The following is a 1092913-nucleotide window of genomic DNA, read 5'->3' as shown; positions in this document are numbered from 1 at the left end:
AGTGATAGGCATGTGTTGTGTCAGTAAACTTGCAATATGGCAGTTGCAATTTTTTCTGTTTTCTTTAGTAATATATTGTGCCAGTCAAGTGTGAGTACACTCTTGGTATAATATGCATGTGTTTAGACTGGCAAAGCAATCCCAGAATGGCAGTTACATAAAAAACCAGCTATACCAGCACAATTGTGCTTTCAGAAGCATAACTTATGCTTCCTCTGTTGGGGAAAACAAAGGTACTGACATTTATGGCTTTGCTCGTGTAAGTGCAGCTACACCTGGATTTTGGCAGCCAAAGATTATGTTCTTGATTCATGTCTGCATGCCACCAGCGGTATATATAGTAGACCAAACTAAGGAATTGGAACAATGGCTTCTTAGCCATATTTCACAGCAGTCCTATGGAACTACAAACTATACTTTGTTATCACAGGTTTGGATTTAAAACTTCATTATATATAATGACTCACAAGAGCATCTGCCACTCAGCAGAAGTCACGGGCTTGGAGAAGTTTAGAAGACAGAATGCCTGAAGTAGTGGTTGTCAATGGAGTACTGCTGTAGCTTTTTTGAAAGCAAGATTAAGTTGCAGGGTTAGTTTAACAACTAAACAACAGCATATGGTAGAGGTGTGTGACATGAAAGCAGCCACAAGGCTGCCTCAAAGGATTTGGGGTTTTTTTATGCTTAAGTTTATCTTTACAAATAGCAGGTAAATATTATCTGTTCTAGAAAAGTGTTCTGAACTATTTAGATGAAAGGGCCTATAGAAAGCAATGTGTGAAGGCTGGTACTCTATCCCACATGGATGTAATTTAATTTTTTCTCTAATATTCCCATAGATAAATTGAGGGTATTTAAGAATGCACGATTTTCAGCCCTAGGAACAAGTTTGTTCTGTGGATCAAGAACAAGCAAGGGCAGCCTCTGTCACTGTGCAATAGCACCAACCCAGGTCCGATGGGCAATTGCAGAGAATGTTTTTTTGAAGTTCTTACTTTTTATTTGACCTCTTAGTTGTCATATCTTGCTTTAAGTAATACTCTTTAGAAAAATGTCTGCCTTATTGGATGAAATGCTAACAGCAATCTGAAACTTTAGAGAAGTAGCCAACTGGATGAAGTTCCTCCAACAGAAAAATCAGAACTCTGTTCTTTACAGAAGCACTTGGTTTGCCTTAAATCTAATCTTGCGTCTGGCATCCATGTAGTAATTCCACGGTACTGTTGAGCCAAAGGATGTGTCTACTTCAGTTATCTGTAGCAATCAACCACTTCTTTTGACATCAGAGAACTGATCTGAGCTTTCTCACGGGGGTCCTCTTGACATCTTTCCATGGCTGTCAGGTGATGACTGACAGGTTAGGTTGAGGAGAGCAAATTTCAGCAGTGTCACACAAAAATATGTAATGCATGCAAACACCAGTTTACCAGTACAAAAAAAAAAAAAAAAGTTGCAAAACAGTTTATTGAAATACTGAAGTAATGGGAGCTGAGCGAAATTTGTCTTCCAGTAGCTTTCACTGCTTTAACAGTGCCATATGTGCCGCAGTTACTAACATTGTAACTAAGAATACAAGAAAGACACTGGCTCCACCTAATTTTCATTCTGATGAATGCAGCCTGTTAACTTTATTAGGAAGGTCATAGTTGTTTTCCTTATAGGCTTCTTTTCTGTATTTTGTGTTGACAGCAATAGTCCTTGTCCAGCCTTCCTGTGTTTTGTATGTGAAAATCTCCTTATCGTTAGGAACTGATTTTTTTTTTTTCCTGATGATAATGATAGTTTATGATACTACTGTAAATCCTGATTCCACTATGCGGATGGACCTGCACATTTCTAATTCAGAAGTCTGGGTGGGTGGCAAGATTTTTGTGCATGTTTGAGGAGTCTTCCATCAGAAGTCCAGGTGATCGAAATTTTCAGGTGAATTTGCAACTCGTTAGACAAAGCAGATCAGAAGTAGTTCTCCAGAGGTCACATAGGCCTTCTGGGTTAAAAATGTAGCTATGATTTTAACATTGTTTTGATGAAAAAATTGTTTTGCTACTGGGTGGTTTATAAAAATAAGTATATTTCTCTGTAATGTCAGTGTCTCAAAGAACTGGCTGTTATTGCTTTAAGTCATAGTATGATTGTGAAGAAAGATGTGTAATGGAAAAATAGCATACTGACTTTTAACTTTCAGAGCGCTGCAGGCATTTTAATTCTGAGTATGCAAAAATCTGTGTGTTTGCCTCTTCTGAAATGTTGCTGCTTATGTACGTACAGAAAATTTAACCACTTCTGAGGTGTGCAATCCTCTCGGTGCAATACTGCAGTTAGAGTCACATAAATTGGATGCAAATGAGTCATGATACTTGCATTTTCATGTACCATTTGAAAGGGACAATCTTCTCCTGTCACAGTGTTAGCATTTTATGAGGTGATGTGACAGATCTAGTTTGCAGCAAATGCCAACATCAACTCAAATTCTGTACTTAACCATGAGATTTTTTCCCCCTGTGCTTTGAAGGTTGAAGTGTGATGTAAATGGCTGTTTCGCAAACCATGGATATTTATTAAATACACATTCTGAAGTGGTTTGTTTGAACATTAGTAAAAGCTGTCATAATTTAAGCACCACTCTAAAATAATGGCTTGAGTGCAGAAGCCTGTTACGAGAAATTAAAAATCAGAAACTGCTTTCAGGTTTTGAGGACAGCTTGCAAAGATTTAAACTGATTTCAGTAACCTTATCATTACGTGTTGATACAGTACCATGACATTATCTCCATATAAATTACCACCATATCATCAGATCTATTGGTCCTGTCAGACAAACACAAAGGCCTAACAGACGTCTTCAAAATACAATTTTAAAATATTAGTTACCTTTCATAGCAGTACTTGGGGATCTCAAAGACATGAGGTAAATATCAGAAGATTCTAATGTCCCGAAATGGCATATGGAAGCGAACAAAAGTGTTTATCTCGGTTAAATGCTATTATATTGTCAGTGATTAAACCAATATGTATTATGATGATGTTTTGTACCTGATGTTGATTTCAAATCAGTGTGATAGTGGAGGATGAAGGAGGCAGCGCTTTAAATATATCTGTAAAAGCTACTATAGTTCTTTACTGTTGGGGCAAATTATAAAGTATTGGAGTGAACTGGAACAGCAACTGTTTAACCCTTTAGAAGTAATTTTACATAAATAATATAAGAAGTTTTCTGTACTTAAAAATTGTGTCTGAACATTGAGAGCTCGGTGTTAAGCTGTGACCTGCTTGGTACATACGGCATGGAAAATAGTCCTACTTAAATTAAAAATATAAATCAAAGTTTTGGAGGGGTAATACTGTGCTGCTGCTTAAAGAAAGCAAGCAGTGTTTGTAGGAGAGGGGCTGGGTTAAGCTAACTTGTTTAGTGGGTGAGGGCCTGGAGCTGCCCTCCGTTCCGCTCCGGTAAAAGGCGGTAATTCCTCCAGCCCTGGCTTCTGCTGCAAGATACGATAAGCGAAGACTAAACCCGCGGCGCGCCAGCGGGCGGCACCCCTGCCCCGTCGCGCCGCAGCAGCTGCCCGCGGTGGGAGCCCGCCGCCTGGGCCAGGGTGGGCCGTGGCTCTGCCTGCGGCGACGGCCGCGGGTGAGAGCCTTGGTGGGGCCTTTCTGCTGCGGGGCACGGGCCGACGCTGCCCCTTCCCCTCAGGCGCTAGCCGCCGCTCTCCCTTCACCGGCTGCCTTTAACGACCTCCCTGCGCGCCGCTCCTGGCCGCCGGCGAGGCCCCGCTCGGCCGGGTTGCCCTGGAGACGGCGCGATGGCGGCGGGGCTGTGACGGACCGGGGCTTCCCAGGGGCCGGGCGCCCGCGGCTTCCCCAGGCCCCAGACAAAGGAGCCCGCCCTCCGCTGGGCGCCGCTCCCCGTCATGGGCGGCCGCGCCCTCCCGCCGCCCCGGTCCCGCCCCCGTCTCCTTCTCATTGCCCTGCGGCGGTGAGGGCGGATGCTTTTCGGGTCTCTATTGGCAGAGCGGGTTAACATGCCAGGGAACCCACCAATGGCTACCACGATTTCAAATCCGTGACAGCAGAGACCGGGAAGACAATTGGCTGGGCTAGCGCGGAGTCTCGCCTGTCGGGCGACCGGAGCGGCTCGGAGCAGGCGTTTAAAGATGGCGGCAGCGGCGCAAAGAGGGGGACGGCTTTCGTGAGGTGGCCGAGCTCGCCCTCCCCCCTCCACTCGCGGAGGAGCGGCACGGACACCGGGGATGGCTCAGGTGGGTGCTGGCCCCGTGGGGCGACGGGGGGAGGGGGCCGTGCACGAGTGGGGCTGCGCGGCCCAGCCGCCGCCGCGCGGACAGTCACCCCTCCGTCCCCACAGGCCGCGGGGCCGCCCGGCCCGCCGCGCCCCCCGCCTCCGGCCCGGCGCCCCGCGGAGTCGGTCCCCGAGCAGCGCGGGCCAACGCCCCCGCGTCCCGTAGCTGGAGGGGGGCAGGGGCTACCCTGCCCGGCGGGGGTTGCTGTGCGGCGCTCCCTCCGCTCCCGGCGGGAGCGTCCTTCCCTCAGAGCTGATGCGCTCGGTTCAGCTGCGGTGCGGGGAGGGGGGGGGTGTTTCCCGCCCGCCGCTCGGTCCCGCTGCAGCCTCCGGGGCGGGAGGAGGGAAGCGAAGGCCGTGCCAGCCTGCTCTCCGCACACCTACCTCCTGGTCGGCGGGGTGGTGGGGAAGCTGTGGCCGGAGTCGGCCCACCGGGGGGCGGCGGGTCCCGCCGGGAACCTCCGCTTGCGCGGGGGGCGCGTGTCTCGCACCTCGCAGGGAGCGGCCGAGCGGCGGCCCTTGGCCCGGGCGCTGCTGTCGGCCTGGGGCGGTGGGGCGGCCAGGCTGGGGTGAGAGTGGTGTGGCTGCCCCGCACTCGGAGTGCTCCTTGCCTGCGCCTTCTATTAATGGCGAAGGACAGTTAGATGTTCTTAAACGGCCTCGTTCAGTCTCTGAAAGGTTTATTCTCCTAACTTTCTTCACCTTTTTTGCCTGGAAAGATAGAGTTCTCTGTTTTGCACCTCTTTTCCCTAGGCTTAAGGTTTGTCTATGAAGCACGTTTGCCTACTGAGAGCACGGCCCCCCTCGCATCCAGGCAGCGCTCCCTCGTACCGAGTTTGAGGGCGTGCTGGGGGAACCCATTCCATTTCTTTGCTCCTTCATGTTGTTAGAGATATTGAAATGAGATCTTTACGGTTACCTTCAGGAGCGCACCTCTCCTCCCTTTCGTCTAGCTAATTAAACTTAGGGGTTCCTGTTGTTAATTCTGGATAAGTTAGGTCGCTAGTTCTTCGGGGCAGCTCCTTTCAATTATCGGGATTATTTTGCTTTTTTAGAAAACGAGAGGAGAATTTGGTTCCTTATGTCTGTTGTCTTTCTTTACAAGTAAGAAGCTATTTGTGATGTGAAGGGAAAAATTATTTTTTCCAAGGCATCAATTTGCAAATTTTTGAAAAAGTTTCCAGTTTTACGCAATTAATTGAAACTATCTAAACCCTGTCAGAAAACTAGTCAAGCTATAAAAGCAGCAATTGCTTTGCCGTTTCTGAAGGTGCGTTTTCAAAATTATGTACTCTGTTCGTTCTGAAATGCGATGAAGCCTTGCGAACTAGAGAAGTTCTTGAGCCTTGTCTGTATTTGCCGCTGATAATGTTATGGTCGGGCCCCAACAGTATTTTCTTAAACTGCCTGGACGACTTGGACAAAGTGGTTATTTTCTTCAGAATCTTTCTATTCTAGAGCTGACAATCGGGAGAGGAACCAGTTCCTGTATCTAGTAGTTAACTTAGAGAAAATTTTTTTTGAGTCTTCCTGTTCTGGTTTAAAGAAAATAAAATCAGCCTGCTTAATTTGGGGGTTGATGATAATAAATAGAATTCACTTATTTTTAGGACTGTATATATCACAAAGATACAACAGGTATAAGTATAATAAAAAGAAGGTAGTTAATTGTGAGCAAGGAATTGTACTGACAAGGGTTAAAGATAAGTGGATCTTTTAGCATAATCATTGCCTCAATAAATTCTGCTCTGCGGAGTTGCCATTTGGAGCTGGAGGAGGAGGAGGACTTTGTATTTGGAGAGCAAATAAGGAGAGTTTGCTCTGTGCCACTCTTCCTTTTGGGTTCTGCTGAATGTGAAATAAACAGTTTCAGACAAGGAATACATTTTATTTTTAAAAGTAATTTTTGAAGAGAGAATCTGTGGTATATGTTGTTCCATGTTCCTGACTGCAGCTACAGGTATTCGTGAAGAAAATAATGTTCTTTATTGAACTCACTTGAAAGACTGCCAACATGTGGTACAGTGAAGGGAGTTTCTCTTTGAGTTTGGGCAGTGCTGGTTACAAATTTTAAGATTCTGTAATTTTTCTTGTCTTGAAAAGATACTTTTTTTCTCTGTGTACTCTCCCCCCTTTCTGATTGCAGGAATAGGCAGTGACACTTTATTTAATGTAGTAGTAGATATTTTTTTTTCTCTCTACCTTCAATAAAGATCTGTAAGACAGCCAAGCCACTACTTTTATTGGGGCCTGTGCAGTTTGCTGTGTTACATTTAGGTGTTCACCATGTATCTGTTTCTCTTGAGTTTTCTTTGTGACATGAAACTTTTTCAAATTGGTCTGCTGAAGTAAGAGCAAGCAATTAAAAGTAAGAAATTTCCATGTATTGATGACCTGCAGAACATGAGCTGTGTATTCATATTTTCAGCAGTTCATCCAGAGTTCCTTTGGTGTTTTGTACTGGCTGTTGCAGCTGTCAATGCTGTTTTGTATTTTTTAAGGAATCTTTATGGAACTGTCGGAGGAACTTGGTGAAGCCTTGGAGAATAAGATCTGTTCTTTCAGGGCCAGTTAGTTAAGGATGACAATAGGCAGGCTAACTTAGGTTGTATTTTAATATTACATAACCAACTATGCTAGGTCTGTGTTTAGGTATGTGTGGTGGTTGGGGTTCCCTTGATCCTAAGGTCTGTTTGGCTGTATTTAACTTACTGGGTCATCTAACATAATTTTGGTTTTCGTCTATTCTGTCTTTCTTTCAGAATACCTGATATCTATGGGAAAATCGTTACTGGTTTTGTTGTCGTCTTTTTTTTCTGTTGTTTTTTTTTCCCCCAACCTCTGTTATAAAGGGCATATTGTAACATCAGTTGGCAAGAAAGTAGATGGGAATTGGACCTGTGTTACTCTGCTTCTCCCTGGCTTTTTGTAGCTTATAGGAAGGTGTTGTCGCCCACTGTAACTGTAGAGCCACCAGACTGTTATCTTGCCCTAGGGATGTGGCAGGTTTCTGACAAAAGCTAGTTTAAACTGATCTTGGTCTGGTACTTTTTCTGGCCGCAGTATGCGCACTGAGTAGCAGACAGTCCCTGGCAGTGATTTGGTATGCTGTTCGTTATTTCAAAGCCAACAAGAAAGGGAAGACAACAAGAATGTCATTGTTAATAGTACTTGAATAGAATAACAAGACATCTTCTGTGATGGAGGTGTAGTATCAGCAAACTACCAAAGCCAGGCAGGTAAAGATTAATTTCTTGTGTTTTGACATTGGTGGTGTTAAAACATTCTTTAGCGTAGGAGCAGCATGTGTGTCAGGGATGTGGAAAATTGATTTAACAGTCGTGTCTTACAACTTGTCAAACATAGTCTTTCTGGTTGGACCAGGTAGTTCCTTGGTCATATGGGAAGGTAGTGTTCTTTCAAATTCTGGAATACCAATTTCAGCATTTCATTTCTGTGTAAATTATTTATGTTTGCTCTTTTTAAGACTTTTCTGAAGACTCCAAGGTGGAAAAATTAGATTACTTAGGCATTTAGGTTCCAGCAGTTAGTGAACCTGGTACTGTGAGTTTTGATTCATTTGTTCAAAATTAACAATGAAGACACTAATGATTTATTGTGAAGAACTTAATTTGTCATTCACTTTTTTTCCTTTTTTAATCTGAAGATGAGGAAGGGGGAAGGTAATTAGCCAAATATATTTTTAGAGGTGTTCTGTATTAGGTGTTTCAGAAACTGTTGAAAGAAGAAGGAATTATCACTGCTCAGGTGATTGTATGATCATCTTGTTAGGATGGAATGGATTTAAAATGTATAGAACTACTTGTTTTACTGATCAATGAGCTGGTTTTTCATTCTGGAAAGTAGTATGTTTGTATTGGAGAAGATGGGATTATTTTAGAGTGTTTATCAAAATTGAGTCTTTTTTCCTTAGCAATTCTCCAATACATGTCAAGCTTAGAGTATTGAATGCATCACAGTTTTGAGTATATTAAAAAAAAAAACAAAAAAACCACACCACAAAAAAAATCCACAAAATATGAACTTTTCTGTTGCCTGAACAAAACTTTTTTAAATTGTTAAATCACTAAAATAGTTTGCTTTGTTATGTATTTTGCTTTCTTCCAGCTTCCAGGTAGGTAGCTTCTTCTGTATGCTGCTGAATTTGAATTGATGCCATTATAACTCCCAATTCCCAGCTTCCTGCCTTGCCCCCCAGTTGGTGTTTGGATATTGTTTTTGGTTTGTTCTGGCTGGCGTAGAGATACATTAGAGAATTGTATTTGGCTTCTCCAAGTCACTCATGATAACCCAGTCATTTTGCCCTGTTGCCTTCAAATGTTACACAGCAACACTAAGTACTTGGAGCTTATCTTTCTAGAACACTTGGGTAGGCTTTCTCTGCTACCTGGAAATACTTTGAACAGAGCAGCTTCAGCCAGCCGGCTGTCTCAGGCAGAGTATTGCTGCTTTATTTCTAGCTGGTAGGAAGATTTAAGCCTGGTTTGGGGTAGCATGGAGGGACTTGGAGAAACCAAAATAGCAGGTAAGAAATTATGCATCCTTTCCCCAGGTACTTACAGTCCTGCACAGATGACAAAAGTATAATTGAAGAAGCCATTGAAGACATGGTAGAAAGAACCCACTTAATGTAGAAAAGAAGCAAACAAACCCAAAACACACACACCCCTGCACCCCCCCCCCACCCCCCCCACCCCCCCCCCCCCCCCCCGTAAAATTTCCTACAGCAATTGATTATTTTTGCCAGGTTAAATTACCAAAAACACTGGGTTCTAAATGCCTTCCAGAATTCCTTTGAGCTTTAATGCTATGTATCTGGACCTGAATTCCTCAGACGTAACAAATATATAGTTGCATAATAGTATGGAGTATAAGATCAAGTGTCTCGTATCTGGTTATCTAGAGAGTCATTTTGTGTGAGCTTTTAGTAAAGATTTCCTGTTAAAACTTCCAGTGAGATTTCAAAAATATCCAGTAACTTAAACTTGCAAAAAGCCATGTGTCTTATAAGACCATAGTTGTTAAAATCTTGTTGGTTTTGCAGATGGTCTTAAACTGTAAGCTAATTATCCTTTCTGCTGTGTGGGTAAGTATGGCTTGAATATCAGGTTATTTTAAGTAATGGGAGAATCCCCCCCCAAATGCACCGGTTTTAGTCTGGTCTCTACGAATACCATGCTTAAAGCCCTGCCTGCTAACCAAGCAGAGATAGTCAACAAATTATACAGGGAGCTATGTGTTAGCAAATTCTAATGCTGGTATACAGATCAAGCAGTAAATAGAGTCTAATTCCAGTCTTGTTCAAAATGGTGTCAAGATATCCTGCTTTTTCCACTGTAAAATGTCACTCTCGCTTCTACTTGAAATTTATGCCAGAAGGAGTGACATTTTTTTCTTTTTGCCTGGGATACTATTTCTATTTCTTTTCTGTGACAAATATCTTTTTTTTTTCTTCTTCTTCTTCTTCTTGTAGGTTGAAAGAAGAGAGACCTGCTTGTCCAATGAAGATGCAGTCTTAGTCTTCAGCTATTTAAGCTGAATGCATTGTGATTTCCAATAATTGAGACAGTGATTCTGAAAGCTGTCTACATTAATGAAAAGAACAATGTAGTCAGCTTAACTGAATCATCAGTGTTGCATATTGAATAGAACATGATAAACCAATCTTGATGGACTTATGCATGTTAGGAATATAGATATAAACATCTATTAAGGCATTGTTTTTTTAAAAACAGTAATTTTAAAAATGGAGAAATATGAAAATGTACCACCCCTCCCTAAAGAACCTGCAAGAGAAATGAATGTGGAGAATCACACTTGTCCCCCACCTCTGCCGCCTAATGAACAGCCTCCACCACCTCCCCTGCAAACGTCCAGTGACGCAGAGGTAATGGACGTTGGCTCTGGTGGTGATGGACAGTCAGATACCCCTGCTGGGGACACGCACAGTATCTGCAGAACACAGCTTCTCACAAAGGGATCTGCCTGCTACAAAAGTCGTCTTATAATAGACCCTAACAATAGTGACCAAAGCCCAAGAACTGCTCGTCATGCACCTTCAGTTCGAAAGTTCACCCCAGATCTTAAGTTGCTTAAAGATGTAAAGATTAGTGTTAGCTTTACAGAGAGCTGCAAAAGCAAAGACAGGAAAGTTCTGTACACTGGAGTTGAGCAGGATTATAAGGCAGATACAGATTTTGGTATTAATAATGTCAATGGGGATTTGCATGTTTGTCCTTTTGGTGGTAGTAATGGTAAAGCTGTAGGAGTAGGGGGTGAAAATGATGACAAGAAGGATGATGAAAATGATATTGATCAGGAAAAGAGAGTGGAATATGCAGTTCTGGATGAGCTAGAAGATTTTACCGACAATTTGATGGAAATAGATGAAGAAGGAGGAGGGTTCACATCTAAAGCAATCGTTCAAAGAGATAAAGTGGATGAAGAAACCTTGAATTACTCGTATGAGGTAAGTAAATCCACAGGTTTTTGGTGGGTAAGAGGTGTCCAAGTGGCTAGAAAAAAATATGCAAAGATGTTCACTGAAACAGTCTCTTCTAGAAATGTGCAGTACTTGTCAAAAATGCAGAACTTTCAGGGGCAGAACTTCGGCCGAAGACCTTTGTAAATTATCTTGGTCAAGCTTCTGAGTTGCGTGGCAGCTTCTATAGTCCTGTTTAAAAATAACCTTTAAAAGGCTTTTTACACAATTACAGCTCATTTTGTCATGAAAATTAACAGTTCTCACTTACAAAAACTTATTTTCTTATTTTTCAGTCTTTTTACTGGCATCATTGGAAATTTCTAGTTTCTCTCTGTATGGAAGTACATAGCAAAAATGTATACTTTTTCTTTGCAAGGGGAAAGGGAGGTTAGCAGACCCAAAAGGATAGTGTCTGATGGAGTCTCTTTCAGGATGACTTTGATAATGATGTGGATGCTCTGCTGGAAGAGGGTCTTCGAGCACCCAAAACAAGGAGACTAGAAAATGAGAAATATGGTGGTGAAAGTGATCACCAGTCTGATGGAGAAACAAGTGTGCAGCCAATGATGACCAAAATTAAAACTGTACTTAAAAGTAAGATAATGTTTGTTAAATATCTGTAATTTTTTTATGTGGTGTATGTCTCTAGAACAAAAGCATATCAGCAAGTGAAGTGTGGGATAGCATTTCTCGCAACGTAGTTAATATGTGTACAGAATTTTATTGTTTGAAGGCTTCTTTCTTTAGGATACAATTTTTGGGGGAGTGCTTTCAGTCTTCAGCTGTTGTGTGTGATGAGAATGTATTTCAGTGTGTGGATTTGTGAAAAAATATCAAGCACGTTACTTCAGCAGTGGGGAGGTGAATGAGGATATTGTTTTATTTTTTTTATCTCCAATACCCTAAACCAGCGGAAGGCTGGTTTTGGTCATTGTAGACTTCTTCCTACTTAAGTTATTTAACTTCTGTTGTTGAAACTGCTCTACATTAAGTCTTTATGCATGCAATACTAAATTTAAAAAAATCATTAGGTAACTCAGTGGCTTTGCATTTACCCATTTTCATCGTGTAAATGTTACAAACTACTAATAAAGAAAAGCTGAGAATGTGAACCAGTCCAGAAGTATGTAACTGAAAATTGTCTGAATAGGAATTAAAATTTGAATCGGCTCTGGAGGAGAATTTTACAGCTTCACTGTATGCTGAAATAAGAAACCAAACAGTTTTTTCCCTCCAAAATTTTATACTAACGCAGGACTGCTGGGAAGCTCCCAGCTGAGATGAGTCCGGTCTCTGATTTCTGATGTAAAGAGGAGTGAGACCGTTCTCCGATTTCTGGAGTAGAAAGGACTGAGGCCACATATTAACTTGAGTGTGAGCATAAGATTTTACAGCAATACTCTTTCTTTTGCTGTGATTCTTCATATTGGCTTATTGCACTCTAATTTCAGTCTTGTTTTTTGGAAGAAGTAGTCTTCTTGTTAGCTAAGATTTCATTATAGAGGCTTGTAGATCTGGTCCTGGTTTGTATTGTGCTTATGCTGAAAAATATTATAGGAAAGCCTTAGCTTACAGCCTGAGTCATTGCTGCTCTTTGGGTCTATGGGTCTAGTGGTGTCCCAGTACAAATTATCCCTGAGTGTCAGGTGCAAAAATTTTTAATGGAAAACTCAGTTGTTTCAAAAGCAAGTACAACTTTTCCATTAGATATAGTGGTGCTGTGATGACAAAAATACATTAGAAAAAGTAAAGAGAAGAGAAAGTTCAGTGGTGAAATGAACAAATCGGTCTTTATAAAAAGTTAGTGCTACTGTTGCTTTTCAGTTGAAACTGTAACGGAATCTGTAATTTTGCAGGATTTAATGTGGGTTAGAAGCATATGCCTTTTTATTAAAGCAAAATGAAATCTTTCTACAAAACTTCAGTCTTGTTTCAGTGTAAGTTTATAATTTGAGACAGAAAAAGCAAAAAAAATAAAAACCTTGATTCTTGTTCTGTTCTTCTAAGCAGTCTATCCAAGTTTAAAGCCATTCTTTGCTTTAAAGGTCGTGGCCGCCCTCCTACAGAACCTTTGCCAGATGGATGGATTATGACATTCCATAACTCGGGCATTCCTGTATATCTGCACAGAGAATCTAGAGTTGTTACCTGGTCTAGACCTTATTTCTTGGGAACAGGAAGCATAAGGGTGAGAACTGTCAATTACTTAAATTCTTACTGAGATCAAAAAATTAGATTCTTGCCTGCAAATAGCTGAATAGTTTTCTACTCTAGCAGGCTTCTTTCGAGTGTTAGAGTTAAGGTACTTGAAAAGTAAACTCCTGTTTCTGAAACTATGATACGATTTTTCTTACAGTGTTTTTTTCTCTTTGGTTTTGCAATGAATTTTGGGCAGGTAAAGCAAATGAGATGGTCATGCCTTTGTTGTTCTAGCATATGGCTGCAAAATGTTGTTTTTATTACACCATTAAATTTATTTAGATCATTTATTTGTAGCTATAAACTAGGCCTGAGCCTGCAGCTTGTGGTCCAAATTTACAGAAGTAATAAGCATGTGATGTTCGTGAGCCCAAGGAATCTGCAGAAATTGAATTTAATGTCATGAGCTTACACCCCAAGAGAGCTCAATGGATTTTGTGAAAGCAGGTAGTGTTTGCATGTAATGGAACAAAATATAGTTTGGATCTATAACAGCAAATGCACTCGAAGGTTGGTATCAGTGTTACACGGTGTCAAGACACCTTAGGAATGGACGTACTCGGATCTGGAGTCAGAACAAGATTGCTGATGGAAGAGAAGCTTGAGCCTAGACTAAATAAAAGTAACTTCCATCTTGGTACCTTTTTTTTTGTTTGGAGTTTGTTTTTGGTGACCTTGAGGTACTGAAACCTTCTGTATTATTTTACATTTGCAGAAACATGATCCTCCCCTTAGTAGCATTCCCTGCTTGCATTACAAAAAAATGAAGGAAAATGAGGAAAGGGAACAAAACAATGACATTACCCCAAATGGGGAGGTATCACCTGTAAAGCACCTAGATAAATCTTCAGAACTGGATTGCCAAACAGAAGAACCAGATTCTACTGCAGCTGATTCTGGGCCTTTAGATGACAAAGACCCCTCAGGGGGAGATGCAGCACAAGGAGCCTTAGGACAAGTTAAGGCCAAAGTTGAAGTATGTAAAGATGAATCTGTAGGTATGTATGGGAAGTGGAGTCTTTTCTTGGCTGGAGTTGGGGTGATGGCATCTGGGATAGATATGCTTTGTTGCAGTCTTGGCACCTGAGTGTATACCTTGCCTGAGATTAAGTGGTCAGTTGTCTTTCTGCTTGTTGTTCTCATATGCAAAGATCTGGAGAAATAGATCCAGTATTAGAAATCAATTTTAATTTTAACAGGAAGAGAAAAATATACAGTGGAGATTTTGCTGAAAACTTGAGAGTCCAGTGCAGCATGCAAAAATGAAAATTTTGGAAGTTTAGTCCTGTAGACTTTTAGTTTAAGAATCAATTAAGTCAATGTGTACATATGAATTGTTGTCAAGTGTGTTTGTGTGGCTTCTTTAAATAGGCTTTTCTATGCGGTCTCTATATTGGCTGAATTATATCTATTTCAGTATGATCTCTTAAGATGAATGATGGATGCAGTTACACTAAATTTGCTTATTTGCACAAGTCTAGCAGAATATGTCATGCAAATGTAATTGCACTCATGCAGAGGGGTGTGATGCTTCGTTATTTATGCAAGTCTGAAGGCTTGTACACAAAAAAATTGCATAAAGAAGTTACATCAAAATCGCTGCCAAACTTACAGAGGAACTTGGAGGGAAAGCTCATCTGCCACTTAGCACAGCTATGTACCTGCGGGTACCATCCATGTGAATTGCTGCTGCTCAGAACACTGACAGGGATTGTAGGCTGCCATGTACCTTTGTAGTGTTCAAACATAAAACTTGTCATCACATGTCCTCTTCAGTCCAAAAGCCATGCCAAAGGATTAAAAAAAACCCAAACACAATACTTCGCAGCAAAACTAAAACCAGTGAGCGCTTATTTTCTACATGAAGTTCACCTGTCTATCTCTTTCTTTAAATAGGATCTGTTCTGTATTACTGAAAAAAAATTACTGAGTGATCAAGTGTGTGACTTGCATTTGGAATTCCTTGTGGAAGGAAACCATACCAACAGCTTGCTTTTCTTTGTTTACATCTTGGGATGCTATTGTTGACCTTTGCTGATATGATCTGCAGAAGTATCCTGTAAAGGAGAAGCAGCTGTACTCCAAGGGGGCAGCCTTTTAGTACTCTGTGTGTGAAAATGAACGTGTTAAATTCTCTTTAGAGGCCAGCAGACACTCGTGGAGTGCATGGAGCATCATTATCTAGTGTGTCATGGTATGCTGTTTAATAAGTAGGGAGCAATAGTTGGTTTTGGCTTTAGGAAACTGAGGCTAATAGCGTAACTGTTTTTACTCACTGTATACCTTACTTCAGGTAATGAGAAGGTGAATAGGTGATGAAGTAGAGCAATTACTAGTGTTTTGTTACAAATTGTGTTGGGTGTTATGCTGGTTAGGGCTTAGTAAACTGTTCAAGTGACAAATGTGGTTTTTTTGTTTTGTTTTCCAGTTTGTACGTGTTTTGCATTTGACCCAGTAACAGGAAAACTTGTCATTAGTTTTGTTAGTGTAAAAGAGTGTCTTAACCTTGAGCGTGCTACTTTTGCTCCTATTTTAAAAAAGTAATTATAACATTTAAAACGGTGGGAATGGCAAGCTTGATGTTTCCTCAGTGGTAAAGCAGAGAGAGTAACTTGCTTGTGTTTCTTAGATCTGGAAGATTTTAGACGCTATCTAGAAAAGCGTTTCGACTTCGAACAAGTTACTGTAAAAAAATTCAGAACCTGGGCTGAGAGACGGCAATTCAATCGTGAAATGAAGCGGAAGCAGGCAGAATCTGAGCGGCCTATTCTGCCTGCCAATCAGAAACTCATTACCTTGTCTGTCCAAGATGCACCTACAAAGAAAGGTTAGTTTGTGTACCTGTAGTTCAAATATTCTATATCGAAGACTAATTACAGTTCTGAACTTGACTGAAAAAAAAAAAAATCCTGTAATAAGTTCACTTTCTTCTTGTTCTAGAACTTAATGTTCTTGGATCCATCATATTACATAGCAAAGGAAAAATGCTGTAAAAATATACTACTTATTAAAAGAATAATTCCTAAATTATTTTTATTTCAGGTTGCAGTCATGGCAACTGATTACTACCTTCAGCTACCAGTTACTCTTGGTTGTTACTAAAACCACTCATGCCTAGTGGTTCAGTGCTACTGCCTTCTCTGCTCTAATTGGTCCCAAATTAGGGACTGGTTACAAATGCCAGATTGATCCAGATTAAAACCTACAATTAAAAATACAAATTTAAAGCAGTTTGGGAGATACTGTTAAGAAAACTGTGCGTGCAGTTGTGTCCTGTGGTGCCAGGAGTGGATATCATGTCTGATGAGAAGCTGGGGGAACTGGATCTTGGCTGTATTGGCTGTGTAGCCATAATAGTATGTTTAACTGTGGTCTGGTATTTAAAATGTCCGTAGACCTGTGATTTGGGTTTTCTTGTTGTTTTGTACATTGTCGTGTTTCTGGGTTTCTTCTCTTTAGCAGAATTAAAGCTTGTAAGTTGCGTATTGACCATTCCCTGTGACAGGGAAATGCAGTGGAATTTTTAGTTAATACACTTTACCTTAAATTCTGGGGTTAGAGCCACATTGAAACTATTTAAATTAAGAACTTGCTTGCACTTCATCTGTCTAAATCTTTCTCTCCCATACTGCCATAGTAGCTGCTGAGGCAGGGTTTGTGCTCTTGACTGACAATACTGTTGCAGGAAAACCCTCAAACTTTCAAATAAAAAGGATTTCATGGGGAAAAAAAAACCCAGAGTGAATCTGGTTTGCAGGTTGAGGTCTATATGCCTGTTGTTAGAAGGGTGGTAAACATGTTTAGGAGCAAATTGGAGGATTTATAATTGATGTTAGTTGTCAAAAAGGCTGCGTGTAGAGGTTCAGAGGCCATGGGACTGCAAACATTGAACACAGAGTATTTGACTTAGCTCATAATAATTAGTGCACTTCTAGCTGTTGGTAGATTTCTTAGACTTATTTCTCAATACTTCTTCAGAGAAAATGGACTTTGAGGTCATAAGTATCCATGTCTGATTCAACAGCATTGCATTTGATTTGAGCGGGCACTTACCCCTTGGAGCTTGGCATTTAATTATTTGTAGCAGAAATTTTAAAGACTGAAACTGCTTAGCTGTTTTTTCCTCCCTTTGTCTTTTTTTGTAGAATTCGTCATTAATCCCAATGGGAAATCTGAAGTTTGCATACTGCATGAATATATGCAACGAGTCCTAAAGGTTCGCCCTGTTTACAATTTTTTTGAATGTGGTAAGTCTGTTAAGTTTTTTAATCGACCACATGCTGTTTTGAGGGGCTTATCTCTTGCTTGGTTATCTGGGGGAAAAAATAATTGAACTATGGACTTTTTTCCTAGGGAATGTCTTGGAAGTCTGTTGTGAGTCAAATTCTTGCTAGGAAGCATGTTCTGTATCTTAAACATGGCTTTGGAGGATAACAGCAGGCATATTTAAAATAACAGTACAAGTTATGTGCCTAAGTGAAAATGGATTTGGGTAGCTCATTTGCACCTGAAAGGTTGCATCAGTGACATGGGCAATTACAGTGTTACTGACTGTGCACAATTAATATTTGCTTATACAAATGATCTCTTAAAACGTCAAAGTTCTTCATCTGGAAGAACATAGGACATGGTGGCAAGTTTCTGTTGATGGAAAACTGTTAGGTTTTCATACACTAGAGTAAGCAATTCTTCAGTCTTTCTGAAGAGTAAACAATTTCCATCCGTCTTGAAGCTGAAATGAAGAAGAAAACAAACCTTGATAGGGGTGGTATTTCATGTTCATGAGTATTTTACATTAGAATTCTGAAAAGCATTCTTTTTCTTTCCTCCTCCATTTCCAGAGAACCCAAGTGAACCTTTTGGAGCCTCGGTGATTATTGATGGAGTAACTTACGGGGCAGGAACTGCCAGCAGCAAAAAACTTGCCAAGAATAAAGCTGGTAACGTTTTTTCTTTCTTAATACGATCTGCTGAATTGTTTGTTTGTTTTCATTTCTGCTTTGAAGATGACGTATTTTTCATAGTAAGTAGGAATAATTTTAATAGTCAAAGAAGGTACGCTTGTGTCTTTTTAGTAAAAGTGATAAATACTGTTGCAGAGACTTTTCTGACCACCCTAGGTTGCAACAGTGTACTGGGAGAGAAAAACATGAAGAAACTTATATGTAAACTATTGATGTATACTGAGGAGGTCTAAGTGTCTATAATGATCAAACTAGTAAGAAGGGGTTGGAGGCTTTATATTTATGCTGTCACCTGCTCTGTAAACACCTGGTGGTGCATTTTAGCAAAACGTAAATCTTTGTCCTTCTTTAAAAGCAAAACCAAAAAAATTCCCTCAAGCTTTTGGTTCTCTCTGGTAATGAAACAATTGCGCTAAACTATGTGATTGATTTCCAAGTACTTGTCTTCATTAATTAGTTCTAATTGTGTAAGTCTGTAATAACTAAGATCTAGATGAGAATGTGGCTAACACCTTAGACCTCCTTAATGTCTTTAGCACAAAGATCAAGAAAAATAACTTCTCAAAATTGTAAAGATATGTCGTGTACCTGTGGCACTTGGGAAATACATCACTGTGGCTAACTTGCCAAAAGCCAGCCCAGAATTGTGCATGGAACAAAAGGGTCTTGCTATAAAAATCTAGGCAAATCGTGGGTGCACTTCTTGTACAGTACTGGGGTTCTGAGTGCCCTAGTGATACAGGCTAGGGTTTGACTGGAGTGACTAAGGGATGATAACAACCCTAAGTTTAGGTCCTAAGGGCTCTACATCACTTTTAAAATGAGACCTGATTTTTTTTTTAATTTTTTTTTCCTTTCATAGGCATTTGCAAAAAACAGGTTCTTCTTAGTTTAATTAGTTGTGACACTTTCATTACAGAATTGAACAAGTAGAAAAATATTTTTCTTTTAAAGTGCAGGTGAATATACTTCTTACGAAACCAAGATGCCAATCTTATCTGTAAAGTTGTTCTCTGTTCTGAGTGGAGATTTCTAGGGGAGATGTGAGGCATGCTTAAGAGAGTGCTTCATTATGCTGTTGTTCTTTACAAGTGTTGCTTAAAATAAATTTAATCAGGATATTTAATCATTTTCTGCAGCTCGAGCTACACTGGAAATCCTTATTCCTGACTTTGTTAAACAGACCTCTGAGGAGAAGCCCAAAGACAGTGAAGAACTTGAGGTACAGAGCTTTTGCTTGTTGACTGGAGTCTGCTCATTATTGGAGTCTGTTTTAAAAACATTCACCTTCAGTGTCAGAAATATTAATAAAAACTCAAAGCATTGTTTTCTCAGTGGGATAGAAATGTGAAATTTTTCATTTAAAGCAAGATCTATGACAATCAATCAAAATACTTATTTTTCCATGGGAACCGTCAGAAAATGTACCGTGATACAGAGAACTAGTCCTTTGTTGAAGTAACAGGTCACTTATGGAAGACCTGAAATGTTCCACGACAGCGCTCTGCCTGTGCTGTCCTGACTTCCAGGTTCATCTGGCTGATGCCCTGAAAGGTTCAGAACTAGATGCTGTCAGGTTTTGTGTGATTGTCTTAGAAGACCAAGTAAGAACAAAAAGTGTCCAGGCTTCTGAGGCGTTTTTACTTACCTGTGAAAGCTATTTAGTGCCAGATCAGACAGCTAAAATTCCAGGCTTTAAGCAGTGGCATTTGAGAAAATCAAAGGAGAAGTTTCTTTAAGTGGAGAGTGTGCACTGTATTTTCAGGTACAGGAAATATTTAATAGCTTGTTCAGCAGTAATGCATTCGCTTTCAATTCAGCATGTAACAGACCATCAGTAAGGAGTAAAGGAAAAGCCTGGAAGAAATGTTTTAATTTTGAAAAGTGTAATACACAGAATGAGCTGTTTGTACATTTGCTTTAACGTAAAACTGTGTTGTAAGCCCTACGCTGTTGAAATGATCAAGAAAACAGACAAGGTTTTTTTCATTGTTTTATAATAAAGTACAAAACATGCCAATAGTTGTTACATTTTCTTTTATTAAACCATAGCATTTTGGTAAGTAGAATATCATAATTAGTTAAAACAAAGTGAGAAAGAGTGATGAAGGATTCTTAAGATTGTCATTTTTATGTCCATCTTGTATAATGTAAAATTGGAGTTAAAGGAATTATTTAGATTTCTGTATGCAAATACATGATTAGGTGTGGCAGTTTTATTGATGTTGTAAATGCCTCCATTATGGATTTAAATTTAAAGTATTAAGCACAGAGTTTCTTTGCTGTTGCAAAGGAGAAATGAGGGTTAAGAACGCTACTAAGGTCTTATTTGTGCGAAAGCACAGTAACCCTTTTCAATTCCTTTGTAGTATTTTAACCATATCAGTATTGAGGACTCACGGGTATATGAACTCACCAGTAAAGCTGGACTCTTGTCTCCGTATCAGATTCTCCATGAGTGCCTTAAAAGGTGAGGCTGTGGAATAAGAAGCAAATTCTGCTGTGTACGGGTGTTGGGCCTGGGCGCGCTGTGTGCTTGGTTGCTGGTGCCCACGGTGTCTGGCAGCAGCTTGGAGGTTTGTGGGCTGGCCCAGCTCACTGGGGCTGAACGGGTTAATGCTGGATCTTCCTGCAAGTCATATTTGCTGTTCGTGCCTCTTGTCTTCTGAGATGAGGTTTTAGCTGTGGGACATACAGATCTATTTGTTCTTTGTTTATACAGGCTTGCCTTTCCAATCAAGTCAAGTTACTGATCTGAAAATGAACTCTTTATTAATTAATGTCTTAAAATTTATTATTAATGTATCTGCTTTCATTGCAGTGTCTGTCAAAGACAACTGCAACCACTTCAGTTGAGTGTAATTTTACTTAGTATATGATACCAATTATTTTTTTTTTTGTGCTTAAGAAACCATGGAATGGGTGATACATCAATAAAGTTTGAAGTGATTCCTGGTAAAAATCAGAAGAGCGAATATGTAATGACTTGTGGCAAGCACACAGTGCGAGGCTGGTGTAAGTACAGTACTTGGTGTGCCCTCTAACATCTTCCTTTTTTCCTGTTCTTGTTTGTTGTCCATTTTGTAGGTGCTTGTTCAGCTATCTAGCTTGTTACGTGCTGATTCTACTCTTCTCTGCTATCTCAGTTTTGAATAATGCAAGTAAACATCTTATTACCTAATGTGCCAGTATTGACACATTTTCATGATTATTTTACAGGCAAAAATAAAAGAGTGGGGAAACAATTAGCTTCTCAGAAAATCCTACAGCTACTGCATCCACATGTGAAAAATTGGGGCTCTCTTTTGCGTATGTATGGTAGAGAGAGTAGCAAGATGGTTAAACAGGTGAACATGATTTTGTTTGATTGTAACCTACCTTGCAATTGTATTTTGGCTTTTGTATTTTTCTGGGTTTTTAACTAGTTACAGCAAACTTTTAATGGTGTCTGTTTCGGCATAGTAGCGTTCTTCCCTGTCACGGTAGAGGCAGTATGCATTGGTGACCGGTTCTCAGTTCTTCTGAATCGATTCTCATACCTTGCTATTGCCAGAACGTAAGATGAGTGCTTTCATTGACAATAATAATTGTGTTAATCTTGCATCTTCCAGGTCGAAATTATATAACCTAATTAATATTTAACTGACTCATGGAAATAAATGTTATTACTTAAGGAAGTACAGCTATCACATACTAAGCTTCTGCTCCACATATTTTAGTATTCTTTTTTCATCAGAAAAGCTTATCTGTTGTTGCTTTATGGTTCTGTTGAATAGGAAACCTCTGATAAAAGTGTGATAGAACTTCAGCAGTATGCCAAAAAGAACAAGCCAAATCTGCACATCCTGAACAAGTTACAGGAAGAAATGAAAAAACTGGCACAAGAAAGAGTGAGTATCTGGTCTTTGTGTTTACAGACATGCCATGGGTCAGGCTTACCAGCGATCAGAATTTTGACTTGTTTTATGTCATGTCTAGCATCAAGAGAGCTGTTAAAAACTTCATGTTTTGGGGAGGGCTACTTTTAGAGTGATTTTCATTCTCTCTTGAACCAGCTTATAAATTGATTTTACCTTTTACCTACTTCACTAAATTTATTTTCAACATTAGAACAAGTTAACCTTTCACAACAACAGTTGATGCAAGTTTGGCTAAAATTTTTCAAGATTCTAAATCGATGTTTTATTATTATATTCTCTTCATGACTGTGTGGTGGTGTTTGTATCATAACCTTTTAGGAGGAGACGCGAAAGAAACCCAAGATGACAATAGTGGAATCGGCTCAACCTGGTAGTGAACCTCTCTGTACCGTTGACGTGTAATGAGAAAATTTACAAGCGGGGAGCAATAACACAAATGGAGGAACTAGATTTTTCAACCATTATTTAAAAATTGTTTGCTGCAGAATGCAAGATAACTTCTAAAATCCAAGCTGCTTCAGTTATGCATTGTTCTTTTTGCATCATCAGGGCAATATTACTTTTTCCTATTTTCTTTTTTTTTTCTTTTTTTTTTTTTTTTTAGTACCTCTGAGATACGTACGTTTAAAGGATTGATCATAAAGATCTCTACTTGGGCAAATGCATAGAGGGCAGGCATGTTCACACAGGATAAAATCAATCAAGCACTTTTTCCTGGAAAGCCATCCATATTGTTTGAAATGGATGTGTTTTAAGGATGAAATTCAGAATATCTATGTACAGGTTGAAGCTGGTATTATATATATTCACACATTCATATATATGTATATATAAAATAAATATATGTACATATTCTTGTATGAACATGCCTAAAACTATTTTTGTGAAAAGTTTTGTTGCATTTCAGCACATAATAATATGCACTGATAAGACACTTTGGTGACAAATACATGAAAGTGATGAGCAATGCTCCTAATGCCATAGGATTAGGCCAGTAATGCTGTTTGTTTTGTTTCTTTGTCTCCTGCCAGGCTTAGTTACTCAAGATCACAGTATGCAGATTTTTTTATTACTTGAAAAGAACAAGTATACTTGGTAGTGTTAAGAGCAACAGGCTGGATATCCAGAATTACTGGGTTTTCTTTTAATTGAAAAGAGCCTGTGTTAGTTTACAGATCAGCTGAAAGGGGGAAATAGGACCCTATTTATTTGATTAAAATAAGAACTGTAATTTGAAAGGCTGTTTTCAAAGCTTGGAGCCAAAACACAGCTGAGGATGGTTGACAGTCTGAAAATATTTTGCCAATGATGTGTTTAAACACCTTCCACTCCCTTCTCCCAGCAATAACACAATTTCTCATTTGTTTGGTGTCAGAATACATCTAGCTTGATCAGCTATGTCTTAAAATTAATTTGCACCATAAAAGCAAAGGAATTTTTTAAAAAAACAAACACAACCCTAAGAAATCTGAAAGAACTGCAGCGATTTAGGTTTTTTAAGAAGTTTTTGTTTGTACTTTTTTAATTACATTTTTAGTTTTTAAAGAAAAAGTGTAACTTCTGCAAAGAAAGTTAGAATGTAGATTTGGAATATGACATAGAGTAATGAGTAGAATGAGACCATAACAGGTTCAACTGATAAATAAGGAAATCACAAATATGCAACTATTATAAAATACAATCTTAGAAAACAGGCAGTACTCACCGCGTCATCTGAGGCTTTATGAAATTAAGCACAGAAGGAATTGCTTTGGCTGTAGTGAAAGCGCTGCTCTGCGGGTTTCCTTCTGTGTAGGGGGCTCTTCCCTGGGTGGTAAGTCTGCTCTTGGAATCGTGCCTGAGGGTTCTTTGTTCCAAAGGAAGAGAGCAAAAACTGAGGTGGTGGCAGGGTTCAGTGATGTCCCCAAGCATTGTACTGCTCTGTCTGACACTCGACGACTCCTCCTGTGGGAGTGAAAGGGGTCAGCTCTTGGTGATTGCTGCAGCTCCTGGTACTTCAGGACAGTCATCGGGGGGCTCAAGGAGGGCGTTGTTTATGGGTTATTGGTTTGGGGTTTTTTCCCCACTGTTACACACAAGAGTGCTGCAGTATAATGAATTTAGTGCCTACTGGATTGTAACAATATTGGCATCAGTATTGCAAGACCTTCTTTTAATATCACCCATTATTTTGGAAATACATGGACTTTAATTTCTATCTCAAACGAATGTTTTCTAATATGTTGCATATAATGTTTGAGGTAAAACAGGAGGAGTCTTGGAGTCTTGCCTGTTACTGTGTTTGAGTGATATGCTCAGAGGTCTCTGCAAATATGAATTCACCCCGTTTTTTATTCTTGTATTTAGCTTTTCAGTTCCATGAGTTGTAATCCTGTTGTAACAGGATACGGGTAGTTCGAAGACTATACATAACTATTATTTAAAGAAGTGGCCTATCTAAAAAAAAACAAACAAAAAAACAAAAAAAAAACCAACAAACAAAAAAAAAAAACAACAAAAAAACCACTGCCTCTGCTTTTTTTTGTATAGCTTTAATAAATCTCCATCTTTTGAAGGGTATATAATATTGGTGCAGTAGTGACAAGCAGTGATTACTGTTTGTCTCTCTCTTTTGGGGTTTTTTTTTGAGTTTTTTTTTACTTTTTGTTTTCTTTTCATAAAGACAGGGCTTATATCTTCTATGCCTAAATGTATTGCGCTTTTAGGTAGGTTTTACTTCAGCTTATGTGTTTTCAGCAGAAAAATCTATACTTGGATGGCACTGTAAAAGACAAATCACCCTCGTAGATATTTTTTATTTCTCTGAAATCAGAATGTCAATGCTTTTGCAGGTCACCTGCAGAATATCCGCAGATGCCTCGCTTACAAATTTGTTTTCATTATTTTTGAGAGGATTGCTGTATTACCTCAGTCTGCCACCATCAGAATCACAAGGTGACCATTGCCCTTAATTAAAACACCCAGAGATTTCATTGTGAACCAAAGCCTAGAACGTTTATTATGCATTCTAAACAAAAACAAACAAAAAAAGATGGTATTAGACCTTGCTGCAGCCTTTAACTGGAGAGATGTCCAGAAAATAGCGCAATAACTGCTGGAACAAACAACTTAACTGCTGTTTATGTCATTGTGAAGTATTCTTGTGTTTTAATGTTTACTATTGTTTGGAGTGTAACAGTCTTGCATTTGCACATAAGCACGAGCTGCTGTGATAGAGGATAGATCATTGCATTAACTTCAGCTTCTGCATGAACACTTACAGTGTGATTCAAGATGTATCCTAAACTTGTCTTGTAACTCTTGTGTTTTCTAGGTAATCGGCTGTAAAGGTTTAGATCTTGATTGTATGAATGCATAAAACAACTGCTGCTTTTGTCACTGATACTTGTTATTTATCCCTTCTATATTCAGAGGAGGATGGGTATTTTTATAGGGATGGAGGGTATTTTTAAGAACTGTTCCATCCTTTGGGAATTAGCCAGTTTTTGCTTTGCATATTATGTGCTTCTCGACAAAAGTGTGGTATATTGACTTTCAGGATTAAATTTGTGTGCATTCAAATCTTTATGGTACTGATGGAAAACTTACTGTGACTTCCAGTGACTAGTCAGATGCTACCTATTTAAACACCAGTCATCCAGCTTTTTCTTACGTATTTATTAAACAAAACTGATGAAGTAGTTGGGTACTCAGAAGTTTGGAAAGACTATTATGCATAAACTTAACCGTTGTATGTAAACTTCCACTTTCCTGTGATGCTGTTAGGCTTTATACAGACATATTTGTAACATCCAGGTCTTGAAAAGCATCACGATTATCTTAATTCTCTAGACAGTGCTTTGGTTCTGGAGTAAAATTCAGGAAGTGACAGCCTCCTGCCTTTCCGTGGAAAGCAATGTGAAGTGCAAGAAGCCATGCTGTTGTTAACCAAATAAAATTATCAGTTACAGTATTCTGACGTTTATCTGAGACAGTGAAATAACCACAACTAAATTAATTCTTATTGCCCAAGTAGGTAACAGTGGTTGCTGTAGGAACTGCGTTGGGTGCAGCTGCTTGATGCCAGTGCTAAATTGGTACAACTCTAAAGCCTCATTTTCACTGAGCCTCTGCTTGCTTTTTTTCTGCACAATCATATAATCCTATGTGTTTGGTCTTTGAGTACTACATGTGTATTTTTCAGACAATTAGTTTTGAGCAATAAAGTTTGATATTATAAAATGCTCCAGTGTCATCGGTATTGTGATAGCTTAAGCATATTCAGAAAAGGGAACTTTTATTCAAGTCCTGTAGCTATTTTAAAATAGAAATTACATCAGTGCAGGCTCATTGGTTATGGAAGTACTTACCTCATCGCTCCTTTTTGGTAAGGAATTGAGTGTTTTCATCCTTAGGCATTGCTTAGAATGAAAGGAAATTTTGAACCTTTTCTGGAATTGCAATTTTTATTTTTTAATTGAACGATGATGTCACAGTTGGAAATGACACAATGCAAGCTTGCTGGGTTTCATACCTGTTGTCACGTGCCCACCCAACTAAAAAGGAGGGGGTATCGGCAAGCCCGTGTGCTATGACAGCAGATTTTTTGTTCAGTCCCTATTAAACGTATGTTAGAAGTGTGTTCAGTAGCTTGAGATTTAAAATTGTGATTGCTGCTAACAGTCAGTATTATTGTCTCTAGCGTGGCTCACAGTGCGTTACAATGACGTGAGGAGCTGAGCAGCTGTGCAGAAGCACGAATCCTGGCGGGAGAGCAGCTCTGTGCCAGGGTGGGAGGTGGGACTCGGCCAGGTTTGTCTGTGCATACGCTGGAAGCGTAGCTTAAGGTGCTGGGCCCCATCACCAGGTCGTGTTCACTGGCGTGGCTGGGGCTCTGCTGTACGTGCTGACCTGACTGCGTTAAGGTTTTGCATTGAGTACAGCTGCCTTTCTCTCTTCCTGCACAGGGCTCACAGTAAGACAGATGCCCGAGCCAAGGTCCTTTTGCCTAGGGCAGTTGTTTGGTAGAAAGAAACAGTGTCCGCAGTACCTCAGCTATAACCTCAGGCACTGAGTAAGCTGAGGGAACGCTCCCCTCGCTTTCCCATTCTTCATTAAGGGCTGAATTACGCATCACTCCACCATAAATGGTTTTTCCACAAGGCTGATGTTACCCCTCTTAAAGCTACTATAGGATCAAAAAGCCTCTGTGGGGCTTCCTAGAGGACAGCCTTCCCAGAGATCATTGTGACATCAGAGGTATTTGACTGAAGGCATCCAAGACTTTACTATAGTCAGAGGAAAATGAGCCTTTATCAAAAATGAAAAATTTCCTGCCAAGGAGGATGGCCTGGACTGGTGTCTACAGGTAACTTCAGGCAGTAAGTTCTCACGGGTGAGGGTGTGCCTAGAGCAAAGTCATCACTGCTTTACTTGTACGTTGTAGAGAGTGATCTAAGCAAGCCATTATTGTATTGTCAGTGACGCTACAGTCTCAGCATAAATCAGTTTTAGACTGTGGTTTTATTAGAATATAGATTTGTTGCTTCCTAGCAAAGATCTAGCACGTGAATGATTTATGGAAGGTTGAAGATTGCTAAACCTTTACCAGCTTATTTGAAAGACAGGGCGCTGTTCTGACAGGTGGGCAGAGCTGGGGAAAGTCAGCGCTGACGGTGACGGGTCCCTGTAACACGCTGACATGCTCAGGGAGCTAGACCGCGCTGGCAGGGCCCTCACTGCTCTGCTCTGGGTGGTGGTGAACAGCGGCTGTTCACTAGCGCTTGTGTGGTGTATGACACTCAGGCGGGAAGGGATAGTGTTGCATTAGAGATCAGCCCAGGTTTCAAACAGTTGTGTCTGAATATAGTTGTAGAATACTTATTTAAAGCTGTTTCAACTGTTTAAAAGAGTGAGCCCACCAGATGTATTATTTCACTCACCTGAATTTCCCCCTGAGGGCAGGAGGGAAGAAGCATGATTTGGCCTAAGAGTATGTAATAAAATGTAAATCACATTAGTTTGATGAAATCACTTGGAAGCCTTGCAGCTCGCTCTGTTGTACCGAGATTTATTACCTAGATGTTACAGCACCAACGTTACTGAAGCGTCTAACAAGCAAAAGTAGTTTCTGCAAAGTGTCTCCCAGGAGTTAAGTAGATTCCTTCTCTTCAAGTGCAGCACCTGCACCTTCATGAGTTGTCTGGCTTGTGTCAGCGTTGGATGGGTTGATGCCATCCAAGCACTCGGCGTCATGTCCTGCTGCTGGGCCTTGAGCAGCATCAGGTGTTGCTTCAGCAGAGCTCCCGTTTGCGTATTCCACCCTTTCAAAGAGTATCAGTAACTCGCAGTGCCTGGTCTGAGGGAAGAGATCCACAGCCACCGCCTTAACGGGACGGAAGGAGGCTCCTTTGACTCTGTTGGAAGGGGCCCGGCACAGGCTTGATGGGGAAGAAAGGGGAGGAAGAACTGTGTTCACATCGCAGTTTGCCCTTCACCACTGCTACTCTTCTCAGAAAGGTTTTTCTTCCCCAAGGCTCAATTCCACACTGGCGTTACTCACCACCCCAGTACTTCCATTGTTACTGGCATACTGGGCAATACAGTTGCAATCCTGCTGTGAGGCAGGTGTCAACTGTTTCTGGTGAAAGGTAAATGCAGCTCATGGTCCCCCTCCCCCAAGAGCACATAGTCAGCTTCTTACCGCATTTCTTAGTCAGCTTAACACGTGAAATACTCACTCCACAAAGTTATTCATTGCGGCTCTGGGATTGCAGGACACATAGATCAGCTTCTTCAGATGTTCAGCTCTTCTAATGGCAAGAATTACCTTGGAATCTAGATGATCAAAACCAAGACGGCTGTTTACTGCGCTGTGTGCATGAACACACGCGCAGAAAAATTCCAGGTTATACTCCAGCATGAACAAAACTGTTGCAATACCCTGTTGCTTCAAGCTGTACCTGAAGCCTCCTCCTTAATTCATTCCACTGATGTTTTCTTAGGTTCACCACCAAACACCCATTGGGAGAACAGACTTAAGAGAAGGTAAACTTACGCAGCCCTGCTCGTGGTGGGTCTACAATAGTAACCAGGTTCTGAGGAGATAATATGTTAATTAGAGAAGGAACAATGTCTTCAGCCTTCCCACAGTGAAATTCAATATTACTCAGTTCTATATAAAAAAAAAAAAAATGTTATCAGAATACTTACCTAGTCAGAGCATCTTTCAGCACACTCAAATTGGGTATCAAATTCAGATGCCTTAGTAACTACAAGTTGTTTAGTGTACCTTGACATCAGTGTATATACAAAAAATAAAATCACTGGTACTTCAAATCATTTAAACAGTAATCTGAGCATCTTCCATTATCTGGACTAAAGCAAATTCCCACAAAAACTAGCTACTGATAATGTTTTATTTATGAGGGTAACTATGACTTCACCTCACTTTTACACTGAAATGTTCTGGTTTTGCAGAAAAGAGTAGCTAGCTGTTAGTCAACAGGAAAACCGATCTTACAGACTAACACAGTATTTGTTTTCAAGAGAGATTAAGTGTTTAAAATGGACAAGATTACTATCAACAACATGTAATTCCAAGCTGCTTAGATAACGTAAAGAGAAACTAGCTATTCAACTACTATGCTTCTTAACAAAGGTCTTAGCATTTTAGCTTAACTAACCATTAATCTGGGCGTTCACTTTGGCATCCTGCACAGCTTCTTGGCAGAGTTCAATTCCAATCACTTTCTTTACTTTCTATAGAATCAAGAGAAAAAAAAAAAAACATCTGGTATGTAAATGGAAGTTTAACCATTATTCGTAGCATTAGCAATTAGCTAGTACTCGTGAACATTAGCTAGTACTCGTGAACGTTGACTAGTACCTGGTTGGAGAATTACTGCCTTGCAGCCAGAAAAAAGGCTGAGAAGGGACCTGTGCAAATGAACAGGGACTTTTAGACTGAAATTGTGGGATGAATGCCATTTATCCCAACTGGTATGCAACAGACTCCAGTTATGCTGGTGTCTTTCTTTGGCGAGGGGCAGGGGGTGGGTGGGTGGGTGGGGAGGGGGGCAGACTCCCTTATATGGTCTAGCAAGCTCTGCTCTAAAAATTGTATAGGAAACCTTGGTTATTCAGATCCAAGGCTTTCTAAGAAAGCCCAAACTAGATAAGTGGATAGATTCTAGTAAATTTTGGCTGTCCTGCAGAACTACAGCCTCTTTTGACTGAAATAGTTTCAGCATAGTTCAGGCTGCTCAACACAAGGGTGAGTTTTTGCAATAATTTGGTAAAACAGCTGCAGGCAGTTTAATGAGAAATAATTTTTAAAAATTAAGATAAAAGTGTTGCATTTCAAGTACAAGTATTTTCTTTTATTGTAAACACAGCTAAAGATCTACATCTGTTAAAAAGTAGCTTATATCCGGGAAGAGAAACTGCTTACTCGCCTTTGCCAAGGAAATGCCAATAGTTCCTGTCCCACAGCAAATGTCAAGCACCGTGCTCTCTTGGCTCAGCTGCGCCCAATCCCTGATGGCGGTGTACAGAACTTCTGCAGCTTCTGTGTTTACCTGCAAAATTAGGTTTTGAACAGGTCTACTTCTTCATAAATAGTCAATGTGCTTTAATGAGTCTTAGGAAAGCATGTTTTCTTTGTCTTGTTTCTAAGAAATACATCTCTGAAAAGTAATGTTTTGTTACCTGTGTTCTAGTAAAAACATGACTTGTTCTACAGTACCTAAAGAGCAAGTCTGGAAACTAGAGGAGAGAGCAAACAAAATAATTAAGCAAAATCCTAAGCAACAAAGTGAAGTCCAGACTTTAAAAATACTTGCTCTCCTTGAATAGGAAATAGTAGAGATACAAAACCAGGGGAATATAACATGACACTACATTCAGCAAGCTTTACTTTAACCTTGTTTGTGATACTGCTTTAAAGTAAATGCTGTAATTCCGCATTATGGCTAAGGAAGCTTTCTAAACCCGTGCCTCTAGAGCAAGCGTATTCTTTGTCTTAAGAGAGCAAGCAAAGCACACCATGTGGAAAAAACCAGTAGCCTCTAATCTATGGTAAATAATAGAAAATACAGTTTACTTCCATGTATTTACAATGGCAAGCAATAATACACTTCCTATTTCAATACTTTCAACAGCACAGGTACCTGCTGAGGTTTTAAAGTGTTGGAAGGGCAGAAAGATGTTTTGGAAAAACAAACCAAAACTAGTACTACAAAGATTCCTGAAATACGTACTACACGTTCTGTATATATAAATGCTGCCACTCAACAGGAGGGAAATTATACTGAACTCTTAAAAAAACAAGTTGTCTTCAACATGCCCCCATCAAGTTTACACTCACTGTTTTTACAGCTGAACGTAATACTCAAAAAGTATTTAATCACAGCAAATATATAAAAGATTAAGTCTCTAGATGTAGCATCTTATTGTACAGCATTAGCCAAGCTTAAGGGCATTAACGCAAACCCAGTTAAATTAGCAACTTTGTAACATCCTTACTTGAAAAAATGCATGAGGAGAAATTCTAAATTTTAGGCCAAGAAGTTCTTCATAGATGTACTTATCACCAGCCACGTGCTCCAAAGGCAAGTCTTCTAGATTGGGAGATTTCCTAGGGGGCAGCGGGGGCAAAGGCACAGGGAGACAAAATAAAGGGGGGGGGGGGGGGGGGGGGACGGGGACGGAGGGGGAGACAACAAACATGTTTGTTACAATTTTTACCAAAGCTGTAGTCATCTTAAAAATTGTAGTACTACATACAAAGCTGTAATTTAGTGGGCCAACATTTATCATATCTTTTTAGAGACTATCTTCTTGGCTATTTCTTTCTTAACAGTGTACACTTGTTCCATCAATCTAACAGTAGGACCTACGTTGTCTCTAGATGAAGATGTGAGCCTTGTTATCTGTGGAAGAGGATGGGGAGATGAAAAAAAATAATCATGTAAAATAGGGAAGAAAGGAGGCAGCAGTTACTTGTTGACAATAATAAATACCCATCTACTGCAGTAAACACTTCTACAGCCTGACAGCCAGTGAACAGTAGTGGGTTCACCCAGTGAAACTCCACCTGCCTTTAGCCAGTGGACACTACAGGAGAGCGGGACATTTCAGGAGTCTCTCGTGGAAAAGGTAAAATAACTGTTGAACAAATTAGCAACACTGCTGCTACTTTTGAAATAGATAAAATAATGATGTGGAAGTGCCACCCACTTTGCAAACACTGAAATTCCAGCCATGAGCACAATACCCCGAAGCACAGTTCACCCCCTTACCTTTGTCCTTCCTCCACAAAGTACAGAGAGGTAACACCACTGCTCTTTCCCATCCCTTCTGTGAAGTATGTTGCCAGAGAGATTTTCAGGTCAGCTAGCTCTTCTTTACTTAATTTCTAAAGGTTCCATTTGAAAGAAGGGAGAAGAATCATCTTAGTGACTTAAAGATAGGATTTAGTGTATGCCTTCTATAATAAGCATATTAATTACTTGTTCATTTCCATGTATCAGATTAGTCTAAATAGCAGAGCGGTAATGCAAGGTAAACTACACCAAGTAATTATTCTATTTCTCTTTTGCACGCACAACTTATAAAATCAAATTTATGTAATTTTACAGCTATGTGCCTGGGCTGCGCATGACGTATCAACTTAAATACCTGAGGATTAAAATAAACAATGGCCATGATGTGGCCAATCCTGCTGGTACGGACTGTGAGCTGTTTCCAGTGACCTTCGTAGGTTTCTGGGCTGTAAACTGAGTAAGAAGTTGACCTGCAATTTTCAGAAGCTCAGTTACTTAACAGAGAACTATTTTTTTGCATAATATTCAACAGTTTAATGAAGCAAAAGAAGCTCCTCATGCAAAGCGATGAAAAATGTTAAGTAGAGAGGTTACATTGATTTGTCAAGAATAGAGTGACTTCCACATCTTAATTAAGAAAAAAGGGGAAAAAGAGATTGATGAATAGATAATATCTCCTAATGCAGAATAATCTCTGCCCGCTTCTCACATTCCTCTTACCCATTTTAACCCATACAAAATTATAGATAGGATATAGGCTGCTTCTCACCACATTCAGATACTGACACAACCTTTTATAATGCCTTAATTGGCTTCTGTGCATCATACCAAGTTCAAACTCTCCATGATTCTTCAGAGGTTCCCATTTTTGAGGATTTAATTGCTATTTAAAGAAACCACTCCCTTTCCTAAAAAGTACTGTTGCTTAAATTTACAACTTATGTTTTGTTCCTTGTTGTAGGATGATTCTTCATCCAAGGAAGCAACTGACCTTTGTTCTTCAAATTCCTCTTTTAAAAAGCCTTTTTCTGAGTATTTCTTTACAGTTAGTGAAAGAAGCTCTCAAATAACAGACACTTTTTCTTGTAGACTTATACACTGCTTGCAATAAAGCTGGTGTTCAGCTGGCACCTGTCCCTCCATCTCAGAACAGCTGAGCAAGAGCAAGGGAAAATACTCAGTGATCTAGGCACGAGATGCGAACATCAAAGAATTGCTGAATACTGAGTGTGGCATATCTTCAGTCTTAAAGCTCAGAACAAACACTAAGCTTTACATAATACTTAATTTTATAAATATTTTTAGTAAGATATCAAAACCTTTATGGATAACTCATTTTACTTATGCTCACCTTATGTAGTCTTGGAAAGCTTTTACTACTTTTTTGGCAATAGCAGGAATGTGAATAGTATCAAATGGCTCCACTACAGCACATGTACCACCCTTATATTTGCCAAGACGACAACCCACAGTTTTGTCTTCTTGATTTACACCAATCCCAATCAAGAACTCACATTTGTTGCGATATTCAGTCTAGATTTAAAATAAAGTTATGTAAGATATTTACACAGCACTTATTTGTACATGCCAAGTTTCTCCTGAAACAACCCTTATATGGTTAAATGTATTTGCAGATGGACACAGGACATTTAGTTTATATGGAAGATATTAATGGATTTTGATGTATGAGAACTAACAGCAATAATGAAAAAGTATTAGTAAGTCTTGTTATTTAAAGGGCAAAATATCGCCTCTGTTGAAGAATGTTTGTATTAGCCTACAACACAAGCTTGCAGGGACAGCATATTGATCTTTAAAGTAGAATAGCCAGTTAATTGTAACTATTCTTCGGCTTCCTGTTAGTATTTCCACACAGTATTTACATGAAAGGCAACGATGTCTAAAAATCATCATTCATGATAATATGAAGTCAAATACTCAGTTTGTCCACTGTCTCTTAACACCAAATGACCAACTGAACCGCAAGCGCGCTGAGCCCCGCTCCATACATCACCCAGGTTAGTTACCTGCACCGGGGACGCTTTCACTCCCTCTAGCGGGCAACACAATTTATTGTACTTCTGCTTCTGCAGGAACAACCAAGGTAACAAAGCTCTGTTGTTATTTCCTATTTCCCTGCCCAAATCAGAAACGAAAACGGTAAAGGACACATTTAGAAAAAATGAGGTTACCAGTTGCAAAAGACATTTTTTCTTTTTTCTTTTTTTTTTTTTTTTTTGCATAGGCATAAAAAAAGTATTAGATTATCAGATGAAGAGTATTTCTTCCACAAGATTTTTTTAACAAACCCCCTCCAACTTTTTACGAGGTGTAACCTGAAACAATAAGAGTTAAATGTAGTTACAAAGGTATGAACTAGACTTAGCAACGTACCCACGCATGAAGAGAATGCCGATTTTATCTACGTGAGTAAAGCAAGAGAGGTAAGTGATACTTTGATCTACAAAGACCAGACATAAAAGTTTGGGTGGATTTCTGAAGAGCAAATCCCAACCATCACGTACCATCTCTACAGATGGATTCCCCCTTACACCACTTGACAGCGCCAATTCTTTTTTTAAGGGCACAAACATCCTTCTGCTTAGGCCTATGTAACAACAGCCCTTCATTTAGCAGTTTTTTGAGGCTGACCAAGAACAGCAATAGCAAGTTTTATCAGCTGGAGCAGTTTTTAGGCCCTAGCATTGGAGATCATATTTTATTGACTTTGTCAGGGGATCTGGGTTTTGACCTACCTCTAAATTATTTTAGAGATAGCAATTTGTGCCAACTTAGCTCTATCCCATCGTAAGGCCAAGTCCCACAAACATTATGGTAGCTTTACAAACAGGAATTACTTTGTCAGCTTCTGCAGCACTTGCTCACACTCCTGCTGCTTCTTGGCCAGCTGCTCCCCATAGGGCACGCTCCACAGCGGGGTCACCACATCAGCTATGCGCTTGCTCAGGGGCTCCTCTCCGCTGGCTGCAGAGAGCGCGGGCCGCTTTGCCTCGCCCTGCTCTTGCTCCTGCTCCCCTTCCTGCTTGCGTTTCTTGGCGATGGGGTCGGCTTTGGGCTTGGCCAGCCGGACGTTCAGGGCCCGGCTCTTCCACAGGGCCCCGTGCAGCACCCGCATGGCCTTGTCCCGCTCCTCCTCGCTCTTAAACGTGACGAACGCGAACGTCTGCTTCCCAAACAGTTTTATCTTATGAGGATTGAGTCCGTATTTGGCGAGGAACTTTTTCACGTCATTGAACCCGATGTATTTGGGGAGGTTTTGTATTTCTACTTTATAGATCTCGGAGGTAAACAGGTCTCCCTTAATGTATCCGTACACGTCGGGGCAGGCTGCGGGGCTCCCCGCGGGGTCACCCCCGCCGCCACCGGCCTTGCTTTCCAGCTCAGCCCCGTCTCCAGCCTCCGGCGCAGGAGCCGCGACGCGCGGGGGGTCGCCCCGCCCGCCCCCTTCCGCCATGCTCCCGCCGGCGCCAGCCTCCCCTCGGCCCGGACACCAGGTCAACCCCCGTCCGCGGTCCCCGCGGCCCGCGCGCACCTCGCGTTCCCTCGTGCCGGGGCCGTGGGGGCGGGGCCGTGGCGTCACCGACAGGCCGTCGCGAAACGTATGGGGGGCGCGGGGAAAAACGGTCCGGTTTGAGGTTGTTGGGGTTTTTTTAAATGTCCGCCCCTCACCGCTACTTCTCCAGGTCTGTCGGGTCGGCCGCGTCGCTTGAAAGTAGCGCTAGAAGCGACGGAAGCGCTGCCCCGCGCCGTCACCGCGCGAGCGCCATCTTGGATCGAGGCGCGGGGTGCCCGCCGCCATGCCGCGAGGGCTGATGGGAGGCGCCTCGGCAAACGGGACGGCAGAAAACAGCCTTTACCGGGGCGGGGCGGACCGGGGCCGGGCCCGGGACGCAGGGCGGTGCCGCGGGTGGCGGCTGGTGGCGGGGCCACCTCTCCTTGCGGGCCGGGCCGGGGCCGCCGCGGCGCGCCGGGGGCGGGGCGGGAGCGCGGCGCTGAGGGACAGCGCGTGTTTCCCATCGGGCCTTGCGGCGGCGCGGGCTGCGGGAATGAGGTAAAGGCGGGAGGGGCGGGGGCGCGCGGCAGGAAGCGCGGCGGGCAGGCGGCGAGCGCAGCGCGGCGGGCCCGGCCCCATGGCGGACACCAAGGTGAGGGCGGCGGGCGCGCTGGGCGGGGATGGCGGGCGCGGGCGGAGGAAGCAGCGCGGCCCGGAGGAAGCAGCGCGGCCTGGGGTGGCGGATGGCGGCGGGAGGGTAACGGAAACAGGTGGGGCCCGGCCGGGGGCGGCGGGCCGGGGGCAGGCCCCCAGGCTTTTGCCGGGACGGCGGCTCGGGACGGCCTCCGGGCCGAGGAGCGCAGGCGGGCGGGGGTCCCGTGGCTGGGCGAGGCCCGCGGGCGGGGAGGGCGAGCTAGGGGCCTGGTCGGAGGGCAGGGAGCGGCAGCGCCGCCTCGGCCCTGCGCGGCGCGGCGGGGGTGCCCGTGCGGCGGGGCACGCGTGTCCCCGGGGCCTGGCCTCGGCCCAGCCGGGTGCGGGAGGCGGCGGCGCTTCCCCCGCGGGCGGTAGGCCGGTACCGCGCCTCGAGCGCCCCTGGGCCGTCCCTCTCCCCGTTTCCCCCTTTCTTCTCTCCCGCCCCTCCCCCGCCCGGCTGATCGACCCCTTGTGCCGCCCGGCCGGAGGCGCGGCCCCGCGCGCTTTATATCGCGGTGGGGCGGGATCTTATCGTGATAACAAGATCCGCTCGCTCACTTGCGGCTATTGTGACTATGCGCTGCTCACGGCTGTTAGCTGGGTTGGCTAGCGCAGGCCGGCCGGTGCGGGACGTGCCGCTCCCCGCCGCGGGAGGCGGCCTGGGGGGGTTCAGCCAGGGTCTCTTCCACAAGATGGACCTTAACCACGTTCTTATTTTTTCTGAGATGTGGAATACCGGGGATTTAAAGCTAATTATAAAGCATAATCAGGACTGACTTTGCAACATTTCTTACCGAATTCCCACTTGCCCTCCCTCTCCTTTTTTTTTTTTTTTTTAACTATTTAGTAAATAGTAAACTCTTTCACTTCAATTGCTTTACACATGTGTGCTGTGTATCTACTCTGTAAAGGGTATCATAAATTGAGCCTGTAAGAGTGGACTGTTTCATCTGTAAAGGAAAATAAGATTGTAGAAGGTGTTTGTTTTCTCTCTAACTCAAACAACAACAAAAAACCCCAAATCAGTTCCCTTGACCTGAAATAGCTGTTTGTGGCCTCATTAAACTTGGAGATGAATCTCCCTTCTGGGCTTCTCTACTCAACACTTCTTGGTGCTTATGTATGAACTATTAGAGGTGTCTGTCATTTACTTACTAGTGACATACTACAAACAATTCTTAAGCTTAATGAATGCTATGACAAATTCCTAAATAACTAAATAGGAACTGTTATTTTGGCCATTTACACATAACCTAAAGCTCCCCAAAGAGTCTTAACGCAAAAAAACAAGTTATTTCATGAGTGTTACAACTGTGCTTCAAAAATATCATTGATTGTGGGCGATTCTAATACACGTGACTAAAATAGTCAATTTCTGGATGTGGTGTGTTCCTTAAGCTGGGTTAGCTAATTGCTTTGGTGTTATGGTTTTTTTTTTTGTTTTTCCCATTAATGATATGTTATTAGCCACTAAGAAATAGTAGTGGTTTAATAGCATAAACCACATTACATAGGAAAAATAGTCAAATTATTTTTCCATAACCAAGAGCTGTTGCTTCAAGGCCAGGCCCCTGCACGATAAGAGTGATAGGACTAAAACATCTAGTACTCCAAAACCACCTTTTTTTTAATGTGGTGGGGTTTTTTTAGTATAACTATATGTTGACTTTAAAGCCTTCTTTTTTCAGCTGTAGTAGTTTTTCTTTTATTGTTACAGGGTATTTCAGTTACTAAGATCTAATCGCTGTCGTAAGTTTTCATTTTAAATACAGATATGAGTATAGATTTTAAGAACATAGTAACTTTTGTGGGTTTTTTTCTTCAGGAAACACATGAGGAGCATGATACTTCTACTGAAAATGCAGATGATTCTAACCATGATCCTCAGTTTGAGCCCATAGTTTCCCTTCCTGAGCAAGAAATAAAAACTCTGGAAGAGGATGAGGAAGAGCTCTTTAAGATGTAAGTACAATATAGGCTTAAACTTCAATGGGCTTATAAAAAGCCAGATAACTTCTTAGGAATCTCTGTGTATGAAGTGTTCATCTAAGTTGGTTGCTATTTGCTGTGGTGGCAGAGATTGAGTGGGGGATGATTGGTAATAATGCCCCAAGAAACTGGAATAATAGAAAGGAGCTGATATGATGAATCTGGCTTTAGTATTGTTTAGCCTAAAAGAAAATATTAACTTGGATAATAATTATGGGTTTGAAATTGTGTGATCACAGCGTTAAAAGTATCATGGGAGGGGAAGTGAGATGTGAGACGTGTATAGTGTTGCTGCTGTGCATGCCCAGTTGTAAAGGGTCATGTATGGTACACTGAAACAATGAAAGCAATAGATGCAGTCCAGTATTGGGGCATTTGTGGCAGTACCTTCCTGGTGTCTTAAACATAGTTTTATCTTTAGTTTGGGCTTATTGTCAAATCAGAATAGCTTGCTCAGGATCTGTGATCAGCCTGAAGAAACACATAGGCATGAGAAGTGTTTTGGATTTGATCTATTTGTTTTAAACAGGTTTTAAAAAATACTATTTTTACTTAACCACAGAAGGCTATTGTTTATCTAGAAGGTATACGAGTTGTCCTTATACAGATTCTAAAGCAGTGGTCAGTTTCTGACAGGTAGCATGGTGAGATCTCTGACCATTGGGCCTCCACACACATGATGTGCGGTATCAGATGGAAAGAGGAATTTATTTTTTTAATTAAAATGGAGAGGGGGGAGATAACAACAGTGTAAGTTCCAGCAGCCTGTAGGTTCATTTTTATGTCTGCAGAGAGGTGAAGGAGGAAAGGAATCCTTTTTTTGAATGCTGGTCGTTCTGATAGCTAAACCTAGGGGAATCGCCTACTGAATGCCAGCTGGACTTGCAAGGAAGGACTTGCTTTTGAACAAAGTAGTTTGTCTGCATTAGAGCATCTGTTAGAGTAGCTTGCGCTAACATGACACCTTCTCTTGAAGGACCTGTCTTGTTACAAGTCCCTGTGCCTTGGTTTTCTATAGAAAAGTATACTCTTGTAGATATCCTATAGTGTGAGCAGGCACTTTCTTTCCTATAGTGATGTCTTAAACCACTCACTGCAGAACTCAAGCTCTTTCTTGGGTCAGTTTTGACTAAAGTCCAAAACTGTTCCTGTTTCTCTTTTGGCACACTGGCATCTTGGAAGATTAAACAGTACCTACCTGGAGTAGGTATGTTGCACTGCAGTACAACATGAAGCTTCCTTTATTCCCGATTTAAGAATAGCAACAACTAGGTTTTTGGAGTTAAAAGGAAATGAGTGACTAGAGGGTGAGGCGCTTTAACAGTTGATCGAACGTTGGGCTTGAATTATACAAGAGTCTGTACTTGGCCTCAAGCTGCTCAGTTTCTTAAATTAATAAATACTGCTGGTTAGATGGAGCAGTTATATTCATAATTATATATATAAAGAACTCTAGCTATAGCAAAACCTGTTAATTACCTACCTTAATTAAAATAGGTTGCCTACACCAAGTATGTTGATACTTCCCCCAAAAGTGTGTCCAGAATGTGTTAAATTTTAGTATAGCTATTACATAATTACTAATAGTTTGTTACTAAATTTAAATTTATCATATCAGTTTCTAAATTTGTATGCTGAAGTAGAACAGGGAACTTTACAAAGGAATTGTTTTCTTTCTTGTGTGTTGCTTTTAACAAAACAACTGTATTGCTCAGTTGAGTATGCTGTTTTGATAAATGCTTCTACGTGCAGCCTAACTTCTTAAATTCTTCTTTTTTTCAAGGCGGGCTAAGCTATTCCGATTTGCATCTGAAAATGATCTTCCCGAATGGAAAGAACGAGGAACTGGTGATGTAAAACTCCTGAAACACAAGGAGAAGGGAACAATTCGTCTGCTCATGAGGAGGGATAAAACCCTAAAAATTTGTGCAAATCATTATAGTATGTTATACATTGCTATACTGCTTATTTTTGTTTTAAAAAATAAGCTTGTAGAATTATACGTTGTAGATTAAGAGCTTGATGGCTTTTTTAGTAGTAGCTAGAGAATTGCTGTGTGTCTTTAAACAGGTGTCAAATTTATATTAGACTGTAAATATGATTATCTCTTGCTCTGCACACAAGTCTACAAGCATCAAAAACAATGAGTGCTTATTCTTATTAACAGAAGGAAGCTGTAGTTGGTTGTGTGATCAGATGCAAGGGCTGAGTCTTAAAGTGGGGAGTTTTTTCCCTTCAGACTCTGATAGTGTTGTAAAGAAAATTCAGCATGAACAGAGAGACATTATGTGGTTGCTCCCAGTGTGTGTGTGTCTGTTTTTAATGATTAATAGAGTGCTGAAAATGTAGGCCTTAATACTGTTTAGGGTAATAAGTTAATGTATGTTGTCTTGTTTTCATAAAAGAATTGAGAAATTAGCAATCGTAATTTACTACTTTGAGCTCAGTGTTTGAATTGGCAGAAGCGATTGCTTCACCATCAGAAAACAGATACTGAGGTGCTAAACTAATCTGTGGCTGCCTTTCTCTGCTTATGAAATAAACTGAAATGCACACGGTATATTCAGCTAACTCATTGAAAAATGGGGCTGATGGAACCCGAGGTGTTTGTTCCTTTGATCCTCTTTGAATAAAAATAAACATGAAAGGGCAAGACAGTCAATATAACTAGCAACAAGTAGACTAATTTGGTAATACTTTGTAACTTGCTCAAAGAGTATATAGTAGTCTGTCCTGTTAAATTGCATTTAGATAACTTGTTTGAAGTAGCTTAATACAAATCTGAAGTCAGAAGCAGTAATTCTTGTTTTGTTTGGGTAGATCTCAGAAAGTCAGACTTGTTTAGAGGACACAGGTGTTCTTGTTTAGTAAATGAAATGGCAAATATTAAAGCAGTCTATAATCACCAACCAATAAGAATAAACCTTTTGTTTAGGGAAATAAGTGTTGCACATATGCAAAACAAAATTGATGAGTTTATAGTGTTCATGTAAAATTTTTCTTTATCCTGGGAAAAATGCTTTAAGTATAGATTTCTTTACTGAATTTATGCTGGCTCACAGGCATAATTTCATTTAATGTTTTGCAAAAATGAAAAAAAAAATTGATCTCTAAATTTTAAAAATGCAAGGATGTGAGTAGACCCTTCAGATTGCTCTCAAATGAAACAAACAACACAGGGGTCAGGGAGAAAAAAGACCCTGCTTAAACTTTGAGTGTGTGTAGTGTAAAAAGTCTTAGAGTAGTGTGAGAAGTAACATTCCAAGTTTTCCAGTCAGTCAGGTGAAGTAATTACAGTGTCTTGGAGGGAAAGGGCTCTGTTTACTGGGAAGGAACAAATGGATTGAAAGTATGTTGTGAGCATCTCGCAGCACTGCAGAATTCCATAATAACTTGTAACAGAGCTTTAAACTGATGGGAGAGAAATTAACCTGATTTGATGACTAATTGTAGGAATCATACTTTTTTTAAAATATTTTTTTGTAGCATGTAGTATTTTCAGTGTGCAAAAGAAGAACGAATGCTGCTTGTCTTTCTGAATGCCTTTTCCTCCTAAACAGTTTGACTGTTCTTTAGAGTTGTGTTTAGTGACTGCATCTCCCTTAGTACCACAATCATTTGCTTTAAGCAAGAATTGAATCAAACCCTCAGTTTCTTAACAATAGGGTATCTAGCCTTCTTCTATACAGTAAAGGTCTTGCATCATTTTATTTGATGATGTAAGGAAAAATAGATACGGGCACCATTGTCTTCTTTTTATCCAAAAGTAGTTCGGTGTAAAGTGCTATACGTAACCATCGCAGCCAGTTGTCAATAAGATTTATGGAGGATGGTGTGGAAAACATTTACTACTGTGCTATGTACATCTTCTAATGCTTTCATTTCAGTCACGCCCTTAATGGAGCTGAAGCCTAACGCTGGGAGCGACAGGGCATGGGTGTGGAACACACACGCTGACTTTGCAGATGAAAGCCCCAAGCCTGAACTTCTGGCAATCAGATTTTTAAATGCAGAGAGTGAGTGGACTGGCACTGAACTTACATTGCTTGTATACTGTTACATTACACTCAACGTCTTAGTGTTACTGTAAACCACTGTTGTAGATATACTGTATCTTACTACTGCATGGTACTGTTAGCTAATTACTGTTTAACTGAGAGAAGTTGGTTAATCACTTAATTGTCTGTGTTGACAAAACAGTGTAATAATTAGATCTGCAGTAATACAGAGCTTTCTGCCCTAGGCATGTTTTTTAACTTAAGCCATTTCATGCAAGTGAAATGCCAATTAGAATAAAACTAAAAGCAGTAATGCTGTGTAGTAGAGATTAATACATGCAGCTTGCTTTCATTTATCTCGGGTGCCCAATTGTAGTTAAGATTACATTTTTGCATTAGAAGCAAGGAGATAGTGACCTGAGATTTGTGGTATTTTTTATTATTTTTTTAATAATGAACTAGGTAGTCTCTTTTTTTGTTTAGATTAAATGGAACACTCAGTGAAAAGTGTTTGTCAAACCCAGCTATCATACACTAGTTGATGGGTTTTTTCTGGAGTGACTATGTTGACAACCAGAACAGAAAGTAGGTTTGTAGTTACACGTGGATCAGCTAGTAGGGTTCCCAGCTCCTTAGGATCAAAGAACTGTTTTGGGGGTATTTTTTTCTTGAAAAAGGACGCAAAATGAAAGGGAAAAATTGTTGCAATTCCTGCTTTACCATTTGCCACACAAGTTTAGTGTGTTAGCCACCTCTTCTCCCTACATGCTAGATGGCTAATAAAGTGGCTGTGTATTTTTAAACTAGATGAATTTGCCTACATCTGGGATAGTATATATCTTGCTTCCTTTTCCTCAAGTCTCCAGCATCGTATTGTTTAGCCAAATAAATCTTTCTGGTTCACCTCCTTAGTGCTTGCTCCTTTCTTAATCAAATAGGAAATTAAAGGGTGTTGTTAACTATTTGTTCACCTCTGAAAGAAAAATCTTTCCCTCTTTAAGGTAGAGGTTGTTCAGCTTACTGAGCATTTGTCTTGAAGGATTAGTCCTCTTTGCCTGTTTACCCTTTGCAGTGCTGACTGAGCAGATGAAGGGCACACGTGTCTGTTCACCTATCAAGTATCTTTCCTTTTTGAGATCGTTGAAAAGGAATCAATACAAATACTTCCTGGAGTAGTTTCAGAGTGGCTTCTGAATTCCTGTGGGGCAACAGTGACCTCATGTGGTCAGTCAGGCCGAGTTGGCATACCAAATTACCTGCTTTATAGTTTTGGTGTTAGAAAGTACCGGCTTTTGTGGCTTGTTGCTTGTGTTACTTGTGCAGAAATGCTGTTGTAACTTGATCAGCTGCTTGGAATGACTATTAAATCAAGTGGTAGTTCAGGCCAAAATATAACAAAGGTTTTGTTTCCTTAGCTGTTGTAGGCAGGAATAGCTTGAGTCCAGGCTTTTGGGTATTGAATCTGAATGCTGTACTAATGAAACAGCCTTTATCTTCCATTCTTGATGCTAAAACCCTAAGTTATGGTAAGGATGTGGAGACTTTCTAGGGTATAATGGAGCTGGCAATGGTAGTAATTCAAAGGTGATGTTCAGGTTTTTGCTCACAGATAGTCATATGAGCAGTCTCTGATACCATATTCTTAATTGTATAGTCTAGGGACAGCTGGGAGTTACAATAATCACATTGTAAGTATTTTGCAAAATAAGCTGTTTTAGTAGACTTGCTAAAGAAAAGTAACTGTCTCTTTTTCATAGCATCTTGTATAATTTTAAACTAGATTACTTTTTAAGTGCCTAGGAATTTTGTTTACACGAAACTCATGTATCTTTCCTCAAGACTGGATATATTCAACATTACAAGGAGGTGAAAGTAATGAAAAAAAATACTGTCTTTACTGAAACAGATGCTCAGAAATTCAAGGCAAAATTTGAAGAATGCAGGAATGAAGTAGACAAGAGAGCAAAGAAAGGTAAGGTTAAAAGTCTGCACCATGCCACTTTTTCTAGCTGTTTTAGTGGTTATAGCCATCTGGAGTATCATTGTGTTTTAGCAGACTCACTCTGTACTGAACTGCAGCCTTCAGTTCAGGTGCTTTTTCTGTCTGCGAGAGTAATAGTTCACAGGAGTGACAATTGCCTTCTTTCTTGTGGAAGGCTGTTACAGTTGCTGTTGGGACATAGCTTTTTTCAGAAAAGCTACTAAGGAGACATTTCTGTTTTATGGTACACAAATGAACTGCAACCACAGTGATACTTCCTCCTTCCAGCTTCCCTTCCCAAATTCCACAAATACATAATCTTGCAAGTAGAATACTAAATATTTTTAGTTGTTAATGTGTATGAAGTAGCACCACTTCACAGGTCTCTCTTCATTTAATAGATTAATGCACCACCTTGTAGAATTGCCTGTCTGACAAGATTATTTCACCATGTAAAATGAACACTTCCATCTTTCTGAAGTATAGATTACTAGTGATCTGCAGTCAGTGCTTTTCAGGATATTTAGATTGGAATTTTTCAGTCTTAAGAACTTCCTGTTCCCCAGTTTCAAACTGGGGAACTTGGCTTTTGGCTAAGATAAGCAAGAAGCTAGGTACTTGAGGCATTTACTTGCCTGGACACTGTATTGAGTCAGTTACTGGTAACAGCAAAGCTGACCAAGTGTTACATGTTTATCAGTCACTATAATTGGGGCCTCATTTAGCAATTAAAATATGCAAGTTGTATTTCTTGAATTCTGACATAGGAGATAATTACCAAAGGAAAAGAAATTGAATGAATCGCTCTAGTGCTCAGCAGAGAATTTCCTTACTTTTTGTTCTTATTCTTAATACTACCTGTCTCCCTACCTAACCCCCTCACCTGCCACTTCTCTTTCCCCCTGTAACACGAAAAACCATTACTGCCTGTATGTAACTTTTTTCCTAATCAATCTCTTAGCAGGCACAGACAAAAATGATAGTGCTGATAAAGTTGCTGAAAAACTAGAAGAGCTTTCTGTAAAGGAAGAGAGCAAAGAATCTGAGAAGAAAGAGACCAAGGAAAAAGCTGAAGAAAAGCAATAAATCATCCTGGGCCTTGCAGTTTTTCCTTTACACTTTTTCTTTTTCCCTTTTTTTGTTGTTTTTTTGTTTTGTTTTTAATTTTTACAAGGGACTTTATACAGAACTGAATTCAACATTCAGGTTGTTTTTTCTAAGCTTTTGCCCTCTTGAAGATGTCTTGAGAAAATCCATTCCCCAGTCATGAAAATGTACTGTGCTAACTTTCTTTTCCATAGTGGAAAAGAAACTTATTTATAGTCATCCAAAAGAGTGAATAAAATAAACTTGAAAACAGCATCAGAGGACAGAATCAAGTTTTCTATATACTTTAAAGGCTTATGAATACACTTGTTTCATTGGGTGTTGAGATACGTATCATCATACCTGTGGATTAACTAGGTTAACAGACTTCACCAACAGGGAAGATTAAGATTGCATCCATGTTTCTTATATGGCTTCTAAAACTGTAATATAACAGACCTTTCACACTTGCTGCTGTGTGTTCCTGAGCAGGGAATGTGCCTGTGGTTCTTGAAATACAGCTGACTTCTGGAATTGGGTGATAGAGCATTCCAGGCATACTATTAATGATGATCCGTCAGACAGTGAAAATAAGAGTGGGAGAGAAAATTGATTACGTGAGACTTGAGAAGTATTTTCCTCTTACAAAACAAAATATTCCCCCAACCCCCAATTTGTTAATATTTCAAATGCTTGACCAGCACAAAGTACTTGTTGCTGTGGTCCCAGGTCTTCCATGGCGTGCTACTGGCTGACAGAAGGCAGCAGCAGCCGGTTACGGTGTATACAAAGGAATCTTAACTGAGTACCTTACTATGAGATTCCCCATGTCAGCATATCATAAAAGTTATTTTCTAAACCTTAGAAGCTTTTTTCCAGGGCTCTGGAGCTTGCATTGTTTTTAGAAACTGGGAGGGGTTCTGAGCTTTTAAGTTGCATGGTGGGAGGCTGTCCCTCTTTGAGAGTGGCAGTCTGACTGTTCACTTTGGAACAGTTAGTTAGGTTGTACACCCTTGAGGGGCACTTTCCTTGCCAGAATGAGCAAATTGATCAAATCTCTTCCCTGCAAGTGTTTTCTGTTTATCCAGCTTCAAGTTAGTGCTAAAGAATAGGAAAATAAACTATAGTAAACAATAAAATCGCAATTTTTTTTGTCTGGATAGATTAATTGGATTTCATTGTTAATCACTAATACAAGAATAGTGTTAGGATAGCAATGGAATTCTGTAATACTGTTTCCAAAATGGTTACGAAAACTGGGCAGAACTTGCTAAACTTTAAGACTGTATGATGTTAACATTGGAGAGCAAGACCTTTTCATCTTCATAAAGAGGCTTTCCAAAGTAGGTCAGGCTCTGCAGTCTACCTGAGGAGAATATATTTTTTTAAAAAATCTTGTATTTCTACTTGGCACTGCCTTTCAATGCTACAATGAATTAGTCAAATCTGGAACTGTAATTAAGGTACTCACTTCATTCAAACTAGAGTAATTCCTTTGGTGTTGTGCATGTTTCCCTTCAAGTACAGCAGATATCAAAAGTCTGTTAATTAACAAAAATGGTTGAAAGGCAAAATAAAATGCTCTTCGGTGTTTCTGGTTTGGAAATAACAAGACAAAGCTATTCTGAAGTACTTAACATTTGAATGTAAAAGCCAAATCTTTATCCATGAGTCACTGTAAAGTCTCTGATCTGATGTCAAAGTGTGTCTAAATTGATAGAAATTACATTTTAAAATTTCAAAATAAATATAAATTTTCATTTTGAGGGTTTGCTTTTTATTTAAAGAACTTAGTGGGAATGCATTTTTAGCCTGCAGGGGCAAAGTGATGAAGGCAGCAAAATGGGTGAGTTTGATTTCACTGTCAAATGTTGTATGGAAGAGGGTAGGAAACACCTGAATGACTTAATATGTCTTAATCTTAGATATTGATGACTCCTGTTTAATGTTATTACCCTCTTTTCTTTCCCTCTTTACTTATTCATGCGTGCTTAAATGATTTCAAGACATTTCCATTCCTGTTTAGGTTAACTGAGCCATGTTTACAGTTCATGGGTTACAACCATCCTTAATGCAAGTCTACATTCAAAAAAGAGCAAAGTTACGAAGAACCGCTAAGTAAAACTTCTCTGGATAGCATTTGGCTGAAGAATGTCTTAATCTTCTGAACTAAAGGATGATTAGTCAATGTTCTAGTCCATTTAGAAGCTATAGGTGTGCTGTTCTAAAAATTAAAAAGCAGTAAGTATTTTTAAAATTGATCTTGGTGACATAAGGCTTTCTTTAAGTGATTTGAATTATAAACTTCCCTATATGTAATATAGACAACCAAGAGATGTCTTTGAAATGTTTTTTGTAGCTTACTGTGTACCAAGTATTCTAGAGTTCTAGCTGATGTAGCATCTTGTCCTCCCTGCCCAGGTCACCCAGTATTTGTGCTTTCTCTCCATCTTCACTGTTAACAAAGTTACTGAGATGATACAATGTGACCTGTCTGGTCAGGCAATGGGGAATCTTAAAATAATAGCTTGACTCAAAAATAGTCTTTGGACAAACAGGCAGGCTTGCAGTGCAAAAGTTCCTTACTGAATTTGTGGCGGCAAGTACTAAAATATGTCAGTTGCCTTATACTTGTTTCTAAAATGGCAATAACCTTAGTGTGATTCAAATGCCAGAACCTGTTTGAAGGTATTGTGTCAGTAAAAATGGATCATGCAGAAACTTTCCTAATTTGTTGTTTGGACAGTAGAGAAATCAACAGAATCTTGCATTTTACAGGCGTGTGCTGAGACTTAATTTATCTCTAGCATTCTAGAGATAAATTGGATTCTAGGCTGTTTTAACACCTGCAGTTGAACTTCTAGCGTGTTTGAAAGCAGTCTAAAATAATGGGGAATATAGTTACTGCAGCTGGCTACAGATAAGGCTTTTTTAGTACTTCTAACTTCAATAACTGTTACTGAGAATATGGCCAAATATAGAAGATACAAGTGAAGATTTTTAAGAAGTTTTAATCCATTTTCAGTAAAAAAGGAAACTAACATAGAAATAGTAAAGCATTGTCAGGTGCTAACGTCTGCAATTTGTACGAATTCTTCAAGTGTGGGGAGATGCTATATAGCCAGACTTAATAACCCAGCTTTTGTTGGCACTGATCATTTCATGTGCATAAAACAGGATGGATGAGTGTCAAGAGGACACCTGAATAATGAATTTAACTTAGAAATAGTTACATTTTTGAGTCTCAAAATAGTATCTTCTTAACAGGTAGTTAATAGACAATTTTTTTATTATAAAAATGAATTCAAAACAGTACTCTCTAAGTCTCACGTTGATTTTGAAGATACACGAATAGGTTAGGTTTTTTCCATCCAGGAATAAGCTTGTATTGGTGATACCAAATCTCATTCACAAATTGCAAACACCCTAATTTGTTGTATTTTAACACTAAATGATGTTGTTGTTCCCCCCCGCCCCGTAATAAGGCAGCTTATATAAAACACAAGTTCTCTGTGATACCAAAACCTCAGAAAATTAGAGTTCTTCTCAAAGGTATGCAGACACACAAGAATGTTGTGAATCTTTTTTTGATGCAACCTGCTCAAGAAATACCTGTATGTAAAGGGCAAAAATAGGACTCTGAATATTTCTTTAAATTTTGTTACTAAATGTCTTGGAACTTGCTTAATCTAAAACTTTGAAGGATTTAACTGAAAAATGAGGGATTATTTTTTTACCTATACCTTCATCATGGAAAGAACTGTAATAGGGCTGTACAGAAGAGAGGTGGGGTTTGCAGGTATACCAGTTCTTCTCACTTGGTATTCAGTGGAGGCTGGGGAGGTGTTTGGTGCAGAAAGCATCTGCAGCCTGAGCAGCACTTCCCTGTCCATGAAGGGGCACCTGCAGCCCAGCCCAGCTGTACCAGTTAGGGGTATGGATTTCCCAGTTTGAGAATGTCGGGTCCAGAAGGTGGATGCTGTGCTTTATGGCTGACAATGAGTTGTGCTAAACTCTGACCTCCCACAATAGAAATGCTATGCCTTATGCTGCTTCACCTCTCAAGGCATTCCTTTGAATAACTTAATGAAAAAGTTTAATGTTACTAAAAACTTTTCTCTGAAGACAAGTTATCGCATTCAGAGTTCAGAAAACTCAGCTTGATATTATTGATTACTTGCAACTGATATTGCAACTATTTGTGTAGAACTGGAGATTGTGCGAGAGAGAACATTATAAACTGCCATACTGTTTTTGATCACCTGTACAGATTGCCATCAGCTTTCAATGCAGAGTGCTTCAACAGTGGAATGGTTATTTGAAACAAACCCAAACCTCTCTCCAAAAGGTGTCTATGGCAAGCTAGTGTCTTAATTTTGATTAGTCAAACTAATTTCTAAGTGTTCTTAAATTGCTGAGGTCGTGTTTATGTGTAAACTTGCACTACTTTAGTAAAGAGAAGTATATAAAAGGATTTTTTTAAATTTTGGTTTTGCTTTTATGATGGTTTATTTCAGATTTACTTTAAAGGTTTAGCTTGATTACTCTTTAAAATAAGAGAAATTGCCGGTCTTTCACTAACCTTAACTAGGTCTGACAGTGTATCATTTTCAGAGTCAGGAGATGAGGAAAACTAACTGCAACAGATCAGAATTATTTTGCTTCCTGAAGAAAAGTTTGAATTAATCTGCTGTAGAGTGGATTGTACATGTAAGTGATTTCTCAGACTTCAATGCACGTGAAAACAAGGTGCTCAAGTTAAGTAGCTTGTGCAATTATATGAAGAAATAATTCTTAAAGTTGAGAAAACTGACAAGCACAGGAGCAAACAAACCTTATATTAAGGGTCAAATAGTTATTAGTATCTACAGCTAGGCATCGGATTTATGACCACTGGTATATTTTTCTAATATGCTAATTTTAAGTATGGAATATCTTTGTTCACTTCAGTCATGTTAGACATTAACCACTGACTTAAGACCTGTTCATATTTGAAAGACGTGTGTGTGTAACTAGTTTGCTATAGTCTCTTAATGAAAATGCAACCTACATTAGGTCCATAAATAAATAACATGTGTAGAACTCCTTAAAGCATTAATGGTGAAGTTGAGGTTTGTGGGGCATAGTTTGTTATGCTTTTAACAAATATAAGGACGAATGTTTGAAGTACAAACAAGGTACTAGTACAATTCTGGGTTAGATGTTAATGTACAGCAAGCTTATTTTGTGGAAGGTGTCTGACTACTGCAAGCGTTTCATTAACTTTATAGCCTTAAACTTGCTTTGAACTTTCAAGCTGGAGAAGTCCAGATTTTTTTGTTGTGTTAAGTCTTGATGCTGCAAATTTACATCAGTTGATTCACTGTGTTGTAGATAATAACTGTTGTATCAAGATGTGTAATTCACTTACGTGTTAACAGAGAAGCCAATGGTGTCAGAGATTCTTGCCTATTCATGTTGTACTGGCTGTCCTCATTTCAAGTAGCTAAAAGTATATAGTTTTCTAATGCTGTTTTTCCATAAAAGCAATTACAGCTATGTAAACATCAACAAAGATGGAGTGGACGTTAAAATGACTGAATATTTTGCATTCTTTGGAGGATATTTCTCAAGACTACTAGGTATAATTAAAGTTACATTGCTTCAGATAAATAGTGCTTATCAGTTTTAATATCTTAATTTGTTTGCTGGTACGTGAACCACTGTTGGCTTTCTGAGTTTCAGCAGCATCATTCAGAGTGATACTCCATCCTAGTGGAGGAGGATTACACTTTATTAATGGTTTTAAACAGGATGGTTGGTGAATCTTTAAAAAACTGTTCAGAGGCCTACATTATCCTAATGTAAGTAGTTCCTTGTGGGGATGATTTAGGAATCAGTCTGTAAGTAAAGTGCTCAAAGTCTCATAATAAATGCAACTTGATATGCCCCATCGCTGCAGCTGGGAAATGTGTTACATGAGTGAGTTTTGCTCTAAACAAATGCTATTCCACGGAAAAGATCTGTTGGAAGAGTAGAAAATGATGTGGGATATCTGTTTAGGCTACTGAAAAGTCATTATGAGGCAATAATTTCTTGATAGATCTAGTAAGAAATAAACTTGAATAACTACATGCAAGTAGGCCTGGCTTGTACACAGAGCTGTCTAGCCTTGCTCGGATTTTCTGCCAGCACCATGCTGCGCGTGATGGTCCAGATGTCCTCTGTACCAAACACTGCAAGTTTGAGGGGAAAAACAGCTTTTACTAAGCACCTAATTGCTGATCCTTCAGGGTCCTACCAGTGACCCTGAACAGCTTGCAGGTCACTGGAACTACGTGGGCTGGCAAATGCATTTATTGTAGTAAGCAAATCCAGTAAGAAAAGTAGAATTATTTATTCTGGTCATTGTTTAATGACAACAGCTAGTATGAGCTAGGAGTTAAATTGCCCAGTGACCAATAAAAGATTCCAGGGATTTTTGGTACTTCCAATTGTACAAAATAAAAAGGATTTTCTTAACCGTGTAGCTAAGACTTCCAGCTAACATAGTGCCATGATTTGATATGATAATTGCATGGTCATCAAGAATACTTGACGCTAGCTCTGTCATGAGTTTTCTTTCATCTTGCCAGCTTTGAGAATGGTACCCTGGCATGCGGCTCCAACAAAACTTCTGTGGTTTGCCTTTCTGGGGTAAAATCTCAGAGTAAAATCTTGCAAAAAGACATGCAATTACTAGCCATACTCTGCCAGATTATTTTTAGATTGTTCTGTGTAGCTGTATTTGTTCTTTGGGTAGTCATTAAATCTCTTCCTAACTCATGCTGCTGTTGCTGTTTACCTCAGTGCTGCCAGAATCTTCTGGCACGCTGATAAGGTAGTGTGAATCCAGGAGACCAGCTCTGAGACATGCTTATTCTGCTGTAGTCAAGTCCTCAGACATCCTTACTGTTTGAATGGTAAAGTCATCTCGTGATTTCAAATATACTTGCCTTTCAATAGCGAGGTTGAATTTTGCTCAGCAGTGCTTTATGCTGTCTTGGAAATAGACCATTCTCAAGAACTGGAATGCTAGTGGGAATGAAGTGTGAAAACTGCTGGACACCAAATTACAGTAATTTATTGCTTTCTGATAGGTAGTCTACAATGTACAGCAGCAAAAAAAATAATCTCAAAACACAATTCAGCGTAATGCTGTAGCCTTGTAGCGTGGATGTCTCGGCCCTCTTTTGGGACTGCTGGTTCTGCATGACAGCAGTGTTGCATGGCGTTAAGTGTCTTGATCCACAGGATGACTGCAGCTCAGCCCAGACTTGCACAGTCATCTTTAAGATAAGTTGAGGTTTGGAGATGTGCCTTTTTTGTTGCTGTGAAAGTTACAGTTCTTTGTGCCCTGATACTACATATTTGCATTGCTATCTTTAGTGACCCTCTCTACAGTGTTGAGTGACTGGGAGATTAAAAAAAAATATGCAAAGTTGCTTGCTGCTGAGTACCTCCCTTCAGAACAAGAGTGGCTTGAAAGATTGCCCCTCTAAACTGGGGCTGTTACAGTAAGACTGGTGAAGCATTAGTGTGTCAGAGTGATAAAGGGAAGACCATTCAGAAGGGTGGAAGGAGCAGGAGCACTGATTCTGCCTTTAAGAAGCAGACTTCAGAGAGGTAAGGATCCTCATAGGAAAATACAGTTGAAGTTCACGAAGTACAGAGGACAGAGTAGGAACAGTCGTCTTAAGAATAACTCCTGTATTCACATCAAGGAATGTTACTGTCCCAGGAAGGCTTTGTCCTTGAAAAGGATGAAATTCAAGTAAATCACCAACCTCCAAATATGTATGTTAAAATAAACTTGTGCTTATTGTTCCCTAACAACCTGCTAGAAACTTGGCAGATTGCTTCTGTTGCTCACCTAGAAAGGAAACTTGCCTGTCTCTGCTAAAAATGCAGATCTGACCGTTATTGAGAGTTAACTTCTTCACTACTTTTCAAGCCCTGAAACATGCATTTGAGTAAGTCTCTTACTGTCATTACAGGATGCTAGCCAAACTTCACAAACAGTCTATAATGCTTCTTATGATAACGTTTTCCAGTTTAAAATAAAAATATCTGGAAAAATAATCAGGGTTCTGTTTACAACTGAAATTCTTGATCAAGAGTATTGCTGGAGGAGGAGGGGGGAGGGCTTGAACTGATCAAAGTGATGAAGTCTCTGCTTATGTTATGCAAGTGGTGCTAAACTAATTAATGACCCGAGTGTATTAGGTGTGTTCCTGAAATGTATCTTCCCAGCTTAGTTTTGTTGAAAACTAATCCAGTTACCCACTTCAAGACTACTCAGCAACATACATCAAACCATGGTGACAGTGATCAAGAGATTTGCTTCCAAAGTATACTTTTGATCCAACTTAATATGTTAGCATAGATGTGCCTGAAGGCTTTCAGATTAGTATGCAGAGTTTGGTTCTGTGTAAAGTTGTTGACCTTTTGATTAGTTACAAGGACTTTAAGAATCATTTATTTCAATAAGCTGGCATGACAAAGAGTAGTGAAGCATAGGAAACATTTAATGTCCTCCAAGCATTCAAAAATAACTTAAGTAGGTGTTCCTCCCTTTCCTCAAAAACCTAAGTCTGGAGTTCATTTTGAGTTGCTTTCTGGCTTTACTTGCTTTTGGATAAACCTCAGCATTTTTAAAGTTGTTCTCAGAAGACTGCAGAATAAGTTTTGTTTGTTTTTGGACGGGGGCAGTTGTTAGCAAAAGCTGAGATATCACATAACCATATGTCTTCAGGCCTAAACTTGCTGGCTTTGCTTATATTAAAGCTGATGTGCACAAATTTTTTAACGGTTTGGTTTTTTTGTGAACTGCAGAGTTGAGGACCCTTACTTGCTTTTTTTTTGTGTTGGGTTTTACCTGTTCTTAATACCTCTAGGACTGTGGAGCTTATCTAGTCTTTTAAGATGGGGAATAGTAACATCTTTTCAGAACCAAACTGAGGTATATACTTTCTAGGGCAAGCTTACATCTAAGAACACCCAGCAGAAGCTGCACATGTGGCTTTTGTTGTTTTGCACAGTGGTTCCTTTATCTGTATGTTGGCAACTGCAAATGGGGGATTAGCTGAGGAAGAAAGCAGGAGGGAGGGTGCAAGCTGCAGCTCCTGGTCTTGATTTCTAAACTTCCAAGTGGCCTTGAACCCTTGCTCCCGTCTGAGGGTTTCCTTCTGACTAAGGGAAGCTGCTGGGTGGTGCCCCCTGAACGTGAACAGAGCAGCTATTCACACAGCACTCTTCAGAAAGCCGTTTCGCTCAACTTTCTTATGTTACCTTAAATTACCTCTTTCTGCCTCCTGATGCTACTAGATAGATTTAAAAAGAACAGGGTATGGTGTCGTTTCAGTTACGTTTGCACTCAGTTACTCATCTTGGATTTAGTTATATTTAGCGGAGTGCAGCAGTTTTCTCAATACCGTGAATCAGGGTTTGGCTGAATAAAATGTAGGGGGTTTATTGACCGAGCTAGCAACGCAGAATTTGTGCCCGACTTGACTAGTTCGGAATTCACTGCAGGCCCCGGTCCTGCAATCCGCTTCCCTCGGAAGCCCCCTCTGCTCGGCGCAGAGCCCTGCCCAGCTGCGCGGGGTGCTGCAGCGGTGCAGCTGCTTGCAGACCCGAGGTATTTTGCGGTCAAGCCTTAGAGCAGCGTTGCAAAGCGAACGGGGAGAGCGCTTTCACGCCCCACAAAGAGCCTTGCAGGGCTCGATAAATTGCCTTCCCCCCCCCCTCCCCCTTGTAAGAGGGGGGGATGAGATCCGCCCTGTCCGCAAGGGCTGCTGCGGGACGGCCCGGCAGCGGTGCCCCGGCTGCGGGGTCCGCCGCCCCGCCCGGCCCGCAGCTCTGCGGGGCCCCGTCCCCCCGCAGCGCTACCTTAAGGGGCTGCTGACATCAGCCGAGTGGGCCGGGCGGGGTGGGTGGGATTTCCTGTGCTGGAGGTCAGCTGCTCCGGTCCCTCGCCCGTCCCTCCCCGCCGCCCGGGTCCCGCTCTCCCCGCGCCGGAGGGACCCGCATCCTCCCGGCTCCCTCCTCTCGGGTTGGATTTACCCAGTGATGTGTAAACTACAGGATGCCCAGCAGCACTGGAAAGAGGTTTAAACCTACTAAATACATCCCTGTCTCCACAGCAGCTGCCTTATTAGTGGGTTCGACTACTTTATTTTTTGTTTTCACGTAAGTACCGCTCTGGCGGAGGGGGGGGCTGGGCGGGGGGAGGCGGCCGGGCTTGACAGCTGCTCCAGGCCCCGCCGCTGCCGGTCCCGCCGCCCGCCAGCCCTTCCCGGCTCGGCTTTGCACAGCCACCCGATTTCTCCGTATCATAAAAATGTGTGTAGCGGTCAGAGCCACCATTTCGTGGCACGTCAACCTTACCGGACTCCTGCAGCTGCCGGCGGTGACCATCAGAAATGCCCAACGCACCGCAGCCCCCTCTCCCCCCGGCTGTGCTAGCGGGGCTGGGGTACGGGAGAGCGGCACCGGCAGCGGCGGGAGCGCAGCCGGGCTGTGCCTGGTTGGGTCCCCTCGGCCGCCGGGGGGAGAGCCGGCCTTTCCCCGAGCCTCGGCGGGTGCTGGGGCCGAGCTGGCAGAGCCTTGGGCAGCGGCAGGAGTCTTGTTCTGCGCGTTACAGGTTTTACATATTTTTATGTAACTGACCCTAAAAGCTTGGGGATCTAATGAACAAATTTAGATTTGCTTGAAGGAAGGGAGGGGGAACCTCCCCCCCCCGTTCCTTCTTCTCTCATTCCTTTTTCCCTTAAATGCAAAACTGAGCTCTGGCGGTCTGCTCGCATATCTCCTGTAGTTATATTAATATGTGACTGGTGTAGTGATTTAGCTTTCAGTTTCCTCTCCTTTTACATAAACTCGAATTATGTGGATTGCTAGCCCCTTCCCATGCTGGGGTAACGGCAGCTTCCCTGCAGAGGCGGTGTTGGTATTTCGGGAGAGATGCCACAAAACTGGGCTCTGAAATGAGCTTTGACTAAGCTGCTTTTTGGGAAGGTAAAAAGACATCTGTTGGCTATCAAGATTTATTGTTTCACTTATTTTGAAACTATGTTCCTTGTTTTGCCATCACTAATTTGTAACTGAGCTTAGTGAAGTTGTTAAAAGCAGAAGACTATTATAACTTATATCTTATGTTTTCATCCTTCTTGGCTGGGCTGTGATACAATTCTCAATGTTTCAAAATGGTAATCTTAATGTAGGATTTCAGAATAAAATGTAAATGTTGTTTTGTCTAACAGTTTCTTAAATCGGAACAGATTTTGACACAGCGTTCTGCTCTTGACATAAAGTGACTTGATTTCTTGTTGCTTGTTTTTAATGCATTTCATATGAAGTACTGGTAAATCCTTTCAGGGTATTATGCTGTTTCAAGAACTGGTACAAGCCCCAAGAACTGGTACAAGTATAAGCCTATCATTCATCATTTGGGCATCTAATTATAGTTAAGCGCTCGCGGGCAAAGGCAAGACAGAAGTTGGCTTTTGTGATGAACTTGGTTGACACTGGTATTGTGAATATTTTTTTTTAAATGGTTTTGTAGACAAAAAAAAGGGGGTCTTAATGCCAGCATTTTTTTTGGTTTGTTTTTGGTCTTAAGAAATGGATGTATGCTAAGGTTGTTTTGGAAGCTGTATGTTTGTTTTCACATGATACTTCCAATGTAGAGCTACAAATTGCTTAGTGATGTAAGACTTTCCTGGTAACACAGTTGTTGCTGAAAACATCCCTTTGGCAGCAGGACATGAACAGAGATGTTTGTTTTAGAATTTGTTACTGTACAGAATAAGCAATTGGCTTTAGTCTATTAGTGAATCTTAAACTTAACTCTGCTCCCTCTGTTATCAGTGAATCATTACATGCAAAATGAAGTATTTTTAGGAACTCTCCATATTGTAACTTGGCCTGTGGATCTTGAAGTGTTAGTAAATTTTTTGAGGACTGTCCCAGACATACGTTCTCTGCTGCTGCCAAGTCTTGTGTGTAATTAAAGTAACACATAATTGAGCAACTGTTGTCAGGCAGTATTTGAAGTCCTGTCCATTCAAAAATACTTGGACAAATTTGTATGGAATTGCTGTTGGTTGTGGTTTTTTGTTTTGTTTTTTTAATCCTGAGCAGTTTTAGTAACATCTGTCTTTGTCTTAGAATCAAAGCAAGTAGTATGCATGAGATCAGTGTCTTTTATGGGGCAGGGTGTGTTGTGTGTGTGATCCCCCTTTCCTGAGCATCTCTCTTTTCTTTTTTTTTTTTTTTCCTGTGGGCAGTGTTTTGTGTCCTGAAGATCCCGTTGTGATATGTTATTAAAGGCTGAGATAGACCTGAATTTTCACGGGTGTTGATTTGCACAGCTCTCTTGATGTTGAGTACATCTCTTGATACGCAGCAGTTGAGGCACTGGCCTAAAGTTGCTTCAAGTGGTGTTATTGATACAATCCATGCTTGCTTCTCATATCACAAGAACTACATTAGATGAAGATTTACATGTGTTTTTATTAACTCCTTATTTGTGTCATTAAGCTTTAAGGCTGCTATGTCTATTAATGAACTAGCCTGTGCATAAATAACATGAAGCTGATGATGGATGGGACTCACATATCAAATTTTGGGGCAGATCAGCTCAGTGGGATATCAGGGACTACAGCAACTTCGGTGTGGTGAAACTGAATAATGGAGGTTAATGTATGTGGAAAAATGGAATAATAACTTTTTTAAACCCACTTACTAAGTAGAAAAAATAATCCCTCTAGGGCACTGCAAACGTTTGAGTAACGTACGAAAAACAGAGACTCTTACTTGGCTTTCTCCCTAGACATGGTTGTGGACTCAAGCCACGTGTTATGAGTGTCCTCTGCTAGATGAAAAAGCTCTTTGAACTTGAAGGCTAGGGTTAGCTTTTTAGCAATGTAGTCTTTATTTTTAGCTTTTGTCCAAACACCTTGGCTAAGCGGCAGCACATAAAGAGTGTTTGAAATACACAGTATCTGATGTTAGTTCATGGTGGTGTTGATCACTTATACTTTGGGAAAATTCCATTATAGATTCTCCTTTATGCTTTTATCTCAGCTAACTATTTAGGATTCACTGCATCCCTGTTAGATTCCTTCTGATTTTATGAGGGAGAACTAAACTATTAGCTATAGAGATTATTGCCTGGAAAGGCAATGCAGTTGTATTATCACAGGCTTTTAGCTTTCCATGTGTGTTCATTTAATAATAAAACATAACTGTGTGAGTAGGTGGTCTAATCTGTTATAGTAGGACAGTAAGCAAGCATCAACTCTAAACATTATGAAGGAATGTATCAATAATGTTATATGTAATGATTAGGTTAATTTACTTATATGAACAAACAGAATGGCATCATGAAGGAAGAAAAAATTTTTCTTAACATAACCAGAATCCAGAGTGAATCAGCTATAGCAAACCTGAACTTACTTATTTCTACCAAAACCTTTTTTCATCATATTTCTCATAAGGCTTTTTTGTTAGAGATAACAATTTAACCTATTTCAGTGAAGCCTGGGCTTCTTACACCTTGGACTACTGACTGCTACGGTGTAAACCTTAGTGTGGTCATTCAAAGCACCTGAGATTTGAGAACTTCTCACCTTACTTTAGCTTGTGTAACTTCAGTATTAGTAGATAACATAGCTTAATTGTCAGTAAGTATAATGCTGTAAAACATAACGTCACCCAATGAACTATAACAGTTGGGCTTAATGATCTGAAAGGTCTTTTCCAACCTGAATGATTCTGTGATTATTCTGGAGCTAATAGTTCTCTTCACCTGTTTAAATTGTGTTACTCACTGTAGTTTTTAATGCTGAGAACCTCTGAGTTAGTTTACCAGCTGCAATGCCTGTATCTGTAGGTTATAACGCAAGTTAAAAGCATAAGGCTTTAAGGAAAAACTGTGGCTCATTTCAGCAAGGAGAAAAAAAAGCTCTTTATTCTCTCACTGAATATTGTAGACTAGAAGTTTCTGATAAAATACCCATTTTCAGACTGTGACTTCTGCAGCATGTAGTCACTTGAGCATCTTTGAAGTATGGCAGAAACATAATTCGTAACAATAGTCCAGGTGCCAGCACTTCTTTGATATATAATGGTAATAATGTGACTGTATATTATTCCCTTCAATGGGATAATAAAATGAGTGGTTTTCTGGGTGAAGTGAAAGCACAAGTAAGGTGAAAACTCATTCAGTCAATAACTGAAAATGAGACTCCAACTTTGTTCTTAGAAGTCATAATGGGAAGTAATCATAGGTATATGCCACAGACAGGCAATTGGCACTCGAATTCAGTCTGTGACACAAGGAAATTTAATATCTGTAACCTTCAGAAAACAACTGAGGAGTGATAAATTTGTGTAGAAGAGCAACTGTAGTTGAAGTCAGAGTAGGGATCTAAAGAAAATGAGAGAAATGGCTTATACCCTTGCTGTTCGGATAGCAGAAAGAGGAAGAATGGCTGGTAGACTGTACTCAGTAGCAGGGCTGGTGGATTTACCTTAGCCAGGAGGAAAGCTTGGCTTCATTCATGTATGCTTAAAATTTTTTTTGCTATTCCCCCCACATTTGTATATCATGTTATACAGTATTTGATGAACTAGAAAGACTTGGCATTTCTGCAACGGCTAATACATCCAGGTTAGCTGTATATGAATTCAGATACACTTATATTATCATGAACGCACTTCTTGAATCTTAAGTGCACGTGCACCCACCCACCCAGTTATCTGATTCTGCACTGGAATAGCCCTGAAATACATATGTAATAGCATTTTAAAGTTCAAAACTATAGTAACTGTGTATCTTAAAATTCTTGAACTACCAGATCTTCTCCTCCAATGAGAACAAAAAGGGGAAACCATAGTCTGCTTTTATATCTTGGGTTTGTTTAGTCACTAGCAGAGGTCAAGCTAATAGAAGATTATCTTTGCTTTAGTGAATTTGATTTGTATCCAAAGATGTTTTTCTTACCTAAAGTATTTTAAGGACTTCAGTGAACTCCAGTTCCAGATGTTCAACTTCTGCTGGTTCAGTGTTCAGATTTCAGTTAGAACAAATGATAAAATGTGATTTAAAATGTATGCTACAGATGTTATGGAGCTTCATCTGCAACACAGGTGCGTTTTATACTAGCCTAGAGGAAATGGAACTGGATGCTGATAAGTAGGTGCACAAAAATTAATTAAATAAAATTAAATAGATAAAATCATTTTTCTTCCCATATGCCAAATCAATAAATTGCTGGAACTGGTAGGGAGCAGCTTCACAAAGTATACGTTCACCGGCAGCCATGCAGATGACACCACATGGAGGAAAAAGGGTATGTAAAAAAGTGTGCATCAGTTTAATCAGGTGCATTTCAAAACTGGCTTCACAAACACTGATTTCAAGTAGTGCAGTTTAGCCTCCTGAGATATCTTAATGTTTTCCATCTTAAATGCATCTATAATGGCAGGTTTTCCCTGTCTGCTGTACTCGCCATCCAGAAAAGGTAAGGCTTGCCAGGTTGACCTGAGTCATCTCAGTTGTCATGTCTGTCAGCTTCCGGAAAATATTTATTCTTGTTATGACAAAGAGATGTCCTTTTAAGCTGTGGCGATTTCATCTTGGTATATAATTTTTGTAAAGAAAATCTAGACAAACTTGTCAGACAAGATAAAAAGACAGGCAATCTTAACAAGAAAATCAATTTAACTGAAGTGTGAAAAGGTTTGTTGGTTTTTGGTGTTTTTTTAATGCTGGAAGAGAGCTCAGTTTTACTGCTTTTAACTAGTTGATTCTATCATCTTTGCTTCCAAGGGGACCAGCAAAGTTGGCAATACTTCTGTGTATTTCCTTTAGAAAAAACCGGTGTTTATTATCAACAGGAATATTTTTTCTCACTGTAGTCTGGGAGAGTGAAAAAGAGAACCATCTTTGATGGTAGTAAACAGCTAGGCATCTTCAGCTGTGGGATGCACAGCTATCTGCATGCAGCCATCACAGTGGCATTTCAATGCTCACTGTAGATCTAGTTTTAAAGGCAGAAGAGCTAATGCAATGGAAGTTATTCCTGTGCATGGGCTGTCTACAGCTGTAGTCAGTGTGTGATTTATGCCAGTAGCAACCTCATTTCTATTTTTCCTAATGAGCAGAGATCAAGGATATATAGAAATAGGAATGAGAGGGTGTCACAATTAGATCGGGGTGGGCCTCTCAGCCTTTGTATATGAATATGCAAGCATTTTTTCTATTTTTGTTTAAAGTCCTTTTCAAGATGCTAATGTAAATAATGTCCATGTTTGTCCAAGTATGCCACATGTGCATCCTTTTATAAATAGAAGCAATATCTATAAAATCATTCAAATTATATGGAACCTCAGTTGGTTTGTTAGTAATGTAAACTAAGGGATGCTAACTGTTCAAAACACAAATAAAACTTAAATTGAGAGACAGGTATGTGTGGTGACCTTGGAGGTCTGACTTTTGAGGTTCATTACCTGGGACAATTGCTAATCATACACTTAACATTTGTGTGTAAACAACTTATTTGCTTACTAGTGCTTCTTAGCTGAAATCAGCTGTAGGACCCTGTGACATGTGAGACCTGGGAAAGATGACCTGGACCAGGTTTTCTGTTCTTAGTGTATAAGCTACAAGGAAACTTTTCAAGGCCTACAAAGGGAAACCATGAATTTTGTCTAGCTTGCATTGAAAGATGTCTGGAATACAGTAATAAGGTAGTATAAGCCAATTTAGAGCTTGAAATAGATGCATACTGGAGTGGGGAGAGGCATCTTAAAAGTTGAATGAGTGCTACACTTGTGGAACATTGATTTACTGTCCTTTGATTTGAGCCAGTAGATACAAGACTTCTTTCTCACTAATCCAAGAGTAATCTTCAATTTGGCTGCACTGTTCCAGAGCTACTATTAGTTGATCATTTGTCAGTGGGAGCTGCTAATGAAATTAAAAGGAAGAGGCATGGGGGTTGAAACAGTAATGCTGCAGTGTTTAATGGAAATTCTATATTATTTTTTGTAAAGAATACCATAGATTGGAAAAACACGATCAGCCTAGATCTTATGTTACCCTAGGAGAATTCAGCTTTGGGGATCCTTGGTGACTGCAATAACCAATTCAAATGAGTATACCACAGAACAGTGTATGCTACCTAAATCTTCAGCCAGTAATCTGTATCCAGAAAGAGGACTTAATTAGTCACTGATTGTACTCCTGCAATTGCTAATGCAATTTAGCTAGACTTGCTTCAAAGCTGTACAAAGTGCCTAAAATTCTTTTTAGGCAGAATTACGCAGACATTAGTGGGTACTTGACTCTTTGTTTTTCTCAGAATGGCTATTATGGAATAAACTGTACAGTAACCCATACTTAGATATGCAGTGGTTACCATGGTTTTCTGTTTGTGAAAGTGTAAATACAGAATTTGTGGACTTCAAATGTGAGATCCTTATCCTCACTGCTGTGTGTTGAGATCATCCAGTAACAAAGGACAGTGCAGCCAAGTGCAGCAAAAAGACCTCTCGAATTTTAGATCTAAACTCCAAAGCAGCTGTTTCCAGTGTACATGTGCACCATTTTGTTACGTACTTTAATATTGTGTCAAGTCACATAATTGGGAAATGCTGCCCTTTGTGCAAGAGAACAGCAAGCTCTTTGGAGCAAGGCTGGCAGTATGAAGATGGGAATACATGAAATACAGATTTTTGTCAAACCACATATAAAATGATGGCATCATTTTTTGATGAAGGAAGGCGTTCATAGAGGCAGACTACTCAGTAATTCCCATGGAAATAAGGTCTGTATGTGCCACTTTGAAATGCCTGCTCTCCAGACAACTCCAGTATGCAGAATATTCTTAAATGACCAAATTACTTTTAAAGTTGCTGCCTAACAAAGCAAACTTGAAACTGCTTAAATATATAAGGGCTTTCATAAATAAAGTCAGACAAAGCCTTACTCTCTCAGGATTCTTAAAACTAAATTGGCATTTACATTAGCTCTCTTTCATGTCTTCAGGGAAATAATCCAATGTAATATCTATATCAACACAGTTTTAGTACGGTACTGGGAATAAGGAAAGCCTGGACATTTCTATAAACAAGCATAATTTTAATTTAAACTTGGGTCAATCACAGAAGTGCTTCAAAACAGAAAGGTTCAACTTAAAGTTTTTCTGCCTACTTTGATCCCAGTCGGCTAGGAGGGGCAGGTATTTTCTTACGGAAAAACACTTCCTCTCCCCCTTTTCAGCCAGTTCAGTTTCAAAAGTTATTTGGGATAATTTTAATTGTGTGTAACTTCTCTTTCAATTTTTTCATGTTGAGATCTCATTTTGCATGTTTAGCTTTCTCTGAAGATTAATGTTTGCCCTAGCAATAAGACCCTGCAGATGTCCTGTGATCTAATAACGCTGTGGTTAGCCCTTGTCTGCTGTCAGCAGCTTGCTGAACTACCTCCTGTGTTTTACCAAACCCCAGCATTTGATAATATAGTTTCTTGGCTCCAAGTGGCAGGAGCTGTTAGTTGTGTAGGTGGGCTTGCTCTCCTGTGGGGTTTGTGTCTAGCACTGGGCTCAGGAACTGCTGCCCAGAGACTTCCCCCTGGAACCGCACTGTTAATTTGGCTTCTCCCACATTCCAAGGCACTATGGGGGAACAGGGACTTGGGGATGTCTGTATGATCATGTGGTCAAATCTGTGATTTGACCAGTAACTCTGGGTTCTTTTTTAATTTTTAATCTGTCGTTCCATTTCTTTCTTGTACGGTGCCTGGCTCGCATCTATCTTTTCTCTTTGAAGATGTTGCTGCAACCCTGGCATCCTGGTGTGTATATGCACTTCTGGTTAAAGAATCTTGTCTGCTTGCTTAAGTGCTATCTAGGTGACAACTGGAAATCACCACTGTCACAAACTTGTTGGTAGAGAAATGTTATCCTGACGCCTGCCTCCAAATCCATTCTATTTCTTGTCCACCTTCAGTTATAACTTCTGCAGCTGGCCTTGGACCAGGTTAAATGCTTAAAACTGTTTGAGACGCCTGCAGAAGCTAGCTAGCAAAAACTGCTACAGCTAGAGCCATAACAGTGAACAGGACATACGTGCTAACCCTGTTAAAATTTAATATAGTTATATATCAGTTATAGTTATAATTTAGTATCATAATTCCACAGGGTCATTAATTCTCATCATATTCTTTAATTCTGTTTACATTGTATGCTAATTAGTCTGCAAAGAACTAAGTACAGCCTTGTATAGTAACACAGCTCTAGAGAGATTTCATACTATGTGCATTTTAAAATAACATTGTATGAAGTGACAGCCTTTGTCTATAGTTTTTAATTTGATCAGTGAACAGATAGGCTAGCTTTGCACATATCCTGTTTCATGTAAATGGCTAACAAGTCTTTGATGAAAACAATAAAAGTATCAACAGGCACTGGATTATTTTTTTTCCCCAAAATGACCAAGTTTTGATAATTTTGTAGTAAGAGATAAGAAATGGCTGCTTCCCGATACACAGTAAGAGTCAAACAGAAGGAGATGTGAAAACACTGAATCTGATGAGCTGTCTTCTGATTCATGTATGGAAGCTGTAGCACCTGCAGCAGCAAAGGAGATTAATATTTGCCACAGAAATGTCAAAGTGCAAAGATAGTGCAAGATTAAACTAACAGGACTTGCTAGGTGTGGCCATTAAATCCCTGTGATTTTTTTTTTATTATTATTTTTAATTGCAGAACAGAGCTTCTAGTCCATGTCCAGATGCAGAACTGTATCAGAAAATAAATTGCAAGGACAACCTCAGCTCTTCTTGGTAGAGCTCTACTGAGAATGTACCCTCATCTTACCTAATATATCCATTTCTAGAGTTAAATTTTGAAATAAAGCCTGTCTGTATGAGCAATGCTCTCAAGAAGCTGGGGGATAGTGCAGGAAGACAGGTGGTTGAAGTTTTGTTTATAAGAGTGAAAGGGTCGGTTCCTTGAAATTGGATGCTTCTGGTTGTGTCATCTTTGTGTATTTTCAGAAAATGGCATTTGACAGATAGATTGCAATGATAGTAAGATGAAAGCTCTTACACATGACATTGAATTTAGTGATGATGACGAACTGTTTTCAACAGGTTGGGAAACATCTGCTTTCATTCTCTAATGCTTAAGCTGAAGACAACTAAACAGAACATAGTATAGTGACCTTCTGTTTTGCGTTTGGGCTCTTTCTGGTAGGAAGCTTTGAGCGTGGTCATAAACCTTCATGGGACCTTCCTGACTTACTCAGGGCTGTGTGTGATTCCCATTTGGGAGTTGCCTGGGAGACACCATTACTCAGAGGGCAAGGATGCAACCAACAGAGACCTGGGAAAATGCATGGGGGTGTATATGTATTTTAAAATTATTCTGGGCTTAGAACTATTATTAGGGCTGCCTAGTGCCTGGGCTCAGGTCTTAATTCTGCAAAAAGCTTTCTGTACTCTCTCTGACAAGTGGCTTAATCCTTCTTCTGCATTAAGTGCAAAATTTTATCTGTAGCTGTCCCTTATGCTGGTAGCTAGCTGGGGCAAAACAGTGCCGCTCCTAATGTTGAAGTCTCTGTCCCTTCTGGTCTCCAGCAGCGTAACTTGTGAATTAGGTCATCAGTGCTACCATCCCTGTTCCTCAAAGAGTGAAACTGAGGCAGAGAGGCACTGTACAATTGGAGTGTTGGTGTTTTGGAAGCTTTGTACACATGTGCCAACTCCAGGCTGTCAGCCCAGGACTCAAAGGACATCAGTCCTTCTGAGAGGGCTTCTGAAAATAGGGGTTATTCTACAGTTTCTGCTCCATCTAATGTCACTTTGGGCCATTCTCAAACGCAAGGGTGTGAAACGCAGCAAGACTGTTCTGTTTCTTTCACACTTAAATCTGCACAAATGTACAAATATGGAGATACATATACTTAAAGCTTTGTTGTCTGTCTTTAAAAGTTTAATGGTAACATTGTAGTCTTTAAACTTTCATTTGTACGTGATTCTACAATGGCTAATTACTTTTGCTGTAGAATTTTTCTTGCATTATATTACAAAAACTGGTGGGATAGAACTAAACATGATATCTGTGGTTTGAGAACTGAAAAATTAATGAATTTGTCTCTAGCCTGCTGTGTTTGATTTATAATTCATATCTAATAAAATAGAAATGTACTTCTGAGCCAGCTATCATCTCTCCATTTACTGTCTAGGTGGGGATTTTTAAATTCTTCCCTTGGTGGATGTTGGGGGGTTATGAATTTTTGGCCCTAGAGTGCTCCTGAAGAAGGTGGTCACCAGACCCATGTTTTCTTCACCTATTGTTTCTGTCAGGCTCTTTATGTTCTGTAGTAGCTGGCTCTAGGACTTACGCTGACCCCAAACTGCATAGCTGCTGTAGCAGACCACTGCCATGACCCTTGACTTTCAGCATAACCTGAGTGTGTGGTTTACCCTTTCAGAGGTGCTTGACAGCAAAAGGAAACAGAGAAGAACAATGTTTTCCAAGTGTCATAAGAAACTACTTACAACCACTCTCCACCTCAGAGACATGGGTCTGGACTAAGCCCCAACCCCTTTATACAGTACATCCCTTGATTCCTATGTAACTTCTGAATCCTCCTTACAGTCATTCTGGGTCTTCCTGGGCTATCTGGCAGTCTCTTGTCCAGCTCTTATGCTGGGTTTTTTTGCTGTTCTCTGTCTCTCTTGACAGGTGACCTCCAGATCAGTCTGTTCAGGTGGATAAGGCCTTTTGCCCGATACATGTGCAGAAGGCGATTCACTCTCATTTGCCTTCTGAAATGCCAGAGTACAGGAAAAGGATTAAGGATTATGAGGTGCAGTTCAAAATCTACTCTCATCTATTGAGCTGGGGTGGCTTTTATGGGTTAATGTAATGCTTTCTGTATTGAAACTGTAAGTGCTCTCAGTGGGTCAGCATCTTTATTGTGACTCTCACACATCTGGTATTCTCTCCAAAGGGGCTGACCAACACTTCTATCATCTTCCCTACTAAGAAGTTCTGTATTCTTAGTCTGTGAATTTACTTGATCCAGAAAAGTAAGCAGAGTTGGGTCTGGTCAACAGGGAAAGAGAAGTCTAGCAATTTGCTACTTACATTGTCCTCTTCTGAACACAAGAGAGCCCTGTTTACTGGAGCGATGCACTGGATCCTGTGATTTTGTGATGAATATGCTTTGTGCTTTTGTTTGCATCTTTCAGAGTGGTTGTTTATTTTTGTTGCTTCAACTGCTTTGGAAATGAGGAAAAGCTATTTTGAGTGTAATATCTACTTGACATTAAAAAAGTATCTCTTCTTGCCAGTTTTCTTTTTGGTTCCCCTAGAAATACTTTTCTGTTGGGCTGCTTCTGCCATTGTGTATGTTGTGATATGTCTCCAAAACAGCATACTATGGATGCTTGCATGTCTGATGAGGGATTGATTCCCCTGGGCATATAAGTCTTGCCAACTCTTCAGTTAGAAAACTTAAGGTTTTAATATACGTTTTGTCTTCTATTCCTAGTTTAGCCTCTTCTTTTGGAAGGCGTTTCATTGAAGAAGGAATGATGTACTGTGGGGTGGGGTTTTTTTGTTGTTTTTTTTTTTTTATTTTTTGTTTTTAAATGAAGAGTTTAGTTATATTGAGATAGTTAATTAAACAGTCTGCGTTTAATCCAATTCACTTCTCACTCTTTCTTACCATGCCTGCTTAAATAACTTGATGAGGCTGTATAAGAATTATACAGATGGAACAAAGTCCATCTAAAGTGAAAATCTGATTCTGATCTTCTGACGTGCCAAGTAAAATCTTACTGCAAAGTGATGATTGCGAGGTATTCAAGTGACTGCATGCTTGGTTTAAATCCCTTGAAGGGCAGTTGGTTGTCCTGGCTGATTGCATTACTTCAGCTGCCTCTATCATCCTGCACGTCCTTACCCTTCTGCAAGGTCTGTCTGCTGCCTAAGGACAAGATCCTGTTCCATAACCTCGAAGTGATGAGCTTTTCAACAGAAAAAAAAAAAAATTTCTTCAAAGTCCTCTTGGAAATGACTGAATCATTTTGGTTAAAGCCTTAAAGTGGGACAGGTTATTTTGCTTGAAGGAGAGAGCTAGCAGAAACACTGCAGTCTATCAGTTAATCAATTTGGCAAAGTGATTTAGAATGGAATGTCATGCAGCTTTGCTGTGTACCTGTGCACACTCAGAGCCATCAACAGATAATCTGAACATGCTCCCACTGACTTTCCCAGTGGCTGCTAGATTTTAGATGCTTCTCCTCACTCCTCAAAAGTTGGACTTTGTAATTTTCTAGAAGTACTGAGTCTATCCTCTGAAAGTCAGTCCTCTTAAATCTGCTTCTTCCATAGGGTGACAGTCTTAAAAAGGCCTTGTTTACTTTTTGTTTTTCTGAGTTCAGAAAACAGTGATTCGAACTAAATTATTTCTTTCAGAAGACACTTCAGACAATTTACCAGTCTGCCTTTGTTTAATTGGCAGGAGGCAGGATGGAAAGACAGGGGAGTATAAGATGCTGCTATTGTGAATTAATCTTGCAATAGGCAAGGATTTCTTTAATTTTCCTCCCATCTTAATGTTTAGACAAAGGAAATGTATCTAAGGAAGAAGTGGTAAGGGATGTTTTGATTTCCCATGGCAGTAGCACAGAAAGGATTTTGGTTTCTTCAAGAATATAAAAATGCTTGACTATCACTTCCCTGACTTTACCTGTGATATTTTGAAGGCTGTGGGAGGGAGCTACATCAAGGGAGGCCTAGACTAACTCACTCCTGACTTTTACTCTGTACTGTAGTAGCCTTGCCTGGGTCCATGTTCTGAAAACAGAAACCTGTCAAAAGTCCATCTAGACTGAATTCCCAAATTATTATTAGCATTCCATATGCAGATTAGCTTTCTTTTTGTGCTTATTTAATCACATCTTGGAGATAGCCTCCTAAAAATATAATCGATAGATAAACACAGGATGATTGCTGTACTAGGCATGCTTAAAATAGCCATATATTTGAAATCTGAATTCTTTATTTCAAATTAAATAAAATAGAAAGGAAAAAAAATTAGAATCCCTAAGGGGAATGTACTGCATGTTCAGGTCTTTTGTCATGGCCTATTTTATTTGCAAATATATAAAAAAAAAATTAAAACTGCTTGTGTTCTAGAGCTACAGCTAGTCCAGCATTCTCTGTCATTCTTCCACAATGTGACAATAATCCAAAAAGCATGCTTCCATGAAGATACTGTGAGGTTTTAGGCGCATTATATTATAAATGTGTATCTGGAAATAAACTGCCCATCTCCATTTTTGGATGAGCCTTAAAAGAAGATGCAGGCACAGTAAAACAGACTTGTTTAGTGACAGTTCAGCATCACTTCACTTGCCATGTATGATCACCCTATCAAGAACTGCATCCTGCTGCGATGACAGTTTGCTGGAAACTCTCCACAGATACATTGGAAGTTGGCTGAGCCCCAGCTCCACAAATTAGTGGTCAGAAGAGACTGTTAGTAGGGCACAAGTCTATCCAATTTGTAGTGTTGATTTGATTCTTTTTTTTTAATTAACACTTTAAAAAGTGTGTCAGCAGAGTGCCAAAAAGACAAGAAATGATCAGCTAAAATATTTTATTGCAGCATATGATGTTATTATGGGAACATGGTACTTTGATACGGCAATATTTTTCTTGGTTATTTTTGTTCATTTTATGGTCAGCAGCAATGTAAAATATTCTGAATAGTCTTCAAAACAAATTCTGTGGGTTTGCCCTACACACACCCACACCCCACACCCCACCCCCATCTCTTTTTCCTGGATTCCCTTAAAGTCCAGTGTCTTTAATGAATTTGAAGCCAATAATTTTTTTCCCCCTCTTTAAAAAAAATATTCTGCAACATCGCTCTGTGTGGTGTCTCTAGCTTAAAGATGTGATTGTAGCAATTAGGTAAGGAAGTACAATAGTCCATAGCCCTTTCTAGATCCTGAGAGTATAGTCAGGATTAATAAAATCTGGCTGGCTGATTTTTGATGAAATGATCTTTCTCCTTATTTTTATTTTTAACCATAATTTTTTTCTTTATATTTTTCTTTTTAAACTGCCAGTTCCTCAGTGCTTTGTGTGATTCTTGTTACTACTCTATCCATTCCTTCAGTATTGCATTGCAAGGGTAGTGAATGTCAGGCTGAAAGCTTGAAAGATCAGAGCTAGTGATGCCAGCAATTTTAAATGCACCCTTGCTTATGTTTCATGTTGTAATGCCTCCTATAGAGCTGCCAGTTTATGGCTTCAGATTCTGGAAATATTCTGTTCAGGCAGACTGTGCCAGGTGCTGGAGGCATCAATATAAAGCAGGCTTGCTGTGTTAGGACTCTGTACTGTTTACAACCCTGCGTGGAGTAGGTGGGATGGATTCCTATTCAAGACTCTTCTTTACCCTACTGGGCTGACCTCGGTTGGCTGCCAGATGCCCACCCAGGCACTCTCACATTCCTACCTCTCAACAGGAGAGGGGAGAAAATAAGATGATAAAGTCATAGGTTGAAATAAAAACAGAGACATCACTTACCAGTTACTATCATGGACAAAATGGACTCAGCTTGGGGAAAAGCTGCTCCTTCCTTCTCACAGGCTGTTCCAGTGTGGGCTCTCCACGGTTTGCAGTTCCTGTCAGGAGACCTGCTCCATGTGGGCTCTTCTCCACCGGCCACACTGCCTTCAGAACATCCCCACCTGCTCCAGCGTGGGGTCCCCATGGGCCCCAGTGTGGGTATTGGTGCCACCACAGCACCCTCCACAGGCCCCAGTGTGGGTATTGGTGCCACCACAGCGCTGTCCACAGGCTGCAGGAAAGTAATCTCTGCCCCGGCGCCCGCAGCACCTCTCCCGCTCCCCCCCCAGGTGCTCGCAGGGCCATTCCTCACACTTTTTTTCCTCACACTGTGCAGGTTTTGCCCTTTCTAAGTGTGCATTCCCTGAGGTACCAGCAGCCTTGCTGTGCCCTGTGGCAGGAACCGGCTGGAACTGGTGGGAACAGGCGGGAACTGCCACAGGGCAGCCCCAGCCTCTCTTCAGAGCCGGCCCTGGCCTCTCCTCACAGGGGCAGCCCCGTGGCTGCTGCCACGGTGTGTAAACACAAGCCCCCCCGGAAATAAAAACTTCTTCATAATATAATATAAATAAAAACTGTTCCAGCAGTTCCATGTTTATGTGAGTCTTTACAGGCAGGAGGAGGAGACTGTGACAAAGCAATGATACTGACAACAACAAAAAAAAAGCCCTTTTGACCTTCCTCGTCCACACCTGTATCACCAAGGTCAGTCAAACACGTTGGAAGAGAAATGGATTTTGTTATTTTTTTCTGCATAGGAACCACTTGGTTTTTTGTAGCTCTTAACAAACACTCTTCAGGAAAATTATCTAATGTGAGAGTGCAGTGATGGCTCACTCAGATTTATGAAATTTCTCAGAATTTCCAGTGTGATTCTGTGAGTCATGTTAATGTGGCTTCTTCAGTTGTGACTCAACTATCTTCCATTTGCATAGACAGCTTCCTTAATAGCTTCTCTGTCATGGTCTGGGGGTTGCTGGAGTCTGAGCTGGGAGCTTCATTCAAGCACAAGATGTGAGCTGCTGGTGAAGAGAGCAGGGGCAGAGGCTGGAAACTGCCCGCCACGCCACCCCCCCACCCCCTCCCCCCCCCCCCAAAAAAAAAAAAAAAAAAAAAGGGCTGGCTGCAGGTATTGCTGTGGAACCTCAGAAGTCAACTGCATTAATTCTGACTGGCTGCTTAAAAGCCTTGTCGCTTTTGCTAACCTCATAAAAAATGTGACGTTTTCTTTTGGTTTTAACACCTGTTAAATGCTGGGTTTTGGTTACAGGGCTGAGATTTTGAGAGCAAACTTTCAGAGAATATCTACCTCTCCTCTGGGGGTGAGAAAAGGTTTAAAGATGTTGACACTGCATACGCTAGCATCCATGTAGCAGAGGGACAAAATAAGAAACATTTACCACAGCTTTCCAGGGATATGTTTGGGTAACTTTGGCAGCTGTACCCTATTATTGGAGAGGAGAGTACACAGAACGGGACAAGGAGGAATAATAATCTTCTGTCAATGTCAGTAAAAGTGACTAGGTCAAAAGCTCTGTGAAGAATGGAGTTTCCAGAGCAGAAATACTAAAGCTTTGCCCAGTTCACAGTTTTTTCTTTTCCTACCCTGAAGCACTCTATCATAATTGCCTTTGCTCATACTGTACCTGTCAAGACATGACACTGTTATGCATTAAACTCAGTGGGTGTGACAGCATTGTGTTTCACCCTGCCAGAATGGAGGTAGCATGTGTCCATCTTCTAGTACTTGCCCTGGTCTGCTAGCTTTTTATTTTTATTTCCCATAATCTATTGATAATGCCAAACAGTTATATTTTAACTGTTTCCCCTTTGGCTAATTGTCCTGTAACGTAGTTGTAAATGATTTCTGTGTTCCTTGTACAGATGCATGAGCATGTCTTCTTGGCACTGTTTTTGCCTGATGCCAAGAGATCTGGTGGGACTGCCTGGAGCCATCTGATCCGAATGCCTTGGGCAGGGTTGGGTATCAGTAGAGAAACTTGGCTGTAAAACCTGTGGTATGCATGTAGGCTTTGAACATTGTGAACAGCTGATCCTTGCTTGTGGTGAGCTCACTGTGTATTGGACAGAGAAAGAAGTTGCCAGGGTTGTTCTGAACATCTGTTTAGTTATTCAGCGGTTTTTCAGTGCTGAAGGTACACAGAGGTAAGTAGACATTTTTAAACCTAACTAGTGTCTATAGCCAGATTCACCTTGCGTGTATAAATACCTGCTGAAAATACCTACTTCTTCACAACACTGTTGTTCAGGAAACTGGAGGAAGTCAGTTATGGCATTCCGGATTTTTTTGAACATTTCTACTGTTTGTAGCCTGGCTTCCTAAAGAAATGAGACTTTATTATGTTCATTTGTCTGTCCATTTCTTCCATTCTGGACTTTTAAAACCCTTACCCATTTCTATCAAGTTCAATAAGGGTGCTGAAGCCTTTAAAACGATAAAAGAAATATGGTGGCTGAGCATGGGAAAGAAACCATGGATTATTGCCCTGGTGAGGGAATAGCTTTCATGTGAACTCAACACTTTTATTTGGACAGATCTCCAAGTTTGCTGTCCTTATTGGAAAACTGTTTAGCCAGGTCTCAGGTACGATTTCCTTTGTTTGCCTGCTAGTGGAACAACGTGAAGGGAAACTGGAAGAAGAGTCTCTTCAGGTTATCGGATAGTATTCTGAAGGAGGATGTAGAGGAGACTTTGTTATGTATGTATACAGAGGCAACATACAAAGGAGAAAGTTGTAAAAAGTGTGAGGAGTCAGCGCCAGGGTGGGGATGATGTTACACAAGGACGCAGGATGTATATCCATGGGAGGCATTTGTTCATCGGCTCATGAAATTTGTTATTTCATCTTAATATAGAGAAGTTCTCAGATCACCTCCTTGTATAATTAGAAAAAATACATTGGATGTAAACCCAATTGACTGTCTCCTTCCTGGGCCCCTTTAAAAATACCGGAGAACTGCTTTTAATGCTTCTGTTTATTTTGGTACAGTATGCAGACTGCTGGAAATATGTTTATAGCACAGTCTAATGAGCTGAGGCTCCTCTCTAAGATTCCGGTGCCTCATGGCTGGGTAGAAAAAGCTGATGCTCTAAATATGTATTTATGTCACGCTCTGGCTTGCGCTAACAGTTAATGCCATGAGAGATGTTTAATGCCACCTAAGCTAAGCTTAAGCTGCAATTGTTCCTCAGCATATAATACAGAATGACCCTAGTTACTGCAGCATTAATTTACTTCTGCGGTAGTCAGATTTATCAATACCTGGTCTGTGTTGGAACTTCACCAGTTATATTTGGTCATCTGAGTTTAAGTTTGATGACTTCAAGGGAAATCATTTTAATTTGTTGTCTACCTGTGAAGCACAAATTCCAGATTAACTTTGAAATCTGGTCAATGTTATAGATGCAAGAAACCCAAGTATATGAAAATAGTGTTATTTACATTGAACTGGAGTTATAACTGTGCTCTGAGTGCCTGGAGCAAATGTAAGTGAGGTATAAGCTGCTCTTCACCATTCTGACAAGCTTTCCACCCTCTGTAATCCAATGGTTTTAATCTCTTATTCTTCACAATTCTTTTCTAAAAGGAAGTGCATTTTGCCTGATGCACAATTTTTTCATTAACTGGAAGACAGTTTTGCGGACTGCACTTTTTGATAGAAATGTCTTCTACATCAGGGAGAAAGATATTGAAGCATAAATAGAAGTTTGTTTTGAAACACAAGAATTATGCTAAACATTGAACAGACAGTCTTGATGTTGTAAGACTGAAGTTCTTTGGGTCAAACTTGCTGCTTCTGCTCTCCCTGTCCATGTGAATATCTTCTGCCTAGTTATTCGTGTCTTGTAAGGAGCTGGTGCTTACTCTCTCTTTTCTCTCTAGGGTCAGACAATTGAGCTTATCAGCTCTTTCTACCTGAAATCATACGATACGGAAAAGCTGGCATTCTCTTCCCTTGCTGTCCCAAATCTAAAAACCCACTGCAAAAGCTTTATTGCAATTGATAGTTTGCTGTTAGTGCAGCTAGCGTAGAGTATGGAGAATTTTGCTTCAGTGCAGTTGGAAGGAACCAAATGGCAATGTTTTCCAGTCTGCCTCTGAAAAGTGCCTATCTTTTGTTCGCTTTTAAATCTCATGCAGTCAAAAAGCTAATATTAGTAATGAACTATTAAGGCTGGCTGGAGAAAAGAATTTATTTGGGGTATAGAATAACTATTTTGTCAGGGTTTTGGCCAGCCCTTCTTAATAGGAGTAGTAGTTAAATCTTTCTGAATTTCAACAGAATGTAGGCATTTTAGATGATTTACAGGTTTTCTGAAAACACTATTATCATACCATGACAGCATTTTAATGAACTACTTCTTTGAATTATAACTGGAACTGATATCTGCTGGAGTAGTAGCCCTTTTGGTCTGTAGGAGAGTTGTTGCCAAGAATATATTGAATATTTGAAGCCTAAATTGGATGCAGTGAGTCTAGCTGGCTCATTCAAGAACTTGTTAGCAAAGCATAAAACTCCTACTGGAGCAAACTCATCCTTTGCTTTCGAAGAACATTCTTATTCTCTACTAACAGGCTGAAGATTGTTTAAGCAGTTTTGGTTTTGGGGGAAGGAATGTCCTTATGTGTGCATGCTGGGTGCCTTTAATAGACCACTGTCTGGCTGGTGCTTTACAGTGATTAGCTGTGTGGTGCATAGGGCTTGTCTTCCGCCTTACTACTATACTCCTTCTCTTTTTACATGCTGAAATTACTTAAGAGTGGCAGCTTCTCCGAGGCACAGCCAGATGGCTGGATACACGCATCACCTGCTGAAAGGGAGGGTAGTATTGCATAGAGGTGACTCATAGGCACCTTAAACTTACTCTATTATAAGCAGAAATTGCAGCTTCCTGAAGCAGCCAAACGTGACCTTTGGGTACCAAGTTCCACTTCAGGAACTTAAAAAAGAAACAACTGACGTTTTTTCTGGGTGTGTGGCAATGCATAAGGCTGTTGTCTTATTCTGGGGTGCACTAGACTATCCCTGCTCTTCACTTAAGTGGTTTTTGCTTAAGCAGGTGAGGCCCACAGGAGCAGTGTGGGAATGATTGAGTATTTAATCTGTGCTCTTTTAATGAACTAACAGACAGTGCTGTTCCTCACACCAGTTGTTTTTGCTGGCTTATAGGACAAACCTGCGTAGGAGGGAGGAGGAGCAGCGAGAGGTAAGGTGAATGAGTGCTTTGGTCACAGTTCTGGTTCTTTGTTTGGCATTGGCAGTTTCAGAAGGGTGCTCAGGGGGCTGGAATGGGGACTTTGCTCCCCAGGCATGATGTGTGAGAGACCTTTCTTTGAAGTCCTTGGGCAGCAAGAGAGAGAGCCTATCCTGTTCCATCCTGTTTTGTTTCTGGGGTGCAATATGATCTAGAGTGGCCAGAGACAGGTGGACTGTGTCAGAGGTCCAAAAGAAGAGGCTAATCAAAATTCAGATCCTAAGGCTTAAACGTTTATTACACATGTGCCAAGCTATATAAAAAGCCTGTCCTGTGTTAGCTATTTTGAAACATGAGCAAAATTAAGGGACTGTCATGCATCTGTTGCTGACTTAAGTTCTTTCTCTGTGCAAGCAATTTTATTGATTTAAGGTAGTGCAAAGGAGTATTTGGAATTTTAGTGGCACTATTGTGGTTTTGTGTCATCCTGAAAGAATTATGAAGTCTTGAATAAGCAAATAATGTGAAGGACTGATAAAATAATGTGAAGTCATTGTATTTAATACAAAGAAGCGATCTAGTTACAATACAGGGGGTTTGCATACCTGGTCTGTCACTGAACAGCAAATGTGTACAGGGCAAATTATTTTTTTTTATATATTTGCCCCGTTTTCTTGCATCTGTAGTACAACAAAGAAAACCTAAGTGATAAACTGCACTACAATGATTACCAGTCGCATTCCCCTGGCTGTGTGAACAATCGATCTTCTTAAGCGGGTGCTAGTATGGATGGAGACCAGGACTGGGGATTTCTGTGTTGTAATCTTCAGGTTCTTCAATCACTAGTGTGTACTGCATGATTTTTATATTCAAGTTACAAAATTTGAAAATGCACATCCTCAAAAAGTTATGTTTTTTATGAAAAATGCAGTTTACTTGGCTGGACGATTGTTCTTGTATCTGCTTTGTGGTAAAAGGGAGTAAGTACTTGGCCTTGATAGGCTCTTGCACCAAGTGTTCTCTTGAAAACAACAACAAAAAATATTATGGCCCATACTTATTTTCAGCAGGGCCTTGTTTGGAAGGCAAATAGGACTTCAAATTAAATAATTGCTCTCCATGGATTGAAAACGTGGGTTTTCTTCTCCCATGTATACTGCCTTGCTTGCTCAGTGCTTCAGTGTTACACTAAAATCTTAAGAGCCAGGATGTTGGGTTAATCAATGAAAATGGTTTTAATTGATTGCTGTGAAAATAAAAGAACCAATTGGTTTAATTAAGCCAACACCATGTATACCTAGAAGAGTGACTATTGATCTGCATCTTTTTAATTAAAATAAAGAGTTCACAGTTTTTGTAAAACCTTGGCTCCCTCACTTGCTGGTTTGTGTAGGACTTTACCAACTGCCAGTGTGCCCTACAAAGCAGCTTCATTTGGCAGACCCTCAACCAGTGACACCTGGGACTGGCATGCAGGCACAGGGGAGCAGAATACAGAGTTCCAGCTGGGCTCAGAGAACAACAGTGCCATGAAATGACACTTAAATTTTCTGCTGCTCATTCCTCTATTTGAGTAGCAGGCTTGTCTGGAAATCAGATGACTAAAGCTGTAGGAAGCCACTATTCGTTCTACATACTACTTTTTAAAAGATACTTTTGGGGGGGATCCTTCCCTCTGATGGTTTAACATCTCTTTTTACTGTTTTTAGCTTCTCTATTTATTTTGCTCTGTCAAAGTAGAGCAGATCACCTGTCCGTATGGGAGATTTCTATGTTGACACCAAGGCTTGAGTTAGAAGTAGAAAGCTACCCAGCTTTGGACTGCTGGAATAAAAAAAAAATAGCTGTAATATAGTCCTGTTAAAAGCAGGTACTTTCAGATACTTCTCAAGCTCAGTCGATCTTTCCTGTCTCTCAGGCTTGCTTTCCTCACTTCCATGTGCAAAGCTTCCAGAAGTGGGGAAACCGAACAAACAAAATACAGACTATTCTAATCTTTCCAGGCCATTTTGAATACTATGTGAATAGGAGGAAAAACACAGGAAAGCAAGACTTCAAGCAGTAAAATGGATACTACTGAGCCTTGAAGACTGAAGCAAGGAGTGAAATAGTTACTAAGAACTGTAACAGTTGTCGGACATTTAATGACTGGCAGAAGCTGGCTTACCCTGTGCCGCTTCTGAAAAAGGTACCATACCTTCTCCCCTGTAGTGGCACTTTACTCCTTTTGTGAGCCAGCACTTGTCTTCCTGTGGCAGAGTGCTGCTGGTTTTCATCCAGATGTGTTTCCCCGATCCAGTTTGCTGTGTAGCCACTAGCAAAGAGCGCTGGACTGCTCTCTCTGCAGTTGTCACTGGTGTTGGCATAAAGTTTTTGTGAAACTATGCCCTGAGCCTCTCTTGTGCATGAAATCACTGTTTTGTCATTTAAATTACAGGTTGTAGTGACAAGCTACCTTAATTGTAATTATCCCCAACACTTCCATTGTAAGACCTTAGGTTTAATTCTGTGAAACTAGCAGTTTGGGTCAAGAAATACACTTCATGCTGAGGGGTTTTGCGCGTGGTTAGGGTAAACCAGAATAATGTTAAGAAAAAATGTTTTGCCTGTTGGAAACTTCAAGTTCAGGGAGAGTAAACCTTAGGGACTTGAAATGGGACAGCAGGCTGACTTTTGTGCTAGGCTTTTTTCTGTCCTCATGAAGATCTTCTTAAACTTGGCCAAGTTTTTAAATCTCTACAAAGAGCTGTGGGGGTTGCATTCAGTGGCTGACTGCTACAGTCTCTTAGTGCTTCACCCTCACAGCCTGCTGGCTCTGCTACCTGCAGCAGGACTGCCTTGTCCTGAGGAGGCAGCTCTCCGCACTGTGGAGGAGACATGGAGCAGTTAGCACACTTCTTGTACGTGGCTCTTCATTCAGGCTTTGGAACTTGCTACCATCAGAAATGAGAGCAGAAACGTTTCCTCATGTGCTTCCTCTTTGGTTCTATGGTGGGCAGTTGGGGAGCAGGGTGGGGGCAAGGGGAAGGGGAAGAGCCTGAAGTAGCTCAGTAAGCTGTTTTCAGATCAGTTTGTAGTGACTCCAGCTTGGGTTTTTTGAAGAGCGATGTAATATACTTAGGAGTTTTAGGTCTGAGTGCTGTCGTGTTATGTTTGCATTGCAGCTTTCACTGACTGCAAAATGCCAAGGTCCTTGAAAAGTCACGTTCTTGGGGACACGCAATATTTTGGGTTCCCATCTGCAAAATCAAACAAAGACAGAGATTATAACAACTCATAGGGTGTTACAATGAAAAATGTTAATGATAGCAGAATGTTCATATGAAATTAATTATAACAGAACATCCCAGAAGGAGAACAATTCTGTATTGAGTACAGAACGTGCATAGCATGCAGCAAATATGGCCTGGGGCCACACGTTGACTGGGTACAATGATACTTAACAGCTACCTGCTCTGCAAGCATGCTTAAAGTAGCAGCAGCCCTTTAGGGAACAGAGGCAATAAAGAGATTAAATCTGGCCCTCTTTGTTACGTGCAGGTGACTTTAAAGATTCATGGACAGTTTTATCCAGCAGTCCAATTTTCTGAGCACTTGCTTTATGCCAAGGTTGTCACTTTAATATATTTTAAAAATATGATGATGAACTTCCAGTGCCAAGTTGCAAAAACAAGAGCTGGGCTTGGGGCTGTTTTTTTTCTCAACTATTAGTTTGGGGAAGGTGAGAAATCTAATATTGTATCTATAAAGTAGAAAAACTTAGATGTTATTAAACAATTTGTGTTGCCTTGTATTGATCTGGGTTGTTTCAGTGCATTTTACCTCTTTATTGTCGGAATCATCACAGCTGATTTCAGTGAGTAAGAGATGTTACTGCATGCAGAAATATTAGGAAAAATGCTTGCTTCCCCAGAAACTACAGTGAAGTCTATTAATCTTAGCACAGAGTCTATTTTTATAAATAGAATTATGGGTTTCGGTTTGTTGTGGTCACATTTCTTCAAGACTGACTTGGATGGTTCCATCTCTCACTTCTAAAAAAGGGGATTGCATGATGTATTAAGCAGTAAGCAGTATCGTAAATTTAAGTCTTATATTTTAAGAACAAAACCTTAGGCCTCCTTGCATTCTTCATGAACAGAATTTGTAATATTTCACAAGCTTGACTCTTTTGCAATCCTTTATGACCTTATAAGTTGTGGGTTTATGGATTTGAGTTCAAAAAATTATTTTTTTTTTAATAACTTCAAATAGATTGGGTGAAAGTAATTATTGTTCTTTGAAATAATTACAAGCATAGCAACTATTTGAGACAGAAATAACTGGGATTTCAAATTCTTGCATGCAAAGCTATTCATCAACTAAATAAATCAGTCCCTGATGGAAGAGGGGGAAGAAGTAATCACCATGCTTTTGTGGCACAATAAAACAAGGATATTGTGTCCTAAAAGTCCTACTGCACAGATTTGAGGTATCTTTTTTTTTTCCTCTATTGTTTTTAACTAAGTATTAGGGGCAGGGAGGGAGGCCAAACTGTGTGTGTCTCAGACTGCAAGATAAGGATAAACGATTTCTTGCCTAAATGTAGTTAGTTCCCCACGTTGCATAAAGAACTTCATAAAGGTTTTTAGAATAAAAGATGTAGCATGTGTGAGAAGGCTAAATGGATTAAAAATCTAGCACAATTTTGGTTTTGATGAAATTTTGATTTTTAGAAATGACTAAGAAAGGTACTTCCTGCTGGAATCAAATGGGTGGACATGAGTAGAACAGGAGTACATGCATGCTGCTGGGAAAGTGGTACTGTTCTAGCCTGGACTAGTGTAATAAATATTTCTTTATTCTGTTGCAAAAAAGAGCTTGGGAAGACAAGAAAATTAAATTGTTTGATATTTAGACTTCTGTATATCCTGATGTTTGTTGGTTTGCATTATGAGAATTGTGGGTTTCTGTCTGTGTTGATGGCTGTCGCCTCTATGTCTCCTGGTTGCATGAGCAACAAACCATGTGCTTAAAGCTTGTTAAAGAACAGAAGGAAACGTTTGGACCATTTATTTTGAAAGATAATTATTGCTCTAAGCAACCCCTGAAAGTTTACACTTAAAATTAACACTCTTACATTTATTTGAGTGTAAACATATGAAAAATGTTGTGATACTGAAAAAGAACATTTAGACTAGGAGTGTCTTGTGAAGCAGTCATGAGTTTTAAATCATGCTTGCTCTTGCAGGAGTCCTGTTTCTTTTCTCTGTATAGATATGGGTAAATAGTTCAAATTTTGATTGTTTGAACTCTAGTCAGGGAAGAATAATTCTACTGTGGGGCAACTTTGAAGGTTTTAAAATTTGCTTTTCTTTTCTTGGAAAGAAAACTTCCAGAATTAAGCACGATATTCTGTAAGATGCCAAGCCACACTTCTGATAGTCATGGGATTTTTCAGTTGGACTCCTGCATGCCTGGAGCTTGGTCTTAAGATAAATTTAATACACAGTTAAAACCTGTTTTCGCTTCAGCAAAAGAAGCAGAATTAGATTTAGTCAATATCATTATGATCTCAGATACCAAACTGAACTAAACTAAGCATTGCCTTGGCTTCAGGAGGGTTTATAATTGTTTCTCATGTTTAATGCTTGCTCTCCTCCCTTTAATGTAATTTGTTTGTGGAAATGTTAAAAGCCCAGTAAGTGTTGAATCATCTCATCAAAGAAGTGTTATTCTAATCTCTTTTGACAGGGGAAGAGGAGGAAAAGGGAAGAAAAAGTCCACATATCCTACACTTGGGAAAGGGTTTTTTGAGAAACCTTTTACATTCTCAAGCAAATGCAAGCATGCAGATGGTTCCTTCTGTCTGCTTCCTTGTCTTCCCATGTTGTGTACTGTATGTGTAGTGTTGTTTTAAAGTTCAGCACTGCTTAACCCTCCCTGCCCCCTTTTATGCATTTTTTTTATTAAGTAATAATTCACAACAGGATATGATGATGATGTCCAATTCAGCCACACCTAATCTGTGCTGGGACACACTGACTTCATTCATTTGTAGGTGTGGTGATTATTAGACAGTTTGTCACCACACCCTGGAGTGTTTTATTGCAATCATAAAGTGATTCAGCTAAAGGAAACATCTCTTCTCTAGAGGAAAAAATGGTAACTTTTTATTCTAAAAGAACTCATTCCAGGAATGAGTAGTGTAGAAATTTCACGGCCTGGAATAATCATTGCACTTGTACCAAATATATAAAGAATTGCATGGCTTTTCCCATTGAGTAACAGTGCACCTCAATATTTTAAAATAGTTATCTTGGGTTGTATGTTTCTGAATTTTAATCAAATCTTGTGTAGAATGGCTGAAGGGAGGGCTCACATTTCTCCTCTTCCTCTGGCATAAGGAAAGGCTCATTTTATTGTGTGAACTTCTTTGTGGGCGATCCAGAAGGGAAACTGCTGAGCTTTGGAAGTGGAAATATTTTACCTTTTGGCTGGGAGGTTGTTCATGGCACAGAGCAACATTGAAGGATAAGAATAAATACAGTTCATGTGTATTTCTGCTGAATATCGATGTCTATTGGATCTTGAACATCAGTTCAATTTACAAAACTCTTTTGTCTGCTGTTAAAAGAAGCCTCTAACTTGATCAGAAATTATAAAAAAAACCTGTTGTGCCTTGTAGAGCACCAGAAATGCAGCTGAGCAGACTGAAGTATTTTCAAATTCAGGCTTACTGGAGAGAGCTGGACTTAAAGTCACTTCCAAGTAATTAAGTTAGAAGGAAAGACCTTTTTAGAATAGCATAAGGGATGAGCCATATTAAGATGTGCTAGTTTCGTACTGTGAATGCAGCTATGCTACTGAGATTGTTTCCCTTGGTTATAACTAGGGAAATTGGTTAATACTAACCAGCTGGAGGCATGTATTTCCTGTATAAGTAGTAAAGGACATGAAATTCAGTTTAAAGCTGGCTTGTGAGCTTGTGGAAAACAAGACGAGACAAATCATAGAATTTCAAGTAGAGAAGAGACGCTCACGTCAATCCTGCGGCCACCCACAAAGGGTATTTTCCTATATCTTTTACTTTGGCCTTCACCCCATCTTGCTGATAAGACAATGGTGATTTTCCAGAATAGTGCAGGGTAGCTGGGCAGCAAGAGGCTGAATCTCCCTGAAGAAAACTTACTAGATGTCTACCTTAACTGAGTTTAAAGAATGGTAATCAGGTAGTCAGGGATAGAGGCACATCTAATAGAATTCAATTAGCTTGATGGTCATATGTTTGTAGAAGACGAATGAGAAGGGAATGATATTGTCTCGCAAACCTGAGTTGTGATGCTGGTCTCACTGTGAAATTTTCTCTATCTTTGTAATAATCTTCTTTTCCAGAAAGGGCCGACAGCTTTGATGTCAGTATCTTTCCCTTCATTTACTTCTGTTGTCAAAAATCTGCTTCTGTTGATGCTGTGCTGAATGTCCTTTCCCAAATCCTTACATCTATAGTGTCCTTTCCTGGAAACATTTACGCAGGAGGGAGAGTGTGCTTTGTGAGACCATTTGTCACAGGTCATCCCCGTTTCCTCAGTTTTTGCATATAAAATGAAATGTAGGAAGCCAAATATGTTTGCCGTGCATATCTGGTGTATTTTAAAAGCTATTTTTGTTACAAGTGGAGGAGCATTAAGAAATCATGGTTGAAAATGTAGAGAGGCAACAACAGTGGAACTCCTTTGAGGCTAAGCAGTAACATTTATATGGTGTTGATTTCTCTGCATCTAAATTATCATGACTGGGGGAGTGGTCTCCACCACTGTGAAGCCTTGCTTTTCCTTGCAGTTAGTTGTTCCCTGCTGCCAGGCTGGTTTATGCATCCTATCCATGGGAAATCCCTTTTCCCATGAAGAGAATGTAAAAGAAGTCAAGATCTCCCCTTTCCTCCAACCATAAGGCAACGTCCAGCTCCTCTGCTGCACTTCTTCCATCAGAAGGAGGAAGTCTCTTTCTCCACATGTTAGTCTGCCAGGCGGAGTCTGCAGTGGAGTGCAGCAGAGGATCCTGACCAGTGTTCCCTCTGGCCAGCTTTCTTTTCAGGAATCTTGAGTGACTGGAGGAATTAACCAAAAGATACTTGCATACATCTGGAAGATAATATCTGTTGGGTGCTGTGTAGTATTTTGAATGACTGCCACTTTTTTTAATGCTGCAGGTCCCGTAATGCCTAAGCTTCAGGCAGTTTGATTATAAAACTAACTCTTGGCAAAGATGGTTCTCTTCACATTAAGTGTTTGTGCTACCTAACTGTAAATCATAGACATTTCCTGAACTACCAGCATTTAGGATAATTTACAACTTTCAGTTCTCTTTTTTTCTTTTCTTTTCTCCTTTTAATCATTTTGTACATCTTATTTCTCCATCAGTGTAAAAATACTGTCTGGAGAGCAGTAAAAAAAAATCAGGAGCCTCCCTGTGCTTGTATACAGCAAGGCAGGAAATGGACCTCCTAAGTGTGTGTGCAGGTGTGGCCATAAAAATGCTAGAATGCTATTCTTCATTTGAAATAAGTTATTCTAGTGAAAACCCTGGAGTACTGGAATATTTTGGAACTGAGAAAAAACTAAATTTGGCAGAGTTTTGCTTTTCAGACCCTGCAGTCCCCTGCTCCTTCTGCGGCTTGTTTCTGCTCTGTAGGTTAACCAGTGCAACTTTTCTTTTACCCTTAAGTTACTGAAAGCATCGCGGACCGAAGAAAGCTCAGCTTTTCTCTCTAGTTGTGAATTTGCCTTATTAGGAGGCAATCAGACAATTTTATACAAGTGCATGACTAACGTTGGACCCTTTTTTATAACCCATCTGTCTAGAGAAACAGCAAAATAATCCCTTAGTCACATAAAAAGGAATATCATGCTGGTTTCTTTACTTCTTTCCAGTGTATCCCTAATAAAGGGTTTCATCAAAGGCTGGGGAATGATCTGTCTTACTTTGTGTTGCTATTCACCAGTGTAAGTGTGGAGAGGGTTTGACTCTGGTTTTAGTGAAATGATCTCTTTCAAAAGTTAGCCAAATTACGCTAGTGCAATCTCCCATTTGGGTTTGAGGATACTTCATTCTACTGGACATTTCATATAGATGACAAGTCCAACTTACCAGTCTGTTTCACCTTGCATATGTTTATGGGAGAGCTTTGAACTGCTTTTAACAGCTGCACAAATTGTGCGGGTAAGACGCTCTCCCTCGTTTTGAGGCTGTCTGAATATTTTGACCATGGGAACAAGAGCAAAGGCAAGAGCTGTTTCTCTTGCAGAGCTATAGAAATACAACGGCTTAACAGCACATTTTTTAAGAAAGTGTACTTTTAAAAAGCATTTTCTGGAGGGAAACTTCACATCAACATTTATTTATCTTCCTCTAGAGGAAGGACTAGAGATGGGGTAATACTTTAATATCACTGAGACCATACACCTCTGTGCCAGCCAGCCCACTATGCAAAGTTCACTCTGTGTTCTTGTGGAAGCTAAAGACCATTTTCTTTTTTGGGAGGATATTTTGTCTAGTGTTTGGCACTTCACTTTGTGTTGGAAATGTAACAGTTTCTTCTTAGGTCATGCATGATTTACAGCAATACTTTATTACTTAGATATGGGAGCACAAAGAATATGTTTGCAGAAAAAGGCCCTGCTTTAGTAGGACTGTAAATTGAGTGAATAGGTGCATTATGGGGAGGCTGTTTTTTCAAGATCTCTAACAGACCATAGTTGTAAAGCTTTCTAAGCAAATGAAAGGAAACCCACTATATACATAAGTGGAGCCTTTTGTCCAAGTTACTACTTGGAGAAATGTTTTATTGGGATAATTCAAATATGTTACTAATTAAAAAGTATTTTTATAAGTTTAGGTTTTCAGAAATTTTATTTGCATTAATAATTTCTTATTTATTGGTTCAATTTAACGACAACAGTACAATAAATACCCTTAAATAAAAGATACACAAAGATTTTGTTGTGTGTTCTCAAGCTATAGTTAGGGGGGAACACCAGTGAATCAGCCAGCAATATGCTTTGGTTGTTGCTTTTCAATAGGAACTTTTTGTTTTGAGCTTTGGTTTTGATCAACAAATGGTGAGTTTGCTTTTGGCCCAATTAAAGATCTGATCTAAAGCCCATGAATTTAATTGGAGTGATTCCAGTCATTTTGAGAGTTCTGCATCTGGCCCATATTTTTAGCACATAGATGATGAAGGGCGGTAGTTAAGCATCTGTCAGTTCTTTCTAGCAAGGCCACATCTGGATTCTCTTGTAGCGTCCTTCTCCCTTATTATAGACTTCAGTCCCACTCTTTGTGGGCCAGGCTTCTATTTTTTTTCATACTCCTATCCTTCCTCTCTTCTTGGACAACCATCATTAACAAGCATGATAAAGTACCGGTGTATAAAACATAAGGTCTTCCAGACTTTGCATGTTTGGGATTTCTTAGTGTGTTTTTTTAAAATTTGTTTTTGCCAACATCTGCCTCTTGTGTCTCTCACATAGTTGCTGTTTTTCTGAGATACTGAAGGAGCGTTCCTAACAAAGAACACCACAGATGTAGCTACAAAACTGTCAATTTACTCCCTTGCTGGAAAAAAGCTATGAAGCAGGCTGTCCAGTTAGGATGTTAAGGGAATGAGTTATCCTTTTCCTTCATATCAGATTGTTTTGCAAGTATGTTGTAAATGGGAGCATGTTTTTAAGATACATGTTTTAGGAAAACATTTTCTTATCTGCATAGGTCTGATTAACCCTGCCAGTTTCATACTCCTAATAGTCTCTTAACAATCAAAGAGGTTTGGGTCTGAGTTTGTGCAGGTCTTCAAAGTGCATCTGAAAATTAGAATTCCATAAGGTTTGAGCTGCATCAGAGGCAGTGCTGGAACACTAGTGTATGTTGTCACACGTGTCATAACTCTTGATTTAAACAGTCTCGGGTGTAAAATTAGCTTATAGATGTGTTGGATTGGGGAGTCAAGGGCTGCTGATGCCTCACTCTTTTCACAGGCACTGAATGCAGACAGCTTGTGAACACTGTTTATATAATGCTCTTAGAAGGGAAACTGTTGCATAAACACCACTACTTTATATTGCTGAAGGTTATTGCTTTTGAGCCACTCACTGTTCTTAGTAACTTGCATGAGAGTCTATTAGGTAGGTTTAAGATGAATGTGTTTTTGTGATACGCTTGCTGTTCAGCTGCTGGGATGTTCAGAGGAGTCAGGTGGGAAGGAAGAGGAAGGAGCAGAAAATACCAGAAAAGACTGCAGGGAAAAATTACTGCAAAATCTGTAACTGTCAAAACCTTTAAATAGCTTGCTGTGCCAATAAAACATCAGTTGAAATACATTGCTGCAGAGCTCAGTTCCAGTCAGCCTCAATATTACTAAGAAATGAGGAGTGATCCTGTCTCTCGTTGTGGCACTTGTCACTTAAAAAAAGATTGCTAGATCCATTGTTTGAGGTTTAAATGGGCTGTGAGTCCCATTTTCTTGTGTTAACATTTATGGAATCAGAACACTTAATAAAATGCCGTTTTGGGTGCCTTTCAGTTTCCTGAGGTTTCTAAGACATTTCAGTAAAGGTTTAAGGTGACTGGGTAGGGAAGCAGGAAAATCAACCTCTCTCTATAGTGTTTTCAATGGTTTATGCAGCACTAACATACATTTATACATACACATCACAGACATACATGTGTGGATATATATGTGTGTATGTATATATACAGACACCCAAGAAACCCATAAGAGAAGTAGGACAATTACGCTTTGTTCAGTAGAGTCAACAGTTTTATTTTTTTTGTGCAGTTATAAAGCCATCAAGCAGGGACCTGCATTTATATATATATATTTTTTTTTCTGTTTCTCCATTACTGTAGTTGATCCAGCACAGCTTATTGTTCCCTCCTCCTGCTGCACCTAAATAGTCTTTTAAATAATTTGCGTGTGAGGGATGTGTGAGTGAAAGCCATGTCCAAACAGGAGAGATAGTGTTTTGAACTTTTCAGGTGTTTGACTAGAGTATTGAAACTGCTCCAGAATTTTGTTTGGCTTGGAAAAGGAAACTGTATTTTTTTTTTTCATTAGTAATAAAATCTCTAGGGTGAATTTTGGTGACTGAGGTCTGTTTTTCTGAATTTAAGCGTCAAGCATGTGTACTAGAGATTTATGTCAAGGCAACTGGAATTACTGAGATTGATCCTATGGAAAAATCTTTAAGTGAGGCCATGCCAGAGTGTTACAGGTGTGTTCGGGGTCTTATGCTTTGGTCTGTACCACTTGACTTTGGTCCAAGAAGATGTGGATGTCTGAACAATATGCAGGATAGGAAACTCAGCTAAGAAAGTTCTAATAGGGTTGTGATGTTACTGGACGTAGCCAGTAATTGTTTTTAATATTTTTATTTTGGATCGTGCTGCAAATTACTCATTCTTTAACAGCTGAGGTAATTGTATCATAGAATGGGAAGGATATAGGGAGAGAGGAGAAATAACAGTACACAAGTTGGCACGTGCTGTGAACTCGCTGTCTCTGGCTGGGGGGAAGGATCAAGGGATGTATATCCTTTATACACAGCACAAAGCTGTCTACCAGTGGCTGGGAGCTGGTTAACTGCTAATCCAGGAGCTGCGTGCTGCTGCTGGCTCTGAAGCTGTGGGCTTTACTTGGCAACAGGATTTTGTAGTATTTGGAAAAGAATGGCACTTGCTCTTCTAGTGTCCTTGAGGAGTGACACATGCTGTTCATCATGGCTGTGCTGTGCAAAGACTGAGAAATCGCTCCTGAAGGAGGAGAAAGAAATTCTAGCAGGATGAATGTGTAGTGGAAGTATGGGAACTCTTTATATATGTAAAAGAAAGAGTAAAGTGGGCACCTGGAACACAACTTAGTGGTATTTGTCAGGTAACTCTTAATACTGTCTAATCTGTCAGTGTGTGCAATGGGCTTGCGATTTAATTGTGCAGTACTTGCTGAAAAGACAGAGCTTTGGCCAAGCATTCAGCAGAAGCATAGGAAGAGGCAATAGTCTGGGCTGACCTGCTGGAGGAAATCCTCTCCTGCTGCAATGAAGAATTTACCCAGCTGTACTCTGAAATGGGAGGGGTTGGTTTTGGGCTGCTAGTAGGTGTGGAGGGAGTATTTCATAGTGAGATGAGAGTCCAGGAACAAGACAGTTTAAACTCCTAAAAAATTCTTGCCCTATCCATGAGAAAGTGATATTCAAGCTTCTGCAAGAATTGAAATTACCTATAAATAATGGGATAGGGTGGCTTAAATCAGAACATGTATTTCTGTGCTGACAGTGTTTGACATCTGCTTCTGCTTTAAGCAGGGGCTGAAGAGACTTGGCAAAAAAACCAACCTTTGGCATCACATGCACGGGGAGCTAATAAAAGGCTATAAATCAAGCAAATATAAGGGCCTCTTCACATTGACATTTCCCTTTGAGAAAGCAGTTAGGGATGGGGATGCGGGTGAAATTTTAAAGAAAACACATGCACTGGTAGACTTTGAGTGGATCTCAAACAACAGAAGAGGAATGTATCAGTATTTTCTTGTGGATTATAAAACATCTAGTCTTTAGAGATTGAGCTGGAAGTCAGAAATTTTGCCCCACTGCTGCCTACTTCACAAATGGCTTAGCCTATGGTATGTCTTCCATTTCTGATGAATCTTTGAAGTGTACTGTGTTTGCTGGATGAAACACATGGTATTTATGTTTTGACAGCAAAACAAATACCATGTATTCATATGCTTGGACACTAGTCTTTTGAAGAGAAAAACAAAACCCAAACTCAGCCATGATAAAATCTTGGCAGCAAAGTAGACCCAGATGAACTGCATTTTGTATGCAATACAAAAAAGCTTCAGTTTCTTCCCCTTCTCTGGCTAACTAGCCTTAACACTTTCCAGTGGATAGTTTGCTATTGCTTTCGGGTTATTTCACAGGCTGTAGTTAACTTTGTGCTTACATTCAGTATTCTCTTGGTGATAAAATTCCCCTGATGGTTGTAAGGAGAGTCCATGCATGCAAGATGCTACAGGACAAGTAAGCAATGGAATTTTTAAAACAATCACTCTTGGCTAGCATTCAAACTGTTTGCAATGAGTCCTAAAGCACTCAAGACTGTATATGTTTGTACACTGCCTTTGTCAAAAGGGTATTGCTTCACAAGTGGTAATTTTAGGCAGGACTGAAGTGATAATGATTATACTAGGCAAAGTTATAGCTAGAGAAAAATCTTCTGCAAGATTTATTTTTTCTGCTTTGGCAAGAATGTGTTTTTATTCAAGCAATATCTGGAACAGCATTGAGCAAATTTGAACTTCTCAGGATCTAGTGGGAGAAAAGGCAAAATGGAGTGGGAAATGACTCAAAAACTCCATGTATTCTTTCCTTTATATCCCTGATACCGTCAAGGCTTTGAGCTGAAGTCTTTATTTCTAGAGATGGGAGGTTCTACAGGTCTTGTTCTGTAGTCAGCTTTTTAGTTTTTCTCAGGATGTCATCACCCTTCTAGGACAAACTGCATTAAAGGAAGACCTCTGCAATCCTTGGGCTTCTTTTAAACTCTGGCTTCAGTTTGCTTAACTCTTTGGTGTGCATTAGACCTGTTCATTTTAGTGGGATTTAAGCAGGCTCTTGACTGTAACAGGACATTGGTTAGCAAAAAAGCAGGAGTTGAATTAATACCTTTTCTGACAGTGTGCAAAGTACCCAGAGAGTTTGTATAGTATTAGCAGTAAATGACTGGTAATTACTCTAGCTTCCTAACCTAGCAGAGACCCTGCATGCTATATTAATCTTCTGACTGTGGAGTGAAACAGGGGAAGGTGTTAGGCTGTGGAGGCTGCAGTGCACGAAGCTTGAAACAAATCTCAGTCAATAGATCATCATAACCAGCTGCTGCCTTTTGATCAGGAGAAACACAAGAATTAATTGACTTAATAGCAGGAAATACATGATCTGATTAGGTACCAAGTAATGTTATTTCTTCAACAGATTTCTGTAAAAGTTTGCAGTTTACACTGCATAGTACTGAAGGACTAGCTTAAGGAAGAGATAGGACTCTTACGTTTTCAGACAGGCCTATCCTGGGGGCTAGCACTCCAGATGCTATGTTTAAAAAGGAGCCGTTTTGAAAGTGTGTCTTCATTCTGGTGACAACGTTCTGCAGAAGAGCACAAGAAGGTGTGATTAGTGGGAAGGGTTTGGTTTAGGACTGCTGACCAGCTTTCCAGTGTTTCAGACCTTAGTGTTCAGGAAATCAAATGTATGCTTTATGATTTAGCACAATAGACATTGTATATTGATTTTATGATATACCATGTAATAGAGGAGTGGGAAGCTCTATTTACAGGGAGTGCTATACTTAAAATAAGGACTTTCAGTGAAATTTAATACTTTGAAACATACCTGTGGATACTTTTGAAATCTGCAAGCTTCATGCTAACATCCAGCCTTTCTATGTAGATTACTTGCTGCCCAGGGGTTTTTTAAGCTAACAGATTCAAGATGTTTATTTGGCAATGTTAGTTTTAACTGCCTGGATGGCTGAAAAGCTGAGTGCTTTATTATACATCTCATACTGGGACTGGTCTCAATGCTACCAGAGGCGTGTCAGTTTTTCTGCTGTTAAAGTTGCTAGTAAAAGTCCTGGAGCATGTTTTGGCCAACTAGAAAGCATTTGAAAATCTCATCCAAGAAACAGAATAGTGCAATCTGTTATTTTTGCGGGATGGTGGGTGGATTTACAATGCAGTTGAACAAAATAAGATCTTGCATAGGCTTCTTAGTCTCTGTAGTAATTCTACTTCCTTGAGAGCTCAGCTATTATTTTGTCTTTTTGTAAACCATCTCAAACAGTACAGATTTAAACCCATTCCTTGAATGGAAATTATCAAATTAGAGCTGGGAAAAGCTGATCAGACAGTAAGTTGCTGTCAGCCACAGCCAACGTATTCAGACCAAAGGCTCTAACTTTGCTGTCTGACTGCAGAGACATAGACCATAGGGTAAGAGATCCCAGGTGTTTCAGAGGTGAATGGGTGATAGATTTGGAGTCATGACTCCAAAATTATCACTTATTTAGCTAGCTGTATATGTTAAATAAAAAGATTTAAACTCTGAAAGCAGATCAGAGTGAATTTTTAGGCCATTTTCCAGTGATACTTATCAGAATGGCTGAGCAAGATTCTACAGAATATTGCATGTCCATTTGAGTGATGATGACAATGAAAAACTCGTGTTTTCTTACTTCTTCCCCCTCTATCCCTGCTCACTGGACTTGAAATCTGGAAAAGGGCTAAATAAATCCTGTTTAACTGTCTCAGATGCTCTGAAAGTTTCAAAAACACTGTGCTTCAGTCTTGTGGAGTACTCAGAGCATTCATTAGTTTCTCCAGAGAGAATGTGTATCTCTGTACTTCATTTGTAAAAGACTGTAAATCTCTTTCTAAAACCCACAAAATACCCAGTGGACTTTCTTTGACAGTAAATATCAATCATATGCGTAATTGAATATTCTACTTTTGGAGTTTATACCTGAACCAATATAGAACAGAGTGCCTTAATTTAGCTTTCAAGTATTGAAAACCTGGCCTACATTTTGAAATTGCAGAGCTTATTTTCCTAATCACAAAATAATGTATTAATTTGGGGTTTAAAAGAGCATCCACTTTAAGTTGTGATCAGATGCAGTCTATCTGTTTACCCCAGCTGTTTCCTTTCAGGGACAGCATGGTGAGGACAATGGTGGACCTAATTCCTCATTCTCCATAAGCATGCCTGCAAAGCACAAAACTTTCAAGGTTAGGTGATTTGTACCAAGTCTCCTGCCATAACAGCAATGTCTAGATGTAAAGGTAAAAATCAGTGAGTCTTTAAAACCCAACATTCTTAAAATAATATTTGCTTACTAGCTGGAAGTTGAAGTTTGAAGTTCTATTAATAAAGTAGGTTATGCTCAACATAAAATCAGCTGCTACCAAGTGTGCCACTTCTTAGTGAAATGCTTCTGGTAATTAACTGTTGATTTTATGAAGCATTCTTCTGCTTTTACTCCTCTTAAAGCACAGGAGTGAAAGGTTCAGAAAGGGTGTCAGTATTCAGTTAAGTGGACAGAATTTACAGGATAGATACTATAAACTGAAGCAAACATGAGAGGGTAAGCACCTGAAAGCTCTTCAGATGATTTGTGTGGGTCCAGTGGATGCTAGCAAATTGTCCTATTGAGCACAGATAATTATTAAGAACAGTTCTTACTACTTGCCACCTGTTTTGGGGTTGTGTGTGTTTCTTCCCTTCCTCCCTCCTCTACAGAAAAAAACCCAACCCTTTACTGGTGAAAGTATAGCAAATACGAAGCACTAATATCCCAGTTTTCCAGGACATTATTTACTTATGAGCAAAAAAACCCAAAACTGTCTGGACCAGAAGATTTACCCAGATCCCAGGGTTCGGTTCAGTTCAGTCCCCATTTTGATTTGTAAAGAAAAGCAGTCTCTTGTGGAGAGGTTTGGGAGACATCGTGCCTTGCATGGTCTTTTAAAAGAATTGAGATGCATTTGAAATACTAAACAGATACGTTAGAAATACAAAACGTTTTCTCTTCCAAGTATCTTTTCAACGACAGATAAAAGTCAGACCTGCTGGGGTGGATTAACTTTATGTAGGGTGAGATTCACTCTTCAGTTTAAATACTACTGTTCCTCTCCTCTGGATCTCCTGGGCCTCAAACTGAGCTCAAAAGCAGCAGAATTCTGTATAGGTGGCTGCTGATTTATTTTACCACCTCTTTAGAGCAAAGCGGTGCACTGCAAATTTGATAGGAAGTGCATGGGAATTGATTGTAGTGGGGTACTTTTCTGTTCTCTAATCTTTCCTTTCTGCCTGTGCAATGCAGCCGGGCATGCAAGTGGTTCGTAGCATGTAACTTCCTAGACTCCATAGGGCATAGGGCAGCCAAGTAAAGACTGCTTAAACCTACCTGTGCTTTGTGTCCCTGCTTAAACTGAAATTGTCAGTGTCAAGCCTTTTAGCTGGAGGGTGTTCAGAAACACCTATATTTTAGTGTCAAGTTACAGTTTCAGTCTCGTAGAACTAAGCTTTTTCCCTCTTAAAATGCAGGTGCTATATATATTTCCTTATATTTGAATTAATGACTTATATAGCAAATATATGACAAATATAAGTTGACCAGAAAAGCTAAAAGGACCCGTCCAAAGTCTTCAGAGAGCTTGCATAATGTCTCACATAAATATTGACTTACAGAAAGGCTTGTCTTTAACATTAAAGGATGGCTATAAAATAACTAATAAACAGATTTCTATATTTATGATCCAGTGCCCAGCTAAAAGAATGTAAGATTTTTGTACAGCTTGACTTGCTGCACCACAGGAGCTAGAGATCCCAGTGTGTAGTTTCCAGGAGAGAATCCTTAATGTGTGAGTGTATGCTTGGTGCAGTTGGATATTGAGAGTGTAAAACTGAAAGAATGCAAAAGAAATACCAGTGGCTCATGAGAATTTAAGAACGGACTAAACTTTTGAAGGGCCTTTTAAAATTTATTTATCCAGTGCCTCTTTTAAAAGAGGTAAAATAAGCTAAGCAATACATAATCCTTGCCCTGAAGAATCGTCTGATGCTCAATAGATGTAAAGCACCCAAGAGAGCCATGAGAATGTCATTATTGATATAATATGTGGAATAGATGGGTTTTGAAGGTGTTCAAAGCACTGTAGATATGAAAAATCCATCTGCATAAGAAGCAATGCAATGAAAGCAGTTTGCACTGTGATGGTCAGAATCTGCTTCTCCCTGAAAACACTAGTTTAGAGGCTCCAGAGTAGTGATGACAGTGACACAGAGGCTACCAATATTTCAAAGCTCAGGATACAAGAGAAGTGGGAGAAAGCCCTTCTTTGTAGGACGAGTAAAAGTAGCTTAATAAGCAGAACAGCTGCCAAAACAAGATTCGTGATAGTCTCCTGCATGCTTGACTGCAGGTAAAAAGCAGCTCTGAGATTGTTTCAGAGAACAGTAAGATCTTTGTATATTTTTAGCTGCTGTAAATGGTTTTCAAGTGTGGTAGACCTGAAAGGGAAGGAGCTGAAGTGAAGGGATGTTACCACTGATTTTGAGCAATATTTAGTTGGTTAAGACTGTGGGAAAAACACTTAGAGAGGCTGTAAGGAACAAAGACTTCACAGTGGCATGAGTGCTTTAAAACCTAGCGGGGGAAAGAAGCAGCTGTGTATATCTGTTGTAATTGTTTAAGTAGAAACCGGGTGTTTGTAATTAGTTGTACCCCTCAATTGTACTCTGCTTCCCAAAGACCTAAAAACCAGGTACCTTGAAGCACATGTCCTGGGAGTTGGGAGCATCAGTGAGCAGCTGGAAGAGTTTTGTCTGGAAGCCTGGGCAGGAGATGGAGGTCATACTTCTGTTAGTCTCTTCCCGTGCAATACCAATGCAATTGCTGCCTCTGCTGCACTTTTCAAAGGAACCCCATTCCAGGGCTGTGTGGCCCAGGGTTGTGCACGCAGTGCTTCTCCATTTGTGATTCCAGGAACAGCACTCTTTTTAATGCTGAAAGCAGAGATGAGTGAATGCTGCTCCAGATGGGAACTGACAAGTTTGAAAACATGTCAGCATGTGTATATTTTTAATTTCAAAGGCGTCACGCTAGCGTTAGAGAGTTGTTTTAATTCTAGAAGCAGCTCTGTAGAACTAGACAATCCCTGAACACCTTTACTGTAGCACAAGCACACTGGCAAAAACACAAGGCCCTTTTGCCTGCTTAATTTGTAATCAAGGTAAAATATTCTTATTCCCATCTTTTGGACCAGTCAACTACTTAATGAGGATGTTGTTCTTTAAACTTAATTCTGACATTACATATACCAGTTGCAGAACATTAAGGAAGAAAAAACTGTTACGGATAGCTATATAATACTGGCTTTTGAAGTTCAGTCCGTAGAGTTCGTTGGGGTTGAAACTGATTATTCTAAATGGATTCTATTAATAGTGATGCTGCTAGGAGACTGAGCCTGAATTATCTGTACAACAGCTGATGTATGTTCTGAAATCTGTTTGGTGTTGGTGCTCGAGATACAGGCTTGGAGGTGGGAAAGATTTCTTAATGCAAAGTTTCATCACATGTTGATTATTTTATTTCCTAATTGACTCTACAAAATGACATTGGCCTCCAAGGCCATTGTCTGTCAGTAGGGATGCTCAAAGCGGGTGGAGGGTATCCTCCACTTTTGATAATGGGACTTAAAATATGGAACTATTTACAGCTGCTTCTCACTTCCACTATGCAAAACTGATGTGATAAACAGCAGCTCTGGAGGTCGCATCTGGTGTGCCTTGTCTGTCAGCAGGAAGGTAGTGAAAGGCAAGATTGAATGCTCAGTGTCTGTGGGTATTTGAGACCTTTGAGAATTCTTTAAGAATGCCAGAACATAGATTACAGTGAGGCATCTAAACAAATAAACATCTGGGTTCAAACTTCCCTCCATACCTATACTTGACTTGCTGAGCTGTAAGCTAAAGTAGAATTTGGGTGCCTGATACCTTCCTAAATCTCTCCTGAACATGCATCTTTGTGAAATAAAAAGGTGGAAATGATAGGTATTGGTAAACAATATCCTAATTCATGGCAAAAAACAGGCTTTTTTTTTTTTGCTTTTTTTTTTTGATTGGTGCTGCTTCATCACAGGCTTCACTAAGAATGGTTTTTGTTTCTTTGATATAGCTCATCAATGTATTCTATTATTGCTTATGTGCTCTAAATCTTAGAATAACAACCTGTGATAGTAACTGTGCAGTACAAAATGTTTCTAGGTTTAATCAGTGACTCCATCAATCTCTTTCATCTCATTGAAAAGAATAGAAATAGCGTCTGCTGAACGGATAAACTGAGCTCCAGCAGCAGCCATCAGTTTGTGAACTCCTTGCACAGTTTCCTTCATGAGGAGAGCTGTTTCCGGAGAACACCGTGCATTGTTTCAGGTGTTTGGAGAGCAGCAGAGGTGCTGGGTTAGTGGCCTCTGGCAACTGACACTGGAGGACTTTGCCTTGTCTGCTACAATCTTTTTATTGCCTTCCTGCCTAAGAATAATGAGCTTTTAGTTCTGACGTTTAGTGAGATTAGACCTTATATAAATTGCCCTTACATAAAATGCGATAGAATAGTTGCCTAATTAGTAACATACAAAACAGACTATATAATTGCATAAGAAGTGAAAACTACAGATGTGAATACCTGGACATGCTGTGTGGTGTTATTTTAGAAAGTCTAGTTTTGGTTTATATTTTTTCATGTGCTCCATGTATAAAATCAGTAAGCTAAGAAACCTGAAAAATGTTTCTTGAGCAAGTTCTACTCATCTGTCTCTGCAGAAGAAATTGAACCAAAGTTCACCTTCGAAGAAGTGTGAAACTGGTATTACATTAGGCTGGGTTTGAAATAGCTTACTAAGTTAGGGCAAGCTGTGTCCAGTTAGATATCGTTTGATGATAAGGACCAGCCTGTCAGAGGTCTGACAGTGAAAACCACTAAACGTTATGGTTAGAGCTTAGATGCTGCTTGAATGATTCACAAGTCCCAACTTTCCAGATATCTGCAAATGTTAAACTCCTAGTTGCTGCTTTCAAAAAGACATTTATATTGGGCAACTTCTTATCTGTCTTTACTATTTTCGGTATTCAAACCAAAGATGCCCAGATTGAATCTGAATACTATATAAGGTTATTTACTCTTTTTAGACTGCTTCCTAAGTAAATGCCAGGCTTTTGCGATTGCCCTGTCAGTTGAATAACTTCTGATTTCTTTGGTCAGCTTTAACCACATTTGAAAAGAGAGCTAGAAGGCTGGAAAAGCACTGCTCTCTCTGAAATAGAAGGCTGACACAAATTAATGTTTCTGCTCAGGAGAAAGCAGCATGCAAGCAGCATTCAGCTGTTGCACAGCATTTGGCAGCAGCTGACCAGTGAATTGGCCAGCATGGACTGGGGGTCAGTACACAACCATGGAACTCCTGATTGCTTGTGGCATATACTGTCCTCTGCCTGCTGAAATTACTGTAGAGATGTGTGGGGTTATTGGAAGGAAGGGGTAAATTGGTGAGAGCGTAAAGAATGCAAATAGGAGATCAAGCTTCTTCACTTCTGTGCCTGTGAAGTAATTTGTGGGTTTTGTTTTGTTTTCCCTATTGCCTAAGTAAATAATTCAGTTTTGTTCTGTGCAGTCTAATAGAGCATGATTATGAAATGAGGTTGCTAACAGAAACCACTTATTTTCCCTTCCACAGAAATCTGTGGAAGATTTTTCATTTTCACCTATACATAATTTTTGAGTCAAAAGTTGTTCCACCCTTCTTTCAACACCAACTTTTAGGAAACTTGCTTCTGTCCACCCATGAATAGACTAATCTCTACAAGCGTGATTGATACTGGTTCATTAGCAGCATCTTTTTCTGGTTCATACAGCCTTAGCACACTGTAGGACATACAGTATCTTTTCGCTTTAATGCTTGGCTTTTACTTGTGTTTTCTCTTGATATATGAACTATATACACATGTATTTCTAAAACAGTATGTGGGAAGAGCTGTAAGAAACATGTGAGAATGTCAAATGGGAGCGAATCATAGAATCACAGAATGGTTTGGGTTAGAAGGGACCTTAAGACAGAGAAAAGAGACTACCTCAAACCTGAAGCAAATTTCCTCTGAAATATAGCTGTGATTCTTGGGTTGTTTTTCTTTGGAGCTCATCTGACTGCTTGAAGTCAAAGAAAACGAAGTACTGTGTGATTTGATCTTATTGCAGGGAGAAACTTCATGGGTCATCAAATCCAGCCATATGAAAAAAGCGCATTCAACCAAAAGCAGAGTTGATAGATGTACCTGCCCTTCATCTTCTGTCTTGAACTGCTTCAAATACCTAATAGTTTAGATGTCTTGCTTTGAATATGAATGGAAGATTTTATTGTTGGTGCTAAATAATGATCTTGCTAGTCCTGTCTGCCCTGAATTTTACAATCAGCGATGCAAGAACATTAGAATAGATAAGATGTGATGGATCAGTAGTTCTTACAGGTTTTTTTTCATGAGCATCTGCTTTTGGCCACTGTCAGAGACAGGAGGCTAAGCCTGCTGAACTTGTGCTCTAATATGATACAGATGTTATTTTCTTAAGAATTTTGAAAATACTCTCCTTTTGAAGCAGAGGAGAGGAAGAAGACGAGTCCTGCATGACTGGACTCCTGTAATGCATCCTATGTGCACCAAGGAGGATGACTGCAATTTCTAAGCAAAGCACTCATGTCGCCTCCCTTTACTGAAGGACTGATGGTTTGCACATTGTTCTTGTCTGCTACACACCACTAACCCTTCTACTTCTTCAGGCAAGCAGCTTTGGCAAATGTTTTCTTTCTCTATCATGCTCATGTATCAAAGAATATCTGTGGAAATGAGACACTAATCAATCACACTTTTATTTTGAGTGAGAACTGGAGACTGCCAGAGAAATGGATTGGAGATTCATAACACACCACCTTTGAAAGAAAATGTTTGTTCTTTAACTTTGCAAGACAATCTGTTTCTTAGCTAGAGATTCTGCTTTTTATTTGAAAGGCATGACTGGATGTGAAAAAGGCTAGATCAGAATTTATGTATACAAAGTTTAGGATTGTAAACAACTAAGTCTACCATTTATCTAAGGGCATCCCTAATTTTCACTTGTGCAAATGTGACTGTTTTGAATATCTGAAATATCAAATAAGGAATTAAAGCTTGGTGCTATGAGCGATAATGCTTTCACCAGTAAATTGTTTGCTGTTTTATTGGTTCACTGCCTCTCCTCCCTCCTTGATTAATTTGAATTTCTAAAGTTTCCTGACCTTAACATCTATGAATTCTAAAAACTTGATCCTACAAATGCTTGCACAGACATGCATTGAGGGTCGCTTCAGCTTTTGACATTAAAGCTTCATAAGCAGTAAAAAAATTGAAATAATATTAGTGCATCTGGTTTTAACTGAATGATAAGTCCACTTCTGATTTAATAAGGAAATGGAGGGAAGCAGTGTTTTGCATCTGAATATCCAGGGCAAGTATGAGTGGAATAATGTCTCAAATTTTTAATTTTTTTTTTTCCTTTGTGAAAGGTCCAGTTTAGTAGGCTTGAGCCTTAAACTTTTCCATTACTCCTTAAGGAGTCATATTGGATGGGCCTTGCACAAGGAACATATGATGATCTCTGATATTGACAGGTCTTGAAAGCTCCTTAGTAGAATAAATGTCTTTTTGCCCTTCTTAGAGATGGCCGTTTTGCCCTTTTTAGAGTTTGGATCTAATCCAAGAAAAGGCTGGGAATTAGCTCAGCTGCAAACAAAACCTGACTACTTGCGTTGGCTCCCCAATTAAGAACTGAACTTCATAATGGAAATTTGAGGCCAAGCAGTCTACACATAAAAGCTGCCTTGCTGTGTTTTTTGAATGAGTGGAGGTAGTTCTGCTGTTTTACCTCTGTGTGGCTTTTGCTTCCCTTCCTGTTTCATTCTTACTTGTTTTAGTACCTAATTGTAGGCTTACAATGAATAGAGCAAAGTCATAATGAAGAGGCTGTGGTGCAGTAAGCTTTCCAAATGCATGTGCAGTTTAGAAAACATGTAGCTGTTTAACTTCATGTTTAAATGTTCAGTGTGATAAGGGTTTAAGGGAATGACTGCAAGATTATGTAAATATGTACATAATACCAAACTGGCTTTTATCCCTTTTTTTATCCTGTAATGTTCAGGGGAGATTAATATTGATTCAGTGATTCCCAAGTGCTAATTTTGGCTAGAAAATATCAATATTAATTTCATTACTTCATGTTTCTTCTGTCCATCTCATCACCCTAGCCTTGACTGACTTTCTTTTTTCTCTCCACTCTCAACTTTTATATTAAAGTAACTCAACTTAATGTTTATATCATCTCTGTACTCCTAGTAGCATGATAGAGGCCTGCATGCCCGCAAGTATACCTGAAATTATTTGTAGGATCAGGCTCAGATGCAAAAAAGTTATAGCTATAAGGAACCACTAATCGTCTTGTTTCACCATCTGTAACCCCACAGGCATTACTTTTATTTTTGACATTGCTGAGCAAGGAACTCAGTATCCTGCTGATACCTTTCTCTGAAAAGCTTATAGCTGTGATCTAATGACGCCAAGTGAAGGATTTGCTGTCTCACTTGTTCACTTTTGTTCCCATAACTAGTTGGCCTCGCCACTAAACTTGTACCATATTTCTAATTTATCTTGCTTGAACTGTGCAGTGGCTTCTGAGATTGAACCCCTTTGCGCCTTCCCTATTGGGTAAAGAGCCCTTTCGGATCTCCATAGGGATTATTTTTTGTGTTTATAATTGTCACTTCTCAACAGATAGAGTGTTTATGATCTCTTACAGAAACCCACAAATTCTCTTCATGGTGGCTTCTTTACTGCCACCTTCAGTTTCCAACCCAAATTTAAAAGTTTTGAATTTAATGCAGCAGTGGTGCCACAGAATCACTTGCTGACTTCCTGCTCCTTTGTTTCAGATAGCTGAAGGCTGCGTTATCATTTATTCATTTTGTTGTGGCAATGACAAAGCAAACTATTCTTGAGTCACCTGCCAGGAACCTGAATTTCTTCAAGACTTTCCTCTGTTCTGTAGTTATTGCCTGTGCATTGTGTTATCTGAGGTGTAGCTCTGTCTCTGGCTTTGACTACTTTAACTGATGTCAACTGAATGTATGCACACTTTCAGTGTTTGTCTTTTACATATACATATATATATATATATATATATATCATTCTGTGAATCTGTGTATTAGTGGAACGTTTTTCCAAGGAATTTGTTACATCTAGATTTCAGCATTTTTATGGATCTGGATGAGCATGTGGCTAGCTCTAATGCAAACCCAAACTAAAGCAATTCCATTCCCCAGTGACTTTGTGCTGTCAGCTACTTTGAGACCTGTCAGTTGGCCAACCCTTAATTCATTTAACATGTGCTTTATTGACACGAGCCAAATTTGTAGTCAGAATATCATGTTAAGTCATACGCCTTGAAAATCTTAACTACGCAACTAACTCTACCACTCAAACCAGTGATTTCAATTCAGAAATAAGGTTTGTTTGAATATAGTATCACAAAGCCCTTGAGATTGCCATTAGTTGCATTCCTGTCTTTTAATAGAAACCTATGCAGATTTTTCAGTTTCAGTCCGACATTGATCTTGGACAAACAAGGCTACAGTTGCCAAGGCTGTCCTACTGTAAGTGTTAGCATGAAGTTAGCAGTCATCTCCCCTGGGTACCATGGAGAACTGCATCCAGTTTACCCTGCACTGTGAGATTCACATTTAAAAATGAACTCATCACAGACTGATTATCAGTTGATGGTGTTAAAAATTGTAAACAGACTGGAAAATACGAAGATGATGCAATGTATGTTGTGTGAGGAAAGTATTTCAAATAGATCACAGACTGCTGGCTTCCATCTAGACATCGGTGACTCTTGTAATGCGCTCCTGTCTTCCAAGTGCTGGTCAGAGGTCAGCCTCTCTGGTAAAGACAGTGTTTGTACTTGATGACATTGTTTATACTTTGATTCACAAGTCCAGTTTCTTGTGTTTTCTTCAGTGGAAAGAGATGTTAATAAATGTTTCCAGATAGGAATGCTCAACTCAGCTTAGCTAAATTTAACATGCATTTCTTAAATCTTTAAACTCCTTAACAAGTGGAGAAACTGGCCTGGCCTCCTAGTCGAAGATTAAACTAGGGCTACTGCAGGGTTTGGCTTGATCTCTTGTTTTAGATTCTTAAGTTCAGCAGCTGTTGCAGCAGCTTCCCAGGACCCAGTACCTTAGGAAGGGGATCTCACTGTTAACATCACACATGTTGAGGGTTTGGGAGGAGAAGCAAAATCGATTAGATGAGATGGCTTTTTCTACTTGGAAGATAATACTGGAGCGGCTCCAGAGTATTCAAGGGTTTGCCTCTTTGCAATTCTGCATCACGAAATTGTAATTTCAAAAGAAAAATCTGTTACACTGAGAGATCATCTGCATGGAGTTTAAAAGCAGGTCTATTTTAGTTTTGCATCCTTAGTAATCTTAATCTGTCTTTACTAATCTTGTTAGCCTTCAGCAGAATTGGGAAAGGCTGTTCTGAAATCAAAACAGTACAAACTCATGTCAAAAGTGACTTCCTGAAGCCAGCTGGTACGGAGTCAACACCCTTTACAGGCTTCTGATAACTTGAATTATCTGTTACTGATGTCTTTATCAAAGTAGCCATGCTATAAGGGTGAGGAAGAGCCATCTGTTCACAGCAGGATTAATCCAATTGGTGGCCCATGAGCATGCTGCTTCTTCATGTATCTGCCTCTGTGAGTGATGGGAGAGGCAGTTGCAGTCATATCACTGTAAAGATAGGCATGTGGCCCACCGCACTTGAAAAAATTCCCCCAGGATGCCCAAGCTTTTATTTTCTACACCAGCAACAAAAGAAACACTTGTTCAGGGTGTTTTCACCTACAGCTTGTACTGCTAGAAAATAAGGATGGAACTAAAATCCATAGTATGTTCAATATTATCTTAAAATTGAACCATGGATTAAATCTTCTCTTGCTTAAGGAGTGTAATAAATATTTATTTTGGGGAAATGGGAATGTCAGCAAAACGGATAAATACAAAAAATGGTTTGAGATTTCTTTTTCTTCCTTTTAGTTCCTTTGAGATTTTTCTTTAGTGTTTCATTATTAACAATGAAATAACAAACTTGCTCAAGGGCAGAATTGTGCTCTGAGAATCGTAAGTGTGGTTATAAAAACATTTTTTTCCTCCGTGGTACGCCAGATAGCTTAAATTTTAACCCTGTAAAGCAGGATCCATGAATTGGGCCATATGAATTTTTGCTGATAAGGTTTTGAATTAATCCCATTTTGTACAGACCTGTGCTTGCAGAAGCTTAAGGAAATTCATCACAGTTGCAGATTGTTTTCCAAGTAATATCCTCATGGACTATGAAGCCTATCCTTTTATGATAAATACATAAAGGTTTTGCTTAACTTCATTTTTGAGCCACTCCATCTCTAATCTCCATTGCTCAGTTTTTAAGTAGGCTTTGGCAGTCTGGCTGAACTACAATAGTGCTGACATTGAAATCACACAGCACGATGTGGGGGGAGGGATGTTAGAAGAGGTTCACTGTAGACATAGCCTGGATTTTTCCTCCCCTTTGATAAAGCTGAAACTCTTACTTCCTGCACAGACAAGCAGTCAGTATGATTTTTGAATATTTGGGTGGAGGATAATGCACAGCAAAGTAATTCAACTGTAATCTCTAAGGATGGGATAACAAATAACATCCCTGCTGTACAGGCAGCTGGAATTATTTAGAAGATGTAAAGGGGCTTAATGTTCTGAGGAGCTGCCTTTATAGTGTGCTTTTGAGTAGGCACATCTGTAACTTTGCAAATGAAATCACTTGCAGGCATAGACATGGCTGCTGGTTTGTTTGCTCTGTTGAGGAGGTGACTAAGCATCTGCAACCCACTGGCAGGTGTGCTGTGAGCTGCAGGTGTGGTTTCCAAGGCCGGTTTTGGAAAGCAGTGATTTGCTTGCAGTGATCAATGCATTGTCGTTAGTTGTCTTTCCAGAACAATCATTGTTGAGAAAATTACAGCGTTAAGTAAATATTTTTCTTTATTTCAATGTTGCTGATTTTTGGTCTGAGTGGGTAAGGGGGAACAACAGTAGCTCTAGGAGGAGCTTTAGTAGAGAACTTTCTTTTGGGTATTCTGCTTTGTGCAGGTGTACCGGGGCTTATGCTCCAGGGCTGAAATGAGGGCAGCAGGGGCACCTTTGGGCCAGCATTTATATTGCAACTTCCAAAATCTGGGCCAAAGCATGAATGGTTGTGAAAGTCAACATTTCAGTTTGAGACATGGTTCATTCTTACTTACTATAGCAGCATATATTAAAGTTTGAATTTCTCCAGATTCAACAACTGTCTTGAGATAACTGCAAAGGGGAAGGAGTGTGTGAAGAGATACTGGTAGGCTATTCTTGGTTTTGAGTACATCTGAATAGAGAACTATCCAAACATTTTTTGTGTTACATATCTGCCTCTGAGGCTGTTGTTTCCAGATCACAAGCTTTTACTTAAAAACCTTAAAACTCATCTATGTAACTGCATCCAAACTAATGTTTGTTAAAAGCAACTGTTTGCCATAAAGGAGTGTGTTGGCCTGTTCCTTGTTTCATAGTTTGGATTTTACAACCTGTGATGTGGTGTTAACCCATGGCAGAAGGGGAGCTGTAGGAGCGTGGGAAGCGTGCACACAGACAGCGTGTTGGCAGGTAGTGACTGCAGGCATGAGCTTAGTTTCCAATTCATTCAGAATCAGATGGCCCAAACCCACCCCAGGTTTAGTCATATTTCTTCAGGATTCTGTTTAATTCCTTACTTGCTGTCAGCTAAGCTAATGTGATCGCAGAATGGAGGTCTATATGCCAAACAGGAATGAAATTAACTCATGCTCAAGTAGGCGCTGTTAATTTCAGTTATTGCCACTGAAAGGCTTTGGAGAAATTAAAAGGTTTGGGGTTTGTTTTGGTTGTTGGGTGTTTTGGGTTTTTTTCCCTAAGAAGGTATAAATGAAAATGCACCTCTTAAACAGGTGGATGTGTGAATGGTGAGGAGGTAATCTGATCTATAAATATAAATGGAAATTGTTTACTTATGGCTTCAAGCCAAAAAGCATTAGGTTTAAATGTGATTTTCAATTAAAAAACCCTACTTTAACTTGAGAATAGTTTTACTTCTGAACAGAGTATTTCATACTGAATGACCAGAGAGAAGCCTGTAGCCTCATGAGGCTTTTGATGAGAATTGCTCTTCAACTCAGCAGCTCTGTCAGGCAGGCAGATCTGAAAGTCACAGCATGCTCAGCCTCTACCCTTGTTGCCAAAATTCTGCAGGCCAAATTATTCCCAGTATGACACCTAAAAAAAATTAATCTATGTTGATTTGTACTTCCTCTCGCAGTGCTTTTCTTGTAACTATTACTTCAGCTGTACTGGGTCCATCTAGCCCTATGTCCTGCCTTTGACTGTAGCCAGTAGCAGTTGCCTGAAGAGGAGTGTTGGAACATGCCAGATGAGATGCTTGGCAAATATATTCTCCCTGCTTCCCACAACTGCAGTCCAGAGTGCTCTTAAATCAGCACTGGTGTCTTTTTTTGCATAGCGTCAACCAAGGATCATGGAGCATGTTGCAGAGAGTGCCCCAGCAGTACGGCTGGTGTCAGGGATAGATCTGCCAGTGTTTGGCTGCCTGTGTGGAGGAGCCAGGAGATCCAGCTCCAGATGCCTCCATGGAGAAGCTGTGCTGGTTACTAGGTGGGAGGGATAGTCTGCTCCGACAAGCATGTGGCTGCTTTGTTATCAGTAGGTCCTGGGCAGCAGTCCCACACCAGAGCTGGCTACTCAGAGCAGGTCTGGGAAGACAATTTGCTGTTCTGAGCACAAGCCATAATATGTTTTGGGCATAACTGAAGGAGAATGAACTCTAATGTAAATAATTATTGTAATAAGGCTAAATAAGCTAACACCCTCTGTAGCCAAAAACTATTCAGCTAAAGTGGAGTGTTGAAATATGCAGAGGAAAAGCCTCCTCCAGAAATGCAAAGGGGCACCAGACGTTATTAGGAGCTGTTTTGTTATCACAGAAGTGCTGATCCCCACTCTTCATTGCATCTTTAGGCTGTTGATTTTTTTTGTGAAAATCGTTGCTCCTGAGGAGGGTGCAGGGGCGGGGGGGTTCATATGAACTGTTAGCTTCCTGCTAACAGCCCCACAGCTGGAAACTTAGGGAGCTTTTCAGTTTGCCAGACTTCTTGTGAAAGTCTCTGATTTGCATTACACAATTGAGCCTCAGTTCATGCTTGTCATGGAGGCTGGTAGCTGGTAACGTGTGGGCAGGCTTCGCTGCGCCTCTGAAAAGGTTTTGTTCAGTGTTTGCGCCTCTGCTTGCCTCATCGGTCCCTTGCATTTTTCAAAATGTTGAGTATTCAGCTCTGCTCTGCTACATTATCTCACAAACCATCTATTGTTTGGCCCTTTTTTGAAGAGCAGGTTATGTGCGGTGGTGTGAACGGTGACAAAGCCGTATCTGCAGTGCACGCAAAGGTGCTGTGGTCTTGAGCTGGTGCCATCCACTATTGGGTGGTGTAGGACTGCCTGAATTGGGGGTGCTTTGGCCTTGTTCTTCTTGGCTTAAACTTGTGAATGAAAGCATAAAAGGAATGTGGTTTTTGCTCAGTGGGGACAGGCAATGATAGGTATGTAATGCTCCTATTCTTGGAGTTGTCAGACAGAAAAGACCTAGCGTGATAACCCATAAATACTTTGTCTTCTGTGATCTTGAGAGATAGCTGTGCTTAAGCATCTAATTTCCAATGGAGAGGGTTGGAGGGGAAAAAATAAATCGCTGTTAAGGCTCAAATCCAGTCTAGCCAAGCTGCTGAGTTTTCATCAAAAGCAGGAAACAGATGGATGGGCACAGCTGCAGAAGGTGCTGCAGCTTTGGAAAAACTGCCCAGGCGTGTGCTGCAAGCAGGGAGAGCAGCACAGCACTACTGTTCTGCATGGGGCTGCCACTCAGTGCCAGTGGATGGGTGATCTCACAGCCCGTGCTGCTCATGGAGGTGCCATTTCAGAAAGGAACCTGCCTGGCATTACTCCCAGCTCTCAGTGATGTATGCTTGCCTGTTCCCAGGATTTGCTCACTGTAGTAGAAGAAAAACCCATCAAAGGCTCATTATGTTCCTCAGTCTTATATTTCTGAAGTATGCTGTGGGCCCTGTCCTAGTGAGTTTACTTTTACATCCTTTGCAGAAGCACCTCATTGCTCTCTTTTCCTGCTGAATTCTCCATTTCATGCTGGACAGTTGCACGATGAGAAAGTCTTGTAATTTTATGGGATCTCAGAAGAAGCCAGAGAAACCTCTGGGATGCTGTTTCCTATGTTCCTCTTGAGATAGAAAAGAGGGTCCAGCAGACAAGCAGTGTCCAAGGTCTCTGCCCAGCCACTCATGCAAGGCCAGTCTGATGTTCAGTCATTGCGTAAGTGCTACACCTTAAAAATTAGTGAGTGCATATTGTTTATCTGGCACCTACAGTCCTTGACTCCTCCTGTTTACTTGAAAGGTGCAAATATTAGATCTTTTCCAGAACAGATCTGTGTTATTGTTAGTTAGGAGGTTTCTTTTCTTAAGCAGCTTGGTAATTTTTCTTCTTTTTTATAGTTTTTGCAGAAATTAAAGATTTTCCAAGCAAGAAGCCTATGTAAGCACAACTGTGTAGCAGGGAAGAACATGTTTCTCTGCTTGCTTTCCCTTTTCTAAAGACAAAAGAGCCTTATTGAAACGTGCTTCCTTTCTGACTGCTAATGGGTTTTCCTTCCTTCCTCCTTGCAATGAGCTTAACATTCTCCCATCCTGTTGGGTATGAGTTTCAGCCTGGACTGTTTTCCCTGTTGAGGTGTTTAGTCACTGGCCTTGAGTGGGAACCTGTGATTGAGACAGGGAGAAGTCGGGGCTTGGGAAGGAAGAGGTTTTCCAGCAGTTTGGTGGTACATGGGATGAATTTTAAAAAGCAAGGCTAAGGTGCTATTCACTTTTGCCTGGGGCTGCTCATACTCTCTTTCCCTAGTTTTATTTCTGGATGCTTTCTTATGTTGGATCTGGATAAATTCCAGGACATTATACACAAAATACCTAGAGGAAGAGCTGGTTCCTCTCAATAACAATGTTCCATTTTAATCTGTCTCAGGTTAAAGGGAAAAAAATACGATGCCATGTCACTGGAGTTTGTTTGTCTCCAGGAGGAAAGATGCTGAAAGTCTTGCTTCAAAGGCTCTGTGTGGGAATTATGTCCTGAAGCCTGGATATTCTCCAAGGCTTAATTGTGCTTATTCATAGAAACATTAAACTTTATGAACTGGACAGCAGACCTCTAAATTTGGCTCAAACTGTAGAGAGGGTATTGTTTTTTGCACACTCTGATTAGCAACACTAAGCACAGACGTATACTTCAGAATAATTAGTAAAAAGGACAGGAATTAAAGCAAGCTTTGCTCTCAACAGAAACCAGATGAGCTAAACAAGTCATCTTTTTATCCGAATTTCCCACTTAAGTAAGGTTTCATTTTGTGTGGTGTTGGGTTGTGTTGTACAGGGTATACCTTGTCTCTCTCTCCACTATTGAACTTCTTTCTGTTCTAAAGTCTACAGTAGCAGACTGTGGAATAAAAATGTGCATCTCCTCCCATATCATCTTGCTGGTCAAGATGAAGAAAACAAGACTGGGCAATGCAACTAAACCAGGAAGAATGAGATCAGGTTACTGCCTCAGCTACGCTTTTGCCAGTCTCAGAGAAATCTGAATCCAAATATCCTTTTTACTAATGTTATCTGTGTTTTGGAAGTTTCTTTTGCCCTTCCCCCCACCCCCAAACAATAGGGATGAGAAATTAACTTTTAAATAAAACTCAAATTAACATTATTGTTAGCTATCTGAGCTTGTGTAAAAACAAACTTGTTTACTTTCTAACTAAAAAAGGGTAGATTTAGATTAGATATTAAGAAGAAATTCTTTACTGTGAGGGTGGTGAGGCACTGGCACAGGCTGCCCAGAGAGGTTGTGGGTGCCCCATCCCTGGTGGTGCTCAAGGCCAGGCTGGACGGGGCTCTGAGCAGCCTGGGCTAATGGAAGTTGTCCCTGCCCATGGCAAGGGGCTGGAACTAGGTGGTCTTTAAGGTTCCTTCCAACCCAAACCATTCTGTGATTCTATGGTTTAGTTGGCTTAAACAAAAAGGGGTGCTTTATTTTGTTTGCTAGAAAGGCAGTTAAGACTAAAGAACAAAACCAAACGTGTACTGCTGCCTTCATGAACTTCCTTAGTTTGCAGTTCTAGCTGTTGGAGAACCAGCAGTGCAGGAGGATCACAAAGGTTTTTTAGAGGCCACCTTTGTTGTTTTTTTGATTTTTCTGCTTTAATTGCAGATAAATTTATAAGGGATAAGATTCATTAGTAATATTTCCTTTTTAGAAAGCTCCTCTATGAATGGAACCGAAAGGATTTCTTTAGGGGTTTTTTAAGAGCTCTACTTTGAAGGAATATTTTCTTGTTTCTGATATTACTTGGGATTTACGTACTAGGAGATTTAATTTTTTTTTCTATACAGGTTTTCTTACAGCATCTTAAGTAAGTGTGCAAAAAAAACCCAGAAAAGAAGGATCATTTGGACAAAGCAAGTAGTATGCTTTGCTGTTGTCACAGTTTTGCCAGTCTTGGGGCAAATTGGGAAATTTCTTCTGTTCAGAGTTCTATCCACCCAGAATTGCATTACAAATTAATTTTTAAACTTGCTGCTGAAGGGAAATTAACAAAAATATACAATGTGAAAATTGGAAAAAAAATTTTTGATAGTGTTGGCAGGTAAAAATGTTGAGTGACTTATTTTTTTAATGGAAGTCATAACATTTAGACATGTAAGAATATAACTGCCTTTTAAAATGAAAAATAGCTCCATGAGACTACTTAACTGTCTGTATATGACATCCTCTAAGGTCCTTAACTAACATTTGCTTTGTCAGTGAGGTGAAACAAGGATTTGAAAATGAACAACAGTCATGGTTTGGAAGAGCAGTTGTTATCAGTGAACTTTGTTTCTTGGAAAACTAAGACCACAAAGCTGGTAACTTTTTCTTTGACGTATTGAAGCTTATGTTTCAGGCAGACATGCAGGTCTGATTTTGAAGGATTTTGATGATCAAGGATCACTGTGTATTTCAGTGAGCTATTTCAATTTCCATCCTACGTGAAAGTGTGCACCTTCTTCCTGTCTGTGCTTGAAAAATCATGAAAGAACCACAAGCTGGAAAGCAGCTAAACGAATCCAAATTAAAGAGGCTGCAGTTTGGAATAGCTGAGGGTCTTCTTACTGTATCACAATTGCCTATCCAAGTGCACAGGCCTGAGTAAAGTGTCATTATGGTATTCATAAGTCTTGTGATTGCTGACCCAATACTAGAAGATTTTCATCTAACACAGAACAAATACCATCATCTCTCATATCTCTGGAAGCAGCAATGTGCTCAGTATCTTTTATGTTTGATTCTTGCAGGCACTTTGAATGCCTATCTCATACCCTGTATCCTGCTTTTGAATTTGCAGTGCAATATCATAACACTTCATCTTTCAGCGGAAGAGCCAACTTTAGGATGAAGCCTAGTAAAAAAACCTCAGACTTAGACTCTGTATCTGAACTACTTTAGAGATTAACCCAGCTGAGTTCTAATTTATGGAAAAAAGCTTCCCATGCTGCATTTGCACTGTACACATTTAGGGAGATTTGGAAGAGTTGATCAAGTGTCATTTAGACTGATTGTTCTGTTTTCATGAAAATTTTGCGTGTAAGAGCCCTTGAACACACACTAATGAGGAAAGAAGTGAATAGAAGTAGACCACAGAATTCTGAATCCACATTGTACCATGTATCAAAAGGCTAAAGTTTGTAATTAAATAAACTGAACAACTCTATCCAAGCCTCTTCACAGTTCAAATTTGAAGCTCAATATTGTGGTGCTAGCCCATCTTGAATCATGTGCCCATTAAAAAAATTCAAGGTCAAGAGGGCCCAAAACTACCAGTCACTTCCTTTTCTGTTGGGAATGCTTGTAAGATGGCTTTTATATTTAGTATCTGACATAGGATATGGAAACTGGAGTGAATGGAGAGATGGACATCCTTGCAAAAAGTATCAGACCTGCTAACAGTGTTGTTCCACCTCTGAGTCAGGACACAATAGTACATAGCTGCCACACAGTCCTGTACTGCTGCTAAGTGAGCAGTGTCTGAGTCAAGATCGGTGCTGTGGTATTCCCCTTCTGTACCTTTTTATTATGCACAATTCTTTGGCCAGAAGTGATTATAGCAAATCCAGGGGGATTTGGGAACTTCCCCTTCCCTGCTCTTTGGCTTAAGGCTGTAGTTCATCTGAAAACTGAAAATACCATTTAAAAAAAAAATAAAATCACAAGCCTCTGTGACACGTCACTAATGTGTCCTTAAGGAAATGGCAGTGAATGAGAGGGGCAAGTCTGTCATCTGGGCAGGCAGTGGGGAGAGGACTGTGAAGTCTCATCAACTGTTTGGTTAATCACAACACACTGAACTGTCAAGCAGGCTCGTTAGGGACACACTGTTAATTTGATCAGGCAAGTGCTGCCAGGCTGCATTGTGTAGAGTTAAGCAGTATGAATAAAGCCCGTAAGCAAAGCTGCTGGAATCTGCTTTTGTCTTCCCTTTGGACGGCTGTCCTCCATTTTTGGATTCTTTTCCAGTTCAAAGTGGCCACGTGGAGTTTTGGCACTGTTACTGTTGTCCAAAGATTAGTTATAGATTGCAGAAGTAATCTAACTTGTGCTGAGATGAGTTACCCTGCTTCTCTTCTCAGCTGTTTTTGTATGTATACATTTAGCCAGAGTGTCAATTCACTACTTCTGGTGACTTAATGAGAAATGGATTAAGCCCTTTCTCTTTAAAGCCCAATTTGAAATGCTATAGGTATTTTCCTTATCTTCTCTATTCACATGTGCTAGGCACTAGCTATATGGCAATTAAAGTTTGCATTTCTTTTCTACTGTTGAAAGATAAACCTTTCTCTCCTCCACTTCCCACGAGTCAGAGCCCTGCAGGTGGTTTTGGAGGTACGACAGTATGTCTCCTAAATCCACTGCGGTCCCTAGAAGAGCTCAGTAGTGAGCCATAACGTTACAGACTGACCATTTTGGGCAGAAAAGAGGAAGACCAGTGGTAGAGAAAAGTTGTGTGGGTGTCCTGACTCCTTGTGTGACAGACTGGAGTGATTCCTCCTGTGATTACTGAGAAAGGCTGAGCAAGGGTAGGAGATTGTTTCCGTCTCATAAAGGGAACAACCAGATTGTCTCAATGCTGTCTCTCCCCAGTGTGCGTCAGAATATACTGTTAATTTAGGAGTTGGAACCCAATGGAGGATTTTCTGATTCTCTACCATGTGTTTGTCTTTATGACTCCAGTTCCTCTCTCATCCTTCGGGGATGGTTTTCCCTGACATTTTTAGTCTTATAAAACTTATTTATGTTTCTGCCTAGTCTTCTGCCAGAGAAAAGGCTGAAATTAATAAATTTCTGGTAACAGTTTTCTACTTTTTCACCTGATAATCTCAAGGCTGAGTCAAATACTCCATTAAGAGTTTCAGATGCTATCAGAACTGAAGCAAAATAAAAGGTTTCCCAGGAAATCAACTGTGCTTACGTGGAACAAACTTGGTGGGGAATTGGCCTGCACAATTACCTTGCAGAGTGCTGCACAGCTCCAGCACTTCTGTCACTAAATACCTGAGGTAATCATTAGTTGTGAATAGACAACGTTCTCCACCTGCTGTGTCAGGCTCTGTTATCACACTAGGAGGCTGCCCTCCTCTCCAAAACAAGAGGAATTCATGCCTCTGCCTATTCAAGTAGAGAGATATCTATTTAATGCAGTGGTCCATTTAGGGAAGTAAAGGCTGGAAAAAACACTTGCTCTATGGGAGGGAATACTTCTTAAAACAAGCGCTGAGTTTCCTCATTTTCCTTTACCAGGGATTTTTGTTAGAATAAGGCTGGAGAGAGGGAAATTTTGATATGATTCTGGGAAGCTTTGACTCAGGAAGGGGAGAATGATTCATAGAATTTTATTATTGTTAGTTATTAAGAAGAACAGACCATTGAACCTAATCTTTTATTTGTCTTTCTGTTTGAAAACTTAATGCACTTATGCAGTGAACCCAGAAGCGTTTGTGGGTTTGAACCAAGGTCTTTTGACATAAAAGCATAAATCCCAGCTATGGGCGCTAGCCTACAACCATTTTAAGGTAGACTTATTCCTATTACTTTCATACTTGGTAAGTATTTTAATAGTGAATCCTCAATGCATCCCTTCTCTGTTTGTGGAGTGGTAAATAAGTTGTTCATGAGAAATGGGAGCAGCAGAGGCACTTTACAAAACAGAGATCTGACAAGTCTTAAGACTTGCTACTTTCTGTGTTGTGACAATGATCCGTTTATCTGTGGTTGTTGCTGGAGTCTCAATGTAAGAGATCATTCATTTGAGAGTTGTTCTTTGGTTTTGATGGGGGGAATTTGATTACTGAGAAGAGCAACTTGTTTAGTAGCAACTCTTTTCTTTTTCTTAATTTAGAAATGAACATTTGCTTCTCCAAAAATAACTTCACTGTTAATAATCAAAATATAAGATCAGTCACAAGTTGTACATTAGAAAGAAGTGTTTAAGCTCCAGCTTAACGTGATTTTAAGAACTCTGAGGCGATTTACACTTATTTTTGTGTTCTGCTACTATGAAAAAAAATAGTGCAATGTAAATGATGTTTTGATTAAAATTTGACAAGGGAATTTAAATGAGGAAAGAATCAAAACTTGATGTAGTCTGTGTCACAACTGTAATTTCATTATTATACTTCAGAAGATAATATAACTCAGTCTTTTAGCTAAATCCTTAGGTCAATTCTTTAAAAAAAACAGTCAAACTAGATTCTGTCTAGGTTATTAAAATGGAAAAGCACTTGCCTGTGGGCACAAAGTCTTACCTTTTCCACTTACGCTATCATACATTGTAAAGGCCCATACATGCCTAATATTTCTGGGTATGCTGTCAGTAGCAGAGTCAGAGAAGCTTCCGAGCTTTTAACTTGCACCTAAGTGGTGGAGACTGGAACAAACATCTTCGTTATCCTCCTGAAAAATCCTGTATAGCAAAGCAGTCTTGTCATACCTAAGCTACTGGCTTAAATTTTGTCTGTTAAGCTAGGTAGCAACTTAATCTCAACAGAGATAGAGAACGCATGCAAAGACTCTTCTAGCAGAAAAAAATGTATAGAAAAATTGTGACAAATGTCTGTTGTCACAGCAAGTATAGAAACTTGAACTTGGATCTGTATTTTACTGCACTGGGGAAGGTAGAAGTCCTCAGCTTCCAGAACTGTGAAGTAAGCACCTCTGACCAACTCAACACCTATCCTAGAAAAATCTCCTTACAAGCTCAAGAAAACTGATTTATGTGAGTAACAGTAATAAACACAGTGTGCAAAGTTAAGAGGTCTCCAAGGCTTTGGATAATCAACAGAAATCTTGATTAAGTTCAACCTCTGATAAATTCTTACCAGTAATTATAGACATTTAGTTGACATGTAAGCAATCCTCTAAGGTCACCAGAAATAATTTCTTGGTTCATACTTAAGGCAGTTGAAACTTTTTTTGCTTAAAGGTTTAAAGTAATGTCAGCCACATGGCAGTGGAAGAGATGTGATAAGGCATCAGAAATCCATCAATAGTTTCCTAGTAAAGCTGCAAAGTAAACTTATAATTTTCCTGTAGTCACTTTATGCCTGGAATGAACTCATCCTGTAGTCACTTTATGCCTGGAATGAACTCATCCTGTGTCCTGTCAGAGAATCTGGATAACTGTTTTGATAGAAATAAGATATTGACTGTCAGGATTGTTAGTACCTTCCAAAACGGAACTCAAAAAGGGAGCCGTACAGTCTAACACTGGAGTGCATGGGTAAAATTACAAGGCGAGGCTGTATAACAAACATATGTCAAACATAGAGTGTCGGCTTCCTCCTAATGGCTTGGACTTTATAGCCCACTGAGGTTGCCAGAATTGAACACGATATACAGTTAGCAGCTTTTGTGTCTTATTTCTTAATGCAGTGCATGATGTACAAATCATATACTGCAGCAAAACATGAGGATCTGTAGTTACCCTGCCAAGTAACCTGTCTGCTGTCCTTGATTTGACCCCTGGTGTTCTCCTCTGCTGTCCCCATCTCCCTCTCCAAATTAGCAATCTCTGCATAAAGAAAATGAGCATCAAGATCAATCCCAGCAAAAAGGATCCTCATAATGAGACTAAAGGCTCCATTTCACAGAAAGATTTTGTCAGTCAGGAACATGCTAGAATTCACAGTCCAGGCAGTACATCCCAGAGATCATTATTAAGGAGTGTGGTTAAAAACTATTTCCCTGGGAGTGATTTTGCTGCTTGGGCAAATCTTTCACAGGTGCAATCTATTAGGAAGGCCAGACCACTTCATGTAAACAAGCAAGCAAGAGTGATCCAAAGAATAGGCAATGATGCCTTCCTTGCCAGCAGGCAAGTCTAAGAGAAGACAGCAGATTTTAGTGGAAGTAGTTCCTTTCAAAAACCCCATTATAGACTATGGATTTTTTTCCCAAAAAATTCTGTTTATTCTGTACAGAACTGTCCAGTCCACAGAACTGTTATTTTGCAAAATGAACAGATACCCAAAGGAAAGCTCAAGCAACCTAACCTGGTTATTGAATGAGTGTTGCCCTCTTTTTGTATAGTATAGGTGGGAATACCAATCTGACAATAGATTTGAGTCATCTGCTATGCAACACAATTTGCTTTGCCATAGCCAGTTTCGACTGCAGCAGCCAACACTGATTGTCCAAGTTGGGTGATACCAGCATTTGCAATCTGAGATGCAGCCCACTTTTTTCTTTTTCTTTTTTTGAAGATGATCAAAAGAATCAAAATTATAGGGACCTTCCTCACCTGAGACACACATAGTTAGGTAAGTAGGTATTTTTGCAAATACTCTTAACAGCACCCCCAGCTTCAGCCTGACAATACAACACTGATATGTTCCTTTTCTTTCGTAGGAATGAGAATTCAAGATCCAGCAAGAAGGTAAGCTACATAATTTGTTATAACGAATTCCACATCCATTCCAAAAAGATCTTTACTAGAAATCCTTTCAAATTGAAATTTAAATATTCTTTGAAGTCAGTTCTCTTGCAAAATTTTCTGGTCCATTTTTTTCCCCTGTAATACCTTAAGGTACATGTAGAATGTCATCATTTATTCTTTTGTTTCCTTGGCTAAGGAGAATTCATTGTGTATTTTTGTTTTATCCCACTAGTTTGAGTGATCCATCTTGCCTTCCAAAATGATAACATGTCCATCAATCCAACTGCAAACCCTTTTTGAAAACCCCTTGCCACTGTTATATATACCGAATAAATAGAAGCCAAACTATCTCAAATATATATTTCTGTGACACAATAAAATGATTGCTAGGATTATAACTGTCTGTAGCTTCAACTGAGTGCTATTTCAGCACTGAGCAAATAAACAAAGCAACCTTCCCATCCTGCACCCCACCCCACCCCCACCCCCACCCCCAAAACCACAGCAAAGTGTGTATAACCAGTATTTGGTTTTTTTCTGCAGCATCCACAGGAGCGTGCAGAAGCAACCACCTGAAACAGTCCTCTCGGTGCTTTCCACCAGTAGCCTCAAGTGCCTTATCCCTGAATCACTGCGTTTGGGCTTTCTCGTGGCACTGAGTCAGTCTGCTTGTGTTAAACATTTTCCCATCTGTTTTTGGCTCCACACTGGATTTCTACTGGACCCTGAAGGTGGTGAATAATTTTGAAGGAAAATGACCTGACTGAAGCAGAATACAGTTTTTAGAATCTTCAGCAAGTTATTGCTAAATCCTGGCAGGATTAGTGGTTCCTTAGTTGCTTCAGTGGCCATGTTCCTTAGTTGCTTCAGTGGCCAGGGCTAGCAGCGCTCTGGTAGGTGGAGCAGGTCTCAGTTGGCCTCCTTGGCTCTGGTTTTGCTTCAGGTTATTTTCACCTCTCTTTCCTCAGAGCTATTTTTTCTTCCTCATCTATGCTTCTTCCTTTCTTACTCATGTGGTATTGCTCTTCTGTGCAAATACACGTAACTTAAATCACTATTGCTCTGGTTTCACCTTCCGCTCTTTGTATTTGAGTATTAAATTTCACTTTATTTTTAATCAAACCACATCACATTTCTTTTTGGGGTCACAGAAGCGTGTTTGGCATGTTGAAGTTGCCACTGTGAGGTTCTTCTCCAAACAGAATTCAAACCATTATGCTACAATCTGTATCAGACCCTTCCTAGCAGCTGTGTTTATACAGCTCCTAGTGAAATGGGTCCCTGATTAGCATTTTTGAATAGCCCATTCACTGAAAAAAGTGGTGTTTTGAACCAGCTAAAGCTATTTAAAAAATTGGGATAATGTATGATTAAAAGTTTTGGTTTGAGGAAATGTCAGTGGCAACACCCTGCCAAATTTTAGTCCCAAAACATCATCACTATTAGTATCACAGAGATTAAGTTACCAGAATTTAATGGGGCAAGAAGTGTTCTTCTTTTTTGTTTTTTAAAAAAGCTGAAAAATTCGTTTGACAGAGACTTAAAATTCTATGTTCAGAGTAGTCACCCCAAATGGTTAAAGTCTGGTAAATTATATGAAACTGAGGACAGGTCCTCTACGTTGGAATTGTCGAGCAACAGTAACTTGGGGGCAACTTAATCCAGCATAAGAATCCAAACACTAGAGCAGATCAGGGGCTGCTTCACACTTACCAGGACAAGCTGTTTGAAAAACCAAAACCCATCCTCTAGTCTAAGTGACACTGATTCACACCACAGACCCTGTGTGTTGGACAGGTGAGCTGTAAATAGCCATTCTGTTCTGCCGTGCCAGGCAATCTCTTCACAAGGTTGGAGAAGCGATAGTTGGTGTGCCAGCAGCAATGCCTTCTGATGTGCAGGGAACCCTACAGGTTTGAAAACAAAGTCTTAAGGCTGGGGCGAAAAGTTGCCTCATCTGGGCTATTACAGAATCACAGAATGGCTGGGGATGGAAGGGACCTCTGGGGACCACCCAGCCCAGCGCCCTGCTAGAGCAGGGTCTCCTACAGCAGGCAGCACAGTCTCGCTCCAGGCGGGTTTGAATGGCTCCAGAGAAGGAGACCCCACAGCCTCTCTGGGCAGCTTGTGCCAGGGTTCTGTCACCCTCAAGGTAAAGACATTCTTTCTCATATTTCCCACAGTGGAATTAGCAGCTGCATTTCTAGTATTCTGCAAGTTTGGTCACATGCTTTCTTGCTGTGGATAGTGGCATTGAACAAAACCAGTAAGTGTATGTTAAGGCAGGGAAACACAAATGCTGCCTCTGCTCCATTAAACTGGAACACACGATTAAAGGACCAAAAGCTACTTTGGCTGACAAACTCCATACTTAAATGTTTTTTAAGTCATAAACTAAGAGCAAAGATTTATAAATTTGTGTCGTGATCCATAAATCTAGACCTCTTCTTGTTCTTTTGCTCTAGACAAATGGCTTGTAGAGGAAATTGTCGTGGTTTGGTAAGTCTAGTTTTCAGCAGTCAGCCCTCTTAGGTCAGACATATAAGAAACATCTGTAATTGTTTGAGGAATCTGGCAAGCTGTCTTTGTACTTAAATCATATTTTCCCCTTTGAAAGTTGGAAATGTCCATGATTAATTAGACACACAAGGCACATACCTCTGCACTTGGAGAATTAGACAAGGTATCAACTTGCTGTTACCTTGCAAATCCTACTGCAAGGTAAGAGCAAGTTGATGCCTTGCTCTAGTAAAAGAGACCAGCTTAAGGTTCTTTAAAAGTGTATACCTTTTTTGAACCTTAGAATAAAATCTAATAGTTTTAAGGGGAATCGCCATTCAGTGGCAGGCCACTTCAGTGTTCAGAATTTGCCACTTGGTTTGGATTTTGGCTTAAGACTAAAATCAAAAGGTTCTTAAAGTAAAATTATACAAACCCTCCTTTCCAGACAGAATTGCTGAGCTGTGTGTATAGTTGTCACATACTGGGCCTCTGAGTACATTTAGCACAGTTATGCATCCTGTAATGAGATCATGTGAATTCAAAACATATTAAATTTAATCCTGGTTTTCAGTGTTATGCCCTACAAGTTTAAAATTGAGAGTATAAGAAAGGCATAATGTTCCTGACTGCTCAGTATAAAAATTGAGGCCCAGCTCATTGTGAATTAAGTCTTTGGTTCTGCCACTGAAAGCAGAATTGGTAAATGGACTTCAGTGGGAGATTTCAGGCTGATGTCTGGGGACCTTTGTCAAGCAGAACAAATGATTGCTATGTTTGCTAGAATTGTATTACTACTGGATGTTTCTGGTACACTTTATGCAAATGAAGTTTAAGTCTGGCTGTCTATCAGCAAACTTTGCCTTATGACTGAGTCTACAAATGCTGTAGCATAGACCCTCTAGGCAGGAATTTGAGGCTCTGCTTTATTTGTTGCCAGGTCCTTTAATAGTTTCAGAAAGTGATTTTGCTTGTAATATAAAAGCATGATGAAAACAGGCAAAATCCTGAGTAATGTGTTAAAATCAATTCCCATGTGTCAGATTCCTGCACAGCATGTCCTGTGGTGGACACAGTAGTTATCTGAACAACTTGAGGAAGAGGCTGTGGCACAGATGCTGCATGCAGGCTGCATCTCTGTGTGTTCTGGCTCACGAATGACAAAGCACAGCCATCAACTATTTAAGTTTAGCCCAGGTCATAGGGGACAAAGAGCCAAAACCTCCCCAAAAAAGAAAATTTGCAACTACTTGTTATCTTTTTTTTTTTTTTTTTTTTTGGTATGAATAACCTATAAGAGCTAAAGACTATATTGATGATTCAGAGACTCATCTGTGATTCTGACCTTGACCACTGAAATGCTGCTAAGTTTACTGTAGAAGTGCCCTTGGTAGCTTTGAGCTCGCGGATGTACTAAATTTCTTCCTAGCAGCATTTGGTGACCAATCTTGTGTAATGCCAAGCCTTTCCATGTTAGTACCCTGCTTTATTCTAAGGACAAGCTTAGTTCGTTGTCAATAGCCCTTCTAAGGCAGGGATTTTTACTGTGGGCTGAGAATCACACTGGAAGGGACTGAAGGTGGAAGAATTGTCTCCCCTTAAGCCATTGCTGCAACAAAAACCACCTTGCTGTCTTCAGTATGTCACTATTGTAGCACCATGGAAAACAGTTATTGTTTTCTTGCAACACTTTCTGCCACCTCTTTTACTCTGGTTTTCCTTTCTGTCCTCTGTACGCTTTTCCTTGCTGCTCTCTCTCGTCTACATTCGGTAACTCCCTCTGTTTTTCCTTATTATTCTTTCACACACTTAATGCAAGGTAGTCTCTTTTTGCCTTTACTTCCTGGGATACATCTACATCCTTTCTGTTCCCTTCCCAGGGTTTTTCTGCATGCCAGCACTAGCATGTCTTAGCCAGCTGCAAGCCTCCCTGCTCCTCTGGCCAAGCAAGTAGCTGATAGCAACAGACTGGGTGCCTGACTAGACTTAGGTGCCTATCTCCCCTTTGGGATATTCTTGGTGTCTGCTGCCATCTCAGTGCAGCATGGCCCAGTTTCTCTGTATTTGGTGGGGGTGGCAGGAAGGGTTGGCATGGAAAGCGCAAAGCAATCTGGAATGTTCCACAACTGCAGGTTTTTTTCCCCATGAAGAATATAGGTTTCCTTTTCAGGAAGATTAACCTGTTTGGAAGATGTTTTTCACATCTTCAGGGGAATACAGTGTAGTATTTCTCTTGCAAGCCTATCTGAACCATTTCAAGAAGTTGCAGTGGGTATGTTAGAGCTGATTGACAGTTGTCAGTCACTGTTTATACACCTTCAACATTTTTCTTAGGCAGGCTGAGTTACCTGATATAGCTCTCTGGAATGTAGCAGGAGGCAGTGCAGCATTTTCATTTAATTGCCTGTGGAGATAGCTGCAGGATTGCAGTGTCAGAAAATATTACTAAATCTCAGTGGATTTCTTGGCATTTTGTTGCCACAATAAAGTCATAATTGTCACAGTGGCTTAGTACAGCCACAGAATATATGTACAATTATTTATGCAGCCTGAAAATGTAGTGCAATAATAAAATACTGTGCTTATGTATCTGCAACTTGCATTTGAGTCTTCTAATGCTGCTTTTGTCCTTTGCTGTGTTGTTTAAATGCATATGCATATTTCTCATATTTGAGATTTATAAAGATGTTAAGAAGAGTTGCATGCTGTCAGTCTGGTCACATTTTCAACCGGTCTTAAATATGAGCCTACTTGTGGGTTTGTGTCTCTCAGCTGTCTTTATTACCTAGGCATTTCAGTTTTGTAATCCATATTTATAAGGAATTTATTCCACGGTAGAACTGCCATTGCATTGTTAATACCAAGATGACGAGTGGCCTGAAAATGAGGTGTTGAGCAAACATAGGCAGATTCCACTTGAGTTTTTTTGACTGTCCTGAAGCCCAGCCAGTCCGTGTTGCGGAGCATTTACAAAGTAAAATTAATGCAGTGCAAAGCTGCTGATGAATTACAGGAAATCAGTCACTTGGGACAAAAATGAGGTTGCTGTGTCTTCACCCCTCCCCTAGCAAGTCAAAAGCTAGCTTTGAGCACATAAAGGTATCTGCTTTTCTGTGTGTCATAGTTGAGATCTCCTTGTTCAGGGGTACGTTCACTGTATGCAGAATATTAGCCTACAGCAGAAGTGGATTTTTGCAGTAGAAGTTATCTTGGTTGCACAAGTGTGAAAAATGCCTTCTCTGTATTGTGTTTTCGAAGATCCTTTTCTCACACCTTATGTCTATTTCTCATCTCCTGTGAGAGGTTTCAGTTCAAGCATCATGATTAAGTCAGAAGAGCATTCACCCTGTGAACAAAATGAAGAATGCTTCAATTACCTTCTTACCTGTATCTGTGGGATTAAACCATGAGGTCTTTAACTGAATACATGTCCTGGCAGGTTGCTCATACGCATGGTCATTCTGGCCCAGGCAGAATTGCTTATATTAATAAAAAAACTCAATGTGATCTTGCAGTGCCACTTGGCAAAGTCATAGGCGCTTTGGTCGTGGCGGAGTATTACTGGAGGAGCTTTCCTGATGCTTCTTTGTGCTTTTACTCTTTCCATTTGTCATGGCCTTGGGTGCCTATTGCTTCAGGGTTTGTTTTTAGTAGGAGCTTTGTTTCTCTGTTATGATACATTTGAGAACTCACTGCTTTTTCTCCAAGAACTTAAACTGGAGAGAGATTTTTAGCATGTCTTGCTGAACAGATCTGAAATCCAAGCTAATCAGATTAATCTGATAAAATATGTTTTAGAATTAATCTAACACCAATCTGCTGCTCTGTAAAAAGCATACATAAGCAGTATTTATTGTCTGTAGCCACAGGAGGGGGAAAAAAAAAGCCCACGTGTAGGATGGCTGCATTCAGCTACTGCAGCAGCAAAGAATTTCCTAAGAACACTGAATGTGATAATTACAGTCCAGTGTGTTAGCCTAAACTTGCTAATAAATGTTTGTGCACAAACCCATCCTCTATGAGAAAGGAGATACTGAGCTGAAAATCATCCCTGGAAACCTAGAGGATATTTTAGGTGAATAGGGAGAAGAGGAGGAAAAATATGATTTTCAGGCTGTAATGAAAGATGGCTTTGGAGGATGCATGCATGTGCAAAGAGTCTGAGGGAGGAAGTGGAAGACAGAAAATTCAACATCTTTGAAAACTGACAGATCACCTGGCTATGCTTAATGATCTGACAGCATCTTCTCACCAGCTGCATCAACATCAAGGCTATTCATCAGTTTTATAGATTCATAGCATTACATTACACAACTTTTCTATCAACACATGATTTTTCCTGCCTGATGAACTGAAAAACACCTTCTTACAGTTACTTCAGCAGGGGAAGCACACAAACAAGCAGGTTGTACTCCATTTGAGATTGTGATACATGTCTCAGAACCATTTTTGTCTGCCACAAGCATTTGAAGCATAGACCTTGAATCAGAAACTTTTGTTTTGCTATTCATCACCATAGGTTTGGTCAAAATTTTATTCTGATCAAATTTCTATCTTCACAACCCTTAGTGAGACTTCCCAGTATCCCCTTTGATGCAGTTTAGGAATGGCTGAAAGTAATAAAACACACAAATGGAGAGGTTTTCATAGAGATAGCATTTGTTTGGGGAAGCAGTGGTATCTTTACTGTTTGTTACTAGGAAGCAGCAATGTCATCACACTTGTTGGGAGACAGACATATACAGCTGTTGGATGGAACTGATTTTTAGAAAGCTGTTTTATAAGAAGCATCATTCATCACACTGAGCCGCTCAGAGGCGCTGATACTTGCAAAACTAATGGGTATGCTGTAACATCAGCAACCATATTGAAATAAGAAATTAGAGTCCTTTGGGTTTGGATTTCTTTATATTTAAAATGTTCTTGTTGGAAGGTATTGTTGATGGTTTTGGTGGTGATGGTAGTTATATTGGTTGTTCACATGATTTGCCATTGATGATAGCTTTTTGGACCAGGAAAGGCTGTCTAGTGCTTATGCTGTTAAACCTCTAAGAAAATACCTCATGTGTAAAGTGATGAGATTTTCTGGTTTACCAAAGAATGTGTGGAAAGAGGGAGAGCAGGACTGGAAGAGGGGGTATTCCATTTGCAAACAACGTAGAGAGGGCAGACCCTTCTATTTATAGCATGGAGTTTCTGTCATATTCTTCTAACACAATGATGGTGAGAAGTCATTCAGAAGTGTGTTCTGATTTGACCATGCTTATGAGCTTTCTTGCTTTCACTAAATGTATTTGCATATCTCAATTTCCCTAAGGGAGACCTTCTAAGCAGATTTTGAATTAAACTTTAACATTTGCCAGAATAAAAATTAACATTGTAGAACTGATAACAAAAAATACTGCTTATGCTTGAGTGTAAGTATCAAAGAGGACATTGGCATAACAAACACAGTATCCTATGCAAATAGTCATAGCTGAAAAGGAATTAATCCCTTTCCAAAGGACCAGCACACATCTTTCAATGGTACATAAGCCTGGGAGCAGGTGCTTAGCAAGCCCTGAGGATTCAGATCTCAAACAATCTGTACTCAGTATCGACACATGCAAATACCTTAAAAACAAATTTTCAAACTCTTACTCTCCTATAATTGTGCTATAAATTCCATATATTGTGAATTTAGTTGTAACTTACATGGTGTGCAGAAATTCTGTAAGAGCAGGACTTTGATCATCTCAGTCTGGAACTGGACAATACCAGCTTTAAGTTGGGATAGAACAAAGCTGGAATTGATGATTGGCCAGGTCTCTTTGCCAAGCTGCTCATTTTGATCATTCATAGCAAGAGACCCTTATTTTGTAAAAATCCTTTTGTTGTCGAAGACAGCAGACAGGTTCTGTTCTGTCCTCCAAGAGGGTGGCATGGTGCCAGTGTCAGCAGCCAGCAATCCAAAGTGTTGTGTTTAATCACAAGATTAATTTTTCCTTTTATTGGCTTTTCCTTTCAATATCACCAAGCATGACATGTTGTAAAACAGTAACACCAGTTGAACAAGGGTTGGCTGGCATCTCTAAGCCCCCTGGCTATGTCGATAGCAAAATGAACATTTGGCTTGATGTGCAGCCAATAGAGACTCCCAGGAAACCAAACTGGGAAAATGTACTTGTCAATGAATCGGCCATGTGCCTGCTGAAGAATGGGGGAAGAGGAAGCAAGATGCACCTGGGTATAAGAGCTATACTAGGACTTAGGTTCTTTTTTCTTACACGTTTCAAGCATCTGCAATTTCAATAGCTTGCTAAATACTGAGTTTTCAGGCTGTAGATCTAATCCATTAATGGTTTGTGATTACATTAGAATGTATTTATTTTAGCCTTAGAGTGGCCATATGCAAAATAGCTTCTAAAAGGAGGTGGTAGTAGATCCAGATCAAGTTAAAGATTTGTGCTTGTCCTTCTGAACGCAGTGACTGCAAGAGCTTGTGCCTTGTATTGAATCATATAGGAAAAAATGACTTTTTTTTTCCAGAGGGATGACAATAGATTCAAAACTTTCTTTATCCTCAGAGTCTTCAGCAGTGACTGGGTGAGCATCCCTAGTGTTCTGTGCCATCATGCAGAAGTCTGGTCATAGGTAGGTGTGCTTGTGGCGAAGAAAAAGGCAGTCTTAGTCTGTCTGCTCCTGTATCTGCAATTAGCCATGTTCGTTCATTTCATTTGAGGGACTTCCGTGGTCTTGGAATGGAAAATTTAGCAGGGTTTGGTGGGGATGCAAGAAAGGGTAACTCTCTGCTTGGCAAAGTAGGATATGTGAGCTTCCAGAACCCTGCATTTTAAGGTTTATTAAACATGTTGAAATTTAGATGAATATACTCCTGTCTTTCTATGGTCTATATTGTAACCTATGAATATTATGCTTCTAATCATCTGTGCTGCCAAAGACAGATGATATAATTTTATTGTATATACAGGAAGATAAATGTACCTTCAGGGTAATGTCCCTTTAAATTAAGGTTTCTGCTTGTGGATTTGACTCATTGTACTGATATCTTCAGCATAAAGAATGCATACAGATTTGCATGTATCATTTTCAGCCAAAGTTGCATTTTTATTAGCTTTTCACAATCAATAGATAGGGCAAACAATAATCAGTTAATCTACTGTATGAATAATATAGCTGGTAAAAGATCAAGGACCATTGCATGGTACAGTCAGATGCTGGTACTTGTTTGTCAAGGCTGGGTTCCTTTGAAAGCAAACATTTCAGATTGCTGCCTTGACTTGCAGTTGTCCTTAATGCCCATTTTACAGGAGCTGGTAGCGTCAATTCTTTCTTCTGCTGAGAGCCTTCTGCAATTAAACTGTTCTATGGTTGACAATCTTGTGAAAAGATTTCAATAACTGGGAAGTAAAAATCCACAAATGGATCTTGTGTGCTGTGGTGCCCCTATTGAATTTCACTTTTTTAAATAGACACTGTGTGGCAGCTCTCAAGGAAGTGGCCTAATTTTTTGTTGCAAGGATTAAACTTCTAAGCCACTATTTCCAACTTCATGTCTGCTCTCGGAGCTGAGACTTGGGGGTGGGGACATTAGGTATGGTTATGCATTTATGTAAATATGAAGTATCAACTGGAAATTGCAGGAAGAGACTGCAACCAGCTGTCTTTGCAAGTTTAGTATTTATTGCAGAGTTAAACAAAATGCCTTATTGTTTAGAGCATTATTTGCCTTGGGCATTGGCTTAGACAGTCGCGTTGGCTGAAAAGAATTTCCTAACTCCCTTTTCCACACAACAGAAGATTAAGTAGATAACAGCAACAATTGGCTGTTTTGATCTGGCCTTGACATATGTTCCAAGAATCTACTTCATGATCCAGCTACATTATTTTTCTCTTTCATGGCTGCAGCGCTTCACTCCGACTTTACCATCACTGCCGCTATGCTCCATCAGGGGCTTCTTTCCCAGCTTTCTTTCTGGTCAAAAGCAAGCAATTTTAAAGGATTCCTGGTACATAACATGTAAATTCTTTTAAGTACAGGGAGGGTTCCTGACACATTAATAGTATGCAAAGTCTTTCAGAGTTACCAAAAAGCTCCACTGAAGGAAATAAGTTTAAGGCAAATGTTAAGAGGAATTGTATGAGGAAGTTATAATATTCTTGGTGGACAAGAGCCCCCAAAAAGTTGTGATGCTACATGGTGATGGTAATGAAAGTTGGAGACTGGAGACAATGAATACAGAATATTTCTGTGGAGAGCTTTCCCCTGAAATTTCACTGACTGTTCTCGCATACAGTCCCACTATCTGCTGGGAAAAGGCTTCTGATCAGCAATATAAGTGGGTCACATAAGTTTCCTACATCTTGCCAGGCCCCCAGGCAGCTCTAATAAAACTTTTTCAAAATGCTTACATGGTTTCTAAACAGAATTTATCAGCTGGCATGGAGCAGTAATTTAACTAGTTCAGTCCTTGATGCAATTGGATGTAGTAGGAAAAGCTGTGAAAGTCCTGCTTTCCTCTCTGTGTGCTGCTGTGTAGAAGGGGCCATCTGGTACAGCGAGATGTTGGTGACAGTGTTGCTTGGCCATCTTCTCTGGAAGGCAAAGGTTTGAGGCTGCTGTCTTCCCTTTTGACCAGAGTCAAGGCTGGCTCCAGCTGGTGCTCAATTTCAGCTGGGCTGGCAGGTAGTTTTTTGATTCCCTTGGTACTACAATCCTGTTCATGTCAGAGCTTTGTTCAGAAGGAAGTAATGCACTAATACACAGGAAAAACTGCTTTCCTGTGTGCTTAGGTGGAAGTGTTGGTCTATTAGTCTGTTTTGTATTATCAATGAATTTCAAAGTCCACATTGTAAATGTTGTGATTTGGCTTAAATGTAAATGTGGAATGGACCTGGAGCCTGACACAGTGGAGTTGCAGCTATTAGTTGCAAAAGCTTTGAAGAGCCAGACTGTGCAGTCACATAAAGACAGAGCCTAACTGGGAGTATCTGGAAGCTGGGCATGTGTCTTCACTTGAACAGTTTTCTTCTCACGCAGCCGTGATGTTAGGAGATGAGGTAGCACTAAAATATTATAATACCAATGGTGCTCTGTTTCTTTATGCTTATGTAGTTCATGCGTTGTGAGTATCTTGGCAGTCTGCAAACACTGCAGGCACGACTTCTTTTGTTTCAAACAACAGTGTTTCAACACTCAGACCACGCAGTGACCAAGAATTATAGCAGATTAATGAAGAATCTTCCGTAGTGTGGAAGGTGCTGAGCAGTGAGCTAGTGGAGTTGCTTCTGTTACTGAACCTAAAATACTGAAGTGAACTGGCTAAATAGGCTTCTGCGTCTGCATTGCAGATTTGCATTGAGCTAGTAGACTGATGTTAGGCTTGGCTATGCTAATGCAATTTTTCTACCGGACTGCAGTTAATTACCTGATACTTGCTGGCAGCACCCACCTGTACAGTTGTATCCACTCAACAGTAAGGGGTTGCTTAAGGAGTAAAACATTTCAAGGTGACTCTCACAGTCTAGCCTCCACTTGTGAGTGGTATGATAGAGGAAAGTTAGTATAGCACTGGACACAATTTAGCAACAACTGATTGACTAAAATGTGAGAGTATGGAAACTGAAAATTGAGGGGAAGGTAAAGTAACACATTATTATGGTGCTGTATGGTTGCCTTTCATTGAATATACAGAAGAGACATGGTAAAAGACAAACGTAAAGCAGGACTTTACTAAAAAAAGGACTTTGTGCCTACTGAAAAATCCAGAAATTTTCCAAATTCAGAAGTTGCCAGAGAAATAATGAGTGAATGGTGTGGCCTTTCTAAAAAACTTCTTTGATCCAGAGGATGTAGTTCTTATTTTGCCTGTTTGCCTTCGCTAAGCTCTGTGGAGTCACGCTGCAGTTAGACTAGATGTCAAGCCAAACACAACTGTTTGTAATATTGTTTGCACACAAAGCAAGGTGTGGTGTTAGAAGCAGCTTTCAACACAAAAGCAAATGACAGACTATCAGTTTCACTAATAGGAAAAAAAAAAAGCCTGAACAAACCATGTCCTTTGCAATAGAGGTTATCCAACAAATCTTTCACATTTTTATCAGTCTGCAAATCAACTTGACGCAATTGTTCATTCCTAAAATTTTAGATCAGGTGGTAACTGCTCGACTCAAACTTGTTTAGGACTCACTAGCACAGCCACATGGGACTGGCACTTTCACCATTTAACATGGCTTTGTGAGGCAGCTGCAGACCATTTACTCTGTCTCCTGAGTCACAGTTTAGGAACCCTTAATCCAAAACGAATGCTGTGAATCATCCCCTGTGGACCCGGCAAATTCATCCAAGCTGAAGACGGATGGGAAATTACAACAATTTGCAATAGAGATGTTCCAGAGAGGTTCTGCTTTTCGTGATCTGTGATTTCTTGATCCTCCTAGCTCAGGGAGGGGGAGCTGGAGATTTAACATTCTTGCAGACAATTCCTCAGAGCCTGTTTGCAGAATTTCACTAGAGTTCCCTGAACTCAGTGTGATATTTGTGCATCATGGGGTGGTGGAAAAACCAGTCACGCATTCTCTAGATGGTCACCGCAGGCTCTCTCCCTGTTTGAAGGGAGCTGAGCACTTTAAGTTCTTTTCTTTGTTGCTGGTTGTGCTGTCATAAGTGAGCAACGCACAGTTATATGGAATTTGAACATTCAATGCCTGTGTGTTTGTGAAGGCAAGCATTTGGAGTAAAGTCGAACTTGTAGGAAACAAAATCCTTGTAGAAAGTGAATCTCTTTCTCCTTGCCTGCTCCTCCCCTCTGCTGCCCAGGCATCCTTTCTGCCAGAAGTGCACACCCAGATTGACTTTTAAGAAGGGTGCAGTTTTATTGAAATGGTTTAACTACACAGATGCCATGCTGTCCCTCACCCTGTAGGGAGGGGTGGTACAGAGGCTGCAGTGGGACCACACTCTCTGGACAGACTCTTTGCTTTTTCTATGTCTATTAAAACGTTCTGGATTCACTTTAACCCCTTTCTTGTCTTGCTGGCACAAATCGTGAATAATTTAAAACATTTCCAGTTCAAGGCTGGGTTCTGCTGTCTTGGTGTCTGTTACTATTCAGAATGAGCATACTTGCATTTTTTTTGCTCGCAGTGTTCACTGTACCTTTAGCATAACCATATCATTCTGTCTAGCCTTCTGCCCCTCCCCTGCCCCCCCCCCCCCCCCAACAGTCACAAAAAGTCCCTGGGAAACTAAAGCCATGGTTATGTGAATTCAAGAGAAGCAAGGAATACTAAAGGAGCTGCTGCATATCAATTACTAAAGACACAAGGCAGATGCATTTGCTCATCTTGCACAGTTAAGGCAACTAACATGGAGCTTTTGCTTTTCTTTTTAACAACCATTTGAAGGAGGGCTATTTTCTGTAAAGCCTTTGCAAGCGCAGTGTTTTGCAATTCAGAAATACTAAGAAGTCTTGAGTATTTATTAATTCACCAAATGTTTTCTTTTGTTCATGGCTGGAAAGGGATTCATTCAAACCACAATGTCCAGATTCCCAGGGACTGTGGCTTGCATTGAGCTGTCATGGGGAGGGAGAAGAGAGAATATGATGGTTTAGAAAGTAAATACAGAGTTAAAGTGCCTGTATGGGCAGCGCTCCATTTTGAGAGAAAAGGCAGGATCCACACAGTCTTTTGTTTAATCAGAAAAAATCAAAGCAAAGTTCTGTGAAAAGAAAACAGGTTTGCTAACTTGTCGATTACTTGATTGATCTGGTATTGTAAAAAAAACAACCCTGCTGTTATCTGTGTTTGATGTTGAACAGCAACTGTTGAAGAGCTGATAAAACGAGTGTGTCACTCATGCCTGAGGAACAATGTGAGAGGCTCTTTTCCTAACTGTAGTGTATGGAAACAGGCCTATAAGCATGTCAGAAAATTAGGTATAAACATCTCAAGTGAGAAGCTTTGGGAGGCCTGCTGTGATAGAAGTTGAGGAAGAGGATGGCCCCACTCCACATCTGCATCTCCATGCTGGACCTGCAGCAGCATAAATCTCTCAAGGACTGACTTGTCTGTTGCTGATAATCACTGATTTCAGCCATTTTTGCAGTAAATCTCTGTCTATCCCTAGTTGGTGAACTTCCCTTGAGACTGGCTATAACACCTTCCAATTAATTTTTATTGACATATCTTTGTATTCTTTTAAGAGGAAAACTTCCCGACACTGTTGAGGAGGGAAGTTAGTGTTAAAGGCAAGGTGTTCGCAGAGTAAAAAATTTGCTGAATTGTGGAATATATAGGAAAACTGGTGAAAAAAATAGCCCTCGATCAGTTCACTTACTCTAACTACTTGACTTTACTACTTCAAGTAAATGCAAAAAAGCCTTTTTTTACTCCAGTGGGTGAGTGAAAAAATATTTTTTGTAGGATTCAAATGTGCATCCTCTAATTATGACATGAAAAAGGGACTTTTTTGGCCGTGAAAAAGGAATTGCTTTTCATGTTCACCAAAGGGTACTTCAGGGATTTAACTTTCCAGAAGTTCATTTTTACCATGTTGTTGACCTTTGGAGTCAGGTACAGTGTACTACTTTTGAGTAACTTTTGAGAAGTTACGAGTTTCCTTTGAAATTTTCTTCAGAATATGCATTGTAGCTCTGTGCTTGGATTTTCCAGTAGTCATGTAAAAAAACCCCAAATCCCTACCAAAAATATTGACAGTGACATATGAAACCAGAAAGATTGGAGCTGTTTGTGTTATATAACAAATTTATAAAACAGCTTCAGAAAAGGGCTGTAGTGACTGGGATACTTTGATTTTATTTTATTTTTTTCATTTACTCCCCCCCCCCTCAAATCAAAGGAGACGAAAGCACAGTTCTAGCTTTGCAAGTTTTGTTTATGTCTCTGTGGTCGTTCTCCTGTGTTGTGGAGCTCTGCACTTCACCTAACCATTATGGTAGACTGTCTACTTGTGAAGAGGAATGTAAAGAAAAGTAAAGTATCCCAGAGTTCTAGATGTTTTCTAGTATAAAAGCCAAAACTAATTTGCTTGTGGCATATGATTTTCAGGATATATCGAGGGAGGAAGGGGAGGAGGGATAAGAGCTTCATTCAGAAAAACTGACCAGTAAATTATTTCCATTACACTGTGACAGCTGTTCAGCAAGAAGTAAATGTTCATATTTTTCTGAAAAGCAAAATGATGGTCTCTACTCTTTAAATTAAATTAAGGGAAAAAACTCATGAATTAATGAACTTCAGCAAAGTGCAGGAGCAGCTGGGTATTTAAAAAGTATGCGTATGTTATGCTAACTATTGCAATTGGAAGCAGTGGTGGAACTCCACAGACAAAACATCTCACAGTTCAGATCTGTATCCAAACCTCTTGCTTGAAAGTTTGGCCTGGAAATTTCTCAACAGTTAAATCATAAGATGCTTGATGCTTCTCATTCTGGTTCCAGCTGGGAATCTGCAAAGCGTAATGCTTAAGCTGACTATTCACTTTGATTCTTGGAAATAGGAACAAGTTTCATAAAGAAACTGGTTTGGGTTTTTTTCAGTTATGTTGTGGTTGTTTTTTTTCCCTGCATTGGTTTGCCTATTGCATATCATTAGCAGATGGTGACACATATGCCCTTTCCATAGTTTTCTATTTTGGTACAGGAGCTGCTAATAGTCCCATTTTGACTTGGGAGTGTATTAAGCTTTGTTAATGCATCTCTGGTAATTGTAATCCTGGCTTATGTTCCTGAATTATGGCTACAGAGTCAGAAGATTTTTATTTCTTCAGGCCCAGAGCGTAACTGTACCTTTTCTGATAACTTTGTGGTTCTTCCAAAAAAAACACCCCACAAAATCAGAAAACCCATAGGCTTTTAGTGAATAGCGGGGTATTAGTAGCTATCCAAAGTCCACTGCAGTATGTGAGCAAGTTGCTCTTCTGTCTTTAAAATGATGGGGTTTGGTGTAGAACAAATAATACCTAAGTAAAGCGATGACACTTCCCCCTGCCACTATGGTTACTAGTGAGATCTGCGTCTTACTGCACTTGAGAGTGGAATTGGCAAGAAACAAATCTGTATACCAGGCTGAATCCCATTTCCCTGTCTCTGTAATTAAGATGCTATCGTCTCTTAGGATGTTTTCTAAGCAAAGTAATTTTGTTTTCCGTCAACCTGAATTGAATACCTGTGCACCAAAACAAATATTGGAAGACTCCCTTTATATTTTGTCCAAGCTGACAGAAACATTTAGACCTAAGAAGGTGATGCTGTGTTTCATAATTTAAATTTAAAAAATGACTGTTAATGTGACAGTCACTGTGGATTGTTTTAGGTTTTTATTGCTCCCCAAAAAGATCTTTGTTTTTGATAGGTACTGTAATAAGATTTTACCTGCAGGAGAAGCTGCCTCCAGAAGCCTGCCCTAATCCTGTTAGATGGTGAGCAGAGATGTTGCAGTCATTGACGTGCAGGCAGCGAGGATTGGGACTTGGGCTTGGTTTGTGCTGTTAAAATTGGAAATGCTCAGTCTAAGCCAGGGAGTCACAGTCATTTAGTCATTTGAGAAGACTGTGGCTGTGCTTCTGCCTTAGTGGCTCTTTCTGGTGTCTGTTGAGGGAGTGCATGGGAACAGCCGTGAACTTCCTACACGTGTTGCCCTTGCCTGTAATCCTGGGACATTTCTCTGCAGATCTGCCCGTGGGTTGTGAGACCCGTGGAGGCACCTGAGAATGCCTTTGCGTTGCCACACACCCAAGTTAAAGCAGCAATAGCACAGTATTCCTCTGCTGCATGAGGACATGTGTGTTGCTGCTCAGTCATTTAATTTAGCAACAGGACAATGGGAGGGAGAAAAGAGGAAACAGAGCCAGAAAGTTTTCAGTGGTTTCTCGCTGAGACTCAAGGAAAAGAGAATAGCTCCATAGAGGGAAAGAGAAGACAGATTTCTAGTAGAGATGCTCAGAAAAAGGCTGTTCTGACCCTGCTGCTGCCTGGGGGTGTCCCTTCCCAAAACTAGAAAGGGGAATGAAGATGATGTTACCAAGGAAGGGTGGAGATAATGAGAACAAGCTGAAGTTTGATGCGTTTCTTCATTTGATGAATGCCGATGGAAGAATGCATTTAGTTTTGTAACATTTCCACTGGGCTAAGCAGTGTCATTTTGTTTTATTATTGTTATTGCACCCGTAGTTTTGTTTTGAACTGCATACAGCTCTACCTTGCAATATAATCTTACATGTTTGCTTGCTGGCCTGTGTCCCCCACTACCCTCTGCTGGAAGGAACAAGGATTTTTCAGTTGCGTCCTTGTGCCCTGAAACAGTCCCAGTCCTCCAGCAGAAAAGGACTGTGAACTGGTTTGAGAGGACCCCAGTTCTGCCCTGCTGTTGCTGGCATCCATCCTGCAGAGAAGAGACCTGGGCCATGAAATGTTACTTGGTTTCACAAAAGTGCATGGCTTGGTGAGGGAGTACGTATGCAAATACCCAAATGCAAAGTTAGTTTTATAGGATGAAACATGAACATCTTGTGCGTTTTTCTTTTCTTAAATCTGAGCTAAAGGAATTTTGATCCCCGCCCACCCCACCCCACCCCACCCCACTGCACCCTGTTTAAAATCTTAGTATATTAGGCCCTCCTTATACCAGCTATGCAAAATATAAATGTCATTATATAAATATAAAACCCCTTCAGGAGGATATTCCAGAGTGAAATGAAAGATGGGATTCTAAAAGAGGCTTTTTTTTTCCCCCATTATTGTTTATTATTATTACTATATAAATGTGTAATAATATATGCTGGAGCAAATGCTCTAGTACTTGATATATGAGAATATTTACACTTTCTACCCTATCTTCTGTATCTATTTGTAATAGAGGTACCTCTACCTGTTTGTTTCACTCATCCCTTCTGTAAAATATGAAGTCCTTGATCTTTCTGGTTTAAAGAGGGAAACCTTGCAATAACTGTAGTAATTTTGCTGCATGTGTGTCTAGAAATATTCAAACGAGAGTTCAGATTAGGGCTGGCTTCCTTTCCCTGCATAAGCAAGCTATTGCATAGATGAAAGAACTTGCACAGCAGCTCTGAAGCATGTTATTCAGGCCATGGACGGGTATCGTTTCCAGATTTCAAAGGCAATACATGATCCAGACAAGTCTGCAAGAAACTGGTCTTAATTAGTTGTAAATTTCCTGAAGAGCTCTGTCAAGTCATGGAAGAAATTTAACTGCTATTGCCAGCCTCACAGGTTTTTCCTTCCCCTCCTTTGTACAAGTATCTCTAGCTGCCCCAGCACTGCAAAGAGCAGCTGGCAGATTTGTCGCAGCTAGCTGGATACTGGGGTGTGTGCCTTCCTCAGACACCTGAGTTGTGGCAGCAGTGTCAGACCTCGCCTGCTACTGGATGGTCCTTCATGTCTTTCCAGCTCAGGCCATGCAACATCCCTGACAGGGCCAGCTGGCATCTCACTGCGGGTTCATGAAGCAAGTGGCATGCATGGTAGAGAAATCCAGTCCTCCAGTAAGATATTCCCTCCCAGTGTCCACTATCCCAAGCAGCCTCTGCGGCTCTTTTCAGTGCGGAGGCAACTTGTTCTCTGATGCAAACTCATGATGGGCACCCTGGCACCCAGGCTGTCCAGAATTAAGCTCAGACACCTGGGCTGTCTCTGCTGGTGTACTCTGCTTTTCTTCTTTTTCACTGAGTCTTGGAAAGCTAATTATGTTACCCCATTCTCTGCTAATCTACTGAGGACATGATCACAGGGTTTAGACCTCATATTGAATGTTTCTTACGCATATTGGCTCATTGTTAGTTTAAGTGGCATGTACTTTAATCTGGTAAGATGCTGTCTTTTAGTTAAGTAATTTCTCCAGTAGCTGTAAAGGGATGGTATCTGGTGAAATTTAATTTCTTTCTACACAGCTCATGTGGAAAAGGGATATCTAAAATGTCAAATTAACTTTTCAACAAGGGTAATATAGACTGTATCTTTTCACTGATGTCACCACCCCTCTTCTTATCTCATAATATTTCTTTACTTGCCTCTCTCTCTCATCACAGCATACTTGCAATGAGCTACCTTGCTTCCACTACAGTACTCTCTCTTGAATTCAAACACTGAATGTGTACTAGATGTGTTCTGCCAGTATGTGGCTGGGGAATACAGTGAGCAAAGTCTGCAAAAATCCTTCTGTGCCAGTAGCTGGGATCACCTCAAGTGTGTCTGAGTTAGGCTGCTGAAAATTTGAACTTATTTTAAAAAGAAACTCTATAGGAGCAGCCCACCTGATGTTTCAGCATTGCTGGTGGATTCATGCATGTATTGACAAAGATGAGGACAACACGGGAACAGCCTTCAGTTAGGGAGGGGCTATCCTCTGCATTTTTTTCATCAAGAGGCATGGGATTCCATCTACCCAACAGATACTTGGGTTACAGGTTGCTGAGAGGTCTGGAAGATCCTGAGGGTCACTAGTGGTATAAAACCCAAATAAGCTGCGTTCGTCATTACTCAAGGAAACAGGACTCTGGGACTCAAGATGAGGGGCTGTCTCTTTAACACTGCTATAATAGGTGTGTCATTAATTTAATAATTCTGGTGTTTACAAATTAGAAGCACAAGTTTGTATTCCACATGGTGTCTTTGAAAGGACTGAGAAAAACTGAACTTGCATAGCATGTGTATCCCTTTCAGACACTGTGAAGTATCTTTTGACCTCCCTGAGCACCATGCTGGACAGTTGGACTGTGATCATTGCTGGAAGTGGTGCACATGGGAGCACAGGCTGAGAGGGCAGTGCAGCCACATGCATTGAGAACTCGCCTGTGTTATGAGTTATTGGTTCACACAGCATCTTTTGGAGGTAATTCTCTGATTTCCCATTTAGCAAGGTTTCTGCAGCTTGATAATTCCCTTAAGTGAATTTTGGAATGGGCTGGAAGTCATTCAGCTGTTGCAGTACAGCGATGCTGGTGGCAGCCATATGCAGACAGAACTGCAAAGGAATGTTACTGGGCAGCAGTTCCTTCTTTTTCTAACCAAGTGGATTAAAACTATCAGTGTGACAGGGCAACTAGTGTCTCTCCTGCTGTGGTTATTTTGCAGTGAGTCCTCACTGCCCCCCTCTTTACTGTGACCCAAAGACCACCCATACACTCAGCTCTCTTATTAGCCGATGGAAAAAATGGAGTTTGGTTCCAGCTGCTCAGCATGTTGATAAAAAGTACTGATAAAAGGTTGGTGCATGTTTGAGAAGCCCTGGATTACACTTGTCCTTGCCTCTTCCAGCTTGCATGGCATTTTAGGCTTTGCAAAATCCAGGGCTTAGAAATAAAACCCAGGAGCTTCACATAAGGGGGTTTGTCTCTGGATCTGTGTGCTCACTCTGTAACCTGCACTCAGAGTCCGCTCTGATTTGCCCATAAACTGGAAGTTGGATCCTTTCCATGAGGCACCAGAGGGTTTCCTACTGCTCAGGGTGACTCCGCTTGCAGCCCATTAGATGCTTGAAGTGCTGTGAAGATCTACTGTCTCACTTTGATGTGAGCATTATCCTTCTCCTAATACAAAAATGTTACTGTGTACTTTGAAATCTAGTCTATATATACCCTAGAATCAATGTGCAATGAATGCCTTCAATTTGAGGTGCAAACAAAAAGCTGAGTATTTCAAGTGATGCTATGCTATTATAGCATATTCCTTTGCAAGTATATCAAAACAAAAACTGTCTCCTGGGCTTTCATGTATGTCAGTAAGCACTAACCAGCTCTGCATAGGTCCTTAATTCACTGCAGGACAATGCAATTTTCAAAGCATCATGTAAAGAAGGATTTTGCTGATTTGATCTGTATTTGCAAAGGAGCCCAGTCCCTGCCTACCCAAGCCCTGCTGCTGTGAGCAACTGAGTGCAGCTCCCAGCAGTAACCGTTGTCTTTGCTACTTTCATGGGTGCTCTATCAGGTTTCTGGACTCCCAGCAGCTGCTGAGCATGCAGAGAACATCTTTGCAAAGCCACGTGTGTTGAGTCCAGATCAATCCAATCTTGTCTGCTCACTGTACACATGATGTAAAGTCACATTGTGTGTGTAGCTCATAAAAGTATGTCCTGCCCGGTGGCTGCAGGGTCAGTTTGTGCCTGTGCAGTAGGTCTGGGATGGCTAGATGGCTTCTGAACTTGAGGGTGATGGTTACTCCAGGTTTACCCCGTGGTTGTCTCACTCAGAATTGGTTATTAGTGTTCATGTTCCTTCTCTATATTTCTCCCACATCAGTTCACATGACAATCATGTCTTCCCTCAGATACTCAGAGGCTGTTTAAAAAGGGAGGAAGGGAACATGCTCCAGAGGTTTCAAGCAGCTTTGTGAAAAAGGTAGAGTGTATTTTACTTTGGGGTGATGTATAGCCCAGATAAGACTTTTCACCAAGGACCATTATATGTCAAGTTGACTTTTTAATTGATTTAGCTCCTCTGATCTGTGCGTTGCCAGACATGAACCACTAGCCTTTGGATGGAGTCCAGGGTGTAATGGAAAGTTCACTGAAACTCCATCAGCTCTTGTTAAACCTGAGTGAATTTCAGCCCAGCACGTTTCTTGTGAATAATTAAATGCAGTTAAGCAGGTGATGGATTTGAGCCTCTGTCTGTAGTGTTCAGCTATATTTCAATTAGGAAGGGGCTCATGACATTCATGAGGGTTTTGGGGTGATTTTTTTTGCCTCTTGTGATGGATAACTGCACCTGGAAACCCAGCGTAGATGTTTTGGTATCTCCCACTTGTGACCAGCATGAGTTGTTCCATGTGACACTCATCTCTCATTGTTTTCTGTTTTTCAGTAGTAAATTCTCCAGTATTTACTTCTCTTTTCCCCATTTTTACATGACATTTGGATTTGTTATCCTTTACTTTGATGTTACTTTTTATCAGTACAACTGCTGTACTCACAGTGAGGGTGTAGTGCTATGGCAACAATATATTATCTGCAGTCTTGCCAATGAGTAAGATATGGTGCAGAAATTAGTTCATTTATCAAAATCTGATGCAGCAGAGCTGAGCAAAGGACCTGGCTATCCTGAACCTCCTGCTATTTTCACAAGACCTGTCATTCTTTTTCAGGTTGGTTATGACGCTCAGATACATTCTCTCCTGACTGTTTCTGGTGATGCCTTGTTAAACCTACAGATGTCTTAGCACCTTGGAAATTATTTTTAGATATACAATAATCTCCGAGCTATCTTTGGTAATGACAAAAAATGGAAAATGAGCTTCTTTTTTTTTCTTGTGTTACTATTCCAGAAAGGTAATTTTCTGTGATTTCAGGATAGGAAAGAGCATATAAATAGAAAAATCTTACTCAGACTGGTATATGTGAGGAATGTGTTAGATTTTCACTGCTAAAGACTGAGAGATCTGCCCTTCTCTGCTCTGTGGTGCAGACTGGGCAATGTACAGCCTTCAGGATGCTATCTTGCCTTCTCTGTCCTGCGTACACACCGGTGGAATGGGCTTTACAGTACAATGTTTACACAAAATTTGAAATTCTTCTAAAATGTGGATGTTCAGAATCAGTCAGTTGATAGAACTTTCATTTATGGACCAGCTGGTACAATGATGGATTAAGAGGACTTTCACCTCTGTGTACCTATCTCGGCCATCCAGACTGTTGTGCCTTTTGGGACAGGGCAGCTTTGGGGCAGCCCAGGGCACTGGGTCCAGTTCTCAGGGTTGCTGGGTATCAGGGTGATGTTAGAAATGTTAAATCTTTGGTCACATCTGGTGATGATTCAAAAATTTTTACAGGGATTTTCCAGTACACAAATTGTTATATGTTCTTAACGTTCAGGGTTTGGCTAGAAACTCTTGGAGAGGAATCAAACCAGGTCAGGCTGCTACAGACTTATGGACACAGTTTGGAAGTTTTCAGTGAAATTAGTACCAGTGCTTAGTCAAATTATCTTTGCCGGTTGACCCCTCTTATCTCATTAGTCCCTACTTCACTGAGCTGCTTCTACTTGCATGCACTGAATCAACTATTTCGTGTTACTGTTCTACCACTCTAATGGTGGAAGTTGATTCAAGTTAAGAGATGGTTTCTTTTCTGTGTTATAAACCCATGCCTTGTGATTTGTGCAGAAATAAATTGTTTTGTTGCATATCAGCCATCTGTTTGAGACTGAGAGGAAGGATGTGTGGTAATCTCAGATTGAGTATTAGGTGCAGCTGAGCAGCCAAATAGACAGTCCCTGGGGTCATCTTATTAGGTATGGATAAGTATCCAAAGTTTGGGTGCATGCCTGTACTCCTGAGGTTCCCACATCATCTCTGTGCACTACACAAGCAGATTTCACTATCTTTCTGTTAGAAGGAGAAGGGTTGGAGCCTCATGGATTTCCATGTTCTGCTCCTCGCCTCTGGCCTACAGGCACGGAACACCCTGAAGGGAGCCTGTGCGCACATGTACTTGTTGTGCTTCCAGAAAAGTGTAAAATGACCCACTGGCCTTCTTTAGTAGGTAAATCAGACACATCCTCAGGGAACAGCCATCAGCAGGAGCACTGTGCTACACCCTGCCCATTTCAGGAGAGGTGGTGAGTGCCCGCAGCTGGCCTCCAAGGAAGCGAACACCAGGGCCACCAGCCTGGCCCTAAGAGATGCTTTAAGGTTTGCAAAATCAAAGGTGATCCCTTGCCTGTTGTGCAGTGGGGAAGATGGTCTGTCAGTAGTTTGTGTCTGGTTTGCAAAAGGTCTAACTGGGGTGGTGGAGGGAAGCAAATGGCTTCCAGTCACACTGCAAGCCGATGTCAGAGCCGAGACTAAAAGCCAGTACTTGAAATTCCAGGTTCCATCCTCTGTGGCCTACTGCCTCTCTAAGCATGTTAAGATTTTAATGAAACCCACCAAATTTTAATTTAAAGCAGGAATCAAGAAAAATGTCTTATTCAATTACTTAATTATAGGTGAACTATGATTATAAGACACAAACATGTCTTGCTACAAAGCATCAAGTAAAAAAGCAGAAAGGATTATTTGTTGCTTAATTTAGCAGAAGGTGGCAGCTCATCATGCATAAGTCTGCCTGACACCTAGCAAGTTCTGTGATCCTATTTGTTAATCTTTTTAACTTTCCATTTTATTAGGATAGGGTTTCAAGAGCAAATAGGATAAATGAGATTAAATCTGTCACCCTAAATTACTCTCCTCTGAGTTATGAGCAGAATCACTCTATGTCGGAGAAGTATAATTATGGAAGAAAATGCTGCCTCTGTAATTGTGTGCTTCGTTCAGAAGAATTTGAGATTATAATTATCTCTAGTATGCCACGGTGGTGTATGCTGGCTCTTAATTTCTACAGTAAACAAAACCATTGAAGGTTTCTCTCTTGAGCCATTCTTGATGTAGCAATATTATCCTTCAGATCTCCTGGTTCAAGCAAGGGGTCAACACTAACTTGGAATAGAGAACCCGTTGTACATTTATTTTCACATTACCTTGAACTTAAACATTGATTGTGCAGTGAGGAATAATGGCCATGGGAAACAGATTGTCTTCTGAGCTGCCGCTATGCCAGGTGGGGCATGTCTAGGTGCTTATGCAAAAAGCAAGTCATAGCACATCTGTTACTGTGTTCCATCATTTAACTTTTCGGTGGTCCAAGGATATTGCCTTTGACCTCTGCAGTGACTGTGTTTCTGCAGGGACTCCAGCAAACAGAGCAGCTTTCTTTGACGATAATTAAGCTGTAATAGAAAAGGTCTGTGTTAAACTTAGTCTTTTTGCTCCTAGATGTCATGTGCACCAGAAATCTTAGGGTTTAGTTTTTCTCTCAGAAAAATGTGCTGGTGGTGCTCCATTAGGGGACTGTACACTGCTCTTGGCTCTATTTAATTTATATGGCCCTATAAAATTTGTGGTACACTTCATGCTCTATAGTTCCACTGTGAGATGAGTTGAAGACACAAGACACTAGGCTCTTGAAATTTTGTGTTCACCAACCAAAGAAAGCATTGAACCCATGTGTTGTTTACCTAGATTCATAACAACTTCTGTTAGAACAAGCAACTAGATTTGTCCCATAGATGGGCATTATTACTGCTGGGAACAGATCTCCTGGGGAGAAGATACGCACAAAGTAAAAAGACACTCACTACAGGTGCTGCTCAGACAGTTCTGCAGCTTCCCTCTTGAGGCAGAGAGCGTAGAGGGTCAGAAGCCAGACTTTTGTATGATGGATTAGTGATAAAACAACCTGCCAGACTTGGATTAGAATTTCTGTTACATTGCCTAAAATTATGTGTGCATTAGAGGGGAGGGACAGGGAAGATGCATCATTTTGGGGAGAATCCTAGTAGCAATTTTATTTTCTTTTTCAGACTTTTGTACAGTTACAAGCCAGGACTTGATCTCTTTTTATCAGCCAGTCTGGTTTACAAATGAGCCCCCTTTTGTCCCATGTAATTTTATGTTATCTATGATACTGCATAAAGATTCTGGGAATAAAAAATGGAAGGGTTGTGAACAGACCTTCTGGCTAATATGTACAATGACTCACTCTATCCTCTATTTCAACTTCCGTGAAGTATTTTCAGATGCAGTATTTACCCATTAAATGAGCTGTTCAGTTTAGCTTATGGCTAAAGCTTTTCCTAGTATTTTGATGTATTTGTTGGGAACATGACAAAGTAAATCACAAATGAGAACATTAACAAATGCTTACATTAATCATCTGAGACAGTCTCTCTTATTATAATCTTGTTCGGAGTAACTAGTTATCTGTAAGAAAGGGTTTCCTGTCCCTTGATTTGCCAACTTACTTGATTTCACTGCCAGTGAAATCTCTCCCCCATGCTTGACAAGCAATGGGTAACTTCATAATCCTCTGTGTAAGCAGTTTCTTCATGGGAAGAAATCAAATCAGTCATTGCCATTATTGATCGTAATTTTACTATAATTTAGAGGGAAGAACCTTCCCTGGGTAGAATTAATTCTATAACTGCTTATTTCAGGATTTCCTTTAGTTTCCTCCAAAGGATCTGGCAGAAACTGTTAGTGACAGGCCTGCAGCTTGCTTGGCAAGGTCACTGCGGCACATTTCATGGCAAGTGAGAAACTTCTGCCTTGCCTTGGTTTTCAGTCATCAGCAGCTGCTTTGAGGAAAACTGAGAATGGCAGCAAGTCTGTATGACCTTGCTGCACATTGAAATTCCACCTCCTGGGAAACATAAGGGTACCTCATGGAATCAAGCTGTCTTCATCTGGCCTCTCTGAGCTAGTTCATCTCCATCAGCTTTCTCTTCTACGAGACCTGCTGCTTTACCCAAGCTTTACAATCACCTGGATGAGATCTCAAATGCAAGAGAAACAGACACATTCAGGTCTCCTCCACTGAACTCTCAGCCCTTTCCTATTCTCTTAATAGGTGTTAATTTCCTGGGCCTTTCCCTGCTAAGACCAGTCCCAGGAGAAAACCCTATCCTTCTGATCCCCATCTGTGGGCTACAGCGAAGCATCCTTACTCAAGTGAGATTTTTTTCCTTCTCTCCTAGTCAGCCTGGAGGTTTGGCTCTGGCCACAGACATATCTTGCATTCGGCTTTACAGTTCATTCACTCTGGATGGGATTTGTCTTATCTTTTACTCGCTCCAGGCCAAACTGATTGAAGCACACACAGGGAAAAGTCCTTTTAAAAGCAGTTTGCAGCAGTGCAATGTTAAAAGCCTGGTTGTGAGAAGGAGGGAGTGTAAAACAGTCTCTTCTTGCCTGTTCACAAAAAGGAGAAAATACAGTGCCCTTCTAATGCTGGCCACAGGAGTGTGTTCCACAGCATCCCTTCAAGGTCAATAACACCATTCTCAGCTGTTCAAAACAGCATATTGGTAGCAAAACCAGTGCAAATTAGATTTGGGAGAGGGCTGCTTGGGTTTTTTGTTTGTTTTTTTCTTTCTCTCTGCAGGCTTCAGCCTGGCAGACAACCAGATTCAACCGTGGATGTAATTCAGGCAAAATACAATCCACAATATGTGGTCCGATGTATGATTTATGCTAATGGTGGCAAGGCATTGCAGCTGAATGGCTGTCTGCTTAGCAACTTTGGAGGAGTCCCTGGCTGCCAAGGCAGATGGAAATCTAAGGACCCAGTCAGTCAGGGGTCTTACTTTTTTCAAAGAGATTATTTGTCTTGCTTTTTTCCTTATTTATGTTTTCCACATTAATGAGATTGATCAGATTTTCCCCCTCAGCAGCCCTATAACACCAAATCTCTTTATGCAGAACAGACAAGTAGATTTGGTGTAGTGTTTAGAGATAAGCTTTAGAGAGGCTGTAAATGGCTAAGTGAATAAACACTGCTCTTTTCTGGGTGAAGTTGCCTGTGAGACAGGCTGTTTTCTGCTTGGTCCTGCCCTCCTCTGCTGGTGGAAGTCTTCTTCTTCGCAGCTAAAACAATTTTCCTGTAACTAACAGGCATTTCTCCATCCTTTTTCCAAAGTCTCTACTTTTTCTCCTTTATCTTCACTTCCTCTCAGTTACATTTGCCAAGTGGGCAGCAAGCCTTTCCAGTGTTCCTGAAGTGTTCTCATAGCAGATGCCAGCTACTTTCTTTTCAATATTGCATTCTTACATTCCGCTGACACCTGCAGAGCCCATGCTTGATCTATCTAAACTTTCCTTAAGGAGAGGTTTTTGTAGTGTTGCTTCTGAGTGTTATTTGGACTTGAAAACCACCCAGGGAAGTGTAGTGAGAAGTGAGTGTGCTTCTCTTTGTACCTGCTGTAGAGATCAGTGGTTTAAGAATCCTATTCTGCTTTACACCAGTGAAAAGTGAAAATAACACCAGCTGCAACGAGGCTATGTAGAAGGTAAACAGAAATGCAACAATGGGATGAGGCTTTTACACAAAGAAGCAAAATGCCAGGTTGCAAATAAGGCAATAGGGTTGCAAAGCCTTATGAGCTATGTGAACAATTGGTGCTTTCTGTACTATGTAACAAAGCAGCTTTACAAAGCGTGTCTGCAGTGTATTTTAGATCACTGAAACTGGCTTTATGGAAATTTCTGTTGTTAAATTGCGAATTCAGCCTTGCTGCGTGGCTGGTGGGGAGGTGATGAGACTACTTCTCTGTGTGATGATGGTGAATGAGAAGAAACTATGTTACAGCCAAAAGAGCCCTTATCTATAACTTTTCTTCTTCACAGGTGCCCCTGGTTGACAAAAGCCATCTCCCCAGCCATCCCAGTGTACAATGGGCTCGTGTTCTTGTTTGTACTGGCAAACTTCAGCATGGCAACTTTCATGGACCCTGGAGTTTTCCCACGAGGTAACAGAAAATGGGGCTGTTGGGGGGGGGATTTGAAAATCCAAGCTAAAGGAGATGTCAAGTAGCCAAATACACTGTTCACTGACTAATCCCTTTTTTTCTGGTATTGTTCTTGTAGACTTTATTAATTACACTCATCTGGCAGCAGAGGTGGGGATGGTAGTAAATGCTGGGTACTTTCCATCTCTCTTCTGAGCTAGGAGGTGGCAGTTGTCCTTTCACTTGCTCAGACTGGCAGCTGAGGGCACAGGGTTGCATAGAATGGTTCTCCTTGAGTAGCTCTCCTGACTGATGTGATTGTGATTTCCATCCCCTGTGTCATGCTGGCAAATTGGATTTAAGTCACTGTCTTCACAATAGGTAGCAGAGCATGGTGGAGGGGAGAGGCTAACTTTCTGAAACAGCTTCATCAAAGCAGACCTTCCAAAGGCCTTAAAACAAATGCAGAAGCACTGAACACTAAAAAAGATAATGATTAAGGCTTGCCTTAGAGTATCTAAAAATGTCTACATTTAGAAAGATATGCCTGCTTAAATTAGTACTGATTCACAGCTGATGAAATAGGATAAAGATCGCTCAGCTTTTGTAATGGGAACCACAGTGCAGCTATCTCTTTTAACATATCCTAATGAGAGAATTATCACCTCATTTTATCCGTCTTCCAATAATTATTCACATGCAGTTTGGAGCAGAGACTGCTCTAGGCAGTCTTGCTAAACCAATGGATCTGTGCTTTCTGCAAGCTGTGCTTTCTCACCTCTATTCACTGAGTTCAATATCTATTTTGAATTGCTGTCTGACAAGAACAAGGTACCTGTCCTGCTGGCTTCCCTGAATGGTAAGTGCCATGTTTCTCCAGATAGCAGGGTCTGATGATGAGCATCTGCCTGCCTTTCCTTTCCGCTGCAGCCTTCGAACCCCTGATTAAGTGTTGCAGCACTCCACTTAAGGAAATAATTGTGTGTAAAGGCAAAATAAGGCACAGACAAGATTCAGTCATTTGTGCAAGATTAAGTGATGCAGAGTTAGGTGCTTAAAGGTACAAATAGGTGCTAGGGAGACTTTCAAAAGAGTTTAAACACTTAGAGCTTGTTAAAACAAGTTTCCTGGACTTTTTAGTTCCTTCATCTCAGCAGAGATAGCAGCGATTAAACATGCTTGAGATGTGAGATTATCGAAAGCATCCATGGTCTTTGCCTTTGGTAGGAGGAGAGCTGGAATAAAGTTCATTATGCCCTGTGAGTGGTTGGTACTGAGTGTGTTGTGAATTCATACTTTCCTTTGCACTTCTCTAACTTCTTTTTTGCAAACAGATTCTTTATTTTGGACTTTGCATTTAAAAGAGAAACACACCAAGAGATCAAATAGAAACTTTGGGACATTCTCATCACCTTCCCTCCCTTCCCATCTCCCTGTTGGCAACATGGGCAGTGGGATTGAGTTCACCCTCAGCAAGTTTCCCAATGATACCAAGCTGTGTGGTGTGGTCAACATGCTGGGAGGAAGGGATGTCATCCACAGGGACCTTGACAGGCTTGAGAGGTGGGCCTGTGCAGACCTCATGAAGTTCAACAAGGCCAAGTGTAAGGTCCTGCATGTGGGTCAGGGCAATCCCAAGCACAGACACTGGCTGGGTGGAGAATAGAGGGCAGCCCTGTGGAGAAGGACTTGGGGTGTTGGTGGATGAGAAGCTCAACATGACCCAGCAATGTGTGGTTGCAGCCCAGAAAGCCGACTGTGTCCTTGGCTGCATCAAAATAAGCATGAGCAGCAGGTTGAGGGAGGTGATTCTCCCCCTTTACTCCACTCTCAGGAGACCCCACCTGGAGTACTGTGTTCAGCTGTGGGGCCCCCAGCGTAAGAAGGACATGGACCTGTTGGAGTGAGTCCACAGGAGGGCCACAAAGATAATCAGAGAGCTGGAGCACCTCTCCTATGGAGACTGGTTGAGAGTACTGGGGTTGTTCAGCCTGGAGAAGAGAAAGCTCTGGGGAGACCTCGTAGCATCTTCCAGTATGTAAAGGGGCCTACAAGAAAGCTGGAGAGGGCATGTAGTGACAGGACAAAGGGTAATGGCTTTGAACTGAAAAAGGGTAGATTTAGATTAGATATTAGGAAGAAATTCTTCATTCTGAGGGTGGCGAGGCACTGGCACAGGCTGCCCAGAGCACCTCTGGGTGCCCCATCCCTGGCAGTGCTCAAGGCCAGGCTGGATGGTGCTTTGAGCAGCCTGGGCTAGTGGAAGGTGTCCCTGAACAGGGCAGGGGGGTGGGACTGGGTGATCTTTAAGGTTCTTTCCAACCCAAACTGTTTTATGATTCTCTGTGAAGGAATCAAACTGATAAGGAAAAAGAAAGATGGAAAACACTATAAATACCAGTGCTGGGTGGAAAGAGGAGCAGATGTTATTTCAGATACAAGCGTGCATGTGAAAAAAGCTATCACCACCCCACGCCACCTGCAGAGCTGCCAGCGCAAGGAGTTAAAAAATTGTAGGAGTGATTTAAAATGAATATACAGTAGATCTGTTTGCTTTCTGATGTTGAAATTAGGTTTAGTCTTCTTGTTTTCAAGCTTCTTAGCACATTTCTGATAGTTACAAATTAACTTCAAAACCAAAAGAACAAATCAGCAACACAAAAGCTAAGATTCTAATGAAATTGCATGATTCCTTTAAGGAAGCCACCAAAAATGGTAAGATATGTTATAAAAACCTGAGGCTTGGCTGCCCTGTGTCAGTATGAGAATCTGTGCTGTAAGATAGATTCCTCTGCCAATGTATTCTTCTGCTCAGATCACTGAAAGCTGGAAATAAAACACATTTCTAGCTATATTATATCAGCTTACAGGTTCTCTGGCAAATAGGACTTGGGCTATGGGAGTAAGTAAACCCAGCACACTCTTGTATTGTTGAAGAGGGCCTGAATCAAGTTCCCAGATCCATTACTCATGTTTGAATAATTTTTTAATTTGTTGGCTCTCTGAATGTTTCTGGTATGAACTGGGATTGGCTCTGTGCGGGTGAGTTGCCAGTTATACACCAAAATGAGAGGAAAGGAAGTATTAGGTTACTGAAACTGGGGCTACCCTGACAAATCTGATTTACAGTCTGGGTTGAGATTGGCAACATTCATTGCTGTCTAATTATAGATACCAACTACAAACTGGCTTCCAGTATTTCTGATGTGAATCTATTTTATACAAACTCCTCAAGTGTCTGTCAGTTCTGCAAGATTGATGTGTTATATGCATGTAGGTATATACAAGGTACAGACTTTTCGTCTGCATAGTCAGGTTTTTTTACAAGACCTTAAATGGTTTGACTGTTCTAGTGTCTTGTTTTCACATGCCCACATGTATTATACAACATGGGCTAGTTTATAATATTATTGAAGAACCAACAGATTGTATTTATAGAAGTGCCTATGGGATTTAGAGTCTAGCTGGGTCCCACTGACTAGTAATGAAGGAAAATTATAGAGAATGGTGCCAGTACAGCACTCTGCTTCCATGCACAAACATTAATCCAGAGAATACTCTTGCAAGGTAAATACTGTAGCTGAGCCAGATTCCAAGCTCATATAAGTGAAAGAAGAAACTCCCTCTGAAGTCAGTGGAAATTAGATCATGATAACACATCTAGAGAAGATTTAACATAGAAATAAATTACAGTGATTGATGCCCCACTGGGACAACATTATCAAATTCCACCAAATTTGGAGCCAGTCAACCAACACCAGCAGCACTGTAATGTTTAACCAGGTGTCAAATAGATGTGAACTTCTTAGATTTTCTCTGTAAAAAGGAAACTAATATAGATCACAGGAATCTAGAATAAAGGATGAACTTTCATGAACATTATTCTCATTTTTTTCCTTTTCTTCTAAATATATATTTGTCTATTATAGACTGGGTTTTATTTTGTGCATTTATTTTTAAATGGCCTCTTTTCTTAACAGGGCAGTGCTTAGCTGAGATGATAAATCATCTGCCCTCCATGTTGTCCCTAATAAAATGACCGATATTGTCATCCTCATCTTACTAATGGCAAAGAGAGGCTAAATGACTAGCTCAAGGCCACAGAGTGAGACAGTTAGAATCCAGGACTTCTTGACTCCCATTCCTGTGCTTGGATCAGTAGACCATGCTGCCTTTGAGAGAGGGGAGATCTTCCCAGTTATGTATTGTTACTAAAGCAAGTTCTTGGTATGCTATAAAGAGGTGAGCACGGAGTGTGCTATAAAGTAAGAACTGATGCAAGGACTTTTCATGGGCACAAAAATTGCTTCAGAATGGCATATCTCACTGTGGCATCACGCTCCCTGGTCTTTGGGATGATTGTGGGATGACACTAGAGTGTTGAACGAATTATTGCTTAGGTCATCTGGGTTGATTTTGGGGGTTTGAGCTAGCATAACCTTCTTCTAATATTTATCAATGTAATTTATTTCACTTTATGTGCTGGTAGGCTAGCATTGAATTAATCCCAAATTTGTTCAGCAGAACTTCTCACAACAAGGGCTTGGGTGATCTCCATCTCCTCTTTGACTACATGTAGTCTGCAGCTCATCTTGTTCATGCGGGTTGTATGTGATGGCTAAGATAAGACTCAAACACCTCTCTTTGTCCAGGGGCTGGTGAGTAAGGTTGCACAGCCCTCCTATGAGCCCTGATCACCGACGTGTTCTGCAGCCCTGACAACCTGTTCTGACAGTCCATCACTTCCACCACTCTTATTTCCCTGACAAGCCCAAGAGGACATGCAGTGGCCCTGTATCCAAGGCATCGACTGGATTAGCTCTTTTATCTTTAACCTTTGTTATTTCCACTAACTTTTAGTTTTGCATTGAGCAGCAGATGAAGATGAAGATAAAGATGATGACTTCCGAGCTCCACTCTACAAGAATGTGGAGATTAAAGGAATCCAAGTACGGATGAAATGGTGTGCCACCTGCCACTTCTACCGTCCTCCACGCTGCTCTCACTGCAGCGTCTGTGACAACTGTGTTGAGGTAACATTTTTGTTGATTACACGATCTGTTGGCTTTGCCTTAGTGATGACATTGCACATACTACTGAAAACATGCATTTGGGTGCCTCCTCCAATATTTCAGTTCTTGGAAGTTCCCAGCTGTAGTCTTGTTGACGAACTCCTACTAATTAGTACCATTTGAAACACAGCCCTCAGTTATCATGGTTGTTACACATGCAATAATGTTTGATGTCAGCTTTGTTGCCAGTGATAATGAGAATAAAAATTTATAATGCTGGCTATGTCTTCCTTAAAGTAGCTAAGGGATCATGAGTGTAAAAAAGGAGTGAATGGAAGAGTTGATAAAGGGGCAGAGTTCAGGAGAGCAGGAAATTTGGGGTGAACCCTTGTAGCTTGTCATCTGTGAGTTTAGGGCTCATTGTTTAGTTTGGAACAAACTGGTGCCTACTTCAGTGGGCAAGCAGAGAAGCTACGATGGTGTGTGAGCTTTAGGAAAACCAAACACAAAAGTCAGAGTGGTCCTCCAGCCAATGGAACAACTTCATGTTTGTTTCAACACCCCAGCTCAGAGCATGAACACATTCATGTTTCTAATGTTGGTCGCTCTGAATTATAGAACGTTCATGTTTCTTGATAGCCATAGAGTCTCAATGAGGCACATGGGATTTTTCAAAAACAACCCCCATAATACAGTAAGTTATGCTTTTGGGCTATACACATCCCCCAGACTGTAAGCAAGTAGGAGTGCTGTATCCACAGTGGTGTATTGCCAGGGGGGATTTTTTATTGCTGAACTAAAAATTCTACTTCTTAAGGATTGTTTCTGCTGCAAGGTCTATTTTTTCCAATAGAAAGATGAAATCTTTAATATGTCTAAAATATATTCAGCTGTGCCATTAAAATGAAAGGAATTACTAATCGGAAAGGGAAAAAATACCAGAGTCAGCTGGAATGCTGTATACACCATCTTTGTCCTAATCCTCTTTGCCACAAGCAAGGGAATAGTCCCAAAGAAAGCAGCACAGTTGCATGTGAGGGAAAGGCTGCCTGGGTTTATCTTGTATCAGTCATTTTCTCCTTCAGGGCAATATAGATCTAACTTGTAATTATCTGGAAGCAGTGCTGTGTCTAGTAACATTGATAAATAGGACAAGGTTGTCCTGTTGTGGAAGGCCTTACAAGGATGCAGGATTTGAGAAGACAGAGAGTAAGGAGCTGCCAAGGTCCCTGGGCAGAGGGGAATAGCTACAGCTATTCATAAGTTGTCTCACTAAATTTCTTAAACTGCTGTGAATTATTGAATAGAGCTGGATTTTTTGTAGAAAACCTCAGTTGTATATTCTTAGTTTTAAAACATAAATGTTTTCACTAATTCTAGATCCTAGGGATTGTTTAGATGATGGTAAATTCTCAGTTGTCCCACAGAATTTCTATCTTCCACTCTCCCCAGTGGCTCAACATGAAAAATAATTTTCAACAAAGATTGCTCAAAAGTCACTGGTATAAACACTTGCAATTTCATGCTGCCATAAGGGCTCCATGGGAGTCAGTTCTGCAGCAGAAATGGAAATAGGAGAGAATCCAAAAGTAACCTAAATAAAATAGGAGAACACAAGGTGACTCTGCCTAGCTCTCCGGAAGTTTTATTGATGGTCAGATAGTTGAATGTTCCTTACTGTTCTGGTGGGCAAGCTCTGCTTATATAATTAAAATATGACTGCTGTGGAGCAATATAGGCAAAAAGCATTAATGACTTATAAATCAATAAGTCATGGTCTTAAACAGCATGCTTTATTGATTCTTGTGATGCTTATTTCCCACTCACCTGTCTATTCTAGAAGAGCTTGGAGATAGTGATAGGAGCAACTCTACTGGCTTTTACATGTGGAACCCAGTCAGGGTTGTAATTCACATCTTTTCACTTTCAGTCTAGAATGTGTAATAAAAATTATTTTCCCAAATATAAAATGTTTGAGCTAAACAAACAGAACAAAGCAGACAACACTTGCAGAAATAAAATCAGTTAAAACCTAAAGCCTGCTGTGACAAGAGGGACCCAAAAATGAATCTGTGACAAAAGTAGTCAGATTTTTTTTTCTTTACTGAAGCCTTTGCAGTGAGTACTTTATAATAGTTTCATAATCCATAGGTATTTTGGGCTGCATGCTACCAGATTCGCATAATAGACATACGCTATGTCAGCATTTCAGATATAGCCTGAAATGATCTTTATTAAATTGCTCTTGTCATTTTCTTATGTGCTTTGGGAAAGCTCTAATCCATTTCCTTGTACTTTGTAAATTTTTGGTAAATACATTGTGCAAAACTTAGAAATACAAAAACCCCTTTGTCATCATTGAGGAACGTTTAAAAATAGCATTACCACAAAACAAAGAATAAACAATTCGTTTGATGATGTAATGAATGTGTAATATCTGTTCTGAAGAACACAGAAATAAGAAGGGTTTATTTTGTGCACCAGATATTGTCTTCACATCAAGAATAATCCCATTGAAGACAGTGGATTTACATGCCTATAAAACTGTGTAAAGGCACCTGAAAGGTGTCTGTGGCTTGCCCTCATTATTAAATCTCCTGTTAAAATGGATCCAACTTTATAAGGGACCTTGAACTTTTGACTAAGACAAATAGTTAGGTTTGGGTTCATAACTATTAATGAACTTGTGCACAACTTTGCCTGTTTCTTACCCAGCTATTGCTTTTCTTTGGGGACATGCTTGGTAAAAAGTATCTTTCGTGATGTTCATTGTTTCAAGTGGATTCATTCAGCTACCTATAAATACAGAAATGTAGGGCAGATAATTCTGCAGCAGTATTGAATCTTCAAAACATTCCAGGTTATTATAACTTCATTGTAATTGTCCCCTCAAGCTAAAGATAATTTAAAAATAGTGTTTCTGCTGCTTTAAGATAAATAGACTGTCATTTATTTTTTTTAATATCCTCTCTTCAAACCCTATAAACACTCAAGTACCTCTCCACCCATAGATACAGAAACCACTTGGTCCTAAGAGCCTTATAAAGAGAGTCTAGCATGTTGTAAAGCTGCAGAACTATCCTGATGTAGTTTTACATGGTGATGGTTTGGACGTGTCTCTAAGTCAAAATATTTCTTTTCACCATTTCGATATTGTTCCCTATTTCTCCCTTTCTTTCCAAGGATTTTGACCATCACTGCCCATGGGTCAACAATTGCATAGGACGGAGGAACTACCGCTATTTTTTTCTCTTCTTGCTGTCCTTAAGTACACACATGGTTGGAGTATTCACCTTTGGGCTCATCTTTGTGCTAAACCATATGGAAAAGCTGGGAGCAGCTCATACTACCATTACGTATCCTTCTTTTTTGGTCTTTCAAGACTCAAGGTGTCCTTCAGGAAAATGTGAAAGAATGAATCTGAAGATTTGTCTTCCTGGAAATGGTGGAGATACACTCCTCTCCTGATCCCCCATTGCTCTTCCTCTGTAAATGCTTAGTGCAGGTTTTCCTCTGTACCCATTTTGCCTGTGTGACCATCGATTACCCACAAAATTGTAGCTGACCTTTTGTCTATCTCAGTCTTTGTCATGACAACCCAGCAGAAGGATATGCTGCCTCCCTGGATTTTGCTGCCAGTTGGGGGTGGCTATAAACTGTGGGGTTTTGTGACTATTTACTGTATTTAAAACACTTGTTACTGTATTGTAAAGCAGAGTTTGCCCTGGAAACAGGTTCCCCTGCATGCTAATACACAAACTGCTAGCTCTGGGGGGTGCTGCCCCTGTTGATAGATGAGTGCAGAATGGTCTTTACAAGATGGTTAGAGCCAGAATCAATGAGTTCAGATTGTTTTTTAACCATCTCAAGGATAATGGCCTTAGTTAGGAGCAGATGGGCTTAGCTTTGAGATAGAATTTAGTTAGACGTAATTAAAAATGAGGCGAACCCTCCTTATTTCCAAGCTTTTTTTTTTTTTCTCCTTTTCCTCTCTCTCCCCTTCATAATCTCTTTTTCCCTTCACTCATCCCCATTTCTTTAACTCCTGGATACAGAATGGCTGTCATGTGTGTGGCTGGGTTATTCTTTATTCCAGTTATTGGTCTCACTGGCTTCCACATCGTTCTAGTGGCCCGAGGGCGCACAACAAATGAACAGGTAAGGAGCAATTCTTTCTCTGTGTTGGTGATGTTGAGTTGGGAAGGAAAGTCAGCAAGTCAGCTTGAGTAAAGCAAGAAATGGTCCAGATCTTAGCAGTAACACTCATACTAAAGCTTTTGTGAAGATCTATGAAGATTGCCTAGTTTTTAATTCAATTTTTTTACTTGAATGCACTGCAAGCAAAGATTTCCCCTTTCTAACCACAAAGGATCATCCCAGGCTTATTTACCATTTAAAATCTACTCTTGGCTTTGAAATAGGTTTTATGTGGTAAGTACTGTCACCCCCAAAAGTTAAAACTTTATGAGTCAGACTGAACTAACCATGAGCCTGAATGAAGAAAAAGAAAGGAAAAGATTAAATCATGCTTTTGCCCTGTCTCCTGGTATTTTGAACTACCCCAGCTAACCCACAGTGCACGTCGTAATAAGATCTGAGCTAGCTCTTTGTCTTGCTCTTTTTGACTCTCTTTTGTTCTCATGCGTATGTGCACATGCACATAGAGAGGCTATTGGACCTAACTTGTTTTGCTTCTCCAAACCAAGTGTAATCATGAGATCTTGTGCCAAGGAGCCTGTAAAACATTAGTTCCCCTGCAGTTACCCCAATGTGGGTGATCCAGACCTATATACATGTGCATATCAATAGTATGATACCGGTGATAGAGATGTAGTGGCAAAATTGATAGCATGCCCCTGCCATTCAAAAGGCATAGCTCTGTTAGAAAGCTTGACACTGGGTCATGCAGTGTGCCCATCAGCTGCTCATAGCTTTCTTCCCACTGCTAATTAATTGTGTGCATTCCAGTGCTTTACCCTTTCACAGCTCCAGCTCAAAAGCACCCCTCATATATTTGGGGTTTTTTTGCTTTCTTTTCCACATCACACTTCTTTTTCACTTTTTTTTTTTTTTTTTTTTTTTTTTCCCCAAGTGCATTTTTACTGCTCTTGCATCTATGGGCACTCTCTAGCTCATACTGAGCAGTATGGTGTTCTTGCTGTCCTGCAGGCTGATGGCTTCATGCTTATGTAGCTTGGATGGCTGCTGTGCAGACTGTAAGAGTTGAAGACAACTGTCTGAGGCCAGGCCTTCATAAACTGGGAAGAGATTGTCCCCTATCCCACAAGAGACAATAAAAACTTCTATCCAGAATAGTGTGGGAGGTTTACATAAGCAATGAATCTGACATCATCCTGAATTGTTGCCTAACATGGCCTCTGAACAAAGCAGACTTACCATAGCTGTAGATCTTTAAATGCTTTTCTCTGTCCTGCTTGGATTCAGCTGCTTTTCATTTTAAAATTGATTTTGGCCAAGTATTAGTGCTAACAATAGTAGCATAAAACACAGAGCATTGCAGTCTCATAGCCCAAATCATTATCTGTCTTAGGTTTGTCTTCATGCAGTGATGAAAACTGTCCATGGAAATTTTAGGCTGCAGAAGAAGGAGAAATTTAAATAAATAAATAAATAAATAAATAACTTCTTGTGTTTGTGGCTACACTAACATTTAGGACAGTTGAGAATTTGACTTTTACCTTGATTGAAATAACTAGTGGAAAATGCATCCTAGCTTGGTTTGGTTTCCTGAGCTACCAAACCACTTGAGATTAAATCATCCATGCCATTCTGAAAATTCAATATAATCTGGTCTTAATTTCTGTTTAGTCATATGTACTGCCTATCTGTAATGGGACGATGGATGTTCCCAGCCTTCAGGTCCCTTTGAAAGGAAGCATATCTAAGTAATTAGAGCACCAGACCAGGAGTGATGGATATGCCATCTGCTCCTGGGTTTTGCCATTGTTTTAAAACATTCACTTTTCTCCTGCAGTCTCAGTATCTATTCCCTTTTCTCACACTGTTGGTTATCTGCTGTCAGCATTACAGTTACAATATGTTCAGCTACACTTGCCCCCTTTTCCCAGTACATTTTTTAGGCCAGTGGTACAGACATTTTGGTGTTTTACTGTAATTTTTTGGTATTTGGTCATTCTGGAGTTTGTCGGGTTTGAGCATTCATAGTAGGCAGACTGATTTAGGAATGCGCAGTGACTGAGTTTAGGTGTTTGTGAGCTTTCTGAATGCCTCTGGAAGTCTTTTACGGAATCAAAATAACCCATAACTGAACATCTGCTCATATCCTGGCATTTTTAGTTTCTGAATAGAGTAAATAAATACCCTTCCTTCTGAGACTGCTTTCTATCAGTAGATTTCAAACTACTTTAGAAACCAAATTGATATAATTAGTAATGTAATCTGTGAGTTAGAGAAATTTTATTTTCATATTGTGTGAGAGAAAATGGGCACAGAGATATGAAGAGCTTTGCCAGCTTCTGGCACAAGTCAGCTTAAGCCCAGGATGAATGCAGATGTGCCAAATGTCCCAGGCCCATGTTTTAGTCATCAGGTTACTTTTCCAACACCCAGAACTTCCAGCGTTTCTCTCTTGGCCTTTTAAAGGGTTTTATGTTATATCAAAGAGGCCAGCATAATATACTGCAAAATCATTTCATTGTCATTATTTTATGTGCAAGTAATTAAAATATTTCTAGTACTCTGTAAACTTGTTGCTAGATCAGAACTATGAGTTGATTAAAACGCATTACTTGCAAACAGCAACAGTAATGCTTTTAATGGCAACCACTATTAATCTCTCTGGCTTTATTGGTATTTATCCCCATATGGTTACTTTCAAGTGTCTGCCTGTAGAGTACAAACCCTTTATAATGCTTATGAAGCTTTGAATGGATCCCGCCAGTCTAATGAGGCTTGGCTTTTATTAAACTAGCTCATTTCCAAGCAAACATAGTAATCACCAGGGAGTTCCTGGCACCCTCCTGCATAAGGCCTGCATAAGGCAGTGGTTCATACTGATTGCTGCGGCGAATGGGATGCTGATAGAGAGGAAACATTGCTCTCATCCAACATGACGAATGTTGAGTTGACATTCCTGTTTGTTTGGAGGGGACTTACCAAGGCAGATGAGTGGAAGTAACGGGGGAATAAAAGGGTTCAAAACAGGATGTCTGGCTAACAGCAGGCGTGAATCGAAGAGCAGCATGAGGAGGTGAACCTGGTCACTCTGAAACCCAGCCACACTGAGCACATTGCCCTTCGGGGAAGGGACCTTTAGTTGGTGTGCCTTCTAGCTAGAAATAGCTGATGGAGGTGGTGCGTTAGAGCAGGAGAGAGGAAGTGTAGCATTCAAAGTAAAATGATCTGTTTGGGAAGGACAGTAGGGTCAGAGCAAGGCATACTTGTTCTTGGCTTTCTGAGGGTTGGTTGATGACTTTTATATAACCAGAGGTTTGAGCACTGTCCTGAATATGTTTCCAGGTGACAGGTAAATTCCGTGGAGGAGTGAATCCTTTTACCCGAGGATGCTGCGGTAATGTGGAACATGTGCTCTGCAGCCCCTTGGCTCCCAGGTAAGAGAAATTCTCTCAACTGGGAATGAGGGTGGTAGAGTAGTTGTTGGGAAGAGGCAGAAAATGTGCTTGGTTGGGCTTACAAATGGAAGACCATTGATGAAATAACAGGGAGGTAAAGCAAAGCACTCCTGAAGGCAGAGCTCTGTGATAGCTGCTTCGCTTTTGCATGGCTGTAACCTGTCCAAGCATTTGCTTTCTTCATGTAATTCATAACCCTTATACCAGAAATGTTTATTTGGAATGAGCATGTCAAATTACATCAAGAGCTGATACCCTTGTCTTCACCAACTGTTTATCCAGTGCATTTCAGTAACAAGGTAAGTTTCCATATGTTACCATATTCCCAACACGACTTTTTGCACTGTACAGTCAACGTCCAGGCATTCTAGTCTGCTGGAGAAAAGGAAGGAATCTAAAATCAGCCTTTCTCCTTAAGACTTAAACCTAATTTAAGGCTGCTGTGGTTTTCAATCTCATTGGCACTTTCATTATCATAAAACAGATTTTCAATGAGGTCTACATCATGGAACTCAGGATTTTATTTATGGCTTTCTATTTTAGGGGAAATGGATTTATCGTTTCACATTTTGAAATCAGGATTTTAATTCAGTAGATCAGATGGAGTATAAATATCCCAGATGCTGAGCTGTCCAGGCTGCAAACATGTTAATAATTGTACTATAAGAGGACTTATTTGAGCCTTTTCAGGGTATTGAGCAATTCTAGACCCTGACACGATTATCTGCCTTTCCTCCCCACTACCCTCCTTCGCTATGCAGCAAATAAGTCCTAAAAGACTGTTATGTGTGTTAAAGTGAAGATACTGGAATAGCTGCTTATGAAACTTAAAAAAACATGAAAATCAGGTCAAGATACTTAGAGAGCCAGATATTAGAAGTTGGGAGACACTCCTGTTAAGAGGTGTGAGTACTATCATCATGGCTCTTCTCAGACTTTCAGCAAGCATAATGTTTGTGTTTTGTGAAGACTTGTTCAAATTGTCCTGTATATTGAAGGTCACTGAGCCATCACTATTAGAATGTCCTTTTCACTAGATGGAGAAGGCTTGTGTGTGTATTGATATTTATGCATTGTACAGCCACTGCCCAATTGCACTTGCAGAATTCTAGTCCACTGGAAAGAAATGAGATTTCTAAAGCCAGCCATTTCCCTTTAGATTTGTTGCTTCCTATAGACCTGTCTTTTTCACCTCCATTTATTTGAACGCTCTAAACATGCTACAGAAACAAGTCACCATGTGGTAAGCTAGAACTGACAGCATGTCATCTTCTCCATGTTAACTCCCCGTGTGCTGGGTCTTATTCCCCCAGTCACCGTCTTCCACCGCAGGGGAGCTGTTTCATGTTAACTAGGTAAGATCTATTAAATTGCTTCCATTGGTGGTAGGCCTCTTTTTCTCTCTTCATGTGAACTGTGCTCTTGTCCATTCGGCTTCAAAATTTGCTTGGGTTTTTTTAATGCTTCCTCTCTTTTTGCTCACTAAAAAGAAACTGATATTTTTATTGCTTTTTAATTATTACATCCATTGAAATAAATGGAGTTTGCTTACCTAGATTCTGACACATTCTTAAATCATACCCTGGAAGCAGGAAGATATTGTCTCTATGCCTTGTTCTTAGGTTATTGTTTATTTTAATGATGACTCTTGAACAATTGTTCAGGTACATAGTTGAGCCCAAGAAAAAGCAAGCTGTGAGTGTGAAGCCTCCTTTCCTCAGACCTGATTTATCTGAGCGACAGATCACAGTGAAGATCAGTGACAATGGGATCCAAGCCAACCTCAACCGGAGCAAGGTAAGGCAGCCTTCAAGTGCTGCTTTTGAAGAACATGACTTGAGCATTATCAAGTCTGAGAATGAGTTTGTCACTGAAAATTTATTTGAGGTGATGCATTTTCAGGAGAAAATTGTATAGGTTGATTCCTTGTCATATACTTCATCCTCTGAAAGTAACCCAGGTTCAGTAACAGCAGCTCTTGATCCAGTAACAGCTCTTTTTGCAGCTCTATAATAGGATGCCTCTGGGCATCTTTTGGAAGAGGTGGCTGTTCTTTGCAATAGTTACTTTCTGTCCCAAGAGTTGCCATCTCTTGGTGTTCAGATTAATTTTAATGAACGTAACACTGTGTGGGAACCCTTGTACCACCAGGTCAGCTGTTCTACTTTAAAAAAAGGTTTTGAGCTTCCAGACTGTGGGAAGGCTTGTGATCTGGTGAGAGGAATATTGGCTCAGAAACTGAGTTCTCTTTTGTCGTCTTTTTTCAGCTTCTCTTGACATGAAATAGAAGGATTTGTTTAGTTATATAAAAAGCAGTGGATTCAAAAGAAACCACCTTGCAAGATTTTTGTGGAGAGTTACTTGCTGAGAGCTGCCTGGAAAGTTGCTGAAAAATGCTAGAAAACACCATTGTCTTCTACCATGTATTAACTAGTGTGATGATAATGTTATTTAGCATGCCAGGTAGGCTAGGACAGTGCATATAAAATTATACTGGCTTATTATGACAATGCTAATTTTACACATGACAGTCCTTGTCTGCAGTGGATGTTAAATCATGTTTGTCATTATAGGTATAGGTAGCTTTTGTTTGGTACATCCAGCACTCTGACATGCGCTGTTATTTAACCGAGCTGTGGGTAATGATTGATTCTTTGGTTGTTTTCAGTCTAAAATTAGCCTGGAAGGCCTGGAGGACAAAAGTATGGATGTGCAACCACCTCTTCCACCAAAAGGAGATCCAAGCAAGTACTCTGAGCTAAAAGGGCAGCTGGGGACCAGTGAAGGTATAGTTGCACGATCAGTGTTTTATTTTTATTACTAAGAAAATAATTCAGCCTCTTTGAAAGGCTTCTGGTATTTTTTTAAAACAGTAATGGGATCTGGGTGAAGGCGTTTTTTTCTATTTATAGGAATTCTGAGCCAGGGGAATAAACAGCAGGAAAGGGAGAGAAAAGTCAGCTTCAAGTGTTCATTCAAGCATAGGGTGGATATTTCATATACATTTCACACTGTTTTTAAACCATTTTAAACACCACCTTAATTTTTTGACCAATTTAAAAAAGAAAAATGTCATTTTGAACTAAGGAATCTAAGTATAAAATGCTTAGGCATTATAAACTGAATTATTACATTTATGAAAATGTGAGATTAAAGCTTTGATACTATTAATAAAACTCTTTTTTTCAGACAAAACTAGTAGCTTAATTCAACCCAAATATCTACTATTTCAGTCTGGAAAAATTACTACTCACCAAAATATGTCACGCTACTTACCGTATTATACCTTGTTTCTTCTTCTCTTTACATCACTGATCTGGCAGCAATGTACTGTTATTTCCACAGGGGCCCCATTGCTTTTGGTGGAATTCAGCACTGCAAGTTTTATTCTTTCCAGAACAGATTTGTTTGCAGAGGACTGTGGATAGCAAGGGATTAGGGATGATAGCTTTCTGTCCACACATTTTAATATAAAGTCTTTTTTTTTTTCCTTTTCTTTTACAGAAGGTGGCCTTTCACCCAAACTTATTAGCCCTCCTACACCTGCCATGTACAAGTATCGACCAGCGTTCAGCAACAATCCCAAAGTCCACTACCATGCTACAGCTGACCAGGTGAGTGAGCCAAGGAGAATCTGCTCCCAGCTAACACCAGGCAACATGGAACTGAGGATAAATTCACTGCAGGGCTCTAGTGAAAGTCAAAATGTAAAAGTAAATAACAACACTTGGCATTGTTCTGCGATAGTATATATTTTCCACTATGCTCCTTATGAAAACATGTCTGCTTTTGCAGCTTTCCTCTGTTGAGCTTGACATGTCTGTCCTGCTGACAGGCATGCACTGCTGCTTTAAGTGTCTCAGCCTGATCCTAAGGTGCTGAGAAGTGTCACCTTCCATTGGCTTCTCCTGACATAGGTGCCAATTTACATTCACTTCAGAGGGAGTTGGGCATGCTTAGCGCTTTTCTGGATCAGACCCTTTAGCCAACAGACAACATGCTTGTGATTCCTCAAGTTGTCAGCTTGCAAGGAACTTTTAAAGCATCCCAAGAGGTATTTTAGTTAAAATTAATGGAAGATTCCTCACATTTTACCTTAGCACCTTCTCAGCATGTTTGGGTTAGATGGGGAAAAAAACCTCCTTCCTAATACTTGGCATCATCTTTCCCTGCAAGAAAACTGAGGTCCAAACAATTAAGAGAGGCTTGCTCTGGAACTCTGACTGTTTCCTCATTTGCTTAGGAGTTTTGAAACAGTTTACACTGTTTCCTTTGGAAGAAGAGTGCAAAACTAAGCCCACTGCTGATAGACTTGTTTTTCTTACTTATTTCTCATGGATTTGTTGCAGATATTCCTTGGCCTCCCAGGACCTGAGAACAGCAGTTTGAAAATCACTGATCTATCTTGTATATTTGCAATATATATCCAAGCCTTCACACACCAGAGGAGATACCCTTAAAACACACATACCACACACAGCGCAGTTTTCTAACAGTTAATTTCATTGGGTCCTCCCATGTCACCCCAGCAATAACAAGAAGGGGGTGGTATAAGTAAGGAAAGGAAAATATGGTAGAGACTGCAGCAACACTGGAATAAGGCAGATTGTTCCTTAAATAGTGAAGAAAACTTCTCTAGTATAGAAAGATGGTGATAGATGATAGAATTCCAGCTACCACCAAGTTTGGGTTTTAGTCTTACTGCAATAATTATAAATCTTATTCTCTGGATTTGTCCACTTAATGAAGAAAAGATTGGCTGAAAGTGAACATAAGAACAACGATGTACTCACTGTATCCAAAAAATTTCATATCCTATCATCTTCACTTTATTACATCAAAAATGGTTTGGCATCCAATTCAAAATATTTACAGGCATCAGCTAGCAATTTTGAGCTGTGTAAGCAACAGTGTTTTGGGTCATGATGCCAAAAGTCAGAGTGCCATGGGAGGAAAACTTGTATTATTTATTCAGTATGTAGCCATAGATGCAATAAAGATACAGGATAGGTTCTGATTAGGCCAGAAGACTGGACAGTGCTATGAAATGATAACAGGGTACGGCATCTTCACTCTGAGGGTTGCTGTTTCAATCCTAACCTAAAAAGATGTTGTTATTATAGGCTGACGTGTGTGCATACAATCAGCTTTGTGGACTTGTTCAATTTTAGAGTAGTCACCACTTTCTAGCAGTCAAGTGGGAATATTATAAAAATGAGTTCACTTGGCAAGCTGATAGGATAGCATGTATTTGTCTGCCAAGCCATATCTAAGTATAAGGTACAGAGGGAAAGAGACTAGATGGTGTGGGGAATACCATGTTGTCTCTTTTGTATCAGTTCTTCAGCCTGCCAATATAATTCTGCTTTTGAGCAGTGAAAACTGTTAGAAAAGAGGGATCAGGGCACAAGGATAAGTAGCACAAACATAAGCTATGTCATTGCTCTCTCCTCCTCCTTTACAGGCTGCCACTTGGTCTTATTTTTCCAGAGAAGGCCAAATTTAGCACCGTGGTCTAGAAGATAGTGAGCTGTTTTGCCTATTTCCCTATCTGCTAGCTCAAAGAAAAAAATACGAAGAAAAACTCTGAATAAAACAGATTTTTGCCAGTTAGGCTTTTTTGGATAATTTTCCTTTAAATGAAATTAGATAAAGAATGAACTGCATTGACTGCATCTCTGATTAAATATGCAAATGATAATTAATTCTTTGTTTGCAGAACCAATGTATCCAATTTATTAGGCATTATGGCAAACGATTCCTTAAAAATAACAGCAAAAATTTTTTTCTTAGCACAGAATGGCATTTTAAGTGAACAGAACTGTGAACAGTCTTTCATAAAGTAAAACAAAGCGAAGTCCTCTGTTTTCAATGCACATAAATAAATTATGGCCTGTTTCCTTCTCTGATGTGGCCACTCTCTCCTACACAGGCAATAAAAAAAAAGAAAATTGCTTCATACTGTTGTCTAAATGGTGGGAAGGAGCCTCTCTGCTTTAATTAAGCTTAGGTGCTTAATTTTGAAGACCTATGACCAGAAATTCAGAATTACTGAATATTTATAGCTCTGGGTAAAGTGGATAAGAGTGTGCTGGTCCCCAGTGTGTTGAAATGAAGCCTAAAGTATTTCTGACTCAGCATGCAAAACCAGACATCCCTCAACTCAAGAGCTATTTGTGGAAAATTTGAAGTAAAGTGCTTTCTCCAAGGGCAGTATGATCAGATTACAATCGGATTTACCTTGGCCGAGACTTGAGTGTCAGTTGAGAAGGTCTCTCATTCTGCATTTTCAGTGTCCATGTATTGACATATCTATTACTGTCAATATTATTTGGCACTTACTATGAATAACTCCTTGCTTCTAAGGAGCAGTGTTCAGCATACTTATCCATATGCTGAACAGGAATTAGGAGATTCCTTATAACGAGCCCGTGTCATAGCTGGGCTGAGAGTCTGAGAGAAGACCTCCTGCCCTTTTCTTCCTGTGCACTCACCATGGAGAGCAAACCTATTCTTCCGTATCATTGGCTTCTCTTTCTCATATCCACCTCTGTTTTAGATCACCATGCAGGAGGGACACACTCAAGGGGCTCTGATAGAAGAGGATGGCAGGAGCCTTGATTACCAGTCTGAACCCAGCTTGGACATCCCCAGCTACCGGAAGAGCTCCCTCCACAAGACCTATCAGTCTTCCCCACTGCAGATAGATTCCTTTGCCATCAATTCACGATCCCTGAGCCTGAAATCTGCTGGCAGGAGAGGGACAGACAAAGTGCCCCTTCATCCAATGAAGTCTGAAGGGGCAGCCTCCACCCCTTACAAAAGCATCTTTTCTCCCAATTCCCTGTCAAACAGAAATGGGAGTCTTTCATATGACAGTTTGCTAAACCCCATGTCACCCTCGGGGAGGAAGTGCATCGCCCATTCTGCAGTCAGCTCTGTTGGGTACCACTCCCCATATTTATCAGCCAAAATGTGCCATCTACGGGGGAGCGAGCTGCAACGGCAACCACCGCAGAGCTTCAGCCCGGTGCTGGGGGGTCCAGCTCCACATCAGCGAGACCCCTCCCCAGTCCGCTATGATAACCTTTCCAAAACCATTATGGCATCCATCCAGGAGAGGAAAGAGATGGAAGAGAGGGAGAAGCTCCTCCACTCGCACCCTGATTCAGTGTTTGCAGATTCAGGTGTCTATGACACCCCTAGCTCCTACAGCCTTCAGCAAGTCAGCACGCTCTCTGAAGACCCACGCAGCATGGCAATGAGATACGGATCTAGAGACAATCTGATGGCTGCTACCAGTTTTAGCACAAGGAACCCTATACTGCAGTCCTCAGTGTCTTCACTCTCAAGTGCAATGACGAGAGCACCAAGGACTTCCACAACCTCTCTGCAAGCTGATTTAGCCAATAATAATGTCCAGTCCCATCAGGCACTACAGGGCAGGGTGAGCAATGGCTCCTACAAATCCCCAGGCCACCAGGTCCCATCGTCCCCCACAGGGATGCCTAGGTCACCCTCTTATGGAGGCCCAAAGGCTGTCTCATTTGTAAACACTGTGGAAATTACAGAGGTGCAATCAGTGGGAGCACAAAGGTATGTACTGCTTTAGGTGCTGCTTAGCAATGTGAATCTGTTTGCAAGCAGATGCAGAGCACTTCGCTGGAGGTACAACCCAGATTGCATGTTTGCTGTAGGCCAGCAAGGGTGGGAGTTTGTCAGCGCTCTTCAGTTCTGCGACACCCCCACAGCAACCTCATCATGACAAAATGTTTTCACATTTACTGTAACTTGAACTGCAGGTGGTCAATCAAGTTGTAAAAATCATAGTGATTCAGTGTCTTAGCTGAATTGGGTAATTATTTGCAAGGTATGGGGCAGATTACCCCTGCCATTAAGTACAGAAGGGTGGATCTGTTTTAGTTTGCAGCCTAACAGGAGGCTGGACCCAGCCGTTGCTTGGACACAGAGGCAAAGCTGGGATCACAGTACATGCAGGCATACCCTGTACTAAGGGAAATGGGCTGAGGCCATCCTGGAAATTGTGCTTGGCATAGAGAGCTGTGTATTTAGCTGTGTTGAGTGTCCCATAGTACAGAACTGGTGATAAAAGCACAGACCACCTTACGGCCTTGCTGCCTCCTTCCTTTTCTGTGAGAAAGCACGGAGAGAGAGAGAGGATTTGGTGTGCTGAGATCCTGAGTAAGTGGTATCTGAGCATGAGCATCAGCTGCAGCTTCTGCATGCACTTATATTTCTTTCTCTTCCTTCTGGAAACTATAGGGCTTGGAAAGTCTGGAAAGCGCTACATGATCCTGTTGAGGATACAGTAATTCAGCCAAGTTGGGACCTGGAGGGCTCAGAAATATCTAGGTTTTCTTTGCATCTGGCACTTACTGCACTATGCTGTCCTCTGGTTAAGGTCACAGGTTTCTCACTCCAGTATTACTCAGCATTTTAGGGAAAGTTATTGAAATGTGGGAGAACCGTTGTTGTAGGTCTCCCAAAGTTTAGTGGCAGCAAGTTTTTCCTCAGTGTTTTCAAGTGAATTGTAGTTGCAAAGATGATACATCTAACTTTCAAGAGGTAGTCAGACATTTTTTCCTCTTCATATGTATTCAAGAAAGGAATCTGTTTCAGTGAAAGAGAACCTGCGGACCTTCTTTTGCCTCTTTGCCCTCTGTTTGAGACCTGGATGGATAAGCTGCTGTTGTAGGAAAGATGCTAATATGAAAAGTGTCTTTACCTTTTCTTAGTCTCTGGTTCTTAGTTATGCTGTCAGCCTGTTGGTCCCACTGCTTTTACATTGTGCTTATTTAAAACATAGAGCCTGTAAATTCACTTTGGTTCAACTCTTTGAAGTAATGAAAAACAGCGTCTGGCAAAAGTGGTCTAGCTATCAAAATAGCTACAGGTCCCATCAGATGTTAAAGAAAATTGCAGACATATGATACAATTGCAGAGGATCTTTTTTACTGAAGTTCCTAAAGTCAACTCAAGTACCTACATTAATAATAAATAGCTTAATAAACGTCAAGTTTTTTACCAGGTGAAGTAAACCTCCCACAGGCACTCTGTGCTTTACAAACCTAGCACATTTTCCCTGTCACTCATGCTACAAATTACTTTCCCTTCTCCCGTTTCCCCTAACACTCCCCAGCTCTTTTTTGCCTTGTTTCAGGAGGCAGACTGTGTTCTTCAGGAGAATTTCAGCACTGAATTAGGGCTTTTGCAGTACTTTGGTGAGACAAATGTAGAATTCGGTCCCTGCATATTTCAGCTGTTTGGGGATATAGCAGCGTTTTACAAAACCACACAATAATTTTTTAATACATTTATGTATATGGGTTTTGCTGGTTCAGATATCCAGGACTCTGTTCTCTACTGCAAACACAGCTTAAACACGTAGCAGAAGCCAGGCTGGCGTGAGCTGATGGACCTGCTGCTTCAGCTCCAGGGTACAGCTGTCAATGCCAGGTTGCCACATAAAAAGTGCGTTTAGGTTTGGAGCTATTCTGAGCCTATCAACAGCTGTGTAAAAGTCTAGAGTAGTTTGTTTTGTTTTGCAGACACATGTGAAGAACGAAATTGCCTTTTGAATACAGTTAATCCATCAAACCCTCTGGCCTCCAGAAAAAGTCAGGGTGGTCTGAAGTATCTCAGGCTGTCCTGGTTCGCAGGCAGACAGGTGGTGTTCCCTTCTGGAAGGTGTTTCAGCCCCAGGTCACTGCTGCTGGCATGAGCCAGTCTTACAGGCTGAGGCAAACCCAAGCAGACATCCACTGTGCAGCAGTAAGATGTGAGAATACAGCAGACCCCGGTTGTGCTGACACTTCCAGGACATAAACAAGTTCTTTACTAGGCTTTTATCTAATTATTTTGTGAGTCCTGGGGAAGAGACACATTACACTTTAGTGTGTAGTGACCTAGATTTAAAATATCTTCTGAGGAAAGCCTCTTGTCCGTGCTCCCTGGCAGTAGGTCATAAGAAAGGATATTATTTCAAAGAGTCCATCTGGAATATGGTCTTTAATTACAGGCATCCTAGAGTGCTTTCTGACTTGATTCAGTTTGTGTCTTCTGTCATAAAGAAGTCTTGCGCTTCACCTCCCTTTACGTCTTTCAGAGATGAGCAACGTAATTTTGTTTAACTGGATATTTAACTGGGCAGTGTTTTTTCTGAGTATTATTTCTGATAGTAAGACACAGTTTGGCTTAAGGTCAACAGTGGTCACAATTAAACCCTCCTGTGTCCTACAAATGCTTATGCAATTAGTTTTGTTCAACAAAGCATTTAAACAAGTAATTAAATGAACAGATATTACTGGGGTCTGATCCACTGACCTAATAGCCAAATGAATTCTCTCATTTCAGTGGCTTTTCCTCAAATATATTGGCTTCAGCAAGGTTGCTCCCATGCTTGAATATTTTGCAACACTGGGACTCAGGGTAACAGGGGTAATTGTTTATCCTGAATGAAGCCATTCTGCTATCACACTTTAGTTACTAACAATGCATCTTCTGGTATTTCTTTTGATGCAGGGATGACATACAGTTGAAGACACCTCACAGTAAAATAAATGGACAGCCAAAAGGAATATCCAGGTTGGGTTCAACATCAAGTTCCCAGGGGACACCTGTCAGCCCTGCTAGACACTCAAGTGTTAAGAAGGTGTCTGGAGTTGGTGGAACAACCTATGAAATTTCAGTGTAAAATACAATTAATTAAAAATAAAGAGCCATCCACTCAGCCAGCCATGAAGCTAGGAGCACTGTGAAGACTCAAATAACAACAAAGAAGGAGCAGCAGCAGCCGGCCACTCTCCTTTTCTTGTTTGGGTTTGTTCTGTTTTCATCTTTTGGCCAAAAACCAGCTGCAGCCTTATTCTTAAGGGAATAAAATTGTACAGTCCATCAGACTCTTCCTGAAGCAACAGGCAGGAACTGGCTATGACCTAACACCATAACCACAGAGCAGATTTCTTTCATGCAAGAGAGCGCTAAAGCCATTGTGCGTGTGTCTGTCCAACAAACCTGTTTTGTACCAGTTGTGCTGTGAAAAAGTATGGTCAGTCCAGGATCATTTAGTTTTTCCCCTTCCCAGTTCTTCTGTCCAGCAATGTGTCCGGCAGGAGTCAGAGGCCTGGCTGCTGTTTTCCTACCGACATGGAAAGCGGGCTTCCTGTGCTGGGCAGTCTGCGTGTGTGAGAACTGCTCTGTGTCCCCCGGGTGTTGCAGGTTGGGTTCCTCCTCCTGGGAAGGAGCAAGGCAAGGGCACTTGGGCTGCGAATGCCGCGGCATCTTTAAAAGCCTCCCTGCTCCCTGGTCCTGGATGGGAGCAGGAGAAAGGATAGCAACAGCTTCTCACTGTCTGCCATTTGCCTCCCTGTGTGTGAAATTGTGTGTGTGCGTGTGCGCGTGTTTGTCTCTCATGGAAAAGGACCACAACACCAGTAAGGATCTTCCACTCCGACCTCTTGCTCCATCTGGTTTTTAAAGGCTTCTCTGACTCGGAAACAAAACCAAGCAGATAAGAAAAGAGATGTTTGGATGGGAACATATTTTAAACAGCCATCAGCTGCTTTCCTTGCACCCTCCTTACCTGTTGGATTTAGGCAATAACATGGTTTACTGCCTTGTCCTGGTGCCATCTGTGTAATCCTGCAGCAAGGTTATCATGATCTGTTGAATTTACAGTGTGTGTAACTGAGCCAAGCATACATCTAAAGGATATAAATTTTCTGTCTGCCTAATTACTAGCACATTCCCTCTGGTCTTCAATACTGTTAGACAAAGGATTTTCCATTTGGGGTTTTTTCCCCTAGGGAGCAACTTTTTAAAATAGTATCAATCAAATCTACTCAACACTCTGAGGTTTCTTTTTCCTGTCTCCAGAAAACTACATTTACTTTGTTGGACTTAAAGACAGCTTTACCATAAAAAACAAGAAAGGGGGGGTGCATTACTTTTGTCACAAATATGAGAACTCTGGCAAAGCTAATTTGGGGACAAATGGAATGGTTTTTTTTCTCCATTCCATAAGGATTCTTTTCCTTCCCATGCAGTTACCACCTCAGAAGTCAAAAGTACTGAGATCTGGACCAATGCTAACTAGCCAGATCATGTGTGCTGTTAAGAATATCCTGAGAAATTGTTGCCAAAGTCACTAAAAATGATTATTTATCACTGAGCCAGTCAGCATACAAAACCTCGGCTTCCCACCTGGTTTTCCTGGTGAATAGTTTTGACTAGAGAACTAAATTAATCACTTTTCAGGATATTTGTTTCAAGAGATTGAATCCTTTTCAGTCTTTGACTATAATGGAGAGCTCTCCAGATATTTAGTAGCAATTCATAATGTGTTGATAGCATCTTACTTATTTTCATGTATGTTGATATTAATTATTCTGGAAGGCAAATATTGACCTCAGTTTTGCCTGGTTAAAATTTATCTTTTGATTTGGTAGATCTTAACATCTGCTGCAATACATGCTTATTGTGTCCCTTGTATATCACAGAATTTTTTGGAGAGAAAGGTTGAAGAGAACATAAGTTAATCATCTCTCTGTGTAATGCTCAGTGTCGCCTGAAGGGAGAAACCTGGAAAGCAATGCAGCTGCAATAGGCCAGAGTTATGAGAGAGTGAACTAGAAATCAGTGTGTATTTTATCACCTTGGTGGTATCTTAAATGCCTACTGTAGGGACATCACAGAGCAGAGAAGCACTAGTCTTTCTATGCGATTTGCTCACTGGCATGTAGAATATTGTCCTTAGTTGGAGGCACCATGGTACTAGAAAGGTACTGACAAACTGGATCAGGTACAGATGGAGCAATATATATTGAAAGACTGGACAGGTTGGCTGATGAAAAGATTTAAAGGGCTAAAACCATGACACTGGCTAAGCAATGAAGTGGAAATTGAGTATCATGACTTTAAAAATACTTTACTTTAAAGATGTAAAACCAAAGGTAAATCAAAAGGTTGTCACTGATAACCAATGGTCTGCATTTAGAAGGGGGCAGAAAAGATGGAGGGGAAGGGGCAGTGGAATAGTCTTCCAAGGCAGAGTATTGGAGACTGTTTAGAACAGCCAGACTATATTTGGACAAGTCATTAAAAAAAAAAATTCTGTAAGAGGTGAGCCTGCAGGGGCAAGGGGCTAGACCAGATGGCCTTACAGATTTCTTCCATCTTTAACTGTTATTAACCTGCAACTCTACCCTGACGTTAACTCCTCAGGAAGATGCAGTACTTCCTCAAGGACTGGAATTCACTCTGGTGCATAGAGTATCACAAGATTTACTTGTTTTTAAAGTATCATGTATGCCATATGTAAGCCCTGAAAAAGATGGAACACGTGATACACTGAATTTGGGCTAGGGAGCGAGACAAGGGCACATTTTGTCATGTCTTTGAATACGTACATGAAATTCATGCAAGCAAGGCTGAAAATTTGCACCAGTGTAATAGCTGAGATTTGCATCCCAGTGGTGCTCCACTTTGATTGTTCTTTTTCCTGCATTTATAAACAAAAAAGCAACTGAGGAACTTGAAGGGCCAAAGAGCCTTTGAAGTTAACTACATTAGTTCATGAGAGAATTTCTCAGTAAGACTAAACACAGTATTGTGTGTATAAAGCACTAATATCCAGGGTTATTTTGACATAGTTCACAAGGGGTAAGGGAGGAAGGAATGAATGCATTGTGTCATTACAGGTTCATATATAAGGATTATGTATTTTGTGAGTAGTTTTGCCCACAGTTGAGAGATGTTTGACTTGTTAATAGGTTTACAATGGTACCAAAGTTGTGTGGGTTTTTTTTTTTTTCCTTTTGAGGTTTGCATATAATTCAGTGCACGTAGCCTGGAGTAAATTATTCAAATCTTCTGAAAGAATAATCTAAGCAGAACTGTTAGCCGGAGATTGCATGCAGCAAGTCCAGCCTCATTTCCATCCAAGGCACTGAACCCGCAGCTATTTTGTCATAAATGTAAGTGTCTGTTTCCATAGCTCCTGTTGCAGGACTGGGGACCTCTTTATTAAATCTAATTTTGGAGCAGGATCCAGCCCATATTGAAGTATAGTTCTTCAAACAGTATACAGATTAGCAGTAAGGTTCTTCTGCCCAGGTAGTCTCAGTTTTTAAAGATGCTGCAGGCCAAATCTTCAGCTGGTGTAAACTGGTGTGGCTCCATCAAAGCTCATTTAAGTGATGCTAATTTACAGGAGGTGGAGATCAGCCACGAAAATCCAGCACAAGTTAACACATCTTGTAAAGTAACTTCTTTACTTTTGTCATGTTTATTTCATGTTTCAGGAGTCTTAAATTTTTTCAACATGTTTTTATTTTTAGCTGTGGATTGTATTACTTATTTAAAAAACAGCAATAGTTTTTGTTTAGGTTTTGCATCAATCTTCATTGCATATTGCATTTAATTAGCCATTTGTTCCCTGTTCATACACTCCCATTTAGTGTCCAGGTTTTCATTGTAGTAAATCTGCCTTGAAAAGTTGGATCTCTGTATCTTTAATTGTATAATATATTGAGTATTAGGAAGTTAAATGTACCTTACTACATGGGTGGGAGCGAGAGAAAATATTTTTACTTGAAGCCTTAATGTTTTCTTTTTTTACTACTTTGTTCGTTGACCTCATAGGAAAGTCTGAATAGCAAAGACTTTGAAACTCTGGGCCAAATACTGCACTGTTATACAACCAGCATTTGGCCCCGTATGTCAGAACTGGATGCAGACATAACCTGAAGTGAACAAGGGAAAAAGCCTCAGGCAGGGTGGCATATTTTCCTGAAGGTCGTTAATACAGTCTCAAAATGTGTCTGTAAGCAAGTACATTAAAGAAGTCTTCAAGTGTTGAATTTTTAAGAAAGGTCATAGCAGGAACTGCCCTAATATCTTACATTAGCATTTTCTTTTTATATTAAAGAAAACAAAACACATGTAATTACTTAGTTTGGTTAAAGTCAGCTGTAAGGGTTGCACAGAGCTATGTGTTAGTAGCCATGTGCAGCAAATGAACTGTGTTGTGTTGCTGTTCTAAAATTGCTAACCAAGCATAATGTTATCTCACCTTGGCCTAAGATAATCACCTCATGGGTGTTATAATGGATGTTCCTCAGATGATGCCTATTTTCCTATAAGCCTAATGTGGAAATTGCAATGTGGTTTTCTTTGGACTATATCTATGGTCCAGACTAGAGTTATATAGATATATAGATATATATTCAATATTTTTTTTGTGGGGGGGAAAGATGGGGTCAAGGTTGCTGTCTCTGACAGTCTGGAAAGTTAATGTTGAACCGTTTTTATGGTCTGTATTTCACCTGTTCTGCCACCTTGAATTGTTGGAATGTATCTGTGCAGGCTTTGTGGAGCTCTGTCTGTAACCTTTTTTGTGGCTCTCGTAATACATATATATTTTTTAAACCTTTGAGTTACTTCAGTATTTTCAAGTGTCTGGTTCACCCCGATGAGTTATGGCTCAGGTGCATTCTTTTGCTGACATGGTTCGTGGCGCGCTGCCCTTTTTCACTTCCATTTGCAAAACATGAACTGAAACAGTAGGACTGGAAAGACCAATTCCAGTGCAAAATCTGCAAGTAACAAAACACTAAAAGAAGTGATTGCAGGTCAAGTCTCATTTTCAAGGTGCTTATGGTAGAGTAGAAAATATGCTGAGTCTGTAAAAGAATGTCTCATTGTTGTGACCAATGGATCAACACTGAATGAAGTTTTCTATACTGTTTTTTATTAAAATTGTGGAGTTAATAGGGATCCTGCGGTCCAGCACAATTGTGAATCATTGCTACAGAATAACTATGGAAAAAATGTTATATTGGTAGTTGTTGCAATGTTTTATTCAGGATATCTGGATTTATATATCCCAAAGATGTATGATTTTTAATCTCTCTTCACTTATCTGTCTCTATCTAGTCTGAAAATATGTCCGTTTGATCTGTAAGACTGGCTTATGACGCACACGGTTGCCAAGCCCTCCTAACAGCAGCTGCTGCAAGATTTCTGATGCCATCATTTGCATATATAGGCTAATTACATTAAGCAACAGTCCACTCAAGCATGTTCATTATAAATGCCAGTGATATTTCTGTGCTGTCGTGTCTTCACATGGCAGAGATTACCTTATATATAAAATGGCCAAAAACGTAATCACCAGGCTTCATTGATGTTGGCTACATCAAACAGAATTATATAAGCTTATTATCTGTTTTAGTACATTTTATTTGAAGACATCTTGGCTTACAGCAATCTTGGCTTTTCTGTCTCTAAGTAATGGATAAATTATCCAAGTTTGTATTAATTTCTCCATTATTTTTAGGTTTTATTCTGCAGGACAAGTTTCAGTTCACATTTTGGAACATAGTAAGGAGAGACAAAGGAAACTATTTATCCAGGTGAATATCTTTTAAGAGAGAAGCAGTTATATAATAAATAGATAAGAATTACTGTCAAAATAGGTTTTGTTCATCTTGTCACAGTAACTTGAATTTTAAAGTAAGGCTTATTTCACAGCTGATATGTCTGTAACCCTGAAACATTTTTAAAGTGTCTTGGTTAGACATTTCAAATTATATGAAGAAATATGATCTACTTTTATGGATTAAAAACAGTCCTAGAGAAGTGATGGTACATTTTACAGTGCCTTATATATATGTGTATATATATATATGTGTATATATAATGCCTATATGTATATAATCTGTACATAACTGTGTACATATCTTCACGTAAAACTAGTTACAGGTGTCCCTATCTGGTGTATTTTAAATGGAACTGATCTGTGTTGATAGAAAAAAAAATGGTTGTATTAGCAGCAAAATCCAGAGCCAAAAATACTTACTAAAACACAAGCAAATAAAATAGACTGGAAACAGTGTTTCTGCCATTGGTTATGTCCCAGGCCATGGAAGGCTGGTAGGTGGCCCCCCATTATAAGGGATATTCAGAGAGAAGGGAAAGCAGTGATGGAAGCTTGGATAAAGTGAGGAATATATAAGAGATTGAGGGATGCCTGAAAGCACCCCATTGCTCAGAACTATAAAGGATAAAGGAGAGGTGCAGGAGGAAGGGATGGGCTGTCTTTCAGGGGAAGCTGAGACCTCAGAAGAACCATCAGAAATTGCCTTGAACAAGTGTCCTTAAGAAAACTAGCTCTTGGCTGTGACAAGAACCCTTCAGCCTCACTGGCGTTGGTGGTATTTCACCAATTCTTTTAATGGTCACACTAACTCCTTCCCCTCAAGTGTTGGGTTTTCTTTCTGCCAACAGGGATGCAATAATGACTCTAGGTAGATATGGAACAGGGAATTCTGCAGAGCTTCAGACAGTGGATCTTATCTAGAGAGAGAAGAGTGACTTCTGTGGAAGAGACTCTCATCTTCTGACTGTAAGGAAGATTATTCATGTTTCCTTTCCCTTACAAATTATTTCATGCTGTATTGCCATCCTGTTCACCTTTTACACATGCATCCCTTGTGTGGATTTTTCAGACAGTAATTTTGCCATTTATTAGCAAGGAACTTAAAGCACTAACATAGCCTATCCATATGGCATTAGATGTGGAATATATCTGGCCTGAGATGGACAGCATACAAGGCTATGTGAGCACTGTGGGCAATGCTGAGTTTTACCAATATTTCTAGACTGCGTTAAGATATTCTGTCTATCAACTCTATGATATTCTGTCTATTGACTCTGTCTATCTAACTATGTTAATCAAAGTAATTTCTGCATTTGTGGGCATAGGCCAGTTTGATCAGATTATATGGCAGAAGCGCACAGCATAATTTATGCGGCAGATTCTGCCAGTTCATGAGCTTTTCTAGTTTAGTTGCATTTTACAATAATAGGGGTACCACAGTTAAGTCTTGTATTTTAAAAAATATCCCTTTTCTGAAATAAGACAGTTTTACAAATACAAGTAATTCAAAAAACCTTTTCAGCAGACTTTGTAAAGCATCTGCCATGTAAAAACCATGGGGACCATATACTACCTCCTGAAGTTTATTTCACACCTTTAAACTCCTAACCTCCATACAGGGCTTGTACTATCCATCTGTTTCTGCAAGATGGAGTAAGAACAGGGTTTTCAAGGATGTATTTGAACATTGTCTGCGTGTGTGAAAACCTCCCACTAAACTCAGTGGTAACTGAAAGAAATGATGGGGAGGATATGTCTGAATAACTGGAGGGAGAGCAATGTCTGGAACACTTTAAGGGAAAAAGTAGCCTTCCATACTAATTAAGAATTGTTGTTTAGTTAGCACTGTTGTTTTGGAGCCAAAGCATGCCCATGAGTTTGGGTTCAATAAAACATGTCATCACACACAGTCAGCAACGAGGACTCAGTGTAGGGCTTTCAACACCAAAATCACAAACCTTGAATACTTGAGATGCACACCTAAAATGAGAATTCCTGTTTTCAGAGTGGCACAACAACACATTAAGCTCATGAATGGTAGTTTTTCCTTTAATGATGCTTTGTTAGACTTAACATGCCATTGGGAGCGGCACCCACAGGAATTAGCTCACTGCTATAGTTCATTGACATTAGGACTTCAAGCCTCTAACCTGGAGCAAATCAAGTACTTGTAATCTTTTTTCCCACAACAGGGAACAAAGGGGAAAGTGGAATTTCATGAACACATCCCATTTTTGGGCCAACTCTATTTCTAATGAAGCTTCTGTCTCTACTACAGAGAACTTACATAAATGGTCTTCATGTGGCAGGCAGCAAGAGGGAATTTGGGTTTATTAGTGAAGCAGCAACGTGGTGCTCTTCTGCCCTCTGGCTTGTCCTTGCACACGGTGTGCAGGTAAGTGGCTCCTGGGCAGTGGTTTCTTACTGCATTCACTGCTTCAGTGGATATGAGTTGGATGGCTCCTGTGTGTGCCAGTTGCAAAGCACACCTCCCTGCCATGGAGCATACGTGTTGAAAGCCTCTTTCAGTTCCGTACGTGCAGAACACGTGGGGATCTTTGGATCAGGGATGACTGTGGAAGCTCATAAAATGGCATTATAGTCTGGTTCTAGTCCTGGGCGCAGGTGGTTTAGCACAATACAGCTTTACTGTCAGCTTTCTCTCTTGTACAGTCATTTGAACAGATGGTGGAAGGGTTTTTGTTGTTTGTTTGTTTGTTTTTTTAATAAATACAAACCAATGCTACTTTTTCATGGAAAAAACTCACCTTGTAGAAACTGCAGAGTCTCAGTAAATTCAGTAACAGCATGATCCTGTTTTTGCAGCCTGAATGTTATGAATCCATCTGGCCTTGGGATCAGCCCTTGTTGTCTCATTGGCAGGTATCTACAATAACAGACTTAAAAACAGAGAAGTAAGTAGTTAGGTGGTACTTGGTCATGACTAATTTTTCAGACCCACTAAGACATAATACAGACAAACTGCTCTGTTGTTGGCCACAATCTTCTCTATCAAAATGCACATGCTTTGCACTGCTATCTTGCTGGCAGTTTCCCAGTGTTAGTCAGTAAGAGATGTACCAGTTAGATGTTCAGCTGGAAACCCGGTCTACACTTCAGGCACAGGAATGGGCTCCAGGCATTCTGGCAGCAGTTCCTGGCTCCATACAAATTACTGATGACTTGTACGTCTTCCCATGCCTCTTCACTCCATGTAAGATGGGGATGCAACTTCCTGACCTCACAGATGTGTTGTGTTTGTGAGAGGCTTGAACCCTATCATTCTGCAATCAGCTGTGTAGCTGGAGCCAAGCAGATGCATCCCATAGGTATCCAGGATCAGTGGGGCAGATTTAGGGCATATTTAACTTCAAATGAAAGCATCACTACAGGTCACATTCTTGCGGAGAAGTTTTTTGGGTGTTTGTGTGATGGGTGTTGCTGACAGTAGTCTTGGTCTTACACACTGACTTTGGAAAGCTGTTTTAGTAAATATATGAAAGACATTTCTGCCTTGATCATTCCCTTGACATCCTGCATACTTCCTTATAATCCAAACCCTCTGCATAATACCCGTACAGCACAATCCTCATTCCAAGAGACCATATGCTTCATTGCCTTAAGCAACTCCACTGTTCCCTGCCTGCTTATTGGAATAGTTGTGCATATATATAATAGTAACTAAAATTACTGAGCAGAAATACAGTAAAATAAATAGCTGTAGGTTGGGAGTGACCTCCAAAAGGGGGGACACTGCAATGTGCTGTTGTGGCAGAGAACACAGCGAGAGCTGAGTTTTGCAGCCATTGACTTGTTGTGGGCTGCTGAAGAAATACAGCCTTTTACATTTTTTCTTAAGAGCAAGGACTAATGGTGCTACGTTGCCATGAGAAAACTGTTAGTAATTCCTGTCTTTTTTGTGTCTGTTTTAATGTTTTGCAGAAATATGTGTCTATCTACAATAGTGTATTCATAGTACATGAAGATTATCAAAGAAGGAATAATGTTGTCTATTAGTGCACAAAATAATTTCTTTGCTAGTATGGTCTTTTACTCACTACTGCCTTTCTAATAAAGGGGCAGGAAAGAGTTAGAAATTAATAATCACTGGGATTTTTAACACAGGCAAGCACATTCTGCTTTAAGGGATAGGAAGATTAGATGTGTCCATGTGTAAACAGAGGTTGCATGAGTTTGTTTAACTGTAAAGGCAAAATAAATCTATTTTTACCACCTATATTGAAGCACAGAATAGATAATTTTTTCAAAACCTGTAAAACCTTCATAAGAAAATATACCATAGTAATTCAGTGTACTTCTCCCACATTTTTTACAGAATTTATAATATTCTTTATGAGCATTTTAATTTACTTTTGAAAATATTTTTTTCTTTAATTATATCTACACAAATTCTAGAGATATCTATACAGACGATCTTCATATACATCTAAAGCCCTGGATGCTGCAGAATTGCATTTCAGCACTGTGTCACAAATGATGGAGAGAGTCCTTTTTGGGTACAAGAGACTTGGCGTGCACTGTCCTTGGTTTTGGTTTATTTTTATTTATACCCACAGAGATTGATCAGCAGAAGGAATCTGAGCACCCTGCTGTTGGATGGAGTCATAACACAACCTGTGCACCCAGAAATGCTTTGCCTGCCTCAGGCAGAGACCAGTGAAGTGTCTTTCTAGGTACAGTGTGTCTGTGCTCCTTCCTAGCTCAAACATTGCAGTTTTAAGCAGAGAGCTCTTCTGTGGTCTTCTCTTGGGCAATCAGGATGTGTTACCTGCCACCCAGTCAGGGTGAGGCACAGACCTGGGAAGCAGTGACACGGTTTCTGTTTCCAGCTGTGTCACTGACTTACTGTGTGCCATTCCCAAGGTCACAGTGTCACACTTGGTAGATGGTATTCCAGTATGACACAGAAGTTGAGATCCTCTGGATTTAAATTGCTAAGTGACTTCCAGCGTTGAGTCATGTGGCTGTTCCTTGGCACCAGATCTGAATTCTGTTGGCAATAGGGCATTGCTTAGTAGAGGCTATATGATGACCATATGGACACCATGCCTTGTGGCAGAGGTGTGGGACTTCAGAGGGCATTCTTACAGTCCCTAGCTCAAGACAAAGAGGAAACCGAGGTAGTGAAAAAGGGAAAAGAAGTATCTTTGGCTGACATGAAAGGGAATAGGCAGTGTCAAAAGACAGGAAGGGGCAGCTGGGTTTATTGCTGGCAAGAAAAATTTCCTCCTGTTTCTATCAGCATGAAGGATTGATTGGCTGGGGCAGGCAGCATGCTGTTAAGTACATAGAAGATCTCTTCTTCCTGCCTTAGATGGATTTCTGTCATTATTTTGCAGAAAGACAGAAGGTTGTAATGTAGGCAGGGCTACATAAGGCAGAGTAATAACATAAATCTTCATAGCCTTGGCTGGGTACTGAAAGCAGGCTGGCAGGGGAAAGTTCAGATGGGTCTCTGTCTCCACAAGATAACCACTAGGTTTTGGTAATTCCACATTCCTCTGCACTTATCTTGGAGGGACACTTCTAGTATAAAATGTATTTTTTAATTTTAGGCAGCAACCAGTCTTTCAATGCCATGTGTCTGTCAAATGCACTGTAAAAAAGCCACAGTGAAGTATTGTAAATGTAATCCCCCTCCCCAAGTTGTTGAAGTTAGCAAGAAGAAAACATCTGTAATTTTTTTTTCCAGGCCAGTTTACCGTTCAAAGTTATGTTTTATATGACATATTAAATTAATTACAAAACATAAATTCAATCTGGAGCAGCAGTAAATTGCTTATTACTTTTCATTTTGCGGCTGTAAAATGTTACAGAAGATCTGAAACAGATTCAAAAAACTTGTATAAAATGTATACGGTGTATTTCAGCTATTGCTACAGCAATGGCTGCTGAATCTGGGTTTTGCTAGTAATTTAAAAAGAGTTCTGCATAAATTCCTACTAATAGCAACAATTATTTTAGCTAATGAACCTGTAGTTTGATTCAGCTAAGTAATTTTCATGCATTCCTTCCTATTGAAGCAAAATCACTGATAAATCACACCAGGTTATAACAATAAAGCACTAGTGGCAAATCAGTTAGGACAGAAAAGCAATTCTATTCTGAGTTTCTCTCTGGAGCATCTCCCATCAAGAACTCTCTCTTGAACCCACTTGGTTTAAAGCTGATAAATGACAAAATTAATGCCGTGGAGGAAGCAAACGAGGAAGGAGCATCTCTGTTTCCCACAGGCCATAAAACAGTAAGCGCTACATTAAATTACCAAAAAGCATAATGAAAACACAAGGCAGAACTCTTTCAAGAAAGCAGAGATTAAATTGCTGCAGGATGTTGTGAAAACCAAAAGAAATGCAACAAAGGTATCCTTTAGCAGAGCATTAATTCTGCTGCTGCTACTAGCCATCCTCTGCATTGGGATGCGAAAGCAGTGCTCTCTTTAGTCTGGGCTGACGTTAGTTGATTTTGAAGCCTAGTTCCTTGGACACTCCACAACTGCCTAATTCCATGCTCAAGAATAAAATCATCACTTGAGTCCTACTACTGGTGGCTTTGGTAGCTTAAGCTAATATGGTGGTCAGACTAGTTCAATAGAGAAAACTGATATTCGCCCAAGGGTCCTTAAAATTTCCCTAGGAAATGCATGAATACATTAGTAGAAATTTGAATGAGCTCAGTAACATCATTTGGAATAGAGAAAGCCACCGTGCCATTTTGCCTGATTTATGTGTGTTTCCAAGTTGCTGTACACACATGCACACACACATACATCTACATATGTATGTATGTGCACAGATATTTATAAAAGCAACCACAGCCTTTCAACTGTGTGTGCTGTGATTCAGCAGCAGCAATAGTTTTTGGCAGGGACATAATTTCAAATCTTCGGCTGAGGATGCCTGCCAAAGCATTGTTGCACAGAGACAGAATGAAGAAAGTTATTTATAAATTAGGATAATTAGGTCCCGTGCTTATTAGTGTTGGGAATGAAACAGAAAGATGATACGTGTGGTAATAGGTATCATAATATGAGAAAATGCTGTCTGTGATTTTCTACTTGTTGACTGAAGGGAAAAAAAATATTCAGGTGAAGTAACATCATTATGTGCTGCTCCCACCTAGGAAATTCAGGCTGTGGGAGCGTGTTGTTATGCTGTAGGACAGGGCCCAGTTACACCAATGGAAGTTTGGAATACTTCCACAGGATCCAGGTGTTGATTGTTGTAACTGAGATTAGACTCTGTTTCCTCAGTCCTGAACATTTTGTGTTCAGGTGAATGTGAACCCTGAACAGACATAGAAAACTGTACTAACTCCTCTTACTTGGAAGCAGTAGCTCTCGACCACGCTGGCAGGGGACAGCACTGCCCAGTCTGATGTTCTGCTCATCATCTCTGTCAGCAGAGGCAAGGCTGTTTCTGTGTCTCATCAGTCATGTACGTTACATCCCTTTTTTCTTGAGAAATACTGTCACTGGGACAAATTGATCTTTCCACTGGTATTCTCCCTAGAGGCATAAACCCAGCGAACGCAATATGAAATTTATCCATGTAGGGTCTGAAAGGAGCCTGTGGTCACCCAGTCTCTGTAGAGCACCCAGGACAATGCTCTCAGGCCATTTCTTACTGAAGTGTTTGTCACACAGTAAGTCAAGAGAATAGCAATTAATACTAAAGAATTCTTAGCTCCTGGCTTTATACTAAGTTTACTAGATAGTGTGACTAATGTGTAGTAAGACACTTAAAACACACATCTGTGTTTTAACAGTTGAATATCCCATTAACTTTTCTCTTACTTCTCAAGCTATTTGGACTGATCTCACAATGCTTGGGATTTTTAAGGGCCCAAGCTCCTGAAGTCTCAAGTAAATACTTGACTATGGCAGTTTCTGAGTTTTTCACAAAAGGTCAGGGAAAAAATGTCTTCAGCATTGCAGAGAAAAGCTTGAAATACAAAAATGATCCCTCTCCAAACCCCTCCAAATCTGAGAGAAGTGTCAAGCTTATTATTTCTCCTGAAAAAAGCGGGGCTTCTAAACACTGGCGCAACACTGACAAGGTCCACTGACTTAGAAAGATGATTCCTTTATTTAAAAGTAGGTGCAGTCTAAGCAAGTGCTTTGCTTGGTCTGGGCCTTAGTCTCACTGAAACGGGAGCGGTGCTCGGAAAGCTCGTCTAGCTAAATTGGAGCTGCAGCTCCTATTTCTGCTGCATCGCCAGCAAAGAATGTCACATACGTGGCTGACTATCTTGCAGGTTCTCCAGACTTGTAGTTAGCATCACTTCCTCAAAAACTATTTCATCCTAGGGTTTTGCCTGCACCGCCTCAATGCAGCTTGTATGTGGAAACACTGCATTTAAATGCTTGTTTCCAAAAAAAGGAACAGCAGGGTTTAGACAGCCTGTGCCAAGCTCTATCCCTAGGGTGATTTTTCTGAAGTAAAGCAGAGAATACCTGAAATAGCTCCTGACAGAGAGATAGGAAAGGATATTTTGGGTGAGCTCGAATTTTGCTTTTATATTTATTGTAAAGCATTAAATGGAACGTTAAAACTAGAATTCTCCTGAACTGTGTAATTATGTCCGTCACAGTACTTCAAATGATTTGCAAGCAGAGTGTTCTCCTTCCTGCTAAGTGAATTTTGCAGATAGGTCTTTTAATGGTTTGCCAGTGCACCTAAAAGCATAGCTGGGTTTAGGGCATAGACTGCAGTGCCTAGGTATTAAGCTCTTAGTAGTGACTGTTAGTATCAAATGCAACAGCCGCCAACACTGTCAAGTCCATAACAACTACAAATTTATTTCCCTTTCTAAAACAGACCAAAAAAAAGTAAAGAAAATGGTGTAAAGACAGATCAGCTGAACTTTGCAAAAGCAACAAGAATGCCTGAATTCCGTTTCATTGTTGTGAGCTATTAGCAGCACCTGTGCTTCCTTAGCAAAATAACAAGTTTACCATTATCTAAGACAAAAACTTTTTTGGGGGGAGGGCGAGGTCCTTGAGGCAATAATATCAAATCCCCTTTTGTTTCCTGGGTAGTGATTACAGTAAAATACTTTGCTTATGTTTCCATTCCTTAGACCATCTGTTTCACATTAAACCCTTCTGGCGTGATACATCAGTATTTATTAGAGCGTTACATTAGATAATGTAGTGTTAGTATGGCTGTTATAAACCCTTAGTTTCATGAGTATGACCTCAGGGGCAGAAATGGATGTGTTTACTTAATGAAAGGGCTAGAGACTGTGTTAATAAAACTAGTTTACCAGTTCAGAAATTACTTTTTTTTAGGTCTTTCACAAATGTATTTTTGGTGTGTTTTTTGATTTGTAATTCTGAATGTTTGTGTTTGGTACAGGAAAACCTTCTGGTTTTAAATGACTGAAAGCCGTGATACTGAGGACTTGTTGATAATAAATTGTTAGACACCTAAATCTGAAAACACAATACTCTATATGTGATGGGGTGACATCCATTTTCATAAATTTCCAATGCCCTGTACCATTCAGGGCATGCACTCACGCGATTCAAGAGCTACTGAAGATGGGGCAGTAACCCTCCACCCCTGAAGGAGCTTTCTAGACGTTTTTCTTGTTGCCCTCTGCAGCAGCTCATTTCTTGTGCTTTCTATCAGAGGCAAGGCTTCATAACACCAATATGCAGAAGACAAGACTTGTTGTAGAGCTATCCTGTCATTGCAGTCTCAACCATTTTGGGACAATTTAGTAAGTACAAGACCTTGCAAGATTTTAAAAAAATTCTTAGCGCTAATGAGACTTTAGTCCCAGTGTACTAAAGAGACTTGCTCCTTACCAAAGGAGTAAGCGAAGACACTCAGTCATGGGAAAGAAGAGCAGTTCCTTACAGCTGTTTCTGAAATACTTCATTTACCAGTGTTACTAATGACATTTCAATCTACTTCATTTAGAAAGTTGGTGACTGTGAGTGTAAAATTGAGAAATCAATCTTTTGTGATATGAAGACTTTCTGTGCTTTAGATAAGGTGAAGCCTAGTTTCTAATATACTCATAGAGAGTGTGTTTGGGGAAGAGGGCAAGTCTTTCATCCTAAATGAACGTCTCTCTTTTTTTGTTTATGGTCAAAAGAGATCTGAAGGATCCTCTAGTGGGTGATTCACCACACCTAGATTAAATTCAAGGCCTGAATCACTGCGAACATATATATACATAGACTTTCTCTCATGCTAAAATCTCCCTAAATTTTGTGCTATTATTTAACCAACACAGTACTTGCGTGGTTGTGCTTACCCTTCAGCGATGCAGTCAGATGTGGTCAGGAAGCCAGTATCTGCTTCAGAATCTTTTTTTTTAACTGGTCAAGTTATACAAATTAAAGTTGCCTAAAAGCATTATTCTTTCTTGGTCTATTAAACAAAAAAGTATTAAGTAAGCTTAAGTAGCATCATTTTGTAACCCAAAAGTTTAAACTAGTGTATCATTCAAATTTTGCTGGGTCTGAAGCAGGCCAGGATGACATCAATATTTCCTTTAAGAAGGCCAGCAGTAAGTCCGCAGTATATGTCTGAATATATTTGGATCAAATGGCATAATGTTTCCTTTTTCTCTCTCTCTTTCTTTGTCTCCTTCGAGAATAAATTTTCAGGTTGTTGGGGTTTTTTTTTATTTTATATTGGGAAGATGATACATGGTGAGTAAATGCACTTGGGGTCATGGAAAAGGCTTTTCAAACCCACATTTTCGTCGTTTCAATTGTCCTTTTATTACTCTAATTGTTTTATTTTTAAAAAAATGCCTGCAAGTTCATAAATTTTCCTTGCCAATTGTAGACTAGAGACCTGCCCTTGCTCTCCCTGTAGCTAATGTAAAACATCCAGACACTGACTCATCCCTGAGTGATCCAGGTCCCACACAGAAAACAGTTCTTCGTATTCCTGCTGGGGTGAAGTTAACCCTGAAGGGCTGCCATTGCTCCTGCTGCTGCCACTAGGTTTTTCTGCCTGCCAGGGGAAAGTCAACACCATTTGTCAGGCCGCGTCTGTACTGACTCTTCAGTCAACCGTACTGGATTTCTAATTTCTGTTTTGCTTTGTTCTGGTCACAACATAGTTCAGAGGCCACTTTAACCTTGGGCACCTTGCTTGAAGGTATTTCTGCATCTAGCCACAGAAATGGGATAACTCCCTGGGAATCATCCCTGAGTGTTGGACCTATGGCATCGGTAGCACAAGCATTTCTGTTTTAGCTAGCAGAATAATTCCGTTAGTGGGTACCATCAGTAGGTTGTTATCCTCTTAGATGGATTTTCTGCTCACAGATGAAATAAAACACAATAAAACTGGATTACAGTAGCAGCAATATAAATATATAAAAAAACCCCAAAGACTGAGAAGTTAAGTAGTAATTAATGTAATGCAGGAGTGTATATTCAAGCTAGTCCTAACTTTCAAAAAATTGGTTTAAGAGATTTTTTTTAAACCTAATTGTATTGCAAGTTTTACAAAATGGTAAACATAATCTAATTAAAAATAACATTTTTGGACTGACTGAGTAAAAGCTAAGATAATCCCAAAAGACTTTTGCACATAAATTGCATAAGTGCATTAGTACCTAAACCAAGCAAAAATAAACAACAGAATGTGAGCATATGCACAGGAAATTTCTGATGGTGAAGTGTTGCCGCCGAAGAATGACATCCAAAATGCAGCACTGAGGCAAACAATCAATATTATCCATTTTCATTTTCTAGTGCAATGAGGTTGCGCAGATGTTCAGTGATACATTTTTGCTGAGGAAGCAGTTTTGACTGTTGCTTAACAACAGCCTCAAACTTTTTTAGCGGTGAGCTGAGTTCAGCCCTGGTGTAAGTTGATGCCACTGTCACTCACTCAGGAAACTTGCCTGAGTCTTTACTGGGATTTTGACTTCAAGGGTCAGATTATTTGTGCAATTGATGCACCTTGAATTGCACTGGCATTTCAAACTGAACCATCTGATTTTAGAATTCAGTTCAAGCCATTGAGAGATTTATCAGGAATTGTAGTATCAGTCCCACACAGCTCCAGCCTGACCCCAGGTGACTGATGGTATCGGGGGCAGTTTGTTCCTTCCTTTGTGAGTTGTTGGAGGTCAAATACGGCAACTGGGGTTTGGGTTAGAGGGCAGGCTGGAGGGGGAGAGGTAGGGTACAAGTGGGACAGTTAATGGAGAATGAGTGTTACGAGGGATAAAAGAGAAAAGGCATTATGGGGGAAAAATATGTACAAGTCACTTGCAGGAAGCTAGGAGTCTGAGAACGGGAGGAAAGAACCGTGCTACAAGTGGATGGGAAGTTTTGAAAATAAGACTTTTTGCTTCTGGGCTCTTGATAAGAAAGAACATACACAGTATAAATACACAGGCTTGCCTCTATGATAAGGGATAATACTCCTGAGATAAACTAAAGAAAAATAATCAAATTAAAATTTCAAAGCTATCTAAGAGAAACAGTGGAAGACCTTAAATATAGAGATTAAGGCAGGTAAGAAGGATAAAGGAGGGAGAAAAAATCCTCTAGTCTATAGCATATTTTCACCAGGGTCCCTGTTTCACTTGTCTGACCCCTGGCAGCCACTGCTGATCTGTCAGATGTCCCAGAGCCCAAGGACCTGTGCAATGTGTCTTTGTCGCCTGTGCCACGCGTGTGTGAGACGGAGACATGGAGCAGTGGGCAGCGGAAAGCCACTCAGCTGGGAAGGCTGGGACGCGGTTGAAGTCCTTTAGCAGAAAGCTCATTGTCTTTTGGGCAGGCACAGCGTCCTTGTGATCCTGCTGTGGGTCCTGCAGCTGCAGGAGCCTGTTAGCAGCACGGCGACGCAGAACAGGATCAGCTCCCTGTGCTTCGGCGGGGACAGGCTTTCCTGCCAGGTGTGCCAGAGTTGCTCACAGCAGCTGGAACCCAGCTGGGCCTTATCCAGCTGGAGTGGTAGGGGCGTAACGCACACAGTGCATCTTGTGGTGTGGGGAGCGTGGGTGTGGGGGCGAGGCTCCAACAGGTGGACAGGAGTGATAAGGGTGTATAATTCAATATGCAAAGGTTGAATAATGGCATCTGTAAGGCTTGCCGGCACCCCCAGACCCACATTCAGCAGCATTTCTGCAAGGCACAGGTAGAAACTGGTGCTGAATTCTGGGTGTCAGCTCAGCAAACAGGGGCTCCGTCCCGCTTCTTCCCAGGGCCCCAGCTGCGAGGCCGAGGGCAGCACCGCGGCTGACCGGGGCCCAGCGCACCCCCCTCCCCCCGCTGGCGGCGCTCCCGCGGGCGGGGTCCCGGTGCAGGGCAGCGGGGGGCGCCCCCCGCTAGCCGGCCCCGCGGGCCACCTGCCCTTCCCCAGCCCAGGCTGCCGCTTCCCGCTGCCGGGAAGCCAGCGCTGGCTCTGAGACGGGTCCCTGCGTGAGCCAGCTCAGGGCTCCGCGCTAACTACGCCCGAGGCCCGGCGTGCGGCGGGCTCGAGTGCCCCGGCTGAGGGGGGGTGGGGAGGGGTCACTGCCCCCGCGAGGGCCGCAGGCCCCAGCCCCCCCGGGTGCCTTCGCGGAGGAATCTTGCCCCGCGCCGCGCTCCGTCCGGGGCGGGGCGGGGCGGGACGCGCGCTGCGCGGCGCTCGGCGGGCGGCGCCGGGGCTGAGGGGGCACGCGGCCCGCCGCCCGCGCCATGTCGCTCCGCCGCGCCTTGGCGCTGGCCGCTTGCGGGCTGGCCGGCGGCTCCGTCCTCTTCTCCGCAGTCGCCGTGGGCAAGCAGCCGGGCCGCGGCGGGGACGCCGAGCCGCGGCCAGGGAGCGCCGCCCCCGCCACCGCCGTTACACCCGCCTCCGCGGCGCCGCCGGGTTTGCTGCTGCTGCCGCCCGCCGCCGCCTCCTGCCCGCCGGCCCCTGGCTGGATCGAGAGACCCGCCGGTACCGGCAGCTACTGGGACAGCAACTGGGACAGGTCGGTGCGCCGGGGCCTCCCTCGCCCGCATGGGTGGGGACCCCGCTCCCGGGGGGGCCCCTTAGAGCCTCCCCCCGCCGGAGCCGCGTGTGGGGCGGCGAGTGCCCGGGGGGGTGCCCGGGCTGGGCGGGAAGAGGGGGCGGGGTGGCCGGGGGAGGGGGGCCCGGGCTGGGCGGGAAGGGGCTGGGAAGGGGGGGGGGGGGGGGGGGGAGCCCGGGCTGGGCGGGAACGGCCCGGGGGCGGCCCTGAGGCGGCCGGGCAGCCCCGCCCCCCGGCGTCCAGTCGGGAGGCAGTTCCAGGTAAAACTGTAGGTGCTAAAGCGCTCAAAGCAGAATAGGGTTGAAATTCTTGAATAGTCTTGAAAATCCTTGAAAACTGTTGGAATTCTGTGGCGCCTGGCCGCTGGGGGGGGCCGCCGCTGCAGGCGCTCCGTGCCCCCTGCAGAGCAGCCCCCGCGGGTGGGAGCTGCGGGCGGAGCGGGTCTGCCGGGGCCTTGGCACGGCGCTGCGTCCGCACCGGGATTTTGCTCTTTGATGACGGGTGATTTCCCGTGTTTCAAATACACGTGCGAGGCGGGTGGTAGGCCTGCGCCGTGAAACTGCGTGTTACTGCTCTTAAATCCTTGTGAAGGCAACGTTGCTTTGCACCTAACTTAGCTGTGTTCTTCATAGTGTTGAAACGCATTCCCCGAAGGGTTAACTACATTTTTTTTCTGATTAATTAGAATGTGCAAATATCTGTATTGAGCTTTGGCTCATTTAGCTTCCGTCTGGTAGAATTACCTCCCCAGGGAGATTTATGTCAGGCTCCGGTTTAATCACAGTAAATCCAAACTTAAGCGCCAACAGATTTCTATTGTATGGTGCATCCCGTTTTGATTTTTGCAATGCTGCTACAGAATCAAATGCTCATATAAACAGGGCTATGTACACTCAGATCATAAAAACGTAACTTTTAATTAAACAAGTTTACATCTGGGTACACAGTTATATTGAGGGAAGTACTAAAGCTATTTTTTTAACAGGCTTAACTTTGTTGATCCTTCCCTGTCTGGTTCTGCTGAAAGGTAGATTTTCTTCAGGGATTATAAAGTACTTTTGGACTCCTGTAACATTTTTTTTTTTTTCCCAAACCAGGAAGTAGGGGTTGTACTGTAACGGATGTAGCTGTCACAATTGCCTGAACAAATATAGCTAATAGCAGTTAATGCCACTGTTCATCATAGTGTGCAAACAGTAGAAGTGTATTATCACAGGTCAGTTAGTGCTTAGTGTCTACCATTTGGTGTGATATGGCTTTGGCTACACCTTATTGAAATCTTAATTTTGATTTTCGGATGACGTTGGCAAAAACCTGTAACATGTAAAGTTTTTAAATGGCTTATACACAGAGCGTCTGACTGCTTCTCTTTGGGGGCAGGGAATGATTTACAAAGTCAAGTGAATAACCAGATATTGCAGTATTCTTAACAACTGGTGGCTTTTCAAGTTTGAAACAAAAGAATGCAAGTGTCTTGTTTTCAGACTCCCTGTTGGTCTGATATGATGTTACACCTAGGATGCTGAATTGGTGTATGCCGCTTGCACAGGAATTGTACAGCTCAGTTCTTGGAGAAGGCTAGGTATAGGTTCATTCATGTAAAATACTTTATCTGAAAGCTGTTCTTAACTAAGCTTCTGTTAACTGGGAAGCTTGGTGTGGGAGGGGAAGAAAAACAAGCTTTGAATTATTGACAAAATTTCTGGGCTTCAGGTAATTTCCTATATTTTCTGAGTGGTGCTTGCAGATAGGTTTATTAGAAATATCTGGATTTCGAAGTATGTTGCAAGAATTCAGACATTTGTCAGGCTGACTACATTTCAGTGACTGCAGGGCTTCCTGGAAAAAAGGTGAAGAGGGCACTGTCATGGATTAAGTGATACTTTTGTTTTAATTTGGTTTAAAGATGGTCCCTGCCATTGCTGTTGCTTTTTGGCAAGTTCTGATCAGCTATGGTCTTGGGTGGGTTGGGTTTTTTTGGTAAGAGAATGCAGAAAACTGCATTTGTCAGCTTATGAGTTCCAGTGGCCTAAACGAACCTACTTAGTCTTAGCAGTATTAGAAGTTTTCCTGCTCTTAAACTTTCTAGAACTAGCTTATGCTAAAAATATTGTTAAGCTTGATTAACTTCTCATGACTTGTTAAAGCATCTGTTGCTTTTCCAAGTATGTTACCATCAGGTAACTTCAGAGGTGCTGGAGGGGAGAGAGCAGGACTTGCAGTCAGGTGTTTCTTGTGTGTTTCTGCCATAGGACGAATTAATCCCTATGTTACTTGACAGATATACTTTAAGTTTTCAGGTGTTTTTTCTATTTTCCTAATGTGTCTTTCCAGCAGTATAGTTTTTACTGAATCAAAAGAAGTATCCTGTGAAAGAGCAATGGAACTTCTTGTTATTAGACTGTTGCTTAAATTTTAATGTGATTTGAAGAATCAGTCAGCAATATAGAGGCGAGCGGAGGTTATCGTTACTCGGCAGCGCTGGGTGCATGGGGGATCGCTCCACCAAAGTCATGTACACCGAGGGGACTTTTCAGTCCTCCCTTTATACAAGCTACTCATACCTATTCATTAGTTTTCCAAGAAATTGTTTACATATTCATTACAATTCTGAGAATTCATTTACATATCTTGTGCCTGTGCAGTGTCCTTGAGGAGTTGTCTCTGCGCAGACTCTATTCCTTAGCGGCCGTGTTTAAAGTCTCCCATCTTCGCCACGTTGCATGTACAACAGGAATCTAAGAAACTGAAGCGTGGGTAAACAATACCTGTCTTCAAACATTGCAAATGATTGTTAATGCTACCAAAGCTAAGGAATGCTGGATATGTACCTCTCTTCCTAAAGGAAGCCTGGCAACACCCCTGTACGGGATGGCCTCTCAAAACTGGAATTATCTTGATGACAAATGGCCTACCTGGCCAGACTTTTGGAAAAAGCCAGACGATGGTGGAGGATATTGCTTATTTGATGATAAAACATATGACTTGGGTCCCAGATTTGATTTACAAATATTAAGCCTAACCACCACAATATTTATGAAAAGTGATAATAACTGTCATTGGAAAGCTCAAAGCAAGACAGGGGGAGCATGTCCTGGAAACCCAGGGCAAAACACTTGTTCCCAATCTGATGGGTGGAATGATTACTGGATGTATACATAGACCAAAGTAATCAAATTGAAACAGATATCCATAAGATATGGAACAGGTTTCAGATTTTACATGATGGTTAAACATGCTTTTGTTATAATACTTATTGTAATAGTTTTAGGAATACTAATATGTGTATTACTTCAACGTTTTGTTTGGTGCTGTCAAAGAATGATCATAGTGCATAGTGATTTTTTATAGTTGTAAAAGAATTTACAATAGTTGTTAGAAAAAGGGGCCATATATGATTTATTTAAAGAACGGTGTGCTCATGTTTATCTGAGGAGACCCTTATTGTTGACTTGAGGATGTACTAAATCCTTGAATGGATGACATAGGGAGTGTGCAAATTGTCCAGGCAGGAGATATGTTAATGTTGTTAACTTGAAGATATACCAGGTCCTTGAATGGGAATATGCTAATTGTCCAGGTGTGAGATATGTTAATGAGTTAATGAATAGACATGAGTGACTTGTATAAAGAGGGGGCTGAAAGGTTCCCTCAGTGTGCATGACTTTGGTGGAGCGATCCCCCATGCACCCAGCGCTGCTGAATAAAGATAACCTCCACTCACTCAAATATTGGTGATTGATTCTTTAAATCAATGTCCAAGGACCCTTATTGCCACATGACGGATGTACAGACTGCTAAGTCCTTGGGTTGGTTATCTTTAGAAGGGACATTTTGTTTCTTAGATTCCTGTTGTACATGCAACGTGGTGAAGATGGAGACTTTAAACACGGCTGCTAAGGAATAGAGTCTGCGCAGAGACAACTCCTCAAGGACACTGCACAGGCACAAGATATGTAAATGAATTCTCAGAATTGTAATGAATATGTAAACAATTTCTTGGAAAACTAATGAATAGGTATGAGTAGCTTGTATAAAGGGAGGACTGAAAAGTCCCCTCAGTGTGCATGACTTTGGTGGAGCGATCCCCATGCACCCAGCGCTGCCGAGTAACGATAACCTCCGCTCGCCTCTATATTGCTGACTGATTCTTCAAATCAGTTGTCTTGCTGAACCTTGTTAAGAGCTTAAGGAATGTGTTGAGCCTCAGTGTTTAATGGAAATCATGTCTTTACTAAGGCAAGATGGATGCAGGGCTTTGTAAAGCCAGTCTTCTTGTGAACTGTAGGAATAGGTATGTGAAGCAGCGGTTTTCTATGACCAGATTACCTCGTCTCAAACTGAACAAAAATTATACTCTTGGTTTAAAAAAAATCTATGTAAAAAAAAAAAAAAGTTTAATTATAATAATGGAAGAAGTGAGGTCTGGTATGAATTAAATAAATTGACTGTTCTTTAGGTAGGAGAACAAGGGAAAAGTTCTGAGGCGGAGAGACTGTAGCAAAAGGATTTGTATTAATGGGGTAGAGGATCAGTGCAGAGAGGGGACCAGAAGACTGATCTGTGGAAGGTTTGGACAGGGTGGATGATGACAGTGCAGTGCTGGTGTCAGCAGCGGGAAGTCTGTAGCACTAATCTGTGACACTGGGGAGGGAGGTGAAGATCCACTGTGACAGGTGTTGTTTTGAGGAACCGGGTCAACTGTCTGGGTGATGTGCAAGAGGAACAGTTGTGGTATGCAGGAAAGGGATACTGGTGTGCAGCGTGACAAAGGGGAAGAAAGATTAAAGTGGCATGTGGGGAGAGTGGTAGCAAAGATGAAAGGATAAAAATAAAGCTGAAAGATAAAAAAATGTTACTGGAGAGACCTGATATGACCTAGTTTAAAGCACAGAATAATTCTCAATGTGTGCTGAAGGAAGTTGGAGCCTTTCTAAGATATTGTTGGATGGGGAGAGTGTATTTTAATTATTTGATGTAAACATGATTGATAAAGTGCAAATTTTATAGGTGTTGTCACAGGGCCTTTTAGATATAGAACATTTTCTTTCCTTTGTGATTGGTCAAAACCTGTTCCTCTTTTCCTGGGTATCATTCATGGTTAGATTTTTCTCATCAAAAGCCTACCCTTATACCTGGAAATCATGAAATCCCATATGCTTGAAAATCAGTGAAAATCCCAAGAACAACTACTGAATCAAAGGAATTTGAGTATAAAGTGTGCTAGTGTTTATAATCTCATCCAGACAGATGGACAGACAGTAGCTTTCTATGTTTTAGTGTACACCATCTCTGTGTATCAGGATTTAACTTTTTCTGTTGCATTTGTTGCTTTCTTCTTTTCTTCCAAGAATCAACTGAGAGATAGCTGTTGCTAAACAGCAAATTTATTTGTGGCAGTTACACCTTTTAACTTTTTTTTAATGCAGGCTTTTATTTATAGCTCTAGCACAATGATTTGAATCAGTTTTGCGATATAGATGGCTAAATAGTCAATTTTAGTACTTCAACTATATCCCGAAATAAGGCAAGACTACCCATCTGTAAAATTCCTCTGCCTTTTAGTTTCACCTATCTAAAACCGACATTTTAACTGTGTTTGTTTAGACGTGAACCACTGGCTCTTATCAATCTCAAAAAGAAAAATGAGGAAACTGGGGAAGAAGAACTTGCCTCGCGCTTAGATCACTGCAAGGCAAAAGCCACCAGGCACATATTCCTTATCCGTCATTCTCAGTATAATCTGGATGGCCGGGCTGATAAAGACAGAACTCTGACCCCACTTGGTACGTATTACTAGAAGCATTGTACTTTGCATTTTGGGAAAATTGCTTTTCACATGCTGCCATCCTGATGAGTATGGGTCAGTAATTAATCTCTGCTCTGGGTCTCACTGCCAAAATTTAATCCACTTTCTGGATCCTTTGTGGCAGAAAGATGTCATGAATAAGTTTGTTTTTTCCATTTTTGATCCTCTAAATCCAAACCTTAAAATGTGCTTTATAGAGTTCTAAACACACTCAGTTGTAAAGGAGCTTTGCAAAGGAAAATTCCAGTTATCTTAAGGTTGCTTGAGCAGATTTTCATGCCGGCTGACATAATTCCGCAGGGCTAAGGCTTGTAAACTTAGCTCCATAACTGACTTTGGGATAGCTTTCTCTTAAAAGGTTTCTGTTAGTTTGCTGATTTATAAAGGGGAAAAAAAGTACCTTGGACTTTCTTTTCAGTTGGAGTGTTAATTATTAAAATATATCTCACTCTTGCTAATAAGCACTGTTTCTGGGAATACTGCTCATCAGTCCTGCTTAATCAGACACTTTCTTGATGAGATGTATGCTAACAGTTTCTAGGGGGGAAGAATTATTATTGCGCTGTGCTGCTTGATGCTTTGGAAATCTGGTGCCAAATGTTTAGTGTAAACACATTCCTCCCCCCAGTCCTAAGCACCAGTGTGCAAACAGGAGTGAAATGCTAATTTCAGGACTAAGGTGCTATTTTAAACTGGTAACAAGGTATAATCTTAATCCTGTCTCATCCTGTGCCTTGGGTCAATTACTGACTCTTGTCTTTTCACCTACCTACCTGAAAGATGGAGTAAAGCCTTCCCTAGGATACCCACGTACTGTGGTTCTGAACTTCCCAAGCCAATGTGGCCTTGATGAAAAATGCACCGTCAGGTCTGAGTGGATCTGTTCAGCACTGTCCTGAACAGCGGTGGCAGCTGGCTTGGGTCAGCGCTCTCTCTTAACTGGAAATGACCCCCTTGGGATGGGGCTAGCAGGGATACTGAATACTTTAGTGAAAGTCTCTGAATAAAGTTTTGATGTGTATTTGGGTGGGGGTTTTTAATTAAAAAAAAAACAAACAACAAACTGAGTTTTTCCTGCTTATGGAAATACAACTAGAAATTGTCCAGCCAATAAATTTGGTCTGAGTAAGTAAATGAATGGTGAAAAATTTTTCCAATTACTTTTTGAAAAGAAGAAAACCTGACATTGATGAGACCTTTTACGTCTACTGCACAACTTTTCTGGTAGTTTGTGTGAGGCGCTTATGTGAGTGTCACCAATTTATATAATGAGTATCGTTTTTAAGGTCGAGAGCAGGCTGAACTGACTGGACGCAGACTGGCAAGCTTAGGATTAAAATTTGATCAGATTATCCACTCCTCCATGACTAGAGCAACTGAAACAACTGAAATTATAAGCAAACATCTCCCAGGTGAGTGACTTCCCTTAATTTTGCATTGTCTTCTGATCCTTAAAACTGCTTCCAGTAAAAATTTGATTTTGTCCTTAAAGTCAAGATGTTATTTAGCCAACCTCCAGCCCTGTGTGAAACTAACAACCCTAATTCTGCTTGTTTACAGTTCATCTTTAAAAATACAGAGGGGCCTGCCCCTCTGAGTGACTAGCTGCTACCTGCATGTGCTGCTGTGTAGGGGAGCTCTGCTGGTTGCTCTTCACTTTACACCTTTCGTAAAGCAGTCTGTCACAGGTCGTCAGGATTGGCTCAGTCCTCAGCCTCTGTGGGCAGCAGCACAGGAGAGAAGGGTGTCATAAACACCAGTTCTGGTGGTGATGCTTCTTGCTGGGCTAGTTAACTGGCCCTTCCTGTGTGCTGCGCTGTCCTGTGTGCAGGGGAAGATGTAGCACACTCAAAAAGGTGTAGGGATTTTTTTAACGCGAGGGCTTTGTTTATAAGGGGGTTTGGGTGGTTGTGGTTTTCTGGTCGTCTTGTTTTGTTTTACTGGTTGGTTTTCATTTTGTTTTTTTCTCCTGCTGTTCAGACATACCAGAATCTGAACTAAAGGTATTTGACTATGCATAATTCTGTCTGGTATTTTAGTAGATGTTCAGGTATGACTGGCTGAATGTCAGTTCTCTTATCATTCTGTGTTTGTTTTCTTAAATGTGCTGCTTCAAAAAAACTCCCCAAACCAGCAAAACAACAACAACAAAAAAAACAAACAAACCACCCCCCCCCGGCCTAAATAATAATAAATATTAAATATCAAAAGTGTAGCATTAACATTAATTAGCAGTAAGCGTTAACTGACATACATCTTTAGATTAACATCCTTGCTAATGTGTTTCTGCAAAGTGCAGCAGGCTGGGAAGACTCAGCTTGCTTTGCCAAGCTGGTTTGGCTGTTCTCAGTTGGAATAAACTTTGTTTTGCTGATGACAGAATAGCTGTGTTGGAGAGATTCACACCCCTTGATAGGATGTGTGTAGACTAAAATGGTCTTTAGGGTGGAGAGGAAGACTTCCTTGAAGATAGAATATGAAAAATGTATTAATTGTAGAGTTGTGAGCCTGTTTGCAGTGGCATGTGAAGTAATAAGTCCTTTCTGAATGTGTATTTAATATTTCAGGAGTCAAAAAAATTAGTACTGATCTGCTGAGAGAGGGAGCACCCATAGAACCAGACCCTCCGGTCTCTCACTGGAAACCAGAAGCTGTGGTAACTTTAAGATATTTTATTTTTTTTCCTTCAGTTATTATGTTTTGGGGGTTTTTTTTTTAAGTATACTTCATGTTGACAGTAGTAATAACTTGCAGTGTCTGTACCTGATGCTTTTTATCACACACCTTAGATAACTGCATACTTTTCTCCTCCCCAGTAAGTGTACAGGACAGTTAAAATAACTTGACAGTCCCTAAGTATTAGTTCAGCCTCAGGTGTGCATCTCTGTAAAGAAGAACTCTGTAGAAGGTGGCAGCCCATCTGCAAAGGCAGGCAGTGGCACGTGTTGCTCTGAGCTGTATTTAATTCTGAACTCTGTGCTGTTAGCAGTACTACGAAGATGGAGCTCGAATTGAGGCTGCTTTTCGAAACTTCATTCATAGAGCTGACGCAAAGCAGGAAGAAGACAGCTATGAGATCTTTGTCTGCCATGCCAACGTGATCCGCTATATTGTGTGCAGGTATGTGTTGGGCTGCATGTCAGTTGGTGGTGTTTAAGAGGTCATAGTTTTACTGAAATTGTGTTGGGTTATGGCACTGCTGAGCTAGAAGATGTGATTTGGCTGGTTTGAAGCAGCTGGAGATCGGTGCCTGTATTGTGAGCAGCTGGTTCTGCAGCTTCAGCACAGGATTAATTTGCAGGTACAGGACACATTTGAGAATTAGAACACTTTTGATTCTAGTTCCAAAGTGAAAATGGCTGAATCGGTGAGACTCAAAACCTTTTTGTATGTCTGAACAGTCTCTTTAATACCGTACGCTTGTGCTTCCCATAAACCCGAGGACAATGCCTGTGTAGGCTGTTGGAAAAGGCAACAAATAGAGCGTCTGACTGGATGCGTCTTTTTGAGGTGATACGAATTTGATCTTACATAATGAAAGATTGATTTAGTTTAGGGAATTCTTTACTAACGGAAATTTTTATATTATGTTCAAGTTGTTACTGCAAAAACACACTAATACATCCAGTATTGGATTAAGGGGAGAGCGGATCTTTCCGCTAACATCAAGGTTGTTCACAAAGGAGAAAATAGTTCTGGATCTTTGCCTGTCTCTGTATCTAGTCAGCCGAGTCTGCTTTATTCCTCTTCCCTATCAACAAAGCACTGTCTGTAAGATAATTTGTCTTGAGCAGGACAGATGTGATTAAACTTTAATCTGATCAATACCTACAACAATTTCAATTGGCTTTATTTAGCTGAGCTAGTTAAATGCTAGCCTGTCTGCTCAGTGGACTGCTTTAGAGCTCTTCACAATTGCTATACTTAAAGTTATTGATCAGGTAAAAAGAATACTCTTTTCTGTGCCAAAAAAGATCATCTTGCTGCTGCCTATGCTTTTCCTGAAATACTTTTTTTCTGAAATACGTTTTTTCTCTTTGCAGTTTCTTCCCTCTTCTTTTTAACTTCACTTCTGTGCCTTCTATTCCAGGCTGTCTGATAGCACAATTGAACACAGTCCGTGTAGCATTCCCTTTGAATCTAGAGCTTGACTGTAGCTGTTATTTCATTTCTTAGCCTTTTTAAAAGACTCTCGTAAGAGCCAAAAAGGAGTTATTCCTCAGTATCTGAGGCAAAAGATGTTTGAGACAACATGATTTTTTTACAGCTGTTTACTACAATTGGTTGAGCTCCTGAGGCTGTTCGTTTAGGAATTTTAGAATAGCTGGAGACTAGCTACGATACTGTATTTCTACAAAAAAAGCACAAGACGCTTTTTCTCACCACTTCTGGGGAACAACACAGCTGATGGAAGGTAGCTGCGGTAAATTTCTTCCATAGGCGATGTGAACAGCTAGAATGAATCCTTGTCTCTGCTGCTGTTCTGTACCTACCCGTGTTGATGAGGCCAAAGTAGTGCATAAAAGGTGCTGTTTGCCCCTGCGCCGCTGGCGCGTGGAGGCAGCCACTGGGGCGGTGAGCCCTTCCCTACCTGTCAGGAACAGCACGCGGGTGTGCGTTGCTGCAGTGTCCGTGACTCACTTAAACCTATGCTGTCTAGTCCTGTTTGTTACAAGGTTGCTCAGAGCGCTCCCAGCAACCTGACTATGTTACAGCTTCTACCTTCTGTTGATCTGAATTAATCCTGGCTACAATAATCATACCCATCTGCTGGACTCTGCTTATGCAAGGGCGCTGCTGGCACTGGTCCCGTCCAGCGCTGTTGTTTTCATGTCAGTTGCACAAGGGAATATTTTTTCCAAGGCTGACTGTGGAGCATTTGCATGCAAGCTGCAGAATGACCAACAATCTCATTTTTTTCTTTCTTTCCTTCCCCTTATGTGGAACAGGTGGTGATGCTGTGAGCTCATTTTAATATAACTGTTCATGAATGAATAATATGTTTGTGGGTTTTTTCAATAGAGCATTGCAGTTCCCCCCGGAAGGCTGGCTGCGAATGTCCCTTAACAATGGCAGTATAACTCACTTGGTGATACGTCCGAATGGAAGAGTGGCACTTCGAACACTGGGTGACACAGGTTTCATGCCTCCAGATAAAATCACACGCACCTGAATGAGCAAAACTGACGGCTGTCCAGGAGCTGCCTCTAGTCTCTTTGCACTAGTACATTCAGCTATGGTACCACTAGATTTTTATCTGTTATGTTGGGGTGTGATCCTGTCTTAAAATGTCCTTTAGCCCCTTGCCTCCTTCATACGTATTCATATCTGCCTTTCAGTCCAGAAAAGAAGAAATCTTTGTAAGCGTGAAGCTGTCCAGTCCTCAAGTATTCCCCAAAACTCAAAGCTGAGCTGTGGAATACAAAGAGATTGAATGTTTGCTCAGCTGTTGCAAGAGCACTGACTGTCCCCCCACCCCACCATGAATTTCTGTAACCAAAGCTTGCGCCTGTGGATGTTTTTCTTGTGCAGGAAAGCAATTGGTGTGGGAACTGGACGGAACAGCCTCGTGTCACACTGCGGCTAAAACTGAAGGCGAGACAGCTTGTTTCAGCTCCTGCAGAAGGAGTGACGAACAGGGCGTTCTGCTGTTCAAAGGACAAAGGGATAAGGCTTCAGTTTTTGTCAGCTGTTGAGGGTGTGTTTATGTTGTGTTGTTGTTCCCCTCTGCCCCCAAAAGCACATGTAAACTCTTGACAGGAGGTTGCCAGCATAAAGCAAAGAGGGTCAAAACCCATTTGCCTCAGAGCTGTGGTGCTAGAATTAACTGCTGCTTCTATTAAGTGTTCCTCCATCCTCAGGAAGTACTTTTAAGCTGTTCTGAACAATGTTATTCGGTCTCATAAAGCCTTTAACTAAAATGTGGTCTGTACCAGGATGTAGGGAGGTGTTTGTAGCATTAAGACAGAAGGAAAGGAAAGCAGCGATCTTCTGAAAGTGCTGCCAGTCCCTGACTGGCTGACGGTTTTGGAGTGCTTTCTCCCAGTGATCTGTACTTGCTGATACCTTGCTTTTAGCCACTGAGTTCAATGTAGTGGTACTTTGTGTCAGAGCTTCTGCGGTGTTGGGGCAAACTGCTGCTTAAACCTACTGGTGCCTGAATGGTGAAAAAAATACTGGTGGGGTGGCTTGTCCAGGCCAGGTGCATAGTGCAGGTGTTGGGCAGGACACCTCAGGTGGCTCCTTTGCACAGCTCTGACACTGCTGGACTGGTGCTAGGGAAAAAGCGGGTGGCCAGGAACCAGGGAGGGCCTGCGTGCATTTCACCTTAGGGTGCCTGCTGGGCCCCTGAACTGGCGGCGTAACCTAGCTGCCTCACGTCATACCTGGAACGCTGAAAAATGTCACCCTGTATGCATAGTGTGCCTTGGTGATAGAGCACATACTGTGTAGGATAGCAAGTGTAACTTGTTAGGTTCTCTCACCACCAAGAATGCTGATGAGACCCTAAACTTGCTCCTGTCAGAGCTGGATGAAGCACAACTGTGGCACACAACCTAGTGACACAGTTGAATACCGGACTGCTACATCAGGATGATTTCAAGGGAACTGGGGTGAGTAGGGGAACAAAACATGATCCTTGTCTAGTGCAAGTTGGGGGGGCAAGAGGAAACCATTGTGATGTCTCTCTCATTGACACAATGAGAGTAATTTACCAGTTTTTGTCTATTAACTTTTTAAAAGTTTTGAATAAAATAACTGGTTGCTCTTTCTTGTCTCTTCAGTTGTGTGACTGTCACCTATAGAACATACGGCTGAAGTGCTGGCCCAGGGCCTTGGCAGCCCACCGGTCATTTACCAGCTTTGTCCTTTCTGCTCCCAAGTACCTGAAATGTAAACGTGAGGTAGTAGCCAGCTCAGAGTTCAGCAGCATCTACAGAAAACGTGTACAAGAGAGGAGTTACAGGCCTGTGTCACTTACCACCCCGTGCAACAGGCGCACCAAAGATAGTAAGATGAAAATTCTGTGCATTTTTATTTGTGTGTGTGCATACACATATCTGCTCACATACACAGCCCTCTACTCCCCACCCCCCAGCAGGTAGGTTATCAGTGGGTAGCCGGAGGGGACACGACACTTCTTTGCACATGTACAGACATTAACAACACTTCCCGTGACACTTCAGTTGTAGGAGGGAAGTATGAAATGTAAAATTAAGTACATACATAACTTTTACAGTATTGTGACTTCCCATCTCAAACATATTGAGACTATTCTTCAGTGGCATAATCACTGTGCACACACACACACGCTGCATTTGTGTCAGTAAGGCCTGGGCAAATTAGTGATTTGACAAATTAGAGTCATGGTGTCAACCCAACTACTTAGCACCACGCCTATACACTAACCAGTGTGCCACTTTTAGCTACTAATTTATTTTTTAATAGAAAGCAGGGTAACTCTGTATTTTTAACATGACACTTAGCTAACTAAAAAAAACCCCAACGCAACTAACCTCCTGCACCTTTGTAAGTGAGCTTTTGGCCAAGAAAACAATTCAGGCAATATCAATGTGATTTAGTTTCTCCACAGGCTCGGCCTGGAAGAGCTTTCTTTGCAATCATGAACAATCAAATAGCTACATAAATTGCTGGGGTTTTTTTAATAGCTGAAGTAAATCTTTTGTTAGGATGCAATACAGCTGGACTAATGCACGTTATATAACACAGTTAAAAAAAAAATTCCTTGACCAAACCAAAACCAAAGTTTTTTTACAAAGTGAAAGGCAAGGGCCTGGTGGTGGTGCTGGGGGGGTGGAGGGGTGGGGTTGTGTGTGTCTGTCCATGTACATACCAGTATTATACATTTAAATATTAAAAAAAGAAAGCAAAGCATAATAACGGTAAAAAAGGACAAAGTACTAGAGTGCTAATATCAGGCTCCTGGCTCTGTAACAAACTTCAATCAAAAGGGCAAAGGTGCCGTGTGACAGCTGAGGGACCCAGGTGGAAAACGGCAGCTGCATGCACAGCAACTTCCCTACCACACGGATTTGGCTTTAACATGGTATTAGGCAATTATTCATCATAGGACTGATTTCTCCAGAATGACAAAAATATAATTTACATTAAATTATTAAAAATTACGAAACTAAACTAAAAAAAAAATATCCCCAAAACCAAAGGAAAAAAACCACGAACCCTTTAAAGTAAAACTGTAGGAATTTGGGAGCTAAAAAAGTTGTTCAAGACTACAGCACCTGCTGCATCAAAAACCCCTGACCAAATAAAACCCTTACGAAAAAGCCCATACACTTGGTAACACAGCAGTTACGGTTGGGCTGGTTGTTTTTCTCTTAAAGAATGACACCCCCCCCCCCTCCCCTGCACCCCCAGCCAGTTGTCTGGAATATCACTGAATGACAGTCATTTGTGTAAAGGAGCTCTTTCTAATGTCCAGCTCATTGGAAATAGGCTTAATTATAAAGAGCTAAGTAAGCCTTTTTTAAAAAGAATAATTTCTAAAATAGGAATGCTCTCCCACAGCGGAGAGCTATCGCACCAAATAATCAAACTTAGAGAGAGAGACACACACATGAAAATACATTCCGTTCAGAAAGCCCAGAGAAAAACTGTATTTTATGTGCCCTTAGTAAGTGGATGCCACTTTTTTTTTTCTAAAAAACTTTGAAAAGAACAAAAATCTAATTAAAAAATTATGTTACAAAAGGCACTATTAAGCCTGCAAAAGCATTAAGTGCAGTTTTTTCGGTTTGTACCAAATCAGGAACCTACTGAATGGTGTGCAGTTTGTGTAGAGAGTCACTGCAGCATGCAACGGCCATCAGGCCATCAGCGCTGGGAACGGGCCGCCTGCCCCACTGCCCCAGCGGCACCCAGGGCGGCTGCGGGCTCCCTCGCGTACCGTGTGCCAGCCCCGACTGCAAACCCAGCCCTTCTTACCAGCACAGCCTCGGCACATTCTCATTTTCTCCTCAGATTTACCTTGTAACCATTGATAGGTTTTTCTTTTTTTTTTTTCTTTTTTTTTTTTGTTTCTTTTTTTTTTTTTTTTTTTTTACTAAAGAGCTATCAACACCCGAGACCTCTGTTTCTGGCAGCTGCCTTGCAAGCTTGCCATGGAAAACTCTTTGAGTTTTGAAACGAGTTCCTCACTCTCAGCATCGTGCTGTCGAAACAAGTCATTCTTACAGAAGGCTAAAGAATAAAATTATTGACTGCTGTAACAAAAACTCATTACCACATCAAGACTAGAGACATAGTAAAAGCTTAGATTTCAATAAAAATATTTTTAGTCCTTACTCCTCTCTCTCTTTACAGCCAGGAAATAAGGACCCACATCATGGGTCACTACCACTAAGATATTACAAAGGACCGTTAAGGTATCTTGCTGGTAAATTCACTGAAATTATTGCTGATGTGCTTCTGTGTAATAACTATTAAAATCTGCTAATGTTAAAAGCTTCTGTGGGAAAAAGACCAGCTAATTTTTACATATTTTTTAATCTTCAAACTAACATTTAAAGGAATACTAGTCATTTCTATAGTGCCCCTTTACTAAAGCACTCAGTATATCACGGCATTTTTAACATCCTCAGAACAAGCAAAGACTGAAGGATTTCTGTGTAAATATATGCATATGTACACACATGTATGTAACTGCGTGTGTGTGTGTGTGTGTATTCCACTGTCTGCCCGCCCTGCTGGCTCTGACCACTGCCCTTGTTTACACACAGGTTTTCACACTCGCACTCAGCACTGGAAATGGGTCACCTCCTCGCCCAGGCTTTGTTTCAGGCTTTTCACCTTGAGCATTCCCCCTGCAAGTGGAAGAACATTTTACTTCTTGCCCTCAGCTCCCTCCGTAGGATCTCCCTGCGCTGGTGCGGTGCTCCCTCCAGACTGTCCAAGCAGAAGAAACACAATTGAGGGCTAACGGGTTCATCACGATAATGACAACTGGTGACAGTAAATACCACCATTTCTAGGGAAAGGTTGCCTTACTGGCAACAAGGGTTAATTCATAGCTACTGGACAACTGCACTGACTGTCGCTAACTTCTTGCGTATCACCAGTAATCTATCCTGAATATGGCATAAAGACATATATTCTTTTTTTTTTTTTTTTTAACATACAGTTGTCCTCAATTGAGGAAAAATAAATAGCCAAATACAAACCTCATGTCACTTCAGTAACATTGTCGTTTTTTCCTCCACTCTAACAATGAAAATATAATTGAAGTTCCAGGAAGATGAATTGTATTTCAGTGGGCAGGAGGCTCTGAAAAATGGCGCAGTTTTAACAGCCTGTGGTTGACACAAGCCGGACTGTAGCGCCCGGGACTCCCAGGGTCTGCAGAGAACGAGGCGGCACTGCTGTATTTTCCTGGACTTCCTGGTACGGGGCTGTTTCTTCCTGAAGCATGTGGAAGGCCAGCAGCCATGGTTTGGGACTTAAATCTTGCCTTCAGCGCTGGACTTGGCCAACTGAAAGAAACGAGAAGCCGTTTTGTGTTTTGATAAGAAAGCTGCAATAAGGAGAGCAGTGCTTTTGCTCAGTACCGCTGGTGGACCTCAGAAATAATGCACCAGCAGGGGAAAATCTTAACTGATAAGAGATGGGTCCAAGAAGAACCAGCGACAGCGCACGGTGTTACATGCAGACATGCTCCCTCGTCAGTAAGACGTCATTTGCCCCAAAATAACCGTTAAGAAAAGAAGGGGCGCTTGTGAAGCAACGGGTCAATTTTAGTCCACCGCCCCCTTTAGAAAAGGGCATCGCGGCCGAAGCTGACCTGACCTGGGTCCGCGTGCAGCTGCTGCTGTGGCTGAGTGCGACTTCCCCTCGCCTTTTAAAAATAGTATCGGTGTTCGGGTGCCACAGCAGTAATACCATTTTTCTGTATATTAAGTGTCAGGCTTTTCTTAAGTCAATGAGAAATAGTATCTAAAATTTATTCAAAAGCAAAGTATTTCCTTTGTTAAATTAAAAACACTTTTCTGTAAAAAACTTTCTTTTTTCTCTAAATCTTATCTTGAACAAGACAACTAAGACAATAAAGAATGCAGAATAACCAAAGGCTGATTCTAGCATCAGTTCTTTCTTTTATAAGTGAGGCAATTTCTTAAGACGAGCCACCACAGAAAACATGCTATAAACTGAAGATATTTTACAAGGGTTTTAAAAATAGGTAAAAAAACCCCACCCCACCCCCAGCTATGAAAGACATGCACTCACACAGCTTATTGAAAAGCTTTTGAAAATAACTGTCTCTTGAGAGACCTGCTGGTATCTACTGTTAGATCTCACTTTTGCAGTCAAAACCTGACACACGGAGCACTCTCGGGTGTCACTTTGCCTGTGGCAGAGGTAGCACTGACAGCGTACGGGGCCTGACCGAGCAAGCCTTGGCACCACGAATAGCTAACAAGAGTTGAATATTTAAAACAAGGGGTTTGTGAGCAACGTTCTGCAGCTGACCCGCTGAAGATTTTATTTCAACTCATTCGACTGAATTTGCGGAAATACCTTTGCCTGTCAGAGGAGGAGTACGACTCCACTGCTTGTTTCCATTTGAAAATGGTCGGGTATTTCTGTGGATCGATCTCTACTGCTTCTATGGCTGCGAAGACATCGCTGTCCAGCTTCGACGGCCACTCCCTAGAATATAAAGAGAACTATGGATTTGTTCAGGCCATAAAAACATCCCAAACCCAAAACATTTATTTTTGATATAAGCAAACAAATTGCCTGTGCTCCTCCATAAGCAGTTTCTCTATGAACTTTTTCCTGCAGGCCCACACATAAATGACTCTCCGTTATTAGACAGCAGTCTCATAAAATAGAAGTTCTGAAAATTTAATCTGAGGATATCCCAAGAGTGTAGTAAACACTTTGTTACTCTAAGTCAGGCTCATCCCGAAGTCACTAGCCTGTCGGATGAACGGTAAACAGCAAAGCTAACTGAAACTGTTTGGTAACAAAGACTTTTCTTCTCCTGTTTTAGAGAATGTATTCAGTTACCTAGTTGCAAGAGAACTGTACAAGCCACTGTACAAGCAGTGAAGCATTTAAGATGATCATTCAAGGCTGAGCGCACCTAGTGTTGCTTAGTATCCCATCATCTCAACCTTGCTGTTAATGATATAAAAAACATTGTGTTTTGCATACAGAAACCAAAAGGCAAATAAATGTTAAGGCAGACAATTCTTACCCGAGCAGGAATGACTGCTTAGGATTGTCATTTGTGGATGAAACCTTCAAAATAAATTTCTGGGAAGAAAGTTCTTGACGTTGTTGTGCCTCGTTAGTCCGAATTCCAGATTCCACGGACAGTCTCTCCTCTAGTGGTATTCTCTGTTCTGTCCTTAGCTTGGTCTCTCCAGGTTCACCTGTAACACTTGGCTCAGAACTTGCCGGAGAAACTGCATAGCAGGTCTTATCCAGATGGTCCTTGGGCATTCTCACCTGACTCATTCCTTCAGCCAGAATTCTCTTGTGCTCAGTTTTTCCAGCCATTTTATTGGCTTCTCCAGCACCCTCTTGTTCTTGGAACGACAGGCTTTGAAATTCTGACATTAAATTGCAAACAGGTAACACACAGCATTCATCTCCATCATGCAAATTCGTTCTGTCACTAATTACCCTTTCACTGGACACAGGATTACAAAATCCATTTTTGCTGGAAGAAGCTGCCTTTTCATAGTGCCTGGGGTGGTCCGACGTCTCTATGATGTTTGCTGTACGCTCCATCGACAAGATATCGCACTCAGCATCTCCAATAGCGTCAATGCTGGGTTCTTTGGACACAATAGGTTGGCTGATATTCCGTGCTGCATTTTGTCTGTTTTTAATTTCTTCTAAGCTCATGTCATCATCCTCCTCATCCAAAAATGCGCCAACAGAAATAGAATTGCAGCACTTTTTACTCTTGCCTGTAAACAATTTTAAGAAGAGCAACACATAAAAAGACTTTCAACAGAACGCCAATCAAATAAAGTAGGACGCTTTACGCTATTTCTTGAAGCCCTTTCTACATTTTTTACACAACAGCATGAACTAACCTAACTAAAGCTACAAATGCAAAATGACAGCATTATGGCTCTACCTTTTTTGCAAATAACCTTTTATATCCATCTGAGAACTGTATTTCCTACACTCCCCACCTCAGTCCTTCACCAGCAACAAAGGACAAAGTCATGATGAAGCAGAATAGAGCAGGAAAATGGTACTAGTCCAGAACAGCTTAAGTTTGTATCTCGTTCAAAGCACAAAGGCTGACGACGAGCCCGATGACTATCCTTCAGGGTCCTGGCAGGCCAGGTTTATCCCGGAACCAGAGCCCCTTCAGATCCAGAATCGCACAGGAGAGAAGGAGCACAAAGATTGGGGACTAGCGTGTGCCTTCCATAAACACATGGCAAGCAGTGGCCTAAAAAGCTTTCCTGGATTTTGTTCAGTGTGTCTTTCACCCTCAGCTATAAAGAATTACTCTTTTATTTTAACAAGTTATTTATTCCATATTTGTGGATTACAAAATTCTATACTCAAGACAAATTCCCAAGTGCTCTGAGTAAAGACATACTGAAGATAGAGGCTTCCTTACAGAAATTTCATCTGGGGGCTACAGTCAAATGAAGTACTTTGTATGAAAGATAAAGAACATCTAACGAGGTCTGTTCTAATCCTCCTGCATTCGCAGTGTTGTTAGCTACTTTTTCAATAGCACAATCAGGCTGTTTGGATAACATTAATAACAGCAACCACAACAGGGAAATACTACTTCCCCTGGGCACCGTGCTTTTTTGCTCCCTCTTCTCCCTAGGTACAACCTGTTGTTTATAGCATTTTCCCTTTTCTTACCAGAAGGATGTGGAGTTTTATATCTATTGCAGGTTTCATTTTCCCCTGTTTCTTGCTGAGCCTTTTCGCTCATTTCCCGATGACTCAGGTACTCTTCTAATTTTCGCAACCCCTCCTGGGAAGACAGATCAACAAAACAGCCCAGAAATTCCCAGTATTCAACCCACGGGAACCCCAGTTCATGAGCTAACTCCCTGCAATAAATAAAATAAAACGAATCATTTGTGAAGACATAATTATTAGTTTGACAATAACTTTTCTGAACACATATTATCTATTAATAGGAGTACAAACGTGCAACTAGGCAACACAATTTCGCAACAATCAACAGTCTACAAAAGCCATGTACACATCCTTAGCAAACACAGTATCATCTGGTTCCTTCTAGAACATTGCTCAAATTTAATCTACTATTCTTACACTTAACACCACACATATTGCTATTTTCAAGCTGACTATCTAAACATCAGCTGGAGATGAACCCCCACTGATGCAGGCGTAATGTGACCGATTCTCCATTCGGCAGCTTTTTCTATGTGGGAATGGGAGAAGGTAGGAAGACATGAGCAGTTCTTTTAAAGGAAGAACTCTAATCTGCTTTTAAGAAAGTATGTTTTTTCTGTGTCTTGCCGATACACGGTATTTTAACAGCAAGGACACATACCACAACACACAGCTTCACAGACCAGCACACTGGTATTAGGATCTTTTTGTTCTGCACTTTTTGACAACCTCTCGATTTGACAGCAAAAGTAGGCTATGCATCATTTTACAAGTCCATGTTTGAGAAAAGCTATCTATACCCACCATCAGTAACAGTTAAAATAGCTTTCTCAGCTTTGGAAATAAAGCTAGGTCTCACATTGTAGCCATTTGGTTTACACAAAAACACAGTTAAAATCCAACTACAATATACTTCATAAAGTATTTCTGCCAGTAACTTTTGCCCCAAGATACTGATCGGTAAGCAGTAACTGTACTCTCAGCACAAGTCTTTTGCTCTTGCACTGCAATTTGTCTTTGCAATTGCACTGTTGCTAATTTTTCATACTGATACTCTTTTAGATACCTTCCAACTCTTTCGACACCCCTCTCCAGATCAGATTTCTTGACATTATGAAAGAAGCCAGCTCTCTCTCGAGGTGGAGTCTTCCAAAGCCTGCGAAATTCTTCAGCCTTTAAAAAAAACAGAAATAATTAAAAAAACCTACCCCCACAGAATATGAAGTTAACTCAGTGCTGGCTAAATGTCTGCCTATAGGTCTAGAAGACATATAGCTGTGTGCCATCCTCATCTAAACAACTGAAGTTCTGCCACAAGTATTGCTCAACTCTAGCTATGAAAAATCTCATCTTGGATCTAAAGTTACTCCTCCCAGTATTACTGGTTACTTTGATCTCATAACTACTTATTAAAAGAGTAATACCATAACGTAAAGCCATCTTAAAGTAAACTGTACAGATGCCAATGCTGCCTGGTTTTAATTTGTGTACAGCAGAAAACAGAAGTATGTCTTGTAATTTTGCCATGGTCACTGGTTTCTAGGATGCAAAGGTATTATTTTTATATGTATATATTTAATTCCACAGGCTTACTGCCATTATTAGAATTTTTTTTCTGGCTATTTCCAAGTTTGAATTTGACCTCCTAAAGGGAGTCAACTAATGGATTTTTGCAAACTCCCAAACTCTCTATGACAAGAATCAGCAATAATGACTAAGAATTACATTCAGACATTAAAAGTATCTGTCAGCAATCAAAATCATGCACTGTTTGCATCCTAAGTAAAATTTTTCAGAGCATAAAATTTATTTACACTTCTGTCAGGTGAACAGAGAATTGACAAACAAGCTCATTTAGAAGAAAAAGCATTAAGCAATTTGGTAAAACTCAGTCCTGAAGAATTCAAGCATCAGTCGATCGGAAGTCCTCAACTGCATTTATTCACCTTTTCTAAAGCTGTCATACTTCCCGCATGTTCATATTAAACAAAGGAGTCAAAGAATGCCTGTAAGTTTATAATGGATTTAACTGGTATCTAAGTATCCTTCCTAAAAATGGAAGGGTTTGCTTTTCTACTACAGAATCAATACTTTTCCAAAACCACCCCAACACCTACTACCTGGTCATCAGTTTTCCCATTTAGAAAAATATATTAATTCAACAAACAGAGGTGATAAACTGCTTCTAACATCCAATGTCAATTTCTAGAAATGAGATAAAGACATAGTCAAGAATTTTTTAAACCCGTTTCGTAGCCACATGGAAAGCCTTTGTTTCAGATTAGCAAGTTAGAGCAATTATCTGTAAGACAATGAAAGGTCTGTCAAAGAGTGCTCTTTGAATAGATTCCAATAGGAAAAAGAAAACAACTTTCTTTTTGATACCAGAGGTTTCTGTTTTCAGCAATAAAATATATTTACACGTTTCTGTGTGTCTCCTTCTCTATAGGAAGATCCACCTCTTCAAGAAAAAGGGCTCCAAAATCTGTAACAGGAGCAAACTACACCACACAATGAACCATGCGTGGATCTTCTAATGGTTCTTCATTAATAAAAAGGATAAAAATAGGCATTAAGAGTCGTACAAAGCTCTCTCCTTACCTTTGAGGGGCTCATGGGGCCTGCGAAAGCTCTTATCGACAACACTGGGTCTTTGGGGCTGCCAGTATATTTAGGTAAAGTTCTCTGGGGGCTGTCATCTATCTGATCGGGTGACCACGGCGCACCTATTACAGGAGCTGAGGAATTGTCCTCTGCTCTCAACAGTGGTACGTAGTATCGACCTAAAATAAATAATACAAAACTTTCTTAAGAACTTTGCTACATTAGCCTGCTGCTTCTTCCTAGAATATCAATACACCGTGCGCTTAAGCATCTGACTTTATTTCATGAATAAAACTACTTGTAATTCAAACTCACTGTTTCAATATTGCTTGCTTGCTTACAGACTGTATTTTAGTACATCTCCCTTCCCTCTCAAATACAAAAATACCTGCAGTGATCCATATATCCCTTCGCTAAGGGTCTTCAACAAATTTCAAAACCTGCTTTTGCAAATGCCTAAACCCACACATGACAAAACAGCGAGAAGTTCTGTGTCACAGAAATTACACGACTCCCCAGCGTGGGCAAATAAATCTCGTGCTCTGTAAAGGTCTTTTGTTTGCTTTTAGATTGAACTTTCTGCTTCAGGCTGGCGGAACAAAATAAGGGCCGTGCCTACACCACAGAGCCATGAGGATAACCTCGTGACCACACAGGAAGGGCTCTGGCCACGTAGTTTACAAGACAAAAAGTTTTAGGTCCCTTGTCAGTTTTAGAGCTCCTCTTTGGTTTTCACAGCACTGTACAGTAGCACCATTTACAGCCAGGAACACTACAGAAAGCAAACAGAAGACAGCCAAGAGCAAAATACAGGCCTGATACAGTACAACACACTGAATACAGACCTTTCAAGTATTCTTTTAGTTTTTCTTTCAATTCTGCAGATTTATTCTTGCTTCTTTCACAAACGACCTGTTAATATAATTTGTTTGTTAAAAAAGCATAAGACATCAATCTCAAATCAATTGCAATGTGTGTTCTTTTTGAATAGTCCCGTTACTGGCCCCTACCCAGTACTTCTAATGTGCAGCAGAACAAACCACTAATATATATCCACATCCATAAAATGTATGCTGTCAAGAAAAGGCAGTGAATCATAAAATCTAGAACTTCTCTCCAGACACAATTAACATAAAATATTTTTAATGTTAATCAAAGATTTACAGTCTAATGATGACACTAGTGTCTTACTACAAGCCTTCTATCAACAACAGGCAGTATGTTTGAACTTGAAAAATATTGATTAGGCATAACATTTGGGGGGTTGTTGTGGACATGGAGAGACTTACTTCTGCTGGAGTTTGATCATACTTGTTTCTTGGATTTTTTACAATAGCGGGGTGTGAGGTAAGCACATTAACAACGTCCAAATTCCCAAACTTGCAGGCAAAATGCAGTGGAGTATCAAATCCCTGCAGAGGGGAAAAAGGGAGAAATTCACATGCACTTGGAATCATGATAAAGTCAATCCCACGTATTTTATTTTGAGACCCACAAAACTCATAAATGAAATGTCCCCTTCTATTCTCTTTTCTTCTCCCTTACGCATCCTTAACACCTTCCAGTTGTTTCCATAATATTAATAAACTGGCAAATATTCAAATCTTACCATTTTATCTGGTGTATTAAGGTAAAGGTCAACAATATACTGGATGCGATTCTTCAACATAGTGTCATTATCATCTGGATACATAAGTCGCATAAATTCAGGATTTTCCAAAGTGTCCAGTAATAACTGGCAGATACCAGGTTGATTCTCCTTGGCAGCAACATGCATGACATTGTACCGACACCCTTCCTGGAAAAAAAAAAAAAAAAAAAAGGCAAACATTAGAATGAACTGAAATCTAAACAGCTTTCTTACACCCATACGCTTAACTGATTTAACAGTGAAAATACAAAGGTTCCCACAATGAGTCTTTCATTTACATTTTTGTTTCTTAATATTTTATCAGGAAAAGATATTTACAAAACTACGTTCAGAACTATTCACATAACAGTGAATTATATGATATCGTAAAGACATGCATTTTTATACCTACATTATTCTTACAATTAACAAAATTATTTTTACACGCAGCTATAGTCCTTTTTTTCACATCTTGGGAAAAAAATGTGGCAAAAAAGCTATATTAAAATAGTGCAGAATAAAAGGAGATCAGAAGTTCAATGTGCAAAAACAGCAGGAAAATGGGTGTGTATACATCAAATCCAGTTTGCTGTAACATACTGCATACAAAATTCCAACAACTTCACAAAGCTGGTCTGATAGAAGTCATTTGTCAAAGTAAGATCGCCAGCGTCTACGGACCAATACCTTACAGGTGGACTGCAGATGCAGAGCACGTTTTGAAGTGGAATGGTGGTGCTTAGGTAGGCAGTGCTGTAGGAACACCTCGTTACAGCCTAGGCACTGCCCCGTTCCTTACAATTATTCTGTTTATTGGAGGAGATCAATACTGCATGAAGACAAGAGTATTCTTTCACTACTGGATAAAACTATTCTTCCCCTAAAGAATTGCATACTTAGAGTCTTTAGCTCTTCTGAGGCAAAGCCAGCTCTCAGTTATGATGGGTGACTTACCCAAGACAGATAACTGCCGTGTTTCTCTTAGCTTTCACCTACTATCAATGAACAGTCAGAAACTTTGCACTAGGGGAGACAAGGTATCCCGAAGGAAGAGTAGGAAACAACATTCCTTCCAGTTCTGCTTGTCAGGCCTCAAAGCTGAGTCACTAAACCAGAAACTGGGGTTTTCCATTTTAGTTTTTTTACCTGTACAACTGTTGGATTGTCTCCCGACCCAATCAGATAGCGCGGGTTACTCCAAATAAGTTCTGAAAACGTTGCTATATCTCCTTTCTCGACAGCTTTCCGAAGTTTAGCAGTAAGATCTTGAGTACGTGGACTTTTGTAACTGTTGGCTCTCTCCTTGTTAGCAGTTTCAGTCTCGGGGGAGCACAAGCCATCTATCAAAACACAAGTAACATGTTTCTAGATACATTCTTCTCAGTGATCACTATTTTCATGCCCAGACAAAAAATAAGCTTTTAATCTAAAATATGTATTAACTTTGGGCTCTTTAATGTACAGAGGTAAAAAAAATTGAGGCCAATGACAAGACATTTAAAAATACTAGTAGTTAGTAATAGGGAGGGAGGAGAATATAACTTAATCATCTTGTAAAACTGTTTCAGACTTCAGTAAGGACTAGTGAATTTTAGTTACCAACTTGCTTCCATCTAAACTTAAAAGCAAAATTCAACAAGAAATAAGAATTTTCTGAATATTAAAACTGCTTTTGCAGCTCTATGACTACTGAGTCCTTTTAGCTACTGGGAACACTGTGAAATATGATCAGTGTTTACCATTTTACTTCTGAACTCACGAACTGACTTAACAATTAAGTACAGTTTTAATATACTGTGCAATTTTATCAGTGTCTTACTAAACCTGAAAAACCTGAAGTCCATGAGTAAAATCAAATCCTACCAAATATAATCATGGACTACTAAGCAACACATCTATGCAGGCCATTACCAACATTTCAGTTTTAGAAGAATAGCAACATCTTTTTGTGTAGAATTCATGCAAACCAGAACAATGACAACTGCTTTTAAAAGTAACCAGTTCATCGTAACACAGACCATAGAAACCATACACTGAAGGCCAAACCTTATGCTTTAAAACACAAAAAGCAGTCTTTCCATAGGTTGCTGGGGCTCTGACTTACTTCTGTGGAAGTTCTTTACAAAGGAAATAGCAGGGCTCCAACATACTTCTTTTTTTTATTTCTGTATCTAGACTTTGGTGCTCCTTTCTTGGAAAAGCACATCAATTAACTTTAAGGATGACTTCTCCAGTGACAGTATCATTTTATACAGAAACAGAACCAGATCTGAATTAAAAAAATTAAGATATGCTTTTTATTGCCTGTTTCTAACTTATTTCACAGAAAAAATATAATTAAGTATTGGTTGTCCTATCTATTTATACAGCAATTTTATGTGGTGAGTAAGCTCTAGAGCTATGATCTAACATCTGTTCACAGCTTATCTTAAACACCACCACTCTAAAGGGACTTCATTTATTAAGATGCTTCACCCTTGCAATTTTTTGCTGTTACTAGTGTGTTAGTTATTAAGTTGTTGCTGCTTCTCTCAGAAAAAGTTAACAGACTGTATATCGCATCTACTGTACACAGACGACCACCCTCACTTACCTCTGTTAAATGGTCCCATTTTCACTGGAGACAAACATAAAGAGGACTTGCTTGGAGATGGGAAATAATCACAGATTCCTTTAGCAAATTTCTCAGCATCCTCTCTGTTTGAAAAAGCTTTGAAACGGGAACCCTTAATCATCTTAACTGCTTGGAGAGCTTCCTTTTTATCTTCATAAACATGTATTCTCTCTGCAACAAAGTACAATCAAAGTTAAGCTATTCCAACAATCTCAGATTTGGTCCTAGAAAGAGACTACAAAATTCTTCCAGCTTTGGCCTCAACAAACTGTTTCTCTACCAAACATGGCAAAAGAATCAAAACTCCTTCTAAAATTTCTCTCTCGGATAGAAGAATTTTACACACTCCAGCTAACATCAGGTGGTACGTGTGTACAGTGTTTGGCTGTTTGTACCCATCAGTATCTGAATGTCCCTTTTGAACAGATGGGCCAGCTCCAACAAGCACGTGTTTAACATCCCGACTGAAATGCAAACTCAGAGCTTATTCACCCTGCATTACTCTCCATGTTCTACCGCCCACAGTCAACTATGTAAGTGATCCACTGTCACAACATTAAGACCTCCACACAGAACCTTAGATATTAATCAAATCCTTCTCCTTCCTCTCCTTTTGCATTAATGTTAACTTGTTCAAATTAAGATATCTGAATATACTTTTTATCAGAAAGAATATTTACCACTGCCTCAGAGTAAAAGATCCTTTATGCACTACTGTAATACTGACACTAGGTAATTTAGTAATTCCTTATTGCAGTACTCATCAATATGTGAAGAATGACTGATGCCTCTAGATAGCATTTGACATGAAGATAGAAAAGAAAGTACAAAATCTGTTAGAAAAGATCATTTAAGCTTCAACTGATGACAGTATAAATAGGTCTTCCGTTGTTTATTTGTAGGATTACTTTTTATTCATGAGAGGGATTAAAGGCACAGGATTGTCTATGAGAGTAGCAGTAGGAAATAATTTTCTCCAGCTGAGCTACACGGAGCAGGGGATCCTCATGTCTATCAACTATTATTGCAGAACACCTGGAATGTTTAACTGTTTCTACACCTCAGAAGACCCATTTAGACATGATTGTAAAATGTTTATCGTTGGAAATAAAGGAAATGAATATTTACCATTCCTTGCCAATATGTCATCATAAACCGGACAAACACCATAGAACAGTGGAGGATCTTTGGACAGGCTCCGAGTACTAATTTGTGAATCAATACATCCTGCTCCACAGACCGTAGCTGAACAGTTTGTGTGCATCACGGAGTCTTCTTCTGGAGGGTTCAGACCTACACAGTACCCAAAGTCTACATCTTCGGAAACGCTTCCATGACCGTTGTGATTCACTGCCACAGTTTTCAAACCCGTTTGTGCTTCTGCCTGGCTGCTATCAGATGGGACATTTCCAGAAGCCTCCTCTGATGCAGCAGATCCTTTTTCCTCCAACGCTCCTTGCTGCTCCAACAATGACTGAGCCAATTTTTTTTCAAAAATAAACCTAGTGGTTGAGGTAATAGGCCCACATTTCAGTCCTGCTCTTACAATTTCTTCTCTAAGCTCATCAGGGGTGAGCTGCTTCAATCGGGATAATATTGCATCCATTGTTATTTCACCTATAGGAAAGGTTAAAGACAGAGAGAAAAACTGTAAAGAACAACACTACTTTTTTTCTGCTATTTAAAAACTGTGTTAAAAACAAGGAAAAAAGTGTCTCATAACAATTTCTCTGATTCTGAATAGATTATTGCAGTTGCAGAGAAGACAAAATACTTTTCAAACCAACACATTAAAAACATTTTTAAGCTGTAAGGCTTACACCAAGAGTTACTTTCCTCCTCTCACAACTACTTGAAAGATATGTACAGTTTACATTTTATTCTCATTTGTCCTTTACAAATTTCTTTTAAAGTCAAAAATTAATCCAGAATATTTACGCATGAAAATGTATGACAGGCTGAGAAATACTTGATTCCTGCCAAGAAAGGCACGATCTGTCCACATCACGGAATACAAGAACATGCCGACTAGGTAGCCCCAGTAAGAGATTCCAGTTAGGCAACACCTACAGCTAAAAGCACAACACTCTTTCTATTATTTCCGTAAGAACTTCTACCTGACAAAAGTATAAGGCGTAAGTATGATGCAGCAACCATGGGAGTCTACCTCTGGCTATGATACAAAGCTGGAACTATTTACACAACATGTTGTTTCCCAGCCCCCATTTTGAGAGCAAACACCAGAAGACGAGAACAGCTGATCTTTTCACAGTTCCCTCTCCCACAACAAGTGGGAGCTAGAAGTATTTCTCCATTTTCAAAGGAAAATCCTCCCTGGTATGATACCAGAAGTCCCCCAGGTCACCTAATCCACACACTAACAGCTTGTGCACTGGTCAGCAAGAAGATACTAAAACCAATGCGATGCCAACACAAAATTTCTTACTGTGAAAAACACAACTGAAAAATACAGGATTTGGGCAGCTCAAGAACATAGGAAGCTTTAACGTTATTTCATCAGATACTGCATCCATGTGTCTCCACAAAGGCTGTGACTTTTTCCTGCTGTACACCAGTTTGAAAGAACAGCCTCAGGCCAGGAACGACTAGGCTGTCACATTCCTGGCCTGCTTTCACCCCCTCCTTAAACTGACCCTTCCTTCCTCACCAGCCCTTTTCTGGGTTATACTGGTTTGGATAGGCTTATATGGCATTTTTAGTACTTTATTTTCAATTCCAGGTTTCAGCCTCAGTTTATGAGACTTAAGACTACCAGAACACACATTTGCAGCTTTTCCACATGAACCGATTTCTATTTTTTTAATCACGTTAGATTTGGAATAACAGAACTCCTAATCTTACTCCGTTAGGGAGGAAGCAATCTCCCAGGTAGGAAGTCATTATCACCTGTAATTTTAAGTCAAATTTCCTCAGAAGATCATTTGTGGATGCACTGGCAGTTATGAGGAATGACCATAATTTATGAGCTCTCCTGCTTTATGAGCAGGGTGTGCGAGCAGTCATTAACACGTCAGAACACCCACTCTGATGGGCAAGAACCTTGGTCTCGGACACTAATGTGAGGCTTGGACAGTGAATGGCTGCACCTTAACACAGCAGGGATGCAGCGTTCCAAGTACTGAATCCTAATTACTCATTTTGTTTCAGTGTACAAACTCAGAAATAATTCCAAAATTGCATCTTCATCATAGCCTCACAAATAGTCAAAATCCTTTATTTTTCCACACGTATTGCTAAAATACATCAACAAAATAGACATGACAATTTTGCCTTTTAAATTACGCAAGGATCAAGCTGGTAAAGAACTAAATTTTTCACATATTAAAAAAACCAAACACACAGAGCAGTTTTAAACATTATTATACAGTAGTAAAAGAGCAGTTTAATAACTTTGAGCAACAGTCAATATAACCAAGTAAAATCTTCATTAGAATCTAACTTCAAAAATATTACATTTCTAATACTATGGAAAAATATGTTAATACCAAGCTTCAAGTAGGTTTTCAAACATTATTACAACTTGACAGTTACATGAGTTGGAGGTTTGTCTTCTTGGAGGGCTGCTTCCTTTGAGAGTTGTTTCTTTTTTATGACTGTCCGATTTTAAACATCTTGTGGTTAGAGAACATACCTCAGTCACTGAATATTTCACGAATATTAACAGGAACCTTACTGAAATGATGGGAAATGAAGAGTATTGCAGCTTAAAAAAACAAAAAAAACCTGCAGTAAAGCCACAGCTGATGCTGCTGAGCTACCTCCCCAGAGTATTCTAGTTCCCTTATGATTCCTGAACCTCCAAGCAACCTCACTGTTACAACTATCTGACTTGCTCACAAGACCACAGAGAGAGATGTGAAAGATCTCCTCACATATTTTGGATTCTTAATCCTCTGTTTTTTTAAAATAGATTTGGTGCCAGCATGTTGTAATCAAGGGATAAAACGTGGCCCTGAGGTCAATTATAAAAATATCAAAATTTGCTATTGTAAGGATTTTCTTTGAGACTGCTTAACTAAAAAAACATAACAAAGATGAAAAAAATCAGAGGCAAGGGAGTTTATTGCAGAAACAACCCACTGAAAACACTTCAAGAGTCAACATAACATAAGACCTTAAAGAATTAACTCAGGACATGCTCCTGTTTTTAGGGTTCAGAACCAGCACCATCATTCTGCCGAAGAGCAGACCCTTACATATATGTAATTCACATACATAAGAATACGCAGGCACACACAGAATCTTTCTTCTTAGCTTGTGGTCAAGTCAAAAATGTCGGGACAGTGTGCTTTCTCTGGTATCATGTTTTGATAGAACTTAGCACCTAAGATTTTCTTCCTCATCTATGTAAGAAAAAGCACTTATTTCATGTGTCCGTTGTAACTCAAGCACAACTAAATCAACAACTGAAATGACAAAGCAGACCAACAGTGAAGAAATCAATCTTTGATTTAGGAGCTACTGTTATTGCCGAGAGTTTTCTAAAATAACCTTGCTGTAGAAACAGGGAAAATGTTGGAATAACAACATAGAATTTTCACAAAACATGTGTGTGTTCTGACATCAAGTTTTCAGCTGACACAGATAATAAAAATTTATTAATTTTTAACCACATCACCTATCCTGATCTGTCCAAAACAAAAGGCAGGGCTTGCAAACCTGACAAAGAGCAACTGCCAGTCTTAAGATAGTCCTTCAATCATGTGCTGCATGCAGGTGCAGAAACTGATTATTTGAACCTTAAAATGCATTTTATGTAACTTCAAGTGATGCAGAGCACAGCCACCACTGATGCAGTTACCTTTTCTGGTTCAGCACACAAGGTCTAACAAGTTACCTTCTTTAGTGGCTTTATAAACATCAGTAAGTGCTTTCACAACTACACTTTTGAGACTTCTTCCAAATCAACATCTGGAAGAATGGGTAAGAGATGCATTTTCCCTTGTCTTACCACATCAGCATGAAACAGCAGAATCTGTTTCCAAAAAAATTAAGACTACCACCACGAGAGAACGAACAACTGACTTTTAAGGATCGTGATGTTATTTTATTCCACTACTCATTAAATCCTCCAGTAAATATGTGATGTAACAAAAGAGACTTCTTTTTGTTTGTTTTTTTTTTCTTTTCGAGAGAGGAATTAAGTGAGAGAGCATCCCGCCTTTGGTTGTGCCCCGACTGCCAGGATTTGCCCGTGGCAGCGCCGCCGTGGCTATGCCATCGGGTGCTCTGTGCTGCCTGTTGCCAAACTAGCCAACGGCTAGGGACTGCGCGGCTGAAGGGCCAGCAAGGCGGACCCGGAATAACCTACGGGAAAGCCGCGGCAAGGGCGGGGGAAACCAGGCCGATCCCTCAGGAACGGGGCGACAGCGCGTTCGCAGCCGCGGGAGCGGGCCCCGGCAGGGCGCGGGGGCGCCCATGACAAAGGGGCCCGGGGTGGCGGGGCCCGGCCCCGAGCTCCGCCCGCGGGAGATGCCCGGGCCGCGGCGGCAGGAGGGGCGGGAGGCCGAGCGGCCGCAGGCCTCGCCGGGCGGGGCCCGCTGCCCGCTGCTGATCGGGCCCCCCGCAGGGCCAGAGGCATCCCCCCGCCGCCCCCCGCGTCTCTCACCTGAGCGGCTCCCACGGCGGCGCCGGCTCCCCGCAGAGAGCGGCGGCGAGGAGGAGAGCGGGGCCGGGGAGCAGATGGCGGCCGGCGCCTCGCGGCCGCCCGGCCTCCTCTCCAGCAGCCGCAGCAGCCAGCCCACGGCGCCGATGACCGCGCAGGCGGCCAAGAGCTCCCAGCCCAGCCAGCGGCCGCAGCCGGCTTCCCACAGGGAGCCCCAGCCCCCGGCGGCCCCGACCCACCGCTCCATGCCCCGGCCCACGTCCCGCACGCCGGCACTCCCCGCCCGCCCTGCAGGGACGGTACCTCAGCGGCCTCCCGGCTTCCGTCCCTCCGCCCCGCCGCCGCCTGACGGGCGGGCGCGGCAGCCCCGCCCCGCTGCCTGACGGGATGGCACCGCCCCGCGCGCGGCGCTCGCTGGCGGGAAGGGGGGGCCGCTGCCGGCGCCTGGCGGGAGGGGGCGATGGCGCGCGAAGGGCCGCCCACTCAGCGCCCCCCAGCGGCTTGCCGTTACCCCCCGGGTACCGCTCCCCGCTGCCGGCGGGACGTTTTGCAGCCACCGGGACGGGGCAGGCGGGATCTTGCCGCCCCCCTCAGCCGGGGGAGGTCGCACAAGCCCTGCACGAAGGAAGGCTCACTCCAAGCATTAATCTCAAAACACCACAGCGGCCTTGGCCGAGCTGGCAGAGAAGGGAGACACGCAGGAGGCAGCCCCCAGGGCGCTCGGGCCCGCTCCCAGCTGCAGGCCAGCCCGCCCCTAGGCTACGAGCGCCCTGCCTCCCGGGAGCAGCACACCTGCGCCGCCAGCTGCTTCACATGATGAGACAAAACGGCGGCCCCCGGGGGAGGTGGCAGCGGCCCTTCACTCACCCTGTTCAGTGTGACAAGCAGGGGACAGTGATGTCTCCTCATCACCGCAGCTGGCTAATTCGGAATCCAGCCCACTCTGAGCGCTCTCGGGCTGCAGGGGCTGGCAGTGAGACACTCATTATGCTGTTCCGGACCTGTCCACCAAACATGAGAAAAAGCATAATGGAAACAAGCACAATCAATTTTAGATGTGTGAAAAATCAATATGCAATAACATAGTCTTTCCAAAAAAGTGAGGTTTTTTTCCTTGAAGGTGGTTACAGAGCATGTTCAAAACTCAAGAGACTGTTAAGCAATTTCTTTTTGAAAGCAGAAACAAGATTGAGCCCTTTACCAAAAATAGTTTATTGCACAAAACTTTTAAAGTAACCCCTATGCACATTATTTTTATAATCAACATGCTATGTATGATCATAAACATTAATTGTACATAGTGTAACTCCTCCAGCCCCTGGGTTATCCACTCAAGAACATGAAATTATTAACTTCTATTTTTACAAGTACCACCTAAGCAGACATTACTGAATGTCATGTGGAAAACATAACAAGATTTCATTCATAATATCCAGAACATCCTTCCCTCCCCTAGAAATCTGTGCATCTGTACTGGAAATTAGGCTGCCCTACTGCCCATGACTGAAGTGTTACATATTATTAGGAGACAAGAGTGATCAGATGCCAGCTGATGAGCATTAGTAATTACTTTGGACTGTAATTGCTTTCACATGAAAATATTTAAAGGCTCCGGTCACAGTAAGTCACATGCAACTATTCACACTTCCCTGGCAAAGTTAATAAAATGTATAATCACGAGCTTTTGCATCACCAGGACTGAATGTCATCTTTAAGTTAAATTGGTATTAATAATACTATCTGTCCCCAGCGCACCTTTAATGTTGTCATAGCTAACACTAACACACTTATGCCACTGCAGTTCACTCCCCTAAGAGAGAATATCTAATCTGTGAAAATATGAGCACTAGAACTTTCATTCTGGATATTACTCTACTTTTTACATATGTGAAATTTCCACAGATTTCAGCTAGGATATTGCCTGAATAAACAGTATGGGACCAGATTCTCCCATTGCATAAGTAGATAAAGGGCTCAGCTGATCCCAATACAGTGCACAAGTATTTCCAAGAAATCTGGAAGACAACAGAATGGAGCATTATGCAATGTTCATCAACACCAGAGACTCAATAACTTTGGGGTTTTTTTTTTTTTCCGCTGTAGGGTTTGCTGGTTTTTGTTGCATTTTTGGTTGCTTTTGTTGTTGTTTTTTTGTGGTTTTTTTTTTTTAAATGCACAATTATTCAAGAGTCCTCAAAAAACCCCAGCAGCATCTGAAACAGTAATGCTGCAGCATTTACCAGCTTCCATCGCTTGGGAAACATTCTCACATTAGAATGACATTTCTCCTTCATCAACAAGACTTGGTTTAGTAGGTAGCAACCACTGAAGAAACAAGACATAGAAAATACATTCTGTTGCAGTGCTTGAAAAAGGAAAAGAAAATAAAAATATTTTAAGAGATTATTCTTTAGATTTTCCTCAGACGTATTTGGCAGTGCTGTAACAGGCAAAGGGAGGCAGTTTTCATTCCTACAGCTCATTTGGTTTTTTGCCTGGACAGGAGAGACCTGAAGCTTCATAGAGTGAGCATGCTCAGCCTCAGGGTGAAGCTGTTTAATAAACCAGCAACGATTTCTCTTGATGATTAAGAAGTGCAGCTGATGAGCTTAAAAAAAAAAAAAAAAAGCACTTTGTTTTCATCACATGCTGCATGCTCCTTCTAGAAGGCTTCCTCAGTGACTTGCACAGCTGAATTGACTTAGTACCTCACCAGATTTAGACCCTCAAGTCTCACCGTCTGTCCTTCATTTAAGTAAATGGCAGGTGCTTCTGCTTATAGAAAAACACATGGTGAATATACCATGAAAACACCTAGGGCCCAGGTACTTTCAGAAAGAGACAGGTGGGTCTATGGGGAAATGTAATCCGAGCACTTCACAACAGCTCCCTCTTCTTTAAAAAGGAGAAATGTGCATCTAAAGCTACTTCACTGTACAAGCTCAGATGTCTTTTTAAGGAGCCAGTGAGAAAATGCAGCACTGCACTGAAAACGGAATGAAGTATAACTATTGATACAAGAGAAGAGGAGAGCACACATTCTGAAGAACTATGAAGGTTTCTAACAACTCTGGCTTCTTTGATACTAGATAAAACCTTTATCTATACAACACTGCCAAATTTAAGAGATTAAAACATAATGGATTCTTAACTAGGCAATGTATTTACTAAAATGAACAGCAACATTAACACTGCACAAGTGTTACTTCATTTAAAAAGTTATCAAATGTTCAGGATTTTTTGTACTAATTATATTATTCATTACATAGTTTTAATTTTGTTCTTTAACAATACTGCATATTTTTTTCTTCTTTGAACTTAACATACAGGCAAGTTCAAGAACATGACAGCAGCGAGATAATCAGTACAATTTACTCTGCAAAGTAGACTGCGGGAGTATGCAGACATTAATGTGTCTAAGGTAGTCTGTAAAGCTTTTGACTTCTCTTTGAATTGTTTGGTCATTCTGTATGATGGACACCAGCACCTAGTGCGACGCTGACACATTTCTTCCTTCACAGATTTCAAAACCTTGACTTTTGGCATCACTTGACTTTGATCCAAATAAAATGTAAGTTAAAATCCAGTAGCTGAGGGGCATGAAATCAGTCAGTATAGAGACTAACTGCAAAGTGTTCAACTAGACTAAGGCTTGAATTGGCAATTATGATAAATCAGACTTAGGATAAAATGTGGGTGGGTTTGGGTTTTTTTGTTTATTTGCTTATTTTTTGCCTTGCTGCTAAGAAAACTGCAATAATCCCCCCCACCCCCCAACAACCAAACCCATCCAAAAGCAGCAACAGTCTCTTTGGAAAAAATACACAAACTAGTATTTTTGGTTTTTTCCCCAGCCACTTAAATCTAGCTGTACTTAGTAGATTTTTAAAAAATGCCAAACAAGAGCAGATATAATTGACCTGCTTTGTGTTTTAAAGACAAAAACATGCTAATACAGGAGTTGCCACTAAATCTTCTAAATAATATCACATACATTTTGATTTGCGCTTTAGCACTTAGCACATTAGGTGAAGCAGTACCTCCACGCTGAATCTTTGCATGAGGAGAAGGCGGGCTTATCGCTGCACTACAAGCCACATGGAGCAATGAGACCAAAGGTGAAGGAATCTAAAGTGGGCTGCTTTAATAGTAATCTAGTCAAGGTGCTCTGCAGAGGGGCTGCCACAGTACCAACATTTCCATTCATGGTGGACACCTTGTAATAGGGGGTGCAAAAAGTAGGGGAAGTATGTAGGAGAAGATAAAGCTAATAAAAATAATAATAATTTTATAGGCATTATACTTTGTCTTTTAAAGTAAAAATAATTACATTTCTAAAAGCTCTGGCTTTAGGGGATGATTTCCCTAAGCCACTTGTACAGTATGTCAAAAACAAGCGAACTTAAATGTAACGTTAAAACAATGACAGTAACAAAAAAGCCCTCATGTCAGCCTTAGCTTACAGTATATAAGCATATTAAAACAGATATTCAAAGTCAGAAAATTATGATTTTTTTCATATATATATATATTTATTTTACACACATACCTTTTTCAAGGGTGTCTACTTCAAAAGTTGACCTAAAAAAGGTGCAAGAAGTGTTTGTGCAGTGAAGCAAAGCTCCCTACTGGCTTGCGACTGTAAGAGAAAAACTGATACTTCACAAAACATCCCAGGCAAGTCTGCCAAAGATACATACTGCTCTTCATTGCTCATCTTTAGTCTTGTTTCTTTTGCTATAGGTTAGAGGTCACCTTCATAACAAGAAATGGCTTCAAATAAATTTTCCTCTTTAAATACAGGTATCTGTAATCTGAACTTCAAGAATAAGAGATTATAGGAGGGAGGAGAAAGAATGCTCAGAATATCCAGTTCTCAACCACTGCTAATGGCTGAACATGAGCAGAACTTTTCCCTGCGATTTGGATACAACCCAAGATGGTAGAACACACCATCGCCCCCACCCATTTAAAAAAAAAAAAACACAAAAAAAAAACCCACGCACCCCAAAAAAACCCCAACTCACCACACCACAACCCAGATGTTACATAATTAACAGTCATTCCTTAACAAACTCAATCAGATTGAACAAATACAGACCTGGAACCAGATGCTCCTTTTGACCTCATTTTAAACCTTCATCTGAATCTCTTACTAAACCCCCAAATGAGCTAGATTTACCACTTGGCAGCCCCCAACATGACAGAATCATTATGGTAACGTTTCAAATCAACCCTTGGAACAACATGTTCCTCATTTAATATTACACCAGTTTCTCAAAACCATGCCCTTTGCTTCTACAGGCAAAAGCACAACTCTGAACACCATTTTTAAAAATGAAATAAATAAATAATTTTGATAAAGATTTGTTTACATACTTAAAGCAATAGGAAGAAAGACAACTGGTAAGGAGGTTATAGTGTCAAAGCTTCCTTGTCACTAACACTGTAATTCTGTTTCTTTTCATCTACAGTAGGAATCTCCTGCTGCTCTGATGCGGTTGCAGGGCTGGCAGAAGTAAGGTCCATTAGCTGCCCTTCAATCCGAGTCCACGAAGACATTGATTCATGTACTGTAATGGTGTGTTCCTCCATCTGACGCTGAAGGCTGTCCATCTCTTGCCTTTTGAAAGTATTGGGAACAAAAAAGCAAAAATTAACAAGCAGAAAGCTAACTGCTAAATGCAAGATAAGAGAATTACTTTTCTGATCCTTGACGCTCCAAGACTATCTAAGCTATAGCTGCATACAAAAGAAAGTAGTCTGCAGGAACCTTAGGAACTGTCTTTAAAAGCAAAACAAACACAATATGCTTAACTCAAAAATAAGGGGCAACAATGCAGAAACTCCTTTGCTGCACATACTTATTGCCAGGGATGATGCAGTACTGTTTCCTCAGTAAAGGCACTGAGTGACTGCAACCTGATGGATGTGGTACACAAGCAGGTATAAAAGACGACATGGGAGTTAGAGACGAGGAAAACAGCACAGAAAAATAACTAGATAAACACATTATGACTTTAGTCAGACACCAGCTTAACAAAGTGACCAGCCTGGTAGTACAGGATCACAGAACATCCCAGGCTCACTCCCCCTCAAACATCAACTGAGGTGGTAATAGCAGCTCAGTTCTCCCAATAACCAGAGTTCCCCATCTTCCTGAAGTTGTGGCTTTCCTGTTAAGAATCTCATGTGCGACCTTTTAAGGGCAAATCTGAAAATCTATTTTTGGCAGAATGAACTTCCTCTGTGGAGAGTTCTTATTAACACACTGCCTGGGCTCCAATCACGAGCAGCCTTTCTGATGCTGTGAAGAGAGAAACAACAGCTTCTCCACCAGCAAGAACAACTAGAAATAGCTGTTTCTGGTTTGTTCTCCTGTGTGTGACTTAGGATGGACATTTTGCCTAGTTTAGCTTAAAGGCTTCTTTCCCTATTTCATTACCATATAAGCAAGCACTTAAAATGACAGAGCATCCTACTTTCCTAAATATAGTCCCAATAAAAGGAAAAGAATTCATTTTACAAATCCTTTTTTCCTTAAGCTGGCAGCTGGTTTCTTGGAAACATTTTTAGCATTATTTGATATGGTTGAAAATAACAGGTCATACTTTAATTGCTGGAGACAGCTGTTCAGATTTTTCAAAGGCTCCTTGCTCACAGCTGTCGATGGTTTCAACAGTTCTTCCAGCAAGGCAGCAGGCACTGGACAATCAGGAATCTTGACTGGAGTCACAGGATTTGAAGAGTTATTCTCTCCTTTCAGTTCCTTCCTCTGTTTAAAGGAGAAAAAAAAAAAAAAAAAAGAGCCAGAAATTCAATTATTTCATCAGTGTAATTTTCACCATATAGAAAGTATCTCACATCATACTACTGGTACATATATGCATTAGAGAGCTGGAATCAGAAGCACATTCTTGTTAAGTCTCATGGATCACAAGCAGAAGTTCCTAACCTCATGTCATCTGCTAGCCATGCTCTTTAGTAAACAAACAGCATCTAGAAGGATCTACTCAAGAACTCTCTACTAAAGAAATAAACCAGGAATGATTTAAAGAAAATTAGTTGGATTTTCACAACAAATTTTAATAAAATTCTTTCAGTATAGTTAAGGGAACAGTTCAGGGAAAAGAAGTATCAGTTAAGTACAATCAAAGGAATACTTTTGAAAATTCTGGAACCTGTCGGATGAGGTATCAGGGCCAACGTTTGAAAGAATGAAATGGAGGCTTCCATATCTGTCTCACTAAGTGACAGAATTACTTCAGGGAGGGAAAAAGCAAAAGATCTACTATTGCTTCATTTTCTGTGTACTAGCAGCAAATCAGAAAAATCAAACCACTAATAGTTACCCTTTGGAACTGTGGAAGGATGAAAAACTAGACAGTATGGAGAGAACAGACACATGACCATTAAGAAGGTATTAAACTATAAGAAGATATTAACTCCGTATTCGCCCATGATTCATTATTTAAGTGCTACCTTTTTTGCTTTATTATGTCAAAATGTAAATGTAAGAGAATACGCTAAACACAAAGATTTCTGAAGTAAAAGGTGGGAAGTCACGATCAGTGCAGTTACTTTTACCTGCAAATGTTCCTATATTTATCATTTAAATACCAGAACATCAGCAAGTCTGTATCACAAGCAGGCATTTCAGTTCAGAGTTTTCACCAGGTTTACTGCAGCAGAGTGTTTTCTGGTACTTCAGTTTTAGAGCATTATTGGAGTATTTTCCAGTACCGTACAACATGCATTCTTCCTATTTAAATACCTTCTTCATCTTGCCGTGCTTCAGGTCCAACTTCAGTTGCTGGTTCTGCTGCAGCAGCGACTTCATGCTATTCTTCAGTTCAGTCACTTTAGCTTGCAGCATAAACTTATCCTTCTGAGTCACTGACAGGTCTTCCCTCACCATTTCCAACTCAGTCTTGATATTCTGAATGGGAAAAGAAGGGAATCACCATGAAACAAGGAAACTGTACAAGAGTTCCAGCCAACTAATGTTTTTATCATTTTTTATCATTTCCAGCAGAAATTAGAAAAAGAAACAATAGAAACACTGTTATTTGAAACCAATTTGCCCTGGTGGAAAACAGAAATTATTTTTTTTAAAAAAAAAAAAAAGGCAGCAGCCTATTTTAATGGCATAAGGTCAAGGAAATAAGGCACTAACACCACAGTCAAACTGAGAAAAGTAGAGACACTGCAGAACACATTGTGAATAAGTTTTTATGAATAAAAATGTATTTTTAAAAGTATCAGAAAGTATACCTATGCTTCTAACAATATAAATATTGTTTTAATTACCGCCCTACAGCAATAACCATTATCCATCAGAACATCCACTGACTAGATTAAATACCTGCAAGACAACTTGCATGCCTTCTAACTCCTTGTGACTGCGCTGTTCACTCATATCCAGCTGCTGCTTAAGCGTTTCAATTTCTCTTTCTCTTCGTTCTACTTCCCACTTGAGGTCTTCCACCTACCACGTTGAAGGGGGAAAGTGTCTTTAGAATTATATATAGCTGCAATCAGCCACAAAATCAGAAATATATTACTGTCTCATGAACCTTTCCTGATTCTAAGAAAACCTAGCAAAACTTCATCAAAAAATGCTGAATTAAAGACAAATGAAGTCAAACAATGCATCACAAATAAGGATGAACACAGTAAATGTGCAGGTTTTACCTCTTGGCTTACTACAGGCTGTTCACTAAGCTTGTCATCCAGCTGCTTCTGCAGAAGCTGGAGCTGAGACCTGGCTTCTGCCAGCTCTTCCTGAAACTGTGATACCTCCTGGGAATGTTTTTCATCTTCTACCCTGCACAGCAGAATTAACAGACACAGCAGTTACTCAATCTGTCCTTTAAAAGAAGTACCTCACTGGGTTAGCTGTGTAACCATAAACGACAGGACAGTGCATGGAACCTGGTTTGTTATAGCTTTTACTGAAGGCTCTGCCAACACATTCACAGCAAGAGTTAAATCACAAGAAGATTTTATAGGAAACAGATGCGTGAATAGATCATTAAATATTGGGGGGAGGGGGGTGGTGTAAAATTCCTTGAGCACTGGTAATAGTCCAGTTACAAACAATAGATTATGTAGTAAAAAAAAAAAACCACCCCAAAAATATCAACACACCAAATCAAAAAACCTGTTCGCAATTTTGCTTTTCTTTTAGGAGGAACAGGGTTAACCTTATATCCGTTAACCTTATATCCATGCTCATGTACATCTGATATTTTCTTAAACTACAAGAAATTATCTTCTATACAAGAAAATAAATTTAATTTGAATGTGCCAGGGAATATATTCAACAATCAAAAATCATTCTCTTTGTAGCTCCCCAGGGATGTGAAAGAGAGAAGAATAATAGTATATATATGAAGTGTTAATCTTTACTAGTAACATGAAGTAGTAGAAATCTATGTTGAAATGGTAAAAACAGCAGATGGTGAAACCTAAACACAGGGCACTTCAGATCTCAATTTTGAAGAGACAGAAAATTGCAAGTATTCACATAGAATCCTAACATGCATCTTATGTTCATGCTCAGCTGGAGTACATTTCAACATAATCCATTCCAGACTGACAAAACCAAAAATTCACTAATGTATGCCTTTTTCAGATGATTTGTTTTATTTACTATTCTCTAAGAACTTGGACATTTACTTACTGCAGTTTGTCCACTTCAGCCTGAAGGGCTTGCACAAGCAGTTCTTTGGCATGTAGTTCTTTCTTGATTTCACTGAGCTCAAGCACAGCAGCTCTGTAATGACGGCGGTTATGTGCTGCATCTGCTTTGGCTGCTGCTTCCTACAAGAAAAAAAAAGCAATTTTTCTTTGTTTCATCACTGTAGGTGAATCATAAAGGGAACTAGACTAAAGGGGTACAAAAGAAATCAAGAAGGAGGTTCTGCAACTGTTAACACCTCTTTTTGTCTAAAAAAATTATTAGTGTTGTGATCCTTATTAATGCCAATGGCAGTTAGTAACTACATATAACAGAAGAAGTATGTTCGCCAGACTGCTTCTTCATTGTGAATTTCTGGATGAAGTGTCATCACTTCAGGATGTGTCCCATGCATTATAAGTCATAATGAGATATTCCTGGTAGTCAATGAGTATGCTTAACACCGGGAACAACAGGAGAGACCGACATCAACTGATCTTTCAGCTACTGGCCATCATGACAGACACCCTGCAGGAAGCAGGATGTTATAAAGCGTAGATTTTGTTTCAAGTTACTTTTCAAATACTTATATTTAAATCCCCTTTTAAGAAAATAGAACAAAAGATGAGCCATTACCTGCTTCTTCAGGTCTTTAACTTTTGACTTTTCTTTCTCTAAGGAAGCCTGTAAAGCTTGAATAAGTTGTTGCATTTGCTGATCCTCTTCCTCTTTCCGCTTCAGGACTGCCTGTACCTGCATCACATCACACAAAAACACACATTTTGTGCGGGCTCACTGGAAGACCAGAATTGCCAGCAGAGGAAATACAAACACAAGCCTATGCAGGGATTGCAAAACTTCCCTCTGCTGTTCACCGGTAACTCCTTCCTCACGGTACCCAAGTAGCTGCAGTTAAATGGTAGCTCACTGCTATTATCCCCATGAACATATTACTACTGGCATAAAAATCTTTCATCTCAATGAATCCACATGTAACAGTTTGCATGTTCCAACCAACTTCAGTGAGCCACACTTTCACTACTGCAAATATTTTAGTGTGATTTGTGTTTTTCCAAAAGAGTGAGCTCCGTTTAGAGCAAAGTCTCATTTCTGGTCTCTTGTTTAGCCCCCTATATTACTGCTGTTACACAACACATGGGAGACCTGGTTCTGGAGAAAATGCACCAACTTTCTATCATGAGGAAGATGCGTACATCCTGTTATCAGAAATATGAGCTAATTCCTTTCTGAAAATATTCTATCAAAAGGTCAAATACCTGTAGATTCAGTTGTACCAAATCTGCCTCTCTTTTTGCTAATGCTGTTTCAAGGATATTGTTGTGCTCCCGCAAAGCGGCGTTGGACTGACTAAGACCTGTAAGTTTTCCACGTTCATGCTCCAGTTCAAGCGCCAACTTCTTATTAATTTCTTCTAAACGTTTTATCTTCTTCCTGAAGCCTCTAGATTCCTGAAGCTATAGCCAAAGAAAAAAAACCAAATCAAACAATCAAACCCAAACAACTCCAGCTTACTACCACAAAAAAAGCTGTGAGCTAAACTCATTAAAGGTCTTGCTTTCCCAGAGTGTGATTTCTTTCTTTTCTTTTTTAAATGGACATTCTAAAATTGATTCAGTTGGGTACTTTTTCCTTTTGGAAGACTAAAATGCTTGTTAGAAAGCAGAATCCAGGAGCACTGTTCACGTGCAGATCAAGAGTAGCTGATACATGTAATTTTTTTGTGCAACTCTACAACTGAACACCAGCACTCTGCCCTCAAAAAAAAAATCACTGAGCATCCATGACTCCAAAAACTTTCAGAAGGTAATGACTCAAACATTCTCACTGTCTCATGACAGTGTGGAATCTAACACAGGAATTACTTTTCTCTCCCCCTATATGACAATGATTCATGAAACCATGAAGAACTGGCACTGAGCAGCAAAATTAGCAAGTGTCACTGACATTACATTTCCTATGTAAGATTCTGATTTCCTGCATTGCTGGAATAAAATTACAGTACTAAAATTTCTCACTGCCTCTTGGGCACTTGTAACTGTCACCTTCTGATCTACCATGCAAATTCAAGCAATCACCTCATCCTCAAGTTCCAGCACTTTCTCTTTGTATTCTTCAAGCTCCTGGCTGGTAAGTGAAATCACTTCTTGCAACTCTTTTTCCAGCATCAACTTACTGCTGCTAACGGCTTGCAATTCTGTCTCCAGAGCTTGAATCCTTTCCTAAAGACAAAGGGATCACGAGTGTGATTAATATATCACCTGTCTTACAGAAGTAATTTAGTTGTTTTTTTTAAAAACACCTACTTCTCTAGAAAGTATTAAATGAGGTGCTTTCCACCCTTGCATGCAGCTACTGCTGTTAGTATATTTGATACCTTGCTCCATTGGTCCAAAGAATTGGAGCTTCCCCTAGTAAATTAATTTTCTTATCACAGGCATAACATGTATGAGTAAGTTATGGCTACCCTGAAGAACTGTCAATGAGAAAAATGCAGTAAGAGTTTGAATTTTGGAAAAATCTTCAGATGCTGAGCCTTTAAAAAAAACAACCAAACAACAAAAACCCCAAAACCAAACAAAAAACCAAACCAACAATAACAATTAATCAGAAAATTTAGCACAAAGGCTGATCATCCTCTTGACCTTGGACTACAACTGGTGACCTGAAAGGTGCAAGTAAAATAAAACCAAAAAAAGCCACCAACCAAACGGAAGTCTGGTTTGCCTTTTTGCAAAAGGAACTTCTCTCTGCTCAGAACACTGACAACATGTTCTTATCTAGCTTTATGTTCTGAATATTTTGATCACTTCAGTGTAAAATAGTATTTCAAGACTTATATTAATAACAAGATAGCTCTGCCCTTGTATGAACAGCGTTAAAAGACATCTGCATACCTGAGCAATCTGGTCATTTCTACCATCAGTGATTTGTGCTTTTAGTTTGCTCAACTCTGCTTCAGCAGATTCCTTTGCAGCGAGAGATTCCTGTAGCCGACGACTAAGAATGCCAACTGCATTCTCATAGGCTTTATGTTTTGCTTTCATCTCTTTCTGAGCACTTGTCAGATCTGACCCTAGACGCTTCATTTTCTGTTTCTGCTCAGTAATGGCCCTGGAGTGAAAGAAAAAGAAAACATCAGGTAAAACCAAAAACTGTCTGAACACATGACTAAAAAATTAGTTTTTCACATTGCCCCAGAAAAGACAACATCCACTTCTCTCTCCTTGTCCCAGAGTCACCCATCTCATCAGAGAAAGACATCAGTTGGTAAGGTACAATTTGGCCCTCTGTATGACTCTCTTGAGGCCCTCTTGAAGACTTGATAACATTCTAAGAAAATAGGGTAATTATGAGGTCTTTGTCAGAATTACTAAAACTCTAGCATGAAAGAAGATATACTACTTTCTCTAAAATAACACAGAATTCAGAGTAAGTATCCAATCTAACCCAAGAACTTTAGTGGATATGTCAGGTAAAATAAAAACCCTGTGACCATCAGTGGGGAAAAAATACCCCAAACCCCAGGTTCTCATTAATGCCAGCATTCTAGCCACTGAAGGCTAAAATTCAGTGAATGGTAATTAGGATTAGCTCCAGTATGTATGTTATATGGCAGAGACTGTTGGTTACAAGCATAAATGAATCACAGAAAAAGCTGCAATTCCTGTGTAGCATGTGACCAACACTTTGCCATGGATATGACACTGACTACTTAAATTTCCCAAAGAAAAGACCAGGGAATAGGAAAATATTGCTAAAAAGATTAATATGAAAACCAAATGCTGTAGTTCTTTGCTTGTGCTGAAAGAACACTTACGTTTTTGCTTCTTCTTGCATTTGTTCTACTTGTTGTTTTAGTGCCTGATTTGCCTCAGCAAGAGATGCCATTTGTTCCTTATCGAACTGCAAGGACTTAATAGGAAGGGAAAAAGCACCCATGAGTGTAAGAACAAAAGCACGTTTGCTGCATGTTGGATTATAAAAGAATAAGCATAAAATTTCAAAATAACTTCCATCTCGAAATATAAACTGTTCCAACGTTCTCCATCTCCTTTCCGTTTCCCTTCTTTAATTCTTCCCTCTGTGCCCACCACCGTAACATGTATGACTGGAGTTCTAGCTTAGTCTTTGTTCTCAGATGGAGTTCGCTTTGGGACCATGGAAACTGCTTCCACATCACACCTCTAGCGCTTCTGCAGCGTGCTTCTTCCCACTTACTTTGAGACGCTAATAAGCGGCCATGTATTTACGGAATTTTGGTAGGCATATGCTCAAATCTATAGACAATATTAAATATGTAACGAAGAACCTTGATTTGCAGGTGGTCATTCTGTTTATTTCCAAAGTTAATAGAAATAGCAATGCATCCTGGATGTAGCACACTAAAAGCTCAAAGCTTAACACCTTCCGTACCTGTAGACGTGTTTCCATATCGTCTCGTTCTTTCTGCACTGACTGAAGATGATTTTCTATTTCCACCATCTGCTGCTGAACCCGAGATACCTCCTTCTGTAGTTTTGAATGTTCAGATTCAAGTGACTGTTTTTCAGCTTGAATCTTCAGTAGCTCTCGTTTTATCTCTTTCACTTCTGAGTCCAGCCGCTTTTTTGTAGCTTTCAGTTCGCTAATCAGCTGGTCCTTAGAACTTGCATCTCTTCGATAAGCTTCCACCATTACCTTGGACACAAGAGTTTCAAGAGGACAACGTCAACTCTGTTACAACTTTCTAAGCGTAAGAGTAATTTATGATAAAATATTTACTGATATTATTTGATTTGGGGGGGAGGGGAGGGGGGCATGTCACATGTCAAAGAATACAAACCAGCATCATCTTCTGTAACATATTTACTCTGATTCAAAGATTTTTATGTAAACTCAGACATCAAATACCGCTATGTATCAGCAGTTCATTAAAAGACATTCTTGAGTAAGAGCATTTATAGCAGTATGAGATACTTGTCACATTCTTTATGGAACTGCACTAATTATGTGCCTTTTTTTTAACCAAACTAAATGTAAAAAGTTAACCGGTTATTCCATACACAGTTAATAACTTTTGCCATGACAAGAGTGCTTAACCATGGCTGACAGTTCAAACAGCCTTCCCAAACTTAAACCTAACAAGCTAAAACCACCTTTGGCATCAGGTTAATAAGCAATCAAGCAGCAAATTAATGGTGCCACCCTATACATAAGGCAATATATGCAACACTGATGGCATATCAATTTCAAGTTAATGTTTCAGAACTGTAATTCAGTATAAAATTTGCAATAAAGCGCTTATTTTCAATCTAATTACTGAAGCAACTACCACTTTGCAAAGCTGCAGGAAAATGACAACACTTGAAAATTTTCACGAGTGCTTTTGCAACAGCACATCTAATCAACAAACCAGAGAGAGATTTTATATGGTGGATCATTTGCCAAACTCCTTGAAGTCCGATGAAAGCATGAATTTGTTGGTGGATCTGCTTTTACATTAGTTACAGATAAAAAATCAACTGTACAAAATATAGAAACTATATAATTATGTCAAAGTTCTTTGATACAGAAAATTGATTCGTGTCCTCACAAACCCCTCAGAAGTACATGCCTTCACTGTAAACGAAAGAAGTATATTCCTTGGTTTTGTTTCTTTGAAATAGTCTGCTTTTGCTTACTTTCTGCTGCAGGAACTGTTCCTTCACTTTTTGAACCTGTTTTTTAAAGCTGGCATTTTCTTGTTGTAGATTCTCTACCTGCCAGAAGGAAAAAAAGCAAACAAGTGGCAGTACATGTCAAATGTCATATTCTATGTTACTTCAAGCAGTGACAGTATCTTTTGCTATGCCTGCACCAATTGCTTAACCTAATGAGGATCCCATTTCTGACTAGGCATCTCAACGGCTCTGTTACATAACACAACATTTTATACAGAAATACATTCACACAGGTCACCATGTAGCAAGCTTTGTCAACCCTCTCAGGAATGCATCAAGTCCCCTTATCCTGCCATTGTTTTAGTACATGCCATTAGCGTAAACATTTTGTATCCCACTGGCACCTGTTCACACATACATGATCAAGTGAAGAAACCAGCTGGTTCTTTGAAGGAAAAAAACCCAATCTTTATGTTAAATATACTTCCATAATTCATCAGTACTTCTATTGGTAATACTATCAAGTCCCATTATTATCTTCAAAAGAAATCTCTAAAGATTACCACAAACTCATCGTTACCAGTATTCAGTAAGAAAGCTCTTCTTATGGAGCTTGGATGCTTTAAAAGACAGACAGCATACATGACTATGAAATGAAAGTGTGAAAGAAGAGTCACCTTAAATTAAAGCAGCAGCTACAAAAACATTAAGGACATACTGAACTATTTTACAACAACAAGCCTAATGTGACTAGAAAAAAGCTTCAACTGGTACACAGCACTACACAAAAGCAAACCCTGGTATATTGTTTCCAGAAGAAAGGCACAATTAAACAAGACCAAATTATGGCATAAGGAAGATGTTGGGGCCACAACGCTACAGAAAAGCAGTGTGCTGAAAAATTACTTCAAACATGTGATCTACTCAAAATTATTGTGTTTTAAAAGTGGTAAGTTTTTGAAAGATGGTGGCTCTTGGAAACAGACAGAACAAGATCAATTAACCCCAGCTTCCCATTCCATCCCACACAAATGCATAAGCACATACAGATTCCAAGGGATATTAAGCTGTAAGCTCACCAATTATGTAACAGGATGTAAAGTGTCAGATAGTTCACCAACAGGGAAAAGTGACAGAATTGATTAAAATATTCCCACTAGCTGAATCTTGCAACTACACGTGTATACAAACTTGTGTACCAACCTCCCCTCATGGTAATTGCTTCTGTCACGCGCCTGTGGCAATACTTCCCTGCAACAGCTACTTTAAAGAAGATACTTTTAGAGATTCATTACCTGGCTTGACTTGATTGCCATTTCTTGCCTCAGTTGTTCCAAGACTTCTGATGCTACTTCTCTATCTTCTCCAAGGCGCACTGTTCCCTCATCAAGTTGTTCTTTGCTTGCTTTTGCTGCCTGCAAAGCTACTTCCAAGACAATCTTCTCATTCTGCAAATACTGGATCATGTCATCTTTAGAAGTAGCGTCACTTTGGAACTCTTCTAACCTGGCCTTCAGTTCATCATACTGTGTTTGCAGGTCATCCAGGGACTGCTCTTTAGTGTGCAACGTCTCTTGGGTCAGCGTGAATTGCTTCATTAGGTCTAGGTGTTCTTGCTGTAAAGATTCAAGCTGCAGATCTCGCTGATGCAAAGTCAACCTGACCTGAGAAGAAGTATTTTAAGATTAAATTCGTACAAAACAAAAGTTATCCTTAAAAATTCACTCCCATCAAAATATTTTAACTAGTGTTTTAGTTTCTAGGAGAAAACAGCAGAAGGTGAAAATAACTTTCCTTGGCCACCTCTATTTGCTGTATTAATAGCATTGATTGCCTTCTGCAGCATCTGTAATTTTACAGGCTAAGCAATGATTAGAATGACAAACCTAAAATACTCTTAAGATTCGCAGTATTCTACGTTTTTATTTGAAAAATGCGTCCACACTAGCTATACCAGGTAAATTCAGTGTTAATAATGATAATGCCATATAATTACATGGAATATGATACCGAGCTACCACACACTTCATCTCATTCCAGTCCTTGACTTGCTGCCTTCGTAATGTTACAAGGTTAAAGCAAGACTCTTGTAGCAAAGTGCAGATATATTACACTTTAAGTTATATAATGATGTCCTGACTGCCTAACAGCTTTGAACGTGGATCTACACTTCTTGTTTATACTTAGAATAATCACACCCTGAATTCACTAAAAACCCCCAACATCTATAAGGCAGTAGTTCTGAAGTTTCAGAATACTGTTGCTGAGACAGGTGAAAAAGAAGGAGCCTTTTCACCTGGGACAGAGCGACTTTGACACGGACTTCATTTTTGCAACAATCTTTCAGGTTCTAGAAAAAGTTTAAGCTCAGTATCTATTTACTATTGTCTTTTCAGCCAAATAAGTATGCCACTTGAAACCCTGGGGAAGTTGCCTAACAATAGTCTACCTGTTCCAATTCTTGCTCCAATGTTGCTGCAGAATCAGCCATTTTCTGAAGCTGTTCTTTCTCATCCTCAAACTCCTCTAGTTTTCTCTGCAAGTCTTCTTCCACCATGGTTTTAGCTTCCTGGATCTGCATGAAGGCAGCTTCTTGATCTAACATGTCAGCCTGCACAGAAAAACCAAGGAATCAACTTTTACAATTTCCATGGAGGAGGAGGGGCAGGAGGGAAGGGCGGGGGGGGGGGGGGGGGAGGAAAACGTAAGTTAGAAAATTTCTAGGGAAAAAGACACAAGCAAAAATAATTCTGATGCCTGCCTTACGCATCTGTATGTCTTTACTGAAGCCACCCATTCATACACTTCAGACACCTTAGAATAACAGTGAATGTCCTGTATATTTATGACAATCTGAATTCCTCTTAAATCATATCATATCCTTTCTAAATTGATGAAGACAGACATAAAGAAAAAAATCTTTATTAAAATTAAGCTCTTTGGAAAAATTCTAAAACAAAAGATTCCTTGGATGCTGTAGCTACTCAAGGAAACAGAAATTTCTGTCATTTATACAACTGCTATTAGTAACACCAGCGATGGGATGCTTCCACTAACCTGCTGCTTTACTGCCCTTTCAGACTTAGAAGCAGGAATGTCACTAAAATTCAATGGGAATTAAGGTTCCAAGTGCTTTGAAAGTGAATATACTGCACTTCAGATTTCACCCATCTATTCTTAATGGAGGGCAGGAAGGACAAACTGAGTACTGAGCAATTTTACACACCTAAGCGGCACTTTACTGACTTAGTTTAACTTCCAATTAAGTTTTCTCTTGAAAAAGTTCATAAACGGACAAGGGAGAAAATTCATATCCACCTTGAAAAACAAATACCAAAGCTGAAAATGCAATTATCACCTTGGAATGGGAGACATACGGCCTTGCTCCCTCTTACTGCTTGTCATGTCATGCAAATTTATTTGCTCTGAAATAGTTACTGTTTTTATAATGCAGCATTTGAATCAATTCATAAGAATTTTATGTTACTTTGCTGGAATAGCCTTGAGTTTGCAAAACTTAAATACAAAACCTAGGCACAACATAATTCATGAAGATACCTACAACTTTACCTCAATATTTTGCAGCTGTGCTGCAATACGTTCCTTTTCTTTAATGGATCTGTGCTGGGTTTCGGTCAGCTGCTGAGACAGCGCCACATTCTCTAGTTTGAGATGTTCCAACATACCTGCTTGGGTCATTTGCCCAGCCTAAAAGGAAGGGAAAAAAAATAAATCACAGATTAATATCAACAGTCAAAATCTGGCCAACAAATTTTACAGTTTCAGAAAAAAAACAAAACAATCACATTGAATCTATCTCTCCCTTATCTCAGCTACTACTTTCATGGCACTGCAGATCTTCCTCCACAGAAGGCAAGTGCTTTGATTACATTTATGGCTCAGCATTAATGTGAACTAACACCTCATGATGAAAAACAAAACACCATTCACTCCTGCTTTCCACTTGAAGAATGAACAAGTGAGACCGGCTCCCTTGTCTGAGCTTATGAACAATGTCCCCTGGATACAACTAACATAAAGAACAGATTCTCAGCCCTATAGGCAAGTAAGTCATAATACCTGTATATTGGCCATCTCACTCTGCAGCCTGACACGGGCCTCCTGCGCTAGCACAAGCTGCTGCTGGTACCACTGCCGCACGTTTTGGAGTGATGTGATTTCCGTTTCAGATGCCTTCAGCTTGTTGGTCAGCGCGGTCCGTTCCAGCTGCACCTTCTGAAGCTGGCTCTGTAAGGAAGCCAACTGCTGTCGTAGATCATGAACTAGAAAAATAAAGAATTCAGACAGTGCACTTAATTGTTCTACTTTTATGCACACGTTTTTTTCAAGGATTATTGCTATATTTGTAGCTTTTTCTTTTTTTTTTTCCCCCCCCCCTCTTTTCTTTCTTTTGGAACAAAAACCATATATGCCTAATTACATAAAGATTGGCTTTTCATGCAAAAGTGAGGGGAAGAGCCAGAATTCAAAGTATCAGGTCATAAGCAAAATTAAATAAATAATTTCTGTAAACATTCATAGCTCCTTAGAGGGAGAAAATACGAACTAATTAAAAAAGAGGAAGCAGGTATCCTGACACGTAGAGTCATCATTACAAACCAATATTTGCACAATTTTCTAAAAAACATTAGTCCACTGTCAAACAGTTACTAGATTAAATATTTATGCCTCCCTCTCCAAGCTGGCAGTGGCAGCTTGTAAATAGCGGCACTTCTGTGACACAAAATAAAAACCAATCATCTTAAAATTCAGACCATTTTATTAGTATGACATCAAGGAAACAAAATTCCTTCTTCCTCCTGGACTTCAGAATTATGTTGAAATTAAATGATTTATGTCATAACAAATCTTCAAGATTGACATTTACATAATCCCACCTGTGCTGTCCCTGGTGAGAACATTTTTTTGCATATCTTCAACCTTCAGCAGGAGTCTTTGGTACTGCTCCTCTGCTAACTGCAAATCATTATTTGAAGAAGCCAAACTAGCATTCTTTGCTTCCAATGTATTTTGCAGGTCAGCCATCGCTCGTTCCAGATCCCAGCAAGACTGCTTTAATGTGGCCACTTCAGAACTCAGAGATTCCTGCTTCTGCTGGCTGTTTTGGCTGTGCTCCATCTGTGCCTGAAGCTTCATGTTCAAAGCTGCAAGTTGGGCTTGTAGCTCAGTCTTCTCTTTGAGAGCCTGAAAGTATCCAGAAAAAAAAAATATCAAAATGCACAAGTCTCAAGAGAAAAATACATTAAATGGCTGACTAAAGAAGATGCCCAACAAAATGGCTTTGCTAAGGCAAAGACCACTAGCTTGTAAAAAACTCTTTCAAAGTGACCTAGCAGGTATTTCAAATATCAAGGAAAATACAGAAGAAAGCACAGACAAGACATATAGGATTATAATTCAGTAACCATGTCAGGATTTTCAATAAGACATGTATTTCCATATTTTGAGGAAGAATGCTTTCTATTATGTGTGTTATACCATCAATCAATACAAAGTGGAAATACAGCTATATAGACAGTGCTAGCATTACTCAGGATTTATCATCTCTCTCAATTTTACTTTAATTAAAAAACAACCCAGACCTTTTTTTTAAAAAAGGCCTTTGAGGACTTCATTAACTTTTTATTTATCCTCTTCAGCAGCTGTGGGTGTGCACAGCAAGGGTTTGGTAGCCAGGGGGCTACAGAGGTGGCTTCTGTGCGAAGCTGCCAGAAGGTTCCCCCAGGTCCGACAGAGCCCATGCCAGCCGGCCCCGCCGCTGGCCACAGCCCAGCCCGGCAGCCATGGTGGCAGCACCCCGGGGAGAGCGTGTTTGAGAAGGGGGAACACCCGTGGGAGAACAACAGCGGGGAGAGGAGCGGGGATACGCGAGAGGAGCAGCTCTGCAGAGACCCGGGCAGGGCAGGGGGCAGGAGGGGCTCCAGGCGCCGGAGCAGAGATGCCCCCGCAGCCCATGGGGAAGACCACGGTGAGGCAGGCTGTGCCCCAGCCCACGGAGCCCACGGGGGAGCAGACCCCCACCCGCAGCCCCGGGAGGACCCCACGCCGGGGCACGGGGTGCCCACAGGGGGCTGTGACCCATGGGCAGCCCACACTGGAGGAGCTCCTGGCAGGACCTTGTGGCCCCATGGAGAGGAGCCCGAGCTGGGGACCCCGCGGGGGTCTGTGCTGGAGCAGGCTGTGCCTGGGGGTTGTGCCCATGGGAGGGACCCATGCCAGAGAAGTTCATGGAGGACCATCCCCCATGGGAGGGACCCCACCCTGGAGCAGGGCACAGTGTGAGGACCCTCTGCCTGCAGAGGGAGGAGCGGCAGAGACAGCATATGAGGGACTGACCCCAGCCCCATTCCCAGTTTCCCTGCGCTACTGGTGGGGAGGAGGGAGAGAACTCGGGAGTGAAGCTGAGCCTGGGGAGAAAGGAGGGGTGGGGGGAAGGTGCTTGAAGATTTCGTTTTATTTCTCATTACCCTACGCTGATTTGATTGGTAATAAATTAATTTCCCTGAGTCAAGACTGTTTTGCCCATGACAGTAATTGGCGAGTGATCTCTCCCTGTCCTTGTCTCGACCTACAAGCCTTTTGTTGTGTTTTCTCTCCCCTGTCCAGCTGAGGTGGGGAGTGATAGAGTAGCTTTGATGGGCACCTGGCCTCCAGCCAGGGTCAACCCACCACAGCATCCTTGTAAAGTACCTTATTCTACAATGGTCTTTACAAAACACAATTCCCAGTTTTAATGACTAGTGAATTGAAGACTCTTGAAAATTAACATATTACTATAATTTGCTAAATACAGAAATTCAAATGAATTTTCTACCTGATTAGCTTCTAGTGAGAGTGTTTCTAGTTGCCCTTCGAGTCGCATCTTCTCTTTCAGAACCTGCAACATTTCGTCATGCGTTCCTGCGATAGAGCTTTCCATAGAGACACTGGAGACAGAGACAGCACACACAGCTGAAGGGTTAGAATACAACACTCATCTAGTGAAACAGTGAGGCTGAAATGAAGAGGTACTCTGACTCCACGTGTGACCTAGAATTTAGGACGTTTTTTCTGGCTTTATGATGGATCCAGAAATTATGTTCACACTAAGATTTTTATACGTTAGTTTCCTATACTTACAGCAACTAGAATCTACTGTGGCACCCATTTATTTGTTATTTTACAAAACATAATGGTTGACTTCATTATGTTCTGTATCTGCATATCCCATTATAAGCAGACAAACAGATATAATGGGAGCACAAAACCTCTACAACTATTGTCTGCAACTGTCTGCTTTAATGTGAAACTGCCTGAGAAATACCAACAGATGCTACAAAAGAAGGAAGAACAGGTATTTGATATAAGGGATTCCTCATGCTCCTTCCCTGATGTACAGCCAAGGAGTCCAGAAAAAAAGATCTTTCATCTCTCATTACCTTAAGAATTAAGACTAAGATAGAATAATTTTTGACAATTGATTTTAGCTTAACACCTTGGGCCATTACACTCTATTCCAAAGGTGGGAAAAAAAGTTATTTCAAAATTAGCATGTATAAAACATGCATCCACAGACAACTGATAAAAAACACAACTGCATCGTTAAGGGCTTTACCACTCATCCACTTGCTTACCGAATCACACTTTAATACCTACCACATACACAAAAGCTTGTGAGACTAAGTAAATCTCATTCCAAAGGGCTGAGGAGTATAGACAAGACCCTTGGCATTTCATCACTATTTGAGGCCTGAAAGGCACATGCATAGATCTGGAAAAGGACAGTAATAAATATTGCTGAGTCTGTTAACTCCACACTTTCAGACTTTAAAGACCAATGCCACATCAGGGATTCAGTGAACAAATGTCTGCTTCACAAGTAAATACAAACAGAAGCAACTGCTAGCAGCTTGTTTAAAACACACTGCCAGTGGCAAGAATATCTTTCTCTAAAGATATACTTAGTAAAGAGGCACGCAAGCAAAGGGACCTTTCAGTTTCTTTTAGAATCTGCAAGTTAAAAACAGATTTGATCACAATGAATTTAAGTTAAAACTGGATGCAAAATTAGTAGAAGGGAGGAGTAATAGGCTGCTTATTCCGTAATGCCTAGGAACAGCCTCACTGTAGGGTGATCTTTCTTACCTGCTAGAAATACTGTCTCTCCTGCTCCGCACTTCCCCATTAACTTCTTGCTCTTGGGCTTGATGCTCCACTGCTGCAGCCTGCAGCACCTCGCTGATGGAAGGAAATTGTCCCATTGCATCTGGATGTATCTTCTGACCGTTTATTGTATACGGAACACCCTGTTTGCCTTCTGCATTCTGTAAGCTGTTATACAGCCCTGACACACTGCTGTAGTTAGAGCTGTCACTCTCATTTCCATCCAGCCTCGTTCCCACTTCACTCCCATCAATCTCTGAAACACTGTCTCCTGCTAAGGAGGAATTTTCTATTCGATCATCCAGGTCAGATGGTAGACTAATTTCAGAAACAATCGATGTTGGACCACTCCTGCTTTGCTTCAGAGTCCCACAAGATAAATCAGTAGCCACAAAATTCCCAATAGTGTTTCTAGAGCCTGAATCTTCAGTTCTGTAGTCAGCCAAGGACCGGATCTTGCTGGGCCTAGATTTTGAATTTCTTCTCTCTTTTGAGGATGCCGGAAGCCCCAAGCTACCCAGTTTTGGCCCCCTGGGGACACTGGTCCGTAAAAAGGAGTATTCTTTTGTCATTGCTACAGTGCTAGCTCTTGGCAAGATTTCTGGATTTAACATCAGCTCAGGATCTAGGGTGCTGGAGGGTCGGGTTTTGGACATAGACTGATTCGACTAAAAGAAGCAAAGAGTCAATGATAAATTCCAGAACTTTACATTTGGACTAGCATCAAAGACTTATTTTGCTTTAGAACTTAATATGTAAAGGTCTACATTTTTATATTAATATTTAAATATATACATCATTTTATAAATAAGGTAAATTACATCAGCAATCAACCCTATCAAGGCTCAGTACATGCATGTTGAAATGATCAAGGTAGACTCTAAAAGCTAACTGAAAAATATAGGAAAAATTAAACATTTAGGTTACTTTAAGTTTTGCGTTTGATCAACCCCCCCGCTCCACAACCCCACCCCCTGCATTTTAAGCAGCACAAACCGGTACACTACCGATGAAGTAACAGAGAACCAAATTTTGCACATCCAGAAGAAAAAAATGTTTTCTCACATTTGAGAAAACTACTGAACATTTAGAGCAGAGAAAATAATAATTTAGTGCAAAGAAAGGGTAAAGTTTTCAAGCTTCTCAACAAGACACTTACCCTTTCTTGATGTCTCTTCACTCTGTATTGTTTGAGCTGTTCTTCTAGCCGTCTTCTTGCTTGTAGTCTTATTTGTTCCTCTTTCTCTAATGGGAGTGAAGACTCCACTGAGCCTGTAAGCGAAAGGTATCTTTACAGTCAAACAGGAAGCTCCAACACAGGCAAATCTGATGCAAAAGGAAAAAGCCCCTTCTACCATCAGCAACATGCTTCATGCTTAAGCAAGGAATGCAAGGAAAGCCCATCGGCATGCACCTCAGAATACCCTCTTCTAATATATCCTTGTGTAAGCATTGATAAAGCCTGCGTATTTCTGTCACTCAGTTTGCAAATGCTGTAGCTCCTCCACATATACATGACCAGAGATTACACAGCAAGACTAGAACTATTGCTGTCATTTAATCTCACTTGTCCTGCACTCATGACAGCACTAAAATTATAAAACTAAGTAAGACCTACACAGTCCACTCATTTCCTACAGGTCAGAGCAAGATGCTCCCTCGAGACATTTCCTTTCTTTTTGTTAAGTCACGTCAAATCTTTCCCATAGTAAGGATTTTAAAAAAACATTATTTCAGAAAACTCCTGTAGCATTAGACACCTTAATATAAAAGCTTACCCCTTCTCTCCTCTTTATTGCTCTCCTATAACACCCTTTATTACTTAGCTTAAAATCACCTGCTTTTTTTTGTCACCTGTTACTGCTAATAATCAAGAAGATTAGAATAGCTTCAGCCCCAGAAAGCATAGAGTCCCCTCCAGCGTAAGAAAAATTTTTAAATGGTAAGGCACATGCCTTAGCTGCAGCAGAGGGTGATTTACTGAAAGAAAATTAATTGTAGTTCTGAAGTAAAAGCTTACTGCAAAAACGAAGTTTAGTCCAAGCTTAAATGATGTTATAGGATTCTAGAGCCAGGCTCAGAGTAAAAAGCTTTATGCAGCAAGAGAAAGCAGGGGCACCACCATAAACAGATGCTTACACAATTCAGTTTCTTGCATGGGAAGACTTATTTTGAGAGACTGCAAAGCTTCTTTTCTAAGAACTATGCCCTCAGCACTAGTTCCCTGAGATTTCCTTAGGCTGTCATGGAAACCAGTCACACCTGGGGACAACTCTTGACCCTGCGCACTGCTGGTGGGGTCAAAAGGTACAGGAGAGTCAGGGAAGAGCGACTCTGGCCCATTCTGGCAGGCATCCACTTCACTGTTTATCTCCAGACTTCCCACTTCATTTGGCACTTCATTGATGTTAATTCCGGTAGCTGGAAAAGAAAGTTTCACTGAGCCTTGCTTTAAGCTGCACCATTTATCTTCACGCCTCCACCCAAATACAATGCTACCCACTATTGCCTTTAGACTGTAAGAATATGAAAATTGCTAACAGCAGCAACTGGCAAGAGGAACTTCATAAAGGACTTTTGATTCTTCATTTAAAAAGACCAGAATAAGTATCTTTCATTTGCTTTACTATGTTGCCTTCAAGCAGGACCTCAAAAGCGATCATAAAATACTTTCAAAACCTCACATGTTTTTTTAACTCTTGTTAGGTTTAGAAGCATGAAACACTGAGTGTAAGTAACATGATCTGTGTCACACTGAGTGGCAACCTACTACAAATAAGACTCACCAACTGCGGGCCATGCTGAATAATTCAGCTATTTGGTATGCTGCTGGGCACTGGGGAGAAAGCATCCGTCACCCCCACTTCCAGCCTGGGCCAAGCAGAGTTTCTCCATTTTAAAGAGAGGTTACATTTTTTCAAATAGGATGCCTTTATCAAAAATATAGTAGCAAAGGTCACATGTATCAAAATAATAATTCTACCAATTAAAAGGTAACTCAAGAACCACTTTAATACCAATCTAATCCCTGCTTACTAATACTGGATTTTCCTTTTCCATCAGGAAAAAAAAAAAACAAAAAAACCCACGCATCTCAAAACCAGTTTAACACTTCAGAGGTTTTCTCACATATTTCTACGTCACTCAGCAGGGGAATACTTATATTTATGAAACTACTGTTGCAACAAAACTGTGTATTTAAGTTTAAATGCATTATTATCGATCTCAAATGAGCAGGATACTAAAATAGCCGCTGTCTCTCTGTTCACTCCAGTACCACGTATCACTGGAGTAACGAACTCATTGGAATAATATAGAAAGTTTCATTATTTTTTCCTAAAGATATTTGAAAATATTTAACAATTGTAATCACAAAGCATTTGCAACTGGAAAAATCAAGCTTCATCTTTCTACTTTTTCCTCCTCTCAGAGCTACAGACTTGAATAAGCAGTTTGGTATTTTTGAAGTCTGCTCAAAGATGATGGCGGGGGGGGGGGGCGGGGGGCACACCAAACAAACCAGAACTGAGAAACAGATCCTCCCAAAGCCAAGTGTTTCTAAAGATGCATATGCAGAAATATTCTGTAGCCAGGAACTTGATTACAAGAATTCAATAGAACTTTATTTACTGATTTAGACCAGCTCATTAATATACTGCTATTACACCCCCTCTCATATAATGAATCACTACAAATTTCTGAAAGCAAAACAATTAAAAAATAAAGCTATTATCCTTCATGTATATGGAGAACATTAAAGTGCACCCTGAAATTAAATAAGCCATATAGGAAAGTGTCACAGGTAGGAAGGTAGAACTTCTTAATTGTTTTCCCTTTTGTTATTGAAGAAAGCAAGAGATTTCCTTTCAAGTGCAGTCAAATTTCACTTCAGAGTAATTTAAAGAGGGAAAGACAAATTCCCACCCCTAACCATCTGTTCCCACCTCTGTGGTGCATCCTCCTTTCACCCAGCACAGATGTTTGTACAATGAACCAGCTCAGAGAAAACTGAATGTGGGTAAAAATCAAAAGTTTTCAGCCTTAGGTTGCCAAAACCCATCAGCTCTCTAAAGATTTGAATTAAACCACTTCCGAGTATCTTATTTGTCACGCAGAGAACATTTTCAGGCCATTTTAGCCTGATTCAGTTCACCGTGTGGTCACAAACACACTTGCAGGCAGGGATGGGGGCAAACAAGGATGCAAAGGAGGAGCAAAGACAGGGCAGCCTTTTTAATGGCTAACCAGTCATTAGAGTTTAAGGTATTTTAAGACCAAAAGTTTGTAAAAAACAAACTTAAAATAGATGTCAGTGCTACAAATAGCCACAGGAAGCCAAAGAAGATACTTCGCACATTCAGAAATACTGTTTCTGTCCATCTTTCAGGAAACGTACCTATTACTGCACCAGGTTTATACTTTATTTACACTTTTATCCTCACAACCACGAGCGGTATACATATACAAAAGAGATGCTGGAGCAAAATTCTGGAGGAATGGTTTCCCAGCAACTTCCTGAGGCCACAAGCCACTCGGACTCTAAACAATGCCTTAACTAAAGTAATTTAATTGTAGTAGTGTCAATACAACTGTGGTCTTTTCAGAACAGTGCGGGAGGAGATGCAATTAGATTGAAAACAGTAGAAAGACACACTACTTATTTCTAAGTCACAATTCAATTGTTTGGACAATATCCAACCCAGGGGAAGACAGGAAGGTGTGATCTCCAACTTCATAAAAGATGAATGAATCATCATATAACTACACTCTGCCAGTCTGATAATGGGCAGCATAAGAAACGCAAATAAAGTCTCAGGCCTCCGCTTTCTTGCCTGTGACAAGATGACAAATCTGCGGTACAAGAGGAGGGTGGAAGGCCAACAACTTCCATCACGTGATCACCTCCTTTTACGTTAGGAACCTCTGTACTTTAGTGTATCTACGCAGCTGCAACATATACACCTCCTCCACCCATCTACTACCGTATTCTTATACGCCAACATATCCTCAGAAGATTTTCACAATGAAAGCAGTTAAACACTTAAATAGGTAGAGAGGCTGTTGAACCTCCCTCCCTGGAGACTTACAGAATTCAACAGGACAAGGCCCTGAGCAACCTGACCTAGCTTCAGGTGCAGTGCTCTCTGCATGAGGTTGGACTCGATGACCCACAAAGGCCCCTTCCAAGCTAAGTTTAATTCTATAATCTACTCAGATCAGCCTCTTAACTTTCTTGTAAACAGCTGCATGATTATTTTATTATAGAGCTCATCTACATATAAAAGTTATTTTGAGATAATCTGGGGAGTACATACCAGCATCTCTCTTCCATAAATGGAAGTTTAAAGAGACTTTTAAAGTACATTTTGGGTTTTGCCTAAGTAATTTAATTTATTAGGAAAACTTCTTTCGCTAGAATAAAGTACTCCAGTCATGAGCTTACTCCATAATAACTTGTAGTTCCAGAAAATATCAGGTATACACTCTTGGAAACACTATCAGAAGAGAGGGTAACACCCTGAACAACACACACTCCACTGACAGCCAATAGTACCTAAGCTAATAGCATGGTTTTGTTCTGAAAGAATAAGTTTAAAAAAAAGCAACAAAAGACGACAGTTTTCCCATACACAGAACAACAGCCTTCACCAAACTTGCTTTAAACTGCTGTACAAGAAGTTCCTGACCTCTGGGAAAAAAGTACTTCAGCATCACCTGAACAACAAAATAGTTGTAGAGAAGCCTGGGTAAGACTAGGAAATTATATGGTGCATATGATATAACTTACTGTTCATTTCATCTGTTGTATCCGGCAATTCTGACTTGGCTTTACAATCCAAGTGTCCTCCAGAGCTGCTAGGGGCCACATTGCTGCTTTTGTTCTCCAACTGAATGTCCTGCTGGACAGACGAGGAGTCCATGGTAAAAACAATCCAGATCCCTGGGAAGTTTTTCTTCTGAATAATTTGCCACCAGGTGAACTACCAAGTCCTGTTTCTCTCCATCAGCAACAACAGCATCAAGATGTTACACAGGAGCACCGTTCTGAGTGTTACAGCTGTTGGTGTGCAGCAGGCAGCCGCTAATTCCAGGAGATCATGAAAACAGCTCACAGCCAAAGCTGTCACCACAGAGCCGCATCCTCTAGAAACAAAACGTAGCAAATTTACAAACATTTCTTAGGGCTTTGAAAACATGAGTTAAAAAGAAAGCAGTGCTCACAGATCACCCACCAGCCCAACTTCGACACACAGAACCAGGACACGGGGTAATAACAGAGAAGATGAAACACAACCAAGTATCTGGCTTTCGTGTATAGGGAGTGATCTGTTTAAGAGCTTTTTTTATCATTATTTTTTTTTAGTAGCATTGATACACCAGTGTAATAATTCAACAAGATAATATTCAGCAAGACAACTGATTTAAGATCACTGTCCCCTTTATGGAAACGCCTCTTAGGCCTCTGCTTTAGTAAGTGAACCAGAATTCAGAGAAACATTTTGCTCTGTAAATTACAGCCTGGGCTTTCATACCATATATTCCCAATTCAAGGACCTACCCCCATCTAAGTTTCACTAGCTTAAGTTAGAATGCAGTATGGAATTCAAAATTAATTTTTTTTTAAATTAAATGACATCATTACCGTTTACTTATCTGCAAAACAACGAGTACGGATCACTGTACAGAGCCTGAGCTACTAATTACAGCATGTGTTGGCAGTTAGAATGTGGCCTGGGCTGCAGTTTAATGCAGCCTTGTCCTATGGTGCGTCAAGAAGAGGATTTCCAAACACAGCAGACAGAGTTTACAAATGATTCTCCAGGCATTCAGATCCTACCTTTGGTTACAGACCCAGCCAATCTGGCAGAAGCTGTTGTCACTTCCAGCATTTAAATTTTGTTCCAATAGCTACCGACAGCTGAATGAACAGACTACAAAACGTTATGGCTCCTCTTTACTACAGAAACCCCAGTTTTGATTTCTGTAGTAGATAAAGAAATCCCCAATTAAAAAAAGGAGGGGGCTGCAGGGAGAATGTCAAGTCAGGAATATTTTCATTGCATTTTTATATGAACACAAACATTTTGAGCGATATCCCTTCCACATCCCCAAAGAACTTGTGGGACTACTGCTGTACCAAAGGGCCAGCCACCCAGCAGCACCAGGCACCTCCTGAGCAGTGCAAGGCTGCCAGCAGCTCGGCCGTGCAGGGAACCTGAAACCTGGGGCACATTTCTAAAAAAGAAACCTCCACCAAACAGAAAGATTAATACCTTCGCTGTGATTTCTTACTGATTTTAAAAGCTTTTCTGGATAATAAAGCTTACAGCAAGGCTCCTGGCAGAAGAGACTGCAAGTAGCTGCTACCTGACAAGCCACAAAGAGGAACTGCAGACAAAAGGCAAGTAGGGCTGGGACTGCTGGCACCTCGGCGCAGCTGGCCAGCCTGTGGACGGCTTGTGATCCCTGCCACAGCACCCCTGCCGACACCCAGCCACGGCCTTCCCTGTGCAAGCCATCCCCAGACATTACAGGTTGGCGCACCTTGGCGTCAAAGTCTCTCTGTACCTCTGAGCTGAGCACAGGCACAAACACACACACACACACACCACGGGAACCCAGCAGCAGCCTCACAAGGAAAGGAGCTGTAGGAAAACAACCGATTTTACCTAAAACACCAACAACCAGGAGGGCAACGGCGCCCGGCCACAGCCCAGAAGCCGCCCGGCCAGCCGCGGCCCAGGGCTCCGGGGGGCACCGGCAGAGGCACCCGCAGGCCCGGGGCCGCAGCGGGCCAGCCCGGGCGGCTCCCCGCACCTCGGCTAGGCCGTGGAAAGGGTGGGCAGCCCCGGCCGCGCCCCCCGCCCTGAAGCAGCGCCCGGCCACCCCCTAGCCCGCCCCGCCGCCCCCTGCCCGGCCAGACCCCCGCAGACCTGGGGCCGCCCGCCTGGCGCCCGGCTCCTGCCCGAGACGTGGCGCTGCCTTCGCCGGGAAGGGGCGGGGAGGGCGCGGCGGTGCAACGCGGTTCTCCCTCCCCCGCCGGCCGGGCGCCACCGCCGCCGAGGACCGGGCCCGCCGCGGCCCCCCCGCCGCCCCCGCCCCGCCCGGCCCCGCGCCCCTCGGCGGGCAGCCGCGGCGGGCTGACGCGGGCCGAGAGGCAGCCGGTGCCGCCCGGCCCGCGGGTGAGCGGCGGCTTTTGCAGACGGACCCTTCCGGGCGCGGGGGGGAGGAGCCGCTCTCCGCGCCGGGGCCGCCGCCCGGCCGGGCCTCCGTCACGCCGGCGCGGGGCCTGTGCCCATGAGGGGAGCCCGCCGCGCGGGGGGCCGGGGGCGTCCCGGGCCGGGCGGGGCCGCCGGCCGACCTGCATAATGGCAAATGAAACCTGTGCGTAAATTAAAAACTAAATCTGTGCGTAAAGGCGGTGCCCCCCTCGCAGCCCTCGTTATCTGGGTCACTCAGGTTCCTGCATCAAGGCCACCGTTTGCTGGGTTACAGCCAGCGGGGTTCAGTGGCGTGTTCTGCTAGTGCCAATTTCCAGTGCTCCCGATGCCCTTTCCCTCATAAGTCGGCCCTTAGAATACTTTTTTTTCAGTGTGTTTCTGGCTCCGGGCTCCCAGAGGGCCACCACACTGGTACCTCACACAGCTGTTTGCTTCTACACCTATATGGGTGGTTTTTGCTTTTCTAGGTTTTTTGGTTTGGTTTGGTTTGGTTTGGTTTCCATTAGTATAGCGGCTTATCTTGTTACACTGCCATTACTTAGTGTTGCTGGAGAGTTTACAGGTGGTAGGTTTTACTCCCAGCCTTGCTAGAGTCTCCATAGATAAGAACGCCGGTTAGTAAACGGGCATGGGAAACCAGACGGCTCTGTGACAGGATCGCTGCCCCTCGCCTGTTCAGCATACTCTGAACTTTTTTATTTTCATAATGAAAATGCCTTCTAACATCATATTGTTACCCTAAATATAACTGCCAGGTAAACTTACTTAGTCTGCTTTCCCAGGTATTCCTCTTTTATCAACCTGTCCAAATTACCCTTAATCTGAACCTGTTTCTCTAGAAGGACGTGAGGCTGTTCCACAAGTCAGTTAAACCCAAGGCATCAGCCAGTCTGAAGTGTTTAAATGACACACCTGTTAACAAGGTCCTGGCATATTGCTAATGACATACCTGTTTTCCTGCACGCAGCACGAAGAGGTGGCCCTTAAGACATGATTTGGAAGAGAACATGACAGACTAATGCAGGAAGAGAGCTATTCTCAAGTGCAAATGCACGACATGAGAGGCTAGCAAGCCTGATGATCAGACACTAAATGACCTCGATCAAGTAGGACTACATAGCATGCACCTCAGCACTGTCTTCTTAGAGACTCTACTGACTGAAACACCTTTTGCTCTTCACAAATTCACAAACAGCCTCAGTAAGGGATCTGCACAAGGGTCTGGAGAAGTATATTTGGATTCCGAGGACAGCAGCCCCCTGCTGTTCCACTGCCTGAGTCAGGTGCCTGTACGAGTGGGCAATGCCAGGCTGTGGCTCAGCACCAACGTGAACTGAAGTTTGACCTTCTTGGCTGGATGCACGTGTTTGGCATTGTGCTTATAAACCATACGTAGGGTGTGTATGGGTGCAGGAGCACTGAGTGAGAGGGACACCAACCGAATGGGCCTCTGCTGAGATTTGAGAGGAACCCCTCAGAACTTGTGCGTATGAACCAGTGTTTCACATTCTTTAGCAGTGATCTTCGCTGGATACTCTTCCACAGAAGATGTCAAGGACAATATGGTGAAGCAGACTTGAATGCCTGCTCTTCTTTCAATCTGTTGCTTTGATTTTCTTTTAAGAATGTGAGAAGTTGGAGTTTGGCCTCTCAGAGAGAACTCAAGAACTGTTGAGTCACTAATGTAGCTGTTCAGTTGGAGTATCTGTCTATGTTTGCTTCTTGACCTTGATCCTGTCTCTTTAGGCCAATTTATTGCTTGGGTAAAGCTCCAAAGTATCTCTTTTTTACTTACTAGTTTGCAACATGGCACCAAGCCCCACAGCTGTAAGAATAACCACTTGTTTAGAGACTGCCGCCCAAGCATGCCACAAAGCTGCAGCAGGCTTAAACAGGCTGCCTGAATGAGAAAGAGAATCCTTCATACCAAAAAATAACTGTTATTAGTAACATAAGTTTTAGCACAACAGGAGAATGTCATAGCAGTTGTTTAAAAAGCCAGAAAAATTGTCAAACACTGACACAAATGAGGCCTTTAAGTGCAAGGGTTCCTGTAAATTCACAGGAGACTTGTTTGTGTAAGCTGCAGTCTCTGTCTCCGGCAGTGAAAGAGCCCATGGCTTATGCCAAAGTCTATTCAAGTTCCTTTTGCAGAGCACTCTTTTATTCTTCAAATATAAAAATCAGAAGGTACCATGAGTCCTTTAACCACAGCAAGCCACAGCATTCTTTTACCCTGCAACTAGGCTGCATGCAGGAGCTGCTATGCCGCCTTCTCTTCAAGTAAGCTCTCTCAGACCTAAATAGGAATTGCCTTTTCCAGGAACCCACGGGGCCTTGCCCCTAGAAGGGGAAGGAAAATTTATGAATCTTTGCTCTGACAAAACGAAAAAAAAAAAAAGAAGCATATAATGCCAAATTAAAGAGCTGAGCTAACAATTCAAATTAACAGGGAATGACGACCATTTGCAGGGTTACCTACAGCAGGGTATTCTTGTAAGTCACCCTGTGTGTGTGAGATTTGCACTAGTAGGAGAAGGAGTCGGATAAGAGAGAAAAGCTCCATACTCTGCAGAAGCAGAGGGTGGCACTCTCTGCACAGCAGAGAGCCTGTGTGTGGTGCTTTCCAGTTACAACTATTATAGCTACAAACATGTTTTTCTAAATATTTCCTTAGCAGAGATCTTGTTCTCTAACCACTGACAACAGCATGTGCCAATTCCCTGTGCTTATTGCCTGTTTTTCTGCTTACGTATTTCTATTATTTGGTGTCACTCAGTCTACACAAATGTCATTAAAAAAGAAACCTGTGCTAACCACATATAAATAGCTCTATTACTGGCAGACTGTAATCAGGCTCAGGCATCCAGTTCTCCTCTCACAGCCACTGAGGAAAAAAATAATTTTATATGAAATACCGACTATGGAACTAGAATTTAGGTCTCCAGAAATGTGAATATTGAAGACTGCCTTAGTATTTTGCTTATATATTTTATTTACTTACAAATTTTATCTATGTGAAACATACATACAGTGTTCCACCTAAGCAATTTTTAGTGTGTGTATTCTAGCAGGGGTACGTTACTTTCCTGACTCATTTCTATAAACTGGGGAGACGCTCAGATGTTAACTGTGGCATGTCTGATATAACAACGTAGCTCAGAATGGACTTAATCAACCTCTATGTAAAAGAACGCTGGGAAAGCATAAAAAGCTGTGTTGTGTAACCAGAAGGTTTGCAGATGAGAGCTCTGGCATACAGAGAATAAACCGAGATTTAAGGCCTTGTTACTGAAAGTATCTTGCCAGTGCCCTCCTCCTGTTCAAAGATGGATTCAGTTTGGTCACACCAGCTGTTTTGAAAAACAGAAACTGCTAAGAGCTGCATTCATTTCTGGGGGGCATTCCGCTATAGTCTCCCTGGGCGAGGAGGGTTACTTTTGGTACCAGGATGCCTCACATATTTAAGGAAATTAATTAAGAAAGTTCTCTTTCCATGTATCTGTGTGTGAAAGAGAGAGAGAGAGTGGATAGAAATTACTGGCTATTAGTGGTTTCAAGCTTAGCTTTCCCACAATAAAAGATTTTTGCTGCCAGCCTGGAATCAGTAAGTTTCTACTTCTTTTTTTTCCTGGAAATTACTTTCCCAGCCCAGGGCTACTGGTTAAGAAAGTGCTGCCATTACACACACAAAAGTCTTATCCACTAACTTCATAAATGTCACTGTTCCACTGAAACATAGTGCTTGCTTCAGCTTTTCAAGAGCCTTCAAAGTGGCACACAACAGTAGGTAACATCGGCCAGCCCTTGGAAGAACTTGCCAAAAGAGCATGGAAACCTTGAATTTTTCAACAGGAAGCTCAACACAGAGAACAGGACATTTACTTTCTTAAAGACATCTCAACAACTGTGGAAGAAGCTTGGCCTTGCCTTCTCAGGGATGTGCACAGCTGCACCTGCGTCTCCCTTTCCTGATGCATGGTAGGCATGGGGTACAACCCTGGTCTGGGCTGTGGGGGACCTGTGCAAGAGGTGGGGCTGTAGAGAGTGTAAAATAGGGAATAAAGAGTAAGCAGGAAGCGAAGTCCTTTTTGCCATTCTGTCCTTTCTTGAGCCTTCCAGTAAACCTATCACTGGTCTACCTTCAGCTGCCTTGCACAGCTGTCTGATGGGCAGCTGGGCCAGACACTGGGGGAGGGTAGCTCACCAGCTAAGTGTTCCCTGGAAAGGGGCATTAGAAGCCCTGCTTGCAGGCTCAGTGCACCACTTGCAAGCCTGTCTTCATGGCTGTTACCTTCTGTGGGCAGTTAAGACACCTTTGAGACCTGGTCTTCCATGCTGTGTGGTGCAGGAAGTTGTCCATGCCCATACAAAGTCCCACTACCTGCTCACAGAGGGAGCTCATGAATACAAAACGTAATCTTCATAAGAACTTTGGTTTGAAAGGGTCACCAAGCTGAGCTGAAAATACTTATGAGCAGACTACTGTTAAGTTTGATCCTTAATTCTAGATGCTATGTCACTGCTAAGCCATAGGGATGAAGTGCTGTGTGGACAGGTCCTGCTAGCGGAGATAAGGGAACAAAGACACACTGACAGAATTTGTGAGGCCAAGAACAAACACAACATGAGAAATCAGCATACATTTGTGTCTGTGCTACATGCTCAAGGTCTACAGCTTGGAACAGCAACATAGTCCACACAGCGGCCTCTTTGGCTCGAAAGGATTACGGGTGCCTGCACGCAGATGACCCCTGGAAAGGAATCCAAATAACAGGGATGTAAGATCCTTAAAAAAAAAAAAAAAAAGAGCGCTGTATTGCTAGACTTGGGCATGTTCTCTCTCTTTCGTTTAGATATTTTTATATTACTATTCCAGCCCTGTCCAAGTGAAGAAAAAGTCACTTTTTGAATACCCTTTTCTGCCAGCAAGTTCTTGACTTATGTCCTCAACAACTGTGCATTAACATAAGGAAACAGCAGATGGAATCTCTGTATTTACTTCTGTCACACAGAGACTCGTGGAAAAAAAATGGATTTCTTGTTTCAGGGATTTTTCAAAGCTTAACATACATTTATGGTGATATTGCCCTGAGATTTTACTGTGTTAAGAAAAGCAATGCACCACAGCACTATGCTACAGAGACCAGACTGCCCTTCAGGCAGAAGTGTTCTGCTTGGAAAAATCCCTTCACTCTCAAAAAGCCCTCCTGCCAGAGATGCCAAGTGTCCTGGGTTGTGCATTTATTCAGAATAGATGCAATGTGGTTATATATTCTATGATATATACTTTTTCAATTGACAGGTAACTCCAAGAAATATTACCCAGGAGGAGCAAAATGTAAATGTGAACATGAACAATCACAGTAAATAACTGACAAGGTCATAGCCCCGGAACAACATTTACACAGAATCTGCCCTGAAAAGAGAAGGCTGAAATAAGAATTGGCCACACAAAGAATTATTTGCATCTTCTGCCTTCAGTGCAAGAAGTATAAACAACCCAATTAAGCTATCAAGATACTCCTTACGTGCTGTTCCATCGAAGGGCTAGTTCTACATTAGCAAATGCAGATTTCCAGGGTGGCAGCATGGTCCAAGAGGGCAGCGAGCCATTAGAGTCCTGCCCCTGGTTCCCTCTCAGCCTTGGGCTAATCATTTTCCAGGTGTCCCCTGTTTGTATAATAAAAGGTAACAGGCAGCCTCATCTCACAAGCACTGCAAGGAATATATGGATGTGTGTGTCATCTCTTTAGGAGTCAAGCATTATTTTCTATAGACAGGACATCAAACTGCTCACCAGAGTAGGTGAGCAGCCCTGGCTGACACGTGAGCTCAGCGCCAGCATGCATTCAGTGCAAGGCTGCTGCCTTGGTGCCTGTGCCCAGCCTCTCCCGCTCTCATTACAAGGTATAAATTCAAGATGTTACGTCCAATTTACACAATGACATGACAATATGGAAAGCCAAACACAAAGTACATTGGTGCATTTGTGAAGAAAAAGAAAAAAAAGTTTTCTTTGCCACCAGTCCTCCAACTTCATGCTTATGTATGCACCCACCTGGATACCAGCTGAAGGCATTATCCAGTTTTTTTTTCCATTGATTACATTGCTCTCTGAAAACCGGGTTAATCTCTGCTCTTTGGGAAAGAGGAATTCAGGAGCTGGGGTGCCAGCAATGTCCAACAGCCTGGCTAGCCCATCATCCCTTGTCCAGTAGTGACCAGCACAAGAATTTTGGGGGAAAGGTGTAAGAAACCCTGTTACAAACAACCTGCTGTCTGGCAGACTCCCCTCCTGTGCCAGACAGCTGGAGGGCTGCTTGTGCTGCTTACTGTGAGGGGGCACCTGAGCACCCAAAAAGCAGCTCCAAGTGTAAAACCACAGTACTTTGTCAAATACTTTTAAAACAGGTAATAGCAACTCTTCCTACAGAATAATGAATTGCAGCTAGCAATGTAAGTTTACCACCACCTGCAAGGACAGGATCATTTTTGGTTGCTGGGGCTGGTGGGGTGCCCGCAGTCATTGCAGCATGCGCTGCAACTGGGGGTGGGTGGGTGGGGGTCTCACTTCAGAAACCAGAAAGCTGCCTCAGAAACAATGCGCGTCCCCTGTCCTCCCATGCTCTCCAAAAGGGTGAAGTGGCTGCCGTACCCTGGCTGCTAGTTTACGTGCAGCTCCTTCTCCTTGGGCTCCTAGAATGCCCGGGAATGTTCCTTCCCTGCCCTTTGCTTCGTGCTCGGATGACACTGGGGTGGTTTTTCCTGCTAGAAAGACCAGAGCCCTTTTCCTATTTCCCATTCCTCCGATAATTCGCTCCACTGACGGGGGGCGGCGGGGCCCGGCGGGAGGCAGGAGCCCCGGCCGGGTGGGCTGCCCGGGCCAGCTGCCCCCCGCCAGCAGCAGGAGCCCCCCCGAGCAGCTGCCTGGCGGGCTGGCGCTGCCCCCGGCCCCCGCGCCCGGAGCGGGTACAGCCCTGGGCACCCAGCTCCGGCCCTGCCTGCGGCGGGGGGGCTCGGGCAGGGCCCCGCCACCCCCCTGCAGCCCGTGCAGCCCCCCCAGCGCCCGGCCCGGGCCCCGCCGAGCTCCGCGCCGCAGGTGACCCCCCGGGGGAGGGCAGGGGCCGGGAGCGGCCGGGGGAGGGGGCGAGGGGCGGGGAGGCCGGGCTCGGGGGGTCGCTGTCAGCGGCGCCCGCTCGGGGCACGGCGCGGCTCAGCAGCGCAAAGCTCCGCTCGGCTCGGCTTGGCTCGGCACGGCACGGCTCGGCGCAGCGCCCGCGCTATGGTGCGCGGCGTCCCCGGCGCGGGGCTCGTCCTGGCGGCGGCCGCGGCGCTCTGCCTCGGCGGGGCGGGAGGCAAGGTAACCCCGGCGGGGCGGGAGGCAAGGTAACCCCGGCGGCCTCCGCCCGCCCCGCCCGCCCCGGGCACGGCGGCGGCGGGCAGCGGCAAACGCGGCGGGGAGCGAGTGCCCCGCGGCTCGGCGCGTCGCGGGGAAGATCCGCCGGGACCACGGGAGGTACCGGGGCTCCCGGGATTCCCGGGCCGAGGAATGCGCCGCGGCCCCCGGGAGGGGGTATGCAGCGGGACCGCCGGGGCGGGGGCGGCTGCGCTGCCTCGTTGCCCGGCGCTGCGGGCATCCCCCGGCCCCTGCCCGCTCGGCGGCCGGCGCTGCGCGGCCCCTTAGGGCTGGCTGCCGAGCCGCCGCGGAGCCCTGCAGGTACCGGGGGCAGAATGCTGCAGGCGCCCGTCCCTGGATCACCCTCTCCCCTCCCGCACAGCCAGACCCGAAACCCGGGGCAGGGCCGGTGCAAACCGACAGAACGGGCCAGCCAGCAGCAGTCTGAGCACTCGCCCGGAGGCATCCCTAGCGGCGGGCAGCCCGGCACACGGAGGGCGACCCAGCCACCGTGCGTGGTGTTACGGTCCCCGCGCTCGCCGGGCCCGTGCACCTTGCCCGTGGTACGGAGAGCAGGTAAACGGTGCCGGTGACAGCTCCAGCTCGGAGGGCAGGGCTCTTGGTACCGGCTGGGAGCCGCTGGGGGAGCACTGGGGGAAGCAGGGCGGAGATGGAAAGGCAGAGGAGGAAGCACGGGGTACCCCACTACTAGGAGCAGCTGCGGAGCGAACGGTGGCTCTGCTCTGGGAAGGGTGAGCAGCCCCGGCCCCGCCGAAGTGAGCGGGACTCTTCCCGTGGACCCTGAGAGCAGCAAGGTTTGACACTTCTGATACGGATTCTCAGATCTATAAAACATGAGCCACTACAGTATAAGAAAATAGTATTCCATACACTCTTGTCTTTTGTTAATGCGTGTGTGTATATATATATATAAATAAAAAAGGTGGAGGGTTGCTTTCCCTGGTGGAAAACAGCGTTGTAACTCTGCCTGATACACCAGTCCCTGCTACAGCACATACGAACACAGCAAGAACTCTGTGGTTGAAACGAAGATGTTTTCTCTCACTCTGGCATCCTAGTGAAGATAGCTACAGTGAGAACGTCTTAAGCCATGTTGCTGGCACTTTAGTACTACATATTAACTGCACACTCAAATCTATTGAGTTGTGAGGTTCTGTCTTTGGTTTCTCTTTTAACTCAGAATTGCATTGCGGAACCTGCAAACCTACCCTCACACAGCTGCATACTTCTCTTATTCATCTACATAACTTGCTTGCTGCCCTGAGCTATTACATCCTTCCTGTGCTAGTTTTGTTCCAACTTTGCCCGTATAGTCAGGAGATGGACCGAGTGTTGGCTGTGTGGTGTGCCTTTGGGTGCACCTGGCCATGGTGGGACACTGAATACATCAGCAAGCTGTATAATTTTTGCTTGATTTTTCTCTTTTCTATGATTCCTACCCAACTTCTGTTGTTCTCTAACTCTGAAAGCAGGGCTGTTTGATTTCCCATCAGGCAGTAACTGAACTAAAGCATTGACCAACAGCACTATAAGAAAAGAAACTGCGTCCTTAATGAAGAACCAACAGCATCCTATATACTTTCCCAGACTTGACTTCTTGCTGTGTCAATTATTCTTTTGATCACATGATGTCTGTAGCCTTTTAACATACTGGACAATTTCTTTTGCAGAATGAAACTTAAGGCATTTCCTATTGCTTACCCTCCTAAATGTGGCAGTGAAATCTGTGTGTGCAAACAGATGTGTGTGTACATTTTTTGCTCCCTGTTTTTGTTTTGGTTTTTTTTTTCAGTAAGTTGCACTTGCTCCTCACTCATCAGGGACTGCACTACGCTGCGTAGGCTTCATTACTTTTATCTTTTTTGACTACATTCTGATAGTGTTGCTATGCTAGTAAAAAATACACATCCCACTCTAAGTTGATGGTTCAAATGTAGCTCAATTTGGCAGTTGAAAAAAGGTATTCAAAGGCTTAGAAGAAATGCATTGTCTTTCTGGCATAGCGTTAACAATATAAAAGCATAACAGAAACTCCCTTGGCAAGGGCAAAATCTGCATGCGGTATAGGAAACGGAGTTGTTCTTTTCATCCAGGAAGGTGGTCTCTGCCACTCAAGAGTTGAGGAACTTTGGGATGCTTTGAGGTAGTGTGGATGCCTGAAATGTGTTTTGTGGCAAAGCAGAGCTCTCTCTGGAATCCTTCACTGAGTACTACAGCAATATAAAAACAGGAGTTAGATCAAATGAAAGAAAATTTGAAGATAAGGTGTATGATGTTTCCTCCTGCATGTCTGTATCAGATGGAACAAGATATGTAGATAAGTGGCTTGTTTATCCTGAAGGAAGAATGTAAGCCTGATGAAAGAATAATGTAGTCAAAGTTATGTCTCTGTAATGTCCCTAAAATATTATCCCTTTAATCAGATCCCTACGGAGGAGGTCTCTATGCCAGTGCCATCCTTCATCTGCTATTCTTCTGTTCACTTGCTGGCTTAAAGAAAAAAAATCAAGCCTTTCCAGTTCCTTTTAAGAGAAGAAATCTCAGTGATCCTAGACCCTCCAGTCAAAGTCTTAGTCCTGCTCCCAGAGAGGACAATGGCAAGATTCCCGCTGGTTTCAGAGGGAGCAGGATCCTTCCCAAGATCAGTGAAGGATTAAAAAAAATATTCAACTACTAAAATATGCACCTCAATTAGCAAAGAATGTGGCCTGATTAGTAAAGTGTATGAAATTTCAGCTATTAAATTCTACGGCCCTGATCAACAAAGCATGCTGCACAATTGGCAATGTATCCAGAATCTCAGCTACTGTACTGGTCTCCTACCAGATCAACCAAGCATGCAGCTGAATCAGTAAATTATGCAACTGGAGCAGCAAAATATGCACATCTGATTGCAGGGGGAGGCTATGGAAGTTCTGAAACATTTTACGTTGACACACAATAGGACTGTTAGTGGTCAACCTCCGTCTTAAAAGTGGAGGCAAAATATCTAACTTTTATCAAGTCTTTCCAGAGAATTGCTGGACTAGAAAAGTATGTAACTCAAATGGCTCAGTGTCTGCTAGCAGCAGCCCCATTCTTACCAGATGTACTGCACATCTGGTTCCAATTCCAGCTGCTGCCAGGTGTGTGGGTTATTTTAGTAAGACTTTAATGGGATTTTTAGGTCCAGGTAGCTTTTGTTTTATAGGTCACTCCCTGTGAAGCACTGTAAGTGCACCCCAGGCTGCCTTTCTTTCTCAAGAAACAAAGCTGGTAAAGACAAATAAGGCAGCTTCAAAGAATCTGAAACTTCTGATGGCAATGAGCTTAATATCTATTAATCTCTTTGCTGTTTGTGGAAGTACTGTGTCCTTTGGGAGTAGAGAAACGATAGGTCTTTCCTATTTTCTTTGTCTCTTCATTAATTGCCATAGCTGTATCCTATGTGTTTACAATGTACCTTGGCAGATATTTATTGTGTGGAGGGTTTGGACATTTGGCCAACCTGGGGAGCAGCTACATTCATATATTCTGAAGCAGTATTGGGGCTGTTTCTCCCTGGCTTGAGTGTATGTGCTTTAAAAATCCAACCATAGTAGCTGGTTCTGACCTTCAGAAGTTGTTTTTGCTTGAAGTTATTATTTCTAGTTTATAGAGAAGACCTGCAGGTTGTCCTGTTTCAATAAAGATGCAGTTTCAGGATTTCCATAAACTGCTTTTTTTTTCTTTTTTAATGTCAGGAAGTAAACTGTTACACTGCCTGTGCTCAAGGAAGGGATAAGAATTGCGTTGTTTTACTGCACTGTTCACTTCAGTGAAATCTGAAACATTAGTTGAGTCTAAGAAATATCTGGGCTTGGGTTTTGGTTTGTTTTTAATCCACTACAGCTGGTACATAAAACTGGCTTACATTGAACTTCTTATTTACCAAAATTCTCTCTCATTTCCAGGTCAGTTCAATGAATGATCCTATTTAGCTCTTTTTCCTGTTTGAAATATTTCCTACTCAGTCCAGAGCAGTGCCCCTAAAACATAATTGATTTGGGTCATTGAACCTTTATTTTTCATGCATGTTAGTTTGCATCCCGCCACTGGTCTGACTGGTATTTCAATTAGAAAAATGCAGGCGGATTTCTCCAAGAGGCTAAAGTTCACGTGGAGTCTCTGGCGAAATAAGATCCTGGAGTACGTATCCTGGAACTGGGCAATGATTTGTAACTTTTTTTTAATCCTCTGTCTGGCCAGAATGTCGTAAATCTGGCGCTCTCTTGTTAGCTTCACGCTAAGCAGCAATAATGTCCACAGTGTTTTAGTCCTGATAATTCTAATTACTGAAGAAGCTGAAAGCTGAGAAGATGGACAAGGCTGGCCTCAAGTCCTGCACAGCACACGGGACTCTCTCTTTGTAGAGCTGAACCATGATTCTCTCATTTGCCAAGGCCAGCAATGGAAGCAGCAGCCAAGGTAAGAGAAGTAAGCCAGTGGCAGAAGATTTCTGGAACAATGTGGGTCATCTTTATGGGAAGGAGCTAAAAGAGTGCAGTACCACTAGAGATGCCAACCATCCTTGGGATGAGAATGCTGAAGTCATTTTTGTTTCTTTACTATCTAAGTAGGTTGAAGCAAACAGTCCTGTTGCACTGGTTTAGAAGGACCCAGCAAACAAACTTTCCTATGGTAACCAACAAACAATTACTATTCTCCCCATCTGCATCTTTGCATGACAGACCAGGAATGGTGGTAAAATGTTCAAGTCTCTCTCTTCCTGCCTCCCTTTTCTCTTAAAAGACCCCAAACTCATGGCAAGTTTGGTACCAGAGAGTGGCTACCCAGCAGTAGTGTAACTAGACCAGGTCTGGTGTAGCAACTCTTACCATTACACACTATTATTATTACAATATATTACTATGCACTGATATCTCAGGCCTATAAATAATAAATATTCAAATTGGCATTCAAATACTTCCTTGAGTATGGGAAGTACTAAATAGAAAAATAATCCTCTTCTACTTGTACAAATCCATGGCAGGAGGAGGGTGGAGTAGGGATGGGGCACTACAGGGTCTTGCATTAGTATGTGGAACAATTATACAGCAGTAGCAAAAAGCCTTACCGGCAGCTTTGGCGCTCAAACTCAGCGTTAAGAACATCGCAATTCCTATTACAAGCTCTCAGCAGCAAATGACCTTCTGGTTTGTTTAGAGTATCCTTACTCACATCATTGCCAGTGAAAAGGAGGTTCCAATTTTGGGAGAAGAGAAGGCTAATTTGCCAGTATTTCCTTTCTAGAATTCTTGGGGCCTACTGGCATTTACAGAAGTCATCTGGGACTCCAGGAGAATTTAAATCAGGCCACAAGTACTACTGGCTTGGATTAGTAATGCTGTACGTTGAGGACAACATCTGTATTTGGGTTTGGGTGGAGTCCTTTCATGGTAGAAGAGTAGACAATACCTCTACAGCATCTTTCATCAGAGGATTTCAGAGTTTCACAAATATCTAATTACAGAAACTATGAAGTTATGTGAAATCCCTGGTCCTGGGGGAGTACAGGCAGTCCCATTATGCTTCAATATAAAGCAGGGCTGGGTGGTGTTCAAAGTGGCAGAACAAAAGCAAATTTGCCCCATGCAAGCCATAACCTGCTGTGCTATCTCCTTTTCATCCAGTGTTTTGTTCTCGTTTCTTTATATTAGCAGCCAGGTTGCAACATCAAACCAGCCAAACAAAATGGGCTGGTAGAAGCCTCCGTTCACAACTACCGTCAGCTCTGGAGAAGGGACTTCTGGAAGTTTGCTGATCTCTTACTGATCTGTTCCCGTAGTGTTTGCCTTTCGTTACTGTGTTAAGGAGCAGCGGGACTGTAGCAAGGGCCAGGTGCCAGTAAGGACAGTGTCCTGGTTACAGGAGAGCCGGGATGAAATGCCTCTGAAAGTCCAACCTGACACCAATCCCAGAAAGTCAGTTGCTCAGCCTTTCCGAGGAGGGTGCGCCTCCTCTGTACTGTACTTAATTTGGGATTAGCAATGGGAAATCTAATCCACTTGTTCTACCTAAATCCAGCCCTTTCCTGGTCTTAGTTAGTAAACGTTCCACTGTTATGAATGGCTGCTTAAATTCTTATTAAAGGGATTATTTTTTTTTTTCTGGAATTGACTTAAAATGTGGAGCCTTTACTGTCAGAACTGAGGCTGGAAGCCCAGGCTGCGCACCCCCTTGTCCTGAGCCTGTATTACAGACCTGCATGGGTGGGCAGCTCAGGTGAATCCCAGAGCTCACTATTTGAATACAAGAGCCCCAAGGAGCTGCTCATCAAGACTAACTTTAAATGCAAGCCTAGCAGGCTGAACACTTTGATTTGCCTCTAAAATCAACAGTAACTTGTTCCAGGTTTTCTCGTTGAAACTTGAATGGGGAAGAAGAAAGGATGTCTGCGAAGCAGATTTATTTGGAAAAATAAACTGCTCACCGGTTGGGACCCTGTAACAACAAACCCAGCGCTTAGTTTTATCTCTGGCTGCAGTATCTGTGATACTTTTTTCTGCTTTCTCCCACACCCTCCCTGCTGTGCCCTCATGGTCTCTCCTTATGCAGGCAGTAAAGTAAAATTTACAAGCATCCTGCTCTCTGAAATCCTGGCAAAGGTGGAGCCTTGGAAATTTCCCTTTGCAGAGTGCACAGGAGGAGACTAATCCCGGAATAACGAGGTGGGGAAAAGAGCTGCTGTTTGTGTACCATCCAAAGCTAAGGATATGCATTCAGACCGTAACAGACCTCTGAATGGCCTGCCTCAGCAGGAGCAATGGCTCGTTTAGAAGCCTGGTTACTAATATTGCATGAAAGGGGGAGGGGTTTTCTGTGCTTTCTTTCCTTCTGCTTTGTAAGGATCACTGTCTGGGTCTTCTGCATAAGCCCTCTCACCTGCTAGTGACATGTAGTGAAACAAGGACCGGGGTCTCGAAGAGCTGCAGTAACAAGCAGCTCTGCAGCATGCCAGTGGCAGTACAGAATATTTGCAGGTTTTGGCTTTCCCATGTGGAATGTTTCCTTCCCCATATGTTTTGTACAATTGACTTCCAACATGTGAAACATTTGAAGTGTCTGGATGAAACAATAGAGTCATGCAGCTGGAAATCCAAGCGCAAACAGCTTGCTTTTTTGCAAGGCCAGTTTACACGTATATGTGTGTGTTTTGTTTGCTTTTAAAGATCCAGATTTATTTCCTGGGAAGTGGCCAGCAAAATTTCCATGTGATTGCCTTTCAGTTCCCTTTTCTCCTGTTTCTGGTACTTTCAAAACAAAACAAAGTGGTTTTGGGCACCTAAGCTGCATATGGATTTCATTATCTAAGTCTCCCCCACGTATTTGGGAGGTTATATACATAAAGTTAATTTGGGAACACTAGTTTTACAGATGCCTACGAACATACATAAGTTGCTCAATGGACTTTTATACTGAACTCTACAAGCAAACTTTTACTGCCGTGCTATAGCTTTTGTTTTGTTATATGTTTCGTCTGGTTACCAAGCAGTTCAAACAATCTGACCATGTTTTCTAGTCTTTAATTTGAGCTGCTTTGGCCTGTTCAATTTATAGAAAATGAAAACCAGATTGATCTTCTGGAAATTCCTTCATCACCCTTGTTAGTTCCCACCAGCCCTATCGTTTACTGTTAATTTTTTCTATGGTATGTTGTGTACACTTTGTTAATGAGATTTTGCGCTAGCGGAAAAAAGACCTATGCTGACCTATTAAAACCCTGAAGCAAATGGCCGTGGCATCTTGAACTCTTCATTACACTGCCTTACTTTTATTTATGATGGTCCCATCATATTCACAATTATTTGCCTGAGGAGACACTCTAAATGATGCCTTTGTTCCTCTTTCTAAAGCTTTACATTTTTTTGTATGTTTGAATGAGGGTATTTTTTTGGGGGAAAAAACCCACCAAAAAACCCCCCAAACCAACCAACCAACCAACAACCCTAGAACAGGGGTAGCAGCTTTGTATAGATGAAGGATCTTGTTTGATATGGCAGCTTACATCTTGGAAAATCTATTTGTCTCCTGAGTGTCCAGTCACAAGAGTCAGCTCTTTTCTTTTTCCGTCCTCTGCAAGGATTACTGAAAAGTCCATGAAAAAAAGCTGGTTGTGAATGTGAATTCTAGCACTCCCTGGTGGATGTTACCTTAGATATGTTGTGTGCTTCCTTATCCGTAAAGGCTAATGTTGGGATGAAAAGGGAAAACCAATGTTCAGACTGTTCTCATAATGATGTCTCACTTGCATTTGTTACAGGATAAATTTATGAGATACTAGTGACAGGTTTCTGCTTAAAATAGTTCTAATTGATGACTGCAATAGTTATAGTCCCCAAGGGAACACTGCCTAGTCAAGTGGGTCTTTCCAAGCACTGGATTTGCATGTTTTAAATAGATTTTTCAAATGACTTCATAGAGAAACAATCTGGCTTTTGTCCCTTTCAGACTGAGATGATGATGAAGAAATTATTATTGCAGTGGGGGGCTGCAGTGAAGGATGAAGAATAAGACCTGTCACTTACATCCAAGTGCTTCTACTAGAAACTAAGTGTGTCAATGAAATCAAAGAAAATATAGGAAATGTCCTATGCCTTGGCCTAGGTCTCTCCCAGAGCATTTCTATCTGTATTTCACACTCCTACCAGTATTTTGTCCACTTAACGAGCGTGTCTACACCTTGGCATACAGCAATTACCAAGTAATCAGCGAATGCCAGCGTTACTCCTGGGGTGGTAACTTCAGCCCGGGAAGCTGTCAGATAGCAAACGTACCCATAAGCTGCCAGGCTGCTGCCAAGCCCAGAGGAAAAACTATTAATCATAAAATTTTCTAGCCTTAAAAATCTAAATCAAAGAAAGAACTGAATGAGGAGAGAGAACTTTGCTTAGCCAGACTTAATGTAGCTGTATCTTGTGAGACCTCTCGTAGGTGAACCCAACTCAGTCTTAAGAACTGAAAGGGGAGAACTAAAACTTTTGCCTGTTTAGGACACAGGGAAAAAAAGAGCAAGAATGGTTTTATTGTCTTTTCAGTATCCTGAGATTTCAGCTATGAACCTTTAGAAAGCTGAGTTAGCCAGTAAGCCTCCTAAAGTCCCACCTTTGCTGAGAGGGGGAGATAATCTTTCAGAGGGCTTTTAAGACCATCTCTAACTCCTGCTCTGAATTTCCCTCTGCAGGACACAACTCTGGCTTTTGTCTGCAGAGGCAGGTGAGCCAGATTAGCTAGCAAAGCCCCACATCCAGAGCTGGGTGATCTTCCTTCATGGCCTTACACAGGAGTCTTGCATCAGGTACTCAAAATATTTGCGGCCACTGCAGAAAATTCTGCCCGTTGCTTGTAACTACAGTGTAGGCTGGCATCTCTGGCTGAATAAGAATAAACTGGTTTTGCTTCTCACCTGAACCTCCCCAAAGCAGCAGAGCATTAGGTTGCCTTTCCTCCAGGTGCTCCAAAGGCAAGTACAAAATGTCAAGTTACAATGTATGCCCAGACAGCATATACTGCTGATCATGCTATGGAAAGCTGTGCTGTTCCATGGGTGATTGTTTGGAAAACAGCCCCTGTTTGTGTCGCTGGGAACAAGCATTTTTTTGTAAGGAGAAAAAGGCATTGCATCTCTGGAGATCCATGAGAAGCTCTGTTGTTCTCCGCAGAAGCTGGAGCGTGTCACTGTGCCTGGTGGTTGTCCGAGCGCCCATGTTTGTTTTCTTGTAGTTTTCCTTTGCCCAGCATCCTGTTCTCGGAGAGGATCAAGGAGGAGGGATGGTGACCTCATGGTGCAATTATGCAATCTGCTTGAGGCCAGGTATCAAAACACACTGCAGCTGTGAAGCTGGGACCTTGTGTGGCCGGGGGCCCCGGCCTCCTGGCTCTAATGAGCTCGCTGACCTTCTTCTGCCACTTCTTCTGCAGCTGCTTTGATTTGCGGAGGTTTGCTGTGGCAATGGGCTGCTGCACTTTGGCAGGCTGCTGCTCAAGCTGTGGCAGCTACTGGCAGGCGTTGGGAGCTGGCCTCAGGGACCGGAGCAGGTGAGGATACCCTGAGCCCTGCCAGCCTTCTGTCATACTGACTGAGCCTACTTGCCTTTGTCCGAGGGTATGCAAACATGACCATCCTCCCTGATCATTTTTTGTTTTGTTTTTTTCCAAATAAGTGAGGAGGGAGTTGTCTGTTCTCCAGTGAAATACAGCAGCACCTTCCAAGCACTCTTGTTGTGACGCTTGAGCTCAGGGCTCAGCTGCAGCAAAGTCACATATGGGAAGAATAAGTGAAAATAGCATGCCCGCAGTCTGAGGCATATTTGGGCCTCCAAGTCCTCAAGGCTCATTCAGACTTTGCATTCTTTGCTCTAATTGCTACACTGCATTCCTGCTTCCCTCCCCTACTCTTGTGACAGTATTTGATTTTCCTTGTCTCCTGCATCAACAGGCTTTGATAGCCTACTTCCCTTCCCACCTGCATATTTGTTCTCTCCAAATGTCCTGTAAACCATTAAAAACATCAGAAAACTTGGTGATAGCTGTGAAAACGGAGCCCTGTGAAGCTGTCTGAGGCGTGCCAAGAAGAAATATAAGACGTCAGGTTCTTTCCTGAAAACAGGACTTGTAGCATGGAAATGTCATATCCATAATCACTTTCATGTGGTGGAAATGCTGTTACCCACCACTGAAATAACAGAGCATCTGCTAAAAAAAGGCAGGTTTGGTTTTACTTAAATCCAGCAGGTTGCACTTCAAGAAATATTAGACCTTTGTTTAAAAGCATGAGTGCAAGATATTAAAAACAAATGTATGTTTGGGCCAGTTTGGGAGTCCCACAACTGGACCCTGATCAGTGCTTGTGAATGTGAATGTGTTCAGGGAGCAAGGAGGGAATACAAAGCACGTGTGCAGGACTGGAGAAAGACAACAGGGAAAACTCTCTCCTAATAACTAAGCAAAATGTTGGCAACTTTTTTTATACTCTGTCAATCCAATGTCCTGATCTACTTCTGCCCCGTCTGCTACTTTCAACCATCCAGAGCTACTTGAAGAGCTGCCCTAACACAGGATAAGCAAGTCTCCCTTTTTGCTGTTGCCTTGTGCTTTTAACAGCAAAGGCAATTTGGCGGAGGGGGAAACAGTGATTCCAAGGCACTTCCAGGAATTCTTGTACTGCCAGGGGGAAAAATAAGTTCAACATACTGCTGCTGTATCTAGCTCACGCTAATGAAAGAAAATAAACCTTCTGTGCAAAGATGAGTTGAAAATGCAAAATTAAGCAGAGGGCTAATTTTATAAAGTTTCCGATTAACTTTGTCCTCCACTTGGAAAAAGTCCTACCAGCTTTGATCTCTAGATCAGTCAGCCAGTGAAGTAAGTGTGGTCACTTCTTAAGCTAGCAGACTGGAGCTTTGTAGCTTACTCTTGGGATAGTCTTTCCTCAGATCCTGTATTTGACAAGCATCCAAAAAGCTCAGGCTTCCCTAACTTGGAAATACTGTGAGAGGAGAACTTGGGGCTTTCACTGGGAACCACAAGAATTGTATTTCTGGGAGCTTGGCAGCTAGTTCCAGCCACGTCAGCAAGCAAAGACTTTGTATTTTGTTTTACCCCCTTAAGCTGGGATCGTGGAATGACCACTTTCCCTTTTTCATTCTCATTCTCTTTTTAAAACCCAAAGTTGAGCTTTTTTTTCTGCTTTGGCTGAATGTTTGGGCCACTTTGTATCTCATCCCAGGTGGCTGGCTCTGTTCAAGTCTCCTTGTGAGTCTAAGTGAACTTTAACTCAGAATGAACCTCTGATGCTTGGAGGGGAGCAGGAGGAAGTAAGCGAGATACGATACCTCACCCTGCGTGTTTTGAGTGATTGCAAAGCTGTTGGTGGAGCCAGAGCTTTAAAGAGGTCCCTGGGGCAGAATAAAATGTGAAGGAGCTGGTGAGGTAGTCTCAAAGCATTGCCAACTCTTTGAAAGAAACACACATGTGTGTGCATGTGTGCACATAAGATGTTTTTAATTTTGGAGGGGCGAGAGATCCTAAATAAAGCTTGCTGGATTTTCACTCCACCGATACTATGGTGAGCTCATGACTAAATTTAGTCATCCAGACTGAACAACCTTGGATTCTAAGACTGCATCCACCTCTGTCCAGAAACTAATTGCGTACCTCTGTGGCTGCTGTTGAATCAGCTGTAGGCAGACAAGATAAGGCTACTGTAGAACTGCCATATGCCACCGGCAGTCCTGCTCTGGCACCAGGCAGCTGCAGTGTGTTTTGTTTTTTAAAGGAAGCAGAAAAGATCTACCTGGGGAGAGGTTCTTGCTTCCCTACTCTTAAAAAAAAAAAAAAGTATAGGATCATTTATATAGTGGGGATATTTTACAGGAAGGGACAAAACAAAATAATCTTTTGGTCAAAAGCACGGGGTCGTAACCAAGTATTTTGGCTTCAGAGTGATTTTTTTTTTTTTAAGAGCCTAAGGTCTGCATAAACAGCTTCCATCCTCACCTTCACGTATAATTCTAGTATTAAATCTTTATAGTACGGTCTTCAAGCAAAGACCAAAAAGCCCTTTAACTTGGATGAGGAGACAATACATATCTGTTCCTGAAAAGACAAATAAATGCAGCACCTCTTAAATGTTCAGTCAGTTTAAACTGTAGTGCATCATTCAGTCTGTGTCATTTCCAGAAAGAAGTGGAAGTGATCTTTTTAAGTCTGCCTGAAACTGGAAATACGTGTGAGAAATGCACAGGAACTACATGCACCAGATGTTAATAAGGGGGCAAAGTAGGTTATGATCTTTGCACATCATTTCCATATGAGCCTGCAACCGGGTATCTCTACGAAGTGTGGCCTGGCCTCTGAGGATGTCTTGGAAACGTAGTGGCTCAGCTGTGTGCCTCCCAGTTTCCTTTGCTGAGGCTTTCGCTCTGACTCTGGGTACACACCAAGAGAATTTGCTATTTCTTGGGTGAGTACGTTATAAAAGAAAACAAACTACATTGGACAGGTCCCAACCAGAAAATCTGAGATTGTGCTCACGGAGGAATGACAAACATCAGGACAGGATGTCCTCCTTCCTCTTCTTTGAAATAAATACACTTTATAAACAAACAGTCTTTAGGATGAAAGCAAGACAGCGTCCTCCAGGATGCGGCAAACACCAGCTCCTTGTAACCAGCATTAACATGAACGAAGAAGATCTGTCGTGACTACTACTTTCTGAGCATCAGCAAAACCTATGAGCACAAATGGGCTGAGGATTTCCCTAGCCAGGACCTTGCATCACTTCGTTCCCACTTCTTTCCAGCAGGGTTTATGTCTTTACAAGCTAAACCACCTGGCCACATCACCTCCTCTTACCAGCTACATGTCACAGCATCTTCCCCACACTCCCCAGGGCCCCCAGCGTCACCTCATGCCAGAAGCATTTCCCTCTTGGAGGCAGGACAGAGAAGCCAGAGAAGCCCAGCCCTGCCTGCTTCTAGTGACTGGGACAGAGGCTGGTCGCCATCATTGAGGAGCGCTCGTGGGCCAGCTGAAGGCTGCCATGACTTGTCGTTCATGGCTCGGGTGAAAGCAGTGAGGAGGGTCTCCTGGCATCGATGTAAGTTGCCACAATAACTTGTCCTGCCCTGGCAAAATGAAGAGCTTGCTTCCACACCTGCCTCTGATCTAGCTCTAGTCTGGTGCCTTCTTTGGCAGTAACTGTGATTAAAGAAAGGGTGTTAATTAAATTATTCTCATAGCGAGCAGGATTCCCTCAGAATGCATTGATTCCCTGACAATGTTTCTACTAGAATAATGGGGGGCTACATTTGTAGGTGTTGTGCAAGCACAGAACAGAGCTGAGGATTACATTATTCCGATCCTTTCTGTTCATATACTTGGCTGGGCCTTATAATGAACTCCCATCTGGCCAAAAGAATTCTTTTCCCCCTTTCCTGCATGAGAATTCTGCTTTTTACCAGTGCCACCTGATTCTCAAACTTCTCAAACCAAACTGCTGTTTGGTGTATAATGTCCAGTTTGAAGAAATCCCATGCTGGCTTTGTGCTCACCCCTGCATATCAAGGGCTTGCTCTTTCCTTGAGAGACGATGCTCCTTGGGAAGCAGGCGCTGGTGCCTGCAGTGAGATCTCTGAGTGATGGCTTGCAGCCACTGGTGGCCACATCTGTTCCAACCCAGCACAGCTTTATGTTTCAGCAAAACTCCCAGGCTCTCTACAACTGCATTGGACACTGATTTGTTGCAGACCTATGCTTCAGAGGGCAGCAGAACACTCGTCCCACCATTAGGGCACCACTGCCAGAATCCCCTATGAGGGACTAATGCAGGGTCCTCGTTAGCCTTGTGGTTCCTGGTGTAGGGGCCTTATAACTCCTTACATATGCATATCTTAAATAAGTAGCTCAAAGCTGGTAACAGTCTTAACTACTCATATCTAGAGAGTCCAAATGCCAGCACAGGAGAGGGTGAGTGAGTGCATGGCAATAGGGTGTTTTTTTAGTAACAGGCACAGATTAAAGCTTCTGAGCTGGCTATGTAGTGTGAAAAGGGGAAATGCAATGCCTTGATATGTTCTGAAATACCCAGCCATTGTGTTTCTGGGCAAGAAGCAACAGCTGAGATTTGGGTTACTACTTCTCTGCAACCTACTAGATGCTCTTCCCCAGTTACTCCAAATCAGAAGGCAGTCTGACCCCACCGGGCTGCAGGTTCAGACCAACACAACTGTTTTAAATGTTTGGGACTCCTAGCCGGAGTGGGAAGTACTGAAAAGCAGATGAACAGGACTGGTAATCTGGTTATCCCTGCTCATAATTGACCTAATTGGTGTGGGCATGTATCAAGTGTTGTTTTTTAAAAAGCCAACCACCTACCATTTGCAAAGATTAAAAATGTGCCAGATTTTTTGCATGCCTCTGTCAAAAGCCCACAAGTCTGTAACTTGCTGCAGAGGGGAACATCTGTGTCTAATTGATGAAACTCAGCCTTCATAATGGGAGATTCAAATGAACTAAACATTTTTTTCAGTCATTCAGTTGTGGATTATAAATTCATCAGAAATCCTTTCCCCTCCCTTTCCTTGGATCTGTCTTGCATTTCCTGTCCCTTGTGGGTTTCTCCCCCTGGTCTCGGAGCAAGTCTTGAATCTTTTTGGTCTCCCAAGCCATAATAAATGAATAATTCCCCCACTGCCGTGACCTTTCAGCCGTATTTCTGGAATGCACATGTTGCACAAATTCCCCCCCGCTCTATTCCCATCTGGGCCTGAGGATGCAAGGTACCTGTTGGGATTCAGCTGGATATTGCAGCCAACTGGTGGCTACGTGGCTTGTAGGGGAACAAGAGGTATTTGAGTTTGGATCTGAGACTCCTTGGATGTACACAGGGTCTGAAAGATAACTCTCTTCAGATGATGACAGGTTCCAGTGAAAATTAAGGCAGAAAAGAGAGCCTATCCTGAGAGCAGGGCTGAGGGATTTATGGGGGGGGATGCACCTACCCATTCAGCACTTCGTTGATTAATCCCACGGGATCCACTGAACTGATGGTTGCTGCTTTTGGGTGTTAACAAAGTCTTATGGTAGTAGAGGTGAGCTGCGAACGCCTCCAAGTGCCTTCTCAGTGTCTGAAAAAAGGCAACTAGATCAGTTCACATATTCCTCAAAATAAAATCTCAACCCTCCATCATTGCCAATTTAGGGAGGTTTGGGCCAATCTGTAATCCTCCCACACCCAGGAGTACCACCCCGCAATAGCAGAAGCTCTGGTGCACATTCTGGCTCCAAAACTGGGTATATATTTTAGTCAAAATGTTAGGCATTATTTACTGTTTCTTGCTATGCAAATATCTTACTTAAAAGTGAGCTTAAAAGACTAGCATGTGACAAAGGCAAGTCTGCACCAGTATTCTGGAACAGAGGAAAGGAATATGAGAAAAGTCACAAAAAAGCCCTCTTCCCTTCTTCTAACCATAGTAGCTATCCCTCTCCCTGAGGGAAGAGGAGCGTATTCACTGGAAATCAGCTAGTTTTCAGTAAAATCCAAGTGACAACAAATGAATATGTAATTCTGATGTGTATTAGCAAACAGATCTAAATGTTAGGATCTGTAGCCCCTTAAATGGACATAAAGTTTTGCTACTTTCACCTGGATTTTTACCATGACTTAGCTAATTCAGACTAAACCCCAAAACTTTACCTCCTAGAGAAAAGATCAGTATATTTCTGTTAATTTATTTTGGTATTACATGCTGTGGAGCTCCTAAGGCATTACACAGAGAATAATATGTATTTGACACATTAATGTAGTTTCTTTTCCACTTGAGACTTCACACTTTTTTTTGAAGATTTGCTACCTTCAAGTCCTCCATCCCAGGTCCCTTAAATGAGAAGCCTATAGTTCATTCCACTATAACATAAGCTTTTTCAAAAACAACATTTTTGAAAGTCAGACTGGATTTCAAGTTGAACACAGAATACAATTTCCACCCACACTGCTCTTTTGGTCCTCTTCTACTGCCATCCTGCCACTCACCCCAAAATCACTCAATATGAACAGCACCTGCTGAAACATAGAGGTCATGCCTTGCAGAACAAGTCTGGCTTTTTGGTTTTATTTAAGGGTGTTTAACATTTAACACTGTATTTTTTTTTCCCCTTTCCATTTCAATATGAGCCAAGGGGAGGGACTTAGAGGGAAAAAAAAATCTGGAGTATTTTGATCTTTGTGGCTTTATATGGACTTCATAAGCTTTGTTTGTTCTACTGCCAGGCTTCCTTTGTGTTTAAATAGATAACAGACCAAGACGACTAATCATTTCCAATAATAAGACCCCACCAAACCCAAAGCATTCCCTTTCTTTTCCAATTAATGCTTGTAAACTCATGCTCCTAGACAGGGCTTGTGACCTAAGCACTTCTGAGTTATTTTTTCCCCCTTTTCAAAAACAATTGCCTGAGGTGCAGACAGGGCTCCGCGCTCTCCAAATTTATGAACGAATCTTGAGAAAAGGCTGTGAGAGCATCTTTGGGAGAAGGTGTAAATACAGTGTGTGAAAGCAGCCCCATGTACCTTTCGAGAAGCAGTGGCACATTAGTGCCACCGTTTACGGGCTTCCCTCCTCTTCGGAGCCTGAAGGCTATTTAAAGGGAGGGAAGAAACAGCAGCTTTCACATGGGACTGTTGCTGTTAGGTAAAATGCATGTTGATTGCTAGTTTGCTAGTGAGAGCTGGTGTCTGCTATCACTATTTTGAGAGACTTTGCATTTGAAGAGAAAACAATTTACCCAATCAAAACCACCTAGATTTTGCTGCTTATTGAGGTAAATAAAGCTGAATGTCTTCAAAAGAGAAGATGAGTTGGATGGATGAATCATGGGTAATCATCAATGCAAGGGGCTTTTTTAAATTAAAAAAAAAAATGTTTTTGCAATGAAAATAACACAGAGTTCAAGATGCCAGGGTGACAGATTTTCCTTTAGCTTCTTAAGATTTTTATCATGCAACCAGCTGTTCAGGACAATGTGTTTGTGCCATCAAAAAGTGGTATGTTAGCCAACAGCAGAAATGGATGCTACTATGATCAGTAGTAGAAAGTGAGAATTATGTGAATTAGTTGTCTGGGTTAATTTCTGTGGAGGCTGATCATTCAGCACATGCTCCCGTAGTCTCTAAGATTGGCTTTCTATGTTAAATATACTCGATTAATACTCCAAGTGGGAAAGCAGAAGATGGACTTATACAAGCTTAATGAATTCCCCTTCCTTAAGACTATCTCATATTACCTCCTTGAAGGGAAAGAAAAGAATAGGACCTTCAGTAGGTCCAGCAGGCTGCATCCTGTATATAATCTCTGGCAAGATGTATGCTTATTTGTTTTATTTCCCAGGTGTATTATTCCTGTGGTGCAGTGGTGGAATCCATGGAAAGAGGCCTGATTTTATCACCAGGTTTTCCAAATAACTACTACCCAGGGACACACTGTGTCTGGCAGTTTTTCATTCCCATGAGAACCCATCTTATCTTGGAGATTTTTGACTTTGACATTTTTGAGAGCTCTAGTGAAAGCCCAACCCCCTGGGATGGCCTTCTAGCACCTGCTAAAACAGGAAAAATGGACATGCCTTCTCTTGAGGAAAACCTGGACTTTGCTCTCCACACTACAAAACCTTCTCTCCAGACCTGGATGTCAAAGGTGGTTCAGAACCTGAGTAGCACCAGAGATGACTCAAAGGACCTTGCTAGTCACCTGGACGGACTTCCAGGAACTGCCTCAAAAAAAGATGAAGCCAAACAAGCATCTGAAGAAAACCAGTTGAAGCAGATGAAGGAACCCAAGGCGAGTATCAAGGCTCAACCAGAACTGCCGTTCCCTGTAGCTGGTAGTGCCACAATGTGGAGGCAAAACACCAGTGGCCTGGAAACAGAAGAAGATTTGAAGGGGAAAGTCTTGCTCGCCCACCTAGCTGCTAGTGAGAGAGATGAAGTTACAGTAGAGAGCTGGACTCTTCCCACAACAGTATTGCCCATGGAAATCTCCTCCAGCCCGCAGTCAGCGGTGGATGTCTGTCCCCATGATGTGCTGTATGTTTCTGATCTCATCACATTTTCCTCTCGCTTCTGTGGACCAAATTCACCTTTAAACAAGACCATGGTCTTCGGTTCATCTCTGGAAATGGTTGAGGTTATCATGGAACTGATCACCACCACGGACCGGGGCAGAGGCTTTGCAATGCTCTTCGAATACAAGAACATCTCCGAACCTAACACTGTAGATGCTGTGAGGCAGGAAAGAAAAGAAAATGTGACGATGCTGGCAGTTGTAACAGGGATCGTCTTCCTTGCACTTGCTTTGCTCTCTGCCCTCTGCATAGCTTGCAGGTAAGATGACATGTATCTGAGCCTTTGAAGCGCGTGGTATTATCCATACAGGAAAATGATGGGAAAACAAAGTTATGTTTGCTCTGCTCTGGTCATGCTTGGTGTCCTTTGAATGCAGTGAAGTTTGTTGAACCAGAGGATCAATGCTAGCCACTACTCCTGCCCTGGGCTCCTTAGTTTCCTTTCCTAGTTTGACAGCTCTTGTGCCACCACTTTATTTTCTTTTTCCTGCAGGTATACCTGAGGGGTGAGGACTTTCTCAGGCAGTATTTTGTTTCAATGGCAGTGGTGCCTTTGAACCTCAGTTTTGGGACACTGCCTGGCCAATGGATAAATGCAGACCAGAAAGGTCACCCTTCCCCAAGTGTCCCCAGCTGAGCTGGCAGCCACTGTGGCTTTTCACAGGCATTCCACAGTCTGACTCTAACCATCGCTAATGCTCTGCAGAATAGTAAATAACAACAAAAGTATTACCAGTTAGAATTAAGATTAAGAAATATTTTCCAGTCTGTAGCATGTTTTATCCAGGAGACTGTGCCGACATTTTAATGTCAATGCACTTCATGTGTTAAGCAGTCATCTGCACATCTCTGACTGCTAGGGCAGAGCCATGCTGCAGTACCTGTGACTGTCCCCAAATGTCATCTGAATGTCACAGTCAAGAGAGCTCACAAGCTGGGCTGCTGCTTGCCAGGTCCTGAAGCTAACTGCTTAAATAGCCAAACCCAGCCAGTGACAAAATCATACCTCTCCAGGCAGTTGCTTTTATTTTGTATGTTTCTTTTCTCTATATCTACCAGGAGACAGCTTCTCCACCCCTCAGCATACATTCACATTTTTCTTACAAACTCCTTAGTGAAATTTTTTTGTAGAAAACTATTATTTTTTTCCCCTTCCAACCAATTCAAAACAGAGCCCAAGCTCCCTGGGCTTTTGTCAAAAGAAACTATTTTTCAAATGTTTTGACTTCAATGAAAATATCAGGTAAACCAATGCTGTCCCTTGCAGGGCTCCACTGTGGCGACTGGGTGTTAGTAGTGGCCTTCATTTCCCCGTGGCAGTGTGCAACTGGTCTGTCTGCTCCCCTCCTGCATCCCCTGCCTCAGCTATTGCACATCCTCCAACCCTGAAGGCTGGTTCGGTAGAGGAACTTTGTTTTCCTTGGCCTTTTGGAAGCTGCATTTCTAGCTCTTGATGAATAAATGCAAAATATAGGCCATCACACTGGGTACAAGAGAATGTGGGCAAGGTGGTGAAGCTTAAATATAATCTCTCTTGCAGTATATAGAAATTCCTGCTTTCAGGGTCTGAGCTTTTCATAGCTGTAAGAGTTAAACTTGCATGTGTTACATCTAACTAGCCTTTTTTCTTTTTAAAGAGCTTGCAGAACACTAATTTAGACTACAATTTTTTGCTAGCTCTAAAGGAAAACGTCTGGTGGAAAATGTCTTCCAGATACCAAATACTTTATTTTTATACCCTCGCCAATCTTCAAGAGAGACAGAAACATGCTCCCTGCACTATGGCAGCAGTCTAGGCTGATACACAAATTGAGTAGGCTGTTCTTGCTCCATTACCCCTATTTAATTTCACTGTAACTATCCATGAAGCAGAGTATTATTCAAACCAAAAAGTACACCGGCAATCTGAGATTCTACTAGCTGAAGTTTACTCTGCGCAGCCTGTTTAGAAAGTCAGACCATGCTGCTCACATGCACAGTTTGTCTTTTTGCTTGTCACATGTTTACAAAATAAAGTAATATTCTGCTCTTGCCAACCAACAGAAAAAAAGGAACATATTTTTTCCCCCAATACACATCTTTATGTGCTGGTCACTGTGAACACATCCTACCAGGGGTCCTACGGTGCAGGACCAGGATTACACTCACTCCTCCTTTTTACAGTGGCATTCATGCCTTTTCATTGCTCTGTGAACTTTTTTTTTTTAAAAAAAAAAAAAAAGGAAGACGTACCTCCGTCAACTATTGACTGTGTATAAATGGAGACTATCCCTAGTCCTGTAGCCTCTTGACAGAGCATTACTCTCCTGCTGTATGCCTACATTGCCTGCATGCTATCCCAGGGAGGCCTTGATTACAATACCTTATTTCTTGTCAGACTTGAAGCATTTAAGTGAGATCTGACACATGTGGAAGCCATGCCATGACCTGTGCCAAGTAACCTCACTTGTATTGCACTGGAAGCATCTTTTCCCCCCCTCTTTACTGCACTAACTGCTTTGAGGATATTGGTCTCTGGCCCCAGAACTGCTGGCGCTGGTCGGAGCTTGCCTATACTTCCCAGCTATGGGGTTTTAATACAGCTCAGAAAAAGACTGCAGAGTTTGTTAAGCACATCTAAACTTCTTTTAGTTTGAGCCCACCAAGCTCTATTTTATGCTTCTTGCCCTGAATAGGGGCTTGAAATCACGTGCCAGATGTGTGTTAGCCACAGCCTGTCCTCACCACGGAAAGCATCAGGGTGGTGAGGAGCGGGCTGAGGGGAGAAAGGAAGATGCTTTACCAATGCAGCATGGTCAGAAGTGGGACCAGCTCTCTGAGGCATGGCAAACCTCATCCTGGCTGAAGCGTGCCATTGCAAAGGATGCTAATAGTAACCAATCTCTCAGCCTTGTAAATTTGCCTTCCTTTTCTCTTCGTACTCTATTTGTTTCTCTGGTACCAGGTGTAGCTGTATTCCCTCCCTCCCATTTCTATCTGCTGCTCTTGCTCAGCTAAAAGTAGCAGGCTTTGCCTTGCCAGGGGTAGAAATGGCCTGGGATGGGCTTGGCACCTACTGCCACTCCAATGCACCAAGTCGTCAGCAGTGTCTGCTCAGGCTCATTGCATTCAGCCAGGGCAAAGCTCGCTGGGGAAACTCCAAGTCTCTGCCACACTGCAGCTTTTGTTTGCTGCTTGGGGAGGGAATGAAAGATTCAGTTGTTAGTTGGCCAATAATTCTAATTACTTTTGGCCATGAGGCCTGGCTCAAGTAATGGGGTATTTTTTATTTTCTTTCCCAAGACCCAAGAACAACAGACATGTCCACCTTATTTAATTTTAGTCCTGTCCCATGCAGTCAGACTTTTGCTCGATGGTTGCAACCCATGGATTGCAACTGCATTTTACATCTGCACAGCCTGCCAATGACCTGTTTCCAATTACAACCCCCTCCACGTGCAGCTATTTCATCAAGCTGTCACGTGCTGCCACCTCTCTCCATGCAAGCTGCCCTGCCAGTCACTGCCTGCAGCCCGACCATCACCTGGGGGTGAAGCTCATCCTTTGTCATATAATGCCCTTCTAGAGAATCCTCATCACTTCTGGGCTAAAACCAGACCTCTCCTCTGCCATCCTCACATTAGACACAACCCAGAAACCATTCCCTGCCTGTTCTATCTGTGTCCTCCGTTTCTGTCCCTCTGCATGTCAGGCTGGTTTGGTTGGAAACCCAAGACAGCCAGACCCAGCTGGAGCTGTCTGCCAGGGAGCACAGGATCACCCTCACAAAGCTGCCAACAGACTTGAGTGTTTTTGTTTACTTGAGAAGTTTGAAGCAATATTTTCTAAAAAAAATTACAACTTGTTTTAAATGGTGGAAACTGGTGTGGTTGCATGTTGGCTGTTTTGTACCCGTGAGCTGCACACCAATATGAACCACTGGTCCCCTTGGTGGCAAGGTGCTGCAGCGTGCCACGGGAGAGGCAGTCCAACTACAGAATGAGCTAAAAAAAGACTAAGATCCCCAGTCCTGCAAGCTAGCACATTTCTCCAGGCACTGTGACAGCAGCTCTGAATAGAAGAAAAAAACCCAACCAAACCCTCAAGTTCCCATCAAAATTGTTGGCCAAATCTAGAAACTCTTATCCTTTGCATGTCTTAGTTTTTAACAGTAAATTAAATTGTTCAGTGGAAACCAGATATTCAATACCCAAAGTGTGATGAGGGAAGAAAAAGTTAAAACGGTGATTTCAACCAGTTACCCTTTTTTAATCCTAATTTAAACCTTGGAGGAACAGGACTCTTCCTTCTTGTATTCATGTTTATTCTACCACACTCGCACAGAAAGCATCTTTGCCAGGGGTACCTTACTCTCCCTTCGGTTCATGCTGCCAAACTGCAGCGCGGATTTCAAGGCAGTTGTGGTGTGTCCTATGCAGATATTGTAGAGCACAATGTTTATAAAGAATGACAAGGAAAGGAGCCAAACGAACATAAGGTATCTCAGTTTCTTAATGCAAAACTTGCCCTGTCTATCCATAGCTGTCAGTTGCTGATACTTTTAAAAAGGATCTTTTATCTTTCCAGCTTTGTCCCAGAGAATATGAATATCTTGTAAGTGGGACAGCTGTATACAAGAATCCCAGGAACATATTTTTGTGTTTCTGAGAACTCAAACATTTAAGTCATGCTAAAAGTTCAAATAAACCCCAAAGTGAGACCATCCAGATAACTAAAAAGACTGGGCTGCTAGTGCCTGATGTTCAGTGTGGAAGAAGTATGTGCTAAATTGTGTTTTCTTAGAGAAGAACATTTCCTTTGTGCTTTTTAATCCCTGGGTGGGAATATTTTAAACAAATTTGCTTGTAACATGCCAGTTATTTGAAACAAGAGTATTTCACAGGAATATATCAGATTTGATTAAGTTTTTCTCATGGGTTTTGGCAGGAAAGATCTGGGAGGAGGGGAAGAGATTAAAAAAAATATGAATGCCATGTGGAGAAATCAGGGAATTACAGATGGTCCTCCCGCCATCTACCTGAATACCTTGATCGCCATGCCAATTCATTATTTTGAGGCATGTTTTGTCAGGTCACTCCTGCTGAAATGGTTCTGGTGCCCAATGAGAGCTCCTGGGGTGTGTGGGGGAAGTTGTTACATACACATTTTCCATTCTGAAGAATTTCCTACTCTGTCTGATCTTGCTTGAGATGGCAACACCACTCCTATCTGGGAGCCTTTCCCTGCTTCCCTTTCCTGAACCAGTGCGTTAAGGAAGGGTCTCCCCGACTTTAGCCCCGCGTTCCCCCGAGAAGCCCAGGCAGTGTCAGATGCCACTGTGCCTCCTGGGGTAACAGCGATCTGTCTGGACCGCTTTTGGATTAAATTTGCAAGTGCCAACTCGCTCTCCCCTTTTTCTGTACTCTTCTCTCTATTCACTGGGAATAGCGCTGTGAGTGCATCATGGGGTCTTTTTTCCTCCCTCAATTCCCTTGTCAACCAACAAGCATTTTTTTAAGAGATCCAATGATACGGTGAAGGAATGAAACCCACTGTGCCTGAGAGGGAGCAGACACCGGCTCCTGGCCAGCCTCATCAGGTGGCCTCTGAGACCCCATCCTTAAAAACAAACAGGAATGAAATGGTGACTGAAAACTTGAAATCTTGGCTTCAACACATGACTACAAAAAAAACCCCAAACTTGTACAGAGGAAATTAAATGCCTTAAAACAAGCCAACCCCTCCAACAAGAAGAGGAAAAATGCGAGCCACCAGCACAGATAGTAGGGAGACCAGTAATACGGTTCACATCCTTGCTGGCCAGTACCTTAATGCTCCATGTGTCCCTACACTGTCCCGTGGAGAACTGCTGCACACAAAGACAAAACACACACGCTTCAGTCATCATTGCATTCATTGCCGCCAGCCTTTCTTTGTGACATATTTAAATCTTATTCATCCGAAAGTAAACAACACTAAACAACACTAGTTGTTTCATAACGTCAGTTTTCGTAAAAATGTGAAAAAATGGGTTAAGAACGTGCTTTCACCTCCCTTCAGCCAAGGGGTACATCTGCCCAGCCATCATCTACTCTAGCACTGTCTTTTAATAAAACATTCATACAAACGAACAACATCTGATGCTCTCTCCTTGCTAAATATAACCCAGCACACAATATTGGCTCTGCAGACGAAACATTCTGCCTGACAGGGTAAGGATGGTGCCACTGCCCAGACCAAAGGCAGGATTTTGGTCTTGCTGTTGGGTTACTGCCGTGAGGGAGCCGCCGGCAGGGGGGAGCCTGGGGGGGCTTTGCAGAGGTCTGAACTCTGTTCCTGCTTTTGCAGTGATCATGGGAAGAAGATAGCAGGTTCTTCCCTTCTTCAGCTGACTTCCCACTACATAAGCACGTAATTTTCTCCCCTGGCCTTCAGGCCTTGTTGCCCTGAGCCTTGGCAAGTATTATCAATGCTCCTGCAGGCAGGAGAGCTCACAACCTGCTGGGTGCCCCTTGCAGAATGAGCACAGCTGAGACCTTCCCTTCTGTGGATCTTTGACTCACTCGTGGGCTTGTTGTTGTTGCTGTCTCTCCTTTTCAGGCAGAGAACGTGCCCCAAAAGGAGCTCATCCAACGCATGCAGTGACCAGGAGGTTAGTGCTAATGGCTTCAGCAATTTCTGTTTCTCTCTTTCATATTGGCTGTTGCACTGTTTATCTGACAATGTTTACTGGGGCATGTTCTGAGTTGTAGAACAGGATCCAGAACTCAGCCGCTGATATCAATGAGCTCCAGCTGGTGGTGCCAAGTCGGGAGAATGAAAACAACAACCACTCTGTCAGCCGGGAGCAGGCGGGTAAGCACGGGGCATCAGCAGGAGCACCATCGCAGTAGGTCAGGGCACCCCGTAGCCCCGGGCCAGTTAATCAGATCATTCCTTCCTTGCGGTCCTCATCGCCATCTCACCCATGCACAGCTGGGGAGCCATTTCACAGCAGAGAGCCCTTGTTGTGGGAGCTATCCCTTGTGGCTCTCCCCCCTCGCTGGTAGGGTGATCCCCCTGGCAAGGAGTGGGCAAAAGCACAGCTCCACGACGCTGCCAACAAAAGCTGTCATAGCACATGGCATTGCAGCGACACTGGGTTAGCAGAGCAAATGTGTCAGGTTCAGGCTGCTACAAACAACTTACAAAGCTCCATCAATTGTGGAAGAGCTTCACCTGCCCTGTGCCTGACCTTGCCCAGAAAGGATGGGTTTTATAATGCTTTCATTGGCTTTGGTCAGCTTTGACTCCCAGAGCTAACTTTTTCTGAAGGGTTTTATGGATGGGACTGTTTTAGATGATGTTTACATCACAGTGTGTTTCCAGAACAAGGGAGCCCCAGCCAAGCTGCAGGTGATGTCCCTCACTGCAATTCTGAGTCACAACACGCAAGTCATATCAGTGTCCCTTTTGGCTGGTGGAGGCCAACAGGGAGCTGCTCCACACCATCAGTTTCCCACTAAACCATCAGCCATTACACACAGAGCTCTCACAAGGATCTCTTCGCAAAAGCTCATTCTGTTCTCCCAACCATGACAGTTTCCCATCTCCTCCTTTAGAAAAATCATTGAGCAGGTTGTGGCCAGAGCTCTCCTAGCCTGGACCAGGTGTACAGGCCCTGGGGGGACACACAGGCACACACCCCAGTGGCAGTCCCAGAGCACAAGGCTGCCTGCAGGAGCAGCATCTCTAGGGCTCAAGCAAAAAGCACAGCTCCCAGTATTAATGGAGATGATTAAATACAAATAAGGAAGCAGTTGAACAAATCTGCAAATTTCTGATATGAAGCACAACTGTGTGTGTTTAGTAGAAGGGATTTCAGTTTGGGTCTGTCTTTACTAGAAAGCAGACCCAAGGGCATTCCTCCCCTTCGGTTTCTTTTCAGAAGCTTGCCATTGCAGGAGAGCAAGCTGTTGGCTTGCTTTGTGTTCTGGCTGGTGCGACAGGACAGCCAAAGCTTACTCTGGTTTGCCTGGGGAGGGTTTTTCATGGAGGAGTTAGGAACAGATGTTTGGGACTCTTGCAAGCAGTCTTCATTGATTTTCCTTTTCCCCCCCTCAGTCACTTCCTACGGAGGCAGCACAGAACGTTCTCCTCAGGACACGGACCCAGATGTGCCCTCCTCCATATCCGCAGTGACCACCGAGACCGGGAGCGATGAGGTGTTCATTATTTCTGCTGGACCTGGGGCCAGTGGCCTGAGCTTTACCACCTATAGATTACAGGTAGGAATGCTCTTCAGCATCTCTAGCAGGCTATGGGACATCCTCTTTGGACAGCACTTGTCACATCTGTCCATTGACACTTACTGCCCCCTTCACCAGAAAGGTTAGTGACTGAGCCAGGTAGTTCTCCTAACACTTGAGCTGCGCTGCCATCGAATGATGTGGGCTGTGATCCCCCAGCTGGTATCTTCCCAGCTTTGGGAAGAGCAAGTGCAGAAGCCCACCTTGGCTCTGCTAGCTGACAATGCAGAGCCTGCCAGCAGGCAGTAGGACTGGCCCTCAGAGACATGGTAACTGGCAAAGGTGACGTTCCATTAAAACCACCATGTGTAGCAATGGGAGGACCTGGGGAACTGGACCTGCTCCTGCCCACTACCACCTGTGCTACAGGGAAGTTACTCGGCCTCTCAACTGGTCAGAAAGTTCATTAACTATTTAACTCACTAGGCTGCTATGAAAATTAACAGTGTATGCTGCAAAAAACCCAAGCACTTCAAGTGAAAGCACCGGTGTCCTTTCCAACACACACAGAAACTGCAGTCAGCTCTTTAAGTTCTCTCTTCAGCTCCATCCCCCCACGCCCCCCGGGCAGCCAGTCATTTAGAAACAGGACAGCTGGGAGGGCTCAGGTCTGGCTGCCCCCCCCACCCCCCACCCCAGCCCGGTACCTGGCCAGGCACATCCATTACATGTTCATGCAAAGGCCTTTTCCAGGTCAGTACTGTCCTCGCCAGTGCCCGCTCTTTTTCCCCTGCAAGAGTAGGAACACATAACCAGTGCAAGGAGCTCAGGTGCCCCAGGACAGGCCATGTAGCACTTCTGGTAACTGTTCCAAAACAGCAGCATTCCATATCCCTGCACTCCACTAGGAAATCAGCCAGGAGGCCAGGCTACTCAGGATTTTTCTACACTAGTGCAAGACATAAACTGAGCTTCTCCTCCAGCCAGCCACACGGATTCACAGACAGTTAAAGAAAGAAGGGAAAGCGGTTGTGGTGCCCTTGCCCAAAGGTGTTACCTCCTGTGGCATGGGGCACCCTGGAACACCTGCACTCCTTTTGTCCTTCTTTCCAGTGGAGAGAGCTTCACCTCGTGGCAGTCACATACAAATACAGCTTCTAGGCAGGAGGGAAACTCATTTTCCTTCCTCTTTCTCCCGCTCTAGTCAGAATAAACAAATACACTTAAAAGAAAAGACTTCTATTGTGCCACCCCTTAGGCAAGCAACCTATCAGAGGAGATGTCTGCATATACATAAATAAAACACCATGTTAAAACAGTTCTAAGTGAAGGCAACTCAAAGAATTAAAGTAATTTAGCATATTATTAACTCAGGAGGCATCTCCTTCTTGGTGATGGCTGTACTGCACACACACAAGACAATACTCTCAACCCATCTTCCTAAAGAGCAGAACCCCTAGAAAGGGTGGCAGGGCCTCTTTAAAAGCACTGGGTCCTTCCCCACAGCTGAAGGACCACTGGGTCCTTCCACCCCCATCTCCAAGTTGGGTGGAAATTGAGCACAGCAGGCTAATTACAAACCTGCCCTCCAGCTGATCTCCTCAGGCCACTTGCTGCTCAGGGTGACTGGATGTTAGAAACAAACATGTTTACAGTTTAATTCCTAAATGTGTATTTTTAGGGTCTAAAATGCAGCTGGCCAGAAAGCTCCTGGCTTTAGCCTGAGCCCGCAGAGGGCAGGGTGCGTAGCTCTTGTGGCCAGCACTAGGCCAGGGGATGAGTTGCCCACTGGAGCGTAGCCGCTCTCTTGGCAGGAGCTAATAAGTTATCCTCATGTGAAAAGATGTGTGAAATCCTGAGCCTTTATGGTACAGTAACGCCATCAGACTCACCTCGCCCAAAATGCTTGACTAGACAAAGCAAGCTATAAGGAGCTTTCATTAAAAAAATTATCTGCATTTTTTTGCTGAGAAATGGTGGCTGGTCACTTGGTCCTGTGCTCTTGGGGAGCATGAGCCTCAGCTCTGCTGGGCGGCAGCCAGTGATAAACTGGCTTTTGCTTTTTAGCTTCTAAAAGCCATTTGGAGAAACCGATCGCCCGGTCAAGAACCGAGAGCCAGGAGAGCAAACACACGTGTCTGTGTGTGGGCTAGCGTGAGGCAGTGGAGGGCAGGGTGGCTTTCGGGTGGCTTCTGGGGTGTCCTCCAGGAGGGCCACAGGAGGGTCAAGGCTTTCTAAGTCCTCTTTGGTTTAAGCCATCATTCAGCCTTTGCCTAACTTATGACTATGACCTCTGACCTCTATTCAGAAATTACAAGTTTCAGACGCAAAGGTTTGAGTATTGTCATGGAGGTTTTAGAAACATTTTTTTACCAAAACATTTCCAAAAATCTAGAAAATATATTATTCACCTTCATGGTTACCCCCAGTATATCGATCTCAAAACCAGTGGCTATCTTTTGCACCAGTTTGGAGGTCCTCATAATACTACTAGAATAATAAACCCTAAGGCAGCCTGCAGAGGCTTTTGACGAGAAGACAGCTGGCTTATAAACAAAGATCGTTACTTTAATCAAATCTGAGACTAAGAACTTAATATTGAAACAAATTTACGCAGAGCCTGAAGCTTCGCCTGGCTTCCTACTGAGATTTTTTTTCTGCTGTAGTAGCTAATTTCTTGCCTCTCTGCCCGTTTGTTTCCAATATGACATTTTAACTAAATAGTTTCTTTGATTTGCAGAAACTTGAGAGATTCAGTTTCTCAGAAATAACAAATGACAAGTTTCTGGTTTCTCAGGACTTTTAAATCCAGGACACTGGATTTATTTCAGACTTTTAAGTCTTTAAGGGCTATGGAAACTTTGGGAACGTGGGTTTTGCATTCTTCTCGTGACAACCATATTGGCACAGCTGTAAATTAAAAATATACATCGAGTTGTGGAACAGGAGGCTTATATAAATAACAGGTGAAGTATTAGTAAGAATGAAAGGAGATTCATAGGACAGTCAGGGATCCCTTAACTTTGCAGGCTCTAAACCCACATCTATATTAAGGACAAAATTTGTGATTTTAAATGCAACATCAGAACATATAGTCAGTATGGAAGAGATCTCTAGAAGTCATCTATAGTTCATTCCCATGTTAGGTCAACTCTGCTTGTACACAGGGCTGGTAACAATGGTTTAACATGGGCTCACCTTCCAACCATGCCAAGTTTACACCTGTCTGGATGTCTTGTTCTACTGCTAAAGCACATTTTCCACCTGAAAAGCACTATCTTATGTGAAATGAAAATCTTGGCTCCAATCTGGGTCTCATGCTTCTTGTTCTGTTCACCACAGACACCAAGAACAGATTAGTCCCTTTGTTTTTAATTCTTTTGATTTCCTTAATTTTTCCCTAACATAGGATAAAGAGCACCACTTACTTCAGTCTTCCCTCCTGAATTGTGCATTTTTGAGACTTCGATTCTCTTGTTGCTTGCTTCTGGTTTGCTTTCAGCAAGTCCCATCCCCCTTGAAGTTTTGTTTCCCCAGACAGACACATCTGGACCTTCCAAGAGCCAAGGGGAGTGGAAGAATTATATTTCAGAGTGAGGTTTACTATGATCTGCCAGCTATCTCCAGTAAAACAAAGCTGTAGATATTTGACGTATTTATTAGTGAGCATGGTGGGACTGTATTTCTTAAGTAACTGAAACTTCCCAGTTCAGCATTAAACCTGGAGCTAGGGAAGCCAGGTAAAGCTTTCATTCAGGGATGCCAGCAGACTTCAGGCAGCATGCTGGAGGAGCAGTGAGGAGCAGCTGCATTCCTGTGTCTTGTCCTGAGAAGACAACCACTGAAGAAACTGGTCTCTTGCACTAACAGTGTATTTTTAAAAGTGTTCTTAAAACCTTTCCACGAAAGATGCTGTAAACGTTCTCTACTCTTCTCAGGACAAAAACCTAAAAAGAAGTGTCACAAGCCCAGCCTCTGTGTCCGAGTGGCTGACCCCTGACTGCATGGCTGCAGGAGCAGACGCTGCTGAGAAGGGGAATGTCCAGCTGGAAAATCACTGTCCCAGACAACGCACGTGGAGTGCCCGCACTTTCCACGACTTCCTGGCTCCGATACCGCAGCTACAGAAAAAATGGTGCAGCTGGACCACCAACAGTCCCTTCACCAAGCTGGTTGATAACAGCGTAAGTCTTGCAAGGCGGGGGAGGACATGGTGGCTCAGGTCTGCACCCAGCACCCAGCTGCCCGCTGGCAGGACATGCTTCCCCCTCAGCCTGTTTCTTTGCCTCTCCAAGTCGCAATGCGATACATGTGTCAGTCCAGCTCGCCTGGTGTGTGGGAAGCTCTTTTGCCTAAATACATTGTCATTTATTCAGGCTTTCCTGAAGTGCTAAGCAGTTGTATTTCCCAGCAGTTAGCACCTGGTTAAGAAATGATCCCTTGTCCAGAAAAAACATTAAAAAGTGCCTTCAGACTAGATTATCTCATTGAGTGCTCTGACAGGTACCTTCCCTTTTTTCCCCTGGTTATGCCTTAAAATTTATTTGAACTGACATATTACTATTGCATTGCGAGGAATCCGTAGGTGTGGGAGGGATACCTAGGTCTCACTGACTGTAATCATCAAACCAACGGCTTGTTACAAAGCTAATAGAAGACGTTTCTTCTTTTTCAAGGAAATAACATAGGTTTTTGCTAAAGAACGCATCTCACCTCTAACATCACCAGGCATTTTAACTTGTAATTCCCTTGGGATCAAAGTCTCTCAGCTGCTTTTCATGGCACGTCTACTAATGCATTATTACTTTGTGCAGGGTTTTCCTGCAGCTGCAAGATCCCAAGGTGTCCCAACCAGAAAGGTAATCTCAGCCACTGAGATAGAGGGAGCATCAGAGACAGTTTATTCTGGTTCATCTGTCAGCAATGCCTCATACCCCCTCAGCTTGTCTGCACAAAGGCAGCGGAAGCTAAGCTCCTGCAATTTGAAGAAATCCAGGTTCGGGAATCCTTATTTTGGATTTTTAGCCAGTTCCCCTGACAGCAAACATGTGAGGTCCTTGGATCCTTCAAGACATCTAGGGGCAGCATCTCCAGTTAACAGCCAAAGCCCCAAAAACCTAGAGAGCTCCAACCCAATGAAAATCAACTTGGTCAACAGTTCAAGAACAAAGGAGCTTATGGTAGAAACAGATAAAAACAAACCGGTTTTTGTTATTTCTGAAGAAGGGGATGATCAGCAGCCTCTGGTCCTAGCAGAACATCTCAGTCAATGCGGAGATCATCTGTCGGAGCAAAATGCTGTGTATGCTCCAGCTGTGCCAGACAAACAGCTGGTGGCTTTGCCTGCCGAGGGGTGCAGTTCTGCCAGCTTCACCTCAAATCTTCCCCTTTGGGCAAAATCCCCTAGTTTATACAAAGCTCACATGAAGGCCCCTAGCTCTTCCAGGGACCAGCAGAGCTCGTCAGCCATAAATGTTAATACTACTGAGACCTCACAGAACTGTGATACTCTAGCTGCTCCTATGCTGTGCCAAGCTTCAGTCCAGTGATGTCCTCAGAAAGACTGAAACATCAGTTCACAAAAACAGAGGCAACAAGGGTGTGACCAGAGCAGAAGCTGTGCCAAGTAGTTGAGCGTGGCAGTCACAGATGGATGCAACTTTCTTAGCAGTGGTCTTTACTTCCCACCCGTTGGGATTGAGATTACGAGGATACATAACACAGCAGAAATACTATCTTCCCTTATGCTTGCTAACCTCATTCTTTTGCATGAAATTCTGTTGTGATTTATACAAGAAAGCATCCTCTGAAATTGTACTTCAGCCTGCAGAAAACCTTTTCTGGCATGAGAAGTGAAATTCATCTGAGATGGTTACGTCACGGCTTATATCTGAAGTGTAAATCCTCTGTCACTGTGCTATCACTCGAGCCTTTCTGTTGGGAGATATGAGTTCAATTCTGTTTATAGCTATGCCTGTACAATCCAAGCCTTACCAAGCCAAGGGTAAGAATTCAATCATGCATGTTTGCATACAGCTTTTTGAACTTTAAGCATTTCATAACTTCTGCACTCTAGCACAAAGTTTACCGAGCATTAGCATCTCTAATATTAAAGACCATGATTATCTCTTATCCTAACTCTTTAGAGAAAGAAGTGTACAGACAAGCTAGGCAACCCAATACAGGATGCTAGTTCTGTAAAGGTCTAATGTAGCTTTGTCTTTGCTAGATCTACATAGGCTTAACACACCCCAGTTCACTACATTTTTAAGTGACTCCTCATGGCAACAGGAGCATGTGTACAAAAACACTGAAATACTAGGAATAGTCTTCAGCACCCAACACTTGGATATTTGCAGCTGCTCTGATCCTCTATCCACCAGCTATTTATTGCTGGTAACGCACATTGACTAGAGAACTATTTCCCTTCCTTTAGCAGGCAAGACTTTGAAGACAAAATTAACTGGGGCAAACTCTGAGTGCTCATTTTCTTTAGAAATCAACTACTAAGTGGCTGTGCCTCCCTGATTACAAATCCAGAGCATTCAATGGAACACTGAACCAAAGGGAAGCCTGCTAGTCCTATTGCCTTTAATAACCCCATTAGTATTTTAATTGCCTCCTGGCTATTTTCCTATCTTTGCAAGAGACTCCTGCATGTTCAGCCCACAACTTAGAATTGTTTTGCTTTCTTAAATGAAAAAAATTCTCTATGAAGCTGTATTTTGCAGATGACACAGCACAATGTTTTAAAGCAATAGTAGGTCACAAAACAGGTGTCAGAAAGAAATCTTCTGTACAAGTCTTCCCCTGTATTAGCTACAGTGTTGCATTAAGTTATCTTAATCCTTCTATATGAACGTATTTAAGTCTGATTCCTGAAATATTTAACTGATTTTTTTATGATTTCACCTGCTATTACAGCTTCCATTTGCCACCTATTAATGTCTGATATGCAACACAAGATTGTAGGTTTTGCCTTCTATTTCGTGTGTGTTTACATGTCTACGTAGACATACAAACCTTGCATCTGGCACCAGTGAAAGCAAAACCACATATGCCCTTTAGCAGTTGACTCAAACACGCACAGCAAACAAGTCTCTGCATTTGTCATTACCAGACCGTGTTGAGTAATTTTGAAGCACAAGAGTCTGGAGCCAAGTTTGTTGTTGGGTTTTTTGTTGTTGTTTTTTTTTTTTTTAAATTAATGCTACATGATTCAAAGGGAAGAGTTAATATATTTATAATTTAAGAAAATATTTGGAAGTCTTTAGTACTCTAATAATAACTTCCACTGCATTAAATTCAGATACTTTGTAATTCAGAGTCAATGTTCTGTTACTTACTACATTGCTGAAGATTTAAGTACTAAAATCTACTTTCGAAAAGTACTTGTGTCCAATTATTGACAATAGCTACATTTGAAGGGCTGGAAAAAGTGGCTTTTTCAATAAAAGCATGTTTAACTATTCATTTCTACAATGTAATGACATTTGTTTTATTTATTTTGCTGAAAGACTAAGTTGTATGGGGATTGCCTCAGAGCCCTAGTACACGGTGTGGTGCACACCAGTACAACCTCCCTAGCAGTCGCTGTGATGGGAAGAGCACTAAAGCTGCTGCATCATTCAGTCAGCAAACCCCAAAGGTTAAATCCCATTTGATTCCTCCTCAGTAACCCACTGAGATAATGAGGTGGTTGTTTACAGACTCCCTCTACCACCTAGCTGTGCAACCAAAGAACAGATTTTTTGAAACCTGTGAAGACTGCTGCCAGAGGCTGATTTCCGTGGGAATCTGCATTTCCTTTCATATATATACTGCTTATCCTAACACCATGCACCTCTTCCAGCATCGCCTGCTGTAGCAGTATATAACCAGTTATACATGCAACACTAAATCAGGTATCATATGTTCAGCACGGACTATATACATATATATGTTGAGAAAGGCCCGCCTCTTGAAGAATACATCCATCTTGAACAGTGCTGCTCCTTCCCAGCAGATGTGCCTGACGCACCAAACTCTTCCAATGTGATGTGTTCTGCCACTAGAAGACCCTGAAGCCCAACGCCAGCCGGTGCGTGCTGCAGGTACACAAAGCGCTCGCTCAGCCCTGAAGAGCCGCGTGTATGACATACAGGAGACTTCAGTTCCTGACCTGTTTGGGGTTTTTTGTTTGTTTGTTTGTTTTGGGGGGTTTTTTGGTGGTGATTTTTTTTTTGGCAGATCACTAAAATTAACTGCTAAAGAGGTATTTGTGTTTTATTTTGTACCTTGAAAGAATTTATGAAGTATTTTCTTCCTCTCACAGCTGAAGGAGCAGTTTTGAAATTCTCCCCCCCCACCTCCCCAGGAACAGAAACAGCTTCTATCCATACTCTTCAAATAACCCATAACACAAATTTCAGAAATTCTGAAAGCTCTGGGTGGAATGAAGTGCTCTAATACTCTCAGCTGTAAATATTGACTAGGATTAGTTTTTAAGTCGTATTACTTATGGCATTTATTTTGTTTCTAGCAGCTATATTACTTGTGAGAGTTATGCTACCACTTTTTAATGACAGAAAACCTCATAACTCATGCATGGGCTTGGGAGTTAGTGTTACCTTTGCAGTAAGGCAGTCAGTTCACCGTGCTATTTTGCATACTGTAACTAAGCAGCAAATGGGATAAGCATGCTAAACACTTGCTGAAGAGGAGGAAAACACTTTCAATCACAATTGCATGGGAAAAAAAAAAAGGTCCAAAAATCTTATGGAGCTAACAAACAGGAGTATTCTTTTCAGTAAATGTGAATTTGAATAACGTTCACTTTTTGAAAATTAATATTGTGGAATACACTAGGCAATCCTTCTAACCAATGTGTTAGGTAGATTGAATAGGACAAAAATATGTGGGCATTCCCTATTTTGTCATCATTGAAACAGAGCTTTAAAATAAAACAGAGCTTTAAAATAATAGCTTGAAGCTATACAAGCTGACAAGAACGCTGTGTGCTAGGTTTCTTACTGTCAGGTAATTAAAATGTTTGAAAACTGAGGCTCAATGGAAAAACAATCCAAATGATTTAACATGCAGCTAATGCATCCTCACTTTGAGGATTCAGAGTAACATTTAGCAGGAAAAATAACTTCTTAGCAGAAACATGAACTGAAATTTCCTTTCAGAAGTCTAACTTTTCTTTATGAGCAATTGTTACAAAGCATCCAGCTCACAATTGTTTGGTGCTTTTTTTTTCCTCCCTCATGAGGAGGGCACATGAGCCATAACAAAACACATTTGACTCAAATAGTCCAGTCAGTTACTAGATTTTATTCTAAACAAGATTAATTTGGATTGGAAAGAAAAAAAAAGAACAAGTCCTAAGCCAACACTTACCTAACGAAAGCAAGCAACTGAAACTTGGCAGCACTGAAAAGAATACCCAACAGAGACCAAATAGGGCTTCAACATATATTCATGGTCTGTCTAGAAATGTCTTTGATGTTAAACCTCCTATGGCACACTTAGCATTTTTTATAATTCATTTCCTATGGAAACTAATGAGCTTAAGGGTGAAATTACCTCATTGAAAGTCAAAATGGTGAAGTGTGAAGAAAAGAAGGATGACCTGAAAAGCAGATTTAGAAGCAATCTTTGCATATTAAGCATTGCTGTGGGAAATAGTATAATTAGTTTTCTTCAGAAGTTATTCCTTGGAATTGTGTAAGTGGTATTTCAGCCTCCAAACATCACGCAGAAAGAATATTAGATAAAATATGTGGAAAAAATGCAAAATCCCCACACATTCTTTTTAAAAATCAAGAGATCCTTTCCCTATTTCCAGTAACACAGGGCTGTGGGTTTATTTTTAGAGGGCAGACTGTACAAAATAAGGCCCCCTTCCAGCAGAAATTTCTAAGAGGCCGTAAGAAACCAGATTTTCAGAGCATAATTTAGAATTAAGCATTCTCCTCTCAAATACCTAACTCCTTTTACTTGAATCAACTTATTTCCCTAAGCTCTTGCTGTAGGCTAAGCCATCTGCACTACACAGTTGTACTGAAGACTAGAAATTGATACAAAATGGATGGGGTTGCTTTTGCAGAATGAATGAGCTCATGATTGATCTTTGAATATCAAATATCAAGATTTTTCTATTAAATAAGGGAAAACAGTATCAGAGCTTAAACACAAATTATCCTGCACAGTTATGGATTCAAATACTGGAGATACACTGTGGGCTCTCAGATAAACACTTGACTGTTCAGGTTAGTATGCTGTCAGCTATACCAGCTGCAAAAGGCCATACATTGCACTCTTTCTCACAATCATGCTACCACCTTTCTTTATTCTTTACAGAGGAAGTGCTCAAAAGAGCTCATGCTGTGTCAGATCTTATCACTTATCACATACATCCAAAATCAGCAGCTTCCTAAAACTAAATTAGTTACAAGTCATTTGTTGACATAATGGAAGATAAAACACTTAATTCCACCAATGTTAGGTGCAGGGCAAGCCAAAACCATTACAACTTTTGAGGTCTATCAGCTTTATGGCATACAGAAGAACACTGCATTTTCACTTATACATTACATAACTTGAGTCTGAATATCTTTTAAATGACAGCTGGTTTAAGAACAGCAATATAGATTAGCTACAACATTAAAGGATATCCAGCTTCAAGTATGGGAACAGCAGCAGTGCAAAAATCCTAGGATGTTAAACTGGAGTTTGAAGCTTAACAACTCTGCCATCACTGTACTCCACCTCAGATAGGAGGACTTGTCTGTGCCCCGTTCTATTTACTCAGCAAGGGAAAAGTTCTATTCCAAATAAGTTCTATTAGTAGTAGCCATTTGAATACCTATCATTTACACAAACCAGATCATTGTCAAGATGAACACAATATGACAATCATTTTCTCTAGCCTGCTGTGTGTTTGTCACTTCAGTGTTTATAATACTGCAAGAAATTAAAATAGTATCCTCTTTTTAAAAATAGTAAACTTTTATTTACTAGCATCTCAAAGTCGTCTTGTTGACAAAAATGAATTCTATTTGTTATAAATCCTGTAGAGATACTGATAATCCTATCATCTGACACTTCTAAGAAAGTTCAAGAGAATTTCTTGGAAAGATACAAAACCTCATGTCATTCTCAATTACTGCAAGTTCAGGGATGATACTTAGTTGTAAAATCTCAACATTCAAATAGCTAATAGTTTGACCAAGCATTAGCAAGTGTTGCATACAAGCATTTCTGTGGTATAAGAGCATGCCACAGAAGAAACAGAAACAGACAAGTTCAGTGAGGTTTTTTTTGTTGGTTTTGTTTTTTGTTTTTTTTTTTAATTAATAACTTCTTAGTTCAGGGAAAAAATAAGTCACAAAAGAGAACTGGAAGAACTACTCTCCACCTTCTTTATAAAAGAATTTTCTCAAAGAGAGACACTATGTCAAACCCTATCATAATCACCTTGGTTTTCACAACATCTATTCTACCACATTTCATGCTCAGCTTCCAAACGTCTCTTATAAAGGAGGTGGGGGCGTGCTTTAGACAGGTTAAAAATATGCTGCACCTTTACAGTATTTAAACAATAACACCAAGCATAGTTCATACATTTATCACATTAACTATCACCTGGTAACCATACATTTAAAAAGGTCTAATGTATAGAGTATGTAATACCCATGACAGATACTCTTACTTACTTAAGAGCATATAAAGATCAGGATTTATTCACCCTCCCCATCTGCAAGTTAATTTCTCATCTCTTCCTGGTAACATAAATGACAAAAAAATCCCTTCATTCCATTGCACTACCGCAACCCTATATGCATAGAAAGGCAGATTAATTATCTGTAACAGGGAAAAGGAAGAGGAGTTTATAAAAGGAATTTGAAGGGTTTATAAAAGGAATTTGAAGAACTTCTACTGCACAGGTAGTTTAGATGTTAAATAGATGAGTTTTGTTGTTTGTTTTTTCCCCTGCCCCCTGTTCTTTTTTTCCTTAAAGTCACATAATACATCCCTATACAAACATAACTTGAGTAAGTGCAAGCGAGGTTGTACATAGTACTGTAGACACGTTATTCTTGACCAACAAAAAAAATTCAGCAGAAGAGGCTTGAACACTAGCACAGTGACAAGTTTATGGTGAAAGCCCATCTGGGGTGTGGGAAGTGGTGAATGAGAATGCAAAGCACATTTCTGCATATAATGTGCAAAGGCTTGATCTCCACAACTGCACTCAATTTGCTACATGCACAGCCAGAGATGAAAATGAGATCAAAAACAACTGGGAATGGTTGTCCTGAGAAGATACAATAACCATTAAAAAAAAAATAAACCAAAACATAAAATACAAATACAGAAGCAACAGAACATTGTTAATAATACTAAAAGACAGAAACACACTGTTGTTGTTAAAAGAAGTTTCAAGTATTATTCCAGATCCAATTTCAATCCTACTCACAGGAGAAAATGCCCAGAGATTAAGAAGAGAAGTCCACACCAAAGTGTATTTTTAATAGCATACGGGCATGGTCAACAGACCCATCCTTGCGACAGCTATTTTAAAAAATAAAAATCTAAACAGAAATACATCATTCTAATTAGCATTCATATTAAGATGTGCATTACTGGAAATAGTTGTTTAATTCACTGACACCAGTAGACACGATGTGCTGCATCATTTGTGCTCCATTATATCACAAGATATTGTGTGCACACTTTCTAACATCAAAGTATAAATCCTCCTCACAAAATAAGGCATACTTAAAAACATGGTATCTACAGAGGTAACTTGGTATGCTTTCTTCTCATTCTGTCTTGCTCTTCTAGCTATGATGAAAAAGAAAAATTGGTCCCAGTTGAGGTTTGCCAACATTAGCTACCAGATTATGAAGAAACAGATCAGATCAGATCAATTTGTGTGAGTGGGTGGTCGTGTTGGCATTTTTTCTTTTTTGTGAATGATGCTTGGGGCATTTTCTGAAGGAGCTCTGCAGAAGGCATGAAAATAAAATCTACGTTTATGTCAGTGACACCAATGTTCCCCTTCATCATCCCTATTCCTACTCAGAAATGCCTCCATATTGCTACAATTTGTCCAAACTGAATTATTTTCTGTAAGATTGTTCCTTCCAGTAAAGCTGCTATATTCTGTTTTAAATTATAGCTTTTTCTACATTTTCACCAGTGTATGCATGCTAGAGAACAGCTGCATGGCAGAGGTACATATTTAGCATATGGTATCGAACCAAGAAAGAAATACAAAAAATGAACCAGTGTGTCCTACTGGCTGCTCTATCTCAAAAGCACTGTTTGGTCTCCTGATATAAAACACTACAGAAGTAATATTAGCAGAAGTCTCTTCTGCTTCAAGTACTACCCCAACTTTGAATTTGATTTTCAAATTTTTGTGCAATTATTTTTGTAATTTAATGTGAATGAAAACATCAACACAACTAAACTAAGAAAAGAAACTGTAACTACTTCCACTATAACACGGCACATATGGAAGAAACTTTAAGTTGAAACAGCTGTTTAATGGACGGATATTTTTTTTAAAGTGAATATTAATGTGGTTTCTAGCCCAAATGCAATGGGTAGCGACAAAATATCAGACTACCGCAAAATGCAGTTACAAATATACACTGACAATTTCCTTCTTAAATATTAATGGCTCTTGAAATATCCATCAGATACTTTTACAAAACATTTCTATTTTAAGTCTAAGGATTTTTCTTAGTTTCTTCACAAGTAGTGCAAATACACTCCTTATTCTTAGGTCTTCCCAAGATATGGCTGGTTTTTGTGTGTGTGATTCCCGTTTGTGTTCTTCACTGAAGTGATACAGGGACACTGTAGTCATGAGAACGGAATGCAATGCTTGCTGGACTTTCTTTGAAAAAAAAGTAATAATCTACCTTATTCATGTACAGCTGTAAAATTCTACAAATTAAAAAGTTCACACCAGATTACCTGATGCAAAAGTTACTGACTCCCTGCTATGGGGAACAGAGAAGATCCCCTGAAACCTTAAACTGTACAAGCAGTGTAACAGGTTTTTGTCCCCTCTCTACAGACTACAAGTATTCAGTTCTTGAATCGTGTTTGTTCACAAATGTGATTGAATTTCCTGAAATAAAAAAACCAAAAAGTATTAAAATGTAACAAAGTTCCCAGAAGTCAGTCAACAACAACAAAAAAAAAAGTCAGCACCTTTCACACAGTATTTTAAATGTTAAACAGTCTAAAGCACAGTATTAACACACCAGCATCTCTGTTTTTCAGAACCTGTTTAGATCATACTCTACTACCATGTTATCTGTAGCAGGATTTTCAACATCTCTCCTGCCTAACCCTTGTCAGTTTTATTATGCACACAGAAAACCTGTTATTAAAAGCAATTCTCTGTAATTCTGCATACTTCAAACCCAGAAGGCAATTAAAACAGGAATCAGTGAACTAATTTTGCCCTGTGAGACATTAGTAATTTTTAGAAGACAGCAGTACATAAGTCATCAGAAATTAGAATTAACCAGGCTAATAATACATTTCAACATAAACATGTTCTTTTACTGGCTTAGAATCTTCTTCTGGAAAGAAAAAGAATTTTTCCTCATTCTGTATATTTAGGTTTTATGGGAAAGGCAAGCCTGTCTTCACGAGTTAAATAGTCAACACAATTATGTAGGAGGCACCTCCTTCCAGTTCTCAGAAACATCTCATTATTCATTATTTGTTTTTTCTCTTACTTGTGTTATGCATCCCTCAATACGTAACTGAAACAGGAGTTGGGGTATTGAGTGTGTACGTACATATACATGTGGAAGAGATGATGTGAGACCATAAATTTTCTCCCTCTTGCTGAATTAGAACAAAGATTAGAAAGAAACCTTGCTTACATAACCAAACTACTTAGCAAAACAATTTAGCTCAATAATAAAAAAAAAAGGTAATAAGACATTTTAGGAGTGGTATGACAGAATTGTTTGCTTTTATGAATTTTAGGAACTACACCAGCAGCCAGTAATGTTCTAGGAAGAGCTAATGCTTGAAAGAAAAAAGAAAAGAGAAAAAAAAAGAAAAATGCAGACGACAAAAAGGACACCCCCACCCCCACCCCCCCCGAGTCATTTCTGCTCTAGATGGAATTATCCACCACAATATGAACAAAGACAACTGTTCGGTACTTTGATACTGAATTAACTCTTTAACATTGCAAAACAAAATCTCCCCTGGAAACATAGACAGTCCTGTAATGTGAAGTTACAGACAGCAGTGGTACTTTGACTTACATCTCCAACTTAAATCCCGAATTATTTTACAAATTTTACAAAACAACTTCCAAAGAGACTGAGCATGAATATTTTACAAGTCTTTTTTACAATCTGCCTGCCTGAGCTGTACAGACTGGTTATTTTCAACCCATAGTACCTGAAATATTAAAGGAATTTATGCTAAGTGTGTATGTTCATTGCAGCATTAGAAAGTTACTGCAGAACCTACTATTCATTAAAGCCATTTCTCAATAAGGTGTAACAGCTCCTCCATCTTAAATTGCACTGAGAATTTAGAGAATTGCTCTTAAAGCAAGAAGCATTTTTATAAGCTCCCTGGAATCAGTTAGCTCTTAGGTAGATAATTTTTGTTTTGTCTTACAAGTCTTTAGCATTTGTCTTACAAGTCTTTAGCATTTGTCTTACAAGTCTTTAGCATTTGTCTTACAAGTCTTTAGCATTTGTCTTACAAGTCTTTAGCATTTGTCTTACAAGTCTTTAGCATTTGTCTTACCACACATGCATCTTTTCATAAGAATGAAATTGCATTGGGTATCAGTGGGGTGATTTTTTTTTTTTAATCAAGAACCTTGATTTATTTTGGATGGACATTTCTCATGAATGACCAGATACCAGGAGTCCATGTCCCATAGATGTATCAGAACACTTGTAAAGTAGAGGGTTAATCTCTTTTCAGACTCAGTATTTGATTTTCACCATACGCCAGATTGCTTGGGTCAGAGGTATAAATAAGGCCTAGAAAATCCTCCAAAACATGAGGAACTGCTAAGCCACAGCAGGTTTCTAATGTTACACGTTCCAAACTTCTCTTGCTTCTCTTGTTGTGAACTGTTCCCACCAATTTATCCCTTCAAAGTATGTTGCACTTCACTAGAAAAGTCTGTTGCAGTTTCAAGTGGAAATCACACAGGGCTAATTATTGTATATACAGCGTTCAGCAGCACCCAGACACAAGCAAATGAGAAGCTGCTTCAGTGGGAGAAGAACAGGAATGAAGGGGGAGTTGGGGGTGGAAAACGAGACTCAAGAAGTGTCAGCAGTGGGTTGCGTCAATTTGTAAGTGCTAGTGGTGCCCTTCTGATAAGCACAAAGGGCTCATTTCAAAGTTGCATTAAAACCAAAAGTAACAAAAACACCCCAAAACTCACCCAATGTTGCCTATGCTGCAACAGTGTTACTCATGCAATTTCTGGCACTTTCAAAGGTTGGGCTTTTTTTGGTGGTTTTATCTTTGTTGGGTTTTGTTTGTTTTTTTAAAGAAACAAAACCGAAAACCACTTTCTAAATTGTTTAACTTACATGGCATGATGTGCTTTGACCTGAGTTCGACAGTTGCGCCCCCAGTAGCAATCAGGACGTGATGTGACAGTCACTAGAAAAAGAGGAAATTAAATACTATGTTTATTACAGAAGTCATTAAATAGGGTGGTGTAGATTAAGTCACTGCTAACGGCAGTTACTCATCAAAGCAGGCTTTGCAGAGCAACAAAACACGACTGGCAAGAAATGACTGTAAAATATATTGGTTTACCTTTCTAGAAACAAAGCAAACAATGAAGGACAAAAAATTAATTCTGAATATCAGGCTAACATAAACTTATGATGAAAGGATTTGGTTCTCAGTGCTATCAAGTGAAATTTTACCATTTAGTTTAATAAAGCTGGACTTTACAGTTTAAGACAGTGGGTATATGTCTAGATATGTTTCCATACGAAAGAAAAATGGATTAATTTGCATAGAGTTTGTTGGTTTCCCCCCACTTATACATGCATTATAACTCAGCTGCCCAGCAGGCAATGTTACACTAAAATGAAAACCAATACTAAGGAGAAACAAGGTAGACAGATGGTCTCTCTTTATGCACAGCAGCAGCAGCGTTCTCAACAGTTAAAGATAGGGAAGCTGTTGCTAACAACAGGAACTAGAGGGACAAAAGCCACATTTGAAAGTACACTGTTGGAAGCGCTTCTGTTCCCGACAGATTTAGGACTGAAGGAGGCACAGTTGCTTGCATGTTATTTTATATTAAACCTGTAAATGCAAACAGATTTACAATTAATTTATGAAAACATTCTTCTTTCTAGGTAAGAGCTGGTAAAAAGTGAAATTGTTCAGAAGGTGCATAATTTTATGTATTTAAATGGGAAAATAAATTAAATTACAGCAAGTTCCTGTTGACTTAACTCTGGATTTTACTGAATTCCTCTTTTCAAGAAGTAAAGCAATTGGCATATTATATCTTGCAAAGAGATTTGTACTGGGCTGCACGAAGGTGCTAAAAAAATCAAGGATAAAACTGACTGTAACATTAAATATCTTTTCCCCTTTACTGGGCGAAGCAATTCCCACCTGGCAATTCAGCAACAGGAATATTCTGCCTGTACTGGTAGGCAAGTTCTCGAAAGCTGCGAAGGCCACAACAGTAGCAAAGCACTGTGTTCCCAGTAACTCTGTAATCTGGGGAGAAAACCAGTTTGTACATAATGTCAATATATAATAACATTATAGGGCTTGAGAAATCAGATTTAACAAAAATGTCATGATAGTACTGGTTATGTACACAAAACTTCAAACCTCTTGATAAAATTACTGAGTCATATATAAAGAGTTATACATGAACATACATATCACATACCTGACAACATAAAAACTCCTCTTTGAAGAGCTAAAAGACTTTCGTTTAACATATTTTTCCACGTCAAACCCCTGGATGCCAGGTAATCCTGAAAAGACAAATTTCAGAGTTTAATCTAGAAATACGTCCATCATTACAGAGTAACCAAGCCATTTACTCTCAAATATTTCCAAATTTAGATCTAACTAGGTTTTAAAAATGGGATGATGATGATTATAAGTAAAAACTAAAATATATTTAACTTAATTAGCATGATACTTTCAGATCACCAATAAAACCTTCCACTCAGTATCTTTTTTTCAGAAGATCCCCGCTTTTGCCTAAAGAATGCAAATCGATTCTTTTCACACTCTCATTTACCTTAAATCAAGATTTCACCCAGTTTACCTAATATAGATAACCCAGTTATGGTATGGGGAAAAATATTCTCCATACAACTTAGCATGAAATTTAACTTGTCTAAGAACAAATATTTAACAAGCTGTGTTTTCCTAATATTTTTCTAGTGAATTATTTTTCTCTTAATTAATATTTTGAATGTTACACTTTAGATTGTAGAAACTGGCTTCCCTAACAAATACTTTATACTAGTATAATTCCTTTATGATTTAAGAACCAAACATATCTGAATTCTATACTGTGTCTATCAGTTGTTTAAACTGAAATTCAGAAGTTATTTCTAGAATTTAGGCCTTCTTGGCACCTATCAGACATACATGTTAAACGTTGGGATTGCGTGAAAGTGGTTGTTGTTGTTGTTAACTTGCGTGGTATGGGAATAGCCAATACTAAATGGAATGCACCTCTAGAATATGATGCCCAGAGACTGAAAGAGTTAAGTTACCCCCCCAAAATACTCCCAATCTAGACACAGTAACTGTAACTTTGGTCCAGCTGAACATCTGGGGCTCATTAAATTTGCCGTTTAGAATCAGGTGCTGCAAGTTTCATAATGCTGCCACTGTAACTGTTAGGCAGCACATCACTACCATTTCATGAGTGAGTACATCTTAAAATTTGTACATTTATTATTACACATCATACATAATGACTTTTAAACATACCTTGAGGATATCTGACTCGTAGTGGTTGTTATTTAGGACTCCATCTAAACACTTATCACCAAGATTTATTTCTAATCAGAACAAGAAGAAAAGTTACTATTTCTTTCCCCAGCCCCATGCCCCTAGCACGTTTTTGAAGGTTCTTCTGTTTCCTGAAATAATGCGCACAAACTTGCGTGAGCACCAAGTAAATGACTGCATTCAACATATACTAAATCATGTGATATGTAGGTTCCCATGGCAATCCAAGGCAAGATACTGAGATTTTACAATTTCACCTTTAGTCCACAAACACTACTACTAAGCTGCACAAATTAACAGTGCTATTAAAGTATGTTCGATTATCTGCAAACTGCAGCAAGTAATTTCAACTGTTCTAATTTATTAAAAAGATGTATCTAAAACCTTCTGAAAGGTTCTGAAATCTGAGATTCAGAAGTCTGCGTGTTTAAGAGAGTAACGTCCTTTTCCAATCAGTTAACATCAGATGTTCAGTGCTCTTGCACTGATTTATACAACTAGGCTGAAATACACCGTAATTCTTTTTGTAAGGGAGAACATTGTGCTCAACAAGCTTAGTTTTCAGGCCCAATATGGTATGAAGACAAGTTTTTAACTCCTCTCAGAGTTAAGACACATACCACTCAAGAATTTTTAATGTTTGTGATGTGAGGACATATCCTTTGTTTCCTTCTGCACAACTGTGCTACAAACTATTATTATATTTCTCTAAATTACCTAAAGTTCAAGACAGACAGACATTATTGCAAAGTGAACAGGCTCATAAGAAATAGATTATTCCACAATACCACAGAATGGTGCCAAACAGCCAAAACATGCCATCCGAGTGCAGCCCCAGTATAAGTGACAGAAGGGTTGCAGACAAACTGTACCTGTAAAATAACAAAGAAAATCCCTGTAAGGACCTGCATACAATGAAAGTCAACAGTTATTTTCCGTATAAATCAGTAGCAATACAGCCCTTATAAACTTGGTTAAAAAAAAGTACAATTTTCTCATTTAAAATATATTCTCTAGAAAAATAATAAATTTTGTAAAGGAAGAATCTTTCATGCTGTCACTACAAGAGTCCAGATAAGAACATTGAAATAAAGAAATTTCAAACTAAACTTAAGTTTAATATAAAATAAAGAGAGACTTATTTCTGAAACCAAGATTGAGGAAAAAAAAAAAAATGTACGCACATTGCTGAGGAGCAACATGAGGATTCTGTTCACGCTCTGCTCTTCGGTCAGGCATTGGTTGAAAGCAGCAGGTGCATATTACATGACTTCCTTGAGCAGGACATACATATTCCTGGACAGCTAGATGAGTTACAAACAGGAGGAAAAAAAAAAAAGAAAAAAAAAGGTAGACTGAACAATGTACACAATTGCAATCTGGGCAAGGAATCGTAGCAAATATTAGCAACATAAAAATCTGAAAGTAACAAGCAAGCAGTATTGTTTTTATAAAGATCAAGAGAGCACAGAAAAATGGCATTTGGACTTCTAAACTATGTACACGTGTAAAATATTTCAATATGTAGAACAGCTTAAGAACTAACAAGCATTAGCAGTCTGTTTTGGAAAACTACAGAAAAAACATGGTCAAATCTCATGTTACCTGCAAAGCACCTATGTGAAGTGGTGTTACTCTTGCAGTACTATGAGAGTAAGCTTGCTTAATTCATAACGGGTGTATTAGTTATAGTATTTTGGTATCACACTACTGAGAAGACTTCATGACACTGACCTGCAGGGAAGTTGGCAGATGTAGATGGCGCATCTCCCAGTGCTTGCATTCCTCCTGCTTCTGTCTCTTGGCCTGTGCCAGGCAGAGTTGGAACAGAGTGTCTTCGATACCCTGGGCACTGCCTGCATACTATATATGGTTGACTGAAAGAGTAAAATAAGGTCATACGAAATCACACCCAACAGATGCAAATATAACTCATATCCCTGTGCTAGACAGGGTTGGTCATACTTTCAAACTTTAAGTTTGGAAATTCTTCATCCAGTAACATATGGAAGTTTACATAACTCAGTACCCCACAGTTTTGAGGACTGCTGGAGTTTTAAGATAAAAACTTCGTAACTCATAGTATTCCCCAAGTAGTTGGGGAAAAAAAAAAGAAAGAAAGTGCAGCGTGACTGGAAGAAAGAGGAACAAAGAAAGAGGAACAAGAAAGAGGAACAAAGCTGGAATAATTATCTACACAAAGAGTTCTTCTGTTTCCCTCTAGACGTACAGTAAAAAAAACATTTGCTGCTGGAAATAAAGATGAGATATTTCGGTGCCTGGGAATCCCTAAGCCAAGCATCAGCTGCTTCAGTACCATAAACCTGGTGAAAGCAGCATTCCAGACACATAAGCAAGCACAATCATCACAGCTCATAGGGTCATGGACTGTTTATCTCCTGACAAGATCTTAGCCAGGACCCTGTTTTCTCTAAAGCAACAGCCAACTTGTAATTTGAAAAGATAATTCCACATATCTCACATGAAGCTGTTGCACAACTCAGCATAGAACTGTTGGTCATAAAGTGAATCTTGCTGGACTTCTAGGAACTCCTGATTTCAATTATTTTTTGTTGACTGCTCAAGGTTCAGTAGGATCACCAGCAGAATTGCCAAGATAATTACTTTAAGGATAAGCTTACCTGAAGACAAAAATAAGAATAATTCTGGCAATGATCATGGGAACACTATCAGCAGTAACAGTGTTTCTGAAACTAGCTCAGTTTGTCAGTTTGTGCATTCAAACATAAGTAAATCTAATTCAGTGTACAACTTAAATAGACATACCTGATATCTGAAGATTCACTATCTACATCTGACAATTCCAATAAATCTTCAGAACTTCCTTCCTCATCTGAAAAAGATCTCCGCACCTTGGGCTGCAACATGTCTTGAGTAATTTTGTTTCTAGCATCCATGCTACGTACATCATCTTCATTACGACATTTATCTGGCATGAGAACCACATTTGAAATTTCAAGACAAAAGAACACCTCATATCCCTTATCTCCACCCTACTTTATTAACACAGTTATGATTATTGTGTTTTCGTTTCCATAAAACTTATTTTCGGGTAAGAGTTCTAGAAGATCTTAGTTAAATTCCCCTCTCTGTTAATGGAAGTGTAGTATCAGGCAACTTAGGTTCTGTTTTCAAGAGGCCATGATCAAAGTTAATTAAATCCATATTCAAGTATATTTTTCAAAAGTATTTGAATTTAGATGGCCTAATCAGTCAGTGTGACCTATTTGATAAAGCTGATATCCTTCTCATGATTAAGTAGCAAAATAAAATTAAGAATTCTTAGCATACTCAGTTATAGCATTAAATCACCCTTGGTATTTGAAACATTACAAGATATGCTGTCTTATTAAATGCATTTATTTTCTTACAGCCATGTCAGAGAAAACAGGAATTTAATAGACAACAATTTGTGCATATATCAATTATGCAGCTTGTGTGAAATACATCAGATTCTGTTACACACACTGTTCAACTTGCCTGGATGCTGAATCAGATAAGCTTCAACCAAGTTGTTCAATATGTGATTTTTACAAATACGTTCTACCGGACAACGACAAGTTGGACACAGAGAAGATCTTTCCATCCATCCCGAGTAGCAGGCAGCACAAAAAGTATGCATACAAGGCTGCAAGCTGGAAAATACAAACGTGAAAACAATGAAAGAAATGGAGTCAAAACACAAATCTTTCATTTTTCAGATACAATCATAACACTCAAACTCTTTAGCATTGATATGACTACATAGTTTTGGGGGGTGGGGTGGAAGGGGACTCAAAAGGGCTTGTGAAAACCCTAAATATCCTGGCCTTCTGAAACAGTTGTCGCTGAACTTCTTATATTATTACCACGATTAGAGCTTTTGTCAATCATACATACCTTACGCAGTCATGCAGCAGTTCTTGGCAGATAATGCAAGTTAATGTTTCTTCCATCTTATCCGGTTTCACATTTGATGTTTTTGCATCTTCAGATCCAATTTTAATTACACATTCACTTGGAGCTGCTGGTGAAAGATTTGGACAAGCATCTTCATCTACAAAGACAGAAGATTCCACAGTATGTCGTTTTTGAAGCTTTTTAAAATTTGGTTTTATTTAAGTGTTAAAAAAAGACCAGAAATATATACACTGATTCACTGTTCACTGGCAATGATCCCACTGAAGGTTCTTGTTTTACATGTGACAGCTTCTGCTACTGGAGACATTATTTCTACTGGACCAGAAATCAAGTCAATAGGAGAAAACTGAAGAAGAACTGATGACAGCTGACGTGACGCAACTTGGGGGAGAGGGTGTGGCAGAATGAGAGGGAAGTGTCACTTTTCTTATTTAACAAACATAAAATAACATTGTGAGGAGGAAAAGTTACTTATCCCCTACTAACATAACCTTTTGAGACCTTCTAGGTTTGACGTGTGTGCATTTTGGATTTATTTCACATTAATAAATAAAAAAAGCACAGATCCTTAAGTTTCTGTTAATCTCACTGAGTTTCTATGAAAAACAGACATAGCTTTAAGTTTCTAATAAAGTTTTTAAACTAACTTTCAACAATAACATTGAAATAAAAGCGTGCAGGGAAGATTGCACAATACTGTAGTATACTAGCCTCCTTTTAGTTTCTTCTTAGCAGGTTCCAAACCTTCCTCCTCCCCTGTTGTCTGAGAATCTGATTCTGCTTTTTCTCTGTCGGTGATTTCTGAAGGGATTGCGGAAGTTTCAGTATTTGTATCCAGCTTTTCATGTTCATCATGCAGTGCTCTTAGACACACAGATTCTAAGACTGGGAAAGCAGGCACAGGAGGGAAAACTGAGGATTGTGATCCTGCAAAATAAAAACAGAAACGTGAACGTAACTGCATACAGATATGGGACATGTGAAAACAAGAAGGTACTCAAACACTGATGATGCACACACAACAATCCAAACATCTGAACAGGAAAAAGCGGAGCAAAAAAGCAATGTCTGCATAAATATACTAAATGCATTCTAAGCTAATCTAATTGGAAGACCTGGGAGAAAACAAGTTATTAGTTGTGTAACCCTACTTAAAATTCCCATTCCTCTTTCAGTTGTAGAGTATTTATTCATAAGGCTATTATCCATACCAGGTCTTCCTGACAAAGATGTCAGGCAGAGGATTTATGCAATACTGATCATATGTAACAGGTCAGAATCACAGCAGAAGGCAAAACTTTGTTTTCATAGGAGCATGTTTAAAGTCCCAATGAACTGTTGACAAATGCCATCTTCTAGATAGCCGTTCTTGTTCCAGTTCTATTTTAAGACTTACACAGCATTATGGTATTACACTTGCCAACATAATACAAGATACTAGACTAGGGACGCATGTGGTGTGTTTCATCCTTGGAGTTCTAAGCAAGGGAAAGGGGATGGGTGACTGGCAGCAGTAACAGCAACAATTAAGAGTAGTTTCTTGGAGTGACTGCATAAACACAAGCACTCATACCTACTTACTTTGTTATATGCACCACATAGATTTGCTAAGTTTTAACCAGTGCTCCACTACAAAACCATATTGTAAAGATAGAACAGTTTGGGATTTGCGTGCATTTTCTGCTCCTCTGAGCATAAGCAATTCTCACAATTGCCTTACTCATCCACCAGGATTTACCCTGCCTGCTCATAGGGAAAAAGTTAAAATGCACATATCCACCTGGTATTTTCACTAGAACTTTACAAAACAAATGCTAAAGACCCAGACAGGGATAAGAGATAAATCTGTTAAAATTCATCTGCAGTAACAGATGATGGGATATCAAACTCTAAATACTTGACACAATTCTTACCAGATGTAGAAGGATTATCCTGCTGAACAGATGCAGACTCAATAAGAGAGGTAGAAGAAGCATTAAAGAGGTTAGATGTAGAAGTAGATGGCTGTGGTTCCTCATAGCAAGACTGAGTAACTGATGGCGATGAGGTAATTTGGGTCTCATCATTACTTCTTCCTGTACTTGAGGTATCTTTGGTCACATGGCATTGGTTTTCTACATTAACTTCTACAGTTGGAAGGGGGAAAAGCAAAGAAAAAACTGTGACAGTCGCCACATCACGACTTCAAATTTCCAAGGAATCAAACTCTCTCAAGAGGGTTAAATTAGTCACTGGAGCTTAGCTCCTCTTCAAGGATCTTGAATTATTTCCTTACCTACTGGTTCTTGAGTTGCATCATGTTTTGTGTTTAAGGATTCATAAAGATAAGCAACATCTGAAAAAGATTTAAAAAAAATATTGATCAGAACCCATAAACAAAAATTCACTAAGCTTAATCTCACATAAACAACTTCCATTCACAAGCGGCTGCCTCCCCAAAGTATCTGACAATGGAAGAGGCAAAGGAAGGGTCACCTCTATAGTACAATGTTAATACTCCTATTTAGGAGGCAATTAGGAACAGCACAGCAAGATCTTTTCTTCTCAGGAAACCAGGCAGAGCAGCTTTTGTTTGAAGTTTAACTTGTGCCAGCCATAGAACTGGAGGCTTAATAATTTCTTAAACTTAAAATCTGCTCCGTGTCAGAACAAACTGTATTTTTACTGATACTTGAATGATAGTTCTTCGAAGAAGGTTATTATTTCTGAGCTCACTTCTCAACTTCTTCAATCAATTTTATTTCATTTCTTTGTAAGATACATGAACTCTCAAAAATACAGATTAAGACATGCCATAAGGTTCATCCAGAGACTAATTGTATTTATTAATAAATCCAACAGGATCATATTCCTTTCCTCTCCGTCTTACTTCAACCTAATGCTGTTCCAAAGATTCCTCTAATGCTACTTCTTCTCAGCTCCAGTCACCTAGAAGCAAGTAAGACTCTCTTCGTTCGTAGCAACCCTTTTTCTGATCAAAAGTTAGAGTACTGTCTCCTTTGGAACTACTCAGAATAGCCAAGTAAGCATGCCCAATCTAAACTCTTATCTTTGAAGATGGAGAAGCTGAAAAAGCAAAACTGGAGGCTTGGCAGTTCAGATACTTGTTAACCCAAATAGAAATCAGCGATTCAGTTCATTACAAAGTACCCAGAACATTCGCAAATTCTTCCAAGTAGCATTGATTGCAATAGTATCATCTTAGAAAAGATCTGTGAGATAAACAAGCCATACAGACAGACAAATATAGCTTATCACTGCTTCTTGCAACAATTACATCAGACAGCATAAATATCATGCTCTAAACATACCTAATACTACACTCTCCCATCTCCCAGTACATCCAATTATCTTCACAATAATAGGGGAGCTTATGACTATACAAAGCCTGTCCACCTTAAAGTTCCGCTTCAGAGCTATCAAGTACAGTAATGAGAACAAACATTTCAAATGTCTCTTTCATCAAAAGTCGTTCCCAGGAAGTGAGTGCTCTCTACTAGAGTTTAAATATTACAACACTTCACACTTATTAGAAGAATTGCATGCTAACGGACAGAGCAGTCAGCTGGGCCACAACAATACATATATAAAAAGAGCTTGTCCATTCTCTCTCTCCCCCTCGTTTATCAAAGTTGAACTCCATCTGTTATTTTGCAATAATGAGTAACTAAATTCTTTCTGTAAATTTTTTCGGCCAGCATTGGATTTAATCATCCTGTATAACCGAATGAAATGGTATGAAATGAAAATTCTGCCGCCTGAATAGTTATTTCCAAATCATTCATGAACATCTTTAAGACAGACGACACAGATCATTAATGAGATCATTCATTAATTTTGTTCCATTGCAAAAACTGAGCACTTACATCTGGACCTTTGTCCCTGACTTCTACCAAGTTAACACATGAAAGAACATTACTTCCTGCTCAACAGTAGCTTGGTTTATTAAAAATCTTTAAGAAAGGATACAAATAATGTGAAAAAAAAAAAACCAAACAACAAAACAAAACCAAAAAATCCCCGATTATGTTATTTCAATTGCATCACCCTGAAAGGAATTCCTGAAAAGAATTCTAGGCATGTGAGGCATGATTCTTCTTTAAGACCATGCAAATATCATTCCAGGTTTACTAATTCTACTTTCACTATAGGGCTTTCCCCATCTTCCCACTCCATTTTGTCTCTTCCGTCTTTTAAAAGAAAAAAATCACCAATGCAAAACCCTTTTGCAGCCTTTCCTTCTGGTGCCAAAAATAGCTTCAATTTGATACACGAAGTATCACTAACTACCCCAGCAATGTGACTTCTAAAAGAAACATCGGGTATGTGATCAGGTCGTCATTAGTTACCATTCCATGCATTAGTTCCTCCAAAATTACTTCCAGGCACATTTTAATTTCAGACAGTTGCTCAGACTTGTCCCTGTAAAAAGTGGCACATCCATGACTTCCTCTAGAGAGACTCATTTTTAAACATTAGCAAATTATTTGCCTTAAAATTGAGTAATTCTGTTTTAATTGTACTGATATTTCTTTTCTCTCATAACTCAAAATGTTACTAAGCATGCCATTTAAAAATACCATTTACTCACTGTTCTCTGGCTCATTTTTTCTGTAAACAACATAGATCACATCGCCAGTCTGTAAAGGGTATGTCTGCTTCTTAACCACTTTCAGTTTATTAATTACTGTTCCATTAGTACTGTAAAGAGAAAGAGAAGATAACTTACCACAAATGTTTTCATAATTAGAAGGAAGAGAAAACACAAGATACTTTTGATGAAGAAAAACTATTGACTCATAAAAAAGTCCAGAAACAAATAACAAATTTCTCCCAAAGACAGAAGTACAGAGCTACTAGGACTTCAAAGCTCTCCTTTGTAGTTACTGGTAAAGAGATGGTAGCCGACAAACAGATAGACAAAAGATCCCTGACCTTTGGCCAGTGTCTCAGAACACTTAGATTATTGTTTCTGTATGATAATGTCCACCTTTTAAGTATAAAACAGGAAAGGACAATAGAAGTCCTATTCAAAAAGTTCAAGGTTACATTTTTGCAATTAACACTGGGAACCTCCTAAGACTTTCTGCGACAATGCAACTTTTCTTGTACAGTCAGGGATGACATGCAGCATTAATTTTTCTCCTCTTGCTTCAAATAGTAAAAAAACTAAAATTCTGAGGTTAGTTGGACTGTTTGTAACTCAAAAGTGAGAAGTCAGTAAGGTGGAAAACCAGTTATACATAATTAAAAGATGAGTTGGAATTAATTATTTTGATATTGATAAAAACTCCAAGATTCATGGAAGAAAATAAATTGGGGAAGAGGAAAATGCAGAGCATTGCTGATTAATGGAGGTATCTCCTTCACTATGGGTGATGTTTTATACACAAGCTATTAGTGTTTTGTAACTGAGTCAGGTTGTTCAAGTACTGAATAAGTCCAGCTATGTTGCAATAAGCCTCTTTCAGGGCTGCAGCATTCTAGCATTTCAGACTTGTGCCATTCAAAATCTCAGCAATTAGTACCAAATATATAATGAAAATCTGCTTTTTCCCCTCAGCAGAGCATGCTGCTGCATGAAGTAACAGCAAACCTCTGCTGCCACCTCCCGGAGGCCACCACTTGTGCCCAGGACACAACACAGCCTTCCCTCAAACAGCCCAGTTTCTCTCTAGTCTCTAGAGTCTAGAAAGGGATGGTTATTTTAGAAAAAAGCGCCTTTCCTTCTTGTAATTTTTCTTATAAAAAGCAGCCTGTGAAAATTTCCTGTCATTAGTAACATGCACAGAGAAAGAAAACTAGAACTTCATACTGGTGACCTTTTTGGACAGAGTCAAAAGCATTACATCAAAAAGTCAAAAGGAAAAGCAAGCCCTTTTGAATCACTACAGCAAGTCTTCATCAACGTATCAGTTCTTGCTCTCACCTCTGCAACTGCTTTCCCTATCTATATGGTTTAATCAACTAATCCAACATAAATAACAAAATACAAAAAAATAAAAATGCTACTTAAACATCAAGAAACAAACAAAAATCTTTGGGTCACATTGGTATTTGCTCAATTAAAGAATCTTCAAGCTTCTCCTATAAGCAAGAACACTATTTAAAGCTTGCCTTTTTACCTCAGGCATATAGATAATGACTAACTTGAAAGACATAAGCACAAAAGAACCAGCAGAACAGAGACATCATTAAGAGAATGTCAAAATTTAGCAATTCAGAGGAAAAAACAATTTTGGTCAGTCATATTATGGTCATTTTATGAAGCTGTTCTGTCCCAACTGCCAAGTTCCAAGATGGCTATAAGGGCAGTAACTCAAGTGAGGTATTCTTTGAAAAAGGGAAAAACCCAGAATCATCACACATCTAGTAACTACTCAAGCTTGGTCTCACAAGATAAGCTGCAGAAATAGATACCCAAGACCCTAATTGTCAAGTTGACTACAAATAGCCACATCTTTTCAGTTCTGCACAGTTATACAGACTTCAGTGAGAGCTGACTGATGAATTACTTGGCATCCATGGACCCAAATGAAGTAGGAATAAACTGATACCACTTAACACAGAAAACCATAAGCTTTTCTTAAATCCATTAGCAAACTGAAGCCAATAATCAAAGAGGAAAAAAAGTTAGGCATTTAACAGATACGGTGACATAACAGATTAATGTTGTGGGTATTTTTTAACCAGACACACATGATAAATTCTGACATTTGTACGTTCCTCTGATGCTTCCAATTAAAGTAGGGTCCCCATAAAGTAAGTTAAAAGTACAGTGAGAATCCCAAACATGAAGGCCATTCATTAGGACTTAATATTGAATTGATACCAACTGGCTGTATAATTTTTGTGGTGCAGAAAAACAGTGCTATCAGATATAAATTGTCTGTGTTGTAACACGATGTTACAAAATGTCCCAATGTCACTTTTCTGAAGAGTGGAAGAAAAAAAAAGTCAGGCCTTGACTCATTTCCAATATGGTCGATGACCCTACAGTTTGATTAATGAATCATATATTACCTTTACTTGCCAATCCCAACTGCTGTGCAGAATTGATGTGAATAGCTACATTTCACTCAGAACAGACTTACTTTTGAAGTGAGTGAATGATCTATGTGTTTTAAGATACTTTGGTATACTTCCTAGAAAAATGCTGGTCTGTTACTTTATAGAAATCACTAGCATCCATCCAGGAAAAGAATGTAATTTATGGTAAAGCTTCTGGGTTAACAGTTTTAACAGTTATCTGCTATTTAAATGCATATTATCCCAAAAACACTGTAAACAGAAGTGAGTTTTGAATGCTATTAAGTTACAGAATCCCTCCTGTACCGTATCATCCTCCATTCTTTTAATGTTCACAGAAATAATTTTCACTGGTAGGGTCCGGAGAATTTAATAACAGAAAGGACACCAGCACCAGCTGAAAATCAGCCTCCGATTTACCCATGGAAAGGGAATATCTGCTTGCCTGTCACATGAGTATCAGCCTTGTGTAAATAATTTCCTGCTCTGAAACATCACTTACTACTTAGAATCCCTAAAAAAAATTATGTAGAAGACAACAAGAGGAGGTCTTAAAAAAATCACCTTAGTTGCATTTAAAATTTAGTTTTAAAATTGGAGAATCTTACAATTGCTTTTACTTCGGGCAAGCCAACTACTGCCTCCACTGTGTTGGGTCAGCTTGTATAATTTGTTTTCTTTCAAGCAGTATAAAGCAACTAGCCCATGGTTTGGAAAATTGAGCCGAAACATACCCCAAAAAAGGGCAAGTCTGTGAATATTTTATTGTACTATTTGCTAACTCTTGGCTTTTGTCACATCCAAACTTCTATTTACTCAATAATTTTGAGTTATCTACACATTTGCTTCCACCTGAAAATTTATGGTAATTCTTCCCAAAAGTAAATCCAAGAACTCACTATGCTACCAGGGAAATAAAAAACCCCAATGTTAGCTGTCTATACATATCTGATTATATTCTTTGGTTTAGCTACAATACAGAAACAAAGTCCACTCAGTTCAGCTGTCCCACACTAGCTGCCTCCTTCAATGCATTCCTCTTCACCAGAAAAATCTGAGCTTGACCACAGCAATGTTTCCAAACTATTTTCCACTTCGGAGAAGAAAAAGCTGACACTGCAGTATTTTTCTGGGACTCTGGACATCTGTACTGCCAACTGAAACATTCAAAAATTTTCTTTCAGCCTGCACGATTTTTTGGAGTTCATCTGGTATTTGGCACAGACATTGGAAGACCCAGAAGAACAGTCTTCTGCAAGTAGTTGTATCAACCATTGAGCCTCTTGATTCAGCAAACAGTAACCACACTTCATACTGACTCACAGGCAAGCAGAACACTTAAAAGAATCTTAATCTTTTTTGTGAGATACATAGAAGCGTAACATGTATAAGCAGCTAATTGGTAGTAGTCCACAGGTGCAGCCCTTCTATTACACTACCACTGTAACAAGCCGCACCTTTTCATGAATATATCATATAGAAAATGAACTTTAATTTGGCTTTGCTAGTTTTCTGCTGGCTGCACCTTCTGCCTTGGGGGAGGTGGGAGGTAGGAAAAAAAAAAAAAAAAAAAGCAGCAATGTTTCTGCATCACTCACCGTTTCTCTAGCTTGTATTATCAGGACATCAGTCTAAACCAACTCTACCAGCTACATGCAACTGAAACTAGGGATGGTTTCTCAAGCTTAGATTTACGGCTACACTCTTGAGACTGCCATGGTAGGCAAACATGGCCTGGTTTGTCACTTGAAGCATCTTGAACTTTGGGATAACATTGGAGAATGACAATTATAAGCAATTTCCTAGCTGAACATGGTATTTTTCCCTAACATTCAGCATTCCATTCCACAGCTTCTGGGAGTATAAGCCTCCCAGGGACTGATCCAAGGACCTATCCTGGTTATTTTCTCTAGCTATAACCTAGAAGTGGAGAGGAAATACACTCTCAACAAGCTGGCAGGGGCAGACCTGGGCTGCCTCAATGTCATGACATTTAGCAAGGACAAACCCCAAGTTCTACACCTGGGATGGAATAACCACCTGCAAGAGTACGGGCTAGAGACCAACCAGCGAGGATTCTTGGTGGATTTTATGACTAAGTATAAGATCACACTCCTTGGACTTATGCCTAGACTTAAGCCAGCAGCATGCCCTGGCAGTGATTAAGGTCTACAGCACACTTGGCTGTATTAACAGGGGTGTAGTCAGAAACTCAAGTGAAGTGATTATTTGAATATGAAGTGATTCCCGTTTACTGGGAACTCATTAGTCCACATTAAAATATTACATCTAGTTCTGGATCACCTAGTACAAAGAAGATCTGAACAAACTCAAGTAAGTCCAGCAGGTAGCCACTGACATGGCCAGAGGGCTGCAGCACAAGACCTATGAGCTAAGGGAACTGGGTTTGTTTTGCCTGGGAGAAGGAGGCCTGGTCAGCAGGGGACCCAATAGCAGCCTTCCAGTACTTATCTCTGTCATCTTGGTAACTTTCTCATAAGTTCTTTACTGAGATGACAAAGCTCATATATTGAAACTAGGAAGATTCAAATGGATGCAAGGGGAAAAAAAAAAAAATCCCCATGAGGATAATTAAGATCTGGAATAAGGGCCCTGATAGCCTACAGAATCTCTGTCCTTGGAGGTTTTCGAGACCTGACTAAGGAAAGCCTGAACAACCTAGTCCAAACCCGCTGGTGGTCAGTCTTTCACAGAGTTTGAACAAAGTGACCTCCTGAGGTCTCTTCCAACCTGAATAATTCTGTATGTTCTATTTTACTTGAGGAAATAAAAAGAAATTCAAAGCTCATGTAAATACCTGAAGTTCCTCACCCTCAAAAAAGACTCCTTTTAATATCAACATACCTACTAACTGATGAAGAGACAGAAAAGCAACAGAGGTGCCAAAATTCTGCTGAAAGAAAAACATCAGCTGAAGCTCATACATTCTGCCAGTGCCCCTCTAGAATGTGCACACCACTCAGACAGTTCAAAGGTTTTCCAAAATATTCTTGGGGGGATTTTTGTCAAAAGCTCAGCAGGTGTTTGATACTAACCCTACCAGAACAATATATTTGCCTTCTGGTATGTTGGAATAGGAATTCGGCATGATAACCTTCAAAACCTCAAACATGAAATTTCCTCTTTATGTACATACATGAATGTATTTTGAAGTGCCTTCTTCATCTTTGGGTAAAATGCTTTCCAGACATGAGAAATTGGGGGGGAGCTGGCAGAAAAGTGTTATTTGTTTCTCTACTGACTGCAATAACCTGGCAGAAAAAGAATGTGGTTTACAGAAGCATTTTAAAATGTCATGCATGGAGTTCCTGAAATCTAATAAACCAGAAGCTTTTGGTAATCTTAGACAAAAAAAAAAAAAAAACCTGTCAAAAATTAAGCAGACGGAAATTTGAAGAAGGTTACAGTCTCCTCCTAAGAAATATTCTTGCATTCAAATTCCCATCTCAAATTTTATAAAGGAAACTAGAAAACAAACTAAAATCCATTGGAAACTACCCAGAACCCCTGCAGTGCTATCTGTATTCCCACAGTAGCCTTAGAGTTCTATAGGAAATAGCCTCACCAGTATAGCAAGTTCACTGGCCTTCAGTATATGAAGTAGTACATAATTAAACTTCATATACTAGAAGTAGTTCCACTACTTAGCGTTTCAACACTAGTTCCAGTGAAGTATGTGCTTCTATCTTTCTATGTTGAAGACCTTTAGTTCTCACACCCAACTTAACACAGAAACACCAGAAAATAATTATTATGGTTTAAAAAAAAGAAACAAAACCTGAAGTATCAATAGTAGAAATCTGGCAAACACCTTATATTATTAAACTAGAATGAATAGGCTCTAATCTCCATCTGATATGCCCACCACAACTGCTAGACTACTACAGTACTTATGCTATATGGGCTACAGATATTCTGAATACCAGAAAGATGTATAACAAGTACAGATTTTTACTCCACATCTATTCCATGCTTTGAGATCATCACTGCAGGTATTTTCTTCCCTACATAAGTGCCTGAAATGAAGCATACTTGTGCTTAGAGTTTTTCAGAATGCTGGCATCACTTTTTTCACAAGTCTAAAGAAATATGCTACAAAACTACTACATCAACAGCATTTTTCATCCAGTAGACTATGAAATCCTTTGTAGAGGAAAAAAAGTGTTTAGAAAGAGCCACCGCCACCCACCACCCCAACCTAAAATGAAAAAGCGGGGGGGGGGTGGGGGGGGTGGGGTGTAAGAAACAAAACAAAACAAAAAAAAAAAAAAAGAGGATTTACCACTGATGCCTTGAGCAATACACAAGATTTTACTTCACAGACTATAAAAAAAGGTAAGTGTAGAAGTTCATAGAAGAACCAACCTTGTATCTTCCAATGACACTTGACCAGATTCTTCATCCACTATGATTTTACAGTGATCTCCAGACACCAACTTGTTGCCAGGGAAAGATAAGTCACAACCTAAAAAAAAAAAAATAAATTTCCAGTGTGCTTAAAAATACACATTACACAGACAGATCAGCATTCTACATGGCTATAAATGCACAACAAAATGACTCATGTACATCTGCAATAGTTCAAAACTTCTACTGGTATACAGGCAGCAACACAGTCTAGTATGTGATACATAAATACAAGCAGTGAGATAGCCCCTTGTGCTGATATAAGCTTGTTTCAACCACTTCAAGATGTTTTAGTTCCCTTATTCCCCCTGCAATCCTAGACCTTACAGATGGAAATCAAATCACAATGACTTGTTCTAGAGTGGTACAGAGATAAATTTACACGTACTTGAAGCTCAATCTAAATCCTAGAGGCATACACCACTGAGCATCCAGCTCTTTTTCCACATCAGTGTAATATTGTTTCATCGGATTTAACTTCTGCTTGATTCTGGTATATTGGGGGAAAGTAGTAGGAACCAATGGTTAATAAATAAGAGTATCACTGTTCTACCTTTAAGTCTTCTTCTTTTGATTGTTTTTACATAGGAGAATTTTCCTCATCTCTGCTGACAGCACTATTACATTAATAAAGCTGAAAGGGGATTAAAAATCCTGGACTAAGATTTAGGGATATGCAGAAGTGTAATGACAGTGTTGACATGACAGAAACCTTCCTACCTATGATGCCAGGGCTCTGAGCAAATCTAGTGGTTTTACTTCATTTTAACATTGAACGTTCAAGGGAACGCTCAAGGTTCCCCACTAACCTCTCTCGCAAATGACTCAAAGCACTTGCTTACACAAAAGTTATAATTAACAAACATGCTTCACTTCCACCTATTCACACTATGGGTGCACTCTATCTCAGTCTGCAAGCAACTTATCCAGAAGTAAACTAGTAGCCACTACCATGCTGGCAACAGTTTATCACTAGTCTACTACTACTCAAGGAGCAATCAACAGCTACAGAGTTAACTGTTGCCACAAAACTTGTCATGCTCGGAAGCCCACTGAAAGTAAGTAGGCTAAATTTTATTCAGGAACATGCCAACATTTCCATTCTATTCTGTGGAGCTAGACTTTCACATGGGAGCAGGAAGGACAAAATGCTGTCAATCAGCATTTCTAAAACTCCTCACGATTTTCTAACTAATACTTATGACCCAAAGCTTGATACTCTTGTAACCGCTCATTCTATTAATCCATTAGCAAACAGTTATGGAAGCAACAGAACATGCAAAAATTCATCTATTTTCTGCAAGATAATCCTCAATTAGACCTCAGTTTGAAGAATTTACCTACAGCTTAGATAATGATAAGCAATCTAAATGTAAACAAGCAACACATTTTTCCTACAACACATTACCTGAATTTCTCATAAAACTGGGGTTTGACCATTTACAGAAAGTGACTGGTCAGTCAAATAGCTTGAACTGATGAACAGGAAACTAAAAATGAGTGGTGTCAGGGCAAAGTAAAAAAATTAAAATATTGCAATGATTATTTTAAATAGTAAGCATGAAAACTTTTAAAATAAAGGCAAGTAGTAAAAGCCCTAGACTCTGGGAATAACACTTTCAAATTCACTCTCAGAGCAACTTTCAGTACTTGCTGGCAATCTTTATGCGGCCAGAAGAATTAAGGGCTCTATGTGGGCGTTTTCTTTTCTGTGAAGTACAAGCATTTTGCATTGCAGTTCCAATTTATTTTAACCACAGAAACAAAATGAGAATGTAAACAGGACTGATACACAGAAACTCTTCTAAATCAACAATCGTTTTTTCTTGTTTGTACAAACTCTTACAGACAACCTGAAAGGCATATTCACTTTTAAACGTGCATGTATCACAAGTTGGTAAAAAAGAAAACGTCAGTGTAAAACTTTGTCATCACAGAACACAGAGCCAAGAGGTAAATTAGGAATAAGGGATGGCCTGGCAAGCGACTCCAGCAGCTGAAAGCACCAAACCCAACTAGTTCCAGTCCAACATCCAATTTTAAAGGCCTGGAGGGGGGAATCGCTGCTGTCCCCCGGCCACCGCCCTGCGCCAGCGCAGCGTGTCCCTGTCCCACCTTTCTTCCGACCAATTGTCCATTCTCTTTTCAGCAGCAAGACGTGCGGCTCTGCCTCATCAGCACCCAGCCGGATCAGCTTCCCCCAGGGCTGCTGCTGCTGCTGGCTCTGCTCGCCTCCTTCCGAGTGCTCCATTTGGATTCACATCTGACAAAAACAAAGCGAACCCAAACCCCATCACACAGCACCCGGCGGGGAGAGGGCCCGCTCGGAGCCGGCAGCCCCCTCCCCCTCACGGGGGCCGGGCCCTGCGCGCCGTAGCCCCCTACTCCCCTGGGGCTCCCCCGGCCTCTGCCCTGCCCGCTTCCTTTTGTGTGGAGTCGCAGAGCCCTCCCCCTAGGCCACTCGGCACCCCGCTGCCAGCCCACCCGCTTCTCCTCGCCCCCACCCCACGGGCCGCTCCCTGCCAGAGGGGGAGCGGGCTGGGGCGGCCTTGCCCCCTCCCTCCCCTCACTTCTCTCCCCGGCGGCGGAGGAGGGCGGCCAGCCCGCCGCCGCCGCCCCCGCACCCCCCCGGCCGCCTCCGCCCGCCCCCCTCCGGCCCGGCGCCCCCGCCCCCCGGCGCCAGCCCTTACACCCAGTCCCGCGGCCGAGGCGGCTCCTGTCAACAGACATTGCCACCATCAGCTGATCAGGGCTGGGCAGGGCCAGGCCTGCCATTGGAGGCGGCGCACGGCGGCCATAGGGAACGCACCGGGGAAGAGGCGGGTCTTCCGGCCTCCGCCACCGAGCCACGCAAGCTAGAGCGCCGCGTTTCCCGGAGAGGCCGCGCCGAGCCGCCCTACATAGGGAAAAAGAGTGCTGTAACGAGGCCTGGGCGCCGGAGGCGCCTCGGCGGACATGTTGGGTACGGGCCGGCTCACCAGCGGAACAAGGCGCTCCCCGCCATCTTTGTTGCGGGCGGGTCGAGCGCCTCATAGCGAGTTGCGCGTGCCGGCCGCCGGCTGAGGTCGTTTAATCGGTCACATACAGGGAAAAATTATTGTCGTTTAACTCTGCGACGTTGAAGAGTTATTAGTTTGCAAGCAGCGGCTAAATAAAAACACATACTTGCTGTTCCAGGGACATGCTTTAGCAAGAAAGCTCCTGCCACGCTGAGGCGGGATCAGTGCCTGTGGGTGGCTAGCTGGCACCCGGAGCGGGCAGCCCCAGCTGTAATTGGAAGGCTCTTACAAACCAAAACCTGCAGTTACTGGGGCCAGAAGAGAGCAGTGGAGCTTTCTGCACCTTAAGAATGGTCAGTTTACTCTTTGTGCCCCACCAACCACCTCATTTCAATATCCTCTTCTACAATACACAGAAACTAGCTAAAAAAAACCCACAAAACCAAACAACACCACCACCCCAAACCCAAAACAGCAACAAACCCCCTGAAACTGCAAGTGGAAAGATCTCATCCGTTACCAAATGGCAGCCCCATCTCCTGTGGCCCTGGGGCCCATGCTCCCAGCCCCATGGCGCTAACCCAGCCTCTGAGGGGCCATCATGCTTGCCCTCGCTTCCCTGGCTCCCCACTTGGTCTTCTCACTGCCATCTCACTGGGAGCCACCTCAGAGCACCAAAATAACTGAAAACAAATCACCTCTCCCTTGCTTTCATCCTGCTCCCACCTTAGGCCGGTGTGAAGTCCCGCGGAGCGGCCCCGTCCCCCCATCGCGTGCTCCATGCTGCCTTTGCCTGCCTCCGCACCACCTCATTGGCAAGCTCTTCTCAGGTGGCGTTCACCTCATGGCCAGCTCACCTCAGGCTGCCTTCGCCCACCTCCATGCCGCCTCACGGCCAGCTCTCCTCAGGCAGCCATCGCCTCATGGCCAGCTCACCTCAGGCTGCCTTCGCCTGCCTCCACGCCGCCTCATGGCCAGCTCTCCTCAGGCAGCAATCGCCTCACGGCCAGCTCTCCTCAGGCAGCCATCGCCCACCTCCATGCCGCCTCACGGCCAGCTCTCCTCAGGCAGCCATCGCCCACCTCCAAGCCGCCTTATGGCCAGCTCACCTCTGGCAGCCATCGCCCCACAGCCAGCTCACCTCAGGCAACCATCGCCCACCTCTGTGCCACCGCACGGACAGCTCTCCTCAGGCTGCCTTCACCTGCCTCCATACCGCCTCACGGCCAGCTCTCCTCAGGCGGCCTTTGCCTCACGGCCAGCTCACCTCAAGCAGCTGCCCCTTGTGGCCGCTCGGCTGGGCCCGGCCATTTTCCAGACACTGCCAGAGAGTTGGAGCTTCTTCACAGTCTGCTGAAGAACTTCTCATATGCATCTTCCCTCTATCTGAGCCTTCAAGGATTCCATAGCCTAATCCAAACCAGGTAACATAACCGGGCCCCCAAAAAGCTATGGAGTAAGCCAGTACCTGAAATTTGGTAGCCTTTTCTCTCTGTGTAAAATGTTATCACTGCTAACCCCTTGTCAAGCTGCCTGTTTCTCTATACTTTTTTTTTTCCTGGGGCATTTGTACCACTTGTACCATAATCTTTTTAGGCCGGTTAGCACCCCATATGAAGTGGCTTCTTAGGCAAAAGTATTGTAGGCCTTTTGCACAACATCAGTAGCAACCCTATACTTGCTCATTTAGCACATTCATCTGAAGGACTTGAACAATTTTATGTTCATTAAAACAGGAGGAAGAAGCCGAGCTATCCTGGATCTCCCTTCTGGTTGCTGGTTAGCTTTTTTAATTAGTCATATAACATCTATGGGGGCAGTAAGCCTCTTCCCCCTCCCTTCACTCAAATGATTTTGAATTTTGGATTAAATCAGAAGGTATGAAACCAGAACCAAAACACTGAAAACAAAATAATTTGCAATTCTTTGCTCTGATACTCCTACTTGGTTCACAGGCTTAAGCTCTCAGATTTTGCTTTTGTCTTAACCTTTCCTGGAAACCCTCTAGATCCCCTTGCCCACATTAATCTCACACCAGTACCAGCCTGCGCAGGAGAGCTGCACGGGACTACTGATACAAGCAAAAATATTCAAATACAAAAGTGTTGTGGATCTGCAGTTTTAACTGATACTTAATGCACAGTATTGCTTCACAGTTGTCAGCTGCATGGGCCCCAGTTGAGCAGAAAAGGTAAGTAGACATGTAAGTCAAAACTGATGCATGTACTTAAGAGCTTTGCATTATTGACCTTAGTCTATAACTCTTCCCTTAGTAATATACTACCAAAAAATGGTTCAAGGCCTGAGTGTCTGCATTCCTCCAAAAGGATTTGTCTGTAAAATACCCAGCTTACTTTCAACTTTGTCCTCACTGAGGACTAGTGCCTTTTATACATTCAAAGAGAGATGCTTCAGTGGAAGTTACAATCACTCAAAAGCATTGTCATGGTGCTTCATTTTTATTACTGCTCACAGTGTCTAGTAATTGTTATCTCTGAGTGGCAGAGGAAAATATCAGCACATGGGAAATGCAACTAAAAGCCTGACAACCAAATCTTTTGTGTAAACCGTAGCATTAGCTGAGGGAGGAAGTTGTTTTGTTATATTGTGGCATTGAGAAAACATATTTTCCAAATATTCCTGCCAAGAGATCCCTCTGCAATCGCACCAAGGAATTACTGCACCTCGGTGATAGCACAGTGCAAGCAAATGATTGGTTCAGCTCTTGCAGCTCTCCCACAGTATCCATGTAAAAAGACAGCAAGTGAAACATACAGCTAGCTTAACGAGTCCTGTGTGGATAGGAGACTCAATTAAAATTAAATTATACAACAAATTAGGTTTTAAATGCTGCGCTGCTTAGCCAGCCAGACAAATAATAATTAGAGATGTACTGATCTGCTGCTATGTGCAGTGGAACAGCAGACTGCTGCAACTGCTTTCAGTGTTAAACCGACAGCACTTCCCTCCTAGCTCAAGGTAGTTTTATATGACATTTCAAGAGAACCATCCCTCAACAGGGCTGTTTTGTATTTGTCACCCTCCTGAGCTGGGCAGAATGGACAGGATCTTTTTCTAGAGTCTGTCATTCGCATCTGTTCCATCAGTTAACGTTTCTTCAGCAGTATACCTCCCCTCTTCTTTCTTTCTAGAATCTAGGTCATTCTAGATGGAATTAGTTTTCAGGCTTTGAATTGTGTAGGTATACGTATATTAGATTCAGGAGAAAAAGAAGCTACAAATATTATTTTTTTCCCTACCAACAGCAGTATACATACCAGTGGTTTCAAAATACTCCATGATGCAGATGGATACAAGCCAGAAACTGCCACCTCTGATACAGTTCTAGCAAAAGAAATTTAGGAGTTCCTGGTAAAAAACAACATAGAAATCAATCCAATTGAAAAGGACCTGAAGGCAGCTACTCAAATCCTACTATAAAATTTCAAATGTTTTTGTATTGCATTACTGTCTGGAGCTCTCTATGACCCTGTGATAGATAATGTTTGGGAAGACTGATGCTGCTTAATTTTCTCTGCAATTTTTTTCACCTCTGGTGAAAGTAATATTAAGTTCTTAATATTAGATCGAGCAAATACAACATGGAAAACATGCTTCATGATAAAACTAATAATTATGTGTTCTGCCTGGAAAGAAAAGTATTTAAAAATCATCCTAAGCCAGCAAGAGTAATGTTATCATACAGTCATCTTCAGTTGTGGTTTCCTATTGCAGGCTGCTTGTCTGTGGGTAAGGAAAAACAACTTTGTAGTGCAAAAGAAAACATACCAAGGACAGCCTTTTAGTCAAGCATTTTTCTAAATACTGATATCCCAGTCCTGCCATGCTGTAAATGAGAATGCACTACTAACATGAAGGATATTCTGAGTTAGGCAGCCAGCCCCAGATCTCCTCCTTATTAAGTGGTAGAGAAAGGAAGACAGCCAGGGACATCACATAGGAATAGAAGAGGAAAAGTATCATTTATGTCCTTTTTCTTATGCTGTTTATACAGGCATCCATTACTGACCACTGCTAGTGTTTGGAAAACTTTTAATCTAGGGGAAAGTAGCATAGCAGTTCCTGTGTTGTGACTCTCCTCATTAGTCTGCTGCAAAGCCTTTGAATTGCCCATGAGTTACAAGGTTAAGCAGCAATGGGTTTAAGTACGTCAAAAGAAAGGACTCCCTGGGAAATTCAGAGGATCTCCCAGGAAAACGAACAAAACCAACTCACCAAAGTCATGCACACAGGAGCTAATCAAACAATGCAGTTCCCAGGAAGAAGTTCCTTTCAGCAGCGACCCCAGCTGAACTTGTTGCTGAGGTAGAAGGAACAATGAAGAGATTGCTCTGCACTCAGCTGACAAACATAGATAAAAAATAATGCAATTATTGTTCACACTTCACAAGTTAGCTTCACTGGATGCAACTGTTAAACAACATTCTCAGTTCTCTTTGAAACCCCTTTGTAAATGCAGCCAGGTATTTCCCAGAGACCTAACAAATGATAAAAATGGAAAAACCTGTTGACATTTCTTTTTAGAAATGACTGACATACAGTTATTTTCTTACATTCAAATATAATTTTAAAATACACATTCGGGCATTTTTTACATCCTTCTTTTCTTGCAGCCTGGAGGGGCAAAGCAGTTTAAATTTTTGCCTTTGGCATACTTTAGTTTCTGAGCATCAAACACTTTAGCTAGCTTGCAAGCCCAGCAGATGGTAATTTCTGTCTAACAAAGAAAGCAATTCCACTTGATTAGCAAAATGGAAGTATTTCTAATAGCCTTAGGTTTCCTAAGACATAGATTTGTTTTCTTTATCTAGGCACAGTCCTACAGTAAGGTCTTCCCCCATTTTATGTGGCATGAGCCCACCCTGGTATATATATTGATTCTTATATATCTTGGGCCAGATTCAAATGGATCCCTTTAATGGTTCTTCTTGTCATTTGTAGGTGATATTCCGAGTTTTCTTTTTGATCATTTAATTCATGATGTTGGAGAAACTCTCTAGTACTTCCCTAGTCACAATCTTAGATTGACATGTTTAGTCTGAGGAAGAAAAAAAATTGCCTTTATTATCTCAGGATGAAAAACTGCCTACAGAAAAATTACATGAATATTTCTGCAAAGATTTCTTCTCCATAGATAATTGGGAAAATTTAAAGTCTACTTAGAGAATCAATTGCATCAAAAGGGATTTTTAAAATATTTCTTTCCTTTAAGTGTTTTAAAACGTATTTCCTCCAGGGGGTGCCAAGTTAACACCACTGGAAAGTAAAAAAATTATGAATTATCCACGTCAAGGACATAACAACTGTCCATACTGTACATTTCACTGTACCTTCAGCTTGAGCCAAAGGCACCAGTGTTTAAAATGAAACTTCTCAGCTGTTCACTTGTGAGTCTCTCTTGAAGTCAGAAGCAGTGCTGACTGGTCCTACAATTAATGTCATGCACATTCTCTGCCGAGTTCAGATAGGACACATCCCTTGGAAAAGAGCTTTAATAGTGTCTGAGTGGAAGAATACATCCATCTCAGCCTTTGAAAGAAAGAGATCTTGGGGAGGGAAAAAGTTACAAATGCAGTGACACTGATATGTAGCTTCAACCAGCTTATGATTAAGGGCAGAAACCTGGACACAAGAACTAAAATGATGCAGAAAAGCTGAAGAAAAGATGGTCAGGAATATCGTCAGGTCTTCTACAGGTCTGCAGGGAATGTCAGCCCCAAGTAGCATATCTGTAAACATCATTATAGCAGAGGAGAAGTTTCACTGGCACTTAAAACAGAAACCTTGCTTTGGACAAGTGACCACTTTACTCTTAGGGAAGTCTATTTACTCCATGAGAAAAATCAATTTAATCACTGTTCCCAGTCAAAGGAGCAAGAGAAAAAGGAAATTGTTGAGAAGTAATATAATAATATATATACCTTTTCCACAATTCACTGCTCATGTTTTTTTCTTATCTACACAGCAGTTAAAATAATCACACAGTCTGGCTATTCTGGATCCTTCACGCGCCACATTAGAAATATTACTGAAAGAGTGCCTCATTATCCTCTGTGTGACAGTAACATCTCTGCTGGATAGTTATTTAAAACTTCTGTAGGACTTCAAATAATAAAAGATGAAATCCCTACTATATACCTAATTTGTCCTCTTATTTCAAAATGCAAGTTTATTTTTCTTACTTTGAGATTAGCAACAGAAACCAACGCTAGCAGTGAAAACCAGCATAATTAATCTGTAACATCATGTAAGTGTGGACACTGTCAGAATGAAAAAAAACCCTAAATATTATATTGATCATTATTTGGGCAATCTCAGATCCAGGGCTGTCAGTTAACACTGTACCGAGATGCAGAAGGGATGCTTGTTATTGCAAAAAAATCACCTCACTAAATTCTCATTTGCATGTAGCAGTGGAGTACCACTGCAATCACTGATAAACAACTTTGCATCAGCTGAAAATATGATCATTTGTCTAGATCAGGCAGAACATTGAATTCCTGTGGAAGCAAAATGAATTAATGATCAAAACCTTGAATGCTGGTAGTGATGTCTGTGACCATGTAGGGAGCTGTAGCAATGGGCTGCAGTGGGAAGACTTTCCTAGTCTTCCTGCTGGAGAGTAGGTGCTGGAAATTTTCAGCTCTTCTGCGGGAAGCAGAGCACACTTTGATGGAGTTCAGGGGGAAGCAGCTCACCCGTCCAGATACTCTGCCTTGCAGATCCCCTCTCAGCTGAATCTCTTTGTAATGGGTTGTACATTTGCTATACAACAACACCAGGAAGTACTGGCCCTGGTACAAAGGGGGCAAATCCTTTTTGAAGCTGAATATGGAGAAAGGGAATGCAGAGGCAGAAAAGGTAACTGAAGGAAATGTAGGCTGAGTACAGTTCCTCCTCCCAAGCTGTTGAGGTAGGTCTTTAAATCACAGTTTGATAGAACAGCAGCCTAAGCAACATACAGTCAAGATGTTTAATGAGATTTATTTTTATTTTACATATTGCACTGTGTAATTATAAGAATTAGATACCACCTGTAGTACATACCTGGAAGTCTAGTCATTGTTTTTGTAAATGATAGCATGCCCTAAATTGCATCATCTTCAGACTAGACACTGGGATTAATGGAACATTTCATCTTGTTCCTTGCTTTCTCTCAATGCCACATTCTAGAGACACATTATTATTTTTATTTCGCTTTACTTTTGGAGATGCAAGCTTGCACACTAACCTGGTTTACAATGAATTGCCTCCTGAGAAAAGGAAAAGTCTGTTTTCTACATCCTGTACAAAAGCAAAAGGTCCCATAACATCTTGTCTGGCTTATTATTGGCAGGGAGTCAGATCCATCAACCCTGGGGGATGGGGTAGCATTTTTTATTTTGTATTTGATTTATTAAAAATCCCTGCTGTGGATATTAAGAGGAAATCTGCCATAATTCAGGAGCAGTAGTTCTGATGGACAGTGAGATGGAAGATTTCATATTAAATCCTTAGGAGGCCAAAAAGAAAATTGAAAATCTGGAAGTATCAGCTGATGGGCACTATAGTTTCATTATAAAGAACACCAAGCTCTATAAACCTCTTGGCAGGAGGGATAAGAGTAGAATCAAAACAATGACCTTGAGATCAATCTCAGGCTAGGGAACAGTAGGTTTTCAACAGATGCCAAGTAAAGGAGAGGAAGAGGAAATACAAGTCAGATGTCATCAACTTGGACCTTGTTCTGGGCCCTCCTGGTCAAAAAATATCCACATTTAGAGTTTCTTACGGTATGACAGAACAGATGTATAATATTTTCTCTCTCTCCATGCAGCTGGAACTCTTAACTAGGTTCTCTTTGCATCTCCTCTGCTGCATTATTTTCTCCTCTGTTTTTGTCATTAGATTTCTTGACCCATTCTTTTTCCTAGCTAGTGCCCTGCTTTGACCAGATCACATTCTATTTACATCCCTCCTTAGATTTATCATTCTCTGTTGCAGCAAGGAAAAAAAAAATTCCAAGACCCATTTTGACCTATGTCCATCCAGCCTATTGTCTTAAATTCAATTTTGGGAGTCAGAGATCACCTCTGATTAGTCACATTACCAGTCTGTATCACCTCTTTGCTACATTTCCCCCACAACTACTATATGCTTTTTTTCTCCCAAACTGCCATTCCTCCATCAAAGGAATGTTCTGTAACAGCTATGGAAGTTAATAATCATCCTTCAAAGTTGTTTTTTTTTCCCCTGTGATACCTACAAAAGCACCTATTACTGGGTGACTAGATGGCATGCCAAGACCATAGGCTAATACACTATCTTGTTTGTACTATTCCTGTTCCTGTTTCACACGTGCTAAACCTCATATAGCAGAGACCTGGTCAATACTTTAAGCATGGAGGGACTATAGCAGTGCAAATTAACACCAGTCTTTCCTCACTTCTAAGCTGATGGATGTTGTTCTCCTCCAGTGCACTAGCAGCAAAGTGATGAGTGGAAGAAGATGCAGTACTCTGCTATTGTAGAAAGAGTGGGGCTAGAAAGGCTAAGGAGCTCAGTCCACTGCAGTAAAGATGGTGTTGCTTACTATTAGCAGTCCCTCAGCCAGGAAAGAGGATTTGATGGGTTCTGAAGAAGTACTAGTGCTCATGATATGGTGCATAAAGCAGCGCAGTTGATTTATGCATGGACTTTATCCCACATTTCCTCCTAAGCCTGATTGCAATCTAAAGAAATTATATTGCTTATTTGGGCTAGGCATGGAGAAGCCAAAAAGCATATATAATTTGACAGCTAAAGCTCTGGAGGCAACCAATTATGATTTATGGGGTTGTTTGAACACCCACAGCTCAGCATCCAAAGCCACTGGGACAATGTGGGTGTTGGTACACCATCACCATATGTTTTTTCATATGTGAACACTGGTTTCTTAAACACCCTGCATTCAGATTTGACAGACTAAAGTACTGAAAGTCACAACACCCCCAAAACATTGGCCTTGATGTTACTCATTTTATGGCATTCTCATCTTCTACAGCAGCATATATGTGGAGGAGTAATGGTTCAAGAGGTCACCTAAATCATTGCTTTCCAGCTTACGGTCTGCAGAGCCTGGCAAGCCCATGGAAAACTTATAAAGACTTTGAAAAAAGTGATTGAGAAAAACCAAATTCATATGTGCCAGACAGCAACCTACATATGTGAAATTCCTAAAGGAGCCTGCACTAACTACTGCTGGTAAATTTTTTAGGGGTTAACAAGTCCAAAAAGGTTGAAAAACCACTGACCTAAATCTTCTCCTGCAAGAGCAAATGGCCTAGAACTGCAGCAATATGAGAACTTGGCACTAAGAAATAGCATGACAGCTTAGCGGCACAAAATCTCTGCAGCTTCTCACAGATGTAAATAGAAGCAAGTAGGACAGACATATCTGTTTAGCTCTTGTAAGTATTTGTTCAGGGATTAGTGTTAAAACAGACTGAGAGAATAAAAAGGGCATCCCATCTCAATGCTAACTAAAGTTAGCAATCTTGACTACAGATTACTGTATGCAACAAATCTGGAGATGGATGTGTTCCTTATACAGATCAGTCATTTCAAAGCCTGAACTTTCACTAAGTTTAAAAAAAACCCACAAACAACAGACAAGGACAATCCCTATTAAGGCATCATGTAGTTATTTCAGTAGATTGTCTGGAAATAAGCTTGTTTCTGTGCTAATTTTTCTTCTGGCAGAACCAATTCATTCTTGGCCTTTACAAGCTGGTCTTTTACATTTGATTCAAAATTGGATTTGGGCCTCTAGGGATATCTGATGTCAGCCTTCCTAATGTAGTGTCAACACGAAGACACAAGGAGATAAAAAGTCAGTATCACTTAGAGTTTCCTTTTTGCAGGGTCTAATCTGGATTTTTCACTCTCTCTCACTTTTGCACTCTGGATCACTGCATCTTCTTGTCTTGAGTCACATTAAGCGGGAGGGCAAGAGTGTGTTTAGCCAACCTCCTTGGTTTATAGGCAGGGTCACTAACACAGCTGGAACACATACTTCTACTTCATGGTATCACCTCATAAAACGATCACATAGCAGACAAATTTTAAGCACATATTTGAAAAGCAGAAACTGGGGTCAGGGTGGTATAGACTGGAGGAAGGGTAAATGTAGGCTACAATGAAAAATAATGAGACTCACTTTGCTGGAGGAAATGGTCAAACATTAGCATTTCAATAGAAGAGGTCAAACCATTTCATCCAATACAGGATATAGTTCCCTCCAGACTAAGCTAATACAACCCATAACATCTGTACTCTGTACTGCACTTTTTAAATATGATGTCCAAACTGTAGGTTACTCCCCACAAAGACTTATATTATCCCTCTTGCCTCCCTCCCTGGCCTATCATGCAGTCTGTACTCATCTGGAACATATGAACTAACCAACTGAAAATGGGATGCAATGGAAAAAGAGCAAGAACATGGACTCTCTCAAAGGTATTAAGAAAAACGTATGTAGGCACACAGCTCAGAACTTTCATAACACACACAGAGGAAGACTGAATTATGATTCCTTGGACAGCCTTAGTTCTGGCCTTTACTGACACATATGACTTTGCAACAGTCAGGATTGTGTCATTCTTTAGGACAATAATATACATTATTTATTAGACTAGAAGTTCATCATTCTCTCAACCAAACAAGCACTAACAAAGTATTTTCTTCTTTTGCCCATGAGAGGTTTTAAGTTTATATTCTCTTGTTGAGGATGACTGGGAAGAAAAGTGCTTGTATCTCCTCTTCTTCTTAAGTGATACAGCCTGTGCATAGAGCTGACTTAGACAGGACTTAGCACCTATGCAAGTAACATGACAGTGAGTAAATGTATGGTATGATAAGTAGAATAAATTCATAATTAAAATCACACGTGGCTCTCATAAAATGAAGATTTCCTATCCAGACAGATTCTTATACTCTTTTCCTGGAAGTGTTAAAATGCTGTGACAAAAAAACGAACCACCCAAACCCAACAAAGACCCCTGCATTTCCCAGCCTGCAGCAGTTTCATGGTCCAAATACCTACAGACTAAAACTCTTGCTCCCACCACTACTGCAGAGCAGAAAGCAGAGCTGCTTTGTGCAGTGGCTTACTCCTGTCTTGCTTAGCATGTCAGACTTCACAAAGGCAGTAGAGAAGGTATTTTTTTTCCAGGTCTTATACATGGTAATTGAGACAAGATTTTCTGCCGCAGGTAGAACATAAACTTTCTGCCATATTGCCTATCTTCTTAAAAAGATAAGAAAAGTCCATACGTTCAGATGAGCTGTGCAGCTGCTCGTTTTGCAGAAGAGTTGCGAGTTTTCCTGGATGCTGTTTTCTCCTTTGCTTCCACCTATGTCTAATTTAACATCTTCTATTCCACTATTTTCTCAGCAGTCACTACCCAACAGCACATCCTCCATTCAGCTTAACAACCTACGCCAGCCATGATCATGTTAAACAGTTGATTGGATTCAGCTGGGTCTTTCTGCATTGTAGGAAGAGCAGGCAGGCATTTGAATACAGTTTCTGGGTGTTGGTGGGGATATCCAGATCAATCCCTTGCCAGAAAGAGAAAAAGCAGCATCACATTTTTCATAGTGCTTTTCTTTAATGACATTTCCTTCCTTCCTTCCTTCCATTCATTAAGCAAATGTCCAGGGGAGATAAATGAATTGCTTTGTGTATCTAGAGGATCTTTGAAATCCTTGATCCAGGTTAAGTGTGCAAGAATGAGAAAAATAACAGGGAGCTGAATTGAGGAAGGAGATTTAAACACACAAACTCTCAGGTTGCAAAAAAGTAATAAAGAGCTAGAAAATGGAGGCAAGGCACAAGAAAATAACTGAGACACAGAGATACTCCAAAATAATGCAGCTGCTAGAGGAAAAAAAAAAAAACCACAACAGAAAAGAACCTTATGCAGTAAAGGGAGAGCTGGTGTTCAGCAATGCTCAGAAATTTTAATACCGATGTATAAAATTAAACCGTGACAGCAGAACAGGCTTATCTGCAAGCGTCACGTTACTTCCCCTGGGATCACTACCTTCCCACTGGTGCTTCTGTCATCTTCTCCTCCCTACCCCCCCGCCCCAAATCTCACTTGACCTGAATTCTCATCATTTGACTCCATAATCCTCTGGTTTCCACTGTACGCACACAAAAGATTATTGTACAAAAGCGAATTCCCAGGGCCTTGGGCTTTGCTTTCCATTTAGTTAAAGAATTATCCTATAGTAGTTTAGGTGCTGGGAAACTTGTCCTGTAGATTATTGCCTACAGGGCAAATGCTGAGGAGGCTGCTAACGAGAGAACAGATGTTCAGTGGCTTATGAGCCTTGCTGAATGTAAATATCTTCAGCACAGTGCTTGTCAATAAGCCTCTGCCTGAGAATCACAAATCTTATGGAAAAAATTCACCCCCAGTGTAAATGCATGGGCTTAGGCAGAATTATACTGAGGAAGAAGCTGGTCCTTCATCTGCATCAGAAAGACAGAGTTCAAAAGCTTGTACAGAAATTGAGACTAAATGTCATGAAGATTTAGTATTTCTAAACAAAACCTTGCCTCTTTCCAAGAGAAAATGCAGCTTCTTGGATCTGTTATGCCACAGCGGGCCTAAAAGAGAGATTTCACTGAGATACTAGTATTAGGGGGGGAAAGATCTTACAGTGACTGGGTCTCTCCATGGAAGGATGTTCTGCTTACAAGCCCTCAGTTTGATGCAGTGGATATTGTCTTGCCAGGCAGCAGCATTTTAAGGGGCTATAGGTTAAATGCTCTTCCAGTCCTCTGAACATACACAAACTTTCAGCTACCAAAGCAGCACATTTGCTGCCCATTGCCTGACAGGTGACTTTCAGAGCAATGTACACTTCAGTGAGGTTAGTACACTAACTGAGGTTAGTGATTCTGCGTGGCTTTTTCTTTATGAGGTATCTTGAAAGAATACCAAGATTTGCAAAGAGGACACTTGCCCTCAAACATTGGTTTTCCAGCCACCCTTCCTGTGGCAAGAGCAGGCTGACCTTCCTCTACACCTCATCTTTGCCATGGCAAAGCTCAGTTGTATCTACGTTGCTGGAAAGCCATGAGCTCTTACTGGTCATAGTTTGCCACTTCACTGTCAAAGTCTACTAACTGTATTCTGTCAACAAGTTGCTTGGTATAGTTTTCAGGATCCACTAATGAATCTTTCCAGCCCAGTGTGCCAGCTCTCTGCGTCCTTGCCAAATGGTGCTGTAAATTGGCATGAGAAGGGAAAGCAAGTGAGCAGGGTCTCTCTTCTATCAATGAACCCATGAAACCATGAAGGGGCTGTTTTTTTCTGGGAGTCCTTTGTTAGAAGGGCATAACCACAGCCTGAAAAATAAACAAACTCCACCATGTACAGTACAACATTACATTGAAAAGACTGGCTGGCAAGCTGAAAGCTGGGAGACCTGGGTCAGCTACGGAACTGCTTTATGATGTGGAGCAAATGACTTTGCTTGCTCACTTCTATGTCCCATCCCAATCATATTGCTGGCTCTGTACAGACAAGGCTGAGTTTTATTAAATGTGTATACTCTACTGAGCACAGTAAAGCCCTTGTCTCACTTGCGGCTTCTAGGTATTCTTGTAGCACATATAATAACGATTGATTGAAGTTCAATCTCTTACAATGGGAAGTCCCATGAAAAATACCGAGTACATGCCTTTGTGTATATAAAAGTGCTTGGCATGAAAAGATGCCACAGAAAATACTGCAATTACAATTTATTCTTTTGGAGGTAGATATTTACTACTGTAATGTGATCACCTCTGGGTGGAGAGCAACAGCTGTTCCAGACCGCTCAGGAACAGCCGCATGCCACCAGGACTGACACACAGTGTCTGCAGCAGGAACATGGGCAGGACCCAACCTGCTCAGCCTTGCTCCTTCCCTTTGCCCTCTCCCTGCAGGCAAACCACAGCTGGCAGAGCTGAGCTATCCCAGCTGGATCTTGACCAGGACAATAAGGTTAACACCCCGATTCTCACCGGGACAGTCACAGTTTATTAATACCTAACCAAAGCCCTCTGCAGCATCTCTGTGCTCCTGTGGGCACCAAGCCTGCACCTCAGCTGGCCCTGCTTAGCACCTGCAGCAGCCAGGCTGAAGGTTATGTAGGTAGGAGGTATCTCAGCATGTAAACCCCAATGGAAATATATAAATATTAGATACTTAAATCACTGCTGAACCTCACTTCAGCTGCACCGTTTTTACGATGAGATCATTAGTAGCTATAATGTTTTGAGCTGAAGCAAAGCTATTTGCATGTTTCTTATGCCCTTCAGCACCCGTGGGGCAAAGCGGGACCTATGGCAGGGTTGCACAGGACTTACTGGGTTTGGCAGAATAGCGGAAGATTCACTTCTCCGTCTTAAGCTGCCGCAGCGAGAGGAGTTACGGGTCCCAGAGCGAGCAGTGGCTCAGTCCCGGGCTCGGCGCTGCTGGCCCCGCGGCGCGGAGGCAATGCCTCCCAGCTGTGCTTGTGCTCCTCTGGCACTAGATGGCAATGTGGGTCTTCAGCAGCTGTGGGAAGGCAGCCTTTGGGGAGCCCGGGGGGTGGGTACCCCTGAGCACCGCTCGGCATCCTTGCACGCCTCTCTGCATCCTTCCCTGTAACCCCTGTAAGACCTCAGGCGGTCCCCTAGTCAAAACGTGGAAAGAAATGCTCCTCGGTGGCTGTCGTTGACCTGTGCCTCCAAGTACCTCTTTTCCCAAATTGGATTTTATCCATCTCTGGAAATAAAAGCTGCAGCTAGCAGCAGGGCTGGTTAGTGCTGACCGCAACACGTATTCCTGTGGATGGGAAGCAGTACATTGCTGCCCAGCGTAACCTGCTCATTCCTGGTACCCATAGTATCCGTGGGAGACAATATGGGACAGGAAAACTCATCTGCAGGCAGCAAAATATGTTAGAGTTGCATTTGTGCCCAAGCTATTGTCAGGCCACATGCACCTGCAGTTCTGCATGCAGTACTGGTAGCAAAGCACTGGCCTCGTCATCACCAGGAACTGCCAACACCAGCTGTCTTCTGCAGCCTTTCTGCCTGGAAAAGGTTAACATTTCCTTTTCTGAGTACAGAATAAAATTTCTGAAGGTTTGTATCTGGACATTTTATTAATTACCCTTAAGTGACTTTTTCTTAAGAAGAGAGTGTTTTTCTTAAGAAAAAGGCACAGACAGAGCCTTTTCTGTTGTTGCCTTTGGATGGAGTTTTGTCTATCAGTCATGGGCAGGTTTTTAAGAGAAAATTTTAAGACGAATGATAAAGGACACCCTAAACTTTGCAACACAGAGATGATCTGCTGCTAGGTTTCTGGTTTTCTGTTTAGTTTTTAAATCCACCACGCAATGGAACATTTAATATTTCAGTTTCAGTTTTAATGGGCTTATCTCCTATCTTACACCTTACCCCAGCGGTGGTATGTGTTATATGAGGTTTTTTCCTCCACGCTTGTCATAATTCTGTTGTACTTAGAGTTGCCTCCAATTTGTTATCTCTCCACTGATCACACTGCTAGATTGAGCATTTCACAAGCAAGAGATTACAGCAGCGCTACCCAGGAGCGAGCAGTGGCTAACAGTGGGCTGTCAGTACACGCAAGTAAACTCCCGATCCTGATTTGTGCTGCCTGTTGCATCAGGGACTTACCATTAACTCTGTTGTCATTCCTTGTCTGCCTTGATGTGATTGCTTTCAAGATTTCTCTCTCCAGGAGAACATCTGTGTTTTGGATTAGTTTTCCCTAGACAGATTTACTTACAGGTTTTCCACATTAAATCTCCATATTTTGTTGCTTTCTAGTCTATCTAGGTCCTTTTTTGGTATTATTCCTCCAGGTGCATTCAAAATCTCCCCATTTAGTGCAGTCAGCAAAGTGCTCTGGTATCCCAATTTACTCTTTGTATTAGACCATGAATGAATTACACATTCTTAGATGTCCTTCTGTAACGCAGTGCATTCACTTCTTGCAGTCCTTTGTTTACAGTTCATGCTTTTGTCATCTGCATGATTGTGCCAATATCCAGAAGGATTTAAATTGCCATTTCCATCAGACACATATGAAAAAGCTATAAAAAACCAAAATAACTTCCCCAATTGTTCTGCTTATCAGCCACAGTTACATTAACTTCTGAATGTTAAGAGACTTTCCCCTTAGTGTCTCTTTTATTTTACTAAATGTAAGCTTACAATAACTTCCAGACCACTATTGATTCCTGTTTGAAAACTGTTTGGATATTTAATTTTCACCCCGTTTTCTGCCTATATAATATCAGTTTTCCATTGCTGAGCTGTAACTGGCAGAAAATGTTTCTTGTCCTTTAATTCATGGACATAACACTATAAATATGCCCATAAAAGGAATAAATTTTGAATGACAACAATTGTGTCTGACAACAGAATGAAAGGAGATGGTGAATTAATTTTAAAGGGTTTAGTTTTCTGCCCCTCATTTTATCTGTGTATTGAATTCAGGGTGAAAGCATGTGTAGACTGTGTCCCCAAAACACACTTCCCCTCATCAGCATCCACATATGCTGCTTTTTTGACCCTGATGCTGAGGTCAAATGCTGTGCAAACTGTCTTGAACAGATAGCAGAGCTGGAGGCTGTGCCAGCAGCTGGGGCTACCACAGCCCTAAAGTTCACTTTCTTTAAAGTGTATGAGAAAGCTTACACTGAAGGACATACAGATGGCAAAACTGCCCAGAGTGCCTAGCCAGTGCATCCCAATGACTGCAGGAGAAACCACGTTTCTGGTCTGTACACCTTCGCTTGGCCAAGAAGTGAGGAAGGATGTTTAGTGCTAACTTGCGATGCTCCCTGCTGGTAAAGCAATGATAGCTATATAGCACACATTATTTTTTTTCATATCCCAGCATTGCTTTCAGTGAGAGCTACTTCCATTTCCCTCTGCTCTTCTCTTTTCTTAGTAGAGAGACAAATTCTACATGTTCTGTTCACTCTTATTCCTGATAGGTTTGCAATTTGAGCACTGCAGTATGATTTACTCTGAGGTCTTGTTCTCTCAAGACATTTCATCACCCTTTTCTTTTGAACACACTTGAGAACCAGGACCCAGGTAGCATATCCTTCTGATGAGTCACAGTAAGAGGACTTTTACCTCTACAATTACCCTATTGACCAATTAGGTCCTCACAGCAATCACAACAAAGACTATCCAGTTTGATCCAGTTTGCAATACCTCTCCCCAAACTCAAGCACTCCATTGCTTCAGTGTTACTTTGACATGACTTTTTTTTTTTTTTTTTTGGCCACTAAGCCATTCTGTGGTGGAAAGAGACATTTAAATGTTCCTAAGATTCCTTTGTCCGTTGTTATTTTAAAGCCGAGTGTGGGACCAAGAAGCTCAGTTCCTAGCATGGTTTTTGGATGATGTGGTTAAGGCACTAGTCACACTGGTACCTTCTGCTGGCAGCCACAGACTTTGAATACAACCTTCACGTGGGGGAGGATGGAAATGTCTATCTAAAGACCTTGCTTAGCCCGGTACTGATCTTTGAAACCATTGCATTTTGGCTTACACCCATTCTCTAGATCATCCCACCCTTGCCCCCTTTATCTTTACTGAGGATGATAGCAAAGTGTGGGCACAGTGGGAGTTGAAGATTCACTGTGATCATTTGCAATAGCAATTAGCAAATGCCTGTGCTCACCTGAAGCCTCCATGGTGTGACAGAGTGCAGCACGTCTTTCAAATCCCATCCCTGCTCTAGGCTGCGCAAAATCTTGTAGGATCAGGGCTTCCAGCTTGGCATTGTCGACAGACAGACAAAGACAGAGATAGACAGCCCTCCTCTCTCACCCTTATTCAGCTGTCCCTCCTCCTCCTCCCTGTGAAGCTTTTGCTGTGTTAGAGCTTAGTGCATTCAGCTGTCTTCCACCTCCATCATTGCTTTGATAACTGATAGCAGGGAAGGTATTACTTAAAGAATCTCGGTGACTGTTAGCAAAATAAACAGGAGATGAAAGATAAGGCAATCTCCTTGGTGCATAATTACCTTAAATGAAGGTCTGTTTGCTAATACCTTTGTTTTGATGTGCTAAATGGCTTGGTCTTAACGCCCCAGCAGATACTAAAACTAAACTAACTACTGTAATTCTCAGCGATGTCCCACCAAGATTACAGAGACTGTGGGGAGGCAGGAGGTAGGGGAGGAGTATCCACAAAGTAGTTATGTGTAGGGAGTACTCCCAAATCACCTGGTATGGCAGGCATTAGACTCATCTTCACAGACCTCTCTGCTGTCAGCACAGGTTTGCAGAACTCCATGGAGTGATGCTTCCAGGCAGGCAAATGGTTCTCTCAAAGTCACCTACTCCCTCCCAACCAGCCTGATCTTGAGGAGATGCTCTCAGGTGCATGGCAAGGAGAGCTCTTTGCATTCATGCTATTGGTGGTGCATGGCAGCACTTGCTCCCCACTTCTTCCTATAAGAGGGGAGACTCTCCCTTTGCTCTGAATTGGGCTGAAAAAAGCTGCAGCTGGGTTACCTGTGTGTATACATAATCTGAGCTGTGTGTGATTGCAGGGTTGCTCTCTTTTATTTAATTGCCTGCTTGGAAGCATACTCTGACCTAATTATGCTTGCAGTTGTGTCACTTGGCCTGTGTGCTGAGTGGCATTGCATGAGCAGGGAGCTCTGTGCACACACTCTCACACAACTGAGCTAATAGAGACTGACAGGGGGTATCGGGTTTTTTTAAGACTAAGAAGTCTCCTGGGGTGTTACTAATCCCCTAGAGGTGCCATTAGCTTATGATAACCACACCTTTGAAATTGTTTTAGTGCTTTAATAATGTGGTGGTGATGGAAAATGGGGAACATGCCACGTTTATTATTTATGCTGGTAAAAGATGAAAGTTAGCAATTAGAAGCTTTAAAACACAGGTTCAGTAGAACTACATGACTAACATTTATTCATTTTTGGACTATCCACCCCAGCACTGGAATGCCCTTACTGTCCAGGTTTGTTAAGTTGGGCTGCCTGCATAAACCATGGCAAAGTGGCAGGCCAGCACAATTAACACTGCAAGACAGATACAGATCTTAACTGCAGGGATGGGTGGAGATTTCCTGGTGGAGAGCTGTTGGAAGCGGAACAGTGCTTTATGATATCTGAACTAATCTTGTGCTATGATAATTCTGTCTTGCTTAAGTGCTTGAAGCCTCTTTGTGCTGCCTAGTCATGCTGTGGCAGCTGCTGTGTGCATCTGATCCAAACTCTTAGCTTCCCCACACGCTTAATTGGTAAAATTGCCACCTATTGTTTATTAAAAAGTGCGGCAAGAGTGAGCAGAATCTTAGTCCCTAGGACTGTAGAGCCACTGCTTTGCTGCCACATGGCTGGGAATCACACACTGTCAGCTCAAGGTAACACAGAGAGGATGTATGTTGTACCGTATGTGTCATGACATCTACAGCTGGATGGAGCAGCTCTACCAAAATAAAAGAAGCTGGTGCAGCTTGTGGTAGAGTGCAACACCAGGCCTTTAAAGTCTGCCATGTTTCCAAAGTGTCGGGTTTTATCCTGAGTTCCTAGAGAAAGGGACATAAACACCACAGCAAAACTGAAGGAAAAGGGAGGAAAGTTAGGCTTGTTGTAAAAGAAACTTGCCAAGACAGCATATGCCCATGCTTGGAGCTGTAATGGAAGCGATTTCACTAGTCTGCCTTGCAGCCCGCTTTCTCATTCTGTGTGATCCTTTAGTGAGGTTGCAAGTTTGTTTGATCACTTCACCTTAGGATCAAATAAGCAGAGGGCTGACTGGGTGTTTTATCTGCAGCTGGCAGAAAACGGAGGTGAGAGAGAGCAAGCAAGTGAGTTTCTATTAAGAACAGAGAGATTAATGCACCCAAATTTAATTGGAATTGTACAGGCAGGCAAGAGGTGTCAAGCTCCGAGTTCATGCATAGATTATGCGGGTGCCCTATGTACTACATTTTGAACATCTGCAGCGTGACTATCTCAGCCTTGTACTTTGGTCCTTGCTATAAGCTTTCATGTTGGTTAACAGTATTGTACATCCTTATTTCTGTTGTACATCCTTCTGCCCTTTGCCTCATTGCACTGCACCGCTCCCATTGAAGGTGTGTGCACAGACAGAAGTGATGCAGGGGCCTTGCCCATGACTTGGTTTCCCCTTGGCTCCAACATACTCAATGTTGTCAGTGTCACGCCCCTGCCCTTACCACAGCCTGGAGAGAAGCCCGTTCCCTCAGGCAAACCTAGGCCAACGGCAGGCAACGTCCGAAGCCTGGTGTTCTTGTGGGTGAGCAATACTGGAGTGCAGCAGCTGGCTGTGCAGGGCACAGTGGGGGCCCTGTGGTTGTTAACATGCTTCTAACAAGCATGGGCACTCTTAGGTCAGTGTGTTGTTAATTGGGATCCACACTGTTCCTCCAGAAGGCTGATTCAATGGCTTAACACAGGAAGATTATGTTAACATCAGTCACTGGCATCCACATTATTCGAGCAAGAAGAAACCATGTATGCAACCTGGATTCGCAGCCTGCATCCGACGCCTGACAAGCTCTCACTTTGCAGGACTTGATTCACTTTGTGGGTGTCTCTTTTTCTGCAAGCAAAGGCCTTAGGGCTGCACTTCCCTTCCTGAAGAAATTACACATGATGCCAGCCAGGCTGCTGAAGCGTTGAAGCTGGTACAGTCAGCAGTGCAAGTGTGGGCTGCTACCACGTAGAGAAGGTAATTGGTTTTAAGCCCATTCATTGCCATCTCACATGAACATCACCCTTTGACAAAACCCTATGACAAAAACCTTTGGTTCAGGCTATTCCCAGAAGGCTGGAGTCTGGCAATGGCCATGGGCAAAGCTCAGCCTGGAGACGGATTTTGTGTCTTTTCCTTGAGGCTGGTGTGAGCCTTGGCTACACTCAGGGACCTTTCCCCAGCAGCACTAGTGGGCCAAGGAGCCCACCCTTACTCAGAGGATTGTGCTGTGCTAGGAAAAAAGCTTCTGGCTCTTCTCATGTGTATTTGGGGCAGAAAGAAGGTGTAGTTTAGATTAGAGCACTGCAGCTTTATCAGTGTTTATCAGTGTAGGAGTTCTGCTCCGTGTAGCATAACAGCCTCAAGTCCTTTTAAACCCTGACATCAATATGTGCTGATAAGATAACACTGGTTATCCTGTACCGGTTGCTCTAGATAAGATAAACCCTTTTATGCTTTAAAACACGACTCAAAGTTTGTGCTATGTTTTCTTTTCCTTTTAATGTAGCAAACTCCAGAAACATTTTATTTCTAAGGGAGTGGTATTTATAAGAGCAGATAAAAATAGTACATATCATAAATAAGACTTTCCAAACTTGCCCAAGGAGCATTAAACATTTTATTTCAAAGACTAAATAGAAATGAGCTAGTATGAGGTAGATTTCAGTGCCTTAGAAAATTGTTGGATTAATTAGAAGCTAAAATTATTCCAAGTAAGTGGTCATGCCTACATTGACTTTTGTCAGAAGAGTGTCAATACAGTGATATTTCAGCAGCAGTGGATGTTAATTTGAAGGTGGTTACTTTTGATTAGTATGAAATAACTTCTGTAAAAGTAGTGCTTGAGACAGCAGTATGGGGTGTTTCCATTTTGCATTTAAAGCTGGGACGGAATCTCTCTGTACAAGCCAGTAATATCCATAAATTGACAGCACTGACCCTTCAAGAAGAGACTACATCTTTGGAGAATTTAGAGACACATCCATTCATTAGTGAGTTAAAATTAATAACTAGGTCCTTTACGAAATTTAGTACTTTAGTCTTGTTTGTCCCAAATGATTTTAACAATGGAGTAACAGACTTCATATTTTCCATATAATTAAAATTAATTGAAATTATGTGCATTAGTTGTAATTAAGCTATGAAGCTAAAAGTGGTTGTATCTAATTGCTATGATTATATAGGCTACAAACAAGCTCAAGTAACAAAAGTGGAGTTATTGTGACACAAGAATTCAGCCACTCACCACCTTCGCACAACTGAGGTCTGCATGGGGAGAAGGCTGTTCTCTGGGACGAGGCAGTGCTTACAGCAGCAGGAGATGCTTTGGTAGCTGAGCTGGCTCAGCTGCCCCCTCTTTAAGTTCACATTTGTGCCCAAAACCTGAAGAGTAAAGGTTGCAATTGCATCATTTGTTCAGCTTTAGTGTAGCACTAGTGGGGGAGAAACTGAGGCAGGAATGCAGCTCCTTTAAAGCACAGAAGCCTTTGGTGCAGGGTCTGGCACAGCCTATAAATCACTGAATTAACTGCAGATTTAGCTCTATGTTCAGCAATGCATCCCAGTTACATCAGGCACGCCCTTACCCCAGTACCATATACACTGCAGGAGCGGCACAGCATGCAGAAGCTGACCCTGTGACAGTGGTAGCGAGCTCCTGCTTTTAGCTCTGATAACTTCCGTGTCCCCGTGGAAATGTTCCATGGCTGCAGGGCACCTCCAGGCCACTTTGTCCAGCTGCCTCACACAGAAACTGCCCACAGCAGCGCAGCAAAGGGACAAGGAAACAAAACAAAAAATCCCCCCACTGCTCCATTAGCTCTTTAAAGCTCAGTTTGAAGTAATCAGGCCTAAATCACAAATTTGTCGTCGTGATATAGGTCACTACAGGGTCAGGTTAAGGTTGCTTTGGATCAAACCCATGCAATCACCCTTTTTATGTGTGTACTCTTCTTAGGCTTTTCTGAGCAGTGCCTTGAAAGTGCAACTCTAATTGTGGGTTTACTACATTTATAATGCATGGTTTGAGGAATAACAAGTTGTCACCATTCCCCCTCCCCCCTTTTTTTAAAATTTTTTTTGCTTTTCACTGCCTTGTGAACATTGAGCTTCATTTCATGGAAAACCCAGGGGAGAATTGTTTGTCAGCTTTTTGGTATGGGAATAAACCCAAAGATTTGAACTGATCCTGTTGTAATCTGCCCTCTCAGCACCTGCAGCTGGCTTGTGCATGATGGGCCCCAGAACACAGGGCTGTGTCGTGTCTTGCAGGATGTTAGAAAAATGAACATTTCAGCAAGGTTTTGGCCTCTACAGCACATGGGAGTGGGAGGAATATGGCTTAGCTTTGCCAGCTGTTCACGTGCCCACTTCACAAAGCAAAATAGCCCCACTAAAGCATTTGCTTGGTATGCTAGCAGCAGGGCAGATGCAGAAGTCTGTGCTCAGTACACAGCAGGCAATGAAGAATTATAAACTGCCCAAATTTCCCTTCTCAGAGTGCATTGGGAATGATTGACAGGGCTGCCAAGCAAAGCCTCTTGGAATGTATAGCACATGGAAACCTTCCTGTTAATTAATGGGGGATTGTACTTTGGGCAAGCAACTTCTGAAGCATTTCTCCCACCCTGAGCCTGTCCCTAACTCGCGACTGGTCTCTGCCAGGGAAGCTTTGTTTATTCCTGTACTTCAAACACTCCAGATGAGAGGCATCCACCTTGGACAAAACCTTTTGGCATGCCTCAGCCTGCACCCCCCACCCCCCCCCACCCCACCCCCCCCAATCCCAGGAATTCACTTCTCGTAGTACTGTTCCATAGCCCAATACTGCAATATCAGTTTTATCCTTGAAAGACTCAGTTGTCTACCTTCAGGCTTAGTAATATGATTGCAAGAAAATATTTATTCTTTACACATAAGTGTAAATTAGTGACCTTCTCTGAGCGAAGTGTGCCCATCTGGCTGACTTAATCTTATCACCTCTTTGATGATCTGCATGCTGTGAAGTTTAGGGTACAGATTCAGAGCGCCTAGAGGTAACGGTAGGGCCCATGTGTGCTAGTACTAATGGAGCTGCACTAATATTATTACAGTGGGAAAGCAGAGCCTTTAAAGAAAAAAACCCAAACCAACAAAAACGCAAAAACCCCAAACCACTCAGGATGGACAGACCATGATATTGGTTGTGGGGGTGGGTGGGAGAATGCAGGGAAGTGAGAGAAACCATTAACATTTTGCAACGTTAGTTGAGAGCCTGGGGACCTGCTATAGCAAATTAAAAACCCACATAATTTAGTCAAGGGAATTCAGCCAAAAAAATTAGAAGTTTCATTTTTTTCAGTGTAATAACTTCTTACTCCATTTAATCTCCTGTTTAACTATCTGAACAGTTAACAGAAAAGTACTGTGAGATAGGGAATAATCAGAACTAAATTAAAGCAGAGAAATAATGCTCAGAAACCTGCAGGCATGTTCACAAGCAACAGTCATCCAAGATACCAGAGAAACCAGGAGGCAAGTAAATCAGAACAAACCCAGATCTTTCTACCCTATCCCAGGAAACACAAGGAACCTGCTGTGTATTTCCATCTGGCAGCAACACAGACCAGCACAGGATCTATGTATACAAGATCCCAGCAGTAAATCCCTGGGCTTGCAGGCTCGGTAACCTCCAGCTATTGCTGCTGGAGAGTTCAAGTCATAAACTCAGCAATGAGACATTGGGCTATGACAAAGGTGCAGCTGTTGCCATTGTCCCTTCTTACTTAAAAGGGAAGTTTCAGTTTAGGATTGTGTCACTTGAAGCCAAGAACCTTAGCAGGAGCATGGCCAGACATGCTTTGACAACCCATTTATTCTGTTTAAATGTTAGTATTTTAACTTTTGTACAACTTGTGGCTGTACTCATCTGTCATCTTTGCTAATAAATATCTTGGAGTGGATAAGGGGGAAAAAAACCCAGGCAGCTAATTTTTACCACCCCCTCCCCCAAGTCAGGGTGTGGCTTTGTTCTGTATTTTTAGAAATTTCAAGACACTAAAACTGTTGAAACTCAGGACTGAAAAAAATAATAGGCTCAGGTGTACATGGTAGCATGCATCTCATCGCTGCCCTGCTTGTGTGAAAGGGCACCTGCTCACATGCAAACAGAAAATTTCCATCATGTAATTTCTGAAGTTGCTACGATATAGAATTTGCTGTCAAAAGAATATGAAGATAAGGATATGGGAAGCTTTGGTTTTGCCTCTAGTAAAACTGATGTGCAGCTTAGGGGGACAAGATGTTCACTAGCATCAGGACAGTAAGCATGTGCCAGTCTGAGCTGCCTCTCAGGAGCTGAACTTACCTCCTCCACTTGCATGAAGTGGTGCAGTTGCCCAGCCACTGGGATTGCCTCCCTGTCCTCTGCCCAAAATAAAACTTAATTAAAAGGAAAGGCAGATGGTACACAAGGTCTACATGGAGCCCCGTGCCTCTGGTGGGCACAGGTCAACACCGATGGATTCATGAGGAATGGTACAGACAAGGTTGAGCCTTCAATCATTTTAGGAGGACAGGTGAACAAAAACATCATAGCAAAGCATCCGGGGGGATTTGGGTTGGCTGAACATGAGACATGCTGCTGGACCCTGGCCAGGAAGGAAAGCTCAGCACAGGAGGGCTGCGGAGGGAGAGGGCAGGGGCTGGCAGGAACCCAGCAGCTGCCCTGCAGCACTGCCAGAAGGAGAATGAAGCCACCAGAGATCCCACTCTGGCTAGCCTAAACAGACAGGAGTTAGAAGTGTATTGCTGTTGAAGTGACCTCGTGAGCAAGTGAGATACCAGAACAAGTAGCTGGGCTGCTTGTGCCAGCCAGCACTCCTCCTGCTGCCTGAGAAACCCTGCCCACCTCTGCTGAGGGAAGGGCTGTGTGGCAGGCAAATGGACCAGTGCAACCAAAGCCAAGCCAGGCCTATCTTGGAAGAGCCAAACCTGCTGGCTAGCTCTGCAGACTGAGGTCAGCTGCCCTGCTGCTCAGCAGGCAGGCTTGAAAGCATCAGCTGCAGTGAGGGCATTTTCCCAAGGCTTTACAGGATATTTAAAAAAACACCTCTGAGGTTCAGGTGTGCAGGCAAGCAGGATTACCTTCCTAACTGAAGACAACTCAGAAATTTTTTAATATCTGCCCTGGTATGAGCTGAAGAAAACTCACTTTTGGACATTTCCCTATCAAAACCAAATAAAGAAGTTGGCTCACATCTGAAAACCAGCAACTTAAGAGGGTATCATTAGACATTAAAAGATCTGGATTCCTGAAGTATACATGCCTCCTAGTTGTTTACCTAGTTTATACTCATTTAGTATTCAAAAGCCAATTTTTCTTTAAAAAAAATTAATCTTTGTTTAGTGCTCTTTAAATACTGTATTATGTTCTTTCCCCTTGCAAAATTTAACCTGAACTATATAGTTTTTAAACATGCCCTAGTTCAGATGTTTGGGCCTTTGGTATCTAGGCTTTCTACAAACAAATATTTCCTATCTTCCTCATGATACTCCCTTATCCTCCCCAAAATATCGAATACATCTCAAGAGTAATTGAGAAGCCACAGCAACTGCTCCTGGCAGGAAGCTGCTGAGCTGTTATCCAGAAGCCTGACCGGCATTATTTGGAACAGATGCTCTTTCAGCTTTGTAATTTTCAGCCAAAAACAATGGCAGTAAGTAAAAATAAAGCTGTAGGTCAAAGGAAGGCTAAACTGTATGAGAATCATGTGAAAATATTTTTTATTTCACACATCCTCTCATTTACAGCACATACTTTTGAAATGGTCAGTGAACCCTAACGTGCAGCTGCAGGTTTTGACCTCCACATCCATATCCTGGATTTGCCACAGTTGAGACTCACCAGGAGAAGCCAAGCACAGGGTCACCATCCCACTGGAGCCCTGGACACAGACTGTGCCACAGGAGAAAGCCCCTGTGCCTCCCTGGGCTGGGGAGATGGGCCAGGCCTAAGGATCTGTTGCTACCTGTACCTGTAGCCCCTATCAGGCCATGGGAGGGGTACTAGATGACATTGTTGGCCAAGCAAGGGGATGTTATTGCTGTCAGCCAGCACCTGGCTGTGTAAAACCTTTTGGCTTACCTGTGAGCCAAGATCAGTCACCAGTGTAGAAAATGAAGTGGCAGCCTCTTCACCTGCATGGCCCTCTTAGCACCCAGGAGCTTGTGTGGCTTTGAAGAGGCAGGTCCCATTCTTGGGGGATCCCAGGGCTGCACAGGACAGGGCATAGGACAAGGGCTGCAAAGCAGAACAAAGCTTTCAGTTATTCAGGCCAGGCAGGCAAATTTTGGTCTCCCCCACTGGATGAAGGGTCCACTGGGCTCATGCCGCCCCTTCCCTTTGCTAGGCATGCTCAGTTTAACAGAGCTCAAGAAATGAGCAAGTCTCAGGAAATAAATGTTTTCAGTCTCTCTTTTTTATTGCCTGTAAAATAGCAGGAGGCTTTCAAAGCAACAGCAAATCCTGTTAAAAAAAGTAGAGAAAATTAAAGAAATGTTTCTTGTCTCAGATCCAGCCCTTTTCACCTTAACTTTCCATCATGGTACATAAAATTTTGTATATTTTGGCAAAGCAGAGAAATAGCTTTTCCCCCTTCTCTTCCTTGCACAGCCCAGGAGCTCTGAGTGAGCTTTAAAACAGAGTTTTGCACACAGAATGGCCAAATAATAGAGCAAGAAAACAGCATTAAACTTTGTAGACAATCAACTTTATTCTGTGCACAGCAGCTAGTTTCTCCTGCTCTCAGCAGAAATAAAAATTTACAAGTGTTCTGGGAAAGCATTAAAAACCAAACACGTCCAGACAAAGTCTAGTGCAAACTACTTGGAAATAGATCTGTGCATCACCTTCTGAAAGGCTCATTCCAGCTGTGCTGGTGTAGCCAAGCTGACAGCATCCAAAACAAATACACCCTGAGAGTTCAGGATGGGATTTGAGGGTTGAGATTTTGATACCAGTCATCCATGTGTCCCAGAGAGGCAGTTGCAGCTCTCTGCTCTTGTGAATCTTCTCATCAAAGACCTCTTCTGCACCACTGCTTGCACATTGCCATGGAGGAAGGATGCCTACATATTTGGAAGAAAGTGGAACCTCCCAGTACCAGGAGGAAAAACTGAGCTACTGAAGAGAAGGGATCAAAGACAAGAGGATAAGATGCATTCACAGGCACACACCCCAGCACTTTCCACAGGGAGCACATTAGGTTTGCTGTACACCCTTATTGCACTGAATGTCATCTTCCAAGCATAACAAATAACATTTTCATAAAGCACTGCTTTTAATCAAGCACAACCTTCACATCCCCAAAGGAGCTATCTGGAGTCTATTCCTTTTCTCTACTGTTCTTTTTTTGCCCCCTTTTAACTCCCTCCCTTAGAGGTTTGTGCTTCCAGCAAGGAGGGCTCCATGTGGTTCCCTTCGGAGCTCATTAACACAGGTCCATCCATCAGGCCATGAGGCTGAAAGCAAGATGCACGGTGCCCACAGTCCCGTGGGACAAAGCACGCAGCCTGTGCACAGGACTTGGCTGTCACATGGCAATGCATTAATAACCATGGTGCTTACGTGAAGACTCAGTGTAGTACCTGATTATACAGCCCCATGCATGCTGGGACACTTAAGCAGGATGCTAGTCTTGATGGATCAGTGGGATCCAGCAAGCCTCATACTTATGCAGTATATTAAAAACACTAATTATACTTCAGTGTCATCCAAACAGAGTGGGCTATTTGCATACCCAGTCACTGTTGCAGCTGAGGTCAGAGGCTGGGCTGTCTGGACTGAAATCACCTAAAATGCATTTCAGAATATCAGTCCAAACCCGTATTCTCGTTACTGCAGTAATGGAGACCAGTCCCTTTTCCAGCACTGACTCCATGACCTCATGCATGATCACCAGTGAGCCTGTTGACTGGCAAGCAGCTTGTGTGGGCGAGAGCAAGACCAGCTTCTCAAAGAGTCAGACAGTTATTTCCTGCATGGCAGATGCTTTTTATCCAACACAAAGAGGAAAGCTTTCCAAATACGTTTGTTTCTTCAGCAAGCACTAATGCTTGGGGCAAGGGGTTGAATCCCTCCTCCATGCACAGTCTGCAGTCAGTAAGTGCTCCTGTATAGAAAGGCAGAGCCACCATCAGCTGTACAGAGGGTAGGACTGATGTCTAATGAGTGGCAAAGGAGCACTGATACAAGCATACTCTTAGCTACACATGTAGTGCTGCTGATCGGATTTACCTGTCCTCACGGCTGGCTCGGGGAAGAACCCTTCATATCTGAATCTCTGAGCATGAGGGCTGATCAGGAATATGGTAGACTGAAGGCTTTTCCTCTCAAGTGCAAATGGTTCATTATGGCTTTTCTCAGGCTATGCTGATGAGAGGAATCATTCTTCACTGATAAAAAATCCTCCATTTTCTTCTCTGGGAGAACACAGCTTTGTTCCCTTCCCCCATTTAATAATGCACAATTTATCAGGCTAAATTGGTGAGCCTGGCAGCAAGTGATTCAAATCAACTTCAGCAGCTATAAGCAATCACATATACTTGAAGAAACCCACTTATACCACTTTCTGCAAAACCTGAGGAAAGCTGGCTATGAATGCACTACCGTAGCCTATTAATGCTCAAGAAAAAACATTTAAATGAACCTCTAATGGCTGATTGAGACTTCTGTAACAAAACTCCATAAAGAGTCAGCTCCTTCCTTCAGACTGGGCCAGCAAAGTGCCTCCCTGGCTCTCTTGCCAGTTGTGGGTAGGAAAAGCAAATGAATGGAAGGACAGGTGTGCTGTGGTGAGAAAGGAAGGAAACCTCCTGGTTTTTCAAGGGTTGACACTCTCAGCCAACATCACCAAGAAGGTCACAAAGTGCTAAGTCTCACCTGTGTCTCCCAAGACTATAGGAAACATTTTATTGGACTACAGTGACCATGGTGCACAGAAAAGCTGTCTCACAGCTTCCTCCTACACAAAGCACAAAGGTGTTTGAAGATGCAGAGAAGAAGGGCTGAAGTCTCATGCAATTTTGCAGACTAAGCTGTTTCTTAGTCCTTGTTTCACAGAATCATAGAATTGTTTAGGTTGGAAGACCCCTTTAAGATCATCAAGTCCAACTGTTAACCCAGCACTGCCAAATCTACCACTAAACCCTGTCCCTAAGCACCACATCTGCACATCTTTTAAATGCCTTCGGTGACAATGATTCAGCCACATCCCTGGGCAGCCAGTTCCAATACTTGGCAACCCTTTTGGTGAAGAAAGTTTTCCTAATATCCAATGTAAACCTCACCTGGCCCAACTTGAGGCCATTTCTTCTTGTCCTGTCACTTGTTACTTGGGAGAAAAGACCTACCCCCACCTCACTATGGGCTGCGTCTTGAAAACTACAGTCTGACATTACTGTAAAAAGTTTTAGGTGTAGATCGTAACTTGTATTGCACTGCTATGTTATACCATATTCAACTTCTGCATATTATACCAACAATTACAATTACAGATAGCAATTGATAGTATCCAGTCCCTAGATAAAGAGGCATTTATGTGTGATTCCACAGGAGACCTGCCAGGGCACACTGGCAGCTCAGCTGATGGAGCCCTTCCCCTAATTTGCCACTGAGTCAGTGATCCAGCAAAGGGCTCTGAACCCCTGAGGTCCTGATGGTGAGCAGAAAAGCCTCCAGCAGCTATTGCGGTGGCGTGGAGGGTGCTTAATCCTTGGTGACTGGTCTGCATTTCAGCTTGGGGTCAAGGATACCCTACCCAGCTCATTTATGCTTATCCCTTCCAGTGAGGGCCAAGCATTTTCTTAGCTCAAACACTTGTTAACAAAACAACTGTGTTTCACTGCAAGGAGAAATGCATTGTCTTGTGGGCCCATCCAAAGTGTATTGAACATTGGATCAGCTGAGCTCTCTCTGCATAACCTAAAAAAGTTTGCATTCTTCCAGACTGCAAACCCACAAATTTTTGTACTGGCAAAAAAAGCGTATCTGTGTTCCCCTGTAGCCGACATTAGCCCAATGTTTTAAGCATGCCCAAAATTGGAGAGGCTGCATAGACTGAAGGTATGAAAGGAGAGAAGAGGGGAGAACAGTCCCTGCCAATTCCAGCTGCTTATTTCACCTCTTGTGTTGTGCTCCTGCCTGTGCTTGGGTGCACCCAGGCAGCAAGGTGGTCAGCAGGGAGCTGCCTTGCTTCAACGGCCCATTTCATTATGTCGTAAGCCCCCATGCTCAGCAAGACATAGGAAATAAATGGTCACAAACATTTCAAAAGCATTTACATACCACTTCATTTACATACTCCCCTTCAAAGCAGCAGGACCCCAACTGGGAAACATCCTTTTGCTCTAGAAAGAATAAGCACTGTTCCTTCCCCATCCTGTAAACCTTTCAGGCTGCTGATGCCTCCCAGGTGCCTCTGTTTTGGGCAGATTGGCCCTTGCCTGCAGCTGCGGGGGTTTGCCAGGCACTGTCTGTGGGCAGCTGGCAACGGGATCCTGAAAGCCTGGGCTGTGGCCCGAGCCTCCTCCTGAGCCTGGCCTTCCTGTGCCCTCCCTGAGCAACTGGCCCCTGTGGTCCCTGAGGACTCACATTGCCCTGCTTGAGATGTGGGTGGTCATCGTGATGGAGATGGGGCACTGTGATCCGAACGCCTGGGCCCTAGAGCCTGGAAAGGCTGTGTGTGTCTCTGGAAAACCAGGACTGTTCTCCATCGCTGCTTTTGTAGTAGCAACTGCTGTGCCAAGATAAAAGCTTTTGTTTGCCTTTTCTTTCCTACATTCCTAATCTCCCTCCGTGCTGGTCTCCCCTCTAGTCCATCAAGCACTTTTAATCTCTAATTGCATATGACTGATGAGCCTGAACTCCATATACAGCGTTGCCAAGAACCACTTTTTTCAGAGCCTGCTTTAGCTCTTTAGGCCAGTCATAACACACTGCAGGACCATTAAGAGTTTATAGTTTGTATACATAACACCCTCGGAGTACCAGAGGGTGGTTTATCCAAACAGAAAAGAATAGAGATGAATGAATGCAGAAATGACTTTTGGCCAGGAAATACTTTAATTTTAATTAGGGGGGAAGGGGGCGAGAGAGGAATGAAGAGGCTTTCTTCTGTCACAAAAGACAAGACTAATGAGTTTACAGCTGCAGGCGCTGACCTTGGAGCATCCCGTATAATGCTAGTGCTGAAATGTTTGGATGTGATGTTAGACCTGATAACCTTGCTTCTAAAAGGAAGAAATGAAGGGAAATGGCTGAATGGGGAGGGATTCATTTCATGGGGATGTATGGACGTATTTATTTATTTTTCCCCCTCTTGCCTTCCCATTCAGCTGCCTTTGGCGACACAGCCGTTCGCCCAGCTGCTGTGCTTCCTATGGGCCTCATCTATTTTGCAGAAAAAATAGTCAGTTACGGCATTTTTCCTGTATTTAGGACCTTCCCTCATCCCAAAGCCCCTCTTGCAAACCCCTACCTCCCTAGAACCCATGGCTGGAGGGAATGGGGTGCCAGAGCTCCATGGGAGCCCTAGCACTGGGCAGCCCATGAATGAGGGAAGATGCAGCCAGGGCTTCTATTGCAATGGCTAAAAATTGGCTGAAAGTCTGAAATGAGCCACGCTTAGCACAGACTTCGCCACCTGCTTCGCTTGGTCACTGGCTTGTGATGTTAGAGCCCATGCCAGTCCCTGCAGTGCTGGGCTTACAGTCATCGCCAGCCTGAGAGGCTCCTTCTCCTGCCCTGGCAGCGTCATGGCACAGGGACCTCTGTCCAGGTGTGGTGCAGAAGCAGAGCTGCCTGCCCGCTGGGCCATGCGCTGATGCAAATTGTCAGTGGGGTCTTTCTGGGGCACACATCGGAGCAGCGGCAACACAGCCCTGCACAGCCTTGGATCTGCTGGGCTCTCTCTCCTCGGGAGCATGGCTGCTGGTGGGTGCTGGGGCACACACCAGGCTGATCTTGCACCTCCACCCCCTCGGCACCATGCTGACTTCATAAAGGGTGCAGCTTGTGCATCTTCCAAAAAGTGCAGAGCTGCTGCTCCCACCACCTCCCTCCCCAGCCTGTCCCCTCTGGGCTGGGGACATCAGCCATGACATCTCCCAGCAGCTTCCAGGCACCCTGGCATCTCCTTCCTCCCCTGGAGCTCTTCCCATTCCATGACCCTGTAAATTATCATCTGGCCCTGCACATCCTCCCATGGATGCTGCCATGCTGCAGCCATGGTGATTATTAAACTCTCGAACCACAGCATGAAGCTGCTGTGAGATGTTGTGGCTGTGAAGCCAGTTTTACCCCTGGGGAATCAACACCTCCTGCCCTGCTGAGTCGACAGCCAGGCAGGCTGAAACAATAGTGCAAGTTAATGGAGCAAAACAACCATCGGTGTTTCCTATTAAAAGTATTTTTATGATGATGATTATTATTAATATTATATAGGGGCTGTAATTTTCTCCTGCCTCACTCCAACATCTCACAAAATAAACAGTTGCTGTATTATCCCCTTGTAAATGAGACCACAGGATTGTAAACTTTAATTTGTTACTTTTGGCTGCTCTCAGGTTTGGCAGACAATTAAACCAATTCATTAGTTCACAGAGGCACATTTTTGGCCGTGTCTGGCTGTGTGAAGTCATCCAATGAACACATTGGAGGCAGGGTGCAGAAAAACCATAGTGTCTTTGCCATAGGATCTGTCAGTAATGGTCCAAATAGGCCGGTGTGGATTTTGCAGATCCGGGTGGGAGAGGATCTGGTTCCTCCTGTTGCTTTGCCGTGCCCTGGGCATGTGCTGTTGGAAGCCCTGTGCCCTGACGTTGGCTAGAGAAGTGGTATCAATCCTGTATCTGACTGGAAGGTAGCTGGGTTGTACCTGAGGCTTAACCTTTAAATTCTGCAGAGTTTGATCAATGCAACTCTGTAGGACATGGTAGAAAATGCTGAGCTCTTGGAAAGGCTAATCTGGCTGAGTGTGACCTCCAGAGCCATCCCCACCAGCTGAATTAATTCCTTGACTAGCTGGATTGCTTTTCATCCCTGCTTTCTCAGCTGCAGACACATGGTTAGCCTGTATAGCACCGTGACAGCAATGCATGGGTTTTAGCCTCTTCAGGGCTATCGGCTGTATGTGCTGAGAGTTAAGGTGCAATTTTTAATGGGAAGCTATAACAGTATATTTTGCGGTACTATCACCTCCCCTGTCCAACAGGGCTTAGCGCAAACTGCCAATCAGATGAAGTTCCCTTGTCAGATGTTTTTCACATGCTGTAGTCTCTTAGATGTCCATTACCAAAGCAAAAATCCTGAGCCATCTTAGATCTGAAAAATAAATGCCCATAAAATTTCTCCCTTTTCCTTTGTTCCCTCCACAGCAGGTGTAGAAGCCCTCAGTGCCTGTGACCCAGTACCCATCAACATTATCAGGCAGGTGGAAAGGCAGCTGATCTTCACAGCAGCCTTGGTGTGTATTGCTATTTGTTACTGAGACATGGCAGGAAATTTGCTTACTTATATTCTCGCTTTCTGCTAGTCCTTTGTTGTCTGGTAGACATGGTATGGCTGCCTGCATCCCAATGAGGTTTGTGGGAGCCCACCCACAAGTGGCTGAATGCGTCCTTAAAAGCAGGCAGGAGGCTTGCAGCTTGTAGCTCGTATTGGTGAAATGCAAAAAATAATGCAGATTCCAGAGGGGAACCTAAAGTGCTTTAGGTCAGTTTTCTTCCACCTTTTTCATTCAACAAGCCATTAAGGAGACACTCTTACATCTTTTCATCCTCCTTCCAAAGCACTGCATTGGCCCCATGTCTGTGATGGTAATTCAGCAAGCCCCCAGAAAGGATTTTAGAGGTGATAGTGGCTCCTGCTTTTGCATTTAAGAGCCATTGACCCAGATGAAAGGACTTTCCAAGCCATAGAGGAACATGGGATAGAAGAGGATCTTTGCTTCATGGTACAAATAAAAAAAGGAATTTCCAGCATCTGCACTCTGCTGGTACCATTAAGCCAATGTGGAAGAGATCCCAGCCCTCTGAGGCTTGGTCTCACCCAGCACAAGGTTCTGATGTGGTGCTCAGCTGGGCTTATTTCCTCTCAAGTTAAAATTATTCATTCCTTTCTTATTTCAACAAACTGCCTTTCTCTCAAAAATCACTCTCGTCTCAGGGTTTTTGGAGTCAAATGTTTTTGGAGTGCTATTTTATAGCACAAAAAATGAGAAGAAAGGTTTTTGAATAATGAAACCTAAAAGCTTCCCCAAAGCAGTTCCCCACCATTGTGTTTCTCACTGGCCAGCACTTTGAATTTGCATTTGCACTTGCACAAAGTTCTCCAGTTCTGCAATTTTCTCTGAGCAATGTCACCACTCCTGGCACAGCCCGGGAGCATCGCTGAACGCTGGCTCTCCACTGGCTGGAAGTGCTGGAGAGAAGGAGAGGCTGTGGCAGGGAGTGGGGTGTTTATGGAAAGCTGGCCACTTCCTTAAGTGTCTAACTGGGTTTTCCTTTTCCTGAAATAATAATATTTATTAAGAGAAGTGTTTTGATAAAATGGTGAGCAAATGCTGCGGAATAGTTAATTATGCCGCCTTGTATTGAGACAGCTCTTCCGCAGAACAGCAGCAGAAACCTGCCTGCCCTGGTTGGGCTGCAGCCGTTTTCTTGCACAGCTCCCCCGCCACTGCCAAGGACGTGCAGTGTGTGACTGGGGCTGACGCGGGTGTCAGCTGGGGCCAAGTCTCCTTTGGGTGTCTAATACATCCTCTGCTCCTCAAACTGCTTTTGGAGGGGAGGTGAAGGGCTTCACCCTGCTGCAGGCAGCTGCAGTTTGCTGCATGAATTCCTATCAGGAGTTGGAGGAGGAGGATGAAGCTGGTTGGGTTTTGTGTCAAAAAATAAGTCCTCTGTTTTTCTCCTTTCAGCTATTTATCAAGGCTCCGTGCAAAGGGCCTGACACCTGGCCAGTGCGGCTCGGCTGCTGTGATCTGTGTGACACACAAGCCACTGTCGAGCCGGTAATGAGGGACCTTCTGCTAAACGGCCAATTGAGCAGCCGGTGCCTGCCGAACAGCTTCATCGGCGGGAGGGACCGCGGGTGTATCTCTATTTTGACACGTCCTCACTGAATGAGGATGAGAACAAGCAGAAAATGGCTGATGATAAATGCAGCAATTAGGGAAGGTTAATGGAGCGGAAGGTTTTTTGTGAGAAGACAAAGAAATTGTGGTGCGGACACCTGCAAGGAGGTCCCAGCCGCTGCCGTAGGGAGGCCTCCAGCTGTGCTGTAGCAGCAGGGGCTGGGGTGAGGGGGATCAACCCTTTTTCCTCACACACACATCCCTCAAAGGCCTTGGAAAAATATTGTCCAAGTTAATCTTCAAAACACCATTTCATTTTTCTTTTCCCCCATTATGTTCAGAAATGGTAGCCTGTAATTTTGGCCTGTTGTGGCCCTCCCCAGCTCCCTGCTTTTATTCAGTTTCACATCCCAGTGTGCTACTGGGAAAGGCATTTCCCGATGAAATATCCATCTTAGTGGTATGAAAGAGCTGTGGGCTCTGAGGGGGGATGCTGTTGTGCTGGCTGTGGGTGGACATGAAGGGACTCCCCCAGCTGCTGCTGCTGTGCCTGCAGTGATGCCCCATTTAAGGCTGAGCCCCGACACCACACTCTTCCCAAAGCACTGCATTTCCCAGCTAAGCCCTGGGCTGCCAGCTCCCCAGGATTTCAGTAAAAGTGCTAAATTTGCTTGCCAAAGCCCCATTTGTCTTTTTTTCCTTGGTTAGACTCTTCCCAAAGCAAACTGCTTGTGCAAGGGGACACCAAGAAGCACTGGGGAAAGGTCTGTAAGGGGGTATGCAGGGAAAGACCCCACAGTCCCCAGTGTGGGGAAGTCAATGTTTCAGCCATGGGCAGTGTCTTTTTGGTCACTCACCAGATCGTTACCAAAATCACCCCCTCAGAACTGCAACACAACTATTTTCCTAAGACTGCAGCAAAAGAGAATTTCCTGAAGGAGGTAAAGGAAAGGTTTCCTTTTATGCTCAGTGTGAGCCAACGATAACACAAACCCCGTTTTACCCACCACCAAGGGCTTCTCAACTCGAGCCTGAGCTGTGCACCAATTTACCTTGTCTCTCATTCTGGCATTTGCTAGCTTGCCCATAGCAAAGGTATGCCTCACCCTTGCCTAAGCCCTCAGCATATTGCATTTCTGCCTAGTTGGCTTCTTGTGCTTTCCCTCCTCTGGCCTTGAGCAATGATGGCATTGCAGGTCTCATGGTGGCAGCTCAGGCTGTGAAGTCCCTGGGTTCCCCTGCCCAACCCTTTCTTTGTCTAACATGGGGTCACCAATAACTAACTAAATATTTATGGTGTCTATAAAGGCTGGAATGGACAACTCCTGTATGCTTATTTTAGGCAATAAAGCTTGCTTTTTAGGGAAGTACTAGATCTTTTTATCAAAAACAAGTTAATATTTTTTAAAAGTAATCTGAGGATTCATTACAGTTTTACAGATTGGCTTTTTCCCTCACTCCATGATCTCCTGTTATTTTGTCCATTGTTATTACCAGTTTAAGACTGGCCCCCATTAACTGAAGCGGCTGCATGCCAAATCTCATTCCACCAAGCTGCAGTGGTGCGTGGCATCACGTTTTGGACAAAAGGTAACACAAGTGCAAGAGCTGGTCTCCCTCCTTATGCTTTCCTGAGCATCTTTTTAAAAATAGGTTGCCTGAGGCAAGCAATGAGCCTTACAAATCCCATCTTCCTACTACCGTCATTTGTTTGCTAAATCCCACCCTTTGTTGGTGACTGAGGGAAGTCTCTAGGGAGACAGCCGAAAGTAGAATAGAAATGGTAAAAACTGCACAAAACGAAAGCTCCACGGTGGTAGAACCGCATAAAACCCAGGAAGTCCTTCTGTACCAGTTCTTTTTAGCAGAAGGCGGCTCAGCTGGGGTGGCTTAAAGGAATAAGGCTGAATTAATTAGTTTCTCTGTTTAGGTAATAATACCATTAATCATGATGAACCATTTTGTGAGAAGGCTGATACTCGGCACTGCATAATTCTGCAGGAATCCCACTGTAGTGCAGCATTATTGATGGGTCATCCTGCGAAAGCGTTAAGAGCAATGCCTCCTAATACAGTAAATGGCAAACCGCTGATTTTCTTTAATATTCAGACTGCCGCAGCATCAGTCACAATGAATTCTTCTGGCACTGGTGTGGCTGCAATAAGCAATCCTTCAGGAATGCCAGGGGAGCATGGCATTGATTTAATGCTCACTTTTTAAGCCGTACATGGACCAAATGCTTCCAGAGGGTACAGTCCATTATTCTATTTTTTTGAAGCGTGCAGTAACAACCCCTTTGCTTGCACTTACCTGCTTTGGTAAGATAGAGCTATGGACTCTCTCTAGCAGAGGTCAGGGAGGTTCGTTTATGCAGGTCTGTGTTAGAGGTGGTGTCAAGCAAGATGCCATGTTGGACAACGGCACCAGGAGAGAATTACAAGCCCCCTGAGCCAGCATTACGAGTATCTGTATGCTGAGTCCAACACATCATTTCCACCATGTGTTATATGTTCCTCTGATTTCAGCTGGGAGAGCAGGTGCTGATTTTTAATGCCTATTTTGTTTTAAGCCCTCTTTCATCAGATTAAGGACCCTGCTATTTTATTTCATTTTATTTTTTTATGCTCGGTGATTTAGTCACACGCAAACTTAAAAACAGAAGCTGTAACATGCTGTTAAAGCACAGTCACCCACTGTTAAATCAGTTACTGCAAGCGAGGGGGCTTGGAGCACTTTTCCATTCCCCTGCAGATGTCTGCTCTCAGCCTACGGGAAAAGCTGGGGAAGCAAATGAAAATGCACATGGAAGAACAGTGCTTAGGGCGATAACCATCCCGTAGCGATGCCAGCAGCATGATCCCTTCAAACAAGCTGCTGCACAGAGGCTCTGCTTCCTTTTCTGCCCTCCTTTCCCTCAGCAGCAGACTGTCAGACCAGTGCACGAGGCGCAGAGCCCGAGGTGCCCCCTGTGCCAGGGCCACAGGCTGGGAGGCTGCCGCCTAGCCCGGCAGCACCACTCTCCTCCCCACATCCTGACTGCCACAGCTACTGCCGCCGAACCATTTTATGGGCCGTGTTCCTTCTGCTGGGAGAGATTCACAAACAAAATAAAATCCCTCTCCCAGCACCAAGCCATTCCACCAGCTGCCTCCTCCCGGCCGCTGAAGCACCGTCAATAAACCATTAGCCTCCCAGTTAACAGCACTAGCTATGACACACAAACACTCAACTACCTTTTTCATCCAAAATCAATGTTGTATTTATCTTCATTGATCTACAAGGAAACTGAATGTTTAAAATTACAGGGGGTGCAGGGGGGAGGATGGGGAGGGGGGGGAAACAAGAGTTACAGAGCCAAGAAAATAGTAGCGGATGGCTGAATTAACTAGAGAGAAAAAGCCCAGGATATATAAAACATGGACACTGAAAAATAAAATAAGGGAGGGGGGATGGTACAGCAAGTAAAACATGGCAAAATTTACATATGGATGAAAAGTAAAATTGGAAATAAAAAATAAATCATGCCAAAAAGCAGTTCAAGGCAGAACCACACTGAAACAAACATTTGCTTATGGTCTTCATGTACTATAGATAATATATCAGAATTTCTTTTTTTTTTTTTAATCAACCATTAGACTTTTTGTTTGCACTCCTAAAATTCTACTTTGTCTTGTATACAGATTCCAATAAGAACACTGCACAATTAGCACAAGGGGTCCACGGAAAATTGTCCTTGCTTGCCAGCGATCCTGCCCACAACACAAAAAAAGAGAAAAAAAAGGAAAAAAAAAATAAGGAAAGGGTCTGCCGCATGGTACTGTGCCAGTTCCATCTGCTTTTGCCAGCTTGAAAAGTAGGAAACCAAAATTCCCTTCCAGGAGCGTGTGTCTCTCTCTTTCCTTGACGAACTGTCCCTTGTGTTTGTACAAAAAAATTCAGTCTCTCTCTCTTTTTTTTTTTTTTTTTTTTTTTTTTTTTTTTGTTAAACACAAGCATCCTTCTTCCTTTTCACATGCCATTTCCATTCTGTCTCCATAGTTGCGAGTTGGTTGTTTTTGGGTTGTTTTTTTTTTTTTTTAAACCTTCCTCCCCCCAACATCCACTAAGATCTGCCTCCAAGTTCTTGCATAGTTGAAGTATATATGCCGTACTTAGCTTTCTGAGTGTGAATTTCTGACTGTGACAAGAGTATGAGTTGTAACCATGTTAACAAATAACCAGAGTGGTTCTAGAAACCATTTTTATAAAGTCTACCTATGTTAAGAATTTAATATTGGTGTACATTTATATTAACAGAATATTTACAGTTTGTTTTCTTTGTTTTTTTTTGTTTAAAACAAGAAGTCAAAAAAAATTCCTCTTAAATTTCTGCATAATATAATAAGGCAAAAAACAAACAGTTTTGTACATTATTATTATTATTATTATTTTAATATATATCTGTAACTTCGGTTCCAAAGTACCAAGGTAAGTGATCAATTGGCCTCAGAAGGGAACCTCACAGTGGACTGTAAAACTACAGTATTTCCATAAATAATACTTTTAAGAAACCCTGGGTATTTTTTTCTTAAGGATCTGAGGCCTTTAAAATGCAAATTTAACTAAAAACAAAAGCAAAATTTCTTCTTTTTTAAGTGAATAAAGAGCACAAAATTAAAAAAAATACAAATCCATTAAAAATGTTTCTCACATTTGGGAAAAAATGTACAAACGTGGTATTTTTAACTAATTTTTTTTTAGCACAGAAACAAAAAACAAAACCAAAAATCAATACCTATATATTAAATTCCCATTCTCAGCAACCTTCTTGTTGGAAAGTCTGCATCCCCGACCCCGTTATTTATGGAAATGTGCTTAACTTCTACAAATTTTACATAAAAAAAAAAAGTTTACAGCAGTGCATTTTGTAAAAGGTTTGTTTTTTGTTTTTTTTTCTGTTTGTTTTTTTTTTTTGTTTGTTTTGTTTTGTTTGTTTGTTTTATATACAGGCGAGTTTAAAATTCAATGTTGGGGACTATCGTGCCTCTACTTCTTTGGGGTTCCTAGAGGGGGAATAGTCCCTGGACTCTGAGTTTGTGAGTGGAGTAGTCCTGCGTGGGGAGGCAGGTCTGGTGCTGCTCGCTGGTACAAGAGGCGGCGGGGCGCTCAGCGCTGCAGTTGGTGGGTTCCTATTTAAAATCCCATTGTGCATGGCAGTGGATGGACTCAGTCTGGGGTAATGCATCCCGCTTAAATGAGGCATGAAGGATGGCACGTGTGCCAGGTGACTTTCGATGGGGGACGAGTGCAAGTGGTGCATTCTGGCACGCTCAAGTTCTTCCCGTAAGTGCAAGCGCTCTCTTTCCTCCACTTGCCGCAACCGCTCCTGCTCTCGGCGGGCTTCAAGAAGGTTTTCATGGTTATAGTCATGTGGCTCCCTGTCTCTATAAGAACGCTCATGGTCGTAAAATCCAGAGGTGGTAGGGAACCTATGCATAGGATCCGTCCGGAGCTGGAAGTCCATTCGACGGTGCAGGTCTAAGCTCCGGTAGGCATCTCGCAATGGGTCCCTCATTGGGTCCCAAGAAAATCCAGGATGTGGCAGCCTCTCTCTTCCTGACAAAGGATTCATGCCTATGAGCGGGGTCATCATTCTGCTGCGGTCCAGAACATTCATGTTGTTCATCTGGTGCACGCTGCCCATGGAGATGGGCATAGAGGCAGCCATCGAGTGAGGCAATGATAATCCATGCAAAGTTGGCGGTGGGGGATGCTCCACTGATCGAGAGTGCTGTGAAGGTTCAGAGCCTACCACCAGCACATCACTGTCTTCCTTCCTCTCCTCTTTGACTTTGATGTCATTCTTAATCTTCTGGAGGTCGCTGGGAAGTTCTGTCTTTCTCTCCATGTCCTTGCTCATTAGATTGGTGAGCTTCAAGCTTTCACTTAGTGCAGGTTTGCTGTATGGTGATACAGACTGGATTACTGGCTTTGTGTTGTCCTCAGAGGGTCTCTTATCATGGCTTGGAGTTTCCTTCACTGGGGAACGGCTCTCTTTGATCTTGTGTTCTGCTATGGGCGGCTCTCTCAGCCGGTCAGGGTGCTCTCGCTCGGGTTCTTTGGATCTTTCCCTTTCACTGAGGCTAACCTGCCTGATGGGATCACTGGAGGTTTGGCTGTTGCTGCGGATGAGATTGCTTATCTGATGTGTCACTGGAGCCGATGCCGGTGAGGATCTATTTGAATGTCTGTTTTTATCCATGAGGTCTCTGTAAAAAAGAGAGAACACACATCCTTGGTTTTGTGTGAATGAACATACATGTGATGCGGGACATGCATTATACTGTGCCTAGTTGTGTAATTTGAGATTGCTCAGGAAATGGTTTGAAAAGCTATGGTAGCATCAGCTATAGCTGTGATGCTAACTAAAAGATATGCACTACCTGCCTTTACATGCTACCTAGAACAAAATGTTAAAATGTCCACAAATTTGAGGACTAAATTTGAAATGCATTTAAAAAAATGGTATATTTACCCTAAGAGAAAGCCTGCTTCACTGAGAAATGCAGGAAAAGAAGAATTCTAGACAGCTCTTTTTTTTTTTAAAAAAAAGAGTTTACTGTTGTTTACAGTACAGTACAACAGAGTGTACTGTTGTACACCTTGCTGCCAGACAATGATCTTGGATGTAACACTCTTAACTCAGGCTCCTTTCCTAAAATGTGGAACCAGGCACATAAACCAGAAGCCTACAGAAATGTGTGCAGGTCCTTCACAAACCACTCTTGTTTTCTGGAAGCAGTCACAACATGATGCTTTATTTTCCTATGCAGCTGCAGGAGAGTTTTTGTGGTTGGCAGTTTGGGCAGGTAAGCTAGGTGCTTAAGGAAAAAAATCCTGGAATAGGCCATGAAACTGAGCAATTGACCTCCATTTCAAGAGGACCTGCTATGATGAACAAGGAGTTTGATGACAGCGTGGATGGTTTAGAAAGAGAGGCATGAGGGTTTTACATTTCTAACTGCACCTCTATCTCTGAGCAAGCCAATTAGTCACAGTTAATCCCACCTTTTTAAAGAGGGGAATAAATAATGCTCAACATTTAAAAGCACTTTGCTCTGAATGAGAGACACTTTAGATGCAAAGTATGATGGTGTGATTGAGAGAACCACATTATGTAGCTGAGAGGCTCACTGATGCCTAAGTTTTATGCCAGGTTTGCTTTGAAGAGCTGTAAGACCTGAGTGCCAAAAGCTGGAGGTGTTTTCGGGGATTCTGTAAGTATTTCTCCCTTATGATTACAGTTGCTAACCCAGATTTCTTCCTCTGTGGTAGTCCTGACTGCTGGTCAAGGATGCGGTTTATTAAAACCATGTCCAAACAGGGATGCTGGGGACAGCTTAAGCTGAATTAATAGAAATGTAATAGAGATATTAACCCCTCTTGAGAGCAAAGTAACCTTGGTTTGCCAATGAATTACACTAAAGCCAGGAAGGGAGCTTCCTATCTGAATGACTGTCCATGCAAGGGTGTCAAGACAATTCAACATTTAACACAAGATGATTTTCAGTCTATTGCTTCCACATCATCTTGTTCACAGGCACTGCCTGAAGACCCCATTAAAAGCACTCCAGGAAAACTATGAACCCCCTATCACTAGTCAGATGCACACATCTAAGTCTTGCAGGCTGTTACTGCCTACAAAGTAGCTGCCTGTTAGAGACAGCCAGGCTCTGAAATATAAAGAGCTTTACAGCTTCAAAATCATGTAACTGGAAGCCAACACAATGATTTACAGTCCAGGTGATACAGTCCTGTCATAGTTAATAAGGGTTACAATGCAATTTTTTAAAATCAGTTTTGCTAATGGATTCATGCGCGCTGCTCCAGATACAGGCATTTGCATTTTTATCTTGTTAATGTCCAGCTAACATTTGAATTCATCAGCATAACTATGTTAATGAGAACTATGACTGTCTCCAAAGGCTCCATCACAATGCTAGCTTCATGATTTCAGAATATACAGCAATTGTAAAGCAGCTGCACTGAAAACAACCAAGCATACCCTGAAAACACACTGACACACTCATTTCCTCAGCCTGGTGCTTTTTATTAACCTACTAGTGGGGATTGGCTTACCATATTTCCACAGAGGACAAATCCTAAAAGGCAAAGGGTTGGGTTTTTTTGTACTGCTAGTACTTGTGCTTATCTGAGGGAGAGGCGTAGCGGCTGCTTCAAAGACAAGCAACATTTTGCTCTGAAGAGTATTTTATGATTGGAAAAATCAGAAAAAGTATGGACGAAAAATAGGCCTAGAAGGAAGCGCTGAAAAGCACACCCTGCTTACCTCTCTTTGTCTCTGTCATCTTTACTCAGAGAAAGATCCCTCTTCTCGGGCTCTCGCTCCCGCTCTCTGTCTCTGTCATGGTTTGTCACTGAGGAGCTTCGCTCCGAATCAGTGGGCTTGGGCCACTGTGGAGGTGTTGGGAAGGACGGTGGGGTCCGATGGAGTCTGTTCCATGGCTCATGGGGATTATTGAAATTCTGCAGGTTTGGGCCATCTTTGTGAGTAAAAATGTTGTTGTGAGCTAGAAAAATGGCATGGGAGGAAGAGTTAAAAATAATTAAAACCAAGTAATTACATACACATTTTTCACAATGCTAATCACGACCAGAACTGTCCTTCCAAGACTTTTTAATGGTGAGGGGGAGCTACTAGCAGATGGATACAGATACCTCCAAGACTGGGTGTAAGATCCACCAGCACTTTTAAGGCTGTTGGTGGAGGAAGCTTTAACTATACACCTGAATAACTCAGAGATGACTGAAAATACCCAGCTCCTCTTTTCCCCCCACCCCAGCAAGGGTTCCAGCACAAAAGCAGTATTTTTCCTCAGCTCCTCTCACTGGCAGAAACTTTATAATTTCTGGGTAGTTACAAGCGATCAGCTGCTTGCAGCTGAGGATTCAGGGACTTTTTTTGTTAAAGAAACCAGACTATTTGGTGGTATGTATGTGTGTGTAAGAAATAGAGCTTGGCTACAGGCTTTTCAGAACAGTCACCTGATTTTCCTCCATCAGTCTTCAGCTGATTCCTGTTGCACCATGAGATGCAAAAGCATGCTCTCATATGTGTGGCTCTCAAGCATGTCTTGCCTACAGGTAAGATGTTTTTGAAGTAAAAGAATTTTATACAGGTAATTTAAACTTCAGACAACTGTTACAGAGGAAGTCTACACGCTGAATTAGGAGAAGTATCAATAGCTGTTCCACTATGCATCTTCACCGTTGAAGGGTGTTACTTTAGATGCCCGTAGGGTCCCAGAGCTCAGTGGGGTCTTGCAGCTTGGGTACCCCTAGGAGCACACAAGGCACCAACCTTCAGCAGTGAGGAGACACAGAGCACAGCTAGTGATGTCTGTGACATGCAGAAAAGCTCCCACCGCAGAGACCTGGAAATCTTAGGTGCAGTGTTTTCAGATAGGAGAATGGAGGTTAGGAATTAAACTTCTTTAAAAACTACCACCAGCTGCTGTAAATATTAGCATGTGGCTTTTCTGGAAGGGATGTTTGTCTGCAGTAACCCAGCCAGTACTTACTCAGAGCATGACTGCCTAATCCTCCAAAGGCATTGCTGCCTAAGTTCCCAAGGCCGCTGAAGGTGCTTGACCTGCTAAATGGATCTGGAAAGGCAAACAGGGATTTAGCAGGCATTTAGCCAAGAATGTTGGAGAATGAAACGCACCCCTCCCCTTCTTAACGGTCTGAATCCAAGTAGGATTAGGCCAGACTTTAAGCTGATCCTTCTCATTGCAAGGTTCTTTGCACAGAAAATTCCCATCACGTTAAAATGGAGAAGGGATTCAGTGCTCACTCTGCAAACAGGTGCTGTAATAAACTTTTGTATGCCAGTCAGAGGGGAGCTAGAAATTAAGGTCTAATAGCTGAAATTAGGGTGGCTGCTGCTGAGCTATAACTCTCCTTCCTTATCAGTACTAAGAGCAGAAGCACTGCAATTGCTTTGAAAGAAGAACCTCAGCAGGCTCCTCAGTCAGCATATTGAGGGGATGCATTCTTTCCCTCTTGTTTTCTGTATACAACTTTCTACCCTCTTTGTAATAGTGCACAGAGACAGTCCTAAGCTAACTGCTACACACATCCATCCTTACACCAACTAACTTTGGCCTCTGTGTGCCCAAATCCTCTCCCGTAACAGCTTCCTTGGTCCCAGTGGTGGTGGAAATGATAGCATAGTCTTAGGAGCTACATAGGGATGGAAGGTTTGTATCCATTGAGGCAAAAGATGAATCTTGCCTTTCCTAGTCAAGTATCTGACTATTTGGCTACTGGCATTTGTCTTTATAAAAAATCCTGCCTTTTTTTTTTTTTTAATTTTATTAAAGGCACCCGTCATCAGAAGAGGTTCCTCTCTGAGCAGACAGAGCCTGACTCAGGCTTCTGCACACTCCAGAGATGGCTATGGTTTAAATCATACCAGTGTACTTGTTTTCTTTCCTACTGGTCTTCTCTAAACAACTCCTCCTGCCCACTAGCTTTTTGACTGTCCCTTTAAAGTCTTTAACTTGTCATGTTACAGGAGGCGTGTTGCTCTCCACTTCCTCATGGATATTCTTGTATTTAAAATATCGAGGCAAACAGCACAAATAGCTTGGATCTTTAAGCAAACAACTATTTGCTTATTTACCTATTTTTGAAAAGCTGTTCATGCCCTTCCCCTTTGATATTAAGTAGATGAGTGACTGCAGAGATACAGTTAATTTTTATAGAATATTCAGGAACTGATGTCAATCTGGGTGTTTACAACAGAAAAGTCTACTAGGTCATGTGGCATGCCACATTTACTGATTGGATGAGTGTTACTAAAACATTAATCAACAGAGCTTGAACTTTAATTGGCAATGAGCTGCTTGTGAGCTTCTAAAATGAGGAAATCTGAGAAAATCAGGCTCTACTTACTACCAATTAGGAAACTGAAAGGCTGGCAAAATGTGCAGAACAGCTATTTGCCAGCAACTGTTCTCTGAACTTTATTAAAGAACCTATCCAAGAACTTTCATAGGTGGGAAACGGTACGGGAGGAGCCCATTTTAAGCTGTGGCTTGGTTGAGGTGCCTTTGCATAAATTTCTCCCATTTGCCTGCGCACATTCAGCGGCACAGACGGGCTCTACAAGTCACATTTCAGCTCCTGTGCAGTGTCCCAGCAGTGACAGCCTTGACTGCTCTGCAATGCCCTCTTCTCTTGCAGGAGAGGGTCTGCTAATTCTGCCCCTTTCCTTTGGAGGAGAGCAGAGGGGATGTGCTGGGCAGCTGGCACAGGTGAGAAGCTGGCCAGCTTCTGGTTCCTGAGACAAAGCCTCTCCTTCTCCTAGTGCTACAGTGCCTCAAGGCAGGACCACACTGGAGAGCCAGGAATGGGTCAGAAGTCTAAAGGTGAAGGCAGGGTTTTACTTACACTTACCTGCCAAGTGGTTAGTAGGCAGGAAACTGCTGTGGTGAGGTGAAGGACCAAAAGGGGTGGTAGCTGGATGTGTCGCACCTGTGAGAACAAGGTCCCTTTTTAATTCAGTGACAAGTGACTGCTTGCATACACCACGGTCCTGGCCGTCACATTCAAGAACAAGATGCAAAGGCACAGGCACATTTAAAGATAGCAAAGACAGGGGAAGACACTCCCCCCCCAGCTGAGTGAGCTACAGGCAGGATTTCTCTGAGTGCCCTTTAAAGGGGTCTGTGGGCACTAGGAGGCAGGAGGAGACCTTGCACTGAGCCTTTCGCTCACCTGTAGTAATAAGGCAGTGCATCTCTTTGTCTGGCGTTTTCAGTCATTACTCTGTGTTTATATTAAAAAGGGTCAGTCCAGGTTATGGGCCCAGACAGAAGGTGCTCAGAAGTGACTGATTAGAGTCTATGTGAAACACCAGTTAATGACAGGCACGCAGGGAACATCAATCATGCCTCTCCCTTGAGAGCTCCATCTACGCTCTCACATCTGTCTCTGCATCCACAGGCCGCCCCTGTGGTATTTATTCCCCTTTGCTAGACACTGTTCATTGCCACGGCGCCATGCTACCTTGTGGGAAAGGAACACCACTGCTGAGCATGCTGGATTACATTAGGTTAAGGCAGGGGGCAAGAATGGGCTGAAACAAGCAGGCCTGCCCTGTATTTCAAGGTGGACCAGGCTCATACAGAAAATACTGCTCTCCTTTCATAGCAGAAAATGAGAGATTTGCTTCCTTTGCAGACAGACGCATGCAAACCTGAATGGGCTTGCAATGCAGTGTGAGAAGCACTGGTGTTGCCTGCCACTGGGATATGTGGGTTCTGGAGGAACATTAACCCCCATGTATCTTGCAAATGATGGTATGTTTGGACAGTATCACAGGCCTGGCTTTCACACTCTAAGATTAGCACAGATGATTTTCAGGATGCACCTGAAATCAACTTTTGAATGTTTTTATGTTTCAGATGTGTGTGACAAAACGCTTCTGTGGCTCCAGTATTACACTGACAAGCCCAACCCTCTCCAGCTGTTCAAGCTATGAATGTCCTTTTGGTGTCTCCTCCTTGCCAGTACTTCACTATAGCAGACAAAGCAGAATTAGTGACTATCATAACTTTCAGAAGCTGCTTGATGCAAACACAACTTCCAAAAGCACAACCCGCCACACCTGGCATTAACTGTCTCATTTTGTTAGAAACTAATAATTCCACACAACGACAGAAGCAGTACTTTGCCAAGGACATGTTAAGTCCTGCGCAAAATAGACCAACCTCTAAATAAAGTGTTTCAGTGCTTCTGTCTTGTGTATTTGGTTAGTAAAAAAGTTAACTTCCCTTAATACTGGCAAGAGTAACAGGCCAGCTCTAGCAAACATCGGCAGCCATACTGGGCATGAACATGGGCTCTTCACTAACAGCTTACCCAGTCAATGCTTTCTCAAGTGATAACTTTCTCTTATAGAATAGAGGGTTATGATCCTTCTCCTCTCAGCTGGCACTCCAGCTCTCCTGTCACCTTCACCACCAAGACTTCTGCCTTGTCTGTGGCACACAGGAATGAATCCCACCAGTGGCAGACCTGCTCTGCTAAGTTCCTGCCCTTCATTTTCAAGCCACATCAACACATGCACATTTCCACTATGTATCATCAGTGCTGATAGCACTATAGAAGTTCATAGCAAAAGTAGGGGGAAATGGAGAAAAGAAATAATCATGCACAGGAGAAACTGTATCCCTAACACAGCCCAAACAGTGTTTTACAGGGGTGCTGCCCAGTCCCTGACCTGGTCTTTTTTGGTGACACTGCCCAACAACAGACGGTCGTAAAATGCACTCAATGTGTCCAGAACACAAGCAGACTATAAAATCGAAGAGGGAGACAGCGCTACGTGTCCCTCACCAGCTTGGGCACCACAAACCTAAGCAGCCAGAAAATGAGTTGAGGAAACTTAAGAGAGACCATAGCAATGAGACCTGGAGTTATCTATAAACATTCTGACTGCTCCAATGCTTCAAGACGGATGGAGACTGTCATCTTTCTAATCCTTTAAGATTTCAGAAGGTGTATAATGGATGGGAGATTTCTTCAAAGGAGATGGCTTACAAACTCAACTACACGGGCTGATAATAAAAAATCCTCCGGAGAAAGCCAGGAGCGGCATTGCAGCCTGTCAGGTAGTTATTAAATATAGCGTCTGCCAGGCAGCTGAACATCCGTCCTGAAGACAGGTGGCCCTAAGATAACTTATGTCTCCCACAGTAACTAGGCAATGCAGCAGAACCAATGATTCACATCAACTGCACGCTTGTTCGATAAGGGGAAAAGAATGCCTCGGATATTGCAGAGTAAAAGATTTATTCATCTATATATTACTGCTGCAATGTTTGTTCACTTTGATAGCACTCTTTACCTAGATTTACCGTGTGATGGCTCCTGTGATTAATATACTCACAGACAAGTTGCTCTAAGGTTGTTTATCTGTAGTGAAAGTTTTCTATTAATTTGCCTTCTTTAACATTTCTATTTCATACTGTTCCCCCTCTTGCTTTTATGAATGGAAAAGCAAGCCATGCTTGCATCTTTAAGAGAAAAAGCTCAGGATACCAACTGGACTGGCGCTTTTCTGCCTGTTAGGGTACACCCTGCCCAACACAGCCTTCAGCAGCAAAACCATATGTGAAACAAGATTCTTGTAATGACAACACAGGACAGACTGAGGATGGTGATAAGGAAAACAGACAGAGGTTTGTAAATAAGCTGTGCCTATGCATCCAAGCAGGTGCAATAAATATCTTGGCCCTGTACTATAAAGGACCTTTACAGAGACCAAAATGCAGGTAGCATCCTACAATGCACAGCTAGTATCAGCACTGATTATATGTGGCAGAAACATGCATTTAATGTTTAAGAATTTTCATCCACAGGTAAGGGCAGAAAGACAGACAGAACCACTGGTGGAGTTCCTGAAGGCTGAAATCTGCATTTGAAATCCAATTCTCATGGAGGATTCAGCTTGAGCCTCATCTGTTGCTTTTCTGTCACGAAAATTCTGGGGACAGAATTCAAAACATTTCTAACCCCATTCATTTCAGCAGGGTTGAACCAAGGCTGAATATGACCACGTCTGCACTGACTTAAGAATGCGAGTGCAATATTGCATCATAACGCTAGAATAACATTAGGAAAGAGAATTACATTATTTGCCAATTAATTACATAAAGAGCTAAGCTACATCTCATCAATTGATATTGCTCCCTCAGAAGCTGCCTTCTTTAGCTTCTTTACCTTAGCATCTCTAACACAGAAAGAAAATCTGAAAAAGTCTAGGGGAAAATGAAGCCTGGGAACAGAACAAAAACATCTGGTAGACAGACATCCACATGAATCTACAGTTACCTCCAATACCAGAATGTCAGAGTTGCAGTCTCCTGTGGTCAGAGCCATTGAGAACAGCGCAGTGAAGCTTACTGCACTTTGGTAATTGCATTAATTGTAATTACTTCTCCAACAGATTGGAAAGCAGTTCATCAATGTAAACTGTATTTAATTCTTTGTTTTTTAAAAAATTCAGTATGCCATTTTAAGCCTCAGACATTGCTGGACTGTGTAACACATAGGGGGGGTTATATTTAAAAACAAACACTTCACAAATACACTTTGTGTGATATTTTCAGTGCTGTTACTGAAGTTTTCCTTTTACAAAAATCCCTTGTTTCCAGAAAACAAATGTAAACTCAGTGAGTGGAGGAGCTGAGAAGAACAACATGGCTAATACAACAGCAAGAAAGAGACCAGGTCCACTTCCAGTCCCGTGCAATGGAAACATTTTCAAGTGTTTTGTCAAAATTGCTTTTAAAAATCCATAGTCTATTAAATAATCAGGCACATAAGAACCAGCTGCACACACATGGATGTATGAGCCAGCAGCTGCGCTCAGAGATGTGCAGAGGATCCTGCGCTGCAGGTGGCCGCGGGACCCAGACCAGCAGCTCCAATTGCCCTGGTCACAACAGTGGCCAGTGCCTCCACACCCCTCTGAACCAATCTTGCTTGCTTCAGTTTTGGAGGCATACGTAGCTGTAGAGACACACGTTACATATACTGTTTGATTTTTTTTCAACAAAAGATGATCTTCCCTTACCTGTGGTAGAAAACAGAGGCCTGGCAAGATCCTGTGGATAATGGAAGCCTGGAAACACTCCAGGGGCAGGAGGTCTGCTGAACAGGTCAAGTTTACCACCTATCTCTAGCTTGTGGGGATCCAGCTGCATTTGCTGTCAAATGATATAAAAACAATCTTATTATACACTTCCTTCTTTATGGGAGAAAAAGACAGGGAGTTCAGGCTCACTCCTGCTTAGCCCTGCCAGGGAGAGTTAGTGAGAGTGACAGCAGTGTCTCTGGTCACGTACTACAGTCATGCTCTGACAGCATCTGTAAGGCCATTTCGCTTCACAGACTCTCGGCTGCCTGCCTTATCCACATGAATAAGGTCTGAAGTGAGCTCTCAGCCCCTCAGCACACACAGTGGAGCATGCAACATGATACACTGAGCGTGCTGCACCCCAGGATCAGTTGGTGCTCTCAGCCTGACAAAAAAATACTCTGCAGGCGGAAAGCTGCCGACAGAAGTCTTGAGAGCTGGGTGATGGACTTGTCTGTTTTGCTTCTCCAGTTTGGAGAGAGAGAGATGTTCTTAGACTATGCCCTTCCTGCAGCTCATATAGCTCAGCATGCAGACAACAGGCGAAGGATAAAAACTATGAGGCTTCTCCAGAGGCTATTTTTATCCTTCCCCTATAGAAGTCAGCAGGGTCAGAACTGCACCGAAGTCACCTAAATCTCTCAATAGCTTAAAGAAGATGTATTTGCTTAAAAAAAAATATGGACATACACCACTTGTAGAGGCACTACTTACAGCGCACCTACTTAAGCACTGAATAGTCTTCATTAATGGGACAAAAAGACTACAGCAGGAGCTATGAAAAAAGAAACGCTATAGAAGTCCCATTATCAGCTACTCTGGTGCCACAGGGAACACGGAGCCTGTAACAGCACCCCAGCATACCTACGTCTTCTTACCACTTGAGTTTTAGTCCCCCTCCCTCTGCCCATCACCAATGCAGTGCAGAAAGGCCAACAGACTCTAACACAGTAACGATCAATCCACTTGCCTGCTCTCTGCTTTGTAATATGTTCTTCACTATATCGGTTATTTCATTACCTCCTCCACAGGAGGTACTAGTACAAAAGGGAATTGACATTAAACATGTATGCTTTGTAAAAAAGATGAATTTGGACCAAATTGCCCTCCCTCTCCCTTTCTTCATCTCTTTCTGGCTGCGCACTTAGTATCTCCTGCTCATTTTGCTACCTTTCAACGCCACTCCTTTGCCCTCAGATAAACTTTACAGTTGCTACAATAAATGTTGAAGGATTGAAAGTGCTAGTTAATCAATGTAGGCAAGCTTGAGAATCACCAACAGTAACTGCTTCCTGCTCATTACTCACTAAAATATAATCCATAAGCCCAAAGAAATAGCTTTGTTCCAGAAACTCTCTGAATTACCTTTATCTTTTGCTGGTGATGGTAGATCTGCCAGGCGATCTGTACATGAACGGCACACCACTTCCCGGGTTTCTGCAGCAGAAAGCACAAGAATTTAGATTAATTTATACGTTAGCAATCTACATCAGATAGAACGTTTCATTTCCCTTACTGTCAAACAGGTAGCTAAGCAATGAGGAAGGCTGATTGCTAAAACAGCACAATAGGTGATCAACATTTTTTTCTGTACTGCAGCAGATGATGTTTAAATTAAGAAGGAAACAAACGGGAGGAATGTGTGATGTGGGATATCTTCCTCATCTCATGGAGATCTGAGATACCTGCCTTGTTCTTTCCTACGTGCACTCCCCTCTTCATAAACTGAAATAAATGGCAGCAAAGAACAGTAAGCCATGCTTAAGAGAAAGCAACTAATAGTTAACAGTTCCGTCTCCGAAAAGAACCCTGTTCATTCATCCCTGCTGCGCTGCAAGCTAAGTCATGCGTGGTTATTATGGCTACTTGCATTTAGGAAGGAAAAGGGTATGGACAAACAGTTGCCAGAGATGAGCAGTGCTACAGCCAAACAAGTTACTGTTTTTCAGTTGAGCTGTGGTACTCACTGTAGGGTGTTTTTGTGGAACATAAGAAACACAAAACACACTGACCTAAGCCACTGGTGAATGCCTGCCTGTGCTCACAGTCACTTATTTCTGTGACCCTTACTTCATAATGTGAACTATTAATGCACATAAATGGATGCAAAATAAGGTTGGGATTCAACCTAAACATTATTAATCAGAAGCAGCTAAGAGCTCACTATGACATTTTGCTTTAAATAAAGGATGAGCATGAAATTTTCTGCTGGACGAATTTCAAAAACTCATGCGCAGTATTTGAAGTGTATGTGTGTATATATATGCATATAAAATCCCCCACAAACCTTACTTACTCTTACTGGAGGCCTATAAGGGTCTGACACCTATGGAAAAAGCAGAAATAAAACAATCAGTCTTTCTAAAACTAGCCAATATACAGAAAGGTGGGGAACTTCCTTCCTCTGAACCAGTAAAAGCATTTAGAAAGCAATGGTGCAGAGAAGTCCCCTGTGACACAGGAAACCTAAAAGGCTTAAAGAAGGCTTAAACCTTCTCTTTCATTCCTTGCACCAAACTCAGCAGAATTTTATGATAAACAAAGCAGCTTCATGCTAGCAACTTAAGAGTGCCAGTGCTTTTCTGAACCTTGTAATTGTTCTGAAATGGAGCGAATAAAACTATTCTCCAAGCAATGCTTAGGGGAAAGACTTTGAAGGGGTTTCCTGCCACATTTCCCTCTGACTTTGTTTAAAAAAGTCAATACATCCCTTTGTATTCACGCCTGGTGGAGGCTACTGTTGTCTCACCAGAAAAAGAACTTCTGTCCTGACCACACATTCCAAGTCTAGAAGGCCAATTTGCTCACCAGCTGCTTGGCTTTTTTTTTTTTTTTTTTTTTTTTTATGAGCAATTACTCTGTTTACTGCAAATCCAGATAAGCTGAAAGGAAGGTTATATATTGTTGCCTACCCCTGGAGTCTTCTGCAGCAGTGTATGGTGGACCGTGCCTGGTCTACCTGCTACATCAATAGGGTTTGAAGTCTGAAAGACAAGAATAGAGCGTGAATAATACTGTATCGTACCAGTGGTATGTTTAACATCTCTATCTGATGTTAACGGCATTAATTAGTCCATGTTTGTACTGTGCTTTGAACACGCATATTGCTACATTAGTGCTAAATGTTATCTCTTACTGACAGCCAACAGCATTTAACCACCATGTCATCTATTATTACTTAGCAGCGGTAACAGTATTACAGCAGCACCTCTAAGCCCCGTTGAAATCACAACCCCATTGTGCTACGCAGTATGCAAGGAGATGGAAAGAGACAGTCCCTGACCCCCAAGCTTATTCTTCAGACAAACCAGGCAGGCAGTAAGAGAGAGAATGAGAGAGGTGGCCTGACTCCCTCCATGTTTCAGGCAGCAACCAGCACAGCAGTCAGGAACAAAATGACTCAAGCATCCTAGTCCCATATTCCACCTCTTGGACCATGGCCCCTCTCTGACTGGGGCTGTGTAACACAATGGCTAAAATGTAAACAGCCCATCTATTTGCTTCGACAAGGCAAAGTAAGAAACCTTAGAAGGTGCTTGTGGGTCTTCTATAGCTTTGCATTGTTTATCCCATCATTTTCCAGCAAGAATTAAACACCTCATTGAATGAATCCCTGTTCCTCCTCCTCCGGATCCCACCTGTTGCCCTGTTCTAGACGATCCCCAAGAACTCGTTCGTTTTCTCACTCTGGCATTCATCCATCTCCCACTCCCAGAGCAACTGCACCTGGTGCCTCCATGCAGCTGAGTGCAGAGGGGTTAAACCTCATTCCCCAAGAGATTACTTTGCTCACATTTTAGGTCAAATTACAGTCAATTTCAAACAAACTGTACAAGGCATGACTATAATCATGGGTGTGGGAGGAAAGATAGGTTTTAATTTGTCTAAGGCTACGTAACTTCCGGACTCATTAAGAAGAGAATTCTTGTGCGAGTGTGTAGGTAAGTCAACAAACTCCCCAGGCAGATCTGTGCTCTCAGGGCCTGTCTGACAGCTGAGGTATATACAAGGTGGCACGTAAGTTACAGCTATCATACAGGCAAGAGCTTCAAGATCACAACACGTTAATAGCATGGTGTCATCCTGTCCCTTTGTCCCCTGGAGAAAGACATGAGTGCTTCCTCCAGCAAAGTAAACGGAGTACTTCTGACCTTTTCAAGTTCTTAGCTTGTGAGAAATGGCCTTTGGGAAAGTCTCTGAGAAGTTTACCATCAGCCTGGATTTATGTGCAGTGGATTTACATGCACAGCTGTAGGCAACTGACACGGGAAGGGGAAAAACAATACCAAGACCTCTGCTTTGGAAAGCCAGAAGTGCTGGATTCAGTGTGCCAAAACCAAATCATCAAGTCTGCAGTGATTATGAAGGCTTTACTCAGCTTGGGAGGGAGAGAGCATGGAAAAATGATGTAGTAATGATGACTAGAGTGGCTTTGCCTAGCAGTGCAGCTCTGTCTCCTCTAGGAAACTGGAAAATAATGCGCCAAAGCAGCAGATCCATTTTTCAACCTAACTCTCTTTTTTTTCAGGTGTTAGACTGTAATTGTATGTAAATACAGCACTGTCTAGAGATCAAGTGATGCTGGTGATTAACCATGGCACCAAAGCATGACCCTGCACTGCTTAAACTCAAAGCTAGAAATTGTTCTATGTTTCTATCATTAAAATGAATTAAAAGCAAGTTATAATACAGCACTAAGAATTGTTTAAAAATGTAAAGGGTTAGTGCTCACTTATCCTTTCTCACTGTGTAACCGCTTCTCTTTGGTCTGATGGTATTTTACAGTGAGATGGTATCTACAAAGCTCTGTAATGAAGATGGAAACCGGGAGAGCATGCTATCGGTGTATCAGAAGCTCCTCGTTAACAGTAAGTAGCCTTATGGCAAACCTGAGCCCTATCTTCACATTAGCAAAATTCTGCCAATTCCACCTTATTTGTGCAGCTCCTTTTCTTGGAAAATCGAGTTCACAGCTGACAATTTGAGGTCTGTAGGGACTCCCTGGCAACCTTTGCACAAATAGCAACACTTAACACTGCTGGACAAACTCCATCAAGGGAGAGCTATGTTCCGTCCCTCTTGCTCCCTCTGCTTAGATACAACTGCTCCTCTTCTATGCCTGGAGCCACTACCTACAGAACTCCTGTTCAAAAGAGCCATTTTAGAGTCTTTGCTATTTATGATGTATCCGGACAATAAAATACTGTAACGGATTCAATGGGCGCTGAAGAAATACTCCAGCTTCCATTACAGAAATTTTTAGGTGGGAAGGTTGTAAGAGGCCTTATTTGCAGCAGCTGCTAATTACTGACTTCCACTGATGTCAGGGAGACTACTGAGGGAAGCGTACCCCACAGGCCTGCTATGGTTATGGAAACGACCTTCCAAATGCAAACAGAAATGGCCTGGCTACCGCGCTGGTCCTTCAAATCTTGTAACACAGTAGCACAGCTCTACAGAAACATAGTTCAAGGTAAGGAATCTCTAAATCACAGTATGTAAGGAAGCTAGACACATCACCTTACAACTGAAGTGCTCCCTTTTCGAACAAATACTATATAGATAACAATGCCTATTTCTTGCATGGAGAGATTTAACAGTTTCTGTTTATTTAATAATAGTTAATAAAAAGACAAACATGTCTGGAAGGAAAAAAAAAGCAGTGCACACCACGGAATTCATCAAAAATGGTAGTTAACATGGCAACATTTCCAAATGCCCATCAGTGCTAGTTGTAGTTACAGTTGCAGTGCACCCTTCAAACACACTATCTCAAAGAAGCTTGCAGGCATTCATCAACTCTTACAAAACCCACTGCAAGATAACTTTAAAGATGAGGAAGCTAAGGAACAGAAGATTTAAGCGACTTGCCCAAGGTCAGACAGTGTCGGAGCTGGGAATAAAAATTCAGCTCCTTCAAATTGCTCTACCCATTTACAGCAGTCTCTCCCTATTGTTCCCACACTTGTACAGTCAATTTCTCTTTTTTTTTCTGGGAATAAACACAGTTCATCTTTTGCAATCTCAGACCATTAAATTTATAAAATGATTTGGGACTCATCAGTCTATTATTAGCTGTAAATATTTCAATCAAGTAATGCATGTGACAGTATGCTTCTACTCCAGTTTCAGTTGACCTCCCAAGCGAACCACTATATCCTTTTCCAAGGAACGATCTGTAGTGCCAAGAGAAAATTTTTGCTGAAGTGTTGGCTGCTTTGTGCAGAGGATGCTCACAGATCTGTGGGGTGATTGCTTCCAACCCTGTGCTGCACTTCTGCTAGTTAAATCATGTACTACAAAATCACCAGAGACATGACTCTGAATACAGTTTCTCTCCCAGCAAAAGAACAAAGCCTTCAGAAGAAGAAGTTTGTACCTTCGGTTGAAATGCTCCCTGAAGTGACCCAAAGGGACCTGAATGTGGAAGCATGGGTGGCATTCCAGGCATTGCTGGAGGATAGGTTGGAAAGAACTACAAAAGAAAAAGAGATGCTTATGTCACAGGACAACTTGAACAATAATGGAGGTAGGTGCCAAGCCTGGCACATACAAAAATAGTACTGTGTTGAACGAGTGCCACAATGAAAATACACACTCAATTTGCTTTCAAAATTTTTAAGAGCAAAGCCAAAACTTGGAAAATGCGCTCATCAGATTCATTTTCTAGATAGTGCTGAACAAGTGTGCCTTTACAATTTGTGGACTATTGCAAGAAGCACAGAGCATTCACCATTTTTAGAGGAATTGGAATAATTTGGTTTTATGTTCACTTTTCATTAATTCTGCATTTTTCTGCAGTAGCAAATACATTGATCCTGTTTTGAAATGTGACCTGCTTTAATTTTCAAAGCAAAAAAGAACCACAAGATGCTGCATTGCACACTAACCACAGGCTGCATGCACACCACCTTGTAGTTGTGTAGGCTGGGTTAAGTTTTGCTTAGGCCTCTCCTGAGCACATACAGCAGTCTTACAAGTCCCAGAACATGTAGTTTTTGTGCTTTGGAGCAGTGGGGAGCACCAGGAAGAAACCACCAGTCTGACTTACTCCTGTGACCTGAGCAAAATCTTGTGAAAGAGCCATGCACTCCGGGCTGCTGCACTGTGAGAAGCACCAGCTGCAAAGATACTGCAATGACCACTGATCTAGCAATTTCTGCGCATTCCCTGCCATCCCAGGCACAGCAATAGAGCCACAGCAGCAAAAATGCAGTAGACAAAGATTAAAAACAAAAAAAGCCCACAGAAAATTTTGTACCTTAAAAAAAAAATATTGAGATGGAAAAAGAGCTTTAGGAATGAATGATTCACAATACTATCAATTGAAAACAAGCAAAAGAAGTGCAAACAGAACAATTAACAAAGACACCACCTAGAAAGGTAAGCACTCACGTTGGAATGTCGAAAGTAAGGGTTGTCTAATTTGGGAGCGTACTTGTCAAACTGGAAAGAAAAGAGAGAAAAAAAAAACAACAGGTGAGTTTGGTTTCGGCAGTAGCGGACACATCAGGATTTCAACACAGACAAATAATCATAGCCCGTTTGTACAGCACTGAACAGAGCAGAACTGGCTGGATATTGCATACTCGCTCATGAGGAACTGACTGATTTCCCAAAGCCAACGGAGATGGAAAGGTGCCAGCCCCCGGGTCGCGTGGGGAGCTGCCGAGCCTCACTGCAGAGCCCCGTTTTGCAGGCACTACATCAAGAGGTTCCTCCACTCTGAAGAGAGCAGTCCTGATATCTGCAGCGCTGTGGAACGCAGTGAAGTTCAGCTTCAGGTCTAGATCTGGGATCTGCCCCTGGAGCGCTGAACTAGACCACAGACTAGAAGGTAGGGAATGTTTTCTATTTGACCCAATGTCTACTGCAGGGCAACCAATACCAATTCCCCATTTTCTGGGTTCCTCTAACGGCCAAAATCATTTGGAAAAGGGCTAGATCACTTTTGGTGCACAATCTTGATATATTCCCCCTCCCCTGATAAAGAGAGAGTGCCCCAGAGAAAAGGTGATGGTTAACCTTTTCCATTCCAGCATGGGGTTTTAACACCTCCATGTGCGCAGCCTGTGCCCCATATCTATTTTTACGACCATTTGCCCCGTACCACCTTGGAAGCAAAACCAAAAAGCGTATATACACTGCATTTTTGAACAGTATGTACATTCTGCTGGGGAGGAGGGAGAAGGGAAGAAGGCAGGGAAGGGAGCTGTAGGACCCCATGAAAAGCTGCTTATTTGGCAAGTCAGCTGCTGTTTCACACTCCTCTGTGCAGGAGAGTAGATTTGTAATTTCATTAATTACAGTTATTACTGGAGCCATGTCCCCTCCAGTGTAAATACCATAAATTTCCAAACACATGCAGCTGTAAATTTCAACACTCTTCTCTAGTGTTGGGATTAGCAGACCTGATCTAGTGGAATATAAGAAGATGTGAGTGAAATATAACAAAAGAGCCTTGCAAGCTGTTTTTGGTATGATGGCTGACATCAACGGGCATGGGTGGGAGGGGAGGGAGCTGTTCCTGGGATCGGGTATCGGGATTCTTAAATAACACAGGAGGTTTCTGAGAAAAATTTCAAGATTGTTTTACACAGACCAAGAAAAGAAGGGAAGGTGTTTACACACGAGTACATTGAGCAAACACCTGGGCCAGGACTTGGGGTGGATGGTATTACTTTTAATTGTCTTGCTGCTAAGCAGATTACACCCAAGAATGTCATCGGGCAGTCAGCAGTGGGAAAGAAAAGTGAGAACCATTATGCTTCTTGAGATCTTGGTATTACTTCCCAAATGCTGCTTTAGTGCTACTCCTAGTTTTTGCTAGACTTAGCAGAAGAGGGTTGTTTCTACATTTTGGACACAGCGTGAAACTGAGAGGGGGGCAAAAATGCTAAATCTTGTCCTTTCAATCTCACAAAGAAATTGCCAGAAGCGGGGAGAGGGTGTGTTTTAAAGCACTGACAAAATGCGTTTGTAGCAGATCTCTAACAATTTTGTAACAGCTGCAGCAAAGTCCCATTGCGTTGCAAGCAACTTCAATGGCAAAATGCTAACGCTTGTTACACGGCCAGGAGGATCTCTCCCACAAGAAGAACCAGCCACACACAAATTAGTGCTTGTTGATGTGATCGAATAATAAAAGCCAAAATCCATATAGAATAGGGAATTAGGAGGAAGAGGGACAAAACTGGCATCAGATGAGATGCTGCACTACGGTGAGAGCTCCAGGTAAGCAAGCGCAGTCTGCCCCACAAGGAACAGTTGTGGGGACTGCGCCTGGTGCTGGAGGCCACTGATCTTGTGGCATGGCATCCTTGTTGGTGTGTTCTGGAGTATCATGGCACCTGGCCCTGGGAAAGGGCGAACAGAAGTACACAAGCAGGACACACGAACAGGGAAACTAAAGGGACTCTGGACTTGTCTCATGGGTGCAGGTATCTGCTCACAGGTAGCAGCGTGGGGGACCTAGAGGCTGGGTGTGGAGGCTCTGGATGGAAAGAGGGTCCCTCTGGGAGTGCTGGGCCTGTCTCTCCAGGCCTCCAGGTCAGAAGAGCAGGGACAGCACGCCTGGCTGAAATGAAGAGGACTGGGTTTTGTTTGACAAGAGCAGGTTAGGCTTTTTGACCAGAGATGCTCTACTTATCCTCACATTTTGGGCTGGGGTACGCACCATGGGAGGTGCAGAGGGCGGCATGAGCGGCGTCTGGGGCAAGCTGGATGGAAAAGGAGTGAATGTGTGCTGGTGGGTGTGTTGGTGCTGATGCGTGTGTTGGTGCTGGTGAAACTCCGCTCTCAGCAGCGGCACCGGGCCAAGTGAGGCAGCGGCCCGGTCCGAACTCTGAACCAAAAACCGGTTGTTCAGCTCTTGCCTGAGCAGTTCGTGATCTAGAGGAGAGAGAGAGAGAAAAAAAAAAGACACAGAGGCCCGTGGGCCTGTGAGTACCACAAAGACGGAGGAGAAAGAGTCAATATTCACCTGGCATTCCCTGTTTCTGCAGGTCATGCTGTGGTGGTTTTCTACGTGAGGACTCATTGGTGGAGGTAAGAGAGATGCCTGTGACAAAGTACCAATCAGAATCCCCGAATGAGGCTGGCAATACATGATTGGTTGGTTGAATGATATCAACAGGCTGGTATCTAAAGACAAGAGAGAACACCATGAGTCATCACAGCAGAAAACATCATTGGGGGCATCAGCAAGCATCGCCCCCGGCCCCCCGCCCGCCAGCCCCCCGCACAGCACAGCTCCGACGGTTACTCCTCCTCCCTGGCACCTGAGGCCACGGCACCGAGCGTGATGCCTCCAGGAACGGTGGCCAGACCTTCCTGCACCAGCAAGATGCTGGGGAGCACCCTCCAGGACAGTGGCTCTCTTTAAAATGAGTAATACTGACCTGTTCCCTTTGGAGGCTGGAAATTCAGCAGCATACCTGTACACTGAAAACGGATGGCGGCCTAATGTGTGTGTTAAACTCTTAAGATGATTGTACTCAAGAGGGAAAATTTTGACAAGATCTACAACGCAATGAAATAATGGATTTGGGTGGCTGGAAACTACCTGCTCCATCAGCCATTTCTCAACAGATCCCTGTGCCATCCTTCCCCTTCTCAGACCCAGGGCATGCACAGGAACATCCACCCTAGAAGCTGTGGCCTTCTTTGCACTAAGTTTTTTTTTGAGACCTTAAATACTAAGCAGTCCTTTCCTCAGTCTCTAACAGGCTATACTTGTAATTTTTTGTCCCTGCCTCCAGGCTTTTCTCCTATGAGAAAATATGGAGAAGGAATCAGTGGGAAGAGGAGAAACACTGAACTGGCTCCAGATCTCATGAAGGTCATAACGACTGCAGAAACAAAATGTCCCACCATACGACCTCTTCTCAGCATCTTCCTCTGGAAGAACAACTTGCACTAAATTTGAACGCGGTTTTGGGTGATGGAAAATACCAGCACTTCAGAAATGACATGACTGAGGACAGCAGGGATAAACGTCCACTTTCCCAACGTAACTGCTGGTATCAATTAAATCCATCTGTGATTTTGCCTACGAACTTCAAAGAGGGATCAGCACCCACCATATTACACATTTTCTAAGCTGAGAGCAACTTGTGTCGCCAGCTGTGGATGACACACACTCAGTCCTGACTGACCCACTTGCTTCTGAATTTACATGAATCCACTTCTTTTAGTTTAACATCTCTTTTAACCTACAGCACTGAATATAAAGGGGCAAAAGAATACATGTGCTTTAAAGTTTTATTTCATGTTTTGCAGGCATTTCTTTTACTTCACTTTTCTAGAGTAATATTAGAAATGTCTAAATCAGTCACTTTCTGAAGTGACATGGTTAAGATCTTTAAAAACGGGCACTCTGATGGGGAACTTCAAGGTCTCTGCTACCACTTAGGAGCCTACATCCTATTGAAAGGCACTTCTGAAAGCAAATTTTGGGTGCCTAATCCATTTGCTTTTCAGTAATAAATTTACTGCTAACAGCAGGTACTGTGTACTGCTAAAATTTCTATAATAATTCATACAAAAGCAGAAAGTATATATACTTGTGATACTGAAGCCTACGGCACTGAAGCAAAGGAGTCTGTAATGGGTTCTCCTTGAAGCAAGCAAACAAGAACAAAAAAAAAGCTAGGCTGAAAGCACTTTAGGTCCAAAACTTAACCTCTTTAGTGAGTATGAGTGTGATTTCATATGTGTGTGTTTACGCATTTAAATTTGGCATGACTTAAAGAAACTGAATCCTTCTGTTAGCATCAAGATAATCCACTTTTCTGGAGGGAGAGATAAAAGCGAGTTGGCAGTTTTAAGTGCTCTGATATCCAATTTCTTTAAGAGACTTGAAGTCAGACTGATAGATTTGCAGCTGGCTCCAGCCCATAGCCCTGTACCACAACTTTGGCCTTTGTCAGGAAAAGAAAAGTCCGGGAGATGTTTGGAGAAGCAGTGGAGTGCTTGGAGGAGCCGCTGCTTCCTAGTAAGGGTGGGACTACCGAGTAATAACCCAGCTCCGTGAGGGGCTCTGGGCAACATTACCATCAGAACTAAGTTCTTGTGCCTGCCGGTGACGCCTTGTCTGACAGGTCTGGCCAGTAACAACACAACTAGGAGCAGCGTGACTGAGCAGCCCTTTGAACGCCCGAACACTACTGCTCTGTGCGCACACGCGAGGTGGGCAGGGCAGAAAAAGGTCTGTCCTGCCAGTGTTGCTGGGTACCCTCATGTTCAGAAGAGAAGACACAAAGACTGCTGCTTCCTCTCTGTATCCTGCATCGGGGCCAGCCCTGGTGCCCTTGAGTCGAGGGCAGCAGCCCACACAAGGGTTGCTCGTACATTACTTGTACAAGCTTTAGGTTTCAAAGAGAAGAAATGCCAACAGAAGCGCATTCTTGTTATTCAGGGACCTGAATTTGTACATCAGTGGATGCAGGAGCTCTGAGCTCTGCTTTTCTTCTTGGCAAGAGCAACAAGTGTGCCAGGCCGAATTTAAAGGAAGAACACTTTTCCTCCAAAAAGATGACAAAAAGGAGATTTCAAAGGGCCAGACCCTCTCCGATGGCTTTTCTAAGCTGGTGCTTTTACAGAGAGCGCACATACACTTGAACGGCACAGCAAGAACTATGCTGCTAGCAGCAGCTGGATCCTAGCTCTTCAGGGCTGCTCAGCAATATTGTTTGCTTTTAAGAAACTTTTATGTGAATGACAACAGAAGCTCCTGGCTCTGCAGTGCTCTGTATTGATTTTATGATGTGCCAGTTTGCAGGCATTTCATATAATGCAGACAAGAGGCATTTCACTGTCTGCAGGGTTAGACGCCCAGACCTTTCCCTCCACTAACTTAGGCTTCTTCTGCTTAAATTGCAGGAGAAATCCTTTTAGTGGGAGCAAGACTGTTACCATTTCCTGGCAAGCTGCTGAATGTGAATAGGTCACTTGATCTTGTACCTCCCGAAGTTAATGGTGAAAACATACTTGCTTTCAGCGACTGCAATATCATGCTTTTAGTGAGCGCACTGCTATTTCCTTTCACAGTACTTTCAAAGTCCCCATCACAGTAGTCCTTTGCCTTAACAGAGGAAGCAATGAATAGGTCTCCCACAGTGCTGCCAACATCTTCCCCGCCATGTGGTTGAAATTCTAGATGGTGCCAGGGCCTGTGACAGCCAGCAGCTTTGGCCTGTGTGGTTCTGCTTCTGGCTAGGAACCCAGGGCACTTTTGTCTATCATCGTTCTGAGAGCTCACTTTGGACCAGTTCACATTTTTCTTTCATTTAAAGCAGCAGTTACAAATAACGGGACATTTTTTAGCTCCTGGAAGAAGAGGGGATGCAAGACCATCAGATTTTTCCACAGCAAATCTGCCCTTTTCTTATTCCTTTAACTGGCTTCAGAGGAAACAGAGGGCACATTTTTTGCAGAATACTTGTCCTGTTTAATCCCTGCTGAGTTAGTTGTGGAGTCAAATGCCAGATCAAAAGGAGGCCCCAGCAAGTAAAAGTCACAGGGAAGTCTCCAGCTGCCAGGGTCTCTTCCAGGGACAGCTGTAGGCTAATGGATAAGCTATAAACAGGGCATTTAGGGCAGAAGTGACAATGGAATGGGGGCCAGCGTGAACAAAGGAAACTTTTTAAAAGGACGCAAAGATAGTGAGAGCTCAACAGCAGAGCCTGCCAGCTAAGCTGTCTTTGCCTCAGACAGAAAGGCCAAGGAGCCAGGGGCACACAGAGAGTTTCTGCTGCCGCAGGCAGAGGATCCTGCTCTGCCAGCAGGATGTGCTGCTTGCCGAAGGCTCAGAGCAGGGGATAGGTGTTCAGCTAGAACGACGTGCTGGGATGATTAGAAACATTTTTTTCAAGTCAGTTCTACCCCCAGCAGCTGTCATGAGCGGGGGGACAAAGAAGGGGAGAATGGCAAACTGTACATCAGTCCTTTGTTAATCTAAAGAAAGTCTGATGACTGTGGAATGCCACACTGGACAAATCATGCCCTGAAAAGGAATTTTTTTTTTGAAAACTTTGTTTTGAAGTCTTCTTATAGGAAGCTACAGTGTTCTCTCTAGAATCTCTCATCTGGTAAACCACATCCAGGTCTCTTACCTGCTTCACGAGCACTCTCACAGTTCCAGCACACACTGCCTGCGGGTGGGTCTGTGTCCCTTTATCTGCCCACCAGCCAGCCCATCTCTCAACACCCTCCAGTGCATGCACGGCAGATCAGCCCTGGAAGAAGAAGGGAACCTACCTGCAGGGTGACCTGGTATCACGAGGCTGTTGGTAGGTAACGCTGGTGGAGGTGGCAGCGTGGGTGGGGTGGCGAACATGGCCGGATGGTGCTGGTGTTGGGTCTGCGATCTGAGAGAGAAGTGCGAGGTAGCAAGATTAGAGATGGAGAGGGGCAGAGCTGGGCCGGAGGAATGGTGTGGAGGAATCTGGGGAGAGAGGGGAAGGTGTTTTGGGAGGCTGATGCTTGTTGCACTGCTAGCACTGCTGCTCCGGCTGCAGAGAGAAAAACATGGGAGGGAAGAGGGGGGAGAGAGACAGAGAGAGAAAGAGTGTGTTACAACACGGGACTGACACAGTGCAAGAAATACACTACCAGAAACAACACACCTATGTAACACTGACCTCCCCAAGCTTATGTTTTTGTTTCTCTTAATGGCAGTGGAGACAGTAACAGATCTTAATGAACTTCTCCAACAGGGCAGGAAGGGGCTTGCGCTCTCTGGGGTGACGTTTCCTCTGGTGCTTCAGCAAGTTACAATCCTCAAGGGCTATCCATGAGATACTGAGGAAGGCTACAGAGACAGCTTGATTTTGCACCTTTATTTAGCCTCTGATGACCTTGCAGTGGCCATGTGTGTCCTTGTGATCCTATGACACAATTACTCTAATTCCTTTTTCTGTTACTCTGGGTTCACAGTTGCACGCTGTGAGTGACTTTGGGACCAAGTTTTATCTGCTGTGCACGCTGTAGTTACACTCATACAACCATGCAAACACATGCCACGTTAACAAATTTTTCTCATAATAATCCTGCATTTTACATCTTCTTCTATTATTATTACTCCACTGCAGGCGGTCTAAGTTTTGTGGAGTGAAAGGCAGTATTACTGCAGTTAGTGTAATTCCCACAATATCAATTATTCGTGCAAACTAAACCTCAGATATCTTGATTCATTTGAAATATTAATAATAATTGATACTACGGTGTCATTTACAGGGTAAAACCACAACAGAGCTTAAGTATGCAGGATACTATGAAACACACATTAATAGCAGCTCTCTGTATTCATATTTCGACCCTTGTGCAGCCAAATACTGTGTTTTAAATCCGTTTTCTCATCTTGTTTAAACTAGCCTAGTTCTGGTTTGGGAGGCAAGGCATGTTTCTATACAAAGAAAAAAATACATCTTCAGCAAAAAGACTATACAGGTTCCAGTTGCCTGGCTAAACTCTTCTCTAGAAACATTTTATCCACACTGTTTTCACCCATCCCACTTACTGGATGGAGGCAATTTAAACACCGAAGATAAGCCTCCTGCTAGATCTGAACATGTCAGAGTGAAGCAGATTTCTCAGCCTACACGGGAGCCCTATTCTAAGGGACAAACATTTTCTGATATAGATATCCCTCTTCTGATGCTGGTAAACAAAAACCTGTGATAACTGCGAACAAACCTACTTCAGAGTCTTTCTGAATATGAAACAAGGGAGTTGCTCAAACTCAAACCACCTTAAATTTCTAAGGCAAGAACTAGCCGGTTCAGACAAGACAGTGCAAACTCCACTAGAAACTGGAACTAAAGGAACTTTACCCCACAGTTACACATGCCTTTGTCCCAGAAAGGGAGCATTTATCACCGAGTTTCAACTGCAGTTGTCCACCACTGCTGGAAAATCCAGCCTGTGGAGTCAGCACAGGAAGTCCAAGACCTGAAATGCGGAGCATCTCACACAGACAGTAAGAGTGCTCTTGTCTCACTTCCCAGCAATTTCCATCCCATTTGAAACAAGCTTTAGCCCAGCAGTAGCATCAAGATGTCACAAGTATCCCTTTCCCCTACCTGATATTATTGAGTCCGTTGTGGGCCACCTGGTGATGCACTTGGTAATTGAGAGGTGGAGGGATGTGACTCGGAGGCTGGGTCCGAAGCTCAGGTATTAACTGAGGCTGCGACTGTGGCCGAGGTTGAGGTTGTGACTGTGGCCGAGGCTGCGGCTGAGGCGTGAGCCTTGGTGGTGCTGGTGCTGAAATCACTGGCTCCTTCTTCAACAGTGGGCTTGCTCTGGCACTTGACGTGGGCGCTGAGGAAGTAGAAGTCACAACGGCAGCTACTGGCTGGGGGCTGGGGATAGGCAGGGCGAAGGGCACGTCGGTACTCAGTTCCCGGCTCCGCTCTAGCCCAGACACCTTTGGGACATTGGCTGCTTTTGCTTCTGGCTTGTCATTCAAGGTGGGACCTTATGGAGCAACGAGAAAAACAACAAAGTGCATACTGAAAGGGCTGCATTTGTTTCCCTTCTTGGTAGAACATATGCCTGAGAAAACACAAGTCATGTTTCAGCTCGTGGGAGCACCGTGGGAGCACTGCTGCTACACGATGGATGTGTGTTCGTGTGTTTGTCCTTCCGCTGTCCTTCACCAGCCAGTCTACAGAACTTGTTAGCACGTGTGTAAGAGACTTAGCTGTCATTAAATGAACACGTACTACAAAGAACATACGGCCTTATGACTTCTACAGAGTCCCAAGGTTACGTACAGTAGGAGTATGAACGTGTCTCAAGTTACTGCTACAGTATTTCCTGCTCAATGTAAGTTTTAAGGCTGATAACGAACTCATGAACACAAGCCTCATCATCAAGACATATCATTTTCTCCACGCTCTTTCAAGGCAATCTACATTGTGTTTAGGCTCAACTCCAGGTACAGCACACCCTGACCCAAGCACTAATCATTAATGATAACCCCACCTGGCTTCTGGGGAGGAGGCTACCTGGGATCTTCCTGTAGCAAAGGATGGGGCAGTTCTGCAGCAAAGCCTTGACGCTGCTGTCCCATGGCCACACACTTGTGTGGAAGAACAGAACAGAGAAGGCCGGAAAGATCCAGTCAGAAGTGCAGTGAGCACCCAAGTGTAGTCCTGCTCACCCCAAGTATTGCACACACCTGTATGCACAGCAAGTGAAAACGATCAGGAACACTGTGACCTTGCAAAACGCACCTATGGTGAAAATTCCATTTAGAATTACTCCTTCTATGATATTAAGCTAAACAAAGCAGACCAAAGGGTTAAAAGACTGGAAAGGAAAAAGAGAGGAAAGAGCAGGTGTTTCAGATCAAGCAGTATCCAAAAGGTCAAAGACAACTGAGGGGACCCATGTACCCACAATTACACGAAAAGCTGTTCACGGGTTACAAGAACCAACGTTGTTTCCTGTATTTCACATGCACACACAGCGCTTCCAACTGATTTTTAGAACACATGCTTTTACCGTCCACCAAAACGTGTTGGGGGTTGTTTGTGTTTAGCCAGCTTGCAGACGTGCAAGAGATGCTACCTACACTCATTAACACGTTCCCAACACCCTCACGCACAAATTCCACCTTTGAAATTTTCCCATCTCATCAAAGGACTGAGCCAGTTCCTGATGTAGGAGGTGTGGAAATAACACACAACACACAGCGCGAGCTAATTCTGGCCACCAGACGCTCTAACCAGGCGTTTGTGAACACAGCCTATGCGAGGCCAGAGTCCTCGCTGCTGCTGCTTCAATGGCTTGAGCAGCACCATGCCGGCGCTGGATGAGAGGCCAGTGATGAATCAGAGCCTGCAGCGCACCAGCTCACTCTCTGTACAGAAAATGCCCACATGGTGCTGGCATCTCCTTCCAGGAGATACAAGGCAGTTTCCCACACTGCTTCTGGCTCTGCTTGCACTCTTACCATTGTACCATTTCCTTCATCAATCAATCAATCCATCACGACATACGTATAAATTCAGAATATGAAAAGAAGTTGAAGACGTGCGGCCTCAAACCCACAGATGACAGGAACAGAAGCCTTTCTAAACACCAGTGCTTTGGCTGGCAGCAAGTATGATCAACCCTGTACTTTCCAGCATCTTACACATCTTTACATGTTTGAAACAATGTCTAGAGGTCCTAAATTACTCCCTACAACAAATATAATTCTTATTAATTCTTATTCCAGTGAATTTCTTTTTTGAATATGAGTTAATGCATCACAGGTACCCTGGTTTTGAGATGTAACTAGACTTAGTTTCAATGTTTAGAGTGACAAAGAATTTATTTCTACAATCAAATCCTCATCACTCTTGTGCACCATTATTTTTTATAATACCACCTATGTTTGTAAATAACCCTCAGATTTTGTTACTCACAATGGAAAAATTGTCACTGACTAGTCAAGCCAGGGGTCCCCATACCGTGAATATTGGAGGAAGTGCATTCACAGCGGCAGATCCCACTTTTTTTCAGGAGGTACCCATTAAAAGCAATTGGGTTTCATTCCTGAGCATAGGTTTCCTGAGAGCCTATTAGCTCTTTCCATCCAACAGGCCTCCTCCTACAGAGTTAAACATCACATTGTGTAATCATAGGCAATGTAGACTAATGGTGTGTATTCAAAACACACTGGCACCACAAAAGTTAGTTGAGTAAAAAGTCAATTAGATCCAAAACAAATCAATAAAGTCCTGCATTAAAAGCAGCTGCTTGACCAGGTTTATGTACAACTATCGATTCCCTGTAGTTTCAGCATTAGTTCTCATTTGTAATTTTCTCAAAGCAAAAAGCTCATGCTCCCTTACTGACCAAACTGACCAGGCAGCCTGGTCATATTAGTACTAGGGGCGCATGACTGATTTCTGTTGCTAACTTGCATCTCCCAGGTTGCAGTACTGAAATATTTTTGTGTTTTGCTCCTGACAACAATAAAAATATCCATATGCCTCCCCGCCCTGCCCTGGAAAAGCTACAGGCATGACTGTGAGCATCTTCTTGCCCTTTGTAGCCATGCTGTGCAAAAGCAGAAGCCCTGAGAAGGGCAAGATACGGTGTGAATTCAAGGGCAAGTGTGGAGAAGCATGTGAGACAGCAAAACGCTCCAGCCTTCTCAGCCACCACACGGGAAGGACGGTGGGTGAATCCTGGTGTTCTGGCAACTTTTCTGTTTCCCTTTCTAATGGCTGTCATACAGGATGAGAGAGAAGCTGCTTCACGTGGCTGACTTGAGGGTGGGCCGCAATGGGTGAAGGGAAGGGAACCCGTGTGAACAAAGGCAAGAAAAACCATGGAGAAAAATGACAGGAAGAAGCGACTGCAGGCACTGAGGCCTGCCTGATGTTTGAAAGTCAACTTTTCTGAAAAAGAAACTTTTCTCACACCTAGGTGTTTCACTTAAGTCTCTGGTAAAATGGATTTGGACAAAATGGAGAACAGATGCCCCGAAGGAAATATACCCATACATCTCACTACTCCAGAAAACACAAAAGGCGCTCCTAAGCGAAGACTTAAGACCCTTCACTTCATCTGACTCCACGGAGGGCCACCCCGTGACTTACTTGCGCTCTGACACTGAAGAAAAGACATGGGTCTGGGTTTGTTTCTTACCAACACTTACCTCTACCTGTTCAGTGCCTGTTTCCAATACCCAGTCACTAGTTAACCATATTCCAGAGATCTCCAGAAACCTGTGAATTTTGAGGCCATCTTCTCTGTGCAACCAAAGAAACATTGACTTTGAAGGATATAATTACCTGGTTTCTTAGGTACTTAGCAAGGTCCTTATGATACCTATCACAAAAGCCTCCAGTTCAAGACTTTCTTCTCCATTCACATGGAAGTCTCTGAGCTACCTTCCCTGAAATCCCTCAGAAAGTTCATTTTAATGATTTTGACAAGAGATGTTGCCCATTCTCATCAGGATCTCACACTCTAGTTTCTCTGTATGATGCTGGAATACCCCACTGAAGGGAACTATACTCCTGCGCACCCAAGTTCCTTCCAACTGACCAGGCTGACTGCTGGTCACATACAGAAATATCCCAAGGAAAGAAAACAAATATTCCCTTTTTGCAAGTTGGATCACGTTTGACTGAGATCCTTTCATAAATTTCTGTACTTCAGCTCCTATTCTAGCCCTTCGGAGCAGATGGACCCATGGAGCTGAGCACAACTGCCCTGACAAAAGAACAGACCTACCAGACCATACCACAATGTTCTAGAGGCAAAAATGTGTTTATTTTTACCAAGTCCTAGAGTAATTTTCATGCTTAATGATAACAGGCTGAGTCAATTTGCCTAAGACTTGACAGTCAGCTCCAATAATTCAACCTTAATTAAACCTGAACGCATGTCAGTTCAGCTCGTCCCTTCACAGGAAATCTGACATTTGCAATGATTCATGTTTCAGCCATGCTATGGGAAGGCTGGATCACATCTGCCATTCTCCACCATGCAGAGCACTACCCCTTTTCAGCATGCCAACTTTGTTTATGTTCTAACCAAACACTTTGGACTTCTTCCATTGAGAGGTTTTCTTAAATGAACCGACAGTGAAACATGTCTTGATCTCACGGGGATGAATGATGATTGAGTGCGAGAGACGGGGAAGAAAGGGCTGAAACTGCTCTAACAAGAGAAATAACAACAACCTGGGGTTAGTAATTCTTGCATCCTTGATCAGCTAGTTTTCCATTTGGAGCGCTCCAAAATATTAACGTCCCTGTGTCTTGGGCTACATCCCATTCCAATTTAACCTGGTAAAGATGCAAACTTTTAAAAACTTTAAAAAGCACAGAGCTTTAGCTACTGCTGCTGTAAACCTGTAGAAACGAGTCAAAGCTTAAGGGAAACCCCAAAAACAACTACAGGTGAATTTGCTGCAAGAAGTGTGTTTCAGAAGGAGCTACCTGAACCTAAAAGACCATCAGCATGGATCCAATATGCAACCCCAGAGAATTCAAAATCTGTTATTAGGATAAACATGCACTGCCCATTCCCATGGCTGCACAGGCTGACATGCTCACCAGTGTTTAACTACACAGCATTGCAGGCTAAATACAATACCGAAAGTCCCAGACACAAATTAAACCTTTCTGTAACAGGAATTTGCTTTCAAGCTGATTAAGAGTAGCTCAAGTGCAAGGGATTAAACATGTAAAGGCTGCTTTGAGAGCTCCAATAAGCAGTTACCGTGTTATACAAACAGTACTTAGGGCAACAGCAGTTCTAGCCCTGCCTCTTGCTCTTTGCAAGCTGCTGGTTCCTGCTGAAAGGGGACTGTCAACACACGTACAATGTGATTGGAAATAATCTAATCTTGCTTGCACGCCTTTCCTTTGTCTCTTGAAAAAAAGAAAAGTGGAGTCATTCAGACGTCTTTCTGCAGTCTCCCTCATTGTATTCAAACAGCAAGGGTGATGGGGTGATGTGAGAAAGAAATTCCTCTCCTACATCCATCAATGACATCTTTAGCAATGGCAATTTCCCAAGAAACACAACCACCACCATCTGCAGCCTATCTATCCAGCCTATACACATCCTTGAAAACAGACACAGGCCAGGCTGGCTAGGATGAACTCTGCTCCCTATTATAATTCCAGCAAGAAACATTGCAAAAGCATCACCACAGGAATTACAGGGACGTATGTGGCAAGAAGCTGAGTATTTCAGAGTTGGTTGATGAGTCCCAGAGCCGAGTTTTGAACCATCAACACGGGGAACGAGTACTGAAGAGCAAAATTTTACAGCACTAGGTCAAAACAAATACATAACTAAAGGAACATAGTCAGTGAACTTCAGTAATTTTTTTTTTTTTTAATTGAGCTTTTAGAATGGTGCATAATGTATTGTGGATATGCAACAATATAAGCACAAGAGAGAATAAAGCATTTTGCATCGGCAGTGATAGCACTGACACTGGTAGAGTGCTTACAAGTGAAAATCAATATTTAAGTGCCAATTCTTTATCCCTAGCTGTTTTTTTGCTCTTATATAGATGGCTTTTTCATTGCGTTCTAGGAGGGTAGCACTGTTTAAGACATTAGATGATTAGCTTGGTCTGCAAAGGTAAGGCAAGCAAAGCTACAGCACAGAAGCCACCCAACATATGGGGCACCAAGTTCCTCCACCTATTTTAATGAAAATCAGCTTAAGATAAGAAATAAAGACTTGGGAGTCACACATTGCCTGAAAGGCTCCATGGTGTGTAATGTGAACCATTGTTAACGTTGCCTTAAAGCAAAGGCCAAATTTCCAACCTGACAGCAGTGTACTGCACACGTTAGGTTGTGTCAAAAACACGTTCTCCTGCGGGACGGGCTGCTTGGAACATCACAGGCTCTGGTGGATTTCCCGCAAACGGCTGCAGCGCTCCCAGGGAGGACAGCCCACCGATGCCAGCCCCGATGCGGGCACCCGGCCGAGGGCATGCTGTGTGCAGAGTGAGGGTCTTTGTTCGCTCCCCCGAGCGGGGCCGCTGCGGGAAGCTCCTTCCGCAACTTGCTCCGGATCCGGCCCCTATCACTCAGTTAATTTGTACAGAGCTGTCTGTCAAGTCAAATCGTCTTGCCACAATCTGAAACACCCTCCGAACAGCTGCCACTATCAATTACTCTCCCAGACAGCCCTGACTATCAGGAAGAGAACTGGAGCGAGCACTTGCCAGTTTTAATAAACTCTGTTGCCCAAGTCATTTAACCTGCTAGATTGCTGTATGCTGGGGCTGTAACGAGCCTTCAGCCTTTCAACCTAGAAGAAAGCAACAGTGGCAAAAAGCTGTCAGCTTGGTCTTCAGAATTAACTTCCAAGGGTGTCTTTCCCCACTCCCCCCCCTCCTTTCTGAAACACCCAAGTTTAAAAGATAAAAAATATCTTCAAGTCATTTTCATAACGTCATGACAAGGGAAGCATCTCACGTTTTTAACACAAAGGCAGGGACTCCTGACAGCGAAGGGCTGTCATGCCCCACGATTCTCATGTGAGGAGCACACCTGAGCAGAGAGCTCCTCTCTCCCCCCACACCTGCATGGCCATGTCGCAGCACTCCCCGGCGCCTGCTCTGTCCATGCGTTGGCCACCCCCCCCCCCCCAGTGACACGGATGCAGCCGAGGCTGGGGACGCCCCGACCACCCAACGATCTGCACCACCACTCCAGCCCTGTTCCTTACACTCCCAGTATGGTTATGGTTTCTCACCCAACAGAAAGGTCAAGCATGGCAAAACTGCATTTACTCCAGTATTTCCAGAACCAGTAAGAGAGATTTCCTAAAGACACATTTCTTTCAAATTAGAACGCTTCCATCCAGATGAGTGTTTTCAGTCTGTGGCTCACATATATATCTTGAGATGTCTGTGAATGTTAATTGAAAAGGTCTATTGTCATTGGGATTAATTTGCCATATAGGCATCTGTACTTCCACTAGAAAGCTTACTGGACTCTGCAAATCAAAAAGAAAATTCAGAACCACTACGCTAAATGTTTTCCTTCACCAACTGTGTAGATTAAAGCCTTTGTTGTGAAAGCTTGCAGCACAGGAAGATCCAACCCCCTCTCCCAGAACCCGAGAGCAACAGCATTAAGACCTATGGACTGGATGCTGATTTGCTGCTTTATGGTTCTTTAATGGGATGTTTTATTCCTAGAGATTTGGGAGCTTTCCATGCTCTATCCAGGCATGTTAGCTGTAAGCGTGCATGATGACACTCCAAAGCTGCAGGAGCTGAATGAAAACGAGTGCCAAACACAAGGATTGGGGCCAGAGCATAAAGAAGAAGGATCACCATTCAAACTCCCCTGAAGTAAGTCACACTGCATTTTCCTAGCAACACTGCTTCTGGCAACATTTCAATGCAAAGCTGAAACTGGATTTGCAGCTAAAGCACTTACTGTGGATGCTGGCGTTGTAATGAGATTGAAAGTTTCATACAGGCTTTTAATCTAGGGCTGTAATGGTGGATCAAACGCTGCAGGGTTAAATCTCTTCAGCCTTGCTCCCGAGCAGATGCTGGGTGCCTAAAAACCAGTGACGCAGGAGCCACCCCGGCCATAAAATGTTACTAAAGCCTTTTGTAGTTACTTACTAAAGGTGTGTTTGTCTCGTCTTGTTCTGTTGGTGGTTTTGGTTTTGGTTTTTTTTTTTAATGTGCAATGGCATATTGTACACCTAATCTGAGTGACAGACAAGCAACGAGGTAAATAAGCTATTAGAAAGACACCCCCCAACCAGAAAGTAAGTAAGCAGAAATACTCAGCTCCAGATGTAAGCTTTTAAACAGACAAAACTGCTATATACCAAGGAATCTTATGATTTTAATTAGTCAAACAAGGGCAAATAACAAACCATCAACTACTACATTACAGGAGAAAATGTACTACTTTTGCTGTTTGAAATCCATATCGATTCCCATCTCGCCTGTGAGGGAGTTATTAATCACTCCAATTAAATCATGAACACAGGTCTTTACACTGAAATTGAACCCCCACCAATAGATCGATAACTCAAACCTCCAAGAGCAATTACTGCTCGGCATAATAGAGCAGCTTGTTACAGAGAGCTCCATGCAAACCACAGTTCTCTCTGTCATATCTTTTCACAGGCAGTGCAAACAAACTGGGGAAAAAAATTATAACTATTATTTTCAAAATAAACAGACATCTGCTTAGAGTTACCTAATCTCTCTCACATCACAGAGGCAGATCTGCCAAGGTCACATTGGAGACATGATTACATTTTTTCACAATTTGTTATTCTAGCAAAGCCCTGATAAGATTGAACTATTGAAGTTCACACTCTGGTTTAATTTCAAGAGGTTAAATGCCAAATCCTTTTCTTATTGCTACAAGGAAGGGATCTGCCAGGCTGCATAATACCCTGTGTGGGCTAAGACAACAATTTTGTTTCATCTGCAGAGTCTTATGAAGGTTTTGATTTTTTTTTTTTTTAATGACATCAGAGAACTCCAAACTCCCAAAGAATCGTTTAAAGTAAAATCAGAAAGTGAGACTGTTTTGGAGGAGGGCGAATGACCTTTAAGACCTTCCAGCCTGGAGAAGCTAAGCCAGCGGCTGGCTGAGAAAGCTCACTTGCTAACCAAAACCAGAAAAAGGCAAGAAAGAACATTCTCAAACACCAGATCATCTCTGCTGGGAACAGGAGATGATTACCCTAACCAGCCAAGCATACGCAGGGTCACAGAAATTCCCATCTCTGCCTTGGAAGACAACTGATGCTTGTCCTAATGCAAGGAAAAGAGGAACCGTCAGTGCTCAGGCTCTCTGAGTGCTGCCGTGCAGCTCAGCTCCCACGTCCTTTCCAGGTGAGAGCCGTATTCCTGCACGCATCCTTGCTTCCCATCGGCTGGCCCCTTCAAGCAGGCCCCAAAGCGCCATCCATCATCCTTCATTAGGGAAGCTATTGGCAGCCAGTTAAGTGGTGATGGACCCACACCACGAAGCTAATCAGGATGAGTTCATACCATACCCTGCAGCCTGCAGGCACTGGCTCCTCTCTACGATGGGTGTCACATTACTGCTCCTTCCCCTTGCCAGCTCTCTGTGGGATGTGTGGAACAGCCGTGGCCAAAGCTCAGCATACCCATGGAAAAATGACACCAACCCAGGCAATGCAAGCAAACAAGCAGGTAGAGGGGCAGTGGTGTGACTGGGACCACACTGTGGCTTTCCACTGCCAAACACGCAAGTAGCTTTTACAAAAAGGAGGAAGGGAGAGAGATTATCTATTCCCCACTGCAGCAGGGACAGAAAGAGTCCAAGCAACAGTCGTCTTCCTCCCCAAAGGTCAGAGATGGCAACTAGAGTTAGAAAGCTCAGATCGTGGAATGTGGTACGTGCTACTCCCATGAACTACATCAGCTCAAAACCCAACGTCCTACACACATCTCCTGAAAGAGAGCTCATCTCTGTCTCTAGATGACCACTGGCATCAAATTCTGTGCTCGTGGGTGGTTGGCTTTCCTAACATCTTTATTGGAAACACAGAGGCACACAATAGACCTTTTAACACACACAGACATCCCGCCCTACCCCCCCCCCCCCCCCCCCCCCCAAATTCAGCCCCTGCATAGATGCATATCCGTTCAAGCTGGCTTTTCAGGGCAGGAGAGAACCCTATATAAACCAAAATTGAAAAGGGAAAGAACCCTTTTCATCTTCACCCCTTCCTGAGTCTATACATAAGGATACAAAGAATCACGCAGAGAACTGCTGGTAACAAGCGTGTGGGATCCCCTTCCCGCAGAAGCCAAAGGCCAAGCTGCACACGCTCCATCAGGCCCCTCACTGGCACCATTGAAAACCACCAAGCTTCGATGTAGAGTGGCAATGGGATCCAGCTTTGCTTGAAACCCACCTGTGATGGCCCTGGCCTCAGCAGTGCCAGGCACAAAGCAGGAAGCGCTCGTAGACTTCGGCTAACGTCAGCAAGAGCAAGCGGTGGTTCAGCTGAAGGCTACCGCAGGTTCTGCTAGAGGCAGACCCTGTCTCATGGAAATACGGTGGCATCAAGCTGGCTGTGTGGCCCAGGAAGCCTGTGAACGTCTTCTACAGGAGCAGGCGGGAGGGACGTGCAGCAAACATGGCTGCAGAGTGAACTTGTGGCTGTGGTGGAGAGAGAGGACTGAGGGTGCCACAGAAGGGACCTCACCTGTAGAGCTGTGCCAAAGCTAAGCCACCACACCTGCCTGCTCCCTGCACGCTCTGTGCCTACCAGCCCCGCTGGTTCAGCACGCTGTACTTTGTTTAGGAGGCTCTGTGCTGAACTCAGCCATTTAAATTTTCAGGGATAACAAAGACAACAGTAATAATTTCTAATGGATTTAAGACTGCGGTGCTCCCTGCTAGGTGTCAGAAGACTGCAGAAAAAGATCTACTGTACCTGTGCACAATCAGTATTTGAAAAGCCAGCGCTGCTCTTCTGGCTGAGCAAAGTCAGCATTGAAAGATATCAAAGGGCGGCAGACAGAACCACCTCGGTGACTTGACTAACAATACCTGATGTTATGGCTGGAGCTGTGAGAATGGAAAGTTCTGCTGCAAGGTTACTTAGTCTCTGCTAAACAGGAACTGAAAGAAGTTGACTGACCATACACATATTAGCAAAACCCTGCCTGATTTATTTGTTAAGTCCAGCCCTCACACTTCAGTAACTGTTGCCACATTAGTACTAATATGCTTATGATCTGGGAAAGCAACGCTTGAGATTCAGTGCTTGTGGAGTGGGGCCAGCGCTTTCTAACCAGCAGCCTCCCACGGCCCTCCCTCCGCACGCCCAGGCACAAGGGAGCATCTTCCAGGCAGATCCCTCAGATTTAGCAGCAACACACTGCTACTCTAAACCAACATGTTCAGCTGTCACTAAATTGCCTCCATTTTGATGGCAGTTACACGGTAGCTTCTCTTCCCATTAACTTTATTGATAATCTAGGGTCAAGATGAAGAAAAAATGGAAGATTTTTCCTGCAAGCTTCCACCTCACTCCTATTTACATGGTCAAAATCCAGCTCTAGAGCTGCTGGAATAGCATCTTCAGAAAAATTGAGATACTGAAATTATCAGACTGAATACATTCAGCATTTCAAGTTGCATCATAGATAATTAGAATATTTAAGGGACAAGTTGCAAGTTGTTAATCAGGGAGCATTTACTTGAATGGTGTGTGCCCTTTGGATTTGGTCCCTATGGCAACCAAATAGTCACTCCAAAAGGATGTGCTGGAAGAAGCATGTCAGGAGCTGCCTCAACGGTTTAATTCAGAGAGTGAGCAATGAATAAATACAGCTACTGACAAGCACAGCACAGGCAAAAAAGGTCTGTAAACAGCATCAGGAAGCCACAGATGGCCTTTTGCTTTTTAAGATTGAAAAAGTCCACTCTTCCTTTAAACACACCCACCATAAAGATCAAGAAAACTGGGCTGTGTTCCACATGAGGTGTTCATTCACATGTATTAGCGACTGATAATGAAGTTTTACAATAGAGGAGCTTTTTTCTTCTGTTTCTAACTTCTCACTCCTTGAGAAATTGCAACTGTGTTTCTGCTCCGCCCATATTGCAAGATGTAGCATCACCATCTTCAGAAAAATCTTTTCATTCTCATCTGGCTCGACAGGAGACAAACTTTGAGAATGCAGCTGCATGTAACAGAAAGCTCTGCAGCATGCTCCAGAAGGAAAATGTGAGGGATGACCAGCTTTTCCTTCAAAACGGGAAGAGTGACTTGGTATACAGTAAGGATAGAACACTGCACTGTGGAAGGCAAACTCCTTCAGCATGATCTCAGAGCGTGTGAAATGCAGCTGTGAAGCTCCTTCCAGTTCTCTGCTTTGATGAAGTGCAAATTCTTCAATAGGCAGTAGAAATTTTGGAAATACATTGGTGCTGGATATGCTTGAGGATAACGTAAGATCTGGCATCTAGTAAGATCGAACGGATTAACACTGTATTGTATGTTGCAATGGAAGCACCCCCTACTAATGAAAAGGTACTCTTGAATGTTTTCTTACATGAGGGTTTATGGTTTAAGGCTGTGGAAAGTAATCTTACAAGTCTGGAGGGTGCCGGATGGTGCATGGCTGCATGGGCTGCTGCGATGCCAGCCTGAACGTGCAGAAAGCCTGAAACAATAACTCAAGACCTGTAAACCCAAATGCTTGCTCTACACTCCTCTTCCCGCTGGCTCCTTGTGGTCCCCTCACATCACTGGAGTGGCTCTGCAGTAACTGTCTGGCACAAGCACAACCATTTCTGCCAGGCTGCTGGGTGGAAGCCGCGTCTGCCGCTGCCGGTTGTCCAGGCCACGGAAGACACTTGCAATTCTGATGTCCATGAGGACTATCACCGTAGTGAGGGACGGTTATTCAGGAGAGCGTTCATTGCCCTACTAATTGATGTATTTGGCTTTCCTGGTGACAGGAGTTTGCTGGGAGCCCAGCAGCACACGGCTCTGTCCTCTCCCACTTCCCAGGCAGAGGCACAACTCTCACAACCCCCACGTTACCCTCCGAGCTGGAGCTGGGCAGGCACTGCCACAGCACTAACCTCCATCCTAGGCAGCAAACAAGTACAGACTCAGATACCTGTAAGGATAATCACAGAAATAGTTTCATACAAAACTGCTGCACATTTTTATTTCAGTATTGGGTGAAAGAAAGAGACGAGTATCCGGGCTTAGCCTGCAGACACTTTTCCAAGACAGTAATTGCTGCATAATTCATATTCTTGTTTTCACATGTTTGCCATGTGTACCAACAATTCTATTGAATTCACTCTAAGTTTTTCCTTCAAGTCATCTCCATGTCATGGTTTTTCCAAACAGCAGAAACACAAACAAGCAGAAGCCCAGTGCTAAGCAGCAACTTGGGTTTGGCAAATTCCCGTAATCCCAGATTCCTGCACATTAGGAGACAAAAGCGGGGTCCAAGCTAGCTCTTGAGAGTTTCCACTCCACATTAGCACAGCAGACGGCATCTTTCACTCATTATATCTGTATTTCCCGGCAAGCAGTCCTCTCCAAAGTCAGAACCGAGCTTTTGCATCTCTACCCAAAGCCACCAGCTCCCCATCAACTCCAGCTCCCACAGGCTGGAGGAGTGCTGCCCTCTACATGAAGCAAGGCTCATACATCGCAAGTATTTGTGACTGATAGGAAATCTCAGCAGTTAGAAGTAATTTATAGCTTCCACACCAAAGAGGCTCACAAACAACTGACAACGATGATGCAGGTCCTCAGCTCAGCCTTTCAGCAATGCTTTCAGGCAGCTTTTCTCATATTAAACTACCTGGAGATTAAATACCAGATCCCTGCAGAGAGGGGACTCCTTCTTTTAAGAAATGCATTTGTTCTGATGGACCCCAAATGGTTAATCAATCCAACGATTACTAATGAAATGCCTCATCTCTCAATGGGTAGAATCCAAGTCCTGGTGCCACTGGTTTTGTTTTTGAGGACACAATATGATTTTGTTTTTGAGGACAACACTCCAAACTGCCAGCGGTTAGTTTCATGGAACCATCTCCTCCCACATTAACATATTAATTTGCAAAATCTATCACATATGTTGCATGCAAACTGGCTCAGAGTTTGACTCAGCTCTGACAGCATGAAAGCCTCTAGCCCAAATATCTGAAAGTAATAAATACCACACCATTCTCCTGATTCCTCATGCTAACAGTGAACTGACCTGTATTTACTTCGCACTATCAGTAGTGGGGTACCTACACAGATACGTAACCACAATTACAGACAAAACAGAAGGGGCATCAGTTTCTAACATGTCTCCATTTTAGCCTCCTCCTCCCTTGCCTTGAAGTAGGGATACTAATCCTAAATCTAGCATTTTGCCTTTCCACCCATTTTCTGCTGTAACAAGAAGGGAAATGCCAAGCCCCGTTCAGCTCTTCGATGTGACTGTAACAAGGACCACAGATGATGCTGGAGGTCCAAGGACCCTTACGCCAGAGCGGTGCAGGAGTGGGACACTGTGAGCAAACCTGTCCAGCTGGGCTGCAGTGCATGTAACACCACACAGCATCCTCGGCCCTCTGCCCTGCCTTCGTACTTCCATGGCCATGTCCGTTTTGCTTTTCTCGGGGGTGTAACAAAATTGTAACGGCACCTCTCCATGTTACACAGAGGCAAGGTGCTTGCTGCCAGAAGCTGGGAAACAGTACCACCGGTCCATGTCGGGGCAGTAGACAGGACTATCACACTACACACGCACGCACACATGCACGCATGCACAGACACACACAGACACACACACACGCGCACACGTGCACACACATGCACACACAGACACACACGCACACACCAAAAAGAAATGAGGCCAGGAGGGACAGAGCACCCATTATTTCATATATAGACAGAGAAAGCAAGGAAAATTACGGAATAATCCCTTGCAGACAGTAGGTGTTCCTGTGCTTTTAAGAAACCTTCTCCTCAGCCCTTTGTTTTGCAGGCAGGCTGGCTCGGAGCTGGGCCATTCCCGCAGACCCTGCGCTCCCGGGGCTGTCAGGCTGCCGGAGGCTCCCAGTGGCTGCTCTGAATGACTATACTTCTTCCCATTGATTTGTTAAGAGCAAAGCCAGGTTCCCCTTACGCTAGGTGCTGCACGCTTCTGAAAAATCCCAGTTGCTTCTAAGACCAAAGACAACCATGAGTGGGGGGAAGGAAGCACGGATATTGCCCATCCTGAATGGAAGAAAAAGGCACAGAGGGAGAAGCTGGCCCCTCCGATGCCACACCGCATCTCCAGGGACTAAAGCTTTCCTGCATCCACAAGATAAATCCACCTTCTCCCCCTCTTCCCGAGCAGCACAGAACAACTCCCCCGTCACCAGCGCTGGATGCTGGTAAAGGTCTCCCCTTTCTTCCTTGTGCAAGGCATTTCCCACCCCTTCATTTCATAAATTACCAGAACAGACATTTAAATGTTCAAGAGTAATCTGAACAGAGTATTCATGCCTTGGGCATTTTTATGCTCTACAAGGAGAGAAACAAAAGGGCCTCATTTAATACCTCCCTACAGCATTCCCTGTTCCGGCTCTTCCCTTGTGGTTCTCCAGAGGCAAAGCCTCAGCGGTCCAGGCTCCTGCAATACCCCAGCCCTCCCTGCTCCCTTGTTAAGAGCAAGACGGGCTTTGAAAGGAAACCTCACCGGCTGACTGGAACAGGTGGTGGGAATCCTTGAAAGGAGAGAAAAATCATTTGTAACTAATAAAAGGATAAGAAAATTCTGATTGCTGTGGTTTTATTAAGCATCCACAGGAGTCATTTGGATGGCAGGCACATCTGCCGCTTCCGTGTGCCTTGGTGACTCCCTCGGCACCCCAGCACCAGAGCTGTGGGGCACCTGCCCCCTCCCATGCCCGTGGTGCCAAGGAGCGGGGTGGCTCTGCCTGCTCTGTGGGGGGGGGTTACAAACGTCCTATCAGTCCCAGAGCCTGACGGGCCAGGCTAGGGGCTAAGGCTGTCTTCTGCCCTGGATTTTGAGATCTAGCTTTACAAAAGCAGCAGAAGCCTCTATCTTCTCCAACATAAGGAAACCATCCAATGCTTGAACAAAGTGTTGTACTAGATCAAAAAGCTGGACCTGCAACACTGTCCTTGGGGCTTTGCTTTTATTCTTTAACAAAACCCTCCCCTACAATAACTTTGTGATCCTTAGCCTTGGAGAGAATCATCACAACATACTGAGGCTAACAATATAACTTGATCTCTTGCCTTTTAATTGACATGTAAAGAAGTCTAACTAGGAAAGGACCTCCAGGGTGCAGCTGGCAAAAGCTGGGTTTGCTGTGTGGCACCTGGAGACAGCAACTCTCCTAGAAGGCTGGGAAAGAACTGCAGCCCTGGGACAGCAGCTTGCTCCCACCACCCCTCTCCAGCTGTGCCATCTGCCCTTCTTCTTCCCTTATCGTCAAAACTGAAGAAGGGAGAGGTGACAAGCTGGAAAGACACAGCCAAGACTCGAGAGCGAGAATTCGAAGCACCCCTGCCATGCTCCGAAGTGCTGTTACAGCTGCTCCCTGTGTGCAGGGAATTAGGATATGGTCCCCAACCCAGCCCCAAGCCAAGGAGGCAGAGGAACTGATGTGCTTTCTGCGGAGACCTCAGGTACTGCTCCTTCTCTGTATTAGTTGGCAAGCGCAAGGTACAGAAACACCCATGGCTAAGAGCAAATGCTGGAATCCAGGTTTGTCTGGATGTGATCTAAGGGGCGCTTCACTAGATGTGGCCAATGCAGTTGTTTGTTCAAGAGTTAAAAGGAAGGGATATTTCTTCCTGTGGAGCAGGACCAGGAAATTAAACCTGGACTGGACTCAGACCTCTCTCCTTTCTCATATGGGTTTCTCTCAAAGAGGGTGCGGTGGTGGGCTTGAATATTCTCCAAATGTGACTTCCCTTTCCTCCACAAGTAATTTACAGACAAATAGGTCTGAAGTCCCTGCAGTCTTCTGCAGATATGCCTCATTCTGGAGCTCCGGGCTTCTCTCCATTTCTTTGTTTCTACATATCAATTTTGCCTGTTCACAACCTGCGCTGAGGTCACTTCAAGACGCCATGTGCCCACCCTTCCCCGTGCACAGCAGCTGGCTATGTCTGCATGTACGTCTGGTGACATGCTATCTATCACTGAACAGTTTTCCAGCAGCTAGTCCCACAGCAGTGCCAGAAAGTCTATTTAGTCTGTAAGCCTACAAAACCTGGCATACGCCTTTACAGTCTGAAACACCACTGCAGCATTTACATCCCTTCCAAAGAACCACAGAAACATGTATCACTATATGGTCAGCCTCTACTAGTCACATACCAGCACTGGCATCCTGGAGACGGACTGTATCACAAACAAGAGCCCACCTCAAGTACCTCTAGGGTATTCAGCATGTTGTGGCTGCACCAAATTAGTTTCTGACAAGAAAAGAGAACACTTTCTTCAATCACGCTGTAGAAATATTTTCCTTACGGCCAAACTTCAGAAATATTCAACACCCGATATTGAGGTTGGTTTTTCTAAGAGCTAAGGATCATAAAGTAGTCACGTGTTTAAACAAGAGGTCATTATCCACCAGCTCCAGGGTTCAGTGCAAGCTTCTAAGCAAAGAGCAATTTGAAAATAGAGCTGTTAAAGCACTAACAGTAATTTAGAGTAGTTTAAGTTTCTGTTTTACTGATTTTTCTGGCTAAGATTCACAGGGCTATCAAATTTGCATCTGGGTATCTTGTTGAAGGGTGTAAAGTCAATAATCTAACAGGTCCATTTTCTTTCTCTTTACTGCCGCAATCATGTGGCTTCATAGATACTGAGCCCTGAAGGCAAAGGACATGAGGACGGTGCCCTATGGCAGCCGGCAGCCCCTGTGCTGGGTGCACTACAGCTCAGCCCAACAGAGCTGCGGAACAGCCACCACAAGGAGCGGTTTCTATTCAAGACGCCGCACCACCAAAGGTTTAATACGAACTTACTGGTTCTCAAAACAATTACACGAAGGGAGAAGATTCTTCAAAGGTGCGAAGTCAGCAATGATTAAGTGAGGGTTTGACCCACACCTTTAAATGCCTTGTAACCACACAGCTCACCTGCACCGTAACCTGGAAGCTTTTCAGGACCAACGACGGCAGCAAATAACATTTGTTATTTAAAGACACGTGCTCTTACTTCAACTCTTTGCAGAGAAACCTGCTTTACCCAATACCAACCTCCTCGGTCTCTCCAGCTTCACCTACCCAACGAAGTAAGAAGAAGCTCTTCCACACCCACCCTCCTCCTCCTCTTCTCCCCCTCTGGACAGCTCATCATTTTCAGCATCGGTTTGTGCTGCACTCAGCGCTCCACGCTGCCAGACTGGTCAAACCAGTCAGATGGAAGGAAAGACGTCTTCCCATCCCCACCTCTGGAAAGACGCAGATGTGGTAGGAAAAGCCCTGCAAACTCCTCTCGTTGCCTTTGAAACCCGAGGAGAAGAGATGAGCAGCACATTTGAAATTAATTACAGCAAAACCTACTGCATTGTTCTCTCCTCCCCTTCCTTTTCCCCCGATCCCCTCATCACAGAGCTTTCGCTGAAACCTCTGTGGCGTGTATATTTTCCTAAAGTTGCCAGGGCCAAAACGGTACAGCTGAGACATTCACAGAAGTCAAAGAAAGTGCAGACCCAGGTTAGTGCACAGGGGTACAATAGTTCCTTAAGAGCGAGCACCTCCCCCGCCCCCCCCCCCGCCCCCCTGCCTCCTCCCAAACCTTCCGTCTCTAATGAACCTTTGGTGTCTGTCCACAAAAAACAAACATCAATCAGGCAACAGGCTGTTCCTTTTCCCCTGTTGCTAGTCTGAAATAACAGTCATCCCCCGCTGGGCTGGGAACGCCACTTCCCTCTCCAGCACACATACGGGATAATAAGGGGGAGGCGAAGGAGGGAGGAAAACCCGCTCCGAGGTGCCAGAATACACAGCAAACCGTGCCTTTCAGAGCCAGAGAAAACTTGGGAACACAACAGCTTTTGATTCCTCCTGCCCCACTGGGTACGTTAATTATTTAATAGTTGGCTTGTGAGTTGGTGGTGGTGGCAGGAACAGGGTGGAAGGGAAATCAGGCTTTTCCCCTGCCTGCCCCCCGTCCCCTCCCCGTGCTGGCAGAACGTGTGTGCTCTCACACGCGTGTGCGCGAGGCTGCAGGCACGCCTGGGGGCTGCCCTGAGCTGTGTCCTCCCGCTGCCGCTCTCACAAGACTCTCCTTGTTGGCTATGGACAGCATGGGACGGCATCTGGATCAAATGAGTTATGGGGCAAAGAAACGCACCCTGTCTGCTCTCTGCTTGGAGGCTGATGTTTTTGACATATTATGCTTGGGGGAAGGGCACTTTGGAGTTTATACTGGATTTCAACAGAGCTGGAAACAGAGCTGCAAATCAAACAGAGATCGGCTTATGATTTGCAACCAGGGCTTTCTAGGTGTCTGAAGCAACAGTTTGGAAGGAGAGCAGGGAAAAGGAGAATGTAACTACATCTCATTTGGATGGAGAGGACTCACAGATGTTAGGAATATTTTTGATCAACAGCTTTCCTGGCACTGCTCGTGGTGGAATCCACAACCTTGACGGCTAGCTGAGTAAGAAAGTGCTGGCAAGCTCCTGCCTGCATGCAGGCAATTTGCAATGCTGCCAGTCAATATTTCAGTGAAAACAAAATTGCAGGGATCATATTAAAAGAGGGGAAAAGGGAAAATAAAACAAAACAAAAACCAGCCTTCCCTTTTAAGAGAAACTCTGATATGACCTGATGGGAAAGACCCTCCCAAATCAAAACGCACTCTTTGTTTAAAATTAACACACTGTGGTGGGAGTCCTGCCGTGAGCACGCAAAGACAAGCCCGCCAGCAGCAACAGAAGCAGACTCAGCAAGAAGTGGCTTTACACGGGGACACCTGGGTGGCAAGTTTAGTACTGGCCTGCAGGAAATGATGCAGAAAGAGGTTTATAGTTGTGTCCATTTGGTGGAGGAAATGTATGCAGCAGGCATGGGTCTGAGCCAAAAACCTGGACCCGGTCCTCTTCAACTGTTGGGAGGAGAGGGGAAGGGACGAGAGCAAAGGAGAGCTTCTGTAGCAGTATTTTCAAAATCTGGGTCTAGATGTAGCCACGCTGGCCTATTCCTAGTTGAAAACAATGGTATTCTTGGGGGAGACTGCAAGTGGTGTAGCCCAGGCAGTATTTTTCACTGGACCAGTCTTGAGATGACTGACAGGCCCTCATAGGCATCTTAGGCTCCTGGTACAGCTCACACCACCATCTGGAGTGTCTGAACTACTCCCACCTGCACGGCTTGCAAGAGGGTGCTCTGCTGCTCACAGCCACTGGAATCAAGCCCTTTTCTGCCCTGGCCTCAGGACTATAAGCTTGGCTGACTATGCTGCCACTGTCAGTGGGGAGTCCTCAGACGTCTAAGGCTGCTTTACAGCGTGTACTGCTGGAATGACATAAAGGGTCCAGAGACTGGCCTGTAATGCAGAATTATTTCAGGCCAAAAGGTACATTATGCTCAGAGAATTTTTTCGTTGATCCAGTGAAAGGTATAAAATGATCTGCTCCACTTTGGTTATTAAATTGATCAGTACAGAACGTGATGGACATATTCTAGTTGTTGGTTTCAAGTTTCTAGCTCAGACCGGTTCAATAAATAGAAATAATGACAACGTTCATTATTGTATAAACTTTCAATGCTCACACTGTAAATTTCTTCCTCCAGCCATTAAGCCTGTATTAAATCAAGTTGTCTCTGCAGACCTTGTACCGTGAGCGCCTCTCACTGTGCCCAAAGAAGGCCAGCCACGTAGGAAAGCAACTGGCTGGGGACAGCTTAGCTGTCTGGAAGCCAAATCACGCAGTACTGAGAAAATTAAAATGTTAGCTGCTTCATCCAACAAGGCTGGCCCTTTTCTGCCACCCTGCTTTGTGGATAGCTTCCCAGGGAGCAGGCTCTGGCTTTGCTTTTGCAGCTTAACATTCATGAGTCAATGCAGTTTGAGGTGGGTTTGCACACTCTGACGTGATCTCTGGCGGTGCTGCCTGGTCCTACACTTACCAAGATGTCACAAGGACTCGTGGACCTGAAGGGACAAACTTCTTCCATGGGTTTCACACCGCAAGACAAGGAGTGTTCAGGAGAAAGTCTCTCTCAAAACTGGTCACCAATAAATAAGGAAATATAGAATAAACTAAGTAGATATCATCAGCAGATGCAGGTTCATAGACGTCTGCTTATTACCAAACCTCACTCCAGCTGAGACTTAAATAGCCTCCTTTATGCAAAACGGGAGAGGGAGCGGAACTGAAGGAAACTGGCAATTACACAATTTTATTTCCCTCCTAGCCCATTTGCTTTTCATCAGGTGGCTCTGCGCTCGCATACGCAAGGCACTTGTGAGTGCTAAGTTAAGCACAAAGCCAGCTTGATACTTTCCTTTCACTGGGAGGAAGACACTGCGTGCGTTTCTGGATGCAGTGGAAAAGCACAGTGAACACATTATTTCATATTGTTTTGAAAGCAACAGGAGTGCCTGAGAAACAGGGACTTCGAGGCTGCGCTCTCTCTTTTCCAGTGCTGCAGCCTCTCCTGAACACGATGGTGCTCAGAAACAGATGCTGGGGTCTAAGCTTAACCTCACACCATGATTTATCTGTATAAATCCGTCTGCAATCTACTTCCTCACCTCTGAAAACAAACTCCTCCTTTCTAAAATCTCCACCCAAATTAGCGGGTTGCCTGGTGAAGAACCCACCACCCCACAGTGCCAGATGATGTACTTGGATGCAATGAGGCTTCCCCAGGTTTGCCACTCACCTTGCTGATACCTTTTGAGAACGTATCTCCAACAGGGCAAAAAGTTAATGTCCATTTCATTGGAGAGAGATCTGGAAGTCTGACTGTTCCCTTATGGATAAGCCTTGAAGAATTTATTAGTGATGAAACCAATATGTTTCTTCAGAAACTTAACAGTTCCATAAAAATTACTTCAATCACTTTTAAAATTTAACAGCGAACGAGAACCTTTCCACAGGCTTTTTGAACTGTCCGACAGAATCCCAGTGTGGGGATATAATTCTGCAGTAAATTTTGCAGGACGGTTAAAAAAAATATATAGAAAGATTTTAATTTCCTATTACCTCCTGCAAGACTCTGCCATCAATTTAAAGCAAATAAATGAACTAAATAGCACCGCAGTCACTTTTCTGTCCCAGTGATTTACAAGAAAATATTTACTGTTTGGAAAAAACCCCAACAAACTAGAACAAGTATCCTTTTCAGAAACACAGACACACAAACACAAGCACTATGCCAAGTCCTGCTCTCTGTATCGGTGTAAACCCAAATAAATACCGTGAATTCAATGGAGTCAGTATGGCTTTACCTGGCTGAACCGAGCGCGAGAGCAGCAGAGATGGAAGGAAAGCCTCACGCTGCGAGTCCCCGGGCAGCTCAGCAGCAACATTAACAGGCTCCACGGGGAACTGTGTTCAGCCCTTGTTAGCAGGAAGGATGGTCAGCGAAGCACGGAGGTGAGAGAAGTGGCGAGCACATGCGTGCAGGGCTTGCGCCGTTATTAAAGGAGAAAACGGCAGGAGCCCCGTGGGCTGAAAGCAAGCCCCGAACCTGGCCTCCTTCCTCCCCTCCCGTGGGACAGGGCTGCAGCGCTACATCACTTACAGCGGCGATTTCAAACGAAGCTAACATAGATCTATATATCTCTATAAAAAAAAAAACAACCACCAACCAGAAAACCAACCACCACCAAAAAGCCTGCAAACAGCAACACAGCATGGGCTACTGCTGCTGGCCACACAGGCTGGGCCAGCAGGGTCCTGCTCATCAGCCACGTGTCCCTGTCCCTGCCCCGGGAGGAAGGCCTCAGCATCGTCGGGGTGGTGGTGGTGGGGGTGAGCGAGAGGAGAGGGAGGAGGAGTGCGATGCCGACAGCATCCTCTTTTCTTGAAGGCTCTGCTGCTGGATGCGGGGCCTCGCTGGGACTTACGGACCCTGCCAGCATTGCACACAAAAGAGTAACCAGATCCATTTGCAATTAAACAGCACGCCCTGGTCTCATTGATCACCCCCATTGATTGCCCAGAAGGAAACACAAGCCCACCTGGGGTCAGATCCAGCTCCCCTCTGCACCAGCCTCCTTACCCCCCATCGCCTTGTCAAATTACTTGTCGATCGTCACGCTGCCCTGCTTTATGCCGGTGACCTGCACGGAGCAGGGGGTTACTGTGTCTGCAGGAGTCCCTAATGGGCTATTACCCAGCACAGGGTGGCTGCCCCTCGGTCACCTGTCACACAGCTCCACTGAAACAGAAACACAGAGCATGGGGTGGAGCACGCCACGGCAAGGAGTACCGCAGAGCCTGGAAAACCAGCACAGGCCCAGGCCTGTGCACAGCGTGGGTGCACACCTCCGGCAGCACCTCCCTGTCGAGGAGGGTGCAGGGGACTCTCCCTCGTGAGGGACAAGCCTGATTTGCATGGGGATGTGGTGGCCACAGCGTGCTCAGACCTGCACCAGAGGTCCGGGCACCTCCACTCGTCCTGCACCACACTGCTAGTCCACATGAAGAGGGGGATCAGGTTTATACCAATGTTTAATTTTCTAGGAAACTGAAGCTTTACAAAATCTTACATGAATAAAACATGTCTCTGAGGTATTTTAGAAGAAGAATCGAGAACAGCCAATAGCTTTGTGGGGGCTGCAACTGCTGCTCTTACCATCGGTGCCCCACAGCACCCTTCTGCTGCTGAGAGACAACCTGGACCAGCGTCCTGCAGTCAGGGACAGCAGCTGGAAACACTACTGAGACCTACCAGCTCGGCTTTTGCTACTCCAGAACAGATAAGCAAACTATAAACACGAAGGAAAAAGATGAAATCTTTCAAACATCATTTAAAAGTCTAGGCAATGTAAACTACTACATGCATCTGGAAGGATTTATTTTTCTTTCTTTTTTCCTGATTTACAGTTTGATGGTCCTTTTATCTAGTTTCACATGAACCGAGAAAAGCTGAGATGTGCCTACTCAATCAGTATGAGTTTGTGCTGGCCCATTCAGGATATGTATTATTTTGGTTTTATAGTTTATTTTAAATAAAAAGTATAATTAAAGAAAATAAACCACCCACTTCATAACATTTATACAACGAAGACTTCATTTATTTTATTTACATTTTGGTGGGCAAGGCACAGCATGCAGTAAGCTTTCCGTGATACTTAACAAAGCCGCATTTGAAATTTAAAATCTTTAAGGAAATGAACAAATTCTGCGGAGGAAGGGCAGTTGAGCGAAGAGACTTCTTACATTACCCTAGGTAATTGTGCATATATATGTTTCTGCATGCCTCTCTTTACTCCAAAAACATATCCATGACTTGTATGCTTTAAATCAAAAAGCAATTTCAGTCTGTAATTCTCAAATAAATAATTAAACACATTTTATCTCCTACAGTATTGCTTCTATTCATTCTAATCCCACTGACAGGAATGCAGCAACATACCCCACATCCTTAAAATAACAAAACAAAACATGAGATACCAACCAGAAGGCCTGGAAATGTTTATAATTCAACTTTTCAACTTGCTTGGCTGCAGCCTGAAGCTACAAAGAAAGCTCTATGCTGGCTCACTTGAAGGAGACAAACCCGGAGATAGCTGCGCAAACCGCACCGCAAACGGTGCAAGCAAAACCTGCCTGCTCGCATGAGGCAGCTCTAACCTGGGGAGGTACACAACACACAATTTGTGCTGAACGTAATAAATTATCCACTTTTGCAATCTAACTGAATTTTACGAAGTTAACCAGACAGTGTGGTTGAGGTGAATGGTCCCTCTGACTCGTCCATCGTATTTTCACAGACAGCTTCTATGGCTAGGGATGGTTATACCCTGGTAAACACACACAACATCCCTAATGGGAGACAGGGAGTATTCCCATTCCCAAAGAGAAGGCTGACAGCTTTCCAGAGCCTGCAAAATCGGAAAACTGCAAGACTGAAAGACAACATTTATTGCACTATTTTCTGTGTTCGGTGTTGTTTTGAAATGTGGCTAACTGGCTGTGACTTGGGTGATTATCCTGGTTACCCACAGTGTCTGAAAGTCGAAGTCCTCCTCCTTCTGAGGCCACTGTGTAATTATATACCTGTGTATGCTAGAAAGCTAATGTTCTCATCCAGGCAGTGACAGAATTAGATAGAACTTGTTGAAAAGAGGATGCTGGGACAGACTCACATGCTGGATTTACAAGTAGGTCAGGGTATCCAGTACTGCCAACCCCCTAAACATTTACAGATCACAAACCATCTTTAAAACGAGATTAAACCCAAAGTATCTGGGCTTCTTCTTGACTGCCTGCTGGCTTTGAAACACAGAAGAAGCAGAGTTCCAGGCTCTTCTCTGTACCAAGGAAGACTAAAGTCTTGCTTAAGAAATGAAATTAAAGCTTAGATTTCTGTACAATCCTCTGAGGGCCTGGATTTCATGAAAAACACAGAATACTGTAAGAATGCAATAAAATCACAGAAGATGCAACATAGGGAGTAGGGCAGCTGCAGAGTATCCTGAGCACTGTATACATCATAGCGATGTGGTTGCTGTCAAAATAAATGCATTACTTATTTATTATTACAGATGCTGCTGTGGAAGTTTTTGCATGCCTGTAATTATAGCAGACTCTTGTCCAAAGATGCAGCTGTAACTGATCCTCCTCCTCAAGTTCACTGACTGCAGGTAATCACATGCAAGATGGTGACCTCATCAAAATGTAAGCAGAACCAAGGGATAAAACTGAGATCAAGAGACAGGATGCACCTCTGCTTTTCCTGCATCTCATACCCCTGCTGTGGACCCCACACAAGAAAATCGGGAAAATTTACGGTATCTCTCCTGACCTCCATTATTGTAAAATACAGCTAACTGCCTGACTGGGTGCTGTGAGGCTTTTTTGCTCTGTGTCAGTGCGGACCCCCTTGTGATGGAAAGCCCTACATCCCGGCAGTGAGGTAGAGGCCCTGGAGGAGAGTGGGACCCAATTACAGGGGATGCTGTCCCAGCCCAGAGGGAGCCTCTGACCCTGACAGCTGGAGAGAGAGGGCCAGGGCGGCAGGACCAGCGGCTGAGCAGAGCACAAGCAGCAGGGCAAGCACAGGAGACACGGGGTTCCTGATTCCCCTGTCAGCACTGAGCAACCATTAAGCTGTGCTGCTGCAAACCTGTGCCAAGCACATTATTTTGAGCTCAGCTGTGTTCAGGTTGTTTTCTGCTTCACTGGGCACTCGCAGGTTCCTCCTGGAGAGCTGACTTGCTGCCCTCCCATCCTGCTCCTGCCCTGCTGCCCCTCCTTTCCCTTCTCACAGTAATAACCATCAGTTTTTAACATCATGTCCTACACTGGAGGTTTTGTAGTTCCAGCTTCTAAAATGATTTAATGTGACAGTTTAGTGCTGAATTAAACAGAAAAAAAAAAAAAAGAAAAGAAAAAAAAAAAGGAAGAGAAGCAGTAGAGAGAAAAAGGAGAGACAGTCCCCTTAAGGCAACAACATTATGGAGCAGTGATCTCAGAGGAACAAGGGTTCTTCTCTGGTTCACATGTGCTTGTCAGAGCTCAGCGTCGTCTCTGAACAAGAAATCTCTCTTGCTGGCCCAAGGCACAGTTTTGTGGTCAAGAGGACAGAAAATAAAGGGAGGGAACTTCAAAGAACCATAAGCTGCATTAGCCCGCTGGGGCGGGTGGCTGCGGCACATCCCATGGCTGACAATTATGACCTGCATGCCGAGAAAGCTTGCCTCCCTCTTGTCAGAGGGATAAGACACAGGCTGTGAGCTTTAGAGCTTTGAGGATGTGTACAGTTCATGATGAAAGATAGCACTTCAAAGCCCTCTGCCTAGAAACCCAGGGAGAAGTGAGAGTGGAGGGTAAGCAATCATTTTTTCCTGGGAGGTGCATATGCGGGGGAAGGATAAGACTTATTTTCACTGTCATTTATTATTGCCATGAAAATGAAGCCTTGCACTGTTTATGGAATCTCTCATTAAAAGCATCTCTTGATAAATCGCTTGATAAACATTCATTAATTAAGTCTCTTAGCACACTTGGCTGACAAGCAGTAGTCTTCATTTTGCAGGAGGGGGAAATCGAGGCAGGGAGCTGAGCGAGGCTCCCGCCAGTCTGCAGCAAAGCTGGGTCCCAGCCAGTTGCTCCGTGCCACCAGACAGATGGATTACACAGCTCCCTCCGTGTCCAGCTTCATCTTGGTCCAAGGACAGAGCAACATACTTGGCTTCAGCAAACTTCAAAGCCCTTACCCCCTGCTGCCCAGTGTCCCCTGGGCTGCGGGGCAGACATGGCTGTGCAGGTCTGCTGCTCCACAGTGTCTCAGCTGGGACCTGGGACCTCCCAGCTGCCCCTTCCATCTCACTGGTGTCACCTCCATACCCAGGGCCTGCCCAGGGCCCGGCTCACCTGCGACGGAGGTTCTCCTTGTCAGGGCCCTCGACTGACGCTAAAGCCATTTAGGAAACACCTACTTCAAGATGCTCATTTCACCCTAACCCGCCAGTGGCCCTGGGTTCAAATGCTGGGGACTCAGCAGGTCGCCTGGGCTACAGCTGCAACATCACTGTGGTAGAAAAAGAGCCACAGCAGGTCCGGGGCAAGGAGAGGTGGCAGAGAGCCCAGCCACCTCCAGCAGCCCCATCAGGGAAGGCCGCTGCAGGAGTGAGCCAACAGTGAGAATGCAACACTCAAGTCCTTAAAATACAAACTATCCTGCCCCACACACTCTTAAAAATACCATCGTGGCAGGCAGGCAGGCAGAGGTCCTTCCAGCGACGTGGGGGTGAACGTCCCTCTCACCTCCTCAGACCCACCGCACATCTGCCCTCCTGTCAGCCCTGTCACTCCCTCTGCCTCACCCACCCACCTGGGGAGAGGGACCAATTCAGCTTTCGCCTGCGCCTCTGCTGCCCTGCACGGCCCTTGCCCTTCAGAAAAAGCAAAGGACTGGCTGGGAGGTTTGTGGGAGAAAGGAGCTGCACGAGAGAGCAAACAGACCTTTATTATTTGTTTATTGATTTATTCACCAGGAGGATGTAACACCCGGCCCTTGGCAGCAAATGCCCTTGTAACTCTGTGCTGCAGTGACAAGTTGGCTAAACAAATGCTTTCTGCATCAGAAAACAAAGACCTGTCAGCAGAGAAGATCAGGGATTCTCTGCTTTTACTTTTAATTATTATTTCCTTAGGATTTAATCTCCTCTTCTCCTGGAAGCTCGAAGTGCCCCATTCAGCCCATCTCGCAGCTGTGACTACTGAGGTCACCCTGGGTCAGGACACCTCTCTCCACTGCATAATAGCGACTGGTCCCCAAAGTGGACATCTACGCCATGCATCTGTTGTTGCAGATGAACTGGTGTGAAAAGGAGGAGCAGCACCACCGCAGCCCCGGCAGGGAGGGGGCAAAGACCAACGTCACCCAGAGAGCCCCAGACAAAGGATGCTGCTCCTCAGGCCTTTTGTGGAGCTGTGAAATATGGTCAAAGGTTACGTTTTACAGCTGTTCCAGCCTCAAATAAGCGAAACCTGTCTATCTTAATACTTAATTGCACTGCTAAGCTGCTGATAAACTACGGCATAAAACAAATACACAGGGCCAAACACATCCCCAGGGAAAGTTTGTGGGAACAGGGGGAGTTGCACCAGACAATGAATCCACTTTATTGTGTTTTAAAAGCCTGGTTACCTTCAATAAAAGCTGTAGCATGGATGCTGCATGTTTGCTAGTTAATATCTCTCCAAAAAGGCTGCAAGTGTTTACAGAGGAAGGGCACAGTGCAAATGCCCATGGGAGAGGACGAGCACGTGCCGTGCCATGCATGTGCCCACCAGGAAACTGCGCTGAGCTAATCCCCTCCCTGCGCAGCCACCACTGCTCCAGCCCTGGAGAACGTGGCCTTAAATCAAGGCTCTTATCTCGCGAAAGGAATTTAAGCACACCACTTTGAAAGTCACTTTCTCCTGGCCATATGGCATCACCGACAGAGCCTAGCTGTGTCGCGGCGGTGTTCATTTGCATGTGCGAGAGAGAAATCTGGCTCTTGCATCGTGGGAGTGATAACAGGGCAAGGGGTAGGATTAGCACTGTTTGGGTTTCTGCACAAAATCTCACTGAGACAAACTTCTCTCAGCTCTCAACGCAAGTGCCAAAGGCAGAGGTAGCCCGCAGCAGAGCGAGCCTGCCATCAGCCCGTGCTGATCAGCAAAGCTCCACCGGTGAAGGGCCAGGGTAAAAGAGAAGCCCAAGTCAAGAACCACGATCTGAACCCAATGCTTCACAACGCTGGCAATGTCTACACCCACAGCAAACCAAACAGGAACACGCTTAATTACATGGATAAAAACAGCAGAACACAAACTTCAAGACAGCAAATTCACAGGCATTCACACATTTAACTTCCTGATAGGGAGGTATTTTGAAAAATCATGTTGCTGAGCTGCTCTGTGCTACCACGGGGTGGGGGATCTCAGGCTTCAGCACAAGGAGGAGCCAACAAAGCTGCTAACGCTTCAACATAAGCCCCTCCAGCAGATCTATGTGCCACGCATTTATGCTGGATGGCAAGATTTTTGTTTTGCTGAGGCAGTGCCGTATGGGCAATCTGGTTTGCCTTATCAGCAAGCCAAGGCTGGAAGAAGAGAAATGTTCTTCCCCACCATTTGTTTAAACTTCCCTCCTTCCCCCAGATAAAGCTGCATACTTTTGTAAAAATATCTGCAAATGTAATAACATAATGGGCTTGTCATCGGTTTCCACATTTGGCATTGAAAATCTGCAAAGCTTGGAAGGAAAGAGAATTCCTAATACTTACTGCTGCTACAGAGCCCAGCTATAAACTGGGCCTGGATCCAGGTGATGGAGCACACAACCACCAAAACGCCTTTCCATGGCCAGCACCTACTCCTACACAACTGCAAGTTATTCCTTTCTTGGCCCTCTTGAAATAACACAAGAAGGTTATTTCATCACTTCCTATTAATGGGCCTCATCTCCCCTCTTTGGGGTATCCGCCTGTCCCTCGTGTTCATTATTGCTCTGAACCGATTTTATTCTCAGCTCAATGCTGGGCATGCTGCAAAGAGCCACGCAACCCGACAATTCATTCAGAGCCACGCCACCAACCTCCTTGCACGATAAAGTGGAACCATTCTCAGTGCAAAGCTTTCCATCATGTTCCACGCTGTGCCCTCTCCAAGGCTGTTTCGTCAGCATTTTTGCCCAGTTTCCATCTCTGTGAGATTATCCCCGGGAACACATGGAACTAGAGCAGCCCACTTTTACGGCTGTACTGAGCCCTCGGAGGAGGGCTCGGTGTATTTAGCGATCTGTCACTGTACCTCCCAAGGGGAATCTGGAACGGCGCAGTCTCTTAGCAACACCCGGCACACATCACAGGTAACTCTCAATTAACAGCAACAGCGGGAGCCGAAACCCTGCAACGCGCTGAGCACCTTCCACCTCCTTTTGGAGAACCGAGATGTACAGGCACAAACGCTCTGTGCGCGCTGGCAGCAGAGGGATGTGCCAGCCCTCGTAAGGATAACACAGATAACACTGAAATATTGATTTGTTTAAAAGAAATGAGGATTTGATTATATCAGAGGGAAGAGCATATTCCCTACAGTAAAGGCTGACTTCTCCTTTGTCAGTAATCCCTCCCTCTAAGACATTTGTAACTGGTAGGGAAGAAGTCCCACCCCACACCGAGACAATGAAGCTCTAAATTTTAGCTTAATCATCACAAGCCTGTAAAGTTGATCTTTATGACAATGTGTGTGGCAAAATCAAAGGTGCTGGCAAAACCAATGTCCTCCTATTCGCATGATACGGATTCACAGCTCAAATCTCTTGCTCTAAGATCAGGAAAGCGTTTCTCCAGATCACTTACCTTTATTTGCTGCAGGGGAGAACAGCTTCTCAGAGCCTACAGAAGCCTGAAAAAGAAGGAGAAAAAGAGCGTGAGTAATACTAAAGGAGAATTTAGGAAGGTTTGCTGACAAAAACACAGCTCATAAAACAAGTCGGCTATCTGTAGACCTGCTATTACACACGGCACCTGGAGGGTGCAATGTTGTGCCATTACAGAACAAGCATGCATCCTAAGGAGATGAAAGCAAAGCGTACACAAGTCCTGTCCTGATCTCACCCTCTATATCCTCCTGTCTCGTTTATTTAGGCAGCCATGCAATGCACAGCTATTTTATCCATGATTCCTCATATAAAAACAAAACCGGTGAAACTGCTATCAAGCTGAAGAAAACAAAAATAGAACCAAAAACATTTCAAAGCCTCTCTCGTTGAAAATAAGCTCATTTCTTGCTGAACATGCAAAATGTAATTTGTGTATTGGAAACACAAGTTGCAACTGAACACATCCGTATGAACGAGGGTGTTATTTAATATTATGCCAAATGATAGGTACATGCTGCTATGCACTTAGTTGAGTATGAAATAAAATGACTTCCTCTTGGAAGAAGCCCGTCTCCTTGCAAACTGGGTTGCACTATGCTGTTTGAACTCCACGGCAGTGTATTTGTGCTCCTCACAGCTCTGGGAAATAGTTAAAGAAATCCAATTAACCTAAACCTTGTAAACAGCTTCATGATAATCAGGGTCACTGGGTTACAGAGAAGATGATAATGACAGACAGGGAAAAAAACTCCATTCATCGTAAATAAAGCTTTTATGAGTTAATTTGATGGCTTCCTTCCCTCCCCCCACTGATATCAAACAGTCAACCTATTTCAGCATAAGCTTTTCCTCTTCGCTATCTGATTAAATAGCAAGTAGCCTCTCCAGAATCAAAGCTGGTCTGGGAGCAGGGAGCACGATCAACATTACTACCATCTACAAGATAGCTGAAAATATCATCGACGTTTTGGCACTGACTGCTACATGAATAAAATGGGGTGAAGTACAAAGCTGAAGAGCAAAAGATACTGAAAGTGAAAAAAGACTTTCTCCCCTGGCTCTGCTTTAAAAACAATGCATTAATTCAACACCTGGCTGAACTAAGTTGATTTTCTTTTTGATTTTATTTATTTTATTCTAAGGTGCCTTGGGAGATTTGCATGATAAAGAGCACTGTGAATTGTACTACGTTGTTATATATTTTAAATGACGACTCAGAAGGAAAAAAACAAACAGTAAAATGCAAGAAGATCTGCATGAGATACAGTAAGAAGCAAGAAAGAGTGATCTCTTAATGTTATTTCTAAGGAAAGTGGCACTGCAAGCACTGAATGTCTGTCTTAATGCAAATGCATAAAAAAGAGAGGGAAAACAACATGAAAAAATACGTTGAGGCTGAGACACAAGAAAGAAATTCTGAATCATGTCCACGACAAAGCTGCAGGTGTAGCTGTGGCATGTATGGTCATTACACAGCTCAGCAAAAGGATCCTAAAATCTTAGGGAAAATCAGTTACCTGCACGATCCCTTCACTGCATGGATTAAAGAGAGGAAGAACCAGGATTAAACAAGGTTTTGCCTAGGCTGGTTTGCAAAGACAGTGTAACAGCGTCACACAGCAGCAACAACAGTGGTGCATAAAACGTTTGACAGCCAACTCCAAATTTACAACCCATTGTTAAGAGATTTTTCACTTGTAATCAACACAAAGTCACCACGGATGCAGAACACATCTGCAGGCTCTGGAGCTCACCCATACTAACAGCTTACACAAAGCCAGGACCTAGCCTCCAAGCACTCCACAAGCATTAGGACATGTGGCAGGTGGATCAGTAAGATTCCCCCATTCTATAGGCAACGAAACTTTGGCGTGGCTTGCGCTAAAGCCCAAGCAGTAACTCGGCAGCTGAGCCACAAATCCTAAGTGCCAGTTCCTGACGCGGGCGTGCAGCCCACCAGAGGAGCCCGGTGGGCAGAGGCCGCTCGCGAGAGCCGCCCTTTCCTGGGTGCTGTGCGGGGCAAGCTGCTGCCCGCACCCCACCTGCTCCGGGAAGGGGGGTCCCACCAGCACCGCTCCCCACCGCCAGCTCACTCGTCTGGGCAGCTCCGTACCGAGGGTCTAACACAGACTGGCACTGCTTCACCGTGAGCTAAAGACTGCAGCGCTACACGTCCAGACTATAGAAAAACAATGTTTAAGGAAGTCAAGCAAGAAAATTCAGTTTTAAAGGAAAATAAAACACAGGGATTATTGCTCAGTCTTCCGATACCAGTATGTGGCACCGCCTTCAACAAGCAGAGTCAACATTTACAGAGCAGTGTTTTCAACATCACAGCCACAGTTTACAGACACAAACCTTCACACCTAGAGTTTACAGTAACTTTTGCTCTCACTTCTGGTGATTTCTAGCTCCAGATCTGAGCAGTTTTTGGCATGAGCACCATTCTGAAACAGTGAACGCCTGTGCTATAGGATATTCTGCGAGCTGCTGTAAAGGCAGGAGGGAAGCTGGGGGAGGAAGAGCCTGAATACATCATTCAATTCCATCAGTCACCCTTTAAAGGAAGCATACAATAAAACCTATGTGTCTGAGGGAGCCCACTAATGAGTGAAAAAATCCAGCAAACCAACGCATCTGCTAAAACAAGTCCCCTCCCAAATTTTCTGCTGTTTCAAGCAAATCATTTGCATATGTTTAAGAAGGGATTAAAAAAAAAAAAAAAAAAAGTGGAATTCTTCCCCTGTGAGCAAAACCAGGCATTTGGATTCCTTTATGTGGAAAGGTTCAAGCCATCCCAGGAAATCACACTTCTTTTAATTATGAAATGAAATGAGAAATTTCCTCCCCCCCACTCCCCCATTGCCTCCTGTCTCCATCCAAAGGGCCACCTCAGGGACAAGGGCAGCTGGCACAGCTCCGTGCACCCCTCAAGCCTTTCACTGCCCCCGAACTCCTTCGTGTTGCTGCACAGGGCAGAGCCACCCCCAGCCCGAAGCCCACGGCCACCTCTGGCCTTCCCTGCGCATCTCTGCCCACCTCCCCCAGCACTGCGGCAGAGCCCCGGGCAGGCACGTTGTCATAAAGCTGCTGCCTGCACAGTCCCACCCTCAGCCCCAGTCACAACCTCCGCGTTTTAAGCCTACCTCACATCTGTCCCCAAAGCAAGAAACACACAAATGCTTTCAGAGCACAGCAGTTTCTAAGGTAGCCTCTCCCTGCTGAAACTTTTAAGGCCCAGCACCCTTTTGCCGACATACTAAGCTCTGCAGCAAGCCTTGCAGGTCCCCCTTTGTGCTTTATACAACTAAATTAGCAATCCTCTGTCCCGTTTTGATTTTCTTTCTTTTCTGCATCAGATCTAAGGGGAGAACGTCCCCACCCAGTTCTGTGACAGTTTGAAACCAGGCTGAATACAGTGCGGAGAAAAACCACCTTTCTACCTTATTCTGCTTTGCCTCATCCCTCCTCCCCTTGAACCCAGCACATATATAAACACTGATTCAATTTTCAGCACTAAAAGCTTAGCGAAGGCAGCTTTTTGCTCAGAACGTAAGGTGGTAACCACAAAGGGTGTCACACAGCCTCGCCTCGAAGGTGAACAGCCAGGCATAATGAAGTCCAAGCCTCATCCATCCTGGTTCCCACTAACCCAAGGCAGCTGAAAGGTGTAAGAGCTCTCACAGATTAATAATTTAATGATTATATATAACAGAACAACATCATCTGACAGAGACAGCATTATAAACTATGTCAAGCCTCACAGTAATTGCTTCCCCCCCTTTCTCTGTAGCCTATAAAATGGCTAACAGGGAATAAAACTGTTCCTTATCACCAACAGCAGAGGCTCTGCAGATCTTCACTCAGTCTCCTCGAGCACCGAACACCAGATCCAAGCCTGATACTTCAGGTGTCTGATCACAAGACACTGGGAAATTGCTAATAAGGCTGCTGTTCTGGTTCACAAGGAGCACAAGCATGTGGTGTTAGGGACCCAGTACGCATGTTTTTGCATGGTGCAAAAGCTGAGCATTCCCTCCAAATCTGGGTCCAGTACAGTAGGCACAAAAGGAGGCAGCAAAACATAGTTTACATTTTATTTCTGGATGCCTGCCTATCTTTTAGACAGCCAAGAGCCAGTCTCAAGAGACTGTTTTCACACTGTTACTGAACTTAGCAACCATTAAAAAGCTCACAAGAAAACCCTTCTCCAGATTTTCAAACTACAAGTGTTGAATATGCCTAGATGAACTTTCAGCATAAAGCACAGACACTACTTGAACATTCTGGATCAATTTTCATTCTTCCCTTTGATCTGTTTCCCCTGCTTTTACCCACCACTCCAATGCCACTCGATCGCTTGTCTAGTGGAGAACTTCAGCACGTCAGTTATTGCTTTACTAGCTTCCAGTTGATTCTGTAAGTCATTCATGCCAGACCCCTTCGTTCAATAATATGAGAACAGTAACTAAAACAGGAAGGTAGTGTTTGGCTTGTGATTCTTCTATAGGAAATGGAAATTGATACATATGAAAAGGTACAAGGGGAACCTAGAGATCACACACATGCACACAAAAAACAAACTAAAATTCACCCTTAAGACCAAGAAAGTATTCAAAAATATAGAAGCAACCCATGGGTAACACTGCCTGCATTGTGAGGGGATGTTCCAAGGGAACCTATGGTCTCTTCAGAATGAGGATTATTTTTGGAGGGCAATCACAGCTCAGTTAAGATGACAAAACAAAATCAGTCATTTCATGCACCACCATCACAGGAAAAAAAAGCTGGAGTAAGACATACACGAACTGCCTTTTTGTGACACCTTCTAGGAAAAGCCAGCATCGCGGTACACAGCTGGCTGGGACACAGCACAACCCAGCTGTGTAAGGGATTAAGCAAGAGGGAACAGGATACACACTGGACTTCTACAAATGCACGTTGCGTTCTGTGATTATCTTCATACGGAGTTTACAGGCTGGTCCTTCAAGAGGGCTCAGCACTCCACAGCTGCCCCTGGGGCACCGACCTGACCGGAGCTACCACCTATGGAGCATTTCTGAAAATCCATTTAGATACTTGAAAGGTGACGAGGTGGTTCTGAAAAATTTGGTTCCAGCTGATGGTCAGGATCACTCACGAACTTCTGCCTGTCAGTGTCCAATGCAAATAAGAACTAATAAATAATATTCCCCAAGCAAGAATGAATGCCAGACAGATCTCCAGCAACAATCTTAAAAGTTTAGCTGTGCCTTTAGCTACGCCGTAACACATCACAGCGAAACATGCAGAACAAACACCCTGAACAGGCACTCCTTACTGAAATGGCAATGCCTTAAATGCCCCAGATAACTTCTAGCTCAATTTTGATCCAAGGCCATCTCTGGGAGGTACTGATGCGTCCTCTCTATCTTGCATGGAAGTTCACTCTACAGAAGGTCCACTAGAAACAAAATGCTTCTGGGATGGTACTTCCATACAACAGCACGCTCGCTCGTTTAGGTTCCCACCTCGCATTCGTTTAGCACATGCATATTCAGTACTGTGACAGTCCTGGAAGGGGCCTTTCACAGTGCACTGCTCTCTTCGTCACTTTCTTCCAAGAACGCTTATTTCTCTCAGCAGTTTATATAACCATGACTATTTTTTGCAACAGCCCCTTTGAGAAGCTAGCACAAGTCCGGGAACAAAGAATTAAATTAGGCCATAGAGAGCTTAGAACCAGAGATCACTGGTCCCAATTCACCATTGAATTAAACTGAATTTACATGATGGCAAACGGAAAGGAAGGCAGAGCGGGTGACGACTGGAAGGCACCGAAGGAAATGCCGTATAGAGTCTGATGCAGTTAGCGCAGGGCAATGAGGAGCCAAGCTTCTCTGCAAGTTTGACATTATGGTTTTGTTTTGGACCATCTCCTTTGGCAGCATGGTGACAAGCTCAAAGTAACACCATTCTGAACCCAGAGCATGTTCCTCATTGCTTTACAACCATTTTGGGAGAGACTAAACTAGTTTAGATTAAGCAGCAACTGTAATTCTTAAACATATGCTGCTGTGCTCTGCTGGCTTATTGCACAGATGTGCTTCTCACCGTGACAAAGGGTGACCTAATGCTCCGAAAGCAGCGGGATGCCTGACCTACAGCATGTCTGCTATCAGAGCCCCAGGGCACAGGCTGGCTAACTTGCCTTCCCTCTCTTCTCACACCACCCCTCCAGCCCCTGGAGAATGGCTACAGCCCAGAGTTCTCCCCTTCCTATCCCCTCCATTAGCCATGCTTTATGATTCATCTTCCTCTGAGCAGTTGCTGTCTCCCAAAGGAAAAGATCAAACTCCCTCTCCTTCCCAGCTCAGCTCCAATAAATAAACAAACACATGCACTGAGAAAAAATTTAGTAAAGGAGGAGATGGGAGGAAGCTGGGGAGTTCCTGGGCCTCACCAAGGCTGGTCATACAGCTGCAAAAGGTCCCTCAGCTGTTTGCAGACACTGATCACAAAAGAAGACTTCCAGCTGTCCCTCATTAAACCCAGCCAAAATACTTGCTCGATGTTATTGTGTCTGCATGTCCCAATTTAAATTAAGGTGCACTTGATCCTTATCTCGGTATCCTCCTCCCTTAAACCTCAGTTCCCAAACTACTACTAAACCCTACCTTGAGTGTACACTCCTGGCCATTTTCCAGTCTAGCCAGCACTGGTTTCCCCTTTGCTACATGTTCGTACACTCCACATCCTGGCTTATTCCAACCAAGCAAGTGCCAGTGCCAGTTCCAGTCAGCAGGAAAAAAAAAAAAGCAGCAGAATGTGAAGTCCACATTCCTGTTCTTTCTCACACGGGATTGTTTTCACTTCTGTGTTCACGGACAGCACCACCAGCATAGCTTCTGGGAGGGCTGGTCAGAGCAGCATCCAGCGGGCAGTCCGCTCCCTGTGTCACCGATCAGGCTGCACCTCTTGCCACAGGTCAGAGGCAGCAACGTGCCCACCATAAGGGCAACTGATACATGCCCCAGTCAGTGAAAAACAATTCTCCACGATACGCTTATAAAAGGGCTTTATGTGATCTGTTTTTACACACCTCAAACCTCAGAGATCTCATGTCTTTTCCCGAGAGCCAATCCCCCTGCTGAACAGGCAGGCTTTTCAGCCTGGACTTCCACATTTTAAATTTTTCCATTACCAGACGCTGACTTAGGCAACCACAGACTTGATTACCGGTTTAGCTTTTGCTACAAACGCAGGAGAAAACCTGCCTATGAGTAGGAAAGGTTGGGAAAGCTACGTAACATACTGCTACAGTAGTTTGTATTATTGTCATTACAGCTTGGAACTATCTAGCCAGACTATCTATTTGGCTGGGATACAGTTTTTTATTTGCACTAAATCAAATGGAATGGCGAGTGCTCTTTGCAGAACTACCTAAAACTTCTTATAATTCAAAGGCTGCATTGTAGGAAGAGTGATGGGGGAGAGCAGGGACTGTGCTGCAAATGACAGGTGGCAGACTGTTGTTTGGTACCTACCAAATTACTCTGCTGCTCCCAGGGCTGCCTTGGCATTTCATTATCCCAACTCTCTCCTGGAAGGATGCGGACATAAATTCACACCTCATGTCCTGGTTTCCGTCAAACTGAGTAAGAGTGCAAATGCTGGCACCAACTGGGAATGCCAAGCAGGGCTTGGCACGCTAGAACAAACTCTCAGCTGTGGTCTTTGCCAGCTACCTGCATTTATCATTGTAATGGCCTGCCAGACAGGACTTGGCAACTGACAGAGGAGGGCGGGCGGAGGAGGGCCAGGCTCTGCACTGCCAAGCAATTCATTCCTGTAGCTCCTGCCATCACTGTACCAGCAGGGCAACCTTCATTTTTTTTTTTATCTTTTAACCAATTACATGTCACCCAAATCCCACCTGCAGCCTTCTCCAACACAAATGGCTATAAATCACAGTTCAGAGACCGGGAGGGTTTTGCAAGACATTTGATTTCATAAAAAGGTCACTGTCCGTCTGAGAATTGCTGCAGTTCAAAAGCATACTGAATAACAACCTGCATTGGCAGACAGGGTAGGAACTGCTCCCCATGGTCTGTTGTGTGTTGTCAGAAAATATTAGAACAATTAGGGAGGCCAACGATGGCAGAATCATAGGATTCAGCTGAACCAAAGAGCTGATACAAATTCAGCGAAATATCTCCTCCACTCAATTTTTGAAGAAAACATAATCGATTCAATAAAAAAGGGTAAATTGCATGAACACAATAAAAACATTTGATATAACCCCCTTGAACAGATAAGCAGAATACATGCCTGTCACCACTGCAGCCTGCTCCAATCTGCCTAGGTATTCCAAAGCTTAACACCACACTTTGCTATTTCTTGGACAACTGCAATACTCTGTGGTCTCAGACCACTCAGAATGGTCTGCTGTTTAGGGGAAATGCTATCTTCTCATCTTTAATCCATATGCTGGCTATGTAGTGAACCCTGTATAGCACTTTATGTGAACCACATCACTCAGCAAACCACTGGGGACACTCAAAAACCATGTGACACTGGTGCTGTTCTGGACACCCTCTGTATCCATCCCTTTTTTTGCGAGTGACGTGTCCTGCCAGACAGCCCTCCAACAAACCAGCATCAAATTCCCTGAAAAGGGTCAGGCTAACTGCAATAAATACATCACATCCAGAGAAGACTCCGTCGTCCTGTCCTGGATCCTGACACATGGACATCCCTCTACCAGAAATCCCCAGCTGGGGATGCAATCCTGACAGGGCCCCTTCCTGGGCTGGGGGGTCAGGGAGCTTATCAGGAAGGCGGCTCTTGTCCGCTGCTATTGAAACTCGCTGTATTACCCGCAGCAACCTCAAAGGAGTGCCTCTGCAGAAGGCTCTTTTGTTGTTGTTGTTTCTAATTCACTGCTCCAAAATATTTCTTGGCTGCGTCCCAGGGCTGAAGCCTTATCTGCCCATCCCCCCCGGCAGACACACAGCAGCTGCGGAGGCTTATCACGGCTGCCTGTCCACTGAGTTTACAAATTAACACCCTATCGAGGCTGCACGAGCGCTGATTAATCAGAGAGAGGCAGTCTGAGGGCCTTTATCACCGTAAGCGGCTGCTGGGAGAGAAGTCACAAATCTCTCCGGAGGCCGGAGATGCCTTACAAATGAAAGAGCAGGAGGCCAGAGAGGAGGAGGGCACAGTGGTACGGGAGGCAGATATTTTAGAGATAGCGGTGGTGGAGGTAATGGAGCAGTGGGAGGGGGTGAGCTGCAGGCAAACGCCAGTACATTATGACAGCTAAAAAAAAAGATAATTAACAGCCTATACCTCATGATTCTAGCTTTCCCTCCCCGGGCTATAATTTAGCCTATTGCTCCTTTGCTCCAGAGGACAATAAACATTTATTATGTTAAACACATAACTGTGCTGCACAAAAGCACCGTTCTTTCCCAGGTCCACTCCTTTCACAGCTGTGCAATCCAGGAGGAGGATGGGGCTTCTGAAGTGAGCTCCCCTTTTATGAGGAAAATGACTCCGTTTGGACACAAAACACATCCCTGCCTTCCCTCAAAGCTGCAGTGTGCGGGATGCATTCACACTGAAGGTGAGGGCAAATCCCAGGCAAACCCCAAGGTACCGAGTGCTCCTTAGATGGGTCCGCTGGCCCACCAGCATCTGATACCCAGCGTAAGGATGCGCCTGGATGTGGGAGCATCGGCAGGCTGGAACAGCTCCTGCTGTAACTGCAGAGATCATGTGGTTCAGGCAGGCTTCACCACCTAAGGAGCATCTCCTCTTTTTAATTCAGCAGCCTCGCTAAGAGGTTTACTGGGAAATTTTCAATCCCACCAGAATTACCTGTAGGAGAGATTCTTATTACGAGATGAATATTACAGTCGCATGAATCATACTGGAGCAGCATGGGCCCTGCCCCCTCCGAGCACTTCACACATCGTAACAGCACAGTGATTTAGGAGATTTGTCTGTTCGAGTGGACTATGGTTCAGGCACTGCTCATCCTTTACCTCAGTGTCAGTACCTGCTGCAGCTCTCCAGCTTCATGCTTGTGCCAGGACAATGCAAAATAATTATAAAGACCAAACGGACTCACATCAACCCATATAAAAACTAATACATCTTTAAAGGAAACCACATTTGGCACCTGTCTGCATTTGCCAACATTCATTTGTATTTCTAAGTTTTCAATTTTAATCCTCACAACCAAGACACAGCTGGATTTTTCCTTTAAAGTGTAATATATATGTAAGCTGAGGTTCTCATGCAGCAACATGACTCCAGAAGGTAAAACTTTAAGAAAAATGTTACCAACGAGAAGACATTCATAAGCAAACACTGCAACCACCTCCTGCCCAGTCCTTTCTATTAATACACCAGCAAACAATTCAACAAATGACCTCTGGATAAAAATGCCATTCACTGCAGCTTTACCACCAACAGTGCTGGGCTTGTGTGTGATCTCGGGGAATGCCCATTCCCATTTTGCCCACGGAAATTGCAGAAATTCAGAAGAGGGCTGCCACAGCCTTACTCAACATCTTCAGCCTAGCTGTTTTCAGACAGCACCGCAGAGCAGAATCAAACAAAAATGAAGGGCCATCTGCCTTCTCCTCCTCTCCTGATCCAATGAGAAAACCATTTCCTGAACCACCTGCATTATGGGTCTACGAACCCTTGCAGGTGCCCATTTGAACAATATCCATTAGGTTAATTAGAAATGGGCAAACAGATCCTGAGTATTAGTCCCGGAAAGGAATGACAGCTTTTTTATTTTAACACTCCCCACCAGGCTCTGTGAAGCAGACAGTCTTCTCATAGCTCTCCTGTGCGAACAGACACCACACTCATTTGAGCTGGGCTGGACCACCACGCATCACATTCAGCAGACTCACGCGTAATCAAACGAAGAAGCTACAGGGTGATGATACCTCCAGTCACCCCAATTGGGTAACAGCAACTCTATACATGAAGGAAACATTAAATATTCATTAGGTGAACAATACGAATGTGGTGATCCTGAAACATAGTGAAATTTTAGAAGCCGTCTCTCCAGTGTCTATCAGATTGACTCTTTTAACTTCATCATCAAGCTGCCCATCAACCCTTCTCTCTCTAATGTCCTGTGTTTCTGCATTTCAGGGAAAAAACATCTCTGTTGGACTAGCTTTTCCCCACAGCTCCGCTCCAGCACATGGACATCCTCGCCCGCAACAGAAGGCACACCGCAGGGTGCAGTAGTATTTAAAGACCAAACAGACGGGATTAGGAACACCTAAAAAGAGGGAACCAGGACAGCATATAAATTTCCATACAAACAGAGGCTGTGAAGGAAAAAATATGGAAGAAAGACTACGGTTCACATCTGCAAACCATTTAGCTTCCTACCCCTCACTCATTCAAGGGCAGCGAAATGCACTCAGCTACTTTTTACAGAAAAGGGGCACCAAGCATTTTTCCTGTGCTATACAGTAAGTCCAGAAAGAAGCTCTCATCATTATACTTTGATTAAATATGGCATTAACTGACCTCATCTTCTGCGTAAGAAGGTGGTGAAGGGGGCAGTCCACTGTGTGCAGCCAACATATAATCTGTCTTCCCCAATTAGATATGCTTTGCAACAAGTGTGGTGGATCCATTTATTTCCGTACTGCAATAATGCAGATAAATCCAACTTTGGCTCCAGTCCCACTGCTTTCAAAGCTGGGGCTCCGCATTTCCAATCCTTGCCCTTTTTTTTTTTCCCTTTCTGCTGCAAAATGTCACCAATTTACTTTAGCCTGGGGGCCCATTTCGAGTTTTACCGCTAATATACGAGAAATGCATTTTTCAAGCTGTTACCACTTAACCGTACTGATATCAACCACTCAGGGGACACAATATTGTTTACACATCCTGCTCTATGGAATAAGCACGGATGCCAAAACTCTGCCTGGGTTGTGAAGGAGACGTTTACTCTCTGTTTTATGAGATTTCCTCGATTTGTGGCTGTCTCAATGGTCGTAAAAACAGCTGTAAATCAAAAGAGCACCACAAAATTGCAATAACAACTGTCGAACTTGGCTCTAAAGAGCATAACTCCCAGCAACAGAAGGTGGAAGGCTTTTTTCTGATTTAATACCAGGTGTGGGGGAGCCCTACCAAGTCTACGTGCAGCACCATGTCTGCCCACAGTCACCCACACACAAGCTCAGCCCAAACCCTCTTTTTTGGCTGTTCCCCTATCGCTTGTCCCTACCCTGCCCCACGTAGTCCCTTCCGGCCTCTTTCCTCCTCTTTTCTGGAAAACAGAAGTCTTTTTCAAATGCCTGGAGAATGCTTATACAAATAACCGCTGAATGCACAGCCCTGTTTAACGCATTAAAATAGACAGAAAAGTCAGTCCAGTGTTCAAACACGACTGCGCTTTGAATTGTGGCTGCTCTGCACAACAGCAATGGCTTTAGCAGATTACCTCAGCAAGAGCCCGTCGCCTTGTGCCGGCCTACCCGAGAGAGCCCAAATTCCTGCACAGTCTCTCAGCCCAATTTTTAGGGAGTGGAGGGATGGAGGAGAGGGCTGGTGAGACATGAGTTATTAACAACCGTCTTCTGGGAGCTGATTCGAGCTAAAATGGTTCCAGAACAGGCAGCTCCATTTGCCCTGACAGTCTCCAGTGAGGACTGGCCAAGCAGCAGATGCACGAATCTGAAAGTTTCTGTTACTCTGTGCCACTGGCTACAGTCCAAACCAAAGAGAGTTTCACCCCGTGGGTAAAACAGCCTTCCTGGATTTTTCCATGCCCCATTCCAGTTGCTTTCACAAACAATCTTCTCATCCTAGTCTCCAGAAAACCTAAAAGAGTCTCAGTTCCTGCATCTCACCACCCTCCCCAATCTCAGACTAACTCTGCCAACAACAAACTTCCTTCACCACCTCCCGGCTCTTCGAGAAATCAGCTGTGGCACCAACAGCCGTGCGACAAACCCCACGCCAGCGGATTTGTCCACCTCTTTGTGCCCTTGACCAAAGCACGGAAATCTTTCCTGTCCTCACCCGCCAGGCCTTCATTCTCTTTTTCAAGTTTTCTTTTAAATCAAACTTCTTTCGTGGCCTAACCTTCTCCCTTACAGAAGGAGGTTTGTACGTGCGTGAACCAAAGTAGACATGGGAAGAGAGAGCTCATGGGAAGCAGGTTTTGATGCTGCTCATCTCATTTCTTCTCCATTGTCCACAGTAGACTAAAACACACCTGGGCTCTAGTGCATTACTGTATCTGTGCCTGGCGGTGTGTTTTTCCAGATGCATATCCTAATTACGCTCTTCAGGTAAATGCCCTGTGGAGAAAGGTAGTAGAAGAGAAAACCTCTTTACAGTCACCATCGTGCTGTGATCCATTCTGGACAGGAACTCCCCCCCCTGCGTTGACAGGACAATTCCATTTCCATGAACCACTTGCTGCAAAGGGACAAGGATCTATATTCTTTTGTCTGAACCCCACGAAGTGTCAGCCCTTCTTTTCCCATTCTTCTGGTAGATGTGTACATTCACATTCTTGAGAAAATCCCCAATAGATGGGAATCGTCTTTCACTTCCAATACTTTATGCCTCCCTGCTATGATCTTTTCCTTCTTGTACAATGCTTCTTGACTTTCCTTTGGCTCTTTTCTTTGCAATTTTTTCTTTATGAATACAATCAGAGAGACAAAACAAAAAATCCCCCAAACCCAAATGAGCCAAAAACATCATTCAGAGCCTTTGCTGATGATGTTACTGGCAATTCCACTTGAGAAACCATCTGTACAGACATGAACTGCTATGACATAAGGAACAGCTAGTTTTATTTCAAAAAAGCTCTGTGTTCTCAGTGTTCTGGGTACAGGAACTCCACAAGCCAGCTGAAGCTAATAGGGTGAATATGTGATTGGCTACACCCATGCAGCTCTTCCAAATTTATTTCTTTTGTACTACAGCAACTATCTGGGTGGGGCTGCAAAAAACATTAAAGCAGTCAAATATATACCATGCCAACTGCTGACCACAAAAACAGGCCATTTCCTCATGCACAAACTGTAAGGAACATCTCCCAGTTATTGGCTTCTATCAGTCACCAACTATTTTCAACAAAAACATGGTTCTGTGTGCTCAAAGTTACTAGATCTGGAGTCTGGCAAGTCTCAAGAAGGATGGAAGGCTGAACTCTATATGCATGCATCGTACTGGGAAGGTGGTGTACTCCAGCAGACAGTCCATCTAACGGCACTTGTTACGATAAGGCATAGTTGCAGGGCAATTACCACATTTATTTTCCATATGTGCTGGTATGATTTCACCCATAAGGTTTCGCTTGCCTGTGGTGAACGGCAGATGTCTGCCAGAGGTTTTGCATTCTAAAACCTTCTACTGTGTTTGCTCATGGACCTGTGAATAAGCAGAGCACCGGTGACCTGGCTTTGCTCTTCTCCCTGCACGGTGATGTCTGAGGGGGATGTTCTGAGTCACTGGCTGATGCCTGCCATGCTCAGCCACCAGCTGAAATGTTTCCAGGACACTCACACACATGGCTTGCCAAAGGGCCAGGTCGGCTCTGGCCAGAAGAAAGCTGGCCCAGCTGGAAGAGGGGGAACATCGCTGGTGTGTGTGTTCAACCACCAGCTTTGCACAGGAGATGCTTCTGGAAAGAGCAGGAGAACAAGCTGTATTTGACCGCTCTTTGGCTAACTATCTGCTCACTTGCCAAGACGGCAACAGCTCTATTCAGCTGTCAGGTTGTTTACCCCTCCAGACAACTGCACCTTCAGGAGCCAAGTGCTGAGCTCCCGTGGCTTGGTCCTGGCTGATCTTCCCTTGGCCTCTCAGTGGCAAGGGCTGATGCCAGTGCCCTTTTCATACCTCTCTCTGAACGTCACACAACAGCTATCAGCTCATTTCTTGAACTAGAAACACAAATAACAACGTTACAAGAAACCTTTGTGATTTTAGACTAGACATGACTGTGCCTGCTTAGTAAGGAGATGAAAAGCCTACGGTGAAAAAAGAGGCAAAATAATCCTGCATGTTAATACACAGTGAGTAACACCTTCCCAGTGACAATCTCTTTGTACTCAATGCAAAGGCATGTGTGTAATGATCCTCCAGAGACACTATCTTGAAAATGCACAAAAGGCTCTGATCAGACCCCAGCATCTTCTCATTAGCTTAGCAAGAGCAGAAGGGGCATCAATTTTCTAGAAAGTGCATTCAGAAAAGCACTTGATCAAACACTTAGCTCCATGTATGTGCTTAATCTCACTGTAGCTGAAGCACTTTTCTAAACCAATACCTTGTTTATTTCTCCTGTGAAAAATAAAATGATGGAAAGGCCTCCAAGACTAAAAATGTAGACTTGAATAGCCAACAGTTTAGGAAAATTCTGATGAGGCTCTGAATTTCTGTGGCTTTCAGCTCATCTGTAAAACAATTTGGAAGTGCTGACTTTGGCAAATGAGAGGAGGAAAGAAATAGAAAATGGAGAGAAATAGCCACAGTGGATTTAAGCTGCTGTCTTATTGTAAAGATAGCTTAGATTAGTCCAAAGCAAATGTATATACCTGTTGTTGAGTATACCCTTCCTGAGATTTTACCGTTTTTTTTCCTTTCCTAAAATAATACCAGATACACCTTGACAGATCTGGCATGCTGCAGCCAATCCATCTGCTTCTCTGCATCGGGCAGACTGCAGAAAATGGATTTTTTCTTTCCCATTTGCCTCCCAGTCTCATTTCTCATTGCTGCTGCTCCCCACTAACACTCGCAACTCCTTCCCCTGCTCCCCTGGCTGGTGACTGATTGCTGGACTTGGAGCAGATGGTTGATGGAGCCGGGACTGCTGTTTCCTATGCACTTCAGCACTTCTAATCAGACCTCGGTGTCTCCTGCCTAGCTCTGCAAGAACACAAAGCAAAAGGTGCAGCAGTTCTGTATGAGCCAAAGCCACTTTTTAAGCTCACTTAATAATACGTATTTTACTAGATATTTCTCAAAATAGGCACTTGCAAGTGCACAAGCTAGGCAAGAACAGCGAAAAATAATCTAAGGCACTTAAATAATTTGTATTTTTAATTTCCCCCCCCCAAACGTGTCTATTCCAACTTTATAATTTTGGACAACACAATTTTGTGCAAGATCACACGCACAACTCTGCAAGATTGACTAAGCTCCTCTTTAACACAACCAAGGAAATGTTTCGTTTCCTGTGTCAAATCCAAGCTCTCGGGTCCCAAGGCTTGCTGCTGTATCTCACGGGAAGAGACATATGAAGAAGTCAATTCCTACACCTCTACCTTAATCTCCAGAGGAGTAATTCCAGTGCCTCAAGTCCTCCTCCAGCAACACAGAGCTGCCTGAAGCATGTTCTAAGCTGGGTACTCACAAAGAACCACTGTAGTTTTTGTTGTCTTTATTGTGAACACTTCAGGGCAACGACCACTTCTAATTTGTGCCTTCCATAACATCAATCATGATATTAAAACCTAGGAAATAGTTGCGCTTGTGCACAATAACCTGAAGGCTGTTTTGCTCTAAACCACTTCCAGCATGTACAGACAAAAGAAATAATGTCATCCTGCCTCCAACACTCCCAAGCCATCAGAGGCAACGTTAACCGTAACTTTGCTTCTGCTCCACATTAATGTTTCTGTGCATTGCAAATAACCACCTCATTCAAAGATCTCTCCCCAATTTATTTCATTCCAGAAAAGGAGACAGATGGTAGAAGACAGAGGGTTTTACAGTAAGAGGGGCTGGATTTTTTTCCCTCTTCATTTGTTCCTTATGCTGTTTCTTATCCTTGGGGACCCGGAGTTTCTTTTGATAGCACCCTGCTGCCTAATAAATACGCATACAAGCACAGTCACAAGTATACATCTATCATCAAAGAGCCCTTCCTGTCTCCACTCCCCACAAAGTTGATTAATGATTACGTGTTTAACACATACATTATACATGGGAGGGGGGAGACGAAGAGGGTAAATCCAAGCCCCTGTATACATTTACATATATTTACATACTCACATTAAAAAAGCAGAGGAAAGCATAAGAGGGCCATTCCCATCGGGACAAAAATCCATTTTGGTAAACATACCTCTCAGCTCCCCTTTTTAAAAATACAGAGGCAAAGGGAAGGCTCTACCTGGCCTAAGGAAGAAACAATGAAGAATTAGCAAGCAGCCTTATTCGGTTCCTGCAGTTCCATCCTGACACAAGACCAGTAAATGCGTTACCAGCAGCCACGTTACTCCTGCTTTGTAGATGTGATCTAACAGCTGTGACACAGTTTAAGAGAAAGGAAAGGGGTTAAAGTTTTAAGGGTGCTCTTGGTTTGTATTACTAATTCATATAGCTAAAATCCCATTTCGCCAGGCAATAAATTAGATAATTAATTCAATTAAATGTCTCCTTTATGTAGAAAGAAAAAAAGTGATCTATCTTGTCACATAAATCAATACCCTAGGGGTAGTGGGAGTGTTTCACAGATGCAACCTGGGGTGACTGCAGATCAACCAAAAGCCAGGCCGGATCCTTAAACGCAGATGAAGAGGAGAGTTAGTGCAGAAGGGCACAATATGGCAAACTTCCTTCTACATCTTTCCAGGTTGAGCCAATCCTTGGACCTGGATAACTGCCTGTGTAAAATAAAAAAGCAGCCTGAAGGCTGCTTTAATTGTGCTGACTGCCAGTGGTCTCAAGCAATTGTTCCAGCAGCTGGGGGACCAGTGCCATGGTAAAGGACTTCCCTGACAAAGTCCCTTCTGGCAGCTGGGACAAAGCTGGCACTGAAACTGCTATTGTGGCTCTCTGCTCTCCAAAGTGTCCTCGTGCAGAGTTAAGCTTCCAGCCACCCGCTCTGCTGGTTTTCAAACATCTTTGCAAGGTTCAGATTTAATCCTGCTCCATTCGCAGGGGGTTCTCATGGTGTGCTAGCAGCAACCGTGTTTGGCATTAATCTCTGCTGAACCCATCTATGCTGGCTCTCTGCTGGTCTAGCTCTGCCCGTCACAGCCGTGGCACAAGTGCTGGTGAAGACAAGGCACAGAGCAGCGGCCACTGACAATATTTTTTTAAATGTACTTGCCCAATATTGGTCCTAAAGAGTGGAAGGGATAGATTGGAGGAGCAACTGAATAAAATGGTAGAAAAGGAAACCTTCCATGCACAGGTCTGGTCACAGTCCTAAGGCTGTGGCAGCTGGATGGCCAGAAACCTTGGCTACCTGGAAGGCACGAATAAGAGACTATTGTTTTTACCTCTTTCTCACTTCATAACCTTTCAACTCTGAGTCACTTCACACTTTCTCTTTCCATAAAGCCTGAACTAAATAGTCACATTCTTCCACCTGCTCATCCCTTATTTCAAATATAAACACAATCGAAATACAAACATTTTCTTTAGCTTTAGAAGAGTGGAAGAGATTTGCCTTGAGTTTTTCAAATAGAAAAAATCACAACTGCTCAGGAAGCTGCAGCTAAAAGGCTCCATTTAAATTCAGACAACCACCAACATTCATTCATCATCTTGCCTGTATCCTTTCCTTTGCTCCCCTGGTCCTTCCAGGTCCTTGCAGACCAGGTTGTTTCAATACACTTCACCACACCATGAACTGAAGTGGACGTAGGCCTTTGCCACAAACACATCATAACGTAAATTTGCAAGAGCCATTGTAAAGTATTAAGTTAATTTGTGTGAAATGAAGCAGTCCAGGGGGGAATCAGCGTCATGATGCATGACAGCACATCCTTCTAGCACGCAAGGTCACTGCATATCAACACCAGCTGTAGGACTGTGTCTTGCATCAGCCCAACACTTGCATTTTCCTGGGTGCATTTTATCACCACCTCCTATAAGTGCAAGCATACTTCCTTTGCACTGCTACTGCAGTGTCTTCTGATAGATATTTCAGATCTACCTGGGCTAAGGCCAGGAGATCTTGTCTTTCTAACAGTAAAGCAATTAATAAAGAAATACAGCTCCATCAAAGTTCTCTTGGTTCACCTCCATTAGTACAGACTGTGCATCTGAACTCAGCCAGTGCTTACCTGTTTAGAAACTTAAAAAAACATCTCCAACACACAATGGAAAAACACAAAACCCAAAAAAAGATAGTAAGTACTAAGCCAGCCTTTCCCAATCAGAGGTTTGAGAGCCACATCTGGGTTGTCTGAGTTGGCATTCTAGTTGGCCTCTGAACCAGAGAGCCAGATTTTGGAGATCACAAGTAAGAATTTAGACACTTTTGATTCTGAGACAGGGAAAATGATCACATTAAAGGTGTCATGGCTCAAGCAAGATGTTAGCACTATGTCCCTTCCACCCCTCCTTGGCAGCTGTCCAGATGGAAGTCACAGTGCTGTCTTTCAAAAGCAGCCGTTGCTCATGCCCAGTGTTTATCTGCTCAATGAAATGGGTTACGGTGTCAAACTTCTGCTAAGCGAGCTATAGCTGAACATGCTGCCTGCTTCGTTGTCTTGCATATGTCCTGAGGTTTGAAAAGCACTATAAATGAAATTCACTTTTATCTTCACTACTACTAGATTTCAAGTTCTTTTATTTCCAAACTGACAAAATGAGCAAGACTCTGCAGACTGTTCAACAACACACGGCCGAAGCCTCAAGAGTATCTGCCATCTCTGAGTAATGCCTCTTACACAAGTCTGTGCCAGCAGAAAAATTACTCAACTTGCAGACTCTGGGGACTTTGGGGTTGAAGAAACCAACAAACGATGCATGCAAAAAAATGTGATTGCTCTTTGCACTTTTTAAAGCAGGGAGATATCACAAAACTAAAAATGAAAAGCCAACAAGCGACTCTCGCTAACTGAAGAGTGTGCAAGACAAGGAAAGTACCACCACTGACTGAACTGCTGAACTGGTACTAGTGCTCCTGCACCCGGCTTGAAGATGAGATCACAGTCCCAGCTCAAGCAATATGACATTTTTAAATCAAAGAGGTTTTCAACAGTCTTAGACGCAGATGCCATGAAACTATGAGGCATGACTGGAAGATCTCCAAATACCATCTGAAACAAAGATTTTGCTCTCTGGAGTAATTTCAAGGCAGCTATCTTTGTCGTGTCACCTTGCCAGAATATAAAAGCCACATAACACTGCAAGTGGGATAAGGGCCATTTTCAAACTGCTGTCAGGTAAGTAGGCAGGAATGATGCCCCACAGGAATTACACCCAAGACATCTTTCAACAGGCAGCAGTGAAAAGCAGGACATAAGAAAGCAAAGGGGTTCATCAAGCCGATGCACTGAGGTTTTGGGTTATCAGGTTCAAGGTTTGGGATTATTTCACCTTACACACAGAGAGAGGCTTATGAGTTCACATTAAAAACACAAAACAAGAGAAGACAGCTATCGATTGGTGGTTTCTGACCTTGCCTTGGAGGCAGAAACACAAGCGAGCGCAAGGTGACCAAGAGAGAAGTGCATTCAACCTCACACCCCGTGCTCAACCCAGCGCTTTCAGGGGAGTGCCAACAAATGCACAAACAATACGCTGTGCTGCCAGCACGGCTGCATCGCTGCCTCTCTTCAGCCACCCTAACCAGAGCCCCAAGAAAGGTTGCTGAAGGGACTTTCCTCACTAAGACAAACTGAACACATGAAAAAATAGGAAGGACAAAAAAAAATCACATCAGACAGGAGGAGCAAAAGTTTCCCTGCTGTTAGTGCCTTGGGTGGGCAGTGAATTCAGTGTTGCACACCAAAATAAAATGAAGACAAACTAGTAAGAAATAAGCAGCATACAATGGAGCACTACAACTGAGATATTCAAGACACTGAGCAAGGTGTAAAGCTCACCGATTACAGCAAAGTATAATATGAGAGTCAGCAAGCTTCTCCAGTACAGAAGTGACTCAAACTTTGACATTTTGACTTTGAAATTCCTGTTCAAATATGAGTTTCTCTACATCTACAAAAGCAATGAAAAAACCCCATAGACACATCTCAAAAAACCCCTGTGTCCAGCACAGAATCCTTTTTTCCCCTCTATGTTTGTACGGCACCAGTGCAGTGAAATGCTGGTCTGTCACTCAGGCTTTCAGGTACTACTATAACACAAATACTAATACCGCCCCCCCCCCCCCCCCTTGAAATAGCAATCTTGAAAAAGCATTACCCTTGGTACCGCAGATACCCCTATAATAATCTCCACCGTAAATTGAAAATGTTACCATCGCACCAAGAAGCGCTGGAAATATTTAGTGCTACTGTTACCGACCCAGGTTTAGTTTCATTAGTAGTCCAGACATGTGGTAATGAAGAACCCATTCAATTCTCTATCTCTGTTAGTGGTACACTTCATGGGCTCATGGAAAGCACACATAAAACTGTTATCTCTGACAGGGATGGACACATGTGTGCATGTCCCAGATTTGGAAATTGCATTGCAGTGAGTGCAGCCTTCATGTCACTCAACTGCATAGCTTAGAATTTTACATTTTAATTTTTTTGATGTCTGGGGAGATTAAAATGAGAACTGGCAGCATGTGCAAGGGATACTGCACTTTGAATGTGTTATCTATAGTGATTCAGGCTTCCCGGAGCTCCAGCTGAAGCAGGTTTTTCACGATGGAAGAAACCGCATTACATTGCTCCCTAGGAAGTGAAACAAAACAATAAAGGACGGTTAATCTCTTCTCTAATTCTGCTCTGTGGGGCAACTCCTTCAGCAAGCAGTGCCCGGCTGTATCTACCTGGGAGGGGGTCATTTTACTTCGGCTTCCTCTTCTGCTTCCCTCTGTCCCTGGGAGCGCTCTGTCTCCCTGCTGCATCTTTCAATGGCTTTATCAGAGCTTGCACCAACTCAAGCGTGAGAAGTAGCTCTGGGCCCAGCAGGGAGAGCTGGGGGAGTGTGTGTCTGTGTGTGTTGCAGGGGGGGAGAGAGGGGAAGACGAGGGAGGAAATGTTATTCTGTCCTTTGTCTTTTCAACAATTTCTTTTTAATGCAACTTGCAGAGCAGCATATAATTAGGGGTCTTGCAGAGCAGGCTTAAACTCAGGAGTAACCCTTCTAACGACCTCAGCAACGGATAATCAGGTACGCGGCTGTGGGGCACAGCACGCCTCCCCACCCGCCGCGCATCTCGGCCTCGTAATTAGAAGCCTCCACACTCCGCTGCATAAAGGCAGATTGCAAGGACAGCATGAAGCCCTTGTTTGAAGCTGGGGGCACAAAGATGGCAGTGCCTGTGATGGATGGAGACAAAGACTCCGATACTGGAACACTTCCAGCAGCCTCCGAATACTTGCAGCATTTCTGAGGGACATTTTCAGGATTTCTTAGAGCAGCAAGGTTTATTCTCCCGCATCCCCCTCAGAATTCCTCTACAGCTGCCTAAGCCAGGGATATGGATGTGCCACTGTACGGGCACATGTCTCCAGCAATGCTTCCACGGTTTTATCATGACTGTTGCCCCCTTTTTCCCTATCAATTTTTGTTAGTCCTCATTCCTGATTGGGAGGAACACGTTAACACTTAGAAATACATCATGCTGAGGACATGGGGCTAACACCCCACCCCACGTCCCGAACCCCAGTTCCAAAGCCAGAATGATGTTTTAGCCGACTACATTCACACCGACTTGAAACTGTGGTAGCAAGTACTATGTTTAAGTTGTAGCTGATGTTAGCGTAATTTCCCTTAACCCTTAAGCATGACCAAAAAAAAAAAAAAAATCACCTTATTAAGAAAGCCTGTATGCCCCCCTGCCCCCTTTGCTCATTTTTCGCAATGTAACTTTAAGCACAGGAGGAAATGAAAATTGACACTGAAGTATATCCCAGCTACAGGACGGAGAGAGGAGGAAGAAGAAAAGGATGGAGGACAGGATCTTTGGGTGAGAAAAAACCTGGGAAGGTGAGGTGATGGTCAGCTTGTGTCACGTAGCCTCTTAAGAAATAGATGTTGACTTCTATTTCACCCCAGTTCCACCACCTTATTTTCATCTTTTGGGTGCCGCTGTGGCTTGTTTGTGGGTTCCTCTGCACTTGACCTTTCCTAGCAGTGCTGCAGCTTCTCGTCCCACCACAGCCACAGCAGCAGCAAAGCAAGTGGGAGAAAACCAAACAGCTCAGGCAACTCAAACACAGCACAGCAACAGACTGAAAACAACCGGCAAAGCCAAAAGTACTTGAGTAATAACACAGAGGAAGTAAAACCAGTAGAGCCACTCAGATACTGTCAATTGCCAGCCAGCCAAGCTCCCTTGGAAAGAGCTTAGGAGGTAGGTTCAGGGAAAAGCAATACCCACAAGGTACCACAGTGCCAGGGGTTATTTGCCTCATGAACAGGAGAGCTGGGAGAGAACACAACATGGAAGATTTTCATAAGAGAAATCTGGACACCCTACCAAGGACAGCTGCCCTGAACTCAAGTTATCGGAGAACTCACATTTGTAGGCACTTAAAACCTAGGAAGATCATTAACAAGCTAGTAAGAACCACCAGCAAAAGGAGCCTAACCTGGACTCGCATCCAGACACCGAGCCACTGCAGCTAAAAGACACTAACAAAAGATCCTGTGATTTGCATTGTCTCTGGTCCTACCCTTTCCCCAATGGTCTAACTGCTGCTACATGAAAGTGGTCTCCATCCTATATCGCCCAGCCTGTCTTTCTTGCACTCTCCCGACTGCTCAAAAAGCACAGTAATTTCATCAGCGCTACAACACCCTCCAGAAAAACATGTTGTAGAACTCAGCTTAGAAATTTCCTTTGCCTCTCTGAAGAGAGACCCACTGAACTGCTGGGCTCCACAACCAGTCCACTGCTCTTTGAAAATCAGTAGATGCAACAGATTAAAGGGAGCAAAGGAATCTTACAGTGCTGGACCCTAGAAGGACATCATCTCACAGAATCACGTCTATTTCCAGTTCACCAGGGTTTGAGGAGATGCAGTACAGGCACTCCTGGTTTGGTTGTCCATGTCAGCCTTGAACCATGTACTCTCGGTTTTGCTCTGGCTAGCTGCATTCAGGGAAAAACCTGCTTATGCCTTTTCTCCAATACTATTTTACAAGCTTCAGATCTCGTCTTATGCTGGTTTCACGTATTTCAGCAAAAAGGAGTATGGTTTCATCACACAACAGATCCGCTCTACTTTTTATGGAGCAAGATGCGTAGTCACCTGAACAAAATCTTTTCACCAGATCTTTTTGGGGAACTGATGATGAATACAGATTTGGAGAACTAGAAGGAAGGAAGCTGTAGAGAGCTTTTGAATGTTTAAAAGCTGATCCAGATCTGTGACAATCAGAAACAACATCAAATAAAACAACCTTCAGTTCTTTCAACTTCCCATGCAACACACTGGCTGGCGATAGTTTCCACAAACTACTTCATACATCTTGAATTCACTTAAGGAAGCACCTCTGCAGCACCTTTCTTCCAGCCCGATTAACTTCCTACAGCTCTCGTCCCAAGAGGACATGCACTGAATCCCATTTAAAGCGGCGGGAGAGCACAGCCCAACTACGGAGCCTACAGCCCGTTTCAGCACAGCCTCAAGACAGGCTTCTCTCTGCCTGCCGTGGCAGAGGAGCAGCCCCTTCCCTCCAGGTCCCAGCCTGCAGCCCCCAGCCTCCTGGGGAGCCATGCGGCCGGCAGCTGGCATGGCTCCTGCTGCAAACCTGTCAGGCGGAGCCGGACCGGGTCAAACAAGGAGGACAACAAAAAGGGAGCAAGAGATTCCAGAGGGCTCTTCATGCCTCCGAAGTCATGCTGCTGTTGACTCCTTTATTGTGATTAACTCCTTGACATCTTCTGTGACAAGCGGGGGAGGACAGACTGAACTTGGTAATTAATTAAATCGGTGAAATACCTCCTTCCCTTTCAAACCTTGCCCCCACTGACAATCTTTATGGCTTAGCTCTACCTTATGAGAGGGTTTACAGCCAGATACATGTTTGACAGTTGGCATTTCATCACTGAGAAATTCATTTTGGGGCATCCCATGCTCCTTTGCCAGACCCGGTGGTAATACCATTTGCAAGCTTAAGCCCACCCCACAAGCTCTGTATGAGGAAAAGAAATCCTCTCCTTCCCAACCTCTCATTCAAATGACAGTAATTAGGGAATCTCATCACTCTAGATCTCGAGAGGGAGGGGACGTTCACGGTAATTGGAGACATTACAGGAAACCACACTGTGCTTATAAAAAAAAAAAAAAAAAGAAAAACCACACACAGAATAAACCAGCCCCCTTCCCCCCAACCTGGTTGGCATTTCCTGAATAAATTGCCTTTTTTTCAGGCATGTCGGTGTGCTTTTTAATACTGGAGACTACTGGAAGGTCTCCTGCAGCCCGATTAAGTGTAATGCAGTGTAAGAAAAATAGGAAGGAGGGGGGGGAACCCTTGGAAAGGCAATCGAAGTGAAAAATCTATCAACTGTGTGGTGGCTCCGGTGGAGCCAGGAGTCCTGTTCTGAACATGCTCTGACTTCCCAGTCATTTGCTCTGCCGGACACTCTGGGGACCCCAGCACAGCAAACTACAATTTCTAGTAAATATATCCCAGGGACACAATTAGTTTTTCAGCTGGGGGCATGATAAATTGGTCATGCATAATTCAAGGCCAGAGCAGGCTGGAGCATAAACTGCTCCGTGGCAGCTTCCAACTCCCTGACAGAAGAATGCAAATGGGCTGCCTGGCGCAGGGGCTGACGGACCCAGCTAATGCTGCCGCCTTCATCTCGCTGCCTGCGTGCTCCTCGTCCACCTATGAGCACGGAAACGACCATTTTAGCCTTCCCTTCCGTGCATCTCCTGGCGATTTTAATTTCACAGCAATGTATCCATCACTGTCCGACGGCCTTTTGGGACGCAACACACGTTGTTATCACCACAAACACCACTCTTCATTCACTCTACTCTGCTTTCCATAGGCATACACAAGAGAATGGTTTTGGCATAGAAAGAGGCTGAGGGACTGTGTGGTCTATTGTCAGCATTAGGTGGCCTGGGGCAAGTAATATCAAATCTGCCTCGGTGTTCCCATCTATGCAACGGAGATAATTCCAACCATGCAACCGCAATTTTAGCAAGATGCACCCAGTTTGGGGTCTGATAAAGGTCTGAGAGGATATGCAGCCCAGCTAAAGCTAGTCTCAAGTTCTCTGAGCTTATTTTAGGTATTTAAATAAATGCAACTACCCATTCAAAGTGATCATGTAGGAGAACAAGAGAACTTGCTGCTTCACAGAAGTTAGCTTAGTGATGAATAAAATGAAACCTCCAAGGAAACTTTAGGAGTCCTTCAAAATTATGTCCTCAAGTTCCTCAATGCATGCCCTACACCCTCCCAGCCAGCGAGGGATAGATACACAGTGTACATGCTGGAAAAACCTGCTAGACAAATCAGTTCAAGTAGTCTCACTGCAAGGGAAATCAGCATTTGCAGTCTCAGATACAGCCACGTAACTGAAGGCTGACAGCTCTGTTTCACCAGCCACAGTTTTGCTATCTTACACAACTCTGAAACCTCTTCTCCGGTTGGATTGCCATTTTCTGCTCTTCAGGAACAGAAAGGCCATTTTAAGTCCAGTCTGTAGGAAATACTCTTAAGGAGTAGGGCTGAGGCAGAGTGAGTGGAATTAATAAAGGAAAATTTTGTTTCATTTTGGCAGTGTACCTGCAGATATAGCAGTGCTTCAATTTCATGGTCAGTTCCACATACCCAAATAGGTGATTGGTTTGCCTAGTAGTTAGTGAAAATAAGCAAGGTCTGTCTGCTTATTTTAACAGGAATACTGATTTTTGTTCCTGAGCATGACTCTCTTGTATAGAGCTTTTTTTTTCCTAGAATGAGACCAAATAAAATCCGAGCAAAGATACATGGGGTACAAATCTAAGAAGCACAGATATTAACCTTGGTAAGACTGAACATCCTCATCAACTTAAGCTGACGCAATTCTGCCAATACTGAAACTAACACCAACTATCATCAAGTCCAGGAAAAAACCAAACTGTTTAAAACAGAAACAGTGTGGTTAATTTAAAAAAATTTCTCATGTTGGACTTCTCTGTACCAGGCTGCGTTAACATGTCTCAAAAACCTGTAAGCATGGCCCTCCTCAACCCTCTTGCCATCAGCACAGAGAACAACAAACAAGGCATGAGAACATTTTGATACTTGCATTTACCTAAACTGCCAGAGCAATCTTCTTAACGCAAAATGTCAGCGCTCCCCCACCCCAACCATACAGTTTTGCAGCTTCTGGAATATTGTAGCCCATACTCAAGAAAAGGGAAGTGTCCCTAAGAAACTCCCGCTCTCCCCCAGAATCTAGTCTCTTCCAACAATTCTTCCTCCTTCTTTCACTCTCTTGGTCTGTCCTCAGACTTGTCTATATGTGGCTACTCCATTGGTTTAAGATATGATCGTATAAAGCCAGGTAAAATGCCTTACTTTCTTTTTTCAATAAATAAATAAATAAATATTTAGGCTTAAACAAATATCTCTTAGCCAAACGGTCAGGATCTTTTTGGCAAGAGCACCACAGAGGAAATCTCAATGCTCCATTCACTGCATACCCTTCTTTGAAAGGGCAAATGCCCTCTGTCATCGTCCTGTATAGCTCAGAAAGCATCTGTTACATGTCCCTCATTGCTACCAGACAACATGCCACCTTCCGACATCCTTATGAAGAGGGTAAGAAATCAAATGTAGATAATCACTTCACCCAAACAATTTTTCTTTTCCTAATTAAGCTGGTATGCACAATTTTTCTTTCCCTACCTAAGCTGGTGTGCACACAAATAATTACCTGCAAAACTGTTACAAGAGTAAGTAGGCCAGCCCAAATTTCCCTTTGGACTAGATCTACTAAATTTGTGCTTCAAAAATAAACCACATACTTAACTAAACACAGTTTTACATGATTCAGCAAGTCTGTCTTGTGGGGACACCTTCACCCTAGAAAGTGATCCTGCAATGACAGAACACTGAGCACAGTATTTACAGTACTGTCTTACAGGCATGTGGGTGATAGTGCTCCTGAAGCCCAGACATTTGCAGGCCTGAATTTGAAGACTGCATTTTGGTCCCAGAAGGTTTTTTGGTCACAAAGAATACGAAGCTCTGCAAGCTCTGATGTTTGCCAGCAGACCATGGAGGAACTGGTGGGTGCAATGGCAACAATTTCACCAACAATTTCAAATGATGTCAAGCTAAATTCTGGGCTGGAGTGTAAGTCATTACAGAGCAGGAGCTGAAGGTGAACTAAAGGACCAAATCACTGCACTCTTGGCAAGAATTACATTTCCTCCCAGCCACTGAGCTCCTTCCTTTCCCAATTAAAAAAAAACCACAAACCCAATCCTTTCAAAATTTAAATAGGGTTTCAAAGGTCAGCTCTATTCACATCAGTCCATAGGGATTACACTAAAAAAACCCACCATGAACAAATTTTTTTTGCTTAGTGAAAACAGCAGACAAAACAGTGTTAATAAGGATTATTATTTTTACGCACATTGGTAGGCTTCTTTATGTTCATACATGAATGTCGTCTCCACTAAAATTTCCTGACAAACATGGTGCATGACTTCATGTCCCAGCTGTGTTACCCACCTTACAGCAATTCCACTCATGGAACAAATTTGGTCAGTTTTTGGTTTGTTTGGGGTTTTTTTTTTGTTTTGTTTTTATTTTTTAAACTTCAGCATATGTTAAAATCTGTATCTGAAAGAGATAACATTAGTAATAAAAAAGGCAAATCCTTTTTATGATACAGGATCTCTGCACAGTGCACTTTTGAATTACAAGGTTTTATGGTTCTTGGCACACCCTTCAGAACTTTGGTTGCGATGCACAGCCACTTTCACAGAAAGTTTCTAGTATGGTACAAATTTGATTCAATTTTATACAAACCCAGGTGTGCTCGTGTATTCAGGTATGCAGTTATATTGCTCATAGGCCTAAGTACAGGTACAGCCAGAACACCCAAGAGTCAATGCACAACTGGGAACGCTCCAGAACACCGAAAGACAGAAAAAGTCACAAGGGGAAATCATCTAAAGAAGAGAAAATTGTGGATGGTCATGTGCTGAAACCATTGGTCTGAACTTCCCAGTGAAAATTTTCCAGGTGCAAAGTGAAAAGACCCTCAAAATCCACTGTCAAAAACATGACCATGAGTAATCACTACCAGGAAACCAATGTGAAGAAGGCTTCACGAATCATCCATTTAAGGAAAAACTGGCCCGTCCCTATCCACGCAGGGAAAAAGACCGAAAAAACCTAAAGTATTAAGTGGTCTTGCTATATCATTTGAAGGCCAGCAAGCAGTAGCTCTGATGGACCAAGGCACAGTGGTGGCGTGAAGGACCCTCTGCAGAGAACTTGCTGCTGCTGGCCATTATGCCCAAAAATCTGTCAAGCCTTGTGGCCCAGATGCTCTCAGCTGGCGAGGTAAAAACGAGCAAGGAGGAAGCTTAAGATGCCACAGCAGAACAACTGTCCTCTGGGATAATCAGTGCAGAAGGCTCTCCACAAATAGAGATATACCTTTATATCGGTAACGCTATGTACACAGACAGAGTTATGGGATGGTGATGTGCGGAGAAGCAATACCTGTGTAACCACCATCCTGCAGACAAAACTCTGCATTTTTTTTTAGAATACATCGTAAACAGAGCCTCGCTAGAAAATTAAAACCACAGTTTGGTCAGAAATATCAAAAAGCCTTGGTGGTTCCACAAAGCCAGCAGCCCCTGACGGAGGCTGAACCAGCAATTCCTTCCTGGGTTTCCACTGGAAAAAGATTAAGAAGCACATCAGATGTCATATACCCAGATGCTTTGTTTTGCTTGCTTTTTGTTTTGCCTTTTAAGAAAAGGAAGAGTGAGATAGAAACTTCCCCTCCAGAATACTAAAAGTAACAATTTAAAAAAAATTATTAACAAACACTAACCTCAGATCATCAGCCAACCTGGCAACAGACTACAGAAAATTTATAGCCGACGTGCAACATCAGCTTTCATCCAGAAATGCTAATTTCAGTAAAATGAATAGTGTGTGGGCTTTTCATACTGCTTTGCATTTGGCTCCTCACAGCCCTGTTTAAAGCCTGGGAACCGGCCATATAGTTAAACTGCACAGATGTTCAACAATCTGTACTTGTGTTAATTACCCTAATGTGAGCAGAAACTCAACAGATCCCTGCTAATGAAGGAGAAAGTTTTCCAGTGTGACTACCGTATGTTTCATTGTCACTGTATTACCAAGCTTCTCCCCCTCCTTCCTCTGCCCCCCCAACTTCTATTCTCTCCATCTCCTTTGCATTCACATCACCCTCCTACCTCAGCATGCATGAATTGGACCAACTAATGACTGTGTATTCGCAACATGGCAGACACCATTAGGCTGATCGGAGGTGCGGCTGCTGAATCTTAACAGGCAATTTTAAACAAGGTAAGAAAAACAGATTCATCATGCTTCTGATTCTCTCATCCCCACCCATATGCCATACTTCTGCCCTTGCCACAGCTTAAAAACACTTGCGAAGTGCAAATACACTTCCCCCTCTATAAAACACAGAACGTACAAAGCAATGCAAATAGATGTTGCTGGGCAATGACTGGAGATGGAAGCCAGAGAGTCGGGTGCGTGCGGGAGGACAGACTTAACAAGAGGCTTGGGGACACGGCTGGGTCGCGGGCTCGGGGAGCGAGCACACAGCTTTGCCCTGGTGGGCAGCACGGTAGCTGAATGGGGCTGTCCGCAGTCCTGCCTGCTCTCCCCCACCAAGACCTGAGCGCTGCTGAATTTCATTGTGGGAACCACCAGAGCAGCAAGTTGCGTGTTCAGCTGCACGCGGGAGGTAAGATGGGGTTTCTAAAGGGCACGATGGGGAAGAGCAAGGCAACGGCTCAAGCAACCAGTGCTGCCAGTAGCAATGAACCCATACTGCTGCGCAACTTAACCTGGCATCAAAACATACTCGACCTCTGAAGAACTGCTTCTCCCACTGAGGATCTCACTTTTTCTTCCAGCATCTCTCTGCCCCACTCCCTGCTGCCAATCATCACCTCCAGCCACTTCTCTCCAAGCAATCTGCTCGGCAAGCAGAAGGCAAAGGGGGACGGGTAAGGGCAACTGACTCTCACCCCGTTAAGCCCCAGGTGACCTCTGAACGATACCAGCCCTGGCCTAAGCCAGAGTTCACATCTCCCAGGTGCCACTGCTTCACAGTCAGGCCAGTCCTCACCAGCAAATTGTATTACAATGACCCTCATGGGAACAAATGTACTTGCCGTGCTTGGCTTGACTGGCAGACTGCCCCCTGCGAGGAAGGGGCGGGGGGGAAGCAGCCAACTTTGCTCATTTACTGCATCCATCCTGCTAGCTCAGCCTGCTCTGTTGGTCACAGAGCCAACAACCTGCAAACTCTGAGATGGAGCAGCAGCTGCCGATCCGGGGAACTTGGCCATGCCATGGCACATTTCACCCACACCATCCCTCTGCTCAGGGCAGGGCGCTCATGTCCAGCTCTCCACCTGCCAAAGCCTGAGCTCCCTCTCAAAAACCTTGTCCTTCATGAATTGAGGAGAGACGGGGGAGAAACGTCACACAAAAAGGTGGGGAGGGGATCCAGCATAACCCAGAAAGAGTTGAAAATTATTTAGAGAGCACTTGGCTCTTTTCTCCTACCTCTTCATCATTAGTACTGGAAGCAACACAGCTGTCTAATGGCAACTTCAGGCACCCATGGGCCAGTGAAGCGACATTTTCCACACTTAAATAACACTGAGCTGATTTAATTACTGCACTTAATAGTAACAAAAGATGTCTCAATTTAATCTTCAAACGGCCCTCCAAGATCAAAACACAGCTGGCTGGATAACAAGATGGCCTAGGCCAGCAAACAAGTAGGTCCAATTCGTTCAAGAGCTGCATCCACTCCTCGGTATGAAAGGCCAAGGAACACTCGTGTGTCAAATGAATCAAAGAAAGCAGCACTCCCGTCGCCCCTCTCCCTTCCCACCCGACTTTCATTATATAGAAAAAAAATTAAAAGGCAGCTGATTCACGGGTAAAGAAATGCAACATGATAAAAGAACAAATGATGATGTTTGGGAGAGAAAGAAAAGAAGTAAGAACCAAGATTTAACAGGTTTTGCTTTTATAATCCTTCAAGATGATTAGGAATGAATGAATCAGATTAAAATCACATGGGGACAAAGGAAGGTCTCTAACTCTTTTGTTTTTCTTTCCATACTGGATAGAAAGAGACAGCTCATTAAGGAAAGCCCTCAAGACACAGCTACAGTGAGGAACAACCAAGCCTTTTTTTTTTTTCCTTTTTCTTTTTTTTTTTTTTTAAAGTGTCTTTTAGCTGTGTTTGGGCAAGAAAAAGTTGGGAAAAATTAACCCATTTACTTTTAACGTTCTCTTAATTGTCCATACTGGGTTGTGAATGTTACTTTTTGCAAACTATTCTGAGAAACATCCCCCTCCCAGGCAGCTTTCAACACATACTCCCACTGACACCATGGCTGGGTCTCTCTAGGCATCTTCAAGGAATTTTTAAGTCTTTTGCACGTTCCACTACAGCTAAACATGAAGAAGTTTTAGACAATCTTTCAGCCACTGCAACATTTCCACACAGGATGTAGCTTTCCAACCCTCTCAACTACTGATAGTAACACAAGGGGCACACAGCCCCCATTTTTAATCTAAGTTCTAGTAGCATTAATTACAAACGAGTTCACTAGCAATCAGTTTGTTGTGCTTGGTGGGTTCACTTTGGGTTGGCAATGCTCTGTAGGACATTGTGGCTGAAAGCTTAGAAGGTTTTTTCTTGTAATTATTCCTAAATGTTTTCATTTGATGGAGAACTAAGATTAGGTAACCTACATGTTCCAATTTTCCTGGAGTCCTGGATCATGTTTTTTGGGATCATGGTTTCTTTGGGTTTTGTCTGCCATTATGTACAGTGTTTACTCCATAAATAATAGCTCTTAATGTCTTGTCGGCCACCACACCATGAATTTGGAAGACTGAAGACAAAGGTGAATTTGCTACAACTCTGGTGACTCTCCTCTCCCTGGACTGCGGCGTAACAGAGGAAGATGATGTCCATGTTTACAGTGGTCAGTCAGATGGTCCAGTGGATGGCTCAAATACCCTGGCAGGCGTGAGACATCTAACCAGAGAACCACAAGGTCACTTAAGTGGGAGGGACTGAGAGGTCCCCTGGCTCAACCTGCTGCTCAAACAGGGCTAACTTCTACATGCTGGTTTCAGAGGGCCTTGGTTAGCTGAATCTGCATGCCAATTTCAGACTAATTCCCTCACTGTTCGTTTAAGTACCTTCTTCTCCCAGTAACTTTGACCCTGGATAGACCTGAACTTTTAAAAACACATTATTCTGCAGTAAACTGGTGAAGAAGTACTCACTGCTTCAATTTACAATACAACCTCTGTACCGACCTGTGTTCAAGCTCACAGACTGAACCTTCGTACCTCAAACTATCTGGGTTCAGACATCTGAATGGTGACTAGGAACAACGTTTCCCATCTCTCTGCCCAGTTGGTTTCATTTAAGCAGGCTTAAACCTTGGCTTAAAACCACGTACCCAAGCATGTCAGTTCTAGATCAGTAATGTGAGACCTTGAGGAGGTACCTGCTGCCGAAGCTCGAGCAAGCGCATGTTTCCAGTTTGCATGTTTATTTAAGTAAGTGACAAAGATGGGGGGACCAAAAGCAATTCCCTTAACTAGAACTCACAAGTGCAACCAACTAGAAAATCTCCCGCCTGCTTGTGAGGAGGGAGTCAGACTTTCTCAAAGACTGAAAGAGGCTCTGCTCAATGCCTGGCAGCACGTACAAAGCACTAAGTGTGAAATCCTGACCCCGCTGCAGTCAGCGGCAAAATTCCCATAGATTTCCTCAGGGCCAGGATGTTCAAACCTGTTCGGACAATTCATAAACCACCATTTCAAGGACACACCTTTGCACAAGATTCCCAAGGGCCTTTTGAGTTTTGACTTAAAGGCCTGGATTATTTTCACAATTCCAGTTATGGGTTCTTTGTTCACAGGGAGTTAAGCAATACAAAGAACACAGCAAGAGAACAATGGAGGTATTACCATGCATGATTTGTCTTTAAAAAAATTCTCTTTCTTTTATGAAGTTATAGGTCCAATTTCAGTCTCTATTATCACTCTGCCATGTGAGAAAGTGGTTCTTATTTTTAATAAAGGAAGGGAGCTTCACATTTCAGCAAGAGCTAAAATGCTTCCTGCAATACAGGAGGTGAAAAGCTCTTTTGCTAACAGCTACCACAGGCCATATTCAGGGAGGGAAAGGGAAATAATCCGTCCACACTGAGTAAATAAATCTTGTCTATGACATACCTAACGGTGAGCAGCAGCCCAAAGACGCCTTGTCCGATGAGATCATTTCTGCCCCCTCCATTTCAAGGCAAATTAAGAGCTTGCTCTGCCAAGCCCACATTAATGTTCACTTATCACCATAATCGGGGTCCAAGCAAGCATGCATCCTTCTGCAGTCTATGGTGCACCACTGGACTAATACGAATCTTTCCACCACGTTAACAAATCTGGAGAAAGCGCCATATACATAGCTTCAGAATCTTTCAGAAGATTTCAAAGTAATGTTCTCTCTCAAATCTACTTTTCCCTTAAAGAGGTGTCTGTGGTATATTTAAGGATGTCTGCACCTAAAAATTAACTGTATTCTATTTTATGTGAAGAATGACAAGTTTAATCCAATGCACAAGACAAAAGTAAGTGCCCCCAACTCACATTGGCTTGCGCAGTTTACCTTTGAGAAACTAATATTAGAGGCCCACCACTCCCATTTCATGCTACTATAGACATTTTAAAATAGCCGTGCTAGTTGTGTTTGGTCATCTGAAGTTTCAGGTTTATTCTGGTTTGAAATGTGCTACAGAAATTCCTTTTACCCCAAAGATGACCAATAGCCCTATTATTTCACAGACTTTCGCATTAGACCCTGTTTACACTAGTGCTGGAGCTGTAATAGCAAAATCTGTCTTTTAAACGTGGTTCTCACTGGTAAGAAGTAAACACAGTTTTGTAAAATTATTTTTAATATTTTGCATTCTCTGTTCTGGCAAAGGAAATTAAGTTGTAACCCGAGTACCAAAAATCTGGCTTAAACACAGACCATGTGGCAAGCAAAACAAAGATTTGATGCAATATACACTAAGTAGCTGATTCGCTTTTGTCTGGTGCAAATGCAGCGGGCGTTTGATGCAGCTCTGCAACAGAGGCGGGGGCAGAGCAGTGAAGCCCCTTACCTGCTGGCGGGGCCCACTTGCTCAACATCAGCACACAGCAAAGCAAGAGAAAGCCGTCCACACACCACAGCTCTCAAATATTTTTACCTTTTTTTAAAAAGGCTGAAAAAATTACAGAGGTTTGTGAAGTATCATCTCCTCTGGTCCAAGTATCAACAGGCTCCTTGCAGCCACGTGCAATCTCTTCTTTCACTCCTCAACCTCGGCAAGTGTAACAACAAAACTGAAGGAAACAGAGCTCTTCGCAAAACACCTAACCTGCACTGCAGCTGCATGGTCATCCAAACAGGACCGTGTACAGTGCCAATATTCTCATCTTCCACTTGAATACCTCAGGCACAGGCAGGTAAGGTGTCTTACACAGCAAGGCCATGCTGGAGAGAAGCATGCAGCACAGCTCACCTGCCCTGGATGCCCCAGCCCTGGGGCATGCTACTTGGGCCCCTTACAGAGCTGCAGGTGTGTTAAGATGGACAACACATTATTCATCGCATGTGTTACTCATTGTTACTTATTCTATACTCTGAATCTCATTACAAGGAAAAAAGTAACCCTAAGAAGCTAGGAGCCATGTATGGGAGATATTCCTACTGGAACAGTAAGTGACCAGAAAATCAGCAAGGTGCCTACTGACAAATTTCAAGCCAGATCCAAAGCGGGAAATGAAGAAACCAAAGTAGCAGAAGCAACTACCGTATCTTCCAACTCTCTCGCATATAATTCCCAGCAAAGGGATTTAGCTGTGATGAGCAGGGCTGCAAGACACAGAAGCGAGATACACTGTGTTTTTATGATTCTTTTCAGGTAGCTGAGTACGAAGTCCCTGCCCTTCTCTCTCCTCAGGCCATTCATCTTTCGCAGGTGATGGAAAGCCACTCTCCCAGCGGGTGGTCCTGCTCTCACAGACCTTAACGCTTAATTGCCACAGATCAATTCCAACCTCGATGCTCAGGCTGCTGCTACCCAGTCCCCCTTTCCACCGATCGCAGCCCAGGATCCTCTCATGTCACTAAATCAATCTTCGGACACACCACCCAGGAAAAACAGAGAGGCAGTAGCAGACGCTGCTCGCTGCGGCCAGTGCAATGAGTTGACCTTATGCAAGAAGACCAGCCTAAAAACCCATCAACTCTGTGTCTGTGTGTGCGCGCACTTGTGCACACATGCCTCCTATTTTATTTTTTTGTTCAACTGGAATTAATCAGGAACGATAAACACTGTTTGTCTCCTGAAAGCAGCACTGGGGGGATGAAATATGCTTCTTAAGCTTATCAGCTTCAGCGCCACTGAAGAGAAAGCTGGCTTCTAAGCCCAGGGATAATGGGCTGTCCTTTCAGGAAGGTATCAGAGGTCTCAGGAGAGGGAGACAGCACAATGGTGTGACCTTCAGCTAATAAAGCCCACCCTAGAGTCCGGAGAAGCTTGGGGAATATTGACAAAAGTTCATATTTACAACAGCCTGGACTCTTTCCAGATACCAGTTTAGAGAGCTGCAGCCTCTGTACTACACTCACACAGGCTTTTATTCTGCCTCCTCCTTTCTTTCTTTGTTCCCATGCTGGCAAAAAAAATTAGTCAGAAAATGGCAATTCTTCAGTAACAAGGCCCCACCAGCATCTTTTATAATGAAGAGAGTTATTTAAAATTTCAATTCCAACCTCAGCACTATCTTCTACTTGAAGGAGATTCAAGGCCTCTTGCAAGGATTCTCAGTGCGTCATCACGCTCATCAGGAAGAAAGCATATGTGTTTTTGTGGAAAATCTGCTGATGTATTTATAATTCTTTAAACAAAAAGGCAGCCAACATATTGTAAAATGAGAAGGTTGGGTTTTTTTTGTTGGGGTTTTTTTTTGGTTTGGTTTGTTTTTTTTTTTTTTTTTGTTTAAATAGGCCCTGGCAATCAATGCAGCCCTAGTCAGAAATACAAAACCAAAGCTTATTCAGGCAGAAACTGACCCCCCCACCCCGTCTGCATTGTGGTTAGCAAAATGATGTTTAGCCCATAACTAGAGTGCACAGACATGACTGGAATACAAATAATAAATAATGTTTTAAAATTGTTTCACTGTTCATACAGTGAAAAAGCCAATTTCAAAACATAAAAATTGTTTGAAGCAAAAGTTTCATTTTTCCACCTCCTAAAGCTGTTCCAGAACAAATATATAAAAATCAAGGTTCAGAGGAAATCTGTTTTCAAGGGTAATTTCACTGAAATCAATATTAAATCTCAAAACATTTAATGGAAATAACATCTTCAGTGACAGAACTGTTTTGACCGCACTTTTCAATCCAGCCATGCCCGTCTGCCATTTTTATTTATCTGCCTCATAATTCATCTTTGCCATCCTGAAACTAATCTTGCTGGGGTTCAACAGGGATCCAAAAGCTGGAATAGGTTAGAACTTCTCACAGTAATATCTTCCAAGATGTGCCTCTTGGCACTCTCATTTACCATGCTGGTATTTGCCTGGCAGGACGGAGGCTGAGCAGACCTCTACACAGACCACACGTTTCTTGCTCCTGCAGCTTCTCCTTTCCAGTGAAGAACGTGTTTCCCCCAACTGCTGCAGCTACACCAGCTACAGAGGCTCACAAGCAGTTTTCCAGTTTCCTAGAGTTTTGGTCCAAGCATGCATTTGACCTGTTCTCCTTAGCCCATCCAGCCATACTCACTGTCAAGAGTTCAGGTGATTGATTGCAGCCTGTCTGAATTCAAAGTAGGCAAATTAGATATTAATGTTGTGTTTAATGTGCTCACACAAACAAGGTCATTGGTTGCATCAAGACTAATAGCAGATGACACACGCTGGGACTACACGGCCCAGGGGACTGGTAACAGGATGAAAACTCTTCAGTTCATGGCCACTATTTCAAAACCAAGCCTGATCCTGCAGACATCCCAAACCTGTAACACCTGCTCAGCAATCCGCCTGAGAACCATTCACAGCACAAACCCGTGGCAGGTGCATTCAGTCCTCCATAATCTTGGGACAGAGGCACTGCAATCGCCTCAACTGCAGCCAGATTTTGATCACTGTCAAGATTAATTACCCTCCATCCTTGCTGCCGAACGTTGCTCCAAATTACATTCATCCTCCCTCCACAGGTGAGCTAATAAAATCAATAAGCAGTACTGAATTTAGGACATGGTGTAAAATACCAGAAAGAAATATAGAGAGTCCCAGGAAGTCAATAGTGCCATCAGAAAGATGAAACCATGTTCATCTTGGAAAAGCATCAACTAATTCATCTGTGGGGAAGTAATACAGAATCATGACACTCCGCAAAGAGAACACTGGAGAAGTAAAAGGTATCGGGCTCCTCTGGCAGGAGCCTGTAGCTGCTGGGAAAGCTGGAGCCCAGTAGGGCGCCACCCCCATTGCCAGCTGAGGGCATGGGGATGGACAGAAAATGGCCGAAGCAAAGTAAACCACAATTTTCTACAGATAAGAGAAGGCGCTACAAATGATAACATGTAATACTCTGAATTGGTTTCCGAGGCCACCTCTCTGCGCACTGTTTCAAAGATGTGAGGTTATGTCTTCCTGGCTACCACCAAGGCCCTAGCTAAGCGATTTTCATTGCCTAACCATTAAAACAGGATTGTTTTATTTATAGTAACGGTGAATTCCTATCAAGGAGCTCCAGCAACAACTGTGTCTGGTTGTAATTCTGTACCTGTTTTCCATGGCAGAACACCCTGGCTCTCAGGAAACCATGGGGTATTAACTGTATCCCAGAGAAACAGGCAGATCCAGGATGCATCTTCAGCAGCAGCGGATGGGCAACTGCTCCAAACTGCTGCCCTCCTCACTTCCAAACCCCAAACACTCACAATTTTGCTTTCAGGGTATCATTTATGCTGAGTATTGGAGATAAAAGGCTGAAAAAGCAAGCTCCATGCTGAGAAGGTGTGAACAATCCCACCTGTGGCTGTCCTGGGCACACTCTCCCGCACCCTGCCCTTGAGCACTAAAATGAGAAACCTAAATGACCTGCTCATGTTGTTGCATTACATGGCGCAAGACTTTTGTCTTCCTTGAGCCAAGAGGTAAAAAAAAAAATATGCAGGGCTTCAAATTGCAAAGAATTAAGACTTAATATCAGCCAAGACGATGACTGGATCTCAGAGGCCTGTTTCCCTCTGAATTTCTCCTTGCTGCTGTGACGTGCTCACACTGAAAATTTTCGCTTGAGCAACTGCCTGACTAAAATACAGCACACCCTTACCATAAAGCCCTTTGTTAAAACATCTTTGCCATAAAGCTGCAAAACCTTGGCTCCCAAGTACATTAAATCCTTATAAACCTGCCTTCATTTTAACCGCGCAGTATTTCAAGACACAAAGCGCTTCTTCCGAGAGATAGCACTTTAATGAGGAAAGGGGTAAAATATATAAACCAAGCCTCATTATAGCATAATTTCTAGGAGACAAGCATGCTGTTATAAAAAGCATCCATGGCAATTGCATTTCACATAGCTTAAAGATTTAGTACTTTTAAAGAGCCACTGCTACTTCCAGCCATTGGCAGTGTTTTGTTTTGAACATAGCAGAGAGCAACCAGAATTATGTGTCTGGTGCCAGCCATATATTTTTTATTCCGTAAATTGTTGCAAATGGTGGATTCAACTCCACTGCATGCTCACAAAATGTAATGTGGACTGGACAGTAAGGGACTGACTACAGGTTACTGTGTGTACTTTTACCTTTAAACCTCTGCATTCTAAAAGGTTGTTGCTTTAAATATGATGACGTAGCACAGACATGGTAAATTAACCACACCAGATCCAATTCATACTGGACTGAAAGCACTTGTAATGATACAGCTTGTTCACATGTTAACGAAGTCAAAGAAACCCATCAAAAAAACACACTGCAAGAAAAATTTAGGGTTCTGACAGACAAATCAAAGTGATGGATATAACACCGTTTAATACCACCTGTCAGATAAACCAGGGTAACTGGCACATCAAAGGGACTGCAATTGGTTTCCAAAAAGGAGAAGGCTATTTTTTAAAACCCCCGAAATTCAGTTGCTTTCTACAAAATGCCAAATGGAACACACCCACCCCACCCCACCCCCAGCCAACCAGTAAAATGTTGTTGGAAAAAACTGTTCTCTCTAAGAACAAACTATCTATCAAAGAAGCATCCTGAATTACATTGGTCTAGAAGGCTTTTAAACTTAATCTAATAAAAAAAGCCATTATTGATTACAGTTCTTCCACATTAGTCTTCCAGTTGTAACTTCTGAAATGAAAGCTTAGCAATGATTAGGTATTTACCACAACCAGCAAAAAATAATAGTGAAAAAAGATGAGTTAAAGGTCACCAGAGAGACAACGTGGGGTGTTTTGGTGGGGTTTTTTTTTCAGAGGAGGGAAACAATACAAACAAAAGAAACCCCAAGCCCCCCAAATAACCCACCCCAAACCCAACAACAGCAAGAGGGATGCACTCCACAGCAGCTTTGACTTCAAGCACATGTAACACTGACTGATGGATACTGAAAGCATAGACACCAGTGGAAAATTAAACCCAACCAAGCACCAAAACTGGGACAGACTTTTTTGTTTGTTTGTTTCTCGGTACTACTTTAGAAAATTACACAAGGAAGGTCAGAATTTCAGCAAATGACCATTCTAGCTACCGTCACAGATCTGGGGTCAACAACAGGGTAAAAAGCTGACATATAACTGATGCCTATGACCTGGTTAGGATAAGCGTTTCCTCTTATCTCTTTCTTGTAGCTGATAATGAATGCAATTCTGGACTGAAGGGTACTTGTTCTCCCTGATTACCAGAAGGTTCAACACCCACTACGTGGCTACACCGATGGAGTAGCACTTCTGATTGCAGTTTTCAGAGAGGACATCTGAAGAGAACATAATACACCAACCCTTTTTCTAAATACAAAATCAATAACCTTGCCTTTGGGTCCTGTTTCTGAGATACTTTTAAGATTTTCATTTCTATTGATGTGACTCTTCTTCCCATGTTTATAATAGAAGGATAACAGTTTCCTCCTTCACCATCATCACTCCCTTGTAAGTCACATGAGACTTTTCCAGCTCTTACCTACTTTACCACAGGAGAAGACAGCAGGCTGGACAAGGCTGAGTCAGCATGTCAGCATACAAACTGTAACAGGATGTCTGGCACTAAGGTAACCCAGCCCAGCACGTGCCTTCCCTTAACTCCACTTTTACTTTAGTATTTTTCTGCTTGGCTGTGCAAGTAAACCTCAAGGAAGAAGACAGCTGCAAGCAAGTGCACATGCTACTTTTGTTTTACAAGCTTCCCTTAATAACAGAGGGTTTGGGCTGCTAGACACAAGAAACCTTATCACAAACGTGTAATGAGTCCTTGAGCTAACAGGTTAGCTGACATGGAACTGTTAACAGTGAATTGGCTTGGAGACAGTGGTGGGGGAAGGGGGAACAAAATGGGGGGGTGGGGGGGGGAAGGGGAAACAGAGAGAGTGAGACAGACAGAGACAGCAACCAATTCAGCTGCAAGAAATCAAGCTATATCAGTCCCAAGTGCCCATGTTGGAGAGACTTGATCTCATACCTTGCTTGTTATCAAGGCACTCCTGATACGAGTCAGCTCCAGTTCCGTTGCGGTCTACAGACAAAACAAAAAGTTTCATTCATATCAAACATAAATATTAGAAACTTCTCAAATGGCAGCCTTGCTGGAGCAACATGCTATGTGCAAATAGCGCTAGTTCTTTAGGAGGCCAAGGTGGTTCACCGACATAAACTGTGACTCGTTACGAACAAGCTGCAATAACCCAACACCAACCCACTGCAAGAAAGGTGGTTTTGCCCTGGGCAGTAGGTGCCATGCTCTTCCCCCAGCCCTGCCCATCTGCCTCCACAGAGGGGATTACAGCTGCAGCTGCTCCAAGCTCCTTAAGCACATGGAAGGTGAAATACTTGGAGTTACCTACACCATTACGCTATCCGCTGTAGGCCCTATGAAACCACTGCTTCAAACCAGCAGATCCCAAACTATGCTCTGGAACAGACTTCTCTGTGGCTGTGGTGCTGCGCTCCCTTTTGGTTTCTGGCTGCTACACTGTATTAAAGACAACTGAAAATACAAGAAGATACTTTCCAAAGAGCACTCCTCCATGGAAGCAATGTTACTGTAGTTACCACAAGGGTTAATTGATCCAGGAGGAGTTGGTTTGTGCCATGAAAGCAGGGGAGAAGCTGAGACTCCTGTATGGGTCTGTGCTCCACCGAAAGAAGAAACCAGCCAGCTCCCAAACACAGGTGTGGTCACACAAGTGACATTTCACAGCCAGCAGGGATATCACGTAACAAACCCCTTCATCTGCATTAGAGGTTCAGCTAGATCTCATCGGCTGTGTGTAGAAAGGGTTTAAACTGTACGTTAGCAGAATCAGGTTACAACATGACTTGGCCCTTGACAACAAACCAAAGAATGTTCCAGCATGGCTTCTCTTCCTGCTTTACAATTCAATTTAACCACAAAGAAAAGTCTGGATGGTCCTTGAGAAAAAATATTAAATATATCTGTCTTTCAGCCGCTTACATGCGCCTTACATGCTAAGTGCAAGGAATAAAGCAGCTGAGCCCATGAGACAGGTGTCTGCACACACTCAGGGTCCCCCAAAAGCAAATGTTTTGTACATCACATGTAAGAACGCACATGGTGCTAAAAACCGACCCTGTCGTGTAACTACCAACCCATTCAATCAGGTCACCCATGGCACGTACTCCTACCGTGCCATCTCCAGTGGCACTGGAGACAGCTCCTCTGCTATAACAGTTTATCTGTGTGGTGATCACAACTAATAAAAAAGCCACCACTGGGGGACTGGGAGTTAGCACCCTGCTAGGCTGCTGGATGGACAAGCTATCCAGTAATGCTGTCTCAGTCTCACCACCAAGAGAACCAGCACAACAGCAACATGTTACATTTCTTTCTGAAGATGGCCTCTTCAGGGCCAAAAGATCAGAAATATTGTTCACAACAGAAAAAAGATGCTGCCAAGTACCCTGCCACCCAGGCACCTGCAAACAACTTCATTTCTGCACCTCCAAAAAGTGCCTGGCCCCCGAATATGATGGCTTACTGGCATTTCTCATGTGGCAAACAAATTCCTGCACAACCTGCCCTTCCGTCTTTGCTCAACCAAGAGCTGGCGATGGCTCCTTGAACGTACAAAGAGATCCAGATCACTTAAAAGGCTTCATGTTCCGCAATAGTATTTAATGAACAAAGAAGTAAAAATTAAAGTTGCCTCACTGTTTGTGTTGTGTAAATCCCAGATAATAGATCTTCTCCCTAATCCTAATGAGGCCTTCCTATTAAAATCTTTATTAGCTTTCAGCTCTGCAGATTGCCCAAAGGCTCATCAGTTTCCCTATCTCTCAGTACCAAGATCTGCTTTAACTTTTACAAATAGCTCTAAGATATTTCTCAGCTTATCAGCATTGCCAAGCAGCCTGTCTTATCATTACTATTGCAGATAAAATAAATGAGCTCACGATGATATGAATAATGGCATTTTCTGTAGGCTGGTTTCCCATTACGTTTTCAACAGATTGTAGATTTAAACTTCCACACAAAAGAAAAAAAAAAAAACACACCAACGACTACAGCAGAGGGGGAAGAGTGGCTTTTTTTTCTCCTTCCCATTTACCTTCACTGTCTTAGAGTGCAGGCTCCATTTTTAAGCTCGCCTGATGCGAGCTAGTAATTAATTTTGAAAGGGAGCAGAAACACCTCAGCTCCGCTTCCTCTTAAGACCAAAAGCACAGTTACTTCTGGGATGTTTTATCAGCTGCATTTGTTGGAGAGAAGCAAGGGCTAAACTCCGCGCTGCCTAATGAAGCCATCTTCATTAGTTTGCTCCTTTCCCTAGCAGACTCGGAATACCAGTCAGATTGGGAATTGAAATCATGAAAAGCAACAGAACTGCATTTGAATTAAAAGACTAGGCTACAAAGGTCTCCAACGTCTGCTCCGGGCTGATTAGCACGAGGCGCGTGTGGCACCGTTGCGGCACAGAGCGAATTTTACAGCACACGTTCGCGGATAAAGGCAAAGCGTTCGCAGGAGACAAGGAAGCTGAAAGACTAACACGTCTCTCCCTTTTCGTGACAGCAAGCAGGGAGGTCATGTTCTGGCAACCATTTTCTGCCTGGTCCCTGCAGCAATCACTACAGGGTTAAATGCTTTTCCGCTCCCCAAATTCCTAGCCCTGTCACTGTATCAAGGTTATCTATTATTGGCAGTGACAGGTGAAAATTAATCTCCTAATTATTTCTTGCTGCGTAATCTGCACTGAAGAAGTAATGTAAAAGGATTACAGTACACCCTCTATGGAAGGCTTTGCTAGAAAGCCAATCATCCAGGGAGATAGAAGGTATGTGGTAAAGAGATATTTATGACGGATTTCTAACCATTTTGAAGGCCGACTGTACTACAACTTCATAACCTACAGCTTTGGAGTAAGGATCTACTCGCAGGCATCTTAATCGCCTGAACGCTTTTTATTGTTGATTATTCCACGGAAAAAAACCCCAAGATTTACAGCCTTCATGTCCCTGATTCTCCTTTGGTATAACCGTTACTGCAGAAACCACATCCACGTACAGATGTTTTTTACCCCCCGCAGAAACACCACAGCAAACAACGGATCCAGCTTGCTTCAACTCAGTATTAAAAACGAAGCTACCTTCCACAGCAATTTAACTGTAATGGTCTTTCCACAAGAACATAAGCTAGGCTGAGTACTTTCAAAATAAAAAATATTTGAAAAAAAAATCTCATTTTGTTAGCAACCTAGAAATATCTTTGGTAACACAGCCACCCTGAAAAGCTGTCTTCACGTAAACTCCAACTCTTCTCCTACCACCCAACAGAAAGTAAGGTTTATTTTTATACTATTAAAGAATGCACATTTTATTTATCTTTAACCCTTTCAATGCAGCCATATAAGGTATAAGTGGCTATTTTGGAGAACCTATTTTTCTATATCCATGCCAACAGCACCATCCTAGTTTAAGTTTACAAGAAGCAACAATCACAGGTTGCCATTCTTAGTGTTTAAAATGACATTAGCTACCTTGAGAGATGCTCTCAGGCTAAACTGCGCCTGTGGGATGGTTAATGCAGGGGTCATGACCTGTAAAACTCCGGCAGGGTAATGGGACAGGGCAGCAAGGAAGATTACCACCACAGCATCACCACCTGTGATCAAGTCCTTCCAGCAGCATCAGACACAGAGATTTTCAGTTTCCTTGACGGCAATCCTTTCTACAGGGTGCAGAAATGTCACCGATTCCTTTGTGCAAACTCTCTGTGCTTAAGTCCAGCACCATTTTCCCACCTTTTCAGAAAGCCAAGCCCTGCCACAAACACTGAAAGCAACACACTGGTCAGCAGTGAGCAGCCACCACTCCGGTTTGCATGTCCAACGACCAGGATCTCGCAACCGAGTCAGTGTTAGGGGGATCAGAACAGATAACTGACACTAAACCAAGACACAAAATAAAACCATCAAGAGGACACTAAAATTGGGACTGTCCTGCGGAAGCCAGCCGCGCCTCACCAGCTGCAGCGTGCGCCGGCAGCCACGGGGTGGCACACAGAATACTGCAAAACGTGTCCATGAACCGCTGGAATCGGGGCCTCGACTTCAAAACAGCCATCGCACCTTTAACTTCCTAAAAATAGTGATAGCTGTGCAAACCTGCCTCGATCACCAGAGCCACCGTCAGGGGTCACTGCGCCGCCTCGGCTGCTGGAATCCCTGCAACGGCGATTTCCAGAGAAACCCCGCAAAGCTGGAACACATTTGTAACTCAAGGGACAAAAGCTGGACAAGCCATTTGAAAAATTGCTAGAATCACCAGCACTCAGATTTTAAACGAGAGGCTCAAATATTAGGCAAATTCCCCAGCAGTGACAGAGGTGTTAAGATTGTTCACCTTTTCCCTCTGTTGGTTTTAACACCTCTGAGCCCGTGCGCAGGCAGCGCAGCCGGCCAGCTCAGCGTTGGGATCCGTTGGGATCCCGGAGGCTAACCACCCGCTCTGGCCTCTGAGCACGAAAAATGCTGAAGGGCAAGTGTGTGGAAACAAATTATTTTCTTGCTTAAGGCAACTGCTACTAAAAAAGTAAGGCTGTATTCAAGTCACTTTTATAAGTGCTTTCTTCATCTGAAAGTCAGCTCCTAGGCGATCCTTAGGATGTTACAGGAACTCTTGAAAACGCGTACCCAGCTACCAAGTTTTACTGAATCCACATCACATATACACGTTTAGGTATATTTCACTTTCACCAGCAGGAGGATAAAGTCATTTGTGTTTACACTATTAAGGCTAGAGATTTTCTTTTCCTTCGGACCTATTTTCAATAGATAAACAGAAATAATGTAATGAAACCTGGAACAGAATGTAAGCCCTTAATAGTTTACCCTTGGTGTTAAGTAAGTAAGGGAATTATTCACTAGCATCTCTCATTTTGTGGACATTTTAATCTTATGGTTACCTAATCTCTTACATAGTAGTTAAGAGAACAAGAGGTGTATAAAGGCAAAGCACCCACCTACTACCGTATCAGTACTACTTTTAACAAGCTTTCAGTAATACATTTTGCTCATGGAAATCTGAAGAACAAATTCCTATCCATAGGCATTTTCCCCAAATGCTCCATCACCAACCTCATTATGCGATACAGAAATTCTCCCAAGGGATATTATGTAATGGCAATCCCTCCTTCCTCTCCCTAAGGAGTATATTTCTCATTACATCTCCTAGTAATTGATCAGTCTAGGAAATCACTTCTGGTAAAACCATATGTTTCTTTACCTAGTTCAGAATTTCCATCTTTATTCAGGAGGATAAAAGACTGCAAGAAACCCTAAAATTTCCATTTCTGATGCAGAATGCCAATCTTCTCTCAAACTTGCTGTTAAGCAAGAAGCAACACATTCTTGTACCTGCCTGATTTCAGATCTTGTAAATTCATAAAGTCATTAAAATCAACCAGCTTACATTTCCTATTCTGATGATACAAATAGTTTTACTTGACTGAATCTTCTGTGATGGGCTTTTAAAAGGCTGCTTCATATTCAAATGTATCCAGACACCACAATTCCTAGCTATTATGGGTCAGTCAACACAAGGATGCTGGGAGTCAAAGGGAAAAAAAAAAATTAAGGCAGAAAACGACATACACATCTGTGCTTTCCAAAAGTACCATACAGCACAGGCTGGCTCACTGAAGAATGCGTCCATTCTCATTGCCACTCTTGTTCATGTATCGCCATTAAACATCTTAAACAGTTTTCAGTTTAAAAAGCAACAACAGCAAACACTAGTATTTGCACCCCTTACTGAAAGTTAACACTTCAAATCACAACATTCTTGCAAAATCAGACCAAAATAAATATTAGCTACTGCTAAATATCTGCAGTTTATCACTGGAATTCAAAGCATACTCCAATCCCCTTTTTAACTTAAAAATACCAGAGCTACTTGTGACGCTGCTATTCAATTTAGCCAGCACAGGCCACAAAGTCCAACAGATGACTGCATGTCCCGATACAGTAACACTAGGATATATTTTGCTCCTTCGTTTATGAGAACAGACTGCCCCTCTCTGATAAACAAGGCTTAAGGTTTCACTCAGAATAACCCACCTTCCAAATAAAATACAATTAAAAAAAAAAAAATCAGCTCTGCACTAGCAAAATCTCAGTATCCAACTAAATACAATACTGCCCTTCCTTGTTTTATAGCATTAATCTCCTCTGGAACAGAAAACCAGGCAGCCCAAGCCAGTGCCTTTTGGCTTTGGTACAGGGCAGTTTTAGGGAACTGTTGTCAGCAAAGAAGAAAATTCTTGAAGAGAGCATTAGAAGTCTGCCACTTGTAGGAAGTTAATGCTGTGTGTATAAATCAAGCAGCTCGCCCTTCTAAGTCTGTATGTGGGGAAAATCGGATTTATACATAAACATAAACCTCTGAAGTAAATTCTGATCAGGGATGACCAGAGATTTAACTCTCTAGAAAGAAGAACGGGAAGACTGTTTTCCTATAATACCTTAGCAGCCTTTTCCAACTGAGCGAGGATTTCTTTCAAGAATTGGTAACGAAGTAAATAATTCCAGTTTCCGCAGCACAGGGGAGAGTGGTTAAGGACGATCTCCAAGACCCAAAGCAATCATTCAGAACAGTAACTTACATAACAAGAAATTATCTTTGTTACAAAATTAGGTTAAAAGGACCTCAGATACTGTAATGTTACAAAAAATCAGGACATGCCTTGAGAAGATTAGCTAGCAAGCAGCCTCCTGAGATAAATGCGCAACTTCGAGAAGATTTTACAAGCCTAAAAAACAATTTAAATTCCAGAGAGATGTACACAAGCCTCTGCCATTTAAAAAGGTCTCTTTCCTTTCTCTCTGCCCTCGCCTGATTCCAGACTCTTTTTGCAAAACCATCTTTGGTTAACCAGTGACCTGGAAATCTTACTTCAGCCCCCACTCCCCTTTTCAAATTTGTCACTTTAAACACACAAGGTTTAATTTCTTAATTGGATTAAATTTTTCTTTCAAGCTAAAGCAGAGGGCCACGGCAGCAGACGCGGGGACGAGAACAACGCCCGAGCAGCCGCCCCGCGTTTCAGCAGCACAATCTGCTGGGCTGGGGGAGCCGGACGGGTATTTCTCAGGCCAAAAGGCGCAGGGAGGAAAAAACCCCACGCAGACCATTATGAGACTTCTTGTTCTTCGTGAGTAGGGGGCTCTGGCCTGCACCGAAGGTGTTAACCGTCGGCTACAGAGTTTGTTACCGTTTTTAATAGCCAGCGATCCCAGCCAAGCCCCGTCCTCCCCCGACAGCCCGCTACAGCACCCGTCTGCCCGGGGGGCACCGCGGGAGCCGGCTCCGAGCGCCGCCGCAGGGACCACCGGCCCCGGAGCCGCCACGGCCACCCCGGGGGAGCGGGCGGGCGGGGGGGGCACAGCGGGTCCGCCCGGCGCAGCCACCCGACCCCAACCTGCCGCCCGAGGAAGGCAACGATCCGGTATTTATTACACACACGCACCACCCCCCCCCCCCTTCCCAGAAGAGAGGCGGAGGGGTGGGAAGAGGGATGCGGTCGCACTGGAGGAATGTGCGAAATGGGGTGAAAAAAAGCAGCTTGGGAGCACATCGCATTCTGGCAGCTCCTCGCTTTTTAAAAAAGATGTTATTTTATTTAAACACAGCCGGTCTCCCTCCAGAAAAAAAAACAAACACCCTTGTCCGTAAATCCGTTCGGAGAGCTCCCGGTGCCTGCCGCCGCACCGCATCCCGGCCCGCCCGGCACAGGGCGCGGGGCCGCCCCCCAGAACGGGCTGGGGGGGCCGGCAGCCAGCGAACGGCGCGGTCAGAAAAAATCAAACCGCCTCGTCGGCTGTGCCGAAAAAAGGCACAAGGAAGACAAAAAAAAAAAAAAAAAAAAAAAAAAAAAAAAAAGACACAAAAAACCCGCACGCACACAACCCATCGCACCAGGCGGAAAGCACAGCGATTTCCTTCGCCCGACCGCAAAGCCGCCAACTCCCGGCTGGCCCCCGCCGCCGGTGCGAGAGACACTGCCCCCGGCGAGCGCGGCCCGCGGGTCCCGGCCCGAGGGCGCCCACCGCCCGCCCCGCCGTACTTACCCCGCGGCGCGCAGACCATGGCGAGCCCCGCCGGCGGGCCGGGCCCCCGCGGGATAATCCACACGGCGCGGCCGGGCGGTCCCCGCGGGCGCTGCGCTGTGCGGAGCCGCTCGGGGCCCTCCGCAGCGGCACAACGCGGCGCCCGGCCCGGAGGTGCCCCGGGGGTCCCGCCGGCCCCCGCCGCCTCCTCCCGCCGCAGTCCTCCGCCGCTCGCTCCTCTTCTCCGCTCCCTCCGGGCTGCAGGCAGCGCGGCTGTTTTTTTTTTTTTTTCTCCTCTCCCTCTTTTTCTGGTGCCCCCCCGGCCTGTTTTTTTTTCTTCTCCCCCCCCGGCCGAACCCGGGGCTCAAAGTTTGCGGCCCCCCCGCCTCGCCCCGGCGGGCTGCGCCCCCGCCGCCCGCTCAGCCCCGGAGCCGCCGCGCTGCCGGCGCTACGGGTCCATCACCGCGGGGCCGCGGCGGGGCCAGGAACACGCAGCGGGGCCGGGAGCCCACGGACGCGCCGCAAAAAGGCGATAAAAATCACACACAAAAAGCCAAAACCCAGGAAAAAGCAGCGGCTCCGGCCGGCGTCCGACGAGGGAGAGACGGGGAACGGTCAGCGCCGCAAGCAGCCCCAGCCCGGCCCCATCCAGGGGCTTCCCCCGGCGGCGGCTTTCCTTCGCGCTCTCCTGTCGCGGTTCACGCCTCGGCAGCCATTATTCCCAAACACGGACGGGAGGGACCGCGCCGAACCCGCTCCGCGCCGCCGGTGCCGCTCCTCAGGCGCTCCGCGGCGCGACTGCCCCGCGCGGCCCCGCCGAGCACCGCCCGCCCCGCGCCCGCCCGCCGCCAGGCCAGACCAATCCAGCCGCGAGACGCCGATCCCCGCGCGCCCCGCCGCGCCTCGCGCGCGCCCCGCCGCGCCCGCCCCGCCCCGCCGGCGGGCGCGCGCGGGCAGGCGGTCCCCGGGCGGCGGCGGCGCGCGCGGGGTGCGCGCGCGGCGGTGCGGCGCGAACGCGGCCCAGACCCACGCGCACGGGGCGCGCTTGTGCACGGCCCCTGCGCGCGCGGCGGCGGCGTGCGGCCTGTGTGTGTGCAGGTGCGCGGTCTGTGCAACGCGTGCGCACCGTCTGTGCAGCAGGTGTGCACGGTCTGTGCGGGGTGTGCGTGCACGGTCTGCAGGGGGTGTGCACACCGGGCAGGGTGTGTGTGCGCACGGTCTGTGCAGCGTGTGTGCGTGTGCACGGTGTGTGCAGTGTGTGCGTGCTCTGTGCAGGGTGTGTGCACGGTCTGTGCAGGGTGTGCGTGTGTGCACAGCCTACAGCTTTGTGCAGTCTGAGCTGTGTCTGCGAACGGTCAGCGTGCGCGTGGAGCCTGTGTGTGCAGTCTGGGTGTACGCACACATGGTCTATACTGATGTGTGGCCTGGGTGTGTGCATCATGTGCACACACAGTTTGCACAGCTTGCGTGTCGGTGTACGTGGAGGGTGTGTGCACACGCACAGCCACTCTCTGGGCACTCACAGTGGCGGTGTATGCACAGGGTGTGTGCGGTCTCTGCATGCACAGCCTGTGTGCACAGGGGGTGTGCATGCACATGGCCCAAGAGCACGTGGAGTGTGTGTTAATGCTGTCTGAACACACAGGCATGTGTGTGCGTGTGCACGCATGGTGTGCACATGTGCGCGTGCGTGCATGCTTCCCTCCCCACTCCAATCTTTTGATGGGCTGAGGTTGGACGCCTCTCCCTCTATTTTTCATGTTAGTTGCAGCCGTCTGTGTCCCTGAGATGCATTCAGACCCCCAGGGAATTTGGATCCGGGTGGAGGGAGAAGAGGAAAGCAAAGGAAATGTTTAATCGTGATTAACTTTGACATTGCAAAACAGTTGTTAGTAGGTATATTTAAAATATAATTACTATTGCAGTGATTCATAGGTGCTTTAATAAATGGTTAATCAATGGCCACAGGGGCCGACGATCCATGCTGCCTGACACGCCTGGTTAGTGCCTGCTGCAGTAACCGTGATTCACAGGGACAGGGTGAGTCCCTGCCCCCTCCCCACAGCCCTCCCGCGCAGCCCCCTGGCCGGCAGTCCCCCGCCCGCCCTGGCATGGCTGCTCTGCAGTGGTCAGGGTGTCCCCCCGGCGTGGCGGCCGCCCCTCGGGCAGGGGAGCGGAGCACCCGCAGCAGGGTTTCCAGCTGGCCCTGAGAAATTACCTGCAAATCTTCAGGGAGAAAGGCCGTAAACATCTGTATACTATTAAACCCATTACATGTGTTCATTATTTTATATTGATTAGTATATCACTACACAAAGTTAATATATTATGATTATTAGTATATTGTTAAATCATTAAATATGACAGCAGACGCAATAAATAATTTCCAAGGGATCTCCGCTGACATTTAGAAATTGATGGGTATGTTTTTCCTTTTGCATCCCGGCTGACTGCAGGACTGCAGCGACACGCTGGCTGTTCTGACTGATCTCCTTCCCCTGCCTCCCTCTGCAAGTAAAGGCAGCTGGAGGAGCCTGCTCCACCATGCCCAAGTTTGCATTTTAAAAGATGAAGCTGAATTAATACAAGCCCCAAAGAAACCTGTTGGACGAGGATATTCAAACCGCTTGCATGAAACGGGGAGCCACGCAAAGGATTCACACCGGAGGCCTTATCCTGGTGTTGCTCCGGGAGGAGAACACCCTCTTGCAACACCAATGAGATTTTCCTGTGCAAATGCGTGGATGGAGCTGCGGCTCTGCCAGCAGCACAGCCACCTGTGTCCGGCAGGTACCCAGCCCAGCCAGCCCTCCGGACTACGCAGCACAGGAGCAAAGGCATCCCCGAACCCTCCACCCAGGCTCAGGTCACCAGGGTTTGTGGATTTATGGCACAGATCCTCATGAAACAGCAGATGTTGGAGAGCGCGCACATCTGTATCTTTACAGCAGGGGAGCTGGATGCCAATCAGGGTTAATTCGGGATAAATTTACAAGAGCGCACAGCATGACCCAAGGTACCTCTTTATTGGCCTACTACAGGCCTGCTAAATACATCGACCGACTACTACACATTAAAGCCACATGAGCTTATATGTTCAAAATGAATTTTACAGGAAGACACAGGGATAGAAAAAGGAGGAGAGTCTGTGTCACAAATGACATCCAGATGTGAAAACACTGTAAATACAAACATCAAAAGGCTCACCCCTCCACATTTTGCAAAGACAACATTGGAGAAAGGACTTGCTGCATTTAAACAAATATTCTCGGCAAGGAAGCCAAGGAGCCTGCTGTCCCCAGTGCACAGCAAACCCCCACAGATCCCAGTGGGAATTAGCCATTCGTCAAGGCAAATATGCAGCAAATATTATGCCATCCTCTGGACGGTCCAACCTTGGATCAGAAGCAATGAAATAGGATGGAAGGGGAGGTGTTTTCCTAGGAAGACCAGAAGTTTAAATCTAATAACTCAACTCTGAAAACTGCACTCCAGAAAGCATGTGATTATTTAGATAAAGTCTCCAGAGCTATGTCGTACTTCTTACTAGAGTCGATATCATTCAGTGACGGCTCCTAAGCCTTGCCAGCTGCATAAAATAACTAAATAAATAGTTGCCTTTTAAAGCCTTGGCATTTGCCGCAATGATATGACTGGAATCCTAGAAAATCTGGGATACCTGGTAAGCCACTCCGTAACTCTGTTTTAAGAAGATGTGGCAAATGAAAGGCTGTTCCCCTGGAAGAGCTCAGAAGAGCTCAAAACCTCCACTCGCACGGCCCTACAGAGGAGGATGAACCAGCACCAAGTCACCGCGAGTGACAGACTAGTGTTCACAGAGCCAAGGACCCATCCCATCCATCACCTGTCATGCTGTCCCTTTCCCTTCTTACCTGCCTCTCACTGCAGGCAGACACAGCAGGGGCCAAAGCTGGCTTGAAGCAGGACAGAAGAAACCTGAAGTAGGGTCAGCAGCAGTGGAAACCATCCACCAACCTTCCCAAAAGGCGGGGGATTGACGGGCAATGGTGGCGCACGCAGGGTGCAATCTCAGATGTGTGTGTAGCAGTCTCGGTTTGGCCCTCGAATGTGCAAACCGAGACGGCAGCACTGGGCATTACTTGCTTGAACTCTCCCTCTCGGAGCAGCATGGCCAGGTATTGCACTGGTGCAATGTCAAAGCAAACTTAGAATAGGGTGTATTCTGGTTTTCACATCTTTCCCAGATGCTATCTGACCCCCACACCTTACAGTGCTCGCAGACCACCCAAGGGACTCCGTACCGAGCTTGCGCTAATCTCTTGGCGGTGCTCGGATGCCAGGGCGTCGGGCAGTGCTCGCAGGGAGGGGAGATGAGATGGGATGAGACAGGCTGTGGCTATTGTTTTCACTCAAGTCTGACTCAAGGCTGCAGGATCACAGCCACCTGCTCTACCACCGATATCTGTCCCAAGTGGAGAGCCCTCCCTTGAGACAGGACTCCATCAGACTGGACTGGTGCTTGGACAGAGTGTGGAGGACTCTCCTTGCACCCCGAGCCAGACAAGGCTTCTTATTTTGGAGCTAAAACCTTCCAGCAGTTTGAGACTGGCAGTGCTGACAATAGAAGGAGAAAGCACTTAACCATAGCGTTGCATAAAGATGTCATGAGGAAATCAGGATTTTACAGCAGAGAGAGTAGAAAAACACTCAGGAAGAGCTTGGATAAACTCAGGGCGAGATTCAATAAGAGACGCCAGCCGCCTCCTGCACTGCGTGCCCCCACCTGGGCTTCTGCTGGGAGGCAGCCGGAGAGTTTTATTGAATCTTTTATTGAATCTGTCTCTAGGCTGGTAGCCGCGCTAGGTACCCTCACCAGCGCCTAAAAATAGAAAGGAAGTGGCACAGGAATTTGCAGTGAAACTTAAAATATGCTCTGATTTGCTTTAGGAGAACGCGTGCGCCCGGAGAGGGAGCGCGGTGGGCCAGCACAGTGCACCAGGCTGCTGCCGAGAGCCCGGCGGGCCTGGCTGTGGGCTGTGGGCTGTGGGATGCGCAGGAGCTCAGCTGCAGCTCCCCATACCTGCGCCCGCTGGCACGGCTCCGCTCCTAGGCCTAGCACCGCCGCAAAACTACTTAGCCATTGGGGTATCACATTCCCTGCAAAATCTATAGCTGCTCAAGAGCTTAATTTTGACATACAATTTTCACTTGCTGAACAGAAAAGGGAGGGGAAGGCTGAAAGTGTCTAAACAAAAGAATGTTTTTTTCCACTGCACTTTCAAATGTTCATAAACCGAGCAGAATACAGTTAGAGACGGCCCTTCGCCTCGGGGCATCCAAGGCTATGGCTCCAATTAAAGAGAACAAGGATACAGGAGGTGGTACCTCCAGTCTGATTGCTCTCGCCTGGGGCAGCTAAGCCTCATGAATAAACACTGTTGACTCCAACTCTCAACAAAACAATTACACATTTGTTTTTAGAATATATTTTCTTAGCCTTTCCACTTGCAATTTTTGCTACTATAAACTAGCCGGGACAAGAATAAATACCTTTGTGATTCTCTAAACATCCTTGTAATTGCAGTACTTCACTCATGAATGTGTATTTCAACAGAAGAACAGATCCCAAGTGATATGAAGAAATGTTTCTTTGAAGTAACCTTTCAGAATTAGATGCAAAATATTTACAGCTAATTATTATTACAAGAACTTCTGTACACACTGCCAGCTTCAGGAGTGAAAGCCTTACCCACAAATCCAGTTATCTTTGAAGAAAGCAAACACAAGGAGATGGGCGAGACTCACATTTAGGGCTCCTGCCAGGTGTGGTCACCAGCGTGGTGCAGCCCCTGGGGTCCCCCATCTCCGCACAGACCTGCCAGCCCTCCCGGACCCCCCTCCTGGCAAACCCCACTGCAACCACCTTGCAAATGGGACCCCAAAAGGGATGAGAGGGTGCTTCTGTGTGTCAAAAGTGCCTGCCCAACTATCTCCTGGATGCAAATGAAAGGAGTGGCAGGATTTCTGTTGTTGGGGTAAGTCTAAACAGAATGGCAGTGGAGGAATCCAAGTGCAAGCGGGTGCATAATTCCCTCCCACCCCAAGCACCCAGCTGTTACAGCAGCCAGGACTAAACCTGGAGCTTTTATGAAGACAGAAGATAGCCCCAGCTGGCTCTTACAGGCTCAGGTTTCTCGTAAAGATGGGTGCAGAAGTAAAGCAGAACTCTGGTTTCCTTCTGAGGACAGCGGTGGAAGGAGAATAATGATTTACTCAGCTTTCTAAGGACTTTTCCCCAGAAAACCGACCTACTGCTGCAAACCTGAACAATCAACCACCAACCACCATTTCAAAGTACTGAGCCTTAAACCACAGTTCCTCTGTTTAGTACAAAAGATTTTGGCTAATAAATACACTTTTTTTTCCCCTTAGAAATGCTTCCTAACTGGAATATTATCCTCCTTCTCGCTTTCAGTGTAAGGATGAGAAAGTATGGAATGGGAAAGTAAACAGAGAGCCTGCTACCCTGTACGGGCGACACTCAGGCTGCGGATTTGGGAGCGACTGAGCAATACGTTAAAACAATACTCGTTCCACATTCGAACTCAGAAGACAAGCAATGTTGCCTGCTCCTATATGTTATTTATATATCGCGTTAAGCAACAACGTGCAAATGAGTTGGAGTACAAAATATCAGACATGGCAAGATGTTACAGTGCAGCACTACACAGCGCAACACAGATAAGTGACTCTCCGTATGGGGCCCTGTATCCTAGGAGTGTTTATACTTGATTGTATAATTGGGACCACAGCCAGCTCATCCTAAAATATACAGCATGAGTATAGCTAGGCATTGCATCTGTAACATATACAACTTTAGATGTCAAAGCATCTTTGTTTGAAGTCAACAGCAATAAAAACTGCGTTTGTACGAGAGCTTAGCATGTGGGAATACATATTGCAGGATGTTAACACATGGCCCTCCTCAGTTTGCTGCTGCCAAAAGTATGCCTTTCAAAATTGGGAAGAGCATGCCAATAATCTGTAGGATATTTTAAAACTTGGAGAGATCTACAGCAGTCACCCAGTATTGGAGAAAACTCTTTTGGGGCAAATTTACCTTTGGTAGAAACTGGCATAACTCCTTCTGCTTTGAAAGATTTGGGTCCTTCGCATATATGGACATGCTATGTGTAAAAAAAATAATCCACATACGGATTTTTCTGTTGTGTTTCACTTTGCAGAACCTTTTCTTAGTCAGTGACCAATTATTCACATAGATAAATGAAACTTTCAAATGTATACAAACTTTCAAATGTGCACAAACCTATCTTTTTAAGGTTGCTATCTTGATGTTATTTCATTAAGGTACACAGAAACCATATCAGAACTGTGTTAAGCTTATGGGATTTCTGTCAATTCCCTTTCTGGATATTAAACTTTAAACAAATATTATGATTGTATTCCACAGACTTGAATGGGCTGATGATTTTGAAAGTGCTACTTTGGCATCATTGTGCAGCTCCATTTCTTTTATGTATGTTTTGTTAAAACACAAAGAAGCTCTATTTATGAAAAGCCAGTCTTAAATCTATAGTTTGTGAAGCCATAATTTGTGGTTGCAATTGTGGTTAATTTAACAAAGAAAGCCTTTTGGTTCACAGTGCACCATACTTACTATTTTTCATAAACTATCAGAGAAAAAAAAAACCCCTCCAACATGTCAGATATATGATGATCCAGCAATGTTGCAATTTTCCAACTCTTATTTTGTGGTATACCATATTATATGCACAGGAATGCTACATCATTTATTCTGGAGCACAGCCCTGTAATTATTGCTGGCAAACTACTAATTACATACCGCCATCAAATCTAACAATTTTCCCAATAAAAAAAAATAACTACTTTCGTGTGGAATATAGCAAATACAGCCATAAGTGCATGCATGTTTTTATTTTAACACGCATGCCATATGGTATTGATCCTCCACTCATATATGCTTCACCTAAAATATCTCTGCAGAGCACAGGATTCCGCAAGCTTTGCATTATGGTACAACGCCATGAGGCATGAGAGGTCTGAGCCATGAACTCTGGCTCTGACCTGGTGTCTCCCCTGATCTGAGGGCCAAACCCCTCGTCTCACACATTTTTTGCCTTGGTAGAATTAAGATTCAGGCCTTGCAACAAAACAGGGGTCTAGATCTCAAGTTCACCAAACTCCAGGATTGTTGTGTTTGGAATTTTGTCATTGGTTCATAAGTAGAAGCTACAATATGGATCTACTTCTCTGTACCCTGCCGAGAGCAATGGTTAGCGCTGCGGAGAAAGCCTGTCAGCTGGTCAGAAACCTGCTTCACTGCATCCCAAGGAATTCTAAGAGCCGTGGTGAATTTCAATCGCAGAACCACACAGTTTTGAGTCACTTCTAAGGAAAAAAGGAGAGATTGTGGGGCAGAGGGAGCACACAACAATATTTCCCCAAAGATAATGCCCTACATACACTGACATTTCCAGAGATCGGCCACAAATTCTGACGGTGTGCAGCAGCCCCACCGTTCCCTTGCAGCGCAGGAGCAGCACGGGCAGAAAAGCAGCAGATGCATATTGAAATCTGTAAGTGCTTCTTCTTGAGGCTGTCCATGCCTAAGCCACTCGGGTGATTTAATGCATGCCTGTCCCATGCCAGGCTGCCCGTGGGCTGGCAGGGCACTACCGGAGGAACAGTGCTGCAGTCTCCCAGGAAAAACGTGGGATGAAGTGGGAGCTGCTGCGCTGCAGGGAGCCAATTACGGATTTGAGGCTCCAGGCTGCCTGCTCGCAGCATCTGCCCGAGTGGCTGTGGGGCTCCTGCGCTCGCAGCCAGCAGCAAGCTTACCTCGCAGGGCGGCGGGTGCTGCTGGCAGAGCTCAGTGGTGTACCGGCATGCAGGGCGGATGGGGCTCTTTCCCCCAGCAGCACATACTGCCCTGGAGGGCATCCCTAATGCTCTGGGCTACTCCAGCAGCCAAGGGCAGGGGGGAGAAGCCCACACCAGCATCAGCTCCTACTGCATCGTTTTTCTACATTCACAGACCCTCTACTGGCTTGGGGGGGGCTATTCTGACAGGCAGAAAAAAGGCAAGAGTAGTGCCAATTCCCCCCGACATGACTTCCCCCAGACTCCACCCTCCTTGAGCAGTGCATTTCTGACTTGGCAATCAAAACATCTGTGAGATTCGCTCCCTTTTAAAAATATGACAAACAGCATAGGTATGTGAGACAATTTTCTTAATCTTTCTCAATTTTCTCCTGTTTCAAAACTGCAGTTAAAATTGACTGCAGAGCAAAACCCTATCCTGCTTGTTTGAAGGTATGGAGCGACATAAGGAGCTTGTTGCACACTTTGATGATAACGTGTGAAATGAAGCAGCCAGGGGCGCTTGTGAAGGATGTCAGAAAAATCCCACTGGAGTACAGTAACCTCAACGGCTCCATGGCAGCACAGGGCACGTGCTGCCAGCGCAAAGCTGCACATCACTGCAATATCTGGCGCAGTTCTGGTAGAGCACGGGCTATTTGCTTAAGTTTCTGGCGTTTACTCCTCAATGTCCTTAGCAGCTCCAACAAGAATAAAGCATGCTTCGCATGCCAAGCAAGTTGGCTGATCTTAGTCACAGCCTTGGTCAAACACAAGGAGTTGCTTGACAAGAAAGAACTGCAACTAAAACCATTAAAAAATGTTAACAGAACTCGCAGCTTGCAAGTTGAGTGTTGTATCTGAAGCCTGACAGTCTTTGGGAACTACCCTCAACATCCACTTCAACAGGAGTTTTCAGGCACCAACACTCCTTTTCCTCTTTATATCTCTGGTCTTATTTATTTTGCAGCTACAGAAATGGTCTGGTTTAAGAAAGAAGTGACAGGTATAACACTCAGCTCATACGGATAACTCTGGAAAAAGAGATTTTCTTCCCTGAGTCTACTATCAGGTTTCCTGCTATCAGTCGAGGATTAGTCAGCTAACATGGCATCTCTGTTGACATACATCTTCTCCCCACAGCTAAGAAAGCTTAACTACTTTATACACCAGAATATGCAATGGTTAACCAGATACTTGGAAAAAAGAAGAGCATCTCCTACTTATTAATTTATAATTCTGCTTTTAGTATTGAATTGGAATCCACAGACAAAGAAATAAGCACCCAAAACCCTCGTGCCTCTAAAATATGCTCACATGAAAAGCTTGAATTACGGTTAGATAAATGAACAGAAGAAGTTACTTGGCTGGTCTTGCAAGCGCACAGAATCCATTCAAAATCTTGCATATGTTTTCTTCTTCAGCATATACACATTACAAGGATTAAACAGAAAGGGAAACTTACAGCTTTAGACACACTTTGTGTCTCAATACCAACTGCAGCACTAGCTTCTCTGCAAGGATTATCAAGGCTACACCCCCATGCAGCTGTCAGTCCCTGGGGCTGTAATTCAGCTATCCTGCTCTCACTCTATCCATCACATTTACACAAATCCCCAAGGTGGGCTGCCTTCTAAATGTCTTTACCTTGTGCATTATCCTGGGGCTTAACAATCCAATATTGGTGCAGCCAAGGATAATTACTCTCCATTGATGATAAAACACCCTGAATCCTGTCAGGCATGGCAATTTGCATCTTACACTGCTGAGGATCAATAGATACAACAAAGGAGTGAAACCTGATTAGATACCACTGCCTCTCAATGGAAAGAGCCGATTGTTTTGCAGGGTTGAAGTCCTGGTTCAAAGGGAAACAGAGGTTTCCCATTACAACACGGTCCCCAAACACCCTGTTCGCCTAGAAACTGCTGCAGGGAGTTTGAGACTTGAGGAGAAAGTAGGTGAACAACCGCCCAGGTCTCACAGCCTCCTGGTAAAGGAGGAGCGCTCCTTGCACCAGCGTGGCTCACGCAGTTTCACCGTAACCCAAGAGAATACAATGGACATGAACCGTCTGGAGCTCCAAGAGGTTCTACTGCCCCCCCGGTTTTACAGATTCACAATATAAAGAGGTAAAGTAACTAGCTCACAATCACACACTGCTTCAATAACGAGCCTCCAAGGTGGCTATTGGCACTCCAACCTGACGTGGTTCTGACGCATCCTTTAAGAGCGTGGGCCCAGCAAAGAGCTCCTGCCCTGCCAAGACAGCACAAATGTCATATATATTTAAAATAAGGGACTGCAGGATTTTTCAACCACAACTACCCAGGTAAGCAGATGTATGAAGGTGGAGGTGGAATAAAGAATTATCTCAACCCATGCAACAGCCTTCTAACATTAATCTAACGCCGAATCTGATCAAAGATAAAGAAGAGCATGGGTGAACTTTGGTTCCCACATTTAATCTAGAGAGACATCACAAGCTTCCGCCTCTTCAAGTCTTTATTTGGAGGCCAGTAACACATTGACAGAAAACGATGGTTTGGCTGACGGCACTGCCGGGCTGCAGGCAGGGAATGCATTCCCGCTTGGACGTGATTCTCCGCTGCTGACACTCCCTGGGCTCAGCTGTGCCCATCTCCCACAGCACGCCCAGATAAGCGATACCAAAGCTCAGCCCTGGGCTGCAGACCAAGAGCTCCCAGAATGGAAGTAGCTAACTGTGTTAAATCTGGATTTTTATTGGGTTTTTGGTGGCAGAGCTACATTAAGCAGGGACTGCATCTCTCCATGCTCTTGCCAGACTGAAAGAAATGCAGTCTTTTCTTCTGGGGAAATTAGTCGGTGAGGGAAAAGCTGAATTTGGGGGATTCCCAACCATGTGAAAGACAGTGTTTTAAAAAAGCCTCAAAACATGAATGATGCAAAAAATAAAACATCAGGAAAAGAGCTGGGTGTATCTTTTCAGAATGCGTGCTCTGAGCCTGATGAAGAAGGGCTCAAAACAAGAGAAGAGGAAAGCAGAGAAGAGGAGAAAAACTCTTCAGGAACCAGCTGGGAATAGTCTGTTCTTATCAAAACACATTGCTGACACAGACCTGTCACAGAGCCAACATCTGCTCCCAACTTGCAGAGTCAGTCTGAGGCATGCTGAGCATCCACTGCACACTCAGACACAGGAACACCAAGAGTTGACTTGGCACGTTGGACATAAATGAGAAGAGCTTCTGAAAGTGCCAGTGAGCTCAACGGGAAGGAAACTTGCTCCTTTGATGGAAAACCTTTTTATTTTGACCTACAGGCAAACCTGCAGATTTTCTCTGCAGAAAGGAGTCTCTTCCAACATGGGAAATGGGAAAAAAAGTGTGATCCTGGACCTCTGACACATATGGTAGTGTCTACTGAAGCCAACAGGGGGGTTGCATATGGCAAGCCTGAAAAACTGAGGCTCATTAGCATCATGGCATAGGATTATCACTATTTTATGGTCATAAGGATCTGTCTCTCTCATCCTGATGGCTGCTTAGTGTCACTTGATGCAGGTGCCCCATATCAATACCTAAGAGCAAATTTAATATTGGTGAGCAGTACCAACCCCACATCTAAAATCCTTTGTCTCCCTTGCTTGTGCAATGGAGCAGAAGCATGCTTTCCCACCCTGACCTCCTACTAACCTGACATCTACCCCAGACTGATTACCTTAAAGGCTTTCACTGCCCTTGTCTGCTTTGATCCCCAGCATTTTTGGGGTATCGGAAAGGATGTGCAAACAGTCTGAGACACCACCACCACCGAACAGATGGCAACTCTCCCACCTAGGGCGAGACACCAAACATCATCCGTTGGATTCTCACACGAGCATCTAGCTCCCAGCAGTGCCTGCGCCTCTGCAGTGGCACTCCGCATCTATCCTGCATTGTGGGAACCCGTCACTCATCATGAAGAAAGGGACGTTATTATGGCTTTCCATCTGTCACTGCAAAGTGAAATGTAACTTTGTATTGGGCTTTCCACTCTGCACTCAGGCATGGAAGATTTAGAGCTTGCTGCTGCTCTGTATTTGAAATGGGAAATGGGAGTGGAACTGCTGAGTCATGAGAACAGGGGCCGGTATCACCAGCCGCTTCTCCCCAGGGAAAGCCACTAATCCCCTCTGATGCACCTGGGCGCGATTGATTCCTCAGGATTCCCGCACACTCACACAAGCTCTGACTGTCAGAGGTGCATCGATTTGTTCGGCAGTAGAGAACAGAACAGATACAATGGAGGTGATATTTAAGGTGATGATTGCTATGGGTGGGTGAAGATAAAACTGTATTAAATAAGCAGCCATTAGAACTTAAAACTGAGCAGCTCAGCTGCCTGCTCCTGCCCTCTGAAAGGAGGATGATAACACTGTCATGTCTCTAACACAGGTGAGCAGGAGCGTAATGAATTCACAGGGTGTAATAAACCTGGTGGGAACTGGCTGAAAATAGACTTGTGGTAATAATACATCCTCTTGCAACACGGTGCACTCAAGGACATTGTCCTCGTCAAAATGACATTATGTATGGTGGAAGAAAACAGAAGGAGAGCATAAATGTGGGGGCCTTATAAACAGCCACGACCAAGACCCAACAAGAGCATCCTATTAAAGACAGTGATGCCGAACCCTCGAAAACAAATGTCAATTAGCAAAACTGCCAGGCAGAGTTTGCCAGGAAAGCTTCTGGTCATCATTAACTGCTCCGCACAATTGGAAGGGAGAGGAAAGGGGTCAGGATAAAGACCTATTTCCCTATCATTTCATCACATCACTCTTCATGTAAGCACCCTGCTGACCAGCCTTCTCCCAGAACTTCTCAGCGATTAGCACCACGCTGTTTCTTACTGTGAATTCGAACAAGAGTAGCACAAAGCTATCAGCAGGGACTTCAGTGATCAGAAACTGCTCAGCCAATTTTCACTATCATTTTTTCTATGTCAGACAAATGCCTATTGTCACCGGGCCTGCTCCTGTGGCATGTTGAGAGCTTCCGCAAATTGCAGAGACCCCCGTCTCTGATTTTAAATCCTTAAAATGTTAGCTCTCACCTTATAGACTAACTGATGAGCAAAGGACAGGGAGCCAGAAGCCACTGGCAGTAATTCTAGCTATTGATGTGCAGCGTAAGTATCCTGGGTACCCTGCCCCTGCCCCAACCTTCCCTGCCTGCAGAACAGGGATGGAAAGTAGCAGTATCTCCCCTGCCCTGAGGCAAAGGGAACACAAGTTTTTTTCTAAGATGCAAAGTGCTAATTGCTAGTATTCAGACTGCAGGTCTTGGTGCAGGAATTAGAAGTAGCAAAACTATGCAAGCTACTGTTGCAGTCCCCAAGAAAATGCAGGCGGGATTTTATTCGTCTGTTTCACAGAAAGGTTTCACTTCACCTGCAAAACAAAACCTGTGTGCTACCAGCAAGTTTTCTCCTGGAACGGGAACCTACTTCTGCCTGCAGCCCTGTTCGACCCTGCAGTGAAGCCATGATCCTGTACTTAGGGGATCACCATCAGCTGCGATGGGAATGCCACCCACTGATGTGATGTCATCGTTCAGCTGTATGACACTGGTGGAAGTGGAACAAGAAGGAGCAGATGGACTATGAAGTGTATAACCCTGACCTGATGTCATTAATGCTATTTGATAATTGGCAGAGGTTGCAGGCCTTACAGGAAAACAAGGGAAGGAGAAATGGGTTTGGGCAAATACAGGATGTATTTCAGAGCCTCCTCCAGCCTGCAGATTTCTTTGCAACACCACATATATTGCATTTTTTCTTAAAGCAGCCACTGTAGGGGCCAGGGCATTGTATAACAAGAAGAATGGTCAAACACAATTTTAATGTGTCTAGTAAGGCAGAGTGCAATACTTATATATATCAAAACAAGCAATGTGCCAAAGTGCCTGATGATAAGGAAGAAATGTGTCCTCAATCAAGAAAAAACAGTTTAATGCTCACACTGGGAGCAGAGTATTACACAGACACCGCTTTCTCCTGGCCACGTGAATTTAAGGAACCCTGCTGGTAACTGAGATTCCTTGCAGACAATCAGACCAGAAGCAAAATGTTATAAATTCTTAAGGTACTGAATGACGTGAGATACATCTTCACATTTTATACAAAACTGAGAAGGGAAAGATACCATGTAAGCATCTGAACTCCCATACAACAAATGCCATTTCAAGCATCATTTATTATGCTGCCTTTCACAGACTTTTACAGTCCTCAATATGGTTAGCAATTCCAGCTGACTCGTAAAGCGGTTTTAAAATTCATCACTGAAAAGAATGTTTATCTCTGTGTTTTCTCCAGTTTGGGAGTAAAATTAGACTCTTAAAACCTGGGGATGGTGTGTCTTTAATTTTGTTTAGAACAGAAAATAACTGCAATATGAAAGGTTTAATGAGGTTAGAAATCTAAAAGGAAATGGAGTGGGAATAGATTATCAAGAGAAATAAAGCCAACCGCTGGAGAGTACACTAATATTAAATATTAGGTTTCTAAACCAAATATATATAATCCATTTAGGGACTTAATGGTGGTTCTCAGAAGCACATTTATCTACAGCTTATGGTTCAACAACCAATATTATAACTCCATTTGTCATTGTTAGGCGAGGGGAATAGATGTCAGGGAGGCGAGGGTCAGCAGATGAGGAGGAGCTCGGAAGAGACTCAGCTACTGAACGTTACAGACGGCGCTTGGAGGGGAAGGGCTCGCCTGCAGATTTTTGGCTCCACACTGAAGATCTGTTGGCTGCCCTGAAAACGTCCCTTTACAAAAATACTCCTTTTTTCGTTTTCCTCATGAAGAACAAAGGCAATGTATTCAAGCAGGGAATTGCCTTAAATTAGGCTTTACACCCATTTTTCATTCAGCAAGATACTTATACCTGTGCCTAACTAAATGTGGGATTACGCACTTGATTAAAATTAGCGACATGCTTAAACTACTTGATGAATTGGGTCATTAGATACCCAAGTCAATATGAGATAAGGAGCTCTGGAAATCAAGACAAATTAAAAACTCAAAAATGGATTTTGGTTCTTAGCTTTTGGCACCTATGTTAACAAATTTACAGTACAGGCAAAGATTTAACTAAACCTCTTGATACTAACACCTAAACCGAAACCCCTGCTCTCCTTCCAGCTCTCCTGGGGCATAAGGGCGATGAGATGACCAGCTGTGGGAAAGCTCTGCCTTCTGCAATTCGGCTCATCTTCAAGTAGCCCCTGAAGCTGCATGAAAAACTTCCACCATTAAGAGTTAGAGACTAGTAGGAGATGGAATATTTAGGGAAAAAATGTGGAAAGATGCATGGTTTTTCACACTTCCATTTTAGAAAAAGCCAAGGGAGCCCTGTGTGGAGATACCAGCAACCTGGCAATATGAAGGGAGAGCTGCTGGCTGAATGACAATTCCTCATCACTTTTACCAGGGTTCTCCAGTAAACCCTTCTGTACCACCATAAGAACAGGATGAGATTTATAGGCAGAGCTAATTTTTTTTATTACACTAAATAGTTGGATAAAACACAGAAATGTCAAATGCACCGATCCTTCCTGAAAAATCCTCTGCAGTGGCCTTTCTCTGAGGACTGTGTGACAGAAATCTTGTAGATTTGCCCCCGTTCCACCTGCTGGCCAGCCACCAGCCCCCTCGCCCTCCCTCCACGTCCTGCCTTGCTCCATCCCATCAATGCAGGGGGCGGCCGATGTTCCGTTTCACACTTGGATCGCTGTGTTATTTTGGTTATTCATTGCATTTTCCCTGTCTTTGCCTTTCTGAGAGGACGCCTGCTGTCAGGGACCCACCACCTCCAAGTGAGTGCTCAGCCTGCCAGCTCCAGGCTTCTGGCTGCAGCCAGCAGCTCGCTGAGGACTCCCAGGCGTGCTGCCTTGCTGTTTGCGCAGGAGGGGAGGGAAGCTGAGCTGGGAGGATGACACAGTAGGAAACAGAAGTGTGCTCCTTCCTCTTGAAAGGCTCCAAATCTGCTCCCTCTCCAGCCCCAAAGCACTTCTCGGGCCAATTCTTGGTTGACTGAAATCTTGAAATGTCACCAAGAACTGGAGCAAGGCAGTCCAACGTGCTTGTTTGAAGTGGTCAAAATGAAGTAAAACATACTCCACTACAAATTACTCTTGGCTGATGCTACTTCCAGCACAAATGCTTTTTGCTATCAATGAAATTTTGAGGAAGCTCAGGGGCTTCAGTTAGCACCATATGTTGGCTATCACTCTACTCCTAGGATGGGTATTAGTGGGTTTTTACTACTAACACCATCAGTAACAGCAAGTGAATTATCTGTAAGAGTCACAAATCCATTCTCTGAGTAGTATGACCGAATTCTTTCACATAATTTGCCTGAGTGACAGAAAAATATGTTGCTAGTGTAAAACAAGTCTGGAGACTTAAAATGCTTTTAATTCTGCAAAAAAAATATATAAATAAATGCAGAGCTTCTTGACTTCAGACAGCTTTGAATCAAGACCTCACTTCAGAAAAGTGATTAATTTTGATGTTTAACTTAAAGTGGAATCAGTTTTGCTGAATGAAACCTGTAAACTGTTTTTTTACAGCAAACACAGGGAAGCAGTTTTTCGACATGACATGTCATTAAAATGTGGAATTCACTACCACAGGATGTTGCAGAGGCCAAAATATAAATGAGTTCAAAAAAAAGATTAGACAAATTCACGGGGGATAAGTCCACCAGTGGCCATTAAACACAATGGTCTAGATACGACCTCTGGCTCAGGAAGTTCCTGAAGTGCTGATTGTCAGAGGTGGGGAGGGTAAGACCGGGGAAAGGTTCACCCTGTACAATCCTGTTTCTTATATTCCTTCCTGAGCATCTCCTGTTGACCACTGACGGAGCAGGGATTTCCATGCTAGACAAACCATCCCCATATGGTAATTCCTCTGATCTACACAACATTTGGATCTGAACAAAGCTCTAAAATTTGTCGCAAAGCAGGGAATTTGGTAGCATGCAGAAACGCTGCTATTTTTTTCACATCTTGAAAAGTTTTCCATGATTCCCAATAAAAACCAAGCTTTACTAATAATTTCAGCAACAAGTTATCTTGCACTTCTTGCCACCCCAACTTGAAAAGGAGATCCAAAGAAGATACTAAATGTAGCTGAACAAATTGTTTATTCCTATTGGTATCATGCAGCTGTACTATTATTGGTTTATTCTTTTGATCAAATTCTGGTGAAACAGCCAAACATATTCAGCAGAGTTTCTTGACTCGTATTCCTTTAAGTAATTTAAACAACACCGTGTCCAAATGTCTTGCAAAAGTAGAATTATGACGGCATTTTATGCAGGAGGAGTTTGCTTCAATGGGGTGCAGGCGCACAGAGACATAACTCTGAGGTCTAGCGCTCCTTCTCAGACTTATTTACAGTGCAATTCTTGAGCCTTATGATTGTTGGTGCTTTTCTTGAGGCCCATCTCTAAGTGTAATTCTGTGAGAATCTTGGTGCTCGATGAAACAGAAAATGATAAATTTCTAGCACTGTGAAGCTTAAATATGTGATCTAAATGCATTCCCTCATTCCCCAAAAGCTGGGGTAAGGCACAGAAAAAGACCTCATTTAAAACCCAAGACCTCCCCTTAAAAACAAAGCATTTTCTGACACCCATGATACTTGACATGGCTCAAATCTAGTCCCGACCACGACACAACCAAGTCCCGAATTGCACGCACCCAGATGTAGCTTAAATTTCACATTCTGTAAGCCCCCAAATAGCACCAGTTCTTCATCATGTTCTTTAGCCTCCTATCTCAACTACAGCTTTGGAATTAACCTGTATGAATTTGTCGCAAGGCATACTGAAAGTGTCATGAACCAAAATCCTTGGCTAAATGTTAGCCAGAGGCAAGTAATTAATTAAATAGCCTAATTCACAAAAACATCCCGTCTATGTACAAATTTCCACTGGTTTAAAAAACAATTTTGCTAATGTGTGGCAAAACTTATATCAGTTGTTTCAAATTCAATTTGATTTAAGCCTAGTTAAATTTAAATTAAGATCAAGATAAATCGATTTAATCCTGGTTTAAAAAGGAAGATGAATGTCCATGCTGAGTTTTGCATAGTTTAAGCTCAATGATGTAAATCATGTCCTTAGTTACTGACCAGTACAACTGTGAATACAAACAATGCCTAGGTCAGGATTTTTTTTTACTTTTTAGGCCTTATAAAAGTAATTCTTAGAAAATGCTTTTTTTATTTTTTAAAAAAAAGTAGGTTTGTGCCTTTCTTGTTACCTTGTGCTGTACAAAGATCTTGCAAAATATTTTTTAAACAATATGTGTATATACCTACTGAGACTTTATCCACTGCATTTCTAACAGGAGAAACTTCAGCAGCAGAAAGCCTAAACAGCCTGAGTAAAAATACTTTGTTCTTTCAAGCTTTTAATCTGAAGATCCTTCAAGGATGTGTAATTTCATGGATTCCGTAAGTCTGCTGGACAATGCACGACTAGATGTCTAGCGGAAAATCACCAAGATTTACAGAACAAACCAACCCCCCAACTTCCTCTGTCAGCCTTTAGCTTGCTTTATAAATCACACAAAAGTACGTAAGCCTCTTTTTTCCCTTTTAAAGCTACCATCTATACACAACACAAACATTTGTTTCTTTCAGTTTCTGTTAGTCATAAATTTTGCAAAATTAAAGAAAAGGCATGAGCAGGACCTGAGTACTGAAGCCAGTTTGAAGCCAGGTGTCAACATGAATGCTAACACAGCAACCAGTTCCACACCATCAGCATATTTTTAAAGTAGATCTAAATTATTTTTCAGTGCCATTTTATTCAATTTGTTGTATCAAATGTAGTTTTTTTCAGGTCAGATACCAGCAGCCATTTGGTATTTGAACATCCCCTTAATTTCAATCATAGCTATGCTATGGTACGCTAATGCAGTCCTAGCCATTTCGATTTTTATTGTCTTTCCCTAATTTTTCTTTTAGTCCCAAGAAAAGTCTGTAAGTGATAGCACTGACATTTCTTCTCATCCCTGTCAGTTGGCAACAGATGGGAAACTGTGGGAAGTTGCCTACCCTGGGCTCAAAAGCAGCTGAAATCACTGTGATGACCCCAGCAAGATACACAGCAGCAGTGGTCCCCACTCCCAAACTTTCCCCTCTGCTCTACATTTTTTTCTTATCCCCTCGTGGCATACTTTTCTCCTACTTATCTGGAGGCGATGGGAAGGCAGGAAGAGGGTTCTTTGGTGATTTTTTTAGGAAGGGTTTTGTTTCCAACCTATGGCAGCTTCTATTAGGAGGGAAACAAAGAGAATGAGCAGATCCTGTTGTGGTGACGTAAAGCCTAAGAGATATTTCAGGGTCACCAGCTATCTTATGTAGACAACATCTGGGAAAACCATCCAGCAGCAATATGCATACCAGCCCCAGGAAATACTGGTACACATAGACAGAAAAAAAATAAGAGTATCCTGGGTTTTATATATATATAAAACAAAAAAAAATGGGGGGTCCTTTTTTGTCCAGAAGAAAAAAGTGACATATCCACAAACAGCAGCGGAGACTTGCCGGCGCAGGCAGTGATAGATGAGGACTTTTGCTCACTCTCAGATGCATGGAAGAGAATAGTTTTTTGTGTTAAGAGTTCATTACAGCTTCAGCCCTCCTACTGCACTGTTTCCTCTGAAATCAGGGGCAAGATTAAATCTGTTGTAGCGGAGTGCTCCGTAATGGCTCTGACAGACGTTGTTTTTCCTCGGCCTCACATCTGGGAGTTAACCAGCGGAGCACTTGAAACCAACCAGGTCAGCTCTTTAGTTGAGTTTCGTGTCTAATCAGCCAGGAAGGCTGAGGCCTCAGGTCACACATGGAAATCACTAGAGCTATTTAAGTCGCCAGAGGTTATTAATAAATCTCCCACTATTTCCTTAAGTAAATAATTGGAGGCCCATCTTTCAAACAAGTTATGTCTGGCCATGTTATGGTACCAATTTTATCCTTCCTTTTTTCCCCTCACCAAGCAGGAAGAACAAATCTCTGGTGACAACAATGGCAAAACTGTGAATTATAAACATCCATGTGTCTCTCATTTGAATGCCTCCTCGAGTTTCCTTGACAGCTGGGGGAGAGAGAGGCTCTCAGTCTCTCCACCAGAGCCCGAGCCACCGAAACCGCTCTTGCACCAGCAGAGGCTCTGGGGAAGCCACCGGGCGCTGAGTGCCCCCGCTCCCCCCGCCGGCGCTGTGAGGCAGCCAGGTTCAGGTCCTTCTGGGCTGTAGGAAACGGGGGGAAAGCCCGGCTGTGAAATGCGGCCGGAGACGGGGCTCAGGGGGCTCCGGAATGGAAGGGAAGCGCTGCGGGACAGACGGGGTTTGCGGCGCCGCATCCCCCCCCTCGGGTCACGCACAGGCACGGGGCTTAACCGAGCCCAGGGGGCTGCACCCAGGCCTGACACACGCAGGTCCGGAGAGACCTGCAGCCGCTTGTCCCAAGGGCAGATTCACTCGGAGCCACAGATCCCCAGCCCCAGCGTCCCAGAGACCCCGCTCCCTCCCGCACACATTACTCCGCCAGCTCCAGAAGCAACAGACCGCTTTGCTCTCACTGTCGTTGCACGGAGGTAGATACGCATGTGCTTACAGGTGGGCAAGCGAACACCAGCCCTGGCCGCTGCCCATCGCCAAAGCTGCATCGCAGCGGGGACCCTCTGCGGGTGCGGCCTGCAGGGGAAGGCAGGGTAAGCACCCAGAGGGTCCTCACTGCCCTGCTGCAGGCCTGGCAGCAGGGTGTTTCACACCCCTCCTGCTCACCCCGACTCAGACAAACTCAAGGCGAGATGGCTTCTGCCTGCCCCTCCTGCCCCTGCATGTGCCAAGCCACCGCTCCAAGCTCCTTGCTGCTCTCAGAGATATTTATGGCAGCTGTGATAACCCCAACGCATCTTCTAGCTGCCAGATCACTTCCACTGCCACACTGAGTTATGAGTTGCCTTTGAACTTCTTTCAAGATGAGGCAGCCTCTTGGACATGAGGAATACAGAATGGGTGCTTCAAATGAAGCAAGTCTATGTGCAACCACGTGTCTTGTGTGTGTATGCGTACACAGGTATATTCCTTTACAACAAATAATCTCAAGTTTGACTTGAAACAAAGAACACTAGTTCCATCCTTCAAATTATACTGGCAAAACAGCAAGTTAATAACCATTATAACCTTCACACATATAGAAGTATTTTTAATTTGCAATAAAGACCTTTTTATTTTGCATTTTTCAGAAAATGAAGGATCTGCTCCCTCTCTTGACAACACACTGTCTTTTAGAACACACTTGTGATCTACAAAATTTTCGTACTTCAGTCACCTCACTCTTGCAAAGATTAATGCCTTGAACCTAAACCCCCAGTCTTTCAGAGGGAGGATTCTTTTTGTGATGATTGCTTTGCGGCATTTCTAACAGGGGCTATCAACTTTGTTAACTATAACTTTAGGTCTGAATCTCCCAACGGAAAGCAAATTTGAGCTGTAGCTACATACTGCTTCAGCCACGCAGTCCTTCTAGCAGGCGATACTGAAGTACACTGCTCCCATGCCTGCAAACGGGTGGAGGAAAATGCAGTCCTCCCTCTTCGGGGCGTGCTCAGGGTGCAGGAGAGGCGTGCCATGGCTGGACCCCGGGAATCCCACGGCAGGCTGACAGACACCTCAGGCCACTGGCAGCGAAGCTTTGTTCAAAAAGTGACATATTGAGCCTGTGTGTGTGTGAACGTGTGGGTGGGGGAGGATGGGGAGAGGTGGAGGTAGTGCAGCTCGCTGGCACCCAGGCTGTCGCCCAGGCATCACTGATGTGGGCACTGGAGGGAGTTGCTTGCCAATCCTTCTGGCAGAAGAAAAATTGCTACAGATGGCAACTGCCAGCAGGGAACAAACAGCAAAAACAGAGGAATTCATGACAGAAATTATGGAGAGAAAGAGAAAAAAGCATTTCCAATGTACTTGTTTCATCTTTTCAGTTAAAGGAAAACCTGTTATCAAGAGCCCAAATGAACAGCTCCACTAAAGCGGAGGGTGGAAACCACCGTAGGGCCATCACACCCAGTGGAGCTCCTTCAATTAAAAATCTACCGCGCAGTATGCTTACACAGACAGAACACGCACGCATCATATGCATATCTGCTTGTAAAGATTTGGGTGCACTAAATGAGTGACATTATTTATGCACATACATATCTTTGTGGTTGTGGCTCAAGAACTAGGCTGAAGACAAGCAGAATCTGTGAAATTTGCATATCTTTCTTTTCTGCATGACAGAAGGTGCCAGATGAAGATATCTGCTGTCCTATCCACTTAAGAGAGCAAAAGTAGGGATCGGGAAAGGAAAAAAAAATAGAAAAAAAAATGCAGCAAGCAGGAACACTTAAAATGAGTTACTATGTCTGGTCACTCAATCCTTTAAGCCCTGCCAACACTTTTCTGTGATTAGTTAGTAAATCTGACAAGGCCTGCGTTTGTTCACAGTTTATTGACAGAACTGTATTGATAAAGCAATATCCAAGCCTGGGGAAAGAAAGCCCACAATCTCATTTTACTTTCTCAAGTCTTTATTGCACAAAGGTGTTTTTCCTGGATTAATTCATTTTCCTGAAACTGAAGTTTGAATTTTCTGAGAGTGCAGCTCTTATATCATTGCTTAATAATTATTTATCGACTGGGTAGACATTAAACACGGGAGAGGAAAAACATGTCACACACATTTATTTGTGCAGACTTCTGACCTGATGATGCAGTGACATTTGTTTGGAGTTCATGAGAGACAGGACAACAGTAGCTGTGGGGGTTATAATTTTTCCATCCCCCAGAGATACCCTGTGCTTTCCTGTTCCCTGTGCCCCCGCTCATCCCAAGCTTCTTCCTAGAACCCGCCTCCACCTCCCTTGGAGATTTGTGTTGCGGCCATCGTGTCCTGGATGAGACTGCTGATGGGGTCCCTCGAGGACCCATTAGTGCCGCTCATAAACCAGCCAGATGGGGTTTGCCTTGACCGAGCTGCAGTGGGTTGGCTCTGGAGGGGAACACGGAGCTCCCACCCTGCGCAGAGGGAATGACTACATTTTCAAAGATTAGGAGCACTGTGATATGACAAAGTAGGAAGGGACAGGATTAAAAACAGAAACGATTTCATGTCAAAACCACATACATTACTGAAGCCTAATTGCAGCATTTCACATCCAGTTGAATTTTACAAGCCTGATTAATCCAGAGTGTCAATAAAGAAGAGGCAGCATGGGATTGTTCAGTCATTTCAACCCAAAATGAGGGGAAATGGGTTCAGTAACCACCTCTGGATACAGACACCAGTAGAGAGCAAGCAGTGGTGCAACAGCTTTGCGAGATTGGAGAAGGCACCAAACGCTTATTTCTTCATGTTCCTGCTTGAGATTGCAGTTTAAAGAGATCTAACAACCGCTGCTGAAGCTGGCAGTTGACAGAAATTGTTGAAAAAAACCTATTTGTTGGTGTTTCATTTACTGTTTCTCTTTCTTTTTTTCTGTGGGTAGTGGAAATTGGCAGATATAAGCCAGTGAAGATGTGGAACATCACCACCAAAACACAGAATGATAGGGAAAATTCCTTTATCATTTAAGTTAAACCATCATCAGATATCAATGAATCATATCACAAAAGCCTATCTAGGCTTCCCTGGCATTACAAATCCTGAGAGTCCTCTGGGCTCTTCTGCAGTTGCTATTGATTATGACTTTAAAACCAAAAAAAGTCCTCCTTGCTAACAATACAAAAAATCACTTGTTCTAAACACAAAATAAAGCATTTTTCAAAAACGGGCTGAAAAAAGGTACACACATATCTTCAAAGGCTATTTTCACTGCTGTAGGCATGCACATATTAAGTCTTCTAAAATTTATGAAGGAAAGAATAAGTGGGAGAAATTATAACCAGCTGAAAAATAGGCTGTGTTAGGAAGAAGCTAATAAAGTATATATACTTCAAGGGTGACATGTTTATTGCTAATAATCTATAACAACATTGCCCCTTTACTATGCAATACTTATCAAAAAGAAAATAAAATTATTTTGCCATAGGGGAAAGATGTCTCATGGGAGTGAAGGTGACGTCAAGGAGGCTGATCATAGAACCCGGAGCCAGGGAATCCTGAGGTCCAAGCCTCAGGTTCACGTGGCTGCACTCCTCACCTGGCAGAGTGCACCACAACAACTCCTGCTTATTCACCAGCGTTGTAGGAAGAAGGGACGTAGTAAGAACCTACAGCCGTATTATCCCAGGCTTACGCAACTCCAGTTTGATGGTGAAACTGGAGAATGGAGCCACCTCAAAGTGTGCATTCACAGCAACGATTTGAGGTGTTCCCAGGGAGAGCTGTGATGTGGCAGAGCTCAGCACAGCTCTCACTCCCCAGGTCTTGTGTCCCGGGGAAGGTAGACTCCCTTCTGCCTGGTGGCTGAGAACTGCTGACACCGTCCAAGGAGAAGCCCAGCTCAACGTCTTTCAGGAGCGTGGTCGCAGCATGCTGGAGACATGACTCAGCCATGTAAGTTCTTACGAGTTTCCTTATTAATACAACGCTGGTGAGATGCCACAGCTGTTGCTTTAGACAAGTGGGGTTGCAGTCTCACAATTCTCATTTTGACTGTGAACAAAGAGCCTGTCCCACTGTGGTCAGGATCTGAGGATGACTTATTGTTAGAGCTGGATGTTGGAAATTATTGCTGTGGCAACACTTTGTTCTGCATCGAATGCCATTTCATAACATAATCATCTCAACCCCACCACAAACATGGACGATGCTCCATTTAGAAGAGCTTTTAACAGTTTGTCAAATGATGTTTTACAACTGAGTTACCTCCAGTCTAGTCTGCTGTTGGGTTGGACAGAAGGAAAGAGAAAGAAAGAAAAATGAAGCTGGTATGTAAACAGTACGTAGCAGCACAGCAGCACTAAAATCAGTGCAGGTCTTCTCCACTGCAGCCATTTCCGAACAATACAAATCAGGATCTCCTCACTACCAGCTTTTCAAAATCCCTCCAGATTCAGAATTGACAGACAGTCTTTTCCTGAAGGAATTCACCATTATGGTGCAAGACTCGATATCCTTGGTTTTTAGAAAGTTTTGAGAATGAAGATTCCTGCAAGTGGGAAATCTGGTTTCACCGAAGACTTGCCATATGGCTCTGGACACAGATCTCAGAATCACAATTTCTAAGAAAAAAGTAGGCACAGTAATTCTGTGTCCCTGAATTTCTGGATATGCCTCTTGCAACCTCTCTGGCCCAACTTGCAGGGGAGCCGAGCATTTGCAAAGCCTCCTGCGGTCACAGCAGTATTGAGTGTCCAACACTTTTTGCAGTGGGTATTTCAGAGGACAGGTCTTGAAAATCGGTCTCTGTACCTCACTTGCATCATCTGTTTCATGGCAAAGCTCATATAGGTCACATCAGAGATATGAGATTTACTACGTTATTAATACCTAAGAAACACTTTGCAACTGCAGGTTGGAAGAAGCTCTGTGCTTTGAAAATTTTTAACTCCTAAATACTGCCATGCTTCCACTGCTTCCAGCAGAAGCAAAACCATCCCACAGATGATGATCTACTCTACAGTCATAAATCTCTCCTCTAACCTGTCCTGTAAGTACAGTTTGGTGGACAACTAAGGTGGGATGTTTATTTGAAGCGCACACATGATGGGAATAAGAGAAGATGAAAAGAACAGGACAGTTTAGGCTCTGTTGGTCTTACCCGTATTTATGTTCAGGCCACCCAATGCTGTTCCGGCTGCACAGGAGAATGTAACACAAGTACAAAATACCGTTTTTGTTATATATTATCTCACAGGGCCACAGTAGGTATGAATGACCTTTAGTTTAAGTGAGAACCAGGCTTTGCATGCAAAAGAGCTGTCTGTTTGACTGTGAGAGCTATTAGGGTCTGGAATGACTTCCTAAGGGGGGGCGAAGAAGCTGTCATTCAGTACACTTAAAGCTGAATTGGACAAGAACTGGAAAATACATTTAAATAGAAAATGCTATCTTGTCAGCAGGATGGATGAAGTGACCTTACAGATGTTCTCCAACTCTAATTTCTATAAACACCTGCAGCTTAGACCTCATGTATGCTGGGAAGGGTCTACCAAGGAAGCCTCTGCTGAAGATGGAGACCCAGCTTCTGCTGACCAGAGAAAACTAGATCCTTAAAAATGAACAATCTGAACCAATGACAGGATTTCTTGTGGATGAAATTGTATCTATGCTGGTGTTTGGTTCTTCATTTTTACTTATTTTAGATCCCGGTCTTTCTGTACATGCTTTGTTGACAGAGCTATGAGCAGTTTAACCTCCAAATAAGCTGCAGCTACACACCAGACCAGACAGTCATGGGCAACACACACAGGCTGCTGCAAACCACATCTGATCACGAAACGTGCCTGGTCACTGTCATTATACGCACAACTACAAGCTCTGCTTATAACAATAAATATTCACTAATCGCTAACATGATTACTCAAAATGCCAGGAGGAGGAGGGCTGCGGAGGGGAGAAACGTGCCCCTTTTATTTTCACAATTTCTCTGAAGTCATGACATATCTATGCAAAACACATTTTCCTACCACATGTGTTGATCTAGAACTAAGCAGGAGATGGATGCTGAAGAGAGCCATTTTCATCATCCCTGGAGAGATTTGTAAAACGAGAGAGGGTTGTTTATTCCCCTGTCTCTGAAAGAGGCATTGGCTCCTTTCCACTTCCAATTTCACCATGGCTGCACACGACTAAACATCCATTTTGACACTAATGCGGAGTAGTGCTCTCTAGTAGGTTGGGTCAGCCAGCTCTCCTGCCTGACTGGTCAAGTGATTGTAAAATCATTAATGGTATATTTTACACCCCACATTTCTTAAAAAAACATAATTACTAGGGAAATTATTCTTCTTTTACTCCAGGATTTTTCTTCTCTTCTTTTTTTACTTTTTCTTCCCCCCCCAAGACACATGTGCTTACTCTCTCATAACAGTCAAAATGAGGTCAGAAACTTGAACATATGTGGCTGTGTGTGCTTTCTCCTCCAACCAGAAATGACAAAGCAGAGTTTGGCAAGGCAATAAAGGAATGGCCACAAATCAGCCAGGATTATCTGACTTCCTTTAAGAAAGCCATAAATTGTTTACAGCAGCATTGGTCTTTAATGGCAGAATGGGGGGTGATGGAGGGGAAAGCTTTAATCTAACAATTTCAACACATTGCCAAAGTCCTTTCCTGTAGTTTACAATAAAAGAACCTCCAAAGCATCTAACTTATGTTGGCTGGACTTTTTTATTTTCAGGGAAAAGCTCCTTCCCATGCTCCTTTCTTCAATACAGAAATAGACTGCAGTGCAATGAGGTTAAGTTTTAAAGCATTAAGCATTTGACAAGAATGCTTGCAAAGATTTTAGCACCAGAAAACCTCTAGAGAAACTGGACAGAGCCTGGGATAATACACAGCAGACTCCTCCAGGCTTTAATGCACTGGGAATTGGAAGTGCATTAGGATTTTGGCTGCAGCTGGGCTTTTTACGGCCACTGGATTCTCGGCACCACTGCCACTAATCATACATAGGTGAGGGGACATGGAGACAGGCACTTTGCTGTGACTGCTACTCACTGTACACTGCAAAAGAGTTCCAAACAGGAAAAGGTGACAGTTAAAAACCCCAAAACTCTGGAAAGAGAGCCAATCTGCACAATTCATATACATGAATTTCCAACACTGAACCCTCCTTCCCCTTCCAGTGTAATTCTACATTCAAAGTTGTTTGGTTTTATCCTTTTGTTCTTGCTTATCCTAGAGGGCAATTGTGAAATTCAGAGCCATCACTGGAATTCGGACAATGAACATTTGCAAAGTTTGAGGGCGCCCATAGCCAGATTTTTAGAGATAGGGTCTATGTCTCCTGTGTTTCTTTGTATATTTTGCCCTTCAGGGCCATTTCCCAGATGGCACTGTAGTGCAACATGTATCTAACACAAACAACCCAATTACTACCTCCACTGCCTGGGATGGAAATCCCCAAAATCCTTTCCTGCAGCTCCTCTGAATGTTGGGATCATCCCTGGTGCTGCATGGTACTTCTTTGATCACACACCCCTTTTGGAAAATGCATTTCTACTGCAGGAATGATGTAAATAAATACAGCACAGCTCACATGGTTTGAAGAGTTTGTTAACAGAAAATATCCATTCCAGACTACTGGCTTCTGAGAACTGGAATGTTTCCAAATCTATTTATCTCATCACTTTACAGCAGCTCTTTCCTCCCTCCTCTTGATATTTCAGAAGTTTATTTGCCTCCCATTATAAAAATAAATACAAGTGCTCTCCCTCCCCAATGCCCAAACAGTAATTAGTTACAATGATTATTATTTATGTTGTGGCAGTGCCTTGAAGCCCCAGACATAGGCTGGGACCTGATACGGTTGTATGTTTGTAAACCCTCCCCTATATGCTATTTAACAGCATACTGCTCAAAAGTGAGTAAAAGCAAATTCTTCAAGTATCACAAAGAAGACTGCCAGCAAAGTTTTCCCAAAGCTCTGGATAAAAATCCCAAGAAGCTGAGCGGTTCCCCACGCCGCAAACTCTAGCTCTGTCAGGAGTTGGTCATCCTAGTTGAATTTGTTGTTTGCTTGGCTGAAAACAAACTCACGAGGCTGAAGTACAGTAAGGCAAATGTACAGTGTTGCAAGGGCAAGAGGGAAACCATTCCTTTCTTGAAAAGCTTTTCTTTAATAATTAAGGCTGAAAAATTACTTGTATTTTCCCACGCACTGATGAGAAAGTTAGAGGAAGGAAGGAAACACAGGAAGACCTGAACAGCACAGAAGCATAGGATGAAGTACTTTTATGGATAATTGCCATGTAACTCTCTGTTTTGTTTCTGGTGCCTAGATATCATTGAGTAAAACTAATTAGAAATGCAATAGATAAATGTACTCAGAATTCTTCACATCCTCTGAGTGGTTCCAATACCACCCATCAGGGACTCTGCGTTTGCCGGGTAGGCAAATGATTTTCTCATAAAAGGCTGGACGACTCTTATCATGGCTCATTTTCTCCTTTAACCTATACTATTACTGCTCCTCCTCCTACAAAATGAAATAGAACACCTGTCAGTGTTGTAATGATTCCTTAACTATAGATGCAAGTAAAAAGCAAAACACCCCCCCCCCCCCCAAACCCTCAGCACAGAAGGCAAGATGAGCACAGCTAGTTAGCTGTGTCTCTAATTAACGCATTTTGCGTTTCCTGCCAGGTGTGGTCCCCATTTCTCACTCACTGGTTTCCCTCCCCAACAATTTATTCTTCAAAAGCAGAAGCAAGCAATGGAAAGAGAATCTGCAAAATACAAATAATGGAGCAAAATCAGTGGTGGTTTTTTTTTTTCTTGCTGCTCAAGAACTTTAAAGACATTTGGGGAAAAAAACAACAAAAAACCCCAACCAAAACAAAAACCTTTCCACTAAGTAATTGAGTCTGCACTCTTGTATCAGACATTCAATGCTAATTTGGAGTCCTGTCTTATCACATTACAGACAAACACAAGGCCCCTTACATCAAGTGCAACAAAATAGCTACACTCGGCATTATTAATGAAGTAGATGGATTAATTTCCTATTTATGAGAAGCTAACCAACTGGCTAGCTTGCTGACAGCACTATTAATGATCCTTAATGCCCCACAGGCGGTAATGGGTCCCGCTGGGAGATCTAGGAGCACTGCAATTTGTATTGAGGATTTAGACATAACAAAAAAAAAAAAAAATGCCCTCCTGGGAGCAGGCAGTTGATCAGCGGGCGCCCCAGCGGAACACAGCAGACAAATAATAAATGACAGCCTTGTGATTAAATCAAACCTTCTACTTTAAGTGTTAAAGTGTCTGACTGTCACTAACAATCTAGTGGTTGTTAAAGCCTCCCGGGGCCTCCAGGAACAGACGCAGTGAGCTGGAAGGTAAAAGGGGGGGCAAGCGGCAGTGGCAGCAGCAGGAGCCTTGCTGTCTTGAGAAGGGAAAAGCTGCATTAAGGCAGGGATTTAGACAACCACTGAACTCCGTCTCTGCTTTCTGAGGTACCACAGACCCAGGGCACAAGACCCCAAAAGTCTACACAAGCCTGAAAATAAAGATTTGACTTGGGAATGAAACGGCCTGAAGCTTCCCTAATCCCAACTCTCCAGCCCTGAAAATGTGCTTACAGGGGACTTCACAGCCCAGGGTGAGCGGGGCTTCCCTGACGTAAGGTCATGGCTTGGGTAAACAAATGGTCTTGCCTGCTGCTATCTAGGAATTTCAGTTTCCATTCATATGTCTGTGCATTCAGGACTGAAACCAGAGGGCTGTGTTTCTAGATTCAAAAGGGTCAGGTCGAGGTGTGAACAGAAGTCCTGGATGCAACATGGATTCCATTCACTTTGTCTTCTTGACAAATACAGCAATACACGCTCTGTCTTCCTTATATTTCATTTCCTTGCTGTCCTAGACTGATCACATCCTGGGGCTGGGTGACACCTTGGAGGAATCCCAATGCTTTCCCTTCTGGAGATCAGTGTTAAGAGACAGAGATGAAACGACAAGTAGGTGAGATGAAAATAAGCACTCAAACTGTCCCTGCCCATCACCCTCTATCAAAACACCAAAGCAAGAGCAGAGGCTTGATGAGTTAAGGGGGCACGAGGCTGACATTTTGTCTGATTGGGGAAATCATCTCCCTGCTCTTAGTCTCCATTCTCTCTCCATGCCATGACCAAGTGTACACTTCTGTCTTCTTGGGTCTTCTCCCACCCTATTTTAAAAGCCCAGTGCTACATATAGTTAAGGTAAATAATGTGAACATTTCAAACCAGGCTAATCTATCTTTAAAGAAATGTTTAGAAAATCAAGGAGAGTTGGATGTCGCGTACTAGCCATCAGCAGTAATAAAAATACATTCTCGTAATCCAACTCAGGTAGCATCACATTCACTCAAGTGTCTCTCAAATGATGCCCAGACCCACCATTCGGAGGATGATGAACCGCTGTATCTTGCAGAACAAACCAATACTATTAAACTTGCTGGTCAGATTTCTATACATGAGGACTGTATGTATCATTTGCAGATGTTCTTAAAAAAAAAAAAGCCAACAGATACACAGCCCAGTAGGGTAGGTATACATTTCTAAGGTCACATGCAAAATTTTACGGTAAAAAACAAACAAACAAAAAAGGGCTGAAAGCCTTTTCAAATAATATTTCTTACAGTGACAAATATCAGTGAAAAGAGAAAGCCATAAGGAGAAGAGTTTCAATGTATCCTGTATTTTTGTTAAAAGCAAAAAGAAAACAAATATTAGCCCCAGTTACATGCTCACGAGTTAATTGCTGGATATTGACTTTCAGAGATTATATACAACTATCACAATGAAATTCAACTTCACCTTTCTCTTCAAGTCTCACAGAGTTATATCAATACAAAATCAGCACCCATGAAATCAGAATTCATACTGGGCACATACCTAATTTGGGCAGTATGTACCCTAAACACATATTATATCTACACATACTTAAAGCAAAATATCTTATTTCAGTACACTGATAAAATTGTTCAGAGCAGCATCTTTCAGCTACTGGCCAGCACCCGTTTGTGACACCCAGAGCCCGTCTGGCAGAGCCTGTACATGACACTTGCACTCGAATGAAAGCTCTCTGCTTGTCTTTGGCAGTGTAAGTGCAGTACTTTTTATTTTGAAAGGACGCTACTTGCCACTGTAACACCCATTCAAGCTGTATCTCAGTCCTATTATACTGATGAGAAAGCTAAGAAGGGCACGAGTAATTTGTCTGAAGCTACAGAGGGAGTCATTGGGGGGAAAGGAGCTGGGAATTCGGAGCTCTTCCCCTTCCTCTGCTCAGGCCACTTGCTGGTAATAACATGGCAATGCCTGAACGAGACCCCCAGGAACACCAACACAAACAAGACACATGGTAATGTTGTTCCCCATTCTACCCTCCCACAAGTCGTAAAGAGTGCAGGTTTCAAAGGAGGAAACCTGAAAAATCAAGACTAGCAAAAAAAGAAGAGGAACTTGCACAAGGATTCCCACGCAAGTCCATAGTGCAGGAGTCCCAGTGCAGTGCCCTATCCATGCTGCTTTTCAGGGAAATCTTCAGATCTAATACAAATTTTGAAGGAAAACCTACTGAAGCCAGTGGGAATCTTTCTGCTGACGTGTCGGGTCTGGACTAGACTCGGCATGTCCTCCCCCGGGCTACAGTAACAATGGGCAGTTGTTCCCAGCCTGGCCCCGCAGTGCTTGGAGCTGGGATCCAGCAGGATCCCTTCTCCTCAGGCACAGTGCTGGGAAACGCACTGCAGACCGCAGTTTGCTCCAGCCAACGCTCTCCAAGAAGACAACCCACCCCATGACAGGCCAAAACACTCCCGTGTTTGCACAGCAAATCCACTGCCTACATGCACCTCTTCATACCCCATGTTCTCTTCCCTGCCAAGGTACTTACAGAAACATGGAAGGTCCTTCCATCTTCTTCCTCCTCATCTGCTATTCCCATAATCCAGAAAAAAGAACATTTTCCTTCTAGATGCTTTGTAAAACCTACATGGAAGGCTTATGGCTCCCCTGAACTGTAGCTATTAGGTTTCACAGGCACTGCAAGGTGGTCCCTCTACCAGGACACGACACAGAGGGGCCACGCAGCACATCCTGCACCCCACAGAGGAGCCCCCAGTACAGTGCTTAGCTGTGACCTGCAGGAGTCCATGCGAGGCAGCTGGAATTTTGTCTGGTTTTTATACAGACGCCCTGAGACCACCTCTATAATCGATCACTGGTGTGAGATGATACCTGCTCTACTGTCTGGCAAGAAACTGTCATGCAATTTATGGCACGATCATACCTTGGTACTGCAGCCTGGGAAGACAGCCATAAATAATCATCTCGACTCATATCTATCAATTTATTCTATTACCAATCCATGTGTGCTTTCTGGCAGAATTAGTCTTTTCTCTTTTTAATCATACCACTTAACAACCAGCTTAACCCACTGGAAAACAGAGAAGCCAATTTGGATTTTCTTCCCCTTATGTGAGCTTCAGTAAAGAACATTTAACGGAAAAAAATACAGTGTATGATGGGGAGCTATGGTGCACACTGGCTGCCAAGAAGGTAGCATCTACAGAACCACACTTATTTACCTATCTCTCAGTTCATACAAGCTGTTCTATTATAGCCTCCGGGTAGAGAAGCATCGATTTTTAACCATCACAAGCTAAAGAACAACCGATCTGACAAAACGTCAGTGTGGAATAGAGCCCTCCTGATCCTGGCAAGGCAATGCACTGCCCTTGCCCTCGGGCAGGAGCTTCAGTCCAAAGTATGAGAGATGTGCCCAGAGGCACCTGAGGGCAAGGGGAGGCTGCTGAAGCCCCCCATCAGATCGCTATCAGGGTTTAAATGTAGGGGCAGCAAACGGGGGCGGTAATTTGTATGCTTCCCTGGCTCCATGTCAGATACCACCTGAATTAAAGTCATGGCCCAATGAGCACAGGTAAGGCCAGGCAGCATCAGAGCAGTGAGGAGGTCTCTGGGATGCAGCATGTCTGTAGAAGCACTGGCGAGCAACAGCCTCTGCCTGTAGTGAGAACCCAAATTTTGGGTAAGGGTCAAGTGCACATCAGCTTTACAAGACTATTAAGGAGCTCCAGTTTGCTTTGGCTGGTGATGCATCACCCATGATCTTTAGTCAAGTGGATCACAAGAGGTGGAGCTGCACATATGGCAGATGACAATGAAGTCACTATATACAGAAAAAATGCTCTTCATCAGGTACCTTCCTCCCATTCATCACACAAAGAGTTAAGACACACTGCTAATTTCTTAGCCTGTCCTCTCCTGTCTTCCTAGTACTGGCATAAAATCGGATCCTGAACCTTGCTTGCTTGATCACACTTCCCCTCCTCCAACCTGTCCTCACCCCCTGCACCTCCCCACCACTTTGCCCCCACCGTCCTCACTCGGGTGGGGAAGGCAAAAAATAATAGTGACAGCCCCCACGGGAAAGCCAAGAGGCCCTTGTAAAGAGCACCATGAAAATGAACGCGCCTGCTCACTCATCACATTTCACATTCGTTCTGCCACTCGCTGTCAAATTAAAACGTGGCCAACAACTCATTTCTCCTGCTCTCACAGTTACAAATTAGTCCATTAAGCTGTCTGCAGCAAGCCTTTTTTCCTCTTCCCAGTAATGGCCTCCGAGAATTCCTTCATAATCGCCAAGTCCTCCTGGGATGCCCACCGAAAGCAGACGGAGAAGCTCCCGGGTAATACAAGGCACTTTTTAACGACACAACATGCTGTGGGTTTTTTTTTTTCTTTTATTTTTTTATGTCCCTCTTCTCCCTTCATCATCTTTCCCCCTTCCCTGCTTTCTTCCATCAGGATGATTAGGAATTAAAAAAAATAAATAAAAGAGAAGTGGGGATGGAGCGGCACGGATGCTTCTGTGCAGAGGCAGCTACAGGAAGGGGTGGAGGGAATCAGCTTCAACTCCCTAATTAAAACCTCCTAATTGAATTATCGTTATTGAAAAATTAGATCTTCCATTGGAAGCTTAGAGATCTGGGAAGACAGACGATCAGGTCCTCCTGTAGATGACTAATCTGTTTCATTTATTGCGTCTCTCCCTCCCCAGGCAGAGGCTGCACAGATGACAACCATCTCTTCCGTGGGCCAGACCTGTCGCAGAGCGAATCGCTCCTGACAGAACAAGTTGCTTAATGCAGAATCCCCTCTCTTAAGGGAGGTTTTGGAGAGCCAAAAGGACTTGAGTGTTATTAGCAAGTAAAGGGCTAGTATCAGCTGGGAGTTGTCTTTATTTATTTAAAAGAGCATCTTATAAAGTGAGGCTGTTAACGCAGTCTGTTCATGCAGGTGGTACGGGGAAGGGGCTGCTGACCTCAGCATTGGTGAGGGCACTGTAACTCCACAAAGCCACTGTGTATAGAAACATGGCATTTAAAATAAGGCAAACATTTTCTGTACATTGATGACGCACAGAAAAAAATGATACCGACTAAATACAGCCAGCTGGAATCCACACTGCACTTTAAATAATAGCAACTACAGAAAAATCCTTCCTGTCCATCTGTTAACCCAAAGACTTAGTCCTGGAGATGCTGCTTGAGAGCAGTACTGCTCACCCACAGCCCATGCAGCAGATGATGATCCTGGCAAGCACCTGGATGGGAGTATGGTTGTGCCAAGCTGGAACCTGTTCTGCACTGGCGGGGGCTCCCCTTCCCAGCACGGGGCTCAGCAGCCCACCACCCCGACTGCAGCCACCGGCACAGCTCTGAGGGGCATCACCTTCCAGCCACCATCCTGCCCTGAGGAGGCTGGCTAGGAGGACACTTCGCTTTATACAGTGCAAAAAGAAAAACCACCTGTTGGAAAACTACGAGCAGACTTGGTCCCTCCTTTCCAGGTTACGGACCCAAACTGAGTTCAATCCCTACATCCCATTTGATGCTTGCTTGGTGGTCAAAGGAGGAAGAGGCTGAATCTGCCCCATATGGAGCATTCACCTCACAGAATCACAGCCCAGTTTTTCTGGAAACCTCTGGAGACAAAGGCAAGATGAGTGGTATCTGGGAAGATCCCATACTTGTTCAAAGTGAGGAGGAAAAGCTCTTCCCAGTGGAAACTGCTGGTCATACGTGTTGGCAATTCTTGCTTCCAACAAACCGCCAAAGGGCAGAAAACCCAAATCAATCTCTGTCCATTTGTCTTCCTCCCTCTCTCCCCACCGAATCAGAAAATCCGTTTCAAAATAGTTAGGAAGAAAACTCAATTTAATAAATACAGTGTGCATTCCTTTAATTTGCTCGCTGACTTTGCAGTGGGGTGACTCCTATTGCCAAGTCTCCTTAGTGACTGCATGGATTAATATTTCTTGCACGTGAAAGTCAAGATTTCTTATCACATTGCAGAATTCCAGGAGCTGCACCTTTAAGGAAATATTTTGTAGTAAAATTACAAGATTCGGTGACACGACAGTAGTCCCTCTTCAGCCTCCTCCCACATCAAATAAAATTCAGTGACTCGGCTGCCACCCTGCCACTCTCCTCCCAGCTCCGCTGTGAGTGACAGGCATGCTGTGCTCACACCATCCTGGGGAACAGCCGAAGTATTCATGGATCTTATTGCTAGACAGGCTGCGATAAGGCTGTTTTCATGGCTACACACCCCACAGACAGGCAGAAAGAGAAACAAGAAAGTGGCAACGGAAGGGTAGAGTCCTCTCAACACCTCCAAGGAGATGCCATGTGCTGGAGGGCGAGAGGAGCTTTTTCATGGGGAGGAGCTGTGTTATGAATGTATATATTGCGAGCTGGGGAGGGCAAGGAATAAACCAGTTTCCTGGAAGTGAAGAAAAATCGTCTGTCTTTGCAAAGTCTGAGGCCAGCTGGGAAGACAGAGGTGTGATTCAACTTTTTGTTTAAAGAAAACTCAGTCCAAGTGGCAGAAATGTCCAAAAAATCCCACAACCAGCCCCAGCCCCAAACCCCTAAGTCCTGTACTGGGAGAAGGAAAAACCCAACTTTCTCTAAACACAGACGAGTCAATGTGAATAAAAAATGTCCTTCATATGTCGCAAATTATTACTTCAGGAAGAAACCAGGCAGGTTTTCTTTCAAGAGTAATATACAAATATTCCCACTGGCAGAACAAAAATGGGGAGGAAGACCTCAAGTAGATCACTGCACCCTTGGATTTTGTTTCCACTATCAGCTCATTTATCCTTTCACAACATAAAGACTTCCTGATTGCATTACATTTATAGCAAACATGAGACAACTTCCCTAGGCTTTTTCACACCGTTCTTTTCCGTTCTTTACAATAAATTCTGCAAAAGGAAGGAAGAAATCTTTTCTCTTCCCTATTTACATGTGTGCTTTAGACAAAGATAACAACTAGAAGAAATCACCTCGTAGCTAGAAATGCCATAGTGCTTAGTAGAAGGTGAGGGAAATAGGTACACATAGGCTTGGACATAACCAGAAGAGTGTCCATCCATGCAGGCTTTGATTTTGGTTCAAATAATTAGCTAAGGAAGGCTTGGCCAGTATTGAAACAAACTGAATGGCATTTGCAAGGAGGTCTGCTAACTTTTCTCTATTTCTGTTGCACTGTTGTCCTACAATATAATGAGAAGGGACGTGCTATTGGAAATGCTAGTTCAAATAAAAAGAAGCCTAAATCATTAACACTTGGGTTATACAGATGCTCTTTTTAATGTACCTTCCATATTCAAAACTGCACATAACATCAAAGTTAATCAGCTGAAGCCCCACTCACTTACTGCAGGAGTCAATACCTTTGCCTGGGCCAGGCAAGAAAGATATCGGTTTAGCAGTTTGTGACTGCAATCTAGCTTGCATACAGCTCTACAGCAATTGTGCACACCGATCTATCTGCATACACATTTTTTTAACTGGCTCGCTGTTCTGTTTAAAATATCTTGAAATAACCTTGAACCTACAGCACAAATGCAGTGTTCACGCACAGATACAAATGCGTGCGCGAGTTCAGTGTTACCATCATAAAAATATTACAGTGTAGTAACGCTTCAGTTAAGCATCAAAACTCCATAGCTTATAATTTTACTTCACTACTTGGGGCGATTTCTGAGAAATCCTTTGGTATTTTTAACAGCACATATACGAGAGACCATATATACCACTGCTGGCCCCTGGTTTCCATAAATCTTTCAAAACTAATATTTATATTCCCATGAAGGAGCGCTGGCTGCTTATTTTCCATCTCCGTAAAAGTGGTCAGATCAATAGTTCTGTGTATGTTACTTGGAAACATGTCACAGCAGCCTCTAAAACCTCTTTTTCCTTTGTCTGAGATCGATTTCTGTAATATGCAAATATTAAGAAAAAGGAAGCTTTAAGTTTCCTCTTAGGATCCTTGGTGAATCCTTCAGAATCCAGACAACGACTACGACGGAAAATTAAAACCCTGCCAGCAGTTTACCGTCTCCCCTGAGCACCAGCCGTGCTGTGATCCTAACACTTTGCTCCTAGCTATGAAATTCTGAAATTTGCATATTCTTCACTTCAGGATTGTTTCGGCTAAAAGGTAAAGCACTGCAGAGCTGCCTGCCCGCAAAACCAACCTGCTCCTCGGACAGCCTTGCTCCCCCAGAAGATTACTAGAGGGGAAGAGGAGGAGGATGATGATGAGGATTTCCACTGCTCTGCTATGCCAATGAAAAGATAATACCACTCACTCTCTTGCTTTAGATGTTGCTGCACACCAAAAGTTTTAGTTAATACGCAGGATCAGGAAAATTAAACTTGTGTTATGGAGTCTTACTTTGAGAAGGAGCAAAGAGACTTGCTATTCACTGGAGCTTTTTGTGAGAGACTTTACCCCCCCTTTTTTTCCAGCACAGCTTGAGCCCTGAAGCTTTTATTAAAAAAATAAAAAAGGGAAAAAAAAACCCAAACGAAGCAATGTACAAAAGTGGGGGGAGTAGAGAAGGTTTAACAAGCTCCAAGTCATAGATTATAAGCCGCTGCTAAAAATTTATGGCTGTTTGGATCTTTGCCACACTGAACAGATTGGCAAGCTGATCAGAATCGCAGCAGGCTGCCTAATGAGTCCCACACAATTTTTCACCCCATATTTTTCCAATAAAAAAGCAGTTAAATACCAACCGCAGCCACAGCAGAGCCTGCCATCTGGCTGCTTTTTTCTCCAGCCATCATTAAAATGGTTCTTGGCAGTTTACACCTCGCTTTTTTCTGTACAGATGTGGAACGAATTTTCTGACAACCCTTGGATGAAACAGGGGGCTTTATTGAGCTTTACAGATTAACTGCCTAACTTCTGGTCCTAATTTTAAGTGTCTTAGCACACCGGAGGCATCATTTTAAGTGAGCTAATTGTATGTATCTGAGCCCACCAGCAACATTTGGTTAAGTTACAGTGAGATTCAAAATCAGCATTTCGAGGAGCTGTGTAACCCACGCCACCATGGTCACCGACGTCTGGCCCACGCTGTGAGTTCACAGGGATTAAAAATAATAACTATAAGGAGAGCGTTCAAAAGTGTCTACAGAGGAAACCAAAGAATTATGGTTTAAACCCATTTATTGCAGCCAAATGAATATGAGCAGCTTTATTTCTTATTCTTTGCTTTTACTGTTGTCCCCACGCAGCAGTACAGTTAGCCAGGGTGTAACGGAGCCCTGTATTTGCGGTCAGTCCACTGACTCGAGCCCAGCAGAATGGAACTGCAGCCCCAGTCTCTGGTTAGATGTGTTCGAGCCATGAGGCAGCTTACTTGGAAGCTGCTCAACTTGCCTCTTTGTCACTGGAAGATGACAGTCAGCAGAGGGAGAAGCAAGATGACTTTGGGGCGCACTATGCATAGAATAACTACCCTTCTACAATCAATTTTTGAAACAAGAAATGCAAAGCAAAGGTCCTTTAGAAACCTAGAAAAATCAAAATGTAGCTAAGCAGTACATTTAAAACTATTCAAGGCCAAACAGAAGCAGGATAGGCTGGAGATGGATAGAACTGGCTGAATGTGTCCGGACAGTTTGGATTAGTGTGCGAGTCCAGGCGGTCTGGGGGATGGGAGCAGAAGGGCAGCCAGCTGAAGTGCAGTTAAGATGCTCCAAAACCAGTGTTTCACTCTTCCCCTAGTGACTTGTCAAGACCACAAAAGAAGCAGTGGAAGTGCAGGGACTGGAGCCCAGGTCCTCTGAGGGCGAAGCTAGAGGTCTGACAGACCCCTCCTTCCCTCCAAAAAAATAACAAACAGCAGCAGAACATCAAGGAGGCTTTTTATCATTTTGCTTTCCTTCGCATCCCTAACACAGATTATTACTTATGCCAATCATTTTATAATGACCAGTGGATTTAAAAAATGAATTATTTATAGGAATGTTGATAACATTTATTTGTTTTCAGCAAGGACTTCATAGAATCATAGAAATGCAGTAGAGAAAGGGACCTTAAAAGGTCATTCTAGACCCCCTGCTCTGAAAGAGATTATGGTGGAGATTATGTGCATAATAATGTAAATGACCCTATAACTGTACTCCAGAATCAACATTTTCATTAAGAAATATATTGCCCTCGTAATCCTACTGGTTGGATAGATAACCTTCAGAGTGTGAGCTGATGCAACCACAGCTATCCAAGCCTGGAAACAGGCAGAGACAGTAAGAGTGGGCATTTGTTCAGAAACCTACCAAGCACAGGCTCGGGATGAATACAACTGTCTGGCTGTGTAACAATAGCTTTAATTAATGTATGCTTCTACGGCTGTCCAAAAAGGGTGGCCATTTTGGGGGACAGGAGCAGCAGAGCAGTCAGGTGAAGCTGAGAGTTGGTGTGATGGAGATAAAGGGTTCCACGCTCATGCTCTGCTGTTGAAGTCACCCTTGGCCCCCAAACTGTGATGTGTCCAATCCCCATTACTGGAAATGACTGTGCAAATTGCTGACGAAAAAGAGAAAAAGAATTACCTCCATCTCTTTAGTGGGTGCTGAAAGCTCCAATTTATCTCCTACCGATCGACCTAGAACACCAGTTCACCCTAAAAGCACTGATGTACTTTCAAGGCACAATCCTGCAGCCCACTGCAAACCTCATGGCAACAATAAAAAGAATTTACTTGAGCATCAGTAGTCAGGTCAGACGGTTCTGGGGTTCCAAACTCTATAATTTGGGCCTGGTGTGCAGTGTAGGGTAAAGGACTTTGTTTTATAGCAAAGTAAATTAAAACCCAAGCAGAACTGCCAGCGTAACTTTTTGTCCTATTACACTTCTGGTAAATTTTGCTTCTAAGAACCATTACTATATGAAGAGGTATTCACATACACACACACTGCCTTGACGTTTGCACTTTTTTATATAAACATTTTTACAATATTCCATTGCCACAGAACGCACCAGCTAATAGCCAAATCCTTAAAGCTGCTAACAATCAAGCCTGGCTCAGAGTTGCCTCTGAATAACTCCCATTTCTTCAATGCTTTTGCACAGCAGGATTGCTAATAAACAACCGGGCAGTAAAACTACAAGTCAGCCAGTACTGCCTCTGTCTTCTCCAGTTCAGGGAATTGCTCTAATACAATGTGGAAATATATCCTGTGACCAAGCAGCCTCTGGGAATTCTTACATTTCAGGTTGGGTTGTCTTCATCTGGGCTATTTTGGGATATTCACAAAAATGAGTCCCAATTCCCTTTTCCTTGCTCTCCACCCCCCACAGTCACACACTCCACCAAGCAAAACATTCTAGCTACTTAAATGTGGTCAGGGAATAAACTATTTCAAGTAAAAAACCACTCTCATCTTAAATGGTTTCCATCCAATCAAATGATTTAGCCCAGAGGCTAAAATGATTTAGCCCTTACACAAGTCTAACACAATAGCGTTTGCATAACTTACTTGAGCTCTCTCTGTCTGTCCCATGGAGAGTTCCCAGCCCACAGAGAAGACACAAAGATAATTGGGCATTTGATCCAAGGCTAGCTTTCCTTTTATTTAGCACTCATCTAAACGGAAGGTCCGGTAGGTTACCTGCGTTTCAGCAAACCACCCTTTGTTTTAAACGTCCGTCCTCAGTGCTGCAGGGAGCTCTGCAGCCTGACTACATTTTTTAGTGATGGGGCTAACTAGGAGCAGGAGCAAGAGCTTCCAACAAAGCGCTGGGGTGAGGTGCTAAGCAGCAGGTGTACCTTCGTGCAGAAACCCTGAAGAGAGCAGCCCTGGACAGCCACATACGTCACTACAGAAAATCCTAAAATTCACGTTTTAGGCTTTTACACTTGTCTCCGACCCACAGAATGTTTTATTTTTATTGCTTATAATTGTTAAGTCAGTGTAACTGACACATTGCCTTTACAGATAATGTACTTATGGTGAATCTCAAAACTAGTTTTCGGGTTATTAATGATCCTTTCCTCCTCACTATTTTGAAGGGTTTATGGTTTAGATTTGAGATTTTAGCTGTAGGCAGAAATATGGTGCAAACTGATCCTAGACTATTTCCCCTCGATCCTATTAAAAATAAATTCCCTTTATTGCACAGGTAAAAGAAAATTCACAGCAAAAAAGGTAACAAATGGATTAGGGGTATTTTAAAGTCATTCAATTTCACTCAAAAAAAAAAAAATTAAACCACATTTTCTTCCCAAGAAGTAAGGCTTTACTCTTGTCATTAAAAAAGAGCACTTCAAATCCATGGCACGCATGCAGAAAAAAGGAAAGTAAATAAGAAGAGCAGCTCTGGACTTCTAAACAGAAGAGATGGACTCAGAGAAAGAATCATACAGCCAGCCATTTGGACGTCTTGGGGTTATATAGTTCGAATTCTGCATTTATAGGCATCAGCGGGAATTTTGCCAATGACTTAACTGACTTTTATGCTATAAAGCTAGAATGATCCATTTTGATTAACTGCTCTGACCTCCTGCACAACACAGGCTTACAGCACAGGGCCAAGATTTCATCCCAAATCTGGACAGAAAAGAGATGCACAACATATGAGTCAGCAGGACAAGCACAACAATTTTAATTTTAAAATGCCAAATCGTGCTGGCAGGGGAAAACAGGGTGGATGATGGACAGTTCTGGATACTGAGAGGTTTCTTGAATTATTGGGAGATACTTGGCTATGTCAAGCAAGCTGACTGAGCTTGCTTTCATCTCTTGTTTTTAATTATCTTTACTCTTTTAGAATTTCCTTGTTGTGCTAAAAGTTTTCCTGATGTAAGCCTCCTCCCCAGATCTAATCTCTTTGCTTGAGGCAACTGGGGCAGGGTTATTTTGACATGCAAACGAAGAGGACATATGTTGCATGCAAATGAGAGGGCCACAGCTTAGAGCAGACAGATTTTTTTTTCCCCTGCCCCAGGCACTTCTGTTGTTGCTTAACAGGATTTCCTAGGGATCTAGATCAACACTTTCACATCAGGGTCTCTACACTCTGGCTGCCCATCCAGCCACCCAAGGGCAGCGGTGGGGAAGCAGGTCAGGCTGCCCTGGGTGCTGCAGAGGCAGCCCAGCCAGGGTTCCTGCTCCCAGAGGGGAAGGAAATGGGTGCTGGCTGCTGTAAAGGCTCAGCCCCACCACGCAGCAAGCTCACCTCCAGCCAGGCCAGCTTCAGAGACCTGCTTTCGGAAAAGCTGGCCCGAGGCCACCAGCCTGGCCAGCCCCACTCGCTATTTGTTGTTCTCAGGTATTAACATTGGAAAATTGGCTACTGTGTGCTGGCGGTAACTTCTTAATGTTATTTAATACATGTTATTGTATTCACATTGTAAAGGGCCCACACCCTGTTCTGATTCAAGACCTAGATACAGAGTCATTATGGAGCTATAAACACCACTTTTAAAAGCCTGACTATGTATTGACAGTTTTTTATATGTGCAGAACCGACTCTCAAACCCAGTCTCAAACACTGTGACAATGTTTTACACTGGGCTCATGTGTCCCCAGGATGGCGTTAATTGGAATAGTACTGTGAAAGCAAAGGGAAATGTACGAAACAGCAAGATCTGTGCAAAATAATTCTGCTTCGGAGATAAGAAATCAAGGCAATTTGGACAGGAGGCCAGACTCTGTGCTTGATCCTTCATCTCTGCTTGCCAAGATCGTAACAGTCATCCAAGAGTGAATGCTACCAGGGGAAGCATTTGAGAACTTGCCCTGCTACTAAGAAAGGTGCTTAAATTTCGAAATACCAAGAGGTAAGCTACCCATCGCCAGACGAAAGTACTGGCAATCTTACTTGCAGGACTTAAATATGTGAATATTAAGTTGGTCTCATAATGCTTGGCACAAATCACACCATTCATTGCAAGAAATCACTTCTGGCCAACCTATCCCCATGGGCTTAGAGGGCTGTCAGCAAACAACACAACCAGAATGAACTTGCAGGTCCCTCCCTTTGGTGGGTCTGATCCAGCCGGGACGGGACTGCTGACTGTTGGGGGTGGGGGTTGGCTTTTTCAGGATAAACTAATTATATAAACATACTTGCCTACTGCCCTAAATAAGGCAGATTTGGAACTGGAGCAGAGGGAAAAAAAAGCCTTACAGATGGTACTGCCACTCGGCAGCTTACAACAAGGCTTGGGTGCCCTCCTGACCTTTTCCAGCTCTCCCCAGAGAGCAGCCCCACAGGCACAGGCAGGAGCAAGTCAGATGGGGTCAACAGATGGCTGAGAATATGGTGCACATTAACACACATTCTTCATTTGCCTGTTTCTGGCCCAGAAGTAAGGAGGAGAGGGATTTGGCCCCAGCACATGCAGCAAAACCGTGGCCATGCTGCACTGAAACCTCTACTGGCATCAACGAGGTAGACAAGTGCTTGCTGCCAGAGTTAAATATTTCACTCTTAACACACTATGGCTTTGCTTTTGTGGTTTTGAGAAAGGCATGTTAAATTCTCTTTAAAACGTCTTAGGAAAAAACCCTGATGCATGATTTGCGTACAAATGGATGCAGTGGTGTTGTGCATGTCAAACTGTGGGTCGGGTAACCTGATAATCACATAATTTGCCTTGACGCTTCTCTAAAAAAGACATCATTGTCCCTCTAATTTTGATTCCTTGTAAATAATCAATCAATCAATTAGCTAATCTGCTCAAACGCTCCCCCCACCCCTTTATGTTTTCAATTAAAAGTGTGAAAGGCAAGTGCAGACAGATTTACATGACATTCCAAAGGCAAGCAGTGGCAACGGGTATTTTTTCACTGATCTTATCAGGTGCCCTTTAAGTACACTTGGGGTTTCTTGTGATCTTGACTGCTAAGCAATTCTGAGAATTCATTTTTTTCCTGATGGAAGACATGTCTTTATGGGGTTGCCTTTTGGGAAATTCCTCATATTGAATATCCAGAAAACTACTTAGGAAATAGTATTTTCCTTTCAAAAGCCTACAGATACAGCCATGAGGACTTTGTTTTTCCAAAACCCCTAGAATGTGCAAACTGATACTTCTAGGGGTATTCAGGCTTGGCTGGATCTGATGCAACTTTTGTAGAGATAGCAAAAGGCATCTGTCTTACACGAGGCTGAGCCCCCACCAAATTTCACATCCTTGCTCCAAAGTACGGAAGTGTGCAAGTTTCTTAGCAAATTACTTGCAAGTGCTTACAACATGACCAAATCAATTTACTTCCCCCACCATCTTCTTTTCTGAGGGAGCCATGTCTTCTTATGTGAACTTTCAAAGAAAAGGCAATCCGCTGCGGCCAGACACATGACATGGAAAATTTCAGCTCCAACAGCTTAAACTTGGCAAAGCTACAAGCAACTGACAACAGCCCTGCAAAAGGAAGTGCCTGACAATCCCTGTGTCGGGCAGGGCTTCCAGCTCCACCTGCAGCCTGGCCAGGAATGCATGGACATGGTGTCAGGTCCATGCCCTCTCCCAGGCAGCTGCTTTTAAGGAGTCAGGAGAAGTGATGTGTGCTCTGTATTGTGAGTGCATTGCTAACAATGTGGAGGCTGAAGTGTAAGAAGGCACAGCCATACAACAGGGGAGCTTTATACAGGGGAAGATGGATCAACCATGGCTAATCTGTAAGACTTGAAAGACTTCCCCATTCGTTATTCATATAGATTTGGAGTCTGCTTTAGACATTTCAGGTGACAGTTGCTGCAATACAATTTTTACATATAATGTTACACTGTATCTTTGATCAAATGGAAATGGAAACTCCTTAAACTCCAAAATAACCAGTCAAGACCTCACCAAGGCAAAAAAATAAAATTAATTACAACAGCACAAAACTGAGCAGCAACTGGAGCGGCACATACCTTCCCCCACGCCAAAGCCTTATTCATGTATATTGTATAAAATATTCTTTCAGGAACTAGACAAAGGTTTGTTTTTTTTTTTTAAGTTTGATCACAATCAAGCTTATTTTTAAGTCTTACCCTTCTGTAAGTGGCAAGGATGTATTTTTTAGCATAAAGCATTAGTGATCACACTGATCTGTGTTTTTTCAGATGAGAGGGGGCATTGATTGCCCTGTGGACTAAAAATGGCACTGCAGGTATGCTGCATTCAAATCCCCATGGGGTTATTAATTCCTGGGAGCACTGAGGCAATGACACACTCACTCATTTCTGCTACATATCTGCTACCTTAATATCCTCTCTGTGACACAATCATTGCTCTGGAGGTAGAAAGAGTGCCACTACTACTTTAAGAGCAAAGGCCAGCAATCTCAGTTATTTCAAGTGAAAATCAAGTTGCACTGGGGTCTGTAAGAATTTTGCTGTCAATTTTAATGCACCAGGATCTCACCTTTGGTATCATTTTCCCCTAATAAAACAGGGATGATCACACTTGCAGATCTGTTAGAATGGGACAAGGACAAGTTAATGTGCGTTTCGCATTCTGAATGTGTAGCATAATAAGTGCATGAATTATTTATGTGTATAAATTTAAACTCTTTGATTGAAATGTAAGACTGGTTGATTAGAAACAAACTTCCTCCATCCTTGATATCTAGGTGCTCTGCCACAGGAGCTTAAAACAGTGTGGGCTCCCTGGCTGCCTCTCCTACTCAGTGCCAGCACTAGTATTTGTGAAATAACACTGAAGTCCAGAGCTGACCCAGCTGAAGCAAAGCCATACAACCCCCAAACTTTTCCGCCAGGTGAGTTCACTGGACCAGCTCACTGCACAAACACAGAGTGGCGGCAGTGCCAGGGGGAACGTGTGGCTGAGACAGAGGGGCCACAGCAGCACCAGCTTACATCAGCCTCAGTTGCCATCTAACCACACACCAGGTTAAACAGCAGTCACTATTAAATCTAACTCCTCCTAGAAATGTTTTTTCTTGAAAACACGTATCTACATCTCTAGGTATCTCTCCCAGTAGTGCAGTAGCTCAACAGAGGCCCATCAGTGGTATCCTGCACTTAATGTTTAAACCACCTGATTTAATAATCTGCAAAAAGGAAAACATGCCAAGCAATTAAGTGACATTGTGATTTTTTATCAGGGGATCAAAAAAGTAGAGCTGCAAGCATAAGAAATGTGTATTGAGAAAACAAAGTCTCAACCCAACAACACTCTCTGCAGATAAGGTCGCTCAGTCAAATGTGTTCTCCTCTTGCTGATGTGGATTTAAGTCAGAGCTTTTAATGCTCTTTGCTCCAGACACCAGGTAGGTATCAACTAAAATGCAGCACTCACTCTGCAAGAAAAGCATAACCCCTAACCTGACAAAGAGAACTCTCATTAGCCCTTGGCTTCATCATTATCAACCACTGTTCCCAGTCACTGGGCAAAAAGTTTTCCAGCAACTTCAGTTGCTGTTGACACAATTTATGTCCTCAGTACAGCACTAAAAATATTAACTGAGTACTCATCCCACAATGTCAGAGCAGTACGCTCAGCAAGGGAATGTGCCCAGTTTTGTAATTCTGCCTGGTTTAGTTGCAGATGCTGAGTGGTGAGTTTGTATGTAATATGAAATGGGGTAAGAGAATGTCTATTATTAATTCAGCCTCACGAAGCAATTAATTTGCTGGGTCATTAACTCACCATCTCTACAGAAATTCTAAAATCCCACGGCAGAAAACCCCTGGCCTGAGTTCAGCTGAAGGCACCGATGTGTGGGGCAGTGTCTCCAAAGCCCAGGGCCAAGAGCTGCAGGAATTTGCTGTGAGTTTGGTGCCATGAACCAGTATGAGTCGTACCACATTTACTCCAGATCTGCATGACCACCTCAGTGGCGACCACCATCCATCATCCATCACTCCTCTGCTTTGCTTACAGCTTTCCTCATTAAGCTCAATGCATATTTAATTCCAGTTCACACAGTCCACGCTTTACACTGCGCAGAAACACCATACTCAGTTCTTCTGCCCTTTCCAAAACCCATTTGCTCACTGTTTTTAAGCAATGCAGGTGGCCTTTGTGCACAAGCACGCCAGACTGGTCTTCTGATACATCTGAAATCTCTCAAACCAGCCGTACAGCATAGCCAACACCGCTCAAAGCTGCTGGTGTGGATGTGGCAGAGGACGGTGAAGTCAAAATACTTAATTTTTAAAATTATTTAAAAAAAATGATGGCTTTCACACGTTCCTTGATACAAGGTAAGACATGTTGGCTTCTCTCCACCAAAGGCAGCCTTCCCTCCCAGCCATTATCAATAATCACTGTTCCAGCAGCCTGATGTATATGCTGGCTGCCTTTGCCGCATGAAGCCTCTCTCTGCTGGAAGAGGCATTAATTATAAGAGCAGGCAAGAAGAAACTTCTGCAGCATTGATGGCTGCTCTGCTGGGTGCTTTTCCTTGTACTAAGCTTGTTTTCATTAACTTTCCAAATAAATGATAAAAGGCACAGGCACAGGCAACAGAAAGACAAAACTGTAATCAATGGAGTAGCTGGCTGGCTTCCTACATATATATATATATATATATATATATATATATATATGTGAGGAAGCATTGTTTAGATCTGTGCAAGTGCATACATACACAGGCTTTCCTGCCGAGCAGTTTAACTAATCCAACCATGAGTATAAAATATTAGCTCACTGTGAGCTTGAACACTTGGCTACCTTCTCCGTATCGCAGTTTCAAGCTAAACCCAAACTCAGTTAGGGTAGGAAGTTTTGTGTTCTGCCTATAGACTTGGTAAAAATAAATCAACAGAGAGGTGAGTCAAGCACTCTGTTCTTACCAAAATGCAATGCTGACAACACTCAGAATTTTAATATGACTTATTGATGACTCTTATATTGATGTTTATGTTGATCAAAGTTGTGGTTATTGATCATGTTGATAATTATCCCATTTTATATGCATGTAGATGTTCAGAGCCTGGGCCAGAAAAGAGACCCCTCCAAGTACTGCCCAGACAGGAGTCCTGTGCTTGAGCAGGAGTCATAGCTTTCACTGGCAACTGCAAAATAATCTTCCAGACCTCACAGATACGCTAAAAAAAGCTCAGATACGATGAGAAGGACCCATCAGCTGAAACATTAAAAGGCAGATTATGAAACATACCCCTAATTCAATGCATTGTTCTGAATAATGATTTCTAAGAAAAATCACATTATTTTCTGGAGTCTGACTCATGATTTTTAAACATATGGGGTTTGCCAAACTGCTGGTATAAATCTGGAACCGCTCCACTGACATCACTGAAACTGCACCAATGTAAAAATGGCATCAGGGAGAACAGAAACAGGCTGAGAGAATTGGACAGCTGTGACCACTAACACAGGCTGCGCATTAGGAAAGATCAAAGACTGATTTTTACAAAACATTTTGGCTTTGTTTTTATTTTACTGAATTACAGTAAAACACAGCCCACATTTGCTTTCAGTAGCTTGATGGGCTAAAAACTCCTCACTGACTTTTGGACACAGCATAATACCAATGGGTATTTAGTCAGCTATTCTTTTGAGAGGTATTTCTATCCCCTCTCTAGGAGGCTTCACTTGAAATACAAGATTATCTTTCCTCCCAACTGCATGACTGCGGTGAGGATATCATAGCAGATAAACACAACATTCTGGTCTAAAGTCCCACCCTGCTCCCAGACTTCATTACTCAGAAACATCCCCATCCTCTTGGCAAGGGGAACAGAGACCAACTGGAATGCTTCTAAAGGTTAAACGCATGAACCTTTTGTCATGTTAAAAAACAAGAAGGGGAAGAAAAAAGAGCACTGGCAGAGGAGAGCACTACAAATCAGGCCAACTGACTGCTCAGCAGAAACAGAGGGCAAAGGGTGGGTGCACCATTATCCGGCAGGGAATACACCATCCAGAACCACTGCTCGCACCGGGCGTCCGCAGAGAAAACAATCATTGGGATCGAAAAGCCCTCAGAGCTAGCAATTTTTAGGCATGGATTCTGTATCAGGAAATGCTGGATATTGGCAGCAAGCGCGTTACTGATACAAATGATGAAACAGCAGGGTTATATGAACATGTCTATCTCCAAGGCTAGAAGAAAGAAAAGCTAAAATCTCCAAGGCCCTTTTTGGTGAAGAATCATAAAAGCTACAGGCTGCATTTCCCAGGTATTTTGTATCATGATTAAATCTGTTTCTAGCATTACACCTTTAAGAAAGATCAAAGGTAGGGAGGTGAGGGAAGGAGGTACACCCTGACTTCCACTAATTGAAGCAAGCTGAAGCCTCCAGCACGCACCTTCTGGGTTCTCCGAAGTTTCCCTCTCTACCTCAGCATTTCCTTTGCCCTTCCCTGCGGCCTCCCTGCCCCAGCATTTGCAAAAGCGAGTGCATCCAGATGACTGACACAACAGAGATGCCTTTTATAGCTGCCTGGGTACAGAAGCAGGAATAAAACCATCCCAAACCTCAGTATAATCACAGGCAGAAACTTGCTGCAGTTCCTCCACTGTTTAATTTCTGTGCATCATTTCTTTTGTCTTTAAGAAAGGACGTCAAAGAACACTGAGGTTTAGGACCTGTTAACAACATACATGTATCAATACCAGTGACTGTGAAACACTGCATGCAACGCATCCCAGCAACAAAACCTGTCAAAGCAAAGCCGCACTGGGAAAAAACTAGTTTCTCAGCAGAACTGTATGTGCAGCAGGGTTTTTTGCCAATCTCATCCTACCCCAGACCAACCTAATTAAGCTGCAAGAACCTGTAGTGTAAAGATAACCATGGCATCCCACGTGGGGCTTTGTAATAACCTGAGTCAAGTATGATAACACTGACAGCATCATGGATTCTGTACTGAGCTAAACAAGTGTACCTGGATACCTCTTTTCTTACCATTTACCTTCTCCAGCGCCTCTGCTTCCTTCTCTTGCACATCTGTGCTTTGATTATAAGCTCTTGGGGAACTCCTGGGAGGCACTGGCTTCCCCAGGGAGGCTGTGAGTCAGGGTCTGCACTAGCCTCTACGGAGGCTGTGATTTCCATCTACTCATTCCACTGCGCTTCTTTATTAGCAAGGAAGAGAGTTCCTTGTAAATGCCTCCAAGGGTCAAGCACAACTTTGCCTTTGATGCTTAATAAAGTTTTGAAATCAAAACCACTATGTAAATGTTGTTCTTATTATCAGGTAGGTGTGCTCTGGTTTTCTTCCAGTAGAGCTCAGCTGCTGAAAGTGGCTGGTATTAGAAGCAGGTCTTGGATGTTCAGCATTCAGCTTTGCAGGGAGAAGACTGACATAAGACCTTGGCACACAGCAATGAAAGAGGATGCAATCTGATTTGGCAAATTAGCCCCTGGGATGATGCAGTTGCCATATGTACCTAGGTGCCAAATTTCAAATGGAGCAGAGTGACCTGACCCTGACCTTTGGCTCAGAGCGCTAAATTCCCTCTCCAGGGAGCCTCTCTAGCCTGAAGCGTGTTTCAAAGCTGCGAAAAGAATAAACGTATTCACCTGGGGGATATTTACAGCAGAACATTTGTTTTCACTTATGCTGAAATCTAAGGAGAGTTTTGGTAGAGTCCCTGCATGTCATTCATTCCAACAACAGGTTTTGCAACTCTTCTTATGCAGGTGTCTGAGGCCTGTGCAAATCTCTGGCTGACCACAATTATCTGATGAACTCTCTCTTCTAGACAACAATTTGCCCAACTTGTGATTTTTCAAACAGAAGCAAACATCCTCTTCTTTCTCACCGATTTCCAAAGACAGTACAGTACAAACAAGGAAGCTGTCAGTTACAAACCTTTGCCACTTTTAAAAAATATACTCAAGAAGTTTACAAGTAGCATTGCAAATAATTTAACCTACACTTTCCAGAAGCTGAATTAAGTGTTACATTTTTTTTAGTCCTTGCATTGCAAAGTAGTAGTTAGCTTGCTAATTAAAAACAATTGCTTAATGGGTCATCAGACAGCAAGTTAGACAGGTTAGACGGAAGAATGTCTATTAACTAAAGGCAACAGTCAGAGCTTTCTGAGCTTCAGACTAGCCTTATGATACCCAAAATACAGAAATAGTAAAGAAAGGTAAGAGAAGGCAAGTAAAGGTTCAACAACAAGGCAGATTAGTTAAAATCATTCTATGACACAAATCAGCTTTACATCTTTAACAGTCCAGTTCGGTAATGCAATGCCACTTACACCCCAAATGCAACCTCCATGTGGATCTGCTTTCACTTGGCTTTTGGCTTTAACATTTTAGTTGACTTGAATAAATTTTTCTAAGTACCCTGGTATAGACACAAAGCCAGAGATCATCTCAAACACACACCTGATCTTCTAGAAAGCAGCATCAGTCCTAGAAAAAACTGCTTTCCTTTTTCATAGCCCACTCAAATATCAGTGGTTTGAAAACTTACGCAAACACTTTCTTCAGATTCAAGTTGTGCTTGAAAGAGATAGTAGAAGTATTCAGAGAAAAGGTGAGAGAAGAACTGAATGCAGCATTATGGGCCATGTGGTAGGCTTTGGGAAAGGCTTCCATTTAGCCAGCTAGTAGAAATACATCTTTATTTTAAGGAACTGAGTCACTTCTGAAATGCATCATTTGTTTAAATTACAGGAAATAAAGGTTTACAACCAGGGATGAGCTTGGCAAACCTTGTTAAGAAAAAACAATGGTTTGTATGATCTGCAGAACCTGATCTCTGAAAGGCTGATACATCCCTAAAAGCAGCAGCAAAAGGGGAGAGAAAGCTTTACTAAACCGTTTCTACCCATGTTTCGCATAGAGAACATCTGTTTGCACCCTAAAACGTACACAGGCATTTGATAAACACTTTCTTTCTTCTCACTTCAGGATGGATCTTTGGCTCTCACAAAAATTGACACTACTTTTTATATAGTCTCACTCATTTCAAGTGCCATACAACCAGGCATGGCAAAAATAAATGCTTAAGGATACAAAGTAAAGCATTTTAAAAAAATTAGGAGAAAAAGAGTTGTCCACACGACCTTAATTTAGCTCTCCTTTGCACGCATGCTTTAGTTGTGTCATAAACCCCTTTTTCTTTTAAAAATCTGGCTCCCTTGTTTCCTCAGCAAACCCATCACAGGCCCTGGTTCCCCCCATCACCACATCAGGCCCACACATCCAGCCTGCGGGATCTGCCACCTTCCTCCACACGGCTGGATGCCAACAGGAAAAAGCTATAAGCGTAAATGGGACACACTTTTGCCAAGTACCATCTTCTCTGCTCCTCTGGCAGCCAGGGGGAGAAGTGGAAGATCACCCTGTGCTGAAGCATTTCAGCTGAAATCTACCCAAATAATTCAGTGTGAAGAAGATTCTCAACAAAGAAATTCGCAGTGATGAAGTCTGGCCAGATCGTAGGCACATGAAAGCAGAGACTCATGGTATAAGGCGTAAGACAACCTTAACATCTGGCTTTCCTTAGTGTCCTGTTTACAGAAGAGTGGGAAAGACCTCTATGTTTTGTGACTTTGAGAAGAATGAAGAGAACATGTCTCTCAAGCTGCCCCAAAATAAACAAGGATAATTTGTGTATCCAAGATGACAATAAAGCTTGTCAGTGAGAAGCTTCTAGCAGAGAATGAAGTCAGCTGCACATGACAGAGACAAATGCCATTTCAAGGGAAAAAAATTGTGCTGAGATTGGACAGGATTTTCCATACTCATCTTGCCTTTAGAAAATAACCCTGAACTTAAGACTTAGAAAAACACACAGAGACAAGCATCTTCTACCTTGCCTTGGCAGCTTCAGAAGAACACTAGGAATTAATCATAGGTACAAACAAAATACTCGTAAAAAAATCCTTGCTGCATGACACAGACTGGAGCAGAGGATGCACTGAAACTGATTCATGAGCAGTGCCTCTGAACCTGCTACTGTAAATGTCATTTTCCAATACCTCCCCATTCCTACCAGCAGGCTAAAGCAGCAATTAAAAAAGTGGGAGTGCTCTGCAAGCCTTCCCTGTCTGTAACAGACCCACATCCAGCTTTTTATTAGGTAATCCAATTACTCTGATGTGACCTTACTCCATACATTTATGTCTAGTCAGACTATAGGATAGACTATCAACCTGGGCGTTTTTCTTACGATGCAAACCTCTCTTCCTCTAGTAACTGAGGCTGTTACAAAACAAAGCTACTGCACAAAACACTGCATCTCTCCTTTGCATCTCCCCTTCTCTGATCGGGTTCCAGCTGGCTGGAGAGCAATTACACACCCAACTGCAAAGGAGAACAGGTCGAGGCCAGTCTCCCACAGCCACTCCTCGGCCCATGCTTTCTTCCAGGCTTCCCCCCACTCCTGAGAGGAGGTCCCTAATAACATCCACAGAGCTGCCTCATTGTTCCCCAAAATTTTCCTTTATGACAATGCTGTTGATGGCAGATAGGTCTCTTGGGTATGATGAGGCCACTGCTTACCATGTTGGCTTATGGGACCTCTTCAGAGCACAGGCTTCCTCTCTCTTGCTTTTTCCCTGGAAGATGAGCTCCCTGGAGCAGGGACAGTTTTTTGTGAAGTAAATAACCTAGTGTGGATACGGTCTTTGGCCAGAGCTCCTGGGGGCTTTGATACAGCAAATAACACAAAGGTCATTTCCAGCATCACCCAACAGAGCTTTCTTCGGAGATCAATGACGGAGTTGCAAGACTGACTATCAAAGCATCTAAGCCACAGCCCCTTCTGCAACAAGGGTTCATAAGTCTCTTGCAAATAGATCCATGAAAGAAGCTCTGAAGAAATTGGATTCCTAGCCCATGTGTGAGGCAAATTCCAGTTTATACACCATTCGAAACAGGCTCTTTCAAAGGGTGCAGGGCTTTTGCTTGGAAATAAGCCAAGGGAGGACCTTGGCCTGTATCCATTGACCTCTGATGACAGAGATTAGATAACAAGTGAATGGAAGTGCTTTCAGTGGTGGTGTTGTGGGCTGAAAGACATATAAAGAGTATGTATCATGGCAATACTTAGCATATAAAAATCCCTGGAGAGATTATCCAGTGGAAAAAAAAAAAAAAAAAGTTTTGATATTCCTCAGTTTGTTACACTGATTTTCCTGACTTTCTTGGTGTAAAGAACACTTTTGCAGGTTTCTCCTGCTCTGAAAAATGCTACAGCCTCTGCAGATTCCTGAAGAAACCTGTGGTTCTCGATGCTCAAGGGGCACTTCTGAACACCCTTTATTTCATTCTCTTCAATGCTTTTCACACTATACTTTGACATGAAGGATCTGATAAAATAAGACCCAAAAGCTAGGGCACAGGAGAGGAAGGCATGCAGATGTAAGAGCCGGCACATCTATGGCCATGTGAAAATAATAAATAAAGCCAAAACCAGTAAGGGAGTTTCTAAATGTGAAGGATCACAGTAGCATGACTAGAGAGGTTCATCAGGCAAGGGTTCACAGGCAAGATTTCTCATTAAAACAATTGGGTTTTCTTATTTTTTTGGACAGTTATATGACACAGCCCATAGAATTTGTGCAGGAGCCAAAATTTTGAGGGACAGGCGCTTTGTCAGCCTGTGCTTCCCAAAACACTTTGGGCCTTTCTGATGCAATGGAACTGAGTAATCACTGCTGCTTAACACCCCAACGAAGCTTACAAACCAGAAAATTGTGCTGTATTAGTGAGAAACAGGTATCTAAGGCAGGGTTCACTTCAAATAGACACGATTCCCCATGCGAGTTACAAAGCTGTGCAAAATGTAAGAGGCTTGTTTCATTTGCTAGAGCTTTTGATCAGCTCCAGGCAGAGGAAATGCCATAGCACTTGTAATAACTCACACAGAGTTTTTGTCATGCTTCTGACCAAGTCCGCCTGTTTTACACTCCTTTCTTTTAATTCAACACAAGGATGATTACACCTTTGGGCCTGGGATTATTTCCAGTTGTATAACTTCACAACTTTCACCTTGCTGTGTCTTAATGTCTCTGCCCAGGTCAAAGATGCGTATAGACCTCTGTCCATGAGAAAGCCTATCCAAGGCAGCTTCCACAGCAGGGGAAACTACTGTCTGTCTCCTCGGTGCCTAGTGGTGCCACTGGATGCAGGGTCTGCTACAGGCTGGACACCATCCAAGCCACAGGCACCAGCCAGGTACACTCCAAAGCTATTCTCCCTGCTACACGTCTCCTTCACCTCCTACAGGCAGAGGCAGCTGCTATGAGGAACAAGGAATGGCTCTTCTCTGAGCGAAGCTTTTCCGAGCCCTGGAAACATCACAGCTGCCTTCATGGAGCAGCTGATATGCACAGGAATCCCAGTAATCAAATCACAGCGGTGGCTCCAATGCTATTCCCCCACCGCCGTATGAAAGGCCACCGGGTGAGGATTACCTAGGACGATTTAATTATGTGTGAAAACAGCTGCAAAGCTTTACGGGGTTTTAGGGTTGTTGTCCTTTGGATAGGAGGGGGAAAAGGAGAAGGAATTAGACACAAAGCAAGCTGGCTGTAGATGATCTGTGATGGCAGGGAAGCACGCTGTCATACACATGAGCAAAAGATTCAGGTATGACACATACAAAGCCGGTTTTTCTCGAATGGTTTGCTTTTCATGGCTTCTCACCTGGAATGCGGCCAGTGTGACCCACTGCATCTCCCGCAACTCCTAGTGCCACGAGAGATGACACCTCTTTTTCTGTACCCACCTTCTTTATCAAATGAGAAGGCTACTTAGCCACCATTTACCTATACTTCCGTGTTAAAAGATCACAGTGGCCTAAGGGGAAGCGAGGTGTACTCTTGCTGATACTAGTTGAAATCTTGGTTATATTTAAATTAAAGATAGTTTATTACTGCCTTTGAACAGGCCAGAGTTTCACCCATGAGAATACAGTGTCTGGAGAACAGAAGGTAACAAAGTCCAAACACACCATCTTTTAAACCACCTTGTCTGAGATATTTTGCCCTCCTTGGTTCCACTAAAAGGTCTCCATGCCTTGCAAGTATCTGTAGAGGAAAACAAACCACCACAGAGAATACTTCACTTAGTATTAACTTTCATAAGGCACGATGAGAGCTCATCAACGCGGTCTGTAAGCCGGTTGATTTAAGGACTCCACCAAACATGTCTCATACAGGAATTACAATACATGTGGTATTTGTTTGGTTTTGTTTTTATTTCAATTTTATTTCTGGATTCTACTTTGCTTTGTAAGTTATTTTTCTTGCATGACAAGCAATATCCAATTATTTATGCACCGTCTTTTTTTGTTTTGTTTTAAGTTGACATTTTGCCCAAGCCTAAGACCACAAGATGCTTACTAGAGTGGTTCTCCTAGCTTCAACGAGGTCTTCTGTACTGCTGGCTTTTAAAAATCAGTACATACTAAACCTAGTACACATAAACCCAAGGCATACAGTTAGTGACACCAGCCACAATTTCCCCTCCACATGTGTACGTGCATTTGCTCTATGCACAATGGTGTTTCCAACCTGAAAACAATGCATTCAAGGAAAAAATGTGGGTTTGTGTGATGGGATTTCCAATGGAGCCTGAAGGACTTTGGTATCCTCAGACTATAAAGAAAGTCCAGAGAACAGAATGCTTAACATCGTCAGCCTCTTTTGAATTCCCAGCCTTACTGAACCAAGAATAAAGAAAGCCTGGCCCATAAGCAGGAATCCACTAATTAAAGAGAAATGGGGCTTATTTGTCTTGGTTTCTGAAGTCACAGTTCTCCACTTCTGAAAACACAAGTTTCTCACCAGTTCTTTTCTGCCCTAGGGCTGTGACCTAAGCAGCTTAAATGATACACAGATTTTGGTTGAAATCTGCTCCTTATTTACTGGACTTCAAATGTGCAAGCAATTACTGAATGGGTCTCGTTTATTGAATAAAAGTATTTAGGCATTATGTTTACAAAGGCTTAGAAACATTAAAATCTAGTGAAAAACAATTATTTTTACAGAATACATCTGCAAGCAATATGAAGTCATTTTGTTTTTGTAAATTTCTCCGTAACAGACTTATGGTTGATGTGGAAAATGTTCACATTGCAGCAGTGAATTATTTTGAAATGCCAAACTTAATAAAGGAGAAATTACTGCAAATAATATCAAAACCCTTAAGGAGAAAAAAAAAAAAAGCCAAAATACCAGTGGTTTCCTGACTAGTCAATCCTCTTCAGATTGGCAGACCTCTTCAGACTAATCAGGAAGAGTTAGACAAATAGTTACTTTATTACGGAGGCTGTCAAATAAATCAGAATCTGGCGAGCAACTGTTTCTGAGCCCTGCAGCCTGCCTGGCTTCTTTTCTTGTAAAACCAAGGCAGTTACAACAGACCCACGTATGTGTGTGTGTGTCTGCAGAGCTACGTGTAAGCTTCAGGCCTCTAAACAAAACTTCTTCCAAATTTGGGCCAGCATTTGTCTTGGCTTCCCCAGGTTTTGTTGTGGAACATGGCTGAGAGAAGAAATGTTTTCTAACCAATTAATTCAAGTAACTGCTGTTATTCTTAATGGAGAGGTCTGAAGCTCAGCTCACAAAGGGTAATGAGAAAATAATGTTTTAAACAACATCATCAGAGGAATTAGGCCACAGACTTGAACTACATAATCTGATTCTCAGCGCAGAGTTATTTTGCCCCCAGAATGTTTGCTCTTTACAGTGGCACGACGAATGGGAATTTTGCCTAAGGTACAAGCCTGAGACACGGCCACAACTGAAGGTCACAGAACAGCAAGTTTCAGCAACCAGCCACAAGAAATGGTTGCTCATGCCACTACACCCCAGACTCCAAACACGCTCCTAGCACTGGTAGGCTTTGTATGTTTGAGAGTGAGTGAAAACCCAAGGTCTCATTTTAGCACAGCACTGGGGCACATCTAACGCGCCGTCCCACGTGGTACATACTTCAGCATGTATTTAAACTGATGCTGAGGAGACTTACGTACATAATTCGACTTCAGCATTACTCAGTCATTCTGCTGAACAGAGGGAAGAAGAGTGCTGCGTCGAGAGGCAGGTAACAACATCACCTTTTGTACCTCCACTCAATCCATTCTGTGTTGTTTATCTGCGCAGAACGGTATTGATTTGAAAGGCAACCACAGCGCAGGGAGATGGCAAAAAGGAGACAGGGCAGGGAGGGAGGAGGAAAGTTTGAAATTAACATCCAGACTAGGTCTAATGAACTCTGGGGCTTACAGTCCTGTTTCAAACATTTTCAAGCACAGCTTTTATACAGATGTATACATATGTATATTTATAAAGAATACATTCACCAGCTCAACAGCCAAGAACTGTAGTTGGAAACTGTACGACTGCCCGGGCAAGAATTGTCCTTACTTCTGCCTCTTTTACGTTCACAGCAATGCAAACTGGCAGTACTGACAGATCAATTCAACACCAGTGATGTTACCGACTTGCTAAGAAGATGGGATATAATAACTTTTGAAGCTAATAAGATGGCTTAAAAACATCATTTTTTTACACTGGACCACATTAAAAGCAAGCAGCGCAGATGGACTTGCACCTGCTTCCAAATGAAAGTGGTAGCTAATGCAGTGCTATTCTTAATACAAATTAACTTTCAATACAGATCTGCTTTAGTTCTAATTGACTTTACAGTGCTACTAAAAATAACTATTCATCTAGCTGGCAGGCATACTTCTCCCCTTCTCCATGTCTCCATATGGACAGGGAACACTACAAGCACCTCAGTGCGAGTGGCATCAGCCTTTTTCTCACCCAAAGCAGTTTCCTACTCCCTCTGCCACTTTTTCCTCCATGGGGCCAATGGGGAACAACTACCCACAGCTGGTAGCAGGACTATTCATCACTGGGATATGTCTCCTAAAAGTGATTTATTTGATGCAAAAGCCACCCCCATAAATTTAGGTAGCTGTAGCCTATGTTGGCATTCCTGTACACATGTATGAAACGAACACACCACCACAAAGTAAGTTCAACTGCTCCCCAACGGGAGCCCGCATGCCTGCTCCTACAGTGCAAGTACCAAGTAACCCACTCCTCGAGGGAGCAGCTGGCTTGGAGAGGGGATGCTGAAAGTGTTCATTTCTCATCGCAGTGCACGACTAGGGCTGACCTCCACGAGATGGAGGGCTGCGGTGGGCGCAGGGCAACCTGTACAACTGCCAGTGGTAGCCCCCTCAGGGCACATGGGTGAAGATGCAGGAAGCCACCTCCTTCACCTCTGCTGGTGCAGGTCCCCACTACTACTGTCTGCGCTGGGACGAGCATGTGCCTGTGCCCCACTCTGTGGGCAGGCACTGTGAAGGGCAACTGTTATCCTCCTCTCATACACAGCCCATTTCCCATTTCCTTCCTTCTATATGTCAGATTTATTTTGAATTTTAAGCAAAACCAAGTTTTTACTCATGTTTAAGGCATCTTACCCTTCCACCTGGTTTATACTGTACATCACCTATCGTCCTGCCATGAGCCAGGTTCTGAGTGCTTGAGCCATTGATGGCTGTTGATGGTGATGTTTGAAGCAGAAACAAAGTCAGAGCTGCAGACTTCAAAAGGCTAAGGGTAATTAAGAACACAGGTACTGAGGGAGCTCATGGAAGTGCTCACCGAGCCACTTTCAGTCATTTAGCGGCAGTGCTGGCTAACTGGGGAGGTCCCAGTCGACTGGAAGCTAGCAAATGTGACTCCCATCTACAAGAAGAACTGGAAGGAGGATCTGGGGAACTACAGCCCTGTCAGTCTGGCCTTGGTGCTGGGGAAGGTTATGAAGCCTATCATCTTGAGTGCCATCATGCGGCACATAGAGATCAAGCAGGTGATCAGGCCCAGTCAGCATGGCTTTATGAAAGGCAGGTCCTGCTTGACTAGCCTGATCTCCTTCTATGACAAGGTGATCCACTTAGCGGATGAGGGAAAAGCTGTGCATGTCACCTACTTAGAATTCAGTAAAGCCTTTGACACCATTTCCCACAGAATTCTCCTGGAGAAACCGGATGCTCAAGGCTTGGATGGGCATACTCTTTGCTGGGCAAAGGACTGGCTGGCTGGCCAAGCCCAAAGACTGGTGGTGAATGGGGTTACATCCAGCCAGCAGCTGGCCACAAATGGTGTTCCTCAGGGCTTGGTACTGGGGCCAGTCCTGTTTGATATCTTTAGCAATGATTTGGAGGACTGGTTCGAGTGCGCCCTCAGTAAGTTTGCAGATGACACCAAGTTGGGGCAGAGTATTGATCTGCTGGAGGGTAGAAGGGTCTGCAAAGGGATCTGGGCAGGCTGGGCTGATGGGCTGAGGCCAATTGCATGAGGTTCAACAAGGCTCAGTGCTGGGTCCTGCACCCGGGTCACAACAACCCCACACAAGGCTACAGGTTCAGGGAAGAGTGGCTGGAAAGCTGCCTGGGGGGAGAGGACCAGGGGCTGTGAGTCAGCTGCTGGCTGAATATGAGCCAGCAGTGAGCCCAGGTGGCCAAGGAGGCCAACAGCTTCATGGCTTGTATCAGATACAGCATGGCCAACAGTAACAGGGCAGTGATTGTTGCCCTGTACTTGGCACTGGTGAGGCTGCACTGTGAATGCTGTGTTCAGTTTTGGTCCCCTCACTACAAGACTGACCTTGAGGTGCTGAAACATGTCCAAAGAAGGGCAACAGAGCTGGGGAAGAGTCTGGAGAACAAGTCTTAGGAGGAGCAGCTGAGGGAACCGAGTTTGTTCAGCCTGGAGAAGAGTCTCAAGGGAGACCTTATCATGCTCTACAACTACCTGGAAGGATATTGTAGTGAGGTGGGTGTCAGTCTCTTCTCCCAAGTATCAAGCAACAGGATGAGAGAAAATGGCCTCAAGTTGTGCCAGGGGAGGTTTAGATGGGCTGTTAGGAAAAATTTCACCTGCAAGGGTGTCAAGCATTGGAACAGGCTGCCCAGGAAAGTGGCTGAGTCACTGTCCTCAGAGGTATTGAAAAGACACGTAGGTGCGGTGTTTAGGGACAAGGTTTAGTGGTGGACTCGACAGTGCTGGGTTAATGGTTGGACTTGATGATCTTAACGGTCTTTTCCAACCTAAACAATTCCACTATGATTGTTTTGACTGAACACAGACACATACACTTCTTCCAACCTTGCTCTCCCTCTCTGGAGTCACCTTTTAATTTGTTGCAGTTGCACAAATGATCTCTGTACATTGAGAGTTCAAAGGAAATAGCCATCCAAAAAACATCTTGATACTCTCACCACCTTAAAAGACACTCCTCTGATAAAGTTATGAAAACAGGCTCTAATGCCTTAGAAAGAATAAGACTTTCAATGTAATATGTAAAGCTTTATGACTTTTTAAGAAAGCAAACCTAAAACATATTCCAGTTCAGCTAAAGGTAATTATTTTTTCAGGAATCATCTATCACCAGCAGAGACAGGGCGTAGAGGGCAAATGTCCAAGGGTTAGTTTTGGCTGAGACAGCACAGTCTACCATCCAGACTCTCATGGAGAGGGGTCAGAGCACAGAACTGGACAAGAGCAGGAATGTGTGTCCTACAACACACTTCTGACTGATTCACTGTGGGACTGCAGGTAAGCTGCATTTTCTCCGAGCCTCAGTTTTTTCAGTGGAAAATGCTAATAAAGATGGTTATTTGATTTCCTAACAGATTTTGGATAAAACATGCTTACAAATAATTTCTCTGTGTTATTTGTACTCCAGGAGTGACCATGAAATGCTAGGTCATCTCCTCCATGGGAGGACACATTCTCTGTCTTATGGATCCTAAAATGTAACATTTGCAGTAAATACAAACTACCACTAAATGCACACCATCCTACGTATAACATTTGGCCGGCTTTGTGGGGAAGAACCACAGATTAGTCTTTGTAGGCAGCTGATCTCATGGAGAAAACCACCAATGCGAGATCGGTGGCTTACAGCCCAGAGGCCAGCAGCACGGGCAAAGCAGAGGAGGTGCAAGTGATGCCGTCAGAGACATGGGAAAAGGTACTGTGGTGCAGGATCTTGAAAAACAGGACAAGAAACTCACATTTCACAAAAAAGGGAGATGAAAAATACAAGGACAGGAGCAAGACCTTTACAGTGGGATATACAATGTCTTTTTATGGGGACAAGCTGAATAACCACGATACAAGAAATTCTGCTTTCTTCTGCTTCACCTTCTGTGGGTAGGGTGAGGTTATCTAAAGATTTAAAGAGGGGATAAGTGACTGCAGTCACTCAGTAACCAGGATCTGTGTCCATAACATATAGTGACATGTATGACACACACTGGCCACTGCACTCACTTTTATGGCAATTAATAAAATGAACAGACACTTTTACTCTGCACTTTTATCCTTGCATGATACCCTTAACTCAGTTTATGTATGAACAGGATCTCTTTCAATTTTAGGCTAATGTTCTTTTATATTTATAACATTCAGGATAGCTACACATGGTTGATTACCTTTAAAACACTTATCACGATTCCACTTAAAAATAAATGAATCCCATTTAAAAGTGACTTGTCCCCATCTTCTAGCATTTATGGACAAGGACATATGGGGCTGATTTCTCTCATTATTAAGCTGCATGTCTGAGGCTTAAATCATTTAAATTATTCATTGACAGCAATTGGGCTACTCATGCAAACTCCCACTTACATAAGGAGTCCCAGTGATAGGACCAGTCAAGTGGATGAAGATGGCTGAACAGATTTTGGGATGCACTGAACATCCACAGATACTGCTAGCTTTGATTAGAGTGAGGAGTACTTTTGAAAATCGGACCCCATCTTCACTGATAAATATAATTTAATGGGGACTTTCAACATGGTTATTCTGAATGACGTTTTCTTCTAAGGTTACCATGACTGAGGTTCTGAGTGGCGACCAGTTGGCGTTGCAGTAAGACAAGTGTGCACTGATTACCATAACACCCCCCAAGCCTGCTGCAAGACATTTCTAAAGCACCAAGTTACAGCTAGACTTTGTTTCTGGTGTGGTTCAGGGTGTTTCTGACAGTGGCCAGACACAAGGTGGACATCTCTGCAGAACCTAGGCTTTCATGAAGAACCAAGCTGGCTAAGCAAATGAAGCAAAGCATCTCCAATTATGGATACTACTGTTCCAGCAACAGTGAAATCTGAGACAGGAGATGGATAAATCAACTGCACTGTTGAACTTGCACTGCAATAGTCCAAATGGCAAAGGCTGTAAACATTTAAAACTCTGCCAAAAAGCGCCTTTCCAGCCTATCACAGGCTACTGTGCTGTCTGACCACCTCCCCAGCGGAAGACCCTGAGCTAACTGTTAGCGTGTTTTCAATCAGTGGAGTCAGAGTGAGAGAACAGGAATCACCCTTCATGGAAAAAAGAAGCTGAGGTTATTCTTCGCAGTATTTTATTTTTAATTAAAAGACATGTTTCTTGCTCTCTTCAGAATGAGCCCAAGGAATATTTGTAATCATTTTCAGGTCACATTATATTCTACATATTGCAGGTGATTTCACAGCTATGTGGGCAAATTACTATTTTCCTGGACAACTAAATCATTATCAAGGTAACAGCAGACAGCAAGCATCACCAACATCTAGCAGCTATAATGCACCTTAGGAAAACATGGTTTAGCTCTTGGAAAACAACACTTTCATATTTCAGCCAGATCTCCTCTCTGCCCTGCCCCAGCATGTACCGGCCTTTGTCCCTATATGTGATCTTGATGGTAAAGATTTTGTTTTGGTTTTTTTTCCCTTAAGAAAGGCAAAAAGGTTAGTAAGTCTTTAAAATCTCAGTTCTTAAGGCTGTTAATATTTCACATTGCCAGCAGGGAAAGGAATTAAAACTGCCAGTAGCTATCCAGATAGATTTTAAAATCCCCTTCCCTCCCGCTTCCCTCTGCCTCCCTCAGCTTCAGAGGATATTTTCCCCGCAAATTGGTTTTAAATTAAGGAAGGTGATGAAGGCAATGTGCCGTCTCAGCATTTTCCCAGGTGCACTTAATCTAATTTCATTAAGGAGATCAGGACAGATGATCGCTACAGTCGAAACATTAAGTCTGTCCATTTTTGTATAAAAAAACCATTAAGTCTGTCAAAGTGTCGGCGGGTGGGCTGTTTATTATTGGAGATGAAGGCGCGCTTTGCTTCCCCAATAAACTGTCAGGAGTAGTAAACCACAAATTAAGTCAGCTGCTGCCAAAGATTTAGGCAAAGATCTCCAACTAATTTTGACACAGGTGTGGGAAAGGCCAAGGATACAGAGGCTGTAAGGTGGTCTGTATGCTTTGGAAACCAAACCTTTTGTGTGTGTTGAGGTATTCAATCTGACCCATGGAAGAATGTAAGCCTGGGCATCAGTGGATACAATCAAGCAGAACTGCTGATGCTTCTGACACTTTAGATGCAGTGCTGATGGGACAGCATGCACCACAGAGCCCGCACCACAGAGCCCAAACCACAGAGTTTACCTTTGCTTTAACCTGCACTCACCCTGCCAAGACTCATCATCTTGTCTTATGCCAACAAGACTCATAAAAGCTCCATTCAAGCCACTGCTCTGTTCTGAACTTACGCACAGCTTTGACTAAAATGTAAAATCACATTCCTCAGATAATCAGATATCACACAAAATTAGAGGAAATCCATCAAAATGCAGAAACTATGGAAGGCTACTTAATGGTCAAGAAGGAAATCAAGTGAAGCTTTCAGACTGGATTTTCAGACACTACAAAATCAAATGTGAGCCATTTGCTCAGTGCTTTCTTTGACTGACTCCACTCCCCACATCTTGACAACCTGTGTTTAAGTCCTGTATGTCCTTTTCCTCTACAACATGATGAGCATTCTCTGTTCATCCACACAAGTGAGTTCTTGGTCAGGCTCCCACTACCTCCCCTTTCATGTACCATCTTATCCTTTCCACATAACTGTGTCCTTGTGCCAAGGGAAAAGCTGCTGCAAGGTCATTTTCCTTGTCTGTGGCTTCCCAAATGTCAAACGGTCACTCTTCACGTTTTGACTCTTTCCCAGCTCACCTCTTCTTCCCAACACTGATGCTCAGTATTTATGTAAACTCATCTCTCACTGGTCTGACTCAGTCACCCCTTGGTCAAACTTTCAAATAAGTACCTTTATACTAATTAGCCATTGTGCCTTTTGCTACATAGAATAACTTCCTATTCATAAAGCTACCGAATTTTGCCTCTCAAATGCCTCCTAAACATTCCCCTTTACCTTAATACCTACAAACCCAAAGCTGGACAACGAGGCTGCTGACACACTGAACCAGTGCTGCTGTTAACAGTACACCCCCATTTATCTGAGTCTCTTCACTCTAATCTCATCCTTAAGCCACGAGCTGTTGTTCCTCTATACAGCACATAGCAGGACGGGGACCCAGCCCATGGTGGAGCATCACAGCACTACCGTGTTGCTCTTCGCCCACGCACCAAGTGCTAAATCGCACCTGCTCATGCGCTGCTGCACGCTGCTGCACCTACTGGGACTTAGAAATTAGCACAGCAAACAACAATATGGCAAGGCTGAATTCATGTCGCCACAAGGAGGGCCTAACAAACACTGTGCTGTTGCAGAAAGTAGCGTGAAAACACTGTTTGAGAAACCTGACTTCCAAACTTTTTGCTTCCATCTTGGATAAGCTTTACCTGTCTCAAGGGTTGCTTACTATAACTAAAATACAAACACGAACTACATAACAAATATATGGTAAACACTGGTTCAACTTTGTAATACAGCATCATCTTTTGTACATCTTACTTAGCACCACATTAAACGAAGGAATGCCTGATCCCTAACCCCTGGTTTGGAGAGCTCACTTACACTGCAGGGCCATGTAATTAAACTGATAACCCACAATTTCACACACAGCAGACGGAAGTCCAAGACTGCAAGAACACGAACACTGAATTACTTTTAAAGAAAGAAACAGGCTTTTTTTAATGCAATCTTGAACACTGTTATTAAAAAAATGAGAGCAACATTTTGGAGTAACGAGCAGAGATTACTCATTCCCTTGTTTTACACAAGTTGACTTTTGGCTTTCTGCAGAACACCATTTAACAGAGCACATTACCAAGCTGCTAGCCACTTTTCACAGTGATGCTAAAGCAGGTAAGAGACAATAAGTGGAACTGTTGATGGTTTATATTACTCTATTATGTTAATGTTCACTAAAGTATGCCATAAGCTCTCTCATTACATGTGTATAAACCAATTCTCTGTGGTGTTATTCCTGTGCTAAATGCTATAACTACATAAATCTTGAATTAATGGAGACTTTATAGTTCCTGAAAATGAAGGGTAATTGCTATCTGTTAATGCTGTTGTTGCTATTAAAGGAAGTATATATTTTCAGTAACAATGTTTATGGACCGTGAGCCTCACATCGCAGCTATTGCACAGTGCAGAGATAGTGTAATACAATTATCAGACTAACTCCCCTTCTCTCCCTCCTCCCTCACAAAAAGCACGTTATCATTTCCACAGCTCCGACAAACTACCCTGCAATTCTCCTAACACTTGCAGAGTCCAAACCAATGTCCTTCAATGAACACGCGGTGAAAGAAACAGGATTTGCAGTTCCATCTCTGGGAACGCATGATTTGCTAAGTTTCTCGCTTGGTTAAATGGCTGGACAGCTCACTTTATTAGTTTGTGTATCTTGAACAGTTCTTTGAGAAGCATGTGGTGACAGAATGATAGGTGTGAGAAAGTATCATCCCACTTACTTCCTTTGAGATTTCAGCAGTGATGCAGAAGTGAAAGGCTATACTTGGCCAGAGACAGTTCTGAGAAAGTGGATGGGATGGACAAGTCCCCAGCCTTGAGCTCCTCTTCTCCGATTATTAAAAACAGCAGCGCACTGTTTGGAAACACTCTCACAATCTGCTGTGAAACTGTATCTTGCACTAAAGTAATGCTCCTTGATTCCGATATACCGTATGTATGACTGACTATGCTCAATTACTTTTCTCCCCTGGAGTCCTGCACGACACTGCACAAGGAAAAAACCAAAACCATCAGGAGTGTGTTTATATTTTTCAATGCAGTGAGAGTAAAGCCTTAATTTTACTGTAACGTCTATGTTTTAAAACATTAAGAGCTCAATAGCCCATATATCTATCAACTAAATAAATAGTGGATAATTAGTAGCATGGTACAGAGAGAGAAGCAGGAGGTAGAAAATTTCAGTTTTGCTTTGAGCTCTATCAGTGACTCAGTTTATACTTGTACATGAACTATTTTTTTGCCTGCTTTCCTCATGAATTATATGCAGATGACAGTGATCCGCTGTTTATGACAAACAAAAAATTTTATGCAAATCAGAAGTACATTAGTAATTTCTGCCCTTCCCTTCATTAGTGCCAGCATGTAGGTGTACCTAGAGAAAGTTGCTTCTTGCTGACGAAGCAGGAAAGCAGGACTGTTGTGTAGTGCTGTGAAATGAAGCCGACCCATCAAATAATTCGGGAAGCCTGATGCTGGGCTAGACACTATGTTTAATACTCCATCAGGCTGCAATAGGCAGAGAGTATTATTGGAAGATACATTTTACCAACGCATGGAAGGGGGGGAAAAGCACTCTTCAGTGTAATCCCTCAGGACATTCATGCCAATATCTTTATAGCTCCTTGTTGCATCAGCCAGGTTGAGTTTTAGACAAATATTGAATGTGTTTCCAGGGGAGTACAGTACGTCAGGAATCAACAGAGAGCACCAGGCTGCCCTTCTGTTCCCCAACTGAAAGGCAATGTTGCATTTACATTATCCCCATGAAAGGTTTGAAACCTCTTCATTTCAACCTTGGCGAGTTTACATGTCTTTGTTGACAAAAAAAAAAGCAACCCTACTTAATTCCAGAGACCTATTTAACAGAACCGATGTCATGTCTTATGTCTCGACAGATCAGGCAAGAGAGAGAAAGATTATGATCTTGTGCCATTCTCCTTATGAAGAAAAGAAATGTTATTATTAAGGTGGAGTCACCTTAAGGAGAAGGTAGCTGGGAAATACGTGAGCCTAGAAGGTCAAATTACAGTTATAGATATGTAAAGAAATGCCATTATTAATGGTAAGGAACACTATAATAGCCTTTCATTTGCTGTAAAGGACAGTAAGTTACCAGTCAAACACAATGCAGCTTCCTCTGAAGGTAACCTCAGATCCCACATTCTGAAAGCTAATCAATGTTGTTCAGATTTCAATTTCTTCTCTACAAGGTGAAGTCAAACCTAATCTAACAAACGTCAGTCTCAGATGTAATGCCGCTAGCTGGGTCTACCAGTGTAATTTAGATAATCATTAATAGCATAGCTGTATAATAAAACTACATGTCACTTACAACTTCATCTGAGGTTTGACTGGCAGATCTTTAAACAGTTTTCTAAGTGATTGCTTTTACTTTCTTTGATTGGGCAGTCTAAGAAATGTTTTAACCCCATGGTATCTAAGCTTCTAGGGAATAATTTTCCACCCTCACCATCTGCTCTGCCGCTGTGCAACCTTGTAGAGAAACAGAACTTGGGGCGGGGGTGTGTGGCAGTTTCAGGGTTTGACTTTATACATAGATATGCACGTATGAAATAAAAAAAAACAAAAACATGTACAGTATCTTTTATCCAACATATATGATTAAAATGTTTCACTCTTCAATCAAGCCTTCATCTCAAAACACAGCTTTTTCTATACTCCAGGGATATTTGGTATCTGACGGGATTTTTAAAAGAAGTTGAAGAAACCTTAATGCTTCCCAAGCTCTAACAATATTAAAAAAAAGAAAAAGACTTAACCAGAAGAAGCTTTTAGTGTAGTCTCTTGAACTCATAGTAACCTCTGATGTATGGCTGCAGCCAAGCGTGCTGCCAAGGAGACAGGGCTATCTGAAGTCAGCCTTTACTTTTGTAATGCTGATCCAGTAGAAACCTCCGTGCCACAGCTTCTCATGAATGAATGCAAGAGACTGGACAGCCAAAATATAATAAAAGTTTGATGAAGACCTAATCTGAGACTGCCAAGTTTGATCTGCCAGAAGAGAAGTCAGCAAGGGATACTCAAGTTTTTTATACATTTGATGCTTAAAAGCACGGTGCAACTGTTGCAACGTAGTGGAACTTCTCTGCTTTCCTTGCAAAGGTGAAACAAGAAATCCCTAAGCAAAACCACACAACTACAACCTTTCAATGACCAACCTCTGTATTCAAAAGAAGGTCAGAAAAATCATTGCTCCATGATAAATATGCATGCGACATGACAAAACACTCCTTGACAGTTACCACACTGCCTTTGAGGGTAGGTACTGGTTGTCCCATCTTCTAAACTGATTACAAAATCGACATCTCCAAAGGTTACAATAAATAAAATACGGGCTCCTGTCAAGTTATTGGAGGTGAGTTCCTCTGAAACAGCATTAACACTATGACTCGGGTCTCACCAAACGCTCACGTAACCATCGAGAAAGACTATTATGTTAATGGGAGTTTCTTCCCTGTAAACAAAAACTAGTCAAGACCACAGAGTAACTGATCCAGTGCTTTTTCATTCAATTCTAGATATTTTTAAATTTGACAGGAAGACTGGAGGAAAAATATTATTTTCAAACTCATTCTTATTTTGACTATGAGGGAATTTCCAAGCTAGTGAAGCACATGAAAGAAGAAAAAATTCAGTCTTACCTTATCGTCAATATCACTCTCGCTGTCACACTGTGGATTAGAGAGAGAGAAAAAGACTTTGAGACACACCTTTATGTATAGGGATCTTGAGCATCATCCTCTTAAATCTTTAGGATAGCTGTTTATGATGTTCTCAGTTCAATGAAAAACACTTTTGATGTCTGCAGTAATGCCTTTTAGATTGCTAGCATAAACTAGACAAAGCCAATTTCTCTCATACAAAAATATGGTATACTCTTATTGGATGGGGGAAAGCAAACTTTAAACAAAAAAGACAATCAGCAACGCATTATAATAACAACTGCAACATGAATGCCACAACAAAAAGCATGCCTTTTTATCATCCCAAATTGTGGAATATTATAGTAACAGTTTTGCATTGCTTCACCTTGATAAGCACTTTGTCATCTAACAAGGAAACTGTGAAACTGGCAATCAATTTCTAGTTTAATGAGTGGTACCAAGAATAGTAATTAAAATACATCATAAATTCTGGTACATTTTTTTAGTTTGAATGAGATCATGATCCCAAGAGGAAGTGTTTACTTAAAGAGTTTTAGAGTGTAATCTCTTACAGCCTCTGAAAATGGAATGTTCTATTTTCACAGCACAAATGATGGAAAAATAACTTGAGCACTGACCATTTCAGGACATGCACATCTCATTGGCTGTCGCTGAGAAGGATTTACAGTTGGGAGCAAAACTAAATCTCCTGGTGCCTGTTACACTCACAGAAGGTGGCCAGTGTATTTTGTAGCTTTTGTGCCCAATAGGAATTCTCCCCTTCAGCCAGCTGCTGACGGGGCTGGTCTGGTGGGTTTCCATAACTGGCAGCACCCTACTGAGTTCACTGGTTCAACCAGAGGGGACTGCGAGCCAGTGATGACAAGCAACAAATGTGGAAGCGGTCCCTGTGCACGCCCATCCTTCGGTGTCATGAATGTAAAAAGGAGGAATAGATCTGTTTGGTCATTTCATCCAGATCCTGCTCCTCATGGAACAGGGAAGGGGGACTTCGCTGTCACATCTTTTTATCCTAAAGTTACAAAGCAGAAACTTCAGCTGCTACATTCTTAGTTTTCTGCAGATTTTTGAGAGGTGAGTCTTCTATTTAGCACATGAAATGATCGAGTCCAAATACCTGAGGAAACTTTAACTCTTGAATTCCCTGAAACACACTGAGCACATGAAGAACCACGATACAGTGGAGGGGTCTCCGATGGTGATTCTGCAGCGAAGGTTGCTCAGCTTCCCAACTAACTCCTTATTTACATTTAATGCAGTGGAAGCAGTGGAAACACTGAGCTTAAGGAACCTGTTTTTCTATATTTTTTAACTAAGCAGAACTCTGTTTCTTTTGAAACTGTTTTAGGCTGCCCCACCTGATCCACAGCATGCTTTTCACAGAGAAATCCCACTGTTTAGAAGGACGCGCACAGATCTAATTGTATTTGTAACCACCCCGGGAAAAAAATAACCTGAAGCAAAAAGGAAGAAATTACAGGAAGGCAGGATGCTGCTCTGCAGGGGCTGGGAAGCGGTGGGTGGGCAAGTCCTATGGGAATAACCAGTGTTAATGCCAGCAAAACACATTAAAGCCTAGCCAATTACTTTCTGCATGGAACAAGAAGATCAGATAGCCACGTCTTTAGCAAACACCTCTCTGTAAGCCGCTCATGCTTTTTTGGGGGGCATTTATTCCATCACTGAACTTCATGAACATTATAGGAAACACAGATTCTGTTTTTTCACAAACTGGATATTCAGTTCAAAAGTTAAATCGGTCCTGATAAATCATCATCAGCAGCCATTTACTGACTCTCCCAAACCCATGCCACATAACCACAAACAATTAGAAGTCTCTGCTCTGCGTCTGGAATGGGACTAATTGTCCATCACCACTGAGACATGCTGAAACAGGTTGGCTGGGCAAAGGCTGCCCTAGTACCTGCTGCATTTGTGCTCGCTCAAGACAGTGCTAATTCATGCTGACAAAGCAACACATTCATCAGAAAGGAGGCTGGGGCTGGGGGAAGATGCAGTCAGAGCAGTACACTTCTTATTTACATGCTCCTGAGAAATGCTGGATGACTCAAGGGAAGCCTTTCACCTTCACTGGGGGTGTGTGTGGTGTGTGTGTTTCAAATAAAGCCAGAATGCTACAGGGAGTGTGCGTTCCCCCCAGATGACTACCATAATTGAGTGGGTCACAAAGACCACGTTACTTTACCCTTTAACCCTGCTCTACACTAAAGTATCCTAGTCACCATTTTAATCATTGTGCTCATGCAACCTGCACACTCAAATTTTAGAGGCAGAATATTTTGATGATGTGATTGAACCTGCACAGTTCAGATTAAAGCATGTTATAATGGAAATACATCTATTACCAAAATGGCATAAAAATTAGTTAGCATACTCAGCCCTGTGTTGCTTAAAATTGTATGCTTAGGCAACACCAATACAAATTTTAAATCTTACACAGACTTAAAGAATGATATACTGATGTAATAAAAAAATCAAATAAACTCAGAAATATATTGACTAGAAAACATGCAAAATTATCATTAAAACTCTGATGCTTTTGCTTATGAGTCCTGGCTCAATAAAACTGCAGTACTGTAAACCTTAATAATCTTAGCCAAAAAATATTTGAGAGCAGATGCAAACAGATGTTGGGAACTTTAGTAGCCATTATTATTCAAATACAATGTAGTATTTTAGTCTTGCTCTCTGTTTTTGTAACAAAATTTGCCTTCCTGTTTCTTACTGCATTATGATATTTAAAAAAATGAGAGCAGGCTTTTTCTTGTCAAATACAGATTTGACCTCAAAAATTTGTATGCCTATAATGAGTATAAAAACCTATTACTGATGGTTCACATTACTAAAAGGTGCAGAACTGCTTTATTTAGGTGCCTAATTTTGCTTTGTATCAATATGCAACTTTGTCTCATATGTAGGTAAGTGAAAGTTGCAAAAAGCCAGCGAACCATCAAATCCACATGCTAAATTTTATGAACAGACATACCAAAGAAGCAAATGTCTGCTCTCTGAGGATACATTTTACACCGTTCAGGATCTGTAAATACTCCATAATTAATTGTTTTTAAAATGGAAAGGACAGTAAAAATATTTGTTTCATTTTAGCTAACATCTTCCTTACTTTAATCATGGCTGCATCAGACTTGCAACTGAAGAAGACAGCGGGGCTCCGGATGCAGATCCACATGCAAACACAGCTCTGTGTGGATGCAGAGCCCACTGTGCAGCTGAGACTGCAAGATGGGTGCTTTAAAAACTGTATTTCTGACAGCAAGTTGCATAATTTCTTGTTTGCCTTATGAAATAGCTGTCTTCTCCCACCTCTCCCAGCCACGTGGGGCTCAGGCACACAAACTGTCCCTGCCTCAACTCCAGTGGCACGGCTTTCAAACCACCAGAACTCCACATCATAATCCATCTGGGAATGAAGTCCCAAACCGACCCAAAGCTACTAAGTGGTCTACATGATGACAGATTGTGGGGGAAGAATTAACATACCATTATTTCTAAAATTTGGACTTCTGCTTAACATACAGCGTCGTGGAAAATGGAGAGCTTGAGACTCGTGGCTACCAACCCATGTTAATGTCCCACCAACTTCTGAAGAAAATAAAGCCAGCTTTGGTGGAGAAAACTCTCAAGCTTCAGAATTCATTTAGGTTTTCTTCTTTTCATTTAAAGAAGCAGGCCCGACATTCGCGTCAAGAAACAGGAACCCACAGGCTTCTGGACATGCAACGGCATCAAAAAAAATAATGACAGCAAAACCAAATCCGCCCAGACAGATGTGCGAAAACCAGAACCGCTGCTGACCCCTTCCCTTTGGCGTGGTGGTGTTAGAAACATGATTGCAAAGGGCTGGTTCAGTTTCTGTGGTAAGAGCCTTCAGTCTCGGCGGTCTGCTCCTGGCAGCCTCCTCGCCTCCGCCCTGCAAAGCCCTGGGTCAACACAGACAGACTGGGGCTGCTGTGCTGCACCACTGGGGTGCTTAAATGAATAATGAGGTCACTAGAGAAACTTTGGTATGAATCAGAGGATTTTTCTGTGCCTTAAAAGACAACCTAGTCCGGCTGGGTGAGGAGGAGGCTGGTGGCACTGCCTGCGAAGGCCCTGCTCCTGCGAGGCCAGCGCTCGCCTCCCACGCAGCTGTTGTCAGGGGGACAAAAGCCCTTGTCAAAACAGAAAAGTTAAAGAAAATGTGGAGAATGGCAACTGTTGACAGCTATGGGGGCTCATTGAAAGACAAAAGCTTCAATTACCTGGATTTTTCTAAAGGCCTGTTAACACTCCTGGTCTATAAGTGAAACTGTAAACAGCCATTGTGCAGGGTTCATAAAGGCTCCTAAAAGGATTATTCACTGGGCTGTGCCAATTGCCTCTCCATTCCAGCAGGAATGTTTGCAAAGCCGACCTCTAATTGTGGCCCTTTTGGGAAACCATTTCTCTCAGTGACAGATTCCAGTCAGAAGAACGGCTGTGGGGTGAGGCGAGCAGGAGCACCCCCTCAGTGCCAGTGTGCCAGGGCGAGGCCTTACCTCGCCATTTCCTCATCTCCACCCAAGCAACCTAGTGATGACCCCGTCCCCTCCACCCCGGCGGCTCCCCCTGTCCCCTCCACCCCGCCGGTGCCCCTGTCGCACCCAACAGGCCTGAGGGAGCAAACACAGGGCTCCCACACGTGTAAGACCAGGCCCTGTTGCGTCTTTTTTAGGTTTTTTTGGCAGCTGAGGCGGAAATTCACCTTTCAAGGTTCCCCTCCACCATGCCTTCCACACCAGGCAAGGAGTTATGACGTGTTCCATCACTTGCTTGTACGAACCATCGAAACAGGGGAGAAAGACGGACTCACAACTATGGTAAGAGAGAAGCAATGCTGTATTTGGAGAAGGGCCTTCTCCTAGGGCAGAGATGTAGGTGCGACCACCTGCCTGCACTGAATGAAAAATAACCCCCTGACCCCTCCCGCATCCCAGGCAGGCTGAGGTCGAGATGGGGAACACGGACGTGACCCGCTGTGGTTCACCTGACACTCGAGCAGAGATCAGGTCACCCCACGTAACAGCGATGCACATTGCAGAGGCCTGTGTCACTGCACATAAAGCCAGACCTCCCCTACAGGGGTTTTCTGGTGGACCTAGCGTCAGAGGCAGTGTCATTGCTGGCCCTGCCACAGTGTTCAGGCCATAAGCACAGCTGCAGAGCATTTTAGCCATGGAAGTTTAGGGGTTTTGAGCGCAGAAGGGCAGCAGGAGGCCTGGATCTATCTATGCATAGATTTTTCAGAAAAAGCAGCATCGGCAGAAGAAGCATGTAGGCTCTGTGCTCCGGGACACCTCTACTGGCACCCAGCTCCTTGCAATCTATGTTAAAATTGTTTGTATTGAGATTCTGGATGTTTCCCGTTGAGTTTAAGAACCATGAAAACATCCTTTAATTCATTTCTTACCCCCAACGTTTTAACTCCCAGATCACCCAGTTCTTCTTCACATAATAAAAGCGCTACGTTGATTAGCATGCAATCAGATACTCACAGAAACTGTCTCATGCCAGGAATGAGAGCTCCAAGAAACGAAAACAAAACCAACCAAAATCTCACAAGACTGCAACAAGATTGGCAACACTTGGGTGTTATGTCATTGGTTAGGTGCAGAGAAGCACTGTTATCTGAAACAGGGCCACATCCTCCAAGCTTTTGAGAACTGCACAGAAGTCAACTCAGCTTACTCACACAAACGTGGTATCTCCTATTCCACCCAAACCCAGAGGTTTATGATCTAGGTCGTCCCTACACAGCCTCAAGGCTACAGGGTCCCATTGTGCCAGACACTACACGGCACAGAAGTTACAGGTTTCTGCCCAGACAGCTAATGGAGAAAGGCTTGTTTTTCCTTTGCAAACAAACACACATACCTACAGATATTATTTATATTATGATTAAGCAGAGGGTGATAGACATCTAAGCTAACTGTGTGAAAAAAACAGATCCCAGCCCAGAGGGACATGTAATCTAACCAGTCTACCTGCAGCTAAAATTGTGTGGGGAAGTGTAAGGCTGAGAGAAGACGAGGCAAAAAAATTAAATATACAGTGTATAATATTACAATGCAAGCTGGCAGGGTAGAATATATATGTAAAAAGTTGCACAGAATATATGAACAGTGTAGATACCTATGGAATTGGCACACCCAACTTGCACTGTCGCAGAGGATGGCCATGTTACTGCTATCTTATTTCCAACCATATTTAGTTACCGAATTTTCTTTTAATTGCAACGCTCGGGGAAGCATTAGGCTTAAATATTGTTTTGTTAATGTTTCTTTTAAAGGCCGAAGTAAAATCAAGCCTATTTTTAAGAGCCTTCCTCCCTCTCCCTATCCTCTGAGCTAACTTCCCAGGAGCAGCTCGCAGCAGCGGTGCGTATGGATGCGCACTTGTGTGTGCAGGGGGAGGCTGTTGTTTCCTATTAAGTCTGGCATCGGATTCATGTCTGCAGGGGCTTGCTTAAGATGATAGGAAGAGAGAGTTTTATCATGAGCCAGACTGACAGAAAAGCCTGCTAATGGGACTTGAGGCATACACAGGAAAGAAAGTGCCAAAACATTAAGCTACCGCCAAGTGTCAGAGGGCCACTGATTTATTGCAGCAATTTTGCCACTGTGTCCTTTATAAGGTCCCACAAGTCCTTCCTCCTGGCAAGAAGCTGTGAGCTGCTGCAGCTCGGGGAGAAGTTTAGATCCAGAGCGCAGAAAGTGTCCAAGTGAAAGGCGGGGGCTGGGGGGAGGACGGAAATCGAATGTTGACTTGAACTTGCCCCAGGCAGCAGAGTCCTCTTAGCTCCACTGCCTCCCTGACAGTTTGATGAAATGAGTCAGGGCCTCCCTATGGCTAGACCAGCTCAGGCTTCCAAGTGCCGGGGTAGAGCTGTAAGAAACAGACTGAGCCTCAGGGCAGCAATTTTTTTTTTCCCCCTTTCTCTCCTCAGCATTTGGCTGGGGGAAGGGGGAGGTTATGAGCACTACAGATGTGTAGGCTGAGCCTTTGTCTGTGGAGGGGGAGGGCGAGGGGGAGAGAGAAGAACAGCAAGAGAGTATTAGCTATGGCAGCTGAGAATAGCCCTGAGCAGTATAACTAATTTTGAGGGGCAGTGATGCATTGTACGGGCTATGTGCTGTTTGGTCTGAGGGGGCCCCTGTTGTGAAGCAGCAATCAAGAGGACATTTTGTTAAGTGACCAACAGCTGTCATCTGCAAGCCCAGAGTAGGGAAGGAGGGAGCAAGTGGAAGGGAAAAAGGGAAAAAAAAAAAAAAAGAGCATTTGTCCCTTGGAGGCAGAGCACATTAATCCACCAATCTGCCACAGCTTTAACTCTCAAAGTGCTCGGTGCCTCCGACAGAACCAAACCCCTCTCCATCAGCCACATGGAGAAATGGGTACCTCTCACCCTGCTTCAGCCTGCCAGACGCAGGGATCTTCCCTACCTCTGCGGGTCGAGGAACTGATGCTAAAAATACTGTTTAAGTCTCTTTTCATTCCATAAAATTGAGTTGATCTGCTGCAGCTTAGGGTCAATCCCTCAAGGACTGTTTTTCCCCCCTTCCCTTTTCCTTAGCACTCATAAATTAATCAGGAAGACCCTGACTAAGTCATTTCATGCTGTACAACATAAAAGAAAGTCCCCTGATGATCCATGCAAGGATCTATTAAAAGCGGGGGGAGGGAGAGAGGAAGGGTTAGGGAAGAGGGAGAAAAGGGAGGGGGGCAAGGAAAAAATCTCAACCTTTTTGATATTTTAGGATAAAAGCTGGAGGACTTTGTTACAAATTCTAGCCAACATCAAAACACCTTAAATAATTCAAAGAACATGTTAAAGGGAAGAAACTGAATGCTGCTCTGATGTTCAGTTGATGCAACGCAGAATATTACCCAAAACAGCACAGCCTGTTAAGGGAGACAGCAGCCTTGAGCATTTCAGTTCTTTAGAAAAATGTCAGAACCTGTAAAAATCATAATTTCCAGCAACTTTTTTTTTTTTTTTTGCATGATATAAACTCAGTGAGACTGAAATGTAGGTTTCTGACAAGCTGTTAACAAGACAACTTTAGAAATCTGTCTAGAGCTCTCAGGGAGATGGGCTGCCATTTCACTGCTTCGAAGAAGTTCATGACATGACAAGCAAAAATCAGGGAACAGAGACCTAAAAACCACGGTGTAATTTTCATTTGCTTCTGTCGTGAAAGAATTCAAGCAGAAATATTAGAAGGCTGCACAACTAAAAAAGCCAGCAACTAGAAAATCATTGCTGTGGTTTGACAAGCACATCTTTTATGCTGAAAATGGTTTCTTTTTTATTACACCTATATACAGGAAAGCACTTTTGGAAAAAATGGATAATCACAAATTATTCCCTGAGATCTACAGCTACCTACTTTCAAAGACATGTCTAAAAATGACCTAGTTCACAGGAGAGTGACCAACCCATCCTGAAAAAGCTGAAAGAGCCACCAGATTTCTCTCGGTTTCCCATACCCCTGCCCTTCCCCTTGGTAGGAAAGGTAGAAATACCTTTCCATAATGCAATCTTTTACTGGGGTCTACACAGATGAATGTTGCTACATAAGCGTTTAATAAAGATGCATTCATTAAAAATAGAAAAGTCAGCATCCAATGCCATCTACACAGCAATGTTTGTACCACACTCTAGAGAGGCTTTCTGTATGGTTTACCATATTACAACTCCTACTTTAGGCCTTAAATATACCAGTATCATGCTTTTCCATAATTTTTAGATGATTTAATGATGTCTTTTCCAGAACCAATCTGTTCTACTCTATGGTTAGGAAAAAGTAGATCGATTGATCTCCGTATATTATATCTCTTTCAATACATAATCTCTTTCTCCCCCCACCCCCTCACTATTTGGACTCATTCTAAGTATTTAACGGCAGATTGATATAGCTGCCTTGAAGTCAATTTACTGATTGTGATTGACTCATTATATACACGGCTGCAGAATCTTGGTACCCATGGGACGGATGCTTTGGAAAACCCAAAGACAGCCAGATGCACACATACAATCTTATGCTTAATTTCTGCCTGCATTTGCCAAGAGAGAGATTGGACAATGCAGGAGGCCATCTTCACTTGTAACGCCTATGATTATACCAAGGGGCAAAGTGAATTACTGGCCACATTTAGCCCAATGTTGGCAAGGACCACACAAAAAACAAACTGAAGCTTTTTCACCTCTTTCCTATTTCAACTCATTTCCACACAGCTCCAGTGGTGCGATCCTACAGCCATGCTTGGGTAACTGAAAGGACAGTGCACGCATAGCTGAACGGCTGACACTGCATTTCACCTATTTACAAAATGGAGAAGACTCTGACAAGAAAAGAAATGCAGGTTGCTTCTTTTCTGAAGTGCTCACAAGTTCTTTTCATTCTCCTCTCACCTGGGCATTGTGTCATCTGTCACTTACTTTCTTTTCATTAAACAGACACTCTTGGAGACATTACACCTTCAGTGCTGTAGATGGCTTTTCGCTAAGGAGCCAGAGAAACACCCATTACTTTCTTATTCTACAGTTTTAAACTGCAACTAATGCCATTTGCTTGCAAGAGACATCTTGCCTTGCTGCCTCCCCTTTGCCACGAGCCTCCTGGCTTAGTTACCTGGACCCCCTTGCCCCAGCTGCTTTGGTCCCTCATGCTCTCCAGGGAGGAGCAGAAACCAAGAGAGGATTCATAATGACTCACTGCACAGCACAATCCTAATTTTGTTTAATGCAAGGATGCCTAGACAGGATATGTCCAACAGCATTAAAGTGGCTTAAAGCCCCTATTTACAACAATGAGAGGCTCTTGCAGTTTGGAGGGAGGGTTATAAGCTTTCTTTAAAATTAAGGATGAGTTTAGGACTTAATATGGATATAGCCAAAAGCCACTTTAACCGTAATGATCCATCCAGTAATTCCCCACTTACTATAACCACCTGCTTTCTTCTTCTATTTGGACCGCTAATCTAGTCCATTACTATGCCATGTCCACGTCACTATGAAGTCACCAAAAAGAATTCGGCCACTACAAAATAACTGGATTTGTTAAAGTACCCCTGCTCTAATGGAAAGCATTTAGTTATTCTCAGCTCTCTGACGCCATGGTATGTGAATCTGGAAGTTTCATTTACATATTTATTTAGTGGAGAACATGCATGACTGTCTTCCCTCAGTGCAGAGCCATTAACTGCGGGAAGCTGTTAGAGGGGATTTCAGCATGGAACTTGGGAGGAAAGGCATTTCTTAATACCTCAGTATCCTGCTTAATAACAGTCACCCTCCAGAATGAGAGTGATGGATTTCTGGTTATGAAACTAGCTGTGGTTCGTTACAGCTGATTCATACGAATGTTTATTTTATTTCATTTATACATTTAATTTATGTGTACAGACACACATGCACACACACTTTTTCTCATGCTGGCAACTTCCTTTTTCCTTACTTCTCCCTGTAAGTCCAAGTGATGCAGCAACAAAAGAACGTGCCAGGCTATGCATGAAGACATCCACCTGATGACTCCAAACTTCCTCCCTAAACGTATCACAGATTTTTCCATTCAAATGCAAGCTGGACACCCAAAAATGTCTAACATGAACACTCAGAAGTGGAGATTAAGTTCAGAATCAGAGCTGGCATCACTGAGGTATGAGGGCAGATCTCCACTGTGCTTTGCAACCATTTGCTCTGGACCTGGCAGGATGAGTGGGCTAAAGCCAATTTTAATTCAGCTGGGGTGACGGGCTATACACTTTGAAACACACCACCATGATGATGTATGCAGTATTTTAGCACACTTCTCAGTTAGGAACTTTGGACTTGGAAAACAATCTAAAGCACCTACTCTGTTCTCAACATACATTATCAGTAAGATGAAGTACAGTTAATTCTTAACTTAATAAACATAGGAAGGTTATGTCAATCAGCTGCTTTGTTTTGTTGAATGCCTTTTGCCACAAGGAAGGGAAGTCCCTGTTGCTGTCAGGGACAAGATTTACAACACAAAATAATATAATAATTAATATTCTTCAATTCCTCTGCTATTTAACTTACAGCAAGGTTTATGTCATTGTGGCTAGAAAATATAGAGCTCACAATAGCTACCATTAATGTTTGCATTATTGAACATTAAAATTCAAATCAGGTAAAAGACTCGGCACAAGAACTGAGACATCTACAGAAGACCTATTCCTCCAAGGAAACTCTCAGAGCATGTGCTTGCAGATTTCAACCACTGCTTTTAAAATAAACCTTGAGGGATGGATGTCCCACTTGCCACAGGCAAGCTGCCCTGGAACAAAGAAAGTCACCAAGACAGAAACAAAAAAGATTTAGAACACGAAAAGTAAAAACACACCTTCCCCTCCGCCCCGAAAATCTCCAGCAGTAGCCATTAACATTAATACAATGCAAATTAAATCCTTTTTTCCCCACTTTCATTCCATTTATATCTTAAAAATATTAAAGTAGGTAAGTCTTGGAAGTGAAGGACACACGTTGCCTAGGGCATACACTTGCGTGTCTTCAATATAATCTAAGGAATATAGCAGAGGCTGCAAGCTAATTCGGTAAGAAAACAATGTAGTTCGTTATTCGCTCTTACAAAATTATGCCTTGAGAAAGCTAAACATAAAAGCTTCGAGGCCTATGCCATTACCTGGAAAATACTTCTTTGGACCAATAAATGACAATTTTTTAAATATTATGCAATTATTTAAAAAATATATTTGCTATTTCAGGTGAAATTTTAAAGGCTCCCCAGTACCTTAGTGCATCTGCTCCTCTCTTCCAACTTCTGTAAATACCCATTTGTTCTTGTCAGCCCCCAAAATGTCAATGATTGATGTAAACGTAATGATTTACAAGATGGAGCCTCTTACCTCACTGTTCTACTTTCAGACTGCAAAGGTAGTTTGACCAGCACTGACCTCAAAGATCAAGACAAGGGCTGGTAGGAGACGTTGAAAGATGGAAATGCAAGTATCCTTCGCTACATTATCTTGAAACTTTTCAAACAGGCTTGAGAACACTTCTGTTTTCTGTTGTCACTACTGATTTTTTTGTCATTTGTATTTTTCTTCCAGAACTGATGTGGAAATGCTCAGTTGTGTGGATAGATGCCATTTACGAATGCAATCTCCAATACATCAAAGTCTTTCCTCAGCAGTGACAGTCCCCTGTATGGCTAATTCAGACTGGAGTGATTAGAGAATCAAAGCAAGAGGAAACATCTCAACAGAAGGGGAAATAAGAGAAAAAGAATAGAAGACTGAAGAGCAAGAATGGAAAAAACAACTTAGTACACTGTGGGCCGATAACGAGATGATGGGACTACAAACAGTGTCTGGGAATGAAATCTATCACCTTTAATCAGTAACCATTATTATTAGCACAACGATAAAACTGCTAATAATTAGATGTAACAAACTTATGTATTTGTCACAGAGTGAGAGTACACTGAACTATACAGCCTTTTTGTTTTCTAATAGGCTAACAGGAACAAAGGTGAACGTGAAATCTGTTTAGAAAACTGGAAAATACCTTGACCATGATGTTTTAACTCCTCTCAGTTTGTGTTCACTGCCACTATGAAGCAGACAGGTCTTCCTGCTCCAACGGGAAGTGCAGCACAGCCAGCAGTTCTTTTTTCACTTGCGATTTTTTCTCTATCGGCTGTGATACACCAACCAACTCACATGTGGTTTGCAGTCACACGTAGCAATAAAATGTATAAACAGCGATTCATGATAATGCTATTATTGGTATGTGTCACTACTGCACACATAATAACAACAGGGGTTTTCATGGACTGCAGAGTAATTAGGTGTCTTTAAATATGCTTTAAAGCCTTTTCATAGAGCTAGAGTGTGGGAAGGTTCTCCTCAGCATTTATGCAAAGTACTCGCACAGATAACTGAAAGCTCAAGAGCTGCTGGCCAGCTTTTAGCAGCACAGGTCAAGAATGATGGGGTCTCATGCTAATCAATGGACATTAAAAAAAAATAAAATTTTAAATTCAGACCTAACACTTCCGTTTATGAAGCAGAAATAGCATTCAAAACAAACCATTTTGTTAGCTCAGCTGGCTAATGAAAAATTGCCACAATTACAAGAACAGATCTTTGTTTTCAATTTTCAGTAAGCAGAGCTTTAAAAGAACAAGCGGCTCTTGAAAGCGTGATAGTTTTTTTTCTCTAAAAAAGGAAAGAAAGAAATCCTTCCTAGCTACTGCAATTATGATACTTTCATGTCAAATGAATTATATTACTGAAAATAAATCTTTCTAAGATGCACAAGAGGGTTATCTGGCTCCAGTCAGACTTATGCATTACTGGTTTTATATGTTGTACTCTACTTGATTAATATAGGTAATCAAATTATATTGCCTTCCACTGTGCTCTCAAATTCAAGGCTATAATGTTTTCAATGACAAAGTTCATAGAGTTGTATAAAAATGTACCTCGTGCTGTACCAGCCCTTTATTGCTGTAGTAAAACACCATTTTCAATTTAGTAATAAGTGATATAAAACAGAGTGTCTTGATTGGCAGGGTCGTATTCATTATGCAGTGCCCTACGACACAGCACAGTTCAGAATCTACCACAGTCTCAGATCCTGATACTTCAGGGAACAAAATGATTCCCTTTTCAGGAGTCGTCTGAAGGAAGGACAAGGAATTGGACACAAAGATACACAGACGTATTATTTGCACACACGCATATGGATGGAAGGGAGAAAGTTTTCCTGCACTGGGGCCAATCCAATACTACTGCTTCCTACCTGGAATAGGAAATCAAAAAAGAAAGTAACAGAAAAAGAGGAAGCACAACATTCTGGATAGCAGCAAGTACTGGAGAGTTCTTCCTGGCTCTGCCACTGGTCTCACTTGTGAATAGAAGAAAAACTTCAGGGCTTTGCAATTCCAAGGGCTTAACTTGAGGTGCCTTAATGAAGTTGTGTTACCAAGTGCTCTTCACTTCATGAACATGAGGGTTCTCTAAAGAGCTGTAAATTACACTGTCAAAACTGGTAAAATCTTAAGTTTGCAGCTACCTTTGAACCTAACCCAACCCTTCCTTCTTTTCCCTTCTAGAATGTTTACCGTATCTGTAAACTATCAAACCAACCAATCTCTAAGTTCTATAGAAGCAAAGTATTCTGGTGAGCCTTGTCATCACTACGAACGCTATCTAGAAGAGCAAGAATTATAAAGCCAATTTCTGTTGAACTAAATGGCAGAGATATTGTTATCTGGTATCTTTCCTACGCATGTATGCTGAGCAATTGATATGATCAGGAAAGACAGCTCTTGGACTCAGGAATTAGTAATGTTATCTTAGTTTTGTTTCCTTGGCAACTTGACCTTTCATAATTTGCCCAAAGGCAAAATATGGGCAGCATATCCCTTTCAAATCATACCTCAATAATCTTGTGATTAAAAGCATCACCAGAATGTGGCCTTGCCATAAGATGGAGAATTAACGACTCTCTACTAAATGATCCACTGATGTTGAATCTAATTTAAGTAGCCTTGCAAGAATATTTAACACTTAATGATAGGCTCTGTATTAGAGTAGGTTTAATCTAGGATGCAGCCACAGATGTCATAAGAAGGAATTAATCAGCATTGCTTCCACTAAAACAGAAATGCAAAATTGCTGAACAGAATGTATTAGAAACAGATTAAAGAACTGGGACTTAAACATAAAAGAAACAGAGTTGATGCCACCCTCAGAGAGCTAATTTGAAATACAGGAAAACTTAATTCGCCTTTAACTGAAGAATTGGGGTGTTTGAAGTTACTAAAGAGAAGCTCGCGTTATCAAGAAGGAAAGAAAGGCAGATAGTCTTTTCCCTCATCAATTAAAAATGAAAGCCCAATCCAAATATTAATGCCTGCCTCAAAATCCTAACAAAATGAAGTTACTGATGCTCTAGGGGCTCTTGCTGCATCCTACATGAAGCGCTATACTCAATGAAGTGCTGTGGAAGTTTCACTGATCTGGAAAGCTCCTGCCCAATTTAGATAAGTTACCTTTCAGAAAAGCCAGTCTTGGAAATAGGGAAACATAGCCTATGGTTATTGAAATGCAGATGGGGGAAAACATAAAACGTGCCATTTGCAGATTCACTCTAAACTCCCCATAGAGAGAGAACTTGCCCAAACAAAGTTTTGTGTAAAGATCTACATTACAATTACTCATTGTTTCTTCAGATGGTTTGTCATCTCCCCTATTGCTTGAGGACTTCGTGCTACCCACAGGGTTTACACTGCCCAGTTTCTTTCATTAACAAAGCCAGAAGTTACCACAGTCCATCAGCTCAGAGCATCTCTACAGCACAGGTCATTAAACCTCAACCAGCAACTCTCCTCCATTCTTGATTTGAAGATACTGAAGATGAATCCCTTAACCCTATGAATCCTTAGAAGCACACGTCATCAATTAAAAACTGCATTCTTAAACTTTTTGAGTTATAATTAATGATCCTGGTAATGATGAGGACAACTGAAGTTTAGCACAATTATGTTTCTGCTGAAAACATCTAGGAGTGCGCTGACTACTCCACTGGCCTGATTCAACCAGTACACTCCTGATCTACTATCACTGCTGTTACAAAGGGTTTTGACTGGGTTGAGCGGCCCTTCCTTGAAAAACTACAAAACAATCCAGCTTTGGTCCCAATTTCCATTGATAGCCTAATAGAACATACAAATAATCTCAGTGCTTGTGCCCAAATTAATGAAAAACTTATATAAAGCTTTGATCTTGATGGAAGAATCCATCAAGACTTCCCATTTGTCTCCCTAATTACTTGCTTTGATGCTCACGGCTTGCAATCACTGCATAAGTTAATGTCCTGAGGTTGCCATAGCTACCATTAGTGAAGCAGAACGAGAGACACTGCACATAAGCCACCTTAGCTGGATGTTTGCTCCTGTACCCTGTATGTTCCTCCACCAGCGACGGTACAAAGGTACTCCTGTACTGCACCAGAAGTTAACATAATAGTTCCTATTAATTTTCTTACAAATGTTACTGGTAACATTCACTTTTTCTTTCTCTCTGCTGCTCAGACACTGGGGGGTTTGGAAGGAGTGAAGTGGTTAGAAGAGTGCAAGCAAGGACTGAGTTTTACTAGAACAACAACTGAACAACTATTTGCTGTATGATTCTGTGCCTCGATTATCTTGATTCTTGAAGTAGATCTTTCATCACACAGTTCTGTTTTGAGAACACACTGCTAAGAACTGATGAGGAAAATGTGTAATAATATCCACTTCTCATAAATAATTTGCTGGAACCGAGTCCACTCTATCTCTACAACTTTCTGGCTAGCCCAAAACCTTTCATTAAACCTCCACACTTCTTTTTTAATAAAGGACACTGAACAAGTAATGATGCATAATATACTTCACCATTACTAGTAATTGCTCATTGAAAATAAGAAATGAGAAATCACTTTCTTATTTGCTTATCTGGTGACCTCTAAGGACAACGACGTGCATGAAAAATGCAGTGTGGTGTATTTCCTCATTTATTGTATTGATCTGATTTAATGTAACTTCAAGAAATGCACTACTAGGCCATTAAATGCCAACAAAAACCATGTTTTGCTCTAAAGTGTAAGTGTATTTGTAACTTTAGTATGCCACAAGGTTTTTGTATTTTCTGCAATTAGTTCATGAAAGTTTTCAGCACAATCTGTTCTCAGAAGTTTTCCATTCTAAAAGAAAGATGACAAATAAATGAAATGTCTGAGTGGGAACCATCATCCTAACATGTTTCAAATAACTAACCAAGGTCGACTGAAGAATTCCTACAGCAACAACAGAATACTGCTTATTTTCGTTATTAGGAAGATATATCACTTTAATACTCTGTTCCTGCCAAAGTTTTATGCATTCTTTTAAGTGTATGAACTCTAAATCTTTTTTGTTCTGAATATTGTATTTCCCTCTGGGAGGTATAGCACATGGTAAGTATGGAAAGTTAGCATGTAATTAGCATGGTAATGTCTAAGCAAATTACATCATGCTAGGGTTAACAGCACTATAGATCAGAAGTACTCCTCTGAGCACAGCCAGCATGAATCACAAGTTTCTGTAACGCTCAGCAACCTGAAAACCTACAGGATCCTGGAGGACCCACCAAACACCCTGGCACCTCAGATGCTCTACTTACCGCTCACGACCAACCTATGGTGCTTAATGCTGCTCCACAGGGATCTGTCTGACGTTTGGAAATCACGCGGGCACAGCTCTTGCAATGACCTGTAGGTGGTGGGATGTGATGGAATTCACATCCCGTAGGACTGGGTTCTAAATCTTTACCTGCAGCGTGAGAGCAGGACACTTTATTAGATGCTCTCTTGCTAATTTTCCTCACAATTAATTTTGCTTATTTTCCTCAAGGAGTGACTATTAAAAATAAACCTACTGTGGTTTTATTTTTAGTAGATCTTGCAGTTCAGTCACACCCAACAAGATGTGCATCAGAGCCACTGCGCTAGCAACAGGGTTGCATTTAGAACAGACAGCCCCAGCATAGCGCTAATGTGCTCATTAAATGACCCACTATTGGTATCCTAAAAACTTCTTACTATTTCATTTAGAAACAAATAGAGAGGAGAGAGAGAGGGAGATTCCAATTAATTAAATGGGCTTAGTGAAGAAGAAGAATCAATTTTGGCACAAACACTACACTTTTTTTTTTTTTTTAAATAAAACCAATACTACATGCTATTTAGCAACTGCAGAGCCCACATAACAACAGAAAACAGCTAAATGAATCAACAACCACAATAAGCAGAAACCAGAGTAAGCAGATTAGGGCAATCATAATTGGGCAATCCATAGAAATAAGGACAGTCATTTTTCAAACGACTAATGATAGTACCAAATATTATAGACAATGAAGAAAAGGAGTAGGAGCTATTTTTAGACAACTGCCTTTCCTCTGAAGAACACAAAGCTGAAGAACTTGGACTCACCTCTCAAATACTATGGCTTATAATATGACAGGTTGTAATGCACAGCACATGAGAGAGAATACATAAACCAACATAAAATTCAGCATGATTAATATATGATTAGTTCACGTTTGTACAATGCTTTGAAGATGTGAAGTGCTAATTAGAATTTCTGGATTAGGCTGGTTTGATGCCCCAATGCAATACAGATCAGTAAATAAAACGCTATGCAGAAGTTTAAACTAACTGTCCGAAGACTGATGAACCCATGAGACACTAAGAAATGCTTTAAATTTCAAGTGGATAAACAAATGTATAAGAGCGAGAAAGAGAAGGAGAATTCAATGCCCCAGTGAAGATATTTAAGACAGACAGATGAAGATACTTAAGACAGAAAGATATAGCTGGCAATTATATGAAAAACACTGCTTCACCTCCCTCTACCATCACCAGAAATACTCCCATAGGTTCACAAGATATAGAGATATCTTAGCTCAGGAACATGTAACAATCTGCTGAACCAAAACTTCAAAATCTAATGACCTTAGTGGAACATAAACAAATATCTTCCCAAGACTCATTCTGCAGTAATGAGAATGCAAAAAATATTTAGTCTGATGCGCAAGGGAAAAAAAAAGATATAGCCTCAGACCAGAGAGAGGAAAAAGAGAAAAAAAGAGGGAATTCCTCTCTAGCTTTCATCAGAAATTTTGAAACCGGACTTCATGATGCAGGGAAAGAATGAAATTTGCAGCAGATGAAAAATATTCAGCTCACAGCATCCAAATTTCTTTTTTTTATTAGAGAGCAGAATATGTAAAATCATTTACAGCAAAAAGGCCATCCTAATACATCACTCACATGGGACCAATATAGAGCTTGGGATCAAAACAGAATGCCATCCAGCAGGGAGATGTTGACTCTGCTACTGATCTGGCCTTTTCCTGCTTAATTAAAGCTACCGAACACTTGAGCTGGAAAACTGTAATCCCCATTAAAGTGTCATTTTAGCGGTAGGTGATCAGACCTTTCAAGCTACACTAAGTAATTATGCTAGCAGGAACCATGTGTAGTATTAATATGACCATAGGAAAACTGTTAATGCACAATCTGGTAACCAGCTAAGGACTACCAGGCAAACTAGTACTTTCAGCTCCAGCCACGTCTGAATCCAGACGAAAGTCCCAGTAGGCAGCCGTGCCCAGCGCCACGCTGGGAGGACGTGTGGCTCTAATTTTATATAAGTACTAAGTACGACTGGATAACCGTATCTGTAGGAGCAGAGACTGCATGTAATGGTTATTTACCCTTGGGTTTGAAATAAAATAAAGATGAAATGTACCAAAACAGTAGGCACAAAACAATGAAATACTCCACACATGAATATTTACTTTTGATCTCCGTTACGATGCAGAAGTAGCCGTGGAGGCCTAGAGGACAAAAATCGGTTTTGTACCATGGTATGTTTTATGGAGTAAGAAACGTGAGCAAGGGAAGTCCCAGTAATACAAAAAATATGTAGACTTAGAGCCACTGCCAAAGTCATGCAGTTGCACTTCAAGCTTTGCAAATTCTTTGTGAGCTGACTTCAAACACAGCACTTGGGGGCTGGGGACAGAGGGGTCCGCTGGAGATGCCCGGTGGTTAGAAGGCATATTGTCATGATGCAGAAACCACATGAAACCACTCATCCTGCAAAGCCTGAATTACTGGAAATAACTGAGACAGAAGAAAGCCAAAACAAAGCAAACCTCCTAATTAGTGTTAAAATGAAACAAAGGCACTTTCTTATTAAGCAGGATGCACGTTTTTCTGTAGTGTGCTCTTGTAGAGGTCTAGGACTATTGCTCACATAATGTAGGAAAAGATGTAATCCCTAGGTATATACAAATCTTTTCCAAGTGTTTTTAAAGCTAGCGTCTGTAGCAATACATATTTTGCAGCAAATATTTAGAATGAAATATTTCATAAAGTACTTCAGCACTTCTTTGAGTGTTTAATTTATCTGACATAAAAGAACAAGAGTGTATAGCATTTTCCTGTAAGTGGATGTAAAATACGCATTGCATGGATCCCCATAATTAAAAAAATAGCAAATCATTGTCATTAATGCACAAGCAAGATCATAAATGAATACATTATTAAGTCCTACTGAATTAATGTTGAACTGCAATAGAGTTGAAATTGAATGAGGCAATTAATCAGAGTAAGAACTGGGGGAAAAAAAAAAAGCCACATCTGTCTCACTTTGAATACATTGAGCAAAACGACCTTCAAAATGGTACTGCCAATCAAACCACGCCACCCACGGATGTGACAGTCCTGGTGCCACCACAGAGAGAAAGTTTAGTCAGTGTAACAGATACAAGCTTTCCATCTGAGTCACTTCATGGGTACGTCTCACCCTGAGGGAATAAAACATTATGTCTCAAGGGTCTTATTTCATAAAATCATGAATGTTCAGATGGTGAAGATCATGCTGGTTATAAATGTGAACTACATCTGCTCAAAGTCACTAGAAAATGAAAGTGGGGGAGTTGACATACATTAATGACAATCTTTAAAGGCTTAATGCTCTTCAACATCTAGGGGAGGCTAAAAAAAATATGTTCAGAAGCTTTTGTTCCACGGATTGTGCTTTGATCAACTAAAATACTTCAATTTTTCCTCATCAGTCTTAAGCTCTGTAGTGGAATTTTCTTGAACGGGTTAATTAAACTCCCTCAGGTTCTCAACTGTTGAAAAGTCTGAGTTCAATTTACTTCAGAGTTTAAGGAGGAATAAAATGATAATATTAAAGATGATAATGACCGTTATCCTAGCTAAAGCTTTCTGTACTTCCCATCTAGAACAGCATCCATTGTTGCCAAGCCCTACCTTTCACAGATAGGTAGGTATATGTACTTTTTCTGCGGTGTAACATGTTATGAATATTAAACAATATTTTAAAAGAAAAATCCATTGGTATTTTTGTAGCGAGTTCTTAAGCAATAATTATCTTTGAATAAAGATTTTTTTTCTCTTAATGCAAATGAACTGTAAATTTTTCAAACTATAATTGTTTTCCTACATTGAATTGATGGAGCAACTGGCATGTAGGTAATCAGCATACTCATTTCCCTTTCAGCAGCAGGACTAGATTCAGGATTTTCCATTTAAAAAAAAAAAAAAAAAAAGAAGGAAGAAAGATTGCTCAGATATTCATTGATAAACCAGCTAATAATGAGGGGTTGGGAAAGTTTGCCAGAGAGCTGAATAGTGCTTAACCTGTTCCTATGCTCCTGCTATCATATCAATGAGTTAAAAGTCATTGTGTTACTTTACAACGCACAGTAATTTGTCATTTGTGCACAACACATAGCTTTTTGATCCAAACAAGCCAAGTCAAACTATACTGTTATCTTTCCATTCACACTTACAGTCCCAGATTTGCCTGCAGTGCATAAGATGGGTACCGCCACCGGAGATCGGTGTGAGCGTGTATATAGAGCACGTGAGCTCAGTCACTGGGGAGAGGCAGTGTCTCAGGCCACTGCAACTTGGATGGTGCATTTGAAAGCAGCTCCCAGCACCAAGAAGTTTAAAAACTTGTTGGGAAACTGAAGTGTAGTGCGGGAATGACGCTACAGCTGGGCTGAGAACAGTTCTGGGTCAGCGGGGAGGAGGATGGCAGCAGGGGTTCCTGGTCTCTGCCAGCTTTAGGGCTCCGAAGAGCTGCTGCACGCCCCTTGCCTCACCCCCCGAGCCAGGGAAGTCCCACCAGAGAGCAGAGACCTGGGCTTGGCTCTGGGGTAACAGTCTAGAGCTACTGCTCTGTGGTGATCCATGCATCCCTCTCTTCAACAAGTCACAGTAACTATATAATAAATACTGCAAAGAAGATTCATCTGCTGTTTGGTTTCAGACCCTGATTTCTCTCTTGCTCAGCGGGAAGAGACAGTGGGCTTGGCAGGAGTGGACAACAGTTGCACAGAGGTTTTGATCTTCATAATCCTCTACCAAAACACGTAATGGTGACTCAAAGCCGCTGTCACAGGCTATGAGGAACGTTAACGAGATGAAAAGTTCGTTTCAGCTGCTGTAGAAAGACTGAGGAATAGAGATCTTGACGCCTTCTCTCTGGTCATATTTATTTATGAGTACAGATCAGAGAAGGAACTGCCAAGCGCAGCCCTGGGAAGCATCAGGTCTTGTTTCCTGAGAAAAAAATGCCACCTGGAATGTGCCAAGGCTCGCATCAGAAAAAGGTGATTCCCTTTAATGACAGCAAATACTTTTCCATATTTTAACAGCTTTTAGACAAATTTTAGACAATTCCCAAGGACATGTTTTCAGGCTGGCAATATTTTATTGGGATACCAGTGTGACAGCCAGGCATGTCTGGATACATGCCAGTGTGTATCAATCTATTTACCCTTCTCCTGCACAAGATTTGTTCTGACTGTAACTTCAAACATGAAGATTTTTCCACAACTGTGATACAGGGTATCAATTTGATACAAACTCAGGATGGAAGAGCACAGAGGATGGAGTCACTGCTGCACAGAACTGTTGCAGTCTTGGGTGCCAAGAGTAAGATGCCATCGCTTTTATTAAACCGACCATGACAAAAGAGTTTATCAGCACCTAGATGCAAAGGAGAGCATTAATGACATCGACTATCTGCAGGGTTAGCTAACTGATCCTGTTTCATGGGAAGACGTAGGATTCAAGGTTGAATCCCCACCTGACTGTAGCCAATGGTCTCCATTTTCTGGGCTTCCACAAGACTGATGTTGGGAACTGTAATAGAAAGGGTGAGGGAGGAAGAACCAGAAGAAGAGAGTGCAAGTTCGAGTGGGGGCAATTCACCAACACACACAAACCCAAAAGATAAAATCAACAAAGCAATTAAGCTTCAACAGAAACAAGACAGTTCTTTTTGTTTTGTTTTGTTTTGGTGGGGTTTTTTTCCAGTGTGAATGTTAATTACTGTGCCTTACAGCAGAGATAACGAGAAGGTTTTACTGCCTAGCATTTTTCAAACAAAGACATGAAAAATTCATGAGCAGGGAAGACCTTGGTGTTGAGCTTCAGTTTTCTTGTCAAATATTTCAGCTCCGGAGGTCCTTGGGAAGGTTACACAGCTATATTCATGTTTAAAGGATGCCTGTCAGCTGGATCTAAAAGCAACAGGAATTTTATAGGCTACATGTGACCTTGTCAACGTATTTTCACTGGCCAACAGTATCTTCCAGCATCACTCACCCAGTTTACAATAAAAACTGAAGACTAAAATGCCTATCCTCCTAAGGACAGAGCACTCACAACACCAATTTGTCCATAATATAGGAACTAAGATGGCTCATTTGATGTCAAGAAAAGCTGAGGTCTGCTCATCACTCTGAAAATGGTCCAAACGTACCTTTGCGCTGACAGTCAGACACTGAGCTCCAGGGAAACTTTGCCAGTCACTGAAATTTTATCAGGACACTGTGCAGTCCAAAATGTCACCCTTTAACTGGGAAGAAAGATCCCACTATGCCTGGCATGGCTTCTAAGAAGATATAAAATCTCTTTTCAAGTAGCTGGCTTTAGACACGTGATGTTTTGCAAGTTAGCTGTACCTTTATTAAACCTCAGCTGAGGTTTTTTTTTTAAAGGCTACAAAGAGGAGTTGCTGTTTGCTGGCATGTAGGTCAGGCATAGATCAAGTGTGAGCAGAATAAGACCGTTTAGTGGACTAACAAGAAACAAGTATAACACAAAAGCTTTTGGGATCATGTGAAACTCCTTCCCTTACCTAATCAAATTCACCATAGCAGAAGCAGGTATTTGATGAGGTCTTCGAAGTCTGAACTACTCAATGTTTTCTTTCCTTGTTAGTTTAATAAAGAGAAATCCCTCAGGTGAGTCACTAAGAATCATTCTTCAAATCAAAACCTTCCTTAATCCATGGCCCCACAGTTTTAAAAAGAACTCTACATCAAAATTCTCAACATACCACCTCTGCTACAATACAGACTATTGGACAAAGGTAACAGCTGCATGCATCGCCTGTGTGCTCTGCCTGCACCGATCTTCACACAAACACGGCAACGCAGGAGCACAGAACACACTGCAAGGTGAGAAGCCTGAATTGTGAATCTGAGGCAATGTTTGAATTAATCTCCCTTCTCAGAAAGCCTTTTTGGCAAACAGGCAGATTTAACATACACCTAAGCCCCTGAATTTAGGCGAGAACCTTTTCAGCTAAAAATACTAACAAACAAGGAGAAACCTCTCACAATCATGTCAGTGTTTAAGACCTCAGGAGCTGAAGTTTCACACATGTATATGGATTCTCTCCCAAAGTACTGTTTTCAAATTAGACTCTTCGTTAGAACCAAAATTTCTTAGTCTGTATGGTTTGCAGGTGCTTCCTGTACCTGTGCTTGGCTCATATACCTTAGTTTCATACGTAACACCACGTTGCTGCTTACGACTCGAGAACCTGGCAGCTATTTCTCTTGCTGGTGTTGGTACCTTCCACTGCCACTGTCCCAGCCAGCCCCTCTCAGCTCTTCTGGGTGCAACCAGGCACAAGCTCGCTCTTCCCAGCTGTTCTTTTCCACACTTCACTCCCTGGCTGCACTTCCCCAAGCAAACAATCTTCTACCTGGGACACGTATTTTTCTTGCAGGAAATATCTTTCAGATACGTGCCTTACCAGCAAAATTGTGAGGATGGACTCTCAGCTGCACCCTAAATCTGCTGGGAGCAGCAAGCAGGGATGGATAGCTGATGTAAGATTACCGCTTTCACTTTCCTAAAGCTGACACTGTGCTCACCATGTCTTCTGGACAGCCTACACTGGCAAACCCCAGCCACGCATGGCTGTTCCAGTGCTTGCTGGACCCGTCAAGAGAATTCGGTACTGGGTGTGGAGCATTTTGGAAGTCAGATTTCTGGTGCCAGTCTGAGCCCAATTCCAGCATGACCCAAGCAGAACAACATTCTGTGATTCCTAAGAAAACACCCGGCCTGATACAAAACGAGAAGAATTCAAAATCCATTTGCTGCTCCTGTGACCTTAGCTTGTACCTCTTCATCATGCAGCACTGTGGCAACCCCAATATGAAAAAGAAAAAAAACAAACACACCTCTGTAATGACTTCTGAGACTGCATTTGGGAACAGTGAAGCAGAGTTCAGGGGTCACTCCTACACTGATGCCGAGTTTCCTCCCACTGGTACAGCCTCCCACTGGGGTTACTGGGATCCTGACCAGCTTCCTTCTGAAATGAGTGTCTGGGCTCCACCACTCGCTTTAAGTACCACCTAGCATGAATCCTTCGCAAACCACTTTTTCAGATTTTTCACTCCTGCCAAGCCTTTCTTTGTTTGTTTTAAATCAAACCAAGCTGCCCCCTCCCCTGCCTCTCTTCCCTTGCACTCCTTTTTGTTCCTGCCATGGTAGGAAGTGCCACCTTTCATTTCATGTCACTGCAAAGTTGCAGGTGAAATCTGTTAGACCACAGAGCAGCTAATGCAACAAAGGAGAAGTTCTGACTACAGAAAAGTGCCCTGCGGATTTTCATATCAGTATCTCAGGTTGACCAATTTGTAGCTTGGTTTGTGCCCTGGAGTTTCTCACTGAGAACATTACAGGGTAAATCAGGGCACGTTTTGTCCATTGCTCCTGGCCCAAAACATTTATCACGCTGGAGCCGCAGACACAGCAAACGGCACACTTTGCTCCACTTTTAACAATGAAAGCATCTACGTGTGAATCACCAGTACTACCAGCATGACCAATTTGGTTTCTACTTCAGCAGAAATCCTGTAACTAAGGAGAAGATGGGCCTAATGACTGTGCATACCGTACATATTCAGACAGTGGGTCCCTTGTGTTTTTCCCAGATACTCCTGGAATCAGAGAGTTTGAGCTGAAACAGTGCTGGAAGTGGCTTTGCAAAAATTAAAATGTCCCAGTATTCATAAAGTAGATGAGGAACAAAGCTGGTATATCATTTGCCATTTAAGAAGTCATTTACCTTGGGTATAAGGGGAAACTCTGATGGCACCAAACCGCAGACTCCCTCTCCCCTCATACCTTGCGACATTTCCCTTCGCTTGCATATTGTTAAATTATTACCCAGTGTGTTTATTTTTCAGGTTTGAATCCAATCTACAAGATAAAGTTTGATTGAAGAGATAGAACTTATAGAGGAAAAATCGTTCTCTGAAGAAGAGAAGATTTAAAGCATGTCTGTTCCCAGATTTCTTTCATTTAAGAGGTCTATTTCTGTTTATTACTTGCTAATATGTTTAAACTGCTCTAATATCTAATCTGGACATTTTAAAGATCTAGGTTGAAAAAACGATCTGTCTTCACTAGTAATGCAAATAAGATTCATAATCACAGATTCACCTCTGGCAGCACGTCCTGAAGCAGGGGCCCGCCTGGTCCCGTGGAGGCCGTGGCGGCGCCGCTGGCCCTTGCACAGCCGGGGCAGCTCCAGCACCGCTGAGGCATGGAGCTACGGCTGGGCAGGCTGTGCGGGCCTGCACGCGCTGTGCTGGGCTGCCGTTCGCTCTCTCGCTTTCATGAGAACCAAAATCCAGCCTCCTACACATCCACCACAGAGAGGAAACGCTACAGATGCAGCTGAACTGATCGTGGCTGATGGCTGAGCGGAGCGAATATAACCAGGCAAAGCCACCGGAACCGTGACTGACCTGCCACGCGAAATGGTCCCGTGGCAGATCTCCACCATTTTGGTCTTCCAGTCATGGAAGTCCTCCATCCCATGCTTATTTACCCAAGAAAACAATGCAGCTGCAGGGTCAGTTTTATCATGGCTTAAACTCTCTTCCTGCTGAGCTTAAGAAAAGACTGAGAGTACTCAAGCAATTTAGGCATGTCTTACAGTGGGGTTAGTGACTCATCTGGGTTTAGAAAAAATTCAGGGTTTTTCCTTGCTCACAGGCCTGTATTTCAAACACAGTGTTTTCTTTTGACTATTCCTGTTTTCATTTCATCTGGTTTCCATTGAGTAAAATTAGAAGCATAAAGTTTAAACTATATCGTGGACTGGTGAAACATTCAAACACACAGAGGAGTTTATATTGAATGCAGGCCATTTACTGAGACTCATTATCAGCTAAGAATCAACTAACGAAGGCTGCCAGATTAACTGTCCTCAGCCATGCAACAGTAGAACATTTTCCTTGTCTCCAGCTGGCTATCCAGGGTTTTGTTCATTCATGGATGTGGCTTATAGCACAGATTACTAGACACAGGCGGGCCGCCTTGGCTGTACTGAATGTAATCCCTAAGGAATTTTTGAACATACAAGCCTGATACTTGCTATTTCACCAGCATCAGAAACATTGCAAGGCACAGGTAAAAGAAAAAGAACACCATATCTTAGTTATAAGGGAAGAAAAAAAGATTAAGAACAAAGCAGATTTGTTTTCAATGTACTACAAAATAAAGCAGCTTCACAGAGTTGAGACACAGCTCTTTTCAAATCCAGCTGCTAGGTCATCTTCATAGCAGGATAAATGGTTTCAGTTCACCCCCACATTCAGATGCGAGATCCTAAACCCCAGATCCAGGCCATTCACTGGGTTAAGAACACAGAAAAAGACACCAAAAAAGATTTAATCTGGAGAGACTACCCAGCATTACTGCCTTACGTTAAGCGTTGCTGTAGAAGTTATAAATACAAACTTTGAAGCAAGCTCATTTGAGGGTCTACTTCAAAATACACCAAGTTGTTAAAAGCTGCACTTGCATGCATTCTACTTAATTACTGCAGGATTCCATTAATGAAAAAAAAAATGGCTGCAAATTGGATTCATTAAGCCTTGCAGCGTGCAGAAAACTCTTACTGTTGAGAGAACTTTGTGCTGCCGCAGGTAACCACGTACCCACTTGGGAAAGCAAAATGAAGCCACAGAAGAAATGGAACACAGCTGCCCAGGGGCTTGTTTCGGCCCTGGCAGTACCTGCCCTGCAGCCCACAGCCTGACATGGCCCCGGGACACCTCGGGAGAGTGCGCGGGGTGGCTCAGTCACTCCAGCTGCAGTGCTCCAGCTCACAGCTCGGGGCGTTTATAGCTGGATGGGTAACCTGCCTACCTGCAATGCATCCACTGCTTCCCTGTGAACAGATGTTAGCTTATTATAAACATCTTCATAACTCGTGTGTGGAATATCAGTTTCAGTGAAAAATAAGAAGCAGGTAAAAGCCTGAGGAGTTATCGTCTCCTTTCGAAGGGCAGTAAGATTAACTGAGACCTGCCGGTAGAGCACGGTGGTTGACTGCTGCCTTGGATGGGTCTTTGCCATCAGAGCTTCAGTTTGGTACCTTTCACTAAATTCATTAGTGAATTTAGTGAAATTCATTAAAAAAGAAAAGAAAAGAGTATTTTCTGGAGCTCAAAGTAAAGATGTACTTGTCTGGGCTTTTCTGGAGGCTCTTCAGCAAAGTTCTCAGCTGACCATGCTGAAGCATTATCCCCAGCACAGGACACCAGGCTGCAACTGCCTCCTCTCACTCCTGTGACATCCCCCTCAGGCCCCGCGCTGGGGCAGGGGCAGAGCGTGCGGAGGGAGGAGCAGCAGAGACAGCGTGTGAGGGACTGACCCCAGCCCCATTCCCCGTCCCCTGTGCCGCTGGCGGGGAGCGGGGAGAGAACCCGGGAGCGAAGCTGAGCCCGGGGAGAAGGTGTTTAAGATTTAGTTTGTATTTTCTCATTATTCTATTTGATTTTTATTGGTAATAAATTACAGTAATTTCCCCGAGTCAAGACTGATTTTGCCCATGGCAGTGACTGGTGAGTGATCTCTCCCTGTCCGGTCCCACGAGCCCTTCGTTCTATTCTCTCTCCCCAGCCTGTCCAAGGCGGGCGGTGACAGGGCGGCTTTGGGGGGCACCAGCAGCCAGGGTCAGCCCACCACAGAAAGTTTGTTGGGAAAAGCGCTTTTAGCCATGTCTGAACTTGAACTGAAATTCAAAATGAAGGAGTTTTGGGTTTTTTGGGTTTTTTTTTGTTTTTTTTTTCATTTGTGTCTAATAATTGGCATCAGAAACCTGGAACTGCTAGTAGTGGAAGTAGCTCTTTTACCAAAACACTGTATCATTTCTGACGTTAGCAGTATGGGAATTCACTGCAATAGCGATGTATATTCCCACGCTGCTTTCAGATTGGTTTAGCAAACATAGTGTATGAATGCTGAGCTATTACAGCAGACGTAGCTACCTCTCCTGCTCTTCTGAGAACAACAGAAAAGCTACGCAGTCAGGAAAGCAAAATCCTGTTTCCTATATGAAAAAAAGCCTCTAAAATCAGGCCTATTAACACACCATAAAAACTCTTGTCAATTAGGAAAAAGTTCTTATCTATTTGAAGAGAAAGAAGACTGTCCTCCACATTATCACACCATTAAGAATGTTATACCATGATTTTCTACATCGGAACACTTTTTTTTTTTTTTTTGTATAACACCACAACACTTCTTTAAAACAGTATGACAAGTGTCATGCCTCTTAATGACACTTCGTTATCTGAGCAGCTGGCTTTTAAAACAAGACGTGGCACAAGAAACTTCAGAGGCAGAAGCAGGCTGCCAATCACGGGTACATCCCGCAGCCATCTCTCCATCTTCGTCATCACTCGCCCTTGCCCTAGTTTGCAAGAAGGCAAAGGACTGGAATCTGTTATTTTGAAGCTATCCGACAAGTCTGCTTAATATTCATGCTGTTCCCCAGGGAATCAGCTCTGAGGGATCGGCCACAGCAGCCTGCTTCTGGGCACCGCTGGGCACCGGGTCCCGGGCTGGCTGGCTCGCCTGGGCTCTGCCTGGTCATGGATTGAGAGGAGCCATGTGCAGGCATACAGCTGAACTCATTATTATATTTAAAATGTTTCAGGAACCTCAAAAACAGATTAAGTAATGCAATAATAAAACTCTCAGTGAACCTGTGCAATAAAATCCATCAACAGAGGAGATGGGTAATATAATCTCTTTAGAAAAAAAAAAATCCTCTGCTCTATGCCTGAATTACCTTGTGCACCACAAGATAGAGGATTTAGACTATGGCAACGGATTGAAATCTCTCTTCAGGGACATCCTTCTCATAATTGTACATTCATGCCTCTCTCCCCAGTAGTAGCCTAAATACAATTTACCGTTGCACACATTTTTATAGGGTTTCTGCAAATCCGCCACTTTATTACCACCCCGGTTATAAGGGGCCACACGGCAATTCCTAAGGGTTCACTAACTGAGCAAGATATTAAGCTTGAATAAAAAGAATCAAAAACGTCTATCTACAATTTATAGTTCTCTATAAAGGACCTTGGGGAACTGCAATTTGAAGGTGAAAAGTAAATGGAAAGCAGATTTCAGCTGAAAAATTCCATATGATCGATGGAGAAGACTTACAGAGAATTATCCAGAGAGGTTTTTCAGGTGTGCTACAGTTAAAAACATACAACTCCAAATTACACACAAGGCAGATGACATCCTGATGTGGATACCTCTGATTAATCAGGTCTATTCAGAGCTTGGCAACAGCTGCCTTCTTTATGCACATCTCGTGAAAGCAACCCGACTTCACACCGTTCTTCAGAGGAGAGAAAGGTCAAAAGAAGATCTGAAAACCTCTGCAGGGGCCTGCAGTACCTAACAGTTTCTCAGCTTGTCTGAGAGTTCCTGAGATCCCAAGGCGAGACCTCAGCTCCAAACCCAGCCCCAGACCACCTGGGTCTCGAGCAAACCACCAGGTTTAGCTGTGCCTCAGTTTCCCTGTTGGTGGTGCTGGGGGTGGGTGGGTTCAGTTCACTCACCGCTGTTGTGTTTTCTAAAACTGGAATAAAAAGTTACAGAAATGAAAGCTATTGGGCTTTGTCTTCCTAGATGTGTAAGAATTACATTATTAATAGGAGTAAAAAGAAGTGAAGAGTAGCTGATATGGCAGATGTATCCTCTTGCCAAAGTCGGCAGGCAGGTGTCGGAATGGGGCAGTCCGTCACGAACAACAGAGCACCTCTGAACACTTGAAAAGCAAGATTGGATGTTTTAGTGAAAGATAAACTGTCTCTAGTGCTCCAACACACCGCCACGTCTGGCTGAGTGCAGACCTCCCCTGGGGCGCATTAGGAACCAGGCAATGGAGTCACAATAAATTATCCTTGCTTCTGAAGAGATAGGCCAAACGCTCTGCTGTCTCACCTCCTTAACTGCAAAACATCCAGTGATGAGTTTGGCCCACTGAATCTATGCAATGGCATATGCCTACCGGACCGACCCTGTTCCCAAAGGCTGGCCTTCCCACCCAAGAGCGTGGTGCAACGCACGGGCCACTGCTTCAGCACAGGTCTCACGTGCTGGAGGGATGGGATGTGTCCAGACAGTGAACTTCCTGAGAAGCAAAATATTTATCTCTGAATCTTCAGCAATTTTTGAATAGCGTCATAATTTCCAAAATCTGTGGAATCTGAAAACACTGACATATGGCAATTAACCCTCTTTTCATTTCTTTTTGATTCAATTGCACAGGATAAGTATAGTAATGCATAACAGGTGGGAAAATCTGTATTTGTTTATTTTTGCTTTGAGGAGACTGAGATAAAAATTGTAGACTGTATTTGATGCTGAATCAAATGAAGACTGACTGGGTGCGTTTGGCCTGCTGTATATCCACTACTGTCACGATGTTTTTATTAGGTGTCCTCCTAAGCCTACTGCTAAGTCCAGGAATAATGGCTAAGAAACTGAGCTGTGAAGGTGACACTCTTCTTCTGCGTCTGCTGTGCCCTTCTTTATGTCGGCGCTTTGGACAGCAGCACAGCTCCACCAAGTCAGGTCCCGTTATTTATGACATTTCCATTTGAGCCTTAATAAATCACGCTCAGAGACAGTGTGATTTCCCAGCTAAGGAAATGCATATAAGGAAGAGGCAGGTGCAATCAAATGTCTTGGGGGTCCACGGATGATGGGCTATTAGAGGAAGATGTGTGGGGAGGCAAGCTTGGTTTTACACTGGCTCTGCCACAGACTTTTGGTGGAGGCTGGTTTTTCTGAAATCACATTCTCTGTTGGTACCGTGTTTGTCATCCAGCCTGCCTTCCCCCTCCTCTCCCACACTCCTTCCCCACTTCAGGTATCTAGAAGGCTCTTGGCAAAGATTGTCTCTAATATGTGCTTGCATATGGCAGAACATCTATCTCGACTGAAGCAACTAGGCATTAACATGTAACACAAATAATGGACAATGATCCATCTGAACAGGCTTGATATGAAGAGCTGCTTTTGTCAAATCTGGGCCTCAGTAAAGCTTTGAAGGATAATTTCCACTAAAAATTGGATCAGCTCCATCAAGAAGAACACAAATCCCTGTTTCCTCCAGATTGTTTCACTCGATTCACTAAAATGTTTATTCTACACTCAGAAAAAAGTTGCCGGAATTTCTAAACTGCATTAAAATTAATCCTTTGCTTCTTTACAGTTGCCTTTTTCAGTGCTCCCTTTGTTCCAAGCTGGCGTTTATGGGAGCTTTCATAACCAGCAGGCAATCACATACATCCTTCCTGTTTGCAGCTTTTACTGTACTTTACACAAACGAAAAATGTGGAACAGGCCAAAGTAAATCTCAGACATCTGAGGAAGTAGAAGGTAAATGTTGCTAACATTTCCCAGCAGAAGACATAGAGTGGATAAAGACACCTAGGCTTTGAAACGGAGCTACCTTATTAACTCACTTTCTACCTTGTGAAAATAAGCACACAGGATGGCCCCGCTGGACTCCGCCATCCCCACCGTGCTCCTGAAGAACAGATCTGCTCCAGAGGGACCGTTCCAGCGCCAGGACAGCTGCCTTACAAAGGGAAGTGGGAACTAGCGCACAGAAATCCCATGCCAGGTTGGAACAGCATCAGCCGTGGCAACCAGGAAAGGACAGGGCTTGCCCTATACCATTTATAAAAAATTAACACATAAAATACCAGAAGCCTCCCCTCCCTGCAGTGCCGTTCACCTGCCTGGCCCATATCAGGCTCTAATTCCAACTGAGTTTTAATTAAGGACTCTTTCCAGTGCATACCTCAAGAATAGCTTATTTTCGAGGTAACGGTCACTGAGAAAAATGCGCAGCGGCCAGTGACACTTTTCTGCCCCTTTACTTCATACAGGGGGAACAGATCCGAGGAATGAGCAGCGCGTCACGGCACCGGCCGATGAGCGCCCTTCTCCGCCAGCCGACTCTGAAAACAGACACCTCTGCAGCAAACAGCGCGGGACGGTTAACAAACCCTTATTACTTTTTGTGAACCTGCATCTCATCAAAATTTAAACAGACATGTTGTCACACTTCAGGAACATCCTACTTCCTGCCAAGGAGACAGCGAATTGCTGCTTAACGTTCTCCAGCGGTATTTGCTATAGCCCCAGAAGCTCGCTCACCGCGGTCCCTGCTACACTACAAATTACACTCATTTTTCAACAGCCGTGTATCTGAAAACAGACGGGGCTCAGGTGTTTGTACTACAATGTCATGAAAAAAACCTGCAAGTGCACTGATAAAATAGGCCTTGTCTACATGAACGTTGGACTTTGCTAGCCCCGGTGCAGCTGTGCTGCTACTGAAAACGGTACACAATATCCAAGTGTACATGGGCCTTCGAGGAAAAATGAAGCTGTATGGTTTTATGCATTTATCTGATACACACCAGTGGGGAAGGGCAGTCTAATTGCTACAGCCTGAACAGAGGGAATATTTTTAGTCGCATCCTTATCTGTCTGTCTACCAGCCCACCTATCTAGCTGGTGATGCAGCAGGACCAGAAAGCGCTCTGCCATTTGTTCTTCCCCAAGCTCGGGCTAGGTGCCGCACCAACTTCTCACCAAAGACTCCTGCTGCTCCAAAGCTAAAGCAGCAGCAGCAGCGATCACCCCACCCAGGTTGCAGCAGCTTTGGAAGCGGAGCCGAAGGCAGAGTCCTGCTCCTCTGACAGACCCGCCGCCAGCGAGCTATGGCGAGGGCTGGCGCCATGCACTCCGGTCTCACAGCAAGGGTCACTCCCTGCAGTCCCTCTCCAGCAATGCACAGGGTTTGCTGTCACACACCTACTGCTGGACCATCAGCCCCTGGTTGGCAACATGCTTTACTCTCTTTGCAGGAGGAGTATGATGCTTTTAATAGGGAAAATAACAGCTAAAGTGTCTTTGCAGCGATTGGGGAATAACAATAATGAATTTATGTATGAAACTTCGAACAGTCGCAATGGATTAGAGACAGTCCTTTGCCAAGAAGGCTGCAACTAGTATGAAATGCAGCCTAGATGCTCTTCTTGGTGTTTATTGCTTGAATGAATGATGTTCATAAGGCTTCCCATAGCCGCACAGAGTACTGATTGATATCAGTGCCATGCTACACAGGTCAATAAATAAGAGAATTTCTCTATTACCACAATGATTCATGAAAGTGATTACTCCCACTTTGACTCGCTTTCCAAAAAAATCTGCATGCAGCAATACACTTGCCAAATGCTCCTTGTGTGCTCTCGGTGAGCATCCTGAAACCGCCGCAGACACAGTTCTACGAAACAGGACTGGAAATACTGGGGAACATCAAGGACACGGAGCTGATACAGTCTCTGACGTAGCTAAGAGCAATTTCCACACTGCGAGACCGACCAGGAACAGAGGTACAGCAACGTGTAACAGCTTCGCGCTCTCACAGCTCCTGCCACGAGGAATACGGCGAGATGGGATAAAGTCAAGTGCTGCCCGGGAGCTTCAGGCTCCCCCTCCAGCCCTGCTTCAGGTTTCACTGGGGAAGGACCCTCCTGCAGCTGTAACACCCACCTGCCCACCGCACCCTGCCCCTGTCCCTTTCTCTCACACAGACACACTCGCTTTTACTTTCCTTTTTCCTGCTGGCAGGAGACACCTTATCTGGAAGGTTATGCATTACTGTGAAACATTTGCTTTTGAAGTACTGAGTGGCTTTTAGACTCTGGCATTCTGAACTTTCAGGGAGGAAGAATGTTACTCTCACAACAAACTTTGAAGTCTGTTTCCTGAAAGCATTAACTGTTTACTCTCTTCTTCCCTTTCTTGACCACTTAAAGCTCCTCTAGAGTAAACACAGTCCTCACACCCAAAAAACCTTATCGCCCAGGTATCCAATAACCTCTCAAACACCAGAAATCAATGCAACTATTTAAAAAACATGGGAGTCTGAGACAGGCATGAGACCACAGCTGCCACGGAGGCTACAGCTCCCTGGTCACATACTTCTCATTTACACTATGTGAATGTGGTATCTTTCACTATTCAGGTGTGTACTGCACAAGAAGAAAAAGCCATCACCAAATAGTCCTCTGTTTCCAAATCTCCTCAACACATGCAAATCTGGGTTCTTCAGCATTCTTTCAAGGGCAAGCATTTTGGTTTCTAATCCTCACCTTTGCCTCTCAGGTTTTTAGCAAAAGCTTAGCTGTATGTTTAAAAACTACAACGGCAAAAAAGGACCACATCAAAGAAATCTTTGGTTGTATTTGTGTATTCTACCACTTCCAAAAAACTAGGTCACAATTTCATATTCAGTTACACAATCACCAAATCCAGCAATGACTAGAGAAGAACCTGATCCTGTAATTTATTCTATTCCAAACAGAAGTTTGGGAGAACAAAGATTTGGCCTGATAACTCCCCCCATTTAATGTAACTCTTTGTCAGGAAAACAGAAACAAAAGCAAGTTCTTTGTGTTAGGCTGCGTTGCCGATTTAAATACCTTTGAAAAGACTTCTGTGGTTGAGTGACCTGGGCTGGCTACGTGCTCAAAACAACCAACCTCCGTTTAAGAACAGTGTGCTTTTAATCTGATAAACTTACATCCTGGTCTTAATGGGTAAGACCCATTTGCAAAATCTGTCTTCTTTTTCATTAAAGAAACAAAATTTCTGAGTAGTGTCAGATTGTTTAATTAAAACTGGCAATTTGAATGATATTAATGTCAACAAACTTAAACCCCCAAAACTCCACCCAACAGAGACAGTGGAATTTTGTCAGTGAGTCACTCTTCCCTCCTTAGTAGCAATTAAAATATATATTGATTTTTTGCAGTAAAACACATTCAAAGCAAGTGTTAATAAACATTTCTCGGTTCCTGCTTCAACCCGATCATCTGCTTCTCGTTATCCTTCTAAGAAACAGGAGGAAGAAACTTGCTCAACTCACTGAAAAGAAATGGATTTTGCGTAACTGTAACTTCATGAGAAAAGCAGTGACACAACCACCCTGAGGAAGCCTGGCTGATGATGTAAACCAGGCAGCTTCAAAGCACAACACTCCTTCTAACGCTGCAGCGAAGGTCTGAGCTGAGAAACTCATCGAAAAAGGTGCACCAGGAGAGCACAGCAGAGAAGACGTAAGCACACCTTGCTCATACTCATTCTCCTTTTTTCCACAACTGGACTCAATGAGAATCTATTGGGAAAACGTATCCTGTACCCAAGAGTTCCCTCTCTAATGCCTTGGTCTTAAGAGTACGCTCCTTCCACATGTGTATTTTGACAACGCTACTATACCATTTTCCCTGGGAAAGCTTAGGAGAACATTCTGTGCCTTCTTTTTGCTCCCACCCTTTCCAGGAAAAGAGACCCCCAGTAATCTCACAGCTTTTGAGTCCATGCTTGCCCTCCACATTTGAGTGGAATCCCTACTGATGATTCAGGAGCTTCAGAAGACAGAAACTAGAATTACGTATCTTTTCATATGCTGGACCAAGGGCTTCTTTGCTGTAAGCCAAAGCTAGGGCCACCACAATTATAAGCTAGTCTCTGTTGTTTCAAAATTTTCTTCACTGGGTTTGAAGAGATTTATTGGTAATATAATTGGTTTTACTCCTGACAAATAGAGAACTTACAAAAAGAAACAGCGGGACAGTAATGCTGGACAAATTCAGAAATCCAGTGTAAGATGTTGAGCCACCGCTGCGGATGAAATATGAAGAAAAGGAGAAAGAAAAAGGTGGATTTGCACCATCCTGAAGAAAGGCTGGATACAGCTGTGATACGCCGGGAAAGGAGGCCAAGAGATACCTGTCCAGCTGCTCTCCCAAAGGAGTCACTCGGGGCGCTCCCTGCCCCAGCTGCTGGCCTAGCTGCTGTGGTACATCACTGCTCAAAGTTGTCTGATCCAGACCAGATGATGTGAACTGGTCAAACACAAGCTACTGGGCTCACTACCAGATCAAAAGACTAAAATTACCTGGCTTGGGTAACACCATAATGTATGGCTGAAGGAACTGGTTCCATCTGGCCCTAAAACCTACTTTCTTCTGAAAGAATATTCAGCTTTGCTACGTTGGCTTAAAGCGCCGTAAAGCTTTTAGCCACATGTATTTGATCACCTGCAGCCTGGCCGAGAGGTGGTTGCTCAGCATCGCTCATCCACACGTCCTCCCTGTGCTCAGCCTGCTTGGCACCCACGCACCTCCCGTTTCACACCTCCGTGGCTGCTCTCTGCACCTCAAGGACCACTTTCATCCTGAAATTTAAACATCGTTTTGAGAAACCAGGACATGAAAGAATGGTACAAAAAATTGGTTTGAGGAATCAGAATTTTACATTTGCAAATTCTGCGTTGACTTGCCTTGTTTTTCCTAAAAAGTTGTCCCTTCTGCCCTGCGAACGTGCTTTTCCTAGAATGAGACTTAGAGGGCTCCTTCCTTTTGAAGAACGCCACCGCCACCAATACTGGCTGATGTCTGACACTCCTTTGCAAGGCAATGGGCTCTTTCCCCACAACAACTAATTACTGCATGTCAGGCTCTGCTGCGCTCGGGCTCGGCTGGCCTCTGGCCTAGAAGCTGCACTCTTGCTTCCTGGCTGCCATTTGGCATGTATTCCCTATTTTTGTTTTAACTCTTTTTCCTTTCTTAGAAGATTTTCCAGGCTGGGAAATTCTACAGGAGGCTGCCCCCAGTGCTCGGCTGCCAGCAGGGAGGTTTGCCAGCCTGGCACTGGCAGGATGAGAACTGGAGGTTTCTGCTCCCTCCTGCCCATGCAGCTCTTGCTCCCAGCTCTGCCTGGGCACTGCTCAAAGGCGCTGAGAATCCGTGCTGCCTCTGCTTCCCCCCCTTCCCTCACGGAACAACTGGGACTTCTGCCTTAAAGGAATTTGGCTATTCCTTTCAGTGACAGCAGCACACAGACTGCAAGGCACAAGGGAAAAGCACAGCCAAGAAAGATGGGACACATTCTCACCCCTGCACTAATACAATTAAGTTAACGACGATGGCTCCTGCCCCGAAGAGGCACTTGAAGACGCATCACCACTGAATGAGCCCAGTCTCAAGAAGGTGGAAATAAACCCCAAAGGTCCCCACAGTGTCACATGCCTCTATCATTTGACCTTCAAAGCTGCCCCCACTTTGCCATTTTCGCTGAGACAGAAAGCTTGGAAACTTCACACATGAATGGCTTTCTCTTCACGTGAAAGGTCTACGTACAAGAAGGTAAAATCTGGGGTGAAACAGAGGCAGCGCCAAAGGACGCAGACAGGAGGGAAGGGAAGGCGGGCTGCAGTGGCGCTGCTGTTGTGTAGCTCACAGAACAGACAGCACATTAGGCATGAAGCATACAGCACTCAGAAAAACCCAAGTAATATAAAATACTGGAGCTTGTCCCTTTGGCAAGAGAACTTACTGTAAGAACATCAAACTCTTGCATATGACACTAAGTTTCCATACAATTTTGAATCGAGTTCAAAGTCTTGGATCTTATTGCTACAGCACTCCCCGCCTTACATCCAAGTTATCTAAGAGATTATTGAGTGTTCTGGGATGACAAAGAGAATGTTGACATATTTACAGTTAGCTTTTCTGTAACATTTAAGATACAGAATTAATGTCTGGTATCCACAGACAATGTGCATGATATAGACACTGGAAAAAGAAGGTATTTGCTCATTTGCTCCTTAGACCTTTTGCTGCAAGCATTCACAATATAAATAGAAGCTACAAATATTATCTCACTCCCAATACAATTATTTATGTTCCCCTACACAGCCTAATAACAAACATATTTCTTTTCTGGGAAGAGAGATCTCAAGTGGTTTAAGGACTATGCTGCTTTTATCAGAATGGCAGAATGAACCGCAGCCCTGTCACAGCACAGACCCAGTCAGAATAACCCTGTGGGTTATTAGAAGAGTTATAAATACGTTTAGACCACAGAAAATCCATGTCTGCACCTATTTTTTTATTTTGGAAGGAGAGAAATCTGACAACCACTTTCCAAGACCCAGATCAGAGCTGGGTTTTCTTTGCTTCCCTGCCACCAAGCCAACACAGGAGAGCTGTGTCCATCATCAGGAGGGTCTCGCGCTGGGGACAGGGTAGTTCACCGCCTCTGCTTCCAGCATGAGACCATGGCACCTCTGCCCTGTGCCTCCCAACACGCTCACGGTTGAAGAATTTCCTTTGGGAAAACCCTGGGGAAGTACTGTTGGCCCTTGTGCCTACTGCTCCCTGGGAAGGGGATCTCCTCCACAGAGGTGAAATTTCCACCTCCTGCACGCACAGTAGGAGAACTGGACCAACCTACAACAGCCAGGTGGGCACCTCATGCCCCTACATGTGGTGGCATTAGAAGGCGGCATTTGCCTGACTATGTGCTGTTTCTACCAGCTCAGCACGGTACTGTAAGTATTGCCACACATGAAGCAAATACTGTGTTTTCTGCCTAAGCCATGATCCGTCTCCAATCTTGTTTTAACTGTACATGTGTGGGATGCAAGAGAATTTAAAAGAAATTTCTTAAAGCTTTTTTTCTTTTCTCAAAAAAATGCCAAAACAAAGAAATGCAAACACTAACAGTTTGACAGTCCAGAATAACCCTCCAGTTTAGCATCAGACTTAATGGAAGAGAAAACATAAGGAAACATTTTCATTTTGAAGCTCCCAAGGGACTCTTCCAAACAATACAAAGAAAAAACATTTCAGAAGTGCCAAAAAATCAGGGGAGTGCTCCATTTAGTTATTTTTATGGTCAGTCACTGATCATGCTGATATTTGACTTTGGCTCTGAAATCTTAGCTGTGTTAAAATAAAGATAATACACAACTCACTCAGGGTAAATCCACAGACAAACTGAGACGTCCACAGGACTTGAACAGAACTACAGACTGTTGCCACCTCCAAATGCTGACAGGAATTTGTAGGGTTTTTTTATGTTTTTACCTTACAGTTTACTAGGACAGCAAATAACTTTCCATATTTCATTCCATGCAGTGGATTGTTTTCTGTTAGATTTCCACAGGACTTGGTATGCAAGTACCTAAACCACTCTTTCAGTACAAGAGGATATCTGCATTTATATATTTAAACTATCATGACTGTTATCACAAATTTTAAGAGTCTCAGTGATATCAAAAGGCTTTCAATCAAAGCACAGGGTGCTAAAAAATACAAGAAATAAAGGCAAGTGCCCAAATAAAAAAAACTTCCAGCCTTTCCATATGTTCCTTCAGACTATGGCAATTATGTATCTTCAGACAGCAGCCAACACTGCAATCACCTTTAGGGTATCAGCAGCCTCACTCACTCAAGCCTCTACAAACACCCAGCCTGTGCAGTGCCTGGGAAAGCTATTGACTCTTGGATGATATCCAAAAGTCCCTCCAAACAAACTCTGCAGAGCCCACGGGCTTAATGGATTACGGAGGCAACATGTGTCACAGCAAATGTGCTCTCTCATAGCACCTGGTCACGTATTATAGAAAAATCACCATTTCTACTGTATTTTTGTTCCTTGGCGCAATGGGGAAAACCTACCAATTCTCGATTAGTGACCACCCACTGAACAGAACACTCCCAGTTGCACACTCCTCGTGGACGACTTCAGGAGTTGAGCTCCATTCTGAATTTACAACATTCCCCAGATGAAGTATCTCATGGTATCTCACCGCCTGTATCTGGGTTTATCTGATGCTGCCAAATTTCCTCCTCCAATCCCGTCTATCTCTTTTCTCACTGGCCTCCGTATTAATGAGACTGAGGTAACAGATTGTGGCATGTCAACATGCTGAGCTGACATCCTGCTGCCCCCTCAGTGTCTGTCTGACTTCTAAGCTTTTTCTTTCCATTTCCTTTCTGGATTATGTGTAACATGCACTGTAGTCCAGGAATGCCTCTTGCTTTGGCTGCCTTGTCTCTCTTTTTGGCATGCTCACGGAGCCAGAGGGAATCTTGCTAAGGCTGGCTAAGTCACGTGCTTGCCCTTTAATGAACATTAAAAAGAAAGCAGAATCTATGCTATTTTGATGTTTCTATTAATACAGGCCACAAGAAAGCTCAGGTTCCTGCTACAAAGATCACAGAAAAACAAAGGCATTTGTAGCCGTTGATACATAGAAGGGCTTGATCATATTGCAAAGAAAAAAACAATTATTAGGCAATACAAGGCACGTGCTTTTTATTTAAATTTGTTCAGTACAGCAGTTCAGTAAATTTTACTGCCAGTTTCTGGCATTCCTGAACCTCCTCTTGAATGACCTTTAATTAAGACTATTTTCACTCACTGAACTCAAGGTGATCAGCACAACGGAAACACATCCTTGGAAAGTCACCTTATGGGATACATCTTGAGGTTGGGAGCTGAAACGGTGATGTTCTTCCACAACCCTTCCCTTGCCCTCTCTTGGACCCAACAAAGGTGGAGGATGCTTGTGGATTTAGAACTCATCTTTCTGCAGATGTCCCGCCCAGCAGGGTCTCCTGGAGAACAACAGGGGCAGGTGCAAAGCCCAGGGGCAGACAAAGAGAGGGAAGGCCAGCAGCCAGGGTACTGCAATTTCACGTTCAGCTACAAGCACGCCTGGGAAACTAAAACTCAGGTTCTCGAGCAGTGATATGCTATGTCAAAAAAAAGCAACCACCAAACCAGAAATGACGGTGTTCAGTTGGAGTGACCTTTGCAAGAAATCTAGGGAAAAAGAAAAGAGCAGGATCTTTCCTTCCTAGGGAGGATTGTGAATCGTCTCCCAACTGCACTCCTGAGCGTGAATCAATTTTCTTCCAGTCGATAACTAGCGCAAAGGTTCTAACCTTCATTTGTGCTCCAAATACTCAATCGGGGATGTAGAACACATACCAATTAAGCAATTCAGCTAAAATAAGAAGGCCGTGAACCAACATCGTTGCTGCAGCTGCCCCTGAGGGATCGAGGGTTAGCAGCTTGGGGAAAAGGTAATTTATTGAGCTTAATACTCTGCGAAATGTTCTCATGATAATAAGATTGTAAGATCGTTTTAATATCTGAAGTCATGTTGAAAAGGTCATTTCTCACTTTTTACGCTTACCTAAGTCATGTAAATTAGAGCTACTCAAACAGAGTTGAGGATGTTTGCAGCCTAAGTTTTTCTATATTTTTGGATGACAGAGAAAAATGTCAGTAATCCCAAGTGGGGGACACAACCAGGCAGCGCCCGTGAGGTTTAGAACAGCAGCATGAACGGATGCAACTGCTTGCTGTGCATTAGGCCAGCATTTCATCTTTGCCCTAGTAGATTGTACTCAGACTTTTTTCCTCCTTTTTAATGTTGTGATTTGGAGAATGTTAAAAAAATATTTCAAGCAAACTACATGTAATCTGAAGGGGGGGGGTGGAATACAGCTGATGTATTTGCCAGAAGTTTTATAACCCAGGAAAATGGGGCACTGGCAATTTCACAAAGTACTTGCCTGTTTTCCAACATGCTTTTTTCCATAAGAGAGTATTAACTTGGAGATGTTTTTTCTTTTCTTTCCTTCCCCGCCCCCCCCCCCCCCCCCCCCCCAAAATGCTTTCTAGGCAGAAACTTTGTGGACTTTGCCTCCACATCTCCCAGCCAACATTCCTAAATCACAACGTGCAGCTGCCCTTGCTATTGCAGCCTTGGAACCTCTATTTGGCAGAGCACCAGCCTCATGCCAAGATGTGATGTTTCTGCGATGTGCGCAATTACCCAACAGGGATGGAACTGAGATCCCCAAACGCATTTCATTGAGGCCCCTGAATCATATTTGAAACCAAGTCTTCAAAATTTATAACAGCATTAGGCTATCTAGGCCCTTAGTTTATTTCATGTTTTGAAGCTTCAAATCCATCACACAACTGAGCTAAACGAGGGCATTATTCAGAGCAGCAATGCATTTTATCCCATGTAGTCTAGAAGACAGACGTCCCCTCTTGCTCTCTTTTCTTAACAAGTTCCAGCATCTTCTCCCCTCCTCATCTTTCAGGTACCCCAACAGTGCCAACTCTTCTGTACCACAGCCACTATAAAGAACCACCCTCCCTGGAAGGCCTCTTCTGCTGTCCCCCCCCTCCTAATAATGTTCCCGTCTCCTCCCTCCCGAAGCACTGCCCCGTCCGTGACTCCTCACGGGCCAGACTGTCAGCTTTTCAGAGGAAAAGCCGTCTCTCTTTTTCTGCTTGGCAGTGTGCTCCAAAGGTGCTATGCAAACGATTTATTGTAACAGATTGTGGCCCAGAGTAATTTAATAGACTGTAAACCCCAGCTCAGGAGAGCTGGCGATCCAGCATTTACAAAGCATGCCACGCTTGTATTTTTCAATACATAATACATAAATCTCTCTGTTGCTGTGGCTCTGTTTTCAGATTTGCTGGGTTTTGCCTGTGAAAATGTTCCGTCTATTTATCAGCTTGATCTTCTCTGTCAGCCTTTATCATCCCTTACAGTCTTTCTGAAAACTCCCTGAAACAGAGACACTGAGGCAGCTGCCAAACCGTGTCACAGCCTTCCTTCCGAGGTGGGACTCTCTGCAGAGGCCCGAACTGCCACCACGACAAGACTGTCACCCTGATTACTACACTAGCAATAACAACACTGAGAGCATCAAGCCGAACACCACTCTATCACAGCAGAAGAGCTAGGAGGAAGAAGAAATGTCTGCACGCTTGCCTTTTGGCTTCCTTGGTTTGGTCCAAAGAGTTGAGGGGAGGGTGCTTGAAAAAACAAGAATCCCACCCCATCATTTGTGTGACATCTAGGTGATGCACTGACAACAACTCTTCCACCTAACTCTGCACCCCATTGCAGTCTCTCTGGTTTCATTACTAGATGGCCACATCTAACAAGAAGCCTTCCAGGAACTTCACGGATCCCCATTAGAGCCCTTGGTCGACAAAACGCTAGTGCCAGCTTCCAGGTAACAAAACCCCCAGCTCCGTCAGTGCTCATGTTTTTTCTCAAGCTCCATTTTGGTAAGGAACACATGGCATCCAGCTAGAAAGTTTTTCCACTATGAACTAGGCTTTCAAGGAAGGTGATTCACAAATGAACAAGGGAAAATACAGCCCTGAAAAATAGAGCAAGTGGAGTAGCAACAAAGCTCCTGAGCAAGGATCTGTCACTCAGCCAACGGATTACAGGTTAAACCTGAAACCTGCCTTTCACTTGGTTTGAGATGTGTGTGAGCATGTGCATTTGCATGATCATCAAAGGCAAAAACCACAAGAAACTTCACTTTCGAAGACTGTCTTCACTGGAGGGGTTCCAGTTTGGATGCTGCCTGCTGCTAATAGACTAGCACACCAAGAGAGACAGAAAGCGCCCAACTTGCCGAGCGCTGGCGCTTACCGGGTTGTCTCCCCCTCTCAGCGGCTACTGAGCAAGTGAAGTTTCCAAAACACAAGCAGAACTTACGCAACTGTGAAACAATAAATCAAGTTTGCCTCACTTCGGCAGCAGTCTGCTTTACAAATTTGCACCCCGTTCGGGATGGATGCAGCTGTATGTATTTCATGCACAGAAGCAAACAGTGCTTACCGGGAAACCCGCAGTCCACTCACTACAGCATGTGCCAGACGCTGCAGCCTGCATATTAATAGATGATAAATTGCTATTTGGTAGAAATAAATATTTTACATAGAGCTTAATATATGTTCATAAAAAAAGGCTGAAAGTTGTTAATCCCAGGCATGTATACCTTCAGCCAATGTTAAAAATTCCAGCACACTTTTGGAGGAGCCAGTATTTCATTGTAGACTGGAAAAATCTCTGCAAAATGGAAAAATAACTTTCAAAGTACATGAATAGTACAAATTATAGAATACATTTTCTGCAATTCTCCAAAACTTATCTGGAATGCTACTTAAAAAAATGGCAAGGGTATAAGATTAAATGGAAAAAATTACATACCTTTCACACGTGTTTTTTTAAAGTCAGCATTTTTGTAGGGAGTTTTGCAGCATACATAATAAAAGTGCAGCACAGAGACAAGGTATTTCAAATAGCCTCAATTTTTTCATTAAGATCACTCATTCAGTTTTCCTCTAATTCTTTTCATAACAGCAGCCAGTCTTTTTCCTGAGTTTTTGTAGGTTTTTTTAGGGTCAAATGTCTCAAGAAATAAAAACAGTAAGTGATGGTCTAGTGGACTTACCGCAGTCAACAAAAAAGGAGTATTTATTCCTTAATTATTGACTTCAAGAAATGCCAGGTCTGTAAGTCTTAAGAGACAATCAACACAGAATTCATCCAGCTAGCGCAACTCCATGCGCCCATGTCCTAAATCTGGGCAGTCCTTCCTTTTGCTCCAGCCGTACTCACGATCAATGCAATCACCGTGCCACTGTCAGCCGGTATTTGGGATGCTAGAAACTCCCGGCCAGACCACAGCTAACCACTGCGATGTTTCAGTCTCTTCTACTGCAGCAGTATGCACGTGGCAGACTTCTGGGCGTTGTTGACATATGGGCTTTAAATGAAAGCACCCCCAGCCCAGCCCCCCGTGATACCCTGCTCCCAGGGGGCCACCTGCAGCCGACCTGCGAGGTTGGAAGGACCAGCCTGCTGCTCTCCCACAGGCCAGCAAGCCCATCACTAGCTGATGACAGTAGAGTGCAGCCAAGAAAGCAACCATAGATAGTGCTGAATCTGGAAAACGCGCTGCATAAAAGCGGTTAACTTCATATATTTAACCAGATCAAAGATTTCTAACTTAAGCTTTCTACGCACCAAGCTTCGCAGCTGTTCCCTTTATCAGCTCGCTAGGAAAAAGTCTCTGTGGATTGGTGCCATTCTTCGTAAAACCTCAATTGCTCTGCAATAAAAGAGGTCTAATTTTTACAGTAAAGTTCTGCTTATATTTAGTATCAACATTTGACCACAAGTGCCAAATATAAAAGTTACTGGGACTCACTTTAATTGCGTTTTGTGCTCTCTTTGTAAGCCAAATCCTTCAGCCTTACTCAGTGCATGCTCGGGCAACTATGACATTTGCTTCTACCAGCAAATATTTAACGTCCCTTCAGTGTGGAAATCCAGCATCAACTCCATTGCTTTAGCTTGGAACCAAAATGTCCTCCACATGTACAAATCTATATTTAATATTAAACTACAAGGGTAATATTCTACATCACTTGTCCTTTTAAAATCTTCTCTAAAGCAAAAATAAATCTAAAAAATACACACCAATTCCTTTCTCTCCTGCTCTCCTCCTTTTGAGGAGTTCTCAAAGCCAATTAAGACATCAGTAAACAGTCAGGCCCAGCAATGCAAGAAAGAGCACCGTGGAGCACCTACAGCACTACTACAACTGCTCGTTAGAGCAAAAGGCTGTAATCCCAATTAAGGATGCTCACTATTTAAGCAGTGCAAGCAATTGCAGTCCTTCTGGCATTCAAGGCTCCGTGTGCCCCTGGCAGGGATGAGGGGGCTGTGATCCTGTTTGGGAGTGCAAGTCAAGCCTCCAATAGTTGGGTGCAAACAGACTTTCCACGAACTTTTTCCAGTATTTAGTTGAACTACTTGTGTTAAAGCTGGGAGGAACATTTTCTGCTAAGCACTTCATTTGCAGGCCCATCTCTTGCCCAAATACCTGAAGTAGTACAGCAATAGTTTCAGGTTAATGCACATCTTGGTTAAATAAACCAGTTTTCCAGGCTGCTAGGTTTTCATTTACATTTCTGGTAGATTAGTCTGAGCTATGGAACTGAACACCACGTACGCTGGGAAATGGGAAGAGGTAAATTAGTCCTTTCTTGTGCAACTTCCCACCTAAGAGCCACCTGGCCCCACCAGGTCCCAGCCCTGCCCTGCCCATGAACCCCTCTACTCTGTGGGGGGAGAGAGGCGAGAGCAGTGCTGGGGTCAGCACATCAGCTCCGCTGGCTGGGGCCGGACACAAACCACCCTTTACCATTGAATGTAGGTGCTGGCCTCAGCTTAGTAAGATACACTTGGGGCACTTCACTTGGGGCTTGAACTGGGGTGTTTACTCAGCCTACCTGAGGCTGTCACCAGGAGCAGGGGGGTGGGGGGAAAGGAATGATAATAAAAGGTTGATTAATTATGTGCAATAACTGGGACAGCATATCATGAAAATTCCATTCTTGTTTACTCAGCTAATTCACTTTTTATGAGTGTTTAGGCTTTAAAGCAAAACAAAGCACTAATTACCCAATTAACGAGCAATTAAGTTACTGCAGCCTAATAGCCTGTACAGTGGCTGCCTTTATGAGTCTGATGGTGAGTTAGAGACCCATTAAACAAATTTATACACAGCTGTAGCAAACATTACATTTCCAGAGATGTTACATTACATGCTAATATTTTCACAGCCTTGAAACATCATTCACTGGTTTAGTAAACAGAGTTTTCCCGTTTACTCAGCCGATGCCTTAACAAAGGAATGATCTCTCACACTCACCAGCAGCCATCGCCCATGGGCAGAGGAGAAGTGGGGCTCCGTAGCCCAAAGCCTTCTTGAAAGATCAGGTGATTTTTAACAAGGATAAGTAAGATTTACCTTAAAACTTTTGAACTTTGCCTTAATTTAGGAAGAAAACAGTCTAGTAATTTTCAACCATTAGATGTACTTATTTGCAGGAGTCTAAGACACTCTCTGCAGCAGGTGACACTGTACTGGAAGTTCTAGGTTTGCAACCAGGTTCTGAAGGTGAGAATGTTTTACTGTGTGAAGAGACAAGATGTTTTTGTAAACTCCTCCAGGCAGATGGTATTACCTGTGACGAAGCACAGCATCCCTGAATTATGGTCCAGTATTAGAAGTGGGCTCTCCCCTCCTACACACCGAGCAGTGCCAAGACACAGTGGCATGAAAGCTAAGGGCAGAGTTTTGGTCTCGGCTCCTGTGCTCTCTTCTCTTCAATTATTACATCAAACACACCGTATTACAACTGCATTTCAGAGTGGTTCAATTTTCACATCAATAATGGGTGTACCTTTTCACGCAACTTTATTGCATGGAGAAAAGCTTTATTTTTAAAGCATCAGTTTCATCTTAGTTAAAGAAAATATTTTTTTTCTGTGTAAGACTAACTGAAACTCAAAATAGATAATTTATTTCTGCCTGTACAAGACAGGTTTCCACTTACCTACCAGCACACATAAACTCTTAGATCACCTCTTTCACAGGCATAGTATCACTTCAAAACACAGGCTACACCATGTAAATAAGAAATGTTTCACAGACCAAAATAATGTTAGCAGTGCAGTTCTGCGAGCTACTGTATTTCCTGAGTGACTCCACCGAAACACACTGTAACCAGTAAAGACTACTGGGTATACTGGTGGCCTGACTCTAACCTGGTGTTTAAAATGAGCCATTATTTGGAAGTCCAGGAGCTGGAAGTATGTATTTTTTTCAAGTTGCAAACACACATCAAACCCCTAAGCTGGCATCATCATGGTCCCACTGAATTTGATGCAGTGCACTGATTTATAGCAGTCACTAAAGATCTGGTTCCTGCATATTCGTTAATAAAGATACACCTATGTTAATGAATTCGAAAGCATGAGGCTAGCTCATTTGTCTTATGGATAAAGAGTTCTGCTCACACCCTGTACCTTACGGACACTTTCCCAAGCAGAATTCTAACGAGGACCCATTGCCTTTGGCCTGCGCTTAAGAATTTCTTCTTGTGCAAATTCTATAATATCTAATAAGGCATAAGCTTAAGCTTCAACATTTTTCCCAGTGGGGATACTGAAGATGAGTTATCTTCTTTTTTTCCCCACAAACACTGCGAGAAATTTACTGGGTTTGAGATGTTTATTGTTCCATCAAATCTGACGGACCAACTCGCTGATGGGCTTTGAAAACATGATTAGAATGGGGGAAGCACAGATAGACATGTGACTGCATAAATCCTGTGTTCTTAGGAAACCAGACTAAAGGGGAAAAGTATCAATCTCCTTTTGGGGTAGATGGCTGCATGGATGAGTGTATCGAGTTAAGCTTTGTAAGGTATTTTAAACCAGCATAGTATAGAAAAACATCAGGCGACAATAGCAGAAAGCCAGAGCAATCCTCCTGTGGAGATCGTAAACAGTGTAGGAAGGTAAATGTTCAGCCCGGATGACAAATGTGGAAAACAAACCTGAAGGCAACAAGCACAATTCAAAGCAACTACATCTCACCTAAAAAAGGCCATCTTTTAATCATGTCTATATTAATGGTTTCTTAGAAACTTCATCACCCATCAGCCATTCAAACTTGCAACCCAGCAGTGTCTGTTTTTGATTGAATTATGTCTCCCAACTCTATCTTTAGTCTTTTATTTTTTTTTAATTTTAGATTTTATTAAAGAAAAAGGTCTTACCTGGCCTGTTTTGTATTGTTCTCTCCGCTCTCTTTTTTTTAATCTAAAGTCATTTCAAAGAGTGAGCGTCAGATATCAAACCTAATATCCTTTTTCTCATTAGCACTTTTCCGTGCAGACCTTCAAATGCGGTAATAATTAATGAGTCTGTGTCAGAAAATGAATAAAAGATGGCTCAGATGCTTCACTGTTCAGGGCTGACCTTTAGCTGAGTCTACTGTATTAATATATTCTTGTGTTGTCAGACTCAAAGAGCTAACTGCCTTATGAATTATTTATCAACACAAAAAGTCTTAACCAGAAACAGTGTTAACATTAATTTCTAACCCTCTGTGTCACAGCAAAGCCTGCCTGCACTGCATAATTGAATTTTAGTTTTAGACAAGCAATCAAAGCACAAGTCGCTGTTGTTGTAAGTGTGGCTGCCTATGATAGCAAGAGGAACGGCTGCTCTTTTTGCACATCTGGTGCATTACAGGCAGTTCAGGTTTCTGTGAGCAATAAGCCTGACTGGAGACAAATGTGGAATGGGTTTGCAGCAACGAGAAGTGCTGTGGCTCCCTCCTCCCCAGAACAATTCTAGGTGATGAACTACTTATTATCCTGCCATTGGTATTTCTAATTGGGGCTGGTATGGAAATACATTATGCCTTCTCAACTTTCAACACACTGACGGGGTGCCTGGCACACCTGAATCCCAGGGGATAAGGGTGGGAAGACAGTCCAAAGGCTTGAGCACTTAGTCCTGCTCTTACATCTGCCTCTCTCAGATGAGAGCCCATTGATATCGCTGCGCACCCCTGGACGCTCCCCCGCTGCATGAGCTTCTGCAGCTCTGTAATTTGCAGCCCCTGCAGAAGTGGTTATCCCCAGCCAATTTTGAGCAATTGTCAAATTGATTTATAGGTTAGGCTGAGTTCATATCACACTAACCCTATCAAGATCTAAGATACAAAGGCTCAGTTAGGACTTCGGAGTTGTATTCACAATTGTTCCCTCCAGAAAAGTCTTGGGAAATCACGCCTGTACTGAGCAAAGACGCATCAACACACGCATAGGAGGGAAATAGCTCTATACCCTGGTGGAACACACCAGCCTCCGTTCACAGCTCTGCAAAATCAGCACCAGCCTAAGACATTTATTTTTTTTCCAGTTCACACTCAGTGACCAAGGTTTGTTCATCCCTGAAGAAACAGTTCAGAGATTAGCGACAAGGCATGAGGGCCTTACAGAAAGGAGACATTAGGCTCCAAATGCTGGCACAGCTCAGTCCAACAGCAGCTTTGGTAGTTTTCTCCCTCTGTCTCAGAGTCAGCAAGGGCAAGAAGAGAAGAATTAAAGCCCTTTTGTTCTTTCACAACTAAGTGAAGAATGAAGGGGGAACTCTTTAGTCTTACAGAGATAGCTTGTCTTTCTTTCCCTGGCAGCTTAAAGCCACAGGCTGAATGAGAGCCCAGAGAGCCCAGCGCAGGGAAAGGCTGCTGCTGCTAGACCTCCAGAAGGACTCAGGTCTGAACAGAGATGATGAAGAAGCACCAAGAGCACAGACAAGTGACCATGCAGTTGAGGAAAAACAGACACTCTGTGAAGCACAAAAGCTGCAGCTCTTTCAGCTACTTCACAGGAGAGCAACCCTACCCCCCTTCCCACAAAAAAAAAGGACACCCCCCCATTGTTCAGCTATCCATCATCTCGGTGGCCTGATAAAGTGAATGAGTTTGACGACATTTGCAAAACCTGTTGTGTCCTCATGGTGAACATCTCCTCCCCAGCTTGGGAGCTACAGCTCCTGCTGGGGATGCTGGGATCCAGATCAAACCCTCTGAACGGTAGGTACGCTAACCGTGAGGCAGGAAAGCTGTGTTTTTACAAAGCTACCAGTGGGATCTGGGTGCTTAATTCAAATTAATGGAAACTGGGTGCCTTAATCCCCAAGAGGGCTTTGAAAAATTTTAATAAAAAAAGATCTCCACCCTCTCTGAAGTGAGGAATGAATATTACCCCTTGCCTAATGACTGACCTGGTAATCAAATGCTCCCTCTTCCCAGGAGCTGCACGTATCACACCTTTGCTGCAAGAAAGCAGACGACTACAAGTGTTTTAATCTGAGCTGAAAAGTGCTGAGCTTTGTGGGTGTTAGACTATGTGATTCTGAGTTTTCGGTCCAAGATTGCCAGCCAAGTTTCAATGGAAAACAAGACACGACATTTTTCAACACTCTGCTAACTCTTCTTAAGACTAATCTTTTATAGGCACTGGGATCTTCAGAGCAGATTTTTTTTCTGTAGTTGTTTTTATTTTTACTCTGGAGCCTATGATGGAATAAATCAGTCTTTGCCAAACCAGATACTTTTCTTTGGCAGACATTTGCATATTAAATCTAAAATTGTTTGCCATGACACAGTGAAAAGCAATTCTTGAAAGCCACTTCACATCCTTCCTGCAAGATCTCACTAGCACCTCCGTAAGTAACACCAACCTGTTTTTTTGGAGACCTGATAACCTGGCACATTCAGCTGTTCCTCGTACTGTTAGTGCTCAGAGCAAAATCGATGATAAAAGGTCTGGAAGACATGCACTTCTGCAGTAAATCCGTAAGACAGCTCAGGTCTCCCTTCAATTTGGTATTTATTAGTTTTCTCCCCAAACACAGCAGAAGATGGTGACAACTAGTTCCCATCAGTACACGCCTGCTCCCGAGCTATGGAAAATGACTCTACAGGCCAACTGGAAGCTGAATAGTTTATACATGAGCCAAACAAATGAGGTTTAAGGATGACTGATACGCTGGGATTGACTCTTTGCCCCTGCCGAAGGCTCACGGAAGGTACATCCTATGCAACGTGTTGCAACGTTGGCAAACAGATAAAAATAGCTCCTTGCTTTACAGCTATTGCACCGGCACGGTGACCTGCTTCGTATCCCATTGCTTTCTGTGTCCCAAACTCTCTCTGTCTGTTGTATAAAATATGTTACAATTGGGGATATTTTTTTTTTTTTCATCTTCCACTTCAATATACCAGACTAAGCTAGTAAAAAAATGAGACGGTCATGCTCTTTTAAAATAACAAAACACCCACCCTGGCAGTTATGACATAACCCGGCAGATTTTTCTTGTTACTTTGCTGTTTTAAGTGCCTCACTCAATGTGAATCCAATTACCAAGGCCTTTGTTTTCTCTAACAAAGGGACTGTGTTTCGGGGCTCCGTCTCATCTGGCTTTAATCATTTCTCATGAGGGGAGCTCACTAACAACCACCTTGGGATACTTTTTATGACAGATTTGGGAAGGTGCATGAAAGAAGGGGTGGTTTGAAGAAAGAGGAGATGAGGTAGACGCCCTCTCCCTCCCCACCCCCCTTTTTTTGGGTTTGGTGGTTTTTTTTTGTTGTGTTTTTTTTTTTTTTTTTTTGACAAGTGCATAGGCTTTCCACAGAGCTCCAGTAAACCCCAGCACGACATACCCCTGGCCATGGATGGAAGTGATTTTTGAGTGGCTATTTTTTTGGACTGAACTACAGCTTATTTTAGAAGTCTCCAAAGTCTTCTGAAAGAAGGAAGGAAAAAAGCCCAGCTCTGGATCTTCCCTGGCCCATGTGGCTGAAAATTACCCGTTTTACTACGAGGCAGGCCCGTGCCAGCTGGCCAGCCCAGGCAGACATGTTTTCTTTTCCCTTTTAGGCCTATTCTAGAACAGATTTTTCCTCATAAAACTTACAACTGGTGCAGCTCTTCTCAAGTCTGAAAAGCAAAACTTTTGAAATCAGTGGGACCCAATTAATGCGGCCGAGCACAACAGATCCTTCAAGTGACACAAGGAAAGAGACTTTCCTCTGTTAGAAATGGGAATTTCATTCTCTCTCCCTTCACCGCAGGAGGCAATCATGATTGCTCAAGTCATGCTTTCAAAGCAATCGTTTCAATACCAGACTAGTAAACAAAGCCTTATTCCATCCTGAAATGTTGTATTTAAGAGGGAAAACCCTTCCCCAAAGCAATCTTTCCCTGTTAATTGCAGCGTAAAAGACCATCAAACATACTGTTAGTATTATTTTCTCAATGTTGCATGTAAAATTTACAGTGCAATTTCCATTGTATTCAACAACCAGCACAAGAGCTAGCGCTAAGCCTAGAAAAGCTTGTTTTAATCACATATTAATCTCAGTTGTTTTGGTTTTATTCAGTTTATTAATTTTTTTCACAGGGCCACGAGCATCCTACAACAGTTCCAAAATACTTGATAGGGAAAAGTACTTAAGGTTTCTGGGTCAATCGTTTTTCACCGCATGTGACCAGAAAAAAAAAGGCAATCAGTGAGAAGTAGCACCCTCCAGGCTACCCAGCTTTGGCTTTTGACTGGTTAAATGGGATTCGTGGTAAGAACTTCAGCACCCTGCAGTGTTCACAGCACCATGGCTCTGGACAGGACTCTCTATCCCCCTTCCCCTCTGCAGGATCGGCTCCCACCTGCTCTGCTGGGAGAGCGGTGATCTACCCCAGCACCTCTCTGCCCTTCCCTTTGAGAAGTTTTTAATTGTGTCCCTGTACAGTTTTGCACTCTGGCTTGTCTCTGGGTTTGAACAGTCGTTTTAGATGAATGCAACTGCTCCCAAAACGCAGGGAAATTTTTTTCTCTAGGTCAGCCTAGTCACGATCTCATTTTGGGTCCAAGAACAACGCAGAGCCCTGTACCAGACGCAGCACTGCACTGACAACCCATACAAATCACAAGAGCTACTGTGTTAGGCTAATGTGGGCAATGACCCAGGCAACATGATTTACCAGTACAGTAACTATCATACATTTCATGTTGATTTACTAAGTCCTTACATGAGTGCTGGAACTAAAACTTACATTGGATGTTGCAGAACTCAAACGATAATGGTTTCGATCTACCCAGAGCGCAGGGGCACCCCCAGGGCAGGGCCAGGTCTCCAGCCACGCTGGCCCACAGGCACGGCCACAGAAGCCACCTCTCTCCAGGCCCTACCTCCCACCAACCCAAACACCCACCCAACAGCATGTAATACAGAGGAACATATGGAGGTAACAGTCAATCACAGACTGAGAAAAATCATGTTCCTCCTGGACCAAAGGAAAACATTTCCCTCATTATGTGCTTTCCCACCTAGCTCCAAGAGCCTGCTGAAACGGGATTGCTCTGCTAGGCTTGCAGAAACATGAGGGGATGTGAAACACTGCGCTCAAAACCTTAAACATCCAAAGCGCGAAATCAGTACTGAAAATTCTGTAGCTGAGAAACATTAACTTACTGTGAGCTGATGGATGCAGCGGAGGGTTAGTCACGATGCTTCAGCCAAGACTTCAGGAGAGACTACTCTGCCTGCCACAGCCTATTGTTATTATTTACTATTAAAAAACTTGACTTGCCAAATCAAGTGGATTTGCTTGAGTTTTAAACATCTCAGCTTCTCTTCTTTACAAATGTATTTACAGGGTTAAAAAAACCCCCACACCACCACTGCTCCACAGTACAAAGGGTATCAGGCAAAACCACTGGGATCCCAAGAGTTCACCGGTTGCAGCCCCTCCTAAGATTCTGGGAGATGTCCCTGTACATCTCGTCCTCCCCCATCTCACCCCAGGCCCTGTACTTGCAGGCAGCTGACATTAACTGGTCAGCTGTACCCCCAGGCACAAGGAAGTTATGCCTTGGTTTTGTGTGGGGTTTTTTAACATACAGAAAGGACCAACATAGTTTTTCCATAGAGCACTAATCATTCTAACTCTCAATAAGAATAATTAACAGCATTAATCATATTTCAGGCAAATATTTCCATACAGTCTATTAATACATCCCAATCAAATCAGAAAGACTCAAGACCAGTAATAACTGAGATTCTAAGCTCTGCTAAAAGCAGCCTTCTAAGACATACTGTGGTTCCAGATGTTTTGCACAGCTATTTATTTAGCTTGTAAACAAGCCACCAAAAACATTCCACATAATGATGGGAGAACCGCAATTACATTGTTGTGGGGATTTACAAAGAGCTCAGCATACTTTTGTGATTTAGAGAAATCTCTCATTCTTTCTGAGAGCTGATTTACAGATTTATGTCTGTGCTGTGAAGTGCCCTGGGAATCATTAAAATGGTGACAAAGAAAAGTGATTTTCTTTATTAAGAGAGGAATGAAGGAGGGGAAGGTGAAAGAAGAGAAGCTTCCCTGCTCTCCCCCTGCAACAGATTACTCTCCTCCTTGTCAAGCATTTTATGCGGAGTCAAATAATCATCAGGTAGCATTGATACTGGCTTGGTTCAATTTTTACGTGTATTTATTAACAGCAAATTGCTAGAAGAGCAACGCTTCAGCTGTCCTATGATGAGCACCATCCTCTGCCTTACCAGCCCTGCTTGTGGAAGGGCACCGCCAGCACAGCCGCGCCACAACCTATTGCCTTTAAGGTACCTGTAAGGTTGCTAGTGCCAGAACTTGGAAAAGTGGCACAAAATTCTTGACATGCCGTGGGAGGCTCTTGCTCCCTTGTGCCATGTGGCCATGTCCGTGCTAGCCAGCTCAGGACTACTGCAGCTGCTCCGTGCCAATGCTCCCTGTGGTGGCCCAGGTGAAGAGGCATGCTTCAGAGGAGAGCAGAGCCCAGCCACAGGTGCAGCCCCTGCTGAGGATGCTGGACAACAGCAGCCACCCAGCTGGGGCACAGCGTGCTCTCACCCTGGGCATTTCATTTGGAGTGTTCAGCTGCCATCCGGTAGCTACAGTCTGTAACTGATACTGATTTGAGCAGACCAGTGAAAGTGGCAATCTCTGTATCCCATTAGCAGTTCCCTGAGCTGGGGAGACCCCATGATCACATTATCTCGTTTTGTGATTTGTAATACAAGCTAATGACTCCAAGGCAAACTGGGTTCAGCCTTCATCTCCAGATGCTGTCTTTGGTCCTGCAGAGGGTCACTCCAGTTCAACATTCACGCTTTTCTACTTCTACAGCATAAAAACCATAACCATATACTCCTCTGGAGAAAAAAAGACCGAAGAACCAAACCACCATTTTCAGCACTTCATAGATTTGCTGCTTTCATTCAATTCCAGCCTAATGGCTGCGACTCCAACCACCAGCTCCAGGAAATTCTCCTGTTTACGCTCCAAGTCTCACACTCGGTGCAGCCGTGGGGGCACAGCTCACCTTCACGCTGTGGCTGCCACCGCCTGCCTGCCTGCCACTGCCACTGAGGAACACCGTGTCCTCAGAGCCTGCCCTGGGGTCTGCATCTGAAAGGCAGCCACCTGTAAAACCAAACGCTGCTTAATTCACCCTACAAAGACACAAATGTCCCTTTTTGAATTTAGTATTTTTGAACTATTTCAGTGAAAAGCCCAGGTTTTATAACTTCTGAGTCGGTGATTCTAGCTGAAGATCAAGATCTTAATCTTGATGAGGGTGCACAGCCCCAGGGCACTGTTGGTCCCTGAGCTGCAGGTGACCTTCTCCCATGGATGGAGATCACTTGTGCCCAGCGCCCTGGAGAGCCTGCTCCCGTATCCTCCCCCTGCTCCCAAACAAGCACCTCCTGCGCAGGTAAATCCTAAGCCTGCCTGTGGTAAATTGATGAAGAAGTGACATCACCACCGTAATTCCTAGGGACAGAGTGAGGAGAGGCCTTAAACGTGATTGCTTCCCATCTGTATATGTGCTTAAAGACTGTAAAATAAATTAAGGGGCAAATCTAAAACATAATGATAAAGATTCCCCACTGAACAGGTGTTTTTTCCATCCATGAAATTACAAGTTGCCAGGAAAAGACATGGGCCCAGCTCAGTTTCATTTCAGTCTCAGCTCCTTCCGTTAAAATAATAACAGGCTTTATGTTCCTGAAGCTGTAATTAAATGAGTGCTTTGGAAGGAGGACCTACAGCTTGTTGTACTGGAAATAAAAGAGAAGCTACAGCAAACGGCTCACATTGGCCATTCCCACCTCTCCTTCTCCCTGCCTCCTGGTGTGACTTTCTAGCCCAAGCTCTCATTTCATGCTGCTCGGTTTATTGTTTTGGGTTCCCCCAACCTCGATTTTTTTAATGGAGAATATGTAATTATGGAGGTACATTTAAAATCTAGTCAGAAATCCTAAACTAGAAATAAGTAGATCCTCCAAGAGCCACCACAGACAGCCTTTGCCTTCACCCCGCGCAAGCATTTGCCACCATTATCTGTCAGGGACAACCCAAAAAACTTGTGCATGGCACTCAGCATCCTTCCAGTCACTCAAGAGTGTAAATGATGAATTCTGCTCTCAAACATGTAACATAATGTATGGTGTGAAAAAAGAGAAAACCCACGAGTGCTGTCGCTGCATATTTATGATATAAAATAAGCATTAGCATATGGGAGAGCTCTAAAGGGAAAACAGAGCACAGCTTCCTCCAAATTTAGAACAATTGAATCAGTTTTAGAATCTAGGACTTCCAAGGGAAATATGCATTTTTACTAAGTCAGAAGTCAGTTAACCTGTCTATAACCCCTTTAAATAAAAGATCCACCTTCAGTATAGGGGATAGGAGAACAGTAATATAAGCTAAAGATGCAGTTTAACTTACAATTTTTAGTTTTAGAATGTAATTTGGGAAAGAATATAAAAGAGGATTTTCTGACTGCACATCTACTTTCCTGAGTGGTGAAACATAATTATGAAGCAAGAACAGAATGCTTAAGAAACAACACAGGATATGGAGTGACGATAATTACTAATAAGCAGCTACAGCAAAATCTTTACTTGCATGTGGAGTGCAGAACTTCACATTACAGAAAAAAAGACACATTTATGACTGGTACTCACCAATACGTGCAGCTTGACCTACAAACATCTAGCTCAACAACAACGTTAATTATGAAGCTTTACATGATTCAGCCATACAACTGAAATACAGCACAATTTAACATTGTAGGAATGAAAAAGCCTCTAGTAGACAGTTCCTGAAATACTGGGATCTCATGGCTGTGGAAGGAAGAAGTCACTCTGCAGGCATGCGCCAGGCTAGATCCCAAGGCAGGACTGATGTCCCATCTCCATTTTACTTGTGTTGTTCAGGAATGTCTTGCTGCCCCTTTCTGCCAGCATCCCAGGAATGGAAGCAGAAACATTTGCAGCCAGCAGCACAGACTGCTGCAGCACGGGCAAAGCCAAGGCACTGTAGGCAGGGACGGAAAGGGAGAGCAGCGCGTCCTTTGCTGGCTCCAGCTAAAGGGCCTGTTTGCACGGCAAGGGTTTGGTAGCCGGGGGGCTACAGGGGTGGCTTCTGTGCGAAGCTGCCAGAAGGTTCCCCCAGGTCCGACAGAGCCCACGCCAGCCGGCCCCGCCGCTGGCCACGGCCCAGCCCGGCAGCCACGGTGGCAGCACCTCGGGGAGAGCGTGTTTGAGAAGGGGGAACACCCGTGGGAGAACAACAGCGGGGAGAGGAGCGGGGATACGCGAGAGGAGCAGCTCTGCAGAGACCCGGGCAGGGCAGGGGGCAGGAGGGGCTCCAGGCGCCGGAGCAGAGATGCCCCCGCAGCCCGCGGGGAAGACCACGGTGAGGCAGGCTGTGCCCCAGCCCACGGAGCCCACGGGGGAGCAGACCCCCACCCGCAGCCCCGGGAGGACCCCACGCCGGGGCACGGGGTGCCCACAGGGGGCTGTGACCCGTGGGAGGGACCCGCGCTGGGGCAGGGTGTGAAGAGCTGCACCCGTGGGAGGGACCCACGCCGGAGGAGTTCATGGAGGACCATCTCCCGTGGGAGGGACCCGCGCTGGAAGAGTTCATGGAGGACCATCTCCCGTGGGAGGGACCCGCGCTGGGGCAGGGGCAGAGCGTGCGGAGGGAGGAGCGGCAGAGACAGCGTGTGAGGGACTGACCCCAGCCCCATTCCCCGTCCCCTGCGCCGCTGGCGGGGAGCGGGGAGAGAACCCGGGAGCGAAGCTGAGCCCGGGGAGAAGGGAGGGGTGGGGGAAGGTGTTTGAAGATTTGGGTTAATTTCTCATTACCCTACGCTGATTTGATTGGTAGTAAATTAAACTGATTTCCCCGAGTCGAGTCTGTTTTGCCCGTGACAGCGCTTGCTGAGTGATCCCCTGTCCCTGTCCCGTCCCACGAGCCCTTCGTTCTATTCTCTCTCCCCAGCCCGGCCGAGGCGGGCGGTGACAGGGCGGCTTTGGGGGGCACCAGCACCCAGGGTCAGCCCACCACAGCATCGTGGACAACGATCATAGCTCACAGAAACCAAGCAAGGCTGCACCTCACCCCTCTTTAGGTGTACAAATTGGCATTTACAGCAGAATCAGTTGACCCTGGCAGGATGGAAATCCCAGGTAATCACTTTCTTGAGGACAACGTTCAGTAACATTTTCCTCATTGTGCTATTAAGAATCTTATCATAAACACAAACTAGCTATGTCCCCTTGTTTCGACCTTCCTTCTCAAGAGGTCACACATATTGTTACCAGTGTGGACAAAACTTTGTTCAACGTATTAAAACACCTCCACATCCCAGTGTGTCGGTGTAGTTCATTGCCTTACTCAATGCAGTGTTTTACTCCTTTTTTACATTACAGATTTGCACATATTCTCAGCTCTTACAACTTAAGTGATTAGAACTGTCTGTCTTCCCCAAAATTTCACCATTTGTCCAAGTGCACCTTTCATTAAGCTGCCATTATGCACAAACTCTGTCTCTTTAGTAACTAAAAAAGCTCATGTTGATAACAAATAATAATGCCCCGTAGCTAGTTAAGCAAATTAATGCTATGTTCATGTAAAGCCAATTTGATTTAACTTTTAGTTAATTATACTCAAGACTAATCCTAAGAAGAACATTAATAAAACTCAGAAAAAAAGTAGACAAAGAGAACTCTCTTCTACAGCACCTTTCATAGATCAAAATGTCTACAATTTAAAGCTCCAAATAAAATGCAAATTAAAATGCCAGTGACACAGAGTAACAGGTAGAAAACCCACCACCAACCCCGGACCGGCCAAGCCCATTTCCCCCACTGTATGCGCAGGTGTTCCCCGCCAAGGGCACTCACTGGGCAGAAGACAGCGTCCCCAGACAGTGTGCTACACGAGGTGCAGTCCTACGAGGCACGTAACATCTCCAGGATCTCTCCCAGCATTACAAGAGCACACAACGGTCCGCTGGCCATGACTGGTGTAAAGATTTCCAGTACACAGAGGCCTTGGCTACAGCAGCCCTCAGTGACTGGTACTGGTGGCACCACGAACACCACTTTCCAGCCATTTGGTCCACAGAGGCTAATTTCTTTCTAGACACTGCCAAATGGACATTTAAGTCCTTTTTAATCCAAAATATACAATGCTTGGCCAATGCAGGAAAGCCACAAAAGACAACAGTGGTACAGACTTCAGGAAAACACGGGTGAAATGAGCCCTAGCTGCTTGCCACATCTCTCTGTTGCTTCAATTACAGAGTGCCCAGAAAATTACCATAAGTTTGGAAAAAAAATAATCTTCTGGTGCTTCCTTAAAGACACACCACATGAGGAATTCCCCCCCTCGTACTCTATCTTAATTGTTGCCCAAAATGTTTCCTAACAGATATCTACATGCAAATGCAATGTTTTGGTTTTATCTTTCAGCTTCAAGATTAGGCTTCAAATTAAAATGGAAGGGTTGTGTTCCAGACTTCAAGAAGTGAGGTATAAATAACGTCGAGTTAATTAGCAGTGTGCTGATAGGTGCCGGCACCACAAAGACAACACTTCTGCTTTTTGTGCCTTAGCATAAGAGCTCATCTACTGCAACACAGAACTGTGCTTCCTACTGGTCCTTCAAAGTGAGGTACTGATATGGGGTGTATTCATGAGAGCAACAACAGAGCAGATGTAAATGAAGGTCCCACATGTTGGTAAACGCTCAAAATCATGGAAAAAACCCCCATAACCTCAGGAGACCAACTCTGAATCCATCAAAGGTCCGTGGAAGCTTCGTCCGCAGCACACAACATAGAAATGCAGGGCAGCCTCTTGCCAGGTGGGAGGAAAGGAGGAGATCTGCTCAGACTCTGTAATTTAATGTTGCCTTTTTCAATAAAAGTTAAAGATACTTGGAAGCTCCGGGTACATAAATGCTGGAATTTATAGCTGTCTCAGAGACAGCTGTGTGATATACAGTTCAATGGGAAGGCCACCACAATTAGCTTCGCTTAAAGGACTATTTTATTGGAGGAAAGGGGTGATGAGCTCTGTTTAGAAAGTGGGAAGTAACAGAACAAAGTCAGCCTTTGGAATCATCTCATGAGCATGTGTAAGTGTAAGGTACATATACAGGCAACTCATCTGTGGAGGGAGGATCCCTTGGAGAGTGCAACTCCAGAATCCAGACAAGGGAGGGACTGCAATAATACAGCACTTGTCTTTCTAAAGACATATTTTGCTGCTGCTCGTGTCGTCCACGACACTGTAAAAACCTGCACTGCTTAACTCTCTTGGGAGGGTCATACATAAGGCAGAACAGACACACGTTTCTCTTCTGGTGCCTGCGGAGGGAATACAATGTGCTGTAAGGTATTTAGGAGCCTTCATACCATGATAAGAGCGCAGTGTACATATAAAAAACACATAGGTCACATAATTAATTGTTAGAAAGCTGCCCTTGCAAAGCTCCCAACAAGAATCAAACATTTTACAAATACTGTCAACATTTGCATTTGGACATGAGGCAACGAGGCACAGAGGGTAAGTACCCGGTTTGAGGTCACACCACGAAAATTGTACAATGTTTGCAACTGGGGAAACACAGAAGTGAACATGTAGATAAAGACTGCATGCAGGACTGGGCGTTTGGCTGGTTTGCATATCCAATTTCACTTAGTATGGATTTCCTAATTCCATTAAATTGACATTGTTATATATCTAACCACAGCCCGTAAGCGCACTGTAATGCGGTGCCACCTGTCTCAGGTTCAGCACTCCAGTACAGATCCCACAGCACCAATAAGGCACGGAAGAAGCTACTACGGTCAGGGAGGAGTGTGGTCAAAAGGCATTTTGGTGGGACAACAGGTATTTCAGCATGCAAAGCAGGTACTTTCTGTGCCACTAACACTAAGCCACCTCCCTGCCCGTGCTAAGGTTACTCTGTTTGCATGAAGAGCTGATCCCTCCCAGGTTGAGGCTGAGTTGAGAGAGCTTTGAACAACGTGGCACATACTTGGCCTAGTGGTGTTTGCCTGAAATCCCTAATGCCTTCCCAGAACATATAACCACCTAGCAACAGAAAACCATGCCACATCACGAGCCTCCAACAAGATGAATTAAGCTGGATTTGGTTTTGCTTCCCCATACTTTTTTTTTTTTTTAAATAAGACTAGAGGTGCTTGAAGAACACAATAAGCTCGTTCCATTTACCTGTTCCCAAGCTGCACTCAGCGTGAAGTCTGACATTTCTGCTCCAGACCTAAAGGGCTTGTCTGTGTTCTCCAGCTACAGCAGTTTGTCCAATAAAAGATTGTCTATGTATCTCACCTCTTCCATAACCTTTCCCGAGAAAGCTTTTTACCGAGATCTCGATGGTAGGTAAAGTGAGAAAAGGGTAAGGCTACAGCTGCTGACTTTTAGAGGAAATCATTGCACCATCATTTTTAAGAAAAAAAAAACCAAAACAAAGAAGGGTCAGGATTAAGCTAGAAGGGCTTCAAAACCAAGAGCTGGTGTGGTTAAACACTGTCATCAAGGGACGATGACAGGTAGGATGGTCTGTGCTCTGAGTGGAGAAGTATCATATTCCTGACCTCATCCCCAGCTGCGCCAAGGCCGTCCCTGTTGCTCTGAACATCTTCCTTAGGGGAAAGGGGCTGAGCTAAGGGAATTCCAGGTTTCTTATTTTAATGCTATCTTTCATAATAATGGGTGGGATGTATGAACAGCTCCATTTGTCCATAAAACAGGATTAATCTTACCATTCCTCCTTTGAACCTAACTGATGTGATAATATTTGTAACACATTTTGTCTCACTACCTATAAATGTAAGTAAGAAATCAGGATGCTTGAGACCAATTCCCAGCACCAATGATTTTTGTTTTTTCCACAAAAGAAGCACTGGCAGAAATTTCACTCAGCTCATGTGAAACTTAGGGGAGGAGTAAATGAATTACTCTTTTATCATGTCTTATTAAGAATGCTCAGTATATAATCCATTCTTCAAATTATGCTCTGTTGAAACAGTCAGATAATCATATTAAAAAGGTGAATGGAAGAGGAGAGCAGCACAGTTAGTACCTGTCACTTTAGTAAAAGCAGATGTATGCATGCATAATGCGTTTGTTTCTCAACCAGGACTCTAAATTAGTATATTTTAGAACCTTGTATTTTGCTAAGTAATACCATGTACTGCAATAATACACCGTAATGTTACTCAAATTGCTGTCACAAATGAAAACAAGGGTTCTTCAATATTTAGCAAAAATTCAGCTGTATATTGTATTAGCATTTCTTCAGCCCCCTACCTCCCACATCACTACAACAGGAGGCAGGTAGCAGGGCACTGGGGGAGAGAAAGCTCACAGGAGGTCACATGAACACAATGGCATCATGGAGAAAGCACACCCAGCCATTTGCAAATAGAAAATACAGAAGCTGGAATAAAATATCTTCACCTTTCATTGATACACAAGTATCAAACAGTAAAGTAGGTCTACATAATATGTATTATGCAGCTTTATTTTTATCACAGGGTTCTTCTAGCTGAATGCACAAACTACTTTGACTCTGCTGTCATGATTTATTTTATCGCCCTGAAACCCCCAGTAAAAGGGAGCCTTTTATCTGCAGTTTGACAAGCTATGGTTTCTATTTATTCCACACTGCAGCACATTGCAAGGGTGTTGTGTTGCTCTGTGCAGGAGACCTAGACTGAGCTTTGTGACTCTCTAGTCTGTTCCGTCATTCTCATTTCTCTATTTCTCCATCTGAACGCTTGCCATGGTCCTACTAGCTGCTCTTTGATGCTTTGCACAGTGGCAGCATGAGGGTCATCAAGTGACTTAACCCTTCTTGTCTTCTCCCAACAGCTGCTGCTGACCTACTTCATGGTCTATATTACACCGATCTACGTTACACCGAAGTACAGGACCTTTTTAACAAGAAAATGCATGCAAAACTTACATACTGGCTAAAAACTTTACTTCATGTGTAATACCACAGCTCTCACTACGCAAGTGAAGACTTTACAATGTGATTTCACACCTACATCCTCTAAACATCTGGTTTAGGGAGAAGCGTACTTTCCAGTGCTTACAGGAATGCTCTGACACCAAAAGGAAAACAATCGTTCCATTATAAAAGTTAAAGATTGCTCAGATGTTTAAATTTCTCACTTTGCATGTTCAAGGTTTTCCTTACCTCTTTGCAACTTCCAACGGCACAGTTCCCTCTCCCAGCCTGTGATTCTGAACGAGGCATCACTTTTTTATTTTCCTACCTCAAGAACTTTCTTTAAATGATCACTAAATCATGAAATACCCTGGTTTTGCCAGTCCTGGGTACTTCACTGTAGTGTTCCCACCAGATTTGCTTATCAAAGGTCATAAACCTTACACTGCTGCTAATAACAGCAGCAGCCCAGTGCTGCTGTTCTGCCAAATTTCTGTACGCAGCTGCTGGCTGCAGTTAAACTTCTGATCCCATTTACAGTAGAGAGCATGACTCCATTTCACCTGGAAACAGCTGTGCAAATGCTGATGTTTTGGGGTGATTTTTTTTTTTTTTAAAGTTTCTTTCTCTTTCCCAAAGGAAAAGCTTCTCCAGTTAAAGCTCTGAAGTGGGACTCGGGAATTTTGGCTCCTGTTCCAGTGCTGCTCAACTCACTATTTTCCATGCTAGCAACTCGTGGTTGTGGTACTAAGGCTATCTGCATACAAAATATATGCATTATCACGTAGATTTGACATGTGCAAGTATACCTATGTGAACGTACATACACACACAAAGCTGGCAGGTTAGAAACTGAGAACTATTTGGAATATGTCTTTTTTGTCTAAATCATTGACAAACCTCCTTAAGAAGTAGCCACTAAGGCAAGTAAGCTAATCAGTCCACCACTAGTATTAAGTCTAAAACAATCTCCAGCTGAAATGTGATTAATCCATGCATGACAGCTTAAAGGTCAAAGCTAGAATGCAGAGCTTCTTGACTGCAAAGAAAGAACTGACTTATTTTTATCTCTTCTTTAAAAATTACAGCAGCCATGAAGTGGCTCAAGGAGCAGAGTAATGAACGTCATAAACCTGCCTCATAAAAATGGCATTCATGCAGTAATACAGCGGGTCAGATGAGCAGGGAACATTTCATTAAAAATTCCCCTTCTTGCCTACCCAAGAGAGACTTAAAACTAATCATATAAAATGGCTGAGTGACACCATTAACGAGCATTAATATTTTAAAGCTTTAATAGTACAACAGAGCTAGGCTGTTATATCAAAATTATACAACCTTATTAGACAGTGCACTTGGCTGCATTGTACTTGAACTGTCAGTACCCCTTGATTGGAAATATTAAGGTGGCCATGAACCACAGCACAAATACCTTAGCTGTTGTTTGTCTGGACTTTGAAGGCTTGGTAATTCCCTGACATGTGCCAAATTCGGGACCATTTTGTGAGGAACAAGCTTATTTACCTTACTCGTACTGAAGGAGGGAGACCTTTACTGTGAGAAATGGGAAAGGCTGCTTTCAGAAAGCTATTAATTTTAAAAGATGCCAATTAGAATTCAGATTCTTGAGATCTGGAGTACAATTTCAAACAAAATTAACACAACCACGTGGGCAGGAACACATCTAGACTGCCTTCAGCAGCCAGAAGCGGTAACACCGGAGAAATCAGAGAGACTAGCATACACGTGTATCCTTAACTCTAAAAGACAAAGGTAAATGTCATCCATATTACTCTTCTGGGGACAACTACGGATCTAGTTGACAAGCTCCACTGAAATCTTCACTGGGGATTACCTGCAGTCACACACAGTAATCCTGTGAGCCAGAACCACTTGCTTAATAAGCAGTGGTTTCCAACTCTGCCTCTTTTCTTGTGGCAAAATCAAATCTCAGTCCTAGTTCCTGGACATGAAAGGGAACTGGAGGAGGAGATACAGGCAAATACAGGGTTTAAAGCAAGAGGTTTATCTTTTTTGTGTGAGGAGTGTAGATCCTATCAAACCTCCCAAGCGTAAGAAATGCTCACTGCCTTCATTTTCGCTCTCTTCCATGATGTTGTACTTCTAAACACACACAAAACTAACAGCAACCAGCAGTGCTCCTCTTCGAAACTTTACTGATTTGTAGGACAGCAATTAACTTACTCTGACAATAACGTAGCCTGTACATTGCAACCTTCGCAGGCATCCTACTTTAGGAACATCTGAAAGCTCAGCAAAGTTATAATTTAAGAGAACCTCTTAATTACTCTGGCATTATAATGAATGTTTCTCATAGGCACCCAGCTGTTTTGTTTCCTTTTGCACAGAGGCAGAGAAATGAATTGCTCAACAACTGCCTGAGTGGTAAGGCACTGGTATTCTTAAGATTGAAGAGATAATGCTGATGACTGTGAGCTATTTCCCTCTCCCTAAATGCTATAATTTTAGTGAGCAATTTAAGAAGGGATTTCTCAGACAAGAGAGGAATGGAAGGAGTTGGCTCAGTATTGGTTACTTAGGCAATGTTTATAGTAAATTGATGCTACGATTTTCAAGGAGAAGAGAGATTTAAGAAAACCGCAGTAATCTCCTACTTTACAGTCTTGTCTTTGTTAAATACTGCACGTAATTCTCATCAGCACCACTTTCTGCGTTTCATAAATGAGGAAGTTGAAAGAAACAGTAAGGTGAAAGAAACACATCTCTAAATGCTGTTGGGCTCAGGGTAACACCTTTTCTTGGCCACATGTAATGACAGATCACCAGCTCCTGAGTTTGTTGAAGTAATCACATCTAACAGCATCCCTTCCAATACCCATGAGCATCTGACAACATGGCAGTTGCTGGGTTCAAGTAATAAAATGGTACAAACCAAACATGCTGCAATAGACCTTCCCCCAACAGAGAGAAGACAATAAAACCATGAAACAGGCAACAGTAAAAGCTGGTTAAAACATCGAAGGGTTTACAGTCGGTCCCACATTCTCAGCATACACCTATAGTAGCCTCACAAAATTCTGCTCCTTTGCTCATCCAGACCTTGTTTGATATATACATGTAACGCTGCCAGACTGCTGTCTTCCGTTTCCAAATCACAAGCATTAATATCAAGCTTAGTTAAGACTAGCTAGTTGGGTCACACGTTTCCAATGCAATATGCTGACTTAAAAAACTTCCAGTAACGATGTATCACTGTGACGCACGACCAGGCATTACATGACAGAGCAGAGGAGAATCCATCCTTCTGTGTCTAACAGCTTTGACACTGCTTGAAGACCACGGTCAGCTACAGACCTTCCTGAATTACAACAATGTCACTCAACTGGAGAGAATAAAACAGCAAAAATAATTAGGGAACTGAAGCAACCTGCTCATGACTTATAACAGAATGGATTGAACAAGAAGGCCTTGACAGCGATAGCCATGCAAGAATGCAGCGCTGGAGTGGAAGGACATTGTTGTTAAAACAAAGCCGAGAAAAACTGCAACTAACAATATATTGAGTCATGTAGACATCAAAAAAAGGGGAAATATTAAGGCTGTTATTTTGGCTTGGGTTTAATGGAAAAATAAGGAGGTTCATTAAATAGAAGACAATTTAGAGTGGCTGCAAGAGTTCAGCAGCCTTCCTAGGGACCCGCAGAAGGGCTGCTGCTCTGGCCATCAGCAGGCTGCACATGTACGGCAGGGCACAGTCCGATCATTTGCAAGGGGACAAACTTAGACAAACTGTCTTTTCCACCTCTATTTTCCACAATCATTTGAAATTCAAATCTGAACTGCCTGCAAATAACCTCTCTCACAGCTAGAAAATAAAGTATCATACAAAACAGAACTTTGCATTTATGACTGGTTTAGGATTCAGACTCCCCTGGGATTCTCGTACTTGGTTACACAAGCTAGCTGCAAAAGCAAAAGAGAAACCACTGCTAAGCAAGCTGACAGTAGCTCTACTCAGACATCAAAAGAAACATAATTGATAGGACTATTTGGAAGCATACAGGCTGAGAAGTATCTTTGACAACTGAAACTGTGCTAGAAATATGTAGTAATTTGCCAGATAGAGTTTACAACCCATAATCATTTCAGAAGTTCCTCTCTTTCAATAGTGTAGCTTGACTGAAAATTAATATGAGACCTGCAGGGAGCAAACAGCCATTATTAGTAGCACGTAAGTGTAGGGTAATTGCCACAAAGCAGGTGCATGGTTGCTTTGAACTGCAAGAAGGGAGGTGGTAGGACACCTGAATTCAGGAACCAGTGCAAAATGCTTGGCTTTAAATGTGACATTCCAGTCCCTGCCAGGCTTGCCCTGTGTTACGGATGGATTTGGTAAGCAGCTGCTCCACACACTTCCCCTCCACATCTCAGGGCTGTCTACCCCCGGCTGGTAAAGAAGAAAATGGCAAGTAAAAAAGAGAGAAAGGGGGCAGCACAGAAAATATAAAAATTCCAGGGGGTTCATCCTGTCTGCAGGCTTGGGGAATCATGGCAACTTACAGACCGCTCTGGGGCAAAGCTACATGGCTCCTATTAGCCTCAGCAGATTGCTCAGCATACAAATGCAGAATAATTTCAAATGTTGCCACGGGAGCACAGTTTCCCTTGCACTTCAAAATATTTACAGAATAATACAGAAAAAGTAATCTCTCCTCCTCTTTTTTTTTTTTTTTCTTAAAGTACCCATAAGGCTAACTGAGGAGAACTGTACCTAAGTCTGATGTACATCAGCAAAAGGAATAAAAAAAACCCACCAGGAGACAACGTCATCGTGCCCCTCCTGCTTGCCAGCCAGGCCCAGGCCGTCTCATTTCCAGCATTTCACACCACATATTTTCAAAAGCATCCAATCCCTCTACTTCCCAATTTCACCTTTTCTTCTGTTGCTTTGTTCTTAAACCAAGTGATGAGAAAACACATGGATGATTTTAGTGATATAATCGTTATGGACAGTATTGTAAAAAAAATAAAATAAATAAATCGGCACTGAACCATTTGCTTGCCCGAATAATTACTAAGGATGCAGAATCCCTTTCGTGGGTTATGTTCTTCCGTGGCCGGGAGGATGGGAGACAGAAGCAGTATATCAATCAAGCCAGACAGAAAGAGCCTGTCCTTTTTATTAAAAAAAGGATTTTGCATTTCCAAGTGTGTTGCTCCACTTTAACGAAACCAGCGATTGCAAGCTGCCATGTAACACCTCAGCTCTGTGCAAGGACATGCAAAGCCTTCCAGCCTTTTGCACAATTTATTTCTTTATCTAATAAATCAAGTCAGGCCTTTTTGAGTAAAGCATCGCTCCTTGTGAAGGAGTGAAGAACCGCCTCATTTGACAGTGCAAGGAAGGGGAAAAAAACCTAATGGGGGAGCCAGCTTCATTTCAAGGTGACACTAAGCAGAGAAAGAGGAGAGGCGGCAGATTGGTATTCTGCGAAGCTCCACGCAGGCGTTGGACATGAGATTCCTCTGAATTGAGGGAGTCTCACTCCATTAATTCAAAAACCGATTGAGGTGGAGGGAAAGTAGAGCAATATGCATTATGTATTTGTTACAAAACTATTGTGTCAAAGCAATATTTAGTGGTAAATTATGGCGCTATCAGGAGTAGGATGCCACATACATAAATCAATTTGTCTCCTCTGCTGGCAGGAGTGTGACAAAAAGATAAGAGCTCATCAGTGCCATTATTTCCCTGGGCTGGAGGAGGAGAAGGGACGAGGGGGTGGGGAAGAGCTGCCGGGAGAGGCAAACACACCATTGATTGTAAGTGACAAAAGGAGGAAGGCCTTTAACTTTGAGAACAGTGAAGATGCTATCGTCAAGTTAAAACAAAGAAACCAAACCCCTGCTAAGGAAAGGTTGTTCAGTACAAACAAACTTGTCTCTTCCCTACAGGAGAGGGAAGGGGAGGACAGAGACCGACTACTTACTCACCGTCATTTATTTTTCTAAAGTCAGCTTGAAAAATTGATAAAGATTGGAACAATAATATTTTCTGTGGCAGAAGAGCGGAAAAAAAAAAGGGGTTTATTAGAATAAAGGAAAGTACAAATAGCGCCCTGCTAAATGGTAATTATGCCTTTACGGAAATATCCTGTTAATTACTAGGTCATTTTTTGTTTTACAATTGAGTTGTCAATTTGCAGTAATTTAGGCCATGCCAGTCTAATAGCTATTTACAGATCGCACAATTGCCTGTACGGGAGGAGCATGTGGCCTCCGGGCAACAGATGCCATTTTGGGAGTGCTGGAGGTAAAGTATCACTGAACAAATGCAAGCTATCAACCGAGAGGCATCTCCGGCAGGGGGGTACGTGCACAATAACAATAAACACAGCAAGTGGAATAACAAAGAGGCTTCTTCACTTCGCTTAGTGCTCAGTTTAGGGTAATAGGATAGAGCAGCATGTTAGAGGAGCTATTAAATAAAATCATAATTATCCCTCTCTTTAACACCACCAAGCAGTTATTAGCTCTTCTCTGACTGTAACACATCTGCAGTCACAAACGCCAAATAAAAACACTAGAAGCTACTGAAACACCACCACAACCCATGATCTGATCTGCAGTGTGTCCATTGACATGTTCCACCTGGCTCTTCACAGAGGCTTGGCCCCGAGACACTGGGAAGCATCTCTGCTTCTGGCCCCTCCCCAGCGCAGGTGCATCCGTGCCAGGGTAATGGGCACAGTGCAGAACAGGATGAAAGATGGAAGCGAGAGCCAGAGGTGGAGTGTGAGAGGTGAGCAAGTGAAACCGCCTGGAACAGGTGCTGGCCAGGATGCGATGAAATACTGGGCCAAACGAGCGATATGCAGTGGTACCAGGGAGGCATCGCTACCTCCACGGAGAAACACCCAGTTCTTGGCAGTGGGATAAAGGGCACAGAAAGTATCTCCAGAAATTCTTTCCTCTCTGGAAATACAAAGTCCTTTGAGGCATTCCCACAAGGATTATGTCTCCAAACCATTTAGGAATGTAAAATACAAACCCAACACAAAATTCCTTTGGAACATCCTTGCTCGTTTATTCCCAAAAATGGCTTTATGTATTCCAAAAGATAAACCACTACCCTGTGTCCACATAATGACTGGAAGTAAAAAATCACAGGATTATTGTCTAGTCAAGACCTTCAAGGGAGCCCAAGAGCTGCTCCTGAAGTTCCCTTCCTCAGTGCCCTTGAGGACACTGGAACTGTGTTTTCCTGCTCAGTCCCAGCCTTCAGATTTTAGGAATTTACAACAGGTGAGGTCAGAGGACTCCTCACCAACAGCTGTTTGAGCTAACCAAACTAATGATACAATGGATCTTAAGCACCATATTGCACAGGGAGAACTTTTCTTAAAACCTCCTGAGGTGCTGTCATGTATCTTGAAAGTTTGGTAAACTGAAGTATGGGAGTCTATTCTTAGTAGTATGTTGAGGCAACAACACGAAAAGTCCTGACAAGCTATTTTACTTCCAGCTTACTCCAAAGCATGCTATCAACTTCCCATAACAACTGCAAATGGAAGTAATGAAGGGCAAAGAGGAATAATACAAAATAAAATACAACAAACAACTCAAGCAGATTAGCAGGCACTTTATGAAATTATCAGTTTGCAACAGTATAAACAATTTTAAGTCAATTTATAAAAAATATTCCCAGAAGGCAATCAAGTAAATCAGGTAATTATATCCTGTAAAGGGAGATAACATCAGGAAAATTAGAAACACTTCTGCACATAAATCAGAGGAAGGAAAGCCTTCACACTTCATTTACTCATTATCACATTTTATGTATTTCTTTGCAGAAGACAGTGAGCTGGCATGGTTAATGTTGGCTGCTGGGTGCCCCGATTATCATCTGTGCCTATGGAAATGGCTTGGGGTCAGCTTACATAATGTTGTCAATCAACAACACATGGAAAATGTGACAAACAAATGATGGAGCAAATTGACAGGACCTTCTTCCATCAGAATAGGAATAGGGTTGATACTGAGAATACTGACTCTGGGGGAGAGCCTGAGAGATCAAACCTGAGCTTTGTTCTGCTGAGACTGAAGGCACCCAAGGCTCTGGAGGAGCTTGGAATTTCAGATCTGGGGTCAGGCTTCAACAGGCTTGTGTATTTGTTGCTGCAGTACTCCTAGTGACCTGCAAGCACCCTCCAGTTAAAAAAAAAAGTCACATGGCTAAAATAAGGAGAAACCCTAGGGGTTTCTCCAGTTTCTTGTCTAGAAGCTTGGACTGCTCACTGTCATGGCTAAAGGCTTCCTGAAACCTTGGCTTGGACTAGCCATCAAAGGATGGACCGCTGACTGATCTTTAGATAAATCATTTCTGTCACAGCTGTGTTTGGGGTATGTTTTAATATCATATCCAGCTATCACAATTTTATCTGCCTTAGGATGGGAATGGCAAGCTATCTTCATAAGCAGATTGAAAGGTGGAGTCTTAATTTCACTTCAAATTCTGTCAGCAACACCTGCGGTATGTTATTTTGCTCCCTCTAGCTGCAGTCAATCACGGCACGTCTCAATGTCTTTCAGTAATAGTATCCATGGGGAATTATTGTTCTCTTTTCACCAGAAAAAGAAGAATACCAGTGTCACGTATCTAAAACGCAGCACTCCACTCAGCTGAGCCGTTAAGCATCTATTTAAAGTTAGGCACATGCTTAAATTTCATTAAAATTAACAGGACTTAAAGAAAGTGCCTGGAGCTAAGCATGTTTTAAGTGCTTTGTTGAACAAGAATATACTTAAGCAAATGCTTAAATGCTTCCCTGAATTGGTGTCAAACTTACATTAAATCAGGGTCCTTGCTGTTTTTATTCCAGCATGTCACGAGTCATGCAGAAGAGATGGTGCTTAACCAAATCTTCTGTTTTTTCCTTAGGATATATAAGAGCTGTCCTATTTCCTGCTGCAAGCAAAATATATAAAAAAATGTCAATGGGGAATCACTAGTTGCCGAAGCATCTCTAAGATATTATGGCAGATAAGCCTTTTAGTAGTTAATATTCGTCCCCTGCCACATCCCTACTTTATAGATTATAATTTCTCTTTAATAAAGGAAAACCCTAAATCCCGCAGCTTCAGCTGGAGATGGATTTTCATTTATTTGGTTGCAAGAAACCAAATTAAGAAAATTACTTTCTAACTAATTTTATAGTGCTAAAGAACATCTGATGATATGCTGGGGAAAAGCTTCAAGCTTTCTGGATGAAGCCGTTAAGACATGAGTAATAATTGGAAATTTACTGTGAATAAATCTTGATGAAATTAAACTGCATTTAAGTATGTTCTATAAAAACCAGGTCAAACGGCAAATGACGAATGCCCTGTGTCACTCAGTGTGGGGAAAGGTATTGCATAAAACCAGAATAATTACTTCCTCCCAGTGCTAAGCACAGGTAAAACGACTTTTTTTCCTTGTGTACAAGAAATCAAAGCATAAAATTATCAATTTTTTCTTTGTCATTCCTGACTCAAACTCAGGTCTGGAGGGAAAGGGCTGGAGCTACACATGGCACAGTACGACAGGAGATGCAGCCTCCTTTAACAACACGCTCCCTCCCATTACACAGAGCTTTGTAATAGTCTTCATCAAATCAGCCTAACTGCTTTTGACACAGAGGTAGTATTACGTTACATCAAAATTTTTCCACAACCATTTGCATAGTTTGGTCCAGATTCTGAACTGGTGTGAAATACAGACAATATAGCCCATTTACCCCAGCTGCTGACCTGCTCTACTGCATCAAACCCCCAAATTCACCAGCATTCCCACATCACCGTGCATTCCTTGCGGATAATGCGCAGGCGCAGTACACACCGTAACCCGGCCATTATGGATAGAGGTTTCAAGTGATAACTATAAAGGAGAAGATCCTGTTGGACTCCCATGGAGCTAGGATTTCACCAGCATATGCAAAGCATTGTCACTATGAAACAAACATTCCGAACACAAGAGAGAGATCTCTCTCTCCTTAAGAGAGCAAAAAAAAAGTATTTTTTTCTAAAAGGACAAAAGGATAATTGAATCATGAGCTACCATCCTTCTAAAGACTGTCACAGTACATTAAAACAATAAAAAAATACAAATGTGATAATCAAATGTTTTTATACATTAATCATTTCAGCTAACAGGACAGATTTTTCACTGGTGGAGCTGACATACTCAGTTGAGATCAGTGGAGCTATGACAATTTACTCCAGCTAAAGGTCTGGCCCATTGGTTTTTGAAATTCAAGCCGATTTAGAGGAAGAAAGCATAAATTTACAAGCAAAAAAACCTGAGAGCAGCAATGAACCATCCTGACCTTTCCTTCCCAAGCCACAGCGCAGAGAGCACAGCCCCGGATAAAGCAGCGGGGAGCCATGGTGCTCTTCATTCACCTGCACCTCCCCCGGGGCTGGAGAACAAGTAGCGAACCAGGATCCAACGTGTGTGGCAATGCGGTTTGTGCCACAAATAATAGCTACGTAGGTACAGCATCCTGCGTCACTTCATTAACGTCCTGCATCACACAGCATTAACGACACTGGCAACTGATTGGAAGTTCATCACTCAGTCCAATTCAAACGAACTCGTTTTATAAAGCTCAGAATCTCAGTTTTACAAAATCTGCTCATCAAGTCATCTTAGCAAGGTAGCAGCGGAGCTGGAAACACAACACACACCCTGGATTCCCAGGCCCACCCTATTTCCTAGCTTACCTGTATTTAGCCTTTCACAGTTCCCTTCCGCAAAAGTCTTTGACATCTACAAAGAATTTATCCCAATGTCACCTGTTCAAGCAGGGAAGTTGAGCCCATTTTATGAGGGGACAAGTCAGTATAACCAACAGGGATTTATCAGCTCTGTGTCTCGTGGATCTACACTAGAAAAGTTAAAGGACCTACTGACAATTAAACGAAAAATCTCACTGAACAGCCAGAAACAGAACCCATACATCGTCAACCCTAGTTCAGCATTGTAAGTTATAAAAGCATCCTTCTAGAAAGCCTCAGCCGGAAAGATGGAAGCCAGGACATGGGAATGTCAGAAAGCGAACGAGTGGGTACAGGGAAAGAAAATCAACTAGCAGCATGAAGAGCACTGCCATTTTGATGGGAAAGACACTGAGGCTGTGAACGGCACCTTTTTCACTTTCACATGGACTGTGGGCAGAGGAGGGCAGGCAAGCACATGGCTCAGACCACCCCAGGCTTTGCTTCGTGTGCAGCCCTAACACCACCCAAGCTCGGGGCTGAGCCGTGTGGGGAGGGTGGAAGGCTCGGAACATTCCATGGACATAGCTCAGACTTCAGCATGAAACAAAAATATTATAATTTAGCACGAAAGGCAAAAGTACTTCCTAAGGAAAACACTGAGAAGAAGGAACTTTTCTTGAAGCCCTAAACAGACGCACACTGTCCTTTTATGAGACATACAGCAAGGAGCTGCTATGCAGTATGTATTAAACGCTGCTAGTTCTGCCTTCACAATATGCTGCGTTTACTAGCACACGGTAAAAAACAAAAACCCTGCTGATCCACACCCTTTCAAGTAATGTTTGTTGTGTTTCTTGCTGTTACTATTTGTCCAGTAATACTTTGCTTCAGAAGTTAGGCAAACTTGTCACGGAAAGTGTTTAGCAGTCCCCACGGAGGCTGGCCCAGAGCTCTGCCTCTGCTCTCACGCCAGCTCAGGTGCCACCAAACTCCAAGACATTTTTATTTTAATCTAGAGAAAAGGAAGATAGGACTTGATGCTATCGACCAGTCCAACGGACCATCAAGGCCTACCAGATACGCCTGCTACTAATCTACACTTTCTTGTTCTCAGGAAGGTAACTGTACATGACGTGTGTGCAATTCATCTCTGATAATGCACTGAGAATAATTAGCTCATGATGTTTCTTTGTAACTGCTTATCTTTGTATCTCTGTCTATCTCTGTTTCCTTTCCTGAGACACCCTTTTAGACTACCCTATTCTTGATATTTATTTGCCAAGAGTACACCATTGGCAGGCATTGTTAACTTTAAGGCACCGAGAAGAAAAAGCTCTATGCTATCTAAATTATTTGTAGTATTTCTTGGCTGAAAGTGGGTGTTTTAAAAAAATAAATGCATTTCAGAACATCAAACAGGAGAGAGAGAAGGATGAGTTACCTGAAAAGCCTTTACAAAGGTTCGGGGAAGACAGATTTAGTAACATCTGCTCAGGAGGAGACTGCAGCTCTTTTCAGCAGCCAAGCCTGTGAATTGCACATTACACCCTCCTGGATACAGACAGCTTTGCAGAAACAGAGCAGCCTGTCAGCGTGGCTATTTGACAGCCTCAGGTAGCACTCACTAACAAGGATGAGCTTTATTTATTTATTTTAAAAGTAACTTATTTTTATAATTACTCCAAACAGAAGTGTGATTTTGGGATTGACTTTGAGAACTATGTTACCAAGCACCGCACAAGTGCAGGGACTCTTTCTGGAAGGTCACAGCTCAGCAAAACAGGGAAGCAATTACACACCTGCTCCCACAGCTTGCACTCAGGCTACGCAGAAATACGATGCCAGCTTCTTCCTGTAAGGATTGGGGATAAATCAGATCTGGGAACAGGAATCACCATCCCTTTAGACAAACAGGGCTGCACTCCCCTGGACTGAACTATTCAACTCTCACTTTCTTTATTGGAAAGGATGAGCCTCAAAGCTTCCCCCAGGGCCAGTGTCACTGCAGCCCCAGTAGAAAAAAAGATGCTTACTGGAATATACAGCTCTTGCTGCACCAACGAGAAAATGGCTCCTGCTTCAGACTGAAATATGTCTTGGTGGCACGGCACAGCAGCACTCACTGCCTTTTGCCCAATTATTCATCAGCACCTACCACCAACTGAGCTGGTCAAAGACCGCCTCTGACTGTTTGTTGTCCTCCAAGAAGTCAGCAGCGGGATGCCGCCTGCACACTCCAGGTTAGGTTTCCTCTCCCATCTGGCCTCTGCTACCTCTTCAGAGAGAAGACTTCATTTACAGTCAGTTTGCCATGAAGGAAGGAAACTGTCTGCTACTTCTGTTCTCTGCAGGGATGATGATACAGGATGCTTGCTCTGCTAACTATCTGCTACTGCTTTGTAGCATACCAGAAAAATGCCTATTGACTGCCACTGGCTCTTAGTAATACTCATGGCAAAGACATCTATTATTTTTTTCATGAATATGCTGCTCTTGAGTCCTCACTTGGATTAAAATTGGTACTTTCAGAGGCGGCACAATGGGCTGGGCAATGAGAATGGAGAGAGACAAGACCCTCCATTACTTTTAATTCAGCTTTGTATGGAAGAGATGAACGCAGGTTTTTCCTCCTGTTCTCTGTAGACATAAAACCCAAGGGACCCCATCATGTTCAAGATGACAGCAAATGCTGCTGCTCTTTCTTCTTCATGCCTGGTTCTTATTTCCTCGTAAAAATACATTTCATCAGGATGCTGCAACTCCGTATGCTGAGTAGGAGGAAAGCAGATCTCTTGTCAACAGATCTCCTAAGGAATTGATACGATCTCCCTACAGACATCAGACAACTACGATTTTCTCCTGTCCTTTTTGGTTCTAAGCACATGAAAAGCAGAGAGCTACAAGGCAGCCTCCCAAGGTGGCATTCCCATAATGCACAGCTGAGGCTGCGCACTGCCTGTGCTGCACCCGGAGCGGGATGCTGGGCAGGACGGGGCAGACCGGGATAGCAGGGGAAGCAAACCTGGCAAAACAAGGCCCAACATTATCGGGCTGAAGTGGGCACTGAAGTCCCCTGCCCTGTCAGCTGTGCCCAGCTGACCTCAGGAGCGGAGCCAGCCCAGTCCCCGCAGTGTGACAGGCAGGCTGGCAGGGCAGCTGGGGGACCCTCTGATGACACACGGGAGCAAACTCTCCCCTCGGCTACAGCTTCCCACAGCTCTGATCCACCTACGACAAAGGTATTTCAGTAATTAAAGTCTCAAGAATGTAACAAAGAATATTAATCATTTTCCCAACAACCCGAGCCAGAAAATGTCCTAACGTTTATGGTTCAAGCTCAGGTTTGGGCTTGTGGATTTTCTTAGCCCTCCCTCAGGCTTGCAGCCCTCAAACAGTCCTCTTATTCTCAGCTCAGCTGAGGCGCCTGCAGTAAGCCATCAGTACCCACCTCCTTCCACTTTCATCGTCTCCTTTTAATCGCACCAAATTCCTTTGGCACTCATTTCAGGGTAGTACATAACTCTGCAGGAATTCCACTGCCATGTAGCATTAATTTAATGTCCACTTATTACAAAGTGTTATGGAGAAATAATACACTATTCGTGTATGAAAAGATTACATTAGAAACCTGACTGTATAATGAAGATGCCGTTTTGAAAGGTGCTGCCTATTGTTCGGCATCTTATGCTCTGCAGAAGGAAAGCGCTGCTTGTTTTGACAAGCAACTGAAATTTCCGTTTACCGCTTTAACAGCAATGTTTTAACTGTCATTCTGCGAGGACAGAAACATTCCGTAGTTCAAAACACACTTTTCAAGGATTAATTTGGACATACTTACTTGCCTGTTTATATATATATTTAAACGTCAAATTAGCTTGAAAGCCTAATTTTCTTGTCCTGGCTGATAAAGGATTTCAGGGCACCAGACCCAGAGGTACTTCAGACCAGACCTGTGACATGACTAATGGGCAATTTGCAGCTCTCAGTTTTATTTTACTTCAAAAGACAAAACCCGTCTACAGAAGACAGGAGCTCCCACCATCACTTTTTAAAAAAACGTTTTAACTTAGCTGGAGCAGATAACTGTGAGAGCATACAGCTGTACTACAGCGTGATTATCTACTGATGCAGTGCTGGGGTTAAACTGAGATGCTCACGTCTGAAACAGCACAAGGGTCAGAGGGGCCCCTGTGCGACCAAGGGAGAAGGGCAGCTCGCCTGGGGGACGCGGGACTGTCACCCTTTGCCCTCCCGCTGCCAGCATACGGCTGTATTAGCAGAGAGCCCTGCCACCACCACGGACCTCGCCCAGGGCCACAATCATTACCTTCAGCTCTTCCTTCCCTGGCAGAAACGAAGCTGCCCGCTCGGTGCACATCCACCTGGGAGGGCTGTAAAAACTTCACCTCTGAACTGGGTCTGGGGTGGACCAGAGGTTATTTGGTTCCTGGACGACACTAATTTTAACATCTCATCTGTGCCCCACATGCACTGGCACAAGAAAAGAGGATGCTGGTACTTCTGTAATGATAAGCACCTATATAAACAATTATGAAAAGGTGCCAATGACTTTGGCAGCCAGTTTGAAAAACTGACAGGATGGCCAGTGGCTGAAGTTAAGCAGAACTGACTAGGACAGCACAGTCCTGAACAACACAGGACTCAGCATGTAACACAAGTGTGATCTTTAGACACTGCCACAATAAGGATAATTACTAAACACAACAGGAACTTAAACCCAACCAAATCTGCAGGCAACATGTAAATAAATCCAACTGAAGGAGCATCGAAGTTGCTGGAACAATGCTCCTTCGTACCATATTTTCCTGTTTTCATTTGCAGTATTGCCAACAATGTGAATTTCACAACAACAGGCGGCCGTTTACGATTCTGCTAGTTAGAAGATGTTAATTTTTGATGCTGTGAAACATAACCAAGACCAGAGCTTTCTGTATTAAGATGCTCAAGTTTGAAAGCTAAGTGTTTTGCTAAAGCAAAGGTCTTTCAGTGACCAGCATTTCAGGATGCCACCGGACAATGAACATCAATAATCACACAACAATCCCACCACACTGCTACCAATGTCCCCTTTTGTGCCTATAAACACTTTGGTTTAGTCTCATAGCCATGGAACAGAAAAGAAAAAATACAAACAGAAGCAGGAACTAAGGAATGTCAATTTGTATTTAATCCTCTGGGTCAGTGCAGAGGAGGGAGGACGGTGGGCATCACCCATCAGGACACAGCAGAGCAATCTACCATCCCTCTGTCTGCAGTGGGGATGCTTGGCTTTGGTGGCACTTTAGCCATTTTGCTTCCAAAAAAGTAGGAATAATTTTTTTTCCTAAAGATCACGGTTTCACACATAATATTATGGTGGTTTAACTTAATGAAGTCAATGGTGTGAATAATTAAAATTACCCAATAAAAGAGAAATCAAAAACCACTTTCCTCCCAAGTTTGAAGCAGTTACAGGATATTAATTAAAAAGTAACCAGAGGAAAAAAAAAAAAAATACATTAAGCTCAGATAAAACTCCCTGAAAATGACGGGCTGAAGTGTAACTAAGCGGATCCAGGCAAGACAATGCAACTGGCAGGTAGCCCTTCCCAGTTTCTCCAAAGCAGTTTTTGGACAATAAAAGAAAGCACTGGAAATGAAGAGTCTGCAACTTTCCTGACACCACGACAGTGACAAAGAGCATATGTCTGTTTAGCTTCAATGAAAGCTCTGTAAATACTGACGGTAAATAGACAGTTGTCTAAACAATTAAATCAGGGGAAATCACTACTGAACCACTACTGCCAAAGCCTGTGCAGGAGGAAGCAGATGCGACGCCCTCTTGCAGCACCCAGATCCCAAGCATTCTGCCAGGCAGATGCAAGTCCTGTGCAGCGCAGCCGCAGCACAGAGCCCGGCAGCTGGTGGGGACAACCCTGCATCCTGGACCTGTCTCTGCACACTGCCAAGACCCCTCCTCTCCCTGGCCCACCAGCTCTCCTCTAAATTAGCCACTTGATGATGGAAATAAATTCTTGCCCAGATCCCTGCCAGCGTCACTGCAAGTGCTGACACTGGCACAGCTGTCCCTGACCCCCAGCTACCCCCCAGCAGCACACTCAGCCTGGGCAAAGCCGCATCCCGGGGGCAAGGCAGGGGCATCAGGGTGGGCTTCCTGGCTCACACAGCAGCAGCACTCGGGAAGGGTGGATCGACTGACTGCTTTGGATGCTCACCGACATCTTACACCAGAGTATGGCAGCAACCCAGCAGCACAACACAGATATTGCAAGTTATCAAGACTAAAGATGAGTGGCAGCGAGGAGAGCTCACAGCAGAAGGGATGAGGTAAGGGAAAGTTCGACAATGAGAGAGCAAACACAAGATGGGGAAACAGAAAAGGAAAACAAGAACCTGTTCCAATCTGTTGTTTCCTCTGTTATGACTGATACCTCTTCCCTGTAAAAATGCAGCAGGCTGTCGGAGGCTTAAGGCTTATAACTTATTTGGTCTGATGAAACTGAGGGAGATGCTGTGTAAGTCGCCAGGGTATGTGTGCGAACTGCTGCGTGTATGGATCCAACACGCTCTGCTTCCTGGCTCAATCCCAGCTACCTGAGATTGTCTCAGCGATGTACAAGGACCTGTATTTTACCTTAAGACAATAATCACTTGAATCCTCCAGGATAACATGAGAATATAAATTATCACTTACAATAAAAAATTTGCAAGGTGCTCCATTGCTGAAGGCAACATTTATTTCCTATTTTAACTAAAGACACTGGGTTTGTTTATTACTTTACTTGAATGTCAGATAATGTTGATGGTATGGGGCAAGATGCCCCTTTGAGAATGAGCACCAAAGCCTTAAATTTTTACTGTGTTCCTTCAAAGCTGGTAATTTCTATATCCAGCAAAAATGTCACTCATGGTAATATTATTTCTCTTGAATATGTCCAGAGCTGCTGCACAAGGGCTGTTATTTACTGAAAGCAGGTCATGAAGGTGCTGTACTTCAGAATACAAGAACATTCTGTGTAAATGAAAACAAAACCCATTAGGTTTTTAACAAAGAAATTTCAAAAAATCTAATGGCCACCTCACCTGGCAGCTGTGATTTCACCCTGCCGTCGTGCAGAGGTCTCATTCTTGCATTTAAAGGGAGGTTTGGAGAAGATTTGAATTGGCCTACAACCATTTCCATAACCAATGTCCAGCCATCCTGCACTCCCAATCTAAGTGTCTCACTCGCTGCATAGAATTGCATCACTTTTCAGAGAGGGAGAGGAGAAGTGAATGTTTTGACTATCCCATGAAGGTGAACCTCAGACCTATTTACTTGATGGCAGCATAAAGCCTCAAATCTTCTGTTATGCATATGTGCAACATTTTTTTCCATTAAAGTGAAAATTTACAGTCTCTGAAACAATGTATGAGATACAGTTGTTAGGCATCAATTGATAACATCTACGGCTAATGATCCCTACAGCATTTCAGTATGAGCCAGCAGAAAGATCACAGAAAAGAAAAAGCAAGACTACTGCTTACACCCCCTGCCCAAGCAAACACCACCTTACCAGTAATGGTTTGCTTAAGTTTCTTCATCTTTGTCATATCGAGTGCTGTGTTGAAATTTTATTTAGGGGGGTGGTAGAGGGGGGACAGACAACAGCGGATGAAGAGCTGCAGGGAGATATGTTTTTGGTAAATCCACATGGACAGAGAACTCTTGTCATAGGGAAGGAGATACTGTTCGGGTGGTTGTTGCTCTTAGAAATGGATGAAGCAGTTTTACCCAAATTTAAAGACCCCCCTGTAACGCTTTGAATCCTAATGGATCCTTCTTCATTCGGCTTTTGCCACCACTGAGTAAACCACATAGGAGCAGAACAGAACTGGAGAAGCAGCAAGGCTGATGGCAGCCACTCCGGCCAGCAGCAGGGGGGACAGGGGGCTTCTGCCTCACCTGACCATTTTTCTACTGTTACCACAGGACTCGGCACATCACACATGCCTTTGGCTCTACCAGTTGTACCTTGGCAAGACAGAATTCACACTCCTTTTAAAGGTCAGTCTTTAATTGTGCAGCTGTAAGTGTAATGGTGCACAGAAGGTCCACAGTGTTCTCCAATGTGAGTAAACAGCAGGCAAAATTAAATATTTTAGAGTTCCAGATAAATTATCTTCTTCCGTACCCACTGGGCTCTAGTCCAGTAACGTCTCTTTCAATTTGAATTTAATGCAAGACTCTACAACAGCTTTTTCAGTATGTCTTTAAAGCACATGTGTGCTTGCCAGAGTAGACTGCTTGCATGCATTCCCTATATGATAATTTGCAAAACTTCTAGTATAGATCCTTCATAAATGTATTTTTTCAGTGCTACGAGGCAAGATTCTGATCGCAGCCATGCTGGTGTGTATCTATTATAATTTCATAATCTAGCCTTTAGCATTTTTAATTTCTAAGAATGCCACTGGGGTATATTTACTTGCTATTTTCTACAGCCTGTTAGGTGAGAATTATAGTGATGTTGTCCAAAGCACACTCTAATCTTATATGCACCCATTAGTGGCTTAAGAAAAATAACCAGACTGTCCAATCAGCCTAACAGATAACGCACAAAACGCACAAGCCATCATTTACATGTTATCCCTTTCTGCAATATTGTGATTTCCACTTGGCCCCAGGGTAATACACTATCGGTATTAGCAATTTTCCTTGTAAATTAATCAGAACCACCTAGCAAATAATTACAAACTTCTCTTCCAAATCTATTATCTTCAAGTTTAAACGTGGGCAGATGGTAGGCCTTAGGGCATGTTTTATTCCAGGTACGGAATTAATTGATGATTTCTCACATTATAAACAGAGAACTTCGAATTATTGTTGAACCTCTAATTTTTTTCCCTCTCATTCTATTAATGTTCATGCTAGGTAAATGTCTGGCAGCAATGAAATGTGCATTTTAAATACTTCACCAATTTCAATTCAGGTATGAAAATCACAAGCTTCCTTCTCACTATCATACTGATATTCAAAGCTTCTCTGTAATACTCATCCTCTGATGGGTAAAAATTAATTTATTCCTCAGGCTGCCTGCCCTTGAGTGGAGTTGGACACTTTTCTAAATAGGACTATGACATGCACAGTAGTTTCAGAATATAAATAGTCTAAGACATTTGGATTTGAAAATCAATTTTTCCTTCCAATTGATACCCTCGAGCTGAAAACTGATTACTCATTAATTAATTAAGCTTTCAACGAGCACAGGATCTTTGGAAGCCCAGGCAGGGGGGAGGGGAGCTCCTGGAATACCTGGTCCAACACATACATGGAATATCTAACCTTTATGACTTAGAAGCCCCTTCCTCGTTAAGCCAACGAACTGAGATACTATCAGCTTTACTTAAAACCAGGTCCATGCAAAAGGCTTCCCTTGCTGTTTGATGGGCCGGGTTCTGAATCTTGGGCTTAGGACACCCCAGGACCTGGGAGGACCCCACTCAACCTGAACACCCGCCTATTACGGAGCTATACAGTGCCACGTTTGCCACAAGGGCAACAGTGGTGTACTGTATCATTTAAAGCCATCAGGTCAACTAAAACTGTTTTGTAATTAAGGATGTCTTTCATGCTCAATACCTTTTCCTCAGAACATGTGTGGTACTTGCTATTCTTTATTCCTCAGAAAATGGGGATATACCAAAAATAAACTATTGTCTATTGCCTAGTCTTTCAGCATCAGTGCTGTCATCAGCTTAGAGATACCTACTACACCTTAAATAAAACAAGTGAGCTGATCACAGGTTGCCAAAGTTCAGTACGGACACAGTAATACTTTATTTTTAAACATTATTATACGTATTACTCTATGCAGAGATGGAATTCCTTCTCTAAGAAATAAATAAATACCTCTTTATAAATCACAGCCATAAAACAAAGCTCTGGGAGCTTAATTCACTGCTTCCTTCCTTTATTATTTTTCTTTACGACTTCCTCATTTGGAACTTCTCCTATTCCATCACTCACATGAGTAAAAACAAGCTTATGTAATCACACATCACGTTTCCCTCTCTTTCCTGGAAGGAGGGGGAGGAAACCAGCTCAAAACAATTGAAACAATCAGAGAGATTTTCCCAGTTGAGACAAGTAACAACCACGGAGCGGGCAGTGTCCCCCTCGTTATCGTCCCCCCATGACAGCCTATCAGCACTGCGCATGGAAATCCTCAATTCATACTGGAATTAAAGAACATTTGTTCTTAGATGTTCTCAAGAGCTATGTAGGTATTAATATAAAGCCTGGGTAACAGAGAAGGTACAAACGGAAAGCTTTGCTCTTGCTTTTCACTTGAGGAATGACTATTCTTTGTCAGCAATTCACGATCAGCAAAATGAAATCAGAACAACTAACTAGGTAAAAGACAAAAAGGCAAACAGCTTTTAATAATGTATAAAGTTGATCACAGTGCATTGCCAAGACTGAGATCCAATGCCAGTATCTAGCAAACAAGCCATTATGATTGCATTAATAGAACATGCCTGATGCACAAAGAACACAATTAATTTTAAACAAGGAACTTCACTAGCCAAGGTGCTCAGGAGCAATGAATCACTTTGAACACCCAACCTTACCCCCACCCCTGTCTACAACTCGAGATACTTTGAGAGAAGCCTTGCCTTCAGAACATGAAGCTTATCTGGAAGTATCTAGAGTTGTAGGTGGGAGGGAGGGGGCGTTTGGCATTCAGAAGCTTTACTAGTAGCCAAAACGGCAAGCTTTCTTTGAAAAAACAGCAGGCACCGAGCCCAACGGGAAGGGTACGAGAGGATCACACACATTATGCTGCACAAAGCAAGAGCCTAAAGCTGCATGGCCAGACAAATCAGCCATTACAGCGAGCGTGGTGATAGATTCTGTGATGGGAAACGTGGTCTCAAATAACTGCTCCCCAAGCTGCCTATGTAGCCTCAGGGGCTGGAGGAAGGATGCATAAAGTGTTGGAAGTTTAAGAAGTCAGCAAGCAAGATCAGGGTTTCCATAGACCAAATTCAACTTCCTCAAGGAGGAAAATTTTTATTTTGTCTAGCTAAGTAAGGAAGTTTCCATTATCTCTCTCAGCCTCTTCACTGATCAGAATTGTTCAGGAAATGCTTGTGAAGGGAAAGACAGATATGGCACAACCAGGAACCACGGACTACATTCTCTCAGCAACACATTAAGCTCTTTGCAGACAAACAGGAATATTTAATAATACCTTTTTTAAATAAAAAAGGAGGATGGATACAACTTAATTCCATAATTAAAGGATTAATTATATGCATGATAGAAGTAAGTTTTATGTTTTACTGTGCACACCCAATCCCTATAATCTGGTCATAAATAAAAGGGCTGGTGATAAGGAAAGCTGCAGGCAGGAGAGCAACTCACCATCTTTAATGGGCAGTTATATGACATGCTGCTAGTACATTGGCAGTAAATCAGCAGAAACATCTTTTATAGAGTTCTAGTTTTTATGATGTCATTAACTTTCCTCCTTATACTTAAGGGATAATGAAATAAAGTCATGAGGAGGGATCAAAGGATGAGCCCGCACTGTGTAGTTTGAAACAGCCACAGGGGAATGAATTTTGCCCACGCTTTCCTGCAGACATTTTGATGGTGGAGAGGAGTGAAGAGTGGAGGAGGCAAGACAGACCACAAAACTTTTGGCAAACCCTGAATAGCACACATATTAATGAGCTGTTTTATGAGAAGAGTTCTTTAAGCACTATTCCTGTGGCTTCAAAACACTGCAATTTAGCAATAATTTAAACACACAAGGTGGTGGGATCAACACCACGTTCAAAGAAATGGCAAGACAGGCTGCAACATTAGCACACCCATACTGGAAGGATGCCAGGTACAACAACATCGTCTCATCCTCTCATATAATTAGAAACGCTGAGCAGGATCACGATCGATAGGGTAATGCACAGCATACAATAACCAGTGGACACCATTAAACTAAGGCAGTAACACTAGAAAGTTATGACAGTTATGAACCATTTAGGTCAAGTCAGGCATCAATCTAACACAAATGGAAGAAAATGTCACCAGCAGATCCGTATCTAATTAAAAAAATTAAAGTAAACCTCCCCCTGCCTAACAGCGGTCACTGCGATTACAATTATTCCCACAGTGTACCTACCAGACAAGCCTTAAAAAGCAGGATGAAGCTTCCTGGTTTTGCTGGCATCTAGAAGCAGCTTTCAGAGGGAGCCCTGAAGGATCTGGACTCCCTTTGGACACTACACCGTATACGAAAAATAAACAGAACTAACAGGGGGCTGGAGCACACTTCTGAGCGACATCTACAACAGGTCTGTGACCAACTGATTAAGTAAACACATACTAGCTGCCGTTTATAACTCACAATGCTGTTCAAAAGTCCAGCCTAGTTTGCACAGAGAACCAAGAAACTGTCTTATGCCTTCTAAGTCCTACAAAAAGCACATTTCTTCCATCCCAAGAATGGCATCCCGTTAAGACACAAGGACAACATGTTTTTTGCCAGTATCACAGAGTATTTGTGCTCCGTACCAGCTCAGCCCCGAACAAAAAACGCCACCATAGGCTCAGCACCTCGTGGCCCTTCACAGCTGCTGCCCCCAGACATGACTCAAAGCCCTAGGAAGTGCAGAGCCTGCACGATCCGCCGTGAGCAACTGGAGGATGCCTTCCGACATAGGGCACAGCAGCTTCCCGAGTTCGGCTCAGCACTTACTCCGTTTGCTCACCTGCGTGAGCCGGTCAACTTCAGAGGAACGACTTCCAAGGTTAACATCTGCTAGGTCTGGCCCAAACAAGACCCTGTGCTAAGTCTAGGTCAAAGCTACCACTATTGACTTACTGAGAGCAACTAAAATTTTAAAAAATGCCATTACTACTAACAAACTGAGAGCCTTAATTCTATAAAATGACATGAAGTAAAAATTGGTAGGGCAAAAAATGTCTCGACTTTCTGATCATTCCTTACTGTTTATTGTACTCTCTTCTACCCATTAAAGAGGAAATTTTGTGTCTTCCCACCAAAGGAAGATACCCAGCATCGGCTGTTTCTTAACACACAAATTATATGCAACCTGGGTCTCCTCCTCCTTGCAGCCCAATGTTTTCTTTCACTTGTTTTGCATAACTCTGTTTAGTGGATTTTGCCATGGAAATGAAGATGGAGGAGTTAATTAGCCCATCTTAGGGATCTGCACGAGCACGTGGGCAGCTCTAGGTCAGCGCATCTGTCTGCAAACATGGTGGTCAATTAGCACAAAGAACATTTATCAACAAGTGCTGTTACATTTTCCACAAGCAACCTTTCAGCAAAATACTAGCCACGCTGTACAGCAAGGATCAGACATGCTAGTTAAGATTCTGGAGGCCGCTCTGCCCAAGTACCTGCTCGCAGCAGAGTACCAACTCCACTCATCTTCCCATTCAAATTGAAACTGTCTTTCGTCTGATATATGCATGCAGTGGTGCGATGGGAGGGTAACCCATCCTGTCTGCCACAGAATAATAATGGCTATGTCAATGTGTCTGTCGATCTCCTGCCTGAGGATCTCTCATGTGCTCCCCATCCTTCTTGCCGCTGCAGCTACATTGGAAGTTCCACCCTGACAAGGCAGTATTAGAGATGCAAGGAAGCTCTACTGGTGTGATTAAAAGAAGGGAGGGGAGGGAATGGAGGAGCTAATTGTATACACTGCAACTCCTTCCTAAAAATAAGAAACCAAGTTATCACAGTGTTTCTTATAGGGCTTTATGCATTCAAACTTCTCTAAATGAGGGACTACACCATGCATTGCACATCGCCATATAGATGATTGTATACCATTACCTAAAATTGAACTGAGTCTGTTCAACCTACCCTGCACTCCAATTTGTCACAGAAACAGTTTCTCTGGCCCATTCACATAATGAATGTGGATATGAAGTTAATGCCAAGGAAGATAAGCACCCTCAGGGTTATTTAAGCCTACCCTTCTCTGTCATTCCCTGCATTATTTCTTAGGCAACATTATATAGGAGTTAAAAAAAAGGCGGAAGGGGAAAACAGGGTAGTAGCACACTGTTCAGATCTGATGCCAGTGTTTGCAGTGACCTTGCCCGCTGAAAAAATATTTTACTGTTGCCCATTTCAAAATCCAACAGGATCAATCTTAAAATTTGTTTTATTTTCAGAAAAGATGCTGAAGAACATATTGCACGAGTATCTTTTGTCAGACTAATGCCTCTCCTGTTTCTACAGAAAATTTCTCAAGTTCTTCATATATATATATATATGTATATATATATATATATATATCATACTCATCCAGTGAAGTATGAAATACATACCAGGTTCCACAAAGCAATGAGTCATATTTCAGAAGCTCAGTGCTTTATTAGGGCACTCTGGATGAAGTCCTGTCAAGCTGAAAGGAAAGGCTCAGCTCCCATTAACAGCAGACAGGTGAGAATTTAACTCTTTTTAATCATCCCTTTTAGCTTAAGCATAGCCTTACGAGCAATACAAAGGTAAAGTAAACCAGCTTCTGTGTTATGACTGCAGCAGACTCGGAGAGGAATCGCTGTTCAGCCAGCCTTGCCAGCTGTGGTTGAAGTCCATGATCAGATCCAAGCAAGAAATGTGGCCTACGCTGCAAAATTTGGGAAGATTCTTTGTCACCTACAGAGCAGCAGTGCACGTGTGCTGGATCAAGCCTGTACGCCGAAGATACCAGCAGGACTGAGGTGCCTTGAAATGCAAGGCTTGTAAGCTGGGAGGTTAAAAGCAGCATTAGAGAATTAGGTGTCCAATTCCCACTGAGAACTAGTGGTAATTAGTATCTGCAATAATACAAAGGCCCATGCAATTAGTATGCAAAGATGCTTGTGCAGAAGGCAGGCTGACTGAGATTTAATTTTTAGGGTTTCCACAGAGGTTTTATTTGCGACCTAACCCTTGATTTTACCTTCAATATTCCACTATACCCTACCTACTCTATTCTTACAGTACAAGGCGGCCAGGTTGCAAAACAGGGCTTATCTACAGAGCGTGTTTCCCTGCTATCAAGCCTGTGATGTCCCTCAATTTAAATTGCAATGGTTTCTTCTTTGAAGGATGGCTAAGTGGCAAGAACAAAACCTATGACTGTCAGGCTCTAAGCATCACAATTTCTTATGGCTTTACAGCAGAACATTAAGACAGGATGAAGAATTAGCTGTGTCAAGGAGAAAATTTGCTACTGTCAAATTTGTTTAGTTATTCGGAGTTACAAATATGATTTGCTGCTACCAAAAAATCAACTAGGCTGTATTAAAAGTGTAATTTGATAGCCTGCTATAAATCTCTTCAATAAAGGTGTGGTAGAAATGACGTTATCCATATATAAAGATTAATCTCTATTTAAATATATATAAATTCAGGAAGCTGAACCATGCTGAGGCCACGAGAGGAGTCTTCTAAAGTGCAAAGTTTCTTTGTTACTCCTGGTAAATGCTAATTCTTTTTGGCCGCCCGCTTGGTTGTACTTTACATTTAACCACACAGTTTTATTTATTATTCTCACTCTGAACTTTCACGGCATCCCTTTCATCAGTTAAATTCCCCCTTTCGAAACAAACATCTATTTGAACAAAAACAGTCTTTTTTAAAAAAAAAAAAAATCAAAGCATTTTTAGTGAAATGAAGTTTTCTGGACTGAATTACCCAGCCTACACCATAGCATGCTCAGCCACTGGAAATTATTTAGAAACAACCGAAGGATAGGGCCAAAGGCCCGGGGCCTTTATCTGGGCCCAATGATTGATGTGCTGTGGGCCCCGCTGTGGTTAACAGTGATTTTTATCTGTTGCTAGCAGCAACAGTCAGGGGCGCAGCGTGAGGCCGGCAGCCGGCTGCAGTGCTGCAGCAGGCCCGCACACAGGGACAGACAAATAGTCTTTTCAGCCGGACAGGTCTCGTGGGGGGCTTTGACATAAAGGGCCCTTTGGAAAGGCTGGAATTGTCAGCCCTTTGATGGCCGCATGCTGGGCCATTAGCTTCTGTTACTAATTTGCGGTGCCTGTGAGAGGGCAGATCGCAGGAACACCTGCGAGCGGCTCGGGTGCATTGTGGGACGGGTTTTGTAGGGAGAGCAGAGGAATAAAGGATGAGGCATAACCCCTCCATCTAAAGGGCAGATGACACAGGCTATTATCGTTTCCAGCCATCAAAAGGATGGCTCTGAAGTAACATCAAGCCGTCTCACTCAAACCTGCAAAAGCAGAGAAGCTGGGGAAATTCAGAGTTAATAAGGGGCCATCTGTAACACAACGTGCCGGGCTTCAGCAGGAACTTCTCAGGGACAGGTAACTTCACGCATCAGGGTACCCGAGAGGAATGGCAGGGATTCAAGGACAAACCATCACCTGGCGCTTGTACCAATTCTGAAATGCCCAGTCTCCTCCAGTCCCCCGTGTGCAAAATGGAAAAATGTAATAGGAGGACAATAATATTGAAGATGAAGACATTCATGGCAGACGCCAGCCCTGGACAGAAAGCAGAAGAAATGCCACGTTTAAACGTTGAGGTAACTTCTTAAAGCCGCAGATTCCTGCACTCCCAACAGCATTACGCATTTCCACCAGCAGATCCCACTGACCACCAAAGCCTTCACACAAGCGGGGCTGCCCACACACCCCAAAGGTCGGTCTCCCTGCCCCAGCCGAGTGAACTGGGGCACAGCAAACAGCACGCCTGAGATCCCACAGCCAGATTACAGGAGTGCTGGGAATACAACACAGACCTCCTGTCTCCTCCTCCTGGCTTTGAACAGAAAACCATGCTTCCTTTGTTGGTTAACATTCAGGATGCCGAAATTGTAAGCATTCAAGGCTGCACCTTTAAAGATTAATATAAAAGCAACTTTTGTATTACATTTGTGCAAGCAACCAGAAAAGTACATATTGTGAAATAATCCACAAGTCGTACTACTGTAGGCCACTTCAGTGACTAATCAACATGTTGACTTTCAGGCTGAGTTTCACTGGAAAGCAATTTTTCCGACCAAGTTATAAAGTCTACCTGAGTAACGGAATCATTTACAACTCTCACAGCGCCGTGGTGTATAAAATAACACTCCGACAGAATCAAATACATGTCAGAGACCACCACAGTACCCAGACAAATCTGGCTCCAGCTCCTGTTGGAAGGATGAAAGCTCATGGTGGCAGACAGTCTGCGCTGATGCTGAAGATACAGTTTTATGGAACAGAATTTGTGTAAAACGTGGTTTCTGCAGTCAGTATTCACACCACAGCAGCGCTCAGAGGCAGGAGCCAGAAACAGGGCCCCACTGCATCAAGCTACTGGTTTTGAGCCCTGGGACATCAGACCTCCAGCTTTGCTGAGTACTTCTTAAATGAGCTGTAAAAAGGTAGCTAAGAAAAGCAAGCCTGTGGTCAAGATGGCCTTAAATTCAAAATATAGGGCTCTGCCACTTCAGTGGTGTTTCTCTTAGGGTGTTTGCAAACTGGAAGAGGCTGAAAACCACCAACAAGATTCTAAGCAAGGTATGAGAGAAACCTACCATTATAAAAGAAGGTCTGGGTAAAAGGCCAACAGACTTTTGACCAAATTGAAAACCCCAAAATACTGAATGCATATTACTATGAGTCTGAATTCAGAAAATGCCAACGGCAAGGCTCCACAAAGTTCTCAATCTGGCTCCTCACAATGCAACTTTTTAATTAAGAGTCCTTCCTACCTGGGCTTCAAGCTTCACAGCATGTAAATGTCTGCAAACCTCGATTGATGAGATCTTGATCAAACCATTGTAGGCTTATTTTCAATGACGTTTGCCCTAGGTTTCACAACCACTGATAAGAATTAATTTCTTTTAAAGCAGATTCAGACAAAATCAATCAACTTGAGAAGGTACTGGTGAGTGAAAAACACCACGCTCAGTAAAGCCACAAGCCACAGCCGTGCTGTGGTCCTGCCTAGCTGGCAACGACCCACCTCCCTCCATATATTGGGCTTTCATTCCTGCAACTGCCTACTGCTGCCATTGACAGAGATGAAAAAAATATCCCACTGTTCTCTCAGGCATTGTCCCAGGCCAGCGAGGTAAAGAGCTACTTGAACAGAATACCCACAAGGATGTTTGCCCAAGGCAAAGACAGATCATCAGAGATAAGGTTTTGATCAGATCAGGTGTAAAACATCGATGAGGTGAAGCAGAAACTAGTCCTGTAGAGGATCTTTCACACTCCATTCCTTAAGTAAAACAAAGCAAAAAACTCCAAGGACCCCTTCCTTGCCCCCCCCCCCCCCCCCCGATAAAACCAGGAGGTGCCACATGTGCTGGTCAGACACCAAGCCATGTGTCCAGCTCAGAGATTACGAGCCGCCCCACTGGCCCTGCACCCAGGAGCTGGCAGGCAGCCCCCGCAGCAGCTTTGTTCCTGCACATTTCGACATTACTCAACCCCTTCACGCAATCATCTTCTACTCACTTTCCCTGGCTGACCAGTATAGCAATGAAGAAAATTAATGTGAAACTGCAAACTGCCCTTCTAATTTTTCTTCCTCTTTTGAGAACCTGCCCTCCTCTTTGATCTTCCCAGTGAACCTGTTTTGATTGCTGACCCAACCACCTGAACAGAAACTTTAAAGAGCAAGTTGCTGATGCACAGTGTGTCACAGGGCTTTGGGCCAACAAGATGGGAAGCATGTGGACACTTCAGTTCAAACACACGCCAAACTCCTTCCTAAACACCAGATTAATCTAAAGTTCATTTGCATTGCTCTTCATGCATGTTTGAACATGTACACTTCACTTAAACTACATTGCCTAAACCAACTTCCACTACTTTTCTCTTTCAGTGCTACCATAGTACTGGAAGCTCCGAAGGAACTGATTTCCTTTGTACTTGCAAGAGTATTCAAATTTCAGCATTCAGTTCCAAAAGGCAACTGCCACATCACTCCTGCCAGCCCAACAGCTCAGTGGCCATCATTCAGCTGAGGAACCCAACAGAAACGCTTTCCAAAAATCCCTGGGCTGGTTTACCGTTCCTCCCTTCCCCCAAGATGCTTCACAACCCATGTGTAGGGATGCAGTGGGACCCCGCCAGGCTATGCTGCCCACACCACCTGTGCTCGCTGCACCAGCCACAGGGAAGCCCACCAGCAACGTGGAGACTGTCAGCTGGTTCTAACATCCTCCAGATAAAATGATTAGCTTTACATCATCGGCCATTATACAAATAAAGTCACTGAAATAAATCACTGCTGCAGAATCAATTTCTTTTCGTTTTGATAATGAATGCTTTGGTTTTATTTCCCCCATAAACACTTCCTCCCCCCCCATATATGTATCAAGGGCCCGTCATACTGCAGCAATGTAACAGATTTGTGTGTTCACCTTGTTTAGAGTCTATTAAGGATTTCTATATGGTACCCGTCATCCTGCAGACCTAGCCCAGCTCCCCAGGCCTTCTGCCCTTCTGCTTAGCTCCTTGGTCTCTGTACCAGTGTCTGATGAAGGAAATAACACAGAGAATTTAAGAAAAAACATTGATGAGAAAGAAAGAAAGAAAGAAAGAAACAAAGGCCTTTCTTCTAGGGAACTGTTTTGATTTCGTTGAAATATTAACCAGTTCTTACCCTACCTTCTCACATGGCGCCAGATACAGTGTTTGTGAAAACAGCCCCTTTAATTCCCTCCTTTCCAATGCTCTAAATAGGATCCATAAATAGGATTCATATAATGAAGCTGATTGCCTGAAAAAATTCTACTTGTCAAGAAAAATATTTGAAGAATGATGTACTGTGAGAAGTGCCATTGTTTGTTCTGAAATGCAAATATGCAAATAAGGACACAATATGTTTTAAAAAATAATAGAAGTCTTAAATAGCTGCCCAAAAATAGTGCAGCCAAGCTTGAGAAAAAAATGTAGATATGAAAATCATAATTATCTAGCAGTAGGATAATCCAAAGAGATTGGTTGCAAACAGAAAAAGAGAGAAAACAAGGAAAGTGATAAACACATGAGACCGCAGCATTTGGTTTCAAAGTGGGCCAGGTGGCTTCCTTGGCACTTTGGCAGCAGTGAGTATTTCAGACTCAGCACATTCTGAAGGCAGAGAAGCTGCCTGCCCTAGCCACAGCCTGCTGGGTTGTCACAGGTTCAGAGATCACGCTCACTCCCCACTAAAGCAGCTGGGTTTTCCCCACTAATGGCTAGGTTTAGATGCAGTTGCAGAGATCTCCATACTAACCATACACCTCTGCAAAGCTGGGCAATAACTAATGCTGCTGCAGGTTAACCTAACCTGGGTATCTGATGTTCCAGTTCCAGTCATGACACAGCTTCCAGACTGGGGAGACTCTTCCGAGGCAGGATATGCCTCTGGTCAGACTAAGTAGTGGCTACTGCTTTGAGAGCATCACCAGGACACCCGAGACCAGGGCACAAGGGAGATGCCATCAGGCGTCTGGCTCTGCAGCTTCACAGTGGCGTCTTCTGTCGCCACTGGAGCTGATGGCTCCTAGTCCTGCCTAATGCCAGCGCTATGTTGCTTTGCCCCTCGAGTTTCAGCGTAAGCTCCACACGTCGCAGCCCCTGGAGCACGCTCTGGTTGCAGGCCTGCCTAGGCCAACAGCATTGTTTATGGTCAGTCCCTGTTGCTTCCAGGTGATACAAACAGGAGAAGTCACTGACCTGACTTCATCCAAGACAAAGGGCTGTGAAGAAGAAGAATGGGAAAGAGAGGGGGGAAAAAATTATATATATAACATTTTTCAGTTTGTGGGTAGTGTTTTAAGAATTAATTATTTTCTTGTAGTCCCTTCAGGTGCTCTCCCTCCCATACCCTCCAAACAGGCATGTTATGCCACAGGAGTGATCTTCACAAAGTCTGACGTTCTAGGAAGGGCAGCAGTTTAGCCACCTCCTCAGTGTTCTGCACAACAATTAGTAGGAGCTTCATCACTATACATCAAAGATGTGGTCTTGCCTTGGATAAGATTTCATAGGAACTCTTAAAAAGGATGCATTAAATACATTTATCAGTAAGAGCAGTGTAACAACAACAAAACCTGAAAGAAAAAAACCCACAAGAAACCAACCACACATGCACACACACAAGCTTCCAGACATTTAATTACAAAATATATGTGTGTGACAGACACCACAAGCCTACAGGAAGATTCCTGCTTCAGTATTCAATGCAGCCTCAATAAATATTTCAAGGTTTCAAATGGATGCTTTGCAATAGCACAGTTTCCATTTGCACAAGTGCCAGAAGGAAGAATTCAACACAGGCTTAAAGCAAAACCAGAATATTTTCCTGTAAAACTTTAATTGGGAAACTGACACTATATAATCTGTACATCACTGCCTCCAAGCTGTTGTTAAAAAATTAAAGCTGTATCAAAAGAACTGCTTTGTTAAATTAACACGTTATGCATACCAGACATAATCCGCACCAGGAAAGGAAATAGCTTTGAGTCAAAAATGCACTGATTGTTATGGCTGTCATTGACAGAGGCTGAGCCAAGCAACGCAAGCAGACAAAGCATCTTACATGCCTCCTGTACAGACACATGCCCTTACAAACACATAGGCTTTATTTCAAAAGCTGAACAAAACCAACAGACAAGCAGGATCTCATTACGGTGATCGTTACAGCTACAAATCACCCATCAGATTGTGCAAATTCAGTATGAAGCCGTGACCATGTGCAGGTACAGGGCGAGGCTGTGCTGCTGGAGCCCTGCTGCCCAGCCCACCTTTGCTTTTTTTCCAAGGCTGGCAGTGAGGAAGGAGCTGGAGCCCCCAGCGCTAGCGTGATGGCCCCCATGGGTGCAAGGGCTCTGGACCGGCCATGGCACCCAGCCCTCAGGGGTGTAAGACACCCCAGCCCCTTGCTCCAGCGTGGGGCACTGCCCTCCCCGTGCTTGCTCAGCAGCACCCGCAGGATGCCAGCCACTACCAGGATGGGCACGGGCGGCACAGGGAGCTGGGCTGGGGGACAGAAGCTGAGCCGCCTGGTTTGAGGAGAGGGATGGTCAGACAGGGACACGGGACAAGCAGCACAGAGCTCCTGGTACTCTAGGCACAAGACACAAAAATTAGGTGGACCGTCTGCTCAGAACTACCTTACCTGCTTTACAAAATACTCAGTAGAACACTCTCCATCTGTACACCTCAAGGTACAAAGGAGATGAGTACCACCACCCATTTTAAGGGTAGAGAAACGCCGGCACTGAGGCTCAGAGCAGCCTGCCTGAGGCCTCTTTGAAAGTACTAACTTAAAACCTCATTTGCTCAAGGTCTCTCTCTGAAGCTTGTCCATGCTAATCCCAAGGTTTGCTCAGCAAATACATGTCAAAAAACCAACCAAGTGCCCTAAGTGCTCCCAAGGATAGGACCACCTTCTCTGTTTTAACCTTTGTAAGCCCATGTCACTGCCACCATCATTCTGGCTTCAGATTAGTCCGGGCTCAGCAAACAGGCTACACTTTGAAAAGTGACTCATCCCTTTTCACGCCCAGACTCCTGACAATGTGAGGGCCTCAAAGAGGCCGAGTTTTCTAAAAGTATGGAGCATGCTCCCTCGGAAAAGACTGGTTCCTCTCATATGTTTCAAGTTGCTCACCTCCAAATTTGAAGTGCCAAAGTAATTTTGGAAGATCTGAACTATAACATTTTCTCAATAAGATTTTACAGCTTTGCACGCGATGGTCTGTTAGCTTCATTCCATGCACCAAGAGTCTAAGGCACTGCTGTGGTCTGCAGCGGTGAAGACGGGTTAACAGTTCTGAGGCTTTTAAGATAAGCAAAATTTCCCTTGACGTTGTAAACTCTTCAGGTGGTTAGAAACAACAGTTTCTGCTTTTTTGATGTCTTCTCAGAAAAGAGCTCACATAATTTTATCAGTCTCTGGGGTGACCATCAGATAACCAAGCTATTCCTGTCTGAACCACTCAATGCATCTCCACCTTCCTGTCACTGGCAATCCACAAGACAACCAGGGGGTTCAAGCTAACCACACAGCTCACAACCGAACTGATTAAGTAGGTGGGAACTGATGCCAGCTCAGCTCAAAGTGTCTCTCTCTGCTAACCAGAAGCTCACCGCAAGCTGTAGGGGGGGATGACCACAGATAACACACTGATAGTGAAACTGTTTGGTGGAGTTGCAGCTTCCTGCTTGAGTGCTCTCACAACCTCCTCAAAGTGAATCTTCAGCAGGAAACGGGCTGCAGCAGATCAGACTGCATCTCACGTGGCCTCCGTTACTGACTCTTTTTTCAAGGGACCATTCACTACTCTCTCCCACCCTCTTCCCTGGCTCTCTAGAAATGAACTGAATTAGGGCTCTTCAGTGAACAGCAAGTCCTTAGGGAGAGGGAAAGACTCTTAGTAGAAGTCTGCGACCGCCTCCACCTGTGACAAGTCGATGCCTGCCAGTTACACACTGTTTAGTGGCCCTGGGCATCTTCACTGTGATATCCTAATCTTCATGCTTCAAGCTCTTTTTCTCTAAACCAGTGTGCTACTTGGCCTGGATGCTATTACGCAGCTTTGGAAGAGCAACACAAATACAGTGGGGAAAATGTGCTCTGTGAACTGGAAAAGAAGGTTTGATCTAGCTTTGATGATGAGCCTTACAATCCTGCTTGTGTCAACACCTTGCTTGTATTTTGCTATGAAGAATGCTTACAGATAAAACCCTTTTAAACGAGTGATTTTGAGAACAAATTTTGAATCTTTGGTTCATTACAAGTATCCTGTTAAGTTTAGCTTCTCAGCTGTTCATGCTGCCCAGAGCCTGAAAGTCCCAGTCCTCACCTAGGGAAGTCAGTAAGAAATTTCTCCACTGATGCCATTTGGTGGCAGGAAGAAGGGCGCACTGCTTCAGTCACACAATGGGACATCACTTCTAGAGTTCTAGCAGTTGTCACAATGATCTAATGATGTCCGGAGATCAGTTCACCAACAATAATTTTGAAGAAAAGTATTATTAAACTATATTTTGCAACTGAAGGTAGAGTGAAACCCCCCAGTCAACAGCTACAGTTTTACATGCTCAGCTCTAGCTATTTGTACAATGTATGTGATAGGAGAAAAATAAAGCAGTTAACCACTGCAGCTGACAAAAGTGTTTCATCAATCTATTAAAGCTGGTATATGTCCTACCCACCTCGATGTAACCATTTTTTTCCTTTTGTAATTACCAGCTGGTATGAGTATGATGCTGCACGAATTAAAAACACACATCAAGCACTCTACGCCATCCTTCACCTACAGCACTCTTACGTGCTACAATAGGTCCAAACACTGTCCTGCTTTGATTAGCTGATTTCAAGGGTAGCATAAACCATTCCAATATCTAGCAAGACCACGTCTAGAAAACCTGAGAACCACACCCAACAGCTTCTGAATGAAACCCCAAACTTCTTTCTGCTTACAGACAGCACAGTACCAGTCTACAAAATCGAACCGAACTTTGCAAGCACCTAGCATCCACACAGTCCTAACACGTTCCTCAAAGACGGCCAATGATGTGAGGCTTTCTGCAGATCACATGTGGTGAATTAATCAGACAAGAAAACTCTTCAGGATACTGCAGATCTAGACCATAAGAGTTCAGGCACACAAAGTCTTCTCCGTCACATATAGCACAGAGATAACATGCAGACGGTAAAGGCATGAATCAGGCTACATTCCTGTAGAAACCACTGCAGATGTGTCCACAGTGATGTAACCGTATGCCAATTTTCCATCATTCTGGTTGCAAAACTGAATATTCACAACCAGTAGCACAGTAATGCATCCTGAAAGAATCTATAAATAAGCAGTTAATTCCATTAAAATCTAGATGCGATACCATTTGAGTGTGTAACTCAGCAGCACCGTGTAAGGACCACTAGTGCTTGCTGGATTTTTTATTGGTTTTTTTTGAGACACATTCTAACGCCATAATCAAAAGCAATTTTGAGCTCAAAACTGACCTCAGGGTTACAAGACTCTATGGCAGACTGTTCCCTTTTATTGCAAGTACATTGTACAGCCGAGATGTACAAGCACATACACACCGGATGGACCACAGGGCTAATTAAAAAGCAGCTTTGGTGGTTGTATCTATTCCAAGAGCAGGTTAGTAAACCAAACTTTAAAAAAAGTAATGAAACCATAGGTGCTACAGAAGCAGACAATTCCCACAAAAAACAAAGCAGAGCTCGGAGCGACAAACAGTTGTTTTATTCAGCCTGAATGCCTTTGAATTCCTGACCTGTGATGAGCTGAAAAATGACAGAACAGCTACAATCCCTTGAAAACTAAGCTGAAACACCGGGTATTCTGAACTGCAAGTTAAAAATTTCTCCATGAAATCAGTCTCATTGATAACTGGTTTTAAAACAACTTTTGGGTATGGCAATGCCTGAATTTCAGAATTACACCACTTCCTCCCTAAAGCCATTCAATACAAAAGAGCCAAAGAAAAAGCAGAAAGTACTTCACCCTACCAGTTGCCAAATGGTATCGCAAAGGTCTCCCACCCCTGCATGATTTGTATCTCATATACAAGTTAAGCATAGTGGATTAGCTTACATTTCTGACCTTGCCCTGCATTCTCTAGCTTTCTAGAATTGCAGTTGGTCCTTCTGCATCATGTAAGGAGTCTCTTACAGTTTCACGTACTTATTTGCTATAAAAAGGAGAAAGCGCCCTTTCTAAAACATTACCAGCAAGTCATGGTGACGGGCTGCAGTCAACCACCAGGAGCTGCAATGCTGAATGCCAAGGTATAAGGAAGCAAAACCACTGGCCCTGTGTAGGAAACATTTCACACGGCTGACCAGTGTTTCCATCTAAACGCACCTCCGCCAGCAAAGCAAGCACCACAGATGAGAAATCCAGTCTCTCCAGAAACAATTTTACTCTTGCAGCAGCAGCTTAACCTTAACTTCCTAGAAAGGCAGCCCAGAAACCCTGAGCTTCCTCCCTGCACCACCTTCTTAGAGAAGCAAGCACAGTGCCACTTCTCTGTTCTCTCACCCCCCAGGAACGGAGGAGTGCTGCCTCTTCACTGCAGATGCAACTACATGCCCCAGTATATTTACATTTCAGCAGCCAGCTACATTGCAGCCAGGCTGAAACATGAAGTGAGAACAAGAGAAACCTCAGCCTACAGCAGATTTCCTAACCATTTACAGTTTTCGCAGCAAAGCCACCACGCCTTCAGCATGTTACCAAAAGCTTTCTTTGGTGTGAGATCTGATTTAGGATTGCATCTGTGGTTTTTTTAAATTGACGTTACATCTTTGTCTTCAGCTAGAACAGGGAAGGAATTGAAGATACCTCTTTAGCCTTTAATAACATATCCCAGTTTTAAAAAAATAATAATAAAGGAGAACAGGAAGAAATGCAAGTGATGAAATTGAGTAAAGACTACCAACCTACAGGAAATCTTATTTACGCTCTGAATGTGCAGTGTCCAAGTTTATCACCAACCCAAATAACTTACCCTCTCTAGACCACTTTATTTCATCACAGTTTAACACTGGGAAAACCATTCTGGGACTGGTAAGCAATGAGTCCATGAGTGTAAGTACAACAGGGTATTCCACTGAGCTGCACAATTAAATATTTTAAATTTTATAATGCTTTAAGATGATGGATGGTGTTCGCTAATGCCATTAACACCCACAAAGTTGATGCATTTGATCCCTTGTCATTGTTGTCTGTTTTTCACCTACTATTAAGGCCAACAAAAAATGTTGTCTTCTATTTCCAAGTAGCAGCATTCTGAGTTTGTGGCGCTGTTATTTCCTCTGCTGCTTCCCTTACACTCGGTGATTTTGGGTGCAGGTTTCTGCAAGGACATCGAGATACGTGATAAAACAAGAGTGTGAACCCTTGTTTCTCCCCACCCCTGCCGTGAATGTCCTCTGAGGAACCTACTGCAGCACCCAGCACCACAAACATCAGCACATTCCCGCAGCCTCAGAAATGGGCTCTCTTAACCCCTTCTCTAGTTACAAAACCCAAGCACTACTAATTCTCATGGCACAAGGCTATTAGAGAATTAAAGAAAAATCAAAAGCAAACCCCTCAGGAGGACCCATACTTAACCCCTGTTCAATGTGCTCATCAGGTAAGTAGCCCTGATGCTAATCAACTGCCTATTTTAATCATCTTTTTGTTGGTTTCGGTAAAGAGAAAGGAAAGAAAGTTAAAACAAAGCAATGGACTGTAAGAAGAGACAGCTATGAGAGCAAATAACGATGTGAAGAGCTGAGACAGACAAGCAAATACCTTGCCCCATTACACAAAGAAAGCTATAGCATATATATGACACAACTGCCTCAGGACAGTCTTAATCAAAAAGGTCCAGAAATAAAGACCAGATATTCTCAAAATCCTTTGCCTTTCCTCTTTAGCAGGATGTAATCCTTTCCAGGCTGGTGAATTCAAGATGGATTTAGGACAACTCTTCATTTTAGCGTGCAAGGCCAGTGACAGTGAGGTTATCCTACCCCAAAAGCCAAGGAACACTGGGAAGTTCATGGGATGCGGCTGTATAACAATATCATCTTTCTAGTCAGATTAGAGATCTGTTCCCCACACCACCCCGAGCCAAGGGCAATAGCAGGGAAGATTAAAAACGTGGGCAAGAAAATCACACAAAAGTCATATGCCCCATGCCTCAAGGGCTTGCGGTGTCAGCTGGCTGTGCGTCCCCGGCGGCTGGGGGGGTTACGGAAATCGGTGTCATCCCCTCCTGCTCCCAGCCCCCAGCTCCGCTGCCAGGGCCACTGGTTCAGGCAGCCTGAAATTCAGCCAGAGGGGGCCCTTTGTGCCTGCTTTATGGCTGTGGAGATGAGCGAAAATTTATGAGACTTTTCATCCTAATTAAAAGCAGAGGCCATCTAAGAAGAAACAGACTCAGAAAAGGGAACTTCTAAAGGAAAACGTGTTGCAAGAAGTTCATGGACTTCGGTATTTTTAAAGCTGAAGTATGTAGCTTATTTACGTTTGCACTCTTCCTTATGCTTTTCATGGGACATTTCAAAAACCCTCAAGAGATCCCACAGATCTAGAATAATAAATGCACTAATTACTCAACAGCATTTGAGCTCACGAGTTACGGGACAGCCTCTGGAGCCAAGAGGCCAGCTCCTCGGCTAGCCTACAGCAGCCTGGCTCCCTCCCTCGTGGCCGGCAGAGCAAACGAACTCTTCATTTATTCAGTGAACTCAGCTCGTCCAGGTGAATTCAAGCATGGGGAGAGTTCTTGTAAAGTGAAGCTATTCATGAACACGTGAAAAGAAACCCAGAAGAAATTAAATGCTTTGGATTGACATCCAGCATTATAATCATGGCTTTAAAATTCCTGCTATCTTAAGAGGGAGAAACCCTTTCAAAATTCATTATGTTTCTATTACATATTATTATTTTTCTCCTTTTTTTAAAAAAAAAAAAAATCCTTTGTGCTGTCATAGCTCTTACAGGCCACATCACTCTATTATAGTCCCTTTTTCTTTTCTCTTTATAACTGAGTATCTGTCTTCAAAGAAGACATAATCTGTCTTCAAAGAAGACAGAGTATTGCTCCACCTGAAGGGGATGTATCTGCAATTCTTTTTCTTGTCCAGAAGAAAAAGACAATTATAGTCCCTCTTTTATACTTGGCATCAAGGCAAAATGAGATTGATACTTATTTTGGAATTATTACTCCCCTATTCATAAATCTTATCCAGAAAGTCTTGCTCATGTTGCCAGCCCACAGGCACACTATCACAGGAAATACATATTAAATTCACTTTTATCATTTAACTTTGGCTCCAGCTCAATGATTTTTAGATTCATAACAAGAGCCCTGTTTCCAATATTGATTTTTGGCAAGGAAAAATGCTAATTTATCAGAGGTCCTAACATACAATGAATTTTCCAGCCCACCTAAGAAATGCTACCTACCTACAGATTTTTCATTAGCGTATGACAGATCGGCAGGTGGAGAAACCCCATTAGTTACAATTCAAGTTTGCCCCTGGTCACTGAGCATGCTTCCACACCTGTGACCTGAAGCACACTCCAGAATTCCCTAGCAGAAGTATTATATGCTTCATAGCAAAAATTTTGTTGAACTTTACCTAGAAATTTATCCTTCTCACGACACCAGCTTCTCCAAGGCAATCTCAAAGATGGCAAGGTATGCAACCATCACCTGGGCTCTTGGACCATGCTCTACGTAGGAAGTGGTACCGACTTAAGCTCTGTACAGAAAAGATGCTGTTGAAGGTGCTTTTTCAAGGCTAACAATTTGGTCCCCGAGCCTAAGAGCACAAGAACATCCTTGAAGCGCAGAGCAGATCAGGTGAGTGCTGCTGGCATGATCTTCAGGCAAGCTTCTGTAACCATTACACTGAAACAGTGAACCTGCCTGTGCACGCACAGAGGATTTCTGGCATGGGAACAGCCTCCTTAGCAGGGACCATCTGTTTCAGGGTTTCATAGAAGTGCATCGAGCTGGCACAAAACCAAAACAGGCCATGAAAAGAGCTTTACAGGGTATATGAGGGTATATAAACGTGCAAAGAGTCAACAGTTCCTAGGCTGACAATTACCTAGCACTGTGCAATCATCCCTAGCTGTCCTCCTTCCCACTGAGCTCACTGCACTGGACACTACCTCCCTGCTGTAAATCAGGTGAATTACAGCTCAGTACCTGCTGTCCCAGCAAGTGTGCTCACAGGTGCGAGCTATGAAGATCTCAGCAGGGTAATAGGGTAAGGTGGCCACGGGCAGTTGTGCTGCGTGACAGCCTGCTGTACAGCAACATCAAGCACAGCACAGGAGAGGAGTCCTGGAAGGCTGTAAAGATCATCACCAGCAACTGGAAAGCCCATTCCAGAAATCAGCATCATAATTTGAGAGAAACCATCAGGAAGGCGCAGACTGGGGCAGAGGCAGAGGGTGCAGCAGGGCTCAGGGTGCTCTACGCCTAGCCAGTGCTTGCCTCTGCCACCTCAGGTTCCAGCTCCATCTGGGGAACAAGACAGTCATTCTCAGGCTACGTCACCAAGCAGAAGGAAAGGCGGCTGGCAGATAACACTGAGTTGACGCTGGATGACCCAAGTGTCTCTGCAAGCCTTATGGTGTTTTGCATGTTTCTTTCTATCCATGAGCTGCAGCCCAAGTTATCTGAGACGCTGGTTTCCGGCGCTCAACAAGGAAGATGTAAAATCAACAGAATTTGATGAGCTGCCAGGGATTTGACTAGGCTGCAAAGACTTTGATATTTTACAGAAGCTCAGAATAAAAATCAGCTGCTGGTGTTGCCAAGTGTATGTTACTGTTTCTGTTAAAAAAAATAATCTTCCAAGAACAAATAAAACCAAACAAAGACATCTCACCCTCCTGTCCTTTTGTTCCAAGGTACACTCAGACAGGTTGGCTCACTAGCTATCCATTTGCCATATGCTTTCAAGTTTATTCTTTTATTCACTCCCACATTTTAGCCCCTTCCATTCCAGAAGAGGAACAGCTGCACAGATGCTCCATAAATAAACTACATAATTAATTGGAAGAGGTTTTTTGTTTATTTTTTTAAGCTACCACATATTCCCAATTCTATCCTTTTAAGTGTTCTCCACAAAACTGAGTCAAGGTCAACTGCAGCTGGGGTTTGTCTGTACAATGTGCTCAACCTTATAAACAACTGCAACTTTTTAGCCATTAACAACAAACTGTATGTACTGATCTTATGTTCATTTTAACTACTTTCTAACTATGGTAGGCCTTAAGTTGACTTAACTGTCAGGAATAGATTTGAAAAATGGTCCGCAGGGTGAGTATGTATCAGTGATACACAGAAACCTCAACATACAGCTAGTTTCTAATTCTCTGCGTATTTTTTAACAAATCAGTGCATTTTCAGGTAGTCAGGTCTCTCATCCTGTTACCAAAAAGAAAATCTGTTTTGTCTGCTCAGAGGACAGACAGACCTTTCTGACTAAAATCACTAATCTCATTTGTGTGTGCAGGAAGTGTGACAAATGGCTGAAGTAGTTTATCACACATACGTAATCATCAAGTCATAAAGGGAATAAGATATTAACCTCCATAAACAAACTAGCATTCTATTTCTCAGCACAGCGGAAGTATACATTTAACAAGATAAGGATATGAAACACATGCTACTGATGAGATAAGGAGCTTGCAGATAGAGTACAGACATAGATATGTCTTGTTATCCAATTAGACACCATTCAAAACTTTACTTTGGGAAGTAAGATTTTAAGATTTAGAAGACATTTTGTCCACAATATCTACAGATAAGACTGTGAAACTATGTGCCCAGTCACTGTTAACGCTACTTTTGAGTAGCATTTACAATTTAAATCTAGGTGCAGCCGAAGTTAACCAGAGGTTATGTGGTCCTTATTGAGGACTTAATGTTCCATGGGAAGCCTGAAGCCAATGAAGTTTTTGGAATATTCAGCACTCAGGAGTTATTATTTGCATTTAGTTTTCTTCCTAACTTTAGCTCCAGAGTCTGTACCTTACATAGGAGCAGTTTGCTGAGGTTTTCAACATCAGCCTGCTCTGACTGCCCAGACAGGCCTTGCCTGCCTTCTCTGTGCAGCCCAGCTGGATGAGCTGAACCTTGGATTAAGTTTTTTCCAAGTTTACTACCACAGGTTTTAAGTCTTCCTCCTGCAAATGCACATTTCCTTAAAATGTGCATTTTCTACAAATGTTTCTGAAAGCAAACAGCTCTGCAAGGGCAGCTGAAGCAAGTGAATGGTGAAGCATGCAGATTCGAAACGAGCCAATTAAAAATGAACACACACAAAATAGTTTGTGGTATTTGAACAGCTGCTTATGAAACCCAGTACAAGAACTTCACCAAGTAACGATATATATCATCATCCTGCAAGTGACAGTTTTCCACAAGACAAGTTGTGCACAGATACCAGGAGGAACATTCAAGACAAGAATCATGCCTCCTGCTAGCGCCACTTTTTATCACACTTTCACCATGTCTGGCAAACCACCTATTTGATGTAAACAGGGGCAGAGCCAAAATACTGACTTAATGTTTCATATACATCTGCTTTCATGAGAAAATGAAAACTGTTACAAGATACTATGGACAACCCCTGGTTTGGGGCCAGTTGTCTTGAACTGGTGGTTTGAACATCTCTCTGCCACCTGGGAGAACAGGCTTCCAGTGCAGGTTTGGGCCAGCAAGGTCTGGCAGTGCTGGAAGTGATAGTCTCTGCCTTACGCTAAATCAATTTAGAGCAGCATTGGAGTCTTAAGGGAAACGGTCAGCCTCAACAGCTGGTACATGGTGAGGCAGAAGGCAATTTAATAGGGAAAATGACAACCCATAAGGAAAAGCAACCCTGGCTCACGCTACTCATGATCTCAAAATACTGCCTCAGCACGCAGAAAGCTCTTACCTCCCTTGAGAAGTTATGGGTTGGCTAAATAACAGAACCTTGTCCCCACACATGCACAGAGAAGGAGCTAGAAATTTCCTGAAAATCATTTCTGAGAGACAAAAGTAAATTTCTTAACAGACAGCAATGGAGGAAAACAGTCCTATGATTTATTTGTCTTGAGACTCTAAAAAGAATTCTTTGGCCTTTTTCCATTAAGATTTTGCAACCTATGTTATAGCCAGTGGGAAATTGTTTAATTCCCAAACCATGCCCTCAGTCATAAAGTCTGTGAAGATGACTCATTATTATTTATGTGGTGCCATGGGCATGCATGGCATTTTACAGAGAAATAGAAGATACAGCATCTGCCTTCAGAAGCTTAGGTGAATCCAACTGTTCGTGTGTTTGGGAAGCAGAGCTCAACTGGTCCTACAGCAAACATTCCTCATCACTCAGTGAATTAAGTAATGATACTCACCTGGGATACTGGGAAGATTTAGACAGAAGGATACTTAGGAGACATGCCATTACTGTCTAAAAATTTGTGACATTATTTCACTAAAACCGTAAGACTTTAAGTCATATGTTATTTTGTAATGGTTTTATGATTAAAATGCACTTCATCTTGTATTATGAATTTCTGATAATATACATGATAGCATGTGACAGTGTCGTTATGAAATCAGACCATAAATTCTGCCCTGCCTAGCCATTTTTTATCTGTGCATACAGCACCAGGTAGGAGCTCACAGGTCCCATCTTCCAACTCTAAACATATAACATGAATTATTGAAAGAAAATAATTTATGCAATCATTGCAAAAAAAAAAAAGTCTACAAGGTGTCCACATAAATGTCCTGAAGTATATAAAATCCACCTTTGTTCTTGTCTATGAGAAGTGAGCAGTTACAGCTCTTGGTAAGAAACAAGCATTCAAGACCATCCACCTAGAAGGCAAAACTTTATCATGGCAGAGGTCGTGAAACCAGCAGTTACTGTCAGTAAGGGTAGGCAGGAACGTTAGCTGGATGTTCTCATTCAGACTTGCATACGAGATTAGCATACGCCTTCCTCTACAAGCTCTGCACCAGCAATGAGGATATACCTGACTTATTGGCTGAACAACCAGGGTGTCATAACGTGTATCTACACACTATACATTTGTTACGAGAGTCAGATATAACGCCATTTGAGGAATTTTCATGTTGACATTGCTAAGCCACTCACAGCCTCTCCTATTTCCTTATTAATACATACGGTAAAGTGTATGTGCCTGCCTTTTGGGACAGCTGAACAGCAAAGGAACCCCAAATCAATAAACAATTGTACCACCTCTACATGAAGGAATGTCATTATTGCACAAACAAATAAGGTACATGTAAACAGAAATGGTTAATTAAACATCACTGTTACATCGCATCCACAAGCAGGCGTGTCCTGGCCCTGTAACACCAGCTGCAGAACGCTGGCACCTATGGCACTCCTGCAAAGAAAACACCAGCAACAACCTCCTCTGAAAACTAGAGAGCTTGTTGTATAACTCAGAACTTATAAGTAAGAGAATATTGACTTATTTTGTTCACACTGGTGAGGGTCATCATTCTTCTTAAAATGGAGTAATTTTGTCTCCGATTCTTGTATTTAATGCACAAATGAAAAACTCTATGGGGGAGGGAGGAGGGCAGGGAAGCATCTCCCACCGGTGTTGAAAACTCTCCCCACTCAAGACTTTTAATTCTCAGGAGGCGACTATGTAGCGGAAATCCACTATAAAACAACAGAAAAAACCCTCCCTGTAAGTATAAAATTAAATTGAAGAAGCCCCCAGACTCTTAATGTGCTCTCACACGTCAGGGCTGTCCCTGGCCAGGTGCACAACAGACCTTTACTCTAACCCTATTTTTTATGCTCTGCATTTCTTTCCTGTCAGTGGAAATGCAATAGGTAGTGTAAACCTCTGCAATCAACATCAACAGAAGTGAAAGAATTAGCTGTAAAATGACTTACGGAGTAGCCTCTTCCTGAAAGCGATTGAGCAGAACTCTGTGGGAGGAAACAATATGCCACAGTAAGTAATGCAAGAGATTCTGTGTAATGTAAGATAAGAATAATTTGCGATTCCCTCCCCCAGCCCAGCATTCCTTAGGGGAAAACTTCAAAACCAGAGTGCCTCAAATGATCTTCTGACATTCTGTGTGCTGCCACAGGAGTAACAGCAAAAGCGCATTTCCAGGTGAGGGCTCCAGGGCTATTTCAGACAAGGGTTTCATAAGCTAGAGCAGGGCTTCGACAGCACCTCCCAGCTAAGGCAGAAGCTCTCAGCATGGGGTATGTCTTCACAGCAGCAGAGCACGCATTCTGAACCATCTCTCTTCAGCAGGTAACGGCAGCTTCCGAGAAACAGCACACGTGTAAGGACGCTCTCCTGAATCAGGGCTGCACATTTTGCCTCATCAACTCCAACTTTCAATCATGTAACCATATATCCCACTTTCCATTCCCCTCTGAATTCATGAGCCTCCAGCCTTCACTGCCGCAGCATTACCATATGACAACTCTATCTGAAACAACAATAGCAGCAAAGCACTAATTTATCATCTCTCAGAGCTTTAATAAGCATTCTGTCCCTTTTGAATAAGTTAAACTACATTGTTTACTCCTGCTCTTCATTTCAGCTCCTCCTGCTCCTTTCTCTACCACATCCTTACCTCTTTCACACGCTGCCAAATCACTTGGTTCTTTTCCTTTGCATCACACCATCTCCAGTCACTCGGATTCCTTTCCCCTCTCTACAACTCAAGACTGTTGAGCTGCTGGTTTTTGCTGGCAGTTACTTTCTCAAAGCAGCTAAATGAATTCCACCTCTATCTTCAGCTGCTGCTATATGCCTTCTTTTCGGAAATTAAAAAGAAGCCGGGAACAGTGGTGGCATATGATACCACGTGACCCAGCAAGTACTCTGCAGGCCAATTTCCAAGTGTGATTTATTATCATGATGCTCTTGCTATGTGATTTTATTAAACAAGATTCAGGGAGTCTTAACAGTCCCGTTTCCCAGACTGATGTTCTAGTGGGTACCAGAGCCTGAACGAAAATACTGAATCATTGCAGGCTGATCTTGAGGATTGTTTGTGTTTTTGCAGCAGCACCAGAAGTTATCGTTTTACTAAATCAGTCCAACAGCACAATACTCCCAGAGATGGATGCAAACTGATTGCAGGCTACTGCAAATACCTGTAATTTTCCACCGATAGGATAACAGTTCCTTTGTATTACCAGTTTGCAAGCCTTTTGATCAGAAGATACCTAGATACACGCAGAAGCCTTTCCACACTCCTGCACTCAATGGAAGACTCGATTGTCTTGGTCTGCCCATGCACACTGCGCCACTGCCCTGCAACTTCCCTAGACACCAGAGACGCAATTTCCCCGCCAAGTGCCCACAAAGGAAAGTTTCCAAAGTGAAGAGACAATAGCAAAGCCCTACAATTAGGTGAGTGTGCTGCTGGAGGAAGGGCTCCCCATTAACCCTCTCACCAGCTGGCACAGGAACCAGGGTGCCCGATGGAAGGAAAGCTGTGGCACAGCTCTTCACAGATCTTACACACAGGTCTGCAGCCACTGTGTGTGTGACTGGGTGCCAGTCCCCATCCCTGGCATGCAACGCATGCACCTCTGTCCTGCTGCAGCTCAGGAGACCTCTGCTCTGCAGGAACAGGACAGCTTTCACTGTCCGAGTCAGCAATAACAGACCTCTGACAGCATTTAACTTTCCACCTTTTGCACACTGCACATCGATTTGGCCCCTGCCTTCAAACACTACAAAAAAAGTAGAGGATTGTTAATAAACCTCTTTAATGTAAACTGCCCAGAAATAAAGCTACAGACTGGTGAAAGTGAAGGTTGGTAGCATTTATCTCTAGTTTTGAGAAACTAAGACAAACCTATCCCTCCCCCTCTTCATACTTCTAAAAAAAACCCAAACAACTCATGGAATTCAGCCTTGTATAGAAAAAAAAATTAATAATCCTGCTATCTACATAAGTATGCTGAAGAGCTGAACACAATTATCTGTTCTGACACTTTGGATAGCTTGATCAGGCAGTTCACCTAAAGAAAACAGAAACAAGGAGAGGGCAAATTACCTGCTTGGAGAGGTGGGAGGAAGAGAGTAATAAAAGGGTAGCAGTTCTCACGCCCCACCCCCTCCTCAGCTTAGATTTAACAAAGATTGACAAGGTCTAACAAATTGGAAATAATAATCAAAAAGAGAAACAAGAGGTTTCATTAGAAGCTTCTCTCTAGGGAAACAGCCTCTCAGAGCATTTTCACTTTAACAGTTATTTTCAATCTTTGAGTCTTGTGCACACCCAAAATATTTTCCTGGGATGTAGCAGACCCTTGGACAACAAACTCAAACATGCTAACAACAGACCTGCTTTTCTCAGGTAACTTTCAGCCATCCCAAGCTGTCCAAGAACCCCAGGAATCTGTAGACCACCGATTTAAAGCCACTGAGTAGAAAACAATAAAAGCAGTTGCTGAATGAAGTGTTACATCAGAAATAATTAAAACTGAATGGCAATTTACTCTGGCATTTTTCACATCTAAGAACTTCTTCCTTCCTTACAAGTTTTAACATCAAATTTCCTGGAAATCAGGGGGGGAAAAGTGTGGGTTTCCTGCCCCCTCAGAATTTTTATTGCATGTATAAAGTTAGTAACTGGTGAATACTTTGGATTCAACTCATAAAATCCTTTCCAACAATTAGGTTTATGCACAGCCACATCCCACACTCTCCAGAGCCGTTCGCACGCATTTTTCTGCACATCTAACAAACCGCTAGTGCTTTCTTGGTTAACTGGGAACACTGCGGGCTCTTTACGAGGACCCATACCAACTGCCACACGTAAAAACGTTGAAAGCCCCAGCTAATATCAGCTACAAGTGCCAGAGCAGAACAGTTTGTGTGCAACTGTGATGGATGTTCCTAAAGAAAAAAAATCTTTGGGGGTTGATATAAACATAGCTTAATCCATATGTCTCTATATCAAGATCAAATTATGAGAAAAGTAATCAATTGTGGCTGCAAATGTAAGAAATCTTGGAAGTTTAACTTGGCATCTACCCAAAGCTGAAGAAACCTCCTTTGACTATGAATGAGTGCTTGTCTGGCAAGCGCAGTTACTGGGGCAAACCTTCAGCTGGAATGACTGACAGAGGCTCTTACCTATAGAATAGGAGCACTTACATGACAGCCCTCTACAAAGTTCTTGTTCTCAAAACAGTCTGATGTGCTATTTTGGTCAGTTTTCTCCTTGTCTGAAGGTAGCTCATGCAGCAGGGTGTGATGGTCACCGCAGTACCCAACTAGCCACACTCATGTTAGTCCTGCACCAACCCGTCCAGCACCGGCCTCGTAGCTTTGGCTCACGCGAGACCAAAACCCAAACCAGCTCTTACTGCTACAAACCAGAGCCCGAGCAGGCTCAGCTCTGGCCTTCAAACGCTGCCTGAAGGAAGCATCACAGGCAGGAAAGATGCAGTCAGAGACAAAATTCAAAGACAGAGGATCATGACCCCAGCTGGCCAACTCTCTGCAGCCAGGCGCAGGAACAGCTGCCACGCCATGCCTTTCCAAAAGCCTTCCCATCTGCAAAACCCAACCTGCAGAAGCAGGACGTGGGGAAAGCGACGTGCCCATCCAACCCAAATGCTGCCCGCCCAGAGCAGAGCAGGCAGGGGCCAGCAAGCATGGTACCCAGCCCACCAGCGAAGCTGCTGCGGCAGGCGCACCCATGCTGCGCTTGCAGATGCTGCTCCTGCAGATGCTGCTCCTGTTGGCTGCAGCTGCCAGGCGAAGCAAACCTGAGCAGACCCTCAGAGGGAGGGCAGAAGCCCTCTGCTTGGCTTGAGCACCGGCTTCTGTGCCCCTGGTGCCCCTTTCAGCACTCTCTGGAATACCCTGGGTTTCTAAGGGAGGCTGTTACTAGTTAGGGGCAAAAAGAATGTGATCTGCACATTTAATGATGCATAAGTGGAACTACAGTGCTGGATGGCATTTGTGCATAAAGATAAATGGCTTATAATATTTTGCAGATGATATGCTCTTTTACAACTAAAGATTTTTGGTTCCTTTTAAACCCAAGGTTAAAACCAAAACCAGACAGCACAGACAAGACACTTCAGTTATGTCACAGAGTGAATTACTTCTACCCTGGGACAGCTCTCACGTTAATTATTCTGGATATAAAAAAATACACCTTTCTGGCAGCAAAGACAAAATCTTACTGTTGAAAGACTCCACTATCGCCCCACCAACGTCCTTGAGAGTTTAAGTTACACTGCAATCTGTGATTGTATTTAAAAGATTTCATCCTTTATTCCTGATAAACAACATGATTACAATTTAGAAAAGAACCCGATGACAAAAATCTCACCAATAACCTTCAGCAGGTTTTCCAAGAGTATCTGTTAAATTGACAGGAAAAGTTATTTCCCTGGTATAAATAAAAGCATGGCCTTCCGCTGTTCTTACAATACAATACAAAACAAATCAAGATACCCTCTGTTTGGTTTCTTAAAGCTATTGGGTTATTTATTGAACTAGAAAGACAGTAAGAAGGGCTTTAAAATGCAGTAATAATCAAGGTAATAGGGCATTTCAAGACAACTCCCCATTCTCACTGGGTCAGGCAGGTTTCAGCTTGGATCTTAGCAAGCATTCTTGATATATGAACTAACTATAAGGGAATTAGATAAAAGCAGGTGATGACAGCACCACCATAAAATTAACTCTTGTTATTAGCATTCACTTCCCTCCTCTGACTAAAAGATGTAAATTAACACTTTCCAGAAACATCAAGAGTTCATTCCAGCTCTTCTGAAATATGCCGCTTTTACTGGCTGAAACCAAAAGTGTATCAAATACCTCCAAGTCAGCTGCTGAAACCACCATTTTGGGCAAAGAGCTATTCCTATGTGGGCACAGGACAGTCACCAAAAAGAGCCTCCTAGCACTATTATTAATGCCACCCCCACGTTAGTGTGGAAACTGAGGCACAGAAAGACTTAGATGTGCCCAGTGACACCGGTGGAGTCCGCAGAAGAGAAGGGAACCGCGACAGACTTCCCAGCTCCTGCTGAGTGCCCAACCTTGCTTTGCCAAACCACAGGCCCAAACTCCTCATACAGCCCAACGACGCAAGCCTGATTTGTTGATTAGCACTCAGAAGAGTCAATAATATGGAGAGAATGAATTTTTAATTATGTTTTGTATCATTTGTTCAGGATAAAAACTCACCTCAGCTGCACCTGTCTTCCACTATTTCTTGGCTACCTCAATTCTGCAGCCAGACAGGGCTGAGGCACAAGGAAGCGTGCACGTTTACCCATCCACTTGGTCATTTAGAGAACATTCAACAACAGAATATCAGTTCAGCTTTGAATACTAGTATTTTCTTTGCAAGCAAGTCCCTTACAAAACTCAAGTGTCTTGGAATGAGAGGAGCAAGTGAGGAGGAGGGCAAAAAGGGCCAATGGCAGAAGATATGCCAGACCTTAACACGGAGTCTCTCTTAATACAATTAATTTCCACAGTCCCACTCCTGTCTGTTAATACAATGAGTTCAATTGACTTGGCAAAGGTCACAGAGTGCATCTGATGTTCACTTAGATTAGAAACCAGGACCTGACAAGATAACCACAATGCATGATGAATGATATGGATGTCATGCAAAACGTGAATGTGTTCCTTCTTTTAATTCACTTATTTTATTATGCTGGATAAACAAAGGGGCTTATGCTTGGAAATACTGCAAAATCAGTTCAGTAAGACATCAAACTACACAAGGTCTAAACATCTGTAACTGACTTGATATGCTGCAGAACACCTTCCAACCAAGACATTAGATTCCTGCAGCTGATGGCCACAGAGAGCAGAAGGAAAGATGGCTGCTGGCCAGCAACCAGCGAACAAACTGCATATAGTTAACCAGGAACAACAATAAAAGCCCTCACATTTCCAAAATACACAGAACATGCATGGGTGCTGCTCCCATTCAAACCACCATCCCTCAGCCAACTTCACAAAACCTTCTCCAGACTTTCTTTCTCTAGTACCTGAAGCTCCATGCAAGTCATTACAACTTTGCTCATAATTTCTCCTGCAGCAGTTTTCATGCAAGCGTGCAGTATTTCAAGACACACAAAGTAGTATAAAAAGTAGACAGCATGCTGAAGAGATGTGAATTTCTGCCTCCAGAAGAACGTGACTTGATGGGTTTCATAATCTTTGCATGTATATGCAAACCAGTTTCCAAGATTCATGGTTTGAGGAGGGGTCTTAAAACTATCCTGTTGCTATCTTTATTCCGCTAAGCTCTACAATGCTTTTATTGCACTCTTCAAGCTGCAGACCAGATTCCAGTGTGTGATACAGGGGGAACAACAGACAGCATGTGCCACAAAGAGTTTGCAGTCTACATGTTGCCATGCCAGGCCTTCCAAAAAAATCCTTCATCGTGCTCAGTAACATCCCGACCGCACCGAGGTGTTCCTGGCCTGAGAGCTGTTCCAGGCAATGCTGTCCCACCACTGGCCTGCTCAGAGCCAAGACCAGGCACCCCAAACATGCCAGACTTTGCAAAGTGGATAAATATGGACCTGTGGTGTGACTGTGGTCCAATTCTCACTTCAGAGGCTCATTTGATCATGCTTCTGGCAAGGAACTTCAGCCTGAGGCACACGTAACAGACCTGCAGCTTTGTACCCTGCTGCTGCTTTAATCCCTTTGCCCCAGGAGGGGAAGCGTGGTACAGAAAGCAGGAGGGAAGGGGGTGATAGTGCCTGTGATGGCACACAAAGAAAAGCAGATCACAGTGAACTGTTTGAATTAGAAATCACAGAAGTTATTTTGTATTCATCTAACAGAAAGAGAATTTTATATCCAGTCTATACAATATGCTAAACACTTATCGAGGACCATTTAGAGAGAGGAAAATCTCTGCATTTCCTAAAAGACTTTCCTAAAAGACTTTATTATGTTTAAAGAAAAACAAACAAACATATGAGGATAGGATGATGGAAAATTAGAAAAGATAGCCTGGGGGATGGGGGATGGGAGGAAAAAGCTCTGAACAACTTAGTAGCAGCGCTTGCTGGCTCTATGCACAGCTGAAGCCAACCCCTTGAAAAGGAGAGTTTTGACTCTTAAGTGGCCAGCACCTCTTGCAACATATTTCCTAATCAGTGAGTATTTATGGTCGATATTTTATATTTCCAATTTCCCCCTAAGGGCTCGTGAGAAAGCAGCACACCTGCCAACCTTTTCAGCTGGGCCAATAATTGCCAATTTGCTCTTTGCCTTAGTATATCACTCAATTTAGCCCTGGCTGTGCCCTGCATACATCCTCATTCATCTCTGTGCCCCCATGACAATTAGAGTGTTAGCTTCAGCTAACTAGGGCAACTATTCTACTAGGGTTGGAAGACAATTATTAGTCTATTTTCCCATCTTGTGGCAACAAAATTGAGAATCCATGACAATTACATTCAGCAATTCTGCACTCTGCCGCCTGCTCCCCCTCCTTGCCCCCACCTTCCGAATATTTCAAATTATCACAGCTCTACTACCACATTCAAATTTTCCATGTTCACAGGGAGTGAGGCTTCTATTTAAATGATAATGAGGGACGATCCATTCAATTTAGTGAGGGAGAAAATCCATTAAAAAGCAGGCAGTTCTTAAGCTGATGGGTCAAGAAAAAGATAAAAACCTTTTTTTCAAGCCATTATACAAGGCTCTGTGTGGATTTTTGGACTGTTCAGGACATCAGAAGAGATTAGGACAATTACGGAACATGGGGAAAAAACAAAACAAAATGCCCAAGCCTTCCACTTTTCCTTGGGTCAACACAACAAAATAGCAATATGGCTTATCTGCCTCTTACTTCTCTGGCAACTTCCAATTACCTCCCTGTGAAAGACAGCAGAGGAAAATCCCATTTGGAAAAAGGCTGTTGACTCTGTGTTGGTCGTAGAAGACCTGAGAGTACATGTGTAAAAGGGATGTCAGCTTTGAAGTAGATTTTAAGGGAATTTTACATCAACACTGGGAACATAAACAAGAGGCAAATTCCCATCCCCTCCCCCACACCACACCATCCGCTGTGCAAGCCTGGGCTAAAACTCTGCTTTTCGGCTCCGGAGTTTCATCATCCCAAAGAAGAGACCAGCCTCAACAAATCAAACCTCTGCAGTCAGAGATGATTTCACTGGATCACAATAAGCACTTTTTTCCCCCCAATGACCCATAATAAATGGCACTCAGTGTAATGTCTGGAAAGATGTACTATAAAAGACAACTGCTGTCTTACTGTGAAGCTGTAGCACTCGCTCCCCACTGAAGTTTCACTGTGGCAAAGCAGCAGCAAAATGCTCTGGGTTTTGTTGTGGACAGACCGATGGCTCTGTGTGTGTGCGTGCAAGACATAATCAATCATTTGCTTCAGTTTTCTTTAGAGTGCAATTATTCCACGACAGACCAGGCCACCTCTTGACTTCATGGTCCATTAGAGACTAATGACATGCATTAATGTAAATAAAGAACAACTTGCTGGCGTCCCATTGAATAAGTAACCTCAAGGAACAAGCCTCCCAGAGGAGCTAAGCTGCTCATAATAGTGCCTTCTAAATGGAGACCGACAAGGAAGCTGGGGGGAGGACTCCAGTGCTCCTAAGGTGGCAATGCTGACTACTATAGCCCACATTTCATACACGTATTTCCTACCACACCTGCTGTGTGCTGCCGTACAGCAGCCAAACCTGCCACCTCCCGCCTCATTTACTCCATTGTTCGCCCAAGTTAAGGGGGAAGGAGACGGGAGGGAAAGGCAGCACGAAAACCACTCCTGAAGGCCAAATGCACGAAGAAACAGCAGGAGAGCAAGAAACAGCCCAGGTGCCTCCTGCCACAGCGATTCCATCTGCAAGGACAGGCAGCCACCCCAGCACAGCCACGTGCTAGAGCCTCGATTTGTAACTGCTAACCACAAGGAAAAAGCATCCCTGCCTTCCCTTTACGTCCCTACTGCCCTGTGGCTTTTTAATCCTCAGTGCCACATGTAAGGGGTTGCATCAGTTCAGCTACACACCATCTATTTAAACAGCACACTGGGAAGTACAGCTTCAGAGCTGTGCAGGGACCGGGCAGGGCTGGAGAGAGAATCCTGCAGGAATCGACACTCTGTAGCATGTTGTCTTCTTCTCCCCCCTTCCCCGCGCCCTCGCTACAAAAAGAAAAACTCTGCTGCCTTATTCCTTCACACGCAAATGGGGAAAACCATCCAGTTGTACCCGTGGGACTTTCTAAGACTTTCTGACAGTCACTAAATAGACTACAGAACATTTACTAGCACACAAGGAAGCGTTATACGTGATTAAAGCTAAATTGCACTTGTCAAATAATGAACGAAGAGCATTCTGTGATTCATGAAGCTTACTTTTCAAACTGTTTAATTACTAATTTGAAAAATTCTCATTTGCAACGGGTTGCCAGGTCACAAGAGCAGCTTCAGCAAAGCTCTGAAGTGTGCCCTGGCCTTCAGGCACTGCCCAAATGTCCCCATTGACGGAAAAAGAATGGAGTGCCTGTTTCCCACTGAATTTCGCTGGCTGCTGAACTAGCTTTGAAGATTTTGCAGGAATTAGGCGCTCAGACTCAATTCCTACAGGCTCAGCCTGCAACGTAGGAGGCAAAGGAAACGGAGGAGAAAAAAACTGGAAGTGCATTGGCTTAACAAGAAAAGTCTCCAAGACCACTTAACGCTTTGACCTACGCTAATCACCAAGTCTGAACATGTTATTCCTCTCCTGCGGCCCCACATTATGGTACAGCAATGCTACCCGGTGCCCCTGCTCACATACCTGTCACCAGTGGCCAAGGGGAGGGGAGGGAGAGAATCGCATAAATATAAGTATACATAAAATTACAATAATTATTGACTAATAACACAGTCAAAGATGCCCCACAGCAAGGTGATTTGTCCAGAGGTCCCCCCCCTTCACTGACTTTCCCCACCACGGCGTGTGGGTTCACAATCCTGGAAGCACATCACAGAACACGTTATTTTTCTCTTCCTCCCACTGCGTCGGCTGTTTACAGCGCCCCATTCACACTCCAAACATGTAGAGAGAATTTTCCCCCGTCACATTTCCCTGTCAGAGCTGTCAAGCTGAATCCCGCTTTAATCTGCCAAAAGCACTTTTCTGCTGACATTTTTAATAAATACTTTCAGCTTTTAAACACATTTGTGGGAGCCATTTTTTCCCTTCTCCTCCTGTAGAATGGGCTCTGAAAGCCTTAATAGCAAATACATTACACTTATCAAAGGCTCTCCCCCCCGCTTCCTTTTGCATCCTGAAGCGGAGGTAGTGTTTTCAATTTTAAAGCTAAATTAACTGTCCAATTGAATTTAGCTGGTGTGAGCCGTTTTCTGTGACAGGTTTTAGTTATGAAGCATATTTTACATTAATAGAACTCAACATGAAAACCACTCGCTCTGGGATTTCTGTGGCTTGCCATTGAAATGGCAAATTTAATATTTCAGACATGCTCGTGCCAGCGTTTGATTATTGTTCTTCATTTAAATCTCTCCTAACGGGAAAGGTCCTAATTAGTAAAAAATCATGTTTTAATGAAGGCGAAATGCTAATTGCTAACACAAAAAGCCTTCATATAAAATTATCCCAGCACTGCCATTGATTTCTTGGTGACTCAAAAGCCCATTTGTGTGTTTACACACTAAGGCACCGTTTGCTTTTGTTTTATCATAACATTTCACTCAATGTACCATCAAATTTCCTGAGAGAAAGACAGCTTTCCCCAAAAAACCTTTCATATCTTGGAGGCAGGAAGCATAAAATTAGATGAACTGACTTTGCACCCAAACTACGTGATTATGTGCAGTAGCTAAACCGAAAGATACTGTAAAAAGCTTTTTAACACAACTTCGAGAAAACAAAACAAAACATCAAGCCATTTTTCCCTGAGGAATAACAATTCCATTTTGTTTTCCCATCTCTGATCTTTTGCTTATCATATTATTTGCACCACGATTATAGTGTTTGCAAGGCAGCACAACCACTTATGCCATAACACTCAATCATGACATAAAAAAAAGTTATTACACAGTGACCTCTGGATGCCAACATTTGTTCAGCAAGATTTATGAAAAGCCATGTCAGCAGCGGGAATTGCTGCAATGAAGCGATGCTTTCTCCTGAATGGTACTTACATCACTGAGACGGTCCCTTGAGCTGCTCCGCTGAGAGCTTGTGGCCTCCCTGATGCTGTCTTCCTCGCTATTTCTGCCACTTCTGCTTGTAGGGACCTTCATCTAGAGGGAGAAGAAGGAGGGGGAAAAAGGAGATTTTTCAAGCACTGCTCTGCCACCTGTTCCCGAGGTTGCCGACAGCAGTTTAGTCAATGTTTCGCTCCTACGCCCACAGCACCATGGAGAGGATGCTTTGGAATGCATGGGGCTTCTCTGAACCTGTGCTTGACCGCATGTGCCTGCATTCCCTTTCACTAACATGTGAGGGAGGAGGTGCTTTTAGCACTCCTGGAAGCAGGCAAGGCTGTGCCGAAGTCCTAGGGCCCAATGCAAGAAGGAGGTGGACTGACAAACTGCTTCCACCCTTTGCTACCAGCAAAGCCCAGCTGTGACACCGGCTTTTCTGTACTGCTGCTTGCTGCTGGGCACCGCTAACCCAACGGCCAGGTCTCCAGTTCCTAGTCCAGAGACGTGTCTCGGGGCCACCCCCAGTGAGTGCACGGAGAGCTCGGTACAGGCATGACGGCCAGGTGCCTAAATACCATGAATGACACTGGCCTGAAACAACTTGCTTGAGATAACACGCACAATTTGAAGCAGAGCACGATCAACTCTTACAGTCAAGGCTGGTTCTCTAACCACTACATCAACCTTCTTCCTTCTCTTGAAGTTGTGCTCCTGTTTGTACGTAAGTGAGAGGCATCAATGTCTGAAACCACAGCAACTCTCTGCTTACATCTGCAAAGAGTGTTACAGGGGGAGGAGAAGGATGGGATAGATATGTCATTCACAGCCTCGTTCCTGGGCTCATTTACTAACAAATTATTCTGCTAATTCCCTTGTGAAATATTGGGTGGAAAGAAGTGTTTAATTTATTAATAGGTTCTATTCATATCAGTTTGGTTCCATTTAAATTACGCTATTTAAAATGTCGGCTTGTACAAATTGGTACTTTTAATGGCAATAAAATCCCCTTGTTTCTTTCTGTCCTATATCCTTGCAGTCTCAGTATCTAGCAGGGTTTCCTCACGGTGCTCCAGCACAACCCTAGCACGCTCAAAAAGCCCTGCCACAGCAGCACCAGGAACCCTGCTCGGTGGGCACGCTGCCCCAGGGCAGGCACTGCAACCTGAGCCCCGGGAGCTCACTGATCACTACACACCCACAGACATTTGGTATCGCTGCCAGGTAAGTGTCCCACGGTCTGTTAATATTCTAACACAATATTCAGGATACTACATAAGAGAATGAGCTCCAGTACTCACCCCGTCTGGAGCACACTGCCCTGTATAGCCTTGTGCAGTAAAAAAACAGGGAAAGGATCATGCTCACATTCAAGCAACAGTGCATTTCTGATTGAAGTCCTTACTCTGCATGCCTTTCTGCCACCTTGCACCTCATCAATACACTTTCTTCCTCAGGATAAGACTTTTAGACACAGCCACATCGAAGTGTTAGAAATACAAATTTGTTCATGGCCACCTCATCACACAACCACCACTCTCAGCATCAGTGTCTTATCTCATTCATTGTAAACCACCTTTCCAATATGTTGCGCACCTGCAGACTTTTATCAAGACTGATTTTTCATCTTTGCTCCTACATCAAAATGTTCAAACAACAGCAACGAGAGGTAATCCCTGCTGGGATTTGCTAGAAACATTTCCAACCAACAGTGAGCCTGCATTCGCAACTACCAGCATCAGGTATAAAGGCAGGAAACAATCCACTTAGAATTCACTGTGTTGAATCCACATTGTCATCTGGTTCCTTAATAAAACAGGCCAACAGCATCAAGCACAGAAATATAACTAACTACATCAATACCGTGGCCATTATCCATCAGATTTGTAATCCCACAAATAATTAAGTATATTTGATAAAATATTTTTTCTAAATACATAAAATGATTGTTCTTCATTTTATTTTATTCTTTTTTAGGTCTTTATTAACCAACTATGATTTCAGCTATTCCATTATCTTTCCTAGGATTGATGCCAAGCCAATACGACAAATGATAATACCCCATATTAATTACAGCCTTTCAAAAATACTGGAGCACCAGCTTTCTTCCGTCATCTGGATCTTCCTACACTTACTCAAAACCCAGCTCTACTGAACCCCAGTCATCATCCAGCTCTTCTGAAACTCATGGATGTAAAGTATCATGGATGCAAAGCCAATTTCAAAGCTTCCAGACATGCAGCAGGGGCTTTGTTTCTCCCTTAAATAGGAACCACTTAATTATTACAGGACAGAATTACAATCTCCCTAAATACAGTACGGAAATACCGACTGAATTCTACAGACTTCTGATTTCTGATCCATACCCCTACCATTCCCACCTAGGAACACAAAGCCTGTCAAAATTATTACGCTTTTGACCTAAATAACTCCTAGATGGCTGCAAATTAAAGGAAATATAAATTACACCATTCCAAATCCTTTCACCCTCCCAAGCACAAATGTTCCCCAGAATTTATTCAAAAGGACTAAACTGCCAGCTGTTTAAAGTTAGCACAGACTCACTCAACCTGTTACCATACTCGAACCTTTTGCTGTTTTTCTTGAGTTACAGTCAGCTCCCAACACCACCTGTTTCTTTTCTCCAAACTTCATTAAATGAAAGCTACACCTACACCCACAGTAACAAATTGAGACAATTTGACCTGACAAGGTCTTGCATGGGCAAGCGAATTAGAAGCATCACTGCTGCCATTAACCTTTCCAAGTAAATATCAATTATTAAACTTGCTGCACTACCTCTGTCCCCAGTTTACTGCTGTGAATTAAGAGGGTCATCAGCCTTTTTGACAGATCTTGTTCATTTACACCTGCTGCCTGCCAGCAGGGGAGCCCGCACACCCGCAGCCTGAGTGCTGAGCCAAGCTGCCTTAATTCATCAGTAATTACCCTAATGAGCCACATGCAGGACCCAACTAGGAGGACAAGTTGTTCTGCTAAATGGATGCATTGGTTTCATGGGCACTCTCTGCAGACCTGGGTATTAGCAAACTGGTCAAAAGCTTCTTTCCCAAAGTTGCTTGCGGCTTAGCTGCTTGATTTCTAGTGATTTTCTCTGGGTGCTTTTCCTTGAGTTGCTGAAAATCCTCCCGACCATGTTCCCTGATTGAGCTTTACTGTAAAAACTACTGTTGCTCTCCCTTTGAAAAGTTACTGCTTTTTTAGAGTCTGCAAAGGCTCCCTGGGCCAGAGGCGAGGTGCGCTGCCAGCCCCAGCCCAGGGGTGTCACAGCTGCCTGGGCACAGACCCAGACAAGCAACACCCCAAATTCATACGTAAAACACGCTATGTATGTTGTTCTCTTGTACAACCTACTGCTGGAGACCTACACACACATTAGAGCAAACCAGCCATCATTATTAAATACCTCAGGTGGAGGAGCCAAATAACCTGTCTAAACGTAGGCTTGAAAGGGGAGGACCAGCTGAGAGAGGCTGCCTTCCCATTTGGAAAACGCTGCCCTTCTACAGTTACAGAAAAGCATTAAAATCACTAACCAGCAGTGTTCAGGAAGGAACGCCCTCCCCAGCTTCATGACTTTGCCTGTTTGTAGCCACTCAGCCCACTGCTGTCTTCTGCTCCGCCGGCAGCGTCAGCCCCTCTCCAGGCCCTGCCAGACGGTGTTTTCCAGCCACAGTAACAGAGCTGAAACAGAAACTGGGGAAACAGCAGGTAGAAGCATTTGTGGGCCAAATCCAAGTATGTTTGCACGTTGCCTTTAGGTCTGGCTCAAAATATTGTTGTCGTCATCTGAGAAGCAGAAAGTCTCAAAATAACCCCAATGCCCAAAGCTCGGCAAGAGTGCGCCTTGGAAAGGTGCTCCTCAGCCCCACCTCCCGGGGCTCATGGCAGGTGGGAGGGAATCTCTAAGTCTTAAACGTAGGTTGACTGCTGTCGCTTCAGAACAGCTAGGCTGGAACATACTAAAGAGGCACAAGGGGACAACTGAAGTTACTTGGTAATTTACCTCTTCCAAAGGCCAGAACCTGTCCTCATCCAAATCCTAAGTCAGCAAGACATTCACATCAGTAAGTATTCACTAAAACATTAATTAGGTGCTCAGCTTTTACTCAGGCAAAGCCTACTTCTCCACTGAAGTTAACAGAATTCCCCAAAAGCATTAATTAAACCCAAGGCTGCTTAAAAACCAGACCAGTGTAGCCTCCCGCAAGCTAAATAACACAGCTGGCAGCACCACACACTGCGGAGAACGGCTGGTGATGGGCAGTCCTGGCTATCTGCAATAGCTACGGTTCAGCTTTTGCCAGAAACCACAGATCCGTGTTTGAGAACATGAAAGACGCCATTTCCAGGTCCGTGGGAGCGGGCCAGTGCTGCAGACTGGGCTGGCTCAGCAGGGAATGACTGGGGGCAAGGTACAGAGGATTTGTAAGGCCGTGATCAATTTGCATGCTGCAGGTGCTCGCGGACAGTCCCAAGCCACGTTCGGAGCCAAGAATTATGAACCTTGCGCTGTTGGACATCATGTAGCATGATTAACTATCATAACTCATTCCGGTAATAACTCCAGCTCTCATTAAAGTCCAGTTCTGCTATCCTGGACTGCTGCTGCCTTTTCATCTCTCCCATCCAACTTCCCCCTCCCTATTTCTCCTTGTGGGGCAGGGGTGGAGGAATACATGAATGGGCAGAATGGGTCTTGCTTCCCTAAAAGGGCTTTTTCATCACCACTACGCTGACTCTCAGGCCCTGCTTTTTAATCATAATAGATCAGCTTGCTCTCCATTTACTTAAGCTTTTCCGATGTCAGAGGAAAGCACATTTTTATTTGGTGCACCTATTTTCAAATCACGAGCACGCTGCCCCTGCTCATTATTAATAAATACACTTCGATTTATCAGAAGCTCCATTTGAGTGCCACGGGGAGCCTGGGGCAAAAGGAGACAAATTCTTTTCTTAAGTTGTTCTGAAAGGTGCTGGGCTTCCCGACCCTCACCCCCATTAACCCAGCACAGCTAGTGCGCTCCTACTGGGAGCTCCACGGCTTGTGCAGCGGCAAACTCGGACTGATCTTGTGCCATCTCAATATATTTGTTCATTATCTTGCGCACACACAGAAGCATTTGGAAATGTACTCGGGGCACAGGCCAAATTGAATCATCTGCCTTCATTTTCCACACGATCTGAAGCTACAGCTGCTACAACAGGCTGTGGGATTTTTATTTTCCTTCCTTAACAGTTTTTTTCTCACTCTTAAAGTCACAGCAGTCTGATTTTAAACCTCTTGCCGTTGCTTGGGTTTATGCCTGCTTTTTACAAAACAGGTCTTGTGTGCATACACAATGGGAAAAGAAATTCCCAACAACCTCCCTCCGCACTGTTCTGAAGGCAAGACAGAAAACAGTGCCCTCAGGGAGAGACGTAATTAAAATATTCATCTCAGAGATGCCCGTTCTGGTGGCTCAGATGGGTCTATTAATCCACTAATCCTCTCACCTCCACCAGTGGACAGGCACTGGCAGGAATGGCAGTCACAATGCTCACCTAATCTGTGCTGCACCTGGGAGCAGGGAATGGTCCCATAAAAACAAAGCAGCCCCTCCAGATCAGAGAGGGCAAAGAGCTCCACACAGCACTGAGCCTAGCCGCCTCCTTTCAGGAACATGTTAACTTCTTGAGAAAAAAAGTTTAATTCCTTTTTAGAGCTGTGAAGATCAACCTTCATTTGTCTCGAGAGAACGGACAGACCAAACACAACCTTCAGGTTTAGGATTTACTGACTTCATGGCAAATCTATTTTGGCAGAAGCTACTTGGAGATAAGTAGGTGCAGTTGCGAGGCATCCAAGTCCCAGAGTTTAGGTCCAAGCTTTCAGATCACCAGAGATAGGGATGAATCCACTTTATTGTGCTCATCTATCTAAACTAATGCTGCTGAACGCCACTTTACATCTCATCAGTGTGTAACGACTTTATCATCTGCTCTGCCAAAGCACCCTTTTTCAACTGTTTCTATAGGGTCAGTCTAAGGAAGAAAAATTTTCTGCTGAGACATTGCATACTAACAAAGACTATGAATCCCCACAGCTACAAGAATCGTTAACAGCAACTGTTTCAAAATCTTATCAAAACTAATTGCATGCCCTGTCCCCTTCCCAACAAACATGAAAATGATGGTTAAACAGTATTTTGGGAAGACTTTCTTGCTAACATATGCTCGCATTTTATTATCAGCTCCCAGATAAGCTCATGTTTCTCTTGGTAGACTATCAGCAGTAGCAGCTTTCAGCAGCAGGAGACAGTAAACTGCCTTAATAAATACAAATGGACAATTTAATTAAAATATATTGGAGACTCGGAAAAAGTACTACTTGTGGACGAAACAGTCTGTTAAGGGATTGCACTCAAGGCTAGTTCAGTGTATTTTAAGCAACCAACAATAAGTGGCAGTGAAACATACTGCACAGAGCTCTACCTCAATGATTAAAGAGCACGCTGAAATTACAAACGTCTGTTTTACGGGGGGGGGGGGGAGTCACCCAGTTGCCTCTGGTTTTAATGCTTGAAACAAAACAAACCATTTAGCTTTAAAAATGTACTACTTTAAACCTGAAAAGGCCCATGTATCAAAACAAGGTGGAATCAGCTAAACGCATTACTTCTGACTTGTTTCCTTGAAAATCCAGCCTTAATGCATTCTAACAAAATTTATCTATCCCAAGCATACCTCATAATGAGATCAACTGGGAAAAATATCAGGCTTGTTTGTATATTTTATACTTGCTCTAACTTGGCAGTTCGGAGATTATGTATTCCCCAGGTCCCTCCTTAAATCGTTTCACACGCTGCAATTTGATTTTCTTTGCTTGCCCTTTTCCACAATTTTTTTGATACATTTTATTGAGTTCTGGCTCAGAGGGAAACGTTCCCTTTGAATTAAGGGTGCAATCATTTTTTTCCCTCTAAATAAGGACATATGGCGTAGAAAGCAATGTTATGGTCTAAGGATTTTATGATTGAAGTAGGACTCATTTTAAAAAATGACAGTAGCATCAGGTTAGATTAGAGTAGTTTTTCTAATTGGGTGGTGCTGCTGTGGATGCTGTGATCAGTGATCAGCTATAACTCATTTTAAATATGACATGTCCATTTTTACTTACGGTGATGAAGAAGAAAACAGCAGCAGTGTCACAACACTGGAGGAAATTTGTCTTTTTTTTTAACATTCATTCAGGAAGTCACATGATGTTTAGAAGGTTAGCGTTTATACATTTAGCTAGTATGCAGACTTCTGGTTTCTAATCCTGGCTTACCTGTTTCCTCTGGATAAGTTACTTCAATGACCTGTATTGCAGTTGAGCAGTCTGTAACACGGTGCTTAATTTTTACCTCTCTCTGGTATACAGAGAGGTTGAATTAATGTTAGCAAAGGAGTTCTGTGCTTAGAGGCTGTCAGAGTCAGCTGCTCCAGGAAGGCAAGTACAACAACTTACTGTAATAAAAAGTATTATTACTGGAAAATCGAGATACTCGAAAGCTATTGTTAGTTTCTCAGGTACTGGAGCAACATTAATTACTCATTAACAAGCTACTTTGCATCTTAATGCTTGCAACTAGGCATGAGGGTCACCCTCCATTTTTGGAAACAAATGAAAACCAAGCTCATTTGCTGTGGTCAACTGCCTTTACACTTTTTGAAAGAATTGCTATATGGTGCTCTGATTAGCCAGGGTAACACCCTGTAAGGAGTTCAGCTTTAGCTCTCCAAGAGACCCTTCTCCATGTCTGGTGCCATATCAAACCAGAGAGAAACTACATCTGATCTCACGATTTTCGGGCAGCGTGCCCTCAGGGACTGGAGAAGCCTTTTTCACTAGTGCCCAGCACGGAGAGGCCATAAGGAGTAGCAGGGTTGGCTTTTCTGCAGCTCAACTGATGCAATGGAACTGCCGCAAAGATTTTTCACAGCTTCTCGGCTGGCAGGTGGCCTCGGCTGCAGAGCAGAGCCAGCACTGCTTCCCCACGATGGCCTGCACTCTCAGGATCAGGAGGCTCACTGCGATGTGAGAGCTAATGCTTATTTTGGAAAAGAGCTGGTGCTTAAGCAGGCAAAACTGCTCGATTTTACAGCTGCCATCAGGCCTGCATAGCAAACTGCACTCTGTGTGCCCCCAGCCGTACTTGGCAGATGGTAGGAGACAGCTGGGAAAATCTGGGTTTGACATACATCGATGATAAACTGTGTCAGCATAGACCCGCTTAGGTTTCAGCTAGCTAGCCTGCGTGCAGGAGCGAGACTTCGGCTGGTGAAGGGTAAACAGCATTCCTGACCCATTCAGCTAAAAGCTGCCTGCCTCAACAGGCTGAAGGGACAGCACCCATGTGCCCTCAGGGCTGTCTGGAGGGGCAGGCAAGGGACAAAGGGGTAATGTCTTGGGTGTGCACGGCAAGGTTTTGGTAGCTGGGGGGCTGCAGGGGTGGCTTCTGTGAGAAGCTGCCAGAAGCTTCCCCTATGTCTGACTTGGAACCAGCTGGTGTGGGCTCTGACAGACCCACCGCTGGCCAAGGCCAAGACTATCAGCAACAGTGGTAGCACCTCTGGGATAACATATTTAAGAAGAGGGGGGAAACCACCTGTGGAAGAGCAACAGCAGGGAAAGGAGTGAGAGTATGTGAGAGGAACAGCTCTGCAGAGACCCAGATTTTCCCCGAGTTGAGTCCGTTTTGCCCATGACAGTGCTTGGTGAGTGATCTCTTCCTGTCTTTATGCCAACCCACGAGCCCTTTGTTCTGTTTTCTCTCCCCAGCCCAGCTGAGGCGGGCAGTGACAGGGCGGCTTTGGGGGGCACCAGCAGTCAGCGTCAGCCCACCACAGGGCACATACAGTTTTGAGATGCATGGGCTATGGCCTAAAACCAGCATGATATGCCACAAACCCATCCCTACCACCAGCAATGATTTATCAGGTCCCGTTGTGAATGCAAACTATAAGCAATTGCTGGAGAAAAAAAGTCAGGACTCCCCGCACTTCCGCAGTGAGGGAAACCCTGAGAAATCAAATAAACTTAATGGGGCACCTTAGTCTGTGTTTATAAATGACTGACAGCATCTGTAGGCAAACAACAACCAACCAACCAACAAGACACACACTACTTGGTAACTGAGCAGAAGCAGCCTGTAAAGCTGGGAGATGACAGTGAAACCAGAGCAGGACAAGGGACAGGCATAATCACCATCAGCAAAAAAGACAGCACCTAATAATTGCTGCACCAGCTGTAATGCTCCACCAGAATAGGATTCCCTAACTACCCTTTAATTTAGTGACAGGTCTAAAGGGATAGAGTCCAATAAATACTCTATGAAGAGAGCTGAAAGCCTCTGAGCGAGTTACAAAATAAGATTTGTAGCTTCAAGTTTCAAATTAAGGTGATTTGGCCCTGTGATTCTCAGTTATAAAATGCCATCCAATAGGCATCAAATGAGAAGTTGTTTTTGCACATTTTTTTTTGGTGATGGGAAAGAAATGGATACACTAAAGATCAGCTCAGGACTCTTACAACAAGTGCATCAAGTGCTGCCAACACCAGTGCAGCTGACCATATCCAAAGGGTCACTGTAAGGGAAGTAACTCCAAGCAGGACAGAGGTATGATTGACTAAGCACCCATTCAGCAAGGAGAGAGCTGTGTTCAGCTGGAGCCAACTGAGTAAATTAGGCAGAATTTACACTATGCTTTTTTAAACACCATGTAGGAAGCAATCAGAATTGACAGCTTTAACATTGCTGCCATCGATGCATACAGATACCATCTATTAAAGGCTAATATCAACAGCTGTGATGTTCAAAGCAAAAGTAGATTTAATATACATATCAAATTGTCCAAAGCTGCAGGAGATGTTTCAAAATACACTAGGAAATTCAACAACAACAAAAAAAAGCCTCTGTATACTACAGTATTTCTCTTCTAGTAATATTGCCCACCAAAAGCAAGGGTTTTGAATAAAATATAAAAGGTGATGATAACCTTCAAAAGTTATTCTAGTCAGAGAAGACCCCCAAAAGCAAAGTAAACACATTACTAACAATATCAGACAAGCAAAACATTGGATGCAGTTCTGCTTCGTCCCTGGGAAGAAAACAGACTCATTCCTCTGTTTCTGATAACAGAAGGAAGGTATTAGACAACATTTGCTGAGAACGAAGTCCAGACCTGTTGCACAAGCCCCAGAATGGGAGATCATGTGCAGCCAGATGGTTTAATAGATGTTGGAATAGCCACTCAGAAAACAGAAAGATGCCAGGTATTGGAGAAATATTTTAAAGGAGCAACCAGGACTGGCTGGGCAGCTAGAGGCACACTAGATACCAGACTTGAACAGAAGAAAAAACCCCAGTACTGGATTCAATTGACTGAATTAAACTATTTCAGTCAATAAGGTTTTCCTGAATAAGCCTGGTTTCATTTCTTTGTAAAGTTTGGTTGAAAAGGGAACTGGATAAATATGATACATTTCGGATCCATGATGCACTCATACTGCAAGACGTTCTGATAAAAATTAGCACTATATAAATAAGGCATATTTTAAGCTGGGAACATCAGCTAAGTTATCAAAAAGTAGTGTCAATAAATAATCACTAATATTTGCTACAGAAGGTAAAAGGATTTAAACAAGGCTTGCAGTTATTCAATAGTTCCATCAATATCAGAGAAAAATATTATCAAAGCCACTGCAGATAAAATTCATAGATGCCAAAAATACCTATTCAAAAATAAATAAAGAGGAGGAGGGGAAGGCAGTCTTAGGCAGCAGCTCGCATTCATTGAAAAACACACCTCATTAGAAAAAACATATCCCAAAGCAGAGCTGCACTACGAGGATGAGGAACGAAGGTGGCTGCTTGCAGCTACTACAGAAAAGAGACTATGCTGCCCAACACAGCTGCTCAGAGAAAGCGGTGACAGTGGACAAGCACCTCTGTATGATGTTCCAGCATAATGCTACAACCAAAGGGAACTAATCCAAACCCCGAGCAAGGAAAGAGAAACCACTTTCTCTTGGATACAGCATTGACAGTAATGATTTTTGGAAGGCTGGCTTGGTCTACAGCCTCCCCAGTAAGACAGCAAGGCAAAGCTCTTCTGAATGGACAATCCGTGGCATCTACAGTCTAATCTGTGGTACAGACTGAGTAGTTGTTCGGCATTGCTCCAAGCCGTTCTTAGGCAGAACACGGAGATCAATCAAACTGTCACTAGAAACAGCAAAAATCGCCAGCAACTTTCCAGGTGTGATGCACTGCTTTCTCCTTACTTAGAGCTGGGCACACCAGTTACCATCCTGGTGCTGATCAACAGTAAAGGAGGATTTTGTAATGGCAGCCTGCAAACCCTGTGGGTTCTTGTGTGTAGATCAAGGCAGTGACAAACCATCCACATTCTCACTCAACAATTCACTCAAACCCTCCAAGTGTCTCATGTGAAAAACCCATGCTTAGTAAAGTAGGGTTTCAAATTCATTACTAGGACTCTGAGGCACCACAATAATACAATTAAAACACCACCAGATGCATGTCATATAATATATGTTAAAAAAAGAGAAGACATACTGTGTGCAGATACAACAACAATTTGCTGTTCAAATTAATTCAGGAATCAGTACCAACCCTATAAACCCAATATATAAAACACACGCTACTGCAGGCATGCATAAATTGCATGCAATTTTTTCCAGATAAAGCTACACATGCAATTAATAATCTAAAGTGAAAAAAAAGAAACAAAGTGAATAAATAAATAAAAAGGCTGCCCAGGCAATGATGAATTTTGCAGAAACTGCTGTCAAGGATCAGAGGGCTGAGCAGAGCCACAGCTGTGAGCTCACACCCTGGCCTAGGTTCATCTGAGCAGGGAACCCACTCGCAGCAGAAACAGGCTGCCAAACAGAGACCCAAGCAGATTTTTTGCCCAGCACTGGTCTAAGGTGAAGTTACAGTGGCACAGTTTAAATCACAGGAGATAGCAACCAGTCTTTCACACACACAGGGTCAGGGATAACATTGCACATTTTCAACTGTTCCACAAAGCAGCCCACAATCCCATCCCTGTTATAGCTGAATACCCCACAGAACCTAGAAGCAAGGAAGGCTCCAGCGTGGCAGCAGCTGGGGGAGAAGCTGGCACTGAAGCCAAGAGAACCACCACTTCAACGCAGCGCGAACTGATGGATGGTTGGCACGAGCCAATGTATGATATGAATTTAGCAAAGGAGAGACAGCCCCCACACACACCTCCATGAATATTTTTATTCCAGCTTCTACCTTGTTCTAGTGAGGCCTATGATTTGCTTTTACTGCTAATTCAAATCCTCCCAAGCCCTGACTTGCACTCTGTCTAGGCTTCCTGCGACGTGTCCTTTCCCCAGCAGAAGTCCTCCTCCCCCAGCCAGCCAGCCGTCCCTTGTCACCCACAGGCAACGGAAAGCAAACCACAGCTGCTTCAGTGAAGTCCCAACAAGAACCAGAGCCGTTTTCTTCAGGCTCCCTGCACTAGCAGATGAACCAAGCCACTCTGGCAAAAATCAGAGCAAACCTTACACCTCTACAGGTCTGAAAAGCAGGTCCCTGGCTCTGCGCTTGAGGCAGAGGCGACCTGATGAAACATCATTGCTGTCTGGTTGTGATCAGTCAAGGCATTAGTGTTGTCAAGGAAACTTTCAGTAACGCTGCAAGATCCTACACCACACCATAAGTTTTCTGATTTGAGAGAAGAGTGTTATAACTACCAGAGCAAGCAAACCAGCTCCACAAAGAAACACAGAAGCAATTTCCTCCCAATGCCCAGTGGACATCCTGTTTGCTGTTTGACAACCTGAAGAAAACAAAAATCTAAGACTAATTACAGCTGAAGCAACTAAGGTGAAGCCCTTTGGTAATTTTCAGCCCTGAATAACTAAAAAGGGGTGACAATTATTTTAGCTAATGATCGCTGAACTTTGAGATTAACATTCGCAGCTGAGGAAGGGGAAACAGCTTTTAGAAGGCAGCACTGCTGTTCGGGTAAGCCCAGAGCTCTGTGAAATAGCTGGTTGACGCTTGCTATCCTCAAGGGACACAGTGCACTACCCAAAGATGTGAGGAAGTCAAGAAAACACAGAAAGCTCAGTAAAGATGGACTGCCAGCCTGCTCTACCTTCTTCCTAGGTGTAACACACTACATCAGTTTACGGTGGAGGAAAATGCTTCTTTTTGGCCTGTGCTGTACTCTCATGGTGTGCAGCACAGAAGTGGCCTGGCACTGACTATATATTCCCTACAAGCATAGTTTTAAAAGTTTCTCAGACACAAAGCTACAGTGTTTCAGCCAGTCATTTTAAGTGAAAAACAGAATCCAGATTCCAAACTGTGTTTTCCATCATGGCAGAAAAGCTAACTCAGGTGTCCTTATTCTGAGTGTTCTTCCTGACTTGTATGCCTTCAAAATCCAAGCCCAAACTGTTTCGCTCAGATTACTCTTCTTGTGATGGTTACAGACAAAAAAGAACGCCCTCCACTGGCATGCCCTGCTGAAGAGTAAACCTCTCCCTGAAGCTGGAAGGCCACAATCCTCCAAATACGTAAATTGCATCCTGCTACAGCTGAAAGGACAAACTGCAGAAGTAGCCATGAGGCAGATACACCACCTACGGAAGGTTATCCAGCTGGTCGGAATTGCTGCCCATGAGGCGAGACATCCTCTCCCCACTGATTCTGGAGAGCAAAGCTATGCTGATGCCTTTCAGAAAGGAGTCAGGCTGTGCTTGGGGATGAGCTGGGTTCCGAGGAGGGGAAACCTGCCTAAGGCAACCCCAAAGAAATGCAAGCTGTTGCACCTGTGTCCTTTCACAGAGAGCACAAACACTCATCAACCACCAAAAGAAACAAGTCCACTTGTTTAAATAAAACCCTGATTTGAAGCTCATTAAAATGGCTGTAAATGATGCATTGCATGTTTATCCAGCTTTAAGTCAAACCTTAGTTTTGTACAGGTTATATAAGTTATGATTCAGTCTAAATTGAACTGGAACATGCAGTTTTTAAAGCAAAATTAAAGTAGCAGCCCACTTAAGTTAAGACTGCTGCAGCCCTCCCCACAAGAATGGTCTTAGCTGCAGGAAATTCTTATTCTCCTTGTCACATTTGGTGCAGAAAGGTATTTTAAACACTAATAAGCGTCTGTTTTCTCCGTTTAGTGGGAAAATCTAGAGTTAAACAAACAGCACCTTAGAGTATAACGCAGTAATAGCAAGATACATTTATTAGTGATCCTACTAATATTTCCTGAGAGCATCTCCAACACTCTGCAAATACCCATCGTTTAAACAGCAAGGATGCGCAGCAGGTGCTATTATCATCCCTTCTCAGAAGGAAGGAAAACATCAGATGACTTTGGGAATGTCACGCAATGGGCCTGGGATAAGGTTTGGATTACAACTACAGAGAAAACCGGATGACTAAAAGCACTGCAGCTTATAACAGCAACCATCTTGCATCTTAACAACAAGATCATTCTCCCTGGATGATGTGTAAGTAAATAGTTCTTAGAAAGAAAGTACAATGTTAATGGAGTAGAGCTTGCTGAGAAAGCAAAAAAAAGTAATTGCTGCTTTTTTGGATATTGAATGGGAACCCTGCCCCTGCAAAGGAGGTATTTTAGTAAAAGGAGGCAGAGAGATACAGCATGAAAAACTGAATCCATCAGATAGAAAGGTTTTGTGAAGAGGAGTAAGGGAGCATGCGTTTGCTACTGGAAAGATACAATGGGATTCAGGACTGCTCTCGATACATGAGACACTGAGGTTTTACTTTGGGCAGAAAGACCTGTGTTTGAGTGCTGCCTAAAGGCAGGAGGCTTCAAAGTACCTTGGATGCAGATTTGGGAAATGACCAAGGTCTGTCACGCCATATTTACAAGCAGCAGTGGGGGCCAGAACTTCTATAACCAGGGGAAGCAAAACTGAAAGCTCAACGCAGAGGCCAAAAGTCAGCAAAAGGACTTCTCTGAACTGTAGCTCTTTCTGTAAGAGCAAGCATGGGAGAAGGAACAAAGCCCAGAATAACAAAATTCACCAAGGCAGAACTACGGGTGGAGCTAGATAAGCAGGCAATTATTCAGATCTTTAACGTTCCCTTGTTGCTGCCTGTAGATATGCAGCGAGGGGACACTAGAAGTAGCAAGTGGGAATGGCAAAAGCCTCTAAAATTACGATGCAAAAATTGAACATGTCTCCTAGAGATGTAAAACTGGTCTCACATGGAGCTTTTGTGCTAATAGCTGTCTCAGTCGATATGCAAATTCAATATAACAGCACATGTCTAGATACCACTACACTACAAATATCCTTGCTCAAAAGACCTTACCTTACTGCTGTTCACGAGGTACCTGACAGTTTCCTATTTAAAACAATGTTATTGCTAAAGGAAACCATTAACAGAGGGCTAAAGGAAATAATCTTATTCACTGAACCAACACTGTTGTCTTGGCAAAACAAAGCAATTAACATCTGAGTTCACAGGAAAATATATTAGCACAACAGATGCATATGCATGTATTTTGGCCCTTTGGTAAAATGCACTGTTTTGGGGCCAGATGTTTCTGCTCATGCCAAAGAAGAATCCAGCTGCATCAAGCTGTGAATATTTCTTCTGATCTGTCAAAATCTGCTATGAACTAGAACAGAAAAAAACAGAACTGAAGTTTGAAATAGAAGTCTGTTTTCCATTGGGGATTTTACCACCATCTGTATTTTAAAAGCTTTAGTACGACTTGACAGACTCTGAAAAAGTTTGCAACACAATAGGTAAAGCACATTGAAATACCATTCAAGTAAGGTTTCTGGTAGAGTTGAAACGTATGGTAAAAGACTAGTTTTGTGCACATTTTTCCCCCTTAAAAATCAATTTATACTTATTAGTTGGATTTACAACATGTTTAAATCGTACAGCCCTTTTTGTAATGTGCTGCCATTACGAGCTGAACTCTCATTATTGAGATGATAGAGCAATATTGAATTACTGGGCAAATGAGGTCCTTTTTCAAAAACACCAGAGGTGATTCTTTTTCCCACGGTTTCTAAAACCATGTGGGTATTTTTTCCTTTCATTAACAGAATTACTATGGATTTGCACTGATGCAAGAGTAAAATTATATCCTTTTCCTGAAACCGTAAAAAAAGGAGCCAAAATGGAAACAGAATAGCTAAGCATAAAACATGAAAGCATCTCCTAACAAGGTAAGTTCACAAACTACGCCACGTTTGTCAACGCTTGGTATTGTCCTTCCTAAAAAGCTACCCACCTAGCAGAACCAGCATGCTCCCACCTCACCGCCCACCTGTGGAAAAGCCCATAACTCATCTCAGAAACCTCTGTTGTTTTATCCCAAAAAAAGAAGTAACAGCTCCTTCTGCCCACAGGGAGAATGCATCTGCAGGAGCAGGATCAGTGACTTGTTTGAATAAGTGGCTGCACCATTATCTTCCAGTGAGTCCTAAAGCTGAGATTTTCTCAAGTGCCTCGGGTACCCTGACTCCTAAAGGCACTGAGATTCCAGTCATGTCTGTTCTACCCTCAAAATTTCAGCCTTAAATAAAACCCCAAAAAACCTCCCGAAAGAGACAAATACATACGGTACAGCACAAAGGAAGTGGAACATAGCTGGATATATCTGAACTGAGCTCAGTTTAAATTCTGATCTTCTCCAGTTATCGCCTGCTCTCCACATTTGTACGCCTGCACTCAGGCAGCTGTGCTGCCTTCCAGGTGTGCGGCACAGCTTTGCCACTGACAGGGTTATCTATTTTACAAAGAATTATGCTAGCAGTGAAAATCACAGTAGAATTGTTTTGAAAGAAGCAAGCCTCAGATGGACAATTTAGATTTCACAGAAGTTGAAAGAGGATTTGCAGGTTCAAATTATTAATCAACACCCTGCCAGGCAGGGGCCAAGAGCAATCTGCCAGTGCTGAATTTTCTTGGACTTAAAAACTGTAAAATCTGGATTTTCAACTGACTTGGTGGGGAGGGGTTTTTTTGTGCCTACAGCCCTTTCCTTCTGAAACATCCAGGCAAAACCGATCCCTGGCTTTTAGGGGCAAACACGAACATAGGGTGGCGGAAGAAGTAGTTCCTCCAGGAAATTGGGGATTCAGTGGACACACTGCACATGACAAGGTTACTTCTCTGTTGTTAAAAATCATGTTCCAGCTATGACAAGACAACATAAACTGCACATGGGGCCACACAGAGCCTTTCTTTTGTTAGCAAGAAACATGGAAAAAAAGGCCAGAAAAGGGCAGGTGACCTTGGAGTACCCAGCCTATTTCTGCAACTGCATCAGTTCCCCCACAGACTATCGTGATGACGCAGGCTGCTCTAGCAAGGAAGAATTTAATTGCAATAAGGACCTAGCACATCATAACAACGGTTAATCACAGGAAATCACTCCGTAGGTGCCTCTGGTCACATCAGACTAGCTTTACCATCCTTTGGCTTCGCCTACCAAACTGATACATGTTTTCAACATTCTGCAGGGCCAAACTTAAAGGAAAAGGTGGAGGGTGCGGGCAAGGAAAAAAAAAAAGTGGGGGAGTGGAAGGGAAACTTAATAAACAGTTTTAAAGAAAATGCTAACTAATGTTGTTCTACCAAAAAAAAAATGTAAAAAAGGCAGAGGGACATTCCACCATTTGTTGCATATTTCTATAAACCCCATCAGTGGATCACTGGCATCTGCAGCCAGGACAAGCAGTGGCACGGATGTGAGCAGTAGCATAGATACGACATGCCTCCCAGTCATGGCTTGAAGGTGTACTTCAGAAGAGCATCCCATCTGTGCAGATACTTAAAACACAGCTCTGGTATGCCAGAACCTGCCCCATCTCCTACTCTTCTGCGCTCAGAGTGCAGGACGCTGAGACGGGGGGATCCCACAACCCAGCTGTGCCAGCATCTGGTGCAATACGGGCTCCTGAACAGCTGCTCATGCTCTCACATCTGAAGCCCTAGAGCGTGCGTGGTTGAATGTTTCAGAATCTGAGTACAGAGTACAGCAGCCAGCATGCCCCAAACAGGGGAATAGGTCTAAGTGGCAGAAGGGTAGGGGAAAGGTGCAAGACCACGTGAGAGAAGACGTGCATATGCCCACGTGCATGAACAAGATGGGACCACCCAACGTATGAGCCAGACAACATCCATTCCAGGTCTCCTTTCTCCTCTCTACTGTACATCTTCATTACAAAGCGTTGCAAGATGAAAATTGGGAGCTTGAGGCCAAACCAAAAATAGAAAGAATGGGTATACTCTCACAGCCCCTGATTGAAAATGGTGATTTATTTTTTCTTTATTTTTACCTTAACTGCCTCTCAGTGAGGCTACCCACAGGAGTGTCACACTGCTGCTCCTGTTGCACTATATTATAATACTAGTTTCCTCTTGCCAGTTACTCATCAAGGATTACCCCCAGCACAGCCCTCTGTTCTTTCAGATCTAGTCAAAAGGCAAATTAGTCGCAGCCTGATGGGGCAGCGCTAAATTTTTCATTACAATCTTTCTCCGGAGGTTTGGTGTTTAATAATTTGTACCGTATAAAATTTCACATATGGGAAAACATGGCACCACACAGCCTCTCCAGATGCTTTTTTTTTTTTTTCTTGTTGCTAATCATGTGAGCCCCCCAGCTAAAGCAGTGGATTTAGGGCATAATTAAAGCTTTATACTTTAATAGTAATATGGGTAAAGCTCAATTTTGGTTTTGAGAAGAACATGCCACATTTGTAAATTCCCATTTCACTGAGGATCAATTTTCAAACAGGCTTTGTACCCAGGCTTCTTTGTTCCTGATAGACCATGGAAGTATAAACCATGTAAGCAGCTCGTGGTCTATGAAAGACGCATAACCCTGCTTAGCTGCCGCGAAGGCTTTTTAATTCCGTACGATCAATCCAAGAGCAGCGGTGGTTGTGCAGGGGACATCTGTTAAGAGAGCCTTGACATCATCTGCTCTGGTTTTCATCACAGAATTTGGCAGGGGAGTCTCTCAGATTGGTCACATGAACTTCAAATCTCTGAAAGTTTTAGCTACAGCCCTAAGCAGAGCTGAAGTGATTTAACTTTGCTGCTGCTCTTCTAAACCTCCCCCCTAGCCACCACCCTTCTTCCTTCCCTACACAGCCCAAAAACCACAGGGCTGCTGTCATGCGTGGGAATGCAGAGCCTTCTCCGATCTTCCCACAAAATTGCTTTCTCCCCACATTTCTGATGAGAACAACCACCTGGAACCCACTTTGGGGATTAACTACAGCTGCACGCAGAGGACCAGCACAAGGTTTACACACCAAGACCTCTGACAACCTCGTTGTAAAGACTTAAGTGGGACCTAAGTAGGGGACAGACTCCGCAGCAGGTACTTCACAGCAAATGACCCTTCACATAATCTACTTACTGCTGTAACCTACCAAGTACCATACTGTTTCTCATCCCCAGGCATTTTTCCTTGGTTCTTCCAGAATCCTTGTATCTTCTCAGCAACATACTGAGATCTCAGTAATGACACACTGCTGCAGAGCATGACAGATAGGAAGGGTAAGTGAAAGGAAAGAAGGGGTGCTGGCAGAAAGGCCAGAGACAGATTCCTTGCACGGCTGAGACAGGAATACTTATGCCACAGTCAGCATTTTGAGGACTAATTTTAATTATTTGATGAACTCTGGTACACAGATCCCTTAAAGAAAGAAGGATCCTAGTGATTATATTCCCAGGATGACATCTTACAATACCAAGTCCTTTCCCTCTCCTCCTAAACATCCTCCTAAGTAAATTCAGGAAACACACACAGAGTAGGACAATGACCACCTTTCACAATATGGTTTTAATTCAACCCAAGCTTCTCCCATCTGCTTGGGAGACCTAGAGACTGCCTTAAAATGAACTGCTTTGGTGCAATGATAGATTTCTGATTTCGTATAAAGAAACCAGGTGATAAAGAGCCAGTCTGAACTAGCGTGGTAAAAATTTACAGTATTCTTTGACAAATCTCATGCTTCAACAGAAAGAGATTCCAGTTTTGCCATTAAGTGTCTCTATGCCCATACGTTGTGGTTGAAAGCCAGGTTTTACTCTACTAATCAGCAGCAATACTGGGTGGGGTAAAATAAAACTGTTACCATGGCCAAGCAGCTACTCAGCTCTCAGAGCCTGCAGTATGCTGACAAACATATCAAATGACCTAGAACTGAAAAATAATGACCTTGAAAGTAAAAGCTTATTTCTGGGTTTATCCATCTTTAATATCACAGCTTAAACTAAATCAGCCATGCATTTTAAGATCTATATTATATCCTTCCAAATCTATTTGAGAATGCTGAAGTCTTGAAATGTTATTTGTTGAAGTGCAGAGCTTATTACAGATCAAAATTTTACTTGCCTTCTAACTGATTATGTGTTACTTAAGTCAGTACAACTGATACAGGACAGACAGTTCCCCAAACTTAGCAAACCTTCTTAGTGTCCATGAAACCACTGAAACAAAACTTGTGATAGGTGGTAGCCAAATTTAAATACAGCAAAGGAACATATGTACTTACAAGTGTTTCCTAAATATCTTTTAAGCTGAGTAGTTCAGGTTTCACTGGCATGTATAGGTCCTGCTGGGTGAAGAGTCTCTGCTCTGTAATCCTGATGGTTTTCACCATATAACTTTATAAACACTCAGTTAGTGACCAGCTGCAAGAGTGACAGTGCAATGCTACCTGCTCACAGAAGAACATGACCCTGAAGAGGTTCACTCATCTCAATGTCTACCCGTCATTTCCATCAAATCCCTGGGCAGGAAAATACACATTTGGAGACACAACAGAGGCAAAGCCTCCATGTCAAAGAGCAAATTGGACTCTTGCCAACAGGCCAATGACAGTGATCCCCAATTCTCCAGGACATCTGCTTATCCAGCAAAACACAAGAGGGTTGTCCAGCAGACAGGACAGCCCAGGGGTTACCATATGTGACACAGCCAAGTTCTACCCAGTAGCTCTGACCTGAGGCACATTTATCTCTACTATTACCCTCCCACCCCCATTTTTTTCTTAAATAAAAGCCAGTTATACATAATGCCATTAAAGTCAGCCTCACAAACTGAGCATATCTGTAACTGCCAAAAGCATGATAATCTTCAGAAGTATGATTACTCTGTCATCATGCATCTCTACAGATAGCAATGCTCACGTTATCCTTTGAACGGGAAAAGGTCAAACCACTGATGTTAAACCCATGAGGCCTGAGAGCTAGAGGACAAGCTGCAGTATCAGTTTTTGCCAGAGGAAGCTCATCCATGTTCTGACTTGGCAGGAGAAGGATTTATATCAACTTACAGCAGATAAGGAACATGGGAAATAAATACCTAAGTCAGAACTTACTAATGGGTATTATTTCTCAGATAGTAGCAAGTTAATGCCATATAGCTAGGCAACAAAGCCATGCCATCCTTGATAAAGGCATAAACACATTAAAGGAGTAATCCCTGTGTGACATGAGGTTACTTGTGCATTCATAAAATTTTCACTGCTTCTGCCAGCACTGCCTTTTAAAAATCACTGTTCTGTCCCAGCTTGATCAAACCCTGCAGCCCGCGATTTGCTTCTCCTTCAATATGCACAAACATGCAGAGAAACCCATTATAAATCCTTTTTAAAGGATAAATACAAGTCTCCTGCATCACAGATAAACCAGCAGCTTGACCTGTTTTTAGTGGTTCAGTATTATTTTCAGTATCAACTTGTCTATCAATCACACCCTGCCAGGAAAACCCCAGGGTCATGCTTTGCACCCAGGCCCTGTTTCAGAGGAGGAACTACGTGAAACACGTTGGGTCAGTCAACAACCCTGCCTCTGCCCACTGCGTCTGCAGGGTGCTTTACTTTATACGTATTTCCCGAGCGTTCAGTCTGATTTCCGCAAGTTATATAAATCATATGAAGTTATATTACAGTTATATATAGATAATTTTCCTATTCAGTAGAAGCAGTAATTAAACACTACGGGTTAAGAATGTATTTGTTTTCCATTACTGTAACAGGCCCCTTCTTTTTATCAGTTGTCTTTGAAGAAAGTACAAAGTACATACAAGTAGCAGACGCTGGTAAAAATAAGCACTGTTACAAGTTGCCATGCTATGGACTAGAAAATGGGTAGCTCTTCTTCAACTTTTAAAAACAAGAAGCTAATGAAGAAAGAAATAATGATCCTATTCTACATCAAGGAATCCAGCTTGAACCAACTCCATGTTTTGTGATCTTTGTCTTCCCCTTGAGAAAATTCACACAGCAAACACAAAGCTCTTAAGATAAGGTAACTTATTCAAAACATTTACTGGGGGATAAATTTACATTCTTAGCTCGACACCCAATTTACCATTTCACCATTCTGGGTGTGAAATCTGTAGGTATTATCATAAATGGATTAATCCATCATGATTTTGTAAGCATCACTTTCCTTCTGCAGAAGGACAGTTTGGAAACCCTTCACTAGTCGTCTTAGATTTCCCTGCAGACAGGAAAAGTAGCAGAATGTCAACTACTGGAAAAGGCTGCTCACGAGAAACCTTTTTTCACTCTCTTAAGGACACTAAGAAAACTTGCAGTAAGATCCAAATTAAAAGTGAAAACTCTCATGATAAAATAGCTTAACTTATCCTTTTCCAGACTAGAATTAAAGCTATATTTATCTTTCATTATAGAAATACATAACCTAGCACAACAAGACCTCTTGAAAGGACAAGGTAATTCCTAAACTTCAGTGTAACAAGACAGTTTAAAAAATGACAGTTTCCAAGGTTTGGGCTCTGTCTGGATGTACTCATTAGTTATTGCAAAATACAGGATTGCTTCATCGCTGGCATGCACATTTGAAAATAAACACCCTGCTTCCTTAGAAGTTCAAGAAAGCCACACTCAAGTAATAAGCCAAGATTCACACATCAGGATGTGAGTTGTCAGAGCTCTGCTTAAATCACTGAAGTTCTGACCGGTTCAATTATATAGAGTGACACTGACGAAAGAAGCCAAAACAAGCACCCATCCTGGAATACCGAGTACAAAATCACGATACAGAGAATCACACAGAACATCATTTTTAAGGACCTTTTTCTTCTGGGAAACAACAGCTAAGTATGTTTTTTAAAAAATATATAAATAGGCAAACAAACATTGCATTTGTCTGTTCGTAAAATGGAGAGAGGGGAAAAGAGACTACTGTTAAAAGCAGGAAACCTCTACTGGTGCCATCTCCACCTGCAACCCTTCCACTACCCTGAAATCAAGGATATCGTGAGGCAAAAGAGATAGCTCTTTCCTTGCTGGAATTTCACAGCAAATAGTTTTACAAGCTCTGTGTTGCTTTATCAGCCATTAGTGAATCACTTTAATGGGAAAATTTACCCCAGCTCATCGGAATTGCCACATTCTAAGCAGGCTCCAAATGAAAGTGTTTTACCAAACAGAAAATGTAAGTGATATAATGCTGAACATGCCTCCCTCTTTCAACAAATAAGTTGCTAAAAACAAAACTCTGATGCCAATTTGTAAGATTTAATGAATATGCAGACTGTTAAATGAATAGACTATGCCCCAGAGCTGCTCATTTAGGATGCTGCTGCTACAATAAAATTAGATAAGTGTCCAATGAAAGCTCAGGACCCTGGGCTGGTGCTGCCTAATTGAAGTTTACAACTTTATTGGAGATTCCTTGCATCTTATACATTTGCTTTGTAGCATTTAATGGCTGGTGGCCTTGGCTCTAACTTAATTACAAATCAGAAAGGAAGGTTGTGTCAGCATGATAACATTTGGCTAAACTGAAATGTCGGTTTCAGGCACATTTCACCTGTTCTTTTCTTAATTTAACAGGACTAATAGGTCCTAATCACACAGAAGAAGCAGGTCTTAAAGATACAAAATTAAGGGGCAGGTTCTGCATGTCCTTCTTCACCAGTGAAAGCACTGGGAGTTGCTGGCACCAAGCAGCCACCAAGCAGCCCTGAACTGCAGCTGAAGGTCAGGAGAGGCCACGTGGTCAGTCCCGATCAAACGGACCCCAGGAAGGCCCAAAGCGAGGAGGGCAACAAGCTCCAGTGTAAGCCTTGTGAGCAACCAAGAGGTCACAGCTCAGAGCCGTCCTGAAGGGGAAAACACGGCAGGTGCAAATGGAGTGGAGGGTGACACCAGTCACCTGCCCAGGGCTAAGCAGCCTCCGGGCAGGGTCACTGACCCCAAGCACGTTTCACCTGCTGCCTACTGCCAGGGCAAGGAGAGAGAGGCGGGGGGCAGCAGACGCGGAGGTGGTACATACCCACCACTCTCACACACAGTTTCCAACACTAACAATAACCTGATGGAAAGAGCCGATTGGCAGATGCCAAGTAAAACACTTCAAGAAGATAAAAAAAAGCCACAGGAAAGCAAAGACTATATAACTTTCTAGAAGATAAGATGGAACGTGTTCACTATAAACAAAACCACCTCCACATCCTCCATACACAGACACGACTGTGCGGCAGTCCATTAACACTCAGTGTGTTCCACTGACTAAAAAGAAAATTTAATACATCTGTAGGAACATAGAGACAGAATAAATATCCTTATCGTTCCATTTACTGTAAATAATACTTAAGTGCAAGTCAAATATTAGCTATATTCAGCACAGCATCATAACAAAACAGGCACTGCTAACATTATGGTCCCAAACTGTGTTATTCTTAATTAACATCTGACATATATCTGCTTTTGCAATCACCCATTACTGATTAAATGACAAGGCACAATGTCAGAAGCATAATCTGATTGGCTAGTACTCAGTTACCAAGGTGTTACATTTTGAAATTGCCTGCGAATTGATTTCTTTTATTGAATTAATAAGTGTTATCATACTGTACAGAAGGTAAAATTGCTACTGAATGTGAGCGATAACATATAATTACAGAAAATCAAATCCTAATCTGCAGAGCCAAGCCAGGTGTCAACATTTTAATTGTAGTTAAGGAAGCACAGTAACACCATGGAGTGGGGGGAGGAAGGCAAGACATATCTCAAGTGTAGGAAGAACTGCACAAAAACCCAACTTCACTTAGGCATGATGGCAACCTTGAGGGATGTCAGCCACTCGTGTGTAGAAAAATTATACTTAATTTTTCATTTTAGTCTATAATCCCACATGCTGGGACACCTGATTGTCATCCAGACCCAAATCTATCTCTCAAAGTCTTAAGATCTGCATTTTTGGGAGAATTTTTCTGTAAGATTTTAGGGCATACAAGCATAAAATACAGGAATCATGCACTTCCTCCAATCTTCCCTTAAAAAAACAGAAGTCCCTTCTTTGCCCTGAAAGATCAAGTCCCTGTGAGACGGGACAGCAAAATTTTCTGCTGTAAAAAAAACACAAAGATTTTATTAACTTTAGTACCTTTACACACTGTTTCAGTGAAAAATGCCTCTTCAAGCCTTTCCCTAGTTGCTCTCCCTGTTGGTCTGCATTCAAACACTGCACTAATACAACTCCTGGCATCTAAATTGATGATGTTAAATTGGCGTAACCCCCTTGCACGGACATTCTCGAATTAGCTAGTTCCAATACATTTGATCTATATCAGCCACTCTTAAACCAATTTGAGCGCTCACGCTAACAGACTAGACCAGTTTAACTATGTGTACTCAGAAAATGATGTCGCTGAATTGCTGCAATTTCTATGGATTAAGGAGGCCTAGGAGAGCACCAGCTTCCTGCTCACGCCGCACAAAGAAGGAGCCACTGAAGCCACTGTAACCGACCTAGCACCGATTCTCACTTGGCGGTGCATAACCAACCCCCTTCCCATCGCCCCTCTGTCCAGCCTACACCGCCCAATTCCAGGTCCCCATACCGCTGCTCCTTCCTCCTCTCTGTCGCTGTCTTCCCACCATCAGCACCCAGGCCATCTTCTCCCAGCGCCATGCCCAAGAGCTTGGCTCATGATGCTGTTTCTCCCATCCTCCTGCGGGCTCGACAGGACTGTTCACAACCAGGCACCATCTGCCAGCTTTTCCCGTTGTGAACTTCTCTCATTTTGGATACTCTCTGTGACCTCTGTCCTTTGGAAGAGGGACCCATGTAGGCACAAGATGAGGTAGCATGCAGACAGGAACCACCAAGGGCAATTGACAAAGCTTTGTTCAAAGACCAAGCTGCTTCCCTACTGCACCACGAGCCAGCTACCAATTTGCAAAACATCTGTTCGAATCATCAGCTTTTTTCTTTTGTTCAGGGATAAAGAGGAAGAGGTTAAGTCATCCTGTTTGTATACAGAGAGAGAAGTTAAAAACCATGCTACTACCACCCAATTGGCAAGATATCTTGGCAGCAGGATGGCACATAAAAATTTTACATGAAACTCTTTCCAAATTAATTCCTTCTATGGCTTCTGTTTTCAGGGCAATAGTGAAAGCGTCATTCTTGAACAGCAAACCCCCAGGCTTAGCTGTGAGATTACCAGGCCAGCAAGCATCTTATCAACATAGCTACACAGCGGAGTAATGCAAGAGGTAGCCGGTTGTGGCTTTGTGTCTCAAGAACTATCAGCACACCTTACGTGGACAGACCTCCAGGGCAGCGAGGAAAAAAAGCAATCTAGGCAGGGGTACACAGCATGACAAAGTGAAGCACCCAGGCAACCAAAATTTTGGCTGGATACAGTCAAACCGTCATTGCATGGAGATAGGAGAGAACAGCACCTCTCCAGTACGAGTACACCTCAGTACTGTACACTGGCCTGTCTTTTAGACACTAATGAAGTTGTTGGAATAATAATAATAATAAAAAATTAACTTACTACCGGAGTTTAAATAAAAAACTTCTAAAACATGGTACGTTTAACTTGGCTCTGCAGTGATCACAGTGGGGAAAATAACTGGTAGCAGTTATATGCCTGAAAAATGTGAATTCTGAAGAGCAGAAGGAATTAGACTAGCAGAAGGTGGCTAAACTATTACAACGGGGGAAAAGATAGCTATATAGAAGAGAGACCTTTTCTCAAGTATCTTTAACTGTAGGAAGAAGTAAGTGCCAGGGAACATCACTGCAGGAGAGTAAAGCCTGTACCAATTGAGATGAACTGCACCAACTTGGAGGCCTTCTGCTAGGATGAACATCTGCAGGACCTCCACGCAGGAACTCCACAAAACAAGCAGCAGCTAGTTGTGTTTCCTTTCCAATCCATTTACAGCTACTTCCTGACCTCAACTTTACAATGTTTGGAGGCTTGGTCGTTTAATGAGCTAAAATTCATGCTTTTTCACCAACTGAAGCTGTCCAGGTACATTCCTGTATCTCTTCTAGGTTGCAACCACTGCAATGCAGCAGCAATTGCTTGTTGCTCCTCAGCTGACCCCGTTATTGGAAGAACACGGGAAGGATGCTGCCTCCAACACTCCTTCACTGGACCACGCCATGCAAAAAGCATGCTGATAGCACTTGACACCTGGGGGAAGATTAGACAGAGCGGCACCACAGAGCAGCAGCGGTCTGTGTGCTGCCACACGCAAAAGAACTCCTGACCTCGGTTTGATGCATTTCTTCCATTTCAGGGAGACAGAGCTGTAACAACCAGACGTGACAGTCCCACGGCAGCTTTAGCTGATGGAAGTTATAAGCTAACCAATTCCCGCTCTTCCCTTTGCCCCCAGCCATATGTTCCCACCTTCTCTCTTGCACCAGTACCTTTATGACTAAGTGGTGAGACAATTCAGGAAATTAGCCCAAAAGAAACCAATTTATTATTTTTTTAAAATCATGTCAGCTTTTGGCTGGTTGAGCTCTCTGCAGCAGTTAGGAGCACATATGCTGCTGGCTGGGAGGAAAGGGAACATGTGGCTAGAAGCATGACGGAGGGAGCTGGATACCCTCTCCCTGTAAGCTGGGATCATGCTGGAAGCACGGCCTTGTTCTCGTGAGACCCTGTGGGCTGGCACAGCACAGGCAAGCTCCTCCTGCCCTGTTTTACAGGGACCTTTAAGAGTTCAACAGAGGAGGACCCTGGAACCCACCCCAGCTGTTTTAAAGGCATGATGTCAAATCCAGTTAGTTTTCTGCTGCAATAATCCCTTTGAATTCTGCCATGCAAACCCAGTTACAGCTACCCCAGATCTTGCTGTTCTGTGGGAGAGATTCCTGGGATGCATCTTCCTTCAATAATCTCCTGTATATTGCTGCAACCAAATTGGGTACCTACTTAATCTGTGACCTTACAGCTCCTGTCAAGCAGACTGTGACCCCCTCTAGACTCATATTATCCATTACTAAATTTTCATTTTTATTAAGCTCAGAAAAGACTTCTTTCCTTCTCCTCTAGGAAGCATGAATTCTCTTGTGTCATTTATTCCACAAATGATTTATACCAAGAGCCTGTCAACTACAGGAGATACTTGCTTGTGCCTACTACACCTGCAAGTAGCTCTGTCCTTTCCGGGTCATTACTAATAAAGCACTTATCCCTCATACAAGCACAAATGTCTCCCTGTGCTCTCACAGGTATTTATCTGAGCACTTCAGAGTCCTCAACGGATTTATCCTCACAGTGCTCTGGCAAGCTGGGCATTCGTGTGATTTCTGTTACACAGATAAAGAACAAGGCTTGGAGACTGAACTCAAGCTCTTTGCTGCTTCAAGGAGGCTTAATCTCCTGAATCAGGATGCTGTAACCACCAACCATTCTTCCTCCTACCCCTACACACCTGATTCCCCTTGAGACAGCAGGAAACTACTGGTGGTTCATCCCAAATTCTCTGCTTTATCAGCCAGTCCCACACCAGCAGAATATCACTGCCCCAAATCTGCAGAGGAGAAGGCTTCATCCTGTGGCCATTTCTTACTGTTGAAGCGCTTATGAAATGAAGCATCGAAAACCCCATGTCCCAGCCTACATGACCCGAACCATCACCCTCCTGTCCTGCTCCCCATTCACAGATGACTCATGAGATGAAGTCTCCCTACTGCTTAGCACCATTCACTACGCAGCCAGCCAGATTTCATGAACAACAGTAAAACAAATATATTTGTCTTGCAACTAGAGTGCCAAGACAAGCAAAGGAGCAAAGCTGGGGGCCAACTGTAACACCACAGATTTTGGCAGCCAGCCCTCTTTCCAGCTCCTTATATATTTTTGTCCCAACTTTCCACCTAGTTCTCCCTCTTTTCAGTATTTCTGGGCAGATCTAACACCCACTGAAGAGCGACAAATGGCTGCATGGCTAAGTGCTTGCCCTTGAGAAATTAAGGCATCTCCATGCTCTCTCCTCTCCCACTCTTCCCTGCGTCACTTTATCAAAGGCGAGGCTGAGAAACCTGTTGCTGCTGTTTCTCTTTCAAACCCTAAAGCCAACTCGCAATCCAGAATTTAACCTCACAGCTGCTGAATACAGTTAGATTAATACAAGCTGGCCAAACAAAATATTGCTTTTAAAATGCAATTTGTGCTTGGCACTGAACATGATGGGAGAATACAGAGCAATTTGCACTACAGACCAGCTCATAACCCTATGCAGAAAGTGCTTTCATGCCCCCATTTTACAACTGACAGCCTTCATGCATTTTGGAAAGAAGCAGTAGAGTAGAAAGCCCCTGCACTAATAACTGATGTAAGAAAACTGGAAAAGTTAATTGCTTTTAATTTGTCGTAAAGTTCTCCATGTGCACACCCTCTCTTTCCAAAGTCTACAAAATCAGAGCAAGATGGTGGAAAAAATGGGGAAATTCTGGCAAGTTATGACCCTTTTAGCCTGAAAATCCTCCTTATTGATCCAAAATATACCTAGCAGTTTGTTTCTGGTGGTGTGGGGGAAAGAAAGGCATAACAAAAGGCTTTCACCCGTTACTATCTTGCCTGACCCTCATGCAGGTTCATACTGCTGCACCAATTGGCAGATGTATTCATCTGCACAGGTATTTATGGTCAATCTCTTGCAGACAAAATGCATATTTCCCCACTACAATAAAAGTCAGTTCAAAGCAGGCTGCTCTCATTGAAGTCCAAGGGAGATTTTCCCCCCCTCCCATCAATTTTAGCAGGGGTCGCGTTGGGCCTGTTGAGATAGTTTGCTTCAGGAAAATCTTCACCTGTTGATTAGGGCTTAGTAGGAAAAAAACACAAAGAATAGCTTATTTTTATTGATTACTCCAATTCCCCAAATAATTTGAAATTAATCCTCCAATTTCATTTCAAGCTGCTTTTCTGCTGCGCTTGGTTGCTGAAGGAGAAAAGATTCTGGAGAAAGCGACACAGGTGAATTACATTTGCTTAACATTTTCAGCGTTAAATAATCTGCACATAACTCAGCCTCACTCGAAAGGTACGCCGCAATGATCTGACATAAAATATAGCTCTGCTAGGCCAAAAAAGATAAAACAGGGATACCTTCATATTTAAAGGAGAAACAGTGAAGGATTTCATATTTTAATGAGATACAGATGCCGACCACTGAATGAATCACTCTGCCCATAATTAAAGTCTTCTGATGTCTGAAGACTCTTCCTGTCATGAAAACTCTTGGATGCTATTTCATCTCCATCTTAAGCCTGATTTCAGACTGAAAGAGGGGATCCAAATGTTGATGTCACCCCAGACACCACTTATATTCTCCATTTCCTTTTTGAAGAACTTGGTATTAATTTCTGTCTATTTGGATTTTTATGGGTCTTCAAGCACCCTTAGAGCTAGATGGGAGATATGAAAAATCAACAACGGACCGAGGCATTTCCAGGCACCATACTTAAGCATTTCATGCAAACCAGCAGTATTTAAATTAGGGAACTGTCACACTAACATTCAAACCACAGAATAAAATTAGAAAATTTAACTTTCAAGTACACAAAGAACACAAGACTATTTTACAGTTTTGCTGATGTTTCAAATTTAGCAATCTTAAAGACCCTAGACAACTGGAAGTTACAAGGAGAACCTGAACCTTTATTCTTATTATCCAGCTGGACTACCTGGGGCACAGGGGGAAGAAAGAAAAAGCAGCTTCCAGGTACACAGTCCTCTCATGAGATGCCTAAAATCTCATGTCTTACTGGTTACTGTCATGTCCAAAAAATGCTTATCTTTTTTTCCAATTAAATTGGAATTCTGTATTTTCATTTACTTACCACTACTACTCCCTGGGCATGAATAAATCTCTTAGCTTTTCTGCTATGAAGTAAAAGGATGGTTAAAAAAAAAATAAAAATATCTTGGGCTGAAAAATCACCTGAGGGTACTCTTGCTTCATTTCAAGTGCAGTCTCCCCAAGGAAACCGGTCCCCATACTTAACTAGCCTTCTTGTTGCAAATTTTTCCTAACTTCTCTTCTGATAGCCAGTATCCTCCTTGAAACAGTGACATTCAGAATGGAACATATCGTACCCACCACCAGAAACAAATTAAATGAACAGAATGCCTTGCATATTTTATAATAAGCCATATTTTTATGTCCTGATGATATTTTTTTTTCCCCTATAACAAAATGGCATTGCAGATCCAGGGATATTTAGTGATCTCCTGTAACCCTGAAACACTCCACACACACTTTATTTTATAACTTTTAGCTGAACAGGTACCCGACCAGTTCTGGTGTTTTACAGTTGTTCATTCCTTCTTTGTTTAGCACTGCTAAGCCGTAACCTATTTTTTTCAGACCGTTTCTATTATTTCAGATCTCCCTGAATCCTAGCCCTGAACTCGGCCGTGCTTGTACCTGTCTCAGCTTAGCATGACCTGCAAAAGTGAATAACTGTGCTCTCTAGTATGCCATCCAAGTATTAATGGAAGTGGTGACTACTGCAGGAGCCACAGGTCTCCAGCTGTTCCAGGGCCTGCTGCCTTTTATGTGCTTAGACAAAACGTGATCATCTTTATCATGCTTTTCTGAGAAAAAAAATAAAATAAAAATTTCTTGGCATTACAGGCTTCCCAGCCTACAGCTCCTCCCTTTCTCCCTTTTTTAAAGATAACCCTTTAAGTTTTCTTTTCTCCAGTCTTCTCAAGCCTCATTTGTCCATAGGTTTTCAAAGATTATCACTAATGGCACTGAAATCACTTCAGCCAGTTTTCTAACTACCCAGAGCTGAACTGCTCCAGGCCCTGCTAACTTAGGTATTCAGACCTATTCTTTTCCTCTTGCCTGACGGTGTGTTGGCTGCGAGGCTGCAGCTGACCCTCTCAGGAAGAACAGAAAGGATAAAAAAGTCATTCGGCACTTCTGCTTTCTCACTTCCATCTTTTGAGAGCTTTTCCTTTTCACTGAGCAGTGGACCCACTCATTCCCTGGCCGAGCTCTTGCTAAAATACATTTATAGAAACCCCTCTGGCTGCCCTTTATGTCTTTTGCCAATTGTAGCTCATTTGGACTTTGGCCCTCCCATTTTTCCTTGCACGCTCACATTAAATTTGCTCTCAATAGTTTGACCCACTCTCCAATTTTTTTATGTTGCTTTTGAGTTTCAGGTCATTAAAGAGCCCATGATTTCGCTAAAGTAATCTCTTACTACGTTTCCCATCTGTCCTCTCCATTAAGGGAGTTCATACTTGCGCCATTAAATTTGCTTCTCTAAGAAACTCTCAGCTCTGACTGAAATTCCTTTTCACTCCCCCAGCAGCTTGCCAAGGCCATAGCGCTGAGCCGACTGCAACCAGCTTCCTTGAAACCCATTCTCTTCTCCATGCCGCTCTCCCTACTTTTGTTCTTAATCAGCACTCTGGCAGCCTAGAAATATTTTCATTTTAGAAAACCTATTCTGCCCAGGTAGACCAATTCTCTAAATTTCCCAACCAAGGACTGAATTCCAATTTACAGACCAGTTTTGCTTTGGGTGCTGGAGATGAACAAGTGTGTACTTCAAGTACTCTGAAGAAATTTCCCTGCCAAAGTCTCACAGCGAAATCTGTCCTGTTATATAGCATCACCCCAAGACAGACGAATTTGCAAAGAATGAAGAGTGGGGCGGGGGGTGGGGAAATCTCAGACTTTTCTGGAAGGACAGACATGTTCTCCAAAGCATCTGAGTCTCTAGAAAAGGCTGCAGAATCCGCCTTGCTGCTGGCACAAGACAGAATGAAGGATTTAAGTACAGGGTCTAAAATTCTGTGCGCTGTTCTAGATAATTTATACCTGTCCAAATGATGCCTCTCCATTCCTTAAAGGCTCGAGGAGGCAGCCCTGACCCCAGTCCTTTCAACATCCTCTCTCTGCACAGGAGATACTTATATCCTACTGCCATGCTTAGCTGCACAGTAGCAGTCAATAGGAAAGAGTGATTTAGACCGAGGAGCTAAGAAAGCAAATGTTTTTATAGCGGCCCCTAATACTTAGAGTAGGGAAGGAAGATGACAGTGTGTACAAGGGAGCCATTGAAAACAGCAGCACTGCTCCTAACATGTGCTTAGAAAGATATCTGTTATCTGGGGTTTGCCAGCTGGCTCCTGTATGCACAAGATCCCCCTGCCTTTAACTCTGCTTCACCATTCCCAGAAATGCAGCCTTTGCCCTGAAGAAAAATCCCATCCCGCTGTCAGCTGTGATTAGCTGGCCCCAAACAGCCCCTGCTAGCCAGGCTTCGGCAGGGCATGTCCTGCAGGGAGCCAGGCTGTCCCATGGCTCCTCCCTGCCCGAAGGGAGCTGCCAGCACCCTGGCTAAATCCTGACAGCTCTCCTGAAGGTGCCTGTAAAAGAAATGCCTTTTAGCTCCTCCAAATCCCCATCATCCCTACTACTACTATCACCCATTATCTCCTGCAACAGCAGAACCCCATGTTTTAGGTAAAATCCCCAAACAATCCTAGGGAACAGACTGTGCCCTCCACTCAGAAGGAAAGCAAACCCTCTCCCCATGGTCCCTGTTAATCCCACCTGCAGGAATCCACCTTCCTTCCCAACACCAAATCTGTCAATGGTTCATCTTAGCCACTAGGCACCAGACCCGGCTGGGAGGACCAGCACACCCACCTCTAGCTCCACCTCCAGCCCTTCAGCAAAGGTGATTCTCCTGCACCTACTCCTGAAGCCCAGTTATCACCAAGCCCAGAGGAAGAAACCTCTCCTGGCCCTTGCAGAGAAGCAGGACTTGTTGCCACAGGACTGATAAAGCATAAACACGGTGCAGTGAGTTATCTACAGCCTGATCCATATTACCAGCTTAATATCTAGCTATTCCCTATAGGGGCCATACAGCTCCATCTGTAAATCTTTCAAGCTGCACCTTAAAATAACTTGGGTCCTTGCTCCCGTGACTGTCTTTGGCCAAAACCTGCTCCTAAGAACATCTGGACACTGTCAGTACGCCCTCTCACAGAAATTAAGACTATAGTGGTCCCCTACAGAAGCAGTATTTCTCCTACTAATTTGCTTTTACCCAACTATTTGCACCTCCATGAAGTATCCTAAGCTGTCTATATTAACATTTGGGTTGCCAGTTTGTTTTTCTTTATAGTTTGTTTCCATTTATGGTGTGCTTCTCCATTTAATATTAAAATTGACAGTGACAGATCACCACCCTTTCTCCAAATTCACTAAACTGTTTAATAATACAGTTTTTCGAAACAGATCTGTGGCTCATACACACACCCAGGCAAAATAAAGATGACAGCACATTTGAACAAGGCAGCAATAAAACAGTGATAGTAATAAAGAATAAAAATGCTACATCAGGTTGCCATGGGAACCAGCATTCAAGGACTCCAGGTAATGTTGTAAAACATGGCACCAAGCATAAAGCAGCTAAGCAGGTTAAGAGGTTATTTATTAGGCTGCAACATGTTGTGCAGTGCCCTCTGGTGAGAGCGCAAGACAGACACAAACGGGTTCAAAACAGGAGGTAGAAGACGCAAGAATTTGTGCCCTGCTCGTATCACCTGGGAGCTGTCAGCTTGGCAGCTGCATAAATTGGAAGGAACCGGTGTGTGCCACAGGCAGCGTGCAGAAGGTAAAGCTGCACGCAGAGCTATGGAGAGGTGATGCCAGGACACGCACCCACGCTGGCTTTAATCTCCCTCCCGTAGGAGCCAAGAGAACTGCAGTGCACCAGGGCCTCCAGGAAACGTTCCAGTAGGTGGGACCTGCCGACCTCGGTGAAGCGCTGCTTTTCCTGCTGAGGGTAATGGGACTAGCTAAGATGAAAGCTACACTAGGTATGACTAAGGCCAGTAAGCACGATCCTTCGTCAGGGTATGTTTTCTTAAGGACTGAAAGTGTAACTGTTCCATGCCCAGAAATTTCACCAAAATTAGCAGCAGTTCCCCATGTGAAAGAGTGGCAAAGCCAGGTTCAAGACTCACATGAGCCCTGGGACGCTGCACGCCTGGCAGAGGACACACAAAGAAACAATTCAACAAAGGAGCCCATGTGCAAAAAGTCGAAAAAAGCAATTCAACAATTCAACTCAAGGTAAAAGCCACCCTAAAGCATCCTTTCCTAAATGAGACAAAAATACACAGGTTATCAAACACAAGATCTTGACAACACAGAACCTTTTCCACGACTGCACCCCCCACATACAGAACAGAGGGTGCTGCACGGCACTTTGAGGGCAACGTGCTCCACTACAACCTCGCAACAAAACTGCAGGCTCACACAGACGTTGTGGCTGATGGTCATTTCTGTCACTGCAAACAGCAGACATCCAGGCCTCTTTCCAGGTACCATTAGTTAACCATAAGCTTTTATCTGGGGGAGCGCAATAGGTTGCTTAAAAATATCACAGCACATGATTGTGGTTTTTCCCCACAGGCCTTTCTGTGGGAAAAACAAATAGAAAATCCAGTTAAATGATTCTGAGTAAACACTGTTAACATTTTGTATAGATCAGCTCCTCCAAAACTGGAATCTGAGCTAACACCATCCTATCCCATCATCCTTCCTGTTACACCTAAAGTAGTGGAAACCATAACACAGAGAAAATAATTTTTAAACCTGCCAAAACCTTGCATAACACAAGGCATGGCTGGATTAACTTTTTCTATCAGCAAAGCCAGACTATTTAGCCTAATATTCAGCAGCGCTTTCAGTGCAGCTTTCCTCTGTCGGGACTAGGGTCAGCCCACGTCCAGCCTGCCAGCACTGCTCTGCCAACAGCCAGCTCCAGTACCCACAGCAGCTCTGTGGCTAGCAGAAGACTCTAATTTGTCTTTGAACTGCAGAAATACTGCTGGGGGGGTGGAGGTGGGGCTGGAATATGAAACCCAGCTCTCCTAGTTTTCCCCTGCACTGTTAGAGCTGTCAATTCAATTCTCCCCCCACTAAGTGGCACCAATGCACCACAAACCACAATGAAAACATCTGTACAGACAGCTTATAAATAAATATTCCCCCGGCTTCCTGAACCTGGCCAGCAGCAGGGGAAATCAAACAAGCGGGGGACTGTGTGTGGGAAAGGGCTGCGGGCAGTGCTGCAGGCCAGCTCTCCCCCAGTGAGACGGCCTCCATGCCACTGTGGCAGCCCTTCAGGCTGGCTCTCCCCCCTCATAAATGTTTTAATTACATTTCCAAGAAGGAAAAGCAGCACACAGGGACGTGAGAAAAGAGAAAAAGCAAACAAGCAATCTTGTGTTAACTGTACACCCCAATACCTGCTCTTGCTTTGAAAAGAACAGGGGTGCAGGGACAGCAGCAACACCAAAACCCATGCAGCACTGAGTGAAGCCCAAGCCAGACTCCATGCTGTTCAGCTGCATGTAATGCACACCACACATCAAACCATGAACGCCAAAGCATTGCCATTTTTCTTTCAGACAGCCCTTGCAAGGCGCTTTTGTTGAGAAGAGCTGTAAAGACTGCCCTCATCTCCTGGCTGAATCACCCTCAGCTTTGCCCAGCTTTACCTGCCAGATACTTGCGGTACCATGGAGTGGATACATGGGGCAGGGATAACTGCTGTAAATCAAGTCTACTGTGAAAAAACAAATATATAGCTCAGACTTACTGTAGCTGGGAAAAGGTTGTGCAAATCACAAAACCTATTTATGTTAACTATCGTGCAAAAGCAGGAGCTAACAAGGAAAAAGGTCTAGGAAGTATCTTCTAACTGGCACTCTTTGAGAAAAGTGACAATTAACCGAAAACATATCAATGAACAAATAAATTACTAAGCAAAAATGTACTTCACTCACACCAATACAAAGGGAACAACTGTGCAGTTTGGGACATTACAGTTTCCCTTGTCATGGCTTACTATTTGGAAGAGTGATGGCAATGGGCACTGCTAACTCGTGAAACCTGGCCGTGTGCTGACCAAAGTTCAAAGGACATCTTGTTCAAACTGGCATGTCACAACAATTTATTAGTGATTGCTTATTGTAGGTATTTCAGCTGAAGTGCAACATCAAGAGGTGTGACAATCACACTGAGGCAGACAAGAGACTGAAGGACTATGTTTCAAAAAGGATCAAGAGATGACAGTAGTCTGCACTGAGTACTAGAGGAGAACAAACAACTCTCTATATGAACATGGCACTGCCTTTACAGCTGTTTTCATCATTGAACCATGGTAACCTATGGTATTTATATACCATAGGATGCACAGCAGCTGATGAATGCACAGGTGATCCCTGTAATCTGGGTAACGCCCAGACAGGAAAAGCAGAAGCTGGCAGTGATGGAAGATGGGTCTCAGTGGTTGCACCAGCATCTGTTCTCACATTTGCTTCAGCAGAAAGCTGCTAGGAGAGAGCAGCTCCCTAACACATTCCCATGCAGGCCAGCCTGGCCAGACACCCAGATCCTGCTGCTGGAAGCTGACAGACACTGAAACCCCCCAGACAAGGAGAACTGCCTGTGGCTTGTGGTCACCATACTCCAGACCAGACATACCAATCCACCCTCTTAAATTAGCAATATGCAATGGCCACAGAGGAATAACTTCTGTTCACCTACAATAAGGTTAAAGAGTCACAATCACCACCTTTTTATTCCAGAAAATCTGAGCAGCTATCCCTAAAAGGGGGGGGGGGGGGGAAGAGTTCATAGGTGCCTCAAGTGTATTTGGTTTTAGAACACTCACAGATGTAGTACTGACATTAAAGCTCCAGTGCACTGAATCCAAAACAGGGAATAAAACAATCCCATTGGTCTCAAAACATTACACATACCCTACAATGAGCACCGGAACATCGTGTCACTGGCTATGGATGTTGACTTGCTTCTTTATGCTCCCTCCACCTTCCCAATGCAATATCCAACAGCCGATTATTCTGTTGTTTGTAGTAGACTGAAGTAATTAAGCTTAACCCTAGTCCTGTGGGAGTCCCAGAGAAGGTTAGTGATCCACAGGCATGACATGCTGTTATTTATAGCTGATTAAGTTCTATTTATCTACATTTAAATGTTGCAGGAGATGGGAGAGATCCCAAAACACATCTGTGTCTTATTAGAAACACCAGCTGTGTGCGGTTGCTTAAAGTTTGCCTTTCTTGAGAGGTTATAAGGAAAAAAAACCCAACCCAGAATAATTCAAATTCTTCACTGCAGCTAAATAAATTGGTGTGGTTTAGCCATAATCTTCAAGATGCAAGCCTGACATCCCACGCAACTGAACCACTTCTGGGGTCAGACTCAACCCCAAAATTAGCCAGACCACTTTGAAGCTCCTCTGAGCGCTGTAATTGCATTTAATTTTTACTGTAAGATTGTTCACATCTTAAGAGACATGAGAAAGGTGACCAGCAGGTCACAAATCAGGTCTTTGGCGTCTTAACTTCTGAGCCTCTATGCATTTAGGAACAGTACTGTGGTTTCAGTAGTAAGACCATCATTGTATATATGCTCTATTTTCACACACACATACAAAGGAAGATGAGCAAACTGAGGGGATGCAATTCTGTCACCACCCTTTCCTTCAGACAGATGTGGTCCTATGGTCTACATTAACAACACAGATTGGCATTAGAACCTTTATGTTTGCTCCTCTGTGTAATTCAAGTTACTGAATTTTTGGTGGTAGAGAACAGTAACAGAAATACTTGCACGTAAGAGATATAAATGCTCTGTATAATAGTAACTCAAAGTCAGGCTCTAGAGGAAGGGACATGAGTGTCGTGTCACCATTAGCACCAAATCACAAGAGGTGATGCAGTCACCTTGTAATTGCCGAAGAAGAATGTAATGAAGGAAACAGTAAGCTGATGTCTCCTATAAGACCCCTCAAACATCGAGATTAGCAACAAAGAAATTTAGCAAGGACATCTAGGTCTTGTGGCTGCAGAACTTTAACTCTCCACAAGATGCTTCTGAAGAAGCTATCATGTCTTCCCTATCCTACTGCTTTGCATACAAACGATATGTGATTTGTGAGATTTTCTTATGTAACTGTTCCAGTACAGAAAAGGTAGCTGAGTTTCACTTTCAGCATCACCTGAAATGAAGCTGAGATTCAAAATGAAACTTTAGGGTAAAAAGTGAAACCTCTGAGTTTTGCAAATAATTCTTTGAAATGCCCCACCAGAGCTTTGTTAACTTACTGCACAGGAATCAGTGAGACTGTATCCACAGGAGCTCTGTGCACCCTGAAGGAAGGACACCCACAAGGACTACCTTCACCCAAGCCACTGACTGTAATCTTCTGATGGAAGATGAACGAGCTGTCAGTCACTCCACACAGACAGAATTGCTGTGGCAGCTCACATCGGGCTTCATTTGCAATCCTCATGCATAGTTTGACCTGGGTGGTAAAAGCCATCCAGCTCTCCCCTTGCAAGCCCTCTTGAAAGCTTCAGGCTCTGACCATCCCCACACAATGCTGTAGCCAGCTACTCCTTGCTCTTACCAGTCCCAGCACACATCTACTCAAGTGATGCAAGTGTGGGCTGATATTAACAGAGCGTTAAACCTCAAATTAAGAGTATGGCTGGAGAAAGCCTAGGGTATTTCCAGTTTCCCCAAGAAAGGCAATGCTGCCAGCTCTTTGTTTTGTTGTGAGACACGTTCTGAAATTTGCTGGAACAAAAGAAATGTTGAGCTTTCATTAAGAGAAAAAAAAAAAGTGTACAGTCTCAAGTCAGATACAGACTTGAAAAAATAGCCCACGAGTGCCTCAGTGCAATCAGAGGAATCTAACCCAGTACTGATTAAGCACCTCAGTTGTTGGGTAGCTTATTTGTTCATTCTTATTATTTGATTAGGTTTGATAACTCAAATAGTTTGGTGTCATATTTCTGCTGTGGTTCATCTTTTGCTTAATCACTCTTTTACAGGCCTCCTGTACAATCCTAAGAAAATCACGTAGTCACCGTACACTTTAGTCCAGTATTTCTAAAAACAGTCTGATCATTCTTTTTCTTCCAATTTTGACTGACTTATTTACCTAGTGTCATCTCTTCTAGAGCTAGAGATGGTTTACACCATGCCTCTCAGGATGTCTCCAGTGTGACTACCTAAGTAATACAAAAATCAACAAACTATCATCACATCAGAAACCTAATCTTCACAATCTCAAAAAATAATCTGTTCCAGAGCTTCCACACTAATGCTGCCCCACTAGAAACTTGCTATGTATATGCTCTTATCCACATACAAACAAAGAAGTTTTAGCTCACAGCGATCTCGTAAAACTGATGTTTTTAGATATAACCAATATACAGAACGATCAGCCTCTTAACTGCTGTTTTCTCTTACTGGTGCTTTTCAGTGACGTGTTTCAGCGGTTGCAAACATATATGGGCATACATTTAGTCAGTCAACTACCAAAAAGATTCCTCTCATATTACAGGGGGAAAAAAGGCATTTCAGGTTAAAAACAAGGGGGGAAAAAACCCCAAACCAACAACAAAGCAAAGTCTGGTTACTCCAGAGTACAGTTTCCCCTGGTACTTTGTGTTGCAATTATTTACATATCCCCAGATAGTCAAACTGATGTGGTCCAAAGTTTTGTTGTGGACTTTGTAGAACATGTTGTTCCTGTGCCAACTAGAACACACTTAAGTGTGTTATCAGGCTGAACGATGGAACAGAGGATACACTACATTTGCTACTAAAGAAAAAAAAAAAAATCAGTAAGCTACAGAAACACAGTTCATCACAAACACCAAGTCAAAAAAACCACAACAAAATGCTAAAACAAACCCAAGTACACTACAGGAAGTAGGTACGAGTTGCAACCACCTTGACATCTCAAGGCTCCTTGGTCTGATGAAACAGCACTAGTAACCATGCAGCTCCTCAACAACTTCAATGCAGGGGCTCAACAGTCAATACATTAGCATACATTTCAGCCCAGAAGGTAAAGAAATGTACTTGAAAGCTGCAGCTGAAGGCTTCCTCACATACTGTCCCAAATAATATTTTCTCCATCCTTACAGATGCAAGATAAAAAACACACAACTTGTAAACACTCACCAGTTAGATAGCTGCCAGGTTCAGCAGCTGCAAACCTGATGCCCTGCCTGACACAGCTCCAAGAAGAGCTGCACTCTTATAATCACGGGACAAAAATAGGTTGTCTGGTAAACGCAGCAGCACAGCATTGCAAAAGGCAAGGTGGAGATCCAGTCTTACCAACAGGACACTCCTCTTAATACTCGTATAATAACAGTAGCATTTGTTACAGATCAGTATGTTACAATGCTCCTCAGTATGAGAATTAAAACTGTCCTTTTCTGCCAGCAATACCATGTAGTCATTAAAAAGGTAATGCTTTTAGATAGAATGGAAGTAGTGTAATGCAAAGTGCTCTGCTGCCCACCAAACCGAGAGAAGTTTAGCTGTGACCAGACAGAGATTATTTCAGAATTTTGTAAAAACAATTAATACACAAGATGTGTAATTATCTCAACAGACACCTCTTCCCCATGCTTATTTCATAATATTTAAGTTTATCCTTTGGCTGGGCAGGCTAAAACCCCATTTGTAGACAAGGAATGCCTGGATGCACTGCTTTACTATTAAGCCTAATGAGCATGAGCAGAAAGCAAAGACCACTAAAAAGAACATCATGAAAATTCATCCTGAATTTCCATTTTCTAACTATAGTCCTACAGCTTCAGTGTTTTTCCTATTGTTCATCTGCATTCTATAGTTTCCCTGCTTCCTCATTTCAAATTATATTTACATAAAAAACAAATCAATTTAAATTATTTTGAAAATCTAAGCAGCACACACTTTCAGAAGTGCAAGAGCTGCTAAATGCATGATTTATTAGAAGAAAGCCAGAACCAAAATAAGGCCATACCACATAAATCATCTTCAATAAGAATTAGACAAAAATACCACACTGGTTTATGCAATCCTTCTTCTGTCCCTGTACAAACAGCACACACGTATGGGATGAGGTCAGGGGGAGGTTTGTTACTAGCCTGTATCTGAAAAAACCACAACATCACAAAACCCAAAATATAACAGTCAAAACTAGTGTAAGTGACATAAATGTACTGCCACAAACATCAGGTAGATTTGTAAGGACTGCTATTTTACATCCCCATTAAATTAATTGTCATAAACGAACAGATTTTTACAGGAACTTTGTATTTTGGGAAGTAGCAGGAGAACACTACCAAGCACAATGAGTAACCCAGCCTCTTATATCCTCATAGCTTCTGAAACTCTATGCTCAGCTCAGTGCGCGTAAATTGGATCAGATGGCAAGCAGCACAGAAGTACCTTGTTTTTCTTCTTCCCCTCAGCATTCACTTCCACTCCTCAGCACGGGTCACCTCCTCTACACACACGCACCGTTTCCAGAAAGTGCTCAGAAGTGGCTGCGTGTCTCAAAATAATGACGATCCAAAGCAAGAGCTTAAGCACTTAAACAGAAATACGAAACAAAAGAAGAGGGGCGGAGGGGAAAAAAAATGCAGTGGAATAAATCCAACCAGAGCTTCTCAGCAGCTCTGTGAGCCCCTAGCAAGTGCCAGCAGTTTCAAAAGCGCTGTCATCTCTAAACTGTTATCAAGGTTTTATCGCACTCGAGTTCTTATCTAAACCAAACAATCACTAGAACAGCAGCCGATAAGGCATCCTGACAAGGTAATTTCAGCAATTTAAATCCACAGCTACAGCCATCATACACCCAGAATATTTTAACACTCTTTCCAGTTTAACCTCTAATCTCTCTTCCTCTATTCTTTCCAAACACAGGGCCAATTTCTCTCTCTTACAGCTGGGCGCGCTTCCTGCCATCGCTTGTGTTACGGGCAGGTGCCCTTTGAGCTCTCCCCCCTCTGGCTTGTGCAGCCCATCCACCAACGCCAGCTTGCTTGATCAAAAGGATCATTATTTTCTCTCTGAATTCAAGTGGCCATTTTCCCTGGCCTGACAAAGGTCCATCATTAAAAGCGGTGGCTACATCTGTCACAAGCTGTGTGTGGGAAAGGAGAGGGAAATCAAAGGAAGCAAACATGAGGCAGGATCAGCTTCGGCCCTGGTGTAACTGGGTGTAACACAACAGAAATATTTTATTTGTAGCCTTGTGGGACTTTCACCTACAACATCTCACCCACATGTCACAAGGCAGGATTAGCTCAGAAGCCTTTTAGCTCAGTGTCTCCTCTTCCAAAATCTTTCATTGGCCAGAAAATCCAGTGTATCCTTTCCTCGATTTTTGCTCATAACAGACTTTTTACACCAGGCCAGACTTTGATTTATGGGACATCTGAAAACACTTATTCATGCTAAATGTAGCTGGCAAGTGACATGCAAAACCAAAACAAAACCAGCTACCTCAAATGGACAGAAGCATCAGCTGATCTGATGCAATTTCTTCTGGACACACCAGACACAGCCTTGACACAATTCCTGATTATTTCTCTCCTTATGCTGGAGCAGAAAAGAGATAGTAAGCTACTAACACATTCCTGTGTCTCTAAAACTAAGGAGCAACTTGACTGTATCACATAATGTTTATGTACATAAGACAGGGCAAAGCAGTTTTAGAACCACGAGTTTACTCCTGGCTTTCCATAGCTCCAGTGAGGCGGGGGTGCAGAGCACGGCTCTTGTGCAATCAGTCACCCTGGGCACACCCAGCATCTGCAAGGGCATCAGAAACAACAGCCAGAGCTACTACAGTTACTTGAGTAACGAAAGGAGAGTTCCTGGAGTAAACTGCAACCGGGCCCCTTCTGTGGTGCCATATCTGACTGTGTGTCAGAGCTGTTGGCTTCGTATCAACAGAAAGTGATCGGTGTAAACTAGAGAAATTGCTCAATTCCCTCAGGTTGAACTTTCAAAATCAGGAAAGGGAATTAAAGATTTCTTGGCATATGCACACAGGGAAAAAAAAAAACCCCACACCAAAAAACCCAATCCAACCAGATGCTGCAAAAACCAAGAAATCCCTTCACTAGGGATGAAGAATTCCTTTACACCCTATTTCAAAAAATTTCTTCAATCAAAACTTAATGAATCAAGAGACAAAACAGATGCAGAAACCCATTTTCCTCTATAAATCATTGTGTATGACATGTGAAATGCAAACTAATTTCTTTAAATTGCAAGACTTAAATGTGGTTATAGAAATAATAGACTGTCTTCAGATTTTAATCAGATAAAATATATCTTGAGTTTCAGAAAAATTACCCAGCTCAAGTAGGAACAGGACATATAAATATAACATGCCATCCTTCACTAGCCCAGAGATTGATGAGTTATTTGCTTTCTCTCCCAGTGTGAAGACTAGTAATTTTAAAATTCCTGAATACCTCCAATTGGGACAGTAGTGGGTCTCTAGCATCAGGGAAACCCAACAGAAGTTAACTAATTTACTGGGTTTGAAAGTTTTGATGTGCTCAAATATTGCTCTAAACGAGGCTACATTAAGATCCAGATAGCATGAGTATCTAACACAAGGGGACAAAACAGATCATCTAGTTCTAAAAGGATGTGCAGATTGTACCAAAATACACATCATCTTTGTGTTCCTCCTCCATGGCTCAGTGGGGGTGGGGAGGTGGAATTGGGGCTGGATATTGTATTCAAGTGAGTCTAAATAGTAAAATATTTGCAAGGACTGTGCGTTACGCCGGGGTCCAACTGGTCTGCTTCAAGAACAAATAAACATTACAGTTTAACCTGTTCCTTCAACCAACCCAAACGCACAGCAAACCCGCCTGTGAAAGCACAGTTATGATACATCCACTCAGCATTTAAAACATCCAATCTAACTTGCCATAAACTGTCACTTCAGGCATTTATGGCAGACAGTAAACACATGCTTATCAGAGAACAACTGCACCCTGTGAGCTCAGCCAATGGAGCAACATTTCTTATCAAATCAAAGGATTATCAGGGAAGCTAACAAAAATAAAGGTTACACCATATGGTCTCCTCCTTTTTACCTCTGCTCCATCAAGACGTATGACTTCAATTAAAACTACATTGCTCAGACTTTGCAGACTTACTTCCTCCTTGTCTGCCCTTGAAAGAAAAAGCCTACCTTTAGAGCACGACACATGGAAACAATCCCCTACAAAACCCTGCTGAACTTGACAAATATCCCATCGACCCAGCTTTTGCCATCAGAGGCCCTCACTCGTGCCCACCTGCAGGAATCGATAGCCTGACATGGCAGTGTTTACCTTATGTGAGCCCCCTCCTGCATCCCGCATCTGCTCACACGTGGCTTCCTGCACTTCAGCAACAAAATAAAGGTCAAGAGGCATCACAAGCAAGCGTGGCGTGCTTCTGTGCGGGGGATATTTGCACAGTCACTGCAATCACATTTAAATTCCATCAATGGAGACAATTTCTGCTGTTAGTGCCAAATAATGATTTGGTTAACCAAATTAACAAATGGAAGGAAAAAAGGTAATAAATTAGGGAAGAACTCAGTTTCCCTTATGCCTGCCTTTTATCAGCTGTCTAAAAATACTAGCTCACGTTGCTTGTACAAAAGGTTGCGTGAACAAGGGCATTTATGAAGCACACAGAAGCAGATATTTTTGTTTGACCAATACAATTATTAAAGCTCCCTTCAAAAAGCACATTTATCCATAAAACCAGTAATTCCTCCTCCTGTGGTTGTTACGTACCACACCACAGCCTTGTTCTCTCACTGGTAAGGTAACAAAAGCTCCTTCAAACACAGTAGATTGATCCAACTTACTGCTTGTAACTTAAATGGGCTTAATTAACAATCATTTCATTAATTGTTGCTTAACAGTTGATGCCATTAGATCACCTTCCATCCATAAGTTTACAGCAGCAGCACTGGAAAACAGCCACATAAACGGCAGCCAGAGAGATACCGAGAAGCAGGTTTCCTGTGTGGTTATATTCACACTGTTTTCTAAATAATTGCTATTAAATTCAATGCAAGTGTTTATACTTACATTCACACAAGTAAATCCCTAGATTCAACAGGATCAGAAGAATTTCAAGGTGCTGAGCCACTGACAGTCAGCAAACTGTACCTGAGGTCTCCTCTGCTTCCAAGGAACAGGCCAGCAAAGACTCAACATGAGCAAGAGATCCTCTTGATTTTTTTATTATTTTTTTTTTATTCAGATCGGGTTTTTCAGATTACAAAGTAGCCATCAATACTATCACAGGACTAGATAAATGATTACTTTTAAAAAAATTCAGTAGAAGCAGCCAAACTCCTCACCACTTTAAACAACACTACTACTACAATCCATGCTCCTAATCTTGACATGTGAAAGTTCCTTCTAACACATCTATCTCATCAGATATTATAAATTAACCTGAAAAACAGAATTACCCTGTAAAGTGGTCTGTTATTTCTCTCTACTTTTGATATGATCTAAGAATAAAACATGTAGGGTTTATAACCTGTTGTTGACAACACTTTATTTTGCTGAGCTGTATGATCTGAAACAAGAAACATTCGTTTGTACTTACAAACAGAGATTGATTTTAATCACTATTATCCATATTGCTGCAGTGATATTGCCCGGTTTTGACAGCATATAACTCACTTCTCTCTGTGCCATCACAAAAGGTAATCAACATAATACTCTTACAAGCTGGAAAGACATCTTCCTACTATTCTGCTGTCACATAGCCAAGCACACACTACTCTTCTCTGCTCAGCCCAAGTGCAACTTGGCCACTGCTGCTCACAATTCTTACAGCTTAGATACAAACAGAAATTACTACAAATTGAAGCAGGGTATGAATTTATATGTGTGATACTCCTTCAGATAAGGAGTCACTTTATCGGACTGAATTAAGGTAAACTGCTAAGAGAGCCATGTGGTGAGCCCTTTCAGGTCATTTCTCCTTGTAAACAAGCCCTAAAATACCTGGAGGCTGCTGAACGTGCTGCATGGGATATCTGCTCTGCCCTGAGGAGCATCCTGCTACCTCAGCTCCTGGTACCACACCTCCTTCTGAGGTCCTCCTCGGATGACTAGGAATGGTCTCAATCGAGAAGATCTTTCCTATTGATTAGATGGGGTTTTTTTTTTTCATTTCATCAAGTCTTTAAAAATAGCTACTCAATGTATTCTTTCAATAATAATGAAAACTTCTTTGCCAACAAAAAACATGAAAGCACTTCCAATTTTCATTATTTTTTAAAAAAAATCATTGCCATATAGATCTGTACTGTCTTCATGGATTACCTATGTATGCTGTCGTTACCAAGCCAGGTTAAGTTTAGTTCTAGCATAATGCACTTACAACTCAGTGAACTCAAACACAAACCCTCCCTGATAAGCAAGTAATAAAAATCTGTCCTCTATTGCCACCAAGGTAATTCATACTTTAATATACCTATTATTTCAGTACTAAGATTATTTTACTGCAGCAAATTTACTTCCTTCATGAGGAATTCAAAGAGAAGAAAATGCATGAGAAACACTAAAGCAAAACTCAGATTCTGTGAAAGATCAGAGAACAAAAAAATTCAGATAAACTGAAATTAATACTGATACTACAAGAAAGGACAACTTAGAATAACATTATTTCTTATAGTGTTGCTAGGATAATTTGAAGAATGTCAAGACTAAGCATTTCTATACTGCACTTCATCGAAGACTATCAGACAATAAGCATTAAACAGCTCACTTCACAGCCGCCTCAAGGCCAGGATTCCCAGCTTCTAGCAAACAAACGTGCAGTAGGCAAAACACCGCAAGTCAAAATCTGAGGTCTTATTTCTGATTCAGGCTTTTTCACCACTGCAAAATGCTTCCCCTTCCACAGCCTGGAACTGATTTGCAAATTATTATTTTACGAGTGCTCAAAAAATTGGGAACAGGTTGAAAAATCACGGGTAGTCCTGAGAATTTACCCAATTTATGCAAAGATTTAGAAGGCAAGTTAACCATCTGCTGTATGTTGGAACAGCTGAGAATCAGAACTCTTGTTCCCATTTGTGTTCTTAACTCCGCAGGCTCCAGAAATGTTTTTATTACACACGTTTTGTATTCGGAGAATCGTACACCACAATTGTCATCCTAAACCCCCTAAACTAAAAGCTCAATGCTCTGTCTACTGTATGTTCCTTTATCAATACGAGTATGATTCACAAATTGATAGAGGATTTGCAATAGGTTTTCTATTCTATTCCTTTGGAAGTCTCTAAGACCATAATTATAGAGAAGCTAACGTTTTGGGTTTGTGGGCTTTTTTTCCAAAGAGAAAAACATGAACTAGTTCATATCTATTCACTAGTCAACATAGTTTAACTGGTATTTCAGTAACACAGGTTTACTACACTTTAATAGGAGACTGGAATACAGATGAAGCAGCTTAACATGAGCTATAGCCAGCACAACCTAAAACCTTTCCACTCCAGGCAGGTACTGCACAGCTGGGAAGCTGTTCACGTGAGATGAGTTGCTCTCCAGTTCATAGCAGACAGATGTCCTGTGTCAAAAGCTCCACACACACCACACACCCCACCCCCCATCAGTACTGCCTGATGGCTGCATCAGGAGGTCGAGCAGAGAACAGCCCATCAAGAGCCTGCAAGCACAGGGAGAGGGAGGAACAGCCTCATTTGTTACCGGTATTAATGTGTGCAGCACAGCAGCAGATGAAGGCCAGTACCAGGACAGAGGCTCACCAGATGGTGTACACATCTCAGCAGAGAGCATCCTTCCCTAAAAGGGCTACGTCTGCAGTCCAGAGATGCAACATAACACTGGCAAAGCTGCACAGTGAAGAATTGTGTTGTTTTGTAAACTTCATTGGACATGGCTTTTCTTGGTTTTTAAGCTGAAGGTACAGAAGGAGGGGAAAAGGGGAGGCAGAATAATCCCAGCTGAGCTGGTGGCATGGCCACCACAGGCAGAGAGGGAATTCTGAAAGACTGCGAAGGAAACTAAAGCAGCATCTCTTCTGATTTGAAGAGGAAGGCTTCCCTATGCATTAAAAAGCAGTCAGATAAAACATGTTTGGTGCTCAGTGGTGGCTAGGACACTTGTGAAGGAAAACCAGGGCTGATGTTTGCACTCAGTAGATGCCAGATGAGAACGACAGACTTAACCCACGCTGTTAAAAATGCAGGACGTTACATTGCAGAATCTCCCGTAGGAGGATGAGTCTATTGTCATCGAGCACTTCAAGATTCTCCTTCAGATGGAGATCTGTCACATGCAAGAATCAGTCTCTAAGCAATTAAAGGAGCTTAGAGCATATTTCCTTTTTCCAGGAAGGTAATTAAAGAGTGGTTTCTTGTTAACACAAAGACTGAGAACAGAATTGGGATCTCCGAGTACAGCACAGTGCTGTAAACAACAACTACCACCCCTACCAAAAACAAAGTTGGAAAATCAGGAAAAGGATAAGAAGTAATAAAATCAAAATGCTTCTACCTTCCATTGCCCCACCAAACCAAAATCAAGCAGTAAAAACACTCTGGCTGCACCCACACAACAGAGAAACTAAAGAGGAAGGCAGGACCAGAACCATTTCCCTTATGTCTCCCGGCTTCAGCTACAGCCAGCCACAATTAAGCAGGTTTGTTTTCACTGCCACAGAAAGCCCAGACACACTTCAGCTGAAGTTCCCACAACACCAGAGTCCATGATTACTTGGGATAACATGACCCTGCACTGTCCGCTAGACAGTGAAAGTATGTTCTTCACTGCCATGAGAATAAGCAATAACGAAAGTCATAAAGAGTAACAACAAAAGAAAAACTTGAAAGTCAGAGAAATGACAGCTACTCTACAGGACAGTTATAGAGACAGGTTAATTATTAACACTGAGGACTTACCATCCCCTAAATGTTTAAAAATGTTTAACTAGCAGTTAGAGCCACAGTAAGGAAGGTATGTGGTTGAGTCTTCTTTCCATTTTGCAGAGGAGGAAACTGAGGCGAGGAATGAGCTCTTGGAGCCACAGAGAAAGGAACAACCACCTGAATAAAACATGTCTGGCTTCTAATCCCACCCGTTAGATTTACAGTTCTCTCCTCTGGTTTATTCTCTTATAAACCTTGATCAGGAAAGTGGAATCCAGTATCATTTAAGTAGCAATATTCTTATTTGTGAACTGAAAAGCACTTGCCATAAGGCACCAAAAAAAAAAGACTGACCGACCTTTGACATTTTTAAAAGCTCAATAAATGACAATAGGAAGCAAAATTGTATTATGCACCAATAAAATGTAAATTATTATGATATGAGAGGTTATTTAATCTAAAACTACAACTATTAAAGAGAGTGATAAGAGATAAGGAAGGTAAAGACTCAGGGACTTTTCAGTCTCCTATCTTATCGCTTCTAGTGTAATATTAACCAGCTTGATTCACAATATCTCAGTCACTTTGTGATCTTTCCACAGTTGAAAACAATTAGCAAATGTGAAGTATTCAGAACTTTGTTCAGTTGTGCCACTAAAACAATACAGCATTGTTTTTGATCACGCATTCAAGCTACAGTAGCACCAACACAGGGAAGATATTAATCCTGTAGATATTTTTTTTGTTAAACCTGTGTAAACTTTATTTTGATTTTACTATAAAAAGGACAGTACGAACTTTTACTACTCCTCTACACTCAACACACTTTTTAATGCACTTGGCAAAGACTAGTAAACTGCTTTCTAATATATTGCTTTAACAGCTCTCTAACCAATTATACAATGTTTTCCAGAAGGCATTGATTTATGTTAGAAGACTACAAGAATAGTCACATTAATAAAGTTGATTGTGTGTCTCATCACAGAGATTATTTAATGATGGAGGTACTGCCATGCACATTCACCTATACCCAAAGAAAATCAATTTACCAGTTAGACCACCCACCTGCTGTTAAATCCTTTATTTAGCTTGCATGATTATTGATTTTAATTGAAGAAGGCTAATTTGTCATAGCTTGTACTGCCTGAAAACTAAAACCTCTTTAATGTACTGTTAAAATTGCAGGTGGTTTTGTCTACAAATAGTGGAAGAGTATTGCTCAACTAAATCCTCACATCACAAACCTGCAATCACACACTGCAGCCCATGATTGGTTTAGCTGTTGCAAACTGTTGCAGTTGGATAAGACGGCTCCAAGAAGAATATGGGGCCTTGGTGGTTGGAGACAGATATATACATTATTTTATTACATATAACTTATCCTCCTCTCCTCTAAATTCTCTATCCTGTCAACATTTATTCATATCAATAATCTCTCAGTTTCAAAAGTTTAATGAGTATAAAATATTGGTGTGTGCTGCAACCTTAGGGATGTATTTTCACATATACTTCACTGCGACATAAGCCAACACAGCAGTCAGAAGCGTGGAACCTTCCCCCCCAGGCCACTGCTGCTCAGCAGAAGTGATGGTGCACATCAGGAAACCAGGTCAGATCAAACATGTCAAAACTTTGAGGGTTTTGGCTAAAAACAAACTGCCCCAAAAATGGAAAACAAAAAACCCCCAACCAAAACAAAAAATTTCCCAGTTTACTAGGATCCCAACCTAGAGCTGTCCTGCCGCAAGGGAGCAGCAAGCCTTAGAAAGCAAGCCAGCCGGAGGGAAGGCAGGAGTGCTTTGCAGCAGGGCCAGCTCAGGGCCTAGATACGACCTTGCTCCAAAAATATATACAATAAGTGTACTCCATACAGTGTTCAGCAGCAAGCTCCTTCTGGAGGTGGCTGTTAGGTGGCTATTTTGGGCCAGCAAAGCAAGAATGTTATTCTGACTGATGATAAGAGTGCTACATTAAAGAAAAAGGACAGGTAAATAAAATACAATCCACATTGCATGTTCTCTTCCCTTCCAACACAGATCTGTCTTCAACCGTTTTACATACTAATGGCTGATACACTCTGATTCTGTCCAAAATGAGGTGTTTCAACACATGCTTATGTTGCAAACAACATTCAAGAACTTTTCCTCTTGTTGCAACATTGAGCCAAAACGAACTTTGAAACTCGGAAGCTGCAACAAAACAGATTTGTCATTCTCCAAGCCAGCTTTAATCCTCACACCACAGAAGCCTGAAAGCAGAGCTACAGGTACTTGCCGCTCAGGACTGCATGAGCTGTATTTCAAGCATGTTCTTGCAAATTCATCATCCAGTTCCTCCACAGACCAGGCCACCATGAGCCTCTAACACCAGCAAATGACTGAGCCCTCAAACACTTGATATTTCTCAAGGGAAAATAATATCCTGTTTTTCCACACTGGAGGGTGGATGGGGAAAAACAACCCGTGGAGGTGGTTTGCAGCCATGACTGCAAAAAAAGGCACAGCAAAGAGCACAAACATTTCCCACCCACGGAGCTCACCCTTAACCCCTGCGTCCTGAGCAATTTTCCCATTTATCTTATTACATCTGCTTTGTGAAGTTAACACTACCTATTGTCACTGCAGCTATTGATAAATGGTGCAATGGAGACAGTATCTCATTAGATTGAGAATAGATATTTTATATAAAAAAAAACATTTTTAATAGATCTGCAGAGCAGGTAGAGAGGAATGAGAATCGACTTGCTCAAATATTGCTGCTCCCCCAGCTGACTCACTGCTACCTTTAGCTCTGCCTGGTAATAGCAACTGGATCCATTTCCCTCTCTCTCCCTCCTGGTATAAATGTTAACTTAAACCTAAAAGCCTGGTCAAATTTGAATTGCTATCACATAACTTCTCATATGACAGACACACCTCATCAAAGATGGGGTTTTCCTCTTGAAAACAGACCTATGTGATCTCTGTGGTGGGGAAACACAATCATCCCCCCACTCTGATCAGCTACATAACATCTGAACCCATTTCAGGAAAACAATTCTCTGCCAGATACTTCAATGAGCTACCACCAGGATACTCTCCTCCGAATTGCCAGGAGACTGGGGAGGCAGTAACCCTGAAAAGCTATGTCAGTTCTTAACACTTAATGCTGACAACACATGCCTAGAGCAAGTGGCTGTAAATAAAAGGGCAAGTGACATTCTCTGGCTCAGAAAGAAACAAGGAGAAAACAGACCTGGAAGGTTCCCTAGGCCTTCTAAAACATAAAAAACCCAAACCAAAACAAAAAAACCCCAAAACACAAAACCCACCAAACAAACAAAAAAACCCACACCACAAAAAACTCCCGCTCTAAAGGTTTGCAAGGTGGCAATCTCCCAGCACCCTGCAGCAGCAGCCAGATGGTGTTTCTTCACTTATCGAGGCCTAGACGAGCCATCTGAGGTAGAGGGCAAAGACAAACAAGCAGTTGTAATTACACAACTTACTAGCACCTGGCAGATAATAAATGCTACCACTTAAGAAACCTACAGAACAAGCTACATTTGGCTCAAGAGCCTCAGCTAAAGGCAGCTTAACAGCTGCGAGTACCAGTCTGTAACAGCAACTCAGGGCAGCGCTTTTCTACACTCTTTCCTACCATCTTTGATGAGGAAACAATTGGAAGCCAAAAGTCCTCTGAAAGCAGCAAGACTTAAGGATTTGGTAAGGAACCTTCTGCTTAAGAAATGTGACCAATTCAAGACAGGAAATAAATTTTTGCCAAATGCCTTTAAAGCCTCTAGCTCTTTTTTGAGCCCACATGGCATGAATACTATCCAGTAGCAAGGCATGTATGATGCCCTGCTTTTTCATCACTCAGTACAACCTACGGTAATCAGGAAAAGAAACAAAAATGGGAGTGGAGAAGGGAAAAGCTGGGAATTAAGAGTTGCATAGGAGCAAAACGGACTAGCAGGAGACAGCAACAGGCACATAATCCAACACAAACAACAGCAGGATATAGGAGATTTGCTCCTCCTCTTCCCTCCATTCCATATCATGTACCTCCTCTTACCACATCCCTGGCTGCTGCTTCAAATTCCTCCCCAAGCTGCACATGACTTCTTCCAATCTGGTTTCCTTGTGCTCTAACTTTAGTTATGGAAACTCCTCCCTCTTTTTCTGTTTTTTTCAGCCAAAGAATTACAAAGCCTGTAACAGAGGTGACCAACCCTGTGGGCCATTCCACTGTGATGCAGGGCACCACTGCTTCCAGAAATTTCAGAGGAACTGACCGTGCTCTTGCATAGATCTTCCAAGATGCTGAAGTCATATTTACACACAAGATGACACAGTATGAGACCTGAAGGTATGAACTTTCCTAATACACCAGTGTGCCTCTTCACTAATCCAGCGGCAGCTCTTTAAGGGTCAGACTTCAGCTTCATTCTCTGCTGAATTAATCACTGGTTTCTCAGTTAGGACTGCCAAAAGAAAAAAGGCGCCAATGAGTGCAGATGCTGGCACTTTGGGAGCTGGACTAGATCCACCATCTCATTTTGTATAGTCACTGCACAGCTGTCAGACAGAACAGTTACGGTCATTACCAAGCAGGGAAAAGAATGGAGCCAGATACCTACACAGAAGTGTCTGTATTTTATAATCAACTTTGAGCCATATGTTGGGCTTTACTCCACAAAAGTATTCAGAGATACTCTAGTGTGGAAATATAAATTAGCAAACTTAAGATACTTCTTTGTGAGACTCATTTTTCACAAAAGTTACTTACATACCTATACCCAGAAAAATGATGCTGGGACTTCCCCTAACTTTGCTCACAATAATAAATTAAGTAACTGGGAAATATGGATGAACCAATCTGCAGCTGACTTAGCTACTAATTCATCTGCCTCTAGTTCATCCTCTCCAAAGCTATGATTAAGAACAGTTCTGTCCCTTAGTCTGGAGAGGAGGGCTCTGGGCCAGCCATGCACTGGGATGCTGGGAGCAGAGACAGGGACACAGCCCACATGTTTGATTAAAATGTGGGTTTCTTGCATTGAAACATCAGCTCATAAGCATTTCACGCTGCCAGTTTATCTCCACTCATCAGTTATGCGGAATCCAGAGACTATGCAATACAGCCAGAAGGCTTTTCACTTTTTGATTAATACTGATATAAAGAAATCCATAGCATCCCCTCAGTGTCTCTCACCTGTGCAGCACATTTGCTTTTTATAGTAGAAATAGTTTCCCTTGTTAGATACTGCTTGAAATTGTCCTGTATTTTATGCTCCTGATTCAGAGCTACATTTCCTCTGGGTTTCTGTATGCTCGCAACTGGCAACAACTATTGATTACTGCAAACATTCTTCTTTTCTATACTACTACTTAAACAAATGTAGAAAAATCCTAGACAGTATTTCTCAAAAAACAGTCTTGTAAAACCAGTAACCATCTTATCTCAGTGCTGTATGGAGTATGTATAACAATCTACTCCCAGGGAACAACTCCATCTAAAGATGATAACTGCAAGAAAATCATTAATGCAGGAAGCATTTCAAATCAAATAGAGAGATTTCTATACAAGTGCTAATCTTTTAAATAACCTCTGTCCCATTGTACAGCTTGCCAAAAGGTGATTTTCTGATGGCAAAGAATGAAGTGTCAGCATTGTGGAGCTAACTGGGTTGATACCAGGCCAATACAAGATAAACATACACTGAGTTCCAAGAACATTTAAGTAGATAATTTAAAATTCACGTAGGCATATGTACCTATATACACACAAACAACATTTATGTTATTTCAACAATTTGAAAGCAAAAACAAAGGAAATAGGTAATTTTTTCTACATCCTGTATTTGCTATTTGTAGGACATTAGTATAAAATATTGTTACAAAATGTATTTAAGCATTACTAGAAGAAAATAAGGCATAAATTTAAATTCTCTGAATCTATAGTATTAGCCTACTAAAGACTAGTTTAGGCTTCCATTAAGTATACTGGATAAATAACTAGTAAGGGAATGACTGACATTTACTCAATTTAGCTGACCAGCACATTTGTCAACAAATGTAAAGAAAAGCAAAACAGCACTATGAAAATTTTTCAGAAAAATATCTCGAAGTACTGATTTCTCACTCATTTTACACACATCTCCCACAAAAGCAAAACCATCAAAGACCAGCGGCGATACACTGAGGCAAATGATTTGTTCTCAGCAAGGCTGCTGTGTCCAGGAGCTTGGTGGCATCACACATACCTTTATTCTGATCTAAGAAGTCCCACTGCTTTGTGCATAGGCCTGAGCTAAACCACATTCAGCTGCAGTTTCAGTGCCTGCAGTGACTGGTTTCAGGTTAGGAAGTAACTACATAGTCAACCAAGCTGGAAGTTGCAACATACCTGGGAATAAGAGAACACAAAAAGAACTGCTGCTTCACCCATATTCAGGTCCCTTAGTGCTCGCACTGAGCCCCCGGATCCAAGGAAGCCTGCTTTCATAGGGACCAGCATCCTGCTCCTCAATCATGTGTTGCAGAGCAACTTTGCAAGGTGGCACGAGCTGCAGCTGAAGCTGCTTTTCATTAGGAAAAGTGTCCCTCAGACACTTGCTTACATTTCATTTTTAAGAGGTCTGTTGGACTTTCCCCATCTGATTTAAGTCAGCCAACTTAGAAGTTACTGGACAGAAGAAGGAATGAAGAAAAAAATAAATCACACACACCTGATTGCACCAGACAAATTCCCATAGAAAAACCAAGCTAGAAATAAGCAGGGTGTCATCTACTCTCAGAATACCACTGCCTCATTAGGACATTGTCTAAAAGATATGCAGCTTGCCCCCTCAGCCCCCCGACTCTACATTCCCCCTGATTTTTAAAGGCCCACACCTGACTGCAGAGCTCAGCCTCACCTGGGCTTGGGTACAGCTATGATAGAGGGTCACTTAAAAACACCCACCCACCCCCACCGTGGAAGGACAGCAGATTCTAGGTAACCACTAACTGAACAGCAATGTGCTTCTTTATTTATGTTCAACACAAATATGGCAGAAGCTTAGGGACAAGACAGTTGAAATAAAATGACTCTGCACACATTTAAAAAACCTTATGAACTCTCTTTCTTTCTATGCAATCAGCCTAATTACACTTATGTAGAAGTCTAATTACACCTCTGCATTAGCTACCAGTGAAGTGTTTCTTGGGTTATTTCTGAGCAGCCTACAATTAAATGAGCCTCATCCATTAAGTGACACTCTGTGTGTGTAGCCTTACTGCTCCAATTATGTACCTCAAATCAGGCCCTGAAAATCCTCCTTGCTGCCAAAGATATCCCTGTGAAAAATGAAGGATATTGGAGGTGGCTTGAAAAACACTGCTGACATTAAAAACAAATGCTGTTATGCAAAGCCCTGCATTTTATTTAAATTTGTGCTGCTTGAGATGCAAACAAGACTCATTTCACTACATGGCTGTGCTATTCATTTATTAACTATTCCGCATGAAATCCATTTCTAAATGATTTCACTAAAGTTCATAATCCATTTCAAAACTCAAACTGATGAAAAAGGAAATGATCCAGCAGTTACAAACCCTGAACTAAAAGCCTGATGGAAATAATTTTATTTCTCAATTTAAACACCATATGAAATTGGATTCGATCCCAAAATCATTACATGCTTTTTTAAATTAAAACTTAGGAAGGCTGTAGAAAGTGGTTATACTTTCAGAAAGAAGAAAGTCTTCTGAGTTTTCTGCTGTAGTAGCCTATGACTATCATCTGGCAACAGCCAACAAACAAGGCAAACAGAACAAGGTTGCCACAGTTTTACTTTGGTGATACATGCTTTAATATCCAAAACCTGGTATTAACGAGCACTATGACTTCAGCTGGTGAGAGCTAAGCTTCCTCCTCTATTTTCTAGGCATCAGCAGTTCAATGTAAACAAGAATAAGCTGCAATTTTCTTAATGTCATCAGCTCCCATCTCTTACAAGGGGTTCTGATATGCTACCTATAAATAGCACTGATAGCAAAGGGTTTTGCAAGGTAGGTGAATTTTTTTATATACAGATTTTTATTTTTTTTTGGTTACATAACCGTTTCCACTCTATTTAAGCAGGTTCCTGGACAAAACAGAGTACAAACTTCCTTACGCGCCCAGCTGCCCAGACCTAAGGACAGGCTTACAGGAATAAGTGGTCCATGCAACTAGCTGCTCTCCAAGCTCTCCCCAGAGCGGGTGAAGAGGGCAGCGCAACATTCCTCACAGAGCCCAATAGGGCACTTGAACCACCACTTGTGGTAGAAGAGACACATTCGTGCCTTGGCTAGTTAAGCAAGGGAGCGGAATTGTGCCTCTGCAGACCTGTGCGTCCTGTAAACCCAACAGGATGACTCCAAAGCTAGCTTAGAGTACCACGCGCTGCTAACACGGAGCTAACATTCCACAGCTATTCTCTAACCACTTCATTATTCTTCACTTCAGTTTCTGGGTAACTCCATCTGCAAGCAAACTTCAGCTGAAGTTTCAACAGAGACCATGCACAGGCGGATGCCTCAGTCTCTGTGCCTTGCAACTGCCTTGAGTTCACCATGGCTAAAATAATGTTTTTTCTTCTTCTGCATCTCTTCTTGCCACTGAACTCCAGCACCAGCCTGTCACAAGCAAAGTACTGTTTTCAACTTAAAGCCCACATTGTGTTCCCATAACCAAGGTGTTTCTAGAACATTTTCTGCCTCACTGTACTAACATCTCTCTTTTCTTTCCACACAGGTGAAGCACTTGCCCAGGACTGCATTGCACATCCCTTGCTATAGCCATGTTGGTGCCCTTTACCTGGCCATCACTGCAGGTCTGCCGCAAGGCTCCCTGCTCCGAGCCGAGCACCCTGCCCTCCGATCGCTCCAACAGTCAACTGTTTCTAATCACACCAAACATGAACAGCATCTTTTCACTTTCAAGACCTCCACAGCCTCCCTGTACCCCACTCAGCTCTCACACCCAGGCATGCCAACTGCATGGTCTTGTCTCCTAGTGTGGACCCCATGTTTCAAAAAAATTACACCATCATCCAGCACATTTCTTGGGCAAGACCCAGTCACAGCATGATCTGTTTACTACACATGTATTTGCACTTACAGAACAGGAGGTTGCCACAATGCAAATCCTCCCCTCTGAAAGAAGTTACTGGCAAGTGAAACAGTGCAATATTGAATTTCTCTGCTATTCACCCAGCTGCAGTTGAAGGTAGCATTGTTCTGTGCAACTCAGGAGGAAAGACCCATCACCCAAAAAGCAACAAAAGACTCAGCCACACACACCCTTTTTAAGCAAGTATGCTGTATGCAAATTAAATCCAACTGAAAATATAACTACAATGTTAATGAAACCCTAAGCACTTAAAAAATATGCGTCAAGGGAGTGTAAAAGCGTATTTTGAAACCGTGGTATGCTATTAAAGAAACATCTTATGACTACCATGGTCACCTTCACCCAACAGACTTTGCAGAGTACAGAAACATTTGCTGTCTGCAGTATTACTGAATAGGCGTGTTCTCATCAGTCTATTAAAAAAAAGACAGAAGTTTTGCTCCCTTGGGTCAATAAGACAGCTGCTTAAATCATATCATGCTTTCAGAAATAAAGAGCAATTCTTTCAAGACATACTTTCTTCAAGTAACTTCTGATTCATCTATGAATGAGCAGTTGCCTGTAGACCAGAACCAGCACTGCTGGTTCCCTTTTGCAGGATACTGTTTGTATCTGGGCCCACAGGGATCAGATTTAAAGATGATCTTGATCCTATATTAGCACTTAACTTTATACGCTGTCAGTAGTCCCACTGAAATTACCGCCTGGAAGTTAAACAGTAGAGTAACTTCTGCAAAAATTCAGCATTACATGAAAAGCTTAAATTGACAGGAGTGCTGGTGTGCTGCCAGAAACAGAGGGACTTTCCTTAAACTCTTGGTTTGACTTAACATCCACTGAAGGCTCCACTCCTGTCAACTCTGAAGAGTGTAGGGTCATGCACCCGTATCGAGATGCAAAAAGAGGGCCTCTCAAGAGATACTCATAGCTACCTTCCTTCTTAGATATGCTGAATGACTGTATTTGAAACTTTCAGAGTGAATGTACTGGATATATCAAATCCCAGAAATGATATAAAATTCCTTGTGTAACCTGGGACCTCTATGATACAATTCTAATATGAAGATTATCATAAGATCAAAGTCAGGGAGCTGGTTAGAGTAAAATATAGAAGACAATTGTTTGCAAACTGCTCCAACTATTGTGTATTTGAGGCTTGCCAGCTACAGAATACATGACAATGTTGCTTCTGCATCTAGTTTTGCACCCTCCTATGCTTCATTAATCTGCTTTCTTTATAAAACATTCTAAGCAGTGCCATTCCACAATGCTATTTCACCTTACTAATGTCACGACTTACCTTGTAAAAACCCTGAAAGAAGAAGGATCAGCATTTGAGTAGTTTCTTCATTCCAATGCAGCACAAAATGATCCAAAACTAACACCAGCGAATTTGCATTTCAGCATGACAGCAGTGATCTCAACAGCAGTACTGCACTGAGCATGAACAACTAGGTCTGTTTTCAGGTTTGGACAAGTATTACAAATCACCTCTGCAAAACGACGTCTTTATATGAACTTTGCTTTTAGAACAGAATCTTCATAAAACATGCAACCTGGGTACAAATGCCAAGTGGGAACCTACAGGACTCTTCCCTCTCTTCCCTGCTTGACCTCATTATCTGCTCAGAGCCCAGTTAGCAGCTCAGTCTAACCACTGAAACCTCACAAATTAACAGCGCTTACAAGAGTGCATGAACCGTGAGTCACCTGGGGCAACCTTCCAATGAAGGGGAGCTGCCACATGAAGTCTCATGGCAGAGCCTGGAATGAAGTTATTCTAACAGCAAGGAAAAACCTCTCTCAGAAAGCTTTTCCCAATTCTTACCAGCATCAATTTTAAATAAAGTTATTCGCATTAAAATTAACTGAGAGAACAAGTTCAGTTTAGCATATTAATAGCTTTCTTGAGCTCAGGTTTCTGTTCAATGATCAGCAGCTTTAGAAGGGTTTAAGTGTCTTGTTTTAACCGTGCCCTGATGGCACCGATCCTGCTCACGAAGGTGTGCTGAAGCACTTCACTGATGTGCTATAGGTCCGAGGCAGCAGCCTTCCCCTCTGGAGGGAAATACTCCGCAAATCGCAACGCTGCTAATCTTTGAATATTTGCCACTACCAGTTCAACCAGCAGGAGACCAAATCACCAGCTGGACTGCTTCTCACCAGCCCTTCATGTTCAATAGCACGCAAGGATGTAGGCATCCAGGCAAGGTCAATAAGCCCCTGCTCACCCATACAGATATCAATAGGTAAAATGGTACTCCAGGAACACTTTTGGCTCAGGTTATGCTTAGAAGCCAATCTGAGGTAAGTTTCTTAATTGCTTTCACACTCAAACATGCTTAAACTTAGCATTATATTTGCTGCTTTCTTCATTGCACTTTCCAGGATTCTTCTGGTAAATGACCACCATTCCTCCAAAACATGAGGCTTTCTATGCACATGACAACTCCAGGTACTCCCGCAAACTCCTGTTCCACTGACACTGTTTGGATGATGTGGCTTCATTCAGATTAATTGATGGAACACCTCTGATGTTCATTGGACACTTCATTTCTCACAGGGCAGTATGCTTAAGAAAGGAGAAGCCAGGGAGCAGAGCTAGGACCAGCAGGGATGAACTTAGGGCAATGGGACAACACAAGGGAGAGAGAGGGTCAGGAGTGCAGACAGAAGCAGTGCAGCTTAGTAGGAGACCTACAGTGTGTTTTGCAAGACCTATGTTCTGCTAATTTTGAACATCCAAACCAAGATGAACTTCAGCATAGACTTCAGGATGCTATCTCAACCATTTTAATGTCCAACAAAGCAACGAAGCCTTTCAGACTCCCTCCTCCCTGCCTGCCCGCCTGCATGTTTTGCTGCAGAGCAAGGTACGTGTCCAAGGAGGTGTGGGAAAGCATTGGTATTTGCAATGCTCTATCACAAGCAAAACCTGTTGTTTCACTGTAAGAGGAAGTTCCTAAAATTTAACTTGAAGTTTATTTTTTAATGATGAAACACTATTAAACTTCATATACACAGCAGGACCTCTTATTAGAAAAAAAATCTTTGAAAAGAATAATGATCAAAATATTGAAGACCATTGTATGAATTTTTATTTTCTTTTTTAAACTGCTAGTGAAATACGAAAAAAGTTCAGTATTTTTTTTTAAAAAACAAACCAACAAGACACACCAAGAGTACATGGCCTTCCTTTCTATTCAGGATAGCCTCATTTACTTAGAAACTGGAAAGAAGAAAACTATTGGAAGGAAGAGCCAAGAAAGTTTGACCCCAGCAAGCACACACCCCGAAGCTGCAGGCTGCCCTTGCTTCCCTGGCAAGGGGCAGAGACAGAAGCACATTCTGCTTTAGCTTTTAGGGGGTTTAAAACATTAAACCTACTCTGTGGAGGAATCCCATGCTGAAAGGCTGAAAAGAGCAACAACATGTTGTTTTGTGATCTGCTACTTTCTACACAGAGACAAGCAGTTGTTTTTTCAAGCAGAAATAAGGGAATAAGGTGCAAAAATGAGAAATACAAGTGGAACAACTTCCTTCAGGGACTGTTTATGCAGAGGCTATTTTGAAATCGTCAACATAGGGAACAACAGAAAGGGAACACTGCATCATGTACAGCCCCCCCGCCTGCTAATGTGACAAATTAACAGGAGGAGTCATTTTACAGACCTCACTTCACACGTCAGACCCATGCTGAGATTGCAAGGCAGTTCTCTCAGCTGGGTTTCCTTTGATTTGTCAACTAAACACATACTCTGAACGAATGGATCAATCCCTTGAAATGTATCCCCTTTCACTAAGGTGTTAAGAAAGCAATGTGCTGCTTTTCCAGATGAGAAGGTCACAGGAAACAAATCCATTAAAAAAACCCCAAACAACACAACTTTCAATTGTGCATGTTCCCATCACTGGGTGCAGATCTCCACTATGATGCCTGTGCTGCGATTAAAAGCACTCCCTGTACCTGTTCCAGGAAACTCCAGTGTGCATTAAGAAACAAAATTCTATTACAGACACACCAGCAGCCTCTGACACTGCTTGTTGAAGCCATTCCTCTCCATCACCTCTGCTTTGCTTGCTCTGGATATGAGACCACCCACCCAAGCCCACACTCAATTAACCTACAATTGAGGGCACTAAGCTGTTAAAGCTCTTTTTTGCTGGGAGGGACAAGAACTGGGACATGAGGCTGGTATTGCCCCTTGGGCACTGCCAGCTGCTGGTTTTTTCCCTTCTGGAGGTAGACATGACTCCTCTATCTTGCATGCACAAACACAGACTCTCCAAAGTTTCCACAAGGGAAGAGGAAGAGCACGTGTGGGCTAAGGACACCATGCCAGAGAAGCTTACACCAGCAGGTGCCTTTTTCAGCAGCCCAGCATAAGCCTCTCCATTAGAAGATTACCATATCCTGGCTCTAAACTGGGTACCAAATCCCTCTGGAAATATTACCAACCTCCCAAATGCACCAAATATTACTTAGAAATAAGCATTATAGTATTACGATACAGGGGCTTCCCCCCCTCCCCCTTTTTTTTTTAATCTCACTTTTCTGATTCACATTCACTACCTGGAAGGGTTGACTTGAATCTCTTAAGTTCTACGTTAGAAGTAAAAAACCCTCTGGGAAGCGTGCATGGAGAGACAGGAAGAAACTGGAGTAGATTAAAAAGAAGCTATTAAAAACTCACTTAAATTCCCCACTTCTGAAGGAAACCAATTACAGAAAGTGTGCATTCATGGCATTTGAACTCATGTTTTGTCTGCAGTACGTTTCTCTATTCCTTCAACTCCTAAAAGGGCACTTCAGGAATTTCTGGATCCAGAAGTTGTCGACACTGTTAATTGCCAACACAGGCAGTGATCACAGCCAACAAACATCCATTAACTAAGCAACCAAATACCATTAAAAGCATATGTATAATGTAAATACTTCCTGCACAATCCTTATCTGACTCAAGTCCACCATCTTACCATGCACTCTTTAACAGTTAATATGACATTTAACTGTCAGTAGGTTTCACAGATAACAGCTCTCTACACCAAACAGAGGCATTTCACATAGTTCAAAATTTCTATTTCTAGCTGTAAATAGAAAGAGACAGAAATCACCCTGTCAATTCAATATATTATTTTAACTGGGCACCAAAAATCCTTGTGTCTGAATTCACAGATATTACGGATGACAAGACTTAGCTCTGCAATTCTTCTGAAATCAAATCTGAAAACAGGTCAAATGATTGCTGCACACCTGAAATGTCAGCCAGATTTACTAAGAAATCCACTCAGAGTGAAGGCAGGAGCCTAGGTGGTAAATTAATGGTACTGGGAGAAAGGAATGAATAATTCACCGGGTTTAGACAGTCAAAACTTACCACTTTTGGTGAACTTTACCTCTGAGATTTTAGAGGCATTCAAACCCAAACCGCAGCTCAGCAGGTGCAAATTCATAAAAGCACAGAGTTTGCATGACTCGCTTCTAACTGAAACCACCACCTTTTTGCAAAGCAGCAGCTGCGGCAAGCGCTCTGAGAGAATAAATATTTATTCCTCCTTAAATAAAGCTGCCTTCCCACCCACAAGCACAGGCAGAACAATCAAAGGCTTCTCAAGGACAATTATAGGAAAAACTCCTGCCTGCCAAAGTCAACCATTGCCAGCACAGTGAAACCTGGGACACTAGCTCTACAGCTCCTTTGAGGAAAAAGGCTTCCGTTACAAATCCCTGAGGATTTCAAGCTTGTTTCATAGCCACAAGGATTATTTCCCTCCTTCCCTGGCCAGCTCTTCCTTCAGAATTCATCAATATCACTCCTTGATGCTATATAACATCAACATGATGCATCATACAGCAGCTTCTCTTCCCAAGGGGCACAAATAGCATATTAGTACTAACCGTATTTTTAAGTTCAGTTTATCTATTCGCTCTGATTTCTGCTATTTTTATATCTCTCACTATTCATCTACTAAAAGTCTTTTGTGATGACAAATAACATGATTTTGCTCCAGATGTGAAGATAAATTATTTCAGATAAGAAACAGCTCTTGTCACTGAAATTGCTAAAGATGCTCAGAACAGAGTACTGAGCAGCTGAAACCTTATATGCTTACGTTGATGTTTTTAGTTGAATTTTTGTTGTTCTTTGTTGATTTTTCTTGCTTTTGCTTCTATGCGTTCCTCAGAGGTAGTGGATTGAGGGATCAGAACAGCAACATCTAGCTGGAGAAGGCCAGCAGCTGAGCTTATAGCAAGGATCTAACTGGTAAAAGCCATATTTTTGCATGCAAATAGTTAATTTTGCAGAGTAATGGGTTTGTGCCTCAGGACCTGCATGCAGACAGCACCTAGACTCTTCCAACATTTGAAGAAGGTCCGGATTGCAAACAACTTTGCAAAAGCCATGCTGGCCGGTAGGCTGGACACCCACAGAACCCCATGACACCTACAGGAAACATCTAAGCACTTACCTTCTGACATACTTTATGATCACTCATACCGATCTATTCCCCATAGCCCTTCATTCTCCACCACTGAAGCCTGCTCTGTACAGACCCGTGTAAGAGATGAAGGAAGATGTAGAAGCAGGAACCACCGGAGTCACCGGCAGAGATCACATGAATATTCTTACCGTGGCAACCACATTGCCTGCAGGTTCAGAATTAGGTAATGCCTGTGCTTGAGGTCTGGAGCCTTGGAAGAACAAGGGCTCGCTGGAGGAGTGTGTAACTTGGCACTGACACTGCATGTTGCTCACGTAAAACAAACAAGAGTTAAATCAGGGCTACTGAAGGCTCCTTCCTAGCTCCATCCCCTTTTTACCGCTTGTTTCTTTGCCAAGATTGATGTTATCTGCACAGCATTCTCACCCAGATTCTTATCTTTCATGTGGCAACATTGCAAATGCAAATATGTGTTTTCTGTTCATAATGAACAGACCAGTGACTGAGCAACCACGCACACACACACGTGATGTCAAACCCTAATGAAATCACAGACTCCACCAATACCCAGTGACATGTTCAGACTGCAATCCCTACTGGGCATGTAACAGCAAAGGCAACTGCCGAGAGCATCCTGGATTATATCCAGTCTCTTCCCCAGCAAAAGAGGGTAATTAAGCTTTTGGGCACCAGCTCGAAACACTGCCTGGGAACACTCCTTCATGCAGTATTTTCCCAGCAGAGGGCACTTGTGATTCACAGACCACTTCGGATATTGCTTTTTGTTATTCTCCACCACCATCTCAAAAAGCTGAAGCAGAGGTGGTGCTGTCTGCTTAAAAATAAAGACATCGTTGCTTTCGCTCCACTTTCCTTCCTCCCTCTCCCCTCCAACAAGTTTTATTAAGTTCTCATCTTTAATTCATGCCTGCAGCAGAGCTGATGTCACTTTTTTTGCTATTAAAAAAAGATCCACAAAGCACAAGCCAAGCTTACAGTGGTATCTCACCTACTTTCCTTCTCTATTTTTATTTTCACTTGCAGTGATTTGTTAACGTTCATTATCCTCAAAAACTGAAAACACATTCCAACAGAAACATGACTGTATCACTTCGAGAGGAAAGCAACAAACCACCTATTAGATTACATGATCCATCCCCTGCAAAGGCAGGACACAGGCCACCGGAGACATATCACAAATTAAATCCTCCAGTTGTCTGCAGGGGAATCGCAGGGTGTTAGGGACCCAGCAAAATAAACAACTTAGTAACTGTTAAGGTGAATTTCCCTTTGGGAAACTGTCGTTTCATGGTGGATGCAAAGTGAGAATGAGGGAGGACGTGTGATAAGACAGTGTGTGTGGGAGAACTTTCCAGCAAAACCCTGGGAGTTGAGATGTTCTTAACTGCTAAATAAAAAGCAGAAATGAAAAAAAGGATGTATTAATCAACTAACTCACACATCTGTCCTAAGTTAAAACACTGGGAAGACCAAACACTGCAGTTTTGCTGTAATTCTGCTTCTTTTGCATACAGCTGGGATGTGGTTTTCAGACTGGCAGCACCATGTAGCTAACTGAAGGCCAGTCAGCCTATTTTAGGGCAGTGAAGATACCAGGAGGCCTGTCCCCATTTTTCCTGCTATGAAATCCTATGCCTATGCCTACCAGGACACTCTCCTAGAGACTAACAACTCAGCAGGGTCCCACCAGCATGCACTTGGACCCACCAGCATCCACATCTGGCATTTCACCTTCTACCAACAGCCCTGGGGACACCTGTGGGTAATAGAAATTTTGTAGAGATTGATCAATGTTACACTGCAGACAAAAAGAAGCTCATTCAGTTGTAAGTAGCCGAACCGAACAAGTAATTTCCTCTACAAGTTATGTAATTTAGAATCACTCTGGTTCCTCTTGGCTCATGGATGAACAGTTTTGTTTTTTCAAAAGTCAGAGCAGCGGGTGGTGTGGTCATGTTGTGTAAGATAATGCAAAGAGCAGAACAATTACTGTCAAGGGAAAAGATACTGTATCATAGGCTTTGTATTTTTTACCGTGTTTTTTGGAGCAGGACTTCTTGCAGAATCGCTTGTTTGTTTGTGTCAAGTTTTACTGGAATGTACGTTATTACCAACCATCTTTCCAAAACAGGAGAAGCTGTCATAAACACGCTTAAATAAAATGCAACGAAGTCACTGAAGATTGCTAGGATTGCGCAATATTTTTGTAATAGTATATTGGGGAGGAGGGTTCTGGGAAAAATCAAACCCCAAATCCCAGAGACTGTTGCTTTTGAAACAACAAAGAGTGAGCCCCAAATACATCAATAGTTATACTGAAGTCAACAGAGCTAAACTGATCTACACGATAAATTACTCAAGTATTTTATTCGTCTGTTGCAGGGAAGGGGCACATTATTCAGCCCACGCAAAGCAGCAAGAGGAACCATATGAGGCACCACGAACACAGTGTTAAAAGTTGAAGTCTAGACTCAAAAGCAAAAAAATGTGGAATTAGGCCCTTTCTATGTTCCATACTTTGCCTTTAGGTCTTGTAGTAGGATATTTCATTACACAATTTTGTAATATCTTTGCTGTTATTTTACAAAAGCTGTAACTGTCGATACCAGATACTTGAAGTCAGCACCACACACCGATCCTATTCTGTGTAAACCCAGCACCGAAATGCCTCCCCACATCAGCACCAGCTTGTAAATCATTAACAATATTGGGAAAAGAGTGTATTTCCCTGTTGGTTGTTAATCACTAGCAGGCTTGAACATATATTCAGTAGCAATGATTTTAAGGAAAATACATTAAATCTGCAATGAAATGATGTTTGGCTGGATTCCAAATCCTCCATAGTCCACAGGCACCTTTCTATTGCCTTCAGCACGCTCTGAACCACACAGTACTACAGGCTGTATTATGGTCCTTATAAAAACAAAAACCACCCAGACAATCTTCACAGCCACCGATTCTGGCTCACACATGAACACACAACACATGACTGTGAATATCTAAGCTATGGCCTTCACCAAAGCTATGAGAAAGCTCAGTGGTCATACCTGAATTCTGTAATTCAAGGGAGGTAACAAGGAGCAAACTGGTTCCAAAACTCATGGCAAAAAGGTATTTTAATGCAGACATAGCTCTCAACTGCACAGTCCCATAAATTACTCTGTTGTCACCACTGAGGGCGCAGCAGAAGCTATCAATATTGGCACTATGGCCAGAAGGAATTTTTATCAGATTACAGGTTTCTGGAATAATAATAACAGAAAAAGCTAGCCAACAATTTTTTTGCAAGAATAGTGAGTTTGGGCAAACTTTTTAACACAACAACCTGCTCCAAGCCCAATCCTGCTGCTTCATTCACCTGTTCCCTTAAAACATTCCTTATCCCACCAGCCAGCCAGTGCGTCAGTGCCAACTTATCACAAGCAAAAACACATCTGACTCCCAGCTCCTGAAGGATTGCAGCAGCCCAAAGACTTCAGCTGCTTCCACCTACCAGCGGCTTCCCCAGTGCAGGGAGAATGAAGGGATTGTTTGCGTCTCTCAACAGCCCTGAAAAACTTCATGCCACCACTGAGCTTTTGCTGAATAGACACGGTGCCAGGAAGTCAGTGGCTGTGAGCTCCTGCTTGTTTTCAGGCCTGGCAGTGATGGATTACATACAACCACAAGTTGGGCACAAACCAGCTGTCTATCTGTCTTTTCCAAACATCTTGCTTCAGTTTCTGTATTACAGAGGTGCCAATGCCTTGTTTCAGGATGCCTGCTGCATAAAGACCACATATTTCTCTGAATATTTTACTGTCACACAGAGGGACTGGATGCTTCTTGGTGGTTTGGGTTTTAGGTTTTTTTTAAAATGCTGCTGCTCCTTCCCCAGCACACTCCCCATAATAAAAGTCTGTTCCCAGAGGCCTAAAGCTGAAATGACAAACTGCACTGCAGCTTTTCTCTGCACAGAAACCCACGCACACAGATCCCTCTGTGTTCTGCTGACACACACACTCCCCCCAAGCCTCCCTCCACTCCTGCCAGGGCACTGTGTCTGTAACAGCAGCACCTCCAAACTTCATGGTTCTGCTGTGATTCCATCATGGACTAGAGGGGAACAAAAAGGGAGAAAATGCAGCTAGCATTCTCCCCCCAGCCCTTCACACACACACTAAAGGGCAAAGCAGCATAGCAGCTTTGCAAAGAGTCTAAACCTGCTGTGTCCAAGACTGTATATTATCCTTTGTATTAATGTATGCAGATACTACATGTACAGGCACATATACAAGTTTGCGTGGATTCAGTTACTCCAAAGGATGTCTAGGGGAAAGGACTATAAACAACATTATCCAAGACAAGTAACTTGGTGCAGGGGGAGATAAAAAAATACTGTTTATTGAATTTGGGTCTGATTTGGGCCTGTAAACCACCAGGACTAAGTGTTGAACACACTCTGAAAAGCCTTACAGTTCTGCAGGCAAAGCCGCAGTAACACTGCCATGCTGTCCAGCAAAGGCAAAGCAATTCCCAGGGAACACCATGGCTCTGACTGCAGCACTGCCTATATAGCAAAAGCAAAACCAAAACACAGATGGAAGATGTTTCCCTTTTCTATCCCTGAAGGAAAGAAGGAAAAAAAAAAACAACCAACCCCACACCACCCTCCTTAGGTTGAAGAGGAGATCACAGGCAGGAAAAACATGTAGGAGTCCAGACGAAAGGCTAGAGCTGCAGATCAGGCATTGCTGCATCTGCTCCAGCTACACAAAGTTGTTTAAAAAAAAGCATTATGAATTTTTCTCTCTCTTTAGATGTCTTGCCTGGATGCTTTAAAGCAGCCTCAGAGGAATGTGCTCTTGGGTCTGAATCCCGTAGGAAATTATCCTTTGTGGTGGATGGTCTCCCCTTGGGGCCTGTCTGTGTGTTTTGCTTTCATGTAATCCTCCCACCTTGGTTTTCTAATGTAATGCTATCCACATTATTATAGCTCTTTGATACTCTCAAACGGTACTTACTCATGCTGTCATATTTTCAGCTCTTCCAGACTGGGTCTGGCTGGCTTGGGTGGCTTGTGGTTCATGCCATAAATATTTAGCTAAGTCACCAAAAGATATCATAGAGCAGTTACGTGCCAGTGGCAGGCCTTGCATACAGGAGTGCCTGGGCCATTTGCTCTTTCCAAGCGGGATGTGCTGGTGATGTGCACAGGCATGTGCTCTATAGGAACAACAGAAGCCTAAAATATAAGCACCACTCTGTCAAGGTTTGCTGACAACTGCTAACTAGTTTTTTGTCCTAGCTCCCTTTTCTTTCTACAGCTTCTGTTCCAAGAAAGTTCGGCTGACTACATGCAAGTTTTTTGAGGCCGTTCACTACTGTGGTTTTGATCAGTTTTCCAACAGCCTGCCAGGTCCAGCATCCTGACCTGTAGGCATGACTCCTACACTACCTATGACTGAAGTTTTCTCAAAAGACATGAATCTTCACTGCCACTACTGCTCTCATTTGCACTGACAGTAGGGTTTTGTGGTTTCCTTTCTAGTTCCTCTGCATCACACAACCTCGTATTAGGTTTGCATCACTGTCGTCATATCACTGATGCACCACGGGAATTTAACCATAATGCGAGTGTTCTCTTTTCTTCATTCAGACATGAATTTACACCCTGACAAGTTGGATCTTTAATATCCCTCCTACACACATGCACAGAGACAACTTCAGTACCTCCCCCGCTCACAAAGCGGATACCCTTAAAAACATGAATCAACGTTTACCCGCAGTTTTCCTACAGTGCTATCTAACTACCAGCAGTTATCGCCCATGTGTAGGAACAAACTCAAATACCACTGTATGGCTGACTGCTCTCCTGTGGTTTCCCTCTTGAAAAGTTATCTCCACTTGTAATGCAGGCTTCATAACAGTGAGGAAATGCAGTCCATCAGAGTAACAGAATATAGGGGACCTGGACTCTGTCTCTAACCCTCCTGTTTGCTTGCTGGGTGCCCAAAGCTAATCCAGCACTCATCATGAGCCTCCTTTCGGTTTTCCCACCTGCAAAACTACAATAGTAACTCTCAGCTTTTCAGCAGAAGACTAAGAAAACAATGACAAAAGGTAAATTTTGTAGCTAGTCAATTATTACCAACAACTGTGCGCTGCACTCAAGCTTCAAGCTTTTAATCTAACACAAGGAAGTATTTCATTAACACAAGGCAGAAAAACTTGCACAGCACGTGTGAAGAGCAAGTACGGTCAGTAATGACACTTCCCCTTAAATTCTGAAGGCTTCTCTGGAAACTCAAACTTGGCAAAGAAAACTGATCGCATCCTGATTAAGTTGGCCCGTTGTTATATAAGCTTTACTGCTACAGCTACATGAATTTCTGGCCTGGGTGGTTTAGCATTAAAAGATGTGGCCAAAAAACGCCAGGTCACAGCATCGCTGTCCCCCATTTATTATATTACTATAAAATATAATATATTCGCATTATATTATTTAATTATTATTATTCTAATTATATATTAGTCCATAGCAACAGGGGTTAAGTAAATTTCCCCCCCTTCCCTAAAGAGGACTCATACAAAGGAGAAATGTTCAATTCCATCTGTCCTGAGCTGGTGCTCAAACCATGCTGTGTGGTAGCAGTCCTCAGGCCATTCCACCAGAGTAATGCTCTAGCAACAGCAGCACAGCAATTTTGCTTTGTCTTACTGTCAACTGTGTTGAAAAGCAGCAAAGTAGGGAGAGGTTTTGCTTCATTCTCGACTGCACAGCAATAAATCGACACAGCACAGCTTCAGTCTGCTAAAGCTTAAGGAAGGAAGAAAACAATTTGGGGCTCACATCTGTGCAACAGCTATGAAGAGAACCTACCCATCTCTATTCCACCAAAGAACTGACCTAGCTATGCAGTTCACTATTGTTGATGACATTAGCTTTAGGAAACTCACAGCGTGTTTATTTTGCAAACAGCATTTTGCTTGGAAATTACAAAAGGATCAGAAGTGCCACTTGCTGTTAGACAACATTATAATGCAAAATGAAGCACAACCATTGTGATAGGAGAACACATTCATTAACTCAAGAGAGTTGGCAGTCTTCAGATATTTAGTAGTTTTTTCTCAAATTCAATCCCCTGGAGTCACACAATCCAAAAATCTAAATTTTCTTCCTTTAATAAAGCATTTTTAGCAGCCCTCATAGCTGCAGGAGTTGCAAGTTACTTACCTAAAAGGCAAGTATAAAGATTAAAAAGTTTAAGTTGAAGTATGATCGTAACTCAGAACAACCAGCGTGCAAGACTCCTGTTCCTTATTATCAAAACCCAACTCATTCATCAGTTTATCTTTTTAAGGCAGTTTATGACTGCTTACAAAACAAAGACACTGGAATTCTCAAAAGCCATGGGCCTAATTCCTATTAGGCTACACAATTGTGCTTTGATTGATGTTACAATAATGCTGCAGTCATAATTAATTGATTCTTAAATTATATAATGGTCTTTTTCACTTTTCTAAGCAGTCTTTGACCTGTAAAGACGTCCGCACTTTGAGGATATTCACAGGGTGTGCGCTACTGTAAGAGTATCCAGCAGTATTCTTGCAAAATTTCCTTTCTGGAAGATGTGTTTTCCAAACAGGGCCCCTTAAAAGAGCACAAACAGATCTATGCAAAGTCTATTACTTCTGTAGGAAACCAAACTGGACATGTCAAGTTGCAGAGGATCAAAAGGAGATGGTCACATCCTTTGAAGATGCATTAGCAAAAAAAAAAAAAAAAAACCCAACCGCAACTGAAGACAAAGCAAGCTTGGCTACCACTTATTTTCTACATGTATCACTTACCCAAAGAACCAATAGCTCAGAAGTAGTCATAAAGAAAAAGAAAAAGGAAAAAACCCAAAGAAAAATTCAAGTTTTACTATCTTGCTGTATATTTGGAGAGCCCACCCTTGACACTGATGTCCTGGGTTTATGCAGCATACAGAATCGCCTCCCTGGCCAGGCCACCAATGGAAAACATCATCAAGTTGACAGGACTTAGATGAATGAAGCTTAATGACAAATGGGGGAAAAGACCAGAACAACGTCGAATCTGGTTTCCTTCTGCCTTCCATGCTTTGCCCACACAACTGACAGAGCCACAGTCCTTTCAGTGCTGCTAGCACGAATTAGATCTGCACAGCTAGAATGGAATACATCAGGGTTAAAAAAACAAACTACCCTCTGAATCCACTAGCACATATCCACAAGAACTATTCATTTAAACTTCAACTTAAATATGTATTTATCTTTGTGCTCTGAAGTCTGATATACCTCATTTTCAATTTAACCTCTCCTCTTTCATGTGTTGTAGAAGTTGTACAAGATCATTTATGCAGAGATATAGTACTTACAAAAAAATCAAGCAATTGGAAGAGCCAAACATTACAAAAGGTCAGCATCCAATGTGCGGAACCCCTGCACCCTGTCCAACTGGAGAGATACAGGCAGAAACCATCAAGTGCACATTAGGAAACATCCTGTTTCACGCACCTGACAGAGCACAGGAAGGCATAGCTGCAAGGAGGGGAACACAGGCCAGATCATCCAGTAATGTAAACTATAAAAGTAACTCCTCTGACTGCAAGCTGGCTCACAGAGTCAGACTCACATAGCCACTGAAGTCACTGGGGCAGCTTGTAACGCAAAGCAATTCTGAAGGAGAAGGTGGCAGATACGGAGCCAAGGTGGGGAAATACGTCATTCAAAGCCCAGAACCTGAACGGAGACCTGGCCATGTGCTGCTTCGCTGGAGCTTCTTCTCAATGTGCTTATCTTTGCCCCACTGCACTTCCCAACAAGTACCGCTCACCGCAGAGGGCACAGTTGAGTGCACATTAGGCTGAGGGTCCTAATCCCCTTGCATCTCTTTTTCTTTTTTTAAAGAGTAAAGCAGGGGATCCATCACCCAGAGATATCTTTCAAGTACAGACAAAAATCCCTACAGTTTTTGCAGGCCACGTACACAGCTGTAAAGTCACAACCTCTCCTTTACTAACCAGCACTGAGCAATTCAAAGCAGAAGCCCAGCATGAAAACCTCACACAAACAGATCTAGCAAGGTGCTCTCAAAACTTTCATTTTTTCAAGCTTTATTTTACAACGTTTTGACAGGGTCCAGAGTGCCATTTGCACCCTTGACCCACTACCAAGACTGTTTACTTTTTTTTTTTTAATGTGAGATGTAGATTTAATAGCTTTACATTAGGCCTATTCCAACAGTAATCTTTGAAAATCAAATTCCAGCTACTAGCACATGCAAGGTTAGAATGGTTTCCATTATATACCGTCCAAGCCTCTCATCAATACCAAGGTACCTAACAGTCAGAAAAGGTCAACTTGCAACTCCTATGTGTAATAGGAACACATTTTTAGACATGACATAGTTAAGGAGTAAAGTACCTCAAAATAATCTGCCAGAGGTCATATGTGAATCTATAGATGACCGATGCACCTTTTTTAACCCACTTGAGCAGTGTAATCAATAAACTGCCCTTCTTCCTTGTATGATTGTGTTAGCACACAAAGGGGATTTTTATGTAGGGTAAATTAGGGTGAAACATTTCTTTCCAGTGGAAAGACCCGAAAACCATAGCTAGACACAAACATAAACTTTTTAGTCATTAAAAAAATACATGTTTAGAGGTATTATTTTAGCCGTTTACTTACCAGAGTAAGACAGAGTAAATATATGCGGTAGAACAAATGACTTGAAATTGATAAAGGAAAAAATCAGCACATGGCGTTCGGAGCACCTGCCTCAAAATCAGAGACAAAGCCATCTCAACCTGGCAAACTAAATGATAGAATTTAAGTTTCATAGAAGCTTTCTTATTTTATTTGCATCAGCCAAAATTTTCTCCCCCCTCCTTCATGCCTTCTCCTTCATACGCTATCTCTGGTAACGTTTCTGTGCTAATATTCCCAGAGCACTGTTTATTCTCAATAAAGGGCCAACAAAAAATTGGAACAAATATAACATGAGATTTCAAATGCAAGTTGCAAATAGCAATATGTAATGCCTCCCCCCACCCCCCATTTGGATTTACATTAGGTTTCCATCCATTCTCTTTTCTGAAAGTTTTACTGCACCAAGGGGGCTCATAATGTAATATGTGACAGCAAGCATAAGTTAATGAAAGACAGTAACTTTTCAAAGCATACATGCAAATACAAATATTCTGCAAGTATAACTAACGTAGGTTTCTCTCCTTGAGGAGAGTGCTCTTTCAAAACAGGCTCTGAAAGCATGCCCCTGCTTGGCTCTCAAGAATCCACCATGTACCATCTTTAGTGGCTTGAACCCACTTTAATACTCAAGTATAGCTCATCAGAATCAATATGCAAGGGTAAGCAAACAAAACTCACCACCAAACGCCCTACAAACATTGATCAGCTTCTCGCTAATACAAAATACAACTTAGGTGTCTGGCATGTATGGACAGCTACTATCACCTTCATTTTGAAATGGTGTCAGCTACTTCAAAAATCTGCATGAGCAGAAAGACTGCAATTGATTATTTAAACAAGCAAATCTGATTAAATCTCTTGTACTACCTACGGCAAGAAATAGATCCCCTATGGGCCATAATAGGCTAGAAGTAAAAATAAAGGAAGGTAAGTAAAGAAAAAGTAAAGGAACATACCCACGTTGTCTTAAAAAACTGCCCGCCCCAAAACCTGCTTCTCTCAGGGCAGTGGTGTGGCAGTTCCGAGCATCTGGCAGAGCTGCGTTACAGCTGTCGAGTAGCGCACACATAGCCCAGAGCTTACTGAAGCTTTACAGATAAGAGATAAGCAATTCTTTATATTTCACTCAGACGTAGATTATGAGCCAGGGAAAAGCAAGCTTAAAAGGTGAATGGCTTCTTTTGCCATTAGTCAAAATATCTGTATAGTCTCCAAAGAAAGCTGACAGCGAGGTCAAGCTACAGTATGGGAATTCTGTAGTCAATAAAACCCCCTGTATTTTAAGCTCTGAGTCAGAAAAATCCGATGTGGATGACCACTTATTGAAAGGGTCATCATCCAACCAAGAGAAAACTGCCAGAGCAACAAAGAGCCCAGAAATATTCCTCAGTTTATAGAAACCACAGAGAAGGGCAAATTCTAAATCCATCTCTTTCTAGTATTAACCTACTTTGCCTTCAAGGATCAATTTATCCACTAGAAACCGCATTGTGCTGGTGCAGTCAAGTTTCTTCTTCTCTGAAATCTGAGGTTAAATCATAAAACAGAACTATTGTTTTATGGCTGCACACTGACATTTAAATATTCCTCTAGCTTTAAAAGCATAGCTCAAGTACTGCACTGACAAGCAAGAAGCGCTGATACAGACCCTCGCCCCAAGCTGGTTTGTTCAGTTTTCCTCAGTGGAGCAGCTTTACTTTTTACTACACTCTAGGTGACTGCACTGTGTGTTGGCATTCTCAGGATATTTGTAGAGTCAGAGCTTAGGAAGAACATTTATACGTTTCCCCACCAGCTCCCAAGGCCCTGAGTATTTCCCCATTGGAGAGGAGTTGGCAATGTACCCAGCCTAACGACTGTGCCCATTCAGGCTCGCCTGCACCTGCGTGGACACTGAAAGAGCCATCCTAACGTAGCACTAACCTTGCCCAGGCACCTTGTACCGAGAACACTGAAGCAAAGCTTGAACGGGGGCCTCCATGGATCCTGCAGCACGACTTCCCATGCAGTAAATGACACACTGCGAAACAAAGCCAGCTCACCGAGTCTTACAGCAGATCATCCCACTGCAGCGCAAAGAAAAACCTTTTATATCTAAAGGCAGATATCTCTCCCCCACAAGTCCAACTTTCTGCAGCTGTTTCCCTTTCTGATATTCATTCTTAAAGCATCCAGTTATATTCTTCTTCTCCTCACTTGCTCACATTGGTGCTCCCAAAGCAATGAATTTAGTTTGCTAATTACCGCAATCAGGGGAGATGGGGAACATGAGGCACAGATTAAAAAATTGCTCAGGGTAGGTTCTTTCTTAGCAGTTCACCCTTGTGATATATCTGTGTGGTAAGCTCAACACTGAACAGCACTTGACTCAGCCTCAGTTTGGAGTAGGGAGAAATTAATTGCAATCTAATAGGATTCAAATTGGTACAAGGGATCCCATCATTACGGGACAAGAAAGAGTAAAACTGCAGTACATTAGCCAGCTAGCAAAGGGCTTCGGTCAATGCAGTGGAACAGGCAACACCATCGCTGAGACATGATGAATTGATACCTCAATAATTGTAATTTATTAGTCGGTGGTGCTGATCTAGCATATGAACCAGGTAGGAACAGACTAAACCTGCGCAGTGTTTGTAGAAGGAATGATAGTCCCTTTGCAAGGTCTAACTTGAAATAATTTTACACTGATGTGAAGATGTGTCACAGCTTAATTCAAGCAGCAGTTATGTGTACTGGAGGATGAAAGTGTAAATCAGCAGCAGACTGGGAAACAGAAGGCTCCCGGTATCAAATGTCAGTGGAGTTGCTCCCTCACTGTGCAACCTTTAACAAGTCACTTGACCTCCTGGTGCTTCAATCAAGGCAGCTGCAGCACCGGGTTAGAAGCAAGATTCCCATCATAATCCACATTCGCCCTCTGTGCTTCGGCCTTCCGTAAACTGCAACCCATGCCTAGCCATATTTGAAATGGACCGGAATTATTACATGAGACTGGCCTGTGGATATTTAAAGTCATGTGTGACAAACAGGCTTTATGTAATGAATTACGGTTAAGCTGCAAGAGTAAACTTGACAGACGTGCACATGCATTCGCATTCACACAAAACCCAACTGTCCCACTTCCACATGAGCAACTCCAAGGGAACACCTATAAAGCAAAATGAAGGTTCAGTTGTGGCATGGATGAATGCACCTGCAATGATTTCCTTCCAGGTAGCACACAGACAGGGTAGTAGAGCCCAAGGCAGCAGCGGTTAACAAGCTTGGATCCCCGTGGGCTTACGTTCCTGTTCCTCCTCTCTGCTGAAGCCTATGCTACTGAGTATTAATAACTTGTTGCTAAATTAAGCAATCATTCACATGGCTAGCAATGCCACAGTCCCCCTTGATTTTGCTGGACAGGCAGAATTTTAGGAATTTGGAATATTCTCCAGCTAGATTCAGAAAACAGAATGTAACCCACCAACACTGAAGGTGCCAACACAACTTGCTGGCAGCTGCTATTCCCCTCCTGTCTTCTGTTAAGGAAAATCTTTTGGATGCCAAACCCACTGAAGCATATCTACCACCCTCACACCTAGCTGGACCTTAACAACTCCTTTTGCCTCTTCCCACCTGAGGTCAGTGAGAGAAAAGCAAGGGTCTCTTTGGCAGTCACTCCAGGGAGGATCAGAAGACCACACTGAATGTGAAGGTCTGGGTCTCTGAGCTAAATATGTAAAAAAATCCCACTGCTGAAAAAACTAAAAAGGATGAATTCGTACTGAACTGCAGAAAACGTTTTTCTTGGCAAGCCATGGCTTTGACAGCCCTTTTTAGCCCACTGCAATCAGCTTTATGTACGTCTCATACTCTAAGCTGCATAATCAAGTGGGGCTATTTCAGAGTAATAGATACCTGAGCCCTTTCTCAAGCACACGTGAGTGGATCTATTCCTTCCTAAAGCTGCCCAAGAAGCCAGTTACTAAAGACAGAAAACCACAAAATTATACACTCAGTATTCCTAACCAGCTCTTCACCCTAGAAGACCTTTGGAGGGTTTATAATTAAGAAAAAGAAAATGCTTAGGCTAGAAAACTGGCCCAGCGAGTTTGCTATCAAGATCCTTCCCTGGGTTTGTACTTTGGAAACACCCTCAGTATTCACACCTAGTACTCAATCATGAGATGATGATTAATACCAGCCTTAGATCATCCCCAGCAATTGCTGGAGCTTTCTGCAAGGTTCTTGGTGGACTGAGTTATTGAACAGTGCTCAGCACCTCTAAGCAAGCTCTTGGAAACTGAAGCTGGCATCCATCCTCGGCACCTCATGTGGCACATTCACATGGCATGATGCAGAAATACTAGCTTGGATGGAGTGACTTCTCTGATGTTCTCCATCTGAACCAGTTCATCATGCTTTGGGTCAGCTCTGAGCTGATGTGGCAGTGCTGTTTCCAAATCTAGTCAAGTCTCTGCACGATGCTTCAAAACTTAAGGCCAGTTCCTTAAATCTTGTTACCAAGACTCCTACTGCAATGACCTCCTCCCTTCCACCTTTAGGTTGAAAAAACAGCCTCGTATTTTCCTGTATGTCAATAAAATAATCATGTCCTCTACTAGTTTTCTCCTGTACATTGCAAGTATTTTAAAAAGTAAAAATTATCATCTCCATGCTACAGATAAGCAGACAAAGGTTGGCTAAGTAATTCACCCTGCTGCCCACCAATCCAGTGGCAGAACTTGGTAGCACAAATCCTTGAACCTCAACAACTCCGCCAGTTAGCACTATTGGAAAGAATACAGAAAGAATATAGCCTCTCCTCCTCTCCCAGAGTTATTTTTTGAGGAGGAGAAGGAGGAGGAAGAAAAGGGTTTGAAAATTATGTGTCTGCAGTGTCTGGAAACAGGAAAAAAAACCAAGTCAGATATAAACTACCATCATGCTAAAGATCAAAGATTTCTATTCAATTCAGAAATAAGAATACCACATAGAAGCTAATTCCTCATGGAGTGACTACCAGCTGAAAGTCAGTATCTGATCGTGAAAAAGATCATATCACGTGTTTAATTTTTATTTTCACATACATAGTTTAGCACTGGAAACAGCTAATTTTGGGGATAGGCAGAAGGAAGAGATTGACTTTTACTGATTAAATCATAATTCTGTCAGAACAACCTTCAAGTCAACAAGTATGTCAATACTTAAATAGGAATTAACTAAAGGCTCTCATTTTGTACTTGTATAAAAAGCCTTTGTTGCATAAAACAACTGAAAAAGCCTTTAGCAGATACACCTTAAGCAATTACAGCACATCTTAACTGGTCTTTGAACGGCAGGATATACCTAATCAATGTAAGTCACATGGTGCTGAATACTGCAAAAGTCTCCATTTTCTACATTCTGCAAATGAATACAGCTGAAGCAGTAGAAAATCCCGTCATTACCACTGTAAATTAAAGACATTCTGCCAAAATGAATATATAATAATCATTATGAAAATAAGCACATGATGCCACAGAAGGAAGCCTCTGAAACGATCAAAAATCTTATTTTGAGTCCCATTGACGGAGCAGAACATACACCTTGCAACAGTTTGCATGTTTTATTTGCCTGGATCCATCAAAATAGAAGAAACACATTTATTCTACTAAGAGGTACTGGTAAGTGAAATTTATGTAAATACTTAAGTGAGTGACGAGTACACTGTATCAACAAGTCACTTGGATTCAGGCTCCCAGCTAATGGAATCCTTGTGGTGGTAATTTCTTGTTAAGAGCATCTTTTTTTATGTGTGTTTACAAGACTTGAGTAGCAGAGAGTCTACTCTTGGTTTGTTTTCTGTTGTTGTTTTTTTAAAAAACTATGCTGGCTCTCACTGAAAGACTTTACAAGTCTGTAAGAGCTCCCACTTCTGCACCCTCCTAACCCAGCCCTCATCAGCAGGATGGTCCAAGCTCTTCAGGACCAAAAGCCTAGTATACATGAATGCTCCTCTTCCAGCTATAGGCAGACCTATCGAAGTGCAAGCCTCCAGGGTCTACATCACTGCTAATTTACAGACACAACTCACACTTTCTTTTTCATTTTGCAATTGAAATAATTTTTCATAAACCCAATTCTTCTCTGTCCTATCAGTTTCAATAAACTGGAACAACCAGGTATTTATCAAGTTTCCACAAAACTTATTCCGTAACTCACCTGCCTCTGGCTTTGCCTTAGGGGTTATGCCTATTTGAGGTGACCGAAGGCTGCCAGACAACAGTTCAGTTCCTAGTACATAACACGCACATGCGCGTGCACACACACACACCAAACATAGTATTACTTTTTTTTCTCTAGGACAATGTAGAGTTTATTACATCTGCTATTACAATGTACCTGTAACAATGTTCTCTAACAAGCAGCCCTAAGGTCAAATGTGTCCCTTGATCAATTTACTAGCGGTCCCTGGTGCTGCTGCTGTGGGTAGACTGTCTGGGGGGGTGGGGGGGTGGGGGAATAATCCCTTTATTCTGTTGCTTCTCTGTAAATGGGAAAAAAAAGGCTGTCACAAAGACATTTTTCTTCTCCCTCTGCTCTTGACAAGTCAGGTAAACAGGGAGGGAATATCTTGCTGCAAGGGACTGTAAGAGACCAGCATTTGTACAGGCATATAAAAACATACTGTTTATTTACCAAGCTACTCAGTGCATCAAGGTGATTCAGAATAAGGCTAAGGGGATTGGGAAGATGCCTTAGCAAAACACCTGCAAAACTATTTTGCATGACAACAAAGAAAAGGCACTCTGGATGCAAGTGTCACGTGGTTGTCTTTATACAAGAATTTAACAATTCGGTATATTGCTATGGTCAAAGCACTCTTGACAAGCAATAACACTCATTCAGAGATGCTCCTAGCAGTATAGCTATCACATCAACCTACTCCTAATTTGTCAGTAAAGCTGTGACTGTTTATCTATTTTTTTTGCTCAACAGATCAGTATCGACCACTAAGTAATGACTATACCCAGAAAAGCAGGCTTGATACTAGTAACTTGCTACAGAAATCACTTGCTGCTTGCACTCAAGCAGCAGGGAAGGAGTTAATCTCAGTGGCCAAAATGGCTGAGTACCACTGTTACTCATGCCCAAGTGCTTGACTTTTGTTTCATGTGTTGTGATTTATTTTCACCTCTAGTGCAGCTTTTACTCATAGACTGGCAGTGACGTTAATGGGAACTGCCCTATTCAGCCCCACAACCTGGAGTCAGGCTGGAGCTCCGGGAGCCTCCAGCTATTAGCAGAGGATTCTTGGGATTGTCTTTGCTTGCTTGCTATGCCATGATTCCCATCACTTCTGATTAAAAATGGTAATTCCTTCAAACAGGGAATGAGCAGCCCCTTTAAAAGACACACCACCACCACCACCCACCCAAAAAAAAGAGAGCAACCTTTGCAAATGACCTATAATAAATAGGTCTAAATAAAGCCTGAGCTGTTCCTTACTCATGCATAACTTCATTGCTTCTGTTCCCTCCACACCCTGCCCAGTTGGCATAATTTGCAGAAGGGTTTTGGCATGGACAATTGAAACACCCACAAGCCGCCTGAACTAAAAAGCTTGATCCTAGAGTCCTTTTCTTTCTGAGCAAAAGCTAAATGAGACTTTTATTTTTATAACACAGGTCCCATCTACACTGTAGGTTTTCACCCATGAAGGCTGAACTCCAAACATGTTCCCAGATTACAACAGCTACTGTCCACAGCATCTCACTCCACACAACGGCTAGAGAAGGCTTAAACCCTGGCAAAACTCCAATCTTTACATTTCATATGACCTGCATAAAATTCCCCCTAAATTAGCAGACTCCACCTTCTAAAACCCAGAAGTCACCACACATGGGAATTAGCACACACCTTGGTGTGGTCCAAAACCAAGACATGAACAAAAAACAAGCAAGGGCCACAAGGAACAGTCACAAGCTTCTTCAAAGACCATGCATTCCCACTCTGTTGCCATACCCTGAAACAATTTTAATCCATCTTTCTCTTTAAGCAGAGACAGCACCACCACCGACAACGATACAACACTGACAAAGGAAGGCTGAAATTCAGACCCAAATTGTTATTCCCCTCAGCTAGGCAGTTACGCACAAGAAACACTGCTTGTAAACACTTCTTTGTCGAACACTCAATTACAAGCTGTTTTATGAACAAAATGAGCCAGTCGCAAGGAAAGCAAGAGACAAAAATGGGGAAGCAATCTAAAATGGCATGCAGCCATTATGCCACCACGTCCCCGGTATCACTCGGCCACACTGCCAGCCCCTCTTACAGGAGAGCACCGATGTGTGCTGGGAAAACACTGAACTCAGGTTTTCAGAAGGGGGTTCAGGTTTTGTGGACCTAGAATTTTTTCTCTGCTGTTAAGATTATTTCCTATGTGGGAAGCAAATAATAACTTTTTTATTTTCATGTTACTGGCTTTGGCAGCATGCACCTGGAAGAAATAGCACATGTATGAACGAGGCACCAGTTAAAAAACCTCAATTCAAGCAACACTTGTAATATGACTCTGTTCCTTTGTGTCATCCCCGTTTATACCCCTATACACTGATATTGCTACATGCAAGCTGAAAAATAACTGGAAAGCACATTCATTTTCCTCACAGTAAAGCTGCAGATATACTCCACAACAGATCTACCTTTCCAGCTGAACTTTCTCGATCTTATAACCTAAAGCACTGAGGCACTAACTCCAAAAAGATACCTACAACTGACATTACAGCCAATAAACATCATGTTAAATTACAAAATACTGCCCTATGGCAAGTCAAAAAGTTCTGAGACAGAAAGAGAACTTTATGAGATCCAGCAGCACCTTCCAGGAGGCTGCAATATTACAGCATCAGAGGGCTATTCATCACGGCACTGTTATTCTAGCTGCCCTGCACAGCATCCACTACTTGAGCCACTACCTCATCCTTGGATTTTTTTAGCATTATTAATCCAGCGGATAAGGTTTCCCCTGGAAAAGGTTTTTTCCTTGTTTTTACTATTCACTGTCAATGAGCCAAGGAGGGCTGTATGAGGAAATATTACAGAGTGCAAAATGAAACCTATTACTAGTCTTCAACTTTAACTTGCATTGGATCTGCAGCTGAAGGAAGAATCGAGCCTGTGCTTTCCCTAGTGCCCATATTAAAGCCTCTAACCAGAAGAAAGTGGAATGTCAAAGGAAGGGTGAAGACCAAAGATTGTTTTTAAATTAAAAAAACTGAATATAATTATGTAATTGACTTTAGACAGTAACATTCTGAATCCAACAGCTACCCAATTAATATTTTGTAATCTCAACAACCCCACTTGTAAAGGAATTAAATTGAGAGGAAGGTACCAGAAAGGAGAAGGGGGGAAAAAACCACCAGCAAAAAAACCCCAAGTTTCATATAATGATAATAAGATTTTATACCTATCATTTTTAAACTTAACATATTAAATATCCTCCTTGCTAGGATTTTTAAACAATAAAAGTAATTCATTTCAAGGCTCAACTTCAGAAAAACTTTAGAATCTATTTACAGTGCTAACAGCTGGAGAAATTGTCCATAGACAGGGCATATTTCAACTCTTGTGTTAAAAGATACGTACATATCCAGCTATGCCTTAGGATTCCCTCACCCAGTAAGCTTGGAAGAGTTTTAAATCTATCACAGATCCCTGCTGGCTTTACTTAATTCTTCAGGGTTTTTTAGACAAATCATTACAAAAATTGCACAGGTTTCACAGACTGATTTTGCCAAACAAATAGTGCAATGACATTCACCAGAATAGCTACTAGTAACCTTGCTTGAAGGACTAAAGGGAAAAAAATAAGTGCATATTCTAGCTAAAAGATGTCTTCAAACCAAAAATGTGCTTACTCAAGCTGCGTATATTCTCAACAGCTCATGTAAACCACCCATCAGGCAGAAGTATGAAAACTAGCTCCCTTAAGAATCCAGACAGCAAAGAGGCCAAGGGATGTGGCCAGCACTGCCCAAGGGTGCAGTTTATGAAGTGAGAGCAACTGAGAGGTGGAAAACAGCATCGTCTCTGATACACTGCCATGAAGAAAACCAAGTGAACTGGACCAGGCAAAGACTGGCAACTGCCAAAGGGATTCTGCTACAGCTCCCAGTGCACCGGTCCCAGCAGTCTTTTGCACAAATGGAGGTCTGTGGCCCACAGTAAGCAAGGAAAAATTCTGCGTGTTGAAAGTAACAGTATCTCATGAAAAGGTATTTATTCTGCTTCAACCAGAAGTGACATTGGGATGTAATTTTTATGTTTGTTTTAAATCAGCTCAGATTTAGACTGGAACTGCACAGATGGTTTAATTATTATACTGATAAGCATGTGAGAGGAAGAATACTGTCCGTCTGCATTTACTACGCTTGTTTCACAGACACACAAAAAAATACCTGTGATCACCCCCAAAATTACAGGGATAGTGACAAGGAATCATACCCTACCTGCTGCCATTCAGAGGCCTTGTATTTTATTGCAGACATTTGGTGCAAGCCCGAGAACAGGGGCTACAATTAGGTAACAGACCCCAGACCCTTGTGCAAAGCTAGCTAAAATATTAGGCAGCTAGTGCTTAAATCAAGATGGAATAACCCTTTAGACGCTTCTTGTCCAAGCCAGAAAAAAACCATGCAAAAAGGCCACAGCTGCTTCAGCCGCTTCTAGATCCTAGCCTTTTCTGCAGCATCTGCATTATACCCAGGAAAAAGGGCTCTACACAGACATAGGTGTCTCATAAGACACCTGGAATGTGTGCTGTCTCAATGTCATGAAAAGATGTCATGAAAAACTTCCAGCCATGGCTCTGACTCTCTTCAAACAGCACACATAACCGGGAGTAGCCAGAGCACCATTCAAACAGTATTGTGTTTCTCCATTCTTCAATTTGCTAAAACCACGAGATACAACAGAAGTGCTCTATCTTGGTGCCTTCTCTTCTCCAAAAGCAAATACACAAATAAAACAAAACAAAAACAAAACAAACAAACAAAAAAAAAAAGGGGGGGGGAGGGAAGAAGGAAAAGAAAGAGTGCTTTGTGCTTTATGTCAACCAATTAAATTCAACAGAGAAAAAGATACAAGTGGTTATAGCTTCCTGTAAATTACTTCATGTAATTAAATCCCCTTCTCTAAATTACAAACCATTTAGCTCTTCCTTATAACAATGTAACCAATGACCACCAGCAACCTTTTTACAGCATCTGATGCCACATAAGTTGTATGCAATGAAATTTCCTTTTTATTTCTCCCTTTCAAAAGAAGCCATTGTAACGAGATTCATTCACAGCTACTTACAGAACATCAGGGAGAAGAGAGGATTGCTTTGTTCCCCTTTATTCTGCACTTGTCTGAGGCTATATTTAAGCAAATGTGACCTAAGGTCCTTAGCAGTCATCTAACTGCAGGCAGAGAAGTTAAAGGTGACCTGCAAGAGTTTTAAAACACAGAGCGTACAACATAACTTCTGCTTTACACTGCAGCAGTATGGCTTAACTATCTTCCTATCACTTGAATTTTCTGACCTTTTTTAACTTTCAAAACACCAGGAATGTCAGATCAAGTCTTGTTTGCAAGCCCATGTTTGCCAGGGACTGCTCTGGTGAGATGAGAGCTGCTCTGCATGGCTTCCTCCAGATTGCTCCATTTATGAAATGTCTGTGTGCGCCTCGAGTCACCCACGTCTGCTGGGCCACCCTTCACTGGGTCTGCAGCTATCGCATCTTCTCAGATGGGGAACTGAGATGGAGAAATAAGGTCTCTGAAGATGCTGCGGTTCAGCTTCACTGGAGGTAGTGCAAGAAGTCCCAATGCAGAGAAAGCACTAGTAGCACCCAGTGCTTTCATCACTGTGCTCTCTAAACCTGCTCTAACACGTGTTACAAGTGCCAGCAGCCATCTGGAGGCCTGAACACATTGCTGTTGCCCAAATGCTGTTAAGTGGGAGAGGTGAATGGGGACAGATGGGAATTCTGGAGAAGAGGAAAAGCAGGGACAAAGAAGGCTGAAGCCAGTGCCGCAAGCAAAGCCTCAGGGTCCAGTTCTGAACACAGCAGGGTCAATACTATTATAACAGCGTTATGATCCTTAAATAAAAAGCAAGGAGCAGAGTGCATGTGGCAAGGCACCGCATCCCCATCCTCATGTCCACCTAAGCTCCGCTTGCTCTGCCGCCCCCGAGCAGGTCCCCACCCAACTGAAGCCCATGGCAGTAAAGGTGCTGGTCCAGATGAGCTAAACATTGCTTGACCCAGCAGGGAACCAGCATCCCCCAGCTGCACTGCTGGGCCAGGGCACACCAAGGAGCTGCACTGAGTCATCTGAGCCTCTCTGGAAGGATCAGACAAGTCCTACAAGAGCAGAGATGAGTGGGGCTCATGGAGCAGAAATATGGGCAAGTGAGGGTCAGCTACAAAAGGGGAACCCACTGGTCCAAACAAGTGAATGACTATTTCACTGCATCAGTGAAAAAGACAAAAGCTATGTTCTCCTATACGTAATGCTTTCAGCAGCCAAAACACGCTTTACGTCACTCCGTTCAGAAAATAGTATTTGCAGTCTAGCAAAATTCAGTATATGCTTCTGTTTCATGCTTCAGTGTTATTTTTAAAACAGTTGGATGCTCCCCCCCAAGTTCTAATAAACATGATCTCCTCAGTTTATGTTTCCCTACCAGAACTGCAGCGGGTTTTGAAATACATTTTTCCAGTTTAAGCAAAGGCCTTCTCCTGCCATAGCTCCCAGTGGTTTTATGGCACTATTTTGCACCACTGTTCCTGAAGCACAGTATGTTACAAAGATCTGTTACAGAAGCTGTGTCATAGCTCTCAAAAGGTGGCTGCAATGCTGTGATGAATTTACCTGTGTCACAGTTACAATGCAAATCTTGTGTAAGGTTCATACAGCACTTGAAAGAAACATTGAAATAACGAAAGATACCACAAAGTTCTCCCTCTGTTGCAGACTGGGCTCTGCAGCCACTTCAGGAATCTCGATGAATTCTTGGATAAATTTAGCAAAAACAGCAGCACTTTGTGATAGCAGGGTTTCATTTGGGAAATAAACATCCACTATTTATTTACAAAGGATTTTTCTCCTCCTGCCACTGCTGTGCTATGCCCACTGCTTCCCCTCTACTTTGATGCAGAAAACAGAATACCAAGTGCCTAACCAGGACTTGAAGCAGATTTTTAAATTAGTTCCTGACAGTGCAAACAGATTGCTATTGATTGAAATGAGGCTGATTTTAGGCCTTGGATTAGCAAACCTAATGACTAAATACTGTATTGCCCATTTCAGTACTTTGCACCGTTAGTCCCCAGTGGTTTCCCAGGCAGCTGTGAAGTCTCTGCACTCGCAGATTAGCGTGAGAGAGCAAGGCAAGGCCATCTGTGCCTGTGCGGTGCAGCCCCACTCAGCCGGAAATAAGGACCTCCTCCAAAATCCCCCGGGGCCCGCCCCGGGCACTACAACCTCATTAAGAGCTTTGAAGCCAGGGAGGCTGTCCACATGTTCCCAAGGAGCACGTGCTGGTGAAGGCTTTGCTGGGCCAGAGCACCACGCCTGGCCAGAGCAGGCTGCCACAGCTGGCCTTGCCTCAAGCTGGAGGGAATCCAAGCACCCAGCGAAGCCACCTCCCTGGGCTTCCAGACAGCCTGGCTGGAGACAGTGGCAGAGAGGCTTCACGCTATGCTAACAGACCAACTCTCCCAGCAATCATAAATGCATACTTAAAACTAATTGGCACAGAGCTTTCATGTCCAAATTGTAAATTCTTGTACTTACAAAGGTAGAAATGGATCCTGGTTTTAAGCAACACATGAAGCAACACTTTCCTGATTAAAAGAAAATGGGACTTTTTTTTCCTTTTGCTTTGTTGTTTAGTTTCAAAGAACATTTAAATAACAATATCTGCTAATGAAAAGGCTAACATCAATTAGAAACAAAAAGAAACCAGTTTGTATAATTTCAGCGTTCAAAAGCAGTGAAATGCAAACACCAAAGCAGCACACACCAAACCAAGCCAATCCCCAAAACCCACACTAAAGGCCCCCTTTTTTTTTTTCTTTTTTTTCCTTTTTTTTTTTTTTTTTTGGTAAGTTGGCTGCCTAGAATTCATTTGCTTTTAATAGCCTGAGATACTGGAGGTAATAGAATAAATTGCTATTATAGTTAGACCCTCATAGACACAATTCAGCTTCCAAATGCTACATTATTAAGACACGGAAGGACAGGCGTATCTATACCTGTCCTCTGGCCTACTGACAAAGACTCCAAAGGTTATTTTTTGGACTCACTCTCCTACGTGGCTGATGAACCTCAGCTAAGAAAGGTCTGTTTCAGTCTCTGAACTCTGCATCAGTTAAGACAATGCTCTGCCTCCAGCCCACCAGTGGCTTCAAAAGCACATCCAAGTTTTTGATTTACCATTTATCATTATCTAGAAAAAATACAAATAAGAATCAAACAGCTATGTGTTCCTATTGCCCAACTGTCAGCACAAGCAGGATGATACTAAAGGGAATTTTCCATACAAGGTTATTGCATTAGCCAGATGACTTCCTAGACTGCTTCTCTCTACCTTGGGAAAAGCCCCGTGGTCTTTCAGTACCACCACCACACACACAATGGGGCCAAGAGTATGTAACTCGTTTGAAGACAAGCTATCAATTTTCACCAAGACATCAAAAGAAACAATGTGCATCCAGGATGGAAAATTACTTAGTGTATCATCTTTACTCAGATCAGCAGTAACCCAGAGCAGTGTTCTACTGGGGCAGGGGGGTGCGGTGGTGTTATATTTATCAATGAACATTGGATAACGTGCTGATGAGCATCACAGAAGAAAAAAAAAACCACCAAGATGAATAGGTAATCAAACATGTTAATATAATTTAGCAGTTCCAGTCCAGCAAGAGCCACAGCAACAATATACATTAATCATCAATAATCCTCAGCAGTTTGACAAAGACTGGGGAGCAAATGAAACACAGGAATTAACTCTGCTTTCCCTCCCTCCAGGAAGCTCTGCTGAAGTCACAGAGATGTCAACACCTCTGGAGCAACCTGACAGCATTAGCTTTCTTGCCCTTGCCTCCCAAGCTCCAAACCCAGCACACTATTTATGAGCACTAAATACGTGCTACACCACCCCGTTTCTCCTCAGCTTCTTTGAGACTCTTCCTCATCTTGGGTGATTTAAACAGTGAGTGAGAAAAGGAAGGAGGAGGTGTAAGACACTCATCTCCATCACAAATGACTATTTGCTGAAGAGTGTTATTACAGCCGTATTTAACATCTAAACATATTCAATATACCATGATGCTCCTGAGCTGACTAACCACAAAGCATGAGGTTAAACCAACTCAAAATAGGGGCAACTTTCTCCTATTAGCCCCAACTCTCTTCAGAAAGAGGTCAGCCCATTTTTATTCTACGTACAGAAAGGGCAATGGGTCCTGAAAAATCAGAAAAACCCCACTGTTCTAAATCCAGGGTGACCCCAGACTGCTCAGATGTTCAGAAGAATAAACAACTCCAAAAAGAAACCCAGACAAGAGAAAACCAACTCAGCTAAGGCTGGCGAAAGACTCAAAGTTCAAAGGGTAACTCCAAAAACTAGAAGAATTACTTAGGACAAGACAAGGAAGTGTAACTGGAACTAAGAGGCTTCATCATGTATCTACCTCTTACTTCATCTAAGCGAATTATACACTCAAGCATAGAGGAATCCTGTCTCCCACAGGCACTGTCTGCAGCTGTAGTGGGGATTCCCTTCCACAAACCACTGGGTTAGTCTTGGCTTTTAAAAAAGACAATGACTCAATTTCCAGCAAATGCTATCGTGTTGAAAGCAACTACACACTTTCCAAGGGGCAAGCTTCACTGCAAGGCCACTGGTGACACTGAAAGACATCACAGTTCTAAACAGTTTCTCATTCCTTGATGTACCCCTGATGACTGTGAGAGGGTTTGTGGATTCCCATTGTAGAGCACCAGTTTCAAGTCAGCACCCTTCTCTGCGCACATACATTGAAAACAGTCCCAAATCCCAACAAATCTTTGGGCAAAGGACCTATGGCTATTTGAAATGCCCTTTTTTTCCCTCTGCTTGGTTACAACAGGAGATAAATGTGTTTGAATGATTTTTATACACAGTTGGAGTAATAGGCTGGAAAGGACTGACTGGCTTTTGCAACCCTCTCCCCATACTCTGAGGTACCAAAGAACCATTCAGGAGCAAACAGTGATTTGGATGCTTTGTCAAAAAGAGTGAAGTATTAATCTAATTTTCTAAACAAAGCAGACAACCTGGCACTCAAATCAGCTTACCACTTTGCACCTCTCTACAAGGATTAGCAGAATGCCATAATTATAATGCCCAATTTGATTTATTAGAGGAGGCTGCATAAAGAAGATGACAATTCAGTAGCATTGTGAAGAGAAGGGATGAGAGTATAAGGAAAGCTTCAAATTGAACAGTAATTTCTAAGCAACATCTCAATATAATCAGCATTAATTACAGTAAGCTTTCCAAATTAGGTATAAACCTATGTTTAATAACCCTGAGATGCAAAAATCACCCCCAAATTCCAGGAAAGTCAATATTACAGCCGATTTGTCTAGACAGCTTGGCAGGATATGCCAGAATTCTAGGTGTGAACTTTGTGGTTATTAAAAAAAATAAAAAATTATTGAACTTGTCTGTATCATTTGCATAATTAGTTTGAACTAAGAATAGCCTGGTTTATCTGGCTTAGATTTTACTGCTACTTTGATCCGCCTTACAGACCTGCAGATGTGTCTGGTTTTCACAACTATATCAGCCAGGATAATACGAGGTATTTCAAAAAATTCCCGTTTCAATATAAGATGAATTCTAAGCGTGACTTGTTTAAAGAGGCAGAGTTTATTAATGAGTCACTCATTACAGGATTTATTTTATATTTTTTGTGCAAGCTCCTTGCTCTTTTTGGAGTTTGTTACTTATGGGGTGGGTGGGTGGGTGCCTGCGTGTGTGTGTGAAGATTAAACAATGAAAGTTGCATTCAAGTTTTCATGAATGTGGAGGCAAACATCCTGTTTAATCACTGATGTCAACCAAATCCTAGCCAGAAGAAACAGATATCAATGTCCTTATTTTTCAGAGCTGAAATACAAATAATCTAACTATTTGGTAAACTAAGGCAGCAACATACAATTACAGAAACTGGAGTTTGGCCAGTGTAACAAAATCTCCTATCCCAAAGGTTTCTAAGGAAGTATCACAAAATCCCTAGTGGCCACAACTACTTGAAACTTAGTCTTAAATTTCCTGCAGAAGATGTCATTACCAGCAACCCTTTCCTCCTCTGCAGCAGGTGAGGAACCAGCTCACCCCAGCTCCAGGAAGAGGGGACCACCCCACCGCCCAGCAGAGCACAGCCTCACATATCCACAACAGTGTAAATACCTGAAATGTACCGAACCCCCTGCAGCGTAATTTCAGACCTGAAGAAACAACTCTAACACCTGTAGAAAGGCAGTATTTACTGAAGCCAGACTTTCATGTTAGAGAGACTGGTGGCAATCGAGATCTAATGACCTCCTGCAGTGCTCCTTGTTTCCATACTCCAACTGCACCACTCTCAGTTGCACCAACATAAGCATTTGTAAGGTTACTCCAGGGGCTAGAGTGGAAAGTGAGCCAGCTTTACATATACTTTGCAAGGGTCACTGGACTCATGTTTGGGCCTTTTTCATGTAAATAAAAAAAACTGACACAACAGCATCTTTACAAAGACAGAGGAGCTGAAGTAGTACAATACCATAATCCTGGTATAAGCAGCAGGCAGGAATAACCATCCAGCACTACCGCTTCTAAACATCTTATACCAAAGCCAGGGACCTCTTTTGAAATACATGCTTAGCATTTTGTGGGTTTGGATTACAAGAAAAGGATCCTAGTTGCTCAAACTTTCATCAAAACTAAAACGTGCATCTATTCACCCATAATAAAAGGTCATTTTTATTTGTACAGAGTGAATATTTGTGCACAAACTCATTGCATCCGTAACCAAAGGGGGAACTGAAACCCCATCACTCAACTACTATCAAAAGCAAACAAGAAACTTGATATATTTTAACTACATACATACTGATGAGTCTAAAACCAAAACATCTGGTATCACTTTGGGGAGTTAAAAGAAAACAAACCTGGCAAATACTTTAGTAGGAGTGCATGGTTACATGATTTGCTACCTAAATGTTTACAAGCAGAAAAGTACTAACATCTTTATGTAAGTCATTTGTATTGAATTCATAGAATCATAAAATGGTTTGGGTTGGAAGGGACCTTAAAAATCATCCCATTCCAAGCTCCCTTGCCATGGGCAGGGAAGAAATCCAACTGTTTACTTTTTTTAAATAAAAAGGAAGAAAACAGAAGTCTGCTAATTAGCCAACAGAAGAATGCGGCCATGAGCAGACCATTAGAATTTCTAAGATACAACCTGATGAGCCCTTCTGAATGAATATGCTACAACACAATCACAAAAGATAGTGTGTGGTGGTGAAGTTATGCTGGGGGTTACATTAGATAACTTTAACCATCCTTTCAAATCCTGAAATTTTTAAAGCCTGAAAAAACCCATGTCTAATAACTGGACAATTCAATCTTTCGTTGTCTGGCATGCATACGGAACTAGTGTCACAGAACAGAAGATGTGGTTGTTGTTTTTTTTTTTTTCATCAGTGTACTTCTTAGCACAGAACAAATGCTGGAGGGTCAAGTACACTGGTCTTCCCACGGGCTGCCATTTGGTACCATGTTGACAGACAACTAGGAAAGAGCTTGTTCACAGATACAGGCTGCTGTGCCACATAGATTTCAAAACCATGAATGCACACTGGGACACCAAAAATCCCCCTGCAGAGCAGCAGTTAAGTGATAAATAGCCTGCTAGCCATACTGCCTCTTCTTTGTCATCTCCCTGGCTCTGTACACACTGTGGTTCAGGTGGGAGTCTCCACAATCATCCCCTCCAGCATGACAACTCTTAATTCATTAATGCTCTACAACATTTTAGAAGAGTGCAGAGAAAAGACTCCCCAGAGCACAACTTCCTCCAAACTCACTTTTCACTTCTAAAATACTTGAATAGTCTCTCCTTCGCAACATACTGTTTTGGGGGCACATGAATTTGATTCATGAGACAGACATATTCATGTTTGCAACTTCCCAGGTGCACATAACAAGCATGCCTTTCCCCAAAGAAAACTATGATCCGACTGATGATTTCTATTTGTGTAAGAGCCATAAACCTATGGTGTGGATTACCACATTGTCTCAAAGTTGCAGGATACAAGGGAGGTTTGCTCCTTCCTTCCTAGATTAGCTAGTATACCTCATCTTCCATTTTAGCTTATGAAACCTGCCCACAACACAGGACCTGTGCACTTGGCCAGAAGTCTCTTAAGAGACATTGTTTTCACCAGCACAGTTAGCAGAGAAGGCAGTTACATTAACAACAGCAGCAGGACAACACTTCACAGTGGCCAATGTCATAATGCAGTCACTTCAGAGGAGAAATAATTTCCCTACCTGTTTGGATAGCTTCAAGGGGAGTTTCTTCTTCATCCGTTCTTTGCCTCTTTCTGCCTCTCTCTCAGAGCTCCCAGCATCGTTGTTGTGGCCATTTTCACTCGGCTCAGCAGACACACAGTTTTCAGACTCTCTAGGTTTCTTTCCTGGATGCCTCTCCCATTTTTCCTTCCGCTCCTGAGGCTTTAGCGACATGTCCTTCTGTAAAGGAAGGAGAAAAAAAAATAAGTTCTTTAGGTTCTTTGAGACTTCTTTTAAGCATTAAGCAGTACAAATATTGAATAAAAGCACAAACAAGACAGCATGTTCTTTCCAGACATGACTTAAGATGAATAATTAGGCACGCACAATGCAAACAGTAATTTTAGATTAGATTAGGATGAACACTCTCCAGGCTATGTGTTTCATTAATTTCAGAGATGCTGGTACTGGTTATGAAAATGAGTTTTCTTCAGATTAATTCAGGAACCATACATCAACAGCACATGAACAAATCAGCATCCTGAAGAAAAGCTTTTAACTGTTCAACTGAAACAGAGGTGGTTTTTATTTTGGTTTGTTTCTGATCTCAGAAAGCAACATATCAGACCCCCCTTGGGCCTGAGAGTCTGATTCACAGTAGCATTCATATGGAGAAATGCACTTCTAAAGCCTACCGCGCATTCAATAAGCACGCCAAGATCAATGGGATCTAAGCACATAACAGAGGTTGAACACTTCTAAGTGTTAAGTGTCTGCCCTGAATCAGGACTATAACGTACATCCTAAGCACAGTTTAAAAGCGAGTATGTCATGTCATGATGATTAACATAGGAAGTGAGATCACAGAAAGGAATTACTACTGCTATCTCTGGCATCTTTGAGGGCTGAAAGCTGAACTCTTGGTGACAATGTATCAACCTCTCCCTCTACACACACCACACAGAAAGCATTTAAGAAATAATATGCCAAGTCACAATGATGTTAGTTCATTACAGCTAGATAAATTTTTTCCTCAGTGCCTTTTATTAAATGCTCAAGGGTAAAAACTAAACTCTTTTTGGAATGTGTTATAGAATCTCTATCCCAATTATTTTTTATGCAAGGTAAATACATCACATGAGGAGATACCTTAAAAACACCATTTACCATGTCAAAATTTGTCAGCTTCAGCCACAGAAATTTTTTTAAATGCCTCACTTCTGACTCGAAGTATTACATCATGGATATTTGTATCCTACATGAATGGAGTTTGCAATACAACTCACTCATGACAACACACACACTTTCAGCACTGCAAAAAAGCTCATGAAAATCATTAGCTCTCTAGTCTCTCAAAAACTAAAGCCCAACAAAAAAGAAAATTAGGAATTGGGATGAAACGCCCTGCTGATTGCTCTAGATTACTTCCTCCCCCTCTAGTTTAATTAGTGAATTGACTGCCTCAGTGTGCAACATGCTGATTCCACTCCAAATTACTCACTGCTTAAAGTTACCCTTCCTTGTGAAGTGAGATGATGCACTGACACTTCAGGGTCACAAAGACGTTGAAATTTGAATCATGATGATAAAATACGTACAGCTGTTTCCTATTCCAACCCAGGCTGAAAGACAATTAGCCAGCACCAGCACCCAATCTCTATACACCTTACACAGGGGTCCTGCATGCTCAGCAGCTCCTCTTAAAGCACACATATATACAGCAAGTTGCAAAACTCCCAAAGATACAACCCCCGCCCCAAAACTAAAAGTAGCACTGTCTCCAGAACACAGCTCAGCTTGCCAAGGCCATAAGTAGTGAAAGAGCAAGGAAAATTATTTTCTGGCATTATACTCCGTGAGGTGATAAAACAAGGAATACCAATTAGTGTTTAGTTGCTCACTTTGGTTTTTAGCTTTAAGATAACACTCTAAAAGAAGCAGTTCGAGACGCCACTTAAAGGTCACACTGTCCTATTTACTGGGAAGTTGCTAAGATAGAAATCAAAACGCTGAGCTTTAGTAACTAATCAGAAACTAGTGCAATAGAAATGACATCTGTTAACTGACACTCAGCAAAACATTAGGAACAGAAGTCACCAAAAATGTGCACTTCTTCATAAAGCCAGATGCAGCTGCAATGTGACAGCAGAGGCACCGAAGATGCTGCATGAAGAAACATGAGCCCCTGGTAGGGAGAAAGCGGGCTGTGGCAGGGGAAGCCACCACCTGAAAGCACCAGCAAATAACGCGCTGCTGGCTCAGCTCAGTGTCATGTTCACTTTTAAGGATGCTTTCAAAGTCAGTAAATGGTCATTTTAGTTCAAATTCTAACTGGCTTCACACGGTGACTGGGCCTCTGTTAATGCCTTAGGGAAAGTCTTCCCTCAGTACCCACAACACATTCACTGCAGGTTTTAGACAATTCACCACGTGACTAGTCTGCAAATCTGTGTTTTTCCCCTTGCTGAATCCTACAAAATTCCCTACTTAGAAATTTAGCTTTTTATCCCCGTTTTGTTTGGAGATTTAAGGTTTGTCTCATCACTGAGCTACTAGCAAAATTAATTCAGGGAATACAGTCATAACTGGATCAAAGCCAAGGAAATAATGCATTCGCTTGTAGTGCCACTTGCGTCCAAGAATCTCAAGCACTTTCCAAACAGCCGTGAATTAAGACCCAAGCCCTGATAGCTGAGGCTGCTGCTTGCCTCTGGCAGGAGGAAAGCGGAGGGAAGCATCCTCAGCTCTGCAGCACATCTGGGGCAGCTGCAGGGAAGAAGCCAAGTTTCTCAGCCCCATGACAAGAGAGCCTATTGCACTGTCCCATTCGTCACCACTTCAGCAGAGGAAGCAGCTCACAGGACTTTGCTTTTTGTGGGAGCGCAGGACACCGAACTCAGCTTCTCCCTTCTGACAGAGGGTGACAGTGGGGCTATTTTCTATGCTGCTAAATGCAGACCTCTTTGCAGCCTCTGTCAGAGAGCAGGAGGGGGCTAATGGGGATTCTGTCCTTGCCTCCTTTGTTTCCTTTCTATTTACTCTTTTAAAAGAGCCTTCCAGCAATTGGTCTTTTACTAAAGTTTATGACCTCCAAGTTGGGGACCTCACTTAGCACAAGAGCTTACTATTTTTGGACGTGCATCTGTGCTTGTGCACAGGCAATAGCTGGAAAATTTAAACACATACAGAATATAAAGCACATCACTACAGTGAACCAACGTTTATTGATGCACCTTGACTTCAATCCAGAAATCCCAGCTGGCAGGTGAGACCGGCCTCTGACAAACAGCTCCACTGAAGCCCTCCCCGCAGACAAGCCCAGACCAGCAGGTTTTTTTGCCCTTTGCGCATCATGTAAAAGCCTAGGGCTTCACGCAGCCACAGTGTATGAAGTCAAGCCCTGAAGTCAAAAGGTCTCCATATCCAGCCTTGTGGTTTCTGCCCAACCCAGGCATCAGCAGACCTGGCTACCTTTGCTGTCAGGGCCAGTAAATCTCCTCCTCCAGGGAAGGCTGGTGGATCCAGGCCCATTCTCTCTTCTCGGTTCCAGGAAGGAGATTGCCAAATCTTGTTCCAGAACATACAAAACTATTTTGTTCCTTACTACTCTCTGCTTCCAGGGCTGTCTCCTACCTGTCCTCACTTAGGAATCTCTCTCACACCTTCCCAGGGCAGGCTACAGTCTCTCCATCTGCAGCCCCTTGTCTGTCTGGGCTGCAGATGGAGAGCAGATGGTTCTAACTGGCTGCATGGTTACAAATAAGCAAGAATTAGGCCTTTCTTTAGAGCCTCTCTCCTGGTAGTTACTCCATGAAACATACAGATTCTATCTCCCCATTTGCTTATTTCGATGTACCAAGATACCAAGGGACACTTCAGTGGAAAACGTAATTGTGGTACTTCCTCCAGCTGCTCTACCTGAAATACTTTGCACACCAGTAGCTGTGAGGATGCACGGGCAAAGACCTCAGCCTAGACTCTGCAACAGATTTTGAAAGTCCATAATAAAAATGTCTGTGATTTTTTTCCCCCCCCCCATCACTATTTGGCCCAACCCAAAGTTAAGTAATTACACCTCTGCTTGTGGTGGAGCTGGCAACATCCTTAATCACTTGGAAGACTCCTCCCTGAAAAGCCATTTCTCTTCTGTCACCAAGGCACACTGCTCAGTTTAGAAATAAAGCTACGAATAATGAAGGTGCACAGCCCTCGGATCTGGAATGAGACTATTCTTACCCCTAAAATGCTACAGCAATACATTTCTGCACAGTGGACTCCACATTGTCTGTCTGATCAGGAAGCAACCATCAGCTCTAGAGGACCCTGGTGCAAGCTCACATCCAGAGTCATCCACTGGCTGCAGTTACTACTGCCTGTTTGCTCAGGCCAGCTCAAAATCTACCATAATCCTCTGAGTTTACACAGCACTTTGAGATCTCAGAAAGCATGTAGGGGGAAGCTGGGGTCGTAAATACCTTTCATACATGGGAAACACTTAAAGAACATGAAAAAAGTGTAAAACCCACACAGCTAAATGAAAAAGATCAAGTGTGCTGCTGGCGTGCGCAGGACAAAAAAATCACCTATGGTCAATAAAATAACAACCCTCAGCCCTCAAGTTTCAGTTTGAAATGCACCTGGTGCAAAATCAAGTCCATTTACAATCCCCTGTCCCCAGGGCCCACTGGACACTGCAAGGCTCAGACAGACCTGCAGCCAAGGACTGGTTGCATTCCGCTCCTGCCAGCCTGTCTCTGCCGACTTCAGATTATATGGGCTGATTTCCCAGAAGGGAAACTGCCTCCAGCTTCTCTCTCCACAACTCTTCAATGCAGCACTTATTCCTGAAGTAAGGGAATGTGAAATATCCCACTGAACATCAAACAGGAGAAGGATCCATGCAAAGGAAATAATTAAAAAAAACCCAAACCACCAACCAAGCCACTGCTGACTCTAAAACTGACCCTGCTTGTCACTGTTTCTGTCTTCAGCTTCTCTCAGCAAAATTGCAATGGAAAAGCCCCCGAGGATCTAAGCAGCATCTATCCTTATATCAACTTTATCATGCAATTAGCAGTAGGGTTGTCAAACATGTTTGTTTAATAGTTCTGGGAGAGATCCTGGCTCAGAGAGGAACTTAAACAGATTTATTTTTAGTTAGGTTACTTTTAAAATATTCCTATTGACCTGATATCCAGTTTATAGAACAGCAACGTAGAAACAAATGCTGACTGAATATTCTCGTGCTTTCTAAGTAGGCAAAGCATGTTACAAATACAGACCAGACCGCTACGAAGGAAAATCTACTGTCCATTTAGTTGCATAAAGGTGACACAGAAGACAGTAATTCAAATGGAAAGATAATATTGGAAATATACATGACAAACATACACAAAAGGAATTAACTTTAAAGGCACAGATTTGAAGACAGGTCCATAGAGAGAGAGACCACTGCAAGAACAGGAGCCAGCACATGAAAAGATCAGTAGCCAACAGGCAAATGAAATGAGGTAAATAGTGAGAGAAAAAGGGGAGAAAAAAGGAATGTGATAAGAAGTAACTCTACCGGAGGGTATCAGGTAGGACCACACCAAGATGATCACATTTGAATTCAACGTGGTGAGCAGGCAGCAAATGCAAGTGAAGATCTTAAAAAAGGAGCAGGAGCGTACCTGAACAGTGGGAGAGGAGAAGTTGTTTGACAGCTCTGCTCTAGAGAGTTATGGGGTAGAAAAAGTACACAGTGAGGGCAGCAAAGGGAAAGGAGGCGCAGAGGTAAGGCTGGCCCGCAGCTCGGCACAGAGCTCCTCGCTGGAAGCCCCACCTGGCAGCAGGCCAGCCCAGCTTCACCTCCCCAGAGCTCAGAGTGCCTTGGGAGGCACTCTGCTGGCATCTCCAGCCGGCTGGCTGCAATTTTCATGGATGGGGAAGTTGTCACTTCTCCTGTAATATAACACACACTTGTTTGTTTTACTTTCCTGCCCTCTCTTCTCTCCCACTGAGAACTTCACTAAAAATGTAACTCAAGCTCCTAGCCTTTCCACCAAAGCCACTACAACTTTTTTAGAGGGAAAAAAACCCCCGAAGAGTCTAGATGTGAAGTGACTTTCTTGCTCTGACCCCACATCCAAGCAACGCCATCAATATCAATTAAAATGATTGCAAATGAAATCCTTGCTTGTTTAACCTTAGACTGCTATTCTCCTTTTGTAGCTGACATATTCCAGATGAGTTTGGGTCTTGCTTTTTAAAATGCATCACATTTGCTATGACCCTGTCACGTGTTTAGCTCAAGAATAAGATGACTTTTTGACAAGACAGCTTTGGAAATGTTAAGACATTTGAAGCTGCCACTGGTTTGCAGGTTTATGATACATGATTTAACTTTAAAGTAGATGAACCAAGAAACTCATTGTAATTGAAACAGCCAAATTTATTACCAGAGGTTGCATTCCTGTCACCTGTCAGAGCTGAAGAGCAAGCTGCCTGTACTCTGCTAAATGCCCACTTGTTACATCTCCCATGAATTAAGACCTTTGCTGCTAGGACCTTCCAGACACTGTACCAAGCAGAGACACCTTGGACAAATGTTACCTCAACACAATGTAGCCAAAAAAAAAGGGAAGGTCAGTATCACTCTACTTTTAAATGCATTTCAATCCACAACGATTTGATGGCTTTGATTGCTCTTTCCTTGCACAAGGCCTGAATAAATACTGATAAAGTGCTGAGCAGTAACTGTTTTAAAAAGTTGGGGAGAAAGTGGTTCCTGCTGTTTGCTTCCTCCTCAATTACTTGAAGAAAAAAACAGTCCTCTGCCTCCACAGTAGTACCAAGTATCTGGAAACAGAGAGCTTAACAGTTATTTAGGTGACAGCAAAAGTAAGAATGTGTACAGCAAATACTTTCTCTTTTGTAAGAGGTCAAGGGAATCTGCATGAATGTGAGCACATGGTCGTCCATGTCCTTGGTATAAACTCTTCTCCATCATCACCCATCGGGGGAGGTGGATACACAAAATCTGCTGTTTTAAGCTGCACTCTGCAAGCTCGACTGGAAGCCAGCCGTGGCTTTCTCCCTCTCCTCCAATTTCCTCTTCAGAGCCTGCGGGTGCCTCACTGCAGAGAACTGCACCCGTCTTCCTCACTACTTACTTACAGACATACTGTACAGCTATTAAAACTCCCACAGGTGCTTGCTGTCCATCAGAAAGGAAATGATCCCATTTTCAGCCATCAGTATTTCCTCTAGTGATGGCAGTAAATGCCCAATGAGTGCTCACAGAATTACTGTCAGTGGAAAGTGTGTCAGAGAGCAAGGGAGCTTAAATGATTGAAGGGAAGCGGGGGCACCATTTTCAGGTAGATGAAATGAGGCACATTGCAAGCCCAGCCTGCCCAGGTTTTACAGGCTGTAGGAGGGCTGAAAGGTGCTGCTTGTTCGTGCACCACAAAGCCAACTTGCCCAGCTTTCACAGCCGGTAGAAGTACATTTTGGCTGAAGCCGAACGGTATCCAGCAAGTAAGCAGCACAGTCATGCACGCACTCCAGGTCCAGTGATTTGGGAAGACATTCCTCAAGTGTGCTGATAATTCAGTGACACTGCTGGGCTCATGCTGCTGATAGGCAACAATCACAAGCTTGTTTACAGAGCAGCCTTTAAACACTTAATCTGAACTAATTCCCCTTCTCTCCAGATTATTTAAACAGGCACTCCTATTGAATACAAACAGCTCCCATTGAGTGACAGAATTAGGACCTGAAGAAGCAGCTCCTTGCCTGAAGCCAGATGTGGCCGTTTCATCACTCATTTCTAATCTTGCCAGGAAGGTAACACAAGCCCCAGTCTCCAGCTGCACCAGCTGGCCCCAAGCTGCCAAAGAAAAAGGCATGAGGGTCCTACCAGCACAAAAACTGGTACAGCAGCTGGATGCTTTCACCATCAGCAATTTTCAGCTAAACTAGTCAGGAAAAAACAGGAAGTCACTGTGGAGTAAAAGAAGCTTCCAGTCTATTTATTACTATGGACAGTAATGCCCAGAAATACTGGCTCTCTCTCAAATTAATAACAAAAGGGGAAGAGGCGAATGTCATGCTTCCATGCGCTGGACTCTGGAAATGGTGTTGAGCCAACCTGGCTGGGCAGATGGGCTGGGCATATGGCTCATTTACCAAAGGCAGGGATTCAGTTGGTCTCTTACATCTCTACTTCTGTATCAAAAGTTTTGATCTTCACAGCGCAAAGTATACAGCAACCACACATGCCTGTTCTGACCACCACGCGAATAGCTTCCTCCGTGAGACTTAAAAGACACACCTTAGGTAGCCTGGTCATGAATTCAAGAACCTGAGGCCTGATTTCTTAAGTAATTCAAAGCTTCCACCCACTAAATACAAATGCAAAGTTCTAATTTGTTTTCTAGGATTCCTGATCCAACGACATGTGTCATCTCCACTAATTTTATGGTATATACTTTTAAAACATAGACATGAAAATGTTCTGCTCTTAAGGCTGTATCACTTACAGTATGAAAGCTCCAGACAAATCTCCCACACAGTGACACCCTCAAACACATTCACTCTACAAGTAGCTGCGGACATTTAGAGACTCTGCTTCCAGCCTACACTCTCTATTACCACCCTCCTAGGAAGGGTGCCATTCCCCAAGACACTCCAGAACAGAGGTATGAATGTTCTTCAGCAACAGCAGAGCAGTCTGGGAGCTCAGCTTCAACTGCAGTTTGACACAGCTTGCACAGAGCCAACGAACACTGCACTAAAGAAGATGAACATTCGCAAATTCACTTCTGCCAACTACTGCAGGGGTGAGAGTTTCCAAAAGAAAAAACACCCATATCCTGATCCCTGGTGCTGCATGATAAATTAATTTATGTTTAAACACTACGATACTAGGAGGCATTTTTTTTACTATATCTGCAGTTGCCCTCAGTGGTAGACAACAATTTTCACTTCAGCTGCCATGAGGTCTAGAACGTGTATTAAATAATTAGTCCCCTGGTAGTTACTTCTGGCTAGGAAACAAAAAAGAATAAATATAAATGATCCAAGAGCAAGAAATACATAGAAGCCGGCCATCTCCAGGAACAGCTGCCCATAGCATATTACTACAACCTAAGGGGAAAACTCTGATTGAGGTGTCTTTTAGCAGGAGAGAAATGCCTTTCTAAACATCTAAATGTCACATGCACTATGGAAAAGTCCAGGACAGTGCATCTGTGCCACCCTCATCACTCTTGCTCATCCTCAAACACGCTGCTAGAGAAATGCATTGTACAACAGAGATCTACAGCTGTCAGTCTCGCCAGCAGCTCTGTTCTCCCATGTCGAGTGGCTTAGTACATCACGTGCTCATAGCTCCTCTATAACTGGTTTGCTAGAACAAACAACAAGCAACCAAATGCTTCCCTATATCCTTAGGGCTTTCTAGAATAGTTCCAAATATTCTAATATCTGAGTCAGGAATGAAATATTCATTTGTATTCTAGGCAATTGCTGACAAAGGCGAAACATACACTATAGTAGCAGGCAATTTTGATGTATTCTGTTACAAAACATTTTCAGTCAGAGAGCTCAAAGGTCATTAATAGATTTTCGTATGTTTACAGACAGCAGCAATTTCAAGCTCTGTAATTTTAAAACTACATGTCAGTCTCTCAACTTCCAGCTGTTATTTCAACATTAGATAATGAACACAATGCAAAGGTTACACAATCACTTGAACCAGCTTATGTTGTAGATCCAGTCACAGAAATCATTATTAAATTCTAATTACACATATATTATTTTACAACTCTTATTAGAACAGCAGGGCAAATCCTCTTTTATAAAGAGATCAACAGTTTAGAAAAAGAGGCCAGAAAGGTTATTCTTTTAACGTGACAGTTGCTCCTCTCTCTCCCTCCATCACCTAAACAACTGCTGATTTATGAGTCTCAGAAACAGTGCTGCACCTTGTTAACACCACACCAGTCAGTGCACATACAGCTATCAGCCTGTATTTTCCTTAAGTGCTTTACAGATCCCTAACATACAGACATTGATGCCTACTTAAAATAATCATCTCTGATCGGGGTGGGGGGAAGGCATTTAGTGGTTACCCAATGTACTGTCTGAATATACTCCCATTTTTTCTTTATACAACTACTTTGTAGTAGTTGTAGTAGCTACTCCAAAACTTAAGAGATCACTCCTAAGCAGAATGTTATTACCTAAGCTAAAGCTTTGCAAGACATCAGGCTTCCATACCATAGATTTTTATTTTATTTTAATTTTGGACCACAAGAAATCATTGTAATCATCCAATCTGACTCTTTTGTCATGCAGTCAAATGAGCAAAATCACCCAACTGCAAAGTGGTCTTAGGGAAATTCTGAAAGTGCACTAGCAAACTACCCCATTACCAAGCAAGAAAATCAGTAAATTATGTTCTGCTCTTGCCTCTCATTTTTTTCTCTCTATTCCCAGGCAGTGCAAAGTGTTACCCACTCTGGTTTATTCCGCCCAAATCCAGCTGTCAGTCACACAGCATGTAACCTCAATGGGAATTGAAGAATCTCATCCCCAAGATTCAGCTTTGAAGCAGGACAGACCAGCAACGTCCCTTTGTGCAAGTGAGGTCTCCTGCAGTGACAGCAACGCTACCCTGGCAAAGTGATGTCTCTCTAATCCCCAGTGCATCCTTAGCCAGCAATGAATTTCACACTGGGAAATTCCATGCTTTGACATTAAATAATTCCAGCTGGGACTTTCAAAGGATAAGAGATAGGAGTCCAATCCCATCACATTCCAATAGGAAGCCCTTAAGGCTTCGTTTATTTTCTTTTTAAAGAGGAAACCCGTATTTCATTCTCATTTTCATCCCAGTTTCCTCTGGGAGATGAAACTGAAAGCCAGAAACAGAGGGCAAGAGCAGCACTAATGGGAAGACAGACTTCTATAAGACTGAAAAATGACAACGCCAGTTCTTGGGTACATCAGTCTGCAGCATGTGATACAAGAAGGAACAGATAAATCAGCACATTCATTAATGTTCCTCAGAGAAAGGAGTTACTGTACTTTTGTCTGGTTAATCTCACTTGCCACTGAGGAAGAAATAACCAAGCAAATACTCCACCAGGACAGGAGACAATTACAGCTCAAGAGCGAACAAAAACAGCAAGCTGTAGAGAGAAGAACACGTGCAGAATCAAAATGATGCAATCCACTTATCCAAGCATGTCAAATAAGGCCTTGGGCAGGCAGAGCTGACAGGACAATAACCCACTGCAGAGAAAGACTTCAGCAGAGCCGGTGCCGTCAATCACTCGTCCTTGCTGTCTCACCAAATGCAGAGCGAGTGGTGCAAGTTTTTCATCTGCTTTGCCACTCTCTTTCCATTATGTTTAGAGGATTTGGATTTTCCCCCACCCAAGCAGTGCTAAGCTGGGCGTCTTTGCAACCACCTCCTCAACCCATGCTAAATTATGAGTTTCTCTTAATGTTTAGTTTTCAGATCCAGAAACCTCTAACCTGCACTTCACAGACCTGAAACCAAAGGCTGAATAGTTTGTAGGACCTGTTTTCTTCCTGTCTGGAAGAAGACTTTACCAGTCAAAGACTAGAAAAAGGGGCATTCATGCCAAGTTTTCCGTTTGCTGCTAGACCTCAATTTTGAAATGCAAAAGGGAATTCAAACATTATACAGAGCAGCAACTTCCACCCCACTCAAATTCATTAAGAGCCCTTGTACATCTCACAATTCACATCTGAGGGCTTAACTTTGCTTCGCATTTACTCTTCACAGTACCTTGTCAATAGTAAACATCAAGAACAAGAAATACAGATGTTGCACACAGTATTTATTTGTTCAAATGGGCATAAACCTTTGGCGAGAACCAAAAAATCCAGTCAATGTGAGAGGGGTTAAGACTGAACAGATGCAACCAGAGACTCTGGAGAACAGCCTGCATGGAAGCAGGGTTTCTTGTGATTACTTCTGTCTTGTAGCTCTTAATAAGCCACATCACAGCTGACATCTCCACCAGCTATCTGCTTCCTTATGTAGATAACCAGAAACAGAAAAGCTGACATGGTAATTATATTATACGCGCACACACACACACGTTACCTAACAACTCTCACTGCTACAACAGCACGAGCAATGAAGAACAAGCACATCCCGATTTCTCAACCAGGCTCTGACACCAATTCTCGAAGTGACCGCATGTGAGATACCCAGTTTAAAAATTCTTCTAAAACGCCCTTATAAAATCAGGTAAGAGTTGCAGCACATCTCTCAAGGGTGTTATGATACAAAGAACTTTCAAGATGAAAGAGAGCTGCAAAAGCATTTCAGAACTACTCTTTATTAATAAAGCTCTAACTCCCACCACCACAGTGGTAACCCAGAAGACTCTTGGTGCCCACCTGTTCCCATGGCACATCACACCCCAGCAGTGTGACCCCACGCAAGTGCGAAGCCCGGGATGGGCATCCTCTCTGCCACCTCCATCTGGAGAGGCTGTTGCTAAGCGACAAAGTGCTGCCAGTATCTGCAAAATCCTGCTGCTCCCACTCTTGAGTGCCTCGGCCCCGCTCCCAAACACAGCACCCAACGGGCCAAAGCATCTCTCTTGTAGCCCTTGATAATCTTGCTTTTATGCATAAAGCAGCTCTTGTCGAGGAATTCAGGGACTGCTTTGACAGAAAAAAACCTGCAGATAAAAAGGCAATATCAAGAATACTACATTTCAAAAAGGAGATATAAGTGCAGAAGGCGAATTTTCACACATCAGACCAAAAATGCTCACTAAAGCAAAAAAGAGTTTAAAACACAGGAGTTTCCAGGTATTTATTTCCAGTGAAGGGTATGGATTTCCTAAAGTCCCCACTGAGACTGAGCAAAATTTTACGTGTTGGTTCTCAGGTTTCAGCAGAATCTGTAAGAGCAGATGACTGAGAAACCATGATCCCTTTTGCAATGATGCCAGGAGCAAATGTCTTCTCAAACCTTACAGACACAGACTGACAATAGTAAGGCTTTAAAACCCAGAAAAGTCATCTTAAAGATCCACCCACAGAAACAGCAACCTGGGGAGTGCAGGGCTATGTTAATTAACATGTGCCTTAACGGCAGTTCATCCTCCATCTCTCTCTCTCCGTGCACTACCCTGTTATTGATACAGATGAGGTTTGTGGCTTTCACATCCTATTAGGGAACATCTTCCTCTAGCAAAAAAAATTCAAGCAGCATGCTGAGAAGGTGAGGGAAAGTTCTTTTATAATTTATAAATAACCATTTGGCTTTTACAAGGCCTTTTTCATTAGCAGTTCTTAAGGCACATCACAAAGGGAATCTGCATTTTACAGAATGAGAAATGAACAAATAAAGAGCAACTTGCCCCAAATCAACCATCAGTCTTCTGGCAAATCTAGAAGAATCTCCATCTCCCAGTTCCTACCTTGCTCCAGGAGAACCAACAGTCAAATGACACTGAAATCTCCTTCTGACACAAGAAAGGATTTCATGTTGGTGGTAGAGAGCAGATTTTTCTAGGACACACAGTAAATGCAAACACAACACAAAATATTAGTTACAGAGGAGGCAACAGGTGGGATTTGTACAGCTTCAACCTTATATCCTTTCAAGTGTCTTAGATAAAATCAGCTTGAGAATAGCAAGGACAACATGATCAATATATTAAGTCAAGCTGTTTGTTACCAAAAGAGTAGAACTGGCAGCTCTTCTTGGCTTCTGAAATATGACACATAACCTAGCCTTTCTAATGCGCTACTTTGGATGGCACCCAAATCCAGCACCATCTGGCTAGCATGGGCATATGTATACAAAGAGGCCAGAAGAGACTCCTGGCTGACAGATAAAGTGACATATCAGTGCAGCAACACAGACTTTAAATCGCTTCACAGTCTGCAAAGCCAGCTAAGCATGGTGGACACACGAGGCCAGTTAAGTGACTTCAAGGCAATGCAAGGGCTGAGAATTTCTTATACACCTGAAATCCGGGTAAACATTTGTTGTGCATGTAGAAATTGTTGCCAATGGTACAAAAAAAAAGAATTAAAAAAAAAAGGGGGGGGGGGGGGGGAAATCCCAAACCAAAGACCTGCAGAATGCTTTTCCTGGTGTGGATTTGAAGCAGAGGATATCATATTTCCCCCCCTGCCCCAGAGCTAATCCCCGAGTTTAAAAGCCTGATTTTTCCACCTCTGTTTTTACATTCACTCTTGCATGACGTTCTCCTGGCATCACACAGCAGTCAAAACCAACATGTTATTCCACGGCTTAGAACTTCTTAAAGCTTGGCCTCCCAGCCATGGCACAGACCACTCCTTCCTTCTCTCCTACTACCAGGACACAATGCACAGATTATTCTGGATTCAGTTTCCAGCATTTAAGTGATGATTTGGCAGTAGGAAATGAGAATATTTAGGTAACAGAACAAATAGCAATCTGTCAAAGAAAACAAGTGGGAAGTCTCACATCACATCTAACATCCAATTCTGTATTCACCTATACGGTTTTATGCAGCTGTTAACTCAACCAAGCTAAGGAGAGTCACAGTGGTGGAAAAGAGAGAACAATCATGAACTCAGTGTATGCCAACTCAAAAAAACCCAGGAATCGCTGAGGAATCTGACAAAACAGTTATTACAGTTTAAGAAAACACAGACCCACCTATCCACCTTGTTTCTTCCTGAAGATTATCATCCCAAAACCAGGAGACAAAAGCAAACACAGGCTAGCCTGATACCATCCCACTGTGGATCCAACAGGAGAGTCTGTTCAAGTGAACAATCCTCTGACACACCAAGAACCCAGCTGTGTCAAGGTTGGGGGATTAAAAGGGACTTAAAAATTGTAGCTGTCATTTGGGAGGAAACTGTCCCCAACAATGTGTTCACAGGTTCCCAAATCATCCTGTTTCAGATTTAAAGACATCAAGCTTGAAATCTAAACAATTCCCTTATTAAATGAGTTCAAAGGAATTTCTTAACTATCCATGCCCCTGGGTCCTCTCACTGATTTGGGCCTCAGAGCAGTATTTTTTTCCACACACAGTGAATTATTTTTTCCTTGGAGCACATTAAAGCGTTGATTTGGGAAGCTGAGGGAAACACAAAGCACTACAACAAACACAACTTAAGAGAAAGTGTCAACTCCTCCTTCCTCAATATTCAAAATTTCAAAGCCACAGAGTGCAAAACATATCTTGTAACAAAAACATGAACATGCCAAGTAGGGATGACTCAGAGCGACAGGGCAAATCAAGGTGGTCACTTTCAAATACTGAGGCCCAGCAGACACCCACATACCATTCTTGATTCTTTCATTTAAAGAGTGAAGACATCCATGAGTTGGTTTTGTGCCCTTCCTCTTTGCTGTGATGCTTGACAGGATCACACAAGTCCTTCTGACTGTTTCCTATTTGGCATTACAGTACAAAACACTGCAGATAAGGATTGAAAACTGTACGTGGTTTAAGTTTTTAACAAGCACAGCAGAAAGTCACTTCCTCTGCACAAAAAGGGTGTTTGACAAAGAAGTATCAGGTGAATGAGAAACCGTGAATAAGAACAGAGTCTTTGGGAACTCTGAAGATTAAAGTGTCGTTTTTCTTTAGTGTTAGCTATCCTCCACTATCCTGATAGATTGCACGTTTATTATGCCTTCTCCAAAGATACCACTGGGAAAATCTTTCATCCTTATTTTAAATTCCCTCAAAAACTCATTGTGAAAGTTTCATGTGTGTGTTATAATACTGGAAGTTCATCAGCTATCAAGCCAAATTACATCTATTACAAACAACAAAGAATTAACCTTGATTCTTTTTTCTTATTATTCCAGCAATTCAGGTGAACAAATAAATAAGTACATCTTGCAACAAACAAACAATAAGCTCTTGTAAAAAAAGGCCTTAAGGTTTACAGGCCAAACTTAACAGGAGTTAAGAGTTTTGGAGTTAAGCCCTTGCCCTGGTCTTGATATTCTAAGCCAGTAGCAAATCTGGTTGGCAACTGTAAAACAGTTAGGAAAAGAAATATTTAAACACTTCTAAAACCCACTATTTTACACAACGTAGTCAAATTTTGTTCTGAACCCGACCTGCTTTTCATTCAGAGATCAGCTGGCTTTACAGAACAAGCCAATTATCCCTTCTTCAATTATGCAGGTGAGACAACTCCCAGTGAAGTACCTTCCCCCAGCTCTACCCCCTAACACCTGACCTCTGGTTTCAGCATCCCAGCACCTGCCTCAGGCAGGAGCCATGGTGCCTGGCACAGTGCTTCCTCGCAGAGCCAAGAAACAGGAGGACAGAGGCACAGAGAAACAGCCCCACTGCTGCCTGCACAGCACCGAGCCTGCACCACACTGCTGTCCCCATTCAAAGGTTTCATTTAGGCAACTTGCACGAGCTCTGCCCTCAGCACACACTTGCAACTCCCCCTTATCTAATCTTACTTTATGGTACTTCACAGTATCACAAGTCTGGCATTTAAAGCATCTGAAACAAGAACAGACTGCAGAAGCACCCAGGGAGCCTCAAAGGCACCCAGCGCCAGCCTCTAAGGCACCCAGTTCCATAGAATTAAGGCACAAATTGTCTTTGCTGGCCACTGAGGTGTTGGTGCAAGGGCCAGTGCTCTGCAGTGACATGCTGGCTCCCCATCCCATCTATGCCTTGGCCTATTGAGAAGGACCTTGGGGAAGACCTTCTCCTTCCTTCCTGGCTGAAGGGACGATGCAGTCACCCGTGGGACAATTTAAAACAGCTTTAGTAGCCCCTGAGACAGCACCAGCACAAACCTTTGGGCAGCAGCACAGTGAAACGGACCACTTTGCTGACCCAGTTCAGCAGGTAGCCACAGAGACAGCAGTACTGACACCATGCAGGAGACAGCAGAATTTGAGAAGCAGAGGATGAGATGTCTGTGACTGTCTCAGCAAAGTCACTGAAAAGTTTTTAAACAAACAATACCCTGAGCTTGAGTTGAAACACACTGTGTGATGAACAAATGAAGACACAGAGAACAGTGTCGTCGTATTCTGTCAGCTGAATAAGCCCATTCTCCCCTTAGCACACCAAAATAAAAATAATTAGAAAAATAAATTAACATTTTAAGACAATGCAAGGGATCCACGAGGGGAAAAATCAACAAAAAAACCTCACACTAAGTTCTATTCTGGTTTTGCACTTCTAAAATTTGGTAGACAAACACATCAGGCTACTGATACAGAAATGCGTGTAGACACTCCTGATACATTAAACTCACATAGCAATCACAAAGCCCCTTACTTGCATTAAACCAACCCCTATTGCCTTCTGTACTCTTACACAGCTAAAACAATGCACCTCAGTAGTGAACAATGTTAAAAATCAGTGTTATCAATGAAATAGTAATTCCCAGGACCGCATTTCACTACTTCTTTCTGAAAAACCACTAATCTTTCGGGCTCTGCTGTTCTTTGACACAACTTCCTCAGCTGGTTTCCCTGTCCTTTTCTATTTACTGGATTACAAACATTTTGGAGGTTTGGAAAGCACAGTATTTAACATTTTATAGAAACATCTGTCAACAGAGCTGCTAAACACTTGTAAGAGAGACAGAGATGTTTATTTAGACATGCTGCTGACGTTTCCTGTTGCATTTCGATCCTGAGGCATATGTAGTCCTTCCAAACAATTTAGCATGTACTGTGGAATCACAGTTCTCAGAGAAGTGCAGCTGAAAGTAATTGAGATAGAAATTTCAGGACCATCACAGGAAAACCAGTACCAAAGCTCCTCCCAAGGCTTCAGGCACAACAAGCACCTGCCAGACAAGCAGTAAAAGGCTTCTGGAGTACCAACATCTGAAAGGCAGAAAGTCTGGGGCTTGGTCAGGACAATTTCATGACTGGCTGGAGCGATGCTGGTTATGCTGCCCGGTATCACAGGACTGTGAAGTGCAGTGGCCTCCTTTCAAGCCAGCCACCCCGTCCACAGCCACAGGACACCACCACAACAGTCTGTGTAACAGAAGGTGCGAAATTCACATGGAAAATTGGCACATCTGTGGCACTGCAGCAGCCATGCAGGTGTTCTGAACTGGATGCTTCTCCCGTGAGCAAGGTACTGGTCAGCACACCAACCTAGCTGGATTATCCTTTAGCTGTGTGAGTCTCAGCACTGAATGATGCACAGGTGTGTCCTTAATGCTCTGGATCTGTCATCTCTGCTAGATTTAATTACAGTGGCTGAAAGAGCTATCATCTTACTCCTCCCTGTGCTTCTGCTGGACTTTACCACTCTGCAAGTACAGCTGACAGAGGAGAGTTTATCCAGCTCACAGCCTCTGCAGCTCATAACTTGATAGATTACTGTAAACTATAAATTGATCACAGTTCTGCAGCAGAATCCTACAGGGATAATTTATCTGCATCCCTAGTCTCTCCGTTTTTGTCTCTTATCTATTAAGAGTAACCGCTCATTACAAAGATAAAATCATTACGTCAGGCAACAGAGTTTTAAGACAGGCTAAGTAACTACTCTAAGGAAGAGAGTGATTATCCTACATCCCATGAAAAAAAAAGCCACAACACCAACCGCCACTACAGCAATCTAAAGAAAAAGAGAGAATCCCAAACCCTTGCTTTTGACACCTGATCCCTAAAAGCAAAGGGTAATACTTTCAACAACAGATTATGAATATGGGTATACAGAAAGGATTACTGCAGCTTGTTGGTTACAGAGATGGAGGAAAAAATAAAAAAGGAGAACTGTGAATTACAGCTAACCACGCAAAAACTAAGGGGTTTATTAAGGGTTATAGACTTAAAACAAGCAAGCCAAGTACTTGTGTGCAGCAGAGGAAGAAGAAATAATCTACTCCAGCTGAATCTACTCAACTTAGCAGTGTGGATTTCATTCTCTCCTCCAAAGAATACTTTTGCAAAGTAGCTGATATACCTTGTGTTTGGGCCTAGAAAACAGTGAAGAAACAGGATTTCATTGTTTTAAAGACCCCTGTAACCTCCTTATGAGGAAAAAAATGGATCTTTGCCTGCAAAGCTTGATCCTGCACAGTAACACATGTGCCACAGACTATCTTTTCTTCTGATGCATATTTTTAAGGTATTTGTGTAAATAGCCATGCTGGTTTACCTACACCTGGTTTCCACGGGGAAGCATTTTAACTGTGAAGAAAATAAAGACAAAACCTGATATATTGTGAAAAATTAGTCTTCTGCAACTACTTTCAACAAGAACCACCCCAAGAATTTTATTTCACTTGAGCCTGCTTTAATAACGCTGAGAATCTGCACATATTTGCATAGAGCAAATTATTCCAATTAAAAAAAAGAAATAGTACTGCTATATCTATCTACATACTTATAATTACTCTGAAAGAAGTAGATTTTTTGGATTCTTCTTCTGGGTCCAGAGGTTTTAAATTCCTAATAAAGGTCAAATCATCTCATTCAAAAGAGATGATGATGAAAGCTCTACCAGAGTTTGACTGAAAAAGGTCACCAAATCCAAATGCTCCCATATTCTTTAAATAAACTCACAGGCCTCTGCTCAAGTGTTAAGGATATTTAAGGACACTGCAGTAAAACGTATACACTTATTTCCAGTCACTCTTATCAGTCAGAACTTGTATTAAGTGGCTAGAAATCCAAATAAGAAACTTCTATCACTGCATCTTTTTCTAAGATCCTTCTATCAAAAGGAACCAAAAAGTCCTGATGCTCTGAATCTGTCGTGGTGCCTTATGATTTGAGTGAAAGATGTTAATTTTAAGGGAGGATAAAAGAACAATACACAAAACTTCAGGTCTGAATCTCTTTATAACAGATTAAATGGATTAACCAATAAATTAGCACAAACTCAGAGATTCATAGTGATAACTGAAGGGCACAGACTGTTTTAGAAGCAGCAGATGCACTAGCTTTAGAATGCCTGATGCACTTACCTTCACATTAACCAGTTAAGAAATACTACTTTGTTTTCTCTTTCCATCACAGACACCACCTCCTAGCAGACAAACCCACAGTGTATGAACTGTTAAATAAATGAACCAGTACATATCCAAGTTCAAGAAACACAGGACTCAAATTTGTTCTGTCCAGCAACTGAAAGAAAAAACCCAGGTAGGTCAGTTCCTAGAGATCACCAACATATGTCTGAAGCGAACCTTTGGGCCACAATGACCTGCAAAAAACTAAAGGCAGCATGTACAAATGACTAGTTTGTAGATCAGTCATATTAATAGGTTAAAATTTAAACATGACCAATCATCCAAACAGCTTTAGACCACTCTGATCCCAGTGCAGTGCAGAGTCAACCAGTTGCAAAACTGCAACTTGAAGTTGCTAACAAGCAACTTCTTAAATCTGCTTTTCTTCATTCCCCAGCACCAAGTGTCTGGATTCATACCACAAGGTAAATTTATCAAGTGACAAAAAGAGTCAGGGGAATCCCCAAAACAGCTCCATGCTCACCTCCCTGGCAGCAGAGGTAGTTGCATCACAGAATTTTTGACAAGTTGTTCATTCAGTCCAAGACACCTTCGCTGCCTACCTTCCCTCCCCTCGCTGCTTGCTCCGCTGAATATTTAATCTGGGACCTTTCCCTAACATTGAAATACGTAATTTGAGGCCACCTGCACAGTCCACACACATGGACTTAATCTCAACCTTCAGCCAAAATAAAAATAGGTAAGTCACTAGAAGGAAAGCGCTGAGAAGAGAACATAGATGGTGCAAAGGGAACAGTAAAGGAAATAAAAGTCATTTTTCAAACAGCTGGGCTAAGAAGGATATCTTTCCTTTGAGGGTGGTGCATTTCTCCTCTCTCCCCCCAGTTTTTGTGCACACTAAAGGAAACAGATCTAGGCTCTCCAGCAAGTTTGTCCACAACAAAACCCAGCTGTTGAGCAGCCAGAAACAAAGACCCTGTGCAGGGACTGGGACTGACAGCCCTCCACATCACCTTTGCAATGTGACGCAGCAGCACCCCCATGGCTTAAGGTCTCAAACAGTTCTTGTTCCAAAAGCTCTTTCTGGCATAAATTCTTCTAGGCACAATTCAAATACCTTCCCCTCTGAAATCACTTCCAAGAACTCAGAACCAAAAAGCCTCAAGCAGGCTCTCAGGTAACACACTCATTTTAAAGAGCAAGTGGAAGTGCAAGCTACTTGCCAACTGAATTATTTAGGAGCCATGTGCATGGGACTTACAAGCATTACTTACTGCTGCTGGTGCAGTCCCTTCACCTTCAGGACAGACAACTCTGTGTCTGGCTCAGATTGACATGGAAAGAAAAAGATCTCTTTGTGCTAGAACAGAGGCTCTCTCATGTGGCAAAACTCATGAGCTTAAGAACACAAATACAATATTATGTATAAAAACCAAGATGGTACAAGCACCATTACAGACTCGTGATGAGAGACTGTGCTTTCTTCTATAGCAAATGACGAATACACCCCCTACTAACGGTTTATGTCTCCCTCTTCCCCCTTCTTTTAATTTCTGCCAAACAGTGCTTATAAAGACGAAGGGATGCAAAACTGGTCAGAGCTTCATCCAGACAGACACATCTCCCCATTAAGCCTTATTAAAACATATTCTCTAATTCAGCCTTTACTCAAAGGTTTCTGACTGCCAGATAAGCCACACATCATTTGTAATGTGGACAAAAATCCACTAAGAATTAGTCTAAAACCAAACTCATTTCCTCTTCAGACTTGGGCCAAGATTTGAATCAAGGTCTCTGGAGGTAAAAAGACTACAGTGTTATAAATCATTACTGGCTGCCTATTTGCCTTCCTTGCATATTTTTACACTTACTTGAAATTCACATATGTGTAACATCAAAAGAATTGGTGGGGTATTTCAGATTGCAATTCAAGAGACAATAGCAAATAGTTGCTCTGAACATCTCTGAATTGAAAGTTTTGTACTGTTTGCATTCATCAGTGGATTTGTTATAAAACAGAAAAACTGAAATTATTTCATAGTCATTTAAACACAGAAGCCTTGATTCACCTCTCAGCCACAAAACACAAAGGCATGCCACAATTCTGTGCTTCCATGACTTAAACACCTTGAAAACCCTGGATAAGAGTTAACACCCTTTCACTTCACTAACTGAACTAGTAATTTCACTAAGAAAATAGTCAGCAGTGTAGTATTATGTTTATGGGAGTAAGGGCACTTACCACTATTATCAAGTCTTCTTTATTTTGCAGGTTAAAAGCTACCCAGGATATACAGTAGGTAATACATTTTAATAATTTAATCATTTCATGTACAAACCTCATACTTTGCCTTTATCCTGCCATTTCTAATGGGAAAACTGAATCAAACATGATCAGACTACACAAGAAGTTAGCAGCCAAGTCAAACCCAGAACCGCACTGTTCAATGGTCCCACCTTTAAGCCTTGTTCCTTGGGGCATCGTCTCTCCAGAAATTTGGCTTACATGAGACCACTGCCTTAGGCTAGAAGACCACCGTCAGCAACAAAATAAAGCTCAGCAACTGTTCTGTGTGGAGGAAGCCACTGAAGTCAGGAAAATGCTTAAAATACTGCTGAGGGGATCCAAGAAAAGACCTCAGCTGTGAACAGATACTTCCTGGGGAAGATGGCTGCAATGAGGCATGCTTCACGAGATGGGGTGGTAAAGGAAAAATCAAGTATCGGTAAAGGCCAAAGTCCTCTCTGCAATCTCAGCGTTTCCCAAGCTGTCAGTAATGAGGCTGCTGCTGTCACTTACCCCCTCATTCACTCTCTCCCATCAGACACTGATAGCACGCCTGTCACAGCCATCGCAAAGCGGGAGTCAGAGATGACAAATCACAGGGAATACGTGTCAACACAATCAACTGGCCTGAAGACAGACAGCTGGTGCGCAAATTCCACCACAGACAGTATCGCTTGTGAAATCATTCCAAGGCATTTTTAGCAATTGCAAGCTCTCAACAACAGCCCTGACTGCTAAAAATAGCCTGCTGAAGACTTGCTCCAGCATTAATAACAGCGCTGGCTAAATTTGAGTCATGACCCACTTGGTGACATATAAGCAAAACAAGCACCAAGCTCATAAAGAAGTAAGAGATTAGAGTGCTTAGAGCCCTAGCGATTTTAATGCACCTATATTACAGTGTTTTCTCAGCAACATTAATGTCAGTTGCTAATGTATTCCCCTGAAATGCTGGACACAGAGGCAGGCAGGCAGGATACAGCTAGGTACAAAGTGAAGGCCAAGATAATTCTTCAGCACAAACATACATCAGTGTAGTTCAATACAAACCCTCCTCACTGCAAACAGAAGGGACCAATGCATCAAAGGTGCTAAAGTGTCCCCATCTCTTCCATTTCAAAAGTTCCTACTGAGCATCCATCAGCTTACAAACACATAACTGCAATATCCTGGAAAAAACAGCAAATGCTGCTTTCCCGATGGTTTTGAATCTTGAGAAGCAGCAGCATGACAGGAAAAAAAAGAGATCCACTTCCCATTGGTATACATTTCCTAGCAAGAGCTGTAGCAGCACCTGCAAGCTGTAACCATTTGTGATCTTTGAGAACAACGTAGAAAAATGTCAAAGGGAACAAAGCACTCTTAAAATTCACACACCTTGGCAGAAGCATTGACTCTTCAGGTGCAAATAAGGACAGAATTCATCCCCAGACTGCCTTAAGAGAAAAAGCTACTGCCTCAAAACTCTTCATTGCAGGTACACTACCACAACACAGACCACTGGACTTGCCTGAATTAATCCCAGACTGAAACACAGCTTCTTGTTTAAAAAGGTTTGGTTCAGAGACATCCAGAGATGAAGGAGTCATCACAACCCTTGATGAACTGCTACAGTTATTAATTATTCATCCTGGTAAAATTTTGCAGCTTATCTCTAGTCTAAATGTATCAATGTTACAGCCTTCCAGCCACTGGATCTCATTACAGTTTTGACTGCCAGACAGAAGAGCTCTCTATTATCAAATTTCTCTTCCCTATACAGGCTGTTATAAATTGTAATCATGTCACCCCTTACCCTCCTACAATAAACAGACAGAGCTCTGGAGCCCTTCCCTGCAAGACAGACTTTCTGATTCTTTAACAATTCTCATGACACTTTTCTGAAGTCTCTCCAATTTTTAAACATCCTTCTTGAACCGCAAGCACCAGGATGGTATACAGTATTCAGGTTACACTCATGCCAATGCCAAATATAGGGCTATATAACCACCTTAGACCTACTCAACTCAGCATTTCCCCATCTATACATTCAAGGATTTCAATCTTGGCCACAGCTAGGCTGTGAAAACTCAAGTTCAGATGGTTATCTGTCTTGACACCCAAGCCTCTTTCAGGATAGCCATTTCTCAGGAGACAGCTATCCCTCCTCCATCTCATTATACAAGAAGGGCCCTCATTTTGTCTCCATAGTACAGCATTTCATTCTATCAGAACACACTGTTCACAAAGCAGTCCCAGTCACTGAGGTCCTGTTCCTTATCTTGCACTCCACCTAATCTGCATGTTATCTGAGGACTTTATGAGTAATAGTTTTCTTTCTTTTCCTCCAGGTCACTGATTGAAAGAAGTTAAATAGTGCTATGCTAAGGACAGACTTCAAAAATACCTTCTGGAAGCTGCCTTTTTTGCCTGCCCTATTTTGAAACCTTCCAGTTAGACAGTTTTGAAACCGGTTCTCATGCTGCTGCTGCTATTAAATATCTGCATTAACAAAATAATAAAGCTGAAACAAAACCACTCAACTTTAAAACATACTAAATCAAATATCTGGGCCTTCCACAGCTGATTGCAACAGATCTCAGGGAAAACAGAGCTACCAACTACTATGTAGATAGCTTAAAGCTCATTTTAACTGTCCAAGGGTCTCCACCCAGCTACCTGCTTTGCCCCTGTCTCTCTAGAGAGCAAAGCTGCAGGTCTGGTGGTGTCGCAAACCTGTTACATTAGCATGCCTGGGGGGAGCACTGGCAGCAGCACATCCAGCAGAGGAAGGGAAAGCTCCTGTTCCCAGAAGAAACTCCTCAGGGTTATATAGGGTGCCCTTCTCCAGATTAGACAAACCAGGGTTGTGCCTTTAAAGGACAGAGCAGCTGGTCCTCTTAACTCGTCTCAGTGGGGTCCCCTAATCCTAACATGATAGAATTAGATTATCTGTAATGCAAGGAGATTTAAGTGCAATGAGAACAACACTCCAAATGAGTACAACGGTAGAGTTACAAGACCGTGCAAGACGTGCCCCATTGCTTACACAGAGTTGAGCAGCCCCAGCAGGAGCTCAGCCAGCTCCTCCATGCAGCTACAAGCCTCACCCCACCCACAGCGTGCAGCCGCACAGGACAACCACACTTTGTAGCCCTACTTGAAGAAAACAAAGGAGTATGTTTGCTGATCTGTAAGAATAAAAGTTATTTTCTGGGGTTATTCCATAGCTGCTTCTAAATCCTAGAAAACTGTATACTGTAAATGAGGGCTTGCTGCTCTGGTGGAGAAGGGGCAGGAGGTCATCCAGACAAGGTGATGAGGTACAGTGATTAAACGTACCCCTCCTTTGACATCTCCACAAAATGATGTATCAGGAAACCAGCCAGTACCTCCACTTGCTACCAACTTGACTTCACGCTCCCCACTTTGTGCTTAAATTACATTTTTCTGTATCAAAATATCATCATATCATCATTGCCAACTCTTTCTGCCACTCCAAAGCTGCTTAGAAAAGCCAAGCCACAGCCAATACTGTATTTCTACAAGCCCTGTTAGAGGTAAGTCCCTGATGGACAAGCGAACATGAGAAAAGGGATACAAGGTATGCTCTGAAGAAACAGTACAATACCTAAGCACGCACAGTTTAATTCTCTTGGTCCAAGACTCAGAATTCATCCCCGTGACTCCAGTGCCTGCCACTGCACTGCTCTTCCTCCCAGCAGCACCACCACACTTGCAGAACACAGAAGTCAGTGAAAATTTCTACCATGTGTCTCTTAGATTGCTGCTAGTTCTCAATCAAAGCAAATTTTATTCTTTAAGAAGTGCTCCTGATGGCAAAAAAATCACATGTAGCTTAACCTTTAAAATAACTCTGATCTTGAGACACTCCAAACCTAAGATCTGGAAACGACACACCTTAAATGCTACTCAGGGGTCTAAGCAGCCTGTGGGAGAAAAAAAGTGAAATGTATTTTTGCTGCCTCTGTGTACTACAAAGATGCCTATCTTCTACACTAGTGAGACATTTGCAAAAGGATTTCTGCTCTGCTGTGAAGCCTCAACTGTAGACAAAGACAGGGATGACTCAGGAGCGAGGCACATCCTTCTTTGTCTTAGCAGGTTTTGTCCTTCCTTATGATGACTGATGACCCAAACTGGGGTCTCTGAATGCTTATGGTTAACAACCCAATTCTTCAACAAGTTTACCATGACACAAAACCCCATCTGATAGAGAATCCAGCTGAATAAATTTTGTGCCTTTGAAATGTGAAGTATTATTACAGCATCCAGGTAATATTAATGGATCAACGACACCAAAAAAACCAAAGCAACTTCACCTACAAAACAGTGAGGTTGTGACTGACTCATCTTTGTCAGTGCTGAGGTTCTGTACTAAGGATGGAAATAAAAGGCATACAATTAAATTTAACCAGAAAGAAAGCCTAAGATCAGCTGCAGAACAGGTGTGTCTGATTCCCTCCACATCTAGAGAAACCAAATCCCTGCTTGAATTCCCCTTCCCATTTCCCAAAGCTTTAAAAAGACAGCCCTGGATAAACTTCCCAGGGGTGACATTCTGAAATTTCTCATGGGAACAAGCATGATAAAGCTGCTAACGATAAATTCATGCAGGGGTGTAGGAAATCAATATAAAATGGCAGTTTCATGGACAACACTGCCTATTAGTCAGTAACAAGAGTCTGAATAGCACCTTACCCCCACCACTGAGCACATTCCAGAGTTGAAGGAGAATGTTGCTTTTCTTTGTACTTGGCAGGAATAGTCAGGAGTAAGCCAGCAAGCAGGCAGCGAGCCTGGACGAGCGGGTCCCAGCAGCAGACTGGGAGCTTTAGTACAACATCCAGCCCAGGAGAAGCTGACAGCTCTGCAAGGAGCTTGCATTCTCACTGGGGATTTTTCTTCCTTACATTTTCTCCACCACCACTGTCGGAACACCAAAGAAAGTACTTGGCAAATTTGGCTGTGTCATTTTTCAGTGGCTTTTGTGTCACTGGAACTGACAAGCACCTTAGCCTGCCTGACAGGAACAGTCAGGAGGACTTCTTAAAGCGAGTCTGTGATACAGGCCAGGCAAAGCTCCTTATTTTCCTTTTAGCTTCAGTAATGGCTCTGAAAGTGCTACAACTGTATGTCTGCCCCGTGCAAAATTTTTGTTCAAGCATTCCCGCAACAATGATTTGACTCATCTCTGCTAAATGAGGTTCTGAATATATTCATAAGACTACTTATCACAAAAATTATATAAATGAGCTTTCTTGATGCTTGCCAATGTTTTTAGCCACGTCAGTGTAAAGCCTTTATCTTGTCTAGCAAAAGTTGGCAGGTTAAATCCAACCTAGACACTCGAGACTACACAAATGACTGCTGCCAGTCAAGAAGCCAAAGCATCAAATCACTGAAGTGCAGGCATACTCTCTCATAATCATTTAATACTTGAAGGCAAACAATAAATGTGCCTCACTTCCCTGCAGACTTTACCCCAGTATCTCCCTGAAATTTAGCTGTAATTTGGACTAGTGTCATCACCTCATTTTCAAAGAATTTTCCTTTCACCTTCATTGCCAACAGATTTCCTGCTCCCCTGAATGCCTTTTTGTTTGTTTACAAAAACAAATTCCCAGGTCAAAGAGTCCTCTCACCTTGTACTACTTATTCTGTTAGCATCTACACAATAAATTGAAAATACACTGTGCACTGAGGGTTGTACATTATACACATACTATAGGAAAAAGTCCATTAATAGAAAACTTACTCCGATGAGAAGCAAGTGAAAATTATATGAAAAGCAGATCAAGTACAGCTCAACCATGAAATACAATCTTTTCAAACTTTAGAAGAGAACTGGAGTGGCCATAAATATCTAGCTAACGAGGGCTTTAATGGGATCTGTGCTCCTAACTCCTTCAAACTGCTAAAATAAATATATATATATATATATATGAATGTCAATAGTGCCAAAATCTTCACAAATGTTGTATTTGCTCTGCTTATACAAACCCCAGGCATCCTTACAACCATCCATTCCCGTTGCTCATAAATATTTATCTAGTTGGAGCCAAGTGCATAAATGAACCTTCCAGCCAGTTTATGGCTGTTCTACCTTTAATCCTTAATCCCTTTGCACTATCTTTCTTGTCTCTAACCTGCAGAGGACTCTGACTGTTTGCATTTAATTCTTCTTACACATGCCCTGGAGCAGAAATGGCTTGTCAGGTTAAAGGTAAAGCAAATGTACTGCCACCAGTAGAGTAACCAGCCTTTTTGATATCAGAACACCTGAAACCAAGGCAGGTCAGGAAACAGAAGAACGAATAAGTGATTCAGCTGAGACTTCGCCACTCAGCAAATACTCAGACCTTTGTAGGACAAACCTCCTGCCTGCTACTCACACTCACTAATTCTGAAGGTGGTCCCCTTCCTCTCTTTAATGAAATGAAGCCATGGGATAGCACAGCCAGAGACGAGACAGAGAGATTATGTCTAAATTGCATCTTGAACAACCACATAAGCAGAGGCAGAGAAAGGAAAGGTGTATGTATGCCAAAGAGGTCAGCAATGAGAGGCTTGAAGCCATCAAGAGATGAGAAGGACCCGGGAGATAAAACCTGGATGGTGTTTTATCAGCACAGGCAGAAAGGTCAAGTCAGGATGAGCACTTGGAAGAAGGAACATTACTATTTAGGCTTGGAGAGGGTCAGTGGAACAAAATGACAAGGGTTTGTCATAGTCAAGAGCTCTGATTCCTGAACAAGTCCTTTCCATTTTCCTCCCTGACCCATATTTCCAACCACAAAGCCTTCCACTTTTTTTGAGATACACTTAAATTAATCCTCAAATTTAGACCAAAGGCACAAATGAAATCCTGACAGTTTTCTTCAGTAACAAACATCTCTCATTACTGCTGAGGACTTCATGAAGACAATCCACATTCTTTGCTCCCTGAAAGCCTGTCCTTCACTCTAAGTCTAAGCAATGCACTAGCTGTGAAGTCTGCCAGCTAGAGCTGCTGCTGCTGTCCGGAAGTCTGACAGACCACTGCCGAAGGCAACTCAGTGGCATGATACTGCCAAAAAAACAAAGTTGTCAAGGCCCTGCCGAAACTCACTCCTGGGAGTTCAAGAGTGTGGATTTGTTTTAATGGATGTTTCTTTCTGTTCTTCCCAATCTAATTGTTACTACTGTTCCTTCAAAACTGAAAAATTTAAGGTTTTGGAAAATGTATCTAAGCATGCAACTGCATCATCTGGCAGACCAGGCATTTAACTGCAAGGATAACATTATATAAATCACTGTGATGAGCCTGTTGAAGCACTGTATTTCCACCCCACTTCTATCTTGAAATGTCAGATGCCCCAAAAATGTATCAGATGTTGACATAATTTAGAAAATGTTTTTCCTTATTTCTTTCAAAAATCGTCCCTTAAATCAGTCCCCACCTTTGGCCACAGGCAACACTGACAGCAACAAAACCAAGGGAAAAAAAAGGGGTGGGGTGGGGGTGGGAAGTGGTGATCAAAAGAGAGTAAGTGAAAACACTTAAACTGCAGGAACCCATGGACAACAGTGCCATATTTGCAAACAATGCCCCCCAGTCAGTCTGGGAGTTTTCAAGCAGAGATCTGGGGTAAATGTACGTGGTTGATTCTTTGATATAATTAACATTGTTTGTCTCAGCATCAGTAAAAACAGGGTTTTGCCTGCTAGCAAAATTTTTGGACTGTGCACACTATTGTTTATTTGAATAAAAGGCTGAAGAGATAACTGCAGCTTTTTTCTGTTGCAAAAATTTCATATTTTGTGGAACCGTATCAGTTTATGTACAAATCTTACTGACACATACAAAGCATACCTCTTACAAAAAAAAAAAAACAACCCACAATCAAAAAATGAAAACCAAACGTGATTTAATTGCTTTCTTCCAACATTTCTCAAATACCTTCAACAAAGCACATAACTGTCGTCCAACATCTACTTATAAAAGTCTTTTTGAAGCCTTATGAAAACATATCAATATACCTACATCTGCTATTGTATGTTTACATGTCTTCTTGGAAACCTTAGCCCTGAATAAATAAATACTTGAAAATGCCTGATTTTGGCACAAATGCTTCCTGCTGTTTCAGCCCTTACAGGAAGATTAAGCTGTAATCCACCTGCTAGCAGCAAGCAGGTAGGAACAGAGAGGTGATGCCCAGAACAGGTAAGGCAAGGGCTCCAGGGAACTCCACAGTCTGGCAAATACGTGCTACAGCAGAAGGAGGTATGTTCTTCTGATTGCTGGAACAAATCCATTAAAAACTGCTAAAGGTGACCCAAATACCACTCTGTACTCCCCAAATGTGGGAGAAGACCTAGATTTAAAACTGCTAAGTTTTAACTTACTGTTTCTTGATTATATGGTTTTGTCTGTTTGATGACTGCTTCCCATTATAAGGTGCAGATTCAGGACTAAAGGGATCAGGGTGAGAAATGGCTCAGTAAAGTCAGTGTGAGTTTAGGCAATGGATCAAGTCCTCTGCAATTACTTTAACATAGTGTCCACAGTGGAGGTGTTTATCACCACTGGGGAACAAGAGCAACAAAGCTTTCTTGCAGTGGCCCGAAGGGTTGGGTTTGCAGGGCTGGCAGTGAAGTGTCAGGGCAAAATCCTACCTCAAATTTGAGATTGATGGGCAGCGCAAGAACCCCAGCAGCACCAACTGCAAGTTGCAAAAATTGATTAGCAGGCAGAAGCAGCAGGTTTATTTACAGATGCATGGAGAGAGATTCTGTAATTTGGGAAAGAAAAATATCTATAGAGCATTGGGACTTTGGAAGTGGTCTTTTTTCTTTTTTCATGCAATATTTGAAGTTACCTGTAACAAACAAACAAAAATACTACCTAAACCTTATAATAAACCTCAACTTCACACAACTAAGCAGCTGCTAAATCCTCCAGTATTTCCTACCTGGGTAAATACAAAGCACTAACTACTCTGTCCCTCATGCCTCAGCTGGCTGACTTGGGATTTCGCCAAGTTTTAAGCCTCCTCTCACACAGCCATGTCAAAAGTTTGAAGGATTTTTCACTTTTTTTCCCCCCACTTCCATATAGAGGTACTTTTTAACAACTCATCTCTAATAACCCCACTAAGCATCCTCTCAGTGACACTTCATTAAAAGCTGAAACAACCTGAGCACAGCACAGTTACAAATTCACAGGACAAAGCATCTGCTGCTGTAACTACTCTCCCAAACTGGTTATTAAAACTTCCAAAAGCTGAGAACACAAAGGTCCCAGGACACTGCCTGCCCACAGGAGCAGCCAGTCTTTATACATTTAAACACTGTGCTTTCCACTTCGTGCCTCCACCAGCTGCTTTCATTTAGATGCAGGTCACACTCACACAGACTAGAAGGCATCACCAACTTGTACAAATTGCTAACATGGGAATTCAGGTCCTTGAAACTCATGCATTGCTGCCGATGGACACTCTATCATTTCTCCATTAAATCTTTAAATAATAATAATAATAATACTGCTATTAATAGAGTGTCTTTATTTTTTAGTAAAGGTTCCTGATGTCTAAGATAACTTTGCTATAGACTAAAAATAATAAAAAAAAATTAACAGATTGATAAATCTCTTATGTCGCCATAAAATATAAAAGTTCAGTGGTCTGAGACGACAGGAATTTTCTTGTCAATCCACCAGTCACACTTCATACAGGCTTGCAACGTTTCAGGAGTGGGGGAAGGAGATTTGGGGAAGAGCATCAGTTAAAACTGGTTTCCAATGGCAGATCAGAGAGCACACAGGCAGCAGCAGAGAAACATATGTTTGAACCCAAGCCAAAAATCTGGCTTCCTTAGGAACTGTAGGATGACACGCCTCTTGTAGTGGTAATAGTAGGCTGAAAAGTGGGGGTGGAAAAATTCCCTCTGCTCATGCAGAAAGCAAATTCTGTAACATCTACCTAACAGTATTTAATTCAGAACAGCTGGGGTTTGGAAAAAGCCATCAAAATGACCCATTAAAGACAGTCAAAAGCTTGACATTTTAGGCTTTGATATCATTGTCTCTTCACTCACCACTGCTTTATGAGATACTTGGGAAAATGGTAAATAACACATTGGTGTCAAAAACCTAAAGCACTTTGCAAGACATAAACCCATATATTACTTGGTCAAGAGCTGAAAAATGTATATGTCTTTGCTATCTTACATTAACATTTCCATGGAATTAGGCATATGAAATGGTGATCAAAAGTTAATTTCAGCATTCAAGTCAAAAATCAAAAGAGCAGAACAGTGACTTCTAGTTTGGGTGTTCCCTTCATTAAGTTCAACTATGGTAGTAACAAGAGAGGAAGGAGAGACTCCAAAGGAATAGCATTTGCCGTATCAGCAGGACTGATGGTCTGTTCTGGTCTGGCTACGGTTCAGAGTAGACTAATAGTACCAGCCTAGAGCTGAAAAATATTGTTATGACAGTAGACAGTAGTCCCTCTGTTGCCACCAACAGAAATTTGGGGTTCACCTGAATATTAGAAAACTGCATAGTCGGAAAGATAACAAAAAATATCCCAGGCAAAAAAACACCCAGAAAAACCACACAGATCCAAGTTCCAGTGTTTCAGATGGCAGCAAATGCAATTCCCCATCAACACAGGGCCAATGCAAGCTTTGGCTAAGGCCATGTCCCAGGTCTGTAGACTTAGTGAAAGCTACTGCTTTGCCTTCTTTCTGCTGCATATCCTCCTTGAAATAGATTGTGCTGATTAACAGTTCTGTGCCATTTGATGAAAAGATACTTTAGAAACTGGCTTGCATAGCTGTTTATACAGCAGCAAATACCATATTTGTGGAGTACAAGTGAGCAGAAAGACATCTGCTTGCTTGACTTCAGTAGGTACAAGTGGCTCATTCTTCAGGGCACGCTTGCTTTCTCTGCTTGAGTGTTCATTGCCTGAACTGCCTTGTCTCGGATGGTTGAATCCAATCCATTTCCTTTTTGCATATCAAAGAGTTGATTTTAGGAGGATTGCAGGCAGTGCACAGAGGCTGCTGTCCAAGGCTTGTAAGGTGCTCCTTTGCACCTGCACACAGCTGATGAACTGAAGTTCTGCAACCATAACTGAACAGAAATAATTTCTATATTCCAGTTCTTTTAGCTGCTTGCCAACCTTTGTACCATTCCCACATTCACCCAATATTTGAAGGGACTTCAGAACAAAAATAGTCATAGTTCTTTCAAGAAAAATTAGTGAATTACAGCCACTACTCTAGTTCTGAATTCAGTTGCAGCTGTTGTGGATTAGCACCCTTAAAAAAAAAAAAAAGCCCAGTGAAAGCCTAGACCAAGTAGCTACTCCGGTGGGAGGCAGTGTCCCAAGGAGAACACACTGTTCCTCTGTGCAAAGGACGATTTAACAAGGGAAAAATCTGCCTCACTGGCTGCCAGGAGTTTGCTTCTCCACCTGTATGTTTCTATTTCACAAGCCTGACCCACCCCAAACACGAAGATACGCTTTGTTAAATATGAACAAGGTATCAGACCGCTATTGCTTGCAACTGCTGCTTTGTGTTCCTTGAAGAACAAGCAGCACTGATAAGTTATCTAAATTTCAAGATTGCCCCAGAAGCAGATAAATCCTCCAGAGAACAAATTTTCTTTTTTTTGTTTTCATGTTAGCATGTTAGCACTTGAGAAAGTTAACAACCAAACTGAGAGATATGCAGAATTTGTATTATTTCTAGACAGCAAAGTTTTCTGCAACGTGTCAGCGGTTGTGTTTTTGTAGGCTGTTTTAATAAATAAATAAAAGGCAAGCAAGCCTTAACATGTTTCTTCCTGGTCTCAAATAAAACATACATTCAAAATGAGATCAGAACTAAGCTTGTCATTGGTACTCCTCCATCCAAAGGGTGACCAGATTGAAGCCTGAAAATCAAGTCTTCATAAAGTAACATTTTCCAAACCTGCCAATTCCCACTACTTCAAGTGGCGGCAGCTTTGACAAAGAAAATGCTGTTCTGCTCTTCCCAGTAGGCAGAGCTACTGCTAAGAATTAAGAGAAACCTTCTCTCAAAGATGTTTACGTCCCTCCCTGTTTGTCTGGAGCCTGAAGAGAATGCAAAGAGAACATGGGTGAGGAGTAAGAGCACTACTTTTTATTGGGATAGGGGGTTTTTTGTTTGTTTGCTTGTTTGTTTTCTGATATCAAGGAAATAGCTCTAGGTACAAAATACATATGGACTGAATCTTACCGAGGATACACCTGCCCAAGACCACTGAAAGAAAAGTTAATATAAGGTTTTTTGGAGTGTTTTTCTTTTTAAACACAGTAACATTTTGTCTGAATTTCAGCTTGCAAAGGTAGTGTGCATGCTCAACTGCTGAATAATCCATGGATTTAAGCGTCCTTAAATACACAGCAAAAAGATAGATTACCCATTAGGATAAAATAATATACATAAGCCCCTAAATACATATATATACTGTAATACACTTCTTAAATAGTCTCTGTGTGTGAATTTAAATGATAATATGCATGCTAAAAAGTTTCAAAAGACATCTTCACAAAGGAGCCATTACCACTGTGTAAATAATACATCATTTAAAATAAATTCTCTGAACTCCCATGAAAGGTTTTTTTGGTCAACACAGAAAGAAATAAGGAAAAGAGCACACATATAAAATACAAATGGTATTATGGGTTCAGTCTAAATTCATAACAGAGTGCACACGTGTGAGGGGAGGGGATTATTTAGTTCCTAACAGCTGATTTTGTATTCCTTTACTTTTGGCCCGAAATCTTACAAAAAGTAAAGGGCTTGATGGATTAATAAAGTCATAATTTACAGTCTTTTCAGACTGTGACCTCTTGCCAATTTTCCAGTGGACACCTTAAGGATTTTCATAAACATCCACTGCTCCATGGCACACACAACCTTGCTTTTCTTCATCAACTTTTATGGACCCTTGATAATTATCCACAGATTCTAAACTAAAAAGGCTAAAATGTTCCCTCAGACATTGTGACAGCACTGCCTGGTAACGACACAAACCTGTGCTTTGGAGGAAGCAAGCTTTGATCAAGAAGGCTTGGGAAGGTATGATGGCTGAGACACCAGTTCTAGGACAATGAAACAGTCTATGCAGAACAGGGAAGTCTTGAACATGAGCGATCAGGTTTTACAACTTTTTAAACTCCAGTTTTCAATGAAGTCTGTTTGGCATCCACAGTCTTGGTAAGTCTAAGTTTGGTAATAATATACTAGAATTTGCCAGTAAAACTTACATTACTGAACACGGAGTAATGTAAACAAGGTGTTTTATAGTGATACTGCAATATACACAACTGAATTCACACAGGGATCCCACACAGTTTGCATCACTAAATTCACCAGTATACTTAAAGCTGTGTAACTACTCCACAGCAAACACCCACAGGAATCAGGCACCTAATTTCCTTCTTGGCATCATCTCTTAATGAAAATTGGTGACCGTACCGATTTCAGGAGCGGCTGTATGGCATTCTCTAAGGTCTTTTAGCTGTGAGACTGTTCTTCCCTCTTACAGAATTGCTCTGATATGCTTGATCTCTTCAGATAACTCTAATCCTCTGATCTCCCTGCAAAGACATTAATTGAACGACTGTACTAAGGTAGAGGGAGAAAATAAGGATTCCTCACGAAAAAATACTTCTCAGGAGTATTCATATGTCTCACCTGCAGTTACTATTCTGAAAACCCCAGATCAAAATTATTTCTTATCACATTTCATTGCTGAACAGCAAACATACTGTTAAATGTCCCTAGCACATTTATGTTTGAAGGCACACTTTCATAAGCTAATTCCTACACACTATCAAGCACAATGATATGCCATCAAGTACACCAATATGACAAAATCATAGCTCTGCGCTGAAGACGTGCAGGAAAGGGAAAATCCACTTTCATTCACTCTGCAGTGAGTGGCTGAAATAATTTGGTCATAAGGGGTGACAGATATAAGAGCACAGTTACAGATAAGCAGCTCTGCTGCCACTGAAGTGGGAGTATGTTCCCTTTTGTTGTTTTGTATCACACCACCTACCAAGCCCTTCTCTCTTGACCTGGCCTTCCCACACACAGCCCAGTCCCTTCCCTCTTGTTCCGAATAAGCAAGAAAAAAAAAAAAATTAGGTTTCTCCCTTTCAGGGACATGAGATGGATGAAAACAGCACCCTCAGGGAAAGAAATAGATGGAGCTGTTTGAACATGATCCTGCCCATCTCAGCTCTCAGCATCAGAGGAACTTCTGCAGGGTTCAAAACTTCAAGACTGGCCCCAGGATCTCAACATAACGCCAAAGAGAAGTGGCATGTGCTTTTCCAAGTCAAGATGTCACTTGCCTGGACACGTGCCTGTGCCAGCTGTTCCTGCTGAAAGCTTAAGCCTGCAACTGTTTTGCTTCACTTTCCTGGCTGCTCTCAAGTTAGTTTTTGGTTCTGCCTTTCCAAAAGTAGTTTAAAGGAGAATAAAACCAATAAAAGCAAGAGCTGGTATATCTTTCTCCAAGCGAAGCTAAAAAGTGACGGCACAAACCCTTTATTCTAAGCAATCCCTATCACAATCTGCACTCTGAAATTTGTAAGTCACATGCCAAGACTTGCTTATGCAGTGTAAATGCCAGCCTATGCCCTGCACCCCTCACTTGCTGTCAACACCCATGTGTCCCACTCCCTCTTTTCACTCTCCTGAAGTCACTCTCATTTCCCATCGGTTTAGGGTGGCAGCAGGAGAGTCATACCTGACACAGCTCCAACATTAATTGCCAAATGCTCCCAGAAGGGCTCCAGCACCAGACAGCTGGGTGAGGAAACAGCAGAACCCAGCCCACTAATATAGGCCCTATTTGCATGGCTAACCAAGGATGTCTTGCATGCTGCACAGGCAAGAGATTCATCTAACCACCTATTATATAATTTGGCCTAATATTTAACAATTAATTATTTTTTTAATCTGACCTAGCTTCAGTCCTCAGCCAGAGGAAGCCTTGTGTTCTCAAAAGGCAATGTTAAATAGAAAAAACAACAAAAAACACACCCAAAGACACAGTAAATTTGGAGTGTGGCAATAGGAAAAACTGATGCATTGCGTCTGCTCTGCAAATTATTTTCCACATGACATTTCCCCCTGCCCCTCCCTGAAGACTCCCATTCAGTCAGCTGCTATTTGAGTTCCTGGAGAAGCCAGGAGCCCCGGTTCAAGGACCCGCTCCCTGCCGTGCTCTCTGCCATGCAGCCAGGATGATGCAGCCGTCTAGGCTTCTGCAACCAGCCCTCCAACACAGGAGACAGAGCCACTCAACTTAGAAAAAGCACATATTTACATCCCTAAGCAAACTCTTTAAAATAATATATTCACCCACAAAGTGCTGCTAAGAGACACACAACAAGGCAGTTTTAAGAACTCCTTAAACTGGAATGTGGAGATATCAAAGGTGAGTTCGTGTTTTAGATGCAGTGAGCCATTGCTCCACTCTTTGCTCTTGACAGTTTGGCCTGAAACAATACCAGGCAACTCTTCTAAGCTGAGCCCAATTACTTTATGACATCTTGCTTCAAACTGATTAAGGTTGAGGAAACTCACGAGCTTCACTTGGTGCTCATTCCAGAGAGGAACAGTCAGCTTTTGAAGACAGTATTTTTCTGGGCTTTGATTTAGATCTGTTTGCCAAGTTCTTCATTAGCACACTTTTTTTCTTTTCTTTTTGGAAGGGGGGGGTGGGTGGGTGGGGGACAGCATCCTCATCATCTTTGGTGTTTTAGGAACTAGCTGCTTACCTTGCCTAAGCAGAAAGCCTAAAACTGCTGAATGAATACAGGGCAAGGCCTCTGCAACACAAAACACAAATTCTGCACTTTCTGTCAGTGCCAGTACTAGCATGGAAAAAGTGAAAGCTTTCTCAGAAGTGAAAGGGCAAACGCAGAACAATTACAAATGAGATTAAAAAGTTAAAGGAAAAACAGATTCCTTAAACCTTCACCTCTGTTAGGTCATGAGCTTCAACAATATTTTTTCCATTTCAAACCAACTTATTTTATAAACAGAATTTTAATATACATTACTCATATCCTAGACACTAAGGCATGTGCATTAATACTGTGACACCTCAAAATACAAAACTTGACTGTTTTAGTAATGTGACATTCCTCAGGAAATTCAAATCTTAATCAGGTTCCATTTTCTTTTGCTGTTATTCAAATGTAATAACACACTTATGTAATTTAATCTAAAAAGATAAAAAAAGGACAACAAAATTTTGGTAAATGAACTGAAAAAAATCATTAAGGGGATTTCTAAATCCCTGTTTAATGAAGCATAATAGATAGGGTTGTTTCTGTTCTTGTTTTGGTTGTAAGGTAAGAGTGAGTTTTGGTTTTGATAGTTCTTCTATTGTTTCTATAATTTTTAAAACAGCAAAGCTTTGCACAGAAAATCCAGACTCCTACAGCATTCAAAAATTACCACTTATCCTCACTTCCTCTCACTTGTACACCTCCAGGACAAGTCTTGGGTCTGCCTCACCAGTAGCATCTCAAGAGGCAGTTGAGGACAGCAGGATGACCCCTCTGAGCCCTCTCTCAGAGGGTGACTGCTGTTTCTTCTTAAGAAGCCACCCTGAAATATCCTTATTCCCTCCCTCTACCTTACTACAGTTGTTCAATTAATGTCTTTGCAGGAAGATCAGAGGATTAGAGTTATCTGAAGAGATCAAGCATATCAGAGCGAATCTGTAAGAGGGAAGAACAGTCTCACAGCTAAAAGACCTTAGAGAATGCCATACAGCCGCTCCTGAAATCAGTACGGTCACCAATTTTCATTAAGAGATGATGCCAACTTGCAGCACTTGAGCTAAAATATGATTCCTGCTGCAACTCGAGGCACATAATGCAATTGTGAAATTACTATTAAAAACAAGGAGCAGGGGTGGGGGAAGTTGCCCACTGTCACACATCTTTCTACAAGCAGTATTATTTAAAATAATAACTTACAGAAATCATACTTAAAATATTATATACTTTTGTTATCAAAACCCAAGATAGTCTCTGCAGCCAGAACTGGTGAGTTAATACAAATAATAAATTATGAATAGGCTGAATTTCAAGCCTACAAGAAAAAAATTGCATCATTCACATTTTCCATGAAGACAGGAATTTGTCATCTTTCCTCTCCAACAATTCTCACTGTTGTTCAGCACTGGAAAAAGTCTCACTCCATATCCTCCTGTCAGTCTTGGGCACCAAAATTTAACTTGCTGGTTTTGCTTTCCTCCAGCAAGTGTTTTAATGAATGCTTCCTTCTTTTGAGATGGAAAGCACATGAGGAACTCACTTGATTCAAAGCTTGTCTTGTGCTGCTTTTTTTATCCCTAGAGTAACATATTGGTTTTTTAAGCAAAGCAAACAGAGAGGATTTAGTGGAATACAATTTCTTTTGTTTTATTACTCCATTAATTTTATTTATGTTCAAATATGTTGCTTTTATCAATTTGGTACGAGGGAGAGAGATGCATCAAAGGGAAGAAACATGATTGTACTTCAAAATGAGGCATTGGGCAGAACAGGAGCAGGAGATGCCTGAACCACCTAAGATGATCAGTCATATTAATACAATGCAGTTTTGATAGGTAGAAATTACAGGGAAATAGATAGTCCGAGCATTATTCAGAAATCTACTGCAACCATATGTTCAGAATGGTGCCTTTATGTTCCTTCCTGCAGATATACATGCAAGCAGTCATTTAAAAAGAGAAAAAAATTCCTTTCTTAGCAGTATATTTTGGGTTTTCTAGTCTACATCTCTTGAAAGTCTGCCACTGCAGAAAAAAAAAAAAAAAAACACCACATTTTCCCCAGATTTCTTTCTTTATAGTGTTATTTTTGAACACTCAACTCTGCCTCGGTCAGCAAAGCAATAAATACTCTTATCTTAAGGAACCATTCCAATGATAACACCTTGCCAAAACCTAATTAAATACTAACTAAAAAAATTCCAGAATGAAATAGAGCTCTTGCTAACTGAACCCACTTCACAGTACACTTCTGTGTTAACATGCTGCCACAGAGTTTTTTCTTACATGATACAAAGGACAAGTTGTTTTTTTAAGGCAGCATCCTTGACAGCATGAATTGGATAGAAAAGAAGAAAAAGCAAAGCTTTTTCCTAGCTACAAGAAATGAATGATGATGAAGACCCTGCAAAAGGCCTCTGCTAATGACAAAATATTACTCCACAGGTTAATGAAAACCAAATACCAATTTAACATGCTAACCTTTGAGCAAAATGAGTTCAACTAATCAAGAGCCCTCCAAAAGGGTATTTTGAACTAAGAGAAAAGACTGGAAAAATCATTTACATAAGATGGCTGGTAATGGTGCATTTAATGGCGTTGGTGATAGGCAATTGTACTAAGAAAATGAACACATCATGTACGACCTATTCCCTAAAGCATTTAATAGGATGTCTCCAAAGTGTCAAATTCTACCACTGGTACTGAAGCAGAATTCCTGTTAACAAGCAAGGCAGTAACACTCTTCCTCAGGACGGACACACCACAGAATTTTAAACAGAAATAACATCTACCATCCAAATCCAGACTGGACAACTTCATTGCATCAATTTTAATACTAAAGGACAGTTCACCTCTGGATCAGACCATGCATTTTCCCCCTCTGAACTCCTCTGGCAGAGAAGAATATGTATTACCCACGATCTGCAATTTCTTTATGGACTCTGTAGGAATCCATCTCTGAGTACCTCTGCCTGAAGACTACTGGATAAATAAATCCTTACACACTTGTTTTTTAAAAGCTTACCCTGGCAAAAGTACTTTAAGAAATCCCGAGTTTGTGCAGGTATACATGCAAGGCTTGTATACACATCTGCCCTCATCTTGTCCCAAGCACCAACAGAAGTTTTATTTTTGATGTCCATTTACCATGGCTCAAGTACAAGAAAACAAATCTCCTTCATCTCTCTCTGAAATGGAAGGCCATGCAACTCTTAGAAATCTATCCAGACAGCTAAACAAAAAGTGGTATTATCCTACTGCCACCAACAACAAAAACAATTAACTCCCATAAAGGTGAAAATACGCAACTGGCTTCCCAGTCCCTATACGCACCCACAGTAATGGCACTAAGGCTTTTCCCGTGCTGTTTCCCTCCTGCCCCCCCGCCCCGCCCAATGTACTCCGCAGACTACTGGAAACAATTCAGCAGTCCCCAGCTAAGCACCACACCTGTGATTTATTACGTACCACTTGCACTGTGGCAACTGCAACCTACATACCCTTGTTTGTCAAACAAAATTCAGCATCAAATTACATGGTTGGGAATGTGTCCAGCATCTCATAACAAGTCCAGATCTTAATAGATGCAAGATGTTATGTTACAATTAAATCAGGACACATCATCTGTAGGAAATACATTTTAAAAGAATATTAAGCTCTGCAATATATTATCTTTGCTAATATCAGATAATGCAGCCTTTACACCAGCCTTTTAAAGGAGGACACAGCAGCAGGCATTTCTCCCCTGAATATATCTAATATAGTAGGGAATAGCTGGCAACTAACAAATGCTTGCTTTGGCAAAGCATATAACACTGCTGGTTTGTGCATTTGCTAGTATTTTCAAACTCCTTAAAAATGACCTAGCACACCAGGCACCTTTGGCTTTACTAGCACGTCAGGGTTTTCTTCAAGCACTTTCAGTCTTGACAGATAACTGCCCAGCAGAAAGATGACAAGATTGTCACCTCAATGAACATTCAAACAACATGATTACTGGAAAAAATCTGTACAAATATAAGGGAGGCAACTGTAACTGAGCACATGTATTAATTGAGCTCACAACAATACCCCAGGAAAGCACCAGTGAACAACGTGTCCTAAACCTACAAGAAAAGCACTTCAGATACTCCACCTAAGAGGCATGGTGACCATGCTTTTGTTGACAGTCCTGGCTAGGGTTGTGCTCCCTACATTTTAAGCCTTTAACAAATTGTATTATTATTTGTTTTAAACTTCATCTGCTCACTTTCAGTTTGGAGAAGTACTGAACTAGTACAATAGCCACCTAATGGATGCACGTTAGCACTTTCTTGAATTATAGACATCCAGAAAAGTCATCAAAAAGAGGCTAATCACAGGTACATTAAACTACTTAAATCTCTTTCTTACTTTTCAATATATCACTTTGTAATTTCATGAGTCAGATACCCTCCTCCCTTTCAGGTCAGCTAAAGTTTAAGTAGCATGATCCTTGCTGGCTGCACTGAAAGCACTAACAGCACTAACCTAAGATTTTTGGCTAACAGCTGTCCTTCAATCCTTCCATTCTTCTCTTCATTAATCATTCCTGTTTCACTGTCTGAACAATAAGAAACACATTATGAAGCTGAAGTTTTCCAGGTCTGGAAACCTTTATGTTCATTTGAAAAAAAGATCCCATGGAAATGTGCCTACAGTTAATAAAAGACCCAAACCTTTTGTGAAAATATACCTTGCAGTTAAGGGATTTCATAATTAGAATATAATTACTCAGCCATATAATATGTCAAATTACAAAGAATGATTGTTTGTTAAGCTACAGATAAAAAGAATTAATAAATCTGGAGCCACAGATAAAACCAATTAAATGGAAGTCCTTCCCTCCTAACACATCAGAGGCCACCTCTGTATCCAGTACTAGTTTACATGCACAATCGCTGTGATAAAACTTTTACACTATATACATAGCATAAATCCCAGTAGTAAATAATTCAGTACAAGAAACGGCTGCAAAGAGGACAGCTGGTGCTGACAACGCTATCAGCGTCTTTGCTACTACATGACATACAGTCATTTATGAGTGGAGTAAGATTATGAAGAAGACAATGCAAATTCCAGGTTAAGCTTGGAGTTGTTAAGGGATTTCATTTATTACTTGAATAAGACCCAGCATCCTTTCAGGTAGTGTTCTAAATGAAACTACCTGTCTTCAAAATAGACTGAGAAGGTCTTTGCATACAAATTCAAAGGACTCTAACAGAACACCTAAAACACACAGAGAAAGACTACACTCCTCTTTGTTTCATGTAAATCCTAAGACTCAGTTATTGCACAGAATATGATTTGATTAACAAATTCAGGCAAACCTACCTTATAATATATGCGAGAGTACAACAGAGGGCAGGAAGACACACCAGCAACCTTGGTGCCCTGCCAAGCAGGCCACCCTGTTGGAGTCAGTACCACAGACACCTCCTGGACCAGCAAAACATCGGCTTGTCCTGAAAGCATCTGCCTTCCCTCAAAGTTCCAACAGGCCTCAACAGAGCAAAGACACACAGGAAAGCTCAGCAGAAACAGTAAGGAATGATAACAACAAAAGATTTAAAAACAGTCCCAGAAGAGCACCTACTTCAAATTAAAAGCCACACACGTTCTCTCTGCACATGGATAAAAGCATTACCGATAAATTGTTCTGCTTTTCCAGTTCATGGATTTCACCCCATTAAAAAGCCTTCCCACCTGTACATCGAAAATTAGAGTATGTATTGGACTTCCTTGCAAGTGCACTTTGTTTTTTTCCTACTCACCAGAACTCATTAAGTCACAAAAAGCAACTGTCAGTTTTGCTACTTGATCATGCAATGCTTTTCCTTACCCACTAGAGCACAGTCACCACAAGTTCCTGCAACTACAAAAAATCAGACCTCAGGTCCCCTACTTTTCTCTGCCCCTTCATTACACAACCATACAATTTTTACCTCAATACACCTTCAGCAACGCACAATTCATCCATAAATTGAAGAGTGATATATAAGAATATTCTGTAAGGCATAGCTAAAAATTAAGAACGTAATTAGGTAAACTACACTGAGAACATAGCTAGTGATAAATTAGGGATCCACCATCTTAATCAGTACCAATAATTACACTCTCTTTCAAATATACTGAGGATTAAAAGACACTAATGTTATATTTTCCTGCACAATAATATAGTATTGACTGTTTTAAACAGAAGAAAGTACATTTTCTCACCAAGTCAGAAGATGAATTATGGTCATTTTAGAGGCCCTGAATATCCCATTGGCCACGCTGCTCATATTGTGGCAAATTTAAACAAAGATAAATCTAGTCAACATAATCTGAGGTATGAGATTGGGAATCAATGGAAAAGGGTTGTAGTCTCAGCACCTAACCCAGATGCCTAACAGCAATATTTACCTAGCTTACAGAAGTGCTGAACAAAACAAAAACATTAAGTAAAATATAAACTTCTATTAATATCACTTCTTTTAAGGACATTGATTCATCAGTATTTATTTTTATATATTATACCGACATTTTAATTGGACAAAACCTATGGCACACTCCCCCAAAAAACGATTTTACATTATCAAAACATCAATCTAACAGTGATACAAAGTTTCAAAGACATATTCAAAGTAAGTAAACAAGAACTCACTTGTGCAATAAATGTCCAAGCTAGCCAGAAGAAAAAACAAACAACCCCCCCCAAAACAAAAAAACCAAACAAACACAAAATCCAAAACCACAAAAACCCACTGAAAGCAATGAACTCCACCCTTAAATTACTATCACAGGAATGAAAATCTGCTGGTGTAGTATCCATTAGTCACTCCGCTTCCACGGTATCATTGTGGGACTGACTCACAGCCGCTGCCTCGGAGTCAGCAGCTGTAGGGCAATTCCCTACCAAGGGCTCAGGGGATGGGAATAGTTTTGCCATTCCTTACTGACCCCAAGCTGCTGCAGTCACACAGCCAGAACCCTACAGCTGTACAGAAAGGTCCATTAAACCTCCATTGCTACGGAAAATGAAAACCAATTTATAAAAATGTTAAATCTAAAAGTGTTTTTTTAATTTCATGCTAAGGAGGCATTTCATTGCTGCTGTGGTGACCATTATCATCTTTCTACACTTGAGACCACCAGCAGATCCTGAACCGCTGAAGGTTTTCTTCAAAAACACAGATTCTTGTTTTCAGAAAAGAATCACATCTCCAATACTTATAAACAGCATGGGCCATGTTATAAAATGTCAAATAGCTTTTCAGTTACTTTTAAAGGACCTCGGAAAATTCATTTATCTAGGGCCATAAAAATGCACTTCTCATCATTCTGGTTAAAACATCATCAAAATACCATTTGCCTTTTTACAAGGCCAATTAGCCCGCAGATCCCTCTAATGACTCTCGCTTTTGCTGGTTGATATCAGAAATCATTATATTTAAACTTGATGCATTTCAGAAGGAAACCAGAATGACTGGATTTTTGTGTTTATTAATGCTCAATAAAGACATTGGTACCCCAGAAGCACAGAATTATCCAAGATTATCTGTTATCTTTATGCAGAAAGCGTGTCTCCACTAAACGAGAAGTGTATATACTATCAACTAAATTGTTGCTGAAACTCACATGAGAGATTTCACTTGTTGCAAGAAATGCAGTGATACAAGCTAAAACAGTTAAATGTCTATTACACAACTTGTGCCATAATATAGTATCAAATTCAACAGCACTGAGCACACCATCCAAGCTTGATTTATTGCAGCTAATTGCTAATTAGGGTTATTTTTGAAGCACTGCTGTTTGCATTGCACCAGATTTGCACTTGGGGAGAAAACAGGATTTACAAGGTCAGAATGAAGTTTAAACATTTGTATACAGACTGCTTCACTCCCCTCAGTATTGCTAAAAGGTCTCAGCAATCTGAAGACAGTATTTACACGTGCTGTTATTAAAACCGGGCACTCCCAACTTTGTATAAAGCAGTTATTAACATGCAAAAATTCAAAGTAGGATTGCAATGGTTACCCAGACAACTTCCTAATTAAATAATGGCAGTAATATCACTATGCTTCCATGTATTACATTAAAAATTGAACAGTGCCTCACTAATAATGCATTGGTCATTTGCATAATCTGAAGACACTGGCTGCCAGTATCAGCTATGGAACATCATATCATGAACCACCAGTACGTACATCCCACACCCCCTCCCACGGCCAGCAATTGCGAAGATGAACAAACCAGTAATTCATGGGAGCTCCTGTTTCAAACTCCTGCCTATTAAGACCTATTTAAGCATTGTTAGCAGTAGGATGATCCTCAAGATAAAACCTGGCCATTTCAGAAATCAAACCCCATTGTAGACTCTACTATCCCCAATTTCAGCATCAGTCTTCTCATTCCCCTAGCAGATTTCTAACTGATGTTTCAGGCACCATGGCAGCATGTCTGCAACCAAAATACCATCATACCAGCTACACCCCAAGCAATCAGCCTGTTGCGCTGCACTCCTTGGTGCCTCTGCAATGTCTCTGCCAATACCCATACAGCTATACTCATCTGTACTGCAGGTGGGCTATGCCGAAGCAAGGTATACAGAAGCAAAAAAGACTAACCCACCTTCCAAAATTCAACTACAGCAGTCAGTAACTATAAAAGCAGACTGACGGAGTGCTACAACACATAACCTCTTGAAAAATAAAATTTCAGTCCAGTTAGACGAGATACAGGACACTAACATGCAGGCTGTACAGAATTAACTGACTACAGCAAGAAAGTATGAAGACTGAGTGACCTCTAATCAAGAAAACATGACGTGCCTAGACTTCCCAAAGGTTCCTCTTGAATTATTACCTCAGTTCAGATTTATTTTTATGATTTGCTATAACTCTTTCCAAATCTTCTCTAATCATTAGCTGTATCAGCAGTATGAGAGCCATATGAAAGACAGCGCACTGTTATTTTTGGTTTCAAGAGACCAATTGCATTTCCAAGTATACTGCTAGCATAATCCAGTCAGGCTGTGGTTTCATAAATCCAGAGTTTTCTTGGCATATGATCCCAGAGACGAAGACAGCTAGTAGAAAACCTCAGGGGAGCGGGGATTCACAGCTTTGACTTCATGAACTGTAGCACAGGGTCATGCTTAAACGTTACAAGAAGAAACAAAAATGTGGTTCTTTCTATGCCTGCCCAAGGAGATGGTTCAGAGAACTTGATTGTGGTAGGAATGAAAAACTTGAGTCTTTCCCTTGTCCCTAGAAATATATTCTTATCTTGGCAGCCTGCATAAGCCTGAATAAAGGAGCTCCCAAAGCAGAGTGCTATGGAAACAGCATAAAGACACTTTTCCAGCCCCAAAGTGTGACTACTACAGCATCAGCTCTTCCCTTAGGGTGGGTACACGTTCTCTGTTGTGTCTTAATGGAAAATATATTTGCATCAGTAGAAGGTTGCTTACAGACCAGCTGTTCCTTCCTGTCCTCCACTTTGTTTTTCAAGGAAAGCCACACTTCTTCCTATCCTCCCCCACCAGACTTCTACCAAGCACGAAAGGACTAGAGCGCATGCCAAGGGTCAGACCTCTTCAGCACTAGTTGACAGGAAGGGGCTGGATGCCACAGGAGTTGGTGTTTTCCTCTGTTATTACACGACATATAATACAGACACATTGCTAGTTCAAATAATCCTTCCCAGTCAACACATGCTCTCAGAAAAACTCAGCTATATAGCAAGTTTGGCCTCCACACTACTGAAAATACGTTCTGCATCAGTAGCTTCAGCTATTTCAAGTGTTGATCAAGAGCTCAAGGCACAGAGATTCACAAACAACTCTGCAATGGGCCGGGCTCCACACAGTCTCCACCATAACAACGCTGCCCAGTGATGGCTTTGGGCATGCAGTGCCCAGCAGGAGCCCAGTCCTCCCCCTGAAACACTCCACAGAGAAGACTAACTCAGTGGATTACATCTGACCTCAGGATCTCCCAGGAAAAATGTCTTTAGGGAGTATTGGAAGGTAGGATGTGTAGAGAAATACATTGTAAGAAATAGTTACTCTCTCGACTCAAGGAAAATAATCCAGCTCTGCTTGGAACTTTTGAGTAAGCTCTGAAACTCATTCACTTCTGCTTACTCCACCCTGTTATCATGCACTGTTTTACCATTGCAAATATTGTCCTTGAGACAGGCTGCACACATTCCTACAGCATCCAGTAACATGGACCTTTTTTAAAATCTCACAGGCAGTGCTACAACATAAATGTTCAGACTTACTTCTGACTGTGCTAATGAGACAAGCATGCTGTTTCTGTACTCTCTCTCTGTATATATATACACATTATATACGAATTTCATGTAAGAAATACCTTGGGCTGTGATGTAAACCCATCCCTACTTAATGTATGTTTGCACACATTTGGATTGAAAATTAAAATTAATAGAAAGCTAAAATAAATAAAAGAACTCCTGCTGCTCTGTGTGAACATTCAAGAAAGCAAAGAGCCGGGATATGTCATTCCACCATAACCCAAGCACAGAGTTTGCTGATTCCTAATTACTGAACAGCCCTGTCAGACACCATGGATTGACTTGAGGTGTGGGGAGGGGGGGAGGTGACGTGAGGGACTAACAGAATAGAGGAATTTTCTCCATTCATCAGGCAGTCTTCCCCCTTCGGTGCAGAGTGGGGACTAATGCACGTAAATCCCTGGTTCATCAAGAAGTGAATAGACCTTTTGTTGCAGTCTATTACAGTTATAAAGATTCTGGCCACGCTTCTCTTACCACCACCATCCATCCCCTCCACCAAAATGAAAGGTAGAGCCTAAAAACACAGAAACAGATCAGGATTCAAAACACGCTGGAACAGCCTGGCTGCACCAAGAGAGGAAAAAAAAAAAAAAAAAAACAACCCTGCCTGCCGACCCCCTTTTCAGGGTCTTACGCTATCACTTTTGAGAAGTTTTGCTCTGGCAGCTGACATCCAGTTTTCGTCTTCTACTGCAGATGTGCGGCTTTCCTGCACAATAGGCGCCTGCAGCCCTGGCTCTCTTCCAGGTCCCACTGTGTGACAGTAACAAAAGGCGAAGCTGGAAGCCCTCAGCTACAGCACAGCTCTAAATGATTTAGTGACCACGGCGTCCAGACCTTGGCAGCAGCTGCTGCTTTAAAGGGACATTACCCAAGGAGTCAGTAAACCACGGAGGCAGGCGGTTTTTCACACTAGATTTGAGAAGTTCTGTTCAAAATTGAAATAGTCCTGCCACATTTCTTTAAAAACCCAAGGCAGACAGAGGGGAGATGGGAGAGAACAGGACAGGCAGGGATTATCCTCAGAGGTTGTTAGTGCAATACCACAAAGCATAAAAGGCCACCTATTATGGTATCCTCCATGTAAGGATTTCAAGGCACTCTGCAAGCATTAGTTATGGTAAACTTCCACATCCATGGATTTAAGTTATATTCACTTTAGAGTCAGAAAAATAAAGTCATGAGATTAAACCAGCCACTAGTGTCCAGGACAACTTAAACCCAGGATGGACAGCTTATCTAAGTGTGTGGAGAAAACTACCTCTTCATATATTAACATCCCATTGTTATGAATTTCCATTTTCTTTGCTGCACAATTGTATTCCATCACAATGCTGCAAAAGGGCTCTTGCAGAAAATTTTACACTAAATGCTACCTTTAGGTTTGAAGGGGAGATATTTTTGAGTACCAGAGTGTGCAGCACCGGACATCAATGCATACCATACCTTAATGCATACTGCTCTTGGAGAAGCATATTGTCATTCCCAAGCCAAAGCCCACAGCAGTTTTTGAGCACCTGTTCCAGAAAGTTGCGGGACAGAAGAGATGGATTTTTTTTTTTTTTTTTTTTTTTGGGGGGGGGGGTGTACTTTGGTGGGGGGGAGCATTGGGGTTTGTTTGGGGTTTTTTTTTTTTTTGCTTTTACACAGTAAAAGATCCAAACAAATCCACAAATCCCCTCAAACCCCATGAGACACTTTACTTCCTCTCCAAGCTGCAGAAGAGCTGAACATTTGCTACAAAACTTCTTATGTGCACCAGAGGATTAATGAATCAAGGTTAGCACAATTTTCCAAAAAACCCCAGTGAATACAAGGAGTGCTCTTCCTCAGCATTCAAGCCCTTCTGCCCATTGTTTCTTTTCTACCTTCTGATAACATACTGGGTTGAGGCCCTGACACAGAATGGGTCCTTGTTTAGTTCTACAGACAGCATGTTCTGCCACCTTCTTTCTTTGAAGCCTCCTTGCAGCCACCCTGGGTACAGTCACACTATGTTCATGAGCAAGGGCTGCACTGCAGCTCTAAACCTCTACTGGCGGTGCTCCAAAAACAGGTGACCCCAGCTTCCTCCCAGAACTCGGCTCCCCTGCTTCCACCCACCACAGTCTGTACCCTAAGTACTGCCTATGGGAACCCTGCAGGCAAATGGAGGACAAATGACTGACAAGAAAAAGGAGAAAGCAGGAAAAAAATAATAAAAACCAACCAAAAACTCCAAACTGAAACCACCAAGTGTCTAGTTGCAAAGCGAAATCATTAGCCAGCTGTGCTAGAATGCACCCATAACTTAGTGTAAAAAATAAACATGTAAATTCAGGTTAAAAAAAAAAAAAAAAGATTTACATGAACAGTAACTACTGTGCAGCAAATACTCAAAATAATTTCTGTCAACAGGGCACTAATCAAGACAGATAAACATTCACTTCACTAATCTTCCTCCCCCTCCTCCCTCCAGCGTAATTTAGTTGCCCACAGGGAAAAAACCATACAAGAAACTGATAAAAGAGACATATCAAAAATGTACATGTATTTCTATGTGCCACAAGTAGGTAGCACAGCACTGCTAGAGCTCTGCTGAAAGGTGAAAAAGTACAATTTTATATTTCTCTGTGGAGTCTGAAGGCAATTTTAAAAAGACATTTTAAAGCCATTCTTCACCCACCTGCAGTCAAGTGGTCATTAAAAAAGAAAAAAAGCACTGTAATCAAAGCACCCACTAACTGCTGAGAAACACTATTAATCCGCTAAGTAGCACTGCTCCATCCATTCACTCTGCAGCCATCGCAAGCCAGTAAAACAAAAGGCCATGCTCACTCCCTTGCATTTTCAGCTCCCATGTGAGTAGTGATGGTGGGAGGGGGCAAGGAACTTAAAGACCAGCCATTACTGTGTTAACCCACAAAACCTGGCAGATTTAACCAGACCCAGGATGGCTCATGTGGTTACCACTTTCAGCCAGCTGCCTTGCCCAGGTTTTGGGTTTGCCTGCTGTGATTCGGTTCTGCATCTGAGCTCTGGCAGTTTCCAGTCCACAATACTAAAGTGGTGCCTTTTTCAATTACTTTAATATGCAGGGAAGAGAAACAAGCAGAAGCTGTTGGACCAACTTGTTCTGTTGGACCTTTCTGGCTTAGAATAGTGGGGAGGGAGGGAGGGAGAAAGTGCCTTTGTGAAACATATGGTTTGCACAAGTAGGGGCAATAAGTGCTTCGCTCTACCAGCATGCTGCTACACACAAGACATCAGTGACAGGCGGGCAGCACAGTAGCAAATCTGGTACCAGGAAATGTTACATAATGTCAAACACACAGAACAAAAGAATTATTTCCTGCTCCCCCAATGGAATATATCATATCTAGCCTCTTAGATTGCTCTCTAAAACACAGCAGCTGCCTGATCAACCAAACAATATAGACTTCGTAGGACTGGAGGTATTTTTTCCACCTCACTGAACCAAAGCTCAGATAAATGGGAACAGCAAGCCCAGGTTTCCGTAGCACCAACCTGGAAATCAGAAAGCCATGCACTTCCAGACTCCTGCTTGCCAGAAGCATCAGGAATTTAAGCAGCTAAGAGCTGAAATGGGGGAAGGGGGAGGAAAGGAGAGGGATTCACAGCATTTGTTAAGCAGTAATTTGTCTTTTACCAGCCCTGGATGTGGTGGTCACTGACCACATTAAAGAGGGTGCTCCCCTAAGCTGGAGAAGCACTGACCCTTAGGAACAGAGTAAGAAATCAAAAGCAAGGGAAAAGAGAAAAAACAAACCAAACAGCAACAACAGAAACAACCAAGAGGAGAAACAGCAATTCTTCCTTGCTAAAGGAAATAATTTCTCTGTTGCATGGGAGCCTGTGACTTCAGGTGACCAGTCTGGGTGAGGATCCAGCCTGATGCTTCTAAGTGGCAGTGCTTTCACCAATGCTCAGCAGCAGAAGTTGCTCCCAACAACACATGGACCAGATCTCCCAGCTGTTCGAACAGGTTGGGGCTGTGCAAGGAAACACTGCTGACCATTAGGGCCATAAACGCTGCCTGCCTGCTGCCACACACCACTGCTATTTGACAGGCAGCATGGAACAGCAGAGCCATTGCTGGGATTCCAGTGCAACATGGGGCAAGAGATATTACCTAGGATAATTTCACAGCACTCTCTCCATTTCCTGGTTGTTTTCCAGGTCCATTTTGTTATGCTATAAAAGCATTATGCGCCTGTGATCGTGGTGACATGACACCATGATGATAGTGCAGCTAGAGGCAGCAGGCTCTGAAAAAACAAGCAGACAGGTCTGCTTTGCTCTCGGGAGTCGGTTCCAGAGTCCCAAAACAGGGTTTTCCAGAGACAGGGTGCCAGATAACCCCACATATTGCTGCTGACTACTTATATGGTAGGAGACAAGTCACTATCTGCTTTGTACCACATTTACCCCTGTTTTGCAAATGCCAAACCAGTCCTGAAGCCCTTCACGTTTACATGGAGAAAAGTACTAAAGGCTTATTTCAAAAGACTTTGAGCTCTTTCAGTAGAAGGACCATGACTGTTCCTAGTCTACAAAGTTACCAGACTCTCAGATTTCTAGCATTTGCTAGGATCCCTGCCTGAAACACATGCAGAGACTCTCAACCTACCACCCACTCCCAGAGCTGAAAGGAGTGAGGACTCCAAAAGGTTGAACTGTAACAGGCAAATGTATTTTTAACAAATTCTGTTTCTATAAATATTACAAAGCTTTCTGCTCTTTGGAGGCTGCTCTGCTCCCAGTGCTGCTGACATTACGGTGACATTTAGGAGGCCTTCACATTGCCTTACTGCCTTTCGTATGCTGGTTTTGTTCAAGGGATCAGAGAGACACAGGAAGACGCAAGGGCTGCTTATTCAAACTCTGCTCACTCCCTGACCTGCTGCTCAGGAGCACAAAGGGGCTCTCCATGTCAAGTGTGCTGGCTGCCAATGTCTCCACCGCTCTGGAATGCATATAAATGCAAAAGGACACTAACCCCAAGGTGCCACCAACAAGGCACAGAGCTGAAGGGTTGGGGGAATTATTTCTGAAGCTACACAAGGGCTTCAGGTAGTGCCAGCTGGTTCTATACCCTGTCCACACAACATAAGGGCTCTTCTTAATTTATTGATTCTTGCACTTACACTCTCTTCTTCTCTCTTTTCAAAACTATTTTCCTTGCATCCTTTGCCCTCCCTCTCCATTTCTTCACTTTCTTGCACTCTCTCTGGAGACCGCTGCCAGCATGGCTGTGAGGCCGGTGTGCAGCATGAATGGCACCAAACTGGCACGCGCCCCAGATGCTGACATCACCTCTTCTCTCAGCCTCCACCAAGCTGGGCTCTGGATTCTGCACCTAAAAACTGAGCACCTAATTCATTGACTGCTGCCTTTGCACCAGCTTGCAGCTTAAGCTGTAGCTCTTCTGTTACTAAAAAATAGGGTGGTTACACATCAAGAGACAACAGATTTCTTAAAAAAAAATAATAAATAAATAAAGGAGGGGTCTTTCCAAATAAGACACCAAGGGGTAGGATCTTTCAGGTATCTGTAGTCCTGCATTTCACAAGCACTCCAGTCCAGAGAAGCACCCTGTCCACAAGGCAGGAAATGGCTCCTACACACCTAAACAGGTGCTAAGCGACTAATTACCAGGATCATATCTGTACATCAGCACTTTTTTTTTTTTAAATGCTGCAACTATTAAAAATCCAACTTAAAAAAAAAAAAAGAACAACAGAAACTTTGTTAGTTATCTCCAGGATTCTTCTGTTCAATCTCATTTAGGGTGAGTTGCCACTGGAATATCCAGTAGCACTTTCAATTAAATTTAAGACTACACATTCTCCACATCATAAAAACCTAATATCTCATACACACCGTCCTGCTACCTTCTGGTTATTGTGAATAGAAATTGCACTGATACTTCAGGTGCAGAATTTCTGTTCTCACTTAAGCAGGTGCTTAATTTTAGGGATGGAGAAAGCTCCAAACACACACAACAGGTCCAGGACTCACTGTACCATATGTTCTTTGGATTGTGTTCTATTTTGCATAGATATCTAATTTTTTTTTTAACAGGAAACTTCCACAGGCTTTCTTTTCTTATTACAGAATATGAAAGCCTTGACAATGATGGTGTTAACAGCTCCAACAGAAATCTCCCACTGCAGACAAAGGAAAAATAACATACCTCACTTCAGTTTGCACCAGCAAAAAAGGTTTGAAGATTTGTTTGAACACTTAACAAGATGGTTCTGGCCTCCTCTGACATTTAACATAGGTATTGTCATGGTAAGAGGATTGTGATTCACCAGAACTGCATACCTGAATAGGATCGTTCTACAAAAATTTCAGTGTACCCTAGAAAATTGTCCATCCCTTTTTGTAATTGAAAACGCAGAGCACAACAACTGTAGTTATTTAACCTTTCATCAAAAAAACTGTGAATATCTGATAATAAGTACAATCTATAAAGGCTTCAAGTCAACACTTATTATAAGCAGATTTGTAAGGTAATAAATTTTCCATGACTTAACGATCAGCTTTGCCTATGAAAGCCGATGTTGTAATTCCCAATTGATTGTAGATGTTAATCTTGCAAGACTCTTGTTCTTATGCTGTGATTTATTAGCTGAATTAATGACGGATTGCACTGTTTAAAACAAGCTGCTGTTTTACACAATAACCCAAGAAGCTCTGTCCAACTGAGTCACTGCAAGGATGGGAGGAGGGTAGTGTGCAAGGTGAAACTGCTCACGATACCTGAGCTAATTTGTCTTATTGCCTTTGAAATGCAGCACTAATTATTTAACAATTAACCCTATGACTGAACACCAGGAGAGCTGAATGGCAGCAGCTACTCAGGCTCTCTGTGGAGTTCGGGATTCACATCCAGCCTTTGCAATTCATTTACATTGAGACATTCTGCTTTCTCATGGAAAACAACAGAAGATTCCCCCAACTACACACACACACACACCCCTCCCCACCACACACACTTACTCCTTCGGGTTTGAAAAGGAAAATCCCATGTGCTTTCTGTATATGTGTATGTGACCAGAAAAGGAAAACTGCAAAATACGGACAGATATTATTCCTCAGGTCTTATCGCTACCACAAAGCAACTGCCATTATGTGTAACAGAAGTTACAACTTTCTCTCCAAATTATTCATTCTGTACCTATTCAGCAGCTTTCCTGGCTTAGGGGAGAATGTGCCACAGACATGCCTAACAATGCAGTCAAATACAGGGCCAACATTGTAGTGAAAACAACTACAGTTCCTCAGTTAGTCTGCAGGTTTTATGAATTATGATACTGTAATAAACTCAAAACTTTTCCTGTCAACTCTGCCATTAAGGCACAACACAGGAGATGAGAGCACGAGCTCTGAATTGGGAAGGGAGGGGGTGGGGGTGACAATGACACACAGGACACCAAACCCTACAATCACAGGGCAAGTACTCAGAGTGTTGCAAGAGCCCCATATTCTGCAACAAATGGATTCCCTTTCATTTGCTTTATAAAAGCTTGCCTCTGAAGGGATCCCTCTGTTTTGCAATGAATTTGAACTTGCTTCTGTGCTTCTTCGCAAGTGCTTCAGTGACTGGAGGCACTTCCTGTGCCACAGAACACCAAGTGTTGCCAATTCCCGTCGAGCCATCCCTTGCAGCTCCAGTGCCTCACTCGCTCTTCCCTGCTACTCTGTGCCTAGCGAGAGCAGCAGCATATGCTGCTCTCTGGTATGGTTTCAGAGGTGAGCGTAGATTTAAAAATAAGTAAAATCAAATGAAGAAAGCAATAGGATGGAGCCTTGCATGGCTGCTTCTGAACAGGTGTAATTCACAGACAGTCACCTCAGAAGAGTCACACTAAATCCCAGGGACCACTGCTGTGATCGGTTATTAAAAACTGGCCCCAGCCATCTGCTGGTGGTCAAGCTCTATGATGTGGCAATCAATTACAGCTGTTATCTTGTCCTAGCTTTGACAGATGTTCCTCTCTTTCATTGTACAGTAATTACTAGTTAGCTGCCAGCAGGCTTCACACTTTAATTGTGGCGCTAATTTGAGACAAAGAGAGGAAAAAATAGGGAGGGACAGACAGCGAAAGGCAAAAGCTAAGACAGCTGTGGCAATTGGAGCATCCATGCATTAAACATTTCTTTACAAAAAATAGGTGAAGGCAACCAGTTACCCCAGAAAGACTTTAAAAAGTGACATCCACCCATACCATAGCCTGCAGTCCTTCTTCCTTTCAGGCGGGAAAGAGGGACACTTTTCTCTTTCCTTGCCAAACAGGCTATGCTAAAAATACCTGCCAGCCTTCTGGCAATGCATGGCTTCATACTGCCATGCAGTGTGGTGCCAACTACTTCACAGTAGTGAAAATTGGATGGATAAAGAGACGGGGTGGGGTTTTGATTTTTGGGTTGTTAGATTTTTTTAACTTTCTCAGGTAACAAGGAACCTACTTAAATTATAACACAGATGAACTATTGCTGCATAACACAAGCAAGGGCACTCCATCACCTCGCTAGAAAGCAAGTCACATAGCACCTGCTCTGCAATCTGGTGTTCACGGAGAGCCTTTGGAGATGGACAGGAGAGAGAGCAAGTGCCCTAGTTGATCAGACCAGGAGCCAGCCAGGTAGGAAACCTGGCAACTTGTTTTCTTAGGTAACCCAGGGCTCTAAAAAGTCTTCAAAGAAGGGACCTGACAAAATTTATCCTTTTCTTCTTGGCTGGTTTAGATGCAGCATTTCAGTGTAATTTCTGGAGCCATATCTTGTCTTAGCTTCTGTACACTATCTGATGATGTATAACTCTATACCTCAGTAAAAAGATGCTACAATGACCATAACAATATGCAACGACCCACAGTCAGATCCTCATCAGCTGCTTTTTCATGACAGTAGTTAAGATGTACTTACCTCCTCTGTTTAGATGACAGTAAAAATCTCTCGGATTTTTTGTTTTGTTTTTAATGTTCTAAATAGTTGAAAAACTGTCTTTAAACAGGTTTTGAAAGCAAGTATCGAACTTCCACTGGAAGTCTGAACAATAAGCAGTAAAACATTCAATTGTAAAGACCAATGCTGCTGCAAGCTACAGACACCCTCCAACTGGATGTCCAAATCTGCATTAACTATTTTCTATTTAATTCACAATGGACTTATTTCTGCTGTTGAATATTTATTGAATATTTCAGTAGCACTTAGGCTGTGGTTCTGTGATGTGATGTGTTTGGTAGTAACAGTGGCTTACAGCAGTTCCTGTCATGCTCTCTCCCTTTCTTCTACTGCCCACTTCATGCCCAGCCTCATGCCACTGTGTGCTCTCTGCTGCAAGTTGTGGCAGCACAACTATTTCAACATCCATTCAGATCAGGAAATGGAGAATGGCAGAAGGAATTAACACCAGAGAGAGAGAACGAACAGACCAGGGGAGGAGACTATGCTGCACTGGCACAAATGACACTGAGATTTCAGGAAACACCTCACTGCTACCCAAGGATCAACCAATTGCCTGAACTGGTGAAGGGGAAGGGAACCAGACAGCTTCCACTAGTGTAGAAAAGCTCAGCCATCTTAGAAACCTTATGCTGGTACAGCACATCACGTGTGTGGGAATGAGAAACACAAACCCACTCATACCAGTATTACTGAGAACTGCTTACCAATGAGACATGCCCCCTGTTTAATTGGACACAATCAACTGCAGGTATCTGGACTACAGCTCAGATTTCCGGTATGCTCAACTCCACTGATGTTTCCTGTCCAAAAACTTGTTTGTTTTTATGTGCTCTTAGATTTTACGTTTTAATGCCACTTACTGACCTTTTCATTATTTTATTTTTCTGTCTTGACATCAAGCACTGTTGGTCGATTTCATATCTTATCATTACTTTGTTGTTGGGAGAACTTCTAAAATCAAATTGTTGGAAAAACGTATGAGGTTTTGGTGGTTGCTGAACACAACCAGCCAGCTCCCGCTGATAATGGCAGTGTAAGTTAACTGTCTGGGATCACCACATAGCAGCTGTCAAGGGAAAAGGGGACAAAGCCGTACATTTTTAACATGTTTCTAGTATTGCAATGAGCAGAAGTAGTGGTTTTACAGGAGCAGAACTATGTGGTTCACTGACCAATGATTTGAAATGGCTTCTCCGCAGGAAGTGCCATTTATCTGAGTTACTGCTTTTTGAAAAGGGACTTTGGGACAGTGCTGTAAACATCTGCCAGACAGCGATGTTATGCAGATGAACAAGAACAGCAGGTTGACCAAAACCCACTAAAGTCTTGCAATCTAACAAAGTCAAGTCAGTGACTTTGAAAACTATATCATAGCAAGTATAACTGTACCTGGAATAATCTTCACAGTCTGCTTACCAACTGATGTTACTACTAGACTTCTATGTGTCATACAGGCAAGCTGTCCTCTCCCTTTGTTTCAATGCACTGGTCCTCCTCTTCAGAAACATATTCAAGAGAAGAGTTTACAAAACCACGTTCCCTATCAGCTAAAATTCTGGATGACATCCCCCATGCTACCTTGCCAAAGATGAGCAAATACCACCTTTAAATCTCTGAGTAACCCAAGAGATCAACTGACCATCATCCCACTATGGTTTGTCCTAGAAATATTTCCTATGATGACATGCTAAACCAAGCAGACAGCCATAATCCCACCACTATCATTCTCCTCAAGGACACTACAACAAGCAATACAAGTTAAACTGCACTGCTCTCCCCCCTGCATCCCCCCCAAAAAAAGAACCATATGTCCTGCAGGGAGTGAATCCCTGCAGTCAGAGGGTGCTGACCTCCTAACTCTGCCTACACCAGAGAGGACTTGTTAAATGCAAGGCAATCTCTCAACTGTCGTCAATGCTAAACAGGCAATTACTATGCTGACTGATTGATTGCATTCCCCTGCCTAAATTATATCAGGAGAGAGGCAAATCACTCCAAAACCAAGAAAAATCACAACCTAACTTCAGGCAAAAGTACAAAGAACCATTTTTGCCAGTATGAATAACAAGCAGGTAGCCTGGAGTCACACTGAGGCCCTGAGCAAACAGTTCTGAAAGCACAACCATCCCCAACCCTCCTGACCAGGGAAAACTAGGCAGGGACTTGCAAATCAGCCATGACCACATCAGGCCATGACCTTTCACGTGAAATTAAGGGGGGGCGGGGGCGGTGTTAAGAAAAAAAGTCTCCAGAGACTGACCATCTGCAATTGTCACAGAAGCGCAGCATCCATGCCCAGTATGTGCTGCAGAAGCAGCGTCACTCCAACAGAAACAACGCAACCTCCCTCTCCTGGTTGTGGTTTTTTTGCCCTTCTGTTTTTTCCACTTTCTACCAGCTGACTTGAGTGTCCTTATTGTGCTTTCATTTTCATCAACAATTTCTCAGTCCCCTGGCCTGCAGCTAACAGCCTGCAGCCAGCTAGCTGCTGCAAGTATGGCAGACTGTTCCAAACCCGCACCATCTTGCAGAACAGCACAGCCTCCCAGACCTACACCGGGCCTGACCAGCCCTGAGAAAAACTGCCCTGCCCAGCCTCTGCAAGGGGCAACGGGGCTGCCCAGCTCCATGGTTTTGGCCCTCCAGGCTCAGGGGCTTTACCTCACGCACCTGCCTCCACCCACCCACCCCCACAGTGGTTTTAGGCCTTAATTTTTCAGCACTGCTCCTTCTTCTCCACTCCTACAGGCATATCTATGCTCTAAGTTTCATCCTCAAGCATAAACCTAGCAGGTTTTCTTCAGTTTTTCCTCACAAACTTTATTTCAAGCCCAGCCGTCGCTCCAACTCGCCCCTCGCTGCTCTCCTCCCCACAGCCCCCGGCACGAGGGCCCCAGACTCACCACGTTTCCAAGGCAAAGCGTCCCAGAGACAGCCTGGCAGCAGGACCCCTGAAGGGACGGAGCACCGCAGAAGCCACGTCCCGTGTGCTGAAGTTAAACCACGACAGCTGGGGACAGGGACCTGCGAACTGGGGGCGCTGCTGCAGCGGGGAGGGGTGGAGGCCGGGCCGGGCCTGCAGCCTCCCTCCCTGTCCTGAGCGCGACGCGGAGCCGCCGCCTCAGGCCGGGGCCCCGCCGGCCTTCAGCTGCCCGCCGGCAGGCCAGTCTCCGCTAGCCCTCCGCTCTCCTCCGGCGGGCCGGCGCTAGCCCGCAGCTCCCCGCCAAGCCCTCCGCTCTCCTCCGGCGGGCCGCGCCCCGCCCGGGCGCTCAGCCCAGGCTTCTCCAGCCCTACGACACGCGCGGGTGCGGCCGGGTGCCTCGGCCCCACTACCTGGGCACCCGCGCAGGCCCCCACCCGCCTCTAGGCACGAACGCTGGAGGCAGCCAGCAGCGAGCCAGCCTCCCGGGGCCTCTCTGCTAACCCCGTCCCCATCTCAGGCAGCGGCAGTGCCAAGGGGACGGGGCACCCCCCCCCCCCGCGCCCACCACGGCACCGCTGCATCCCCAGCATGAGGCCCCACGACAACCTGTCCTGGCCTTTGAGGCAAGAATAAGTCTTCAGTGCTTCTAGAGGGCTTCCGCCCCCCCCCCCCAGCAGGGGAGCCTGCAGCTGCCTCACCCAGGGCACCACCATGGCCACGCACCCCGGCCCCGCCGCCCGCACTGCGGGCAGGAGCCAAGGCCCAGGCCCGGTAACGCAGCGAGGGGGAAGGGAGCCCAGCTGCCAAAACTTGTAATTCCTTCTCACAGGATCACGGCTGCAATGTTTGAACCGATTTCTTAACAAAAACAAAAGAGGCTGCTGAAAAGAATAACATTATGACAGCTGCTGGGAACGTCACCAGTGGGTGAGCGCTGGTGGCTGCGCAGATCCCAGTCCCCGCACCGCTACGCACAGGAAGGAAGGGATTTGATATCCTGAGCTGCAGCCTGCGCCTTTTATTTACTTTCCCCTTTCTCCCAAAGCCACTCTGGCTTGAGCTCACCACTCTCCTGTTTCCAGCCTTCAAGATGGGTTTCGCAAGCTGGAAAGGAGACAACCCTGGCAGGCGCTACGCTACGTTTGCATCTCGGTGGCAATAGTCCAGGGGCTGCAGGAGACAGGTACAGAGAGGCTGGCCTGCACCCCTCACCTCACACCGGCTCTGGCAGCAACTGTGGGACAGATCATCCATTTAATTCCCTTTAAAGTACTGCTACATGAATGGGATGTTTGGTTGGATCAGACAAACTTTGTGACATGAAGAAATCTTTCCTGCCAGAAACTTGTTAACAAGTGGAAGGTGTTTTCTTCAGAAATCTTCCCCCTCTTTTCAAGGCCAAAAGCTGTCCTGCTCTTGCACTTTGTCTAAAGTTTGACTTGCTTGCTGTAAGTGTACTGCTAAACAAAGTTTCATCACAGAAGAAAAAAGTGGCCTGTGCAGTCATTGTAAGAAATTAAACAGTTTCAAATGAAATTAAGTTTAATTATGTATACTTCATGACAGGTATGTGCTTTTAAAACAACAGATGTTGCACAGATGTGGTTCAAGGTAAAGATTACAACAAAAGCTCTCCCGGTGTTTCAGAAAATGTTTCCACAGAGCACCCCTGCATTGCACCACCTGTGTCTTTAACCAGCTGTCACATTTTGTTTCTTACCTAGGCAGAGCAAATCTCCCTTGCCCACTACATACACACCACCTTGTTTCTGTTTACTGGGGGGGAGGGTGAGGGCTGCTTGCTTTTAAACACAGAGGCCGTACATGACTATCCAAGAGAACTTCCTGATGATGCCCACTGCTCCAGCTGCCTCTGAGGCTATTCTACAAACTTCTGCCTCATCACCATCTAGCTTGTGTGCAGAAAGCAGAACTTGTCAGAAATATCTGTGCTGCCTTGCATTTCCCCTTGGTCAAATATTTTTCAGGAAGTAGTTGATCTGGCCTGCAGGATATGAAAACCAAGGTCAACCACATCACTAGATGGCTGGTAAGAAAAGAAAATAATAGTATGTCTGAAGGAGGGCCAAGAGAATTAATTTGAAGGGGAAGTTATTTAGGATGAAGCTTTGCAAAATGGGAAAACCAGCGCTATTATGTTTCACAAGACCATTGTCAGAATCAAAGATACTGCAGCACAAAGATACACATTAACAAGGGACATACATATTCCTAATAAACACATTTACATACTGTTGCATGTGATAATTGCTTTTATTCTACAGTCACTGGCTATGTTTCCAGATCCTTTGATTTCTGTCCAACACAAAAACCTAGCTTGCCCTTGCTCATGAATTTTGGAAGCCAGCATGAAAATATTCCAATATGCAGAATAGGAGCTTGTACAAATGTGCCAGCAAAAAGTAGCTCTGTGTGATCTTACGCATTATGAACATAATGCTTGCATTTTTTTTATGCAGAGGAGCACAGGGTCACTCCATGAATCACAGGAGAAGGAAGAATAAGGAGGAGAAAATACTGGGGAGGAAAGTGTCTTGAAGTTTGTAGTTTTAAACAGGATTTGAGAAACATTCTGACATTTTAACTTGCTTTTGGCAAGATTAGGTTTGATTGCAGTTTATGGCAGCTCTGAGCAGCACACTGGGAAAAAACAGAGTCAACTGCTAGCAGGTGAAGAGGAGCAAAAGAAGATCATACCAGGGCTGTAACTCTCCTCACTACATCACAATTCTTCTCTGCCTCTTCACTGAGTTCCTTGCTCTGCCTGACTCTATTAAATGAACTAAGGGATCCTCACTCCAACCATACAGCAGCTCTGGGCTACATGCAACACCTTTACTTCCACGCCATCCAGACACACTCCAGAAGAGCAGGCAGCACAATGTACAGAAAAGCATGCTAGAAGGTGTGGGGAGGAGCTCCAGTTCTGCTCAGTCTCCCACTCCAAACAGCACAAGTCTCTCGCCAGATCCTGGCTGAAATTTGGCACCTTTGCCTCTTTGCATGCAGTACAGATGGCAGGATAGACGTGCCTGCTGGTGCAGGAAAGCTGTGCCAGTTCTCAGGAGGTGGCAGGGAGGGAAGGCATTAGCAGAGAAGGGTCACCATGATCAGTGCTCGCTTCCCTGAGCTCAGCCTCCTTCCGAGAGACTGCTGGAAAGACTTCGGAGACGGGGAGTCTCACTACTGGACACGACTATCCAAGTATTTAAAGGATCTCCCTCTTCCCCACAAATTGCGTGTCCTGTGTGATGAATTTTTTTTTTTCTTCTCTCTGAACAGCTGCTTATCTACCACTTGTTTTGCTGTCCATTCCTGTTGATTTAATTAATGCTCCTCTCAATATTCTCCAAGGAAATTAATGGCTTTGTTGGTCACTGAAAGGTGCCAAGTAATTTGCATGACCATTTCCAGTTAAGATTCCTTAGAATACTGCTGTCAGCTAGACTTGTTTTACAAGAAATCAGTCAAGTACATGAAAACGTTCAGCTACTGGGATGCATAGTCTAAATATGTGCTCAGAAAGAGAGAATACCCTTCCTCCTATTTCTCCTCCAACACCACTTGTACTGTATGCACTGCAGTTTTACACCATACTCCTGTTCCACCAGAACACAAATAAGGCTGCACTACAAATAAATAAAAAAGCTCCACAGATATTCTTTTTCTTTGTTTAGCCTTTGTAATGTCTGCCAGAGCCAAACGGAGAGGCCAGGCTTTCGTTTTGACTGAGATATTAAAAGTACTCCAGAGGCTGAAAATCATGCAAGGGAAAATTGGATTTTAAAGCACAATAAACATGTCTTCATGAGATACTAAAAGCCTCTGCAAAATAAAAATAAATGTTCATGTAAACCAAACACCAGACATCACATATCTCATCAGCTGCAGGCCTGCATGCCCAGAAGAAAAAACATATGCAATACTATAGACTACAAGACTGGGTTTTCAGGCAAGGCAGTTGTTATTTGTGTCTCCATTCCCCAGCCCTCCTAGAAATGAAAATTACTCCTTCTTTCTCTCTCCCCACTTCCACACCTAAACAACTACTTCCAAGTTCCCATTCCCTCACCTTAATGTAAAATGAGAAAAATGGAGAAAAAAAACCCCAAATCAAAACAAAAAAACCTCCTTAAAAATCCTCAATACCCAGAGACAAAACACACTGTGTAAGACCTGGGTATTACCATACAAAGTAAGCTTGCTTAGGTGCTCAAGGCTATTTTTTTTGTGGGTATAGTCACATATCAAAAGCAGTCTTGAGAGCGCCTTACACAGCACACATGCTGTGAACCTGTCAACTTTTTAGTAGCCATTTGCACATAAGAAAAGCATGTTTTAAAAATCCTCGAAGATCAAAGCACATCAGAACAGAGTTTTAGATAAAAGGAAAGATAACATGGTGCAGAGATCCCTAGAGTCAACCCAACAGTTTTCATGACATTTCAGTCTCATCTTTATTCCTTTCTATCTCAAAAACCCCAAAGGTCAATTTATTTAAATTGGTCAAAGATCAGCTGGAAAGTGAGAAAGACTAGAAATAAATAGGGATTACACACAGTGCACCTGAAAGATGCTTTTCAGAGAAAATATTTTTCCTTGTATTTGGCAAGCACATCGTACACTTGGGGCACTAAATACTATCCCAAATAATTACCCAGCTAGGTTTGTAAAAGCCAGCTCAGGTGCATCATGACCAAGTACCCACACACGAACCTTGCTTGCTCTGTGACAGCGTATAAAACTGCTGACATGAAGCAGAACTCCCATCTTGTACAGGAAACAGAACGTTCTTCTGATAAGCACAGAATGATATGCCAAATGACCAAGGCCATCATTCAGTAGAAATAGCTTCCAGCGAAATAGTTCTCGTTAACTACAGAAATTATATCTATATGCACAAAATCTGACTACAGTCATGCAACTCTACAACTATATGTAAAGACTACTGTAATCATGTTCTGTGGTACTCTACACTTGCTTAGCAGTAAGCACAATGCTCTGCAGTTTACTCAGAAAAAAGTATATGATATGTCAAACGTTGCCGCTAAACTCTTAAACTATGCCTGTAAGCCACATTTTTGTGGCTTGCTTTTACCATCAAAGTGGCTCTGGACTGTTGTACTTTAAAAGAATAATCATGAAGCACAAGCTTGGATGAACTTCTGTAACTTTTCTTGAGATACTACCAGTCTATGGACTGGCAGCGGGACGGGGCTGGTGGCACAGAGCTATGGTGTGTGGGGCACTGCTTAGGCAAAGGGGCCGGTGGTGGTGTACAAGCCCTGGGCTGAAGCATGACGTGCCATCTCTATAAAGACACCAGGCAAAGCAAAACCCCTTGCTGAAAAGCACTTGCAAGAACAGAATGTTCTCTCCCTTGCAAAGACAGCACATCCAAATCAAATCGTTTAGCCTTCACTTTTCCAGATCCTGAATAGCAGTCAAAATCTGAAGCTGGACACTCATCAAGAGTGAAAAATGCTGCCTAGCTCATTAATGTACAACCCCACATTCAAACTCAAGGTTTTATGGACAGCTACAAACAATCAGCCAGACAACATTACTTTGCATTAATCAAGCCACTGTTGACACTTGACAGCAGTGAACACATGATTTCTCTCATTTGTTTTAATAGAGAATACTGTCAATTTACCAAAATTATTTATTTAGCTCTTTAGAAAATTTTCAAGTTCCTTAGAAACCCAGACCTCCTGTTCCTTAACAATTAACTTTGCTGCATTATAAAACACACATAGACTCATCGTGATTTGAAACAAATTAGGCCAAGAAAGCATCAAGAAAGTTCATAAACCCAAACCAAAAGCCAGAAACCAAATGGACCAATCAGCTGAGGATGCAGTGTTTAAGAAAGCTATTTTAATACCAAATGGCTATTTTCACCAGTTTAAAATCTTATCTTTAGTCCTTTTTATGATCAGGTATCCAATTTTCTGAAAATTCCTCCTGTGATGATAAGCTTCCCAAAACGCATCACAGTTTGACCACCTAAACAAAATGCACGTTTATGAATCACCTGGATAGTCACAGGCCACTTCACAGTGCTGGTTAGGGCTTTAGAAAGCAGATGCTCGATGGTCTAGGGAAAAGCTATTTAAACGAGGCTGGGGAAAGCCTGAGAAACAGCAGTAGGTACTATCTGTGCTATATTTAGGCTTGTAAGACTCAGGGTAGAGGCAGCAGGAGAGATCTCTGTGCAGTTTGCAGAATGTAATCCTCTCTACATCATCAGCCATCTCCGGGCTGTTAGCCACCTTGCATTTTGTTTTTTTATTGCAGTAAGTAATACTTAATTTTTACCAGATGTTCATTCATCGATATCCCCCAAGGCTGCTACAAGCACATTCACTTCCCCTTTAGCCTTTTCAAACCCTTAGTCTACCAGTAACCCTCCAGTTCCCCCCAGCCTTTTCATAAGCCCAAAGTTTGTGGCTCAAAAGATGGTGGAGACAGCCCATCCCTTTTTGAGGGTACGGAAGCCATGTCATTGCTGCAGTCCTCTAACGTCCAGTTTGTAATATTTTGAATACTTCTAGAAGATTCTGCAAAAGGTAACTACAAACAACACAGCTAATCACCAAGTAAGGTTGAATTCCCTCTGCTGGTACTAGCACCTCAGTAACTACTTTTCACTTTATTTTTTTTTACAGGAATTCAAGAAGAAGAAAGTTGAAAGCCACTATTTTATCGTAAAAGAAATTTCAGGAGGGCAGTTATGCAGCCCATTGGAGAGACTACAAAACACAAGCCATACAAACCCTTTTCCTCTCTCTTGTTTTAAAGGTAAAGTGGGTGAACACACAGTGTTTCTCTTGGAAGTAGGACCAGTTGGCTCCAACTCTCCAAACATAAAATTACTGAGCTTGCCTGGGAAATCTATGCAAGCTGTACTATTACTTCAAATGCTAACAAGATGGCTGGGGTACTGCTAGCCAAGCGTGTGGGTCTGCAGCACCTTTTATTTGCTAATGAACATTGAGGGTGGGTTGGCCCTGGGAACAAAAACCTGAGAAACATCATAACTTGGCTCAGGGCATGCTCTCTTATAAATGCTGGGAATATGTATTGGAAATATGTATTTTAGAAGTCTGCCTGGAATACAGCTCCCTCTCATACCAGCAGGTCAGGCAGAGCTTTTTCCACTTACTGTCCCTTTGAAACTGGGGTACAGTTTCTATTTGCAAGCTCATTTAAGAGCTTCCCCACCCCAGCACAGATGCAAGCTGGGATCTTTGCAGCCCTCAGAAGGCAGGGGATGCACCAAAAAACCCAGGCTTTCTCCCAGGCCAGCATCAGACACCGATTGCCACAGCAGCTAAACAGCTCTGGTTAAGTCTGAAACCTCCACCTGGCTGCCTGGGCTGGAGGCACAGCAATTCCTCCCCAGCTCGGACTGGCACACCTTCATGCCTGTGCTGCTGAACTCACATTTTCACCCTCCAATTGCCTTCACTGTACCCTCTCCTCTTTCAACCTGATTTATTTAATTTTTTTTCAAACTACAAAAGTTTGTTTAAACAAAGAGGCACTCTTGGCCTCAAAGATATTTTATCTTTTTTTCCCATTCCCCTCCCTTGACCTTTTCCCAGCAGAAATCACCCTCATGTGCTGTATTGTTTTGCATAGAGGAACTTTCCTTTGCCCCTGCTCCCCCCTCCCCACGAAGGCTTCAACTCAAGAATTTTATGGTGCCCCTTGCACTGCAGCTGAGGCTGAAGAGAGGAGGATCAAAGCAGCTGTGAATAAATAACACCAATAATAATGGTGCTGTTATGAACATCAATATTAATACATTTTATTCCTAAACCACCATGACAGTCTAGACCACCCTGCAAAAGATGAGGTACATCTGTTACACACTCTTACTTGAAAGCAACATTAGAGGAGCTTGTGGATTTGAGAGGTTTGAGCAGGGCCAGCAGTCAGAAAACAACCCACCTTAAATAAATTCAACAGGTTCATGTCCCAGCGGCCAGTGACCGGCTCAGCAGGTAGCATGGTGCACAGTCCCGTAAATAAAAGAACTCCCTGCAAAGCATGGGGTTTTTTTAAATTCTCTCCAAACTCAGAGAATACAGGAAGTCTCTAAGAACAAATTTTAGGCTGAAGATGTCACTAGCCTAGTTTTGCTTGGCTGTCACATACAAATACATGATTTTGCTGTTGCTTTCAAGAGATACTTAAACTACAAGTGTTAACATTTCAGAGCTTTAAAATACTCCTGCAAGTAGCATGGGCATAAAGGTGTCAAGAGGCAGGAAAGTACCATGATGACAAGATCAATAATTTTAAGATCTCGCTGCTCTTTCAACAAGGTGTCAAACACAACCAAGCCTTGGCACCTTGGTGTACCCTGTATCAAGTGTCCACTGCCTGGGCTGCGCCTCACAGTGCTGGCCAGCTTCGTGGCGAAACCCCGAGCACCTGAGCGCACTTTCAGCAAGTGACACATGCCCGTGTCAGGGCCAAAAAGAAAACGGATTCAAACCCAACGGGGTGGCTCTCTGCTGTGCCACTGGGCTCAGGCCATGCCCATTGCTGGGCACCAAGGTCCCCAGGCAGGAGCCGCATACCAGAGGCTCAACTTTCACAGCTAACTTTCAACACTCCCGCCTCTCTCTCGTGACTAATCACCATGTGTGTGCAATTACAGACCCAAGGAAAAGTGCTGGTTTGCATTTTTCTTTTCAGTGCCAGAAACTGCCTACTCCATTAGGTATTCCAGAACGAGGACTTAATGGCCCTGGGTTCTCCACAGGTGATATATATTCCAGAAGGCATGAAGCCATTCCATGCTTTCCTTTGGAGCTCAGGCACATCTGGGCTTCCAAGTCCCACGTAGACACTCCCAAGAGGCAAAAAAAGCCCAAACAAAAGCAAGAAACCCACATGGATTTGATAGGAAAATTACAATTCTTAAGACAACACATTTGCTGATCCTATGAGTCTTTCACTAATGCATTCCCCAAAAAGATGTTTTCCTACTTAGTCTTTTTTTGTTTGTTTGAATGAAAGCCCTAGGAATATGCAAATATGTAAGTTGTTGGGTAAAGCTGTGATGTTAGTCATCACCTTACACTTAATTTCTACAGAAAAACAAACTGACATTTAAAAATAAAGTCTATACAGGCAGAAGAAATTAGATAGAAAATACCTTAAACACTGTTTAGACTAAACATTAATGCAAATGTTTTCCAACACAATTTTGAAAACACCTCTACTATTACGGAAAAGCAATTAAGTTGTATCTTCCTCCTCTACAACACAAAGTTAAAGACTGCTAAATTGATTTTCCTGAATGTTTTTGATCCGTGACTTGTCAGTCTAGTCAATTATCGACAGGGATGCTGAAAACGCTTCATATGTCTGTATGCCGAGAAGCCCTTTCGCAAGTACCAGAGACAGAAATGAAGTCCCAAACAGCTCCAGCCTACAGAGCTTCAGGGTGCAACTCTGCCTGGACACAGGCATTCTTGGCAGGTGGAGGGCAATTGTAAGGCTTGATCAAGCCATGTAGTTCCACCTACTTAAACAGAAAGGTGTGATTTTAGAATAACGTAGTAAATAGATGCAATCTCCCATGGACAAGCTCTAAAAACACTTCAAATGGTTTGAGCTTAAGTGGGCTCAAATTAGGAACTGAGCTGGTTCAGAATGCCCATGTCTGAAAAAGAAGGATTTCTGCATGCGTACACTAGCTGTGTACCTGGAACTCAGGCAACCAGAACACCAAAAAAGATGGATTTACCCTTAAACAATTACCAGCTTCTAAGCAAGGAAAACAAGCTGGTGATGGTGGTAGGGGGAACCAAGATTAAATTGTAGTAATTTAGTAAACCAGTTTATTCCAGGGTCATCATTTTCTGTCTCTTTTTGAGCAACAGGCTTTTACCACAAGGAAAAAGAAAAATCTAAGTGGAGAACAAGAGTGGGAACAGTTTTACACCCCTTTTAGCAAGCCTTCAACTCGCCTGAACTCACAAAGCTCATGCTAAGAGACAAAAAGCCCTGTATCCTGTACAAGTGTCACTGTTGTGTCAACAGATGTTTGAAAAGGATGTTACCTGAACCAAACTTCACATTGGTGAATACTGAAGGCAGTGAAGATGAAATCTGCCCTTTCAACACACACATGCTTCTGACTGTGCAAAAATAACTCACTGTCCTTTCAGAGCATTCCCAGAGCCTGTGCTTATGGCCGGTTCAGTAGCTGCTTTTAATCATCCTTACCCTTCTAAGTAGTCCTCACACTAACTCAAAGCACATTATCTTTTTCACTTCCTTTTTTGAGGGCAGCAAGAAGGATCAAGACAAGAACAGCTAAAATATAAAACAGATGCTTTAATGTTTGTGATCTTTAATGTTTCCCAAGTTTTCACTACCATGTAATTTTAAGGGCTAATTATGAAATTACTCTCTACTTTCAAAAGACTTTTCCTACAAACCAGCATGCAAGACACTTTCCAACATCCAAGTCACCCACAGAGACATTTTAGTATGGGTAACAGTCCCATGTTGAGTGGGCTTCTTGGATAACCCTTCCCCCCACATTATCTGACTCTGCCTCATAGGTACGATGCTTTTTGGTAATTTTCAATCACTAAAGCTGAAACAAAACAGATGCCAGTCTGTGTTAGTATTACAGTAAGCTTTATAACCCTAAACACAACATAGCAATAATGCGGTAGATACCATTGGCTTGTCTTCCTGATGTTCGCATTTGAAGAAACTGAATTAAATAAAAACCCTCTTTCTTTAAATTGAACTTGACAGCCCAAGTTTCCGGACTGGCCTGATCTTGCACTTTGTGGAGACACGGTTTGTGGGTTCAAGCCAAGGGAGACAGTGGTTTGATTCAGTTGGGGGAGAGCACAGGGGAAAAAATTAAGTTTTACTTTCAAGAAAGGTGAGATCTAGAGAAGCTGGGGGAGATGTGTGGGAACAGATGACAGAAAAAAAACTGGCCTGCAGTTTCACTTTGGGCAGAAAGACAGTTCATTTGACTGTACCATATGCTCTCTTTCTCTGCTCTTGAATTCTTTGCCACTTGCCCTTTAGTTGTGATTTACTAAAGGCTTACAGAAATATTTTTCAGTCCAGCTGCAGATTAACAATCACAATAAGAAATTATCAAAATCAAACTGTTATGATTAGGGACATATTTAACACTCCCCTAACCAGCAGAGTCAGCTTTTAGAACCAGTTTGTGATCTGTAAACTTAGTCTTCAGCAAAAGTTCTCTCACTGGAAATTTTTAAATTTTTAAATTAAAACTTCTGGTTTAACCTATACAACTACCGAGTCAACTAGTTATTTGCTATCAGGATCTTCACATTTGTAGCAGCTGAACCCAAGAGGCAATTAATTCAAGTGTATCCCAAAGACAATAATTTAAAAGTGCACAAACAAAGATACTGTAGGGGTGCATTAGCAGCCTGCTGCTTGCATTCAGCTCCTTGACTGTTGAGTTGCCTCGCTGCCAATACATGCTTGCCAATTCCAGTAACCACATTTTATAAACCAATTGTTATTAATAGGAATCATAAGCTGCATGCACACACACACAGAGAACTCCACAGCTTCCACCCACAGAAAAGAAACTTCGGTTTCTCTTAAGCTATATAAGGTTCACTAAAAATTTCTGCTGTACTTGGACTTTGGAAAGAAGGGGTAGGAAAGCACGGAGTGTACTCTGCTCAGCTCCAGCTCCAGCTCTACCCACCTGGAGTGAAGTCTCCTGGACTTCACTAGTAGCTTCACTGAGCATCTATGACAGCAATCATCTTGGTTAGGAGCAGAGCTGGATGCTACCAAGATGAATGTAACAAAGGCAATCATTCTGAATGCTCGCATAAGTAAAATAAGCTTTGGGATTGTCACATACACCCTTACAGTGAGGAGCTCTGCAGAAAAAAAAAAAAAAAAAAAAAAGATTCCTCAGTCATCTTCACTACTAAGGTTTCCTTTGGGGGATCTCTGGTTGCTCTGTAATTGCATTCCACCAGACCTGCGTACAGCCACTGCCACGCTCACACCGTGAACCAACTAATTGTGTCAACAAAGATAAAGCTCATTTCCAGCCCTGGAGAGCTCTCACAAATTCAGGCTGATAGAAGGGGGGTGAGGGGAAGAAAGCTTTGAAAGCTCAAAAAAGTAACAGAGTTTATAAAAAGCACACCTCCCAGTCTCAGGATGTATGGCAACCCACAAAAAAAATGTTTAAAAATGCAGCCAAACACACTGAGGGGGAAGCAAAACTCACCCAGGCAAGGTAAAGTGTCATAAAATGACTAATGGTACCACTAAGATTCAATTGACAGCAAGACAACAAGCAAAATATATTGCTTCATTTCATTTTTCTCTCATGCTCCCTCAATAAATCCGAGGCAGGGAAAGCAAGCTTTGAAAGCACGGATGGTAACAGCTAACAACATAAAAAACAGCAAAATTTGAACCTGAATCAGAGGAAAACACAAGGCAGAGCGATAAATTTCGCTTTTATCTCTGTAAAACCACGGTTGACTTCAGGACAATGCTCTGCATGCTTCTGGATTCTCAGGGAAAACACCCCAAGTGTCTCTATCCTCATGTTGGTGCGATGCCCCCCCCCAAAGGCAGGGTGGCTGGTCACCGCCACCGGAGGAGATGGGCTGCCCCGGCGTCCACCGTGCCACCACAGGCATTGTCTGAGTTCGTGCCTAACCTGCTCCGCGTTCATTTCTTCACACACCTGCATCAAGTTTCTTCTGCCCCTTCTCGCAGCCAGGATTTTTCTGGTTATCGGTCAGCTTTTGCTCCATGAGAGCCCAAAATGATTTACCTTTGAGACACAGCTGAGAGCACTCCCCTTCCCACCCCACCCCAGAGATGACATTGTCCAAGACAGGTATCTGTGCTGCTCTTTCTATCACAATTCTTTTTATTACAACTTTAAGGAACAGACAGCAGACTTGGGAAGACAGTCACCTGTGGTCAGTCACATAACAGTATCAACCTTCTCTCTTCCACTCCCATTACTTTAAAATATTGAAAGCGCTGCTCTTGCACATTCTGCCATGTAGAATAGGGAGGAAAAAAAACGCATTGAGCTTTTCAATGGAAACTGTTTCAGTGGATTTGGCATGCGATGTTTCTGAAAGGATCACAAAACAAAGCTAATCCATTGATTTTAACTTCAGTCTAAATGTTTCTGTAATAAACAAAACAGTGGTTGAAATTCACCATGAATCCAAAAGGTAAGAAGTTCAAACTGAAGAGTCTACAGTGTTGTTTACTTCCACACCATCCAAAAGGATGTATGTCCTCAACTGCTTTGGTAAGAGATAAAAATGCCAATTATGTTTACTAGGAAAAGTTAACTGGAAAGGTTTGTATTTCTCTGTTTTCTCTCAATCTCTAACAGCAAGGGGGAAAAAAAAAGGCAACTTTTACCTATTCATCAATTTAATAAAATGTCAAACCCACACAGGATCACTTGAGCATGTGGATTTGCCTCCACTATTATACCATATAATTTCAACAGCCTGCGGTTTTATTGTCCACAAAAAGCAGTAACTTACTGAAGTGAAAACAACAGTGTTATTGCATTTGTGGTACAACACCACAACACGCTCACAACCTTAAAGCTGAAACTTGTCTGTATTTCCTCATGTGCAAAAGTCAAAGGTATTTGGGGGGGGGGGGGGGGGGGCAATATTTTTTTCTTTAAAAAAAAGTGGTAAGTGGCAATACAGCTTTATACTTCATTAACCAAAAAGGAAAGTCATCATATGCATTATAGGAACTGCTTTATCTAAAATGACTCAGCTCTGTCCTGCCAGAGGCCAGCCAACCCCGATACTGCCACATCAAAACCAGATTTCATTCCTTACCTTCCCCGTACCACGTATCTCTAATATTTATGGGCAGTCTGGTAATGGAGATTACGCTATGACTTATCAGGCTGCAATAAGGCATGTTAACATGGAATTATGGCCTTTTAGTGTAACCAATAATGATGGGTAATGTTATTTACCTGAAGAAAGAAACATCGCTGTCACAGCTGCAGCTCATTCTAGTGAGTATAATTTACTTCAATCATTTATAAATGCCTGCCTTGCTTATGCTTTCCATTTTAATTTCCTTGTACTCCTTTAGTACTCCTTGTACTAAATCTCACCATATTTAGAAAGACAGTTTGGTTGTCCTACATAATAACTTATGAAGGCAACCAAAAGGAAAGCCTGACACGCACTATTATTTTGCCAAAGTGAGATCCATTGACCAGCAGTGTCAGCTGAAGACTAATCCTGCGCACAGGGACACACACACAGCCAGTGCTGACCGCGGTGCCATGACTCACACCCGCTCATGTATGTTTGCAGAACAGATGGAGACCTAACGCATATAAATAGGGCTGAGGTCACACTTCAGGTCCCCAAGATTTTTTTCTACCTCCTGCCCTTCCCCGGTGCAGCAAACCGATGGCATTCAGAGCTGCACAGTGTTCTGCGTGAATGGTACACGCAACCCCGCTCACCATTTAAGACAAATTCTGTCAATTCTATCGTTCACCCCTTAAGTCAAGACCCCCCATTTTGCTCATCCATCACAAAAGCAGCTGAACGCCACTAGCACAGGAGCCCTTCCCAAGTGGACGGAGAAGAGCGGGTAAAGTCAGCCTCCAAGCCCTCCAGCACACGCACAGCATCTCTGCTGGGATTCTCTTCCCATCCCTCTTCCACAGGATGATTTCCCTCAACTGGGCCTGATTCGCAAAACAAGAAAATCATGGCAAATGACAATGAAATAATTAAGCTTCAAATAAGAATCACTATTTCCCTACTGTGGATTTCTTCCTCTCAGGCAAAACCAATGACTTAGAAAATCCTACTCATTTTTACATAGCAAGCACCCAGGGACTGCCCCGCAGCACTGCCATGAGGGAGATGCACGTGTCAGGTGAACCGACCACTGCAAATCTGTAATTATCTGGCAAGATTAATACAGCAATTTACAAATACCTCTAAAGAGTTTACTATATTTTACTTGACTTGAGCAGCTCTCAAGACGTAAGACTATTGAGCTATTACATGCATTGAGACAAACGATTTGAGGTCCAGAACAATAGATTACACAGGAGGAACAGGTGAACAACAAGGAGTTCTTGTATTAGAAAAGCATCATGACAATGAGTAAAAGGTGATAAAAATTCTGGAAAACATCCACTGGATTTTTCTTGGAAGTCTGTAAGCTCTCTGACCAGTTTTGGTAGTGATTAACAAAAGAAGACCTTCAAAAGCCTGCTCATTCACAAGCCCCCTCATTCATTCTCTGTACGCATGATGTGATCTTGCCAAGTTACACAGACAATTGAGAAGAGATTTTCATCCACCAATATAGTTATGACTTTGCTAATATGTCTTCCTTGTCCAGGATATTTTTAAGCAATCTGAAGACTAATGAATCATACAGAAGAAGAATGTTACTGGGCAGAATACGTGAGGCATAAAAAAGACGACAGACAGCTGAACAATTAATTTTCGATTACAATTAAGTGAGGACATTTTCTGAGAACATTTACTCAGAAAAGGCATCGCTGGGACTTCAGTCACTGTCTGTGACATGAGCAAGATCACTCAAACCAGGCAGGTTCATGCAAACAGAAAACATCTAGTGAATTTTACAGACTAAGCAAGTTAATCTTGCACATAAAATATGAATATGCAGAAAAGAAAACTTAATTGTTAAAACTGAATTAATTCCAGACCTTAAAGCACAGCCTGGATATAAGTGTCTGAGCTTGAGCTGCTCATCGAATAGGCCTATTCTGCTAAAGCGTAATTATCACCATGCACCATCATCCCGTGGGATTGCCCTGAAATGTTCTCAAAGTGGTTACTAAAACTCCACCTATGCTAAATTATTTTCAGACCGGCGTTACTCTTTCTTCTAAAAAGGCAGAGTGAATAACTTATCTATGTGGAGAAGGGGGAAGTTCGATGGCTCTATGTGACAATTTCCCATTTCACTTAACGCATGGAGAAGAGAAAGGGGGAATTAATAGGCCAACTAATTTTAAGGAAAACAAAAACTGGATTACATCCATGAAATATTTAACAGACAATACTGGACTTTAAGCTCAGAATTGCAACATTCAAAAAAAAGCAGGCTACAGCAGACTAGAATAAAAACCTATGGGCCATTAAGTCAGCAGCAGAAAAAGAAAAAATGTGTTTCAAAGAGCTTTTTAATTACTTTACAAGTATTAATCCCTATTAAGTATTAATTAGGGAGGGGTTTTTGTCTGAACTGCAACACAGTGTATAAAATACTGTTGAACAAGACTACTCCTTTGGGGAAAAAAAGTTCTGCGTGTACGTGGTTTCTTTGCTTTTTCAATCTGCAACATTATCCAAGACTTTTATGGTGTTTCAATCACGTGTAACTGTTACAAGACGAAAAACACAAGTGGCTCTGATTAGAAGCTTATGCAGAAGAGTTAAGCGTTACAGAGAGGTACTGTCTTAGCTGAAAATACATTCTTCAAAACGAGAGCTACTAACTTGGATGAGTGGTTAACTACCTCTTGGCCTTTCCTCTTCCCTTCTATGAACCCAGCAAGGGCTTCACCCAACGTAAGATCGACTCAAGAGGGTTAATAAGGAGACCAGGAGGAAAGGGACAGCAGGACAGACACTCTGTGTTACTGAGCAACACTACATCCAGGCTTTACAAGGTTGTGCATACAAAACGACAAGCTCTCTTAATGAAATGCCAATTGAAGTCTTAATAATACAAACTAGGGGCTAAAGATGCCCCTGAAAGGGAGGGGTCAACACCTGTAAGAAAAGGAGATTGTAGTTTTATTATTTATTGCTACTGGAAGAGACTTTCAGCGACTGATGGGTTAATTCATCTGCTTAACGCATTCGATCTATTCCTATACACATGTTTGTTCATTATATCACCTCTTAAACCATGCACATACACACAAAGTTTGTCAAAAGCCTGAAACAATCCACCCCTGAGCAGCTGCAAGTCTTGTAAAAGATTAATAAAGACAACAAGCAATCTCAGCTACAGGGGGAAAAATATCCCAGCTAAATATTTCAGTGCTTTCATCAAACATCTGTCCTCTACACTGTGCTTGACAGAATGGCAAGGTACCTTCTCACTGTATTGGGTGTGCACGGCAAGGGTTTGGTAGCCGGGAGGCTAGGGGTGGCTTCTGTGCAAAGCTGCCAGAAGGTTCCCCCAGGTCCGACAGAGCCCATGCCAGCCGGCGCCCAGCCGGCCCCGCCGCTGGCCACGGCCCAGCCCGGCAGCCACGGTGGCAGCACCTCGGGGAGAGCGTGTTTGAGAAGGGGGAACACCCGTGGGAGAACAACAGCGGGGAGAGGAGCGGGGATACGCGAGAGGAGCAGCTCTGCAGAGACCCGGGCAGGGCAGGGGGCAGGAGGGGCTCCAGGCGCCGGAGCAGAGATGCCCCCGCAGCCCGCGGGGAAGACCACGGTGAGGCAGGCTGTGCCCCAGCCCACGGAGCCCACGGGGGAGCAGACCCCCACCCGCAGCCCCGGGAGGACCCCACGCCGGGGCACGGGGTGCCCACAGGGGGCTGTGACCCGTGGGAGGGACCCGCGCTGGGGCAGGGTGTGAAGAGCTGCACCCGTGGGAGGGACCCACGCCGGAGGAGTTCATGGAGGACCATCTCCCGTGGGAGGGACCCGCGCTGGGGCAGGGTGTGAAGAGCTGCACCCGTGGGAGGGACCCACGCCGGAGGAGTTCATGGAGGACCATCTCCCGTGGGAGGGACCCGCGCTGGAAGAGTTCATGGAGGACCATCTCCCGTGGGAGGGACCCGCGCTGGGGCAGGGGCAGAGCGTGCGGAGGGAGGAGCGGCAGAGACAGCGTGTGAGGGACTGACCCCAGCCCCATTCCCCGTCCCCTGCGCCGCTGGCGGGGAGCGGGGAGAGAACCCGGGAGCGAAGCTGAGCCCGGGGAGAAGGGAGGGGTGGGGGAAGGTGTTTGAAGGTTTGGGTTAATTTCTCATTACCCTACGCTGATTTGATTGGTAGTAAATTAAACTGATTTCCCCGAGTCGAGTCTGTTTTGCCCGTGACAGTGCTTGCTGAGTGATCCCCTGTCCCTGTCCCGTCCCACGAGCCCTTCGTTCTATTCTCTCTCCCCAGCCCGGCCGAGGCGGGCGGTGACAGGGCGGCTTTGGGGGGCACCAGCACCCAGGGTCAGCCCACCACCGTCACACAGATTAACAGACATCTGCTCGACTAAAATCAACACGTTCGGTGGAGTGCCTGGCCGGTCAACACTGAGCGCAGCATCTTGGAGTAACTCGGCACCCTGCTGCGAGCCTGTAAAGATGCTCCAGTATTAGCTACCTTCAAAATGCATCCCTCGGAAAGTAACAGCACGGGTGGGGTTTTACACTGAAACAAAACCAGCTGGCATAATGCATGTAAACTGCATTGGGAGCCTGCTTCCCAAGGGTGGGAAGCAAAGGGAGACACACACTCGGAGCCACATACGAGATGGCTCACTTCTTGCTTTAACAGCCATTTGTAAAGGCAGGAAACTGCAAGCAACATTAAGTTTCAGTGCCAAACAAATAGGCTGCTTGGAAATGGCAGTGGCTTAGTTTTACTACCCTCTCCCCCAACCTTCACTGTAGAAAGAATAGGCAAGTTTTGAAACGGTTTACACACGCTGAAGTAAAAGGGAGGTGTGGCAGGATGTAGGTACTTGGGGAGAAGCCGCAGGACATACACCTGAAGCAAGTACAAAAAAGGATCAACACTTGAGCAGTTTCCCTCTGCAAAAAATTTTTGGCCACCACACATGCTGCCACCACGATTCATTGTTCCTCCCTCCCATGAGGATGTTCACTCATGCCATGCCCGCCCACCTTTAACACGGCAACACTTTCAAACATTTCTTATCCATCACACCCAGAGTGCTCAGGCTCACCCCATGCCCTAAAAACACCTGGAAACACCGACCGGCTCTGCACGCAGGGTCCCACGGCCGAGCCAACCCCGCTGCACACAGCGGCGAGCTGGAAGGCAGCCAGGTGTTTCTAGGGCATGGCCCCAGGTAGCTCCATTCACACCACCACCCAGGACAATCCAGGGGTAAAATAAATAAAAGCCCAGGAAATGCTCTAATCTCTTCCGTGCAAAAAGCAATTAATGTTGCACCATGGATGTTGAATAGCTTTGTGATCTGACATGCTGCCAGGGCCTCCTCAAAGAAATCACTAGACCTGGGTTTCTAACTCATCTCACCTCGTGTGCCACCATGTGCCACAGGAAGGTTGGACTCTCCCCACTTCCACTCCCACACCCAGACAGGGGTCACATCCCCACGCAGCGCATCCCCAGCCCAAGGGCAGCTGGCCACACCACGCTCGCCTCTCATAAAGCCATCATCACCTCTGTGCACAGACCTCTTCAGCTGCTGGTACAACCCCACGCACAATCAAGTCTTCAGAACAGCTGTATTTTCCAAGTTTTTTTAAATCCATGTATCACAAACTCAATTTAGATCCCGGGTTCCTGCTTGGAGGGGAGCCAGGGAGTAAGAGGAGGCACAGGACACGCAGGTGAAAGCTTTGGGAAATGACAAGAGAGACCCTTTCAAACCAGCCTCTGCCGCCCAAGAATTGGACCTACCAGCCAGAGAACTAAAAGGCTGTTAAAACTAGGCAGGACCACTCTTCCCTGCTCCAGTGCCAAATGACTTCTTGTGACACCATGTGACACTTCCAGCATCCATCACTCAAGTGCTGTGCTGTGGTACAGCTTTGTTTTTGGAGAAGCGTTCAAAGCCAAGGATTATCAACACACATCTTTATCACCTGGTGCCTCTTACCCAGCACAGACTGAAGGGATTTCCTGAAAGCTGTGAGCAGTGCAGGAGTGCAATTATCCTAATAGCAACTTTCCTCCCAGAAGAGCATACCCGTCTTCCAACAGGCGCTAAAAATAAAAATAATTTTAAACGAGGCACCCAATGAACAAGCCGACTTTTTTCTTAAATGAGAGCAATGAAGTACTTAAAGTATGTAGCATTTAATAATATTTAAAATATAGAGGCAATAGCCAGGCTTTAATGGCTCAGAGATGCCATTATAATTAATAGGGCTACCTACTAATTACCTCCGAGGATCAGACCACTGGGTTCCTTAAGGATTTGCACTGCTCCGGTTTAAAAACACTGGTTTAATCTCTGTTAAGTCTTCCTTGCCTTATTTTAAATAAGCATGCAACATAATGGCCTTTTTGTGCCCCCATTTTTTAAAAACAGCTATACATATATATTTCAGATTGCCATCACATCAGAAAGAAACCAACACAGAGGCTCACACACCTGCTAGCTGGACAGACACCGTCAGCAAGCTGGCCACAGCCACCCGCGTGCTGCTGTCTCGCGCAGAGACTGACGCTATCACACCGGAGGCCCAAGATCGCTGCCTCACCAGAACTCTTCCTGCTGAACACATCAAGCATTTCCACTCAAATAACAAAAATTACTCCCTTTCCACGATTTCATATGCTTAGTGGGATTCATCCACTGTTTTGAGCTCAAAACAAAAACAAAACAAAACAAAAAAAATTTGTGTTACTGGGTATAGGACTTGCTCCCATGAAGGAAGAACAGGCAATGTGAGGGCGTGGATGATGGGGACATGCACTCACCTCCCAGCCACCAGCTGCCTCCTGCGCTGTAGGAAGCGGCTGCTCAGGCAGCTCCCATTGCGGTGCAGCTCCATCGCACCCATCGCAGTGCTCCGCTGCAGGGACCAAGCCCAGCTCGCCTGAGGGCCTCCGCTGAAGGCTGGTGGCCAGCAGAGGACAGATAGCTCAGGAGTTTCTGCTCCTGCTTCAAACTGCTCAACTAACACCGAATTACAGTGAACAAGAGGCGACACTAAGACCTGCACCCACAGCACAGATCAACCCCTGGCTCAGCCTTGCTTGCTCTTCCTCAGTCACCTGCCTTGGGAACTGCACCAGAGCCAGGTCCCCAAAACCCTTCTGCTGTGCATTACTCCTCCAGCAACCTTGACATACCTGTGCCAGCCCGAGGTCTCCCCTGCCAGCTGGCCTGTACTGGAAAGGTCCGCAATCAGAAACTCCGTCTCTGCTGTATCAAATAGCTTTGATCAGTGATATCAAAACAAGATGTCAGAGAGACTGACTATGTTGTGGTGTGCAATAGAAGTAGTTGTTATCCATGCTATTCACATGTAGCTGTCCTGGTTAAGGAAGATATTTATTATTTAAGTGCTGCTGCTTTGCCTACACCCTTCACATTTCTGATTCCAAAGCTACCCAAGATTTATAAAGGAAAAGCAGATTCAACAAACAGAGGACGGAGACTTCCCCCATCATATGGGCAAGGAGGAGGCTATGCTGGAAACCAAACCTGTATGAATATTCAAACACCGCTCCACTTCCACCCCTCTGCAGGAAGCATGCTGATGCTTGAGAGGCCACCTCATCAACTCGGCAGCCATCCCAGAGCATTTCCTCAACCAGTACTCAGACTTCTGATGACAGCAGGTCTGATCAGCAAGAGCACACCCTTAACAGGGAAACGGTGCAGTACGTTTGTAAAAACCAACTTAAAAATCACAGAACGTCCTTCCCCGGTCTTGACAAAGCACACCACCAGCTTCCAAAGCAAGACTGTGAACGAGGGAACCTTCACGGCAGGAATGTTTCTGGTGCCCAGCCCCGCACAGCACAGCACGCTCATGATTCCCAGCTAACCCACCTCCACACAACCAGCAACTCGGGGCCAGATCTCTGCACCTCAAAGGTGCGGACAGGTACCTATCTGGGAACTTACAGAAAAGATTCCATACTTCACCCTGAGTGATTTCACTGAAAATTTAACTGTACCTTTATCTAGTTAAGGTCTGGCACTTCATCTACACATAAGCCATATGTCAAAATACCCCGTTGAAATTTCCCCACAGAAACGGTATGCAAAATGGATTGCTTTCACATCCGAGCGACTCTCCTCCTGTTCAGCAGAGGGCTATCATGGTTTCCGTAACTTGCTCAGTTTAGTGTCTGCAGTCAGACAGCACTGCTAGAGCATTGTGACTGCCAAGTAAACCATGATGTTATTATTCTCCCGAGACTTAATCCACAACCCACTGAAGACAATGGAAAGCCTGCCCCCTCCTTCACTTCTACAGGCTGCACATCATCTCACTTCGCCACGCTGCCGGGTAAGTACATGTTTAAGACACGAAAACCACCACTACCACCAGTCTGGAGAGGGCAGGGGGACACCCCAGCACCCAGCCCAACCACGGGTTCTGTAGGGCACAAAGGTTGCCAGAGCCCTCTCTCCACAGCTCTAATATTTGAATGTTTTCAGCTCTCATACATCAAACCAAGCCCCTCAACAAACTCAAGTCCTGTAGGTTACCCCACGGAGCACTTGTGGGGGCTGTCCCCAGCCTGGCACAGCACTGCCAGACCCAAGGAGTGGGGACTCTGCACCTTCTTGGGGACCGAATGGCTCGGGGCGTCCCCAGAGGAGCACCATGGGCATTTAGCAGTACCACTGCCTTCATTTATTGAAGTCTTCGTGGAGATTCACAGGAGAGCAAAAATAAAGCCTTCAAGTTTTGCCACTGATTTGCACTTTTGTCCAGCCAAAAGGCTGCATCAGCGTGTTTTAAGGGAGAAAGGAATATACACATTGCCACCTGGAACGCTTTCCTGGCCATACCCCTCTCTTCAGAGCTACTTTTGTTCTACCAACCATCTTAAAAGCAGAGAAACGCAAGCTTACTCTTCCAAACACAAATGCCAGATGTCCCTGTATCTGAAATCACTTTCTTCTGATATTTTCCTGTTATGTAAAAAAGGAGCAAGGAAACATTTAGAAGGCAGCAAATTTAAGACTGATGAAGAAAAAGACTTAATCACCCAATGCAAAGCCCATGAGACTTGATTCAGTGCCCACAAATTTTAGAAAAATTCTTTAGAAGACAGAATATTTGTATCAACAAGAGCATTCAGATTTATAGTGGCAAGAAGAAAAGAGGGGAACAGTATGCAGCAAGGCTTGGAAGGATATAAATCTGCCTGCTTCAAGAGCAATTTAAGCTCTGAACTGTTATATAAATATAACAGTTGGAAACTTTCTGTGTCAACACAGTCACACCCTTCTCTCATTTGGTTTTATTTCTCCTTCAAATGCTGTGCAGCAGAGCCACCTCTCCTCCCTTCTGGCACAGCCACCCCAGCCCCTGCACCGCTCTCGCCTGGCCAGGGGACCCCAGCTCCCACCCAGGACACCCGGCCTCAGACCTACAGCACAGTTCCAAGCTGTGCCTCCTACCAGCACCGCAGCAAAGCAGGACGGACCAGGCAACCTCAGCACTGGCCTTGATAACCCTTAGGCACCTTACAGCCAAGTATCCGTAGCTCTGTGTTTCATCCAGAGGAGCGAAGGAGTGATGACTCTTAAGAAAAATACAACCATGCAAAATATACTAAACACTGAAATTAGCCCCATCCGAAGCAAGGTTACACCAGTGCCCTCCCCCAGCGGGAGGCACAGGGCTCTGGCCGCAGAGTGAACACCAAGGAAAGAGGCTCCCGCTACCCACAGGGTCTGAGCATCCATTCAGCAGCTTCAGGGCCAGCACTTCCACACCACAGCAGCATGATCTGTTCACTCAAGTCACAGATGAGAGCTAGTAGGGGAAAGCACTGCCAAGACTCCCCAGCCTGGAAACTAGGACGTAAGAGACTTATCAGAGACATCATGTTTTATAATGGCAGAAACTTTCCAATATTTTAAAAAAAAAAGAGAGAGAGAGGTCCTTCTTCAAGTCTCGCGGTCCGAGCTACAGCCACCCCTCCGCAGGCACATCTCTGCGTGTTGGACACGGCTGTGTACCTGTGCATGCAACTTTCCAGAAAATTCAGTAACACTGCAATGAAAGGATCGTTTTCAAAGCTTCAAATCCAGGTGCTTAGAGTTAATTAACTCCATTATTAGACTTCAAAGGGAAAAAGTTTTTTTAAAAAAAACCAAAATGAAAATCATTTTCTTTCCACAGCTATAAAGTGCTACAAAATCCATTTTATCTTTACATTTCCCACATCCTCTTTACAATACTTTTGAATGCTATGCATGAAATCCTATTAATTTATAGGTATTATTAAAGGCATCTGAATTTAATATTCAAATGGTCAAATTTTTTTTCCCTTTTTGTATCTTAGCATAAAGCAAAAGCCCCTCTCATTATGTGTGTCTAGTGAAGAAACACAGCTACGGCTGGCATCCAGCTAGCACCTGCAGTAATATTTGAACATCAGAGACAATATTCCTTGAATCCTAAAGATGTTCATCATCTCTTCCTTAACTGCCTCCTTTCTGGAGTCATGCAGTTAATGACCTTCCCTTCCAGTGAAGCCAAACTACTCCCCACTGCCTCCCCTGAGCTCCCTAACCCGAGAGGTCTAGGTTTCCACAGCATGCTGCAGCTCAGCTGCTCCACACCACAAGCCAGCCCTCCCTCCCCTCCAGGAAAAGCTGAATCTCCCTCCCGCAGCTGAGTACCACGGCTGAATTCCCTCTGACCCATGGATCCTGAATTCCTGTATTATCCCGTGACTGTATAATTATTCAGAGAAGATGGGATGGTAGAGGGAATCCATAAATCATTCATTTTTCTCTGCAAAATAAAAAACCACTGCAGGCAAACTTTCTGCTGATGTTTTGGTTGCTTCACTGAAAGCAACTGTGTGTTTTGTTCAGACAGTTGTCTTGCATGATTCATTGCAAGGCCATTAAAAGAACTATACTCCTACATTTTAAGATTACTTGCACTACAGCACATAACCATTCCCACGTTTCTCCCTCCTCAGCACCAACAGCCCTTTACCTTGCTGCTCTCTCGATAACCCAAAAGAAAACTATGCACAAGAGGAAAAGCATCCATACTGTCCCATCCACGAATTAGCCTGGCAGGATACAATTCTCACAGGGCAGGGAAGGGGGGAAAATTCAGCTGCTGGCAAATTTTTAGCAGCCAATATTCCTTAGAAACATATAGATTTGATTAAAAACATTTGCTTTCTGTCCAAATCTGGTAGGAGAAAATGAATGGTGCTCTTTGTTGGCCATCGATCTTCCCCACTTGTCCATGTGCCAGATGGCACCGCACTTCACAGGAGGAGGAACAATAAGCAAAGAGTCAGTTGTGCAGTAAGTTTACTTATAATCATTTAATCTCAAACAAACAAAAGGAGAGTAAGGATGGAAAGAGTGAAGAATATTAACTCAGCCTTCATTCACTTTTTTTTTAATAAAACTCCTCTTGACAACGCTAATTGTTTGTTGATATTTCTGAAATTTCTACTCCCCCCAAATCGATTTTGCATTTTTAAGAGTTTCAAATGGAGCGTGACCGACTTGTTATTAAATAGCAAAATGGAAATATTTATAACCTGCAAGAGCAGGCTGAATGCTCTGGCACTGACAAACACCCCCCTTCCCAGCCCCCAGAGCCCCTCTACCGCAGAGCTGAGACGGCGAGAGGGTGGGAGGACAGGAGCTGCGAGTGAGGACAGGAGCAAGCCACATCCACCAGCCCCACTCCAGCCCTGCCAACATTTCCCTCGAAATTAATTCCAATTACAGGTTTAGTTTATCAAGACGACTGTTAAAAACAACCAACATCTTTTACTTTTTAAGAGAACTTAACGTGTAAATCACCGAGACACACAGGAGGAACCCTACAGTGCCATTTTCACAGAGTCACACTTCAGAATATAGCTGCACTTTAAGATTTGATACCACTTAACAGCATCTGTTGGTATTGTGCCAATAGCATATGCTGGGAGCAGATATGGATTCGAATGCCAGTGACAATATATATTTTAAACCTAGCTGAAGAACAACACAGCAAGGGGAACAGCAAGACTTCTTGACTGAGAAGCAGAGCCTGGATGAACTCCCATAGCCAAACTCAAACACCAAATTAGCTGCAAGTTCATGATTAAGGGTGAATCAGTGACATGGAATAGCTACATCAGATCAGAGCCGCAGGAGCATGGAGGCAGGGGAGACCGAGCCAATCTGCCCCAGCACAGGCAGCAGGAGAGACAGGAGGAGGATGGGAAGTTTCCCGGCACTCAGCGACATGCAGGATGCGCAGCTGGCTGCCTCTGCCATAAAGCAACCCAGCCCCGCTCCCACTGCTCGACCCGCCACAAAGTATCACCCAGGGTATGGAAAAGCCGACTGGCACACTGAGCTGGGGTTCAGTAATGGTCCGAAGCTCAATTAACTAGTTCTCTTAAAACAAGGGTGCAAAGCAGCATTTTGGTTTTGCTCTTTATTATTGCGCAAAGATGACATGTGCTGCAATCCAGCCTGAACTGTGGGGACTCGTGGTTTGGGGAAGTTGGTTCTCTCTCTGAGGATCTCATGCACAGACACCCACACATTAAAGAAAAAAAAATTTGCAAAACCCAGGAAAACAAACAAATAAACAAACAAAAAACCCTTCAAAATTTTGGCCTTGTCAGTACCGGCTGCTGAAATAATCCTAGGGGAAACATTATTGCCTCGGCTCTAACGGATTGGATTTAGACAGCCAGGATTCATTCTTTTGGCTCTGCTGTTGACCTGCTGCTTGAGCCTATTCATCTCCCCTCTGTACTTCTGTTTGCTCATCTGCAAAATGAGCAAGATACTAATCTCCTGTTCAAAGCATTTTAAAACTGTGCATGGAATAGCTAAGTGCTGCTGGTGTGAAGAATCACATCACTTCCAACCTTTTTTCCAGCTGTTAAGTAGTTAATTGCTCAATCTGAAGCGATCAGATGGTTTCCTTCTCTAACCAGTCTTTTCTATCAAATTGAGATCTTGAAGTATCACTAAAAACATCTTGAGGAATTAATGGTCTAATTTCTCTACCAAATGTATTCATTCCTAATCTGACAGTTTGGCGAGGTACAAAGCCAGGCAGCAAAGCAGCTCTACAAAAAAAAAAAAAAAAAAAAAAAAAAAAGGTAGCTGAAATAACACCCCCCCCAAAAAAAAACCACAAACCCACAAACAAACCCACAATAACCAACCCACCTGAACTCCAAAATGTCAAGAAAAATTACATCTGCCTAATACATTAAAGGTAACAGCAACAGCCCCACAGTTACGGTATTATCCAGCACCGAATGATTTTCATGCTCTTGAACTACTTCACGGGGGGAAAAAAGTCACAGTGAGTCTTGGCAATATCTTAAGTGGAACAAAGTGAAAAACAGCCCGAGTTACAATACGGGGAGCTGTTCGCGTTCAAAGTAACTTAATCTTCTAATACGGCTGTGTACTTTAAATGCACAGGAGGAAGGAGCTTTGAGGCATTATCTGCTGCACACAGCGGATCTGGGGTAAGCAATACTGGCTGGCTGCTCAGCTCCGTGCTGCAGCCTGGGGGAGGCCAGGGCTGGCAACGGCTGGAGAAAGAGTAAACTAACACGGAGGGTCAACACTTTGTGCCGTCTTACACAGGTTAAAATAACTTGCTGCGAGTGGTACGTGCCCCAGTTTTAGGGATGGAAACTTTGGCAAGGCTACGAGGCTAGCTGCACAGCAGTGGTGCATGGATGCGATCAGTAAAACCATACATATGAACACAAAGAGCACTCCTAGATGCAAACAGCTTTTAAATCAAAAAGGCAGAAAAAGTTTTCGTTACCCTTCTTGAAAACCTTGGGAAAGGAGACACGGGGAGGTTAAGATAATGCGTGAAACACCAGAGCTGAGAACTGGATTTCAGCCCCACACACACATATAACCAACCTCTCCCTATCTGGCCTGAAACTCACCTCTGCTCAGCGCGGATCGGGAGAGACAGGCCGTTTCCCGAGACATCACCTCATCTTCTAGCCTCACACCAACAAAGCAGCAGCGTCTTAGGCTTTCATATTAGTTGCAAGCATTTCCACAAAGGAGAAACTTTTTTCTTTTTAAAACTAATTTAGTTTTAATGAGCTCAGTTCCCATTTCAGTTTCTCTGCAAGACACAAAGCTATCACAAGAGGCCTGGTAAATTATGCACCTTTAAGGATAAGGTGAACTTCAGACTTAAAAAAAAAAAAACCACCACCAAAACTCTTAAACCAAGATAAAGCGTTTTGCAGAGTAGAAATGCTGAAGACATTTAGTGTTACAGTGGGACTCCCTCCCTCCCCTTGGAGGGTGAAAAGGAAAGTATCAAAGAGTGACAAACAGAGAAGAAAGGCAGCTTGCCTATCAGGTTGTCAATCTGCCAATAAATCCCAGAGCTCCGCTAATGCCTTCAGTTCCCCAACACGTCTCACACTGTTTAAAGACACTGTGATGTGCACTCTGAAGAATTCAAGGAGGTGGAAGCAAAGCCCAAGGCCTTTATGCTTAACCACTGAGGAAGAAAAGGGAAGAGGAGAAAACCCTCAGCTACAAGGACTGAACAGACTTCAGCAGTGAAGCACACCTGCAGCCTCTCCTGTTTATCCCCACGCCTCTGTGATTTATAGTTTTGTACTTTTATGCTGATACCCAGCCTGACACGTGAGTATCTGTGCATGGCAAAAGCTGAAGGACAGCCAGAGAACAACACCTGCTTGCCCAACATTCACCACCCTGAGAAAACAAAGGTAGGGAAAAAAGCCACCATGGCATCACAAATTCAAAACCCAGGTTTGTTTTTCCCCCCAGTAGAATAACATGGATCAGATTGCCAGGACGCTGAACTCTGGGGCAAAACGCTGCCTCGTCTAGATCACAGATTTTGAATGGGGCTTCCAAAGCACTAGAACTCACCAGAGCAGATCTACACTAAAACCAGCACCTCAGCGTTCCTGCTGCTCACCTTGATCACCGTGACTTTCTCAGGTCATGACCCTGGTGGTTTGTTTCCCCCCCTCCAAGGCTTTTTATGCTTCTTCCTAGGACGTAGCCTGCTCCATGGTGAGCCAGGCGCCTGACTCTGCTGGTGGATTAATAATCACAAGAACGTATTTGTTAGACTGCGTGAATGAACTGTGGTTCTACAGCAACATTAAATTGACACCGACTTCCAAAAAGCATCTCTTGCGTCAAAATCAAATTACTTCACCTTCTCCCAACACTTGCCAGGCCAAACGGGTACAGATCCACTTTGGTATGATATAGAGGTGGATACAGGCCACGAAATGCCAAAGTGTATCCCAAAACTGCAACCCCTTGCACTTCCCATCTTAAATCCCCCAAATGTTTACTGCAGTCCTTATAGCATATGTTAAGTAAGGTACATTCTTAAAAAAAAAAAAAAAAAAAAAGTAACTTAAGGGATCTTTCTGGATTTTGGTTTTTATTTTTATTTTTTAAAACTGGTTATTAACAGCCATCATGTGCAACTTAGGCTGTTTAAAAAGCATACCATGCTCTGGTTTCTGTTTTTCACCCCGAAGTGCAGAGGTGATCCCCGCAGCACTTACCCCAGGTGCACTTCAGGGGCCAGGGCTCTCCAGCCAGCAGGCTGCCCTCAGGCTGCTGCAGCATCCCCCAGCATGGCCCAAGCTCTCCCACAGGAAGTCTCCAGAGCAAGAAAAGCCAGGCAGTCATCAAACATCATTATGGCCAGACTCTTTGACATTTGCATGAAGTATCAAAGCCAAAGAAGAATTCATTTTGAAGTATTTATCACAGGCTATTTGAAATCAAATTTGAAGTTTATAAAACCATGGTAAGAAACTGAGATTTCCATTTTTATGAGGGTTTTCTAAAATCACGGAAGTTGGGAAGGGGTAAGGAGAGGAAATTTCGCAACTTTAATAAGGATACAATTTTAACTGCCAGAAATACATTGCATTTGTCTGATGAGTCTCAGAGCAACCCTTAACCACCCTGCCCTTCCCAACAGTGATGGATTGCATAATTCCAGGAAATAAAATATAATTACCGAGACAGATGAATAGACACCCAAGAAACAGAATAAAAAGATACTGCATAGCCATAAAAAGCAGTATTTAATATATAACATTATTAAAACTAAAAAAAATGTTATCTAAGAAAACATTATCTGCATAAAGGCTCTTTGCTTATTTAAACCCATAAGGAACAGGTGGAATTTTGTTCCATTTATGGTCTACCCAGAACTTATTTGCGCAGTCATGTGACAGCAGTATTTTAAGATACCTGTATCATTACGTAGGCACTTAGGTATAAACTTAGAAAATACAATACGCAATAAAGCTAGCAATTTATCTTTTCCCCACCAGCCAACATCAGAACATCTTCTGTATTACCTATCTGAAGAGGTGATCAGCTCGAATCCCCAACACTGAGTATCTGCTTTAACCACCAAAGAGCGGAGGCTGGATGGCCCTCTGCACACCGGCTAGTCCCAACCCGGCACAACGCAGGGAAGCCCAAGCAGGCTGCTCAGGACCACGTCCAGCCGGGTTAACGTGACGGGCCATTCAAGCGACACACAGCTGAGTCTCCCAATTAGTCAAATGATGCTCAAGAATCTGACAATAATTAAGATCTGGTTTTTTAAGATCAAGTAGCATTTAAAGTCTTTGTATTTCTAGAGCTAATGCATGAGAAGATGCTGCCTTGCCTTTACCCTACCTCATTCACACAGTGCCCTTTTTTCAATTAATTTTCCCCAACTGATATCAACCGTTCATCAACCAAAAGCCCTCCAAAAAAACCCTTCCCCTCCAACTTTCTTTGCCTAAAAATCATGGACTAGGCTTTTCTGGATCAAAACTTCCAGGACAAAGCCTCACACCATGCCCTTGAAGGTCAACGCAGAGCCCTGCTCAGATAAAGAGGCGGAAGCAAGTCCACAGGCTCGGGGCTCATCGATTGGGCTAGATTACGTCTCTTAAAAGCAGGAAATCCCCCGAGGGAGTACATCTCTGGCTAGGGACACTTCCCAGACGGAATTCCTGAACCAATTTCAAAGTGATGGCACACATTCTTTGGCAAGGCACAGCACAAGTATTCCTTGCACACATGAACTGCTGGGAGCCACTGGAGAGCCTGTTGCTGCTCAAGATGACCAATTAAGTTTGCAAACCTTTAATCCAAGTGTAAGCACTTTAAAACAGAGACGGTATTTGTTGCTCTTTTCTCTTCCTTAACACAATAGGGCTAATCCTTGTTCAACGATTAAAGGTGCTTCTGACATGAATAATCGACTCAGTTGTTTTTTACCCCAACACTGGAGTTGCTCACTGTAAGTAGGAAGAAAAAAAACCCACACACTGTCTTACTATAGCCTTTGTCTAAAAAGCTGAACTACAAAGTGCATTTTTCTGAGATTTTTAAAAAGATTTTAAAAACTTAACTAAAGGGTGGAATACCACTGAAGAAAAGAAAACTTTAAACAAAAAGATCCAAAGTGCAAACGACGGAACATGCACGCATATCTCGCACCTATAGCTTTCCCTTTCAAATCACTTCAGAAAAACGTTTTCTAGACAGATGGTGTTTTCCCTGTCTTGACTGCAGTTCAAATCTCCTTTTTGGAGAGACCAAGTTTTCCACTGAACTGCACATTATACACCAACAAAGAATAAATAGGCTAAATATAGCTTTCAGCCAAATCGCTGCAGTCTTGCAATGCAGCGTATTCACGAGTCCTTTAAGGACGGCCAGCATGCTGGCAATGCAGCCTGCACTAAGTTTAGGTTCTCCACCTTATAAATCATTACCTCCACACCCACCAGCACCATCCCCTTCAGAGCTTGCTTGAAGCCTGCAAAAGTTACAGAGCCATCTATCTGTAAGCTGCTGGTTCCTCTGTTATGTTCTCCTGGTCAGTAATGACTAAAATTCATTATCCCACCACTGCTCTCCAACAAACTGTATGCAGCAGCTAGCAGGACTCTGCACCACTGGGGATGCCCGCCTACTGTTGAGCGGGTAGCCCACCGACAGAGTGAAGACCTGAAGGTGGGAAGGCAGCTGATTTTCTTCTCACCTTTCAAAGCATCTGAGAAGTCACAGCTGCAGCTGCTGCTGCCAGACACCAAAGACCAGCACTGCTGCTAGAACAAAACCACCACTACGCACACTCAAAAACATTGTTTAGGGGAATGCTGAGTGTCCACATACTTTTTGTGGTGCTCCCCAAGAGGTGCGCGCTTCTCTTCTCCAGCCTTAGGAAGCACCAGTGAACTTGTGGGTTTCCAGCCTCAGCTGCCTCTTCGGTTCAGCCAAAGCACAGGACACATTACGACTTCCAACGGCAAGCGCCTCTGCTCCACACAGAGCACCCTGTGGCGTTCAGAGCCCTGGCCCCCTTGGCAGGGCACAGGGCTCCCAGCAGGAGCTCACGTTCGGGCTCCACCAGCTGTGCAGTGGAGAACATCAGAGTGCACGGCCGTACCCTGGCTCTCCCAGCACCAAAAATCCATTTCCTAGGGAAGGAATTTGGGCCGGCGAAAGCCCTATCAATGTTTTCCAGGAAATCTCTCAGCAAAACTCACTGCACTTTACAAGCCCACTGCTGCACGGGCTACATGATGCACTACCCTCAGCAGGAGGAGAGCCAGCAGAAGAAGGATGCGCTGTTCAGGCTGACTGGGCACCCAGCAGAGACCTGCGGCATGAGCTGCCCCTCGCACGCTCGCAGCCAAGCCCAGAGACACAGCGAGGGGCTTGGGCTCACCAAGGTTTCCAAACCTTACCCCAACTGGCACTAACCAACCCCCCACAAGCCCAGGCAGCGGCAGCAGGCACACAGTGCCAGGGGCTGCCAGCATCCTGCTGGGTTCAGACCACCCACCCACAGCTGGGGAGAAAACCAGGATGCGAACCCAGCGCTGCATGGTCTCGTGGTCTGCGGACACTGCCAGGGTGGGCACAGCCTCCCAGGGAGGGGAGGGGGGAGATGGCCAACACTGGCACACAAACTGGGGGTAGGATGTAAAAATAAAAATTAGTGATCTTCAAATCTACAGGGAGTTTTTCACTGTTAATTGTTGGTTTCTTTTTTTGTTTGTTTTTCACTGTCAGTTTGTTCTGGGTTTTTGTTAAGCAGCCTGTTGCCTGACCCACCGAGAGCCATCTGGCCCCAGGTGAGCCGCTGCCCGCGCACACGCGTTATTTCGGTTTTACTTCAGCCAGCAAGCTCCCTGTCGCGGCGGCAATGCAGGAAACACTTATTGTTTTACATGTTTACAAACAGCCCCTTCAGATCTCCCTTCCCTCTCTGTCCCCTGAGGTAATATGTATTGTAATAAATTCATAATTCGCATTACGATGATTTAAACAGCTTTGGAGTGGCATGTTTTAGTGCCTTGATTCAATTGTCTGCCTCACAAACTGACAGCCTGCTCGCTGCAGCTTCCCGGCGGTGGGAGCCGCTCCCTCCACAAACAGGGATAAATATGCGGGAAGAGTCACACTTTCTAGAAAAGGAATTAGAAACAACGTCATTTAAGCTCTTCACCAAGGAGATGGGATAAATGCTGCTGTCTCGCCCCAAGCGCATTACTGGGCTACAAAGCTTTATGTCTGCGGTCGCCCCTGGACAGTGCCATCAAGGAGCAGCTTCTCATTACGTTTATGATCAATTCCTCCCATCCTGGCAAGAAATCCTAGCCAGCTTATTGCCACCAAACCTCCTCCAATTCATACAGCATCTTGCAAGACTTATATAAAGGAAGGAAGGCTGGATCCCCACCAGGTAGAAAGAGATAAAACCGCGTGTCAGAGGGAAATGGCACAGCAGTCCCTCACTCAGCAGAGGGGTCTTGAGCAATGACAATCCACTGGCAAACCGTCGGCACCTCTGCTGCGGTCACAGCACAAGGAAATTGTCCTACAACAACATGACAGCAAAAGTTGGCTTTTAAATAATGTAACGACTTATATACCTTAAAAGGTAAGCAGCTGCATGCAAACGTATAGATCTCAGGTAACTACTTCATGTTTTCACCTTGTACTAACCCCAAACCACCCTTGTACGTATTCACAAGCCGATGTCACTACCTGCTTTCCCTATCGATGCAAGAATATGCAGATGAACAGCAGAAGAATAAAAATCATTGTCATAGATGTGATGGTTTTAAAACAGCAAGTCTTATTACACATCCTTTCTATATTCATGTTGCAACTTTTGTAAGCCACAGTGGTAGATGTATCAAAGCATCAGCAATTACACTTATGACAGGAAAACCATTATAAAAGGGTCACACTGAGTAAAGCGTATTTTGCTACTACAATCTGGTTGTCTTTTTTGTTTGTTTTTAATTAGGTGCATACTAGCAAAGATAAAAATACATTATTTTTTTTATCTTTCTTTTCCTATTATTAAAGCACCAAACACGGAAGATGCTGTTAAGCACAGCTGCGGATAGATTTGTTCCATATTGCTGTACCTACTTCAAAAAACAGAATGAGGATCACTACTGATACTTGGGGTTAGAAGAGGTTTTTTTTCCTTACAAGTAATTAAACGCAGATTATTTAGACAAAGTAATCAAACTGCACCTTCACAAACACAGCAGAACAGGAGGGACTGAACCCAATCCCAAGCACGGTTTGATCAACAGAAGTCCACCTTGCAAAAGCTCACCCTGGACGCAAGGTGAGCCTCCCCTGCACAGAGGTTGCCTGTGGCACGAGTCTCTGCTTACACCCCAACCTGGAAGCCACCAGCCACAGAGAAAGGGGGGTGACACCCCTCCTGTCACCTCTGCCAGGCTGCAGCAGGTCTCCGGCAGCACCGAGCTCCACAGCTCTACGTGCCTCTGCCCCTAGCCCTGGGGAACTGCAGGGGTTTGGGCGCAGATTTAACTTCCACCAACCTTTCCAGATCACCTGCTGGGAAAGTGGGACTCCTCAGTTTCCCAAATCCATGGATTATTTAGTGCTACATCATCCACACAATCACAGTTACCACAGCAAGAACAACGGTTTTGAGCCATTTCTGTCCCCATGTTTTATGACAGACGCTAGTGATGTCCCTCCTTAGTTCTAACACATCCGTCCACAAGACAGATTTTTACACATGGAAGATACTAAACCCATGATTTGTCTTCTTACACCAAAGGTGTTAAGTCACCTCTTCTGAAGGACTGAGATGAACTGCACTATTTGCACCACAAGGGAATGGCCAGCAAAAGGTGGAGAAGGCAGCAGCTAAAACTTTCCTATAGCAGCAGGAAGATTTTTTTAAAAAAAAAAATTTTATATATTTTTTTTTTTAAATCAGGGGCTACTCCCAGCCCCAAGAAATGCTTTAATAATAAAAAGCAGTTTTTGACACACCCTAGTGAAAAGGGAGGGAAAAGAATTGAAGCACCCTAAGGGAAACCTTTCAAGGAGGCAACACTCGAAGGCACCTGACAGCAAGAAGTATTTCACTGAATTTTAAAGCAGTGGGAAGCCCTCCTCCCGCCGCCTAGCACACTGCTGCACCAAGAGCCAGACACCACGCTGTGTGTCACCTTACCCCCGACCCAGGGGGAGCACACACCAGACTGCAATCCCACCACCACCTTGCCCACAGCCACCTCCACAGCTTCATCAGCAGCTTCTTGCTGCCACTGCTCCCATCACACCACTGTTGCCCAGCTTTCCTCGTCAAATTAAAACATCCATTTTCCAACCAAAACTTAACTTACGGACCGTAATTCTAGCCTGTTCCTCAGAGTCATCTCTGGCTCCTGAAATCCCCTCCATCAATGGTGTCTCCTCTCTGGCCCACACTCTGGAATCACCGCGCTTACCTCTTCTACCACCTCCACCACCAATTATCTGCACACGCTTCAGGGGGCCTATTCTAACTTCCATTCACTTTTTTTTTTTTTTTTTTTTGACCCATAATGACAGAGGAGCACAATGTTCCAGCTGAGCTCTCTCAGCCCCAGTGGAGATACTGCCTGGTGGCACTTGCTGTCCTTCCCATACCCATCCCATCCCAGAGGACTAGCCATCCCTGATCAATTGCCACAATCACCTTGTTCTGTCTCCCTGCATCTCATAGTTCCTCAGTTTGTTTCTGTTTTCAGTCTCTAATCATGGCATTTGGTGCTATTAAGTTTTATCCTATTTCTGCTATACGTCTGTTCTACTCCAGATCATACTGCAATTTTAAACAGCAATAGCAACACAATTACTTACTGTGCTGCAATCAGCTGACTACACAAAGACAGAACTAATCATTTAATAAGTCATTCCAGGGACTTCTTTTCCTCCATAGCAAAGGGCAGCAAGGCATCAGATCACAAATTAATCAGACTCCAAGACATCTTCATCTTTGCTCTTCTTTCAAGCATGGAAGTGATGTTTTCCACTGTCTTGCAAATTACTTAATACTTACTCTAAATCCAGCTATATTCAGAATAATTTCAATTACTGAATTCCTCTTTTCTCCATTACAATGGTTACAGATTTGAAACACATTGTATTCTCCCTGGAAACTCAGAAATGTAACACTTTCGGATCCCATTTACACCGGATAAGCCACAGCCTCAACCCTGCTTCCTCTGCCTGGATCCGCAGGCGAGCCTCATAAACACAAGGGACCACCCATCACGGGAAGCGATGCACAAGCTGCTGCAGTAGCCACGATCCAGCTGCCTGCTCCAGCGTGGAGCCTCTCCTTACCCTCATCCTCACCCCCACTCTCAACATCTTTTCAAGCCCTGTAGACACCTTATACTTCCTTCAACAAGCAAATATAGAGCAAGTTTTTATCATCTCAGCCCATAGCACTTTCTGGGTCTCAAATAAAGCCTGGTGAAGAAATAAAAACGGTCTTCAGAGCAGGAACAAACTCCTCATCCTTGTATCTCTGAGAAAATGCAAGAGCTTAGACAGGGTAGATACTGTATTTTAGCACAATCCTCCTCTAAACCTCGCAGCAGACTGTCAAACCATATTAGCACAGATCTGTCTCATAACTCGCTCAGGATGCACTTTTCAAAAATTCCAACCTTGGAACATATGTACCCATTGAGATAGGGCAGAAAATAAAAAAAATTCAACAGAGAAGTCAACTACAGTTCATAAAGAAGGATTATGGATGCAAAGAGATTTGCATCTGATATATAAGCAAATCCCAGTGATCTGGATTAAAGCACGAAAGCCTGCTTCAGACTACTTCAGACACCCAGAAAGTGTGTGTGGAAGGGGGGGAGGGGGGGAGAAACAATTAAATATTCTATAGGGGTATAATTTAGCCCCTAGTGCCAAGCATAAAGTAACATAAGGCTGGGGAAAAAGGAGAGGCCACATAGTTCTATCTCCTTCCACCTCCTGGTGTCTTTCATTCCCAGAAAATCAAGCCACAGCAGTGCAGAGCATAGCGGAGAAGTGGCCTTACGTCATTCAGACTGGACCACTCCACCGAGAACTTCAGCTTTTCTCCAAAGCTGCTTTTAACTAACTCCTCCACTAATAATTGTGTTCCGGTCCAAGGCATGAAGTGCTACGGCAGCTGAGCTGGACAGCCTCCACACCCCTCTGTGGCGGCAGGGACAGCACTTGCCTCTACCAGCTGCAGCAAAGGGACGTTTGAATTAATGCAGTATCAGCCAATAGAGGGAAAAAAATATTTAGACTGGGACCAGCATATGCTTCACCTAACAACAATCGTCATGTTCACAAAGAGTTAGCTAAATGTACACTGCCCAGGTCTAAACAAGTTTTTCATTGTAGCACTCTGCACACCGCCAACAAAAAGGTATGAATTAAGAAAAATACTGTCTTCAGCTGACTTTAGTGCCTTAAAAATCATTTTGTTACTACAGCCTATAGAGAAGAGCTCCCCCATCCAACTCCCATGACAGAAACCAAGACAAACCCTGACTCCCCTTTTACAAATTGTATATCCACTGCGACAATTGGGTTTTGTTTCCCACACAGAACAAAACTAGTTCCATCTGCATTTTAATGAACAAAAGACTGCAGAGCTGTTATCCAAGGATGTTAATGGAGACTTTTTAAAGATACAAGATCCTTCAGCCTCCCTCACCCTCTCCAGTGCCTGAAGAGGGACAAGCTGAAGCAAACCTGAGCCACTTGAGCTCCAGAGGCTCCCCTCTGCTTGACCTAGTACTTAGTTAACAACCAATTCACAAGCACACAGCAAACTTACAGAAAGGAGATATCCCTATTTTCAACTTGGCCAAATACTGAATTAGAGAAAAGTTAAAAGTTATTCAATAATGGCAGCAACCAGTGCAGTGCTTAAGCACTGATAGTAAAGGGCAGCTTAAGTAAGCATCTCGAACAGGGAAATTCCCAATTCTTTGCAAGGGAGGGGTGGGGGGAAGAAGAATCAATCACAAGCTGTCATGATATCCCATTGTTCAGCACTGTTAGCATTAGAAAACAGTCACTAGGGATTAAGCCAGCAGAGTATGTATAGTAGTTACTGACTGTTAAGCAAATGCAGGCTGCCTGGTAACACATGGTACAAGGCTGTGATTAATCATTACGATGCGACAGAAGGCATACTACTGTGAGATAACGTCAGGAACCGAACTGTGCCCTGCCTCTAATGACAAGTTGCTTATCCTAACATGCTCGCATTTGTATGGCTGAGAAAGCATCCTCAACTGCTTATTTCCTTCCAGCCGATGGCCCAAGTCTGAAGGATGCAGCAGTCAGGGTACCGGTGGACAGGTGAAATGCTCAGGGTTCAATCCTTGAAGGTACCCACACTAAAAGCATCTTCGACAGGAGCTGGTGTGAAGTGTTTCTCCAGGAAACCACTTAAAACCATCATCTTTTACACCCAGATCACATACTAGAGGAGTTCCTCTGGATTTACAGCAACATTATTTTTCTAGATAAGCCATAATCAGTGGTGGTAACCTGTGGTGAAAACAAAGTTGATATTATATATGTTATATAAATTTTTAAAAAATAAATTTTAAAAAAAACAACAATAAGAAACCTAAGCTTCAGAACTTCAAGGAACCAACACCCATCTTCACAATATACCTTGCAAAACTAAACATCTATTCTTTACTTTCCCTGATACCCCTTGTAATTAAAGTGACCTCTGAAAACTGTGCAGGTGGTCAGGAATCAGGATTCGATCTATTCCTAGAATCGATTTTTTTTTGTTTGAGGCTTAAAAACATGGGGCAAGAAAAATCCAAAAAGCTCTGTACCATCAGCAAGGGAAAGAAGGGGAGCCTACTGCATCCTTCATTCTGCCCACTGTAATGGGCAATTAGTGAAGTTCTATATTGCATTAAACAGTATTTCATGGGAGCAATTATTTGTTAAGGGTATGGACAATAGCATTGATTGTTACAAGTTTGATTGATTAAACAGACAAATTGGCACAGTTTCGCCTTCCCTGCCTGCCATATGTTTCTTCTTAAACATCTGGTAAAGTCTTTGTATTTCCTTGAGTAACCTAACAGGTGTCTAACCAAATCCTTAATGCTTCAGTTTTCCCATTGGGAGCAGATGGGTGAAGGAGACAGAAGAAAACTGCATTTCCAGTATCTCTCCCTCTCCTTCCTCCTCCTCTGTGGTGGCCTCACTAACAGCCTGGGGGTAAAAGCAGTAAAGGAGATTTCAGATTAGTCATTAAAATGTTCTTTCAATGTGGAGAAGACTCTATATGGAGGGAAGGAAGCCAGACCTCACTCCATCGATGCAATTTTTCCCTCTTGCTTTTCACAAGTACAAAGGATTTAAAAAAAGAAATCATACTCCTGTCTTTAAAAACATTTAAAATTCTAACTCCCACCTGAAGGGGTTCATTTGTATGTTGCATTTGGGCCACGGGGAAATGGAAGCCCCAGTCCCCTCTGCTGCTGGAAGCCACCGACTGCCACAGGATACCAACCCTCGCTTGAAGTCATATGTTGGGCAGAGCGCCAAATATGTAATTTTAGCTGAAAGAGCAGAAACACAGGTGCCTAACATTGAGAGGGCACTTTTTATTTTGAAAATCGCAACACCACTTTAGCTAATTAGGTCTTATCTGTTTAAAGCTACAGGATAGTTTGATAACAATTAGGAAGGACTCCCAACAGGCTGCTGGGATCAAAGGCCCTTTCTGCTACGACGTTTAACAAGGAAATTAACACTTTTGCCAAGTAATTTGCACATGCTGCCAAAGTTGTTTTAACTTGCTGTAATATTTTAGTTTAAAATATGTACCTGCAGAGATGCTGCTTTAATTCGAGCGTTCAGTGTGCCAGCTATGGGCTCCCAACCACACCACCAGCTCCCATTTACTGCTGGAGGGGAGCTGCCACAAACGGCTTCACACCACAGAAGTGCTTGCTTCCACTCACTCAATAATAATAAGTAAAAAAAAGTTTGCAGGCAAAAATTTCCTCACCGCTTTTTTCTTCATGGAAACTAAATATTTCCAAAAGACTGCCTGTGGGATCCCAACCCTTAATGTCACAAAAATTAATGAGAACTGTGATGCTGAGATGCCATGCGTGCTTGGAAAATTCCAACTGGACTCTTCTGATGGGTTTTTAATACTGGAGACTAGGGAGCAATCATGACTCCAGAGAACTGTAATGATGAATGGCTGGGGGACAGTGAATATAATAAGGGAAAATAAGAATTCAACAGCTGTATTTCATAAAGAAACAATAAAACTGTGCATAGCAGTTTTTCTTTTTTAATTCAGTGCAACGTTTAAAGAGACCTTCTGATACCCAGTAAATTATGCTCACATACCCACTGCTGATTACTCTTTAATAAAATCAAGCTTCCAGCAGATCAGGGTACTTGTCTCGTGCTGCCCTGGGATCCAGGTCATGGCTAAGCACCAGTCCTCACAGCTGGACTCTCATGTCCCTTAAGCACAGCGTGTTGCACCTTAAAAGAGAGTCACCCCATCGTGCCCCGAGCCACCCACGGACCTGCCGCAGCCGCTGCGCTCTGCACTATGAAGCAAACCAGAGGATGGGTCCAGGAAGGAGAGCCTTCCCCCTGGCTGCTGCTGGATGGAGACCACTCATTCAGCACTAGTCAGCTCAGGGTAACAGCCAAGAAGCCAGAGTTTATCGGGGGATTTCCTCAGCATAGTCCTTCCCAGACAGGACGCTATGCACCAACTCCAAGCAGAAATCATGTGTCTTTCAGTAAATGAAAAGTAGACCCAAGTAAAAGAGACCACAGCACTGTGGTTAAAGCTGCGCAGTGATGTTTGGAGGGCTGGGGACAGCTCGGCGTTGGTTTACCTCTATTTCCTTCAACAAAGAGTCACTGAAAGCCTTCGTTGCTCTGAGTGGCAATGGCCAACGCTGAGCACTACGGGAGCCTCCAGCATTCCCCATCACCTCACCCACAGCTGCAGCATCGTCCAGCTTCTGGGCACAGATCCGGCTGCCCAGTCACAGCGAAAACTTCAGCTACCCATTGCTCCTAATGAAACACCGGTCCTATTTCATTAAAACTTAGTACCTAGACTTTTCTCCCCATCCCGTCAGTGACGCCAAGCCTGCAGCGCAGCAGGGACAGCCCTGAGCCACCAGCCGACAGCAGGAGCAAGCAGTGGAGCAGCACATCTCCTGCACCACATCAGTTTATAGAGTGAAGACGGAATTGCCATCCTTGGGCCTGGAGGCAAAGGATAAACTGTTTTTAAATCTGGAACCACTAAACAGACTCTCACCATGCAGGTGTACCTCTTCCGTGGACGAGATGCTAGCAAAAAGCACTTTATTTTTACTAACGCTTCCTTCTTCACTTCAGTAACTCAACCACATCACAGTCAGTGACCCACTGCAGCGCTGTGTAAAAATATGTGGTCAAACTGTGATGCTTCTGACTCAGATCTTTATTGTGCTGAGAAATCAGAATGCAACGGTTGGAGCTGCAGCGGCAGCGGCCAGGTAGGACCAGCGCAGAACCACATCCTGCCTGGCAGCACAGCCCACCACGGTGCTGCGGCGCCTGCCTCTGCTGCTGGCAACCAGCTTCCAAAGCCACCTTTGGATTTTTGCGGCCCTTCAAAGAAAGCTTCAAGTTTTCTACCGCTTTTAATTAGAGTGCACCGGTTCTCAGGTTTTTAATCATAGCGGCTTTGTGAATTTACTAGCAAGGCAGCAGACAGCATGAGAAAGGATTTAGAATATTTTCAATCCTTTTGCTACTTCTGTCCAAATGATGATCGTTACATGCTGAGAGACTCCAAGGGCTCAGCATTACCATGTTGCAGTAGCTCCTGTACTCCTAAATCAAAGGCTAAATAAAGGCTTAAATCAAAATCAGAGTGCTAGGTGCTGTAAAAAGTTTGGGGAAAAGAAAAATAGCTTCTGACAAATTCTAAGCAGACAAGGCAAGCAAAGAATAAGGAGACACCAGTAACTGTCATATATTTCTTATTTGACCTCAGGCAAATTGTTTACTTTTTGCCTCAGTTTCATATCTGTAAAATCTAACTGATAATATTAGCTGTATTCAGAGCTCCCGAGCTCCATGCCTTAGCCAATACACTCTGTTCCTAAAAAATAACGTTGCAGTCAAGTAAGACGAATTGTTATTCATATTTTTGGATATGAAAATCTCTGCTGATCTATTCACTTCAGGATAATTCTTGAAATGTAAAACAGTGTTTCGTTAGAAGGATTTTCTCCCTAAAACTAATTACGAAACTGGACACATTAACCCAAATTAGCATCTTGTTTTAGAAGTGATATTTAATATTGCACTTGAAGTGCATGTACCTTGCCCAGTCCCTAAACACAGCAGCATCTATGACAAAAACAGTGTACATCAATCTGCCATTATACCAAAAAAGCTGCAGTTCTAGATTTGGCTCAATATACACATCAAGAGACAGACACTCAAATCACCAGAAACTTCACTCTTCAGATGGCTTGTTGGATTGCTGCAAGTGAAGAGCTCTTTCTGGCTCATACATATAGTAAGCAAAGTATAGCCAGAAAATTACTCACTTTTGAGGACAGGTCTTTTTTAACCCAAGCCAGAGAAGATTTGGAGCCCTATTTCAGATGACTAGCAATTAAAATCCAAACTGAAAACCAAACCACCCCCCATTGCCCAACAGTAACAAGAAGCCAACCCCCAAGGACGGTTACTGGAGCCATTTTTGCAAGATACTTTCTGAAAGGTGGAAATTTGGACGGCTTCCCAACTTGTATTTTTTTCCCAAGACTTGACACACTACCTGCAGGGACAGCAAGACGAGTGCCCTCACCCTTGCAAGATAAGGTGGTCTCCGCCACCTTGCACAGTGACCTAAGGCTACACTTACTTTACTAAACTCATTTCATTTCAGTTTTCTCTTGCTTCCATCAGACAGTTCCCGAGAGTTTCCCTGACATCCAGAACTGTGTTACAGAAAACATATTCTTGTAGCCCTTCAAAATGAAGGACGCTGCGTGTGAATTAGTGACTGCCACGGGCAGTCAATACACGGACCCAGATAACGCCAGCGCAGGACAGACCGACAGGGCACCCACTGAAGTGGTCACAGGCCTCTTCAGAGCAAAGATTACAGTCAGTCAGTCATAGGAGGACAAAGGTTGTCCAGAGTCAGTTTGACGGGCATTCTCTTTAAAAATCCTGGCTTAATACCGATGTCGAAAATAGCCTGGATTAATATAACAGAACTGTTCGGTCAGGTCTACTGATGGTACTGAAAAAGTCACTGGGAAGACGAGCTGCAAATAAAAAGATAAACTTCCAGGAAATAAATCAAACCCAGAAGGTTCATTTCCATTTCTAACAAAATAATGTAAGGTCCGGACTTAAAAGGATAAGGACTACCCAGGTACAGTCAAGACCCATCAACTTCCCAAACCCACCCATGAGGGCTAAGGAATCAGATTCAGCCAGTTTTGAAAGCGGGATCTAGTAGCACAAGATTTTGAACCTCTCCTTCCACTGACTGCCTGGGGAACAGGAACGCTGCAGGGCCACGCAGAAAACAGACTTTCAGAAAAGCAAAGCAGCAGTGGGGATCCTTCTCCCACCTCTGCTCTCCTGGCCAGAGCCACCTGCCCCCTGAGCAGCTCACACTCTCCCCTCCCACACCGCCACACCATTCCAGATAAGCACCACGTTACTGCTCCAAGAAACACAAGAAAGTTTTGCAAGTATGAGAGTGGTGGCAGGCAACGTAGCAAACCCAAAAAGCTGCCGTCGTCAGGCCTGCCAGATCCCTTAGCCTTTCAATCTGTGCATGCGTGCCAGAAAAAACAAGAGTTTAGACAAGCACGCTTGGTGCGGTCATTAATCACTATCACCAGCTGAACAGGTTCCACACCAGAGGGACGACCAGCAAATCAGATGGGGAATTACACTTGGAAAGAAAGGGGCTGCTTGGACTGAGGAAAGGTAAGGAGGTACAAGGCAACAGAAGTAATTGAAACATAAGTGCCACGTGAGAAGAAAAACATAACAAAAACAAAAATGCGAAGCCCAACACAAAGTGTAACTGCACATTTGGAGCAGGCAAGACTACAGAAGGAACACCACACCTGGCTCTGCTCCATACAGGACCGCACAACTCATCCCAGTGTTTGACCTATGCATTATTACTGTAAAACTGCTCCCACCAGTTAATTCTACAGCCAAAATCTCACCAGCCAGTTCTAATCCTTTTAAATGGTGGGGGATTTCTGCTGATCTTCTATATCTAGTGACCAAACCAGCAATGCAGAAACAGGAGGGAAAAAAATTAAGTTTAGTTTGATTTAGCACTGGCATATTTTCAGTTGAGCAATGAAGTTAAATGTGACATAGCTTTAAAATAAAATCCATAATGCTCTTTGCTGCAAGCATCTTGGGAAGCCTCCTATAAGCATTAATAGGAGCAAAAGGATCTTATCTTCCAGATCTTCCCCTTTATGGCTTCCCAACTCAGGCTTACACATGCTTAGGAAATCCCCACCGCAGACTCAGATAAAAGGTCTCCTCTTCACACCGTTTTCCACCTAGAAATGGTGCTAGCACCTAAGCAAAAACATTCTGCTTCTACCTACAGCTACGAATACTTCACAAGGGGAAGCTCCAGCATAAACAGCACACTGCTGTCTGACCGAGTGCAGGCAAGCTGCAAAGGTGCACGTTTCAGCACTGTTAATGGCAGTTTTGTTATGGACATTTTAGCATCAGATGCAGGAGAAACAATCCCAAGTCTCCCCCCTTAAAACGTTTTCAGATCTGTCAGTAACTTCCAGAGTGGCTGGGCTTTTTTTCCACAGATCTCCTGTGCACTGAAATGTCAAAATTGAAAAGAATTGAGACCACAATAAGTAGGATTTAATAACAACTGTCAAGAGAACAAAATTAATAGTCTCCCATTTCCACATTTCTATAACAAAAATTTTAATTTCTGGAAGACCAGAGGATCCCCGGTGTATTTGATCTGCTCCATTAGTTGCCAGTTTGGAACCGATGCTATCAGCCCATGGCAGGTTTCATTATTTAAAGATGTGAATCAACACAGCAGCACATAGTCCTTGGATAGCTACAAACGCTCTGAGGTCCCAGGTGCAGGAAAACACACAGAAAACTTCAACTCTGCACACTTGTCTCACAGGACGTTTCGGTAATGGCCGTGATGTGACAGTGGCTGCGCTTTGCACAGAATCATACAGTGGTTTGTGTTGGAAGGGACCTTGAAGATCACCCAGTCCCACTCCTCTGCCCTGTTCAGGGACACCTCCCACCAGCCCAGGGTGCCCCCAGCCCCGTCCAGCCTGGCCTTGGGCACTGCCAGGGATGGGGCACCCACAGCTGCTCTGGGCAGCCTGGGCCAGCGCCTCGCCACCCTCACAGGGATGTCCTGTGCCCACCAACAGTTCAAAAGCCCATGCCAAGGTCATTCGTGAGGTTTATTGCCACTGCACTTCACTGAAATCCAGTTAATAAACCCTGCTCAGCAAGTTGGGGATAAACTTTTAAATTACACAAACAACTCAGCAGACTCAATCTAAAATTCAGCTTTACAGTCCGAACAATTTATTTCTTTCTTTTTTTTTAAAGTATAGTTCCAAGAGCATGAGGAGTTTGATGCAATTCAGCTGTGTGGGATAGCATGCCAACAATACATCTGTCACTAATAAAAATAACAAAATGGAGCCTGGGTAAGGCCTACCTGTACTTCTGCATCAACTTCCACTCATTCCTACCAAGTTAGACTATTAATAGCACCATCAACGCAGCAATAAACTAAATACTTTAATAGCTGAACTAGAAAGTTCAGCAAACAAGCAACAAACTGCAAGAGCAGCAGTACATTTTAATACACCATAGCTGCAAAAAGAAGCCTTGTCAAACACAAGTATTGCTGTGCTACTCACTCGCGTTTGTCTTGCAATTAATATGGCTTCATTCATACTGAAAACCTCCTGTGACCATTTGGGAAGCCACTGCATTTCAGGGAAAAGCACAAGTATGAAGACCGCAGAAAGACCAAGTGGATGAAGGCACGGGAGGGGACAACGATGGCTTGAGTAAAATGAAAAGCTCGGAGCCATCAGGCCATCACGGGATTGCAGCAGCAGTCGCCGAAATCACACCTCTGAGAACTGGCAGCAACAGAGACACTAAGGATGTTATTCATAAGAAGCAAACTTTCATGAGCTTTGCTGTAGCTGGAGTCAAGAGAGCTTAGCTTTTCTAACCTTTGGGAAAAAGACCCGTTTCCCACACGCTCCGGCTCTAAGCTGGCTGCTGGGAAGCGGGAGCGATGCAAGGGGAGACACAGCTCCAGCAGTGGGGCCGATCACGGGCACACCGCAGCCCATCATGGGCACACCGCAGCAGCGTGGACTTCTCCTGTTCACTCAGCTCACATTGCAAACTGTCATGTGCAACACAATGTGGTGTGAGTTTCAAATCAGACAATTTCTGACCCACAGATTTCCCCTGCCATTTCCATTTCTTATTTTTCAATCAACAAAGTCAAAAAGGACAGTAACTGCACATGGGAAACTCCTCAAGAACTGCGAGCGTGTCAGGGAAATCAATTAAAAAATTCTAGTTTCATTTAGGGAAAAAGGGTCATTCTGCTTTAACCACCTTATCAGAAGAGTGAATACAGAAACCAAACTAAACCAAGCAGGACAGACCACCGCCATTATGAAGTGCTGATAACGTAACACAGCTGCCACCCAAGGCACTCCTAACAGCATTTTATTTTCTTGTATAACTACTAACTCAGAAACATGCAAGTTTTACAAGGACATTTGGTAGCACACAAATCACCAGAACATCACTTTCTGTGCCCATATGAGTTTGTGTGTGTGTGTCAGTCTGGGGCTCCCAAGTTCCTCAGTCAGACTGATTTATATATGATAAGCCTAAACAGATGAGAATCACGCCTGACAATTTCACCTGCTCTCCCAGCCTCTATCCCTTATGATGTTCTTAATTCTCTAGAAATACCACGCCTCTCTCTCGAGTGTACTTTTACCAATTTAGCTTCCTCGACATAAAGGCACTTGTACCAGCAAAGTACATTCACTCCCACCCGAAAGCAGAAATATGCTGCAAGATTTTTTTTTGGGGGGGGTGGGGGGGCTTGTCTGGTTTATGTGCATACACATAAGCATACCACGAACAAAAGAATGGGTTCAAACCTCTGCGCAGCCTTTCACGGGGCTTTAGCAAAGTGACCTGCGAGCTGAGGACCCGCAGCACAGCTCCTGCGACTCGGGGTTAATCAGCTTGTTTTCCTTTTTGTCCTGGACAGCAAGAGTTAAACACAGCCCTGTCAAGCAGGATTTAGCACCACACCAGCCTCACCGGGATCTCTACAACCTACCACAGCAGCAACAAACTATTTCTCTATTTATTTATCCCCTTACATGTATGTTTTGAGCCAGCATTGCTTTAAGAGGTACACACATATGTAAGTCTGCAGCAGGAAACTGGGTCTTCTGGGAGATCATGATCTCCTGGTGCTCCCAGGGACAGGATCCCTTTGAGAACAGCACCAGCTCCTACAGCATGATGCCGAGCACTGATGGTCTTCATGATGCACCTACAAAAGGCGCATCGTTCCACCGGCTCAGCTGCGATGAGGAGCAACTAACGCACATCCCCCCCCACCCCCCCCACCCCAGTCACATGTAAACATCTCCTCCACACCAGGCTCCGAATCCAGGATTCAGCGTCTGTATGGAAACAGCTCCCTTCTCCCCCACTGCTTTGGATACAGGAACTGACTCATCCATATGGGTTGGGGTTTTTTTTCCTTCTTTTCCTCATTCCAATGCAGATATGAAAAATAATAGTCTTCATTTCAATATTTAATCATATGCTTCATTTAATAATGAGTCCAAGAATAATTTAATCCTGGCTATCAGCATAAAAGAGATATTGTTCCTTTCACTTGACTATGTAAGAAAATAAAAGCCCTCTGCTCTGCGGCTTCTCACAGGCCAGAGTTTCGCTCACTCTAACTTACACCATAAATACAGATTACATTATATATCTGATTACGCACACAAAACCTCGAGCTGCATTCGGAGAGGGCACAGGATGCTCCTCCTAGCAATTTCACCTTCCTAATTACAAATGCTGCCGTCTCCCTTGAACGAACAAACTCACTTATGAAACAGAGAGGGAGCTGACATTTCATGGCACATCGCCTCGTGCCTCAGTGAAGAAAAACACATCACGTGCCACAGATTTCTGGAAGCATCACCGCTCCCTTATGGTACATGATCTCTTGCCAGGAATAAATAGGACAGAGTCCAGCATCGGAATCACATTGTGTTTGGCTTGCACATCATTTTTCTGTTATTGTATGTTATTATACCACGTACACTGTCCAGGTACTGTCCACTCTGGAAAAAACCTCATCAGCTATGAAAAACTTGGACTTAAGTATAAGGTGATTAATAATCCGAAATGTCTTGCTGAGATGCTCCACTCAAAACTTGATAAAAGTCCAAATCCCTGAAGAGGGCAAGCAGTTTTTGCATCTTAACTTCATGTGATTTACATGATCCCCCAAAACATGCTCTTCTGATGACAAACGGTGCTTGTTCTCCATACATTTGCTAATATGCTTGGGACTGATCTCAAAGCATTCTGTCCATCTATCAAGCACAATAATGACAATGCTGATACTTTACATTAAGATATTTTAATATAAAATTGCTTCTAACTTGGTGATAGTTATGCATTCAAACTCTTGGTTTTGCTCTTAAAAGCTTTCATTTCAGCTCCCCTATCTTTTTCCTTCTAAAACATTCTGCTCTGTATTACGTGTGTGCACTCCCACACTTAAATGCCTCTTCCTCCTCTATTGCTCACTGTGCATACTTCACTCTGGAAACATTAAGCAGAATTTATCACTTATTTCTAGAAAAAGAAAGCGTTTAAAATTTGAATACAAGTCCTTCAGAGATAGAGCATCCCAGGTTAAATCTAATGATGTCCAGGGGAATTCTATGCAAGTGATGAGCTGCCTGCTAATACATCGATGCTTTAGGGAAGAAAAATATCAATTAAATTTCATAGCATGCAACCACATATTGACCTTGAAAGCTATCTGTAACTTTGTTTAAACTTGAAAATTCAAAGTCTAAGTCAGAACTTTTGTCCTAATTGGTTTTAACTTCACTGAAGAATGGCACAGCTCTATAGAGACCCCAGAAAAATTAAGAGAATCCATCTGGAGGGGAGGGGGGGATAAAAAAAAATCCCCCAAATCCTATTAAGTGTTTAACTATGACATTTGCGTGTGCCTCTAGTCTCCCTCCCTCGGGCTTTGGCCATTGCTTCAAGAGATATTAGTGGCTCTTTTCTCTTTCAGCCTTCTGATAACACTAAATAAAAACCCAAGAAGTCATCAGTCTCGACAGCCCACGTCTGCCAGCTCCACAGCAGCGCTGCCCCAGCACTTGTGTGAAGATTCCTATGGCAAAGTACTGTGTTACTGCGCCAGTTACAGTCCAGCAGCGTGCTGTACAGCACATGCACAGCCAGGGCAAGTCAGACAAAGGAAAGCCACTATTACAAACTGCTCCATGGGTCAGAGGAAACCCAGAAGGTACATCTCTCACCTGGAACTGGACTTGATCTTTAAAGCCTCTCCCAATGCAATGCCCTTTACTACGCAATCTGTAATTCAGACTGTGCCAGATCTTCCACTGTAATTCCAATAGTAGTGCTTTTTTTAAAAAAAAATAATGTATTATTATATTATAATAATATTATCTGCACTGATCTAGCTTCTCACTCTGAGAGAAGAGCACTTCTGTCTTTGGTTAGTTCACATGCTGTTCTCCCCATCAGGAAGAAGAGAAAGGAGAGTAGGATATGGGCCCATCTTTCCTGCTGTAGAGTTCAAGCAAACAAAAAAGTCTGACATACTTATTCAGAATAAATATACTTACTTTCAACAAATACGTATAAGTTGGATATCCAAGCCACCAAAGAGAAAAGGGAGAAGGAAGTAGTATTTTGTATTTATCGGACATGTCTAGGAAAGCCTAGCTCCTACTACAACTCAACTTGCCTGCCTTCTGTAGATGTTTACAGACCACAGGCAGCGACAGCGGGACCTAACTCGTGTCTCGTTGGAGGACAACCAAGCATGCCTTCTCACTGAACTTCTTCTGGGCTTTGTATCAGTAACAAAAGATTGCAAAATTCCTCCAACATTCTTGGAGGCTGAATTAAAATTTGTGACCCCTGAGCTGATGAAAGGGCACAACGCTGGAACAGCACAACCCCTTTCTCATCAGCTAATGGCATGTCTTCTGGGCAGAATGAGGCAGGATCCATTTATTTTCGGCAAGAATTAATGTGATTATTCTTTGCAGGTGAGAAGTTCATTTACACCATGACCAGCAGCCACCTGGACCACCAGGTCAAGTGAGCTGATAGTTAGAGCCATTAACCCTATCAAACAATTAACCCTTATACTGGTGGCTTCCCTCCCCTTGCAGCAAGAGGAGTACAGAACCTCAACACAAAGAGATGTCCAAGCCAGCTCCAAATTCCAGAGCTCTCTGTGAAACCCAGCTCACCTGATTTTAAAGTTAAAAAAGGGTGAAAAAGTAAGATATTTCTTTTGATCACAGCCCACAGGCACACTTATCTGAGACACTGCACACCAGCTCAGGCCACAGCTTAACAAACCTCTTTCTGCACCTTCACCAGCACTGGACCGTGGTCAGTTCTGCAGCATCCCAAGGCACCTGGGGCATCCACACCCCACCAGACACAGAGCTATGTATATATTTCTATTGATATACATATATACATACAGATATATATACACACACACCCCTTGCCTCTGCTTTGCAACGTCCTGCAGAAGCTAAAGCCATGAACTCTTCTTGGAAAACAGCCTCTGTGTAATATACAAGGTTCCTTCATCATGAAATCTGTGCTCAGACTTCTTCAATTTTGAGAACTTACTTGAAGAGCAAAAGACAAATTAGACAGCTGTCCCAGCATCGCATTAAGGCTCCCAGAAGCAACACAGCAGCTCTTTATTCATGGAGCATGAGCACCAGGGCTCAGCTCACAGAGGAGCCTGTGAGCAGATGGAGCAGAAACCCATTTGACTGATAAGAAGTGCCAAAAATCCACATCAGAGGCTCACACAGATCCTCCCAGAGCACCACTGAAGTCCAGCCCCAGCACTCCTGCAGCATTTGGATGGCTATATCTTCCTTAAGTCTCTGTATAACGGGATAAAATGAGATGCTGCAGTTCAATGACACAGACCGAAGGGAATTAAGGTCTGACACGTCCCTGCTTAGAGGGGATAGAGATAAGCCCAGAGAGAACTCTTACCTAGAGCAATACAACAGGCAAAGCTACTGCACACACTTTTGGATTGCTGTAGCGCTTTACAAACAGGAGTATGTCACGTAAGCAGGACTGCCTGGTATGGACACACCGCAGAGCTCTCCTGCGGCGCCACACCTTGCTCCCCAGGTGTTTGCCCAGAGACCTGCACCTTTCAGGCTGACACTGGGAGGAAACTGGGGGCCACCTCACTGCCACATAGGTGTTCCTTCCCAACATCACCCGTGGCAGCGTGCTGAAGACGGAGACCAGCTTTGCTGACTCTCCCAGCTGACGTGCTGTACCAGCTCCCATCCAAGGCTGCAGCCAGCTGGCAAGTCAAGAGGGGAAAGCGGGACATGCAGAGACGAGGAGGATGCTACACACCAGCAAGCCCAGGATGAGCTACATTTGTGGCAAAAATTCTTACAATATATTATCTAATCGAGCTTTTATTTCAGGATTGTTTTCACTGCCTCTAGGGAAGTAACTTCATTGCACAAGCCATGAGCCTCCATGCAAAGTTCATTCCCGCACGCTCCAAAAGTGGTATCAGGAGGGAATTTCACACCCTCCCCACAGCGCCCATCCACCAAGCCGTACAGCAAAAACAAAAGCCTCCCTACAGCAGGAACTGGGGAAATTTCACTGGGTTTTCACACAGCTGCTTGTGGCTCAGACCACACATGGGCACCTCAAAGGGGACATTTCTTTGGGGACTACTTAAGCCTGTGGAGGGGCTTTGGTGCAGGACGCCTGGGCTGTCCTCAGCCAGGGTTTGCCTTAAAAGGCTGCTGGCACCAGCTGCTGGCACCAGCCTCGCGTATTGTTCTGGACTGGTACACAGCCCAGGCGGGTACGGACCCCGACCCGGCTCTGCAGCACCACTTCAGAAGTACCACTTTCACTTCAGCAATAAAACATCAAAAGCCTGGGTGTTTCTAAAAGAAATTTTCAAGTTCCATCCCCTTTCCTAATTTTTCCAGTCACATTAACAGTTTTACAACAACAGAAAAAAAAAAGCCCAAAACAAACAAAAACCTCTTTGAGCATTTCATATCTGGGTGGGGGTTTAGTATCACTAAAGCCTCTCACTGGTTTTCAATACAGCTTTATTTTAAGAAAGCATCTATTATATGAAGCTTGGGCTTTGGCAGGCACAGCAGAAGTCTGGCCAGTGCAGAGAAGGAGGACAATACTGAAAGTGCGCTATTATTTTGCCACTTTTTCACATTTCTTAATATCAACTTATTGAAGAAGTTTACTACTTACTGAAAGTTACTTACCTTATGATTTCTGCGGCCAGGATATAGCCTCTCCCTTTCTGTCCTCCTACACACATTTAGTAGAAACTTTTTCTAGCAGTTAATCTGAGCTAAGCTATTTAGTTTTGGCTTGGTGATATTTTGAACAAGAGGCAGGTCCAGCCTCTAGGAAAACAAGTTATGCAGCAAGAGGGTGGGACACTATCAGGGAACACATAATAAAGTAAATACCAAGGAGAGGAAAACTAAAAGATCTTGTTTCCATAATAGTATAAATTACAAGTCACTTACACTGATGTAAGATGTGAAGTTCCTTATGGGCTGTTTTTCATCCTTTGGCCATAGAGCTGGAAGGCCAGACTCATGTCCAAAAGACCAACACCAAAACCAGCCATAACCCAACATTAAAACCACAGCCCAGGAGGCTTTAAGGAAAAGATCATCAACCCAGCTCATAAACCTTCCACCAATTTTTTTGAGGACGAACAACTTCACAGTAGTTTTTCCCCTGCTGCACTCAAGAGTTCCACGAACCTAAAGCAGCTCCTCCATCAGCCAGGGCCCTGCTGCTATGGATGGAGAGATATTGCTGTGCATCTATTGATTAACTTCAACCTAGCATTTTCCAGTTGCCTGAGAATCAATTTAATATCATTGCTGAAAGCAATAAGGATAAAAGCAGCTAGATGGATACCTCTGATCTACACAGTTTTACCAGGCACCAGCAGCTAAAGCATTGCTGAGACTCTCCCTAAAACATTTTCCCCTCCTCGGAATTATTTTGCAGTTCATTCAATAAAGCAGCAAAACAATTTCCTGACAAACTAGGAAATGAGCACTGGACCGAATTCAAAAACTTCAGAAAATATTAGAAACAGAGATTTAACAGAAAGCACTTGGATCCCACTGACCTTACAGACAAGTCAGACCGTCATTTCCTCAGCCATCAAACCCAACCTGTTCAAAGGCAGGCGGGAGGGAAATAATCCTCGCTGCAAGGCACGTTTTGCTGCCTTCTACCTCAGACACACTTCCAGAAGCAAGTCTGAAGGAGTCACACACACGGCAAACCTCAGCCACCAAGCCTCTGCCATAATATTTTGCTGCAAATATAATGCAATTGGTAAAAAAAAAAAATATTCAAAAGTCTGACCCACCTCTAGCTATGCAGGGAAGTCTCCATGGAGCAGGTGGGCAGGGAAATCACATCACCAAGTTCAATGTGCAATAGCAGGTAACTCACTCCAGTGAGCCCATGCCTTTGTTCTCCTTCTGGAAGCAAGGGCAGAACACCAGCTCACCCACGTGGACTGCAAGCTCCTTGGGGAAGAAGTTGCCCCTGTCAACAGCAAAGCAAGCACAGCAGGGCCCTGGGCTTGGTTGCAGCTGTGAGGCTCTGCTGGAGTAGTTCAAATAGGAACTGCACTTTGCTGCCTCAGTTGAACACCCTCTTGTTTTCCCAAACATGTTGTATCATCTGTGTACATATGATGACCTTCACGAGCAGCTTACTTGAAAGCAAAGCTAGCCAAGGTCCCGATTATTAATGCTCCCTATTGCTTCTCCAGAACGTGTGCCACTGCCACCAAAAGAAAACCCCCACAGAAACCAAACTCAAAACCCACAAGAAACTAGTAAGAGTTGTGAAGCTCTATTTTACCCGCTGCAAATAACGTGTGTGTGTGTGTATATATATATATATATATGTATATATATATATATAAAAAAATCACTCCTCCTTCTGGAACTTATTTCAGCTCCAGAGCTCACTTTCAATCTACTTTTGACTCCGAGCTGTGCCCAGACAAAGCACTATTTCAGCATAACACACGCTGTTTTGAATTTAACGCCTGATGATGAAGTTTGTGTTTTGCTCCTACAGCAGCTGTCAGGCATCTCCGTCTCTCCAGTTACAGCATGTAACCCCTACAACGAAGGGCCCAGAGAAAACTCAAATTCATTAGGGTTCACTGCTCTAGAACTGGAATCTCAGCTAAAGAAATGAGGTAAGGTGCTCACAGAAAACACAGCACGTCATGATGTTTTCTGCCAACTAACTACACCATTTCTTAAAGTCTTAATTCCACTTTCAAAAGGCCAAAAAGTGCTTTGAGCAGTGGCCAGCACAAGCCCTCTCCCTGAGCCTTGCTAGGCAATACCCCATCTGCTCCAAAGTGTGGGGGAAGCTCACTAAAGGGAATGAAAAGATTATACACTCATTTACAGGACATAGCATTGTAGCACATTTTATTCCTCCTCATAAAATAAATGCAATATATGGCAAATAGATATAGTTTTTAAAAAATATGGCATGTCCTGAGGGCTGCAGGCAGTAGGATGGGGTACCTCCTGACTCAGCTCAGATGGAGGCTGCAGCCAAGCTCAGAGATGAGACCGAGGACAACATGTGTGTGGGGAGAACATGGACTACACCACCAGGGTTTGGGTTTAGATGTTTCAGGGACACCATGCTGCTCCATCCAAGCTCCAGGTAAAGCAAATTCTTCTTTTGTCTCACTAGCAACATTTACATTAGTAGCTGTAAAATGAGAGTCATTTCAACATCTTACCAGAAAACCTAGGAATTGCTCCAGAACTTTGTGAATAAGAAAATCAACTAGAAGCACTCCTGGACAGTTTTCATGCAATATTTAGGGTTTTGGATAACAAAATATTAGTAAAAGCGAAAGAAAAAAAAAAAAAAAAAAAGAAAAAGAAAAAAGGAGGAATTCAACATTAGCCTTGGTCCAGCAGAGAGCCACAGCATGTTTCCAAGTACTTCCCCCAACCTCCCATGGGATTTCCTGTTTCCTTAACCGTAAACATGCGAGAAGTCTCTGCTCGGCTGAACTAAAAGTAGTGCATCTGCTTTCCCAACAGTTATGCTTGCCTATTAAACTTTAAATTCAGTTCTTAAACATGTGAGTATTTGTGTGCCCAGCTAGAAGCATCAGATTCCCTCACACAAGTATTTCCGACACAGTTCTTCCCAGTCAGCTCTTCCAGCAGATGCTTTGAAAGGAACAAATGTAGCTGCTGGTTACTGCTCAGTGCACTGGTTTTTCCAGAAACAGACACCAACCATTTCCATCTACAGCTTCAACTTGTTTCCTTTAAAAAAGGATATAATTCAAGGTTTTTTTTCCAGTAGTAAAGGCCAATTGTTTCAGTTTTCAACTACTCAAGTTAGTGTTTAGTCCCACCACTTACGGGGAGCATTGCCAATGTGTTTAAATCAAATGAATACACTCGGTGAGCTGCCACTACTGGACACTCAGCTCTGGCTCAGGTATGCACACTGAAGGAAACATACCAATGTATTTATTTACTCTCTAACCTTCCTTTCCTTAGTTTACAACCAAAGCAGTTTAAGTCAGCAATGCATGTATTAAACAGGTGTCACTATTGACATCTACATGAGCGTAGTAAAGTCAGGTTGACCTCAAAATGCAAGAGCCTCCGGTATGTAAAGGGCATCATTCAACAGGCCAGAGTTCTGAATCCTGGGGAACGGGCACTTCATCATCCCAGTACTAACACGAAGGGGATGCTACACAGGCATATAGGAAACGTTAGTCCCTTTATGGAAAACTTAAATATTTCAGCAGCTCTAACAAAAGGTGGGTTGAACACAGTCCAGGGCCACAGGAGCTGAGTCCTGCTGGTGCCAGCCTGCTGGCATGGGGGGACGCTGCTGGCAGCACCGCAGGACAAGCGCCCAGCCACCCTCCAGGCACACCTGGAGCACCCAGCCACCCTCCAGGCACACCTGGGCTTCCTCCAGGCTGCTGAAACCCAAGCACAGCCATCCTCAATTTTCAGCTTCAGCAGCACCGCTCTGCCAGCCTGCCAGGACGGAGTACACCCAGACCAGCTACGGAGAGTCCAACCCAGCAATGCAAGGGAGTGCCCAAAGAGAAAGGGGAGAGAATTTAATCAAACACCAGTTTTGTACTAAGATAGCCATTACTGATTCTCATCAGACAGCTATGCAGACAAAGAGAATAACTTGAGCCAAATAAATCCTTAATTTTTTCCCCACAGATAAGATTACAATAGCCTTCCAATCTTTAGCTGCTCTCCTTTGTGAGAGTTGCACATATGTGCTTTTTATTAGTTTTTTGGCTTAGCAATTAGATGGATTTTCAGTTACTTCCAGAACTGTTGCAGGATGACTGAGCTGCAGCTAATCTTTGCTTCTCTCTAAATGGGAATATGAAAAATGCAGTGGGGCTCTCCAGCACTACAACCGATGCATCTCAATTTTGCACTTCCATACAGAAATGTAAACGCTGTATTTCGTATCTGAACTCTCGTGCAGTTGCCAAAAAGGAAACCTCACAGAGAAAACTAGTTACAATCACTGATTTGTAGGGAGAAGGGAGGGGGGAACCAACAGTGACATTCCCTGCCAGAAGATGACCAATTTTCCAATAGTTCTGCCACACAAAAAGCAACTTCTTAACATGTGGGTGTGTTGGGGTTTTTTTAAGTCATTAGAGGAAAACAGAAGATTACAGCTGCAACAAGCTATCCATTAACTCTAATTAGCAAGTATTTGTTGTCTGGATTTAAAACTTCCCAACTTGGTGTTAATGAACTGTAACACTGCAGCAAAAGGTATTAATAAAAACACCAGACTGTGAGCTAGATAATAGATCTCTGCTCCCATTTCAGTGGAAGCTGGTGGGGGATTTTTCTTTGCTGCTTCAATGCAGGAACTGCAAAAGGAGGAATATGAGTATTTAAAGTGGTTGCACTGGAAGACTGAGAGAAACTATTTACTTTGCAAAATTATATTTAAACTTCTGCTCCATAGTCTGTCTTAAGAGGAGTAAATCTCTTCTCATCTATAAATGTAGACAAGTTACACTTGGGTTTTTTTCTCCTCAAAAGAAACAGTGGTAGTTTTAAATTGGTTTGGGGTTTTTTTGTTTTTTTGTGGTTGGCTGGGTGGTTTTGTTTGCTTGGGTTTCGGAGAACAATTGGTTGGGTTTCGTTGTTGAGCTGTTTCTTCAGTTTGACCTTTATCTCTTTTTAAGATTCCAGAGAAGAGCAAACAAAGTAACTTTGAAATTGCTTCATCCTGTGGCAATTTTCGAGACCTTGTCCTGGAGGTCAAGTCCTTCTGGCAACACACTGTGGTATTGAGTCCTCCCCTGGCCAGACCCACAGGGTCCACAAGCTCACCTGGCCCCATGGCACACCCAGATCACACACGTCCCCCATGCAACTGGGGTAAGGGACCCCCCATGCAACCCTGCACCCAGCATCCTGGAAAGTGAAACTGCCACCAAGAGTAAAGCCATCTTCAGGCAGCTGCACAGGAAAACAACCCTTCTCCCAACGCGATGCTTACTACTTACTGTAGGATTTATACTCGCACATGCTTCTGGCTGTACTTCTTAAAAGGCTACCCAAGATTTGGCCAGTTGTACAACTACAGTAAGAGCTACAGAGAGCTTTTTCTGGCGTCATACTGCCCTAGGCACCCTGGCATGCCCTCTTTCTGCACCGACACGCTTTAAAAGTGGACAGACAACTGCAAACTTGGGTGAAAATGAGCTTAATACCACCACCTGAACACAGTGCCTTCAGGCCAGCTGCAGAAATGGGGGGGATAACACCTGGGGCAGAAGAGGTACCTAACCCTCACTTTCAACACAAGGAAGGAAGCCTGAGCTTCCCAGATCCCTCGTCAGCTCTGGCAGGCAATGGAAGCTCTCTCTCTCATCTTTCCTGATTTAATTTTGCCGCATGGAAATCAACAGCCACCCAGCTGCCACAGACAACAGCGTGCTGAGACAATAGCAGTGGAGGACATCCACAGGGAAAGGGAAGGGCTTTTCCCACCCACCTGCAAATGCATTTTCTGTCTTCCAGCAGATCTCCCAATTGTTTTCTAAGGAATTCCTCTATCTATCTTTCAACAGGGTATTTGATTCCTATCAAAAGCCTCCATTTCTACACATCGCTGTGATCAAATTCTGGCATCACAAGACATGCATGACCTATTTAATACACTGTACGCATGCTGATTTCATACCTGCCTGGCCTGGATCTCTGTACAGACTCTGGATCTCAGTGGCCACCCAACATCATAAAGCCACTGCTAGAAGCCATTTCAGCAGCTCCTGCCCCCTCTGCCAAAGCCATACTGGCCCAGTTCACTGTACTGGCCCGGTGTGGCTCTCCCTGTAAAGCCTGCTGCTGCAGTGCTTAGAAATACAAGCAGCTCGGTGTCAGGATCAGTACAACAGGCATACACTTCGACTCCTCTCCAATGTGTGTTAGCTACTAAGCTGCTGGGTTTGCTGGGAATTATTTCATCACCCCAGCATCTTCCTCCTGGGGCACCCAGGGCCAGGGAGGAAAAGAGAAATCCTCCAAAGGTCTATGCAAAAGGAGCAGAAGGGGGGAAAAAAAAGAGGAGAGAGAAAGAGAAAAACCATTTACTGGTTACTGAATCAGAGCGGTAACCTGACCCTGGCTGCGCCTTGCCACCACAGCATTAACTACAAGCAGCTTCCATTCAGCAGCTCCTGCCAAAAATAAACAGTGCCGGCTTTCCTGGCTGCTTGCTGGGCTTTGCTCTCAATGTTTTTCTTCTTGCCTCTTCTGGCTAATTGGGATATGCTAGTTTTCCTCCAACCAAGTAGTTTCTTAGTTTGTTTCTACCCACTATGTTACTAAAAGTGGAGCAGTTTCTCACCATAAAGAATGAAAATAAAAGCTGTTTGATCAAAGATGGCCACAGCAGGCTGCCTGGCATTTTAGTGGAAAGATGAGAGATAACAGAGGTCAAAACAGGTACACAGCACTATCCTGCTGCCAGCGTTTCCCCAGCCACTGGCACTGTTACTCCCCCTCTGATGCTCTCCCCTTTTTACTGGGGAATCATCTATTTACCAACAATATTGACAGCTGTTTTTAATATGGGCCAAAATCTTCAAACTGCCCATCTTCATTAGGCACTGGTGGGGTTTTTAGTTTGGATTGGTTTGGGGTTTTTTTGGGTTGCAGGGACACATAGCTTTTTATTACACAATCCATGCAAACACAGGTGAACCTCAAATCACCTCCAGCCTATAGATACCAACAGCTACGCCTGCCCACTTGCAGAGACTCAGGTCGTGCAAATTAAGGAATATCCACCTATTTCCCTTGCAGACTGCCAGGCATCACTCCCACCGGTACCATCCTGATCCCCTTATCTCCTTTAGCTCTGCAAAAACCACCTTCTCCCCAGCTCCCCAAGCCAACAACCGCATCCCCCCAGTCCTGGTACACCACCTCATTGCCAGGTCCCCAAAGTCAGCTGTACCGGCAGGGCAAAGCAGGGGAGGCTTGTCTCGCCTGCTGCCAGGATCAGCTGGACCACAGCATTGCACGCGCAGCCAGCACCGCCAGCTCCTCCAACTACAAACAAGTCCTTCTCCTGGGCTGGTTGGTTTTTATTTTTTCCCCTAGCACATTTTCATGCACAAGCAAAATGGGGAACTAACACCCTCCTTACAGAGCTCCTGCTCTACACTTTTTAAATTAAAAATAGATACCGGTGGACAGAGGCAGAACTAACTGAGCCATCATTCCTGAGTAATCTCATCTTATAGTAGTAACATACAGAACTGCAAACTGCTAAAGGTGATGAAGATGCTCTAAAAGTGTTATGCAAATACATTTACCTCCTGGAAGACCCTGCAGTGACCAATAGCACACACTGGAGCAAAAGTGTTTTGAGTTGTGGCTGGCAAAATGATTTAATAACCACCACAACAAAGCAAGAATTAAGAAATACATGACCAATGCTAACAGTGCTACAGAATATTTAGGAAACCCCAACAACAAACCCAACTGATTTTAGCTTTTAGGCCAGCCTGCTTATAGAAAATCTCCTTTCTTGCTTCCCCTTGACTCAGCAATGCAAGCAAACAAAAGAGGAAAGTGTAGTTTTGTCAAGCTAAACAGCACGTTTCTGACTCAGCCACTGAAAAATAAGTTCAAAGACCCTTTAAAACCATGCTGTTTTAATATGCCATAAGAAGCGCACTCTGCCTTCTAATTTGTTCAGTTCTTTGAAACACCTAATTTCCTCTGCACTGTCACTGCACAGCTCTCTGCAACCTCGTGGAGCCCTGCCACTTGATTCAACACCAATAGTCACATTTCAATAGGCAATTCCACTTGAAAGGCTATAAATGAAGGGAAAAAGATGTCTTCAAACCAGAGAATGCAATGCAACACCATTTATTTATATCCAAGTCCTCTTTTCTGTGGCTGGCTACTGTAGGCAGGAGCCAGAGACGGGGAGCTTTAAAGCCTAGATAATTAATTCTAAGTGGTTTTAAAATGGCTAGAGATTTAAGGTAGACAAGATGCAACACTGGAATCTGAGTCAAGCTGCTGTGCTCTTTACTCTGCTCTGGAATGCACTGTTTACTCTGGCATCACATAAAATACATAGTTGATTTCTCAAGGAAAAGAAAAAGAGAAAGAAACCACGCAGCCCCGTAAGCCTCATTATTATATATAGCAAAAGTAAAAAGGTGTGTTTCAGGCCAAATCACAGTTGTATTTCAATAGAGTAGGGGAAGTGCAACAGAATCATAATTTCGTATTTATTAAAATTCATTTACTGCAATTGCCATGAACAGGGCTGCAGGTCTGTTAACAAGAACCTCCCCAGAGTCAGAAGCATCAACTTCTACAAGCATATACAAATTCAAAGAAAAATTAAATTAAAAATAAATTTAATAATATTACTTTGGAGAACATTTATCATTCCTGCATGTGGGGCTTTATTTCCCCTTTCCAAATTTCCTTAATAAGATTTTGTGAAAATATAATGAAACTTGACAATAAACCACATGGTGCCCAAGTACACTTCCAAATTAGCCAGTTGGTAATTCCACCAGCTGCACAGCAACTACTTGTGTGTCCTCAGACAGCAAACGCTCCTCTTCCTCCAAAGGAAGCCAGGCTTTTGGGGATTTCTGAACATCCCTGAGACAAAGACACTGCAAAACACCAGGAAGCTCCTCCACACCACCCCACCACTCAGTGGAGCATTCTCCACACTCCTTGTGAGCCAGGGAAACATGATTTAAGGTGCCCGTTGGGTCACATATCAGGTTAAAATAAAATAAATAAATAAAAACCAGCACTGCAAATCTTTTCATTGGGAAAAAAAAAAAGAGACAGAAAATAAATTTCAAAAGGATGACCTGATAAATCCATTGTCCATATGCAAAACTAACCAGACACGATGATCAGTAATATCATGACTATCCTCCACTTTGTTGGCCTCCAGTAACATTTTATTCTCCTTCAAGCTTTATAAGACATAATCTTACACGTATCACCTTAGACTTCCACAGGCCAGCCCTCCACACAGACTTACCCTTTCAGAGCTACTTTAAACTGAATTTTCAGCCAGGAGTGTTATCACCACCTTATACGCTTCAAGTGTGGGTGACCAAAGCTGCACTGCTCCTGCCTCTGCAGCCCCGAAAGGACAAGCTGCTCTGATTTTCTCCATCAAAAGGCCACCGATGACACAGACACCGCTCTTTGCTGAAACTAGGCATCCCACAGCAGTTTTAACCTCCTTTTGCCAAATATCCAGCCATTTAATGCTCATCAAGTACCTTTTTCTGAGGGGCTGCTACTCAACTTGTATGCAAGAGATATACCATATACTCAATTTGTATAACTGAGCAGCCACCTTACTTGTAAAAAGAGCAGAGGAATCAGCAAAACAAGAGAGCCATACTGCATACAACATTGCACAGCAGCTGAAAAGCCACGACCACAAATCACTACAGGGAAGTCAAAGCTGGGTGATGGTGCAGTGAATTACAGGCAACTTGCTGAAAAGTAAAAGCCTACAGCAAACAGATGAAGCAGCCAGAAACAGCCTCCCAGCTCCATCCATCACTTCTCCTCTCTGTTCCCGTGTCCCACCTTAAAAAGGGTTTGACCACCTTTGTCAGCCTTTGCCAGCAAGGTGAATATAGGAAAATAAACACTTTTGGGGCAAGAAATGCACTGTGCTGTTCAATTCTGGGCAAAAAGAGCAAATAGCTGGTGGCACACAGAGCCACTGGCAGGCTGGCAGCAGCCAGAAACCCTTTGTGCAGCATGTCTGACACACCACTAACATCTTCGCACTTGTAGCAAAAGATAGAAGGGCTGATTTCTATCTTGAAAGGAGCTGGAGCCCGAGGCCATTACAAGCACAGCCTGAAGAGAGGCTGGTTTCACGGGTTTGCTGGTTTGCAGCACGTTTCCCACTCCAGCCTGGCATCTTCAAAACATCCCAATGGCTGGGGCAGCGGGCTGCTCATCTCGCCCAGGTTTGTGGGAGAAACTATGACCGACGGCTTTCAAAAGCGACGCATGCACTTCACCAAGGTGCCAGTGACAGCCGAGAAGCAACGGGCATCAAGTACAGCTTTGTCCCTGAAGTTTCCACCATGAGCAAGTGACAAGTCTAAACAACAGGGTTTGCCTTTTCCTCCTTACAACAAAAAGAGGCAAAGTGCACTCTCCAGAGGCAGTGGAGCCCACATACCTGCCAGCCCCCCAGACCCAAGGCAGGAAGGGCAGCTCGTGAGGAAGCAGAGGGACCCATCCACACCACACTCCACAACGTGACCCACAGGAAAGCTGCGACCCAACCTGCTCTGCTTCCACAGACAAAGCAAGGGGGGAGGGAATAAATAAATAAAAATCACTGCTTGTCACTCAGCTGAGTCTCAGCCCCATGAAGTGAGCTGAGGTCTTCAAACATTCAGAGAAGGAAAAAAAACCCCAAAACCCATCAAAATGCAACCAAAGAAGCACCAAAAACTCTAATACAGCAAATTAAAAAAAAAAAAAAAAAAAAAAAAAACCACACCACACACAAATAAATGCAATTAAAGTAGAGTAACTACAATGCTAGCAAAGGGAGATTGGGGGTAAGGAGAGGAACTTGTCACCCTTTCAGAGATGACAGGTTTTGGTTTTTTCATATATTCAGGAATAATAATTAAAGGCAGAACACAACAAGATCCAATTTGTCACACAACACCTGCAATCAGCTGAGTGGAAAAAAACCCCACCCTACATAAATAAAACTCGAAAGCAAAAACCTCACTGTCCAACTCCTACATTGCAAAGTATACTTCATGATTGTTTAATTAAAGTCATTTTTAGCTTTGCATGGCTGCAATCACCAAACATTGTCTCCCTGTCAGCATTTGAGGGGCTAACATACTGTTGCCAACAATTAGCACAAATCTGGCTGACATTGTTTTCTCTAAAAATAAACCATGCATGTTAAGTAGCTTGAGAACAAACAAGAAAACAAGATTTTATGATAACATTTTTCTTCCCTGTGGAAACACAGTCCTACAGGAAGCCCAAGTAATCACTCCAGGATCTACTCCACCACCACAAATCTTTGCTGCTGAAGTACCACTAGGACACGAATTGCAAGTTCTGGACACCTGCAATTAAGAAACGTTTCTGAGCAGAAGACATTAACTCCACTCTCTTGGCCAAAACCCATATGGAAAAATTCCTGATTTCCCTTCTTCACCAGCAATGGTCTGAGTATGGGCATCATAACAAAAGGAGAGCGTGCAAAAAAACAGTAGATTTCTTTTCTTTTAGAAAACTGACTTTTCTCTAACCTGAGCCATCAAGAAGAAAATGCAACAGCACTGAAATAACACCACGAGCATGCAATCACTAGGCTTGGGAAGGATGCATTAGGAGGATTTCAGAAGCAAACATGTCCAACTTCTAATGGCTTCTTTGTTTACCACCCATCTTTAGCTTCAGGACCTAGCCATTCACCCACGACATGCCCCATCCCAGATGTGGTTGCCCAACAAAGATGGTTAACACGACTCAGGGAACAGAAATGACTCTTTAATTCTCCTGAAGAAGGAGCATTTTTAAATACAGACTGCAACTGCCAAAAAAGGAAGAAAACAGCTTCACATTTTTTACAGTCAGAACCATTTGAACTCCTGCACTGACAACGGAAATCATGAATTTAACCCGAGGATTAGGAGCGGATACATACTGCAGTTCTGAAGCTAACATCTCCTTTCCAGTGCATGCCCAACACATGGATTAGAAGTTAAGGTGGCTTCAGGTGGCAGAGGAATAGGCAGGGGCCTCGTCCATACTCTGACTATTCCCTCTCACACTAAACATACTATGTCATTACAAAACTAATGCTGGAAACTTTACTAGACTGAAGACGTTAACATTTTCTACTCAGTGGATAGGAAGTCTATAACTGCTTATTATATACCCTGTTCTCATCTCTGAAGGCTTTTATTCTCTAGAGCAAATTAATCAGGCAGCTGGCACTATATGCTCTTTCTGCAGGCCTGGCTCCTCTCAGCATCGCTATTGATCTTCACTCAGTAAGCCATTAGCAAAAGGTTTTGAAAATTTGCTGGTTTTATAGTTCCCAGTGAAAGTCAAGTCCAATTTAGAGGGATTGCCACATTCAGGTTTGAGAGCTCCATCCTTCAGGGGAAGGATCACCATTTTCCAAAACACACAACAACATTTAAATCCCATCCTGCTGTTCACTCACACGTCCCTGTGTCTCTACTACTCCATGCTCCTTCCTGGCAAAGAAGATTTTAGATGACCAGGGAGAATGGGATTGCAAGAAAACGACAGCTACCACACACCTACACCCAGTAAATACGCCAGAAAAAAAAAATGCTACAAGATTGATGAGAAAAACCCAAACAAAACAAACAAAAACCACCAACACAAACACACAAAACAACAGGATAAAGACACCAAGCAAGGGCTAGGAAGGTGATGACTTTTAACAAGTAACTGTAAGCTTTTAGACAACTTATTTTTCCCTTGGACTTCACAAAGCCATCTCTCCAGTACACCTCCCCCCGGGTTCCCATTTCCCCTCCAGTGCAATAAAGCCACAGCAGTAAAGAGAATTGGTGCAATTGAAATATATTTTTGCCATGCTTTTTTGGGGTGTGTGCAAGATGACCTTCGTTCCTTGTCCTCTTCTAAGTTGCATTCTCTGGCATACATGAGAGCAACTTAAAATAAATCAAACTAAAATTGACTATCCATCCTTCCCATTAAATAGCGTATTAGATCCTGCGTACGCAGGACTGCAGCCAACCCACGCGAGCAGAGCCGGCCTTGCCCAAGCGTGCCTGACCCCCGCAGAAGGAAGAGGACCACAGCGGACACACAGGCAGGAGCTGCTGTCCCAGGGCCTCACGCGCCGCCTGCATGTGCACACTGCAACTCCCTTGTGCAGAGCCTCCAGCTGACTTCCCCGCTGTGCAGACATTATCCCCTGGCAAACAATGGTGCCCATTCTCCCGGCTGTTCCCAGCGCCAGCAGCACACCGTGTCTCCTGCTGAACACACATGCCAGCCTGGTGCAGCCTTACCCGCTGGCAGCCTGTGCGCCAGGGTGGGCTCCCTGCTCAGCCCATGCCTGCTGAGTGAGCTGCAGCCCGGCCCAGCATCTCCACACCCGGCAAAGCGGCAGAACGACGAGTTCGGCAGCCAGGGAACAGCCAGGCAGGGTGGCAACAAGCAAGAAGTGCCAGAAAGGAGAGAGAAAAGAAGATTCTGCAGCAAAATAAAACCTCAGATTTTGACCCAATCTTGCCCAGAGTCCAGGGACGAGGAGATCTAAACAACAAGGAAGTAAATCTGTTTTTAAATATTTGCAGTTAGGGACCAGGCACCTCTTGGGCAAGCACGCTGAAGGCAACCTGACGTCAACTGCTCCTCTCCTTCTCCCCTGTGGTCCAGCACGCCAGCCCTAACAGTAATCCTGAAGAGCATGTGACCAGAACACAGCCTCGAACCAGAGCTTTGATTCCTTCCTCACTGCTGCAACAGCAACAGGAGGGGCAGCGGTGGTGGCCGGAGGGCCCGGGGCCAGCAGCACTGTGCCCCCCGCTTGCCCTACCCTGCCCGGCTGCTCCCACCTCTCACACTCAGGCTGCTTTGGCCCCAGCACCAAGGAACAGGGCAGGTGGCCAGAGGGCTGGCCGACAGACACCCTGCACCAAGCCACAGGCCGTGAGCAGCCCTGCTGCCTACAGCACGGCCCCAGGGACCTGGCTGGGACACCCCTGGGTGAGCAGCCCTCCCCTCGGCTTGCTGGTCCTCACACCGCCGCATGGCAGGCTGCTGGCCTGGAGCTCGGGCACACGGCGATCTGCTCCCCTTCTGCTTTTGGCCTGTGGCCTCAATGTTTTATCCAGGCTCCTTCACCTCCAGCCCGCTCCCCAGCAGACAGGAACCAGCCGCCAGCCCCCCTCCTCCTGAAAGCCCCCAGCCTCAGGGCAAAGGAGGCAACAGCTGTGGGGGGGTGAGCAAGGCTAGTTCTCCATTATCACAGTATTTACTGTAACTCAGCTCACCGCCCTTCAGGTCTCCACCATGGCAGGTCTGCATGCTGCCCGGCGTGCTCCTCCAGCCCTGAAGCCCCCAGACCCCCAGCAGGCAGAGCCCACCATGCGGAGGGGCGCAGGCGGGTGGCAGCAAGTGCAGAAAGCGCAGTGCTGCCCTTTCCTGCAGCTCCTGCACCCAAGCCAGGAAATCCCAGTCACGGTTCAGTTGCGGGTTTTTTTCCAATTCTTGTGCGAGCGAACGGCTGAGGCTGCAGTGCAAGCCCAGCTGGGTCTGGCCACACCGCAGGGGCGATGACTGGCCCTGGCTGGCCAGCTCTGGGGAAGCCCAGAGTGGTGTCACAAGCACTTCAAGTGATTTACAAACTCCTCCACCCTGCACCTAACGTCCCACTAAAAGCAGAGGTGGGGGCAGAGAAATTAAAAAAAATAAAAGAAATAAAAAGGCACAACACACCCTCATTCCAGCTGCAGCCAGCTCCTCTGTTGGGAAGGAAGGGCAGAATCAATCCCCTTTGTCAGAAGAGGCTTGTAACTCGCAGGGGCATCCAAACTCACTTTGCAAGGGGGATGAATCTGTACTGGGGAGGAAGCCAAGCTCTCTCTCCACTATAGATCCAATCCAGATTGCATAATAAGGTGCTTCCTTGCCCACACCACCACAAACACAAGCTGCCTGCATGTGGAAAAGTAAGTATATATAGTTTTCTTTAAAAATCCACCACCCATTTCACCTCCCCCTCGCTTCAAGCAGTAAAAACAGCTTCTGTCCAACTGTCACGTGAGATTTAAGCAGAAATGACAAGAAAGGCAGCTTTGTGCAACTCTCCCTGCAATTTCCCCATCTATGATGTACATGGAAAGCAGAGAGAGACTGAGAACTCTACAAGAGGCAGAGGACATGTAAAATGACCGGTAACAATATACTGCATGTATATACCCCACACACACTGACCCACGGACCAGCCACCACTGTCCGCCTCTCTGCAGCTAGGCACTGTGCTCCTCTTTGCTGGGATTTATTAAAAGGGTATCAGCAACATAGTAGGAGAAAAGTCCCAAAGGAGTACGTTCCTCCTGCTGCTCCTCTGTCCTTGCAAGATTCCCTCTTTAGACAGTGATCTAGAGCTCTAGCAGGGTCTAGAGATGGTGCCCTAGCCTAGACTCACACTGGTTTGATGCAAACATGTTAATACCACACTATGAATGTAAAAAAAATATGTTTTGTTTGTTTTTGTTTTTTTTAAGTACAAGGACTTATGAGGGATGCAGACCAGCCCTGGCAGCAGTCGTTACAGTACCTCCATGCATAACTCTCCTGGTTATTCCAGCTATGACCCCGGTAACATAGCCCTCTGCTCTTTTTAAAGTAGCCTTTCACACAGCTGCCTGAACTATAATTTGCTCTTGTTTCCCAAGACCTAAGGTTTGCACTAGCACAACCTCTCTTATGCATATTTAATCCACATCACGGGTTAAGCAGTGCAACAATTTCAATTCTGAGGAAGCAAACTGCTCACAATCTTGATTAAATATATTAAGCAATTTGGGTGGGTCTGGGTGCTTTTGCTTTTTTAATTTTTTTTTTCCTTCAGTTTTTTATTTTGATACATCATTGAAAAAACTTTCTAGGATACCTGTCCCCAGCAGCCCAGTATTAATAACAAGTCCCCCAAACAAGTATAAAGAGCCAAGGAGATTTTCTGGTTCAAAACCACCAGGGAACGATCCACGGCACAAGAAGATGATGAACTGTGTTTGTGGAAGGGGCTGGACATAAAGAACAAGCCACAGGTGCACTACCAGAACTATCCAAGTGTACAGTCTAAAGGAGAAACTGTCTTTCAGTCTTTCATCTTTCCCCTCATGGAATATTAAAAATCAATTTCGAATCTTGTCACCAAAAAGCCTTAAGACAGCGTGGACCCATTAGACAGAAGTGAAGAGGCATCTCCAGCTGTCAGTTATAAAATCATACCCCAAGGCTACCAAGCCAATTTCCCCCTCCAAAATTCTTCAGCATCCACACAAACCTCAGCCCTGTGCCCGCCCCGCCCCCCCCCCCCCCCCCCCCCCCCCCCCCCCCAAGTATTTACACAGCATCCAGAAGAGCTGGGGGTGGAAAAAAAAACCCTGCTGTACAGTGCATGTACAGCAGTGTTTCTACTGCACTTGGCAGACCTCCGGAAGATGAGACACAGAAATCCCAAGGGCAGCATGCACGGGAAGGAATCTGCTCTGGGCAGCTCTGCAAGGCGCTCTCACGTGCTTCAGCAGTCCCAGCCGCATCAGCCAGCGATGCCAGAGCTGGGTAAGCTCGGGAGAAAGGATGAATTTGCAAGCGTTTTACAGAACCAAGGAGACACAGGAAACAGTTATGAAGAAAAATAAAACCATCGAGAGCAACCTATTGCCCCGCTATGCTGCTGTCTGCACTTTCTGTTTGATTAAGCCAAAGGACCAAGGGGGTGAGGTGGGGTGGGATTTCACAATCTAAATCCTGAGAATACAGAAGAAGGTCAGAGAGGAGAGAACAGCAACAGCTAAAGGATGTTCAGCAGCAAAAGACACTTCTTACTGTTACAGTAACAAAAATTCACAGTTACTAAGCAGGTGGAGAGAAGATCCTTTTAACAGGAACAGGTGAGAGTGATTTGAGAATAAGATAATTTTTACCCAGTGAAAAGCTCTACCCCATGTAGCTATTCATAGCTAGTAGAATACACTAGATTTCTTGCCTTTATCACCACAAACAAGAGCCTGTTTCTAACGTAAAGCCGCAACTTACACGGCCAGTACCAGCGTCTGTTCCTTTATACTTCATCTCCCAATTTTATCATAAACAAACACACAGCTTACGGTTGCCTATAAATTTCATCCTCAAACTCTTCAGAACAAAACACCATGTACTTTAATCTTAATGTACTTCCTATCAAAAAGATCCTGCACGCAGGGTTTACAACTACTAAGCAGTAGAAGTACTGTGAGATAAGTTATCCTTGTTTTACAGGAGAAACAGAGGGACAGAGATTAAATAACTTACCTAGATGGGGGGAAAAAAGTGACATGCCCCAATTTTCAACTCTGATTTTTCCAGCTGCTTTCCCCACCAGCTGTGCTGAAAGTACTTTGGAGGGGCTCTTGAGCAGCCACTGCAGAGAAAATACTTGCAAAAATTAAATTTCACATCCAGTTTTAATAAAACCTGAAACACTGACATTCCATAAGCAGGACATGAGAATCCTCACAACTTTAAACAGCTCAGAGAACTTAAACTAGGTGCTTCTGCACCTGTAATTATTTTCGGGTTTATGCAAGACCAGGAGTCTTTACATGACTGTCCCAAAAACCCCAAACGTACAGTGCTATCAGAGGTCAGTCCCAAAACAGGCAAAGGAACAAACAGGGGTTTACAAGAAACCTAACAGGTCCAACTGTTTTAAGGACATGGAAGAGAGAAAACACGTATGCTCACGCATGGCCATGCATGCACTTAAAGTTTACTGCAGTTAGTGCATGGCCAATACATGATGCAAACCAAGAAACTCCTGCAGCTACCAACGAAGGTGGGTAACACCCTGCAGAGGCAGGCAGATACCACTGCCTCCCTGGAACCCACCTTCTAGTATACAAATCTATTGTCAGCTTAAAGATGAAGTTGTCACAAGAAAATAAATATATAGTTTCCTTGAAACACTTCTCAACCGACAGTTCATGTTCTGTGAAGCCAGGAGAAGGCTGCCCAACGCCTGACAAGGCACTGTTTCACAGACCCTTGGAAAGGTCATATCTATAAGCTCATCCACCTCTCATCAAGACGTAAGGCTTAAGCAGTTTAAATTTGGCGTAGCGAGAAACTTGCATACAGATTAACTACTTTATTTCCTACAATGTTGCGAGATACTGTTTTATTAGCTTAATTTGTCTTCAGCAGCACTGGAGACCAAGGTAACTACAGCTGAGTTGCTGGAGCCTGTATGGGGGAAAAAAACGGCTTTCGAAAAAGTATCTTGTTATTCCTGCACTTGCAAACTGCTTTTTGTTTGTTTGTTTTTAAAAAAGACTTGTTTATTTGAAGAGAACTAAGCTTTTAAAAAGCTGGCTGGCTGTTGGCAAATATTTTAGACCATTTCTCCACTTCAAAGACTATTCATATCAGAGATTCTACAAAGTCCACAGCACGCTAAATTGACACAAATCCCTGACAAAAACAGAGCTTATATTTAACCTACCAGCAAAATACAGCTACCCAAATAATTAATATTCTTCAAATTAAGATTTCACTTGGCTCTCTAGGTGTATAATATTAATCTAATACCATTTGTTAATTTTCAGCACACCAGTGGAATTAAGATAAAAATCAGAGAGCACACATGGAAACGGCACTAGTGAAGACACAGTTTTGACACCGGCTTCAGTGAGGCAGGATTTCACCCTTGGTCACTCCATGCTGCTTCAGTTTATTTTTTCTTCTTTCCTCAAGCTCTTTTCCTTTTTTTTTTTTTTTTTTTTTTTTCCTCCTTTCACATCTCTTCTGAAATACACCGCAGCTCCAGCGAGTTCCCAGCCCTCGAACAATGTGTTCTCAAACTATGCAGCCGAGAATGCCAATACAAATGAAATCTGTGCTACAGCTTCTATGGAGCTGGGACCACTTTACATTGTCCTGTCGGATATTTAAAAAAAAAAAAAAAAAAAAAAAAAAAGAGAGAAAAAGAAAGAAAAGAAGGCTACAGTAAGTGTGAGCCATCTTGTTTCTTTCGAGTATGAAAAGGCTTTGAGACTGAAAAATACGGAGCAGCTAATGGTAATCGGTTACACAGAAACCCTCATCCGTGCGCTTTGCTTCCAGGGAGCACCAAGTGCACAAGACCAAAACACGACATCAGATCCACGTGAAATCCTATGCCTAATCTGCAAACCAGTTACCATGACTGCACATGCAAATTGGCCAGATAAAAGCCAGTCAGAGGAATAATTGGCTATTTGGAGGTACAAAATGACTAATCTATCACAGCCACCACATAAGTGTTTTTTTGCTCCGCTTCATAATTGTGCCACTTAATTCTCCAAGTCTCACCTAGTATTTTGGATGCAATACGGTACAGTAAATACTGTAATGAAGCAGGAAAACCCAGGCTCCATCCAAAGCTCCATCCCTGCTGCAGCAAAACCAGACTTTCACCTGTGCCCCACAGTCCCTGGTTGGGAAGTCAAGGGACAATTTCTAAAGGTGACTACAAAACCCCCACCTATTACCAGCAGTCTTAGGCACATCCTTGTAAGAACTGTGTATCCTCTGAACAAGCCTTAGAAACCACCAGCGCAAAAACCCCAGCATGGGTTGCATTCCTGCTGCGTGTCACCAATGGCACTGGTGAGCCCAACCATCTATCAGGAAGGGTACGCTCTCCTAAACACAGTACCTTCAACAACCGACCTTCAGCATCCTTTTCCTGATGTTACTCAAACAATACTTTCTAAAAATCGTAACTTTGCAGAACTCTCAAATTTTCCTGCCTATCAAAAAAAAAAAAAAAAAAATCAGCACAAGTACAAAAATCCATCACCATTTAGCCTTTCAGTAACTACAACCAGCTTTATGCCAGGTCCTCACAACTAAGGCAGGAGCAAAGCATTAGTCATTTCTCCCCTCATCCAGGAGGCAATGGAAATCAGCGACAAACGATATCCCTTATTGGCAAACACAAAGATCAGCTAGCTCCAACTTCAATGCCACTTTTACCTACTAAGATATTTTTCTGCTGGGAGTATTCATAATTTTCTTTTAATGCCTTCTTTGTGGGATATGAAATTCAATCAACTAAAGCAGAATTGCAGAAGAATATAGAAGGTAAAGCAGAACAGGTCTGTCTAAAACCTCACACTCAAATGCTTACTCCAAGGAGGCCATGCCAGCAAGCTTTCTATTAAACACTTCAATAAAGCAGGAAAGTTAAAGCCTTGAATATTCTTTCTTCTAGGCACAGAGCAAATGGTTCAGTTGCTAGTAATTATTTGCTTTCCGTATGCTTCAGGTGTTCCCACCTGTGAAACGGGCCTAATACTTTCATTGATATAGACAGTAAATGGTAAGTCAACTTAATACACCACTGTCATCTCATTTCTTATTTTCTGAGATTTTTAACAAAACTCCATCTTCTCTTTATATTTTCAGCCCAAAACACATATGCTTGACCTCAAAAAGTACATAAGCAAACTGGCCCCCCACCTGCACAAAGCCGTACCTGCTCATACCAAGCCAAGAGCTGGTAGGCAGGACAAAATAGAACATCTGTACATGTGAAACCACATGGCGAAACCAAGGCAAAAAGACAGTCCTGTGTCCAAGACTACCTAATTTTATGAGATGACCAAGGGAAGCTTGCAGGTTTCTTATAGTTAAATTTCAAGTCCATCTTCTTGTTGGAGCTGGGAGTGCAGGGCGTCACCAGCTGCCCCTTCTCCTGCAGCTGGGGTTAGGGAAGCCCTTGGCTCCAGACAGGTTGCTCCCATGCATTTCTGGCAGGTGCTTTCCCATCTTCTCTCTCCTTGCGTTTTCTGACGAATCCATACGCGCTGCTGCAGATGGGATTTGGCATGCAAGCTCAAATGTAAAAGCCCTCTGCCCAGATGCACTAATCCCCTGTGGCAACCCTCTTCACCACACATGACCTCCAATGGCATGATTTGACAAGGTCAATGACTACTGTGCCACAGAGGTTACTTACGCTCACTGAAGTCTCCGATGTGCACACAAGAGGGTCCCTCCCCCTCCTTTAATGCAATTAAATGCTTTTTATTTAGAAATTTGCACAATTTACGCGCAATTTTCTCACCCTCCCTACACAACCAGCCTCCACTAAAACCATTGTCTGTGGCAGAGCCAGTGTTTAGCTGGGCTCAAACACTGATCTTATCCTCCCAACACTTTCTTCAATCCCTCCATGGGATTACAGCAGGGAAAACACACTGATGACAAGAGTTGCTTCTTCTCCCACTCTTTGGATTTAATATCCAACGCAGACTTCTTTATACAATACATGCACAGGATAGAGCATAGAAAAATAGTTGGAGAAAAAAGGACAGAAGGCTGAAAAGAAGGGAGTCTTGTGTGAGCCGAACTACAAATGCCATTTACAGAGTGAACTACTTTTAACCTTCTGCCATCAAGAGGGTTAGGTACCTCACCCACTCCAAGCACCCGACCAAGCACAAACAAAAGCTTGTCTCTTCTTTCTCCCTGTCACATTGAAACTAATCAGTGAAAACAAGGTAGAAACAAGGTTTCAGAGCAATTAAATCACAAGCGAGGTTTTATCTTTCCAAGTTATCCCTTCTACCCTCAGCCACCCCCACTACCCATGTATGACAACATCATCCCAACTTCACAAACTTAACAGAGACCAGTCATTCCAGCACTGTCATCGTTTTACCCCATTCACTTCAGCGAACCCCCAAATCAGAAGATGACCTAAATCAGGGGAAGAACATGTAACTATAATCCTGCTGCAAAGGCTCAGGCCATATTCGCAGAGTTTCTTTAATCAATACACAGCCGCTCCACATCCCCCCCTGCCCTGCATCCCACCTCGCCTGTGCCAGAAGGGCATTTGCGTGGCTGTGCAGTGAGCCAGATCAGGGAACCAGGGAATTAGTTTTCCTGGCAGCATAAATGCCTGTGCTGGCACAAGGGAGGTAATCGGGACAAGCAGCCACGGCAGGAAAGGACCATCCCCTTCAGCAAAAACACGTACTTATGTCAGATTAAAGTGGTCACAGCCCCAGCTCCCTGCTCCCTCTCTCCCTATTTCTGCAAGCGTGGGAATTATCCAGCAGCGTGGAAGATCAAGTCATTTAGCTTTGCGAAAGGGTGTCTGTCTAAATACAGAGCTATTTTCACAGCTTGTTTCTTCCCTTACCAGCTTCCCCTCCCTTGAAGGAGAAAAAAAAAAAAAAAAAAACCCACAAAAAAAAAGGAAGAGAGAAAGACTTGAATAAAGGGATTTGGACCCTGTCAGTCACCATATTCCTGCAGCCATGTATGGAGCGAAGGATGGGGTGCTGTGCTGCGAGGGGCTGAGGACAGCAGCCCCAGGCTCCTAAATGGAAGGGTGCTAACGTTTTCTCTGGCAAGGTAAACAAACCCCACAGTACAAAGATTGAATGACTGCATGGAACAAAAGGGAAAATAAGGTCACACTGAAAAAAAAAAAAAAAAAAAAAGAAAGAAAATGAAACAAGAAGCAGCCAAGATGAGAGAGATATGACAAACACACAGACCAAAAACCCCAAGAGGCTACTTGTTAGCTCTGAAGCCAAGCACATGGAAAAAGAGAATTTACTCCTTCCTCAACTGGAATGTTTGCATAATTGTCACTTTCAATTTTACATAATTCCCTCTTCTACACATTTGTTTCGTGTCTAGGCCACCATGCATGAAATAAATCCCTGTATCAGAGCATGGCCTGTCTGTGAGACATGCAGTGCTAAGGAGATTGGGTTTCCCATTTGTTCCCATATTATATTCCAAGAAGGTGTGAACAATGCTTTATGAGACTTAAAACAATACCGACCAAACAGACATCCACCCCAGCCAGGATGTGTTTGCCTAGGCAGATTTTTTTAAAAACCATAAAGCCGAGTGAGGTATTACTTAAGCACTAATTAAATACTATTTTTCCCTCCCTCCCTCCACAGGGCACACTGAACGCAGGACAAGCGGCACACCAAGAAATAATTCAACCTGAAGTTTTAGGGTTGTTTCTTCCCTCAGCCCCAGTTAAAATTACATGCATTCACTTTGGGTATAGGTTCGGTTTTCTTCACATTTAGTGCTGATACCCAGATGCCTTATTAAAAAAGCTAAATAAGCCCAAATACTGAAATATCGACACCAATTAGGTCTTTTAGACATACATTTTTAGATGCTCTATAGAAAATCTATGTTAAGAAGAGTGGGGGCAAAGGATGAACTTTCAACATTAAAAGGAGTATCACTAAGTGACCACGCACCTCAATTCTCACTCTTTTTAAACTGCAACAAACCATCTCAACGAACATAGTCTAAAGAGAACAAAACACTATTTCTTTGTTCAGGCTGAACAAAACAGAAAACAGAAAAATTAAATGCTGTTAAACACAGATGATATGTAAAGTTCATTCAGCTCTAAAGCTTGAGAAGGTATTACTAGAAGAACCAGAAAGACTTAAAAAAGTTCTGTACATCACTGCAAAGATTTTACCTTGCAATTCAGTTGCGACCCAAATTCTTCTTGAAAGGTACCTGCAGCCCCCAGGAAAAGACATTTGAATTTTTTTAGTTTGGCAGCTGCCTTGGGAATGTAAGCAACGGGATGTCGATTCACCAGTCAGGAAAACCTCCAGCCTATTTCTGTTCCTTTCACCAGCACCAGGAATACTTTGCAAGACAGCAGCATTTACTCTTTTGGAAGAGGCTCACTCACCATGAAAACACAAAGCCAGCTGATTTTTTTTACCCCCATGCTTTTTCACTTCCAGCCCTGCTTCCAGAAGCACACCAGTTAAGCTGCACTGCCACAAGCTGCCACTCTACCCAGAGCATCCTTCCACCATGAGGGGAGAACCCCAGTTCACACCACTTACTGCTCCCTGACATCAGAAAGGCCAGCCTTGCACCATGATTAACCCCTTCCCAACCCCAAAATATATACAAGGATGCTCCAGTAAAATTGGTAAAATAAGCTACACTGTATTTTTTTCCCCCAGAGTCTGTATTCTTATTGGCATGCTTTTTGTGTCTGGGTTTATGCTTTAGGCACAGACTCATTATTCCTACAGTATTCAGCAGAGACCGAGTGAATAATCACATTTTGCTTATGTTCTGAACATCACAAAGGTAATACTAGGAAAAACACCAGTGACTTCATCTGCTAAACATTTATAAACAGGGAATGGGAATTTTAACACACATGCACAAAAGGAGCACGATGCAAAAGAACAAAAAGAATTCATCTATTGCTTGAGACAAGAATCTATTCCCCTTCCTCGGTACCTGCTCCTTTTTTGCCCAGGTAAGCACACAGAAACAGTGAAAACTCACCTACTGGTAATTAGCAGAAAACCAGAATTACACAAAAATCAAACCAAGAAATACCCCCAATGAAGGCAAGCTTTATTTACTTGCAAGCAACACTACCAGAAGCCCACTTACTAGCCCTAGCACTAAAGCACACCCTGCATTACAGCATCTCGCCACACTTCACAAAGCCACCCCTGCACTGGCTACACGGGGTGACAGATGCCCACCCAGCAAGGGGCCGCAGGTGGTGGAGACAGCCATGCCCCCCTGGCTCCCAGCCCCACGGCAGCACAGCACACCAGCAGCCTCCCGATAGCTTTTGCTGCTCGTTTCCATTCAACATAGATCTGGCATTTCCTGAAAACCAGACTGGGCTGTGGAAGCCTGGGGCTGGCACGTGAGCTTACCCGTTTTACTGCAGCAGCTCCACATGCCCTGCTTGCTTCCCAACGCTGCCCTGCACCAACTGTCTTTCGGTCCTGCCGGTACAGTGCACAAACCTCTCATCTCCAAGCAACCACAGCCAGCAGCAGCAGCAAAACCTGCCAATTGCTATGGAAGTGTGGAAAAGGAAGGGCGCATCTTTCTGGCAACGCACGTGAAACTAAGTAAACCAACCAACTCTATTTTTGATGACCAGTACATTGTCCTTAACGCAGATAACACCAGCAGCTTCCACCCTGTCCGTTTTGAGGTCAAATAAATATCCTTACAGGTTGTGCTGACCTTACAAAGTTACTGAAAAGTATCATTAAACATGCCCGTTTGGGCCACGTAGCTTTATGCCAAAACTGCACCGAAGCCACACAACCAGACCTGGTGTGTGAGCGCAGACCACAAACATATCAGCAAACAGCTCTTTAGTAACAATCACCTGCTAGCTGACCTTCAGGCAGAAACTCAGTAACCTGATGACAGTGACATTCCTGGCCCTGGATTGTCTGCAGCATTTATTTTGGCAGTGGTAAAGAAAATCCACCTATATATTTTGACGAGGAAGCACTGATCAGGAAACCAAAGACTTCACTCCTGTCCCAACAGGGAGGCCTGAACACCCTTCCCCTGGAAACCCACACGTGGCTGCTTCACCCAAGCAACACAACAGATTTCAAAATCAAGAGAAATAGTTGCAAGATCTTAAAATCCAGCAGCATGACTTGCCTCAAAGCTGCGGCACAAGAGCAACGTGTGCCTACAGACCATGAACTTCATCAGCCCAGCAATGAGAACCCTGAGCTCCTCCCGGGTGGAGGAAAGCCAGGCAATATGCTCAGAGACTTCACAACCCATTAATGTATTCCTCAGGACACAGGATGGCTGAAGCTAAGAAACCAAAGATGCTCTGTCGAGAAACAGCTTGTGTAAGCAGTTTGTTTTTTAAAAAAGAGACTAGCCTCAGAAGTAACTCTTGGGAGCCTACCAAGAAAACAAACTACATATAGTTGTTTATCTGAGGCATCACCTGGGATTTTACATTAGTTTACATAGGCCCCTGTTACAGCAGTTCATAACCTCTGTTTTGGAAATGGCATGTCCTACACCTGCCAAAACACAAGCTCATTTTCTGAGGCAATCGGGTTTGATGTTAACAGGAGGCTCTAGACAACCTCCTATCCAACAGCTGCTAAAAAGATGATCTTTTTTGGCAAAAGCCTAAAACTTGTACAGATGACTTAGTAACGAGCACGGGAACCTTTTCCCAATCAAGCCCTGCAAGCATTTTTGCCTTGATGCAGCTAAAAATTTAATTCCTAAGTCACATACCCTATGTGACTTAGTGTCATCCAATGATGTGGAAGAAAAGTCATGAGCTGTATGAAATCAAGTTACAGACCATGTGCAGCCCAAAGGCTCTCATTTCTGTTTCATTAACCCTCTTCCTGATACAAACAGCATCAGAAACGTCAGTGCCTGTATCAAAGTAGTCTCAAAATGGTTCTCTCTACACAAGTTATGCTGACGCCACAGATGCAGCCATCTCCACAGCAATGGAAAGGATCTGAGACAGTAGCTCAGCTCAAACTCCCACCTAGTACCTGCAGGGGTGGCCTGCAAAGAGAAAACCCCCACCCACTGCTCTCACCACCAAACACACACCGGGGGCTGCCCGGAGAGCGTTAACAGGCTTATCAGTTCGTTTGATGTAATCAACAACATTACCACATTACTGTGTGCATGTTATAATGAATGTACAGACATCTGTGGAGTTTGACAGATGAGCTGATAGCAGGCAAGTTATAGAATCCATCTGGTTGGGAAGTCATTGTCATTTTCAGGTAAAAAAATCACATTAACTAACTCGTATCACAACTTGGTATTTTTTAGCTTCCAACTAAAACACCAGGGTAAACGGTATTCTTTTTTCCTGGAGAAATCTTGCAAAATGTTCAGTACTCAACACTAACAGCAGAATGGGGGGAGGGGGGGTGGTTCTTTTTTGTTTGTTTTGTTATAAATGCATCAAGTGCTTTAGTTAAGTCTCAGAAAAAAGGAAGGAGGATTTTGCCTATCTTGCAACAAAAGCTCTCCTGAGATACTGGTCTGTTCCACATCAGGAGAGTTTCCCAGTAAATACATGAATGAGTGCTTCTATGAGAAGAATGTTTCTAAGTCCGGAGCATCAGTAAGGACTCATGAAGGCTAGGAGGACTTAAGAAGCCCCAAGACAAGGCCTGTATTTTAACTCAAGCAGGACACAGAAGCTAGAGAAGCTCAGGAAAACCCCATACTAAATTTCCACTTGCAGCGGTACCCGGAGCCTAGCACACTCAGTGGGGCACTGCACTGGTCAGTGCATCCCATGTGAAAGATGCTTACACACCACACAGGAACCTGAGGCGGGGCAGGGGGCAAACATTTCACTAGCAGTTCACAAAGGAAGAAGATTTTGACTTTGGCTATAAGCCAGTGAAGTGACAAACAAGGCCAGAAAACTCCAATGCATGTACTTGCTCCCCATCATAACACCCAGCACACAGCCATGCACACCGTCACGGCGTGCTGTGCTCGCCCCCACACAAAACCCATCCCTGGGAGCATCTGACCACGGACAAGCACACCACCACTTCCTAACACGGCAAAGTAGGGAATACTGCCATGGCTCCTAAGCACTGATGGCATGAGCAGCACTCTCATCCGAGGCTCTCCCATCGTCTCTGGCACAAACACAGCATGCATTTCAGGTTATGCATACCAGGGCGGGGGGAGGGTTCCCTCGGGTCAGAGGGGTGCCATGAGTTTCCCTGAGCGGCACATCCAGCCTCCCACCGGGTACCCAAGCAATGGCACCGGCAGCCGAGGTGACAAGCGGCGATGAAAGGACTCGCCTGGAGCCCAGAGAGGAAACTTGTGGCAGAGTCAGAAAGAAAACCCCGTTATCTCAACTTCCGGACCCCTCTGCTAACCGCCAGACCACAAAACACTTTTATTGTAGGATAACATTGCAACAAATAGCTATTTTCTGTTAGCAGAAAACCCACTTTGTAGTTTTACTTTTAAAACCCCGTTTTTACTCCAACTCTGTGACAGCCAGCCCTGTGACGTGGCATAAAGAGTTTCTCCCTCCTTTGCATGCCCCAGTTTTATTAAGTAATCCCCATAAAAGCAATTACTGAGCTTTGGACTGAAAAATAACTAGGGGGGGAGGGAAAAAAAAAAAAAAGAGAGAGCGAGCAAGCAAATTCTGTGTATCTTCATTTGCATATGGATTCCCTCCCTCCCCCTTTCTAAGGTTTTTGCCATGAGGTCTTTTATGTCTCTTTCAATAATCATATAATTATATGATTCCTAAAGTACACGCTGGCAACACTTCAGGGGATTTTAGTCATTACAGGTGACAAGACTTTTCTCTCATGTCTAATGCTTGCTAGGATTTCCTTCCACTTCATTCACAGATAAGACGAAGAACCAAGTGACACCCAAAACCATCTCCCAGGCAGATTTGGGGGGAAATCAGCCCCCTTCGCCCTCCATTACGGATACAGGGAAGCAGGCAGAACTGAACTGCAATGAACTTCAACTGGAACGAAGCATTTTTTCAATTAAGCAGCCCATCATTTTTCCCAGGCACCACATCCAACTATTTTAATGGCTTTCACATTTTTTCTTTAATTTTACAATCTGAAAGAAACGCCAAGGTTCCATCAAGGACCGAGAACGCCGTAATTCCATTTCTTCCAATGGTTGCAAGTTATTAACAAGCTGTCAAAACACCATAATTATTTTATATCAAGTTTGACTGATTCCATAAACATCTCTTAGCTGCATACTATCTTGAGTCTCGTTCCCCCTGAGTGCAAGTATGTGCTCAGGCTAAGTGGAATAAAGAAGCTGCACGTCCTCTTTGACAGCAGTGCAAGAGACATTTATGAGCCACCAAAAAATCAGCAGCAATAATACATTTATTAGCTGATACACCCGATAGCACTGTAAGGTTTGAGACACTTCTTCTCTTAGAATTCTTTGGGGTTTAAACGCCTCTGTACAAGCAAGAGCTACACCAGGAGAGAAACTGCAGCCACACTAACCAAAAGGAAGGGTTGAAGAAATAAGCTTGGTGTCCGTCACCACAGCCTGCTGAGTAGCCAGAAGTCCTAAATTGTCATTTGTTTCCCAACTTGGGCTGCACGCTTCCTCCTGACCTAGGCATCTCCTCACTAAGTACAGGCTAGATCAGGGATATGCTAGCATCAGAGGAAATCAATCTATATTTAAAATTGGAGAAAAACCCACCAACCAATTACAGTCATAGTTTTACGAAGCTAGAAAAAACATCTGTTGGAGAGGAAGATAATGCAATGATATCCAACCACAGAGACTATAAACTTCACGTTTAGATTACAGGCACAAGTGCACTATATATATTTTGTTGTTGTTGTTCTGAATGCCTCTCTACACAACCTGTTCAGAAGAGATTGAGGCAGGCTTTGGACAGAGAAGAGCCCAAGAGCAGCTCCTTTGCCCTGCTGAAGTGTCTGGCAGTCCCCAAAATAGAACATTTTACTTCAAATTGCCATGTTTGTGTGGCACAACTATAGATAGCCAGCACAAGATTAAAAAAGCTTTGCTCCGAGCACAAAGAGAGAGACAGGAATGGTGCCATAAGCCCATGTTTTGCAGCCAGTAGCACAGGGAAATCATTTTGATCCCTTCAATCCCCTTATCCATGCCAACCACTGACCTTGCAGATGCAACTTTTGTTCAAGTTTAGTCCCTTTTTGGCTTGAAGCAAGACAGGGATACAAAGGAAACGCTCTCCATTCATCTTGGAGCATGCAAGCGCAATGTACTTAGCTGCCCCCACGCTCTTTTTCACCAGGTATTTCTGAACTTTGGACTCAGTCACTCAGTACAAAACTATCAAGCTACAAAAACTGACACGCACCTAGCTGCCTGTCATTAGGGCTTGACACATCCCCTGGCCTGGCTGGGCACAGGGTGGGAGAGCCCTGCAGCCTGCACGAAGTTTGTACCTGCCCAGCTTTCACAATTGCTTGCACCAGAGGAACTGGACTGACAACTACACACAGGTCGTGTTTTGCCTAGGCGGCTCAGAAGCTGTTTAACAGTCTCCTTCATTTTAAATGTTTTGGATTAATAACATAAAGACTGATCCTCCTTTCAGCATCTGATCAGTATTCTTAGTAGTTCATTAGTTTTGGAAAACACTATTTTCCAAGAAGAAGGAACAGGGCCAGTAAAACAACACTGTTTTACCAACTCTCTTCTCTCTGTAAGGAGCACGGCTGAAGCGGTCACAGCCCCCGTTGTGCTGAACACAGCAGAGCCAGAAGATATTTAAACAGCAAGAGCCACTTCACCTACATAAAACTCTTTTATACCTTTACCGTGATAAACTGGAGGCATTAAAGTGCAGTGAATTGGAAATTGTTCTCACTTACAGCTGGATGTTCACATACAACTGATACCAAGATGCACGTCCTACAGGCTGTATTTCAAATCTTTATTTTAAAAAAATATTGCATCAAGCAGGACACAGCGTTTCAGTTCTGCTGATACTGTTCGCTCTCAAGTACTTGCCGCAGCACTACAGACAGACTACCCTGTGCTCCCCACAACCTGCATCACCAGGACAAAGAGCAGAAGCTAGAGGAGCTGAAGCAGTAAGCACCTTTCTGTAGCACTTTCCCCAGCCAAGGTGCACAGGGGTTTAGGATCTATATGTACGCAAAACCCACCAGGTCTAGTTAAGCCTGGTGCAGGGGGAGCAGCCTGCAGTGGCTGTGCCTGGAGATTTCAACACCTCACACCAAGAAACAGAAAGCAGGAGTATTCCAAGAGGGGGAAAGAAAAGCAACCAAAAAACCCCTTCACCCCAAAACCTTTCTATCAGTGTAACTGTCTCCAACCTGGGTATTGTACCTTTGTACCCTGAACTTTTAAAAAGGTACAGTTCTATCAGCCCTTCTGCAGGAATCTATCAAGGAAACAGTGAAATACACCAGGCTGACCTCATCTTACCCGGCTCCCTTGTTCACTGGTATTTTCCCAGAAAGTGACATTGTGATAGTCAGTCTCATTCTGTGAAATAATTGAGATAAATAGTGCACCTTCTTAGCATACTGAAAGGACAGTAAAGTTTTCAGTTCTTACAAGAGGTCAAATGCACTACCGCAAGCACACATTAAATTGGATCTAATATCATCTATTATTTGGGTAAAGTGGAACACTAACTTTATTACATCCCTTTTATTGAAAAAAAAAAAATCTTACCTATGCAATCGAGTACCTTACAGTTCTTAAATATGATATATTCAATATTTTTCTTAATTAATTATAATTTACCTTCTGCATTTCTCTGTGGTTGCTGGTCCACTCGACATTTCAGCAAGCTTCATATCATGTTTTACCCCAGGTTTCAGACCACTGAAGAAAGGCTGAGCAGTAATGCTACAGGCAACTATTCTGGAAAAATTGGGAAGATATCAAGAGATCTTTCAAAAAACCCAGATGAGGCAGGGTCAGCTGCACTTTGAGCTAAAAATGAGACCTCAGGTGGGGAAGAGGGTGACCCCTGAGCTTGGTGGGGATTTTCACAGACAAATATGAGGTAAGCAAGTTTCCTTTCTCCGATGCCATGGCAGCACTAACAGTGCCCAGAGCTTGGCTGCAGGCATCGCCCCGGCCAGGGGCTGCACCCGCTTGCCCTCCTGCACACAATGCACCTGGTGGTCCCCACAGCATTTACTGACCAGGTGGAGAACTCCAACAAAAGAACTGGATCCTTCCCCTCGCTGCTGCCCGTCATCCGACTGTGGTTTACAGGGAACCCAGCTCCCCGGGTTCCTGGCCCAACCAAGCAGGTATTTCAGGCTTCCCAGAGCTCACCTCTCTCTTTCAGCTCTGCACTAACCACCTCTTATTCTTTAATGACAACAAAAAATACCTTAAGTACCTGCTTCGGAAAGATGCAAAAAGAAATCAACAGCTAGGAGAACAAATCAATGGAGACTAGCAAGCCTTCAGGAAAGCCAAAAGGCATTTAGAGCCTTTAGAGCACCATCCAGAAAATCATTAGCTTTCCCGAGGTTAAAAGCACTGTTTAAAAGAAATAATCGGCCATCAGAAACTCTAACTTGATACACCATCACTTGACAACCAAGTAGAAGGGAAAAATACTTAAATACCTAGAAACTTGTTTTAAAACACAAGACTAGCTATGGAAAAAACTAAGCTGCACATACAGAGATACAATGATAAATGAGAAGTTACATAGCTGGGTCAGTGGAACTAGCACAAAACCTTTGGAACAGGAAGCTGCAGTTAAATACACTGGTTTTCTTATCAATGAGAGATCAGAGCAACAGTAACAGAATAGTGTACAACACACATGTGAAAACAGCCTTATCAAGATAACAGCTGAAGAACTTATGGATTCTGTCCAGAAGTCTACTGTCACCATTAGGCTTTTGGAACTCTGCTATGCTCAAATGCAAGCCGCAGAGAAGGGGCTGCCATTTAGCACTGCCAGACCTCTGGATAGGAGCAAAAGTAAGAGTGGGCAAAGTGTTAATCTCCTTAAGGTTTGCAACCAGATGCAGTCAGGCCCTAACTCAGCAAGCAAGGGCAGCATCTCCACCTCAACACAACGTCCATGAAGTCAAGGTCTGTCTCTTCTCAGCTAGGGGATCTGCATCTGTACAATGCATTGCTCCACACACATTTGTGAGCAGATTCTCCACAAGACTCTATAAATAGGTTAAACATTCCTAAAAAATGCATATGCACACACCCCAGGAAAGTTAAATTTTCCATACAGTGTTCCAAAGCTTTGCTGGAATCTTTAAAAATAATAAACAACAGCCAAAAGGAAAACACAACCCCTTGTCTTTCCAACTACTTTGGAAGAACAATTGCTCTCAAAGATCGCATTCATTAACATTCTGATGAAGTTCCCTTTTAGCGCTGTTTTTCATACTTGAAAGGAACAGCTATGATCAGAGAGAGCCCTCAACTACCGACTCACTCATTTAGATTCTCTCGCTCTGATTCACCAATCACCTTCAAGAATAATTAGCAGCTTCATCTGAACGTAATGAATATACACACATGCTTACATACATACCATTCATTTTGGAAGGCAGCGAGAAATCCCCCGTTCCTCAGCCCGCCAGTTTTCCTGACCCCAGCATGGGACCCACCTCCTGGGCAGCACCATCACCTGATGGCTTTCCAGCAGCTGCCCATCTTGCTGGCCACCTCACACCAGCAGGTCAGGGCTAAGTTGCCAACTCCAAAGTTGTGTTTGGTGGCTGGGTATTAAAAAAAAAAAAAAATCACCACACATCAAAACAAAAAAAAAACCCAAACCACCACTACACACATGCACACAACCCGAGTTGGAGCCAGACTTGTACAAGAAGATTCAGAGGAAGGAAGGGAAAGGGGAAGTTCTGACTTCTTATGCACAGAAAGAAGCTGCTGCTGGTTTGTCTGTGGGCTTTTTTTTTCCCCTTAATTTAAAATATTTATATATAATCAACTCTGTCTTTACATGAAAAACGGTAGGATAGGGGATTCAGAAAGCATCACCAAACAAGATGCAGTATTTTCAGATGACAAATGCCAAAGGAAATGTTGCCACAGGAGTTAAATCAAAATCCAGAATGCTTAAAAGTCACACCAAAGAACTAAAGGAGAATTCATAAAGCCACCCCTCAGTATTAACCTTAATCGCTCATATCCTAGGCCAATATGAAGGAAAAAAAAAAAGGGGGGGGGGGGGGGGGGGGGGGGAAGATAGTATTTATTCTGTAAAGCACCCTCATTTACAGGAACACAAGTGGGGAATGTTTTCTTCAGTGGGGAAAGTGAATTCACAATATTTTGAGACAAAAAGAAAACCAGGCAAAAAACCACCTTATTTCTCCCAAGTGTTTCTACCATGAAGTTCTGCCTAACCATTGAGAAATTTAATTTCCAAGGGGAAGTCCAAAGTTTAGCTAGCCTATTAAACATAATCACAGATCACTGTAACATCAAGTGACAAACCTAGAAGAACACCACAAGAAAGTATCACAATCAACAACCACATAGGCAACAAGAGCTCCTTTGGGGATTAGAAGCTAAATAAAAGAGACTTTCTTAGTTCAGTACTGTCCCTAGGCTGCGTACTCACTTTTATTCTTTCTCCCCCCTCACAAACACAGAAGGTTTAAATTCTTACTTATTTTCTAAATATCATCACAGCAGATTTTAAGTCCTCTTATAAAAACAAATACACAGTGAAACAGAGATCTCCTCCAAAGCAGAAGAAAACCACCTGTTGCAGTAAAGTTCACTAAAAACACAGCTCCACACCACACAAAGTGACCATGCTGTTTCAGTCATTTCCATGGGCAAATACTGCTATAAAGTAGTTTTGCCTTAATAATCCCCTTCCCCTGCTGCTGCATAAAATCTGCCAAGTATCACCCATGGTCAAAGGCAGGGCTGTGGGGAAAGATCCACAGATCTTTTTCTCAGTTTTAGTGTGACTGGGAGTTATGAAATGCCCACGATCATTAGGGCTCTCCCAGAACCTGGAATTACAACATACCTCCTGGTTCAGCACCTGAAAGAAAGAGGTGAATTCTGCTCACGCTACTCCCTCTGAGGTACCAACTACCATCCAAGCTGCCAAAGCACACGCATTCTCTTACGTGCTAGTAAATACAGTAGAGATCAATTAATTTCAGGTGGTATTGAAGTACTTTGCAGGAGTTTGAAAGGGAGGGCTTCAGAAAGACATGTGTATATATATTTTTTTAAAAAAAAAAAAAAAAAAAGAAAAAACAGAAGCGCTTCCACAGACAGACATGCTTTGGGGTGGCAGGAGTTTAAGGTCACCTTCTGTCCTTGTGTGCCCTATTATCAAGGTTACAGTTTGGTTGATTTGATAACGAAAATCCCATTCCCCATCAGCCCTGGAGGGACTGCACTATCATTTGAATTCTATTTCCTGATAATGTGCTCATCATGGTAGAAAATTTCTGCAGGAAGATGAATTTTACTTTCTTCACTGACAGCTCAGTAGAGACTCGGGGTTTAATTGGACCTATCTGCTGATCCATATTTGACTAAGAGCACACCCAAGAAAAAAAAAAAAAGAAGATACAGACAGGTCTATGGCTTGTTGCAGAGGCACCCGAAAGTGGATTGCTTGCTCATTATCGGTTCTGCGTAGACAAGGTAGTTGGCTTTCATGTTAGGGCAACCCCCCACAAACAATGCCATGCAAGGCCAAGAAATAGCCACCGCCAAGCTAACACAAATCATCTTCCCACGCAGGTATCCACACGCCTCGCACTGCTCAGGGACTAAGCACCCCTCCTGAGCAGTGCCCAGCCTCCACCACTCTGACACTGGGGCAGATGGCCAAGGCCACCGCTGACACCTCTGCAGGAGCACATTGACCACCTCCACAACTTTGAGAAGTTGGTTCTACCAGCAAAAAAGTCCCTGACAGCCAGGGTGCCAGCGGAGCCCGAGCCCACAGGCCCACGTGGTGGGCAGGGTGGGCTAGGGGGAAGCAAAGCCCATGACCAAAGTGGGACCTCAGTGTCCGGGGCAAAGATGCCAGAGATCCCAGGGCAAACCTGGGATTACTCATTAGCCTGCAGAGAACCCCTTAGTCACTGGCACGCGGGTTAATAGATACACAAGTGATAGGAAATCCGAAGTAGGGAGAGCACCCAAAACTTTGCCCACGTTTTTACCACGGTGCATTGAAGAAAGCAGGAAAAGGCACCAGTTGCTTGTATTTAGTGGGGAATTCAAGTTATGATGCCCATCAAGTGACTTGTTGGGTGCTTTCTCTCAACAGCTCACTTCTTCCCCTCGTACACAAACAAAACAAAAATCAAAAGCCAAAGTTAGTTTGTCAATGCCCCTCTGAAAATATTAAATTTCCTGCTCTGCCTAACTTAGCTTAGACAAGGCAGGCAGTATTTGCTCAGCAAATATTGTTTGTAATAAGTTAGACAAGCAATATTTTTTGCCAGCCTATTAACACCAGAAAAATATGTACAGTCAACAAGAGATGAAGAATTTGTTCAATTACTTCAAAAATGGGAATTACAACCAAGGGATTATTATCCATTTAAACATCTCTTTTCCACAAAATGTCAAACACTAGCCATTTGCTAACAATCTCCGGAGACAGATAAAGTAACATTTTGGCAATCCAAACACAAACTCCTAGAGGCGGGGGGGGGGGGGGGGGGGGCAGGAAAGGGGGCAGGGGAGTTGCTCCACCATTCACAACAATACCGGACCATCCCAACAAGCCAGGAATATTTTGCAGCCCTCCGCCAGCCAATTAAAACCCCAAACAAACATCTGACTCGCCCTAAGCGGTAGTTAACACCAGCCGGAGCCGGGGGCGCGGGGCTGGGCAGGGGGGGCAGCAAGTCGCCAGCGGGGCCGCGAGCACCCGGGCTGGCTCGCCACCCTCCTGACCGCAGCCCCGAGAGCCCTCCGGGCTGACACCAGGATTAATGCACATTAATTGCTATTTGCAAAATTCAGCAGCCTGAAAGCGCCGCGCTTCCTTTCTCATTTTTTTTTTTTTTCGATTATTTTTTTCCTGCCATTTCCCACCGGCGCAGCCCCCGCTCCGCAGGAGGGCAGCCCCCCCCCCCCCCCCCGGCTCTTACCTCCAGGGCTTCCAGGGTGTTGAAGCTGGCTATGGCGAAGCCATCGATCAGGTCCTCCTCCTGGGAGCTGGACTCGCGGCGGCGGCGGCGCGGGGGCCGTGCGGCGCGGGCGGCGGGCGGCGGGCCCCGCGGGGCGGTGCAGTTCTGGCCGCCGTTCTCCTTCCCGGGGCTCGGCTCCTTCTCGGAGCCCGAGGAGGGGCTCTGGTTCCGCGGGTCGCGGGCCGCCGCCTCCCGCCGCCGCACGCGGTCCCGCTGCGACCTCGACCTCCGGCTCTGCCGGATTTTCCCATCCATTGCCGGAGAAGAAGCAAATAAAAAAAATTTAAAAATAATAATAATTAAAAATAAAGGAGAAGGCCGGGCGCGGGGGGGGTGGGGGCGGGGGGGCACGGGGAGGGGGGGCAGAAAAGTCGCCCCCCTCCAACTCACCGCTTCCCCTCTCCAAACCCCGGAGCCCTTAAAAAAATAATAATAATAATAATTAAAAAAATAATAAAAAAATCAACAACAACAAAAATCCTGCTGTTTCAGACCCTCGGATCCAGGGCGATGGTAATCCACAGAGCAAGGCTGGGTGGCGGTGGCAGTGGGGCGAGCGGCACACACACACAAAAAATATTAAATCCACGGAATGACCTTGACAAATTTCCACCCCCCGCCCCCCCCCCCACCCCCCCAAAAAAAGCAGAGACGGGAAGAGGAGGGGAGGAAAAAAAAAAAAAAAAAAGGGGGGGGGGAAGATCTATCTGGATCAGGACGAGGACACCTCGGGTTCACTCGGCGCGGAAGAGAGGCAGATCCAGGAGGCTCGACCCAGCTCGGGATAATCCAGGCGCGGCGCCCCCTCCCCGGGGGCAAGCGCCGCTCCGGGGCCCCGCTCCGGCCGCCGCACGCCGCGCCGGGGGGGGCCGCCGCCGCCGCCGCGCTCGCCGCCCAACTTTCTTGCCGCGGAGCGGAGCGAGACAATCCCTGGGCAGCCCCCGCCGCCGCCCGCCGCCGCCCGCCGCCGCCGCCGACCCCTCCTCGCCGGGCGCCGCCGGCGGCTCGCAGCCCCCCGCCGGCGCGGCGCGGCGCCCCCGCCGCCGCCGCCCGCTGCCGGATGGCGCTCGCCCGCCCGCCCCAGCCCGGCCGCCCGCGGCGCGGCGTAGCCCCGGCCCCCAGAAGCGGCTCAGTCGGCGCTGCCCGGATGCCGCCCCATTCTCCCCGAGCTGGGACGCGGCGCTAGCACCGCCCGGCCGGCCGCGCATGAGCAGGGCTGCCAGCTGCGCGTCATTCCCCGGCGCAGGCCCGGCCGTGCCCCCGGCCCCCCCCCCTTCCTCCTCCTCCTTCCCGCCCCGCCGCCACCGCCGCGCGGCTCCCCCCCCGCCTCGCCTCGCCTCAGCGGGGCGGCGAGGGCACCGCGGCCCGCCCGCCAAAGTTTGCCCCGGGCCCGGCTCCCGCCCCGCTCCCCGCCCCGCGTTCACCTCACGGGGCAGGCTGCGTCCCGGGAAGGGGAGGGGGGCACGGCCGGGGGTCAGGAGGAGCCGGGGGGGTGAGCTGAGGCATGGGCTGGGGGTCAGACATGAGGCAGGGGTAAGGGGCGAGGGGCGAGCCGAGGGGCGAGCTGGGGGCCGAACGACGAGGGGTGGGCCGGGGGCTGAGGAGAGCCCAGGGGTGCGGGGACAGCCCAGGGGTGGGCCGGGGGCTGAGGAGAGCCCGGGGTCGCGGAGAGAGCCCAGGGGTGGGCCGGGGGCTGAGGAGAGCCCGGGGGCGCGGAGAGAGCCCAGGGGTGGGCCGGGGGCTGAGGAGAGCCCGGGGGCGCGGGGACAGCCCAGGGGTGGGCCGGGGGCTGAGGAGAGCCCGGGGGCGCGGGGACAGCCCAGGGGTGGGCCAAGGCGACGCTCTGGGGGTCAGGGGACGCGCTAGGGGTCGAGCTGGGGCTGAGACAGGAGCCGGCCGCCGGCGCCGTAGGTGGGACACGGAGCAGCCGAGAGCCGAGGCCCACGCCATGGGGTGGAGGCCGAATCCCTTCCCGCCCGCACCCCTTGGCCCGCACCCCTCCGTGCGGCTGCGGCTCCCTCACTGTTCCGGGCCGCTCCCCGGGCCGCCTCGGCCGAGGGTCGGGCCATGGGCGCTGCCCCTGGGCAGGGGACAGGCTTGGTGGCAGCGCGCAGCCCTGGGGACAGCACTGCGGTGTGCCTGCGGCAGGGTCCCGGCGTGGAGCACTGGCTGGCCCACGTATCGCAGTGGGAGTGGGATGTAATCCTCCTGTTATCATCGTTTATTGCATGCGGCCAGATATTACTGCACGTTACCATCGCTCCTGGGTGCTCCTTTCCTCAGCCCTGGCTGGCTTTGCGCCATTTGATGGCTTTGCTTCATTCCTTAATGTCTTCTTCGGCTGCTTTCCCGTTCCCTGGGGGTAGCCCCTAGTTCTAGACACGAGAGAAGTCAGAAGGAAGTTGTGAAATAAACCTGAAGAAGTCCATTGAGCTTCATAAATAAGGGGAAAAAAAAATCCATGGAGGAGATTCAGTGGAGCCATGGAAGTAAGGGAAGCCAAAAATTACTCCTGCCACCTGCTCCTACTTGCGTTCCAGTTCGGTCTTCGCCAGCGATGGTGGCTTCCTCAAGCCGGGGCCCCCAGCAGCAGCAGCAGGTTGGTGGCTGTGTGTCTTAACACACCCGTTGACATCTTCAGCGTGAGGGCCGCAATGCCCACCTTCCCTCGGTTTTCTTATGTTCCTGATCTAATGGTAGTAACGGGGGCAGTCAAAAATCAGCCTCCTTCCACCTGGCCCCAACAGGCTCTTTTTAGAAGGGTTTCTGGTGCCTGGTGACAGCTTTGCCCTACCTTACTTAAACAGAGCTAAAGTAAATACCATCCTTTTAAAATGTAGCACAAAAACATAATTTAAATTTAAGCAATTTAAAACCAAATGTAGAAATCCCATGTGTAGTACAAAGCCTCTTCATGCAAATAGCCGGTCATGCATTGCATGCCTCAATCACACTCGTATCGGTGTCATTTGTGTCCTAATAAAATCCTATAATCTTGTGCGTGCCAATTAAACAAGGAAGCTGGCTAAGTGTAGCCACTTCCTTAGGTAATTACAGGCTAGTGGGGAGTCAGACAGTTATCTGCCATGGGGTTTGCTGGACTGTGGATTTCCAGCGGGGTATTTTCTCTCCCATTTCTTTAAAGGACAGTACTATAATTTGTTAGATGTATGGTACTTTAAAGCTATAACCAGGATCTAGGGGGTGGTTGTTAATGAAAGATCTGGAGTTAAGATATACCCAGTTAAACAATGGATTGAGCTTAACAACTGTATTTGCTTTACCAATATTTTAAGAGTCACTTTCTAGAAAAAAGCATTTACACTTAGTTCAGCAAGCTGTTTTTACATTTGTGAGTCAGTCCTTTAGTTTACAAGGTAATTTCTATGTCACTTATAAGTACATCAGAAGTGAAAGTCACTGGAAAAGATAAGCTGGGGACTTTTTAATATTTCCCTTAGTAGTGCTCACTTCCATCCTGTTGTGTTTTAGGTCCTCCATCATTAATATGCATTTCTAGTTCTCTCTTTTTTTTTTTTTTTTTTTTTTCCTATTCACTCCCAAATTTGCTGACCAGGACAGTGGAAATTGCCTGTAACGTTCCATTTTTTTATTTCTGTCAGCAGGGTCATCAAGATTCTCATCCTGCTTACATGTTTACGTACAGGAGTTTAGCATCACTGTGAACGAAAGGTGCCTTCTGGGGAAAGTTGTGACTTCAGTTTCTGTTTTTTCCCCCAGTTAACTCCAGAGATCCAGCAGCACTATGATTATCTGTGGTTATCCCCAATTTTGTATATACCTACATTTTTGTTGAAGGATGCAGCAAAAGGGTCATCCAAAGGAATTAACAAAATCAGACAGTCCGCATGTGAAAGGATGCTTCTGTTTGAAACAGCATCTCTGAATCAGTCATGCCTTTCCTTCCACCAAGGCAATTTCACGTTTTCAATAGAAGGCAGAGCTACAGTGATTTCCCCCCCACACCCCCCACCCGCCCCCAGCATCAAATGGCTTTCTGCACAATGATATTCATCATGTTATAACTCTAGGTGAATGATAATGGGTCAGAGGGAATGAAAACAGATGGATGTTAAAGCAGGCAATTCCCTGCCACAAACCTGGGAGCCCTCCACTGCTGCCTAGTCCGTTCATTCAGTTCATAATTGTATTAGACATTCCAACAATAGAGAGGCCTTCTTCATTAATCCTGAATTTACTGAAAAGAAGCTTTGCAGACTATAGCTCTTTCGGTGCTTAGACAACACCAGGCAAAATTTACCACAGGCTTAAATGGATAAAACTCAGCTAGTTAGAAACTAGCACAGAACATTCCAAAAGAAGCAAGAGAGATGGGCCAGTGAGACAAGGAAGGAGGAGAGCCTAGCAGCAGCACTGCAGGTGGATAGGAGACACTCGGGTACCGCTGCAGCTTAGATGATGCCAAGGAAATTTATAGAAAAGCTTTCTTCTTGCTGGAGTGCAGGCGTAGCTGAGCTTACCAATATTGCACCTGTGCTTGATCTAATTTTCTCTTTTCAGCACCCAGCCTACAGCTGGCCACATGAGCCAGTGCATGCCAATCCCTGCCATGTGATGGGGCACAACCTTTTTGTAACCCTGGTCTGCATCAGGTGACTGGGGCTAAGCAATACAGATCAAGTCTCTTACCAGCTGTCCTGTGAGTCAGACCTTGATTACAATATTGACATTAACATTTTAATCGCATGCTGCTGCAGATTTTAATTACCAACTTGCTATGCCTTTGCTTTTTGAGGATCAAAAATGAGACCCTTGTTCGTAGCTTGAGCGAGTACAGCATCAGAACAGCAGCTGCCGTAGAGGTAAACATGGCATTGCTCACGCCACGAGCCTGCCCCTGGACGTTAACCTTGCTGGCACTGGAACACCTCACTGGAAAGGGACTTTGTTCTCAGTTACTCTGTTCCTGTGTCTGGGGCAGGACTGGAAGTTATGAAAAGAAGTGAAAGGCAGTGCTTTTGTATTCTCTGTAGCCTGAGGCGATGTGAAAATCTACCCAGTCCTTGTCTAACTATCATTTTCAGATTCCCAGGGACTTTAATCAGAGCAGAGTAATCCAGAGATGTTCCCTTCATCCTGTAGAGCTGAAAACTGCTTTGTCCTGCTGTTATACTTTCCCTGACTTGTGCCATCAGAGCAAGGTGGAGAAACTTCAGTGCAAATGAGAATTAGGCCCCACATCTCTGTTGTTCCCCTCACCCCAAGCATACTCCGCAGTCTGTTGCAAACGCTGCCAGCTGAATCTGTGAGGCCTTGCTCGGTTAAAGACTCTCATGTCCAAGGTGGAAGGACGCCCAAAAGGTCAGAATAAATAAACTGAATACAAAATTGCTTAAGGCAATAAAAAGACATCACAGGCTTTCATTGCAGTTCTCACATGCTTCCAAGATGTTAAATAAGCTGGTGGTTTTTGCATTGCTGGGCTCAGCCGTTTTCTGTTGCTTCTCCCCTTGCTACCCCAATACTTCGCTAAAACGATCAGGTCTTACCTGCTTGGTATCTCTCTGAAAAACACGGGCTGCCTTTACCACTTGCTTCATCATGGTCATTTGCACTGAAAATGCATAATCACTGTCAGAGTACAAAGAATCATTACGAATAATTAGTTACTTCCAATATGGCAAGTCAGTCTCATAAATCTTGAATATTTGGCTTTGGTTTTGGAAAGAGATTCCTTAATGGCTACACTTGTGAGACTCTGTTAATTGATATAAAATTGTATTCAAAATTAAATTTGTTTTAACAGATCTAAATCACCCCAATAAATCAGCTTCAGCCGATCTGCATTACGGGTTCAAATACGCTTTTTTTTTTTTTTTTGCCTTTGGGAGAAAGTGTGTGCTTGCAATCAACACCTAGAGGGCTGGATCTGACCCTCCCCTTGTTTACTAACAGCTTCCATGTGCTGACACTGGGGTGACTTTGCTGGCCTGAGAAGGCATAAAGCAGGGGGTAGGAGGTGCAGCCCCCCCAGGCCAGTTGCAGCATCCCTGGGGCGTTCGCCCTTCCTGCCAGGCAGGTGTGTGGGGAGCACAGCACCGCCCGGCTCCCGGCTGGTCTGCACTGCCATGACACCGGTGTGTGAGAAAGGGATAGTCTGTCTGAGTGGGCAAATGAGAGGGGAGGGAATTTTAATAAGAAAAAGGAGGATATCAAGCCTATCTGTAAGTTTATCTGTAATAGTCTAATATCGATGTTTTATGTTTTTATGGGTAATTGTAGTTCTTACAATGCTCCTTTTTTCTTTAGAGAAACCATCTTTTTCATCTGACCTCGCAAGTGAGAGAAGGTGATGGTAACAACAGCTTAATTTTACTTGACTGTATATACTCTATTTAGCTCCTGAAATTGTTTCAGGACAGGTTGTTATTAGCTTTATCCTTATTTTAACTGTGGAACTGGAGATACAGAGGCAGAACCCCAGCATTCCTTCCTCTCCCCTAACTTCTTCAGCAGGCTATCTTCCTCACCTATGCGGTGGTGAGCACAAATGCTTCCCGAGATCTTGTGTGGTAAAAATCTGTTGGAAGAATTCCCCATTTGCATCCTGTCTGCTGTTACTGTCTGTTATCTTAAATCTTCTAATATTTTTTTTCTCCTCCAGAGATTCTTTCTTGCCTACTTCATCTCAGTAAAACTTTCCCCGCCCTTCTCCTACCTAAGCTGTTGCCTGTATTTTTGCCTGTCTGATCTCCCTCAGGTTCTAGCTGTCAAACTTGTTCCATGTGGGCAGGCTCCAACTCCTGCCTGCAGCCTTATGAAGTTTGATGCTCTACCCGGGGATTTGCATTGGCTTGGGTCAGATTTCAGGAGGCTGTAAGCTCGCAGGGTATGCGCTGCCGCTTGCTTCGTGTGCATGAAGTCTGAAAACTGCCGTGTCTGTTGTCAGGCCCAGCAGCATAGTGATCGGTAGCTGGTATTATGACTTGCTTGGCTAGGTATGCCTAAATCCTGTTGGGCCCAGTGATCTATTTAATGATTCTTTTACTTGCAAATAGAATGCTGCTAGTGTATAGCCACCTTCTTTGGTGCTTAGTGTGTTGTGCGGTACATGGTATTTAGGGGTGAATAAAAGTGAGAATCTTCTCAATCAGCTTCATTACGTGCAACCGTTGCAACTGTTGGAAATCTTCCTTGGGTAGAAGTTGCTTCTGCTTCCAAGCGTGTTGTAGGTTGTGCTCATTTCACCCTTAAATTTGTTAAAGTAATTTTAATGTCTCAGTGTATATTATCAATCAGCTAATAGTTGAAAGAAAAAAAACCTCTTCAGACAAACAAAAATAGCCCAAACCCCAACCATCCACCTTGGGAAACCTGAGAATTAAGAGTTTTAAATGTGTTTTTCTGTTCTAAGCCTGAAAACTCGAGGGAAAGCCTGTAAAAACTAACTTTCAGAAGATACATCTGGCAATCTACAGCTTCCAGAGCGCGCTCTTACAAATGCTGGCAGAGTGTGCAAATGTAACTTCACACGTGGTCAGCTATTTATGATAAACAGGTGCTAAAATATTTCTGCAGTATTTCCTCCGTTAATATTTTGTCTCTTTAAAGCAACCATCAGGAAGATGGGTCATCTTAATTACAGTATCTAGGAGCAAGGGCTTTACTGGTATCTATGTAACTGGCTAATAAAGGCTTCTCTGCACTGGGGGTATTAGCCCTTCTGTACCAGCAGCAGGCTAAACACAAATGTGTGGCAAAAACACAATGCTACATAATTTATACTGGGTCAAGTTACCCTTCGTGGAAAGTAGGTGAGCTGGACAGTGTTAAACAGGGCTTCACCCTGTACTGTATCGATGGCTGTGATGGAGGTTTTATTCCTAGAATGGACACAGCTTAATAAAGTACTGCACAGTCGTATGTCTTAATGCCTTTAGGTTGTCAGACCAACTTTGCACGTACTAAATCAGAAGTGGATTCAAAGATGTGTAGGAAAATACAGTAGTTACAATGTTGGCTTGGCTGCCTGGAGTCATTTTGCAAAGAGAAAGGTAGAACTGGAAGCTAAATGAAAGGAAAACAGGAAAGATTGAAATGGATCACTTGCTGTTAAGAGTGAGTGTGTAATAAGGACTGAATTATTCTTAACACTGAGCACTATTTTTTTCCATGTGCCTCATACTATTGCTAATCTTTTGTTGTTCTTCATCTGATTCACTGATTTAATTTCACTTCTGCAAAGGAAGCAAGGACCCTCAATTTATGAGGGGACTGTGAGGGCTTTTGGAAGGGGGTGTATTGAATTTCAGAAAGCATTTTACAAGAAAGTAGCCCGCCACAATCCTGTGCTGTAGGACTTCCTTTGGAAGCATATATTTCTCCCCCATAAGTCTTCTGAACAGTTTTATACCACACATGTTTGAAGAGAATTAAATCAATAACAATCTGTACTTTTCTAACCTGAAATGCAAGCTCTGCACGGCAGGAGATCAAGCTATGCAATTAACTGTTGTCCTTTCAAAGGAATTCTGACAGATATTTATAGTTTACTGTATTCCATTTTCCTGCCATTGGAATATAACAGTACAACTGAATGCAGCTGACTGGAACTATGAAATGATTATAGCAATAACTATTTCCTTCTCTGCTGGGGAAATCTTGTAAAGTGCCGAATGTGGGAACTGCTGATGTTCTTACCCCTCAGAATTCGGTCCTTACCTTTGCTTTATCATGCATCACTAGGTAATTCACTCAGGAGAGGATTTTTGTTTTCCATTACCTTCAGCTTTTTTCTAATGTCATGTTCTAAATCTCACGTTCAACCTGACGTTGAATGAATCAACACTGTACAAATAAATACACTTTAAAAAGCTTTCTAAATTTGGGCACGGTCAGCGTATGAAGTAGAAAGACTTCTATGTAGTAAAATAAGTCATGTCTTTGTGTGGGAGTTTGGAACAGTCTGCTAAGAAGAAACTATGCAATGTTACCAGAAGTGAATAGATTGGCATTTGACTGCTAGACACTTTGCAAATTTCAATATAAAGGCACTTATTTTATACCCTGAGCTGTCACTGTAACTTATGTGCTCATGCTGGTGACTTAGTAGCATAATGACAGGCCATTGTTACTGAGCTAATTAATTTTAAGCAATCTTTCCTAACAGTATGCTTGAGAATGACATTCATTTGCTGCAAACTTATGAGACACTGATGCGTCAGGAAAACACTAATGCTGAATCTTTGAGCTGCCTCTCTTGCCGGCTTAGTACGAGTCTCTTCCCAGAGGATGTTTGCTGTGTTGGGCCCATCAGATGCCTCTTACCAATAGTGATATCTTCAGCTACTTTGCTTTATGGCTGTAAACCAGCAGAGGTACACCGTAGGTTCCAACCATCTGTTAGTTTTGCCGCTCAACCATTTTTCATCAAGTGAGTTGAAGGTCTACAGATGGCTTACCAGGACCTAGCAAGCTGCAGACTAGGATCAGATATAGCTGTTGCTTGGCTGAGGCTTGACTTTAGGGAGCAGTGTGGTAGGGGGTTCTGGGATGTTTCAGAAAAGAAAAGATTTTCAGTAAGGCCAGAGTAGGCAAAGTAGAAGTGGAAATATGTCTTCAGATGAGTTAAAATATTGGAATTATTTTGCTAACAGTATTCACCAAGGTGTAGAAAAGAAGAAATGTCCAGATGCCCTCCACCTTTACCCATATGGACTGGGCATGAGGTTAAACCCTTCCTCCAACAAGAAAAGAATGAGAACAGGGAAGAGAGACTATTCTTACTTTATTCTCACAGGTGGAACAGACTCTGTGCCTGTTGAGTAATACTGTATTGTGCAGCCACCTCAGAAAGTGATGGTACTGAGTCATTCCTAGGTAACAGTTTTGTTTTGGAGGCCCTCACGTACCAAGTACCAAGCAGTGGTACCTTAACAGGGGAAAACAATCCAACAACCACCTTCCTCTAGATCTGCAGTGTCATCAGAAATGTCAAGTCCACTAGAAGGAAAGGAGTTAAGGAAATGGGGGATATCTCCTCAATTAACCAGATCTGGAAACGCCTCATCATTAGTTTTTTTCCATATAAGGCCCTTATCCAGAATGCAGCTCTTTGACTGCTAGACCCACTGGTTTAGTAAAGCACCAGCCTGCAGCCCAACCTGTGTTTTATTTCTGTGCATGAAAAGATGATTTGGGCTCTCTGCATGGTGAGCTGGTGTGTGCATGAGAATCAATACTATAGCTGAGAACCCTCCTCTGAGAGGTTTGCAACAAACAGTACATTATTTATGCGCTCTTCTCATGTTTCCCTGTGTGTTATGTAAATACTAATCAAGGTGAAATTGGACTCAGCCATGTATAATTTTGACTTCAGTTTATTTTGGCAATGTCCAAGCAGAAGTCAGTTGCTAAATGGTCTTCTAGAGGGGCCCTGAGGTTTTCTAAGACTGCATGGGTTTAGGGCAGGGTCCCTGCACAGGCTCCTGACTGTTGGAATCCCAAGAGCTGGTGCTGTTGTTCCCAGAACTTGCACTCTCCTTTGCTTGCAGCAGGAACGGGAAAATACCAAGTCCTATCCAACCATTGACCTTTGACCACAGCCGATGTTAGTCATTCAGATAAGCGCCAGCATGTTTGGTTCCACTTACTCAACATTTAGCTTTGCATCCTCTCCCCGTATCCTTGAGTTTTTCTTCTTTGTGTTTAGGACTCTGCCAGTGTGTTTTTATTCCCATTCATCTGAGAGCAGGGGGTTTCTTTGGGAATGGTTCGTAGTTTTGAATTTGTTTTATGGTTCCAGGAGCCTAGTTCTGGTTGTTTGTATTTACTTACTTCTATTTTTCTCACCAGATTGTAGATGTGGAAAAATAAAAGGCCCTACCGACAGCTTTGCTAACCAACTGAAGTCTCTTGTTGATACGTGGTAAAAGCTAGTGCGCTGCAAGGCTTCCTTAATGTGCATGGGTGTGCCTGCCAAGCAGGGCGGCTATTAGTTCTGTGCATGATGATGGCTTCTGTGATGAGCATGACTTTCTCTATTGGGAAATGAACTGTGAACACCTACTCATTTTTCAGAGGCCAAATTACAGTGATCTTTCAGCTCTCTGAATTGCCTACACCTCAAAAAGAAAGTCCCTAGGACCCTTTAGAGCAATGCTAATGAAATAGCTGGGGCTGAGCAGCTGTTCTGTAAGCAGGAACCAACTCTATGAATTCAGCCATTTGCTTTCCGCCTGGCAGACTTCTGATGCACTTCATGTACTTCACACACACACTTTTTTTCTTTTTTTTTTTTTTCTTTTTTTACACTTGGATTGAGGTAGCCTTTGGGGGTGCTTGTTGCTCAAGCTTCCTTAACTGTCATAAAACCGAAGGACGGGTGTTTGAAGTCAGTGAAACTTTAGTTCTGTGTCACTCTGAAACTCTGAAAAGCTCGAAGGTAATGTCTAAGAAAACAAATTAAAAAAGACATTACAACTTTTTCTTGGGGGAAGGGGAAAAGCATTATCAGTAGCGTTGCTGCTAAAAAAAAATACAAATTCAGACCTTGTAAATGAAGGAGCCTGAGTCTCAAAGCATTCAGTCCTAACGTTGGAATTCAGATGATTCCACACTTGTATCTTTGGATGATCATTAAACTTTGTGCTTTCCAACCTAAGTGTTCCCCAGTGGTACCTATCAGCTCAAAGACTTGTGCCTGAATTTTTTTTTTTCTTTCCTTCTCCTGTGGTTCTGAGGTTGTTCCTGACTTGGTTTAGTGGAAAAAAGATGCTTAGTGGAACAGTTGACTCTCAAAATAGCAGGACAAGGCCAGTAATAAACTTGTAATGGGGTGGTGCCTGTCAGATGGGGAGGACAGAGCCCTTGATGAAATGGGAGCTGTGGGATCTGTCTCATCAAGCAACTATCACAGCTGCCTTCCTCCTCTAGGATGGCCATAGAGAATTCATGCCAGTGCATTAACTTCTCTCCGTGAATCAGGTGTGTGTATACAAAGATGACTTTAGTCTGTCTCTGATTTTCCTAATGTTACATCAGAGCATGTGCGTATACACAGCTGTCTTTTGTAGTCTTCCGGGAAAAATAACCACCAAAATCCCTTTTTCCTCAATGAAGAGTTCTTTTTGTTCTGAGATTTGGACACTGTGTTCAAAACAGTGAAAGGTTTTCCTTAAAACCAGGCTTTCCACTGCAGTAGGACAAAGAATACTATCAGACAGTCAATTTGAGCTTCACAGCTATGCAGGTACTTAGAAGTGTAATCCATCAGGTACTCTGATCTACAAGTCTGGCTGAAATCTTGCAGCCGTCAGCATGACATTACTCCCAGTCACATCAAGTGTGTTGAATAGCTAATAGATGTTTTGAAAGGAGGAGTTAAATTAGCTTCCCCAAATTCACCTCAAGAATACAGGATCTGTTTAAAGCTTGAATGTTAAGGTGTGATATCAGTTCACTTTGATAAATCACTAACACCTGGGATTTTTTGTCTTTTTTTTTTTTTCTTGAAGCTGCCATTTTAACTTGCATTTAGCTAGCTGTTAAACAATACTGTGTGCTTCTGTAGCAAACAAAGTGTGTTGGCAGGTGACTAAAATCAGAAGAAAAACTAGTTATGTTTTTTTTTCTTGGTGGATGTGGCTTTCAGTTCAGAGGAAAGGCAGGCCTTCAGAAGTGTGTAATGAGAATGCTACAGGATGAGTGTAGGTCTTGTGTCAACTCTCATGAACTTTGCTTATACATATAGTTCAAAGTAAACTGCCACATGGTCAGCAAAACAAACTTAACCATTCAGTCATCCTGAGCAGTAAAAAAGCACGTGGTAATCTGGATTCCTTGTGCGAAAGTGCAAAGAATGTTCATAACTTGTTTCTTCAAGGCAGAAAAAAAATATAGTCAGCATTTGCTGGGTGCCAAATTCTTCATTGAGACAAAGTTGCTCAGCTTTATCCTAAGAAGCTGTCACTGAAGAATAAATGGGGAAAAAAGGTGGTCCTCCAATAAGCAGAAGGAATACAGAAAAGCATCTGGCTGAGAAGGTACCTGTAGGGATTTAGCTGTGCTGTTGCCGCTTGCGTTTACTGCTGTGTTATGTATGGTGCTCATGGGCCCAGACTTGGGTTCCAAGCATTGCGCAGCTTGTGCTCAAAAGTGTGAGTGTCCATTATATGTTTGTCATTTACTTACCCCAGTTGTCTTTTTTTTTTTTTTTTTTTTTTTTTTTTTTTTACCCATTAGGATCACCAGTTCAGGAGGGAGCTGCTTCAGGGGACAGTAGGACTGAGTGCTGCAACTCATTTTTAAGTACTTATTTTATGCTTTGCGAGAGCAGCTGGATTACTATAAATTGCCAGCCTATGGAAAAAGGTGTTTGCATAAATTATTGGAGAGCCCACTTGAACTTGTTGAGCAGTGCTCCCACCAACATTAAGAGGTCACTTAACCCTCTGTGCGGCCCTGCTGTGGAGTTCAGTCATGCATTGCAGAATTAAATGAGTTCCACCATTTTTCTTTTGAGCATTGCCCAGAACTGATGCAAAGTGACATCTGACAGCACAGGCAAAGCAGTGACAATGCTCTGAGACACTAATAATAGCTGTAGAGCTACAGCAGTTTTCCTCTATCCTTATTTTTTATTAGATTCTCCTCTCTTTGGTGAGGAAATGTTGTCATCCCTGGCACAGTTTATCCTTGGAAACCACCTTTGAGCCATTTAATCACAAGGCTGGCTGCACAGTGGAGTCAATGTGCTAGGAATGCTCCCACCATAATCTCTTTAAAGAACAGCTGATACCTCATTGAGAACTTTGAAAAAAAGAACATTCCTTTTGGATGATCTTTGCCAGAAGTTAGGAGCAGTGAGGGGTGCTGACAGGGGAAAGGCTGAATTGTCTCTGGAGCAGCATGGCAGCAAACACCCCTAGAAAGGCAGGCTGCAAATTCTGTGCAGACTCGTCTTTCTCTCCCCCCCCCCTCCATTTCCTTTGTTACTAAGGAGATTTACATTGAAACAAGCTCCGCAGGAATCCTCAGGTTCCTAGCAAGGGGATCTTGGTATTTCTACTCCTTTATAATTTGTAAAGGAGAGAAGAAATTAGAAAAGGTTCCTGTAAGGGGTTCTTGGGGCCAAATTATAGTAAAAAGGGAAAAAAGATGACTAGCCCTCTAAGCCTCAGTTATGTAGTTGTGGTCAGTTTGATGGGAACCCAAAGGTAATCCCAGAGTCAGCGGCAATGATGTGATTGACTTCACTAGGTCAGAAGTAGATTGGTCCTTGTTATTTTTTGGTGGGTTGTTTTTTTTTTGTTTTGAGTTCTTCTGTTGTAGTTTTTTGTTCCTTGCACTGTTGCCAGTTTCTGTAGGATATCACCCTACTGTAGTGAAGTCAGCTGCAAGGCTACAAAGAACAAATGAGGCTCCAGGATGCCTGGATTTATTCAGATAGTCAGGTATTTTTAACTATTGCTCCACGGATAGGGAAAAGAAGGGGCAGTGATTTTTTCGAGTGCTGGATTTACCGAAAGGAGTAGGTGCCTAAGGAGGAACTTGAAGTAGAATTTAGGTACCTAAATCCAAAAGGATAATCCTTACTGCTCCTGCCTACCTCCATAAGCAGCTGAGTATCACCACCAAGAGGGTTCCTTTAGGTACTTAAAGCTCTTCTCTGTATGTCTAGAATTATCCAAGTCTTGTTGATGCTGAACTGTTCAAATCTGATCTCTCTCCTAAACCCTGTCAAGATTAACAAACCAGGCTTTCTCCTGACTGCCTCCTGAGAGGCCCTGCTGATAGCACAGACAGAGCATGCCTACAGCATGCCTCTGCACCAACAAAATACAGAGACAGCTGCTATTTACATTCCAAAGCAGAGGAAGAGTCAGGGATATCCTGCTGCTATAAAGTAGCACTGAATATTAAACGATAACAGAGGAGCTGTTGTGCGAGCAATGGGGTTTTGACCAATTTCTTCTGTGCTCCTTCACTGCAGCAATCTCAGCAGCCTTTTCATATTCCCTATGATTTTTCCTTTGCAGTAGCCTCAGCTGTCCCATCTTCCCTACGTCCCTGCTGTCACTTCCCTCTACCTCTGACACCTTTATACATATCTTTGCCATGTTCCTGGCTTCTTCCCATGCCCCCTATGTTTAGCCATGTCATAGCTTCTGCTTTTTCCTGTGTCCTCTGTTTGGCCTACTGCTGGGAGGGAAGCAGCTCGTGGTGTGGGTTGTTGGGAGCATGTGTGCTGGGCAGTTGAGTATCATGAGTGTGTCACTTGGAGAAGTTCTGCAAGAAAGTGGGTGCTGAGCAGTTTTCCAGTACTGTCCACCTGAGTCCACGTGGCACTGTAAGAGCTTGGGGTTCTTTACAACTGAGCAGTATAAAGTAATTTTGATGCAAGGCATAAATGGTTGAAAGTTAGTGAGTATGGTGGACAACTTCGAAAATGCTTTGAGAATGGAGCTGTTAGAAAATCATTCAGTGTGAAGGTGAATGGAAAGAAAGTACAGAGAAGGGAGAAATGGGTAGGTTCCTGTAAAAGAGCAGCTGAAATCTTAGAAAAACAGTTCCCTCCCATTTTAACCCCCTCTCTTTTGCTAGGGTCTTAATACGTATTCAGCAAGTTAAGAACATCAGGTCCTCTTTCACCTTGGCAGCACTATTGGTGATGCTATTATACAGCTCTATGGTTGCTGATTCTTTTTTCCAACTGTTGCACACCAATATTTTTTTCCCATGTTGGTTATGCAGATTCTTCTGACCTTTAGAAATATGGCATTTCTGACTGCTGCAGTGGAAACCAGCCTTTCCATTTACATCTCTCCTGAATTCCCAGGGCATTGCTATGATATAGACTTTCTTTTGCTTCCAATATATTATCTTCTTGTAGAGTTAGCCCTCAGGAAAGCAGCATCTGGTACCAATTATTGTTCTTTAGCAGAGGTGGCTGAATCTCCTGCCATACAGCAGTGGAGGTCTAGAATTCCTTTACACTGCAGTGCATGGACACCATCAGGAAAGGCAGAAGCTTTTGGTGAGACAAGGGACATTGGCATGCTTCCCAGCACCTGTTGATAGCACAAAAGTGTATGTTACAGGCTGGGCTAGACAATCCCATGGTAAAGAAACACTATGAGGCTATTAAACACCCACTTTGAATTGCACCTTTGATCAAATTCCTAAGCAAAGGCAGCATAGCCATGTAGTTCTGTGTGTGTGCTTTCAAATTACATCCCCAGATGTATGAGATCTCTGGAGACCAGAAGGGATGTCATGCACACAATAGAGCTGGAAAAACCTTCTGTCTTAATGGTGTCCCATCAATTCTTATCTGATAATCTCTCCTTTTGAAGGTATGTGGAAAGCCAAAAATAAGAACAAAGCAAAGCATAGACATAGACTTGTCCTGACCTGTCTTCTAGACTGTATCTCTCTGGAGCCCTTCTTGCTTGCTATACTTGTCTTGCTGTGACCTCTCTCTCATCTTACTATCAAGCTCACTTGCTGGTGTGAGAAGCTGTCCCTCCTTTCCCTCTTTCCAGCCTCTCCTCCTGTTTGTAACAGCCTCCTCATGCTTGTCTGCCTTATCCACTTTGTCTTATATTTTCAGCAGAGATTAGAAATATCTTTTCTTCTGAGTCTCAAAGTTCTGAATTCCTCTATCTTCCTGCCACTGCTTATCTTGCTGCTTTATTTTTAAACTCTAATACACTCCAGGATGTGGTTGTCACAAGGGACACTTGAACAAAGTAAGAGTAGTGTAGCAACGTTCCAAAATTCTCAGTACAAGTGCTTTGTCAAAAGAAGAACATTGAAAGCATAAAAATACATATCCATATTTTTTAGTTGTTGAACAGTGACAACATATGATAGCAGAATGATTTTGGAGTGTGTTAACTGTATTCAACCCCTGTCTAAGATATCCACAGCTGCTTTCATGGTAAAATCCATCCAGTTCTCATCTGTCGTGTATTGTATCACTTGCAGTTCAAGACCTCTATGGGACTGAGAAGCTTGTAGTAGCTAATTGCAAGTAGTCTGGAAGGTAAAGGACTACTATTAGCACAGTCTTTCTATCTGCACAGATGAGATATCCAAGCAGAAAGAGGAAGTCTGACTTGTAGCTGGTAGCAGACTGGGGAAATGAACTCTGACTTCCCTGTCCCAGCTAGCAGTGAAGGCAGAGGACCATCCTTCCTCTCTCCTGTGGTTTGCTCCAAGTATATCTTGGAAGGTGTGAGAACAACTTTGCATTACCTAGTGAATAGATTCTTATATAGGTGCTCCAAAACCACTCTCAATGAATCTCTCGAACCCTTTGAGCTTAAAGAAAAGGCCCTGAAACACTCCAGTTTTCAGAGCCAAAAGAGAATTACCAGATCTTATTGTCATTCAGTGGGGGAGGTTGGAATCAAGTTGTCTCAGAGGCTTCTCAAAAGCTTGAGCCTAAAGTCTTATACTGACAGCCTTGTGGCTTGGGAGCTCGTACTGAATGCAGACACAGGTACTTCCCACTTGAAACTTTCTGGTGGGTCCTTAAGATACTTTTGCATGTTTTACCTGAAACAGTGGGCTGTCGGGCATTGTCAGGGTAGCAACTAACAATTTCCTTTCTTACTGCTGCCTGCTTGGGATCATAAATTGCTGTATTCCAAACAAGGACCTGGTTCTCTGAGGTTATTTGTCTTTCTCTTTGGTTTGCTTAATTATACTTGCCCCAAAGACAGCTTTAAGATACATATCTAGCTTTTCAAATGATGCCCTTGCAGTCTGTGAAGTTCATTATCACCTTGCGGTGCCCATAACTGTTTTCAGGAACCTTGTTGTTTTTCTAGGGATTAGAGTATTAGTGTGCAATACACTGCCTCAGCTGGAAGTTGTTTACAAGACCATCTTACTGTCTCCCCTTTAAGACTTGTGCTCTTTGTGGGTTCATGTCTCTCCCCATTTTAGAACAAACACAGGCATGATTACCTTCTTTATGGAAGCAAAACATTTTTTAAAATGTTAAACGTGGCAATTGGAGAATTGCAACAAAGTTGTGGCCTCTGTGGTGGCTGGTCACCTAAAAAGCACTTCCCTTGCACGGGGGGGAGGAGGATGCCCAGTGCCTGCTCCAAAACTGGCAGTTCTTATTCAAGCAAAAGGCAAGCTTCTACCTGATGAAGCTCTATATAACCCAGGTTAGCTCTAAAAGTCACAAAATTTACATCTAATTCTGTATTATTCAGCATATTACATCTAATGCTGCATGTATTTACTAGGAAATTAATTACGTTCTTTTTTTCTGAACTGGTTGTATTTTAGGGACAGTAAGTTAACTCTTGTTGCTTTGCTGTAGGGGGAAAAATCAAAAGAGAAGGCATATGATTTCTGCTTCTTCTGAAATCTTTGTATTGTTATGCTGAATAGCTGCAAACGATTTGCATTACAATGGAGCATAAATAAGAGATGCCACCAACTAAAGTGTATGCTGAGCAAAATGCGGGGAGCTTTCAGTACAACCAAATCTAAGTATTTTGAGGTAAGATTGGACAGAACACAGGGGTGGGAATACAAGGTGCTGCTGCTTGGGTCTCAGATAAGCCCTGTGTTCAGCAGAAGTCCTAACTTTGAGATGCCCAGCTGATCTTGGTTTTCAATATAAGTAACATAATGTGTGTGGTATAGATGCCAAAATTGTCAGGCAAAGAGGCTAGGGGGGAAATATGAAACCCTGTAGAACAGGATTAGGCAGGATTAAAGTCTGAAGTGATCATACTGCACTGGGTAGTAGGTACTGCCACAGCCAACTCAATAAAACTCAGTGGGACACTTGACATTGCATGTTCAAGCAGCAAGTCATAAATCTACATTCATGTGAAATCTTCTGCACTCAGTCTGATGGGAACAGAAACACGACACAGCTTCAGGTGTTGGCTTAGGGGAATAAAGCACAGGTTGCTGCCTTGCAGGGACGGATCTCTGTGAGGAAAAATGGAAAGCAAGCTGAATGATATATGTAATTATGCTTGTTTGCAGGGCTGTGTAATTTCTACAAACCCACTGAGAATCCTTAAAACCTGAGATTAAAACCAGGTATAGAAATATTTTTAACAACAGTTGTCTATATATAATTATATATACATATATAGCAGTTGGTATAATAGTTGCCAGTTCAACAGTCCAAAGCACATAAGTATTTGCTTACCTTTTATAAATTAAGCCACATACTTAAGTGTGTTTTTGGACAAGGAAGTACTTAAGTATTTTGCTTAAATGTTGGGCTGAGTGGGGTCAGAATGAATTTGAATTCTTCTTGTCTCACTGTTGGTATGAAATCACTTACCTAAGAGCTGACCTGTGCTTTGAAGACCAGTCAGAAAGGTGGTATGGAGAAGATGTGTTCTTGCATCAACATCGTGTTTCATTAACTCAACATATGTGGTGCACGTGCTGCTGCTGACGGCACTTTGGCAGCATGGGAGGACAGGGCGCAGGGTCTGTGCGGCAGGGCTGGTTGCAGTCTGGAGCTCTTCACTGAACCCAGTGTTCTTCAGGCTTTGGATCAAACAGATCTTTGAGCTGTTGCAGACGTCAGCTCTGCCAGCCCCTAACCATGAGGAAACTGTTTGCTAGGTCCAATATGAGTCATAGATGGGGAGGATATTTCTGGTTTCCAATTAAAAAAAAATAATGGTGAAGCTCATAATCATGAGCAAAAGGTCTCTGTGCTGTAATGGGAACCAGCTGGTGTGGTAGGCCATTTCAGAGTAAAATCTGTCTTTGTTCAAATTGTGGCCTCACCATTATCACGGTTGGAAACAATCCTTGGTGCTGACACAGTAATGACAGCTTCATGTTTTAGACACATCTAATGGCACTAAGTCCTGATCTTAGCCGGTATTTATCAAGATAAGTAAGCCAGTCAGGCAAGAGCATGGTGGGCTGACTGTATTCCTTTAGATAACGACGTGTGTATTTCCTCTCTTGGAAGAATAATGAACAGAATATGACTGTCAAAATATTCCTCTCTGGAGAGACTCCAAAATAACTGACACTTACATGAGCTCAGTGCCATCAGTGATGTGAACTTTCTTGCAAACCTGGAAGAAGTGGAGCTGTGGCCAAGAGATATGAAGGTTTCTCCTTAAAACAAACGAAAGCCTGGGAGAATAATTTTCTCACAACTCTCCATAGTTCTCACTTGTAATTTGACCTCTCCTGGGAATAGCTCCACTATCATGGTCACTAAATGAGATGGTATGGTATGTCTTTCAGGTCTTTTGAAGCTGATGGATGAGGTCCTGGTGATTTTGGTGAGGTTGGTCCTCACGCAGCATTGTCTTACAGTTGCCTTAGCTGAAACTTTCCGTAGAATTCTACGAACCAGCAGAGAATCAGGCCCTGCAAGTTCAACTTTACAACTCTTGGATTTTCCTCTTAATCAGACTGGAAAATAGCTCTGCTAATGACTTGTCTACAAAATAAAGTGAGTGCATGCACACATTCATGCAGAGCTTAATGTGTTCGTCTGGCATACCCCTTCTTCAGCTGTTTGCCTTTAAGAATTCTGGGAAACACATCTAACCAGCAAAGAGTTTGTTTCTAGAAGCTGTTGTTGTTTTAAGGAGGATCCATTAAAAAGGCATAGCTGGGAATTTGAAAGGCGTTATTTAGAGTGCTAGTGTGCTCCTGTCTAACCAAAAGAGAAGCGTGGCCGAGGTGGTTGGAGTTAGCTAGTGCTGCTTTGAGCTCGGAGAGAGCTAATGGCCCATGCCACACAGGATACAAGTCTCCTGTGACAGAAAAGTGTGCTGTAACGGTAGAGTAAGCTCCAGCAATGCTGCAGCACAGGTCAGAGCTGGAAAGCGTACATAAAGGGCTCTCCCTGTAGAACAGGTCAGGTCATGCTGCTGATTAAATGCGTCCTGCAAAGGTGTCATAACACTCTCCAGTCTGGGCAGCTGGGAAGTATGAGAACAGGGTTTTGCAAGACTGGATTGAGGTGAGTTATTTGCTTTTCATTCTTTCAAATGTAGATTTGTCCCTGTTGAGTTAAGCTGTGATGAACTTTACTTTTTACTGTAGGCAAAGGGCTGACACTTGTGCTGATGAAGTGACTCCTGTATTTTTGCTGACCTCTGTTCTGTGCTATTCACTGCAGATTTCATGAATTTTCTGTATGGACAGCCAAGAAAATTCCTTGTTGCTGGGGACAGCAGGGTGGGAGGGTACTGTCAACTCTTCAGCTGCCAAGATCTCTCTTTTCCTGAGTGTTTCAGGGTCGTCTGGTGGATGCTATAGGTGATTGGGACTGTAGCATCTCTGATACAGGGTCTGCAGTGCATCCGGCTGCAAGATAGACAAAAGGATGCCTCCTACAGATCTTCACTGGAGTCAAGTAGAAAAGGTCTTTCAGTCTTTACAGCACTAACAGGGGGAATACTGGAATGCAAACTTATGCCCATGTTCTTTGAAACTAGGGTAAGATGCTAGTATAGGAATTGCTCTTTGTCAAATGTCCCATAGCTGCAGGTTTGAAGTGACAGCAGGGTACAGTGATCAGGACAGTGTTTGGAACGCAGGGATGACAGCTGGGTAAGGTGTTCAGGTGTTTGAGGAGGAGGCAGAGATCTGAACTCCCACTGAAAGCACGTCACCTTGTCCTTACCCACTGCATGTCATGGGGCTGCTCACTGGCGCTTGCACTACCGTGTTGGGTGGTGAAGCTGCCGGAGACAGGGCTGTCCTGCCTGCACCACGCAGCACCCAGGGCTCCTCATCTGCTCCCCCACTGTCAGCCTGGAATGAAAGCCGGCAGCAGGAGAAGTATTTCTTCATATCTGAGAAGTAATAAATAGTGTCACAGACAAGGCAAACAGGCATTAAAGAGTGGGTGAGAACAACCTCCCCCTACATTTTTCTTTGGTTTTTTTTAATGATATTGACAATGAAGTCCAACCCCTCCCTCCAAACAAACGTTTTTACATGCAGTGTTTTTACCAAGAAAGGATAGTAAAACATCAGCAGTAAAATAATATTTATAGAGCTATGTATTTGTGAAAGTGACTGTGGTTTTCTAGGTAAATAGTTGCTGGATTATTCAAGATACTCTGTATGTCTGTCAAAATCCTTGTGTCGTGGAATATTTCCCACACCGTTTCATAGAGAGCCTCTTTTTAAGTGCTGGTGGTAAAGCTGTAATGCTATGTTAGGTTTTTAATAGCTTGCAGAGGTCCCTGATTGATTTTTCACACCTTTATTTCCACAGCAATAAGGTTTTACATACTGAGATGTGGAAAGGAAAGGAAAAAAAAATAATCACAGGATGTTGAACACGTTTCAAAACCTGTGCCTAAATGTCTGTCCTTAAAAGGCTCTCAACCTGGGGTGGTTAAACTAATTACATTAGCAGTACTTGAGGAGAGCTGGAAAGTTTGCACTTTCTCAAGGAGTGATCACTTCTTTTCCTCAAACATGAAGTAATTTGCACAAAAAAACCCTGAAAATCCGCTGCTAAACTGCATGCTGATTCCTGCAATATGGACGTTTCTCCTGGTGCTGTTTAACAGCAGCAGGAACTGCCCGTCCCAGTGTTTGTGGTGGGCCTGGGGTGGCCGGGACCCACTCGGCGCGGTGCCCATGTCCCACGCGGGGCAGTGCTGCCCGGCTGCAGTTTGGCCATGCCTTTGCCTCTTCATCAGCTTTAACACAGTTTACTGTAGCACTCCCTGTCTTGTCATCTCATGTTATTTCTGTGCCCTAGAAGAGCAGGGCAGAGATACAGGGATAATTGGTGTGTGGGAGAAAGGCTCTGGAAATGTGGGTTTCAGTCCGAGTGCTCTTGCTGTGCAACCTTTGCCGGCTCCAGCGGTGCTGTGCTTCACCGGCCGCTTGGGCTGGAAACTCCGGCTGCCAACCTGTCCCCTGCCTGGCTGCTGGCCGTCGGGTGCTGTATCACACAACAGAGTAGAAGAGAACACCTGATGTGACACAAGTGACAATTATGACCCAGAACCTACCCTAGGAATTGTCGTTACAAGTTAAACTTCAAATATCTGCAAAGCCTTGATGAAGTTTAATGGACTGTAGGCGGTTCCATCATTTACACAGCAAACATCATTATTGGGGATATTTCCTTCCATATCTCATAGCAGCTTGTCTAGAGGCTGGAGTCCAGCCTAGCTCTTTCAGAGCTTCTGAGTAAACAAACAAGCATGCATTCTACTTTAAAAAAAAAAAAAAAAAAAAAAAAAAAAGACTAGCAATTAAAAAAGACATCTTGCATTGTACAAACAGGAAGGATTATAAAACACACTTTGCAGGGAGTCAGTGGAAATGCATTCAGTCTAGTTTATAATCACAGCACAATGAAATACCCTGAACATAAATAGCAAGAAATCAATTTTCTTTAGAAAAAGTAAAATAAAGAACATTAAATGATCATTTGACTAGATAACTGCAGTTTACTCGGTGGTATAACTGTCAGCTTGCCTGTGCACAATAATGGAATTAATGCAGAGGGGGTATGGTTTAGATGTCTCCTTCTTTACAGTGACAATAACTCCCTTGTTTTCTCTAGTGAGTAGATGTTTATATTCTAATTTTGTCTCTGCAGGCTACACAGAGCCTTAAACTTGCAAAAGGGATTTGTGAGCAGCTTGCTTGTCAAGAACAAATACTAGTCAAAAGAAATGCATGGCTTACTGACCTTGAGTTCACTGAACCTTCATCTCGATGCTTCCGCACCACTAAGGAATTGGCTTCTCTGAAAATTAAAGTTCCCAGATTAGAATAGAAGCTTTGACAAAGGACCTGTATGGCTTTACAAATACACATAGATTAGAGGACTTTAAAGGAGCTTTGTTAGAACAGTGGGATTATGAAAAGCAAATGTTTGAGAGGTAAGAAACCAACTGAGGTCAAAGTTGATGAAAACCAGACTTTTGAAAATATGGAATTTCTTATTTGCATTTTGGCTAAAAATCTTCACTCTTTGTCCTTATCTGTTACGTTATTCATCTGGAGATACAGTGACAGTATCTGGCTGCCCTAGTGGTCTTGTCAAGATGATGAAATGCTGTGGAAAGAGATGATGACTTTCACAAAGACCTCAGTTTTGGTGTGTGCTCAGTGCTTATCTTGTGATATCTTATTCAGATTGGTTTGTTACATCTTCCAAGTTTTGGTAAGTTTTTAAGGAAGCTTGCAGAAATATGTCAAATTCAAACTGTTTTAATATCTGTGTTTAATAACTACATAGCTGTGCCATCTCTTTTTTTTTTTCTGAAGAAACATCTCTCAAAAAATCACCCCAAAGGTTTCCATGCAGTGTTAGGGCTAAATGAAACTTTAATAACTTTAGCTTGGTTCTCAAACTTCTTGAAGTGCCTCTTTCCAAGGCACAAATACAAGACTCAATGCTAAGATGAAAATTATGACAGCAGTGGTTCCTATACAGAACTGTACGAAGGAAATGCGTACTTTCACTGCAGAACAATGCATTTTTGCACATGTCTGTGATGTGAATGTGTTAAATACTTCTGTTAGGTGTATACATGTCTCCAAAATCAGATAGAATTTTATTTAGAAGTATATACATAATAAAATTGCATGTGCTTTTCATGCGCTCGGGAAACATCTTCTGTGTGGATTGTAGTTAACTTAAAAAAAAACAAACACCAAACTACATTGGATCCAAGGTTATAACTCCTATAGATTTTACCTGTTTAATTACAAAGATATTTGTATGATGAGAAGACTTGGAAAACTGAGAAAACTTGTTTTGCTTACCCCATAATTTGCAGTTTGCTTTGATGATAGTATGTCATAATTCCTCCTGGGTGCCAGTCAAAACAAAGACTTTGCCCTGTACACAAGCAGTTCTTGTTTGGATGGTTTTGGTATTTTGAAATGTGGAGTAAAATCCAAGGCAGATTATTTCCCTTCCTGTAGCTGAATAAGAATAGGGCTGAAAGTGTGAAGAATCTTTAAGATTAAAGTACCAGAGAATTCGATCCTCTTAACACAGTGCCACTGTGATGCTGTGCTGTATCATGGGTAGTTTAAAAGCAAAAGTAGGAGGGAAAAAAGTAAATTGAAACCTTTCAAACTGTCAGCTTTTGCTGAAAGAGGGTTCTTCAAATGTTGTTAGCAATGAAACTTGATGGAAAATATTTCTTTAATGTTTTGAAGCTTCTAAAGTTAGAGTACATGTTGGATGCATGCTTGTTTTCATATTTCTTTTTCTACTCCCTTAGCCCATTTACTTGAATTAATACGGTACGGGATTTTTTGCCATATATCAGGTGTTTTTTGTAATGGTACTGTTGCATTATGTCACTTAAACTACAGTTGTTGCACTTACGTGTACTCACTGCTATTTTTCTGGCTAGAAGAAAGCTTCAATTTGTCTTTTGAAGCTTAGATGGATGAACAAAACAAAGTATTCCATGAAATTATATATATATATATAAAAAAAAGACAGTCAATATTGTAAAGTACCATACCATTTACACTACTTGCTCATGGCTTAGGTTCACTGATGTAGCTGACTGTTGTCCTTCTTTATATTCCTGCTGGAGAATCAGTTGGTTGAGCCTGAGATTATGTTTGTGTTCAAAGACAAGCTCAATGTTTCTGATTTGGGATATGAGTTGCCAGGGGGAATATGCAGAGCTGCAAACTTGGAGACCAGCCGTGTGCTGCTTGTCTGTGTCAATAAACTACTGCAGTCCTGGGTCAGTACGCTGGCTCCAGCGGTGACAGGAGTGGGTTGTAGAAGAGGAAGCAGGTCAGGGTCTTTGCACTACAGTCTGTTGCCTTGTTGCAGCTTTCCTCAGCCAGAAGTTGAAGGTTATATGTCATACCTTGAAAAGCCTGTTACTTCATTTGTCTTTTCTTGTCTGTAACATGGGAACAACTTTTTATTTTCAGAATTGGTTTGAGATCAGTGGATGAAAAGGCTTCATAGTTGTGATTAGCTATCCTTGTAGTGAATCTGTTTTAGACACTACTGAATCAAAACCATCCAATCTCCTGCTTGCTCACTCTTGAGTTCAGAAATTGTTGAGAATTTAATTTTTAGGCTGAGGTAGTTTTACAGCTGTCTAGTAATCTGAACTAAGATTGTCTAACATGTCTCAAGTAGAAGAGACAAGAAGAAGAATAGTGAATAGCCTCAGACAAGGCACACAATGTGGTTTCCAGCAACGTTCCCGAAGTGCCTTGGGAGAGTTAACCATATCCCTGCAGCACCACTTGCTATCAAACCGCTATTTGTCATGCATTCATGAAGGGACTACACCCACCACAGAAGTGGTAAACATGGGAGAGCATCAGCATGTACAGTGCTTTCCTGGTGATCATCCAACTGCTGGTGTACCCAGAGCTGTGCAGGTTGCTTTGTAAGGCAGATGATGCTAGCTGGAGGTTGAAAGTACATCAAAAGCAATGCAAGTGCAAGCTTATTTAATAATGCAAGCGGAGGGCAAATCCCAGATCCCAGGAGCTGTTAAAAATACCAGCACAGAAGAAGCTTTTCTGTTGGCCATTTTCCTTTGGGACCATTGTCAGCCCCAGATCAGTATATTATTTCCGCCCCCCCCCCTAGAGCTGTAGAATTGGGTTTCAAATGGGCAACAGCTCTATTTTAAAGATAGCACAGTCTCCAGTCAGATGACGGTGGGCGCACAAAGAAGCCAGCTGCAGGTCGGGCTGCCCCTGGTACGCAGGTGCTGCAAAGGCAGGCTGGCTGTGAAGTTTTCAACCAGGCAGGGGTGAAAAAAGGTCAAGAAGAATCTCGCTGTTCCCAGTGTCTGTCAGTAAGTAATCATGCAGATAAAAATCACACCACTCCCTCAGCTCAACAAAAAATTTCTTTCTCTATCTATATATCCATATAACATTACAATACAAGCCTCAGGGCATCTCTTGTCCTTATCTAAACAAAAGTCTTCTCTGAAAACCTTAGTCATGCAAGTTATGGCATGAAATCACCCTTTCAGCAGAAAAATGGTAATTTTGCATTTGGAGTCAAAGGAGGACTGGCTTGGTGTACAAAGCTATTATGTTTTTCAGATCCAATCACCCTTAGTAATTTGGGAGCAACTCACAGATCAGTCTATAAGGGTTTTTTTCAGTGCAGGTATATATCCTGCTGAAGCTGTACCTGGATTTTTCTTTGGGTCTTACTGGCATATAAATTCTCTATAGAGTTATCTGCCTTCTCTGTGGAAGGTGTAAAAAAAATGACAGGCAAAAGAAACTAAATGGGAATGACCCGCAAATAAATGCAAGCCTGCAACACAGGATTGTTGTAGTGTGAATTAAAGTGAGGAGGAGAGAAGGGGTGTTCTGGAGAAGAGCAGGAGCTTTGCGTAGGGCACGTGTGTTGGTGCAGTTTTTGTGAAAGTGCTTACAGTTGTCATGGTGGGTAACTTACAAATGGGAAAACAGTTGCATGTGACTGTCAGTTGCCACCTTTTTGTTTTGCAGATTTCGTGCAGAGGAACAGATGTAGCTTCCTTCTATGGCGTGTTCGGTGACTCTTCTGCTCCTTGATCCTAGTTGTCTCTGGGCCAACACACAGAATATTTTTGCAAACCAGGAGGAGGAGGAGGAGGGAGCTGTGTGCCCTATATGGGCAGTGTCTGCATTGGTTCTAGGTGGGCTGTGGAGGATGCAGGTAGGTAAGCAGATACAGCTATCTCCTGGGAAACAAATCTCTGTGTGAGAATCCTTTTCCAGCAGAGAAACAAACCTCTGTGGGTTCCTCAGTTTATGTAGCATTAACTTGCACAGTTCACATTGAAAAGGATGTTAAAACAGTTCTTAAAAATAATCATATATAATGATTCTTTTCTCTGTCTTGATGCTTTAAAAGTAATTTATTTGTCCTTATTAGTTCAGGCACAACATGGAACTGGGCTGAATCTCCCTTTAAATAATCCTGCTCTCAGCTGGTTGCATTGTTCACCCCAGTCTGTGTGTGAGTGGCAGTTTAAAGGCTTGGTTTCCCCTTCCTGACAGAATTTTAAATGAAGCCTGGAGCAGCCTTCTCCCCATGCGGGTGGTGGGATACTGGGCAGAGGCGGCCAGGCTCCATCCCAGGGGTGGCTGTCCTCCACAGAGGTGGCTGGCTGCAGGAAGGGGGCTGTGCCGAGGGCTTGCTCCCAGGGGAGAAGGAGAAACCCCATCTGGCTGGCTGGGAAAGAGAAGGAAAACAGTGCATGACCTACAGGGTGGCTGTTGTAATGTTGTAATGGCTTTTTTACTTTTTTCTCTTCCTAATACTTCTGCAGTGTGCATTACTCCATGGAAGAGAGCCTATAGTATTGGCTCCCTCCCTGCTCCAGACAGATGGTAACTGGTAAGCCTTGATTTCTTTCCTTAATTATAGTGTCTCAGCGCAAAACTTCAAGAAGATCTTTAAAATGCTGCTGATTATTAAGAACTGCACTCTCTGCTTGCAATGTTATTTCTTGCCATTACCTCTGCCTTGCTTTTTTTCCTTCTTGGAGAGGTGAAAAGCAAGCTTTTGTAGTTTTGCTCTTTAGATTTTAAAACAATATTATGTTGTTTCTGCTTTAGTTTTAAATGTTTACGTTCCCTCTTACTTGAGACCTGGTCCCCTGCCCTCTCCTGCAATCCCCAAATGCTTGGGGGTTTTGAAAGTACTGTTCATACTTCTCACTTCACAGTTTATGATGCTGGGCAGTGATGCATTTAGATTATCACAGCATGGGTAAAATAATACTCACTTCTTCACTTACATCCTATTACTGCACCTCAGAGAGCCCCATCACTTAGATTACTCAGGGGAAAGTCAATGACATACAGTCTTTTGGTTTAAAATACACACTACTGTGTAGAGATTTAAAAGATATCCTAATTTATTTTGAAATGTCCCATAATGTGCTGGTACTTTTTTGATTGTTTTATTAGACTGTGATTTTTCCATCTAGCTTCTATTCCCAAAACCTACCAAATGATCATTATTTACTTTGGACATCTGTTAAATGCTGAGCTGTCTGGGGAACAAAGTGAAGGAGCTGCAGTCCTGATGGGAATATTGAAGGAGAGCAGTGAAACAGACTGATCTCCCAACAATCGGGTAATTTGAACCACACAGCCTTACTGCAATTCCTCTAGCTTGCATGGGTTTTGCACATAAATGTGTGATATCTGAATGTGTTATGATTAGCTGCTGTTATTAAATATATTTATCTTGTTTAAGAGCACCTCAAGCCTTTCCCTTTCAGATCTATTACTTTGCTTTTGTTCAATTAGAACAAATCTGGAGCATGAGCAGGAGCACTGACAGGATGCTGGGACCTGTTAGATTCCCCCACCCACAAATGCTGAGATATTTCTGTTTTCAGATGTCACTATTAGTGTATTCTCAGTTCTCTTTCCCCCCACCACCAGTTGCAACCAGGACTAAAAAGATTTTTTTGATTCTTTCCTCGCAGTTGAAGCAAACCCTGCTGCATTTTAGCTTCCTCCTGCAGGACAGATTTATTCACTGTGGTTACCCTGTGGTTGCCACATGTTAGTTACATTAAAGGCACCGCTCCCTAATCTAATGAAACAGAAATCCATGAGATGTATAAAAGCATTCTACTATTCTCTTATTTTCAAGGACATTTCCTGTTCTCCCCTCTCCCCCCTCACTAATTTCATGAATATGGATTCAGTCTGTTTGAAGGGAGCTTTCAAGCAGTGTATGTCAGGCTAGGTTGTTAAAATATAATCCACCCTGTTTGGCTTTCAGCAGTTGGATAACCAGGAGCACGGAGGTGATATTCTTGTTTGAAGAAGAATGATAGGTATTTATCTATGAAGTACAAGTCAGTATCTAGGGTTCTTAATTGTTTGATGGCATTGCAAAAGCACACTGTGAGTCAATAGAAGTTTTACCTGAGTAAAGATGATCAAAATCCTTACAAAAAGGTGCTCTAAGGGTGGTGTTGTTTAATACCATTAAATACACAGCCAGAGATACTGGGATCCGCTCTGTTTGTCTGTTTGTGTCTGAAGAACAAACTATAACCTGAATAGGGGTTTAGAAAAAAGTATTCAAGGCAAGTCCTAAATGCATTAGAACATCAATCCTCACAAAGTATCTAAGAAGCAGCAGATGTTTAGACACTTATTTCAGCCACAAAACAAGCAGCGTTGTATCTCAGACTTGAAATGGTCTATGTTCTGCTTTTGCATTTATAAGTTTTGTTATTGTCATAATAGGAAGTCTAAGAGCACACAGGGAGGAAAAAAATTTTTTGCTTATCATTTTTCAAGTGAAAGGATTACTTGTGTAGGAGTGCTCAAATGACAGAGAGCGGGGAACTGGAGTTGGGAGTGCTGGCTCCCTCTGCTCTTAACTCTTCATTGAGTCAGATCATTTTGTATCTGGACTTAAGCGTAAGGTTTAGTCAGAGATGACAGCAGCAGAACTCCTTCATGAGTCATCTACTTAATCCTGCTCTAGACAGAGGGCTCTTCCTTTTGCTTTATTAGTCAGTCTTTTAGCTCCATTGTCTCTTGCTGTTGGATGTGTTGGTTGTTGTTCGTTGGGTGTTGTGTTGGTTTTTTTCAGTCTAAATTAGGTTCTGTTTCTGTGCTTTCGTTTTCAGGCATTGCAAGGGTTTTCTGCCTCTGCCGGTCAACGCTGGCTTGTGCCATACCCAAGCAGATTACTTCCAGTCCTAAAGGAGAAACTGTCCAGGTTTCCCATGAAGAAGCTGATCGAATCCATTTGAGCTGGTAAAAGACTTCTGTGAGCTTTGAGGTGAACTAGACTGTGCCTTACAAGTAACACATGTAATTTTTATAGAAAGGCAACAATATTTTAAAGTGAGGATGATATCTAGAGGTCTGTAGGTCTGTGACCCAAGAGAAGCTCTCCTGGTAGCTGCTAGAAATTTCCATAATGAAATCCCAAACCCTGTGAGATATTCCAGGCTTTGCTGCCAGCCTGAAACCTGAGTTAGGGTTATGGAGATCTATGAAACTTTCAAGAGAACCATGGCCAGTTTTAGGTTTCAGCTGAGTTTCGCAGTGGTGCCATAGGTTCATTTAAGTGCTGAATATGCCAAAATGAGCTCCTCTCCTTCCATGTGAATGTTAATTTAGTACACTTTGTTTAGCTGTGATGGCAACACAGTTTTTGGAAACATTCTGTGTGCATTAGTCATCAATATCTGAGCGATGTTTCTATTGTGCTCATCTGCCAATGGTCCTAAAAAGCATCAGCAATTCATCTATTCCAGCTGGGACAAGAAAGACTGACAAACTGCAGTACTGCATTGAAAAGCAACTAAAAATGGAATCATAGGGCATGTTTATTGTATTTTCATGACTGCAGCAGTTAGGGATTGATTTTCTAGCATACTGCAGCATTTGGGATTACCACTGTGGGCTGTCCTATTTCATCCCACGGGATGACTCAGTCGGAAGTCTACTCTTTTGCAGCCCATGTGGAGGATCAGCCTCTGATAGTTGTACTGATGAGGGGGGGAGAGAGCTATATTCACATCCAGCTACCTGGCATGGTGCTAGCTTTACTTAGCCTGGTGCTAGGATGACAATCCTCAGTAAAGTTGAGGAGTTAGCATGTGTAGCCCACAACACTTACAGAATCAGGCTAAGAAGATCATGTCAGGAAGAAGGATGAACTCACAATTAACATCCTGAGCTAGAACCTCACTAAATCCGAGTTTGACTTCTGCTTTGAGATCCTTGCCTGATCTTGTGCTCAAGGTGGTTCCAGAGGTTTAGTTTCCATCTGCAGGGTGGAAATACTGTTTCTCTATCTGCCTGCCCTTTGTTTCTCTACATAAGCGATGAGTTGGGAGAGGTCTCACAAAGCTAACTTCAGCTGAGTAAGACTAGTTTTTGCAGTATCTGTATCTAACAGGCTCTTCCAGGGGCTGAATCAGAGATGCTAAACTGCAATTCCAGCTCTGAATTGCTATGGTTAAAGCTAGTCTTTGTGAATTCCCCTTTTTCTATCCCACTTACACAGAATGCCCTGTCCTGCAGGGTTTTGAATGCTATTGCATTTTTGCTATCTGTTTTCAAGACAAGTCACCTTGGAGAGGGGCAACTCTCTTCCCCACTGCAGCCTGTGCCCTGTCTGGTGCTCCTACACTCGTGTCTCTGCTGCTGATGCTCCTGAGCACCTGCCCAAAGATGAGTTATCTGTAATTTGTCAAGAGTAAAACAAGGAATAAGAAAATTCTGCAGAGCAATGATAGCCTGCACCTCCTCCTGGGTAGAATTGCCCTAGCTGGCTGCTCCATCATATGCTTATGAGGAGGGGGACTGAGACTGTGGGAGGTTTTTAAGGTCAGCACCATCTATTCAGAACAAGAATAGGAGGTCTGACCTTTTTCAAATGGTAAGCTTTGTCAGTGCTCCCATTGGGATTTTTCCCCAGGTGACTGTTTAAATGTCACTTGTGGTAAACCAGGGGATTAGAAGCACTACGAACTTCCCTTTCTCCTTCATGAGGAAGCACTGAGAGCTTCTAATGAGGTTATATGTTTTCCTAAAGTTGAAAACATCAGATAAGTGAATAGAAATGTATTTTTCATATCATGTCTGTTTTGTAAAAGCTATAGTTCTTGAAGATGTCTGTTTCTTTAGCAATGCCAAAACCCCCCCCCAACAAAACCAAAAAACCAACCAACCAATGCAACAAACCTGTATAGCTACAATTAACACTGCAGCAATAACTCAGTGGCATACATTCCTTGTGTTTATTGATTAGTGAACAAGCCCCATGGGGTTTACATTGCTTCCAACACATTTGGTTCCAGCTGAATACCTGCAGTGTGCATTGATCTAAGCGTGTGATTTCTCCTAAATATCAGCCATCCTGTCCTGTTGCATCACAGCTGTATATGTGCTATTGTAGCTGTGCAAAACCAAGTGGCTGAAAATGAAAAATCACCATGCGAAAAATGAAAGGGCACCTGTTCCAGTCTCTGTTGACATCCATGAGCCCTCTCTGTCACATTGAGGTTACACCTGCATAATTCACTTGGCTTCAATAGAGCGACTTCTGATTTATATTTGCATGTGTGAGAAGAAAATCAAGTCCCTCAGGGGATACGGCAGATCAGTGCTTCAAAGAATCAGGTCCCTGCTGAAGAAAAGGACCAGATACCAACATTCAAAGTGAATGGACGCTTATTTCTTTACAGCTTTTGTTTTCTTTGTGAGCATGACCTACAGATCATTGCTCAGGCATTTCCAGCATAGGTGTGGCTGCAGTGATTACTGCTTATTCTTTTGAAGGAACCTGCACTTACAAAACAGAGCAGGATATGAAAGCAGATGAACATGCTGTTTAAAAGGACCCAATGTGACCAGCTGGAGTTCAGTGGTTAGGAACAGTGGGATGAGGTGCTTGGCAAGACAAGGGCTTCAGCATATGCTGTACTTGGTGGGTTACTGGAAGGTGTGGGTGCCTGCTCCGAGCACCCTGCTGTGGCTCAGCACACTGGCTGAGCAAGTGCTTTACACTGATGCTTGAAGGGACAGTGCAGGTGGTGAAGACAGAGGCAAGAGGAGGATGGAATCAAAGGAGAAGGAAGGCTAGCAGAAGAGCTGTGCTAGTGCTTGTAGGAGTAATGAGCTGGATTTGTTTCAGCTCATCAGTCTCTAATCTATTTTAAAGTTGATATTAAAGTATGAAATAGCAAGGAGGATGGAGATACAGACAAACTTTCAAACCAGTGTTGAGATGCAGGCTAATTCTGCATTTCTATTCATAGTTCTATAGCAGAAAAAGCACAGGCTGCATGTGGAAGAGCGAGAAGAGGCTGGTAAGCAAACCAGGGAGCACTAATCCATCAGTAATGGGGAATTTCTTCTTTCAGTTGCATATTGTGTTGGTCCTAACCAAGCTTAAAGATTCCCTATGCACTGTGGTGCCTTTGCTTTCATCTGCCATGGCCTCAGCCCAGACTGGCTAAGAAGGGTTCACGTTGCAAGGACCTGGCTGTGCCACTCTGGATGTGAAGTGGACCAGTGGGTCCTATTAACTGCAGAGCTGCTTCTTCAGGGCTCCAGTACTTGAGCTGCCCTTGTTATAGCCCAACAGGGATGAGGTATTCATAGCTCAAGTTGTTTCCCAACGCTACTTTTCTATAACTTAAGAAAAAGTGTCCCTCTCTCTTTGCTTTTGGGGGCATGGTCTCACCATGACTGTTTTCTGTGAAGACCTGAAGAAATGTCTTTACTTTTTCTCAAATGCAGCTTTTCTTTATCTTGTGCTAATTTTTAGTGAATACTGCAGCAGCAATAGTGAAGAAGGCTGTGGCAGGACTGCAGATGAGGGTCTGAGGATGAGACTTTGGTGTCGGGAGGCCTGGATGCAGAAAGCAAGGGGGGTTTTACCCTGAGCTTGCTCAGCCCTGCTCACTCAGAGCAATCACAGCTGTTGGATTGTGGAACAAGAAGCAGTCTCCAAGGTTCATTAGGCCCTCGCCTATTAAGGGCTTTAAAAACTAGGGTCAGGACCTTGAAACAGATCTGCAGGCTGGGAGAGACCGGAGTATGTGTGCTATCTATGCAGTGAGGGGAGCGGTTTTGGTTCAGCTCCAAGTGGATCAGTGCCTGTGGTACAAAACCACCTGGAATTAATTGAAAACACTGGTGGCCATTTTCAGCAGAGGCAGAAGAAGGCTGAGAGACTGGGAACACATTGCCCTTATCCCCTGGTTGCACTGGTGGAGGCATGTGTGGGAGGTTTATGCTGACGCTTCCCACACTGTGTGTGCTTTGTGAACTTTCACTTCCAGGGCTGTCAAGACAAAGTCTTTCAATTACAGCCATGTTTTATTTTCTTGTAATAGAGCTGCACACATTTATTTTCACTCTAACCATACTGTCCCAACAAGAAGGCACAGCGTAGAATGACAAGAGCTTCTTACATTCAGATGCTGCTTTTCTGCTCTTGCATATCTCTTTCCATAGGCCACATGGATTGCAGAGTCATTGTGTGGAATACAAGACTTGCCTTGTCAAACCCATGGAGATGAAGCCAATCAGAAAACTACCAGGTTTGGCCAGGATTTCCAGGTGAATTCCAAATGTCATTAGAAAGATTTATTGGTTCGTATCTGATGAACAGTGTCCTTTGTTTCCTTTCTGTTCTTTGGCTTATGAATAGGAAAGAATACTTGTTCACAGCTGATGACTTTTGGTGGTCCCTTAAGGAAGGCTCCATGTTTTTTGCTGATGAGGCCACTGATATTTTCGCATATGGAACAAAGTCAGGATGATCTGGGTATTTATAAATGTAATCAAAGAGAATTATCCAGATATCCTGTACTTCATTTGACAAGTATAACTAAGTACAAATAATAAAATCAATACATCGCAGCATTGATTTTTGTTGGCCTCAGAATCTTGGAGGAGATAAGGCACTTCCTGCTCCAGGAGAGAGTCATGGCTGGAAACCAGGTGGGACTATAGCTGCAAGTCTGAGGGGTGTAAGGCGGAGAAAGGATGCTTTAGTCAACGTGTAAGAGGAATTGATTGCAACTTGCATTAGAAAACTAAATCTAAGAGTGAAGACTGACCTGTGCTGAGATGTAACTGCTGTTGCGTTGTGTGCCTTGGTGAGAGGGAGAGATGTGGCAAAGCAGGGGTTATCATGCCAGTGGCAGGAGAAGGAAGCCTCCGTCAGCAGACTGTTGATGGCCATGGGAAGTCTGTTCTGCCCCAGATCTTTAGTTCTTTGGCCTAGTCTGTCCTCCCAGCATCTCCTCTGTCTTTATGTCAGGTCACGTTGTTCCTGCAAGAGAACTTCGACCTTATCTCTGTGGGGCTGAGCCTTTCCTCTCTGCCCACCACCTTTGGCAGTTCTTCCAGAACAGCCCTGGTACCACTGAACTTTCTGACAGGGACAGGGAGATCTCTTGTCTCCCAGTGCAGCCACTTTTCCCAGCACTAATGCTCCTGTTTCAATTAGTTCAGATTTTCTCGTGTAAAGTAGGATGATATCTGGATGAAATCTGGGACTGCAGCTCATACATATACAGATATAGCTGCTGGACCAGTAATTCTTCTGCCTCCTTTTCAGCTTATAAGATGTAGCTCTAAATTGAATCTCAGGGAAATTCAGAGTTCCAGGTCCAAGAAGTAGGGTAATAATTTGGAATTGGTTTTTCTTCTGTTTTGTGTTGTTCCACCCAGGTGTGGTGGTTTTCTCCTCACTGCAGAGGAGGTAGGGGCTATGTTCTTCAAGGGGAAATTCCAGTTTGGGGTAATGCAAATAAAAACACCATGTGTGTCCTTTTTCATTCAAATTACATACAAAAAAATTGGTGATACGAGACATGAGCAAAGGCAGAACAGAGCCTGGAGTCTTTAATCTTTAAAATCTATTTTACATGATTAAAAGGATCCTGCCTGGAGAAAAGCAAGACTGGCTATTTATATCTCCATTCTTTTCCCCACTGCCCCCCCTCCCCCTTTTTTTCCCAGAAAATACTGCACAGTCTTTCACATCTGAAAGACCACGGCTGGCTGCCATTAATTTTAATGCTAAATCCTCATCAGCATTTCAAAACATTATGAAAATGTCTAAGAAACTGTCTTCTAGTAGCTTGAAAATATCGCAGGCAGCAACCTAAATAATACTGTAGGTACCCTGATAAGTACAAAAGCACATGCTGGAAAGGAAAAGAGAGAAATAAAAGGCTTTAGAGCAACGAGCAAACGTCAGTTCTACAAAGCAGGCATAAACGGATTGCAGGACTTCATGGACGCTGAGAGTTTGAATTACTGAGCTACACCTCACTTACAGAAAATGTGGTTTTCTTTTTTAGAGAACACATCAGATGTTGCATGCTACTGTTTGCTGTGCAGTCTGCTTGGTGGACAAGTACGTAACCTTACATGTAGGGTTCTGTTTAGGCTGACAAATGCAATTAAATGAATGGAATATGGCCAGGACCCCAATATTAGTGCTCTGTTACGTGGAATTGGTGGCGTGATAGATGCTGATTAAATTGAAATCAGTGATCATAGGTTAAACAGATGATGACTGATCACAGCAGTTCTCCTTCAGCAAAGCATTAAAGCTGTCCTAAACTTAAATACATGTTTTTAAGTTCTGCCTAAAATTGAGCATGTGCTTAAGTAATTTCCTGCTTAGGGAAGGGCTGGACCATGCATTTTCAAGTTTATTTTTTTAATTGGGAATATCCATGCTTACCTAGTTCTCTATGGATAGGTTTCATCGAGACAGTTATGCCTATGCCAAATTTCAGTGGGGTTTCAGGACATGCTATTGCTGTCTCACGCTCGTTTGTATTTATAGTGCTCCAGCAGGCTCGGGGAACTATATACGGCTTTCAGAAGCTCATGCTATTTCTGCTTTCATTGATGATGCTTTCACTGAAGCTCTACCCTGCAATGGATTGGCAGCAGAGGGCTGATGAGTGGTCCTTCTCCTTTGGTAGTAAATGGGATGTTGCCAGCTGAGGATGATTATGCATATCAATAGTTTTGCAATAGTGATGGTTTTTTTCTTTGGTGAGTATTTTTAAATATTGCTAAGTCTTTCTGCGTTTGTAAGAATTAAAGTTAATTTTTTACCCTTCACTTTTAAAGAGATCTACAAACCTATAGCCTCATTTTAATAATAATTTAAAAAAAAAAAAGACAGGGGAAAATAAACATTGTTTTTCCCAGTTCACATAGAACATAGCTCCAAGCAAATAGTCAAAATCTCAGCTTTGGTGGGAAATCCTAGGGTGTGGGGGGAAAATGTAGAGTCAAAAATGAAGGCAGAGGTAGGAAACTTTCGTCAGCCCCTGTGCTGCTTTTTCTCTTTGATTAAACATCAGGTTTAAGTATCATCAACAACGTGAATTCTGAAGAATACAAGAGAATGCACTTCAGGTTAGAAAGCTTGTCTTTTATTCAGGTATTAAAAAAAAAAAAAAAAAGAAGCCACTAGACTATTATTGAAATAAATCACTGAGAGGGTTAGAGAGTGGCTGGAGGTGCACACTACATTTTTCATTGCCAGCTCCTTGTAGCCAAGGTACGTTGTCAAGCCTAACCTTGGAAAAGCACTTCTCTCTCTTCTCCCTGCATAGCTCTCCATGGTGACATCATTAATGTTGATGGCTATAATTGACCACAAAGAGCAGACCTTTAGTCCCTACCTGATCTTTTGGAGTGTTTATACACTGCTAGCCTGACCACACAGCAGACTAATGAGCATTACACTTGACAAATATTGTCATGCCTAAACAGGAGATAGTGATTCTGCTAAGACAAGCAGCAAGCCTGGGGGCATGTCATGCTCAAATAGGAAAGTTAAGAATTAATATTAATTCTCTTCCACTCACCAGGGGCCTGATCCAGATCCCTAATGTCAGTTAAGTCTTTCCACTGTGAGCTTTTCAAGTCTTCTATGAAGCAGTCCTTTAAAATACAATACAACCAAATAGTATAATAATTAATTTGACAGTAGTAACAGATGGTGCAAACTGCTTTTTAACTATGATCAAGACTGTTCCAGTAGCTGGAGGAGGTACTGATTTGAGATTACAAAGTCCAGGTCCTAATTTCTTCTAGATTTAAGTATCTGGAGTCTTGATACATGTTTGATAGCACTCCAGATCTTGTATGCTAGAACAAAACGGGTGAGCAATTTAGAAGAAATGAGAACTTCTGATTCTTATTTGCATTTAGGCTGTCATGTAAAGCTCTGCATGGCTGCTGCATACCGTATGCATGCAGAGCTTTGGGGGAAACTTCCCTCTGCCCCACACCAAGCCTGCTTATAAATCCCAGGGAACTGTATCACCCGTGTTGCTGAGTTGCCCTCTCCATGCTACGTGTGTGCGTTTTTCTTGATTATAACCAACATCTGAAGTTCTAATGACTTCCTGAGGTTCTCTTTCTAGATGCTATAATTTATTTTTATTTTGTATAATTTAAAATAGGGAGCAACTCTTGTGAAATGAATGGGATTACAAATTATGCTTGTGTCTAAATATCTCTTTGGTCTGTTTATCTGGTGTCTAGGCTTCACTGTGGATTTTTTGTGTGTCATAACTTGCCATTTTTTTTTTTGAGGTTTACTAAACTGCTGTCTCATTTTTTTTCTGACAGAATCCTTGATATTGGGTACAGTCAGATATTCCTGAAGTTTTAGGCTAAGTTGAATAACTGCAAGACAGCAGAAGGCTGTGGTGCTAAACAGAGGGGGCAGCCAGGTTTCCAGCCTGCTGCTGAGAGCTGGATCTGCCACGCTGGTGTTTGCTTTTTGCTTTGCAAATTTGCTTGTGCTGGGAAAGCTTCTGACTTGACTTTGTTGAATGGCTGAGTCAGCTGGATTTTCTGGGGTTCTCTCCTGGTCCATTCTCCTCTCCCTGGCCCTGGGCTGGTGTGTGTGCCTGCACCTGGGATCAGCGTTGCCTGACCGTGTTATTTTAAGTACATAGGTGTGTGCACTGTACAGATCTCAGTTCTGTGTTGTATCTCCTCTCCTCTGGGTCTGAAGCACACCCCTGCAAGCTCATGTGAGAGCTGACTCCTGCGTGTGTGCTGGCTGCGGCTGGAGGTCAGGTGCTCGCTCGGCACTTTGGGCGCATGCTGCCTTTGAGGGCTGCCTTTGGGCAAGGACCGGAGCAGCGTTTCCAGCCTGGGAGGGCAGCTCTGTGCTGACTGGCTGTTTGTTGGAGACTTGCACTTTAGCAATGTGATCTTGTAAGACAAAGCACTGCTGATCATACCTGTCACCAGATATTCTCCTAGGTCAACAGAACCACTAGAACAGCCAGCACCACTGAAACGGGAAGGAGGGAGTGTGCCGCCAGACTACCATGAAGTCCTTTGGAAGATTGTCCTGTTGACGGGAGATGATTTACTGGGATACGCATCCAGGGCCAAGTCAGACTTGAGCCAAGTGATGCAAGCCTATCTCGGTTTAGGTCAGGCCTAAATGCAGCCCAGAGTATTTGGCCTGCCTTGGCTGCAAGCAGTGCTTCAGCTGCTGGTGCAGAATTACTCAGAAACAGTGTGGAAGGCATGGTCCTGAGACACAGTGAGCATCCAGGCTCACCAGTGCTGTGTCAGGTGTGCAGCGGTTCTGGGGCATCCCTGTCTCAAGCATACCCCACGTGCTCAGTCAGTCCCCTCTGGGACAGATGTGATCCTTTGCATCAGGATCTGCTGATTTTATGTTCAGAATATTTTTGGGCCAAATGGAAGAAAAAAAAAAAAAGGTTTATCATCTAAAAGAGCAAGGACGACTTTTCTTTGTAGTGCTGGAAAGCAGGTGAAGGGAATGCTTCCCAATAGCCTCGATTACTCCCTGCGGGAAGGACATGCTCAGTGCACCCATCGCAGCCCCCAGATCCTCAGGACATGTGGCCAGGCCCTCAAGCCACACTCTGGGGTGAGCAGTGTGCAGTAATTGAGCTGTGCATCCTCTTAGGACTGTCTTGATCCATGACGTTTGCTGTCAGCAAGATCCCAGTGGGAACCACTGCAGACATGTCAATGTTCTGCTTCCTCTGCAGAGAGGCTGTAAGCTGCCAGGGCAGTTTTTTATTACCGTACCACCTAGCTGCTTTCACTTGTGTACTATTAAACTGTTAATATATCAGGGGAAAAAACTCATCCAGGAGAGTGTATTAGGAATACCTAAAGGAGGTAGCTGTGTTATCCTCAGCAAAGTATTATTGTTATTAAATGTTCCCACCAGTTACTTGGACAGCTTGCATTACAACTGCAAAGCTAACATATCATTATAGGAAGATATACATGCATAATGGATTGCAATTTACGAAAATACACAGAGGGCCCCAGATTTGTCAGCATGCATTTGCACTGCAAGAAATGCATCTCACTAAAAAACAGTTGTCAAAATTAACAGTTGAACTTGCACAATGTAGGGGAGAAAGCTGGCATTTCTGAGCTGGCGGTCCAGCTGTGTTAACAGTGTCAGGGAGCCTTTGTGTTATTAAGAACAATGTTTAGCAACAGAACTGCATTAGGAGTTTATTTAAATTATAAGTAGTGGGTAACGACTACACTGTGTTGGTGGCAACAATTGTAATCTGGTGAGGTCCTGGATCCCACCCTGAACCCGATATTTCTCCCTTTCCCATTTGTTTGCTATGTTCTTGTATAGCAAAATTTCAAGAGGCTGTAAAAATTACTTCATTTCTGAGGAAAACTACCAGGGATCATTGTCAGGGTCAAGTTTTGGAGAGGGATGAGGGAGACAGGCATTTGAAAACTCTTGTAAATGTCTGAGTAACTGTTCTGAAATGTAAATTATTGACTCATATCCTCCTGTTTTCTAATGTGCTTTATCTTCCTGGTAATTTAACCTAGTTTTCAGGGTATTTTTATCTGTAGCTTTCTAGAACCTCTATTACCCATATATTTTATCTCATCTCTTTCTCCTGTTCTTAGATGTTAGGTAGTGAGTCAGGGTACTGATTAGCTTGACTAATTTGTTGGCATAGCTTTCTGTCAGGGGAAAAAGGGTGCACATTTTTAAAAGTGAAGATAATTAACCATTGGAACAACACAAGCACTGGTGGATTCTCCAGTACTAGCAATAGTAATGTCAGGAGGTATGTGTTCTTAAGAGATGCCTCTGGGTTTCCACCAGCATCAATTTCTGGAAGCCCTGTGGGCCTGTGCTGCGTGGAAGATGGATGATCTTGATGGCCCATCATGTCTTGGGAGTTCCCAAACCTGGTGCTTGGGCACTGTGTTTAGCTCTGTTCCTGCTTGCAGGAAAGGATGAGAGGAAGGGTTTGGTCACATGGGCAAGGTCCTGCCTTGATGAGTGTGTACTACAGAGTTGGAGATCTGTATCTCGGGTCCCATCAGACTAAGGCCAATGAATTACTTGCAAAGTGCTGGATAATCTTGGCTTCTGGAAGGCTCCAGGGGTCTCTAATCACTGATTGAAATGTGAATTGCAATCTCAGAGCCTCCGAATGCACTCACTAGAGCAGATGCTGCATTAAAGCACATCATATGGAATTAGCCTGCTCCCTGGGGAGGTGGGAGAGGGGAGATGCTCTAGGGACACTCTCTGAGGATGCTGCTGCGTGCAGGGGCACAGCCTCCTGGAAAGCATCCCCTCCCTGCTGGGCTGAGAGGCAGGACAGGGCCAGGCACCCAGGAAAAAAAAAAGGGGATTCAAATGTAGGAGGGAGGCTCATGGGGGATGCTGCGGGAGTCAATGTACCACTGGTAATAAAACTTAGTGGGTGCTGGCCTGGTCCTGGCCACTTGGCCCAGAGCAGTGGCCTTGCTGGTGTGGCTTTGTCAGGCAGGGAAGCAACATCCCGTTTTACAGGCAGAAGGAAGCGCTGGCTTACCTGTGGACAGGGGAATTACTCAATTGCAACACAGGGTCATTATTTCCTCTTTTAAATCCAGATAGATAGAGATTGCTGTTGACCCCAGCAGCATTATGTGACCTTATCTACCACATGGATATTTTCCTGAGGTTTCCTATTAGAGAGGTGGGTCTGTGGCTCGAAGGGCGAGCATGGGGGGGTGCTGAGGTTTGCACCCACCCACGCTGAGCAGAGGTGGCTGGTGGGGCAGGTGCGAGGTGCTCTGCCTGGCTGGGTGGGAGAAATAAGGGGAGGAACATCTAGAGGAAACCAGCTCCCCAGAGTAAGCACAGCGGCAGTCAGCCCTCTTCAGTAAATCACTTGAGCGTGATCTCAAGCATCTATCTCAACGTTTTGCTGAACGGGTGCCCAGCAGAGGAAGAAGTCCTTAGGCAAGCCACAGTGTATGAATACCTCTGCTGCGAGTGTAACTAAGGCCGTGATGCTGTCACACAACGCAGTCAGCAATAAATAGGTTCCTGAATTAGAGAGAATCTCTGCTGTATTTCAGATGTGACTGTTCAAGCTACATGTACAAAATGTTCTTTGAAATAGCAGCTGTGTCTGTGTTATCTTCCTCTGAGAGATAAGTAATTATGAGAATGTTATAATGATTTCTTTAAAAAAAAAAAAAAAAAGGCAAACCCCGTGTCTAAACAGCAATTGCGTCTTAGTGCAGGAAATATTTAAACATCAGTACCTTGAATTGATTAAAAAGAGCTGTACTGATAATGCAATTTTGTAGCTTGTGATTTGTGCTGAATGGTGCAATGAATCATGATGAAAGGCTGGAGAGGAGATTTGTGATGGGACCTTCCACTGCATCAGTGACTCTGAGATGGTGTGTTCATTTCAGAAAGAAGTCTACACTTGTATAAAACTCCTCATAGCTGAGGAATTAATGCTAGCGTGGTTTTAGTGGCAGGTTTTTGTTCATTAATGGTGAACACAGGAATACCTTGCTCTGCTGAAGGGCCTCTTAGGGGAGCCGTGTTTCTAAGGGATACTCTGCATTCCTCTGTACACTGTCGTCTTCTGTACTACTCTGAAGGACTGTGAATATGATACTTTTAGAAAATTTGTATTTCTCCTGACTGTTTATTAGTCATAGCAATTACATATATTTTTCAGACTTTCCCAAATGCAAAACAGATCTCTTCCACTTGGATAGCTAACTGCTAGAAAACAAAATCTCCCAACTAACAGGTAATACCAGTGAAATCTTGAGACGTGGAAGAATTTGTGTGTTCTACTTGAATTGCCAAGCAATTTATTTATTCAAGCCATCTTGGAATCTGTTCACTTGCAACACGGAACTTTAGTGCTTTTTTATGAGTAAGGTCAGCTGAGAGATGCTCACGGTTTAACTGTGCTCACGTATCTAATGGCAGCGTCAGGATGCTGTAAGCAGATGGAGTGGTTACCAAGCTGAGTTGGATTCTGTCACTCTGTTCTTTTAATTCCTTTTTGCACTGTGTGTAAAAAACAAAGGGGGGGACCCTCCCTCCAAAACAAAACAAAACACAAACAAAAACCAAATGGCAAGGGTGGCAGGGGTTCAGTTCCAGTGTGCCTCTGAGCTGAACTCAGAGCATCATTCATTTCACTTCTGCTTGAGGTGGCACTTAGGTCTGGAATCCTTCTGTACCCCGGCTCCTATAATTAGACTGCTGCCTCCGCAATGGGGTCTCAACCATCTAAATCTTGTCTTCAAGCAAGTACTGACAGCCCCCTCGTGTTAAGTTTTGTAAACACTAATTTGTGACATCTCTTGTGGCTTAAATCAAAGCACTCAAGTAAAAGTAATAATACCACTGTTAAAATGAATGTTACAGAAGAAAATGCCTGTCACCTGACACTAAATGGATATGACACTGAGCATGTTTCAAGAGACATTTATAATGAGGAGGCGCTGGGGGAAGTAACGCTGCTTTCACAGCCCTGAAGCTATTGGCTCCATGGCCTGCTCGGCAGAAAACAAAACCGGGGAATATTGCTTATTTCAAGTCTGGTTTGCTTTTTGCTCAGGTGCACATAAAAGGATGAGAATGACCTGGGTTCTGCAAGTCTTCATTTGAATTGCAGCTGTGTGATCTGCTGATGCATCTGATCAAAGAGACCCAAGGCCCTGTTTTTGCTAGGTGCTGTACGATCAGGGGGCACACGGGTTTCTCCCTGTCCTGTAAAAATTGCAGTTAAGCAACCAATTATGCCTAGATTATACAGCTCTTTCACATTTGTCACTTCTTTTTTTTTAACCAGCCTTTTTGTCTTCCTTTCATATTCACATTGGTTAAATTGAATGCATCATTCCCCCTTTCCTTTGTAATGGCCTGAACTCTGTTATTGTATTATATGAACTTTTCATGTCTTGCAATACTGGAAACAATAGAAGCCCTTGAAATCAAAACTGCAGTGTCATAGTTGTTAATTTTTAAAGAAATTTCTGTTAGCATTCATAGTATAACCGTAATACGGACTTTAAAGCAGATAGCTGAGCTGGTTGTTGTACTCATCTGCTGTGTTTAAGCATGTTGAAGGATAAAACAAACCTCTGTCAGCATGTAAGAAGCCCAAGCAAACTGGGAAAGCAGGCAGGTTTATCAGTAAAAGAAACATCACGCTGTGTAAATTCCCATCCCATGGGAGGAGTAGGGAGCAGGGGAAAATGCCTGGAGGTGTTGCCCGTGTATGAACTCTAGGCCGGGAGTGGGTGGGTATCAGCACTGGCTGGTGGGTGGCCACTGGCTATCACCAGTGTGGAACCTTGACAGGTAGGCAGTGGTCTCACATGCTGAGGTTTTCTGTCCTTTTCCACAGGCATTTGTCTGCATGTGTACAATCCATGGTGGGGAGCACAGGACCAGAGCAGGAGAGATTGAAAGGAGAGCAATTAGGAGAAGGGGTGATGCCCACGGAGCAGTCTGGGCAGCTCAGCTGGAGCTGAAGGTAAGACGTGATGGCAGGAATACAAGAAATGCCTGGGTATCTGCAGCATGGGAGGAGGAGGTTGTTTCGCCTCACGCAAACCATGAATGCCCTTGGGCCTCCTAGAGATGGGCAGTGAACGACTGCACAGAGGTACACAGCAAGTGAACACCCTGGGCCCTGGAGGCCATTTCGTCTTTTACTTCACCCAGGTTGCCCAATGTGTGATGTAAGGACCCGGCTGCCTGCTGCCCCGCTCACCAGGACACCCTGGGCTGGAAGGGACTGCTTTGTGGAGCTGGTGGAGAGCACCAGTGCTCACCAGCTGTAGTCCTGGCCCACACTCCGCTTCAGCTGAGCAGGCATCAAGGCGAGCTGCTGGGTGGGGATGGGCGCAGCTGGCCCTGGTGGCATGCTGGCACGGGGCAGCCCAACCGCAGAGTCCTCTTAGTGAGAGGGTTTGACCGTGCAGGGCTGCTCACAAGTCCAAAGCTTGGGGTCTGGTTCGGAGCTGGGGCACAGAAGGCAGCGATGCTATATGCTGGCCAGGTCTTCCTATTTCTAGTGTTCAGAATCCCTTATTAAAAGGTTATAAACTGTGCAGTTGCTGTAGTGTCAAGAATGTTTCTAATGTTTTTATTTCCTTTTTAATTTAATGGGAAAATGCACTTTTTTTTATTTCTGTATTCCTTTTATGATTAGGGGAAACCCCATCTAGTATGTCTGAATGCTTCAACCATGAAAATACTTAGTACCAGCTCTGGCATATTTATGTTGGCTCCCTGATTAGACAACGTGCCAAACTGTCCTTCGTGGCCTTAATTATTGCAACTTCAGGCCAGCATTGCCTGCTTACAGCATAATCCCACGGCCTAGAGTGAACCCTGAAAATGCTTAATTAAATGACATTCCACAACAGATTAAGGAGTCAGAAGCCTGAGATAAAGGAAAAGGGAGACTGTGACCATAGGAGTGGCAGGTGCTCTTCCCTTTCAAGATAAAACTCCTGACATGGACTGTTTCATTTTGAGCACATTAAAAACCGAAACATTAATTGGTAACAGTGTAGGGTCTGTGCTTGGCTTCTTGCGTTTTCAGTACAAAGTGATTCAGAGACATCTCATCTTGGGCTGGTGTATGAAAGGACTCTCACTGATTTACATCAGTGGAGGATCTGCTCTGTGCTCAGCATAATTTGACTGTCTCCATAATAGTGTGTGAGTTATGGCATGATCATGAAGTCTGCTCATGTGAGCAGGCGCTGCCAGCCAGGTCACAGAGCGTGGCTCGCAGTTCATGTGGTGCTGCACCAGCTTTCCCCAGCCTGGAGCCTGGCGGTGCCAGGGAAGGGCTGCGGGGTGGACACCCTCCTGCAGCTTCTACAGCAGTGACCAGTGACGGTGCCCTTTGCTTTGGGCACCTGGATGAGGCCCTTTGGCAAACGTGGTGGATGCCTTTGCTTTGTGGTTCTGAAGTCCAGGCTGTGCATCAGGGTCATGCATCAAAAATCAGTTGCCTTTGTTTAAATTTTTTTAAAAAAGAAAACCAAAATCTCTTCTCTATGTAAAAAGCTAGTGTGCAGTTATTTGGAACAGACTTGATAATATTGTGTTAGGGAGTCCCCGTGGGAGCCAAAGTCTATGTGTAACCACAGAAGATCAGCATACAAATACAAACACTGTAGATAATGGTATATTGCACAGATTAGGGCTCAAATCTTCAGCAAATCTGTTCAGAGCAAAGAAATGACAGCAAGTGGGGCATATGCAGCACACCGAGCACATCTCATTCACAGGCCCATTGGTAAAGGCAGTTATTTCTAATACTGTGTTTTATCATATTATTCCTCAATTATTTGCTCTGACAGTTCTCTTGTCTTGGCTGAATAAACTGGCTGGGCAGAAGCTGACCTGGAGTGATTTCTTCTTTGCAAAGAGAAGTGGGTTGTGGTTGGATATCATGATGTTTCCAGAGGTTTGGTTTGTGCCCTTCTCCAGTCCTATAATGCAATTTCAGAATTAAGCTACAGGAGGGGGGAGTGAATTAAATGTCCCTGCTAACACAGGGGAAAACAAAATACAGAGGGCCTGGGTGAGGGTGGTCCCTGGCTGGTGCCTGTGGTGGGTGGGAGACGATTTGCCAGGCTGTGGGTCTGCCCAGGGTTTCAGAGCGCAGAGGGGCTGGAGGTGGCTGTATGTAGCTGGTCAGCACAGAGGGAATGCAGCTGCCTCCTGCCTCTGGAGACCTCAGCTTTAACTATCTCTTATCCTACAAGTGGAAGGAGTTTACTGGTCCCAGCCTAATCCCCAGTGTGTGTTTTGCCCCCATTAGAAAACATACTACACAATTTGTCACAACTGGAAGCTTCGGGTGTATAGAGGCAAGGATATTTTTTTTATGTATTTGATAGCAGAAGCAAGGTGGATTATTCCTAAACCACATCAGCTAAGCTGTGCGAGGAAGTGTAACGCATCATTTCTCTCTTTCTGAAATGGAGAAGATTTTTTTGCTGAGCAGGACTATTCAGGTGATGATTTTTTAGCATGAGGACTGTCACTATGGCTCAGAGGCTGCACACGCTTGCTGAGTGTGCTTAATCCCTTGTCCCATGACTAGTTCTGACAGGGTGCAGAGCAGCAACCTGGAGCATGTATCAGCATCAAACCAGCCCTAAGCCCGATCTCTCCTCTGAAACACTTTTACAGGGAGCCATCATCTGTCTGAATGCTACATGACTTTACCCAGCACAGTGCGTATACTGATATTAACGTTTATCATCCTCTATTGCAGCTTTTCTTTTTGCAAATGAAAAGTAAAAAGAGTTTAAAAGAAGCAAGCAAAATCTTATAGCAAAAACTTCCTTTTAGGTATTCCATGGAGGAATAACCCAGGGCAATCCACGTGGCACATGGATTTTATTTCCCTACAGGTATTTTATGCTTGGAGCCAACAAGTCTGCACTGATTCCTGTTCAGAGCTTTATATGTGATAAAAACCATCAGCTCAGATTTGCTTTCTTTATTATATGTTTGCTATCATTCTTCAAACTGAAAAGTCATCTTGTTCTAGTCTGAAGACCCAGTTCTGCAGGGGCTGAAGCAGCCTCTGTTTCTCCCATGACATCTCTTAAAGCATGTAGCTCTTGGCTGCTTTGCTCTTCAGATGAGTAGAAGATCAGCCAGAGTCAAAGCCTGGCGATTGTACCCCAATTTAGTCTGCAGGAGGCTTGTGTGTGCACAGACTGGGACTCCCCTCGGCTGCAGCGGAGTGAAGCCCCAGCCTGAGCACAGCTCGTTGCCCAGACCCCATCTGAAGGCCTCCTTTGTGGCTGGAGCAATATAAAGGTCTTTAGATCCAGTCTTTAGCCTTGAAAGTACTTCTTTGAAGTCTCAGGGCCCTCACGTGTCTTCCAGACTTTCATTTAATGAGTATTTTTTGGTAGTTTTTGGTTTTAAGACTTCAGGTAAGATTTCAACAAGCTGGGGATGTATCAAGGTATAAAATACTTGCTTGAGTCTTAATCAATCCAAACTGTTCTCTTAAGAAGGAAAAATAAAGGCTGTTAAAGCAGGCCAGACACTTACAAGGCAGCAGATGTTTCTCTTTATTGTCAGAACAGCAATCTTTATTAAATACCAAAGAAAGCCCTGTAAATCCAGGAAGGCGGTTGAGTCTGTGCTGAGGACACTTCTTCCTCAGGCCAAGCAGTGTTTTCTGAGTAATTTGTTTTTCCTGCTGATCCTTCGATGGCGTTTCCGTGACATAAAAGCAAAAGGGAAAATGAATATTTAACTGTGGAAATGGCCTGACAGTTTAAGCTTGAAAAGAGAATGTGAGAAGTGAGGGAAAGAGCTGAGACAATGCCTTTCATACCTGTGCTGCCTTCTCCTTGGTGCCAGGACCAATGCGGGGCTGTTCTAGGGGATCCCTGGAGATGCCCCAGATTCAGCAGCGGGCTGGTACATCTGGCCATGACACAGTTAATGGCTAGGCGCATCTACTCCCGAGAACACGTCTAGTCTAACGAAAAGCAAACAACACGTTATTATTGCCTGGGAATTGCAGAGCGAGGCCTCGGTAGTATGGAGGGAGCTCTTTCAGGGTTGTCTGGAGAGCGCCAGGCGTAATGAGTCTGGTAGTTTGCATTAGCATTGCTAATGGCATCTTCCACTTTTAAGAAATAACAACAAGGTTTCATGAATTGGTTGACTAAACAAAGGGTGTGCCAGCCTATGCAGCTGGTCTGTTTTAACTAGGTAATGTCCATAGATACGGCGTTAATTTAATTCTCAGTTGAAATACTCCAGAGGAAATGTCAGATCAATAATGTAGAAAAGGGCAAAGATTTGCTAAGCCTGGCTGGCTTGCGTATGTTAACTACCGTGAGATAGATACGGATAAATGCTGAACATTAAGGTGAGTAATCACAACTGTCTGGGGTGTCTGAAAATTTTTCTGCACAAACACTGAGCAAAACAAAACATGTTTCAGGCAAGAAGCTGGGTGTTAAGGTAACAGGTTGTTACTTCACACGACTCCGCAGTTAACATCCATGGGTTTGCTTTTTTTCTGGAAGAGGATAAAAAGCCTCGTTGCAGATGTTGTTGCATCCTCCCTAGTGTGGTGCTGAGTCGCTGTGCCTGCCCCTGATCTAGGCTCCTGCACTGACACATCTTTTAGCCTGCACATGTGTGCCAGCACTAGCTCTTAGTGCTCTTAAAGCTTGGTTTGTATCTGGATTCTATCTGTTTTGCCAGCAGATTGTGTGGGCGCATCTCCTACTGGCTTCAAACTACAACCCACAGCAGGTACTAAGGAGAAGAGAAACCTTATGCCCGTGCTCCAGAATCAGCATGAGCTTTGTCTGCATTAGGGTTTTCTGCTTGGCTCTGAAGGCTGCTCTGCCTCCCAGAGCCCTTGTACCTGCCATCACTCCAACAGCATTGCCAAAGCTGGGCAGGACAGCTCAGCTTTCTGAATTCCCCCTCGAATGTCCAAATCTGGACCGTCACTCTGACCTGAGCCCATCGTGGCCCTGAGGTGAACCATCTCCCATGTGTAGACAGCCATAAAACCCCTAACGGATGGATAGGTCCCACATTACTTGGGAGACTTCTGTGGGACTGGATAGGAAAGGGTGCTCCAAAAGCAAATCCCACCTTTCCTTGTCAAGAAGTGCTTCTGTTACCAGCAGCTGTGCTCAGCCGTGGCCATGGCTAGCACGCGTTCCTTCCAAGGAAGGCAAGAGCAGACAACTTGCTTGGCCTTTCTTTGGCCCTGAATCTCAACTATTTGACAGTTGCACAGTAACTTTTCCATGCAGTCTTTGCTAAACCACTCAGAAACCTTGAGGATCTTTTAATTTAAATAACACTATCTCTTCCAGCACCGAGAGCAAGGGCTCTCCCAGAGCCACTGCATGTGTGTGGAGTCTATGGGAACACTGCAATGTCAGAATTGCCAAAACAAACAACAGGTGCCTGTGTTATTTTGCAAGTAGGAGCTCCTCAAATATCAAACTTTGGCAGGGAAGGTGCTTCCTTACAACACTGATCTTCTTACCCCAAAGGCCCCTGGAAACCTGGGTGGTATATATATGGTAAAAGATGCAGAGTTGGAAAATATTTTGAAATTACCTTTGATGAAAAGGTCTTTAAAGTGCCTTCCCAGCTACTTGTTCATCTACTTAGTATCTGTTTTCAACAAAAGTATGGATCAGTATCAGGTTTAAGTACAACTGGAGAAGGCACATGGTGACTCAGAGAACCCGTAATAGCCTTTTTCCTAGGGGCTTGGCTTACCTACTCTCAGGAGTTGAGCATGGGTGTAGCTACACTGAGGTCTCTGTACCAGTACAAACCTGTGGCTCAGAAACATGGCAAGATTGGGAAAAATGCTTATGCCGATGCAATTAGCACTTACCTAGGAACTGCACAGGTTGCACTGTGCCCAAGCAGAGTTTGTCAGGGTGGTGGCTCGTAGTAGGTGTGGTACAGCGCGGTGAGACTGTACAGAGCAGTCCTTCGAGTGGCGCTTCTTCACTTCTCCAGCGATAAAGTACCAGCTGCTGGCTTTTTGGGGCACTAGCAAAACCATGGAGTGATTTCCCCCTCTTCCAAGGACCAGCTTGTGCCTCGGGAGCCACCCACCCAGTATTTGCCATAGCATGGTGCTGGTTTCCTAGCAAGGTGGTGATGGACAGGATCTGTCCTCTGAGTGATAGGGAGCCCCTGCCTGGGCAGGACGGTGTGGGAGACGTGTGTCGCTGCTTGCCACGGTGCTCTCGGGGGGTATGGGGGCTTTGGAAGGACCAGGGGACAGCCCAGCGCCTCCATCCCCAGTGTCAACTGGCCTCTTACTGGGCTGCTCCCAGCTGCGTTTTAAAAGGAGGAAAGAAAAGAGCTGACGGAGCTGGGACTGCTTTAAGGTGGAACTGAAACAATAGCTTGTGGCTGTCTGAATCAGTTCCCTTGTTCCATGAATTTGACTCAGAGCTGAGTATTTCAGTGCCTCAGAAAGAAAAGGCTTATTTCAATTTTGGTTCTAATAATGGGCAAAGGTCACGGCAGCTGGGAGGAGAGGGGAAATGAAAGGCACGGGCTTGGTTGTTTTCTCTGAACCGACTTCACCCGTCGCCAGTTACGATCTCAGCAGAATAATAACTGATATTAAGCAAAGCCAAGAAATGAAATTAACACATGCAAAATTACATTATAGCCATGTCAGGAGTCCTGCTGCCCAGCAGCACTAGCGAGCTCTCCTGGTGCAAAGTAACAAAGGCAGCGAGGAAAAGCTGATGTCTGAGAGCAGAGCCCCTCGCGCTGCCACGGAGCCCGCACCCGGCTGGGGCACCTGTGGCTCTGCCCCTGGGGCTGGAGAGATGCTCGGCTACATGTGCACCCATAGCTCGGCTGTCTCCCAGCCCCCCACGGTGCTTTAATTTGCTGTAAATCCACACTTAAACATGCCAGCAAGCTCGGGGCTTGATGTGCAGGGCTGGTGCCTGAGCGGCTCCAGGATCTGGCCAGCCTTCAGGACCAGGGCATGGCTGGCAGGAGCTGTACCGGAGGAGCAGCCGGGACTTCTGGCTGCAGGGGGTTATGGCATCCAGCCCGAGGCCAGGCTCACCCAGACAGCTCTGCCTGCCCTCCATCTTCTCAGGGCTTTGGTCTCAGAGACCTCACAGGTCTCCGCTCACCCTTGGGGTTATGTGTAGCCTGCTTTCTATTTGTCCATCTAGGAGTGAATGCCTTCACTTCCAAAGGGTTTTTCCCTAGGGACTTCCCCTAAGGCTTCTGACAACAGTTTGTCTTTCACAGGCATTAACCTGGGATGGTGACCAGGGAAACCAAGAGCTGCTGCCCTCATCCAGCTGCCCGGGGTGCCAGCTGGAAGTGCAGCACATCCTTCTGTGTCTGTGCAGAAAATGCACAAAATGTGGGCTGACATACGGAACAAGGGATGGCACAGAAGGATGCATTTTATGTACATTAATAGTAACAATAAACCTTCAAGGAACAGTTCTGTTTGAAGAGGTTAGAAGAGCTGATGGGATACAATAGCCATGGAAACCTTTTTCTATTTTGCTTCTTGGCAGCGATAGCATTGCCTCGCTGGGCTTGCTGTAGTGCTGGTGCCACAGCAGTTGTTCGTGCTGGGACTTTGCTCCCCACAGGGCTGAGCTTGGCGCCTGGGGAGCTGTGCAGTGCCATCGCAACCCCGAGCACCATGCAGAGCTGCGGGCATGTTGCCGCCTCACCTGGGCCTGTCGCTGCTGCCACCAGCGGTGCAGAGCCCGCCTGACGTGGTGCTGCCAGGGTGCAGGACAGACAGCATCAGCAAACGCGGGCTCGTAGAGCTGGGTGCCAGCGAGGCAGAGGCGGTGCTGCCAGGGGCGGTGGGGCCCAGCACCGTGCAGCCCTGAGCTGGGGCTCTCGGCCAGTTCATGCTTTGCCTGGGCACCGGCTGAGCTGATGCTCTGTGCCCTCTGTCCCCTGCCTTTCCTGATGGGCACACCTCGCCCCAGAGACGCAGACACCAGCCCCGAGGTGTCGTGGGTCCTCTGGCCCCTGTGCAACACCTTTCACACTTTCTTTGCAGAAGAACAGCTTTTGGGAGGTCTTTTCCTCAAAAAGGACCCAGGTTTCCATGTGCTCCCCTCCTATGCAGCCTCAGGGGGATAACCCAGCAGCAGGAGCTTCTCTGCCCCCCGTTGCCTGGTCTGATGGCAGCAGGCCGGGGCCCAGCCACCCATGCGGATGCGCTGGACCGGCTTTGCTGTGCCGGGCTGGAAGCGCGGTGGCTGGCAGGAGTCTGACAGGGTCCGGGAGGTGCCGCGGGCGGAGAGGCAGGCGCTGGCTGTGGGGAGCCCTGGCCAGGATCTCCTGCCTGCTCCTCCATTTGCAGCTCAGTGGGAGCCAGTGGCAGCTCCGGCCTTGCAGCTCTCCCCGCCACCGGCTGCTGCAAGCCACTGAAAATGTGCCAACACACCGGCTCCGACACCTGTGGCTCTGGTGTAACAAAGCAGGTTTGCACAGAGCCAGGAGATTAATACGAGTATTCCCATGATGTGGTTAACGACATCATTTACTTCAGAGGCTCTTGGGACGGCGCTGACGCTCGCTTTAGCAGCTGAAGTGTTTAATGTGTTCTCCAAGACGCTCTCTAAACACAGATAGGGCTGAGCAACACAAATGTATTTGCAGAACATGTTAGGGTTAGCACACTGCAGAGCCGTGCAGCCAAGTGGTGGTGAGCGTCAGGGGTGGTTCTCTGGGACAATCGTGATCCTGTGAGGGCTCATGATTATTCAATACCTAGCAAATCTCCGTCTGTATTTTTCATACCTTTTTTCTCAATGTATTACTCATAATTTTCCTTCTGAAAGTTATTATGAGTGACTCACCTTTAGCTTGAGCGAGCAAACATGACCAAGTGTTTATTCTGTTCACAGCTGGGCAATCTGAAGCCCAGATCCTGACCTTAAGAAAGTCCCTAAGCAAGGCTGGTGGATAAGAGAGTACACCACTGGTCCCTGGAGCATCGTGACTCAGAGGCACATTTCTTATTAAAATATTTCTGCTTTTAACTGGAGGCAGTCACATCTTGCTGACCGGCGTCCACAGTGAATTACCCATCCCGCCCCACACAGCATGTGCTGGGCTGAGCTCCCACCACTCCCCGGGCGCCTGCCGCTGCCAGGGGACATCAGCCCCATGGCCTTTGCTGCCGTCCCACCCCAGCGCTGGAGAGAAAAAAACCAGGGAAATACTGATTTTCTTCCATAGGTAATTAATGTAAGTCATGATGCGTCCACGTGTTTCTCCAGAGGGATAAATAAAAATGAGCACCCCTGGGGCAGGGGGAGGATGGGGAGCAGGGGCTCAGCTCACCGTGGCTGCTGGCAGGGAGAGCAGCTCTGGCTGTGCCAGCCCAGCCCAGCCAAAGGGCAGTTTTGGTAGGATTTTCTCTTTGGATGAAGCTCTTTTTATTTATTTTTTTTCCCCTTGGCACCTGAGATCAGCAAATGCATTTTGCAGCGACAGCTAAGGGAAGGCAGGGCGAGCCGCCGGCCTGCCTGTGAAAGCCTCTTTGTTGCCTGCTGTTAATCTGAACAGTTTTGCAGTCTCTCCGAGCGCTTTTGTCTCGAGTTTTGTTTTCAGTTTGGGTCTCGCCACCAGTCTCACATGGTTTCCTGGCTGGCAGAATAATCTCTAAGCTTAGCAAACAGAAGGCTTATAGCGTGTCAAACGAGCAGGTGAGGGAAACCACACACCCTGCGAGAGGGGAGCGCCTGCAAAGGCAGCAGATGCGATGGATCAGCCATCAGGGAGCTGCAAAGAGCTTGGCCTGGTGAGGGGGGCAGGACTGCAGCAGGAGTCAGGGCAGGGTTGCAAAAAAGAAAAGGAAAAAGAAAAAAAAGAAGGCAAGAAAAAGAAGGCAGTGCAACGGCTGGTGTCACAAACCTTCTTCCGGGCAATTTGCAGAGGGGAAGGGACTTTGGCAGGGGACCAAGAGCTCTGGTTCCTCACAGTGGTGTTCATCTATCGTGGCAGGGAGCAGCCATGGCAGCGGGCTGGGGAAATCACAGCCCCGGTGCCCCAGCACCCCGGCCGGGAGAGGGGCAGCAGAGCTGCTCGGGGGCAAAATTGTCTAAAACGTACAGGTTACCAGCTGGAAGGAGGTTTAGTCTTGTCTTGGGAACTGGTGCCCTAAAAGCTTCTGAGCCCTGGAAGTTAGGTTTAATTATTAGCTAATTGGCTGGGATGTATCTCGTTTGTAATCAATGAGGAGAGGAAGGATGGGGGGTTGTGGTGGAAGAAGCTGTTGGCCTGGGCTGCAGGGGGGTAAGTGGGTGGGCTTCGTGTGCTGCCATGCTGTCATGCCTTGCCCAGGTGTGTGTCCCCGAGAGGGGGGATGCTGCCCGCAGGCTGTCATGGATTGGGCCCTCTCGCTTGTGGACAAGGCTGTGGAGAGTCCCCGCTGCCAGTGCTCCTGGGAAGGCAGGAGTAAGTAACGTGCATTACATTTTAGGTGGCTTTATAACCGGGGAGACTGCCTTTTGAGAGGGTCAGGGGGGGGATTAAAGCAGAGCAACTGTAATTCTATAAGCCTCAAACTCTGACAAAGCTGCTATGAAAAGGCTGGAAATTTCTGTTGGCAGTACGAGTAGCCTTAATCTCACGTTGCCTTCTTTTATAATGCATAATTTAAAAACATGTTAGTATTATCTTTGTGAGATATAGGAAGCAGCCATGTAATACTGCCTCTTTGAAGGCTGTATTAGAGCTCCCTATCTCTGCTCAAGTAGCTACAAGGTCAAATCCCAGCTGATATCTCAGGGGAATTGTAGAACAGCTGAATGGATGTTAAGTTGAGCCGCTGACTTGGGGTGTCCCTCTCCCTGCTGTGCCATAGATGCTCACGATAGCAGCTAACCAAATTAATTGCCTGTGCTCCAGTCCTTGCTTGTGAAATTAGAATAACAGCAGTTTGTTACCTTACAGATCCGTGCAGATCAGCTCAGTAAAAGTTATGAGGGAGCAGTGATGGGACTCATACCAGAGCACAGGAAAAGCTGGGGAGCAAAGAAATCTGTAGGATTGAATTTAGGGTTGAAGTGCGGCAATTTTGGGTTCGACACACACAGCACTTCTGGAAAAACTGATCTGGTGGTTCAGGTGTTGCATCTTGTTGAGCAGAAATGTTTCAGTGGTGCTACTAAGATGCAGTTAGGCTGAACAGCCAGCTGAACTGGCTCTGCCACCAGCTCCCAGAGCTGCTCCTCTGTGTCATGCTCCTGCTAGGGGGTGTGGAGCCCTGCAGCCCCTGCGCACCTCCCCACTCCGGCAGTGTGCTCGCTGTGAAAGGTTAGCCTCGTTTGCTTGCTGCTTTGGTCTATCCATATCTGAGACAGGATTATTAATATGTTTTTACCTCCCAGGATGACTGAGGTTAATTGAGATTTGTGAGGTGCTTAGATACTGCAGTGATGAGCATGGTAGAAACTGGAGGCAGCAGAAACGTTGGTATTTGTGGGAAGATTTTTAAAAGCAAGTCTGGAAATCATCCGAAAATATCTTTTAAAAAAGAAAAAGATTTATTCCCTTCTCTTTATAACTAGAAAACTTAAAAAGTAATTATTGGATTATTGGGGGGGGGGGAAGAGCATTTTTGTAGAATTTTTAGCAAAACCTTCTGGTTTTACTCTTATCTGATGGTAAAACAGATCAAACAGATAAACTTTCTGATAAGAGTCATGTATTTGCCAATTGTTTAAATAAACGCCTGCAAGCCTTACCTTCAATATTTGCCTTTAGAGGTTGCTGAGGACAGCAGCTGCCTGTGCCCACAAGCCATGCAGACCTGGGGGGGGCATGGGCCTGGATGGCCACGGAAACCCCTTGGCTGTGGGGCTGAGGGTCTAAATGGAGTTCGCTTTCTGGTGGTGATGTAAAAAAAAAAAAAAAAAAAAAAAAAGTATATTGGTTTTATTGGTTTAGAGGAAACACATCTAGTTTTGGAGAGGCTGGTGGAGGACAGGACATGTTTAAAGCACCAGTGAGTGTTTCACGAAGCTTTGGAGCAGCATTGCCCAGCAGGTTGGTGTGTCCCTGCTGGGGTTGTGTGGGACGGTCCCCCAGTGCCCTGCTGCTTGGCCTGATATTTAGGTACCTTCAGTAAATCTGACAGCAATTTGTCTGCAGCTTGAGTCCTGCTGAAATGAGGCTCAGGTGGGCCTGGAGCACTGGTGGCTGTCTGCTCACCTCCAGCCTAGGGACAGCTACCTTCACTGTGTGCTTCTGATTTGGTTTCAGCAGAAGGAAAGGTGAAGTCTTTGATTTGGATCTGAGATAGGTGTGCAAACAAAGGATTTGGTCTTGATAAAATGCATTTGGAATAGCATGGGGCGAGCACAGTATGTGCTTGAGCTACTGAGGTCAGATTTGTTTGATACGTTCTTCTGGATGGCAAGGGCAAGGCTGTGTTCGCACATGGTGTTTGTCTGCCTCTGGTTTGCTTTCTGTGAGAGAGCAGGGATAGGAAATGGAAAGGCAAAATGGAACTCGGGGAGTCTGAAGCTTTGTGTAATTAAAGTGCGAGTCGTCATGCCAGAATCTAATGGAAACCAGGGTGCCGGTAGATAAAACTTCTTGTCCTGGCTCTGCTACAGACCAACTGGGTAGCCTTGGACAGTGTTTCACTGCTCCATCCTCCTGCCTCTGTTCCTTTAAAGCAGTCTTTGTGCTGCGGTTTCTGACATTGTGCAGGGAAGGGGGTTCCCCTCATGATGTGTGGAGCACCCATCACACTCCCCGTCCCAGCTGCATCCTATCCCCAGCCAACCCTTCCTGGGACAGAGGTGCTCCTGTGTCCTTGCTACAGTGGCAATGCACAGGGAGCAGCGTGAGTGTTGGGGTGCCCCTGGACACTGAGTAACTGATGTTGGGTACCCCTACCCACCCAGGGGCTGACAGTGTGGTCATGTATTGCTGGTGCTGTGTAGACGTGTGGGTGTGACAGCTGGTGGTCCTCGGTCACAAAACGGGGCGAAGCCCTTGTGCCTTGGGTCCCCTATGAGTGCCTGGGTGGCTGAGGAGCATCACCTGCCCCTGGGCTCGGGGCACTTCACGCTCTCAAACTGGGGTGGCTTGGCTGCCTTGAGGCAGCAAAGGGCCAGCTCCGCATCCCTGCGGGCTTCCCTGGGGTGACGCAGCCACCAGCCACGCGGGCACTGAGCTCCGTGTCAAGTGTCAAGGATCGGTGTCGGCAGCGGGGCTGTGGGGCCGCCCAGCCACCCTCATGTCATCCCCGCTTCCTCTTCTTCAGTAGCACAAAATGAATCCCTCAGAAGTTAACTAAATAAACAAATATGGAGCTATTTATTTTCTATTGTCATAGAAATGCTGTGGGCTTAGGCGGGATTTTGTATTCACTGTTCACATCTGCAGCCCTGCTGTGCTGGGGGGGTGGGGTGGGGGGTGGGGGCTGTCCCTTGTGTTTGCTCCAGCCTCACCCATAAATCAGATGGGAAGGAGCCCGCCCTGAAGCCACCCCTCTCCCCTTTCTCTCCTGTCCTGTCCCAAGGGAGCGGAGCCCCACCGTCCCCACAGCAAACACTGGGCGTAAGAAAAACAAACACTTTTTTCCTCTCTGGGTGGGGGGGAAGAGAGAAGAAAAAGGCATTAACAAATGTCGCTTTTTCCTCCAAGCTAAAATAACACAGCAGTGCAAGCGAAGGATGCAGCTGTGGTTCAGAGGGGTTTTATTTTTATTTTTTTAATACACCACTGGGAGTTCAAACAACATGTCAGTGATACGTTGCCTTTTGTAGAGAGCAGCTTCTTTGTCTCCACCCTCTCTCTTTTTTTCTTTTTTTTTTTATTATTTTCTTGAAGCATTTTAGTCATTCTGTTGAATGCATAGCTCATCTGGATAAAAGCCTCTGCTGTGACATCCACAGCCCAGATCTGCAGAGTTGTTTGTTTCAAAGCAATAGTCTGGGAGAATTTATTGAACTGGCATCTCCTCCCCCTTACCTCCCGTGTAAATTAATGAAATACATGTTCTGTGGCACTTGTTAAAAAGCAATAAATCCTCTCTTGCATTTATTGCTTCGAAGGTAAGGAAAAGAGAAGTGACAATTCAGTCTTGAGGTAGGATGGCTGGAGAAGCTGCACTTCCCCTGGTGCCTTGTTCCAGCTGCTGAAGCACCCTGAGGAACGAAGATGCCCCTGGATGGCGGCGGCCTGATCCTGCTGCGTATTGCCCAGCCAAAGCCCCTGTCCTGGGTGCATTCAAACCCCCAGGCCTTCCATCTGGAGGCATTGCATCTCTGTGTGAATCCAGCCCCCGTGCTCACAGAGGTACCTCCTGGAGCAATGAAACGGCTCCGAGATGTGTAAATGAGGTGCTTAGCCTGGGGGGATTTTGTATGGCTAAGTGCCTCTTTATATCTATAGGCAGCCCTGTGCATCTTGACACTTGGTGATTAGTGCGTGATGATGTTAGTCTGCACTTAATGGTGCCTGAGTATCTCTCAGTGCTCTGCAAATCTTGATTAAACAAACCTTAGTTAATGGCTTTTTAATTTTTTTTTTTTTTTTTTTTTTTTTTACATCCCCATATTGCCAGGATGTGGTAAAGCCACTTTCTTTATCTCTGGTGCTGAATCAGTGGCAGCGCTGCAAATAGAAGTGGGCGCCCCTGGGGCGATTGCTGCCCTTGGCTGCTGACCCCCAGCCATGGATGGCCACAGCACAGGGTCCGGGGGCGGGGGGCTTCTGTCCCCAGCTCCCAGGGCTTGGCCTGAGCCGCCCGTGGTGGGTGCTGATGTGGCAGAGCCGTGGTCTCGCCTTGTCCCTGTTCTCTGGGCTGGCAGATGGCCATGTTGCAGGAGAGGCGGGGTCCACCACTGCGGCTCACGGGGGCTGGTGGCTCGCGGAGGCTCCTCCTGGGCGCAGGCACCCCCTTGGCACGGAGCGCGCGTGTGGGCAGGGGGGTGCAGGCTGCTGGCTCCTTGCCCAGCGTGAATTTAAGGGCAGATGTGAGCTTTTGTGTCTTTGAGGATGCTCAGCAGGTTGAGGGAGCGAGCGTAGGGCACAGTGGGGCTGGTGGGCAGGGGGCTCGTGCCCACAAGTGCAGCCTCTGCTTCACCGGTGGCCTCCGGTGCCGCCAGCCTGGATCCCAGCGGGAAGGGGCATTCCTCCCTGCTCCGCAGCCTGGCAGTGCCTCTTCTTTTAGTCTTTGACTTAAACTTCCTGGCTGGTCGCCCCGTTTGGAGCGGTTCCAGGGGCCGTGCCGAACGGGAGAGCACTGGTGGTGTCAGACCCCGCAGAGGGGGAGGGGAGGAAGCGATGGGGGCACCAGCCCCTGTGGCACCTGGAGGGAGCCTGCGCCCCGGGGTGAGGCTTTGCTTTAAGGGGGCTACAGAAGATTTAAAATGTATTGAAGTCCTGTCAGAAATGGAGAGCTGAAAGGATCGTAAGGATGTGGTTGACAGGCGCTTAAGCACTTCTTTTGAAACCACAAACCCCAATCCTTTTTTTTTCTTTCTTTTTTTTTAAATTTTTCTCCTGGGATAACACAAAAATGACTTGGTTTGTGGCATTTTCTGAGAATTGAACTGAATTAAGGGCTGTCTGCAGGTACCACAAGGGCTGGTGGGGGGTTCAGGTGGTGGTCTGGAGTGCTGCAGGCTTCTTCCATTCCTGCTGCTCTTGCGGCTCTGAGCAGAGCAGGAATGGAGCGACCTGTGCCATGTAGCGGCCCCTTCCAGAGTGGGCCTGGTGGGGTGAGGGGAGCCTGGCTGCCTGCATGGGTTAGACAGTGAAAACTGATGGATTTCTTGTCACCGCACACAGCGTATTTTGCAACTGGGTTTTAAGTCTTCCTGTTATAATGTTACGTGCTTAAACAGAAAAGACTGGGCTCAATGTCACCCTCTTGCCACCGTCAGTGCAGTTGGCATGGGTGTTTGGCAGGGAGGATGCTCCTCAGAGTGGCAGAAGCTTCTACAAATGTGGGCTTTGTGCTGACAAGAGTGTGGGGTTTTCTGTTTAGACTTGGTGATTTGGAAAGTAGTTGCTCACCAGAGGAAGCCTCTTAATCCACATTTCCCTGCATCAGAGCACCTACCAGATGGGATTTTCTTTCCTTCGCTGTGTCAGAGAAAGCCTTGAACGGCTGTGCGAGCTCCACGCTGGCTTTCCCTACCCACACACCCCCCGATGGCAATCACAGCCACGTGGCTGGTGTCCTTGATCTGAAATTTGTCACCATGCGTTCCGGCTCACAAAGTCTTGGCTTGGCCTTTCAGCTGACGTATTAAACCTGATGACAGATGCTAGCTCTTCCTATTGTGGTACCTGGGGTGAGCAGGACTGTGAGCGTTTTGACAGTTAAATAAGAGTTTCAGTGTCATGTTGGGGACCAGCGATGGCTACGCTACCCGAAGGTATTTGCTTCCAGAATGAGGACGGGCTTCAGCACTTCGTGGTGCTGGGAACAGTTTGTGTGGCGATACGATGGTATGCGAGGTGGACTCCTTTGCCCTGGAGCTTGGAGTGTGGGTACCAAACTGCCTGTCTCCTGGGACCCAAGTGCCTGTTGCCCTTGGAGACCCCAGGCAGGATATCTCAGCAGGATTCATCCCTCTTTAAGGATGCTTTATACCCAGCAGCAAAGTGTGGAAGTTGATGTTTTCTTTACCTTATATTCTCTGGGAAAAGACTGTTCCTTGTATTTTTATGGAACAATGGAGGCTAAATCTAAGTACCTGAGAATTTAAAGTAAAAAAAAAAAAAAAAAAAAAAATTGAAAAGGAAAAAAGGTTTAATTCTCTTTCCAAAGCATTCCTGTGCTTAATTCAGCACTGTAAGTGTAGGACTCTTGAATCTTTCTTTGAAAAAAATTATTACATCCTAACAGCAGGGAAAATTATTTCAAAGTCTTTTCCAGGTATCCAGAATATCACAAAGCAGAATTACAGCCTGAAACTTAAACTTTAAACCATTTCTGAAGAGCAAGTGTGAAAGCAGCTTAGGTGAAAAGATGCCTGTTTTGTAGGTGGATGAGCAGCCACCAAGTGTGGCATCTGCCTTACGGAGGGTTTTCAGTGGGTTCCTGATCCTGGTCTCCCAAAGTAATGGATGAGGATGGGAAATGCTGCCCGCACCACAGGGAAGGAGCGGGGAGGAAGGAGGCAGGAGGACAAATAAATTAACAGGGTCTGGAGACTAGAGGTGGTGTGGCTTTCATGGTCGAAGGACTTGGTAGGGAGTTACCTCTGCTGGCCCGGCAGCATGGTGCAGGCGTGCTGTGGACCATCCCGAGTCTGGTACCACCATGAGCCCAGGGACAACTAAAACATAAAGGTCTGGTTTTAAACTGGACAAATAACACTGCCCTATATTTTGTAACTTTCTGCAAGGTATGAAAGAGCCCTGAAGGCAATATTTTGGGGCTTTATGTTTGGTGTTTTTTTTAACTAGCTCTTTTGTTCATCTTCATTGCAAGAAGATAAAGCTGGGGCTTTATCTTTATTTCCTGAAGGATTTTTGAAGTCCTGACGTGCTGGGAGCTCATGCACTTGGCACATCCCTCCCCTCTCTTTGGAGACAGGCCCTGTACTGTTAGCTGGCATGGGCAGAGCAGCATGTGAGCTCTGAGCTTTGCCTGCTGCCTCTTGGAAGAGCCAAATTGTGGTGGTTTTGGTAAAACTGCAGGGAAATCCTTTTTCATTTTTTTCCTGGTCGCCAATGGACCTTTCCAAACAGGCCTCATATAATTTTTCCCTCACATCATGGCAACTAAGCATGGGAGCGGGAACCCGCTTTCCTCTTCTCTCCTTTCACATAGCTGAACTGGCATTGCTGCAGCCTGGTATGGTTCGCTCCAAAAATCCCCAAGTCCTGAACAAACTTTATCTAAAGTTTCTTTCTGAAGCACCAGCTGAAGGTCATCTTTACTGACTTCCCTACGGTGTATTAACGTTTTGGGGCTGAGGCACAGGGGTGGAAGGACTTCCCAGGGCCTGGGCTCCCCCGCCTTGGCCAGGATGGGTTACACCAGGTTTGCTTGTGGCCCTTCCCTGGCAGCCAGGGCTTGTGTCTCATGGAGACCCCTGAGTTTACACTTGATTAAACATTAACACCTCACCTCCTTTGAAGTAAGGATTCTTTTCCCTCCTTGTTAAAGAGATTTATAGCCTGGCTCAAAGGGTTGCCTGTGATGCTATGATGTCATGGTGTATGACACAACTTGTGCTCTGCTCCTCAGTGCTCACCTCAAGCCTCTTCTGTGTCTGCACAGACCCTTAGATATTAAACCAGCAAAAGGTGTCAAAATGCAGCTGAGCTGCTGTGATACACAACCTGTTCAAACTCTCTCTTGCATTACATTTCCTAACCTTGGTCACTTGGATGTTGCTGCAAAATGAACCGCCAAGCACAGCGCTGGTGGATTTATAGTGGACAAAGTTATCTGCGATGCATGTATCTCATGGAGTAAATATTCCAGGGGGAGAAATAAAACGTAGCTTTCTGATCTGTTTGTCTCCAGTATCTTCAGTTTGGTAATATTTTTTTTTTTAATGCAAAGTTTGATCTGCAGAAATAAATTAACTCCGAGGTCTTTAGGTTTCTCCCCAGCTCTTTGGCTTTGGGAGCCAGGGAGACCTCTGTGCTTTGCCGAGGAAGATGGACGTTGGTCAGTGACACTTTAACCTTTCCTGTCCCATCCCTTGAGAGCCATCGATGAGACTTGGGAATTAATGCTTTTGAACCCTGAGGATTAATGCCTCCGGGCTGTTCAGAGCACAGCTCAGCCCCTGGATTGCATGTTTTAACTAAATTGGTTACAAAACAGATCTGCCTAAATTGGTGTGAGCCCCTTTGTGTGGACACTCCTAAATCAGTTTAAGAGTGGCTGATATTGATTTTAACTTAATGTGGTTTGTTACTGAAGTAAGCTGGATCAATACTGCTAAATAGGTGCAATTTCTTGTGTTGGCTATGCCATGGAAAACTTTTATAGAAAAGATGAGCAGAAAGGGAAAAAGATTGAGTTTATTCTCCTGTTGTTTCCCAGTGATCATTCATCAATTTTTATGGCCAGCTTTGAGTTTTTCCCCTGACATGTCTCTTTGAACAGAGCTGCTGAGGTGGGAATAGGGAAATCCTGAATCCAAGTTCACCTTAGCAGGAGATTTCTAGGAATGGGAAGCCTGTTTCACTTATTCGCCACCTTCGCCTTTGAGCCAGGAACCCGTGCAGGGAACCAGCACGTCGAGCTGCCTGCAGGCTGCAGGGAGGGTGCTGTGCTGGTCGGGCAGTACCCGGAGCTGTGCTTTGCCAGAGAGGTTCTGCACAGCCCTGGCAAACCAGGAGGACCCTCGGTCTCCTTTACGCAGGAGCACTGCTGGATGTGCGTAGCACACAGAGATTTTTCTTGCCCTAATGAAATGAGGAGGAGGGCACAGCAATACCTTTGAGGGGTCCCGGTGTGCGGGCTTACAGCCCTCCTGCCAGAACCTCTCTGCATGCGCCCCCAGGGTGAGCAAGAGGAGCAGGATCTGGGGTCCTGCCACGGAAGACGGAGTGGAGTATCGATGTAAGGAGGATGAGCTGCCCTGTCTCCTCATTAGGACTCGGGCTCTGGTGAATCCAATGAGGATCTCTGCCTTCAGCCTCTCTGTAACCAGCATTTAGCTTGTGCTGTCAATACTGTGGGTTCCCCGCATGCATTATGCAAAAAGCCTTGCTTTCTCATTGCCTTTCTGACGCTGCTGAGTTCAGTGCTGTTATTATAACCCTCTGAATTTAGCTACTAAATCTCATTTTTTATAACCACCAATTATGGATCCATGCTAGCCATCGAGCCCCTCCTGGCCCCTGGGGAGCAAGTGCCTCCCTGCCCCATTAGCCTAACGATGCCTGCGGTGCCCAAGGCTGCTCCCTGCCTCCCGAGGGGCTGGTGCAGGGCCAGGCTGCCGATCACTGCACGCCCCTCCTGCTCTTGTGGCCTTTGCAGCAGGAGAAATCTAAATATCGATGCTATTGCACCTCCTGACAGATCACCTGTGTATCAATGGTTTCCACCAGGTCTTGGGTAGGTGGTTGATTTTGGGATTTTTTTCCCCTCCTCCAAATCTTCTCCCTGAAGGATGCGTGATGGAGGTACCCTCACACGCTCGGCTCATTGCCATGCACAGCGCAGTCAAAATCTCATTTTCATTCCAGAAACAAAAGGTCTGTCAACTCGTTTAACTGCACAGAAAACACCAAACAAGAAATAAGGCCCAATTAAGAATAAAGAGAAGGAAGAGGCTCAGTGTAATAGATTGTTTTGGTAAGTGGTTTCGTCAGCTCCATTTGCAAGCTGTTGCTATGTGAACCTGCCACAGGACAGGGGCTGGCTTGGGTGCAGGCAGGGCAGGCAGTGTTCCTGGGGGGTCCCAGCTCTGGGGGCCGTAGAGGGGATGTAGTTTGTCCCTCCCCAAAGGGCTGTGCCACCAGGCCCCGGTGAGCCCTTGCCTTCTGCCGGTGGGGCTGAGCTGGGAGCCAGGCTGCTGCTCTCCACCATCACCCTGTTTCGCAGGGGCACCCCACTGTGAGCTGCCACTGGAGATGCTTTTGGGGCTCTGCCCCGGTACCAGCGAGGCATCAGATAGAGGAGGTCACTGTCACCATGGCTGGTGGCATTCCTGCAGGCACTGCCAAGCTGTTCCTGGGGCTGGCCCCGCACTTGCAGGTTTCTCACAAGCTTTCCCTTTACTTTTCCCTTCCCTTCAAGAGATGACCACTTCAAACAACGGTTCTGCTTTCTGATGCATTAAGACTTGGAAATTTGCCATTCATCACAGCTGTGCATTTGAGCCTCTGTGATTATTTTGGGAAGTGAACCATGGTGATTTGTGTGTATGTGTTTTACTGGCAAGCAGGATCTTCCCTATCTACCTCTCCCTGGCTGTCTGCATTTGCATTGGTTAATAAAATGGATAATGTTCAATGACTTTCTGATGGGTGAGCACGATTTGGCATACAGGATGTAGTAGCTTTTCAGGAAGGCTAAAATTTCATCCTGGGAGACTGAACCCTCTGTGGCAGCCATACACAATCTATAATAACAGAAGCTTTTAACCCATCCGTAATTGCTTTCATATAGAAAATGATTGCTGTAAGTTAACTTCATAATTCTAAATCACTGGCTCTCAGTAGGATTTCAGATGCTTTAATTTGCCCTGAATTATCTGTAGAACTCACAGGCAGTTCATCCATGCTCTTTTCTGATTATGTTCCTTGTCACTCTGACCCAAACTTTGTCTCTGTATTTTTTGTCTCTTCTTTCTGAAAATGGACCTGTTTCTAATGACATCTTACCAGTGATGATGCTGGCTGGGGAACGGAGCGGACGATGTGCTTTCACGCTGCCTCCCTTGGAAGCAAGCTTGTGCTTTGAACTTGTCAGATGTTACTGACTTGGTTGGGAGGGACCCAGCTGGGGTCCCTGCCCTGGGTTGGGGGTGCAGGTACCCACCATCGGGGCGCGCGAGCAACCCAAGCAGGGCCATTGCAGTGCTGGCTTCTGGGTTGGCTTGTGCCACGGTCCTTGCTCAGCTGCAAGGAGAAGCGAAGGATGTTGTGGCCATCTCTGTGTGCACCCAGTGCGTGGGGTATGGTGTTGGATGTAGACCCAAATCGCGTGGTAGCTAACAGGGAAAAGGAATCCATGTGGCTGCTGCCTTCTCCTCGAGTATGTTGCTATATGAGGACATGGCTACGTTATTTGAGAGTCCCAAAATAAGCAGAGCGTCCGCCCCTCCCCTGATGGCAGCAGCCAGCTTGTGCAATTTTGAGTGACAGCAGATGAAGGGATTGCATTACGGCTTGTCTCTAGAACTGTACATCTGTGTCAGCTCTTCGCTAAATCAATAAACGGGATGCTGAAGGAAAAATACTTTTAGGCTTCTTATGTCTTTATGCATCAAACTGATTGGGCAATGAGAAGCTCGGGTGGTAGCAGGCATCACGATGTGGCTGGCTGATGAATTTTTTGTCAAATCATACGCAAGGGCTGGGTCTTGGAAGATGCTGGCAGGTTGCTCCCCCAGAGAAGGCAGCAGTCATGTAGATTCCTTTTTGGTGGTAGTTACTGTGTAATTTGGACAGAAATCTTCAACCAAGGAGCCCGAGGTACAGCATCAAGAAGTGGAGAAAAATCACTTTGCATGTTCCAACAGACTAACAAATTACCTATGGAAATGCACTTGAGAATATTCCTCAGTAATTGGATTTCAGCTGTTGTTTCAGTGTGTGTGCCCCCAGGCTGTGAAGGTAAAAGGACTCTGCTGAAATGCTTTGAAATGTTCTCTGGCACCAACAAAATGTGTTTACTATTAAAAAGTGAAACCTGCAAGTCAGAACGCTGCTAAGTGCAGTTTAAAAACAAAATTGCACCCCTGCAGTGTAGCTCAGGGTGCTGAAGCATCTGGTTTACCCAGACGGTCTCAACCCAGAAATATTCCTGGGACTTAAGCGGAGAAGCCCTGTCTGCTGCCTCCTGCCAGGGAACCACGGGCACCTCCGGGAGGGGAGAGGAGCCCTCGCATAACGGCTGCTTTGAGTTGAGGATTCACGTGGCCTGGAGTATGCTAGGAAACACACAGGACGGTTTGCAGGGTGAGTTCTTCTAGGCTTGGTGTCTCTTTACAGGCTTGAAATATGTAAACGTTGCTGCTTTTACAGAGCGCGGGCAGCAGTGGCTCCTGAAAGCCCCTGCAGCGCGCTCGGTGCAGAACGGGCACGCTCCCAGGAGGCTGAGCCGGGCTGTTGGCACCTTCTTTTCTTCAAATGCTGGTGACATCTCCCGTCCTGACACTGATGCTGAAACTGTAGATGGAATAGGGGAGGAACAAGCTGTCATTGCATACCACATGGTGGCCACAGAGTTTGATGTGGAAAGAGGGGGCAATCTAAGGTGACAACAAGTTTTATAGAATTGAGCCTGCATGCTGAGAAAGTATTATTGGATTGGGGAGTAGAAGGGTAGCAAAGACTTTTTCCTTTAGTCACATGTATTGTAAAGCTACAGCTATGTTATGGTGGCATGGGATGTTTTTGTTTGTTTTTTGCTTTGTTTTTTTTGTGGTGTTTTTTTTTTTTTTTAATGGTGGTCCCACTTGTCCAAATTTGGATTCCCTGTGGCTGCGTGCTGCAGCTCTACGCTCACGCTCACCCTCAGCATTGCTCCATCCCTTTCAGTGGTGATGTGGCGAGATGGAAAGGACTGGACTTGCACCCCAAGAGCTGTGCGTATGGTTCCAAATCTGACTGTGAATTTAAAACATGGTATTCTGACAAGATGATGATTTTGATAATGGGAGGGCTCCTCTGGGAACCTGTCTTCAGGGGTTGCCTTTGACTTGTTATGCACAGAAAGACATTTCTAAAATTCTGTAGAATAATAAAAACCACATGTCCCTAACACATGAAAAGTAGGACTTTTTTTCAGAAGACATTTGGGTGTAGAACAGAAGTTACTATGCGTATGTTACACCTGTCACAGAGCAGGGAAATGGGATTTCTTTTTTTCATTATTAAAATAGCATTTAGACAGGCGACTTCCAGAGCTGAAGTCTACCTGGCTGTGAGTCACCCATAAGCAGAAGTGACTGAGAAAGTCCGTCTTTCCCCCTAGATTTTCTTTTTGGCTGAAGAGAAGAGCCAGCCTTTGAAACCCGCGCTCCTCCCTCTGAGCCTCTGCGCTGCCCCTGCCCTTCGGAAGGAGCTGAAAGCAAACCCGGCCCTGGAACTGCCCTGGTTTGTGCCGGGGGCTGCGCAGGGGGAAATAAATCTGCTCTGCCGACTGAGGCAACTAGTTCTGCGGGTTTATAAATGCTCCAGTTGAGTGTTTTGACACGGCAGTCAGATATAGTTAATCTTTCCCTTGACCTCCCGATACCAGAGCGCAGGCTGAAACCGCTAGTTAAGCACGTCCGTCTCCTGTTGTACCATTCGCGCTCCAGCGCACCGCCTAATCAAGTGTAATATATCTCTGGGTAAAACACACACAGTGCTTTTCACAGCTATTTAAACAAAAAACAGACCTTGGTGCATTAGTTGCGTACACTAGCCGCACAGAATTGCTGTTCCTGTAGTTAAGAAAGAAGTTGGATGGGTTTGCTCCAGGGAGGCGGTGTGGGGAAGGTGTGGGAAACGCTTGCTTCCCTGTGCCTGTATACGGGAAAATACCTGCTTGGTCATCCCAAAGGACATGGATCCTGATGGGAAGATGGTTTTGTGCCCATAGTCATGGACCGAGATTTAGGACAGGTGGGGTGGGCTCTGGGTGAGGTCAGAAGCATCTTGTACAGAGGCTCCATGAATTATTTTGTCTCCGTGCCTGCTCGTAAGCCTTCCTTCCAGCCAAGGGCAGCTCCGCGGATGCTCGAATTTGGGCAGAGTAACAGGCTACAAGGGTTGGCAGCATGGAATTTGAGTTGCTGGGCTTTTCTGTTTGATGGCACGGCTGGATCTGTTAAACATGCTGTCCACAGAGCTTTGAGGATGACTGTGGTATCTCAGAGCAATCCTCCTCTGCAAACCTAGTCAGACCCACTTGCTTTTGTTAGACTTACTGATCCCAGCTTTACTTGGAAGAAACTGGGAATGTTTTGACAAGAGGTGTATTAAGGGATGCTCTATTTTTAAAAGCACGTAACGAGGCAACACCAGAGGATGTCCGTGTGCAGTGCCCACAAAGGTGAGGCCGGCAAAGGAGAGGAGTCCCGAACCTGGCTGGCTGGGTGAGCTGCTGGATGGGGGGGGGCAGGGTGGTTGTAGAGGAGTGAAGGCAGAGGGTTGATCAGCACTGATAACATGCAGCTGTGGCCTTGCCTCAGAGGCAGTGGGTTGATTGACATGGATGATGTGCAGGTGTAGCTCGTTCCTGCTAAGTGGTTAAATAGCCCTGAGGAGTGTGGGAGAGGGGGTCAGATGGAGGAGGAGCTGTGTGGTCTGGCTTCTGGAGGAAGGACAAACATGGACAGAAGAATCTGACCAATGGTAAAGCCTTGTTGCAGTTTGCTAGTTTGATTGTGCTGCAACAGGAGGTACTGAGGGGAAGGGTGTTGTGTCTTGGGCTGGCACAGATGGCTTTGATGGGACCTATGATTTTGGAAGGTAAGGCCAGGAGCACCTACAGGGCAGCTCATAAAATAACTCAGGAAAAAAAAAAACATGCAGGATTTGAAAAAAGAAAATGGGAGTGGAACCCCCTCCCTCTGTGTTTCATCACGGATCCGAATGTTGGTTGGGTTTGCAAGACAGGTGTGCTAACAGTGTGTGGGGTACTCTGTGACTTCTAGATGAAGGAGTTGAGTGATTTTTCTAAAGATTGAGAAACACTGGACTGGGTGACCTCTTGATACCAAATCAAGCTTTGTATTTTCCTAGGATACTTTGATAGTCTTCCCCCAAAGGATCCCAGATGCTTTCCCCTACATTTTTTCTAGCCTCCTGTTTGATCTCCCTAGGATATCAGTGGGGATTCATTGATGTGTGTCTGTTAAAATTCCACAAAGCTTCTGTTTGAGAGCTCTGTTTTACAGAGCAGCTCATCCTGTTGGATATTGAGAAATTACACAGCTCAGGGTAAAATATATCCTAACCCACCAAAAGTCTCATACGCTGGAGTGCAGCATTCATCCAGGCAGTGCGATGTATAAGCCCTACATAAATGTCTGTGTGAAAATAAGATACTTAAGTCTCTTCTGAATCCTTTCTCTCCCAAGGCCATGGCAAAGCCCATCCATGACCTCCATGCCTCTCTCCCTTCCTCGTGAAACGGAGCTGAGCTCTCTGTCAGGAGGCAGGGGTGAGACCCACCGAGCTCATGTGTGTAAAGCTCCTTGAAGGTGAGCGTTGGCGCGTACCTGCAGAGCAGCGTGTCTTCTGTGCGCTGATTAGCATTCAGGGCACGCTCAGATAGCAGTTCTGTGGCAGTATGTTAACTGTACTGATAAATCTTGTGTAAAAACAACACTCCACCGCACCGTTAAAGCTCCTTCCACCTGGGAACATCAAAGCCTAGCACAAGTGCAGCTTGATTCTCACAGCTGCCAGGGTTGCTCTGTGCTGTGGTGCAGACAGGGCTGCAGGGGACCCGGTGGGGGGTGGTGTCGGCACCCCCCTGATTTCGGCAAGAGAAAGGCGGTTCTTGGCATCTCTTGGCAAGGGGTGCTCTGCGCTGCAGCACTGACCCGACCTCACGTTTTTATAAATGTCACGCAGATATGCTGCAGGGAGCCGACTGGTGCTCCCAGGAAGAGGTGGGCAACCTGCAAATCACAACAAGCAAACTCAGGGTGTAGCAACAGGAAAAAATACATCACAGCATGTTCTTTAAGTCTGCGTCTTCCATGCAATGAAAGGTAATTGAATGCCATTGCAAAATCAGTTAGCAACGTGTACGAAAACAGTCGTACCAGCACAGGAACTGGGTGCCTGCCTTGTGCAGCCTGCTGCAGGATTGCATCCTGTGCCCTCCTTTAAAGTCTGTGATCCCTTTTAAATATACTTATCTCCCCTAAAGCTCTGAATCCAAAGCAGCTTCAAAGCAGGAAGTCCCTGTTATTAAACTTTTTTTTTTTTTTTTTTTTTTTTTTTTTTTTTTTTTTGTGGCTTGCTGTAGGTTAATTCTGTTAGGAGACAGAAAATTCTGTTAAGGAAAAGTCACCAGATCAAAGAATAATTTGGATTGCAAGGGACCTCTAGAGGTCATGAAGTCCAACCTCCTGCTCAAAGCAGGGCTGACCTCAAAGTTAGATCAGATTGTGATTTAAATGTGATGACATTTATTTATATAGCGATAATCATATAACACTCGAGTGTGTCAGTTTATATTCAGTCTCGCTTTTCTGAGTAAAGAGATAACTGTAGACTGTGGACTGGGATTTTTGAGATTAGTATCTAGATAATAACCATCACTGCCTGGGGATGTGTTTTCCCAGAAAGCTAGGACCTGAAGGATGCTGTGAGGGGTGGAGGCAGCCCAGCCCAGGGTGGGTGCCAGATGTGGGCACGGCCGCTGGGAGCCGAGGAGGGCCCTGGGGTGCCCCCATGGGCCCCATCCCCTGGGTCCCCACGTGCCAGGGTCAGCTGTCCATGCTGCCCTTGGCAAAGCAAGGTGTGCCTTAACCTGTGCACAGTGGCCTCAGCCCAGCTGTGCTCCACTGCATCCCCATTCCCGCTGCCCTCCTCTCCCAGCCATCCAGGAGGAGCTGGAGGAAGAACAGAGGTAGGAAAGCTTTAGTTCAGCAAATCCATAAATAATTTCATTTGATGATTATTTATGAACTAGATCACAAGCTTATGACAGTAGCTCTTAAGAAAGAGTTCCTGGCTGCTGAGCAGTTGGCATAGTTGTCCTCCGAGAGCATTAAATATGCATTTGACATAGGTGACTCTGGTGGTTTCTTTCATTAACCCATGGTTTCCAGTGTTCAGCTGTTAGTGCATGTATTATGCACAAATGTGTTAATACTTCGTAATTGTACCCTAGAGACTTCGTTAGGACTCCATTGCCCTCTTGCTGAAATGTACCAGAGGTCCTGCCTTGGTTGAATTTACGTTGCAGGTGTTGTCCATCCTCCGCCTAGCTCTCCTGCCTCGCTGATTTGAAAGCTCATTCCTTCAAACTGTATTTAGTGCTTGGGGATGGAGACTCCTGCGGTGTGGCAGGGTAACTGTGAGTCGCTGCTCTTGGCTGCCAGGTATGGCAGCAAAACATGTCGACCCTCCTGCTGTCCTCACTGCTCCTGCTGTCTCTGGAATGCTTTTCAAGGTGGTTGGTTTTTGTGTGTTTGGGGTTTTTTTTGTATGTGTGGGATTGATGCCAGAAGAAGGTGTCCTCACAGTGCAGCACCCATCGTGCATATGTCGGAAAAGGCTATATCAGCCCTGCATGCCCACACCCACCTGCTTGGTGAGGGTCATGCAGCAGCGATGCACCGGCTGCATGTGAGCGTGGGAGGGTTCATGCTGAATGGAAAAGAACTGCAGGGTCCCACGGCAACTCGGTGGCAGGTTGGGCACTGTCACTTCATGGTGCCACTTGTCAATTAAAGCAAATGCATGCAAGTGGTGTTGCAAAGAACAGATTAGATTTGACAATAACATTGGGAAAAAACTTAACTTTGGAGTAATATGTTTCAGGAGGGAAAATTTTTCCATTGTTTGTGTCTTGACTTTCTCTTGAGATCTGGACAGAGCTCTCCAGCTCTTGTGTTATAGTAGGCATCCTTCTGTCTAATAATGGTTTTAATAAATTAATATTTCAGCTACCACCACTGTGGAATTTGTCACTCAGTATGAACTGGGGGAACATTGCTGTGTTTCTCCAATATTTGGGAATCCTGTGCCAAATTTTCCCCTTAACCTGGGAAGTCTGGTGGATCTGAATAGCAAGGGTGCTTGGGAAACGCCTGCCTGCCTGTTCCCCCACTGCAGAGCTCGGTACCAGGCACTGGTTTGCATCTTCGCCTTCAACTGAGTTTGATGCAGCAGCTTCTGGTTCCTGCAGCAAGTTTGGGAGATTTTAATTGCATTTAATCTCCAGTAGTTTTTTTTTTCTGGGCCCATTTTGCACTTTGTGGCTACAGAAGGACATTGCCAGTTTGCAGCGCTTCTAGGAAGGTGGGCATGTCCACCTCCGCTGTTTTTTTTTTTCCAGGTACAGCTCCTGAGGTCTGCTGTGTTACCTCTCCTACAGCCAAAAAACCCTAAACGGCCTCAGGTTAAAATACATTTGAAACCTGAAAAAGCCCCTGAATTTCCTCCTTTTATCAAGGGCCTCATCCTAATGTTCAAACTCTTACACAAGGAGCTTCATTGTATAAATGCACTGCTATGGATTACAGCTCCAGTTTCCTTTAACATTGAATATTAGCGTTTACTATTTATGGAGTGCAAACAGTGTGCCAACTTTAGTATAATTGTCTTAGTTACGGATGATAGAAAAACCTGATTGTTATTTTTGTGGCTTCGTAAATCCAGAACTTCTGATGCTCCAGCTACCTGCCTTTGGCGTGTGGAGCCTGCAATGCTTTGGCAGTATTTGTTAAAGGTGAGAATCTCCGTGGGCTTCTGGGCGACTGTACCTGGGTCACCATGCCCCCATGAATAGACTCACATGTTGGAGCTGTAGCATTTGCGCGCGTTTCTTGGGGCTGAGGGATTAGCAACTGATGGATTAGGCAAATTAATCTATGGTTTGTCAGGAGTACATTATACAAGGTTCAATTTAGGTTGATGGATTTATTATTTATTATTTGCTGTTGTGTGTCAGTAAGTGGCTCTTCCTAATATCATGATGTATGATAGCAGCCCATGCCTGAGCTGCTGTATGTAAAGGTCATTGTTTCTGTAATTAACCCCATTTTTCATGGTCTTTTAATGCTGATACATTAATTTGTGGTGGTTTGGAATGTGACAAAGAATTGCATTTCCTTGGGTTTGGTTATCTTGAGCTGAAGAGCTCCAAAGCATAAGGCTCTGAGTGCAGGCTGTCGGGGCACATGCACAGGAGTGGTTCAGCAGCTGCCTGTCGCTGAGCTGCTCTGACCCGGGGGTGGCTTCGGGAGGGGGGGAGGGAGAGCTGGAGTGGTGCCCGAGATGCCATTTTGGAAGAGCTGTGAAGCGTGGGACTTCAGAGCCATCAGGCAGCACCAGCCCCTTACCAAGGGGAGGTGGGGATCCGGACCATAGCTGCTCTGGGATTTTCTTCTCGTTTGGGCCCTGTTTTGGACCATTGCGAGCAGATCTTTGCACCAGGGAAACACCCCAGCCTTCCAGGCCGTGGGGCTGCCCCCAAGGATGCCCCACAGCAGTTTTTCAGAGTGGTCTGTAAGGTGCTGTGATCCCACCCTCTGAGCTACCCGGCTCCTCTCTTGCAGCAGGTCATTCCTTCCTGCCCAGCTGGGTTTTCGGGATGTGCCTGGGGACAGGGGTTTCTCCATGGGGGCACCCCCCAAGTCCTGCCCAAGGCTTTGGAGGCTGCCGCCGCCACCTCGCAGGCAGCCTTGGGCGGGTGGGCTCTCGGAGGTAAGGTCTGCCCCAGCTGGGAGCTACCCCGTGCCCGGCCACTGCTGTCCCCATTCCCAAGCAGTGCCAGTAGGCAGGAAAATGCTCTTTCCCCCCTCCTGCCCGGTGCAGGACTGGGGCCAGCCTGCCCTGCAGAGCCGGGGCTGTCCCGCTGCCCACGCGTGGCACCGTGTGCCCCGTGCCCTGCCCGCCACCTCGTCCCACACAGGCAGCAGCAGCTTTCGCTCTGCGTTTCCCTGTCTCCGTGGCTAAAATCAGAACTGTCAGGCTGGCGGAGCGCCCTGCTTAATGATACCACGGCTAATCATTTACAGCAGAATGCAAAGGCAAAGAAGTGTGGTTTTAATCTTTACAAATGTATCTAGATAAGCCAGGAGACAGACTTATCTTTTGTATTACAAGAAAGGCGGGGGGCTCCGCACCGTGGAACATCGCCGTACCGTCCTTGGCCTTTTCTTCAGCCTTTGTCTTTCTCTCTGTATCTTGTGCTGTTGAATTAATCGGATATGAACTCTGAATACTTAAGTGATCTATTCATTTTAATTAGCTTCCTAATAGCTTCTGGACAGTGATCGAACGTAAGGTTGGGCTCTGTGCTGTTTACTTCCCAAAGCACAGGGCGCAGGCAAGGTGCTGGCTGGTGCCTGTGTCCCTGCCCTGCCTTCGCTGCTGGGTGGCCTCTGGGACCGGAGGAGTTTTGGGCAGGTCACAGTGATGGAGGGTGTGAGTGTGAGGGGTAGAGAAACACAGCTGCGAGTCTTGGTGGCTGCGAGTGCCTCCTCCTCTCGGGAGGCTCCGTTTCCCCAGCACTGAGCATGGGTGGGATGCCCAGTCTGCCTGGGGGCCGAGCAGCCTCGATGCGAGCTCAGCTCTTGCCGGTGGGATGGTCTCCATGCAGGAGTGGCCCACGAGCTGCTCTGGCTCGTGTACGCAGTGGGCTGCTAGCCCTCCTCGCCACCGCACCAGCGAAGAGCCACATGGCTCTGCAGCCTCCAAGCCGCCGCCTGGGGAAGCGTTCCCACCAGATGGGCCTGTCTGGGTTCTGACGGCATCCGCAGCAGGAAGCATACGGCAGGCGCTGGGGACGCGGAGGTGAGGGAGCCAGCAGCGCTCCTTGCTTTTCGCTGCACGCGCAGGAAGCTGTGAATGGGAGACAAGTTGCGGAGCTCTGGAGCAGCCAGGCTGGGGGCAGAAAAATTCGCACTGTTCCAGTTTACCGAAGCTGTGAAAGATGTGATAGATGAATCACTTTTGCGGTAACCTTCTCTGCCACCAGATTCCCTGGGATGTTAAGCTCCGCTGTACGCAGCATGTACTTGAGGAAAAGATAGAAGGGATGTTCTCTGAATCAGGGGAGAGTCTGACGCACAGAGACATTTTCAGGGGAATAATTTACATATGCATTCCCTCTCTAAAAATATCACTCACAGTATTGCCTCTATTTTTGCCTGCGAGGCTCTCGAGGCTGGTAGGTGGATAGAACTGGGAATCTGCACTTACACGGATCCAAATACCGAAGGTCCGTCGGGGCCACAGCATGGGATGCCTCGTGCTTTGCTCAGGAGGCAGAGCTTGGAGGTGGCTGAGGTCCATGCCCCGGGGGAAAAAAGAATGTATTCAGCCTGACAAAGCTGCAGATGTCACCCACACGTGGTCTCATGAGTGTGGCCTAATGGACAAGGGGGGAGGTCGGTCTTTGCCTGGTCCCTCCCGCAGAAGGCAGTGCAGCTGAGCGGAGGGCAGCGAGCCCCTCTCTCCCTGGGTGATGGCTAAGCGAGCTGGTGAGAAACAGTGTGTAACACACCACGGTGATTTCCCCGGAGGCTGGTGGGCAGACATGGTCACCTGAAGGGCCTTTCCCACCGCAGCCGCCCATGCATCACGCCGTCCCCACATCTGCTCACACTGGAGCCCTGTGGCCCTGGCCCCATGCCGAAGGAGAGGAGGGGTGTCAAGGGTTTGCTCTGGCTCTGCCTCCTGGCATTGAGGGGGGAAATAAGTTTTCAGATGCTTTTGGCATTGTCCTGCTCGGTTCTTGCAAAGTCAAAGATGAATTCCCTTTCTCACCGGCAGGAACTCATCTGGGTCTGCACTGAGTGCAGCCCATGGTGTGTAAGCACTGGATTTACACCTCAGTGAGGGAAGGATGACATGGGGTCAGAGCATACCCTGCCACTTTCTCATTGGCAGTGGTCCGTCCTCCTGCCCTTTTTGCGTGTCTAGGCACCCCGACCAAAGTGTGATCCTGGACTCCAAAGGGACAGGACTGTCCTCAGTGTCCATCCTGGGGACCAGGTGGGGCTGCAGGATAAGAACATCCTCCTTCTGAAATGCTTAAGGTAGAACCTGTGCCTTGGCTTCATCATAAATTAAGTAGCTCAATAGAAACACGCTTTTATCTTGAACTTCTGTCATGTAACATCCTACAGAAACAAAGCAGGAGGAGTGCTTTGATGTTGCTCCAACAGTCTTCTCCATCCTCAGATCTCCCGTCTGGGATTTACCTTAGCCTTTGCCTTGGACCTCTTAGGGACTGGTGAGAGAAGAAAGGAAAAGAGGAGGTGGGGGAAAAGGTACAAACTGGCCACTACTACATGTAAGCTGGAACTAAACCAGGTATTGCTACCACCGGCGGGGTGAGGCTATGAAACAGCTGTGCAGGAGCCGTGTGTCTGAGGGTGTGTGTGGAGACTGTGCAGTTTTATGATGGAGACTGATACATTTATGGAGGGGATTATGTGGCCCAGACTTTGTGTTAGCAGGGGTTGGCCTCTGCGGACCCACTGCTGGGAATTTTGCAAAGCGAGAGCGATGCTGATACACAAACCGTCTTTGCGGTGAAGGTGTGCCCAAGTGCGTTTTGTGCTCAGGGTTAAGATGACTGATCTGAGCTGGGGCAGATGCTCTCCAGTGGTGTCACAGCATCCTCCCGCAAACAGGCCCACGAGGCTCCCACTAACAGAGAGAGAGAACGTGCAGCTGAAACACCGGGGAAAATTTGTGAAGGTTTTTTTTTTTCCTCTTTTTCTCTGTGGGTTTTGTTAGTGCGCTCAGGAAGTCCCACTACCGCCCACTCACTCCAGTAACACACATCGGTTTGCACCTTACTGTGTCTTCTATGAAAAGCTGGTACCGAGGAAGCAGTCTTGTGCTTCTTTGAAATAGTCTGTCAGGGAAAAAAACATCATCCTGAACAAACAAACAAACAAGCGCACAGTCCCTGAGTATGTTGGAGATTGATTTGTAGCACTTTTCTCCCCCACCTTATCTGTTCAAAAATGTTTTGGCAAGCCATGAAAAATCAGAGCCCTTCGCTGTCAAATGCAATCTATTTCCGAGGGAGCTGCGTTAAGGGCTCTGGGTGGGTGTTTGGGCTCTGCCAAGGAGCTGAACAATTCCCAGCGCAGGGATGCTCATCCAGAGGAGCCAATGCAGCTGTGAAGTATTTTTGCAGCCTGTGAAGGAGGACAGGAGAAGAGTGGTAAGAGCGGACGGTGCTGGCTGCAGAGAGCTCTACGGAAAAGCGGTGCCACACCAAATGTAATACAAAGGGAGACAACCTGCCTACTCATATCTAGTATTTTTCTAAGTGTTGCTGTTTTTCCGCGTCCTGTTAAGCTTTTTGATTTGTTTCCATCTGTTCAGTATAGATCACTTCTGCAGTTTACTTAAAACACAAATACCCTTTATGAATATCTACAGATGGTTTTCAAAGACTTATAGAAAGACAAAGATAAGATCAAGAAAATCTTGAGTGTTCGCCTCGGGGGAAAAAAATGGGACAGTCGCTTTGCCTTGCAGCTGCAAGCCATGTCAAATCAGACACTTTGATATGTTTCATTTTCTGTCTGAAGTCTACATCTGAAAGGCAGCCTGGCTTATTTCAGTCAGTGCGCAATTTTTGTTAGTTGGGGCTCTTCTCAGCTTCTAAAAAAGATGCTCATTTGCATCCCAGAACAAAGACAGCACTTTCCCCCCCCTTACATTTGGCATGTCTTCGCCAAAAAGTAATCATGCTGCAACGTGTGTGTGTAGGGGGTGGTTTTATTGGCGGCTCTCTCCTGTCAGGTTGGCCCGAGCTGCAGCAGCGATGGGTGCTCATCCTCTCCACGGTGGCCTTGGCTGACGGGTGGCTAGGTTTGTGCTGGTGCCAGTAGTTCAGGCAGGAGCCCCAGCCCCGAGGTGGCGGTGCAGCTGTCAGCATCCCCCTGTGCCCGGGGCCGAGGGAGTGGGCCCTGTGTCCCGACCCGCCTGGGGCACCCACAGCCCCAAGGGAGCCAGCGATGCAAAACATGGGAGAGGACAGGAGAGCAGAACCGCCGGAGGACCCTGCTCTGCTCGGCTGGTTTCATCGTCTGCTCTGTGCATGAGCTTCTCCCTCGGGCCAAGACTGTGGCTGGTACAAACTACACTGACTGTGCTGGCCTCTGCGGGAGACGCTAAGCGCTGTCTCTGTGTAATGTGCTGCTTGTGTATTTAACAAAAACCCCAACCATTTCCCAGAGAAACCACATAAAGTAGGGTAACTGCTAAATTTTTGCTGCTCTTCATCTGCTTTAGACCTCTTGCTTGGGAGTGAGGGAGGACTCGTGCTTCTTGCCTTCCCCTCCCAGTGCTGCTGGGCCTCTCAAAGTCATTTGAAATCAAAGGGGCTGTCCCCGCCCCCCGGGCTTTAATGGGCAATGACATGGGCTCTTGAAGGTTCGCCTCAGGCAGAATCAGAATCCATGCAGAAATTTGAGTATATGCATTGCAGATAGGGAACTGTCGAAAGAACACGTCCACCTTAAATGTGCAGCATTACTAAGAGCTGATTGGAAAAAGACCAAACCACCAACTTGTAGGAGTCATGCACGTTAGCACTGGACTTTATGTGCAAAGACAAGGTGTGTATTGTTTGCCCAATTAAAAAGATAAAACCTGTAGACCACAGTCAGCGAAATGAGCTGTGAAATGAGTGATGACTTGCTGAACAGGCAGGTGCAGGCACAACAGCATATGCAAACTGTTCTACTTATCTAAAGACAGGTTTATTGCCTGGTCATCAATTTACACTGAGGTTGCTTCAGAAATTCGTGGTCTGCCTTTCTGCTGCGCTCTTAGATTAGCTGTAGAAGGAGTAGCATCCCCTGTGCTTTCCTTGCTCTTTGGAGCAGGAATGGTTACGGAGGGTGGAAAGGAGGTAAGTGGAAAGGCAGGGGTTTGTCAGGGGGTGTGGGGGGTGTTGGGGGTGCGTGGGGGGGTGTGCTGGCTGTGGGCACCTGTGTGGCACTGGTCATGGTGCCCAGTCTGGGTCTGCTTCAGTGTTTGTGCCACTGGGCAGGTTCCTCCTGGGAGCGTGTTCTCCATCGCGAGGAATGCATCCAGCTTCAGAATGTGGGGATGTGAAATGAACGCCTTGTATGACCCTTGCTCCCAGACGTAAGGAACTAAGTTAGGGAGGCACAGACGAGCAGCTTGGCTCTTTTGTCTGGACCCCAGCAGGGAGATGTTAGAGTGAAGTGTGTGAAAACAGGCTCCTATCCTATATGGATCCAACCTGCTTCCTGTAAAAATGGGTGCTTGTAACAAATAACTAAAGAGATTATGTTTGCAAACGTGGTAGTGAACTTGGACTTGGGGCATCTGCGGTCACCTCGAGCTTTGCTGGCGTTCCTGTGTGGGGAGCTGCTCACCCCCGAGTTTTTCCTTTGAGGCTGTGAGCCCCCAGGGGAGGGAGCATCTCCTGTATGTGCTGTGCATGCAAGAGGTGGCATGAGCTAAAATGCTAAATTCAAACCTTGGTATGATAGAAATACCAGCCGATTCTATAAATATGGACACGTATGCAACGTCGCTTGGTGTGTTGATGTTAAAAATCGTTTTGCAGGGAAGTCAGAAGACAAGAATGTTGCTTGTGATCTTGCACACTGAATTTGCAAATGAAGTGGGCTTCCTCTTTCTGGCTTTCTTTATAAGTCAGAGTGTATGCTTCTTGCAGGAGTTTTACAACCGTATAAATCAAGTGTTTTCTGATGCACATGTGTGGCTTAGGATTTAGGATTTGCCTCACATGCATAATTTTATAGTTTGCATTAGAAGTTTATGTTTCTAGAGATTAAGTCTCATAGGTTCAGCTGTGAGACTTTAAGAGAAGACAAGTTTGGGTTCATTACTGAACATTTACACCTGAAAATGATAACCATATTAGATTATTTTGCATCCAGGTAGTGAGTCTGTGAACCATGTAACTGTTGGAAAAATTTCAAACTGCTGGAACCGAGCATGTAATCCATGATGAATAACCTCATCTGATGAAACTTCTCGAGAAATAACTGGCTTGATCATCAGCCGCTGAATTTGCTGCTCCTGATCTTGAGTAATAAAGACACAGGCTTTTTAACCAAGAGGTTCAGGAAATCCGAAGTTCATAAAGCAAACACATCTGGTGGCTGTGCTTATGATGGATTTCACACTCCAGCCTGGCTTGCTGACATTTGTCTCCAAAGAACATTCATCTCAAAAGCAAGGGTGAGAGCCTGGCTGAGACAAATTGGTTATCAAATTAGACTGATTACAGATTATTATTTTTTTTATAACACCCATTCTGTGAAACTTCCTTCTCAGTCTTCAGAGAGTCTCACACTAGAGCCTTAGATCGAAGTCCTGCCAAACCTACGAATTTTTTCAGTTTGGCCCTTCTTCATTTAAGGGAACTGTGGTACCTGCTGAAGACCCTCACCGTAGATGAGGCAGCAGGGAGCTGCTGGAAGCACCTGCACTGCTGAAACGGGGGGAAGAAAAAGGCTGTAAAGGCACACAGATAATCAGCCAAGCTGAAATTTCAGCTTGTTTTGTCCTTTGGCTTGCTGAACAAAGTTTTATCATGGGACAAAGAGGGAGAAAGGATTCTGCTCCCTGCCTGCAATGCTTTCTAACCGGTGTGGGTCAAACAGGAGTTTTGTTCAGTAGGTGAGCGTGTGCCTGTGTGCATAATGCAGGGCAGGTCTCTGGAGACTGGTAGCGTAGGAAAGAGGGGAAATGCAAGGTAATCATTACCAAGTTACTACAAACATTTTGTTGCTGTATGATGGAAAAGTGAAGGCGTTGCCATTGTGCTGTCAAAAGGGTACTGTGCCATGCACCTGCCTGCCCCTTCCAGCACTCAGCTGGAGGTGCCACATCTCATCCCTGTGAGCGGGGGACAGCCCCCCCAGTCACCAGACGGTTCCTGCCTGGGCACGTGGATGCAGGGGTGCTCAGTAAGGCCGTAGGTAGCTGAAATCCATGGAAATATGTCACACATTGCAGCAAGTCTGCGTGAGGTCTGTGGCAATGCCTTTACGTGTCACCAGGCAGAATGGTGACTACGAGGTGCACTTCCCAAAGCACTGACCCCGCCACCCCGAGTAACGGCTGTGCCTGTGCTGAGGCACTTGGGCTGTGAGGACTTGCTCCTTGTTTCCAACACGTCTCTGATGCTGCGTATAGTTGTTTTCTGAGGATGGAGGAAAGGGTGGAGAAGGGAGAAGACAAGAGGGACCGAGTGTGGCAGAGCCCTGCAGTGACATCAAATCCTGGAACTGTTCAGTCCGGGAGCTGTCACTGATGTAACACATACCCATAGGTACATTAATAGCACTGACCTTGCCCTTTCAGTGCTTATATTTGCTAATTATTATATATATAATTTTATCTATAGTCAAAAGAATCTCTGCTTCTGATAGGTCAAAACTGCCCTTAAAAATAAGAAAATCAAAGCCCCCGACTTTATTCTTGACTTTGCGTGTACTTGCCTGTAGCCATACACTGTACTATATTCTTTGAAAAAGTTACATGCTATTGCTTTTTCCTAGCCACTGCAGGTTTTTGATGGAGCTGAGTTACAACTGCAGCTGCAAAATACCGTATGGTATTCATAATGTGGGGATGTGGTTCTCATAATGAATTCAATTAAATGGCGTATTAAAATGCATGATGTGCAGCACCGTATCCCCCACTGGTCACAGAGTTTCCAGCAGCTGTGTGCCGTTGACTCAGTGCCCTTCGCCTTGGAGGGTTGCTTCACCTTGTCTTTGGTTGTCTCCATCTGGTACCTACTGTTGGTTTGCCGCAGTTAGTGTTGCAGACTGAGAGGTAAAAGATGCTACCTGGTACCAGTGCAGATCCAGGGGAGGTGGATCCAGGACTCTTTGGAGGATGACAGATGTGACAGAAAGTATGTCTATGTTCTCAGCAATAACAAATCAAGGGAGGGACGGGAAGGGTTTGGGGGCAGGCAGGAGTTTTGGCTGCAGTAAGAGTTAACTGATGGCAAGACATTTGCAAAGGGAGACAATTTGTGAGCTGAGATTTTTATTTTCACCTTTCTGTTCCTGACCTTTGATATAGGGAATTGAACAGTGCGGTCAGTCATCAGTTCATCCCTCCACATGCAAGAACGCAGTTCTCAAAATCCATCCTTAGCTTTTAGGGCCTCTGGGGACTCTTCACAGCAGCATTTGAAACAAATCTCTCATGCGTAAAGTAATCAGATTTTCCCTCTCACCTTTTAGGAACCCCCTGTCAGTTCCCTGCTGAGCTGGGATGCTCTGCGAGGGGCTGTACCCCAGGAGGGAGTGTGAGCACAATGACAACACAACTGTGCTCTGATCACCCTTTGCTCCTTTATGATAGACAAAAGCACTTGTTCACCTGGTAAAGAGGGACTACCAGGCTGCAGGGGAAAAGGGAAGTCCCACTGCTGTAGAGAAATCAGAACAGATTTTGCTTCGATGAGTAAGAAACTTGCCAGCTGAAAAACAGTCCGTGGGATACACTGTGTCTGTAAAAGGGGGAATGTGTGGCATGTGTATTTATTTTTAAGAAAGCAATAAAGTGCCTTGAAAGAAATGTTTTAAAATGTTCCAACAATCCACCAGCTGTTTGCAATTTTGCTCAACTACTAGAAGTAAAGTGCCAGTTGCATAGTACACTGCTGTAAGGAATTAGCTCCTTCAAATGTCCTTCTGAGTCTTGACACTGGCTTATTCAACAGCCATCTTCAGCCGAGAAATCCTTGACTTGAGAGATGATTTCCCTGTCTGTCACTAAACGCCTGAATAACCTTTCACAGCCCGAGCAGCTCCTCTCCCACAGGTGAGCTCAGGTGCTGTTCCCTATGCTCAGATTTTCCTGGCACTTCAGCTCTAACCTAAGGTGATTTGCGGCAGGGTGCTTGATATATGTCTTGGAAATGTGTTGGTGAGATACAGCCGGATGAAAGATTGCTGTTTTGAGAGAACTGACTTCAGATGACCCACTGGAAGAGCTCGGAACTCCCCATCTTGTTATTTTGCCTCCAGCAGTTTGTTTTATTGCAAGCCCTCAGAACGATTCTCATCCCTAGGAAACACCTCCATCGGGTTAGACAGCGACCAAGCCTCATCCCAGCTGTGGAAAACAAGGCTGGTCTTGTTCGCAGGGGCGCAGGGCAGCCCCGGGAGCCCTCCACCCTGGCGGGCGGGAGGGTGCTGTGGCATGGGGAGGCAGCCGGAGCCCCGCTGAGTGCCGCAGGGGGCTGGCGTGGGGCGAGCTGCCCCATGGCACACGGGTGCCAGCAGGGCTCTGGGCAGACCCCAGCACCGGGGTGACCCCGCTCTGGCAGTTTTTCCAGTCACTGATGTAACGGCCCCCTGTTGTGTAAGAAGTGTTATTAGGAAGATGCGGTCTCCGTTGTGAAACAGCAGCAGAGCTGGGGTTTTGCCAGGAGTTTTAAGGTGGCCAGCCTCACCGAAGCCTCCTGGGGAGGGCTGTGCTGCGGGCAGCGAGGCTGTCTGGGGAGACCCTTCTGTTTGCTGGGTTGCTTCACCAGCCCACCGACCGGAGGGGTTCTGTCTGCTGCGATGGTGTTTTAGCAATATTCATCCCATTAAAAACCTTTGCTGGCTTGAGGAGCACCACTGTGAGCTGGGGCTGCCGCTTGTAAGAGGACATCAAAGCGCTTGGTGGTGGACGTTGGTCCCTGTGGGTGTGATGGCTCAGGGGGACTCAGCAGGCAATGGTGAGTGGGGGGCTGAGCGGTTATCCACAGGGTCAGCTGTGCCCCGAGACACACAGCTGGGTTGTCTCAGCCAGCAGCAACGCAAGGATGAGTGTGTAGGGAATGGCACAGAAGGAGGAGGACCAGGTCTGCTGTTTGACATGGCTGTGGCTGAAGGGCGGTCCCCAGAGCAGCACAGGCATTCGCAGGTGCACCAACAGCAGTAGAGAACCAAAGCTGGCTGAGAAGCAAGGCAGGAGCACGTATTCCCCAGAAGAATGCCCGTACAAGGTCCTGCGGAGGACCTCGCTGCCCACTGTGGTGCTGGGGGGCTGCCCGCTGAGGAGTGAGTAAGGTGTAGGAATATTCATGTGACCCAGATTTTGGTAAAGGTATTCTGATAGAAACACACAGGCAAACTGGAAGAAAAAAGAAAAAAGTCTATGGCGAGTGTTTTGTTTGCTTGGGACGTTTTAACTGCTGCAATGGAAACTGGAGCTGACCACTGCTGCTCCGTGGAACCTGGGTGGTGCCATGGGGGAGGGCTGCGGTGGCTCCAGGTCTCATACCAGCCCTGCCACCAGCCCCTGGGCCACCTGGGCAAACCGCTTTTGGGTTTTGATGTGTCAGGTCTTTGCCACAGCCCTGGTTCCACGCACACACTTCAGAATTTCCATCCTCAATCTTTTCATGCGAAGATGAGAATAGTTTAACATGAGTGTTTCTCAATTCAACAAATGCGTTTCTTTCCCCCGGTCTGAATCATAGAGGGAAAAAAATCGCAAAGCTTCATCTACAAAGGACATAAAGCTGGTATTATACCTCGTAAAACAAGTGGAGCAAACTAGAGACACGTATAATGCTGAGTGGGCAAGTCTGCAGCTAAAGTGCAATAGATTATCTTGAGCTTGAGCGCTGAGGACCATCAGTCATGTGGTTTCCAAGAAAATGAAGATTTAGACTGAGAAATGATTTGCAGAGAAAAACTCTGTGACTACATCAGGGAAAAGAAGTGCATTTCAACTGAGAGCTGTTAGCCAGCATGTCCCAGGCTGTGCACTTCTGAAACACACTTTTCCTCTTTTCCTAGTTAACCAAACCCGTGTGGTTTACCTAAATTCCTGTCCTGCCTCCAAAGTTTGTTTCTTTGAAGGATAATCAATGAGGAACCAGCTCAGCCCAGGCTGCGAGGGGCTGTCTTGCAGGATTCCTGGGGTGCAGGGCCATGTAGCTAGCTACTGTCTCTGCTTTCTCCTTGCAGAGGCAGCCTGCTCTGAATGGCAGAGCAGAATAAAGGCTTTTTACCTAACAATTAATTTGTGTGACAAGGCGCAGCGCAAAGAAAAAAGCAGCAGAAGAAAGGGGTGTCCTTTGTTGCTTGTTTATTCTTGAAACACGCTCTGTACACCTGACGCGTTTGCTGGCTTCATTCTGGATCTTATGCAAGAAATTGGCACAGTCTTACTACTGTGGTTAATTTTAAACGCAACAAGATCACGCTACAGTACTTGACACATCTCTAAGAGCAACATCATGACACTGTTGACACTGAATGTTCACTAATGGCATGCACTGCCAAACTCACATGTAAAATGAGTGGGATAACAACAGCAGCATTTAAAAAACTTCATTCAAGGGAGCATTTAAAATTTTATCAGCTCTAACTGGCATGGTAGATTTGCAGATGTGGAGAATATCCAGTTTCCGTTGCTTACTCACAAGTGTCAATGTGCAAGCCAAGCACAGCTCCGTCCCCCGAGGCAGGGAAACCCAGAGGTACCGCAGCCGAGCGCACGTGCAGATGTGGAAACATCTGTCCTTGCAGGGCCGTGGTGCCTAGCTGGGCTAACCTGAGGACCTAGTTCCTGTTCTGTGTTGGTTTTCCTTCGAAGCTATAGCTTGGTTATTGGATTATTAATGGTCTTAAATCAGTTCTATAGATGTGTTAGAATGCATTGCTTTAGCTTTTCAGTCAATATAAAGTAAAATATAGTAACGTAAAAGGAAAATCAAAGTTCTATAAATAAATATGACTGAGTTAATCATTAGCTAATGATCTGTTTGCAAGGATGTAAGCAGAAAAGAATTACTCTGTTCTGTGCTATTGCTGCAGATATTTCTAAGTGTGGATGCAGTTTTATTGGTTTAAATCTTCTCCACAAATACAGCTAGAGTGTAAACATTTTATACAAATATAACTTCATTCACACTTTTGCTAACACAAGCTACTTTCCTAAAAAGCACTCCTATTTAAATATTTATTAAAAAAAAAAAAAAAGGTGGGTTTTGCAATACAGGCTTAGTTCTGATACTGTTAAGTCACTCATTTAAATCAGCAGGACTAGGTATAGGCTGGGCTCGTGTTCCTGGGGATGGTGAGCAAACAACTGTAGGGAAAGATACTCTGTTGTGCCATCGTTTCCAGTCCTGCTCCCTCCCAGCAGGCAACCCTGGTAGAACGAATTGACATGTTCTGAGTCCCGATGGGTTTCCAATATCTGTATATCAATGGCATTTGAAATGAAAACATTCTGAATGTTGAAATTTTTTATGTGGGGGAAGGTTATGTTTTGTAATTCTTTTAAGTGGTTCTACTCACAGAAATAGGGTTTGCAGGACGCTAAGTACTCATTTGGGGCCAAAGGATAACAAAGGAGAAAGGCAGGGTTTTTTTATTCTCTCTGTACAACCTGCAGTGGCGATCCTGAGTGGGGCTTTGCTGTACCACCTCGGTTCAGTGATGATGATAACAAGTTCCTCCAGTTGTTAAGTACGGCTAATAAAGTTGAAAAACACCTTTTGAAAAATGATTAGGTAGATAATAAAGTATGTCAACTTGAAAATGTGCATTCTTCATATGATGACTGGAGATAGTTTATCACTTCATGAGTGACACATCCATTTATAAATATTTATTCTCTCCAGTGGTACTGATAAATCTTTTGAGCCTATAAGCCCATTGATACATACACAGTAATATCATTTGTCTTTCCAATGCATTTTATTTATTATTGACTAATTGCCTGCCAGATTGTAAATATGATAGGGGTGGCATTGTGCTTTGATTAACTGTATGTTAAAGTACCCAGAGGAATTTAGATCTAGCTCAGAGCAAAGACATCCAAGGCAATAAATTGTATATTTTGAAATCAGCTATGCAGTATGGAGCTGCAGCGCTAGTTAAACAAGCTGAGCATAGGCATTTTCCAGAGCAGTTTATTTTGATTAATGGGTTCCCAAAAGCCTCTTGCTGCTGTTTACAATGGATTTGCTGTAATATTTACAATAAACTGGGGTTAGTCAAAGAGTTTTAATGTACTTCGGCAGGTTACTTGCACTTCATGAACGCGGGGCAAGAAGTACGGGTGCGAAGTCGCACAAGCGAGCGTTTTGTCCTTGGTGCTCATGCGTTTTGGTTTTTCCTGCTTTCTCCCTCTTCAGCTCTGCTCTCTGGCATTTTCTTAACCAAGTGTTTAAAACCAGCTTAACATATCTTGAACCATCTATGTGATGACTGGAGATAATTTATCCCATTAGAGCTGACACACCATTTATAAATATTTATTCTCCACTGTGGCACTGATAAATGGGCTGAGCGGCCGGGTGGCTGGCGGCAGCCCCCCCCCCCCCTTCACCTCATCCCCCCAGACCCCCCCGGGATGGCCCTGGCCCAGCTGGGAGCGCCATGAGGGCAGCAGTATCTTCTGCTTAACTCCATCAGAACGCTTGGGTTCAGGACATGCAAGCCCTCATTAACCAGCTGCTCTCAAACACCCCGGGCAGTCAAACCCGGTGTTTTCTACGGCACACCCCCCCTTGCAGCGCCAGGGTCTTGAGCTGGGTGGCTCTTGACGCCCACCACAAATGCACATGCTTGCTCATGTCTTTGTTCTCGTATCTTGGAACCGTAATGGCCCGATGTTACCGCGTACCCTGGCAAACGCTGCCATGCGGAGCAGGGTGACACACTGCCCTGCCGCTGCCTGCCATGGTGCGGGCGCTGCCGGCCCCTCGGCGCCCTCCCTCTCCTCTGAAAATTGAACGAGTTTGTCAGGCCATATTTATGCACCGTGTAATTTGACAGAAATTCTATTGTAATTAGCACCCGCTAATCACTGTCAGTAATGTTAGTTAGCTAATTGTACCTTGGGCATTAAACACCAAAGCAAACCCAAACCGAGTACATAATTTCATGGAAATAGATGAAATGGCAAAATGTGTGTGTTCTCCAGAGGGATGTGGCCAGGGAGATGGCAATGTGTGCTGCTGGCTCCTTCTGACTCTTGCAGAAACCCCTCCCCTGGGGACCTTCTGGATTTCTCCAGAGGTCTTGTAACCTGCCTTGGTGGGGCAGCTGGCGGCTGGAGCTGTGCCAGTGGGTAGGGGGAAGGCGAGCTGTGCAGGGCTGCTGCAGGAAAGCCCCAGCAGCAGGGAGCTCCAGAGGCAAAAAGGAAAGCAAGAGCCAGGGACGACATTGTCCTGATGGATGGGCCAAGTCAGGGAAGGGTTTGGTGTTTCCAACTGGGAGAAACGATCTAGTTCAGATCTTCTTGTGTTGGTTTGTCTCAACACTTACTACTTTACACCTAAAGAAAAAACAGGAGTCCTATCACCCAGAGCAGCTGCAGCAGCCTTTCCTCCATGGATGCGGGATAATCTAGCTCTCTTTGATTTCCATTATGCTTTCCAGTGGATCTGAGATGTAATTAATTAATTGATTTTTGCTGCCAGTCCCCTAATTAACACTAAATAAAAATTCATGCCAGGGTTAATAGCTTTAAAGGTTGGAGGCAGGAGCTTCTGCTGCTTGGGTCCATTGTCCATTCAGCAGTGCATTTGGGTTATATTCCCTGTCATGCTTTTAATTCCTAATCAATTGAAAGTTAATTTTGTTCTTAACCAAAAGGGAGCCAGAAATGGGTTGCTGTTACACAACTGGTTTTGTTTTACGGCCTTTACAGGGCTGTGTTCACAGCCAGTTACAGCACTGCTGGGTGAGCTGGGATAGCACCGCAGGGACACGAGCCTGGTGCAGCACAGACCCCCAGACCAGTGGGATTTAGACTGTGGATGGGCCTAACCCTTGTGCTCCCGACGCTTACTGTCAACACTGCTCTTTGTTCTTTATTGTACTGGACAATTACCATGTGGATCCATTACTTAGTATTTGTACAATGCTTTGAGGATATGAAGTGCTAGGTAATATTATGTGTAGTCTAGTGGAATTTTACTAACAAAAGGTCAGGTCGTTTTTATCCATTATCTCTTACTACACAATAAAGTGGCAACAAACTAGGCAGAATTATTGAAAATATTGCTTTATGTGTTGGTAAAATGAATTATCTGAACAGTCTCACTCCCTCAGGGGAGCAGAGTGTTGAAATGCATGTGAGACCTAGGCTCAGCCTGGGAAAGGTGGTCAGCCCCCATGCTGCTAATTAGGGCTCCTGGCATCTGTAAGCTGCTAAACCCTTGAAAATGTCCCTGTGAAATTGATCTGAAAAAATGAAAAACATTCTGTAGCTGTCTTAAAAAATTAAAGAGAAACAAGAAAGATTATCTTTCTTCCTGGCTGCGGCTTTCACTTTTCTGTCCCTGGACTACTTGGCTCGGTGTCCTCCCTTCCCTGGCTGTACGTGGGAGAATCACTGAAGTTCCTTCTAAAGTGTACCAAGGGGGTGTTCACAGCCGACATCGTAACCAGTGAAATATGTCCTTATTTGCCAAAAATGAGATTTGATAAAGACCTCCTCAGAGTGGCTATGTGGTGTCATCTCCGTTATTTTCAGTCAGTGAAGAACTTAGTTTATGAGGTGGGATTGAAGCAGTTCAGAGATGAGTGAGTACATCCAAGGTGAATATCCTGTAATTCTAATTGGTCTAATTCAGGCAAACACCTGGGAATGTTTGTGTTCAAAGGGGTTTTGCATTCTCCTAACTGTTGTTAGCAGCACTACCCTCCTGAAATGTGAAAGCATTCATCTTCAAAGATTATCTTCCGTTTTCCACTGCCTTGTGTTCTCACTTGCCCTTATGCAAGCACAGTGTTGGCAGCTGTGCTGCTGCTGTCTGTACCGCAGAGCCCTCGAGTTGCCTGGGCTCAGATCGGTGACACGGCGCTGAGCAATGGGCCAGTGGAGCTAAAACCCCTATTCCTGTCTCTTCTCTTTGTCAGTGACTGGGCATTTGCAGCACTGAGTGGTCTGGAAAGAGAAAGGAACACAAAGTCTGATTTCAAATAAATGAATAAAATAGATTTTGTCCAGTTCACCCCTCGTAGGCTTTAAAACATTATGTACTTGCTACAGGGTGGTCCCAGTTGCAAGGTGTTTGCTAGAGTGTGGCATGCTCTCAGCTGGGATCACTATAGCTAATCCCCAAACATTCAGCTCTGATTTTATCTTTTTTTTTTGTTATCAACTTCATTCTTTGGTCTAACTGGAGCATCAGTTTAGTGCTCTTACTTTAGTGGTCTGCTGCTGCTCATTTACCTCTCTGCGCAAATACTGTGCTCAGGATATTCAGCAGCCTTTAGCCTTGGCCATGCTAATACATAATGCAGATGATAAAAGCCAGTGTAACAGAAAAGAGGTCCCAGGGAGAATACAAACCATGACAAAATCAGAAGGAAGCAGATGGTTAGGTATTAAACTGCAGTAATAAAATAACATCTGGCAGAATATCACACACACGCACTGATGCCCATCTGAAGAGTGCACTGATTTAAGTAATATGTTTCTCATTTTGGTGCAATTAACACCAAAATTTGCATAGCAAACAGTGGCAGAGCACACAGAAGCTTCTTTTGAAAAATACAATCCAAATATGTCTTTTCTACAAGGAGTATGGCCATAGCAGACACCGATGGCTTTCTGTGCTGTGGTGTAAAGCAATTAATGAGTCATACCTTCCTGCTGGCCAGAGAGCCCATTATTCTGTTTACATGCAGCCTGGCAGATGTACTTGTTTGCAGGGCTGGAAATTAAAAGATAAAAGGGGAAAAGGATTTGACCAAGTGGAACGTCACTCTGCCCCGTGTGCCATCGGGAGAATGCTGCTGTACAGACCGGGTAGATCTCTAAATCCTGGTGCAAGCAAATCTGACTGCCTCAGATCCTCTCCCAAGTTCTCTGTGTGAGCAAGGGGACGGAAACCTTGGGGCTGGGGTTTTCAAAGGCACTTGGAGGGAAGGTGGAAGCCCTGCATGGTTTAACAAGCCACATGGCAGCACCAAATACCCTGTGGTCAATTAGGTCACCTTTCACAAGCCTTGACCTGATGAAGGAAAGTTGAACTTGCATTGTCAAGCACGTGGGGCACTGACGAAGGGATGCGTGGGGGAAGCTGCTGGGGAAACCCTGGGGAGCTGCAGGGTGGCCGGGATGGAGCTGGCCGTCGGTGCAGGGCTGGTTTGAGCCTTACCCTCCTGGGGACAGGCCCCACCGTGAGCCTGGGCCATTAGCAGGCATGGAGCTGCTCCACGTGGAGCTCGGAGGCCCCTTCACCGCCACCTTTGGTGACACCTCGATGACCAGATGAATATCGTGATGGAGGGTGGAGGAGAGCTGGGAGGGATCTCCCATGGGACCCTCCTGCTGTGGACACCTATCAGCAGTGCCACCTCTGGGGGGGCCCAGCTCACGGCACTCCTCACCCGACAGGCACCTTTGCAGTTTGCAGCCGGACAGCCACTGCATCCCTTGCATGCTGGCAGCCGTGGCTGGAATGCGTCAGGGTTTTGCCCTTCTCTGCAGTGGGACGCGGTGCGTACCCTCCCCAAGCAGCTGCAGCAGAAGCACACATTGCCGTCCTGTGGAAGCAAATATCTGCCAAAATAGGCAACAGTTCATTCATCAAAAGCCCATAAAAATAATAGGAGGTGGCAGATGTGAGATTGCTGGGGTGATGTGCCATGTGAAAGGGAAGGTGCCTGGCACTCTGTTCCAGCAAGGGCAGCACCAAACCTTCAGCTGCTGAGGGCCCGTCTGTGCTGCAGCATGGCACGTGTTTCAGCATAAATGGCATTTCCATTTGGAAACTTCCATTCTAATTTGGATTTTGTTTTGGAATCCCTTGGGAAATAAAGTTTTAAAAAAGAAAAGAAGCATGGGAAGAGCTTTGCCTCCACGTACCTTCTTGTCCCAGGGAGTGCAGGAGGGAGGTGGGTGGCAAACATCTGTCCTCAGCTCTGCCACGGCAGGAGGGGAAAGGCACAGAACACCCCCCGGCATGGGGAAAGGCTTTGCCAAGTATCCAGAAAGGTTTGGCCACCTGAGCTGAGCTTGGCTGCTGTGAAGCCATGTACCTTGCATTTTCTCCGTATAATTGGCCTTTGTGGCGTGGTCCCAACGTGCCGCAGCTCGCGGCTGTGTTGCCTGCCTTTTGCAAAGCGTCTAGGCTGGCCCAGCAGCGTGCTGTATTCCCGGGAAGGGAAAGTGTATTTCTTTCTGTTTTGCTGCGTTCAGTGAAAGGCCTGATCTTGCTTCTTTTGAAAATGGTGACAATAGTCCCATTGATTTCCTTAGAAGAAAGGAGTGGGAACACATCTAAAGTTCTTTCAACAAAATGGAATAGAGGGGTGCTTTCAACACACCTTTATTCCATTTCCTTCTGCTTTTTGTATAGGGGTTATCTGCTGGAACTCTGCACATCCCCATGCACAGAGAGATCCAGATTTTGACATGAGCCCCTGAATGCCGTCATATTTTAAGTGAGAATGTGGTGATTTACTTCCACCAAGTACAGCATTTAGGTCATGTGGTATCTGCTTTCCTATGACTGTCTTTACAAGCAGGAATAATAAGGATGCTCTTCTGGTGTGTGTTTTTCTTAGGGCAGCAGCAGATCTAGGACACTAACATAAAAAGCTAAGGGGGCTCTGAAAGCGAGAAGGATATTTGTGGGTGGAAAGGGTTATTTGTATTAACAGAAATGTGCACTACTGCACGTTTGTCTCTGAGGAATAACAACAGGCAGGATTCTGCAGTTTTAGGGCCTGTGATGCAAACAGCAATCTTTTTGCAGTAGTTAATTGTCTTGAAATCTGATTTCCAAAGGTAGCAGCCATAATTTGGTTTGTTCTTTGCTGGGGATCCCCTGGGAGTGTGAGCTTCAGTCTCCAATAAATCAAGAGAGCAACATGCGCTGTGGGCTGAGTCTCAGGCACACTGGGAATCTCTCCCTCCTCCTCAGTGGGCTGTGGATGGAGCCTTTGACTCTAAAAAGGATGTTATTAAAACAGCTTTAATTCTTATTTCTAAGGAAATACTGTATTTAAAGCAGTATTGCTGCCAAAACCAGGGAATGAATGCCTGCTCTGCTGTCTGCTTGCTCCTGCCTCCGGACCACCTCCTCCCTCTGCCAAACTGCAGTCCTACAAGGATATGGCAGCTCTCATCCTCGTGAACCAGCGTTCACGGTTCAGGGTATCGTGGTGCCACGTATTCCCCAACATGCACGGCTGCACGAGGACAGCCGCTGAGAGCAAGCCAACATTCTTCCCGGAATAACTCCAACCAAATCTGTACAAGTGTATCTCTGACCCAGGGACCCCTGGAGTCAATGAGCTCTTTTGGCTGCAAAAACCTCACACTGAGCACATAACCTTTACTTCTGCTGGATTTCTGCTAGGTTTAAATACTCCATTCTAGTGCAAAATGGGGCTCTGATTGTGGCTGAGGAGAGGGTGATGGGGTGAATGTGGAAACATTTGCAGAAAAATTGCCTGTTCCAGCCAGTTCTACTTTGGTTTTGCATTTCCCTGGGTTACTTTCTGAAGATGGTTTAATTTCCTATGTGCTGCTTGTATTTTGCTTATATTTCTTCTCTTCAGCCTCCCTCAATGATATCCTAGTGCCTGCCTTCTCAACAGTAATAATAATAATAGCTGCAATATATTTAATAGCTACCCACTGCCAGCCTCTCTCAGCCTTCTCCAGCGATTCCCTAAGGTACCAGATGCATAATGCATTTCCCAGCTAGAAATCAGACCTCGCTAGGATCTGCTCTCTTGAAAAACCTCCTTCTTGGCAGGCTCCCCGGCTCTGTGGGAATCAGCGGTGCGAGCAGAGGCACTGAGAGAGGTGGTTTCCTCTCTCTCTCGGCGGGTGCATAGCTTGGAGCTTCGTCAGCTGCTGCGAACAGGGTCGCCCTCCCACCCAAAGCAGCCCTGAACGCCCATGCTCTCTGCAGAGGCACCGATGGCACGGTCCCCGCTGCCCCCAGCCGTCCCAGCCTGCGAGGGGTGGCGGGGATGGAGCTGGGTGGTGCGAGGGGGCGTTTGGGAAGAGAAAGGGGAAAACGCAGAAACCAGCATCGCAACATGAAGAAAACCTGTTAAATCTTCCTGTGTTGATCTCCACCCAGCTAAGCCAGGCTGACCAGAGGCACCTTGGGGTGGGCAGCCTGACCTTGCCAAGGCGCCGTTACACCGAGCTTCCCACTCTGGCCTAAAATCCCTGCTGGATGTGAGGGCTGGGGGTGGTGGGGGTGGGGTTTACATTTGCCTTAAATTTCAATCTCTCCAGGAAGAAGTAACTGATTTCATTATTCATTTATTTGGCTTTATATACAATCAAAGAATGATTTAAAGCAATTTGCTCACATGAACTTCTGCACCCTCTGGTGTCCTTCAGGACAGGCTTGTTTTACAGAGAAGAAACTCATCAAATGACTCGTTGAAGGCTGGATAATTAAAAAAAAGAAGGCAAGGAAAAGGCCGTGGTAGAGCTGGGAAATAAACCCAGGAATGTTGACTTTGAACTACATGAAACCAGTTGCACTACAGTAGCATGCTCAGTACTTTTGCTTGGTTTTCAGCCACAGCTTTAAAGTTTGGCCAACAAAGTTAAGAAGTCAGGAGGGGGGTAATTTTTATTCTTCAGATGAGGAGACTGAGAAATCTGAAAGCCTGGTGCTCACAATAACTTATTATTGCTCTTTATTTGATGGAGTGACTCATATAGCACACAGCTTCAGGAGCAGGTTTGGGGAAAGCTATAGCTGAAAACACAGCCAGCTGTAAAGAGCTAGCCATTTCCTCCACAGTATCTACTTCAAAAGAATAAAATAGATGTCTCCTTTTTTCTATCCAAAAAGTCACTGCAGAAGCAGCTTTCTTTTGTTATCTCCCAATAAATGTGTCTCTCTAATAGTGGAATTTACTGCTGGGGGTGTGTGTTTCTCACCACTGCTTCCCCTTACAAAGGAGCTAATCTATCTTGTGCTGGGAGAAGGCAAATGATGTCATGTTTCCTGCGTTGCAGCCTACTTTCCAGCTGCTGCAGAGAGGCAGGACCACAGTAAACACCTCGCTCTGCAAAAGCCGAGCAGGAGCCTCCGGCCGGCCGGGAACATGCTAGGCCAGCGAGCACCATGGCCACCGCCTGCCCCATGCCAGCCTGGCTTGGCTGCGCTCCCGTCGGGCTGCCCGCTTTCACCCCTGCGCCGGGCAGCCTGGTCATGGGGGGTGAACTGGGCTGGGATGTGGTGGTGCTGGGCAGCCAGCATCCTCACACCGTGTGCCCTGCCCTGCCGACACCGCCACTGGGGCTGAGGAGCTCGGCACGTTAGGGCTCTCTGCCTTGGCCAGCCCGGTGCTGGAAGTTTGCATAGCACCGCCTGAACTAGTTTTACTTCCAGCAAGAGAGTCCTTGACATTCATTAAGGCTAAATTCACTCTCACATTTTAATCAATGAAATGGAAAAACAACAAAACAGGAATGCATAAGCAAGTCTGACTACTTTTTTTTTTTTTTTTAATATCAGCAGTCTAACAAGCCCAGGATAACACCCGCCTGCAAGCCGGATTCGCCCAGGCAATTATCACAAATGCAGATTGAATAATTAGGCATGCAAAGACCCGTCTGGTACCTGCCACATGCAATGACTCAATCTGTGTGCAGGTGCATGTGTCTGCCTTCTGCGCACGCCACCGGCCGCTCCCCTTACACAGCGGGGCCAAGGTGCTTTTGGCCACCCAGCGGGAAATTCAGCTTTTTCCACTGTGTCCCTGTCTTGCCTCCCCAAAGGCAGGGCTGAGCACCCAGGGTTTGCGGAGGGCAGGTGTCGTGCCCTTAACCTTTGAGCCATGTTCTGTGTGCAAGGAGGCTTCCCCTGGTGCTGGGACCCTCTGCATTGGTGTGGGGTGCTGGAAGGCTGCAGGTGGTGGTGATGGCAGGGTTCTGCTGCTGCACCCTGCTTTCCACCAACCACATCTCAGAAATCCCAGTGTTTGCGGGAGGGGTGCAAGCCGAAGCCTTGCTTTTCCCCATGGTGCTGGTAACAGCCCTTCTGTGGTGGATGCACACCCCACTAGTGCCGCCCCTTACCCAGGAGAGCTGCCTGCAGGCCCAGGGCTCTGCTGCCAGCAGTTATGCTGCTCCGTAATTCTGTCCCTTGCCTAAGTACCAGCAGAATATGACTTTCCTTACATATCATACCTTAAGTGCAATGCAAGAAAATAAAAATGAGTAACAGCTTGTTTCCCAGCCCTGGATGAAGCAAAAATTTTGATGAATGGACAGACTACTTGCATGAAAAAGAACATGAATAATTTGCAATGAATAATATCCAAGTGGTACTTTTTTTTCCCCACTCATAAATTGCCTGCAAATTCCCCCCCCCCCCGTCCCCCTGAGCTGTTAGTCACCAGAGCAAATACAGAGCAGCTTGTTGGAAGCATTTGTTTTCTGCTATTCTGAGCTGTGGTTAGACACGCTGGTCACTCTGATTGATGGGGAAACGGGTACTAGCATGTTTCTTCAGTTGACACCTCGAGGTTCCTGGGGCTTTGCATGTATTTCTTTTACAAGCAATGGCAGATACCAAAAAAGCTGTTTGTTTGCTACTGTTCATAATTTATAAATTATTGCTTCTACAAGTCTCAACCAACATGGGAGCTTGACAGAGACTCAGGTTAAGAATGAATTATTTTACGGAAAATACATGTAGATCTTGAAGCTCCTGGAGAACCATGGTTCACCATTCCCCCCCATTTCTCTGGAGTTTTGCTGTTAAATATAACATGCCTGTCTTTGTTGAAAAGTTTTGTGGAGGTGCAGGGTGAGGGAGGGGCATGGGTGAGGCTGCTCCTCACCTCCATCACCATTAGTCCTGCTTGCATTAACATAGCAGGTTGCCTCTTCTGACCTGCTCCATCCAAGCGACACATGTGGAACAGCTGGGGGTGGATTTCATCCTTCTGCTCCCCTGTCTTTCATCACTCAAAGGCTGGGGGGGGTTCCCGTCCTGTCCCCCTTCCCTGTGCATCCGCACCCTGTGCCAGCAGCTCGGTGCAGGGGAAGGACAGAGGTCGGCCCCTGGCCGGTGGGTTGTTATCTGCATGTGAGCTGCTTCTTGTCTTGCATTTTTCACCTTGAAATGCCAACAGTCCTGAGGAAAACCTTACCCCTGTGCGAAGCTGGTGTGTAACCCCACTGTGCCTTAACCCAGCTTCTCTGGGTAAGCTGAGGATGGGAGAGGGTAGGTCATGTGTCAGCTCCTTGTGCTGGACATCATGAGGACACCAAGTGACATTTGGTGCAATCTTAAGTTATTTGGGGTTCTCTCCCCCACCTCCCTGGTTTCCTATTCCTTTTCCATTGACCTATTCTAATCAGCTGAGACACTTTCCCTTTTTTTCTTTTGCTTGAACTCAAAGCAATGTGAAGGAATGACCTCTCTTTCATGCACATGATTGTATTTTAAACTTTAATAGCTTCCATACCCTTTGCTAGGAGGTGCTCTGCTTAGCTGAAGGTCTGTACATTGTGCTCACGTTTAGGGAGCAGCCAGAATGTGATGGAAAAGTACAGTCTCCCTGTCTGGTCTCCTTCTGCATGACGGACACTTCGAATTTAAGCCACACTTCTTCCTAAGCTGAATGTATGTGAGGCTGAGGTTTGTCCCACATTTATTGACATTATGCAGCTGTAAAGAAAGCTGGTTTGCCTATGAAAAAATTATGTAATGTAGTTAATGCCAATTAAAAGCTATCTTAATAATGTGCAGTGATTTCTTAACAGATGCCAGCAGAATAGGCTTAAGGGGAGACAGTGAATCACACCCACAAAAGCCGCTTTCGCCCTGTCCCAGTCCCGCCGCCGAGGCGCGGGGGGTGGTTGGGTTCCGGGTGGGTGCCTGCGGTGCTGCCAGCGCACCCAAAGCATCCAGGGTACAGCAGCCCTGCCAGTCCTAGACCCAATATGGTCTTTTCCGAATGTTCCATTTAACGACTTCCTCCCTCCCAGCACCTCTTTGACTAACCGTGGCCTTTCTCACAGTAAAGGGAGATAGCTCGGATATTCAAGGAATGATCTGGGAAGAGCAGTTTGTTAACACGGATCCCAGAACGGAGAGGTTAAAGCCAAATGACTTCCTGGCTGTGAGGTATGTGCATGATTAGCTCCTGCATGGATGGCTCTGTTATGAACTTTGATGTTATGAACTTTGATGTGACAGTAGCTGTTCAAAGGAGTGGAAAAAGTATGTGTGAGAAGCCTGCAAAAATCAGAATAAGGCCTTTTACCTTACAGACTCTGTCTTTTCTCTCTTTGTGGGGTTGTCTCTTCTCAGAGGCAATTAACTACACCTAGGACAGGGATGAGCTAAGGTTTCTTCTTGGCTTTCTTGCTGGAATAGCTTAAATTATCAGGTTTAGAATGAGAATTGAAGGGCAAAGTGTGATGGAGGTGCTGGGCCAGAAGTTTAGACCATTCCTACCATCATGGGGAAAGCAAGTGAACACGCACTGAAAAATGACTGATTGTTGCCTGAAGCAATTGCCATGTTCTTAAATTGCCTTTATTCATACCAATAATGCTATGATGAAAACTCAGCCAGCTCTTTGCTGGACAATCCTAGTGCTGAACCTGGGTTTTCTAGAGGCTGGTGTTCCCCAGCACCCTGGGACGAGTGGCCAGGGGAGGGGAGGGGACGAGAGCCCTGCAGTGAGTGGCACTGTGCTCTGCTGGTGAGGGCAAGGCACCACGGCCACGGTTCCAAGCTCTTCACCACCTCTCGGCAGCTCCCCCCATTTTCTGACCATCCTAGGAGGGGTATGAGGACTTCACACTTGGCTGTGGAGCAGAAGATGAGAGCTGAGGCTGTGATCCAGCTCCTGGTGGATAAAATGCTGGAGAGGTGGGCTGGTCCCCACAAACCCCTCCGGACCACCTGTAAGCAGCAGCTGGCTTCGCTTACAGCCCCAGCTGAGATGAATGGCATTCCAACACTCGCCAGCAGCCCACTGCTGCTTCTCCTTTTACAGTTGTTGCCTGATTACATCAGGCGGTTTAGCCTCTTGCTTTTGCTTTTTGATGTAAATCCAGCCGGGAGGGCGCTTTGGGATGGGAAGCGAGGATATTTGCTGGAACCCCACCTTCCAGTGTGAAAGCGTAGTTGAGGGTTAGCAGCAGCAAATGATGTCTCCGTGACCTCTGCTTCCTCTGCCGTGAGAGTGTGCATTGTAGAGCAATGAATACATAATTCATTCCCACCCACCAGGGAAAAAGCCTGGGTAGCACGGCACAGACATCCGCAGCACAATATTGCAGGAAGAAAGGAGGTGGTTAGACAAGACTTAAAGATATGATGCACAGCCCTACCGGAGGGAAGCGTGAGATGGAGTTTGAGTGGGAACTGAGCAATATGCCTGTTTGGCTGGATTCTTTGCAACTTTTTTTTTTTTTTTTTTTTTTTACCACAAGCATTCAACACTGTTGATGGTTTTCCGTGATTTCAGGGCACTGTTACTCTGGCTGACAAAAATTCAGTGGGCTGCAGGGCACAGCAGCTCGCTACCTCAGGATTCATCTGAGGGATGATCCCTCCGGTGCTCCCCACACTGGGGCAGTCACTGTCAGCCCTACAGATGGGATAGGACAGAGGCTGGAGAAGTATTTTGCAAGTCTTCACCTTTGGGATGCTTAGCCCAGCTCTGATTTTTTTCTTCTATTTTTAAATAAAAACAGACTTCAGGAAGAAAGCGTCCATCCCAAATGAATGATCATCAGGGTTTGTACCCAGCTCCCCAGGGCAGTCTCTTGCCAGTTGCTGCTTTTTTCAGCCCTGTCTTTTGAGATGGTTGTGATGGACTTGTCCTTTCATCTCTGTGTTAGGGTCCCTTTGCTGAGCAGCAAGGTTGGAGGAAGCCTGGAGAGGCTTGTCCCCCGCTTCTGAGACAGGAGTCATTTTATGCCCAGACCTTTCCTGAGGGGCATTTGTCCAACCCACACCAAAGGGCCCCCAGAGAGGAGCACTCCTCTTAACCTGCTCAGGACAAGCATGTGATGGGGAATAGTTCGTGGTATATCGGTAGTTTCTCCACATATTAACCTTAAAGAGGTTTAATCTGAAATGTCATCCTTTTCCTCTGCAGATTGGCAAGCAGAAGAGCTGAGTCATCCCTGGAGAAGACATTTCCCGCAGCAGATGTTGTGCCATGTGATCCTGCTCTTTTTTGCCGTGGTTGCTGGAGGAGCTGCGGTGTCACTCCAAGGCCCGCATGGAGATAACCTGGTCCCTGTCCCCCATCGTGCCACCACCGCGAAGATAAACTCCCCGCTCGGTGCTCACTGCACAACAGGTGTCAGTAAAGCCTCTCTATTTGGAAGCATCCCTGGCTGTACTGAGACCTTACCTTGGAAAGGTGATAATGTGAAAAACACCCTGCTGCCTCATGCAACGAAGATCTATTTGCATACGTTATCTGGGAGCCGTGACTCCTGGGTGACTTTCCTGTACTTTTCTCTGGCACCGGGTGCCAGCTTTACACCCATAACAGTGATCTTGGATGACAGTTTATGAGGTCTAAATTCAGCCCCCATTGCTGTTGAATCTTGCCAGTAATTTAAAGCAAGTCACTTAATTGTCTTGTTCCTCACCTGCAACACAACACTGCATTTTCCCTCCCTGTCGTCCTCCTGCTTTCCGTGGCCCAGGCAGGGCTGTCCTGGGTGCAGGGGTCTCAGCAGACTGTTCTAAACCAGTAAGTACTTTGGGTGATTAACTTTTGGATTTGGAACTAAAGATATTTCAGTTTCACTCCATTCACTGCTAACCAGCCTGGGATTTTGTGGGATCTTCTGCAATGTTCGAATCCCAACTTTTTGACTTAGCTGTTATGGGAAAATCTTGACGCCTGTTTTTTAGGGGGTGTGTGGGGGGGGGTTGTCTTGTCTTTTAAAGGTCCATCACTAGCACCAGTGCAAAAAAAGAGCCAGAGGGTGATGTCCCTTGATGGCTGAAATCTCTTGTTTCTTCAAATACAAAGAAGTTTGGGCTGATCTCATGGCTTTCCCCAGGCCCAGCTCATCAGTCTTGTGCATGGGGCTGGCCCTGTGCAGAGCTGGGGCTGGAGCCGGGCCAGAAGCTACTTGTCCTGCCTGCAGACCAGCTGAAATGTGTATGTGCCCGTTCAATACAGCTGAGGCAAAAACGTCGTCAATGAACCAACAGAACCCAATTCCTGCCAGACCTGCCGGAGGCTGGGAGGGAGTGCTGGGGCAGGCGTGCGGGGCAGGCATGTGGGGCAGGTGTGCAGCGCTCAGCCCTGCGGCACCGCAGCTCGGAGCTGGCACCGTCAGTGACACAGCGGAGTCCCAGCAGTTCCCTTCGACAACCTGCTGCTGCCCAGTTCTGCCTTAATGCACGACTCTCTGCTGGTAGCTAATCTATTTACCTGCTGGCACAAGGCGTATACTGGGTATTAAGTAAGAGCATCTGGGAAAATTAATATATACATCTTTAACAGAGCATTTTAGAGCCCAGAAAAGTTAAACCTCTCCATTCAGGTTTCCTTCTGGCTGCTCCAAAACGGCCACAAGACTTAAAGTTATGTATATGTGCTGTCCTATATTAAAGGAGCTACATCCATATCTTTCATTCTCAGCCTCCGCCTCCTCCTATTCAATTTACAGTCTAGACTGTTTAAAAATATCTTGTTACTGCTTTTTTTCTATGGGGAAAGGGCACTTACGAGACAATGCACTCAACTGGAGATTACACAGATTTGTTGCATGTTGGTGCACGATAAAAGGAGAGGTTCCAGCAAGCTCCAATATATAATAAACTGTGAAGGCATAAATTGCATATGATTAAACCTTTGATGGTGGGCTGTTAGGAATTCCCAGTGTAACATGCCATGCCGCCTTGTACATCAACCCTAACAATGACACTGCCAGACTCATTGGCTCCAAGGGGTTAATTATACATTATGGATGAAAACAATGCAAGGATGCTTGTTAATACTCAAATCATTGCATGGTAACCCTGGGTGACTCCCTTACTGCTGCTGCCAATTTGCAACACTCACCTGGGGCAAGATAGGAAAAGGCTTGTCATTCCTCACCCTCACCCCTTCCACTCTCTTCCCCTCCTCCCTGCTGGGTTTTTTTTCCTGTTTGCAAAATCAATTTGCTTGTCAAGGTAGCTGGCAGGTGAAAAGCCTACCTGATTATTTGAAATTGTAAGGTCAAAAGAAATTGGATCCATCTGCCATGGAGGGCAATTTACAGCCAGTGCTGGTCCAGAGCAAATAAGAGACCAGGGGCAGGTGTGGCAGGCAAAGGACTTCTGGGAGTGATAAAGGGGGCTGGAGGGGGTGTTCTGGTTTCTGTCCCTTGAGCTAGTGGTGAGGAGCCTGAAGCCTTGGATCTCGGCCCAGAGCATTGGCTGGGAAAGCTGCGTGATATCCTCTGATGTACCAAGAGGCTGTTGATGGCTGTCTCCTCATTTTGGTACCCTGCCTCCAGGAGCCTGAGTGCCTTTTTATCTGCCAGAAACCAGCGCTGCTGATACCAGAGGTGAGCTGAGATAAGGTGTCTGTCAGAATGTTAGAGGTTAAGTAGAGAAGTTGTGCCATGAGGAGCATTTGTAGAATTTCTGTGTTCTCTCTTTTTTTTTTTTTTTTTTTTTCCAAAAGACTGTAACAAGCTAAATTAACATCCATAGGCCTGGGATGAAGTTATGCTTTCAGCAGTTGCAGGCTTTGTATTTTTGTTCTTCTAAAAATAGTTCCAATGAAATGAAACTCTAGAAACTCTACTCTCAGCTTCCTTTCCTGCTCTGGGTGAAACCTGCCCCACTGTGTAACCGTGTGGCTAAACTGACACTGTCTGTCTGTGCTGGTGAAGTTTCCTCCCCAGGCACACCCTGGATGTGACCCGAGTGTCTGGGGTAGCAAAGCCCCCCGAAGGCTGGCTGTGGCAGGCTTGCTGCTGGCTGCAGCTGGGGCGCTGCCAAGGTGAAGCTGGAGTCGAGCATTTGAGGCATGAGGCACCTAGAAACCCTGGATTCCAAATGTTGCACCCAAGGGTTTTCTTCTTTCCCTTGTCATGCCATGAGATCTGCCTGGGAATCTCCTGCGCTGGCGCTGGAGAGCCGCCCCGCCGTGGGTGCGCAGGCAGGCTGCTGCTGGGCTGGGGTGCGCTCGGTGGGGTGAGCTTGGCTCACAGACCTGCGAAATCGGCCTGTGCTGGCATCTGATGCTCGGGGAGGGCTGAGTGGAGTGCTGGTGTGTGCTGAGCCCAGAGACTAGCTGGGGAGCAAGTATTAATCTTCTGGAAGTCAAGCTAATTGAGCTTTGCTAGCATATCTGTGTCCACATCCCCTCAGAGCAGCTAACCCCTGACAAAGACTCTCTTACAGTCTTCTTCCAGACTGAAGAAATGTTTGATGGCTTAAGGAAGGAGAAAAAAATAAAATAAAATTGGGGAGGGGGGAGAGTAGAGTAAATAAGACTTTGACCTTATCTGAAGTATTCCTGTGCACTGAATCTAGCCAAGGACTCTTGAATAAAACAAACTTGAAGTTTCTAGGCCAAGTAGGTTTTGAGATACAGCTCTACGATAAATTGTTAGAGGAATATTTCAAAGGCTGAATTGCACCTCATTTTTCAAAGTCCCATATCTCACAAACACCTTGTCTGATCTGCCACAAATTTTGTCAATAAATTATCCCCTGGCTACTGATTGCGTATGCAAAGTTTTGAGCAAAAAAAGCTGCACAAATCTTTGCTCTTATCTTAAATGCCTCCCTCCTCAGGATGTATTCCCTCCTCCCCTAAATATTGGCCGAGCCTTTGGGGAACTACTTAAACAAAACAAACTAAGAAAAAAAATATATATCTATAAACCCCAGACTGGTTAGTTTTGAATGGAAAATTATGGCGCTTCTGGCCCTGCTTTCCCAAACACGTGTCACTGGTTTGTACCACCCCTGTTGGACCAGGAAAGGGAGAGGAGGAAGTGAGCTTAGTTTTTGGAGGACATCCTATTTTTAAGTTCTTGATTATAGGGAACTCTGATAAAATAGGAAGTTAGAAACTAAGTTGTTTTAGGCTCTCCTGTTTTGTGGATGAACTCCAGGTGAAAGTAGAGCAAAGGAAAAGGCAAAGGGATCCAAGGCAGGAGCAACAAATAAGGCTAGGACAGCAGCTGAGCAAGGAATCAATACTGCTTAGTGTCATCCTCCATGATTTTTATTCAGAATAATTAATCTCAAGGCATTATGGCTCTCTGGCAAATGTGTTCTTAGGAGAAGGGCTTGATAAATCTGTGCTTCTATTTCAGAGACACGGATAAGCACTTTTTTTATTCCCCCCAATTTCTACACTTGCAAAGATAAGTCTCCTCTTTTCCAGTATCTGCATTTGAATCCATGCAGGAGTTATTAACTGTGCTGGCAGCACTACCCGGCAACAACAGGACAATGACCCTGTCCTCCTAGTAATTTGTTTTATGACATCATAAAGATCCAAATGAAGTAATCATTTAATAACAGACTAAAGAAATTTTGCATGCCTGTGCCTATGATAATTATTTCTTTTCACTCTGGTTTCTTCTAGCCTTTCTTTGGCTCCTAAGGAAATACAGTAACTGTAGATTATTTTTCTTCCACATAGTTAAAGCTTATCTGAAGTCTCTCAAATTTATTTTTTTTGTAACTGGTAAAAATTTCAATTAGGGTTCACAAAATTACCAACTTCTTAGACTTAGGTATTTGATCCATACTTTTATGTGTGAGACCCTTGTAATAATCTGGAAAGGAATCATTGAGGAAATGCCTGCTACACTGAAACCTGAAGGAGGAATTTGGGATGCTATCTTTTGAGATCTCAGTAATCTGTTAACATGTTTCAAAGCCAACATTTCTAAAGATCCAAAAGGTAACTGAATTGGGGAAGTGTTTTCATCTCCAATCAATTATTTCAGCAATGGGGTTAAGTCTCAAATTGAAACCCTATCCATCCTCATTACACAGATATAATCAATATCGGTAAGTTAGAAGTTGGGGAATATCTTGATTAATATCCCCTGTTAAGTGTGGTTTAAAAGTCATTGTGGTGTTAGCCAGCTATTATTTTGTCACACTAGGAGACTTAAAAGTAATTTTTCAGAACTCTGATTTGCCTTGCTAACCCATGCCAAGCTGATAGTCACTAAGAAATCAGTGAATAAACAAGCATCACTTAAAATGTTTTTTCACCAGACATTGTTTTTCTTCAAGCTGCTGCCTAATAGCAGCACTTCTGAGCAGAACAATTGCTCTGCATTTATTTAAAATACTGCTTTTTTTTAAAGTGCATTTCCTCCACCATCAGAAACTGGGATAACCCTGCCGCTGCTGATCCTTGCTGGTGCGGAGCGGCATGGAGCAGCAGTGCTCCAGGTCTGGAGCTGGGACACAAATGCTATTGCTGAAAATGCTGTGGAGAGATCCAGGATGTGAAACCACGTTGGTGAGAAACGGCTGTGCAAGGAGGCTGGGCTGGAACAAATGTGTGGGGGCTCAGGTGGTGTGGGTCTTTCTGTGCTGTTGATGTACAACTGTTGTGGGGCTAGAAGTGAAAGTCACAGGGTGAGGAGAAGTGTGAGTAGAGGGGGCTGACTGCTCATGAGGACTTTGGCCAGCACATTGAAGTGTTGGTTTTTTCCCACCTGGAGAGTTCTTTCTGGTTCCACTTTGGCTACAAGAGTGACAGAATGACTGCAGGTGGGAGACAGCAGGTAGCAGAGGGGACAGTTTCTGGCAAGGCGTAGCTAGAAGCTTATGTAGGAAACTGTCCTATGTTGTTTGTGACATCAAGAAACCCCCTTAATGGAAGGGAGCATGTGGTTTACTGGGAAAGCCCTGGATGATTCAGACTCCAGTGATGGCCCCATCCATCACAAGCCATGGCATCTCTGCAATGCATGGAAGATACGGCTTTTGAAAAGGCTTTGGGTGATTTTATTTTTTTTTTTAATTTTCTCCTCCTCTGCATGTATGTCAGGAGTCGCTTGGAGCAAACGTTGTGTTTGTTGGTGGCATGTGAAACAGTACCTTCCAGGAAACTTCAGAAATATTTTATGAAGTGTAGTAATAAAAATATCCATGTGGTGCAGCCCATGCAAAATAACACTTTTGGCTAGAAGCAGTATGTAGAATTTCTATAGCACAGTTCTTCCATGAGAAACACTTGCAGATGGATTTCATCTCCCTGGTATTTGAGTATCCGTTACACAACCCCAAAGAGCTTTTCTAGGGCCCTGGTAGAAGTAGTTGTCTGCGATGGACCTCTCCCGCTCGGGTGAGGGGCGGCTCTGCCCACGGGTTGCCCCTGCCAGGTTGGATCCCACACAGGGCTTCTGGCTTTGCTCCCGGAGGGACCCCAGCAGCCATGCTGTGACCCTCTGCAGGGCCGGAGCTCTGGGGGCGGCGATGCTCCCAGCGGGACACAGAGGGCTGAGGCCGTGGGAAGCTGCCCGGGAGGCAGCAGGGAAATCCTGTGAGAGAGGCTTTGCTTCCTGGGAGGACTTGACAGAGGGATGATCTGGACCACCTTTGAGGAGAAAAGAAAGATGAGAATACACTCGTGATGTATCAGCTAATTAATAGATCTCGGGTACAGGCTTTGCTTTGCAGCTTCTGCTGCTGCGCTCTGCAAGCAGTTTGCTACACGCTCGGTAAGAACCCTCCTGTGGTGGCAAGTTCCTTGCCTTCCTGCTGGTGTTCTGAGGTCTTCAGATATAAGGTCTGACAGGATGTGAGCAAGGCTAGTATGCCCAAAGGACAAACTGGGCAGTTCGTCAGGGTTGGCATTTCTAGATCTGATGAGGGATTGCATGCAAATTACCCCTAATGAATGTTAATTACTGGGAGAGTTACATATTTTGCTTGATTCCTTTTTGGCAGCTTGTGCAACTGTGTTTTTATATACCTGGTACTTGAAACGCTTGATTTAAAAAATAATAATCCTCTGTAATTACAATTGCTTTATTAAAGGTTGCAGGGCTTATATGATCTCTGTAGTAAAACTTTATGAATTTGTCTATCTAGACAGTGATCTCCTGGCTCTTTCTCCAAAAGAACAGTGCAGGGCTTGCTAACCACTCATGAGTTCACCTGCCAGCCTTTCCCAGTTTGGATCCCATGATTTTTAGTGAGTGAGGATCATGAGGCCTGAACACTTTGCCCAGGATGTCTGTGGGTGGAAGCCCAGCTGCTGGCTTGACTTAGTCCTGGTGATTGACACTGGAAGTAGCTTCCCCCTGTACAGCTCAGCTTCCCATGATGTGCTTAATGAGCAGCTTGGACATCAGCTGAGGGTTGCAGAGCAAAACTCCAGTGGAGATTTCCCCTGGTCCCAGGCATGGAGTGCCACCCAGATGCAGAGGCAGTAAGGACCTCCTGCTCTCGGTGCTGTGGGGAGCAGGAGGGGGGAGTGTCTGGGTCTGAGCTGCACTGGGGTACCCTGAGCTCTGGTGCATGTCGGGGCTGCTCCTAGCCCTGGTTTATGAGCTTTGTGGCAGTCCCAAGCCATGGCTGTGCTGAAAGAGAGCTGGGATGACTCGGTCCCAGGTGACATGTCCTGCAGTTCAGGTCCTTTTGTGTTCAGAAGGACTAGAAAGCTCAGGGCACCCTTTGCCTACCATTTGGGGAGAGTTGCTCTGTATCATCGCCTTAGCCGTCTGGGTGGGCAGGAGGAAAGCACTGCTCCGAGCTCAGCATCTGCGCCAGGAGCAGGTAATGGCCCAGCCTTTCAGCACAACCCTTGTGAAGAAAGCTCTGCCCCCCACTCTTGCTCTTTTTCAGTTTAACTGTGTGACCTGCAAGAGCCCCAGCTGTGCTGCCTTAACCCGCTTTATTTTTGCGGTTTGTTCACACAGTTACATTTTTTCATAACTCATTTGGAGGAACATCTGACTTTCTCGAGTTCTTTATGGTGAGCTCGTCCTGTGCGGCTCTGCAGACAGGTCACGTGCCGCGTTTGGCAGCGTTGGTGACGATGAATGTGCCAGCAGCAGCACTTTGGAGCCCTCATGCCCATTTCCACTGGAGCTACAATCGCTGGCTCTGTGACAAGTTTCCTGTCCTGACTCATAGTTGCTGAGTCATTTTTAATTTTATCTCTCTTTGAAGGGAAATGGCGTTTGGTCTCAGATTTCTTTTGTTATTATTTTTAACATATCACAGGGCTTAATAAGTTTTGGTTCACACTTTATTTTTGCTATTAACACTCTTCCACTTTCAGGCTGGCTGCCACAACAACAAAATTGCGTGTTAGGCTCTGAGCTGAAGTAACTGTTTTTGAAATAGTTGGAATAACTATTGGAGTGTTTTGATATAGCAATTCCTGTCTGCCTTTCCTCGTCTCTGGCCAATGATGGATGATCTGGGGAGAGATACAAAGCCCACACAATGGGTCTGTGCAAAATGTATGCTCAAAGGAAGCCTTTCCTCCAGTGTAGGAGGTTGTGTGTCCTTTATGTGCTTGATAATCATGCTGCTGTTTTTTGCATTTTAGCAACATTCAAAACATGTACAGATTTGGTCTTGAATTACCCAGCTCATGCACATGATCTTCTGTGTGTCTGATTTACAGCAGTGCCAATGGTCAATGGACTTCTCTTTTGCCAGTTGAGTGGGAGAAGGGTAAAAGCTGTTCAGATGGGTCTTGCCTGGTGATCTGGGGCACTGATTTTCCGTGATGCTGTGTGAGTGCCAAAGGATACAGTGCCAGAGCTCGGGGAGTGAGTGCAACGACTTTCTTGGTTCAGTGAACCCTGCATCAGGCACATAAAGCTAAGTGGCTTCGGGAAGCCACTGTGGAATGTACCTCTGTGGTTAAACATGGTATATTTTTTGAATAGCAGCATCTTTCTTTTCTGTTAGCATTTGAGGCATAAGGCACTGAACACAACTCCCTTTGGGCTTGTAGCTGAGGTAGGGAGGGTAGGTTTTACTGTTGCTCTTAGATAGTAGGTAAACTGCTCAAGATGTTTAAATTGGGAATATGCTAAGCATTCAGGAGTGAAGAGCTCCGTGCTCAAGGGAAGGCTCTTGGGAGCCAGGGTCAGAGCCAGAGGCTGAGCTCAGCCCCAGCTTTAAGGCAATGCCACCTGGGGGAGAATGAGAGAGAACTGTCCAAACAGCGAAGGGGGGGGGGGGGGGGGGGGGGGGAGGGAGATGGCAGCAGCCGAGGTGAGGGTGTCTGGGGCTGAGCAGAGCAGTCTGGATCCAGCCCAGGGGACTTGGGTGCCTCCCAGCCCATCCGAAGCTGCTAAAAGCCTGGCTTGGCTGCCAGCTCCCCTCTGCCTGAGCTGCGGCGAGGGCTTGGTGGCGCTTGCCAGGGCACAAGTGTTGCAGGTGGGAGCAGGATCAGACCCTCTCTTCCAGGAGGCCATCTCCTGCTGCTGCCAGCTAATGAAAGCTCAGCGCCTTCCCTATCAACCAGGATTTTAATGGCTCTGAAAGAGCGGTTCCTGTGCGGCTCTAAAGCCCAGCACAGTTGCGCGGTGAGCAATGCCGGCTGCACTGCGATGGCAATATCATCCAGCGCCTGGCTACCTGCCAAGAGCAGCAGCAGCAGCAGCTTTTCTTTCCTGGCTAATCGCTGATAAAACAGGAAGACCTTGATCATCCCTTTTGACATGAATAACGATGTTATCTCCTGTGATGTATGACCCAGAGCCAGATAACGTCCTCTGGCAGGCCTTTTTTCTCAAGAGATGTAAAATACAATGATTATGTTACAAGGGGGAGATAAAGTGGCACAATCTTCACTAGTTCAAATAACTAATTGAAGCAGGAACTAGTGGAAATGGCTTCCTTTGTTCCCCAGCCATTGTTGATATAACAGTGCTTATAATGAAAGCTGAAACTGTTGCCCTCTTTTTTTTTTTTTTTTTTTTTTTTTTTTTTTAAATCCCTTCGCTATTTTTTCCCTTTTAAACTCAAGTGCCTTCACTTCTGCTTCCCCCTCCCTGTTTCCCTGGGGGAGCTGAGGACTGTGGTGATTTCTACCGTCGGGTCCTGTTTTCCAGCAAGTCTTGTGTGTGAGCGTCAGGAGGATGAAATCAATAAATAGCTCTCATTCTTTGTTTCCCTAGAGGACTTTTGAGAACGGAAAAATTGAGACCAGTGCTCTCCAAACAATAATTACACTTTTTTTTTTATTTGCTTTCATTTTTGTGAAAGCATCAAACCTAATTACCTGGCAGGGATGGTCACCAGGGGTATATTGATATTTCGGTGAGTATACAGTACTTGTCACAACTAGGTTCAAATATTAAAAAAAGCATGCCAGCCCTCAAGTAGGTTGGTGTAAAAAGCGGGGGGTGGCGTGGGTGGGTAACAGCACAGCCACAGCTTTACACAAGGAGTGATACTGCACAGTTGTGGCACACAATGAGTAAAGGTGTTGGGAGAATTGCCTCATAGCCTGGTCTAATCACTAGAAAAGGTGCGATGATGCAGTGCCTTTCCTCCCAAGTCGGACAAAAGAACCTCTTTGGGTGAAAATCGGCTTTGAATATGAAATGAGGATTTCTTGCTTTAAAAAACCCAAAACATTTCTTAAGATGATTTAGTAATGTCTATGCTACATAAAGACTAGCATTAAATATGAGGCAGTCAGAGGCTATCCACTATGGGCTTGCAGCTGTGGTGCATGTGGAACAGGCTGTGATGTGATGACTTTAACCCTGCCAGATGAAGTCGATAGAGATGTATCCTATCATGTGGCAGACATGGAATTTAAGAGACTTGCTCATACCTGGATGACCATAGCAATATCATAACGAGATTAGACTTCAGCTTTTGCGATCCCAGGCCATTGATGTTATACTATCTGACGTCTCTCAGAATCGCCAAACTTTAATCTTACTTGGGTTCATTTTATGGCACTTTTAGAATAAGCATCTGACTTTTGTGACACAGACTTGTTCTGATTCTTTGTCCTTGGATTGTAGCCTCTGCAAAGCCAGAGGGCCTGCAGCTGGTGCTTTCTTCCTTGGGGTTCAGTGCTGTGAAGCTCAAATCCCACAATTTTAGAGTCTGGACATCTTGCCTTGAGCCCAAATAGGTGAGGAAAAGCTGACCCTCAGCTAGCTGAATAGCTTTAACTGAGTGCCTGGGCTTTGCAAGGCATTTGAATGACCCAACTTTGTATTTTATTGATCATAGAATGGCTTGGGTTAAAGGGACCTTAAAGAATGCCTAGTTCCCCCCCTCCCACCCTGTCTGACCTGGGCAGGGACACCTTCCGCTAGACCAGGCTGCTCAAAGCCCTGTCCAGCCTGCCCTTAGGTTACCAAGATGCTATGAAGCTTTTGCTTCCAGGTTACATGTGATAGCGGAGTCTTTCACCTGACAACTGGATTTGTGGTCTCTTTGGGAGGAGGTGTGTGTTTGTTTGTTTGTTTTCTAGAGTTGTAGAAGGATGTTTTGACTTGCTACAGGTACCTTCTCAGATTATTTGCTTCCAGATGCCCCTCTTGATGTACCTATTTTGGACCCACGGGGGGCGGGGGGGACCCTGACAGCCTCTTCCTAGCAAGCAGCAGCCACCCACAAGTGTGGGCTGCTTTGGTGTCTTTCAGCCTCCCTGCTGCAGAGCTTGTGGTATTTGCTATGCATTGCTGTGTTTGTGCTGCTTGTTGCATCTTGCCCAGTGCTCGTTACTACAGGTTTCCTTACCCCAGTGCCGGTAGGGAGATGCCTGTGCCTGGCTTGACCAGCTGAGGTGGCAAAGGAGGGTGACGAACCACGGGGCACCATTGTTCAGAGCGGGCTGGGTGAAGGAGATGCAGGACAGGCCAGACACCGAGTGAGTTCAAAACCTCTTTGAAGCTGAAGTCATGCTCCTGAAATACTGTTGAAGCTGTGTGAGAAAGCTCAGAGTTGGCAAAAAGCAGGGCACCTGGGTGCTATTTATGACTGAGCTACTGTGTGACCTTGAGCAGCTCACTGCACCTCTGAGTCATAGCTCCGCTTCCTTAACTGCAAACCAGCGGTACGGTAACACCTACTTCATTCACAAGGGTGTCATGCGGTGCAATTTTGTAATTAATTGAATGTAGGAAAACTTTTTTTTTTCCTGTGGTATAAAAGTTGCAGTGCAATGGTCTGATCCTCCTCATGCTTGCTTGCTTGAATGCTGGGAGCATGGCTGAGCTCTTTGACTTCCAGAGGGTGCTTTGTTCCCCATAAGTGCAGGAGGAAATATTTGCAGAATTGGGACCCCTGTGCAAAGTTTTATGAGTTACCACACGGCCAGTGTTCAAATCAATTACTGTAGTAGGTCTGTAATGAGACTAACTTACAAAACAGTTACTGATTCTACAGCAACTTGAGCAGATGCCAAAAAATGTGGCCAATAATTCCTGCCTGCCTGATGGATCCAGGGCCGCTCAGCAGCCTTTGCCGGGCACGCTGTTCTCAAATGCAGCTGATTTGGGAGATGGTCCAGCTTGCAAGGTCAGATCAGCTGTTGTTTTTAAAAATATTTGTTTTGTGTCAGTCTTTGTTAGAATCCCAGTTTAAAACCTTTCAGGTGTAAGTATAAAGCTTAAAAGCTTTCCCACAGCTCCACCCTTAAGAATGGGTTTAATCCTTTTAACAAAGCTCTGATCTGACAGTTTATTTCGCTCTAGGCTTTAACTTCAGTGGTTGCAGCCAAAACCTGACAAGTTCTTCTTGTTAATTCTGAATGTATTATCCAGTGACAAATGTATCTCCCACTTATATGTGACACTGAGAATGAAATGCATATGATCAAATTTCTTATAGCTGGAGTGGGGCTGGTTGTTAAGAACATCTCCATATCTTTGCAGTATGACAGTCAATCCAAACCCATTCTTTTTCAGCAGCATATCTCAGCCTAGTTTGGGACACTCATGATGGGTTGCAATCTGCTGCCATACTCTGCAAAGAGTAAAGAAAAGCTAAAAATAAACCTGTCATTTTCCCTGGACACTTTCTTGTGAAATGCAGAGAGATACGTCACTAGAATGCAAAATAAATTCTTATGGAATTTTTTATGCTATGTTTTTTTATGGACAGATGGAGTCAGTGTCGTTTCTGGTTTCTCATTTCTAAATACAGTGGTGTTATGTACAGCCTTCCACCTGAAAGCTTTTCTTGGAAGCCAAAAGAGAATAAAATGCATTTTTACAATAAAGCCAAAAAAGTTCTTATTTCTTCTAAGCTTTCCAATATACAGGATGCAGATAATGTGTTTGTTGAACTCTGCCTCCTTCTTTGCTCATGAAGTATTGGCACACTGATGAAACTTATTTTCTGGACTGTATTCTGTGTCATGAGGTTGGGGTTTTCCTCTATTTCTATAGGGCTGATCTCTTGCTAGCAACAGATTAACGCCTCCAGGAGGGTGATTGTGCAGTGGGCTGAGCCCAATCTCTGCCCACAGTCTCTGTGACCCTGTCCCTTACTTAATCTCTTTTAAGCTGATCTCCTCTTGCTGTCCATCCCCTGCGTGTTTGGCTGGACCAGTAACCCTCAGCCCAGTCCCATCACTATTTGTTCCCATAATTTTTCTTGTGCTTTTCCAGGGCCACGCCATGCTCCCTTGGAGGCTGGTGATAGCAGAAGATGCAACGGGTTAATCGCTTCTAGGTGTTTCTGTGAAAGCAGCTGCATCTTCGAAGTGACTGTCCTGAGACCTTCCCATTTCCTCTGCCCCCAGACAGCGCAAGGAACCATGTGGCTTTTGCAAATAGATGCACGAAGGAGAAATGCCAGCAGGCAGGCTGTCTTTGGCCAGCGCTGGCTTGTGTCGCCGCAGTCAGAGACGTGAGGGTGATGAAGAAAGTCAATTTCCTGTTAAATTAGCTTGGCTGTTTCCCTTAGAAAGGTGGAATTTTAATGAAAGTGCTTATTAATGGATGAGCCCAGAGGGAAGTGAATTTGCGGCGAGGCCACAACTTTATAGGGAGAGCCTTACCTCGTAAAAGGCCACAAAAGATGCTTACAGGACTGAACTTGGTCTGCTCAGGAATCGACTGCTTGTACAGAGGGACAGTCTTCCTTTTCCCATAAAACATGCATTAAGGGTGCCAACTAAGTTGGTTCTCTTTTATATCAGTCACAAAAACAGTGGGAGGTTTAGTTCCTGTCAAACTTTATGGGCCATTTACGAGGAGGCCTTCCCCCAAGTATTTCACAGGCCAAATAAAAATAAATGGCACTGAAAAATTTTATAACACAATGCACGGACTGTTGTGGCAGTGGGAAAACATGTGCTGGAGACCTCTTCTCCCTCCCCTGTGCAGAAGAATTAAAGTGGAATTTTAATTATTGTAACTTTTATAGGCTTTTTCATTTTCAATCATTACTGTAGTCTCACGTTACCTTCAGGAGGGAGAGACTGTGCCCTCATACGGAGATGGGGAAATGGCGGCAGAGGGGCAGCTGCTCTGCAGAGGGATGAGGAAAACGTGGTGGGGGTGCAGGGGGGGGATGACTTGCAGTGTTGGGGGGCCTACTGGAGTAGGGGGGTGATGGCTGATGCGCTTGGGATGTCCTGTCTGAGTGCTCAGATGTGGGTAGAGAGGCAGACACAAGTGCCTGTTGAGCCCATAAATCTGTTGTCTTTAAAAACCTGGGCTTAGACCTGGGGGCTGAGCTCGAACTGACATGGCTGTGCTGCTGCTGGGGGGCTACTTCTCCCTGCTGCTTCATTTTTCTGTTCAAAATGGGACGGCAAAAGGAAGGAGCCAATTCCCTCTAGTACTGCGACCAGATAAAATATTCGGAGAGGAACAGTGTGGTTCAGCTTGCACTGAGGAGCTTCTTAACAGGAATAGCTGCAGTTCCCACCTGGAGAGTTTTATCCTCTGCTCTGAGCTGTGGGGAGGAAGGCAGCATCTACATACCCGATGGAGATGAAGCAGCTCTTGTGAATATTTTTAATAGAGACAGGTTGAGTAGTCACTTCTGCGGGAGCCGTCCCTGCTGACGGGTGTGCTTCGCAGCTCGCTCGGTGAACTGTTGCACTGTTGAACTCTGTCTCGATGCCGGATTTGCCACACCAACAGCTTTATCAGAGGAGTGAAACAACAGCTTGCTTTTATAGGAGGGAGAGGAATGATCTACCCCTCAGCAACCAAATGGGAAGCAAGCAAAGATGTTCTCCACGTAGTTTCGCTTCCCCTCTTGTGCAGGTGTGCTTGGCCGCCCTGCTCAGCAGAGGTCAGGGGTTCAGGCGGGAGAGCAATTACACCATCGCTGCTTTGGATTGCCCTTGGATAAAAAATGAATGGTTAAATCCTTTTACTGACCTTACGATATCAGAGCTGCTACTGTTTTGTTAACTGTTTTTCCCCGTGAGGGTGGTCAAACGTTAGGACTGGGGCCCAGAGGCTATGTGGGGTCTCCATCCTCAGGGATGTTCAGGATTTACCTGGGCGTGTTCCTGAGCAGCCTAATTAATCACAACTGCTCTAAGCAGGACTGTTGGACCAGGGACACTTTCTTACCCTGTCACATTGACTGCGTTTTAGGCTAATTCAGATTCAGAACAGCTGGAATGGTTTTTGGATCCGTAGTCTGGCTGCCAGAGGAGTCTCAGCCAGGGCCGCTGCCTTTCCCCTGCCCCGACAGAGCCCTCTGCTCTTCCTCTGAGACGTGTCCTGCCAGCAAGGTCGGCAGCAAGACTTGCCTGTAGATGGATGAGGGGATCTGATTTAAGCTGACAGTAAATAAGTTCCTCAGAGTCAGGACAAGGGTGAGGTCTGGTTGCAGGTACTGATCTTTTGATGAGGATGGACTTAAAATGGATCAAGCCTATCAAGCCCCCTTTTTTTTTTTTTTTTTTGAGTGTAAAATGAGTTTAAATGAACTTTCTCAGTATGCGGTTGTTTTGTGACTGTGGTGAAATACACAGACAATTTGAAAAGGTGGGGTAAAATCAGGAACATCTCTGAAACCTTACTAGAAGACAAAAGGACCCTGTCTAAATTTTTTTTTGTGTGTGTTTTTTATTGTTGTTCTTTTTTTAAGGCAAGCAAACAGGGTTTGTTTGGCTTTGGCTTATCATAATGTTCTCTCTTGTTTCCATCCTTTTCTGTACTTTCCCCACACAAGATCTTCTGAAAAATGTTATTTTTTCAAGTCTCCATTAATCTCACAGTCTGTTTTAGTGACACATCTGAGCGCTTCTCCTACTTCTGACAGGCTGAGTTTGCATCTGCTGTGATGCCGTATCAGTTCTGGTTCAAAGTCAAGCTACCAAACAACAGAACATGGCACTGAAATAACCCCCTGGGATAAACAGAGCTGTAAACCAGTGATCTCAACAATTTTGTCTAACAATGTAGAATAGGGAGACATTATTCCCTCTCCTCAAATACCTGTGACTTCATTATTTTGATTGAAAGATTTAAGACGGGGTTACACTAATGCAGGAGGTCTGAATGCTGTAAAATATACAAATATCCAGTCGCTTTCTATCTTGGGTATTAGGCTACAAGAAAAATCACCAACTAGTAATGTAACACAAAAGGCATTGTACTTTAGAAGTGACTAACTAGATTAATTTTTAATTTGTTCTGGGTAACATCAAAGTAATGAAGATGCTGTTAATCTTCCTACTCTGAATAAGATGTCTGCTAACAGGGAGGTGTGAAAGAGGGAGACGCCTATTAAAAGATTTTAATTAAGTGAAAGTGGTAGTATTACCCAGGGAGAAAGTACTGGCTTTTACACTTTCTGAAGTGGTGTCTAGTTGGAGATGTGCAGCAGTGCCCAGTCTGCTGGAGCTCTCTGAGCTGAAAGAGTTTGTAGCTGTTAGCGAAGGGGTTTGCGATGAGCTCGGTCGCTTCCGAAGTGACTATGGCCTTCCCGCAGTGCCCGTGCAGCCCCGCTGCTGGAAAAGGGCTGTGCGTCTGTAAGAACTGGAACCAGACCTGCAAGATGTGCCTGGATGTGGAAGGCGCCTTCCCCTTCCTCATGGCATGCGCGTGTTCGTGGGAGAAGACCGCTGGTCCCACCTGCTTCTAGCCTGCACTGCGAACGCAGCAGCAACTTTGTTTATTCCAAATTACAGCATATATGAACGGAGGATAAGTGAATATTACAGCCCAGCAGATTTCCTAGTGAATAGCCTTCCAGCATGGCACGTGAGCTGGCTGCAGCCCCTGCAGCTGTGCACCAGCCCTCACGGACAGGGCTGCTGCTGGCCCTTGCACAGCACCTTCATCTCAGGAAGAATCCCCCTTGGTTGTAGTGTCCTGCTGAGAGGGACTGAGTAACTCAAGGGACAGGAATTCTGCAATCTTTACCCTCATAGTTAGGTTTTTACGTTCTGTCACACAAACAATAGTAATGAAAATTAATCCAACAGAGTTAAAAAAAACACCCCAAAACCCTCAAAAAAACAGAACATGACAACCCCCCCAAAACCAAACTGCTATTTTTACTTAGAAATTATTTTGAACTGTATTTTCAGTTTGCTAGAATGTCTGGCAAAAATATTTACTTGTCAGTAACTTGCTGTAAGGTTTTCCCCTACCGGAGGAGTGAATTTACTTTTGTGTGTGTGTATATATTAAAAAAAACAACTTATGGAGGGAAAAGCTGTGATTTTTTAATGAAAAATATTTTTTTTTTACCAAAGAAAGTATTCTTATCACAATTACTTCTAAAATATGACAGTTTTTGATGATTAAGCGTGTATACCAACTCCAAGTCTACTCCTGTAACTACAGGTCACAGGGTCAGGTCTTCTTATGCGGCTCATCTCTCCCTGCCCACAAGAAGCAATACCTTTGACTTGTGCCTGACTGTGCAAGGTCTGGGTAGGATTGTTTATGCTGCTACAAAAAAAATGATGGAAGTTAATTGAAGTTAATATCATCTCAGTAATCGCTGGATTTATTACCTAGGAAAACTCAAGACCTTTCAGGCTCTTCATTCTGCCAAGAGCTGAGATCATGGTTTCTGAACTTTGCTGCTTTGTGCTGATACGCAGGTGCTAATCATTTCCATACAGCTGAGCCATAATTTGCTGGCCTCCTCTATAAAACATACCAGCTTTTCACAGTGCCCTCTTATATGTGCTGCTTTACAAGGAAGCTGTAACTAACAATTAAACCAGCATGTAATATATTATTTTCTTAGTTTATAGAAGATTGTTTTATGGGGCAGCATATTAACAAGAGATGCCTGGAGGTATGTGGTTCATGGTGTCCAGCCCTTCAGTGGTTCAGGTTTATGCACAGATATAAACATAAGGCTCTCATTGATAATCAGGTTGCAAATGGCTCTGTTGAGGAATTGCAGTATTAGTCTCCTCTAACTGAAGCTTCAGAGTAATTTCAGCTTTTTGTAATTACAGAGCTAGCAGACTGTAATAATTTCCAAATGTTTTGGAGCTGATTTTAAAGCTGATCTGCAACATGTAGTGAAGATATGTCTCAAAGGCCAAGATCCTGAAGAAATGTTTTGTCAGGTGGGCTGGGATGCTGCTTTTTTGCTAAGTAAAAACCTGTAGGGGAAATCTTCACTCACGTGTGTAAGATTGACACTGGCCACAAACCAGTCTGCATAAAGCGTGACCTCTGAATGGGTTGTGGGGGAGAGGAGATAGAGAGGATGCACGGTCAGGACTGAACTTGTGATATTAGCAACATTTTAATGACAATTTTGATGCAAGCTTTATTAGAAAAAGGTTTTTCCTTTCTTTCTGAAGCATTAAAACTACTGTCAGTCTAGATCTCAGTCTCTCTCAGGGGATGATTTTCAAGGGATGCCATTTCATTGATTAGAAACGCCTTGCCTAGGAAATTTAGGTGGCTTGTGGGGTTTCTGTGCTCTATATGTAAAGAAGAGCTTGTGGGTCAAGGCTTCAGAGCTAGTGAAGCGCTTCTAGCTGGCGGTGAGTACCTTAAGGAGATTCTCAAAAGCACCCAAGCATGCTGACCCACTAGTTCATTCTTGGTATTTGTATATAAATAAGTCTGAAAAGGGCCTGAGAGGCACAAAGGATGGCCACCACCTCGGTTGTCTCATCCTGGTGACCTAGTCTTTTAATGGCTTTCCCAGGAAAGCTTCTCATGGCTGAACATAAGGCTGGCTGTATTAATGCACTCGGCGTATTCATCCAGCAAATGCCCCTCCTTCAACTACTTTTCAGGGATGTAAGGCTTCAATTATTGCATCTAGGATTATAATAAATAAATCATGATCTCCATTGTTTCTTAAACTGCCTGAAAGCCATAGGAAGCTATATGATAGGGGGATTGCTTGGGGCCTTTTAGAGAATACCTGGAAAAGAAGGAGGAAAAATGATGTAACTGATTCTGGCCTGGCAGTTATTTAACTATGAGTCTGACTTGTGGTGGTGGGGGAGAATCGAGGAGGTTCCTGGCCAGCCCAAGGGAACAAGGTCAGGTAAAAAATCTTTGCACTGGAAATAAAACAGAGGAGTGGGAGGAAAGAGTAACGTGCACATGGCAGCTAACTCCAGAACTGAGTAGAATTAGTAAAGGTTTGCTTTCCTCCTTCCCATTTTCATGGTATTACAGCTGGGCTTGGTCCTGCCGGTGGTTAAGCTCTTTGCATCTTCCCTTCCAAGGGACTGGAGCACGGGAACATTGCTGCAGAAGCCACAAGGAAACCACGGCTGTCTGTGGTGCGTGCAGGCTCCCCACTGCCCGGCAGGGCAGGTGGCTCTGACAGCTTCTTGGCTTTTCTTTTTCGGACCATGGAATTTTGTTTGGTTTGGAGTGAGTGAGGGCTGTCTGGTACAGTGGATACTCCAGTGATGGAGGCACTAGCTATTTGAAACTGTGCTCTCAAAACTAGAAGAGCTTTGAGAAACACAGACTTCCATGGGAGGTAAATATCTGCAAATAAAAATAAAAAAAGGGACTGCAAATAAAAGAGCAGTGCTGGTGGTACCTTACGGCCCTTTAGCTCCAGACAGCCTGTAAGTAGGATGGATGATGAGGAGTGCTAATTAGGCTGGTGAGGGAGAAGTGTGCTTGTGCTTACTGCAGGGTTTGAGCAGGGCAGTGCTGTTGAACTTGGTTTCTCCTGCCTTGTGCCTAACAACCTGAAAATCAGGTGCAAAGTGCCTTTGCCTCCTTTCCTGCAGGCTGCCTTTGCCTAGTGCATCATCTTGAGATTGGTACTCAGGGATATCATCTTGGCTCTGTGTGTATATTTTCAGTGTGAACACTAACTTTTATTGGAAACAAGAGTCTTATTTAAAATAAGAAAGAGCAAAGAATTTTTATCCTTTTAAGAAGTTGATCCAAACCTTCAAAGCGTTTTGGTAATTGTGTTTATGGCTAGAAGATTGATTATTTAAGCCTGTGTTAAAGTATACTTTTTAGTATGAAGTAATGGCTTATTACAAACCAGCTCAGGAATGCTTTGAGTTTTTTAGGAATTTTTTTAAAGCTGGATGAGGAGGGAAGAGTGTGAGGCACTAAGTTTAGCATTTCAAAACATCTGGATCTGTTCTACGGTTTATTTTTTGATGTGTTTTCCATGAGTCTAGTTAAACAACCACATGGCTTGATGGCAAAATGAATGCAAGTGTAGCATTTGGAAGGGGACCCTGGATGAAAGTTTGGCTTGCTGGCTAGAGTCAAGTGACTTGCTCTTGTTTCTGGTTACGTTGTGTGGATCCGCAGGAAGAGCCCATCTTGGCTGCTGCTGTTCCTTTCCTCTGCCAAAAGCTGCTAAACATAAACCAGGCAAAGGAAGTACTAAATTACAGAACACCTAATCTTCAGTCCTTTTTTTAATCTCAAATGAGTCTCCCAGATCTCATAAACTAGAAATGAAGACAACACAGGAGGGCAACCCCAAGATGGGCTAGGACCTGCAAAGGCTCTCCTGCGGCTGCAGCAGCAGAGGGGGATGACTGATGATGGCTTTTTTAGGTTGTGCTGTTACAGTGCTGTTGAGAGAGTTGTTCTTCTGATAGGCTGCCAACGCAACAGCAAGAATTATTTAGCTCCTATTAATTTTGAGCAGACTGATTTTATTTTTTTTTTTTGGTGGGGGAGAAATAGTTATTGTTACATTACTATGAAATCCATGAGGACCTCATTGCTGATAGAATAGACGCTGGCAGTGGTAATGATTTAGCTTCAACCCTGCTTGCAAGAGATTTTTTTAACCATTGCTCTTTGCCCTTCCTCTGACATCCTTTTTCTTGTATCTATTTTCCCACCTTTTCTTTCTTCCAAGCATGTGCTTTTATTCTGTTGCTGCTTTCAGCTTAGTTCAATGCTAACGAGGCCTCAGGTCCCTGCTCTGGTGTTGGGAGAGCGGGGCTGCCTAAGTTACCACCTGGGGCAGCTCTCCAGGGCTGTGGGGTCCATCCCCACTGGAGTTTTACAGCCTTCCCTGAAATCCCTGTCAGTCATTGCCATTCTGTCTTAACAGTGACATGCAGTGGCAGCACGATGCAACAGAGGCAGCTGCAGACATCATGCAAACTTGTCGCTATATCACTTTTTTCCACTGACGTGAACACCTTAGAGGATCTTGGTGCACCTTGTGCCCCTGCAATAGCTGTCGAGGAAGGTTTTGTTGATTGCCTCAAGCCCGCAGAGTCAGGCACTGGCCCGTGCAAGCTGGGGGGTGGAGAGAGGCACACAGGCAAAAGAGAGAGCATCCTTTACAAGGCAAGGACATTTTTCTTGTTTTCCAGCATGGAAGACTAAGTATTCTTTCCTATTGGTATTACTGTGATAAGGAATTACCCACTCTGTTCTTGGTTGATACTATTCTCTTAATCATTGCCTACATTTTATGCATGTGAACACACGTGCAAAACTATTGCAAATATTTCTCTTGTGATCCCACCAGCTAAAAAGCGTTAGTCGCTGTTGGGTACAGCTTAGGTTTCTTTGCACCTGGGAATGATTTGTACACGTCATTCTGCAAAACCTGCATTTCCCAAGAAAGACTAGAAATTGTGTTGAATTGATCTTTAGACAATTGATCCCTTGCAAAATGTTTGCAGGAAGGGTTGGATGACAGTTTTTGTACAGGCAGCGACAGTAAAAGATGGATTCCTCAGGAAAAAGAGGAGGGAGCCCCAAAGGAACAACATAAAGGATGCGGAGGGAGGGGTGGGCTGCAGGAGGGTAGAGCAAGTCAGGTGTTGATACTTTTTTCGGGGTATCTTCTGTGCTTCAGGGATGCAGTTAGTCTACATACATGGAAAATAAGGGATGTTATTGTGTGGATGTGAAAAGAATGCTGGAGATGGAGCCAAGGATAGCACTATTTGTCTTCGGTGACTTGTACAGATTCCTGAGCTGAGGAGTAGAAGGGTTAACCACTGTGTGTATTAAGGCTACAAAAAGCTTTTCAACTGGGAACATAAATTACTGAAGCTGCTATTCACAAAAACACATATCAGACATAAAACAACTGCCATAGCTTTTCAGATGTCTTATTGTGCTTCATCTCATGGTGATGACTGGAGTGCTCTGGGACTACTTTTCAAAGTACTCTCCTTTGTGTCTCAAGAATACACAATGGCTCAGCCTCAACATCTATCTTCATGTGTGAGGAGACTGATAGGTCACTAGTGACACAGCTGCAAACATGTTATCAAGCATTTTCTGATTGCTGCCAAGCAAGTGTTCTTGTCCTGTGTAAGACAGACAGCATTTAGAGGTCCCTTTCCTGAATACCTTACTGGATCGTTATATACTTTGAATTATGGGAAGAACAAACTTTGGACACAATTTCTTTCTCTGTTTTGTGATTTGCAGGGAGTCTGAGATCAATGTTCCAGCACCCACCGGGAACCCTCGTTCCCAGCAGGGTCCTACTCTGAAGTGAACATGCAAAATCCCAATCCTACAGAGCTGCTGAGTTTCAGACCTAGAGGGGTAATACTCAACTAATCAGATATTCATGGACTTCTGCCTCCTCTGTTTAAAAGCAGCTGTACGCTGCCATGTCTTTACCACCCTGAACTAAACAAACAATTAATTAATGTTGCTGGACCAGGATCTTTTGTTCCTTTCCCAGCTACTGTGGACATGGGCTGTTAAGCCATCTAGCCAGAGTGACTGTCAGCTTGCCAGCCTTCTGCCTGTCTTGCGTTCATGCTTGGGAGGTTGCAAAATTGTCTATACACGGTTTATAATGGATCAGTTTGATAACCCTGTTCGCTGCATGGACACACAAAACATTGGTAGAGCTGTTGGGGACACAAACTGGTGTGTGGCCAGGCTGGGTTCCGAGGGGAGGAGGGATTTCTTCATTGGGCTGTCCTCTCCCCTTCCTCTGCCTGCTGTTGATGTAATGGCCTGAGCATCAGGCCTCTGACATGGAGAAAATCTCTTCTTATTCCCAGGCAGTGTGATGCCCTGTGCTGTTATAAAGGTACATAAAAGGCAGAACCCAGAACACCGAGTACAGGCTCACACTGCCTGGCAAGGAGGTTGCCCAGGTCCTGCTTGCAAGGGGGGGACCATCTCTTTGGAAGTAACTGGGGCAGCTGTCACCAGCAGTTCATGTGACTAGTCCTAAATGCTTGTGGTTACTCAGGTGAAATAAATGGGGACAAGGTGTCCAGACTTCTTTGTGGATCCATGTGTGCCTAGAAATGTTGCTTTTTCTTTATGTTGCAAGAAAATGGAGGGGTAAACAGTCGTGGTAGTGGTCCAAAGTGCTGTGGTGGTTGGACTTCCTCGTCTGGGATCTTCAGCTTGAACTGTTGAAAGGGATAATATGGGTTAGAGGTGGATTGGCCTCAGAGATCTTCCTGATCTCTTTTGTTTCTTTTAATGTGGGAGAGGCTGTAATGATGGTTCTTCAGCCCATTGCTCTTAAAGTGCTCTTCAGAGGTCTGCAGCGATGTCCAGGCTGGTGATGGTCGCAGTGATGGGGAGCCATGCCAAGGTTGATGCTGCATGCTGTGGTCAGTCCCTTTTACCCTCCTGCCAGACTTCAGCAGGCGTGGGTGTCTGAAATGCTTCTCCCCAGGCTTTTGAGGCTGGCATGTGTGTATGCAAAGCTTCTGACAGCATCAAGCTGAGATCTGCCGGGAACTGGGATCTGGGAAACCTTATGCCAAGAGGAGAAGTATCTTCAAGTTACTTTAAATTTTAGTGCTCAGCTAAACAGCTCATGTTCCCCCTCTTGCCTCTGAGCTGAAAAGACCCTGGCCTCCCTTGGAAAGTGAAGCTGAACCGCAGGGGAGGGCTCCTGTCTGCGTGCTGGTGGAGGCATCCAGCCTGGCTCCACCAATGCCCAGATGGGTCAGAGCTGAGACCTGCAGTGCTGGGCTGGGGGGCATGGAGTTAAGCAGAGGAAAGCTTGTGTGAAAATATTTTCTTCCCTAAACCAGGAACTCTGCAAGAAGCATATCCCAGAGCGCATATGAACAGCCAGCCCTCCCCAGCTCCAGCCCTTGCAGCTCTGGGGCCAGCTGGGGCCAGCAATACCCACTTGTGCCATTACTAAAGTCAAATATAAGCAGTAAGGTTTTGCCAGCCTCATCCGTTAGGCTAGTCCTGTTTCTCAACAGCTCAGCAGTGAGCTGTCTTTCCCACCTTTTTTTTCTTCCTTCATTTTTTTTTTTCTTCCCCCTGATAGTAAATTAAATCAAAATTCAGGCTTAACCACAGCCAAGAAACTCCGAGCTGCTCACGGTCAAACCCTAGGGCCCTGGTCCTTTCGAGCACTAGCCCTGCTGTGACTCTGTAGCAATCTCTTCTAGCTCTGCAGTTTCCCAGGTTGCCCAAATTGCCTTAGCCCTGTCCAGAGCCAGGATCTAAGCTGCAGCTGGTGGCAGGTACCTGCGCTCTGACAGATCACACAAAGTGGGTTTGTTTTTTTCCTTCCCCCTCATATCAGCTCCTTCAATAAACTTCTGTGGATCTGGAAGAACCAGAAACAAGTCACCGTCTTCCCCCATGTTGCCCAAATATCTATGTGGCTCAGAAGCGAAGTATGAGCCTACTAACACCTGCTGACACAGACACACACATCCCATGTTTCCAGTCCATGAATGCAGCGGTGAGCTACCTGCTTTCCCAACAGCAAAACTTCAGTCCTCAGGGACAGACATCCTCTCTCTGCGCTGAGAAATAAGCCCTTGCACTTTCATGTATTAATTCCCATCTTATGTGCTGATACGGCTCAGCCATAAATTTAACTTACCAATGCTGATGCATGTACGCAAAGGTCAGTTTGCAACCCGTTCGTTTATAATCCTGGCGAGATTAGCTACCTGTGTGCACAGGTAATGTGCCTGCCTTCCCCACTGCCGGGAGGCAGAGCTGTCTTGGAGGGTCTCTCCCCAGTGCCAACAGGCTTCCCAGCCCTGCAGGTGCTGCCGTTGGATTCAGGCCGTTTCTCCCAATCACCCTTAAAACAATCGGTTTGGAAAAAATGACTTGAAGCTCGTGGAGTTTCCACTGTGGTGTTTGGTGTAAACCCCTTGGGGGATGTTCTTTGCCTGGCTGTTGGAGTGCTCTCAGTTAAGTACAGAACCATAAGGATACTTTAACAAGGTCTTGCTCTAGCTCTTGTTTGGAGCTCGACTAATTTTCCAGCAGGCTCCAAGGGGACTGTGTGCTGCTGTCTGGGAGGGTTTTGAAGTGGAGTGATGTTGAGATGAGGCAGTACAGTGGTTGTGTGGGATGAGGAAGGCTTCGTTGCTTCCATGGTTGAGTCAGATGCTTCTTTTCTGCAGGGGGTGACTGGTTCTCTGGAAGGATGGTAGATCTCCAGGCAGGGTGAGGTATCACAGCTGTGGAGCTGTTATGGATGCTATTGAGCTAAGGAACAAGTACTTGTGAGAGCTAGGGAGTGTTTCCACCGAGCTGAGCAATGAGTTGACATGGCTTTTGGGACAGGCTCAGCTGGCTCAGATGAGCAGCTGCTAGTGTGAGAATGTGATGAAAATAAACAAGATACTGTGTGGAGACTTGGTTAGGCAGTGGAAAGGCAATTCACCGGCTGCATTTGTGACAGATGAATAAAACAAAATACCTTGAGAAAGAGCTTGAGGTCACTTTTTTTTTTTTTTTCCCCTGGGATGGAGAGACTAAATCAGAAGCCTACACCTTTTGTGGAAGGCAATCAAGCTCTTTTTCACCAAACATTTGGATGTCAACATGAGCAGCTTGAGCCTATGTAAGATTATAGACTTTTTCATGTGTCAGTCAAAATATCCTGGGGAGAAAAATGTCACATTCTTCCTCTGTGTTACTGGCACTTGTGTTTTGTAAAACACATAGCTTTTTATTTAAAATAGATCTGCTGATATAAAAACTGAACACAAAATATCAGGAAGTTGGCTGGTCTCTAAAAAGGATGCCTGCTGAGAATGTTAAATTAATTTGCTGCATGTGAAAAATGCTAGCTGTGGGGACAGATGACAGAGAAGGTGTCTGAAAGAGAATAGCAGGGATATGTTTGCTCTGTCTTGCCAAGAAAAACAGTCCAATTTTGCCCACCAAGGGCTCTTTCTGGGGCTAAGTTGCTAACCTGATCTTTATTCCTTTCCTGCTTGTTTACTCCTTTCCTAGTTTCTCTTTTCCAGCACAAAATGCTTCTGTATATCTTACATGAGTACAGCAAATAGGCAGAGGGTCCTGGTCTCTGCTAATGACAGGTGCCTCATTCACTTGGTGAATAATATTGTTCTCTGCAGGATGTTCAGGGTCTGCAGGTAACATGTTGGTCCAGGTTTCCCTCCACTGCAGAGCTCTGCTGGTAGGACTTCATAGATCCAGCTTAACAGAAACAAACAATTGGATGTTTTTGGGGTGAGTTACTTGCTGCTCTGATTAAATAAACTAAACCACCAACATTTTTTCCACACATAAAAGAAAATTGCATAAGATGTCTTAAACATATCAGGTCCAAGAGCATAGCAGAAACAAATTGGTCGTTTCTGAGCTGCTGGCTGTGACCTCCATAGCATCTTCCTTCTGCCTCTGGCACCCAACTGCATTTATGCCAGAGGAAGGACGCAGCTAGCAACAGCCCCAGGGGTGCAAGGTCACTTTCAGGACAGGGTTTGATGTTGGCTCTGTGATGCCAGGTGTAAGGAGATGAAGCTGTGACTGTATCTCTGTGGTGCTCAGCTGAGTTTCCCTTCTGGGTTAAAGCAAGCCCTGATTCTCCGGGGCTGCACTAGATTTACACTTGCACAGGCAATGTAGAGAGAGGTGGGTACTTAACTGGCAGTTCAAGAAAAGACTGAGTAAGGATAACTGCATCTGTATTTTTGTTTTCCAAAGAAGATTTGAGGTGTGGGCTTCAACCTCCCTCCTCCACGGTGAATGCCTGTGGGGTCCGGCCAGCAGGAGAGGAACCAGAAGGTCCCAACTGCAGTTCCAGGGTCCCTAAAGGCTTCTTGGTTGAACTGAACATTGCTTCAAATTGATTGTTAAATCAGGGAGCGTGGGTGTAGCTCATTCCATTATAATCCCCATAAATTGCTTTGTAATCGAAAGCTTTTGTTCCGGTGTCAAGTGGTTAAGCACCAAGTAAGAAGATCTATTTTACAAGACCAGACAAGATCTGACAGACAGCGGAAACTTAACTTTCAACAAATATAACAATCAACATGAGAGAACCAAAAGGTCCTCATTAAGCACTGCTGTTTTTAATTAATTGGTCCTTCAGATTTACTTCTTTAAAGCTGCTAACAGCCTTAAGCCTTTCCTAGATTAATTACAAAAGACGAGCAAATCACAATAATTAGTTTAGCCTCAGGCTCTTGCTAGGCCTCTGACCTATGTGTGTAGGTTTGCTCCATGCAGTGTAGACAGGGGGAAGCAATTTGCCTTCTTGTCTTGTTTCTGAATCAGAATTTCTGGCAGGAAGTGGTTTTTTATTTTCTTCAGTTGTTGAAAAGTGTAATTTTCCTTCCCCTAATATATTCTTGTCACTTAGTTTAAAATGATCCCTCTGCTGTAACGACTCCCACTTGGGCTGGAAGCCCTCCTTCACCAACAACAGCTCAGTCAGTGATGATGACTTTCAAGGCTTGTAATTCTTGGCTTATGGGGCCTACAGACTCAGGGAAGTATCATTAAAAATGAATCATGCTGCTCCCCTGGGGATGTGCTTGCTTCCCGGGATGCACATTAATGTGAATCCATCACCCCTCCCTTGCTGCAGAGGGCCAGTAAGTCAACAGTGCAATGTAAGAATGAATTTCAAAGAGGTACACACACACATATATACATATATATATATATATATGTATTCATAAAGAGAGAGAGACTTTTGGTATGTGCCTGTACAAGGCAGACCCATCATTGCACCAAGGAGCTGGTGCTCTTCAGGTCTCTTCTGTCTGATCTGTGCTTTCATCTACAACTTGATGCAGGCTCTTGGAGCCATCTCTATTACCTTCATTTAAGAGGCAAATCCTCCCGTTTCAGCCGTCATCTCCTTGGTTTCAATGAGTGCTGGCACTGTGATGGGAAAGCATGCTTATCTTTGCCTGGAAATGGTGTGCCTCAGTTTCCCTACCTGTAAAATGGGCACAGTACCATCCCTTGGAGATTAGCTACGTGCCTTGACTTACTCATTCTGTAAATTGCTTTGAGATCCTAGGTTGATGGGGAGATAAGGGAAAATTATTGCTGTTTGTGCTCTTGATTAGATAATCATCTGCTTAATTTCCTGTGAGTTCAATGAGACTTATCAAGGTACCTAAGAATTATGCTAAACTGTGGTTTAAGAATGACATCACCGCTGTGCTGTCTGACAAAATCAAGTGTAACCATGGATAACCACTAAAAAATGTTTTTCTAAGGTGCCCCTCCATGGGGCTGTTCTTGGGGATGAAGCTAAGTGGGAGGTCCCAGGCAAGGGCATGGGGGCTGCCAGCTCCCTCGGATGGCTGTCTGCTCCGTGTGCCCTGCAGACAAGAGGCTCCTGTCACTCCAAAACTTTTTTTAGCCCAGAAGCGGGGTGCAGTCCTGCTGCCAGGATAGGGGAATCCGCTGCAAAGGTACTTTCTAAGCACAGAGTGCTGTGTAAGCACAATATACTGCTGTGTGTTTACCTCCTGAAAACAAAGGGAGGTTAAGTTCTTCCTTGGAGCTCTTCCCACCTACCTGCCCTCTCTCTCACTGCTGCTGGATGCAGGTTTAAAAGGTGTATTTTTATTTTCAATGCTTTTAAGTTGTCTTCTTTCAGGCCAGAACAGACACAGTCGAACTCCTGTGTGCTGAACCGCTTGGCATTGCTTTATGGCTATCTGGAAGCTGTAGAGTGGCATCAGGTCACTGCTGTGCCCCCAGCTAACACATCTCTGCTACTTCTTGCTTAAAGAATTCCCATCCAATCTGAAAAAACAGTGGTAGAAACCAATGATTTTTTCACCTTAATCAGGGGGTAGCTACATTGGGTGAGTCCCTGTTTGGAAGGGACTTTGCCCACCTCTGGGGCGGTTGGTACCGTTAATGCCACAGCAGCAGCCAGGCATCAGGCAGCCCAAGCTCCTGCCTCCTGCTCCCTCTGCTCCACAAGGAAAATCCTGGCCAACACAGCGAACGTGCTTCCCTTTTATTGCTCTGACCAAAAGAAAAGGCTCCTTATCTCTCTAAACTTGAAGTGTAATGGGGAAAAAATGGGGGGCTTCCTCTTCCTTCTACTTATCGTTTCTTTGTCCCTCTAAATTTATCTCTGTCCCTGGACCTTAACCTCCCACTCCAAGGGCAAGGCAGGGCGGGCTGATAAACTGTCTCCGAAACCACTGGTGTTGAAGCAATTATTCAGCAGCTGTAGCCCTTTGCAGCTGAGCAGAGATTACCATCTCTATCCCTGGGAAAAATGTCTTCATGCCTCCTTAATGCGTCCTGGCCTGAAGACCTTATTTATGGTACCTTTGGGTGGAATTACCAAGGTGATGCAGCTCTGGGATCTCTACGGCTCTTTGGGCTCTGTCCTCAAAACCAAGGTAATTTTTGTGTGTTTTCTTTTTTTCCTTCACAGTCTTCAGCTGCCTGTGGTTAATCCTGTTGATGGGGTAGCAGCACTCCCCCTCGCTTTGGAGCACCCTGTGCATCTGCTCCCTTCAGGGGCACGTGGTGCCGCTCGGGCAGGCTGTCACTGCCCGTAGCTGACAGCTCAGATTCAGAGCCAATTTGGATGCAGTTGGGGAAATGTCTTCAATATTTCTATGGATTTTTAAAACAATCTGCCTGCAGTTTCTAGCCACAAACTGTTGTGGAAAGCGGATTTTTATACTTGAAGTTTTTGCAAACTCAGTTCGAAAGTGCGATCGGTCCCCAAGACAGGGAGTACACCCTCAAATATTTGCGTCGACCTTCGATTCAGACTTGAAGAAATCTGTAAGAATCATGAAATCGTCACTGATTTTAAGCACTGAAGTCAGGGAAGTCTCGATGCATGGTCCAGAAGTTAAAGGCAGAAATTAAAGTAATTGTTTTGGGTATATTTTTCAATATGTACTTACTGGTACTGTTCCGATAGCTGCTGCTGTGGTCACAGTTGGACAAGAAATGAGGAGGATTCACAAGAGCTCGTTTCACTTCTATGAATCGATGCTCGGTTATCCAGCATATGAAATGGGGGTAGTAGCACAGCAACCTGCTGCACTCTCCAGCTCTTCCTCCTGTGACTGCATGGCTGTAAGAAGCTCTGACCTCTCCGCACCTCGTCAAGTCTGTCTGAGGCTGCAATCTCATCATCAGCCTGGGATGGGAAGGAGGTGATGAGAAGTGTGAGAAGGCTGCACATGCAGAAAAAGGCAAGACAAAAATCCTGTCTCCAAAACTTTCTATGGGAGAATTTCCTCAGCAGAGAGATTAAAATAAATCTAGCAGATAGTCAAAAAGCCCCCCAAAACTATCAAAACCAAAGCCCCCAATGGCAATGATGGCAGCACTGCCTGTCAGATACAACTGACACAGAAGAAAAGTCTTTCTGCAATTTTTCACCCCAAAAAAGCAGCAGTTGAAAGACCTTAAATCAGCAGTCAAACTTCTGCTTTCATTTACACCTGGTATGACAGGACCTGTGCTGCTTTCGGGCCTGCTCATCTGGGAACTTGTGTGCACGGGGCTGTGGAGGGGCTTGTGCTGGGCTGGGAGGGATGGGGACATCAGGTCTTTTTTTCTGAGTTATGGATTTAGCAATAAACGATAACGATTTCTCCTTTATATAAGCAACAGTAGGGGAAACAAAACAAAACCTTTGCCTCATTTCCTGTTGTGTTTTGAGGTTTCTTACCAACACTGAAAACCACAGTTCATTACGGGAAGTTTTAGTGGTCTGTATCTGTCAGTGTTTTAAATCAGTATTTGGCATCAGCAAATGAGACGCTTTTCCCTTGAAGTAGGAGGGGAATTTCACTCTTCTGTGTGTGTTTTGTTTGAGAAATTGTGTATGCACATTTCTTGTCAAGTTTCTCATTTATAAGCATTGTGAAAAGCTGCACTAACAAAACCAAGAATGTTTTGAATAGTTTTCCTTCAAGGTTGATGAGTAACACTTCACCACTAACCTGCCCGCTTGCCAGGGGCTGAGGAGCATGGCAATCACCGGGCTGTTGTCAATTTGGGTTTATATCACAGCCTTTTTGTAGAGACATTAGTTTTCATCAGTGCAGTTGTTCTGGAGAGAGTTATGAGCTTGAGATGCTGGTAAATTTTTATGAAGCTAGTAGGCTTATGGTTTATACCATCTAGGATGTCGTGATGGCATCGTGCGAAGTGCTGTACAACCACATGGGTGATGGTGCCGCCTCAAAGTGCGTTGTAGACCAGACGAGCTAGCAGGTAAATGAAACGCAGCTTCTTTGAGTGCAGATTTCTTCAGAATTAATGGGAAGTGGCAACCCATCAGAAACTCCTGCTTACCTTCAGTTTACTCTGTGTGTGTGTGTGGCATTGCAGTGGTTCTGCCTGTGTGTTGGAGATGGCTGGGACGCTGCGGCCAGGGCTGAATGGACTGGAGGAAACGTCCCCTCTCCCAGCGGGGCAGCAAGCCTGAACAGAGCCCTGTCCTTTTCACCGCCTCATTTGTGACTTGGAAGAGCCCTGTTAGCTTTTCCTCCCCAGCTGCCAGGTTTCAAAAGCGACAGGTCCGGTGGTGTTAATCTGATTTTGTGGAGTACCCCAAGATGCTCGGATGAGAATACAAGAAAGGCAGAGATGCTATGGGGCTTCACCAGTGGTTGTGACCCTCATGAGCTGTGTGTTCCTCTCTGGGCAGCCAGGCTTTGAGCAAAGCCAAGCCTCTCTCTCAGGCTGCTATGGGAGGCTTGCACTGTGAGAAAACCTGTTGGTATGGTATTAGCCATAAGAACTGACCTGCTCCCAGCTTGTCGCACACAGGCTGGCAAAGGCTGACCAGCAGCACCAGTTTGGACTGACCCTCTTGAGGACCCACATCTCTCAGGTGGGTTTCCAGCAGAGGATGCTGGAAAGACTGTTCCTTTTTGTTAACTTGTGTTTGGGCCACACAGCTGGGAAGGTCTTCATTTGTTACTCACGTGCTTGGATTTCCTACATTACGGGGTTTCTCAGCTCAGTCAGCCAAACCCAGCAGTGAGGGCACAGCTGCATGGCCGGCACGTCTCCAGCCTGCAGATAGGAACACATCTGCTTCGTGTGCCAGCTTGCTGCAGCTCCTGGTGCCACCTTCACCTTCATCCCATCGAAGGGGTCTTGGCTCCTGGGTAGAGGGGAGTCAGGCAAGGGTGGCTCTGTTTCAAGGAAGACCAAGTGCAAATCTGTAACAGGCTGGTGGGGTCCTGCTCTGGCTGTTTGCAGATGCAGCTGTCATGGCTTGGGCAGCCCCATCCTTGGATTTCATAGCATGGCGTTATGGCTGGGGGGTGCAGGTGGGTAACTGGGAGCAGAGGAAAGCAGGGAAGGCAGAGCATCTCTCTGAGCCTGACTGCTTTAATAGCTCTCCTCTCACGCATACATGTGCTTCTGTTTTTCCAAACTCCTTCTGCTGAAGTAGGAGTTAGTCCTTTGACAGAAAGCACAGAAATATTTGGTGGCAGCCCTGCTTAGTGCCACTTAATCAAATGGACTGGTGTCCACTTTAAAAAAGAAAATAGATTAATTCATTCTGTCTTTATTTTTTGCACAGGGACAGCAGGGCTGACAAGTACAAACCAGAACTCTCCTCCAGCCTGAGGTGAGCAGAAATGTGGGTGCTACTGTAATACAGCAAACTCTTGTTTTGGAGAAAAAAAACCCACTCCACTCTTCATTATATCTGCGTTTAACATTGAAGTGGTTATTATGGCAGCTTAAGCCTGCCTGGCCCTCTTTATTTCCAGACAATATATTCCAATTTGCCTGCCACAAAGGGAGGCATAGGAACTTCCCAGAGTTGCAACTGATTTTCTTGCAGGAGTAAGGAGCATGCTGCTAATGATGCCTGCCTTGCCACTGAGGTTCTGGCAGCCACGATGCTCAGCACCTCTGACGGCTTCCCACATGCCCAGCACCTCTGACGGCTTCCCACATGCCGACGCTCCAGCAGTAGCAGGCAGCTGGCAGCTCTCCGCATCTCACCACAAGCACAGCGTCAGGAAAAGCTGTCTCTGGGTCAAAGACTCCCGAAATACAGAGCCGGATGTTTTTTAAAGATGATGGAGGTGAGTGCTATCTCCCTATCCCTTTGGAAGAGCAGGCTATGGAGCGAGATGGCTTTGCCATCGCCCCTCCTCTCTATGGAGACCCTGTGAGCCCCTGAGGAATGTGCCCCCGCAGGGCGGGCCTGGGCGGCGGGTTAAGTGTTTTAAAATAAGGCAGGCATAAAACAAACGGGCTGAGTGTTTCCATGTGCCACCGAGAGCTATTTAATTCTGTAGCATAGAGAGGACTGCACTTTGGCACCCTCCCCACCTCCACCAGCCACTCGCAGAAGGGATTAGCAGGGGATTTAATTAATAAGCAGAGTGACTCTCTTTCTTTTTTCCCTGCCTTTTTTTTTTTTTTTTTAATTTATTTCTTTAGCACGGCATGTCCTACCTGGGCATTGCCCTGGCAAATACCCCCTTACCTGGGCACAGGGAAAGCCACGCTGAGCCCTGCATAACCAGCGCATAAAGGTGTGAACACATGGTCCACAATCCTATTTCAGCTCCTAAAACAGATGAGGCCAGTACGTACGTCTGAGCAAGACACCAGGCTTTAGGAAGGAGGAGGGAAAGGTCACACTTTCAATCTCATGCTGTCCGTGATACTTTTCTTTGATCCCTTTGCTTTAAAAGGGAATAATGGAAATCATTGAGTCTAACACCCCTTGAAGGTGCAGTGAGCTAACGAGCCTGCAAGTTTTTCAGTTGAAACTTGTAACGTCCTTGGGTTTTGTGCCAGATAACATGTTGCTATGCCGCACGCTGCCAAGGAATCCGAGTACTCCGAGTGCAGGGACACTAAAGATGCCACACAGAAGGCTCTGCGTGCTTGCTGTGTTTTCCCATAGCAACAAATACGCCTGATTACAGCACATTCATATGCTCTATATAATGAGTATCCCATAGGAAATTTATCACCGTGCATCCTGCATCATAATTAGAAATCAGACCCGGGCAACTGAAATGAACTCCCCAGGCATAGGATGTCAGCCGTGTTCTGTGCAGTGAGGGTGGTGGGGAGCAGGGCGGGGGGGGGGGGGAGGGCAAGCGGGCAGCTCCGCTGAACTTCACGGCTGATCCTGAAATACTTGTGCTGTCCCTCCTGGCAGTGTCTGGGGGCAGGGGGGTGTGGGTGTGTATGAGTGAAGAGAGGTGGTTTTGAGGTTTTTCTTTTCTTTTTTACAAAAAAAAAAATTCTAGCCTAATTTCTCTTCTGCTCCCCTCTGGAGGGAAGAAATTGAAACCAGCAGCATTTAGATTTCCGTTTCATAGGCAAAGCATATTCTCCTGAGGGGTTTCTGCTGTGGCTTGGTCCGATTGTTACTGATGTATCACTTACGGTGCTCTTAACTACTTCAGACAAATTCAGCGGCACTCTAATGAAAAACTAAAATACGCAGGCATACTTTCAACCAGACAAATTTAATAAAGAATTTTATTCACCTGACAAATCTAATCAATTTTCACCAAATAAGGCAATATTCAGCCTCAAGGCTGGTCATTCATTGCCTGCGCAGTGTATACATCTCCCCAGGTTCACAGGACTTGGGTGTGTGGCTAGTGCTGAGTTCAAAATGAGATGTTACTGGCAGGTCAAGAGCTGTTCTCTAGCACAGCAATTGTTAGGTATTCATACGGTTCAGTCAGTGATGATAGCTATTAAGGTATCTACTTCTATTTGCCATCAGTGCCGCATTAAGGTTTTTTTCTTATATGACGAGATCTGTTCAGATTCAGGTAATGAAATTATCTTTCCTCGCCATTAACCTGTGCCACTTCAGTTTAGGAGCGAATGCTGCCCTTGCCGATAGTCCGATCTGAGTCCACAGGTTTTCACTCTACCTCCAAGGACAGAATTTGGTCACTACTGGTAAGCAGAACCTCAAAAGGGAGGCACGAACATGTGCAATATCTATGCCATACCTATATAGAGTGCTTAATATTTATTTTGCCTTTCTAGTTAAATCAACTTGGTACCAAGAGTTAATTTTCTGAGGCCTTTGTGAGCTCACAGTCAGAAGTGGGTTTGGAATTGTGCAGGGAAGAGATTTTCCACACTGAGATTTATCATGTTACATCACCTGCTGTTGCAGGGGCATGTGGGAGTGAATCAGGTGCCCACATGTAGGTGTCTTGTGACATTTTAGATGCCCTAGAGCATTTGAGACACGGCCATACACTTGACATCTAGGACACAGGAGACCCGTGCCCACGTGCAGCAGGCGCAGTTGGATGTCAAAGTGGCAACAGATCTTGTCAGGTACTTGAACTGTTCCCCTGTATATAGAAATAACTATATTTATTCAATAAATGGGCTAATTTAATTTCCTGAAGATTGAGCTGACTTTAGGCATGGTAATTTATATTTCAGTGAGATTGTATGGGCTCACAAAAGTTCACAAGGCTTCTAGTTCTTCCTTTCTGTATTAAAAAAAACAAAACAAGGCAAACCACATGCTGCCAAATTGAACTGCATTATGCTCATGTAATGACTCTAAGTGATGCTGTTATAGCATTGTGGAGGTATAATGTTTCAGACCATTACTATTGAAAAACTCGCTGCGTGTACGTGTGAAGCAATTGCTGAGACTTGCTTCATCTTGATTTTTTTTTTATTTTTAATTTTTTTTTCCTGCTCAGACACAAACCAGGTTTGGATTTGGGGTATGCAAAGGGCAGCCTGCACCTGACCTTTACAATGACAAAGATTGCTGTGGTTGCTTTATTATTTCATGGGTGCTTGAGTGCACACAAAGCTCGCTGGCAGTTGCTGTCATTAGGATGCCTGGAGGATTCAGGGCTGGAGATCAGGCAGGAAAACTTGGCCTTATCATGGCTTTCACTGCAGTTATCGCCTTGGGAATGCCTGATTCACATGGCGGTGTAAGGTGAAAGAAAGCAATGCCAGGTTTCTGGGACTGACATTGCAAATGCTCTGGTAAATTAACAGTATGTTTCATTTGCTGTCAATGGGGTCTTTTAACCCGGGCTCACTTTGCTGACAAACCAGCCCTATCACAACAAGCACGTTACTTTGTTCCCATATTCTCTGTTTTGGAACAAGCACAAATGAAGTAAGCCTCTTTTCTCATCTTTCCAGGCCTGAGTGCCAACATTTGTGCCAGTCCCACAGCTCTGCAGCATTAATGAAATCACGGGATGATGCTTTGTGAATTGAAGTGGCCAAAACGCTCTGTTGTAACCTTGGATTAAGTGCTGCTCATCAAACCCGGAGGTAAGGCAGCTGGGCACGCAGCCTGGCAGCCTGCCCAAATGCCCAGGGGACACTTGCTGGGCACCAAATGGCATTTGTGCTCCGTAGCCAAGCACTCTGGCTGCAGAAGGCCCTGTTTCACAGTGCCTGCCCCCGAGGAAGCACTGTTCGGTCTGGGGAGGGGATGCCACAGCTGTTCCTGTGTCATTTGTTCTTGCTGTTTAGCCACTTTCTCCCCAAAGTGACCAGGCCAGCTAGGAGTGAGTTTTCGTTGAGAGGAGACATTGCAGAAAGTGCTAATGTCGTGTTTGGCACAGGCTGGAAAAGCACGATTTATGAACTTTTCTCATTTCTCCCTGCTTACAGACCCTTAGGGCAAGAGACACGTTAGTAAATGGATGTCATGAGGAGGGGAAGAGTCATTTTCAGCCTCGAGTTTCCAGTTGCAGGGGCCAGCAGGCTCCCTGCTGCTCCACACCAAATCTTGCTGTGGTTTATTTTAACTAAGAGTATGCAGCTCTAAAAGTTCCTCTCTCCTTATTCGTATGAAGCTGCAAATGAATTTTATTAATTTTCTTGATTTTCTTGATTATGGATGATGGGAAAGCCGTTCCTGTTGGCTGGCACCCTTCCTGCCAAAGATCCGGGCAGTGACTGGGACAAGTCCCCAGCAGCTTTTCCAGGTTTGTGCTGCAACGTGATCGACTGAACTTGAAGTGACCAAGGGATTATCGCCCCCAGTGCTCCCCGGGTTAGGTTTTCCTTTGAGAGTCAGGTGTTCTTCTTAATAAAGCATGGCTGAGGCAGGGTGTCAAAGTGGCATCCTGTGTTGGTTTAGGGTGACTGGATTGACAGGCTGTATCCTCCAGCAATTACTGCGATGCTTATCGGGGCAGCAGAGCAGGTTTTAAAGCCGTCTGTACATGAAACAAGTTTGGTGTGGCAAGAATAGAACAGAGCAGGAAAAGAGAGAAGAGTAAGGAGGAGGGGACAGGAAACAGACTGATGTGTCTTTGGAGGGAGGAAAAGGAATGTGTAAAACAGACAGAGGAACAGTAGATCAAAGTAGCCCAGCGGGAAGGAGGAGAAAGAGCAAACTAGTTATTGCATGAACAAAAATATCATCGTGGATGAGACATGAAGGGAACGACAGGAGGAAAGGAACAGAGATTGAGAGTAAAAAGAAACAGTATCCTCTTAGAAAAGAATAGAAGGAGAGTAATAAAGGCTAGGAGTGGGAGGTGAAAGGGAATTAGCTGAAGAGGGGGAAGGCTGGAAATAAAGACATACTAAAATGGTGCCTGTATGATCCCAGGGGAAGAGCACCAGCTTGGAGATGTATCTTGAAATTCACTCTGGGCAGCATATCATGAGACTCAGCTCAGGCAGCTTCAGCTCTTTTTTTGGGGAAGAGCGACCCGTGTCCACATTAATGTTGGGGTGGTGGTGATGCAGGTGGGGGCTGCAGGAGTGAGCATGTGGCTGGAGCCCTGGAAGAGGGAGCTAGGTCTTATCTAAGGCAAAGAAAAAGAGTCTGGGGAAGCACGACCAAGCTGCTGTGGTTCAGTGAACCAGGCAGTGTGATGACGTTTCCCTTCCATCCCTGCCTTGTGATTAGTTTGCTCCGAGGGAAGCCGAAAGGCGGGCAGCGGGGCAGCAGCTGGCTGCACAGCACCCTGCGGGATGCTCCTGGGCTGCCCGGCTGCCTGCCCTTTTGGGGACAGGGCTGTGGGAATCAGAATCGTTGAGAGGCTGGAAAAAATCCTCAGAAAATACCTTGAAGAGAAAGTAAATTAACCTGCCTTTGCACTCCTCTGCCTACGTGTACTTAGACACCTTTCGTGCCTTAGCCTTCAGGGTCCTGCACACACAGGCAACTGGTGACCCAAACACTCCTTCAGGATGGGACAGAAATATGTCAGTAGGGAGAAAGAGAAGGAGGAAGGAGGAGGTTGGCAAGGCAGGCAAGAAGTGAGAAAGAGGAGTCCTGCAGTGATAAGGCAGGGTGGAGAAGCATGGCCAGGAAGATGGAAGCATGCTTGCACGGTGCCTTTCCCTTCGAAGGAGGCATTTGGTCCCGTTTGGTGGCCAGGCCCACTGAAGGCTGGGGGTGTGTTTGCGTAAAGCCCTTTTAGTGCACACCCCACACCCCCCCCCCCCCCTTCCTTCACTGTGACCCCTCCAGGTCCTCTGGTTTGTTAGAGAGCTCCTGGGGAGCGGCAGAGCCTGCTGGGCACAGCCGGGGCTCTCTGCTGGGACTGGTGTGGGGAGCTCAGGGGCTGCGACAGCTCTGCCCTGGCGATGGGCTCCAGTTACCCTGACGGGGGCCAGCTCCAACCACCCACTGCTCTCTGCTCGCTGCCGAGGGCAGCAAGAGGCATGGCCAGCATCCTGCCAGCTTGCACCGAGCAAACAGCACTTGGGCCAAGAGCACTGCTGCTGATGCTTATTAAAGAGACAATCTCCCAGCATGTACTTTCCATGTTACACCTGTTTTTCACACCCTGGCTTCATTTTTTAAGTTTGTCTGTCTGAGCTTTGCAGAACTGCAAAAAGGTATTACACTTGTACTGACATTTTGGCCAGAAATCACATGTGTGAGGAAGAAGAGGAAAAGACTTGGGGGAAGCTGATTCCGAGTGTGAATGCGTCACTCCAGAAGATGTCTGCTGCTGTGCTGCCTGAAGCTGTAGCAACCAGAAGGCTGTGCGATTATGTTCATGTTGTGGCCTTCTTGCATTTAGCAGGGTTTGAGCTGAGGCAGACAACTCGGTAGAAAAGCAGAGTTTATCTGTGGCCAGGACTTGCATGTGGGCAACTGGTACTGGTTGAGTGTGAGCAGAAGCTGGCCTGGACTGTGCAGTGAGGGTAAGCCTGGTGAGCTTTCTCTGAAGCTTTTGTACATACTCAGTCCCAGTGGGATCCTGCCTGGCGTTCCCTGCCTCTAGCTGCCAGCTCCGGAAGTCCCGATCCTGCCCTTTTGGCAGCTGGGGATGCTATCCCTCATGCTGCCCGTCTCCTGTGGGCTCATGAGGTAGATGTGTCCCTCATTCGTTACCCTCCATGCCCGTTACTCAGTGGACCAGCTTGCCTCCTCCCCAGTTGTAACTGGCATTGTTAGCTTTTTAGCTCTAATAATCTTCATTTGAAGCACTAATGGATATCCACACAGATAACATGCTAATTTATTAGTTCGGCTCAACTGGGCTGCAGGATGAAAAATGATTACAGAAGACTTTTAATAAAATTCAAAGGGATTTTATAGGTCTCAAGCCACTTTTAAAATGCAAAAGAAAGCCAAGAGTATTACTTTGTTAACCCACATAATTCTATCCTGCCTAATGAGGTCTGGAGCTAATCTTCAGCGCTCTGCCCTGGGATCAGAATTATTGGAGCAGGTAAACACCGCTAAGTACTGCACTGCATCTTTGAGTTTTGGTTGCATTGTCACTGTGATTTTCTTTTCCTTCCCTTTTATGAGTTTTTCATAAAGCTCAGAATAGAGATGATTATGTAAAAACAAAGAGCTGGCTTCCTATAATGACTGCATGCAATAGCCTCCTTTCCTCTCTGCTGCTGGGGTTTAGGCAGTCAAGGAAAGCACGGTACGTTGGCTCGGGGGAGAGCGCCGGTCTTTATTTTCAGCTTGCTTCTCCAAAGTGATGTAGAGAGATCAGTCCATGAGGGCACACTACTTAGCTGTGAAACTCGTGCTACAAGCTCACTTTAGGCAATGTATTTCTTTTTCATGACAACTTCACATTTCTTACTCATTTTTGCAGAGATGTTTGTGGTTGGGGGTGGGGGGGAGGGGTGGTATACAAATATAGGAGAGAAATGATCTGCTTAATCCTGTGCAGAAGAGAGAAAAATCTTCGGAGTGTGGAAGGAATGTTTATTCTCCTGTGTGTATATATGTATTTATTTTTCTTTATTATTTTTTTTTTCTGGTAGAGACAATCAATGCAGTTTGACAGAGTCAGTGTCGAAGAGGACACAAAATACAGACTAAGACTACCAATTACTATAAACTGGTAACCCTACTTTGATTCAGTGGCATTACAGTCATCTACACCACCTCAAAACCTCCTTCCCAGCTAAGAAGCTGTAATAAACTTTGTTCCTGTCAAAAATATTTCAGCTCAGACCTTGCCACTGAAACCAAACAAAACATTAAGAAGAAGTCAGTCTTGTTAAAGGTTCCACTAAGTGCTCGTGCAATTCCCCACTGCCTGTATATGTTGTGATGAAGCTTATTTTGGGCTCTGTTAAAAACAAGATGATTGAACCCCAGTTCTTAGAACGGCTTGGAGAAGTTTGCCTAGGTTTCCAGAAAATTACACTGTTTCACAGTAGGCTCTACTTTGCTGGTTTCACAATGTGTACAACGCCATAACCAACAAGAAAGCAAAACTAGATGAGCATAGAGTTCATTTTTATGCTTGCTAGTTTAATACAGCAGCATGTGTCCTGTGTTCAGGGCAAGTGTTGTTAAAATTTATGCAAGATTTGTTAAGATTAAGAATTATGACACTAATAATTTTTTTCCTGACTGTTTAAGCGGTGCTTGTCACAGCAATCACCAAAGCACAGTTGCATGTGTGGGTCAGATGCTGGAGATAGCTTGGCTGAACCAAGTGACCTAGCGATTCACTTTGGTCCCGTTACTCAGTGATTATAGTGTGACCTGGGGAATATTAGCCACAGTCAAAGCAGAGGAGGTTAAGGTGGCCACTTACCAGGAAAATGTAGCTTTCCGGGTATAATCTGTTTACAAGCATTTAATTGCAGTAAATGAGGCAGGCAGAAGGTGAAGAAGATCTGAAATGCAGAGGAATAATAAATTGACTCATGTTTATTTAAGCATTTATATCTTCTGAAGCTGTGCTTAGCCTGAGGATGTATGGGGATTAAGACATGTTTGCAAAACCCCTTGTCGTCTTCTGCATCCCGCTTTTTGCCTTATAATGAAAATTCCTCCATCCACTTCCAGTGGGGTCTGTGCAGTTCTGCATCATTTTCTTTGCTTAGAATGTTCCCCGTGTGATCTGCACTGTTCAGTCCTGTACATTGCACTCCCCCTCCCAACCTGTTCCCTGTGCCTCAGTAAGTGCTGCTCTTTTAAGCCAGTTTATCTTCTCCCACCTTCCTTTAATTTGAGCGTAGAATTTCTATCTCAATGCCTGAACGTGTAAACTGGGTTGTATCACTTCAGGCTAGCTGAAACCTGTACTTTCCAGAAGGGTTCAATTAATTAAACAAGTCCTAACCCCAAATTAATTTTGAGCTAAGTTCTAAAATGCTTGACACAAAATGGATTATTTTCTTGAGTTTTCCTATTAATGAATCTACATTTAACATTAAACTAAAATCTAAATTAGTTTTTTTCCTTGTAAAATGTCAACATTTTGATTTTGAAAAAATGTTGAAACAAAATGTTCTGACATTTTGGAAAATCCATCTCCTCCCATACCAATTTCCCTGCCAAAACCCTATCATTAATTTGGTATTCATGAAAATACCCTAATCAGCAGTTTTAGGCCTGTTTCTTACAACCTGATGTAGTAGAGCTGTTCATCTTCTCCTTCTGGTTAGCCTGCTCATGGGTTACAAACCCGCTTGCATGTTTGGATTGCCCCTGGAATCGAAGGCTGGGCTGATTGCTGTAGGACATGCTAAATGGGACAAGTGGCCCTGCCACACAGTGGCTCAGACCTTGCATGGGGTGACTGCTGTGGCTGGGGGGGCTCTTGCACCCTGGTGTTGTCTTCATTGCAGCTGCTTTTGAGTAACTGTGTAGGAGCTTCACCTGCGCTTGACTGATGGACACTGATAAGCCTTGATGGGCCCCAGCAGGAGCTCCAGGAGCCTGTCTCAGCTCAGCTCAGGGCTATCCTCCTTCCGCTGTGATGCTGTTGAGTGTCTCTGGCTCTGCCTGGCCACGGGCCCTGCTGGGACAGGCATCACCTGTGGGCTGATGGTCTATCTCAGCCTGGACCCGTCCTCATAGAGGTGCCTGATGCCAAGGGCCTGGGCCTGCAGCTGCCCTGCCTGTTGCCCCATGGGGCAAGAGCTTTTGTTCCCCTGAGCATTGACTTGATGCTTGAATCCCAAAGACGCTCCTGACTCAGTAACTGAAGATCTACGAAAATGCTTCACCTTGTCAGGTGAGGAAATATTGTTAACTTTGTTTTATGGATAAAGAAAGGAGGTGTGTTTTCTGAGCTCTTGCTGATTTTTAGCAGTTGCCTTCGTTTTGATGACTTACTATGGCTCTCGCTTTCTGGTTACAGCCAAAAAGCATGCTCTCGCCACGATCTCCTGCACCCACCATGGACCCAGCCCAGCAGGGGTTGTGCAGCGCCATCCCGTGCCACCTCCATCTTACTCCCCAGGTGGGCTCCTGGTGCCTGCTGTGCTGGGAGGCTGCCGGCACTGGTCCCTCGCTGCAGTGCTCGGCCTTGCAGGATGGGGTGCAGCCAGCTCGTTTCATGATGAGCTACAAGAAGCACGTCAGCAGCTCCCAGCAACACTCTGAGGCTGCGACGATGTGTGGTGGGCTTCTTGCTTCAGCTCCAAGTCCCCTTTTCTCCCTGTTGTGCCAGACAAAAGGAGAGCGAGCAGAGAAAGCTGTCAAGTGCCTTAGTTATGATTCCATCAGCCCTATTTATGATCTCATGATTCAAGTGTCTGGCTCAGAGAGCAGCGGTGCTCACAGGCTTGTTTTGCTAACGAGCTCTTGCAGGATGGCTGCTGGAGACAGCCGCACTGGAGAGGCAAAAGCCTTGCGGTCGTGGCAGCCATGGCTGTCGAGGGAGCTGAGCAAGGTGACCCGCCAGGTGTCTCGTTCCTGTGATTTATCCGAGATCCGGGTAAACTTTCTCCCTTGACATTGTCCCCGACAGTTTGTGCCGTCTCTGCAGTGGGGGATAAAGCTGGGAGGAACAGGCGCTCCTGAGGAGATTTCCTAATCTCCCCTGGTGCAGCGCCGCCCTCGTTGGCATGCGCGGGTCTGATGGGCTGCAGCGTGTGGGTGGTCTGCACGTGGGGTGCGTTAAGCACGCTGCCAGACCCCAGCGCGCCTGTTAGCTGTGGCTCCCATAAAAGATGCATTGCACATATGGTCGGTACGTGCGTGCCCTGTTTGTATTCATTTATCGATCAGCCTTCAGGGGCAGCCACGATAATTAACCATCACAAATCCCCGAGACCCAGGCTTGTGGGGTACAGCTCTTGTTTATACATGCCCGACGCAGCCACGCCGCCAGCCAGAGCCGGCAGTATCGCTATCTGGGGACACCAAAGGTCCATCGTTATGCTCCACTCCTGATATCTGGCATCCCAAGCATTTGCATGTTGGTCTCAAGCCGGGGACATGTTCCAATGTCTTCAGTTAACCCATGGTTTAGCTCAGTTCCTATTAAAACTCACTAAAGATTCCCATACGTTTCTGCTGTGGCTGGACTTCCTCGTTTGCCTTTCGTTTTCTGATGAACAGATTAATCGCACGGGATTTGCAGTGGAAAACTAAGCCATGCCAAAAAATGTAGACAGCTTTGCAGGAGCAGACATTTCAAATTGCTGGGCTGCAAACGACTTGGAGCAACTTGTAAAGCCATCTGAAATGGAAATATTTTTCCTCATTTTAAATAGCTTTTTTTTTTTCCATGTTAATCTGCAAATGAAAAAAAACCAAACCCCAAATCTCCTGGGTGAAAAGGGGGTTGTTTGGCTTGGGCTGTGATTTTGGTGGGTTTAAGATGATATAAGTGGAGGCTCCCAGAGAAGGGAAATTCGGTGCCCTGTTTTGCACAGGGTCCGACCTTGTGCTGCTCCTTTGGTGAGCGCTGTCCTCAGGTGGGACCCAACCCCCAGGCCCTGCGGAATGGTTCCCCAGTGGTGGGGGGGTGGGGGAAAGACCTTTCTGGAGCAAAGTAACTTAGACACACCAGTGTAGTTCAGCAGGCTTGCTGCATGAAAAGGGCACTGCTTGTAATGGGAATTATCTGTGGAGCAGTGAATCCCAGCCTGCTTGGGATGCTCCTGCTTCACCTGCTGTGCCAGAGCAGAGGCTGGGCTGGGGGCGAGAGATGGACCCCAGCTTGTCCGGCCTCTGGCTGCCAGGTTTTAAGGTCCTGCCATGAGATTTGCAGTGTCAAAGAGTAGAGCAGGGAGGGGAAGTGAAACGAGAAAAAAAGAAGCTGAGAGAGTATTTTAAAGAAACGGGTGGCGCGTTCATACTGTAAGAGGCCATGACTGGACTCAAGGCAGTGCCCTGCTCCGATTTCCCTGATCCCAGGACACAATTTCTTTCAGTTCCTTCTAGACACTTGAGAACAGGGAAAACCAAAAAAGGGCTGCGATGGGCCCTGTAGTTACCTTCGGGAACAACTGCTTGGCCCCAGGTGGCGAGAAGCCCCCCCCAGTGCACGTGCCTGCCCGGCTCCCCAGGGCACAGGTGATGGGGACAGCAAAGGGCCCCGAGACGGCTATGGCAGAGCCAGGCAGTGCCTTCCCTTCACCTGACAGGGTGCGTGGATGTCGGTGTTAGAGTCAGTTTCTTGGGCTTCAGTGAAAGTCATCTGAACTTTAACGTGATTCATCTGATATTTTTTTTTTTTTTAATTCTGCTGGTGAGCGAAGCCCCACAGCAGTACACAGGGAAACAGGCTGTGCTGCCTGGCAAAGCCTGACTGGGACCTGGTCTCCCCGTCTGTAAAATAAAAGATGTCATCCGTCCCTGAGAGCTGTGAAGGAAGCTTGTGTAAGAACGGGACCTTTTGTTATTTCTCAGTGTGTCTGAGAAAGGGAAGGAGCATTTGGTCCCTCTGTTGTAAGGCCTTTTGGGTGAAATCTTTGTGGGTAGAGCTGGGTCTTATGTTACTTACCAAAAACATATAGGAGACTCTTAAACCTTCAGATACCCCTGCAGAAAAGTAGCCCTGGCAATGAGGGTGTAATTTAGGGATGCCATCTCTCTAAGCAGGTGTCCAGCTTGCCTTAAAGCATTCCCGTAGCATTTACATGAGCAATTTTCCTTTTTCAAAAAATATTTATTTATTTATTGTCTGCCTAATGGTTTTAACCTTATCACAAAGTACGATACCAGCACATCACCAAAGTATAGCTCGCAGTTTATTATTGCAGTCACAAGTAAGTAGTAAATAGCCCATTCAGAAAAAAAAATAAAAATGATACTTTTATCAGTCTGTCCACAGCATCCATATATCCAATTTGGGATTGATCAGTCATGCAGAAATGCTAATAACACTAAGTACTCTGCTTGTAGACTCCACAGAGAGAGAGAGGGTATGTGACCTCTGTTTGCCCCACAAGCCTGGTACTGTGCTGCTTCATTTGTTGGCAGGTTTTGCCTTAAGAAGGCAGCAGATGTGGAGCACGAGACAAGGAAGGGAACAGGATAAAGAATTTCAGGCACGGTTAAGAGAACTCTAAATGTGAGGAGATCTAACTTCCATCTTATCAAGTTATACCAAGACCTGGCGTAATTCCTTTCCAGTTCCCCGGTGTCAGACCTGAGGAAGAGAACACACACTTTTGGCCTGGAGGAAACAAAGACACCCCAAAATCCTACTGCATGGAGTTCCCAGGCATTTGCACATTTGGCTGTGCAGAGCATGGTGTAAAAACCAAGAACTGTCCACAGTGTCTTACCCTGGCTTTTCTGAAGAGAAGCTGTATCCTCTGAATATTGGAATGAATGGTTAAATAACCACTCCCTAGAGTCTTGATTTCTTAAACTTTACTGGAGATGGAAGGTTTAAACCTCCAGATGTTTGCTGTTTGTAATAAGGGCTTGTAGTTCATCAGTGCTTTCTTTTCTGCTGCTATGGAGAAAGGGTTGTCCAGGTCCCTCTGGTGTGTTTCTTGGTCATTCAATTCATTCAAATGGAGGTTTTAGATTAGGGTATTTCTGAGGTCTGAACTGACATGTGAGTCAGGTGGAATTTTATGCTGCAATGTTTATAAAAAGAAAAAAAAAAAGAAACTCCACTCAGCATTGCTAGAAATTACAGTAAATTATATACCTGTATCAGCAGTTTATTTGACAACATAACTATAGATTGGTGACAACTATTAAGGAAAAAAAAAAAGAAAAAGGAAAAAAAGAAATTTTGATTATATGTTAGCATCTCCAGGAATTAGAATAGATGAAAGAAAAAAAAAAAAAGGCTAAGAAACTAGACAGAGCCTGGATTTTTGCAAATGTTCTGTAAGAGTAAAGGGCTAAAATCTTCTGTTAAGGTACCTGAAACCCAAGATCTCATTTTTCTTTATTATAACTATGTCCCAATGTTGAGAATAGGACACCTCAGAGTGAGAGTTTCTTCGTGGCTCTACAAAGACCGGGATGCTGTGGCAGGAGGCACAAAGGCACAAGGCATGTGTTGAGAACATAAGTGCTACCACCAGCCGTACTAACCTCCCTAGGGTTTTACAATGAATAGAAAAGTGCTTGGGAATAATAGAGCTGCTTAGTAAATGGCCAGTCTCTTTACTTTGCTGTGTGCTATCAAACAGTGGGGGGAAATGAAAATCAACCTAACAGCCCACTCTAAATGTTACATGTAACGATAGAGTGAGTTACAAGGTGTTGGCCTGCCCTTTCGGCAGACTTTTGGGGAGCCATCGCCAAGAGAAGAGCAGCGTGAACCTTTGGGAGATGGAACGGATGTCGCTCAATTGAGCGGTTTTGTAGTGGAAAAAGCTGTGTGTTTTGGCTCTTGAATCGGTGTGCTGGAGTTGTGGAGACCTCCCTGCAGAGGCAGAAAGCCTTGCCGGCGTCTGATTGTGATGAGCATCCATTTATAGGCCTGAAATCCCAGTTCAATCCCATAAGGGTGAGTGTAAGATATTTTCCAATTGATCCATTCTGGACAATTTTTTGCTGCTGCAGTATACAGAAGTGCTTGATAGAGGCTTATACTAGCTCTCAACCTAAATATTTCTGTTGGATTCAAGAAGCTAACTGTCTTTTTAAAATGCCTTTCCAAAATTGTCTGCAGACTCCTCCTCCATTGCAATTGATCCCAAATTTGAGCATCCCATGCATTTGTAACAGGTGCCATAGGAAACCTATGAACCTTCTTAAACACCAGTCAACAGCTAATACTGCAAAGATGTTACTATAAAGGGCAGCATCTTAGGATATTTAGAGTATTTGTTGGCTGAGCATTTTCTATTCTAGTAACATAGTGTTTCCCTTGGGTTTTGTTAGCTTGTTTTTCAGTGGGCTTCAGTTGTACCAAGGATCTGGCCTTCTTTGTATGAAAAATAAACCTGAGATTTAGTGCAAAGATTAATCTCCATGAGCTAGGGGAAAATTTCCTTCTTTCTGATAGACCCAGCCCTTTAAAGCCTCTGAAAGGAAACCAAATATCTTTAATTCCCAGGAGATCTCTTGGAGGATCAGAGCTAAAGCATTACTCTCTGAACTATCAGATACAGAGACCTCTGCATGACCCTTCGTGTTTCAGAGTCTCGAGGCTGTGGATTCTCCAGAAGAACCTATTTCTCCTATAACCAGGGGCTGAACAAGAGTGCACTGTTACAGAAGTTTAAATAAACCACATAAGGTCAGCTGCTGCTTAAATCTTTGCTACCAGGTCTGTAGATATTTTTGCTTTGTCTCTAAGTGAGCTGAGAATCCTTGTGCCAAAGGGCAACATGTAAATTGTGCTGTTATTCTGAAGCATGCAAGGTAATAAATGGTGCTGTCAATTGTTTTCACTCAAGTGACAGATTTATTCTCTTCAAAATGAATGACCAGGAATGTTTATTATTGCAAAAAATTCACTATGTATCATCTTGTGCCTGTTATTTAACAAATACTGCTGAAGTCTAATTGCCTTCTTCCATGGCCAGGTATCTATGACTTAATGGCTTTTTTTATTGAAGACGTGTAATTTACCATTGCTTTTGATGCGCCATCTGATTGAATGTCTCTGTGAATCACATCTGTAATCTAGCACCATGTGTCCCAAAGGAATACTCCTTTTCTAGTGATCTAGGTAAAACCAGTTGTTAGTTATTGTTATTTATTTTTTTTACACAAACTATTAAGCTTCTGTTTCCCAGTTTCTAAGTTGAAATTCCAGCTTTTGGCAGATGCATTGAAGTTCAGTAAATCAGTTGCATGTGGGAATGTATGATGTCTTATAGTACTACCAAGGAATGGTTTTAAATCTCAATAGTGTTTTTTCCAGATTAAACCTGGAAATAGCCTGGAATCTGATCCTGCAGTTCTGCCCAAACTCCCCTGGAATCCAGCTGCACCCCTTTCTCATAGCACCTTGTTTTCCAACAAGAAAATGCTGCAGCTGCTTAACAAGCCACCCCAGTATACAAACCTTAGCACTTCTTTAAGACTTTGTGATTTGGCAAAGCACCTTTTTTTTCCTAGTAAGTCTGTGTTCCAATTTTTCCAGTCAATATGGCAATCTTTTTAATGTTTCAGTAAACACAGGAGGTTAGAAAACAGCATCTAAAGCTGAAAAGCTTACATAAAGCTTGCACTTCAACAATATATTTTAGAAAGAGCTGGTTGCACACAAACATTGAAGTTAAGACTTGCTTCCCTTTTAAAACAATACAGCTCCATGTGCCAAAAAGGAGGTGATGGGGAGCAAATATAAAACTCCTGCCTGCAACAAACTTCTTGCTTGTAGCTACTGAGGTCTGTTGTGGTTGAGAATACAGTGAAGTGGTCCCAAAAGGTCATCAGGGATGCAACCAGAGGTGGCAGAGAGAGCCTGCGGGCTGTTGGCTGCTGTGCCCCCCAAGACAGCGCATTTCAAGCTTCCTCTGTTACTAAGGTTTACAGAAATGCAAGTTTTGTGCTGGTATAACGGGCTGAATTATACACCCAGTGGTTTAATCTGCAGTTGTTCTGAGTGCTTGTACTGACACGTTGAACCGTCCTCCAGTTAGAAATGGCTAATACTACTGGTATAGCTTATTTGTTGTCTTTAGTTGTGTTTTTACAACAGCATCAAACTATATTAGTCATCCTGGTGTAGTTACAACAGCATGGCTTTTCCGTGGAGATATGTTTTTAGCAAACGCTTCCCGCCAGGGCTTGCATTTGCATTTTGTTATTACAATAATGCTCCGTTAATGGACTTTCTCAAGCAGCAAAGGCCAAGGTCTGAGTTGACAGTAGATGGGGCTTAAAAAGGGGAAATAAGATGGGGAAATAAAAATAGAGGATACAAGTAGGACAGGAACTGTGGCTTGCATTGCAGATGTTCGGAAGTCAGTGGAAGCACTGAGGACAGTCCCTGAGCTGGTGTGCCAGTGCTGCTGGTATCCTCTGGGGCCGGGATAGGAGCCCTTTGGGTGGGGGATGTCTGAAACGGCATCAGTGGAGACCCCAGCTTGCCCGAGGAAGCACCTCTGAGGGTGCTCTGCTGAGGACGCTGGCTCAGCAAGCTGTTACTTTCAGCTTAAAGCAGTTTGCTAGCAAACCCCACACACGGATTGCTTTCTTCTGTTAAAACAAACATCTAGGAAATTCAGCTCCAAACTTTTGCTGTCTCTCAGCTCTTACCTTGCTCTGCTGCAATAACTATTTGATGACCTCAACAAAGGCCTTGAATCCCGTAATCAGTTCTCCAAGTGTGCAACAAAATCCTTTCTTTTTTCTAAACAACTATAAATAACAGGAGGTTGTCCTGACCCTTTATCTGTTTTGACAAACCGAGGGCCTAGACCTCCTCCTTCATGTGCTGATATGCTTTCGGGGTCTGAGGGGAAGATGTGGCCTGGCTCCCCAGGCTCCTGCCTTGGCCAGACACACTGTCCCATGCGGCTGCCTGGCCAGGCGCGGGAGGGAACCACGTCCCCAGCCTGAAAGGCTGCACTGGTGGGTTTTACCTGGGCTACTGCCAGGAAGTTCAGCTGGTTGGTCTGTGCAGGAAATTTTCAGCTCCTGTTTAGCCTGGACAAGGAGCTATTTGGAGAGTAAATGATCCAAACGATTCACTTGATGAGATGGCCAAAAATTTACCCTGATGACTTGGCACCAAGAAGCCGACGATGCTGCTACCCTTTTGTCCCAGCTGTAAGTCTGTTTGGTATGGAAGGGGTTAAACTGAAGCCAGTGACGTGCAAACTCAGGGGTTGCAAAGCATTTGTCTGAGGACTGGGACCCTGCTTATCATTACAGTGAAATATTATCCCTTCACAGTTAACAACTAGCAGCAAACCTGCTCATTGTGGAAGCAGTTTGGTATAATTAGCTGGTTAAAGAAGTCTGCCTATTGATTAACTGAACTAAATGACCCATAATTAACAGCACATCTGTGGAGCTAATCTATTTGTTGGTGTTTTCCTTCCCCTTAAAGATGTGGAACCTGCAGGTCTGTTCATTAGAGGGGACAGGTTGGTGAGGAGCCCATGGCCCGGTGATGTATTGGTGAGGAAACCACGGCCCCATGATGCGGGTTGGTGAGGAGCCCACAGCCCCGTGATGCGGGTCGGTGAGGAGCCCACGGCCCCGTGATGTGGGCTGGTGAGGAGCCCATGGCCCAGTGATGCATTGGTGAGGAGCCCATGGCCCGGTGATGTGGGTTGGTGAGGAGCCCATGGCCCGGTGGTGCAGGTTGGTGTGCCCGGTGGGGGCTGGGACAGGCCTGCTGCTCCCATCTATGGCTGCAGGCTGCCAGCACCATGCTGCTGCCCTGGGGAGGACCGGGGGCCTTGCTGAGGGCTGGCAGGGACACGTGCTGCGGGTCACCTCGGGTTTGCTGGTGGCCTGGCCAGAGCCAGCTCGGCCCTGCAGGCAGCCGCAGGGTGGGGGGCTCTGTGACTCCCGCCTGACACCCCAGGTGCGTGGTACTGCAGGAGGCGCAGGCCAGGCCTGGGCCGGGGGGGACCAGAGGGACAACTTGGTGGGGTAGCTTGCGGTGTTGTTTCCTTGCTAAAAGCCGCCTGTTTAGAGCTGTAAAGTATGCCTTCATGGTGCACAGCCTCTATAAAATGTATCCAGACTGGAGCTCAACTTGAATAGTTTATAGAGGAGCTCGTATGTAGACCTGACTCTTACTGGCTCTCTCATTGCTGTCTCTGTAAAATGTTGCTTTCTTCTCAGACTTTTTCTCAGATATCCTATCAAACATGACGCCAAAATGAGCCCCCTGGCTCTGCCCCCCTTCGCTGTGATGCTGTAAACACTGAAAGGACTACACTGCCGTGGGGAGCCTGACCAGCCTGCACGCTGCTAGCTACTGCTCCACCAGCCTCAGCTACTGATAAAATTAAGCCACAGTTTCAAATAGAAAGAAAACAGTGATTATTCTTTGAAAACCAGCTCTTACATGCCTCTTCTTCCCAATCAATTCCCCAGAAAAACACAGAAGTAGGAATCTGACCAGGCTGGCTCTGGGAGGGTTGGGGTTAGGGTTAAAGGGCTTCTTAAGCACTAGTCTTTCCTTGGTTGGGCCCACTGAAATAATCAGAAAATATTTTCACTGACTTTGCTGGGTGTTAGAATAGGCCCCCCAAATCCTCATCCTCTCCGGCACAGTGAAAAGCTTTTGGCTGCGTGCTTTTCTGGCACAGAAAGGAGATTCTTTCTCCCAGTTATTTCCTTTAATCTCTAAAAACTTCCAGCCAGCTGCAGTGGAAGCTGCTGGCCACGGTGTTTGCTCTGCTGGTGTCCTCAACCTGAACCAGCAAAGGAGCCTTTCAAGAAAGAAAGGCTGAGATCTTTGTCCTTGCTCTGGTCCCACAGTAGTGTGAGGTGTCTGCTGGTCCATGGAGGGGGCTGAAACCTCCCTGGCCGTACGGCAACCCCCAGAGACCAGGGGGACGGCTCCCCAGCTCTGTGTTGATTCCAGCACACCTGGAGCCCGTGGGAGGGCTGGGGGGTGGGGGGTGGGGGCAGAGGTGCCCTCTGCCAGCTGGGAGCTGTGCCAGGGATGGAGGCTTCTGCCGAATGGTGTGGGAGGGGGAGGCACCCCCCTTCGGGCTGGGAACTTCATGCTCTTCCCTTCATCTCCGTCTTGTTCCAGGTCTTTAGTTTTCTGGGTCAAAAGGGCCTCCAGCTTGGGGAGGCATTTTCTAGCCACAGACCCCACTCTGATGGTTTGAACTGTGAGTTTGGAAGCTGGGCTTGTGTCCCAGCTGCGGAATGCTTCGGGGTGTATCTGCCCAGTGAATGCCTTACCGCAGAGGTGGGCTACAGGAGTTGTGTCAGGGATGTAACTGGGGCTACAGAAAAACGTTACAAGCAGTTATAAGAGAGCTTGTAAATGAACAGGATTGAGGATAAAACCTTGCAGCTGACTCTTAAAGTTGACTTTATCTCATTCTGTCCTTTTACCCTGCCTTTCATAAACATTGCCATGAGGGCATAGTTCTTTATCTCCGATTAATAGTTTGACATCTTTGTGTGAAGTCTGAACAGCAGAGGTGGCTCCAGCTAAGCATCTGACCAGGATCCAGGAGGTGTTTTGTGGTCGTGATGGTGGGAAGTAGGGGGACAGCAGGCTGCTTTCTTCCCCTGGCTGCAGAAAGCCATGGGGCTGTTTACATCACCTCGCTCCCTTGCAGCTGGAAATCCCCCCAGCAACTCACATGCTGCCTGTAAGTACACCATGACACAGTGAAATAACTCCCGGCAAAGACGCAAGAGAGAGCTTAGAGTTGCAGGAAATCTCACTGGGCTTCCCTTACACGCATTACATCCAAAACCCTCCAGTGAGGGATTGGACCCCAGGAAGGCAGGGATCACTAAGATGCTTGGGCTGGCTTGTTGCAGCCCTCAGTTGTAATGTTGCTGGGAAGAGATGAGATGTCTCCTCTCCCCTTCTTTGTAGGAGCAGTGCTTCTTGCTGTATTTGGTGCTTTTTGAGAGTTTGGATTTGCTCAGCATGGTGTAAGTGCTTTTGCTTTGGTGGCTAGGCAGTGAGAGACCAGTTGCTATCAGTAGCTTGCAGATCCTCCAGGCAAAACTTGAGCTTGAAAGTTTCTATTCCTTATATATGTATCCATTATAATATTATATATAATATAAAATATATTATTTATACATTATTAAAGAGGCTATGACTGTATCAGCACTCACTTCTTAGCAGATCATGATATACCTCATGTATCACCATATAGCATGTAGATACTCCACTTGAGTGCCTTGCTTGCATAACATAGCTTTAACAGCTATAACAAGACAATTAGTGCATTGTTCCACTTGAACTTTAACGTAGTAATTGGCAGTAAGTAATCTCCCTCTGATGCTATATATAGCCTGCGTGTGAATAAATACCAGAGCAACCCTGTTTGTGAAAGGGGGGGGGCAAAAAAAATTGCAGCTGCTGCTGGTGGCCAAGGGGGTGGATTTTGGGTTGATGTTCCATAATGACAAGGATGCTGTGGGTGTCGGACGTGGCCCAGGAGCACTGTGAGACCTCTTTGGATGTGGCATCCTGATCTGCTGTGTCTCTATACCACTCTGGATGAGCGAGATGGATTGCTTGGTGCCGTGGCCATCCTCAGAGCAGGAGACTGAGGGATCAGCAGCGTAGCACCACTGTGGTTTCTTGTGTGTGGGAGAGGACAGGGATGCCCTGGCTCTGCGGTACTTCTCCCACGATGAGGGCTGCTTTCCCACATCGGCAGCTCTGCCGTGGTTCCTGTTGACGCTGCCCTGAGCTGGGCCAATGGGATCAGAATGCTCCATCTCACTGGCATCTATCAGCATAGCCACCACAGTACGTGCTTGTCCCCGCGGGTGCTGTAGCCCGATGCTCTGCACCTGGCGGTAGGCATGGCGGGGTCACACCACCTAAACCAGCCCAGTCCATGATGCCCCAAAGGGAGGGGACAGATTTATCCCCCAGGCAGGCACTGGCAGGTACAGAAGAGATTCTTCTTCATCCTCCCTTCCTGGAGAGAGATTGGACATTTAGAAAGCAGAGATCCTTTTTGATACCCAGTGAATGAGAGCCTCGGGAGAGGCCAGCAAAGCCAGGAGCAGAATACCGATTGCCTCTTCCTCGGCATGGAGTGCTTAACCCCAAACACTTCTGCATTTCCAAATGAGTTTCTGATCCTCTGCTGCAGTGAGGTCGGTGGGGAAATACAGGCTTTAATGCGGCTTTGTGATTTGAGGTTCAATGTCTAAATTGTGCTGTAATGCCTAATACACCCTGTATCGGGGAAATACGTTTGTTTCCCGTGATGGACCGAGTGGATGCCAGCAGGCTGCTCCTTCCGCACCGGGAGCTGAGCTGCACTGCCCATGCACATTCCTGGTTTTCTGGAGAAACTGCTGCTTGTGTCAGGAAAGTCTTCCAGGCTGCCCTAATGGTGTTCACATGGGAAAAAAAAAAAAGGAGGGGGAGGGAAGAAACATTTTTAAACCATATCTTGCCTTGATCTCTCCGGTGATCATGTCCTGTCTCTGATCCTCCCTTCTGGATATCTGAAGCGTCAGTGGTTGGTGTGTGTTTGCTAGCAGCTATATGTTCAGCTTTATGAGATGCATAGGTATGAAAGGCTGTTTACCACAGGGAGTTTGTGATCTGGAGAAAACATGAAGTGGTATTTTAAGCAGTGCTGTTACAGGTGGGTTTATCTTGCCGACATGCTTTTGGGCAGAATCGGTTGCAGTATTCTAGGGCCAGGTGTGTAATTAATGATTTATCTTGTATTTTGCAGATTTTTACCATGTGGGCATCATAACAATGTTTCCAACTAAGGAAGGTAAGGAACATGTTTCTCTGACTTCTGAGGTGATACTCAAATGATGATTTAGATAGTTGGAGAAAGTTTCCCATGGGATTGTTCTTTGGCACGTGCATCATGGTGATGTTGATAGACAGCAGTCCCCAGTGCTGGGTATTGAAGCTGTGGCATGAAGGATACCTGTCTTCTAGAGCCTGTGCTCGGTGGGGAGTGGGGCAGGTACTCAGGGCACCGGTGATGGGAAGGCAGCGGTGTTTGGGTGACAGGAGCTGGGGGGTGACAGGAGCTGGGGAGTGCCAGGACATCATGCCCCAGCCCACCTTGCCCCTGGTGAGGAGCTGCCCTGCTGCACTGAGACTGAGAACCATGAAATTCCTCATCCACAGGCTGGCATGGATGGAGAAAGCGTCTCCTGTCTGCAAAGCCTCTGGCAGGGCTGAAGCGCTGCTGTGTCCCGGGGCAGGGCTTTAACCCCAGCACAACCCTCCCTCCTTGCTGCCAGCCGTGCCTGGGCAGCTGATGCTGTGCTTGGCCATGCTACTGCCGCCCGTGACCCCATACCAGCAGAAGGATGCGCCGGCTGTGCTCCCACCATGTGCCATGGAAAAAAACCCAGTGACTAATTCCAGTGTTTCACATCCAAGCATGGCAGGACCTGCTCTGCTTGGCAGCAGGTCTGCGGGTGGGCATCAGGTGCAACAGGGAGCAGGGGAATAGGAAGGGAAACGTGTCGGGAGCTCCAGGCACTGCTCTTCTTCCACCCAAATTCCTTTGGCAGCTGGATCCCCCACTGCTCTTGTTCATAAAAAGCAAATGACTTCTCAGATTTATTAGTTACCTCCAGGTGCAATTTATCAATTCCAGGCTGGGCCCTGCCCAGGCAGCTGGGGAGAGGCCTGTGTCTTTGATTAATGTGCTGTCCCCCACCACGGTGGCAGATTTCTTACTGGGGTTTAATTCTAACAGATTCTTAAAAATAACAAGAAGCATATTCAGTGAGCTGTTTAAGAGGATGCAGAGCTGAAGTGCAGTTCGTTCTCTAAAGCTCTGAAGTATTTACAGAAGGGGCTGAGGGAACCTTCATGGAAGCTGGGAGGGTAAAGGAGGATCTTGCTGTAAGGTAAATCGGGAAGGGTAGAAAAAGAAAACAAAACAAAAAGGGAACAATAGCTCATCATGGAAACGGGAGACTGAGGGGTTTCTAGATAAAGTGAAACAATGAGAAGTGAGATCTCAAATAAGAATAAGCAAAAAAGTTAAGGATTGGGCTCTTGCAAACAGAAGGGATTCCTCCAAACAATGCAGATTTTCTTTCTGAAATTCTTGTGAAAAGGCAGAGGGATGCTTAGTGGAAAGAAATAAGAAAAACTAGGATGATGAGTGGAAAAGAAGCCCCCAGACCTTGGGCTATAGTATGGAAAAACTCTGAAGCTCCTTTCCCCTGATGTTGTTCCTCTCCCAATGTGCTGGACTGCATCAAGAGGATGCCTTTTTCCATCTTTAGTTTCTTCTTTTAGCCATGGCCAAAAATGAGAACATTACATACAGAGCCACGTTTTGAAGACCAAGCCAAGAAGAGCTCTTGATCCTTTGGCCCTTTTTGCACCAATGAAATTGTATTCACTTTTCCCTCCCTCCCCTATCCAAAGCTGTTTTCTCATGGTTTGGTGTCTGTGCCGGAGAGCAAGACAGGCCCAGACCGAGACAAGGGCAGAGCAGTTTGCTCTTCTCCAGTGTGATTAGGATGCTGGACCAAGATGGTTTGCAAAAACTCCATCAGCACCATCTTGTCCCCCCTGTGCCTGCGTGGGCTGCTGACAGCCCTCCTAGGTGCAGCGGTTTAGATTTCAGTGTGACAAAGTGTTTTCACACCCTTGTTAAGGAAGAACATCATAACCCAGTTAAAGGGCAGTATATCCAAACTTCCAATGCATATTTATACCATCTGTTTCAGGTGTCTACTTTCGGATCTTTCTATATGGTCAGTGTAAAAAAAGATAGGTATCTCTGGATGGTGACCCACAACAACTAAAATAAGACTCTTGTTCTCAGATATCCTCTCTCTGCACTAATTATGGAAGGAAGCTGAAGATGTTAAGCTCCTAGGTTCAGCACATGAAGGCTGATGCATGCAGGAGGGAGCATTAATACCCGCCTTGTTTTCCTTGATGCAGGCAGTGAGACGGCCAGCAAGTGTGCAGGTTATCTGTGGCCCAGCTCGTTGCTTTACAGCTTCACTGTCCTGTTTCCATATCTCCAGGGAAGGGCGCTGAAGCCCACACAGGTACTCATGGGCTTGCTCAGGCTGAACAATCTGCTCTGCTGCTGTTAATGCCATTCCCCCGTGCATGGTATCAGGACTGGCGGAGCTGCCGCGGGCTGCAGTGCCTCTGGCAGTGGCAGGAGTTACAGTGCCCAGCTAGTCACACTGGGACTGCTGCATGATGCTGTAGGAGGTGTGCTGATGCCTGGCTCCATGCCTCTCCCTGGGAAACACCTCTGGAGGACAAACCCGCTGTGGTCTCCCCTTGTGTCATGGCACTGTCTTCTCAGCTGCATAGCAGCAAAGTTGGCTTTGAGAAGGATGTCTAAAACATTAACATGCGGGAGTTAGCTGAGACTTGGGGCTGACATTCAGCTGCTTTCCTGCTGGTGGAAAAAGAACAAAACGGTGTGCCTGTGGGCAAGGACACAGCAGCATGGGGCAGATTACCCCCATCGTGTTCATCCTTCAGAGCAGGAATGTCACAGCTCAGAGTGACACAGCCTGGAGTTTCTCCCTCCTCTCACCCCACTTTGCAGAGCCATCTTTGAAGCCACAGTTGAAAATTAACCCCAGAGTTAGCCATTTGTAAACCAAGCTGACAGGAAATTGCTGGCTTTGTGCTGAAGAAGTCATTACCTTAAGCTTTATTGCTGTGTGCAGAGTTTACTTGTGACAAAGTAAATGTGCAGAGATGTCTGTAAATAGGGCTGGGATATTGCTGTGTTAACAGCTCCGTGGTAAGCTATCAATCAGCAGAACAGTGTGTAAGAAACCTTTAAAAGCCCCTGTTGTAAACACGGTGTCTCCCATGTGCACATGCACGTGAGCTTTGCACCCCACCAGCAGGTTCTTCCATTGCTTAATTAATTGAGCAAAGCTCACTTCTCATATGGTTTTTAAAGGACGCTTTGTAGCCCCAATGTGTCACCAGAGGTGGTGATGCCCTCTGGGAGCAGGGAGTGCTGGGCCATGGGTGGCCCTCTGGAAGAGCTTGGCTGAATGCAGTGTGAACTTTGGTACCTATGTTCCTTTGAATGGAACAGCATTGCTGTAGAGCTGGTGTGAGAGCCTGGTGTTCTTCGGGATTTTGGTCCCGTCTGTTCACGTTATGGCTGTGAAGGGGAGAGAGGTTTGTGTCTGCGGTAGCAGCGTAGAGGCCATTTAAAATAACTGAGGTAGCAAGATGCACTGCTCATGCTACTTCAGCTGCAGGAGAAGCTGTGCTGTGGGGGGAGACACAGGTACTGAGAATAAGTTGATGTCTGTGTGATTAATGTGTGTCTAGATGATAGAGGTGGTGCCTAGACAGAGCATCTCCTCTCCACCTGCTGTTTCCCTGGCTGCTGCTTGGGAGTTTCTGGCTGTGGGGCAGCTGAGCTCTCCTCCAGCTTGCAGAGCTCTGGCAGTCAGGAGAGGTGGGCTTCTGGCTTATCTGTGTTTTCTCAGGGTGGGCAACAGCCTGCCTTCACGTCATCTGAGCACTTCAGGATGTCTGGAACTTTTTATGTGCTTCTTCCCTTGGAGTCAGCTCCCTACTTCTGATTCCATTTTGGTTTTTGCCAAAACTGTGGCAGGCCTCTGCAAGCACCTATTTCTGGCTTTTCCTGGCTTTGCCACTTGTGGAAGTGATAAGGTCAGACAGAGAATAAAAACTCATTACCTGATGCTGGCTGGAGGGGCAGACCAGGGGAATTTGCCAGCATCGGCTGCGCAGGGCTGGAGTGCTGTGCTCCTGCCAGGGCAGTAAGCGAGGAAGCCAGAGCCCTGTGCTTGCCATTCCATAACGACTGCTCTGGCTGGGACAGCAGAGCTGGGCAGGGGCTTCTGCAGCTGCTGCAGCTTTGGGTGGTGTGGGAAGGGAAATCAGCCGATGCTGCAGATTTCCTCCCTCTCGGTCCTCGTTCTCACAGCTCTTGCCTCTCCCATGCCCAGATGTTGCAAGGTTTTGTACAGGCTGATAAAATCGAGTTTCCCCGTAATGAAACCCTGATGCTGGCCTGACAGGCTTGGTGCTGCTCCCACTGCCTATGACAGAGCTATGGGTTTGCTGTCTTCCACCCTTGGCTTGGGAATGCCCACGGCTCGCTTTGATGCTGGGGAAAGGCTTCATTTTTTACTCACTCTTCAGCTGCACTTTTCCTGCAGGCAAGTCCCTTTGGCACCCAGAGGGAATGGCACCCAGTCCCCTGCAGGAGAAGTCCCGCTGTAGCTCAGCGTTGACTGTCTCCATCGCTGGGCTCCCGGAGCAGTGCTGCTCTTACAGCCAGACACCTGGCTCTGGCTGGGGAGCGAGCCATGGAGAATTTGGCCCAGAAGCGTGCAAATTTCCCTGCTGACACAGAGCTTTTCCTTTTCATCCCCAGCCACGGCACCCCTGTGAGCCCAATTAGCCTGGCTCCCGTGGCGCCAGTCTGACTGAGAGCTGCACCCCCCTTCCAGCTTCTCCTCTCTGCAAGGCTCCCTGACTCCTGCCTGAGTTTGTGACTGTGGTGCCGGCAGCCTCCTGTCCCCTCATCCCTGATCAGTGGGAAGCAAGAGGGCTTCCCTGGGGCCTCTACCAACCTCAAGGCATCTCCTGCAGGCGCTGGAAATTGTTGGCAGAACACACAGAGAGCTCTGAGGGACACAAAGCACGGCTGAAGCTCAGTGGCACTGGGACCCAGGTAAAACACCCCAACTTTCCCCACTCAGCAATGTGTGGGAAGGGTAGCCAGTGGCTCCTGGATCCCCCCTAGGACAGGGACATCTCCTTGCCGCTGCCAGCAGCGAGGGCTGTGGCGTGCTCCCTGCCCAGGCTTGGCCGCTTCCCTGGGACATGTTGACCAGGCAGCTGCTGCCCCAAGGGGTGCAGCGGCAGGAGCTGCTGGGGAACCTTCCCATCAAATGCTTTAAATCAGAAAGTGCTTACGTTTCCCTTCCAAAACTCAGCTCAGTGCGATAAATATCCTGAATTTTTATGCATTTGGAACTGCAGTTGCAACATTAGAACAGAACTGGGGGTTATGTTTTTTGTGATGGCTTTGCATGCTGAAACTTTGATTGGTTGTCACCAAAAGCACTTGGAAAATAGCTCTAGGGCTGCTGGGTTAAACTGAGCATAGTTTGCTCTGGGGCTGTGTGTCTGGGCTGCTGAGGAGTTCAGGAAAACTGTCTCCAGGTTTGGGGTCTGGGGGATCTGCAATGGCTTTTTCCATCATGGATCCTCCAGCATCTAATCAAGGCTGAGCACTCGTCACAGCCTTTCGTTCAGTTGAGATTACTTGTAGGAATCCACATAAAGGAGAGAGATGTTATTTTTGTGAACGTCTGAGGAACTGAATTGTCTCTGAGGCTGTTGTATCTCTGACAAATTTGGCTGAAATTGCCCAATGAGTTCAAAGTTGTTAAGGGAGACACAGACAGTGTGAATGTATGAGCCATAGGAAATCAGACTGACAGGCTGAAATGAGAAACACTTCAAAACTGCCTAAACAAAAAGCCTTCCCAGTGACCGACCTGACTTTTTATGCAGATGATTGGTTCCTAAAGCCTCAGGGGATCCTGCCAGCTACCCTAGACCCAAGGGGTCCCTGAGAGCCCCACATTGGAAAGAACTGCACCAGCTCTGCTGGCAGGAGAAGGTGCCCTTGGGATCAGCAAGAGACTTGGTAGCAGCTTTTCTTGTGGCCTCTCAAGTCTGGGAGAGTGGAAGCCCACAGCCAGATGCCCATCCATGCCATTACCAACCCACCCTGAGAGGAGACTGCATGACAAACTGGTTTGATTTGTGCTTCCTTTTGCCAAATGCCTTTGAAAAGGGATCTGACACCAGCCAATTAGACACAGGTGCAGGTTAGAAAAATAGTTGTAATAATGAATCTCCTTTTACTGGTCCCTTCTGCTGTTCCAGTAGTACTATTGCATTCATTCACAGGATGGTTAAGCTTTTAGCTAGTGCTCTAAGCGTTTTGTGCAGGGAGCTACTCACCATCAAAAAGAATGAATGACCCTGTTTCTCTTCCCTATCGTGGCTATCAACCAGAGCTGTCTTTGGCATAGCTTGTAGGTTGATTTCTGGTTGAACATTAGAGGCAGAATTCATTTGTCCAAATGTAGACATCTAATTGTGGATGTCTACATCTGAGTTACTTGTCTAGACTCTTGTTTATAGGAAAGAAATGGGCACCCCAAGGACATGAGTCATTGTATGCTAGAGTAAATGTCTAAAATAGGTCAGATGAATCATTCTGTAAATGGGCCTCTTTCTCCTCTGTGACTATAAAGGGAGTCCAGAGTCACCGTGTGGCAGGGGGAAAAAAGTCTCTAAGGTACAGTGACATGCATCCCATGTCAGAGATGTTTCTGGGTATGTGTAGTCAGCTGCTCTTCTGTTTGCACATCTTTCTGACATCCTCTGTCCACGTCTTTTTGCTCTTCCCGTGATAAATTAACCTGGGACTGAGATGCCATTTGGTTCCTGTACCTTTGGGCTGCAGTTACATCAAGGACAAGTCCCAGGTACCTGCTTTTCCCCTCTTCTTGGGGTCATCAGGCTGCAGTCACCTTTATTCCAAACCTACAGCTGGGCCTGGGGCTCTGCTTTAGCTTCTTGTGCAGCCAGCCTCCTTTCTCTCTCTGGTGAAACGCTGCTGGCGATGGGCTTTCCCTGCAGCCAGGTACGCACTGCTGCGTCCTTCTCTGCGAGCCATCTGCAAACACTGCAGGTGTCCTCGCGTTCCCCAGCCCAACACAGCCTGCTCTGATTTACTCAAAGTTTCCTTGAGCTGCTGGTAAGCAGCCAGAGTCCCCACCTGGGCTTTGGTTGTTGCCCGTTCCCATTTCTGTTGTATCTGCTGGGGTGGGTGCTGGCACATGGTCAGGGGGACACACAGCAGCTCAGTGCCACCTCGGCGCAGATGAACTGCCCTAACTGACCCGTCCTGGTGCACCATCATAGCCAGGAGCTCAGGGGTGTCAGCCTGGATCTCCTTCACCAATCTACTCCTGTCTTGTTTCTGTTTGCTGGACAAAAGGAACGTATAATACTTGCAAATCCTTCCAGCTAGGCTGGGACCCTAGTCCTATAAATGTAGCATAATTAAGCCAGTGCTGTGCTGGTAAATGGGATAGTGCAAGGAAGGAAAGAAACTGTTCATAAAATGGTGCTGGAGAGGAAGGAGAGAAGAAGAGAAAACTGAAGAGTGGAGATAAAACTTTTGCTGCAGGTGTTTTCTCAAGTTTTGGCTGGGAGACAAAGGAAAACCCACAGACCATCCAGGTAAGCCCATTAGCCAGGTTAGCTGAGCGTGCTTCATTACCCAGTGGTGTTATCTAGGCCCTCTGGCCTCAGCAAAATCCTAAATTTATTCTTTTCCCAAATAGTGTTTTATTAAAACATCCACTCTGTGAGAGAGGATTTTTAAAAAACGTATTTAAAGAAAAAAAAACATGTTGGAACCTGGGAATGCTTTCAAATGCTGCAAGCCGCATCCTTGTGCGAATGCAGATGGGACACAATGTGCCTATGGTCTCTTGCCTCGGTGCTGCCGAGACTTTCCCTTTCCCTTCCCAGGCGGTTAGCTCGAGCCCTGGGTCCACCAGTCCAGCTCTGAGTCTGTGAGACCCAGGTCCTTGCACCCAGAGCTGGTGAGGGCTGAGGGACATGGGACCAGACCATGGGCTGTGTGAATGGTCTGGGTGGAAGGAAGAAATGAGCCTCTCCCCTGGAGACCTGAGCCACCCTTCTCCGCACGGGAAACAGCTGGGACTGGGAGCCGTTGGGTGAGGTGCAACAACCTCTCTGGGCAGGTTGGCTGAGTGCCTGAGCGAGGAACCCAGCTGAACTTCCTACCGGAGGAGTTAAATTGTGTATCACAATACATATATTCTTGAGAACTGGGCAGGCACAAGCGCTTGCTGGAGAAGAAAGCTGATGGAACATGCAAACTGAAACCACAGCGAGCCTCACTCTGCTCTGCACCATTTCCCACTAGGAAACTCCTGGCTGCAGCAGCCAGCCTCTGCTTGCTCTGCAGAGCATCGTTGTTTGTACATGGCCCTGTGGCAGGAGGCACTCCGGGAGGCTGCTCCCTTCTCGGCGCTCGCTGCTAACAGCAAACAGAGCTGGGATGACTCAGAGGTGTTTTCCCTTCTGTCGTGCAGGTTCAAGTTCAGCCGGTTAGTAAGGAGCAAACGTCCTCATCATTCATCTGGTGGTGTTCAGTGCTCTGATGTGAGCTGCCAGCTCCTGTCAGGGTCCTAGCAGGCTGACACCTACTTTGTAGCAAAACCCACCCTGACACCCTGACCAGAACGGCTGACATCCGACTGCACCAGCTGCCTGGCAAAAGGCCATGCCTCCCACCGGATAATGATGCTTGTCAGGACAGGTCTTCTCTGCTCTTACACCATTCCACACCACTTTGTCTAACTCAGCTCTTCTGATATCTTACAGGCCCTTTGTGTTTTATTCTTATATCCAGAGTTAACCTTACAACTAAAGCTCAGCAAATCTCTTGAAATCCATTAGCCCCTGGAAGCTTTCTCACTGCAATGGTACTGTGTGCGCTGTTGTCCTGCAAACACAGTCAGAGATTTTCGCTGATGCTGAGAGAGATCATTACTAAAACTGAAGCAGATGGTAGAGTGGGACTGAAGTAATACTATGGAGATTTTCCCAAGGTGTCATGTATTTCCCACCATTATGAAGCACTTCAATGGCTCACCTGAGGAGGTCACAGGACTTCCACCTTGGGAGGGTCTTTACAAACAGTGAACATTTGTCAGGGATGACTTCATTACCCAGCCCTGCCCCGGGGAAGGAGATGAACTATGCAGTTTCCTAAGGTCCATTCCAGTCCCAGGAAACCCAAGCAAGAAAGTCGACAGAAACTGAAAGCGGAGTCAGGTTTAGCAACAGAGAAGGAATGTTCAAAGAAAAGAACATGTCTCAGACACACAGCTGATTTCTCAGCAGTAGTGCTGAGTTTGACTAGGGCAAATCATTCCAGGTTTGGCATTTAAAATGCTCAGGCAACAAATTATACCTAATTCTCAGGGCAGGAGGGAATCAGTGCAGCGCCCTTGGGGCAGAGTGTGGGGGAGTTTGCTTTGTATCCTCTGACCCACACTGGGGCAAAGTACAAACAGCAGCTCTTGAAATTTCCTTCTAGCATTTAGATACTTCTTGAAAACCAATGCTGATATTAGATAGGGAGCTGTGGCTAGGCTCAATCCGATCCTAGGTTAATTTGCATTAAGTGCTTTTCAATTCTTTCTCTTTAACATCATTCTCATGTCTAGCCTGTGCGTTGCTCATTTCCTCTGGTGGAGAAGTGAGAAGCACATGCGGCGGAAACAGAGCAAGCCAATAAAAATGATGTGGCAGAGGAAAGGAGAGGAGCGCTGCAAACATTCCCTGTTTTGGCTGATAAAGGCATCCTCAGGAAGCTTGCATGTTGCAGGAGGCTGTCATTTTGCTGGGCTGGGGAGAGAAATGGAAAAAAAATGTATGCACAAAATAAGCATTTCCCCTTTTGTATTTGATTCCCATGATATTTTAGTACTTATTCTACTTCTGCACAACGTGAGGCAGAGATCCAGGTCTCCTGAAGCTTTGACAGGGGTGCAGGACTTCCAGTCTCCTCTTACTCTGGTCTCCAGCTGGGGGAAGCTGACCCGGAGTGAAGTGGGGGCAGAGGAGGCTCCTGCAGCTGGTGCTGCCTTATTTTTCAGATTGTCGTATTTCCCCAAACAAAGCGACACACTACCAGAGGGGTGCCCTTTCTGAACTTCTGCCTTTATTTAACAGGTACAGACCAATGTGGTCAGTGAAATCACACCCTGGAGTGCCACGCTGTGCATCACTGCTGGGTGCTGCTGGGTCGAGAATCCAGCAGAGGAAGACCCCGGCCACCCCCAGGCTGGTCCCAAGACCTGGCTGAGTGCCGAGCCCTCGTACGAGTGGCTGCCGTCAGGCTGTGTGGCTTTCACCCACTTCAAACGCTGTAAGTGGCAATGCTGCTTGTAGTGACATGGCATCGGAAATCCCCAACATGCAATTGCGCGAGAAGGTCACAGCTCAGTCAGAACAGCACATTAAACATTAAACGCTCCATTTATACGCGCTAGTGGCGTCATGCTAAGATGAATCCAAAATGATTAAATCTCCAGCCGTGTCAGTTCCTTTCACAGCAACATAAAACATTTTGCTCTGCTAGTCAATGCGATGATGTTGTGCCGGGGACAACAGACTCGGGCTCTAAGCCGTGTTCATCTCAGTGATTTGTCATTAAAATGCAACTCTGGCTGAGACACGCTACTGGGGTTCCCAGAGGTTCGAGCTGCCACTTGGTTAAGATGCATTGCAGTTTCCACTGGCCAGATGACTCACCTCAGCCTCTCTCGTCACCCGAGCGAGACAAAGGCAATTGGAAGACAGAGAAGAAAATAACAAACTGTTGACCACATCGTAAATCCAAAGACGTGGCAACAACAAGGCTTAGCTCATTCGTGCAGGAAATATTGTAAATGAAACCGCAGTGTCTGCTGAGAAGGAAATCTCTTTTGGTAGCTTGCACCTGCTAGATATAAAAAGAAAGGGACTGGATTTCTTAATTTTGCAGGAGACTTCTTTTTTTTTTTTTCCCCTCAAAAGGCAGCATATTTATAACTCTAGTAAAACTGGTAAATAAAAAGAACCCTGCAAGATGAAGAAGAAATTGATTTCTGGATCTGATCAGAGCAAAGCTCTTAATCTTTGCTCTGCTTTTATAGAATTGCTGCCTGGATGCTGCCTCTGTGGGCCCAGGACCTGATGCTTTATTCAGTCCATACTCAAATAGAAAACTGCCAGGAAAGGGGAAGAATCTTAATTTCTTTTCTTTTTCCTTGATTGAAGAAAAAAAAAAAAAAAAAAAAGAAAAAAGAAAAGAGATATTCAGATCAATAATTCTCCTTTGCTTTTTGTGCTCCTCAGGTGACAGGAGCAAGTGAAGACTGGCTTGCAACCTCCTAACCGGGCATTTCATAAGAGCAGTGCTCAGAGAGCATGGAGGTGGCTTCCCTGATGCTGTCACTGCTCCAGGGCAGGGCAAGGAGCGGTACAGTGGTAAGTAGAGGGGGAACAGGGGCATTGCCCGGAGCAGGCTCCAGCTGCTGGCTGATGTTTTGGAGAGTTGGCAGTGAACACGGATGAGCAAAACCCCTTGACTGCTATTCAGTGTGCCTGGGAGCTTTAAGCAGAGTGACAGTGAGTGAATCCCAACCAGATTGAGCAGATTTGAAGACTGTGTGGTGGAGGAGAGGTTAAAACTGGTCCCGGAGGCTCTAGGCATAGTACATACGTCCCATCTTTCACTCCTTCTGTCCTGGAAGTTGCAGTCCTTGACCTTCTCTGTGATGCACCCAGCTCTTCAACCTCACTTACAAAGCTGTTGCTAATTGCCCAGCTTGCTCAGTTATCACGAGCGTGCACGTGTGCCTCAGGTGGCTGAGGTTCATCATATGAACAGCAACCTAACCCTGAGGCCAGCTCGTAGAGTACCACCGACAGCATTCAAGTGGTGCAGCTACAAAAAATGCAGCACACTGAGTGCAGAAGACGTGCCCACCCGCTGAGCTGGCATGCACAGGCAAACCCATGCCTTGTGCAACCTGGTGAACCATTTTGCCCAGTGGGCTGAAGACCAGACACTGTGAAAAAGCAGATCCGCAAGCACTCAGCTGGGTCCGGATGTGCAGAAATCTGAGCAGCTGACCTCTGTTTAACATACAGAGCTTTTTCTAAAAATCAGTCCACTTGCTTTGTGATATGAATGTGTAGCAGAGGGAATCCTGCTTCGTTTATAACTTAGAGGCCTTGGGTCTTGAAGTCGCATCAGAAACAAGTTCTGCAAAGAGTTCTGGAAGTGCCTGCAGAAGTACCCTATGGTGGCACCCTGGCTCAGACAGAGCTTTGAAGAGGACCTGCTCCATCTTCAGTTGAGGTCCCCAATGAAGACTGGGAAGCTTTAAGCTTAAAGAAAAAAATAAGAAACGATTGGACCAGGTTTTATTGGAACAAAACCAGGGACATCAAATTTTGCATATGCAGGAAATGCAAAGTAGCTGCCTTTGCCTTCCCTGCCCTCTGCCTGCCTGCAGCTGTGTCTTTGCTTCCAGGACTGGTTTTAACTCTATGACTATGTGGCTGCAGCAAACTGCCAGGGAGCCTCCCTTCACTGCAGGTCAGCCTGCTCCCGCAGCCTCTGCCTTCCTCCCCTGGGGACCTTGGTGTCCCACAGAACCTTCTCCCCAGGGCGGCTGAGATGGGCAGCCTCCCGGGTGTCCAGCTGGCCTCTTCTTTGCCAAGGAGCAAGATACTGCTGTCATCAGCGAGGAAGCAAAACCCCAGGCGCCAACCGCCACGGGGAGCTCCTGGTGGGAAACACGTACCACAACGGCGTGCCTAGGAGTAGGGTGTCTAGAAATTTGGCAGGAAACCTCCTCTGCAGACCAGCATGCGATCAGGAGATAGTCAGGCAAGCATCAGAGGGAGGGAAATTAGCACCTAGGATTCATTTCTGTGGCTGCAGATGAGCCAGCCTGGTACAGGGCTCAGGCTGCTGCCCCAGGGCTGCAGAGGCACTGCTCTCCCCCTGGCACCAAGGTCTCGCAGGTATCTCCAACAGTGCCTCTCTATTTCAGTTTCCTATCTGTTAATGAAGCTAGAGGCTTTGAAAAGTCCTGCCTGACTTAATCCCTATTGATCACAGATCCGTAGAGCTCTCATGTGAAGGAATTTAAAATTTCCAGCTGCTGACTGTTTAACAACTTCTGACTTCAAAAGCTCTAGGAGCCGCCTTTTCCTTTTAAATACGCTTTGCACTTAAGGAAAGTGGAGTCGGTCCCTCATTAATGTGTGCTTCTCCCATAATTATACAAGTGTTTGTAGTGTAGACTCTTGGTTCTCATGCCATGTGCCCATTCTTCATTCATGAAATCAATAAGCAATAAGCAATGTCCATTTCGCATCTTTAGAAAAGTCAATGCGGCAAGGGCAAGTTTTACTTCATTTGTCAATGTGGATGTAAGATAGGATGACCTTAAAAAATACACAGGTGTCCTCAGCTGACAGGCCCTTGTCCCCAATTAAACCAAAACATATTTTCTGGTACAAGTTACCTAAAAGCCCAGGACAGGTTTTTCTCTCTCTGTGACGGGGCCTGACCTCAGGCAGGTTGCAGCAGGCTGACCTCTGCCTCCTGGTTTCTGTTCTTGGGGGCTTGCGAGCAGGGCCCTGGTGCGGTGAGCTCTGCGTGGCACTGGCACCTCGTCCCTCCTGCCCCGGGATGTGGAGCTCAATATGGGGCTGGTCCCCACGCGGGCTGGGGAGCTACCAACGAGGACTCTCAAGCACAGAAGGTGACAGTGTGAGTTATAGCCCTGAGTCAGGGAGCATGCAGGAAGCTGGAAATGATTATGGAACGTATGGGGGAGCTTGAGTAGTGGAGAGACCGCAGAAACTATGCTAGTCCCCAGGGAACTCAAACCATGTAATTTACATGGGTTTATGCCTGAACTTACCTTTACAGTCATGCTCTTGGAAGAGAGTTTACTTAAAACAGAGGAGATGCATAAATTTCTGGGGCTAAAAGAGAGCCTGAGTCAGATTTGCATGGCGGAGATGTGCACGCCTTGGAAGGCACGCAGGCAGGCAGCTCCTGTGCCAGTGGGAGCACTGCGTGGGGCTGCAGGCACCGCGGGGCGCGTGGTGAGCCAGCACTTGGTGATGCTCCATGGAAAGTGGTGTGGGTGGGTGTTACAGCCTCCTGGAGACAGAATTATCCTGGGTGCAAATGCTTAGGGAAGCTCTGTGAAGGTTCTCACATAAAACTGTGGTTTGGTACTTCTGAGGTTTTAGGGGTTTTTTTTCTGGTTTTGCCAAAAAGAAAAAAATCTCACCTCTCCATGCCTCCCCTTCCCAGATTACGGGGTGACTAAATAAAGTGAACTGCAATGATTGCAAAGTGTGATGTACACCTTCCAGCTTCTGAAACAAATTAAGTGGGGGGTCCCAGACACAGCAGGTTTCTTCACTGACCAGTTCTGACTCACTCTCCTTCTGGAGAAGTCATGAGACATAGTGAAACCCTGTGGTCTCAAACTGTTTAGAAAATGTGCGGGAAGGCATTAGTCCAACTAACTTAATAATGTTTTTGGTACTGAGACACACTCAGCTGTGCAGCTCAAGACAGAAAACCAAAACCCTGTGGGTGAAGCGAAGCGGGAAGCTGCACCAAGCTGCACAGAGCTGCATGCAAGCCTGGGACCGACACCGTGCATGGAAAAGGTCTCCGGTGATCCTGAATCACACTTTTCCTTGAAGGTGGCAGGGAAAACTGGCACTGAGCTGATACTCAGTTATTTCCTCTGATTACATTATTTTCAGATATACGTGACCGAAAGGCAGTGGAATACACTCCAGTGGCTTTTCACCTTCACCGAATGCAGTGGTTCAGGACGACGTGCCTGCAAGGCTTGCCTTCGGGCTGGCGGGAGAGGAGGCTTCTCTGCAGTATGTTGGAGGGGGAGAAAGTTGCCGCAGTTAGATTCGTGCTGGATCGTATCTTCAGTGGGCAAGGGGCTGTGGAGCTCTAACATCCAGGCTGGCACCTGCCACTCTAGTGACAGTCCCTGCTGGAATCAGGCCGTTGGTGCATGCACACCCTTGCACCAGGCGTGCCAGGCTCCTGTGCTTGTGCCAAGCTGCTCCAACCTGAAGGTCAAGTTTTATTCTATCATGCAGCATTTTAATGGCCTTTGGATATCTTTCTAAACCTGAGCTTGTGGCTTGATGGAACTTTTGACAGGCAGTGAATAACAGGGACATTATTTATTCATGTCAGATGGGACTGAAACATTCCTGGTTTCTTGTTTATCCTGCCAAAATGGTAAATGAAAAAATGGATTTTCTCTTTGACCTTGGTTTTGGTTTGTGCTGTAGATCCCCAAAGAAGAAAATATCTCAGTAGTAAGTGTCTTATTAAAAGAAAGCATCTGCAGAAGGAAGAACAATGTGTTCTGGCCCAAACTCACAGCTGTGGCCACCAGCTGTGACAGCCCTGTTATTCTGGCTTTGCCTTTACTACATTATTTCAGTGGCAGCTTTAAAGAAGAGAGAGAAGAGCCCACGGGGAGTCTGGCTTAAAAACTACCTGCTACAATCTACAGAACAACTCTTGGGTCTGTGAAGGACTTCAGCAGCCCTGCTTCGAGGGCTCAGCAGCCCAGGGGATAACCCAACACTTGGCTCCACGGTCCTCATGGGAAAGCCAGGGAACGCTGGAAAACGTGGGGATCTGGCGAGTGCAGATGCATTTAGTAGCAGAAGTAAAGCGCGTGCCTTCCAGCCACAGAAGTTATATAAAGCCTTTGGCCAGACTCTAGGCATCCCATTGAAGACCATTACTGCTCTCTTTTTATAACTTTGGGTCTTTCATACTTAAGTTTGATTTTAGATGTTGGGAAGTGTTCAAATGTCTTTGGCATGGATCTTGTATGGCCAGTTCCCAAATAATCTGCCTGCTCCTCAGGTTGTCTGCGACTGCTGTGGGCTGGTGCTCTAAGCACTTCTCTGCAGGTCCGTCCTCCTTTGAAGCAAGGACTGCACAGAGCATTTGGCACCTACTGAATATGGGAACACCTTACCATCTGCTGCTGATGCGCCTGATCTATTCTGCTTTGTCCACATGCTGTTGACTCTCCTCTCGGGAGCTAATTCAAAGCAGGTATCGGGAAGTTCTCTCCCTTGGGGTCTCTCTGGCAGCTTGGGCTGCTGCCTGCACCCTTCAGACTACAGCTGCTCTTTGCCAAGTTCAGGTGTTGCTTTGGTCATGAGCTGGTCCTTGAACATTCTTCAAATAAAACATAATATAAATAAATAAGTGAAAACACATTCCCCTCACCTCCATCCCAATAAAACCTGTTGTGTATAGCTTTCTCTTACATAACCCATCTGACTCCAAGAACAAATGTCCCTAATTTCTTCTGGATGGTAGACTTTGTGGAGATTTAAAGGGCAATTTCTCTCTTTTTTTCCTTAGCTCTCACAAAGTATTACAATAAGGAACTGCAGTGACAGACAATACTTAAAGGCATGGTTTAGAAGTGATTCATCTGTGAAACATGGTGTAACATATTTTATTGTATTTTAGCTAGTAAAAGCTGTGCATTCTAGCCCAGCTCTGTCATACTGCATGGTAAATTACACTTATAGGAATCCCAGCTACCTAGCTGAAAATAAGTACCCTCTATACAAGAGTTAATGCGGTAGATTTGTACTTAGACATGTATTTGTAAAATATTTAAGCTGCATGAAAAGAGTGTCTGTAGGAAGATATGATTACAGGATCACGTCAGTGCAGCACAGTGCTGTCATATATTAAGGTTAAAGAGCAACTGTTGGGCGCTGGCGGCTGCCACGGCGTGCACAGAGGAAGGGGAGCCCTTTTGAGGGCTACGTGGGGCAGGAGAGGATGGGAACAGCTTGAGTCTATTGCCCCAGCCACCAGGCAGCCCTGGGTTGAGGGACAGTGCTGTACTGCTTCTGGGACCCTCCTACATCGGCTTCTTCTGGCAGGAGAACAGAGCTATGGGAAGTGCCTTCTTGTGGTTCATGCTTTATGCCTGCTGCTATCCAGGCAGAAAAGCACAGAGGATCAGAAGATGCTTTTCTCAACTTTATAGCGGTAACTTGTCATTCCAAGGCTGCTAGTGCTTTCCAAACGCACACAGCAGTTTCACAAGCTCTCCAACATATCTGGGCAGTGTCTTGCAGCCTCTTGGCACAAAGCAGTTCAGTCTGCCAGTGCATCAGCTTCCAGGGAAGCAGAAAACAAGGGTATCGGTCCTTAGTGCAGAGGGGCTGACTTAGACCTGCAGAAAACCCCACACATCTCTGTACCATGACCACAAAGCTCTACTGAGTTTTAAGCAAACCAGATTTGAATCTTTTGTAGGCTTGACTCTTATTTATTCTCATAGTGCTAGCAGTTTTCCAGCCAAAAGGGAAGGAGGACATGTTCTGGTAGTACAGTGTGAGGTTAAGGATTGAAAGTTTTTGATTGCTGATGCCTGTCCCTAAATCACACACAGTCTAGCTCAAATTCACTGCAGCAATTTAGCAGCCTTCCGTGGAGTTCACCAAGCTCTAAGCACATGCTTAAACTTAAGTGCACGCTTGAGTTTTGCTGAATCATACAGCAAATAAAATATGCAGAGCTGGTCTTTAATATAACCTACTGATTCATGTGAAAACTACATATTTCCCGCAAAGCCTACTTTGAGTTAATTAATGGGCATTAAGGACTCACATTTTTCTAGTGAAGAAGGGCCACAAGGGATGGCAGCAATTTGTGTTCATACCCTGAATGATACCGACACAATCTTCCCATGGCAACAAAGCCCCAAGCGCTCCCTCTGCGATAACCAAGTGCTCACATTTGATGGATGGATTTTAGCTGCCTTTGACACCCGTGGGTCAGGAGGGAGGACCCGGCCTCTGACCCGGCCCTTGCATCCCCCCTGCCCCGGCTGGAAGCGTGCCCACTGCATCGCTGGTTTTGGAGGGGACTGGAAGCGTGCCCACTGCATCGTTGGTTTTGGAGGGGACGAGGAGTGCCTGCACCCTGCGGAAGCCAGGAGGGGAGCACAGAGGCTGCCTTCCTGAACTTCAGTTCCCAACATTTTACTCATTTTTCATTGACAAACTTTTTCAGGAGCTTGACAGGGCAAGGCGATGCTCTATGTCTGCAGAGCACGCCGACTGCAGGAAGCCCTAGCTATTTATTTATTTCAGTAGCACAGCCAAGTGAATCGGAGCAGTTAGGTGTGATGGGGGAGGCAGGCTGAGTGCCACCGGAGCAAGGGACTGCCAGTGCTATGGCAAAGCATCCCAGGGCCTCGTCAAGGTGGGACTGTCCTGGTGCAGCCCCTGCCACAGGAGGGAAGGGAAGGAAATAAAGACACTAATTCCCAAACTGCCAGGAACGGAGCTGGAGCTGAGTGTTGCAATGCAATTTTCTTGAATACTACTTCAGTGTCCCAGCTTTGTTTGTTCGGCAACCGGGGTTTTAAAGAAATGAACCTTGGCAGCGGTGAGCTACAGCTTAGTGCTTTCATGGAAGCTGGAGGGTGCCCCGGGCTGGAGAGAGCCCTTCCATCAGCAGGTCTGACCCCATCTGTCCCGGGCAGCCACCCGCACACACCTGTCAAGCTCCATCTCAAAACTACATGGGCTGGCTGGGAGATTTTTTTTGTCCTTAATTTTTACCTCCCCCCCGCTACTGCTCTCCCAGGTCTGTTCCAGAAGCTCACTCTGCTGGTGAGAAACTGTTTAATTTCCACTCAGACTTATGTCAACATTGCCCAGTAGCTGTTTCCCTTCTTTCTATTTATCCTCCTAGAAATCATTGCTCAGCCCCATTCCCAGCCCTGTGTGGTCCTCCTTCAGCTGGAAAAGCACAAGAAAAACAGAGGAATGTTTTGGGAAGCACTGGAGCAATAAAATCAGTGTGGTAAGCTGTGTATGAGGAGCGAGACCAGCAAGGACACACACTTGGAGCGCTGGTGGCGGGCAGGGCTGGGGGACCAGGCTGCCTGAGGAAAGGAGTCCTCCGTCCTCGCTGGGTGAAGCCACCTCATGGCCTTGAACCAGCCGGTTCCACAAAGGGGCTAAGGGTGCTCTGCATATCTGCAGTGGTGAGGGGCATCTCAGAAGGAGAATTGCTATGGTATTTTCTTTTGTAAGGGATATGGAGCACTGTGGCTGGACTGGGAGCACAGAATTATGCTCACCAGTTGTCAACTATTTAGCCAGGGGAATGCCACACTTCAGCCTCTTTGTCCCCATCTGTGAAAAAACAGGATAATAATAGCCAGTCACCTCTCCCCAGGGTATTGTGGGGGTCAACGTCTGTAAAAGGGTGTGGACCATTTAAAGCAATAAAAAAATGCTAAGTATCATTATTATTAATCTTCCTGTGCCTCGGTTCCCCATTTGTAAACTCTCACCTAGTACATTTTGAGTCCTGTTTCCACATGGAGCTCTGCCCAAGCAGGTCTCGGATGGAGATGAGCTCTCCAGCTACTCCCACATGTAACCATGGCCCACTTGCAAAAGGCCCTGGGAAGTACTGAGAAGCCAAAGTTTTGATGTTTTGGAGGGTTTGATCCTATCTATGAAGCAGATTATTAGTAATGTTGTGTGTTCATTTCACTGTTGCAGGAGAAAACAAGAAACCACTGTGTGTGCACCCATTTGGTGACCAGGGGCTGGTGTCCCCCAGTGTCCTCTCTGGTCACAGGGCTTCCCTGTCACATGCCTTGGGGAGTCCAGCTCTTCCTATTTTGGAGATTTACACTTTCTGGTGTCAAGTTTATGGCCTTTACCCCTTCACTTTAAGCCCATTCACGGTGGAACTGTTGACATCTGAATTGATTTCCAAGACAGAGCGGCAAGTGGTCTTGTAAACAGTTGTCAGCAACAGTTGTAATTAAAGAGTAGAGAGCGCAAACACAAACCACAATAGCAGCCTGTAGGAGTTACGCTGCTGTATCAGCTTTAATGTGGAGAAGCCCTTAGGGCCGTATCAGTGCTTATAAGGGCTTGTTGCCGGTTTCCCCTCCTCCCTCCCCTCTTCTGAAAAGGACGAGAAGAAAAAAATTAGCTAGGAAACCTTTTCCTTAGGGAAAGCGAAGGAGCTGTTAGCGTGAGAAATGCCGTGTGCCTGTTTGACAGTGCCTCGTAGGGCCCTTCTGCAGTAGAGGTGGGACAGAGCTGATTCCTCCCACTTCCACTAAAGGACTCCCAGGGCAAGAACATCCACGTGGACCCTGAGCATCAGCCATCTCACAGGGGTGGGAGGTGGAACAAGCTGAAGGATGTCAAAATGCAGTGGGAGATTTCTAGGCATGGATCTGCTGGCCCCAAAATCCTGGAGAGGTGGCTGCAGCAGAGGTCACCTACACCAGCAATTAGCTGCAGGTCAGTTTATTTCACATTAAAATAACCCATGTTCACCAGTTTGTTTTGTCTGATGTGGATCATTTGATTTTTTAGTGCATGCTGTTAAACATACTCTGAAAGGGGGTCTGCTGAAATTTGCTCGCAGCAAGAAGGAGCAGGTGCCCAAGGAGGTGCTGAGCCTTGGCCAGCCCCCAGGAGAGCCCACCCCCCTTCCCTGCCAGCTGGAAGCAATGCTCTCGTCATGGGGGGTCTCTCCTGCTGCACAGGCTGCCAGAATGGGGGGCTGCTTTTCCATTTAAAAGGAGGCTCTCAAGCAGCTGTGGCTCTTTTTGTGTCCTGGTCCTGTGCTCAGGTCCTGGGTGACGATTCCTCTTGAGAGGGGACTCGCAGCGCCTTGTCTGTGAGCAAACGCATCCGGTGTGGCTGGGATCCCAGCCGAAGTGCTGTGGGAAAGCAAAGGAGTCTGAGCTGCGCATGAAGAATGGGAAGGGTAATAATGGGTTTGCTGGGAATATCTGGGCTGTGGGAACTGGGACTACTGCTGTGCTGGGAGAAGATTTTGGTATTTGCTCTCCTCTCCTGAGCCCTGGTTTTCCTAGAAATGTGATGCATTCGAACCAGGTCAAAATGTGGAGCTGATTTTTGGATGCTTCACAGTGATTTAATCTTTGTTCTGTTACCGCTGAATTCTATTCCTCTTTGCAGTGCCCTCCTGTTGCCTGTCTTCTGTTTATTTTCCAGCTGGTTTCTTATACCATTCAAGAAAACAATATAAGGCGGTTCAAGAAAAATGCCTTGGAAGATGGAGTGCCTTGTAGAGGGTGTAATTTCATCTGCCCCTGCAGCGACATACCCCTCCTTCGGGCGAGCAGAGGTGAAGCCCCCCTTCCAGCAGCAGCACGGCTGTAGGTAGGTAACTGCCTCTCGGCCACTGGGTCAGAAGGAGCAGAAAAGCAAGGCAAAGGGAGCAGGCTTCATGAGATCCAAGCCTGTGGATAGAAAGCTGAGTAAAGCCACGGGTTTGTAGTTGGACTGTGTGGATTTGTGTGCCTGCTTTGTGCTGCAGTAAGAAGGTGCAGCTTTGCTCCTGCATGCTTCTTAAAATATAGTGTTATCAACTTCGCGGTTGTTCAGAGTGTGAGGAAAGGTTGTGTGGGTTTCAAGTCTGTATGCTTATCTGCTCGTCCAAAGCCTGGCTGCTCTCTTACTGAAAAATAAGACCTCTACCTGGTGAGCCATGTGTCACTTCAGTTCTCCTCGATCCCTCCTTTCTCTCTTAATCTACCAAATTTGTTTTTCTTGAGCTTGGTTTGTTAAGTGAAGCCTCATACATTGCCTGGAGTCAGGATGAAATTCTTGAAACCCAATAATTTGCGTGCTGCTTCTTTGGAAAGCTCAGTTTACCTGGGGTAAGTTATTCTGAAGTCATATTTTCTTTCTTATTTATTTTTCCTGACAGATCCTCTGCTTCCCCCGTGCCCTGTCACATTAAACCATTTATGCATAATGTAAGCAGTTTGGGTTTATCCCTGTGACTACTGGAACCAGTTGCTTATTCCCATTGTGATTCTGCCAGCCAGGGCTTCAGCAAAAGAGGTGATAAACTACCCACTGCAGCTACTACATTTCAGTGCGGAGTTATAAGAGATATCACATCCTTATTTTAGGTTAATGGTCTGATATATGAATGCTGAAAGCTCTCGTTGAGCTTCATGTTGTGAAATGGTGCAGTACCAAGAGCAAGGTGGGAGTCTGAAGGGGCCGACCCCCTTTTCAGAAGGGAGCCTCCAGCCCTGCAGTGGTGTCTCTTTCCCCAGAGGCTGATGAGTGTGGTGTCACACTGAACAAAAACACAAGCTGCACCCAGCCAGGGGAGAAAAGCAAATCTTGAAATCCTACCAACTCATGCCTGAGGCTGCCTCCTCTTTCTTTTTTCCATAATCTGCAAAGAAACATTTATTCCTTATTTCACAAGTGGTGTTTGAAGCATCCTCCAAACACTAGTTTAATTTCACTTCCACAACACTAGAAATAACTGGAACACCAGGCTTCCTTCTTCACAAGATGGTTTTTTTTCTAGACTGCCATATCCAAATGTCTTTGCAATCTATTATCTCTTAATACTTAAGTGAAGAATTACTCATGGGACTATATATATATATATATTTTTTTTTTTTTTGTCTTGAAGGCAGTCCCTGTTACCCCACAGCACGGAAACCAAGAGAGAAAGTAATCTATGCAAATTACATGTACTTTTCTGGTTGAATCACGTTCCCTCTGCTCACGGTAATGAGTCACTTGGCATAAAGTGGACTGTTACTATGAATGGAGAGAGTGCATCGGGGTCTGACTGTGAAGAATTATACCCATTTGCTGAATCTCATCTAGGCATGGAACCACACAGATGAGACGCTGCTGTCAGCCTCTCTGAGGGACTGTAGTGACTCAGATTTTCACGGGTACAGCAGGGGAGGATTGATCCCAGACTCTTGTTAATGTTGGATGCTGAAGATGATGGTTCAGTGGGCAGTCACCAAAGCTGTCTCATGCAGTTCCCACACGCCAGCCACGCAGGCTTTCTCCTGCAGTAATACTGAGACTAAACCAAGACCTGCCCTCAGTGAGGAGGGAGGCAGAGGTGAGTCCCACCCCGTGTGCAGTGTCGGAGGAGCAGACTGCCCGAAACGCAGCCTGTCTAGTGGAGGGACCAGCTCCTGCAAGAGTCAGCTGCCATCTCGGAACCAGTTTGTATCTTGGCACTGAAACAGGGAAACCTAAATCAAATTATCACTCTGGAAAATCTTATTTTCTTGGGTTTTTTTCCTATATAGTAGTGAACCCAGTGACCAGATGGTGTGGTCTGGTGCTTAGACCAAAAGCATGGGTGTCAGAGAGCTCTGCTTTCCTGCTCGCGGCTTCATAAGCCCTACAGCAAAAGAAACTCCCTTGGGCATGGTGTTACACCTCCTCCGACCTTACATATGCTTACATTGCTTTTTCTTCACTAGAATACATAATTCTTATTTATTGTAATGGAAACAGACAACCAACACTGAAGTATTATGACACTACTGATTGATAGTTGAATGACAAGTTGCAATGTCACTTTCTTGCCAGAATAACTACCCAAAATTACAAGGGTAGTGAATTGAAACGCATCCTTTAGAAAGATGCCTAATCTCATTTTTAAAGTTGTGCATGATGCTGGGCCCCCTATCTTGTCAAATAAGGTCTTTAATTGCCCTTACTGCTAGGATAGTGCAGCTGATTTCAAGATGTGGTGTTTGGGGTTTTTTTTTGATCTAATGACATTGACTTGCTGTGTGACCTTAGATGGGAAGGGATGGATCAGTTATTTAAGACTAAATTGATCTTGGAATTTATGTAGCAATATACTTACTCTGGAGAGCCCCCACGGCTGTTGTAAATGGGTGAACCCTGGATGGAGTTTCAGGGTCACTTCTTTATTTTTGTGTGTGCTTTGTAGGTATCACTTTGCATTAGCATTAGCCTAGGGTTTAAATTTTGTTAAGCAGTGGCTGGGCTCGGTCTGGGCAATGGCAGGTCAGATGCTTCATCAGACCTGTCTCCTTTCTGTGGCAATATTGCTTCCTGAGCTTTAGGAGGAGTGGTGAGGATGAACCTCTGTGTGCTTTTGAAGCTGTGATGCCATGGTATAAGTAAGCCTGTAAACACCAAAGAGGATAAATGCCACGGTTACGGTTTCACTGAAGCTGTGCGCTGGTCGGAATACCTGCTGAGAAGAAATGAGTACAGTCTGAGTGACAGCCCAAGTGAACCGTCATGCATCTGTCAGCAGAGTAGCATTTAACTAATTAGGAGATAAATGACGATGCCATTAAGAGTATATTGAGACCAGTGAAAAATGTTCTAATGTTGATAGAAATCACATAAAATAACAGTCACTGAAATAACTTGTCAGATCTACACTGGTTTCAGTGTGTTACTTAGTACGGAGGAGCCCCTAAGTTTTAAAGAAGCATCTCTCTGCCCTGATCTAGACAAATTACCTTTGTACCTTGATCTAAACAAACTCTGATCTTT

At 43.5% G+C, this 1092913-nt stretch overlaps 10 protein-coding genes, 2 long non-coding RNA genes and 1 other non-coding gene across 48 annotated transcripts; 8 read left to right on the top strand and 5 right to left on the bottom strand.

Annotated features, from left to right (window-relative positions):
- Positions 1-3977: 3977 nt before the first annotated feature.
- DGCR8 (DGCR8 microprocessor complex subunit) lies at positions 3978-26105 on the top strand. The gene is made up of 14 exons (XM_055703778.1): positions 3978-4256; positions 9789-10784; positions 11231-11393; positions 12845-12987; positions 13714-13996; positions 15628-15825; positions 17144-17245; positions 17840-17938; positions 19102-19184; positions 20332-20432; positions 20871-20977; positions 21182-21309; positions 21739-21852; positions 22201-26105. Exons 2-14 carry the CDS (start codon positions 10062-10064, stop codon positions 22282-22284), a joined length of 2328 nt encoding a protein of 775 aa, XP_055559753.1. The 5' UTR covers positions 3978-4256; positions 9789-10061; the 3' UTR covers positions 22285-26105.
- Positions 26106-27911: 1806 nt separating this feature from the next.
- Positions 27912-35661, bottom strand: TRMT2A (tRNA methyltransferase 2 homolog A). Of its 2 annotated transcripts, XM_055703828.1 has the most exons (11): positions 35045-35661; positions 34214-34322; positions 33538-33719; positions 32542-32656; positions 32163-32278; positions 31387-31498; positions 30318-30440; positions 29547-29622; positions 28919-29035; positions 28602-28698; positions 27912-28301 (listed from the first exon to the last, which is right to left on the bottom strand). In XM_055703828.1, exons 1-11 carry the CDS (start codon positions 35659-35661, stop codon positions 28013-28015), a joined length of 1953 nt encoding a protein of 650 aa, XP_055559803.1. In that variant the 3' UTR covers positions 27912-28012. The 2 variants fall into 2 exon arrangements, with proteins under 2 accessions (XP_055559803.1, XP_055559809.1); XM_055703834.1 differs by lacking the exons at positions 32542-32656; positions 33538-33719.
- Positions 35627-47213, top strand: RANBP1 (RAN binding protein 1). Of its 2 annotated transcripts, none has more exons than XM_055703932.1 (6): positions 35627-35701; positions 38219-38355; positions 40166-40323; positions 42270-42398; positions 44287-44352; positions 45323-47213. In XM_055703932.1, exons 1-6 carry the CDS (start codon positions 35660-35662, stop codon positions 45445-45447), a joined length of 657 nt encoding a protein of 218 aa, XP_055559907.1. In that variant the 5' UTR covers positions 35627-35659; the 3' UTR covers positions 45448-47213. The 2 variants fall into 2 exon arrangements, with proteins under 2 accessions (XP_055559907.1, XP_055559918.1); XM_055703943.1 differs by lacking the exon at positions 35627-35701 and adding an exon at positions 36216-36352.
- LOC114017572 (small nucleolar RNA SNORA77) lies at positions 44433-44565 on the top strand. Its single transcript, XR_003562710.1, has one exon. It is a non-coding gene; the product is annotated as a small nucleolar RNA SNORA77 (small nucleolar RNA).
- An 8214-nt stretch (positions 47214-55427) lies between the features above and the next one.
- On the top strand, positions 55428-181061 carry ZDHHC8 (zinc finger DHHC-type palmitoyltransferase 8). Of its 4 annotated transcripts, XM_027814020.2 has the most exons (14): positions 55517-55656; positions 117056-117112; positions 117201-117228; positions 117772-117959; positions 145926-146047; positions 150902-151059; positions 154222-154394; positions 155094-155196; positions 158539-158630; positions 160316-160448; positions 161320-161437; positions 162156-162265; positions 165211-166247; positions 169194-174505. In XM_027814020.2, the coding sequence occupies exons 5-14, from the start codon at positions 146011-146013 to the stop codon at positions 169363-169365; spliced, it is 2133 nt and encodes a 710-aa protein (XP_027669821.2). In that variant the 5' UTR covers positions 55517-55656; positions 117056-117112; positions 117201-117228; positions 117772-117959; positions 145926-146010; the 3' UTR covers positions 169366-174505. The 4 variants fall into 4 exon arrangements, 3 of the variants coding, with proteins under 3 accessions (XP_027669820.2, XP_027669821.2, XP_055559776.1); XR_003562675.2 differs by lacking the exons at positions 117056-117112; positions 117201-117228; positions 117772-117959 and adding exons at positions 175009-175084; positions 175959-181061 and having other exon boundaries at positions 55428-55656; positions 169194-172645; XM_055703801.1 differs by lacking the exon at positions 117056-117112 and having other exon boundaries at positions 55529-55656.
- A 7677-nt stretch (positions 181062-188738) lies between these two features.
- PGAM5 (PGAM family member 5, mitochondrial serine/threonine protein phosphatase) lies at positions 188739-201692 on the top strand. Of its 2 annotated transcripts, none has more exons than XM_055703849.1 (6): positions 188739-189075; positions 194722-194900; positions 196210-196335; positions 197491-197579; positions 197913-198043; positions 199946-201692. In XM_055703849.1, exons 1-6 carry the CDS (start codon positions 188801-188803, stop codon positions 200094-200096), a joined length of 951 nt encoding a protein of 316 aa, XP_055559824.1. In that variant the 5' UTR covers positions 188739-188800; the 3' UTR covers positions 200097-201692. The 2 variants fall into 2 exon arrangements, with proteins under 2 accessions (XP_055559824.1, XP_055559817.1); XM_055703842.1 differs by having other exon boundaries at positions 188741-189075; positions 197910-198043.
- A 243-nt stretch (positions 201693-201935) lies between these two features.
- ANKLE2 (ankyrin repeat and LEM domain containing 2) lies at positions 201936-221651 on the bottom strand. 2 transcript variants are annotated; one of them, XM_055703643.1, is made up of 13 exons: positions 221588-221651; positions 216787-217275; positions 215638-215829; positions 214191-214384; positions 213024-213212; positions 212704-212826; positions 212260-212326; positions 211412-211593; positions 209877-209983; positions 208808-209001; positions 207159-207879; positions 206474-206605; positions 201936-205431 (listed from the first exon to the last, which is right to left on the bottom strand). In XM_055703643.1, exons 2-13 carry the CDS (start codon positions 217262-217264, stop codon positions 205209-205211), a joined length of 2802 nt encoding a protein of 933 aa, XP_055559618.1. In that variant the 5' UTR covers positions 217265-217275; positions 221588-221651; the 3' UTR covers positions 201936-205208. The 2 variants fall into 2 exon arrangements, with proteins under 2 accessions (XP_055559618.1, XP_055559612.1); XM_055703637.1 differs by lacking the exon at positions 221588-221651 and adding an exon at positions 221288-221561.
- An 821-nt stretch (positions 221652-222472) lies between these two features.
- On the bottom strand, positions 222473-252864 carry GOLGA3 (golgin A3). Of its 3 annotated transcripts, XM_055703619.1 has the most exons (24): positions 252724-252864; positions 250578-250933; positions 247052-247210; positions 245949-246061; positions 244772-245457; positions 243462-243573; positions 241525-241831; positions 240707-240909; positions 240197-240334; positions 239076-239237; positions 237922-238290; positions 236648-236725; positions 235401-235664; positions 234805-234899; positions 233882-234098; positions 233063-233206; positions 232244-232441; positions 231603-231719; positions 230970-231109; positions 229979-230111; positions 229650-229772; positions 229059-229223; positions 227896-228059; positions 222473-226907 (listed from the first exon to the last, which is right to left on the bottom strand). In XM_055703619.1, exons 2-24 carry the CDS (start codon positions 250708-250710, stop codon positions 226700-226702), a joined length of 4428 nt encoding a protein of 1475 aa, XP_055559594.1. In that variant the 5' UTR covers positions 250711-250933; positions 252724-252864; the 3' UTR covers positions 222473-226699. The 3 variants fall into 3 exon arrangements, with proteins under 3 accessions (XP_055559594.1, XP_055559601.1, XP_055559588.1); XM_055703626.1 differs by lacking the exon at positions 247052-247210; XM_055703613.1 differs by lacking the exon at positions 252724-252864 and having other exon boundaries at positions 246929-247210; positions 250578-250928.
- Positions 252865-260197: 7333 nt separating this feature from the next.
- Positions 260198-292829, top strand: LOC102045715 (uncharacterized). The gene is made up of 7 exons (XM_055700735.1): positions 260198-260374; positions 278341-279332; positions 285653-285704; positions 285805-285907; positions 287156-287319; positions 291219-291464; positions 292095-292829. The coding sequence occupies exons 1-7, from the start codon at positions 260297-260299 to the stop codon at positions 292827-292829; spliced, it is 2370 nt and encodes a 789-aa protein (XP_055556710.1). The 5' UTR covers positions 260198-260296.
- Positions 292830-299775: 6946 nt separating this feature from the next.
- On the bottom strand, positions 299776-324482 carry CHFR (checkpoint with forkhead and ring finger domains). Of its 2 annotated transcripts, XM_055703807.1 has the most exons (18): positions 324366-324482; positions 323791-323938; positions 321634-321733; positions 314810-314919; positions 312494-312553; positions 312132-312344; positions 310930-311145; positions 310198-310354; positions 309799-309953; positions 309085-309247; positions 308032-308174; positions 307482-307601; positions 307086-307169; positions 306277-306347; positions 305213-305300; positions 304927-305034; positions 303876-303948; positions 299776-301411 (listed from the first exon to the last, which is right to left on the bottom strand). In XM_055703807.1, the coding sequence occupies exons 2-18, from the start codon at positions 323924-323926 to the stop codon at positions 301369-301371; spliced, it is 2040 nt and encodes a 679-aa protein (XP_055559782.1). In that variant the 5' UTR covers positions 323927-323938; positions 324366-324482; the 3' UTR covers positions 299776-301368. The 2 variants fall into 2 exon arrangements, with proteins under 2 accessions (XP_055559782.1, XP_055559792.1); XM_055703817.1 differs by lacking the exons at positions 314810-314919; positions 324366-324482 and having other exon boundaries at positions 323791-323929.
- A 39365-nt stretch (positions 324483-363847) lies between these two features.
- Positions 363848-912053, bottom strand: FBRSL1 (fibrosin like 1). Of its 25 annotated transcripts, none has more exons than XM_055703473.1 (20): positions 911375-912053; positions 761401-761601; positions 666274-666375; positions 654986-655021; positions 544958-544987; positions 465302-465355; positions 423373-423418; positions 392408-392804; positions 390585-390838; positions 386308-386468; positions 383721-383771; positions 382705-382800; positions 379238-379309; positions 378613-378651; positions 377691-377762; positions 376263-376395; positions 372077-372154; positions 370195-370278; positions 368943-369183; positions 363848-366861 (listed from the first exon to the last, which is right to left on the bottom strand). In XM_055703473.1, the coding sequence occupies exons 1-20, from the start codon at positions 911666-911668 to the stop codon at positions 365628-365630; spliced, it is 3675 nt and encodes a 1224-aa protein (XP_055559448.1). In that variant the 5' UTR covers positions 911669-912053; the 3' UTR covers positions 363848-365627. The 25 variants fall into 25 exon arrangements, with proteins under 25 accessions (XP_055559448.1, XP_055559410.1, XP_055559418.1 ...); XM_055703435.1 differs by lacking the exon at positions 386308-386468 and adding an exon at positions 385981-386216; XM_055703443.1 differs by lacking the exon at positions 386308-386468 and adding an exon at positions 385981-386216 and having other exon boundaries at positions 378622-378651.
- Positions 912054-913305: 1252 nt separating this feature from the next.
- Positions 913306-915439, top strand: LOC129735280 (uncharacterized). Its single transcript, XR_008730705.1, has 2 exons — positions 913306-914012; positions 915040-915439. It is a non-coding gene; the product is annotated as an uncharacterized LOC129735280 (long non-coding RNA).
- Positions 915440-938885: 23446 nt separating this feature from the next.
- On the top strand, positions 938886-958592 carry LOC114017533 (uncharacterized). 2 transcript variants are annotated; one of them, XR_008730684.1, is made up of 7 exons: positions 938886-939065; positions 939682-939749; positions 940345-940493; positions 942016-942145; positions 946367-946471; positions 956605-956733; positions 957415-958592. It is a non-coding gene; the product is annotated as an uncharacterized LOC114017533 (long non-coding RNA). The 2 variants fall into 2 exon arrangements; XR_003562644.2 differs by having other exon boundaries at positions 938886-939368; positions 956605-958592.
- Positions 958593-1092913: the final 134321 nt, after the last annotated feature.

The sequence above is a fragment of the Falco cherrug genome, chromosome 1 (genome assembly GCF_023634085.1).
Source record: "Falco cherrug isolate bFalChe1 chromosome 1, bFalChe1.pri, whole genome shotgun sequence".
Lineage (NCBI taxonomy): Eukaryota > Metazoa > Chordata > Aves > Falconiformes > Falconidae > Falco > Falco cherrug.
Note: the sequence above shows the minus strand (reverse complement) of the source record. Positions and strands in the feature narration are given on the sequence as shown.

Excerpts from the sequence above, each read along its gene's own strand:
- RANBP1 (XM_055703932.1), top strand. The coding sequence starts at position 35,660 with ATGCTCCCGCCGGCGCCAGCCTCCCCTCGGCCCGGACACCAG. Across the intron at positions 40,324-42,269 it reads AATTTGTGCAAATCATTATA|TCACGCCCTTAATGGAGCTG; the intron begins GTATGTTATACA and ends CTTTCATTTCAG. Across the intron at positions 42,399-44,286 it reads CAGATTTTTAAATGCAGAGA|ATGCTCAGAAATTCAAGGCA; the intron begins GTGAGTGGACTG and ends TTACTGAAACAG.
- ZDHHC8 (XM_027814019.2), top strand. The coding sequence starts at position 55,553 with ATGCCCAGCAGCACTGGAAAGAGGTTTAAACCTACTAAATACATCCCT. Across the intron at positions 55,657-145,925 it reads ACTTTATTTTTTGTTTTCAC|GTGCCCCTGGTTGACAAAAG; the intron begins GTAAGTACCGCT and ends TCTTCTTCACAG. Across the intron at positions 151,060-154,221 it reads TCTGTGACAACTGTGTTGAG|GATTTTGACCATCACTGCCC; the intron begins GTAACATTTTTG and ends TTTCTTTCCAAG.
- DGCR8 (XM_055703778.1), top strand. The coding sequence starts at position 10,062 with ATGGAGAAATATGAAAATGTACCACCCCTCCCTAAAGAACCTGCAAGA. Across the intron at positions 10,785-11,230 it reads CCTTGAATTACTCGTATGAG|GATGACTTTGATAATGATGT; the intron begins GTAAGTAAATCC and ends AGTCTCTTTCAG. Across the intron at positions 17,939-19,101 it reads ACTTGCCAAGAATAAAGCTG|CTCGAGCTACACTGGAAATC; the intron begins GTAACGTTTTTT and ends CATTTTCTGCAG.
- GOLGA3 (XM_055703613.1), bottom strand. The coding sequence starts at position 250,710 with ATGGACTCCTCGTCTGTCCAGCAGGACATTCAGTTGGAGAACAAAAGC. Across the intron at positions 246,062-246,928 it reads CATGCAAGAAACTGAATTGT|GCTCAGTGGAGTCTTCACTC; the intron begins GTAAGCATCTGT and ends TTTCGCTTACAG. Across the intron at positions 240,335-240,706 it reads GTGAGATGGCCAATATACAG|GCTGGGCAAATGACCCAAGC; the intron begins GTATTATGACTT and ends CCTTCCTTTTAG.
- TRMT2A (XM_055703828.1), bottom strand. The coding sequence starts at position 35,661 with ATGGCGGAAGGGGGCGGGCGGGGCGACCCCCCGCGCGTCGCGGCTCCT. Across the intron at positions 33,720-34,213 it reads TGAAAGCGTCCCCGGTGCAG|ACTGAATATCGCAACAAATG; the intron begins GTAACTAACCTG and ends TTTTAAATCTAG. Across the intron at positions 30,441-31,386 it reads CTCCTCATGCATTTTTTCAA|GTAAACACAGAAGCTGCAGA; the intron begins GTAAGGATGTTA and ends CTAATTTTGCAG.
- PGAM5 (XM_055703842.1), top strand. The coding sequence starts at position 188,801 with ATGTCGCTCCGCCGCGCCTTGGCGCTGGCCGCTTGCGGGCTGGCCGGC. Across the intron at positions 189,076-194,721 it reads TGGGACAGCAACTGGGACAG|ACGTGAACCACTGGCTCTTA; the intron begins GTCGGTGCGCCG and ends GTGTTTGTTTAG. Across the intron at positions 194,901-196,209 it reads CAGAACTCTGACCCCACTTG|GTCGAGAGCAGGCTGAACTG; the intron begins GTACGTATTACT and ends ATCGTTTTTAAG.
- FBRSL1 (XM_055703435.1), bottom strand. The coding sequence starts at position 911,668 with ATGGATGGGAAAATCCGGCAGAGCCGGAGGTCGAGGTCGCAGCGGGAC. Across the intron at positions 382,801-383,720 it reads CTTACTTTCGACATTCCAAC|TTCTTTCCAACCTATCCTCC; the intron begins GTGAGTGCTTAC and ends TTTCTTTTGTAG. Across the intron at positions 376,396-377,690 it reads ATCACCAGCAAAAGATAAAG|CAAATGCAGCTGGATCCCCA; the intron begins GTAATTCAGAGA and ends ATCATTTGACAG.
- ANKLE2 (XM_055703637.1), bottom strand. The coding sequence starts at position 221,531 with ATGGAGCGGTGGGTCGGGGCCGCCGGGGGCTGGGGCTCCCTGTGGGAA. Across the intron at positions 213,213-214,190 it reads ACAATCCAACAGTTGTACAG|GAAGGGTGTCGGTACAATGT; the intron begins GTAAAAAAACTA and ends TTTTTTTTCCAG. Across the intron at positions 206,606-207,158 it reads AAGCAGTCATTCCTGCTCGG|GGAGTGGCCGTCGAAGCTGG; the intron begins GTAAGAATTGTC and ends TTTATATTCTAG.
- CHFR (XM_055703807.1), bottom strand. The coding sequence starts at position 323,926 with ATGGAGCACTCGGAAGGAGGCGAGCAGAGCCAGCAGCAGCAGCAGCCC. Across the intron at positions 314,920-321,633 it reads GTGTCATTGGAAGATACAAG|TACTAATGGAACAGTAATTA; the intron begins GTTGGTTCTTCT and ends TTCTCTTTACAG. Across the intron at positions 307,170-307,481 it reads TCATGTTGCTCCTCAGCAAT|GTACAGTTTGTCTGCAACCC; the intron begins GTGCGTACATTT and ends GTTATTTTACAG.
- LOC102045715 (XM_055700735.1), top strand. The coding sequence starts at position 260,297 with ATGGTGCGCGGCGTCCCCGGCGCGGGGCTCGTCCTGGCGGCGGCCGCG. Across the intron at positions 260,375-278,340 it reads TCGGCGGGGCGGGAGGCAAG|GTGTATTATTCCTGTGGTGC; the intron begins GTAACCCCGGCG and ends TTTATTTCCCAG. Across the intron at positions 287,320-291,218 it reads TTACCACCTATAGATTACAG|GACAAAAACCTAAAAAGAAG; the intron begins GTAGGAATGCTC and ends TACTCTTCTCAG.